This window comes from Cheilinus undulatus, linkage group 1, assembly GCF_018320785.1.
Source record: "Cheilinus undulatus linkage group 1, ASM1832078v1, whole genome shotgun sequence".
Classification (NCBI taxonomy): Eukaryota; Metazoa; Chordata; class Actinopteri; order Labriformes; family Labridae; genus Cheilinus; species Cheilinus undulatus.
Window position 1 is genome coordinate 36,453,437 of NC_054865.1, and position 1,110,671 is coordinate 37,564,107.

General features: G+C 39.0%; 13 protein-coding genes and 3 long non-coding RNA genes across 38 annotated transcripts; 7 read left to right on the top strand and 9 right to left on the bottom strand.

The window, feature by feature from the left end:
* The first annotated feature begins 2,540 nt into the window (after positions 1 to 2,540).
* On the top strand, positions 2,541 to 36,828 carry trim66 (tripartite motif containing 66). Of its 3 annotated transcripts, XM_041795173.1 has the most exons (18): positions 2,541 to 2,616; positions 8,641 to 8,860; positions 9,561 to 9,774; positions 14,309 to 14,438; positions 14,767 to 14,883; positions 15,063 to 15,177; positions 15,443 to 15,589; positions 17,618 to 17,738; positions 17,866 to 18,671; positions 27,954 to 28,160; positions 28,589 to 28,718; positions 29,229 to 29,310; positions 29,401 to 29,578; positions 29,925 to 30,709; positions 30,793 to 30,916; positions 31,002 to 31,076; positions 35,012 to 35,164; positions 35,280 to 36,828. In XM_041795173.1, the coding sequence occupies exons 2-18, from the start codon at positions 8,852 to 8,854 to the stop codon at positions 35,514 to 35,516; spliced, it is 3,630 nt and encodes a 1,209-aa protein (XP_041651107.1). In that variant the 5' UTR covers positions 2,541 to 2,616; positions 8,641 to 8,851; the 3' UTR covers positions 35,517 to 36,828. The 3 variants fall into 3 exon arrangements, with proteins under 3 accessions (XP_041651107.1, XP_041649572.1, XP_041650339.1); XM_041793638.1 differs by lacking the exon at positions 8,641 to 8,860 and having other exon boundaries at positions 2,554 to 2,616; XM_041794405.1 differs by lacking the exon at positions 8,641 to 8,860 and having other exon boundaries at positions 2,554 to 2,616; positions 29,407 to 29,578.
* A 7,185-nt stretch (positions 36,829 to 44,013) lies between these two features.
* On the top strand, positions 44,014 to 63,854 carry stk33 (serine/threonine kinase 33). Of its 2 annotated transcripts, none has more exons than XM_041792457.1 (14): positions 44,014 to 44,070; positions 51,463 to 51,579; positions 52,094 to 52,207; positions 52,328 to 52,432; positions 54,795 to 54,933; positions 58,380 to 58,465; positions 59,008 to 59,095; positions 59,643 to 59,718; positions 59,818 to 59,930; positions 60,102 to 60,187; positions 60,274 to 60,346; positions 60,657 to 60,832; positions 62,448 to 62,534; positions 62,865 to 63,854. In XM_041792457.1, the coding sequence occupies exons 2-14, from the start codon at positions 51,499 to 51,501 to the stop codon at positions 63,057 to 63,059; spliced, it is 1,419 nt and encodes a 472-aa protein (XP_041648391.1). In that variant the 5' UTR covers positions 44,014 to 44,070; positions 51,463 to 51,498; the 3' UTR covers positions 63,060 to 63,854. The 2 variants fall into 2 exon arrangements, with proteins under 2 accessions (XP_041648391.1, XP_041648399.1); XM_041792465.1 differs by having other exon boundaries at positions 52,382 to 52,432.
* A 202,161-nt stretch (positions 63,855 to 266,015) lies between these two features.
* On the top strand, positions 266,016 to 307,870 carry lmo1 (LIM domain only 1). Its single transcript, XM_041789537.1, has 4 exons — positions 266,016 to 266,590; positions 288,005 to 288,218; positions 302,944 to 303,069; positions 307,192 to 307,870. The coding sequence occupies exons 1-4, from the start codon at positions 266,569 to 266,571 to the stop codon at positions 307,295 to 307,297; spliced, it is 468 nt and encodes a 155-aa protein (XP_041645471.1). The 5' UTR covers positions 266,016 to 266,568; the 3' UTR covers positions 307,298 to 307,870.
* A 33,979-nt stretch (positions 307,871 to 341,849) lies between these two features.
* Positions 341,850 to 359,118, bottom strand: LOC121513244. The gene is made up of 3 exons (XR_005992188.1): positions 358,760 to 359,118; positions 357,122 to 357,187; positions 341,850 to 342,751 (listed from the first exon to the last, which is right to left on the bottom strand). It is a non-coding gene; the product is annotated as an uncharacterized LOC121513244 (long non-coding RNA).
* A 10,257-nt stretch (positions 359,119 to 369,375) lies between these two features.
* On the bottom strand, positions 369,376 to 450,382 carry tub (TUB bipartite transcription factor). Of its 3 annotated transcripts, none has more exons than XM_041791392.1 (12): positions 450,066 to 450,382; positions 394,118 to 394,169; positions 387,625 to 387,787; positions 386,874 to 387,011; positions 384,638 to 384,790; positions 381,528 to 381,649; positions 378,531 to 378,722; positions 378,132 to 378,244; positions 374,882 to 374,996; positions 372,467 to 372,565; positions 372,187 to 372,358; positions 369,376 to 369,668 (listed from the first exon to the last, which is right to left on the bottom strand). In XM_041791392.1, the coding sequence occupies exons 1-12, from the start codon at positions 450,119 to 450,121 to the stop codon at positions 369,535 to 369,537; spliced, it is 1,509 nt and encodes a 502-aa protein (XP_041647326.1). In that variant the 5' UTR covers positions 450,122 to 450,382; the 3' UTR covers positions 369,376 to 369,534. The 3 variants fall into 3 exon arrangements, with proteins under 3 accessions (XP_041647326.1, XP_041647331.1, XP_041647338.1); XM_041791397.1 differs by lacking the exon at positions 450,066 to 450,382 and adding an exon at positions 407,351 to 407,734; XM_041791404.1 differs by lacking the exon at positions 384,638 to 384,790.
* Positions 450,383 to 455,036: 4,654 nt separating this feature from the next.
* rras2 (RAS related 2) lies at positions 455,037 to 509,122 on the bottom strand. Its single transcript, XM_041790260.1, has 6 exons — positions 508,548 to 509,122; positions 464,957 to 465,044; positions 464,709 to 464,811; positions 462,042 to 462,150; positions 457,411 to 457,529; positions 455,037 to 455,678 (listed from the first exon to the last, which is right to left on the bottom strand). The coding sequence occupies exons 1-6, from the start codon at positions 508,647 to 508,649 to the stop codon at positions 455,591 to 455,593; spliced, it is 609 nt and encodes a 202-aa protein (XP_041646194.1). The 5' UTR covers positions 508,650 to 509,122; the 3' UTR covers positions 455,037 to 455,590.
* Positions 509,123 to 513,252: 4,130 nt separating this feature from the next.
* copb1 (COPI coat complex subunit beta 1) lies at positions 513,253 to 523,259 on the bottom strand. The gene is made up of 22 exons (XM_041793779.1): positions 523,125 to 523,259; positions 521,352 to 521,504; positions 520,907 to 521,136; positions 520,459 to 520,628; positions 520,243 to 520,357; positions 520,037 to 520,129; positions 519,804 to 519,941; positions 519,045 to 519,164; positions 518,677 to 518,784; positions 518,419 to 518,565; positions 518,183 to 518,328; positions 516,989 to 517,085; positions 516,736 to 516,896; positions 516,502 to 516,622; positions 516,190 to 516,417; positions 515,695 to 515,874; positions 514,879 to 515,023; positions 514,661 to 514,780; positions 514,401 to 514,546; positions 514,197 to 514,286; positions 513,774 to 513,929; positions 513,253 to 513,523 (listed from the first exon to the last, which is right to left on the bottom strand). Exons 2-22 carry the CDS (start codon positions 521,440 to 521,442, stop codon positions 513,464 to 513,466), a joined length of 2,862 nt encoding a protein of 953 aa, XP_041649713.1. The 5' UTR covers positions 521,443 to 521,504; positions 523,125 to 523,259; the 3' UTR covers positions 513,253 to 513,463.
* Positions 523,260 to 527,011: 3,752 nt separating this feature from the next.
* On the top strand, positions 527,012 to 597,997 carry pde3b (phosphodiesterase 3B). 3 transcript variants are annotated; one of them, XM_041788328.1, is made up of 17 exons: positions 527,012 to 528,203; positions 536,082 to 536,213; positions 575,339 to 575,389; positions 580,440 to 580,688; positions 580,983 to 581,134; positions 583,717 to 583,817; positions 585,214 to 585,445; positions 585,532 to 585,623; positions 587,240 to 587,400; positions 587,528 to 587,662; positions 588,160 to 588,271; positions 588,487 to 588,600; positions 589,539 to 589,738; positions 593,912 to 594,115; positions 594,284 to 594,445; positions 594,721 to 594,982; positions 595,132 to 597,997. In XM_041788328.1, exons 1-17 carry the CDS (start codon positions 527,316 to 527,318, stop codon positions 595,347 to 595,349), a joined length of 3,465 nt encoding a protein of 1,154 aa, XP_041644262.1. In that variant the 5' UTR covers positions 527,012 to 527,315; the 3' UTR covers positions 595,350 to 597,997. The 3 variants fall into 3 exon arrangements, with proteins under 3 accessions (XP_041644262.1, XP_041644253.1, XP_041644270.1); XM_041788319.1 differs by having other exon boundaries at positions 527,014 to 528,203; positions 587,237 to 587,400; XM_041788336.1 differs by lacking the exon at positions 536,082 to 536,213 and having other exon boundaries at positions 527,016 to 528,203; positions 587,237 to 587,400.
* On the bottom strand, positions 536,222 to 543,005 carry LOC121510350. The gene is made up of 3 exons (XR_005991932.1): positions 542,445 to 543,005; positions 541,962 to 542,124; positions 536,222 to 539,045 (listed from the first exon to the last, which is right to left on the bottom strand). It is a non-coding gene; the product is annotated as an uncharacterized LOC121510350 (long non-coding RNA).
* Positions 597,998 to 598,129: 132 nt separating the features above from the next.
* On the bottom strand, positions 598,130 to 604,843 carry LOC121510343 (vitamin D 25-hydroxylase). Its single transcript, XM_041788348.1, has 5 exons — positions 604,545 to 604,843; positions 603,850 to 603,991; positions 603,104 to 603,736; positions 602,626 to 602,955; positions 598,130 to 602,045 (listed from the first exon to the last, which is right to left on the bottom strand). The coding sequence occupies exons 1-5, from the start codon at positions 604,779 to 604,781 to the stop codon at positions 601,828 to 601,830; spliced, it is 1,560 nt and encodes a 519-aa protein (XP_041644282.1). The 5' UTR covers positions 604,782 to 604,843; the 3' UTR covers positions 598,130 to 601,827.
* An 18,941-nt stretch (positions 604,844 to 623,784) lies between these two features.
* Positions 623,785 to 624,994, top strand: calca (calcitonin/calcitonin-related polypeptide, alpha). The gene is made up of 3 exons (XM_041792874.1): positions 623,785 to 623,870; positions 624,123 to 624,248; positions 624,817 to 624,994. Exons 1-3 carry the CDS (start codon positions 623,785 to 623,787, stop codon positions 624,992 to 624,994), a joined length of 390 nt encoding a protein of 129 aa, XP_041648808.1.
* Positions 624,995 to 631,252: 6,258 nt separating this feature from the next.
* Positions 631,253 to 818,122, top strand: LOC121508917. Its single transcript, XR_005991833.1, has 3 exons — positions 631,253 to 631,712; positions 759,679 to 759,753; positions 818,044 to 818,122. It is a non-coding gene; the product is annotated as an uncharacterized LOC121508917 (long non-coding RNA).
* On the bottom strand, positions 785,765 to 940,506 carry sox6 (SRY-box transcription factor 6). 3 transcript variants are annotated; one of them, XM_041786059.1, is made up of 17 exons: positions 940,257 to 940,506; positions 919,644 to 919,713; positions 910,249 to 910,300; positions 891,367 to 891,607; positions 887,673 to 887,883; positions 867,512 to 867,601; positions 851,505 to 851,677; positions 849,444 to 849,512; positions 833,907 to 834,027; positions 830,059 to 830,138; positions 820,616 to 820,765; positions 818,076 to 818,256; positions 816,928 to 817,115; positions 802,080 to 802,185; positions 794,432 to 794,605; positions 792,896 to 793,112; positions 785,765 to 791,056 (listed from the first exon to the last, which is right to left on the bottom strand). In XM_041786059.1, the coding sequence occupies exons 3-17, from the start codon at positions 910,281 to 910,283 to the stop codon at positions 790,750 to 790,752; spliced, it is 2,343 nt and encodes a 780-aa protein (XP_041641993.1). In that variant the 5' UTR covers positions 910,284 to 910,300; positions 919,644 to 919,713; positions 940,257 to 940,506; the 3' UTR covers positions 785,765 to 790,749. The 3 variants fall into 3 exon arrangements, with proteins under 3 accessions (XP_041641993.1, XP_041641972.1, XP_041641983.1); XM_041786038.1 differs by having other exon boundaries at positions 794,432 to 794,665; XM_041786049.1 differs by lacking the exon at positions 910,249 to 910,300 and having other exon boundaries at positions 794,432 to 794,665.
* Positions 940,507 to 948,236: 7,730 nt separating this feature from the next.
* Positions 948,237 to 1,047,733, bottom strand: plekha7b (pleckstrin homology domain containing, family A member 7b). Of its 12 annotated transcripts, none has more exons than XM_041782972.1 (29): positions 1,047,583 to 1,047,733; positions 1,047,404 to 1,047,480; positions 1,047,234 to 1,047,291; positions 997,434 to 997,517; positions 989,048 to 989,159; positions 987,406 to 987,510; positions 985,342 to 985,414; positions 984,758 to 984,858; positions 978,468 to 978,646; positions 974,634 to 975,059; positions 973,879 to 974,416; positions 971,080 to 971,232; positions 970,049 to 970,132; positions 969,471 to 969,605; positions 968,471 to 968,539; positions 963,700 to 963,771; positions 962,530 to 962,610; positions 962,271 to 962,420; positions 961,527 to 961,628; positions 959,703 to 959,814; positions 959,283 to 959,482; positions 958,333 to 958,524; positions 957,870 to 957,987; positions 957,559 to 957,650; positions 956,668 to 956,898; positions 954,817 to 955,044; positions 954,157 to 954,290; positions 953,751 to 953,899; positions 948,237 to 948,892 (listed from the first exon to the last, which is right to left on the bottom strand). In XM_041782972.1, exons 1-29 carry the CDS (start codon positions 1,047,663 to 1,047,665, stop codon positions 948,870 to 948,872), a joined length of 4,161 nt encoding a protein of 1,386 aa, XP_041638906.1. In that variant the 5' UTR covers positions 1,047,666 to 1,047,733; the 3' UTR covers positions 948,237 to 948,869. The 12 variants fall into 12 exon arrangements, with proteins under 12 accessions (XP_041638906.1, XP_041638898.1, XP_041638889.1 ...); XM_041782964.1 differs by lacking the exon at positions 948,237 to 948,892 and adding an exon at positions 948,920 to 950,799 and having other exon boundaries at positions 978,468 to 978,586; XM_041782955.1 differs by lacking the exon at positions 948,237 to 948,892 and adding an exon at positions 948,921 to 950,799 and having other exon boundaries at positions 968,486 to 968,539.
* A 10,769-nt stretch (positions 1,047,734 to 1,058,502) lies between these two features.
* On the top strand, positions 1,058,503 to 1,069,027 carry nucb2a (nucleobindin 2a). The gene is made up of 13 exons (XM_041783320.1): positions 1,058,503 to 1,058,613; positions 1,058,986 to 1,059,126; positions 1,060,995 to 1,061,102; positions 1,061,401 to 1,061,533; positions 1,061,677 to 1,061,780; positions 1,063,572 to 1,063,757; positions 1,063,924 to 1,064,014; positions 1,064,167 to 1,064,225; positions 1,064,307 to 1,064,399; positions 1,065,368 to 1,065,457; positions 1,065,568 to 1,065,738; positions 1,066,888 to 1,066,948; positions 1,067,039 to 1,069,027. Exons 1-13 carry the CDS (start codon positions 1,058,590 to 1,058,592, stop codon positions 1,067,263 to 1,067,265), a joined length of 1,488 nt encoding a protein of 495 aa, XP_041639254.1. The 5' UTR covers positions 1,058,503 to 1,058,589; the 3' UTR covers positions 1,067,266 to 1,069,027.
* A 521-nt stretch (positions 1,069,028 to 1,069,548) lies between these two features.
* caprin1a (cell cycle associated protein 1a) lies at positions 1,069,549 to 1,079,171 on the bottom strand. 3 transcript variants are annotated; one of them, XM_041783299.1, is made up of 17 exons: positions 1,079,016 to 1,079,171; positions 1,076,942 to 1,077,076; positions 1,075,295 to 1,075,357; positions 1,075,027 to 1,075,113; positions 1,074,333 to 1,074,574; positions 1,073,059 to 1,073,141; positions 1,072,793 to 1,072,948; positions 1,072,672 to 1,072,709; positions 1,072,487 to 1,072,570; positions 1,072,231 to 1,072,392; positions 1,071,851 to 1,071,959; positions 1,071,672 to 1,071,733; positions 1,071,278 to 1,071,409; positions 1,070,854 to 1,071,013; positions 1,070,520 to 1,070,663; positions 1,070,284 to 1,070,390; positions 1,069,549 to 1,070,127 (listed from the first exon to the last, which is right to left on the bottom strand). In XM_041783299.1, exons 2-17 carry the CDS (start codon positions 1,077,074 to 1,077,076, stop codon positions 1,070,041 to 1,070,043), a joined length of 1,851 nt encoding a protein of 616 aa, XP_041639233.1. In that variant the 5' UTR covers positions 1,079,016 to 1,079,171; the 3' UTR covers positions 1,069,549 to 1,070,040. The 3 variants fall into 3 exon arrangements, with proteins under 3 accessions (XP_041639233.1, XP_041639223.1, XP_041639242.1); XM_041783289.1 differs by having other exon boundaries at positions 1,070,520 to 1,070,708; XM_041783308.1 differs by lacking the exon at positions 1,071,278 to 1,071,409 and having other exon boundaries at positions 1,070,520 to 1,070,708.
* Between the last annotated feature and the right edge of the window lie 31,500 nt (positions 1,079,172 to 1,110,671).

The following is a 1,110,671-nucleotide window of genomic DNA, read 5'->3' on the forward strand; positions in this document are numbered from 1 at the left end:
ACCTTATTACGTCTGTACACATCACTCTGGTGGCTGTCACTGCCACGCTGCTATTAGCTCTGCTAACTGAGAGGCTCACTGTGGAGTCCGGCTGCCATATTACTGCCGCTCCGATTAGGTCCTTTAGAGCAATTAAGAGTGACATTTGATGTGAAAAAACAGAGTTCTTTGTTCTGAATTAAGATGAAAACCTTTCATTATCGTACAATGTTGTCACGTTTCAAGGTAGTATAATTTTATCTTAATATGTCACATACATACTTACTTTCACTCCTCTTCACTGATCTAATGGCTGCTGTTTTACTTAAAGAACTTCGGCCTTAAGACATCCAGAAGATATTAGCTGCAATGCAGTGTTTTTAAATAACACTAAATGACATGATCAATTTATAGAATTATTTGTACATAAGCACATCAATATTTTCCCGTGGTTGAGAGAAACAACACTAAAAGTGAGCACTGATCCTTGATTTTATTTAACAGCTTCTCTAGTTACCTACCTAACCATGTTGAGATGATGTTGGCATACATTTATATATTGGAGGTATTTTAAACCTTTATGTTGGAACATTTTCCCAAAAAAGCAATATCTCAAACAATTTCAAACTGTTAAATGATGTCCTTGTGATTCTAGTTTAATTAGAAATGTTTTTGTAATAAAATGGAAAAGCCCTGTGAAATGGCCAAATAAGGCAGTGGTTCCCAACCATTTTTCCTCAGTGCCCTCTTGTATTGAAGAAATGCTGAACCCCCCACCCAAGAACCATGGGAAAGAATTAACATATTTTGAAATGTCAACATCTATTTAACTGTTTCATTGATGATACCCTAAGAAAATGGCTCTAAATAGGTTTCCTTACCAAAAGACCTTTTTATAAACTATTCATGTAGTGTTTTATAATGATTTTAATTAGTATGTGCAACTTTAATGTTGATAACCACAAAGCAGACCAAGCCATGCCCCCCCATGTGATCTTTGGTGCCCCTCTCAGGAGGTCTCAGACCTAATGTTGGGTATCACTGAAATAAGGTATGAATTTTGACCACATAAAATTATATTTTGGCATTTAAATATTGAAACAGTAAAATCCAAAATTATGCTAGAATGGTGTAACTAAACTTGGCACAGAAAGTGAGGAAGTTTGTGTTTGGTGGATTATTTTGTTGTTGTAACAAGGCTTCTTGGCAATACATCTTTTACTGTTGGAAAGTCTGTTTATTTCCCTTTAAATGGTGCCACATTTGCAAGGATCATGCATTTGTGGGATGAGCAGCAGAGCTGAATATGTGGGTTGCACCCCTGAAAGATGTGCCGAATCTTCTCTGCCAATGCCAAACAGCTTATTCTGCTATTTACTCTTGTTTGGTGTTTTTTGCTGTTTTGGATGACTGAAGTCTGAAGAAACAAGACATATTTATTAACAATTTATTCATTTAACAAACAGGAGCCTCAGTAACTTGTGGAAGAACCATACACAGCCACAACGGCCTGGCATCTCCTCCTCACCCTTGTCACACTCTGCTATTGGATGGCATCCCATTCTTCATCTAGGATTTTTTTTGCAAGTCAGCCAATGTGGTTGTGTTGGCCACTCTGGCATGAAGAGCACAACCAAGCTGATCCCACGTGTTCAACGGGGTTGACATCAGGGATGCTGGAAGGCCATTCCATCCTCTTCACTCCCAAATTCTGGAGGTAGTCTCTGATAAACCCCGAGACAAGATTCTGCAACCCGCCACTGGTTGCAGAATCTTTTCTCGATATCTATTTGCATTGAGATTGCCCTCAGTGATTACATTTCGGCACCTGATTGTCATCAGAAGCTCAACATAGGAGCAGCAGCAGAATAAGCTGTTTGGTATTGGCAGAGAAGATTTGGCACATTTTTCATGGTCGCAACCCACATACTCAGCTCAGCTGCTCATCCCAAAAATGCATGTTCCTTACAAATGTGACACCATTTAAAGGGAAATAAACAGACTTTCCAACGGATATGATTTATTGCCAAGAAGCATTGTTACAACATTAACATTATCTACCAAACACACATTTCCTTACTTCATGTGCTTAGTTTATATAAGGATTGATGGACTATTTATAATTCATTTGGATGTATTAATTCATTTAAATGTATTCATTATGCTTAATTTCCCTACTAATTATTTGTTTTCAAGATACAACAATGATTAGAAGCATTATTATAGGTGTTTACAGGACTGACTCAGTTTTAAAATGTTTTATCTGGTTAGAGTTCTGCTACACATTAAAGTCAGAATCAAACTACGCGATGAAAATTAAATTTTAAAAAAGAAGACGACGAAAGATAAACAGCAGATCGTACTTATTGGGTTATTGACTGTATTTGTTTCGTTTTAGTTAAATGTGTTCCTCCATCGCTGGGCACTGACGTCACTATAAAGCCATTATTTGCATCTCCCCAATAATAACTCTCTCACTCAATGTCACACTGAAGCTTTGAGAAACGTCAGAAATACTGCACGAGGACGAATGTAAATCTCACGATTAACTGCGAGACTTGGTGCCTCCAAAATTTTGGCCGGTCTGAAGAGCGACATCCGATGGGGGGATCGACACTCGGAGATGCTCGGGTCAAGGTAAAAGAAAAGACACACTCTCTGGCTTTGGACACACTCACTGCTGCACTCTCGACATGATTGACAGGTCGACAGAAGTTTATCTGCTCGGCTGACAGTCTGGTTTCCACTGGACTGAGAACAGCACTCTGACATGCTCACATGTTTACCTGACAGGATGCTGTGCATGAGCTGCGCACTTAACGAGCCGAATGAATTTGTACACAGACACTGTTTTTAGACGCTTTGTGCAGAAAACTACCCGTGTGCGGAATTACTGTGCAGGCTGTGATCTTGTTGTGTTGTGGATTGCACCATGATGCCATGATAGGGGCGTAATCTCATGCGCACTTAGTAAAAAATAATATCACGCTCAGTGATGCGCTGGAGGTGAGGCTGCTAATGCAGAGGCAGGCTGAGGATGCGGGGGCAGGCGCTCTGCAGTTTGACTGACATGCTCGCTGTTATTAAGCAGAGACGCCGCGTTAATAAAGTGCTGTCAGACTGACACGTTCATGAACAGATGGAACAGGTAGCCAGACGTGTAGGATGCCATAAGGAGAATCACTGGAAATCCCAAAGTCCCTCTGCTTTATGCAGAGAGTAATAAAAACAAAACTATGCTGCTGTGGTCTACAGTTTGTTTTCACGTTACTTTAGTGTGGTATCCATGCAGGGATCTCTTCATCTGCTGTGAAATGCAACTGCAGATGGAGTGACAGCACATAACAAACTAATGCAAATAACTACAAAAAATCAACTTAAGTAAAACGTTATTATGTGTTATGACTTTGATAAAGAGGAGAAACATTTTATTTATATCATATTCGAATCCAGCTTAAGGTTTCTCATGATTGCATTATAAACATTACACAGATGTTAGATTATGCTCTGTAGTACAGAAGCATTACTGATAAACCAGGCATTATGGACAAATCAGGTAAAAAGCAGCAAAAGACAAACAACAAAGACTGTGGCATTATCTATTCATGGCAAAGGTTTGTGGGCACAACTTAAAGAAAGCCAGAGTGTCCAGCTCCTGGACTCAAACTGTTGGATGTTTCAACAGGTGAGATATTTCAACAACCAAAGGCTCTACATACTACTTTGAAGACTAGGCTACCTCTTTAATGATCCAGAGGGAGACGGAAGAAAGTTCCTTCCATGGGTGTAGCACAGGGGGGAAAAGGGTACAGATTACCCGGGCCCACAGTAGGCAGGGGCCCTTGAGAAGCCTGCAATGAAATGTGTGTTTTTATTTATTTTTTCTTAGTAGATATTGTCATCATTGAATCAAAAGCAAATAAATGAATCGAACAGACTGAAATTTATATAGAATAGGGTAAAATAAAGTACTGGGGGGAGGCAGGTCCTCCCTTAAAATGTCCAAATGTCCAGCACTGCAAAATAATGACAGTAAATTTAATTCAAACATAGTAAAATATATTGCTCATAAATGGGGGAAATTATGGTAAAAAAAACAAAAAACAAAAAACATAAAATGCATAGATATTTGGAAAAATGATGCAACATTTGTTGCTTGGCAATCCAGTTAAGGGGGGCCCTCTGTAATATTCTTTCCAGGGGCCCAAAATCCCTAGCTTTGGCTTGGTTTTTGCAAAGTCATGTAGGTTAAAAGAAAGTGGTCTTTGAGAGCACTTTCATTTGGTATTTAACAGACTTGTCCTGATAAAGATTCCGGTTGTGCGGGAGGCTAGGTTGTTTAATGCAGCTATTAGATACTATCGCTGGCCTCTGGCCAAAACCTTATAGCTCCATTTTTCATGATTTTTTTTTTTTTTTCATAAATCAGTGCTATTGGTCAGCCTTTACATTTGTAAGTGGGTTTTATAAAAAGTTAAACCAATAAAAAGTGTCAAAAAGATGCTGACTGTGACCATTAAATGTTAAATTATTTAAAAAAAACAACAACATTTTTTTTAATCCTCTGAAAAGTAGTGATTTTAGAGATATAAGGTTTGGCCTGACACCAGTGATATGAAATAGTTTAATCATTATAGGCCCTTACATTATCTGTAGTTTTGTTTCTTGTAGCAAATGCAATAATTCACCAGACCTTAAAGATCATTAGGTGCTTAAACCATAATTGGAGTTTTATGTAACTGACTGGCTCACCTGCATGAACACTTATAGGTTTTCTTTCCTTGAAAGAAGCTTAGATTAGAAGTGAATGGAACTGGTCCAAGTATCAAACCTTGTGGAACTCCATTACTAAATTTTGCATGCATGTCATCATGCACAAACTAAATACGATTTGTTTCTCTTTAGTGTAAAAGTCCACCTGATTTTGCCCCCAGAATTCACCATATTAATCAAATGTGGTATTTCTTTGGGAAAAAGAGTGGAAGACATCCATAGCCTCAAGTTTATTACAGTATTTATGGCTTTTTGCATCATATTTTTCCTTTTTTGGACTGAATAACCATATTCTTTTAGAAAAGGTTCTACATTAAGAGAGGTGTTAATACATGCTTCAGCAAATTGCATAAAAATATGCTTTGGCATGCTTGACTGTAAATTAAATGGTTAAATTTAAACTGGATTTGTCATTTATCATTATTGTAACAACTCAATAGTTGTAAAGACTGAATAAAATGACATGCAGTTTGAAAAGGGAGCGGTGAGAAATGATTGATGCAAACTCATTCTCATCATAGGATGAGTAGACCTCTTTTTTCCTCCCTGCTATGAATCCCTTTGTGTAAAGCACCAGACAAGCTCTAAACCCACTCTATGCTACTTGTCCAGCATCATGCAGCAAGTATGTCTCTGGGAAATGTGTAATTATCACATTTTTTAGGTTTTCCTAGTTAGCCAAAGCAAAAACATATCAGAGCTGTTGACACGCCTTGTTTTTGGACATCTTCTGACCTCCAGTGGCCAAAATAAATGCACATAGTAGTGACTCCATAAAACATATCAAGAGGGTTGTTTTAAGAAGTTTGAAATAAGATCTAAGACACTGGCGTCCAGACTACTCTGTGTGGTTAATTCTTTATTGGCCAGGAGAAAATTTAAAAATGGCATAAGGCCATCATTAGAGCAGAAACTTGTTCTTGACTTTATTGTAATTCTTAGTTTTTACACTGGGTGGTGCTGCTGCATAAATTCTGTAAACAAAGATTTTGACAAGAAGAATTTACCAGCAAGCTCTTTTCACGTAAATTTAATCAGCTACAAAAAAGTAAAGATACTGTAAATAAAGAAATAATCCTTCATAATGCCCTGATGATTTAAAGCAGGAGCAAAGAGAATCACAGATTTAGCTTCTTTGCTCCACTATCTGCTCTGTCTAAAAGTCTGATTTACAGTATATCACACTGATCAGTGTTGTAGTGCAAGTACAGGTGTATGGAGCATACCACTTACACTAGAGTATACCCACCTCTAAATCCCCTCTCCTGAGATAGCAAGGCATTCTCATGCATTGCTTTGTAAGACTGCTGATGAATATGGAATAGTTTACTCAAAATGAATAATTATGAAGTTGTCTCCCCTTATAGTTGGTGGGCCAGTGGTGACAGTAAAACCTGCTCTTCTTGTAGCTGAGAGTTTCTCCTCACTCCCCGAGGGACCTGAAGTTCAGTGGCAATGCTCAAATACTACAGGTCCATTTTTAGATGAATTAAACATGCAGGATAGTCTTACCTGTCTTTGTTTATCACACAGGGCGGTTATCTTTTATTGGATTGGCACTAATCATCTTAATTCACTCCATGAAAGCTTGGCAGCTTCGTGCAGTTTTCACTTATTTTGTGTTTGAATGTGGAGCAATCAGCATCTCCCCTCTCTGCTGCATCATTCTTATTTTGACCAGGGGTGGATCCCTCCGAAATTTGAATGACCACCCCAAAATCCTTCACAATGTTTTTTTTTTTTTTTTTTTTGTGAAGATATATTTATTTTATTTTTGAAAAGAACTCAGAATATAAACCAGAACACTCTGCATTTACAAACTGTTCTCTTTTAATTTAAAGCCTTTGGGTGTCCCACAGGGATCAATACCGGGGCCACAACAACCGCAAATAACTGAGGATGTACTAAATAACTTTAAAATGTCAAATAGTTGGCCAAGAAATTGCACAAAGCTCAATGGAACTAAATTGCACACTTTTGGAAAAGTGTTTTATTTTATCTTTGGTCATCTTTTCTTCAATTAGAGAAAGCATGGCCTAAATTTCATAAACACATTCGTAACACTTGGAAAAATGGCCAGAACCTTCCGGGAATGAGGCAAACCTTCAATCTTTGCTATTTCTAGCCTTTTTTCCAAATGTTGCAATTGTAGTCCTGCAACCAAGACATGATCTTCAGTCATATTTCTTTTTTTTGGGCCTTTATTGGTGAACATCCTAAACAGTGTTTGGCTGTTTGCCTTTTTAGCTATTAATGAAATGCTGTGACGAAGGCTGTTTATTTCTGTAAACTTTTTCAATCCCTCGGGATCTTTGCCTACGTTGAATGTGTTTTACAAACTTTCATACATCAAAGGGTGAAGCATATCAAACCGGCCTAGTCAGCTTTATATTTTTTCCTGTTGTGGGCTTCAGTGAAAAAAGTTCAGCCACCTCTGATCTGAGAGTTAAGAGTGAGGTGTCGCAGTCACAGCAAACAGAAAGTAAAACTGCACTTGCTTGACAGGAGGCACATGGTGGGATCTCATCAGTTGCAGCAATTGAAACACCCCATGATAAGCAGATAGGCATTATTTGGCCTCTCACAGTGTCATTTCTGTGTGAAGATACAACCTAACTCAGTTGACTTAAACAGTTCTTTGCAGGAAAAGAGAGTGTGTTTGATTAAGTTGAGTAAAGAAATAGTCAGGTGGTTTAATAACTTGGGACTGGTAGAAGTTAATCCTGCTTTTATACGTGATCTCATCTCCTTGGAGTTAATAGATGTTATATACGGTGGTGCTTTCAAGGGAGAGATCACTGCACAGGTTTCTATTACGGTGACATCTCCTGGGATGAGATGGCATGCGTATGTGGTGCCAGCTTCACTTAGCAGGGCAGGGGAGCTGGTGGGAGGTTGCCGTTTTAGAGGGGAACACTGAGAAGGTGCAGAGAAGAAGGCATGTGTGCAGTTTGACAATGCTACAGAGCTGAGTGAACTAAGAGGCAGGGTGTTCTCCGACTGACTAATTGTGTTTCAAATTGGGTCTTTTAGCGCACAATGGGGAATGGGATTGCTCTGAGCTCCCTGCTGAAGCACCCAAGGATGAGAAAGTTGTCAGATTTGTAGGTCAGGCTGCAGGGGTTGTTGTTAGGCAGACTTGCTCACAGCCACAGATGTGACAGTAGTTTGATGTTGGACTATTTAAGGTCTGTTTTAAGTTCTCACTGTCAACATGATTTGTCCCCAGCTGTGCTTTTTTCCCTAACTTTTCTTTTTGTCATGACTCTTTCTTTTGCAGACATTCTGATCTATTATCCCCCTTGTGTTTGAATTTTCTTCATCTTCATCTATATTTTGCTCCTCCTTTCTGTGTTCATTATCTCTGACATGCAGAGTTAAAATCTTAATTGATTTCACAGAGTTAGAGGGAATTGCATGAGTGTATCCTAGTCCCATCTGGAGCTTATCAGAGCCTGACCCGGTTTTTGGTGTGCTACGTTAGCGTGTAGCTCCACTGGGACCTGTCCCCTCCTTGTGCTGACAAAAGGAAGAAGGCCACAGCCGGCCCAGCTATCCCAGCCTGACATAGTCAAGCTTTACCTGAGTCTAACATCACATAGGTGTGCCTCTAACAGTGCCTGCTCTAAAGCAGTAAAAGTTGCTTACAGAACAATTTCTCCCTCCTTGCTCATTGTAGGTCACTTGGTCTTTTTTTCCTCCATTTTGGAAGAAGCTTCCGGGGATATTTTGCCCTACAAAGAAATAATTGTCTTATCTCCCTAATTCCCAATTATTATGCACAGGCTTATTTAAGAAAAAGGATTAGATTTTTTTTCTCTTTTTGGCGGCTGCAGCAGTGAGCAGGGGGATGAAATTTGAATGTGACACTCCTCTCCTCCGCTGCAGCGAGGCTGGGGTCCTACACATGGATGAACTGTGGGAGGAGAGAGAACAGTGAGGCTGTCATGTAAGCCGTCTCCTCTGGGGCCACCTCTCGGTGCGCGCTGCTTCCTGCCTCAGGTAGAAGCCTCAGTGTTTCTGCTGCTGAGGCGTCAGGCTGCTCACTCTGCTCTCCTTTCCCTCCCGCTGAGAACCGCTCCGCTCTCAAATCACTGAAATGGAGAAGGTAGGGTGTTTGTTTCAGCTGATTTTTTTGAAACGATTTCTTCTGTTTTGACACACAGAGATAAAAGGTTGTTTGTGTTTGCACTGATGATCTCATGCTTGAACCCCTGCAGGGCGAGTGGGGCCTGACAGTGCAGAGTTGGCATGCTTCCTATGTTTGTGTTGCTCCCTTCTCATCTGAAAAATACATGTTAGATATTAGAAATAGCTCTGGTATTGCCTTTGGGCGAGTGAGAGGATTTGAAACTGGATTTGATCCAGATTCAAATCAGCGCTCTTTTGCTGCTCCTAAATTGGCAGACAGGGTGAAACGCAAGGGAAATTTTTTTTTTTTCGCAGAAATTAGTGAAGTATTAGGTGAAAAAGCTGTTAAATGTGTCATACAACTATTTTTCTAACAGACAGCTTCCATGCTTCTTTATTTCTCATACCTGAAATAAAAGATTTTAAGGGTTTTTGAACACAAATTCTCAATTTAGCAGATTGCACATCTTTAATTTAATGTCTGCATGCTTAAAATGTTGGAAAATTAAATCAGTCTTTCCGTTTTTATCACCATATAACACATTTAGTGCCATGAGAACATTTCTTGGATGTGTGATCAAGCCCAAAAGTGAGGCAGCAACACAAATGCCTCAGACATATGCCTTTTGTATCACACTTGTGTATGTGTGACACTGTTTGTTGTGTGACTTTTCTAGAGCTGCTCAGAGTGCCCAGAGCCGACACTTGCACAGAGCCTGTGCACACTCTGCAACAAGTGGTTGTGTTACCAGTGCACAGATGTGCATCAGCATCAGAGAGCCACCGCCACCTCCCAGTACACAGAGCTTCACCAACAGCAGAGGCCCAGTGCCACCCAGTGTCCCGACTTGCACCAGAGAGGCTCCAGCTCCCTGCCTCCTACTGGACAAGGCAAGATACCAACAAGTTTCAAGATTTAGCAACAGATTATCAATAGTGAAACAAAGTCTGAAGCTGTTTTGACTTCTTTGTTTTCCTCCTGTTTGCTTGTTAATCATGTCTCAGTAGGAACCACAGTAATGAATAATTCATATCAGGGCCAATGGTTGAGAAGAGTTCCTGGAGATCCCTGTGTTTTATTACACCTCTCATTAACACATGTCCCAGATTCTAAAGAGCTCCTATGATATCATTTTTGCTAATATTAGCGTGTTACTATTTAAAGACCCTCAAGTATGCCTGCCAGCTTTGTTGCCAGCTGCCTTTGCAGGTGTTCACTGCACAAGTTGTCAAATCATAACAAGCACGTCCTGAACACCTCTACTGTGAAGGGGGAGTGCTTCTGTTTGGTTTGTACACTTGTGAGAAAATGTGTGAGTGCGCTGACAGACAGGATGTGGTCAGTGAATGCACAGGAGGTGATGCTCGGCTCTCTACCGCAGAGATCTGAGATGATCTGCAGGCAGGCGGAGGGTTGGCTGAGGTAAGCCGGCCAGCAGAGAGCAGCAGGGCTGCGTTCATTAGCCTTATACTGCTATTGTTAGATAGATGTACTGTGGGCCAACTGTTTCTACTGTGACCTATTTAGAAATGTGTGAAGGATATTTTTGAGTGTGCATCAAAGACCAGTTGGACAGGACTGAAAAAAAAAAAGTTCTCTTACATCTTTTATCACTCAACACACTTCAACTCAGTCTCAATGCAACCTCAACTTTAAACCTGTTTCCCACAATAGCTTTATCTTTTAGTGCAGAGATACACCAGTATTTAAAAGTTCCACAGAACTCACTGGTTCCCGCCCTCTTTTCCTTGGAGCCCTTACATTTTTATTGTATGTAATAAAAGCTCAGTCCCACCAGGGCCCACATGAAAAAACATAGATGGCTGACAAAAATTAACATAATTTTTGTTGTTTTCACTGATAAAAACACCAAGAGAATATGCCTAAAACACTTGTTTCTACCATGAGACACTTGTATGAATTACCTGTTAAGTGTGTTATTAATTTATAAGTACAAATATAATTTGAGATCTCTGGTGCCCCCCAATGGAGGCCTGAACCCCAGGTCTTGATCTAGTGCTTTCACTATACAAAAGCTTGGACAGTTTGATTTCAGAACATTGTAAAGCAAAATATAAAGCAGAAAACTTGAGTTGTCTTCTTTGCAGTATGACAATAGAATACAATGTAAACACCATAATATTTATTTGTTTCTATAGTGTTGGGTGGTGTTACTCTAAAACTAAGTTGTTACATTGTTGCTTTAAATACTGACAAAGTGATATGATGATATGAGTACTTTTGTGTTACCAAAAACGAAATCCCTTCAACTATTTTTTCCACTTGTCGGTTATTAAAACAGCACTGAGCTGCCTGTGCATCTGCCGTTAAATGTAATGACTCCGCCATCACTCTACAGCAGAATTCATGGCCCATTATCTGTAACTCTGCAGCCTGTTAACATCACTAACAAACGTAAAAAACCTTTACAGCTCTTTCACATGTTTGCAAACTGACAATAAACGTACTTACACAGCTGTCTTTCCCTTCCACTGGCATGCAGTTATGAGCTAACAGGTAGGAGGGAAACAGAAACAGTGCATGTGCTTTGTGGAGCTTCTTTCTCTTTCTTATTGTGGCCACTAAAAAGAACAGACAAAACAGCAACAGATTACCTATACAAAAAAGGTTACTAGTTATGGATTACTTAGATTACTAAACTGTTACATCGCTCATTATGACTAAAAAGTAATCTGGGTACGCTAATGGATTATGTCAAAACAAGCAACCCTTAACACTGTTCACTGCATGAGTGTAGTCATCAAAACCCCCCTTCACTGTAAAATAGAAATAGTCGTTCTAGTTAATAAAACTTTAAATGAAGTTAGTTTGTAGGCTGCCTTAAAAATTTGATTTGACTGAACTTGAAATAAGTTGAGATAACTGTTTAATCAGACAAAACAAATAAAAGCTGTCCTGGTCCAGCTGACGTCCTTCTGTCCAGAGCTGGTACTGAACCAAAGAACTACCAGTTGCACAGTTGTGGCAACTGCTCTGTAATCTGTGCTTACGCAGTACTTGTATCAAGGCATTATAAGGTGTATCCTTTTGACTAATTTGTATTTCAATTGACTTATAAACTGGGAAACTTGCAGTTTTAAATTGAAATATGAACATGAGTCAAAAGGATATACCTAATAGAGTTGACACAAACATACACATAAAATTCTGATAAAGCTTAACAAAGTAACTACCTTATGTCGTGGTTTCTACACTATGTCAGGTTTGAACCTGGGGTAAATCAGCTTTATTCTGTTTTGACTGATTAAACAAAGTTATCAGAACTTATCATTTCAAGCTCAGTCAACTTACATTTTGAGGCTTTTTAGCTTTAGCTTATCTTTTTAAGCTACAACAACTAGAATTTTTACAGCAGTTAAGGCAAATAATAAACAGTGATGTGGGTGCAGTTATATTTTCTCACCCAGAAGTATGCTTTTTTTCTCAGCTCATAACCAAAGTAGGGAACTGAGGACATTCTCATCTAAATATACATAATAATAATAATATTACATTTTATTTATTACACACTATTTATATGTAGAGCAAGCCAGGTGTCTTGGTTTAGCATAAACCTGTAAAACAACAGAAAACAGCTCACCTGGCTTCATCTAAAGGTACAAAATCTGCACACATGTACATCAAAAGCTTGCTAGCCAACATAGCACACAGGCTCACTCTTTTTCAAAACTCAATAGAACAGGAAGTTGTGGTTTGATAAGGCAGTGGTTCCCAACCTTTTTTCCCATGAGCTCCCCTTACTTGTTTTATAGAGGAGCTGAGGACCGCCAATACCAACACAAATGAAAGATGATACATGGATGTCAAAAATTAACATCACATTTAGAAGTTTTCATTGTTCACATCTATATAAAATAGCCCCACACAAAGGTTTTCTTATCAAGAAACCTTTGCATTATCTATTCACAAGTGTTTTACCATGATATTAGTTCGTACAAGTGAATCTAATTTTGGCAACCTCAAAGCAGATAGAGCCTCACCCCCCCTGAAATCTCTGGCACCCTCCAAAGAGGGGCCTGGACCCCAGGTTGGGAACCAGTGTGATAACGGGTAATTTTGTGGACCACAGCTGCATCTCAAAATATCATGGTATCATGAAAAGTTCATTTTTTTCCTGTAATATATTTCAAAACATTAAACTTTAATATAATCTAGACCTACCACACTAAAAGTGAAATATTTCAGAGTTGTCTTTTAGGGATGCACAATATTATTGGTCTGGTAACGGTATCAGCAGATATTAGCTTGAAAAGGCAAACATCGTTATCGGCAGATACCAGAATTTCTGCCGATATTTACATCCGATATTTTGGCCAAGAATATCAGCAGTTATGTAAAACATTTTTAAATATCGTATCGATATCAGTATCGGTTAAAATGAGTCTATAAATATCAGCATATCAGATATCGGCAAAACTCCAATATTGTGCATCCCGAGTGTCTTTTTATATCTACTAAAATATAATATTGTGGAAAAGTCCAATTTCTTGTGAGTCATTTCAGTTCTGAAAGGGGGTCTTATCAACTAATCACCTCAAAACACCTGCAAATATTTCCTGTGCCTTTATTCTCTCACTGGTTCAGTACACACAACCACTATCATAGGGAAGACTGCTGACAGCTTCACAGTTATCCATAAGACAATCATTGACACCCTGCACATGGAGGGTAAACCACAAAAAAAAAAAAAAAAAAAAAAGTCTCAGTTTTTCATTTTGTGTGTGAGTCTAGAATATATGTAAGTTTTTTTTTATTAAATTATAGGAAAAAGGACCTTTATCATATTTAATATTTTGGAGATACACCTGTTTATTATGGCAAGAATATTTTCGAGCATAAAAAAAGACACATAACAATTTATATAAGTACAATTAGTCAACCCAGCCAGCATGAACAAATAGATTTGTCTTTGTTTGGACTCTGTGTATTTTCCAGGACCAGCAGTGGCGGGCCACACTCAAATGACCTTTACTTTTGAAGTTGTATCTATCTTGGTTGGGGATCACTTTAAAACACTCATCTGGGGATAAAGAGTCCTTTAAAAACTTAATTTCCCATCATTTCTTTTATTGTTATCTCTCAAACTATGCACATTTTAAACAATGCTATTATGTATGTTCACTTAGATTGATAAATACAGTATGTGTGATGTGGCATGCCTTTCAGGCACCATCAGGAGACAACGTCTAACTTCAATCAAATTTTAATGAGTTTTCCTGTAAAGTTATTGGCTTGGCTGATTGTTTGATTACTTTTATGTTATTAAAAGTTCCTGGTAACAAGGAAGTGCAATTGTTTGTTATCTCCATAACTTTACAGACTATATATACATGGCCTTCCTCTTCTTCTACATATTGTGCTGATGCTCCACGCTCTCTCCCCTTCCTCCATCTGTCTTTTTAGGCCCAGGGTCGTATCCTTGTCCCCTCCTAATGTGCCACTCTCATAGACAGGAGCCCTTGGAGCTGTTTTGCGAGTCATGTGACCTCCTGTGCTGTAGCAGCTGTCACCTGTCCTCCCACAAAACCCACAGGTCAGTCCTCAGACACACAGCACAAGGACACTGCAGAGGAGGGCTAACGGCAGGTTAAAAACTTACTCTGAGAAACGACTCTCTTTAACTGCCTTGTCACTTTTATCGTGTGTATTTGCATATGCTATCCTTGGCCCGCCTAATGCCTATTAAGTATTCATACGCTTTTGTTTTGTGTGATGTTACAGCACAGTAGCTGCCTCTAAGGTCACCTGCATAATGCCTGATCCCAGGGGAAAACACATTTAATTCTGCTCCTTTTCATGCCCAGAGAATAAATGAGTGAACTCCAAATCTAATGGATGGTCTGATTTCTCATATCATTCAGGGTGTTGCAAATCGGGAAGGCCCTCCAGGATCAGCAGTGGCTGTTTGAGAGCCTGATGGTGCAGGTGGAGGAGAGGAGGTCTGCACTGGAGAACAATGCCAAACAGATAGAGGACAGGTTTGTTTAGACTCAGAAAATGCATCACAGTCCCAAGACTGTGCAACTTCTCGAATCAATAATTTAACAGAGAGGAATATAGCAAGCTAATGCATAAATTAATGTCTGCTTTCTTCTTCCACATTTGGGATTTTTTCCTGCCAGGACTGATGCATTTATTTTCTCCCCTGTCTCGGTAGACTTCATGGAGTAAAGATTGCACACAGGAAGGCAGAGAACCAGATTAAAATGGCAAAGATGATTATGATGAACGAGCTTAACAAACGAGCTACCCTATTAATAGAGCAACTGGAGGTAATTACTTTCTCTCTTTTTCTCTCTTTCTTATCGTTCACCCAGCTGTGAATCTTCATGCAAAGAATCAGTAACCGCCATGATGTAATCGGTCCTGAAAGCAAGCAAACGAGAACCCATAATAATCTGTCAAAGCTGCTTAAGATAACATCTATGGGACTAGATCTGTCAAAAAATGAGCCATTGATTTAACCCATGGACCTGCCATGTCTGTCTGTGTGAAGTCTTACATGTTACAGATGCTTTATTTTGTCTTTCTCCACAGAAAATCTCAGAGGACTTTCAGCAGCGTCTGGAGGACCAGCTGCAGGGGGCAATAGAGACATGCAGCCAGCTGGACCATGTTCAGAAGTTCATCACCTGGGCTAGGACCCACCACTGCAGAGGTCCAGTACTCTTCAGCAGGGCTCTGGTATGTCTCATTGTACACACACGCATATACACAAAGTCTTAAAGGAGAACTTCTCTTAGTTTTTATCCTATCTTAGAAGAGCAAATCCTCTAATTATTTATTAAAATTAAAAGACTGAAATATCACATTGACATAAGTATTCCGGCCCCTTGCAGAAACATTTGAAATTTGGCTCATGTGCCTCCCATTTTTTTGAACCGTTGCTGAGATGTTTCTACACCTGGATCGGGGTCCACCTGTGGTAAATTGAATTGATTGGACATGATTTGGAAAGGCGCCCACCTCTCTATAGAAGGCCTCACAGCTGACAATGCATATCAGAGCAAAAACCAAGCTGTGAAGTCAAAGGAACTGCCTGCAGAGCTCAGAGACAGGATAGCTGCAAGGCACTGATCTGGGGAAGGATACAAAAAAGGAAGAAAGAACAGCACTGAAGATTCTAAGAGCACAGTGGCCTCTGTAATTCCCAACCAGGACTCTTCCAAGATCTAGCCAAACTAAGCAATTGGGGGAGAAGAGCCTTAGTAAGAAAGGTGACCAAGAACCTGGTAGTCACTCTAATTGAGCTCCAGAGATCCTGTGTGGAGATGAGACAAAGTTCCAGGAGGACAACCATCACTACAACCCTCTACTGATCTGGGCTTCATGGCAGAGTGGTTAGATGAAAGCATGCTTGGAGTTGGCAAATGAGCACCCGAAGGACTCTCAGACTGTGAGAAACAAGATTCTCTGGTGTGATGAAAATAATAAAAGACTGAATTGTTTGGCCTTAATTCTAAAAGTTATGTCTGGAGGAAACCAGGCACCAATCATCACCTGCCTAATACTTCCCAACAGTGAAGCATGGTGGCAGCATCATGCTGTGGGGGGGATTTTCCGCAGCAGGAACTGGGAGACTGGTCAGGGTTGAGGGAAAGCTGAATGGATCAAAGCATAATGATATCCTCAATGAAAACGTTGTCCGCAGTACTCGGGCCTCAGACTAGACTGAAGATTCACCTTCAAGGTGACAATGACCCTGAGACCACACAGGAGTGGCTTAGGGACAACTCTGTGAATGTCCTGGAGTTGCCTAGCCAGAGCCCTGACTTGAACATCACTGGAGAGACCCAAAAATAGCTATCTACTGATGCTCCCCATCCAACCTGACTGAACGTGAGAAGATTTGCAGAGAAGAATGGCAGAAATTCTCAAAATCCAGGTGTGCAAGGCTGTCATATTCAAAAAGACTCTTGCTGGCAAAGGTGCTTCAACTAAGTACTGAGCAATGAGTCTGTTTTGCTCACAATGTCAAGAAGCGGCAGCAAAAAAAGTGGTTCACTATTTGCATAAACGTGCCTATCAGATTCACCTATGTACAGTAAATCCTTTATCAGAGACTTCTGTAGAGTGTTTAAAATACTGTAATTTTGAAACTTGACAAAAACGACATCAGAATAACTCTACCTCAAGCTGGGAATACATTATAAGACATTGATGGAAGACAAAAGTCTTGGATAACTTAAATGACTGAATTAAGGTTCTTGATGGGTGGCTGATCTTGGGTTGATCAATATCATCTTTACATCTATATGTTCACTAATTAACACTTTAGCAGTGCAGCCTTTTTGTGATGGATAAAGGAGGAGGTTTGAGTGTCACTGTTCAGAGCTGTTTCTTACTTGCTGTGTTAACAAGTTAGACACAACTTTCTACAAGGCCTGCATGGCTTTTACAGTCTCCATTCCAAAGGAAGGAAATCATGGCAAGCCTACTGCTGCCTTATATGCCAAATTAAGACATACAGCTAAAACAATGTTAAAAACATAAGATTGGTACTCTGGATTAGACCATAACTAAATCCTAGACATAGTTCTAAAAGTCAGAATGATACAGCCTAACTTTTGATTTAAAAGTCAATTTTGCTTGAGACATCTTCACAAGATTTTTAGTGCACTTTTTGTGCTCTTTATCTGTCTGTATTTTAACTGTTGAAATGCTTGTCACAATGGATGTTCCTAAATTGAAGAAGATATCTTTTTCTTTCAGATTTCACTTCAGATGCAGCAGCTGGTCGAGCCGTCAGTGCGCTCAGATTCAGGGTGGAGTCCTGTCAAGATTAAATTCAACTGGGATGCGAGTTACTGGACCAAGCAGATTTCTACTCTAGGTAAAATAAGGGTCAATGGTCTAAGATTGTTAAAGTCTGAAGTTCTTACTTTAAACTCAAGGGATGCCCAATTTAATTAAACTGAGGTGCAACTTCATTCATAAGAAATTTCTCTGTTACTCTACAGGTCAACTGAATGTTGAAGGGGGAAACTGCACGTACCCTCAGAGCTTGTCCTGCCCCAGTATCCTGAGGCCTCAGCCCCTCACCTGCATTGCTCTGCCGTCTGTGTGTCACAGAGGAAGGGAACCGGGGTGTGGATACCAGGCCTGCTGTGAGCCCCAGATGTGCTGCCTTCATGGCATTCCCTCTCAGCCAGATCTGTCCAGTCTGGAGAAAACCCAGCTGGATGCCACTCTGTATAACCCCAGCTGTGTTCAGCCGACCCTCATCTCCTCCCTGCACCAGAGCCAGCAGCTCCAAAGGTGCTGGGAACCAGACAGCTCCACGCAATGTGCTTCACCTTCATCACCTGTCCCGGTCATGGGAAACGTCCAGCTTAACTGCAGTCGAGGATCTGCATCCCAGCCCCAGGCTGCCGCCACTCAGCCACAGTCTCAATCAAAGTCTTATCTCTATCACCAACACCAGAAAGAGGTTCTTTTGGACAGCCAAACTCAGTCTGTGGACCACAGCAGGCCAGGCCAGTGTCAGAGAAGGCTGTCAAATAGCTCAGTTCTGCAGCAGGACCTCAGCCAAACGGCTGCAGACAGAGATGTGATGGCTGAAGAGAACTGGGAGGACAGATGCAGGGTGGAGGAGGGTCTTGGAGAACCAGCTGGGGTTGAAAGTAGAGAGCTGGATGAAGAAGAAGACAGGAGAGAGCAGAGCCCTGTCCATCTGCAGCTCCATGTTCATCCTGCTGCAGAGCAGAGGAGAGAGGAGCAGAGGACCAGAGCAGCACTGGCGATCAGAGACCACAGAGACGGCAGGGTGAGACAAATAGGGCATCCATCTATCATCTATCATTTCATGTTTGTAAGTTTTCACATCAAGTGGTTTGCACTGCAACACTGGAATACCTCACATAAATCAAAAATTTCAAACAAATCTTTTTTTTCTGTGGATGGAGACAGGGCTGTTTCTAGCTTTGTGGGGACCCTATGCAAGATGGTGTTTTGGGGCCCCTAGTCTGCCAAACTATGTTGAAGAGATTCCTAATCCATTAGGTGATCCACAAACATACCACAATCTATTACACTTAAGCAAAAAGGCTACAGTCATGATAACCTCTCATATTAAATTATTTATGGTCTAAACAAATTTTATATATAGCAAAGTTTACATTTCACTCAGTCCTGTTTGTGGTATTGTGATTATTTTGAGTAAAACAAAGTACTACATCTAAAACCTAACTCAGTTGTAGGAATGGAGGCAGGTTTATTTAATCAAGCAAACCATTGTCACAATAAATATTATAATAAATGTGGCAAAGAGGGAAACTGCAACTAACTCAGTTGAGTTAGCAAAATTCCACTCAGAGCAATAATCCACTGCCACAGTAGTCTGAAATAATTAACAATAACACTAAAATGTATTAGTCACTTGTAATAACTACTGTTATTTATACAGCAGTAGCACACTTCTAATTAGAGGCCTATAAAATACACACTAAACTTAATAAATAAATCATAACTAATCCTACAGTAATGTTAAGCAGCAAATAGCTGAGAAACAACTTTCACTGGACGATGACACAGCAGACATCTGGAAACAACAATCCCCCCAACAACACAGCTTACCATGGCAGCTTATTTCATTCTTATATCCTACATACAGGGCTTGACATTAACTTTCACCTGCCACCATGGCTAGTGGTTTTTAAAAGTAACTAGCCACTCAGCGTTTCTACTAGCCAAAATGTTGTTGGGAAACACCGTTATATACCAAATTGTGCACATCTGGCATGAGAAGAAACAAATCCTCTATTTTCCCTCATCAACCTAATCAATTTAAGCTCTCCTTTTAATAAATCACTTCCACCTGTACATCTGAAACAGCACACTATGGAGAAATGTGTCATACTTCAGTGAAAGAGACCGTCACCGAGACACTGGAGATAAAATGCTTATCTTATTTGTCAGATAGAAGCAGCATTCATTGGCTACTGTGATCTTCTACATTTGTCCTGGTCTGACCTTCTGTTGAGTCTTTTTTGACTATACCAATTTTCTTTATTTGAAGTACTATAACTGACAACAAAAACACATGATTCTTGTTTTCTTTATGAACATTAAGTTTAAACTAAAAATAAAACACTCATTGTTAACTGTTAAATAAATCTTCAAGAAGGTTTCATAAATATCTCTAGTTGTCACTCTGATAAATCTCCAGCATGTTGAGTGTCAAACCTCTGGACTTTATTCTCCTTTAAACTTCTGTCATCATTCATGTTCGAGGTGTCTTTAAATATGCAAAATAAAGCTTTAAAATTTATGTTAAAATGATAGATGATTTAGATTTGCTGCATTGATTTCACATTAGTAAATCTGTTCAGCACTCTCTGTTTTCATATACAGACTCTTATCCGTCTACATTTTTAATCTAACAGTTTCAGTGAACCTCATGTATAGTTTCATTGTTCCTATTGACTTTATATCCATTAATTATAAATAAAAAGGATATCTATAATATTTCCAGCAATTATATGCATGCCAAACGGTAACGTTTAAAACACATATATGCATGAGTTTGCATGAGTTTAATCATTTTCCTTCCATAAACATATAATATTAGGGGATTTTAATTCAAATATTTTAACATAGCATACACTCATTGCTTGTGTGACCAACAGAGATGCACTCAAAGCTGGAGTGCACACACACACACACAAACAGCGCTGATACACTGATTCTGCATGGACAGAGAGGAGCTTTAAAGCAGGAGGAGGAAGTTCAGGTCCGTACTTATCATCCAGTATTCTGAAACATTTGCCCTCAACAGATAAATGCGAGAAGTCTTCACTACCAACAGGCCAGTGTGAGTTGGGGGTGTGCATGGTGAGTGAGAGTGCCACGTTTGTGTGTCACTGCTACGCAGCATTAAAGGTGTTGCTGCCGCACAAATATGCACAAATTTACAAAGAGATGAGCAACTTTGCAGTTATTATGGGGAAAATATAAACTTTGTATGAACACACCTGTCTTTCTTTAACAAGTGTCTAAATCATAAATACTGACGCTGAGAAATAAGCATGGTCTGAGTGAAACATAGGTTGTCAAGCTGATAAATTCCACTGGCCATAGTGGCTGGTTAAGGTCATCCACAGCTGAAATCTACCCGCAATTGGCTAGTTGGTGGGAGTAAATGTCAAGCCCTGCCTGCAAGTATTTGCTAGCATAAAAGGGATAAAACCAGGTAGTTTTAATTCTCCTCAGATGAGGCTGAACCTTCAGCTTTGGGTCCCCCTATTGGCTTGTGGGGCCAGGTTAGGGTTAGGGTTAGGGATGGACTGTAACAAAGCACACAATACATAAAACAGATAAGATCATTTAAGACAGATTAGATAAATAGTGCAAGTGTGCTTATGAGGTGAGGTGATTTATCCCAGTGAGCTTTCTTACAGAATTTGAGATACAGAAAAGCTGTAAGGAACATATGCAGGATGTTTTACATTAAGCTTTACTAAGGTGCTTGTTAAATTGAAGTTCTATTTTCTGACACTCTGTGGCTGTTGAGTGGTTGTCAGAGTAACTCTGTGACTTTTGAGTGATCATCAGAGTAACTCTGTGACTGTTGAGTGGTCGTCAGGGTAACTCTGTGACTGTTGAGTGGTCATTATAGTAACTCTGTGACTGCTGAGTGGTCATTATAGTGACTGTGACTGTTGAGTGGTCATTATAGTAACTCTGTGACTGTTGAGTGGTCATCAGAGTTACTCTGTGACTATTGAGTGGTCATTATAGTAACTCTCTGACTGTTGAGTCATCGTAAGAGTGACTCTCTGGCTGTTGAGTCGTCATTAGAGTAACTCTGTGACTGTTGAGTGGTCATCAGGGTAACTCTGTGACTGTTGAGTGGTCATTAGGGTAGCCTTCTGACTGTTGAGTGGTCATTATAGTAACTCTGTGACTGTTGAATGGTCATTAGAGTAACTCTGTGACTGTTGAGTGGTCATCAGGGTGTCTCTGTGACTGTTAAGTGGCCATTATAGTAACTCTGTGACTGTTGAGTCGTCATAAGAGTGACTCTCTGACTGTTGAATGGTCATTAGAGTAACTCTGTGACTGTTGAATGGTCATTAGAGTAACTCTGTGACTGTTGAGTGGTCATCAGAGTAACTCTGTGACTGTTGAGTGGTCATTAGGTTAGCCTTCTGACTGTTGAGTGGTCATCAGGGTAACTCTGTGACTGTTGAGTCTTCATAAGAGTAACTCTGTGACTGTTGAGTGGTCATTAGGGTAGCCTTCTGACTATTGGGTGGTCATCAGGGTAACTCTGTGACTGTTGAGTCTTCATAAGAGTAACTCTGTGACTGTTGAGTGGTCATTAGGGTAGCCTTCTGACTGTTGAGTGGTCATCAGGGTAACTCTGTGACTGTTGAGTCTTCATAAGAGTAACTCTGTGACTGTTGAGTGGTCATTAGAGTACCCCGGTAATTGTTGAGTGGTCATTAGGGTAGCCTTCTGACTGTTGAGTTGTCGTAAGAGTAAACCTGTGACTGTTGCTTAATATAGTATATGGTGTCCACTCAAATACTCTTGTGGAGCTTTCAGTGGTGCCAAATGATGCAGAATACATGAGGTTTATTTGACCTTCAGCAACATTCTGTGTAAAACAGGTAAACAAATAAGCAATGGAGAATAATCAAAATTGTTATGCATCAGAAGTACACTATCTATGTGTTATATTAAAGGTCATCATGAATGACTGGCTTTATGTGTTTAGGTGTTACTATACAGAAGCTCAGCCTGAGAAATATATGGAAATCTTTCCCACATTAAATTTGTAGTTGAAGATTGTACAATATATTCTATGCAAAACTGCCAAGGTTAAAAAGTTAGCCTGTAAAATACTACAGATATCCCTTAAGATTTAAAGCAATATTTGAATGCAGTATTTTGACATTAGTTAGTATAGTTCTATTTGACCACTCTTTCTGTTGGTAAGTTTTGTCTTTTTTGACATAGTTACTAAACATAAGAAGCTGAGTCTGAGAGTTTGAAAGTTGTTGTATTTGTTTGTGAGAGATCAAAGTGATGCATGTGGTGTGAAAGTTGTGCACCACAGACTTCAGCCTTTCGTTTCACACGTGGTTCTGTTGAGTTTCTGTATCATCAAACTAATGTTAAGCCCATCTCCTTGCTCTTGACACGGTTAACCACCCAGCGCTTTTTGTATGCGCCTCTCCAAAACCACACTTAATTGGTCAGCGTCAGGCCTATTTCCTCTAAACGCAGGTGTTCAAAACAGTCACTCAGACAAACTCAAAGAACAAAACGACAAAGAAGACCAATTCTTAAAGTGTTGACTTGTTGTCACTTTAAAGTCAAGTCAGTTGAAAGTGTTTGGATATTGTTAGATTTTACAGTACATTTCTATACAACTGTCAAATTAGAGTGAGTATTCAGTTTTAATTATTATCTCTAACCACCTAAAAAATAAAGGACACTTTATTTAAATGCCAAATTGATCACTTCCCACAGTTGACAGCTCGCCTGAAGACAGATGGTGCAACACAAATGTGCTTTTATAAGGAAAGGAATGATGGGAAAACAAAGAGCCGCTTTGACAGTAAAAGCTTTGAGCTGTTCATAGCAACGCATCCCAAAACCAGGAGAGCACTGTTCTTCATAATCATGCTTGATGCCGGCAGTTTGAGCAGCCACAGAATCACCTCTCTGTGTGTCAGCATGCATGTTTATGAGCACAAGGATGTATTTTATTTGCATTTTCAAGCCACAGCATCTGAAAATGACTTAAAACCACTTGGGTGCAGTCGTTTATGTGCTTAACCTGTCATTAATGAGTCACTGAGGGAATAGAGGGAGCTGCCAGTTTGACTTCAGTTCTGGTTCAGATTTTGAGATAAATTCCTACACCCCCATCCTCTCCATCGTTCCAGAGACGAGGATTATAGTTTATTTTTTCTCCACAGTCTGAATCCTATGTACCTCTCCCAGGGGGCATGGATCAGGTAGGTGTTTTAATCCCATGATACGTAGGAGCACATGCTCTGTGTGGCCTGAATATGGATGAAGTACATTCAGGTAAAAAGAGAAGTGTTAAAAAAATATGTTGAATTATTTTCATAGCCCTCCTACTATATATCTTACAATATTTATACACTGAATTGACAGCCAAGGAGTGTTAAGGAGCCTTTTAAGATGCTTGCATAATTAATTGTCGGATAAAAGAGAAGGAGAGTGTGGCAGGGGCTGATTTGCTGGTTTAGGTTAATCCAGCCATACCCCAGGTTAAGGAATGATGAGGCCAAAGCTGACACCTAAAATTCTACAGGGCCAACCAGAATTTTAATTCACACAGGTTTTAGGAGTGCTGGGAATGAGTCTTTGCCTCAAGTGAAGGAGTTAAAGTATCTCGGGGTCTTTTTCCCAAGTGAGGGCAGAATGGACCGTGACATTGTGAGATGGATTGGTGCAGCATCTGTAGTATTGCAGGTGTTGTATGGAGTCTTACCCTCACCTGTGGTCATGAGCTTTGGGTAGTGACCGGAAGAATGAGATTGTGGAGCACAGGTGACTAAAGATCACTTTAGGCTGCTTGGCCAAAGTGATATTAAAAGGCATTTTTGGGCATTTTGAAGGCCTGATGTTTATGACCTCGTTTTAAATAGATAACACCATGATTGAGGGGGCTGTTGTATTATGTATACCTTACACATTCCATCCTTCATTTAGAATTATTGACATGGAAGACTCAAGTGTTAAGTCCCAGGGCAGCAGACCCAGTCAGGCCTGCCCACAGCATTGGCAGAAAAACCCAGACAACAAGCCCTCCCCAGTTATGAGTTATTGAACATCAATGTGTGTGTTAGATCAGTAGCAATGGTGCTAGCATGCTCATTTTGGAGCTGTAAAGGATGTGAAGCTATTATTGGGTTCTGAGGATTTGCTACATTTTTTTTTTTAAACAGTTGGTCGCCCATTTTCGCCACATCTTTTTACTATGTTCAACCCCCTTTTATACATTTCTTTTCAGCTTTTTTTTTTAACACAGGTGCATTTTTGTCACTTCTTTTGCCAGTTTAATGAATTTTTGCCACATTTTGCCAATCTTATTGACAGTTTATTGCCACTGTTTTTCCCCACTTTCAACCAATTTTTTGCCTTTCTTTTTACACAAGTCAATATTTACTACTTTTTAAAAGACTTGTTGCCCATTTTTGCCACGGTTAACCCATTTTTGCCAATTTTTCTATTCTATTTCTGTTTGTTATGTAACAAACATATTTTAGTATTAAAAGAGACTATTACTTTAATAACTCAACAGCTCTGAAGAGACATATTGTAAGCATATTCATTTAAAACAATTAAAACTCCCTCTGACGGAGGTGACTTTAGAACTGACGGTGGTGACACTAATCTGACTGTGGTGACAGTGACCTCATTACAACATACAATTTGGAAATGTATAACACTAAAGTCAATGGCTTCTTGAACAGCATTATTTAACTATTTGGTCCAAAAAGTAACAATCCTGAGCACTGTGATAAACATTTTTCAAGGAATATAAGGTACAATGAGCAATATCATTACTAAAAGTACCCCATCCACATGTAATCAAATATCAAATCATCATAGTAAAAATAAAGTCATTACCAGTAGGAATAATGTACAATACATCTATTGTGATCAACAATTATATTCTAGCCTCCATTTAGGACCATTTGGAGGTTTTTGTCACCACCGTCAGACAGAAAACCTGACGGTGGTGACGTCTGACGGTGGGTGACAAAAAACTCTTTCACATGATATGCACGAGTTGTTCACATTAGCCATCTTGTTTCCCCTCTGTTGCTAGCTACTTCAGACCTCTTCTTAAAAAGTAAACATTCATCTCATAATCTAATCAAATATTTTTAATACAAAAGAGACGGTGTTGACATGTTATGGTTGTGACAGTAGCGGTGTCCAAAAATATGAACAAGTTTAAGAGAAAATATCAAACTTACAGAAGCTTGAGTGATCTTGAAGCATGCAGTAGAGCTGAAGGTTTGAAAATGGGGTCTTCAGGAATGTAGTTGACCCTGTAGTTGCCTGATTTTATTGCTTTTTATAAATATCTGATGGTGGTGACGAATATGTGGGACACATTTTGAGCAACCACAAAATAATAGTAAATACTGTTAAAAACTCAGTTTTTAGTTTTTCTTACATATTATAATGTACTCTTTCATGCGGTAAAGATATTATTCAAATCAATTATTACTTTTTGTTTTTTTAACCAAGTTGAAATGATTATCTCCTATCCAAGGACAACTGGTTTTGTAGGCAATGGGCCAGCATATAATCATTAAATTAATAAAAAATAAAAATAAACCTATAAAAGAACCTTACATTTGTGCAAAGAATCCCCTGATTATAACCTTGATTCTTTTTATTCATGAAAATGTTTTTAATTTCCAACAGAATTAGCACTTTTCTTAGTGGGATAAGTTTATCCAAATTCCCAAGAAGCAGTGATTTAATCAATTTATGCTACTTGTTTTGCCACTTTTAAACCAATTTTTGCCACTTCTTTTTGCAGTTTGAAACCATTTTTCTTATTCTTGACCTATTTTGTCCCTTTGCTTTGCTGATTTTTGCTCATTTTGTCATTTCCTTTTGCAACTCTTAACCCATTTAACTGCTTCTGTTTGCCACTTTTAACTCATTCTGCCTATATTTGACACTTTTTCTACCACTTGAGGACCAATTTTGCCACTTTTCTTTCCACGCTAACCCATTTTGCTAATTTTCACTTATTTTTGTCTCTTTTCACATTTATTCAATTTTTTCCATCATTAAACTTTTCTCAGCTTCTACTTTATTTTCTTGCATCCTGACATTTGTGCACATCATGGCCTACCTCATGGTTTCTAACAGTATGCCCATCTACATTGTTAACATTACCAATAAAAAGGTAATTCTGTTTTAGGAAAATAGTTTTACATTTTTAAACAAGGCTATATTGTACAGCATTAATAAATATATTTTTAAATTTTTGTTTATTCAAAAGGAGTAGTTTTTCAGATTAGAAATAAGATATGGTTATCACAGCTTACCTTTACAATGGAAAATGATTTTACTGACTTCCATGGGCCCCCAGTTTGGCTGTGCCCCAGAAGCTCTCCCCCTATGGGCAGCCTTGACCCCTTCTACCCTGTCCATTAAGGTACCATTGCCGCAGTGATTGAAATTAGATTCTCAGAAGGGTGGCGGGGCTCGATCTTAAAAAAGCTTGAAAATCTTGGGGGGGAGTTTGGAGTAGAGCAGTTGCTCCTTTGCAAAAGGAGTCAGTTGTGGTGGTTCAGGTATCTAATGCCTCCTGCTTGCATTCTTGTTGAGGTCTTTCGGGCACGTCCAACTGGTTGGAGGACCTCAGGGCAGACTTAGAACTTGCTGGATGGATTATATATCATATTTTGCCTAGGGATGCTTTGGAATTCCCCTGGAGTAGCAGGAAAATGAGGCTGCAAAGAAGGATGTGTGACCCATCATGGAAAAGAAGAAGGAGATAGATGGATAGAGATGTCACAGCAACACTAATAAAGTGTATCCTAATATATTTTTATTCCATAAATGAAATAGTTCTATGGAATAGGTCGGGTAAATGCATCTCACATAGCTATTTTTTTGGTGATGAGTGGAAATAGTGAAACTTCAATATAAATGGTGTTTTTGATGTTTTTGTTGTTAAAAAAGCTCTGTTTGCCCACCTGCAGTAGCATCAACACCCACACTGGTTAATCAAAGGACTACTGCATGCATAATAGTGAATTTACATATGATAATAAGTGTTGCAGCTCACCATTTTATTACTAAACAATAACAGGAACATATGCAGCTGTGTAGAGCATTCTCTATTTGTTAGGACTGAATAATTTGGAATTAACACACCCCATGAGTGATGTTTTGTTTATTAAGAGTGTGCTTGACTCTCAAGGTTGTTTCCACCCCCACATTCCATGTTCAGTCATTAACGACACCATCAGCAGCGTCTTTGGATGTGATGCAGCTTATGTTTAGTTTCATATGTGTGTGTTCCTTGCAGAGATCCACGTCCCTGGAGGTGCCGGTGACAGCCCAAGAGTGTGTATCTGACATGCAGAGCAGCAGACTCAGCCCTAGTTTGGTGTGCACGAGGAGGAAGAGACGCTCCCAGAGCATCCCTGCAGAAGTGGCAGCCCCATCGAGCAGCCCTTACTCTGAAAGGCCCACAGGAAGCAGTCACAGCCCAGAGGCAGGAGCTGCAAATAAGGTAACCCTGTCTGAGAATATAATCACACACGATGGGGAAATGTAGCGCAGCTGTCAAATAAAATAGAGGTGATCACTGTTGTGACACCATTTCTCTTGAGTGGCACAGTTAATACTGAGAAGGAGTACATTACTCTGATTTAGGGCTCCAGAAAATCAACTGATAATTATTTACTTGATTATATTTAAAAAGGCTGTTACTTAATGACTTACTCTGACATCACTCTATTAATAGAGTTCTGTTAGTACATGTGTGTATTTCAGTAACAAAGTGTAAAATTTGAACTCAACCTAAAGGATTAGAAGGTACACACATCAATTTAAATCCATTTTTGCTAAGAAGGATAAGCTAATTAGGCAGTTTCTAAGTGTTCAGAAAAATGTGTGCTTTAGCAATAAGATTAACATAAAATATTTGTTTATTGACAGTATACCAGTGTGGACCCCAGACAGAGGAGGGCTTCAGACGGTGTGCTTTGTGTTGTCAAAGAATCTTCGACTGAGATGCCCCTCTACAGGCGCCACCGCTCTCCTCTACTGTCCTACAAGACTGAACCAGGTGCTGGATTGGACTACTTAAAGGGGACATGTTCTTACCCTTTTAAGACAAGTTTATATTGGTCTCACATGGCTGTGAAGTCCTTTGCTGAAAAAGTACTCCAGTATTAGACCTGTGCATGTCTGAAAAACCCCTCTGTTTCAGCCCTGCTCAGAATGAGCTGTTTCTGTGACTGTAAATTTAAATGTTACTGAGCTGTCTGACTCCGCCCCTCACCACGCCCCTCTCAGAAAATGGATGTGGCTTAATAGATTGTCCGCCCTCCTCTCCCGGTTCACCTGAGAGGAAGACCGGGAAAGGAGGGCAGAACTTTTTCCAAGTGCGGAGGGCCAACCGAACTTAGGGGCGGTGCTAACTTCCCAGATGACATCATGAGGGGAAAATCTGAGAACAGCTTGTTTTAGCGCACATTTTCTGTAAGGTGGGGGGGGTCTTTTTCTGGTATTTGAGAGGGCGTTATATTGGATATCAATGTCATAAACATATGCTCACCATATTTCTCTTTTACAGAGCAATTCCTCACCTATGTGAATGATGAGACTGACTTTAAGATCAAAGAGAAAAGCAGGCAGTCAAGAAACAATCACATCAGGTGGGTTCATGAAGAAAACCAGTCAAAGCAGTAACCATGAATGTAAACTTTAATTGTAGCTTAGTATTTTTTCTCCTCTTGTCTTTAAAGTAACAGAGAGGACTCAGCAAGGCAAAAAGTTCCTGTGGTTTGTTTGGAGCGTCTCAAAATACTTGTGTCTCGACTCCCCCCACATGGACGACGCCAGAGTGACCCTTTACCCACTAGCGAGACGGAGAAGAGTGAAACTCTGTCACGGGAGAGAACCTGGCATGATTCAACTCCAGAAGTAAGCCTCATCTCTGTACATTCAGGGACATTGTTAACTTATAAGAGGCAGAGCAGACAAATTTTGTGATTTTAAGTGAATTGAAATCATATTATTTTATCACTTTTGCATGTAAAAGATTAAAGTTTTAACTACATGCTGTATGGAAACCATCAAAATGAACCAATGCTTCATGAACATAATTTAACACATGGCCTACTATATGTCATTTATTTAACTTATGGTGGAAATAACAGCTATTATTTGACGCTAATGATTTAATTTACTCATTATTCAGATCAAAGGTACAGTAAATGTAGACTGGCAAAAGTGTAACTCACCCTCTATTTTTTCTTTCCTTCATCAGTCTAGCACAACCTGGAATACCAGTGAGTTTGAAAGCCAAGGGCAATTGAGCTCTCGTGAAGCACACACGCTGCCATCCACTGACCCCAAGTTTGTACCGCAAACTTACTCCGCTGTGGATCTAGACTCTGACTCTGATCCCAGATCAGTCTCAGAAGATGCTGTATTTTCTTGGGACGATCCAGAACAGCAGCAAAACTCTGATCCATCCCCAGAGTCTGACCCAAATGCAGAGTCTTCCTCTGAAGCTGAGGAGAAATCTGTGCCTCCAGAAGAGACGGAGCTCTGCGGTGAAACAAGGGATTCAGAGCCAAGTCTGGAATATGAGGAAGACCCAGGATCAGAGGATGGACAAGGGCTGGATGCTGTCGAGGAATCTGGTGATGGTGGATCAGAATCAGATGTCCAGCCTGAGTATGATCCCAGGTTTCAGGCTGATACAGAATCTGATGTAGCATCTGATCAGCCTGCAGACTCTCAGGGCTCTGTGGAGTCTGAGCTTGACTTGGACTCTGACCCTGAACTGACAACTGATGACCCACAGCCACTCCGCTCTGACCTGGAAGAGGACTCGCATATTGGTCCTGGTCAGAGACCACTTCTGATTGCAAACCCTGCTGCTCAAAGAGACACAGAGGATGATCAGCCTGACCAGGACAGTGCAGCGATGGAGAGTGAGGACTTTTGTGCTGTATGTCTGATTGGAGGAGACCTGCTGTGCTGCGACCGCTGTCCTAAAGTCTTCCATCTATCCTGCCACATCCCGTCTCTGCTCAGCTTTCCCTCGTAAGCTTCTTAGACTCTACACAGTGCATTCAACATTATCCTGTCATTGTTCATTACCTGATGGTGTTTCTTTTCTGGTGCAGAGGTGACTGGGTGTGCAGCCTGTGCAGAGACATCATGCAGCCAGAGGTCGAGTATGACTGTGAGAACACGAGAACATCTGAAGATCAAACATCAGCACTCGGACTCACTGAATGTGACCAGAGAGTAAGTTTGGGGTTAAATGCTGTTTTGATCTGCATTTGTGTTAAGACATCTACAGTAATTTTTTTCCTGTTTGGACTGTTTGCAGAAATGTGAGCGGCTGACTCTCCTGATCCTCAGTAACATTCTCAGTGCTCCCTTCCACGAGCCGGTCAGTCCACTTGTAAGTGATCACCCATCTCTAACAGTTCATTTACAGTACTGACCAACTCACAGCTGAGCTTTCTCCATGTTTCATGCTGCAGTAGTTGTGTCCAAATGTGCCATATTGTATATTTTTGTAAGAAAAAAATGTTCACATTCCCTTCCTCTTACAAAAAGCACCAGTGTTTTCTCCCTGAGGCCTTATCATGGTGTTGAATAAGTCTCCCCTCTTTTACATTGTTTCTATGTGTTTTTATATGGTCCAAATAATTTCACAGTGTCCTCATGTGCCTTTTTGGGGTTTTATATGTTTTTCTCTTTTAAGTCTGCTTTTTACATAACTTTGAGGCACTTCCATAAAGTTTGTCAAATTTTTTTCAATGTGTAATAGAAACGAAGTAGAAAACATTAGATCAGTGTATAATACAATGCATACGAATAAAACTGAGAACATATAAAATGCAATCTACATCAACTTCCCAGTGGAAAGTTCCCACCCTTGTTTCACTTCCTTTGCTGTTGCATCACGGTTCTTTTTTTGGTTGTTGATCAGTCGCTTTGTTCTCATAGCAAAGTTGCACCAACATCCTCAGAATGCAAATGCACAAGATGCAAACAAAGTGGACCCAAGCACATGGTCTGCTTTAGTAATTTTGAAGCCCTAGGCAAAGACCAATATGAAACCCTTCACCGTGTAGCTAAAAATAATCATAGCAAGAGAACAAGATATTTTGAAGCATCTTTTATTTTCTAGTAACAAAGCTAGAGAACTACAAGATATCCCTATCTGAAATATAAATACACAACAGAACTTCTACCTCTTAGAAGAGCATCATAACTCAAACTCACCATAGGCCTATCTAAATATTTAACACGTCTCTTGGCCAACTGTAGCTTATAGAACTACAAAATATTTCCCCTCTATTGGTGCAATGCCCTAAATCCTTAATCATTTCATATTGCATGACCTTATCTCACACAATCACCCATCCACCAGTCTCAAAAAGATTTTACAAGCCGCTCTGTTTTAACAAACAGCAATATTCAACGAGGTATAATACAATAATCAAGGCATATTGTATTCAAGTTATAGGCTATTTAATTAGAGAGGGACGGTGCACAAATTCTCCAAACCCTTACTTATTATAAACCTCATTTTTCATTGCATTATGAGTGTCAGACTCACTATAAATTAATATTTTGTGCACCATTTCTGTAGTCTCATGCCTAAATTCAGGCTTTATTTAACTACCTTGCACTTTCAACAAGCAAGACATTGATTCAAACACACCTATAGCAGAAAAACAAGTTGCAGTGGATATCTTCTCTGATATGATACAGAGTCAAACCATCCCCAGCACACAGCTGCATGTAAACATTTGAAAGCAGCTCTGACACAATTAGGAGGCAGCAGCCAGTGGGTATATAATGTTTGCTTTTTTTGGTCAGTGAGCCTGTTGGTCTGCTAGGCTTTGCTCATAAAGTCTGAAAGAACAAGCAGAAAAAAAGGGTTTTTATCTACTTTTTAAAAAAAAATTTTTTTTAACCTGCCCTAGTTGCTGGTAAGTTGAGAAAAATGCCCTGACACTGCTCAAAAGTACCTGCATTTGACTGGTAGCTGCTAGTTTCCCACCCTGGTCTAAAGGGGTCTGCCTAACTATTATTTGACTGATTTGAAGAGGGTTTTTGAGAGTCTAACCTTGATGTTGGGAACAGGGGTGATCCCTGGGTAGTATTTTGGGTAGTGAAAATGCATTTGATGCTATTTTATTCACTCCAGGCCCCTTATTTACTTTCAAAACATGTCTTAATCATTGAAAGTGTTTTAAAATCACCTCATGTATACATAATGACTATATTAGGCAATCGCCTACCTTCGCCTAATGATTAAACTGCCTGTGCCCAAAATGAAAACTACAGTCCCTCAAGTGTCCACTTGAAGCTGGCAGAAGCATCAGAAATAAACATATTTGCTGCCTTGTTCAAAAAACAAATTAAATTGGAATTTTTCATGTCTTTATGAGCACACACTGTACAGGAGGGATTTTTTATGACTCATATTCATGGTTTAAATACAACTGCAAGCATAATATAGCTTTTTGTTAGGAGTGCCCAATCACATATAAAAGCATATTCCTTTTTTATCCCATCCTCCAGTCAAATTTGTGTCACTACTTTAAGATATGAAAGATCAGTATGGCCAAAGAGTAATCTCTACCATTTTTAAGAGTGAATTCTTTCCAGGGTTGTCGGGCATTGATCATCTTGAGGAGAAGTCCATAAAAACGTTCATGAACTCATACTTATCACCAAGGAGAAGCACCAAATGATAGATGTGCACTTTGTAGTCTATCACCGGTAAATTGTAGTTTTTATAAAGTAAACCCATTTCACATTTGATACATCCGCCTAGCATAAGAGCAATAGGATGCCTTACCACTGTGGTTCTCTTTTCCTATCCTCTAAATCACATCTTTCCTTGACCCTGTGACATTTTACTTCAAGGTGAAGGAAAAGCTGAGAGGAGGTAATTTTTTGTTTTACTTTTTGAACAAACCCTATGAGTAGACCCATTCCACAAAATACTGCATCATACCATTGCCACAGGTGTACAAAATCAAACACCAAGCCATGCAGTCTCCATTTACAAACAATTGTGATCCTAAATGGGTCGTTCTGAAAAGCTCAGTGACTTCAAGCGTGGTACTGTGATGGATGCCACCTTTGCAATAAGATGGTTCATGAAATTTGAGTCCCTGCTGGATATTCCATAGTCAACTGTAAGTGATATTGTTAGAAAGTGGGGGCGTTTAGGAACAGCAGCAACTCAGCCATGAGCAGAAGAACAAGTAAAATCACAGAGCGGACTTAACGACTGCTAAGGTGCACTATGCATAAAAGTCACCAGTGCTCTCCTGAGTTCTGAACTTCCACTGGCATTAATGTAAGCACAAAAACTATGTGACAGAAGCTTCATGGAATAGGTTTCCATGGCTTAGCATCTGCATGTAAGACAGGCTTAGGATGGAGTGGTGTAAAGCACACCAGCATTGGACTGTGGAGTAGTAGAATCCTGTACTGTTGAGTGACGATCACGCTTCTGTATTTGGCAATAAGATGTACAAGTCTGGGTTTGTCAGATTCCAGGGGAACGTTACCTGCTTGACTGCATTGTGCCAACTGTGAACTTTGATGGAGGAGGGATAATGACATGAGGCTGTTTTTCATCATTTGGGCTAGGCCCCTTATCTCCACTGAAGGCCAATCTTAATGCTTCAGCATACCAACCATTTTTGACAAGGCTTTGTGGCAACAGAGTTGGGAAAAGCCCTTTATTATTCCAACATAACTGTGCTCCACTGCACAAAGCAGGGACTATAAAGACATGGTTTGATGAGTTTGCTGTGGAAGAACTTGACTGGCCCGCACAGAGCCTTGACCTCAACCCCAATGAGCACCTTTAGGATGAACTGGAATGGATATTGCATGCCAGGCCTTCTCGTCCAATGTCCTACCCTCATAATGGGTGCAAATTCCTGCAGAAACACTCAAAACTCTTGTGGAAATCCTTCTATGAAGGGTGGAAGCTGTTAAAACTGCAAATTGGGGCCAACTCCATATTAAAGTACATGTATGTGAATACAGTGTCATTACAGTCCCTGGTGGTTTAATGGTCAAATACTTTTGTCCATAAAGTGTAAATGCATTGCCACTATTCAGAGCATAGTCAGTCCTTCATGGGAAAAAGGATTGCTTCACTCAGATAAACACAACTGTTGTGCATCATTTATCACAAAGATGCATAATGCCAAAAATCCTTATTTGATGCATTTTAATTTCAGAGAGAGTTATGGGGATTATACACTGGAATGGGCACAGAGAACTAAGTGGAGGAGTTAATTATATATGAAAATATCTATCTAAATTCTGGCTGATGATGTCTTTTTCTTGCAGGCTCGTCATTATTACCAGATCATTAAGAGGCCCATGGACCTGTCTGTGATCAGGACCAAACTCAACAAGAGAAACAGCCGACATTATAACTCAGTAGATCAGTTTGTTACTGATGTCTATCTCATGTTCCGCAATTGTGCAAAGTTCAATTATGTAAGTTCAACTTAAATATCTCTTATGAACTATTTAACAGTATTTCTGCGTAGGTCAGCAGTTATTTTAACTCGACTGATCGTAGTGTACCCTGTCTGTCTTTCTCTGACTTCAGCCTGACTCTGAAGTAGCCCAAGCCGGCCGCAGTCTTGAGTCGTTCTTTACCACCAAGCTAAAAGAAGTCTTCCCAGACCAAGTTTTCCCAGGCACTGAGGTGGACTCTGACAGCGATGAGTATGACGAGGCTTACAGGACAGCTGAGAGTGGTTTCCCCTGGCCAGAGAGGAGGGAGCAGTGCCACAGGAAGAGGAAGAGAAGACACTCTCTCAAGTCAAGGAGACATAACTTCTAATCAGAGGTGAATGGAGGTTGCCCGTCCGCCCACGATAATGCTGTATTTGTGTGTAATTATGCTGTTTATTTTTTAGCAGCCTGCGGGGCTGCAGCAGTGTTTCCATTCTGTAATCTGATAGAGGCTCTAATTAGTGGATTGCAATAGTATCACAGCACTGCCATCCGATGGCAGCTGAACATACTGAAACTGTAGTTTAATAATTTGACATGCTGAAGCTGTTATTATCCTAACAAACAATAACTGATCAGAGCAACAAAGAGTGTAAAAGACCATTTAAAAATGTTCCTATCACATATTTCAAGAACAGTATCTCTACTAGAAAAAACCGAGACATGAAAACAGTCTATCTGGTTGCTCCTGCAGCCTTTAAAGTGATGCTGCAGCTGTAACAGTATCATGCTATATCTCACCACTGATTATTTACTGTTCATTCACTGAACTTTAATCATTGTATTTTATTAGGACTTGTTTTGTCTCATACCTGCTGTACTTGCTGTTCTGTACAAAGAGGATGCTGTAGTTATACAACTTTAATCTCACTCTGCGTCTTTATTAAGTGGTTTATTTTAGGTGATTAATGTAGCTCGATATACACAGCACTTTGAAACTTTGAAAGTGGTAAATACTTTGCCAGTATTTACTCTGTTTGTAAACATATTGTACATTTATTTTACTATACTTGTTTAATTACTAAACGATTGCTGGCAATTATCATAAGTTTTAATCTTGATATGATTCAGATGAATCAGGATGTGAGTGGCTGAGAGAAATATGACCAGTGCGAGAGCTCCAAAAGGCACCCAGTATGTATTTCACTTTTGTAAATGATTACATATCCAGAATAGACAATCCAGGACATTTTTTACATTTAGCTATAAATTTAGTTTGTGTATAAATCCTTTTGGCTTTCCCTCTCACCTCTGTTTGAGCAAAATGTTGTTTTCTAAATATCTCAGGCTTGTTAAGAGTGTAAGGTACAGATATCATTAAGTAATAATGGTAAGGAACGTAGAGCCACGCTGAAAGGTAAAGTAGATTTTCCTTAACATTTAGATGAAGTACTGCACAAAATGATTGTCTGTGCACTCCTTGATTATTGTCAAGAGTAGTGGTTATACAGTATGTGTAATGTTACTTCTTTTTAAATCAATAAATGTAACAATATTTCCTCTTGTATGAGGGAAAACTGACTAGTTACTGTTAGTGTCTTAGACAAGCAGTCTTATTTTCTTTTTGTTTATTTTTACTGTAACAGTCAATGATAAATGCACACATATTAACATCAATAAATGCATTCAAGGTAAAAGTCTATTGTTGAGTGATGTTAATTTCTATTTTCAGTTATTAATGCTTGTATTTTATACGTAATGGAGAAATGAAAATACTTTGTCTTCAAAAACATACAGTGCTTATGAAAAATTTTCATCCCCTTGGATGTTCTACCTTTTATTGATTTTATAAATCAATCCTGGTCAGTGTAATTTGGCTTTTTTGACAAAAAGAAAAAAGACATCTCTTTAATGTCAAAGCAAAAACAGGCTTCTACAAAGCAATGTCAGTTGAATAAAAATATGCAATGTAAAGTAAGTGACTGCATAAATATTCACCCCCTTCAAGGTAGTGTTTTGTTGATGCATCTGTGGCTGCAATCACAGCCCTGAGTCTGTGTGGATAGGTCTCGATCAGGCTTGCACACCTGGACACTGCAATTTTTTTCCATACTTCTTTGCAAAACTGCTTAAGCTCTGTCAGGTTGCCTGTCAGGTGTGAACAGCCCTTTGCAAGTCCAAGCCCAAACTCTTTATTGGATTGAGGTCTGGGCTTTGACTCAGCCACTTCAGAACATTCACTTTGTTAGGGCCCGAGCCCCGACCTCGGCGCGAGGACCCTATTGTATCTATTGTAGGATTATTGTCCGCCTTTTGTTTCTCAAATTTGAGGGCCTCAATACATGTAAAAAGTCCAGTTTGGTTTTTTTGTTTTCAAAAATTTTCCCCTGCAAGAAATAGCCATCTGGTGGTGGAACAGTGTAAGTCTGTCACGCACTTTTTTCCAGGGGGCACCAAAAGTGAAATAGGGCTGTGGGTAATAGCTACGTGCATGAAAATTGGTACACATATGCATCATGATAAGATGAGAAAAAAATTACATTATGACCATCCTCTAAAATGTACAGGAACTGAACTACAGACGCCGAAAGGTCAAAATTTGGCGTTTTTTTGGCTTTTTTCACTGACCGACACTTTGCGCATTTGAAGGATCTCGTCCGAGGGCTTTCAACTGATTGACTCTAGAATTTTTTTTACTGAAACTAGACAACCTTGAGACCCTGTCTTGCCCTAAATTTTCAACAGTCATAACTCTGGAATAAGTTGTTGTATCAAAGACAAATTTCATGTGCCCCATCACAGTCAAGGCTAGAACACATTCATATTTTTAAATTTTGAAAAATTGTACAGTGCCACCCTCTGGCAAGAGAAAGTCACTTCTTCTGAATTTCACATTCCAGTACCTACATAGTTGACCAAATCATGCAGAAATTTCTTCAGGCAGCTCCCAAGGAGTTGACATTACACATATACAAAGGAAAGAATTTTACGTGAAAAGGTGTGGCCCTGGCGATTTGTTGATTGCCATGAAACAGGAAGTAGAATTTTCAGGGGCTTGAGATACGTGTAAAGCAATAAAACTTGGTGAAAAAAATTCTCATTAGCATGCTGAGATAATGGGATGTTTGTTGGTGGGCGTGGCCAATTGGCTCAATGGTGCCCCTACAAATTTTTCAAAATTCAGCCCCCCCAGCTGGTTCAACCCAGGCTTATGAATTTCAGTGTGCATATAGGTCATCATCAGATCTACAGAAAAGCTAGTGGACCCCTGCCCAAATTTCAACAGGAAGTCCACTAGCTTCATTGAATGAAACAGGAAGTAGAATTCTCAGGGGCTTGTGGTATGTGTAAAGCAATAAAACTAGGATTTCAAACATTTGCAAGCATGTGTGCCATATCAGGATGCACAAAAAAGCCTTTTGGACCTGTATCTTAAATCAAACAGGAAGTCGGCCATTTTGATTTTTTGAATTTGTTTTTTGTAAATTTTGGAGTCGTATTTGAACGAACTCAAGTTCGTCACAAGGATATCCTTCTTCACAAGGATAATCACACATTGGTCCTGAATACAACCATGCTTCAATATCATCTTTTTGCAACAGCGCCCCCTTCTGCCAGGTGAACATTTACACCATTGATTTTTTATGTCTGTTTTATGGGTTGCCACAAAAAAAATCACCCAAAATACACTGTTCATCCTAGGTCTATGATTTTCAGTCTGCATATGGATCATCATCAGAGCTAAAAAAAAAGAGGGCCCTCCAGTGCTGCTTGCAGCCCTACTTGTTTTTAAACCATTTCTGTGTAGCTTTCACTGCATGCTCCAGGTCATCGTATTGCTGGAAAACAAATCTCCCAAATTCTCTTGCGGATTGAAAAAGATTGTCCTCCAGGATTTTCCTGTACTTTGCTGCATTTATTTTACCCTCTACCCTTACAAGCCTTCTGCCAGCTGCTGAGTAGCATCCCAACAGCATTATGCTGCCACCATCGTGAAGAACATGAAGAACCCAGGCAACAGTTGATGTATGCAGAGTCTCTCCCATCTCAGCTGCTGAATCTTGTAACTCCTTCAGACTGGTCATAAGTGCTTTGGTGGCTTCCCTCTCTAGTCTCCTTCTTACACAGTCACTCAGTTTGAGGACAGCCTGATGTAGGCAAATTTACACATGTGCCATATTCCTTCCATTCTAGATGATGGATTCAACCGAACTCAGGGGGATGTTTAGTGTCTTGGAATTTTTTGTATCAGTCCCCTGACTTGTTCTTTTACATAACATTTTCTCTGAGTTGCTTGGAGTTTTCTTTTGTCTTCATGGTGTAGTGGTAGCCAGAAATACTGATCCAGGAACAGGACCTTCCACACACAGGTTTCTTTATACTACAGTTACCTGGGACACAGTCACGACACTAAGGGGATTCCTGTTTTACGTCTTATGAGTCTACTAGCACTGCTTGGCTGGACCTCTGGTGAATTAGGTCAGGCACTTTAAAGGGGTGAATATTTATGCAGTCACTTATTTTACATTACACCATTTTATTTAATTTAGTTTACTTTGTAGAAATCTGTATTTACTTTGAAATTAAAGAGGCTTTTTTTTCAGAAAATGTTCTCATAACGGCCAAATTATATTTACCATGATTAATTTATATAAGCAATAAAAGGGTAAATCATCCAATGGGGGAATACTTTTTATATGCACTGTATATAATACATGTCTGCTTATGGGGTATAAAGTTTAGATATTTAGAAGTTTTATTTTTGAGTGGAAAACTTTTGTCCTGCCAGCACTGCCAGCTCTGGTCGTGTCAACATGGCATTTTCTAGCAGTTCATTTACTGTAGTTCATTTAAACTACAAGATGTATCAGAAATTGTTGAATGTGCATGTCATTTTTCATTATTTCAAAGGATCCTTACAGGTTTGTAGGGTAAAGTGTCCAAAATCCATCCATCCATCCATCCATCTTATCCGGGGTGGGGTCATGGTTATTGTGTTTTCTCTGATAAACCCCAGTGAATTTAACTGTGCAAACATCTTTACATAGTATTTTAATCTCATGTGTTTGTGTTGGATGAAAAATATGTTGGGATCTAAGTGCTAACTAAAACAAGGTCTCAATGGAACCGATGTTGGAGATTGTAACATAAAGAAACCTGTGTGTGGAAGGTCCTGTTCCTGGATCAGTATTTCTGGCTACCACTACACCATGAAGACAAAAGAAAACTCCAAGCAACTTAGAGAAAATGTTATGTAAAAGAACAAGTCAGGGGACTGATTCAAAAAAATTCCAAGACACTGAACATCCCCCTGAGTTCAGTTTAATCCATTATTGAGAAGTGGAGGGAATATGGTACATGTGTAAATCTGCCATCATCAGGTTTTCCTCAACTGAGTGACTGTGCAAGCAGGAAACGAGAAAGGCCACCAAGACATCTTTGACTACTCTGAAGGAGCTACAAGCTTCAGCAACTGTGATGGGAGAGACTCTGCACACAACAACTGATCGGATTCTTCACCAGTCAAAGCTTTGTGGGAGAGTTGCAAAGAGACTCATATTACATTATATATTAAACTCATTAAATATCAACTAGAGTTCACCAAAAGGCATGTGGGAGACTCCATACTCAAGTGGAAGAAAGGTCTTTGGTCTGATGAGACCAAAATGATGCTTTTGAGCCATCAGACAAGACCCTATATTTGGTGTACACCAAACACTGCACATCACCATAACCACACCATCCCTACTGGGAAGCACAGTGGCGGCAGCATCATGCTGTTGGGATGCTACTCGGTAGCCGGCGTTGAAAGGCTTGTAAAGGTAGAGAGTAAATTTGAATGCGGCAAATTATAAGAAAATCCTGGGGGACAATCTTATTCAGTCTCCAAAAGACAAAGGCTTGGGAGAAGATTTATTTTCCAGACAGAGCCTAGGCAGTTTTTAAGAAGAATGGAGTAAAATTGCAGTGTCTATATGTGCAAGCCTGATTTTCTTGTGCTACACATTACTGTTATGTTAATTTTACAGCCTTATTTCATTGAGGGTGCTTTGTAGTTTTTAAAAAAGTCAGTTTTGAAGATATCAGGTTCCTTTGAACCCAAAGGTTGGCTTTGAGTGTGAAAAGTACAGATTGTAACTAAACAAATTTTTGACTGGCAGAGCTTTGAAGGAGCAGAAACCAGTCTCTGAGCTGAAGTCTTCTAAAAGACTTAACTGTAGTCAATACAGAATATTATGGAGAAAGAGTTGTGTACTGACTAGCAGCATTTTACTCCTCCATGTCTTCCTTAATCTGTCTTCACTTGTCTGTTGTTTTTTGTCTGCGCTGAATTTTATGAGTTGTGTTTACAGCTCATACGGCAGATTTTACAAAGATCCAGTGAATAAAGTAAAGATGCTGCCAAAATTCAGTCTGAATCAGATTATCTGGAAAGCCTGAGAAAAGGAGAACTGCTGTTTGGCAGAGTTTATCTTGGCTGTCTGGCTCTAAGGCTTTCTGCCCACGAGACACCCCCAACTCCTCACTCACTTCACACATAATACTGTGAGGAAGAAGTAAAATTCAGAATTACTCATTCTGTGTAAGCTGATAATGTAATTAGGTCTCAAATATAAGGGCAACTTTAACTCATGGTTTATAAATGCCTCCTTGGTCTTAATTCTTCTTCAACGTTATGAGTGGGGAGGAGAGGTGAAGCAGAGGTTAACCGGCAGGTTACTTTTTAACATGTGCTAGCTTTTAATAATCTCTGGTTAGTTTGTGTAGCTGCATGTCTGAGGCATCATGACTATCCTTTGTAAAGCTTGTCTCTTTTCAAGTATAATCCAGCCTTCTTTGGAAATTAAAGCTTTTAGATGAATTTACTTTACTGTACTGTAATTCCTTGAATGTAACCCTTAGTTAACTGGTCAGATTCCTAACATAGCTGATGTAAATTATGACAAGTACACAATATTTTGTCATTTCTAATGTCTTGTTCTTGAAATAATGAAGAACTCTAAAAAAATACAGCATTTTTGTTTGTGTGTGGAATATCAAGTCCTTACTTTTAAGAATATTCATCTATTTAGTTTTATCCTTTTTCTTTCCCTCATATTTTACCAAGCTAAAATTTGGAGGAGCTATGTAAATATACTTGTTAAACCAGTTAAGCTGGAATATCATGTAGAGATATCTCATATATCACTCTCACACAGTTTTCAATGTGTCTCTCTTTTTCAGACTAATTATATCATGTCTGTTTAAAGAGTCTTTAAAAACCCCTCTTTTCATCCTGCTTCGTATGGGTTTAAAATCAACTCTATGCACATTATAGCATCCCTTATTGTTTATCTTACAGGCTGAGCGGCTGTAATAGAATTACAGTTTGAAGAGCGGTATAAAATTTCAAACCTTTTAACTTCTGGCCTAAATTAATTAGCTTTTTGGCTCCTCTGAGCAATTATGCAGCGCAGTAATTACAGTAATCATTGTTCCATAGATTGACTTAACTGGCAACATGCTGTGTTCGCTGCCTCTCAGTTAGAAAGCTTTGTGCAGTTTCATTACTGTGTTCAGCTCCTCTCTTGAATATTCCTTTGCTAACAGTTGGTTCATAGCAAACTTTACTTTTATAGCAATCATAATTCTATTTTTCTCTTCGTTATAGAAAATGCACTGACCAAAATGTATTGCATCTTGTATACTTTGCTATGTGTTTTATCAACAAATGGTGTTTGTAGTTGAAACAAATAACTTTTTTATTGCTTTGACCGATAGAAATCCACTCTTCTTAAATGGAGCCTGCTGCACATTACACTGAACTTTCTGTCTATTTCAGTTTTCTTCTTGTTTTATTTTCAGCTGTTGCTTACAAATACATTTAGACTTTGTTAAAAATAAGCAAAATAGTTTCATATTTTATAGAAATGTCACTGTAATTGTCCTTTTTGGTGCAGAAAATAAAGATCTCAGACCATAAATGTTGATCAAATCTGCTATCAGTGAAATTTTCCTAAATGGACATACCCATAATAACAGCCAGCAGAGTTAACCACATTTTTTGATGAAATAATAAATCCTAAAGCTCCCCTAAAAAACAAATCTTATTATTTTGTCTTTTAGTTTCAAAATATTTCCTTTTTGAAAGATTCTATTTTCATTATAATTCCATTGCTCATAATTGGAGCTTTGTGATTGTGTTTTTTTGTTTGTTTTTTTTACCTTTCTTTTTCACATTAACCTTGTTTGTTTGCTTTAATTAATTTCTTAGTTGCCCTAATAACTCCCTAGTACCTCAAAACCAGGTTCAGTTTCGTCCACTAGATGGAGACAAGGACCAAGGTAAATAATGATGCCACAGGGAAAACCATAGAGGGAAAAACAGGCAGCCCTTCGCTCATTGAACCTGAGGTTATCCCTTTATATAGTCTGTGGGTTATCCACAAGCTAGAAAATCAATTAAATTTCTGTCCTTCATCTTTATTTAAGGGTACAGTGTGTAACATTTCGCCTCAGAAGAACTAATTTGGTAAATAAAAAAACAACAACATATTTTTATGAGTAGGCCAAAATACATGAGTGTTTATTCACCTGAATATATAAAATTGTTTTATTTTTATATACTTAGAATAAGTTAGTAAGATGACGCATATTTTTATCCACTGATCGCCACTGAAGAGCGCATTGCAGTCCTGAGTCTACAGTTAGATGTCGCTAATATTCCCACACTGTACCTTTAAGGACAGCTTCGCTTTGAGGGATAACAGTGCCATAGAAAATAATTCATTAAACGATTCCGGGGGACACACAAGGACCGCCAGGGGCGCTGAGAGACCGTTAACAGGCAGTAGCTCTGCTCATTCAATGGTTCTTGTCCCTCTTCGTCTTCCGTAGTCACACACCGAGAAACTTTTACTCCCAGACGCACCCTGCACACTGAGAATGACCTGTTCTGAGAGGTAAGAAACTTTTGTTAACTTTTCAAACTACAGCTGACGCCTTTTACCCAGGACACTCATACATTTTCATGTTAAACGCTTTAGAAAAAAAAGCCCACGTTTGAATAATCTACTGTTAGGTCGTAACATTTTACCACTCTGTATTTAGTTGCCATGACGACAGAGCCATCTTTCATGGTAGTTCCTTTATTTACTGTCACTTTTCAAACTTTATACTACATTTCGTGCTATTACAAGATTAATATTGGCATATTACGGTAATGATAGTTGTCTCTACTGCATTGCATAATATTTCAGGGTTGAATGTCTCCCTGAAAATATTACTTCTCATCATATTGATGATTTAGGGTTAGCTTTCGCTTGCAGGTGCGGTTTGACTTTAAGTTACGCTGTTTTGATTTGTTTTTGGTTTGTTTTGCATCTTCTGTAAAGCACTTTTTTTTTACATTTGTATGAAATGTGCAATAAATAGATAAAATGAAATTGAACTGAACTGAATTAAATCTATAAAGAAACGAAAGTTAGGCATTTGGAATCATCAAGCCTTTGTTAAAAAAAAAAAAGCTCAAATCAGTCCTTACATAGGCTGTCTGTTCTTTTACAGCTCGTATGATTAGCTTAATTCAAAGTACAGGTTACATTAAAATACACTTTATTTTGTGCTAGCCTGTTAGGCAAAATGTTGATAGCCTATAAAAGGTTTTTGCTAGTAAGCTATCAATTCTCACTTCTACACCTTGTATTTAGGAGTTCAAATGTCACAATTCCTTCTGTATACAGTAAATCAGGCTCCAGATTCAGTACTAGGGGTAGTTACTACAAATTACTCACTGTAAACCACATCTACCTACAGGTGTATTACCTGACATTACCATATGTCACCCTACCTGACCTTACCCAGAGGTAGAAATTAACTCATTACATTGCAACTGAATAGTGTTTTGTGTACTTGTACTTTTTTGAGAACATTTTGAAGTCAGTAATTTTACTTTTACTTAAGCTTTAACCAGAGTACTTTTATCTTTACTTGAGTGCAATACTTTAATACTTTTTCTACCTCTGTTGACTACAACACTTGTTCTCAACATCAAGGTTGGGACCCCCCTTGGGGTCACGAGACACAGAGGGGGTTGCCTGATGCCCCCCAAAAAACAGAATATTTTAAAATGATTTTTAAGAAATTCTAATGATTTTTTATAAAAATATTCTTGAAATCTGTTAAATTTAAAATGAAAACCTAGTGGTTTGGTGAGATTAATGCTGAAATCAAAATAATGTTTAAAAAAATCCTTGATATATGAGTCTGCACACGATTGTCCTTAAATGTTCACGGCTGTGCTCAACTATGCTTCAACTACCCTCAGGTACAGCGGGGGTCCCCAGTCTCTGTCATCTTTATTTTGAGGGTCCTGGACTAAAAAGTTTGTGGGGGGCAGGGATTTCAGGGATGTATGGTTCTGACTGCACTGAGGTTGTTAAAATTAGGTTCATTCATACTATCTAAAATCATGATCCAACACATAGTGTTTGTATGAACATAGTTCATACAGGTATTTTGGTAAGAATACTTGTGTATTTTGAAATTCTGTTTCGCTTTCAAATTGATGTGTGTGGTTTTTTTTTTTTTTTGCAGCAACATGTCCCTTTTAGTCATGTGGGGCCCAAGCAGCCTTAGTTCCTCTTAGATATGAGTATGGGGGCTCCACTGATGGGAACCACTGATGTAGCTTGACCCGTATCTTTTATTTTAACTACCTGAAACAGTTTTAGTTGAGAGCTGGATTTTTTATCAGCTCTGCAGGTGGACAATAAATGACTAGTGTAGACATCTGTGTATGCTCTGATCTGAATATGCTGAGTTCTCTCTGGGCTGTCATTGAAATAAATTTGATGTTCTTGTTTCTGCTATGGCCTACATTTTTAGATGTCTGCCCTCCCAGCTTCCCAAGGCTGAGCCCAGCAAGGGCAGAGATTAGCCTTAACCAGGATTAAACCAATGAGAAAATTTGAATTTGTTGGCGCTTATCTCACAGCAACACGTGGAGAGCTCTGAGCAAATGGCAGAATTTGATCTTTTGCTTCCTTTTGGCGAAGCATGTTTTCTTGCCAATAGACACTTATCAAACATGACCACTGGAGACAGAAGGAATTCTCCAAGGGGCCTTTAAATGATTTGTTTACAGGCACACTACATACATTACATGTTTTCTGAGAGTAGGAAAGAAAACTTCTCCTGCTGTCAGCACTGTGGCACATCAGCTGTCAGGTATGGTATATTTGCACAGCTTTCTAGTACTATGCTTTGATGGCTTAATGTTGATGTGCTCTTGGCATATTGCATTTAGACCACCAGCTTTGATAATCTCTTTGCATAATATTAGGATTCACCTCATAACGTAGGGAAGTAGATGGGCTCTATATTTGCATTCTAAACATGCAATTTCTTGCCTCATCAGGTAATGTAATTCCACGCTTCATTAGGACTGTGAAGTTTATCATTTGTCATCAAAGCCAAGCTGTCAATAAATGATTAAGTTTCACATGAGGAAAATGTGATATTTAGGCTCAAGCAAAGCGGATAGCAGTTTATTTTTTAATTGCAGTAAGTAAGGTTCTGTTTTGTTTGATATTCAGACTATATTTAAGCAGCTGCTTGTTACAGCTTGAGGCAACGTCATTACAGAGCTGCTTAAGCCTAATTTATTCCACTCGTTATGCCATTAAGGAAAGCTAACTTCAAAAGGCCCCCGACAGTGATTGAAATGTGCGATATCTTGATGGGCTGGTTGAGATTCAAAAGTGGTAACTGTTTTAAAACTACAGCATGTTTTAACAGTTTAAACATTTGCAGATCTGCAGTTGTTACATCAGGCTACGCCCTCAAAAGACACAAAGGCTACAAATAACAATCACTCTAATCAGTCATTCGTTTGTCAATTACTTTTTATCAATCATTCAATTTAAAAAAATCTTAAAAATACCATTTGATAATGACAGGAAAGAAACTAAATGCCTGTAATATCCCACATATGATTTCTTCATAATTCATGCTTGTGCTAACCTGACATGCCAGATGGATTTGTTTCACACATCCATCTGAAGAACCTTCAGTACTAAGCGTTTGGGAAAGGGCAGAGGCTTTGAAAAACCTGGTGGAACTTGCATAAATTAAAAAAAAAACATATGCTCATTATTAGTAACATATCATTTCCTCCTGATCCTCTATGGATCAGCTGATCTATGGATCTACCTAACATCTCCAGTTTTGGAATGTGGCTCCCACTAAAGTATTTTAAGACAATATGGCTCCTGGGTAGAATAAGGTCAATTTCCACTGGTGTAGACTGTCTTCAGACACAGAGAAATATTGGTAAAGTTCCTAAACTTCAAGTGTTGTTGCAAAGATTACTAATATGTGATATTTCAGTTTTAGTTGTCATAAAGTAAAACAAATTAAAAAAAATTCTGTAATATAAATTATGTTTTCACTTTGTCATTATGGGGCACTGGGTGTAGATTACTGTGAGATAAAATGAATTTAAACAATTACAGCATCAGGCTGCAACATAACAAAATTGGACATGGTGAAGTGAAGGGCCTTTATTATTTGCTGATGCATTGGTGCATCCCTACGTTTTGCTAAATATTTTCAGGGTTTTTTTAGAGGAAAACAGTCTGTGCTACTCTGTTAGTAATTATACAGCCTTATGATTAAATAGCATAACTTATAATGTAGATGTTTGTAAAAACAAAAATCAGTTCCTACCTCTCACTTATGATAATCAGAACAGTAGATAAAGGAAATGATGCTGGGCTGCAGGGAGAATACTTTGATGTTATGGAGCAGAGGTCTGTTAAGTAGATATTTAAGACTTAAAGGGCAACTAGACACATCGCTTGATTCCAGATAAAACTACCATCCTCCAGGTTTCAATCAGCAGCACCACATGCCAACAAACAATAGTGTGTGTCATTAGAGCAAAATCAGGAGTTTGTTTGAGCTGTTCAATAGTGTTGGCCTGAGTGAGCAGCCTCTAGGGCTGGTGCTAGTCTTATTGACATCAGAGGCAGAAGAAAGAGCAAATATACAAGTTAATAAAGGTAAGTCATGTTCAAACATGTCCAAGCACATTTAAGGGGGAAAAGTTACACAATAAGAATCATCCTTTTAACGTCTTTGCTAACTTTGTTCCTGTGTGTTGCTGACTTTGTGTGCTTAGTTCTGAGACAGTTTCTCCTACACTCCCAGTCATTAAGCACTGTGCCCATATCTTCACTCAGCAGTGTGTAAACAGATAGATGTTGCTGTCTGACAGAATGATTGAGAGATGAGGCATGTATGGGCTTGACTTGTGATGAACCGTCGGCTCTAATTACTTCCTGCTGAAACTGGAGATGAGGCGAACTCCATGTAAAAGGTGGACTGTGTCTCCTTAGCTGTGATGTGTTCTGATGGTTGTTCTTCTTTCATCATGTCTAAGTGAGAACAGACCATCATGTTTTGACATTGTTAATTTTTACTTTATACCACGTTTTAGTCATTATGTTTTTCTGGGCTGCATCAAGGACAGTAAAGCTTGATTTTGTTGATAAGACGGTGAATAAAGATTCCATGTGTAAGTGTTTATGATGCACAGGACTGAGTCTTTAGCCATAATGGAAGGCAGTTTATTCTGGGCCTAAATCTTACCATCCTGTGGCAGGCTCAAAGCCCTTTCTTATTTTCACCAATTTGATCATGAAACAAAAGCAAATGGCCGTGTTTTCAAGTTGCATGTCAGGAAAACATCATGTCCTTGTAACTTCATCTGCAAAATGATGATTCTTGAGTGCTTTCTTTGGAAATACTGATAGTATTTGGGAGGAATAGAGGGCCTGTTGCAGTCCAAAATCTATTCAAAGTTTTATACCGGTTGGTAAAAAGGACTGGTACAGTAGCTTTTGTCAGGCATCAACAGGTTGATTTTTCTTATTTTTAAACTTGGTGTTAGAGGTAAAATCGCTGTGTATATCTTTTGATAAAGATTCACAGTCTTGGGTGCGTTTGGGCCCCAAGTCTGATCATATCTGGTTTAATTTTCCACCCCAGCCCTTTGTGGTTTTACTGCAAGCTGCAGTGTAAAAGCTCTAGTTTAAAATGTAAGTTGTTTATCAAGCTATTGACCATAGTTGTTCCCACACTGATACCAATATAGGAAATGCCTCAGATACAGCCTAAAATTTGTTATCGGGTATTGGCCAGTATGCCAGTTAGAGCAATGACCCAATCCATAATTTATTAGCCATGAAAAATTTGACCTGTTTCCTCCTCTCCTAACCAGTAGCCAATCTATCAATAAATCTGTGATGCCTTCCACAAGGAACTATTGTTTAAAAGCTGCAAAGAAGAACTGCTTCAGGTAAACTGTGATGTGACCACAGCAGACTACAAGAGTGGGAAGCTCCATGGAAATGTAACACAAGTTAAAGATGGCAAATATTCTCTTTTAGTGTTTCCCTAGCATGAATTTCCACTGTAGTTTGTTTCACCAGCTGAGATTTATGTATGCTGAGATTTACAATTTCATTTTAACCAATGCCAATATAAGTATAGATATATAAAAGTAGTTAAGACTTAAACAGTCCTGTAAACATACTTTTACAGAGTTAAAAAATAAATCTCTTTGTAGTGAGCCAGACCATACAACAATGTGCTGGCAGTGCTCAGGACAATGGATCCCCTTTTCATAAGTAGAATCAGTAATGTAGTTTTAAAGTTAAACTTTGTGCTTCACACTTCCATGTTTGAAGGAAATATCACACAGAAGACATGCACAATATAAAACAATCCTGTCCTGACACAGGCAGCAGCTGCAAACCTAAAAACCACCCTGGACATAAGAAGAAGAAAGACAAGTCAGATCAGTTTCTCTTCCGCTGCTAGAAGTCCCACCCCTTCTTGATTTCGATTGGCCAGTGGGAGAGAAGTGACATTAACAATATATCTTATGTATTTATTTTATTTTTAAACAAACACAAGCAATAACTCATTCTATATTAAAACAATACTAAACTTTAATTTGGGCTGAACAATTTAGAAAAAAATATTCAATTGTGATTATTTTGACTCATGTTCCAAATTGGATATGAATTGTTGTATGGATCATTTTTATGTCATTGCATGATGTGTTGAGCATAACATCTCTGCTGCCAAAAATAATAATAATCAACTGGTATTTTGACACATTTTAGGTTCAAGAAATATTGCACCTAATTGTTTTCAAAATTGCAGCACACCGTATTGCAATTGAGTCTAAATTTTGATTTATTGCCCAGCCCTAGTTTCAAAACTGGCAGCAGGATGGCAAAACTGTTAGAACATCTCTAATTTTGAGTGGTCGTTTGAAGTGAATATTACAAATACAGCTCCATACATTGTCAATATAAACGCCAAGTGTAAATCAATCCAAGACCTGTCTGTTAATGACTTTTTAAGGTCAGACTTCTCACCTGCACCTGACCCTGATGTATCCTGTTACCTTTGCATCGGGCGTCTGGGGTAAAGGACAAGACACCTGAGGTGCATGGGACCCCCCCCTCCTCTGGTTACCACAAGTCTCCGATGATACACTCATCATACCCCTCTGTCTTTCACAAATGAGCTGTGATTGAGGTGATTGGAATTTCCAGACGCTGTCACAATCGCTTTGATTGGAAAATAGACAGGAGATAATGGGAGAGACAGGCCTGTTATGAGAGCTCTGTCAGGGCTAAAATAATGCGTCAGAGTGAAGAGGTTAAAGACACTACTTCCTTGTTAATAATTAATTGCTGTGCATGTGGTGGATCCACTTCAGCGCTCCCAGTCATCACTTGATAACTGCTTTACATTTAATTTGGCTGCAGAGACTGTTCTCAAGGCAAGGTAAATTGTGCATAGGGCTTATAAGGGCTCATGTTGAGACAGTAGTTTGGTCATAAAGCAGTGAATAAAGGAAAGAAAAGATGAACTGGTGGAGAAAAATATTTAGTTACTATAGTTATTCTGTGCACTGCTTCTTGCTTTATTTATTAGGAAAGCTAACTATTTAAAATAAGCTTTTATGATTAGCAATTTCAAACGAAGAACTTCTTGTTATACAGACAAAATGGAAATAGTTTGTCAGTTATGTAAAATTAAACATTTCCAAACATGGAAAAATACTCTTCATTTGATACATTGAGTCTAGCTGAATCAATCTGTAATAAGAACATTTGATAAATAATTTAGTTTTTAGGGTAACTAAATGATTGGTCAAATAAACGTCTCTATTACTGTATTATTATCAGATGGCATTAGGACAAGTTTCAGAGAGATAATGAGTGCCCTGGATATTTATTTCTAAGAAAACTGACTTCTTCTTTCATCTTTAGGTGACACAGGGAAATTTCAGTGAATTAGGAACTAACATGGTGTCCCAGGGGTCCAATAGCTGCACACTGAAGAGGACTGTGCCTGTGATACGCCTGGAGGATGATGCTGACCTCAGGGTATGGAGAGCTTCTATACATAATTCCAGTACAATCCTGTTTTGTAGTAAAGAGGAACTTAGACATACTATCAGATGTAAACCATCTGCACCAGAAGGGGATTAAACTTCATTTTGCTGCTGTATAGCTACCATTCATCGGGGAATTGGACTGATCCCTTTGCCAAATCCAAAGCAGCCAGTGCTCACCCTTGCATGCACACAGATAATGATCAACTTAATTAGACCTGAGATTGAACGAACTGCAGCAGCAACTTAATCATTTGTAACTTGATTAGAAATACTATATTCTGCACCTCCAGAGCCTTGACGACATATCGTTTTTCCAGAGAGCTTGGAATCAGCATTTACTTGAAAATTCTTGTCTTAAACTAAAACATACTGTTGTTTTTTCATGATAAATAGTGAAATCATCCAGAGAGCAAAAGCTCATGGGAAATCCTCTGCTGTCTTTGAGTGACTGTGAGAAGTTGTAGGGTACAATTGTATTTAAGTTCCCTTTCTTATCCCCATAGGAAATTTATACATTTGAAAGGAAATTGGGTCAAGGTAGCTTTGGAGTTGTTTATGAAGCCACCCACATTGAGACTCGGACAAAATGGGCTATTAAAGAAGTTCATAAACCAGCGGTGAGTGTATTTGTAATTGATTTTGGGAGCCTGATTTTTAATGCCATAAAAGTTGCACTTATGATAGAGCTAAGTTTTCTTTAAAGAATCAAGCTGTAATTTGACTTTCTGTCACTTCAGCCAGGAAGTTCGAAAGTTGAGATGCTGGAAAATGAAATAAATATTCTCAAACAGGTGAATCACGCTCATATAATACATCTCAAGGAAGTCTATGTCGCAGCTAAGGTAAGCACTTTACTGCACTTAACAATTTACTGTTTTCTGGTACAAATCTTTGTTGTGATGCTTTTAATGACCCATAGGCCATCATGGCTGATAGTTTGGGAAATTTCCTTCACAAGGAACAAACAAAAAGTCTTAACGAAGGCAGTCACATCAGTTAACAACAGACTGTACTGAGATGAACTGCTCTGATCTTATATCATTGTCATGTTAGGGGGGTGGGGTAATTCCCCATCAAGACTGATGATGTAATGAGCTCATATATTCTCCCTGCTCAAATAAAAACAAGCCAGGAATGAGGTGAACAACTTTCTAACACTCTAAATCCAAAATATAGCCACATGTAGATCTCAGTGTTTTCACATTTTTACAGCAACCTTATTCCACCATATCTAGTGTGTTAAGACAAAAAAATTGTATTTCACTTTACAGATACTTTAAATGTGATGACCAAGTCAGGTGCTTTTGTTGGTCAAGGGTGACCGCAAGTTTAAATACCTTTCTTCCAAATTAAATTCTGACCCTTGGGACAGAGAGTAAGAAAACGCACTGAGAAGGGTAGGTTCCAGAACTCTGACTGATGTAGGTCAGAAGATAGGCAGGCAGAAGACCTGAAATAAATATCCTTACTTTTAAGTCTCAACTTTGAGTCATAAATTTCTTCTCTTGCATGAATCTGGTACCAAACCATGGTAGTGTGTTCTGTGCACTCTACCAAACAGAGATTGGAGAAATATCATACATTTTGATTGTCTGAAAAAAACTAAATAACATTTTAGTCTAGTTCTAGTCATCTTACAGAAAACTACACTTACTTTTAGTCGGTTTTAGTCATCAAAAATGTATTTTAGGTTAGTCTTGGTCTAGTCTTTCTCATGGAAAAAAGGCTGTCGACTTAGATTTTTAGTCATAGCTTTCGTCAACGGAATTAACTCTGCAATCCAGCAGAGGGCACCCTCAGCATAACTTGACCATTGTGTGCCCTCTTAACCTCAGTAAATAAAGACAGTAAATTTTACAAAGATGGAGGGTGTTGATAGCAGAGCAGCGAGCAGAGAATAAGACCTAAACACTCTAGAACAGTTGCTTTTAATGTTTTTTGCCCAGGGCATACTGAGTATCAGGCCAAAATCACAAGGCACACTGTATTCATAACTATGCAAAATAGCCACTGTAAAGCGTTAAGCAGTGTCTTTATTTTTTGTACAGATACAGTCATACTGTTGGTCTTACAAATTCCTAAGGCACACTTAGACTTTCCTCAAAGCACACCAGAACCACCACTGCTCTAGAAGAGAAATAATTTGTATTCTACACTGTGAATACACTGGTTGGAAAAACTGCCAAAAGCAAGTTGTACCTGGGAGAGGGTGGGTGCTGAGCTGTACAATATAGTGTGTGCATACGCTAATCTTGTGCTGACAGGTTACTGCTGCAAAAACATCTTCTTGGCCAAGACAAACTTTTAGTGTGGCTCTTTGCTCTTGTTTTAATAAAGACACGTTATCCTGTTCTGATAAAACTGGCGCTGTGGCAAAGGCTGAACTAATCCCTCCACTAGCAGCCATTGTATACCACCACTTCAGCAAATAACCCTTTCTTCCTTAATTGTCACATATTCATGCCATACCAGGTTACCAGAAGTGCAAAGACACCTTTCAGATCATGAAAAGCTTAGGGTTGTTTTTATTTTTTACTTCATACTTCATAAGCGTGGTCCAGTTCTACTAAAATGGTCAGCCAAAAATAAAAGTGCATTAGATTAGTGTTTCTCAACCATTTTTCCCTGCTCCCCCCCACATGTACCTATCTTTCACTGATAAAACCCTAAAAATAGCCTATGCATGCCTTTCTTATCAAAAGACATTTGTAAAAACAACTTAATATCTGATTTATCATGGTTTTAATAAATATTTGCATATCTAATTTTGGCAGCATTAGAACAGACAACCTTCGACCCCTAAGATCTATGGCACACCCCCTCCCTTGGGGGTCCTGGACCCCAGCTTGGGAACCAATGCATGAGACACAATTCGGTTGATGTTGTTACTATAAAAATGAAAAAGAAGAGGCTTTAGGACTGACCCTTGAGGCATTCCTTTAGTTAGAGTGTTTAGAAGCCTTCTGCCTGCACACACTGGGTTCTGTCTGTTTGGTAGTTGTTGAACCAGGAAATAGTTTGTAGAGGCAGACCTGCTCTAATTAGGCAGTACGTTAGTTTATGGCCCACTGTGTCAGATTTGGCATACACTATGAATTGATTTTTTCTAATCTTCTATTATGTGTAGCTGCATATATATAGACTACTAATAAGCACACAGAAATAAACTGTGTGTTGGGATGTGTTTCCCCCACTTGTTTCCAGATGACTTATTTGGTCACTGAGCTGTGTGTTGGAGGTGATCTGAAGCAACTGTTGAAGCGGAAAAAGTCCTTTACAGAGGATGAGACGAGGCATATCATCTCCAGCTTAGCTGACGCCGTTGTCTACCTTCACAAAAGAGGTAACATCTTACAGACTGACATTTGATTGATTAAAAACATTTAATATGAGCTGAAAGTCTATTTCTATATTTAATAGATGTGGCAGGTGAAACAATGCTGTTAACCTTGCTTTTTTATTTTTTAATAACACAGTAAGTAAGTCCTAAGCTCTGTTTAGACTGCACAGCCTTTTAGTCTTTATTTTAGACACCCTTAGAAATAAAGGTAAAAATATGATACACATTTAAAAAAAATGCTTTTGTTTTAATTTGAAATGCCTACCTTTTTAATGGTGAGCCCTGCAGTTAGTGGTAATTTAGGAAATTGCCTCACAATGAAACATGATAAGTTGTAGTTATGAAGTAATTTACAACTAGCAAGGGAGCAATACTGATTAGAAGGTGTGTTTTCACATGGAAAGTCCCCATGCTATCATGGAAAAGCAGAACATTTATTTTATTTATTTTATTTATCCTTCCCCTGCTAAAATAAAAGATAGATAAATAAAATAAATGTGCTGCTTTTCCATGATAGTAATGAGGCAGCAAGAAGCCTTTTTGTTGAGTGACCTTTCATGTCATCTCAGTTAAAACTGTTCGAGCATCTTAGGTCAGCATATGTTCCTGTCCTTTGTGAGGGTCAGTTGTTGTGACAGATAAAGCAGTCAGCATTTAGCTCTAGTGCTAACATATGCTAATAACAACATGATACATTTTGAATTTACACATCATACAAATGCTGTTTTGCAGATCCAGCCATCCTATGAAATTGTATGATTTCTCATTGAGATAAAATCTTATTTTAAATTCTCTTTGATTTGACAAAATGAGATTGAAAATATGCAGAATGAAATAAGGACATTTTAAATAAAGGAATCATAGTTCAGATCCCAGCAAGCAGTTGAACAAACTATTTAATATTTATTATTTTTTACTATTTTTTCTCTGAATGAAAAAAGGGCATTTGTATTTGTTTGTTTTGTGCACACCAGTTGGTCTAATTTTCCCTTCACACACACCATCAGCACTGTTGCGTTTTATAATTGGCTGCTTCAAACTGTGTGGTGAAAGGGACTGCCCAGGGCAAATTGTATTTTTCCTCCTGCCTTCTCTCACTCCACCAAGTTTTGTTAACGAGGCCCTTCAGCCTGGCCTGCTGTAAACAAGGTGCCCAGATCTCTGTGTTAGTGCATGAAAACCATTTTTTATTATTCATTCTGGCGACTGACATTAACATATCATGTCGCACTGGGCACACACTGTAACTCCTAAGTACTGATGCTTTCACAAAGTAGTTTTAAAACAAACTTTTTTCAGCAAATTAAGATGCCATGATGTGCAGTAGTTTATCAATGTAGTCTATATTAATCCCTCTGAAGACAATTTTTTTCCCCTTTTTAATGTTAACTACAGAGGAACGGTGGGCAGCAACATTGCAGTGCCTCAAAAACAGTTCTTGCTATGAGGCGACTGCTTCAGTCAATGGCAGGAAGAAAAACTAATCAAATGTTTTTTAAATGACGGCTCCATTTCAAAGTCTTTGTAGTGGCACTCTGAGCCAATCAGTCCAGAAAAAAACGGGTGCATCTCAAAACATTAGAATATCATAAAAAAGTTCATTTTTCCTGTGATTTTCTTAAAGAATTGAAACTTCCATATATTCCAGATACATCTCATACAAAGTGAAACATTTCAAGACTTATTTGTTTTAATGTTGATGATTACGGCTTACAGCTCACAAAACTCAAAAATCCACTATTTCAAAATATTAGAAAATCACAAAACACCAGTCAAAAAGGATTTATAATACGGAAATTTTGGCCTTCTGGAAAATTGTGTTAATCTATGCACTCAGTAATTGGTCGTAGCTCCTTTTGCACAAATTACTGCATCGTTGCATGGATGCAGCATGAAGCCAATCAGTCTGAAGCACTGCTGGGGTGTTATGAAGCCAAGATTGATTTGATAGCAGCCTTCAGTTGGTTTGTGTTGTTGAGTCTTATGTTTCTCATCTTCTTCTTGACATTTCTCCAGAAATTCTCTGTGGGCTTCAGGTCAGACCGATGACTGTCCAATTAAACACAGTATCACCATGGTCAGCAAGCCAGTTTCTGGTAGTTTTAGCTTCACTGTGGCCAGATGTTCAGTCCTGCTGGAAAAGAAAATCCGCATCTCCATAAAGCTTCTCAGCAGATGAAGCATGAAGTGCCCTGAAATCTTTTGGTAGATGGCTGGCAGTGTTGACTGTGAACTTGATAAAGCACAGTGAACCAACAGCAGCAGATGACACGGCACCTCACACCATCACTGACTGTGGAGACTCAAAACACTGGACTTCAAGCATGTTTTGCTTCTCTGATCCTCCTCCAGACCCCAGGACCCTGATCTCCAAATGAAATTCAAAATTTACTTCCATTTGAAAACAGGACATTAGACCAGTGAGCAACGGTCCATTTCCCCTTGATTTCCCCAATGATGTTGTTTGTGGTTCAGGAGTGGCCTGACACCAAGAACACAACACTTGCAGCCCATCCCCTGGACCCGTCTATATGTTGTAGCTCTTGATCCACTGACTCCAGCCTCAGGCCAATCCTTGTAAAGCTGCACAAAGTTCTTGAATCTGCTTTGTTTGACAATCCTCTGAAGGCTGAGCTCAACCTTGTTGCTTGCGCACCTTTTCTTATCAGACTGTTTCCCTCTAGTCAAATTTCCATGAATATACTTTGATACAGCCTCTGAGAACAGCCTGTCCTTTGAGCATTGACCTTCTGTGGCATACCCTCCCTGTGAAGGTGTCAGTGATTGTCTTCTGGACAACAGTCAGGTCAGCAGTCTTCCCCATGATTGCAGTTGTGTGTAGTGACCAATAGTGAGAGAACTTGGGCTCAGGAAACCTTTGCAAATCGGACTTATCCAGAATATTCTAATATTTAGAGATTGTGCATTTTTGATTTTTGTAAGCTATAAGCGGTAATCATCAAGATTAAAACAAAAAAAGTCTTGAAATGTATCAATTTGTATGAGATTAATTTGAATTTCTATTAAATTAAATTAAAATTCATAAAAGTTTAACTTTTTGAAGAAAATCATGGGGAAAATGAACTTTTACATGATATGCTAATGTTTTCAGATAAACCTGTACTGTTGATAAAGTGTGACCTTACACAAGAAGAACATACTAAACAATCAGAGCAAAAAAAGATGGAAGGAGACTAATTTGTCAGTTGGATTGAATATTAAATCTAAAATACTATTTTGAGCATTCTTTTATATTTCTCATGTGATATCACAGAATATCGTGCATTTTTTGCTAAATTATGTGATGAGACAAATCAAGACATCATTTAACTGTATTACCATCCTCAATGTTGAGTTTAAATGGGGAAAACAAAAGCATTTTTAATCTGGATTACTGTGATAAAGTTTTATTGATTTTACTTGTGAATTTCATTTCTTTCCTCTTACAGACATCGTGCACCGAGACTTGAAACTTGAAAATATCCTTGTGAAAAACAGTGTTGATGAGGATGAAATTGGCAGGGTTGACATCAAGGTGAGATGCTGAGACAGATAGCTAAACTTTCCATCACCACATATAATCAACACCGTTGGACACTTTGCATTTCCTCTATTGATGTCCTCTCTATATACATGTCTACTGTAAAGCTACAATGCTACCTCATAATGACAGACTCCTACTGATTTCTCTTTGCAAAGAGAGACTCGACTGTTTCTTAGAACAAATAACCAGCTTAGCGCAGTACTTTGTGTACATTTTCAAGAACTAACTGAAGCAGATTTCTTGCTCTCTGTTTTCTTTTTTGTCTCAAAAATGTTTAAAAATGTCATGCCACACCATAAATAACTGTGATTTCTGTGAAATAAATATTCATTTGGGTATTTGGCTTTTGTTATTAAATGGTGCTTGTATTTGAACATAACCTTAGCAGCTATTTTGATACTCATTTGTTCTTTTTGACCTGGCCTTTTTTTCCTGATAAAGCACCTTTATCAATAATTTATTACAAGTGTGTCTGCACATCTAAATCATGTTCATTTAAAACTCATTTTTCTTAAATGCTCTTTTCTTCTTAGGTGACAGACTTTGGGTTATCGGTGCAGACAGGCGGTGTAGGCATTGAGAACATAATGACGGACGCCTGTGGGACTCTTATCTTTATGGGTATGACACTAGTATCTCATCCAACATGCTAGAAGGCCACACAGATGACCATTGAGAGGGAGCTCTAAGTTTAAATGAGTGCTGTAGCTGCAGACCTTGCTGTTTGCCATGGTTCCTCTTTGGTTCTTCTGCTTGGGAATGCCAAGATTAACAATTTTGAATGCTACATATAAGTTCAGGTGTTATTTTACATTTTTCTATCCACGTATGTCAATATATGCTTGATATCTACACATGATGTAGTGCAAAAAGATTTGAGTAGTAGTGGTGCTAATGATCAATCATCTCATGAACAGGTGCATGTTTTACTTCTTCCTTTTGTTTAACTGGCATGTAAAATATTTCTGGAGCTTTACTAAAAGGCAAGACTTAGGAGCTTCAGTAATGCTGACGATATGCTTTATGTAATGCTCTTCTACCAACTAACAATTTGTATGCCATGAAAATGGCACCTCAAAAAGACTTGATGGTAAACAAGGCTTGTGCCACTAGTGATCAGAAACGTATCTCAGGAAAGCCTTACATTTTTGTACTTGTGTGTTTTCAGCCCCTGAAATTATGTGTGACCGTGGTTACACTCACTTGTGTGATGTATGGAGCATAGGAGTTGTAATGTACATGTTGTAAGTAGACAACCACACACACATGTCCATCCACACACATACCAAAATAATATCTACAAATTCTGTAAATACATTTTTTTGTGCTGTGTGCCCCTGTAGGCTGTGTGGAGAGCCTCCATTTGTGTCCAGGTCAAAGACCAGTCTATTTCAGGAAATTATGAGCAAAGAGGTCAAATTCACCCAAACCGTCTGGGCTACAGTCAGTAATGCAGGTGATACTTTTAATCAAATAAATTATACATGCAGTCCTGCTGAAATGATCTATTGTTTATGTTATGGCATGAAGGGGTATATCCTTTAAAGACAGACAGTATTACTATTCTGTATTACTATTCAGACTGCTATGGGCAAACTCACTGATCATTTTCCATCTGTCACAACAGCAAAAAATCTATTACCTTGTCTTCTGAAGAAGGACCCTGCCTATCGCATGTCTGCTAATCAGCTCCTAGAAAACCCCTGGATCACAGTAAGGCAGAGATTGTTCCAGCAGCGCTCATAAACTTTTCTAAACAAGTCACATGAGGAGCTCTAATGTGGTGCTTTGTCCAACAGGGTGACACTAATGTGTCTGCATTACCAACCAATGTGCTGGAGATGATGCGTCACCACAGAGAACAGCAAGAGAGTGAGACAATGAAGAATATGTTTACTTTAATTGAAATAACTTAATCCAAAACATGATGTGACAATTTAAATTAACAACACTGTAAATGTTCTGCTGTGGGAAAATAGAAGAGTTTGTTTGATGTTCCTTTTGCCTGCTGAATTTCAACCTAGCTTACAACCACATTACTATATTTGAAGTGTTACTATATACAGTTTTAACAGGCATTTAAAAACCACTATAGAAACAGTTGTGATGTGTTACCTTAAGAAATAGAAAAGACACATGATGTTACCTGATTTTTGAAGTCATTTAAAATAATCCTCAATAGAAATAGGAACTCTGGAGGACTCACCCCACACATCCTCTGAGGACACACTGGGCCAGTCGCTGGCCCCGGGGAAGGCTTCAGCTAAAACAGACAGCAACCACAGGAGCAATGTTAAACTGAAGTCAAAGTCAAGCAGAGAGGGGAGGCTCTGCACACAGACCACATCCACCAAGCAGGTACTGCATGTCTGTTCATCACAGTTTCAAATCAAGCTGATCTTCTGATTGGTCTGACTTTATTTATTTAGGTACTCTTAATATCTGCCTTCATATTTGTTGTCAAATGTGAATACAGTGCTTATAAAAAGTCAATACTAGCAGTGTTCAGTATTATTTGTCTTTTTTGACAAAAAAAACAACAACAAAGGAACCTCTTTAATGTCAAAGTGAAACAGATTTCTACAAAGTGATTCCAATTTAATAATAATATGTAATGTGAAATAAGTGAGTGCATAAATATTCACCCCCTTCAAGTCAGTATTTAGTAGGTGCAACTTTGGTTGCAATCACAGCACTGAGTCTGTGTGTCAGACAGGCTTGTGCATGTAGACACTGCATTTTTACCCCATTCTTCTTTGCAAAACTGCTCAAGCTCTGTCAGGTTGCACAGGGGGCAGATGTAAACAGCCCTTTTCAAGTCCAGCCACAAATTCTCTATTGGATTGAGGTCTGGGCTTTGACTCAGCCACTCCAGAACATTCACCTTGGGGTCTTTAAATCATGTCTGTGTAGCTTTGCTGTATTCTTGTCTTACTGGATAATAAATCTTCTCTCTCTAGCCTCCTTCTTGTACGGACACTCAGTTTGCGAGGATGGCCTGATCTTGGCAGATTTATTTAATGTGCAATATTCCTTCCATTTTTTGATGATGAGTTAACTGAACTCTGGGGGGTTTCCAGTGCCCTGTAATTTTTCCCCTGACTTATACTTTTCAGTAACCTTTTCTTTGAGCTGTTTGGGGTGTTCTTTTGTCTTCATGGTGTAATGGTAGCCAGGAATACTGCTTAACCAGTGACTGGACCTTCCAAATGCAGATGTCATTATACCACAATAACTTGAGAAACATTAACTGAACTCAGGTAATCCACATTTCAGTCATTGTGAGACCAGCACCAATTGGATAGACTTCTGGTGAATTATGCTGGATACTTTAAGCATACATTTCATGTATTTTTGTTCATTTGACATTACTTTGAAGAAATCTGTTTTCACTTTGACATTAAAGAGTTTTTTTTTTTTTTTTGTGAAAAGCCATATTATATTGACTATGGTTGATTTATTAAATCAGTAAAAGGGTAAAAAATCCAAGAGAGTGAATACTTTTTACAGGCACTGTATAATCTTAATAACTTAATAAATATCTACTTAAAGCAAAGCTTGCTTTCTTCTGTTTTTGATATAATTAATATTTATTTATCAAAGCTTTAGCCAACTTTTGAAGCTTAATAAAGCTTCCTAAAAATAACACAAAAATATGTCATGTAAATTGTATAAGAGTGTAAAAAAACAGTTTCCTGTCAGATTTTAAAAAAGAACTGGACCTCTCTTGCTCTTCAGAACATTATCTCAACATCTGTTTTAATCAATTCCTGTGTTTTATATTCTTTATGTCAGTTTTTAAGATTTTTGATTGTCAATTTCATGGTAATAAGGAGGAAGGTTTAAAAATAATTGAAGAGAATTTTCTTCTCAACTAAACCTCCTGTCTGCAGGTCAGTTATGTTAACATGCATTTCATGGAAACATGGAATGAGTGCCTCATTTTTTCTTTTCCATGTATTTTGAAATACAGAGTACAGACAGAGTTGGCAACATCCGGCAGGACAAGCACAACAATGGCTGCACACCCCAAGGACCGTCTCAGTCAACCTCTACACAGGTTTGCTGACACACCTCGAAAGTAACTTCCAATTACTGTTTTATTTATATGTGTTAGACTTAGTAAGAGAAACATTTAACCTAACCAGTAGTTTATTTTGGTTGAGTTTAGAAATCCAAACTGTATGTCAGTTTATATTTAAATATTCACTGATCTAAATCATTGTACATGAATATTTCCATGCCTACTTCCTGTCATCCTCAGTGATCACTAGATGGTGCCAGATTCTCCTCTTAAGGAGATGATAATGAAAGTGTACCTACGCAGCTGTTTTTACATGAACATGATTCATTCTGTTATGTAAGATGAATGTGAATCTTCATCCTGCAGATTCATGCTGGCGCAAAAGCCTACACACAGCAGACTCGGGTTTGGGACAAGAAGGACCTCAGTGCAGGACAGAAAGCAGCCTCTGTTGAGAGAAGAACTTCTCCATTCAGTAAAAGTTGTTCCAAAATAAACAGAAGAAAACAGAGACAGAACACGGAAGAGGCAAGCCACAAAGAGACAGCCTCATACACTTAATTTAATAAATATAATTCCATGATTTATCATTAATGTGAATGTTAGTACTATGAACGGTGGAACCTTTACTTTGATGTCCTTAGTCCAAGCATTTAGAGCAGTTTCAAATAATTGAGGGTACTATGCAGATGTGGGAAAAAAGTAGACAGAGACCACTGGAGCCTAAAATCAGCTGTTCCTTGTGCCAAAGAAAGCCCACTTTCCGAGTCTGAGCTGAAACCTGCCTGCTGGAGTGAAAGGGTAGCAGCCAAGATGCTCAGACTTTTAGTGCGCTTTAAACACAGAGCCTTATGTTAGGTATTTTACTTTTTACTGTTGTTTTAAAAAATATTTATTATTTTCACATTTGGAACTATAAGCTGGGGTCAACAGGGATTTAATGATGTGATTACGTTTTTCAACATTTCAGCACATTTTTATAAAGATTAGCACGGATTGTTCTCACTTGATTTATTCAAAATAGGTGAATCTAATGTAAAAGATTGTAAGAATATTATGTTTTTAGGCTGTCGAAGACTTAGAATGTGCCAAATGTCTTTAAACAGAACAGCAGCACAATAGTTTTTCATGTTTTGTTTCAGTGAAATCACATGAAATAAATATGTATGATTTTTCATGATCAATAGCTAAGTAGAAGTTAATTCTTCTAAATAGTACAGAAGATTTAACTGGATATCATTTCACTGTACCAGAATCAGCAGAAGGGGTTTTCTTTTCTCCTGCTCTGACCTCTCAATTCTAAAAACGCCCTGTATGCACTGACTGCTCCCACTCAGTGTCAAAACAGAGAAACTGTCACACAGGCTGGTTACGCTCCGTCTGAATGCGGAGGATTGGGACTGAGGGCAGCCGCGGGTCTAATCTCGTTTGGAGGCCATTGAAAGCAGCAGGAGCTACTTTGAGGGCACTGCCATTCAAGCACAGGTTTTTCCGCTGTAGAGAGAATAATCCCCAGCATAGATACAACATTAAAGTAGCCAAGCATAACACACAGAGGCTGAATTTCAAATCCATCCATTTGCATCTTGAAGTGAATGAGTGCCAACAATGGGGCTCCATGTTCCTGCACAGGCTCTGTGTTTTAGTGCGTACGTGTAAATGTAGTGCGCATTTATTGAAATGCTTTTTAAAAGGTATTTCTACATTTCAGGGAGGGGTTAATCGTCTTTAAGAGTGCACATATTCAGTTAACCTTAATCAAACTGTGTTCAGGTGAATGCCTTTATGTTGGATGATGGCTTTTAACATACAGAGCAGAGGTTGTTTTGTAGATTTATTTTAAATTAAACTGGAAATGTGAATTTTCTTTGATTAGAGCTGCAAGCCAAAAAACACTGCAACATTACTGACACGCTATATCTTTGCTGTCCTCAGACTGCTGTAAACAGCAGATGGAGCTGTTGTAAGTTGAAGAATTTCTTTCCTGGAGTAAATCTGATAGGAGTAAGCTCACTACCTAGTTTGGTGCATGATGATGTGTAATTAGAATTGATTGCTTGAGTCACTGCCCATTAAAACTGTGATGTCCATGTGATGTGTCACTAATTAATATGTTTGGTGTTTTAATGGCTCATTAAAACAAAGTAAATTGTTCAAATGTGCTTCTCTTTTGGGTGCTGTCATATTCACAGTTCTACTTTCTTGTCAGATGATTTGAAAAAGGATTTTTATACTTCTCCCTTCAGACGACCCTACTTGAAGTGTGTTTATACAACCTCCTGTACGGGTAATTCTTGTCAGAAGAGGAGATGAGATTTCAGCATATGGTCCTTATTGTCTTGGTTAATTATAGGGAGACAAAGGGAGAGATAAAAGCTCCAAATTGACTTGTGCAAGCAGAATATGACCAGCAGTAACTAACAGGGGTGCTTGAGGTAGAACAAATTAAAAGAGACTGAAACACATCAAGAAAATCTGGAGGAATCACTGTCTTTATGTATGCTGACAGTAGGTTCATCTGCTTTTTAAAGACTGTCAGATTAAATTGCTATAAGCCAACAGGAGCCTCCAGTTTCCTCTTTTTTTTCCACCAAAACAACAGAGAGAAGAGGCGGGATGGGGGGGGGGGACAGCGCAAGAGAGAGGCTGTATGGTGGGTAGGTTAGGGGCGTGAATTTGGGACAAAGCATGGAGGCAAAGGAAATTAGAAAATTCGTCGGGATGGAACAAGGGATGCGCCCCCTGCCTTCCCAAAATCCTCCCCCTCTTTTTTTTTTTTTTCCTCCAGCAGTGCTTCTGACAGATGGAAGTAAGGGTGGGTTGAAGGGTCGGGGGGGATTAAAACTCTGCAGCCCCATTTTGGATCCTGAAGAGAGTGTCACCCTGCAATGCTAAGGTGGGGTGCAAAGAGGCACTTGTGGCGAGAGTTGCAGGGCGTGTGAAGTGGGGTGCATGCAGGGTAATGTCAGAAGAAGCAAGGATGCTCCCCCCGGCTCCAATCACCTTTATCCAGTAAGGAAGAAGGGGGCTGCATCTCAATAACCTTAATAGAGCTCCCTTTAATTAATCAGCTCATCTGCAGAGGCTCGATACCTGCAGCTGGACCCCCTTCACCCATCCACACCCACCGCCCTCACCCCCAAACACTCTCACTCTGCTGCTGTGACATTGTGGTAATGAGGTAACACAACAACAATGTCATGGAAATGTTGCAGAGACGTTATCTGTCGGAGCTCATCGCACATGCTGATGTTCCTGATCCCCTTCAGTGTTTGTGTGTGGAGATTCATGTGTGTTTGGGTGGGTGTCCCCCCTGAAAATAAAATTAAATAACATACATATGTCAAGGGAAAAACCATGATGCCTCTATTTCCATGGAAGAGGGAGGGAGCAAACCCCACCTCAAATAAACATTTGAAACAGATGGCAATTTCAAAGCAAGCCTCATCAATCTTTGTTGACACTACCCCCTTTTTAAAAGTACTCTTATTTGGGGTATTTGCAATTATAATGTATACTGTAAGCTCATTTGAATATCAAATTAATTACCAAACACACTGGAGTAAATACCCCTTTTATAACTCCTTGTTAAAAGTGAAAAGTTCTTGACTACGGTTGGATGGCGTGTTAATTTACAGTGATATCTAATCCCAAGTTACTTCACATAAAAGGCATTACTATACATATTTTAATGGGGAGGTAGTTGTTTTCCAAGCAATTTTCTGCTAGAGTACATTTTTAATTTATTCATATTTAATTTATTGGTCTCTGCATACCCGCTCAGTAAAACTAATCAACACCATGTATGGGCCTCTTAAAGCCACATCTCTCCTTGGCAGGCAGACAGGCGGGCAGGCAGCCTCTGCATTAGGATAAGCTCTCCTCTCTTGTGCACAAAGCTGGGAAAAATGCCCCGCATTCAGCCAAGCAGGAGGATACCACCACCTCAAAGGAAGGAGACTGTTCAGTTCTCACAAACAGCCTTTTAATCAGAGAGGGGGAGAGAAAAAGGGAAGAAAATGAAAAATGTGCCCAGCCTTAAGTGATCCAAAACATTTCAATTTCTGTAGAAAGTGACCAGCGTCACTGGTGTCAGGATGTCGTCTCAGCTCCTTCTTTTACTCTCTAACCTTAAACTCCTCTCCTGCCCTTGAATTAGTTTTATGGAGCTTTGGCACTCATTTTGACTGGAGTTCTTATCACCTAACTCGGCTGTACACTCCAAATATCTATCGACACACCTTGAGGAGGCATCTGCTAAACCTTACACATGGAAATGATTTCAATTAATTAGCATTCCCCCCTTTGACAAGAGAGAACGAGAGGGGGAAGGATGGGGAAACAAAAGGAGCTCAGACAACAGGAGCTTTTCTCCGGTGTAATGTGCACCATATGTAATGAGCAGCGGAAAGGTCATTTGACACATTTCTGCCAGAATGAATTCATTTATTTCGAGCACTTAATTTTGAAGTCACCTCATTGGTGCACTGAGAGGGGTGCATTACCACAAGTGGAGGAGGCTTAGTCTTCCTCCCTACATGCAGTGCTGACCACAGGTCTGTGGGAATGCCTGAAGAGCAGGGAGATAGTGAAATGGAGTGTGGGAGATCCAATCAGCCCTTCTATCATAGGAAAATCGCCTCTATCACCTTCAGCGTAATTGGAGCATTCATTACAGTTGAGTAAAAATGCAGGTTGCCATTAGGTGGGCAATTTAAAAGTAGGCTCCAGGAGAATGAGAGACTTGAGGGGTCAGGATACGGGGTCACAGTCAAGTAAATAATGGGAATTGGTCCCATGAGGGTCGGAGAACCACAAAGCTCGTGATCACGCACGGAAATACAACTCAGCACAGGAGGGAGGTAGAAATTCAATCATCAGACAGAAAATAAAATGCCCCCCGTGCCCCCTCAACATCACAATAATTACAAATAGAAGACTTCCAGCACAGTCCTGTGTTTACTTCAGCTTGATGAATGATGCCTGGGTGACAACTAGAAATGGCTGTATTATTTTATTCAATTTATAGAAACAATAAAACCCCTATGATATTGTATATCTAACTATATGATCCATGAAATGGATAGATGTTAGATACATACATAGCTGATCGGATACATTAATACTTTTAGTGTTACATAATTAGTCTTTAAAATCAGTCTTATATCTGTTATTATTATAAATGTCAATGTAAATATAAAAGCATTTGCAATAATTTACAGTATCAGTCCTTATTGTAGGATTACCATAAATATAACAATTATCAGTCAATATCAAACAGTCACTGCTAATAACATACAACTTTTTTGCCATTAAATTACCATTAGCACTAGCATTGTAGCTGAAAATCTATCTTATTTGTTGTTGTTGCTGTTTATTATCTCTCCATTTGTTATTTCATCTATCATCTTCATCTACATTTTTATTGCTCACTAGGTGGTAATACGCACTGTGTTCAAGCAATTCTGTACAAAGGTAGATTTAGAAAATCAACAAATCTTTAGATTATTTCAGCAAAAGTTGATATAGTTCCACCTAAAAACGCAATTCTTAGAATCTAGGAAAGGTTAAAAAAAAAAAAAGGTAGAAACTGATGTTTATTTTTCCAAAGGTCACATATTATGCAAAATAAACTTTTTCAGGCTTTTCTAACAAAAATATGTGCCCCTGGCCTGTCAACTATCCCCCCAAGAATCAGACGACCCCCTCCCCCCCACACACACACACACACGCCCCTTTCTCCACCTTTCAGAAAAACGGCTAAAACAAGCCGTTCTCAGTTTTCCCCATCATGATGTCATGTGGTTCGGTTCACCCTCCCTGCTTGGAAGAAAGTGCCACCAGCTGGCAGCTGAGAGGACGATCACGAGAGCCACATCCATTTCCTGAGAGGGGTGGAGTCAGACAGCTCATTAACAATTAAAGCCACAGACACAGAAATAGCTCGCTCTGAGCAGGGCTTAAACAGAGGGTATTTTTTGGACATGCAAAAATCCAATACTGGAGTGTTTTTTTCAGCAACAAACTTCACAGGCATGTTTTGGGAACCTCTGAGACCTACTTAAACTTGTCTTAAAAGGGTAAAATATGTGAGCTTTAAAGTGTAACTAAACACCCAGACCTCTTTTTTCAGCTACAAAGTGATGTATATTGGTATTTAATGTTGTTAGGAAGGTTCCCAAGAGCACAGTGGCCTCCATTATTGTCAAATGGAAGAAGTTTGGCACAACCCGGACTCTTTCAAGAAATGGCTACTCGGCCAAACTGAGCAACTGGGGGGAGGTGGGCCTTTGAAATTTTCTGTCAACATTGCAATGGTGCATTGAGCGAGTAATTTTTGTGTCACGTCAATGCAAGAGTTGAAAAATCTGAACTATAATGAATCACTTGTGGCTTATCAGCCAATCAGCACCGAGATCCTTTGGTGATGTACTGCACATAATTCACCAGAGGACCCCAGATGGACCAGCAATGTGGGGGAGGGGGTTCATTCAACTGGAAAATGGGGGAGAAACTAGTGGAGTTTGTCTATGGCTACCCTGAGCTATACAACACAACATGCCTGTTCTGCTGACAGGAAAATATAGGAGCTTGCTTGGAGGAAAGGGAGTGAGGAGGTCGGATTGTTTATTAAGTTATGAAAACTTTTGTCTGTCACTTAGTCACAGCAGATACGAAGCAGCGGTCCTCTTAATGTAGTCAAGCTCTGACATGTTTGTTGACAACTGACTGAAATGCCGGTTGTTGGAGAAGGCAGCCCCTCCCCTTTCGAGTGACTGAGCTCCAGAGATCCTGTATGGAGGTGGGACAAAGTTCCAGAGGGACAACAGTAAATAATTCCAAAACACATGGAGGCTTTCAAATGAAGTGTGTTGCGAACTCCAGGTGAGCTTTAATGGAGAGTATAAGCTTCCGTCTAGCCACCCTGCCATGTCCCAGATTGGTGCAGGGCTGCAGTGATGGTTGTCCTTCTGGAACTTTGCCCCATCTCTACACTGGCTCTCTGGAGCTCAGAGTGACCATTGAGTTTTGGATGCCACTCTTTATAAAGTCTTATTGCTCAGTTTGGCCGAGTAGCCACTTCTTGAAAGAGTCCTGGTTGTGCCAAACTTCCTCCACTTTAGAACAATGGAGGCCACTGTGCTCTCGGGAACCTTCAGTGTAACAGAAACTTTTTGTAGCTTTCCCCAGATCTGTGCCTTGCAAAAATCCTGTCTCTGAGCTCTGCAGGCTGTTCCTTTGACTTCATGGCTTGGTTTTTGCTCTAATATGGATTGTCAGTTGTAATGCGTATTATTAAGAGGTGTGTGCCTTTCCAAATCATGCCCAGTTAATTTAATTTACCAAAGGTGGACTCCGATCAAGGCGCAGAGACATCTCAGTAAAGATCAGAGAAATGAGACGAACCTGAGCTAAATTCCAAGTGTTGTTCCAAACGCTCTGAATACTTACACATGTCAATGTGATATTTCAGTATTTTATTTTTTGATAAAATATTTGCAAAATATTCTAAAATTCTGTTTTCACTTTGTCATGATGGTGCAGATTAATGAAATTGCAAGACAGAGAAAGAAGTGAAGTGGGTCTGAATGGACTGTATTTCTTTTGTCAATTAAACATCATATCTCAGAGCAGAAGTTTGACTGCAAATGCCTGTACTCAAAGGTAGTAGGAGCAAACGTTTCTTTGTGCAGTGTTGCCAGGGAGTGTGATTGTGGTGTTTTTTTCTTTTGCAATTAAAGCTTTTTATTGATTGATTCATAAAAGACTCCACATCTAAGCCAAGGCACAAATCAAGGTGCAGAAAAAGACATAAAAATACTCAAATAAGTTTCTTACACATTCTTAATTGAGACAATCTATGTTTCCATGGTAGCCAGTTTGCAAAACTGACTTGTAATGTTAAAGAATATCAGTATGTAAATGAAGCTAAGTATAGGTGAGTCTTTTCTCTTTATAAATGTATGATTGTGTTGTTGTTCCTGTCCTGAATTTCAACATAAAGTTGAGGAATCCTTCACACCTTGTTGAAGAGTAATGAGGAGGATGTTGCCTTCAGCTGCCACTAGAGGCCTCAGTCTGGCTGTAAGTTGAACTACTTTGTTTTGAAGTGAACTATTTTGCTGCTGCTTGGGTTTTGTTGTGTGAAATCATCTCTCTATAGGAAAACATTTCACTGTAAGCAAAAGCAGAAACATTTTCCTGATCAAAGGAGGCATATTTAATATGTTTAGGTTAGAAAACAGAGTTCTTACTTCTCCTCTGAAGGTTATTTTGTAAAACTTTGTTCTAAACAAAGAGAGCATAACAATAGCTGGTGTGCCCATGTGCCATGGTGTTTCGCTAACTGTGAACACGCCTGAAGTCACCGCTGATAATGTGATTTCAGATTCTCTTTGAGAGATTTAAACACTCTCACAACAAATCTGCGTATTTATTTCTTTGTGAGGCTGGCGCTAATGACTGTGTTTTTGCAGGAGAAAATGTTTCTACATTAAATATGAATAAACACATCATGATGAAACAATTAGGCAATGGTCTTCTGGGGAGCGGGTTTTAGTATTTAGATGCCTAAAAAAAAATGTGATAACAAAAACAAAGCTGCAGAGTGGTATGCACAAATTAGCCTCTCATCTCACTGGAAAAGGAAGTAATTAGTGGGTTTTACACAGAGAGGCTCACACAGGCTCGCTCTTCTAAGAAAGAAAAGTTCTCGATTTACAAAGTTAGATAATAATCAATCAGAAGTTTGCTCATCTATTGGAAGGGAGGCCCAGAGGTTCATTTTGGGATGACACATGGCCTCGGAGTCAGGAGCTCTCACACAGCACACGGCCTGTTCTTTCCTCCAACCCTTTTACCACTCAGGAGGCAGATTGGACTTCTCACTCTCAGCTACTCGGCATTATTGTCCATTATCACACCGCGGTCCACGTGGAAGGTGACAGTGCTGCCCTGATGGAGAGGCGACAGGGGGAACCCAGACTGCAATAACATATTATTAGCTTTTTTCACAGCTCCACTGGGTTGGATTTACACTGGATATCCAGAGACCTCCGAGGGCAGCCCACTGTCACAGCGGTGTCCACCAGCACAGCAATTGCCAAAGATACACCAGTGTGTGTGGACTGAATAGGCTCGCACCCACGCAGCGAGCACACATGTACACACACACACAGTGAGTCTGTAATCAGTGACAGACCTTTTCCAATTAGCCTCAGTGCACTGTCATTCTTCGCAGAGCCGCATGTTCTCCTTTTGTTCTGTGTACTGTAAACACAGCTCCTGCTATGTGTGTCAACACATGAGCAGATAGATGGATGGATGGATGGATCAGAGGATCAGAGTGAATTCAAATTCCATATGAGGGATAGAGCGGCACATCTGCCGCTCCTGTTTAATGCAGGATGCTCTTGTCCTTGGTAATGTTAACAGTCTCCCTTGTGACTGATGTCTCTTGTCCCAGCCCTGTTTATAAAACAGTCAGAACTTCGTTAGGGGACAATAACATCAGCCAAGCTCAATTATGGTGACATTTTGCTGACATGCAGATTGCCTCCCCTCAATCTTTTTTATGTAAAATAGTGATGTGCCAGTCACATATGGATGGATGAACTTTGAGAGGATCAATGGTATTGATGAATGATAGATCATATGAGTCAACAAGACTGACACCAGGAGAGTGAATTCATCTCACACTGGAAGTCAATATTAAATTGTAATCATAATCAGACAAAGTGAGTTATGTAGAATCAATAGCTCTATAATGATAGGACTCGTCTTTGTAATGCAGACAATGAGTGCATTCAAACAGGCTGCAGTGTGGTTATTACAGCAGGAAGAAGTGTAGATGTCTATGCATTAATGCTGGATCACTTCCCTTATTTATGATGACTTATTATTTCAGCCAGCTTATTAAAGAAACACATCAGTCCTCATACACAGAACTGTGTACCGCACACTGTGTCAGAGTAAAAACACATCACCAAGAATCATGGAAACTACGGAAGTTGCCGGTGTGTTTTGAAATATGTTAGGAGGAGATTGTCAGGAGCACAATAAGGCTGCTAAATCCAGTGAGACCATGGCATTTGATTGTCCTTTGGTGTGCCCTGAAATATTGGAAGGGTTGTTATGTGCTTCAGAGCAGCAACATCCAGCAGCTTCAGCTATTGTCTATGGTGGAAAGTAACTGACGAATAAAAGGTTTGGTTTATTTAGCAGAATATTTGGGATAATTTTATTTTACTGGAGCCAAATTACCTTGTAATTTTATAGTAATATGTGTATACTTAGTAAGTGTAACTGCAATTAGTAATTTTTCAATAATGAGGTAGTAATAACCTAGTCATAACTGGGAATTTTACCCAAAAAGTAACTAAGAGATATGGTAAGATCAAGTAAATATTTACTTAGTATTAATGGATTAATTATCAAGTTATTCCTCATAAATGTTGTGGCAGTTCTCTGTGGTTAGGTATATTAGGTAAAGGTTAGTTGTGAGTGTGAGTGTGCTTGGTTGTCTCTATATGTCAGCCCTGCAGTTGACTGGCCTCTCGCCAAATGACAGCTGGGATAGACTCCAGCCCCCCCCCCACGGGGTAAGCAGTATAGAAAATGGATATATTGGTTAAATTAAAGTGAGTCCTTCCTGAATAATTTCAAGTAGCTTTTAGATAATTTCTGAATGCCTTCATTCATCATTTCTTAAAAACCTTCTTCATAATTCTTAAGTAGTTTTTAGATAATTACTGCATATCAGCCTACTAAATTTAAGAGAGTCCTCCCCCATAAATTCCAAATAATTTCTGTGCAATTTAGAAAAAAAATGGCAGCAAGGTCAAAATCGCCTTGAAATTCTGTGGAGGCATGAGAAACTACCCAAAAGTTACAAGGACTTACCAGGATCCATGGGATCGTATCAGATGCTGGGGTAGACAGCGTGCGTTGTGGTGGGGGCAGCTGGAAGGATGGGGTATGGGCCTGGTGCAGGCCTAGAGGATGGCCATCAAGAGACCAGAGCTGTACAGGACCAAGGTTGATGTGGCAAAGTGCCGAACTGGCATATTCTCCCATACCTTACCTGCTGTCTGGGACTCCCTAAAGGGGTCAACAAAGATCTCTGTGGTGTGTGGGGCTCTGTTTGCTCTAAGATTTTCAAGATTAGATTTACACAGATTGACTAAAATCACAGTAAAATAATTATCAAATAGTTTATTCAAAGGTCCTCTGGTACGAGAAAGTGTGATCTGATTTAGACAGATATATCTGTGTTTTATTTGTTCCGATTGTCATACTAAAAGAATCACAGAGGAATTATAATGAAGCAGTCAGGTAAAGCTAAGGGAAGGCAGTGATAGGAAAATACAGGCTGACATGCTGCAGAGCAGGAAATCAAGAGAATATATGAGGGAGGTGGACAGGTATCTACACACAGGCCTACATACCTAATAACTTTCCTACATATGTATGACCTCCTGTAGATGTGAATAGCTGCACAGTGTAACAAGACAGGTGTAAACTGTCACATAAATATGATTTCCCTCATATATTTATCATGGGTTACAGTGTGTTGACTTTTTTGAATGGATAATTTCAGACTCTCCCCTGATCCCTCCCTTATTTTGTGAATATATCAGTCATGATAAAAATATATCTTTACCTTGCTCATTCAGTGTACATTGATGACGTTGTTACCACTGGCAGCACTTTCTTTATTCCTGTAAAACTCTCTTGAATGACATTACCAACACCAGCACATTTCTGCTCATTGAAAATACAAATAAAAAATGTGAGGTTAAGGAATTAATTATATTAAGACAGAAAAATAATTTATCTTGTTGGCAAAAAAAATGAAGGGTACATGAAAACACATTTTTACAATGCTGAATGAAAACAAAGAAGTGCTTGGCTTTAATGAAAACTCCACCAGGTCTGTTAAAGCTGAAAGCAGAATGTGGTTGAAAACTGTTCCACCAAAGAAAGGTCCTGCTTTCTCTTTTCTCTACTGTAGTTGAGCTGCCCTAACATAGTTGACTTTACACGCAGTATGCATCTAAATAGGACAAACTACTTCATCACAGTGTTGCACCTTGAACTTTGATCCTTTTGCTCATGCATTTTTAAGAGACCATAGCGCTAAGTTAGAATACTGTTAGATTGTAAATGGACTACACTTATAAACACTTTTCCAGTTTTCTGACCTTTGAAGACCTCCACACAGCTTGCCAGCATTTACTATGTCACAGACACACACCTTTACAGAGATAGCAGAGACTGCTATGTAGAGTGCCAGGCTGCCTGTTCGTACTGCTCCTACATATACATTGCTCTTGGCAATGCCTTTGGGAGCAATTTGGGGTTCGGTAGATGTGTCTCAAGTGTAGGGTGTAGTGGTATTTGTATTTGGGGGTCACTGGTGGAAGTAGTCACATGATGAATACATCTGAATGGAGAAAAAAGGCGATCACATATGACTGTTTACACCAGTCCAGGTGGCAGCAATGCTTGTAAGAGTTTGTTAAAGACCATTAAACAACTAGCAAAGAAGAAGAAAAAATGTTAGCTAGCAAGAGCAGTAGCAGAGCAGCCTGCTAGCTCTTCCTCCATCTTTTCAGCATCGCCATGCTATTTTTACAAAGTCTCTGGATGTGACACATTTTAGTACATTTCAAGACATTTCTGATACTGACACATTTAAAAGACTATTTTTGAATACAGTTCCTATAAAAAGTATTCGCCCCCTTGGATGTTTCACCCTTTTAATGATTTTATAAGTCATTCATGACTGTGAGTTCATGACTGCATGAATACTCATCCCCTTCAAGTCAGTATTTTAGTAGATGAACATTTGGCTGTCTGCTGCTGTGAAGCATCCCCACAGCACGATGCTGCCACCACCGTGCTTCAAAGTGGTGATGGTGTGTTTCTGGTAATTTGCAGTATTTGGTGTCTCTCAAACATCGCAACTTGTCTGATGGCCAAAAAGCACAATTTTTGTCTCACCAGACCAAAGGACTTTCTTCCACTTGATCATGTAGTTGATAAAGCCTTTTGAGGAAATCTAGTCAAGATTTAGTGAGTTTTCCCCAATGGTGGCTTTCTCTTTGACACTCTCCCATGAAGCTTTGACTGCTGAAGAACCCGGGCAACAGTTGTTGTATGCAGAATCTCTCCCATCTGAGATGCTGAAGTTTGTAACTCCTTCAGAGTAGTCATAGGTGTCTTGGTGGCCTCTCTCACTAGTCTCCTTCTTGCACTCTGACATGGTTTGTGAGGACGACCTGATCCAGGCAGATTTACACATGTGCCATATTCCTTCCATGTCTTGATGATAGATTTAATTGAACTCTGGGAGATGCTCAGTGCCTGGATTTTATTGTATCCATCCTCTGACTTATACTTTTCAATAACCTTTTCTCTGAGTTGGTTGTAGTGTTCTTTTGTGTTCATGGTGTAATGGTAGCCAGGAATCCTGATTAACCAGTGACTGGACCTTCCAGACACAGGTGTCTTTATACTAAAATCACTTGTGACATACTCACTGCACTCAGGTGATCTCCAGTTCACTAATTATGAGACTACTAGCACCAATTGGCTGGACCTCTGCTGAATAAGGTCAGTTACTTTGTGTGTGTGTGTGTGTGTGGGGGGGGGGGGGCTGTCTCGATTTCTCTGCAGCATTTACAAAGGGTAATAATGTCCCCTTTTAAAATTTTCTATACAGTGGGTTCTGCATCAGAAATAGCATACAAACCTGCATATTACAAAATGCCACAAGATATATCACTGTAAGACATCCTGGTATTTTTGACAAACTACATTTGAAGTATATACACTGGGACATACTAAATCTTTATCTGGCATACTCAATTGTATGAAGGTATTGGAGCACAGCCAGTCACTATTCCCTGAGTAAACCGCAGCAACAGTGGAGAGTCAGTGGACATCCTGTAGCAGTTGGTCAGTTGTCACTTTCCACCTCCATCAAGACTAAAATGAATGTAGGATTGTTACTTTTCAGATTTATTTATATCTTATGGCTTTATTGGATGGGACACAAGAAGAAAAGTAGAGAGTGACATGCAGCAGCCACAGGATGACTCAAACTCAGACCACCCGCTTGGAGGAGTGTGACCTAACCCCTATGCCATTAGCACCCCGGGACTATTACGCTTAATGTCTAAACAAAGCAATAAAAGAGACTGCTGGCTAAAACGTCTGTACCACATGTGGTGCTGATATTCATGAAGAAATCAGCTACATCCTCATTTACTGACATTAGTCAAATATGGTTGTTCACTTTGTTCTGCAGGTGAGCATTTAAGTGACAGCTCCTAAAGGCTCCAACACATTAGTGTTTACCTTTCATTACGAAAACTGATATTTCAGCTGTGAGATCATTTATAGCCAACCTGATGAATGTATACTTAGTGCAAGAGTTAAGTCTGCCTTTCACAGTTGTCATGTTTGTTTCATAGTCTTTTATGTTTAATATAGCTGTTTAATTCAGAGAGACATCACATTTTAATGTTGATTCTAAGCATCATTTTCTTCACTAACTCTATACCATTATTCCACTCAAAGGAAGTCTGAAAACAGAGCTTCCTGACCCTTCAAACCCTGTAATACTTTCAGCCTTGGCTTTTTGTTGAGCCTATCATATATAACCCTACTTCTAAATTTAGAATATTTATGCCCAGCAAACATTTCATGCAGAGCCAAATTAGTAAGTTTACATGACTTCAAAACAAACCAATTCATTGTTGAATAAAAAAGAAAACCTTCGTTTCTCAAACTGAGGACAAGAGAAATGTAAACTTTTGTCAACCATTAGAAAAAGGCTCAACGGTAAAAATCCCATTCATCTTGAGAGGGGTCTGGTTACAGTGCTTACATTTTTGACAGCCACTCTCACAGAACGTTCATCTGAAATGCCATATATCTCAGAAAGGAAATGCCATAATATGCTGGTATAAGGTATTTCCAGTTTATTTTTTAAGTAACTTTATTCATAAACAAGTTCTTTCAGTTATATTAATGAACTAACCACATTGCAAAAATGAAAAACTAAGAAGCATTTCATAAATGAAGCAGAAAAAAGGTCAGAGCTCTAAAATTTTGCTTTACTTTGTTAGCTAAAGCAACCAGGGCATGTCACCATCTACCAAATCAAGGCACTTGTATACTATTATGAGGACAGTAGTTCAATAAATTTAAGATAAATATACATACATGCTTAGTTCAGCAGTTGGTCTGGTTTTGCAAACTTTTTCTGTGATGTCTCAGTACACTACAGACACTAAATTTTAACGGATGGTGACAACAGTCTCTCATTTCTTTTATCTCTCAAATTTCTTAGTACTAGTCAACTTTTGTAAATTGTGCTAGTCAAGCAAGGGTTACACAGGGATGAGTGCAGTAGATGGACAAAGATTCAAGCTACTACTGTTTCCCTCTCACACATACACTAACGTGAACAACACATGAGGATGTATGCAACTCAAACAGATATTAATATGTTTTCAAGAGTGAATATAATCATCAAAACAAGCTCTCTCACCCTCCCTCTCCTGACTGTGGCTGCAGCAATAAAACGCATTACAAATGACTCACATGATGTGAGGCTTGTTTTTCTAGTAAACTCACCAAGAAGAAGGGGAGGGGGGCTTTGTCATATTCATTAAAGGATGACAGCTTTTCTCCATCAAAAAGCTCACATTAAGGATGTGTAAGTTCTTTGCCCCAGCTGCTGTTATTGCTGACCAATAAAAAAGCTCTAAACTCTATGTACATGTGATCAAACATGTACTACAACATTCTTCACTGAGGCCTGGACTAGACTGAGCTTCTGAGGCTGTATCATAAATGGACAGAGCAGCCATAAAGTTTTGAGATTTCCCACCACCATGATGTTTTTCTGGAGCTAGAGGTTTATATGTTTGTACCAGAGGGTGAAACTGGACAAGAGTGAAGGATTAGCAAAAGGTAAAGTGTTATTAGATGGCACATAGGCCAGTTTACTATACATGTTTTAAAAATATCAGAACTGCTGACCAGAATCGTTTGAATTTGAATGAATTAGCTAAATTTATGTCTAAGAGACATCTATTGCTACAGGTATGTCACCCCTCACTGCTATATCCCCAGTTATTCATTAACCCAAGGCCTACAGGAGTTAATACCAAGAAGTTGAAATGAACTCAAACAGTAACAATTAAATTAGGACTGCAAGCAGTTCTGAACAGGCCCTAGCAACTTCATGAATATCAGGGTTGTTGCGCTAGGTTTAGCCTGCTGCATACTTCCTGTTAGGGTAAGGGTTAAGGTTAGGGTAAGGATTCCAAAAGTTAAAAACAAAAGCCTGACCTGCAAAACCTGACTATAAAAAGTTTAATAAAGCTGAGTAAACAGTCTGCTTTCAGAAAAAAAAACTTGTCCTTCATGAGAACATTTTAATGCAGCTAATGTAGCAAAAGCTAAAGCTACCCAAGCTTTGTTAGCTATGTAAGCTATGTAGCCATAGAAAATGAAGCAATGTTGGCTACATCACATATGTAGCTAATGCAGCTAAGCTAGTGTTAGTTACATTTCCAAATCTCACTTTGCTCAAGTCAAAGCTAGCATAGCTACATTAGCTTATGTAGAAACATTAACTACACAGCTAGCATAGCTACATTAGCTTAAACTCAAATGTACGATGGGCCAACCCCTGCATGATTACTTCTTAAACAGGTGTATAATTCAATTCCAGATTAGACCTCTGACGTTTTTCTGTTTTATGAAATTGTTCTTAGTCTGGAATGTTTGCAATGTGGTTATTTCATGAATGCCAGTCTTTGTTTATGAAAAAAGTTGAACAAAAAAAAAAATCAAAAACATGGTATCAGCAACTTACATCAGTTTCAAACTGACAGATGCAACATCTCACAGTAGTGGTCTGCAAGGTCTGAGATATGCCTACTGTGGCTAGACTGTTTTGAACTTTTGAGTCAATCCACAATGACTGCCATATTGAAAATGTATTGTTATACCAACTTTACGTCTGTTTACAAACAGGTGGAGTCATATTGGGTCACAGGCCCCATGACAAACAGCTACGTTTGCCAGCTTGCAATTAAATGAGGTCCCTTACAATGCATAAATCAGTATTTTTATTTAAACCAAAATCAATGATTTACAACATTTTGATTTCTACTGTAAAATCATCATCATTGTAATATGGGTGTGTATATATAACTTCTGGTGTTACTGGAGCCATCCTCAAGTTACACTCAAGGAACTGCATTTTTTGGTACTTCTGCATTGGCTTCTTTTTTTCCACCACAGAGTTTTTTGCTTGATTTAAAGTCCCTGAGAAAATACTTCTTGCTTCATGGTGAACACAAATTTTGCCAAGGTCAGAGTGTAGTGATAATACAACTCAATGGACATTCTAAGGTGTACCTGAGCAAATAACAGTGGGGTTCAACATACAGGAAAGGAGTTGCAGGAAATAATATGGACACAGTAACTCACTGTCACCGCGACGTTGTGCTACAAGTAATCCAAAGATCGCCATATTGTGCACAGGGTGGTACTATCGTTAAGCACATGAAATTTAGTGATATATGATTATGTGGCTTAGTTCAAGTACTTTTGAGTTTAATGGTGAGATATGATACCAGAGTCTAAGTTTGCCATATTGCTGCACCCCTGTCCTGTTAACCTTGCAAAGCAGATGGATTCGCCTGTTTCTGTGTTTCTCACTGGCAAATCCATCTTGCAAAGCTCCCGTCTGAACCATTTGGGCCTAGTTATTGAGTGACAGGACCAATCAGCGACGAGGGGCAGTACTTTCAGACGTGGCAGAGTCGTGAAGTAAGCAAGCAGCAACAAGAGGCCTGTGCCGTTATGGCAGAAAACATTAGCGTGCATGCTGCTAAAGCGCCAGTTTTATCAGAACTTGGAGACATTACTTTGTTAAAAGAAGAATAAAGGACAGCAGTGAGTTGTTTTCTTTTCAAAAGCGACAAAAGTCGTGTACTGACATGTCTACAATCACCATGGTTCACGTTATGTAGTTCTATATGGAGTTTACTCCTCGGTAGCACGACTTCACATGTTTTGTTGCTCTGATTGATGATAAAGATGTGACAGACAGAACGTTCATCCAATCACCCTCCAATTTTTTTTCAAAGTCTCTGCCCTTTCTTAAATGCTGTATATTGAAAGTTTTCCAGATGGATGTGTGAAACCTTACAGATTATGGTTTTGTCTGTAAGGCTACAAGACAAACATTTGAAGGGTTTTCTCTGCAAATTTGATATGGATATGTTCAGTGGGCTAACAACAGTACCTGCTAGAGTAGCAAAATTATATTCAATAATGCTACAAGGGGAGCTATGTCTGTCTGCCTTGACATCCATACATCTGGGCCAGTTTGGAACATCTACAGCTTATATCAAAAACTACTTCTGGGTCATGGGAAATCATGCAAACTTCAGAGTTCACCATGGCCTCGTCCACATCCAAGGTGCCACAAATACAATTATTTTGCCAGAGAAAGAGAAATTTCTTAACCTGGGTTCAGGAAGGATCCTAGTGCCAGCTAGTGCTCCGGCCTTCATAAATCCTTTGTTTACAATAAGGCCCTCACTCATTGAAAGGCTATGGGTGTACTTCGACAGGCACATTTGCTGTTGTGCAATGGTAATGAAAGATAACATAAATTTGGATAACTGCAGACTTGGTTTGTGTCCAAAACTCTCTGCCATTGTGGTCACTACTGCTTTATTGACTATTTCACTTATGTGTGTACATCTCTTGGCATCCCTGCTATTGTTAATTGTGAGGACATGTACAGCCGATGATCTAAACAGCTGCAGGGCGTGCAAACCAGCGACCATAAGCAAGCGAATCTATAGTTTAAAGCAAGTTAATCTCCAGCCTAATGGGAATGTAGTACATTATGGAATAAGTCTTAAGTGACCATTTTGGCACTTTCACACCGGCCTTATTTCTCAGCCCCAGACACTGCCTCTTGGCTGGAAGGCCTTTTAACTAAAGAAAAGTGAAAGGTTCATATTGTGACACTCAACTCACTCCTTTTATTAACTTTGCCATCCTATTTCCACTTAATTACGGACAATTTTCCCTTCAACCTTGACTGCTCAGTTTGTAATATACAGTTAAGGGGGCAACCTGCGAGCTCTGCCACATACAATTAAAATAACACCCCTCAGATAAAAGGTGTGTAAGGTCAGAGACCTGCACCTTCGCCTCTCTGAATCAGACAGACCTCTGCCCTTCTCTCTGTTGTCTTTCATTCAGCAGCTTTTGTTGATTAACCATAATGAGGTGACTTACAGCAGACCCCAGGCTGGCCCTTTCCTTTAGTGAGGTGTTACAGATAAAAAAAAAAAGTCAGCACAGGCAGCCGTCAAAGAGGGTCAGCACAAATCAGATGGAGGGGCTTTCTTGTGTCTGGCAGCCGACACTTTCAAATGTTAATGGATGGGGGCGAACAAAGTTGAAGTGGGTCTGAAAATGCTAATTGTCCCTAATTCATGTAAATAGGTTCCTTAATGGAGGAATTAAGCATTTTAAATATGCAATTGGAAGCAATCAGTCCTTTCATTTGGTAGGGTGGCACAGGTGTAGTGGATTGAAATTCATCTTTCACACGGGGCGGCTCATTTGTCATTTGGCTGTGTTCAGGCATGGATGACGGGGACTGCAAGAGAGGTCCTTCTGCTCTGTTATGTACAGATATCAGTGAGTGAAACACATTGCAAAACCTTTAATTGTATTCTTGTTGTTGACCGAATCAAGAGAGAGGGAAAAGCAATTAACGCAGACTCCAATCAATACAGGAAAAAACAGCCTGTGCACAAGTGTAATTTATTTTCAGCACTTATAGAAGCAGTATACCTTTTATATCTGCAGGATATTATTTATAGGTTTAACTATTCCATATGTGAGATAGATGTATACTCTTTTCTACTGTAGCGCAACAAAATATAAGTGGTGTCATGTTAAAAAGATGAGTGCAGCCCACAACAAAGGAGGAAGGCCTACCTACATACCCATCAGAGACAGAGGAGCAGCAGAGTCGACAGCTCTGACTTATTATTCTGATCATCTCAAACAGACAATAAAGCAGGAGGTCATGTTTCAGCATGTAATAACATGGTGTAGCAGCAGGACCAGAGACAGAGAGAAACACAGAGTAAGGGCCATGAATCAAATGGGCGATGCATTGTCTCAGAAAATGACTTATTAGTCAATATAAAAGGGGATACTGTGTCTTTGAGGTGTAAATAGCCGAGCCTCTGTAGAGAAGAGGAGACAGCCCTGGTTAATGAACGAGACAAGAAAAACCTTGTTTAAAAGGACAAATCAGATCACAAGATTTCAACCCCATTAGCTGCTACTCACAGGGAATGATAATAATGATAAAGGATGGTGGAGGCCTTTTGATTTTCCCGAGTAGCAAACTGTGTTGTCTTGAGAAAAAATCTTTTCCTGGAGGAGAATCAAAGAGCAGTTCATTTTCACACTGACCTTCAGGGCTCAAGGCGGCCAGACAAGGGCACAAACAGATTGAGAATTAATTGGTGCAATTAACATTTTGTGATTATAAGGACTTCAGATCAATACCTTATGCAAATAGCGGTATTGATGTGCAGCAGAAACCTTGTTAATTGTGTTTGGCGAACAAACAGGCCCCTGTGTTACTATTCCATAATGGAACAGGAGACACGGACAGGTTCAAACTGCTGACCGCTTTAAATGCACGAGGACGTGCGGCACCTTCTCCCTCCTCCATCTTACCCGTCCACCCCATCACTTCTCCACTTGGCTCAAGACTTTTAAAAAAAAGTTGCAGAGTTTGATGATCTGGGTTGCTTTAAAGTGTCTCTCTGAAGAGGCTCTTAAGAGCTGATGAAGATCCCTCAGTGTTTCTGTGATCACCACACGCACGTCAGTCTGCCGCAGATTACACAAATGGCCTTCTGCTGCCGTTCTTGTGCAATTTTTAACAGCAGGAACCGGCATGTGAGGAAGAATTGAAACACTCTGCACCGACAGCCATTGAAATGAATTAGTTTCTGCTTTATTGCTATGGACTGGATTTTCCACTCTCGTTATTAAAGTGCGTTAAAAATGCACTTTCATTTCAGATAAGTACCAGTAATCCTGTTTGCCGACCACAGCAGATGAAGTTAAATATAATTTAAGCAGAAACGGAAACGGGTGGAACAATGTAATCACTGAAAGTGAGATTGAAGTGATGCTATTCTTATCATTATGATTGTTTTCATTACTGTTGGTGTGGTGAGACGCCGGTGATGGCAGAGGCAACGGCATGCAGAAGGTGAGAAAAGAAGGAAAAATAAATGCTTCATCCAATAACCATCAGAGCCCATAAATCCTCACTCGCAACTGCCTGTCTCTCTTTTTCTCTCTGTGACAATTGGCTTCCAGATTGTTACTTCATGGGCTTTACATCCTGTGGCCTTGAAGAAGCACAAAGACCTGGCATCATACACAAAACATGAAGCTCCTGTTAATTAGCTGAGTTTACAGGCCCAAAGAACAGTTAGCGGGCTCTTTCATGTGCCGTGCTGCCTACCGTGACTGCACTGTATGTGTAATGATGCTGTGCTTGATGAAGGCTTACCTGTCTTTAACAGAGTGTGCCATTTTTTGCAGGTTTGTAACTCCAAATGTACAGACCGTGGTGAGAAAACCAGACCTGTGACTGAAAAAAGTGGATTTCACCTAATTGAAGTGATTAATATGGAAAGAACTATATATCTCATTTGACCATAATTTAAAATGAGGCACTCATGAATGAGATTACAGGTTATTTAATGAAAAAGTAACAATTGCTGCAGTATTAGCCATTTGTTAGCGTGCTAATTACAGTTAATTCTTTTCAATTTTGGGCTGTGCTCCTTTAGGCATTAGCCTTAATCTCCCTGGTGATGAAGTTGGTGTATTAAACAGAAAGCAGCGGAGGGAGGGGGGAGTGGACACAGAATTAAACCATCAGACTTATAACCACGTTTAACAAACACTACCACTTACTGGGCTGTTTGATAATGATTTGAATCTAAATCCATTCAGTGAAGTGTGTTTGTGCAGTTAGATCTCATTATGTCTGACTTAATAAAAACAAATTTAGAGTGTGAGTAAAAGAGTTCACAGCCTCACAGCCACTGCTTGCAAATCATGCACAGATTCCAAATCTTACTATATTAGTTTGCATTGTAAATGACAAAAGTATTCTGATTGGTTAAGAGGCATTCGTGCCAATATGGAGCAATGTGGACAACACAGTGCCAGTAAACAATTACTCATCCCCTTGGATGTTTTAACCTTTTATTGATTGTATAAACAATCATAGTCTTTATAATTGGGCTTTTAACCAAAAACCTCTTCAATGTCAAAGTAAAAACAGATTTCTTCAAAGTAATGTCAATTAAACAAAAATATGTAAGGTAAAAAAAAGTGACTGCATAAATATTCACCCTCTTTAAAGTGACTGACCTAATTCAACAGAGGTCCAGCCAATTGGTGCTAGTAGTCTCACAATTAGAGAAATGCAGATCACATGAGTACAGGGAATGTGTCTCATGAGATTGTAGTATAAATACACCTGTGTCTGGAAGGCCCAGTCACTGCTTAATCAGGATTCCTGGCTACCATTACACCATGAAGACAAAAGAACTCTAAAAAGCACTCAGAGAAAAGGTTGTTGGAAAGTAAACATCAAGGGATGGACACAAATAAAATCCACGGCACTGAAAATCCCCTGGAGATCAGTTAAATCCATCATTAAGAAATAGAAGGAACACGGCACGTGTAAATCTGCCTAAATCAGGCCGTCCTCACAAACTGAGTCACCGGGTAAGAAGAAGACTAGTGAGAGAGGCCATCAAGACACCTATGACTACTCTGAAGGAGTTACAAGCTTCAGCAGCTGAGATGGGAGAGTCTTTGGTTACAACTGTTGTAGAAAAGTCACATAAATCTTAACTAGAGCTCACCGAAAGGCATGTGGGAGACTTCATGGCCAAGTGGAAGAAAGTTTTTCGGTCTGATGAGACCAAAGTAGTGCATTTTGGTCATCAGACAAGATGCAGCATCATGCTGTGGGGATGCTCGGCAGCTGGTCCTGGAAGGCTTGTAAAGGTAAAGCATAAAATGAATGCGGTAAAATATAGGAAATTCCTGGAGGATGATCTTATTCAGTCTGCAAGAGAACTACGACTTTGAAGAAGATTTATTTTCCAGCATACAGTGAAAGCTACACAGAAACTGTTCTAAAAAAGACAAGGGGAATTTTCTGGAGTGGCCGAGTCAAAGCCCAATAGAGAATTTGTGGCTCGACTTGAAAAGGGCTGTTCACGTCCGATCCCAGTGCAACCTGACAGAGTTAGGGCACTTTTTATTTGAGTGGGAGGTTTCGTAGATGAATGTGAGATATATCCTATGCAGTGGGTATATGAAACAGTCCATCTGGCGTGTCAGGTTAAGGTTCATCAGTTTGTCTTTAAAACTTTCAGCTGCTCTTGTCTCTGCTATTGTGTTGACTGCCATTCCCCCTCTGCTTCAACCACAGGTGTATACTGCATCTTGAGTCTGCACTGTGGCAATTTTTTGGATGCACACAGCTGATGTGTCAAACTGATGCAGGGGACAGTCATGACAGTCATGATACTTGCATGTAGGGGTAGATAAAAGCAAGTTATCTGAGACAAGTGTGTGGAATAAAGTAAGCTAGTACAGCAGACATGGTTGTACTGGCTGGTACCTCTGACTAACAAACAGACTCTTATTTAAACATCTGTGTGATTGATTAGGAAATACAAACACGTTTACCTAGATGGTTTTTTGTAACCATGAACTCAAACCATATAGCAAGAGTGCAGGGGAATGGTTGGGTTGTTTGACAACAGGTCACTTCCAGTCACCATGTGGTACTAACTGTTGTAGACAAGAGAAAAAAATCAGAATCTATTGATTTTCTTTTTACATTTTCTTTTCAATATAGGTCCTTGAACTCTTGCCCAAATTAACATCCCATGAGAGGAGGTGACATTCTACTGGATATCAACACTACTGTGATGACCTTAGGGACTCAGCCTATGGCCTTGTGTTGATAGAGTACAACATCAGTGGGACTTTCCCCAATGTGCATCATTCCATTTAAGCAAGGTGTTCTGCATACTGAAAGTTAACATTACAATGTCAGCGTCTGTCCCACTAACAGCTGAGCCAAGGCTTAAAAGGAACCCTACATGATAAAACAAGCTCATCTTATGTGAACCCTTTGGGATTTCTTGGATTTCTGCATAAATTGGTCATAAAATGTGTTCTGATCTTCATCTAAGTCACAACAATAGACAAACACAGTCTGCTCAAACTAATACCGCACAAAAAATGATATGTTTTCATGTTTTTATTTAACAAAATATGTAAACATTTACAGTGCAGGGTGGAAAAAGTATGTGAACCCCTAGGCAAATGACTTCTCCAAGAGCTAATTGGAGCCAGGGGTCCAATCAATGTGATGAGATTGGATGTGTTGGTTAAAGCTGCCCTGCCCAATAAAAACACACCAGTTTTAAGTTTACTGTTCTCAAAAAGCATTGCCTGTGAACCATGCCTTGACAAGAAGAGCTAAATGTTTTCATGTTCTTATTGAACAAAGCATGTAAACATTCACAGTGCAGGGTGGAAAAAGTATGTGAACCTTTGGATTTAATAACTGGTTGACCCTCCTTTGGCAGCAATAACCTCAACCAAATGTTTCCTGTAGTTGCAGATCAGACCTGCACAATGGTCAGGAGGAATTTTGGACCATTCCTCTTTACAAAACTGTTTCAGTTCAGCAATATTCTTGGGATGTCTGGTCTGAATCGCTCTCTTGAGGTCATGCCACAGCATCATGTTGAGGTCAGGACTCTGACTGGGCCACTCCAGAAGGCGTATTTTCTTCTGTTGAAGCTATTCTGTTGTTGATTTACTTCTATGCTTTGGGTTGTTGTCCTGTTGCATTATCCATCCTCTGTTGAGCTTCAGTTGGCGGACAGATGGTCTTAAGTTTTCCTGTAAAATGTCTTGATAAACTTGGGAATTCATTTTTCCGTCAATGACAGCAATCCTTCCAGGCCCTGAGGCAGCAAAGAAGCCCCAAACCATGATGGCCTCTCCACCATATTTCACATTTGGGATGAGGTTTGATGTTGGTGTGCTGTGCCTTTTTTTCTCCACACATAGTGTTGTGTGTTCCTTCCAAACAACTCAATTTTGGTTTCATCTGTCCACAGAATATTTTGCCAGTAGTGCTGTGGAACATCCAGGTGCTCTTTCGCAAACTTCCTCTGTGGTGTCCTCCCATGAACTCCATTCTTGTTTGATTTTTTACTTATTGTAGATTTGTCAACACCAATGTTAGCATGTGCCAGAGATTTCTGTAAGTCTTTAGCTGACACTCTAGGATTCTTCTTCACCTCACTGAGCATTCTGCGCTGTGCTCTTACAGTCATCTTTACAGGACGACCACACCTAGGGAGAGTAGCAACAGTGCTGAACTTTCTCCACTTGTAGACAGTCTGTCTTACTGTGGACACATGAACATCAAGGCTTTTAGAGATACTTTTTTAACCCTTTCCAGCTTCATGCAAGTCAACAATTCTTGATCATAGGTCTTCTTAGAGTTCTTTTGTGCGAGGCATGGTTCACATCAGGCAATGCTTTTTGAGAACAGCAAACTCAAAACTGGTGTGTTCTTTATAGGGCAGGGCAGCTTTAACCAACACATCCAATCTCATCACATTGATTGGACTCCTGGCTCCAATTAGCTCTTGGAGAAGTCATTGGCCTAGGGGTTCACATACTTTTTCCATCCTGCACTGTAAATGTTTACATGTTTTGTTAAATAAAAACATGAAAACATATCATTTTTTGTGCGGTATTAGTTTAAGCAGACTGTGATTGTCTATTGTTGTGACTTAGATGAAGATCAGAACACATTTTATGACCAATTTATGCAGAAATCCAAGAAATCCCAAAGGGTTCACATACCTTTTTTTGCAACTGTATGTATATTGAATGAAAACACACTCTAGATATATGCATTTTGAGATAATTTAAATTTATTAACTCACCAGGACTCTGGGTAACTACAGCTTCTTTAAAACGACTTTATATAAGTTTAACTAATAAGGATGCCAGAATCATTGAAATGGGAGCATGTAACGACCTTTTGGCCCTCGGGGTTTTCAGAATCCGGTCATAGGTTACTGTCATTGTTGCATGATGAAGTCTCTGTTCCATCGGATCAATTTATTTGGTGGTCAAGATTGCAAAGATTCAATTGAACTGCAAAAATGTGAGGATTAAGATCAATCCACATGTGTGCAAGAGGACTGAATCACCTCTGGAGGTTAAAGCTGCAATCCCGCTGAACATATCTGTGGTGTTATGGATGATGGTGACTTGTTTGTTGCTTGATCATGACAGAAATCACATACATCAGACTATAATCAGGACAGGGAGAGAGATGCTGAATATGTCTCATTATAATTTGCAGAAATTTTACTTTTTGGAAGTTTATTTTAAAATCAGGTGCTGGCAAATAAAAGATCATGTGACTGTTTTACCATTAAAATATCCATCTGCATAGGTAGGTAATCATTGTTGTGAATAAGTTTTATTTTCAACATATACTTAACATCTTTTCACCAATATGCTTAGTTTAAACATTTTGCAGTTTAAATCAAACAATATATTTTTAAAAGAGTATATCTAGATTACATATTTATGTGTGTTATTTAACTATATAGATGTTCCAAACAAAGACAAACACTATAACATCATTTTGCATTGCCATGTGGTCACTTAAACTCAGATCTCTTAAGTGTTCTCTGATTTTGTTTGTTAATGCTGAGCCTTTATAGGTTGTTTGAAATCACGTGACCCCGAATGCTTGATAGGGGGCAGCAAGTGGGGGCAGCCGTTAGGAATGAATGGGAACAGAGGAAAGTTATAACTTTGCCGCTCTAAATGAACCTGTGTGCTGCAGTTATCATCAGAAAAGTTCTACATACATTGAGTACAATCCTTACACTTTACAAAAAAGGGATTGTTTACACAGTCTACCTAAATTACCTGGAGTGGAGGCCATCAAAATCACAAATCATTCAGTCCTGCAGACCTTCTATTGTCTAGTGTAGTCTAACCAGTACTCTTCATTAAGCTGTAGTGTTCTTCATCCACTGCAATTTTCCCCTATTTTAGATTTAGATTTAGACAACTTTATTTATCCCAGAGCAATTCAGTTTTTGCAGTCTGCCCAGACCATACATACATTCACAAACAGCAAACACAGACAATAATAAATAAAAAGTCAGTACATTGACAGAGATTCTCATTGACACATTGACCCTCAGGTGACCCTTTTAGTAACCACACACTCAGCGTCAGGCAGATTATAATGCACATTTAAGAACAGCAGCAGATAAAAGAGAACATAAATGTGGTTCAGCGCCAAACAAGGAAAAACACAATAATACAAAGCTATCAGTCCATGGGACTACTATCAAGGCAGGGCTTGATGCTAACTTTTTTCCCAAGGAGCACATGTGCTCCTAAGTTGAAAAAGTTAGGAGCACATAAAGAAATTTAGGGGCACAATGAAAATTGATCAAATAATGTTTTTTTCTGTAATAAACATGATGCAAATAGACATTTACAAGCAAAATTATTTAATGAATTTGTATACAAAATGTACAGATAGGTAAAATCGTTAAGTTTTGAAAATGTATTACAATTTAATTTTGTCTTTAATGTTACTAATTTTGGTGCTTTAAATTTACTTTAAATTTGGCAACTTCAGTTGGAGTCGGTCTAAGTGACTAATAGGTTTCATTTTTGCTTCTTTTGAATAGTCTGGTAACCTTTCTAATCCATCTTGCAAAGCTCCCATCTGAACCGTTTGGGCCCGGTTATTAAGTGACAGGACCAATCAGCGACGAGGGGCAGTACTTTCAGGCGCGGAGTCGTGAAGTATGCAAGCAGCAACAAGAGGCCTGTGCAATATGGTGGAAGAGCTTAGCGTGGATGCAGCTAAAGCGCCAGTTTTATCAGAACTTGATGACATTTTTTCATTAAAAGAAGAAAAGAGAACAGCAGTGAGTTGTTTTCTTTTCAAAAACGACAAAAGTCTGACATGTCTATGGTTGCCATGGTGGCAGAGTTTTTTAGACATAGAAAAATCCAGTAAGGGTAAAATCCGTCCCCTTTAAGGGGCTATGTGACAATAAGTGAAAAGTGCAGACTAAACCAGGAAGTCCTCTTCCATTATGTTTAGCATCAGCTGTGTATCATAGTTGTCTGAGTCAGTTTCTTCAAAAAAAAAAAAAAAAAAGAAAAGGAAAAAAAAGTCCAGTGCCCAAAGGAATTCTGGGAACAATGACAAAAAACCTATAATGACTGAGTACTGTTTACTTAAAACTAAAAATGTGCTCAGTCAACTTCAAAAATAATAAATAAATAAACAAAATAAAATAGAGCTCAAATTGCCATTTTTGGATTTTTAAGTAGACACATCTTATTTTTTTTTTCTTACTGGTCCTAAGAGGCAAGCTAACCCCTGTTAACCTCACAAATCCTCACTTTTTCCTCAAACATGCTTTGATTGCAATAGTGATGTACTAACAACTGGATAATCCTTGTGGGGTAAGAGACCCAGAAATAATCTGTTGTTCACAACAAGGCTGTTTTATGATACAGCTCTTGGATGTGAGCTCCTGAGCTATTTTCCATTTGAGAACCAGTTACCTTTCCTCCATCCTCTGTCATTATTTAATCTGCATCCAAAAATCAAACTGGTATCAAATGAAGAGCCACGTAGGAACCAAACAACCAGCTCTACTGAGCTGAGCCAAATGATCCGGATCACTTAAAAGAGACCATTTCAAGTCACAAAGAGTGAGGCTAGATGGACATCAGCAGAGGAAAATTTGGTAAAATTAGAGTTTGATGTGTGAAACCGTGGCAACACTGTTGTGAACCAAACCTGACAGGCTTTTTTAGTTCCTGCCTGCAGGCCATTCTTCTTTTCTTTCTTTCTTTTTTCTTTAACTGTTTTTATTTTCACACTTTGAATACTTGGCATAGTAGTACAAAGCTTGTAACATGGCCCTTTTGGTAGCGTTTCTCTGTGCAGAAATCACTTCCTGCCCCCCATTGGGAGCTTCCCACTGCTGTGTGATGTCACCTGCAAAGAACCTCTACTTTTATTTGATACATAGGACAGTGCAAAAAGTTGACTGCTTTGAGGACAACATGTAGATTTTGTTTAAGCTAAGAACAATCCCAGATAAGAAAACTTTAAAGAATGTCAAAATCTTCTTGAAGACAGCGTAAGTTTGTTGAAAAATGAATTTCTTCCTAAGAAGGGTTGGTGAATGAGGCCCACTGATTCTGTCCATGTGTATCAGTTTTAAAATGGACTATATAGAAGAAAAGCAAAGGGGTTATTCCATCAGAGCAATCAACATATAGAAGATATGAACTGTAGACAGGTGGACCATTCTCTAAACACTATTATAGAGAAAAAAATAATGCAGACGGTAAATCACAGAAGCGGCAGTCTGAATGGCTATGGAGGGCAGGTGAAAAATACACAATAGTATTGCATTTTTAGATGCGGTTCAAAAAGACCTTGTCAAGATTGATGTCTCTGCTGTAGCTATAGCTAATAGTAAGGCAACACTCCTGAAATTAGAATCCACTTCTTTCTTAACACAGTACCTGTGAATGGAAGACATCTGAGAGAGAAAAAATGGAAGGGTTCATGTCATTTCTATAGGTTTCCGAGCCACAGCGAAAAAGGAGAACAGCCAATCTGTGGGGTGTAATGGATATGTCAAGAATTGCTAAATCATAGGTGTCCGAGGCAGAGAGACAACTAACCCAAACATAATGTCATTATGGTGGAGAGAAAAGAGGCAAAAAAGAGAGGAGGAAACAACAAAGAGGAGAAAGATGAAGTAATACATTTAAATCTAACGCTGCAGAAATGAGAAAAATATTAACTGTTTATTTCATGCATACAGTTCTTTATTATTACCTATTTGGCATCTCTGTCCTGGTGCATTATGGAAATGAAGTAATGCTACTTTGCTTAACAATAACACACTGACTTTGAATCCTCTTACTTAAGGTTTGATTGCTTCTTGACGGTGGTTTTAAATGAATTGTGTTGAGGAGTGATAAAGAGCTTATTGCCAGGAATAAAAGCCCAGAGCAATGAAGAAAAGCTACACATGGAGTGGCTAGGCGATACAGGCTATTACGGTGAGGGAATGGTGTCCTTGACTGCCAGGACGGCTTAGAATTTTATTTCATCTTGTTTTGCTGGCTGCTGACAATGATGCGTGACTCTGGCACCGGAGGAAGAGGGCAAGCATGAGAGCCATTTTAGATCTCATTTACATATAGTGTGTCTGTAACAGAATAGAGAAAATGCGATTGCATGTGCATTTGAAAAGCAGAGTGCATTTTTCAGGAATACGTTCTGTGTACATTCAGGTGTGTTTGTGCTTTGAGGCGTTTTCAAAGTTTGTGTTTGTGAGATTTTAGGGAAAGTCATGCTCATCATTGTCCTTGTGCTGCGTGTGTTTGTGTGAAAACACACTTGATGTGACCTCCATCACTCACATGGGCTGAATCCCCCAAATCTCATGTAAATTTGGACAATGGAGGACGAGGGGACTCTGGGAATTGTTGTTTATCAGTGCAGTGAGGAGAACGGTTGAGCTGTAATGGCCCTCCAGTGGATTCAGTACACAAACTTCTCTGTACAGCAGCAGTTTAAGGCCTCCCCTCTGAGCTGAAGGTCTCTTGGTTATTTTGGTTGACTGCTTGGTTTTTAGGGGTAATAGTTCATTAAAGGTCATGGCTGGTTTTGCCAAGGTGAGTCATTGCTCTGTCTTTACGTATGGCAGGGAGAAACAAGTTTGATGTTTTCTTTTGATCGTTAAATTAAAACATTAAATCTACAAGCTTTCAACTTTGAAAATATGCTAAAATATCTGTCAAATATGTCAGATTATCACAGAAAATCAAGTACACTCATAGTTTTAATGCACAAGTCTTCTGGTAATTTACACTTTCTGAAAGTACCTTAATTGAGCATGTGAAATAATGCTTCATGTACAGCACTGTGCAGACCCAACCCAGACCCTTACACAACCCTGGTTGTGCTCTGGATGTCCTTGCATATTACCAGGGGCATGGGAAAATAATCTGTTGAAAAATAACAAAATCCACATCTTTAGGGCTGATAAAGTGGTGGCTATGGTGAGTAAGCGCAGCCTAACATCTGGGCGGGAAGTAGGGGTACCCTGAGACCCTGGTCGAGCTGTGGATGTCCAAAGGGCCTGAAACCACTGCCAGTCTCCAGGTGTGTCGCCAGGGGTGAAAAGGCCTGGGCAGCAAAACAGATGCTGTTAATCTTGACCTTAACTGCCAAGCAATATGCACGTGTGTCCACATGTGTCAGGCTTGACTCTGCCTCCCACCCCCACCCCTACCCCTCCACTCTTCCAGTCCCAGAATGTGGCACATTCAGATTTACATGATGATTCCTAAGGTGACAAGCTTTCTATGTATGATGTTTACTCTTGACTCCACATGAATAAAGAAATACAAAGGCCTCAGACTTTTACTCTTGAGGTATTTAAGCGCACCATATTTCAACACCAGGGGGCTCTCAATCTAAACAAGAACAACTAATAATAGTAATGCAAACCAGGAAGGCCACTTTTAACAGTTTTTCTCCCTCATTATAGGAAATTCATCCATTAAATAAAAATGGTGGCTTACTGTTACACCTTATGAGTACAGTTTTGAAGTTTTTATTGAACATACAGCTGAGGTGGGCCAAGCTTAGTAACATATCTCTACATCTCTTCTCAACTTGGAAATATCTAGTAGTGTCTCACTGTTACAGGAGTTGAGAGGATGCATTTAGACATTACAGGAGTGACAGAATGTACAGCTGATAGCTGAGAATTACTGTAGTCCATCATAAGTGAGCAGCACAAAACATAAGGGTCCACAGCTGTCTTTCTTAGTTTTCCTTCCCTTTAGCCACTCTGCCATAAGCTCACATCAGTGGAGGGCTGCAGTGATGTTTGTTCCTCTAGAATTTTGTCCCATCTCCACACAGGATCTCTGGGGCTCAATCAGAGTGACCATCGGGGTTCTTGGACACCTCTTTCATAAAGGCCCTCCTCCCTCCACTAAGCAGCTCTTGGAAGAGTCCTGGTTGTGCCAAACTTCTTCTGTTTAAGAATTAATGGAAGGCAGTTCCTTTGGCCTCATGGCTTGGTGTTTGCCCTGATTTGATGTCAAGAGAGGTGTGTGCCTTTCCAAATTATGTTCAATCAAGGTGTAGAAACATTTTAGCAAAGATCAAGAGAAACAGAAGGATCCTGAGCTAAATTTAAAGTGTTTTGCAAAAGGTCTGAATACTTATTTCAATTTACTTTTTCTTTAAATTTCAAAAGAAAAAAAAAAATCTAAAATTCTGATTTCACTTTGTCATGATGGGGTACTGAGTTCAGATTAATGAGAATAAAAATTATTTTTTATACTGTAGCATCAGGCTGCAACATAACAAAATTGAAAAAAGGGACGAGGGTCTGAATACTTTTCAGTTGCACTGTAGGCCACTGTTGACAGCTCACTATGTAGGGAACAGGGGGAAATGAGTGAGTTTCTGATTTCAGACACAACTTTTAACAAAAACTAGTTGTAGATCATGTTCCTAACCAGCAAAGAATGCTAATACTAGCTCCAGGGACTGATGAAAAACACAATGCTGAGTTTAAAATTTGACACTTTCAGCTGATATGATGAAAAAAAAATCCAAATCTTAAATACTCTCCTTATAGCTATATATAAAGCACTTTGTCAAAATAATCGGGCTTAATCTTCATGTCCAAGAGGTAAAAAAATAATGCTGTTTGTAAGTAGGAGCTAGTTATCTCTGGTGCTGCATGATTCATAAGGAAAAATATAAAAGAAAAGTTGGAAAGCAATGAAATATTTGTGTTAGCCCCAGAAAGTCTGCAATAAAGATTTCACAAGTTAAAAAGATCAATTCATTCAGTTGTTAATCAATTCTTCGTGCCAAAACTGATAGAGAAAAAAACACTGTGGTGTCAGTGATGAAGAAACTCATAAAAAAAGAAGGAAAAAAAAAAAAAAAAAGGCAACAAAACTCCCCAACAGTGTTGACTTCTTGACTTTGTGAGTCAGGCATGCCAGAAGCTGTTACTCTTTAAGTAAAGTTTATTTCCCGTAATTATCTCATGATGCCGCATGTTTTCAGGCATACAAAAAATAATGATCGTGAGCCACAAAGTGCTTGAAAGTTTTCAGGGGTGAGACCTCTCCCTCTGATAGGTTTAGGCATTTCAGACATCCTTTTCCAAAGAGATTTGGACCGAGCTACTCCTCCACTTAAACACAGAAACACTGAGGATCAATTTGTGGGATTAGTGGACACTGCTGAGATAAAGTTGGTGCTGAAGAGGCCCACATGACTACCGTTCCCCCCAGTGTCCCGCTAAAGTCCTCTTAGCTCCATTCCTGGCCGCAGACTAAGCCCATCCAAACCCCAAATGCAATCACAACCTCGGCTCAGTCCGGCCCCCTTTCGAATCATCGTCTCTGACAGCGGCGGCCTAAATTGCAGCTCCTCCAGCCCTCCCTGCCTTGTCTCCTCCCAGAACTTTATTTAATGAGTGAAGTTTTGTGGTGGGTGTTGGGGGGTCTCACGCCAGGCCTGCAGAAACAGAGGAGGAGCTTTCATAAAGCATAGGCGAACAAATGGGATTTAACACACAAGAGGCTCTGATGGCCTATTAATTCTGCTTTGGCTGGCGTCCAGAATGAGCCCAGCCTCTCTCCTAATTGGAGAACGGCTAATTTCTATCAGAGGTATCAGGAGACTTTTTTTTCTCTGTGCAGGATGCATCCACATAACTTTAATGGATTCATTCAAGGGCTACGGCACACAGACATTGATTAGATTGCCTCTGAGGCCCCGCTGCTGGTCGCTTGACATAGGCAGCAAATGAAATGTGACCTCTGGTAAAAGGCCTGAACCAGCCAGCTCCAGTCTAATCCATTAGCTCAAAACCTTCCCCAATCCCATTTAATTAATGAAGTGATTTGAAAAAGGGGGAACATTTACCAATCCCTGGAACTGAAAAATAGTGGGCATGCAAAGCAACAGCCACAGATGAAGTAAAAGCAGGAGCAGGGTTGGAGAGTAATCGCCTGCACTCAGATGGAATATTATTCCAGCCTTGAGACGAGATGATCCGACCACAAAACACATACAGATGTGCCGTAATGAGTTGGGTTAAGGCAAATTGCTTTTCTTTGGCTGCATTGCTTAAATATTTGTCAGCAAGAGAAAAGTTAATCTATTCAAATTCATCAAAGCCAAACAGTGACAGCAGGGGAGGGGAGCGAGTTAATCAGGAAAATGTAAAACAGAAGAGAGGGAAATATTTTCCACTTTTTTTTTGTCTGTAGAAAGAATTTAGCAGCATGTTCATCTTGGCCGTGCAGCTGTGATCTGCACTCATCAGAACCACTTCAAATCTGCTCTGTGGAATTCACATTTTGTACACTCATTTAACGAGGGTGCCTTTCTGCGTGCGAGGTCTTTACACAGACGATTGCAGCGCAGTTTATTTCTCAGGCACTGAACCTCAATGTCAAAAGAAAGACGAGCACCACATCTCTGTTGCTGCATATGTTACATTACTTATAATTCTAATTGAATTCATTTATTTATCTTCAATTAATAATTTATGATGCAACACACAGTGGTATGCAAATGAACAATTTAAATTTAATGAGTTTTTAATGACCAAACAAATAATTAGTGAAGCCCGGTGTGGTGTGCATGTAATTTGAGAGGGGATGAATCTGAGAGCTTTGTTCACTGTTTGAGCACAGACAGGCTAATTTACTTATAGAGCAGCTTATGGAGCAAAAGAACAGTCTGTACATATAAAAGCATCAGAAAAGTCATTACCTCAAGGTCATTAGGAAGTCTCCAAAAGGCCACTTTTGGACATGTAATGCCAAAGAAATAATGTGAGCTATTACGCTCCACACAATCATAGCAAATAGAGGCACATGCTCTGAATATAACTCACACGCTGACAAAGGAAAAATCCACTATGGATATCCGAAATATTCCAACTATTCCCATTGGAAAAAGGCAGAGGGCTACATGCCACTGCAGCCAAATGGCATTTGATAATGGCTTTTTTTTTTCAGCAAACCCAAAAGACATTGTTAAGATTTACATTTTCAAATATATGCTGACCTTTTTTCTCTCCTCTCCTCTGTTCGCTTGTCATCAGCCCTGTAATTGAATCAATATATTTCCTGATCAGCCCCGAGATTGAATAAGGTCACAGGAAGCCATGTGTGGACATTAAAAATCATTATTCTACTCAAATTGAGCAGAGATGGCATAGACCATTCAGGGTTCAAAATGAAATTATATTAGAGTCTATTACACTTTTACAATTATAGAGACGTTCCAATATTACAACGGGAAATGAAGTCATAATAAAAAGCCCAGGGGTGTATTACAAAGAAATGACCCATCTACTTTTTTCCCCACTTTTGCACTGTTATTGAATTGATAAAGAGAACTTGGCGACATTACATTCACAGATAAGTGACCTTATTCATGAAAAATACAGCAGTCTGTTTCACTTACTCCTATTTTATACTTCAAGTTTCCAGAGGAGCAGGGGTTTTGTGCACCTTGAGTCAGTAACTGTATGCATATTTACATTCCCTCACACTGCCAGGGACAAGTGTAGCAGCTGAAACACTTTCCACTTTAATTCCCTTTAAGCATACATTTATTTTAATTATTCATTTATTTCTCAGAATATGGGATATTTTTGATTTGTGCAAAGCAAAAAGCTGCTAATTAAACAGCCCAATAGAATTGTGCAACTGTAAGACAAAGTTTCAATCCTGTTAATCCAATATTGCAGGAAAGAGTGGAAAATTCAATTAAACCACACTATTAATGCAGAGTTTTCAGTCTAGACTCTTTTAAATTATGTCTAACTATCAAATTAGATAAAAGTTCATTTTTAATTGGCTTACTTATTGAAATGAATAACACTTATCAGTGATCAACTTATCAACCCTGCATAAAATAAGACTGCTACTTCTTCCTTCAGGCTTTATAGTCATTCTTTTGGTCCAGTTCCTTATAGTTGACACATTTAAAGCTCCTGTGAGGAAATTTGTGGGGCTTTTTGGAACCCCTGCGAACAAAGATACAGGTCTTGGTTTATGTTAAAGTAGTGTCTTGTGACCAAAATGTCTTAGAAGGGTCTGGCTGCCCCCTCTAGCAGACCACTACAGTGAGACGCCCCATTTACAGTTTCGATTTTCAACGTATTTAACGTTACTATGGCTGTGTCGAAAACCATTCACTCATTCTCTACCCCCTTTCACTATATGGTGAGCAACATATAGTGAACTATACATAGTGGACTCAACAGCAAACAAACAAACAAACAAACAAACAAACAAACAAAAAAAAAAACAAAAACAAAAAACAAAGAAATTGAGTGGATGGCTTACAGGCAGGCCACAGGGTCAAGTGGGCCATAACTGAGATCAGCTGATCTCCCACAAGCCCTCATCAGCTGACAGCAAGCTGATTTACCCTAAGCACGCTCATGGCTTATCACTCTCATGTTGCCTTATTGGAAACTGCTCTTGCCTGGCTGTGCTCAGCCGCTCTCTCTGCAAGCTGCTCTTACAACCCTCCACCCCAGCTCCTCCTCCTTTTTGCTTCTGACTTAATCAATTTCATTCTGTTGTCATTATTGCCCAGTCTGCTTTTGGGTTTTGGCTTGACTCAGAAAGAAGAGTCGGCTCTTCCGGCTCTCAAACAGCGCCACATTTGGTTACTAGTTTGGCTTCATTTAACCTGCAAATTTAGCAAATGCATGTCATGACATATGATTGTTATTTGTGCTGATATTTTACTCCAACTATGCTAATTTTTTTAATTGATGGAAATACCATGTAATCATTTTTCAAAATATACCATCTCCCAAAACACCTTTTGGGCCAGATGACATCTGCTCACTGACCGCGCTGTATGACACACCTGATATAAAACAATGTTACATCATCAAGCATGAGTCCTTAATGCGTGTGGGAGAATGGTGTGGAGAAAAGATCATCTCTACTACTTAGTCACATCACACACAGATAAACACAACATAAAAAAACTAGAAAAGCACTCGGAGAGTGCAGACCTCGGCCTTTAGCCATATCTTCCAATAGTAAAGAATCCTTCAAAAAATTCCTGGATCCAGAGAGTGATCTGGATCACTCCCAAAATCTATTCAGTTCTTCCTTATGCCATTTCTGACATTTCCTGAAAATTTAATGAAAATCTGTCCATAACTTTTTGAGTTATGTTGCTAACAACCTAACAAACAAACTACCAAACAAACTAACAAACAAACTAACAAACCCTGCCGATCACATAACCTCCTTGGCAGAGGTAATAATGATAGTAATAATGATATAAAACAGCTCCCAAATAATAACTGAATTTTATCATTCACGTAAAAGGGTCGGCTCACAAAAGGACCCATCAATACTCACTATAGTGGTCTGCAAGGGAATATCAGTCTGCTGCCAGACTGTTCTGAAAATGTCTAACATGTGACACACACTGACTCTTTTGTTTGAAAAATAAAAAAAGAACTGCTTTTTGCCTGACACTAACCAATAAGCAGGAATGGCAGGTATATAAAATCCTTATCTAAAAGTAATCATCTTTTTCCAGTGGTCTCTTCTACTTCTGCAGGTCACATGGAGTCATATATATCAATTTCAGTCTGTTTCATTACCAGCTCAAAATTCTTACAGGAGCTTTAAAGATCAGACTCAAATTAGAGAATTATATGGCTTCACACTTTAAAGTGGTGACCTGTGATTTGTCTGTGCTGTCTCGTCCATGCAGAGGAAGAGGTTCATTTTCTGCAGTTGTTATACTTGTGTTTCACTTAAGGCACAGCCCCTCTGGTCAATTAGGCGTGATGGTCACAATGTCTGAAGAACGCTAACAGTGTGCTCTTTAAAGCCTGTCAAATGACGGCGAGAGGGGGGAAACCCGGTCGCCTGGAAACGATGCTGGCTCCCACAGCCATCATCATCATCATCATCATCATCATTGCTGGATGTAAATAGCCTTTCATCTCAGGTGGAACAGAGCCGCTGAGTGAGCACACCTACGTCGGCCTGTTTAAACTGTGAACGCAGAGGGATGAACGGTAATGAAAGGCCCATTTACACCATCTATTCCACCTCCACCTCTCCACATTTTTTGAATATAAAACCTCCGAGTGGAACGTTTATGAAACACATAATGACAATCTAAATCAGTGGGCGGCTTCAATCTACAAGGATTAGTGGGCTTGATGTAGTTCAACACATGAAGGCACACTTGTCGCCTTATTACTGTAAGAGCTTCAAAAATCCTCCCTGAAGGAGGAAGGGAAAGAGGGAGGGAGGGGGAACACTCGACTATGCCACACATCTCTGGCAGCAAATTAGGGCCTGTGCTATCTATTCGGTATGGAGGGGAAAAAAGAGAGGCAGAGAGATACTTGGCCTGTCACATTTCTCAGGTAGAAGAAAATAACTCTGTGGTGGGTTTTTTTTCACTTTAATGATATGCCCAGAACATTACTGCCTCAACAGAGCTGAGCAACTGTGCAGACAGGGAGTGATGTGACTGTGTACACGGGTATGTTTGAAACAGACAGCACTGTTCATTAGAGGTCTGCTCTTTCTGGGTTTTTACAAACGTCTTTATCATTTGGCTAACACATAGCAGAAACAAAACTAAAGGAAACACAAGATCATAGCCACAACACTGTGTGAAGTCAAGACAGTAACTATAAAAATGGGTTTAAACTGATATTTAAGAAGCTTCTCAAACAGAAAATGGCGACACTGTCGCTTGCTGTGACATACAACTTTGCTGTGAATCGTTCCGCTACATGTCAGACCCAAACACAACCAAAAAGATCTGATGAATATTCACATCTCTTTGCAAATATATACATGCATTCAACAAGTTTGAGTTAAGTAAATTTAACAATTCACACATTCTTTTGTGACAAACCACAAAAAGCTAATAGGTTAAAGCTTTTTGGTCAGGATCATGGGTTTTAAGAAGGTCCAGGCTAATTTCTAAACTGATTGGGTAACTATAGAAGTCTAAACCAGCTAATACCACGGTAAGGAATCCCTCGATGTCACTCAGATTTAAAAGCAATCTAAATTTCTAAGAAAACATCAAACCAACTTTTGATGATAAGTAACACTGAAATTCACCAGTGTACACCACAATCTGTGAGCTTTTCTCTGTCCATCCTGCTGCAAATCCAAACAAGACTGTTTCAGAAGTGTAACCTCTCTTAAATCTTTCTGAGTTGGTGATTATTTCACGAGTTTTGCTCTGTGCCAAAGGCCTTTGTCGTTAAATGATGATGATGGTTATTTATAAAAAAGTATTCTGTGTTGTGTTTTATTTTGAAAAGTGATGGTGTTCTCTGCACTGTTCCTGAGGCATACTTCCTACTCAGCTATCACCCTCTGTATAACTTGACACAGCTGAATAGCCACTCATGCAAAAATAGATCAAGTGCAAATTTTCTGCAGAGTAGAGCTCATAGAGTCCAATCTGAAATGCACTTTAAATCTTTTTTTCCTCTTAAAGATACTACATATATAATTTTCACAAATATAGCATTCATAAACTTGAAAAAAAAAAAGGCTTCTGTGGGGCAAAGATGGCTTGTTGGTTTGGGCTGAAGTGGAGATGCATTACTCAGCTTTACCCACTTTTACTGCTTACTCATATTGAAATGTTGATGCCGTGAGCTTATAGCAAATCATTTTGGGATCTCTCTGAGGGTTAATCAGGAGGGCCACTTTTAACAGTTTTTCTCCTTCATCATGTGAAATTCATCCACAAAATGAATGGTGGATTATCATTTAGGTTATACACCTGATAGGGAGCAGTTTGTTTACTTAACAGAGCTCTCTTTCAAAAATCTTAATTAAGCTACAGAGCTTGGTGGAGCAGCATGTTTCAAAATATTAAGTTGTTTTTGTGACTGCGAACTCCAAAAGCAAAATTTGTATGCTATATATTAAAGCTGGTGTTGACAAAGCACATTGCTTTCTGTAGATTAAGAAAAATAGTTGCACATAATGCATGGGATCAAAAAGTCCATTGATGCTCCCGATGTAAAACTGTATCAAACTAAAACATAAACTAAAAGGAACAAGCTGACTGATTAAGCTTGTGTTCCTTAAATAATTCATCGCAATGCTCTGCCCTCTGCTGGAGAAAAATTGCCACCAACTTGTTGCTTACCTTAACCAAGTTTATGGCACAAGTGGATGGACATGTTACATTAATTTCCAATACGTGCTGGTTTTATAGCTTTCTGTATAGATTAGGTACTACATTTTATTGGGATCCTAAGAATGACTTTTAAGGCTGTTGAGGATCACTGTCATTGGCTCATAATTAAAACCAGATTGACTGCACTGCAACATCTTAAGGTTTGAATATAAACAAACACACATTGTATCTGGAGTTCACATGAGGTGCTGTGGCTGTCGTGCTCTGCAGTCTGATCGTCTCCTTCCTCAGCCAAACTGGCTCGCTCCATCACCCCGGTCTGTTGGAGGCCCGATGGTGATGAATGTCTTTTCCTTTTTGTGAAGTCCCCTGTACTGCTCCAGCATGCCAGGCAGAATGAAAAACAGATTAAAGAGGCAGGAAACCGACACAGAGAGGATGTTTGGCTGTTGGCTATTGAGTTATCAGCCCTTTTCACACCTAATGAAACAACTTTCAGCACCGCAGCTTATTAAATATCCCCCAGTCACTGGGCAGAGCTGCAGAGTCGCCAGGCCCTGAGAAAGCTACATTAGATTTTAATTAAAAACAAACAAATTACCCAGAGCACCATGCATCCAGGAAATTTCACTCAATTGAAATAGGAGCAAACTTTTAACTGTAGATTGATGGTGGAGGTTTAAAGGTACACTCTAAAAGCACCTGAATTTCTATTAAAGCTGAGAGCAGAATTAAAGGCTGAAAGGTTTTTCTAAACTATTTTAATTACATATGGTGAGTAGCAAGGACACTGAGTCGAAACATCAACAAACGCACCTTGAGGCCAACAAAGAGGAAATCATCACCATCTATTTCATTATTCGATAATCAATCCAATCTTGTTTACCTTCACTTTGGATTTTATCATCAGCACATCCATAATGGTTTGGAAAATTACTCTAAAAATGTTATTAATCATTTCTGCTTCCTTTCTTCTTGCAGATTTTAAAAGATTTAATCTTGAAAGCTAATATGCCCCTCAGGTGCAAATTCTCCTAATGAAGATGTCAAATCATAAGTGTCTCTATCCCTGGAGATTCAGTTCTTAAAAATAGAAATATTAATCAGCCCTCTAAGCCTATCCTTGAGTCCATAATAATGTCTTCAAAGTCTATCACTTTCTTCATCAGTTGGTGAATCTGTTTCTCCATGTGCAGTTCAAGTTTGTCAGCAATTTTGCTTTTTTCTCTTCCTCCATGCTCGCTGATAACCTGACATGCCAGATAGACTGTTTCATATTTCCACTGCACAGATACATTTCACATTCATCTGGGAAGTGTTTGGGAAGGGCAGGACTTCTCAAAAAATTCTTTGAAGGTGATTGGACAAATGTTCTGTCTGTCACACTCCTTACGGGCCAATCAGAGCGACAAGACAAAATGGGATGTAAGAGCAGCCTTCAACGTATTTTTTTCTCTTGTTTTAATAAAGCAATGTGGAACGATTCTGATAAAAGAAACTTTTATGCAGCTACATCTAAGCTAATTCCTTCAGCAGTAGCAGCCACTGTATACGTTCACAGAACAACTTGATCCACCTGTAACGATTGCAAACCGATGCTAAAGTAGGTCAGCAGAAGAGCGAAAACATCTTTTCCATCATGAAAATCTTTCTCTGATGTTCTTGGCTCATTATTGAATTAAAAAAAAAGTGGTCCAGTTCTGATAAAACTTTTGCTTTACTATAGCTACATCTGAGCTAATTGCTACACTGGTGGAAGCCATTGCCAAGCTGTTGCATTGAGTACAGCTAAACCCTACCTGGAGCTACCGCTGCATTCTCCTCAAATGATGCTGATTGGTTTGAACACTTTTTGGTACAAACATTGCAGAGTGGAGGTTTGCAAGATGCATTTACTTGGTGGACCATTCATCTCTGACAGCCACTCTCACAGACCATTCATCTGAGATGCCACCTTTTTCACGGAATATATCCTAAACTGTTCTAATCAAAACTGGATTAAGATTCTTTTGAGGGTAAAGGTTAAGGCAACAGTTAGGATACCAAAAGTTAAAAGCTTCATCTGCATCAGCTACATAGAAAAAAAAGCTTATGCAGGTAACGTAGCTATAGCTAACATAGCTCAAGCTAAGCTCACAAAGCAACCATGCAAGCTACTTATCTAAGTTATCTACATGGCTTAATTAGCTTTAGATACATTTGCTAAAGCTTGCTTAGCAATAGATAACAGTCACATAGCTAGCGTGGCTACATAGCTAATGTAGCTAAAGCTAAGATCACAAAGCAGCTATGTCAGCTATCTAGATACATGATCTATGTAGCTACAGACTACTATAGCTACGTTTGCTTAAGATCACATAGCTAAAACTAACTCAGCTACACTGGCTTATGTAGTAATGTTAATTATATAGCTAGTGTGGCTACATTTGCTTCGCTAAAGCTAATGATGCTAAAGCAGGTCAATACATAATTTAATCCCAGATTAGACCTCTGACCATTTGTTTATTTATGAAATGTTTCCTAGTCTGTAGTTTTTACAGTGTAGTTATTTCATTACTTTTTTATGAATCAAGTCAAATTTAAAAGGAAAAATCTAAAACTGGAAAAACACGATAACAGTGGCACTTCCTTTCTAAGATTATATGGCGTCTCAGATGAACGGTCTGTGAGAGTGGTCATCAGAAATGTACAATCTTCAGCCAGAACCCTCTCAAAATTCGATACGGCAGTACAAAGCAGCTTTATACATCAGGCTTTAAGGGCGCTGTCTCCTCTAGCAGCAAGTTTGTTAAACAGTAGACATCTTCCCTCGTGAGGACTGCTCGGCTTATTATTAAAATACAGGTATGAGGTTTTGTAGGAACATGTGCGTTAACATTTTTCTCACACAAATGAAGATAAAGTGGAAGCTAGAAATCGTAGGGCTGAAGGGCATCTGTCCCAACAACTTAAACCATTGTGGACTACTACTTCTTCTTCTTCTTCCCCCGTCTAAAAGTCCCCCCTTGTTCTCCCTCTGGATTTCTGCTGTCCTCCAAAAGCACACGTAGCAGGCTTGTTCCTTTCATTTGGATTCGACCCCTGCTTACCTTACTTCCGAGTGGGCTTCATTAAATGTCTTTCAGGCTGTTTCAGGGCCTTCTCTTTCTCTCTCTCCAAGGCGCTCACTAAGTGGGAGAACAGTAACAAAAGGGAAGCCTCCAATGTGCAATTCTCAGTGGAGAGGGTGACCCCAACTTTTGGGGGAAAAAGAACCTGAGGATAATAGCAAATGAAGCCGAGGGCTGCGTTAATGGGCCGCCACAGCACACAGAGTTCCTGCTTTAACTGACAGACATGTATATTAAAACTCAGCACTTTTTATCAAAGTAGAAAAATATGAATATTCATCCTCATTTATATTTCAAGGCATTTCCATTCCTGCGGGGGCCTTGGTGGGTTTTGACCAATTTCCATCCCCATTACAGAAATGACAGCTTTCACTCTCGGGCCCTGACAGAGGTCTGCCCAATGCACAGGAGGTCTTCCGAGGAGGGAGCTCGCGCCCGTTCCCAGCTGTCCACAAACACTCATTAACAGAGGAAAATATCCAACGGAATCTCTGTGAGAATTTTTAATCACACAAAGGTCCTGCTAATTAGGCAGCTGATGGGGCATGGAGAGCACAAGGACGAATTCTTTAAACAAAGGACTAGAAACTTTAGGAGCCTTAATTACTCGGGCAAAGAGTTCATTTCAGAATGGCAGAGCACATCATTCCACTAATGAGACCAAGTGGCAGCACATATTAGCGAGAAATAATGTGGAAAGTTCAATTACATTGTGCTTTTGGAGCCTTTTCCCTCTTTCCCTCCCTGCTACTTATGCACACACATAAGACAAAGCCCGGGCCAGCGCAGGAAGCAGGCAGGGGCGGAGGACACGTAATCACTGGCACCAGCTCTTCGTTCTTCACGTGGATCTTGGCAGGCTTGATCATCTTAATTGCCCATTAGAATGCTCTCCTGTTTGAAAATGAATATCATTATGGCGCCCAGTTCTGGCCTTTTGCTGGAGAAAGACTTGCTGCAAATTTTCTTCATTCAATACAGCATGTGTCTTGAATTCCAAACACACCATTGACGACCAATTTGCAGAAACCAAATCCTTAGAAATGCTTTGAATTGAAAGGGCAAAGGTGGTGTTAATTATCAGGAGGTAAGATTAACTCTTTTTTTCAACTTGCTACATGGAGAAGTAATTGTAAAGATGTTGTGTGTGGTCTTGTTGTTGTTTTGAAGGCTGTTGTGATTCTCACAGACTGTCTATAGCAGGGTCGTGTCAAAATTTTCTTTGACTGGGGTGGCCGAATACATAAGACCCACAAAGAGTAGTTTCCTCAAACACGTGTGTCAGCTTTTATTTACCATTTCTTTATCAACAAATTAAACCTGTCCATCCTACTATAATAAGTGTATAATCAATGTATCATAATCTGTTTTCATCAATGCATAGCAGAATATTTTAGACAGACCTTCCCCTAAAATTATTTGAAAATATTCTTTACACATGCATCTCACATTTTCAAGGTTTTTTATGGATCTTTAGTTCATCACTGATTAAATTAATTGTTTGATGTGGTGATGAGTAAAACACAGTCTCCATTTAAAAAATCAATCACAGTCTGAGTTCATGACTTATGTCAGTGAATTGTTTGGCGTTACATAGGCTAATGTATTTGAATGATTAAGTTCTTTGCAAACAGTAGCTATGATACAGAAAGAACAAAAACTGAAACATTGTCATGCAGCCCCTCAGCAGTAGGAAAAGGGTGTCTGTAGACTTGAGAAAATAGTGACAACAATCTTGTTTTTTGTCAGTAGCCCAGCCAGGACCTAGACCTGCCCACAGACATGGCTGGGCCACTGAAATGCTCAATAATGGACCCTCCACTGATGTCATTTAATAACAGCACATGTAGATTGGATCTGTGGATTCTGTCAGCTGTGGGGTGGACAGAAAAAAAATGGTTGCAGGTCTTTGCATTGCTATGCACACTGGCATTACTATCCTTGTCTAGAGAGCCAACCCACCACCAAGATATTATAATAATAAAGGCTAATTTTTTAAATCTTTAAACAAATAACAATGAAATGGGCAGCTATGTTTTATTTTGTGTCATTATGGTATTTCATTTTAAAATAAAAGGTAAATTGCTTAAATTTGAGATCTAACATATCTTTGCTATCCACTGTGGGCCTCTCTCAATGATTTTAGGTCCAAGCAAGCCTTACTCACCCTTTATTAAGTTTTGCTGGGATACAAAATATCCTTTTTGAAAATGTAAACCCCTTTTGTTAAAACACAACTACCTTGTGAATGGGCACACTAGACTAAAGCATTTGGAACGTAATGTCAGATTTCAAACCGTAGCCATGATGTGCACAAATATCGGGATGCTAGGAAAAAAAGCAGAAAAAGCTGAGAAAACTTTAATAGAGAAAAAACGTTAAGAAGAGGCACAACATAGGCAGAAAAACAGCAAAAATGGTGAAAAACTGGCAAATAGTAGTGGCAAATATGGGTGAAAAGTGGCAAAAAAGTCACACAAATTGGGTAAATAGCATCATAATGGGTTAATAGACACAAATTTGGCAACAAAACAAAACAAAACATGCCAAATGGCAAAAATAGTGGGAAAATGGGTGTACAGCAACAAAAAGTAGCAAAAAATGTGACACAGATGGCCAAATCATGGCAAAAAAAAAAAGATTGAAATTGGCATAAATGAGTTGCAAAATAGGGGAAGACAGCAAAAATGGGTCAAAAGTGGCAAAAATAGTGTGAATACAGCAAAAAATGGGTTTAGATTGGCAAAAAAGGAAAAGGGAGTGATAAATAGTAACAATGGACCAAAGGTGGCAAAATGGAGGAAAAGTGGCAAAAATGGGTTAAAAGTGGCAAGAAGCAGCAAATTGTGTGGAAAATGTATGGAAAGGGGTTAAAATGTAGCATAAATACATAATTCCATGATCAAAACCCAGTAATAGTTTGATCCACTTTTCAGGTCCAAAATGGAGGTAACTGTTAGCAAGGATTAAAGCACCAATACTACAGATCCAACACACATGCATTAATATCATCACTAAATACAAGTGGGGGGGCCATTCACTGGGGTTTTTCAGGGCTCAGCCAGCCTGACAACAGTAAGCCTTTATTTCTTTATGCACTGCCGACTAAAAAATAACATTAATCTACAATAAAATCAATCAGAGAAAATCACCCAATAATGTTTCACACACATTTGAAAATGTGCTACATTGAAAGGCTTGCAGCCCGCTGCAACAAACCCCAGTGCCCTGAATGCCATGATTATAGAAACAGTTCAGCTCTTTAGAGGCAAGAAACCAGATTTAAAATGATCCCATATTCCTTAACTTAGCTTAATGTGCTGCTTTTTATTATAAGGCTGCTTATGCTGATATTAAAACAGCACTGCCCTTTGGGAAAACATGCAAACCAGCCTGCGATGGGAGCTTGGCCTCACCACAGAGTCATCACCAGAAAGAACTTACACTTAAGTTTGAAACTCTTTAGATGATGGTTTTATCACCATTGTGCAGCGAGGCTTTGGAAACTAAGTTACAGCCACTTGTATTTAGGTAATAACATTAGCCACAATATTTAACTTTGTTTCACACAGCATTGGTAAATAATCGTGAATGGGAATCAAATAATATGCCACTGAAAGGGTAATATATGCACATTCTCACCTGCATAAAAGATTGTATTAAAAATCCTAATGGCCACATCAGGAGGTGCCTGGATACCAATTACAGCAAGCAGGAAGCAAATTTCCCGTGAAATAAAACAGCTAATGGGAAAATGGAGGGCGGTAGGCAGCATTCCTTATTGCCCGCTAAGCTGGAACAAGAAAGGAGGCAGGCGGAGCCCGGTGTCCACCACTGGCCTGGTTTTAACCACATTGGAACCAAAGATGTCGTAAGGACCATCAGAAATGGGACAGTCATCTACTGAACTCAGTGGTGAAACAGATTTTACTTTGGGAACCACTTGTAAATAGTAGGGAAGAAAGAATGAGGGAGAAATACTTAAAACTGTTTCTTATTTTATTCAAAACAGAACAATAAAATAGTATTAGGACATAATATTGAAATTAATTTCAACATAAAGTCACAGACATTTCTTTGGTCTTAAGTGAAGAGATTTATAGCGTGTCATTCATTTGGCCAGTGTGCAAGGCTGAATCCTGGAGGGATTTGAATTTAAGGCTTATAAACACTTTACAGAGGAAAAAGGCCACATTTATATGATGTAATTTACTTTAACCATAAACTGTTGCACAGATATTATTGTAATATTTAAAGTGCAAATGTTGTTTATTAAATGCCAAGTGTCACTTTTTTTCCATGTCTTCATCTTTGGTTATTTTTTATACCACAATAAATTCCATTGTGTGGACTTGTTACTGAGGTATTATCGTATCTTGAGATTTTTACATTACATTCCTAATATCTAGGGTTTTGAGATAATCACAGTTTTGCAATTAATATAATGCAAAAGTTGAAAATGTATCACAATACATTTATTATTATATTTCATGGAAAGAATGAATGCTTTCTCACTGTGCACGTGTACATTGTAACTACATTGCTGTGCAGAGCCTGCAGGCATGTTTGGACCAAAAACTGAAGCCAAAGTTAGGCGTAGATGTAGCGAGTAAGCCACCTGAGGGCATCCTCTAGTGGGAAGGAGGATTGACACAAACTCTTTCATGCTCTGGATGTCTTTGTGTATTACCAGGGGCATGGGAAAATAATCTGTTGAAGAAATAACAAATTCCAAATCTGTAGGGTGGAGTGAAGGGTGAATGTGGCGAGTAATCATGAACTAGGGTATGGTCCAGGTGGGTAGCAGCCCTGGTCCTGCTGTGGATGTCCCAAGGGCCCAAAAACCACAGCCATTTTCTGGGTGGAAATGGGTGGAAATGCGCGGCCAAAGACATGCCATCGAGCTTGACCTTAAGTGCAGAGAGACACGCGTGTCGACATATGTTTAGCTTGACTCTGGCTATCCCCTGGTACAATATTAAAAACTGAATTACACATACATGGCTAATGCCATACAGACAATAATAATGCTGATTATGACAATGCAGCATTATGTTTTTTTGAAAATGCAGCTTTTCCTTCATTTCCTGAAAAATAGAGATCCTGGTGATAAGAGGTAATGGCCCGACAGTGACAATAAGGGCTTTTAAATATCTTAGCATTTTTTACATTTCAAATAATTAATGTAATAATTATCAATATCATCAATAACATTTTGTACATTGCAGATTTTTTTCCATATCATGCAGGCGCACCCCATCACTAACTCAGATGTACATTTTGTAGGATGCATCCCTAATTATGAAAAAATAATTTTAATTGTATAGCTCAATGCTGAACAACCCTAAAGTCAGGAGATGGCTAGCCCAATATGATTTAGCCTTTACAAGAAAACACAAACGCTATAATGTTTTTTTCAGACAGTTAAATAAGTGAATAGTCTTGAGTTAACATATTTCATCTAACTTTGATATAGGATTCTGTAATGTAATGCTCATGTACAAAAAGAAAGATTGGTGCACAAAGAGTGTGTGGGTATCTCAGAAAATACTATCCCTATCACGAAGTTGCAACTTGTACACTTTCCTCCATTAGACTCTAACATGTAACAACTTACCTTTGTAATTTTCCCCAATTTAATAGAACTTCTACAAAGCTATAGAAGACAAAACTTAGATTTTCAAGGGTTGCTCTCCTCAGAAAATGACTTTGACATGCAAAACTGGTTAAGTGCCACTTTCAAACATGAATGCCACAAATTGAGCATTATAACCAACCCTCATTTCTTTCTGAAAGCCATTATCTGTTTGTGCTTCCTTTTCTCAGGGAGCTGAGTGGGTCAAATGCACACGAGCTGTCTTCTCTGCAGAGCTCCATTATAACAGAAATTTGGAAATCAAGAGGATGTTGACTGTGTGCTCCCCTGCTTACCGCCTGCACACAGCCGAACCCAGAGAGAATAGTCTGACCAGAGAAAACCCACCGGTGAGGGAACCTATTGATTTTTTTTCTCCCCATGTTCACTCTGCCAGAGTTGTTTGTTTCTTTTTTGCTCATTGGCCCTGTTTTATTTACAGGCAGGGGGATCAATAGAGACACTTCCTCACTCGCTTGTTTCCAGCTGTATGAAAACACATCTCTCAGCCTCTTAAGCACACTGTCAGATCTGCATCATTTCTCCACTGGTTCAAATAATTTCAGTTAAAATGATTGACAAGTGAAATTGTGCAAAAAGCCGTAGCTGTATAGAAGGCGCTGAAGTGAAATCTTTATAGATACGTATTTGTGGAGAACTCTTCTGAGCTGTCAAAAACTTGCAGAAATATCTTACAAGTATTGACCTTTGCAGCAGAGAAACTGGATAACTGTGCTTTGAAGACTTGTTAAATAAAACTGGGGCAGGTTTTGTTAGGTTGTCTGTACCTATTACCATTACAACTCAATATGTTGGTTGTTTTAAAAGCCTCTGCAAATTAAAGCTGTAACATAACAGCAGGAGAAAACTGGCAGGGCACCTGATAGAGACCATAAGGTAGTAATACTGTTAAAAAAGTGTGTGTGTGTGTATGAGAGCCTTTGCACACAATCTTTTCTTCCTTGTACTTGATTTGCTAACTTTTTGTTGCAGCATTTGAGCTGAATTTTTCCCCATCCCCCTTATTAAGTAGAGCGCCTACGCATTCACCCCCTTTAATGTTTGAGCATTTACTGATTTTACCATTACACCATGAAGACAAAAGAACACTCCAAGCAAAGTAGAGAAAATCCTAAAATCCTAGAAAAAAATCCTAATCTTTATAATATCATGTTTCTTATTATATAGTAAATATCTCAAGTAGATATTGTTCGCAGATATTTACACACACACCCACACCCACCCACACACACACACACACACACATATATATATATATATACAATGCTGTGAAAAGTTTTGCCACCTTTCTGATTCCTGGGTTTTTTGCATATTTATTACATCTAAATGTTTTGAATCATCAAACTTATTTTAACTTCTAACAAAGACAACCCAAGTAAATAAAAAAATGCAATTTCTCAATGGTAAATTTTTATTTGTTGAAAAAGTAATTGCCCCCTGAACCTAATAACTGGTTGTGCCAGCAATAACTGAAATCAAGCGTTTGCGATAACAGTTGATGAGTCTTTCTCATCATTGTGGAGGAATTTTGACCCACTCTTCTTCGCAGAATTGTTTTAACTCAGCCATATTAGAGGGTTTCTGAGCATGAACCTTGCATTTAAGGTCACACTACAGCATCTCAGTTGGATCTAAGTCTGGACCTTGACTTGGCCACTCCAAAACCTTAATTTAGTTTTTTTTTTTTAAAGCTATGCAGAAGTGGACTTGCTGGTATGTTTCAGGTTGTTGTCCTGCTGCATAACCCAAGAGCTCTTGAGCTTGAGGTCATGAACTGATGGCCAGACGTTGGCCTTCAGGATTTTTTGGTAGACAGCAGAATTCATTGTTCCATCAATCAAAGTAAGTGGTCCAGGTCCTGAAGCAGCCCTTGACCATCATACTGCCACCACCATATTTGACTGTTGGCATGATGTTCTTTTTATCAAATGCTGTGTTATTCTTACGCCAGATGTAACAGGCCGCACACCTTTCAAAAGTTCAACTTTTGTCTTGTCAGTCCACAGAATATTTCCCCAAAAGTCTTGGGGATCATCAAGATGTTTCTTTGCAAAATGTGAGAAAAGCCTTTGCGTTCTTTTTTGTCAGCAGTGGTTTTGGCCTTGGAACTCTCCCATGGGTGCCATTTTTGCCCAGTGTCTTTCTAATGGTTGAGTCATGAACTATGATCTTAGCTGAGGCCAGTGAGGCCTACAGGTCTTTAGATGTTGTTCTGGGTTCTCTTGTGAACTCCTGGAGGAGTCGTCGTTGCACTCTTGGAGTAATTTTGGTTGGTTGACCACTCCCGGGAAGGTTCACCATGGTTCCCAGTTTTCTCTATTTGTGGATAATGGTTTTGATCATGGTTGGCTGGAGTCCCAAAGCCTTGGAAATGGCTTTGTAACCTTTTCCAGACTGATAGATTTTAATCACTTTGTTTCCCTGTTCTTGAATTTCTTTGGATCGTGGCATGATGCGTTTCTATTTGAGATCTTGTAGCCTACTTCACTTTGTCTGACAGTTTCTATTTAAGTGATATCTTGATTTAACAAATCCGGCAGTAATCAGGCCTGGGTGTGGCCAGTGACATTGAACTCAGCTTTCCAAGAACTGTGGTTAATCAGTTAACTCATGATGTAACAAGGGGGGCAATTACTTTTTCACATAGGGCAAGATAGGTTTGGATTTTTTCCCCCTTACTAAATAAAAAACTTCATTCAGAAACAGCATTTGTATTTACATGGGTTGTCTTTGTGAGATATAAAAATTGGTTTGATGATCCGAAACATTTAAGTGTGATACATATGCAAAAAAATCAGGAATCAGAAAGGGGCAAATACTTTTTTCCGGCACTGTATCTATTAAGAGGAACAAGAGAGCCGAATGATAAGTGGTAAATAGACTTGAGCTCCTTTAGCACTTTTCTAGTTGTCTGACTATTCAAAGAGCTTTTTACACCATAGGTCACATTTACCCACTGACCTCACATTCACACATTTATGGCATGGGCTGCAGTGGCCTTCAGTATAAACTAATCCCATTCATACACATCCATACACTTTCCTACACCACTGATGCATTAGTAGGAGCATTTGAGGTCAAGTGTCTTGCCCAAGGACACATTAGCATGTGGGAAGTGAAAGTCAGAGTGGTTAACATTGGAGGAATAATGATCCGTGACAGGTTGCATTAGCATATTCACATAAATGACTGCAAAAAAAAAAAAAAAAAAAAAAGGGAAAAGCTAGCTTAAAGAGATCAAATTTCTCAAAGTCTCTCTTTCTTTCCTTAAGTTTCTGGTCTTGATAATAGCAAGCTCAAAATACTGGAGATGAACTTACTGTGAAAGTCAGGGCTGATACTGATGTTTTAAAAGACATTTTAACTGATTGCTGATACTGGTTTCTTTTGGTGTAATGACTCTATGCTGACATTTGATCTCATGTTTGACCACCAAAAAAGAAGGATGACAACAGGCCACTTCTTCTGCCCCCCCAAAAAACCATCTTCCCTACATCAGCTGTCAGGTGTATTAGACACCAGCATTAAAATGATGCAACTCAGCTGATAAAAATGCTACTGATATCTGTTTATGCTACATTATTTGTCTATGGGTCCTTGTTTGTTTTGTGGACAATCACCAGCACTGATGCTGAACCGATACATCGGTGCATCCCTACAATGTCCTGCATGCTGGATGAAATTGCTCATCTTAATACAGTGAAATTCAGTATGCATACATTCTTTCACTCAGAAAGAGTATGCTACTACAAGTTCAACGACCTCTCTGCATCTGAAGTCTCAGAGGTCCTGGGAGTAATGGCGTTTGTACTTTATAGACCCTCGTCTCCCCCCTCCTGTTGACAGGCAGGCTGTTCCTGCCCTGATGCACAACGCACTCACACCCATTGTGGTGCAGAGGGTGCTACACATTGAATTAAAAGAGTTCTGATTGATAAGGTAGTTGAAGGCAAATCTGCTCCTGCTAATTGTCTTTCAAATGCCCTCATTAATCAAAGCAGCGCTGGCCCCACTGACGGGCGGTCCTGTCAGCCGCTCTGCTACAGGCTCTCCTCCGGCCACTCACCTCCCAGCGTGATGCCTGCTTCCCCTCTGTCAGCCCGCCGCTGTCCGAGGACTAAGGGAGCACAGGCCATCCGTCCGTCCGCCGCACACCTGCCTTCTGCCAGACAGGATCTGAACGCCCCCTGCCACTAGGACGGCCCCAGAGACCAATTTAGCAGCCACTTAATGATTCATGACTTCAAGTGGTGGAAATGAGGGCAGCATATGATAACAGGAATAAACACATTTAATTAGCTCCTCATATACATTATTTATTTATTTACCTGCACTCTGATTAATTTATATATTTTGTGTCTGTGGATATTTTGGTATTCACAGCATCTGGCAGTGAACCTTTGTTGTGTCTTCCTCACCTTTCTTTTGGGGTGGGGGGAGTTAGCGGTGCACCTCCTCCTTTATCTGGGGACCTTTACCAAGGGTGCGGTGGGGTAGGGTACCAACAGGGATTTGGCGAGCCCCCCACAATGAAATGAAAGGAAATGGCGGCAGAGTATTAGACTTTAAAATATACAGTTCCCCAAGCTCTAAGTAGCCTTGTTTGTGAATTTCCTGACAGGTAGTTACTCCCCCAGTTTTCTTTGAGCACGGGGCATACATTTTCATGGAGGCGCTAATCAAAGCTGTGCTGCGGCAAACAGCAGAGCCACAGAAGGCCCAATCAAAGCCGTGTACCTGGCTCTCTTCCATAAGGCTCTGGGAACGCTGATGACAACTCTTACCCGAGCATCTGCCATCGCATCCATCACAGGTTGACTTCCTTCACACTCACTCTCCACATCTATCTCTCTCATTGACACATGAACGCTGAGTGCACGAACAGCTCCAACTCTACAGGATGAACTTCATGTTACAAGTTCGGTACGTCTTAGATAAGTTACATGTTTTAGAAAAGGCACAAAATAAGGAATTAAATTAACAGAGTTAAGACTGGAGTTTAGTGTCAGACTTTAATACAGAATGGTCTATAATTATCAATATAATCTCATTTGTGTTCCTGTCTCCTTTAACATGAATTAATTGTGATATCATGACACACAGTCACAATATTGGGATCTTAAAATAATTTTTATAGTTTTTCTTTTCACTTGAAATGAAAATTTCACTTGAAAAAAATGATCATAAAGGCATGGGTCACTAGAAGTAAATTTTAAAATCAATATTTTTGATTAACTTTAATTCTTAGTTAAAATCATTCAAATTGAGGTTTTCAGAGTTTATTTTTTATCACTTATAAACATATTTTCATAAATTTCTTTATAAGGTAAGGGACACTGATATCTTCTGAAAGAAAAATCCTTTATTAAAGTTTCATTAGATAAACTTTTGGGGGGGAAACATAGACCCAGTGGTGATGTTCACAACCCCATAAACAACCGGGGTCTGGCTGCAGACCGTACGTCTCTGATGGCCACTCTCAAAGACCGTACATCTGAGATGTTGCTAAAGCTCACATAACTACACAGATAAAGTAGCTACATAGGTAATGACCTATGCAGTTTACATAGCTGCTTTGTGCGCTTAGCTTTAGCTACGTTAGTTAATTATCTACGTAGCTTATGCAGCTAACGGAGCCATGTTAGCCATGCCGGCAGCATTGGAGAATTTTTATGGAGGATCAGCTTTTTTACTGTTAGCAGGCTGTTTACTCGGCTTTATAAAATATTTTATAATCAAGTTTATCAGGTCATTCTTGCTTGATGTACATCTTAAGTTGCATAACAGTGGGGGGGGGGGGGGGTTATGTATTTCATACTGTGCAATGCAGCATTATTTTTTAATAGGAGACAGGTCTGGACTGTATGCAGGACAATTTAGTGCTGCCACACTGTCATTGTGAAGCCATGTTGTTGTATCTCATGAAGAATGTGATTAGCATTGTCATTTTGAAATAAGCAGGGAAGTCCCAGAAAAAGATCTGAATGGAAGCCTGAAGACTGTAAATGTGGTGGTATCACGTTAACCATGTCAGGGGCACTGATAAATCCTTACACCATCAAAGATGCTGACTTCTGAACAGAGACAACCATTTTATCAAAAACTGTGGACTCTGTAAGACCAGAACACTTTTTCACTTTCGGTTGGTCAATCTTAGATGAGCTCAGGCTCAAAGAAGTTGGCAGTGCCTCTGGATGTTGATGTGTGGCTTTCACTTTGAAGTTATTTTAACCATTTTGTCTTGCCTAGACTTATCGTCTTAACAAAGCTTGTAAAACACCAACCCTGTGGTGCACAGTCAGGCTCTAAACATATATTTTTTCCAGGACAACGTGGGCTTTAAGAATATGTGTGATGCAGTAATATTACTTAGAATTGAAAAAAAAAAAAACAACAACTTGTGGACCAAAACAAACAAACAAACAAACAAACAAACAAACAAACAAACAAAAACTGAATTTAAAACTCAAAAGGGAAAAAATACTCATTCTGTGACAAAAGTTCTTCAAATATTCACATTACAACAGCAACAACAACAACAAAAGCTTACCCTTTTTTGAGTGACTGATTATGAGCAGTTCCTGCCTGCAGTGACACAGAGGATCATATCACAGACTCTCTGTCTTTCTTTCTGTCCATTATAAGCTACTAAGGTTGTCTCCACTGTTAAGATGTGCAGTTTGGAACAGCATGATGCCAGGACAGGGTAGCCTGCCATTGGTTGTCACAGCACATGCTAAGAGACTTGCTAGAGAAGCATCTGCAAGGGCTACAAAGACATGGATAGCATCATTAGAACAACAAGCCAGAGAGTTTCCAGAGGAAAAGTAAGTAGAATAAGTGGATACAATTTATGACTCAAAAGTGATCTAAGTTTTTGTTGTCTCTTGTTGTCTAATACAACAATGTTGGGCTCGGGGGGTTAACTCACATTTGTAGCTGCAGCTATATATGCTATGGTTTCCAAAGTGTTCCATAGTCCACACTCTAATATTCATTACAGAAGGATGCTGTTTTTAAATGCAGTGCCGCCTGAAGGGTCAAGGTCACGGACATTTAATGTTGGTTTTTATGCCTCGTCTCTTATGTGCAGCGATGTTTCAAGCTCCTCTGAGTCTTTGATATCACTGACTGTACCTAGTGAAATGTGCTTACAACTGCATGTTGAACATTCATGAACTGTTGGGCGATTTTTCTGTGCAGTCTTTCACAAATCTTACACCCCTGTTGAATGCTAAATACTGTTATTTTTTAGCACAACTTTCCTAGTCTTTTCTTGATACCGTCCCAAAATAATTGGTGTGTCGTAGCTATGAAATTGGGAATGCGTGTATACGTGCCAAAACAGTAAGTCTGAACAGTAAATATCTTGTCTGTTCTGTATTCAGTTGAATATATAGAAAGGATTTGCAATATTCTTTGATTTTTATTCACATTTTTTGGGATGTGAGGGAAAAATTAACTTTTTAAATCCTAAATTTCATTTTAAAAAATGCATGGCATAAATAGGGAAGTCTTCAAATGAACACAATTGCAGCATGGAACACAGAAAGCCTCATAAAGACCTTTACTTTTTTTTCTAATAAGTTATCATCCATGTTTTAACAAGCTGGGTCATTTAAACAGACTCCAACCTGTTTATCATCAGACCACATCCTTAAAAAGCCAACGCACAACGTTATATTTACGGCTCTTACACAAACCGCAAAATCTTCTCTTGCTTCTTACATGAAGAGTCAAAAGACGATAGCACCCTCTGCTGGTTTAGAAAATATTGCAATATACTTTTTTGTCTAATTGGTTAAAATGGTCCATATTTGTACTTTATCTTTTAGGACTGCAAGTCATCTAACACTCTCTTACTCATTATAGAGGATAAAAGGAAAATGAGGTGCATGAAAACCAGAGCAAACTTTCACAGTGTTGTACCTGATACTGCACCGCCTTAATAAGCTGCCGCAGAAAAATTAGGGTATAATTGTCTACATGAAAGAAAATGAGATTGTCTGAGGTAACACCAGCAGAGACACAGTGTTGCAGTAACCTCTGCTATTGTCCTTTCACAAGGCTCGCTCTTTTGTCACTTTTGTGAAGGGAAATCAGAGAGAGCACCAGCACTGATGATGATGATGATGATGATGACAGAGGGAAGTTGAGGAGGTGACGAAGGCCTCCATCCAAAGCGGCAAACTCAGAGATTCCCACCGCCTGCTCTCCTCCTCCTCTTCCTCTTCTCTTTCCCGTCTCTGCGTCGCCCCTCTTCTCCTCTAATCCCTGGCCGCTGAAGACCTCCAGACGCCCTCCTCTCATAATGACACGGCTATCAAACCCAATTGCTGTGGCTCAGACCCAAGGCAGTGCATTAAACCCCTTAGTGTCTGATTGCTTCTCCAGAGTCAAGTGGTTGTGTCCTCCCTGTCATTCCCACTGACCACCGCCACCGTCACCGCCCCAGCTGCTTGGAGCTGCTGAGAAGAGAGCCCTCACGCAGGCCTGGTTAACCCGCTCAGACCATTCACAGTGACCTCATACATGCAAAGAGACAAGGGCCTGCACAAAACCATACACAAGTGTGGAGTTCAGGAGGGTTGTTTTCAAGCAAAATAAGTTAGATATGAAGGACTTCTGCAAAGTCAAAATGAACCCTATGATGAAAGAACTGAATCTAGTTTTACCGTAACTCCTCAATAGACAAAGCATACAATAGAACGCTACAGTCAAGGACATATGTATCTGCAGAGTATAACAGAAGTAGTCCAAGTTTGCAAAAGAATCATTTCCTTGATAAATTTAAGGGAGGACTTAACTTGGGATATCGATGGAAAACCTTTGACAAAATGCAGAGCAGGTGTAAAGGATTGACGAGTGCTCTTATTTTCTACATCTGCAGCTCCCCAACGTATTTCTGAATATGCATAGATTGTATCCCATTGCTTTAGTTTTATTTTGTACAACAGACTGTTTGGGTACAAAAGTCAGTTCTGTGAAGTAACAAGTGTTTTGTTTTCATGGCTGCATTCTGGATGTGAGATACACTTTTGTGTGCTTTGTGAAATCTTAGTGAGGACTTTGAAAAGGTGAAACATTAAAAAGAAAATAGCTAGGAAAAAAAACTTTCAAGAAACAGAACACTTTATTAACTACACACTATTAAACATTAGTAAAACATAAGTACATAGTTTACTCATCTTTAATAAAGCATCATTAACTAATTTATACGTCATTTATCGACACAATTATAAGTGCTAAATGGATTCATTAGTAAAGCATCAGAAAAGGATTTGGGCTACTAATGTTTACTAATCCTTTACTAATGAATCATTTAATATTTATTGTTCTGTTAACAAATGACGGCAATAATCGATAATGCTTTGTAGATGGGAAGTATTAACCCTTTGAGACCCACGCTGTCATAAAACAAGAAGCACAGGTCACAAAAGCAGAATAACCTTTGAAACAAAAATCACAGCCTCTCACTTTTTCCTTCTTGAAGCCGGCCGTTTTGTTGTTCCAGTGATGCCATCCATGCCTTCTAATTTCTAACCTGAGCTTTTCCAGCAAGCCTAGAATTTGGGTGACTTTCCAGAGTCTGTACAGATTAAATCCATGTCAGTGAATCTGATATTGAACATGTTTTTATTAGGGCTGTTAATATTAACGCTTGAAACCTTAACGCGTTAAAAAAATTAATAATGCAATTTAATCATATGAGACAGAAAGCCTGTGATTTAGCCCTCTGTGTCTCTGTGGACAGGAAATGATTTGAATAATGGCTAAGGTCGGCCACACACTGAAGGAATTTATGCCTGATTTGAGGCAAGATTTACCTCCCCCAGTGATCTTAGGGCGTCCTGAGTGGAGCCTGTCCCAAATGATTATTTGTCTCAGTAATCCTCACGTCTGGTGTTAACATGATTATTTTACCGCTCCAAATCGCGTCTTAGCCTCTCAGACCCCGAATCGTAAATATCAATGCACATTTTTATGATACCTCTATCTAATCAATATGATAAATAAATTACTTAAAAGCATTTTAAATACAGTCTAATAAATGATCAAAACTCCCTCAAGTGGATTATCAGTAGCCAAAAATGCTTTATGTATCAAATGTGACACAAAGAAAAAATATGTTAAATTTCATGGAAATGTTTCCTTTTTGGTTTTCACTAGAAGGTTAAATAAACATTTCAGTTCCAAATAATGATAGTTGTTCTGGATATTATTTGTTTTTTCAGGCTTTAAGGGGCTATACATCACTGTGTTCAGGTGTAACATAAATCAGACCAATCAGGCCTCAGCTTTTATTCCCTTTAAGAACCAGGTGTGTATGCCTGTTGCTGTGCTGGTATTTACACACCTGATTTTAGTTTTAAATTCTCAAATAGACTGAAATCTGGCACACTAAACCTATCTCCTTTCAATGTGTCACTGAACAGACAAACACACACAACACAAAATGTGCTTTGGGGGATCAAAGTTAAAGTTAAATTTCACAGAAACATCCCCACAACATCAGAAACTAGAAAAGCACTCTGAGAGCGCAGACCTCCGCCATTAGCTCTATCTCCCAATAGTAAAGAATCCTTTAAAAAATTCCTGGATCCAGACGGTGATCTGGATCACTCCCAAAATCTATTCAGTTCTTCCTTATGCCATTTCTGATATTTCCTGAAAATTTCATCAAAATCCACCCATAACTTTTTAAGTTATGTTGCTAACAAATTAACAAACAAACTAACTAACAAACAAACAAACAAACCCTGCCAACCTCCTTGGCGGAGGTAATAATACAAAGAGACTATGAACATCTTCATATGTTCTGCTAAAGTGTAACCTGATTAAACATTATAAAGAGGCATAGATGGCGTAGCTGTTAGGTCATGCCTCATGTACGCAGAGGGCCCGGGTTTAGTGGCTCCCTTCCAGCATGTTTATCCTTAATCTCTTATCCCTTTTCCAGCTCTGTCTATTCACCTCCTCTCTGCATAAAATGCCAAAAATATATATCAAAAAAAGAAAAAAATCTCTAGACACATGGACAGGATTGGACGGAGATTTTTGATGCTGGTCTTTGTGCTCAACATTAAATGAAGGTAGACCGTTTACATTCATTTAATCTTTTTAACTTCCAAATTTCTTAGTTATATTCTCTGACGTGTCGATCATAAGCATTAAAACAAACAAAAGCCTTCCTTCACTCAGCCTCTGTCATTAAAAACTTTTTTGAACATATCAGCTAATGCACCGATGTTAAACTGTGGAGCAGATGTGCTGAAGTGCAACCCATTTGTGTGGGACGAGTCAGTCAATACGTCAATCTTTCTAGCTATCAGGAACACACTGTGCCCAGACTTTACACTTAAAGGACAAGGTTTTAAGTGGTCTCCAAACTTTTCAGCCAGGAACCCCCAAAATAACATTACTAGAGACTGGGGACTTTCACTGTCCCTGGAGGTGTTTAAAACACATCATGTATATCACACTGACTATTAGACCTTTCCAAACACTGACACAAAAACGAACACAAAAGTCTAAAATGCATCATATTACTTAATTCAGTAATTGAGTGTAAGAAAGGCTGAAAACAGAATACAAGTCATTTCCATATATAGACAATTGCACTAGATGGACTTACCCCATAATAACACACAGATGATGCCTGTGTGAGTCTGTGTGCGTTTCTAAAGACCAGCAGACCCCTACATTACTGCTATTTCAACAACAGTTTTACACTTTACTTTCATGTCAGTGGGACTATGAACTTAATTTATGAATTTTCTTCACAATAATGCGTGAAATGTGTCATTATTAAATTATTTTACCATTTTTTTTGTTTCTCCTTCAGGCATCTTGTGACCCCCTGGGGTTCCAACCCTCACTTTGGGGACTCTTGATGTATACGATGCAGTGATTTCAGGTCAGGTATGGGAGCATATGCCAGTTCGGCGCTTCCCCATGTTAACCTTGGCCCTGTACTGCTCTGGCCTCCTGATGGCCATTCTACAGGCCTGCACCAGGCACAGGCCCCATCTCTTCAGATATCCTCCCAGCTGCTCCCTCCATGATGCGTATGGCTACAAATGGTGTCTGGACCAGCCCACTGGGTCCTGGGCACCCAGGATGCAGTGAGCTGGATTAGGCCCGGGAAAGTATACCAGGTGAGATGAGAAGTCTGTCAAAAACAGCATGAAAACTAATTTTTACAACTTTTTTATTCTGTGCGTCCTCACACATACAGCTGGAAGCTGTTCATAAAGGAAAAGTTTTGACTGTATTTCTAAAAAAACACATTATTAATGTTATACAGAATTAATTGCTCTGTGTTGGGTCTACAGTACACTACAATAATGATTTAGGGCAGTAGCCGTCACTGCACATTGCTGCAGGGATGTTCCTGTGTTACAAATAGCAAACTACGGTCCATGTTGGCTGCACTCACAGAGCTGCACTGAAGGGAAAAATAATGGGAATGAAAGAGCAAATATCTGTAAGTATTTGTTTGTCACTGCGTGTGTGTTCCTGTATGTTTGTGTGTACATGTGCATGAGCAGTGAATGTGTGTGTGCCACTGTGCAAGATGGAGTGCAGTGTCGGAGTTTGGGCAGAAGGTGAATAACTACAGTGCTTACAGTGTAATCATGGTTCCTGTCAGCCCTGCTGCAGGAGAGGAGGGGGCGCCCGGCAGACTGAGCTCCTCGGTGATGAAGTACAGGCACCGAGGAGCGCTCTACACCTGGATATTTATTAACACAGGCCTGACAGTAATGAGGCCTGAACAGGTGGGCTGGGACACACATATCAGAGTGAGGAGCATCCGCCAGGAGGCAGTGGGGGAGACGGTGAAGACGAGTGGGAGAAGTTCACCCTGCAGAAACGCAGCCCTACAGAGAGCTGAGGCTGCACACCCACTCATACCTACATACACAGCTGACCTGAAACAACAACAAAAAACAAGCACCAAGTGTTTATTTCTACTCTGCTGCTCTCAAATGTGCATGCTACACTTTTGGAAAACATTAAAACTTCCTATTTCTTTTGAATTTAATAAATAAAAATTTGAGGATTGAGGAATCTTGACTCTTATATCTGAATCTATAAATGTACTTATCTCATGGCTTTTTTGAGTCACAAAGCATCCAACAATCCCAGGCGACATAATAAAATGGAAATACATACAGAGGTATAATTTGCAAGCAAACAGCTGCTTTTATAAAACAGTCTATGAATATTTGGAGCTGTCTTGTGCTTGATATTCTCTGTAATTTGACAGGAAAACACCCATTTCAATTGTGCTTCTCAGAAAACACCAGCTCATTGTAAGCAGTGGTGGACTTTAACAAAGTACATTTATTCATGGACTGAACTAAAGTCCGTTCTGAGTTTCTGTGCTTTACATGGCTATCATTATTTAGGGAAACTTATAGTTTTGACTCCATGACGTTTCTATGAATGCTCTTGATACTCTCTACTTTTGCTCTCAACTTTCTTTTCTAGTCTGATCCAAAAGATGATAAACATGATGGTGTTGGGTGCCAACACTTATATCCAAAGCATATCCATTGCATGAGATACATTCACACAAAAGGTGCGTAATAAAGGGGAGAACCTTTCAAAGGGGGAAGACTGAACAGTGGTTATGTCACATTCATCACAGGTCAGTCAGTGCCATAAAACACATGACGTACAAGCAGACATTATTGTTCTTCACTATCACTCTTGCCAAATCCAGCTAGGGAAGAGCAAAAATTTTTTCCACCATGAACTTTCTGATAAAACTGTTGCTTTATGTGTAGCCTAGTGACATTTGTCACTTTCAGGGGTGGGCTTACTAAACTTTAATGGACGGGCCTTATTTGTTTAGTTAACAGTTGCATCAGCTAAGACAGCTAAGGGTAATCCATTGCCATCCACTGGGAGGCATAAGACCGTGAGTATTCTGTGTTATTATAGAGATTTTTAATAGAGTTTTATAATAGAAACCCAGCTATTGACATTAGTTTGACTTGATGTTTAGTCAAGAGCCTCTACACACTGGATGAGAACACTACACTGTAGCTAATTCCACACTAATCTCTTCACCGGTCGCCATTGTTTACAGGTTTGCAGTACAACAAAACCACACCTGTAGCTTCTGCCTCATTCTCCTCAAATGACTCTGATTGGTCCGTTAATTCTTTGACCAGGCATGTCAGATTGGAGCTTTGCGTGATGGAGCTGCCTTATGACAGACATGGTATCTGGCCAGTCCATTGGCTTTGCATGGGAAGCTAACAGAAGTGAGGAGAGCAAAGGGAGTTAAAGGAGCACTAGGAATAAGAATATTCGGCACAACTGCATAGGTTCAATAGGCTTTGCAATGAAATGGCTTGAAATAGCTTAGTCATTTATCCCAAGTGTGATTCTTCACCTTACAAAAAGATATTAGACACCGTTCATCTGAGGTGACATATATCTAAAAAGAAAAAAACATGCTAAAACTTTCCAGATAAAATCAGATTAAGCTTCTTTTTAGGATTAGTATTAGGGTTAAGGTAAGGTTAGGATACAAAAAGTTAAAGATGTGATCTGTAAAAACCAATCACAAAACATTTAATAAAGCCAATTAAAAAGTCTGCTGATAGGAAAAAAGATGAAAACATACTAACACAGCCAGTGTAGCTCTGTTAGCTGCCTAAGCCACGTATATAACTGTAAATATAGCTAAAGCTAAGTGCCCAAAGCAGCTGTGTAAACAACATAATCTACATAGCTATGTTATCTGTGTAGCTAGGTTAGCTTTTGCTATGTTTACTAAGGCTTATGTTGCTGAAGCTAATTTAGCTTAATTGTTTTTTGTAGTAATGTTAACTATGTAGCTAGTGTAGCTATGTTCATTTTAGCAGTAACCTTGGCTATTTAGCTAGTTCAGCTATGTTAGCTTTAACTAAAGCTAATGCAGCAAAAGCCAGCCACCATTCATGAAACTACTTCGAAAACAGATCTATGCATAATTTAATACCAGATTAGACCTCTGACCTTTATTTCTGTTTTATTTATTAAATATTTCTCAGGCTGTAATGTTTGTAATATGGTTGTTTCATGAATGTAACTGCCAGACTAAATTATGTATAAAGTAAGTTTAACCCCCCCCAAAAAAAAAACCTGAAATATTTTGTACCAACAAATTATGGCATTTTCTTTCTGAGATATACAGAGTCTCAGATGAACTGCCTTTTAGAATGCCTGTCAAAAATGTACGGTCTACAGCCAGACCCTTCTCCATGTTGTCAAGTTTTCATTGAAACAGCAGTGTTTAATACTGTGTATGTTAATCCAGTCCATTTTTGATTGTTAGAATTAAAAAGAGCTTTAAACATTTTATCATGTTTGTCATTCCTGTAATTAGCTAACAGAGTTGCAGATTTTGGGCTGTGCAAGAACAATAAAGTCAATAAACCCAAGGGTTATTGTGCAGTCGGCCATATGCCTTTATCTGGACCACTGAAGTATGCAAATTGAACTAAAAAATAAATAAAAAATGCTGTCTTACATGCACAAAACAAATGTTACAAGTTTTTTGTGCAATTTAGACAGGAAATGCAAGTGGAAAACTTTTAAATCCTAGTGTTGTGACAACCCTAGCTTATTGGTAGAAAATGTAACAGGAAACAACTGTTTTTTTTTTCTTTGCTTGAGAACAGATCTTCCAAACAGTCTGCAATTCAAGGGAACACTTGTTAAATAAAGTTGCACAAATTCCATGGAGACCTCCAAAAGCCTGCGACTGAAAGCGCTGAATTCTCCCTGAAGTACACTTGTAATCCTGATGCTGATATTAAGAGAAGCTTACAGTCATTAAAATGAAAATAAGTAGCTCTCAGCTCGTGCTGTGTGGACTTCAGCTGAGATGCTAAGTCTGGGAAAAGTGACTGAATCACCAATAGAGAGGAAGATTTTGCAGACCTCATTAGGGTTAAGGACAGAGTCATGTTTACTGTAGGTTAAGGGTAGTACAGTCTGCCATGTAGTGAAATGTAGTGATTATTACTGCTGTGTTTGTGTCTGCATTCGCCTCTCTGTACTCCGGTCGTCTTATTAGGACTCTGAGTGAGGCTAATCATTGCTGTCATCTCGCGCTGAACAGATGCAGTGAACAAAGAAGAGGAGGAGGAGACTACTGCAGGCCCAAGGTGCATCTGCGGGGGAGGAGAGGAGAGGAGCGAAGCTGCTGCTGCCTGAGCTGATGCTAGCTGAAGGCGCTACCCCGTCAAGTACCTCGCTCAGAGACTAATGGGTGGAGAAAAGGTAGAGGGTGACTACGTCCAACATTTCATATCAAATCCACTTAAATAATTCGTCAGTGCCAGCTGTGAGTGACACAAAGTGCAGGTGAGACGGCGTCTAGTGCACACACCCTCAAGTGGCACATGGGGAAATTCACTTAACTAATGTGGTAGAGTCTGGGTCTATGTGGAGCTGGATTTCTGGTGTTTGACTAAAGAGTGAGACTTTAGAGGAGACAAGGGTTTGATTTAAAGAGGAGGGATGGATAGTATCTCCATGTGACTTCCTGTTTTTTCTCTCTTTTCTGTCCTATTCTCTCTTTTTGCTTGTGTCTCACTTTTGTAAATGAGGGACTCACCAACAACACATTCACTCTGTTTTTCCAAAACACTCGAGACAATAGTTTATAAAATTAGTCAAACAAATCAAGGACAATAACCTGCTATATCAATATATTTATGGGTTCTGAAATCACTCTACCTCAAGGGCTCTAATCCTGAACTCTGGAAAGTTGTTGCGTCATAAAATCTGCAGCACACTTCCATCAGCTCTCACAGACAGCAGACTTATCTTTATTTATGCACTGCTGTCAAAAACCTCACTTTTTATGAAATCAGGACGATTTGTATGGAAAAGGGTGTTTTTTCCCAAATAACTGCACAATACCTCAGCGTCTCCGCATGCCGGTACATATTTGTAGTAATTTGACTACAACATAATAAGGGGAGCATTAAAACTGTGCCTTTTGACTTATTTACAAAGTTTAGGTGCGTGCACTTTTTGTGCAGCTTTACTAAAGCATTACATCATTTGGTTGCATGGAGAAAGACACATGTTCAATACATTTATGCAAAAGTGCGAACTACAACCAACAGCAAATAAACTAGGGATGCACAATATCATTATTGGCAAATGTAAACAATTTTGCTGATATTTACAGCTGATGTTTTGCCTGTGTATTTCAGCATACATTAACTGTAAATTTTGTCCATATAAACAAATAAATTATAGAAGTTTTAGGCTGTACCAACAGACCTATGTCAGTTGAGGTCTTTTTCTTTATTCATCCTCATTCTTTAAACTTGAAGTGTTTTTTAAGGACTAAAGTTTGTTTCCTTGGTTATCCTCAAACCTTTAAGTGTGTCCAAAAGGACTAAAATTTCTTGTCCGAAAAGCATATTTAAATATTGATATCGGTAAGTATCGGCATATCAACAAAAATCCAATATCGTGCATCCCTAAAATAACTTGACACCATGAGACATGTCCTGTCATGTTTAATATGAGCATGGAGAGAGCCTACTTTATTTATTTATTTATTTATTTATTTTCTGCACTTTATTGAGCGTTTAAGTCAGGACAATCAGTGAAACATAGGATGTCACTTAAAGAGCCTACTTTAATCAGCGATGATAGAGCAGGTGTATCATCACATCCAGACGTGCCAGATACGTTTCCCTGTGGGCGTGTTTCAACAAAGTCAAATTGTTGTCCAGCACTGCCATGTTCTCTCTCAGTAATAAAGACAAACCAGAATCATGAGCCCAGTGTATTGTCCATGTGGAAAAGCACATGGAAAAATAGCATGTGTGTTGAGAGCAAACACCCTTTTCTCCTTTGTATTGAGGCAGAGTGAGCATAGGTGTAAGACAGGGAAAGTGACGTAATGAGGGGCTGGGGAAGGGGGAAAACTGAAGCAAGAAAGTGCAACAATTTTGGATTTAATAGAAAATCATTACATATTTATGATTTTTTATGGCCACTTTTGAACCAGTACACCAACAGTCTTCTGAGTAGTTTCTAGGAAAATTGGAGTAACGATGTGGAGTGCAAATTGAGATTGACATGCCACCAATGATATTATTACAATGACAAGCTGAAGTTGAAAAAGCATGTGTCCAATAAATTAGCCAAAAATATTGGGATTTTATGGTGTGTAAGACACATCTTGTCAAGAAAAAGCCTTGTGGATCTGTATTACAGTATGATTTATATTTTTATTTCTTATAGTAATATAGTATGGGCTATCATGTGTGAAACTAATCTCCATTCCATTTTTCTTTTACAGAAAGAATTGTCACCAACTCAAATTGGTATATTGCTCATTTATTTCAAAGCCTGCAATTATTAAACAGATTTGACATAAATACACTGCAAAAGGCACTTCTGTTTTTCAGTTCCTTGGTAATTTACTTCCTGAATCCTTGAACAGCTTTTGTAACTTTGTCTGAGATCTACTGTTATCAAACCAGATCTGTTGACCTTCTTCATTCTGCAGAAACAGCCTCAGACAGTTCTCAATCAGGTTCAGAGTCCTTGTCATCTGGAACAGACTGTCTGCCTCAATCCCCAGTCACACATCTATTTTTGTTTTAAAAGAGATCTTAAACATATTTTTACTGCATATAGCAATCTTTAAAATTAATTCTGTTACAGTACAAAAAGAAATTGTTTGCCTGTAAACTGTATTATCTTCCTAGTTTTAGACTTGAATTTGTGAATTTTCTGATATTTTGTGGCAGAACCTCAGAAATGTTTTAATGTTAGGTGGGATCCTCTTAGAGGCTCTTTGGAGTATCCCACCAGTGCATTTTCATATGTGCACATATACCTCTATATTATTTTAATCTTCATTTTTTTGCTCAAATATAAAGAACGTAAACAAAAAAAAACAAAAACAAAACAAAACAAAACAAAACAAAAAAAAAAAAAACACTGTGGTGACTATTAACTCATCTCTCCTGCCTTCCTGCTGAGTCTGCTGGGAGCTCACACTCATTTCCTATGCAGACACTCCTTCCTAACAGATGACCTTGGTCTTATCAGGACAGGTCTAGATCTCACCAAAAGCTGCAAGACTTAATATTACTGTTAAATCTCTCCGCTGCAAAGACACAAACATCATTGTTCATCTGTCATTGTGTGTAAATGTAGCCTCTGTGATCCAGAATGCATTGTTGCAGTAATGAGAAGTCAGTGATCTCTGGCATCTTAACAGCTCCAACAATAGTTTAAGATAAGTCTAATTCTGAAAATGTGTGATACAGTAGCTTTTAGTTAATCTACAAAGATACATATCTCCAACGATGGACTAAAAGCTTCTTCGGTGAGTGTATGTTCTGGAAGAAAAGTCCACTTTAAGTGTAATTGGAAAGGCATACACGGATTTAAATGAATACCCCATGTCCTGCTTTACACATCAGTAAAAAAGAGGGTTTCCGTTTTTAGCCCTCCAGTCAAACCAGTCACATAAGCATACAATGGAGCTTTATTAGCCTATCCCCCACACTGCTTTTGCAAGGAGGAGCAGATCTCCAATCTGAGGAGAACAAGCAGTTCCCTTTAAAGATCTTGTGTCTGCAGCTAATCTGGTAAACTTCTATAAATGCTCCTCAGCACCACCAGATGGGAGGAATTAGCAGCAGCAGACAGTGCAGAGAGGTCTTAAGCCTGTGATATACCTCTGAGATTAATTAGCTCCCAACTTTAGATATTATTATAGAACCGTAGGTTGCTACTGAAATTACCATGCCTTCAACTCCATTAGACGGTTTTGTGCCGTGGAAGCAAGCAAAGAGGCAAGGCGCTGAGCCAGAGCTCAGTCCTCCATAATGCATGTTGGCCTCATCCGTACTCTGACAGCACTTAAGAAACCTACAGCCATTTGAGTGACAAAGATCTCATCTATTTTTCAGTTTTGACTCGCACTGTATGAGGGAGGATCTTATGTGTCACACAGTGTGCATTTGTGTGTGCATATACATTTGTGCGTGTGCAGAGGCAATTAGTAATATGTTGTTGGACAACAGTCTCAGATTTACTCACAAAATCATCTCAACTCAGTGCGAGCACTGAGCGTCTGTGTGTGTGACTCACAGTTTTTAATGAGTTCTTTTCATGCAGTCCTCAGCTGCCTCGCTCGCCGGCGCTGCAGATTCACTGTTTTGCTCCTACAAATCTGTACGTTCAAGTTTATGTGTAAAGGATAAAGGGAGGATGAGTGATACATTCAAAGGGAGGAACCACACCTTAAAAATGAAGACAACAGACAATCTCCTGCTCGGAGGAAATACAGTTAAAGTATTCACCCCCTTAGATGTTTTACCCTTTTATTGATTACATAAAGGAATCATGGCCAGTATAATTTGGCTTTATTGGTAAAAAGAAATTACAAAAAATAAACTCTTTAATGTCAAAGTGAAAACAGATTTCTACAAAGTAATGTCAATTAAATAAAAATGTTGCTTTTTAAAATAAAAAAGTGAGTACATACATAAATATTCTCCCCCTTCAAGTCAGCATTTAGTAGATGCACCTTTGTCTGCCATCACAGCACTGAGCCTGTGTGGAAAGGTCTTAATCAAGCTTTCACCTCTTTACTCTGCAATTTTACTCCATTCTTCTTTTCAAAACTCCTCAAGCGCTGTCAGTTTGCATGGGGATCGAGTAAAACAGCCCTTTTCAAGTCCAGCCATAAACTCTCTATTGAGTTGAGATCTAGGCTTTGACTTGACCACTCCAGAACATTCACCTTGTTGTCTTTAAAACATTTCTTTGTAGCTTTCGCTGTATGCTGGAAAATAAATCTTCTCCCAAGCGGTAGTTCTCTTGCAGACTAAATAGGACTGTCCTCCAGGATTTGCCTATATTTAGCCACATTCATTTTACCCTCTACCTTTACAAGCCTTCCAGGGGTTGCTGCTGAGAAGCATCCCCACAGCAGGATGCTGCCACCACTGTGCTTCACAGTGGGGATGGTGTGTTTGAGGTGGAGTGAAATGTTTGGCGTCCACGAAATATAATGTCTTGTCTGGTGGTCAAAAGCACCATTTTGGTCTCATGACCATCTAGTCTCCCACAAGCCCCCCCCCCCCCCCCCCAAAAGCTGAAGAACCCGGGCAGCAGCAGTTGTATACAGAGTCTCTCCAATCTCAGCTGCTGCGCTTGTACCTCCTTCAGAGTGGTCATAGGTGTCTTGGTGGCCTCTCACTAGTCTCTTTCTTGCATGGCCACTCAGTTTGTGAGGACGGCCTGATCTAGGCAGATTTACACATTTACACATGTACCTTATTCCTTCCATTATTTGATGATTGATCTAGCCGAAATCCCATGACTTGGACTTTTCAATAACCTTTACTCTGAGATGCTTGGAGTATTCCTTTGTCTTCATGGTGTTATGGTAGCCAGGAATACTGATTAATTAGTGACTGGTCCTTCCAGACAGGTGTCTTTATACTACAATCACTTGAGACGCATTCACTGCACTCAATTAAGTCAGTCACATTAAAGGGGGTGAATATGCATGCAATCAATTATTTTACCTTACATATTTTTGTTTAATTGACATTACTTTGTAAAAGTATGTTTTTAAGGATGGAAAATAATGCTTTTAATAAGATCTGTGTGTGCTAAATTCTTTCGTGTGGGCAGTTCAGACCTCCATTTTTTTCTGTTAGGAAAATTAGATTTTAAGTCTACCCGTCATCGCCTCTGCACTCTGAAGATGTGATCAAACCCCAACAGCACTCTTTGAGCATCCAGATAACATGAAAACATTAACAGTATCAATGTGATATAACTTACCAATCTGTTATTTATTGCATCATATGAATGCTGCATCTTAGATTTGAATTTGTCACACACAGCTTCCATTAAACATCTTCTGACAGCTTCGCTCAGCATGATAAGTTTCACTCCTCCACTGAGGCGGGGCCAGATAAGCCATTAATGTAGCATTAGAGCAAACTTTTAAAGCTCCTTCAGACAGGCCATGCCTGGTATTTGGCAACATCTGAGGTGGGCGGCTTCTTATTGCACATTAAGTGCTTTTAGACACAAGAGTGGAGCATGTGGTGAGTGATGCATTAGGAGACAGACTGTCGAAGATACGCGCTTTCTCATGGATGCCACTTGTATTGATTTCTATGGCCTTTTAATTTGAGGCACTTGCACTTAAGGCGGAGATGAATGTGAGAAAAGGCTGGCTGCATATTCCACTGTTAATGCTACAATCATGTTCAATTAAAAATGCATGAAGCCGCAGATTTAAAGATAGTTCTCTGAATCGGGTAGTGTTTGCTCTGCGTTTAACAGTAGGATTGGTTAAAAAATGAAAGTAAAATATGCCTCTAATGATTAGCAGGCGCCTTATAGAAGCAGGAAAGCCATGGATGGTTTTGTCAAAGAGCATGAATGAGACAGAGCGGGGACAATTAATCCCTCAGAGACTCCCACTGACAAAGCAAGTAGATGCAGCTCATTGCCGAGAGTTTGACCTTGCTGAACAGCCTTGAAAAGCACAGGTGACCACTCCGCTGCTCGATAACTTTCCCTTGGTTGCATGTGCTAAGTGAAATTGCTGTTTTCAGCTGTGGAGATGTTAGGCTTCAGTTTTGACGGCACACAGGGAGAAAAGAGGGAGGAGTGCAAGGTAACTGTGTCTGTTGAGCAGGGGCGAGGGCACCCGGAGTCAAGCTCATTAACCTCGGCGAGGGAAATGTTACAATGAGACAGAAGATATGCATGGCACCAGGTCACATCCTGAAGTGCTGCTTCTTGTAAAACCTGAACTCTCTCCGACTGACACAGCAGCAGCAGTATTTCATATATTAAAGGCCCCTTTTTCTCTAAAGTGTAAGAGAAGAGAATACTGTAGGTAGATTTAAATATTCAAATGCAGGAGGACAGAGTATACATCATAATTCTGTTACCAAGGCCTTTCACTGGATATCTTCATTTCTAAAGCTCTCCATACAGCCATCTACAATCCTGACCTGTTCAAACAAAGCCTTCGTCCCAGACAGACACAATCAGAGTGACGAGTAAACACATACACTAGGTCTATCTTGCCTATTAATCTGAGCACCCAGCTGTGAGGAAGGCTTTGTTCCCCTATCTGTCCTCCGGTCCACACAGTAGCCCGTTGGTATAGCTAACCCATGTTTGGATTTCATTGAGAACTCGGGATCATTTCAATGCAACACAGATCAGAGCACACTCTTAGATGGACTATGGCTGTTTCTGGGAATATTTTGATTTTGAACTTTTGTACATGTGTAATATTGCAAATTTAACTTCAAGTTCAGCAAACAGCTTATTCAATGTAATTTGGTGGGATGATGAACTCCGTGATAAAGACTATTTATTTTAATGGACTAAAACTTGGTATTTGATATATGGTCCAAACTTAAACCCTGACCCTTGTAGACACCTTAGTTACTCAAGGTAAGTTTGACAGAAGGGGATAAAAAGACAAAACACCTTCACCTCAAGAACATGTTCAGGAATAAATACAAGAACCTCTGTTTTATCAATGTTCAGCCAGTGGACATTTTTAAGTACTTCAAGCTTCAATTCATATATCTACAGTCATCTGAAACAACTTTGGTACATCCTGAGGCTTAAAAGACATGCACATCTGAATGTAATCTGCATAACAACAATTCATTTCTACAAGTTCCTAAAAGTTGTCCCAGGGGAGCAAAATACAGAGGACCCAGAACAGAACCATGAGGGACACCACAAGACAGGGTTTCAACAGATATTCACCAACAGAAACTGAAACATTCCTGTCAGATAAATGTGAGGATAACCAAGTCATGACTGTGTAAGTGACACTCACCCCTCTTCCGAGCTTATCAATCAACAGACTGCTATGATCAATCAACAATGCTTCAGCCACATTTTTGGCCCATATATGTCTAAAAGTTCTGCACAATACTGTATTAGCTGTGAAATTTTGCAGCCACACTCTGATGGTGATAAAAACGGGGTTATCTAGTGTGAGTGTACAGCACTGTCCATCTTGTAGAGACTGATTAATTTTGCAATATCACAAGAAATAAATCACTTTGCACTGACTGTGAGGGTTGCTGTTAACACATTTTCTCACTCTGGTGCAGCAGTGTGCTCTGTCTTGCAAAGCAGCCTGCAGCAGCAATTGCAGTTTTAAACTCATCTTATTATGGGTTTTTTGGTCTGAACTTGACTTAACACCATTGACATGAAAGGCAACTTATGATATAAGCCTATAATTCTGAGGGAGAGTGGTCAAGATTTCCTTTTGCTTTTTTGTGATTAAAAATGGGAAAATATTAACTTCAGTGTTCCGTCTGACTTGATGATTCACATTCCTCCCAAAATATTCTTTCATAAAAACTATTAAGATGCAAATAATAATAAAAAAAAAATCAACCTTTTACTTCGGATGAAAAACTTTCAAGTGTATGACAAATGTTTGATGGAAGTATGTGTCCACATTTTGAACAACTTAAGCTGTCACATGCAGTTTCTATTGACAAGCACTCCTTGGACCATTAATCCATCAGACTGTAATTTCATCCCTTCAGCTGGACCAAACCTCTTAGAGGTGTTCTTTTACAGGAACAATGGCCAGGAATGACAGAAACTCAAAAGGCAGGACATGAAAGCTGTCAAAAATTAATTTTATATCACTCTCAAAAATATAACACCCCTAAATGAGCTTCCTTAGAAAACATTTTGAAAATTATTTTTTAAAAAGTGTTAAATAAATGTTAGCATTGGTGCATGTTTGGTTTAAACTATATGCATAATATCCTTTAAAAGTACGCTCATACACTGTGATATATTCTGATTCAGAAAACAAGCAAAAACACCCCAGCATGGGTAAAAAAACAGAGCCTATGAACAGAGGTGTAGGCTCTGTGACTGTGCAGGTGAATATTCCCTGACATTTCATCTGCAGTGGTATTAAGGTGTGGTGTGACGCTGGCCATGCGGGTAGGAGGCTGGTTGAAGCATGAAATTCATTGTCAAATACTTTTCCAGTTTAGGAAAAAAACAGATGAGGGTAAAATAAGAGGAAAAATCGACTATCTGGCATGAATAATGTGAGACTACTTCTTTAAAACACACAACATTAAATGCCTCAGAATGTGACAAAAGGTAGTTTTCTCTTTAACATGACCACTCATATTAAAATCGATCATGTCATTTAATTCATAGAAAACATAGGCATATTAATAGAATAAAGCAGAAATTCTATTACTCTTTGAATCTGGGTGTGAAATGCATAAATTGCAGACAGGGCGGTGTTCGTGGAAATGTGCGACAGAGCTGTTAATGAAGGGCTCTGATTAGCATTTGTTAAAACTCAGTGAAGTTCTTACATGCAAAAGGTCAGATGGCTGATCTGACATGCAGAGATGAAAACGTTCTACTTTTTGGGGGGAATGTCATGATTTGAATTAAGATTGTCAGATTGGCTGTAAGCTCGTATCACAGTGCAGGCGTCTTGTATGACCTTTTCAAGGAATTGTCATTTTCCGCCCCTGTGATGCCACCACGGCTCAGCAGGGGAGAGAGGGCCCCTCTTCTCTCGCCATGCAATTTGTCCGGGGTGTTACCACTCACACTGCACTTCTCCCAGCCGCTCGCCCAAATGCCCGTGTATCTACAGACCAGCAGGCTGCGACTGCAGAATAACCAGAATGCAGCTGCTCAGGTTCTACTCCACGCTTCGTGTGCAGCAGGAAAGGCCTCCGCTGTGTGCTGCTGTCGGCCCGAGCATCACACACTCACAGCCCTGCATGGCTCCAGAGCTGCAGCAGCAGCCACTGATCTACAGCGAATATGATCTCAGTTAACGATACTAACTACACTCTCTTCAACAGCACTCATGAGCGATCAAGCACTGATGCCAGCTGTTAAAGTTGCTGTGTACTTCACTGTTAACCGTTCTCTGCTTATAATTTTGTTTGTTTGGAAAATATAACCTCAAACACAAGTGGAGATATAAAAGTGCGCTGTTTCTCTGACCCCTTCAAAACATTAACATTTTTCAGCATCATAATAAAAAAGAATACCTACATTGTACCATTAGTTATTAAAAATGTGTGATGGTGTGTTCATGAGCCTCTGAGCAATTAAGGGATAACCCATTCTTCATTTAGGTGAAGTAAGCTTTTAGTCTTTTAATTCAATAATGAAGTGATTATAAATTAGGCACTATTGCTCTGCAGTACTTCACCTATTTTAAAGCCAATATTCAGCCCTGTCACTACATTTCCTGCTTTTTTTTTGTGCACATGAAAACCATGACAGGAAGTATAAAATGTTAAAGTTGATAAATATTGAGAAACAGCTGATTATTTTGCAGTTTTTGCAAAAAGAGAGAGAAGATATTGGAGCAGATATGTACTTGTTCGGCCACTGAGATAGACATGGATTAGGGAAATGCACTGATATTTTCAGATACCAGCTAGTAGATTTGACTTGTTGTATTTGGTGTCTGCAGCAATTCATCTCACTCTAAAGAACACACAATATGCCTGTAGATATCAGAGACTGCCAGTCACCCCATGCAACTCAGTGAACCAATCAGGGTTTGTGGTCTGTGTTGTTTGAATGTGTAGTTACATTTGTAAGGGGGTGCACCACATTTGTTTCAACTGAGATTTAAGTCAGAGATATACTTGATGTTTCACACTGCGTTTATATATCCGTCTGACTGATCCATGAGCATTCTTGTAATTACACATGCATGGAAACATTTATAGAGTAAGTTCTGAGATCAGAAGTCACTTACTAACATCAATAATCAATAGTAACATCAGATCAGCGCAAGAAAGTCTGGCTGTAGACTGTACATTTCAGACAGCCACTCTCATTGACTGTGAATCTATGAGGCCCTCTCTGCTCTCTGTCTGAATAAGTCTCCTTTATTCGTAAACATCCATCCATCCATTTACCATACTGCTTATCCCGTTGGGGGTACACCCTGGACTGGTCACCAGTCAATTGCAGGGCTTATTCATAAACAATGTCTGGCAATTACATTCATGGAATAACTACTTTGCAAACATTACAGACAAAGAAGCATTTCATAAATTAAACAAAGAAAAAGGTCATAGGTCTGAACCAGGGGTTCATTATGTATAGACACGTTTTAGAGGAAGATATTCAAAGAGTGGCTAACTTAAGCTTTAGCTTAAACTATAGTAACCATGCTAGCTATGTAGTTAATATTTCTACGCTAGTTAATGTAGCTAAGATAGCTTTAGCAAAGTGAGCTTTGACAAACCTGGGTAAAGCTAACATAGCTATAGCGAATGTAGCTAGGTAAGCTACAAACAAAAAAGTTAGCTTTGTAGCTACATTAGTATAGTTATCCATGAGCTTCACATGCTTTAGCTTTAGTTACGTTACCTACAAAGTTAACACAGTCAATGGAGCAACATAAGCTGCATTTGCTACATTAGAATGTTTTCATGGAGGCAGAGCTTTATTCCTGTGAGCAGACTTCTATTCGGCTTTATTGAAGTCCCTGTAAAGTGAAATCCAAACTTTGATTTAATTTGATTTTTATTTATCTCGAACATAAAAATAAATTTAAAAAATACAGCATTTCTCATCAATGAAATCATATCATCTTGCCAGTCTGTTCATCATACAAAAAAGAAAAAAGAACCCCAGCAATGTTCGAGAAGGGGCAGAAGGAAGCTGAAAGCTTATCTGGTCCTGCCCCTACCTTCCATATTACTTCATTTTAAGAGCTCTGGTACCTGGGTAAATACTCAAACATATGCACATGCAACATATGTGTATATAAATATATATATATATATATATATATATATATATATATATGTATATAAAACATATATACCTACATACATAAACATCTTCATCAACACTTGTCCACCTACCTACACTGTGTCCCAAAAGTTCATGCACCCCAATGGGCAACATGTTTGTGGGTCTCTCTCGAAAATGGGTTGCATCTGGTCAGCCAGATGTTGTGAGGTTGTTCAATTAGTGCATCTGGTTGTGAGAGGCCTACAAACTTCTTAGTTGACCAAGGAGCATGTCACTGAGAGAACCTTTTTGGTAACGCTGTCAAGATGGCCAAATAACAATCTGGAAAGGCTGCTCTTCCAGAGCCTCAGGTCCATGCTCAAGCCATTGCCCTGCGCAGGGCAGGGAAAACTTGCAGGGAGGTAGCTCAGGACCTTAGCAGAAGCATACAATGGATGAAGAAGTGGTGGCAGAGACACCAGAGTTGTGACTCCATTAAAGACAAGCCCTGTGCAGGTTGCCCCTCTGTCCTGAGTTCGAGAGCCAAGGACCTCATTTAAACAGGCCAAGGGAAAGAGACACCAATTCTGCCTCAAACTAAGTCAAAGACTAAAGAATCTTGGGGAAGCAGTCTCGAAAAGTACCATCCATCGTTTTCTGACCAAAAAACTGGGTCTCAGAGCATGGAGAAGACAGTGGATTCCTTGGCTTACCAAACTACAAAGGAGAAGTGGCTGGCTTTTGTAAGGAAGTATGCCAAAATGACCCCAAGAGACTGGGAAAACTAGGTTTTCTCTAATGAGTGCCCACTCTACTTATGTCCATCTCCCAAAAGCCAAAACGACTGCATCTACACTGATAATTGAAAGAGAGTGTCACCATCTGAATAAGTCAAGTTCAGCGCCGATTGCATGGTCTGGGGGTGATGTCAGCTTCAGAGCTATCTAAATTGCATGTTGTACCCAGGGCAACACCATCAATGCTGAATATTATGTCAAGAACATTATCCAGCCAGTGCTACTTTCCATACTCACCAGAAAGAAGAAACCGGGCCCCGTCACTGCTTGGAAGATGTTCAACAGGCGTACGGAAATCGTCTGCATGCAAGATGGTGCCCCCGCACATACTGGTTGTACAACTCAACAATGGCGTTCTGAGTGGCTTTCTGGCTCTCTGCACAAAGAGGAATGGCCACCCAACTCCCCAGACCTCAACCCGATTGAAAATTGCTGGGGTATCCTGAACAGTTGGGTGTTCCACAGCCCACCTCCTACCACTATAAAGCAGCTCAATGCAAAGGCTGTGAGGGAGTAGGGCAACATTGAGCCTTCGGTTCGGAAGAAATTACTGCATTCTATATCTCAAAGGCTAAGGGCTGTAATTAAGATGCAGGGGGGATACACTGGCTTTGGAATAAATGCATTCTGTTGAGTATTCACAGTCTGAGTTGAATTTTTCTTTGGTGCACGAACTTTTGGGACACGGTGTATAAGATTCTTGTTCTTGTTCTTTGTACTGGTCTATTAATACTTTCTTATAACAAAATTTGAATTTCATATGTTATTACACATTTGAAGTTTAACATCAAGACTGTTCCCGAGGATTACCCCACTAACGTATAAATATGTTGGAATAAGGTTGCTGTAAACATGTGAATATGATCTGAAATTTATGTGGAACTGATTTTTTTGATTTCGAGCATTAGAAAGGCTCTCTTACCTGACTTGGTTTAATTTGGGCAGAGCAAAAATCAGAGCCCATGACATCACCAGTGTTGATGAGGAATTACCCCGCCCCCCAACGCTACAACGATATAAAATCACCAAGCAGTTTATCTCAGTGCAGTCTGTTGTTAGACGACGTCACTACCTTCATTGAAAGTTAACAGCCAGCTACACAGTAGGTCTTTGTTCACTGTGAAGGAAATTTCCCAAATCTATCAGCCAAAATGGCCTATGGGTCATTCAAAGCATGACAACAGAGAGATTTGTACCAGAAAAGAGTAAACTGAACCCTGACCTTCTGTCTATCTGCTCTTTTTTGAAATTTGAGAGAATCTTATTTCTGATGAGTGGGTGTGGCTTCAACTCATTCAACCATGCCAACACTGTTCATGATTTTTTCATGAACTTAGAGATGCTTTTCTGACATTTGGCCTGGTGGTTAAAAACTCAGTGGCCTGTCATAAAATAAACCTAAAATAAAGGGTTTTCTTTCTTTTTCTTTCTTTCTTTTTTTTTTTTTTTACAGGGACATTAAATGTTTTTAGATCAGGTTTTAAACTTTTGGTATCCTAACCTCTACCTTAATCCTCACCCCAACCTAACCAAAGGTTTAATCCAATTTGTTTTGAAAGTTTTAGCATGTATATCCATGCTGCAGATGCGGCGTCTCAGATTAACGGTCTGCAAGAGGGGCTGTCTTAGATCAACAGTCTGCGGACAGACCCCTCCAGCCCCATAACCCACCCACCCCCCGCAGCTCACCTTAAGAGGGCCCTTGTATTTTTTTAATATTCGAAGGTATGAATAAGTCAGCTCCTCCTCCCTGGTCAACCTGAAGCAAGGGAGAAAGCAACAGCACTGCTCACAAAAATGACTGAGAGGTGATAAAAAAGAATCGGCTGATCATCTAGTCTGACCGTATTTCTCATTTTACCAGTGAATAGTGCAGCACAGAAGAGTTCAGTGTTTTAACGGACCAGCGCTGTCTCATAAAAGCACTCTAACATGCGGTAGCTGCGCAAGGATCCGCTGGTCTACGTGGGTCATCACTGCTCTCTTTATTATAAACTCTACATTTATCAGAGCCACGTCTATTGGAACCTTCATTGTGAATAAGTTGTTGTTGCATATAAGCTATTGAGAATCCATGTTGCTCAACATTTAAATAAATAATAAATTAATATTTCACAGACTGTAATTTTCGCCTCAGATGTGAAAAGGACTTATGAGCATTGCGCACAACAGGTTTACCAAAGATTATCTGACACACACTGTTAAAAAAAAGTTGACTCATGCGTTTCAAATAATGGTTTTATCTCCTATTTGCCCTCCTGTTAAATGCGTATAATGTACGCTCTCGCTCTCTCACACAAACACACTCACTCTGGAATTGTCAACAATATTATAGTCTGTATGAGTTAATATGTAGGCCTGTTGCTGCATGTAACAATAAAACACAGGAAAACAACAGCTATGAACAATAACTCTGATAACCTCATTTAAACTGAAACAGCAGGTGTGGGAAAATACACAGCAGCTCTGTGCCATAGGAACACCTCTATACTCCCAAACATGCATGATTGCAGAATATAATTCTAATTTTATCACAGGCGATCACAGGTGAGATGAAGCCTACCTTTAGATGTTCACTCAGCCAGATTACACACCTTCACGGAGCATTGTTTTCAGTTTTCTGAGCTTGTTAGTCCTCTGTACAGTTCGTAGAAAGTCTGTTAGTCTAGTAAGTTCCAGTAAACTGCTGACATGGTGATTTCTGAATCAGTCTGAAAGATGAAAAACTGTGCTCTGTAGAAACGGGTATGATCTTGCTGCTGCAGCTGTTTAGGGGTCAATAATCAGGTTTTTCATGCAGTGTTTCATTTACCAGCTCAAGACTTTCCTGGACTTGATGGTGGTTTTGAAGAGAGTTTAGCTCCTGATCTGGTGATGTTGCTTCTCACTCAGTTTGAGTGGCCAGTGATGTTCTCTGAGTCTGTGATCATGACATGGGTTTGACAGCGGCACCTGCCCGGAGGTTAGCTAAACTTGCTGCCGCGTCTGGACCCGCGGGGTTTGAGCCACCAGGATTTCCACCTACATTCACTGAAAATAAACCTCAAAACTTCTCTCTTTGCTTCAGAGGTCCTTCCTCCTTTGCAGTTGATCTTTTAATGCTAGCTTCCGGATAATTTCAGTCGTTTGGATGTCCTGCTGTATTAGCTAACTTCTTTGAAAAAAACTATCGGTGTGTGTCAGCAAACCAGGCTGTGATTGGCTCGTGCGAGTTGAGGCGGGAGGCGGTGGTTGGATGAGGCTGTAGGTGCAGATTGATTGACATGTCTGTCTGCTACACAGTATTTACAGGAGCCAAACTGTACCAAGTGGGGAGAGCCGTAATTGGTTGCCCATACCACTGTGCTGCAGTGGGAAAAATCCGGGCATGCAAGCAGTGCATATATCTGCTATTCAAAAAATTGTCAGGCAAGTGTGGGGCCCTTTAAACTGCAGGGTCCCCCCTGCCCTGCAGGGGCTGTGGGGGTAAACTTTACGGCCCAGGACCCCTCTCAATCAGCTTAGCTTGAAGACCAGTGGTCAGAACACACCATCTGCACTTTCTTTCTCCAACATTTTATCTGTGCATGAACATAAGGCTTCTGATCTATCAGTTTAATAAGTGTTTACTGGTGACTTTCAGTCAACTGCATTCATAGATGTGGTGGTAACAAAAAGACGGAAAGAGTCCTCTATAACAAAAAACCCTTGTTTATTTTTTAAAATTATTGTCAATATTGTCATTTCTCAACTGAAAGTCACCACTTTGCACAACTTATTCTCTTTTGAGGACATGAACAGCTAACATGTGAAACTGTTGCTGGGGACACACAGCAGCCATGATGCATACACGTAGTCAATAGCAAGGCATAGGGCTACGCAAAACTACTAGAGTGTAGATTTGATGCATCAGTATACCACAGGCAACACAATTACATCATTGCAAATAAAATGGCCAATTATTTTAGTTTTCTAGTATCTGCTGAAAAACAGAAATGTTGCAAAGATTAATCTTGATGCAACAACCATAAAAAGAGTAGAAAACTGTATAAGGACAAGAAAATAAGAACATACTCCTTGGACACATCCCAGCTATAAAATATGTGTCAGACCCAGAACAGGGGCCTTAAAATATTCTGTCCTGTTTGAGGTCCTCATCCTTACCTTGCTGTGACAGAAGTTCTGAAGTTTGGAGTTTTGCACCTACAATGAAGATCATGCAGCATAGCAGCACTGAGGCTGCTGCAGCTCTGCTGCCCTTTCACAGCTAATTGGTCGCTGTGTGCTCATCATCTGGTTATCAGCAGTGATTGGCTGATGGTAAGCTGCAACTGGTCATTCGAGTGTCGCTTGCCTGTGTTCCTGTAATTAAAATCTGTCATCCAGAACCACATCCCTCGTCGCCACTAAACCCTTTCGTCAGATGGCAGAGCTCAGATAAACGGCCCTGCGGTTATTTCTCTGATGAAAGCAGGGCATGTTTGGTCCGAAGTTTAAGATACAGAGAAAACATTTAAGATCATCTCTGGGAATTTGTTCTTATTGTGCAGATTCAAAAGCAAGTACGAGCTGAGAGAGATGTTAAAATGGAATAAAACACTGTATTAACCCGTTTTAAAAGTTCTGAAACCAAAGAGTGTGCCTGCTCATGCACAACCAATAAAATGGTTAATGTCTTTTTACTGTAGCTCTGAAACTTTTGACAGTGAAGTGTTCTATCATTGATAGAAAAAGTAGAGCCACTGCAGATAATGTAGTGGGAGAGAGGACGAAGCAAGAGATACTTGATATTTTTTAATGATGCTGAACATTTGTTCAGGGCTTTAACAACTGGAGGGCACTCCACGCTGGAGTTTTCCACCAAGCTGGCCTTCAGAAACACGGACAACAGAAATCTTTGGGAAATTTAATTAGAGACAAATCCCTTCTTGCTACTGAAGTGTGGCATTTAAGGCATTGTCCTTGGTGCTCGTATAACACCACCTTTCAGTGTCGACCCTGCTCCTTCCACGAGCGGGATAATGCAGTCTAATCCACATTAGCAATCACTCCAGTCCCTGTTGTGTAGTGGCAGTCCTTCCTAATTGCTTGGCATTATTAGGTACTTTACTTGTAAATTTGAAGAGGAGGAACATCATTCTACTGCATCGAAGCAGCAAATGATCCAATTTGCTTAATTTCTGAGAAACAAGGCAGTCTGCTTGTCTCCCCTGGCTGCTCCCCCTATTGTTAGGTGAAGGTAATGAGAAAGAAGCACAGAAGTGGTCTTTAAAGGCAGGTGTGGGTTGTTGTCTTACTCAATTATGATCAAGAAATCATCTTTAAGACACGCAGAATCAAATCTACACCCATACAAACAAAAAGTAATGGTGTATTCATAGACGGAGAGCAATGGGCAGTAAGAATTTCATCACATTTGTCTGACTGTGCTGCAGACCTCCATAAGTCTGTCTGAAATCAGCTTGTATTCAAATGAATGGGGATCCAAAGCAGGCAGGGGAAGAAGAAGAAGCTTTGATCTAATATGATGACTATCCTTCAGAGTTGTTTACTAAATTAGAAAATGGCATTTATTTATGAATGGAGCATGGCCCATAATGCATCAAGGCAGAAAGAAGCCCCCTCAGACTCACACACAGATTGATTTGTTCATAATGAAGCTTTAGATATTTAAAAATTTAACATCTGAGTAACTTTATATAGTGTTGTATATTTATCTTTCTCCTCTTCTCTTGCTCCTTTTCTAAGTTTTCCACTCACTATCTTTGCTACTTTAAAAGAGATTTACGTCTGAGTTGTTGGCTGCTGTTCTCTCTTTATATCTCTGTCTGCATTAAGGGGCATATGCAGCCCAATCCGGCTCATCTCTCCCTCTATCTGTCAGTCAGCGAGACGTCCAGCGTCCCTGGACTGCGTGTGCAAGGGAGGAGGGAAGGGAGGGGAGGGAGTCAATGTGGCCCAAGGCGTGTCAGCGCGCACCAACAGGAGGGCGAACAAGGCAGACATGACAGCCTGATGACACTTGCTTTTGTGTATCGTATCATTTACCAATCATCTGCATTTCATTTCTGCAAGCCTCGGTATACTCCGAAGCGAAGTGTCAAGCCTGTTGGCCTAGTTAGGTTGAGAGTGAAGTATGCTGGGTAAAGAAGAAGCGAGCTGATGAAACCCTCCTGTCCATGGTCCCGCTGACAGCTCTAGCACTCCAAATAAAAGCAGAAAGGCAGCCTTATTATTACACTACGTTTCATACCACAAATGGGGAAACAAATGTGACTTGATATCCCAGGATGCCCTCTGTTGTTGCTGCTATTGCTGCTGTTGTTATTGTCAATAATGGTGATGATAATGCCTGGTGTTTTGTTGCACTGCTCCCTTTTGTTGTCTTTTCTGTTGTTCTATCCAAACAGGATTTTTCTTGGCTGAAAGGCTGCTGCAGCTGGGAGAGAGCACAAAATTTCTCACATCGAGCGCTGCCTTTTGTTATTGTAACGTTTGCTTTTTAAAATTTTTATACTCGAGATGGAAAATGGAGATCCAAGTTCATGTGTCTTTAACAATGCTGTAAACAGAAGAGCTGTGTTACATAATGTAGACCTAGAGCCGAGAGTTTGGTGTGTATTTACATTTAAAGCTGCACAAACCTCTGTTCTCTGAACATGTTGATCGAAGTATATCACATATGACACATTGATGGAGCTCCTGTCTCTGTATTATTTATAATTTTGCTAAATTGGCAGCCTCTTTCTTGAGGTTTTGTGGAATATTTACCATCAGCCTGTGCGATCGATTTCATCAATAAGTAAATGGCATTCTGTATCCCATCTTAGTACTATAATTGGCAGCGTGTCTGTCTGTCTGTCTGTGCTGATTTGCACGCCACACCATTGCTCCAATAGTCCTTGATATCCCCAAGAATACTTCTTGGGTGTACCAGTACAAAGATGGTGCTTTAAAAAAATTAGTATAGATTTACAATAAAATCCTAAAATGTGATAATTCGGGGACTTCTCCTGTGCTACGAACTCACTGTGGAAAGTTATTGCATCTTAGTGCCAACAGAGGGCACCAGAGTAAAGTAAAGCGTGAGTGATTATGCGGCTGAGCTTAGAAAGCTGGCACAAGACTATAACTTTGAAAATGATGTTCGATCTGTGCCATAAAAGAGGAGAGGATATGGTGGAGGCTACTGTTGGCGGATGGACTGACTTCTGAAAAACACTCAAGTTTGCATAAGCAATGGAGGCAGCAAACAGAGACATTGTGGATTTGCATGGCATGTAAGAACCTAGTAAATGGAACAGGGTGGCAGGTTGTGTAAACAAGGTCAACGACACACAACCAAAGCCCCAGCCGGATACAAGAAAATGCTACAGATGCGGTGGAGAAACCCAAAAACACCTGGTACAGGTTTGCCAATGAAGAACGTCACAACTGGAAAAGTGGGGCACATAAAGACTGAGAAACAAAACAGGGGGTAAAGACAATACTACACAGTTTAAGGAGGAGAAAAAGAAATATGAGAAGAGCTGACTTCATACAAGAAATGGGGTAAAGTGAGAATGAGGAAGTTTTCACTATGAATCACATTAAGGTCATTACACATTTGGGGTGTTATGTACGGATGTTTTTTTGTCAGGATCCGTAATCCAAAAAAATTTAATCCACACGATCCTTGCAAACTGTGTCTGCTGCATTTTATTTGTATTCAAAAAAATGTTTTTTGCCATATTTGTAGAATGTGTAATATTGTTTCATACTGTGAGCTTGTGTCTCTGTCACTCCTTTAAAATTACACTGGATCTGTCCACCCTGACAGAGAGCTTCATACAGCACACGCTCATGCTGCACAGCGCTATGCAGAGTTGGAGAGATGGAGGGCAACTTTTGAATTCAGTCACTTATGTGGCAGTGAGTATAAACTTCTGCCTTTATCTGTTATATTCTATGGTTGATAACCACATAATACAGGGACAACTCATGTTGTTTAATGTGAGGAGTCACTGCAAGGCAAGGAGAGAGGACGGGCGAACCTGGTCCAAAACAAATTAATAATGGACAAAAGTTATAGCGTTAGTATGGAAAAAAAAGTAGTACAACATCAGCTTGATTTTTATTCTTTAACGTGCACCAAATTGGATGAAAAACTGAACTCAGTGTGCAGAGGCCTAAAGAGGATGACATAAAAATGCTCAATCTGGATGAGGAGATCACCAAGATTTTAATTGTTGTTATAGTGAAAGGCTCAGGAACTAGTCAAGTCATCATTAAACATCATCTCATGAATCCCTCAGATAAAATCAAAGTTAGCTTCAGTTTTGTGCTCCCATATCTCTTGCACTATACACAGTCCTGGCTTTAAAACTGTTATTTACATATTTTATATGGGCTTGGTTAAGTGCTGACACAAATTCATCTTGTACCATTATAGATTAGCAATTAGGCTCTCTTCCATCCTTTTGTTGGCACCACTGCCAGTTTTCCAAAGAGATGGGAACCCTCAGAGACGCAGGTTTAAAAGCTCTTCGTGTAAAACAGTAGGAGAGCTGTGTCTGAAAAAAGTCTAAATACGGAAATGAATAAATAAATACAATAAAATGTGGGCACTGTTCTCACTTTGCAGCCTGGATGCAGCCTTGTCGAACAGCACTTAAAAGCGAGGGAGCTGGTCTTGGGGGAGGTTGAGATGTTTATTCTAATGGATGCCATAATGAATGCTTACAGAGTCAGGCCTTGGCTTCGATAGGGGGCTCTGTGCCAGCATGGTTTTAAAGCAGAGCAGTCGCTGCAGCAGCCCTGGGCGCTTGGCACGCCGAGTTCTCCACAATCTCCCGGCACACACAGAAAAATGGCAGCAAGGACCTGGAGATAACCAGCCGTGAAATCCCTCATCACATGCCTTTGATTACTTGTCCACTATTTACTGTTTTTTAAACCCTGAACTTCAAACATAGCAAATAAAACACAATTCCTGTGACATCTCCTTCCCTCACAGGGCCATGCTTATGGAGGGTGGATTTTTGCAAATGTGGTGTTGTCTTTCACCTAAGACTTTTTGGGAGCAAAAGAAATCCTGTTTGTTTACAATGTGTCTAATTCTTCTACTGTTTCATGGATTCATTCAAATATTTAACAGAGTTTTGACATTAAAAGCAGCTTTCTGTAGATTTTTACAACTATGCGTCTATTTTTCTAGATTAAATAGAGCCCACAACGGTTGTGCACATTTTGTATAGTCAGTGAATGTGTTTCAGTGTGCGTGCCTTTGTGGGTGTGTGAGTGTGTGTGCCTGCTGGGGGTGAAGACCGAAGCGCTTTATTAAAATGATGAGAGCAAGTTCAATTTGAATCATGCAGTGCCTGTCAGTGGCTTCTCCAATTGCAGCGCTGATGAAATTGCTCTTGCCGTTATTTAAAAGCAGTTGTAATCCATCTGAAAATGCTGTGATATAATCCATTTAATTTCTTATTCCTTGCAGCAATAACATTGAGTAACAAAAATCTATCAAAGCAATGTAGCCTGGTGATTTAGTAATTATCTTTATTTTACATTACTGCAATTCAGACTGAATTAATTGGAGTTTTATCTGAACAGAGCGGCAGGTCACTTACCTCAATGCAACACAATGAGGTTTTATCTTAATCATCAACCTCCACAAACCCAATTGTGACCCGCTGTGCCACGAAATGATTATTTTCTGATGCATAAAATCAGCAATTTATACTCGAGCATAATGAAACTGACAGCTATGAAAGAGTCTCCTTTGGTTCTTTCAAACTGAACATAAAAGCAGTCAAATAAAAACAAAAGTAGAGTGCTGACCTCAACAAAAGAGGGGGGAAAAACAATGCGTATTAGAGAGGAAGCAGGATGAATCACATGGGAAGTGTCATGGATGATTCCTGTTTGGGAGAACTCACCGAATATCCACTATTGATCATGTGTTTAAGTTTACTTAATGTATGAGCGATGCTCGATGTATTCCCTAATGGCTAAGCTGCCTGTAGGCAGTGAGCTGGTAATAAGACCTCAGACAGCCACATAACTCAGTCTGTCTGTAGGACTTCTCTCTTTTTCCTCCACCTGGCCTATCTGACATCTAATATTAGCCAAATCAACAGCACTTTGGGAAGAGGACGTAGAAGAGTAAAGGCCAGAGGAAGGAGCCAAACAAGGCCAATGACAGCCAGGGTGTGTTAAGGAGAAGTATGAGAGATTTTTTCAACATGGAGGCACCAAACTAGTTTGTGTCAATTATAGTCACAAATGTAACAGGATAAAGATCAGTGAATGTGACCACTAACCCAACTGTAAAAACAGGGTGAAAGCAGTCCAGTCTTTCTGGGCCCTTTAGCAAAATACAGTATCAACATTACAATGCCGCAAAACAGAATGTGTCATTCTGACGTTTTAGAAGTATTAAAAAGATGACCAAAAAGATAGCTAAATTTCTCCTAATCATTTTACAGTGGTGGGTGAATTCCAGTAAAGTATTGCCTTCTTTCTTATTTGTACTTTCTTTTTGGCTGACCACTGAGGTCAGCCCTACAGATGGATCTGTATCAGTGTTGCCAACTTAGCGACTTTGTTGCTATATTTAGTGAGTTTTCAGACCCCTCTAGCGACTCTTTTTCAAAAAAGCAACTAGCGACAAATCTAGCGACTTTTTCTGGTGTTACTGGAGACTTTTGGGAAGCACGTATTGTTGTAGCGCCTCTCAGTGAGCAGCAGTTGCTGCTGTGGGCCCCTCCCCATCCCAAGCACTGACAGGTAGCCCACTCCTCACGCAGCAGTCCCTCTCAGCTGCAGTAAGATCAGGAGATGCTCATGCCTCCATGTCCAGACTGCAGATTAACCGCGCTGTGAAGGCGCCTTGATAGTTTCTTCTATTGTCTCTTTTTGGTCCCTTTAGATTGTTAATGAAGACTGTATAAAAAAAAATACATTGATTTGTTGTAGGCTCTTAAGTAGACCATAACGTTTAAAACTAAACCAAATGTAAGAAAACTAAACTTCTAAGAAAAATAGAATAATAAATAAATAATAAACCAAAAATAAAATTTAAAGTAACTCTGCCAGAGTATCTTGTTGTGTGAATGCTTGTATACAAGGCCTGCCAGTGGAACGATTAGTTTAGACTTAGCCACAGCAGCACTTTTGTCAAAACTGGACAGCATTCCTTTATGAAAGCAAGCACTGAGAGCAACACGGAAAGCTTTGCACGACAGAAACAATGTTTTGCTCTACTGCCAGTCTGCTTCAACGTGAGTATGTGATATCTACGGGGAAAGGGTTACTTGTTGCGAGTGATTGTAAACAAGGCCTGCTACTGGAGTCATTAGCTTGGACTTAGCCACAGCGGCGGTTTTGTCTGAACTGGACAGCATTTCTTTATTAAAAAAAGTGCAGAGAGCAAAACTGAAAGCTTTCCACAACAGAAAAGATGTTGCTTTACACTGCTTTCCACATTATTAAGCAAATGACATTTTTCTCTTATTTTCCTAAATATTAATGTAAATGACAGTCAGAGTATTTTTCAAGTCATCGGCTGTTAGAGCATAATTCAAATGTTTTTAAACTAACTTCATAATGACAACCATTATTTTTTTTTAAATAAAAACCTCAAAATGCACTTTTCCACATGTTCCACATTATTAAGCAGGCCACAGGTTTCAAGCAATATAGGAAAGAAAAAGGACCTCTCTGCTGCCGAAAAGTGTCAAATAGTGTGATGCCTTGGACGAGGAATGAAAACATTAAATATTTCATGAAAAATTAATCGTGATCATCTTACTGTGAAGGAATTTGTGGCTGATTCAGAGTACAGACAGGTTTGGGTAGATAAAGGCATAATGAGGAAGGTTTCTGACAGACAAATTCATCAGATTAAGAAAGCAGATGCTAAAATGCCATTACAAAGCAGCAAACATGTATTTGAAGCTGCTGGTGCCTCTGGAGTCCCACCAACCTCGAGGTGTAGGATCCTCCAGAGGCTTGCAGTCGTGCATAAACCTACTATTCGGCCAACATCCAATGCTCACAAGCAGAAACGATTGCAGTGGGCCCAGAAATACATGAAGACTCATTTTCAAACAGTCTTGTTGACTGATGAGTGCCGTGCAACCCTGGATGGTCCAGATGGAGGAGTAGTAGATGGTTAATGGATGGCCACCCTGTCCCAACAAGGCTGTGACGTCAGCAAGGAGCGGGTGGAGTCCTGTTTGGGCCGGAATCATGAGGAGAGAGCTGATAGGCCCCTTTAGGGTCCCTGAAGGTGTGAAAATGACCTCGGCAAAGTATATAGAGTTTCTGACTGACCACTTTCTTCCATGGTACAAAAAGAAGAGCAGTGCCTTCTGTAGCGAAATTTTCTTCATGCATGACAATGCTCCATCTCATGCTGCAAAGAATCCTCTCCTGACCTCAACCCTATTGAAAACCTTTGGAGCATCCTCAAGCTAAAGATCTATGAGGGTGGGAGGCAGTTCACATCAAAACAGCAGCTCTGGGAGGATATTCTGACATCCTGCAAAGAAATTCAAGCAGAAACTCTCCAGAAATTCACAAGTTCAATGGATGCAAGAATAGTGAAGGTGATATGAAAGAAGGGCTCCTATGTTAACATGTAACTTGGCCTGTTAAGATGTTTTTGTTGAAATAGCTTTTGATTGAGGAAATATGACTTCCTAATGGTGTAAATTCAAAAAATGACCATTTTCGGTTCTTTACAACCAATAAAATGTTTTAAAACTCTGTCGCGCTTAATAATGTGGAACAGTGCATTTTTTTTAGGTTTTTATCTTTTAAAAAATAACGGTTGTCATTATGAAGTTTGTTCAAAAACATTTGAATTATGCTTTAACGGCTGATGACTTGAAAAATACTCCGAGTGTCATTTACATTAATATACAGGAAAATAAGAGAAAAATGTCATTTGCTTAATAATGTGAAAAGCGGTGTTCTCCTGGTCTGTTTCGGCATGGCTTCCCAATCATTGCGGTGGGCTTGTCAGATATATCCAGAGCCTGCTGCCATGTTAGCTGTTAGTTCAGATGTCGCTGTAGCAGAGAGCCACACCGACAGCTTGTCTTGGCAGAGAGGAGGTTTTGCGCGTCTCCTGTAGTGATGTTTTCCCCCCTGCGCAAAAAAAGAGCACAGAATAAAGTGATGATATTTTCCCCTCACCGTTCTGCCAAACCCAACATCATAAAGACACTTCCCCATCGACATAAGGCCTGTGCCTGACTCGATGTGTCTGTGTCAGTGCATTTGTTTCTGTTTACGACTTTTAACCAATCAGATGCGATAAGAAAAGCAGGAGGGGAGGGAGGATGACGTTGCTCAAGGCTTTGTCTCCACTCACAGAGAGAGAAAGAGAGAGGGACAGAGAGAGAGAGAAGAAAATGTAGCTATATAAATTTAAGTTAAAAGTTAATAAAAAAGTGAATAATAATAATAAAAATAGCAATAATTAAAAAAAACACTCTGCCAGATCACACAATTCAGTCAGGCTTTTCAACAGCCACCCCAGATAGCTGCGGTCAGCCATATACTACGTTTGAACCTAGTCTTGTTACATTTGCTTTTGCTTTTTGAATGATGTGGAAAACTTTTTGAGTCAAACTAGAATTACCTACTTTGAGGACTACATCCTACAGTGACTGTGCAACCACCAGACCAACTCAGAATTATTTCAACACATTTTATTTTATCATTGGTGACTGTACTGCCTGATATACTGTAAACAGATGCTTGATCAGCATTATACTTATAATATTTATAAATAATTAAAAAAAACTGTGTAAAATGTATTTATGAGAGCTGTAAAATTGATCTTGTTCATCAGTGTCGCTTTGCTTGTTTTCACTCTTACTGCATCTCCCTCTTCTTGCGTATGCATCTCTTTCTTCTCTCTCTGTATCGGCATCGTCTCTTTTTCTGCATCTCTCTCTTTGTACTTCTGCATCATCCCTCTCTCTGCATCCCCCTCATCTTTCTATCTGCATCTCCCCCATCCATCTTTCTGCATCTCTCTCTTCAACAGGCTTCATTAGCATCATCAGTTTTATTGTCAAAGCATTGTACACATTTATAATCATATTAATAACAGAAAAATTGGTATAAAACATGTGGGTTTGGCATTAAAACTATGGTTAAAAAAATGTAGAAACTATTTTTTCTTTTTTAAAATGCAACCAGTCCCATTCAGGGTGGCGGTCTGAGGCTGCCAGTGCTTTTTGTCCCTCAGTAGGGAATATGCTGTTGTAGAGTAGTAGAGACTGATCCACAGCTGAGGTAAACTTTGACAATGTGCATACTCAGTGAAAACAACCTCAGCATTGAAAGAGGACTCCACAGACAAAGTTGGATCCCTAAAAAAAAGACAGACTGTGCACCCACTGCAGCTGACAGGAGGTGGAAATAAAGCAAACCACAGAGTGGTTGAGAAAAGTTGGTTAAATCAATCAAATAAGGATACTCATAATCATAATAATAATATTTATAATAAATCACTGAGGCACTTTGAGAAAAGGGCAGGTTTCACTATAAAGTCTAGTCTAAACAGATTTGTTGAATCAATGTCTGCAGAAACTTTGGAACAAGTTTGGATCATTATTTAAATGTTTGCCATTGTCTTCTTTTTAGCCTGTTTTATGTTTGTCACTTTATGTCCATGCGGCCAGCCATGCAAAGCATAACTGAGCCTTTACACATCTTGTCCACAGAAAAATGCACCAGGTTACAACACAGTATCCATTCCTTTTTCCTCATGTCATCAGGTATAACAAATTTAATTGCAGTAAATCCTTTTAGGCCCAAGTTTCGTGAGGCTTTCTGTTCTGTTGTGTGTTATATGCTCATCTACTTGTGGAAACCAACCAAACTTGAAAGACTGAACAGCATGCAGGAGTAACAAATAGAATCTCATCCTACTGAGGACCAATTTTCCCTCTCTAATATTTACTCTGCTTGTCTGTTTAATGAGAAACTACAGTTTCCTTTTTTTTCTTTACAATCTATAGTCCTGTATTTCACCCTCACTGCAGCTTCCCTTCTTACTACAATCTGCCTAATTTATATGTATTTTATTTGGGATATTCTCTTTTGAATATTACAACAAACATCATCCCTATGGTCAGCATTTGAAAGCTTTTATTCATAGAAGGTGAAGTCTGAAAACAAGCATCTATGAATTTTGATCAGGTGGAGATGATATTGATGATTTTGCAGCTTCTTACAGACTACAAATTCAACGTACACCTTTGTTGACTGCATGGACTGACTGGATGTTGTCACTGCTCACTGGTGAGGCATGCTGCTGTGTTTTCCCAACATTGTTGTTTTACATTCAGACTATCACAGTCAATGGTAGAAAGGGTTTTAACACGAAGGGGAAAAGCAGGATTTTTTAAAGTCTTTGTGTTCCTGTACACTCCAGTGTTATCAAAGACAGTCCATTTGCAGCCTGCCTGCCTGCTGGTGGACACAACACATGACCGACTGTCTGCAGTAAGATTAATTGATTCCTTCACATTTGGATTCAGTTCAGAGAAGCAAAGAAATTGGTTGTTTTGACAGTGACATGGCTCTCACTCATTCACTGACATTCAAAAACACACCAAAACAATTAAACATCTATGAACACTTTAAGATCTCTGCTTTCTTCTTCACTTGTTTTGGTACATTAGCATTAGCAGAGTTAATCACCATGAACATAATGATTATGAGGAACTACTGTGGTCATCCATCTGCATATCTCAGGACCTTATAAAAACCTTATAAAATTCACTAGTGATCTTTAAAGCACGTGCACTGCAGCACTGTCATCTTGAAAATATTTTTCCCATTGCAAGAAATAAATACATCACAGGCGGCAGGTAGAAAAATCATTATTTTGATTTGAATTTACCTTGCCTCTAGGTATTGATGCGTAGCAGAGCAGGCACAACAGGCCAAAATAGAAACATGTAAACCCTTGGCTGTGGTGGGACTTCATGATGGCATTTTCATGTATTTTGATCATACCCACTGCACTCCCGGAAAGCCCCTCACATGTTCCCCAGCATAAGTGCTCATGTCTAATACCCTCAGAGGACGTTTTGGTCTGTCTCTATGAGTCTAATTTACGGATATCTGCATGAATTGGGAGGGCCTGGGGCCAACCATCTCATGTCTTTTTAGGGGAGGGGGTGGGCTGTTACATTAGGAGGCCCTTTCGGGACAGGAGCAGCTTTTCAGATAAGATCGGCGGCAGGAAGTGGTGAGCCGGGCCGTTTGTTCTCGTTGGCCATCTCTCATGTTGCACCACTGATTGGGAGGAAAGCTAAAATTGCTTTCACCGGGGCTCACTCCAGCAGTAGGCAATGATAACTAACAATGCCCTCGGGAGCTAGTTAAAGCTGCATCACACGCGCTGGAAAAACCACTTTAATGTGGCAGCATTAGGAAGCTGTCAGTTGGGTTGGTGGAGAAAACAGATTCCAACTCATCGTGGAATTTGGAAAACATTTGTTATCATCGCTTCAAAAAATGCCAGCAAAATGCATATAATCAAGCAGGCATTTTTAATTTCATTTCACACAGCTTTGCATGAAGAAAAACAGGTTTAAGGATCATAAAAGCCAGTATACAAACAGAATATTACCATGCTTCCCTCCAGTCTGCTCTCAACTCCTCTGCTGCCACGCTACTGCAAGGGGATCAGGGAGCTCTTGTCATATAGCATTGAAGAAGGTTGAGTTTCTCATCTTCGGCACATATGTGATGCAGGTACAGTCAGTAGATGTATTTTATAGCTTTTACATTATTGACCTTCAATGTAATTTCTTTAAGTGCTGCTTAGAATTAGCTCTTTTCCTTGTCACTGGTAATTACACTAAAGCTTTCATAGTCAACTGTAGAGCAGAAAAACTATATTCACGGACAGCTCGATATCATGGAGCTGTTTTTCATAAACCACTTTCATTAGGAGGAATGTCACACAGTCTAAGACACACGTTACTCTAAACTGATTTCCTCTAACAAAATTACTGTTTTCCTGTTTATATTTAAAGAAGCAAGTCTTCCCAGGCATTACACTATACAATGTTTAACTGATATGCTATGATGCATTTCAATATTTTTATAAGTTAAAGGCCCAAGCATAAAATTTGTGAAGAAAATGAAGAGAAACTATAATATAAATTTAAGACATAAATCTGTTTTAATCTTTTTGTGGATTCCCTTAGTCTGTGTTCTTTGAAGGCATTAATTCCTACAGTGCATGAAATGAACGCCGCTAAAGTTGTCAAAATGTTTCAAAAGTACCAAAGCTTAATAAAATCGATCCATTCCATCTATGCCTTGGCAATATTTCTGTACTGCAATGTCACTAACATATTTGAGCAAATGAAACAGTGTGCAGGGATTTGCCTGGAATTTTTGGTCATTAAAACAAGAAAGCAGCCATTGTTGGGTACCAGGGCATATTCTGGTACGGTAGTATTTGAAAAAGTAGCAGTATTGTTTAATTTTTTTCCAGAAGAGTAAGGCAACTGTTCTACATTTAACTGTTCTACAATTAAAAAACAAATGGCTCTGTCTGTATCTGACTGACTGAGTGACTGACAGACTGAGTGATACTTCTTTCAGAGTTATATCACACAGAGTTGGGTTTGCTTGTACTAAAAGCCGTCAGTAATGCCTGCCTCCACTGTGGTTATTAGAGCTATAAGTACAGAGTTGCACTATGGGCGGGGTTTAGTTGTACTGAAAGCCTCTGTTGAATGCCTCCACTAATACCTCAGAGATAGTTTTGGCATTGTGTCCTTTTTACTAGAACTGGACCACATCTCTGTATGAAATAAAGAATTAAAACCACCCTGTAAGCTTTTCAGGTTGGGAAAGATGTTTTCGCTCTTCTGCTGACCTGCTTGGGCATGAGTATGTGATAGTTAAGGGTGAAAGGGTTTCTTGTCGTGTGAATGCTTGTACACAATGGCTGCCAGTGGAGCGGTTAACTCCAATTAGCCACAGCTGCACTTTTGTCAAATCTGGACATTTCTTTGTTAAAACAAGCGCAGAGAGCAACTCTGAAAGCTATCCGTGACAGAAAAGATGATTTTGTTTTCTGTTTCGGTATGGCGTTCTGATCATTACGGTAGGCTTGTCTGGTATATGCACGACCGTCTCTCTCTCTCTCTCTCTCTCTCTCTCTCTCTCTCTCGCTCTCTCTCTGATACAATAAAAGATATATTATTAAAGTTCTCAATTTTTTCTATTCATGTGATTAATGAAACGTAATGATAGCATTCAATACCTTAAACACATCACAATGCTATGTGACATGGTCTAATGAGCTTTTATCTAGCAGACTAAAATAAATATTTGCAATATTTGTTATTTTATTTAACTAACAGGACTCGACGTGCCTCTATAGTGTTGACTTTGGCAGCTATTTTAGATTTAGTCTTGATTTTTAGAATTAAATATTGATCAGTTTTTGGCACAATTGGTCACTTTAACCTTTTAAATTTTAGTCAATAAATAGTCCTTACATTTTAGTCTTTACACTTAGTGAGTACATTTATTTTCTTTGAACTATTTAAGAAGACGGATTTTAATATTAGCATAAATATAAAACACTGATATGAATGCACTTACGAAACCTTTATATACTGATGAAAATATTGACTTCCCTTGTATGCACAGTGAAGTCCTGTTTAAGTCTCCTCAACAAAACTAAAAATACTTTTATCAGAATTTTTATGAAACTCTGATATAAATCATCATCTATTTTTAGCCAGGCTTAGTCTTCACTTTCTCATGGAAAAAAAGGGTAGTCCCCGTATAGTCATAATTTTATTCAACAAAATTAACACTGGATACGATTCACTACAATATATGACATGATACTATACAAAATAGTATGATACAGTATGACTTGGCACTGCACAGCATGGCATGACATGATATGCTGGTATGATGTGAAATCATACCACACCATGTTACACAACCACAGTTGGTTAGTTGGTTTTTATTTATATCTATTCCTCCTGTGTTTAAAGTTTCTAGTACCCACTGGTAATCTTTCTGGGAGTTGGGATCCTGACTTTAAAAACCACTGTTATAGGTTATATGGTATAAAATGATCAACTTAATTATCTTATACGTCTACTACCTAATGTGGTTATTTAAAAAAAGAATATATATATATATATATATATATATATATATATATATATATATATAATTTTAATCTATATTCTGCAATAGGACTGACACCTCAGACACCTGCCTCTTTAAGCTAGAAAAAACCCTGCAGGATGTTAATGTTGTCTTGATAAATCTCACCAATCTCTTTAATAGTGAGTATAATTAAAATAAAAACCAATTTTTAATCCTTTTACCACATGCTGCTGTACATTAGAGGGAGGGAAGAATTATAAGGCTTATCAAATGTGTTTACTTGATTGCCTTGCAAAAGAGAACATAAAAAATCAGGTATAACATGGAGCCTGATCCACACCAGCATAACTCTGATCACTCGACAAAAGACACACTATCTTTCCCTAATGCCTCCTCTTCCATTTGGCAAAGCTCTCTGAGTGTCCAAGAGGTGTTCTTATCCATTTAATATATGCTCACAGTGTATCCTGTCAAATATAGATTTGAATCAATAGCACTCTGGAGTGGCTCGTTAAACTTAAATCAGCTTGGAAGTGGTGCATGCCTGCCTCACAGCTGCTGTCATTAACCACTGCCTCGCACATTATTGGAGAAACGTCCTTGTGTGAGCAGATTCGCCAGTTTACCTGAGGACTGTCGCTTAGAGCTCACATGGAAGATGAAGTGCAAACAGATGAGGTACAAGCAGACCACATTCACAACAACCACACCCATACAGGAAAAAATTTGAAAGTATAATCAGCTCAGTATCAGTACACTTAAAAATTTTCTGTCACAGGTTTGCAATTTCAAACTTTACCGTATAGTAACATCATGTTTTCAACATGAGCAGTTCTCAGGCTGGAGAAAGTCGTCAAAACACATCTCCTACAAAATATAACTCACCTATTGTTATCTATGTGTTTAGTTTTATCTCAAAGTGAAATACACTATATGGACAGAAGTATTTAGCCACCTGACCATCACACGAATAAGGACTGTAATGTCATTATATTTAAATACATGTACTTCAATATGGAGTCCTTCTTTTGCAGCTATAACAGTTTCCAGTCTTCTTGGAAGGCTTTCAACAGGATTTGGAGTGTTTTAGTTGGCTATAGTGCCCATTCATTCTGTAGAGCACTTAAGAGGTCGGGCACTAATATTGGATGAGAAGGTCTGACTCACAATCTCTGTTTCAGTTCATCCAAAAGGTGCAGGTAAGGCTCTGTGCAGGCCAGTCAAGTTCTCCCACATCAAACTCAGTGTAAAAAGTCTTTCTAGTTCTTGCTTTGTGCACTGGGGAACAGTCATGTTGGAATAAAAAAGTTGCCACAAAGTTGGAAGCATAGCGTTGTCCAAATGTCTTGGTATGCTGAAGCATCAAGATTGTCCATCATTGAAAATAAGGGACTGGAAAAACAGCCCCATACCATTATCCCTCCTCAATCAAAGTTCATAGTTGGCACAACGCAGTCTTTCAGCTTATGCTCTTCCAGCATCCTCCAAACTCAGACACGCCAATCTGACGGCTGAACACAGAAGCGTGATTTGTCAGTCCACAGAACACGTTTCCACTGCTCCACAGTCCAGTGTCAGTTTGCTTTACACCACTTCATCCTGTGCTTGGCATTGGACTTGATGATGTGAGGCTTGCATGCAGCTGCTTAACCATAGAAACCTATTCCAAGACGCTTCTGCCACACAGTTTTTGTGCTAACATTAACGCTGGTGGAAGATTGGAACTCTTAAGCTACGGAATCAGCAGAGCATTCGTGAATTTATGCACCACGTGCCTCAGCAGTTGACCCATCTCTGTGATCTTATGTGATTCATGGCAGAGTCGCTGTTGTTCCTAAATGCTTCCACTTTCTAATATCACTTACAGTTGACAGTGGAATATCCAGCAGGGGTGAAACTTCACCAACTGTCTTGTTGCACAGGTGACATCCATCACAGTACCACGCTTGAAGTCACTGAGCTCTTCAGAACAACCCATTTTGTATCCTAGATATTGGCAAAAGTAGACTACATGGCTAGGTGGTTAATTTTACACACCTTAATTCAATAACTAGAATGTACGTCACCACTTCATTGCAAACCTGTCTCATTCCTCTCTCCTGAGCCTTGAGAACTTGCAAACAGACATGCATGTTTTGTGCATGTGAGAAGGAGCTTGGACTTGTTGTGGATTCGACCCCCAGTTCACATGTCAATGTGTCTTTGGGCAAGACACTTAACCCTAGTTTTCTCCCACTGCTTCGGTGGCGTGTAAATGTGTGTGGATGCCATTGAATGGGATTCACTAATACTGATGGCCAATATTACATGGCAGCTTGAGGAGTGAACGGTGTGAACGCTGTGATTGGGTATGAATGGGTAGGTGTGACCTGTAAAAGCACTTTGAGTAGTCAGATGACTAGACAAGTGCTATACAAGCTCAAGTCCATTAACCATTTAATAGCTGGAATTGCTCTTCACTATCTCTCACTTAATGATGTTTTTCTCAGATTTTACCCTCAAATAGATACTTCCTCAATAAATGAAATACTGGACCTAAGACAGACCATATTAACCTTTGATGAAGTACAGCAAAAGATAATCAAAAACTTGGTTCTTTTTGGAAAGTAGGAAAAACATATTTAAAGCCCACTGACATTTGTATTAGTGCTATAAAAAACAGAGCCTTATTAACATCTTACTTGCTTTTTATGTTAATCCAACTCCCTTCTTTGTCATTTAAGTCAGGTTTGAACAAAAACATGTATGCTGAGGTGAGTTCTGGACCATGCATGTAATTTCCTGATATACCAGCAAAAGAGATAATGAGACAAAAGAGTTGAGGAAGTTTGATGTGAGTCAGAACCTTGGTCAGCTTTTTCTTCCCCTGTCATTTAAAAGATGTCTAATGTGTCTAAAAACGCTTTTTAAAGATTTTCAAAAGATGTCTTGCATTAACACATTTGTACTGAAACCAGTATCACGAAATCTAATCTAGTCTAGATGTAATTATGGGTGGAACTTCTGTTGACAGAAGATGTAGAAGACATATATTTTTCATGGTGCCTAACCATAGTGGCTAACAACCAGTAACAGTTGTTTTGAAAGTTTAAATTTAGTAAACAGCATTTTAAAAAATATAAAACATGTTTAACTAAATTACAATATAGGTTGTAAGTTATGGTATATTTTCTGAAATGCCTTTTGCACCACCACACAAAGCTAAATTTGTGGCTTTAACAGTTGAGTTTTTAAACATGTGGTCCCCTGCCTGACTGCATCAAGAATTCACTTCTTCCAGAATTGATCTGGAATTCCAGATTTACCAGAGGTGACTCACATATATCATGGATATTAATAAAAACACTATTATGGACTAAAAGAGACATTTTTATTTTAAAAAAATTAGAATTTCAGACCATCCAGATAATAAAATGTTTGATAATCCTTTGTAAGAATGCTAATAGTTTTACAGTTTTAACTTAGCTCATTTTATAATAGACAGTGTTGTGCCATGACAGCTCCTTGGGTTGTTGTGCAGGTCATACTTCAAAGTACAATACACGGTTAGCCACCAGCTAACAGCTTGACAAACAACTTAGAAACCAAAACACAATGTAGTGATAAGAGATATAAAAGCCTTGACTGGGCTGACTGAGCACAAGCTTCAGCTCTTTATTCATGTGGATTACAGTGACTTCACTTTAATATGCCTCGTTTCCTTTGTTGATTTAAGGTATGATTACAAATGAAATATTCCATTATGTATTACACATAATAACTTCTTTGACATGTGGAAATGATCTGAAATACTGTTGTGAAATGTTAGATAACCTATCGATAAAAACAGAGGGGCAGAATTTGAGAAGTCTCATTTCAGTTTGACCAGTAAACTAAGAAAAAATAAATAAATGAAAACATGAGCAAGCAAAGCTAAGTGTTCACATAGTTACCACACTGAAGCCTCTGTAAGAAAATACATGAGCTTTGTATTTAAACAGAAATCAACAACAAAGATTCTGAACTTTAATAAGCAGCTGCTTTACTACAACGACGAAAAACCTTAAGGATCCATCTGCTAGTTTGTCAACCAGATGAGGCAGCAGAGGTACAGAGACCAAGCAAAGTCATGCCAACCTTGTCCTCCTGTCTAATTCCATCACTCTGATCTATAGGACTTTCACCAACAGACAGTATAAAACACGGACCTAGTCTCTGTGGCATCACCTATTGGTTCCTACAGAGACATTCTGAAGCCAACGATCATGGTCGCCATGTTGGAAATGGAGTTGCTGAAAAAAAGACAAAAAGGTGGAGCTGAGGTTGATCTCAAGACTTCAGGCAAACAGCTACAACTGTGCAAATGTTATTCATTACTCTTCATATTTTTACTGTAATTAGTTTTAAATTAGTTTTTAAACTTCTGCATTTGCTTCTATTTTCATCACCACCATTACCAGATGCTAATTAGGAGACCATCACCAACAAGTGAGCACCACTAATATAAAAGGATGTGTGGCTAGTTGGCAATGTTTTGGAGGGTTTTTCAGGTTTATGACAGAACTGGGACAGTGCGGCAGTGTATGAAACCATGGGGAATTATATAACATCTTTCTTACGACTGAGAAAAATTCTTAATCTAAAGAAGACTCTGAGACTTAACCCAAAGGTCTGGAAAAACTGGGTTGACAATTTGATAAATAAAGAATATGCTTTTGATAAAAATAATGAGATTTTTGGCAAATGTGTTGCCTTTAATGGCACACCTTTGCTGCTATGGCATTGTGTGTGTCATACTAAAAGGTTTACATATAAAACATTTCCTCTGTTGGCTCTCTTAAATGGCCTCTGCCTAAATCCTCTAAGTAATGTCTCTCTTGTGTGTTCCTCTCAGTTTTTCAACAGCATTAATAAATTAAAATACAGAGAAGTAAGTAATTCATCCAGTCTCCTGTAAAGCTCATTGCACAGCCACGCCTTATGGGAAAGGGTTAACTGCACCAGCTACAATAATGAGAGCGCAGTGAGACGTGTGAAGTAATTAGTCAGTCTGCTCTCCAATATTTACCCAGTTAATTATTTGTGAGTATTACTCTTGTCTTCCCTTCAGATGGCTGCCTGTGTTGTTTTTTCCACGCCATTTGTCACTGTCCACCTCTTGTGGGTTCTCATCCCTTCTTCCTGTCATTTTTTTTTCTTTCTTCTGTAATGGCGAGAGAGTGGCATTTCAGTGAACCTGTGTCACTGGAGGTGTTACACCGCTGTCCCTGGTTGTGTGAGGTCATCTATGATTATTTATTCATCTGTCTGTTTGTCTAATGTTTGTAGGAAGATGTGAAAGTGGTTGCTAACTTTCCGCAGTGATGCACATCATAAAAGGTCAAACAGCCAAGTGAGAAAGGAGAGGACTCCTCAAGTTCAAAGGTCAATGCTGTGCTTCAAGTTAATTATAGAAGCAAAAATAGAAAGAAGTTCTTTGAAATGAAGTTACTAAAGTACACTCAAATAAGAAACTTCATATGATATAAAGTTCCACCATCATAGGGGTGGACAGATAGTGTTAACACTACAACCTTAAAGACTGTTTAGGAATAGTTTAACATGTTATCAAATGCCAAGTTTGACTGAGAGGGGTCAGGCTGCAGACCCTACATCTCTGACAGCCACTCTCACAGACTGTTCATCTGAGACACCATGTACACTATATTGCCAAAAGTATTCACTCACCCATCCAAATAATTGAAATCAGGCGTTCCAATTACTTCCATGGCCACAGTTGTATCAAATCAAGCACTTAGACATGCAGACTGTTTCTACAACATTTGTGAAAGAGTGGGTCGCTCTCAGGAGCTCAGTGAATTCCAGCATAGTACTGTGATAGGATGCCACCTGTGCAACAAGTCCAGTCGTGAAATTTCCTTGCTCCTAAATATTCCACAGTCAACTGTCAGTGGTATTATAACAAAGTGGAAGCGATTTGGAATGACAGCAACTCAGCCACGAAGTGGTAGGCCACGTAAGATGACAGAGCGGGGTCAGTGGATGCTGAGGCGCATAGTGCGCAGAGGTTGCCAACTTTCTGCAGAATGAATCGCTACGGACCTCCAGTCTTCATGTGGCCTTAAGATTAGCTCAAGAACAGTGCGTAGAGAGCTTCATGGAATTATTTGCGAAGGCTTATATAAATGTAATGTCTATGCAATTAAAAGGGAGCTCTAGCTATCAGCCACTTTGAATGAACAAATGATGCATGAACTGGCATAGTGCTTTTGTAGCCATATGACCACTCAAAGCACTTGAAACTACATGTCGAATTCACATGCACATTAAAAACTGACATAAGAGGCTGCTGAATTACTAAACTGGCATTCAGTACTGTTTAAATCTTAGTAACACACCACAGTCAGTTTAGGGTCCTGCCCATGGTATGTGACTGCAGAAGCTAGAGACTGAACCCCCAAATTCCCAAACATTTTAGCCTGTGACCCCTTAAACAATGGTGCCTGAGACTGCAGATCCCCACTGTCCCTGGAGGTGGTAAACACTTCAAGCCCTAACCTATTTTTAATCATTTTGTCTCACCTGGACTTACTGTCTTAAAAAGCTTGTAAAACATCAACTCTGTGGTGCACAGTCAAGCTCTAAATGTTCTTTTTTCTGCATATCCTGGGATTTAAGAATATGTAAGTTGTAGTAATGTCACTTCAATTATAAAAAAAAAAATTATGGGACTATGAAGACAGAAGAAACAACTAGATTGACATTAAAAACTCCAAGATTTTCATTTGTGACACACACACACTAATGACGAAGACTCTTTTACATTAATATGTTCTCCTATCTCCTTGGGACCAAAAAAAAAAAAAAAAAAAAGACTTCAAAATGTACAAATGTACAAAAAAGTCTTTGGATTTTTTTGTGTTGTTCTATCTGTGCCATCTCTCAAAGCAGGTCCTGTCTGCAGTGACCTTTGGGGGCACATCTAAGGCTCCACATCATTTGGCTGGGCTCTAGAAAGCTCCACCCTTTATTCCCCATTATGGGCAACCTTGCTCACGACTAGGGCCTTCCCAACACTGACATAAAAATGCAAGTATCTCAGGGTATAGCCTCCATGTATGTAGCATGAGTGGACACGTTAAATTGAATTAATAATAAGTTATAATGATGATGTACACACTAATGATGTCTGTGTGCACAGCAGACCCCTTCATTTAAGAATATTTACAATAATGGGTATAATATACCATTAGAAATAATTTACAAATGTTTATTAAAGGCCACACACAATCCCCCTCTCAGTGCCCTGTGACACTAGAGGTCAATGGTCCATCTTTGGTTCCACTTTAGGATCCATTGAGCTACATTATCTTATTCTGGATACCTTTCAAGTGGATTCATTTTCTGACTCATTCTTACCCTTATTTAAATAACTGAACCACCAAACCCTGGAGTCTGAGCATGAGTCACTATGAGATAACCAAGTAACAAGCAGACTGCTGGTAAGCAGTTGTCAAGTTAACTGTTTACCTCTTTAGAAATTAAACTAAGAATGATAGTGGCGTCAGTCTTCTCATCAGACGCTAAGCAACAAATTTAACAAGCTAACATTTTCAGAATGTTTGCTTTTTTCTGAAGAAGTAGAAACCATGGTTTTTCACCCAACTTTGCCCAGACCTTTTACAACCACTCTCCCATTGAAATTTCCCAGAAAAGTCTGGATGAGCTGCGTAGTGAATGAAGCAGGTAATATGCAGGAAAAATCACTGCCAGTGAGTAAGCAGGGGTGATGATGTTGATATCTCATGACTGCTGCACAGCTGGTTGGATCTTCATGCACATAATGAATCTGTCTGATGCTCTTTTCTTCTTGCCAGCTTGTTCTTTTCAATTCTTTAAATCATGTGAATACATGCAGAGCACTGATATAAAGACAGATCTGTCATTATAGCCTCAGACTCTTGCTTCGTCCGCCCATCTTAAATACAACAAACATTAAACTGACTTCTGGTTTGCCCTCTTTACATAATGTCTTACCTCCTATGACCACCCCTCACATCTAACAGGGAAGATTTCTTGCTGTGAGGACATGCAGAAGGGCAACTCCTGAAGAGTCTAGGAGTGGGCTGTCCTGAAAATTTCTGGAAATTTGCAGGAGTGTATACGTGAATGGGCCTCTGTTGTTTAATTAAGGTCTCAGACATGGCGGAGATACTGTTTAGCAGTACGCACAGAGGAGGAGGAGGAGGAGTTAAAACAGGGGTAAAGTGGATGGGCTTGGTTGGTTGAAAGGAAGACAAAACAGTAATTATTTCATTATGGCATGACAGCAATAATATTACAGTAGTGCAGTGTGCAATGCGCCTATCTGTGGAACAAATGAGCTCTCCCCCAGGAGAGCAGAGCGAAACACAGAGCCTAAGGTAGGGTTTGCATTGCTGTCTTTCTTTCTCTCTCTCACACACATGCAGGCTTTCTTTTCCCCGTCTTCAGCTCCTGTTTTAATATTCTCATTCATAGCACATGCAATTATTTTAAAAATAAATTTAGCCCAGATAAAAAAAGAAAAAAATGAGGCCTCTTGGGTGACGCAAATGACTTCCTTGTTTTTATTAGAAGACAAGGTGTTTATTAGGGGCCTTGTTGGCTTACTGCAGGAGGTTTCTGAGTTTGAGTAATTGTCCAATTAGGTGTAATTTCAGGATTGGTGCTAACCCAGGCGATTGTGCTGTAAGAGGAAGACTACCACCGGGACACACATTAATGAATCCCACTGAGACCTGTCTACCTTTAAGAAAGAGAGACTGTGTCTGCTTCTGTTTCGCCTTCCCAAATCTTTTTAACGAGGCATTATAACTGGGATTTACAATTGAGACAAGGCACTTCTTTTCCCTCCCCCACTTCATTGTTTCTTATTCTCCACCGTCTGTGCACTGGCTTACAAAAATAATTTATCATTCATGTTATTTCAGTTCTCTGAGCAATTGCCTCTTATTCAAACAGAAAGGTTACCTTAATTGTTATGTAGCTCAGCTATTTATGCCCTGGCATAAAAATGCATGTTTGCTGCTTCATGGAAAGGTCACTCATTACAACCCAAAGAACTTTTTCTCTGTCCGCGTGGGCTCCTCAAAGAGTTTGCTGGCTACTTTACATTGGGAGATGGATCAAGGTTTTCTGAAAGGTCTCCAGATGTCGCCTCCCATCCAGTGATGCACTGTCTCCCTGTCTTTGCCTCTGTCTCAGCACATCATTCTCTTTTAACTCCAAACACATTGTTAATTATTTCATTAAGGATTTTTTTATTTGCTTTCCTGCTGAGAGTGAGAGATAAAACGTGCACATAAGTCAATTAAACAACTACTAGAGTTAGGCCCAAATATAAAAAATAATAAAGAAGCCATTACCTAATAACACTTCCACTTTAAGGAGGGGTGTGTGATAAACATTAATGCAACATACTTCCATAAGCTTGTCTTGGCCGAAAAAAACGTAGAATCCAAGAATAAAGAAAATACTTGGAAATACAACCTCAACAATAAGGAAGCAATATCTCACAGTAAAGTGAAAACTTTTCGGTTAAAAGTAAGCCAAGGTCTGGTTTCAAAATGGGAGATAAATTCTGCCACAAGGGGGCTCTCAATCAAAACAAAAACAAAACAGCATAAGTCCACCTCCATATCATGATTGATAAAGTCTGTTTTTGTTTCATGGACAATTTTCACATAATTAGGGAGAAAAGCTGTTAAAAGTGGCCTCCTTAGTTTGCACTGCAAGCAATCCCAGAATGCAATGTGAATAGCTTGAGTGAAAAAAAAAACAGGAAGGCCACTTTTAACAGCTTTTCTCCTTTCTAATGTGAACTGCATCTATGAGACAAAAAAAATGGTTACTCTTTAAAAAACAAACCTAATGGAGTACAGCTCTTCTTGAACAGAGCCCTCAATTTAAAATGAGGAGTAATTACATGGCTGGGTGAAGATGAGAGGCACATCTCTTCTTGGCTTGAACATGTCCTGGGGGCCCCACTGTTACAGGTGGGGATGGTTGGGATGGGGGCAGAAGAACGGCCAGCTGGTGGTGGTCCATCAAAAGTAAGACGGATAGAGTGTGAATGACATACAGCAGCAGAATGGCAGCTTTTAGTAGAATTCATATTCCTTTATTTCGCATTCTTTGACACAACACCCACAACCATAGATACGTTTATCGCTGAAATAAACATATCGTCTCCCCCACTTGTAGCTCTGTCTTGGCAGAGCACAACTGTAAGAGATATGTTTCTGAAAACTGCTGGAAATATTTTGGTAATGTGAGTACAAACCCAAAAGAATATTCAGGAGTAGTCATTTTAACTATTGTTTACTTGGGCTGTTAGCATTTATGCATTAATCACAGTTAAGGTTAATCAATAGTGCACTCAGTTTCTTAAAACTGTGTTTTTACACACACTTATCTATATTTATATCTGTATTTTTTTATTGATTTTATTGGTCAGTACCTTGCTCTCTTTTTATGTCCTGATTGATGGAACCTTGAGTACTTTCATCTTTAATTCGTTTTTTATTGTTTTGGGCATGTTGTGTCTCTTTTCAGGGTTGGAGTGAGGTGGGTGGGTGGGGGATTCATGTTTTGGTAGATTTTAAAAAGTTTTTATTCCCGTTGTTTGTTTCATGTTGCTTCTGTCATGTGACATGTATGTTATAATGGATGTTAAAATTCACTGCCTCCAAAACAAATTGACCTACAGGTACCAATAAAGTAATCTGAACCTGAACATCTCCTCTTTTACTGTTTCCTTATTTTCATTGCTCTTTCCTTTTTCTGTGGTAAAGTTTATGATTTATTCTTCAATCTACCCAAACTTCCTTGACCTTCCAAAGCAGATGGGTTTGCCAGACTCCATGTCCGTCATCAGGCAAATCCGTCTTCCAATGCTCCAATCTACAATATCTGAGCTGCACCGAACACAGTTCGAATCATTCAGCGTCATTTAAGGAGAACGAGGTTGTAGCTGTGGGCGGAGTTCAGTTATACTGGCTATTTGCAATGGCTGCCTTCAGTGAGGTGATTACTATGGATGTAGCTACAAAACAGCATCAGTTTTACCAGAACTGGACCACATTTCTGTATGAAAAATATGTTTAAAACAAAACTAAAAGCTTTTCATGATGAAAAGATGATTTCGCTCTTCTCCCGGCCTGCTTGGACATGGGCTTACAATCACCAGGGGGAGTTTTACTGGTATATCTAAAAGCTGCTGCTGCAGTAGCTGTTAGCTCGATTGCAGCTGTAGAAAAGTGGCAGCTTAATCAGAACTGGACCACATTTTCTTTTAAAACAAGTACTGAAAGTCACACCAAATGTTTGTCTTGGTAGAGAAGATGGACACATCTCCCAACCAGCCTTGGCATGAATTTTATTCACAGTGAAGCTCTGCCATTCACAGCTATGGTAGTGGTAGCCTGTCTTGTTGCTCTGATAAACCCATCATGAATGTGACAAACATTCCTCCAATCACCTTCTGAGAATTTTTTTAAAAGTCCTGCCCTTCCCAAATGCTTTCTATGGGAGCTTTCTCAAATGAATGTGAAATATATTTGTATTTCTATTTTCCTGTTTTTACTGTGTTGCTCTGTGCTGTGTCCCATGCTGATAAAGTAAGGGCTAAGTTGTTTATTTTCCTTCACTTTTTTAATCATGCAGTTTAACATTTGCATTAAATATCAGCTTATCTGTCTAGATATTGGTTATCGGTTTTATGTGCTCTTTCTCCACCTTTCAGAAATGTGTGCTGAAACAAGCCGCTCTCAGATTTTCCCCTCATGATGTCATGTGGGGAGTTAGCTCTGCCCCCAGGTTCGGCTGGCCCTCCCTGTTTGGAAGAAAGTTCCGCCCTCCTCTCAGCTGCCAGCTTAAAGGAGGATCAGGAGAGCCACGTCCATTTAGCCACATTCATTTCCTGAGAGGGGTGTGGTCAGGGGCGGAGTCAGACAGCTCATTAACATTTAAAGCCACAGACACAGAAACAGCTTGTTCTGAGCAGGGCTGAAACAGGGTTGTTTTTTTTTAAGACATGCATCTAAAACTGGAGTGGTTTTTCAGCAACAAACTTTACAGGCATGTTTGGGACCTCTAAGACCAATATAAACTTGTCTTAAAGGGGTAAAATATGTGACCTTTAATAAGGGACATAGACAGTGACCATCATTGTTTGAACTCAATGCAGTTATTTCACAACTGTTTTTTATCCTGCTTCCCAGGCAGTTGCTAACACTAGCTTTATTTTTTTAACATTAAAAGCAAGATTGCTACTTATCTATAATGAATCTGCACACTATTTACAATAGGTAAACACTGTGCATCATGTAGACCATCTCATCTGCAATATGAGTGCATAATTTATTATCCAGTTTGTTACAGCGTCTTTGCTGTCCTCACCACCGATCTACCATCTTATGCATTCTTGCAAATACATTAGAATAAAAGTGTAATATTTGATTTTCAACACTTACCTAAAGAGACAGTGTAACCAGAAAAAAATTCCTTGTGCTTATACTCATAACTGAACAGAACAGCTGATTTTGATGATTAAATCTCTACAAAGAGGTATGTATGATCAAACACTGGTCATGCTTCTGATTTTAGACATTGCCATTTTTATGGAAAGAAATACAGCACATTAAATTTAATGTACTTCTTATGCCCATTATTGTTTTTAAATTGGATTTGAGTAGACAATGTTGGGAGAAGATATGAACTAAAATAAAAACACAGAATAAGACAGAGAAAGAAGAGAACAGAACAGGGAGGATCTCTACTAGAAACATAGAAACTGAAATATTAATGAGGGTGAAGTCTGTGATGTTTAAACTCTCGGACAACATCCTCCTGCATGTGTTTGCAGGCCTACTCTTTGTGGACAAATAATATGTGTTGGGCCGGTCTAAAAAATTCAACACACTGCATAATGTACAAAGGCCTGGCACGGAAGAGCGAGGAGTGGGAAGGTGACTCTATCAAAGTGGGCTCTGGCCACACTTGCTCCCTGTGCGACCGTGTTGGTGCACCTGCACGGACTTGATGCTCAGGAGGGGAAAGGTGGAGGGGGAGTTTGTGTTAGTCCAGAGCTGGGTACCTGACCAACAGACCCCAGAATGGACTTCATGCAGGACGTCATTCCCTGAGCCTGTGAAGAGATAAAGCACTTAGCTGCTCATGTGAACGCCAGCAGCACCAGGAGAAAATGTGTCAGAAACTCACATCTAGTTTGGGTTCATGTCAAGGTTGCATTACACCCACCCACCCACCCAGCAGCAGCACCAACACCACCCTCCCCTTTTTTCTCCTCATCCCTTCTCACATTAGAGCCTCTCACAGTTTCACCACAACCACTGACACCACCACGAGCACACTGCATCCTCGCAGCAGCTACCCACCGCTCATCTTCACACTAAACCTTGTCCTTCTTACGTCTCGACACTCCCTCAGAAATAAGCCATTAAAAAAAGAAAAGATTCATGAGCAGCTGGAGCCGCCATGCTGTATGACTGCAGCCATCACAAGCTTCTTTCGCTGATGCGGCCTGACGTCTCAAAAGGCTCCAGGATTCAAAACAAAATCAGGTTTTCCTGATCCAGCGACAAACTGAGCCATTGGGAAGAAGGCGCTTTTGCTAAGACTCTTTGTGACATGATGATTGGGAGACAGGCTCAAATTCCCTATGAATATGGATGCAGCTGTTTATGCCTTGAGGAGAGAGAAAAATCAAGCACATACTCGACTGGTAAATATTTGTTTAAAAAAAAAATCTTGGAATGCTTTTGGCAAGGTAGGCTATATATCTGTTTTGTTGGGGTTAGATTATTCATTTCCAGTGTGTGGGCTTGGACTGTCAGTTCATAGTATCTTAAAAAGGATTATCTGATGCACCTAGGTCTGATTTCAATTTGAATAGGTGTGAATTTATTTTGCAGTGCTCAATATCACATACAAATAAGCCCCCATCCCAACAAACCCCATAATCCAATTCCACCCCCCACCGGAAAAAGGGATGAAATAAGAATCTCATTATACTGTCCTGCTTTATGTTCCCTCAAACAATCTTCTGAATTCAATATCAGAGTGTTTACTTGCAGCTATTCAACGGACAGAACTGTAAGTGAACGACAGGTGATATTTTTCTAATTTCATAAAATTCAGGCACAGAAATTCATCCTGAAAGCTTTAATTCATTTGGAAATAACCTGCACCCCATGTCTTATTTACTGCCCCTGCGACACTGAATTCCTTGTGATTGAATGTGGAGGTATGAAATTAGATTGCATTGTATGTCTCTGGCTAATAATTCCAGATGGAATAGCTCCTCACTCTGCTTGACATGATGCACCCGGAGAGAAATATGGAGGCAGAGAGGGAAAGTTAAGGTTGCTTAGGTTCATGCGGAGGCCTTAGAAGCACAATGAATCAAGCTTTCCTAAACCTTGGGAGTGGTGAGGACCTGTGTAATTTGCTGTGAGAAGTGTTCTCTGAGGAGGCTTGCGGTGCTTCTGGTCTGCCCTCTTCTGTGAGTACGCTGTGATGTGATGATAAGATGAGGTGTCCTGTTTAAGAGCTTGATTAATGGTGGAGGAAGAGATGGCCTCTCAGCACAGATACTGTTTGCCTCTTCTGAAGCACACTTCTGTTCAGACAGGGGAGCACTCCGGGGGTGCTCCAATTCATCCTCAGCACAAGCCCCCAAATTACCGACACCACAGCCACCGCGGCTCATCTTTACTTAAGGCGTAATGGCAAAGATCACGATCAATTTTCACAAGTCCATTGGAGCGGACTCCTTCATTATGTTTAAAAACCAGTAACACCGATTGATCCGCCATGAGTGCATGGTATTGATAAATAATTAAAAAGCTCTCAGTTTAATTTGGGGGTAAGTAGAGGATGGAGAGTGCCGGGTGGGGGTCGGGGTTGTGTCAGGCCAGTGGGCTCTTAGTTGGTGTAATGAAGCCTGGCCCCCTGCGGTGGCACACCCAGCCTCTGCTCCCCGTCTGCCTCCCCACTTTGTCCCAGTGGACGCACAACCAGCTGGATTCGTCTGCCATATTCGCAGCAATCAATGCAATCCGGCTTGAAAGAAAATCAATAAGATGTGTCCACTTATGCCTCACAGTGGAGGGGAAGATCTTTTCTGGGGCAAAGCTGCAAAACCAACAGCAGAGATTTCATGTGAGGTGTTTGTTTGGTGGCAGGGTGCTTAAGTAATGTAGACTCTTTTATTTAAAGACATACATATCAAAGTAAAACACAACTGTGTCATGCTTTGGTCCACCAAAAGGTTCAAAGAGAGGATCCCTGCATGGATGACTTGGAGGATGAGACTACAATGTGGGGAAACACTAACAGAGGCCAGAAAATAATCAACCTTGTTTGTTCGACCACAAACAGTGAATTTATGAATTTATCAATGGAAGGAATTATTTCTTACTTTTTTTTTTTGCTTTTAAAACTGTTTTGTTTCATTTTGGATTTTTGTACTGTCTGAAACTTAGGGTAAATGACTTCCTGTTTGGATATAGACCTGCTTTTATTCTAAAGAAAATAAGGAACTTCAGGTAAAATGAAGATTATGACATGAATTAAACCCCAGAAAAGAAACTTGTCATGGATTGAAAAGGGAATGGTAAAAAGGTAAATGTTTGATAACACAATGTACAGATGATTTCTGACTTGTCCACTGAGCTGTGTGTGAATTTTTAAAGTGAAATGAAACATTAAGGAGCAGAGTTGGACTTATTTTACATCACTGCAAGGAGATGCTGCTGTAGCTTAACAGAGTGCTGAAAAGGACAGTTTATTCTTAAATAAATTTTAAAAAGTTCTGATTATTGAGCCTAATTATCACAATTGAATATGCTGACTGCATATCTTACACAGATAAAATTGCATGTCTTTGCCATGTCAATTTAAATTGCCCATATTTGATTCAGTTTTTAATTGTCCAGGGGAAGCTATGATTCCATCCCTATTCATGAACTCTGTTTGGAATACAACTTTTTAACCCTTTTCACCACTAAAGTCGCCCATTTTTGCCTCTGTAACCATAGTTGCCTCTTTTCCCCAATTTCTGCCACTTTTGTTTGTGAATTTTTGCCGCTTTTAACCCATGTTGCCACTTTGTAACTGCTTTTCACTATGTTTCTGCCCACTGTTGACCTTTTTTGCCTTTCTTTACCTAGTTTGTTTTTCTGAACCCATTTTTCCACTCTGTTACCAACTTTTCTGTCAATTTTTGCCACTTTTTGCCACTTTTAACCCATTTGCCACTTTTCACCTTTTTTTCTGCCCATTGTTGACCCTTTATTTCCTTTCTCAACCCATTTTGTTTCTTTAAACCCATTTCCCGCTATGTAACTACTTTTGCCACTTTTAACCATTTTTCCCTTTTCACCTTTTATGCCGCGTTGCAATTATTTGATTAGATAGATCTTGAATCTCTCTTGGGAATAATAAAGTGTCTGTCCATCGGTCTGTCTGTCTGTCTATCCTGAAGTCTTTGAACATCATGGCTTATCTATGAAGTCTGACATCACTGAAATGTTATTTCGCCTGGGAACGAAGCTTGGCTCATCAGTTTTGGCAGTGTTGACTGTGTTCAGTTTAACACCAGAGAAACATCCATAAACAAAAGTACCAATGTATCAAAATGTATTAGACTGCTTTTGGAGAAGTGTATGTGACAGCATTGCGATGAGGAGAAGGTGTCGTCCAATACTCTGGGGTTCATCAGCTCATGGGGGAGGGGGGGTTAATGCTCATCCCCACCACATCCTCCACCCCCTGCTATTGCCACCTGGCTAAACCAGTTAACACCGCAGGCTGGAGGTCATGGCTCAGCGACCCTGCTGCAGACAGCTCCTGGAGGTGTGATATGAGGCCTCTGGTGGTGTGTGTCCCTCAGCCTGAATGTCACTACATGCCAGTCATGGACTCACACCTCTACCTAAAAAGCATGATGACTGTAAATCGGAAACAAAGCAAGGTCGCCGCTACACTCACATGAACAAACACAAACAGATGAACATGGGAACAGAACACTCTCTCAGTGTCATTGGTGGTGTATTAATGTGTGGCCCCTGAGCTGTCACTTCGCTGCCTGTCGGTAAACCAAAAACAGTGAAATTATTATGCTGTGTCACACTTTTTGGTGCTGATATCCGTCTAATTGATGACTTTGTGCCACATCAATCCATTATGCATAATTTAACATGGATCAAGTCCCACATTAACATAATCACCAATTGGATATTCTGCATAGTGTGACACGCTAGCGAGGAGCAGAACCCCAGCCTGAGAAAAAGTGACAGGGGAGATGCACCCCGCATGAGTAGGCAAACACAGCCACACTCTCACAGTTAAAGCTGGGATGTGGCTGATGTTAAGATGTCAGATCCTTATTCGCTTTAAGCAAATTGTGGGAGTCCAGTCTAAGCATTTTGCGTTAAAGCAGAGGCACATTTGAATAAACAAGCACAAACACACACACAGTGAACAGCTTGGAGAGTGAGGGGTGTAGAGCCGCCTGCTTAGACGCTGCCGTTTGCAATCACTAAGCAGCTTTAGTGTCTCCTACCACAGTCCTGATTTAAAATTCATAAATGCTAATCCTTCATAATTTACAGTTTAAAAAGCAGCCCTGCTCACAGGCCCTGTGGCCACAGCTCTGTCAGAGTAATTATACCAAGGAGCCGGGAATGGACTAGTAGCAGAGACTTTCAACAGTCAAGGAAATCCCCCTCACTGGCACCAGACCCAATTACTCCAAATACCTAAACAGATTAGCAAGTCATTTTCCAGTTCAATCTGGACATAGGTGCCAAATCGGTGTTATACTTTAGTCAGGTGGGTAAATAGCATTAAAGTTAGGACATGCCTTTTCCTTATTAAGTGGACAGTATGCCATGTAATTTTATTAGCCATTTCATTTAATTTGAGGCCCTAGCGATTGTCTTTTACAAGGTTACTTGGCTCTCTCTATTCCTCCGGTGTCAGAGGGGTGATTTGCTGTCCTCTCACTGCTCGCTGACATTGTCGAGTGTATACGCTGCATATGTGTGTGTCACTGACGAGCCGATGCCTCTATTTGGGGAGGTGCCAGTTTCCAAACCAAATTCTTTGTCCTTGCGAGGACAAAATACATTAGTTTAGATGTAGATTATCTGTGATTCTTTCATCCAAGGTCACTAATAGAAAGCCATTATCAAAATGGGCTGATTTCACTCTAATGGCCCACAATGACACCACAAAACCATTGAAGGTCCCGTGAAAGCACCGGCCTGCTTTACATGTAGAAGCTCTCAGTGCAAAATGGCTCAGCGTACTTTTAAATGCATAATTAAGTAGCTTTCTCAAATATTGATTCATCTCCCATCACCATGTTCGGTTTCATGGGCAGAGAGGTGTAGACATATGGAAGAGAAAGGGATGTTAAGTCATTTGTGATGATAATGTTCAACACTCCAGCAGTTATAGGATGTTTTTCATCAATGCAGAGTGATGCACCGTCCTGCATTTTATTCTAAAGAACACCAAATGCAATGCAGGAAAAACTTTAATATATTTCAAGGTCCTGACTGTGAGATAAGGGACGAAAACAATTTATTACCATGAGTATGTTTGATTTTGGTGTGATTACTTAAAATAGGAACTGTTGTATACTCATTACCTTAAAATCAGACATGTTTCTACAGAAGTCATGATGAGAAAAACAAACAACTTCTGTCACACATTAGAGGTAGAGTGTTTCCCAGGGGGGCCCAAACCTTCTGGAGGGGCCCTAGAGCATGCTTCCCTGGGAGAAAAAATTTAGATGCATAACTCTTGTGCATTTTTAGAGAAATCTGAAAAAGGAAAATCTATGGAAATTTTATTGTCTTTAAAGAGCTGTTTCATAAGGCAGGCTGGGGCAGGATGAATGGCCCATCATTACTCAGTCGCTTACCCCACAAGTTACTCAGTTGATAGTGAATATCAGTTTCAATCAAAAACATGTTTGTGGGATTTTTAAAATTTTGTTAAAGGGAGTCAGCTAGCCTTGTGGCTCAGTACAAGATTCCTCAAGACTCTTGTTTCCCTTCATTTAGCTAGACAATGCTAGACACTACAAGGTCTGCAGGACTGAGAAATTTGCAATATTAATCACCTCTACTTCAGGTAAATCAGTTAACCTGTGTGACAAAAATCACTTTTAAAGGAGACATATTTTACACTTTTAAGTGGGTTTATATTGGTCTCAGAGGTCTCCAAAACATGCCTGTGAAGTCTGTTAATGAAAAAAAACCCAGTATTGGATTTTCACATGTCCAAAAACCCCTCTGTTTCAGCCCTGCTCAAAACGAGCTATTCCTGTCTGTGGCTTTAAATGTTACTGAGCTGCCTGACTGCGCCCCTGACTCCACCCTCTCAGGAAATGGATGTGGTTTAATGGATTTAGCTCAGCTGAGAGGGGGATCAGCAGAGGAGGGTGGAACTTTCTTCTAAGCAGGAAGGGGCAAACAAACCTGGGGGCGGAGCTAACTCCCCACATGACATCATGAGGAGAAAATCTGAGAACAGCTTGTTTCAGCACACGTTTTCTGAAAGGTGGAGAAAGAGAGGGGGTGAGGGAATGGATATTTCTGGTACTTGAGGGGCCTGTGGATAGGCCAGGGGCACATTTTTTAGGAAAGCCTGAAAAAGTGATTTTTGCATAATATGTGACCTTTAAAGTAAAGTGTAGGGCTAGCACTCAATGTTTGTGAAAATGTTCTGATGATAATTCAGCATACATATCCATTTAGGGCTGTAAAGTCATAATTTTCCTCCATTCCTATTCAGCTCTCTCACTTCCTGCACCCTAGGGGGGATTTGGGCTCATGTGACTCCAAACAACCTATTCAACCAAACTGAAATTAATTAAAAGTGTATAACTCAGCTGCTTGAAAGTGAGTCAGCAAGTTTGAATTGGTTTGCAATCTTGGAATATGTTGGGTCACTAAGAATGAACTGCTGAATGAATGGGACAGACTTTGACATGACACTGAGATGCTTTCTTTATACGCAGAGGGATGCGAGCTCCAAATTGGAACATGACCACTGACTTATCATAGGCCTTTTGTTTGTATGTGGGTCGTCATCCTCCTCCAGCAAACTAACTTCAAGATGACTATTAATGTAAAAAACATAGGTGATCTTCCTTTATAAAGATTTATTTATTCATGTGCCTTTATTGAAGATAAGACAGTGGGTATTGAGAGAGCAGGGGATGACATGATGCCAGATTTAAGCCTTTGACCGTATCGCAGGCAATAACTTTGTACACAGAGTGCGTGAACATAACCCCTAGTCTACCAGCATCCAGGGAAACTTGACTGGACTGTTGCATTTTGTGGTAAAACATAGAACAAATTAACTTATTCCTTGACGATTAAATTTAAAAAAAAGTGCAATACACATGTCAACATTAAATTACATATCTAAGGCTGCAAATAATTTGTCTCTTTTATTTTGCTTAATGTCCTTCAGTTTGCTAATTTACTTAAATCCTTTATCCATTACATTCTTAGATGATATATAAATTATTATGCTTTAAACATTAAAAAATTATCATGACATCAGATGTTCATTTTCCTCTTCACTACTATTTTGTTTCATTTCATATTATTACTAACTACCTTCATATTTTGAAAGATTTAACAATGTTATCAATTGGAGGAATAGATTTGAAAAGAAATCTTTCAAAGCTGTCCTCATTTCACACTGCAAAGCCTCCGTCGAGAGTCCACTTTCTATTGTGTCTTTATTCCTGTCTGATGTCCCATCAGAGACGGCCACAACCCCAGATGAAGCCTGAGCACTGTATCACAGTGACTCTCATCTCTAAGTGAAAGAAATCAGATTTCTATTAGAGCAGATTAGGGAGAGCGCGCTGGACATCATGTCACAAATCCCGAGCTTTAAAGTTTCTCTGAAACCCTCAGTCATGGGGAATGACTCGCCCAACACTCACATGTCTGCTTGTCTTTATTTCACACAGTGTATCCGAGTACTGCTGCTAAATACTGATGCCTGTGTGTGAGACTAATACTTCTGCTTTAAGACTTTTGAGATGCATGCATGGATATGTCACCAGCAGTCATTCTCACGACTTATGCAACATTTTATTGTAACAAATAACTCCATAAGAATCTCAGTGTTCCTTGACAGAAGTAATCTTAGAAGTTATTCTGGTTAGCTTTTGTGAACACAGGCCTATCTTTATACTGCAGTGATATATGAGTGTAGCTGATACTTAATCACTGCAATGTAATTTAAAGCTGCCTTAGTCAACATGTTCACAATGAATGCATTTCCTTTTTAAATGAAGACAACATTACTGATAAACCAGTATAGATTTATAGGTAGTTTGTCATTCAAAGGTGGTAGTTCCCCAAGCCTCAGAACTACATTGTTTGATCTTGATTTAACTAAACAGAATTTTGTCTGGCACGTCAACTATGGTCTCAAAGGTCTTAAAATATCAAAGTTTATCATTAGATGCTGCCCTGATCTGCTGGAGTATCTGAATGGTTAAGGAGGAAAATGAAAAACGAGTTCAATCTAATGTTTGGGGTGAAAAAGCCAAGTCACCAAGGTTTAGCTGTTCACCTCAAATAAATCTCACTGGAGTTGGTGGAGATTCCAGCTTCCACTTGAGGCTTACTGCAGAGATCCCAAAAGTCACATCCACACCCATTAAAAGAATGTCAATTTTTACAGCAGAAATAGCATGTTTGCAGCACTGTTAAAAAAAAAGGCTTAAGTCTAACAAGCTCATGTTTGGGGTGCCTTTTCATGAATAACTACATCAGTGTGGTGTGGTATGGAGGCGATCAGCCCATGGCACTGCTGAGCTGTGGAAGCCCAGGTTGTTTTGATAGCAGCTTGTCTCTATTGTTTAGTCTGGTGTCTCTCATCTTCCTCTTGATAACACCCCATAGATTCTCTATGGGGTCCAGGTCCGGTGTGTTTACTGGCCAGTCATGTACAAGAGTATTACATTTTATTTTACCAGCTTTTGGTACTTTTGGCAGTGTGGGCAGGTGCCAAGTCCTGCTGGAAAATGAAATCAGTATCTCAGTCTGTGGCTTTAAATGTCACATGTTATAAAAATGCACTTTTTCAGTCTTTTCTAGCAAAAATATGTGTCCCTGGCCTGTCCATAATCCCCCCCAAGAATAGAGTCTGTAGTTGTAAGTAGTGTTGTGTGTAGTAGTACTGTAGTGTGTAAGTGCTTTAACTGTGAAGGTCCATGTCAGGATATATGGTGTTTTCAGTCGCAGCTTGATACAGCTCAGTAAAAGAGGAGTAAAACTTTGAACTACAGGTTCAGTTCAAATGAAGTGAACACAGACAGACTTATAAAAACATTTTTCTGTGATCTTCTGCTCAGACATGGTTTTAGTATGCTATTACAGGTTTGCTTTAGCCAAGAAGGAGGCTGTAACCTGTGAATATGCATAGGCAAATCTTTGAATCCAGTTTATTACAGTGTCTCCTTAACGGGCCATCAATGTAGTGTCAATGTAATACAACAGTGAATTCTTCAGATCATGTTTTTCTTTTCGATTGTTAAATACTTCTGTTGCCCCTTTATGCCCAGAGAAAATTAACATTTTCTTTATCTTTTACCCTTTCTTACTGCACAGAGATCATTCCTAAGCAGGGATCAATATTTAAATATTCTGTTTTTGCTCTGTTGATGTTGCTTGTGATTAATGCAGTTAACTTTCCTGGTAATTACCTTTTAGTGTTGTAGTCTGATGCTGATGAACTCACTTCATGAAAAAGGCTGGGGGTCTTTTCCTATCAGTGTTCATAGAGGCAGGTTCAGAGTGACAACACGCTCACACATGGTACCGTCTATCTTCCCAAACACATCATGGCTTCTAATGTGTTGGGTTTGCCGTGCGGCAATTTCACAACCAAATAGCTTGCAGGAGTGATAAGAGTTTCATTATTGGCGAACAAATCAAAGGCAACAAGCAGCATCATTCATAAAACAGATTTCAATATTTCACCTGTTTTAATTTAGGTGTTCAACAAAGCAATGGAAAGCTGGAAGACAGAGCGAGAAATAACACAGAAGGTGTGTGTAAATACACAAAGAGAGCAGCACTCCAAAGGATATTACTTTTACTTCTTCCAGTTGTGTGCTAAAGTCTGTGCTGTGTAGTGCAATTTTGAAAATAAAGTTTAATCAAAAACAAAATATAGGAATAAAAGAGCAGCCCTAAGGCGCCGTCGTACAGCTGAAATAGTATGATGCTTTCAGGTGTTTTAGCTTTGATGCCACCCAAAGCTTCATTCAAATCTAACTTTTAAGACTACATTATCTGTAATAAGAAATTAATTTTACTTATTAACGGCCAGTCCTGTATGCAGGAAACTGTTTTGATCAAATAAACATGTAGGGCTAAATATCCATCTGGTATGTGTTAACAGCAAATATAAATATTCCATCCCCGGTACTTTGTGCTTTTTGCCCTATAATGTTATTTTCTGTTGCTTTTGAATCAAGATGGTGTTAATTCAACTCCATGGTCATATTTTAATGAGTAAACTGTGGTTGTTGTTGTCTCAAACAACATAATATTACACAGGTGTTGCTGTTATTGTTGTCCTCCCTGTGTTCAACAAAAAACAAGCAAATCAGAATAACAGCTGCTGTGTTTCAGTTACCTATAAAGCCATGGCCTTGAACACACAAACAGCAGTTAAGTGCATAATCATCTTATGTAACAAGGCCAAAAACAGCCAAATTAAACATTTTATTCCCTCCATGAGCCTGCTCTTTTTCCACTCATCATTCAGCCTTGCACACATAAAAGGCACAAAGCGCTGAGGCTTACTAACAAGTAAGCGCTGAAGAAGTTCAATTGATGGAAATACAAAGGGATAGAAGAAGGCTGCCTCCGGTATGATCACAAACAAAAAAAGCAATTTTTGTTTAGGTCAGGGGCAGCACACAGAGGGGATCACAGCACATACGGTTTACAACTACCAGAAGGTTCTGGTTTTAGACACTGAGGTGTTCACAAATCTGTAACCCAGATGGAGAAATGACACCTTATGCAGAGAGAAATGGATTCACAAACACCTGTTATGACCAGATATTTTGAATAATAACTCAGTTTGATTCACTTAGAAAATATGAAGAACTTTTTTCACCAGCTTCAACACAACCAAAAAGAACTTCACAAAAGACTCAAAACTGTATAAACACTGTTTGTGTCTCCAGTTTCCCTCTGCCTTTAAAACCTTTGTACGAATGGATCAGAGTTTGCCTATAAATGTGCAAAGTTCACCGTCAGGTCTGTTTGTTAAGGATCACATACACTGTGTAGGAAGTGGTGCATGCTAACACCAGGCTCCATTTATTGTGTTTATAAATGAAACCCCAGGCCTGCTGGTCAACGCATCCATTTCTGTGGCTTATTTCTTGTGAAGGTGTATTTACTAAACTGTAAACCAGTGTTTTGGTTTCATGGATGAATTTGTCATAATGAGGGAGAAAAGCTGTTGAAAGTGCTTTTCCTGGTTCATAGAGGCAATCCCAAAATGCTGGGGAGCAGCTTGCCTTGTGAACCAGAAAGGCCACTGTTAACAGCTTTTCTCCTTCAGTGTGAGAATCATCAATGAAATGGTGGTATACTGTGTCGCATATCCACAATATGGAGTGTTGTTTTTAAACAGAGTCTTCAGTTCAACACAGGGTGTAAAGAGAAGAGATGAACAGCAACTAAATTGTGTGTCTAACTTTCACACGCTTGATATCAAAGTTGTAACTTTTTACTCTTCTCTTACTCTTCAGGGTGAATTTTCTAATGCATTCTTGTACGATTTCATAAACTTTCCTAATAAACACCTCTCCACTGGGTTAATGACACCTTTAAACGAAGTGAAAACAGCTTCACTGTAGCATGTGACTCTACGTATTCAATGAAGTCGGAGCTATACTGTCTGCAGAGCTTTTTCTTTTGATCTCGTTAGTCTCCGAGGCATTAGTAATAGACCCATTGCTATTGGAGAAAAAAAGGAAATTGCAACACATTTCAATAAAAGTAATTGGCCCTCATACAGACAAACACAGCCACACATTTGCTGTCACTATGTATACGAATGCGAATGTAATTACCTCGGCTGTGAGGCTCCTCTCTCTCTCTCTCTCTCTCTCTCTCCTCTGCACTCTAGTATGATTATGTTTTCCTGCCTGTGTTATCTGTGAGAGAAGTGTGCTGATTAACAAATAACTCTGTGATGAGCCCCACAAATGTCCAGTTTGCTGCAAACTAGATGTGCTGCATTTGAAGAGAGATGAGGCCTTCTGGGAGTAGAAAAACTGCTCATCAATCACATATGTGTTTATAGCTAGAGGGCCTGATTTTGCCATTTTTATGTATTTCCCTGAGTATTTGCACACATCATTTAGACATTAGAATCAACCACTGCGGGTGGATGTGTCGCAGGCTATCCAGAACTGCACAGTGTGACTCTTAAAATGTAATTAGTCCATCTCTCTAGGAGGGTTTTGCCAGCTTTACCTATATGCCAAAGTAAAGTGCAGTCACTTTGATGATAAAAGGGATAAAAAGGCAGCGATAAGGTGGAATGTTGAGCAGAGCGAGGCTGGTGTGAGCCAGCCAGCTGAGGTCTAATTGGATGAAGGAACCCTGTTGCATGAGGCGTTCTTCCCTGAGAGTACAAAGACATTATGAAAAAAACCTCCCATGCTGCTTTCAGTTGATTCAATTAATTTATTTTTCTGTTAAACTGATGGAAGTATTGCCTCTTTTCCAATAAAAGCCTGACAGTTTTAGCACTGTGACATGGCTTGAAGTACTCAGCTCGGAGGAATTAATAACTGCGAATGTGGTTTTGCTCCCGTCACCAGCCCTGCCCTCGAAGTGATCTCAAAAGGCAAACGCAGAAATCACTCGTCTCCATGGCTTGTGGTCCAGTGATCTCACTCCTCTCTTCCCTTGTTTGGCGGGGTGACTTTTTTGTGTTGACCGTGCTGTGAGGAAACCTTAACTGATCGCTGCGCCTCAACGCAGCGGAGGAAAAACATTGGTTCAAACAATAGGCAGAGGATCAGAGAGGTGGGAGAGTGAATAATGTGTCAGGTGCTCCGAGTGAATTAAAGTGCAGAGCAGGGCTGTGGAAATACCTCTGTGTGAGGCCCTAATCAGTTGCAAACAAGGGAGGGAGAGAGGGGAAAAAAAGAGCTTTCATTCCTGTAACTAATCATTTGCGGTTTCCCAATGCAGTCAGCCAACGCCAAAGGCAGAGACTAATAAACTGGGAGGCTGTGTAGATTTATAAATGATTAATTAAGGGGCCTCCCACGGGAACTACAGCAGCTATAAGCAAAAATATTAATTAGTTGAGATGAGACTTAAACTAACAGGAAAACATTCCAGCCATGTTGGAAAGCACGCAGTGGGGGCAGCCTGTTTGACTCTGGGCCTGACAAAGAGGGCCCTCACTACCGCAGCACACAGGGGTGAGGGAGGGGGCCGTGTTGAATTTGGCTGGAGGATAATGAAGAGTTACATAGAGTGTCAGACAGAGAGACACACAGGTCCTTAGTATTGAGTTGTAAGGAGAGATGACTGAGTGACTGAGAGGGTTAGGATTGGGTCTGAAATGAGTTCTCGACTGCCTCAAGTACCTCTGCAACCCCCCCTCACACAGCTACATTACCATCTCTGGTTGCCTCTCCTCATGCCTGCCCTTCAGGGAGGTCTCTAAAGCCTCACTCCTCTGCTTCTTTTCATGAATGTCAAGATGCTGAGTTTAAAGTCCTGCAGATTAAATGGGAAGTGTTGAGTTTATTCGGCATCTAATGAAAGAACTGGGTAATTTCATGCAGAGGATCTCAATGTCAAAAAGCTTTCTAACTTCCAGAGTAGAGTCGTAATATTCCCTGCTACGTACTGATAAGGTGAGAGAAAATTTCACAATTTTTGACTTCTGCAGCATCATCCAGGCTGATACTACCTGGCTGAAATGCAGGCAAAGAAAGGGACCCATCCAATTTATGTGGAAACAATCAGCCGTTGTCTGACGACTATATATGACTCTTGACATGAAAGCCAGCGTTGGTAATTTTGGTGGTTAGCATGCAAAAACATCCACCAAAGACTTCCTTGTTTGAGTGCTTCTTATTTACAGTCTAATTAGCATCTTAAGAAGCTACAAAGTTTTCAGCTCAGAAGATAAGTTAAAGTCACCCCTCTAGATGTGTCTGCAAGGTAAACACGATAATTCCTTGGCTCATTACATTCCTCATAAGGAGTGCCTGTCTATCAGTTTATGGTAGGTCTCAGTTTAGTGGAAAATAGAATAAAATAACATAAAATAACATTAGAATAAAAAGACACTTCAATAGCAAAAAAAGAACATTTTCTTTGACTTAAGATGCAGCTGGCAAGTCTTAAGTTTGCTGTTGACAACATCAAGATGTATTTTGGTCACAAAGAGTCGCATTGGTTAGGCCTGTTTAATGCTTGACACATTCATGAAGTCGTGTATAAAATGTGAAACGTAAAATAAAATCCTTAGATATGCCCCTTTGAAGGAGTCTCGTGCAGCAAATTTTCACCAAAAACTTTACAGACGTGGATGCTATAACAAATTTTGTTGACACTGCCCGTAGCTTTTGGGAGAATATCGATTTGTGGCAAGGAGGAAGCTGGCGCTAGGTAAAAACGCACCTGATGTTTCAGCATCACGATACCGCACCAGTTTGTGACTATGTGGCCATCAATGAAGAAAGCCTGACTGAACCTTTAGCACTGTCACCTAAAAGCAAGAAGGTTCAAATCCTTGTTGGACAAACCTCTCTGTGTCAAGTTTGTATGTTCTTCCTATGCATACGTGGGTTTTCTCCAGGTACTTCTAATGTCAAAAGACAAGCTTGTTCAATCCACTGGTGACTCTAAATTGTCCACATTTGCCCATTGACAGCTGGGATCAGTTCCTGGGACCCATGACCCTAAATGGGACAAGAAGTATTGATAATGGATTTGCTAGATGTTGTTGTGTAAAAAGAAAAACGTAAGGCCTGTTCCCAAGTGGAAAATAGGTGGAAGTCAAAAGAAAAGTAACCTAACAGACTGTTCACTCAAGAGGAAATATTTATGGATGCACAATGTCAGATCCTGCTCATATCTGATGTACAGATTTTTACAGATTTATTTTAGCTAATACCAATTTCAATACCTTTAATTCAGCCTTCCAAGAAGAATGGAAGCTGTTATAGCTGCAAAAGTGGGACCAACTCCATATTGTACATGTATCTGAATACAATGACATTACAGTCGGTGTTGGTGTAATGGTCAGGCAGCTGAATACTTGTGTCTATATAGTGTACACTCCCTGCATTGTACTCTCTACAGAGTCATATGACTCACTCCTGCCTTCTTACAGATACTACACACAAAAAGAAAAAACTCATGCTGTCAACTGATTTCAAAAATCAATCAAGTTATTATATATATACTTATTATTATTATTATCATTATTATTTATAAATGAACATTTAAAATACTACAATTTACTTGTATTTTTGGTTGAGATAAATTGGTACAAGGATGGTGTTTAAATGAAGAAATATTAAACAAACCAGAGTTTTTAAACATATTTGTGATTTGTAAATCAGAGTGTCTTCATTCACTGAGCAATAATATTTTTAAACCACAAAGGAGCCCAGAAGACGAACACATCAGGTACTACATACTGTAGGCTGTAAAGTGAATGATCAGGTGTGCTGTTACCTCAAGGTGGCTGAAGTTGCTGACTGATGTCCAGTGGTCTCTCGTCAGTGTAATAAATGTAACTTGGGCCAGCTGCTCCACTTCAGTTGCCTTTTTAGCTGTCATACAGTTCACAGAATCTTGTGACAGTAGTTCTCGTTGGTGTTCTGTGGTATGGGTCATCCGAGGCGACCCGGATGATGTCTTGAAGTCTTGCCCCTTCTCATCAATGATGTTGATGGTCTGCAGTCTCTGGCGACCCATTAGCAATCACATTAATCAGCTTAGATGTTGTCGTTTTGGGGACAAATCCAGGTCTGCTGGGCTGCGCCAATGTAGCATGACGTTATGGCTCGGTCCCATGTTGTTGTTAGCGTCTTTGCTAACATTAGCAACATTAGCTATCATGGCTTGATCCTGTGTTGTTGTTAGCGTCTTTGCTAACACGAGCAAAGATGCCTTTTGCCCAGAGCTGGTATTTGTTGTGTTTCGGAGTAAAGACAGTTCATCACCGCAGTATGTACACACAGCTTTTGTTTCATCCAGACTTCCATTAGACAGCAGACCTGGGTCTGTCTCCTCGCTCATCACTGCTGGCTGCGTTTAGCCCGCCTTTAACCTTTTCACCCCTGACACGTAAACATCCGCACAGGAGGACTACTGGAGCAAGTTGTGGTCAAACTTAGTCATATGATTGAATTGCGTTATCATTTTTTGAATGCGTTAAGCTTTCCAGATTAATCATTAGTGTTAATGAGTTTGTATTAACAGGCCTAGAAAAAACACTGAAACATAGCTTGAAAGGGTAACCATACTTCCAGGAATGACACTGTCACGGGTACGGGGAAAAAACTCAAAAGGGGAGGACCCAAATGCAGATAAAACAAAACTGATTTAATAAACAAACAAAAGAACTACTTACAACTTAAAACACCGGAATCAAAATCAAAGAAACAAAACAAAATCCAAAGGAGCACGAGGAAGCACGAGGAGTAACAAGCACTGGGAAGACATATGCAATAAACCGACACAGACACAGGGAGACACAGAGCTTAAATACACAGGGAGTGATTAACAATGGCAGACAGGTGTGGACAATCAGACACAGGTGAAACTGGTGAAGGATAATCAAAGTGGAGGGGAACTCAGGCAGGAAGCAAAACTGGAATAACACACAAGGGAAGGCAACTACAAAATAAAACAGGAAACATGGGACCTAACACAAGAAGCACACAAGGACTGAAAACTGAACACAAGAAGCAAAACTACAGAAACACTGAAAACACAGGAGGATACAAAGAACCAAGGAGTGAACTCAAACACAGGGAGTAAAACTAAACATGAGACATAGGAATTAACCAAACATGAAACACAGGGAATAACTAGACATAAAATACAAGGAGTAACTAAACATAAAACACAGGGAGTAACTAAATACTAGAAACAGGAAAATACTACACAAGAAACACGAGGGCTAAAGAAAACTCCTAATAAACTCCAAACCTAAAACAAGATCAAACTAGAAAACAAGAATTCACAAAGATAACCATATGAAAACTCAGAAACATAATAAATCAAAACCTGGATCATGACAGACACATCTTTCAAATATTGCAAAGCCCATACAGTACAAAACAGAAAAAGGAAGACAAATCTGCACTGAGTAGCCAGCATGAAAATGAAATATGAATGCATTCAAGTCTTGGTGCTGAGAGCAAGAGGCATGTGAAGGAAAACTGCTTTTAAAAAGTCAGAATTGTTAATGTTGGTACAAAGAAGTGAACCTTCAAGACTTGAAAAAATGAGGACCTTAATAACCAGTCTTAATAATATCTTTAGATATGATCATCTGACTCAAACATAAGCCATTCACAGTAGAGCCAAAGAGGAAACAGCCCTTAAGAAATCCCAATATGTCAATCTTGACTTCAGTTTCGTGTGCAGGTTACAAAAGAACTGGCCTCAAACATTTTTATGTTTTCAGCTCAGCATCAGATGAAAAGAGTGTGAGATGAAAAATTAGGGCCAAGTAGACACTTGAAGAGAGAGGCAGACATTCCTGTAAGCCATCATAATTGACTCACTGGAGGGCCGGGCTCTGGTGGCGCTGAGGTGCTTTAGAAGTCAATGTTCCCAGAATCTAGTGTCAAGGGTGAATACATGTTTTTAGATTTCATAAATAAATATTTCATTCATCTGTCAATGGCATGTATGTGGTGGAGGAGAGCCCTTTCATGTCACTCGAGTTTTTGGATGGGTCCGTGGTGTGGTGTGAGAAAATTGAGGCTACTAAAGGCTAGCAGCAGGAGTGAGCCAGAAAAGACTCACATTTGAATGATGGGCAAAGAGTTGAACTGTGTTTTTTATGATCGCTGAGGGTGTCGGTAGAACTGGAGTGACGTTTGACAACAATTAGTGGTGCTTCTTTGAGCGGTGACAGGCAGGCATATATACAACACAAAGAAGAGCCTGGCCGCCAACTTCACAGAGCATCAGACCACCACTCATATCAGCCCCATCAAAACTCCAGACGAGACTGATCCTGAAAGAAGTATCCATTGTATGAGGAAGGAACATGCATTTTAGGTCCAATTTTCTGTGAAGTATTAAGCAAAAATATTTTATGAATTGGATGTTGGAATTTTCCGCTTTTTTTTTATCTAGGACTGTCTGACTACTGCAGCTTTTTTCCTTTTTTTCTGCTGTGATTGGTCAAAGCATATAAAAGCAGATTTTGTTCTGGGCTAGTAGATAACCGCCTTTGGATAGCGAACAGAGCTGCCAAAGTTAGCCTCCGTACTCTGCATTCATTTCGTCCATTTTTCATCTGTCGGCTGGAACAGCTAGAAAGCACAAGTAAGGCACTCCTAGCTTCAGGTGACTGAGATGGTGCTCTCGCTCCCAGCCCTAACGATCCATGCCGTTCTGCACGACATGATTCTGTGTTGAGTGCAGTTCCACTTCATCTGAGAAGTGATCATAGGTAGATTTACCCAGTGTTCAGGGTCTACGCCAACTATCTACTCAGCACTGCCCCTGGCTGCTGCTTCAATGTTTACAGTGTGTTGCTAAACCATTAGTAGTCCTTGTTTCATCTTTATTATTGACAACTAACTCAAAATCCTTCCACCAAATCAATTTCCCTATATAGTTTCAGTAATTCCAGACTTCCTGTGAGAAAAGATTTGTTTGATGTCAATCCATTTGGATTAGGGATGCATGATATAATCGGCCTGATATCGGTATCAGCTAAAAAAATGCAAATATCGTATCGGCAGATATCAAAATTTCTGCCAATATTTACATCCAATATTTTTGCCGTGAATGTCAGTACAGATCGACCGTAAAATTTGGTCATATTTACTAATAAATTAAACAGACCTATGTAAGTTGAGATCTTTTTCTTTATTCCTCTTCATTTTTTAAACTTTAAAGTGTGTTTTAAGAAAAAAAAGTTGGTTTCTTTTTTTCATCCGTTATCGGCATATCGGATATCGGAAAAAATCCAATATTGTGCATCCCTAATCTTGATGAATATTCACCACCCTTTACATCTGTTTTTTTTTTTTACTTTTCAATACCATCTAATAAACTCACTTAGACTGCTTTAGAAAAAAAGGAAGACCTCTGAAGGCTCAGGAAAGGTAGGCAAAGGATCTTTCACGGAAAGCAGGGAAATAAATGAGTGAGCCAGATAATAGGTTTTGATAAATGCTTTACAACTAATAATACATTAATTAATGAAGATTTTAAGCTGTGATTTAAAAAAAAGAAAAAAAATCAGCTGCAACCCTTGGAGCTAAGGCCCCCTCATCCTTCAATCTTAGTTACGCCCCTGTCAAAAAGTCAGTCAGACAATGATAGACAATCATCACCAAAGGCTTCAAGACCGCTAACACTGTAACACTGCCAAAGCCTTTATGTTTAATGCTATCATCATTTACAAGCTATACTGTAGAGCTCTTTTACAAATAGTAAATACACTTTGTTCATCCTAACTCATCCTTACAGGATCTTTGACTAGGCTTGCTTTTTTTTTTTAACTACATCAGATAAACAATTAAAAAGAATAAAATTTCAGTCCAAAAATGACTGTAAACCTACCAATAATCATATAAATCTTTGCCAGGAGCTGTTGCCATGAGAGTACTCTGAATAAATTGGAGGTAGCCAAATTATGACAGCTGTTGATGGTTGTCACACCAGCTGTGTATCTCCTTTTAAAATCACAGACACACAATAGATTATTCACTCACAACAATGGACAACAAACCACAGTCTTCAATCCAAACAGCCTACTTATACAGCAGTGTCCCCACAGAAATTAAATAGAAATTAACATCAATATATCCACACAACCTACAGAAACACAAGCAGAAACATACAAACTCAAACATATAGCTTGATAATGTACAAAAGTTAGCTTGTACAGAGTATTAATCATCCCAGAGGTGTTGTAAGGGTTAAAGTCATGGGTTTGAAGTCTAAGTCATTTTTAAACTTTTTCCAAACTTTTTCCACTGAGGGCCACATACATAAATTAATAAGGATGGTGGGGCCCCTTCATATACAGTACCTCATCTTTATGATACTGAAGTCAGTAAATCCAGTCCAAGGCTACATGTCCATAGCTGGCTTTTTTTGCACTAGCAGTGCTCCGAACCTCATTTCCAGAGCACTCTTTGCCAGCACTTATCATCGATACATTACAAATTATGAATCCAACTTTCCTTTGCAGAATCTGTAATGTAGTTTTGAAATAGCTCTATGTGCTTCATATTTCTGTATTTCAAGGAAATATACAGAAGACAAAAGGAAACAGAGGAATTCTCTAATGACAGAGGCAGCAGCTGCAGAGCTGAAAACTACCCTCAAAAAAAGACAAAGAAAGCAAAGTCAGATTGGTTTCTCTTCCACTGCTGTCAGAAGTCCCGCCCCTTCTTGATTTTGATTGGCCAGTGAGAGAGAAGTGACACTGATAAGCTCAACACTGTTCCAAAAGTTAAAAGGTTTTCAATCGGGAGTGCTTTAAGAGTGGTTTTGAATTGAAAAGAAGCACTGCTACTGCTAAAAGAAGCCGGGTATGGACACATGCCCCAGGTAAAGATGTGCTTAGTGATTGGATATGCTTAAATGGCTACCTAATAGCGGACAAGGCAAATAGCTAGATTTCAGGGTAGCCCTGGTTGGCCCTGTCTATCACTGGCTAAGTCTCGAAAAAAGCACACTAATAAATTGTCTTGTTAAAATGTTTGATTAAATAATTAGCACAGTGGCACAACCTAGGGCTAAAATCAAAGTACACACTAATCCAAATAAATTCATATCTTCACAAACTATAACTTTTTCTGCACGTTCTTATTGACAAACAAGCATAGTTTTGTGTTTGTGTTACCATCCCAGATGAGCCCCCTCAGTAACACAAAACTGTCCTCATATGTCAACAAGGAAACAGGTCAGATATACAGTCAAGCACAAGCTTCATGTTCGAATGTGGGCCATTTTTCATTTATGTTTTAGAATTTGCTGTGGGCTAATCAAAATGGGCCAAGGGCCGCATTTGACCCCCAGGTCACAGTTTGGACACCCATGCTTTAGAGCTATTTGCAAGTCAGAAAAGAGTTCTAAGTTGTTAGTGTGAATTTTTTGTAAGTAAATATAATAAAGAACAATTCCCGTGATTGAACCAAACTTTGAAAGCAGTTACTGTTTCACATAATGCCTCACAGAGTCAGAAAAAATTCATTTAAAATTCTCGTTATCAACAGCAGGTACCGGCCTGTTTTAATTTAGTTATTTGCAAAAGTTCAAAAGGTTTCTTCAACCATACTGTATTTAAAAGACACACCAAAGCATACTAAATTTAGGCAATAATTGAATTGTAGCATAAAATTGCCCCTGCAAATAACCATGAGCCATTATGTGAGCACATTCTCTCCACTTTCACTACAAAACCAAACCACACAAAAAGCAAGAATGCAGCAACACACTCTTATATACACTCTCACATGTACTCATACTGTAGGCAAGGTGGGAGAGACCTTTGAGGGTTTCGCAATAGCACATTTATCCGCAAAATTAAAAATGGTGATTGATCCGTGGAATATTAACGGTCAACAGTGTTTTTCATTAAGTGTTGAGGGGAGTGAGGGGAGGCGTTCTGCTGGAAGAAAAAGAGCAGGAAGGGAAAAGAGCGAATGCTTTATTTAATGCTGATCCTGTACTGTAAAAAGGCCCGAAGAGAAATGTAAATACTAGACTCCAATAACACGACAGCACACTAATCATATTTACAAACTATATTAAATCTGCACATTGTGTTTGCCTTGCTGAGGATTGGCTACCATGTAATTGTCATTGTTACCACTGTTGGCTTATGGGAGAGTTTAACTGCAGTGATATAAGGTGACTGGTAGGATTATTATTACTTTATTATGACCCAGTATATGTTTATTAAAACAATTTGTCATGCAGAACAGGAGTGGGGAATGGAAACATTAAATCCTGCTCCACTCTGGCCGCAGAAATGAGTTACAATAAAATTAATGGTGGGGAGGCCTGGGCTGACACCAGAGTGGTACGTAATAACCTGCTGCTTCGTTTCATTTGCCGATCATTTCCTGTTGGGCCCTCACCATTAAACATACATGCTGGGGATTATTGAAATAGCCCTGCGACAGCCATTGTAGTGCTGGATGTGTGTGTGTATGTGTGTGTGTGTGTGTGTGTGTGTCTAACAGTGTTCGCTTGTGTGTGTTTTGGCTGCAAACGCTGCTTTTATGTGGCCGGGCATTTGATCTTAAAAACACCGGCGTCATGGCAATATGCCACGGTGTGTTTGTATTTCTGGATGTGCTGTTATGAGAGGAGAGATATTAGGACAGAGAGGCAGTCAGGCTGGGATCTGAAGTCTTAGGAGGAGGCATCATTTCACTGAGTGCCTGGGAGGGGCAAGATTAGTCTGTCAGCTCTGTCTAAAATGACTTTGAGGCTATAGCTACAGGGATGCAGCAGAAGTTTAGCCAAGGAGTTAAGTGCATTTACACTGAACAATGCCCTTCACTCCCCTTGTGGTTCAATGTTTGTGACGACTGCCATGGCGAGGTGGAAACTGATTATTTGACTTTGAGAGTGTTTTTTTTTTTCTCCTACCTGGCGTTCTGTAGCAGCAACAACCTGTAAACTAAGTATGGTATGCACTGTTTTCAACTTAGAAGGAAAAACATTGTGCAGATTTGAATTTTAAGTGTGCACAGACATCCCACATCTTAACCTCAGGAAAACAAATGCTGTCCATTTCAGGAGAAATGACACACCCACGCCAAAAGCCTTCAGTGGTACAGTTTTAATATTTCAGCTACAACTATGGGATAGAGCTAAAGTGCCTTTAAGTTTCACTGACTCACAGAACAGGTGAAATCTTAGTGTGAAAGAATCTGAAGTGCCTACAAAGAAACACATGGAGGCTCTGAGGATCTTAGAAGGTCACTGACGCCCACCTGCACTAAAGTTTCTTCTTTCTTTTGTTTGGCAGGCACTATTTTATCGAGTCCTGTATACAGTCTACTCTGTAGAGTATTGTCTTAACAGGTTGGCTGTATTTGGAGTTAGTGTAAATTTTCCAATACTGACGGATCCAATACTGATATTTGGCCTGGGCTTTTTTTCTCCAGATTCTATCACTCTTTTGCTGATATTGTGTACTGTAGATGTTGGCATATTCAAAGTCTTTGCAATTTTATGTTGAGGAACATTTTTCTGATATTGTCTTTAGTTAGAGTTTTTTTTTCACAGACTAGCGAACCTCATCCCACCTTTATATGACAGACTCTGCCTCTCTGAAATTCTCCTTTAATACCCAGTCATGTTACTGACCTGTTGCCAGTTAGCCTAATAAGTTTTAAAATGTTACTCCAGCTGTTTTTCATCAGTACAACTTACTCTTCCTGCCTTTCGTAGCCCTGCCCCTACTTTTTTGAGATGTTTTGCTGCCATCAAATTCAACACGAGCTTTCCATGGCATTGTAAAATGTCTCAGTTTCAGCATGTGGATAAAATGACGGGTTATTAAATTCGCAATGCATTCTGTTCTTATTTACATCTTACAGAGAGTGCCCCAACTTTTTTGGAATTGGGGTTGTATTTATTTGTTTGAAAACCTGTGACAAATGATGTTCTGCTCCTGGTAAAGCTGCTAATTATGATATAATGATGACACTGGTAACATTACAATGCCACTTATCAATCTGTTATGAATAATATCAGCAGGGATGTACTGTACACTCTGCTGTCAGATTGTTGCTTTTGTTTGGCCTCTTGCTTTGTCCCTCTCTTTTTCTCTGCTTTGATCATCTGTCACCATGTTCCTCAGTCTCTTATAAGCCATTGTATCAAGTAGGACTACAACTGACTAACTGGCTTCCTTTTAGCAGAAGAAGGGTGTGTGAACTAGAAAACTGTATGCACTTCTCATGAAACAACCAAAGCAAAGTTCCATAGCTCTATAAGCATGTTATCAAAGTAAGATTGACTTTTAAGGTGGGAAATTTTACATATACTTGATTTAAGCCTCTAAGTGAAGTTTTTTTTTAACCACCATCCACACACAGTGAGGATTTCTTGCAGCACTGAGCTGTGCTTCCATTTCCTTGTGTTTTCCATTGTGGGAGATTAATGTCCGTCAACAACACATTTAATATTCAGGGGGTTTTAGTATGCATAATGACTGTTTTGAGTACACTTACTTGAGCCACTTTTCCAGTGTGAGCATTACACACATTATGTGGACCCCAGGAAAAGTAGCTGCTGGTGTCGTGAGGAGCTAATGGGGATATAAACAAACACACCAAAAGCCTACTTATTAGTCTGTGGTATGGATTTGGGACACATTTATAACAAACCAACTCCATCTCATACACTAAAAGGCATGGTTTCTTTTTAAATTCAATGAAAATTTACAGCAGAAGGCAAATAAAAGGCTAAATAACAGATGTGGACACATATCTGTGTACACGGATGCACAGATATGAGTCCAGATTTAGTGTATGATAGAGTTTGACCGATTTGATTAAAGGTCTAAAGCTCTATTATTTGTCACAAGCAAACACTTAAATGTCACCTTAAATTGACCACTGAGCACAGACTGTAACTCTGAGTGTGTTAAGCATTTTCTCAGTTTTTTTCAGTGATGTTGTTATTGCAGTGCAGTTTGTTGTTACAGTAGCAGCGTTCTCAATATGGTTGCTGTCTCTCTCAGGAATTTCATAGTTATACAGGGGAGGGAATTGGTCACAGTAATAAGATAGGATCCATCCGATGCCATTCAAAATAGCCTGATCAAATCTCTGCCCTGTGAATCTTAAAGTATTGTGTTGTGTTTTTGAATTTACTGTTTCACCAGTTATTCCAACAAAGCCTGGGTTTTCTAAGAAAAGTTTCCTTATTACACAGGATACACAAATAAACCAATGCTACTCTCTAATTCCTCAATAATTAAAAAATAAGCCTGTGTTCACCAGGACATGACTGTGCTCTGCGATGAGCTCCAAGGCCTCCAACCACTCATGGAAGAAGGAAATGAAACCTTCGTAGTTTGATGTGTGTAACACTGTATGACAAATGTCATATTTTAGGGTAACATAAGTTAATGGACGATGTTAAGACCCTTATTTAAAGGTTTAGGAAGTTTGAGAAGTTTTACCCTCTGAGCAGCAGCAACATAAAGATTCATAAACGTCTCAACAGATTTTTTTACAGGAATTTTTGATAATTTTCACATCTGAGACTTCTGCCATGACCTAGAGCAATCAGCAGCTAAAATCAATACTTGAATGGATATTTCAGTATTTTAAAAATATTTTTAAGTTTGGTATTTTGCAAGTTTTAGGTAAAAAATAGGCCAAAAAACAATGCTGGCTTAACTGTACGTTATATCAAACATTTTTGAGCCTTTGTGTTTGGAACTTTTTTGCAACGCGAGCTTTGGCTACTGGCTATGTGCTCTTCCGCCTCAAAAACAACAAACTGGGCTAAATCAAAACTAAAATGAGCTTTTGGACCCACTTGACAATGATGTGCTGTTTACTATGGCTACAGTGGGATACTTATGAGCCGGAGTACAAAGGAACGACTTCTACATATGGAGACTTTTCGGGAAGAAATTAAAGCAGAAAAACCTCAGTAGGGACTGGGAGCCCATGCCCACACAGAGAGCTACTGCTGTCACAAGTGGGACTTATCAACACGCAGGACATTTCTGATTGAGAAAAGCGGCTCACAGACACCTGCATCACACCCCATCCAGAGTTCCCTGCCTTACTGAACACTGGTGTTTTATGGGCCTTCCTCTACTTTCTGAAGATGCATTGGAAACGCCAACCCAGGTCAGAAGAGCTGACTGGAAATTTGTCATCCAAGTATTCTTCTAACGGCTGATAACCAGATAAACTTCTGTTGGCACGATATGGTGACTTCATGAAAACACTGTGTCAGCAGCAGGGCCTGACATTAAGGTTTTTGCCTACTTGCTCTTTAGGGCAAGTGCTTCCCAAATCTACTTGCCCCATCTAAATTCCTACTTGCCCTGTCTGGGAGGTACTTTTTCTGGCTGTCAAGTGCATACATTTTGCTCACAGCATACTTAGAACTAAAATCCATTGCCTGGCGACTGTGAAAAGCAATACACAACACTTCTTTCTAAAGAAAACTGTATTTATTAGCTATGTGTTAGCCCACTGAAAATTATATTTAATTTTGTACAGATCAGCGCAATGTGAAAGCTACACGAGGTTGTTTTCCAAATAAATTCAAACTCAAGAATTTCATATTTACAATACTAATAAGGTAATAATACAAACTCAGAAATATTTTTTTCATAACTGATGGAACCAACTATTCTCAGAGTAAAATGAGGTCAGCAAAACACTGACACTAGAGAGGTGCCGGGGTCTGCTACATATGCACCAAGTATAAAATGGTGCTTTTCTTCTGTTTCTATTTGGTTTATTTATCATGAAACTGAAGAAATATTGCCGACACGTGGAAATCAACCAATTAAGATTTTTCTTGTTTGATTAAAAAACTACATGGTGCCCCTTTTGAAGTGCTATTTCACATTTCCATCCTGTAACTGTAACAGTTAGACCAGCGGTACTCAACCTTATTCTACCGAAGAGCCACAATGTCTAAAAAATACTTTACAAACCGGGAATGTAAGGTAGATAATAGATCAGTTAATGTGCAGTTGAAATGAAATGAAACAGTGGATTGGTGGATAATTATGAGGTTAAATGGGATGGAAATGTCTGTGTAGAGTCAGAAGAACCAATATGTCACTGACAATGACCATATATTTATTTTATTTATCACTGACATCAGGCTAAAACCTTGTATCTCAATTTTTCATGATTTTAATTTGTTTTTATAAATGATTTTTATATCATTTTATAAATTATAAACTTTTCATTCCCTGAAAAGTGATCATTTTGGAGATACCAATCTTTGGCCCAACACTAGCCCTATGAAAGTTTCACCTGGCCTAAAGATTTTTTAAGATAGAATGTGCTGAGTTTCAGCTCTGAGATGCTTTTCAATGAAAATGATGAATTATGGTTGGCTATTTGGTTATTTATACCTCACATTTGGGCATTTATTCGAGTTCTGTGACTTTATTAACATATAAGAGATGGGCAAGTCCTTACAAGTTTTGCTTGCCCATCTGCTTTTTCAAATTGCCCTGGGCATTCGGGCAACCATTGATGTCGGACCCTGAGCAGTTGAATTAGAAAACTGAGCTGAAGCTGAGCTCTGTTGAAGAATGCAGACCCAACAGCTGACTGGACGCTGAGGTGGAAGATCAAATAGCCCCAAACATAGTACCAAACAGTGACTTAAAAAATAAAGCACTTCAAACATGTTTGATATAGCATTAAATCAAACTAACATTGTTTTTTCAACCCGTTTTTACCTAAAACTTGTTAAATTACCTGGAGATAGTGTACCTATAACCTAGCTTCCTCCAGCTTCCTCCACCTCCAGTCCTCACTGAAATCACTTATGGTACGACTACTGCCATTTAGCTCATGCAACTCTACTTAAAATAATAACAAAATATCCCATCAAGTAAAACATATGTACTTTTACATTGTAGTTTTTCATTCCAAAGAAAAAGTTTTGATTTTTAAAGAGCAGCACAACAATAAATTTCCAGGTGCCACATGAACAAAAACACAAAGTCTAATACAACACACCACGTTCTTAATGTGTTAGAAAATAATTGCCATTAGTGAGAAAGACACACTCTGATTTCTGGCAGTTGATCAAGTTGTACGGTCCACATTTGTCTCACTGACCATTTATCCTGACACACCAGATAGATTGTTTCACATAACCATGGCATGTGATCTATTTCATATCCATCTGGGCAGCACATATTTGAGAACCTTTCAGAAAATCTCAGAGTGTGGTTGGACAAAGGCTCCTAACTGTTGCATTTCTTGAAGGCCAATCAGAGCAGCAAAACATGTGAAATAGTTGGCCTGTGCCACTTCTGTGGAGTAAAATATCTACCCACCGAAGCCTGTCAGGAGGAGATCAGAAACATCTTTTCCACCAGGAAAGCTTTAACTGCAGTTCCTAGCTCTTCTTTTGATAAAGAAATAATGTCCATCTCTAATAAAACCTCTGCTATAGCTACACCTACACTAATCTTTCTCAGTGGCAGCCAGTGTTTACATGCTTGCAGTTCCTTCACCTAAACCTCAAACCATAAAATTAACATTAAACAAAACTCAAAACAGTGATTGGATTTTCAACCTTATAGTCTCCAAAATTCTACATTTTAGTTTAAGCACATTCACAACTTTAAATACTTTTTTTGGTCATAAATTAACAACTCGAGAATTTTAAGTTTTTTTCTAAAAAAAAATCAACAGAGCTTTTTTTTTTTCTTTTCCTAGAGTGGCCCTAATACACTGCTGTAATAATGGATAGTCTATACATACATCATGTTGGGATTTTGTCAATGAAACAATTAAAATTGATGTGAAATATTTCCATGTGGGTCCTGGGGGGGCTTTGCTTTCCCTAGATATGAGTAGGGGGGCCTGAGGGACAAAGGTTGGGAACCACTGACCTAAACCACACTAATAGCTACCATTGCTTTCTCCTGCAATGTCACTGATTGCTCTAGTCATTCTCTGATGAGGGACAAACATTTCTTCATGAAGCTTTGCAAGATTGAGCTGCTTGATGAAAGACATGGAATCTGGCCAGTCCATCAGCTCTCCAAGGTTACCAGTCATTGGCTGTACACAGGAAACAGTCCATATGGAGCGCTAAAGAGGTGGACAGCAATCTGTAATTTTGGAACCCACTGGATGTCATCTTAAAATAAATCTGCTTTATTATATTATATATTTCAGAACATCTGCATGCAGTTCAATTAACAAGTGCAGCCTATTTCTCCCTGAAGCTTTAACAATGTCAGATGTTAGCCAGTGGGTTCTGGGATTGGAAGCATTACGCTATGTAATCATCATGTCTATATAGTGTCCTTTCTAGGAAAAACCCATAGAGGGAAGGTTTTAAAATAGTAGTTTACAAAGTAAGCAGCAACTGTTTCTTCAAAGTCTATGGCACAGCTGCTGAGCTGCAGATGACTCTCACATCTCAACCAGTAATAGTAAGCCTTAAGCATAACTATCTTATGAAATGCTAATATTTTTTCAAAGAGATCATATGACTCTGATGCAACGTACAATGAGCAGCCATTGATCCGCTAAGTTCCAGCAGGCCTTACTCAAAGAAGCCCAGGTCTGATTTTCACGCATGTTGCATAGTGTGCAGTTGTAGTATTATACACTGTAATAATGGCCTTGTATGAATTCATCATAAAAATCTCCACTAGTACTACTTCTCTCAAACTGCCATTAATGTGATTAAGTCATGAATAATCTGAAAGCTGAAATTATACTTTGTTACTTCGACTCTGCCATTTTTGACAAAATTACTTTGAAAAAGTGGTGGTAATCAAATGGACAATTAGTCTTAAAGTGAGATGGTAGCACTCTTTCCTCGTTTCCTTACATCTACTGCCCGACCCTCATCAGTTCACTACACTTCCCCCCATACAAAGCCTCTTATGGTCACATTAATGCAACTAATTACCATGTCAATCACAAGTAATGCTTATTAATTGCCCCTCAGAAAGGGGCTATTTCAAACAGTGAGCAGTGGCTTTAAAAGCCCCACTGAAAGGCTGACTGTAGGATAGGTTTGAGGAGAGAGAGCCATGTTTCAGCCCCACTGCTGGCATTAGTCAATCTGCTGTCCAGATGTCTTCCACAGGTGACAGCTGCAATAGCCTAACAAGCAAATTAATCACGGAGCTTTTGTGGCGCTTCATTTTAGGGAAACTCATTTCGTTTCATAAAAGGCTTCATCTCGTGTGAAAAATGACAAATTGCAGCCATGGAGTGATGTGGAGGACCAAGCAGCCGGCTCTCATTTCTGTACTGTGCCTGCAAGGTAGTGAAGAATAGAGAGGCAAAGGGAGATAGAGCAAAGGCAGAGAACTGGGCCAGAACCAGCGACGCAGTAATGAAGCCCAGCTCTGCCCCTGTGGGCTGGAGTTCTGACGAGCCTCACAGGTGGCTCGGTCAGATTAAAACCCAGCATGCTCATAAGGAGAAGGCTTTGAAGGAGGGGATACACTCTGTGGTCTGTCACTCATTGTCCACAAATTGCAACATGGAGGACATTTTGAAACGCTGACCCAACACGGCTCTCGTGGCAGGAAGTTCTCTTTGATTTAAACCCAGATGGCTTGTTATACTTAGATGATCTTTTTTCTGTGATGTTTTATTTCGCAGTTTAGTGCTGATCGGGATTTTGGTGTGTGCATGTGTCAGTTAACTACCTGAAAGGAAAATATAGAGTATTGAAAAGAAAAATGTCGAGTATCCTTTATCTTACAACATAATCCTATGTAATACACACTGTATTTATAGGCTATAACAAGAATCTCCTCCACACAAGTGATAAGTGATCATATTTGAGTGAGAGGGCAGATGCCATTACAGACAGGTTATAAACACAAAATACTTTTATATATTTGACATCAAATTTTGGACTCTATTGTTGTTAACGTGTCATCATGGTCACAATTAATCTATTATAAAGATAAACATTACCTCTGTAGTTTAAAATCTTAACAAATGAAGGGACGATTAATATTAATCAAACAAAATATAGACTGCAACACTCTTTTGGCTGAATTGATTAGATTTTTTTTAATACAAAAACGGATTTTGTAAGATATTACCTGTGTTTTTATAGGAGGAATATTGTTTCATTTGTAATTATTAGGGCTGTAAAGATTAATCCCATTAATTGCAATTTACTTAAATTCACAATTAGTGCACAATTAATCACAGGCCTTATTGGATACTTCCAAAAACATTGGTTAAGCCAGATCAGTGTCTCACTGTAGCCACAGTGATGTAAATTAAGTCCACCACTGCTCCTCAATGTCTCAATCCTCTTCAAAAGAAAAAAAAAAAAAAACTCACGGACACCTCAGTGGACAAGTCTAATGTCATTGGAACCTTTTTTTTTTTAATCAAACTTTACCTTTTTACTTCTCAGTTATTTCAGTCTCAGTACATAACATGGTTTTTTGTGTGGTTAAATTCATGTCATAATCTTCAGTCTACCTATAAAAACAACTGGAAGTCTCATACCTTTAAATTAAAAAATTACACAAACCAGTTTTAAATGCAGTATGGTGGAATTTTTAAAACGTTACATCAGGGTGAGATTAATTGTCAATAACTACAAAAATCCTGAGATTAATCATGATAAAAAAAATGTTAATCTTTGGACAGCCCTAGTAAATGTTATTATTTATTATACCTTGATGGGATCATGGTTGACATGCTGTAATAGTAAAAACAAGGATTTAGCTAATGTTGTCACCTATAATAATATGGGATGAGTGTGATTAGCAGGCTAAATGGTTAAAGCCAAATCCCTAAATGGTCTTCACCAAAAATTAAAGTCCCTTAAATAAATTATTAGGGCTGTGCAGACAACCACAGTTGTGCCAAAAAAGAAACTGTTGCTGGAAGGTTAGGCAGAAGTGTCCTTAAATGTGCCATTCTGAATGTCAATTACAAACTATCTACTTTGGAAAGAGAAATAGTGTTTTGAATTAAATACATTTTACTGCACAAAAAGATCAACCCCAAGACAAACCAGAAGAGTACTTCAGCGTCTTGATTGAAAGCTGTCCATTGTGTCTTTAAACTTTGAAGAGCTGCTAAACTGTGGAAGTATTTTCACTGAAGAAACATCAAGGAGAATGTCACATATTTAAAGTATTTCAAAGAAAAGTATGCAAAATTGAAAACTCACAATGGCCACACAGAAGCAACAAATTAAACTTTTTGGATTTAAAAGCTTCAGAAAGCCATTAATACAAAAAAGGAGATAAATCCTTGAAAGCCGTCCAACAAAAACTGTAATTATCATTGTCAGGAGAAAAGAAAAGAGCACAGGGAGGCAAGAGGATTACACTCCTTCACAACAGAGGAATGTTCTCTGTTTATTTCTCTTCATTTGTTGAAAGAAATTCTGGGGTGACAGATGTCAGCAACACTTTATAATTTAGCATAATTATCATGTTCACTCTATTCTACTGGTGTGTATTGTATTCTACCTTCTTTTCTTCTAATTCTTCCTTCAGCTTGGTATGTGTAGAAACTCAAGAGTGACCTGCTTTCCTATGTGACCATGGCACATAGTCCTCTACTTAACAAAAGCAGATTCTTTTACACATAAGGAGGTGTTGCAAAATACCTGAAAAAGTTTAATATCATATATCTTTGTTGAAGTATTTAACAAACTTTCTTATTCATGCACAAGCTTTTCTCTTTAAAAAATGCACTGACAATGAAAACTATAACAAAACTGATGACACCTGGGCTCCTTCAAATATTATATCAAGTTTTGATATTGGAGTTGATTCAAAATGAGATTTGACTTAAAAACTGCGATTAAAAACTTTACTTAGACTGCACCGAAGTGGGCATCTTTTTAACATTCAGTCTAAAGAGGATAACACATGACATCAAAAACAGATCACCTTTGTACTAGCTTATTTGAAATAGTGCACTAGTAAAAGTTAAGCATAAACAAACAACATAATTTCAGTCTTTGAGTATTGCATCCCCTCACTTATCACTTAATTTGATTTTTAAACATTTCCACTTAAGGATGCCACCAGTCAAAGTGAAGTGCTGGTTTGATCTCACCTTCCAGAGTATGCTTCGCCGTGGGGACCCCAGACTCTGACGCCAAGATGCTCCGCATTCCCAGAAGCTGAGATACGGCAAACCTCTGACTCTTCAACGTGGTCCCACTGGCAGATATGCTCTTATCAGGACAGGCTATAGCATATATCTCCCAACAGCCAAACACAGATTCAGAAAAAAGGGACCAAAGCAATGTGATGGGTGAAAAACCTGGCACAGGTGGCTTAAACGTGTGATCCACTGAAGTGCAGTCAGGACTAGACAAGGTTTGACAGCTGTAAACAAGCTGCTAAAAGCTGATGTATGGTTGATTTAAAGGACAAGTCTGACATTTTGAATGAGAGTTCACCACAAAATATGAAGGTCCAGGTTCCTGTTAGCTAGCTTAGACAGAGCAAAGCCAGGAGAACTTGCTAGCCTCATTCTGTGACATCTCTTGAATATGGAATCTGAAACAAAACACTGAGCAACCAATAGGATGTATAAAACATGGATGTACAGTGCTTAACAAATTTATTAGACCACCTGTCATATTTGTCTCAGAGACCATCCAGCATCATGAAGTGCTTTAATGCGGACTCTTTCATTTTCAGTCAGCTCTCCATGTTTTACCATTTTGAACAGGAATGAGGAATTTCAAACGGAATTCACCTTTTTATACTCAAATTTGAGCCGGCTCACTGGGCTTCTCTGAGAAGTCAGAAATTAATATAGCATAACATTCAACTACTAAAACTCATTTTTCTCTTCAGGAATGCAAGTAAATAACTATAATTTGACATATTAATCAAGAAATAATGATGTACTTTACTTTTTTTTCATTTTTTTTTTTTTTTGTAAATCAGTAAATTTGAAAATTCATGGATAACAATAATAATTATATTTTAGCATTAAAAATATCATTTGGGTTAACATACATACATACATATTGGTGTATTAACCATTGCAGAAACATAAAAAGTGATTTTGGTAATTACCAGTGTGGTTAGCTAGCTAGCTGTGGCATAAACCTTACTTTGGGTGGTGGTCTAATAAATTTGTTCAGCACTGTATATTGGGAGGTTTATGTTTTGTTGATTTTTTTTTCATGGAACCCCTTCTGGACAGAATCTGATTGGTCGTGGATTCATATACCAACAAAAAGAAATCTGGAGTACTGGAACTGATGGACTGGCCAAGTCAAAGTCCGGATTTGAATCCTATTGAACAAATTTGGGATTAAATAGAGTCAAAGATTGATCACACAAAAGTTTCATCTAAAGCAAGTCTGTGGGAACAGCAAGAAACTATTTGGAACTCAATAACAAAAGAGACTGTTGAAAAGTACATAAAAACAATGCCAGCAAGAATGCAAGCTGTTATCAAGGCCAAAGGAGGAGTTTTTTGGTTATGTGTGAAAAAGGACTATTTAGTTGTTTCAGTTCATTATTTGCCAGATAAATAACAATAACATTTTTAGTTTTAAACAAGTTTTTGAAAGATTTCAAAAATATTCATGTTTTCTTGTTTTTATGACAGGTGGTCTAATAAATTTGTTACGCACTGTACTTATCCATTTAGAAGCAAAAAAATCATGGAACAATAATGGAGCAAACGGCAAATCAACCACAGAAAGGCAAAGTGTTGTTTCCATACTATCTTCTGTGAATCTTCTGTGTTGATTTTCTCTGATCTCACTCTCCAAGGTCGATAAAAGTCTTTTTCAAACTGTAAACTTCTCCTCTAAGTAGAAGTACGAGGTTAGATTTTCTTTCTTAATGGTATATAAAATCAAGTTTAATGGCCTTGTATTATTTTCACTCAAAGAAGAAATTAATCATAATTTTTTTGCCATTGGTTTCATTAAGCTTGTTTTGAAGCTCAACGTGTTTAGAGCAACTATGAGTGAGGGGAGCCGAGTTAGAAAGAACAGGAAGTGGACTTGTGTCTTCTTGAAGATATGGCAATTTACAGAAACACACACACACTTGGACACTCAACACCCCCCTCCCCTGAGGGCCTCAGAGCTAATTAGCTCCTAAAGCATTTATTTATCACTGATAAACTGTCCAGCAATCTCACTGGCACATCCCCAATGGAAATAAGAACTACTCATTAGTTTGTTCAATTAAGCTTTCTTTTCCCACTTCAGCGCGCCCTCCCCACGTCTCCACTGCAACCAGAATACACTTTTAGGTTCTGCAAAAGTTGCTTCTCTTCAACAGACTTTTCATGTATGTGCTGCATTAAAGGTGGAAGCCTTTGACATTTCTTTCAATATGTAAGACCCAAATTAAGTTTAGAGTGTAAACACAATAAATCTGTACAAGGGAAGTCCTTGAGAGGACAGTTATGATTAGTAATCCTAAAACAAAGCAACAAGAGGAAGGGGAGAGGATTAATTCTTATTTTCCATTTTAATGTAATACACTGGAAGAAGAGGCAGCTGTCTGAATAAACTCATGAGGTGAACTCACTTCACATTGCAAACTTTTCCATAAGAGGGCCTATTCGAGGTTGAATGAATTGGCTTCATAGTGTTGACTTTGCTGCAGTTAATTTATGCTTCGTGACAAGTGGATCCAACTAAGTGTCATGATGGCTTGGAGTCAGTGTCCCAGCATTTCACTGATAGGTCACAGAACTGTAGAGGAACATCAGGCTACATGATCAAAAAAGTTAATGTTTATCATTATCGGGCTTTTTGCCTGTTGTGGATAGGACAGCTAAAGCGATGGGAAAAATGGGGAGAGAGAGTGGGGGAAGACATGCACCAAACAGTGCCAGGATCAGGACTCAAACCTGCAACCAGCACGTGGAGGACTCAAGCCTCTATACTAGTATATGGACACCTGCTCTACCAACTAGGGATGAAACCAGTTTTAAAGGGGACATATTTTACCCTTTTAAGACAGGTTTATATTGGTCTCAGAGGTCCCCAAAACATGCCTGTGAAGTTTATTGCTGAAAAAACACTACTAAAAACCCCTCAGTTTCAGCCCTTCTCAGAACGAGCCGTTTCTGTGTCTGTGGCTTTAAATGGTAATTAGCTGTCTGACTCTGCCCCTGACCACACCCTTCTCAGGAAATGGATGCAGCACTCCTGATGTTACAGACACTTTTCCAAAGTTTGGGACTTCACTGGTATTCGAACATCAATCTCCCAGACCGTAGTCAGCAGGGTAACCCACTGAGCTATCCAGCATCTCAGCTGGTAGCTGAGAGGATCAGCAGAGGAGGGCAGAACTTTTCTCCAAGTAGGGGAGGGCCATGCAAACCTGAGGGCGGGTGCTTACGCCCCATGTGAGGTCACTAGGTGTAAAATCTGAGAACAGCTCGTTTCAGCACACATTTTCTGAAAGGTGGAGAAAGAGAGGGGGAGCGGAATGGATTTTTCTGGTACTTGAGGGGATTGTGGACAGGCCAGGGGCACATATTTGTGTTAGAAAAGCCTGAGAAAGAGATTTTTGCATAATATGTCCCCTTTAATGATAACCATGATGAAAATCTACAGTGATCATACTGTTCAAATGTTAATTAAAATCATTAGAACTGTTAGCAAAATCTGGGCTCGAATATCAAAGTCAATAATGTCCTGACTGTTTGCCACATGGGCTTGTTTACTGAGGTGAATGGAAAAAACATGCATACGTTGACCGGGGAGTTAAAGAAAACTTTTAGGGACAGGAGAAGTCACAGAAGAAATCAATGTCGACATCAGCAGAATGGACAATAATAAGCTTACTTAAAGAGTTGACCCATAATTTTATGATGCATTCAAGAACAGCTCTATTAAATAGGAAAATGTTGATATAATAATTTGCTGTATTCAAATGTTGCACCAGGGAAACAAAAATCCAGTTTGGATGAGCAACTTGAATGAATAGTTATTAGGGTGAGGAATTTGGTTGTTTTTACATTTTTTTTAGTTTTACATGACAAAATATCAAATCAAAAGTCTTGTTAATGCAAAATACCAATTGGAGCACTATTAGCAAAATAACTTCATAGTACTTTCAATACTGACCACTCAGGTCCAGAAACTGCTGTCTCAGAAGAATACAGTGCCTTTAAAAGGTATTCTACTCCTTTGATGATTTTACCCTTGTATTGATTTTTTAAATCAATCATGGTCAATATAATTTGGCTTTGTTTGAAAGAAAATCCATTGAATAAAAATATGTCATGTTAAATAAGAAACAGCACAGATATTCACCCCCTTCAATTCAGGATTTAGCAGAGTCACCTCTGGCTGCAATCACAGCACTGAGTCTTTGTGGATAGGTCTCAGTCAGGTTTACACATCTGAACGCTGGAATTTTACTCCATTCTTCTTTGCAAAACTGCTCAAGCTCTGTCAGGTTGCATGTCAACCTTTTCAAGTCCAGCTACAAATTACTGGATTGAGGTCTTGGCTTTGACTCGGCCACTCCAGAACATTCACCTTGTTGTCTTTAAACATTTCTGTGCAGCTTTCACTGTATGCTTCGGGTCATTGTCTTGCTGGAAAGTAAATCTTCTCTTGCAAACTGAATAAAATGGTTCTTCATGACTTTCCTGTATTTTACAGCATTCATTTTACCCCCCTGCCTTTACACGACTTCTAGGGCTGGCTGCTAAGAAGCATCCCCACAGCATGATGCTGGCACCACTATGCCTCACAGTGGGGATGATGTGTTTGTGGTGATGTGCAGTTTGGTGTACGCAAAACATAGCATCTCATTTAAAGTAAATTGCATTTTAAGCACCTTTGGTATTTGAATGTCACAGGGATAATAGATTTGTTGGAGTAACATTGAAGTTGTTAGAATCTCCCTCTTAAGGTCAAACCCTCATCACAGGTAAAGGTTACACATATTCCCTTCAATCTCTTTTTCTATTTTACAGCAAAATACTCAGTAGCACAACAGTCATCAACATTGCATGGAGGTAAACTTCTCCAGCCTGCTGATGAATGTGATGAACTTGGAGATGGGGGTTTTACTTTCCACAGGCCTGAGTGTCTATCCCCTGAAGACAGAATTGTCGAGACACTGCGAAGGCAATATTTGGCCCGTTCCATCACTCTAATTCGCTCCCTGCGCATCCATATTTCATTTGGCCTCGGCTTTAATGAAAGTCATGGCAACTTCTCCACCACTGGAGTCTCTAAGCGCACACATTGAGCAGAAAAAAAAAATCATAAATAAGGACATTGGCCTTCATACAAAACAATATGAGAGGGAATGAGGCCCTAAAGTTGGGCAGAGAAGGGGAGGGGGATTCAGTAGCATTGTAGCTGGGGAGGCCATCTGCTTTACTATCTCCCATCCCAAGTCCCCACTTTTTTCCTCCCCAACCCTCCCCTCCCTCCACTGCACAGACAAGTGCCTGTTTATCCCAATGCCCTTCAGAAGACATTTGCACAGGTCTCATGTGCAATCCTGTTATCTTCCACTGGCCTGAATATGCTCAGATTTTAAGTAGGGTTTGCTGTGTTGGGCTGGGCGTCCACATCCCCAGGAAGCAAACATGACATCCCCACTAAAAGGCTGCTGGGACGCTGGGCTTGGCGCTGACACTGTTACCTGCATATGCATGGAGTTAACACAGCCCCATTCTGCAGGATACAACACTGCATTAACAAAAGAGTACATGGTCATTTTAAAACAAGCTCCCGGGATGTTGTTTATTTGATAGAGCATTTATGGCTTAATTTTCCCTGTCTTATTTGTTGTTTACTTGAAAGCAGCTATGAGGAAAGACCACTTTTGTCTGCATGTAGGCAGAGTTCCTCATCCTCCATAAATATTGATTTGGCAAATGTGTACCACTGTTTGGGATGCAAACTACCTTTTTAGGGGTGAGACACAATATTGATAGAGCAATACATCAACATATCATTGCCCTGATTAGCGAGATACAATAATTATCCCCGGTGCAAAAAAAAAAATTGAATGGTGCTCTAAATAGATTTGCCTGCCAATTTGACTCATAGTGCCAGGACATCATGGCTCCTCGTGGTCATGCTTATGTTATGAATACGGGTAACATAAGCCAATGTCAACTGAATAAAAATGCTGAATGTTGGATGAAAAAATAAGAACGCTTGATCATGTTAAATAGCTGTGAAAAGAGGATAAAAGATAATGCATAAGAGGTAATGGTGACACCATATCATTATGTAACATACCGTACTGTATTGTACTCCACTGGATGTAGCATTTCATGTCCTATCACATCATAAGAGAAGTTGAATAACATGGTAAAAAAATGGATTGTTTCTTTTCAAACACAAGGTCAGAAGCTTAACTAGATACTAGGGCAGAGGTGTCCAAACTTTTTTCACTGAGGGCCACATACTGAAACAAATAAGAACAGTGGGGCCGCAGCTGGAATGCTATTGGTGCTATAAGGTTTTACCATCTACAGTGACTTCTTAGTTTGGTCACCAATTTCAAAAACACATCATAAAATTCTTCTTGTCAAAATGTTTGTTCACAGAATTAGCATGGAAGCACTTCCTTGTGCTAAACCTAAGAAGTACAATACAGCAAAGCAAAGGCTTCATGTTCTAATGTGGGCTATATTCCACTATATACTTAAAATTTGCTGTAGGCAAATCAAAAGTGGATCGCAGGCTGCATTTGGCCCCCAGGCCATAGTTTGGACACCCCTGCACAAGAGCAACTAACTGTATTCATGCATAGCTAAGACATAAATACACATGGAAATGTTCACATGCATGTATAAGAATAAAGGACAGGATTTTCACTGAGTTATAAAACTGAACAAAAATTTCCAAACATCATCAACTCAATGTTCATGAGGATGAAGGGAACAATCCTTCTCCACAGTGTGGCAGTGTTTCAATGCTTTCTGAGAGCATCGTTGCATCTGTTTCATGTTTAGGAAGATAGCGTTATGATGACCAAAGTCTCCTCTTCCTGTTTCAGGCTTACTTTGTTGAGATGCTTGTGAAATCCCTTCTCTATTAGGACACTGGCATGTTCAAGTGAAAGGGGGAGGCTTAGGGGGAATGTTAGAAGTCAAACAGGAGATCCTGGAACGAGATTTTCTTGGCTGTACTTGTAATTAATTAGATTAATCTTTTTACTCGCTTGACAGCACTAATCATAAAGTTATCATATATTTTTAAAGTACTGTATTGTATTGTATTTTAACACATCATACTGTAATGTAAGTATGTTATCATATTGTATTATACTGTATCATATCCTGTCATACTGTAATTAATGTATTGTATTTCATTTAGTCATACCATACTGTACTGTACTTTAAGTATCACATCCTACTGTAACATATTGTTTTGTATCACACTGTGCCATATTGTATCATATTGTTCCATATCATACAACACTTTTCAATAGTGGAACATTACACATCCTATTGTATTGTATAACATCATATCGTACCGAGTTCCCCTGTGATTCTCACTATTGCAGTCTTTTTAACAGCTGTTAGCAGGATGCAGCACGTGTGTATCTATCTGCAAGTGGCTGCATTAAGATGACATTTGCGACACAATGAAAGTTAAACCATATAAACTCTTTTATAGCACCACATATTTTTTTGTAGCTGACAAATGGAATTCTTTTATTCATTTTTAATTCACTTTATAGAGCTAAAATGCATTTAATGTCTCTATAATACTAGAAAAGCACTCAGAGAGTGCAGACCTTCACCATTAGCCCTATCTCCCAATAGTTAAGAATCGTTTAAAAACATTCCTGGATCCAGACGGTGATCCGGATCACTCCCAAAATCTAATTCGCCGATTACTCCCTCCCCAGCGGGGTAGAGACACGGTGAGGCAAAGCATTGGCTTCACTACATGTGAAAGTCATGGCAGAGGGTGAATATTCCTCTATTCCTCCCAGCATTGAGTATTCTCGCTACAATTTGCTTTTTCTCTCTGTTATGCTCAGACTAGTCACCTTGACCGGGTGTGCATCTTTCAAACTCTATAAACTCCAAAACTTTGGATAAGTTACTCATGTCCGCCATCTCCTGGTGTAAAGTGGTAACAGTGCAGCCCTATCTCCCAATAGTACAGAATCCTTTAAAAAATTCCTGGATCCAGACAGTGATCCGGATCACTCCCAAAATCTAATCAGTTCTTCCTTATGCCATTTCTGACATTTCCTGGAAATTAATGAAAATCCGTCCACGAATTTTTGAGTTATGTAGCTAACAAACTAACAAACAAACAAACAAACCCGCCTGATCACATAACCTCTTTGGTGGAGGTAAATATGACAATAGCAAGAAATCACTTGGCTTAACAACCAATGTTAAAACTATTTTAAACATCACTTAAATAGAAATTTGGACATACATTTGGATATCTATATAATTCTCACAGTGACCTTTATGATCTATGCATCTCAAGATTTAGTTCTTCAAATAAAACACTATTTCATCATCCATTTTAGAATCTTTGTCATTCAGATCCCTGCTTTTTATCTCCTTCCCCATTGAATAGCATATTGTCATACTTTCATTAGTAACTAACTGCATGATAAGCTCAAATGAAGCTGCATTACTGAAAGTCTTTTCAAATGAGCAAGCTGACATCCACTTCATGTTACTTTATGCTATCTCTGCTTTTCTGCATGACACCACATATTAAAGCACTCCTTCACTTGACATGCACTCTCTCAAATGTGGGACTTAAATATAATATCACTTTCTTAAAGAGTCTCCAGGTTAACAGACATTATGAGTTATGTCATCATTCTTTATTTCAAAATAACTGCACCAAATATAGTGGGACTCAGAAAACTGTGAGATTTCAGCCTCTATGTCCTTTGAGAGTTAAAATGACACATGTCTACATAAGTTTGAACAAAAAGCAAAGACCTCTGCCTGAAAGTAGAACACAATATGCAGAATATTTTAGTATTTAATTAAATAACATTAAATGTTTTCCAGGTTTTCTTTGTTTTGAGTTTGATTTGGTCCTCAGATGTTTCACAATAGAAATAAAGTGCAGCAGAGAACATCACTTTCCTGCATTTGCAGAAATAAATGTATCAACAAGATTTTGAGTCAGTAGTCTAAATAATACAGCTGAATCTATGATGCTACAGCCTCTCAGAACAGTATGAAGCAGACAGAGATTTAAAAAAAAAAGACCAGGACCATCAGAGGACATTAAACAGGGCTGGCACTGACCCCCTGCTTTCACACAGAGCCACCAGAGTTGAGGCCGTCTGAGTACAGCAAACCCGGATCACACAGGACCTTCAAAATTATACAAATAAATTGATACCAAACTCATATGCTGCTGTGTACATAATAAAACTGTGCCCCAATCAAACACAAACAAAGTCTGAGCAAAGATAAATTATTTTCTGGTAATTAAAACAAAAACAATTAAAATGTTAACAAAACTTGGCATTTAATATTCCATGCACCCTATCTCAGTGTTTTAGGCTATCATGAATCAGTTTTTCAGTCTTTTTAATTAAGAAAATCCTTATTTAATGTGGAATTTGTGCAACATTTACAAAGCGACGCACTGTAGCAGTGCTTTGAAACAGCTGCTGTTCCTCCAGGTGAAGACTGACATGTAGTGACAAAGTGTTTTCATTTGAACGGTGGCTGTAGAGAGGATAGTCACAGATGAAAATGAGGGGGGAAAATGCACATTGCAAATATCCCCTGAAGCGGCCTCTTTAAAGAAGCATGCTCAGCATAAGGTACTCACTTTGCAGATAAAGGCGTTCTTTCCACTCATAATCAACGTATACAGTAATGCATCATTTTCTCCCAGATAGTGAGGGAAGAATTAGCTCAAATTATTTAAAGTTTTTGTTAATTACTTTTGGGGCCTGAAGCTGTTCGTGTCTCAGAACTGCTGCAAAGTTTACAGCCACTCGGTCACATTAGCTGACTTATAATTCAAGCACTTATCAGCCAACTCTAAAGCAGGGCTTTATGAAGCATCCCGCTCTTTATCTGTATGTACACCTCCAGTGTGATCACATGGCTAAATGATATTTCTGCTAACACTCATCCCTTAAATTAAAAAAAGCAGTGGGCGTGCATTTCTCTGGGCATAATCTTACACTTCTGATCTCAATGGGGCATTTATGGAGGGTTTTATAACTCTAATTATCTTAGGCCATTACAGTATATCAGCTTTTAGTGGTCCATTGTATACCCAATATGCATCAACTGGACAGATGCCTCTGTGGCTCAGAATATTTATCTGAAATTAGAAGGCACAGGGGCTAAACTTTAGTCAGACACAGTGCTTTAGGCTGCCACAATAATGAACAGACTATACTGTTTTGTTTAAGTGTAATATTGTTGCTGTGGAGCTGTGTTGCTTTTTAATCAGTCACAGAGAGGCAGAGCAGCATGAGGGTAGCCTTAGTGTCAAAAAGTGACACCAAGGTTTTATCCTCCATCTGTTACTCAGCGGTTACATTTGCATACAGAGTACACAAAGTAGAGCAGATTAATGACACCAATAATATTAGCAAGGTAAGATTTACTCTGAATATAAACAGATTGGCATAGGAGAAGCAGAGTAATAATAATAATACATACATACTTGTAGTATTTTATCTAGCTTCCCTCTAAAAAGAGATCAAATCAGTAAACAAGGCCACCAATCAAGGGGGATAAAGAAGAAAACTGGGGCCCTGCCAAACTGGGGGTCTATGGAGGTCAGCTGAATCATGGTCCATTATAAAGTTCCTTTCGTTAACCAAAAGAAAAAACACTCTTATCAAATGAAATAAAATGAATTTAATATTTTTATTCTGTAGTCCCATACTGCAAAAGTATGGGACTATAAAGACAAAAGAAAAAGCTAAATGGAAATTAAAACTCCATGGTTTTTTATGTGTGGCACTCAGAAAATAATATTGACTAAGACTTTTTCATACAAACTTGTTCTACCATCTCATGGGGACCAAAAAACGATAAAAATACTCATTGGCTGATTATGAGCCATTATTCAAACCTGTGTGTCTTTTTCTCTCCATTATGAGGCACTCAGGCCGTCTTCTCCAGTTTCTAAGAGTATACATATGCACCGTGACGACGTGCTTGATGTGACGACGGAACAGCCTTCCATTGATTGTCACAGCCCATGTGACATCTGTTTTGGGAATTCAAGATAGTAGCTAATGCTAAGCTAGCGGAAGAAACAATTATTAAAAATGGATAAAAAGACATTCAGTGTTGAAGGTTCTGGTGTGGATTTACTCTTTAAAGACCCTGGAATGTCACTCAAGTACCAGGCTTGCTTGAAAAGCTACTGCAAGGGCTATGAAGGTGTGTATAGCATCATTCGAATGGCAAAACGGAGGGCCTCCAGGCTATCATTAATGGTAAAAAAATTATTTAACTTTTTAAAACCCTCTGTCTATTCTTGTCATATCGACTTCAGAGGATTAAACAGTTGAATCTGCATATTAAATGTACCGGTGTAACACTTTTTATAAACACATGGCCTGAAATCCTGGTCAAATGCTCTTTTGAAATAACCTGACATGAGATGGATTTGTTTCACACATCCATGTGGGAAAGCTGCTGCAGTTTCATTGAATGGTCTCTGCCTTCTTGTCAGAGATTTCCCCGGCACGTTGTTGGACGTAAACATGAGAAGCTTAGCGCTTAGCATATCATAGAAACAACAGGCTATGACAGAGTTTTGAACCAGAAAATCAAAATAAAGTAGTGTGTAGGCTGCCAAGGGTTATCCTAATGTATAAGTACTCAAAGAAAGTGAACGGAGGCCACATATCAAAATGGAACAAACACCAGTGGAGCTAGCTGCTAATGTTAGCCACGCTCAACATAGTTCAAAGTTCGAAGTTCAAAATATGCTTTAATGGCATGAATGGTTAAAAACTTTGTTGCCAAAGCAGAGTACATAAACAAAACAAAACAAATAGTAATAATGACGATCACTATAACACAACTGATAATAACAAAATATTTACAAAAAACAAAACACAAAGTTATTGACTATTATAAAACTTAATACTATCTCTAATCTGGTGACATACAGAAACAAAACGTGCAACTAGGTGTAAATGTTGAGGTTCTTCAGCCAGACACAGTCTCATTATTTCTTTGTGTGATCCGGTTGCTGTAACTTGGCTCAAAAAGTTCTTTCTTACAGCTTCATACAGCAGGCAGATGAGGAGAAAGTGGGTTTCATCTTCAGTTTTTCCCATATCACAATGTTTACAAATTCTTTGGTCTCTAGGTTTACAGTTTTTATGACGACCTGTTTCAAATTCTAATTAATGGTCACTGAGTCTGTACATGGTTAAAATTGTCCTTTGTCTGAGGTTTCTCACATGCACAAGATAATCAGCTAAAGAGTACTCTCTTCTCAGTAGACGATAACATTCTCATTTACTGTAGGATTTTATTTCATTTTGCCAATATTTAATGTATTTAGATTTGTTTTCTTTGTCAATAATTTTAATTTGTGTTTTGAAGAGATTTTGTAGCTCTTGGTTTTTAGCTGATAATTTTCTTTAATATTTTTAAGGGGGTCAGTCTGTGGGCAGAGGCTGTTGCTCAGAAAGGCCAGGTGATGGTATGATTCAGGATCAGCTTGTGCTAGGTGAACCTGGAACTTAACGGCTCTTTTAATCATGTGTGGAGAAAGAGGGAATTCCTGCTGACATAATAACCCTGTGATCAATTTGACTGTTTTTGAAGTATTTTCACCTCTTTAGACACGTCTATTAAACACAGTCTAAATAGTGGAATAGGAAAATACACTTCTAGGAACATCCTTAGTTTTTACCATTTGGTAATTGGTATTTTTTTGATGTCTTAAACTTTTTGATGCCCTGTTTTTAAAGGGGGGGGGGGGTTTCAATCCTTCGTAATGGAAGTGACATGTAAGAAAGGAGGCACAGGCTGGACTTGAAATCAGGCCGCCTGCTTCAAGGACAACAGCGTCTGTACATGGGGAACATAGGCATGAGCACTAAGCCACCGGGAACCCAAATCTGCTGATTTCTAACGTAAGTTATTAACCTCTTCAATACTTTTTCTACTCTCCTCTTTTCCTCTTTTGTCTGTTTTTGGCCATACTTTCAACAGGCTCATAAACACTTTTTGAGAAATCTGTTTATGTAAATATAACAGAGTTTTCCCAGAAAAAGGGTAGGCACACCATCCAAAATGCACAAATGTATTGATAATGTTTTTATTTTAATTTAGACAGTGTTCTTCGTCTCTCCCCTAAAGCCAACTCTGGCTTCAGTAGATTAATAGTAGTAGATAAAGCACATTTCCAAATGACTACTTGTTAAAAAAGCAGAGATTATGCCATTACAAAACACATGGGATCACAAAGTTTGACAACCATAAATATGATGAGAAGAACCCCTGAAATCAGGTTAGATCAGCTGTGCATTTCTTGCAACAATCTTCATTATGGTAGCCATCAGTTATATAGAAATATCAGACTGTTGTCCTATTAAACATTCAGTATAACCCTGTAATTAACAGGGATTTCAAACATTCATTAGCTGTTCATAGAGTGTAATTAACAATGTCTCTATTAGACAGCTATTACTTAAACCCCCATATATCCTATTACTGTAAGCAACTACTTATTCCATGTTTACATACTGCCAATAAATGAAAATCAGGATGGTCAGGAAAAAAAATCATTGCTTTGCATCTGTGTTCAAAGTGTCTATATGTGAATGATGAAAATCTTTTTCATGTGTGAATGTTTTGTTCCAATATTCTGCTTTCCTCCTCTGTAACTCAGACCCCCGTTCTGCAGCTGCTAGCTCCGGCTCTGACAAAGCTGTTAATGTTCTGAAAAGAATGTGCAAATTGCAGAAACCAGTCCAAGTGTGGGCAGAAAACACTTCTGGTACTTAGAACCAGTGATGGAACAAATTTGGTCAAATTGGTAAAGTGCCCAAAGGGAGGAGGGAGATGTTCCACGGAAAACCAATTCCAAGCTTGGGTGAGCTCAGGATTGTTTGGAAACTCTCCAATCTGGGGGCCTGCATTGAATTGCGTGTCAGGCAGAGACTGTTAAATAAGATTAGAATAAGGACCAAGAGAGCAGCACAGGTACCTCACAGGATGGCTGTGTAATGTCAAAGCACAGACACTCTTTAACAGCCATACATCAGCTGTAGCACAAAAATGCTACATGAGGTGACATGTGAACTCGGTGGACAGTCACATGAAACATTAGAGGATTTTAGTGCATTTTGGGCTGTGTTTGGAACAAGTCCTGCTTTCCTGCTTTGATTTATTCCTCGTAGCACCAATTAGGTTTGGCCCGCTCCTGGAGGAGTTGAAAAGCTAACGATGGATATGTCATGGGATGCCATGATCAAAGCAGAAGGCAAAAAAGACACGCTGAGAGAAAGGAATCTCATTCACGTTCAGTTTTATGAGACCTCTAAGAGACTTGTATTACAGCTTGTAAACGCAGACACTTCCAAAAAAAATGAAGCTGAAACAGCAAAAAAGCAAAATGAAGACCACAGAATGAAATGAAGACACACATTAACATCTTTTGATGAGCACACAGGCATGCTAATGTGACAGAGAGACGCTGAATCTTGCAAACAGTGGCTGGTTTCTGGCTCCTTTCCCTTTGGTTCTGTTTATCAGTGGCAGTAATTTTTTTTATTTAAGAAGGGTTTTACTTATTGGTAGTTTCTATGATTTAAACAGAATGGCTTTGGCCATAATAGTTATTGGCATAATAGCTGAGTGGGGAGGATTTATCTATTCACATTCTCTAATCCTAAAATGTAATGAAGTGGTTCTGTAGGATGGAGGGCATTTATTTTTATGCAATATTTTATCATCAATTTATGAGCTGAAATACAAAATAATACTGGTAGGCAAAATCCATTGTTCTCACTACAATTACAACTGATTAGTTTGTTTAGTGTGAAAGCTTATTACTATATAAACAGAAATATTTTAGTCGGACTTGTTTTTAGGCAATGGCTTCAAGTGGACTGTCAATTATGAAAACAGCAAAGGTGGAAGTGAAATAGGCTTGTCGAGATAATTTGATGTCTTTTTGGTGTGGAAGACAACAAAGGCCTGTTAGAAATGAAATGTCAGCAATCAGCCTTTTTTACAGTGCAGGTCTGAGGCTGTGCAATAACAAAGCTTCACAGTTACCTTTGCACTTTAACATGAATCCACAACCATGTGATATTTGTGTCCCAGTGTGTGATTTCACATTACCTTATTGCTGTGAAAGCACAAAAGGCACAATGGGATGGCCTTGCCCCACCATTAGGCTACATCTCTGTACAGCTTACACTGTAGAAGTCTAACAGGGCAGTGAAAGTCCCACCTTCAATGTGCAATATATAAGGGACTATTGACTACAACATGATGTTCAGAATGTAACATTATACAGATCTTCACTTGCTATTTTATGACATATATAAAGTCAATGTCGAAGGGAAATTAACTAAAGTAATAAGTTTTACTAATCTGAAACAGATGTATACAACAAGAAGAGACACAGGTTTCAAAAAGTGTGTCATAGCCACTTATTTTTCCTCCCACTGGAAGCTCTTTGTTTTTCCAGTCTAATGATGCTATCCATGCCTTCGTAGCCCTTACAGAGGCTTTTCTAGCAAGCCTAATACATGGGTGATGTTCCAGGGTCTTTAAAGATAAACCCCACACCAGTAACTCCGACACTGAACGTCTGTTTATCCATATCTTGATTGTTTCTGCTGAGCGGCTAATGCTATCTTTTATTTTGTATCCCACAATGCATTGTGTTGAGCTGTGACAACCAATGCTAGGCTGTTTGGCTGTCGCGTCATTGGTTGTCAAACTGCGCGTGTCTTTACACAGGAGATGGCCTGAGAAGCTCATAGTTGTGAGAAAGAGAGACAGGGTCTGTGATGTGGCCCTCTGAGTCACTGCAGACTGGAAAAATGGCTGGAATGACGCTAACGCAAAGAAGCCATGGATGTTTTTTGAAAATATGTAAATATTTTCATGATTTCTTTTGTCACAGATTGGTTATTTTTTTTCCATTTTTGGTCCCAACGAGATGGGAGAACAGGATTTTAAAAAAAGTCTTAGTCATTGGTGTTTACTTTGTCACATAAAAGTCTTTGAGTTTTAATCACATTAAGTTCTTTTCTTTTGTCTTTATTGTCACACAACTTTTAAAAATTCAAGCGAAATTACTGCAGCACACATGTTCTTAAAGCCTTGGTTGTCCTGAAAAGAAGGATAAGCCTGACTGTGCACCACAGGTGTAATGTTTCAGAAGCTGACAAAATGGTTTAAATTAGCTAAGAGCTCAGAGGGCTTATCTAAACTCACATTTGCTTCTTAAACAGACACTACTTCACAACATTAGGAGTCAAAGAGAATTCAACTGAAAAGTGACTTTCATTTTTGCTGGGATAGGCTCCAGGCTTCCACGACTCCCAACATAAGCGGTATAGAAAATGGATGGACAGATATCAAACAACAAAGAGTATAGTTGTTTCGTGTTTTCTTAATATGAGCTTCATGCATAAGTAATTGATTATTTTAACAGATAATTTAATCATTTTTTATTTCACACAGATAAAGACATTTCTGCCATAAAGTTTAAGAGAATAGAGGGGAGGAGAGGTTTGACACTCAACATTCTCTGGTGAAAATTAGAGACATTCTTGTAATCTGCTGTAGTTTTTTCCCAATAAACTGTCATTATGTTAATATTAGCATAAACTTAATATCCACTGAAGAAAAATTTGTCTCTAACAGTGAAGTATGACACATATCTATGCAGTGTGCTGTTTCATATGTACAGGGAGAAGTGCTCTATATAATCTATATTATATTGATGAGGGAAAATAAAGCGTGTGTGTCATGTCATAACATATGTACCAAATTTGGCATACAGCATGTAGTTTCCAAACACCAACATCATGGCTAGTGTGAATAGTGCATGGATAGTAAGTTTGCAAAACCACTAGCCACACTGGCTGGTGAGTAAAAAAGTTAATGTCAAGCCCTGCATACAGGAATGTCTGTCCGTTCCATTCTTGTGAAAATAATATCTCAAGAACACTTTGATGGTTTTCCATAAAACTTATCACAAACATTCACCTTGGCCCAAGATCAACCCAGTTAGATTTTGGAGACTCATGTTCATCTCTTGCTTTCTGGCCATTCCTGTAAATGCAATATCTTCAAAAACCTTCAGTATTTGTAAAAATGTTTGCCAAGGATGAACTAAAACATTTAGTAGGTCTTGGGTCAAATGTCAAGGTCATGGGGCTCATGTTCATCCCTTGTTTGTGAATTTTCCACTGACGTTGTTCAGATGTTCACGAGAGTCAAAGATTAATTGTTTGATTTTGGAGGTCAAAGGTCAAGACCATAGAGCCAATGTGCATCCCTTCCACAATTACTCACAAATGCTTTGAGGGAGTTTCTTCAACCTCTGTACAGCTGTTCACTCTGACTCAAGAATTAACAGATTACATGTTAGAGGTGAAAGGTAGAGGTCATAAGGCCACAAGGTCAGCCCTTGGTTATTACAATTGTACCACAGAAAACACCCTCTCTCTTTTTCTTGACCTAACACTGTACTGTCACTCTCCAGAAATTGGAAAGTTTGTTAACTTTGGCAGTAGCTCTAGTTTCATGATTTTATCTTGAAGCTTACAGGATCACAGAGGCCTAGATATAAAAAAATTACTGTTAATAAATCATCATATTTTACACATATTTTTACAATGCTTTAACTAAACAAATATGATGCTTAAAGTCTGGTAAATATGAGATCAACACTGATTTTTTTTAAAGCTCTGACTTTGGCCTCCACCGGCTTTAATGAATATTTATCCCTTTACATCTAAATGTCACAACATGTGTAATGGTTTGCTGATAAATTTCTGCAGTGCGGTAGTGTGTGAGTTGTGAGCAGAGGGTTTAGAAGCTTGTTCTTCAGAGACAGCTGCCAACAGAGCCTTACCCTCAAAACCCACAGGATCCGTGTGTGCTGCAATCTGTCTGCGTCGTGGTTTTATCCCATCTGATGGTGCACGCCCTCACCAACTGGGTCCGTTTCTGAAGTGCGGCACAACCCACATGTTCCAGGGTTCACAAGTTCATGCAGAAATAGAAAGAACATACAGACAACATGCTTTTTTGCTTGTGTGAGACTGATCTGCTGTTCATTTCCTTCCTGTTTTGATGTTAATGTTGTTTAATATTGAGATAATGACTCCTGAATGTGTGGCTCAGACTGGTCAGTGTGTGGGTGGACCCTGTGGAAGTTAGGTCTGCTGAGGTAGGGGATGACTCAACGTGCTCACAGATTTCAAGGTCTCTGACATTTTTTAAACATTACTATTTCAAAGGAAACATGGGTAATTGGAATAAGTGTTCAAAGATGAAATACAGTTTGGGCTGATGTGCAGTGAATTCACTGTTAAATACAAGGCAGTGGAATTAAAAGGCCACCTTTCTTCCTTTTATCCACAACTTAGTGCTGTTTGACGGAGACAGATGGGGAAGGTAAATCAAGGCAGCTGAGTGGAGAGCACTGCTGACAGCACATTAGAGCCTCTCTCAATGAACTGTCACAAGTGCACATTGAAAGTAAAGTTTGATCATACGTGGCTGCTGTCCTGTCAGACATCCTTAAAAGCAAATGGGGCCTAAGTGCTGCGGAGCTCTGAATGAGCCTGAGATGACAGTTGTAGTCGGTGCAAAGAGAGGGCATGGGCACTCCATCCTCCCCGTTGTAAAAGGACAATGAGGTGAGGAGGACTCCGGCAGCATTTCTCGCCCTGCACTCTCACCTTGGCAGTAAAAGCATCTGACAAAGTGTCAGTCTTCCACATCATCATTCGCATCATTAAGGGCCTCTACTAAACTTTTATGCTGCTTGTGCAAAAAGGTTGTGAATCTGTGAAAATCTCAACATCCAGCTCAGCAGGCACATTTTCTTACCAAATGAACAGTTTCATTAAAAAGCTCTTTAATTTATTGGGTGTAATAATGCTTTTTATCTTAGCACTAGCCCAGAATTTCACTTCACACTCTGTGTCAAGTTTGGATTCACTTAGGATTTTATCAGACCTTTAAAATGTTATCAATAGGCTAACAGGGCTGTGCATGGAGCAATAAGATGCATGTTCACCTACTGTAAGAATCACTTCTGAAAACAGGTCAACTCTGGTTGAAAAACAGCTGTAGATGGGTCAAGTTAAGGACTCAAAATTTAGAGTATCATTATTACTAGAACAATCTAATTGAATCCAACAGCAATACTTCTTCACTGGTACATTTATTAATAATAAATCAATGCTGGCTTTTATTCTCATAGGGTATAGTCTTTATTATAATGAATGATTAACATGGGTCTATTATAAACGGCCACAACAAAGAGAACAGTCTAGACTTTACTCTGGATGCTTTGTCAAGTATCTTGAAATAGCTTTGGTTATGAACTGGTGCTATACAAACAAAGACTGAGTGATTGATTGATTGATTGATTGATAATGAATTAAAGTGCTATATTTTATCATTATTTCTAAAAATATCCCTAAACAAGTTACATTCAAAACGAAAACAGATGTACTTTTTAAGATAAGTGCTTTAATATAAGTAAAGTGTACAAAAATGTCCTAAAATGTAAATTTGCACATGATGCTTTGTGCAACATTACCACCTCCAGGGACTGTGGGGGTCCCTGGTCTTTGGCTCACAGGCTGAAACGTTTGGGAACCCCTGCCCCAGGCCGAGCTTACTTGCCCAATACACCCCTTACTCCTTCCTAAAGGTGCTGACTTTGTTATTTTTTCAACAGGTTGTTTTTCCCATGCCCCTGGAAACATGCAAGGACATCCAGAGCACAACCAGGGTTGTGTCAATCCCCCTAGCCCTCAGGCAACTTACTCATCACATCTACACCTTTATTAAACTTTATTAAAGTTCTTCACAGCACTGGACATACATCAAAGGGGAGAAAGTGCTTTACTTTGTGATATGTGTGAAATAAAGATCATATCATGCCATTCTCTCGTTTGATTACATAATAACAATAATCATCAGAATAGAGGGATGGCAGATGTGACATTTGTACACTTGTATTACTGTCATCTTCTTTGTTTGACGAATCAGTCACATCTCATTTTTCATGATTTGGGCCTTGTCATGCTTAGCATGGATTTCTTTAAACATTGCTCTTCATATTTTTATTGTTCTTTTTGATTAGACTGTCTTTGACATAGATTGTCTTTAATTAAGTTTATCATAGAAATATATTTTTTTCAACTTTACATTGGCTTCCAAGCACACTGTACCTCAGTAACCTCATCCTCTATCTTGAAACTAAATTAAAATTTAGTTGTCTTTAATTTGCATATTTGTCTCATTAGACACAACCATGAGTTAAAGCAGTGGATCTAAACTGGTGGGTCAGGACCCAAAAGTGGGTTGCAGAGCTCTTTCCAGTGGGTTGCAAACAGATGCCTGGGGAAAAATTTGCGCAAAAAGTCTAAAATGAGTACACAGACATCCATACTTTTTTTTATTTTACTCAGTTTTTGAGTATATTTGAATCTCCAGTCTAATTTTGTTCTAGATTTCCACTTATTTATCTCATTTTCTTAAAATAAAAAAGATAGTTTTTATAAGATAATAAGGTACTCCCTTGTGAAATTATGAAAAATCCATGCTGCCTTGGGTAAAGGGAGTAAAAATTAAAATATACTTATTGTAGCCCTTTGTAACTCTGCACTTTTTAAACATGGATTTTTGTGCTGTTTCTTTGTGAACAAAGATTTTTTTCATCTAAGGTCCAAACTGCACCATTTTTCATTAAGAATATTTCAATGTTCAACCAGTTAAGAAGTTTATAATTTTACACAAAGACTGAAAACTGCTCTAACCAATATGACCACCTTCTTAATCAACACAATGATTACCTTTGCTTAAATTTTCACCTGGGTGACCGTAAAACAAGAATTTGAATTACTATGCTGCATCTGCTACATATTATGATTGTAGATAAAAAGTCATTAAAGCCACTGTGCAGTGAGGGATGCAAAAAACTTTCTGCCCTTGGGTCAACAATCTTGACAAATTTTGACCCTAAGGATAAATGTAATGGGTAACTTACGATAAAAGTAATCAAATGTGACTGGAAATGTTAAAAGTGCTTTTATTTTTTTATATTTGTGTTATAGAATTAAATTTAATATATTTCATATTTTTAAAACTTTGCTAGGACGCCACGAATCAAACCAAGGCTTTTGTTTGGTCTGTCAAACTGTAGTCAAGATAACAGCAGAATGTCAGGATTGGTGTCACTCTTTCTGGAAGCAAGTAATTACTTTTGTCACTGAGAATAAGTGAAGTATGAGGATAAGAAAAATAGGAGAAAAGTATGGGAAAATTGTTATATATCTGAATATTTTTATAACAACTATTTAGAACACTTCTTCAAGACTGAAGTGAAGTGAGAACACTTCAGAAACCAGAGACTGGACTTGCTTAAATGCATGAGGATCCTAAAATGTAAATTACGTTTATATAACTTATTAATATAATAATGTGTGCAACCATTACCAATGTGTTTGCTTTGGGTAACATGTCATGTCAGACTTCCCTCTTACTGACTCTAAGAGCAGTTTTCTCATCAAACACAGAGAATGCTGCCTAAATTAACCACACTAAATTAAAGAAAAATGATAACAGCATTTTTATTTTTAGATAAAATCTGACAATAACCAAGGCTTAATTAACGTCTGTCAAAGCCTCTTGCAAAACGCTGCTCTAGCCAAAATGCAAATGCATATGTTTAACAGCTTAAACTTATTTTTAATAAAAGATCATTTTGTTTAAAAATCCTGTGCAAAGAGCAGATAAGTTTGAGATGAAGCTGATTAGATAATGCTTGATTGCAGCTTTCAAAAAGCATAATCTGTACTGAGGCCAAGGCTTAATTTGTCTGATTGGAAAGCTGACCACCTTAAATTACTGGAAACACAATGGGACACTGTGGGAATAGGTAGAGTGGTCTGAGCTGACGTATCTTTAATGAATAACTTACAGGCCTTTGGACCAGTCTTGTTTACCTACACTCCAACACCGTACGCTACTCCACTCTTCCATTAAGGTGTGTGTCGAGGCCTGTGCCCACTGTTTAGCCTGGCGCAGAGGTACTTCTAGCTGTAGGAATTTGGTCTCCCACATATTCTTAAACCCACTTTCATTTGCTTCCCAGTGGGCCAGCATACCTTATCTCTGATGCAAAAGAACATGCTCATAAGTGCCCTGCTGGAGAGGGAAAACACACAAACAAAGAAATATTCAGACACAGATTGAACTTTGTTGTTCTCGACCAATTTGTTTGGTAGGTGGTAGTGGGCAAATGGGCTGTTTTTCTAAATGGAATGTTTTACACACTTAAAAATTTACAAGATGGTGGAGTGAAACATGTACATTGAATGTGGGATCATCATTATGGCATTAAAAATGTAAACATTTCTAGAGGCCTTTGAGAGTCCCTGTGTGAGAACACTGCTTCTACGCTGATGCTTTCAGTGTTGACCATTTAACACTGAAGTCATAACCGTCCTCGGGGGAGTTTTTCCTCTAACAAAGAGGATAACCTAGTTCAAACACATCGAACAAAGGACAACAGCCAGGCAGAAATGGTCCATAAGTCCATCTCATTCTGGCTGGATGGTTTTTAGCCACTGCTCCAGAGACAGGCGTCACCTTGTGTCTAAAAGCAGGTCTGAACCAGGAGAAACAGCCATTAGAAGCAATTCAACTGCATGAAAGTAGTGTCTGACAGGTCCACTCTCGATGACAGATGCCATTATAACCTGTAAAATGTGATACTGTCACTTTAAGGTTAGATCATTTTAACCCTTCAACTCTGGCAGATCATCTGCTTCAGGAAAAGGCCATAACCCTTTGTTTTAAGTGATACAGCAAATCTATCAAATGTTAATTATGATAATATTAGGGTGAGCATATCTTAAATCCTCCAAAAATAGTGGCACTCAAATTTTATACATAATTTATAATTATTTTTTGCAAAACTATTATTATGATTTTAATTACTATCACTATTATAAGATTAACATTATGGGTATAAATACGGTGTACAGCAATAATAATAATAATAATAATAATAATAATAATAATAATAATAATCATAATCATAATCTTATTGCTGTTTTACAAAAACAAGGTGTGTCTAAAAATACACTATGGCCAGGGGCGGAGCCAGACATGGCCTCCCCTGAAATTTTCCTTATCTGGCAGTTCAATCTGCACTATTTTTATGCAGTTTGAAGCAGAAATCTAGAATTAGAATGCCAACAAATCTATTATCATTTGGGCAGAAATGATGCAGCTCAAACTAAACCTTTTTTTTTTCAGTGCTTACAAATTGTTTCCTCAATCTAATTGCGCTAAAGATGTAATTATCATTCTCAATCATCAATCATTTCCACCTCTGCATCCTAAAAATGCGTCTCATTTGCATTGGTGTAAAAGTTTACAAATTAAACTATGCATTTCAAACAAAGGTCATCAGAGGCAACATATGGGGTTACAGATATTAATTCATTCACACACAAAAAAAAATCATTTTACAACAATGTTAAAAGTACTTTGTGTACTACAGTGGTTGCATAGGCTGTTAATGGTGAAAAAAATATATATATATTTTAAGTTTTAAAATTATTTTTGGATTGAGGAATCACATTTCCATGATGTGATCAGCAAGGCCCAATACTTTATCACATTTCTTTTTGTCCCTATCTGTCATAGAATACATAAGCAACATACTTTAATCCAACCTGAAGATTCAGGGCTGTTAAGAAAACATTTGGGGCTCAAGCCCCATAAGTCACCCCCTCACTGCGTCTGTGACATTATAAGTTAAACTAAAACATAAAAACACAAAAATGTTTGGTCTTCACTTAAAAAAAAATATTTTAAACAAGTTATAATTTTTCCCTTCTGTATAGCTATATAACTTCATATTCTTTGCAAAAATGCCCCCAGAACAGTACATTTAAATTACATGTCACCAATGTTTGCCTCACTTAAGACTGGGTTACAATGTGCAATTTTGGGCTGTCCCAGACGAAAGATGACCAATCATTTTCAAGGTTCTTAAACGGTGGTCCTGCGTAGAACTGTGAGCCAAGAATGCCTGGGATAAAATTCTGACAGTGTTGGAGGATGGCCATTTCCCAATGTGACTACTGCTACGACCTGCGTTGACTAACCAACCAATAGGAATGCACCAAGAAATGACAATGATAACCTGTCACTAACAAACAAACAACTTCGCATTAAAATAGAGACAATGCCAGGTGTGTTCTCAGCGTATCTCAGATGTTTTCCTAAGCCTATGAATGCTACAGTTACAACGGTTTTGTTGTCGCTTTCATTAGTTAACATGGCACTGGTGGTGTAGATTGATGATGAACACTGAAGTGGCACACCCTGATGACGTTTACTTCTTGCATATCGGTGTAGGTTGTAGTCTGTGATTCAGCAGCGTTTACTGCGAGTTGTCATCATACAGTCTGCACATATCAAACTAGATGCCGTATGAGATTCATGTTGTACAGTGTAGCGTGTAAGAGATTGCTAAAAACTCACAGCCTGTAGGAGGCTTTAAGTGGTCTAACTCTGCTATTCCTAGCTTGTACCCATTGTTTGTGTGTCTTAGTTAATATGACATCATATTTTAGAGTATATTGAAAATATACTGTAAACTTTAAGTGTGTACAAAATGTAGCATTTTCATTTCCTGAGGAACGTTTTTCCTCTCCTGAAGCTTAAAACTGAGCATGACAGCTAGTCTACATGACGTTATGCAGCAGGTCCGGTCAAATGTGTCAAGATTGATTGACTCATGTACGGACCAATCAGGAGTGAGCTTTTACGTGCCATGTATTAGTTCTGTTTTTCTACTGGTTAAATAGCAGCAGTCTTGGCAATGACGATGACTGAAATAAATGCAGAAAAATGCAGAGAAATTTTGGGGACAGATTAATATGGCAGTGAAATACGGCATCTTCTTGATTTTTGTCAGGACACAAAGCCTGAAAATTGAACTGTCCCAGATAAATCAGGACTTATGGTCAACCTAGATAACATGTTAAATTCCCCATCACAGTCATTTGTCTGTATGGTTTTTATCATAACATACATTTTTATATACAGTATTAGTATTATTATCCTCTCCCATCAAAATAAACTGTACTTGTCCCGGTTTCTAAGGAACTGGTAGCTTTAAAAGCTTTGAATCAAAGCTCGATTTCTTGAGCCCCTCCAAACACGGTGCTATGAAAAAGCACATTTTCATCGCCACCACAGTTCAGATGACAATTACGACAGCCCAGGTTTAATCATAGAATCGGGTAGTTCATTTTCTCAATGTCAACATGAAACCTTGTCAAAAAATGAATTCTGTCTTTCTCTCGGGAGATAAGCAGGCTCCAGTGCACCGGGCTCATTCAGAGGAAAAAAACTTGCAGGTCACAAGGCAGCGACTTGCATGTTTTCTTATTTTTTTTCACCCTCTCGCTCTATCCTCCCCCTCTCCTTTTTTTCTGAAAACCACCCAAGAAGAGATTAATCATGAAGGGAAAACTCAACTTCACCCTCTAGCTGCAGGTCACAGTTCTTATTTCGTGTGGAATTGGCTTTCGGAAAGCAGAAGGCCTGCCCGGGGGGCAGGGACCTGATATGAGAGGAATTTGAGAATGAAGCAGAGGGGATTGATTAGCCCACTTCATATCCCACACTCCGTAAGCACAGTCCAGCTGCAATCTAACACACCGCTGAGCTGAATAGACAAGAGAAATTGGATTCCTTCCTAATATTTAACCTTCAAGTCAGCTCTAACAGCTGTTGATGGGTTGCTCTACCAGGTAGTTACAAGAGGACTTTTTACACGTTACATAGAGAGGGAATAGCAAAGTGGGAATGTGATGACTTTTCTGTAGGTTATTCAATTACAACGGTGCAAAGAGCAGCTAGGCCATTCAAGCACATCATCTGCATGCAACTGCACTGAGGGATTTAATTTTAAACCTCTACTTGTCTGAACAGGCTGTGTAAGTGTGTGTGGGCACACACATATGCACCACTCATGTGCACGCGGAATAATGTGCACGCACACACACGTTAAAAACAAGCATGCACACATATACACACACATAAAGAGCAATTAATGCAGTGAAAGTGGAGTGTGCAGCTAATGGATGGATCATATACAGCCATAATGACTTACTTTGATGTTGGTCGTCAAAGTAGACCTATTTTAGACTCAGAGCAAAAGCCGCTTGAAAATATCCTGTAATGCCTCCATTCTTTTTATCTCTTTTCACAAGCAGATGTTGGAACAAAGAGCCATGGCATCGCTTCCTCTCCATTAGATCTGCAGAGTGACTACCATTTTGATTTCTGTTTTTTACTTGTTCTCGACTCAATTTCCCATCAATGTACAAAAATGAGGAGTTGACTGAAAAATGGTTCATCCCAGTGACTCTGTGACCACATAGACGCCAGTGAACATTAAGTTGCTTCATTTACAGGCCAGTCTGATCCTATCCACCCACCATATCCCGTGCCAGCCTTTGGGAAGTGTTGATAAGAGAGCAGGATGTCATCAGGCTCTTTTCTCAACTCATTAAACCGTACAGTTTATTCCAAGCAAAGTGTTGCCCATTTGAATGAGCACATTAGCAAATGTCTTATGATAATTAAGAGCTTGAGTTGCAGAATTGCAAAATCGGATTCATTAGTAGAGTCACACATTTTTTATTAACACCTTATTCTGTTCCAGGGCTGCAGCGATGTCTGCCTGACAGCATGCAGCTTCGCCCCCTCCACACAATGAGGACAAGAAATTTAAAGTTCCATGATTAGAGAGGGCATATTATAAAACTTCACAGCAGGGATTTCAAAAGGAGTGTATTTAAAGTAAATGTAGCCGATTTTTATGTTCCCTGTGAGAATTTAGGTCAATTTGCCAGGGCATATTTCAGGCGCGGAGAAAGCAATCCAATAAAGTAGTCTGGTACAAATCTATAGATAAATGATGCTTCACATTCAATTACAGTGAGGATTTTATCTTTACTTTTCAGTGATTTTGTCAATTAGTCAACACAGGGTTTCTTAATTCATCAGGGACTCTGGCCTATGATTTTCAGGGTGTAAGCCTTTCATTACCTTAGTGAAGGTAAAAGAGAGAAGGAGAAAACACATTTAATAGCATTGTTTGGTATTGTTTAAAGATCCTGTGAGGATTTTTTGCTTTGTGTTGATTTTGTCGCCCCGTCTGGACGAAGCAGCACCCATATCTCTTGACTGATGTTGTCACACATAGTGGAAACTGTCATGAACAGGCTTGAAGAACAAGCATGGCAATAGTTGTATTCGTTTATGTCCCCATGTGAACACAGACCAAACCTGCAGTATTTGTATTATCATGCAACACATTGTTCTATGATTCAGACCAGAGGAAACTAACCATAGGTTTGAAACACTCTTAATATGAGAAACTGTTTTACAACCTAATTCCTTAAGTGAAAAGCTGCCAGTTTAGTTTCTTGACGTTTCTGCAGTCTTCTATGCTACAGTGGTGTCATTGGTCAAAAGTCGGAGGTCTGTTGGCTGCATGAGTTTAGCCCAAATTATTGAAAGGGATCAGTCTGCAGCCCGCATACATCTCTGACTGCCACTCTCACAGACCGTTCATCTGAGACATCGTAGATCTCAGAAAGGAAGGCAACGTATTCATAAACACAGTCTGCTAGTTACATTCATGAACCTCATTGCAAACATTACAGATTAAGAAACATTTCAAAAATAAGGTCAGAGATCAAATCCGGGATAATGTATGGACCTGTTTTAGCAGTAGCTGCTGCGTTAGCTTTAGCTAAAGGGAATTTTGCAACCTATGTAATCAATGTTACCACATAAGCCAAATCAGCTTAGTTAGCTTTCGTAATGAGAGTTTAAGCAAAGGTAGCTACATATCTAACGTATCTTCTTACATAGCTGCTTTGTGAGCTAAGCTTTAGCTACGTTAGCTACTTAGCTATATTAACTCTTTAATCTATGGAGTTTGATCAGCTAACGGAGCTACATAAGCTATGCTTGCTGTGTTAGGGTGTTTTTTCATAAAGGACAAGCTTTTTCCTGTAAGCAGACTGTTTACTTGGCTTTATTAAAAATGTTGTAATCAGGTTTTGCTGGTCAGGTTTTTGACTTTTAACTTTTGGTATCTTAACAGTTACCTAAAGCCTCCCTCTTAGCCTAAACGGAAGTTTAACCATATTTTATTCCAGAAGTTTTAGTGTGTATTTCCGTTCTGAGATATAGGTCATCTCAGATGAACAGTCCGTTAGAAATGAACGGCCTGGGCCAGACTGTCTTGAAGTTATCAGAAAAAAGTCAGCGAGGATGTGCTATGATACCTTGTCCCCCATTCACACTACGGATGTGGATAACTTTGTTTAAAGCTCCAGCGAGGACGTCTTGGTTTGTGTTGATTTTGGCGCCCCCTGTGGACAAAGCAGCACCCCTGGTCTCCTTGCTGATTTTGTCCTTTACACTGAAGTCCTGTTTTTTAACAAAACTCTCCCACACCCCACCCCCATATTCAAACAACTAACAGTATCACTCATCAAGACTCTTTGCCATAAAAATATTATTGAAGTCTTTTCTGTAGCCTCCTCTTCTCCGTGTATGACAACAACCCTCCAGCAGCCGTTTCAGACATTAAAAATAAATATAGGAATAGTCAGTCTTGCCTGTTTTGGCCTTATTTGCCTCTGTAGGTCATAAAGAGACATCATTATTAATATCAGTGTTTTATAGCAGTGAACCTTTTATAAATTCACTAATGATTTAACAACCAATATTCTACTGGAGACAGTTTCCTGTTATTTGGAAATCAGCTGTGCCTCTTGAATTGGGTTCATAGGAGTAAACAAAACAAAGCTGCTAACCAGTCCCTTTTTCCTTGAGTTTTGACACATTTACTTTCAAACACACACAACACATAAACCAATCCACTAGGGAGCCTGTGCAGAAACCATGAAACTATACTCACAACACAAATTAATTGGTGAAAAAAATAACTAATTCTGACATTCCCTGAAGAGGGTCTTTCATCTTATAAATAGTGGCTGGAAACTTGAGTATGATTTTTTTTTTCTTTGCTTAAATAGCACAACACTGCAGATGATAGGATTCGTTTGGCTCAACCCCAGGGGCAGAGAATGACAAAGGAACACTTGTTTAGCAACTGCACATTCCGGGTCCCAACATGGGCCTGTGACTGCGCCCAAACCTCACCTAGAAACCTGCTCCATTTGCATCCTGCCTCTCCAGACTGCGGGCGGCACAGTCTGAGGGGATGCAGCGTCCCAGAGAAGGCATGGGAGCTCACACATAAATTAGTCTTTATTCCCCAATCTCTTCTTTTTTCTCCTCTGCTCCTCCTGTCTCCCTCTCATTTGTCCCTTGGCTTCATCATATCACAGTTCATGCAAAGGAGAGACTGAGATCCAACGTTTTAGTTTCTCCTTCTAATTACACTCTGTATTTACTTTCCTGGGGCTGCTGTGTCGGCCAGCATATTGGCTTGTTCAGCCTTGAAACTAGTGTTTAATTCAGCATTGAACATGTGCTCTGGAACTATAAACAACAGTACAGTTTAGACTTTACTAAAGATTTTACCAAGATCCTTTGAATGTTAAAGTTTAGCTCACCATGCTTAGCTTGTGTCTTTTAAAGCAGTTGTATTGTATTAGCAGCTAGTGAGGTGTTAACAGTGCAGACCCTCCCTCCAATCTGTCCGTCTAATGGGAAAAAAGGGAAGATAGAAGACCCCTGTGTGTTGACTCTTTTAAATGCCACCCCCACCCCGTCCCTCTCCTTCCAGACAGTCACACTCTGCGTTGGCACATCATTTGCTATTGCCGTAAATGCAATCATTAATTTAGCCTTCCCAGTGAAACTTCATATACCCATGACACATTTTTTCTTTGTCTAATTAAATATAATTTTGAAGCTCTTTAAATCCAACTTCATCCAAATGCACAATCTAATTTTTCATTTGCTTTTGTACATGATATAAGACATCAAGTCAATAATTTATTAAATTACTTTTCCCATTCATTTTCTTCTATCTATAATTGATCTCTCCAGTTGAAATTCTGTTGTTCCTCTTACTCAGCCGGTCTGCGGAGAGGCTGCGTGACATCACTGTGAACAGGGCTTGTTCCCCACTTGTGCCCCCACTGGAAAACACGCACACACTACACACACACACATCCATTTGTTCAGAGCTGTCTGGGATATCTTTACAGTGTGTATACAGCACTTTCTCAACTCTCTGTTAACCATTACATGCTTGATCCCTCAAACATTACATTTTTTCTATATTCAATCCAAGTCATTTTATTTTTGTCTTACCTTTTAAAGATAAATTCACTGTTTTTTTTTTTTTTCACACGTGTTATTTTGACAAATATGAATATGGGGGTGTAGGCAGCCTAGTGGTTTGGTTGTGCCACACATACATAGGCAGCCTGGGTTCAGGTACGGCCCGTGGCTCCTTTTCCGCATGTCTCTCCCCCACTCTCTGATCCCTGTGTCTGACTCTATTCACTGACCTCTTCTGTCAATAAAGGCATAAAAAGCCATAAATATATCTTTAAAAATTGTAATTTAGGTGTATAATTAGGGGAATGGTTCGTACCCCGACAAAAGCAGCATAAAGTCCCTGGTACATAATTTTCCCACATATAAATTATTTAGAACTAGCAGTGACAGTCACAGTAAATCTAATCTAGTGTTAATTAGTTATCTTAACTATCTTGTAAAATAAATGGCACTAATGAAAAACAGCTGTAGGAGCATTCTGCAACTAACTACATGAATTGGCAACAGTTTGTTAACATGACTGGGTATAAAAGGAGTCTCAGAAAGAGGTTCACCGATTGCAAAAAACTGCATCTTAATAATGCAGAAGAATGTCAGAAAAATGTTCCTCAGTGTAAAATTGTAAAGACTTTGAATATCCTCTATCTAAGGTATATCATCAACAGACTCAGACAATCTGGAGAAATCTCTATGTGCAAGGGACAAGGCCAAAGGTCGTTACTGGAGACTGCATTAAAAACTGGCCTGATTCTGTACTGTAAATCACTGCATGGCCTCAGGAACACTTTCAAAAACTGTCGTCCGTCAACACAGTTCACTATGCCAGCCACAAATGCAAGATAAAGCTGTATGACACAAAGAACACATCATAAGTGTACCCAATCCAGAGAGGCTGCCATCTTCTCTGGGCCAAAGCTCATTTAAAATGGACTGAGGCATAAGGAAAACTGTTCTGTGGTCGATCAAAACTTGAAATTCTTTTTGGAAAGCAGGGACGCAATGTCCTGCCGACTAAAGAGAAGAGCAACCATCCTATTTATTATCAGTGCACAGCTCAAAAGCTTGTATCTCTAATGGTATGGGGGTAGTAGAAGAGTCCGGCTGCTAAACTGGCCTGACTGTAGACCAGACCTTTCACCAACAGAAAACATTTGGCACATCAGAAAAATAAAAAAATCAAGAAAAGAAGACCCAGGACTAATGAGTAGTTAGAATCCCACATTAGACAAGAATGGGACTACATTCCTCTCCTCAAATTCCAGCAACTGGTCTCCTAACACCCCAGATATTCACAGACTGCTGTTAAAAGAGGAGGGGATGCTACACAATGGTAAACATGGCCTGTCCCTACTTTTCTGAGACATGTTGCTGCCATCAAATTAAAATGCGCTAACATGTTTCATGAAATGGTAGAATGTCTGTTTCAACATCTGAAATGTTGTTTATGTTCTAATGTGAATAATATATGGGTTTATGAGATTTGCGAATAATTGCAACCCCTCTAGCACTGTGCACTATTCTCTAGCTAAATGGGCTGATTTACTGTTGAAGATAAGTAACATAAACCTGCTCTGAGTTGACAATTGTTATGTGAAATTTCATTTTCTGCATCCTTGGCCAACAAAGGATCCATCCAGTAATTGGTTTTAACTCAACTTAATAATTAAGTCCACTTATGTCAAAAAGAAATAAAAACACAGGCCCTGAAACTTCAAATGATCTCCAAAATAATTGGTAAGCTGTGTGATGTAAGTTATTTCTGGTGCAGCTGTTGAGGTTGCTAGGTGACAGGAGCAGCAATTAGAAATGAAAGAATATTATGAATGAAAGTATATCTGGTAACTCAACTATGTAGACCATCTCTTTGCAGGCTGGTCTGAGAGGTCTGTGCATGGAGGCAGGGCCCTTTGAAAGTTTAGCCTTGCAAAACAGATGGATTTGTCAGATTCCATGTCTGTCATCAAGCAAATCTGTCTTGTAAAGGTCCATTCTGCAACGATTGCATCTTGTCTGAGAACAGACCAGTCAGCGTCATTTGAGGAGATCATGGCTGCTGCTACTAGCAGGTTTAGTTGTAGCTGGTATATACAATGGCTGCCGCAGATGTAGTGATTAGCTCAAAAGTAGCTTTAGTAAGCTGTAGCTCTGTTTTCCCAGCTTTAGCTTAAGTTTTAGCACAGACAGCAATCGGCTGGTTGAGAACAAAGAGTTTTCTTTCTTCATTCAGACAGGAGTGCTGCAGAAAATCCACCAGTATCTGAAGAAGGACACACAACTCTTCTCCTGCCACCTGAAAGACAATACAAGCCCTTCTTTCACCTGTAAGCTGATTCTTGACACCACAAGACTTATAACTTGCTGGAACCGCGGAAGGAACATTAATGGACTGACTTCAGCTCATTCCCAAATCTAGTTTAACATCAGACTTTACCAATATTTATTAAATAATAGTTTTATCATTATTCAAATCTTAACTCAGAGACTAATTGTTGCTACTTTTTAGTTGTTGTTCCCTGTTTTCAGGTTGGTGCCCCGTAAATTATTATTCTTGATTTATAATTTCTTCATTCATATTAACGATTACAATAATTATTCAGATTTTGATAATAACCAAAATCTAGCATTAAAGCCCAACAGAGACAAAAATGGTAACATTACATGTATAAAGGCGTCATTTGGTATAGGTTGAGATTTACTTTATTTATCACAGAGAAATGAAAAGATGATTGCAGACGGTGAGATGCTTATTTCCATCTCAAGTCCCACATACACTTTATTGCCAAAAGTATTTGCTCACCTGCCTTGATTTGCATATGAGCTTAAGTGACATCCCATTTTTAATCCATAGGGTTTATTATGACCTCGGTCCACCCTTTGCAGCTATAACTGCTTCAACTCTTCTGGGAAGGCTTTCCACAAGGTTTAGGAGCGTGTTTATGGGAATTTTGACCATTCTTCCACAAGCACATCTGTGAGGTTACACACTGCCACAGCCGTATCCCCTCTCATTGTGTGTAACTAATTTTATTTGTGGAGTGTCTGTGCATGTGTCTGTCTGTGTTTGAGTATGGTGCTGCTGATTGGGCTCCTCCAGGCTGATTCCTGTCACCTGCGCTGCTGCTGCTACAAGGTGAAACTGATCAGTGAGCAGCTGTAGACAAATCAATCAGCCAATGAGTGGACAGTACATATCAGCCCAACCCTTTCTAAAGCCTGGCCACCCTTCAGTCTGCACAGCTTCATCTGGTGTTGAGCTTCCCACTGTGCCTCTTTTTGTTAGACCTATGTTTAATGTTTAAACTTGTGTTAATATTCTGTTTGATGAGGCACTTGTTTTGATTCACTGGGCCAGGTAGTAGTTTAGTTTAGGCAAACATGTGTAGGTTTTGTTATTTTTGTTTAGTCACACTAGGCTTAGGGGTGCTGTTCTTTTGATGTTAGATTTGGTTAGTAAGTGTGGTTAGTAAGGAATTATGTTCATTTTGTTTCACCAAATAGTTTTAAAACACAAGTTTAGATTCAGTTTTGTTTGGTTATTAGTCAAGCAGCACTCAGCAGTTATTTGCTTCACCTTCGTTAAGCACAGTCTTACTTTTGTAATAAATAACTCTAATTTACCAACTACATCTGGTTTTATGTTATTTCCTTTTACCCACAACAAGCTGGGTCTTAACAGACGAGAAGGCCTGGTTCTCAGTCTCGCCTCTAATTCATCCCAAAGGTGTTCCATCAGGTTGTGGTCAGGGCTCTGTGCAGGCCAGTCGAGGTTCATCCACACCAAACTCTCTCATCCATGTCTTTATGGACCTTGCTTTGTGCACTGGTGCACAGTCATGTTGAAAAACAACCCCACACCATAATCCCCCCTCCACCAAACTTTAAACTTGGCACAATGCAGTCAGACAAGTACCGTTCCCCTGGCAACCGCCAAACCCAGACTCGTCCATCAGATTGCCAGATGGAGAAGCGCGATTCGTCATTACAGAGAACGCGTCTCCACTGCTCTGGAGTCCAGTTGCAGCGTGCTTTACACCGCTGCATCCAACGCTTTGCATTGCTCTTGGTGATGTATGGCTTGGATGCAGGTGCCTGGCCATGGAAAACCGTTCTATGAAGCTCTCTACGCACTGTTCTTGAGCTAATCTGAAGGCCACATGAAGTTCAGAGGTCTGTAGTGATTGACTCTGCAGAAAGTTGGCGACCTCTGCGCACTATGTGTGTCAGCATCTGCTGACCCCGCTCTGTCATTTTATGTGGCCTACCACTTTGTGGCTGACTTGCTGTCATTCCCAATCGCTTCCACTTTGTTATAATACCACTGACAGTTGACTGTGGAATATTTAGGCGCAAGGAAATTTCACCACTGGACTTGTTGCACAGGTGGCATCCTATCACAGTACCACGCTGGAATTCACTGAGCTCCTGAGATCGACCCACTCTTTCACAAATGTTTGTAGAAACAGTCTGCATGCCTAAGTGCTTGATTTTATACACCTGTGGCCATGGAAGTGATTGGAACACCTGATTTCAATTATTTGGATGGGTGAGTGAATACTTTTGGAAATATAGTGTAAGTCTGGCAAAAGACATAACAAATACCTACAATAAACACCATGGGAAACAGTAGATATCCTACCAAATACAAAGTATAAAAAATTGAAAACCACAAATAAAACAGAAAAAATAAGAGAACAACCAATAACTAATAAATGATAATTATAGTGAAGTGGCCAAGATACAGTAGCTTAGATGGAGTGGTCTTTTCCTTTCTACCATACTACATAGTTTAACATCAATTCTGTAAGCTAACACAACATCATGGAAGCCCTTTCCTGACAAATTGGGTCCCATTCTTTAATGAACAAAATGCCTGCTTTTTGTAGGGGAAATTTTGGAATCTCTGCCTCAGGGATTATTTTACAAGTTAACACAGAGACAGAGCTTAAGGCCAACAACGATACCTCAAAATGCATCAGGCCCACTCTGCTTACAGATCAAGTAGGCCTTTCTACTCACTCACATTAAAACAGCTAGCAGAGCTGGCTCAGCGTGGAGGTCCACCACTGTACACTTAAAAGATGTTTATTTTTATGTTGCAGTAGGGCCCTGAGATGAAACGTTCCTCTGTGTAGCTTTCCAGGGAACGACATACAAATACAGCCCACTTTTTCTGGCTTGAAGGTGCTCGGTTTCTGCCAAGGCACTAGAATCTTCTTCAACCTAAATGACCTTGAGAATATTCTGGACTCGCCAATATTTTTATCTCAGCTGTTTGCTATGTTCCAAACCACACAGATAATTCTGCACCTCAACAGGTGAGAAGAAGAAAGAAAGCTCACAAACATCCACTGAGCAGCTGCTTTACTGGTATGTGGAACTGACCCAGGCTCCATCAGCTTCACCAAAAATGAAGGTTTTTACTGTCTCAGTGGTACTTTTTCGTCTTCTGCATATGAGCAACATGTTATGTGCTTATACAATTTAGATTAGACTATAACAATCATATTTTTCCATATCCCATGATTTTTCCACGTCTGGTCCACTAGGAGTGTCCACTGATGTAACTGCGCTCAAAGGCAGGCTCCTGTTGGAAAATGATGTGTTTGTTATGATGGGAGGGTTGTCATAATCAAAACTTTGCAATGCTAGTAATAAGCACATTGTCTGACAAGCATCAGTACTACCTAGTCTAGCACTTAGAAGAATTCTGAAGGAAGCTAAAAAGGCATTTTGTCCTCCTTCCATTTTTGTAAAGAAAGTGAAGGGTTTGAGTGAAATGAACAGATCTCAGATTTGCCCAAACTTTCAATTTGCAAAATGGTCTCAGACTCTGTTTACCTTGGTTTATGGACTTGGACTATGTTACCTAATTTGTACTGCCAAGGTTCAATTAAGCTTAGAGCACCATATTTGGCCTTTAGTTACTCCATCACAACAGGGCAAACAAGACTTCTGTTCTTATGTAACAGTTAATGTTGATTTGTGTCATGCTCTTGTCATGGTGAGAGGTCTAATGTCATGTTTCACCTGATTCAGCCAGCTGAGAGCCCGTCACTGTAACTTTACTTCTATGATGACAGGAGAGAGTTGGTATTTTCTGCATAATCTGCTGATTTGGGTCACCCTCCCTCCTGTACGGAGTCAATAACAGAGGTGGAAAACTATGATTGCAACTAAATAAAACCAGTCTGCAAGAGTTGCTGCATTCTTGCCATTGTTACAGGAGTTCCTCTTGATAATAGTCTTTACATTATGGTGAGACATGACAGCTCTCTGTCAGTTTGTGAAACCAAGAAAACTGATGATGCTTTGTTTGTGTCTGCAAAAGCTGCAGGTTTAAAGCACGTGTGTTGATGTTTTACTGAAGCTGCAACCCTTTAGGATGAAAGAGTAAGCTAACTAAAAAAAGAAGAGAAATTGAACTCCCTCTGAGTTTGTTGTTCTCAGCTCTGAGGTGACACTGCATGCTTCATTCAGTTTTTTTATATATCACTCTGAGGCTCAGACATGTTTTAAGACATGTACAAAGGTAAGGAAATTGCTTAAGGTGACTGAAATAAACATATTTCAATGGATTAAAGCCTGCCACATAAAAACTGTCAAATCTTCAACAATGTTTTCAGTGTGAGACCCACACAAGGCAACATATATCACAGACTTTACTGTTGTGTTTATAATTTTTAGTGTAGAATGAGCTGATCAACTCAGTGCAACACTGACAGATTCTGTTCACCAACTAGCAGCAAGGCAGCCAATAAGAGAGGGGGGGTTAAAACATAAATTTTATTTATTCATGCTGTAGTACAGTATAGCCTTTTCAAAATATAAACCCCTTTCCTGAAAACAGAATTACTTGTTTTCAAAATGTTAACAATGTGGATGGGCATATTGACTACCGTAAATACTCATATAAAGAGCGGATTCTTTATTTACAAAATTGATGAGGGCACCAGGCCTTTATAAGAAGGAGGCTCTTTATTTAGAGTCAGGCCTTTATTTTTAAAACTCTCTGTCTGAGCCATGTTAACAGCTCCTATTTTCATCCAAAGCAAATAACATAACACTGATGATGAAACTTCAGCAGCTGGACATATGAATTTATTTTACCCTATGAAATCCATTTATTTTTTTGCCAAATTCTATTTAATCCATTTTATTTTGGGGGAATTCCATTTTTTAACCTTCCCACTAATTTTACCATAAAAGAGTGTCTTGTTTAGCTAAATGAATAAAATGTTGACTAATTAAATAGGAACAATCTTAAATTCATTGAAAAAGGGCCACAATTGGCCCAGGAGTCGTTGTTTGGATAACCCTGATATAAAAAAATTATAACCAGTGTAACAGTCAGATATTTCCAGCATTTTAAGACACATTCATGTGTATAATCACATCCTAACTGATATTTATAATGTAAATGAAGAAATCCTTCTGTTCTCTCAAACAGAGTGATAGTAGCTTAATAAGAAGGTCACAATAAAGTTATACGGTTAAAAGTAAAGCTGTTACCTAAATTTTCTTTACTCTCACAGTCTGTAACAGTGCATGCAGTTTGATGCTGCATTGTGTTCTATCCTGACTGTAACGGTCCTCTCCTCATCTCCCTCCATCCACGCTGTCTGTCCGTCTGCCTCAAATCAGATCGCTACAGTAATGCAGACACACACTGGCTCATTAAGCAACCAAAGGAAAAATCAGGATCTACAGGAGGAATTATTAAGGTTATTGATACTCAAATTTAACATCATTTAGACTACGGGACTTTGTAAAATCTCGAGCCCATCTGACTCGAGTTTGAAGCCCTTGAGGGGGGAGTAGGTCTTCAAGTTATGACTTAAGCCATGTGCCTCATGCACAGACACACCTCTCTCTCTGGTGTGGTGAAGTAAAAGAACTCAAAGCACGGATGAGTTTTCTCGAAGGTGCAACATTATGTCACCCTGTACTGCCTCGTGTTGAGCTACGTAATGTTTTGCCGGTGTTTCGTGCAGCTGCTCTAACATGCATTGTTGTGTTTAGGAGGGGGCCGGGTGAGTGTTTGTGAAGTGAGGCACACGTTGAGCCACGCTTTAGTGTTCCCCCGGAACATATTCCCAGATATACGTTCCTCTTTCTAAAAAAACACAGCATTTCAGTCAAATTCATTCAATTTCGGCGATCTCCGCGTTAAAGAGTAGATTCCGTTTTTATTGGCCAATTCCGTGAGTCCGTTAACTCGGAAATCATAGGGCCCTATTAGCGGTCACACGATTTAAAGTTGAAGATATTGCAGCCGGGTGCTTAATCACCTGGCAACAATATAAATACCGCCCTTTATATGTTCATGATGCGCGTAACACCCGGTAATTACAAGGGGCCTGACCACAGATTGAATCCCGGTCTTTAATTAAGGATTTACGGTAATCTAGAAATGTAGCTAACATAGCTAAAGCTAAGCTAACAAAGCAGTTATGTATCTGTATTATCTACATAGCTAAGTTATCTTTAGCTCTGTTTGCTAAAGCTCATGTTTCTCAAGCTCACATTGCTATAGCAAACTTAGCTATAGACAACAGAGCTACATAGCTAGCGTAGCTACTTAGCTAAAGTTTAGCTCACAAGCAGCTATGTAAGCAACGCACATATGTCATATAAGTCTACATTAGCTTTAGCTGCATTGGCCTTTTTGGAAAGGCTAATTATGTTATGCTAACTATGTTAGCTTCGACTAAAGCTAATGAAGCTAAAGTGAGCACCATTTGAGTAACTACTTCTACAATATGTCTATAGACAATTTAACCCTTTTTCTGACCTTTTTCTGTTTTGTTTCTTGGTCTGTAATGTTTGAAATGTGTTTATTTCATGAATGTCACTACCAGACATTGTCTATGAACAAAGTTGATTTTTTTTTTTTTAATCTAAAACTAGAAATACACTGTACCAGCAAATTACATCACTTCCTTTCTGAAATACATGGTGTCTTAGTCGGTGAGTGTCCATCAGAGATGTATGGTCTGCAGCCAGAACCCTCTCGTTTAGACTGGTTATAAATTCTGGCATCAACTGGACAGACATTCACAAATGATGACTTTAAGGTCTTCTGTTTTTTTCAATACAAGAGAAGTTAGCAGTTTAAAATTTAGATTACATTAGGGCTCAAATCTAGGCAGAATAAGGGGCATGGCTGCTACGCACTGAAGCTGGTTGATCCACAAACTTATTATCAACGAGGAGTCTTGTGCAACTGGCTGGAACCTTGAATAAAACACCCAAACAAAGAATCCATATTTAGTAAAATGCAGAGGTGAGCAGGATCATCATGTGACCAAAGCATCACATTTACAAAACATTACCTTTGTTGGTGAAATTTTGCTGTTTGTGAGACAGTAAATCACCATTCTTTTCTCCCCTTAAACATGCTTTTCATGGTTTATTCTCACAAAAATACTCCAATTAAAGTAGGATTTCATGTTAAATGTTTTTTTCAAGTGTACCTAAAGTCAAAGAAAGACTGACATATATAGGATAATTATCCTGAATGTCACCAAAATAATTGTTTTATGTTTTCCACCTCAACAATTCAAAGGCTCCGGTGATGATTAGAGAACAAAGGTCTGACAACAAGGACAGACAAGGAGCAGCCTGGGAGAAATTGGTCTATAATTAAATGTTTACATAATTCGATGGTTCATTTTGGTTCATTTTAAAATTCGAGTGCCTCGCTGAGACAATTTCCTCTCCCTAATTACAATTTCCTTTTAGACTGACATTTACAAAGCAATCTTCAGATCTCTGGAAATGTGCTTTTGATTCATTATTTCTGCCTTCATCACAGTACTTAGTGACAAGAAATGAGTTTATAAAATAAGATCTCTTATTATCAGGGCCTTTGACCTGTGCAGATGACTCATTATTGCATGTCAGACGAACGCTGAACATTTTTGACAACCATGTACAGTAGGAGGAAGATCAGACGGAGAAATGGGTTGTTTCAATTCTCCCAAAATGCCTCTCTGCTGTTGAAATGAACTGCAGGGACATCAAACATTTGAGGCTGCGTAGCTTTCAGAGGGAAGACAGACTAAATTATTTGATGCCATCTGAGGCTCACATGTGCTGAGGATCACAATACAGCTGGTTGACACACTGGTGATTATTCATGGCACTCACGCTTATTATCCCAGAGAGACTGAACAATGCTTTTCTGTTGTGGGAAGCGAACAGTTAGAAGTTCTAACCTCTCCCTGAACAATCGGCCCAATGCATTTCTCTCAACACAACAGAGGAGTGGAGGGATGCAGACATCTCTGTCTCCCTTGGGTGTAATCTGACTTAGATAAATATTTGCCATGCACTCTGAACATCACACAGAACCATTGTGATGCTCTTGTGAAGCTGGCTGTGATTGCTTTACTCTGCCGCAGAGAAGGATTTAAGCCTTCAAGTGACTTTTACTTAAAGTGTTCCTTCTTTGCTAAAATATCAAGAACAAAATGTGATACAGAACTGTAAGGGGAAGGAAAATCTATACAAAATATGTAGGGAAATTAAGGCAAGCTATCATGCATGTTCACAATCATACAGGGCTTTATTTTAAGGGTGTAAGGAAGTACGTATGACACACAGCAGTTTGGGGGTGTATATACAGTATTGGGGTCTATATTTTACCGTGGGTGTAAACCCAGATGCTGAGAGGTTGAATTAAGTGACTTGATTTTACATGGGTGTGTTTTTGGAGTGACATTAATCAAACCAATCCGTGTGTCAACTCTCACTCCCTTTAAGAACCTAGTGCACACTGCCTTTAAAAATTATTCACCCCCTTTGATGTTTTACCCTTTAACTGATTTTATAAATCAATCACAGTCAATATAATTTAGTCTTTTTGACAAAAAATTATAAAAAAGCATCTTTAATATCAAACTGAAAACAGATTACTACAAAGTAATATCAATTAAATAAAAGTGTATAATGTAAAATGAGTGATTGCATAAATATTCGTCCCCTTAAAGTCACTACAACTTTGTCCAGAACATTCACCTTGTTGACTTCAAACCATTTTGGTGCAGCTTTCGCTGTGTGCTTTTTTCTGGAGAATAAATCTTTTCCCAAGCCACAGTTCTCTTGCAGACTGAGTAAGATTGTCTTCCAGGATTTTCTTATATTTTGCCACTTCCCTCTACCTTTACAATCCTTCCAGGGCCGGCTCCTGAGAAGCACCCCCAAAGCATGATGCTGCCACCACTGTGTTTCACAGTGCGGATGGTGTGTATGTGGTAAGTGGCGCCAACAGGATGACAATCCAATGTACACACAAACCACGTAGCAACGACTGACCCCTAAAACAACAAACAGCTGCTAATTATCAGAAGTACGGGGCATGTTCTATTTCAGAGGAATGTAAAGTAAAAGTTGGTAATACGCAGGCAACTGATTCAACATTTGGCAACATGATTTTGAGAAAAGTAAAGAGAAGATAGAGCAAGAAAGAAAATTCTATGAGCTACACAAAACATATCCATCACTACTGCCTACAACAAGCCAGATGAGGAGACAGAATGATAAAGTTAAACTGCATTCTTTCCTAAAAGAACTTACTTTATTGTCTCCCTGCTGCTTCCAACTCTCAGAATAGCCTCCTTATCTATTTTAATATCCTTCTGAATGTTCATCATTGCCAGTCCACTCAAGCATTTGTCATAATCCTTCAATGTTCTTAACCAACATAATGAGTTGAAGGACAAGAACCATAAATCTGGTGTTTCTGAGGAAAGTCTTAAAACTGTTAAGGTACCATTATTGGCAATCGTATCTGTAGGCAATTTGGTGTTGACGTTGGGCATCCAAGACTCGTATTCCTCCTTTATGTAACACTGAGAGTAAAGCTACTCTTAAAACAAATCAGAAATTTTAGATTTCATCCTCTCAAACAGTTTGAGTTTGATGCCAGAAACGTTTCATAAAGACTACTTCTGACCTTTGACCTCTACAGGTTATATTGCACCAATCATAAACCTTCAAATGTATTTGGGTCATGAGGTTTGGGAGTGGATGCAGCCAAACACGGGAACTAAGGAACAGAGAAAGGAGAGAAATTGAAAGATTATACCATTACGCAGCTGATGTGTTGTTGTTAAAGTTTAATTTACATTAGAAAACAAATAAACTTGAAATAAATTGTACAAGCAGTGCATACAGGATTATGACTGGCGGCCCAATCGTATGAGGTGATGTGCAGTGTTTGGTGTCCGCCAAACATAGCATTTTGTCTGATGGCTAAAAAACTCCAAGTTGGTTTAATCAGGCCAAAGACCTTTCTTCCACTTGACCGTGGAGTCTCCCACAATCCTTTGTGGTGAACTCTAGTCCAGATTTAACATGGGTTTTCTCTTTGCATCTCTCCCATAAAGCTTTGACTGAAGAACCTGGGCAACAGTTGCTGTATGCAGAGTCTCTCTCCGTCTTAGCTACTAAAGCTTGTAACTCCTTTAGAGTAGTCATAGGTGTCTTGAATGTCTCTCTCTTTAGCCTCAGAATTAGAATGATCAGAATTTAATTAATGATACCTGTTCAAATGTATCTTCTAAATCAGGTGTTCCTTTTTGTGGTAACTAAAAGTGTAACACATTATTTTAAGCCATTAATACTGTTACAATTACAGAGAATTTAAAGCACCAGTAACAATACACAGCCCTTGTGGCACAGTTAACAAAAAAGCCAGCAGGTGGCAGCAGATACTAAACTGCATAATAGAGCACACATTTCGGATCAAAACAAGCTACCAATAACATGGATGGCAAAGTCTACCTACAGCTACTGACGTCATTCAAGCTAAAGCAGATTACATCGTCTGCTTGTTTAAACTGAATATTGCAATATATATTGTCAAAATGATTCAAACTGTCCATGTTTGTAATCGTTAAATACATTGCATGAGTTTTGTTCCAGTCTTAGTCAATATTTTGTTTTCTTTAAAACACTGTGAATAACACATGGTCTAAAGTATTGGCAGTGACACAAATGCTATTGCTTTGTATTTGGAGAGCTTCAGTAAAGCCGTTTTCTGATTTTCTGCTTACCCTACAGCACGCTGACCCATGTAGCTCATGTTTTACCATCACACACATCCATCACTTAGTCAAGAATCATATCAATACTTGCCCATTTCCCCATTTGGGGAGAGCTGAGTAGATCAATTCATTTAAAAGGAACCACAGCCAGACATCCGTTTTAGAGATTAGAGCATATATTGGCTAGTCATCTGATGGAGGGTTTAAGGTTCATTAAGTCAATGGAATCCTTAATCAATAGGCAAACTTTAAGTCCAGGCTCTTAAGGCTGACTTTCTGCTGCAGATCTAGTTACATCCACTGGTGAGGCACAAAGCACTAAACAGCCTTGTTTTATGATATTATTTTTTCATACTTTAAGTATTCTGTCCTTGGTGAAAAGCTCATCTGACAAAACTCTAAGCTATATGTATGAGAAAATTTCAAGAGGTAGATTTTGTGTTTAGAAAATTGTGAGTCTTTTGGAAATGGTTTTATAAATCTGTTTAATAAAAGTGGTTCTGTGCTGAGGCTCTGTTACAATAAAAATGGAGAAATATTGGTGAGGAATCATTTCTTGAAAGTCAAAAAGCTTGTTATATTCAATAGTTGAAGAATAATGAGAATATATGATTATGCAGAGTCATATTCTTACAGTATTGTCCAAAGGACAAAAACTCACCCAGTCCTCAATCAGAGGGTTTATGTAAATCTCTCATCTCAAGTTTCTTCCTACAGTCCAGCAGATCTCTCAGGCTAAATCACGGGGGCATACTCTGGCCGTGATTCTTAAGTGTCACTTGTGTCCACCTGAATTATTGTTTGTGTGTAATGCAGGGGAAGAAGCAGCATGCAATGAGGAGTGGTTGTGCCCTCTGATTGATTGTTAAGTGTTGTCCAGGAGCCCATTGCCAGACTCCACTTAACGGCCTGCACGGCAGAAAGCAATCAGTGGCTGTTACTAAGGGTCTCGTGGGGACGGGTCCGGTCATGATTGATCTTCCGTGGATCTCTGAAGATGTCTCAGAGAACCCAGTTTCACCGGAGTCGAGTTCAGGTCAAACAGAGTGGACTTGAATGTGTGGCATTAAAACAACTGAAACTTTAGTCACCCCTTTAAAAAACTTTAACTATTTACACTGATGACTGATTAAAGCTCCTGTTTGAGTTTTTAGCTGGTTGGGAAACACAATAATATCTCCTTATGACCTATTGAGGAAAACAGGACCATCGGTATAACAATCAAATTTTTGATAGAGTGAATTTTAAATGCATGAATAGAACATGCTGCAAAATCTGTTTTTATTTTTGACAGCATATTTTTGTTAGCAATTTTTCATGGTTCATATAAAGATGAAAGCTCATTTGTCTTGGAAGATACTGCTTACACATGCACAGAAACAATTCAGCATAGAAATACAAGGTACCACTCGTCTACAGTGGGCATCAAAATCAATGAAAAAGAATAACTTTCCACACTACTTTAAATTTTCTTTGGGGAAAATTAGATTTTGTGTGAGATTTTCTCTCCAGCATGTTAAAAGACAAGGTCATAAAGATATAACCTTGCAAAGCAGATGGATTGGCCAGATTCCATGTCTGTCATCAGGCAGATCCATGTTGCAAAGCTTCAATCTGAAGCAACTGTGTCCAGTCTGAGAACAGACCCGGTTATTCAGTGTCATTTGATGAGAATGAGAAGGTAGCTATAGGCAAGGTTTAGTTGAACTGGAAGACAGTCGCAATGGCTATCGCTAGTGTAGCAGTTAGCTCAGCTGTATAATAGTGTATAAGCAGAGACGATGTTGTTGCATTTCTTTCTGCCAGCCTTGGCATGAGTTTTATCCACCAACAAGCTCCCCTGTTCATAAACTGTGACAGCACCTGCCTGCCAAGCTCACGTTACTCACTGGAGCAACACATACCTACTACCTTATGTTTTTGCTGTCGCTCTGATTGGCCGTAATTAATGTGACAGAACATTCATCCAATCACCTTCTGAGAATTTTTTTAAAGTTCTGCCCTTCCAAACGTTTTGTGTGGGAGGTTTCTCAGATGAATGTGAAATGTATCCCATGTAATAGATATATGCAACAGTCTATCTGGTGTGTCAGGTTAATAAAAATCAGGGCTTTCCACATATGTGTGTAGTAGTTAGCCAGGGAAAAAGTAACCAGCTAAGGTGGTGTGACCGCATGAGCACTCCTGTGTCCCTATGCTCATACATTCAGGGGCAGGCCTTACATAGACAAAACATGCATTATCTCATGAACGTAATAGTTTTAGTGAGAGTAAATATTTCAAAATGTAGGGAAAACAGATCACAACTTGTTAGTCAAACTATCAAGTCAACAATAGGAAACAGCAGCTAGCTATGCTCTGGTGCTTGTGGAAAGCTGTGAGAAATTCTGTCATAATGTGTTGTCAATTTTTATCTTACTTGAGCGCTTCAAACTATCCTGAGACTTTGCACAAACAATGCCAGCCTCGTTCCATTCTTGGCCATGTTCCACCAACATCAATGGCGGTAAATTTGAAAGATTGGGACAAATTTAAAAGCTGAAAATATAAAAACCATATGCTTAAACCGTCGTTGAGAGTCCAAATCCATTTTTTATGTATCCAAATACATAAACATATGACATTCTACGGCAGGGCTATTCAATTACAAATTCAACAGGGCCAAATTGTAGCCGGGCCAGACATGTTCGGTGCCCAGTAAGCAGCTGGTAATGTCAAATTTCAGACCAATACAGATCAATTTCATGAAAAATATGCACTTTTATCCTTATTAAATTTGGGAAAATGACAAAAGCACATCAAAAAGCGCATAAAAACACAACAACAGAGCTGTATTTGATCTTAACCTGAGGTAATAGAAATGTTTTTTGTTTTTTTCATGTGAATAAAAACAAAATAAATAGAATGAAAAAATTAAATCAAATTCTGTAAATAATAGGGTGCAGTCGGCCGAGTGGTTAAGGCGCACCCTATGTACATGGATGGCCCGGGTTTGAATCGTTTCCGACTCTATAAATGCCCAATAAATGCCCAAAAATAAACCTTTAAAAAAACCTTAAACCTTAAAGTGCGTAAAACTAAAATTTGCACAGTTTTAGCTACAGTTGACAAGGGCATGATTTATACTCGTTCACCAGGCTTCAAAACAACGCAGTGCATTGTAGGTAGACTGTTGCTAGGCTACGCTGAGTGTTGCATTCACATTCTGAAATAATGTGGGAATTTATGAAAACTTGCAGAAACAGGCTGCCCTCTACATCTCTGGCATGACCACAGGCTGGGCCACTTGGAGGTTGGTTCCGGGCCGCTAATTGAAAAGGCCTGTTTTACAGTAATAGTTAGCATCTTAGAATTACAAAGTTATAGGTATATATGAGTGTTTGTTCACACTCTCTGTCAGACTGGAACAATGGCCACATTTTGTGACCAGGGATGTCATAAACTGACATCACATACCTTATGTGTATATTAGTATATTTTCAACACATCAAATGAGAAAGTTCTTAACTTTTAACATGTGGTTAATATGTTAAAAAGTGAATCTGTTAACTGACAGGCAGACCACAGCTCCTGCTGTGAAGTCAGTAGAAATACAGTAAAGGTCCAACATTTCACCACTAAAATCCTCTCTAGTTTCAGCCCAAAGACACAAAGCTCTTCTTTACACTCTGGTAAATGATAGCTTTTGAAATTATTTGGCATTTTAAACTCAACTCAAAAGCGTTTAATTGCATTGTTACTGGTGTTTCCTAATCTACTACCATTCAAACACAGAGCTTGTTTTCACCTCAATGGGAGTCACTCTGGAGTTTGGGAAGTGACGTTGCACTGTATCTGTCAATTTTCATTTCTAATATGGCTATCACTAGATCAGTTTCTTAAAAATATCAGTCTTTTGTTCAGGCCCCCATAAGCTCATGCTAATCATGCTTACAAGTTACTGTGTTGGGTGAATACCAAGTGGAAACCTCTGTGGTTGAAAAATAAGGAGTAGCAAGAAAAAACTGCAGTTTCTCAATTGACCACTAGAGGCAAGCAGCAGAAGCAGTGAAGGTCACAACCCATATTAAAACGTTGATTTTTACAGCATACCATGTCGTCTACTGTCAGAGCATTTTTATCTGCTGAGTACAAACACACTAGTGTTGGACGTCTCAGTTGGACATTATAAGTTTCCTTGCTTTTATTTTTACCTAACTTAAATTAAAGTTTATTTTGAAGCTTTGAAGTGCTGGGGAAAGAGCACAGACAGGAAGGCAGCGGCCATTAACTACAGCGGCTTCTAGTGGCGGGAGGTTCATACAGTTTAAAAGGGCATTATAGACCGGGATTTCAAGCCCATTTTTAAAAAGAATTATATGCACCGTATCTAACAGACTTGTAAATCTTGTGCTGGCTAATTTAATAACGAATTAACCGTTAACGCACGCATCCCTAATGGCATCCTCTATGTAGGCAACGCTACTATGCAAATGCTGTTTCTATATGGAATTTTGTGCAGGAGTTCCCTTTAATTAAAGTGGCTCACTTTCTGTTTTCTAATCAAATTTTCTAAATGAAGGACAGCCTTCAGATTTGTTCGAAAAAAAAAAATCTGTCAAAGACAGGAAATATTTAGTTAATGTGATCTTTGAGTGTTGGTGTGTCTAATCATAAGTGCTATTGCTCTGTCAGGCGGGTCAATTGGCATGACAAATTGTGTGTATTTGCATACATTATTCATACAGTATTTTAACTGAAAATTACAGCATGGCACAGTGTATTTTATCCTTGAAGTCAGTCCCAGTGGAAATATATAGCATATCTCCTGGCACTGTTATACCTGAGGACACACATACACATCCACACACTCTCACACTGTGAGTATCAGGCAGCAGAGCTGTCGGCTCTCCAGTGGTGTGTCAATGTGTTCAGTGACCACAACGCCTGGTGTTAGTCTCATTACAGAGGGATCAAAGGGACATGAGCTTCATAGCAGCGGGGACTCTCTTCAGCCCCCTGAGAAGCAACTCCTCCTCTAATCTCAAAGGTCACATTTAGTCATTCAAATATAAAACAGCATCTCAGTGACAGTGACCTGCCGGGGACTTTTCCAGAGCAGAGGAAACAGAAAAAAAAGTTCAATGCAATGAGGGAAATGTGGGTTTTGCACATAGAATAAACTACAGTTTCTCTTTCTGCAATAACTAGCCTCTTAAGAGCCCCTAAAATTATGATGATGAATCTAGACTACTTTTAATATTTAGTTAATACTGAGACCCTGGACCACATGCAAACAATAATCCTCATAAGGGCACTGATTTAAGGTTTATTCTTGGTTTATAATCACAGGAAACACCTTGAATTGTGCAACACTTAGATGCTTTTTGGCAGCTTTATTTTCTGCAATGTGTACTCACTATTTTAACCATGCATTGATGTCACAGATTATAGCTTTAAGCCACTAACACAAATATAAAGTTTGTGTTGTAAAATCAGAAAGTGTTTTCCAAGACAACCATATTGAAATTAATTACCAGGATTTTATCACTTTTTGTGTTTGTATGTGTGAATAGGGGAGCTCAGTTACGCACTGATGAATTACCCTTAACCTCAAATTTCCACATACAACGGCCACACTGCAGAACAAATCGCTCCCTCTCTAGTCAGCCAGAGCAGTTCTACTGCCTATGCCCTGGCTCCAGCATGTCCTAGAAGCACTACTCTGCTTCAGCTGGAAAAATGTGTCAAGTATGCGCTTTGCAACATACAACACAATGCCAAACTACGACACGTAAATCATCACTCTATCAACATTCTGCATTCTGTCTCATCCTGCAGCACAAGCAACAGCACCATTGATGAGGAAAAATGTCCTTTTTAGATAAAAACCACAGATTTTTACATGAAACTACGATTCCTATATAGCAAACATAAAGCTTTTAACTTCTTAATATACTCACTCAAAACAGAAGCAATAAAATCATGGATTCATGTCCAAATGAATGGCAGATCAACCCCAAAAGGGCAAAATAATCTACTGTTGACAAACTATTCCTGTGTGAACTTGTAGTCCTTCATAATCTTGTGCCCTCTTGTCTCAAGCTGCACAGAGCTAACCCTAACCCTAACCCTGATTGTGGAACTTTCTATACCCTTTACTAGAACTGGCCAATTTGACCTAAATTGATTTCATTATACTTTTTACCCACGCTGATGAAATCAGCAGGGGGTTATGTAAAGGGACCGTATCTTTGTTTGTTTCTTTGTTTGTATGTGTACAAGATAACTCAAGAACAGAAAGTCAGATCTTCACCAAACTTTCAGGGAATATTGGTATAGTGACAGAGAAGAATCAATTAGATTTTAGTGATGATCCGCACACCCGTTCAGTTTTTTCTCAGACTTCGAAATTTTGAACACCATAGTAATCAATGGGAGCGTGAGTTCCTTGGTGGCGCTGCTTAGGCGTTAGTCTGCTGCCTCAGATGGCCATACTAGTTGCTTGTCTCTCTTTGTGGTAACAATATCAAATCACAGTTTTATGACAATTAAAGGGATATTGCATTTAAAAGCATATTCAGGAGCTAGTACCTCCTTTGCATAAAATTAGCCTGTGATGGCACATTTAACCCTTGTCTGTCTGTAAGATAAAAATGGCACCCGTGGTTTCATATTTGATTTTTCTCTTGCTAAGTTGGGAACAGCCCTGCGCTTGTGAATGTAACTTCTACCTCTTGTCAATTGCCAATTAAAATCAAGAAAGGGTGAGACATCCGACAATAGCAGAAGAGAAACCAGCCTGACTTGTCTTTCTTCTGCTTTATTTGAGAGCAGTTTCAAGTCAGCGTTGTGTTAAGGTGCTACTGAAAACACCACATTTCCTGATGTGGGCACTCGTGATAAAAGTACTTCATCAAAATAATAACAGCTGACTTTTTTGTGTAGACCTTATCAAAAATAGCATGTTTATTATTGACGTAACTCAGCTTTAACAGAGGTACCAATGATGATGACCATCATGAGTTGATGCACTTATTTAAAAAGTTGTGTGAGACATTAGATGCAAGATGCTGTCAAACCGAGTTGATCCATTGCAGCTTGTGTTAAAGCCCCTGATGGGTCACAAGAGACGCTGTCCAAAGCCAATAAACACACTGTAAGTCAGTGATATTTTAGACATCAATCCTGGAGAGGAGAGAACACGTCTTTTACCTGGTTACTGTGCTGCATTGTAATTATGTCAGCACAAGTGGGAGACATTTGGTTAGTTACCTGGCTACTCTTTGATGTCTGAGTAAGACACACTGATGACCGGACTCAAAATGAGCTGTTTCTGCCACATATCACGCTTTGTAGTTTGTGCTATTGGTGATATTGGTTATGCATGAGTAATTGACTATCTGGAATCTAAAGGCTTCATCATCCCTTTTCTCACACTGTATTACTTACAAGATGTGTCTTTTTATGCTCCCATCTATACAAAATGTTCTATGTGTGAATAAATCAATTTAGCATGAGCTGTGCAGAAAACCGCAGTGGTAAAAGGTACAAACACACAATGTTCACAATTAAAACCAGCCAAGGGATTTTCGTCATGGAATTTAGTTCTTACTCATTGAATGACAGTGAGTGGACGATGATGGTGGCAGCTAATAACATTGCAGTGCCAGCAGCAGTTCCTCGGGATCTGAGCAGCTGTTCTGCAGTCTATATTGGCCTGTTCCTCAAGTGGAGAAAAAAAAGAGCAACCTAGATGAGAATTTTGTGCTTCAGTGGCTATTGAAAGATGAGGCAATAAACTGCTAAACTTGAGTAATCACACACTCCCTGAGGAATTTCTCAAATGGGGATGGTCAAAAAGCTTGAAATTTGAGCCCCCCTCGCACGCGGCCTAGGCTTTAACATTTGATGAGATTCATTATTGTAGGGAGCTGAATACAAGTGTCTTCTGATTACAGGGCCCACCATTAAAAGTTCCCACCAGTGTGCATTTCCATGCGAGAGCGTCAATGGGATTAAAATCTCAATTCACTCCAGTCAATTCTCCAGTAACAAGATTTCATTAAAAGCAGGCAGGGAGGAAAATGGACTCGAAAGCACTGAAACAGCTGGACTATAAATTATAAAAATGTGCTTTCTGCTAACTGAACACACCTTCAGCTTGCAGATGCATTATTATTTAATGTTCAGAGAAGCTGGTTTTATGTAAATTGAAGTCTTCTATTCTCTCCAGTCCCCTTCTCAATGCCAGGTACTTCCAAACCAAGCAAAGGGAGAGATTATGCAAACCAATTAACATATGAAAATAACGTATTAATATACTGTCTCTGAACTGTATCCAATCAGTTCCTTTTCACTGGCGTGTGTACAAAACAATTAAAATTAAATTTATACTGCTCTTCCTTAACATATTCCGCAGCAAATGGAGTCAGTGAGCAAATGCTGACAAAAGTTTTACAGGCCTGTGTTCTTCCTTAAAGGCACACCGACTTTAAGAATATTTATAAGAAGCCGTGCTAATAAATTCCAGTCTTTGTTTCTCCCTAATGATGTGTGCATCTGAGACAAAGCAGTGAAATCCATAGCGGTAGCCAGGTGCTAATGAATGGCTTACATTATGCTGTCCGCTAATTACTACCGCACCATAAATAAAACACAAGACAATCAATTAGTGCTAGACGTGTGTTTGTTAGTCATGGGCAGCAAGTTCCTCCAGGCCAAGGCTTTGCAGCAGACCTGCCTCTTCAGGGTGCAATTTTGAAATGGATAAGTTCAGGTAAATCACACTTTGAATGTTACTGAACACACTTCAGGCGATCTGTTTCGACTCTAACACATTTACATCAGCACAGCTTCAACAGAACATTAAAATTCACATTCAATTCCTTTCCACTGAATTAGACAAAAGAAATCCAACAGGCGGCTATCATCCCTCTGCCTTTAAATGGAGCTTTGCAAAAAGGCTTTCTCCTCCACTTCATACAAAGCTCCTCCAGTTTCCCAGACACCAACTGGCTGACGTATCACACTTGATTTGAACCAGGGCAGGGGAAATCAGGGTGCATTAACACTGCATGTAGAAGCCACTAACTGAATGATCCCAGCATTATGCGGCCTCTGGCCTGGCCTATCTGCGTAGTTTGATGCATAATTTGAGCATTAATGTAATTTACATTTTAACACAGTCCCAAAAGTAAACTGATTAGTTGATAGTTATCTACTAATGTGCCAAGAGGACTCTCATGTCACTTGCATGCAGGCGGGGGGGGGGGGGGGGATTATAAATGACAAGGTTGGCCTTGCAGGAAAACAGACAAAGAGACAAAGCCTGCCAGCACCAGAGAGACACAAACAAACACACAAAGAGAAATCTTGTGAGGTAAATGGTTGTCATTCAGGTTTGCTAGTGTAGCATTTCTGTCTAACAGGATCAATCTTTCTTTTTTATTTTCAAGGACGTTTGAACCGATCATACCAATAAGGAGAATAATGTAACAATAAATCTGAAGGACATAACAATAGGTGTTCAGTTGTGTTTGCAGTCTTTAGACCGCTCTGTAACATCTGCAGATTTGTGTCTGCAGAGTTTGAAGTTTGCCTGACAGACATCACAGTCATCTAAAATTCTAATTCAAAAACTTATTCAAAGTATTTCTGGGCCATCAAATGTCTTTTATCTGTGTTCCCTCTTTATCATGGGACAAATTAGTGCCCCTGTAGATGACAGAAGCGCTTTAAAAAAAAAGTGCAACAGAGTTGCAGTCCCATGATGCAGTGCTCCCAGCGGTTACATCTGCTCCATTCTTTCATCTTTCTCCATTGTTAGGTGGGAGCTGTCACATTAGGAGGAGAATCGCGGCTTCTTCCCACCCCCAAGTACCCCCTTTTTTTTCCCATTCCAGCAGTTGGCAGGGTGGCAGGCCCATACAAAGGAGCGTGCACCAGGAGCACAGAGGGGAGCACCGTTAGAGGAAAAACAGTTTGGGAATTAAGGTCATTAATTTTCCACTTTCAAGGGCTGCCACACAGACGGAGATAAAGTCAGCATAAATATTCTGCCGAAGTTTCTCCTGTTTTTCTCCTCTCCCCATTTTCATCGGCAGCCCATTTATCTCCATGCTGTCAATTAGAGGCAAAAGCAAAGAACTAATTAGGAACTGTGCAATTTTAATTAGCTGTTTTGATAATTAAACTAATTGGTTCCCTTGTGTTTCTGCAATGTGTGCTGAGAACTTTTTTGATATCTGGGCAGCAGATTTCCCATCCGCTGGTTAATTAGTCACTTTTGCATTAAAAAGGAGCCTTCCTTAATAGCCTTAATTTGCAGTTGAAAAGAGAATCTACCATCAATAATTTGTGTAATTGGTAACCGTTTGATTGTAATTTAGAGGCACGGCCGGACAGCTCTGCATGTCTAATTCCTAATGACTAGGATTAAAGTTGGATTAACTGTTTGGGAAAGGGATTCACTCTCTCCTCTTCCCTACCCACCAAATGACACCTTGTCTGCATTTGATTGGTCATGAAATTCAAATTGACTAGGTGAACAGCAGGGCTTATGCTATCACTATTATTTTTCTATATGGTGAGCCTGTCAGGTTACATCAAAAAGATCCCAATAATTCCCATTTTTCTCCCACCGCCTCAGGAGCTCCACCAGGAAAAGAATAAAAAATGGTTACAATTTAATGTGTGATGTGTTAAACCCCTGCTATCAAACCCATTTGTGTACAAGTCTGTGGGGAAAAAAAGGCAGAGATCAGCCACTAGGAGGAGCACAACCTTGAATCTTAGATTTCATGTGAAGGTCTCTCTGTTCACTGGAACATCATTCAAATAACAGGCAATTCTTCCCTCTAAGCATTCAATTTAAAAGTGTGAACATTCAAATTAGCTGAATGCTTCTAAATAAGCTTCAAGCATAAACTGAGAGCAGAATAGTGACATTACCATGAATAGTTTGTTGTTTTTGTACAGTAGCAGAAACCCCCAGGGTAATCTCACTAATGTTCACAGGTGTTATTCAATGCTAGAACACATTTGAATATTGCCAGAAGCTGGGAAACCTGGTGTAAAAGCATATCATTCAGCATCTTACCTATCAGGCACCATCTCTTTACTTTTACAACACAGAGCCCCGTCAGTAGTCTGATTAAAAAGCACCATTCATCCCACTTAGCCAGAATACAATTAAGGGACATGGCTTTAAAAGCCCAGCCCCGGAGCCTCTCCCCATCCCACATAAAAGGAGCACTCTCCACTGAGCCTTGCCTGTAAATATCATGTTTGATATGAGGTTTTAATCTGCTTAGCCATTCTGAACTATAGAATGGGCTCATCCTCTCTGTGAAACCCCCGTCCAATGGCTGTGTGCCTGAGGACGAATAGGAACACAACACTAGTGTGCTATCTGATTAGGTGGGGTTAATTACAGAGCACTGTTTTGTAGTGGCTGCATTTGAGAGCCACCCATAAATAGATGGGCATGGCTAATGCATGCTCAGAAATGAATTTTAATTAACCTTGTATCAGAGAGGCCCACTCAGGGGCTTGTTTCTAGTATGTAGTGACCCCACTGTTGGATGTGGAGTGGGAAAGGGTCTCCACCCAAGACACTGTGAGAGGGGCTGAAGAGTACACCATGGCCTACATGAGCTGTGGAGTACAGACTCACAAAGTGTTGTGTCCTTACACAAAGGTAATGTGGATGATTTCTATTGATGAGTTATGATGTGACTTGACAAAAAAGGAGTTCAGTAGATGGTTTGAGCAGCTACATCACATGGCCAATATGGAGTTCCTCCAAAACTAATATTGGACTTGATCCGAAACCAATATTACAGTTGTTCTGAAACCAATTATGATACTGGAGCTGTTACATTACAAAACTGCTGTTATAACATTACCATACTGGAGCTGTTACCATATGACACTGGAACTATTAGATTGCAATACTGTACCTGTTATCTTACAGTACTGAAGTTGTTATATTAGGATACTGAAGCTGTAACATAATGATAATGAAGTTGTTACATTACGATACTGGATCCGTTACATTACGATACTGAAGTTGTTACATTACAATACTGAATTTGTTACATTATGATACACGGGTCGTTTCATTACGATACTGGCGTCGTTACATTACAACACTGTAGTTCAAAACGACAAGTTGTTACATTACAGTACTGGAGTTGTTGTATTATGATACTGGAGTTTTTAGCTTAAAGCACTGGAGTTGTTACATAACAAAAACGGAGTTGTAACATTATGATACAGGAGTTGTAACATTATGATACAGGAGTTGTAACATTATGGTACTGAAGTCGTTACATTGCAATACTGGAGTCATTACATTACAATACTGGAGTTGTTACATTATGGTACAGGAGTTGTTGCATTATTATACTGGAGTCATTACATCATGATACTTGAGTTGTTACATAATAATACTGGACCTGTCACTTTACGTAACTAGAATCCTTAAATTTTGGTACTGGGGTTGTTACATTGTGATACTGGAGTCGTTACATTATGATACTGGTGTTGTTACATTACCATACTGGATTTGTTACATTATGATCTTGGGGTGCTGTCATTACAATACTGGAATGTTACAAAATAACTATGAAGTTGCTACATTACAATACTGGAGTTGTTGTATTATTATACTGGAGGTTTTACCTTACAGCACTGTAGTATTTACATTAGGACACTTGAATTGTTACATTATGGTACTAGAGTCATAATATTGCGAAACTGGAGTCATAACATTACGATACTGGAGCTGTTACAATATGATACTGGAGTTGTTACATTACGATATTTGAGTTGTTACATTATGATACTGGAGTTGTAACATTATGATACTGGAGCTGTTGCATTATGATATTGGAGTTGTTACATCATGATACTGGAGCTGTTACATTACAATCTTGGAGTTGTAACATTACGATACTGGAGCTGTTACATTATGATACTGGAGTTGTTACATTTTGATACTGGAGTTGTTACATTTTGATACTGGAGTTGTTACATTTTGATACTGGAGCTGTTACCTTATGATACTGGAGTTGTTACATCATGGTACTGGACATATAAGCGCCAATACTTGGCATTTTTCATACTTTCTTTAGAATTTTTCCTGTATTGATAGTAGAGTTGTTACTTTCAGATACTGGAAATGTTCCAAAAACAAAATTAGGGTAAATCCAATACCATGCAAGATTTTCTGCAATACCTATGCTGGACTTTTTATGATACCAATATTATAGCCGGTCCAATTCCAATAGTAAAGTTGTTTGGCAAAAACACTGCAGTTGTTTTATACCTATGTTAGAGCTATTCTGATTGTGATGGTTTTGTTAGAGTTACAGAAATGGATATGATTATTTCATTACTAATATTAAAGTAATTTAAAAATGAAATAAACTATGTTGTTCAAGTATGGATACCAGACTTGTTGAAGTTCCAATACTAATAGGATAACTGTTCCAATATCATAACTTCAGTTATAATCTGATAAGAGTTATTTTGATGCTGATAGATGGATATGGCCAAAAAAAAAACTAATTAGATGTGAACAATAAATTAAAAACAACATTTAAATTTCAATGCTCAAATTAATTTTAGTCAGTCAGGAAAATGTGGGCAGTCAGAAGGAAAATGTGGGCCATCAGTGTTTCCCAACCAGTATTATAGTTGTTTTTTTGTTTTTTAATTATGCATAAAAGAGGTATTCTATAACGATCAATACTAACATCTAGGTGTCTGAAATGGTTTTTGGAATAAAGAGGTTAATTGACCATCAGTAACCAGTGTCAGTATTCTACTTGCTCCAAATACTGCCGTATACATACTAATACATGCCAGTCAATTTATAAGTCTGACACCATGACCAGTTAACCTTTTAGGGTAAGTTGTGTGTTGGTTACGAAAAAAATGCAATACAGAGTGCAGTGTTAGTCAAAGCTGGCAAAATGCATCAATCAGTGTTTTTGTATTGACATGATATATAGAGTTTTTGTGCACGTTTGTATCATCAGGGTACAGCCAATGCTCAAGTCAGGCACAAGATTGAGTTTCACATAGAACGATTGGTATTGGAACATCTCTAGTTCAAGTATTGATCACGTATCTGAGACATTTAATATACCTGAGCCTTCTTTAACTACATGATTTGTCTAACACTTAGGTTTCAAAACCTGCATGGTCTACTATCTCTGCAATTGAGGTAAGTCCATTAGTCATTACCCTACCATCACACATCATTTTTGCCCGCTCTCTTTGAAGTCTCTGTATTGTATTTTTCATATTCAAATGTCAAATGGCTATTCGAAGTCAAGCCCCAATGATACCAGACCATTCTCCCTTCCCTTTCTTTTCCAGTTTTCTGTGTGATTGGATTAATTATGTGTCACTCACTTTGCTAGAGGTCAGCAAACATACATTCTCGGTCATAAGTCATCAATCTATGTGACCGTGGTGATGAAAAGTCAAGCATGTCAGCCAGGAAGCTGGACAGAGAGGGATCAGCCCATTGATTTCAGGGCCAACCCAATCTCACCACAGCACGCTGCCCTGAGAACTGAAATTACCCCTATGGGCTATGTACAGTGAGCTTTATACCTCAGGTTTGTGGTGCATGATCACATTAGTGGGGCCTATAAAAAAGGTTATTTCAAATGCAGGGCTGGATTATGAAATAGGAAAGCATGCTTGTTCCATATTCTGCTATGAGACTCTATATAAACAGAGCAATGTGGTTCAGCTTAAAATGAAAAACACTCTGCATAGAGGTGATTATATTTTCATTCAAATTCTTACTCTATTTCTGTTTTTCAATATATAGTTCTTTAAAAAACATACTTCACCTGAGCAAATGTGGTCTAATATAGATCATCTTTGTTGTCTTTAGCGCCCCCTGTAACAGCCAACTGCTCAATACTGCCCCCACGATTACTGGTGGTTTTGCAACTTTTTTTCCGCATCAGTAAGCTTCAAGAGAACATCCAGTATATAGACGAAGCCACCTCGACGGTCCAGCTCCTTCCTTTGGCCGTGGAAGGTTTAACAGCATATGTTGTACCATGGCTGTGTTTTCGCCAGCTTGCTCCCTGATTGGCTATTCCTTGTATTAGCTATTAGGCTATCAGTCGTAAATTTTAAGCATGTTTAATATTAACAATTTCAGGTCAGAGCACCTCCAATCAGTTAGAGAGGGAAAAAGTCACTCATAATACACCACAGGATAATCTGGGAGATAATTTTGAGAGCCACCCAATAATCAGGCCTTTGCTGACTTTGGTCAAAAGGGGGGATTCAGCCTGACAATCGGCACAATTATCATGTAGTCACCCGCAAAACTATTAAAATGTTCCGTGGCACTGTACAGTAACGAGATAGAGGAGTCTGTTGAGGGGTACCCTCTTTATGTATGAATAAGGCCTATTCTAAGTTAATAAACATTAAACGATTCTAATATCCTGCTGATTAAACACTGTATAAACAGATTCATAAATATTATGTTCCCTTTCTACCAAGTTTTTTCTGCTAAATGCTGCTAACTATTACACACTACCTTTAATTTAAACCTGTTCATACCAAGTAATCACAAGTGTTTTTCCCATATGAAAGTCATGATTACCATCTTTTCTGTACTACTGCCAATGCAAGGTCTTTCATCATTGGACCATAGGCTCAGTCATCATTACTTGACTTAATTTCATGACAGATAGTGACTTAAAAGCTACATTTTTTGACAAAAATCTTCAAGATTATAAGTCTACTCTAAAGAGGCTGTTAATCTGAAATAGTTTTACTGTAATTATTAATACAATAATTTATCCTTATAATCATTTGATTATAGAGCAGCTTATGATAATGAGCTTAGAGTAGGGTTGTAATATCTGGTGCAAAATGTAACAGAAGGCAAGGACAGACTGAGCTCGCTCACACCACAGACAGCCTGCTGGCTGCTGACGAACCAGCATCATTGTAGCTATACTCCACTCTACTCTCCTAAATGGCTAATCTTTGTTGGATCTCACCCTTAATTGGTTAACAGTCTCTGCAGGGCAAGTGAAAGTGGTGCTATTTAAGGCTCCACCATGAAACAGCAACACTTTCATCTTGGCAATAGCAGGCAACAATTATATTACCAGATTCGAAAGTGAACCTTCTATCTACCCACTAATCAAAAAGGCAGCCCATCTGTTGTGCCGTCTCTTTTGAAACGACGTATTATCTGCAGCCTGTATGATAACTGTGTCTGGACACTAATTAACTGCTAAATAGACCACAATTAGATGTTATTTCTATTAAAATCTGCAGGAGAAAAGGAGGAAAATAAAAAAACAATAAGCGTAATTCATGTTTACTCCAACTGTACCAGGCACCGATGGAGCAGCATCACTCTCCTTCACTCTCTCTCTCTCTCTCTCCGTCTCTCTCTGTGACACGCGCATCCACGTCCGTGCGCACGTGCATCGATATAACCTTACGTGCGTGCGCGCTCTCTCCTCCTCTCTCTATCACGCACGTTCAGACTGGCAGGCAGACCAGTCACACGCACGCACACACAGAAGCACACACGCGCGCGCACACGCTTTCCCTTAGCTGTGCTTTTGTGTTTTGTCAGAATTAATGAGAAAAGTTCCCTTGCCCTAGGGGTAATTAGTGTCCTTGGAGTTAAATAAGCTAATACTTAGACACCTCTGGCACAAGCAATTATGTTTGTGTATTGAATAATTGATTCAAAGAGGGGGGAAGGGCTGCTAATCAGATCTGAGCATAATGAATTGATTTAATTAACAGGGGAATCCGAGGGTCTCTGGAAACTGCGCGCATTTATTCAGTAGCAGCAGAGGCGAGCGCGGCACATAAACTGGGAGCGAGGCGGCGTGAGTTTGCTTTTAGCACTTGTCACATTTGCAATTGGATTTGTTTGAATATAGTTGCTGTTTGGGAGCAAATGAGAGCGAGAAAGCGAGACTATTAACAGCGAGAGGAGCTCAGCCGTTCAGTCTGAGCGTCTGATCCGTCCGTGTGCGCACAGTTATTAACATTGGCGACACCAGATTTATATCGTTTTTCATTGTTTTGCCCTTTTTTGACTCGCATGGAATTTATCAAGAGCAAGCAGCGCGGTTTGATCGCTATTTATTTGCGTTTCACTTCAGTCCGGATAGTGGGGATCTCGTCGCGTTTATAACCGCGTTTGAATTATTATTGATAGAAGAGAGAGGGGGAAAAACGTCGGCTGCTATTCATCTTTCCAGGTTTTTTTTAATTTATCGAGGCGTAGTCTAGTCAACCGCGCGTTTCAAAGCCATTTCCAGGAGCAGCAGCTGTGAGCAGACCGAGCCGTGCAGCCTGCCTGCTGGAGCCGAGGACGGATCGCCCGGGGAAGGACTCCTCGTTCCTCAGGACGATGGTGTTGGACAAGGAAGAGGGTGAGTAACAGCTCCGGCTTGTAGGATGCAATAACCTGGGGGACTAGAACACTGCAAACTAGTGATATTTTCTGTGTTTACCTCGTGCACCCGCAGCCTCCGCTTTGTAGCGGCTCTCTCAACCTCATTTCCCCGAGACAGGGTCCGTGTTTTCCGCGAAGAAAGAGCCTGCACACTGGGGTCTGCTTTCTGCACCGTGAAGTTACACAAAGAGCGTGCTACTACCGACAAAACTGCAGTTAGAGTGGGAGAGTTGCATGTTTATTTCGAGCAGGTTTGGGTCTGTGTAAGCCGGAGTTTTTGAGGAAGACTACAGACGCTGCAGTGCATGTGGCTCCTCTTTTTTTCTCCTTCCCTCCTCTCTTAAGTGCTTTTTGCGTCTGTGAAGTTAGCGAGGCAGCCTTTGACATCAGCACGGGATGGGAGATGACAGCAGAGTGCTTTTAACTTGATTGCAAATTATGGATAGCGCCGTGCAACGCTCGCTCACTCACTTTCCATCCAAATAGGCCTCCTTGCATTACTTATCTATTTCAATGTATTTAGGTTAATGGGTGAGGCAATCAAATTAATTTTAATTTAAATCAAACTCGCCTCTAATGACGTCCCATTTTGGATTACACTGATGGGAAGATGTGCAGTGCGTTTATCTCTTTCAGGTCTAAATGGTGCACAGTGTGTTTGCATTTTAATACATTTATGTAACATGATAACAATATTCAAATGTAGACTTAATGCATTAAGAGCTTTGGAAGTTTGCTTTGTGTCATTTTCCAGGATTGTTTTGCAGGACACCTGCTGAGATACAAAATGATAACCTCCTCCAACTTTAAAATTTTGTGAGTTATAATTCCAAAAGTGCATTAGCCTATATGGTTTTCGAGTCCCCGGAGCGCCCCCTCCTCCAAGAGTAATGGATGCATTTGCAACCCATTATTTATGTTTGAAAATGGATATTTCATATCTCTTCGCAGCGCATCCTTTCACTTACACATCTAAAAACCAATAAAAGGTTTGCGGCAGAGACATAAATTGGTCTGTCTGGATGAATCAGTGTTGTGCTGCAAATGTACCTAAATTAACTCAACTGTAAATTGTCTCCTCTGGATGTCTGTCGAGCTAAAAGTTCCCTATATGATTCATGATTCGGATTGCTTTTAACAGTTATTGGCTAAGCAATATGGTAAATGTACAAGGTGATGCAAATGGCATTAGTGGGAAAGGATGCACAGGAGCATGTAATGCAGTCAATACTACATTAACTACTGATGCCCAATTACAGAAGCAGGGAGAGAGGCTTTTAGGAGCATTAGGACTTGCAGAAAAGCTGAGATCACCTGCTGCTCATTGCCTAAAAGCTTCACCCTTTATTTGCTGGTCCCGAGCAGCAGCTCCAGCAGAGTTTTTTTTTTTTTTTTTTTTTTTTGGCCAGGTTGTCAACAGAGCTGCATGGATCTGGTCTCTTTCATTGTGGTTCCTCTTAGCGTTTATTGGCTCTCAAGTTATGGGCTTGTCAAGTCAACCTTCTTGTCTAATGTATCCACTTAGTGCCTGCACAAATGACTTTGTGTTTATGCAGAGAGGTGAAGTTGTAGGTGTGTGTTTTGGATGTCTGTTGATTGATTCTCGTTTATGCATGTGTGTATGAGTGAGGGTTCATATTTTAGTCCTTAGGATGCATATGAAACCCATCATCAGCGTGTCTAGTCTTGGGTTCAAAGCCTGCGATCATTATTGGCCGTGCAGTAAAGCCTATGATTGTTTGTGAGACTGGTTTTGAACTCTGGCTTCTCTTTGAAAGCCTGCAACAGTTTGTGCAACAAAAGCAGTAGAAATTCGTACCTGCTCTTTTGTAGCCCCAGTTGAGAATCTGCAAGGAAGAAATTAATCTATTATTTCTTATTAAGAGTTACAATATTTAAATTCAATCAGGCGGCGTCTTTTATCATAACTTAAAGGTCCTAAATTCATGCAGCTATGTCTGTCACAAACTACATGCAGATAATAGCATGCAAATAGCACTCATTTGTGCAGATAATGCAGGTTTAACTTCTTACAGCACAGACTTTAAGAGCCAAGAGTTGGACAGTAAAAGGCAAACAGGTACGCTTCTGTTAAAAAGATCCAATATTCAGGTCATCCTAATGTATAGCAACTCATGTATTAACTCCCTGTCAACATTTTATTTCACCCTGCACCATAACCGCTCCAATTTGCGTCTAATACAAGAGTTAAAAAAGCAACTCAGCCATTTTCTCTCTTCTTCCTTCATACCAGCTGCAGAAGAAGAAAGTGGGTCCACACTGGAGGCAGATTTTTGCTGAACATTAACACAACTACAGTACACTTCTCACCAGACCTCAGCAAGCAGATGAAGGAAAAAAAAAACCTCCAGCGACTGATAAATGTCTGGCTACCATTTTTTCTTGTTAATTTATGACCCTGTTATCATCCTGTCCAGTGAAATTGGCACATTCATAAAGCATGTGATTGAAAAGCAATGCTTCAGATGAATACAGACTGCTGATCTGTCGGCTGCTGTAATAAAACTTGGGCTTCAGGCTCCGATTTTTATTTTGAAATAATAAGAATTGCTTCATTCTTTACCGCTGTTACCATGGTAATACTGTCTTGTAGCGATGTTATATTGATTTAGAAAGTGGACAGTAATATTTCTTTTCTGTTATTTGGTTTCTGAGGGTTGATTTCTAATTTCCAGCTGGAGATTACTTTTATATGTTCTTTAAGTCTTTTTCACTTTTTTTTCCAAAGGAATGCAATTTGCTCTCCTGTATTTGCTATTTTCCCGGCTTATTGGTTTGCTCTGACTTCAAAATTAAACTTGCCCATTTCAAATATTGAAATTACGCCGGGTTTTTGTGCTCAGGGCCCTGAACAATATTACAAACACATTGCTTCATTTGATATTTTCTTAAGTCGCCACTACTTTTTTCTTAAGCCTTATTATTACAGACACCTGCACTGCCTTTGCAACACTTTTCCAATTTTAGTCCCTCACAAAGACTGTCAAAGTTGTCTTTAGGAGTCTCACATGTGCACAAAAGGATTGCAGGAAAATCTTCCCTTTGATTTGCACACATTCAACAAAAGATGGCAAAAATATAACAGAAACAGATGTGAGAAAACAGGATCCACTGTGCTTCATGTTTTTGACCATTCATGCTATAACAAAGATTTTCTAATTAGTCTGTTAGGCTAAATAATACATGATCACATTTATAATGTTCAGTTTCTGTCTATCTTTATCTGATTTTCAAATGCAGGATTCCAACTGGAGATAATTTCGCCTGTCACCACCAAACCTCTAGATGCCTATCAGTGCTGATTGTTTCACGTCTTTGAGTGCTGGAGATATGTATCATTTTCCATAATTTTAGTGCGATTCAAAGGGACTGAATTGAGCCATACGAGACACGTGTTAGCGAGCGCGCCCACCTGCCTCCATGTAAATGGCTGCACTCATCAGTGTGCCTCGCAAACTCAATTATGCACTCTTGAGCTGTAAGAGCATCCCTTTCATTATTGCCAGAGGCCACATGCTAGCCGTGTTATCATACAAATTCTCACAAGCAGATCCGGCTATACGGCACGCATCACAGGAAACGGGTCGATCCCTGCTGTGCTGTACAGTCTCACTTATGTTCTGCCGTCATTCCCTTTAAATGAGTTTTTTCTTCAATGTCAAGAGGAGTTTCTGGTACATTCCTGAGTTGTGTGAGGAGAATAGAGAAGGTTGCAGAGATAAAGTGCAACACTGAAAAATTAGATGAACAAATGAGAAACTCTAAGCCACAAGGGCAAAAACATATCGGACAGAATGTTACAATGGAACCTTTTACAAAATCCACAAATGTGCTGACAAGTTGAGACGAATCGATACTTTAAACCACATTTTAAACCACCTTGGAGAAACCTGATGTCTTATTGCAAGGTCTGAGACAAATGCAGACATGCACACAAGTACTGCTGACAACCGCTGTTTTCCAACTATTCTCGCCTGCAGAAAATAAACCCCAATAACCTCACACATAGTTCAGCAAGTCAAAAAATATACATTTATTTTCATATAATGCAGTTTATCTAGTACCAGTTACATTTAGGTGTACATATTGCTAGGTATGAGTATGTGCCTGTAGTCATACAAATACATCTCTGCAAACACTCATGCACACGGCTGCATCTAATAAGTTGATGCAACTGAAGTTATTTATTCACCTGTTTACGTACCGTGCGCCTCTCTGTTCTGACTTGTTTGTCATTCTGATGCACTCTGTAAAGCTTATTCTCTGCTCTCTCTGGAAAATCATCTCTCCTTTATTCTGTCATCACAGGCTTAGTAAAGACGACAGGATTGATGGGAACGTGGCATGACATGCAGCAAAGTTCTTGGGATGAGCAGATGTCAAAACTACAATGTCACCAGCTTTGGCTTCTTTGGCAGCTGAGTACGAGTGTCAGGAGGCCCTGAAAATGTTAGTGAGGAAAAACTACCTGCAGCAATAAAACAACATGTCACCTGTTACATTCTAAGGCAACATGAGCACTTAGTATACATCTCATTGAAGATCTGAACACTGCCAGGGCTCATGTCAGGATTTATGAATACACACGTTTAGTATGCAGTGACTTTATGCTACACAAATAATTCTTTATTTCAGACACGAAAAAAAATCAAGACATTTGAAAGGAGTTTATAATTTCTCACTGTCATGTATGTCAGAGTGTATTATCCATGTGTATAGTTACCTTAAAATCATGTATCTCTAACCCTAGCCTATCTTGATTTAAAAAGATCCAATACAGTGCTGAAATGGTCTTATTTAACCCTATCCTTTAAAGTCCCTCCATGCTTATCAGGTTAAATGACAGGCAATGCTGTATAAAGGCATGCATTTTTATGTGTCTTATGACACATAAAAGAGGTTAAAAATAACTGAATGTGACATGCTGATTCATAATCTTAGAAAATTAAGTGCAGTGTAAATAATGCTGCACTTATATATACTTATATATACTACTTATATATACCAGTACAAAATCATGCTTTCTCTGGTTTGACTATTTCCAGGTCTTTAATGAACACATTTGATTGATTTAATGCAATATTCCCCCCAACTTCCATATAAAAGGGTGTTTTTATCTTCATTGGCTAGGAAAGCAAAATAGATCATGCAAAAGAAACAAGTTAATTTCACTTTAAAACAACATAATAGTAATGTTTAAAGAGTTCAGAAATAATAATGGGTGGGATATGTTGTAGAGAAAACTCAGAATAATTCATAAATCAACATCTACATACATGGAGGCCATCCTCTCCTTCAGTGTGAACTTGAATTTCCAAACAGGCACACCTAATTGTACTTAATGAGGTACTGATTTGGTGACCACCTGAGAGGATCACCTAACCTCACCCAAAAAAAGCCAACCTGCGTGACGTTATGTGTCAAGAGGGGAAGAACATTACCCCACACACATGTGAAAGACCGCATGAAAAGTTGTAACCACACCACAACCTAGGGTTGCTCTGAGCTGTAGATTTGTATTACAGAAGATACACGCACAGAAGAACATTTTCTCAATCAGATATAAACCTGTCAGTGCTGGAAGACACACTCTGATTTTTCACTTACATAGAAGTGGCAATACCACTGTGTAAAAATACTCTAATACAGGTAGGAGTTTTGCATTCACAACCTTATTGAAGTAAATCAAACTTTGACTGAAAATAAGCCATACATTTTCTACACTGCTGATGCCGTTCAGGGTCACTGGGGGCTGGAACCTATCCCAGCTGTCACTGCACCCTGGACTGGTCACCAGTCAATCACAGGACTGACATGCAGAGACAAGCAACCAGGCACTCGCACACCTACGGCGATTTTAGGGTGGCCAATTAACCTAACGAGCTTTTCTTTGGTGGTGGGAGAAAACCAGAGTACTTGGAGAGAACCCACGTATGTACGGGAAGAACATTCAAACTCTGCACAGAAAGGAAATGACCAGGAAGTGTACCAGGAACCTTTATTTCCTAATATTTCAGAAAAAATATATTGTACTACTGGATTATAATTACTGATGCATCATTCTTGCATCTGGTGGGTTAAAGTTATAAGAAAGTATTAATAAGTTCCTTCCACCATTTAGGTTAACTGAGGCCTCAGATATGCAGTAGTTCTGTTATATTAAAAGTCTATAACAGAATTTTCCCTCATCTCTGTAATTCTACAAGAAATGGACATGGGACATTTCAGCAGCATTACTATGAATAGAGAACTCAGCTTGTCATGAGATGAGACTGCGCTATGTCCAGGGATGATATTTTAACTGCAAGAAATAACACCATGGTCTTTTGCCTTTTTTCTTTTAATATGGCTGAATAATAAACTGAATAATAAACTAGCAAATTAATTTATGGATGTTTGCCAACATATTCAAATCAGCTGTAAGGGACCTAACATAACTTAGGAAATTGTCTGCTAACTAACGTTATATACATTTTTCTAAATCAGTGCTATTGGTCACCCTTTACATCCATCAGTGGGTTTTAACCAATGTTAAAGCAATAAAAACATTAAATAGATGCTGGCTATGACCATTCAGTGTTAAATTAATTTAAAAATAAAGCATGTTTTGTGGAAGTGGTAGTTTTGGAGATGCGAGGTTTTGGCCTGACACCAGCAAAACAAAATGAGAAAACACCATCTCATACAGATGAGTAGTGATACACTATAATACCAAAAGTATTCACTCACCCATCCAAATAATTGAAATCAGGTGTTCCAATCCCTTCCATGGCCACAGGTGTATAAAATCAAGCACCTAGGCACGCAGACTCTTTCTTTAAACATTTATAAAAGAATGGGTCGCTCTCAGGAGCTCAGTGAATTCCACTGTGGTACTGTGATAGGATGCCACCTGTGCGACAAGTCCAGTAGTGACATTTCCTTGCTCCTAAATATTCCACAGTCAACTGTCAGTGGTATTATAACTAAGTGGAATCTATTGGGAATGACAGCAACTCAGCCATGAAGTGGCAGGCCATGTAAAATGACGGAGCAAGGTCAGCGGATGCTGAGGCGCATAGTGCGCAGAGGTCGCCAACTTTCTGCAGAGTCAATCACTACAGACCTCCAAACTTCATGTGGCCTTCAGATTAGCTCAAGAACAGTGTGTAGAGAGCTTCATGGAATGGGTTTCCATGGCCGAGCAGCTGCATCCAAGCCATGTATCGCCAAGTGTAATGCAAAGCGTCGGATGCAGTGGTGTAAAGCACACTGCCACTGGACTCTAGAGCAGTGGAGACGCGTTCTCTGGAGTGATGAATCGCACTTCTCCATCTGGCAATCTGATGGACGAGTCTGGGTTTGGCGGTTGCCAGGAGAACGGTACTTTTCTGACTGCATTGTGCCAAGTGTAAAGTTTGGTGGAGGGGGGATTATGGTGTGGGGTTGTTTTTCAGGAGCAGGGCTTGGCCCCTTAGTTCCAATAAAAAAAGAAACTCTGTATGCTTCAGCATACCAAGAGATTTTGGACAATTCCATGTGCTAAACTTTGTGGGAACAGGTTGGGGATGGCCCCTTCCTGTTCCAACATGACTGTGCACCAGTGCACAAAGAAAGGTCCATAAAGACATGGATGAGAGAGTCTGGCGTGGATGAACTTGACTGGCCTGCACAGAGTCCTGACCTCAACCCAACAGAACACCTTTGGGATGAATTAAAGGGTAGACTGAGAGCCAGGCCTTCTTGTCCAACATCAGTGTGTGACCTCACAAATGCGCTTCTGGAAGAATTGTCCAACATGCCCATAAACACTCCTAAACCTTGTAGAAAGCCTTCCCAGAGGAGTTGAAGCTGTTATAGCTGCAAAGGGTGGACCGACATCATATTAAACCCTATGGATTAAGAATGGGATGTCACTTAAGTTCATATGCGAGTCAAGGCAGGTGAGCAAATACTTTTGGCAATATGGTGTACATTTGCAGTCTGGAAGCTTAAGTAAGTCGTTGGTGCACTTGCACCAATGTTATTTAAACTACAGCACTGGCTTCTGCTCCATACATCCATTAACCTAGTCAGTATACTGCAGGCTAACGTTATCACCGCAACAAAGTTCATTATTCAGGCATTCTCCCTAAAGTAACTGGCAAACTGGACTGGCTAAGATTGTTTTTAACTTCAGAAACACCTGCTACCTAATCTTCCAAACTCACCGCCACAAACTCAGCTGGAGCCTCAGTGATGATTGACTACAGCTTGTGTAGTTCTGCCAATCATAGTGTTAGTGGCAGGACATAGTGGTGAGTGAAAGAAAGACCTCGAGGATGAGAAAAAAACACACTTCTAAATTATTATGTATTGTCAATCTGTTAAAAAAGAAAAGAAAAAAAAGAGGCAATATTGGTCCCAGTAACCAACCAGGCTTAAAATCAGTCGACCCCAACATGGACTAATGTTCCTATTCTAGCTACCCATGTGTTTGGAAGTTGTGTAAATATACTGGGTTAGCACTTGTCCATGCTAAATCTAAAGACACAGACACCTGCAGAAATACTATAGGACTCCTGTTATAATAGTTCTAAAATTAGCCATATGAACTGGCCTGCTGTACTCTCTCTTTAATGCCCACATCACAGTGCCAGCAGGATTTCTCGCTGATGCCATGTTTCCCATTTGCAAAAGCTCTGATCATTGTTGTTGAGGATTTTTTTCATGTGTTCTGGGCCCTGCTGGTGAGTCTGAGGCTGTGAGGATGGCAGTGTTGACTGGTCAGTAAAAGACACTTTGTTCTTGTTGATGTAGGGAGCAGAAAAGCCTCTAGGGGCTGCTAGTGGGACTCAAACACCAATGTATTTTAATTTTTGGTTTGTTAAAAGAAGCTTTGGTCTTAGGTCGAAGATATTAACTTTTCATTTCTTATTTCTGAACCTTTCCCTCTCTCTGTAGCTGTACTCTGCATCAAAGTTCAAAGGAAACTGCAGTTAAACCTCAAGCTGTGTTAATGTTACTGAATGTCTCATATTTGTAGCCCAATAACTTGCAGGTTTTTTCATACTCAATATGTAGCTCTAATCCAACAGAAAATGACCTTTACTTCTCTGTAATTTTGGCAAACACATAATGTCACATGCGTGATTTTAAGGTCAAGCACAACAAATTAAAAGCCTCCTCAGAGCTGTATTTTGGTCCATGAACCCAGAGACATAAAAGATGTAAGAGTTATCTTGTTTGTCAATAGAAAAGCCCAGGATGCCTTCTTTTAAGTAAGAGACAATTTGCTGAGAACTAATCTCTATTGGATGACCTTCAGTAAATCAAATCTTTAATAGCTAATTAAAGTCTGGGAGTAAGGAGGGGTAGTTCTTTTTCCTATTAAAGCTGGTAGATTAGCTTTTGGATATTGAAGTTAGTGTTTTAATCACTGCTTAATTATGATGTTTGCAATGACAGATTCAGATGTAGATGACAGATGATATTCACCGGCATTCCCAATGCAGCAGCACACCTCCCACCCCTATGTATTACAACCAAACCTCATTTATTTTATTGTATTTTAATCAACTGGGGGTTGAATGAAGGTTGTCAGAATGTCCAATTCTTAGACACTTTTTGATACAGTATATATCAAAGTAATACAATCTCTGTTATTCTAATGATCAATAAAAGTACAGAAACTTGGATAGACATCTGTTTGGTAAGACAGGTGCATATGAGATAAATGACTCCATGGCAGAAAATGGCAGAAAACTCAAAACAACAGCAACACAACCATGTGGGAAAGTTGCCAATGTTTTTGTACAATTTAGGCAGTGTGGAGGAGTTTGTCAGCAATTGTCAGGGGTGCCCTCAAAACCCTTTAAATTCAACCTAGAAATGACCACTAATAGGAAAATGGTTACTTAAATTTGTCTCATTCACCCCTCCAGGAATACTGTCAACATCAGTGGATGAATCGGTTTGCGTCCAAGAATCATGTAATTTTAATTTTTTAGTTCAGCAGGTGTGATTTTCAGTTTGAAAACTTCCTGATTATTTGATACTCAAAGTGTGTTTTTAAAATCTACATGACCTTTCTATGAAAATAAAAGCATTTTGATGGTATGAAGAGATATCTTGGCATATTTATCTAGTTAATTCTTTTAATATATGAACTCTTTTGCAGCCACCAGGATGTTGAATGTTTTTTAAGCAATTTTGACTTGAGATTTTTCAGCTTATATGGGAACCTTGAAAGAAAAAAGGTTGAGAAATGATGATGTAGCTAACCAGACTGACTGATAGATTGGTGAATAGATCTCTATTGTCATTGCTAAAAAGCAAAATAACAGCAGTTCAGTAGCTCAAAGTCAAACACTATAACAAAAAACTAAAAGGTGAGAAAAACTCAGAAAACTGTCAAAATTTACCAGAATGAATTTGATAAGTTGTCTGCCAGTAACAAATGTAGTGTGGTTTGCCAGTTGTGGCTATAGCATTAACACATCAGTGTTACACACTGCTCTGCTTGATTTTCTCATTTCATCTGACAAAACCTTCACACAATTTCATCTCCATTTTCTAGTTGAAAATCCTGTCAGATGCTGCTACTATAAGATGCTATTCAGTCACTGTGCTTGTTTATATCTAAGCAGTAGAGCCAGAGGATCAGGCCTACCAGCCAGGTCAAAGGTAACCCACTAGTAGTACTGACAAGTATGTTGATAAGTTGATAGTAGGGCTGTCAGGAGAAAAAATTCTAATAATGATTAATCTAAAATTTTCTGTAGTTTCACAACTAATTACACCATTTTCACTCTATTTTAAAATTCCACTTTTTTTTGCATTTAAAACAGTTTTTTGTGTGATTTTGTATTTTTCTCCTTTCTTAAACTAAGGGTAACTGACTTCCTGTTTGGATACAGACCTACTTTTAGAGATAACTCGAAGATTATAAAAGAAAACTTTACAACAGTAAAAGGGTTTTGCTCTGGATTGAAAATAAAATAAGAGATCATTAAAAAAAGTTGAGATGACTTCTGACTTGTTCACTTGGACTTGTTTTACATCACTGCAGCTGCAGAGAGACGCTGACCCACTAAAACCAACGTTTGCTGAAAGATGCAATAAAGCATGTGATTAATCATAATTTAAAAAATATGCACCGACTTTGAAATTAATTAATTTTGATTAACCCGATTAATCTTGAACTCTTAGTTGATAGCGGGCAAATTCCAGATTAACATTATTAGAACTTTACTAGGATCACATCAAAGTTGTACATTCTGGGTTGAATTGCCATTTGAGTTAAGTCAGTAAGAGAGTTCGTTTTAAAGGGAAAGGTCCAGTCTTCATAAGTAGGGCTGTTAAACTGTTAAAATTCGTAATTTCGATTAATCTCGGATATTTTTGTTAGTTATGCTTAATCTCCATATTCTGAAATTCAACAATTTTGCATTTTAAAATCTTCTTGTTTCATTTTTATACCGTCTTAAACTAAGAGGAATTGTCTTCCTGATTGGATATAGACTTGCCTTTATTTTGAAAGACTATATGGAACTATGAGTAAATCAAAGATGATTACATGAACTTGAACATGGGAAATTAACTTGCAACAGATTGGAAAGGAAATAAGGTAACACTAAAAAGGTTAATGGGGGATAACAGAAGGTGCACATGACTTTTGACTTGTCCGTTTGAGTTTTTTTTAATGAAATGAAACATTAAGGAGCAGTGGTGCCCTTACTTTATGTACATCACAGTGGCTGCAGAGAGATGTTAGAGTGGCTTAACCAAAGTGTCCGACTGATCGCAGTTTTCATGAATTTATTAATGCATTAATTATGGATTTTAATTAACCATGATTAATGCTGACAGCCAGAATTATCAGGTAATAAAGCAAATTCATAAAGAAAGAACAATAATTTTTTCCTTTCTTGTGAAATATATAGGAGACAGTTTAGTTTAACATCCCACATGACATCACATCCAATCTTCCAGCTCCCTAATCTGCACCCACCCACACCTCCCTCATTATTTACCCCATCAGGTGCACGAGTAGAATGACATTAGAGGCCTGTGCTGCCAAATAACTGCCCCCCTGTGGGGAATTTGCATTATTCAAGATTAAAGAGCCTCACACGGAGCGCCTCAGTATGGTGTTCCTTCTTCCCCTCCATTTTCGACACACTGAGGACCCTGAATGGCACACCTGTCTCCTGGCATATCCTTTGAAATAATAAGTGTGCGGTAATTGCTGGGGAGTGGGGAAGGATTTTCGAACATCACTTCCTGACCTCATGAGTGACACAAACTTTAGAGGGCTACATTTATTCCTCTCCAAATGCATTTTTAATGCCGACTAAAAGTGTTTGTGCATTATTCTGTTCCGGACAGCGGAAGGTGGCTATGACAGGTCTAATGGTTGGATTTTTATTTTTTATTATTTTGTCAGGATTCACAAAGTGGCAGATAAGATTGCCTCCTCCATAAAAGTTTAAAAGTATATACTTCAAGAGAAGATGGAATTTTTTTCCAGTCTTCAATCTCAAATGCAGACTCTAAAAAATGATCTTGCACCTTTTGTATAGGGAGTGAAGATGAAGATGCATGCACCCTCTCTGTTATTGACAGCTTGCACTTCAATGAAAAATGGTAAAATGGCAGCTTTTAAGAACTAAACACCTCAGATTCACGGCAGACAAAGCCCGCCAGCACGCCCACATGTGATTGGCTTGATGCAAAACAAAATTTTCTCGTTGCTCTGTCAACACTTTGACAGTCCTCCCTCTTTAAGAGCTCTCAGGGGTTTATTTGGGGTTACCCTGCATGATAAAAACCATCAGTGTTTGTGTCTCTTCTCCTCCTCCTTGTTCATCTTATCCCCTCACTCTCCTTTTCTCACCCCATCTCTCCCCCTCTCTCTCTCTCTTTCTGCTGTTGACAGCTTACCTTGCAGAGCTCTAATCTCCCCCCTACTACTGAGCGACCAAGTGTTGGAACAAGTCTCCTCCTGTAATAATTTGGAAACTCTGCCAGTTTCATGTCTTTAAAAAAAGGCAGCAATGAATTTAATTAGAAAGCTGTTGCTTATCTCTGTGATACATTTCTTTTAATTAACCCCATGTGAATAAATTAAAAATAATAGGGGGCTGAAAAGTGTGGAAAAACACCCTAATGAAGTTTTCCGTTAATTGGGATGGAGTCTGCTGCCAAACCACAGTGAGAAGTGAGCACCAGGAGCTAACAATGCCTTCTGTAAGCCTCAGAAAAAAGGGCCCAGGGCCTTGGTGCTGACTTCAAGTGTAAGAAATGCACCTCTGACGTGATGGAAATGACCGTGGGCCGGGAGAAAAGGCAGTCCTGTTCCAGGCTGCTCTGCTGAGACTCCCCATGCCGCGCTTGAAGCCTGGCCAGTGTTATTGCAGCCCTAATGCGGCTGACTCATTTGGAGCGGATCAGGAGTAATTATGGTAGGGAAAGTGGCTGCCGACCGTGGGGGTCAGGACACTTGTAACATGTGAAAAGAGCAATTATTCCAGGAGACAAAACCCTCCCTTATCCCGGGCAGTGCCAGGGTCAATGCAAGGGACGGCTGGGCTCCGTTTCACCGGGGCTTATTAGCCGCAGCAAGCTGCAAAGTTTGAGAGAGTGCATCTTGTTAATGAACAGTCCCCTCCTCATCCGCACTAGGCCTGTCTGCTCTCTCTCTCTCTTCCTACTCTCTCTCCATGCCGCTTACTGTGGGTGTTAATTATGTCATAATCATAGCATGCATACAGTCCCAGAAACCACCTCACAGACCCCTGCATTCATACACAACCATCTGGAAATGTAGCACTCAGTACAGTAACATAGAAGCCTCTTATAGTCAACTGTAAGAAGAAAACAGTATAATGTTATATTGACTTGTGCCTTGTGAGACCTTATTTCAGAGGGAGTGTGCGCCTGCTCGGCTCTCTGAGTATATAAGGACAGGAGCATGAATCACACATATGAATAAGTGCTCTTTATCATTTCTAATGCACTCATCATTCTTCTGTGTATTCCAGCTGATGTTATTATCACCAGATGTCTTGTGTTTTTGTCTTTTGGCGATGGAGTAACGCGTCCGTCTATGGGCTCAATTACAGGGATGACGGAAGCTGAATGAAAGGGGCTGATTCATGCACACAATGGGGGAAGACATCTGCATGAGATCCCCATTAACCTTAGTGGCAGAAACCCTGGATTAAGGACGCATTTTATTTGGGATTGCCATGGCCACAGTGTTTACAGTGGTGGCTGAAAATAAAGGAGTGAGGTTTAATTTCGCCCCTGCAGCTTCTCAACAGCAGACTTGGGAGGTTTTTTAATACACATTGTAGGTTTATCTTTATATTGCTTTATCGCCTACAGTCCATAGAGGGTGATATAATGTAATTTTCTTTTAAGGCGTTTTTGATATGACTCATTCAGTCATAAGGCTGATGATGTGGTAACCTCATGCAGCAGCCATCCTGTGTTTGATTTCTTGTGTAGGAGTGCATTGGATGAAGTGCTGGTGATGACAAATGCATTTGTTTGCACTAATTTGCTCCTATAGCGTCTAATTTCCCTGACAGTGTGTATGGATGCACCCCGCTGGTGCCTAACTCCCTCTTATTTGCTGCAGCTGGGAGTTGGAATTATAGGGGCCCCTGAGACAAGGCCCACCCAGGGCCGTGCAGCTTCCACCTCGCTTAAAGCCCACTGCCCTCACCATGTGTCAGGAAAGGCTGAGTGATTCTCATCAAGATCCTTTACCTCCCAGTGAACCAGCAAAGTCTGCATCACACCATGGCGTCAGTGCTTTTAATTGATCAAAAGACATTAAAAAAAAACATGGAATCAGATGTTACTGTCCCCTTTGCCATTAAGGCTGAGTGCCTGAGAGAGCAGCTGCTCCGCTGGGAGCGAGTGTGTTGTAGTGTAGTGATGAACACTGAGAATGTGTGAGTCATTTTCTTTACAGTTTTGTTTCACACATGGAACCAGAGGTGGAATGAAGAGATGTTTTGTCATTTATAAGCAATCACCACTCAGATTGAGTGACAAATCTAATCTTTTTGTTGATTTTGATCATTTAGTAATAATTCAATCAGATTTAAAGGGATAATACCAAGATGCAAGCTCCAGTTTCTCAAGTCACAATTTCTTTTACTTTTTATTTTATCGATTATCTTTAATTGTTCACTTAACCCTGGACATTAGGACTTTAGGCAGTTTATCAAGAAATAAACTAGATGGCACCTTGGTCTGTAATTTATTTTATTAATAATGCTACAGTTTAAGCCCTAGAATATTATTGGTGAACGTCACAATATTTCTTTTAACTTTTGTCACTTAAATTTGCTTTTTTTTATTATTATGATGGTGAAAATCAAGATCAACGAAGTGACCATTCATGGTTCCTCGCCTGCTTATACGTTAAAAAAAGAATTCCCTTAAGTGAATGCATATTATGATGACAATAATGGATAATAAACAGATATAGTCTTAAAGAAAAACCATCACAAATATTCAATGGCTAAATTAATTTAAGCAGAAATAAGGCTCACAGTAAAACAGATACAAACCACATAAGTATAATAAAGGCTAAAAACTGACCAAAAATCACACCTATTTTACTATTTATACCTTGAAAATGCCTATGAATTAGTAATATTTACCAGTGGATCATTCTACGTTTTTACAAACCTGTGGCAACATCTAATTGCACTGTAGAGCACAATGATCCTACACCATAATGAGTTATTTGTCAAGAAAATACCCTCAGCATGGCTTGCTGGGTGAGCAACATTTGACATTTGACACCCCTAAATAGGCCGAAGTCCAACTACGGTTGCTCCATTTTTCATGCTAAAATTTCAATCACTGCTAGAAATCCTACACAAACAAAACCTATCACGACATTTAGCACTAAAATGTGTGTCATCAACTTATCATCATCAACTTATGGTTGGTTTTGATTTTAGGGCCATTTGTTTGGGACCAAAAGAGATGTCAAACTGCACTTCTCGAGTTCTGGAGCAAACAGGAGGGTTGAGACACTCTTGGACTTGGTGTGATGGCACTTTCTGTGACGTTGACTGATCTCCATTGATTGGCTGAGAAAAATATTTCTGGTTCTACTGTATAACAGAGAGTTTGGGGGAGGTTACGAATGTAGTTCACCAAGTTAACAGGGCTTTAGACAGCTTTATATAAGAGCTGGTAAAATAGATCAGCTGTAGTTGTAGGAAGGACTGAACACATATTTTTCTTCAATATATCATGTTTTTTTTAATTCAAAAGAAGCAACATTAAACAGATAAATTCTGTGGGTTTTTTTTTACATTTATTACATTCAAATAAATATTTAATGGTTTCCTTTTTTGGGCCTTTAGGGCATTTTTTGGATAGTCATTTTGAGAAGAGAGAACATGTTCCTTAAATCAGTGGTTCTCAAGTGGTCTAGCCCCATCACCACCTCCTGAACGAGCAAAGGCGTTCCATATTTCTGACAACTCTAAACAACTAAAATGTATTTAATAAAGAATATTGAAGTTTTTGGCTTATTTGAAACAAAATGTGTTAGAACACAGAGACAAAACTGCACCATTAAAACCTTATGTGGCGTTCATGTATGCATTGTATTTCATTCTGTCTTCCATGATAAGGGTGTATTTGGGTTGTTTTGTACAAATTTAGATTGAAACTAGGGATGCGCGTAGTTAATCAGCACTAGTCAGTTAAACTCATTACCTATCATTTTTTATGAACATGAGCTTGAAATCCTGGTCTATGATGCTCTTTTATACTGTAATGAACCTCCTGCCACTAGAGGCCGCAGTAGCTTCAGTCAGTGGCTGCTGCCTTCCTCTCTGGCACTTCACCGGATATAAACATAAGATGCTCAGCAGTGGCTTAGCGGTTAGCCTGTAATAGGAAGACCACGGTACGACAGTTTTCTAAAGTAGTAAATGGAAATAAAGTGGTATGTAGGCTTTCAAGGGTTGAACTCACATATAACTACTCACTCAAAGTGAAAAGAGGCCAAATATCAAAGCACAATATTAATCTGCAAAGAGGGACGAAGGCAGGTAGCACTGGCTTTCAATGCTAGCCACACTGTAGAGATTATATCAGGCTAACATCACACCCGCTGACACAATAACCCTGTGAGGAATTTGACTGTTTTCTAGGGGTTTTCTCCTCTTTAGACTAGTCGGTTAAATGAAATATAAATGAGCGTTAAGCTGAATAGGGAAATAGACGCTTAGGAACATCCTTAATTGAAACTTGTTTAGCCATCTAGAAAACATGCACAGATGTTTGTCCATTTAGGCCTTTTTGTAAAGCATGGATTTTTTTGCCACTGTTCTATAGGCTCATTTTGCGGCCCACTGAAAACAGCTTTGTGACCCATTGTTGGGTCTCAACCCAACAGTTGAAAATCACTGACTTAAATGTCATCAAAAAATTTTAATGACATTTAAAGTTATGTTTAGCTGACCTGACTAGCTCCATGTTTGTAGCTTAGGATCAAAACAAAAGCTCACTGTGTCAAGCTGCTATGATTCTCCCACACTGAAGCTACAATCGGCACGTCTGTGTTATGTGTGTGTGTGTGTGTGTTATTAACAGACCATGCATTTGTAAGTACCGGGACAAGGTGCTGCAGATAGCAGGAATCCACTCACTTTTGCTTCACTTCATGTGACTAACATTGCATATCCTGGTATGTGACTATTGTGCCTGTGCAAGTAGCTATCCCGGTCTTAATGGATAGATCATTCAAGTCAATGTTTATTTATTTTCTTTTATTACTCAGTAGATTTAGCATGGATTTGCCCTTTAGTTCCCATGCTGTGTCACAAAAATACTGACTCATAGAAAATGTACCCATGGAGGTATGCTACATCACATCTCAGCACCTCTTCACTTGATAATAGACACGTAATATTCAGTAGAAATGGTAGAAATGGAGGAGTATGGAGAAAATCCTCTGTCTTGTCACCTTGTCCAGTCTGTGGAGATGTAGGTCTGGCCCTTTCTGTCTTATAATTGTATTTCTCTAATATCAACACTTCCTTGAGTGCTCCAAACAGCGAATTTCCTCTTAAAACCTTAAATATATCAAAAAAAGGTTAGCAGACTGATGTGATTTTCCTGATAGCGGTAACGACAGAAGTCTAAATGGGGTAACAGAGAAATCGGATGCTATCTCTATAATGGAAAATACATGCTCTGACAGACTGCTTGGGCTGAGAAAAACTAACTGTACATATTCTTGAAAGATACAATCTTAAAGAAAGTAGATGGATGGGAGAAGGGAGAAATGACAGGCCTTTACACACAGTACTAATGGCAAATTAAATTCGTGCTCGGGGATGGATTTTTGGCAGGCCGAGTGCTGTCTCTCCACTTTGTGGGCTAAAATGCATCCCTTGTTGGAGAATGAATCGTGATGTTGAGAGGCATGCTTTTGGTGACATCAAATGACACTGGAAGGTCAGTGGCACTTGTATCTGTTAAATGGATTGGATTAAGTGGAGGCTGCCTCCTAGTCTGCTGCTTCCTTTCATAATGCAGCTTTTCTTTTCGGGGAGGCGGCGAGCATGGGAGGTTCTGTTCTCCACAGTTTCACAAGGCGCCAGGAGTGGTGACAGGTGCAGGAAAATGTCTTGTGGCATTAAGGGAATTGAAAAGACATTTACTTTACACACTCATTTTTTTCTGTCACTGCTCTTTGTTTAAAGGGATCGAGCTAGTGCCTGCTACACTGCTATTAAAGCTGTTTTCCAGAGGCTGCTTTGGTTGAAGACATCAAACCGATGTTTGTTCCCCGCAATGGCATCAAGAAAACGGCGTCAGTTCAATATGCAAACTGACTTCCTGGCATGAAGCATTCCTCCACTGAGAAATCTCTCTCACAGAACCAGGACATATGCATGAAGACAAGAATGTCAGATTGAGACGCCCGGTTTTGCAAGATAGAGCGAAACAAAGCGTGCATCTAATAGAGACGGCGAGCAGCAAACAGCTACTCCAGGATAGGTTAAGCTTTGGCCTTTTCAAACCTGATGTAAAACACACCAAGAAATATTTAAGGAGTGTGGAGCGGGCGGTGGTCTCAACCAATTAGGTGTAGATCTCTGGAGGTGGAGGAACGACCTTTTTGTATAATTAGTTCTCTTATTTAAAGCAAAGATTTTGAGTAGAATAACTAATTAGGTGCCATAAAAGGCAAATTAAAGATTTTGGTGATCCCCAGGGGATTGCAGCAACTCCTTTCTTTATCTTTGCACGACACACATACACATGAACACAGGCATTTTCTCTCTCCTCATTAAGACTGTTTTTAGTTCTGTAGAAGTCTGTCAGGCCAGCTCTGTTGGCATACCTGCAGAGAGCTCCCTTAACAAGCCGTGAAATGCAGGTAGAGGAGTCCACCCTTAGCCAGTGTGGCTTGAATTTGAAGCTTTTTAGCTTCATTTACACTGAACATTGGTATTTATAGCAGGTTTTCTGATCCTAATGTGCCAGCTTCAAGGGGCCTGTTTTGGGAAGGGTGGGGGTAGAGGGGGTTAAGAGAGCTGGAAGGCAGGCAGAACACTAATTGATGGCTCCCATCGCCAGCACTGAACCAATAAGCCTCTCCCTTTCACTTCTGATAAAGAAATAAGATGGCTCAACACCACCGGAGCACTTACTGACACATAAACCAAAGCCGTAAATTTAACTAACAAGCTCTCCTGTTTCTTTCACCTCTTTTTTTAAAAGGGGAAACGCTAATTATATTACATTCATAGCATTATTGATGTGTGGATGGCCAAGAATTGCAGGGCAAATCTGTATCCAATAAGGCACTTTGTGAGGTGTGCAAATATGAGTGTGTGACAGAAAAAGAAAGAGGGGAAAATGTGCTTTTCTATTCCAAAATAGTCCTTTGAAAAGTGGTGGAAGGTTTTTATGAAAGAGAACGAAGCTGACAAGCTTAGCAGAGAAAACTGTGCTGTGCACTGAGTGAAGCAGTCCCCTGTTGCCAGCTGAAGTCGTGTTTATCACCGAGCAAACCACAGAAGTTACTGTAAAACGGCAACTCTAACTACACAATGACCCCATTCACACTCTGCATTACACTGTTGCAATCCAGCATAAAAGAAGGTAAATAAAAATGTTATCTAGTCTGGACAAAATGTACCTGCACGCATCTTTAAAGTGCAACACTTAACAAGTGACATTTTGTGCTAAAGTCTGTATAACGCTGGGGTAAAACGGGCCTTTATAGATATCCGCACATGTACGAAATGCTTGCCTAACCCCCTGTCATGCAGAGTGTCCAGCCTTTTTTTTGAGAGGGAGAGAAATGTGTTTTGAAAGTAGAGTGGCAAGTGGCGTCCACTGTGTGTTCTTTTAGACGGATCAATAGCTCAGTGTGTGAGAGAGTGTCTTAAGAGCTGTTGTCTTGTGCTTTCAGCTGTGGCAGACCTGTTAGTGCTACAGAGGGGAGCTGAGCGCCCCTGCCTCTGTACCACCAGTGGCCTGAGGGGGGCTTTTAGTCCAAACACAAATGTCAACCACACATACACTATTAGCGTTTAGTGCAGTTATTAAATGGACTTTATTTGTCCTTTAGGAGGCTAAAAGGCGTGCTTAAAGGGGACCTGCGTGACAGCGGGGCAATTTGCGAGTTTGGTAACTTAGGCTTGCTCGTTGCAGACACATGAGTACAGATAAGTGTAAAAGGAGGAAAAGGCTGTAATGCTCTGAGTACTTTGTGTGTGTTTGCGGTTTGCCTGCGCTAATGTATGTGAGGCTGTGTCAGAGTGTGTCCTTGTGTTTGTGTGAAACAGAGTGAGAGTGTATGCTAAAAGGCACTTAGGCCATAACATATCTCACTGGGGTCTGGTAGCAGCGTTTTTGTGGTCAGAGGCTTTTTAAAAGGTTAATGTTAATCTATACCAAACAAAGCCCATGAGGAGCTTTTACAGCTGTGGACAGTTGAGTGAAATGGGCTTTGATGAAATGGTAGGTAACTAACGTGCTCTGCTGTAAATACCACAGTAAGCAGAATAAACATGGTGTCTTTTATCCCGAGGAACACACACGACATGCCCCTTCCCCTGGAACCTGCTGCAAGTGATCATGTAACTTTTGTACTACAGCATGTTCCTGGTGGAACAAGTAAGTCAGGGCTTTGTAGTCCAATGTGACCTGTGTGCCTATCTACATGGAAGAATGTTTTCTTTAATGCATATGAAGCAGGTAGGCAGTGTGCTGTGGCCGCTCGTGTGCGAGGCCAGGCTTAGACGCCTCGAGAAGCAGCCGGCTTATCAAAAAGAGAACATGAAAAGTCACTCGTGTTCCCGGGCCGTAAATCACGCGTGGCTGTTTGTCTCCTTATCACTTACAGGTGTGCCGATGCTCTCCGTCCAGCCCAAAGGGAAACAGAAGGGGTGTGCCGGCTGCAATCGCAAGATTAAAGACCGCTACCTGCTCAAGGCCCTGGACAAATACTGGCATGAGGACTGTCTCAAATGTGCCTGCTGTGACTGCCGCCTGGGGGAGGTGGGCTCCACCCTCTATACGAAAGCCAACCTCATCCTCTGTCGCAGGGACTACCTGAGGCAAGAAAGACTCACACAATCACCTCTTAACACTCACAACAGACACAAAAGCAACGCCATTTCTAGAGCTGTGTGACATAAAAGGATCATAAAGGGCTTTTTTCTCTACTGGTGCTGTTTGCTTTGGTTTCTCAGTATTTGTTTCCTGTGGCTCCTATTTACAGAAAGAGCTTAAGTCAATCTAAATGATGCAAAGATAACACAATATCACAAATGCATCATGGGAAAGGCCAATATGAAGAGTTTGTTGTTATATTTACATCATGGGTATTCTAGAAAGCAATAATGTGTATCCAACACAAACATAAGAAACTGGCAGAAAAAGCAACATTTGGGGTCATTGCAGAGTGACCCCAAAAGAGTTTTTCAGTTTAAACTCAATGGTTTTTAGAGGTAAATAATGAAATATAATTTATTCTTTAAATTCACCAATCATAGCAAACATATTAGGAGTAAGGTTGTTAAAAAACATTCAGTACTTCAAGTAGGGGTGTAACAGTTCATAAGGTCACAGTAGTTGTTGTGTCAGTTAAGCTGTCACAGTTTGGGGCAGGTTATGTTCATGAGTCATAGATTTTGACCAGTACTACCCATCTCCATTGTTTACTTGTTTTAAACTGAGGATTCTTCCATTAAAAGGGCACTTAAGAGCGCATACACTTACCTGAAAAACAACACTTTTTAAAATTCTGATAATGAAGGAGAAATGCACTATAAAGTGCACTTCTGCATTTGCACTTGGAGCAACGCAAAAACTGCATGTGCATTTTGGTCCCTCTTCTAGGAAGAATGCAGAAGTGCACTTTTAAGAGAGGATGTCTCTCCTTCATTACGAGAAGTTCATGACTGAAAATAAGACTTAAATTTTCTGTTTAAAAAAGCAAAATAAAAAAAATAAACAAATCAATAGCCTTATCTCTCCCGATTTGAAATGATAAATGTGTGATGTATGATAAATGTATGATTTATGAAGTGTGCCGTGACAGCGTCACATATCCAAAACTGTGAACATCAGTGGAAGACCCCTGACTTGCTTATGTTAACACAGGATGGTACACTGTGACATGGAGCCTGAGCAGAGCACTTAAACACACACTTGTAGCTGATACACTCACAGAAGTATTTAGGCCTATTCTAACTTTATGTATTTCAATTAAATATAACATTTCCATCTATTTGAATTACTTAGATTTTACATAAACAGGACAATAAACTTTATGTGCTGCATATTTGTCACTCAAATGTAAATGAAACAATTAAGAATGAAATTTATGTAATAACACAAATAAACCCAATGTGTTTTGAATAAATAATGACAGATTTGTGTATTCATTATTGATAAATCCAATTTGTTTCAAATACTTAAGAACAAGTGTATGTATTGAATATGTAGCACATAGATTAAGAATAGGCCTAAATATTTCTGTGAGTGTATCCTCTATAGCCTTAAGTGTATTAGCATCAGTAATGTCTTTGACCCTCTCTGATTTCACATCCAGAGGCTTTTTAAAAACCTCCGCTGCTCTGATTACTGAAGCTAACTTTTCTTCTTCATGGGTTTTGTGGGGCCTACTTCTTCCTCTTCTTTGTTAGTTGTTTAACAGCAGTTAGCTAACAGTTATGGATGTTACTGCCACCTAGATAAATACTGCCATGTGTAATTGCCTTTTCTTCCATTTAGACACATTTGTGATACATGCACTGAACCCTGACCCTGAACTGAGATGTTTCAGGTGAAACACTATCACACCCCTAACTTGAATCCCTTTTTGTTCCTTTTGATTCTTTTACCTTCCTTCTTTTACTCACCTGTCCTTTATCATGTGCAACCTCCAGTTTCATACTGATCAATAATCTGGAAAAGCAAGAAAATGTAATTTCAGAAGAGTCTGAGAAAGACACATAGGTTACATTGTCTGATAGGAAACAGAGCTGTGCATTTTTGACAAAGTGGAGGCATTTGCTTGAACTATGTGGAGGGCCTTTTTCCGGACAGGCCAGGGCCACAAATTTTTGTTAGAAAAGCCTGAAAAGGGGATTTTTGCATAATATGTCCCCTTTAAGTTAGGTTAAAGCCATGTTTGCCTTTGTCGTGTTCTTTGTTTATAACTTCATCATTTTCACTGTTTACATGAACTCATAGGACACTGAAGTAGACTAGCTCTCTCTCTCTGTGGCACTGAGCTGTAGGCTGTGAGAAAGCACCCGGCAGGCTTGTTGCTTCATCAGTGTCTTTGGCTCAGTATCTCCCCCTTCAGATGCCCCTGCCATCTGCTTGTTAAATTAAACATGACCATTTCCTGGGTGTTAAGTCACATTCCCAATGAGATCCTACCATTTATCTGAGAGAGAATGCCCCCGGGGCCGACTTAGGGATGCCGGTGCCCTAACCCCCCCCCCCCCCACACACACACACACACACACACACACACACCACACACACACCCCACCCCACACCCTCTCCTGAAGCTCCCTGTCTTGCCCTCTTTCTCTGTTCCCTTTCTGCCTACTTGTCCCCTCAGCACAGCTTTGTAGGTTTGCATCAGTTCATTATTTTTACACAAAGAATCAATTTAAACAGCGGATGCAATTTTTCCTAATCAAAGAGCGCCTTAATCAACTGGGCTATCATCCGACCTCACTCATGGATCTCGATGACATCTCACTTATACCTCAGCTCCTCCTCTGACCTGGAAGAAACCCACAGCCCACTTGAGAGGTGCTTAGGGATGTTACGTGGGGATAGGCCATTACCATCCATCAGTTCCCACCCACAGTTAATGCTTTTAAGATGCAGTGAGAGGTCCACTAAGACCTAATGTTGCCCCCAGAAGGGGCAGATGGTGCAGATGAGGTAATAATAAATGGGCAAATGACCAAGAGAAGGCAAAAATGATGAAGCTCAGAGTTTCACTTGGTAAAATACATCTGCTGAAAGGACAGCACCCCACCCACCCCCCCTGAGCCATAAGTGCCTAACTGGCACTGTGAGGGGAGAAGGAAAAGCTTTCTCGCACATTAAACCAGTGAGAAGTAGAGGTCAGAGAAGGGATGAAAAACTAAGAGTGACATATGAAATCAAGAGTTAGGAATAGTGAAATAAGAATAAAAAGAGGAGGAGGAGGAGGAGGAGGAGAGAGCTTTCTGTGCTCCTCTGTTGCCCCAGACCGCCTAATGAAATCCATCCCACTCGCCTGCTCTTCAGCCTGCGACAAATGCAGAACACTTAATGGCTGGAGATGCTTGAGATGAATTCTATTATGGAACAAATTAAAAACCTTGCCTTGCGTATAGAGGAGAGGCAGTTTGAGAGTATTTGAAAGTAGGGGATGCAGTCTTCATCCTGTTTCCTTTTCATTCCTTCTTTCCCCGTGCAGAAAGACGACAGATCCTCTCACCTGCAGTGTAGAAGTTAAATCTGGGTGCTGAATTAGCCTCCTGCACTTCATTACAGACGAGCCGCTGGATCAAACACACTTTGGTTATTTCCCAGGGTTTGGAACCCTGCCATGCTCACATTAATTATTATAGGAGCTCCATCTGTGATTGTCCTTCACTGGCATTAGCAACTTATTGAATGCACTCACGCTTTCCTGAATGTAACACACCATCACACAAACACTGAAATGCACACATACCTTTAACTGCGTCCTTTCTGCCCTCCAAAAAACTACACCTCAAAAAAGTTCAGTTTTTAATGTCCCTGACGTTCACTTTCTGATATCAAGAGGTTTTTGAGCAACTTGGCCACGCTCTTTCATTATAAATGAGAATAATAGATTAATTAGCGATTTCCTTTATGTGGAGGGCCCAGGATGGTACATCTTCACCAGAGGGTTGACAATCTAGTCATGGTGTGATCATCAGGAGTTGAAGCTTGAAATCATTTAATCTTCTATTTCATATATTAGAGAGGACATAATAGTCATCCACTTATCAAAATGGGGTATAATTAACTGTAAGAGGAAAAACGTTTTCAAGATAATGAACATTAGAAGTTATCCACAAACTGGTGAAATAGCAGGGGGAAGATGATAGCTCCATCTGGATGTGACTGTTTTTTAAATCTTTCCTCTCTGTACTACTTTAGTAAGTATAACAATTTCTCGCCTCTTCTTTTCTGGGAAAGATAGAGCTGAACAGAAAGGTTTACACTTTAAAAAGACACAACTGTTGGGGAGGGTCAGAACATGCAATGCATGCATTAACAGCTTTCCCTTTTTATGAAATCTGACAAACCCCCGTGCAGACTGTGAAGTCTCAAAGAGCTCAGAGAACAGGTAGGAAAACTTCAAGAGCAACAGTCCAATCTGAGGGAAGCAACAGAGAGAGGCAGATGATGCAGTGAAGTAGCTTTAAGGGTTTGAAGTTGGTAAAGCAGCAAGTTAAAAGGCCTAAAGAAGGCCCTCTTTTCTCCACAGACCCATCGTAATAACTCAATAACACAGGAAACGGAGACGAGCTTCTTTACATTCCTGCCATACAGCACTGCTCCCAACAACCCATATCTGCACACCAAGTTTAGACTTTAGCTGATAAATATGAGCTCTTTTGAAGAGCAGTTTGACTCAAGTTGGGGTTTTGAAACACTAATACATGCAGTAAAGCCCAGTTTTACATACAACATTTACTATTTGATTAAAACAGGGAGTCAAAACTAGATCTAGAAAAATGAGTGATTTATTTGGTGGATAAGAACAACGGATTACAACACTACACCAACTACAAGAGCAGTAACCGTGATTTAAATGCTACTACTTCTTATTGAAATGCAAAGGTTACAGCTGTTTCAGACTGGGTGCATGTCAGCTGTGTAGTGGCTGATTGGCGGGTTGACTTTCATTTTCCTGTGAATGTTAATAATGCAAGGCTTTCAGACTGCTTGGTTTGGTGGGTGATATAAGCCTCACCCACCAACAATGTTGAGAATAGGAGGCTTGCCTATTTTGCTATAAGCTGCGCACGTCTGTTGGCCAAAATAAACAAGAAAAAGATCGATACTGAGTCCATTTAGGCCCGTAGTCAACCAAAAAACTTAGTCAACCAAAATTACAACCAAGCACCAAAAAAATCGATTGGTCGTCCTGGCGCCGACCAGGGTGATCTTGATCGGATAAAACTTCTTGACCAAACAATCGGCCAACCAAATGGAAGCAGTCAGCCCTAGTCTTTTTTACCTTGTTTTAGCAGATATGTATGTCTGCATCAATGGTAACACTTCCAGCTTATGTTTTTCAAAGTAAAAGCCCATTTTTGATAGTTTTTTTACACATATTGTTTCCACTTTATTTTCTATAGTTTCTTTTTGGATAGGATTTTTTGGCTTTTAATGCCTTTATTCAAAGTGGACAGAGGATAGAATCAGAAACGTGGGGGCGGGGGGCATGCAGGAACTTAAACGCTGGCTGTCTGCATACAAGAGGTGTGACCTAACTGCTAGGCCATCTGTTTTCCATCACAGTATGAGTCAAGTCATTTTAGGGAGATTTATTAAGGTAAAACTGATTTTTGAAGGAAAAGACGGGCTGTGACAGCAGGGAGTTGCAGCCTAACACGTCTGCCTGGTATGAAAGCCATGACAGTGCAAGCAGGGGCAGACACATGCTGCAGCTGACATGCAGCCAACGTGCACCCAGCTGTTAGGTTAAATCATCACTTGCATTGTTACACACGTGCAAAAAATCCCTAAAACTGACGTGAAGTTTTCTGAGTGGGCTACATGTGGTCAAACATGCATTTTGACCCAATATTAAACTTTTTTCCAGTTAGCCCCCTAACTATTTCTCTGTGTGTGTTTGTGTTAAATCGAGGTGTGAACAGAGAATAAAATATTCAGAAAAATTTTCTGACAGTAAATCAGAGGGGGCTGATGACACATAGATCCTGCTGTGAGATGGCTGCACATAAATGAATCTGCTTTATGTTGTTTTCTTCTCACCATGTGCTCTTTTATCAGCATGGTGAAAATGTCAAACTACACATAAGGCAAAACTTGTCATCATTGCATCAGCCTGTTGCCAAGTCTGACATATCTGCTCCAGTCCATGTAATTGCACTGACTGACTTGAGGTAATACTGTTTAATTTTTACCTTCTCATTTAAAACAATTAGATTTATTTTGTCAGATGATTTTTATGATTGTAAAAACTGAGAATCATGAACCTTTAGTTGGCTAAAAATTATCACTCTAGCTCTATGAAATAACTCAATTTTTTTCAATCATATCTGATTTTAACCCTGTTGCTGTCAGCCATCTGTCTTTCATGTTGTATAAAATGGGCTCTATAACATCTGAAAATAGAGCAGTATTTGAAAGTTCTTAAGAACAAACTTCAAGCCAATAAGCAGTCAGCCTGCCCTGACTTCATACTCCATTATCCCATCAGAAATCCAAGCCAGAATGTCTCACAGGTTGCAGAGTGCAACTCAAATCTGCTCTTCTAACCCTTATATCCATACAAATAAATCACAGCGGCGTCTTTTTTAGAAAGAGGACATTCTGTGCTTAAAACCCTGTTGCCATGCTGATGACTGATCGATAAAACCTGGTGCGCTCAGTCCATTATGAATGAGCAACACTCATATTTGCTGGAAACTCACCTTTAACATCCTATTTAAATAAAAAGATGAAAAAAAAACTGTGTTGATGTAGATTTTCTCCTAACCTTTCATTTGAGAATATTGATTTATTTAATCCAAATGACCGGGGAAATTGAAGTGCATGAGCCACTGCACTCCTACAATACAGGACATATGTCAGAACAATACGTGGGAATTCTGCAGAAAATAGACTATTCAAACAAAAAGTCCATTTAAATGTAATGAATTCATGCTTTTTCAAAGGTGCAACTTTTGCTCTGACGGCACTGCTTCACTAAAAACGTTTCCTTATGTGTAAAATACTAAATACATTCATTGTTTGAATTCTTAAAGAGTCTTTGACTGAAGTCTGATGAAACTCAGAATTTATCTGCCATAATCTTCATGTGTAGATTTCATTGGCTCTGAGGATGTTTTGAGTAGAGTGTCATATATTTTTTAACACAAGATGAGGTGATGGCTGACCTGGGCAGCCCATTCATTTGCTGACTCATACTTGGCTTTGAAGAGTATGAATGGACCTTATTGTGTCCCATTGATTCCTCTACATATCACATTCTTCTTCTACTTTTTGTGAAAGTATGTTACATTCTCTGACATCAGCTCCCTTTACCTTTACATTTGCCTCTTGATTGTGTCTGTGAAGTGTTCATAGCTCGCTATATATGCACGGCTCCACCTCAGCTGTTACTCATGAGACTGCAGCAGCGCTGGTTCAACTCTGGTTGCTTTTAGCTTCATAGGAGCTGAAAGAGAAGAGTGTAATGTGTTTGAACAGTTCTCTCTGCGGCTGTAATCTCCTCTTAGCATGAGCAGGCCAATTAAACCCAATGTAGATGCCACTTTTTTAACTCAGACACATCAAATGTTGGCTGAAGAACTGTGAATGGAACGCAACAACACCCAGAGCACTTCGGTTCGCTTAAACTCTTTATGTTTAGGTGAAGACTGAAGGTTTTTTATTCTTTATAATTACTCTGAAAGCAGAAAATTTGTCACAAAACAAAAGAAATCAAACCATGTTTGCTTTTTGTACTGCTGTAGCTTCATTTTTAATGCTGTACCCTACCTAAAATGAACAATGTGTTTTCTATTCTCAGTATTTTAGTAAAAAATGTATTCAGTTCAATTCAATGTTGCTTGAACACCCAAGATCAGATTTTAAATTCAGCAAAGTTTTATCTCAGATAATAATGCATAAACTCTATTGTATATATTCACAATTAATCAGAGCAACAAAATATGTTACCTTCAGTGAACTGATCATTTCATTTCATACCATTTCTTTGCTAAATAATACAAAGACATCAACAAAATATGCAGCAGTTGACAGTGAAAAATCTATTTAATTTGTCTGAATGGAAGGACGGTTTGACCTCGTCACACCCCTATTAGACACTTGAGCATAATTAGGGGCGTGGCTGTGTTGACTGACAGGAGGGCATGTTGTAGCTGTTTACTAGAAGGCAAAGGTTCCTCAGCTCCAGCTCTTTGCATGTTTTTAGCATTTCCAAGATGGCAACCGCCTTCATTTAGCTTTAAAAACCAGTTGGTGATGTCATCGATTCTACACACGTGCTTTACACTAGGGGTGTAACTGTATTTGTATGCGTCCCAAAAGGTCACTGTTAAAGGCCATATGTGTATACAGGAGTAGAGAACAGTGGCCACAAGTGTGTATTTATGTGCTGTATTTACATGAGCTGTTCTGCAGTCCCTCACTGATGAACATGAGTCATTATTTTGCACAAGTAATACACACTGTAGCCAGTTCTTTACTTCTACATATCTGTTTATAGCCTTTAATATGCTGTTTAACTATGAAAGGGCATCACGGCACACCATATAAAAAATAATATTGCTACCTTAAGAAAGGCTCTAAAATTAACATATTTATTTTCATCATTACTTTTGATCAGTTTAATAATTCAAAGGAGAAATTAGACTATTCATGACTGTGTTGCTTTTAATTTAGCATCTTCTTAAAAAATGTTTCTCCTCTTTTTTTCATGTTTAATACACCAAAGGCTGTACCAGCTATCACAAACAGTCAGGTGTTGAAGTAATAAATGAGGGAAACCTGGAATTAGGCCTATAAATTCTGGACTTTGTTCCTTTTTTACTGATGAACCAAGCCCGTACAGATCCAAAAATGGAGGTACAAACTGAACTGTGACCTCTGTGAACTGTTACACCCTTGCTTCATGCAGTGAGTAGTTCCTGCTAAGCCAGTGGTGAGGCTAATGTTCAGCTTTATAATAAGTAGTAGTAGTAGTAAAATAAGTTCATGTCCTGGATGCTATTTCTAGGTTGCTCTTATGTATTATTTTAAACTGGCAGTGCCAACGGTTACATTTTGTTCGATATATTGTAATCTGAAATAGTCTGATTGTTTGTAAGGTCTTTTAAAAAAAGTCTAATTGATGCAAATTGCAAGCAACACAGACCATCTCCTAAATTCTGTATTATAAAATAAATACGGCCAAAAAGTACACAGGACTCTTAATACCCAATTATTGCAACTGTATCTCAGCACATAGCCTTTAAAGTTGTATTAGCATCAGAAATGCCTTCGGCTCTCTGCTTTCATATCCAGAGGTTTTTTAAAAACAGGAAAAAGAAAGTGAGCAGAAGGATGAGAAGCTGCCTTGCAGCTCTGCTGTCTTCTTGCTATTTGCTAGTGCATGTAGCTTTTCTTCTTTGTATGTTTTGTTCTGCCTGCTCATTCTTCGCCTGTTCTTTACTAGCAGTTAGCAAACAGTTATGAGCACTACTGCCACCTAGACTGAGGTGTGTTTGCCTTTTTTCTCCATTCAGTCACTCATCAGAGCTTGACACTGAAAACAAACAATCCTAGTCAAATTTAAAGAGGTGAGATTCTGCCATAATAATCTTTGTCTTGTATAACAAAACAGAAAAGGCTTTACACACAATATATTTGTTTGCACAGAACCAAGATGTAGCTGAAAGGTAAAAAAAAAGAGCCACGGGAGTCACACACAGCTTTGACTGAAGGTAGAACTTAGTGTCGGCAGCAAGCTGGGCTCCCCCACCAGGCGTTTTCACAACCTGTATGTATCAAGTGAGCACCATGTCCACAGCCCAGCGGGGTGTAATGGAGATGGGTTAGAATAATCCCACGAGCTGTTGGAGGTGTGTGTGTGTGTGTGTATGTGTGTTAGTGACCAAGGCTCTCCAGGATCTTTTAGAGCCTCAGTTCCCTGAAGGAGAGAAAAAGACATCCCTAAGTGACCGTATGGTCCACTGTGGAGCTCAGGTGTGATGAAACCTGGAGCAGACCTTGCAGCTGGACTTTTATTGTGACACTGGTCGTGTTAGGCAGTGGATTATTTCCAAAAGGGACATTTTCTTTTGGGAGATTAGCCATCAAAAATGAAGAATTTAAACTGTATTTGGCCAAGAGATATTCCTACATTTATTTCCTTTCTGAGCAGTTATAGTTAAGAGAGCATGTAAATAAATCTGTTTATAAATAACTACAATTTTGGATGGCTAGTATTTGTTTGACAAATATATCTCCCATGCATTTACCTAAAGCCTAATTTATACTTCTGTGTTGAATCTTTGCCATAGCATATGCTGTAGATCTGCATAGCCCTGAACCCTATGCAGAAGCTAACAGCTGGCTTGCCCATTACCAAAAATGTAAATATGTAATGAAATAATGCAAACCCTAAACCCTGTGATTGGTCCACTGGGTAGCAACGGTGACTGCCAGTTTGAGTACACTTCAAAACTTGTTAAAAATACTCAATTTGTTGTAACTGATTATGTTAACATTCTTAAGTATTGGAGTATATCCCAGATTAAAATTCAATTTACATGTTTTTCATCCACTTCAATTTTCTCCTATGTCTTCAACATTTTCTTATATTGAATAATCCTGCAACCTAAAAGAAGGCTAGTTTATTTGACTAACAAAGACTGAAAGATGCACTTTGACCCAAAAGGAGTTAAGTACATCATCCAAGCTTAATAAAGTTTGTTCCCACAGGCAAGACTTCTCTAACTGAGTGGGCAACTTCACTCATGGTGCAACAGTGTCTAATGCCTAAAGGCATTCTGGGAAAAATGTCCATCCCTTTGTCAACAAACAAAACAAAAGCATCCCAGAGCTGTTGAAATAATATGAAACTATAATAGACATTTAAATAAAACAATGACAAACTAAATGTTGCTTGGCTTTGCAATATCAGTTAGCTTTAAAAGAATATCATCAAAAATTAGAATTACAGTGTTTACTTTACAATGTTCAAGATTTTTAATTTTGGCTTACCTCACTTCTTGCTAGCTTACAGATCACACTGATGACAATGCTGACACACTTCAGATGAAGGACTTTTACTTGGGCCTATAGTGGAATACTTTCACTGTGCAGGAAGGATATTTGACTTCAACCTCTGGCAGACATTTTAGCACAGAAGAGCTACAGATTCAACAGATCAAACTGCTTTTTATACATCTATATAAAGGGAAACCTTAGCCTTCAGAAGTTATTGATATTATGATCCTTTACAGACATTTGTGACTCACTACTTGACGAAGCCATGGTAAGCTTGGTAACATAACCTTGTTGAGTTGGCTTTTATTCACTGATGGACACACAAACACACAATGGCTCCTCTTGCCCTGTGTTTGCAGCGCACACATCAGTCTTCTCCTGCTTGAATTTTGACAGGTAGGCACAAGGCACACGAGGGGGAAATATAGTGTTTTTAAAATAACTGTAAGCCCATCACTAGCTTTATTATTGCCTGAAAAGCATCTCATCAGGAGAAAATGGCAGTTGATGAACACTTCTCATCATAATTTCCATTAATCATGAAACTATGGAAGTAAGTTTATCAATTGTCAGTGTGTGATGTTGTTGAGCGAGTGACACGCATATCAGGGGAGACTAATTAATAAATACTAATCAACAAGAAACCAGTTTCTCTTTGTTCCAGTTGTCAAAGGAGATTGGTCTGGCTATAGATGATAGATCTCAGTCATTCCCTCTTGCAGAACACTATGATGAAACCGCATATGTCAGAACAGAAGGGAAGTCATTTGCCGGTATGTTTTAGAAGATTTTCCTTTTTTATTCATCTTTATTTTTAAACAAAGTCCGACAGTTACAATCATGAAATAACCACATTGCAAACATTAAAGACTAAGCAAAATTTAAACAGAACAGTAAAAAAGCCAAATTAAAGGTTAAATTAAGAATAGACTACTGATGTAACAGTATCAAAATCTTACAGCACAATAATACCTTGGTAACAAGTCCAAAAAAAGTCACTTCTGCATTTATTAAATGACAGTTGCTCTTCAAATATTACAATGTGGTGAAACAGTACTGTAGGTGGGATTTAGGCTTAAAAACAGATCCTTGTGGCGCGCCAGTAGTCGAGTGGTTAAGGCGCACGCCATATACGCAGGCGACCCGGGTTCGAATCCGGCCCGTGGCACTATTTCCTGCATGTCTCTCCCCGCTCTCCTCCCTGTTTCCGACTCTATCCACTGTCCTATCTAATAAAGGCCAAAAATAAATCTTTAGAAAAAACAGATCCTTGTACTTTGTCTCAAGTGTGTTTACTAACCTTCTAAAACAGCTGTAGGTCTTCGGTGATATTTTCACTGATACTCCTTACGATCTGTTGAACTGCCGTGCTGTTGTGGGGAAGTGGATTGTGAACGTTTCCTTAAGTGTCTTCGTCTGGCCAAATTCTGCTCTTCGTATCTTCGTGAACCTTTATGGGATGATTTGCCAAGTGGCTCCTCATGTTACTCATATTCCTCATCAAGTGTGTTTCCACTGTCTGGCAGCATCTGCATACTGTTTTTGTTTGTCCGGTACCATTTCTGTCACCTTTTAGATCAAGCCAGGGAGTGGTGCGCAAAGGATGATGGGTATGCAAGAGCCAACTTTAACTGTAGTTCCCATTTTCCTTTGCCGTGCCGTATAAAAACTACACTCCCTGAAGATCTACCTTGTGAAACTGTCATATGTCCATGATGACATCGAGGTGCTCCGGTCACAGCGATACCACAGTACTAACGATACCGTTACAACTCTAGTGTAGAACCATTTTGCAAACAGTGGCTCAATTTAGCTTTGTTAGCGTTAGCCAAAGCTGACATAGCTTTCCTAGCTACACAGTTAACTTCACTAGGTAAGCCAATGTTAACTTTAGCAGGAGCTAACAAAGCTAAAGCAAGCCACGATTCACAGAACTACTGTTAAAATGGGTCTAGCTTTGGCAAATGTAGCATAATTCAACGTAGCTAATATGGCTGCATTTGCTTTAGCTTGAGCTATGTTGGCTATATAACCATGTTTCTCATGTAGCGAATGTAGCTTAATTTGCTTTAGATTTAGCTATGTAACCTCTGTAGCTTATGTAGCACACATAGCTAACATAGCCTGGTTAACTATGTTAGCTGCATTGAGTGTTTTCATGGAGGACATGTTAGCAGACTGTTTGCTCAGCTTTATTAAATGTTTTGTAATCAGGTATGGCAGGTCAGGTTTTTAACTTTTAACTCCTGGCATCCTAACCCTTACCTTTACCCTTATACAAACCCTAACCAGAAGTTTAATCCGATATTATGTTAAAATGTTTCGAGAGTATTTCCATTCTGAGAGATGGGTCGTCTTACCATAGTGGTTTGCAAGGGGGTAGGCCATAACACATCCATGATGGCAGCAGATTTAATTTTCCTGTAGACTAATGACTGAGGGATGAAAACAGTCTTCATAACAAGTTGATTTTATTCAGCACTTGCTTGGAGTGGTATTGGACCAGATCTGATTTCATCAAGGAAACGGGGACAATTTCTGGGACACTAATATCGGTTCAATTTACGGATCAATGTGTTAGAATTTTCTCAGAAAGAGCAACATTTTAAAAAGATCCTTGTGGATGAAAACAGCTTGTTTGTGCATGTCCGTTGGGTGGCAGATGTCTGCTGTATTTACTCAAACAGTAACCGCTTGTAACAATGTCTCTGTTTAACACCATGTGAATCTCTCTCATGGAACATAACAACCTTTCTCCCTCTGTTTCTGTCTCTGCCTCTCCTCTGGGGCAGCGGCTCCTTAATAGAAGCACGGCTGCTGGATAGACATTTTCTTTAACAAGGTGAAAGCAACTGAATGGGCCTAGCATAAACGAGGCGGAATATCAACAGTGTGACTCCTCTGTCTGAGCCCTGCATGTTTGGGGGGGAAAGTGTTTAACATACTGTTGGATTGGCAATCTGCTGTTGCCTTATCCCCTCTTGCAAAGCTGTGAAACGGCCCCTTCTCCTCCTGCAGAATATATAAATCTATCTGGGCTTCAAAATCTCCAAATTAAACATAGGGGCAGGCGCTTGGAAAATGAAAATGTAAATCTGACTTAGAAAAGCAGTTCTGTTCCTTTGCTTTGAGGGGAAAAAAAAGAGATCTACACGAGTGCCTCTTTGCTCTGTTTGTGACCTTTATCATTCGGCTCCTATCTAATGCGCCTAAACAAGCAGCAGCCACGTTTAAGCAGGGAGTCGCTCGCCGTGAAACATTTTGTTAACTCTTCAAGGTTACATCTCCCATCATTGTCTGTGCCTTGGAATAAAAGCACAAGAGGAGAAAAAGAGAGAAAAAAGATCCTTGTAACAAATCTTTTGAACTTATGACTACATTACAGAACGAAGCCCCTTGTGTAAAAATCCAGCTGGCTTTGGTTGGAGAGATACACTCATTAGGTATTTTAGCTGTGAAAAACTTTGAAGAATTCAAATGCTTAGCGTCAGATCTGTTTTTGTTGCTTTTGTTACATTGGAGGGAGGGAGGGGGGGAGTCTTTGAAGAAGGAGATTAAAAACATGTGATCATTTTAATTAGATCATTAGCCAAGAATTAAGATCTATGTTTGTGACTCTCATTAACAAAAACACCAAGTGGCTGCCAGGAAAGATTTATGTGTTACATTCAATGTATTTTGCCCTATTTTTCCTTTTCCAATGCAGCATTTTTTCCACTATTGTTCTTGCTGTCAGTATGTTTTTTTTTTTTGTTTGCTCTTTTATTGCGTCAAGGTAAAGGGAAGGTGGGTTAATCTCTGTCTGTGCTCTCTGTCTTTCAGGCTCTTTGGTACAACGGGGAACTGTGCAGCCTGCAGTAAACTGATCCCAGCCTTTGAAATGGTGATGAGAGCCAGAGATAATGTTTACCATTTGGACTGTTTTGCCTGTCAGCTTTGTAACCAGAGGTAAGAATGGGGGGGATCATAACTACACTGCAACATTGCCTTCTTTAAAAACACAAATGAGGTGCTGAAACGGCAAATGGCTTATTTATTAGAAACTAGGGTTGTACCTGGAATTTAAACTTGGATGTGGCACCAGTCAAAATCATATGATAGCAATACAACCCTATGTCTGCAAGAATATAGAAGTCCTTGGCATGCATTATCGGGGTTTGTTGTTCTTGTTCTTGTTCTTGTTTAATTCAGGAATTCTGTCTATGCTGCAAACAAAAGAGAACAGGTGACATTCGATACCTGCATGTTTCAAGGATTTAGTTAAGGGTTGGATGATGTTGCCTGAAATTAAAAACTGTGAATTTGTCAAACTAATCCCAATTTACGATATTCAAGATTTTTTCCGGCTTAAAAAAGTACCACAAAGAAAAATTCCCTAGTCTTATCTCAATAAAAAATGATAAAAGCAAACAGAAATGTCCCTTTTGGGGTTGTATTTGCGGTAAACTTGCCTTTGAAAGTTCACCATGTAGCTCAAGGGTGGGAAACTGGTGGTTCAGGGGCCACATGTGACCCTCCTCGTCACTTAAAGTGGCCCAACAGTCAATTTCAAATACCAACCAATAATTGCTAAACATGAACAGGACATGGCTGACGGTAGCTGCATTTCCATTACTCTTAGAAATGTGCAAAATCTAAATAGCGCAATAAAAAAAAATTGGTAATGGAAACACCTGAATTTTTAAAAACCTCTAAAATACTGCTAAAAAGTTTTCAGATGTTTCAATATAGAAATGTATCCCAAAAGTGCACTGGAAACACTTTATCCTCATTTACACGTCACAGGACGTTACGTGCGGTGTCACATGACCAGTTCACCCTGAGACAACTGAGAGGTGATGGAATCTTTTTTTAACATCATACTTATACCTAACCTGGCACGCCAGATGGATGCGTTTCACACATCCATCTGGTAAACCACTCATAAACAGCGTTTGGGAAAGGGCAGAGCCTTTGAAAAATAACTCAGAGGGTGATTGGATGAATGTTCTGTCTGTCACATCTTTACAGGCCAATCAGAGTAACAAAAATGTGACGTGGCTGATAAGAAAAGAAGTCAATGCTGTTTTTTGTCTTTCTTTTAACGAAGAAATGTCGTCAAGTTCTGATAAAACTGATAAAACTACACCGGCCTCTTGTTGCTGCTTGCCTATGTCATGATTTTGCCGCGCCAGAAAGTACTGTCCCTCGTCACTGATTGGTTCTGTCACTTTCTTACCGGGTCCAAACAGTTCAGACAGGAGCTTTGCGAGATGGATTGACCAGTGAGAAACACGGAAACTGGCATATCCATCTGCTTTGTAAGGTTAACTTATACCTTTATACGTGGCTTTTGCCATATATATGGACTTTGCCTCTGAACTCTCATTCGTTGCCTTTTTCTTTTGTTCAGAACTGTCAAGGCAACCGCTGTAGATGTAATCATAACCGTACCAACACGCTACAGGTTCTGAGTGTCCAGTTTCCTTGCAGAGGAGTCTTGCGAGATGAGATTTTACGAGAATTGTGAGGCTCATGCCCAAAAGTCCCTTCAATGGAAGCACAATCAAAGCGCAACTGTACACAGTCAAATTTTTAAACTATCACTTTTATTTTGTGAAAAACTGTAATGGAATGGCAGCTAGTAACTGCTTCTCAAAAACTTAGGGAGCATCGAGGTTAAACTGAGATTACCCATAATATCTGTGACCATTTGGCCCTTTGGCATTAAAAATAAAATCAATATGGCCCTATTGAGGAGCAGGAGGTATGTTATTTCATTTTATTGTATTATACAGTACATCAAGAACAAAGTTAACCTTTGTAATTTAACTTTCCCTGCCCTATACAAATGACAGTGTGCTTCAGCACATAAAGTAGAAGGTAAGATTTTTTTTTTTTTTTTTTTTTAATTGGGCTTTATTCTGAAACCTATATTGGTGTTTGTTCACAAACAACTTTAATCTGCACAGCGAGCCAATGCACAAATTATCCAAATGTTTCTCATTCTCACATGGCGTTTTAAACCAGTCTCTCCTGTATTCAACTGGACAAAGCCCAAAGGAAACAGCAGAGGAGGTTCAAGGGACGATCTAGAGTTTCCTTTTTCAATAAATATTAATTTATCAATAAAATGAATTTATTGCCAGGGCCTAATTTATTCTTCTTCCACATATCTGCAGTATGGACAAGGAACAGTATTAAAAGGTTTTTGGGACTTGGTTGGCTTGGTGGTTGGATCAAGCCCCATCTTTACAGGCAGCCCGGGTTCAGGTCCTGCCTGTGCCTCTCTCACCAATACAAGACTCCTTTTAGGCCGTTAAAGTAAATAAAAATCAGACCTTCCATTGATAGCTACTGTATGGAATCAAACTGAGGTGTTTTTCCTCATGGTAGAAAGCTGAATTTACATGTTATAATGAGAATACTACCAGCATTTTTCTGTCTATATTGTGGTATTTTTATCTTACAATCAGCACAAACATATACAGTACGTGACTGTTACATTTATGAAACAGGTAAGAAATTGAAGATGCAATTGGGTATTAAAATGTATAGACAGTCTAGGAAAAGGTCTTATGAAGTATTACGTTTAATGTCAGACTTCCTGCGTATACCCTGATCACATTTGTGCATGTATGTCAGCTTACATACGTGTAGCATGTCCAAAAATGGAGAGTAAGAAATCCTCCTTGCGGGATGAATGAAGCATACCAAAAACAGTGTGCAGGAATTTACCTGCAAACTTTGGGGAGTGAAATAAATAAATAGGCATGTAGGACTTCTCCACTGGTTGCTGAGGCATTGATATCACTTGATTTTAACTGGTGTCAAACCAAAGTTGAAAACACTGATATCCTGACAACTATAGTACAGACATCTAAAACAAGCAAGATAAACTAAAGCTGTGTTCTTTTATGCTCTGCTGAATACATTTTTTTTTTAGTTGGTGACCCACTACCAGTAGTTTGTATCTTATGTGGCTAGCTCTACACATCTTTTAAAGCCAGCAGGATGTAAAATGAGCTGTAATATTTGTGTGTGAGAGCAGGTATAGAAGCTACAAAAATAAAGTCCTCCAGAGGCATGTGGCTACACAAGAGAGAGGGAACCTACACAGGTGTGAAATGGTGTTTTTTTAATGACAGGAACCATTAGAGAGGCCTATGGTATGATACACATTCAATCTGATGTACCTAAATATTGCTCTTTGCCATTAATATACTGTCAGTAATGGCAGCACTCTGGGAGCAGAATGTCCTTTGCATGCTTGTCAGGGGTGCTGTGACCCTGTTCCTCCACACAGCACAAGCCCATTAACCTTCTGCAGGCCACATTCAGTTACCATAGTGAACACCTGCTGTAAGGGAATTATGACTGCAGTCTCTCTCTCCTCAGCTGGCAGACATGAAGCCAGGTCTCATCTGGCACACTATTGCCATGGCTGTTCAACCAGCCTGGCTCATTACGGGAGCCAGGCTATGCCCAGCTATATTCTTATCTTCACTCCCCCTTCAGTCACATTATGGAGCAGTCACACAAACAAACCAAATCATAGAGGAGAACATCAGTAGGCCAGGCTGCTGTGTGTTATTTTCCCCTCTTTAATTCACTGAGACTGAAGAGGAAAAAACATTCTCGAGCACTGGAACTAAACCGGTGTGTAAAAAGCGAACCCTGTGACAGAGTTTCTGTGGAAACTCTCGTGGTGCCAGTGGGCTTTTTTTTTTTTTTGCCAGGCCGAGGAGAGAGAGTTGACCTGCCTTTCATTGGCTGCCAGTGCTCATGTCTGCTCGCTTTGAAATGATAGGGTTGTAATCTACTTTATTTTGAAGCCACATATTTATGATGACCATCAAAAAGGGGCTTTGAAGCAGATGAGGCATTGTGTCAGGTGAAACATCACCAACCAAATGTGTGCAATCAAGGAGAATCATCATTACCTGCTGATCTTGAATGCAACATTTTCCCTGCCAGAGCGAAGCAGAGCCAGTCAACACACACACACACACACCACTTTGTCATAATGCCAACAGTAATTGCCTTTGTGTTTTAATGTTTTTTTCCTGTTTGTTTTTTCTCTGCCGGCAGGTTTTGCGTGGGTGACAAGTTTTTCCTAAAAAACAACATGATTTTGTGTCAAATGGACTATGAGGAGGGCCAGCTGAACGGGAGCTTCGAGACACAGGTTCAATAGTGGGAAAAACCTCGTGGCAGCAACAATCGGCTCCACACTTTATACACAAGATGGATGTTCCGCTGCACTTGGAGAGAAAAAAAAAAAAAAGACAAGCGTCTGTCTGCTTGCCTGCAATACTTTTTAAGACCCCTTTATCAGTCCGGAAGAAGGACTGTGTTGTAAATGTTTAACTTTTTGCCCCTCCCACACCCCAACACTGAGCAGTTACAAATTTTGATGTACAGTTGTGCCTGCTTAGCTGAGCACTGTATTGCTTGTATGTTTTGTGAAATTTGTTTCCGGTTTGTTTGATTTTCCTTTTAGAAATGGTTCATTGGAGGGTATGTACAGTCTGTTTTCTCTGTATATATAAACTGGAACATTTATTTTATGAAATGTAATGCAATTTTATTACTAGTGTGAATTAAAGATTCTTAAATGTTCATAGTGAGTTTTTTTCTCTCGGACCAAAAACCAAAGTGGAAGGAGGTTAACCCATGTGTTCATATGTAATCATGCCTCCTTAAAAAAATGCAATGCTATGAAAAGTCTTGCAAGAGAAAATATATTTTGAAGTCCTTCTTCAAAACATGATGCAACAAAACACGTTTTATTACATTTTGCAGAGTTCTGATGGAATTAGAAATGCTGTTTCAAATGAACTAAATACGATTTTATTTGGAATAAAAGAATGCTTCTCCAAACTGTGTTGTTGTGAACGTGCAGGTGTCATCAAAAGAAAGCGGGTTAAGCTGAGCCGCTCACCGTGATTCATGCTTCACTAATTGCCATCTGATTATGAGGGTGAATTGGCCTGGAAATTAAATGCAACAGCAAATAAATTAGAGAGAAAATAAATGCTCATTGAGTTTTGAGCTCATTCAAACTCATCAGCAGCAGCGACAGAGGTGCAGAGCTGTATTAAAAAGTCCTTTTCCCAAAAGACTGTGTTAATGGAGCTGTGTGACACTGTTTATCTGATGAGGTTTTATCTAACACACACACCAGCAGCAACAACAGACCAAGACTGATCAAGCTGTCAAATATGGCTGATCCTTAAAGTGATGAAAGTCCTTTGGGACCTCCAACCATCTCTCTGTGATACAGTGTAACTGCAATGATTGTTCTCAGCCAATCAGTGGAAATCAGGTAATGTCAAGGAAAGTGACATCACACCATCTGACCAATCAGGAGTGTCTTAGACATCCTGTTTCCTCCAGAACTCGGAAAATGCAGTTTGACATCTCTTTTGGTCCCAAACATACGCACCTAAAATAACGACTAACCATGAGAAGATGATGAAACTCACGTTATAGAAGTAAATAGTAGAGCTAAAAGTTATGACAAGTGTTGTTTGCGTAGGATAGCAATTACTGAAATATTAGCATGAAAAGTGGTGGCACCATTTTGGACACACTCCCATTTAGGGGTGTAAAATGGTGTCTATGTTAAGACATGTGGCCAGCTCATCTAGCAGTAAAACTAAGAGTTTTTTCTTTAAAAATATTTTTTTATAGTGTAGGATAACAGTACTCTATAGTGTAGTTAGGTGTAGTCACTGGTTTGGAAAAAATTAAAGAGTGATCCAGTGGTAAATGCTACTAATTTACAGAAAATTTCAAGGTATAGTAAAACAGGTGTGATCTTGCTGTGTTGCATCATTATAACAGTTTAATTACATTTATGTCAATTTTATTTCAGCGTATATCAATTTTTATTTTTACTGTGAGCTTTTTTTTCTGCCTAAATAATTTAGACATTTAATATTTGTGATGTTTCTTACAATTTCCGGTGGGATTATGAAGAAAAGTAAGTAGTATAAATCGTGAAATACTGTGAATTTAGTCAACAGTATAGCAGTTTTATTCAACTTAAACAGCACAAATTAGTTCTTATTTTTTATTGTGAGCCTCATCATTGCTAAAATTAACTTAGTTATTCAATATTTGTAATTATTATAGGTCTCCTGTTTGAATTATAAGATAAACCTGGTGGTACCACCATAACTTAAACAGTATTCCAAGGCCAGTCATGTCTTGCATCTGAAAGATGTTAAATGTCAAATCTCACAATGTCCTGTATACTTAATGTTGTTTTAAAATAACTTTTTATGGTGCAAGTAAATGCTTATGTATTTAATATCCATTATTAGGATCATAATATGCATACAGTTAACAGAAAGTTTTTTACTATGAACGGGTGAGGACCCATATATGATCACTTCATTCACCTTATTTCTCAACCATAATAATGGTAAAAAAAATTATTTGTGACAAAAATCAAGTATTACGATGTCTTCAAATATTCTTGGCTTTAACTTTAGAATTTTCGAGGATTGGAATGAGTGCACTATAAAGGGTTAAATAAGAAATGCATGGGCACTAGTTTCTCTCCAGAGCATGCAGCTGTGTGTGGAGGCTGCAGTCCTCAACACACTAGTTGTGGGCTTGTGTCCCGATCCTGGTGTGTTTGGTACATGTCTTTCCCCACTCTCTCTCCACTGCATTTCCTCTCTCTCTTCAGCTCTCCTGTCTAAAGGAAGCAAAAAGCCTTAATAATAAATACATGGTAGGTAGCTTTGAGGATCATTTTATACAAATTACATGAGTTTACATGACCATAAACAATTAAATACATATTAATGAGGTAGCACAATTCCTACCCACAAGTTTTTTTCCTACAATACAAAAATAATACATGTTGTTCGACTGTTATAGACTGAAAAAGCCAAACATCATGTATTGACAAAAGAATGTGTCATTCTTTGGGACTATTTTAGTTTCAGTTATGAAAGAATAAGAAAAAATCAACCTGCCTAGTAGGGTTGTCCTGATCAGCATTTTTGGCCTCCGATCCCAATCCGATCCCAATCCGATTTTTTTAATACTGAATATCTGCCGATACCGAGTCCCAATCCGATACTCATAATTACCTAGATTAGAGTTTCAATTGCTTTTGTTTGCAAAAATAACTGAAGTAAACTGAATAACTACTAGATATCTCAAACGTCCATTTAACTCAGTACAGCCAATACTGTTGTAAAAAACATAAAATCACATTTCTGCTCAGAATGATGTAATAGCTCTGTTTAGCTTTTATTATCTGTCAAAAAAATAAAGTTATATTTTCACTTAGTGCAGTGTTTGAATTAAATCAGACAATCAAAAATCCACTTAAAAGTGGTTAAAACAGCTGACGGAGCTGAGCAGTCAAAAAAAAAAACTCAAATAACCTCAGTTCCATTTAGAGGTGGTGAAAGCAGAGTCAATAGTCAAAATAACAAATTAATTCAATAAATTAATTTATAATATTATAGTTCCACTTAGAAGTGGTAATTAACCTGACTATTACAACAAAAACTGAACTCAAAAAAATGAATTAAAAACATCCCAACTCTATGTTAAAGTGATGAAAACAGTTTAACTTGAATGGTATCAAAAACATATGAATCATACAGATTCAAAACAACAATCCCTGTTAAAATGTAGCACCTTAATCTGAGACATGAACCAAAACATTAACACTGCAATTAAACCCAAATATCAAATACAAGGCACTCTTGTTATTACAGTGCAATTTCTAAAGTGCAACTGGAGCTGCTACACTTTGACTCAAAGGTGGACTGTGTAGTGAGGTTCAGCAGTGACATGGGGTACACACCAGAGCTCTAAATGTCTGTAGTGAAGCTAACAGCAGTGAAGTTGCTTTTTAAATTCTCTAAAATGCTGTCATGTACTTTGTTGTTTAGCTCCGGTAAGCCAGTGTCAGTACTGTAATGTCGAGACGGCAGGCCATAGAGCGGGTCCAAAAGCTCAAGAAGATGACAAAAACTCAAATTCTCCTCCACGGAGCTGGGCTAGTTGTCCAAAGCGATGATTTCGATCACTTTTTTCTGTTATCTTTTTTTGCCTTACCTTGAGGGTACTTGTCTTTCCTCTTTAAGTCCAGAGTTTGTTGCTTTGGTGTAGCTGCCTGTTGCTGTAGTGAAGTCACCGTATTCCACTACATGTTTAGTTTGGAGATGACGGATCAAATTTGTAGAGTGAAACGCAGCTCTGCTGCTTCCACCTCGTGATACGGTGATGTTACAGATGCTGCAAGTGGCCACTGGACTGTTTTCACTCTCACTTTTCAAGTTTTTCCACACTGCTGACATTTTAAACACAGGAATGCTAATGTTGCTACCACTACTGGTGCGTTTATGGCCTGTCGTAAATTGTGCTCCGTCTACAACAGCTGATGTAAATGATTGGATGGGCTGATCGGATCAAATTGCTGATCTCCGATCAATTAAAAATGCTTCTATAGGCTCTGATCCAATACATATGATCGGGATCAAGACAACCCTGTTTACAAGAGTCTGGGAAAGGGTGTAGCATTGGCCAGGATCCTACTCTGGTACAAAGCAAATTATCACTAAATTCAACTTGTTTTATATAAAAATAGATCTTGGCATATAAAGGCATTAAGTGAGAGGACCGAACAGGATAACTGGCCTTGGCAGGGTCTTTTCCCCAAGTGATCCTTTGTTTTTTTTTTTTTATTGTATCTTTCAATTATAAAAACAACTTGTATATGTAGTATTTAAATATGTATGAATGTGTGTGAATGGAATTAGCTACTACTGATGGCCAATTCCACAGCAACCTCTGCCAACAGTTTATGAATGTCAAGTGAATGGATGTGAATGGGTAGGTGTGACCTGCAGTGGAAAAGCACTTTGTGTAAGTCAGACAACTAGAAAAGCACTATTTCAACTTCATTTACCATGTAAATGGATGGCCTGGGTCCAAGTCCCGCCTTTGGTTGATTCCTTTCATTCTTTCATCCACTGTCCTCTGACCTTAGGCCCTGTTTACAAGACAACACAGACTTTGCTTTCCATTTTAATTTTCAAATAATTCTACGCACAAACAGCAGTGATCTGAAAACAATCTTTGTGCACGTGAGACTGCAGGAGACACCAAAAGCGCTGTAGTGTACATGCCAGGCCAGTAGTTGGCAGTGTGATTGTGCAATGAAACAAAGCACACACATGTGCAAAGACCATTTCTTCCTGGGAGCAGAACCCTACTCCCACATGGCGCTTGACTGCATCTGTAGTGTGCATGTGCATTTTCAGAAAGTTGTGTTTTACTTGTCTACATGGAGATGGAGAAGGGGGTGTTTTGAAAACTTTTTCCTTTGGAGCTCATTTTGAAATTGTTCCATTTTTAGGCACCCAAAATGCCATTCTCACAACAAAAGTCTGGCGTTTTCACCTATAAACATTGATATGTAAACAGGGCCTAAATGAAGGCATAAAAAAGACTGAACGTTCACTTAAATCCCAGTCAGACAAGGACATTCTGTATGGAGTTTGCATGTTCTCCCTGGTACTCTGGGTTCTCTCCAGGTTCTCTTCTAGGGTTTTCTCTGGCTACTCCAGCTTCCTCCTGCAGACCAAAGACATGCTCATTAAGTGGTGACTCTAAATTGTCTGTAGGTGTGATGTGAGCATCTGTGCTCGTTAGTTTCTGTATGTCAGCGTTGATTGACTGGCGACCAGGGTGTACGCTGCCTCAATTGGGATTGGCTCCAGCACCCTGTGGCCATAAATGGGACAAGCAGCATATATAATGGATGAATCAGAGTGTTTCAAAGCTCAAGCTCACAACAGCTGCCGATATTCATTTCATAGTGTTGTTAAACACAAGAAAGCACATAACCAGCATGTCACTACTAGCAAAACTATCCTTTCCAGTTCTTTTTACATGTGAAGCAGAAAACAGAAAGAAAAGAAAGTGTACTCGGGAAACACCTTTAATATCATCTGTTTGATTTTAACTAATGTGTGGTAACACATGAAGTGGCGTACATCAGTGTGGCCCGAGGTCTCTAACCTTTCATTTGATTCTGATGTGATGACATCACCTTATATGCTACATATAAGACCCTGAAAACCACAAAGACATGCAGTTTGTCATCTGACATCACTGGCTTTGATTTAATGTGCTGTGGTAATGTGTGAGAAAAAAGCACACGATGCTGCTCTTTCAAGCAGGCATCAAAGAGCAAATAAGTGCTGGAAGAACAGACCACGTCTATGATGAAACCCATGTTTATCACCTTGCATCTAAGTGCACTTTTAACATCTCTACCATAATTCACAGTTAGGGTACACTTGGGTCAAGAGTCCTAAATATGGGATAGGGAGCATTGGCATAAGTCGTGTGTGAGTCAACAAAGCCCTGCTGCCACTGTTAAAGAATAGTTTGATTTTTCTAACCTCTGCTTAGCCATCTGCTTTCATTCAACCATGCATGTGCCTCTTCTTTGGTAAAAAGAAGTCAAACTTCCAATATTAAAACATGCAACATTATTTAAGAGCTTCCCACTAGCATGACAGAGCAGCGATATAATTTGCCCACATATAAATCATGAACACAAAGAACATTAATTAGAAATTCATTAAAATTCAGACTCAGCGGCAGGTGTGCAAATAAAGGATTAGGTAGACATCAATTATAGCACATAAGAGAACATTTTAATTGCAATTCCTGGATTGATTTACAGAGGGAAACAATCAGGCTCCATGCAATACGGCTGATTGCTCATTTTCCGGCAAGATAATGAGGAAAACACCTCACCAGGTAACGCTGTTCCCAGCTGTAAATTCACACACACACACATCGATTCTGAGTCGTGTGTGTGTGTGTGCTCTCATGCACATACGTGCACAACCACATGCAGGCTTATATAATGAGTGCTCACAAAGACATTTTTAATACTAACACTATAATAAAACACATGAAGAATCAGGATGACACAAACAAACATGCACACACAGATAAAGAAACACGCAGCCAGAATTACAAACATACATGCATGCTCACACACAGAAATACACACGCACTGCAGCTTGGCATTCCCATCTGCTTGTGTTGGTGGAGAAGTTCTTAAGCACCAAATGTTGTGCTGTTATGACTCAAGTTTGTGAATTCTCCAACCTCCTCTGTGTTCCTGATTACTGCATTATGGCATCTGCTTAATTAGCTTGGCTTGTGTCATATGTTGCACACGGGGGGGTGTTAAAAAGTGCCCTTCCCTCTTGCTCATTATCTGCCTCGATTCATGTGATGTATAATCTCTCCTGACAGACATTCATATTGACATAGGGACAGCTGTCAGCAGAGCGCGGTCATAAAGGATGCACAAAGTATAAAAAGGCACGAGGAAGGCAGATAGTGAAACTAGTGATTCTGTGTTTCCTCCTGGATCCATGAGCACTGCAACACTTCTCATTATACTGAATTTAATTTTATGGATGAGGGTTTTTTGGAAGAAGAAACCGATAGTTAGCCATGCATTTTGATTACTTCAGGTAATATAAAAAGTAACCTCCTGCCAGTGTATTGTCTAAATTGGTGTGCTGTCTCACTTTTGGCAAGGAATCAACCTCATTATCACCATGTAGGAAATTCTAATCATTATTTGACTATCAGCTCCAGACAATCTCTTCATTATTACAAAACAATACTTTCTTAAAAGGAGAGGACATGTGAGATCAGAAATGTCCCTTCTTTACAAATCACAAGGTCAAGCTAAACTACAACAATTAATAATGTTTATCAGTGCGGCGGTTACCATGACCCACTGAGAGGATTATGAGCAACAACCTTTAAAATATTCAACATCCAACTGAAACAATGAAAAAACTATCATTACATTTAATTAGCTGGAGTCAATTGGTCTTCAAAAATGCGAGCCTATTGAACTTTTAGCTGGTGAGCACATTTAGAAATATGAGAGCCATTATAAGAGCCATTCACCATTTATTAAATATACAATTAGGTTTGTCAATGGCAGACAGATGGATGGTTTTTGTACCTTTCCTACAAGCTCACAACTTCCTGCTAACTTACTTATAATGACAACACTGCATTTCCATGTTTAGTGAGCATAACTCTGTCATGTGTATTGTGTCAGTTTTGAGTCACAGGAAGTGTTTGCTTATTATTAAAAAACAAAATGAAGCTCAGACTGACAGGAAGGTTAGTATTCACCCACATAGACTAAAGAAGTGCAAGATGCATTTTTGCACAGATGATGGTTAAAACGCACCTCAGTGTGTACTAAAGACAGTTTGATACCTCAGACTGCATACGGAGGTGGACTTGGATTCATCTGGACTGGTTATACATACTGGTGGTGTTCACATTGTGGTGTTTCACTAGTAGGGATTAGGCGGTTATATGGCATCATGGTTAACTGAGGCTTAAAACAACACGGTTAATTACTCCTGAAGGCTCCTAAACATGTTTACTGTCATCATTTACAAATGCAGGGGCAGAACGCTACTTTCAGTGAAATCCAATTGAACCAAAACAATGTGACACCAGCTGTGGTGCGTCAGCTAAATCTGCTTATTGCTGTTGTATGCTATGCCACATGGATTTACTAAGGCAGGGACAGCAGCGACAGCTAATACATGTTAACTGAATGACATTTCGTTAGACATGAAGTTCCTGGATACAGTAGAAACATGTCATTCAGAATTAGTTTTGCAGTTACAACTTAGTGTTTTATTGTAACATAATAAAACAATCAAACGTTGTGTGTTGTCCACAGATTTTTTAAACTGAAAGTAAACAGTTGCAAAATTATTAATAAATTGTAAAAAAAAATTGGGGCGCAGATGGTCTAGTGGTTTGAAGCGCAGCCTATGTATGCGGGAGGAAAGGAGCTAGAGAGCCCCCCACCAAAATATATGTGATATTTCTGCGCAAAAAAATCATGAGTATTTCTGAGGCATAGCGGTAAGGCCATGCCCCATGTGTACTGGTGGCCGGGATTCAAGTCTGGCCTGTGGCTTCTCTCTCGCATGTCTCTTCCCTGCTCTCTAATCCTTCTTTCCGACTCCATCCACTGTCCTCCTCTTTAAAAAAAAGGGCATTAAAAAACAAGGAATACTCCTTTTAAAAAGTCAAATATTCCCTTACTGATCAGCCCTAGAAAAAGTCAAACTTGGTGAGGATCAGTGCCTGTGCTTGCGCCAGTCAAACTGCTTCATCTGGTAAGATTTTCTTTCATGCAATAGGCTATTTTCAACTTTATAATTAAAAGAATTTCTAATTTCTATTTTTCTAAATTAACAACTTAATAAATTTGAGAATTCTGGAGTTTTTCATAACTTTAGTACTTTAAAATTTCAATGAGCCTCTTCAGTTTTTGGTAGTTTTTAGATTTTTTTTGAGTTGCCCTAGTATGCCTTTGCAATATTGATCAGGGTAGCAATCTTGAGACAAATCTGGGACAGACTGCAGTGGAAACATGAGCTAGCAAGTGAAGGTGTGGTCATCTCTTAATGCACAGTGCACATGGATGCAGTGGGGAACTATGGGTTAAATAGCTTGCAGTTTAACACCAATACTGTTTGGATATGTAAGTGATGACAGAGCTACGCCATAGCTTGTAAAATAAATAGGTTTAAATGTTTCAGAGTACGTCAGTACAACAGTGGATACATTACCTTGTACCTGTGCCTAAAAGCAGCTGAACACCCAAACAGTGATCCATCAGGTGACAGTGATTTCAATGAGGTTGATGTATTTTTGTGTCAGTAATGTTTATTACATAACAATTTGAATGAATAATCTGTGTTCTCCTCTCATGAGCCATTATGCTGTCCTTCAAACAGACAGCTGTGACCTTCCAGCCGCAGAGACAAAGCTTCAGCATTTGTTTTAAAATGTGGTGAGCACAGTCATCTTAAATAAATGGAAATATGAGCAGAAATGGAAACCATGGTCAAGTGACTATTATCCCCCTTGAAAGTAAACTGAATTTCACACCCACTCAAAAACTCCAACATATGTTCGACTGATGCCTAATGGGCCTGCTCGTGCTATTCGCGAGAGACTGGAGAGGGCAATTAGTCGCATGTGGCTTTGATTAGGCCGATTCCACAACAGTGCTGGAAGGAAGACGGAAAACAAAATACTAAATTACTGGTGAGGCTCTTTTTGACAGAATGCAATGGAACGGGAGAAGCCATTAGACTCCATGGTAATAACAGGTAAATGTGAACATGTTAACTATAGTAGAGCGCCTGTGGCTAAGATTATGCATATTCTACCTACAAACAGCCTGTGCAGAGCAATGCATATAAAACTGAAATAAATGGCTACAGATGCATGAACTTGCCCTGAAAGAGGTTTGCTTACTCTGTGATCTCATTCTTAAATGAAACCAATTTGCCTAGAAATTGGTTCTAAGGCCTAATGCTGAACTCTGTACATCAGCTCCACCACACACACTCACTCTCACACTCACACACAGCCTTTTTACAAACGCACTTTCACAGTCACACTGCTTCCACCCCTTCCCTCGCTGCAAATCATGTTTGACTTTGAAGTGCTAATTTTGGAAGTTTAGCCAATTTTTATTTGCTGCTTTGAAATGTATCCCCTAAGCTGCTGCACCAGCAATGAAATATACAGACCTTTACAATGAGGGATAAGTGACCAAAATGAGAAGCGCCTGGTTTTCTCCCTAACATTATATAACTGCGAATAATCCTCACATAGAATTTTCCCCTGTGCCATCACTACCTCAATTTATATTCTAAAATATTATGCAGACTTTTGACTTTTTTGCTTATTCCTCAATCCCAGCCAAAAGTTAGAGCTAATTTAAGATACTAAAAAACAATGCAGCAGACAAAACCCTGATACTTTTTAAATTATTACAGTTTATCAGTGTTTAGGACGAGAAAAAAATACAGCAGGACTTCAAAATTATTATTTCTTTTGGCTATTTATTTGAACCTATTTAAAATGTAAAAAGAAGTTGCTAAATGAATGTCTGATAACAGAACTTCATTTTCTCTGCTAGTGAGAACAGAGTTCAGGCCTGTATTTTCTGTAGTAGTTCACTTCAGTAGGGTCAAAACCTTCCTAAAGATTCAAGGCCTCCGTGATCTCTTCATTATAGTCAGGAAAATTAACCCCGACATGGACAAAAATACCTCAGCTGTATACAAAGCAGTGTTTACCACAGTGATAGATGCAAGGATGACCTCAATCACAATCCCTTTTTAACTGCTTTCAGTGGGAGCCGGGGAATTATATAGTAAAATAAGTTGATCAGATTGGCTGCTCACCAAGCAGCCCGGCTAATAACATGGAAAGCAAAGAGCTTGAGGGAGAGAAGATTTGGAATGTGGACCCCTCCACTTTTCCAGCGCTGCTCTGCTTTAACACAGTCCTGGACTTGGCAATAAATTGCTTTAGTAATCAGCTTTTTGAAAAGCTTATTTACTGCTTGTTTTGTGTTTATTGTACTTCTCAGAATGAAATACAAAATTGGATTTTATTACATGTGCAATTTTCTCCTCTCGTAAAGAATAGAGTGAGAAAGAGAGGGACAGCTCCACCTTGTTGAGTATGGATGATCCAGAGAGGATGTATACCGTATATTATTAGTTTTGATTATCTCTCCGTTATGCTGCAGACTTCTTCTGCTTCAATACACACTTGGAATGAATTGAAACAGTCATGTATAAAATGTCCAAATACAAGCTGATGGATCAAAACGTAGGCAACCTTGAGCATGTAAAATATCTTTATGGATTGGCTTCTGAATGAGAGGCACAGAGGGGTAAACTATGTAAACAGGGAATGTATAAGGTATGTACTGTGTAGAACGCAGGCTCACTGTATAGCTGTAATAGAGGTCATATTCAGCTCGAACTGCAACTAGAACATGCTTCCAACACTGGGACTTAGTGGTCTGGTAGAACAGGGCTAAAAGTGAATACAAAACAGATCTACCTTGACCCCTACTATTTGAGTAGCTGAGCTGTTAGCAAGCTGAAGCCATGGTTTTTCAGTTATCTTATCCTAGAGTACGCATTAGCTGCATGCAATGACATTCAACACTAGGGGTGTGACGATATTTGTATTTGTCCTGAACAGGGACAGTTCTTTGAAAAAAGAACCATAAAACAGAGGGATTCAGCATCCCAGAGGCTCTTGCTGCACTTCACACCAAGGTGTGAAAAGGACACTTATCCATCCCTCATTGGAAAAGACAGAGGAAAAACCACAGGTAATGAAAGCCACACTTTTCTCCCCTTTGTTCCTACCACACACTTTGGCAACAGCTGGTACGCAGCCAAACACCAGACCTGAGTGGACCCAGGACAGCTTCAAAACTCAGCACGCCCGATCCTGTGAGCACATTCCAACAAGTTCCACAGATCCTGCTTCACCCAAGTCCCTCTGTAGAAAGGACCTGGCTAGTGATGCATGGTATACCAAAATTTTGGTACTCTTCTTTTCAAATAGTCCGGTATTAGAATTCTCTGCCGTTCTGTACCTCTTTGCAGGTCATATACGGCTCTGACGTGACTGATAGAGCACATTCAGGATGGAGGATTGCATTTTTATATGCATCTCCACTAGGTGGCAATGTGAGCAAGGAAAGCAGGTCAGACAGACCTGCCTGTCAGCCATTCTTCTTTGCACAACTTGAGCACCAGCCTCCTGTGACAGTGAAGAAGTGCCCCTGCGTCAATATGCCTGCTGCCTACGACGACAGGGGATCATCCTCAGAGACAATACCTCCTCGTCCTCACCTGGTGAATAGAACAAGCTACTGAAGTCTCTTGTGGGACTACTTTGCCTGCATAGCTGATGCTGATGGCAAGCCGACCGACCTAACCAACCGTATGCGCAAAAGATGCTACAAAACAGTGTCGTGCAACGGAGGAAACACTTCAAACCTTGCCAAGCACGTCAATGACAGACATCCAGACCTCGCAAAGAAGCACGACAGGTCAGCATGTGTGCTAGCGTGTTAGCCCGCTAGTAGTGGGAAATGATTAACTGCTTAATTGTGTCACACAATCAACATAACTTTAACTTAGTAGTAACACACCAGTATCATGCCCATCCTACATTAAAATAACACAACAAGCAAATAAAAAAAAAAGAGTTCTAAACTGACACGGACGCTACATTTCTTATTTATAGTTAATTTTTTTTTTTTAATTAATTAATTAATAATTTTCATTCATTCATTCATTTATTTATAATTAATAATTATTAATGATTGTGCCCACAGTAACAAAATACTCCTGTATAATACAAAACTATATGACGGGTGCAACATTGGTACCAGATTGTGGTACTCATCTTTACAGTCAAGTGGACTTGACTGTACTTACTATAATTGGACCATATATCATAGTTTGAAGTCTGAGGAATTCATGCTTATCCCTCTGACTGCCTACTTTCACTCTACACACGCTATAGGAGGCAGTAAATTGAGGCAAAGCTTAACTTTTAACAGTGTGATTAAAACAGATAAACAGATAACTCAAATGAAAGCCCTTACTTAACAATTTGTTTCAGTTCAAACAAGAGTGAGAGTCACTGCACAAGCTGAAAAGGCATTCACAGCGCTACTCAAAACTGTTCTCAAAACAAAGGTGAACTATTTGGAAATCAAGAGCAGACAGTCCAATCTGCTGATTTTTGGCCTGCTGTACAGTAGACAGAAGACTGTGGCATTTGTGCAGCACTTTTGAGATCCTGGGGCAAGATAAACAGTGAGAACCTCCACTGCAGACTGCAAGAGCACATCATGTTTCTATTCCAAACACAGCGACCAGGACAAGACCCATCATCGTAAAGTTCAGACAATTATCAACAAAAATCAAAGTGATGAACTGTGCTCAGGAGCGAAGACAGCTCCTTTTCAACAGTGGAAGAATCTCTATTTATCTGACCTCAGTGTGGCTGATCAAAAGAAGCAAAAACTGTTGGCTCCCATAGAAAAAAAAACTACAGGCCACTTGCATCAGCTATGCACTTTCCTGCTCCACTGTGATCGGTAAACAAGATTTCAATCATCTAATAAAACACAAGAGTTTCTCAATGGCCTGTAAACAGAATCTCCTATAAAAGGCAGGTTGGGTAGACGGATCATGTATTTGAGGAAATAAGAAAACAATAATTATTTTTTTCCTGTTTTGCTGCAAAGTTCAATTCCACTAGCCGTACCCAGGCTTGATTGCTGTTAGACCTGTTAAATCAAGAAACCCCTTAATGGAACCAGTCTCACAAAGAGAAGTAAGACAAAAGATCTCAAAAAGAAAGACACCATGCCACAATCTAAAGAAATTCAAAAACAGGACAGAAACAAACTTATTGACATCATACTATAGACAGTTACAAAGCCATTTCTAAGGCTTTGGGACTCCCAAGAACCACCATGAGAACCATTATCTACAAATGGGGAAAACTTGGAATAGTGGTAAACCTTTCCAGGGGTGGCTAGCCTACCAAAACTACTCTAAGAGTGCATCGATGACTCACCCAGGAGGTCACAAAAGAACTCAGAACAGCATCCAAAGAACTGAAAGCCTCACTGGACTCAGTTAAGGTCAGAGTTCATTATTCCAAAAAAAAAAAAAAAAAAAAGGGGGTGGGCAAAAACGGCATCCATGGGAGAGTGCCAAGGCAAAAACCACTGCAGACCAAAAAGGACACAAAGGCTCGTCTCTCATTTGCCTTAATGTCTCCAGGATCCCCAAGACCATTGGGAAAATATTCTGCATACAAAGGAGAAAAAAGTTGAACTTTTTGGAAGGTGCTTGTCCCGTTACATCTGGTGTAAGACTAACGCAGGTTTTTGAGCGTGAGTGGCCTGTTAAAGGTCATGCCACAGCATCTCAGTTGAGTTTAAGTCTGGACATTGACTGGGACACTCCAAAACAATCATTTCGCTTTTTAAAGTCACTAAGAGAGGGTCTTTCTGGCATGTTTTGGATCATCAGGATTTTCTGGGAGAGAGAGCAGACTTCATGGTTCAATCAATTACAGCAAGTGGTCCAGGTGCTGAAACAGCAAAGCAGCCCCAGACCATGACACTGCCACTGCCATGTTTGACTGTTGGTATGGTGTTCTTCAAATAAAATGCTGCTCGTCAGATGTCCTGCAAGGCTGCTTCTTTGAGCTGGAATAGCCACACTGCCCTCGGTGAGTATACCTAGCACTGGGAATGTGAGATGATGCATGGCCAAAAAGATCCACGTCATTCTGTATGACATGATTCTGTGTTGAATTTTGTCCCAGTTCATTTGGGGACATGGGTATATTTTCTGGGTCTTCAAAGTCCACTGCAACTTTCTGCACGGCATGCCAAAGTATAGCCAATCTGTGGGGAAACATAGTCATGTATATCAAAATTAGCTGGTAACTCTCCAGATACCAATTCCAAACTTGGGTCTAAACCTGGACTTTGGTCGCCAACCCAAGCTGCACTGGACATGGCTTCCACAGGACTTGCCATTAAAGCTGATAATTTCTAAAATAAATCAAACAGATCAACACAATCATTATATGCTACACTAAGATTGCTCAAACCAGCATCACATGCAAAGGAGAGCTGGCTTTCCGATACTTCCAGCAATAATTACAACCTGACCTTTATCTTAACACAATAAAGCGGTAGCACACTACACAATGGGAGAACAATGGCTCATATTCAATGCATTATTTAAACATAACTTCTTAAGCTAGTCCTATTCAAATTCACCAATTATTTTGGTGGCACAATGAAATCCAAATGAGATCTCTGTAGCACTGACATACTTTCTGCTAGCAGGTACAGGATGCCTCATATATGATTAATTAATTGCGGCAGCCTGCCATCTGTGTTTTAACTGATTAAATAGCTCACAAAGTGGGATGCACCTTTTGATGTGATCCTTTGGGGAACTGGTTCTGTCTTTGTATTTCTACCTTGATTAAGCACAATACTCCACCACTTCCTCCAGCCCTCTATTTCAAAGTCTCTTTAATTTGGGAGGAAAGGACACAGAGGCATTTGGGGTGCTTTAAAATCTTGCCCATTTCCAGTAGTCGGGGGGCTGTCTCTCTCTTTCGCTCTTTTTGTTTTTTTATAAAGTGAATGTTTCACACAGGACTGGGCCCGGTGAGCAAGCATCGAGCTTTCAGATAAAAATTGATTCCAGTAAATTCTCACCTGAGATCCATCACGGTGAAAGGCTTTAAAAGGTCACACATGTAATAAGTTCCTATGGTCTCAGTCCCTCCAATAATAGGCCTTTAGTCTGCCATGGAAGGCTGGTATATAGAAATAATTGAGTAATCTGTGGACCATTCAATTCAATCGTGGGACTCAGTGACAGTGCAAGGCCTGCTGGGCTGTGAAGAGGTTGTTCTGGAGAGTCTTTCTGCTGCCAGGGAAATGGTTTGTCCCCGAAAGCCATGCACCTCCATCTTTGCAACGGCACAGTGGATCACTGACATTTCAGAGGCTCTTCCAGGCCTAAATCGTGTAGGATCATGTCAGCCTTGCACATCAGAGAGAGGAAAGATTATGACAGGATATAAATGTATTGCTTCAAGCAAGGATTAAATTAAAAGCATCCTTTATTCCAAATTAGCATGTATCCATCATTTGTGGATCATTATCCATCATTTATTGAAACTATCTAAGGTTTAATGTTCAAAGATAGAGACTGATATTTCAAAGCAATGGCCACAAACCCTTCAATTTAATTCTCAAGAGAGCAACCTAACACAGTCTACTCTGTAACTGTGACATTTAAAAGAGTGGAAATAATGGTAATGCTGTGTTTGCCCTGTGTTTGTCTGGTAGGGGTGGTGGCCTGGTATCAGCAGGGAGGGGACTATTTGCTTAGCTTTAACCAAAAAAAAACAGTTTATTTCTCCTTTTCATTTTGTTTTAATGAGTATATTTACTTCAGTTGTACATGTCAAGGCCCTGGTTGGGCTCTATAGTCAAAATGTCTGAACAGTGGTTAGCAGGCTGCGACCTGAAATAAATGGTAGGGGTAACACTGCAGTATAAATGTTCCATACCCAGTAAACCAACATCTTACATTAAGGCTTTAGTGCTACAGGTGTGATGATTTTTATGGGTTTCACAACAGTGTGGTAGTAAATGTCTGATACCACACAGCTTAGAGGCTAAAGCTGGCCACCTACAAGTGCTATTCATTGGCCACATTGGTTTTACAAACCTGCTGTTTATTTTTGCTGATATACATCATCAAAAGGACACATTTGATTTATAGAAAGCACGGGCAGACACCGCAACCCCTGTTTTTTGTGCTGGCAGTGCTCATTTTCAAAACAAAACCATTGTCCAGGTTTTTCAGTAAGTGTTCAGTGTCCTGAGCTCAAAAAATGCACTCAGTGTAAGCTTTTCTGTTATTTTTTTTTTTTTAATGCTCACAGCATTCTCAGTTGAACAAGGTTTAACTCTCAGCACAGCACGGGTCTCATCAATATCGATCAAAATCAAGATGGAGCGGGACTTGTGTCAGCTTATAAGGAACTGATCTGACTCATCTTTTCAAGGGTAACATTTCCAGGTCTACAGTTGCTGCAAATGCAAAGAAAGGATTCCTTTGAAAAGCGTTAAACATTTTTTTTGTTATACTGTTCTTGAATTAAGAGTGCAGTGCTATTTAGGAACCTTCTGGGTACTGCCAGGGATGGAGCCCAAAATCTGGGTCCATAAAGGCATGGCTCTAAAATTTTCTAAAACCTGAAAATCAATAACATACTGCTACTGAGTCCAACAGGCTCTGTGATGTAACATCAAATCACCTGGATAAAGACATACTGCATGTTTTTGCACCTGTATGTTACATACATCATCAGTTTCTGCAAGGGGAATGTAAGCAAAAGCACATCAACTTACATCAAACTAAACCAAACTGCAGTACCTTTAACTAGGACTGGGTATTTAAGTGAAATTTAGATTAAATCATAATATGGCCTAATGCAATTTTAAAATCTTAGGAGATGCAATATTAATTTACCTAAAATGTGTGTCAAAATTGTTCTTGAATACATCTTCTGATGCACCTGAACACATCATCAGTGATGTTTCCTGGGGTCATAGGGTGTTGTGGGTCTTGCAACATCAGACACCGTCACCCAGGCAACCCAGCTGTTCTTGATGGCTCTGGTCCTTGCTCCTCCTGTAATGCCCAGTGCACTGAGGGCTTTGTGGAGTGAGTGCCCCACAAATCCTCTGCAGCCTATTTCAATGGGCATACGTCTCACCTTCCAGCCCTGCTCTTGACAGCTGATGACCAGATGGTCATATTTGGTCCTCTTCCTTTCATGTGCTTTTCCCAAGCGGTCCTCCCACGGCACTGTCAGCTCCATGATGATGACCTTCTTGGTGCTCTCTGAGACCAGGACGATATCTGGCCTTAGGGTGGTGCTGACAATGTGCTGGGGTAATTTCAGCTGTTCCTCTAGATCCACTGAGAGCTGCCAGTCCCAGGCCGTCGCTAGGATCCCTGCTGCCTCCCTCTTCTATCCTGCCCTTGGCTGTTCTGCTGGCTTGACAAAGGTCATTGTGCAGGTGTTGTTGCACACTCGGCTACTGCTGCTAATCCCCTTGCTGATGGCTTCTGCAATTGGTTTCAGCACCTGGTTGTGGCGCCAGATGTACCGGTCTTCTCCGAGTGCTTTTGGGCAGGAGCTCAGTATGTGCTCCAACGTTCCCCTTGCTGAGCACAGTGGGCAGTTTAGGGTCTCCACTTTTCCCCAGTTGAAGAGGTTTGCTGGGCTAGGCAGAACATCGTACACAGCTCGAATCAGGAAGGTGATGTGGTGTGGCTCAGCTTGCCAGAGGTCAGACCAAGTGACTTTCTGATCCATGGCCTGCTCCCACCTGGTCCAAGCCTCCTGCTGCCTCAGACCAGCCACTCTGCTTGTTCTTCCTTCTACTGCAGCCCTCACCTCCTCCTGGATCTGCCTCCGCTTCTCCTTCCCCTTGCTCTCCTTGTGCCAAGGTGGTGTTGGGACCGATCCCAAGCCCGCTCTGCCATGGGCCACCACCCCCACCAGATCTTTATGGTAGAGTCACGCCGCATCAAGCTCTGCCGACTGGGCACTCCACTTCCTACGGGTTCTCACCTCCACTCCTGCCTAGGCCACCTTTGGCAACTAAATACAATTTAAATACATTTTTTTGAGTCACAGATGCACTACACATAATGCAAATATGTCCAAGTGTCATTTTTCTAGAATAGTTTGAAAAACTCCTGTATATTTGTCTTATTTAAAATGACAGACATAAAATCCTTCAAAAAAACAGTTCATGTCCAATTTGTAATGGGTCAAAATAGCCTTAGTTTAATCTACTAAATATTGTGTTCATTATTATATAGAATGGTTTATTGCTTGATTTTTGATAAATACATAAGGAAAGAAACTAAAAAAATAAATACATATTAAATCATAATCAAAATATTGGGGAAACAATCACAAGCAGATTATTGTTCCCAAATCATTCAGCCCTAACTTTAACTGTCAGCTTGAGGGGAAATAAAAGACTGTAGCGATGCTGAAGGTAGCATACACTAATATCACAGGCGTCAACTTCGGCAGGTCAACCTACTTTCCTCAACTGCTCCAGTCAGCGCTGAAAAGTACCCCCAAACTTTCTAGCAAGTCCCTTTAGATAAAAATCAGGGATGCATGATACTGTTTTTTTTTCTTGCAGATATGCTGATATTTACAGATTGATCTACAGTCTCTCCAGGCACTCCGGCTTCCTCCCATCTCCAAAAACATGTTCATTAGGTTAACTGATCACTCTAAATTGGCCGTAGGTGTGATTGTGAGCGTGCTTGATTGTCTGTCTCTATATGTCAGCCCTGCAATTGACTGGCGACCAGTCCAGGGTGTACCCCGCCTTTCACCCAATGACAGCTGGGATAGGCTCCAGCCCCACCCCCGACCCAGAATGGAATAAGGGGTATAGAAAATGGATGGATGGACTATCCTGTATCAATTTTTTCTCCCACCCCTAATAAAAGTAGTGATTTGCTGTTAAAATTTGTGGTGCGGACTTCAGAAAAAAGTTAATTAGAGGGTTAACAAGCTGAAATGCTGTCTTCAGGTCAGCCTGGAAATTAGATTAATGTAAATAAATGTCATGATGTGTTCACACGTCGCATAAAGAAAATGAAAATTCAGTTTTTGACAAAAATGTTGATAAACGCAGCTATGAATGTGAGGAATATGTTTGTATTTGAGGGATATAAAATAAATGTGAAAGACTGAATCATAAAGTTTTAACCCAAAGCTCTCCAGCTTAAACCACTACGTGGAAAATGGTCTGTCAACACTTTGTCTTTACACCAAATTATAGAAAAGTAATGATTGTGGTATTGATAAGGACTCCGACTGATATGAGTATCACAAAGGGTATCAATATCAATAAAACCAAGCGATCTCCCACCCTAGATACTGAGGAAGTCAACTGTCATAATCTATGCTTGAAAACTGAGATTGTTAGCTCTACTACTCACACCAAAAACAGCGGCGATAGACACAGGCCCTAATTTCTGACTGAAAATATAATCGACAGACTTGCTAACATGCTGCACATCCCTTTGTTTCAATTCCACATGAACAGGCAAGTGGCAAAGCCACAACCAGTGCTCCATTAGGCAATACCTATGCCCAAGTGTGACAACCATTTTTTACTCCTTTTTCTAAACCGTATTAGATTCCTGTTCAAATCAGTGAACTAGTGAATGAACTCCGCTTGAACTGGCCTGAGCCCACACATAACAGCAGCACCTGACACCAGGTGCTGGAGGTGAATCTGCAGCTGATCAGAGAGAGAGGGAGAGACAGGAACCATTACATTCCTTACTCTTAATATATGAGAGCCATCGAGTATTATGTAAAAGATTATACTTAAAAGCTGTTGTTTTAGTAGTTTTTCACAGCAGATGTTATTTTTGTTATTCTGTTCTGCATTCATCTGGATCATTGTGATGCTTATCAGTCATCTCCCTTGTCCATACAAAGATCTGCTTTGGCTGGCCAAAGCTGCAGTTTGTCCTTACTGTCAGTTAACTTAATTGATAAGTCGCCTTTAGATATTGTAACATTTGATCACAATGTCTGACGCAGCCTCTTTTTTTCCAACCATAAAAAGGTGCAGAAAAAGCAGCACAGACCGTCAAAAAACAAAATTACCACCCCAAACGACAGAGATGCTGATTCAGACTGGATTACTATTATTATAGGAGCTCTGTGCGTGCTAAAATATGGTCAGTAATTAGCCCTAGAATTTTTACTTTACAAATTACAGACATGGACGATACTCATGAGATTAAAAAACACAGATGTCTCGCTTTCATTTGTTTGCTGGCATTTGGAAAGAAAATATCAAATTTGACTTTTTACATCTCAAGTATATCAGCTTTTCCAGTCCTTGTTCATCCATTCAGTGCTTTGAGAAGCTTAAAAGGCCCGTTTCACTGTGTTGTGTTGCTATGATATGATTGGAAATACACTGTTAGGTGGAGGGGTGAAGCAAACAGTCAGATGTTACAGTAAAATGCTGGCAGTGAACATGTTAGAAGGGCCTTAATCATCAGAGTTAAACACCATCCTTGTGAATTTAGAAAATTTCTATTGAACTGAAGCAATGTCAGGTCTTTCAGTTCATCCTGATTCTGCCAGTTGAATAATCTTTTCATAATGCAATTCAACAAGACTGCTTAACACTGTGGCCTTTGTATGAACCACATCACTCATCACTGCATCTTTTTATCTATCTTACCACACAGCAGTCACTTATTCTGCACATTACACAGAATCCTTCTTCATCTGTATCCTACTGGCTTTAAAAGAAAGAGTGGATGTACCTTGGTTCATGCAAAGTCCATTAAAGGGGATGATGTTCCTTTATTGACTTACTGCAGATGGGCACATTTTTGCATACATGTAGTTGTCAATACAACCGCATTAACATGCAACTAATGCCAGGCAGTGTAAGGAGGGTATTCTGTCTTGAAATGTCTGCAAACTACAACAGCATTTCTAGTCACAATAGCCTTTAAACATCATTTTATTTTCAGCAAAAGAAATGTTCCAAGCCATCAAAGAAGCATTTTCCACACATACACATACACAGAACATGACAGATTTAGAAATATGACTTAAACCAGAACAGATGGCCCTTAAAAGTAAAACACAGTAATTCAATCTGGCTAATGGGAGGAAAGCCACAAACTGCCTCCATTCTCATTTCTTTGACTGAGAAACTCAGCTGAATTGCTTCTCCAGCTTTGATGCTCAACCCCTCTATCATAGTGTGTTTCTGTGTTCCCCATGCATATTATAAGACATTTAAAAGGAAAACAGTGTATATTTACTAGACATGCCTCACCGTGTGCACAGACAGGAGCTATTAGAGCGTCGACAGAGGGGGAAATGCATTGTAATTGATTGTTACAAAAGATTACCCTCTTCAAGAAGCTTCAAGCTATTTCAGAAGTGCATTTGAGGCGTTAGAGCGCCGTGCAAAGAAGGCTCTCTCAGCGCCACACATTCACGCTGACATGCAGTTTGCAAAACAATTACCATGTGCTGTTGTTTGATCTTTGTCCCCACTTTGGTTCTTTTTAAGTGAGAGTGCAAACTCAGTTGCCAGACATCAGGGCAATCATGGCTTCAATCGAGGGATGTCACTTAAAGGCAAATGGAAAGCTTATTCCCCGCACATGTCCACAAACTTCAATAAGACGTTACTTTCACAAATGAAATGCTGTAGTTACAATGATAATGAATTGCTCTTGGAAAGTTGTCCCTGCATATGGTCTTGTAGCTGCAATAAATCTTACCATGAGTCCCTTCAAACTTGGGGAATAGCAGTGCATTAAATCCTAAAAGTGTTCCAAAGCACACAGGAGGTTTGGTGTGGAAAGGATTCAAAAAAATCTACTAAATGGATGCTCAAAATCCAACTGCAAAAATAAGTCAGAAAGCCTGTGCAATTGAGAGAACCAATATTTCATGTCCTTATGAAGACAAAAGATTGCTGTGTCTGGATTTGATTTAATTTCACTCACTCTCGGTATGTTTATGAAAAATTCTCCAGTTACAGAGCGGCTGTGTTCATGCATGAGCTTTAATTGCCCAGTGAAAGTGACTGTACATTTCAACTCTACTGACACATCTAGAAAGCCGACTTGAGAGCCAACTTAAGAGGGACACACCTGTAAAGGACAGAGTACGTCCACGTGGGGGGATGGGTACTGAATCAGGTATTCGCAACTAACAGGAAATTGGTTTTCTTTATATGAGCAATATAGCCTTGAATCTTGAAGTCAGTCTTTGCAGGAAATATATTAACCTGCTGGGCCATGGGCACAAACTTTCCAACCACATTGTTGACAGGTTTTATGAGCCTAATGCACTTTGTGATGTATAGCATAATAACACAGACCATGACTGTAGGGCCTTTCTCTTAATATTGGCTGCCAAGTGGATCTAGCAAAATTATTGTAATGAGACTAAATTTCCATACAACAGCAAAATGAGTTCATTACTCTAAGTTATATTGGTGGAGTCACCAAAAGAAATTGATGGTTTTATTAAGCTGGAATTGAATTTCAGCTATAAACAGGATTACACAAACAAGAAGACAGCAAAATGCAATAATAATCACATTAGTGTTATCAAAAAGGTTATCAGAAAGGCCTCTGCTGCTTCTTATTCTCTCATTTTCAAATAGAGATTTTCAGCTCTAGCATAGCTCACAGGCTTAGTGGGCTGATTTTTGAACAGTTAGCTGTTAAAATTGATCATATTTCTATAAACAGCAGTTCTGTCTTTGTGTAAACCCAACAAGAAACCTAAAATTATGCAAATCAGGGCAAAAAAAACTAGAGAGTATTTTCCATTACACCCTGTTGTTACTCTTCCTGGTGGATTGGTGGTGAATTCTAAGAATGCAGGTATATGTAGTCCGTCCAGCACATCCTACATCAACTTTTGTGGTCAACCAAAACTGGGAACTGTCTAAACAAAGCTAAAGGAAAGAGCTTAAAGGCTTTCTCTCCTTTTAAATGAAGTCTTTCCTATTTTCACATTAGTGTATGAAAAATAAAGTTACCACAGATTTTTACACACAGCATACAAATCATAGCTTTCAGTCACCGTGCAGGGTGCTGGAGGGCAAAAAAGGGCTTAGAACATTTGTAGCTACCACTGAACACTGAGTGGAGCATTTCCAGGTATTTATTCTCCATCCCTTCAAAATGATGCATGTTCACACACACCTGACGACTGCTGAAAAACTGTTTTAAATACAGCTGTTAGGGATGCCTAATATTATCAGTAAGAAAACGGTATCAGCACGTCACCTTAAAAGAGAATTATCAGTATTGGCTGATAGGAGAATTCCTGCCGATATTTATTACTTATATTTTGTCTATAAAAATCTGCCTGTATTAGCGGTAAATATTGGCAGTATGAACAAATAAGTTTTGATAGGATACGATACACTTTATTGTCCCCTGGGGAAAATTAGTTTTGGACTCCAAGTGCTGCAGATATTCAGCTGCCATCACAATAATAAAAATATTAAGTCTGTGGAGTTTTAGGCTGCATGGACCAACAGACCTACATTAGCTGAAGTCTTTTTGTTATTCATCATCATTCCTTACAGTTTAATGTGGATGTTAAGGACTTAAATTTGTTAATTTGCTCATCCCCACTTTAAAATCGTTGTTTTAAACATAAAGGTTTTAGGTCCAAACTACATTTTTATATCGGTATGTACGGTATCAGTATCAGCTAAAATTATTTTGTGAATATCAGAATTTCAGATATCTGCAAAAATCTAATATTGTTCATCCCTAAAACTTGTTTAAATTGTTTAATAAAAGTTTTTGTCAGATTGGACCCTTTTCCTGTGACACTATACAAATCCCTAAAATCAGAAATATCCAAGCCAGAGCTTAGTTTCATGTTTACTGACCAGTGTACCTCCAGTGAAGAAACCATCTCCTTATACCACCTCTGGGTCTACGAAGCGCAAATTCTCCAAAAGTATGGACAGGTGTAGGTATTTTTGATGTATTTGACTCAATAATGGAGCTTGCCCTTCATTTAGAAGTGAAGGGCAGAAATTCCTTATCAAAGCTTAAATAAGTGCTGATAAGCTAAAATTAGTTAGCTTGTGTGACTTAATCATATCAGGATGACCGTCATCAGCTGTCTCTTTCAGTTATGGTTTCATGAGTCGACTTGTTTGAGAGAGGACTGGCTGCAGACCGTTTATCTCAGAGAGGAAGCACTGTAATTTAACAGTACATGGTATTACCAGTTTTAGATTCTTTTTCTTATTTTAATTCAACTTTATTAACAAAGTCTGGCAGTTACATTACGGACTGAGCAACATTTCATAAATAAAACAGAGATAAAGATCAGAGGTCTAATCTGGAATTAAATTATGTATCGATAGTTTTAGAAGTGGTTACATGAATGGTGGCTTGCTTTGGCCCCCTTAGCTTTAGCTAAAGCTAACATAGCTACATAATTTATGTTACTACATAAGCCAATGTAGCTAAGTTAGGTTTAGCAATGTGAGCTTTAGCACAAGCTTTAGCTAATGTAGTTCAGCTAATTTAGCTACATAGATAATGTGGAACCCAGCTTGCGCAGCTGCTTATTGAGCCTATAGTTAGCTATGGAAGCTACATTAACTACATTAGCTATGTAGCTACATAGCATTAATGGAGCCACATAAGTTACACTTGCTGCATTAAACTGCTTTCACAGAGTACACACCTTTGTCCTGTAGCAAAAGTATTTAGATTTTTATCAAATGTTTTGTAATTTGGTTGTGCACATCAAGTTTGTAACTTTTGGTATCCTAACTATTACCTTGAACCTTACCTTTACCAAAAACTGAAGTTTGATCCAATAATATTTCAAATGTTTTAGCATGTATTTCTGTTCTTAGGCATACAACTCAAAACATAAATATCAAGCAGCATCAAAAAAATACAAAACCTGATGGTTTTACAGTACTACTTTCAAAATAACAATATTTTCCAAAAATAAGCTTTCCTTCTTTTTAAACAACAACAGTAGTGGCACTACTGTAAACTTAAATGCCTTCCTTGAGGCATGTTTTTAAACTTCTCAAGTACTGCTTGCAAAAAAACCATACAAAAATAATTGCAGCCTTTTGTGCGGTTATGTAACTGCACAGCCTGACATTGTGATTGTGATTAGATTAGATCAGCTGTGCAGCACTAGCAAGAGGAAGCATGACCCTACTTATTTATATGGCTAAGTCTGCTAAATGAAAGTGTGATACTTGGGGAACAACTTAAAAGTGTGAGCTCACATCATAAGAAACCAACAAGAGTTAAAATAAGCAGAACTACAGCCAGAGACTGCTGATTATTACTTAAGGGATCTACCAGTCAATACTGAATGGACAGTAAAATAGCAAGATCCATTGAGGTTGCGAAAGATCTCAGGGGGAGTGTGAGGCTCTGTGTACTCTGAGGCTGCCAAAGTTAGGTTTACACATTCTAATTAAAATCATGATAAAATAGTTATTAAGAAGCTCATATAAAGTCTGTCAGGTAAGAAAAAAACATACATAGGCCTATCATCTCAAGGTTTTATCAACGAAAAATCTAAATTGAATCGTGACCTCATGAATCAGAATGGAACCAAACCATAAGATAGTGAAAGATGCACACTCCTAGTATACAATTACAATCACACAATTAAGAGAACTGTTTTCTTCAGGTGGATCCTGACATCAGTCTCTAATGTATCCATTAACAACATCAAGAATCAGTAGTGATTTCCCCCAAGGTTAGCATTCCTGCCAGTATGGAGCTGTTCTCTCCAGCTGCCCACTGAGGACTGCTTCAGTGCATCCTCTACATCAGCTGATTATGCTATCTATCAAGCCCAGCTGTCACTGCCTATTTAAACCTTTGTCAAGTCCTCTATACCATGCAGCCTGCAGTAAAGCAAATAATTGCACTTTTGTAATCAAACACCTGAACATCTCTTCCTCTGTATATTTCAAAGATAGAGAAGCAAGATGGTGAATTTAAGGAGAAATATTTCGGAGAGTGATGGAGGCGCTAGGAGTAGTCTTAATGACAAAAACACTGGTATGGAAACTAACATTTTTTCTTGTGTTTGTTGTTGTAACAGCAAGCTAATAGAAGGGGAAAACAGATGCTGGATCCTTTTTTCTTGTTGCCAAGGCACAAACACGATGCTGGCAGCTACAAAGATTCAATTATAAAAAGTACAGAAAATAATTAGAAAAAATAATAGCACTTGAAAAAAATTGCCCCTCCAGAAATTGCACATAACAATAAATCCGTTAATTAGCTCATTAATATTCAATTGGGGTCAGTGGACTTAATGGAACCTTTTTCATGGGCCAAGGAAATGTTTAACACTCACTTTTCCTCTGCCTGTTCTCATTATCAACTATGCACAGGCGGGCCTTATCAGCGCTCCAGATGGTGAGGAACAATGCAGCACCATTATCGTCTTACAGCAGCGTGTGTGCCTTGTAACCGGTGTGTGCCTGGGACAGTGAAGTATAGATACTGAGGCATTTAGTGTAATTGATATGTGGTATATATCGTATTGTTTAGGCCTGTTTGTTTGCTCTGCTGGTATTCAAGGCGAGAGGAGAGGCGAAGATTGATTTTCACCGCAGCCATTCCCGCTCTCACCGCAGGTCACAGATAACTTGTCAACGCAGGTTTTTGGGGCTGGTGTAAAATGCATCAAGGCTAAACTCTCTCGAGCATAGTGGAGGATTGGGAGTTTCATCTCTGCAAACACAAATGCTCTCATTGCTGTTACCTTGTGCATGAGACAGATGTTTTATTCAACAAGTACATGGGATGGAGAGATGTCACAGCAAACACCTCACTGCATCTCTGCCCTGTAAGGTTCCCATCGGAATCATTTTCCTGCTTTGCAATACAAATTAATATAGAAGTGATATGCATTTATTTTAACTTGGGATGCCCAATATTATCAGCATAGTAATGTTTTCAGCAGATTATAGCTTAAGAAGACAATGTTCATTATCGCCAGATGTGAACATTTCTGCTCATATCTACAGCCAATTCATCAGTCAAACACATCAGCAGAAAGTGAGGCACATTTGAGAGAAAATCTGTCATATTTATAAGTCACTTACAAGAAAATGTAAAGATTCTAAGAGATGGACTGTGATGTACATCTAAATTTGTTAGCTTTAGGCTAATATTTATTGAAATTTCCATCAATAGGCCGACAGATATAGAATTGCTTGGTGCTACTTTTAATTTAAGAAACAATCTAATTTACTTGACAACACTCAGTAACAGAAAACGTTTAGCTGATCCTTTTCAGAAAATGTTCTGTTGAATAAATTGTTTCTGAGCTAAGAGAAGTGAAGTCAGTTTCTTAATTCCTCAGATAACGCTGCTTTTTCTCTTTTTGTTATTTAATAGAAGCAAACAGCTTTGAGAAGCTCTACAGCCACTGTATGGTGGTTGTACCACATGGAAACCAGGTAGTGGTAAAATTAATGAAAAAACAATAGTTTTAAAGCAAGATAAGATACTATTTTATTGTTCCACTGGGTTGTTTTTTTGTCTGTTTTTCAATAAAAAGACTGTATGTTCAAAAAACATTAATCATCCCATGCTTCACCTTGCAAGGCAAACATTACTTCTCACATATCTGTAAATATACGGATGATGCCTCCTTGTGTCCAGTGCCAAAATGTAAACTTTTTACAGATGGATAAAAGGCTAATAAACAACCTGGGGAGAGGCTAACATTGTTGTAATTTCCCATAAAGCAGCTTGGCATTTAGGTTTGGGGAACCTCTGCGATAAAACAGAACTAATATTGCATATCGAGAAATAAGTGAAGACGCTGACCTACCAGGATAGCAGCATATGTTTCAATTAAGGACATATGAGCAGCTGAATGAGCTAAGCTAACTTGTTTAGCCTTTCAAATGTTCGTTTATATGTTAAATGACTGTTTTTTATCTAATCGTCCCATCTCACTGTCCGCTTAAATATACCTGACACTACCAAAACGATCTAACAGCATTTCATACCGACTGATAAATCCTGATGTATCTCATGTCAAAGTGGTTAATCTCACTGCTGATACGTATGACATCATAGCCTGTTAAGTTAGGAGCCTGGTTCAGCTAGCACATTGCCATATGGTCTGCCCAGAAAGGTCCATTTTTTTCAACATACTCACAGCACATTACAGATGGAGGGGAGGAGTTCTGCTGGCACGTTTGACATCATGGAGCTTCCAATAGGAATGAATGAACTTCCTGTTGACTTACCGCCATATGTAGAAAGAGGCGTTAAGGTTTTGAGTTTCAGGCAGAACTTTGTATAAATCAGTGCTGATAGAATCAGCAAAAATGAGTTTGGAAATATGGCAAAATGTAATATTGTAAATCCCTATTTTTAACCCATAAATAAGGTCAGTTTAGTTGTCAATATTGTTTGCAGTTCTTTGAAAAACAGGATCAAGGGGATCTTAAAAAAGGACAAGAAAAATCAAATGAATTTTTGATTCAAATGTATAAATCAATAAAAGTGCCTGTACTCATTTTTTTCTTTGGTGGTTTTAGTCACCATGATAGCAATATATTAAGGCTTTCCCTGTTTTAGCAATTTTATTTATGCACCTCATAGCATGTGGATCTGATATTTCCACCTTCATTAAAACATATCACTTGATGGCACAGAGAATCTGTAAACTTGTGTGGTCTTTTCCTCTGCACTCCCTCTCTTTCTAAGCTTCTCAAAGATTCAGATTACTTCAAGCTATTTTTCTCCCAACATACGGCATCAGCCTATCATCAGAAAGCAGACCAAGACAGAGCCGCTCATGCATACACAATTTGGCAGGAAATGACTGTGTCAAAGTCTAACGTAAAGCCAAGTTTAATTAATGTAGGTATGATGAAAGCTAACTTGTCAGTACAGGGCATTTTACACAAGTGACATTTACATTGCTTTTGTTAAGGGGGATTGCTCCCCCCCAAAATCAAGAACACCAAGTAATATGCTAGCAAGGATTTTACACTTGTGTGATTTTCTGAGCGGAGTAAATAATGCAATCTGCCAGGAAATCTTCATTCACTGACAGTCAAAAAGGAAATTGATGCCACTTGTTACAAATATTCAGTGCATTTATTTTTTATCAGTATTTCCCATAACACAGAGGATTAATGTGCCTCAGTTCAGAGGATGAACCGTGACATCGTCATTTTCCGTTAACGTGCTCCATCTCTTGTATCCATCATTATATCTACACTAGTTAAATGTCATCCTTTTTAGAGCATTTTCAGTCCCATGCAAGGTTATCCACCTTTAAAAAAAGAGTGGCAAAACATTAAAGCAAAGGGTTTGCTGTTGTCTCTGTTTAAAGCAAAGGATGGATTTTTTACAGAGATAAAGGCTGCTGCTCTTGTTCTTAGCATGTCAGTTTATTGACACCATTCTCACAGCAAAGGGAGATTATTAGAAATGATAGATAATCGCTTGATAAAAGAACATTTTTGTATCAAATCAGTGGTGCAGAAAAATACAGGGTCTGACTGAACGACTTAAAGGAGATTTTCCAACATCTTCCTGTCAACTTGGTGAAACTAAAGACGCGACAAAGTAAAATTGAATTCGCCTGGCTGAAACAATGTAGGTAGGAGGATTTAACAAAGAAAGCATTTCTAAACAAATAAATGTCTTTGAGCTGTGAGAGCTAACAGAGCAGAATAGCTCGGATAGAATGTGCTGAATCTGCGACGGCTATCCCCCAAATAGAGGTGATCCTAAATCATGTGCTTATAGGTTGCAGCTTGAGAGCCCAGGTGTCATGGATAATTCCTACTCAGATATCTATAGCCCCCACTATCTCACCCCCATTCTCTCTCTCTTAGCTTAACTCCACCTTTGTCACTCTGTCAAATAAGCAAGCTGCCATCCTATTGATCCCCCCCCAACCAAACTCACAACCTCCAGACACCCACCCCCATCCACCGGCCCATCATAAGGCCAGCTGTTAAACCTTTGAGCAGAGAGAGAGAGGACACTCCCCACTGAGTGCAATTGGGATTTGAGAACTTAAACACTTCTCAAGCACAAAATTTCAGCCTGAGCAGCAGAGAGGGGATTCTGTCCTCAGGCCCCCCTCACGCTCACCTGATCAGAAGGTCAGTCCCATCACCATCGTCCTTCTTGCCCATCTTGCACTCTCGACGCCTCTCAGTAGCTCTGGAAGGGGCTCAGCTTTCTCATTTACTTCAAACACTGCTGTCAACAGTTTTCGCCGCTGTCCTTGACTTGAAAATGATACCGGATTCATATTTTTGAGGATGACACACCACAGGGATGAAGGCCAAAAGTGCAAGAGGGATGAAGGGGGATAGCAGGAGGGGTTTTAGAGTTAAACAAGGGGCTGTGATGGAAAGTAAAGAAAAAAGCATTTCACAAAGAACATGAAGCCCAGAAAAGGAGGACAAAGTGGATCCAATGCTGTTCATGAAAATGGTATCTTTGCAATTTTACTGCAAAAAAGGAGCTGGTGCGGATTATCATGTAAAACAAGAATCAGTGAATGAAAAACTAAACCTGAATTCCAGTGTTTTAAGTCACAAAGTCTTTGCCACACTGGTTGATGGTTTAACTCCCAATCCGGTCACAATATGGTACAAGTCTCCCTCAGTCTCTCCTCCCACATTTCCTGTCTCTCTCATGTGCTTTGAAATGAAGGCACAAATCAACCCTAAAAAGCTCCATGAAAGACCTACATTAACCAGTCATACATTGAATGATGGGCCATGTCTTTTAGCAGAAATATCAAGAATATTAAATCAAACTAAATTCAAATGGAGCAGTCAGCTGAAAAACCATTCTCAACTCTGTTACTGCTGGTCAGTCATCCTCCTCATCCACTCAAAGCAGCCATGGTAAGATCCTCCAATCATTGTAATAAGTTCCAATAAACTAAGGTCAGTCTGCACTATTTTTTTACCTGTTACAATGGCCACTATGTCAGACTAGGTGATGACAAAGCCATAAATTGATGCAGCCACTTAACCAACAGACATGACAGACTATACAGAGGTACTTGATCAATCACTGCAGGATGTGATGATGCTGGAAGGAAGAGGGGCTGAGCTGGACTAGACCTGCAAAGAGGACTGTAAACAAACATGCTGGGTTCATTGTACTGTTCTGTATCTGTCTATTAATCTACACCACATGGACAGAAGTATGTGGCCACACCTTTAATTATTGAAATAAGGTGTTTCAATCAGACCCATTGCCACAAGTGTATAATATCAAGTACCTAGGCACTGGCACTGTGACGTCATTTAGCTGCAGCGCTACTTGCCGTTCCTATCTGCAGTTTCAGACTGGCAGCCAGTGTTAGGGCTGCATCTCAGATACGAAGCCTATCTGTATCCTAAGTGACGTCACAGTGCCAGTGCAGACCAAAACATGACGGCCTCCTGGTGAGTTTATAAACTTAAATTACTCAAACTGTAGATATCTAGTGAGTTTTTCCGTCAAATGTACATATGAGAGATAGATATATCTATCCAACAAGATGAACTTGTCTGATCATGTAGGGTTCCTTTTAATGCCTCAGCTACCAAGAGATTTTGGACTATGCTATGCTTCCAACTTTGTGGCAACAGTTTGGTGAAGGCCCTATTCTATATCAACATTACCATGCCCCAGTGCACAAAGCAAAGACTACAGAGAAATTATTTGATGAGTCAGCATGTAAGAACTTAAATGGCCCGCACAGAGCCCTGACCTCAACCTCATTGAGCACCTTTGGGGCAAACTGGAGCGATCATTGGGAGCCAGGCCTTCTCATCCCGCATCAGTGCCTGACCTAAAAAATGTGCTACAGAATGAATAGGCACAAATTCCCATAAAAACACTCCAAAATCTTGTGGGAATCCTTCGACAATTGGGAGCTGTTACGGCTGCAACAGGGGGGAACTTAATATTAAAGTACATGCATTTGAATACAGTGTCATTACAGTCCCTGTTGGTGTAATGGTCAGGTGGCAGTATACTTTTGTCCATAGAGTGTATCTTTAAGTTAAACTGACAGATGATAATCAGAATCAGTATCTGCAGCAAACAAAACATGATTGGGGCATCCACAACATTAATGTTAAAGTATTAGGAGATACATACATGCTAAAGATGTTTAGTAAAAAATGGAAGGTGCTTTACAAACCCGAATAAACACCAGAGCAGAGGACAGGGCAGGGCTGGAAACACTGGCTGGTGAAAACAACAAAGTAGAAGACACTTCAAGTAATGGACAGGACACAAATTGGTCTAACTATCTCTTTGCCAGGCCACTGAAAGAGTATCCAAATGTACTTCCCAATTTAACTTGGGCTCAATGGTTACTGGAGACACACCTGATGAGACCAGACAGGTAAACAGCAGGCACTGAGGATACATTCGACTACAAGTGGTAAATCTGCCCCTATCACTGCCCATAAATCTACAGCTGAAATGTTTCAGCTTCGCTGTCCTTTCATTGTGACCCATGCTGTATGTTTTGTACCCATGCCCTTTATCTATTCAGACCTGTAGGTGTCCTGTAACAACACCTGCAAGAGTGTAAAAGAGGTATTTAAGGCCGTATCACCACTACAAAAAGAGCAGCATGTTAACAAGAACAAGACAAGCACATTACGTTCAAACAATGCAGCACTGCCTCCAATCCTGTGCTCTCTTTCACTCACTACATCCCACCCCCTCGGGGTTAGCAGACCTTCCTTCATGTTCAAAGATTATCTGTTAATCCAAAATGTGCAGGAGCATGAGACGGCAGGAAAGGGACCAATACTCAGGGGGATGGGAGGGAGGGATGCATGGCTTTATTTGTTTGTTGGCTTTCATATTAATCCATTGGAACAGGGTGCGCTTTCCCCCTCTTTTCTGGGCATGTGTAAATGTTTTAGAGCCATTAAATGGAAGATGGAATTTTCAATGGATAGCATGTAAAAGTATTAATTGTAAAGACCATTATTTGGTGTCCATGAGGCTGAATCAGCTTAGCCACTCCATTCCCCCATTTGCATACAAAATGCTTTATTTTGGCAATCAATGAAAGTGCTCCACTGTATGTGTGGCTTATCACATGCTTGCAGGAAATGGATTCCTTAGCCATCTCGTTAAATTCTGTTGATGCAGAACAATTTGAAACATGGCACAGGCAGCAATGACATTTAAAGATGCCTCGGCTTAATTATATTTTGCAAACATTTGGGCTGTTTGTCCTAGGGGATAAAGTGCCGCCACTACAAAGTTAACTTGTTAATAATTCAAAATGAATCTCTCTTTTTTGTTGAGCACCAATCATTATCTCCTATTAGTGCTGGTTAAGGGCATTCAAGGTGCCTCAAACACACAAGGGAGGCATGCAGCTATTTAATACTTAAAGCATGCACATGAAGCTCTATGAACTTTCAGCAGAAAAATCCACTGAACAAACTGGAAATGACTGGAAAATGTTCAACCTCTAAAACAGAAGGGAGATACTAAAGGGCACAAACTTCTGACAAATTAACAAGTACATGATTTTAATAAATGCATATGCTCAGTGATACATTAATACAAAATTAGCAATACAAAACACACCAAAGATTCTAAAAGGGCTTGGCACTATCTCTTTTAAAAACAATTTTATAAGATTTGTCATGGACAAAAGTGTTTATAGCAAATTTAAAATGCAAAAACTGAAAGTGGTAGGAGAAAACTGATCGGTAAAAGGGACACTGAAATATACAGGTGTTGTTCCATGGTCATAAAAATCCAACCTTTTTGTCAGTCTCTACATAAAAGAATTTGTGTAATACAAATGAAGTTTAAACAATTGTTTGCTTTAGGATTGAGCAGTAAAATATCTGTCCATTCCCAGAAGCAGCATCACTGCCCATGCACTGATCTATTTTGAAGTCAAAATGGAATGCGATCCACAGTAATCTACCAATTAAAATGCTTTAATTTCTATTTCTGGGAGCAAATCGGCAGTAAAAAATAATTATAAAAGCTTTTAAGTTAACTCACAGTAAGACAGATCCTACCATCTTGGCACACACGTGTTGAGCTATCTCTTACGTTTTTATAAATTTGCCCAAAATGACAGAGCAACACAAGTTTCTGCCATGGAGCTCAAAGATATTAATACAAAAATACTGGACACAGCCCAGTGGTAATAAGGCTAGAGGAAAAAAAGACAAAACGTCATTTTATCCTCTGTCCTAAATAATTCCACTGGAGTGTGTGAACAACACTGCAGCAATAAATCACTTCTAGCACCCCTGTAACAAACACTTTCCTGCAATTTCATACATACAGCAACAGCGCCATCTGCCAGCAAATCGTACTGCAGAGCAAATCGCTCCCTCTCAGGTCAATCAGAGCAGTTCCACCAGTCCGGCACCGGCGCGTCTGTGAATCGCCACTGTCGTGTGCTTAGCTGAGGATATGTTGCAGGTCTATTTTCAGCGCTGGCCGCTGCCAAACTGCATCAATTCCTGTCAATCAGAAAGTTCACAACAGGAACTCACAAACTTAGAATCTCCATTTCTTTCAAAATACAACACAATGCACAGACTACTGATCATAAATTGTCACTATATCAATATAACATCTCATCCTGCAGCAACAGCAAAGGGTCACCGGGAGGTCAGTGGGTCACAGAGCTAAAACAGTGCCATTGTCGAGGAAAAGTTCACTTCTGAGGACATTTATCCAAAGAATTCAACATAAAACCACCAAAATTAGCCTTTTAACTTCCTGATGTACTCACCCAATGGTGGAAGCAATAATAACATGGACTTACACCAGAATGGATGATAAATTAACCCCAAAAGGTAAAACAAACCGCTGCTGACAAACTGTTCCTGCGTGAACTTGCAGTTCTCCCACTCCCGAACTCTGCCTGCTGATCAGGGCTGCGAGCTGCGGCACAGCACTCTGGAGACGCTTCCAGTGGGTGAGGTCGCTCGCCTTCGGTTGGTGCAAACCTGCAACGCTTCAGTACGTGGCGCAAAAAAACATGCAATAATTCCTTTTTCACTCGCGCCCCCCCCCCGGTCTCTCCCTTCCATAGAAACCTCACCTTAAACACCATGATTTGCCTGTGTGTTACGTGGAAATTAACCATGGAACATGATGGATAGTGTGCCAAAGTTTGTGCTCACTGCCATGCAACATAGACTGAATTAAAAAGTTGCTCTCCATGTCTCTAATGATGGATGCTGTGATGCGCAAGCTGGTCCCATATGAAGCTCTTTGTCAGGATGGATGGACCCAGAAGGTTTTTTTTTTCTTTTCAAAGAGTGAAAGAACCAGAGGATTAACTTCACTTTATTTTCTTTTCAAAGCAAATGCAAATAAAGCACATCAGACTTAGTGTGTGAGGTTTGAAAGCATGATGTTTTATACATCTAAAAACAAAAAACTCAGTGTGGAAAGACCTTTAGGCTTTGATTACTTCATCCTTTTAAAAGACAAGCCATTTGACTTTTGTAAGAAATTTTTTTCAGCCAACTAATATTTTTGGTGCTTATTGGTAAATGATTGGACATTTAATCGTTTAGCTAGCTAACTGCACACATCCCTAGCTAGCATTAGTGGTGCTAGTGCTGCCAGCCTTAAGTCTCCTTTGCATTGTAGCATCCACATTCCTGCACATAATGTGGTTACTCTTTACTTATACTTTCTTTTACTCTCTTGTACTTAAATCTTGCTTAATCACCAGTTTCATCCCGATACGATATTGATTTTTTGAACAACGGTATGATGTTTTCCGATATCACAAAATCTGCCATGATACGATATGAGTTGATTTGATAAAGGGGCCTCTGATTGATATCTGCCGATTTTATGCACAAATTTCACAGTTACTGAAAAATACTGTTTCTGCAATTAAATTCTTTATGTCTCTTTATTTAATAAAAACATCTCTTTAATAAAAAGAACAAAGACCTGCATTTCACTACAATAACAAATGTTTTCTCATGTCTTTAAACTAAGACCCCTGATAACCTTTAAATTAGGAACATAACTGAACATTGTGTTAAAATATGTTGATTTAAAGCAGCAAACATTTTCAGTACCAAACATTTTAATTCCTCAAACCTTCAGATCACTCTTAAGCACCAACATGAACTTTTTCTGCAACCCTTTGTAATAATGATTAAAATTTTTGGTCTGTTTTCCCATTTTAGATATTTTTCTTGAACTTAACACATATGTGGACTTCAACATTATTTATATTTCTGCTCTCTATCAGCCCTTCATACTTTACACAGGGGCCTATTAATGTGGAAGATAGTTCATTAATAGTTCATTTGTACATTATGAGATTTAAGTGAGGTTAAATGTGGCATATGATGTTTTTGTGATGACTTTATTATTTTTGATTTATTGCAACCTTAATTTTAATGGATGGAGAGGTTAGAAAGTTTTATTTCAAAAGACACTCTTGTGATGAACAGCCTCATAACAAGAGCGAGGGGGTGGGTGGTATACAGAGAAGAGCTGTCCTGCTTGAACCATGTTAAGTTTGGACAGCTTATATATTTTCATTATAAATCTAACATGAGACAGCGAAATAAAATCAGTGTATCAAAGGAGACATACAGCAACGGACTTTTCCCTCTCTGTTTATCTGGAGTCTGCAGTACAGACGACATGCTACCTGAGCCATAACAAGCTGAGTGTTTTATCCGTGAACGATCTCATACGGCGGTTGTATATGAATAAAGATGTAGACACAGTTGACAAACTAAGGGGAGACACCTGTCCTGCAGTACTGTCTGTCTGAAATATGTCCACACAGCCAAGAGAGAAGAGAATATCCTCTTTATCTCAGCCACAAAACCTTAAGCCACTGCTGCTGGTGAGCTAGCTTGCAGCTAGTTTGTTGGGGCAGAAACTGGCAACAGGCGTGTGGGGGGAAATAAAAGCGTAGCTTGAAGCATTGAATTAGATCAATGTTTTGACCAATCAATGTATCAATATACGTCATCAATGAATCGTTACACTTCTAGTGGCTACTAGTGGCGGGCATTTTTTCAACAGTTTAGACATAGCCTTTGATAAGCACTGTGAATATGAACTGATAAAAATGATCAAGAATTATCATAACAAGCTATCAATTCTAGTGCAGACAACAGAGGAATCAGACTTTAATCATTTTGAAGCAGGTCATTTAAAAATGTGTGGTATCAAAAAGTATGCTGATGTTGACAACATAGGTTAAAAACTGCTGGTGCCTCCACTAGAGCACTAGATAACAAAGAGAAGCATTTGCTCAGCTGTAATGTCTTGCAGATGGATGTCTAAGCTCAGCTCAAAATACAGAAAAATGTGTTTTTGCCTTGTTGTTGTGTTTGTGCATTCACGAGAAGAGTTTACACTCAAGTTTTCCACATCAAGACGTGTGTCTGTTTTGTTCATGATAGTGCATGAAGGCAACACACATTTGAATTGCATCCCTCAGAGATTGTGTCTGTCCTAAAGTGTGCAGACTGGCAACCATACAACCAAATGACAGTCAAGGTCTGGCCTGTATTGTAAAGCATGTTTCGACTCTATTAATCTACCTCATTCCCTTTTCTTCTATGAATACACAAGATTCAAATTTGCGACACTGTGTCCTTCATGACACTCAAAGCCAGGTGCATCCCCATCAATATCAGCAAAAAGAGGAAAAGAATTAAACCTTCTCAGAACATACACTGTAGGAGTGCATTGATTTAATACACTGCCATAAGCCCTTGCTCTTGCACTCGACATGCAATTTGGAAATAAATTGACTGATTTAGATAGAGGCACGAGGAAGAGTGAAAAAAAAAGCCCTGATGTAAACTGCCCTGCTACTATTGAGTAAGGTGACATTGCGCAACAAATCACTTGCATGAATAGAGAAAGAAAACGATTTCTATTTCTAAAAAGTAATTTTGTTTAGGGAAGGTGTGTTGATTGCCATGTATGTGAATCTATTCCTCACTCGACTCAAGGAGCATGAACATTTTATAAAAGTCAATGTTATATTTTGCTGTTAGCATAATAATCAGACAGGCCAGACTTTCATCCAAAGAATAACAGAATCTCATTTATTCCAAGTACATAATAGAAGGCCAACTGCAAAGCTCTATCTCTCTTGTGCTTTCTGTACTTCTGTTCAGGAGCAGAAATAGTTGGCTTTTGCAGCAGCAGAGTCCATTGTGCTTTAATTGAGCCCAATGAAGAATAATTAAGTAATTAAAGGCTTGATAAGAAAGGCACAGTAAACAGATAAAAGACAAGCTCTGGTATTAACAATACAGGACAATGCAAATTGAAAGGAACATACCTCCAGTATGCCATCACTAAAAGAAGACAAAGCATCAAAGGCAGCTCCCAAAATGGGGCGACAGTCTGTATGCCATTTCTTAAAAGAGCCTGTGAATACACACGTGGTCAGACTCAAAATGTAATACTTCCCAGCTGGATTTTAGGAAAGGGAGTGCACTGTGATATTTTCACCACTCTGACATTAGCGGGTTTTATTTTTTCTTGAGTAATTGCACAGCTTGATGTGTACTCAGGGGTTTCCATGAGAACGATGAAAGCCTTATTTCAACAATGCTGCAATTATGGGGAAATATGGGAATACATTTTGAGCCAGTTCACAGTTGAGTTGTCTGGAATAATAGGAATAGAAAACAGAAACAGAGAGCAAGGGTGAAAATGGCAATCCAAAACTCAACTGTCTTTAAAATACCAGAGACTCAATGAAAATAATCCATACAAGTTAAAATTTCTAATTCCCTCTTTGTGCTGAATGCTGCAGAGCTTCCATATTACTTTGAAGTAGTTCATGTTGCCAAATTTCCCAAACAGTGGTATCTGCTTTATTCAACATACAGCAGCCATAATCTCTGTTGGCATCATATGCTGGTTGGCAGTGATAATCTATAATCCATTCATCCAGAGTGGGTACACAAACACATATTTGTTTCCTAGGATTAAAAGCTTATAGATGGTGTATGGCATGGCCAATAATGCTCATCCATGCCAGCTATGGCAGAATTTCCAGCTGTATTGTAGATATAAGGTCTGTTTTTTAAGTCACAAGGCTGTTTTCAAAGTATTTTAACACAGAGTACAACACAAATGTTCAGAGGGTTTTTATAAGAATGGGAGAAACTAGAGAAAAATTTCTGCCTTGACAGTGTCTCTTAGTCATACTTTTACTATTCAGCTGACTTGCTGAAGTGACAGGATTGAGTCTCCTCTACTGTAGATTGCCGCTATGTCAGCGAATGAATTGGCTCCATGAAGCTCAACCATCGAATTCTAAGACTGAGCCATTTATTTTGATTGGAGGGAAACTCGATTATACTGCTGATAGTCAGAATACTAATGCCGCTGTGTTTCTCATAGCGCTGATTGAGCTAAAGTTACATTGTTCACTCTGTTCTACTTCTTAACTCTGCTGTTTTGTATTTGTTGTGCATTCAGACGTCCATATAGTTAACAAGCACCCTCACTGTTTTGCAGCATCTCTCTTAGCCTCCCTTTCCTCTTTTACTACAGCTTAGCTTTAGCACTTAGCCTAGCGATGGCTTCTCTCTCTGCCTCTGGTTCTGTTGCCCGGTGTGCCAGATGTTTAGTTTTACCCCGTCCTCCTATTGATAATGGTACTTGTATTCAATGTAGTTTATTTGTAGCTTAGGAGGATAGGGTCTCAGTTGGAAACACAGTTACACACCACTAAATCCAAACCCTTCAGTAGCTGGTGTGAGCCGACCTAGCTTATTCACTTATTTCTACAAGCCTTGTGTATTATTAAGCAAACAACCCACCTAAACTATAGATACACGCAACCCACGTTTTTGATGACAATATCACACAGGTTTTTCAAAGTCTGTTAGTCCGTTTGCAATAATTACAGTGTGAACCCAAAACTAACTGAATCAAATGTATACAGTGGAACAAATACATGAAACTTGGTCCAGCTTTTCAGGTGTTGAGGATTAATTTTGGAATATTTCTTAATCACGGAGAAATGATCGCATTACCATTAGAAAAACAGCTTTGTTATCCCAGGATAACAAGATAAAAAACACAAGATCTTGAGAAAATAACCCAAAAGATAAACTAGATACTCTATATATGCTCAGTTGGGAGACAGTTTAGAGCGTTGAGACTTGGGTCAGGAACAAGAGGGCGTTGGCTGAGTCCCAGTAGAGGCCAAGTCTGAAAAATGTTCTGGTGGCTGGAGAGGTGCCAGTTCACTTTCTGAGCATTGTCTTGGTGCCCTCAAGCAAAGCACCAACTGCTCCGGTGCTCTTCTGTGTGCAGTTCCTCACTTTAACATCTGTCCATTAGTCCAGGTCCATAGGGATCCGGGGTGTGTGTGTGTGTGTGTATGTGTATTCCTGGCCTATGTGTGTGTATCATGTTCAGTAGGCTAGCAGAGTTTAAGCTCTGAATTCCCCCTCAGGGGAAATAAAATAATCTGGCTGAAAAAGTAAAGACATTTTTTGATTGTGAGATTAATCATTTGATGTAACAATGCTTCTTGGCAAAAAAATCTTATACTGTTGGAAAGCCTGCTTATCACCCTTTCAAATGGTGCCACAATCGTAAGGAACATGCATTTGGGGGAATGAGCAGCAGAGCTGAGCATGAAAAAATTTCCAAATCTTTTCTGCCAGTACCAAACAGCTTATTCTGTTATTTACTCTAGTTTGGTGTTGTTTGGTGGATTAGATGATGAAGTCTATAGAGACAAGACATATTGGCAATTGAACAATTTATTCATTTAACAAACAGGAGCCTCAGCAACAACAGCCTGGCTCCTCCTACTCATGCTGGTCACCAGCCTGGTTGCACACTGCTGTGGGATGGCATCACATTCTTCAACCAGCATTCATCAGAAGTCAGCCATTGTGGTTGTGCTCGTCACTCTGGCACAATCGGCGTGCCCAAGCTGATCCCACAAGTGTTCAATGGGGTTGAGGTCAGGACTGCTGGCAGACCATTTCATCCTCTCTACTCCCAAACTCTGGAAATAGTCTCTGATAACCTTGTTTTGTGGGGCTGAGCGTTGTTATCTTGTAGGATTTGGTCCCAGACTGTGGAGATATTGGATTGCCATTGGTCTTAGAATCTCACCTCCACATCTCGCCGCGTTGAGATTGCTGTCAATGATGACGAGCTTTGTTTTTCAGTCAGGGGGATGCCACCTCACACCATCACACTGCCTCCTCACTCTATTGGTGCAGCAATCAGCATAGCATTCTCTGTGTCTTCTCCACACTCTGACCCAACGATCCAACTTCCCTTAGCAGAATCTGGGCTCATTGCTGAACATAACAGGTGCCAATCAGCTACCTGATTGTCAGCACCTAGGGGTACCAGAAGCTCAAAACAAGAGTAAATAGCAGAAGAAGCTGTTTTTTCTTTTACATTGGCAGGGAAGATTTGGCAGCTTTCAAGGGCACAGCCCACATTCTCAGCTCTGCTGCTCATCCCACAAACACAAGTTCCTTACAAATGTGGCACCACTTTAAATGGAAATAAGCAGGTTTTCCAACAGTATAAATCTATTGCCAAGAAGCATTGTTACAATAAAGAAATAATCTAACAAACAAAAATTTCCTTACTTTCTGTTTTAAGTTTAGATTAACCTGATTTTGTGAAGCTTCTTCTGCTCTTCAGTATCTCTGTTGCTGTTTTAATTCATTAAGAGAAACAATTACAGAGACACTCCTTGTCTACATTTATACTCCAGACTAATAAAGTTCATGCTGATGTGACACAAGCCATGAAAGCAGATAAGCTTCCAATACAGATGTTCTCTCAAAGTAGCTTTAATTTCTGAAACATGGACACAAACAACACCGCAATCAAACAAGTCTTCAAGTTGGACACCCATTAGTGTCACCATTCAGTATCTAATGATGCCGAATTACTATCTTCTTTTATTTAAGAGCCTAAAAATGTTTTTTTTTTTTGTCTTTTCATAGTTGACCTTCAGGGTTTAAAAAAGGCCCCCACCTTATCTTTTAATCCCAAAACAGATTTTTGTTGTGAAATTCTGCTGTAATTAGTGTATGCCATCTTCAATCACAGTGAAACGTGTTTTCTTCTGAAAAAAAAAAAGAAACCTCCAACCTTTTGACCACCAAATTTCAAGGAGCTCATCCTTGAGTCCAATAAAAAACTGAACCTCCCTTTTAACAAGTTCTGAAAAGTACTTTTCTGCTGTTCAATGAGGAAAAGCATCACATTAGTGGTAAGCACACCTGAGCCTTCTTTTAAGTTCTATTTTTCAAGTTTCATTAATGGTTTGTTCCATAATGCTGTGTCCAGATCATAAGGGTGACACATATTTTCCTCACATCACTAGCAAGGTCTTGCCATGTCATTTGTCGATGGCATCTCTGTACAAAAATGTGTTCTCTAGGAAACACGATGATATATCACAACAATCCCTCAATCAGATGGTATTCCATCCTGTACAAAAGCTGCATTCAACAGCAACTTAGAGAACAGGAGGCCAGCTGTAAATGCCTTCAGGGGGCTAAATTAGTACACACAGAATTGTACATCACGATCTTACTTCTTTATACGAGCACAGAGCTCTGCCCTTTACCATCTGCAGTAAACCATGACCAAAGGCTCTTAGTGGACTTAATCCTTGTGCCCTCCTCAAATGTACTGCCCTCCGGACACCAAGCTTTATACTAGGGGTGCACCGATCGATTGGCCAAAATCGGTATCGGCGCCGATTTCCTTAATTTTAGGAGACTGGCGATCGGCCGATCCTTGTAAATAAGATCAGTAGATAAGATCGGTTTAATATGCCTCTGCCTACTAAAATGTGAAAAATGAAAGACTAAAGGAACTAATATAATTTAGTAGTTTGGACAGCAATGCTTTAAACTTTTCATTTATATTTGAGAGAAGTACTTCATGTGCAGTTAAAACAACAAGTTTGTATTGTTTCACAGGTATTGTTCAATGTTATTCAATAAGATAAGATTGGAACATTGACGATGTATGCTGTCAGTGGATTTATATCAAATCAGTTTTGTTGCTAATCTTTGACCCATCTAAGACTCTTATCAGCACCAAAGCCCCATCTTCCCACTATTAATTTTATGGACAATAATCCATTTTTTTGTGTTTTTTGTTGTAAAAAATAAAATATTACAAATAATCAAACTGGTATTTAAAGGGTTAAAATCTTGAAAATGATTGAATGTTTGGTAGTTTTGAGCAGGTCTGAAGTTGTTAAAGAGATTAGAAAAAAAGTAGAAAAAAATATTGATGTACGCTGATTTTTTTTGTACGTGTACATTTTCGCCTCGAAGGTGTTAAGAGGGTAAAAAATGCATCAATGGAGTAAGAATGACATGTAAGAGCGAAACATGTTGGATTTCAAAAATTTAACTAGAAAGAAAATTCATGCCACAAGCTGTAAAACTGCCAAAATGATCACAAATTTTTTTTAAAAAATGAGTAAAATGGACAAAAATGCCTGAGGAGGGCATAAGGGTTAAAACAGGACCTTAAAATGCAGCCACAATTCCAGTTTAATTATTTATGAAGTGAAAATTATGTTTTGGTGTGGCACAGCCCAACAGAGACTCTTAACCCACAACACATTTAAGATGAATTAGACAGAGGTAACCCTCCTCTCTAACCCTGCAGAAAATCCAGGTCAGACAACACTACTCTCTGTACCTCATCAACCACTTGAAAAACAAGGAGGACAGAATTGTTAGGCATGGCCAAATGTGAAGAAAGTGACATTCAGACAGAATAACCAAAGGTGCAAATTCCATTTAGGTACTAAAAAACTGACAGTGGGCCCAAGACTCTGAAGAACCACTTAATAACAATTTAATTAGCAGATGGCTCTTCTTTGTATGCATTCTTAGCCTCTGTGAACAGCTGCAATTTGCTGCCACAAAGACACCCAACATAAGGAAACAAAACCTTTCTGGAGCACTTCCTCATTAGGCGTGCTCTCCATATGGAGACTATAGTGTACTTAGAGCCAAAAATCAACTCTATAGGTAGCTAATGAAGGGATGAAAGCTAGCACATAATATGAAGCTGATTTGTCTGAAAGAGAAAGCAAAGCTCTCCAAGTTTTAACCAAACAGTTCCCAATTCAACATGCCAGCTTCTGTCACAGAAACTGTGGAGTACACAGAATGTGCATATCCTAAATCTCCCACGCCATTATAAATGACAAATATTTAGTTTTTATTTGCATCTCACTGAAATATTGAGCCATTAACTTCTGAATGTCTCTGAGATAATGATGTGATGACTGTGTAATGATCGCAGTGAATTCCCTGTGGGTTTTGAGAGTTGCATAATAGGCAAGGCTGCATGTCATCAGCATAATAAAGAACACTGATGATGTGCCATTGTTGGCTTATAGATGTGTACAAATAGATCAGTAAAGGACTAAGAAATAACCCCTGAGGAGCACCCTAAATCATAGAGGGACCTGTGTTATTTTTAGTGATGTTTCTAGCTGTACAAAGTAGAATAGTGTTTAGCTGACTCATCTAAACTCGAGTAATTATATTCTGTAAACTAACTTTACATTGCAACAGTCCAAGAATGTCACACCGTAACGATGCAAAGTTGGATGTGGCTAATGTTAGCAGTGCTACTTCTGCAAGCCATAGATCCTTTTTGCAGGCTTATGTTCACATTCTGTGCTGAATATCATATTCAGGTGTACTTGGGTGGGAGTAAATATACCTCAGTAGCCAACCCAAGTGTCATCTATGTGGGGGAAACATTGCATTTTATATTTCTATCAACTTCCTGTATTTCATATACAAGACAAATTTTACAATGGACCTTTATCAGCTGTGTTTCATTTGTATGTAATACAGTGCACAAAATGCACAAAACAACGTAGCAAGTGTATTCATACGAGCAGCATGTAAGTAGAATAAATACAAAAACAATCTTTGCTTTCAGATAGACTTGCCACCAAGCATCTGTAGTCACTGATTGTTTTTTTTAATTTACTTTTCCACATATACACCTCAACAATATCCAGACTGGGTCTGATGCTTTTGCACAAGCGCTCAAGTTAGACAGCATAAGCTACAGGGATAGCAAGCATCACATTTGAGTCAAAAGCAGTAAAATACAAATGACTTGTATGAATGAACCTGTAAAGTGGTCCATGTTGTCACCATCTGACATACAAATGGTTAGCTGCTTACTAACTTGTTAACAGTCAACCAGGAAAAAGTCCAATGGCTGCTAAGCTGAAAGAGCTTGTATCGCCACCCACTAAAGTGGAGACAAACATACTACCTCCATTAATAAATCCTCCTCTGAGGCAATCTACGATATATCTGTCTCACATAGAGATGTCAGGGCTGCTGCAAAAGTGTTTTACTCTATTCTTAATTTTCGCAGCTACTACAGTTTAGGTGCAGGGCATTGTAAAGTTGGCAGATCTGACTATAAAGCACTGACTAATATATAGGTTAATTATGGGAATGGTACAAGCATTAGATACGTCTGTTGACGGTAAGCAGTCATACATAAAACAAGGATGAAATTTGCATTTTTCAGTTTGACAGCTCCATCATAACTGAGTAGGACATAGAAAAGAAACTTTGGACCTCATTGGTGTTTGGAGGAAAAATACAACAGAGAAATACAAAAAGTCAAACAGCATAATCCTGTACAAATTCATAATTGAGAACCATCCAAACAGAGGGTCAGCAATCTGAAAATGTTGAACTGAGGTACAAGAAACCAACATTTGGTATCAATAAAGCTTAACACAAACAGAAAATCTGATCAATTTAAATACAGAAGTTATCAACGTTAACTTCTTGCTAAGACATCAGATGTCCTTCTGACAGATTTTTTCAAATACCTCAAGAAGTTTCATCCAGAAAGTGTTGTGTATTAATGGATAACTAACTGCACAGCTCCAAGGATCCATTTATGTAGCTCCACTTCCCTTCAGGCCTTCAAGAGTCTCTACAAACGTCTGCCTAAATTCTTTCTGAGTCTACTTCAATGAGTTTTACAAAAGCTCTTCATCATTTTTATCTGTGTTTCAATTTTCTTGGGTTTCTGAGTGCACAAGCCCTTTTCATAAGAGGAATTTCTGAAGGTTTCATACATTGATAAATGTTTTGAACAACAACAGACTCTTGAAAGATAAGGAAGGGAACGATCATCTCTGCCTAATGAGTGCTTTAGGTTCTTAATTCTATATCCCTATGTTTGTTGGTTTAAGCCCAGAGCTAAAACAGAGCTCTGCTTTTAAAAGTTGTACATATAAAAGCAGTAAAGATTTAAATGATTTTTTTATACTTCCATTTCACTCATAATAAATCTGACTGCACAAGGAGAATCATGTAACGCTGTAACCAAATAAAGTACAGGCCTAATATCTTCTAATTTTTGATCATATTATCCAATTTTCACCCCTCATTTGGGAATCTTTAACTATCTTTGATAACTTCATTAATTCATTGTGGATCATTTATTATCCTTTGAGGAAGGGGTCATCAACTACATTTGTACAAGAGCCAGCTTTTTTTCTTGACAGACACTATGGGAACTGGGCTTTCAACAAAAATATTGTTTAAATGGTCTTATTAACACATTTTTGTTTCAGTATGTTTTATTTTCATCTTGAATGTACATAATTTTTAGCCCTTAACAGTGAGATCATACGCCAGCCACAATGCGGTGATTGAGGTATCCTTTGCTACATATTTCAAGGGCTATTGTGTTGCACATGACTGAGTTTGATGTAAATCTGCTGTGGTTGGCAAAAAACATGTTTAGGAAACAGGTGTTCAGTTTTGATTGTCAGGCAGGAAGAGCTTCACTCTCAGCTGTAATTTCCACATACACTGGCTGCACCATGCTCTGAGTGCCACGGTTCTGCTCCAACCAAAGGTGAGCAACCTTACACACTGGAAGCACGCCTAGAGCACTGCGAAACGCAGCGCAGCCCTGATCAGCTTGAGACAAAAGGGCAGAAATCACGGAGTTCATGCAGGAATAGAATGTCAACAGCGGATTATTTTGCCTTCTTGGGGTTGATCAGCCATTCATTTGAACTTGATTCTATGATATTATTGCTTCTGCCATGGGTGAGTACATTATGGAGTTAAAGATTATTGTCTGCTACAAAGAATCTGTAGTTTCATGTAAAACTCTGTGGCTTTTTACCTCAAAAGTGAACTTTTTCTTGTCAATGGCGCAGTTGTAGCTCTGTGACACACCAACCCCTCTTTGCTGACCCTTCAATAACCTTTTGCTTGTGCTGCAGAATGAGATACAGTTTTAGATATAGTGATGATTAATAGTTCGAGACTCCATGCATTGTTTTGTATTTTAAAGTTGACCGGATACGTTTTTCCTGCCATTTGGATCAACCTACTCTACATGGATTCATGCGGTTTGGCAGCAGCCAGCACCAAAACATAGACCTGCAGTGTATCTTCAACAAAGTAGAGCAGACTGGCGCTTCATTGACGTGCCAGAGCCAGATCAGAGCTCAGGCAGTGGAACTGCTCAGATTGACTAGAAGGGGGTGATTTGGTCAGCGGTACAATTTGCTGGCAGATCCAGGTGCAGCCATTGCATTTGGAAACTGGAGGTTAAAAGGTTGTTGTGAAAAACTGCAGCTTTAATCAAGAATGGACTGATATGCATGCGTTTATCATGCAAACTTACAGAAATACTATGTCTGTGTGGCTCCTGAATTAAATTATCGTTAAGGTGTCAAATAGGATGCTGTTTGAGGCCTGATGTGGCCCTCAAGCTGCCAGCAGATGATCAACTCTTTAAGATTTGTCTTCAAGTGAGTTTTTTTTTTTCAATTTAAAGTCATAAAAATATAAATATAAAATAATATTTTTAATTTTTGCACGCCTAATTTAACACTAGTTGTATGCAGCCCTCATAGATGAATCCTCGTAAGAGCTGGCATACAGGAGCCGTGTACTTCTACTGGAGAAATACATGATCTGTAAAACCTCACAAACATGCTGATCGATTTGGGTAGCTTTGCCATACATCTGTATGTGAACCTGCACTGCCATCTGCTGCTGTTTAGTATGAAACACACATCAGAGGGTCTACAGAGTGGATGGGATGAGAGGTCATGTGGTGCATTCAAGTGCACATAGTAAATAGCTAAACTGTAAATGCATGTTGAGTCATTTTCTTGGGAAAAATTTTCATTATATTTTGTAAGTTTCTGGAGGCTTTTGTGTGTTTTAGGAATCAAAAAGCCTGGCGATAGCTTGTCTAAAAGATGTAACAAGGGTGTAGTCTCTAATTCTCTTCTCTTTTTGCTAAACTGCATCTTTTACTCATTACAAGGTTGCAGCTCTAGTCCACAACAGGTTTTCAGAGATATAAAACAGCAGTTATGGTGAATATAAGCATAATAAAGAAGCTTATTTTTAGCTTTTAGAAAATAACAACAATGATAGACAAGGATTTCACTCCTACTCACTTTCAGACTGCCTCTTCATAGTAGACCACAACATGGCAATAAGCCAATCCCAATAAGAAATCTCAGCTGTTAATATTAATACACACAGAGAATTTCCTGAAATTAGGTCAACACACCTGTAAACCACCTCCAACCTGTACGTCTGCTTGTTATTTCTTCTCTGACAAATCATCCATCCAAAGCTATCAGTCTGCCCCTTTCGTCAAAACTGAATTACAACTGCAGCCGACCAGGAGCTGTCATGAAGTCTCACGCTAAAATCAAACGCTGACTCACACGTCAATCAGCAAAGCTCTGACCTGCCTGACAAACACATCTCATTAAACCATCCATAACACACAGTAACAGTGAGCAGCCTTACCTTAGCCAAGGTATTTCTTCCTCTCCACTCTCCAATTATCCTGATTCGTCTCATTGCTGCAGTTTCCTGGAAAATAGAAAAATATTTTTAAAAGGCAGTCGGTTTAGAGCTTTCAACAATTTGATTCTCGCTATCTCCCTCATTTTAACATGCAGACCAGATTTGGAAACATGTTTGCTGAGTGTTTGTTCTTTGTTGGGATATAAAAATAATAACCTTAGTTGAAAAGAAGTTAGCATTGGCATAAAGATTTTTAAACCAATGGCATACAGGAAAAAAGATTATTTAGTTTTAAAGTCTTGGAAGCTTTGCTTAAAATAAAAGAAAGTGAGTTGATGCTGATTTTTTATAAGGCCACCTCATCCATTTGCTGCAGTCTGTATTTGTAGTTGTACTTTCAGTAATCCAGATCATTATAATAGCAACGTCAGCAGATTCCCCCTTCTCTCCCTAGGGATTTGTAATCATAATTTCCAACAGCACTTGAAGGCATCTGCTATAATCTGGTCTAATCTGTGCAGCATCGTCACCAGATGAGAGATGACATCTGTGGATACTAGCTTTGCCTTTTCAAGTCAAACAAACGAACATCTTTGGTTTTCTGAGACAAAATGTCTATAACAACTTGCCAGAAGGTGACTCTGATATCATGCTCTGTTCTCTGCGTTTCTCTCTTCCTGCCCAGAATGCTTTTACCCAGAGAGAAAAAAGAGACGGGGCAGCCTGAGGGTAAGGCGGCTTATCAGATCATCATCCATCCATCCATCTCCATCCTGCTACGATGTTCTTTTTCTGTTGTTGTTGTTGCTGCTGCTGTTGCCAGCTGTTATTATGAGTATCCAGAGTACGCAAGGCCTTGGTCCCATGATGGTGCACACATGTTACTCAGAATGTTGAAGAAATGAATGAAAGGGAAGGGAAAACATGCCATTCTCAGAAAGTAAAGGGTGTTTATGGACTTTATAGACTTGATGTTCTTCAAAAAATTACACAATTCATGACAGTGAAAGGTGACTTGAAGGCTGATAGAGTGGTCTATAAATATCTTATTTTTTTAGACACTGCATATTTTGTGATTTTGTTTAAATCAAATAATAAACAATATTCATTGGTATAAAATGTACTGCTAACAGCCTGACAAAGTACTGTCTTTTAGCCTGTAAACAAAACAAAAGCATCATAGGTATATATATCAAGGTCACTTATCATCTCCACTGTAGCTAATGATGACAATTCACACCCAAGTTGAAAGGTTACTGAGACATTTTCGTAGTCTTAATACACAAATCCTTTTTTATTGCGTCCAGTTCAATAAGCAGCCACAAAATTGACTGTTGACTGGCCTGAATGGAAAAAGTGCTGGCCACAAAACATAAACTAAAGTAGTAGGCTAAGCCTACTCTAGACCCAAGTTTCCAAACTGAAATTAAAACAGATAGAGAATGTGTTTATCAATGGGTGATAGTCACTGGACCTGTTACGCTGCCCATCTAAAGACAATGTAGTGGTAAGTATTCTCAACACTTAGCAACCTACAAAGTGCAGTTCAAATTAAATAGCAGACAGCCACTTTAACTACAATTCAACCCACGTTTATGTATTTTTAATAAATCCCAGATGTCACTTTTATTAGCCTACCTTGAATCCCTGAAGGTATACAAGTCCACATCCTCCTCTTAATTGCTGATCCAAAGGAAGGTGATTTTCCTGTTTGACTGTATGTGGTAGATTTAAATCCATTGCTGAAGATAATAGCATCAAGCTAACCTTTTTTTAACAACACCTGGCATCAGGCGAACCTGCTCAGAGCTCTACCAACAGATAGCGCGTTGTGATGAACTGTTTTAAAGCTATTTACTTTCGTTTGAGGTGAATTTTAACCATGTATTTTGATAACAGTAGTCCTTCACTGTAAAAAGACAATGTCAAACTTATGACAAGCTTGTTTACGGCACTTTTTACCCAAGCCAGCAGGCCAAAATCACGAAGCCAACTACTTTTGGCAGTTAAACTGCTGCCACAGTGCGGCTGGTGCTAGCTTCATTTTAATTGGTCGAACAGATTGTTAATCAAAGGGCAGCATAATATGATTGGTGCAAACCAGCGGTAATGGTGGGGAAAAGGGCTCGGCAGGAAATGTGATTTGTTTGATGTATTTAAGTTTTATTTAAACGTCTTCCAAGCTAAAGCTTTCAATTACCTGCGAAAATGCTTGATTTTAATTGTATTTACCGAATTAATATAACAAAACATGAAATATGGAAGTTATGTTAACAAAATATGAAATGAGGGATTAGCCTACTTCAAGAGTGGTATGATCATCTCAAAGACACTATTTCCAAGTTTCCTGATTTCACTTACTAACTTTATTGGACCGCACTGGAAACAAATTAAAGCTAGCTGTGCTGGCCACAGGTATAATTTAATTTCCTGTCCATTAATGATGAAAATGATAGGCCTGATGTCTGTTCAATACATTTTTAAAGTTATAATAGATGTAAAATAGTGCATTATTGTTCATTATTTGCTGATTTTTTTTTTCTTTTAATTTGACTAATTGTTTTATCCTTTAGTTGGACCTGGGTTCTACCCCTCTGTGATGCAGCAGCTATCAGTACCAGATGACCCAGAACAGTGGGATGTGGATACTTCATACTCCATGACACAACAAGCTGAAACTATAGCCAAAATAAAATTCAGTGGACGAGGGAGAAAATACAACTTGATGGCCCAAGTAATTCCCATATATGGCTTTGGGATTCTGCTTTACATCTTATATATAATCTATAAGGTAATGATGACTGCCCTCTGCTGAAGGCAGATACAATGAATGTAAAATAGCCTACTACATGTATCTAGGCTTTCTTACACACTTTACCTTGCATTTTAACACGCTGCACTACATGTATTTAGTTAATTCAATTTCAAGTACCACAATGATTTCTGATGAGTTGCCATTTAATGTATGCTACATGTTTCTGAATTACTACAGATTACTGCTGTACTCTATCACTCTAATCATAATTCTCATCGTCACAGCTGACATGTAAGGGGAAGACTTCTAAATCAGGGAACTACTCTACAGTAACCAAGTTCAAAGTGGGGAACAAGATCAGTAAGTACCTTCAGCAACTGAACGTATTTGTGGCTTACAAGAACTGCTTTCTTTTTCTTTTTGTATTTTAACAGTCTTGGGCTTCATACAAGTATAAGTTCACTTGTCTTCTGTGTATAAAACAAACAGACCTAAATTTATGGTGTAAATCTTGTAGCTGATTATGAGCTTGCAAGGCTTCAGGAGAGACTCCTGCAAACAGAAAGGATGATGGAGAAGATTGTCTCTGGAAGGGGTCAGAGCTCTACAAGGTAAGATTGTTCTCTTAACTTCTCACCCATAGCAATGAAGAACCAGAAAAATGATCTATCAGGATAGATCATAACTGATCTTATGTGGAAATGAAAGGACCAAAGATTAGATATATATATAATATTCTAATTTCAGAGTAGATGACCAGTAGATGTCACACTATCGCAACAGTCTCTCATTTGAAAGTAATACTGCCCTCTCCTCTCCTCCTCTGGCCTCCATTAAAGTGTAGCCATTTATAGGACATATCTCTATTCAGTTATGCAGCCCGAGGTTGATTCACTCTTAATGTCTTTGAAGTATTTATTTTCTCTGGTTGGAGAGCCTATTGGTCGTCCTTAAATTGTACTCTTGTGACAAAACTCCACCATTAGGCAAAAAGCAATGTCCTTGAGTGGGCGGGCCACCTTTCTTGCCCAGTGTGGTGGCAGGGCTGACAGATGGACAGGGAGATCCATGCAAATGAAAAAACAACTGAACATTTTAATTTTTTTTATTTTTATTTAACCAGAAGAAAACCTCATTGATATTAAAAATCTCCTTTTCAAGAGTGTGCTGGAAAAATGTGTGACTATTAAGAAAGCAGAGTTCCTCTCAGTGTGAAGACAGAGACTTCATGTCAGACTTCAAAGCTAAGCTGGGATCTGAACAAACATCAGGAAAGAAATAACTTGAAGGGAAAAATAATGAAAAGATTGCAAAAAGAAAAAAAGGTGGAAATTGGCAAACATGGTTTAAAATCAGGCAAAAATGGGTAAAAAGAGGCAAAAATAGGATGAAAGCTGCAAAATGAGTTTCAAAGGGCAAAAAAAAAGGCAAAAAGTGGAAGTAAAATGGTGAAAAGCAGTTAAAAAGGGGCAAAAGATGGATAAGACGGGGAAAATATGTTAAAGATCTAATAAACTTGGAAAAATGAGCAGAAACAGTGAGGAAAAGGGGTTAAAAAGTGTCACAGATATGGGGTGCACTGGTAGTTGAGTGGTTAAGGCGTGCACCATGTACACAGGTGGCCTGGGTTCGAATTTGACCTGTGGCACCATTTCCCGTGTGTCTCTCCCTGTTTCCAAGGCTATTCACTGTCCTTCTCTATCTAATAAAGGCACGAAAAGGCCCAAAAATAAATCTTAAAAAAAAAAGTATACATTTTATATACATAGTATACATAGTATACATTTTATATGTGTTTGATTCATGGTTAAACTGTTGCATGTTATACCATTTAAAAGTAAATAATTTAAATGTGGAAAGGCAAACTGTGCATTTCACTCAATGTCTTCCTTTTTTGAAGAAAGATAACATAACTGTATAAGATGTTTAGAAAGTGAAAGTATGTGTATTAAATGGGGATATTGTTTGTTTTGATGGTAAACAGAGATGTCACTTTTGGGCGTACTAATGCTGACATAGTCTATTTTACCGGCAATAAATTCACAGAATTAACAATAAGTGTTTTTATCACAACTTATTATGACTTATAACTTATTAAACTTGGCCAAACCTCAACATAATGTAAAATGAAAATCATATAAACTTGCCCAGAATGATAAATGAATGCTGTTGTCGTCTTACCTCACTGTTCCTCTATTCCTGTACTGCTCTCTAGTGGCAGAAGGAGGAGAAGTAAGACTACAACCACGAAGAAGGAGGAAAAACTGCTCAGGCAGCTCAAACAGATCACACAGCTGATGCAGGAGGGCCGCTTGGAGGGAGCCTCCCCGGAGATGGAGGCTGAGGAGGTGCCCTATGATGCAGACTGGGAAGGTACATGCCAAAACCTGGATCATTTGACAACCAGTGTGTTTAATGCAATCTAAAAACCCAGTTCACATCATTATTGGCAGGATTTTTTACAAAGCAAAGCATTCCACAACAAGCTAATGTTGCAAAGATGTTTTTTTTGTACCACACTGCAGGCTACCCAGAGGAGACCTACCCAATCTATGATGAACCTGAAGAAAGATGTGACTTTGAAGGTTTTGTGCTGGAGGAACCCTCTAACCAGCCTACAGCTGAAGCCCTGGCAGAGAGGATGGAGCAAGAGGAGGAAGAAGTTATGACAAGGAAACTATCTATAGTGAAAGAGGAGGATGAAGAGGAAGAGGAGGAAGCCATAGAGGGAGAGGAAGAAGATGAGGAGAAAGAAGAAGAAGTAGAAGACAGCGAGGAGGAGGAGGAAGAGGAAGAGGAGGAAGCAGAAGCAGAAAAAAGGCAGCTGCTCTGCCTTCCTTCACCTCAGTGTAATGTTGAGAGAAGACAGGAGAGGATCGGTCTGGAGGTGAGCAAAGAGCTGCAGTGTCACAACGGAGGGAAGAAACAAATCAGTTTTAGTGAGCACAAAGATGTGTTCCACTACCCTAAAGAGGATACTTATGAAGAGGAGGAAGAGGAGAAGGAAGAGGAGGCGGAAGAGGAGGAGGTGGAGGAAAGAGATGAAGGGATGGAGGCGGAGGAAGAGGAGGAGGGCCCAGAGGTGGAAGAGGAGGAGGATGCAGATGAAGATGATCCAGTGATGGAGGCAGAGAGCCTGCAGTTCAGCTGTGAGGGTTGTCCCAACCCAGAGAGAGAGGCAGAGGAGGATGAAGAAGAGTATTTGTTAACGTCAGGGGCTGTGGAGGGAGAGAGTGGGATTCATGCAGACATGCCAAGAGAAGTGAGCGGGCTGAGGATGAGGAACAGGAGAGAGACATGAAACACTTCTTCACTACATTTTTAGAGCAAACTGTGCTCCTGGATTTTTTTTCACTGAGCTTTTATGCTAAAAATATATGTAAGCTAAGCAGAGACATGCAAAATTGTGCTGTAGTGATACTTTGATAAAGAAAAATCTCAAAGCTTCAGAATAGTGAGAGCCTCTGATTTTCATTTTTGAATTCTCATATAAATCAACATAATCTTAAAACAAACTATACAGTTGTATTTTTCTTACAGAGACATTTTTTCTTGTACACCTGAATAAGAAATTCAATTTCTATTGCATGTATGTATCTAGTACATGGACATGCTTTCCTCAAAAGAGCATGGTCCATCCACATAGAAAGTTTCATTACTTGTTATATACAGTCATGTGCATAAGTTTCAGGCATGCAGGGCGCTTAGGATTCATCAAAAGGCCTGATGTGCAACAACCCAGGGCTGGAGAAAGGGTGGGTGAAGCCAAGGTCAAGCTCCACAGCATCTCTTTTGACCCGGCCTTTTCACACCTGGTAACACGCCCAGCCACCATTGGCGGTTTTTAAGGTCCTTGGGACATCCACAAGCATGACCAGGGGCTTATGGCAACCCTACGATCCACTAAGATGGTACCCCAGTCCAGGCTTACTCACATCCACCCCTTCCTCTGTTCTAAAGATTTGGACATTGTTATTATTTCAACATATTATTTCCTCATTCCCCTGGTAATATGCTAGGAAATCCAGAGCACATCTAGGTTATACCAATGCTCCTTCCTGCCAGATGATGCCCTTTCTATGCCATATCTTCACCTTACTTCAGCCTCAATTTTTGACCCAAACATGCCTAAAAGTTCTGCACAGTACCAGATAATTTTAATTTTTCATATTAGGCCTCATTCTTAAGCTTGTCAAAGAATCTGCAAAAAGACTGCTTGACTGACGCCTCACCGTCTGCTTTCACTGTTTCCAACCAGAGATTTGTGACTCCAAATGGCTATGCAATGATGATTGTAGTTGTCAACATAGCACTGCGAAGCTTCAACCATCATGCATTCTAGTTATCAAAGACAACAAAGGGGAAGTGTATGTCGAGCCCTAAAAAAGTCATTATTTAAGTGACAGATTGAGCTTCATTCCTTGTTGTTAAAGACTAAACTGAAGAGGATTTATCCACTTAGTAATGTTTGTATCATTAACATCATCATAGTTCAGTCCCATGTGTTTACTATAGTTCATTAAAATGTGTAACATGTTTCAAAAAGATCATGTGGTCACAACAGGATGACAATATGATCAGCACCACCTAGTAGTTCAATATAGTTTGGTTTTAGGAATAACTTCTTTTGTGAGCTGCCAAGACTTAAACAGTGACATCCATCAAAGCTTTTGTGAACTTTGAGCTGTAGATAATGGCGGCAGAGCCCAGTACGCAAGAGCATGAACATTTTATATTTAAATAAGTGCAGGAAGATGGGATAATATGACAGCTGAACAGCTCAACCTCAACTTTTTCAAAATTGATTATGCTTGACAAGAAAGGTAAGAGGTATAATCAGGAGAATGGATGCCATGGTCAAAGTCAATAAAGATCTCCAATTTTGCTGTAAACATTTAAGCAATGTTACATCAGTGGGAGTGGCGTTGTTCTAAATATCATCACTGCTATGATTTCATCATGGTAGTGATGATGATCAGAGAAAAACCTCAGCCTGGAGTGTGTGCTTTTATACAACAGTTATACAAGCCAAAAAAATGGTGAAAAGTTAAAACTAAAAATAGTTGGGTTGTTTTTTTGTTTTTTTTTTTCAAAATCTGTCCCAACCAAGCAACCCAAACATTTAACAGCACTCTGATACACTGTGTCCATGGTTACCACAGACCAGCTCATTTTTAGTATGAGCATTTGCCCTACTTTTCTCAAAAAAGATATCAGTTTTATCATGAAAGCAGAGATATTATGTTTTTGATGGGATTCTGATGATTGAGATTGACACATAAAAACACTGTCAGCTGTTAATGCAAGTTGAAAGTATACAGAACTACTGACTGATGTGGAGTGATACACTATATGGACAAAAGTAAAGTTAAAGTAAAGTATTAGGTTTAACTAGAGTAAAATGGCTGCAGATATTTTAAGTGTCAGAGCCCTTTTATCGTGCTGTTGTCCAGAGTAGTTAAACAGATCATGCTAATAATATCACCAGCCTCACTAAGTTGATTCTCTAGAAATAAAAACAGACTTTTAAGCAGTCATTTTTCTCACCTTTAGTTATGATTTATTGTATATTTTTATGTTTCTTGTCACAAAATCCTGATGTGTATGCTTATATTTTTTTTTGAAGATCAGTTATTTCTTCGGCTAAGTATGAAAACATCCTAAAAAATGAATAGTCCACAGCATAACATCTTGAGACCTGACCTTTTTTTTGGAAAGCATTTTTAGTTTCTCCCACTTATTCAGGCTGAGTGGGACCTGCTGAATTAAAAAGTTCAGCCTTGTCTTTGAACAAGAGTTCATTTTGTACCAAAAATGATATCCGCAAATCTCCTGAAGGTCGTGTTTCTGCAGACAATACGTCACTGGACCAGTTTGAGAGCAGACCATTTGGCTGACTGTTGTATCACAAGGACTTGTTAAGGCCAAGCATGAACAGAATTTCCACATAAGATCTGAACTTCTTGGAATTGTTCATTTCCAAATCCACACAAATTTAATTCCATTTATCAAAGAAACTGCCTGTGTAAAAAATATTTAACTTTTATTTTAAATATCCTATTAAAAGTATCCCAAATGCAACACATATCAAGTGAAACTTTATCATAAAGCCCAAACCATCTAAATACCTGAAAAATTGTAAGGAAATTCCTGCAAAGTTTTCATTAAATTCCCTGAAAATTAAAAATACATTCCCTAAATTTCATGAAAATTAGAAAAAAAAAATTCCCTAAACATTCAAAAAATTCTCTTAAGTTTTCCCTTTTTTCAATTTCGAGAACAATCCCCCCAAATTACCCATCAAATCACCCAAACTTTATGAAAAAAAATCCCAAAATTTCAATACAAATACCTTAACAATTTCAAAGCACCTCCACACCCCAAAAAAGAAATTTGAATTAAATGGCCAAAAAATACAAACATATTTCCCAAATTTCCTCGAAAATGCCTGAAAATGTCCAGTCACCCTAACATGCAAATTTCCCAAACTTCCTGTAAAATGAAAAAAAGAAAAAATCGAAGCAATTTACCCCACAAAATTAAAACTGTATTTCCTTTGAAAATTTCCAAACAAATTTGAAATCAACCCTGCCCCAACCCCAAAAAAATAATATATTTTCCAAAATTTCAATTAAAACACCTGAACAAATAAATTGCCCCAAACATCCAAACAAATTTCCCCATAAATTTTCAAAGAAACTCACCAGAATAAAAAAAACATATTTCATTATATTTCCATTAGAAAACTTGAAAATTACCAAGCAAACTTCATTAAGTATCCAAACAAATTCCCTAAAATTTTCATGAAAAATTTGAACTTTTCTAAGCAATTCTTTCCAGTATTTCAATTGAATTTCCTAAACTTAAGCTGACAGTTCTGGATAACTGTCTCAGAAACTCTAACAGCATAAATTGTTACTATACTGTAGGAGAGCCAATATGTAATGTCCTCATATGTCCATGCTTGGTCCTAGGAGGTTAGAAAGTAAACTGAAACAAGTTTTCTACTTCAATCCATATTAGACATTTCTGTGAAAGTGGAACCATTTACTGTTGTGAGCACTGTGACCCCTGAAGTTTAATGCAGTATTTAAGCTAGATTCTCCAAAGTTTATCATTTTTATAGCCATGGGGATGCTTTTTTTTTTTGTTAAAGATATCTGTAAATACTTCTACACAATACAGATCTGTACTCAAATTCAAATAAAGCATTTCTGTATATATATTTAATCTCTGTCTTCTCTTTATATGTATTACATTGCTTACAAATTATCACAGGTAAAGAATGTTTAATATCTGACAGAACAAAGTCAGTATGTTTTGCCATTTCAGCTAAAACATGTTGCATATAAACAGTCCAAGCAGGAAGACTGTTTCTACTCATTCATTAGTCACCACTCTGTTATATCTTTCCCTTCTTCCATTCTTTCTCTCTTACCACTCTGGTGATCAGCTGATTAAAGGCATTCACTCTCTTAAGTATTAAGCTGATAAGATCGAGCCACAACCTCATTTTAACAATCATCATGCACCTGTCTTTCATGGTCAGTCTGTGGTTTCAGTCAGATACTGCAAACCTCCTCCACCCCAGCTACTTCCCTTCAGTTAGTCAGCATCTAGTCCAGATACCTACAGGTCTTCTGCTCTATCCTGCATATGTCATCAACACCACCACTAGTGTCTAGACTCTATAGTGGGTAATCTTTTTCTGCATCACTACCCCTTAAAGTATGGGAGTCTGATCATCAAAGACACTGAATATTTCTCTTTCAGAAAAATTTGTCAAATAAATTGTTAACTCCTAATAAGTCTATCCTGATTGAACTTTTTTAAATACATTATGTGAAAATGGAGATTTGTAATCATTGTGAGAAAATAAGACCCATGATTTCGCTTTCTCAAGTTTAATTTTATTCTTCATGATCAAAGGACTGTGTCCATACCACCACAGTAAACTGTACACCATTTACTGTACAGAAACAACAAGAGCACTGAAAACAGGAAGTGAAAGAACCTTTGGTTCCCGGACACATGTATGAAAAGCAGACTTTACAGCAAGAGTATCAACAGTTTTTAAAGTAGAAATTCAAAATAGTTAGAACACAATTGAGTACAAGAATAGCACATTTGATAAAGATTTCCTCATAACCCACAGTAACAGTAGCGGTATCAGAGATTGTTCTTTGCCTTCATTCATCTTTTTTTAAGGTCATTAGATACAAAATACTGTTCTATATTTGAGAAAGGATTGTGCCCCATTAGGAGCAAGAGGAATAATACATTGAGTAAAAATTTAAACAGCAACAAACCATGTGATATAGAAACAGCCAGTCAGATGGGGAATGTACCAAAGTGCGCCTCAGTGGAGCAGAAAATTAATCAGCGATGTAAAGAGAGATGAAAAATGCAGATGTTAAAGCTGTGGCAGACTCTCACCGTTTGTGTGTGTGGTTTTTGGCAGTAAGTCAATCTGTGATTCTGATTTCTTTTTTCCTGGTTGGAGCCATCAGAAGATAAGAGCACAATCTTAAGCCTGGGTGCGATTGCTATTACATCAACAGCCTGAAATGCAGCACAATGTTCATGACTGCTTACCTGTTAGTGTATAAGCCCTAATAGTAGTTGTTGTAGCAATGCTGTCCAGAGATCTGCAATTTGGATTGTTGTGTTTTTGATGGTTCTGCAACTCCAGCTGTAAATAAAGTCAGTATTAGAAAACTGGATTAAAAGCAGCTACAGAGAATATCTCTGATGCATGAGAGGACAGCAACAAGACCAATTCAAGCTCAGCTCATTCTCTGCAAAACACTGGAATTAGTCTTCAAAGGCACAATAAAGTATGTACAGCTCTATCTCATCCAGATCAAACCTCAAATTAAAGTGCACCATCGTCCTTTACATTCACATACATGACACTGCAACACTATATTGTATATGGGACACAATGCAGTGCCTTTGCCCTCTTCATGCCTAGTTGGCTAAATAGTTTAAATGTGGATATGAGAGATATTCCTTCTTATGATGCTAATGGATGTGCTTGCAGCTGCACAAAGCTTTTTCTGCAGACAAGAAGTCAGAAAACAAAAAGAAGATGTAATAAATACATAAATAAGAAAATAAATATATATTCGTGACATGCATGTTATCTTTAATTCAGTAAGTATATAACCAGTTTTCATGCTTGAGAAGGAGTGTGACCTGTGTTTTTTCTGTGGCAGATTACATAAAACCCAGTCAACTTTTAAAACCTACAGATGTGTAAATGTTAGTTATAATTTACAGACAAAGAAATGTTAAATTTCTCTAACTACTACACAAAGGAACAGTGCTGTTTTTCATCAGTTCATTACAGTACAAAATGACTAGTTATCAAAACAAATCAGTCTGATTTTCGAAGTGGATTACTCTTTGTGCTTGTTTTCTTCCACTGACCAAGTCCCTATTTATGTCATCCCCAACCCCCCACCCCTTTCCCCCCCTCTCCCAACACACGCACACATACACACAAATCTTGAGGCCCATAAAAGCATTTTGGGATATGCAGGACTTCCAGGGTACTGCTTGATTTGAAGATGTCAAACCAGCCGCAGTAAAATGTTTAACAGCCCTTGATGAGAGGACAGATGGACCAGTTCTCCACTGAGCATCAGGCTGGGACCTATTCACAGGCTAACTTGCTGTCAAAGCTGGACAGGGCGATGGCGAAGGCCTGCAGGGCACACATCGGGTAGTTATAGTCCATGGTGAAGACGTCTTCTGCCACGCGGCCAAACTGCATCACAATGTAGTCGGCTGTGGAGAAGGAGAGGAATCAGGATACGGATTAGGACAAGCTGCCTACAGAGAGAGAAAACCCTGTTACATCTGCAAACATAATTACTACCCACAAATGTACTAAAACACAAATGTCAAACATATCTGCTATTTTTGATGTAATAATCTCACAAACATAACACATTTCCCACAAATGTAATAACCATTATATTTGCATGTATTTATTACTTTTGTGTAAAGGTAAAAATTTCTGGCTTTTAGAAAAGGTAAAAGCTTTCCCACAATTGAGACTTGACCATGGAAATCAAATATGGTATTGTTTCCTGTAGCCTTTTTCCAAACTGCCAGTGGGTTCAAATAATCTTAAACTCAAGTTACATCAAAATCTTAGTCATATCAATTTTCTGTACGCCATAAAAAAGGAGGTAGTTGAGTGAGACTCTTAAAACACTGGTAAAGTCATGAATCTTAGCAGAGTGGGGTAAAATGCGGAAAATCACTGCTCTGGGGAAATCAGAAATATGTTATACAGAAACCGACCAGTTTTCTTTTTTCTTTTTTTATAATAATGTAGAATCCCCATCCACTTTAAATTTGGTTTTAGTCTCAGGAAGTCTATACCGTCTATGTTTAAGACATAGTAACTTGTTTTAATAAGGAGACATCAAACTTTGACAAGACAGCACAGCCTTGTCCCGTGAGTTTTGTTCACATGTGGAAAAAGTTTTTGGTTTTCTCTCTGTGAAATATAAAATTACATATATTTGGGTCAGATTCAGAAATTTTGTTCTAAGATTCATGGCTCTATCAGTGTTTTACAACTTCCTGTTTAATGGTCAACAAAAAAAATCACCATGCCTGTGTAGTAGATCATTCAGCATTTACTGAGAGTACTGAGTAGCTACTTTTAATATTCCAGGGAATGTGCAGTGAAATATGATAAAACTACTAGAGACTATGAACCTCAAATTTGATTGTTTATAAGGTGATACTTAACTTAAAGTGAAATTTAACAGCTGTTTTTGGATGAACCGTGGAATCAATCTCTTGCTATACTCTACTGACTGTCATGTGAAGTCAAAGTCAAACTACTAGCCAGCTACATGTTGTAGGCAGAAAGCTTGGACCTCCTCATTTTGGCTGTAATGCTCATTTCTTTATTCAACATTCAGTGTTTTAAAAATGTGACAAAGTACAATACTTCCAAATGTAATGTGTAAGTAAAAGTAAAATTGCTAAATGCTAAATGTACTCAAAATAGTACACAAAAGTTCACAAGAGAGCTACTCAATTATCGTAATTTGGGTAATTAGTTACTTTCCACCCTGTCTGCAACATTTGTGTGATAAACATGTAATACATCAAGAGTTAACATATGGTGGAACTATATGTTATGCTGAAATGCCTTTTACTTCAATATATTCAGTATGGTGATTTTTTCGTAGATACATGTGAAAATATGAATCTAAGAGTTAAACTAAAGTGCACTCTTACATTGTGCGATTGCTACTTTTACTTTAATAAAAAAATCTAGCACTTGTACAAGTGGTAAATAACTTTTCAATGAAAAGGTTTAAATCCTACCATATGTTGTAAATGTAAAACTTAAAGCACAGAAACTTACAAATGGCTTGATTTTACACTAAATGCACATCAGTCCTTAATATCAGTTTCGGGTCTCATGACCTACTAATAAGTTTAAGTAGTAACTGTGAAAAAACAGTATTAGTTAACCCGTTGTTAAGACCTTTCCACCTGTATTTTAAGTCGGTGGTTCTCAACTGTTTTTTTAAGACTTATTTTTGGGCTTTTTATACCTTTACTGATAGCGGAGGACAGTGGACAGAATCAGAAACATGCCGGAAAGTGCCAGGCTGGATTCTAACCTGGGCTGACCGCGTACATGGGGCACGCCTTGAACTACTAGGTCACCTGTGCCCCCCACCACCACATCTTCAATGACAAATCCTAACCCAAGTTCTTAAATGTTTGAATCATAATCAAATGTTTTTAGTGAAAAATGGGGCAGTTTGGACTTCAGATGGAATAAAAGCAAGATAAAACAGAAAGACATTTCTTTAGATAAAAAAAGCACATTTAAGACTTTCAGCCACATATTTTTTTTACAAGCAAATATCTGCAACCCACTCAAAAAGGCTTTGTGACTGACTTTAGGGTCCCAACCCACCAGTTGAAAGCCTCAGTCTGTGAAATATAAAGTAAGATGTGATTACATAAAGAGAGAAGGTGAAAGGAAAGCTTCTCAAGTAGGGAACTGTTGCAGTCTTTCCTCCCCGTCACTTGTTGACTTTTCCTGGCCTGTTGCTGTTCTTCATCAGTCCACCAGATGCCCTCAGACTGCCCTTTCTCTTTCAGATGCAACCAGTCCAATCCTCCCTACATCACTGCAGTAACCCCATTCCTCTTCCTAAATAGTAAACTGTCTCAGTCCTAGCTCTTATTCCATTATCAGCCACTAAAGATACACAGTGCTCTGGACATCAAACTTTTAACAGTTAAGTGAGATGAAACTTACGGTCGTTGTCATGAATGATTTGAAAATTCTTGACAGAGGCCTGAGTGACTCTGCCGTGGAAGTTGAGCACATAGGATTGTGTGTCATCGTTCCACACGGGTGTCTTGTTGTGAAGTTCAATAACACTCTCTGTGTTTTTGTTCTGCCACCTGGCCAGCAGTGACTCATGGTCCTGTGATGAAGAACAACAGAAAAGCTTTAGTCGTGCTCATCTTCAGATCATTTATGTAAGTATTAGAAGAGGCCAGGCACGGATACAGAAAAATTAGGTCAAACGTACGTTTCGTGGGCGGATTGAAACTCTCTCGTGGTCCATGTTCATTCCTGGAATGATCACACTCATCTTTCGAGGTCCTTTAAATCCTAAGACATTGGTTTCCTACAAAAACAAGTTTACAATGAAAATGTTCATCTGGAAAACCCACATATCTGAAATGATTTAAGGCAAGGAAATCAATCATCACCGTTAAATATCAGTGTCAGGTAATAGAGTATCCAACTTATCATAGTAGTAATTATTGGCTTCACTATCCACAGAACAATATAAAATGTATTTTCTAAAAATAGTATTGTATCATGCTTACAGCCCGTGAACCAAACACTACCTTACAGTAGACCTCATAAATATTCAAACAGGCATTTCCCCGCATAAATAATGATGTGATTTCAACCTGGTTATTGCTACTTCCTGCCTCCTCTCTGTGTTGCTTGTATGTTTTACACTCTTAATAGAGCCGTTCATTCAAAGGCTAACAGATGTATTAGCCTGCATAATTTATCTTTAGAGCAAATTAAATTAGATAAACTGTACATTTACTCCTGGATACCTGATCATTTCATGTTAAGTGGGTTAGATAAAGAAATACATCAGCTCTAATGAGGCTTTCTTAGCTGCTTTATTAGACAAATTTCACATAAATTACCATGGGGTGAGACATTTTCATGTTTTATGTTAGACATCTAACGTGCAAACAATGCAGCAGGTTTGTCTTAAGCAAGCAGTTGTTTTAACTGACTCAGTTTTGTCTTTACCTTTTATTTATCAAACTTAAAATCTAAAAATGTTTTAGAATATTTTCACTATTATTTTTGCCTTTTCTTAAATTATTAAATGGCTGGATTTAGGTCAGTAAAGGGGGCCATTCAAATAAACTGCTTTAGGCCATGTATGTCATTCTTGAAAATCAAAATAGGATATCATGTAAAAATTATTTTTTAATTTTCCATAAATTCTAGATTCATCTCATATAAAGTGAAACATTTCATGACTTTTCTAAATTTTAATCTTGATGGTTATGGCTTACAGCTCATGAAAATCAAAATCCACTATCTCAAAATATTAGAACATTGTGGGAAAGTCCAATTTGCAAAGGTTTCCTAAAGCCTACGTTTTCTCACAGTACACACAGTTGCAATCATGGGGAAGACTGCTGACTTGACAAATCACTGACACCCTTCACAAGCAGGTTAAGCTACAGAAGGTCATTGCTGAAGGGCGGGCTGTTCTCAGAGGCTGTATCAAAGCATATTCATGGAAAGTTGACCAGAGGGGAATGTATGATGAGAAAAGGAAGTTAGGGAAACTTCACAAGAAGTGGAATGTGGCTGGAGTCACTAGATCAAGAACCACCAAACACAGATGTTTCCAAGATATGGGCTATAAATGTTGTGTTCTTTGTGTCGAGCCACTCTTGGACCATAGGAAAGGTCTAAGTGTCTCACCTGGGCTGAGGAGAAAAAGTACTAGACCATTGCTCAGTGATTCACAGTCCTGTTTTCAGATGAAAGTCCATTTTAAATTTCAATTGGAAATCAAGGTCCCAGATTCTGGAAGAAGATCAGAAAGGTACAGAATCCTTCAGTACTTGAAGTCCAGTGTTTTCAGTTTCCACAGTCAGTGACGGTTTGGGCTGCCATGTCATCTGTTGCTGTTGGTCCTCTGTGCTTCATCAAGTCCAGAGTCAACACTGTCAGCCGTCTACCAGGAGATTTAGAGCACTTCATGCCTCCATCTGCTGAGAAGCTTTATGGACATACTGAATTCCTTTTCCAGCAGGACTTGGCACCTGACCACCGTGAAGCCAAAACTACCAGAAACTATTGTTTGTTTTTTTTTACCATGGTATTACTGTGTTTGATTGGCCAACCAGCTGGCCTGACCAAAACCCTGTAGAGAATCTCTGGAGCAATGTCAAGAAGAACATGAGAGACACTGGACTCAATAAGACAGATGAGCTGAAGGGTCCTGTCAGAGCAACTTTGGCTTCATAATAATGCAGCAGTGCCACAGACTGATTGGTTCCATGCCACGTCACATAGATGCAGTAATTGTGCAAAATGAGCTCCAACCAGTTACTAAGTGCATAAATTCGCACCATTTTCCTGAAGGTCAACATTTCTGTATTTGAAATCTTTCTTGGGCTGATGTTTAGTGATACTCTAACTTAAGATATTGGATTTTGATTTTTTTTGAGCTGTAAGCAGTAATCATCAACATTAAAACAGAAAAGGTCTTGAAATATTTTGGGATGATAAACCTACAATATATGGAAGTTGCACTTTTTAAATTAAATCACAGGAAAGAAATGAAATTTTTCATGATATTCTAATGTTTTTTTTTTACTGCACCAGTACATCATTTTTAAACCATTGCTAAACATTTGTCTTCACTGGAGGAATAGTTTGCCTGACTCACATAGCAAATGGCTGCTAGCTCTTGACGCAGATTGCTGGCTTCGAGGCTGGTGGTGCTCTTCATCGGGTTCAGACCGCTGTCGTACACTGTGAACTTTGTTCCCATCAGGTTAGACCTGCAGAGACATCACAACAGACAGAAAGGTTCTGCTCATGGTGTGTGCAATGGCAAAGCTGGGAGAAACATCAACAACAGGTTATCCCATGGTGTAAGAGTTATCGCTAAGAAGCATTGCTATGACACAGAAATATTCTTCCAAACACAAATGTCCTTACTTTTGTGGTAAGTTTAGTTTTGGGTAAATGAAAGTAAGGGATGTAGCAATAAATCCCTTAAAGAACAAATGTAAACTTTCACCTTCATATATTTAAAACATGAAACCAAGAGGTGTTGGTGACAAAACGCTCCCCAAGAATCAAAAACAAATTCATGAATGACAAACGCACTTCTAATACAGAAACGATTCCAAACTCAAAACAATCCTAATCCAGAACCGCTTCAAAACCAGAAACGTCAAAAAGCACCCGGCCTCTCTCTTGCAGGAAGAGCGAGACAGACAGACAGATGGAAGAGAGGACGAGCCGAGAATTGTGTTTTGAAAGTCATTATGAGGCAACAATACTCGTTACCAGTTATGTAGTTACATCAGGGTGCGAATATTTCCCCCTCTCTGGTTCTGATTCCAAGAAATGTTAACCCAGTTGTTAAATCACATGACTCTCAGTATTAGTGACAGGACAGTCATTATGTGGTAAGGTAACGTAGCGTTTTCTATATCCTATGTCTGGCTTTTGCAGACCGTTTGCCCTTACTGGCCACCGTATTTAACCCGTCTTCGTGTTACTTTGATTGATTAATGCAGAACTGCAATCAGCTGCTGTGTTGTGCTCTCTTGTTGCCCAGCAGGGATTGACTGGGTTTCCTGCCCAGCAGGAGGTTTAGCAGATTCAGATCCTGACAATGAGTTGTATCATCACAGAGGGAGAAAGCTCTCTCTTTGCATCTAATTGACTATGTGAATCTGGAAACAGCCTATAACTGAACATTTAGTCTGTAAACATAAAGTGAATGTAGGTCCACTAAACAGAAGTGTTCTTCTGATCCTGTAAATAAAATAGTGCCTGTAGTAAAGAAAACACAGGAGTGAAGCCCTGATCTTTCTGCTGTAAAGGAAACATTAAAATGTTACATTCTGACCTTTTGATCACATCATTTCCTAGATGTTTTGTTTGTTTGAAACTAAGATGGTTTCCACGAACTTTAGTGTGACATTAAGAAGAAAAGCATCACTCTGAAAGCTGGGTTAGATTTTTTTAAACGTCCTCCGATATCCATAGATGCAGTAAAAAAAACTGACTTCAGAGCATCACTAACCCAGAGTTTTACCTCATTGGTTAATATGAACAGTAAGCATCTTTTGAAGGTTTACTGCAGTCAGCAGAGAATTTCACAGCCACAGTTTAACACCTGACAGTAAACCACTGATAAGTTACCTTCACCCAGACCAGCCCCCTCAAGGACCCTTAAGAGGCACTAGATGAAAGGTCAGTGTTCATTTGAATTTAGATCTCCATCAATCAGGAGGGATTGTGATTGCAAAGGTCTGAGCGGAGCATCAACCAATGGTTGGAGCAGCTCTGAAGATTAAAGGCTACACAGAGCTATATTTGATTACACTCTCCAGGAGTTTCCATGGAGCCACTAACGTAGCCTTGGGGCTGTCTCTGATGATTATGTCGCTCTTCACTTCAGCACAATTTTACTGCCGCCTTGGAATTTAAAGGTTTGAGTTCACTTATGGGGAAGGTGTCAAACGCAACACATGTTTTAAAATGAGTGACTGGGTACTAAAAAACAGTATGGAACTATCTTTCAGTCATACAGTTTCCTTTTCACTGAGTTCAAAAATGTACGCCAACAAGAGTTTGAGTATGATTTATCCTCTAGCTATAGTATGCCGCTATGTGAACATCAGTCAGTGCAGCTTTACTTAAATAGCCTCACACCAGAATGACTGTTTCACATTTCCTTTGCATGAGATAAATTTCAAATCCATCTGGGCAACAGCCCAACACAGGGTTTTAGAAAGGCAGTATGTTTCAAATTCAGGTGGGTATATGGATGAAAATTCTGTCTGATACTCATTATGGGTAAACCAGAGTACTAAAAGATGATTTAATAGGCATGTACTGCCTAAACTAATGTGAGCTTGACAAGCAGTGATGTCATTGTTAACCATCAGTGGAGCCAGTTAGTACTGCAACTATAGCTGTATCCAGGCCATTCTCTTCATCCAAAAGTAGGCTTGTAGTACAACTGAACCCCAGTCCACAGCCACCACCTTGTTCTCTTCAAATGGTGCTGACTGGTCCAGTCACTCTCAGAACTGGCACAAATGTTTCATTTTAAAGCTTTACAAGATGGAGATGCCTGGTGACAGACTTGGAATCTAGCCATCTGTCTACTGAGCAAGTTTATTTAATAGCATGCATCAGACAAAGATCCAAATGCTAAGATATATGTTGTCACTCTTTCTATACTGGTGTCACCTTTAGTAGTGATGACTACCCACTCAAAAACAGTGTTTTTACCTTTGGAAAAGAGTGCAAATTCTGTTTTATCTGCATTCAAAACTAACCTGTGTTTGGTCAGAGCAACTTCTAAGAAAAGCAGCTTTGGAGAGAATGCAAAGCAGACTTGTGCATTATCAGCAGTGCGATACAAAACTGTGTCATCTGCATACAGATGTATTTTACAATTGGAAATAGCTGACACAGTATGATTGATATAAAGAATAAAAAGAACAGGATCAAGGACAGAACCTTGTGGAACACCACTTGCCAGTGTAACAAATCATGACTGTATATTTCCTGGTGCTACACACTGTCTGCTCAAGAGATAGCTCTTTAACCAGCTTTATGCACTTGTCTTTTATCATTGCAGCTGCAGAGAGATGCTGCAGTGACTTAACTAAAGTGTAGTAAAAGCGAAAATAAAGCATGTGACTAAGACAATTCTAAAAATACTAAAAATTAATGCTGACAGCCCTAAAAGGAACAAATTCTTATTCCATTAAACATTTAAAAGGCACCAAATTCTAGGCCTTAAACAAAGTTTATATGGGATTGAATGCTCTTGACACACAGTTAAAAGAGAAATTGTGTACAAATTGGAAGCGATCTCTGGATGAATATAAATCCTGGTATGAGCTGCAAAACTGTTTGATGTGGGAAAGCAACACAGGACTCACCTCAATTTACCGATGAAGCTCTCTCCACCTCGGGACAGATCAGTGGGGTCGATGGAGATGAGGTAATTTGATGTCTTACTCTTTTTCCTCTTTCTGCCAGCTAACAAAAACACCTGTGGCCAGCCGAACCAGAAACTTAATTAGCAGGGTAACAGCTTCTCAAGTGCCCTTTAGGACAACCCACTTATTAAAGAACACACTGTTTAAAACTACATGTTTTCTTGATTTTTGTTTTCTTCACTTGCAGTAAAGCCAATAAAACATGAAGCCTTTAAACAAAACTTTGCCCTTCTATTATATGAAGTTAGTAGATGCCATTGACTTAAAGTCAAATATCTCAGCGATGATTTATGATGATTTATGATGATTTCTGAGTTTCCACAGTATCCCCGCTCTCACCTTCTTTCCATCTTCTCTCTCCAGGTGTAGGTAGTAGGTGGGATACATGCCTCTGTCCATGCCCTTCTTGTCTCTGGTGATTCTGCACTTGACTCTGACACCCTGGGGAGCAGGCCGCAGAGAAAACTCCTCAAGGTCGTCCACATCGACAACAGGATCGTTGGCTGGTGGGGTGGGCGCTGATGCTACCTCCTGTGGGTGAAATAAAAATGAGACCCCTTGTGAGGCAAAGGAGTGGGGAGCAATGCATCAGAGCTGAATTTCATTAGAACAGAGTAATGAGAATGAAGATCAAATGTTCCTCTGGGACTGAGAATGAGTGCGTCGTGTCTAAAATAAGGATGGAGACAGAAGATTGAGTTGACAAAAAGGAGAGATTAGAGAGGAGCTAAGAGAAATGATGGTTATCATAAGAACAATGCAGGTGTGCCGTTTTGTTCTGGGCAGATTTTAGAGGCAGCAGAGAGGTTGTGTTTTTAAAAAGGGTTACATGGTTATCAGACCTGAGGTGTTATCACCTCTAAAATGAAGAAAAACTCAATCTAAGGGTGAGGAAAGGAGAGCAGCCTCTGATAGCTCAGATTGTTCCATACCTCCCTTCGCTATCAGTCCCTTCCTCAGGTCAGATCCATAACTATTGACTGAGGATAATCTAGCACAAACAGAGCTTTTGGAGCTCACTACAATTTGATTTTATTTGTGTATTCTTAAAATACAACTTCCTCCTGGCAATGAACCTGCAAGTGCAGCTTGTCTGTAAAAAACAAACACTGTCCTCCTTCTTCTGTGTGATGGCTACAACCTTTCACCACACATTTAGAAACAGCATAAAGCTTTGTGTAACTCACATTAATGACGGCCTTCTATCCATATAATATAATAATATAAATATATTTATTTATTTAGAAATGCTGTTTTGTGAATTTCAATTTCCATATATTCTGTAACTTTTCCGTAATTTCATTTTAACTCTTACACTAATTACCCAATCAGACTTCAACCCACAGGTTATAAACATCTGAATTCCGCTTCCTCCCTCCACTCAGGCTGGCAAAACTTTACTCATAAAGTCTAGCATTCCTGAAATAACCTCACTGTAAACACTGCAGACTAAGCAAGACGTCATCAATCAAACAGAGAAAAAGGTGAGGGGTCTAAAAAAAGGGATTTAATTATGTGTCAACCGGGGTGCTGGTGGCCTAGTGGTTTAAGGCGCGCCCCATGTACTTGGATGGCCCGGGTTCAAATCTCGCCTGAGGCCCTTTACCACGTCTCTCCCCTGCTCTCGTCCCTGTTTCCGACTCTATCCACTGTACTCCTCTGTCAAATAAAGGCACAAAAATGCCCAAAATATATCTCGAAAAAAATTATGTGTCAACCTGGATTACATTATGTATAGACTCATTTTTAGAAGTAGTAGCGCGAACAGTGGCTCGCTTTACCTTAGCTTAGCTTTTTAAGCCCTAGCTATGTAAGCTTAAGCTAATGTAGTTAAAGCTAACATAGCTACATAGATAGCTATGTAGATAGCTACATACATAGATAGCTAGCTGCTTAGTGAGCTTAGCTGAAGCTACATTAGCTATGTAGCTTACAGAACTACATAAGCCACACTTGCTGCATTAGATTGTTTTCATGGGAATGAGCTTTTTTGTCAGTAAGCAGACTGTTTTTTTGACTGCATTAAACATAACCCTGAAGAGAAGTTTAATCCAAACTGTATTTCTAAAGTTTTAGCCTGCATTTCCATTCTGACATGGATGGCATCTTAAATGAATGGACTGCAAGAGATGCTGTCAGAGATGTAAGGTCTGCAGCCAGACCCCTCTCAAATTGGAGGGCAGGAAATCTTGTTGTCCAAGTTTGAACGGACCCTAATTTATTCAAACTTTTTGTGTATTAAAAGCATTTGTGTTAAAAGCTGAGGAGGTTTAACATGTGCAAGAGTTGAACCTCTGACAGAACCGGACAGACAGAATTCAAAGTCATTTTTTAGGTCAAAAAAAAGGTGGAGCTGTGGTCATGATCAATGGAAATTAGGCAAGTCAGTCCTCAAAATACTGCTTTAAAGTTACCACTTACTCTTTGAAGATGATAATGAATTCATTTCAACTGCATGGCTGTTAGTGCTGGTGTTTATGTGCTGGATATTTTTGCAGTGAGACTCATTTGCATAGAAAAGGGCCAAATTTGGCCAAACTGTTTTCACAACAGCTGATTTACAAACAGCACTGAAGCACCAACATCCCATTAGCTTTGCAGCTTAGTTTGGGATGCATATAATCCTTGCACATGTGCTCTGAGAATGAGTTGGCATCTTAGATGTCTTTTGTGCACATAATGTTGTTCAATCCTTCTGTGAATTTGAAGATGAATTTCCTGTCTGTAGCCTCAGATATTAATCAATCAGATCAAAATCTGTCTGAAGACTGTGTGATGTGAAGTATGCAAAACCAAAGAATAAATGCTGAAACATTTTCTATGAATATAACAGCAGGTTTTACTGCATAGAGTAAATCATGCATTGTAGGCCAGCTTAAGAACACCATTGCCTTAATGCCATGCATTTTGCCTCTGGCATGCTTCTTCTAACTAAATAACATTGTCCCCTTTCCTTGGAAGAGACATGAAGTGTCTGCATGGGAATATTATTGGACCACTTGCAAACAGCATCAGCTGCATAGGGACATACAGAGCACAACGACCTTGAGATAGTATCTGTGCTCCAAGAAACAGCCAGCCAAATCCCAAAATGACCCCAAAATTGTCTGTAAAAAAAAAGACTAGCTAGAGGACAACAGCACTTTATTTGTACCATGTTAGGGCATAATGGTCTATAACTGAACTTCAGCCCTGAGAGATAAATGGAGTCTTAAATAGAAGTCCAGCTGAGCCGCAAAACTAGATCTGCTGGTTTTATCTGCCTGCTACAATATACAGAGTGCTATAAAGACAAAAGACCATGTAGAGGGTGGGAAGTGTGAACTTCATTTTCACCTTGCATGACTTCTTGCTTGTAGCAGAGCCTGGCCTGGTGTTGCTGTTAAGCTGTGAGGAACTGGAGCTGATTTCATCTTCATCGTCCTCCTCTTCATCAAAATTCATACTGCTGGATATACCTGCACAGACAGGAAAAAGAAAGGAAAAAAAGTGTCACTGTTCTTTCCCCACACTGAATTTACCATATGAAAACTGTGATATGTTGCCTTTAACAGGATCACATTCCTACGTCATTCACAGAAACATATTAGGATGCAAGAGGTTGAAATATCTGTAAAAAGCATTGCCACAGACTTAAGTTTAAAGGACAAATGAGCCATAAGTTCCCATTAAGATGAGCTCAGATCACATCAAAAAATGTAGTTTGCCATCAAACAGGAAGTAGTTTAAAACATTGGTAGAGCAACACATCTTAGCTGAGTGGATAAAAAAGTGTCAAAACAGCGCTTTGATGAAAAAAAATGTACAGAAACATTGTTCATCCTGGATTTTGCAGAATCCTGCAAAACTGATAACAATCCTCTCCTTTGATTATTAGAACAGTTTGTGCGAAGATTCATGGCTCTTTGAGTGTTGTAAGACTCTGGGAAAAAAATGTCCTGTTTCCTGGTGAACAAAAAAATCACCCTAACTACATACAGTAAAAGGAAAAAGGCTACAACAAACACTAACCACAACTTTAAATTTTCATGCTTACATTACATTTGTAGGAAGTTAAAACAGCTTGGAGAGAGGGTGATTTTGATATTTTGCTATTTAACTGCTTATACATTTGTTAGAAATGTATTGTGTTTGTGGGACACATTCATCACATATCATTACATTAAAATCACATTAAAAGCTGCAGATTTTTTTTAGGTTTGTGGGTTACCATGTTTGTGGTCAGTTATTATGTTGGCAGGTGTTACACACTGCTCTGTAGTGGGCATGGACATGAAGCAATAGCCCTATGCATGATGCCGTTTCTGTTGATATTACATTATGCATAGTGCTACAGATTATTGAAACTATATTATAAACATAATTCAGGACTCCCCATGTTTCCAGCTAAAAAGCCAGCTTCAGAAACTTACCTGTATGTCGAGCTTGTCACACCTGATGATTTTCAGTGTATTTCCTACATGCAGCCTAGTTTTTCCACAGTGATGTCTTTCCCTCTGATACACTCATTTGTACTTTCTATATGTTTCATATTTCTCCATGTCCATCTCTGTCTACGACAGAGCAGCAGATTGTTTTTTTCTAAGCTTTGCTCATCCATTTTGACCTTGAAAAGGAAAATCAACCTGTATTTCCAATTTCATTTTTCTATTTTCAAGAAAAACTCAAACTCCCCTCTCATTTTCCACCTTGTAATTGGGCTGTGTAATGATCCAATCAAAATTAATCTCAAAATTTCAATATTTTATCACAACCAAACTCATTTCTTGGTTGCATTTTGGTTTCATTATTTTGTATTTAAAACTTTTTCTGTATCATAACAGATTTCTGCTCTGTTTCAAACTAAGGGTATTTGACTTCCTGTTTGGATACAGACCTGCTTTTATTGTGTAAGAAATAAGGAACCTTGGGTAGATCAAAGATTGTGTCATAAATTAAACCATGGAAAGGAAGCTTGTTATGGCTTGAAAAGGGAATAAGAGAATAGTTAATCTGTTCAAATATCACAGACTTCTGATGACTTTTGACTTGTCCCCTGAGCTGTCTGTGAGGTTTTTTTAAGTTAACCCTAACATTAAGGTGCAGTGGTCCACCTATTTACATCATTGTGTATGCAAGAAGCTGTTGCCTCTGTTCATGCCATCCATAAAGCATGCAATTAATGCAAGAAAAATAATGCACTAATAATGGACCTTAATCACATCCCAGAGACAGGGACCAGTGGCCTAAAAGAGTTTCCAAACATTTTTAGCTTATTTCTTTAAGTGATTTTTTTATATATACAGAGTGTCTATCATCTCATTTCCTAGTTCATATAATGGCAGTATCCGACCACCTTAAATATATGGCCATTTGGTATCTCACTTTTCATTCAAGCCGGTAATGAAATGCAAATTATGTGTTGGCTGTAACAGTAGCAGGCACTCCAGTCATTCATCTGAAGTTGGGATAATAATAGTTATTTGCTGCCCAACAACACTGTGGTTAAAAAAAATCCAGTCTTTAGTTATTAGTGTTTTTTAAGCCTTAAGAAATGTGAGGAGGAAAAACTATGATTATCTAAATCTACTCATTATAGGACCTTAAAATAAAAAGCATGCTTAAAGGTATGAGCATCTTAATAAAAGTAAGGGTAAGATTCAAATCTAGGGATGCAAAACACTGGAGTTTTGCCGATATATTCCAACATTCCAGCTAATATCTCCCAGCTACAGGCCTCTATTTCACAATAAAAATTCACCTATTATCTGCCAGTGTTGATATTATGCTGATAGTAACACACATCCCTACTCAAAACAGTAGTGTTGCATCATGAAATCAAAGTTGAAAACATTTCTATTACTCAGTTTCAAACAGATCTTAAAAATTGATGTCTCTAGTTCATTTGTTTCCAGTTTTACCAAACATGAAACAAAAGACAGAAAAATGTAGTGCTGTTGGATTCTTCTCTGAATTTGCTACCCACTCTATCAGCACAGTTGACTTGTGAAGGTAAATAGTAGGGACAAGTTTGCTTCAAATCGCTGTATTTAACCACCTAAGCTGCCATATTTGCTTTGCTGTCCTAAAACTAGTGTTGGTGGCATGTTAACACGAGAGTTTTTGCAGGTGTGTGAAAGATCTCTACAGAGCAGAGTTTTGTGTGTTTGTTATATAAAAGATAATAAAGGAGTGTTCATGTTATGTACACAGTTAGTCATACTTTGGGAAACAGAAATCAGAGTGCCAGAAAAATATGTCAGCATCCTTCATTAGGGCCTTAATTATATCATTCACACTCTGAGTCTTAAACTGGATCTTCTATTTGCAGCTCTATCATGACTCAGTGGGTTTCAGCGCCTTGCCAACACACCACAGCACTGGACCAGCATGCCGTGGGTGTAAAAATGGACTTGTGCTCTTGCAGTAGCAGAAAGAGCAGAATGCTTCCTGAGCATTAGCATTACCTTTCTTAAGCATGGTGACACGCAGATCCTGCTTGCTTTGTGACTGAGTGCAGCTCATGACGGGCTCTGCATCGCTCTCATCTGTGGTGCTGTGACCCACTGTCAGGATCTGGATCTGACTATCATCCTGAAGGGATGCTAGGCCATCGATTGCTGCAAAGCCAAATCACACAAAAAAAATCCATTAGGAAAACTGCACTACTCTTTAGCAGGCTCGTGTTAAAGTGAATGACACAGGAGGTATGAAGTCAACACTCGTCTAAGAATATGTGAAAACATTTCCACATCTCCTTTATGTGCATGTGTGGGAGTTTTCTGCTGCTCTCATGTTGTAAGTAATTGTGTCTATACCATTCAATTAGCTTCTACTGAGACAGGAACATTATGTCCATTCTGTTCAAGACTTTCAAGAACAGTCTGCTGACATTCAGAGCAGCAGCCACGCTTTTCAAACTTACCCTTGTTCTGAAATACAGAAAACAAGCTGAGATCTCATTCTCTGAGCCTGTATGGACACATCAGCTCACTTCAATATCAAAAAGTTAAATGAATACAAAATATTAGTTTCAGTAAAGCACATTTGCCAGCAGGTTTAATTAGTGTGGTTTCCAGTGTGATTATTGACTGTTTTTTTTCTTTCCTCAAGGGTGTGAATGTAGAAAGCAGGGATTCACAATGCAGGATTTTTGCAATATGTCAATATTTTCAAACTCGTTTAGGTGATACCTGCATGTGACTTCACGTCTTACCCTTAGTATGACAGTCTGGCTTTCAATAGAGGCAGGATGCCATCCTAGGCTTGTCAAATGTAAGAGTGAAATTCTTATTTTCAAACGGGAAATAGACAAAACACAAAGTTTGGTCAAACTCTTTATTCATTGGATTGCCACTAGAGAAAGAACATATGCAAAACTTTTCTTAAAATATTTCATAAAGATTTTTGATATCAGTCAACTTAAATCTCTTATTGTGGGAACAACTGGTATACTTTTATTCCATGAGCGCTGAAGGAAACAGAAAACTTCGCCAACACTTTAAGCTTAGGAATGAAGGCCATAAACTGAAACGTGTCATTCTAACTGAGTAGCTCTCTAAATTACAAGTGCCGCTGAAGCTTACTATGTCCTTGAAGACTTCTTTTTCATCCCCTATGAACATTGGAAATTGGTGAAGCTGTGCCAGAGACACCTATTTTTCATTCCATGAGTGCTGCAAGTCTTTATGGGAAAAGGTGTACATGTGGAAGGCCTGCTTATTCTTGTATTGTTTTGTTATACAGATCCATCCTGATTCAAAGTAATCAACCAAGCACACATACCTGACTGTATAACGGTGAAGTCATCTGAATTATTCCTGAGTAATGTATGCTGCAATGCTCATGTATTGATGTACATGATGATTTTATTGAAAGCATGCATCCATAGTGAATCAGCTCTCTTGAAAGTTCGTGCTGATACTTGAGAGAATGAGAGAGTGATGGAGAGGGAAGCGACACATCCATCAGCTGAGCTCAGTGCTACTGACCTGATTTATTTTTTACCCCAGTGAAATCTTGTTACCTTTTTTTCCCCTTGCTTAAAGTCGGTCCTGTGCTGAGCATGTACGTCAATGTGCTGGATCTGATAACAAAAACTGTTACATGTGGGTAAACTATGGCTTATTAAGGTTATGTTTTGTTTTTATCAGTTCTTTAGGGTTCTTAGAATTTTATTTGTGATCAGATTTCTTGCAAAGTAATATTTCTTGCAAACAGTAAACAACTGCATCACGCTAAGTCTGCAATAACCCACTATGAATGTTAAAAGAAAAGAAAACAAGCAAACAGGAAAAATCAGAGCACTAAACATGAAACACACCACTTCAACAGTCAGTTTTCCTCCTTCAGCTAATGAGGAATTTGTGTCTCCACTTGGCCTGTGTCTGCAGCCCGACAGCACTCAGGCTGTCATACATCATTACAGACAGCCCAGCTCTGACAAGTGTGGCACCGCAGCGGTGGCTAAGAGGGCAGCTTGGCTGTGTTTGTGACCAGATGTGGGCTTAAAAAATCAGCAGGGAAACCATTATCGTAGAGCTGCACAGAGAGCTTGAACAGACATTTGGATTCTGCCTCCTCTTTGTCATACTGGGTAGTGCTTTTTTAGTATTTATAATGGGCAAGTAAAGTCTAAGGATAATAAATTCTAACAATAACCTAAATTTGTCCACCCATTTGTCTTAATACTGGCAGACTGACCTTTGTGCTTCCCCTTCCTCTCTTTTTTGTCGCTGCCTGTCTGTGGAGTGGAGCTGGCTGATGCTTTGCCCTTCTTGGCTGAGCGAGGCGGCTGTGTGTCCGTGACGACCTTCACCTCCTCCTGTTCAGCTTCTTGCACTAAACACAGGCAAAGAAAGATGCAGAGTGCAGAGTTAATAGAGGTAGGAGGATAGAAAAGCAGAGAAATGAGTTAGGGGGCTATAGATTCCCTTCTTTCTCTCAGAATATGAGTCAAGAGAAGAGAAATATTTTGTCAATCTATTCTCTCTTCTCTCTCTGCAGGAAATGGCGACAGTTCTTGGCTTTGAGTCCAGAAACTGGCCGTTAGAACTAGGGATTAGATGGCTGCTCTGGTGTCTGTGTAGATAAAGAGACTTCATCAATCCTGACACCAATCCTGCTCTCCAGTGTGCAGATTTACAGCACAGTGTAAGCTCCTGCAGTAGATCCTTCAATAAGTTGTATTGATTCTATGCTTACTTTTTACTTCTTAGCAACAGTTCTGCAGTTGTCTTGTGTTATTCAGTTATTTTTATAGAAATCTGTCAGAGGAGATTGGTTCTAGTTCACTGGAATAAAAGAACAGAATCAAAGAAATATCTCAGGACAAAGAGTTCTTATGTAAAAGATTTAATGCTCTAACTAGCAGATTGACATATTAAGCATTCTTAAATCTTTGTTTGAGCTTGGGGAAACAAACTGAGACCTAAAAGAGTTCAGCCTGACTCACCATGGTAGATGGTGCTGCTGTTGCTGCTGAGGTAGGACTCCACCAGTGGCGCCTGTTCCTCGCTTTGTTTGGTGCGACGTGTGCGGGATCTCCCATCCACATTGGACTGCACCATAAGAGGCTCCTGCCTCTTTTTCTTCTGCTTCTGTTCAAGGAGCGCCCGCTGTTGTGGAGGTGTTATGTTTGTGTGCAGAAGCACAAAATCACACCCAGGTAGAAAGACAGACAGAAGAGAATGTTAATGAAACGCTACCTTACTAATGAATCCTGCAATATTACTGGTATTTTGATGCCACTGTCCTAACGTTTTTTTAAGGTGTTGCTGAAATCAAGTTCAAGTGGGCATACATTAAAAAAACTCTGTTTCAACATTTTGTCCTCAAGCTATTTTAATTAAATATTGGATGTCAATGTTTTGTCAATAATGATGGTACCTATAGAAAGTATTTAGTCCCTTGGATGTGTTTGCCTTTTATTGATTTTATAAATCAGTCATGGTCAATATGATCTGGCTTTTTGTGACAGGGTTTAAAAAATATGTAATGTAAAATAAGTGAATACATAGATATTCGCCCCTTTCAATCAGTATTTAGTAGTCACCTTTAGCAGCAATCACAACACTAAATCTATGTGGATAGGTCTCAGTCAGGCTTGCACAGATCTCAACGGTTCTCCTGCAGACTGAATAAGATTGTCCTCCATGATTTTCCTATATTTTGCCACATTTATTTTACCCTCTACCTTTACAAGCCTTCCAGGGCTGTCTGCTGAGGAGCATCCCACAAGCATGGTGCTGCCACAACTGTGCATCACAGTGGGGATGGTGCAGTGTTTGGTGTCCGCCAAACAAAGCATCTTGTCTGATGGCTAAAAGCACCATTTTAATCTCATTTGACCAAATAACTTTCTTCCACTAAGCCATGGAATCTTCCACATACCTTCTGGCAAACTCTAGTCAAGATATAATTTGAGTTTTCCTCAACAGTGTCTCTCTCTTTGCCACTCTCCAGTAAAGCTTTGACTGATGAAGAACCTGCTTTTTGAATGCAGTCTCTCCCATCTCAGCCGCTGAAGCTTGTAACTCCTTCAATGTCTTGGTTGCCTTTCTCACTAGTCTCCTTCTTGCACGGCCACTCAGCCACACACGGCCTGATCTAGGCAGATTCACACATGTAACATATTATTTCTACTTCTTGATGATTGATTTAACTGAACTCTAAGGGATGTTCAGTGCTTTGCAAACATTTTTCTATCTATCCCCTGACTTATACTTTTCAATAACCTTGTCTCTGAGTTGCTTGGAGTGTTCTTTAGTCTTCATGGTGTAATAGTAGCCATGAATATAGATTAACCAGTGACTGGATCTTCTAGTAGAAGGTGTCTTTATACTACAACCACTTGAGAGATATTCAATGCACTCTGTTTTCATTTTGACATAATTTAAAAAAAATATATATTGAAAGTGATTGATTTAGAAAATCAATAAAAGAGTAAAACATCTAAGGGGGTGAATACTGTTAGGCACTGCACATTCTGTTTTTATTTACATTTTCACAATGTCGCAACCTTCAAGGAAATAGAGTCGTATTAGTGGGAATGATTGAAAGATAAACTATCATAACCTCTTTGAATAACAACTATTACATAACTGTATCTTACTTTATTTGATCATCAACAAACAATATCAATGAAAGGATTGTGTAGCTCTGTACATGATACTTTCAAATAGCCCCATTGAATAACATGTTATAATTCAGCTGTTCTTTACTTAACATTGCCCATACCTGACATAAAAAGGCTCATCAAAATGAAAAGGTATCATAAAACATAACTTTATAAACCATCTTTCCATTATAGGCAGAGATTCATGTTTAAATGCTAGCAGCGGGCTCACAGTCTCAGGTAAATCTGTTCAGCCAGCAGAAGATTCTGAGGATGTTTAAGGCATGCTGCTCAAACCATTTTAACCTGGAGCTGGATATAGATATTCATCTGGACTAACTGTCAGCTATATGCAAGTCCTCAAACCAGAGCTCATCAAATATTGAAAGTTTCTATTAGTGGAGGATTCAGGCTGCAGAGCACCGCGGCTTTATAGTTTCACTCAAAGAGCTCAAATCTTTGTCAGAGCGCTGATGGAAACAACAGATGGGGTATTTATGCAGTGCGTATATTTGTAGGTTACAGCGTGGAAGCTGCACTTTCCATGAACTTTGGTGCACAGCTATAAAAAAAAAAATCTCCTCTTGCTTTGACTAATATGCTTCTTTAAACCTTTTAAAAACATCCACTGTGGGCGTTTGAGAATATCTGCAACCAGCTGAGAGAGAAGCATAATATTACAGAAATAAGATGTTCATTTCTAAGCCACAGTGAATCATTTCTACAAACATTCATTTATTTTTGTGACAAATAAAGTTATCAATCAATATTGATTGAGTTTGATTAGTAAACATTCCTTTAGCTAAGTTAAGGATGTTTGGTCATCAATTCAAGCCTAGATGAGCTGCATTTACTTCCATGTGGATCAGACCAGCTATGAGACCGTCCCATTGGTTAATCAGGGAGACACTGCAGTGTTTGATGCAGCTCTGACTACATGACACAGTTTCAGTGTCGTACTTCATGCCTAGTATCCAGGTCTGACATGAGCAGCTGAATGTCAGAAATGTTAGATCACACTCTACAGAGACAAATGAAAATAGAAGAACAACAGCTGAAGGGTGTTTGTTTTGTCTGGCTTCAATGCTGCTGACAACAAACAACAACAACAGCAGTAGTATCAGTTTACAGGATGTGAAGCTGCCAACTTCAGCTGGTTGAGGATCCTGCAGTCTCACTTATGAATACTCTGCATTGTAGCTTGTGGTTTTGCAAAGTGTTTGTCCTTAAATGCAAAATAAACAGTACCTTTGAAAGACAACTAGCGGAGAAGTTTAACATTGGATGATAATTAAAGCAGTAAATGGATCATATGTATCAGTTTATTTCATCTGGAGGATAAATCTGAACATTTGCAAACTTGATGGTCAATTCCAATATAAAGGTACATCTCAAAAAAATTTGAATATCATAAAAAAGTTCAATATTTTTTGTCACTCATTTCAGAAAGTGAAACCCATATATTATATAGACTCATTACACATAGAGTGAAATATTTCAAGCCTTTATTTCTTGAAATATTGATGATTATGGCTTACAGATAATGAAAACCCAAAAATCAGTATCTCAGAAAATTAGAATATAACATAGGATCAATAAAAAAGAATATTTTAAACAGAAATGACAGGTTTCTGAAAAGTATGTTCATTTCTATGCATGCAATACTTGGTTGGACCTCCTTTGGCATGAATTACTGCATCAATGCAGCATGGCATGGAAGCGATCAGCCTGTGGCACTGCTCAGGTGTAATGCAAGCTCAGGTTGCTTTGATAGTGGCCTTCAGGTCATCTGCATTGTTGGGTCTGGTGTCTCTCATCTTCCTCTTGACAATACCCCATAGATTCTCTATGGGGTTCAGGTTAGGCCAGTTTGCTGGTCAATCAAGCACATTAACACCATGGTCATTGAACCAGCTTTTGGTACCTTTGCAGTGTGGGCAGGTGCCAAGTCCTGCTGGAAAATGAAATCAACATCTCCACAAAGCTTGTCAGCAGAAGGGAGCATGTAGTGCTCTAAAATGTCCTGGTAGATGGCTGCGTTGACTGTGGACTTCAGAAAACACAGTGGACCAACACCAGCAGATGCCATGGCAGCCCAAATCATCACTGACTGCGGAAACTTCACACTGGACTTCAAGCAACGTTGATTCTGTGCCTCTCCACTCTTCCTCCAGACTCTGGGACCTTGATTTCCAAATGACATGCAAAATTTACTTTCATCTGAAAAGAGGACTTTGGACCACTGAGCAACAGTCCAGTTCTTTTCTCCACAGCCCAGGTAAGACGCTTCTGATGTTGTCTCTGGTTCAGGAGTGACTTGACACGAGGAATGCCACATTTGTAGCCCATGTCTAGATTGGCCTGTGCGTAGTGGCTCTTGATGCGCTGACTCCAGCCTCAGTCCACTCCTTGTGAAGCTCCCCCCAAATTCTTGAATGAATTTTGCTTGACAATCCTCTCAAGGCTGCAGTTATCCCTTATGCTGGTACACCTTTTCCTACCACACTTTTTCCTTCCACTCAACTTTCGATGAATATGCTTGGATACAGCACTCTGTGAACAACCAGCTTCTTTAGCAATGACCTTTTGTGGCTTACCCTCCTTGTGGAGGGAGTCAGTGACTGTCTTCTGGACATCTGTCAAGTCTGCAGTCTTCCCCATGATTGTGTAGCCTACTGACCCAGACTGAGAGACCATTTAAAGGCTCAGTAAACCTTTGCAGGTGTTTTGAGTTAATTAGCTGATTAGGGTGTGACACCATGACTTTCCAATATTAAACTTTTTCACAATATTCTAATTTTCTTAGACACTGAATTTTGGGTTTTCATTATCTGTAAGCCATAATCATCAACATTTCAAGAAATAAAGGCTTGAAATATTTCACTCTATGTGTAATGAGTCTATATGATATATGGGTTTCACTTTCTGAAATGAGTGACAAAAATCTTGAACATTTTCATGATATTCAAATTTTTTTGAGATGTACCTGTATACACAGTATATTTTCTTAATATATTTGGCAGCCAGGGTATCATTCCAGCTCTTATTTTCAAAAATAAAGTCACTCCATAAACTTCAAATCTGAATAGGATCACTTTAAATTACACTTTAAGATCGATCACTAAACGGCTACTTAAAATATTAGTCGTGTTAACTTAGAAATACAAAATAGCTATTTCTGCTCTATTTTTCTCAGTCAGTTAAACACATTTTTAGTTTTAGGTTCACAGTACTCAATCATTTTAAGTATTTTTTGTCATTGTACTCAAATTATTTGGCAATCATCCCTTAACCTGCATAGTTTTCCCAGAATGCCTTTGGGCATTATTCAGTTCAAGTCCATTCATACAACTTTATATATCCCTCAAAGGGCCGTTGGTTCAGAGCTGCTTGCACAAGATAAACACAGCGAGAGAGACAGCAACAATATGTGAAAGTTAAAATACAAAACAAGATCTAAACACAAGTGCTGGTATGAATTAGGCTGACGAAATAATAAAAAGACCTTTCAAAGGGCAATAATAAAGGATTGATTGTATTTATAAATATATAGTACTTATTTGACTAATAACCTCAAAGATACTTACTTTTTATTAAATTGATCTGAATGAAACCAGTAGAAGACATGTTCACTAACAATAGAGAGTCTTGTCAAACTATTATCATTGATTTTAATGCATTAGCATAAAACACTCATCTATCTTTTAACCAGAGGGATATACATTTTTCTGTTCTACTACAATGAAATCTCTCTTCAAAAGAAGATAATCCCCTTATTCAAATCAATGTCTATTTGAAAAAGATGGCTACCTTTATGAGGTGCTGATTCAGGAAAAATGCATATCTCTTGTCTTAAATGTAACTTTTTAAAATGGATTTTATTTATTTTTTTTGTTAATAACACTCACACAAAGACAAAAACAGACAATCACAGCCAAACAAAATACCAACAATTAAAAACTAAAGTTAACAAGACACACTTCCACTTAAAAAGGAGGAGTGTATTTCATGTCAGTCCAAACAATGTTAAGGTCCATGAATTGAAGGAGGGTCAGGGGTAGAGTCCATCAGTCCCAATCTTTACACTGTTGAATGGGGCACAAGGCAAAGGCCAAAGAGCAAAGACCAGCAGGAAACAAACAATGTGTTTCATAGCAGTAAAGTGCAACACAAGGCTTTTCAACACAGTCAGTTACCAGTTTGTCATTTGGCTTTCCTTACATAATCAGTAAATGAGCCCAGTGTCTTAGGAACTTTGGAAGAGTGACAAGGAATACCTGATTTTATTAAGATATAGGTGGGAGATCATATATAATTGAACCATTTTTAAAACAAGGAGGGGCAGCTGATATCCACTCTTTCAGGATAACTATATGCCAAACCTCAGAGATTGCTATAAAGCAGCAGGAAGGGTCAGAGAGTGTTTTGAGCAATCCAAAATCACAGTAAGGCTGTCAGGAGTTAACGGTCTATTATATTACACTGTACAATTGAAAAATACAGTTCAAAAAGACACAATGCCCCAGGGTCCTATCACCCAAAGTACACTTATCAGAGAGAACAGAGACAGAGGAAAGAGTCTGCTCAGTTTTATCTTGATGTGACTTGTTTTTATCAAAGATTTCCTTAGACATTTTAAATATTCATCAGGTTGAAACATCTTCATAAAAACATTCATACTGTTTGATTTTTTCCACGTTATTGAATAGGCCTCAATCTGTCCAAGCCTTACAAACACTCTCTTATTAGAGGCTCAGAGAGATAGTCCTAGATGGCCATATGCAGCTCTGTGACAAAGGCTCACTGGAGACAGAAGAGCGGAAAGACTCACCTGTCTGTCCAGTTTCTGCTGTCGCAGGTTGGTGCCCTCATCATCTAAGGTGCTGCAGAGACAAAAGCAAAGACAGAGGAGAGATTATTAAAATGGTTTAAAGATATCTGATAAATATAATATTAACCTCTTTAGGATGTGTAGGATGCCATTTTCACATTGATGCCTACATCAGCTTAACTATTGCACACGCAAAATGCCTCAGGTCAATAATCTCAGGAAAACTTACATAAGAAATGTGATGGTTCATGGAAAACAATGAACAAACTTGTTTATCTCAAGCGCATTATTTAAACAAACCAACAGCATGCTTATTTAGAGAAGCCAAGCATAGTGTGGGCAGTAGATGAAACCAGAACTGCAGAGTATGCTCTGTGTAAAGAAGGTACAGGGCTGTTGAGTTAACTGCATCTTAGCGTCTTGGAAAAAGGTGTTTCAGTCCTCTGGGTGGCTCATCAGACATTCAGAGTCAGTTTAATTAGAACATGTTTACTTCAGTAGTGACCCTATCTCCTTCAAATTACATTTCATTATCAATGCTTTTATAGTTATGTTGTGGAGGCAGTACAGTGTCTGCCAGGCTAATGTTCACACACAACTGAATAAAACACAGCTTGTATTTACTGCATTAGAGTCATTAAGAGGTGGCTGAGAGAAGAGAAGAGTGCAGCGTGAGGCTGGGGCTTGTGTCTAGTCTGTCATCAGGCTGAGGATGTTACTATGAAATGTTATTTATGTCTTAATTAACTGGGGACTAGTTCTGTATTAAACAAACCCATTCAAATACTGAAAGATGAGGTAGTCATTATAAGTGCATTTAAGTGGACATATTATGAAAAAACTCAACTTTTAAAGGTGTTGCACATAAACTATGTGGACAAATAGTTTAATCTGGAGTTAGTCCCCCTTTTGAAACTTCAAAAGCTTCCACTCTTCTTGGAAGGCTTTCCACAAAATTTTGGAGTGTTTCTGTGAGTTTGTGTGCATTCATTCTGTAGAGCATTTGTGAGGCCAGGCACTGATGTTGGATAAGAAGGCCTGGTTCACAATCTCTGTTCCAGTTCATTCCAAAGGTGCTTGATGGGGTTGAGGTCAGAGCTTAGTGAGGGCCAGTCAAGTTCTTCCACACTGAACTCATTAAACCATGTCTTTTTAGTCCTAGCTTTGTGCACTGGGGCACAGTCATGCTGGGTTAGAAAAGAGCCTTTCCAAAACTGTTGCCACAAAGTCAGAAGCATAGCATTGTATTCAATGGTATGCTGAAGCATTAAGATTGGCCTTCATTTGAGATAAAGGGTCTAGCCTCAACCCTGGAAAACCGCTGCGAACGATTCATCACTCCACAGAACATGTTTCCATTGCTCCACAGTCAAGTGTCAGTGTGCTTTACACCACTCCATCCGACACTTGGCGACTTTTCCACACCATGTGCAGCTCCAGGATTTTAGAAGGTCTTCTGCTTCATGGCTGAGCTACTGTTGTTCCTAAACGCTTTCACTTTCTGAAAATATCTCTTACAGTTGACTGTGGAATATCCAGCAAGGATTCACTTATTGCAAAGTTGGCATCCATCACAGCACCACACTTTCAAATACTAAGCTCTTCAGAACAAACCATTCAGAATCACAAATGTTTGCAAATGGAGAATGCATTGATAGATACTTGATTTTATGCACCTGTGGCAATGGGTCTGATTGAATTAACACCTGAATTAACATGTGTGGCCGAATACTTTTGTCCATGTGTTAATTTGGGTATCCAGAGTATCAACAAACACACAAAGTGTAAAATAAGCCATCCCAGTCCTTTTCTTATGGTCAAACTATGTCTGAAAAGAAAATCTGACAGTCTGCTCAGAATCTATAGTCATTATAGTAACACCTGCTTTATTTGTGGCTTTTCTGCCTTTATTTATAGAGGAGGTCAGCGGATAGAGTCAGAAACAGGGATGAAGAGAGTGAGGAATGACATGGACAGACCTGGGCTGCTCCTGTAAAGGGGTACGTCCTCCCTGCTAGGTCATAGGTGACTTGCTTATTTACATTAAAAGAGACTTGACCATAATAGACTGTTCTGAGAACTGCTGTTGAGAGCTGGTTTATACGTGGCCAAAAGCCTCGTCTGGTGCTTGATCCATATTACATATTGACTAAAGCATGGCCCAGAAATTTCAGTTAGACCACAGGGGACTGTCTAAAAAGGTGAAAAAGGGGGTATGATATGTCCCCTTTAAGTGTTTTTGGGAACAAACAAATCAGACAACAGCATAAAAAAGCTGCAATGTTATTTAATATTATAAAGACAGTATCAACAGTTTTATTTATTTCCATAAAACTGAATAAATACCTTCTCATTCCATTAAAACAAGTGCTTTTAGGTAGACACATGAAAATGTTATTTATGTAAATAAGTTATACAGAAGGTTAATTTCAAAGAGACGGGACTGTTCAGAGCTAACTCCTCTTCATTAATTAGAGCTGGGAGGCTCTTATGTAGCCACCATTAGCTTCTTTTCAGAGAGGAACATTACCAGAGACAGCTCTTGAATATAATCATATCAGTGATGTCATTGTATTCAAGGAGGGTAATGAAGCTGGTCAGAATCAGTTGCACTGGAGAGCAACTGATTCAGTTCAAGGAAACCTTTGTTTCATTATGAATGAATATTCACTGAGACATCCAGGATTGAGAAATCCCGTTCAATTTACTTTTTCACTATTTGATGAGACAATATGTCATTATTTGATCTATGGATAAACACAAGTTGAGATGACTAACATTTTGTACTCATTTGTTTTATTAATATCTTAATAGTTTGACCCTTTACCATAGCGTTAGCTTGTTTACTTTCATTCTGAAAACTCCGATAGATGAACAGAAATATCTGCTTTGAAAGACTGCCTTCTATTTACACTGGACTGGGATCCTGCTGTCTCTAGCACGCAGCTGTGGGTGCTCTCTGCACTCTCAAGCTGCTTCCTCTTGTTGTTACTTCACGCTACATCACATTCCCGCGCTTGTGCTCCTTTATTTGCATCCGTGCCGTGCCTAGGCCCACCTCGTCCTTCGGTGCCGGGGCCACGAAGCGTGCCATGCCGAAGCACAGAACGATTGCACTCACACTGGCCAAACGTACCGGGCTTTAGGCTGAAACGGGCCCAGGCACAGTATGGATGGCCTAGTGTGAGTGCGCCCTTATTGATCAATGCAATCAATGTGTGTTTTATCAGTAGCATCGTTGCTGGCATCATGGCTTAAAGTAACCTCGTTCTTGAGCTGTATATCGAACTGTTATTGGGTTCTAATATTGAAAGTGATTATTTGTGCCACTTTTAACCCCTTTCTGCCCAAATTTGCACCAATTTTTGCCACTTTAAACCCATTTCCCACTTCTTAATCCAATTTAACCACCTTTTCTGCCCATTTCTTTCACTTTTAAACAATTTTTGTCACTTTTAAACCCTTTACATCACTTTTTCTAACCTTTTTTGTCACTTACAAAGCAATACTTGCCACTTTCTGCCTATTGTTGACCCATCATTGCTATTTACTCATTTTCACCACTTTTTACACTCATTTTTGCCCATTTTAACCACATTCAACTATTTGTTATTCCTATTTTTGCCTGTTTGACCCATTTCTACCACTTCCATTTCTACCTCTATTTTTCTGCCTCAGTTAACCCACTAATGTAAGTTTAAACATTTTTTCCTTTTTTATAATCCCACCTGGGCGGCACAGCGGCACAGTGGTTAGCGCTGTTGCCTCACAGCAAGAAGGTGGCTGGTTCGCTTCCCGAACAGGGCCTTTCTGTGTGGAGTTTGCATGTTCTCCCCATGCACGCGGGGGTTCTCTCCAGTTACTCCGGCTTCCTCCCACCACCAAAAACATGCTCATTAGGTTAATTGATCACTGTGAATGTGAGCGTGCCTGGTTGTCTGTCTCTATATGTCAGCCCTGTGATCGACTGGCAACCAGGCCAGGGTGTACCCTGCCTCTCACCCAATGACAGCTGGGATAGGCTCCTGCCCACCCCCGACCCGGAACGGAATAAGGGGTATAGAAAATGGATAATCCCACCTCACCACCTTTTCTGCCAAGTTCAAGCCAATATTGCCACTACCAACCCCGTTCACCACCTTTTATACGTTCACTTTCAGTCCATTTCTGCAACTTATAAAATCCCATTTTAACACCACTTCCACCTGTTTTTGCCATTTTTAAACCCCTCACTGCCATTTTAACCTATTTTAATTCTATTTTAAGAAATGGGATTTATATTTTAAAGATGGCTATATACTACAGCACAAATGAATAGAAAAGATTGGGTGGTTATTACTCAGGTAAAAAAAAATAAAATAAAATATGGATATCACAGCTTAACTTTAAAATGGACCATGATTTTGCTGACCTCCATGGGCCCCAGAAAACTCTCCCCTTTATCCCCCCTTATGGGCGGCCTCGTCTGCACATAACTATTCTTGAATATGAACGGCTGTGTTGAACCACCGTTAGGTACGGTGGGGGTCCTCAGTTTCCAGCACCTTTATTTTGGAGTAGCGGTCTGAACAGTTTGGTAGTGACAGGTGGGTGGGTAGGTATGTGAGTCTTTCCAGATGAAAAACACAGTCTTATTTATATCAGTAGCTTTACTGCAATCTAAAAGTAGGCTTAAAATAACTCAACTTTGCTACCACCAGATTTGCTTTTTCTCAACTTTCTTTATTCTCCGTACTTGAGCCAAAGTTAATTAATACAGATTACAAATGCTGATAAAGCATGAGTGACTAATACACAGTTCTGAATGTTGCTAGTTTTTCACTCTTATCAATGAATCAGTTCTAATCTGCAAAGGAAACAGCTTTAGACAAAATATGGTAGAATTTATGTAAGAAAAATGTTCATCCCTCATGCTGAAAAAGTCCTTTTACAACTAAATAGATAATATATTGTTAAGTATTTAAACAAATTGTTGCTTTTCTACCACTGATGGGCTCATAAACTGTAAGCTAAGCCTTTATTCACTTTTTCATTTGTGTTTTTCTCAGAAGATACAGCTAGAACTTTAGAAAAAGACTGACAAGGGGTGGTGTAAAAAAGAGAGCAACAGTTATTCTAAGATCTACAAAACCGTCACAACTTTTCAGAATCTGTATCAGTGAACATATGGATGGCAGCTCCAAGCAGACAGGAGGCAGAGACAGTCCCTCTGAGACACATGATTTCACAGCATCTAAACAAAACTGACTACACTTAACAAATATGCATTGAAATAGGAGTGTGAAATGTTTATCACAGGTTTTTAATGGGAAAAAATGCAAAACAAATATGAGATTTTCTTAATTTGACACACCAGCACAAGTTGCAACACAGCTTAACCCTGGTTGGGAGAAGAGAAGAAACATGTTTTCTGCCATGACAAGCTTTCCGTGCGATACTCAGGACTACTTTGCCCTACGAATAAATGTGGCCCAGCTTAGATGAAACTGCCACAATCAAGCTGATCGCTCCACAAGCAGAAAGTTTGTGCACCAGCTCACAGTACAGCTGAACCCCACCCTTAACTATCGAAAACTCATGTAAAAGCAGGTTGGGACATCTTTTCCATTCCACCTTGAAAATCTTTCAGTTCAGGTTCTTTTTGAATAAAATGGTCCAGTTCTGGTAAAACTGCTGCTATACTACAGCTACATCCAAGATGATCACCACAAATCGAGTATATAACGTTATTTCAGGCGGGCCGCAGAGTAAACCGCCGCCATAATTGAGATCAGCTAATCTCACGCAAGCCCTCATCAGCTGATGGCCAGCTGATTTGCTCTAGGCACGTCATTGGCCAATCCCACTCAAGCTGCCTTATTTAAACTGCTCTAGCATAACTATGCTCTGACGCTCTTTCTGCAAGCTGCTCTTACAACCCCCCAACTCCTCCCTCCTTCATTCTGCTTCTGACTTAATCAATACGTTCTGTTGTCATTGGTGCCTGCTCTGCTCTGGGGTTTTTGCGGCTTCTCTTCCTGCCTCAGGCAATCCTTATCAGCATAGGAAGAGCAGGAGCATGAGCTGTTCCTGCTGAATGCTTTCCATGTATGTTTGTAGAAGGGCAGGGGGATCCCAGAACAATCACACCGCCAAACACTAATAACAGCTATGAGTGCTAATAAAGAAATATTCATAGCCACAATCATGTGTGTTTCTTCACAAAGTGGTCCTGACTGAACTAACCCGTCCCGTAGCTACCACCTCATTCACCTTAAATGTCACAGATTGGTCAGGTCTTTTCTCAAACCTGGCACAATCGTTTCAGATTGGAGCTTTGAAGACAGATTTGCCTGATGATAGACAGGGAATCTTGCCAATCCAGGAGGAAATTCTCTGTCGAACAATCTCTCGGTTGTGATCATGCTGAGTGTGAACTAATCTTAATTCTAGCAACATTTGTGCCTCTTCAAGTTAATGGGCAGGTAAAGTACTATTGTTTTTTCATTATGTCATTTTTAATTTTAAAGTAAGCATTTCTCCCTACTGTATCCTGTTTTAAAGGATGAACATGCGCAATGTGACAGTTGTAGCCTTCCATGTGTTTTCCATGTGATAATCTTAAATATCTATAGGAAGCATTCGCTGCAGACTCCCACATTGTTCCCTCAGCTTGTGTGTTGGGTGTTTCCAAGACCCCAGAGAAACCTCAATCTTTCCTAATGAGAGTGCAGTGAATGTTTTCTGCAGAAAGCTGAGGAGAATGAGCTTCAGCAGAGGAGAAAAGGATGTAAGATGGAGGGGGAGAGGGGTCTGCAGATTTGTGATAGTGAGAATATTATGCGGCTTCTCCAGTTCGCTAACAGTGACTCAAACTGTTTCATAAATTTCTATGAAAAAGGACTTATTTTATTTCTCTCATTCTGCCGCTGTTTTAGTATGCAAAGCTTTTAAACAGGCACGTAATATTCCTATGTGCATTTCAGACAAATGCACATCTTTGACTTTATATTCCACTGTCTAAAGAGCATGTGTACATTTAAAAGCTATCAACACTTAAAAACCATCAGTGTCTGAGGATGTCATCCAAATGTCACTCAACTATGAAGATGAATTTGCATAATAAATTATGTTGTGGGCATTATTAAGAACCAAATGCATTTCCAATATTACATTTGAATTATAATGCTTCATTTTACTGAATTCCTAGTTTAAAAGTCAACTGCAAATCTGTTTTTATTCCCCATTAAGTCGAACTGACACATGATAAATAAAACAGACAGATAGTGCACAAACAAGGCTGGAGAGCATTTTTTTTACTGTTATTATAATAAAATATGCAGCTCAACTTTACCTGCATCTCTGCACTACATCGAATGCATTCTGATGACAAAGGCTCTCAATAAAAAAGTCTTTACCTCCCACTCTGTGTCAGACATACAAATAAACAAAGCAGAGTAATCAAGTGTGTGAATAGGCATCAGACTGGATGATAATGACACACACAGAGCTGTTCCAGTGGAGGTCAAACAGCTCATTATTGTGGAGAGGTTCTGGTCACTGCTGATGCTGTAACACACCAACGCTCAGCTGTGTGGAAAGCTTTAGAATCTGGATAAGACCAATTATTCATTGCAGATCAATGGTAACGATGTGTACTATAGTTAAAGATAAGTAGACTTCAATTACTCAATAAAAAGTCTACATCTTCATATTGAAATCGGCTTTAGAAATCACGAATTATGTGTTAAAGCATTAAAATGTGATTAAGGAAATCAAATCACTAGACAACATCCACATGAAGAAGAAAGTCTCAGCACACTTTGGTCCCAGGTATTATTGTATATTACGATAAAATAATTTTGAATATACTTAGAAACTAACATCAAATCATCAGATTATTATTATTTTTTATGTTTTTTTTTTTTTTTTTGCTATTTGATGAGATTAAGTATTTTATTTGTTTATTATGAAGTTAATTCAATTAGGACAACACACATGAACCAACATATCCGGGAATTCACCCCAATGTAAATATGCTGAAGTTATATGACTGCTATATTTCCTCCATTGTCCTAAGGCAAGTGTAGTCACACAAAACAGATTTAAAACAACAGGACACCAGTCAGGACAGTCCACAAGACAGAACACAGAAAAACAGAGTTTCACAAACAAGGGAGCATTTTTTCCATAACAGACTCATGTTAAATAAGCTATTTAAACGCAGAATACACCGAAGCCCTCAAGAGCAGGCATCAGAACAGGAGAGTGATACTTAGAATGAGTACATGACTGGTTTGTTTGTTTGTTTGTTTGTTTGTCTGTTTGTTTGTATAAGGGCAAATGCCCAGGTTTACTTCTTTAGAACTGTCTACCTAACCAAACTCAGGTTTTTTATTAATTTCTTCAAGACGGTTAGATGTGTATATCACAAACAATAAGACAACATATATCCCACACCCAACAAAAAACAAAAAAAAAACAAAACAAAACAAAAAACAAAACAAAACAAACAAACAAAAAAAAAAAACACAAAGGGGGCACAGACTTAACAGAGCAGAATTGTCGCTATAACATAATACATACCATACAGTTCATAAATCCAACAGCTCAGTGACATTGTACAGGGGCCACAGACAGACTTACCAAACAAGTGGAAATATTTATATCCACTGGGCCCGTAAATTCACAAACGTTTCATAAAACTAATTCCTAATTCCTATGACACGTTTAATCCTTCAATAAAGGACAAAAACCGATTCCATACGAGCAAATATGATTCTTTACGGCGCTGTAGTTTGGCTATCATTAAGTGATGCATTCTCTGTCATTAACATAACCCAGTCTTTATATTCAGGTCTTAATTGTCTTTTCCAGTCGTAGAGGATAACTCTAGCAGCTGAAGTAAAGCCTGTTAGGACGAGGGCCAAAGCATGTTTTGAGGCTTTAGGTAAACACGACGTATCCCCCTCAGGTTAAAGAGTATTTGTGGACTTTTTCACTTCATGAAAGCAGAGAGAAAGATTCATGTAGCTTCAGCTTCATCAAAGCTGCCACACTAAAACAATATTTAAAGACAATTCTGCCTCATACATGATTGTTAAAGGTACAGTGTGTAACACTGGGACTATAACACTGGGACCATTATTACATCTTACATCCTAACAGCATGCATTGCACACTCGCTGTCCAAACTGCATCCATTAAAATTTGAATGCTCTGTCCTGTACATTTCAGTTTCCCTTGTCAGAAAATAACAACCAGTCCTTTTATTTTCAATGCAGACAAACAGAAATGTGTCGCTTTGCACTGACGAGCTTTTAACAGCTGTGAGCCAAATAGTTTTGCCTCCATGTTGAAACATGTCAGAGCAAAACTTTCAATTATGGATGTGGCTATGATTAATGCACAATTATCTCGACTTAGTAAAGCACGCTACCAAGCTCTGCTGAATGGAGTAAATGAAAGAAAATCAAGGAGATATTTCCATCAGACCTTTTAGGGGATGATCCCAAATCGACTCAGTGTTAAAGAGTTTGATTTGTTCCCTGTTTAAATATCGTTTCACTGATTTCCTCCATGTTTTTTTTTTTTGGAATTCCCAGTTTAGTGTTCAAAGGAAATTTTATTTGTTTTATTTTGTAATTTGCTAACCTGGTTCTGATCTTTTTGCATGTTTTGTTAGAATTAACTTTTTTGTTGCCTTTAGATGGGTCCTCTTTTGTTTTTATATTTTACCCTTCATCACACTCCTGATACCTTGTCATCTCCCTCTTTCCCTGTTCTGGCCAATCTCAACGTGAGCGACAGAGAGGAAAATCATTGCTCACATGTTGTTGGGATACTACGATAGGAATCAATTAACTCAGGTGAGACTTCTCAGATTTTGTCATGGCACATGCTTGTGTCACATCCAGGTGTAACTCGGTTTAACAGTCAGGATCCAGATTGCAACGTTCAATTTTAGTGGCACCCACTGGAATTTTAATAACACTTAAATGTTATTTGGCTCCTTGTGCGGTACGGTAGAAACATGTTGGTGCAGGACGGTGGAGTCCATGGAGGGGATGTATGGGAATAAAATGGCTGACAGTTTGGGAAATTAATCTAATTGTATTTCTCCCCGCAATACTGTCATTGAGATTTTATATGGGATTATATTTCAAGTTCCTCATCTTATGTATATTTCAACAAAAACAAATAATAAATCATTTTACTTTATAACCAACACAATATTAGATATATTAGACATAAATTGTTCTTGTCTGTAGGTCAGGCTCACAGGTTAGGACAAGATTAGATGATGCATGAATCAATATGAATGACATATTTTTATTTATCTACTGCAATCACGCAGTAAAATTGACTGATTTGTTTAACTTACAGCCTTTGAAGCAATCATCATGACAACTGAGGCTAAAGGATTTAAATATATATATCTTAGAATTATTTTGGCTCATATTGCAAATGCAATGTCAACTGCTGTATAAAAGGGATTAGCATGTTTATGTTGTTTTCCTTTCATAGAAAAAACATCCAAAAATAAGGAAAGTAGGACTTTTTCGCAATCAATCTAGAAAAAAATCGATGCTTAAATGTTTGTATGATGTGTAAAACATAACTATTAAACCTTTTTGACACACATTTCAAATTAAATATTGCATCTCTGTGATTTGAAAACTGCAGTAGGCCATATTGTGATTTAATCTAAATTCTGATTGATTGCCCAGCCTTAATTGTAAGTAAAAAAAAAAAGATAAAAAATATTTAAAAGTTCAGGTGATTCAACTCTAATTTAATGTTGAACTTTTTCCCATCGGATCATTATGAGAAACCTAAGTTCTGTTTCAGAAAAGGAACATTTGATATAGCAAAGCCTGGGAGAACAGGCAGAGTGTAATGTTTCTAATTGAGCTCAGAAAAGATCACTTAACTTTGTAATTTGCTACTTTTTTTGTAAACTACTGCAATGGTATTTCTGACAAATTAAATCATGAGGGTTGGGCACATTTTATGCATGACACAAATTAAATACAATCAACCAGAAGTTTCTGATTGATTGTACTGATGTTTATTCCACAAAATATATCTTAAAGATGGCTCTATTTTTACATATTTATGTCAGACTTTAAAAATAATAACTGCAAACTAAAAGCTACACTATTCTTTGCAAGGTCTCCCTTAAAAAATCCAATCTCAAGCTCTACCTAAATAAAGGTAAAAGAATAAAAACAAAATAAAGTCTTTAAAATGGAAAAAGCTTACGTTTCCAGTGACTCAAATCCCCACAACTTGCTGCAAGGAGTTGATATTTGTCCATCACTTCATTGTACACACTTTACACCATTAAGACAGTTTTATATGCATCAGCAAGTTTTATTTATTGTATTATTCATGTTTTATTTCATCTGTGAAGTTCACTAACTGGTGTTTCTGCAGCAGCCCCTAGTAACATGAGAGGATGGTCAAGTATACCACCTAAAAACTGCTGAATTTCATGACAGTGGCGTGCTAGGTGTCGCCATAAGCTTTTCACATGCCCAGCCTGATCTTCTAGATGAATAAACTTTAAGGCATCAAAGCTCCAGAGGGGAGTTTACAAAAGCAAAAGAGACCATCAGGAAAAAGTTTGATTCATGCTATATGGCTCTATAAATGCTCACGAGAAACCAAAATTATTAACAGCAGGCTGCAAAAACCATCTGTTTGTTCAATTTTAATGTTAAAGAGTCAACGTTTGAGAGATACATTTGTTTGTTCAAAGAAAGCAGGATAAGATTCGTTGACAGGTAAAGCGATAGATGGTACCTTGTGGGCCAAAGGTGGTGCAACAATCACAAGCTTAAAGTCCCTCACAGGAACTTTAAACACCCTCCAGCAGGTTTAAACTAAACTTTTTCAGATAAGACTGACAATACAATCCAGCAAACTAATTTCTGTGTCTTCTCTGTGTTTTGTTGTAAGAGAAAAAGAGAGAGGAAAGATTTGCATGATTCCTCCTGAAAAGCTTATCTGTTGAATCTGCTCCCCACAGAGAAAACTGCACAACTGCTGTTTCTTTGAGCTTGTGTGTGTGTGAGTGTTGGCTAGATATGATTCCTTCGTTTTGTCAATTTTGCTGTGAATGTGTGCACAGTTTATATCTAACGAGATGGGGGAGCCTCACGGTGCAGCTGTCTCCTTCAGCTCTGCACAGAGGCCCATGCATTTTTCACAGCATTGAGAAACAACCAATCTCCATGACTGCCCCACACCCTCACTGAGTCTTAAAAGAGAAAATTTAAACCAAATGATGAATAATTTGTGGATAGAATCATTTTGCGAACAACCAATCAATATCAACCTTCAAAGAAAAGTGAAGAGGTGAGAAGAGCCATTGTTCTTCCTGTCTGGAATAATTGCTTTTGATTTATTTTTTACAACTTAATGATTTCCTTGTGAGTAAATTTGATATAATTTCCACAGTGATGACTTTCTACGGTGGTCCTGATGCAGCCTCATTCTGAGATTCATAGATTGCCTCAGTAACTTATAGCAACCGCAAGCCAATGGCATCAAAGTGAGCGGGGAACCATGGCAATGGGTATTCAATCAGAGGAGGGAGCCAGCAGCGCTAGTACTGCACTTGAAATGATGAGAGCAGATATGGGTTGTACAGCCAGAGACTTAAGCTCAAACGTGCTAAAATCTGTAACAGTTACAAAAACACACTCATCTAAAAAAAGACAAGAATTCATCCTTTGTATCATTCGATACTTATTTTCCAAAGACATGCAAACATGGATATTAGATAAACGCATGCACATGAGAACTTCTTTAGTGTTTTTGGAGTGGAAATTTCAATTGTGAAATCAAAAATCACATTTCCAATCCGATAAATGATCACTATACTGGAAATCAAATTTAATGTAACACACCAGAACTATAACATGGTGAAAGGGAAGAGAATATTTATCTAGGCCAAACTGAGATCTCAGTTGGAGCCCAAATTCTGGGACTTACTTTTGAATTATTTATTCTTTTTTTCTTTTTCACTCTTAAAAAAAGAGCCTCCATCAAATTTAAAAATACACTCCAAAACTGGAATAATTGCCTAGTTTTTCTACATCGTGTTTGCTTCTCTTGATCCAGTGCACCCGTTATCCATCTGATCTCCTTGTCAGACACATGACTGAACACCTTGCTCAGATGCACAAACATGCACACTTGAAAAACATGAACCCTGTGCTAGTTCACAGGAATGTGCTACAGTACCTGTAGGGAATCCAGTCGGAGGAGTGCTTGGAGCTCATTCTGTATCAATCACCCTGACTGCTGCTGCTGCTGCTGCTGCCAGACTGCGAGGCTAACGGCCTGCGACAGCACCAGTGCACAAGTGGCTATGAGGTCTGAGAAGGACAGCGATCACAGCCCACATCGCCTGTTCATCCTCTGCACACAGCTCTGTGTATCCTCAGCCTGCCTGGGATTTTTTTTCCTTCTTCGTATGTCCTCCAGCAGATGACTAACAATCCAGACAGACAGCCACACTCCTCAGTCATGCACGCCGAGCACATGAAATAGCCGTTTTCTTCTCTCCCATGTGTGCGCTTCCAGTCAATGGCTCTCCTCTCCTCTCCTCTTCTCCCATCCGCCGCCTCTGCTCCTCTGCTCCTGCTTCTCTCGCTCTCACTCCGTATCTAAATCTCCCTCCGTTTCTTGCCCTTTAAATCCCCCCTCCCCCTTCCTTCCTCTTTGACCAAATCTCGCTGTGCGCCTCTCTTCCCAATCTATCTCTCGTTATCTCCTGTGCAGCATCACCTACATCAGCATCGAGTGTGAAGCCTTGAGCAAAAAACTGTGATGGAGAATCCCCTTTGTCTTGCCTCTTTGATGTTCACTGGAAGCTATTTCCTTCCTACAGTGCCACCTTCTTCTTGCTTTTTTACACAATCTGTCCTATATCTTTCTTTCACACTGTGTTGCATGAAGCAGGGACTCAGATGTGTTTTAGCTACCATCATTTATTTATTCACTCTCTCTCAGAGTAAAGGGCATTAGCATACGACTGTGCAGACTAGTGTTAACAGCCTTTAATTCAAGGCTCTCCACAGGCAGACAAAGGCTCCCTGTGATAGTGCCACAGCTCTGAACCGCTCTCACACACATCTGCTTCCGCCCTCCGTCTGCCACCCCTCACTGTCACCACGCAAACACACACATCACTTACTGTGTTCCCAGGGTTATTCAGGAGTCCATCTACAGACAGTTAAGATGGGGGGATTCCACGTAACAAAAGTGCTTCACAAGGAGTCAATTCATTTCACCTCTAACAACATCACCAAACACTTTAGAAGTTTTTGGATCCCACTTTGAGCACAAGTAAAATCCTCCAAAATTTGTTTATGGAGGAAAATCCACTGCTCGTGGGTACAGAAAGAATTAAACTATCTACCGACTCCTTACAAAACAGCCTCAGGCCAAACTGCGTTTGCTGCATTTCATCATTCTTGTGTTGCACCAGCTCCTGCAAATTCAGGACATGCAATGAACCAGATCTGTCTGAAATGCACATATGCATTCAAAAACAAACTTGAAAACACACTTTTTTGTCATGATCAAGACTTTTAAATTGATAGAGTGCAGGACTGATCAGATCAGACACAACAAGGTACATTGTAAGGCTGCAGTACAGCCTTCAAAATTGTGCCAAATGTTCCTTAAGTAAGACAAGTCCCACAGTAGGACCCTTCTTTTGTTCCTTCAAGCATCCTTCCTGAATTATTAATTGCCCACTGAATAAAAGCATCACTGATAGAGTTCAGTGGTAGACTGCCAAAGTAAACCAGGAAGAAAATGAAACAGCAGCAAAAGCCAAAAGAGCGGCCAAGATATTTCTGTTCTGGTAGCACAGAGCCCGAGACAAAAATACAGCAGATAGGCCGCATTCACACTGCAGAAAAACCAACCCAAATCCCAATGTTTGTGAATATATGTTATAATCTCATTTTTGCAACAATCTGAACAGCAGAAGTGTCATGGATTCTGGCATTTTTGAAACCAGATTTAGGCCACTTTTGTATATAATCCTATGAAAAATACATGCCAGATCTAATCTGAAGAGCCAGATTAGATTTGGTGACTTTGGCATCAATGTAAGTGACACTTATCTGAGTTACACATCAACACAACAGTTGACAGCGAGAAGTTCAGTGAGGAGTTTGACCTGTTGAGTATTTAGAGTGGCACATCTGTCCATGCAAGAAAAACTTGAGGCATAGCATCATAACTGACCTGTACTGGAGGGCGTGTGGAAAAGAAATGACCAAACCTGCGTGGTGGCTGAAGTAATTCTGCTATGTCAAGAAAAAAAAAACAGCCTTGAAGCAAGGTTTAAAAAGGCTTCCTGTACCATCATAGCAGTCATGGTTTCATCACCTGTCTGCTTGACAATGAGATGAGACCAGATTTAGGGTGAAAATCTCATGTTAGCCATTGGAAAGCGCTGAAAAAAGGAGATAAAAAGGAGCCATTTAACTCCAGAGAGTGGGCCGCCAAGCTGGCTGCCAAGACTTTGAATGAATACTATTCGGTTAGATATCCGCCTCTCAGCTGATTACAGACCAGGTAATAAACCTAGCGCAAAAAGTAAGGAACTTTGTGTTTGGTAGGTTATTTCTTTGTTTGAAAGCCTGTTTATTTCCCTTTTAAATGGTGCCACATTTATGGAGGAACATTCATTTGTGGGATGAGCAGCAGAGCTGAGTATGTGGGTTACACCCATGAAAAACTTGCCAGATCTTGCCAGTGTGGAGAAGACACAGTGAATGCTATGTTGATTGCCACACAGATAGAGTAACATCTTTTGAAAGAGGCAGTGTGATGGTGTGGGGCAGCATCTCCCTCACTGGTAAAACAAGGCTGGCCATCTTTGAACGTAATCTCAATGCAGAGAGATATCCAGATGAGATTCTGCAACCAGTGGAAATCCCATATCTCCACAGTCTGGGACTGAACTCTATCCACCAAGATGACAACACTCACCCCCACAGAGTGGGGTTTATCAGAGACTATCTCCAGAATCTGGGAGTGGAGAGGATGGAATGGTCTGCCAGCAGTCCTGAGCTCAACCCCACTGAACACTTGTGGGATCAGCTTGGGTATGTTGTTTGTGCCAGAGTGACCAGCATAACCATACTGGCTGACTTGGTTGAAGAATGGCATGCCATTGTACTGAATACCGGCATCCACCATGTAAGTGGGTGACTGCTGAAGATAATTCCAGCCTCACAACAGCATGGCCTTGACTCCTGTATTACTTGCTTTAAAATCAAAACAAACTTCGACGTCTGCAGAGATTCAATGTTTCATCTGCTGTCCACAGATATTGACAACATATCCTGATAACTGCTACAAACAATAAGTCTGAAATGAAAACTGCTGGAAAAAGAGTAACCTGTCCTCTAGGTATACTGGTCAATAAACTGAATAACCAGGTCCATTTTTCGTACTGGCTATAAAATACAGCCAGAACAGGATCTTATTCTCCCCAGTCTCAGAGCCTGCTACAGCTGCTTGACTTAAAACACAATGAAACATTGATTGCATTCTCTGATGGTATGGCCTTTCAAAAATGTCAAGTCACAAAGGTGTTTCAGTTTGACTCACACAAAAGGAAAGCTTTGACAGAATGTAAAACAGTCAAATAAATCTGCTTTCACAAAATCCACACAGATCAATCTCTCACCCTCCAGATCTCCGACCTGTGATGTGTAAATAAACTGAAGCACCTGGGATACTTCTTAATTAGGCTGAGAATATAACAGACTGTAGGAGCGATTGAGTCATGAGTTAATGTCAAATGACAAAAGGTTCAGGACCCAAATGTAGAGTCAACAAAAAATGTAGTTAGTAAACAAAAGACCAGGGCCCATTTCAAGAAGAAAGTAAAAAAAAAAAAAAACAGAGTCTAACCCTGAACTTGAGTTGATCTACTCTCAGAATAGAAACATAAAGTCATCAGTTTCAAAGGAACTCTGCATGATCAGACAATTCCTTATTGTATAGATATCTGTATCTGTCATTTTTAAATTGCACTATAAACCTCACTAAATATCTGCATTTTGAGTAAATTCAAGCATATAAACTCACAGGAGGCCGCCATGTTTTGGTCCACACTAGTCATATGATGTCATTTGGCCAGAGTGCTCCTGACCGCTACTATTCCATAACCAGTTGTTTGGACTGGCAGCCTGCATGAGGGCTGCATCTCATACACTGATACGCACGTCTCACTCACAGGGAATTTTGAGATTTGAGGAAAATGATAATACAGATCCATATTTACCTTGTTGTAGCAAATATGCACATCCGCATTAGCAGAATATGTTTAAAATCTGTTTCTTGAGGAACCTGATGAAGTTCACAAAGTAAAATGCCTCTGTTTAATAAAGTTGTTCTCCAAACCTAATCGTGAAGCTTTCTGTTTCCACGTGGTACAAAATGTTGCAGGTAAAGATGAACATGGTATGAAAGCACTTCTGATTTGTGTTTTCAAAGTAAAAGCTTGCTTAAGCATTTTATTGGAGAAACTCCCTTTGTTTGTATGCTTTTATTTTGAAAAGCACGTGGGACAGTTCCACTACACACTGAATCCAGTCACTTGTAGGGAGGTTTATTGATGTAAAACTTAGGAAGGATGACAGGGCTTTGACTGCAGGGAGACAAAGCCAATAAACTCGTGCCCAGAATAAAAGCTGCAACAGTGCGACGGGCAGACATGTGCAGTAACTGTAAGGGATCGTGGACAAGGTGTGCCAAATACGTTTCTTTGTGGGCGTGTTTCAACAAAGTCTAGTTATTTTCCTCCTATGTCACTTGCTCTCTAATGCCGGCCTTACACTAGAAGGCTTTGCTAAAACTCTTAAAAGACCCTAAAAAGACTGACATTTGAGACCCTCTCACATCTGGAGACAGTTTTTAGTCTCAGACTGAGATTTTGCAAAGACTGTTGGTCACTAATTACAAGACTAGAATACAATTCCTTTTGAGATTATTTCCCATCATGCATCTGGTGGAAATTCACAACAACAATTTTTTAGCAGAGAACAAGATGTAGAAGCGGATTGCATCTGAGTTCATAGCTCTTGTAATCTGGTGTTTTTAAATCATTTACATCGAGTAGAAATGAAAGGAAAGTTAAACGTTGAAGCAACTTTGCATGTTACTGCAACAACGGAGGAACTATCCCAGAAACACTTCAGAATAAAAGTACCATATGAAAACGCAAGTCATCTCACCACTGAAACAAACTGATCAGTCTTTTACAATGAAAATCCTAGTGGCCATTTACTGCACCTGTCATGTCAGCCTGGAGTGAATTGACTGACAAGGCACACAAACACACAGGCACAGAGATCTGACGGCAGCTCTGAGCAGAAAAGTTTTTCAATCTCTTGAATTATGATCGGACATTCAGTGGCTCTAGATTGATCTACACTCACGTTCATATTTTGAAGAATCAAGTGAATTAATTTGCTCACGCACAACACCGACTCCCATTGGTCGTGGATGACGGTCGCGCCACTGAGAAACACATTTGCACACAAACAGACTTAAGACTTAAGACACACCCAAACATGTTTGATATTATTGTAGTGCCAAGACTGAAGAAAGACTGCCTCTAAACTGCTAAAATTGAGTCTTATGACCACCTTGCACCTAAAGACTGAGACAACAGGGGCGAGCCAAGACTTCAGCAAGACTCCCATGATTTTACTCTGACTTTGGAATTTTGTCTGTGACTTTGAAATCAGAGGAAAAGTCATTAGTGTAAGGCCGCCCTAAGTTATAAAGAAAGACCAGAGTCATGAGTGTGCTGTATAAGCATAAGTTTGAGATTGAAGGGCGTTTTCTCTTCAGCATTGTGGTGGAGTGAGCATGTGTGTTACACAGGGGAAGGGACGTAGTGGGTGTTGGGGATGGGTAAGGGAGCAAATTGAAACAAAAGGCACAACAATTTTGGATTTTATAGAAGATCTGGATGTTTATGATTTTATTACTGCACCAGTTTTGAACCAGTCCACCTAAGAGGTCTTCTGAGTGGTGTCAAGAATAATTGAAGTGATGTGGCATGCAAAACGAGACAGACACACAGACGTGCTGCCAGTTATGTTAGTAAGATTTTAGTTGCAAGACAGGCAGGTAGAATGGCTTTTTACCCGGAACACAGTCGGGACATGCCACAACAGCACAGAGATGCCAAAGATCGTCGTTGTGAGCATGGACCTTGACAACTTGTTTGGAGTCTGCATACAACCCACCCTCACCTCATGACCAGTTTGATTTTGAGTTTGTTTATTCCTAGTTGACAAGGTCAAATAACCAGTACACAGCTCGTTTTGGAAAGAGATGCTATGGGGTGCAAAAATATGACTCAGCTATTACTGTGTTAAATTGAAAAAAGCATGTTGACACCAGTTTGTATTTTACTGAAGTGGGCAGTAAAGTCAGAAGTCCCTCCTACACACCTCTGCGACTTTTTCTTCTGCAATTTAGGTAATCCTTACTTCACTACACAAGAGAAAATCTTCATCTGCTCCCATCAAACTCATATGAGAGGGGTGATGAAGTTTCTGTGCCGCAACCCAGGAGACCCATGTTCTTTTTTGGTTTTCATAATTCATCTCATAATGCAATTATTACACGAGTATCCAAAGCAGGAGAATCTGCTGGAGAAAAACAACCTGCATAATCAATCCTCCTCGGTGCAATTATCACAAGCAGGACGGCTCTGTAATTAGGGATGGATCTTGTGTAACTGTGGATGGGGATTTAAGCTCCCATGTCAAAAAGCATCAGCTCTGCCTCTGCCCTTGAGCAAAGCACCAATTTCCCTCCTCATATGATGGCCATATAGGTTCTCATGCTACAAAATAGCCTTATTTGACTATTCTTTAACTCTGACTTTTTGCAACAAAACTTCCCATGAATTTGAGATGCATATAGTTTCTGCCCATAAATGTAAGTGACTGGTAGGCCCTCTGTGTTTAATGGTGTGTACCCTGCATGCAGGCTGCTGTGATGAAAGTGAAGGTAAATGGAACAAGCCACTCCACAGAGGAACAGGTGTAAGCGCAGCACCCTGCTTAATATTTGATGCTCGAAGGGAGGACTTTGAAGTTGGGCTTGGTCATGAGAGAGTTAGGAGTAGGAGGAAGGCTGACTTTCATATAATCGAATGAAAACATAAGAACAGTAAATTCTCCTTAGAAAACAGTACTTTCTTCTTCCTTTAATCTCTCTGGTCTGATAGACATTATAGCATTAAAGAGTGGACGATAAGATCCCTTCCACAAATTGGATTTTTCCAGTCCAGAATTTTGTACAGAGTTTTCCCAGAGGCATTTTATTGTTGGTAACAGGAGACCGGCAGTATCAGTAATTATAATAATGGCCATAGCAGAGACAGCACACAGTGACATGGAAATGGATCTCTGGCTTGTGTCTGCCTGTCATAGACAGGCTGGCTGAGGCACAGCTGCAGAGTACACAGCCTTAATAATGCATACAGCATGTGCCAACTAATGTCTGACATTTACCTAAGTATTAGTCTGCGTTTTTAATATTTCTATGTAAAAACAACCTAAACCCAAAGCTGGAGTGAAGCAGCAGCTTCTAAAGCTTTTCCCTAAATTTCCTTCATAGTAAGCACTGTAGCAGAGTGGCTTTAATTTTTCCAGTTTCCTTGCTTTCGAGATCCCTCTGCCTCTGATTAACTTGGTTTACAGCATCTATGTGCTGCTATGCATCCCAAATAAGGGGGCACTGCCTTCAAAGGAAAGGTCTTAGAAGTTGTAGGCTTTATAGAGTGAAGGGTTGCTCCTCCTCCTTAAAAGCACCATACCCTTCTCATTTTCTGGTTGTAAAACATGGATTCCTTGATATGACTCATGAATTATACAGATGCTTTTTTTAGGCCCTTTTGGAGTATAATGCTGAGTACAAGATACCCTTTAGTGTCTTACTTAGACTCAGGCTTTCAACTCAAATATACACCTATCCATGGCCTGACTAGACACTCAGAGAAACTACAGATAGTTCTGATCGATGGTCTTCAGGCCTTCAGGACAAAGAAAGAATGCTAGCATCATGTGGCTGCATTGTGCGATGGTGTTTCCTCTTTATTTTGTTTTATCCTTGCATGCTATATTCATTTTAGTATTCTTAATGTTAATGTAAAAGATAACTTGTAAAACAGGTAGTCAAATTCAGCTTAAACACAAAGATACAGGACCCAGAGGCAGGCTGAGACAAATGCCATTCATATACATAAACAGCCTTTATGAACTATACTAAACATTTTGGATGCATAAGTGTGCATAGCGCCTACACTCTTAGAAGAAAAATGCAGTGTACTATTTGTGCACTCGAAACTGTCCAAGAGTTTGATTGTGAAACGATGGACACTTAACACCCTTTATGGACACCATATTGGTGACACAGTCAATTTGGTGCAGCCATGTTTGGTACCACTTGCTAAGGTGCCACATGCAATGGTGGCACATTTCAATCACACATAAGGCATTTTAGGCCAAAAAAGTTAATTTTCTTTGAAGGAATAATGTTAAAATAAAATACAAGTTAAATGAATTCAATAGAATTTAATAGCTGTCAGATAACAGTGATGATTGCTTAACAAAGAAGCAATAAAGAAGAAGTAGAAGGAAAAGAAAGAGGCGGACAAACTTAGCATTAGTTCATGCAGGACACGGTAGTCATACGCCCAGCTGTGACCTGCTGACAACCAGCCAATCACAGCTCTTTCTCTCAACACAGTGGTCCTGACCTGGAAAACAAACACAACAGCGCAGATCAAAAAGGCACAGCAGTGACTCCACTTCCCGAGGGTTCTGAAGAGCAACGCCCTGGCCAAGGAGCTGCTGGTGTCCTTTTACAGATGCTCCATTGAAAGTGTACTGGCATACTGCATCCCAGTGTGGTTCTCCAGCTACACTGCTCAGGAGAAGACAGCTCTCCAGAGGGTCATCAACATAACGCAGAAAATCACAGGCTGTGCTCTCCTTAGAGGAGCTGTTCAGGTCCCGCTGCTACAGAAAGGCCCTGGACATCCTAAAGGACTCATCCCACCCAGCACATCACCTGTTCCACCTGCTATCCTCAGGAAGACGGTTCAGGACAATTAGAGCCAAAACTAACAGACTGAAAAACAGCACATCCCAGAGCAGTTGCAATAATAAATGATAAGTGCGCTAAATGGAACTGCTCGTGTACTGAATGGAACTGTGCACAATTTCATTGTACTTGTGTACAATGACAATAATGATTCTGATTCTGATTCCAATTGAATATGACATACTTCTCACTAATCCCTGCTTTCACCACACTGCTGCTAATGGCAAAGCGTGACCTCCTCCACCCCAGACTCCTCCTTTATCGCATAAAGCTTGTTGCAGCCTCATATTCAGATTCATGCTACTGTATTAATTGCTTCTGAACTAATTTTATTCTATTCAATTCACATTCTCATAAATGTATCTATCCATATGAGGGTTTCTAGCTTTACAGTCCTTGGAAAGCCACAGCATGCTGCTTGTCTAATCCAGGCAGTATCTTCTGACCCAAGCCTTCTCTGCCAAGTAAAAGTCTACATCCATTTTGCAATAAAATGTTTAAATATATGATGAGAGTGCAAAAACACCAAACCCACTATTTGGGACAACACTAACTTGTCGAGATTAGGGCTGGGTACTGCACTGAAGAATTCTGCAGTAGAGGAGACTGACGGAAATATGTTGTAAACAAGTAAAGTACACACACTAATTTACAGAGTTTGTACAGACCAGAAAAGCAACATTTTATAATTGCAACTTCACATGTGTACCAGTTTCTCCTTCTTTTCTTTTTGTTCACTGGTGTGGCACAAACTCTGCTAACTGGACTTTTTACATGCTTGCATATACATACAGTTGCTCTCCTAATATGCTTACGAACAAGGAAGACTGAATGGAATATGGAGGTCAGTGCTTGTCAAAAACAGTTGTTTATTTAAAGTTCCCAGCAACTGGTAAAAAAGATGCTAACCCCCAGAAAGTTGATAAACAAGGTGGTCAAAGATGAAGATATGAATTAGATATGAAAGTTCTAAAAAATAAAATAATATAGATTTTATGGAGAAAGTAGTGAAACTGCATTCTGGACAACTTGGAAAACCTTTAATTTATTTCATGTTGAATGTACCTTTGTGAAGCAGTGTTACACCCTGGCTGAAGAGATAGCATGCTGAAATTTCTCAAAAGAACACATTAAAGCACTCCATGCAATCATCCACCCATCCATTATCTATACTAGAGTCAAACAAGCAAGCACACTCACACCTACGGGCAATTTAGAGTCACCAGTAAACCTAATAAACATGTTTTATTGGTTTGTGGGAGGAAGCCTGAGGAGAGAACCCACACATGCAATCTCTACAGAGAAAGGCCCTGTGCTACAGGCCAGGGATTTGAACCAGGATCTGTGTTACTGTGAAGTCACCACACTGTCATCCTATAACTATTTTACACGAAGCAAGCCAGAAGGAATTGGTCAAAGTTGCAACTGTTTTCTTCACATTCAGATGAGAAAAATCCATGTTTCTCTACCACACTTAGAGCAGCCTCTCAGACTGCCATGACAAATCTTTGAGTTTCAGCCTTGAAATACAAACTTTCAAGGGGGCAATTAGGCCAAAACTGAGGAGTGGGCTGCTGACAGGATTCACATTATGTCACATCACACATGGGAGCACAATAAACCTCAGAGGCATCAGCGGCAAAGCTGAGAGATCCTTTTAGCAATTTAATAGTGTAAAATGCTTGACTTCTTATTATGAATTTAAAGAGTATCAAAGTGATTAATTCATAGTATCAGTCAGTGTTCCCACTTGAGAATGATGGCTACTTGATGTTTGACAGAAATTACGGGTTTATGAAAGCCAACTGGTGTTTTAATATTTTAACCTCTTTGATAATTAACAGCCCCTCTTTGCTCTGGGAGTTAAAGGCAGCCAACGTGTGAATCACTGAGGAGAAAATACCCTAAAACTTTGTGCATGCTTTTAGTTGTGCATATATTGGAAAACTTCTTTTGATAAGCAAGACAGCCATTGTTTTGCAGATGAACCATTGTCAAATTCTGCCAGGCTTTTTCAGAATTGTGAACGCAAACTAATTCTGACTCGAGAAGCTGTTTTCAAATCTCTCTCATAATCAGATAACATTGAATTTTACAATTCATACAGGAGCGCCGAGCATTCGCACTGCTTTATAAAGGCACAAAAACAGCCTTGAATTAACTGTGTTAAATAGAGGAGGAAGAGCTAATTACATGTTTCTAATATTCAGCCAGAAGCAGCCCACAGAGAATTTCTATGAATCAGCGGTACTAGTGAAGTTCAAGCCACTTCTGATGAATATCATTTAAACATGACCTTAAAAATATCCTCATAAAATAGTCAAAGAAGTCTATCAAAGAGAGATGATGGCTGATATCAAAGAAACCGCCTTTGAAAAGTTGCTTGAAAGCATCAACAATGTCATCATTACTTTAAAGGGAGTGCTAAACTTGTGGGACAGGAGAGAGAAACAAAGACTTTGAGATTCTGAAAAGTTAATAACAGCCTCAGAGATAGAGCGATTATTTATGATGAGATGAAATGTTAATATCAGTTTTGTTCTCTATTCAAATGTATTAAATGAAACATGTACCCTCTACAGATTGACTGACCTCCCCTGAAGCAGTCAAACACTATCATCTGCTAATGACCAATCGTCTTAAACTTAAACTAGAATTTTCACCTGAGACTGTGTTTGTGTCAGTTCCAGTCTTGCAGATCAGAGTGTGAAGCTATGCTAAGTATCAGCCAGTTTACCCACACAGAGTCCCTGTATCAACAAAAATCCCTGTATCTCATCTCTCTGTGGCCCAGCAGAGGCCATGCATAAAACATGATTTGGATTAGAAAATGTCACGCTGGATGAAACATTGTCCCAGAGCCCCAGAGAGGCAACCAGATGGACTGCTTCAATACACTAAAGTTCCTTTGCATTCTCCTTCTCACAGCACAGTTTTATCTGCGTGAGTGTTGGTGCTATCAACTGTAAACACAGCATTTTTACTGTAAGGCTGACAGGATGCATTTAAACATCTTTTGGCTGATTACCAAGGTCAGCCCTACACATGGGTCTGTATCTCACTGCCTGACTGACTGACCGTGTGGGTGACAATACTTTCAGAGCCATACAGAGTTGCGTCAGCAGAAGAGTAGCGACATCTAATGGCGGTTCAAGGAACATACTGGACCTGTTAACCTTACAAAACAGATGAATTTGCCAAACTCTGTGTCTGCCATCAGGCAAATCTGTCTTTAAAAGCTCTAATCAACAACGTTTGTGCTGAACTTAACACTGATCAGAACAATCAGTGTCAGCTGAGGTGCATAAGGCAGTAGGCGGGTTGCCTCCCTGCAGGGATTACCTCGGATGTAGCTTTCACCTGACCAGCCTTGCCATCAATTTTATTCACAGAGAAGCTCAGCCATGAACAATCTATGGCAGCGGTAGCCTGTCAGGTTAAGAGTAGCACATGCGCAGAACGTCATTTTGTCTTGTCACTCTAAATGGCCCGTCATGAATGTGACAGACAGAACATCCAATCACCTTCTGAGAATTTTTTGGAATGTCCTGCCCTTTCCAAACACTTTCTATGGGAGTTTTCCCAGATGAATCTGAAATACATCCATGCAGAGGATATATGGTACAGTCTCTCTGGCGTGTTAGGTGCTCTGTCTATAGCTCTGTGGGTACCTTGTTCAGGGGAGTAGCCAGAGCTACTCCTCTCCCCTCTCCAGGATTACAACAGACATCACAGGTAGCTGCGGTAGGTTTTAACCCAGTCTTGTTAACCACTTAATGGTGTGTTATTCCTATCAAGATGGTCCATAATTTGTTAAAACTATCCTATTCAAATGTAATTCATAATTAAAGGGAATCTTTGATGTTCCTCATAGGCAATTAACCATTTTAGCTATAACATAAAAATATACTTGAGGTTTATCACAACAGATGATAATCATAAGCACTGATTTTTAACTGTAATGGGTGACATGTCACACCCCTTTATCACTTTTAAACACAATCCCTTGTGAGCTAAATGAAACATCAGTACTGTTGTTTGGTCCTCAATATATATAATAATTGGTATCGATATTGGCCCTGAAAAAACAATATCTTTATTATCAAAGACTTGCTTCACAAACATTGTAGAACGAGGAAGCCTGATAGACTCACCTCCCCAGTATGCTTGCTATGCTCACCCCCGGGGCCACAGGACCACACTGTTGCTTGATTTTCCCAGCTTTAGCTTCAGTTTTAGAGCAGTCAACAATCAGATGGTCCTATAAAAGGGTTGCTTCCTTCTTTCAATCATCATCCAGACATGATTTCTGCAGAAAGCTTACTGGTATCCGAAGAAGGACATGCAACTCTTTTCCCTCTGCCTGAGGGACAATACAAGCCCTGCTCTTGCCCTGAAGCTGATTCTTGACGCCTCAAGACTTTTCACTGGCTGAAACCGTGGAAGGAAAATTAATGGACGAACCTCTGCTCACTTCTCGACCCGTGATCACAAGTAAGAGGCTTTGATCTGTGCAGATAACTGTAGGAAGCATTTCTATGTGCATTTGCTAAAAGCTGCACTTGTCTCTGCTTATGTGTGTCAGCCATCATCTTTCTTTCTCTTTGTCTTTCTCATACAAAAACACAAATACATCCGTGTTGGCTTTGCTTTGTAAATACTCTGTTTTGTTGTGGTTAAGTTTTTATAATAGAAAATTGTTGAATTGTAGATTCTAATTGATGCTGATTCTAAAAAAAAAAACTATTATAGATTTAAAGAGAAGTAGTCTGTGAATATTGTGCATATACACTAATAATCATAATCACTAATAATAATAAACTAATAATAATAATTGAGTCATTGAGATATTCAGGGCTCATGTTTGCACCTTCTATTTATTCAAAAGAAATATTTATTAAGTCATAATAAAATCATTATCTAAAATTTAGTTCTGAGACTAATTTTTGCTACTTTTTGGTTGTTGATCGCTGTTTTCTTATTTATTCATTTATTCATATTAATATAACAATTATTAATATATAATATAACAATAACCAAAACCTAACATTAAACCACAACACTACTGATAGAAAGGCAAAACCATTTCAGACTCCATCATTTAGCTGCAATCTTGGATTTGCACTATGTCTATTTGCCTCCTGCGACCTCCACCATCCTCCCCTCTTCACTCTGGAAGGGATTTATATGATAAGCAACTCAGAAAAACTTCAGGGGCAGGCTGTTCTGAATGTTGAAGATGGATGGATGGACTCTAAACTCTAGAGCAGTGGTTTTCAAAGTGTGAGGCAGGCCTCCCCTGGGGGGCGCCACAGAGCTTCAGGGGAGGCGCGGAACCACAAACCTGAAAAAAAGGTGATTTGCTTTGATAACCTCTGCTGTGCATTTAGTAAAATGGATAGACTTATCGTTACTATAGTGACTATGCTATAGAGCAGTGTTTCTCAACCCTCAACCAAAGAGCAAAACTGTTGAAAAATACCTTTGTAAAAGCCACAATCTAAAGGTGAAAAGTAGCAAAAACAGCTTGAAGTAGCAATAGAAATAGGTTAAAGGTGGCAAAATGGTCAAAAAGCAGCAAAAAATGGGTGAAAAGGGGCGAAAATGGGGGGGGAAAGTGGAAAATGGTCAGAAAGTAGCAGAAATGGGTGGGAAGTAACAAAAAAATGAGTGGAAAGTGACTAAAATGGGCAAAAAGCAATCAAGAGTGGCAAAAATGGGCAAAAAAGAGGAAACAAGTGGTATGTAATGGCAAAAAGTGGCAAAAAAATTGTGAAAAATGGCAAAATGGGAAAAATGGCAAAAAGAAGAGGCAAAAATTGGGGGAAAAAGGAAACAGGTGATATTCAATTGCAAAAGGTAGCTTAAATCGACAAAAAGTTGCAAAAAATTGTAAAAAAAAAGGGAAAAAATGGCATAAAAGTGGAAAAACTGGGAAAAAGTGGCAAAAAGATGTCAGAAAATGAGCAAAAGAATTGGAGGAAAAAGGGATATTTAATGATGAAAGGTAGCTTAAATGGGTAAAAAGGTGAAAAAGGGCAAAAATGGGATAAAAGTGGAAAAATTGGGAAAAGTGGCAAAAAGAAGTTGTAAAATGGCCAAAAAATATGAAAAAGGTGTATTTAATGGCATTATAACTGATTAAGAGTGAAAGGCAGATGTTTAGGACATTTGAAAACCAAAATATCCAAAATATATTGAAGTTAAAAATGTTTAGAGATTAGACATAAATGTCTGAAATGTTGTTGCTGTCTTTTTTCAATTTCAATTTCTTTTTGTGTGGGGGGGGGTCCACTGAATGAATAATTTCTTCTTAAGAGAGGCTCACTCTCCCACACTTTAAAAACCCCTACTCTAGAGGAAATACTCCGAGAGTACAAACCTTTCCTGCAACCAAATGAATGTTTTATCTTGAGTCAGCTCTGTCTGATCAAAAATGTTACGGGTTCTCTCCTAGCCTAGGCTCAACCCTAACCCATGTTACATGACAACAGACCCAGTAGTTTCTGCTCACAGTGCTAACAAACAAACTAAAACAACAGAACCTTATATGCTTGGTAGGGGTAATAAGAGATCTGCTGCACGTTACATAAACAGTGTCACGGTAACACCTCAAGGTCTGAATCAATCACTTGCTGCGAACAAAGGCTAAATGTCGAGCTCTGTAGATTTGTATTCATAGCTGGGTTTCTCTTTTGAATTCACTTGTATCCATGGGCAACATACAATAAGAGGCAATTCTATAATAAGAGGCTCAAAACCCAATATGGTCTGATGAGTCATCCCCCCTTTTATTTTTCTCTATATACAGATGTGCTAACAGTTTTAAAGGCTCAAATTACATCCTACACTCACAGTGTGGTTTTTCCTCTGTTTTTCATTTTAGACTTGGCAATAGCAGCCTGAAAGTTATATGAGATGTAATCAGGACACCTCTATCAGACAGTCGATCTTTGTATGTTTAAATATTTGTAGAGCAAACTGTGCTAATTTTTAAATCTTCAATGTACAAGGATGAATCTGAAGAACAGGTCAACTAATCTGATACAGTTAGCTTTCTATTTTGAATCTTTGACTTTTGATGCTGATTCATATCATGTATATTTGCTACACAGTGAAGATGAAAGTCAGAATAACCTGTTCATAGCTGTACTAAACAGCTCATTTTTTTTCTGAGGATATATAAAAAGTGTTTTCATACTAAACTATCTTTTTCATGCAGTGAATCTCCATATCATTAAGTGAGCAACAACAGATCATGGAAATAAAGGAATCAAAGGAATAATTTGTCCATCAGAGGTTGATGACCTGCATTTAGTTCAAATGGGAGGCAGGAACTCCATCCCCCACTGTATGACGCACTCACATTTCGAGCTCACACCCCGCTGATAGAAAGACAGCAGAGAGGCAAAGATGTTAAATGAGAGCGCCGTCATGTCAGGTGCCATACCCTGTAGTTTGTAACCCTCCGATGAGTCAGATGACAAATAACTTGATAAAAGTAGGAAAATGTGAACCATTAGGATGCTTCAAATCAAATAAAACAACTTCAGCCATACGTAACATTTTAGCCCAGCCTATCATTCAGCTTTTTTCTGTGAGTACATGATGGCGTGAAGTTCCCTTCCCTGGAAAAATAAAGCTGACACTGTCATTCTGACTCACCATTTCATAGCTGAGTGCACAGTGCTAATAACACATGAATGTTTTTAATCCATAGGATATACACTGAGAGACTGAGGCAGAGCCATGATGTGTGCTGTGTACAACCCTTGCATCCTAACTCAGCATCTTTGCGAGGAGGCGGCGATCACACGGCCTCCTCTGACACACGCTCTTCTGCCAGTTCGCTCCCGTGACCATGGCAACAGCAGAGACTAATTATCATTTAAAAGCTCACTGGAAGGCTATTTAAACAAAATATCTGTTTCAGGAAGAGACGCATGTACAAACACAAGCACAGACCACCTTCCCTGTTGCCATAGCTCTGACTGACTGACATTTGACAGTGCCTGCAGCGTACAGTCACATCACTGTGCTGCTGCAGGGAGAGACAGAGGTTTATTTTTCTACACCGACAGGGGGACTCGATGAACGGAGACAGAAATGTGTAGTAATCACTCATGGACACATGGAGGTGCTGTGCTATAGCTATAGGCTTTCATTTCTGCCTTCACAGATGCTTCACAGTTACTGCTATCCTTGACAAGAGCTGGAAGCAACAGCATGCAATAAGTTATAATTTTTTCATTTTCATAAACATTTTTAGTGATTTCTTTAGATTTTAAAGAGCTTGGTAAGTGAGAATTTGATGCATCACTGACTGTAAACAATACATAGAATTAAAAGAGATTTTAAGCATGTAAAAAAATCCAATATCATAGCTTAGGAAAACATCGATAACATCCTCTCTTCCAGCACAAACATGTAAATAACTTACATCTGTAACATCTTGCTTAAAATAAAAGCTGTCTGTTTGTGCTCTTCTCCACCATGCCAGTGCCTGTGACAAAAATCCTTCATTATCTGAGTCATAACAGAACAGAGTGCTCTGTGATCTTAGTTATCATTTCAAATAGTGAGAAACTCATTAGATGCTCAGGACTGAGAGTCAACACAGGACACACAGCTTAGAGGGAAAAAGAAAGAGAAACTGCAAACACTGAAAAGAAACACTTGAAGCCCTTCAGTGCAACACATTATTTGTGTTCGTGTTTAAATGTGTTTGGTCCTGTTTTAATTTACACCCTGACACCTCTTTAATTATTCAAAGCATTTTGTGGTAAGAATGGGGAGGAGGAGGGGGCTCAGGAGATGTATACTGTGAGTGTGTGTATCTCCCTCGAGAGAGAGAGAGAGAGAGAGAGAGAGAGAGAAAGGCCTTGTTTCAACATCAAATCAATCCTGAGTGGCAGGAAACAAAAGACGAGATCTTGTTAAAACAAAATGGGCATGGTGCAGTCTAAGCAAGATTACATGCTTACATTATGTATGACAGAGTAAAAATTAAACCAAATGTTTTTATTAATGCCTACAGAAGAGTTTATCATCATATACACAAGGAAAACAGGAAAGCAGTGTACCTTTATAGTTGTTGTTTTTCTAAAGATTTATTTTTGGGGTTTTCTGCCTGTATTAGAGAGAAATAGGACAGTGGACAGAGCCAGAAACAGGGATGAGAGAGTTGGGAATGACAAAGAGACACAAACTGTGCTTGAACCTGGACACGTAGACACGGGGCGCAGCCTAACCACTCGGCCATCTGCACCCTTGTAGTAGTTTTTAAAATTCTATTTCTAGTGTTACAATAAGTGTCCACTTTAAGATAAGATGCAATCTAATATTGTCACATGTGACACAGCATTTATCTGTGGCTGTGGGCTAACAAGTCAAACCAAGTAGAGCCAAGCCGATAACTGCAACAGATCTCCAGTGCTTGATCATCTTAATCACTCAAAAGCCAGAAGATTAAAAGTGGAATAAGGAAATTAAATATTCATGTTAGAAAACTGACTTTGTCAGCCATTACATTAATTCATTTAGTTAATATTACAGTCTAGCAATTTTATTACCTCCGCCAAGGAGGTTATGTTATCGGCAGGGTTAGTTTGTTAGTTAGTTAGTTAGTTTGTTTGTTAGCAACATAACTCAAAAAGTCATGGATGGATTTTCATGAAATTTTCAGGAAATGTCAGAAATGGCATAAGGAAGAACTGATTAGATTTTGGGAGTGATCCAGATCACTATCTGGATCCAGGAATTTTTTTAAAGGATTCTTTACTACTGGGAGATAGGGCTAATTGCGGAGGTCTGCTTTTCTAGTTTTCAAAAATATCATGTTTCATAGTTGGTTGGTCCAAAAGTAAACAGTCAGGTTTAAGACTAAAACTGTTCTTGTGGCCAACATTTGGCATTTGACCGGTTATCATTATTGGCATTTTATTTTACAGATAATCAATAAAGTTAATCCATCAAAATATGCACTACTTTGTTTATTTTGTTCATTTTCCTTCATGTTTTTGATCATGCAATCTAACTTCTCCCACACTGAGCACATTTTTTACATCATAATATTGGTTCCAAATATTGATCATCGGTCTGGAAAGCCAATATCTGTTGACTCCTACATCATTCTTCTCTCAGTATAAGACATGGGCGTCAGGCTTAAAAAATGTTAGGATGATTTAATGGAGGGTAGAGGGGTCTTCATGCCTTTTCCCACGTCTGTTTTTTTTTAAAATCTGGCTGGCATAATGTATTTTGTAGGCGGTAATGGAGAGGATGGAGTGATTGCCATCTATTCAATGAGCCTCATTAGGGATATTATTAAATTATTTATTGTGCAGTATGAAATTATTCACCATTGATAATAAATGCTCTTTTAACTAGTTACCAAACATACAGTGCTCAACAAATTTAACACAACTAATGCTTCAAGTAGTTTCCCCAAATTCAACTGGAAATGCAACTTATAATGACTTCACCAGTCTAAAGATTATTCAACCCCTTCATGGCAAGCATCTTTAGTACTTAGTAGAGAACACTTTTGCTTCTATGACCTGCTGCAAACGAGATGCATGGCCTGACACCAGTTTCTGGCAGCGTTCCTGAGGATTCTTAGCCCATTCCTCATGTGCAATGGCCTCCAGTTCAGTAATATTCTTGGATCTGAATGCTACTACTGCCTTCTTCAAATCCCACAAGAGAGTTTCTATGGGGTTAAAGTCAAGCAACCGTGATGACCATTGTAGAATCTTCCAGGACTTTTCCTGCAACCATGCCTTGGTGGAATTTGAGATACGTTTGAGATTATTGCCCTGTTAGAAGGTCAAATGATACCCAAGCTTTAGTTTCCTCACAGATGACATGAAGTTTCCTTCTAGGATTTCTTAATACTTATATATGAATCTATCTTGCCTTCCACACGCTGCAGGTTTCCAGTGCCAGAGGATGCAAAGCAGCCCTAGAGCATCACCAAGCCACCCCCATGCGTAACTAGAAAACACTCAGAGAGCGCAGACCTCCGCCATCAGCCCTATCTCCCAATAGTGAAGAATCCTTTAAAAACATTCCTGGATCCAGACAGTGATCCGGATCACTCCCAAAATCTAATTTGCTGATTACTCCCTCCCCGGCGGGGTGGAGACCTGGTGAGGCAAAGCATTGACTTGGCTATGTGTGGACTGTCATGGCGGAAGCACCCATGGTCTCACCGGACGACTGAAAGTCATGGCAGAGGGTGAATATTCCTTTATTCCTCCCAGCATTGTGAATATTCTTGCTACAATTCATTGTCTTTCTCTCTGTTACGCTCCGAATCGTCTCCTTGACCAGGTGTGCATCTTTCAAACTCTATAAACTCCAAGATTAAAGATTAAACTTTAAATAGAAACACACCAAGAACATGCTGCTGGGATTTAAGTTACTCATGTCTGCCATCTCCTGGTGTAAAGTGGTAACAGTGCAGCCCTCCACCATTAGCCTTATCTCCCAATAGTAAAGAATCCTTTAAAAAATTCCTGGATCCAGACGGTGATCCGGATCAGTCTCAAAATCTAATCAGTTCTTCCTTATGCCATTTCTGACATTTCCTGAAAATTTCATGACAATCCATCCATGACTTACTGAGTTATGTTGCTAACAAACAAACAAATTAACTAACTAACTAACTAACAAACGAACAAACCCACCAGATCACATAACCTCCATGGTGGAGGTAACTATGCGCTCTGTGTTCTTTCCAGCACATGCTCCATTCTTCTTCCTCCTGACATACCACTGATCCATCATGGCAGAAAGTTCCAGTTTTGTTTCATTGCTGCACAGAACTGAATCAACAAATCTTGGTGACTTTTTTATGTACAGGCAACCTGATACACCAGATTGATTTGTTTCACACATCCATCTGGGTCAAGCTTCAATAGGAAATGTTTGAGAAAAGGCAGAGGCTTTGAAAAAACTCAGAGTGTGATTGGGTGAACGTTCTGTCTGTCACATCTCTAAGGGTCAATCAGAGCAACAAAACATGTGACTTAGCCGCAATCGAGCTGTGCTTGCGCAGCTGCTGAGGAATAACGCGAACCATGGTGACCAGAGACATGTAAGTACTCGAGTTTTGTCATTTTTGAAAAGGAAACAACTCATTGCTGTTCTTTGTTCTACTTTTAACAAAGAAATGAAGTTCTGATAAAACTGACGCTTTAGCAGCATCCACACTAATCTCTTCCTCCATAACTGCACCAGCTGTGGCTGCTGCTTGTTTACGTCACGACTCTGCTGCGCCTGAAAGTACAGCCCCTTGTCGCTGATTGGTCCTGTCATTTTCTAACCAGGCATAAACGGTTCAGATGGGAGCTTTGCAAGATGGATTCGCCAGTGAAAAACAAGAAAACAGGCGTTATCTGTAAGCCATAATCATCAACATTTCAAGAAATAAAGGCTTGAAATATTTCACTCTATGTGTAATGAGTCTATATAATACATGGGTTTCACTTTCTGCAATGAGAGACAAAAAATATTGAACTTTTTCATGATATTCAAATTTTCTGAGATGTACCTGTACTGGAGCCAACTTTTCTTGTGCTTTTGGGTCAGTAGTGTTGTATGTCTTGGAGTTCTGGCATGAAAACAATCAACAATCAGTGTGCGCCACAGTACTCATTGAAACCTCAGGCCCTGTTACCAAGTTTTTCTGGAGGTCTTTTGCAGTCACTCAAGGTTGTTTTACAACCTTCCCTCTCAGATATCTGGTTGCAGCCTTAGACAGCTTCCTTTTCCTGCCCCATCCAGGTAGTGGGACCACGGTTCCTGGAACTTTGAACATGTGAACTATGCTTCAGACAATGTCTCTAGGAACATTCAGTGCCTTTGATATCTTTTTCTATCCTGTTCCTTGTCTGTGAAGAGCAGTGAACTCTTCTCTTTACTTTTTGGACATTTCTTTCGACTTTGTCATATTTCTAACACACTATGTTTCTTATGCAAGTGACACTCAACAAGCACCTCACAGTTCAGGTATTTAATGTGATGCAGCTCAAGCAAACCAGGCTCAAATGATGAAGCCCTTGATAAGTTGCATCAGGTGTGCTTGAAACAACACTTGCTTTACACAACTGAACTGAAGTAAGGGATACTGTCAGGGTTTGAATAATATTGAGACCTGAGAAGTCATTTTAAGGTACATTTTCATTTGGATTTGGAAACCACAAAAGCTTTCATTGTGTTGAGCTGTTTCAGTTGCTTTTGTTCGATTTGCTCATTGCAAAAAAGCAGAAAGTCTGTACATTTTCACAATAAACCTGATTTGCACTGGGAGTTGAGTACGTGTTTCTGAGGAGGCAGGCATGTTAAACTAGTCTACCAGTTAGTCTTCCTCCTTTCCACTTTTCATCTAATGTTTGCAGGGTGGAGAGAAGTGCTGAGTTTTTCACATGATAAAAGTCAGGAGGGTCCACTCATACATAATAACCCATGGTTAAAGACATTGGTATGACATTTACTGTTCATATGATGAGATAGTTTGGTACGACTCTAAGTGTTCACATGAACCGTCTGCTCATAAAAATAAAACATTCAACACAGTCATACAAACGCACACACCACACAACCTCATTTCTCTAAAACTTAATGCCACCTCTCTGCTGACACCATGATGTTTCACCATAGCAACGGCACTAGAGGCTTATCCCACACCATGCAGCAGTGCTGCACAGTCATGAAGGAGAGGATAGAGATAAATACAACAACAGGAGAGGACAGAATCATCATATCATCAAGTTTTCACAAAGTCCATGTTTGATTCAAGAGAACAGCATGATTTTAATAGTGTGGATTAACTGAATCACCTTTCTTTTTGAAAAATAAAAATGTCCTCAAAGGGGATTCTCTCTAATTTTATTCTGCAGATTTCATCTGTAATTTATCTATATTTATTTCACATTTCAATTACTAAAGTACCATTTATTTACAGAGCATTTATAATGCATGTACTCTAAGAGTCTAGAGGAGTCTAGTACTGAGCTGAAAGGCTAGTGCAGCCCCTTCAACATGTAAAAAAATGTTTTTAGAAAATTGGCAAAAACACACTTTTAATTGAAATGGTGACCTTCAATCGCTTTAATCTTGTGGGGCAAGTGACTGAGAGATGATGTGCCATTCTATGGCTGTTCTACTAACAAGCCTGTTCAACGAAACAGTTCGTTTATGTTGGCCGTGGCAGCTCGCTCCTTTTGAGTGCTAGTTTCCTTTTCTCCATTCTTTGTCATTATTTAATCCACATTTAAAAGCCAAACTGGTAACAAATGAGGAGCCATTTGGGAGCCAAACAACCAGCTCCAAATGATCTGGATCTTTAAAAGAGACGGATTTCCCATCACAACAAGGCTGGAGGTTGGTAAGAAAGACGTCAGCTGAGAAAAGACAGTTAAGATCAGAGTCTAATGTGCTAAACCAGTGACAAGGCAAGGCTGAGCAACACCGCTTCACCCAAGACACAAGAGATCTGCAGCACCAAAAAAAAGCCCACAGTGGTGGCTGAAATTATGGCAGGACGTATAGATGTTAAAGATATTTGTTAAGTTTGTATTTTCAGCACAATGTTCATCTTCAGAGAGTCAGAATTTTAAAACTCAAAATATTTAGGTTTTATGTTGTGGTAAATGCTAAAAAATGTGTTGCAAAAGTGGTGAATGCCAGTGTGTTCGTCGTACAGTTTACATATATATACATGTTGATACGCACGGTGCAGGGTAGGGAGGGCCCAAAAATATTTCCATCTGCCAAAGCCGGGCCTGACAAATACAGTTGACGAAACTGTACTGAACCAAACCAGACTGCTTTGTGGAAACAGACCATACACGATTCCTGCCTGTTGCTATTTCTCTGTGAGTTTTTTAAACTTCTTTCTTCGCCTGAATATTTCATCTCTTGGGCTGCAAGGTGGCACAGGGGTTAGTGCTGTTGCCTCACAGCCAGAAGGTTCCTGGTTTGCTTCCCGTCAGGGCCTTTCTGTGTGGAGTTTGCATGTTCTCTTTGTGCATGTGTGGATTCTCTCCATGTACTCTGGCTTTCTCCCACCACCGAAGGCATGCTTTTAGGTTAACTGGTGACTCTAAATTGCCCGTAGGTGTGAGTGTGACTGTGCCTGGTTGTCTGTCTCTCTATGTCAGCCCTGCGATAACTTTTTTTTTTTTTAAGATTTATTTTTGGGCTTTTTCATGCCTTTATTTGACAGAGGAAGGACAGTGGATAGATTCGGAAACTGGGAAGAGAGTGGGGAGAGACATGCGGTAAAGGGCCACAGGCCGGATTCGAACCCAGGCCACCCATGTACATGGGTAGCACCTTAAACCACTCGACCATCTGCGCTCCCCTGCGGTGACTTTTTACATATTGTACGCTTGGCATAGTCGTAAACAGCTGAAAACATCAGCCTTTTTGGTAGCATTTCTCTATGCAGAAATCATCGATTGCAACGACATCTGCAAAGAGCCACAATCATAAATGTTAAAAACCTACATTAACTGAAGTGAAACATGATGTACTACATATGTAATGACAACAGCTGAATACATGTACAAGTACTCCACACGCAAACAGGTTTCAGACAAAGGTGCAAAATCTCAGACTTTCAGTGGGCACTAAAGCACTCCAATCCAAACACCTAGATATTGTACTTTAAGATGCTCTTATTTTGAGTTCATCAGAACTCTTAAATGGTAAGTGTTAATGGAGGATGATGAGAGCAGAGCAGAGAGAGGGTATGGGACAATAGAGTTCTGAGCTATAAAATAAAAACAGTTCGCTCATACACTCACAAGCAAGAGCCTTGGATAACAACAACGCTTTTGTAAGCTTGATTCTTTACAAAAAGCAGCCCTTTAACTTTAAACAGTATTATGACTGACTGGCAACTAATAGTCTATTGTATTGCTTTGCATTTATGTTTGCTCACAACTTATTCACGTATTCCCTGAAGAGCTATTTGAGTATATGTTTGCATTAGACATCAAGGATGACTGAGTACTTTCATGTGTACTTGTCTACTAACATAAATTTATAAATCTGAGTCTTACTGATCGTGACAAAGATCTAATGCACATCATGATGATTCAACAGAAGGAAATTGCACAAACCTAAGGCACAGACTGCAGGAGGCTGCTGAACATACTGTACAGTCTTTTCTTTGGAAAGGAGAATTGTTTTTGATGATACTGAGAAGGAAACGTTCCTGATATAAAAAAGCCAAGGTAAGACTGCACAGAAAAGCTAAGGGAGGAAAAAATGATCATCTCCTCTCTTATCACATACTGATTGCAAGGTAAAGGCAAGTATTTACTTAAGGTACCTCTCATAAAGAGGTACCATCCTTCAATATTTACCATCACTCCTTATTGTTTTTTTTTTAAGGGTAGGCATCCATATGAGCAAAGGGCACAGCTGGGTTGTCATGTTGTTGTAGACTCTTGATCCTAATGCACACCTGCTGCTGAAAGGGTAATTCAACATAAATCCACTTTGATGTGAAGGAGAACCAACAACCTGTCCTTGCTGAGTAAGGCAGCGAAGGCATCAAAGTGGAGTGGCCACAGACACTCATCATTCCACTCATAATTTGTTTCTGTCTTCACAATGAAAAGAATCAAAAAGCATTATAGGGGACTAATCATGACGTCATTCTGTACTCTTTGGATAATGTAACAGAAAAACACAGATAAGGAACTATTGTCTACTTCATTTTCATCCTTGCCATGCATCACTTAGACATTCATGACGCCTTAGAAAGTTGTCCCACACAAACACCTCCACATCTAAAGACTGCCACTCCAGCAATTCTCTGAGACTTGAAAGATCATCCTGTCTCTCATCAGGACATAAATAACCACTGAGTGCCCCTGAAGGACATTCAAAAGCCTCTACCAGGACTGTGTGGATGATTGTCTTCATCATCAGCATTACAAATGTACTGCATTCATACGCTGAAGCAAGACAGAGAACAAGAAAAGAGCTGCTGTGTCTAGAAAAAACATCTGAGGGTGCAGAACTCTGCCATGGCCAAAAACACTGAAAAAGAAAACACCTTGGCAGAGGAAGCATTATTCTTTGACTTCTACAGGATCTGGAGGTTGATATGATTTATAAGAAACTTATCCTGTGGAAAAATCAATGTACAGACCTTACTGTGATAGAAAAGTAATACTAAGCAAGTGCTTTAAGTTTTCTAAGAATCATGAAGGAGTTAAGATATCAATCTAGTTTTTGACCAGTATACACATTACACTCATTTCAATTCTCCAGCATGCTGTATAGTATGCCATACATATCCTATCCTATCACATCTTGACATATACCATATAAACATCATCATATTATATCTCATCAAATAAAACCTGATTGCATCACATTGCATTGTTTCATATCATATCACACTGGATAATATCTTACTGCACTGTCATGCTGTATCATATAGTAATGCATCCTACAGTAAATCACACTGAGGTGTATCAAACACGTTCTGTCACCTTGTTTCAAATCTTTGTGTCACATGGCATACAATATTCTAAACGGTTCATCTTTTTGCACTGTCATCCCCTCCCTATTGTCCTCACTGTCCCTCATGCTGACTCTGGCAAAAAAAAGGAGATGACAAGGAAGTGGGAGTGTCTGACAGGTATTTTCCCTTAAAGTCCCAGTAAAGTGATAAAACATCTGTAATTAAGTTTGTTGTGTGACTGTGTTTTGAACCACCAGGCCAAATTTTCAGTCATGAAAAACATCTAAAAGTTTCTCAAAATTAAGCTTCAAAATCATGAAAAATAAGGCAGTAATGTCTGCTCTAGGATGGTGTGGGCGTGTCAGGTGAAAGCGCCGAAACCACACCTAGTCACGAGAAGTAAGATCTTCTCAAATAAAAAAAAAAAATGCTACAACCTAAATGGAGGACTTATCTGTCTGCTGAATCACAAATATGTCATGACAGGCTAACTGTTTCATTTTCTCATCCTGTATTTAACCCTTCATTATTCCTGATATTTCATTTTCTAAGTTATGTGGTTATGTTTCTTTCCTATTTATGAGATGTTTTTGCTGTTGAGTTCCTGCTGAAAACACTCCATTTGTTGATGGTGCTCATCAAAATCAAAGTCTTCAAAGATGATTAGCATTGGAGGATGTTATTGTGACAGACTTGGCAGGAACAGAACGTATCTTTCACTTTTTCCATCAGTGATGGTTATGTAGACTGACAGAGAGTGAGAACATCTGTGTGTACATTTTGTACCAGACAAAGTTAGGACGCAATAAGGATCCATTCTAGACTCTGCCCCAAATCACCCAGGCTTTTCTCAGTTTTACAAAAGCACTTCTGCTTTCACACCTCAAAGTCTACTCAGCTCACCGCAGCACTCACGGTGTGAGTGTGTTCCTCTTTACCTTAGCATTGGACAGATTTTCTGCCTTCCTGTGAAGCATTTCTCCATCTCCCTCTTCACCTGAAAGATCTTTGAGTTTCACCTTGGTGGATGGATCCTTAAGTACTCATGCTTCATCCATTCTTATCTCAACACCAGGTTCTGTTCTGTAAATCCTCCTCTACCTGTTGTCTGGTTACTGTTGCACATTAATGTTCCAAGTCAAACATTAATATCTCAAAAACAACTGACTGACCAGCGGGCAGGGATGTGCTAAGAAGTGGAGCCATGATAATAAAACACAAATTAACAAGCTATCACGTAAAACATAAGTTGACATAAGTTGTGGATTGTTATTCAAAGCATGTACTCTGTTTTCTCAGCCTGTGCATCTTTGCCTGCCAGGCTGTTATTTTGTTACCCTGAATTGCTTTCATAAGCTTGGTCAATCTAATACTACTAAATCTGTATTCAGCTGCAGAAGCGGCCATTATCTTCAGAGTAGAAAGCTGCACAAAAGCTTCACAATATCAGGCATCACACTAATAAATCTGTATAAATGTTTTATGTTGTATGTCACGGATGAAAGTAAGTAAAGGTGAACCCTGCCCTTACACAAATTCACAGTGACCTAGAAACATTGCTTTACATAGCAGCATCTGATATTGCAATAGTCAGATTATCGCTATTGAAGATAGTGCAAAGTAAAAAGGTGGTTACAATGTTACATTATCATTTAGCATGAGAGTAAAAACAACACAAGCAAAGATCTTTGCTTTGTAAAAAGTGATTGGAGTTTTTAATTTAATGCGACTGCCAGTGGAAGCCAGTGTAGAGAGATGAACAGTGGAGAGACATGTGCTGTACTGGGTTGTTGAAGGCCAGACATGCTGCATTCTGGATCATCTGCAGAGGTTTAAGAGTGCATGGAGGGAGGCCTGCAGTTGCAGTAGTCAATGCACGATATTACAAGAGCATGTACCAGGAGCTGTGCTCCATGCTGTGTTAGGTAGGGTCTGATCCTCCTGATGTTATAGAGGGAAAAGATCGAGCGATCAAGGCCACATGAACCTTACAGGTTGGCTGGTCATCAACCATGACACCCAGAATTCGGGCAGACTTAATGGGCATGCCCAAGTTGGATATTGATCTGTAGTTGCACAGTGGGACTGGCTGGAATGATGATAAGCTCAGTCTTGGACAGGCTGAGCTGAAGGTGAAGTTCCCTCATCCATTTAGAAATATCAGCGATCTAAGCTGAAATATCAGATCTAAGCTGAGACAGTTGTATCACTTGGTGGAAAGGACAGGAAAATGTGTCTATCATCTGCATAGCAGTGACAAGAAGGGCCATGTGAGCAGTTAACTAGTTCTCTTGTAAGAGATCTTTAGACACAAAAAATTTACCCCCCCCCCCCAAAAAAACCCCAAACCCCCAATATCCTTTTAACTCTTACATAAACAATTTATGAGCATTACAGTACACATCTTAAAAGTGTGTCCAACAAGTTCCAATCCAAACAAGACTAGGCTAAAACCTAGTATATGGCTGACCGCAACTATCTGGGATGCTGGTTGTAATGCTGGAGATAGGAGAGGAGTAGCTCCACCTCCTACCACGAACAAGGTGCCCACAGCCCTAGTGACAGAGCTAACCTGACACGCCAGATAGATATATCCATAGCATGGATGTATTTCACATTCATCTGGGAAAGTGCCCATAGAAAATGTTTGGGTTAGCTACCCCGGCAGCAGCCATTGGATACACCTGCAAACTCATAATGAACCCATGCCGAGGCAGACTGGGAGAAGAGCAAAAACATCTTTTCTGTCAAGAAAAGCTTTCAGTTTTGCTCTCTGCCTTTGTTTTAATAAAGAAATGTTGTCCAGTTCTGACAAAAGTGCAGCTGTGGCTAAGGTTTGTCACAAAACTAAATATTAATCTTTGAAAGACAGAATGACAGGGGAATGTTATCTGGTTTGATACCACAGAAAAAAAAACAAGGTACCCAGTAAAATGTAACACTAATCTTCAACTGTCACAGAGTGATCAGGGCTACACAACACTGTCACTGATGTAGCCACATATACAGTTTTCATTCACAATGTGACAGGCTACGAACAACAGTCTATAGAAACAGTTCAGATATCTAGGTTTTCTTTTGGCTATCAACAATTATTTTCACTTGGACTTTTATGGATGCTTAATGAGAATTTTAACTTTGATATTATCAAGCTTTTGACCAATTCAAGCCACATTTCCAGATACTTTTATCACAGTGTGTTTCATATTTTGCCACTGTTTGGGCCGTGACTACAAAGCATCTCAGGCACTTTGTATCTGCTGCAGGTATAAAACAGGAGGTGCTGCAGAGCAGATAACCCAAAGGGTTTTGTTTGCTACTCTTGCTTTTTCTATCTGCCGTTTCAACAAAAATAGGTGGACAATGACTAAGCTATGAGCTGCAAAATAACAGTAGAGCAGGGTCGTGAGATGGAGAGTCAGGAGCTCTGATGAATAAGACATCATGGGCCACATCAACAGAGACAATGACATATGGTATTTTTCATTCACTTCATTCATTCAAGTAAACAGATGTAATGTGAAATATTCCATAGGTCTGTCAAGAACCATTACAAGGATCTAGATCACATCAATTCAGCACTGGTAATTTGTGTTGCAGCCTCTCACAGAAGGCTGAATGGATGCTCTAATACTTACTGATCACAGATGTCGACTACACTGGAGCGGGCAGCGCAGGTTCATGAATCTGTATGAACATATCATCAGATATCATCCCCAGGATCACCATCCTGCTTATTATAAGTTAACAGAACTGCAAAGAAATGAATCTAACATTGCATTATACAATTCTGGGAAAAAGGGAGGAATCAAAGGCAGTAGAGCTGCAGTAAACAACCAAAACTAATGATTGACAAGGTTTAAAGAAGTGTCAGTCAAATACAGGATTCTGTTACACACGTCTTGTGTTGCTTCCTGATATTCACTTTACATGTAGATTAATCAATTCACAGCATTTACTCAAACACATTTGAACAAACAGATCAACTGACACATCCCATTTCCCCAGCAACTGTCTGTGAGATCAAGAGCAAGAGACAACTGCTGGTAAACATCTGAGAAAAAGATTATGCAAACTTTAAGTAATGATATGCATCTAAAATATGATTCAGTTTTATCAACCATTTTTTAGACTAAATGAAATATCTTCTTCTTTTGTCTATTGCTTCTCCTGTTGTCTTACCCTTGCACCATTCTGCTCCTAGACACAGTGTCAGTTGGCAAGGCTGTGGGCTAACAAAGAGGGGAATCTACATATATTCTCTCCCCCTCTTTCTTGCTCCACCTTTCAGAAAATGTGTGCTAAAAATAGCTGTTCTCAGATTTTCCCTTCATGATGTCATGAAAGGAGTTAGCACTGCCCCAAGGTTCAGTTGGCCCTCCCCGCTTAGAGGAAAGTCCCATCTTCTGAATCCTCCTCTCAGCTGCCAGTAATTGACTACACACACCTAATACAAAGATGCCAAAGGTAAAAAGAAGAAAAAAGCCTACATTTTAAAAACTCTTTGTCTCATTTTCAACATGGCATTGACGTTTTTTGGAACTGTGTTTACATGTAATTAATTGTGCAAGAAAAACATACTTAATAGTGCTGTCCTTTGCATTGCCTCCAGGAAAAGGCAAGTTTTTAATCACCAATCCTCTACGTTTGCACTCAGCTCCACTCCTCCTCCACTTCTACTGAAATACTATTCTACCGTTTTGTCACAAAGGAGTCCAGGCAGTGCCTCTGGCCATCACTTATTATCCAGGTTTCACAAACCTGTGTGTCGTGAAGGCGTCAGCTAGGAAGATATGTTGAGAGATGCGGCATGGGCCTTGCACAAGCCAGGACAATGGCCATCAGGAGTCAGAGCAGTACAGGGCCAAGGTCGACACAGCAGAATGCTGAACTGGCATATGCTCCTTTACCTGACCTGACCTGAGGAGATGAAGGATATTCATATCCTTAATTCATGAGCATGAAATTTGTTTCAGCTTCACTGCACTGTGTTTGCTGCTTCTTTCACTCCAGTCATGTTAGTTTCTTATGTGCTGATATAATAGAATGGAAGAAACCATATTAAACTGTCTACATACACTGAATAATAAGATTATTGGGCAAAAGTTAGGTGTGTTCAAATCATCCATCCATCCATCTTCTTACACTTATTCTAGGTCAAGTCACAGGGGCAGCAGCCTAAGCAGGAAAGCCCAGACTTCCCTCTCCCCGGCCACTTCGTCCAGCTCTTCCCAGGGGATCCCAAGGTGTTCCCAGGCCAGCCGCGAGACATAGTGTCTCCAGCATGTCCTTGGTCTTCCCTGGGGCCTCCTCCCGTTGGGACCTGCCTGGACCACCTCACCAGGGAGGCATCTGGACCAGATGCCTGAGCCACCTCATTTGGCTCCTCTCAATGCGGAGGTAGCTGCGGCTTCACTCCAAGTCCCTCCTGGATGGCTGAGCTTCTCACCCTATCTCTAAGTGAGAGCCCAGACACCCTGCTGAGGAAACTCATTTCGGCACCTGTATCCATGATCTCGTTCTTTCAGTCACTGCCCACAGCTCGTGACAATAGTTGAGGGTAGGATGGTAAATCGAGAGCTTCGCCTTTCGACTCAGCTCTTTCTTTACTCCGACAGACCAATGCAGAGACCGCATCACTGCCAACACCACACTGATCCGCCTGTCAATCTCCCGCTCCATTCTTCCCTTACTTGTGAATAAGACCCTGAGATACCTGAACTCCTTCACTTGGGGCAGGATCTCATTCCCAATCTGGAGAAGGCATCCCACCCTTTTCTGACTGAGGACCATGGCCTCAGATTTGGAGGTGCTGATTCTCATCCCAGCTGCTTCACACTCAGTTGCGAACCATTGCAGTGAGAGCTGAAGGTCGTGGCCTGATGAAGCCAACAGAACTACATCATCTGCAAAAAGCAGAGACCCAATCATTAGGCCACCAAACTGGACCCCTCAATGCCCTGGCTGCACCTAGAAATTCTGAGTCCGACTTACGTCCGGCAATGCAAACCAAGCTCTAACACCAATCGTACAGGGACCGAACAGCCCTTATCAGGGGGTCCGGTACCCCATAATCCCAGAGCACTCTCCACAGGATTCCCAGAGGGACACGGTTGAATGCCTTCTAAAGTTCCACAAAACACATGTAGACTGGTTGGGCAAACTCCCATGCACCCTCCAGGACCCTACTGAGAGTGTAGAGCTGGTCCACTGTTCCATAACCAGGACGAACACCACATTGCTTCTCCTGAATACGAGGTTCGACTATCCGACAGACCCTCCTCTCCAGGACCCCTGAATAGACCTTACCAGGGAGGCTGAGAAGTGTGATCCCCCTATAGTTGGAACACATCCTCCGGTCCCCCTTCTTAAAGAGGGGAACCACGACCCCAGTCTGCCAGTCCCCAAAGACAGCCCCACAACATACAGAACCTTGAGGTACTCAGGGCAGATCTCATCCACCCTCGGGGCCCTGCCACCAAGGAGCTTTTTGACCACCTCAGTGACCTCAGCCCCAGAGATAGAAGAGCCCACACCCAAGCCCCCAGACTGCTTCCTCATCGGAAGACATGTCGGTGGGATTGAGGAGGTCTTCGTAGTATTCCTTCCACTGACCCACAACTTCTCGAGTCGAGGTCAACAGCACACCATCCCCACTATACAACTATACAAGGTGTTGACAGTCAACTGCCTCCCCCTCTGAGATGCCGGATGGTGGACAAGAATCTCCACAAAGCCATATGGAAGTCGTTCTCTATAGCCAAGTTTTTGCCTTAGCAATCTCTCAGCGTCCCCTAAATACCCTGGAACATGGTTGAAGCTCTGTCGGAGGTGTGAGTTGAAGCGCCTTCTGACAGAGTACTCCACCAGACATTCCTAGCAGACTCTCTAAACACATTTGGGCCTGCCAGGTCCCCCACCAGCGGAGCCAACTCACCACCAGGTGGTGATCATTTAACAGCTCTGTCCCTCTCAGGTGGTGAGCCCATAGGAGGGCATTCAAATCATACTTTTCCTATCTGATAATGGCCTTTCTCTGATAACGAACATCCGATTAGACTGTTTACATGACAACTCGAGTGATTAGGTAACTCCAGAAATAAGATAATAATCTGTCTGTTAATGTACATGTAAACACACTCATTGTTGACTTCTGGTTTAGCGTTACACAGGACTCAAACAAGAGTCTCCTGAATGAAAGTTTTGCATTCATTTCACTAATTCCTCCATTCTGTACTGGCTGGATAATGTTTCACAGTTTTTTCATGATAATACTTCATCTCTACAAACCTTTATCATACTTATGATGACAACCACATCAAGAATTCCTGCATCCTCTCATCTCTGTTTTTATTTTCTGACACTAAAATTTAGCTTCTTCTTCAAAAGAAAAAAACAGCATTCTTGTATGAGGACTGATAAATAAGTCTCAGCTCTTTTGTTTGGCAGTCTGCAATTTCGAATTGATGTGCATGGCTCTTTGGTGACTCATTTAAAAAAGCCACCCACCCACCACAATGGCCACTGACACCATGGTGTCTCACTTAAAGCGCTCACAGCAATTAAAGTGTGTGACTTTTAGATGGTAAGAGTTCAACCAATGTGCAGTCATGGGGGAGGATCTCTCACAAACCTGGTACTTCAGCCTCTGTTACCACGTCTTTAAAGCAGTAGAGAGCAGTAGAGGTCCTGCTGTGGCCAGTTCACACCAGTAGCACAAGCAGAAAGGGCACATGAACACCTGAGATCAACCAGAGCTGTGTTTTCGTGTTTTTACATTAAACCAGTAGATGTATTGCTGTACTTCAAATCTCCTCAGTCAGCTGCACAGATATCAAACACAGCAACAATCAGAGACAATACAAAAGGTTTGATGGCCACTAAGTCAACAATGAGGAGCCTTCAAACAAATACAGGCTAGACCATGTCCACATAAGGCCTGAAAATCACCTCCAATAATGGATAAACCTGCTAAATAAAGGGTCTGCATTGTCTCTTTAATTCTCAGAGAAAGAGCGGTATTCTTTTTAGAGTTTAGCCAGTCTAATTTACATCAATTCTTCTGTGTTGTGATATATTCTGCTTGCATGCGATCTAGGCTTTCCAGTGCTGCAGAGACCAAATCAATGATTAAATCAATCTCTCATGGCTACTGAATGTTTTATAACAGTGAGGATGTCAAAGAAAATTGACAAAAACACAGGTTACCAACTGTGTGTTGTTTGATCATTATTTCATAACAGGTGAGCAGATAGAAATGTTGATCCTCTCTGCTTTACCACAATAAAACGGTCAGTACCATCTTACATGATTGTTTTCAATAAGCTCAGCTTTCCACAGTTTACTAAAACACCAAAACAGTATTGGCAACTTTTGTCAAGAAAAAGTCTGCTTAGTGACCAGACTGGACTTAGAAACCAAACTTGTAAGAAGGTTTGCCATCTTTATTCAACTCTGCATTATGAGAACTAAATGAAAATAAACACATGCAAGGTGATAAAAAACAAAGAGGGAAGTGTGTGCACATTTCTTTCACCATGGTAGAGAGATGGCCTTCATGAGAGAACATGCGACTCCAGAGTAATTGGTATTCATTGTCTGACTTAATTTCAGCTCCATCTCATAAATCAAATCATCATTTCACTCAGAATGAATGAAGAAAAACTAAGGAGAAGCTTACAATACTGCTCTCTCTCTATCTATACCACTTTACCCTGGCCAGTCTCACTGGGAAAACACAATGTACACAGGAAAATCCAACCCAACCATTGTCCCTGATTACAACATGAGCTTCTGTACTGGGTGCTTTAGGCTCTGAATTGTATCTTGTTGTCCCACCTTGGCCCTCCATCTCTAGGATACAGTGTTTACTGAGAGGGTGCAACAATGCAGTGTGATTGTACATACTATAGGTCTAGGTATAGATCAGCCATAGCATGAATATCACACCTACAATAACCCATCCGAAAAGATGTGACCACACTGATTCAAATATGGCATTTATTTGACGGGTAGAGATGAGGTTTTAGATTTGCACGCAGGAGGACCAGGACCAATAAATGCATGTTAAAAAATGTTTTGGATTTGTTTTCTGCATTTATTGTAATCAAAGAGAGTATAGTTATATATTCTTAACTTGTGTAGTGTAGCTAAAATGACAAATTTTAACTTTTAGCTGTTATCTTTTACCCAACTTGCTCTGATGCTAAAAGACACTTTAACTGGATAACTTAGCTTGTAGGTTAGCACAGCACTGGATATGTCCTATGTACATGGCTACATCATTTGGAAGGTGCATTTAAAGACAAATTGCATCACAGTGGCATATTGAAGGCTTTCGGTAGTGTCCTCCTTTCACAAACCAACATTAGATGCATTGTTTGTAGCCCAAAACACCTCAAGATTCATTGAGATCCAATTCTCAAAGGTGTCAAGACTCTGAAGCTACCTGAAGCTACCTAGTAATACAATTTATGTATCAATGCCATGAAAAGCAAAAGGCACCTTAAAACTTCAAATATCTTTAAAATAAGCATCTAATTATGTAGTTAGTTACGATGCATTCAAAAGAGAAAACAGCATTTTAAACGTTTTTCAAATGTATAAAAATAATCTGAAATATCACATTTACATACGCATTCAGACCCTTTGCATAAACACTTGAATTTTAGCCCAGGTTCCTCCCATTTCTCTCAATCTTTGCTGAGATGTTTCAATAGCTCGATTGGAGTCACCAGTGGTGAATTACATTTATTTGGCATGATTTGAAAAGGCACACACCTCTCTATTGAAGGCCTCACAGTTGACAATGCATGTCAGAGCAAAAACCAAGCCATGAGGTCAAAGGAACCGCCTGCAGAGCCCAGAGACAGGATTGTTGCAAGGCACAGATCTAAGGAAAGTTACAAAAAAAATGTCTGCTGCACTGAAGGTTCCAAAGTGCACAGTGGCCTCCCTAACTCTCAAATAGAAGAAGTCTGGCGCAACCAGGACTCTTCCAAGAGCTGGCTGTCCACTGAGCAACAAATCATATAACTGCTGCTTTTAAATCCGGCTTTTTCCTCCACCAGATTATTCATGACATGTTTGCAGACGACCCTCCACCTCCCCATCACCACCAAATCTACAAGAGAACATCACCAGTCATCAACCCAGGTTTCCACAGTGCAGGCCACCTCTTTACACCATGATCTTCAGACAACAGCTTCAGACATCGTTGCTTCAACCCTGGTCTTCACAGTTGCTCAGCGTTCATCAGCGTCAGATGACATCAGCTAATACCACCACCATCAGTGTCTGGACTCCAAGGGGGAAAGATCTTGCTGCGTTCAGGGCAGACAACCATCGGTCACACTGTGTCCTTGTGGAGTTAAGCGCCGAAGAGACTGACAATAATTCAATATCACATCTATGTCAAATAAACTTTTGTTTTCAGATCAGTCACTAACCTCTCCCTCGATTGCTCAGTTTGGCTGAATGACCAGTTCTTGGAAGAGTCTTGGCTATGTAAAACTTCTTCTATTTGACAATTATGGAGGCCACTGTGCTCCTGGGAACTTCCAGTGCAGCAGACATTTTTTTGTAGCCTTCCTCAGATCTGTGCCTTGCAACAACCCTGTCTCTGAGCTCTCAGGCAGTTCCTTTGGCCTCATGGCTTTGTTAATGCATTGCCTGCTGTGAGGCCATCTATAGAGAGGTGTGTACCTTTCAAATCATGTCCATTCAATTTAATCTAAAACAGCTTGGCCAATGTTAAACTTTACTAATTTGACCTTTGCTAAAAACATCATTAAGGACCATAAAGTTCACAAAAGTAAAGAATTGATTATAGCCTCCCATATGTGAATATTTTACTCCTTCAAACTATAAATAATTGTCTTTTGTAGAACTAAGGCTGCAGAAATGTGGCCTTGAACAAAGTTTTCAGAGAGATCTCGCTTTGAAGCTCTGTAGATCAGGCGGGAGCACTGGTATAAAGGGAGGGAAATGCCTGCAAAGGAAAATGTTGGATCAAAAAGAAATAAGGACAGAAACTAAACAACTTCTTCTGCACAAAATTTTTAATCTCAGAGAAAAACAGCAGCAACCTCAATGCGTGGACAATGCCATCACTCAAACAGGTGCTACAAACATATCATAGGGTGTGACAGGCACTGTGTGCCCACCCACACAGTCCTTCCACAAGGTTTAATCAGGCAAAACAAGTGAAAGGTGTGTTTGAGGAGCACAGGGGTGTAATAGTCGTGGATATTGCTTAGGGGCTCTGTAGATAAAAATATGCTCACAGATAAGCACATGATTCTGATAACCATATACTCCAGTGGGATCTATGCAAGCACATGCTGCAGAAATGCATTACCTTCCATTTTCAAGTATTTTGAAAACAACAGAGAAAAACAACCAGCAGTACCTGCACAGATAACTGATGGACCTTTGCTTCATTCAGTCTTAGTCTGACTGAGACACTCTTCCTCTTGTCTCTACTTCACAGTGTACTCTGCAGTGGTTTTCTGCCTAATTAAGACAATATATTGAACAGATGCCCATCTTTAACCCTCAAAGCTATTGTTTGTGTCTGAAAGAAAGTGCTACATTAACATCCAAGTTAAGTACTGGCTGAACTGATTTTGTACACTCACAAGAGAAATCAAATTAAATTGTCAGTTCCAAAAAAAATAATTGCTTTCTGAAGCTGCACAAACAAACAAAGAACAGGCTACTCCTCCTTTAATGAGCAGACCCTAGTACATCTAACCGCCTATTACTAATGCACACACTGAACATTACTTTACAGCGCTGTGAGAAATCTTCAAGCCGCAAAGAGACCACTGGCCCTGGCTGCAGTCTCTTGGGATGTCCAAGCACAGATTCAGAATACCAATTATACTGTCTCGGCCAACATGTCCAGTGTTGTCAAGGTAAAGCCTCCTCCACTGTGCCTCTGGTGATCAATATTACAGTAACACTGTATCTCTGACTATTCGCTGTACTCCTAGTTCTTGAGCCATTTTACTGTGGCTAATATTCCCACAGATACTATTTAAAGCATTGCTGTCAAGTAGTGAAGACAATACTTTAGTTCACAGAGGAAACAGCTCTGTTCATACCTCAGTTTTGGGGTAACAGCTAAGTACAGGTTTGGTTCATGTGGGAAAAAGCAATACAAATTCCTGTAAATAAGATCTACCTGTAGAAGTTGGTACAGGCTGTGGTGTATTAAACATGATACAAAATAGACATAAACAAAAAACTGCAATAAAGAGCTGCACAAAAACTATTAGCTTGATCTCTCCAGATTTGAAACAATAAAATAAGTGCAGCGTTAAAATGCAGAAAATATATACATATATATACTTTTTTTTTTTTTTGAGCGATGCATACATAATTTGTGCAGCGTGCTGTAATAAGTAGAACCCTTTAATATCCACTTAGAGCCAGTGTTCTCTACCACCCATGTATAGCCTTTAAAATGCATTAGCATTGGTAATGTCTTTGACTCTCTCTGTTTCCACACCAATAGGCTTTTTTATAAACAGTTAGCAACAGCAGTTAGCATTAAGAGTTACTGCCGCCTAAATCAGTGAGTAAATACTGCCATGTATTGCCGTTTTTTTCCAAATAAGACATATTCATTGTGTGACTACATGCACCACACTGTGACGATTCAGGGCTAAAAATAATGCCATATGATTACAAATCACATTACACAAGAAGCAGTTCCCCCCAACTCAACATTTAAAATGTCATCACACCTGCCTGATAGCACAGCTTACACATTATCGAAGGTATTACTTTTACCTTTCCATGGCATTTGCTAGAGCTGGAGCAAGATTATTTTCATTGCTATGTGTGGTTTAATTAAAATATCTCATCTTGTTTGGATATTTTTATCAGCTGCTTACCACAGCATTTACAGAAGCTCTTAAAGTCTTACATTAACTGTCTCTAACGTGTATAATTTATGGTGCCATTGCTGCTAGCCTCTGCCTTGGCACAGGTACGTCACTCTTTTGTGAGCAGAAAGTCAGAATGCAAGAAGTTTTGCAATCACAATGGAAAAATGCAAATGCACCATTTAAGTTGACAAAATCACTAATTACCTCCGCCAAGGAGGTTATGTGATCGTCAGGGTTAGTTTGTTAGTTAGTTAGTTTGTTTGTTAGTTAGTTAGTTTGTTTGTTAGCAACATAACTCAAAAAGTTATGGACGGATTTTGATGAAATTTTCAGGAAATGTCAGAAATGGCATAAGGAAAAACTGGATTTTAGGAGTGATCCAGATCACCGTCTGGATCGAGGAATTTTACTATTGGGAGATAGGGCTAATGGTGGAGGTCTGCACTCTCTGAGTGCTTTTCTAGTTGAATATTGGGACTGGAATAATGTCACATAATGGCTAAACTAGCATTATTGTCTTAGATGTGTGGTATTTATTCGGTTTACAGAATCCCCACAATGTTTCAGAAAGCCTTCTATTGGCGGCTCAAGGTCTAATTTTACGTGAAGCACTCACTGCTTGTTATTGACAGGTCAAGTAGTTCAAGCTGTATTTTCATTGGAGCTGTGTTTCTGAGTTAACCTGACACGCCAGATGGATTTGTTTCACACATCCATCTGGGAAAGCTTCAATAGGAAACGTTTGAGAAAAGGCAGAGACTTTGAACAAAAACTCAGAGTGTGATTGGATGAATGTTCTGTCCGCTGCATCTCTACAGGCCAATCAGAGCAACAAAACACGTGACATAGCAGCTATTGAGCTGCGCGTGCAGCTACTGAGGAATACCGCGAAACATGGCGACTATAGACATGTAAGTACTCGACTTTTGTTGTTTTTGAAAAGAAAACAACTCACTGCTGTTCTTTGTTCTTCTTTTAACAAAGAATTGTTGTCAAGTTCTGATAAAACTTACGCTTTAGCAGCATCCATGCTAAGCTCTTCCGCCATAATTGCACCGGCCTCTTGCTGCTGCTTGTTTACGTCACGACTCTGCCATGCTTGAAAATACTGCCCCACTGCCCCCATCTGTGAGCAATGGCACTCTTTATTTCTTAACTCTTGCTCAGAAATTGTTCCTAAAAAATAATCAAAAACTATCATGTGAAATAACATTCTGTTGGCTTAAAATCACATAAGGATAACCGTAAGTAGTTGTTCACTTTTTCTTTGCTGCTTGAACACAATGGCTACAATCTGTTACTGTGTGCTTAATAGACACCAGACTGTGACTGACACTTTTTATCAATATCTGTGAACTTCATGGCACAAACATCTTGTTATGCTACTCAATCAGCTTCATCCATGAGTCTCATTCAGAAAAAATGGTTAAAACACATTCATAGTTTAAAGTTTAACTTGATATCATTAATTATCTTTTGTTATTGACAGATGAAGCCCTTGCTCTCACTCTTGTTATTTCATACGGTTCTAGGTTAATGGTGTAGATCAAAAACTGTAGAAAAAATTTGACACACCCTATGTGACGTCAGCCATCTGCTTATAACAGGCGGACTCAAACAGCTCTTGAAGCCAATCCGCAGCAGCATCCATATTGAAATCACGGTCTCAGCCGAACTTTGGATCAACCTAACGGCTCGCCTACTAAGTGCAACTTCCTGTCAGCTAGCTAGCTCACATTCTGGTTGACAGAAATGTAGCTTCTGCCTGTCGAGCTATCTGTTAGTCAAATGACACCCGCCAATCAGTCCACAGTGAGGTTTTTCCTAAATATAATCTAAACCATCGTGTTACAGAAAAATTCACCCCCTGTACAGTGAGAGCACATGAAGACATTAGCTAACGAGACACGTTTGGTTTTTTGAACCAGGCTGTAAACCAGTTTATTACTAGTGTATTTTCTAGTGTTTACTTCAGGTGTTCCTGCAGCCGGCCTTCAGTGGACACTCGCTGTATTGCGATTTTTTGCACTTTTGCAGAGGTTGCTGCTTGGTGTAGATGTAAGCAAAATGCTCTGCCATATTTTGTCTTCAAAACACCGACAACGAGAAGTTAAAACGTTCCTGCCTCCAGACAAGCTTTTTCCCCCATGATCACACAGGAGAGTTTCTTGAATAAGGTCTAAAGACGCTCTCGTGTTATGAACTCGTCAGAAACTGGTCCAGCGCTCATCAGCACAGATAAACGGACTAATATAATCACAGCTGTGAGCCTGAATGGAGGACTAGACTGCAGGGTTTTGGCCATTTACTGCATGCATGATTGGTGAGTTCTGGGTAGGTTTGCTTCACCCTTTATGGGGAAAATAATCATTTTATAGTCAGCAATAGTAAACATAACATAGAACACATTTCAGGACTTTCCATACACTGTAAAAGACCGAGTATTTCATGATGTATTTTTGATTTATTAGTAAAAGATTGAATGAAGTCCATTTCAAAATAAAACTGCTAAATTTGACTTTATATTGATTTTTAATTTCTGCAAACAATTTTATTAAAAATCCAATAGAACAGTCTATTTTTATCACCAAACTAGTGTCATGTGTGGCCAAATTACAGCTGTTCAGAGGCCATTTCAAAATATCACGATATAGTTATATCATGTATCGGGATATAGCAAAAATAAATCGGGATATCAATTTTAGGCTATATCACCCAGCCCTAGCATGAAGGGACAGCAGGCACATGAGTTGATATGGATAAATCAGATTTGGGGGGGGGGGTCTTACACCGGATCTTCAGGGACATACCTACTGTATGGGTTTCAGTCTTACAGTAAATAAATAGGCATTTCTTAGTCTAAGCTCTTTGAGTTTATATTCTGTTTTGAGTTGGATCAATAGCCTATGTGAAGTCTTAATCACACAATACTTCTAAGACATGACTTAATGAGAGCTGTTGTGTTTGTGGCACTTTAGTAGCCACAGATATTCTTGAGAGTGGACTAATGAGGTTTGGTTGTACAATACAACTGTATTGGAAATAGCCCGTAGCTAGTAGAGAAGCATGAGTAGCCTTTGACGACCTGAGTCGTTCCCGTGGGGATGTTTTGGAGACAGTGGGCTGTCTTGAGACATGTGTGAACACACCATGGGCATACAGACAGAGAGTGGGGTGAACATCCTGTGTCAGCCAGCATACCCACTAGGATGCTTAAGCTACTTAATACACTCACGTCGCATCCCTTGTTTCCAAATCCGTTGCACCTGTCAACTAATTGCGCAGGAGGGGTTCTTTCCAGCAAGCTTTAGCCTCAACATTTAGCCACACTACCGTCAAGTAGCATCAAAACAAAACAGTCTACTGGCGTTTAAAACGTCCAACTGCCATAACGACGAAGCTCGCTTACCTGTCATAACTCCATCTACTGTAAGACATGCTCCTGTTGCTGCTGACTCCCTCCATGTCTCCTCCTCCGGTGAACTGGACGGACTGTACCGGGTGGTGAGACGACAAGACCCTCTTCGTCTCCTTCCTCCTCACAAATGCAAACACAACCTGAAAGGACCGTCGTTTAAAGTGAATGAGGCTGTGCAGAGTCAGACGCTCTCTCCTATGGGCTATACCACCACTACCAAGAGGGGAGCGCGCGAGAGAGCTGTCAGCTCACTGTGCACGCGCGGATGCTGATGTAGCCCGTTTCATTCACGCGGACCCTGAACGTTGATTAATTTAACTGACTGTATCCTCGCGCTCGATGGACTTTTTCCTGATTAAAGGGGATGTATCAGAGCATGAAACTGTGATTTGTTTATTTAGATTATTGGCATATCATGACTCATGGCTGCTTAACAGCCAGAAGCAAACACTGAACCTTTTAAATCAGATGTTTACCCATAGGCTACGGGAGGACAGATTGTAGCTATACCTACAGAATAGCAGGAAAACTCTACAGGATTCTACACATTCAGTCACTAGTATGCTATCGATGTCAACGCATATTTAAATTAACCAATAATATTCACAGAACTTTGCTCACATAAAACTTATTGCACTTTGTGTGAGGTAGACTGCTGCCTCACTAACTGTCATTAAGGGTGTGATTTTTTTTCCAAACATGGAGATGACCTATCAATAGGTATCAGCAAAGTTGACCCACTTTCAATTTATAAAAGTAGCTGGTAGCATGATAAAACAAGATGCTAATATGTAGATACAATCAGGACAGGACTGAGATTTGTCTTATAATAATCTAAATCAGGTTGGACATTTAATATTAAAGCTGTTTTTGGCTTCTTGCAGTAGGTGGTCCTACAGAAAAAAATGAAATCAGATCTTTTATATAAGAGTTATGCCAACTTCCTGTGAAATTGGCGAGATATCGAAATGCTTGCCATCGCCAGTGAGGTGTCCACTGATGAAACACAGGTGTTGTGGATAAATATTGAGGAGGTCAGGTCAAAATCTAAGCTTAATAGTTTCAGAGAAGTAAGATAAATAAATAAATAAATAGCCCATGTATGTGTGTCTGTCTGTTGCCAGTAGGGGCCACTATGGTGAGGTGTTTGTATGTGGGCATGTTTAGTGGGATACTGTTGTCTTGCACATACTGTAGAAGAACACAGAGTAATATTTGCTTAAGGAAAAACAGGTAATTTGCCACCATCAAAAACGTCTCTGTTTTTTATTGAGCTGAAGCTGGTGGGATATTGATGCAGGTCCCAGAGGCTTTTTTTGCACGTCTCATTATGAGCCTGCAGACCAAACACTGTAAGGCTAGGCTGAATGGGCCGTGGGGGTTTGAATAGATCTAGGAAGAAAAGAATCATAATTTAAACTTGGGGGCCTAGTTGTGGCCCCTGCCTATGGAGAAAACTCACAGTTCACAACTTTAGATCTTTGTCTTGTCTTGAATCATCAAAAAAATCTTGAGTCAATCTGATAAATCCTTAGAGTTTGTTTAAATGTTAGACCTGTTAAATGTCCAGTAAATGTCTAATTTTGACATTTACCCTTTACTGTCTCACTTTTAGTACACATTTTTAATAGACTGTGAATTAGATATTTGTTTGTCTTGACATGATACATACTGCATGTGTATCGACTTTCATTCATGTACAAACTCTGCGGAGGAAATTTTTGGCCCCCTAATTTTTCATGAGGACTGCTATAGCTGCTTTTTGAGAGAATAAAAAAAGAGCTTCTACAGATACAATAGGGTACTTACTCTGAGGTCAGTGCCTAGGCCCTAATTACACTGCTTATTGTGTGGGCTGCATAGCTTTGCAGAGGTTACCACCGTGGCCTGAAATAATAAAAGCTTCCTGGTTCCAATCCATGTTTTCCACATGCATGTAGCCTCAGTTGTTTGTCTCTATATGCCAGCCCTGTGGCAACCAGCAATGCAGAAAATGGATGGATGCTTGATGTGTATTGAAATGAGTAAAGGTCAAAGGTGCAAACAAATGGAAGTAGATTTTTTTAGACAGCCTCAGGGGAGCTTTAAGTTCATTTTTAATGACAGACTGGTGAAAAAATGTTTATTTTCTTTAAAAGTACACAGTAATATTGGATTGATGCTATGAAAAATTCAAAATTATGGGTAAGTATAGTGTAGTTCCTTATCATCTTATCATTTATTGTGTAGCTCCTTTGGGTATTGTGGATATCCAGTGCTGGAAGGTGGAGACGACGTAGATTTGAATTTTCCTTTGAAAAAAAAAAAGTACATTTATCCTTTAAATTTCTGCTGTGGCAGACAAATTTGGGCCATCAGATTCTACGAGATTTCAGAAATCCTATTAGATAAATAATGAAAAAAAAAACACTTGTAGAATTATTACATTTTTCCTTACGGTCTTGTTTGCTTGATGAGGTAATTAAAAAGGTGTCAACTTTACTTTCACTCTATTTAATGGTCACATTTTTACCCCTGTAAGACATTTTTATATTGATCTCAGAGGTCCCCAAAACATGCCTGTAAAGTTTGTTGCTACAAAAAAACCCTCCAGTATTGGATTTTTGCATGTCTAAAACCTCTCTGTTTCCACACTGCTCAAAACGAGCTGTTTCTGTGTCTTTAACTGTTAATGAGCTGTCTGACTCCACCCCTGACTCCACCCCTCTCAGGAAATGGATGTGGCTATCCTAATCCTCCTTTCAGCTGGCAGCTTAGAGATGAGAACAGCTTCTTTTAGCACCCATTTTCTGAAAAGTGAAGAGGGATGGGAATGGATTGTTCTGACTCTTAGGGGGGATTGTGTACAGGCCAGGGGCACATCTTTTTGCCAGAAAAGCCTGAAAAAGTGTTTTTTGCATAATATGTGAGTTTTAATAACCAACTGAAAAATCCTCATAAAGCTTTAAACAAACGTCAACATATGTAGTCAACAGGTATGTAACGAGATGGTACAAATCACAAATCAAATCAGGTCATTCAAAGCCCTCTTTTATGTTAAGACTTGCTGTTATTTCTAAGACAGTGATATTAATGATCATAGGTGGTTTTACCAAAAGGCAAAAGGCACAATGGTAAGCATTAAATGTGCGGTACATATAAAGAAATCATTTTAATAATAAGATGAGAATTGAGAATGTAAGTCATGTCCCAAAGTGCAGAAAATGTCAACAATACAGTTTTATAGTCCAACAGATTCTCCGGCTGGGGGGGGGGGGGACTAATGGACCCCTCAAGAACCCCAGAAAGCTTTGAAGTGATGAGCAAGCACTGCTTTTAGCTATTTCCTGTAGTTATGTAGTACTGTGATTTTGTTAAAATAATAATATCTTTCTTATCTATCGATGATTGCTTTATGCAAAATGGCAAGGGGCCTCATATTGCTCTTTGCCTGGGGTCTCCAAATCACTAAAACCACCCCTGTTGATGATATAAAACCAGCTGGGGTCATACTGTGAATAATGGCAGGTTTGACTGTAACTCTGAATTACCCTAATCAAGGCTCAGAAAGTAAACGGACATCTGTTCTGTTGTTTTTGCATCTTAAAGAAAAAGATTGTCTCCCCCATCTGGCTCAATTACAGATTTTATTTTAGCACCAAAGCTATACACAGGGCAAAAGACACTGATATGGAAGAGAAAGAAGAAAAACGCATGATTTTGATGTACACTTGGATTTGCAATACGTTGGGAAGTTGGTATTTCAAATCTTGATTCATTTCCAAGTCTTGAAGCTCGATGTCAAAGCCAGAATCCCTTCTAAACCCTCTGATGCCTGACCCAGCATTTCACACTTACAGTGAGCTTGTGATTAACACTGGAAGATAAATATTTCTATTATTAAGCCACAATAGGAAAAAACATTCTTGGTCATATCTGGGGGTAAAACAATTTTGTTAATTTGGGCCAACAGTCTTCTTCAATTAAACACAATCAAGAGAATTAAATATTCCTCTTTACATATATACACAGCTGTGCTGTGAACATGTATTCACTTATAAACATATAAAAATACTTGTCAACTAGTTTGATAAGAAAATAATGTATAAAAGTAGAGTAGAAACATTTAATCAAGTCCATCACTTCCAATATTTGATTTTCTGGTGGTTTATATTACAAGATGATGATATGAAAAACAAACTGCAGTACTTCATTAGTAAGCCTGAACAGAAGTACAGAGGTGGAAAAAAGAAGGCAGAAGAGTATTATTTGTGTCTGTGGGGATGAAGCTCCACAGGTGGCAGGTCCAGTCAGTCCATGTCCTTAAGAAGAGCGGCTGTTTCATCATAATGTGCGGCTCAATGCATCCACTCGTCCTGGTTTCCATCTCACAGAGGGTCAAAGTTATGATAGCAGTAATTTAAAAACACAAAACAAATACAATGCCACTGTGTTTGTTGGAATGATACAACAGCTATTTGATCTATTTTTTGAGAGAATAGATGCATCACATTGGAATGATCCTTGCTTTGCTGCAAATCGATTATTTTTACATCACATGAAAGTTGAAGATAGAGAATACACTGTTGAGAGTTTGATCTTAGATCTTGTTATTTTTCAAAGATATACAGTTTGCTACCAATAAATGTTCTATGGCTCCCAAGAAATCTGAAATGATGAACCAATTCTGATGGAAGCGCCACCTTCAAGGAAAGAAATTCAGACAAATTTGCTACTTTCGATACACTGTTAAGTTGGCATGGGATCAGAATCCTTCAATCCATAAGACTTTAAAAATCTAATACAGTAGACAATCCATATTTGGCAATTGAGATGAAGCAGAAACCACAGACAAAGTAAAGATTTCACTGCAGAATGCCAAAAAGTTCTATCATTGTAGCTTTAAGGGCTGTCTAGGCTTTATATTTATATACATACTTATATATTCACTTTCATATATGTAAAACCAAAGTCAACCTCACACACTGTACTGTGGTGATTTAATAGTTCATTAGAAATACACTTTGAAAATCACAACAAATGTCACATATGTACAGTAGCAGATTAGCACATGGGAGTAAAGGTGGATATGGCACAACATACACAAAGCTTCATAAGATAATCTCTCTGCTCTGCTCAGACACTGGAAAACTAAAGAAACTCATTAACATTCTGGATATATAGTTTTCATTCAATCTCGGTAGCAAGTACAAATGTCACTACAAGGCAAGAGAAGTCCTTCAGGGTAAAAAACATTAATCTGTCAGGCTGATTTAAAGGCAATGTTTAGTGTTGGGACTCTCTTATGTGGATTAGATTACGGCTGAAGGTAGAGTGGTGTTAACATTTTGGCATTGTCAGTTGTCCATAGTGATGTCCTGGGGACAGCACTTCCTGGTCAGAGTATCTCAGAAAAGGCTGTCTGAAGTCATGCACGTGGAGAAGGCAGCGGTCAGTCATCCTCTGAGGATGTGATGTCAGGCAGAGTGGGCGGGGTGGTACAGAGTAGCTGCATGAGTTACAGTGATAAGGCCGACTCAGACAATCACACAATGGCAGCCACTCTTGTCTTTTTCTTTCCTTGTGGGCTCCGGCGACGGTGGACATTCCTGTTCTTGGAATTTCCTGGGAGGTGGGAAAAAGCAAAAGTTTCATGACACACTTTCCTATAGACATGTGCAATATGTCTTTTTCTTGATAAAACTAAGGACTGATTGAATAAAATGTTTCTTAATGACTGTATTAACTGCGCCTCTCAGCCTGATATCAGGAAATTTTTGGTTTGATTTCACGTGTTTTTTTTACATGTTTTTTTACCTCAATTTTCTCATTGTTTTGAATTGATGTTCAATACTTTATTTACTTGTTAAATGCAGAAAGCACTGACTTTTGCGCTGAAATGTCGACATTGATCAAAAAATGACAACTCCTATAATAATTATATTTTGGTTGAGTACTTACAATGCCAAACATTTCTGACAGTTTTCAAAGACAGAGAAGTCCTTAATTGTTAGGGATGCATGACGCTGTATTTTTATTTTTATTTTTTGACATATTTTACATATTCTAGCATGTACATGCAATTCCTTCTTTAAAGTTTAAGGAAGGAGGATGAACAAGGAAAAAGAATTGCACACATTGGACCCCCTAGGCTGCACCCTTGGCTAGCCTGTGTATTAATCTACCCCAGGTGTTTGTCACAGTGGCCGCCATGACAGAGCTGCAGTGACCAACTAGAATTTTTTATCACCAGAAAAGTGGAGTGTTCCCTCAAAGACTGCTACACAGCAAAAACTGGAGTGTCATATTCTCATTGTTAAACATTTCAATGTTGATTTTAACTCCCAAAGAGTAATTTAAAGTCCATTCTGAGTTAAACGGTCTTCAGTGTTGGAGTTAGTCGACAGTGTGAACCATTCAGTGTTTGTCCAACTCTGTAGAGAGTTGATTGATCTAAGCTACGTCCAACTGCCACTTCAAATTCTGGGGGTGTAGTTTTCCCATGATGCCCTTGGGCGGAGTTTTTAGATGTGTTTAGATACTGCCTGATGTACAGTGATACCTGCTGGGATTCCTTTGCTCATGTTTCTGTTGGATTATTGTTGTTTTTGATGTTCAACACTTCTGCACCATGAGTGAATTCATCTACTAAGTTAGTCACTTGCTGCTTTTGGCAGGGGAGTGGAGGTGTGCTAATTTGCAACAAGTAGCATTACCCAGCTCTGCATTTGTCTCTGGGCTCCATCCTTGCCATAAGACATCTGATTTAGCCACAAGTGTTCAGTAAGATGTGGTAATCTTTATGAAGTTTAAAGTTCAAAAAGTTATTTGCACTGTTTCAATAATTAAACTGGCTATACTTAATATTCACACCAAAGTTAAAGGAAATGACACAATATGGTGGTAAAAGCGCACTTTAATGTTTGGAAAAACAACAATGTGAGCGTTAAAAATTAACACTAAAAAGACTAAAAATAAAATCACTTTCCAAAGTGTTAATTTAACCCAGAACCCCTGAGAGTTATAAACACTCGGAAAAATCATGTTTTGTGCTGTGAACTTGTGATGGTCCATGATTATTCATTGATTAGTCATTGGCTTTACATGCTATTGCCCAAGCTCCCCCTGTTTCATGTTACCCTATACCCCTGCAACATGGTAGCTTCACTCGACACTTTCATACTACTTAACACACTGCTCACTTCCACCCATCTAAGGGTTTTAATTTCATGGATGAATTTTGCGAGACAAGGGAGAAAATCTGTTAAAATCTTGGGCAAATGTACTTATGAACATATTCAAAACCTTCACTTCACTTTACAACAGTTATAGTACTGTGCACTCATAAACCACCTACCTGATTACTCTAACCAGCTCGTGGAAAGCCTGGTCTACGTTCATACGGATTTTGGCTGAAGCCTCCATATAGGTGACCTTCAGTTGTCGGGCCAGCTGCTGGCCCTCCTCCTGGGTTACCTGAAGCAAAAGCAAAGGGGAAAATAATGATGGCTTATGTTAAACTGTTTTCCATAATCCTTTAAAAACAATGTGTTCATGTAGTGCTGGTATCATGCCAGGCAGGCATAATGAAGCAGAGTAAATATCACTGTAAACCCTGATACACCCTCAGTGTGTTCCATGGCATATGGTGTTTGGGTTCATATTCATCTTTAATGTTACACTCACATACAAACAGTGGCTTTACTGCTTCCAGACTAACATGGTTCAGTGCCGGCATGCTTCTATGACTAACACACAGCCCATATGTTAAGCTATCATCTAAGACTCCATGTTGAAACTTGGAATAGAAACAATACATTCACTAAAGATAACGGCTGCTCACGCTGCTCTTATTGGATATTGATCTCAGCTTATTGATCAAATGCTATTTTTAGGTATACACTGGCTGTTCTTTTTAAAGAGTTGAAATCATGATCACAGGGGAAATCTTCCAGTTGCACTGTGTAGCAGAGCCTTTTCCATCCATCAGGACCCCTCCCACCTTTAACACAGACTTTCATCACCCTCCCATCAGGTAGGAGGCTTCGCAGCATCCACACAAGCACATAACAGACCGAAAACTGCATTTCCCCTTAGCTGAAAGACCCCTTAAAATGCTGCTGCTTTTAACCTCCACCTCAGTCTGATCCCCTCCTACCACACACTGTCAACTCTCTATTATTTAACCAACTATTTACTTTTTTATATCACACTGTACTCACACCCAAAAAAACACTGATAATATTGTAGACCTATTGATTAACACAGCCAGATGCACCACCCCTGGAAGTCTTGTTTTATACTGTTTATTGTTTTGTTAGTCTATTGTTAATTTGCACAACCCTCTTAGAACACGTATATGAGAATGACTTGATTTTAGATGAAAGTTATACTTTCAGAATCTTTCCATGTTTCATAATGATCTGATAAACCAAAACAACAGATAAATATTTACATGTATGTGCATGACATAATAATGTTATACTGATGTGGTAGTAGGTGAGTGACACCTAAGACTGTTGCCCAAAGTGGAGGTCAAGACCCCCTGGGAGGTTGAAAAACAGTAAGAGGGGGTTGTGAGATGCCTGCCTTTCAAAACAAAGAACATTTTTAGCTTATGGTAGCACTGATGTGAGGGTCTGCTGCTCTTTAAAGGTGCACAGACACACAGACTCATCCCTGAGTTTTGTTATATTTAGTATGTACACACAACACTATAGTCTATGCATGGAAATTCATTGTATTCAGCTTTCTTACAACAAATTATTTTTGTGTTTTAAATGGTATTGTGTTCTTTCTTATTGTTCATGCCAGTGTTGATAAGGCCTAAGCAACAGTAAATGCTTTGACCACCTCCATGCACAGTGGACGCCAACAGGCTCTGGCACTCTTATTTTGAGGGCTCCAGGCAAACAAGTCTGAACCCCTGATACATAACATTAGTGAATAAGATGTTGGGCCAAATCCAAGAAAAGAACTGTGCTGCTTTTTTTATGCCCTAAACCTGTGTAAATAAAGAAAAAGATTGTATCCAGTCCACTAAGTACACAAAAAGAGTGAAATGATGCACCTAAAAGCAAAAAGTGTCCTGGGTGTCCTGTCCCATCGTATACATGTATGTTCAGGAATATACAAAATTTGGCACAAAATTGCTCCCTTCCTATGTAAATAAGCCTCAGTGCAAATAGCAACTAAGTCACAAAGACCAGTGCTAACTGCCACAGGAAGTGAAAGTGGTGCAATATAAGATAATACATATCAAGGTTATGATAGTAAACGTAAACTAACTAAATAACTAAAATTAAAATGTAAGAATCATTTTAGTTAACTGAAACTAAATAAAAACTAAGCTTTACAAAAAACTGAAAACTAACTAAAATTCAATACTGTGTTTACAAAACTAACTAAAATAAAACAAAGTTTGTGAAAAACTCCTTAGTTTAATCTTGGACAGCAGCATACTGACTGACACATGTGTCCACCCAAGCCTGGAGATTGTAAAATGGCTCGATTTCATAGGAGAGGACTTCACATAACGGTTATGTCAGGTCTTGAGTTGTATTCAAGCATCTAATTTAAAAAAATAAAATATAAAAAATGAAGAGCCTGTTTGAACGTATCTTTAAAAACTGTATATTTCTTTTTTCTGACACTCTTGGTTCTCATTCCCAGCAAGAATCCCATGTTGTTGAAAAAACTGAGACTAACGCTAAAACCAATCAAAACTTAAAACTTTTTTTGAAAAATAAAAACTAAACTCACAAACAGAGGGGAAAACTAATCAAAACTAAATTAAAGCTGAAAACAAAAAGTAAGAATGAAATAAAAATTAAAACTACTTAAAAAAATCAAAAACTGTTATAACCTTGATCCAAATGTATGAATTAAAGTGACACTTTTTTGTTTGTCTTTCTTTGCTTGCTTTATTTCTACTGTGTTACTGGATAAATATTTGATTTATAATCACTGGCTGTGGAACAAGTGCCTGGGTATGGTCAACTTTAAATATAATACATGAGTAAAAAAAAAATGAAATATGTTATTCACCAAACAGAGCTGTTATGTGTGCCCCCTCACCTCCTATCAGATAGCAATAAATTCTTTGGTGGATGTGTTTTTTTATTGTGTAGAGTTTAGAAAGGGCAAACCACACACCTTAACATTTTCCCAACCCAGTGAAAGCGGCTCTTAATAACACTGTTAGAATTACCAGCTCACATCAAAGGAGGGAGAGTGTGGGCAAAACAAGACAAGGTACTTTACTACAGGCTCTCAGAGACTCCCTGATTACAGAGGGAACCATGGAAACAAAAATGCAAATTATTACTGTATATTCTGTGATCATTCGAGTAGGGATACATGGAGCCTTACTAGACATTTTTGAATAAGAAATTGCCTTTAAATATAAAACTATACATCTTGATAATAAACCTCAAGAATGATGAAAATGATAAATTGCATCATCATCAAAGTACTGCCGGTGTCTGGACTCTAACTAGGAAGGGGTTCTCACAGGAGAGCTCAGCTTTGACTGCAGGGATGGGAATAGCAACAGGCATTTCAAATGGAAAGGATGGAGACATTTATCAATCATAAACATGAACTATTCTCCATTTAGAGAAAACTGGATTGACTCCATAACTCCTAGTAAGCCTGATGCCAAAGACAAGATCACCCCCTACCTGTAGATGCTGTTGTTCTGTTGGCTTTTACTTGCTTTCCTGTGCTACAGAGTTGGTTGGTTGGTACTTTCTGGACTCATTGCAGACGTGTACATTCGATGAGCAAGTGAACGAGATACAGTTTACTAAGATTTTTCTTGATTTTAATGACAAGAAAATCAAAATAGTACTGTTAAAACAACTCATTTTCAAATTTGGATTCCTAACTTTGATACCCTAAGCTCAACAGAATAGCTAATATCAAAATGTACACCATCCCCAGTTCTTTTCTTTAATGATAACTTTAATCAGGTAACATTTATTAATGTTAGTTGATACTCTATACTTTTCACAATTTATCTGTCTGACTTCTCTTTAAATGTTGTACAAATAAACTTAACTCAACCAAAATGTCTGTCTCTTTGTTCTGAAGACGATCTCTGACCAGATTTCTCCTCGGCAATTCCCTTTATAGAAAAATTCATCCATGACAGATCACACTGTAATCATCTACCAAAACTGATTTCACTGGTTTTACATGCAAATCCCCTTCCAGTTGTATTCCCAAGCCTTAACTTAACTACACAGTTAAATTGGGGTTTATGATTCAGGGACACAGCTGGATTCTCCCACCAACCTCTTTTCTCTTGAACAGCTGTGCACATAATTTGGATCTGAATAATTCAAGAAGTAATTTGGCCCAAAGCTTCATTACATTCCTTGATGGAAAAGCACAATTAGCATAAATGAAGTAAATGTGAAATCCTGACATTAATGATGCATGGGAAGACATGCAGGTAAAAGGATGGTACAACCATTACACATTAAAGTGTAATATTTTTATGTTCAGGGTTTTATTATGGGATCCACTAAAGCTAATTAGGTCATGTTTGATACACTGAAACAATTAAATAATGTCTTCAGCACCTACATGACTCATATCAACAGACTAAATAATTCACCAATGCCCATGTGACATGTACAGTTATGAGTTTGTGATTCTCCTCTTTGCCACAAGGGGGTGGTGTGGATTCACTGCAGGAATAAAGAGCCCCTGCATACCAACAGCCAACATTCATCATTTCATCACACTCCCTTTCTCTCCATCCATCCTCCCCTCCTGACAGCAGCACCATCTCTTTTATTCTTACATTCACATCCTGTTATATCGAAGCAGCTAACTGCAGTTGCACACGCTCGCTTCCATCTTTTAAATATGCAAATGTGACTCCTCCAGACTGACATATTATCTCGTTGCATGATCAAACAGGCTGCATGTTTAGTCAGTTAGTGGGTTCATTTGTTTTGTTCAATCTGTTGGACTTACTTGTCTCTGTAGCTCCAGATCTGCTTTGTTTCCTACGAGGATCATTGGGAATTCGTCTCTGTCTTTCACTCTGAGAATTTGTCTTTGGAATTTATAGATTTCTTCAAAACTGTAAGACAAAAACATGGTTTAAGGTGGTATGCAATGATTGAATGTGCAGCCCCCCCCCCACCACCATCACCCTCACAAGCACCCTTCACCCTGAAGTTGGGGTCACCACTATGGATCAGACTGAACAGGAAGAGGTCAGCCACACGTTTGCTAAAACATAACACGTGTTTATCCGAGGCTCTGCTCTGTGCACTGACCTGACTGTTTGCCCACTATAATATAAATGCCATGTGCACTTTTCTGCCGAAGAGTGAATAAAAATGTCAATCTGAAGGGGATAAAAGAGACAGAATGAGACCACAAACCCAGGATGGCATTCCTGACATGGGCCCACAGACAGCTTGGTGCGCACATAGTAAATCTGGAAATACTTGACTAATATAAATGGAGGAAGGAAAGACTGTTTACAACATAAACATTGGGAGGGGGCAGCATTGGGTGGGGGCAGGGAAAGGCAGCTAGCTCAACTGTTGGGCAGGGACACAAAGATGGAGGACAGGGTGTGACAGGCTGACTAATATAAAAACTTTCAACCATGGCCACACCTTTTTAACCCCAATACCATCCTGATTTAAATTTTATCGTGAAATGAAACACACTTTTGAAACTGCCAACACCCATAAAACCAAAGTCATATAATTTCTAAGTGTAAGACTTCACTTCAAATGAAAAAAAGTATCTTTTTCCAACACTTTTATAACAAAAACATACTGTTTATACATCTTTTGTAATAAATACAATCTATGATACTGAAATACTGAAAAATTAAACTCCAAGGACAGAAATCAATCTGAAAGGTAAACTTCCTGTTTAAAGTCTGACTTTTTTCTCTAAAAAGCAGATTATTAGATTTTAGAATTCTTACTCTGGAGATGTAAAATGCTATCAGTATGATATCAATATCAACTGATAATAGCTCAAAAAAATTAATTACCTTTGTCAGCCAGAGTTAGAGTTTCTGCAGATACAAGTTTGTTTCTGTATTTAATTTTCATTCATTAAAATGTAAAGTGTTTTCTAAGGAATGAAGTTGTAGGTCTGACCCAAACCTAGTTTGATTTTTTTACACTTGAGAAGAATGCTTAGTTTTATTGAAAGCACTCTGTCTTAAGGAAAACAACCTGTAAAGTTGTTAAAGTATAAGAGAATGCATGATAATAACAGGTCAATTCTATTGCATGAGAGTTTTTGTGCTACATACAAGAAAAAAAGTTGTGTATATATTTCTTAATTAGTATGTTTATCAGCTAAAAGGAGTTTGTAAATCATAAGTGTAAGATAACATTAGGATTAACCAATCTGAAGTTTATGATAAAGATTTATATACAAGAGCTCTAATTTCTTTTTATTAAGGTTTAGATATAAAAATGTATATCTTGGGGTGCAGATGGCCTAGTGGTTTAAGTCATGCCCCACGTACGTGGGCGACCCAGGTTCAAGTGCGGCCTTTGGCACCATTTCCCACGTCTCTCCACTCGCTTATCCCTATTTCTTATTCTATCCACTGCCCTTTTTTTCATCTTTTCAGAATAAACCTTTCACTGCATCAGCTAATCAGGAAATCTCAGCATATCAGATACCTCATATTGAGTATCCCACTACTAATTAAACTCTTAATGCAAGAAAATCTGTTCTTGCTTTGTCTGATAATAAATCACACAGTTTAAAGTCTGAGTTTTTTGTGGAATGTCAGTTCAGTCAGACAACTCCTGTTTGCAGTTCTTCTAAACATTTATTAACAATGGAAAATGTTTGTGGCATCTAGGCTCCAATCTCATCACTGCCCACTGATCTATTTTACATGCAGAATTTGAAGCAATGAGACCGTATCTTAAGTTTGTAACATAAACTTAACAATGGAAAGAAGAACTTTATATGGATTAAAAAAAATAAATAATTGAACATTAAAAAGGTAAATGTTTGATAATATAATGTGCAGAAGACTTGCAGGGTCAGTGGTGGACTTATTTTACATCACCACAGCTGCAGGGAGATGCTGCAACATCTTAGGGACTATAACTCATGCCATTATCTGCGATTAAATAGAAATTATTGCACTTATTGTGGGCCCTGAAAAAGTTAATTAACACAATTCAAAAGCCTTTAAGATTAGGCAAAATCATTTCATTCCATCATATTCTGTACTATCTTTATTGGCTTGCTCCACATCTCATGCAAGCTATTAACTACTCAGAGTAAAATACCTAAGCCCAAGACTTATGTCCATGATTGCAACATACAGTGAAGTGGAAACTTTCTATATCTCTTTAAATAGAAGCTGAGGTGCAAGAACAAGTGAATTCAAGAGAACAGGATGAGGGAGGGAAGTGTCGAGAACAAAAGAAAAATGATAACAAGAACAACAGCAGTGGGGTCCGGAAGTACAAGCGGCAACAAGTGAGAGTAGGGTGCAAGATTTATGGTTTCAGTAGAGCAAGAGGCAGAGGAGGAGCCAGAGAGAGGGAGTAGATGTGAACCGTAAACAGAGACGTGTAAACAGAAAGACACATAGAGACGTGACGAGAAAAGGGGAAAAAAAAAGAAACTGTCACTCACCTTCCTCTGTCAGTGACGGAGAAGACGAGCAGGAAGCCCTCCCCTGTCCTCATGTATTGTTCTCTCATGGCTCCAAACTCTTCCTGTCCAGCCGTGTCGAGGACTAGAGAGCACACATGGGGACACAAACACACGTACAGAGTAACTAACAGCAAACTTGCCATCGATTCTTCAAGTGCATTATAAACATACCAATAGGCTACAATGTGTTAACTCTGCTGGTGTCTGACTTTGAAAAATTAACTCACTGTCGAGCCGGGCCGCCCTTTCGTCGATCACACACTGCTTAGTATAGGAGTCCTCAATCGTGGGGTCATAGTCGGTGACAAAGTACGACTGCAGGAGAGAAAAAGAAAGGAGTGTGAGAAACAGAACCTCTGGGGATGAAACATTATGACAGGTTGAAACATGAGCTGTAAATCTTTTACATTCTAAGAGTGTGCACCAGGCCTACGAAGGGCTTTTTAAAAGGAACAAGTGAAGTGCCAGAGAGCTGTACCTTTAAATTTCCTGCATTTAACTGGACAGAAATTACTGTCTACTTAAATGCATCTCCTTTCAATGTAACTGGCTTCACAAAGAAACAGACTGAAAACAACAAAATGTAACTTAAAAAGGCAGTTTTCCAGAAATAAAGAAAACAGAAGTAAACACTAGCATGCTGGCAGGACTGCATACAGAATTGTCTGGGCCCCTAAAAACCAAGTGAATGAGTTGTGAAATTAATGCACGTCTGTTGATAGCAGAACTTGTGCTTGCATCCTGGCTAAAAGTTACTTTATTTTGGAGCAGAAAAAAATGTCAAACTGTTATTGGGTTTCAACGTTTAAATTAGGGCTATCCAATGTGACGCGTTAATGCCGATTAATCCATCATCATGATTAATCTGATCAAAAATTTTAACACAATTAGCCCATCTACAGCGCAGAACGACTCAAAATCCCTGAAACGTCTCTGGCAATGCGTTTCGGGCAGTTTGTCCAAGTAGGGTTACCATTGAGCATGCCACCGCGCATGCGCAAATGGGCCGTTGATCCAAGAATGACCAACCAACTCGATATGGAAGACGCTAAACAGCACGTTGGCCCTCTTGATGGGAAATTTGAGTTCGAAAAAAAAAAAAAAAAAGACGGAACAGTCGACCGACATAAAGTATTATGCACATTCTGCAGGAAGGAGTTTTCTTTTCACCAAAGAACTTCCAGCTTAAAATACCACATTAAAGTGAAGCATACATTTGTCAGAGATTGAGTCTGTTTGCATATACAAAATCAAACGTGATTAATATAATTAAAAATCAATGATATTTAATCATGATTAATTGAAATTAATCCATAGCAACCCTGTGATTAATCTGGTTAAAAATTTTAATCGTTTGACAGCACTAGTTTAAATCTTTCATTAATGCCACTTTTTGACTCCTTGTCATCACTGTTTCTGCCCATTTTGCCAATTTTCCCCCCACTAAACCCCCTTTTACCATTTTCAACATTTTTTTCCCCCAATTTCTGCCACTTTCAACCAATGATTGTAGCTTTTACCACTTTATACTACTTTAGCCACCCATTTATGCTACCTTTAAACTGCTTTTCACCATTTTTCGCCCATTGTTGCACCTTTTTTGCTTTTTGTAAACCATGTTTGCTGCTTTTATCTAACTTTTTGCCTCTTTCAACCTATTTTGCCAGTTTATACCCATTTTTTGCCACCCTTTAAACTCTATATACCTAGTGCATTGCCCATGACACCTTTTGGCAAGCATACTTTTTCATTACCGTAATTATCTGACAGTTTGTGCCATCGTAAAAATTTTTGATAGCTGAGATGTTGTGCTTCACAGCCAATGTGGTCATTACGGTAATTTAACCTTTTCTCATTTAAATCTAAAAATCAAATTCCTTATAATCTGCAGTTTATAATCTGCAGCTGAGGAATGCAAGGCAGTCTTTATTCTCAGACATGATCACCAGAAACAAAAATAATGCTCGAGTGTTGTTTTCTACTGTTGAGAGATTAACAAACCCCCCTGTGTCAATAGCACCTGAACTTCACTCCACTAGGGCCTGCAATGAATTTGCTTCTTTCTTTAGAGAGAAAGTTCAGAATATTAGACTGGCAGTGAGTCCATCCACACCAGGTTCCGGATCTGTGCTATGTGCATCTAAAAACAACTTAAACACCATGACACAGTTTAATCCAATCAAAGACAAAATTCTGGAGGACATTTTACACCAACTGAACTCCTCCTACTGCTGTCTGGATGTTTTACCCACAGATTTTTTTCAAAAAGGTTTCACATGTCATGACATCTGATCTGTTACAGATTGTAAACACGTCTCTAATCACAGGTGTCTTCCCACAGACCCTGAAAACAGCTGTTATTAAGCCGCTCTTTAAAAAAGAACAATCTAGAGAAGACCTTAATGAATAACTACAGGCCGATATCAAATCTTCCTTTTTTAAGTAAAGTTATTGAAAAGGCCGTGTTTCAACAGCTAAATTATTTTCTAACAGTGAACAACTGCTTTAACGTCTTCCAGTCAGGTTTTAGACCACATCACAGCACTGAGACCGCTCTGGTCAAAGTGTTTAATGACATTCGCTTAAACACAGATCATGGCAGAACTTCAGTCTTAGTGTTATTGGACCTCAGTGCTGCATTTGACACAGTCGACCGCAAGTAATATATTGTAATAAATTGTAATATATACTGGAAAATTGGGTATGACTGTCTGGCAACGTTCTTGATTGTCATAATAGGTAACTTTAAATCTGAGCAGACCAAAATTACATGCGGAGTCCCCCAAGGCTCCATCCTGGGGCCTCTTCTATTTAACATTTACATGCTTCCCCTTGCTCAGATCATAGAAAACAACAAAATAAATTACCATAATTATGCAGATGACACACAGCTCTACATTTCATGTCCCCAGGTGACCATGGCCCCTTACAAGCACTGGGTAAATGCATGGAACAAATTACTGAGTGGATGTGCCATAATTTTCTCCAGTTAAACAGAGAAAATACTGAGGTAGTTGTTTTTGGACCCAAGGAGGAATCTCTAAAAATCAGCATTCAGCTCCAGTCACTTCAGTTAAAAACCTCAGACCAGGCCAGAAATCTGGGTGTTGTCATGGATTCAGACCTAAATTTCAAAAACCACATAAAAACAATTACAAAGTCAGCGTATTATCACCTCAAGAATATTTATAGGATTAAAGGACTAATGTCACAGCAGGACCTTGAGAAATTGGTCCACGCATTTATCTTTAGTCGAGTTGACTACTGTAACAGTAGCTTTACTGGTCTGCCTAAAAAGTCCATCAGACAGCTGCAGCTGATCCAGAATGCTGCTGCTTGAGTCCTCACTAAGACCAAGAGAGTGGACCATATCACTCTGAGGTCTCTACACTGGCTCCCTGTCTCTCAGAGAATAGACTTTAAGATCCTCCTGATAGCTTATAAAGCACTGAATGGCTTAGGCCCAAAATACATCAGAGAGTCCAGCATGAACCAGCCAGACTGCTCAGGTCATCTGGTGCAGGTCTGCTCTGTGTCCCTAAAGTCAGAACCAAACATGGAGAATCAGCGTTCAGTTACTATGCTCTATATATCTGGAACAAACTCCCAGAAAACATCAGGTCTGCTGAGAGTTTGAGTTCTTTTAAATCAAGGTTGAAGACACACCTGTTCACTGCTGCCTTTGACTAAAAAAACATTTTACTTTTCAAATGTTCCATTTTTGCTCAAACTCTGCACTGTGGCTTTTACTTTAATATCTGTTTTATCTTTATTGGTTTTTTAAACTTTTTGTGTGTTTTGATCTTTTTTGGATTTTATCTGCTGTTTTACATATAAAGTTCAGACAAATGGCACTAGGGATGTGTCTATCTTGTGTGGGTCTTATTTGCTGTTTTTAATCACCTTTTACATGCTTCGTTTAGAATGTTTTCACTGTGTTTCTTTTTCCCTTTGTCAATGTATTTTAATGAACTGTGTGAAGCACTTTGAATTGCCTTGTTGCTGAAATGTGCTATACAAATAAACTTGCCTTGCCTTGCCTTTTGTTTTTATTCATTTTAAACTGTTAAAACACTCTTAACATCCAGAAATTCATAAATAACTACCAGACAAGTTCTAAGTATTCTGGAAAAATAGGCATAAGAACTTACTCGCAGAATATTTTCTGGGGCTTTTATGATTAAAAAAGTAAGAGTCCAGACAGACTTTTTAAAGGCTTGGGTGTTAAAGGGTTAACCAATGTTCACTCCTTATTTCTGCCATTTTTTGCCACTTTTAACCAACTTTGTCCATTTCTACCTTTATTTTGCCATCAGCATTGTTAACATTACAAATAAAAAGGTAATGTAATGTAAAATAAATATTTGTCTGTTATGTTCTGTAGCTATGTTTTTTCCTTATCAAGTAACAAAAAAAAAAAAAACAAAAAATAAAAAATCAAACCAACCACTGTGGCATGGGGATAATGGATCTTACACAGAATCAAAAAATGTGTATGTTTCTCTAGTGTCTCTTAAAAATGATCTAGTGTCTTAAAAATGATTGGCATTCTCCTGGCGTGCTTCTGACTCATGCCTTTTGGCAAAAACAACATTCTCTATAGCACTTTTGGTGCCAAAACTACAGAGTCTATCAAAATAAAGCACTTATCAATACTCAAATACTATAAACAAAAAAAAAAAAATAGCAATATCAAAATCAATCATTAAGAATCTTCCCCGAACATATAAAAAAACAAATAAATGTGAAATTATCAAACCAGATGAAATAATGTGAATAGCTCCAACATGTTTTTTATGGACCAATAAAGGCAACAAAACATATTGCACAGACAGCACTGCTACCACAGATAATGAACTTCATTTAGCAAGCTTGGAAGCTGTTGTGTTCATACATGATTCTTCGCTATCAGTAGCGTTAGTTGGTAAATCCAACTTTTGCTGAAGCTGGTCAAAAGACAAGCAAAGACATCTTTCCCATCAAGTAAAAATTTTAGTGTGGTTCTGGGCTGGGATTTTACTGTAGTTTTAGGATTCAAGTATCCACACAGCCTGATAAATGAGGACCCGAATCCTTGCAAGTCATAATTACTGTTTAATAAATATATACAGTGCTTAACAAATTTATTAGACCACCACCCAAAGTAAGGTTTATGCCACAACTGCCCAAAAATTAACAGCATTGTTAATCACCAAAATCATTTTTTATGTTTTAGCAAAGGTTAATACACCAATATGTAGAAGCTCTTTAACCCAAATGATGTTTTTAATGCTAAAATATAATTATTATTGTTATCCATGAATTTTCAAATGTACTGGTTTACAAAAAAACTGAAAACATAGTAAAGCACATTATTATTTCTTGTTTAATATGTGAAATTATAGCTATTTACTTGCATTCCTGAACAGAAAAATGAGTTTTAGTGCTTGAATGTTATGCTTGATTAATTTCAGACTTCTCAGAGAAGCCCAGTGAGCCGGCTCAAATTTGGGTATAAAAAAGTGAATTTAGTTCGAAATTCCTCATTCCTGTTCAAAATGGTAAAACGTGGAGAGCTCACTGAAAATGGAAGAGTCCGCATTAAAGCACTTCATGATGCTGGATGGTCTCTGAGACAAATATGACAGGTGGTCTAATAAATTTGTTAAGCACTGTATATATACATCGGCAGCGGGTGGCCCACAGTGCTATTTTGTAACCTCTTGCCCCCCTCATCACTTCACATCCAATCTCTGAATAATGTTACAAGAGATGATAGTGTAACTGAGGGCTATTAAATAAATATAAAGGAAGCATGGAGCTTCTTAGTATGAACGAGACGGTCAAAACATTATTCAGCCTCGCTGTCAACTCATTCATGTTAAACCATTACTCCAGTTATAACGGCCCCTGCAAGTACTTGAGTAGAGATAAAAACTGACAAGATTTTATTTGATATCAATGCCATTATTGATTCTTCTTATTTATTCAATTCTTTATTGATTCCCTTATCATTACTGTGAATGATTTTTTTACATTAAGTGTTTAGGAGGAGAACTTGCTACAATATACAAATTTTCTCTTTTTTTGTTGGAAATGTCGCAATTAAAACAAACTGCTCTCTGGGTCTTCAATCTCTGAACTTGAATTAGAATACAATTGTACTGATCATTTTCTTTAAAAGGTAAACCTTTAAAAGAAATATAAATCTAGTCACTGGATCACAGATTTCAGGAAGTGTAAAAATAAACTAAAATCTTGGACAAAATTAACAGTTCTTGTGCAAAAAGATGCATGCCTTGTATGAAATCCCTGTTGGACAGACATTGCACGTTATGTTGTTCATGTCATTTTTTTGAGTAATGAAGCTACACTTTTGACCACTTCGCCTGTTTTTCTGACTGTCGGCCATATTTACTTCCTTGTCTTCTCTGTTATTTTTCCCGCTGACTGCCTCTCCATGTTTTTATAGGCATGCGAAAGTAAGGCACTGATAAGGGAACTGTTAAGATTAAATCTAAATAATGTTCATGGATTGAACCAATTGGAACCGGTTCTCGATTCCCATCCCTATACTTGAGTTCTTGTACCAATCCCCATACCCTGTTCTTTGCTCCGCCATTGTTTACAGGCTTGCAGACGCTTGCAAGGTGGATTTACAGACATGGTATCTGGATGATTCATCAGCTTGGCAAGGTCAGGACTTTTGTGCAATCCACAGAAAAAGCAGGAGAGTATCGTAGTGATCTGACTGGGATATAAAATTAAAAGACATCAGTAATGCATAGAAGTGAGATTATACCAAAGCTTTTTAAATAAGTAAAATAAAAAAGGTCTTGACTGTCTGAAATACCACCATCTTTAACAACCTGTTACATTGACACTTTTTAATCAAACCAATATTCCTGTGCTAAATGATCACAGGGTCAGATCACTAATGTGTCTTCTTTGGAACACTGGCAACCAGTAGGATAATTTTGGTAAAGATTATCATCGATATAGAGATCTTTGTAGTGAGTATAAGAGAAACCAGAAAGCTTTGGTGACAGTATATTTTCTGGGATGTTCCCTGCACTGTTTCACCTACATCAATAATTCATTTTTGCAGCTTTTACATTTCTTTGACACTGCATTCAGGAAGACCTGTGTCCATGAACGCAACAAGCTTAAGTGTATTTTTCTGACTGGATCTTCTGAATATGCTACATATTGAAACAAAGTGAAATCCAGTTTGGAAAAAGTATGAATTTATGTCAAAGCAACAGAAACTAAAACCAGCTGGCTTCATTGTACATGAGCCCAAACAGCCACCCTGTCCTTGTGTTTTTGGTGAAAACAGCACAGACATTCTTACTGACCTCTACCTTTACTGCCCTTCTGCAGACAGGAGGTAAACACGCTGTCTGCACACGCTTGCACAAAGAGTGTGAAGTAAATATACCCTCGCACCACAACTACTGCGTAAGTTCAGACAGCGGGCTGCTTTTCATGCTAATAACACATTTACAAGAGGTTTCCTCAGCTGCTACACTCACACCACTCACTCCCCCAAAGCCTTTGATTCTCTCATTCTGGGGACAATTTCTGGTCTCCTAGTAACCCAAAACTGGACGGGTGGGGCCGGGAGGAGGGGGGAGACAGAGAGCCAGGGAGGAGGAGGAGGAGGTGGTGGAGTAGGAGTCATGCATTTTTTACATTTTTCCCATGTTTTGTAGTCCTGGCTCTCTTCAGGGACTAGTTAAGTGGTGACAGCTGAGGGGAGTGCTCGGGGGCTGTCAAACCAACACCCTAAGACATGGAGTGATCATGGAAAACAAAATTCAGACAAGACTTCCTGTCATTCAAACAACAAGCAAGATTAAACTTTTACTTGTATAGGCAGGTTGTTTGAATGAGAAACTGTGAGTGCTGTTTTGGCAAAATGAAACAGGATGCTAATTTACCTGCCAGGGATGCAATTAGAGCTTAAAGTGTGTGTAAAGATATTTACATCTCATCTTTATGCTGCATGTATTATAGTATAAACAGAAATGAGTAAGAAGGAGAGTCAGGGAAAAATCCGGCCCATGACTTTGTCTGATTAGAATTGCACATCAATATCATCAGTATCACCTGATATTGGCCCTGCTGACAAACATCAGCTATCAGCCAATAATGTGGCATAAACAGATATCAGCTGCCAGTGTGTATCTGTTGTGTCCAATCAATATAATACACCTTACTTCTGATTCAAAGAAGAGGCTTTATTATTAAGCAGAAGAAGTCACCTGTTGGACGAACTAATGGTTTTTAAACTGTCATTTTAATCTATCAGTGCATCTCTACTTTAAATACGACATGAACTACATGGACAAAAGTATTCAGCTGCCTGACCATGACACCAACATGGACTGTCATTGTATTCAAATGCATGTACTTTATTATGATGTTGCCTGCCTTTTTCAGCTATAACAACCTCCACTCTTCTTGGAAGGCTGTCCACAAGATTTTGGATTGTGTCGATGGGAATTTGTCCCCATTCATTCTGTAGAGCGTTTAAGAAGTCAGGTACTGATGTTGGAAAAGAAGGCCTGGCTCATAATTTCTGCTCCACTTCATCCTAAAGGTGCTCGATGGGGCTGACATCAGTGCTCTGAAGTTCTTCCTCATTAAACTGATCAAACCATATCTTTATAGTCCTTGCTTTGTGCACTGGAGCACAGTCATGTTGAAATAAAAAAGGGTCATTGGACTTGGTGATGTGAGGCTTGCATGCTTGCTGCTTAGTAATGGAAACCAGTTCCATGAAGCTCCCATCACACAGTAATTGTGTTAACATTGATGCCAGTGGAAGTTCAGAACCCTTCCGCGATGGAATCAGCAGTGCGTCGGCAACTTTTATGTGCCATGTGCCTGAGCTGTCGTTGAGCCCGCTGTTATTTTATGTGGTCTTCCGCCTTGCAGCTGAGTTGCTGTTGTTCCTAAACACTTCCACTTTATAATATTATCACTTACAGGTGACTGAGGAATATCAAGCAGGGGTGAGATTTCACAAACTATCTTGTTGCACAGGTGGCATCCATTACAGTACCACGCTTAAAGTGACCGAGCTCTTCAGAATGACCCATTGTATCACAAATGCTTTCAAATGTAAACTGCATGGTTAGGTGGTTGATTGTGGCATCAGGTCTGATTGAAACGCCGGGATTCAATAATTAATAGGTTTTTACCCATGTAGTGTGTATCAGTCTACCTTTGTTGGTTGGTTGATTGATGGATGTTTTCTCTAACAAATATCAAAAAGTGTCTAATTTATGGTGAGTTTACTTGCTTATTACATGCTTTATTTTCAAAAAGTGCCACAGTTTTATTCAGAAGAGCCAATTTTGACTACAATAATGTTTTTAAATGTTTATGTTATCCTATTATATGATTATTTTTGAACTCAGTAATCAGTTCTGATCATAACCCACAGTAGGTCGAGCTCTTTGTATGTGAATGTTCATAAGCATCTTTCATATCTTGTTTCCAAATGTTTCCTTCTCACCTGCAGCTCTCTTTCTCTCTGTTGCTGCAGGTAATCTCTCCCCTCCACTCCTCCTGTCGCTCTGCAGAATGCATGCCGGCCTGTGTCACATCCACTCACCACTGCTCAATAATTCAGCAGTATTACCGTGTACCCTTGACTGTGCTTCACTGCTCTGCATCTGCTCTGCCAGTGTGCCTCCAGACGCCCAGACGGAGACAGAGAGACGAAAAAAAAAAAAAACTTTATTGTGTTACTGGTCCCACCCTCCACCACTTCTCTCTCAGCCATAGCTCCATCAGCACGTGACCTCAGCTTCCCATCAACCCCTTATTCCTATTCTGTCAACCTCCGGCAGCCGCATTGAGCGCGGCGCTCCTCTGGCTACTCCTCCTTCACCTCTTTGCACATGGATGGGTGGTGTGGCTAGCTGCTGAGCTGTGTTCTGGCTGAGCTGACTCTCTCAGAGCTGTTTCCCGTGATAGATGAGGCTGTTCTGCAGTGCCAGCAGCGCTAGAGCCATAGCTAGCAGGGCCTGCAACTAGAGCAGCAGGCAAATGGGGAGAAAAGCATGACTCAGGAGGACTACCAATAACTGTGTGACATAAGCCAGCCTGAGTCATGTCCAGTAATATGACCTATAATTCCTTACATTAGAACATGACTTCATCAGATAAAACAGGCTGCTCAAACACAGTGACTCAGGCTGTATGAGCCGGAACAGTTGCCACAAAGTTTAAGTGAGCAGCTGCTCTGGGCTTGTACAATGTCAGAAAATATGAGATGTGCCACAACAGTGTTCAGTGCTGTGACAATAATATGAAGTGCAGAAAGAAAAGACTGGAAAAGGAGAAAACTCCAAGCAACAAAACTTTTCAAGTGCATAACAGTTAAGACTTAACCTGACACGCCAGATGGATTTGTTTCACACGTCCATCAGGGAAAGCTTCAATAGGAAACGTTTGAGAAAAGGCAAAGGCTTTGAACAAAAACTCGGAGTGTGATTGGGTGAATGTTCTGTCTGTCACATCTCTACGGGCCAATCAGAGCAACAAAACACATGACATAGCCGCTATCGAGCGGCTATCAGCTACTGAGGAATAACGCGAAACATGGGAACTATAGACATGTAAGTACTCGACTTTTGTCATTTTTGAAAAGAAAACAACTCACTGCTGTTCTTTGTTCTTCTTTTAATGAAGAAATGTTGTCAAGTTCTGATAAAACTGGCGCTTTAGCAGCATCCACACTAATCTCTTCCTCCATAACTGCACCAGGTCTTGCTGCTGCTTGTTCAAGTCACGACTCTGCTGCACCTGAAAGTACTGCCTCTTGTCGCTGATTGGTCCTGTCACTTTCTAACCTGGCCAAAATGGTTCAGATGGGAGCTTTGCGAGATGGATTACTAACCTTGCAAAGCAGATGGATTCTCCAATGAGAAACATGGAAACGGGCATATCCATCTGCTTTGCAAGGTTAGTAAAGACTAACAGTCAACACAGAAATGCATGTCCTTTTAGGGTCTTTGATTAGACACTGACAGCATAGAGACCACAACAAGTGGCACACACTCTGTGCTGAAACACGTTCACATTCAGGCCATCTTCCAAAGTTAAGATGATAGCAAGAGTATGACTGCATGAAAAGAGTAAAAGTACAGCCATGGACGTACACGACTTTTGTCATTTTTGAATAGAAAACAACTCACTGTCATTCTTTGTTCTTCTTTTAACGAAGAAATGTTGTCAAGTTCTGATAAAACTTACACCTTAGCAGCAGCCACTCTAATATGTTCCGCCATTATTGCACCGGCCTCTTCTCGCTGCTTGCGTACGACATGATTGTGCCGCTCCCGAAAGTACTGCCCCTTAACGCTAATTGGTCCTGTCACTTTCTAACCGGGCCCAAACAGTTCAGACGGAAGCTTAAAAGATGGATTTGCCAGTGAGAAACACGGGAACGGGTGAATCCATCTGCTTTACAAGGTTACTAAATTCCAGCATTAAATTAATACCATACAACAGAGAAACATTTGCTTTGGACATCTGTTCCTGCCCACATTATTTGCCGATGGTTAATGTTTATCATAAGGGCCATTAGGGCTGATACCAATGTTAAACCAATGTATCTAGGGATTCCTAGTTACTATAATGGAGGTAGGGTATTGTGAAAGCACCCTCTCAGGAGTGTCAGAGAAAGTAAAGACATAACACTTTCTTAAGCTCACTGAACTGTCTCCTAAAGCAGGGGTTCTTAACCTTTTTGACCTCGGGGCCCAACCTTTCCAGTACAGAGGGGCCCAGGCCATTCAAATTTTAACACTGAATTGGAAATCATACTCTTGATTTGATTTGTATTCAATAACTATATCCAATGTACCTACAGGTGATCAAACAGAAGAGGAAGAGGAAGAGAGACATGAGTGCTGCTGTGCTCCTGTTAATGCATGAGTATTTAAGACAATAACAGAGAATCATGTCTGTCTCTACAGCCTTATGCCTCATATCAGTCAATATGTGAAATTATACCTCATTATTGGATTTAACAACAATAAACACACAGCGCATAAACACACAGTGTCTATGATTCACTGTTAATAACAAGTTTCCACTTTTTTCTCGTCATTTCAACTTTAATCTCAAAATTGTGTTTCAACTTTATTCTCGGAATTTTGACTTTATGCTTGTCATTTCAACTTTAATCTCAACTTGCCCAAAATTATTTTATCCATCAAAAATGGGCCTAATCCGCTTCTGTACTTTCATCATCATTTTTTCACTTAACAACTTATTCATGACTTCTGCTCCAGACTCGCGGCTGTCTTCTCCTACTTGTTTGAGCTTGTTAGTCAACTGACTGACGCATTATTGTCACCAAGTGGCTGGGAGGTGTATTACAACTGAGCGTCTTGCGGCCAATACTTACTCCTGGCGCCCTCATGGGCCACAGGTGAAAAAAAGGATTTTTTTGGCGGCCCACTGGTGGGCGCTGGCCCCATGGTTAAGAATCACTGTCCTAAAGTATACCCAAACAGACAATAAATGTAGAAATATATATATATATATATATATATATATATATATATATATATATATATATATTAATTCAAGAGGTCTTTAATTGTTGGAACTTCAAGCCACAGATGTTTGTTAATGGATTATCAAAGTACTTATTGACATTCTACTGTCTTCTATCAGGTTTTGCTACAGAATGAAAGTACTATTTTGACACGGCATAGCCGTCTACTGCAGGTAAGCATGTACTTGCAAGTTGATAAAACAGGATTACTGGCTTCCTTGGATTAAAGCCTCAGGTGCCACAGCTTTGCAAAATAAAAGGATTGCATAGGAATGCATATAATGCAGGACAGGAATGCATATCCCAGAACCCTGTTGAACCAAGCTGTGGATCAGTCTGAATGTCGGTGGCGAGGTGGGTCAGGCCGCACTCGGTCCCGGTCAGCTCAACAGGAAGGAAACCCCACCTTTGCAGCAGGCAGCTGGCCCGGCCTTTTGGGTGGTGGTGATGTCACAAACAGCATGTTCCTCCCTGCCCCGCCTACCTCTCAAAGTCCAAACCTGCCACTCAGTTCCCCTCCAGCATTCCAGCCATACATCCCAGCCCTCCACCCACCCACCCACTTACACACACACACACATACGCACACACCCTCACACACACATAAAGCTCATGCACTGGGAAAAAATTAGAGGCCAGTTACTGTGAACACAGAGGCCGGTGGAGAAATCGCAGTTGCAGCACAGCTTTTTGTGCAGAGATGTTTCTGATCTGGATGTTTTGAGAAACACAGACGGACTGAGCATGAAATCACAACATAAAAAAGAAAAAAAAGGAAAAGGGCTGAAAATTGTCTTACTGATAGCTATGTTTGTATCCACGATTCAAGTTCAAATTGAAACCTTTGACTGATCATCACAGTCACATCCAAAACTAATCCAACGAAAATCATTCAATAAAAAAGAAAGAGGCAAATCATCATGTTAGAGACACTGCAACCATAAAATCATTATTTTTTTCTGCTTGAGCAACGTTTTGAACTACTGAACTGATGTCAGATGCAGCAGATGAACCTGCTGTCAACTTAAGCTAAGCTTGGTCTTCATAAAGTTTCAATGCTGGTTTTTACAGAAGCCTCTAGATAACACGTATTACATATATCCCTTTAATTTTGATAACTTTTCATCAACTTTTTCTGTGATAATTAATTTAGTAGTTAATTGTGGTTGTTTCTTCAAATAACAACTTATCTAATTATCTCAGCTTTTTCCAGAATGAATAAAGTCATTTGTCAATATCCTAAGAAGTTACTATCATCATTATATATAAGATGAACAAGAAAAAGATGAAAAAGAGACAGGCCAGGAAATATGTGTGTGGATATGTGTGAATCAGCCCGTTATCTTAAGAAAACCAGCACTGAACTCCTGAGATAAATTAGTCAAAATCTTGAGAAGTATACTGGGTCAATTAAAAGGTATGGATGAATGTCTTATTAGGGCTTCCCTATATAGTTTTTTGTTGTTGTGCTATTTGTTTGTTTGTTTGTTTGTTTGTTTGTTTGTTTGATTCTTACATGGAAAACTTGTAAAGGACAAGACCTGAAGAGAATCATAAAAGGTCTGTGTAACAAGTGTGTCACTCAGCAGCTATGGTATGTCCCGATTGCACTTCTTTTGTCTGGCTCTTTACCCCCTGGTATTGCACCCAGAGAACATCTGCAGTTTTCAGGTCCACGGGACATCCACAGCCCGTCCAGGGGCTCATGGCAACCTTACTTCCTGCCCTTACTGTAACCTAGGTTGTGCTTACTCACCAGATCCACCCCTTCCTCTGCTCTAAAGGTGTAGGCGTTCTTATTAACAGATTACTTCCCCATGCTTCTGGTGATATGCAAAGACACTCAGAGCACAGCTGCTGTGACAGTCCTTAGGTGGGCTTACTCACCATTACATGCCTTACTGTGCAATGTTTGGCTAAAACATGCTGAAAAGTTCTGCACAGTATTGTATGGCCATCCATTTAGTTTTACTTTGATTTCCTGTGAAAATGAGTAAATTTCAGTCAATTTTTCAAGATTTCAACTTACTTTTTTTCTGTATAACAGAACTGGTAAATTCAAGATAATGAAGAAATTCCTCAAGAAATGACCAAAACTTCAATGCTTTCTCAGAGAAGTACAGTAAAATGAAATGTAAATGCATGTCCGTCTGTAATAATGAGGTATAATGAGGTACTTATTTATTACATAGATTTGACTGATGAAACATTTTATTTTAATGGTTCATGTTTTCTCATGTAGAGCTAATATGAGTCCTGATGCCCAACCAGTTGAAATCCATTGCCTGGTTTCCACTACTACAGTAGTTTTCTTTAGCTTTCAGGAAAATGTAATGCTTTTAGCAGCAGTGAGGCATTGAAAGACTTGAGTAAGATTGGACAGATCTGTGCAAAATAAACAACAAAGACAGCATCACATCAATGTTTGTCATAGTGTAAGCTCCAGGTTTCATTATTTGAATAAAACTAACATCAGGTATTTCTAGCATTCACTTCATAACTGCCTTATTGAGACATAACCCAATGAATCCTGTCTCTCACAGCTGCCGGTTTCCCGCCTTGAGGAAAGCAAGAATGGGTGAGATGTGTAGGCGTGTGTAATCAGCATCATGCTTCCACTATGCACCCACTTCCTCTGCACACAAACAGCTCTACTAACACTAAATATAGATCTATTTTCCATCCCTGTCGGTTATCCTACTTGTTTGGTTAAAGCTGTTAACAGATAAAGCGTCATTTACCCCACAGAGTACAAAACTACTGACTCAGCACTAACACAACGAAAACCGAGATTTCACTGCAAAAAAAAGAGAGAAAACCTCAGGCAGTTAATTAAGAAAAACACACAGCACCTACACAGATGAGGGGAAATAATGTGTCTGACTACTAGATTGTCATAATGAGAGAGAATGCTGAGCTAATACAAATAGTCATCAGCACTGTGAGGAGTTAATTACCTTCAGCGTGGCCTCGTGCCAAATGAGGATTCACAGACTCTGACTTAAGAATCATCAGCCGTAGTTTTTCCTTAATTAAAGAAAAATGTAGGTTGAATGCCATTCTGTAGAAGTATTATTCTAGGAACAATTCTGTCTACATCTGCAGATTTAGAATTTTCACACTTCCTCAATTGCTGCACCAAAAAAACAACATTTTTTGCTGAAGATAGTACAAGCAACAAGATATGCTTTCATTTGTAATAGCAAGAAAAGCATTGAACATATAATTCTAAGTAAAAGCATCAATTATTACTAAACTTGTGTTGCTGAAAAGCTCAGTACAATCACCAAGATGTGGATGCAGAAGTGGGTGGGAAAATGAGCTTGTGTGGTTACATGCATTTTGCAAAATGAACTAAAAGTGAGCAGCAGTGTTGTTGAGATGTGCTTTCCACAAATTTAAAGTAGGCTCGGTTCATGAAAAACAGAGGAAAGATCATTTGGATGATTGCTGCAAACAACAAAAATAAGCTTCTGAATCAGCGGCATGTCATTGCAGTGCAGCAGTAAGACTTGGCTCTCATTACCTATTGATGTTTTTCTGGGATTGAATTGTACTACAGTGAGAGACACTTCTCACACCTTTGATTCAAATTGGCAAGTATCTGAGGAACAGCTTTTTGAGACTAAAATTTCCCAACAGAAAAAGTAATATATGGAGAAATACCTTTAGAATTTCTTACAGAGAGAGTTAAGCGTCACTAAGCTGCTGACAAGGCAGAAAAAACTACAACTGACACATCAGCTACAATAACCCGGATAACAGAGACCATCATACACAAACAAAAAGGTTTGGGGGAGGGGAGGTGAGTCACCTTCCAGCTGACAGGTGAGACGTGCCATTTGTAAGACATGTTCAGTGGTCTAGAGCCAAGTGCAGCAGTTTCAATTAAGAGCAGACTTCATGCCAGACTGTCTGGAGCCTGCCGGGTCACAGCCTCAGCTCAACAACAGCAGAATGTGACTTAAGGACATTACCACCTTATATTTAGCACAACCGCTCAAAAATAAAACAGACTTAAACATGATTGATGCTTTTCTTTCCATTGAACAATTTCCTGCAAATGTAATCTGATATCCATACACATTTAAACGGCCAAAACTAGACCTGGGTTAAAAAACCTGACCCTCTATTAAGATAGAGTCTCTCTTTTAATTAAGATATTGATTCATGTGATCCAGTGATCGATCTTTAGATACAGACCTGGGTCTTTTTCTGATGGAGCTGGACAAACACAAGGTCACATGCAAGATAAACATGGAGGTAAAATATTGTGGAAGTACAACTAGTTTGGCATCAACTTTGGCATCAATGTGATTTCATTCAGAGTGAAGTGATCTTCAGTGTTGGAGTTATTTAACAGAGTTGTTCCACCAGTGTTAGGTCTACTGCGATCTCAATTCTGGAGGAATGTGAGGGCCGAGTTACTTTCTTTGTGTTTAGGAGTGTTTAGATGTTGCCTGATGTACAATGATCCCTGCTGGGGTTCTTTTGCTCATGTTTTTGGTGGCACACATAACAAAGAAACACATGTTCTAAGGTGAGCTGCAAATTTGCACTGTGGCCAGCAGTAAGCTGCTAAGTATTATTTAGCATCATCTTATCCTAAACTGTCTCATCTATAGGCAGATTCACAGTGGCAATTCAAGGTGTGGCATTTACATCCCTGTAACTTTCACCTTCACTGTGAAAGTTTTGAAAGTGTTATGATGGGACTAAGTGATCCCCAAAACAGAAGTGTTGAATTAACACACAGGGACAGCAAATATCACACTGTTGTGGAATCAATATGCATATTTTAAGGCATAATGATGACTCTGAAAACAATAACCTATATATGAAATATTTTAAGAAACTAAACTTTCTGTAATGTTCTTTTTCTACCTGATGGGATAAACCCGGTCCTCTGATATTCAAAGTTATCTCTGTTTGGGCCAGACTTTTTATTACCTGAGCTTTATATGCCAAAGTGGTTTAGCAAAGGCCATTGATCTAAGCAAAGAGAAATTTGATTGGGTGTATCTGTGCACTTCCTGTCCCCAAACACACACAGCTTTAACCTCTGCAGAACCTCTGGGGCTGGACCCTGAGCAGCTGTCTGTAATCACACAGCCACCATGAGGATTTAATGTTAAACAGATGGAAGAGAGGAGCAACTCCTTTACATTTCTACCCTGTCAGTCCTCCAGCACCATCGCCTTTCTTCACCATGCTTCACAGCGTTCACACAGGAATCTGTGAGAGCAGCATTGTTTAGTTGGGTACTTAAGAGTGCTTGAAGTGAGAAAAAGTGGAAAAAAATAAGACAGAATGAAAGGTTTGAGGGGGAGGGAGAGCGTGGGCTACATGGAGAGGGAGAGCAAGAGAAACGGAGGGGGGGAGGGAGAGGCTTTAACTTCCTGTGGAAACACCCACTTTTCCCATGAGCTCATACAAACCAGAAAGGTCACTTATTCAATACCTAATACACAAGGAGAGAAAGAGAGCACACAATGTGTCCACCGCCTTGAAGAGCCACTGGGGGGCTTTCTGCCAAAGCTAGGAAACCATTACGACTGTACACAATGCTGCAGAGAGTGACCTGAAATAACTCAAAGTTTTGACTGACGCTTGGCATTTTTTAAACTTTACACCACTATTTTAGCTATCATAGCACTTTCATTGAATGTTTGGAGTGAGAGGATGCTGTCTGGGCATAGTACTGAACCTTGGCTTTGTGCCAAATTAAATGAACCCATGCACATCACTCCTACAAGCTCATTTCATCCTAATGCGAAACAGATCAATAGCCTGTCCCTTTAATCATTGCCTTGTCCTCAAATGCCGGCAGAGCAGTGAAACTCTGCCCTAGCAGATAAACCCTTGGCATAATGCTCACATCCATCCAGCATCATGAATTTACTGGAAATACACATCCTGCCACTCTAAAGTGAAAGAGTAATTCCATTTTCATTGTAAACAGCAGAAATGTTGGCCAAAACTGACAAAAATAAAGTCCAAGATGGTAAAAGAATGGAACGACTGTCTCCATTTCATATCCAGTCATTTAATCAATGAAGGAAAACTCTTTTGGCAGTCATTTGATTTGGTTATAATAATAAAAATTCCTTTACTGCCAACATGTCATTTAAACAAATTCATATAGGACTAAAGTCAGCAGATGATTGAATGAACTAAATCATAAATCTCAACTTTTGGTATTTATTTGACATCAAAACAAATGTGATAAGTGCTTAATCTGGCAAATTATTTCCAAATGGATCCATAAATCATTTAGTTTTTAGAGATGAGACAAATGTTATTGAATACTCAGAGAAAAGGCAATGTTCTCAAGGCTTTCTTAGTCCAGCTTTTTGTTCATTATCATCTAATACCCATTCATTACATTACAGTACTGTCAACACTCATCATATTACTGCCCCAGCGTGTGATGCACAGCGTTAGTTTCACATTCACAGAGTACCTACATGCTCTGCCGGCTCAGCTGTTTTTTTAAGTAATGTTTTGACTGGACAGAAAATAGAATCAGAAACAGGGATGTGAGAGAGAAGGGAGTGACATAGCAGTGAAAAGGTGGAGTCAAAGCAAAGCTTCATTGCAGATCTTCAGTGAAAAACAGGCTCAAGCCTCTCCTTGCACTCAGAGGCAGAACATCTTCCTCCCAGACATTCAAAACAGTAAAAAGATGAACAGAACCGAGTTTGCGTAGAGCTTTTCTAGACTTTTGACAAACTAATTTTTATGCTGCTGGTTGTATTTATCCATTCATACCTCATTAACACGGTAGTGGAAGATGATGCTAGTGTCCATTGACAGAAATTATTTACTTGTGCCATTTTAAACCCACTTAAACCACTTTGTCTGCCCACTTTGCTACAATCAGTTGCCACTTTTTTATCAGTTTTGCACAATTGTTGTGTTTTAGCCCATTTTTACTACTTTAAACCAATTTAAGAGACATTTTAACACCTTTTTATTACTTTCCTCAACCCATTTTTCTACTTTTGACAATTTTTTGCATCTTTTAACCTATTTTTTGCCACTTTCAATCCAATTTTACCTAATTTTCCACATATCTTCTCCGCCTCAAAGCAAGTTTTGCCACGTTAAAAATGTTTTCACCACTTTTTTGCCTGTTTTAGCTTCCTTTTTACCCATTTTTACGGCATATAACCAATTTTTGCAACTTTTTAATCTGATTTACATAATTTTTCCCCCTTTTGTTTCACTTTCAAACCCTTACTACTTCTACCTTTTTTTTTTTTGCCATTTTTAACCTCTTTTTTAAAACAATTTTGTGCCCATTTTTGCCAATTTTAACCACATTTCACCATTTTTAACACCCATTTTGCCACTTTAAAGGTATTCTTTACCAGCTGTAACCGCTTTTCACATTATTGGCCACTTTTTTGCCACTTCCAACCCATTTTTGCAACTTTCTGCCTGTTTTTTTTTTTTTTTTGTTGCCTCTGTTAACCCATTTTAATCCATTTTATTTCTGTTTTGTGAAAATGGGTTTATATTTTTAAGAAGGCTATATACTATGGCATAAATTTAAAAAATGTGGTTTCTTTGATACGAGTGGTTAGTATTCAGGTGAAAAAATAAAATATGGTTATCACAGCTATATTTAAAAATGAATGATGATTTTGCTGACCTCCATGGCCCCCAACTTTGCTGGGCCCCAGAAAGTTCTCCCATTTATACCCCCTTATGGGTGGCCTTGTCCATAAATATTACATTAATACACATTTACACACTGTTGACTATGCAAAAGGAACAAACCAGAGTCCAGTGTCTTGTCCGATGACACTTTGACATGTGGCTGCAGGAGTTGGGGATTGAACCCCCAGTCTTCAGTGAAGAGACAATCACCACTACCCCTGATCCACAGCATCCTTATCAGTGTCTGTACTTTAATGCACACAGTTCCTTGATGATCATGCCATGTAGAGGGACAAATATAGCCTGCTTGAAATCCTAAAGTGCTAACATTTTCTAAGAAAAAACAGAACAATTATTCACTGATTAAAATCATTACTTGCATTTTAGTTACCATCATTAGAGCGCAAATAAATGATGTTATTCTGTGCATACAGGACTTTTATCATTAAAAAAATTCCCATACAGTTACAGTCTGTCCTGAATGCTTCAGTAGCTCTCAGTGTTGCAGCGTTGGAGCTAGCACTCATGCAGAGAATAAAGCAGAGGTTAAATGTCCCACCAAGTAGGCCAACTCCTGACACAGTCCACCCCCTGCTCTCCTCTAACCTCTGTGGCATTAAGACTTCAATCGGCCTGTTAAATATCAATGTGTGCTGGACTCTGAACACTTTTGAAGCCGCTCAAAGACGCAGAATCAAAGAGGTGCCATTTAAAAACCTTTTTTTCCTGCAGATCACTGGGCTCAAAGCTGCCTCTGTGCTCTGTAGTGGTCATACTGCAAAATGCTCTCTAGTTCATCAGTACTTTTTGTTTAAATATAAGTGGAGACCTTTGTAAATACTTTAGAAGCTGTCAAACTGATTAACCAGATCAACACAAAGAGGAGAACTATGTGAACTAACTGTATTGTTCCTGCTGGTCATGTGACATCACTAATGTTCCCCTTTACTGTGTTATGCTGTGCAAGCCAATGACGGGTCATGAGGTCCGTTTTTACTACACTGTCCTTTCTTCATTTGCTTGATGTTATGTCCAATAAAAAATTATTTTGTAAAATGCACTGTGAATAGCCCTGACTGCTCTTTGCTCCGGTGGATCTTCATCAATGCCTCCTTTTGTGGAAGTGTGGAAGCTGGGCTCATGTGACGCCATCACAAAAAAAAGGCACAAATTGGAACAGATATTAAAGGCAATTGAGCTAGGCGCTGAAGAAACAGTGATTAATATTACTGTGATGATCCTGATGTAAAGGAGAGAGGGTTATATTGTAAAAAGAAGTTAATAACACCTGTGTGGGCATCTTCTGAACATTGAAGAGTTAAATCAAATACTGAGAAGATTGTTGTCATGATCTCTATTATGTCTCCAGTACATCATGTCTGTTTCTCTCTGAGCTCCATGAAGTTCTTCTTCATCTGCTTGTCTTTGAGCAGAAGGAGCTTTTGCACATGCTCACTCCGACAAAGCTTTACTGTGACAGCTCAGAGAGAGAACAGCAGCCACTGCAGTGTCCACATAGACAGAGAAACTACTGTGTCACTTTCAAAAACCCATACAAAGTCAATCAACAAGTGTGGCACACAGCTCGTACTCTACGGTTTTCGGGGAAAACATATGACCGACTAAATAAAGGGATGCTGATCAGCGCTGAGGACAAAGAACAGAAGATCTTAAAAGCTGAAGCCCACATTAAATACAGATTCATTATTAACAGGGGGAGCAAGAATCTCCAGAAATGCCAATGATTTGCATATTATGCAATTTTCTACAAATGCTGTGCTTAAATGATTGATTTCTGCAAGTGAAAAGATCTAGAGCATCTGCAGGTCAACATTCATCCTCTATACCATCTCTGCTCTCTCTTCCCTCTACGAATGCTGAGTGTGTGTTTCTGCTCCACTGTACTCTGCTGCAGACTATAACTCTTAGCATGGGGCGATATGTCAGAGGAAATGGGGCCACTCACTGGCATCATGTCAGATACACAGCATCATTACTGTTGTGTGCTTTCAGGCCTGCAGTCTTACAACACAGGCAGCAGAAATGTTATTACTTCAGCAGGCAGCTCCTCATAAATAAGATCTAATAGACACATCTTCTCTTCTCAGGCTCCTCTCTGCCTGCCAAGCCCACATCACTGAAAGTCCACTTAAATGGGCATAGAAACATAAATGATCATGATCGACAATCACATGGGCTATATATCACAGACTGGAGAAAATATGGGAAAAGAAATCCTTGCATAAATAATTGCAGAACTGTATGAGTGCAGGTACAAGGAAATATAGGTAATTAAACAGTTACAAGAAGCATGAATCATATGGTATAGCTGTTAGATGTAGCTACATTAACTGATCTAAAGTAGACTGAATTATGAAGACATGGAAAATGTGACCAGCAATTCTGTGCTGGTGACCAGCAGTTGGCATGCTTGTTAGCATGGATTTAAATTTATAAAATACCAGGGGGATCAATTACAAAATCAGTTAAATCCCTCAAAAAAATGCAATAAATTGTGTGACCTGCATATCTGCATTATTAACCAACTAGTCAACAACAGTTAGCTACTATGTAGCTGTTAGCAAGCTTGTTTAACCTGGAGGGAAATTTGTAAAATTTCAAAAGAGAAAACTTGAGGATTTAGAGCTGAGTTCTCCCCAGGACCTGACCAAATGGGTCATTGTAAAGTATTTTATCATGATTTTAGTTCATGTGTACAAATATGACCATGATTGACTTTATAAATTAATCATGGTCAATATATTTATAACCAAAACAATACAAAAAACCCCTTTAATATCAAAGTGAATATGTGACTGTATAAATGTTCATCCCCCTTTAAAGTGACTGACCTAATTCAACAGAGCTCCACCCAACTGGTGCTAGCTGCCACACAATTTGTGAAATGGGAATCACCCGAGTGCAGTGAATATGTCTTTAGTGTCTGTAGTATAGAGACACCTGTATCTAGAAGGACTAGTCACTGGTTAATCAAAATTCCTGGCTACCATTATACCGTGAAGATAAAATAACACTCTAAGCAACTCTGAACAAAAGGTCATTGGAAAGTATAAGTCAGGGGATGATACAAAAAAATCCAAGACACTAAACATCGTAACTGTGCAAGAAGGAGACTAGTGAGAGAGGCCATAAAGACACGTCTGCAGGAGTTATAGGCTTCAGCAGCTGAGGTGGAAGAGACTCTGTATACAACAACTCTTGCCTGGGTTCTTCATCAGTCAAAGCTTTATGGGAGAGTGGCAAAGAGAAAGCCACTGTTGAAGAAAAATCAAATCTTGTCTTGAGTTTGCCCCATACCCAGTACCTAGTAGCTGGTATGTACAAGGCATTGGTATTTGGGGATTGGTAATGTGAGACAAGACACTGACCACCAATTTAATTTCCAAGTATCAGTGGTTACAGTTGAACTGAAAAAAAGATAAACTAACTTTTCCCAGTCATTTCCCAGGTCCAGTACTGTCAGGCTCAGTTTCTACTGTCTCAGACTGGGTCAGATTCAAGCATAAATATGTGGCTCTAACCCTGCTCTACTGTAATACTAGATCATGTTAATGTTTTTTGTGTGTTGAATTGCTGTTAAGTGCTAGCTAATAGCCATATATGGCTATCTGAAGCATATTACTGCTAGTTGTTGTACATGGCCAGATTTCTGGACGACTGACAGCCATATTGGCCAGCGGCAACAATGTCTCCTCTGCTTGTATTGTAAGATTTATACTAAAGAAGCTTTTTTGGCCTTAGCTTGTCAACAAGATGAAAATCATTGTGTGCACAGGGGGCTGAGGCTCCATACTTTGGAGCTTTGAAGTTTGTTTTAACCAGCAGCTTGGGAGGCTTGACTGTAAGAGGTCAATGTTTTGGTTAGGCATACCAAGCACACTTCCTTAGACAGCTGTTGACATGGTTGTGCGTCGTCGTGTGCCAATTTATTATTTGAACAGCAACTGCTGCTTAAGACACAGCCCCATTTGCTGTGTGTGTTAGATCAGCGTCACAGTCAGACAGCAGCTGTGTGACTGACTCAACAAAACTCCCATATCTCATAATGGATCTACACATGTACCTGATGCTGACTGAACAGCCTCTCTGATTATCATCTGCAATCTGATCAGCGGGAGACACACACAGGAGCACAAGTCACACTCGGCCATTGTCGTCAGCAAATTTGGACAGTGAGTCGTGCTGCAGGCTGCTGTCACCTGTTGAGGGGTTTGTCTCATTCCAAGCCTCACCTCACCCTGATGGACAGCAGGTGCCCTGCAGGCCTCTGGACAGTGTCTGCATGAGATGTGCCAAATGTGCACCAGCTGCCTGGCAGACAACGCAGGGCTCGCCATCAGGGACCAACACAAATTTACTGTATAACAAGAATTATCCGGTTTTATATCGTCTGAATTATATATAAAATGACCGCAGCACAGCGTCGACAATACTCAAACAGGAACACACATCTGTGACTTAATCATCACTTTATATAATTGGCTTTCTCATCAGCAGCAGTGTGCTGATTAAATATAATCTTGTCACATCAAAAGACGAACATACAGCATAAATTTAAAACGCTCTTTAGTGGTGGGAGTGGGTTTTCAAAATAAGAAAAACTTCAGTTTCCCATCACCAGAGTTGTTGTTATATGACTGTGAGATGTGAGACCCTGATACTGTGGCCAGTTATTCTGAAACAGACACATGTGTGAATACAGAGCAAAGCCCAAAAAACAACACAGAGGAACCCGTTGCCCTCGCTGTCTGTCTGACTATCTGAGAGGCAGTGACTGGAAAACATGAGGGGGGGTGTAGCAGGTGAATATATGATTTTCTTTCATTTATCAGTAGGAAATACTTCAAGTGAAAAGTTCACACAGTCTTTGTGTTTAATTAACTCTTTCTAAGTCATGTTTAGCAGACATTAGTTTTGAATATTTATGTAAAATTGAATTCAGAATTTAAAAGCAGGAATAAAAGCTTTGTTCACATCAAATTCAGGAGAGAAGCTTGCTTTTGGAAAACAGCAACTAAATCAATCCACAGGTAGTAGATTATTAAAGGTATAATAAATGGACTGTTTTTCATCTAAAAAAACTTACTTGGGAAAATGTTCAAACTTACCCCAACACAACACACAAAAAAATGCAGTGATAATCGATTTTAATGAACTACTGATAATCTTTAATAGATATGATCGGAATATGAACTGGAAGGAAAGAAAATAAAAGTGAAAACACTGTGATGTCAGGGAAACAACTCTTACATGCAAGCTGGTGGTCATCAAATAATCCCACTATATTCATCTACAGTGTACTAGTTTAAAATAGATGGCAGTAAGCAGATCAGACTGCTGAGGATCAGATGCCTCACTCATGAATATACAATGTCAGCAATAACTGTTACACTACATGAAATACTGGACTTGCATTATGTCCCAGCATTTTAGGTTTTGAGTGTATATCCAGATCTACCTGCAGGACCTCTCTGATTAGCAGTCACACTTGAAACACACACTTCTCTATGTAAACAACATTCATGAACAAAGGAATAGAGAAAAAAGTACTAAGGTGAAAATGGAGGTGAAGTAAGTTCATGGGGATTGTAGGTGCTGCAAAAAGATAAAATGTAGATTCTCCTAGATTCCTAGGTTCTCAATGATTGTCCTACAGACTGCAGTGCTACGATGAATCAACCAGGATAAATGAATGTCTTCCAATTTGTCTATAATGCTGGACATTTATCTCCATCATGTTGTTGTTTAATTAACTAGTTTAAAAGATACAAAATTTTTCAGAGGATGATTTAGCTGAGATATCAAAACACAGTATTAGATTTGGGCACTGATGTCAGAACAGTTTTCTTTGGATATGTAATATTTAATTCAAACAGGGAGACCTGCACACAGAATTGCCTGGGCCCCTGACAAACCCAGAGGATGGACCGTTTGCAGTGACTTATTGATGATATCAATGCAAATGTGCTGATAAGTACAAGTACCATTGGTGCTAGCATCTGGGCTAACAGCTCACCCATAAACATATTTTTGCAGCTTTTTGCCCTTGTTTTCCCGTTTTGTTGCCACTTTTAACCTATTTTGCTGCTGTTACCTATTTGTCACTTCCTTTTGCTACGTTTAACTATTCTTTGCCTTTTTTTTTTTTTTTTTTTTTTACCACATTTGACCCGTTCTTACCTCTTCAAGTCAGTACTTGCCACTTTTTGCCAACTGTGGCTCTTTTTTGCTACTTCTCTTGGATACTTTTAACCCATTTTCTTGCTTTTTTACCCTGTTTTGCCACTTTGAACCCATTTTTGCTTTTTTTTTTTTTGCCAATTTCTGTCACAAATGCCACTTTTAACCTTTTAAAGCCCATCATATCTGATACAGATTTTTTAGAGACCTCCATCTAGGCAACATGATCAATAAATTACTTAAAACCTTTTGAAAACAATCTGATAAAAGAAATTGCCCTCCACTCAGTTGCAAAAAAAACACCTAATGTATCAAATGTCAGACAAAAAATTCATGTGAAATTTTACAGCAATTTTCATTTTTTATTTTATTTTAGTAGAAGTTAAATAAACATCTGAATATTACTGACAATCATTAGCGTTATCAGGTTGTAAGGATTAACCCATTGTTGACATTTTTTGCCCATTTAGCCATTGTTATTTTTGCAACTTAAACCCATCTTTTGTCTCTTTTCACAACTATACAATTATTTCTGTGTATCTGCCGTCCTGATGTGTGTACACATTATGGCCCAGCCATGAAGTTTACATTACTTTCCTAATAATTTAGTTCAGTTTGCCCAACCACATTGTTAACACCACCAGTAGAAATGTATATTTGTTTATAGGGGATTACATTTTTAAGAAGGGCATATTGTACCAAAGCATATATAAACAAAACATTGTTTGTTGCTTTGATAAGAGTGGCTATTATGCAGGTTAAAAATAAAATCTGCATATCACAGATTAACTTTACAATGATCCATGAGTTTGTTGTACTCCAGTAGCCCCCAGTTTGGCTGGGTCCCTGAAAGTACTCCCCTTTTTCCCTCTTATGGGTGGCCTTTTTAACAGGTTTTCCAGTTGATTAGTAACTAATTCTGATATTCTAACCATAAACTGTAGAAAATAACTGACAAAGCCTGAGCAAGGTCGTCCCCGGACTAAGTTGACACAACTAGGAGACAGACAAAGAGGTGGACTTGAGGCCTTGAGCCTCCTAATCTTAACCTACTGACTTGCACTCACAAAATTAATGGACAAGTTAAAAAATAAATGGCCATTGTGTCTTTAAGGACATTAACTTTTCCAGCCAAAATCATTTTTGAGCCCAGCTGTACATATGTGGTATATTAACATGGGACGTGACCTCTGTGCTTCTCCAGCCTGCCACACTGGTTCATTTATTCAACCACAGACAGAACAACTTGAGTCTAATGCATGGCATATACTATATACTGATACATTCCGCCTGACACTATCTTATTTTGTAACTACATACAGTCTAAAACATTCCATGAAGTTACAGAATGATAATATCAAAGAATCAGTGTGGTTGATTTTAAATATGATCAGATTCTCATGCTTACTTTCAGCTTTTTCAGTCTCTCATGTATCTTCCAGGTACAAAGACAAGCCCTACAGATCATTTTGGCAGTCTCTACATCAAATTACCAAATGCTACCGATCCACAAATGAATAATTTTTGTCAACAGGAAGTTCTCAATTAAACTAATAGATGAGTCATAATCTGAAAGTAAGTGGTCCCTGTAGCTGTGATTTTCATCCTCCATCGCTGCAGATGTTTAATCAGACTTTCATCTTCCACTAATCAGACACTAATGTGTCTTTCTAAGAAACTTTAACCAATATTTTCGTTTAGTCATTCTGACATGTTCATCGCCCATTTCCTGCCATGACTTTAAGAGCAGATGAGTGAATTTAAGTCCTATCTTTCTTGGCAGTTATGAAGATTACGTGGCATTTGTTGACAGGTACAGCTTTCATACCAATTCAACAGGACATGAAAAAGGATTAAAAAAAAATGTTTAAAAAGTAAAGAGAAGTATACCACCACACATCTGCATGTGCTTAGCTAATTCATATGCTTACATTAAACATTATCTTAATGATTAAAATATAAACTCAAATAGTCTCAGGAATGTGTATAAGCCAACCCTGCTTTCAGTCATAAAAGATCCCACTATTTGCTCTGTACTGAGTTTTCCTTCCTGACATGTACACACATGCCACAAGATTTATTAGTATTACCCTTTCTTCTGGCAGATGAAAAGAAAAAGAGAGGGACTGAGGAAGAGAAACGGGGATGGTTGAAATTATAATCATATCTTTAATGTCTGGTTGGCAACAAACCGAAGAGGATCACACCTTAGCCTTCAGCAAACAAATCTGCTTTACCCATCTGAGAAGATCCTCTAAGAAACATGATGATGAGTAAAGTTCACCTCAGCTTTTCTGCAACTGGATTCACGACACACCATACCCCTATGACAGTGTGAGTGTTTGAGCTCAATGGATGATTCATACAATCACTTGAATTTCTCTTGACTTGAGGGGCATCAAATGTTCGACCCAACACGTGGTATGTTTACACAAACAATTAAGTTGGGCCACAGTTATAGCTCACTTAGGCCATTTAATTTCTCCAAGGGAGAATCAATGAAATGATGGAGGTATATCTGATTCTGCTGTGGTTGTCAGAGATTTGACCCCTTTCAGTGCGTTGAAATTGGTGTTCAGGTGTACCTGTTATGCCACATATTGAACAACTGACTAACAAGCTAGCAAGCATCAAATGGTAAAAATGTGCAAAAGTTTTAAAATGAACACAACATCAACTCTGCGTCTTTGTTCATCCAAATATTTGTTGTTCTTCCCATGTAGATATCTTCTATCCATTTATGCGACTTCCAGGTCAAACTGTGGAGCATGCTCAGAGCACCCATTTTCAGGCTAACTGAGTCGCATACAAATGAGTAAATCAACCAAGGCATGTTAGTCCATGTAGACTCAGTTGAATTTGACGCTGTGCCATTAACTCTTTCTTGGCTCTCTGATTGGTGTACTGATCCACCAGTCAGAGAGCCCCCTCCCAGAGCAGCCACTGCTGGATTACTTTAGCTAAAGCTAACATCGCTACGCAAGCTATGCAGTGACTGTTACTACTTAAGCCAATGAAGCCAAGTAAGCTTAAGCAAACATAGCTTAAGATAATGTAGCTAAAGCTAAAGTATCTACAAAGCTATTTTTTGAGATTAGCTTTAGCTATGCTGTCTACATTATCTATAGCTTAAGATAGTGGAGCTACATGAGCTAGGCTTGCTGCGTTAGAATGTTTTAATGGAGGACAGGCTTTCTCCTGTAAACAGACTGTTTACTCAGTTTTATTAAACAATTTGTAATCAGGTTTTGCAGGTCAGGTTTTAAACGTTTAATTTTCGAAATCCTGGCCATGACCTTAACTCTTACCCTAACAAGAAGTTTAATCAGATTTTATTTTTTAAGTTATAGCGTGTAATTCTCTTCTGACAGAGACGGCGTCTCAGATGAACGGTCTGTGAGAGTCGCCGTCAGAGATGTACAGTCTGCAGCCAAACTCTTCTCTGACCCCTGGGGTATTTTCAATCTATTCAAATGGGAATGAGTCAAGTGACAAAAGATTTTGTCTTTAATTGTACAAGTAACCAAGGAAGGCAGAGATTGACAGAGTCAATTTCAGTTGGACTTGCATGGCATCACTGACTTGCAGGCTTTAAGCCAAATCCATTTCCTGAGAGGGGTGTGATCAGGGGGTGGAGTCAGACAGCTAATTAACATTTAAAGCTACAGACACAGAAGCAGCTCGTTCTGAGCAGGGCTGGAACAGAGGGGTTTTTAGACATGCAAAAATCCAATACTGGAGTGTTTTTTCAGCAACAAACTTGACAGGCATGTTTTGGAGACCTCTGATACCAATATAAACTTGTCTTAAAGGGGTAAAATATGTGACCTTCAAATGTTTTTAAAATCCTAGTTTTAGTCAGACTTGTGCAATAAATAAGTTCCTCTTTCATTGAACAAAGAGGACTGTGCTAAATCTAAAAAGAGAACTTACAACTATATGGGTGATAAACAACAAACACAATGAAGAAGCATAACTACAAAGAAAGGTGAGTGATATCGATCGAGGTTGGATTCAAAGAGGGCACCGATCAGAGGCTAGTTCTATCTGCATATGAAACCAAGTCAAACAGTCATAAAGCAGAAGGGAGAAATGTAAAAGAGAATAAAGTGTTCTACTAAAACTACTCCAGTGTGTTCTTTTAATCTATAAATTTCAGACTGATAATAAAATACTGGTGCAAAATAATCAGAATGGAACAAACACAAAATAAGCAGAAATCCAGCTGTGCCTGATGTTTAAATGATGTCTTTATTCTACATTTAGCTGTTGCTGTATATGAGTGTTCTTCCTCCCTGGATAGTCATTAGTTTCTCATTAGCTGGGAGCTAAAGGGATGACCTGCTCGTCTCTTGAGCTTTCCCAGATGGGTGGGAGTGTCTTTACAGATCCCGACCTCCTCCTCTGCAGGAACATTCCTATGGTGTGCTGTGTGGCATTTTGCCAGACTTATCAATGTATTTACACAAGACAGAAAACATAAAGCCTCGCAGATGGAGCAATTGTTATCACATCACACAATACAAAAGAGATGGGTGGCACACAGAGTACACTGATCTGATAGCTAATGTGTCTAAAAGCATCAAACTGCTCTCAGATGCTTGAAATTTGTGCATGAGAACATGTAAACTGTGTCCTGTGGGTGGTGCTTGAGGAAAGGCCTTTATAATTAAAGGGGTTTATCTCCTTGGAAGCATGAACATACCCAGCAAATTTCACACAAGGCTTCTCATGACATTTCAAGATATCTTGTGCAAACTTATTGGAATTTTATTGCCTGAAGGTGGTACAAGATGAAAACCTAACAGAGTATTTTAATGAATAATTACACAGCTGTGTTAAATACTTGATTCTGATTGGCCAGTTACAGATGGCAACAGTCTGCTATCTCTCGTTAGATAACCATTATTAAGAAGAACACATGGTTACCAAGAAAAGCAGTTGCTAGGGACGCAGCACCATTCACAGACTCTTGAGGACTTTCTGTACTCATAACTTTCCACATTTAAAATGCCAGCTAATGCAACACTGGTCTGCTGTAGGAAAAAAGAGGAAGGGGAGGATAACAGCAGTGAAAGAAGGATGGTTCAATAAGTAAGCACATGCTATAGCAGGGGTGTCCAAACCTTTTTCACTCAGTGCTGTATTAAGAAAAATATAGGGCTGACTGTTCTACTTTAATATAGCACGCATTTAGTCTCTCGCCTTTTGTCTCATCTGGACTTATTGTCTTTAAAAACTTGTATAAAATAAAAACTAACCCTTTGGTGCAAAGTCAAGCTCTAAACATCCTTTTTTCAGTACAACCTGGAATTGAAAGAATATGTGTGCTGCAGTAATGTCACTTGATTTTTTCTCCTGCAGCTCACAACTGTTTTCTAGTATCTATCTGTGACATAGAGCAACTGGAAAGAGAGGAGTAGTTTCTAACCTCAAGTCTAAAAATGCCAAATACTCAAAAAGATTGCGCTTACGACAAAGTCTGCTGTACTGGGAGAAGTAAGTCACCTGCTTCCAGTCAAGCTAGCGTGAGGGGCATGCAGGCCTCTTTCTTCGGCCGCGAGGAGGACAGTTTAGTGAAGAGGATAACAACTGAAGTGCTTAAAGGTGTGGAAGCTTCCTTCGACAAAAAAATGGACCTGGTTCTCAAGAAACTAGAAGCGTGTGCATCAAAAATCGTCACACTTGATAAACAGGTCACCGAAGCAGAGACCTGCATTTCTGACTGTGAAGATACCATAGCCAGCCACATTACTAAACTCGCTGAGGTTGAGGGCAAGCTGGAGGCTGAACTGGACATGATCGATGACCTGGAAAACAGGGGACAACAGTGTAAAATACGCATCATAGGGCTACCCAAAGGAAGTGAGGGCACTAACCATTTGTCTTTCTTCAAAACCTGGCTGCCAGAGCTGCTGCCAGAGCTAGCTTCAAAGGAGGTTCGGTCAAGTTAGACCTAGCGGGCTCTTACCCGCCGACCCCAGCCTGGCCAGCAACCTCGCGCTGTCATTGTTAAGTTCTACAACTTCCAAGACAAGGTCCATATCATGCCGGCATCAAGGAAAGCAGAGCCAAGATCATGATATCCGAGGATTTTTCTGCTGCCATGGTGAGGAAGCGACAGGAGTTTAACAAGGTGAGAGGTTCTTTAAGCATCCCGAGGAAGCTGCAACTTTCCTGGGAAAAATCACACGCCCTGGGGATCACACTAATGAGCCCCCGCCAAATGGAGAATGAGGTTAACTCAGCGTAATTATTTAGGACGGATTGTTGATGAACCCTCCAGACAGTTTAAAGTTTCACGATTATATGGAGCCGGTGAGCATAAAGCTGAGTTGTTGACACTATGTTTTGAACGGTGGCCTATCTACTGTTTTCACCTCTCTCTGTTTCTTTATCGGGAGAGTCTTTTTATAACCGTTTCATAGAGGCATGTTAAAAAGTGCAATCTATATAGTTAATTGAACAGAAATATTTGATCTTCTGTTTACTGTTGTCGCAGGAGTGTCTTTTTTCATTCTCTCCTCCTTCCTTCAAAAACTTAATACTGCAAGCAAAGATAAGATGATGAGAATTTAAGTTACTCAATTATTATTTATCAAATTATGTCAGTTTTACTAATAGAGCTGTGGGGCCAGTGGTGAAAGTGTGTTACGAATAATCCAATATCTGTTGAGATTGCAAGGAGTAAAAACTGGCCCAGAATCTTCCTTTATTGAAGCAGGGAAGTTAGCTTATGCCCTTTGAGTGTGTATTAGGCCAAAGTCTGACCCTTTTATTATTCTGTTATTTTATTTTGATGGTTGTTGGACATAGTTCTGTTTGTACAATAAGCAAAGCAATGTTTTCTGTTTTCTGTGTACCTTATATGTCTAAGTTTAGTTTCTGGGAGTTCTGGATGCCGTCCATATTACATTTAAGTGTAACCAACACAGTCTGTCATCTGAAAAAATGGCTGGTGATAAACCTACACTAAAAATTTGTAGCTGGAATGTGAGGGGAATACACAGTCCCATCAAGAGAGGAAAAATTCTGAGCATCTTAAAAAAGGAATGTATACATATTGCTTTCCTGCAAGAAACTCACCTGTCTGTTAATGAACACTCTAAGCTAAAGCAAGACTGGGTAGGGCAGGTGTTTAGGTCATCTTTGACTAGTTAAAGTAGAGGAGTCGCTATCCTAATTAACAAGCATTTACCGCTTACTGATATACAGACTGTCTCTGATAAATGTAGTAGTTGTTATGCTGAACGGATATCTTCATGGTCAGGAGGTTTCATTTATGAACATATATTTTCCACCTGTACAAACAAATGGCTTTATCTCCCATGTATTTTGTAAATTTACATAAAACAAGTAGTAGAATTGATTTTTTTTTTGACCCCTAAAACTTTGATAAGTAACATAGAATATTGCCATGTAGGGAATATTATTACTTCAGACCAGGCCCCTGTTTTCATAGGTTTGAGGAACCTGAATTTGGATTCTGGGAGCAGGCCATGGTGGTACAACCCATTTCTGAATCATGACCCTAACTTTGAAAAGTACTTTAAGGAACAGTTAGGCTACTTCTTTAAAGAAAACAAGACCCCTGGTGTCTCTCCTGGTCTGCTCTGGGATACTGCAAAAGCTTATATTTGATATAAAGATTATATCATATACAGCCAGGCTTGAAAAGAATAGCAGAAAGGAACAAAGACAATTAGAGCTTCAACTTCATGAGCTCCAGAAAAAAATAAAACTCCTGCCCTTCTGACGAACATAGAAACGAGTTACACACAGTTAAAACTGCTTTAGAAGCCCTCTTAACAAAGGAAGCTGAAAATCCATATTTTTTGCGAGGCAAGGGGTGTATGAATTTGCCAATAAACCTAATGGATACTTGGCAAATCTTCTTCTAAATAAGGCCTTCAGTCAGAATATCTCATGTGTTAGAGACTTGCAGGGCAGTCTTAGGTACAATAATGAAGGAATCAATAATAGTTTTAAGATATTCTACAGGCAGCTTTACATCTCTCAATTTAACCCCCAATCAGTTCAAAAAATGACAGAATTTTATACAAAAATAGAGCTACCACAAAATTTCGGAGAAGCAGAGAGAGGACCTATGCAGACCTTTAACTCTAAGTGAAATTAAGAATTGCATTCAGTTGCTTCCCAATAACAAATCCCCAGGCCCAGATGGCCTCAATGCAGAATTTTATCAAAAATTTAAGGACACTAGTAGGGCCACTATTTGAAATGCTGCATGCTTCATTTGAATCTGGAACTCTTCCCCCTCCTTCAAGCAAATATTTCTTTAGTGCAAAAGGTAAACCACCAGAAGAATGCACATCATACAGACTTATATCTGTTCTGAACTTAGATTTGAAGCTATTAGCTAAAATTCTTGCTTCTAATTTAGAAAAGGCCCTCTCGTTATTGGTCAACAATTATCAGACAGGTTCCATATGTGGAAGATACTCCTCTCATAATGTCAGAAGGCTACTCAGTATCATACAGCAGTGATTCCCAAAGTGGGGTACGCAAAGTGATATAGGGGGTACGTGAAAAGTAAAAATAAAAACATGATTTGAAAATTTAAAAAAATAATAAATTTTATAGAAATGATTCACTTTTATTTTTATTTTCAGATTTAATTTGTATATTATTTTTTATTATTTATTATGTATGCTGGCCCTTGAATACCTGTCAGGTTTCAACTAGTTGTTTCAGTAGTTAAAGTTCAAACTGGCAAATGTTTGTATTGTGAGCTTTGATAAAGGCCTGAAGTGTTGGCAGAGAGGCTGTAGGCTGGATGTGTGAGGCATCTTGGAGAAGGAAATCTGTCCTGAACTGTCCAAGATTCTTATAGTAACATGTGTTCAGTCAGACACCCTTCTCATTAAAGCTGTGGTGAGTTTGTACTTAACAGTTTCAAGTACATAACTTAATATGTTCTAGAAATGTAAATTTCTTTTTTCAAAAGTGAACTGGTGTTGCTCACTGAAAATGCTGGTAAATAAAGCTATTTTGTGAGAAATAATTCACTTTAAGAGATTTTATTTTTTATGTTATGCATGCTAAAAGTGGGAGGTGGGTTGTCGGCGGACTTACAGACACATTTCTTTTTCTAGCTGCCATAAGTGCATGAGAGTAGGGGGTACATGGCTGGAGGTCAAATGTCTGAAGGGGTATGGGCTGTGAAAATTTGGGACCCACTGTCATACGGCATTCCTCCCTTCACAGTTCTGAAGCCCTGGTTGTGTCTCTTGATGCTGAAAAGGCTTTTGATCGCCTTGAATGGCCTTATCTCCTCCTTGCGCTTCACAAATTTGGATTGGGAGAGTACTTTATTAAATGGATTTAGATACTCTATAAGTCACCTCTCTCGTCTGTAATTACCAATGGGCTCAGGTCTAGCAGCTTTAATATTGAACAAGGTAGCCTACTTGTCAGGGCTGCCCCTTGAGCCCATTATTGTTTGCCTTAGCTATGGAACCTTTGGCTGCAACCATAAGACAGGATGCTACATCTTTAAATAGTAAGGAGCATAAAATCTCTTTGTATGCTGACGATGTCTTGATCTTTTTAGATTCACCTAGACAATCAATTCCCAATTTAATAAAGCTAATTAATAACTACAGTTCATTTTCTGAATACAAAATAAATTTTTCAAAGAGTGAGGCCATGGCACTCAGCTCTAAAACAATAGACCCACATATCTCACAGCCTTTTCATAGGTCTATAGATGGTTTTATATATTTAGGTGTAAAAATCTCCCCACAACTAAAAGATCTGTACAATCTAAACTTTAGTCCCCTACTAAAAACTATTAAACAAGATTTAGACAGATGGTGTGGTTTACCCCTTTCCCTTCTAGGTCGGATCCACTAAATTAAAATGAATATCCTTCTGCATCTTCTATATTTTTTCCAAATGCTTCCTATTAAATTACCACAGAAAATCATTGTACAGGTTAATAATTCCATAATATCATTTATTTGGGGTAAAAAAAAAAAAAAAAGACCAAGGTTGAAATACAGTTTTCTTTGATTATCCAAAAGCTCCCATCTGAACCGTTTGGGCCAGGTTAGAAAGTGACAGGACCAATCAGCGATGAGGGGCGGTACTTTCAGGTGCAGCAGAGTCATGACGTAAACAAGCAGCAGCAAGAGCTGGTGCAGTTATGGAGGAAGAGATTAGCGTGGATGCTGCTAAAGCGCCAGTTTTATCAGAACTTGACAACATTTCTTCGTTAAAAGAAGAACAAAGAACAGCAGTGAGTTGTTTTCTTTTCAAAAACGACAAAAGTCAAGTACTTACATGTCTGTAGTCACCATGTTTCGTGTTATTCATCAGTAGCTGCACGCGCAGCTTAATAGTTGCTACATCACGTTTTGTTGCTCTGATTGGCCCGTAGAGATGTGACAGACAGAACGTTCACCCAATCATACTCTGAGTTTTTTTCAAAACCTCTGCCTTTTCTCAAACGTTTCTTATTGAAGCTTTCCCTGATGGATGTGTGAAACAAATCCATCTGGTGTGTCAGGTTAGGGTGGTTTAGCTGCACCCTCAATTACCTTTTACTAATTGACTGCACAATTCCTTATGGAGTAGTTCAAGGAGGACTCCAATTCCACCTGGCGTAGTTGTGAATCTGCTCTTTTGGATAGGATTCCCCTGTTAAATTTACTCAATATCTCCTCTGGAAAATTGTCTCCTCTAATTAAAGACAACATTATTCTTAAGAACATGATGAATGTTTGGCGACAAATTGGAACTTGGAGGGGTATAATGATACATTTTCATTATTAACTCCTCTCCATGAAAACCCGGATTTTCCCCCAGGCCTTAAGGCTGGTTTTGCTGATTGGAGTCGCCGTGGTATTAAAGTTGTTGGCGACTTGGTTTAGGGAGAATCAATCCTCACATTATCACAAGGAAAAAACAATTTTGGAGTTCCAAACTCTGATTTCTTCAAATTTTCTTCATGATTAATCAGAGCATAGTGATGTGATTAACCTGATCAATTTTTTCAATCAATTGACAGCACCAATAAATACGTGTTGAACATGTAATGGCTGACAGGTGGATTTCCAAAAAATGGATGAAACATAAAGCCATTCCTGATTAAACTGTTTCAGTCTCAATTGTTTTTGACATTGTTGTAAGCTGCAGGGAGATATATAGAAGAAGAAGAAGGAGGGGTGACTGATGTGGACCCTGGGCTACCAGTTGATGATCACTGCTGTGGGGGTTCCATTCTGTGATAACAGCCCTGATGCAATAACAACTGTGCACGTTGATCAATAATTACATTTAACATGGCTGTAAACTGTAAAAAATGGTTAAAGCCACTCAAGTAACAGAGAGTGGCAGTAAAACCAGTATTGGCAGTATTTAATACCAATGTCTGAAAAAAAATGAAAAACTGTCTTTTTTTTCATAGCAAAGTCCTTTCAGAAAAACAAAAGGCTAAAGGCTTAACTTTTATTTAAAGGCAATTTCTGATGAATCAATCCACACATTCCTAGCATGCTCAAGGCTCAGGCACATCTGATTGTGTTTTGGTATGGGAGGAAGAACAAATGATAAGATATAATAAACCTTTCTTAATCCCAGGAAGGGAAGTTCTATTGCTGTAGCTGCTCAATGTCAGAAATAAGAACAGACATATATAGAGAAAAGGGGGGTTATATTGTAAATGTTATTAGATGATTTCTATTACTCTGCAGAGTTTATTTGAGATCTGTTTTTCTCCCTTAATTCTAAACACAGTGCACTGTTGCACCAATTGCTAACACTACAATCAAAGAAAGAAATCCTGTAGCATAACAGACACAAGCCAGGTAGAACTTAATTTCTCACAGTGTTGGTACAGGGAGGTGATATTTGTGTGTGAGGAGGTCTTTGTCTTGTATAGCAGCTCTAGAGTCAAATGAGGGTAAAGGGTGGTGGTGGGAAAGGGAAAGTAAGGCACAGTAAAAAGACTTTGAGGTACTGTGATTATTGCATAAAAGCTATTGTTTGGAGTAGCACTGTTTAGTTATAACCAGGTCATGAAAGGTTCTTATGAGAATGAAACTTTCACCTTATACTTAAATCAAACTTTGATTATAGCTTTTACACACCTGCTTGAGTCTAGTGGTTTTCTTTCATTTTTACAAAGCACATGGAAAATTCACAGCAAAATGATTATGAAGTGATTCACAAAAATAGCACATCTATGGAAATTGTTTGCTCACTTTTTCTCAACTGTTTGCTCAATTTCCTCATTGTTAGCTTTTAATATGAAAATGACTGTTTATATGCTCGCATGTGTATTTGTTTCTTACTTTATAGATATTAAAGGGCTTATTTGCTCTAATTGTGGCTTTGCTCTTTGAGAAATCAACAGGTGAGCCTCCTGCAGAGCTAAACAAACACCACACTCTCATCACCTGCACTCAAGGGCCCACACACACCTTCCACAGCTGCAAAACCCACACTTAAAGAGCTTTCCTATATATGGTCAGCTGTTCTACTTCAAATAAATGACATAAACCTCTTTCAGAAACAATGTTTTAAAGGGATACTTCAACATTTTGGCAAATTCGTCCATTGCCATAATTCCTATAGTCTTAGTAATAGGTTTGTTACCTTCAGTTGTTGGTGCAAGCTATTTTTAGATCGCTACTGCCGAGTTCGGACCTGCTGTGGCAACTCAATGTTGAGCAGACGGTATTCTGGCTTTCCCTCATCAAACTCATCAAATACACAATCCAACAACTCCAAAACGCTCTCGTGGACAAGTTGTGACCTGCACATTCACCACACTATGAAATAATTATGGAACATTACAAGACGGAGATGTCTGAAAGCTAAATGCAAAGCCGGAACTACACTCCAGGCATGGCTGCTGCACTGTGTCGTCGTAATGTTACATAATTATACATTATTACAATCAAAGAAAGAAGAACCTATTACTAAGACTATAGGAATTATGGCAATGGACAAATTTGCCAGAATGTTGAAGTATCCCTTTAATCTAAAAGGAATCAGTGATATAAAATATGCTTTTCCAAGATGTTACAAAAATTGGCAGAGAGTGTATGAAGTGTTACCCCTAAGAAAACTTCTAAAATTTCAAACATAGAGGTGCTTCAGTGTCAAATCATACACTTCACCTAACCACCTGTGGCTGCTCATGACATGGCGCCCACACTGCGCTAAGCTTCAGCTCTACTATGATTACCGCACCTTGTCTCCACATGCCTAAGGAGGGCTGCCCTTATAATCCATGTTTATTCTGATGAATTGCTACTTATGGCAACATTCCTCCAAAATGACCTCATGTATGAGGAATCAAGGCCATGTAAGAAAAAATTTGAAATATGTGCAAACAGAGAGAGCATGAAAGAGACATGGTTACCTATATAGGTCAAAGTCAAAATATATTCATAAAAAATATCTGTCTACACTTGACTAGTCAGGAAGTTTTGCTCTCCACAGTATTACAGACAGATCCAATTACGGTAGCTTCTTTGATAGCTTTGTGCAAATAAAGTCTGTATTTGATGCCATCATTTGTGGGTTAAAAACAAACCTACAGACATCACCCCACATGCTCTCTTCACATGCTCTATGTGAGTCATGTTTTTTTCCTTACTTGGGATGCTTCCTCCTTCAGGGACGTCACTTTAAATGACACACTGTGTGCCACAACTTTTGTCAGATGACTCAATGTTATGTCATCCCAGTGCTATTTCAGCCTGAGTCAACTGTTTGGCATCGGGGTGGTCATCTGCTCCAGGAGACCTGCCACTACGTTACTGCAGGCGACATCCTCTGTTATCCTTGGAATCACTATGAAGCCCTGCCTCAGTCAAGTAGTCTTTGTCTCAAACTTTGTTTTTCCATCTGGAGACAAGTGTTAAACCTCACTATTTTCAGGATATATAACTCATAGTACTGCTGGCTTATTTTGTGGGTGCTATGGCCGTCATGATGCCAGAAGTTTAAGCTAAGATATAATATAGGAAAAATCAAGCAAAAGCTATCTGTTTCAATACCACTGAGCAAAAGTTGGGAGTCCAAGGCACCCAATATTGGTTAATTTATTGTTTTTTTTCATACCAAAAAAATTATAGGTGAAGTCCTACAAGTTGTCAAAATTGCTCAAATATTTTGCCAGTGTAAAGATCGGCTTCATTATTGGGTATTTTAAAATAAATACAGTTAATTTTAATGTGTTTTATTACAGGGTTAAGGGGAGACTTTTGATTCATGCAGCGACACTTTTTATCTAAATGTGAACCTGCAGGGGGCCTCAGTACTTTCAGGAAATTAATTTCATGGCACAGTTGGCTTATTTTGTGCAATATTCAATATTTCAAGCAATATTCATAGCTGTTTCAATTCCACTGCACAAAAGTTGGAGTCCAAGGAACCCAGAAATTGTAGGCAAAGACCTGCACCTTATTCAAATTGCAGAAATATAGCGCCAGTGTAAAGATCCGCTTCGAAAACTGCAGTGTCGACTTCATTACTAGGCATTTTTAAATAAAAATCTTACATTTAAGCCTTTTTGAGCTACACTGTGTGTTGCAATCCAAGCAGGAGCATGAGAGAAACTATTGCAGGGTTAAGGAGAGGCTTTTGATTCATGCGGTGGCACTATTTTGTCTGAATGTGTACCTGCAGGGGGGCTGTCTACATATGCTACATTTTATAGTACAAACATAAAACGTGATACTGCAGTAATTCAAAAACGTATATCTGGTGCTTAATACTTCTGGCAAATACATAGCACTCAATCTGATACTCTGTCAAGCTTTCCACTAACATATTCACACACACGTAGCCCCAGTGATTCAGGAAGCAGGTCATATTTTCCCATACAAAAAACTAGAAGGCCCTCAGAGCAGCAGCAGAGGGGACTTCCTCTGCTAAAGGGCCAAATTCCACATGGTCCGTGACCATTAACCCACCTAGGCTGACTCAGACCCCCCACCCCTCTGGCCTCACTATACCTCCCACCACACTCGACATATAGTTCAGGGGGAAAGCCTGCACTTCACAACCAGCTGTTAGGTCTTTCCCTCTAGGTGGGCGACGTCTAGGAACTTCTGAGGCGGATGTAGGTCCTCCTTCTGCTGTCAACCACTTAATCACTTATACTGCAAGACATCAGATATGCTAGCCGGTAGTGGGAAAACATGAGGGGAAATTCACTGTAGGAAAAAGATAGATAAAAAGCAGATTTTCAAGCACAATCTCAAATGACTTCTGAAAAAAAAACTTGAAGGTATAGTTTTATGCTCAACTGTTGTCTATTTTTTAAGAAACTGTCACAAGAATTAAACTTAAGCAGGCTATCCAACTGAAGAAAGTATGCTTTGCATAATTCAAGAACAGGATTTTGATTAATTCATGTGACTGTATATTCTGCAAGGAGGCCTCTTATCGATTTTAGTCTGCAACTATGTTGCTTAATCTCTGTTAGCATACAAATAAACCTAAATGCTAAAATACTTAAAAAGGTGTTTGCAAGTGTGACTTAAAGAGTAGATGCCAAGTATGAAGTTCATTGTACAGTGCATTTAGAAAGTATTCAGACTTCCTTCCCTTTTTAAATTTTGTTATGCTGCAGCCTGATGCTATAGTCAAAAAAATGCATTGAGGAGAGTGTTCATCAGTAAGAGTGATCATCAGGTTCTTGGTCACCTCTCTACTAAGGCCCTTCTCCCCCAGTTACTTAGTTTGGCTGGGCGACCAGCTCTTGGGAGAGTCCTGGTTGTGCCAAACATCTTCCATTGGAGAATTCTGGAGGCTACTGTGCTCTTGGGAACTTTTGAATGCAGGAGAAATGTTTTTTGTAGCATTCCCCAGATTTGTGCCTTGCAACAACCCTGTCTCTGAGCTCTGCAGGCAGTCCCTTTGACCTCATGGCTTAGTTTTTGCTCTGATCAAATTGTCAGCAAGGCTTTCTATAGAGAGATGTGTGCCTTAAATCACAACCAATCAATTTAATTTACCACAGATGGACTCTTAACAAGGTGCAGAAATGTCTCAATACTTTCTGAATGCACTGTACAAACAGCCTTTTTATATTATAATGGCATTACTAGCAACACAAAGCACTGATTTTACACTGCAAATACTAAAGTTCACTGATACAATATTGTATTATGGTGGTGTTATGATAAGCATATTAAGTGTGTGAGAGCGTTTAAGATTCAGCTTTAAATGCTTCCTTGCTCCAGGTCAGCAGGGTCAGTAGGCTACGACAGAAATCTGTGCCACAGCTATCTGATCCCTTTTTACTTGGTATGCAGTTAATAAGCTTTTTGAACCCTCATTAGACACCCCCCAACACACACACACACACACACACCTCTAAACACACACAGACACTAAAAAGCTTTTAACCCCCACTCTGAAACATGTGCCAGCCCACTGTTGTCTGTGAGCATGGAGACATGCAGCTGCCTGCAGTCTGGTCAGTAACACACTGAGATGAGAGGGGACACACACAAGTCAAAAAGGGCTAAGTTTGTCATCTCTTTCACACACTCTGGGTGTGCATGTAAGTGCATGAGTGTGTGTGTGTGTGTGTGTGGGCTTTCCGGAAAGCAGCCCTTGCCTAAATGACCATTATGAAAGCCTAGAAGGTCAACACTAGGCAGAGTTTGTCTGCAGTGTGCTGGAATGCAACCAGGGGTAGATGGGAGGTGAACTGTTTACATGCCTTTTTGAGTGGGGTTTCAAATGGGATGCTGTAAAACTTTAAAAACACATTGTGTGTGAAACAAAGTTGTTTTTTGTATGAATAAGTGGCTGTCTTAGTAGAAGCCCATCTAAACAAACAGACTTTCTAAAAGTTAGCATATTCCTAATGAGATTTGGTAGATATACCCTGGGACTATTTTGTCTCCGCCTAATTCTTACTAAATGTTTTTGTTAAGCTTTCCTCTCTTGTATAGCTTCAACACTCCTCCACTCGAAGTTTCTAGCTTTGTAGGCCATTACAGACTTAATCCTACAGTTGTAACAACGTAGCATACACTCTACACAAGCTACTTTACTTGCAGCAAAGTTGATAAAATAGGACAAGTCTGGAGCTGCGTAGACCCACTTTGCTCTCTCTTTTGACTAGCGGCTATGAACTGCAAAGTGGAAGTGGATCTCTCGAAAATCTGCGTGTTAAAGTGACAGCCGTCCTTCCTCGTTTAATTCACAAAAATAAGGCTCCCTCGACAAATAGTTGCAGGCCTCGACAAAAGTGGCGAAGAAGAAGAAGACTGACTCCGGGGTTCCCGTCTACTTCGGCCTCCCCGTTCTTAAACCAATCTTTGGCTGTTTTCGGATAAGCTTGGAAATCAAAGCAAAATGCTGAATTCAAGGAGAGGCTGGACGCTGCTACTGACCTGGATAAACTGGATAGTCAGGGCTGATTTCCCGACACCACCGCCTCCCACCACAACCAGGCGATACTTCTCCTGCACCGAGCCGTCCTTCCAGCCTGCCATCGAGGACACTTCGCCGCCGCCGCCGCCGCTGCCGGAACACCAGTGAGCAGCAAACACCCACTTTTTCTGTAAACTGAAGAGGCCCTGCAGCGGAGAGAGACTGAAGAGCAGAAAACAAGCCCGGGTTGATAGTTAGCCGAAATGACTCGTCGGTCAGTATAGTCCGGTAAGTGCACGGAGAGATAAGAGAAGGAAGGAGAGGAGAAGGGGGTCCCGGAGCTACGAGCGCCTGTCCATACGCCTGACCGTGTTTCAGCCTCGACAGCACTGCGATGTTCAAGCTGTGGTTCCGATAGTAGGAGTGAGCAGCCAGGCCAGTACTAATGTCTGGCGCTAGGGGCCCTTCTACAAGCTGCGTGTGACTACCTCAACACCCCCTCCCCAAACACACAGGCATACACACAACCTTAACTCTACTACAGCCCTGTCACACAATCTTATTCTCCTGCAGCCACACAACTGTCCCCAAACACAACAGCCATGTCTGCGTTACGGTAATTAACCAATTAAACAGTGATAGTGAACGTGGCCTGTAGCTACACCCTCTTCATGCAGAACCTCAAGCAATACTCATTCACATGACTTGTCATACCGGTGTGTTGATAACTTTGTCCTTAGAGAATATTTAGGGAGAAGATGCTTAAAGATATAAAATATGTGCTGCCTTTTGTATGTTTCAGTCGAAAGTGCTCCTATAGATAGTAAAATAAACCATTAACAAAATAATATCTAATGCATTAAAAGACATTTCCATCTAAATTATGAAAAAATGTTAGATTATTTCCTTTTCATGCAACTTTGTTGCTTTATTCTGGCTTCTACGGATAAAAATATCACTGCAGTGTCATTCAGACGTCTTTTGAGATTGCAGATGCCTACAAGTCTATTTCACAGCGATGATTCATTAAACCACATATTTCAAAATTTCTGAATTTCTCAGAAAGAAGAGCTCAAGCTGGTGAACAAATGCTTAACTTACCTTTGTCCTCCAAACAAAGTCACAAGACTTTGTTAAGCTGTTATGTCATAAAAAAGTCTAACATTGAAGTTTATTTCACCCCATAGCTTCCAACTAAAGTAAAATTGCCTTTCATTGTTCATTTTATTTGGCTGAGTTTTAGATTTAACAGATTTATGTGTACAAGCATGACTTGCATCAACATGTTTCTCTCTTGCAGTCTTATGTTAAATCTTCCAATAAGGTAATACTGTGCTATACACTGTCTTTTTGACAACTGTGGCGCCACCTGGTGTCAAAAAGCTGCACTAAAACTGAACAGTTGAGTGGGTTTTAGCTTTCTATCAGTCAATTAAAGGTATTTCTGAATTAAGATGTTTCCAACGACCGTGTTAATTCTGAGCTTGTAATAACGTTTGATTATATTACTACAGTTTTAGTTTTATACCTGCGGCTTGGGTGCAGGCTTGGCAGTAGCTGTGAAATAAATGTTTAAAGTCAAAGTAGTGTATATATACAGTGCTTAACAAATTTATTAGACCACCACCCAAAGTAAGGTTTATGCCACAGCTGCCCTAAATTTGGTAATTACCAAAATAATTTTTTTATGTTTCTGCAATGATTAATACACCAATATGTAGAAGCTCTTTAACCCAAATGATATTTTTAATGCTAAAATATAATTATTATTGTTATCCATGAATTTTCAAATTTATTGATTTACAAAAAAACCTGAAAAAACAGTAAAGCACATTATTATTTCTTGATTAATGTGTCAATTTGTAGTTATTTACTTGCATTCCTGAACAGAAAAATGAGTTTTAGTGGTTGAATGTTATGCTTGATTAATTTCTGACTTCTAAGAGAAGCCCAGTGAGCCGGCTCAAATTTGGATATAAAAAGGTGAATTCAGTTTGAAATTCCCCATTCCTGTTCAAAATGGTAAAACATGGAGAGCTCACTGAAAATGAAAGAGTCCGCATTAAAGCACTTCATGATGCTGGATGGTCTCTGAGACAAATATGATAGGTGGTCTAATAAATTTATTGAGCACTGTATATATATATATATATATATATATATATATATATATATATATATATATATATATATATATATGAATAACAACCACTCTTATCAAAGCAAAAAAAATCTTTAAACCTTTGTTAAAATGGGAAAAACTGGTTTAAAGTGACATTAATGGGGATAGTGAACAGTGAAAGGTGTTAAAAATGGGTGTTAAAAGTAGTGAAAAGAGGTTAATAGAAACGAACAAAAGCCAATAGAGGCAATAAATGGAAATGGCAGTATTGGGCAGAAAAAGTAGTGGAAAGTAGAAAGGGGGAAATGAGGTAAAATTGAATTATAAAGTGGCAAAATGGATCAACAGAGGCCAAAATAGGTTAAAAAAGTGGCAATGATGGACAGAAAATGGGATTAAATTGGATTAGAATGGGTAAATGTGTGTTTATAGCAGTAGAAATGGGTTAAAATGGGCAAAAATGGTCACAAAAGTGGTGTAAAGGGTTTCAAGTTACAAAACTGACTTTAAAATCAGCAGAAAAACATGTAAAATGGGATTAATAAGTGGCCAAAATGGGTTTATAGACACAAAATGGGTTTAAAGTGACAAAAATGGTGGTTGTGGTGGGGTAACGAAAGTGGTCAAAAATGTGACAGAAATCATTTTGGAGTGGCAAAAATGGGTAAAAAGGGGGGGAAAGTTGCGCAAGACTGATGAAAAAAGGCAAGTATTAGTGGCAAAAATGGACAGGAAAATTGGTTAAAAAGGGTTTAAAAATGGTGCATATGAATAAATCCAACATCAGAACCCAATGATAATTTGACACACTTCAGATCCAAAGTGAGGGCACTGTTAGCCAGAATGCTAGCTCCAATGCTACTGATCCAACACGCATGCGCTGATATCATCCATAAATCACAGCTGGGGAGGGCCCATTCTCTCTGGGGGTTTTTGGGGGCCAGCCAATTCTGCTGGCGGCCCTCAATAGACTAATGGTGGAATATCTGTACTATATGGCTCTCATAGTGTTAAAAGCTAACAGATGAGCATACAACACTCTCCTAAGGAGGAGAAAACCATGGCAGAGTGCAAAATAAACATATGCCAGGTGGCAATTTGCTGTCCTTTGCATAATCATTTTGTTTCATTTGTCTGAGTCTGCTGTTTGGGTTGATACAGTGTTGATATAATACACAGTCAAGTATTTTTGAAATACCTAAGAACTCATCAATTTTATAACATTCTGCCCGATCATAAGAGAAATACTAGCTGCTGAAAATTCAAAATGCCCCTCCACATCTCAGTATTATTTTATGATCTCCAATGAGACATTGCTTACTTTAATTCAGATCCTAAGAATTAAAGATTCATCATAATTTTTTGAGGTGAACTTTCTAGCAGCATCAGTATCTTACAGAGGTGAATTCATACAAAAACTCAGGTTGCTGATGCCCTTATCCCTAGTCAAGGTTTTTATGTTCAGCTGTGATTGTGATAATTATGAGTAATACTCTGAATCCAAAGCACCTGAACAATGTACACAGGAGCTCGGCTGTGACAGTCCTTCCAGTAAGCTGTTTATTTTCGCAGCTGAAGCTCTGACCTCAAAGCCACCTCCCAGCCTTTATCTAACCCCCCAGGGAGACAGATTTCACAGATATTGTAAATGTATGACTGGGGCAGTGACCTTTTAATCTGGCAGTATACCAGAAATGTCCCTTGACTCTTAAATTATAAACAGGAGGCCAAGTGGAATGTGTAGGCCCGTGCCTGCGCTAATCTATCTCCATCTCATTACAACAGTGATGAGACTTCTTACAGATGGTGACCTCTGATATCCCTGCAATACATCATACTGTAGGTTAGTAGGAATCATGTCCCTAACTTTGATTTGTATATTAGTAACAGGTGTCATAATGTCACTCTGTTGATTATGGGTAGTGACAAGACAAATTCCAGTCAGTTTCACACTGCAGCAATCACACGAGGCATCCAAGAAATTCTAATCAGAGCCTGAGGCAATGAGGCTGGGCTCAGCAGGAGCTCCAGACAGGAGTCAACTCACTTTGGGGCACAAAAATCTTTAGGTAAAAGTGACAAATCTTTGGGAAACCACACACTATAAACATCTGCTTTCATGCCTCATGTTCAGAACAACTTACCAAAGAAAATGTTGCTAAATGTTGAGTAGAAATAAAGTTTCTTTGGTGAAAAATATTTGGAAGGAGAACCCTGCCATTTACTTTATCTCCTTCTCAATAAAACAGGAAAAAAAAATCTTCTTGATATCTATCTCCTCACAAATATTCAAGCTACTTCATCAAAATGTAATATCACAAATCTAATTAATCAATTAATTAAACATTTAAAAGGGACGTGGACATAAAAATGTAAATATTAGTTTCTAAAAAGAATCTTTTGAATAGTGTTGTAATTTGGATTGCAATGTTCAAAAAATCAATACAGTTGGCAAAATGTCAATATTGTTTTTATTTCCAAAATCAAATCATGTGAGCTGAAACGACTGATATGTAGTCATGAAGTGAAATATTTTGAAAAGTTGAGTCAAAATATTTCAATAAATATTAACAAATCAATGAATAAAGCATGTAGCAAAGATGTCTCATTCTTTTAATTTTCATTTATTTATTGGAAATTAAAGAGGACAGGGCAAAATTACTCAGATGTAGCTTTCAGACAGATGTGAAGTAATAAAAAAGCAGCACAGAAGCAACTGACCATATAGAGTTCTTAATTTGCAGAAATAAAGAGGCTGTATGATGACGGCAATACAAGAGAAACAACAGGCGACTTTACAAAGGATCAGCTGGATCACACATTTGTCTTCTTTTGGGACAGGTTGATTTTGTCACCGAGGCTCAGGGCCATCCCCTGTGAAATAAAGAGGGGAGGATTTATTATAACAAAATCAAACATGCTGATGAGAACAGTAGGCTTAAATTCGTGACTAACTTCTTCAGTGTATTCACTATTGTTTGTTACTTGCTTCAGTTTTTCAGTGTGCCATTTGATTGAATTTCATCCTTCCCAAACCCCCGACTTAGTTGCTTCAAAAATAAATTCAACCAAGCCTTTACTCCTCGGATGCTTTAGGCTTCATTGGGCAGCAGCTGTGGCCTACCTGACTTTTGGCTCTGATGCGTATGTGTCCATTGACAGGTGCCTCTGGCCCCAGGTGGATGGGCTTCTCGATGCTGACATTAGCCAGGGCGTCTTCTCCAAAGATAGAACGAGCATAAAGGTTGGCAGCCATGAAGCCACAGAAGCCAGACAGAGCCTGGTTCGTGAGAAAAAAAAGGAGCGAGTTTAGACTATTACATAACAACAACAAAGTATTGTTGAGGTGAGATGAAGGCCAAGTTATGTATGTATAGGCGTTAAATAAATGTTACCAGACCTCTTATGAACCTAATTAAATTCTTCCACACATAAGCCAGCCTTGAAAGCATTCATCAACTATTTTATCCATTATATTATGTTTTTTTTCCAGTTTTAAAATCTTTTAATTGTTTTTGCATTGCTGTATGTAATGTCAAATACCAACCTTCTCTGGAGTCAAACACTTCATGTTGGTGGACTTCAGGATATGCTGTAGATAATCGTTCAGATCAGTGATGTTGGTATTGACTGTCACCTACAAGAAAGAAAGAAAGATTGCATGTGTTAAATAAGACAGTAGACAAGAAGAGAACAGCAAACATGACAACAGTAATTTTTGTAAAGCCATTCCAAAACAGAAATGCCTTACCTTGTTTTCCCACTCAAATTCTGCCCACATCTGTCTGAATTCTGCATCGGTGCAGGATGCTGGCTGGATGTAGTCCATGATGTCGATGTGGATGTCACTGAGGACAACGCAGTTTCTGTCACTAGCAGCCCCTGACACATCGTAGACTGAAAGAAAGAATCAAACACCCAAGCAAGTAAGAAAACATTGCCTTGTAGCAGAGAGAACAAACACCACACATTTAGCTTTGATAGTCAGCAGACACCAATTAATTCTCTTACCGATGTTGCCAAATATAATGCCATTCTCTGTTGAGGCAACCTTTACATTGGCCTTAATGTTTGCAAAGTCATGAGGGGCCAACGTGAGAGGCGAAGGCTTCTCAACCAACTTGAGATCACCTGTAGCAGGGATACATTGAAGGAATCAGTGTAACAACAATATGTAAAAAGGAGAGCAAAGCATTTGTCCAGTGAGGTGTAAAACTAACTAAACCAACCTAAAGTAGCCAGCTCAAGGGTGCAGTTCTGGAGAGTGTCGCTTGTTTGGTTGACCACCAAAACATCCAGCACAATGTCGTACTGGTTGACGTGAACATAGGCTTCTGCATACACTGGGTCTGAAAAACCTGTCAGCTGGGTCACCTAGATGGGACAACAGTCAATAACCAGTTACAACACAGCTACATACAGATGTTTCCAGCATGCATGCAGCCTTTGGCAGTTCATACAGTTATTCTGCTTATTTGTTAAACTATTTCACAGTTTATTCCTCTTGCTCTCTCCATACTGTATTGTTTATGTAAGGACATATTTCACAGATTTTTTGCTTATATCTTCATGCTTATTTTCTGTACAGAAGTTACTAAATTTCCCTTAAAGGATAAACAAAGTAATTCTGATTTTCCACTCACTCTGGCAAACAAATTCTACAATATAATAAATTATAAATAATATATATTATTAATATAAATTACAAGAATATACAATATTATATACAATATAAGGGACAATATAAAGACTCTCAGCAGTATGCTCTTATTTTTAAAAACAGCCAAATAATTCCACAAATAAGAGAAAACTATTTCAAAAAGTGCACAGAAATGAAAATAGGTTAATTTCCCCTACTAATCGGTCAGAAACAGCATCATCAGGTAAATACCGATCTAATGTCTTCAAGTATAATAAATACAAAAAGGATGGGGAGCTTTCATAACAATGGCACTATAATCTGTAAGCATTGTTATCATCTATAATTAAAATAGCTCCTGACACAGTAGTATTTTCTCTCAAATCAATTTCCAGCTAGCCTATACCTTATTAAGTTTTGAAGCCAGGGGATCAGCAGCCTCCTTCCTCTGAGTGTTGCCCATAGCAGCCAGCAGACTGAGCTGGAACTGGTCCTCCTTAGATGTCATTTCATTTTTGGCTGTCAGCTGCATGAAGGAGATGGGATCATCGGCCTGCACTGTGACGTTACGTTTCTCTGACTCTTTCTGTAGTGAAAAATGTGACACAGGTGATTAATATTTGGAGGTATATTAAAACCTATAATTTACAAAAAAAAGAAAAACACAACAAAAATAAAAGGTTATCACTATGTGCATATAATAAGTCAGAGCATTTTTTCAAAATAAGATTAGTACTTGGCTACTTGACAGTTCCAAGAAGTTGCATAGACTAGTGTCGACTTCATGTCAACAAATAAACTGGGTCCAAAAGTGTGCAATCAGTACCAGTTATTTGTTTGCTGCAGCTGACTGTCAGCAGGTTAAATATTGAGTTCATCCCTCTGGGGTGTTGGTCATTACCTTCTGTGACAGTTTCTCCTCCTCCAGTCTGACGGTCAGCATATGTGACAGGGATTTACGGCACTCTTTGTTGAAAATGTCATTCATAAGTGGTGAGCACTCTGACAGCACCTTCAGGCACAGCGAGATGCGGTCCACATCATCGTCTGTAATTGGCTTCTTGGGCAGAGAGGACTTACCCAGGTGCAGCACAGTAACCATGATCAGCATGGCCTCTGCAACAAAAGACTGAGAGAGACAGCAGGGATCAGAGGAAGAGCTGGATTTTCACTAGGCTGCTGTCTTCAAGTGTAGTAAAAAAAAAAATCTAACATTTTGTTTCTTTTTATCTTGAACAATAGCAACATAGCGCAAGGCCACTTTGGTGAGTGTGGTGGCCAGGGAGGCTGCCACATAGAAGTCTCCATCCATCAGGAAGCCTCTGAGAGGAGGTCTGTGAAAACAAAATCAGTGTTTTACTGAGTGAGCTGGGTGTTAGATTGCAACACTCCCTACTATCAGTTCAACATTACAGTCAGACAATGATATCCTGAAAATGGTTTTAACCTGTCTTCTTCTTTCTTGGAGGGTCTGGAGGAGCTAAGGGCGCTCTGTGTCACATATGTACCCATCTCTGTCACCAGCTTCTGGGCTGGAGCAGCACTCACTTCATCCTCTGGTTTCACCTCTCCTGTCTCCTTCTTTATTTCATTTTCTACGATCGGGATCTGTCCAGGTAGGAAGCAAATGTCAGATTTTTGTGACAAATTAATGATAACGTTTGCATTATAATGAGTGTTATAATAATGGAGGAACATACCTCGCCCAAGGATCTGCGTACTTCTGTCATCACACTTTGTATGTCGTCCTTGGTGCTGCAGTATTCCCCTAAGATCCACAATGCTCCCCTGTAGATCCTAAAATATGAAAAAAAGAGACAAATGTAATGAGCATTCAGTTTAACATGCTCCTTCATTGATGAAATCACCAGGCCTGTAAATAAAACGGCCAAGTTGAAGAAAAAAAATTACAAATGTTAAAGCAGACAGATACTCGCCACGACTCTAACAATAATAAGTAGTTCAGAGCAGCTTTATCCCTAATGTAAGGTGACTCGCGGCTTAAACTTTACGATCTGTATTAGTACTAGTGCTATGTTTCATCCTCTTGTTTAATTATTTATATAATTTTAAAGCAATAGCACATCTGGTGAAAGGTAAACAGTGCTTATTCATTTAACACATTAAAACTGGATACACTTTTTGCATGTATTAACCTTTAAGACTGGATGATGCAAAGGTAAATATTTACAGTTAAAGCAAAAGTTTTGAGCTTTTAGGTGTTTTGCGTTTCAGGTCTCAATCTGCCAAGAGGGCTAAGATAAAAAAGATCTAGGTAAAAACTGAAATTCTGTGCAGTTTTTTTAGAAAATCCTCTGGTTACAGGAGATTTTTTTCATTGTTATGCAGTTTTTAGAGGGTAGCGTTTTAGGCAGCCTTAGGTCTTAATGGGTCAATAAAGGCTACAGACCAAAGAAAATCAATTACAGTCAAACTGACAGTTCAATTAAATTTGTTGTTATAGATATAAACTACAAAATGAAGTTTGAATACATAATGTTTGAATTGTTGATCAACTTCATCATATAATTCAGGAGTTCACAAAATTTTCAGCCCATGATCCCAAAAATAACAGCCTGAGAGACCGGGGACCCCCTCTGTCCCTGGAGGTGGTTAAAGTGTACAATTTTGTCCAAAGCTTGAAGACAACATTTCATGGAGTTTTTATACACATTACTTACATTTAAGCTCAGATCTCAGTGAATAACTGGTTTTATTTTAAACTAAACTAATTTTACAGGATTTTTTTTACATAATTGACAAAGTGTGTGTCCTGTCCCTCACTTTGGGAACTACTGATCTAATTCAAATTCTCTAAACCAAATTATCCCATTATTTAACAGACTGGGAAGAGTCTGCATAACACTTCCTTTATTGTGCTAAGATAAACTTACTTGACAGTTTTAATGGCGTGAAAAACTTCCAGCATCTTCTCGATGACAAGGGGTCTTAAATTGTCAAATCTCTGAATTGCCTCTCGTACAAACTCCAGCACATCAGCAGCAGCTGCCTCATTAGTGTCACTTAGGAATTCCATCAGCTGTAAATCACAGTAAGACAGAGAAACATTAGTAATATTCTAATTTTAGAGCATATTCTTTTCACTGGGCTTTAAGAACAGCAAACTTACCACAGGGATGACATTGGCTGCCATGTCAGGGAAGCGCACACTGCAAGAGTGAAGAGTGCGCACCAACAGCTGCCTATACTTATCTGTGTCTTCGTGTTCTGTTACGTTGTTTGTCTTGATCACTTCTTTCTTTAAAACAATCACCAACTGGACAAAATATAAAGATAACATACATTAGTAATGTTTTCCTCTTTTTTCTTTGTGTCCATGCTGTGAGATGACATCAGCGTGACATGGATGTACTGTGTAAGCACTGACCTCTTCTACGTTGCGAGATGAAACAAGGTCCAAAGCCAGCTGTAAAGTCTTCTTTCGGACTTCCAGGTCAGGAGTGCTGAGAACTCGTAGGATGTCCATCACAAGGTCCTAAATAAAGAGCATCATGGGAAACCAAATAAAGACTTTTTACAGATCATAAACCGTACGTGCAACATGTACTGTCTCATAACTCTACTCAATGAAGAATAATAAAACATAAATTGATAACTTCTCTGGTACATTTTTCCTTTCAAAACCCAGTACTTTCAAAAACATGATAAAGACATGGGGAGATGGTCTTTGCACTTTAAAGGAATCATATAAGATTTTTCTTACTGTGAATGAAATAAAGCCATAATCCAATGTACCTGGAGTACACGCTCATGAGTGGGGTGCTCCTTCAGTTCAATCAGGCGATCAAGAACAATCAGCTTCACGTTGTTGTCGCTCTCCTTGATAATCAAGTCAATGTAGCACTGGGCTGCAGCCTGAAATCCAAAATGGAACAAAATAAGTCACCAAAGACATCACTGCCAACACAGTTTTACAGGAAAATCTGGGCTAATAATGAACAATGTTCCTAATTTTAAAGTCACATCAATCAGTGCACAAAATCTGCCCTCTGAAACCTAAAAAATACCTTCAAACTCAATTATCTCATATATTATCTTATATAATATCACAACCCTATCGGTTTCAGATGCTGAAGAAGAATTATACGCTTTCATAACAAGCGGGTTAGACTACTGCTATGGTCTAGCCATGGGGCTTCCAACAGCATCTGTTTTCCAACTACAACTACTACTAATACAAAATGCAGCTATACGGATTCTCGCCACAACCTTTTTTATCAGTTTACATTCAAGATTTTTATTTTTGAGTGTGCACGTGTGAGCTGTACTTTTCAACATTTAATATTAATATGCATATATATTTTTGTGCATACGGCTTTCTAGGTTTGTACAGTAGAAGTTTATATTACTCTACTCTTTTATCCATTTGAATTTTATTACTTGTGATTGTTTCTTTTGTTGCTTTATGTGAAGCAAACTATGTATTAAATGTGCTTCATAAGTAAAACATGACTTGATATTGCACAGAAGAATATTAATAAACCCTTGATTTACCTTGATGGCAGTTGGAGCACTGGAGAGGGTTACGAGAGTACCAGCAGCCTCATACTTAACTGCTGGACTGGAAGACTGCAGCAGGTTGTAGATGCAACGGATAAACCGAGCACGCTCAGAGGGGTTAGCATGGCAGACCTAACAGACAGGGAACAACAAAAGGTCAGTTATTTAATATGTAAGACTGCTGTTGTGCTTCAAAGCCCAAACAAGGCATGAAGGCCTTAACTGACCTTGTAAATCAGTTCCACAATAACAAGCTGAAGAATGTCGCCAAATGTGTGAACCTGGTCAATACAGGTGCTGAGGTAATCCAGGGCTCGGTCCTGTAAATGGTGAAGAGATTGATGAAATTGCGTTTGCTATGGCTTTTGACATTCACATCTGTAATTCTCAGCAGCAAAAAAAACAACAAAAATAAATAGAATACTCTACATACCTGATCTGCATGAATCAACATCATGAAGGCATTTCTCTTACAGCTCGCATCTTTTTCATTGACAAGGAAATCATGGATCAGTTCTGGAGCATCTGGGATGAGATGTTCAAAGTTCCTACAACACATACGTTTTATGATTATCTTTTTGTTCAATTAGAAATGGAAAAATACTTTTCTATAAAGTGAGTGAACTTAAAAGTATTTAACAGTTTGAACCTGTAGATGGTGTAAATGGCCAGGACAGCGTTGCGACGGACGTAACTGTGACGATGTTCCAGGCAGGCTCGGATTGCGGGCATGAGAGGCTCGAGCAACTCAGACTCCTTCAGCTTGCACAGGAAACGCAGAGTGGAGCCTCGGATGAATTCGTTGGGATGCTGCAGGTCCTAAAAGTTCATTCAAAAGTGATGTATTTCAATAATTATTCCATGTTTACATTAGAGAAAGTGCATGCAAAGAATTTAGCCATTTAGAAGCTGTAGCCTTAAGAAGTGTGATGTTTAAAATCTCACTGAATTTATATCAATATTTTTTCTCTTATTTTAACAGCCATTAGCCTGCTTGTCCTTGGTATTACACTTGATTAATTACACAAACAAGCACACCTCCCTAAGATTAAACAAAGTTGTGTTGTTCAGCTTTGTTGGTAAACACAGTTGCTTACCTTCCTGTAGGCATCACAGACCAGGATCATCTCCTGAAGCAGCTTGCCATCTGGGGTTGTTTTGGGAACGATCTCCCAGAACACCAGCAGCAACTTTTTGATGGTGTGGTCTTGAAGTGGCAGCACAAAGCGAATGATGGTCATCAGCAGTCCTGGCAACTTCTCCCCGTTCAGGATCATGATGATGACCTTCTTCAGGGCTTCAGTCTTAGCCTTGATCTCACCCTTTTCTGTAGAAAAACAATTTAACTTCATTATTAACATTTCTATATATTTAACTTGCATGGTTTTACAGCTTTTTTGATTTGATAACCCACATATTTCACTATTAACAGCTTTCCTTTGATATTTTTTTTTACAAAATTAATAATCCATACAAATTTCGGACAGTACCAGATGTGCATTATACAAAGCCACTTTGTGACATAACATTAAGATAACTTACCTAGATCAGCTTTAAGGCTGACTTCCGAAGGGGGCTCTGAATCTGACGTAACATTGATCAAAGTGTAACAAACGTTCTCTGCAGCCGTCATTTTGCTGCTGTGCTTGCTCCCACTAGGAAGAAGAAAAATGAACGCTGCTCACTGGATAACACCTATGGGACACAGGAAAATAACAGATTTATTTACATAGGTCTATATACAGTGCAACATCATGTGGCGAATTTAATTTCCTGTGCTTTAGCTCCTCGATAAACATGACCAGGGAAAACAAATCTAGCAAAACTGATGGTGAGAAATTACTCACTCAACACTTTATGATTTACCTAAACACATTGTGTACAAAACTGAGATGCACTAAAAGTCACAGTCGATGCAGATAACAACATTTAAAACAACAATTTAGCCTGTGGACAATACAAATGCTTTTTCCATCACTTCTTTAGTCGGAACAGGCCCACAATGCCAACATTTTCTCTCAGAGTTTGTCCAACAGGTCAGATCTCTGCCCAATTATAAATCTTTCTTTGAATCAGCTGTTAGGCGCGCTAAATGCCAGCATATGACTGATACATCACGACAGATAAACATCTGCTATTGACATCTGTTCATGCCCACGTTATTTCCTGATGCCTTTCAAAGGGGCTGATATTGGCCAATATCGATGTTAAACTCTTGCACCTGTGCATGCTTAGTACAGTCATTTAAAATAAAGAGTATGTGGCATTGGGTAAAGAGACAAGTATGCAGTCTTTATAGATCTCTTTTATAAGAAAAACAAAGTAACAGCAGGGGCCTTGTGTTTTTAACCTGAAAGCAAAGTGGGATAACAATCATAATCATGGATCTATGTAACCATGGACTCCAAATATGACTGTCTAAAGACACCATGATAATACAAAAATTGCCCTGAGCTCACAACAGTGTTAAATAGAAATATTTATTTTAAAAATACTGAAAAGATCTAACAGTGGTATAAGAATTGACACATTCTTTCAATGACAGATGTTGAGAACAGGGAATAATTTATCATGACTTGAGCTTGGAAATTTTGGTGCGCAATAAACTTGTGCATATTTTAAAAGGAATATACTTATATAATGAAAATACAGTAAATATTGGTGAAATTATCAGGGTTCCTTCATGCTTTAATTGGTCTAGTTTAAGACCTGAACTGAGAAAAAATTAATACCAACGGTCAAAAATGAAAGGCGTGTGAGATTTCACCTGTAACCACCGCTACTAAAGGGTTAGGTACAGCAATACTACACTAGTGATACAGGAGTGAATTAAGAGGTCACGACTAAAACGTACTGATGTGTTGCACCATCCTGTGATGCTTTTATTGTAAATATTAGATAGCAATCGTTACATCACATCAAACAGTTCTGTAAGAGTTAAATCCCCTAAGGTTACAATTATATTTCAATGAAACAAATGAGCGAAGTTTGACACGCAGCATTAATACACTCGTATATCATTGGGGCTAGCTTGCTAACCTAGCGTTAATGATGTTTCCTGAATTTGCACTGTCAACTGTGCGTCAAATCCTGAACAAAATGCAAATACCATTTATTAAAATTGATAATTGCCTGGTATAACAGCTCTAAAATAAACTAAAACCTGGTGATCAGGTAATGTTAGCTAACGTCAGTGGAGCCTTTGCCCGGGTTAGCAATGAAATGGAGGACAGTAACGTTAGCTCGTTAGCTTATACCACGGCTAAGGACAGACAACAATGCTTATATTGGTTTACATTAAACTACAAAACCTACCTAAATGCACGACTATGGTCCTTCGAAGTGGCCTCTGATATCCAATGTTGGATATTCACATCTGTAAAAAATCGGTGGGACTCCGTCTGGTGAGCTGTCCCTTCGGCTTTCCACCACTTCCTAATGACGTGGAAGATTACTTTCTGAGCCACATCACAGCTACGGTGCGCAGCAAGGATCAAACGCGAAAGTCATAACACAGGGCCAATAAGGACAGCTCATTACAGTACAAACAGACACGCTTTAGTTTTATGTTTATTATAGAAAATATTATTATATCTGGTCAGCTGTGTCCATCCTGTAAATGTGGCTGTAACTGTGCTAAATAACTTTAAAATGAATGTGAGGTAATCCTCTCATTTTAGGATTTTTTGTTAAGTCCATGCGAATACAAAGCAATGGGAATTTTAAAAATCGTGCATGCAGTCAGTGCTTCTTCATAGTACCATAAATATTTAGTTGTAGTCACAGCAGCTATTAAAGATTCATAAAAAAGCATAACAATCAAAAACATTCTTAAATGCTGCAGGTCTTTTGCAGAATATTTTTTTCTGGCAGTTAAAGTTTATAGGAGTGATCAAAAAAGTTTACAGTGACTGACACATCAGAGTTTAACTATCTCTCTGATTAAGTTTTCAGCAGACTTTACCCTAATGTCAGACTCTGCCTATCAGTTTAAAAAGATTAATGAACTACAATACATTTGCTCTTCAGCGGATAGTTCAACAGATTTGACCAGTATGCAGCACCCTCTAGTGGAAGCTGTGCTTTGTTTCCAGAGAAGGGCGCAAAAAAAGCTGAATGAAACAAGTAAATGTGTTCTGTTTCATCCAGTCCCTTCTTTCCACTTTAATTTCTCACACAACACTGCAACAACTCACACCTTAAGCCCCCTAAAGCACCACAACAACCAGACTGTTGTATCTTTGTGAATACATCACTCCCCAAAACTGAAGGAGATCAAGTCTAGCTGGACAAGTCTGGTGATAGTTTATTATTTTATTGTTTTCTTAATCAAAACAAATGAAAGCAACACATTTTTATACTGTATTTATCTATTTCATTTCATATTATAGTTATTAGTATTATTATTATTGCACAAAAGCAACAAATTACACAAATAAAATCAAGTAGTAATTTAATGTTGACTTTTGAAGCTCCAACTGAATTTGAAAACAAATTCTCATGATTTTATATTACAAAACATGCTTCAGACATTTTACAGCCAAAGTATTGTTAAAGGACAGTGACGCCTCAGGCTACTCTATGCCCACTATTAAATGATATTTTCTATACTTAAATATTACTAATCAAATATTCTGATTATTTTAACAGACAGCCTCAGTTCTGTATGATCTTTTTTTCATGCAAGGTCAGGATAGACATGTTCTACAAAATCTTTCAGATCACCTTAAATGAACAAATAACTGATAAAATAAAATAGAGTTCAGTCCAAGCAGAGCAAAGACTAACATGGGTGTCATACCACTTAAAGGCAAAAGACTCAGGCATTTGCTCAAGTTTATAAAATGAGTAGCACTGGTCTCCTAATTCATGTAAGATTAAAATTGACTTAAATCTTGTTCCTTTTATTTACTAAATTTAGTTACCAACTACAAGATATGAACTAACACATGGTTAGGCAAGACATTTAAAGTGAACCCCACTGGGAGTTTTAGAGAAACATCTTCAAACATCAGTGACACCTCTTCATATATATGGTGGATAAAATTCCTGTAAATTTTTTCTATATGCTATAGTTTCAAATAACTTAACGCTACATATTCTTAAGTACAAGAGGTCTGACAGTAAATTAAAGGTGGTGTGCAAAACCAAAGGCTAAACTCAAATAGTAACCTGCTGTATGAGTGCTATAAAAAGCATTGAAAATGTCTGTTAGTTGTAGGTAGTTCAGACATTGATTTGCAAAGACACATCTGTTTGTTTTCTGTTGGTGGAACTTACTGAGATTTTCATGACTTGACTGAAAACTGGGTGCTATGTTAATGACATGGGGGATTTTTGTTAAAGGGTTTCACAACTTGTTACTGATTTCAAAGAACCTTGAGTCTTGTTGATTTTATAAAGTTAGGAGCTTACTTATAATAAGATAGCTTTTTGAGTAGCCACTTATGGATCAATTGGTTTCCCTTTTGTACAGTCGTTGTCAATGTTTTGATGATGCATCACTAACCCAGTTTCAAGTATCTTGAAGAAGTACAAGGCTGTTAGTTTAGTTTTTGCCCAAGTAGAAGTAGAATTAAAAGTAAATGTAGGCTACTGGCCTATAAATCTATTCGAGTAAAAGTAAAAAGTAGATCATTCAAGGTTGACTCTGAGGGCTGAGTAGCTGCTTTTGATACCCAAGAGGCTTTTACAGTGAAATATAATCTTTCCCTAATGTGCAGTAACAACAAGAGAATATAAATATATATATATATAAAGCTCTGACAAGGTTGTTGATTATAAGGCGTGACTTAAACTAAGATAAAATAATATTTATTTTTTTCTTTCTCAGTATGCCTACTTGATGCTTTTTACAGTGTACCCTAATGGGGTACAATACTTACTCTGAAATAAACTTCAGTAAAAGTAGAAGTAGTGATTTATAAAAGTAACCAAAAAAGTACAGATAATCAAAAAAGCTACTCGCTCCTGTTGATATAGGCTACCTCTCCACTTAGTGATAAGACCATGGACCAGTGTTACTGAACCCTGAAAGAAGAAATACCTTTGCAAGAGCCGTAATCCAAATTTGGAGGGGGGCTCAATAAGACATCAAAAGAAGAATCAAAGAATCATTCCAATCACCCTTTAAATTTATATTCAAGTATAATAATTATTTGGGTTAGAAAGCTAGTTTAGGCTATCACTTTTATCCCAACTCTGTCAGATACTCATCAACTCCATCAGATAATCGTTTTGTTTGTTTTACAAATAATGTTTAATCCTCTGTTCATTTTATTCTTCTCATTAGTGAAAATACCAGCTAATCTATATGTATTAGTAACTAATTTAATTAAAATGATAAGTTTAATACAGTTAAAATTAAAGATAAAGTTAGAAAATCATACAATTCTAGGATAAGATACTTAGAGAAGTAAAATGAAAAGTGTAAAATGATTCCTTTTCTTAAATATCATTACTGAAAACTTGACATTCATCTTGAATTAATAAAATGAAAATTAAATACATTTGTGTGTGTAACAGAGTTGACAAAAATCAAGATATGATGTGCAAAAAAGTAAAAATGGGGAACAATTGTTGAATCTAAAACCTTTTCATACACACAACTGCTAGTTTAGACCTCAACCTACACAAATATCTTTACATTATTGTAATAAAACAGGAGTTCAAAGGGTGTGTAAGACCAAGGAGTTACATTGGAGCTGCAATTGATATGATCGGTAATCGTTTAGTTTATGAATCAGGGCAGGGGAACCAAGCGATCCCAGAGAACAAGATGCAACACTTCCCACTGGCGACAGTTTTGATCGAAAGTCAAATTGATCGTGGGATAGTAAAAGGATTATTCCAATAAAACAAGGCCAATTTGATTTTAACGACAATACTGTATGCTCTGATGAGACGTAAAAAGAAAAAAATATATATATATAACTGTGAAACACTTTAATGGACTTGAATGCAACAACATCCCCAATTAGCCCTTTCCTAAAATGAACAGGATTTTTACATTGTACAATGATAAAATGAAACATTTAAAAGGATTCCTACTCTTTCTGCTACTTTTTATTAATAACAAATAATACCATATATTTAATAGGAAAGTAACCGATTTAGAAAACTTCCTAAGCTTTACAGGGAAAAACTACACGCCCACAGGTAATTTACCCGACTTTTTGCCTAGTTTGAAAATTATATATTCTTAAAAGTCTCCATATTGAGTGCAACCTCAGAGTCCATTAATTATATTACATTAGAGATGTGGCTCAGGATTGGCTCAGCGCTTCACATTACAAAGTCCTGGTTTCTGAGTTGTGGCCTCTGGGGGGCGACAGAGAGCCCCATTTCTGTAAAAACAACATCTCACCTTCTTTCTTTAGTCCAAGTGCTGGAGCACGTTTGAGTGACCATGGAGTGCGTTTGCTGTCATGTAGTTGAGCGTTAACACGGCGTGAATATCAGAAGAGGGGGGACTTTAGCGTGGAAACGAGGAGCCACAGTCGAACCATGGCTGCACGGGAGGAAGGAGAGGTTTTGCACAGTAAAATAAGGCACCACGACGGAGCTGGAAGTGTAAACAGCTCAGAGGGCTTCAGGAACGGCTATGTGAAGAGCTGCGTCACCCCTCTTAAACAGGACCATCAGAGGGGATTTTTCTTTAATGTTTGCAGGTTTTGCAACGAAGACATACTCAGTTCAAAACTGTTGAAGGTCTCTGCCCTGTACGTAGGTGCGTTTGTAATCTTCGCGGTCTCTTTTCTCATTTCTAGGAGCTTGCAAAGTGACTCGCTGTGGGATTTGCAGACTTTTTTGTCGGGTTTCTCCCAGTCCATCAGTCCTTTATTCAGCATAGGATGTGCTTTCTTCTTTTTGACGTTTTACCTGAGGAGGAGAAAGAAAGAGGGCAATAAATGTTGGCTCTTGTCACTGCCAGCATCGTGTTACCTCGGGGATTTTTTGGTTTTGCGGTTTTTGCAATGGGGAGAGGACCAACACCAGATGCAAATGGTGGGCAGGTTGTTATTCGTGCTGGGATGTGTGGGTCTGCTCACACTCATCCCCACTCTGAAACTCAAACACAGTGTTCTTATACTGGTTTTCGCCAGCGTTGTGTGGCTTGTTTCTTTTACAAGTTTGAGCGGTCTGCCTGCTCTGCTCAGACCGCTCTTCGCCTGCTTTGCGGGGGTTTGTGGCTCCCTGTTGGGGCTCTGTTTTGACCGTTACTACCCGACGAGGGAAGCACCGAGTGGGATTTCCAGCGCGGAGGAAAAGGTCCCTGTGATCAGACCTCGGAGAAGGTCCAGCTGTGTTTCACTTGGGGAAACGTCGACCAGCTATTATGGCAGTTGTAAAATGCCTCGCAGACCTTCTTTACCCTGTATATCCAGAGAACAGGTAGGTCTTCCCCCCCTCCTGCAGGACCACTGCTATTGTTATTGTTGTAAAAGTAGGCCCACTGATCATCCACAGCTACCCCGAGTGCACATGTGCATCAGAGGAGGAAAACACCCAGGCTTATGTCATCAAGAAGCCCACACAAAGCAAAGCAAATCACTGACCTACAGAAAACACTCAAGTCCTGCAAATCTAAGCAAACTTTATCTGCGCAACCTCATTCAGCGAATAACTTCTTTTCTACAAGAGCATTTTCTATATTATCAGTTTTTCTGTCAACTCCACGAAGCAGGAAACCTACCCTTATGTTTTCAGTGTTTTTATATTATACAGGCCTAAATGTGGTATAAATATCAATCAACGACGAGTCCAAATGCAGTTCAACAAATGCAATTCCAACATTCAAGGCAATAACAACTAATATTGGTTTATAATTATAATGGCTTATAGTAAAAAAATCAACATGCTAATAAAAGTAGCTCTTATTGCAGTCATGTTTTTACGAGATGCTGCATTTGTTGTAATTTGGTGTGGGGTGTTGTAAAGCCTAAGACGAGTTCAGAAATAATATATCAGTATTAATATTGCTAAAAGCAGCTGACTCGCCATCAGCATTCCTTGCTTATGCTTTTAATAGCTGCATAATTTTGATAACGTGTTGTAATGTATAAGGCGTCATATTATCATGATAACTTTAAAATAGCAATATAAAAATGCTTATGAACAACTCGCTTACACGTCTTACTGCCATCACGTTATTATGTTTTTAACAGGTGCAACGTTCAAGTTTAGGACTGTTTTAAAGCATTCAAAATAAAATATTGGTGTTAAAAAGCTAATTTTAGCAGCATTATTGCTAGCAGCACTTCTTGCCCCATTTTTTTACAGTGTTTCCAAAGCTGCTGCAATTAAATATAATAAAAATCATAATAACTTTATTTGTATAGAACTTTTGAAAATAAGGGTTTACAAAGTGCTTTGACATGCAGAAAAAACAAGTAGAAGGAAACCAAAACAGAAGAGAAAGATAGCAAAAGACACCCAAACAACATCAAGAGTAACCCAAAGGAGAAAAACCTAAAGCCAACCTACATAATAAACCCAAACAATATTATTACTCAGACAACATGAGACATCATTAGTACTAAAACATCCCAAGACGTCAAAGGAACTAAGACATCATGAGACATCACAAGAACCCATGGGTACCTGGCCAACACAGGAACCCAGCTACAAAATCTGAGAACAAGGGGACTGAAGTTTTAAGAAGTAATTAAAAGAGATGCAAAATAAACTACAAAACATTAAGAAAGCCAAAATGATTTAAAAAAAAAAAGTTAATGTAAAAGCATGAGTATGAGGAAAGAAAACACCAAAGTGATATAAGCTTAAAAAGGATAAAAGCAAAAACCAATAAGATCAGCCTCAATAAAATTAAAGATCATAGCCAATAGGAAGTCCAAACGAATTTAACAGCTACATACATTTTTTCTTGATGAAAACAATCCAAATTACCTTGGATGTAGTGGAACATTTTTCTGTCCTGTTTTGCTCCAACACTTGATTTTTTACTATATTTGGATCATGGGTGAAACATATTTGAAGGTTTTTTGTTTGTTTGTTTTTTACCTTAATGACATTTGAGTAAAATTTACAAAAGTATGTAGACCAAACAAGTGATTTCTCTGTCTACAGTGTAACCAACAGTAGATATAATGTTTACTCACTGCTTTAATATTCCTTTCTACTGTAAAAATGTCCACTTGAAATCCTACATTAGTTAATCAATGAAATGTGAGTGCCCGTCTGCCTCATCCTGTGAGAGTAACAACAGCCAGCAACAGCTCAGCCATTGATGTGGCCTCCGCTCCCCTCTGACTGTAGCAATCAACAAAACCAAAAGATGGTGAGCACACGCAGGGATTATTCAGTGTCCACAGATCGTGTGTGTTTCTATTTCTTTTAGTAAGCTTGTACACACAGGCTGCATAAAACCAGTCTGTTTACATACAGCAGCTCATAGATCCACCCCAAAGCTGCTGCTCTTTTCTTTCTTTGCATGGCTTTTGTAAACTAGTTCACCATTAGCAGCTTATATTTGGCGAAAAGAAGAATAAATCATGCTGCTTGTAAGACTTCACAAAAAGCTGTTGGCTTGAATTCTGTGCAGGCAGAGAAGACAAATACAAACATATTGTTAGTATAATTTTCCACAGTGTTGTTAAAGTTCAAGCCATCAGCTCACAGGCATTGTTTTTATGTCCTTGAGAAATGATAAGACAACTAAAAATATATATGTCCATTTTGTCTCTGTTGTGCAATTTCCAGCAGTTGTTTTCAACTTCATTGTGTTTTAGGCTTAAAGCAGATCGGCTCGCACATTAACCTAAGCCCTGAACAGTGCTGGCGAACTACAAGTGAAAAACAGGTTAGGATCATTTCAGATCCTGACCACAAGTTCACTGAAGTCTTTAACAGCAGTTCACTTTTTGTCTTTTCTTCAAAGAAGTGAAATATGGGAGAGAAGAATGCTCTTTATTAGTAAAAGAAATGAGCTAGAAGGGAAAATTATGTACAGTGGCTCCACTATAGTTTTGCAACCTTAGCTCCAGCCTTTTTGATTTAAAAAATGATTTAGCAGATAAATAAAATGACTTGAACCCATATTTTTTATTCCTTCGGGTCAAATGGTTTGACGTTGGCATGATTCTATGAAGGTTGTGATTTATAAAACAGGATAACTTAGAATTCATCCATAAGAGACTCCATTTACTTTTTTTTTTTTAAGTACTGACTTAATTATTATGGACCTTAAGTGCTTTGAGACTTAAAACTGACGGAAGTGTGAAGTAAAAGTCCCCCTTCATATCAGAGATGCTTTTCCACTCTCTTTGTATATACTAGTATAGAAAGTGTAGCACAGAAAATGAACTACATCATATGATTTTTTGAAAAGTTTGAATGAAATATTGTGTTTGAGCAAATAAAATTACTTTATAGTGACTTCTGGCTCAGTTACCGTGTTATTGAATGCCCTAGAGTCCAAAACAGCTTTTAAAAATGTCATTATGATAGAATAAATATAATTTATAATCTTGTTGTAAATGCATGAAAAGAACAAAAAAAACCTTAGCCAAAACTGATGGAAAAAAGTTGCAGATTTTTCTTAATTGTGCCAATGTTAGGCTGAATATCAGTCATGCAGCACTTTGTATGTTGTCTAAAAACAGACAGATGACTGTGTGTTCATCACACCATCCTGTGAAAAAAGTTGTTGTTTTTTTTAACCTCGAAGCCAGTAATATATTTACACCAACGTCAAGTTTTATGGTCTTAAAATTACTCAAATATCTGAGAAATGCCAGTCAAGTGGATTTAAATCTGAGTAGCCTGTTAGTTTATGAGTGTTAAATTGAGTCAGTGTGTCTGTGTTTTTTAGTGTCAGCCCTGTGATGGAGCTTATTGGCAGGCTGTTTAGGATGCTGTGCCTTTTGCTGAGATTTAGATTTTTCTGTCTCATTTGGCATTAGAATTGTTGGGTACTTAATATATTAAGGAAGCCTTGTGGTTATGCCCACATGTACAGAGACCATTGTGTCCAAAGCGTTCAAATCTGACTTGAAGCTCCTCTCCAGCATATTGACCCTCAGTCTCTCTCCTCAGCCTCTGACTCCACTGTCCAATTTGAATGCAGCAAAGAAAGTTCTTCTTACTTGAAAAAGGTTTTATCCTCTTTGGAATAGCTCGCTTCTAGTGGCGTCAAGCATTTCCTCTCCTTGTGAAAAAATAAGTCCACTAAACAAGACCTAACCTTTTCTAATGGGACTCCTCTTCTTGACAATGAGTGATTTTGTATTAAAAATACTCTGACAGTTTCTGCGTCAGAGGCAGACAAAAAGAGGCACAAAGGAAATCTTGACAGAGGTCACTCAGGGTTCACTGCTGATGTCACACATGCTCTTCGTCTTCACACATTTTACACACCAACCCATCAGCTCCACTATCTGCTGTCAGAGATCATTGCCTGCTATATTTACTTTCAGTGTTAAAGTGAAGAGTTGTTTTTGTAAGCAGAAATGTTTGTTGTTTTTATTACAGTAAGCTTCTTATTAGTGGGGGGAAATAGTTCCATGGAGGAGTTGTATCATGTCATGGAAAGGAAGTTTTGGTCAGGGATGGCACACACAAATATGTCAGCATGGTTTAGAAGTAGATGCTTACAGAATGTTGCATATAGAATCACAAAATAAAAATAATCTCTATAGGTAATATGGGAAATGCTTTCCAAAAAACAGGTGAAAATCTGGTCAGCAGCTGAACTTGTAACCATAGATAAAGTTTTTTGTTTGCTGTACTGCAAAACGGATGATAACATTACTGCAGATAGTCTTTCATATCCATGATAAAACCACAGTGATACTGTACCTTGTCAGGTGTACTGTGCAAAGACTAATGGAGCCAGGTGCCAGTTAACAATTTGTTCTCTTTTTTACAACACTTCTTAATAATCTTAGCACATTTAAAGACAGTCGCTATTTAAATGTCAAAATTTTCAACACATTTAATTTTCTGATACCACATGTTTAAGAATGATACTTCATTATTGTAAGAGAGGCGCTGGTAGGCTAATGGTTAGGACCTACGTCCCATGTACATCTGCTGCTGTCCTCTAAGCAGGCCGCCTGGATTCAAATCCAACTTGTGTCCCACATGTCACTCCCCATGTTTTCTCTCCCCAATTTCTGTTTCTATTCACTGCCCCATCTCAGTAGTCATGAAAGCCAAAACATTAGATGTTAAAAAGTGTTTCCTAATGATCAGTTGTTTCAGTCATTTAAAGATCTTTGGTTATATTTTTTATCAAAAGCTGCTGTAAGCAAAAAGGAGATCATTGTCTAAATAGGACAAATATATTGCTTTGCAGGTGTTTGTCTTATTGGGGGCAATGAACAAAAAAATGTCTAATATCAGGTGTCTAGGAGTAGTATTTTTGTTGTTGTGGTGTTAATACAAATAAATATAGTATATACATACAATATTATTGTTTCCACTATAATTCTGTTGAAATAAAAAAAATGTTTTTATGACAAGTGGATTTCATATCTTCTATGAAGTGCTACAGCAAAATAAGGAGTCAGCTTTTTGTATTTGATATTTTGTCCCCTGCAAAATCCTTTACATTTTATTTTCACATTTAAACTATTTGACGCTTTCTTCCTAAAGGCTCTATTACTGTGGCTGACCTTAAAACCAGGGCAAGAGCTGTATAGTTATCAGAATTCGTGTGATCAATTACAGAGTTGAGATTGTACATTTAAGGAGCTGTAGAGAAAAAAGTTTTAAAATCAACACTGACCAACCTGAGGACAAACAGGTGTATATTTCTCTATTCAGATGTTACAGTTTGTTCTTCAGTCACTAAAAGTGAAAGAAGATTTAATCTTGAGGCTAGTAACACTATCAGTCATGTTGCAACAACAGGAGCTGTTTATTAGGGCTTAATTGGGGTTTCGCATTGGACACATGTTGAGGACAAAGGAATAAAATACAGTTTACAGCCCAGGGCTGCACAATTAACTGCCATTTCATTGTTATGATATGAATATTAGCAGTAAACTCATATCAAAGGTCTGAATTTATTGCCTTGAGTCGGAAAAATTGTTTCCTCATGCTTTCTCAATCAGCTCTTTGATGCAGTCAGATCAAGCTTAAGCTAGCTGTCTGCTACGCTTGGTTTAGTGGAGACAATTTTGTGGTAAAAATAAAGCTTTGTGGATATAATTTCAATTAAGTAGAAATGTGCTAACATAGGTGTTCATGTTTTGCTTTCACAATATTGAACAGTATTATTGCACATAGCATATTTTTCTAATGTTATGCATGGGGGCAGGAATCAATGAGTAACTCGCCACATGATTAGGGGTGGGTACCTTTCGCCTTTGAACCGGTACAATACTGATTCCCAGTGCCTGTGAACCAATACTGGTACACATTGGTACCCATTTTCAGTACTTTTGAGTGTGAATAATATGCAATAATAAATGTTATGTAACCTCAAAACTTCTGAATTTTCAATATCAAAACACTATCAAATATCAGTGTTTAAAAAAAGTGTTTTTAAAAAATTAGCCTACTCCAAAATGGAGAACCTAAACTACTATAACTACTCACTGTTTTTTCTTTATATTGCACAAATGAAAACCCAGCCCACTACCTCCTATTTCTCTAATTTCCCCTCTTGGAAAAATGTGCGTTGGGGTCCATGGAGGGACAATAAGTTTAAAACAAATGAACACTAGAGTATGGAGTCAAAATAAATAAATAAATGAATAAATAAGAGGTATAAAATTTTACCGATTAGAGTATTACAAATGAACTCTACCTCTACCATGAACTACGTGTACTGCACATCTTCTTTCCTCATGCAGTTTTTTTTCCAACAAAACTAAGATGTCATCTTTCCCTGGTAAGAACAGAGTCTGCTCCTCATTCATCAATCAATCATGTGACCGTCCACGCAGAAGCACAAACGTCACGCACAGGGTCCATTACGTTATATTTGTATACTGCAAAAAGTTAACAGAAAGTGGCAAATTGGTTCATTCCGCAATGAAATAAGCAGCGAGGACAAGCCTGTGGCTCTCTCACTCCTTCAAAATCACTCTGAATCCATCCTGACAGAGTGCTTTATAGGGTTCCAGCTGCGCCAAGTTAGAGAGATGGAGAGCAACTCCAAGGACATGGTCACACTAGGCAGTCCTCACCGTGCCTTAACTCAGTCTCTGTGAGGTGACTGAGCGAACAAACGTATCCTTTTATCTACTACATTTCTGTGGTTGATATCCACAAGATAAACGGGAAAATCACGGTGTTCAAAGTGAGGATTCGCTACGAGAGAGCAAGAGGGAAGGAGACGAAAGAGCAGGAGACAGCCGTAGCCGATCAGCCATGCTTGTTTTGTTGATTCAGTGCACTGCTACCGACGTCATTACTCATGTGCGTGCATTCTGCGTTCGGGTCCGGCATGAAAATTGACTACTCTTCCACTCTCTTGCTGTCACAAGGATGCATTTAGGTACCAAAACACGGTACCGTTTGATTTTACGTGAATCGGTACTCGGTAGTACCAACGGAATTCGGTCGGTGCCTAAAAAAGTACTGAATTCGGTACCCATCCCGACACATGATAACAGCATGATATACAATACTCAATATGTGGACCATGATAACAGTAATACCACAGTAAAGCAACAATTCAATAATCAATATATGAAAGACAAATACAGACTATTTCATCACAATATCTGATTAACTAGAGTAGAATATGCCCTTTTAAAGGTAAATGTTAGGGTTCTTGTATTTATTTACTGCAGCTTGGTGTCAATTTCTAATCTTATTACTCTTTTAACTTGTTTTTATCTGACATTCTACTGTTGCCATCATATTTATTACTGCTGCCGACATTGTAGGCAGATTTACTTGTGTTAATGTTACTTTCATTTACATCCATAACCACCATGGGATGTCATGAAGTAGTGATGTTTGTTTAGAGGGCTATTTTTGAAAAAAATAAAAGAATAACGACCAGCGATTCAATAAGCATAAGACACAGGTCCAGATGGGGAAATATGACGGTATGCATATTTTGTCCCACCGCTAGTTGTGCAGGTGTTGTATGACCTATAGGTCATCATTCTTTTCATTATTTTGGGGCTTTTTGACTTTATTTGGAGAAGAAAGGACAACAGATAGCATAGGAAATCATGGAATGACATGCGAGGATTCAAACCTGCATTGCCCGCTTGGAAGACTAGCTTTCATACATGTGGTGTGACCTAACCTCTTGGCCATAATTTTTTTCTGTCGTTTTTATTGAAGGTGCACCGAGGAGTTCTTGGCCACTGGTGGTGCTGCTGCAGAGAAATGCTGCTGATGCTAACATTGGTTCCTTACATGGCCAGCCATACACACAATATTTACTTGAACTCTTTACTGCCAAGAGTTTTAATTGTAAGTTTAACAGAAAACCAATCTAAATATATTTCAGATTTCTGTAGTTATCACAGTTTTAATCACTAACACATGAAGAGTTTGCAATTGGTTGTGTCTTCAAAAGCAGCTACAGCAAACGGACATGTATATAAATGATTTTTTACATGGAGAAATCAGCTTTACAGATAGTAGTGCCAGATACAATAAGATGTAGAAGAGCTAAACTGTGAATGAAGATCAATGAATGAAGCACACATCCAATTGGAGATGGACCAGATCTGATCCGGTATCTGTATCTGGTCCAATAATTATTTTATTTTTATACTGGACATTTGAAAGACTGCTGATCTGAATTTTGATGTTTTTGTTGGGCTGTGACTGCACTGCAGGGTTGCATGAATTGTGTTGCAAACTATGCCACTGCTAACGTAGTAGTGTGTTATGTCTTAATCCACTCATCATCATATTTCACTACAGCACTAAAGGGCAGTTTGATAAAAGCCAAAATGTTAATCGTTTGTGTCCGTATGATTAATGTAAAGCAACAGTAATGAGTTCCAAGGTGTTTTTTCCTCTCTAGTGAAAATCCACATTAAGAAATGTAGTGCTTGCATTTTCTGTAAATTTTTAGTTTGTGATTATGAAATCATATGATTGTATTTTGAAAACATTACATTTGTTGCTGCTACCTGTTTCTATGGGATATTAAGTTTTATGCTTATTTGTTGGCCTTTAAATACGAAATACTAACTCAAGTTTACTAGAGCATTGTGTAACCTCACCAAAAACAGGAAGCATATTAACTATAATTTAGAAAAAAAGCGGAATTAATATCAGATATCGGTACATATGAATAGGACTCAGATAAGATTTGAAAAAAATGGATCGGCCCACCTCTACCTCCAATGTTACAGGAATGTGGGGCAGATATTAAGTGTAAGGCAAATAAGTTTAAGGTTCCAATGCCCCCCCCCAAAAAAAATCTTTAAAAATCTTAATATCTATATATGAAAGTTGAAGACAGAAAAACTTGCACACATATAGTTTGTCAGTGTGTTTGATTATTTTCTTCATGCTATTTAATCAGTTTTATTAAATTGTGACATTGTAACATAAAAATCAAGAAAATACTACCCTAAAAATTGTCTCATTTTTTAAATAACCTTTAACATTTTGATCAGAACTAGGTCTTTATTGCAAAGTGAGCTAAGCTGTAATAGCGTAATATAAAGCAACATTTTTTTACAGCCAATCATCTGGTGTCAAATGTTTTTTGTCAGCATCAGCTCTGATGAAAAACTTCTTTTTCTTGTGTTAAAGAAAATTGTTTCTACATGTTTTCATGCACAGCCTGTACACCCAGCCTATATGTGCTTGTGAACTTTGAGCAGAAGTATGCATTAAAAGCATAATAGTTGTTTTAGATGAGCAGACTTATGCATCTTTAAGTCATACTAAGATCTCATTATGAGTCAAAAACTAACTGTGTCTTCCCCAAAAGTCATTATCTGACTGTTACATATGAAGTGTTGTTTCAGTGATCAGTGAAAGTCTCCATATCAGAGCATCTTTATTGAAGGTGTGAGCTTTAAATGTGCCAGACTGACTGGGGAGGAAAAACCGTCAACGTATTTGCTTTCATTTCATTTTTCTTCACTATTATGCACAAAGATTTTCAAAGAAAATAGGGAATGCTTAATTAGAACTCATGAATCATAGGAAAAGAGTCTGTCTTTGCAGAGGTGTGAACATCACTGCATTCAGTCATAAAAAAAATGGTGAAAAACCATGAACACAAATATCTACTCAGTGTTGGGGGTACAAATGTGTCAGAGGTTTGAATGAGGTTTGTTTTTCCTTCGGTCCTTGTTTTATCCTAATTGCTAGATTAATTCCTAGATTTTGACTTATGCCATGTTAAAAAAAAGCAGAGAGAATGTGTATTTACTGAATTAATTTCAAATTGCTTTATTTGAACTGTTCAGCAGACACTTAGGTCACAAGCTGGGATGTAGAATTTTATTAACACAATTTGCAGGTGAAAATAAAATTTGTGAACGGCCAGATTGATGTCCTTTATTCCAGATATGTTTTCCATAACAATGATTTTATTGCCCAGCCTGAATGACAACCTGCTTACATCAAAACTACGTCAGCATGTCTCTCTTAGACCTATTTTTTGATAGATTAAGAGTACAAAGTGGAGATAATAATTTCTAAGCAGGATTATAGTATTTGGGTTTTTTCATGGCAGAAATCTGAAAGCTCACTACATCATGACTAAGACCTCAGGGGCAGAGCTGGCAGTGTGATGCTGCATTCAGGAGGAGAAGGCCCTCTTTTTGTGTGGTTACCACTCGGCGGGGGCAGGCAGGGGTAAATAACACACTTAACTAACCCCCCATTCAGACGAGAACAGAGGCGCAGGCTGCAGAGAGAAAAGGTTGGAAGGGAGAGCAGCGAAAACGCAGAGCAGCTCTCAGCTGTCACGTTCGCTTGCTGTAAAGCCATGTGGAATGATATAACATTGACGTCACAACCCAGTGACGTACCACAGGGTGATTGCAATGAAGAAAAAAATGCCAAGTCTTATTAATCGCCCTGTAGAATATAGTGTCTGCCTCCAGCAGTGATGAGAAGGGGAGAAATTCTTCGTCTGCAGACGCCGTGCAATAGAAAGGAGCTTTCGCTGGAAAAAGTTGTCACGGAAGATTTCACTTCAGGCCATTTAGCTTATTCTCACAGAATCAGACAAAGAAATTAGCCCTATGTAGTTCCATTTTTTCCTTTTACAAAATAAAAGGTATTCCCCTTTTTATCATTATTCAGAACACTGTCATCGATGAAGGGCTGTAAATAGAGAAGAAAAGAGAGAAACAGTGTGTTTAGAATCTATTATACATTTTGTTCTTTAAAATCAGCTGTTGGATCATGTTTTAGAATAATAAATTCACATAATCAGCTTTAATCTAAAGGTTTATATTAATAAAAAGCAGCTAGTTTGTGTCCGTGCCTAAAGAGATGAGAGAATTAGACCACATTAATTCAGGCTTTACATACGGTTTGCATCTTGCCTCTCTGTATGTACATCCATGGTGTTAAGAACCTCTCTGCCTCTCGTGACACAGCTGATCTCTCTTTTTCTGCCTTTCATTTACTGTTACCAAAACTACACCACTGTCACAATGTGTTTAACATTTAAATCAGGTAATGTGCTTGTGCAGTGTGTGCTGAAATGAGCATTTAGTTACAGTTATTCAGTATGAATCCTCAGATGGTTATAGCAAATGAGTGCGTGTCTTCTTAAAACTTAAATAAATAAACCTTACTTTTATTGATATGTAAATGTAGAGAATGATAATGAAACCTTTTGGGATTTTTTTTACCTTATCTTACATTCTCAGGATGCAACAAAATATAATAACTTTATTTTTCCAAAATTTAAATTTATTCAAGGGTAGCCCCTTGAGATGCAGTATCATGCGGGTCCTAACATTTGTATAGCACATTTAAAAACTAATGTTACAAAGTGCTTTGAAAATAAGCAGAATCACAATTAAGACAAAGCATCATAACACAACAACAGAAGAACCCATGAAACATTCAGCCAGCATTAAACCCATATGTATGCAAATCCAGAGTAAAAAATAAAGATCCAGAATAATAGGCAACACAGGAACCCAACTACATAAAAAGAGACTGAATAGAATAAAAATAAAAATAGTATGAAAAGAATGAAAATAATTAAAATGTGTAGAGATTAATAGATCAGAATACAAAATTTAGAAAGCTAGAAACTAAAATAATAAACATAATAAAAAAAAAATAATCAGGTAAAATCAGATATGAAAGCAAAACAAGGTAAAAAGTATAAAAGGGGAGGGTAAATGCTCTAAAATTAAATAGGAGAAGTTTAACACAGCATTAATAAATCAAACCAAGCATAAAATACAGAGCAGACATAAAAGCTCTAATGTAATTTCTAAAGGAAGACGTGGAAAATTTAAGAGAGGGTAAAAGAAAAGACAACATCACATAAAGCACGTCTATAAAAATGAGTTTTAAGAAGTAAATTAAAAGATGTCACTGATTCTGCAAGCCTTATCTCCTCAGGTAGGTTGTTCCAAAGTCGAGGGCCTCTGATGGAGAAGGCTCTGTCACCTTTAGTTTTGAGTCTCGACTTTGGAACGACTAAGAGGCTGCCGCTAAGGATCTGAGACAGAAGGGTGGCTCATAGGAGCCAGACCCCACAAAAACCCATAAAATCCAAACTGTAGCACATATCCCTTTTGATGTTTGTTGTCCTATTCAAAAAGGATAACAGTAAGGTACCCTCATTTTATTGTAATAGTAAAATGTATGTGAAGATTAAAAACAGCAGGAATAAAAGTAGAAAGTGAAGAACAACACCTTGTTGGTGCACCTTAGCTAATCTCCTTTGACCACATCCTGCTTAAATGTGTTCATTTTGTACCTTTTACATAACTATAGCTGATATTACTGTAGCTGGAAGGACTGTGTTAAGAGAGAGAAAGTTCAATGTCTTGAAATAAAGGCCATTAAATGACTAATGCTGTCTGCAGGTAAAGGTTATGTGTGTGCGTGTGTGTGGCTATTTTAAAGAGAGTAACCTTTATAGAAAAAACCATTTCTTTAAATCCTTTTAAAAGTAAAACTGCTTGAATTTTTTTTGTAGTTTTTGAAGCATGTAGAGTTTATTTCTAATCCAGATGTTGAATTTGTTGATCTTGGATTTTAATAAGATTGTAAATATGTCCTTATTTTAAAATTAAAGAGTTTGAGCTGGCTCTAATATAGTTGATGTATATGATGAAATGTGAGCAGAGCTGGCTGTTGTTTAACTAAACCTGAATGACGTTAACCTCTGTGTTTAGGAGCTTGTGTAACAGTTGCGATATCAAGACCAAGATGTCCTAATTCATCGCTTAGCAACTCCTCATTGGTGCCACAGGTAGCTCTCAGAGTAGGGAGAGATTATATGAATTCCAAACCATGGGCTGAATCAGCATTGAGGGATTTCAAAGTGTAATCATAAATGTGCATTATAGTTGGATTATTTGGGTTAATTAAAATTGCCTTATAATTTGATCCAGACAGGCTGCTTTCACAGATATTCTCATGTCATTTCCTCCATGACTTTCCTTCAACGTCAGGACCAATTTGCATATCTGTCTTTAATTTTTCCCCTTGCCGGAGCAGCGGGAGTAAAGGTAGAAAGGGTTAAAGTGGAATGATGTACTGTGTGTGTTTGGCTGACTGTAGAGTGAAACAGGATGCAGCGACTGCATTGTCAGCCTGCTGGTGTGAGTGCAAACAGATGAGGAAATGCTGGAGCGGGTACTCCAAAACTTGGGTTACCCTGGAAACGGTTTGCGTCATGATCACCAGCAATTAGCTTGCAGCTCTTTAGTTTTCATGATAGGTCTACCAGAGCTTAGCCTAATGACTCCAGTGTCTGAAGAGACACCATGAAAAGAGCGCTCACAGGATACTCAAAGACGGCTTTATTTGGATTCATTCTTAAAAATGTTGTTTATGAAGTAGTGCATAGAAGGCTATAATTTCAGGACAAAGTTGGGGTGATGGCTTTTTGATGCTCTGTTTTGAGCTGTCTGCAGAGAGCTGTGAAGCGTGTCCCCTCTTTCTGGTTTTCCCCTAATGAGCTGTGAAGTCCTGACCTCATCTATCTGCTTATGTTATCGTCTATACAAAGCTTGAGCTAATTAGACTTTTTTGCAAACTTACAATTTTTTCAGTCAAGCTTCTTATTTTCTGCGTTCGTCCAAAGATTCTGATGACTCTGCATGGTTCCCAACAATGCAAACATTTCAGGTGGCTGAGCTTCTCGGTTCAGGATGAGGTTGTTGAACCTTGCATGTGTTGACTGTTTGTTCAGTCCAATGACAGCCTGAGAGTATGGAGAGAAAGAGACAGCATGGCGGTATAGTTAGATTATAGTGCTGTGACATAAATGGTGTGTGCTCAGGGCTCAAATTGCTGCTGCATGGAGAAAAAGAGGTGGGGGGGGTGTCGTTAATGTAAGTTTTATTTAAATGAGCCTCTACTATAGGCATTAGTGGTTTTTAATAGTCTCAAGTCGACTTAATTTGTAAAGCATCACCTTTTCCTTCAGTGTGATAATTAAAAAAAATTGCCCTCACAGGAGTGATTAAGCATCCTGTTTGAGTTAAAATTTCTTCTTTGCAAAGCATTTGTATCCAAACTCACCCACATTTTACTCACTTTCTTCTTCTTTTTTATCCTCTCTATCTGTTTCTCATTCACTCTGAAATTTCTTTCTGTCTCTCTCTGTGCGCCTCTTTTGAAAACGGTGTCAGCACTGCTGCTTTTACACCAAAAGGCTGTTGCTAAGTGACGGTTGACGTCAGCCGCTGCTACAGAGGAGGGCTTGTGTGTGTTTAGCAGCTGAGGGCAGATCCCACTGAAAAGGGCAAAACTGAGAAGCACTATTAGTCACTGCTATGAAAACCCCAACTTCAACCAGCAAGATCAACCATTTCCAATAACTGTGCGAATAATTCGGAGCGACTTATGGTATTTTTTTTTTTAAAGTAAATCTTTCAAAGTGGAATGATGAGGTTGAGACACACAAAAATGAAGAAACTGCTCCAAGCCAATCCCCACCCCCTTTTCTTCACTTTTTCTTTAGTCTGTCGCTGCTGTCTCCTTTTCTTTCTCACGTTAACCCCGTCCGCCCCTCCCCCAACACACACGCACAAGCTCAAATACCAGACCCCCCCTCCTCTTCCCCTCAAATAACACATGAGATTTTGTAGATAGATTTCGTATCTGACCAGTGTGATATCTCCCCCCATACGGCCAAGGCTGCTGTTGATCTGCGCTCCATTGTTCAGTGTAATCAATTCCCCCGGGGACATGAACCCCCCCCCACCCCCCTTGCCCCCCTTTCACCCCCGCCTTCCTCTGTCCTGTGACAGCACATGAAATCTGACCTGTAAGAGTGGACCGAGCATATCACTTATCTACATTTCAAGTTAAAAAAATAGGGCACTTCCTCTGCTCACAATGCTTTAGTAGTTTGTTATCACTTGAAAAGAATGTGCTTGTACATTTCTGATGTTCTTCTGCTTCTAATTTATCAATTTTTGGTTGCTTGCTTGACACACAAAAGATTGTATCCTTGTATTTTATGTGAGAAAAGTGGCAGAGAAATTTAGCAGCCAGAAAACAATTATGTCAGCTGCTCTGAGCACTATGTTCTTACAGTTGATGCAGGCTGCTGCAGGAGATAAAGCAGCAGCACCCATCTATGGGCAGAGATAGGTGTTTGCATCAGTCATATGGAGCTGGCTGATGGCAGGGCAAGCAAGTGAGCGCAGGACTTTTTTAATCGCACATGCTCTCTGCAGATGACGCACGCTGTACTGTTCAGATACAGCCAGAGCTGCTGCCACTACGAGACAAGGCCTTGACATGATGTGCTTGTAAGGGTTTCTGAAAGAGCAATATCCAGCAATCAGGGTCTGATTGACAGGGACTTAGTGGCCAAAGCGACTTTACTGTCAGTCAAATAACTGCTGGAAGTTTTGTTTTAGAAGAATCAAAACTCTGATGCTGTGGAGGAAAATATTTCTTGCTTAATTCTACAAATGTAATGAATATAATCACACAAAACAAACACCCATACATACACTGGATTTCAAGCTTTATTGTGACTCTGCTTAGTCTATCTGGTCTGGTCCTGCATCCAAAAATTAACTGGATCAACAGCAGACTTGTTGCCACATGTCACCGGCAGGCACCCAGGCGATGCCCCATAAACACCAGTGAGCACTGGGAGCTCAGCTGCAGAGGCCAGTAGCTGGCTGGGGGCAGCTTGGATTAAAGATGCAAGATCTGCGTCATAGAGGAAACTTTACCTGCCATGGTGATCATACAGAAAGTTTTGGGTTACTCTTTGCTACTTGATATAAAATTGCAAACACATCCCAGGGACTAAACTTGTCTCAATAATACATGCTAAGGCAAATTATTATTTTAAAAGATACAGTATAAATTTCAAATGTTTGGGCTGGCCTGAAGATGCCAGCCTTTCCTTTTTTTTTCTTAAACTGGGTGAATAGAGGTTAAGAACAGCAACACTTTTGATCTGAAAGTGAGACTGCAATAAAAACTAATCTAGTCACCATCTTGGTCATGACTGTAATAAAATGCATGCTTTTATGCAGTTATTGTAAAATTGCATGAATGAAAACGGCAGAATTGTCCTAAATATATATGTAAAATACTTTGTTACTAAAAAAGGGTAGGTATTGCAATTACAACACCTTAATCTACATGTTTCCCTTAAATCCAAAACGCATTAATATTTAATACAGGGATAAATCTGGGCATGATTGACCCCAAATATCATGCAACAACTAAAACTTGATGTATTCTTACCCAAAAAATGCTCTAACTTCATAGATCTCTTTATGTAAAAGCGTGATTATTAATATGTCAGTGAATATCAATTGGGGGCCGCCAAAGCTCCCCTATTGACCCCCCAAATATGTTAGAAAGAAAAAAGGATATTGTGGTTTTTAGGGTATTTTTGCCTTTAAATCCCTATCAACCCCAAAACAATCAACAATGAAACAGTTTCATCAGAAACGACTTAAAAATTGATCTTTTTTAAACATAAATCGCTTTGTCAGGCATTATTATTTACTGTGATGCATGATAAACACTTGTCACTCAATCCTGATTAAATCTGCACTTTTCTATGGTAACTTTTCACTTCAGGCTCTTGGAGATTGCAATTTTCCCTGCCTGAGAATCACAAATAAGAATCAAACAAAAGACCTGTTCCCTGCATGTGTTTTTCTCCAATGCGAATGCAGCATCGATAGACCACATGAAAGCCCCAGAAATACGTAGCTAAAATACTTAAATCGCCCTCTTGTAGCTGGCTGCTGTATAGTCAACAGGGAGTAATCTCACTGCTAAAGCCTAAACATGATTCACATTTTATTTAAAAGCCTGGCTCCTGGCTGCAAATAAAAAGTTGGCACATGTTCAAATGTAGTTTATAATCCTGTAATATGTCAACATGTAAAAAGAAAAGACTGGATCTAAGTCACTGAATCTAGTATCGTCATACTAGATTCATATTATCAATATTGTTACTAACCAGCTTTAATTACTTGTCAAGGCAGTGATTGCTAAACCAGTGCAGCCCTAAACTTAAAGCTAAAAATACTTCAGAGGTACTCTGTTAAACTGTGTTTACAGAGAAGATCATTCATCATGTTTTGGACATATTAATAGGCTGTCTGTGCAGATAATGCAGTGAAGTTAGCAGTTAGCATGTCAGAGCGGTGACAGAGACGAGCTAAAGGTCACATTCATGAAGACAGTCAGGCAGTTCCTTCCAAAACAAACGTCAAAGTTAAATCTACAGTGAAGGTGTTTTTGCAGATCCTTAAGCAGATGCTATCAATATTGTTAACATGTTAATTATTTTTCACATCTAGTGTGCCACTTTTTGACTTATACAGTGTAAAAAGCATTGGAATTGAAAGGGCTTGTGTATTTTTTAAAGATAAAGTGGATTAAAATAGTTTGAGAAGAAATGCTTCATTTATTTTAAGGAAGATTTTGTGTCCTCAGTGTTAACAAACCAACACATTCGAGCTACCCTTTACCTTTATTCTTTCTTTTGGCAAGTCCATCCTTTTTTAAAAAATACACACGTGAACCATGTAAATGAATGACACACCACCTTAATTCCTAGAAAATAAAACGTTCTGCCAAGAAAAAACTAGGCTGGTATACTACAAGTCTTGGTACACGTAGAGGCTTACCTTTGCTCTCCTTAGCTGTGTTTAGTAAACCTTGCTCAGGTTTGTTTGTGTGACTCTGACTCATCTGACAGTCAGCCAGTGTTCCAGTATTTATGCCATATGGCATTTGTCTCAGGTGATGCAGGCAGAGGGTGCCGAGTTCTGAGTTTATACTTCCAGATGTAAAATGCTGATCTCTGGCTGTTCCAGCTTTATGTCCTGACCTGTCAGCGCTGCCTTCTGAGGTGGGCTACTGTGTCAAAACGAAGACCCCAGTCACTCTAGAATCCACCTTTCCACCTTCCTATTGGCACTATTTTACACTCTAAACTTAAAGAGGCATCTTGTAGTGAAGTTTACATTTTTTACTTTCTCAGGACAGTGTCAACTGCAGCTATGTACAAGTTAACTTTAGTATCACACCTTTTTCCTTCATACTTGATCACTTTGCTTTGTGACAGTCACTTAAGATAAATTTAGTTCACTTGACTGAGTGTGCTGTGCTGGCTTGGGGGTTTATTTTAGTTAAATGCATCAGTAGCACCATATCTGAATGAATATCAGCTGTTGAAATAGGACACATTTTGTTGATATATCCTGTAATGAAGGTGACTGCCTGAAATATTTTCTACTAATTTAAGAAATATGTTTTATTCAAAAACAAATATTTTAAATGCATTTGTATTCAGATACAGGAAGAAAGGAGTGTTTTTATGTGGAGAAGCAGCAGCAAACTTTTTGAACAACTATTTTTGCTGTTGAATATCTCAGACTTTTTGATCTCATAATAAAGAAAATGTTATAAAGATAATTTAATGAAATTCACTTCTTTCCCTGGTCTCATTTTTCATTCAGTCTTTCGTGATTCATAAAACTTGCAGCTTCACTCTCTCTCCCTCTGCTTTTCTTTCCTAACAGCTGGTTCCCCATGTTCATTTCTGAGAGCATGGCAGGATGACAGTCGCACTTCATTATGTGTGCGCGAAACGCCAGGGGATTCAACAACATAAAGTACAGAAAACACCCCGACCCTATGTCAGGCACAGGGTGGATAATCCCTTTAAAACATCTTCTTCTTTTTGGCATTGCTACAGTCTTCTCTGGTTGCAGAATTGATTCTCTGACCTGTCACAGTGCTTCAAAGTATCAGCAGTGCTGATGTTCATATGCCAACGTATTGAAGTGGAAGGAGTTAACTTGTACATTGTCTGGCCATGGCAGAGAGTGAATGTTACACGATATGTATTCTCTTACACTAGAATACTGTTTTTTTATTGTTAAAAAATGCAATAACATAGCATTAACATTCATATGCAATGTTTTTACATAGCAAAAAGTCTAATCTGTGCAAGTATATTTGTCTAAGTTCTAATCAGAAATGTCTCATTGCACTTAATAAAGGGTAAATTCACCTGGCAAGTCCAAATATATGTCTGATTTCAATATATTAAAACAGAAAGTGACTGGGGCCAGAGTAAAAAAATTAGAAATACTTGTAAAGTGTTTTAAACTTTATATCTTTAAATAAGAAGTTAATCTGGACTTAGATGAAAGTCTTCTGAAATAAGGTTATTGAACTATTTTGCACTAGGTATTAGATGGATAAACTCTCTAAGATTATAAGTTTTTACTGTCTTATCCTAAAAGGATAGTTGGGTGTTTCTGAAGTGGGCTTGTTTGAGGTACTCGTTAATACTAGTATACTAGCGGATATATGCCTCTTAAAGGAGAGACTGGTTGGAGCGTAGACACAGAAGCAAGGCTGTATAGCTATGCAGACAATGTTGTTAGTTTTCTTATTATTTAATTAAATTTCAAAAGCTTAAAAGCAATGCTGTGTAAATGTGAACTGCAGTGAAAAATTGCAAACCAGTTATTTTCAGCAATATTTAGGGACTCTACATACAGTGTGCTCAGAAAGTATTCAGACCCCCTTCACTTTTTTCAGTTTTTTTTTAATCTTGTAGCCTGATGCTACAAATTTATTAAAAAATAAAAAACTGAAATATCACATTTGCATAAGTTTTCAGACCCTTTGCAACAACACTTGAAATTTAGCTCAAGTTCCACCTGTTTCTCTGAATCTTTGCTGAGATGTTTCTGCACCATGATTGGAGTCCACTTGTGATAAATTGTATTGATTGGACATGATTTGGCAGGGCACACACCTCTCAATAGAAGGCCTCACAGCTGGCAATCCATATCAGGGCAACAACCAAGCCATGAGGTCAACAGATCTGCCTGCAGAACTCAGAGACAGGATTGTTGCACAGATCCAGGGAAGGCTACAAAAACATTTCTGTTGCTCTGAAAGTTCCCACCAACCATCACAGCAGCCCTCTGTCAATCTGGGCTTATGGCAGAGTGGCTAGACAGAAGCCTCTCCTAAGTGCGTTACATATGAAAGCCCGCTTGGAGATGGCAAAAATCTCCACCTGAAAGGCAGAGATCCTGAGAAATGGGACAAACCTGGGCTACATTTCAAGTATTGTTGCAAAGGATCTGAATACTTATGTAAACGTGATATTTCAAATGTTTTCATAAATTAAAAAAAATTCTGAAACTCTGTTTTAACTTTTTCATGATAGGGTAGTTGGTGTAGATTAATGAGAATAAAAAAGAAATTTCTTACCGTAGCATCAGGCTGCAACATAGGAAAAACAAAAAAGTGAAAAACTCTGAAAACTTTCTGAATGTACTGTCCATATTCCTCCACCTGGAGCACACTGATCAGTTGTTTAAACACCAAACTATCAGGGCGTCAGGAACCAAGCATTTATGTCAGTGTGCTTGATGTACAGAGGCTGTTGTCCTTGAAACAGTGGGGGCCTAGATTCAAATCCATCCTGTGCCTCCTTTCCTGCACGTCATTCCCCATTTTCTCTCTCCCCAGTTTCCAACTTAATCCACTGCCCCAACAACAAATATTGAAAACTAAACCAGCCTTTCCATTTAAAGCTGCACTCTTTAAACTTTCGCCAGTAGTGGGCACAGGTTTTGTTGCTCATAAACAAACAGATTCAGCATCTTATTGTGGCCCTTTAAATCAGTCAGTCAGTCACCTTTGATTGCATTGTGCAATTTCATAACCAAAATTATCTCAGGAAACTTTACAAAGTGGTCAGGTCTAGACCATGCTCTTTGGAGTGTTAAAGTTAAAGTGGTTACTTTTGTAGAAGTAATTGTCTTCTTCAAAATTACAAATATTTAGAGCTAAATTGTTTCATGATTCAAGAGATGTTTATAGGCATCAGACAAATGTAAGCGCAATAGTTATTCAGCTTTGAGCTCTATTTTGGTCTCAACCAGAGGTGGAGCGAGGGGGTGGCTTACAAGGCAAAAGCCCTGAATCTTTTAGGCTTGTAAAAGCATTTTTTCTGATTGCTGTTATGATCAATAAATACAAAAAGAAGTAATTTACCGTAGACAAATGGACATTGAAATGTCATTTTTGTAGGCGAACTGAATAAGATGAACCTTTATTTTGCTTCTACGATCGTAATGACAATTTTTCACCTTTGTATCACTTTTGAAGATTTTCTTGCCCATTTTTGCCTCCTTTTTCTAACCCAAATTTGCTGCTTTATCCTTTTTTCCCCACTTTTAAACTGCCACTATTTAATCACTTTTCACCTCTCATTACCACCATTTTTTTTCTACTAATGAACCATATGCCACTTTCTAACTGCTTTTCACCATTGTTACTGCCCATTTCTTGCCATTTTAAGCCATTTTTAACCCATTGTTGCCAATTTTTGCCTTTATTCTGAAATAATGTAATTATTTTTCCCTTAAATTTATTTCCTTCTACTTTATTCTCTGGTATCCTGACATTTGTGCACATAATGGCTTAGTTATGAAGTCTGACATTAATTTACGTACAGTTTAGTTCAGTGTGCCTATCCACATTGATATCATTACCAAACTAGAAAAGCACCCTGAGAGCGCAGGGTGCAGGTGGCCGAGTGGTTGAGGCGCGCGCCCCGTGTACGTGGACGGCCCGGGCTCAAGTCCAGCCTGAGGCCCCCTACCGCATGTCTATCCCCCGCTCTCATCCCCGTTTCTGACTCTATCCACTATCCTCCTCTATCAAATAAAGGCACAAAAATGCCCAAAAATAAACCTTTAAAAAAAAGAAAAAAAAATTCCTGGATCCGTCCCCATGTGCCCCCCACCATGGCATTCGCCGATTACTCCCTCCCCGGTGGAGTGGAAACACAGTGAGACAAAGCAATGGCTTTGCTACGGGTGCCAACAAATGCACCCATGGTCTCACCAGACGACTGAAAGTCGTGGCAGAGGGTGAATATTCCTCTATTCCTCTCAACATTGTGAGTATTCTCGCTACAATTTGCTGTCTGTCTCTCTGTTACGCTCTGACTCGTCTCCTTGACCAGGCATACGTCTTTCAAACTCTATAAACTCCAAAACTTTGAATAGAAACACACCCAAAAACTGCTGCTGAGATTGAATTTACTCATGTCCGCCATCTCCTGGTGTAAAGTGGTAACAGCGCAGAGCTCCGCCATTAGCCATATCTCCCAATAGTACAGAATCCTTTAAAAAATTCCTGGATCCAGATGGTGATCCGGATCAGTCCCATGCCATTTCTGACATTTCCTATAAATGTAATCAAAATCCGTCTGCAACTTTTTGAGTTATGTTGCTAACTAACAAACAAACTAACAAACGAACAAACCCACCCGATCACATAACCTCCTTGGCGGAGGTAAAAAGGTAATTCTGTTTTAAGAAAATAAGTTTACATTTTGAGAATGCTATATTGTACTGCAGCATAAACAAATAGATTATTTTTTGTTGCTTTGATAAGAGTGGTTATTATTTAGGTGAAAAATACAATATGGTTATCACAGATTAACTTAATAATGGACCAGGATTTTGCTGACCTCCATGGCCCCCCAGTTTGGTTGGGCCCCAGAAAGCTCTCCCCTTATGCGCGGCCTTTGTAGTAGTTAAGTAAAAATACCTTAGGGTGGGTTTTTAGGATATTACTGCTGTGAATTTATATTTACAGTAACTTGATTTATGATCTGATAGTTTTAACAACTTTCCGTGGGGTGTCACACCTCGTAAATGAAACATCCATCTTGAATAAGCAGGCAGAAAAGCTGTCTGCATCGAAACAGTTGAAAAAGTTGATGCTGGAGCCCATATGATGCTGACCTTTACCTTTCTGATCCAACAAAGGCTTCCACACTATGATCAGAAGAGTAGAAATGGACAGGCTGCAGCATGCCCTGTGTTGCTATGGAGCACACAGACAGACTCTCACTATGAATTTGCAAGAAGAGTGTTTCAGATTTGGTGAAATTACCCTCATAGTGTATAATCATTTCAGGGTGTTCTCAATTAAGTTGAGCAACAATGAGATTGACAGATGTTGAGCGCTTCAGAGTGGCTCAGTCTGTATTGATTTTGACCTTTAACTTGACAAGTGTACAACTGTAAGCTTCTTAAGCCTTTATCTCTCTCACCCGCTGTCACTTCAGCTACAACAGCTGCTTTGTGAATATGATATGCCGAGTAGAAACCAGAAGCTCCCTCCAGCCAGTGTTAGTCACTTTCTTGTAAATGATTTACTTAACACACAATTTCTGTTTTGGTGTTTTTTCCCTCACTGTTCTTTGTGTCTCTACTTCCCTGTTAACTCCTCCTCCTCCTCCCACTGTAGGGCTCTGATGGATGGCGTTTGTGTTCACATGCTTGTTATTGGCCAGAGCTCCAGGGCTCAGGCGTTAGGTTGTGTTTATGAGAGGAGCCTGCACTGATTCCATGATAAAACCAGATGTTCCCTTACAAGGCTTCGAGCCTCCCTCATGTAGCTCTCATGTCCATATCAGGTAGAACCTTCCTGTTGTACTCAGGCCTTGCAGCCTCCAAACTATAGCTTGTCTGGGGCTTCATATTGGTCCAAAAAGGTTGTGTGGAGGGCATTCATCACACGTTAGCTCTTTGAAAGAGAGAAATGTTAATGTGCCAGGGGAACACAGACATATCTTTTTATATTTATATTCTGGTAGTTAATTTAACATTCTGAACCCAAATCATCAATTACAAAATACTTACTTCTGAAGTTCATAGATAAATTTGTTTAGGGGCTTAACTTGACTTCATAGACATCTTCGTAAAGATATTTTCCATTGTGTTTTTTGACATTAAAAAAACAACTGTCTGAACCTGACAGTGGGATAAACAAGCACTTTTAGTGGCCATCTTTGACTGGGTGTAGTTGCGCCAGTGGATTTAATTGTGGCTACTGCAGAAATTTTCATAACTTTAACTTGAGATAAAGATACTTAGTTTAGTGTTTTCTTAAATTAGAGTATGATTCTTGGCCTTTCATTGGAAAAACAAGCACTTTCAGCAACCTTCATTGATCAGGTGTGGTTGCCCCAAAGTTAATAGCATGGTCATTAAAGCATGTCTCAGAGCTTTTACTTGAGGAAAAGATACGCACTATAGTGTTTCCCTGAATTTAAAAAAATAATCCAGGCCTGTCATGGCAAAAAGAGGGACTTTTGGCAGCCTTGATTGTTTCAGCGTTGTTGCACCAAAGGATTATATTGCAGCAACTTTGACTTGAAATAAATCATCTGTTTCAGGCCTACGACTGATATCAGATGATTTTATGCACAAATTTCACATGGTTTCAGAAAATAAATATTTTCTGCGGTTTAATTAGAAAATCTCTTAACAAAAAGAACAAAGACCGGAGTTTCATTGTGCAGTACTATTTTTTAATGTTTAAAGAATTTAAGGGCCCTGATTACCTTTGAATTATGAATACAGCTATGGATATTTGTGTTAAAACATGTTGATATTAAAACAGCAAATCTTTTCACTGCCAAACATTTTTATTTCCTTTCCCAATCACTCTAAAGCACCAATATGTACTTGATCTGCAACCTTTCGACAGTGTCTTCTGGCTTCTGTTTTTCTATTTAAAAACTTATTCACACAAATGTGGACTTACATTGTTATTTCTGCTCTATTATAGTCCTTCATGCTTTACATATGAGTTCATTAATCTGGCATATAATTAATTTGTAATTTTGCAATAAATTGTGAGGTTTTAATGAGATTAAATCTGTGGCGTGTGATGTTGCAGTGATGAATTTACATTTTGTTTTGTTTATTCCAATCTTGATTTTGATAAATGGAGGACTTAGGACAGCATTTTAGTTCAATGAATGATCTCAGTTGTTGAGTGGCCTCATAACAACAGAGAACGAATGGAGAGGACTGAAAGAGAGCAGCTTTGCTGCTTGAACTGTGTTGAGATTTTTGTTATAAATCTAATGTGAGATGGGGAACTACATTCAGTGTGTCAAAGGAGGTACGAGGCAGCAGACTTTCTTTTCCCTCTCTGTTTATCTGCAGAGGCTGTATCAGACATCACTCGGAGAAGAGGGTGTTTTTTTCCTCATAAGTTGGTGGTTTTGGATAAATTTAATGCCTTTTTAGCTTGAAACTTCTGTTTAAGGTTTGAGATACTGTGTAGTGTTTCCTTAAATTTAGAAACCATTCTGTGACTTTCAGTTGCAAAATCATGCCCTTTGAGTGACATTGTTTGATTTGGCATAGTTGCCCTGAAGGATTACATGGAAGCCATTGTAGCCTTCTTTGGTATTATTCAGATGATCTCCTGGAGCAGTTCCAAACCCTCTGCCTATAAATAATTAAAACTCAATGTAAAGTTTAAACCAGGAATAGTCACACTTTTCCAACAATTGGAACAGAGGTAAGAAGTCAGACTTTTACAAAGGTCCTTTTATTTAACAGACTGTGGCCTTACTGTTATCAGATGTGCTCAATAATAACACACAAAAGGCCTAACAGATTCCAGAGCACAATGCAGCAGCAGATCATATCATGATATAATATATGATTACGTGTACAGTAGAAATATGCGGTTAATGTTGCAGAGTAATCTACCTGTAGTATGCACTTGCACATATTTCATTTGCAGTTTAGTTTCAGGCTGTATGACGTAATGTGGCTTTGTTTTAAAATGTAAGCCAGGTTCAGTGTAGCCAGTGAACTGCTGTCTTTTTGTGGTTTCTTGAAATAAACAAAAAGGCTTTGTTTTTCAGTGCTTTAATGCTAATGTTTGTAAGAATTTTAAGAGTTTGGGGCCACAAAAAATGTGGCAGATTGCTGTCAGATTCCATGTGACTGCGAGTTTTTAAGCTGATTGAGTATTTTTTGTTCACTTCCTTTTCCCTTCATACCCAGATGTTGTGAAAAAGAGTATATTTATTGAACATGGACAAACAAGAAGCCACAAAACCACAAACTTACAGCACACATCAAAGTTTTCTGTGTCTGACAGTCATAGCCTGGATAAAAACAATCTGGTCTAGATCTGCCTGGGCACAGGTGCAGCAGAAAACACTGGCACTGAGATCACCTTTGTCCCCTGGTACATAATAACACTCACACTTTTGAGTAAAACACACTGAAAGAAATTGAAGTAAATATGAAGACCAGTGAGAAGCACATCTGGCAACATGTTGTCCTTTTAATAAACAGCTGGTTTGATTTTTTGATGACACATAAAGCTCTCATCAGGTTGTGATTGCACACTTGAGCGTCATAAGGTCAACGGTCCTTTTAATAATTACTTGTGTTAACAATGGGTGAACGTGGAATATTTATATGAATCTGCAGATCAGCAGATCAATGTCAGCAGAGAGGACTTTGTGAAATACTATTCAGACTATTTACACTTGGGCTTTGTGCCACCACTCTCCAAAGGTCAGACATGCCTGTTTCCATGCCAGTCTCTTCTGATAGCTTTGAATTGCTGCGTTCCAGGTCAAGAGAAAAATTAAGCTCAGATAAAATGGAACCTGCATACATAGCCTGCACTGCAACTATTTATAGAGGCATGATTTACTGAATGGTTCTCAGTAAATGTGGAGCCAAAGTCAGGCATGGATTACTCCCTTTACAATAAGTTATGTCGTAAAAATGCCCTTTTTATTTTCCTTCCTGATTTATTAGTTAAGACCAGTGGAATACAAAGAAAAGAGAATAAAACATGCATGTTTGCGGTTCATACTTGAATGTGTCTTCATCTGTTTGCCTTTTTATGGTTTTACAGGTCAAAAAAAGATGCATATGTTGTGCAGGTTATATTTTGCCAGCATTGATTGAGTTTTGGTGTCAGGTACAATCAAAAGTTTGAGCATGAAACATACTATTGTCAGAAAAGTTCATCACTGACATACGAGGGTTGACCTTACTAGGTCTGACTCTGAAGTCGTCTGTGTGGGTCAAAGCTGACAGCTTAATTGAGATTTCTGTCAACTATAAAGCCAAGTTGTAGAGTATTTCATTTTGATTTTGGAGCTTTTATGCCTTTCTTCAGATAGGATAAGGTAGTGGATAGAGTTGGGGAAAAGGAGTGAGAGACTAGGAAGCCTCTGTATATGGGGCAGATAGGCTACCAGTTCCCTTAAACTTTATGTATTTCAATAATCATTTATGCTAACTGGCAGGCAGATATTAATCTGCAAGATTGCTTTTCTCCTTCTAAAACCTACAACTTGTAGAAAAGAATACAATTTTAAGAAAAGCCCCACTAGTTTGGAGATTTGCCTTCCAGTTACAAAATAAAATCAAGACAAGTTTTTATATCATGAAACAACAGTGTGCCTTCAGTTCATTCATGGTCAAAGACAATGTGAAGTGGCTGGCAAAAGGTTGCATCTTTTTTTTACTTTGAATATTACAACAGTTTAATAAGTTATTTTCATTGTCTTTGCATTAACACATCCTCTCCTTATATAGCATGGCACACACCAAGTAGCTGGCAGCTGCTGTCCCATTTTTTCAGGAAAGACGTCATCATGACCTCTTTTGCTTTCCCGCCGGTGTACAGTATTTTTTTTTTTTTCTTGTCTTGCTCACTCTATTTCTGTTTCCATGTTTTACCTTACTGTGTGATGTAATGCAAATCTTAAATATGTGATGAACAAATGTGGCAGTGCGTCTCCCTCCTCTGTAGTAGTATTTGAATCTCTGTGTTTTTCTTGTACTTGAGTACTTATTTACCCTGACTTGGTATGCGAGGGTGTTAAGCTGATGACTATAGAAATGTTAGCTACATGATCTGTCAATAGATTTGAAGACAAAAACAGCTTTGAAATTGCTCTCTTGAAAAACACTACACATTTAAACATGGCCTGCTCAGTGTTTGTTTATTATTAGTGGTGTCACACAGGAGGAGACGATTCTTTTTCATGTACAAATTGCTCCAAACTATTTCCTTCAGAGGGATTAGTAAAGTTGTTTGAATTAAACTAATTTAACTTTATTTGATATAATAGTATGCAGAACGATGTGATACGATATGACATGATTAGCCCTGACAGCAGTCAGTTGGTTAGTTGGTTGATTTAAATGCTCTCATCCAACCAAGATCTTGCTGGTTGGTTGGTCGTGTGTGTGTGTGAGAATGAAACGGCGGGAGTGCAGCAGGAGAGAGGGAGCAGCAGTGCAGCGCTGGGTAGTACAGGTAGAGAGAAGCACACAAAGTGAAAACAATTTATCTTAAACTTGACACGAAGATACAGGATGTTTGTACTGAAGTATCTCTGCTGAGTGTCTCAGCTCTGCCCTTTGTCAAAGCATCAACTCCTGCAGCCTGTTCAATTAATAGGTCCTCAAAATTTAGTCCCTTTATCATCTCATTAAAATGTACACATTAGCACTAGTGTCTGTTACAGATAGAGAGCAGAAGAGAGAAAAGGCGATGTGTCCTGGTCATGAAGTCCACACCAGCAGACTTCTTTCCCTTCACCTCAGCAAAGTAAAACTGCATGCTGTCTGATATCTGCTCCTAAATTACATAGCATGGGCAAGAACAAGTGGTTCTATTAATATAAATCAATATGAATTAATACAAACAATTATCTGAGGATATTTTGTAGGCTATATGATACTAAATAGTTATTGTGCTGTTATCACTGGAATTGTATGGTTGAAGGCAGATCATCTCTGATTCAGCTGTTATTTTAGTACAACATAATGAGGATAAATGATAATGACAAGGAGGATTTAAACAATTAATGCTTCATAAAGCTTGTTATGTTAATTTTTAAGATTATTTAGACCTGTGAATCTCAACTGATCCAGCCATAGGACCCACCACCAACTGTAACACAAAGTAGGGACCCACATTTCTGATTTTTATTAAATTAATTCAACAAAAAAATGCTGAAATTTGGACCTTGGAAGAAACACAACAAAAGGCTGAACAAAGAGACTGGCTAACACTTTGGGAGGACATGCATGCAAAAGTCATTTCACTATGTTTCACCATTATAACACATGTTGGTTGTTTTTTTGTTTTTTTTTTTTTTGGAGAGGTGACAAGACAGGTACAAATGATTATATGAAAACGAACTTTCTTGAAAATATTTCCATCCAAGATAACATGATAAATAAGTGAAAATCTAAAGAAAACACTCAGAATTTTCTAGTTTTCCTGCAAAATAAATCATATGGATAGAGGTCTTCAATATCAGAGATATTTTGCCTTTTTTTCCTGAAACCAGTTCAAGACCCACTGAAAACAGCCTCGCGACCCACTTTTGGGACCTGACCCACCAGTTAAGAACCAGTGATTTAGACATCAGGAATCTGTCATGGATTAAACTGACTTTGAGATATATAAGGAAGGTTTTCTCTCTCTCCCTCTATAGATTGGTCAGTGTGTGGGTGTAGTTTCAATCAACCAAGTTTTTTCTTTGATAGAGTACAGGCCTTGATGCTATATGATATGATAAACTTGTTATCCCAAGAAAAAAAAAGCCAAAACATGAGGATGGTATGGATTGGCAATTTTGGTACCTTTCTCACTTTTGACAGAGGAAACACAAATAATTGTGTACCAAATAAAATCAAACTGAACTGCCCCTTTGTATAGAAATGCACCAATATATATATATCACTCTAGGGTTTGCTAACATTAGCAACCAAAGCTACTGGTCTAAGGATGTGTTACTACGTTTAAACCTGTTTTTGTAATAATGTTAGAGCTTTACCTTACTATGTTAAAAGTTAACTTTCACTTTTAGGTGGTATTTCTTGATCTAAAGCTACATCATTATCAGTCACAGCTGTGTAGTGTTACCCTCATGACAACCTGTTCCACAGCCTGCATGACTGAATTAATTTTGCACAGAAAGAAAGCTTTAAAATGCGATGGTGACGCATTGTCTTGAGTGTGTATCTGTAAACACACCAGTTATAAGAATGCTTGCAGACAGACGTCCAGATTTCCCATGGATTAGCATAAAAGTCCTTTAAAGTTATCTTCATCTCAAAAAGTCTCAAACTTTTGTTAAGCCATATCAAGTTCCCTTCATTTCCACTCTAACAATGCTTTAATTTATTAAAGCTCTGCCACAAGGTAATGACACTTGCTCAATATATAGCTTGTTTAACTCTTTGTTTGTTTAAGCATTCTCTGTGACATATTGAACTATAACAAAGATTAAACAAAGTATTTAGTAACTGCCTTTTAATTCTTAGAAGCACATTTGACTATGATAATATGGTAGATTAGACAAGTTAGATTAACAGAGGAATGTGTCACACCAACTTCAATAATGTGGGGAAATGTAGATATTCTCAGCCTCTGTGTACATGTAGGGGTAAAACTTTTCCAGCTGACTTAGAAAAAATAGACCAACAATATCTGATTTTGCAGGGTGTAAAAGAAATGACATTCATTCCCTATCACATTTTCTTTTGTTAGACAACAAACACAGCTCAGATGTTTTACACCATGTGATAAAAGCAGATGAGTTAAGGTAAACATATGCATTGTGACTGCCTTAACGCCATCTCTTGTTTGTTACTAGGTTATTTTGAGTGAACATTTCCAACATGGCTTCTACCATCATTGGGCTTTAAAACTCCCTGATACTTTTACTCTTCATTCTTCACACTGAATCTTTAGTTTCTACTGTTATGGTTCCTTTCTTGGCTCTAATTCTTTATTTTTAGACCTCCTTTACAACAGGGTAAAATGTTAAGAGCTACAATCAAACTGAAAATAACCAGCATACGCTCTTCAAGTGATTAGCCACAAATTGGACCATTTCTTTTCAAATTGATAGAATTAGAAAGAGGCACCTAAACTAAGTTTACTGTCAAGGATTTCCCTGCTACTCCCAAATGGCCCAATGTAAATCTTGTTTTTCTGTCCGCCTTGCATCCACCAGCATTTTTTCTTTGGACAGACAGAGCTGGCTGACAAACTCCAAACAGCCAGGAAGTAGACAGCAACCGCTATCTTCCCTGCTTCAAAGGAATAAGTGGGTGTGTGTGTATAGGCTGTGTGCTGTACGTCTTCTGACTCATGTAAACAAAACGCCACAGTTAAACCACATGTGATGATCCTCAGATAGAAGATGAGAGAGCTCTGTAGGCCACTCATTCTGCTGCGACAAACTAAAACCTCTGCTGAAGTTAAACAGACAGGCTTAGAATAAGTGCTTTAGCTGATTAGTTGTTTGTGGTTGTCCAACATCCTTTGTCCCATATTTCTGGTATTTTTACTGCTCTCTGTAGATCAGTGGTTCCCTACTGGACTAGCCTTGGGACGCACCATATGTTCCCTAATAATAAATCCCAAGTTTCTGATATTTATCAGTCATTTGAATGTATTAAATAAAAAATGTTGCTGCTTGGATCCTAGGTAGAAATGTGACGGAACAAAGAGACTGATGAGATAAAGACTTGTAAATTAGAGTATTTGAAAAATACTGGAAAATATTGTAGATGATTCTTGAAAGTTTCTTGGGATAAAACCCAAGAAATCCATAAAAGATCCATAAAAGATCCCAAATTTCCCCAACAATTTCTTTGAAAAATCCTGGAATATTAGTGGAGAAGTTCTCTTGTCTGAAAGTCTCCTATTCCTCTGGATATTTTTCTAAGATTAAGAGGAAAAGTAACAGGCAAGAGTACCAAAAGTTTCTGGGGAAGTGCCCAAAGAGACCTCCCCAAAAATTCTAGGAAAACTCACCCTTTTGGGAAAAGTTTCCTTTAAAAGTTAGAAAAAAAAGTTGAAAGCTTAAACTCTGGAATTAAAGCACTGAAAAGACTCTTGTAAAACTCAAACGTGACCCAACAAAACCCACTTTGGGGTCTTGATCCACCAGTTGAGAACCACTGCTGTAGATAACATTTCTAGTCCTGAGATCATAAGTTTTTAAAGTTAACATTATATTAATAAACTCCATTAGGTCTGTAAGAATACATCACAGAACATTTAAATCTGATACAGACATGGAAAATGTAACTAAATTTGACAAAGTTTATATATTTCAGTACTTCTTTTACCGACAGAGGGCACTACATGCCTTTTGTCACCTCTTTTTTTACACCCGTTGAAAAAAAAAGAGACCTCTTGATCAGAAAGTATTACTTTCATTTTAAAGAAAAATAAGGAAAGGGTATATTTTACACTTTTATTGTCATTGAACTAAATCAAATAATCATTATCTTTCATAATTGGTCCATCTCCTGTATTTATGAAAAAAATACAAATGTGCATCTTACATCTTCAAAGTTTTGTTCACTTTTCTATAAAAGGCATCTGAAAATCAAAGCAAAAGCTTGCATAAATGTAGGATAATCCTCTCAGAAAGTCAACTACAGCTGTTGAAAGAGAGATAAAGGCTAGATGGGATAATAAAATTGTTTCCCTTTATCATACATTGTAATAAAGGTCGGACTAATGGCCTCAATTTAGGTGTGTCGACTCTGTTGATAAAGGCATATAGATGAAGTTTCACAGTTTATGTATTTTATGCAACATCGCTTTCTTGCTATTTTTTCAATAGTGCCACTGTGTTAGCCTCCTGTAGTACATGGGAACATAATGTTATGTAACCTGATGCCAGTTTGATACGGCACAGTTGTATTTATCTGGCTTGTAACGTGTTGTAACATTGTGCTTTGATCAGCTTTTCTTTTAATATCGCATGTGATACTTGTGGTGGGTGATACTAGGTAGCAGGCCGCGTTATCAAGGGTTGTGTGGGTTCATGTTCAGAAGGGGTCTTTAAAGTGTACAAAGGTGGTCGCTTACACTCTACACAGCTGACCAGCAGCTCCATGAACCTTCAGGTGCAGAAAACAGGCTGGCACCTGCTTGTACATACTGCAAGACAGGAAGCTTTATCTAGATAAAATACTGAATGGTTTTGCATTTTTAAAGGATAGTTCGGTGTTTTTAAGGGGGGTGTATGAGTTACTTGTCAATAGTGAGTATATCAGCCACAGGAGACGTCGGTCTGTTTAAGTAGAGAGTGTTCATAAGTGCAAGGAAGGAAGCTAAGCAACAAAGCTTAACAGTGCCTGCCCACTTTTTGATGGCTCTGGTTCTGGAATCAGTTTTAACATTCAGATCTTCCACTGACTTTTCATATAATCCTTCTATCAATGTTTTGAATCCAGAAACCAAGCCAACAAATTACTTGTGTAATACTTGTAGCTATAAAATATTTGATTCTGCACAAAAACAGCATTTGGAAAAAAAAAAGCAAAGGTACTGTGTACATATTTTCTTACGAGGCTTGGTGTGTCCCACAATCCATTGCAGTTCCTTACATTCGTTGTTAATGATAGCTCTTCAAACTTCCAAAGTCTAAACATACCTTCTTTCTACATTTATCTTAATTGTAGTGTTAACATTATAAAAGTGAACTACCGTAAATTACAGTGTTATCATTTACATTGTTTCATTGTACAGGGGCATGTATTGTCCTCATCAACAGTCAATATCGAAGTTTGTGGGGAACATTTCCATGGTAAGCTCCACCAATCAGAGACATCACTGTGATGCTCCAGGTGTGGGCCCTGTAGGTCTTTTTTGCTGCGTTTGTGTATAAATTGTTTTTCTTATGTTAAGGTTGGTATCTTCTACAGGAGCATAGCCCATCATTTTACACTCAGGAAGCTTGTACTAAGTTTATCTTGCAGATTTCTGACTTTATGGTTAAATCCACTAAGGATTAAATGAATGGGGATTTTACTTCTGTCACCACAGTGATGTGACTATGAAGTTCAGGTTTTTGGTCTATGTAAATTAGCTAGGAACAACAGATCTTGAAAATAAATTAGAGCCCTTTACTTTTCCAAAAGAAAGCACTTTGTGGCACACAGCCCCTTGAGCACACTGATCAAAACAGCTATAAGTCACACTGAAGAGCCTTTGGCATATGACTTACGGGAAAAAAAGAAAAAAGTGTGTAATGTTTGTAATAGTTGTCTTACAGAAATCTTGATTAATAACTGGATTAAATCAGGCCTAAACTGACTAGTGATGGAAAACCAACAGGAATCACTGTTTGTGACAAGGTCTTTTCACTTCAGTCTTGTTTGAAATTTGCTCTTCTACAGCTGTAAATTTTTCCAAAGTCAGAGATGGTATTATCCCTTGTCTGTGCAGTTTTGATGGAAAAATCTGTGATACACTCCTGATCAAAATCTCTACTTAGAACCTTCTTAAGATCCAACAGTGCAAATATAAATTCTTGATATTTTTCAACTGGTCTTAAAATTTTGATCAGGAATGTATTATTGGCCAAAGAAGAAGTGCAATATCCTCTACTTATATGTATAAGTAAATAAAAACAAGCACTATTAGCTCGACCCCTGAGAGCAGAATGTTGTGACACTGATCCAGAGTTTGTTTTGGGCTCTTCACTAGCCTGGGTATTACCAAGTGAGTAAACTGACTTTTTAAATAGATGTCGATAAAGTGCACTGTTGTAAAACCTTTCCTTTTTATTGGTTTATGGTCTAGTTTCTTTATAGTTTTACACTTGTTTACTCTACTGAGATTTAATAGATGAAAAATGATTGATATTGAATGATGTGATGTTATTTTTCACAAAACCTTTTGAAGACCAGACTAAACAAAACACAAGACTTGTAATAGTTAAACTGCTCAGATTTTGGATGGTTGCTGCCTAGGTTTGGAAAATTTCAGTAGTTTTTGTTTTAACTCACTGGATTAGTTCCAGAGAAGAAAACTCTTCACACTTTATAAAGAAACTCATGTTGTTAGAATGAGTCAAAAATACTCTAAATGACACTAATAAAGGGTGCCTTTTGCAGGGCAGTCTCTGAACAACAGCGGTCGAGTGAAGTGGTACATGAGTGTGAAAGCGAGGGATGACATTTTGCACGAGCTCCTTTCCCTAGTCAAAGAATTTTCCATGCTCTTGCCAGGTTGCCCTGACAACACAGGTGACAGCCGTTGGTGGACCAAACCATCTGGAGTAGCATGAGTTTTTCCTGTTTGGCCTGTTGACCTGTAAGCCAAGAGACGCAGATTCAAAAAGATTTTACAAGTCTTTGGTAGAGTGTCTGGCTTGTTACTCTGGGAGGAAGTACTTTAACTTTAGCTCCCCTCCACCTGCTCAGTCACTTAAGACTTCAAGTATGTCTTTTAACAACTCATAGACACTTCTCAAACCAACCAATAATGACTAAATCCAGTCTTTATTAGCCTTCATAAGGCTGACTACACATCCAATGATTTTCAAATCTTACAATTTTAATTAGTGGGACAGCACAGACATTAGGATAGTTTTTAATATTAAAAAACTCTGTATACATGCACTAGATAATATAGCCAGGCAGCAAGACCTGGTGTAAATTATTCCACAATAATGATTCCAGACATAAGGTCTCACAGAAACTCGTGATCAAACATGACTTCAGAACAGATAAACAGAAAACAAGGACTATAATGTGGGTGAAATCCTGGCTGAAGAGAAGGTGTAGTTGTATTCAAGATTGCAGGCTGTAATAGTAAGCATCATCCAGCTGATGATGCTACTCAGTCACTAGCTATTGCTGGTAGTCTGTCTGAAGCAGCCCAACCTTGAATCATAAATATTAAGGATGTTTGATTTGTATGATTCCAGATCAGCAAAGCTCAGACCTGACAGATATCATGTATCAATACTGCACACTTGAGGGTTGTTAACACAAATAATCAGTTGAAAAAAAGCCTCATATCAGGTCATGGGGGCAAAAATGGCCCAAAATCAGGCTTAAATTAACTTTTTTTGCCATTGAAAGAGTGATTAATTAGTTGAATTAGCATAACAGAGTGGCTAAAGCAATTTTGCTCCTATGCTAACTAGCTACTTTTCAATTATAGCTGTAATATAAAAAAATAGAAGTTCATTCATTTATGACAACAAGGCAGCAAGATTTGAAAAGAAAATCAGCTTTGAAAGCCAGTATACAAGAAATTACAAATGTAAACTTTTTCAATTCAGCTTATAAGAAATAGCATCAGTTTTGCATGGAAAACAGGGGAGAGAGCGGGGAGAGACATGCAGGAAATAGTGCCACAGGCTGGATTCGAACCCGGGTCGCCTGCGTATATGGTTGGGTGCCTTGGCCACTTGACTACCGGCGCGCCCCTCAATTCTGTTTTTTAAATAGTTTCATGTTTTAATAAAAGACATAAGGAAAAGGGCATCACGTGACCCAATGGGAGAGGTGAACATTTCAAAATAAAAGTATTCATGCCGTTTAATAAAAAGCCTGTTGTATCATAAATAATTTTACTGGTAAATCTATTTTTGAATTAATGGAATTTAAGCTTATTATTACTAATTATAATACATATATTCTCTTGCCTGAATCCAGTGCCAAATCATGGTAGTGAGCTTTATGCACCCTGCTAAACCTGGGGTCCCTCCTTTTTACAGCTGAGAGGCAGAAAATCTACAGATGCAAAGTATTTTGACAGAATTACCCACACTGGAGAAATATCAAGGATTTTGAATGTCTGACAACATCATTTACATTTCAACCTCATTTTAGTCATCTTGATGAAAACTAAATGTACTTTTAGTCTGTTTTAGTCATCAAAGATCTATTTTGCCTAGTCTTAGTCTTGTCTCTCTCTCTCATGGAGAAAAAAGGCTGCTGAAGAACATTTTTAGTCATCGACTACAACACTGGTGAATTTTCAGCTGACATTAGTTATAATACATTGTACATCAAAAAAAGACACCTTATTATACTGTAAAACAGAGTAGTCGGCTATGTTAAGCTATTTGTTTCAGTTTATTTTTTCCCTTTTTAAAAAAAAGAAAACAAAAACACAAATAATAGAGTTTCTTCAGATTTTTGAGGCCAGAAAATGGAACTACCTGAAAGTACACTCATCATATTTGGAGCCACATGAAAACCTAAATAATTAAGTATTATATAGTGGAATTGAGGATATAGCTACAACACGTTCTCTTAAATCCACAGTAAATAAAGGGTTTTTAAAGGTTTATTTTTGGGCTTTTTTGCCTTTTATCTTAGAAAGGAGGACAGTGAAAAGAGTCAGAAACAGGGATGAGAGACTGGGGGATAGGCATGCAGGAAAGGAGCAACAGGCAAAACTTGAACCTGTGTACATGGAGCGCCACATAACTGCTAGGCCATCTGTGCCCCAAATAAGCATTTTTAAAGCTGTATTTGCAACAATTACTCCAATTGCTAGTTTTAGTCTCATCTGACTGCATGACAATGCTGTGAGAGGATGTATCCATTGACAAAGTTTATCATGGAAAAATTGTGCAGTCTTCATTGACTTTTTAATGGCAACTGTAAAATATTTATGATTTTTTTTTTTTACATTGAATTAATATAAATTCAACACAAAATTAGTTTGCTAATAAAACAGCATTTGAAGCACATAATAAGCATTATAGCATGAGTCAGATGTGCACAAGGTTATGCCAGATTTTATGGGGTTTTTTTGTAGATACACCTTGAGTGAGTCAGTCTGGGTCAAAAGTTTAGGTTGCTCTTTCCTTTAGTGTCAGCTGCCTGCCTTCAGTTGGCCAACCTGCTGTAGCTCTGGCACTGTTCTGCAAACCCATCCATATTCTGGTACTTTAAGATATATCTGACCAATAGAATTCACTGACATTAACTCTGCATATAAGTGATTGACGCTCTCTTTTCTGTATGCACTTTAACCCAGCTTGAGCTTCCACTTCTCCCGCTGTATCGTCTCTTCTCTCTGTGCGTGTCCTGACAGCCAGAGCCCAGCCCTCATTATCAGCGTGTGCATGTGCAGAGAGCTGCTGACGCTGTGTGTGTCGCTGCACACTGACGTCAGCACTGCCCTGCTTCTCTCCATACAAATGCCCCCCTCCGCCTGCCATTGATACCTTTTCTCTGTCCCCCACTTTCTTATTAGCGTGTTTTTATCAGTTTTAGCACCTCTTGCAGCACGGAGCCCAGCTAATATGACACGCAGGTGTAACAAACCGGCTGTCTAATAGCTCGCACAGGTTTATTGACTCCTGTTGGAGAATATTTATGACTTGTCTCATGTTAAATAACTCCGTGTACATGTAGTTTTATTTCAAAGGTTACTGTATTTCGTGCACTAGATTGTTTTATTGTGCTTTGGCCTGATTCCTCTTGGCTTTCTGTCCTTATGTATGCAGGTGTGTGTAAATACAGTGCAGATGATGCCAGTTGGAAATATTTGCACTGTAAATAATTGTTAATACACATGCACATGTAGGTGTGCACACAGTATGATGGCAGACACACTGGATATTGTCAGAGTCTTAACAAATATTCTGTGTGTGTTTTAAAGCTTGATTTAAATCAAACGTAGCGATTATCTAACCTGGCACACCAAATGAATTTGTTTCACACATCCATCTGGAAAACCACTTATACACAGTGTTTGGGAAAGGGCAGAGCCTTTGAAAAAAAACTCATAGGGTGATAGGATGAACGTTCTGTCTGTCACATCTTTATGGGCCAATCAGAGCAACAAAACACGTGACGTAGCCGCCAGCAAGCTGGGCCCTACCGAAGGACTAAAGTCCATAGAGAGCTGCATAACGCGAATCATGGTGTCTGTAGACATGTCAGTACACGACTTTTGTCGTTTTTGAATAGAAAACAGCTCACTGCTGTTCTTTATTCTTCTTTTAACAGAGAAATGTCTTCAAGTTCTGATCAAACTGGCGCTTTAGCAGCATCCATGCAAATGTCTTCCGCCATAATTGCACAGGCTTCTTGCTGCTGCTTGCTTACATCACAACCACACTACACCTGAAAGTACTGCTCCTTGACGCTGATTGAGAAAAACAGAAATGGGCGTATCCATCTGCTTTGCAAGGTTAGCAATTATCAGGAGGAGAACAGTTACTTAACAGCTAGACAGTCTGACCTTGTTACAGGTACGTCACATTATTCTCTGTGTAAATAGTTGTGGTATTGATGTGCAATTAGCGGCAGCAAAAACATCCACACCAATACAAACTATTAACATTCATCATTGTGGATCATATTTTTGGGTAAGTAACACAAATTACATCTGTAATTGTATAACTAGTACAATTCCAAGAATACCCCACTACAAATGAAACTTTACAGAGTACAGATAAGGGACGCACCAAATACTCAAACTTTAATGGGAACAGTTTGTCTCACTTAATATTTACAAGTAAACATAACATTAAGACCCAATCTGATATGATGGGAAGAAAAACAGAAGTCTTTGGATCCCAATATTTATGATTCCTTCTTTGTAACTTAAAAAAAAATCGGCAAAACCCTGCACTTAGCCTAAGTTGCATAGAATACATTGGCAAAATGTTCTCTCTTTTTCTCATGCATCAGCTTTGGGCTGAAAATGCAGTGGTTGGTGGGGAGCTTGACTGCTGAATGTTAATTCTGATATTATAATTAAACTGTATATATATATTTTTTTTTTATTATAAAATCTGGGACAGCTGAAGACTGACAGGAAATATGAAGAGAGAGATTGGGTGAAGACATGCACTAAACAGCACAAGGATGAGAAATTGATCCTGTGACCAGTGCATTGAGAAGTATAGCCTCTGTACATGTGCGCCCGCTTTACAAACTGGGCTACACTGGCACCCCCACCATTAGTATGTAAATATCAATAGACAAGAGTGACATCAGATCAGTTCAGACTGATGCCTAGTGGTCAAAACACTAATGTCTGCACTAGGGATAAGCGTTTGGAAGAAACCTGCCAACTCAAGCATCGTTAATGTTAACAATCAATTAACTGGTTAATGGTTATGTATGTATGAAAACATACATACATGGGCATATGTATAACAGTGTTTCCACTAGAATTTTTTGTCCTTGGTCAAAATGACCGGCAGTCCTCAAGAATTCTGGCCATTTAGAACAACTATAAGACATTTGCTTTAATATTATTTTGCTGCAAGAATGCATAAATCTGATATTCTGTGGTACATTGATACATACAAGTCTGCGCTAAACAGGAGAGAGGACACATTTTTTATTTCCAGACCTGACCCAAAACGGAGACAGTAGAAACCAAGCCAACAGTAAACCTGAGTAATTATTACAATTACTATAATTACTGTTACTACAGACTGGTAGACACGTGCACGTGATTAAAACTCTAGAAATGACCGCTAAGAGACTTTCTCTTACTTTCCTTTGTGTAAGTGGTTTCAAAATGAAAGCTGCAAGCTTTTTCTTATACATGCAGTTAGTCACACAACACACGCCCACGTTGAACTCATAAACAACAACATTTAGCTTCACATAACCACCGTTAGCCTGTTAGCACATCGGCCGCCAATGCCATCATAACTTAGCAGCTTACAACAGCCAAAACCATCCTCCAGCAACAACAACGAAGCATCCAAACACATAACAAAGGTGCTCTGTTATCTGGACACTGAGTTAGAACTCTAGATTTCAAATGAAAAATGAGTCTTACCGTCAGCTGCCAATATCAGTCCTCATGATGTTATAGTTAACTGTAACCTCCGCTAAAGCTGGAAATCCAACCATCCTGGTGTATTTGGACTAGTCCCGAAAAGACAAAAGCTCCGCAGCAGATCCGGTCCAGTCCTCCTCTCATTAACGGCTTTTCCAAGACTACTTCTGCTAATTAGCCAGGACATCCCGAGCCATAACAGCCAGCTACATACAAGGAGGAGAGACGGAGCTGTCGTTGCTTGCCATGTGCTTGCCATCTGAGGAGATAAACAACCCCAGCACCGCAGGACAGTAGATGTAGTAAGATTAGGCAACTTAGTTTATATTAACGCATTCTCGCAACATATCTTCTAGGTTACACAAGATATAATCTGCAAGCATTCAGTATTTACTTATCTGGTCATTTGCATGTTTTCTGCTGGATATTTTGACCGGTTATATCATTATCTACTGGACTTCCGCCCTTTTTACTGGCAAATGCCGGCTAATTGAAACTTAGATATATATAACATTTCCCTATATAACATAAACTGGTAACTAATGAGTGTGTTTCTCAATAATTCTCTAAACTGAAACAGTCCCACACCACACTTCACTTCGCTCTCTTCATTTAGCATTTCGGCAAATTGAGATCATGCATTGCGCTGCTCGAGTGCTTCTTCTGTTTGCCCTCTCCCTCTCTCCTTAAGTTAAATCGCCCCCTGATGGGTAAGATGTCTCATTGCTTTAGTTAAAACCCACTCACAATGTCATGACGGTAGATATTGTTGTGCAGTGCAGAGTAAGATGTGTTTAGTCTCTTTATTAAATGCCAACATCAGATCGACTAAATTCCCTGTGATCCACCAAATTCTTAATGACCAATTAATCGATCGTTGATTAATTGTTCCCATCCCTAGTCTGCACATCATTTCTGCATCACTTTCTCAGTGTATTGCTTTAATTGTTGCCCATGTTAACCGATGACTTCCAGACTCATACAACCAATTATGTCTGTCTAAGCTTCTTAAACAGGCATGTTTGTTTCTGTGCATTGACAATAAAAAAAAAAATAAAGATGCTGAGAAATGTGCATTTGGTTTATTAGTTTATCATAATCATCATCATATTAGGGGCTGCCAAGATTGATTACATTAATTGCGATTAAGTAAGATCCACAGTTAGTACATTATTTTGATCATGACTGATTGCATGCTTTATTGTCCCTGTCAGCATAGCTTGGATAAGCCACTGCAGCGTCTTTCTGCAGCCACAGTGATGTAAAATAAGTTTAACAATGCACCTCTCAGATACAGTAGCTCAGTGGACGAGTCAAAAGGCATCTGCACAATGTTTTATCAAACATTATTATTTACTAGGGGTGTAACGGTTTTTGTATTTGTGACGGTTTGGGGGTCACAGTTCAGTGCACACATTGACACATTGCTCTAAAAAGCATGTATTTTAATTTGTATACTATGTTGGGTTTTTTCCAGACAAGGAAATATTATGTTGTTTTCTGTTGTGCTTCTCATTTTGCATATTTTTTTGTTTTCCTCTTTTTTTGTCTTATCTTAAATAAATTGCAGGCTGCACCAGCTATCATTGATGGTTCTTAACAACACTAGATGGATTCAAATGTTTATTTCAAATGTAAAAAAATAGTATTAGCTGCACTAACATTAGTGGAAAAGAAGTAAAAATAATAAGTGAGGTACATCTAGAATAATAAATCTGGGACTTTTTCTGTTTTTATCGATGAACCGAACCCATACCAAACTGTGACACAAAACCGAGGTACGAACTGAACCGTGACATCTGTGAATCGTTACACCTCCATTATTTAAGAGTTTTTTCTTTTTCATTCCATAACAAGATCATTTTTCCATGGTTAAGTTCATGTCATAAACAGGAAACAGGAAGCTAATCATCCTTAAATTGAAATAATATTGAACATTTTTATAAATTGACAGCCCTGGCTATAATGAAAAAAACATGAACAGGGATCATCTACATTTATATTGCCAAATAAGGATTCATGATATTAGATTTTTACTGATATTTGCAGTTTATTTTGAGCTTATACCAATATTGATACTGATACTTAGATATAGTTCAGATATTTAGATATAGGTCAAACCCATTAACAAATTTTGAAATTTGAGGATGAACAGTTCCACAAAAGTCCATCATTACAAATACTTTAAAGTGTAAGGAATGATAATGAATAAAGAAAAGCACTTCAGCTGACGTAGGTCTGTTACAGCCAAAAACTTGTTTGTTTGGCCAGTATTTACAGGCTGATATAAGCAGGTTTTTATAGCTAAAATGTTGGCATAAATTTTATTAGCTGCTAATACTATCTAAACATCTATCCCCAACTTTAAAATACAAGGTATCAAAAATGGTAAGACTATATAAAATTTGACCTTGTCAGATGTTACCTCTAGCAAAGTATGATATGTATCCTTGGAGTTTTAATGTCATTATCTAATTTAGTGCATAAGAAGCTATTTAAATGCTAGTTTAATCTACTTCAGACTTGTTTTTGTAGTTAAGTCTGTAATACTGCATTAAATGTCATAAACTGTTTCATGATTCATTTGTAAAATCTTAAGTACACAAAGTTTAGATAACACAATAGATTAAGACACCACTGATGCAATATCTCCAACTGTTTTTGTGTTATGTGTTTAACGTGTATATTTCCTGTACTTCACTGAGCTTGAAAAAGTCAGATTTATCATTGAACCTGGCTGTCTTGCAAGTGAAAATAGTGTGATGTGCTTTGCGGTGTGTTCATGTGTGTTTATATGTCTGCAAGTGTCTGAGGTGTCAGCAGCCGCTTGATGTACGTCTCTGTCTGTCTGCCCTCATTCTGTGTTTTCATAACATCACTACAGAACATTTCTCCTGTTCATTGAAAGATTTAAATCTCATCACTTACACAAGGCCCTCACTGTAAATAAGTTGCTGTGTGCTGCACGCGTAAATGCTGGTGGTGGCGGGGCCCTTTTAGCTCACTTTTCGTGTTTCTGTGCTGTGTGAGAGAAGCAGAGGACTTCCATGTTTTGTGCAGAGAATACTCTGAGGTAAATAGGAGAGTGTGCTGGAAATGTATGATGTTGGCACGTCATATAGTACACTTTAATGTTTCACAGGGCTGTAGAAAATGAAATGTATGATAAAAGTTAGATAGAAGCTTAGCTCACATCACACTGTATGTTGTTTCTTTTTCTGTGTTTCTCCACCCTTTTCTGTCAGCATCCTCCCCTCTCAGCTTTTACCCGCCTCTATCTCTCTCTGTTTTCAGCCCATCACTGTCTGTGTGTGTGTGTGTGTGTGTGTGTGTGTGTGTGTGTGTGTGTGTATGTGTGTGTCTCCGTAAACAAGCAGAAGGCCAACAACTCTGTCCTCTGGCCATCCTCCCGCCATCCCGTTGCCATGGTGTGTGGAGCATTGTTTGCCGGCCTCTATGTCAGGTTGCCATGGCAGGGCTTATTTGCCATATTAAATGTTTGGCAGCATTGTACAGATGCTGATGACAAACACCCAACATCCCACTTTGATCAATGAATCAGTTACTGATTAGAGGAGATGGGATGGAGTCACTGATCTGTTTAACAGAGCCAGTTAGAGATTTCATACTGTATCAGTCACAGGCAGGGCAGTAAGACATCAATTTTTTAAAAGAAATAAGACCCTTTCTGTCATTCAAATCTGTGACCTTTCCTAACCAATAGACACCTCACCTTCAAGCTTTTCAAAATAAGTGACCGTTTTTTTTATTTTAATTTTTGTATATACACAGTCTTAACCTCCATGCATTCCTTTAATTTTACACCCGTTTTTGTCCCTTTGGACATAAATGGCTCATTCCATATATGAGGGTATAAAATAATCACACCTTCAGTTCTACTTTTTGAGTTATTTTTTCATGCAGCATCTCTTCTTATCAAAGAAATAAAAAAAATATAAGTCTTAAAAATTTTAACCCCTTATTGGCCAGGTTATATCTTGGAAATCCCTGGTGTTTTAGAAGGGAAAAAATGGAAATATTAGTTATTTTCAATATACTAGATGCAAAGTCAGACACTTGTATATGTCAGTAATTTTCAGCAACATTTATTTTGATGCATTTCTATTTTTCATGCTATTCAAAATATTAAAAACAAGGTCTGTGTCCCTTATAACCAAATGTAACCAAATGGCTCATGTCATATAATAAGGTATACATTTATCGTAAATTCTGTTTTTCAACTTTCAATATTTTTAGTTATTTTTAAAGCAGTATCTCTTCTTATCATAGAAATTAAAAAATCATACGTTTGAAAAAATTAAAGCCCTTATTGGCCAGGTTCTGTTTTGGAAATCCCTGATGTTTTAGATGGGGAAAAAAGAAAATACTGGTATATGCCAATAATTTTCAGTGACTTTGATGTTAATGCAGTTTTATTTCTTATGCAATAGAAAATGTAAAAAAAAAAAAAAGGCTGGCATATGTGTCCCTTATGGGCCATAATGGCTCCTTTCACATATTAGGTTTTGTAATTATTGTACATTGATTTTTTTTTTTTACTTCCTTAGACCAAGTTATTCAAGCAACTTCTCTTTTAAAAAGGAGGGTAGAAGAAAGGTACATTTAATTTCTAACTCTTCAGGTCAGATTTAATCCTTGTGTTGTGCTGGGGTCAGAAATGACCTGAAATAGATCTTTACCAACAGAAGAAAACCCTTAACAAATCTTTCAACATCTTCAAATTTCATTACTTTGAATTTTGTGTTAAATTTACCATTAGACATTGTGTTCCTAGAGTCTGAAATAAATTGAACATAGAACAAACCTAAAATCTATGACTAAATGATTTGAGAGAAAACACTCTAAAATACCCTTTAAGATCCCTTAAAACTTCCATCAGACAACTGTCTGAAGTAGCTTTGTATCTACGATTGGAACTGTAAATTGTAAACGGGAATTGTAAAAACTCTGTGTTCTTAATTTTTTATAATCTTGTGGATAAAATCCATATTCTACAGATTAACACCATCCTAGACTGACTAGTAAGTGGACAATCTGCCTTTGGTCTCCCCTTCTTCTGTTTCAAAATCTAGTAGAAAGTTTTGATGCCATTCAAGAAGCATTTCCTTTCTGACTGTTTTGTTACTATTATCAAATTTACCAATAATGTAATCTTTTCTCAAATTATCAACATATGCCATTAATTAACTGCAAAGCTTATAGTTTAATAGAAATATTCACAAGGACTGTGATGACTGACAGGTTGTGTCGCCATGGTAAACAGATTTTGGGTTTCAAATTCAATGAAGGTGCCTTTTTAGGGAGTTTGACAGGAAGTTTTTTTACCCTTGGGTGAAGGGGAGTAAACAGAATGTCAAGACAACACAAGGGTAAAAGGGGTTTCCAAAAATATTTTAAATTTGTTGAATTATATTGAAATGCGTTATTATTAATCTCTATATTTGACTTGTGTAATAGAAGAATCTTATCTCAAAAGCATTGATTGTTTCTGACCGTGCTATGTCTGCATTAATGTTAAAAGTATGTATAAGAGGATGTTTGTTTACATTTAGTCTTATGTTTATGGAGCAGCTCCTATTATTAAGGTCTAATGCTCTGTGTTACTCCTCCTTGTGGTCATTGGAAGAACTACATTGTTGCTCATGAAAATAAGTTAAAACAGCCTTGATTTAGCATGACTAACTGCTGTTTTTCCCTATGTTAACAAGTTAAAAGTAGACCGAAAGTTGTTGCCTTTTTTTAGCTGCTTAAAGTACCAAAAGTATGCTTTCTGTTTCATGTGTTAAGCTGTAAAAAGTGGACTGAATAGTAATATTAAAAAGGAGGAATGTGAATGTAAATGTGCTACAGAGTAATTAAACAATCTAACAAATCTTTTTTATTGCTTTCTCAACCAATAAATTTACTTTTACTTGAACTGGTATATTAGGTCATTTCAGGTTCAGCAAGTTAGTGTTACACAACCTTCATAACTTTGCCTGTGTATTGCTGTAATGTGTGACAGCTCCTGTTTGGTTACCGACAGATAGCGTGGAAATGCTGCCGATTGACGTAGTCGCAGCCTGATAAGATCTCATAGCTCCATTGTAGATGCAGCATGGTGGTTTTAGTGGTTTGCTTTTCTTCGTGCACTCTCAGTGAAAGGCCTCTGCTGTCGCTGTGTGGTGTGTGTGCATTAGCATACCTGTAGTAGACGGTGCATCATGTAGTGCAGGAAAGCCTTAATGTAAACTGTTACTTACACTGTGTGTTTGGATAACAGGGAAAATAGACTCGCAGTGGTTCTGTCCCTCTGCTGCTGACCTGCTTGCGCCCTCGCTGAAAAGTCATAAGGCAGTGTGCAGAAAGTGGAGCATAGCTCAAAGACTGCCTCTCTCCTGTGTAAATCATGAAATATTCACTGTTATGCACAATCAAATACACAATGATGATGTCTGACTGACAGCTTGTGTGTCTCTTTTGTTTTTCAGATGATCCTGTGGGACTGGGATCTCAAACACTGGTACAAACCTCAGTATCAGGTCAGTACTGGTCACTGTTTTAAAGGTACATGCAGGTAGCACACATGATGGTAGATAGCGGTCTCTATTGTCCCCCATGGATGCTGTGTTAGTCTCCTCTGGGACATTTAGTCCTTTCCCTGATACTTTTTGTCAGGCACAAAAGTACACATTGTGTAAAACCTGACAAACAATGACCTTGGCATCGTCATCATGCCACATTTTATCTCACTTAGATATTCTTTGTCTTGTGGAACTCAAAGAATTGCACTCACATACAACAAAAGATAGGATTTGTGCAAGGGTCAAGGCAGCCATTTCATTTATCCCCATGATTCTTGCTCTTTTATAATTATATTGATAATTAGAACCTGTATTTCAACACCACTTCTTATAAAAATAGCAATGAGATTGACAAATAGTTAAAAAGTAATCAATCTGTGAAATACAGTGATTTAAAGCCCCTTTGAGGAGATTCCATATGATGGCTAAACAGTCTGGATTTACAACGGATGCTTCTTAATGACCTACAAATCAATCCAGATCATCGAAGGGAAGGTAGATTATTTCTGTAAACAGAACTGTGGTGGAGTAGGTGTCCGGCAAGGCAATTTTAAGAGTGACTCAGCCCCAGAGTTTCAGCTGAGGTGCATTTATCGTTGTGTAGCTACAAGGCAAGGATTACAAATGGTGTGTTTTCACCAAGCAATCCAGTTTGGTTCAGTCAGCATTGATAGAATAAACCTTGATCGTGCTTCCACAGCCAATGTCCGTCCATCCTCGCTTTGAGTACTGGGAATTCAAGCTCTTTTTAGAGATCCAGATCATTTGGCTTAGGTCAGTAAAAAGAACCAGTGATTCAGAGTTCATAGATCTTCTTCTGGAACCATTTTGGCATTTTTATGTCTATTAAATATCAACAAAGGTGGAAACCAGCTGTCAACTGGGCACTAAATCAGTGTTAATTTCATTGACTAAAACTATGACTAAAACTATTCGTCGACAGTATTTTTTCCATGACAAAAATAAAACTAACAAAAATAGATCTTTGATGACTAAAACTGACTAAAACTAGGTTTAGTTTTCATCAAGATGACTAAAACTAGACTAAAGTGTAATTTAGTTTTCATCGGACATTCAAAATCTGTGATATATCTCCACTGTGAGTAAATCTGTCAAAATGCAATGCATCTATAGCTATTCTGCCTCTCAGCTGAAAACAGGGACCCCAGGTTTTGCAGAGTGCAGAGAACACAATACCAGGATTTGCGACCAGATTCAGGCAAGAAAATAAATGCTTGGCTTAAAAGTAAAGACTAAACTGTGAGGACTTTTTATGGACTAAAACTAGACTAAAATGTTTTGAGTTTTCGTCAACTAAAACTAGATAAACTAAAAAGGGTTGAAATTACTAAAATGTTACTAAAACAAAAATGCTTTTCATTTGAAGACAAAAACTAAAACTAAAATTAAAAATAGCTGCCAAAATTAACACTGAGCTATATCTTGTCATTTTAATAAAATCAGCCAGCTCTTAGAAGCAGCTTGTTCATGAAAGACACTTCACAGCTTGCTCATCCCTTATCATCTGAACTGATGGTGACATTTAAATCTAACCATCACCCTAAAAGGTGTATGTGTTAAATCGTACTGCATATATCCATTTCCTTTATAAGCATGATTTTGACAAAAATCTGAGAAAAGCTGTCTCCAGCTCAGTAAAAACATGGAACGTTTTGAATTGTTGTCAGTTATTATTGCTGTCTTTCGGGGTATGACAAGTCTTTTGCCCAATCAACTGACTGCAGTAAGTCCAGCTCCACTCTTTAGGGTCAGATAGGTTTACCTGGTTCCCCAAAAGATCTTTTTATTAAAAAGCTGCTATAAAGCCGTTAAAGCACACTGACAGAACAAGATAACCAGATTTAAGCCGGAAACTAACTAACTAAAGCTAAACTTTTTTGCATATTATTTGTCATACATATGCACCTTATCTGCATCTCCATCTTGAAGGAAAGACTTCATTGAAAAGATTTGACTGTTGCTAGGGATGTCACAGAACCTAATACTGAGGTGCCCTGTGTCAATCATTGATTAGGATATTTTGTGTTTAATACAATAATTTTTGCTTAATGTCACATTTCTATATTTCTTTTGAAATTTGAAATCTTTTATATTTTAATGTTTCTATTTCTACTTAATGCTATTCATGTCATGAATACTTTTTTTGTAACTTTAATTTTTATTGATTATTTCAACATTTTACACATATACAGCCCACCGATGAACATGTTGGCTTTACATTAAATAAAAAAATAGTTGACACAGATGAATCTAAAACAACACTGTAGACACTGTTGGGAGTTCAACTTCTAGTAGTAGTATATCTGTTCCATCAGAATCAACATCAGAATTAATTGTCTCTTTATTTTCCTGTTGTAATGTCGCTGTATTTCGTCCCGAATAATGTCCACTTCTCCCACTTGTCATCCATCTGTGCTTCCTGTAATCTCAAACGATGTGTCAGTTTTTCCATTATGAAGATTTCTTTCACTGTCTCAAGCCATTGATCTTGGGTAGGCGGGTCTGCTCTGCCCCACTTTCTCGTAATAAATTTTTTCGCAGCTATCAACAGTATTTTTACCAACTATCTGTCACTTATTTGTACAGTTCCCTCAGGCGAGTTAAAATGACACATAAAGAGTAACAGAAAACTCATAGGAATATTGTATCCTATAGGGGTGCACCGATCGATCGGCCAAGATCGGTATCGGCCTCGATTTCCTTAAATTTTGGGAGATCGGCGATTGGCCGATCCTTGTAAAATAAGATCGGTGGATAAGATCGGTTTCATATGCCTCTACCTACTAAAATGCAAAAAAATGAAAGACTAAAGGAACTGATATTATTTAGTAGTTTGGACAGCAATGCTTTAAACTTTTCATTTATATTTGAGAGAACTACCTCATGTGCAGTTAAAACAACAAGTTTGTATTGTTTCATGGGTATTGTTCAATGTTATTCAATAAAATAAGATTGGAACATTGAAGGTGTATGCCATCAGTTATAAAAAAAATCAGTATCGGCCAAAATTGAAATCGGCAGGTCAGGCTTTTTAAAGATCGGTGATCTGTGATCGGCCAGAAAATTGCAATCGGTGCACCCCTAATATCCTAATAGTTCTAGTAGGGTTCTATGTACAGCTTTCCAAAAAAACAGAATCTTATGGCATTTCCAAAATATGTGTGTGATCAACATCCATGGCTCCACAACGAATGCTTTGTTTTTAACTACTTTATTCATATTTGGTGCTCTGTAACTAAACTTGTCTTGCCTTACAAGCTTGCAGCTGTAAATCCTTTACAAAAAGAGCGAACAAACAGGAAACAGAAGCAGAAATTTAAAATGATGAAAAATTCGACAAACAAAAAAGCATAAACTACAACTTATTTGACTCTTCAAAATCTAACAAGGTTTCACTGAGGATATAAGCATAGCATTACACTTCTCTATGGATAGCTATAGACACAGAGCGTTTTTCTTCCAAATCTGAAAGCCTCTGTTCCTAAGAGATCAAGGGAAGAGATGAGGAAATTAAAGACAAAATTATTGTGAGTGTTCAGAAATGAAATAGTTCTATAGATAATGTCAGTTTGGAGAAGTCTTGAATTGTTTAAGAACAAAAACAAGCAAGCATAGGAAGAGAATCTCTTTATGCGCGGCTCATGCTTATGTTCTTACCACAACACCTTCAGTCCAAACTAAGGTTGTCACAATACCAGGCCTTTAAACTTAGACATTATTCCAGTTAGAAATCAAACTATATTGATGCCTATAGAAAGAAAGATGGGTGAGTGCTAAATGGGGTCAGAGTATCCAACACTGTGCCTATATTGATGCCTGTTTTGATTAACCTTGCAAAGCAGATAGATAAGCTAGATTACATGTCTGTTCTGAGGCAAATCCATCTTGCAAAGCTCTAATCTGAAATAATAATGCCATGTCTGAGAACACAGTGGACCCATTTGTGGATAATGGGCTGGTAGTTACTCAGATGGACAGGTAGGGTTTAGTTGTACTGGAACACATAGCAATGGCTGCCACTGTTACAGTGTTTAGCTTGGATGTAGCTACAGTATTTATGTATAGTAATTTAGTGGAGCTGTAATACATTTGTTTATTAAATAAAGAGCAAAAAACAGCACTGAAAGATTTTCATGACAGAAAAGATGTTAACACTCTTATTCCAGCTTGCTTTGGCTGGGTTTGCGATAGTTACAAGCAGGCTTTAGTTGTACTGTGAGCTGGTACATACATATGATACAGTCTATCTGGTGTGTCAGTTTGTGTTTTAAAACTATGAACAATAAATATCTTCGGAACTGTTCCGTATTAATGGTAATGAGTCTGTATTGATTTCAAACATGGTATTCAGGTCTTAGAATACCCTTGTGAGGCTTGGGCACTGACTGATGACCAAAGGTGCTGGCTGGACTCCTTTTTGACTTCTCTCCAGCGCATTTCGTATGCGCATTTGGTATTGTTGGCAAGGCCATGTGCCTAATGGTTACATGCTCACGGAGTGCGGGCATGGGTAGGGTCAGCTGCAGGAGCAGCGGCTGCACTTCTACTGGCAGCTTGCCCGTTTTCCTGGGCCTGATCCAGCTCACCGTATTCTGGGTGCCTAGGGGGCAGGGGCGGCCATGCATTGTGGAGGGGCCAGCTGGGAATATACCTGGAGAGAAAGGGCATGGGCCTGGCGCAGGCCTGGACGATGGCCATCAGTAGGCCAGAGCAGTACAGGACCACAGTTGATGTGGCAAAGTGCCGAACCGACATATGCTCCCATACCTGACCAGTCAAAAAGCTTACAAAAAATGTCAGAAACTTTTATATAAACAGTCTTTTGTGTCAAGTTTATTTTGAATCAGTACATTATCTCTTTACTTCTTTTCGGTACTATAATTACCTCCAGAACCAGAATGGTACACATGACATGACTTTACATGATGTGACTTAACTACAAACCAAATAAAAACTGTTATAATGTGGCTCCTCTGCTGTCTGACAGGGTGCTGTGACGGGCAATGGCGTAGACCTCTCAGTCATCAACGAGGCCAGGAACCTGGTGTCAGACCTGCTCATGGACTCGTCTCTGTCTCCACATACCATCTCGGCTCTGCGCAGCATCTCCAGTCTCATGGGGACGTTTTCAGGCTCATGTCGCCCCAGGGTCAATCCCTTCACCCCTTTCCCAGGTTTCTACCCATGTGACGAGGTGGAGGACTCTGTGGAGAGGGGAGAAAGAAAAACTATTAAGGTGGGTGAAGACAAAACAGCAGCATTTGACTGATCATGGGTGTAGAAATAGATAGGCGAAAGGTAGGATTGGTCTAAACCGAGAAACATTTCAGACCCTGTAAAATTTGATCCTAGTTAAACATTTTGAACTCAAACTGTTTTCTTTTGTTGGCATCATTGTATTCAGTTTAGGCTGTGGATTTTTGATGATGTGTGACTGTCATTCTGGACATGCCCATAGTAAATGACTAAGATAACAGGGGAGCAGGACCTTTAGTTTGTGTATGATACATCTATCTTTACTGAATCACAGGGTTTGAGCAGCAGAAACAGCCTCCCTACACCTCAGCCCAGACGGAGCTCCACGTCCTCCTCCTGCTCTGGACTCCCTCCTCTTGACTCCGCCTCCTCACGCTGGGAACGCAACAATGGCAAGAGACCCCACACGGACCTCAACTTAACCAGGTATCAACACAACACAGAGATGGTCACTTCAACATATTCCAGAAATAATCGTTACATTTAAACTTGAATCTCACCTGTGCTTGGCTTAAGCCCAAATCTGTAGATGGCATCATATTTATGGCTATTCCTCAAAGATCTGAATAATCTATCCAAGCTGCAGCTATGGTCTTTTTGAGGCAGCTCAGTTATCTAGAGTTACTTTTTTTGTTTTTTTGTTTTTTTAAGGTTTATTTTGGGCATTTTTGTGCCCTTATTTGATAGAGGAGAGGATAGTGGATAGAGTCGGAAACAGGGAAGAGAGCGGGGAGAGACATGCGGTGAAGGGCTTCAGGCTGGATTCGATCCCGGGCAGCCCGCGTATATGGGTCGCGCGCCTTATCCATTCTGCCACCTGCGCCCCTAGAGTTACTTTTTTATCAGCCCGAAAAAGGTAAAAGGTGTGAACAGGGCTGTAGGAGTTCTATATGAACAATAAATCACCTTCATTGTAAAAATAGTAAAACAATAATATCATTGGAGTAAGCTGGTCAGCTTTATGGTATACAAATTTATTAGGACAACCAGGTGGTACTTCAACTTAAACAAACTTTCCTGTCTACCATGATACAGTGTAAACACAACTACTCATTAATTGGCCTGATGTTCCCTTTGTTTAATTTTCTCATCTTAAACTTTTTCAGGTCACCAGTTTTGCTACAGTCCTCAATGCACAAGTTTGAATCCTGACCCTGGCACTGTCTGGTGCATGTCTTATCCCCCATATTTCCTGTCTCCCTTCAGCTGTCATGTCTAGCAAAGGCTACAAGCCCAAAAAATAATCTTACTTAAAAAAAAAAAAAAAATCACATTTTCAAGAGTGGACTGGCCAAGACAGGCAATAATGTCATCAAACTTTCTGACAAACAATGAGCAGCCATAAATACACGTATTACACATATGTCTGTCATTATAAATTAAAAGACATAGTAACTGCAGTATGCTGTTTGTTGCTGCTCGTTTATTGTTTTTCCCCTTCTGTCATCCTAAGTGTTGTCATTTTGGTTCGCTGTGTCCTTCCAAATCGTCTTGACTGTTAAGTTTTTCACTGATCCTGTACTTTTTTGAAGTGCTTAATTAAAAAAGACATTGATGACATGTATAACTGCAAATATAATTAAAAAAAATAGAAATATGTACTTTATCAAATCACAATTTGCAAAGTTGTGTAGAAAGATTGGAAGAACGTTGTTGTCAAGTAAAATTAAAATTACTTTGACTGGAATTTAATTAAGTAAAAATGCTCTGTAAATCCACACAATTTAAAACTAAAAGTTCTTAAGGGAGTAAAGTTCACTAAACTTCTGCCAGGGCTCTGTAGTTGACAGAAAGCTTTAATATCCCTTTTTGCCTTTTAGTTTTAATATTTTAACTCTCGGTGCTATGTAAAGTTAAAGAACTATGGTACTTCCCCCCAAATATACTTGAGCCAATATAAAATTTAGGGTTGGGTATTGTCTATTTTTTTTTTGTGATACTGGTGCTAAAGCGATTTGTATATTTTTTTTTGTTTGTTTGTTTTTTTTGTTTGTTTTTTCATCTTTGTATTGTCAATGATTTGCAGAAGTACAGTCAAAAGATGCCTGTAGAACATGGAATACAAACAGAAAACCAATGTAACTTCTTTGTTTAAGAGGCTCAAGCAAAATTTATGTGCTAGCAATGTGTTAGAGGCAAACAAAAAAGTAAACATATATGACTTTCTCCTTGGTATGAAAAAATGCAAGTAGATCAGAGACTTTACCCCAGACAGCAAAACCAGAAGCAAAAACGACATTTATGCTCAAATAAAGTGAGTGCACATAATTCACCAAATTTATATATCATTCTTATTGTCTTTCATTTGGGGTTGCATTGTGGTGGCAGGGTAACCCAATGAAGAATCAATGTCTGTGTTGTAATTCGGTCTGGTTTGTGTCGGATGTGTTAGTACCACTACCTGATTTCAATTCTGATTTTAAAAACTTCTGAAAGAAGGACAAGTTCATAAAAAGCTTCTTAATTACAGTAGCATAACTGATTGGTAACTTTCAACCCCTGCTGACAGGCCATCTGACTTTTTACTTTTCTTTCTTCTTTTTTGGTGAAATTAAAATAATAAAAAAAGGAACCTGTGAGCCCAGTGTGAGTTTAGGCTTGCCTTCAGAAAGTAAGGTTTCTTACCCACATGTCATAGTGCTGTCTCTTCTCTAACAAACATAAACAGACCTGCATATGCAGTTAATAGATTTTCAAAACCACAGCCTATTTAAGAGGTGTTCTTAAGCTTGAACAATAAACTTTCTGTGAAACCAGGGTGTAGTGCCCATTTCTTTCCACTGGATGGCAGTAAAAGATTAGCCTTTGGCTAATTGGCTTTTTTCTTTGATGGGGCTGTTATCATGTGGGTTTTGTTCCTGAGGTGTTCAGTGATTCAAAGATAATGTTGCTTTGTGCTGAATTTGCCTTTTTACTAGATAAAATATATGTCAGACATTAAGAAAGCTGAAAAAATAAAATGTTTTTAGCTTTGGTGTTAAATGTGTGCTGTGTGTTTTGTTCTTCAGCCCAGGTCTGCTCAATGGGCCCAATGCAAACCTGCTCACCATTCCTAAACAGAGGTCTTCCTCTGTCACCCTCACCTACCATGCAGGGCCCAGGAGAGCCGGTGAGATTTAAACATAAAACATTTAGGAACATTTTTCATTCAATATATAGGTACAGCTCAAAAAATTAGAATATCATGAAGAAGTTCAATATTTTTGTCACTCTTTTCTGAAAGTGAAGCCCATATATTATATAGACTTGTTACACACAGAGTGAAATATTTCAAGCCTTTATTTCTTGAAATGTTGATGATTATGCCTTACAGAAATGAAAACCCACAATTCAGTGTCTCAAAAAATTAGAATACTACATAAGATCAATAAAAAGGATATTTTAAACTGAAATGTCAGGCTTCTGAAAAGTATGTTGACTTCTATGCACTCAGTTGGGCCTCCTTTTGCATGAATTACTGCATCAATGTGGCATGGCATGGAGGCGATCAGCCTGTGGCACTGCTCAGGTGTAATGGAAGCCCAGGTTGCTTTTATAGCGGCCCTTTAGGTCATCTGCATTGTTGGGTCTGGTGTCTCTCATCTTCCTCTTGACAATACCCCATAAATTCTCTATGGGGTTCAGGTCAGGCCATTTTGCTGGCCAATAAAGCACAGTAACACCATGGTCATTGAACCAGCTTTTGATACCTTTGGCAGTGTGGGCAGGTGCCAAGTCCTGCTGGAAAATGAAATCAGCATCTCCATAAAGCTTGTCAGCAGAAGGAAGCATGAAGTGCTCTAAAATGTCCTGGTAGATGGCTGTGTTGACTGTGGACTTCAGAAAACACAGTGGTCCAACACCAGCAGATGCCATGGCAGACCAAATCATCACTGACTGTGGAGACTTCACACTGGACTTCAAGCAACATGGATTCTGTGCCTCTCCACTCTTCAAGGTCCCAAAGTCTGGAGGAAGAGTGGCAAACTGGCCTGACCTGAACCCCATAGAGAATCTATGGGGTATTGTCAAGAGAAAGATGAGAGACACCAGACCCAACAATGCAGATGACCTGAAGGCCGCTATCAAAGCAACCTGGGCTTCCATTACACCTGAGCAGTGCCACAGGCTGATTGCCTCCATGCCATGCCGCATTGATGCAGTAATTCATGCAAAAGGACGCCCAACCAAGTATTGAAGGCATAGAAATCAACATACTTTTCAGAAGCCTGACATTTCAGTTTAAAATATCCTTTTTTATTGATCTTATGTAATATTCTAATTTTTTGAGACACTGAATTTTGGGTTTTCATTTCTGTAAGCCATAATTATCAAAATTTCAAGAAATAAAGGCTTGAAATATTTCACTCTATGTGTAACAAGTCTATATAATATATGGGTTTCACTTTTAGAAAAGAGTGACAAAAATATTGAACTTTTCATGATATTCAAATTTTTTTGAGCTGTACCTGTATTTTTTTATGCTTACTTTTATGGTTTTTTTGTACTCCCTCTCTCCTCTGCAGGCACATCTCCAAGCTTGAGCCCCGTTACCTCACCCATCCATGGCCCTCTTGGAGTTGGTGCAGGTTCCTCATCATCCCTAGTCACACGACCTCCTGTAGAATTTCCAGACACGGCTGACTTCCTGACAAAACCCAGCGTCAACCTGAACCTGCACAAGCCTCTGGGCTACACCCTCAGCTCACCTGATTTCCAGCAGTCCTTGCGTAGCTCCACCTTCCCTCTCTGCACCAGGTGAGATTTCTGTTTTTTTGTTTTTGTTCATAAATAATTAATAAAGTCCTACTTTCAGATCTAACTGTGATCCTTGTGTATTCTAGCTGTGGCCGACAGATGCTAAAGGGAGTTTCCAGTGGTGATACCGGAGACGCTTATCAACCATTCTCCAGTGAGGTTCAGCGCAGACGCTCAGGTACATACTATTAAATTTAGTACATATTATAAGGTTTGATGGATACAGGCATAAATTGTTGACAAATCCTATTCTGTTAGGGTTTGCAGGAGAATCCCCTCTACAAGCAGTATAGGGAGCTAATGCTGCCCTCTGGTGGATTCAAACTATAATACAAATTGATACACATGAGTGCGGGCAGAGGTGGAGTTGATATTACATATTTCTCACTATTTCCTGTTGTTTACCTTTTTCATTTGACATTACAGTGTCTATCCTACCATCCATAGAGTAAACATTTTGTATGCAAAAAGCTTAGAATACTTGAAAGGCAGCATTTTATACCTGCAAATCATTGTATGAAGCGTAAAACAGCATATTCCAGGCCTACCACTTGTAAACACTGGTGTTACAGTTTAAAACTTGCCATTGTTCACAGATGACTTTCAATCAAATAAAATGGTTAAGACAGGAAGATAACTTAGGAATGCCTCTTCGTGCAGTTTCTGATTCGGTACATATCTTATGAGCATATTTAATGAAAATAAAGAGTTATTTGCAAGGACAGCTAGGAAGGCATCAAGGCTTTTGTATGTTTTAACTTAATTACTTTAAAATGTAATTTTCTCATTAAGAAGTGTTTAAGACAAGGGATTTATTCACAAAAATATTTTTTTTCTCATTTGTAATTTAAAGTCACTGAAAGCCATGTCAGTCATGTAAGCCAGTGTGTGCTAGTACTTCTAGTGTATAATGATTTTTTATTCTCATTAATCTACACACAGTACCGCATCATGACAACTTGAAAACAAAATTTAAGATTTTTTTTTCTTTCAAATTTATTAAAAATAACAAACTGAAATTTCACATTGACTTGGGTATTTCTACCCTTTACAAAAAACACCTGAAATTTAGCTCTGGTTCCTCTCCTTTCTCTTGATGGTTGCTGAGATGTTTTAAACCTTAATTGGAGTCCACCTGTGGTAAATTAAATAGATTGGACATGATTTGGAAAAGCACACTCCTCTCCATAGAAGGTCTCACAGCTGACACTGCAGTCAAAGTGAGAACCAAGCCACGGGGTCAAAGGAACTGCCTGCAGAGCCCAGAGACAGGATTACTGCAAGGCACAGATCTGGGGAAGGTTACACAAAATTTCTGTTAAAGTGAACGTTCCCAAGAGCACAGTGGCCTCCATAATTCCCCAATGGAAGAAGTTTGGCTCAACCAGGACTCTTCCAAGAGCTGGTTGCCCAGCCAAACTGAGCAATCAGAGGGGAGGAGCCTAAGTAAGAGAGGTGACCAAAAACCTGATGGTCACTCTGACTGAGCTCCAGAGACAAAGTTCTAGAAGGACAACCATCACTGCAGTCCTCCACTGATCTGGGCTTTATGGCAGAGTGGCTAGATGGAAGTCTCTCCTAAGTGCAAAACACATAAAAACCTGCTTGGAATTTGCAAAATATTCCAGCTGAAAGCAAGTGTACTTTATTTTCAATAAATTTGCAAAATTTCTAAAATTCTGATTTCACTTGAAAATGTATCTTTACATTTATCTTACAATTTCATTGATTTAAGCAAATAAAAGCAGGGGTCATTAATTAAAGTTTTACTGTATTCACTTTTTTCTGTAGCAGGTGAAGGGCTGGAATTCACTGGAGAGCCTCTGATCAGGGAGGAGAGCGTGGAGGCGGACGTGTCTGTGGACAAGACACCAGACTCTGCAGGGAACCAGGGCCAGGCAGAGGAGGAGCAGGAGAAGAGCCCTAGCACAGAGCAGCAGACTCAGGAATCAGAGGTGAGAGGGTTTCTGCTTACAACATTACAGCCTGCTTCTTTCTTATGTGTGGTGTTTCTTGTTTTCAGGGAAGGATGTGTCAATGCGCTGCTATCTCTAACACCTTGTGTATTTTCTGTGTGTCCAGGGTGAGCAGGAGTTCCGACTAGATCCAATGCTGGAGGACCATGAGGCTGTCATGGAGAGGCTGAACACCTGGAACTTTCAGATCTTCGACTTGGTGGACAGAACAGGAGGGAAGACAGGAAGGATACTCAGCTATGTAAGTAAAACAAACCATAACCAATCATCTCCTGTCACTCTACTGATATGTATTTTAACTGGTCAGTTAGTTAACTCCTGATCAAGATCTTTAGGAAGGGAAAGGATTTTATTAAGTGTGATATAATGACCATTCCAGGTTTGGGGACTTTTCAGTCAGAACTTAATTTTTGAGGGCTTGATTTGTCTTTAGAGGAAAAATCATTTGTTTGAAGTTATGTTACCAGGAAAACCTTATTGAGATTAAGAGTGACTGAAGATAAAACTAGAGTTTTACGAAGACTCCTGGGTTCAGTGAGACTTGTTTTAGAAAAGTGTCACACTACTATATTGACAGGAATAAAAATGTTAACATAAATCCCTTAACTTTGTATGAAGGTTAATATATTTAAGTATTTATGCACCTTTTTTTTCTATTGCTCTTTTTCAATGTGAATAATGAGGCTTTTTGTTTTGTGCTCTGGATTATTTCATTAAAATCTGTCTTGTGTTCCTCAGGTGACATACACGCTTTTCCAGGACACAAGTTTGTTTGAGATTTTCAAGATCCCTGTCAGGGAGTTCATGACATATTTCTGTGCTCTGGAAAATGGCTACAGGGACATCCCCTGTAAGCATTTTTACTTACATTATGCACCTAATAATATTTAAACTATATGAGATGTTATCAAAACATAGATTGATGAGTTGAGCAACGTTTCTGTGGTAAAATATGTATATCAGTTATTGTGAAGTTTTCTCATATATCATATCTCAAGTTAATTGCAAAGGTAAATGGAGACAGACTTGTTTAACTTTTGTTGATATATATATTCAAACACACAGATCATAATCGAGTCCATGCTGCTGATGTGCTCCATGCTGTTTGGTACCTGACCACTCAACAAATCCCCGGGTTCCAGCAGATTCACAGCGAGCATGTGACAGGAAGTGACACAGGTGGGGAAGTCATCAGTCATACATCCCTAACATTAATGATGCAAACACATGACTATAGGACAGTCATTTCATGCTAGATACAAGACTGTATCTTAGTAGCACCAATTATCTCCTACACTAATTGGTGCTACTAATTAGCACCAATTAGTGTAGGAGATAGCCAGTGTCATACATCTGAAAGTTTTTATCCAATTTCTTGGGATTTTTCAAATTAATGAAACCTTTGTAACAATGCTAAAAACAATCAATATCAAGTTGCTTCATTAGAAGTGGCAAAAATGGATCCAAACAATTAAATAAACTGTAAATCTGTCTCAGGTTGGGTCTTTTTTCACAAAATAGTCTTTTCTGCTGGACAGTGAAAGTAGAGTATAGGTTAAGAAGAAGGGCTTGGTCACTTGGCCCATGACCTCAAAAATCTAAGCAGTTCATTTGTGAGTCTGTGTTAACATTTGTGTAAAGGCTCAGAATGTAGATTAGTGAAAAGTTTGAAGAAAATCCCTCAGAGCACTCATGAGAGATCATGTTGAGGACAAAGGCCTGGAAAGACTGTCAGGTCTGAAGACATAATTGCTTCATACCCCTCTATTTCCACCACAAAGGTACACAAATAATTATCTGATTGAAAACAACATTTTATATTTTCCTCCAGAGTATAAAATGCATTTTGGGGAGTCTCAAAAGAAAAAAAAATCTCCTCTTACTTTTACTTGGTTAGAGTTCAAGGCTTGTAATAAAAAACACATGTGATGTGTACTTATTCATGTCTTTCAGAAATAAAAGAACTTTTACTGATTTTGTTTTCTTCTTAGAAGTGAAGGTTTTGTTTGATCTTGAAAAAGCAGCGTTATCAAGCAGATCTTACAGTGAATCTACTCATGCAGATATGATTTTCTTTGATCATTGTGATATTTACTGAAATCCATCTTGTCTTTCAGACTCAGATAGTGGGATTTCCCCGGGCAGGATATCCTACGCGTCCTCCAAAAGCTCCTCGATTTCTGATGACAGCTACGGCTGCCTGGCCTGGAACATACCGGCCCTCGAGCTCATGGCCCTTTATGTAGCAGCTGCAATGCACGACTATGACCATCCCGGTCGCACAAATGCCTTTCTAGTAGCCACTAATGCACCTCAGGTAATCAGCAGTGTTCACTCAGTATTGAGTGTTGTAGACTGAAAGAATGAAATTTTTGAGCTCACATTTTCAGTCACTAGGAGACACAAACACATTTATTTTTATACAGAGGAACACAGATTCAAAATGTACAGTGCTTAACAAATTTATTAGACCATCTGTCATATTTGTCTCAGAGACCATCCAGCATCATGAAGTGCTTTAATGCGGACTCTTTCATTTTCAGTGAGCTCTCCATGTTTTACCATTTTGAACAGGAATGAGGGATTTCAAACTGAATTCACCCAAATTTGAGCCGGCTCACTGGGCTTCTCTGAGAAGTCAGAAATTAAACAAGCATAACATTCAACCACTAAAACTAATTTTTCTGTTCAGGAATGCAAGTAAATAAATATGACATATTAATCAATAAATAATAATGTGCTTTGCTATTTTTTTTTTCAGTTTTTTTGTAAATCAGTAAATTTGAAAATTCATGGATAACAATAATAATTATATTTTAGCATTAAAAGTATCATTTGGGTTGAAGAGCTTCTACATATTGGTGTATTAACCATTGCAGAAACATAAAAAAAAGATTTTTGTAATTACCAATACTGTTAATTTAGGGCAGCTGTGGCATAAACCTTACTTTGGTTAGGGTTAGGGTGGTCTAATAAATTTCTTAAGCACTGTAGGTTTGTTTAAAATTACATTTAAAAGCAACAGGTGAAAATCCCTATAATCTTTTTAAACTTGCCTTGCCTTAAAATACACAAAAGAAACCAGTACCAGTCAGGACATATACAGATAACATTATGAACATATGTCCTGGACTTTGTGTATACATGAGCAGTGACTTGATGTCTCATTCAGTACGTCACCCACATGTTGAATGTCAACATTTTTTCAAAGTTTTTCACATGATCCTTTCCATGCTTCAGGTCATTGTTTGAATATACTTTGCTAAACTCCTAACCTGTTCTGGCTGCATTGTCCACACTGGCCAAGTGTCAACTTACGTAATGCCAAAAAAATTAAATGTTTTAAATCAGATGTAATGCATTCTGCATTTATATTTAACTCAAAGACAAATCGGATAGATTTGCTTCTGAGTAGGAAAATAGTGACATTTTTCATTTCCCTGATACCTTAAAGGTCACATATTTTACCCCTTTAAGACAAGTTTATAATGGTCTCAGAGGTCCCTTAAACATGCCTGTGAAGTTTGTTGCTCAAAAAACACTACAGTATTGGATTTTTGCATGTCTAAAAATGCTCTGTTTCAGCCCTGATCAGAATGAGTTGTTTTTGTGTCTGTGGCTTTAAATGTTAAAGACCCTGTAAAGTGGAAATAAATCTGTATTTAGGTCAGTTGTATGACAGGTTATTGTGTTATGAACCCCCAGGTCAAATTTCAGTCAGATAAAACATCTCTAAGTTTATAAAATTAAGCATCAAAATCATGAAAAATGAGGCAGTAAAATCTGCGTGTCTATTGAATGAGCTGAAACCACACCCACTCAGGAGAAATATGGTCCTCTCAGATTTAAAAAGATGCTACCATCTGAATGGGGGAAAGCACTCACACCATTATCCTGTCTCTTGACCTTTGTTGGCCTTAGAAGAAGAGACAAAGTCAGTTTTCTGACTCAAATCTCTGTTATGATGCATAAAATGATCCATAGACCACTGATAGCTGATGGAGCTTGCCAAATTTACCTCACAGTGAAGACAGGACAGCATTTAACTGACTGATAACTTTCAATAAAGGCAGTGACATCAGCTAACAACAGACTGTAGTGAGATAAACTGCTCTGTGATTTTATATTGTAGTGTTATAGAGGCGGGGTCATTCTCTACTGTGGGCCAGTGACATCATGAGCCCACATTGTTTCAGCACACATTTTCTGAAAGAGAGGGGAGGGGGGAATGGGTTTTTCCTGATTCTTTGGGGATTGTGGGCAGGATAGGGGCACGTATTTTTGCTAGAAAAGCCTGAAAAAGTGTATTTTGCATAATATGTGACCTTTAAATGTTCTATACTCTGCAGATCTAGATGTTGAAAGTGCAATGAAAGTTATATTCTGGTTTCAGGTCATTTTCACATGCCATTTATATCCAGAAAAGCAGGCTGCTTGCTAGTAAAATCTGCTTCTTCTCTGCAGGTGTTGTTACTAGCAGCATGTGCTTGAGCAGCACTGCTTATGAATGCTATGTGTCTACTCTAGTCTGTTAACAATGGCACCGAAATGAAAAGCATTATGCTCTATGAGCAACATGCACTGCTCAGGCTTTCAGGGTGGACCAGGTGTGTGTAGCCCCAAACACTGACCTCAAGTGTTGAATGATGAAGCCAATGCAGAAGTGCAAAATCAGTCCTTCCTCTAATAGCAAATAAATCCTCATTAAGTTTTATATTAAAATGCCAATTTTGACAGTAGAAATGCAAACTTTTCTTAAAACCTGATAAAAGATCTTTTCATCCCATTTCGTATCAGTAAAAAGTTAATGGGATGGGATTTCTTAAATCACCCATCCATTTTAATTATATTTAAGAAGACATCCTGAAAAACTTGCTTTTTTTTTGGCGTTTTTGCACATAGAATCAGGGATATGGAATATGACATGAGTCAACGCAGTCCTCCACTTGTGGCCTGCTTATATCTGAAAGCATGAATTTGATGCTCTTTCAGAATCTGTGCCTATTATGACTTGCAGTGATTCATTATCAAAACACCTGTCCCTCACCTGGATTCTCCAGCCCCTACCATTGAAGCACTGTTCCTGTGGACAGGGTTAGAAGGAGCTAATTTGCATTTATTTAAGACAGACAACAAAACCAATCATTCTAGGACGGCCTCTTTGGAGCTGGTTTCTGTACGGTCAAAAACCTCCCCTGATCCTTGTTCCATACTATATTTTGACTAAAGAACAGTGCAGACATTTCATTTAGACCACAGGGGACTGTGTTAAAAGGGGAAAAAGAGTTCTGAGATGTCATCTTTAATGCCAAAAGCTATGCATAAATGGGCTCTGTTAAATCAAAAGTTGTGTGGAGAAAGAATTTCCTATATGCTAACCCCCATCACTGTTTTAGCATATCATAACATGTCTTCAGAAACCAATGGCTTGCATCACTGAGACCATGTCCATGTTTTTTACAATCAGTTGTAGACCTTAGTGGAAGTTGTTTTCTTCCACCAGGACAAAGTCATCAGGACCTTTTAACACTAATTGTTATCAGAGTTCAGCCCACACATGCACTCAAATAAACTGGCTTAGCTTTTCGGTTTTTCATTTAATCGTTGATTTTTTTTTCTCACAAACCTCTGTATGACTTTGCTCCCTCACGTTGTATTTGTAGAGCTAAAAACAGTTCACTGTCCTCATGTATTATTGGTATCTTACAGAAATCCCTACATCTGCACTTTACACAGCTAATCTTTAACTATACAGTCAACATTTTCCTTACATGACATTTCCTTACATCCTTACATATCTCTCAGAACAAAGCTGCCTCTTACACAAGGCTTTTCTATAAAACAAGTAGCAATCATACAATGTATACGGGCACTTCTTCTCAATGGATTAAAATGTCAACAACGGGGATGTCATTTTATGTTTGAATATAATACAGAAGTTATTTCTTCACACTTTCTCAAATAGAGACCCTTATATATATCAGACTGTGTCTCATATATAACCCCACACTCCACATGACCAGTTAATCCTATTGTGCTCTGTCTTTGTGGTCAGTCACAGAAGGAGGGTGAAAAGGTTAACTGCTCGCCCCAGTTTAAATATTGTATTTTCACAACATGACCAGCGATAGCACTCAGGCTGTCTGGGTTTCGTCCCATTCCCAGGAAAGTGGGTTAAAAGAAACGAGAGGGAACCTTGAACCAATTGATTGCCCATGATGTTGACGTCCACCATGTCTGTGAAGAGGATCTTTTAAGCCTCTCTTTGTATCTAATGTGTCCATGTAACTGCTTTTAGCCTTATTTCCCTTCAAAGGTAATGAAAGAAGAAATATGACAAGCTCAGCAAATACCCTTATGTCATCTTCATCTCATTTACTGAGTGCTTTCTCTCTGTTTTCAAATCCATTACAATTTGTATTATGTAAGCTAATATATAAGGGACATTTTAGTGGAAATTGATGAGGCTGTCTTTTTTTCTGCTCTGCAGGCAGTACTGTACAATGACAGGTCGGTGCTGGAGAATCATCATGCTGCGTCAGCCTGGAGCCTCTACCTGTCCCGGCCCGAGTTCAACTTCCTGGTCAACCTGGACCATGTGGAGTTCAAGCGTTTTCGCTTCCTTGTCATCGAGGCCATACTGGCCACAGACCTCAAGAAGCACTTTGACTTCCTGGCAGAGTTCAACTCTAAGGTCTGACACGAGGACTCGTAACAGATTGCTGAGTTATATAATCAGAATAGACTAATCTTTTTATTGATTTAATTTGCTGCTCATTCATTTAACCAGTACTCAGCGTGAAGGATGCAGTGTAAATAGGTTGATCAGTTGTGTAAGGCATCGATCTTTGTTTGTTAACAGGTGAATGATGTGAACAGTCCAGGAATTGATTGGACCAATGAAAATGACAGACTGCTGGTGTGCCAAGTCTGCATCAAGCTGGCAGACATAAATGGACCGGCCAAAGTCCGAGACCTGCACCTCAAGTGGACAGAAGGCATAGTCAATGAGTTTTATGAGCAGGTACAAGCTGCAGGTTAATGCTGCATAGTGTATTTAACTAATCTAGACGTATTCTATTAGCCTTCAGATTATAAGACTTAAGCAAAAAAAGGAATATTCTAAATCAGACTATTTCTAATAAGCTAATCTAAAAGTTAAAATACAATAAACAGCTACAATCATCAAAAAGGAAGTACAATAAAAAGGATGAAAAAGGGACTAAAACAAAATACAGAAATCTACAACAGGTATATCTGTGGCTGTCCGATGTTTAAAGCTTATTTTTTGTCCCTTAGGGAGATGAGGAGGCTCGTTTAGGATTACCCATCAGCCCCTTCATGGACCGCTCCTCCCCACAGCTGGCGAAGCTGCAGGAGTCCTTCATCACTCATATCGTAGGACCACTCTGTAACTCATACGATGCTGCTGGCCTTCTTCCGGGCCACTGGATTAAGGAAGAAGGATCAGATGAGGATGAAGAGGAGGGGCAGGTTGACTCGGATGATACAGATGAAGATGAAGATGAGGATGATGAGCTGGAGGACGAGCTGGCACCAAGTAAGACACCAAGAACTCATAAGTGAATCAACTGACAGGTCACTGTAGAGTTGTTGGTAAACACTTTCAGTATTTTGCCTCTACAATCAAACTGGTCCTTCATTAACAAAACAGAAACCTTTGCATGCCTTTGTGTTTCCCTGTCACAGAAAGGAGAAAGAAGCGACGCCGGTTGTTCTGCAGCATCATGCAGCATCTGACAGAGAACCACAAGGTGTGGAAGAAGACTATCGAGGAAGAGGAAAAAAGCAGCAAAGAGCTCGGCAAACAGCAGCAGTCTGACAGCTTGCCAGCCAGCCTGCCCACCTCCCCGTCAGACGACATCCAGGTGATCCAGGAGGAGGAGGAGGGGGAGGAGCGGCAGTAGCAGGAGAAGGAAGGAAAGAGCAGAAAGAGACGTGTGAAAAAAGAAGAGGAAAGGCGGTTTAAAGACAAGAGTCCCTTGACCACCTGCCTTTTAACACAAATTTATTGCATACAGATGACAAATGCACATAAACACACTTTGGTCCCTCTTTTTATCTCTTACAGATTCAAACACATTGAAAGATTCACTGTGCAGACACTCAGATGCTTTCGCAGTCTCGTTGTTTTTTTCGGAGAAACATAAAGGCCTTACTACTGTGAGCGGATCCTTGCTGCATCAGTGGGAGCCCAACTCCTATGCACTTTCACCCCGTGGAGAACGGAGTGCACGCAGTCAAAGAGAAAAAGAAGCACCTGAACTGAGAAGGAAAGGTGCAGAAGAAAGAAAGAGAGTGGACGGGGTCCGACATTTATGTACCCTCCTCGGTGACGTGGCTGTGATGCTGCCTTGAATGCAAAGCGCTTACACCTCCCTTTTAGGTACAAAACAATTTCTGTCTATTTAAAAACAAACAAAAAAAAAAAGAGGTAGACGATAAGTAATGAAGCAAGCGACATGAAGTGATTGATAACCCTTTACCAAAGTGAACAGTTCAAACATGGAAAGACAAGAGACTGAGACTGTTTTCAGCCTCAATGTCAGGTATATTTTTGGATTATATATACACACATATGTATCAAATGTGCCTGTCTGAACCATTACTGAGTCTATATAGGCCCAGAGCCTAGGCTTGTGTAGTTTTCTCTCCTTGCTGGCGACACGAAACACTGTATAAGACTCAGTCACAGAGACAATATTGAGATGTTGACTGATTAATAGCATTATATTTGCATCATTTTTGATGCTTTTACTCATGTGTACCACCCATTTTTCCTTTCCTTTAACTCTCCTCGCTTCATTTTAATGAGTGTGTGAATATTTTTATGGGCAGAAATGTGATAGAGAGAATGAGTAGGGAGAAAGAGAGCACATTTTTTAATTATTTTAGGATGTAATTTGTGTGTATGTCTGCGTGTCCTCTCAGTAATGGTTGGCTTCTAATCAGCAGAAATGTCCTCTGGTGTTTAACATGTTGCATTCAGATCAGGAGTGCTGTTCCAAGTTTTCTTTTCTTTTTTCTTTTTTTTAAAATTCTAAATATTTTTAAAGGTTACTCAGGATATCACGCAAAGTTGAATAATTAATTTTTGCAAGATTTTATGTCAATATGAAATACACTTTAAAGAATAAGACAATTAAAATCTGGGTGACTGAAGCCGTTTGTAATCTCTGCGTGAATAATGTGACTATAAAACACTTTCATGCATTTTAAATCTATTGTGACAGAGGAGCATACAGTATGTGTCGTCTCATGGCCATTCAGACGCTGTTTGCATAACCTTTTTACAACCTCACTGGAGAAAAGCTTATATTGATGTCAGCAGACTGCAAATGTCTCCTCTGCAGCCACTTTACAGACACGTTTGTGGTTCAAGTAACTTTTTTTTTTACATGCAGTGCTTTTTCTCTTCATCCATCTTTCAGACAGCAGGTTTCTAGACAAAATTTAAACCTCACTTAACTTTCTTTTTACTCTTTTTTTGTTTGATTTTTGCCAAACCCATAACTCGGCCAGTTTGTAAAGAAGGGATCCAGGGTTTCATTTCACTTTGCTTTTGTTTGTGTATTATGACGTGCCTCGAGGCAGGGTTAAAAACTACTACTTCTATTTTTGTCTCTAAAAACTCTTAGCATTCCACTAGAACTTTTATTAAAGGGAAGACAGAGTTGTTGCCTCACTCATTGATCACCTTATCAAATCTTGAGAACATAAGCAGTGTAAATGAAGGGAGTAATATTTAAAAACCAACAAAAACAGATACAGGTGTGCACATTTTAATACCAAACAAGTGTTTAGCCGCTGTACAAAAGAGTATGTGCATATAAATATATATTTTTTAATCAAATGAATGCATCTGTTTTCTACACGCAGCTGTACATTAAGATCCTGTATTTACCGTTTGTGTTTCCAGAGTTTTTATCGACTTCTATTTACAGCTGTAGAACTGTGGGGTTTGGTGTTCTGATTTTCACATGGTTTCAGTGTCTCCTTGTTCTGTATCATAACCACTCTTGTATTCCTCATTCTCTCTCTCTATCACTGTTATTTCACTCGAACCCAACTAGTGCCAAACTTTACCTACATACAGTGGTCTCTGGGCTGTGATCAGTGCGGATTGGCTGCATTTTTCTCTGGGCTCCGGTTCTGTTCATGCAAAGACAAACACCTTGGGTCGATATGTATTCCAGCGGGCTCAAAGTGTCAGCGACAGTGGAGAGAGTCAGAGTTGGACTCAGGTCAGAGCCATATACATTCTGGCAGTCACTTTTTTCACATGGACCCACACTGGATCATAACGCCTCAGTAGCTGCCGACCCGACATGTTCTGGCTCATTAACTTGTGAAAGTCTTTTGGCCATCTTTCAAACCACAGTGTCCTCTGATGATTGTGCCATAAATACATCTATGAATGGGTGTTACCCTTATGTAGCATCAATATACATACGTAAGTTTGTCTAATGTAACCATTAACCCTTATCTACATTGTGGGGGCAACTGATCTTTTTGTTGTTATTTATAGCTGTCATAAAACACCATCCCTAAAGTATCACAAGTTCTCATTGATTTTTATTGGTGTGTCTGTCTGTGTGAACTCGCTCTATACACTGTCTTCTTTTTTTGTCCATGCCACCCCAAATAAACAGAGGAGAGGAACTCTTAAACGCACAAAAATCCATTATTGCAAACCTTTAAAGTGTTTTTACTCATTAGCCTGATATTATCTCCTCTGTCTATAAACTGTGCTCTCCAGAAGTGCATATGCATATGTTTTATTTGACTCCATTTTTACCACTATAACAAGTAAACTGGTTGTTTTTTAAGATATTGGCTTATTTAGCTTGTTATTTCAGGCAGCACGGTGACTCAGTGGTTAGTGCATAAAAGTAGTGCTACTGATTGGACTGGGCCTTTTTTGTTTGGAGTTTGCATGTTCATCCCATGCATTGATGGGTTCTCTCTGGGTACTCCTGCCTCCTCCAACAGACTAAAAACTGGCTCATTCAGCTGAGTGGTGTCTCTAAATTGCCCGTTTGAGTGGTTGTTTGTCTCTATTTGTCAGCCCTATAATTGACGGGTGACCAGTCCAGGCTGTACCCCACCTTTCGCCCAGGGACAGCTGGGATTGGCTCCAGACCCCTGTGACCCCAGTATAATGTCTGTGTAGGTTCTCGTTCATCAGGGTCATTGTTATCTAAAACCTGATCCAGCGGAGCAACTGGATTTGTTTTGAGGTTCTTGAAGATGTTTTGCGTCTCCTTCCCCAGGCTTAAGAAGCCTGTCAAAGCAGAGGCAAAACATCTTCAAAAACTTTAAAACAAGTCCAGTTGCACCTCCGGATCAAGCTTCGGATGATAAGCAGTATAGATCAGTGGTTCTCAACTGGTGGGTTGGACCCAAAAGCTATTTCAAGTGAGTCACAAACATGTCAGAGAAAAAAATGTTGGAAAAAGTCTATGTATAGAACCTCTAAGTGGATATACAAGAAATTCATACACTCATAAATTCATTTCTTATGTTTTCCTACAGTAATGAGTACATTTCAGTATTTGTCTTGATAATTCTACTATTTGTCTCATCTTTCGATAATACAGCTGCTGTTCCTAAGATAATGAAGAAAATCCTTCTGTAATGATGTGCATTTTAAACAGAGTTGGGGTGGGTCCTGATTCCCAACCAGTTAAGAACCACTGATCTAGATAGTGGATCGATCTTTGGATGATAAGCAGTTTTTAGGATAGATGGATCTCATAATCTTGGGAATCCGAGACGAATAAGCCAATGTTTTTTTTTTCCATTAGTTAATTTCTTGAGATGTAGACAAACAAAAAGAAGTAGCCTCATTATCACGGGGAAACAGAGTAAAAGAATGTATGGATTCCTAACCCGGCTGTTTCATATATCCATTGCATGGGATGTGTCTTACATTCATCTGGGCATTACCCATAGTCTGTTTACGAGGGGCACAGCCTTTGCAAAAAAAAAAAAAAAACCTTGGAGGGTGATTGGACAAACATTCTATCCATGTCAATCATTACGGGACAATCAAAGCAACAAAATGTATGATGTAGTTGGCATGCACAGTTCTGAATTAACTATTGTTGTTAACTGTTAGTGGAGCCAGTAGGTGAAACAAAGTCATGACAAGGTCGGTCGAGAAATGAGAAAAAAAACATATTTTATGCTAAGAAAGCTTCCAGTGCAGCTCTTTGCTCTTCTTTTAATAAAGAAATGTCCAGTTCTGAAAAATCAGCTTCTGTAGCTACATTAGAGCTAATCACTACACCAGTCGTCATTATTTACCAGCGAGCAGTACAACTAAACCAGGCCTGTACCACCTTGTCCTCCTTAAATGATACTTATTGGTTGGTCCATTCTCAGTGTGGACACAATCGAAAGATTGGAGCTTTGCAAGATGGTTCTGCCTGATTACAAAAAAAGAATATGGCTGATTTATCACCTTTGCAATGTTATTGGATTCCTGTCCTTACAGGATGTTTGTACCTTTAATTTTGTTAACGTCTTTCTTATTTTAATTTTTTACATTATAAGGGTTGGAAATTCAACACCTGATCATTTTGAAGCTATATTCTGGGGATTTTATGCCTTTATTTCTAGAGAGGAGGACAGTAATTAGAGTCAGAAATAGGGATGAGAGAGTGATGGGGGGGGGCAGACCCTAACCAAGGCAGTCCATGGATATGGTACAATTTAAAACATCAAAGGAACAAGATTTTTGAAAAAAAAAAAAAAAAAAAAAAACAAGTTAAGATCCAATGTTGTTTTCTTAGAAAAGTGAAAATTTAGCCAGCTACCTGCAATGTCAACAGCAACTGTATAACAGCCGATAAAATGGTGAACTGAGAGTACTGAGAGTGGATTGCATTTCTAAATGGAGACATAAACTCAGAATATGGGCAGGGGGGCTGCAGGTTTAAAGTATAAAGATGTCCTACTTCCTGGAAATCATGAGGCTGTTTTGGACTGATTATGGGGCGACTGTGGCTAAGCTGGTAGAGTTGTCTAGCAATCGAAAGGCTGTGGGTTTGATCCCCTGCAGTTGCATGTCGATGTGTCCTTGGGCAAGACACTTAACCCCACTTTGCTCCTACTGCTGCATCAGTGGTGTGTAAATGTGTATGGATGTGTGTGAATGGGATTAGCATTTACTGATAGCCAGTTGTCCATTGCAGACTTTGCCATCAGTAGGGGCGCAGGTGGCAGAATGGATAAGGCGCACGCGCCCCATGTACGCAGGCAGCCCGGGTTCGAATCTGGCCTGAGGCCCTTCCCCACTCTCTTCCCTGTTTCCAACTCTATCCACTGTCCTCTCCTCTATCAAATAAAGGCACAAAATGCCCAAAAATAAACCTTTAAAAAAAAACAAAAAAAAACTTTGCCATAAGTGTGTGAATGGGTAGGTTTTCTTTGAAGACTGCAAAGCGCAATACAAGCTCAAGTCCATTTACCATTAAGATAATATCATAAGTATGTGGACAACACATCAGGGATAAAGGTGAGATTTTTTTGTACCATTATATTCTGGTTTAATCTGTTAAGAAATAGTCAAAAGTTAATATCTTACAAAAGACTTAATGAATACACAAAAAAGTCATACCTTCAGTATTTTTTTTAAAAAAGGACACACAAATATTAACCTCAAACACAAATGCAGTACTTTGTCAGTACTGATAAGCACCATTTGGCAGAAACCAGTGTTGCATAGTCAGTTTCTAGAAATCCAGGAGGGGTTACATTAGTCTTCCAAGAAAAAGATTTTTCCATCAAGCGCTATCCCTGGAGAAAGGTCAGAGTCAGTCCAGATGACGTAAATCTTGGACCGTGTCCAGCTCCAATACACAGTGTGCAGAACTTTTTCTTGGAAAGTCTGTTAGGCCTATTTCAAATTGCTGGTGTCATCTGTCTGACCTGAAGCTGTCCTGAGAAGGCAGGGCCATGAACCATCATAGGTGTACTTACTATCAATCATTGACATATACCTAACCCATCGCCACCACACCAAGGTTCATAGACATTTCACTCTCTGAGTTCCAAGAGACTCTGGGAACTAAATCAATAGCGCACTCGTGTTCCCAGGGAGTCAATGCAGCTCACAGTCTCGTCACATCTCCTGATGCTTAAAAGTATTGTGCAAAAATGCATATTGCTACGTTAAAGACCTTGAAACTAAATGAATAACTATGTAAAGAGCTACTCCTTTCTCTGAAAGTCCTTTGGAAAAACTGTATGAACCAGAACAGGACTCTGCAGTCCAGAGTGATACAGTTTCATGCACATGTATCTTGTTGTTGCATTTCTGTGCAAAATAGTAAAATTCTGGCTGGAACAGCTGCACATACTGTAATAACTTCCTGTTTGCTACTTGCAATAAGGAGTGTGTCCTGAGCAGGAGCTTTTCTGCTGCCTGCGGATGGCACAGATGGAGTAAGGTTTGGGCTGCAGGGTCATGCCAAGTTTGGGAGTGACAGTGGGGACTGTTCCTGGAGGGAACTGGAGATGAAACCTCTGCAACAAAGTGGTGAAGAAGAGGAACATCTCCATCCTGGCCAGCTGTTCGCCAAGGCAGTGACGCCTCCCTGGAATAAGACAATACTTTGAGTTAGACTCTTATGCACACAGAGCCACAACATCTGGATGGTTTATTCAAGGCCTCAGACATGGGAGAATAAAAACAGTACAGATGAGGAAAAATTGGCTTAACTGAGGATTGTGGGTGCTTGAAATATATATAACAACAGAAACTTCTTATGATAAAAACAGCACAAGATCCTAGCCAAAATTACACGGTGTAGCTGAAGCAAAGTCGTTTTTCTTCTCGTCAATAAACACTCTATTATTTTGAGCTTGGGGATTTTATATCCTATCACTCATACAGACAATAACTGTGATAAAAGTGTAGTCAAGAGTATCTCATTGTTCTATTCCCAGAAAAATCTTCCTCTGTAGATGAAAAACATGGGTTTGGAGTTCATGCAAGTCTTACATTTTTCAGTTTCATTCAGTAGCCTAGTACTGACAAAAATAAAGAATCGGTGGGAATTCAGTGTCCTTTTATTGTGCACTCTGATTTGTGGGGAATTGATATGCCACTCACATGCAGAACGAATTAATTTGGCAGTTTAAGAAAGAGTTGAAGAGGAACACAAAGAGACTAACCCATAGAGAATGGCAGGAAGGCTTCACGCCTTACAAAGTTGCCATTGCTGTCCAGGAACCTCTGTGGTAAGAAGATGCCTGGATCTGTCCAGTACTTCTCATCGAAGTGCACAGAGTACAGGTTTGTGATCACCGTGGTGCCTTTGGGAATTGTGTATCCATTGACTTTTGCATCCTGGGAGGTGGCACGGAAAATGCCTAGTGGGACGATGTTACAGAAGCGGAGGACCTCGTGCAGAACTGCCTCCACATATGGCATCTTCTGTTTATCTTCTAATGTGGGCGCCCGTCCATTGGTCAGGACACTGTCGATCTCCTTGTGCACCCTCTCTTTGGAAGAGAAAACAGACACTATTAGACATTTAGTTATGTGTAGTTTAAAACAACATTTGCATTTATATAGGAAACAGGTGATCTTTGTTGTCACATTGGGTGTAAAATGTTCACATTGCAAGAAAATGCTTCCTCTATAGCTGACCTTGAATGTTGGGGTAAAGAGCCATATAGAGCATGGCCCAGCGCAGTGTGTTAGTTGTGGTCTCTGTGCCAGCTATAATGAGCTCTCCTACTGAATAGATGAGGTTCTCATAGGAGAAAGAGCAACTGGGGTCACCTACATTCTGCTCCAACTCATCCAAATAGGCATCAACATAGTGGCGAGGAACATGTGGCACCCTGCCCTGAGAAAAACCCTTGATGACCTCCAGTAGAAAGTCGTACACCTCAGCAGCATTGCGGAAAAGCTTCTGGTGCTTCCCAAAGGGCACATACTCAATCCAAGGGAAAGCGTTATAGAGGAGGGCCCAGCCGCTAACAGCTAGCTCCACGTTTTCACTGAATATCTCGATCATGTGCCGAAAGTTGCTGTCGTCGTAGGTGAAACGCTGTCCAAAAATGATCAGGTTGGTGATGTTGGACACAGCGTTGGTCACAAGGTGCTTAGGATTGAAGGGCTTTCCCTTGTGTTCGTCAATGGCATCGACTAGGAACATGCATTCCTCTGAGATCTTCCTTTCAAACTGTCTCTGGCCGCTGCCGAAGTATCGGAAAGAGTTGCAAGCCAGTTTACGGTGCTCGATCCAGCCTTTGCCATATTTACAATTAAGAAGCCCTTTAGGGGAGACAGTGAAAGAAAAGTTGGATCAGTTTTCATCAAAACTGAACTTCATTTGTATACTGATACATGCAAAATAGTGTGACTTGTGATCTTATGGCATAACTTACCTCCCATTTTGGTCATTTTCTTGAACAGAGGCAGCGATGGGCGATCAGCAAACACCTCACTCTGATGGTAAAGGCATTCCCTCACTGAGTCATAGCCATTTAATACTACAGCCAAGATGCCGCCAAGGTCAAGACTTAAAATCTGGAAGATGCACAACACAGCAGAAGCATGAGGCCTCTCGTGCTTTAGTTTTGAACATTATCCATGATAATTAATACCTGTCATAGAATAATTACATGTGCACCATAAAAGCAGGCATTCTGTGTAAGGTTGACAGCATTTACATCTCTCTTAGGCAGAAACCTACACAAGACAGAGGACGAACCACACACTGACCCTTTTAAGGTGAACTTTTCATCTGAAGAGAAATGGAGTTCTGCATGTAGATGAAATTAAACTTCTAAAAAAAGAGACTTTTGCAAAAGAAAGTGTGACCTTTAATCTGTTCTGTAAGAAAACTTAAATTCTCAAACCCCTGATTTGCAAGCTATTGTCCTCTAAGCAAGCCTTACAGACCGCCAAATGTTAGGGCGAGTCTCTTTTGTTCGTTTCATAACTATTTCCCAGTGGGTGTGTGAGTGTGCTTGAAGCCTGAGAGTCTCGGCTGGTGCCCTGCATCACAGTCTGCAGAGCGCTCACTTAAAGTCAGTATTGCAGTCATAAATAGTGCTATAAGCTGAGTGTGCGTTCTTACCTGTCCATGAACTTCACTCTGCTTCTTGAGAAAGACGTGCGGCTCGGTGGCCAGAGAAAAAATGTTTCCTATAACAGGGATGGGAGATGGACCAGGAGGAAATCCCGGGGGTCTTCTCTGCTTGACGAGCTGACGAACCAGCAGGAAGGCGAGGAGGGCGACAGCCACGCAGCCCACACTGAGCAGAGCCTGCGCGCAGGAAACCGGCACCAGAGCCGGAGGTTTAATAGAAACCATCTTTTCCAAAAGCCACTCCTCGCTGCTGGACTTCCCCTGCTGACTTCGGCTGCTCTTCAGAGTAACTGAAGCACATATGTATCATCTTGCACATTTTCTATCCCCCGCCTCTAAGGCTAAGATTGGCCAGAAAGTCAGAGTCAACTGTTGGTGAACTTTGTTCTGCTCTTGATCAATAATCCGGATCATTTTGGGAGATATTGGGTTAAGTTCGGCTACTTTTATTCTAGCGAGGAATAAATAAAACATAAAGTAATCTTTAGTTAATCAAAAGTTTAAAAATGCTGACTAAGTAAAGTTGTGCAGATTTTTAAAAACATTTTTGCTCAGTCAAACCTGCAGGACTGCGCTCTGATGCATGAATAACGCCAGCACAGAGAGTGATTAACACCAATCAGACAATTATGTAATTATGATTTAGCCTTTTCATATTGTAGTAGGGGAGACCGGGGTCCACTGACTGAGCCACTCACGGTTTCAAAGACACTGCATTCAGAGTAAGTCACAGTTTGGAAGCTTCTTTCTGAGAACAAATGAATATACAGACAATTTCCTAACACATAGCAGTTAGAAAAAAAAAACAGTTTTTATTGAATTAGGTCAGTTGAGTTAACATTTAAATGAAGAGGAGTCTGGCCACATTACTGACAGCCACTCTCAGACTGAGACACCGTATATCCCACTGATTTACAACGTATTTCTAATTTAGATTTATTTTTTTCAATTCAACTTTCACATTAACACACTACGCCAAAGGCACACAATGCATTAAGGACTCATATATTCATACTTTAGTAATGTGAGCTTTAGCAAACATAGCTAAAGCCAACATACCTATGTAGATAACATATACATGTAGCTCAGCTGCTTTGTTAGCTTAGCTTTAGCTACATTAGCTATATTAGCTTCATTGCTCTATTATCTATAGCCAAGTTAGTTATAGCAACACTACCTTTAACGTAGCTACGTAGTGTACCTACATAGCTTACACAGCTGCTTTGTGAGCTCAGCTTTAGCTATGTTAGATATGTAGCTATGCTAGTCACATAGCTCTGTTATCTTTAGATAAGTTAGCTTGAGCAACATTAGGTTTAGCAACTGTAGCTAAAGCTAATTTAGCTACACAGATAATGTATATGCGTACGTAGCTGCTTTGTGAGCTTAGCTTAAGCTAAGAGGCTCCATTAGCTATGAAGCTACGTTAGCTACATAACTTACACAGCTAATAGGACTGTGTAAGCTACTATGGCTGCGTTGGAATGTGTTCACTGAGGACAAGCCTTTTTTCTGGTGAGCAGACTGTTTTCTTTATTAAATATTTTGTAATCAGGCTTTTCAGGTCAGGTTTTTGACTTTTCACTTCACTAAATGGAAGTTTAATCTGTGTAATCTATTTTGAAAGTTTTGGCATGTATTTTCTTTCTGAGATATACAGCACCTCAATTGAACAGTCGTGAGAGCCGCTTCTGAAACATGTCTCTGGAATGTCTTGTTTTAATGCTTCAAAATATAACATGAATTAAAAACAAATGTAACTTCTTAATGCAAGAAATGTTAAAAAAAAAAGCCATGACTTTTGTAAGAGTTGGATATAGCTGGCTATATAACTTGGCTTTTTATAAAGGTTTTTGGTTTAAAATGCTGAATCATATATTTTGTTCATTTAGGCAGCCCATATCTATAGCTACATGTGCCCTTTAATCACATTACTGTTAATGTCTGACCTTAACAAGTGTCCCTAGGACATAGATGAAGGCTAAATTAAATGTAAATTGACAGGTATGATGCAGATTTTAGAACATAGATTAGCTTTGGATGATGGGACAGAATATGGATAAGAATAAATGGAAGAGGAAAACACAACAGTAACAACTTTTAACAAGGTCAGTGAAAAAGCTAATTAGAATACATGGAGTCTTTCCCTGTCAGACAAGTTTTAATCCAACCTGACTGTTATTGGGCCAGTCACAATGGTAAAATTATGTAACAATCAACAAAATGAAAAAAAAGCAGTTTTGACATTTTTTAACAATCAAGTTGTCTGACAATAATCTGCATCTGCTAACATGTTTGTATTGAATAATCTGGACCAGTGTTTCTTGAGTATGCCACAGCCCAGTTTGAAACCCAAAAAAACTTCTAGGACCCACTAAAACTCTTGAAGAACCATTACATGAGACTCAGAGTATTTACCTCCATATTTTTATTTCATCAAAAGAGAATTTCAGTGCAATGTTCACAGGAAAGCATGTGCAGAGTCACAAAGATCAACCAATAAGTCACTGCTATTTATTTCGTTGTCAACGTGAACTATATTTTCTTTTCTTACATTTATCACATTTATGTCTTTAAATATACTTTGTGGCTATTTAAATGCTTTCTTCGTAACCTTAATGTCTTAGAAGGAACTGTTCAATTCTTTTAATAATGAAACAGGTGGCATAGAATGTGAGAGTGCCACTAGTTAATCCAATACCAGTTAAAATGTGACACTGGGTCTGTAAATGAGATAAAATAAATGACAAAAAGGTAACATGTATTTTAAATCTCTTTGCTGTACTTGGTCAGTTCAGTGAGTTAAAATAAAAATGTGTTGAAGTCTGTTGTGACCATTTAGAACATTTTAAATGTAAAAAATATGTTTCTGTTTTTTAATTAGTTCAAATGGCCTCTCACATCCTATCTGAGCTACCTACCACAAGAAGGCTGCTAATGATGGGTCATTTGTGAACAAGCTGGTACAAAGGGCAGACTCTTTTTTATAGAATTATATATTTTGGATCCTGTTTGAAAGGCTTTTTATATCATTACAACTGTGTTATGTGATTGATTAGGGATGATCTGGATGGGATGATCTTTTCTCCACACCACTACACCAAAGGCACACAATGCATTAAGGACTCATGCTTGACGGTGTAACATTATTTTATATAAGGTGTGTCATCCAGCCCAACCAGTGAGCAGATTTCCTCTGACCCTCAAGGTGATTTGAGGAGACAGTATATTTTGAGAAATAATTGTATGATATTTTCATTAACATTAAAAAATCTGCATATTTGGAGTAAAATGCGCGCACAAATATCAATCATGTGTCATGACATTACTAAGTGTACAATATTCATATATAACAGGTATGGCTATTAAATGAGACTGCCCTTATGAGGATAAAACCTCATGGTTCACAGTTACACTGAGTGTTATACTGTATATTAAAGGTTGGGTATTCACACAAGACTGCTGTGTTTCCATTAAGTGACGTCTTTAGTTCACTGCTAGCTACTGATTGAAGTCCACATGTTTTTGCTAAGGCTTCAGAAAATAATTGGCTTAAAAGTTGAGCAAAGCATAAACTTGAAATTTTTGGTGAAATTGAACAAAACAGCAGCCGAATCTTTTCGGCTACATTTTTACTGAGGTGTAAGGGGAACACTGCATATCACATGTAAGTGTGTTTAAATGGCACAAACAAATTCATGAAGGTCGAGAGGATGTCCAAGACAATGAAGTTTTTGGGTGCTCGTACACATCAAAAACATCCAACATGTTGAAGAAATTGTTCAAAATGATCAATAACTCAGCATAAAAATGATGGCAGAAGTGGCTTCCATTGATGAAGAGAGTTCGGCAAACTTTGCATGAAAGTTGTCCCAAAACTTCTGACTCCTGATCAAAAAGGAAAAACATAGGCCAATTTAGGTAGACATTTTGGAACAAAAAGGAAGGCAACCAAAGTTTTTAGGAGTGATAACATCATAGACCATAAAAAGAATTAGACAACACCTTTGTGACGTCAGCTGTTTGATTACAATAGGTGGACTCAAACAGGTTTTGAAGCCAATCCGCGGTGGCTTCCATATTAAAATCACTTTCTCAACTGAACACTGGATCAACCTAACAGCCTGCCCGTTAACTCGACTTCCTGTCAGCTAGCTAGCTAGCATTCTGGTTGACAGATAGGTAGCTTCTGCCTTTCAACCCGTCTGTCAATCACTGCATGGTGAGGTTTTTCTAAAATATAATCAAAACAATTGTGGTATAAAAAATTCACCCCATACAGTGTGAAGACATGAAACCTGTTTATTTCTAGTTCAAAAATACGGCTTTTTACAACGTGTTGTGTACATGACTTCCAGTGTTCCTGCAGCCAGCCTCAAGTGGACACTTGCTGTGTTGCAATTTTTTGCATTTCCACATTGGCTTCATTTTTCAGGACCGGAGGTTGCTACTTGGATAACATGCAAGGAACCTTGGATCTTCTAATACGACCCTGAGCTAAAACAGCAGTCAATGCATTGGAAAACACCATCATCACCAAGGATGAAGAAATATGACAAAGCAAGTCCAACTTTAAGGCTATGTTGATTGTTTTCTTTGGCATTAGGGGTATAAGTCTGGAGGAGTGGGTTCCAGAAGGGTCAACAGTGAATCAACAATGATTAAATCAACTGTTAAAAAAGGTTATAGAAAAAAAATGCCAGAAAAATTCCAAAGGATGACACCACAACGGTAGAAAAATGATTTCATTCTTCATCAAGACAACATGCTAGCTCACACTGCCCTCTCAGTAAAGCAGTTTCAGACCCAAAAATAAATCACAGTTCTTGATCACCCTCCATTTTCACCGTGTGACTTTTTCCTTTTTCCTACCATCAAATCTGTGCTCAAAGGAACACCTTTTGAGAGTCAGAAGTTAAGAAAAGAACCACAGAGGTTCTGAGACAACTGTCCAAAGAAGACCTACTGCACTGCTTTGATCAATGGAAGACCTGAATGCAGTGGTGTGTTGATGCAGAAGGGGAGTATATTGAATGAGAAAGACACTGAAAAATATTTGTTATATAAAATTGTATTACAGCATTAGTCTCATATTTTAAATAGCCTTATCATATATTCATATATATAGACACACATATAAACATACTGGTGTTTGTTACTGTGGATGCCTGTGAATGCAGTTTACTTTTTATTTCTATTCTATTCTATACTAGCAACACATAAGGCAGGAGCTGAACCCTAACTGCTTCTTATCATTCTGTGTAATGCAAAAATCATGACTAAGTAACTTTGTGTTGACTGTGTGCTATTGGTATATTGTCCAAAGTAACTATTGTGCTGGCTGAGCCCGTTGAGTCATGGCTCTTAAAGACTGCTATGGTCTTTCAATACAATATAATCATTCTGATAAAACTTTCTGCATATGAGGCAACAACCCATGTTACAGAAAGACCCCAGAGGGGAGGCAGCACCTCAGACGTTACATAAAAGGGGTTTATGTTGTAACGCTGACAAAGACTGTAAGCTAAGGATAAGATGAGAAAACAAACAAATACAAAAGGGTGGAAGTAAATCAATCACTCAATCAATGGATTTTTATAAAAATAGCACCAAATAACAAAAGTTTATAGATAACTCCTAACAAAGAGCGGTTCTAGGGTTCACTTTCTCAGAGAGATCAAACATTAATGTGGCAGTATTGTAAATGAAAACTAATTTGGAAAAGCAGACAAGCAGAAAAGCAGACAAGCAGAAACTTCTAGCAAAGCTGAACTCGCTGGTAGTAGCCATCCGTGACTGACTGGGTAGCAAGAAGACAGACTTGAAGACATAAAAACAGCAACAATTACAACAGACAATAGAGACTTGTTATAATATCAATAATTGTAGTAGGAAATGACTGTAGGGATTTGCAATATCAACAACCTAAAGGCAGTTTAGTTAGAAGTGATTATCATTGTAATCAGGCAGGGAGTCTGCAACAACAATCTTCTTTAACCTTCAAGATGAAAAGAACAGAAACTCTGGGAAGTTATAGCATTAGTAACATGCATGCATACAAAAATGACATATGAGCTTACAGACAAAAACAGAGAGAAGGAGACATAGGCTTGATGCAATAATAAGGGAGAGTGACCATCAAGAACAAGTGTCTGTGGAAGTCAGGTAGCAGCAAACATCTGGAGCCACTGGCTGCCAGAGCATGTTAATCTGACTCCACCCACGATGCTTCAACATAGAGAGAAAAGCCATAATGTGCATATATAAACCACATATGTAATATAATGATGCATAAAGATGCATCCTACGACAAAGTTTACACTCGAGCCTGCAGGTTATTTAACAGAAATTTAACTTTTTAGACGTCTAATTCTATGCTTTGATTGTTTCAAAATTACTCACTAAATGTCTTCAGTGGAAATCAAACTCAACAGGTCACAATAAAACTGTTTAATCAAAAACATAAATGTGATTTCTGTTTCAGTTAAAAACATGTCTGTACTATTGATTGAAAAACTATATGGACGACCCTTCTCTGTCTCCTTTCACGGTACAATAGTGAAGCCAAAGTACTCCTGTGACCTGCACTGATATGTTGAGCTGGGGACATAATTTTTCATGCATAGAAGGGATGTGGCTTGAAGACCATGGAATTGATACCTGCCTTTTCAGTTAAGCAAAACACACATTTGACTGACCAAAAAAACATCAGAGATCACTCTAGTGGGCACAGTCCACAGCCCAACAGATTACTGTGAGGGTTGATTGCCTTCCTCCTCTACCCTACACATCTGTGAATTGTATATACGTACTGTCCCTTATTTAATTCAATTTTTATTTAAGTCTTATTTAGTTATTTGTTCCATTCTATTGTATTTTTACTACCAGTTGTGTTGCTGCAATGCCAGAATTTCCCCTCTGGGGATCAATAAAGTCTTATCTTATCTTATCTTATCTGGTTAAGAATGCTGGAGGGAGCCTGATCTTTCAACAGGGCTGTCAATCATGATGCTACATGGGCTGTTGTTTTTTTTTTTTTTTTTTTTTTACTAAGTGGAGTAAAACTATTTTTAAAAAAATCCACCTTGATAGAAATTGCTGTTGTAACTAACTATAATAATTATCAAGACAGAACACAGTGGAACTGAGGTTCAATTACCTCGACTGCAGGCAGTTTGTATGGCAAGGGGTGGAAAGTAACTAATTACATTTATTTTTTAAATTTTTTAAAAGATTTATTTTTGGGCTGTTTAGTGCCTTTATTCAACAGAGGAGGACAGTGGATAGAGTCGGTAATGGGACGAGACATAAGGCAAAAGGCCACAGGTTGGATTCGAACCCGGGCCGCCCGTGCACATTGGTCTCACCCCAGACCACCAGGCCAATTGCGTGCCCTAACTCATTACATTTAGTCAGATTACTGTACCTGAGTAGTTCTTTTGTGTACTTGTATTTTGTGAGTGCATTTTGAAATCAGCACTTTTACCTCTACCTAAGTAGGTTTTAACCAGAGAAACTGCACTTTCACTCTCGTGCTTTTTCCATCTTTGTTCACTACACAGTAGCACATACCAAGAGAATGATTCCATATCACATCCCAAAACAGCTGTTGTAGAAAATGAAAACTGGAGTGTTGATATCTCAGGGTTAAACTTTTCTGAATCAGTTTTAACTTCCAAAGTGTCATTTTTAATCCATTCTGCATGAAATTGTCATTGGTGTTGGAGTTATTTCACAGTGTTGATCCAGCAGTGTCAACTGATCTAAGCTGTATTTTCTGTATCTTTGTTTGGGACACCCTTGAAAACAACCTCTCAAGGAGTATCCCTTCAATAAAAATTTCAAAAAAGTTTCCCATGAAGCCCTTGGGCAGAGTGTTTAGAATCCCTTCTTGGGTCTTTTTGGTTATTTTTCTGGTGGATTGTTATGTTTTTGATGTGAGACACTTTTGCACCATGGATGAAGTTATCAACTGAGTTAGAATTCCCACCTGTGACTAGGTGCTCCTTAAGGATGCATGGTGCATCAGTATGCATGCCTTGCTATAAGGTTGACTCTGCTTTGTTTGTGCCAAGTGACCCACCTTGTTACTGATTTTAAAGAGTTACTGCAGCTCTGTAATTTTGTAAAATATTTAAAACTTTCAAAAGTGTAGTTCAATGTAGTGTGGGCCAATACTTACACTTTAAGTGCTGAATGTAACGCAATACGAGTTCAATATGAGTTCAATTAATGCCGTAAAATGTTCTGTTTATTTCACTCTATTATAGCAGTATGACTTTACCTGAACCTGAAGTGGCTGGAGAGCTATTCTCTTGTTGTTATTGTTAATAAAAAAAAGATCCTATTTTACTGTATCTTCTCAGTACACAGTACTTAAAGTACACTTAATATGACATACTTTTTACTTTTATTTGAGTACATTTTTAGATCAGTACTTTAACTTGAGTAAAATTAAACTAGAGTAACTGTACTGTTACTTCAGTACAACAGCTGTGTACTTTTTCCACCTCTGCTGTAGGGGGAGCCCTAAATATTTTGTCTTCACTCCAAGATGACTATTGCCCCGTCCACCTTACTAAACTATTGAGAGTCTGTAACAGATCAATAAAAAAAAGAATAAATAAAAATGTATATTTGTTTGCAGCAGTTTTTCAGTAATTAATATCGTATAATGTATGGTTATTTTCAGATGGTCATTTATTTTTTCTTTTCTAAACACTGCTTTTTACTTGTACATTTTACCATGGTGTTCCACTGAATGATTGATTTCAAGTAACATGTGAAACTTAATAAAATACAAATACTCTTAATTAATCAATGAATCCAAACAGCCACACAAGACTTCATAAAGTTTTCAGGGCCATTTTGCCATACATTAGAGATCATTACTGCAGTTTCTTGATTTTTAAAAAGAGTACATCAATCTTGGATTGATCCAAAATCCATTACCATCACTTACATAATGTAAAAGCCTTGGTAAAGTATGTTTGTGTGATACTCTGTTTTGTTTTCAAGCAAATAAACTTTGCCCCAGTAAGCTGCTGCGGTTTCCTTCACCTCAACATGTTAAAGGTTAGGTCATGCACGATACTCAGAGGTTAAAGGCTGCGGTGCGCGCCACATTCCAGACTTGGAAAGTTGTGTGAGATTTTTCAAGCTTGTTCCCAAAAACACGAACTCTTCCACCCTGCAGGACTGTGGACTGATAAACATTTACCGGTAAGACTGTAGTCTGGAATGTATAGACTATAAGCATTATACATTTGTTAATTTCTTCACTGATTCATTTTCTTTTATTTCTTTGTGTGACAGGCAGAACTGGAGAAAGAACAGAGGTTAATTAAGGTAAACATTGTCACCTTATTAAAGGGGTTTTAACCTTTAAACAATAAGCACTTTGTAAAACCATGCTCTCCATTCTGCTGTGTGATCAGTTCATCATGACTCACTCCTCATTAGACATAACGACGTTTATCCAGCCGTTCTTTCCTGCTGAGGCAGCTGGTAAGTGTTTTTTTCTTCTTCTCAGATGCCTTGAATGGCCTTTGCAGACCTCCTTTAGTCATTCAGATTTGTTAGCGCTACCTAATGAGGACATTCTTGCAAATTATTTATTTACTTTCTGCCAGCTTTCCAGACTCAAAAAGCTGTTCTGGAGGTGCTAAACACATCAGTCACATTTAATCAAATAAGGATGTTCCCTCTGATGTATCATCTGGTGGAGTTAATGAAAATACCAGTGACAGCAGTATCCAGGTGGGTAAAGGGGGCCTCAGAAAAACTGACCCAGAGTGAGTGAACATTATTTGACACCATTACATTTAAAATTACTGGGAAATTTGGTGTCAAATGAGAAAGGAAAGGGTAATACCAGTTAAAAAAAAACATAGCAAGGATGCTTAATTCAGCTTTATAATGCACGAGTTGCTTCTAAAGAGATGTGGCTTATATGAAAGGGATTTTTTAATCTTATCCGTCAATATATAAAAGCATGTCAAATTTATATATATTTGGCACTTGTCGGCGGATTCTCATATTCTGAGCTGCGAGTCTACAATATGGTTTTATAAACTGTAATATAACTAAGTATACTCATTCAGGTTACATTTAAAGTCAAACAGTCTTGTCTTTTTTGGTTTTGGAGTAATCTTTAAAATACTTTAATAGTGAACCCAGATGATGTCATCACGCAGTCGGGCAGCTGATTCAGAGCATTGGAAGGAGCCAGTCCAGTTGGTTTGGAGATGTCATTGGCATGACAAGCTCGTGTAAGGAAATGGGGCAGACTTATGAGATGTTTTATAGATTGTTTAGCTCATTGTGGTTTCGGGAATACCTCCGGATCCTGCAGGAGGAGCTGAAAAAAAAAAAGCTGAGGAAATGGAAGTTTGGACTACCTTTGCTTCAAGGAATCATAAAAAAGTTTGCTGTCACTCTCAACAGATGTTCAGGGGCAGTAATGATACTATATTTTATGGCAGAATTAGGAGAAATCTGTTATTTTGATCCCTGAAATGACAGTAGATTGAAGGTAAAATTGATCCACATTCACCTCTTCCAGTGTTTCCTAAGCTGTACTTGGGAGGTAGCGATGGCCATCCTATCCTGTCACTTTCTTTGTGTTTAATTTTTTAGTTCTGCACTTTTAACAGTTTTCATAAACAGTACTGTATGTTGCAGAAAGACACCCAAATATCACCGTCCCTTTGAATCGATATTCAATTGTCAGTAATATTAGCAGGTGAGCTAAGTGTGTGGAAACTTACTGTTGCTGAGTTAGCATATCACAACCATCCTTTTTGAATGCAGAAGTACATGATGATATTGGCTAGGGATGCATGATAATAACGGTATGATGGTATCAGCAGATCTTAGCTTTAGAATTAATGTCAGTTTTGGCAGTTAAAAAACTATATATTTGTATCAACTGTGTTGACTGTAAATATTGGCCGTTTTTATGTATAAGTTTGAGTTTTTGAAAAGACCAACAGACACACACCAGCTGAAGTCTTTTCATTTTCATCCTAATGAAACAAGGACTGAGCTTCAGTAAAAGTAGCCAAAGCTAACATAGCTGCATAGCTTAAGTAGCTTCTTTGTGATCTTAGTTTTAGCTATGTTAGCTATGTGCCTAACATCCCCAATATTGGCAGCAAAAAATTGTGGATACATCGGCATATGAAGCTTTGCTTTGAGCGTGAGCACTGCACCTTGGGTGGCTTTAAGATATAGCATGAAAACTTACAAATTCACTAATCCAGTAAATCTAAGTAATATGAAGGTTCTGTCTTGTTTAAAATACAAGTTCTTTTGCAAATTGTCAGGAAGGATCTTACTTCTAAAAATTACATAACAAAGTCTTACAGTATACATTAAATTTCATCACTGGCCGAGTTTCCTGAGGAGAAACATGTAACCTGTAGGATTTAATGTGGTTATCACACATGCAGTAGAACAACATCAGTCTTTACATTATAAGATCATTTGATGAGTGTTCTTCCTGCTTCCTGTTGTGGAGTACATGCAGCATGTTTGATTGGGTGGGTCCCTACAGTAAACATTTAACCATCTGCATAAGTGGAATTATCAAGTGTATGTGGTAAATGTAATTAGTAACCTTCCCTGGCAATACAGATGCTGTCCAGAACGTCTTCTTCCTGACAACATAATGGTGGTTGCAGGAAGGTTAAGAGGTCTTTTAATCCCTTTGCAACCACTGACCATGTGTTCAAATGTTAGCTTAGGTTTGGTCATTTTTCTAATGGAGAGAAGCAGGTGTATGTCCTCTAGCTAATGGATACTTGACTTGATACCGAAGCTTCACTGAGCCTTATTTTCAAATTGTATGTTCTTTGTTTAAGGTTTAAGACAAGAGTGGCAACTTTTTGGATCCTTAATGTTCATGAATTTGACACGGAGTTGTGTTAAATGTATGTATTTTCTCTTCAGTGCCCCTAGCTGTCTATAGCATTTCACTGTACTGGAAAAAACAAGTGACCAAGTAAACTTTTAAAGTTTCTTGGATTAAAGTCAATTTTAATTTTTGTATTTTTTATTTGTGTCTGCTCCATCTCTTGACCCTGTTTCACTGTATGTAAAGCATTCCAGCAGCCAGCAAAGGCAACCTAGGAAATGATGCCTGTACAAGTTTTTTCGCCCTTAAATCCAATGTCCTGCACTGCCCCAAATTAAACTAGTTGAATCTTAAACTATTTCATCTAGAGGGATCTTTTACTGGGAGATTGGATATCATAAATTTTGATTTTTCAGATAAGTCTAAATTCAAACCAGGACATCAGTTGTATTTGGTATATCCCATCTTTAACTTAAAATCAGCAGCTCTAAAATTCTTTTAAAGGTTGAGGAGTTGTTATTTTAGAAATGTGTGTTCTGAAATAATTTTCTTACTGTGGAGCTGGCATGTGAATTGTGCAGAGTTTTGTAAATTGACAGATGAGCGCTGTAACCGATCTCACTGACAGGTGGGTCCGGTTCCACCTTGTTGCAGTTACTAGGTTGACTTAAAGTTCGTTTGAGCCAGCAATTCCAACTGCCATTGTTTGGCTTCAGAATTTGCCGACATAAACAAATGAGTGAGATCACGTCTAGTTTTATTGCAGGCTATGATTAAAACAGGACTTATGTACCCTTTTGTTATATTGTGCCCAGATGAGCTAACTTTAATGTAACTGCATTGTGAGACCATTCCAGCTGATGTTCAACTCAAAGTGCTAAATCAAATAATGTAAGGTGTCCATGTGGGAGAGCTTTGAAGGAAATTCTCTTTGGGGGTTTTTGAGCATCTGCCAAGAACAGCTCTGCTTTTGTTTGGGTGAAGACACATTCACACTGACTCAGCTGAGGCTGTCATTGATGAGCAGTGCACTGAGCATAACGCTGCCCTCTCTGTCATGAATGCTCTCCTGTGTTGTAATTAATTTTCCAGGCCAATTCATGCCTAACATTAGGGGATGTGAACAGTGGGAGTTAATTGCATTCTTGACAATAAACTTTTCCCCCTTGGAATGTAATTTCTCTGCATCAAATGAAGTCCCTGCTCAGAGTATGCAGGGGTGAACTGAGGGCTGGGAGCAGTTTGGGTCCAAACGTGTGAAAAGAATTACTTTTAAATAGACTAGTGAGGTAACCTGACACGCCAGATGGATTTGTTTCATACATCCATCTGGAAAACCTTTGATATACAACGTTTGGGAAAGGGCAGAGTCTTTGAAAAAAAAAAAACCTCGGAAGGTGATTGGATGAACGTTCTGTCTGTCACATCTTTACGGGCAACTCAAAGAAACAAAACTTGTGAAGTTGTCGTCGCTACCGAGGTGTGCATGCTCAGCTACTGAGGAGTAAACGCCATAGAACTGCATAATGCAAACCATGGCTACTGTAGACATGTCAGTACATGAGTTTTGTTGTCTTTGTTCTTCTTTTAACAAGGAGATGTCATCAAATTCTGATAAAACTCGCGCTTTAGCAGCATCCACTGTAATGTTTTCCGACATAACAGCCTCTTGTTGCTGCTTGCTTATGTCACGGCTCTGCTGCGGTTTAGATGGGAGCTTTGCAAAATGGATTTGCCAGTGAGAAACAAGGAAACAGGCGTGTCAATCTGCTTCGCAAGGCTACTAGTAAGGTGGATTTTTAAAAAAAATATTGGGCTCTAACTGAAGAAGATACATCCTTTAGATTAGAGGAAGGCAAAGACATCAAATGACTTGTAGATTAAGTATTTATAGAGCTACTTTCCTTTATGCAAGTATGTTTATATGTTTTTCTCTCTTTGTGATCTTGTGAAATGATGTTCAGTGAGAGGCTAAGTATCAGTTTTGACCTAAAAATCTGAGAAAAGGGCGTCAAAATTCTCAGAAAAGTTCTCAAGAGAGATCAAGACAGAGATTCCTACTTTGAACCCTTCCGCAAAAAAATACGTCCCAAATTCTCAGTTTCTTCATCACTGGAGCTATTTTCATTCATAGCTAATTTATTGCCCTGATACTGAGCCTGAAGTTCTGCTCAATTGCACTAAAAGGCTCATCCACAATAATGAGTTTCCTTGTGACGCAAAAACTAACTGTGAGGCTGGACGCACTATGATACATCATCCAATATTGTTACATAAGGGGGAATTAGAAGATGGCCGGAGACCAGCAGCCCAATAATTAGCTCAGAGCAACCGGATGGACACAATTGAAATCTGTGGGAAGGTTGAGATTATCCATGGAGAGGAGTCACTGTGAAGCTATGCCCACAGAGGAAAGGCATTATCTCATCCTGCTGCAAGAAATAAACAGGAACAAAGTCTAAGTCGAGAATACAACAGGTTACAAAGACATTAGAACTGAAGATGTCTTCTCTTCTGTTTTATTTATTCGATTGTATGTGAAGCACTTGGTGCTAATTTTTTTTGTATGAAAGCTGAAATATAAATAAAGTTTGTTTGATAAATAAAATAATCTTTGCACTAGCACATGCATGTGCAATTGAGCTAACCTTGCAAAGCAGATGGATACACCCATTTCCGTGTTTCTCACTGGTGAATCCATCTTGCAAAGCTCCTTTCTGAACCATTTGGGTCTGGTCAGAAAGTGACAGGACCAATCAGCATCGAGGAGCAGTACTTTTGGGTGTGGCGGAGTCATAACATAAGCAAGCAGCAACAAAAGGCCTGTGCAATTATGGCAGAAGACATTAGCATGGATGCTGCTAAAGCACCAGTTTTATCAGAACTTGAAGACATTTCTTCGTTAAAAGAAGAACAAAGAACAACAGTGAGTTGTTTTCGTTTCAAAAACGACAAAATTTGTGTACTGACATGTCTACAGTCACCATGATTTGCATTATGCAGGTCTAATGGAGTTTACTCCTTTGGTAGGGGTGAGCTCACTACGTCTTGTGTTTTGTTGCTCTGATTGATGATAAAGATGTGACAGACAGAACGTTCATCCAATCACCCTCCGAGTTTTTTTCAAAGGCTCTGCCCTTTCCCAAATGCTGTCTATAAGTAGTTTCCCAGATGGATGTATGAAACAAATCCATCTGGCGTGCCAGGTTACAACTGTGCATCTTAATGGTGTAATAGTATACTGGAACATGGGAAGAAACAGAAGAATACAACCTGATTTACGTACTTTGTTTTGACTGTTTTATATTGTTGTTCAGCATATTCTAAAATGGCAGCCCATTATTTTAGACTGCAGTTGAGTTATTTTGAAGTCTTTTCGAGGTGCCTCTTGAAGCACAGCTGTTTCCTCTTTAAAGAGAACTTAGTTGTGACTGCACATTTGACCTTTGCCAGCTGATAATGCATCTTCACTGAGTAGCAACAAAAAGGGCCTTTTGCCCTTTGGAGTTAAGTTGAAGCTTTAAACTTACACCACTGTCATGAGTTATACACGTATTTTGTAACCTTTTTTCATTCAGTGTGATACTGCACATCTTTAGGATCTCTGCCTCTGATTTGCATCTGCCCTGCTGATCTTCTGATCTGATATTAATATATTAAAAAAAACAAAATAACTTAGAAAAAATAATGTTCATATTCTTGGACCATCATCAAAACAGGTGCATTTAAAAATTAGAATAGCATGAAAAAGTTTATTTTTTCATGCGATTTCATTGAATCCATCATCTCAGCATATTAGAATATCACACAACATCAATCCAGTTGAAGGACTATAATACAGAAACGTTTACCTTCTGGAAAGTTATCCTTGTTTATTCACTCAGTACTTGGTTGGTGCTCCTTTTGCACAAATTAGTGCATCTATGTGACATGGCATGGAGCCAATCAGTCCGTGGCACTGCTGGGGTGTTATGGAGCCCAGGTTGCTCTGATAGCAGCCTTCAGCTGGTTTGTATTGTTGAGTCTCCCATCTTCCTTATGACATTTCCCCAGACATTCTCTATAGGGTTTCAGGTCAGACCAGTTGGCTGGTCAATCAAGCACAGTAATACCATAGTCAGCAAACCATTTTCTGGTAGTTTTGGCGTCACTGTGGTCAGGTGATAAGTCCTGCTGGAAAAGAAAATCAGTATCTCCATAAAGCTTCTCAGCAGATGGAAGCATAAAGTACTCTAAAATCTCCTGGCTGACAGCCGACAGTGTTGACTCTGAACTTGATAAAGCACAGTGGACCAACACCAGCAGATGACATGGCACCCCAAACCATCATTGACTGTGGAAACTGAAAACACTGGATTCCAATTACCTTGGCCTGTGTGCCTCTCTGATCTTCCTCCAGACTCTGCAATCTTGATTTCCAACTAAAACACAAAATTGAATTTCATCTGAAAAGGACTTTAGATCACTGAGCAACGGTTCAGTTCTTTTTCTCCTGAGTCCAGTTTAGACACTGATGACATTGTCTGTGGCCAGGAGTGGACTGACATTAAGACATGTTTAGCCCATTTCCTGGACTCGTCTCTGTGTGGTGATTTTTGATCCACTGACTCTGTGACTTTGTGAAGCCCCTTTAAGTTGTTTAATCTGCTTTATTTGACAAGCACCTTCTGCCACATGTTTCATGTGTCCCCTACATGGCTTGGCAAACCACATGGGAGATTTATTATTGCTTTTTTTGGCTTTCTTCTTGCTACTCTTCCATAAAGGCTAGATTTGTGGAGTGCACAACTAATAGATGTCCTCTGCACAGATTCTCCCACCTGAGCTGTGGATCTCTGCAGCTCCTCCAGAGTTACCATGGGCCTCTTTGTTGCTTCTCTGATCAATGCTCTCCTTGCCTAGCCTGTAAGTTTTGGTGGACGGCCAATCCCGGTAGGTTTGTAGTTGTGCCGTGCAGTGTTAGTTTTTGCAGCTATTTTAAATTTAATCTTAGTTTTAGTCTTTAAATGAAATGCATTTTAGTTTTAGTCACATCTTAGTCATTTCCATCCTTTTTAGTTTTAGTTGAAAAAAACTCAAAACATTTTAGTCTAGTTTTAGTCCATTAAAGTCCTCACATTTTAGTCTTTACTTTTAGTTCAAGTATTTATTTTCTTGCCTAAATCTGGTACCAAACCATTGTACTGTGTTCTATGCACCCTGTCAAACCTGGGGTCCCTGCTCTCTATAGAAGAGAGGCAGAATAGCTAAAGCTGCATTGCCTTTTGCCAGATTTACCCACAGTGGAGAAATATCACGGATTTTGAATGTCTGACGAAAACTACATTACATTTTAGTCTAGTTTTAGTCATCGTGACAGAAACTAAACTTAGTCTTTGTCAATTTTAGTCATCACAGATCTATGTTTGTTAGTTTTAGTCTAGTTCTTGTCATGGAAAAAAATGGCTGTCAACGAACATCTTTAGTCATAGTTGCATTCGAGGAAATTAACACTTGTGCCATTCTCTTTCCATTTTCAGATAATGGATTGAACAGTGCTCTGTGAGATGTTCAAAGCTTGGAATATTTTTTTTCAGCCGAACCCTGCTTTCTTCTCCACAATTTTATCCCTGACCTGTCTGGTGTGTTCCTTGGTCTTCATGGTGCTGTTTGTTCACTGATGTTCTCTAGAATATGTATGAGGCCTTCACAGAACAGCTGTATTTATACTGAGATTAGATTACACACAGGTGGACTCCATTTACTAAATAGTCGACTTCTGAAGGCAATTGGTTGCACTGCATTTTAATCATGGGTATTGGACTCCAGGGGGCTGGATACTTTTGCACACCACACTTTTCAGGTTTTCATTTGTAAAAACTTTTGAAAGTTATGTATAATTTTCCTTGCACTTCACAATTATGTGCCACTTTGTATCCATCCACCACACAAAATATATTTATATTTGTAGTTGTAACGTGAAAAAATGTAAAGAAGTTCAAGGGCTATGAATATTTTTTGTATATGCTTTGATACAGCCTCTGAGAACAGCCTGCCCGTTCAGCACTGATCTCTGTGGCTTACCCTCCTTGTGGAGGGTGTGTACTGAACCAGAGTGAAAGACTAGAGGCTCAGGAAACCTTTGCAAAATGAAATCCTCCACAATATTCTAGTATTTTCAGTTAGTGGATTTTTGATTTTTTGTGAGCTGTAAGCTGTAATCATCAAGATTAAAATGAATAAAAGTCTTTGAATATTTGACTTTGTATGAAATGGATCCAGAAGTTATAAAAGTTTATCTTTTTAAAGTAAATCATGGGGGGAAAAAGGAACTTTTACATGATATTCTATCATTTCAGATGCACCTGTATACTGCCTTTAATATAACTGGATTTACATTAGGTCACTCTCAAATTCAAATGATGTATTATTTGTGTGTACTTCTACCTCAACATTTGCTTCAAACTATTTCAAACACATCATCAGTTTTCATGAATAAACACACTCAGGCTCACTGATGCCGTCTGTGTACCACTTTTTTATTGGCTCACTGTTAGTGACATAAGACCTCTGATTGGCCAAGAGTTTGATGTAAAATGCTTGGCTAGCCAATAAAATCTGATCAAGTTTTTACACAGTTAATTCAGAAACCCATGGGGAACGTATATAAAACCCTGTAATGTGGGGAGTGTTCAGCAGATCCACAGCGAGTCTTACATTTAATTCTTCTTTACCAGAGGATCTGTAATCTCAAGGTGAGTTTAGATCAAAATTCAATCCATTGCTTAAAGTTTTTAGTCATTTTGAAATCTTAAATAGGAATGAGGGTGTGGTTTTAAGAGACTGGATTGCTCAGTGTGGCTGTTTCTAACAAGTCTGGGAGATGCTGCTTTGCTGGTCTGATGCCATAATACTGTGTGATGTAGGCTGCACCTAATTCAGCTAATGGACAGAGCTGCTGTTGTACTTGCTGGCAGAGCATCAAGTGCCCCTATGTAACTAATAATTCTTCTTTCAGCTTCTGCAAATTCAGCGACATGAATAGAGGGGCAGTGTGGGAGAGAGAGACAGAAAGAAATAGGATTCATATAGCCATGAGTGCACCCAGTATTGTACTTTTGCTTTGTTAATATATGGTATCATATAGCTTATTCTTTATGCTTTATGCATTTTGTATAAATTTTGTACACACTTGCCCATAACTTTCTTTTTATCTCATACATATTTTTGCTGAATTGTTTACATTTTTCTTCTTTCCATCTAATTGTTATATTTCTTGCTTTTATTATGTGTGTAAATGAAGCAGTCGAAACTCAATGATCCTTCAGGATCAATGAAAGTATATGCATATATTTTTCCCTTGTGCTTTTACCTTGTCTTTCACAGGGAAGCATGATAATGCTGAAACTCTGGACACTCCTTCTCGTCTACGCGCTGGTGGTATGTCAGATGTACGTCTCACATGCAGCTCCCTCCAGGTGAGAGTTGTGGCATCATTCTAAAGACATGACATACATATGGGCTTTTATTTCTGAAGTATATCATTCTTCTAAACATAGTGCCTTATTTACTGTAACAAAGCTTTAACTTAATTTCCTGAAAGTCCCCAAAAAACAATACTGATATCACAATTTTAGTCTTAACAATATCTGAGTAAAAAGACATTTCACTTCCTGTCAGCTTTTACAACCTTTTTAAACCTTCCTATTCCCATTAACATTTGGAGCTAGCAAGGAGTTGATGTCAGACGGAGTCACATTATCGGATGATGATGTACAAAAGCTACTCAGAGCTATCAAGGAATTCATGCAGATCACTTCAGATGAGCAAGACCCGCAAACAGCTGATGGAAACAGGTATGGCTAATAGTAATGGTGTTTATTTAATATAGTTACCCTGATAACATTATTTTTACAGTTCTTGCACTGTCAAAGATCTATCTATCTATGAAATATTACACTTTTTGTCTGGAAGTCCAACGGTACCATTTTTACTGTTTCACAAAAAAATCAAGGTATATATAACAAAATTCATGTGCCCTCTGTCATAATCTCCATATGCATGGATGGAAGTTATTCGTTTATTCACTCATTCATATATTTATTTGCATGCACCTGATTGTATTGCATCAGAAAACTAAAGAGTGCATGATTTAACTGAACATAAAAAACAAGCATGATGAATTATTATAACAAATTAAACTCAATATAATAGCATGACAACTTAACCATGACACTATAGTGATGAAGGTGTCTTCATATGTTTGATAGATCTGTTAGCATGCATTTGAAACAAGATGTTATTATCTATTTCTGTTAATGCATGAAAATTCAGAGAAACAATGTGCATTCGATTAAATACATCCATCTGCATGCCACAGTTCCTGTAAGCCTGTTTCTGCATGTTTGTCTCTGTCTCTAACAGCCTGGACAGACCCGTGTCTAAGCGCTGCACTGGCTTAAGCACATGTGTGCTGGGCAAACTCTCCCAGGATATTCACAAACTTCAAACCTATCGCCGCACTGACGTGGGAGCAGGGACGCCTGGCAAGAGGCGAAGTCTGTCCGAGCGATATGAAAACTACAGCAACTCATACAACTGAATCATGTTGTTTTCAGCTCATCCATTCTTCTTACCTTCTGTCTGAGTTCACCTTTGCTTGTTCATCCATTTAAAAGACTGCTAATGCATGTGGATTGTGATTTCTTTTCCTTTTGGCAAAAATCAGAGTTATGACAGAGACCAACAAAACTTTGAAAAGTTGTGATTTTTCTGGCGTTTTTCTAAATTACAATAAAAAATAGAAACAGCTAAAAAGCTTTCTGATGTATTCTATGTACCCCTTAAAATTAATCAATCATTTTACAAGGAAGTTTTTGTGAATTCATTCCAAACAAACAAAAGTCACAGCAGAACCAATGGAGACAAGGGTAAGAATGTAAATGTTTCAAACACACACACTTAATGGTATATTTAACTCTTCGTATTTCATTATAGTCAATATGCTGTTGAAAGTCTGATGTGAAAAGTTCTTATTATAAACTGAGCTTATTATCTTTTTTTCAAAGTAATATCACAGCACAGAAGAGGGGATGCAACACCGCCACCTGTGTAACCCACCGCTTAGCTGACTTCCTGAGTCGGTCAGGAGGGCTCGGACACGCCAACTTTGTTCCCACCAATGTGGGGGCCCAGGCATTTGGAAGAAGAAAGCGGCGTGGCCCTGTGTGAGAACAACAAAAGATAAAAGGTCCATTAGTACTGGCAACTAATGCAACATAACATCATGCTTTTCTAAAACCAAGTTGAAATTTACATCTTGCATTACTTGAATTACTTATTTCATGCAATAAAAACTGTTATTCTTTGATTATTTGATGTACTAGGCTAAGGATCAATGGAAATTTTTCAATACATGACAAAAATGTAGGAAATGTGCAAGCACCATTGCCCTATGAAGTGTCAAAAATGGTATTAAAGCACCCTATGTTATCAAAATATAGTTGTTTTTAAACTTTCTGCATTGTAAGGTGTTCCAGCATGTGCAAAAAATAACTGTCATTGTGATTATTTATTGTCTTACTTTACCTTACTTTGAAATGTCCTAAATGTGTGGCCATGAATAAGCATGTGTGGATGAAGTCTGGTTTGCCTCCAGTCCTAAGAGAAAGCTTTACTGACTGCATCAACTATTCTCTCTTTGACTCTCTAGGACCAAGTGCCTCCTTAAAGTGACAAACTGCATCATCTGCCTACAATCATGTGGAAATAAGAGCATATTCTTCTCAAACATGGACTAATCTCTTGCTTTCAGACGACCAAAACAGTTCTTTGTTGTATCAGTATTCAAAAGTTAATCTGTGCTTCATAGAGAGATATATCTAGGAGTGTTGTCATCATGATCCTAAGGTTATTAAGAGCAACTTCTTTTGCTTAGCGGCTAATAGGGATAGATATAGATTTCTCTGTGTTGGCCTGATCCCCATTTTACTGTGTCTGTAATGCTGTGTGGACAACTGGGAGTATTATACTGTACATCTGCACAGACATCAAACCTTTGACAACTGTGGGTGTTTTGTTTCTTGCTGTTAAACATGTCATTACAGTTTACTGCAGTGCAAAATGTAAGTGTGATGAAGGTATATATGAATCTTGATATTGTAAAAACTGTGAACTGTAAGCAGAATAAATTGTATTTTAGCTATATGATGCTTTCTGTCTTACTGTATTTTACTTTAATGATACAAGTTATAAACCATTGTTATGACCTTTTTATTGTGGACAAAGGGAAAAGTTTGCTAGTAAAGAAAGTACTGACTTCAGGGAACTCAGAGGCCAAATTAACAAAAAAAAATCCCAAATCTAACTACAAAAGAACAAACTTAAACTATCTGTCCCAAATTTAAAATACAGTTCTAAACCCCCTGACTAACCACAAAACATGAGAAAAGCAAAATCTAACAAAAATGGCAGAGATTCCTCTACCCTTCCTCTGTCTTAAACTGAAATGGTTTACCTTACTCAGATACACCAACAGAATCAAGTTTACAACATACAGACACACACATCATGGCTCAGGAGTGGAGTGAGGGAGACTGAAGCTCTGTCTTGGGTGCCCTTTATAATATCTCAGATGAGCCAGCTCAGTCTCAGCTGCTGCAGACTCCTGAGGTGTGGCAGAATGGAGCAGGGGAGGTGTAGCAGACCTGCAACACAATCAGGGTGAGAGAAGGCCCAAACAAAAACAGAAGATTCACCCAAAAACATACTCTGCCTTATCAGAGGCCCTAACAACCATATAATTGAAGATTCATTTGCACTCTCCATTTATTTCAATACAAGACACATCATTTTGGATGAACAACAAACTATGCTTGGAAAAGAATTAGTTCATATTTTCCTTGTAATGGGAAAACAGAGGATATTCCCCATATACACTGATACATTGACAGATTAAATACTTCTTTAACAAAACACCTGTAAGCTTATATTTTATGATATTTAGTAGAACCAAAAGCATATTACTGACACTTAATTGTGGCACATCAAATGTTTGTTTTCTCTCTATACTTGACTTGCTTTGCCCTCCAGTGGTTAAAATAGCTTACTACCTTTTCTTCTAAATAAAGTGTTATGGATAACTTTGGGGTCTTTTCTCTTTCTCACTCTCTTTTCCCCTGAAACTATGAGCTGGTATTAAACAGAGATACAGGAGCTGTGTGTAAATATATTGTCGGGTAAAGCCTGGGAAACAAAGACTACAAATCCCAGCAACACAGGTCGGTGTTGGGAGACGTCATTCCGGTCTGTGTGTTTGAAAACCGGTTGATTGTGAAATTGGGAACACCTGTACAGAGAGCAGCGGGGATTCGCAGCAGCTGCAGCACCATGATATAGAGACACCGTAAAGAACTACTTTACTCTTAAATCTGATGGACAAACGTGAATATGTGTAGTTCAGCCCGCACCGTGCTCACTTAGCTGCATGAGTTTAGCCCGCCGGTTTTTAAACCTGCACCACCGTTTCCGCCATCTCTCCACCACCACACAACAAAACCTGAACAAAACCAACCAGACGGGGCTGGCAGCTTGTGGGAGCCAAAGACTGTTCTTGTTGGGTAGCTGAGGAAGGACGCCGTGGTCGAGGTCCAGACGTCACACCAGGTACTCACAGCTGCCATTTATTCACCTCTGGTTTATTGATCAGCTCATGGTTGTGTTTTCACATTTGGATGCAGTGACCGAAACTCCTTTAATTAAGGTTGTCTAAGTTGCATTCATAACAAAAGTCTCTTAACTCATTGAGTGCCATTGACGTATATATATAAACGTCAAATTGTTTTTTCAGCGTCTGGCACAAGGGGGCGCTCTCACACTCCCTGTGAGTAATTTTGTGGCTTCTGGGATACGTAGTCAAAACACTACAGTCGGAAGAGACCAAGCGGCAACCTCCGGTCCTAAAAAATGAAGCCAATGCGGAAGTGCCAAAAATTGCTGTACCGCGACTGTCCGCTTGAGGCTGGCTGCAGGAAAACCAGAAGTTCCATCTGTACACATGTTAAACAGCCGGTTTTGAGACAAAAAAAAAATAAACTGGTTTACAGCCTGGTTCAAAACACCAAACTTATCTCATTAGCTAGTGTCTTATTGTGCTCCCACTGTACGGGGAGTTTTTGTACCACGATGGTTTGGCTGATATTTAGGATGAAAGCTGGTTGGCGTGTCTCATTTGATTGACAGATAGCTCGGCAGGCAGAGGCACCGTTTCTGTCAACCGGAATGATAGCTAGCAGGCTGACAGGAAGTCGCGCTTAGTGGGCAGGCGTTACGTTCGGCTGAGACTGCGATTTTAATATGGAAGCCTCCACGAATGGGCTTCAAAAGCCATTTGGCCCGCCTATTGTAAGCAGACGACCGACGTCACACAGGGTTTGCCCAATTCTTTCTACAGTCTATGGAAGAGATGGTAGATCAAAGCCACAGAGATGGAGACTCTGGGGTCAAAGAGCAGAGCGATTGTTATGGAGGTAATCTAAGCTAAAAGTTCTAAAATAGACCCTGGAAGAAACTTTAAACTTTTGCCTGAGAAATCGCTTACTCACTGAAACTGACAGGGATCAGCACTTTCATTCATCTGCCTATGCCGGCCAAGAGGCTAAAGAATGCCGTGAGGTTTCCCCCGTGCGTCGGAGAAATAAGGCAGCCTCTCGCCAGCTGGATGCATACAGCAATGACACTTCGAAGATGGACTTTTCCGACCCAGACTCTGAGGAATGGCTGCAGAGTGAGTGGAGCGGATCTTTTTCTCTGTCCCAGAGCGATGGAGGTAAGTTAACTTTAGGAACCTACTGATTATTCAGCCAAATTTATCGAATGAAACCATCACTCATGCTCCTGTGATTTCAGAAGCAGACTTGAGAGAAGAGCAAGCCCCATGCAGTTCTACAGCACCGTCTGTCGGCAGAAAAAGAGGTAAGTACAAAAAAATTCTATACTATAGATTATGTATTATATAGCCGTATAAAACATATCATATAGCTATTATATTACTTCTATGATTTACAGGCTGTGCCAGGGGACACGCAAGCAGGAGAGGACGTGGGCGTATAGGCGGGCCCCATGGAGGTCATACAGTTCAGAGTGTGAATGGCATGACAGTGACCGGAAGCATTGTTATTTATTTTACAATAAAATAACTTTTGCCATACAATCTTAAGATGTCTTTTATGTCATTAAAGGCAAAATTATAATATTCAAATCCCTGTTTTGCTTGACAGACTCTCTTTCACAAAAATGCATTTTTCTCAGCTTTCTAGAAAAAAAGTGGTCTTTTTGGTGAAACTAGCCTCTATTCAACTTGAGATAAATCAAGAATGGAACAAGGTGCAAACAAACGCTTTTTTCATTATGAAATAGAGAGTTTCTTCTTTCATTTGAGCTATTTGGTGTTTTCAGAGTCATAGTACAAAATATTCTGTGGGTCTTGAAAGATGACTCAAAATGGCCAAAAATGCTGGCACAAGCCACTTTCCATTTTATAAAAGGGCTGGCACTCATTGAGTTAATGAAGGATTATAAAGGAAGAGATTTACTTGTCACCACATCATTATTTGGTTTCTAGCAAATGTTTATTTTGCTATGTCAGTAAAAGTCAATTTATGGTGTATTAAATACTTTCTAGAACCTCCTTCACACTTCTTAAGGCATATATTTAACAAAACCTGATTACATAAACACAGTTGACAATATAGTATGTTTTACAGCACAAAATGAAATTTGATGATGGTAAATTTTTTAGTTTGTTATTATCACAGCCTATAGATTAGCTACAGTGTGGAGACTGGGAGATGGCTACGCTATAAGGCATTAGTTCCCAACCTGAGGTCCAGGACCCACTGGGGGGCACGAGGCTTTGTCTACACTAAGATTGCCAAAATAAGACTGACATATATTAACTGGCAAAACTCTACTTAAATTGTTTCTACAAAAGTCTTTTGGATTAATAAACAGAAAGGGTTTTGTCAATTAAAAACAGATTTAGAACTGCAATTTATCACGTTTTTAAAATTTGCGTGGGTCATGAGGGCCCCTGCTTTTCCACTCTAACTAAATAAAGTTCACTGAAACAAACAAACAAACAAACAAACAAAACGCTGATATGTTAAAAACTAAAACGATATTGCGTGCTAAAAAATTAACTAATATAGAAAAAAATTAGCAACAAAATGGTCCAATTTGCTTGGTCATGACCTTACACAATGGAACTTTTGGGTCTTTGGGTCTCTTTCAAATTTGAGTAAATGAAATGACAAGAAAATAGTGGCCTGTTTTAATTAATTATTTTATTTTATGTTTACATTCCCAATCCATTGGGGTCTCATTCCTGACAAGCATCCCATATTACTGTAAACTAAAACTAATCAAAATTGAACCAAAACAATTTTTTTTGGCAAAATAAATTCTAATTTAAACTAACAAAACAGCACTTAAACTAATAAAAAGCAAAGTGAAATTGAAAAAAAAAAAAAAACTAATGAAAAACCCAAAACTATTAGAACCTTGGTGCCTACACCAGTATTTTTCAGAATAAACTTCTACTCTCAAAGGCAACCTCCCCTGCCTCTAATAAAGTAATCTGAGGCCATTTTAAGTCTTCACGCTGCTTTCAGGAGCGTTGAAGTTTAACTATGTCCCATATTATCAAGTATTCGCTCATAAGGTGGACCAATAAAACAGATTTAAATGAGATTCATCTTTAACCCTTCAGAGGTGCGCAGGGGGCGGAGCTTCAACTAGTCTCCGGCGCCAATTCACGAAGCTAATCACTGTAGTTAGCTAACGATTTTGACAGCTGGGAAAAGGTGCAAACTGTTTCAGCGGTATGAGGATACGCGAGAGAAATTTTGATAACTTTCATCTGAAAAAGTGTCGTTCATGGAAAGAAGAGAAATGCGAACTTCTGTTAGCCGACGAGGAGATCAAAGACGGAGAGCTAACGTTAGGCTAGCCAAAAATATGCTCTCCAACCGTTATTATTGTATGCTAGCTTTGACAGATAGTAGCTGAGTCCCTAAAACTGGCACTTGGCAACGAGGAAAAAGAGGCTTACTGTGGTTTCAAAGGTGAAACTTCAAAACGGAAATGAAGTTTCCTTTTGGGGAGTCATAAAGTTTTCCAAGCAGCTGGACCAACAGAATGGCTCACGCCGTGGTCATGTAAACGCGGATGATGAGGATATCATGGGGGTCATGGAGAGGAGCACTGAGGAACTGGACCCTGAGGAATTCACCTGAACCGAGGACATGACGTGTCAACTGAAAGTAAGTAAAGTAATTTCTCTGCTTCAGTCATATTTTAGCACATATGTTGGATTTTAGTTGTTATTTCCGCGGTTTATCTGCAGAGTTTAGGGAAGAAGGCTGTGCTTGTTTGATCAGAGTTTAACTTTGGTGCAATTTGGAATGGTTTTACTGATAAATATACTGTTTTAACATTTCTGGTTGTTTATCAGAGATAATATTTGTTTACTTATATGGGGAATAGGTTAATCAAAAAATGAATAGGAGTTGTAAGCTAGCCAGTGGTTTGCACTACCTGTGCTGTTTAGGCCGGAACAGAAAAAGTTTGATTTTTTTCCTCTTGGATTTCCACCCACGCCCCTTTGACGGCAATACTAAAAACCTGCAAACACATCTGCACTGCAATGTTACCCATTTATCATGATGTGAGTCATAACATCAGATTCTTGCCTGATTCTGTTTAATAAAAGACCATCTGATCTTTATCAGGAATAAACAGTGGGTATTCATTGGAACCAATTTCTTTAGTCCTAACAGCCCTCTTGAGTATCACCACTTTTCCTCTGGAGTTCCTGTGTAACAGACCCTGATCTTCATAGCTGCTTGTCTTCTCTAATTGACATGACTTCTCTACCAAATGTTTGGTAGAGTTTCTCTTTTCTCTCTTCTCTTCAGGGAGAATATGTTCAGAAGCTGGCATGTATTGTGTTTTAATGTTGTCATTGGCATTTGATCAGTGTCAGACAGAGATTTTTACTGTGCCCAGACCAAAAGTGTGTTTGATCGCAATTCATACTTTAATGGTTGAAAGTGAGCCCTTTAATTGATAATTTAAAGACAGCAGAATGTTGATTTTTCTATTTTGAACACTTCTGACTTCAACATGTACAGGACAAGATCATCAAAGAAAACAGATGTATCATTTTGTGTACAGAGGTTGCCAAAATTAACACAGACTCATTTTCTCAGTAACTTCAACAACTGGTATACTTGGATAGATTTACTTTTATCTGCATTCCTCTTTTCAAAGAAAATTGGTTGGAGTCTGATACTCCACTTTTGCTATTTTTCTGGAAAAATGGCCTCCTGGGCCCTAAATCTGGTTATTTAAGTCATTATTGATTTCCACCCTGCACATCAAAGGGTAACTGAATATGCCAAAATTACACCAGAGTCGAAAAGTAACTAATTGCCAAGTTACTGTAATACTCTTTTGTGTACTTGTACTTTTTAGGTTCTAAAATAAATATATTTTCTTTTACTATAGTATACTTTTGGGAAAGTATTGTGCTTCACTATATTTTTAAAAGCATTTGTTACAGTCAAACAATTTGATAAAAAGGTGGAGGACTCTTAGTCCTTATTTTGGCTCCATTAAATTTAACGGGTGTTTAAACCCTGTTTTCTTAACAGCTTATATGTTTGTATATCTGCTGCTTAAAAAAAATTACAGTTTTGTCCTCAGAAATTGCCGTAGAGAGGCTGTTAAACTGTTTGCTCTGTTTTTTCTACTAGTTGCAGTGATGTTCATGTTTCAAATGCTTAAACTGATCTGATGCATTGTCAGCAGTGCACTCGCTGAGTAATGTCCACACTACTTTTGTCTCTTCCTTGTCTTTGTCCACTGTTGTATTTCAGGGGTAACTAAAGTGTCCCCAACTGGGAGACTTTTATCTGAAAATAATCAGGCTGTTGCTGTCATTTGCTGTGGTTGTTATGGTGCCAGGAAGGTGTGGGTTTTGCTCTCATTTTCCTGTCCGTGCAGGAGCTTTGCTCCACATGTATTTGTTCAGTACACGTCTGTACCGAGAGACCTGTACCGAATTGGTAGGTTACGTGTACCTTTACACCCCTAGTGTAAGGCAGTCTTGATTTCAGCTGTGGTGGTTGAAACATTAAAACGTGCTCAAATGAAGCACAGAAGGGATATGGTTAATATTTGCAACTGTGTCCCCTGAGTGTTGCCCAACAATTCATATCTTTGTTGATTAGACAAGGAGAATGGGCTTTTTCTTAGATGTGAGCAGCCATGTGCAAACACACCCAAACAGAACTAATGATGGAGATGAGGGTTGGAGTTAGATTGAGTTCAGAGTCTCAGAGGATCTGTTCAAGATGCCAGAACTCCTGGGTGTCTGGGGAGGAGCAGCTGTCATTATAACTTTATCACCATCTGGACGACAAACTGTGGGTCCATTCTAGTGGAAATATCTTACTTGTTAGGCATTGATCATAGACTTTTTTGTTTAAGCCAGCTGCAACAACTTGTCTGTATATATGAGTCAGTAAAACGGAATTTACAGCTTAGAAATTCAACACAAGTGTTGAGCATGCTTATGTCAAGTGCAGTCACCATTTCTTTTTATTTCTAATATTGCAAATTGCAAATTAAAAATAAAAAATGTAAATTAAAAACTATAATTCACTCATCTAGTAATTGTAGCTTCTCGTCTGCTACCTCATTTACCTTACCTTTTCAATACACAGCCTCATTGATAAAATGTTGTCAGACAATATTATCACACTAAATTCAACCCAGAAATTCATAATCATTGCTTAATGCAGTGGTTCCCAAACTTTTCCCATCAGGCCCCCCTTTTGGTAGGTGAAAATATTTTGGCCCCACCACACACACACACACACACACCCACACACACACGCACACACACTGCTCACCTTACATATCAACATATAAAAACATGCAAATGTACGACAAACACACCTACATTCACAATTTTTGCAAACAAATTCCTAAATCCCCACAACATGAAACCTAGAAATTTTTGAAAAATCTGGCTCTCTGAAGATGAACAATTCCCTGAAAATAAAAACTGCAGTAATTTCAGTGACGACTGTGGGCTTATTTGATGCAACAGATATTCTCGAGTCCTGTGTGCAGCTCTGAGACTGACAATGTCTGTTCATTTTCAATGACCAGCTTTGATTTGTTTTTGTTTTTATTTGTCTTACTTGACCCTCACACTGGTAAGATGTTGTAAAAGAAAAGAGTGGCCAAGGCTCTCGAGCTTAGCAGTGGATACTGCACTACTTTTCCACTCCAATCCAAAATGCAGAAAATGTCCTGGACTTCAACTACAATAACATTGTTGAGTCTGAGGTGACATCAATGAACTGCTCCTCTTCTGCAGTGCTGAAGTCATCAACTGGTGTTACAGCCTTGCCTTGCTGCGCCCCCCCCCTCCCCTGTCATGGCCTTGCGTCCCCCTGGGGGGGGGGGGGGGGCACAGTCCACTTTGGGAACCACTGGCTTAATGTGTGCTTACATTTTTTAAACTGGAATGTATAAACCTAAAATGATCAATCATGTTCTCAAAACTATTTGAAGTTCATCCATAATAATTTAGTGCTGCAGTGCCACCATGTGGCTTCAAATGCTGCTGACTGATATTTGATTTGTGCATTACACTTGAAGATTTTTCAAATCTATTTTTAAATAATAGTCTTGAAATTGAAATAGAAAGTATGCGCAAATATAGTAAAAAATATTCTTTGATAAATAATGTGGAGATGGTTAGATATTTCTTGAAAAAGAACTAGATTTGGGGTATTGGTGGTGGTGGTGGAGGGGGGTGAGAACACAATGCAGTACTTCATTGACACTGTCCATGCAAATGTAGGTTTAACATTAGCAATACACACCCTAATAAGTATCCCCAGCTTCAAAACGCATTCTGCAGGCTTGTAGAACCTTGTCAATAATAGAACACTTTCATATTATATTCATAATGCTCTGTGGTGAACACTGCAGTCAAGTCTGCTGGGTTTAATTTAATGTAATTTCAAGGTCTAATTTGGCTTCCTTTACGTCAGTGTTAATGAAACTTTTGTATTTGATCTTGATAGCCTCAAGTTGGCTTCTCCCAAAGACTTTCAAGATTTCAAGGGGAATCTTGTGCATAAAGACATGAAGATTAAAAAAACAGAAAAATAACCCTGTCAGGACTCCACAATCACATTCGATTTAATAGACACTTACATTCTTCTGAATAATGATAATAATTAAAAGAGAGTGGAGCCTGTACTGATTCCTTTTTCTTTTTAGGTGAGGAAGAGTTGTTTTTTCAGTATTCAATGTGTTTTTCTTTTATAGTATTGATTACTAAAACTCACGCTGGTTAAGACAGAAAGCAGTTTTAAGTTTATCTTGTGTAAGCAAGTAAAAAAAGGTTATGTAGACCTTCATTTATCCTTTAAATTTCCTTTAAATCAGAGGCTTGCAGATTAAATTATTGTACTTATTGTCCCCATTGTACAGCTGAGCCACAGCCTTGAGTATTTAAATTGCCTTTATTTGTTCATAGAGGAAAGATCTTTATATTTTTTTTGAATACCAAGCTGGACTTTTTTTTTCCATGATTAGTGTTTTTCTTACAAATGATTGAGTTTTATGTATTCACTCTAGCAATTTATTAAAAATGATCGCTCTATCTGCTTATTAAATGTAGGTAAATCTAAAACATGTAATGACTTTTCGGAGACTCAAGATGGCAGCAAAGAGCCACACAACTTCTGCACATAATTATCACCTTTTTATTTCTTATGCACATTTGTGTTTTTAACGCTTCTATTTCAGCTTTATTCATTTAATGATTAATAGAGAGACTAATCCATTCCAGTTATAAAACCTTATCAAACAAATAACAGTATGCAAAAGTGAGTAGAATGGCATGAGGTGGTAACCTAATTGACTTGTGTCTGAGCTGATACAGTTTTATTCAAAATAATTTAATATCAAACTGATGTTTGTGTATACACCAACACGCCAAAATGCTAAGCAGCAAAACCTACAATGAGTATTTGCATCAGGTAGTCAATATTGTATTACTGTAATACTGTATTGGTTTTAATTATTTGAACAATATTGCATCTAAATAAAAAATGTCATACAGGTAATTTACTGTCCTTTTTTCAAAAATTTATTCATGCTTAGTTGCAATGCTATAGATTATTAAGTTAAAAAAATCTTTGGATGCTGACATACTGATTATTTCTTGAGTTAGACGCTTTCACTTCAAGCCTAACTACAGACCTCCTGACCCCCTTGTCACCAAGCATAGCCCATTTGGTCACTTTCTATTTACACATGGATAAAGATATTTCCAAAGACAACGTTAAACAGACTGGAGGGTCTGTGTTGTGTTCTGTTGAGATTTAACTCTCTCTCTCTCTCTCTCCCTCGTCCTCTCTGAAGGCCCTCTTTGTAGGCACAGGAATGCCCTGTACTCTGAAATGTAAAGCAGGCTCTCTGTTCAGATATGCACGCAACTGCTGATGAGCTGTTTAATTGTAAATGACAGAGGGATTTATAAAATACCATGTTTGATAAAGATGCCTATCTGATATTCTCTTAAAGGAGACACACAACATGCACCCCTAATTGTCAGACTTCTCATTAGGACAGTGTCATGGGACCCTGCTGGATAATGAAATGGCTGTAATGCTGTGGCATTCATCTAGTCTTCATTTTGTCTGATCTTACATGAATATATAGATGCTGCAGTTATAATTTTCAGTACAACTGGCTGTATTGCTCACAGTTTATATTAACGTATTGACCATTTGTGAATTATGTAGAGTTTTTACAAATCTGTAGAACTTTTTTTTGCCTTGAATCCTTAATATGAGTTTTAACAGTTTCTTCGAATGACAAACAAGTAGGTATGCACAATATTCGATTTTTGCCGATAACCAATATGCCGATATTAACAGATTCGGTTTAGGCGATACTTTTCTCGATATTTAAATATGTTTTACATAACTAAAAATTCAGTCCTTTGAACACAATTTAAGGTTTGAGGATAAGAAAAAGAAACAAACTTTAAAAGTTAAAAGAATGAGAATGAATAAAAAAAAGATATCAACTTACAAAGGTCCGTTGGTCTAGCCTAAAACTCCACTAATTGATTATTACATAATGCCAGAGTTTACAGTCGATAGCCAATATGCTGATATTCACAGCAAAAATATTGGATGTAAATATCTGCAGAAATTTTGATATCTGCCGATACCGATTTTTGCCTTTTTTACCTAAAATCTGCTGATACCGATATCAGACCGATGACATCATGCTTCCCTGCATACAACTAAAATGAACCTAAATTGAAAATTAGAAATCAAATTTTGGGTTGAAAAAAACACAAAGTTTTACTTACACTTCCCTGTCTAGTGGCCTAACATCAGAGATATAAAGTGTGAAAGAAATGACAGATCATTCATCTCCCTGTTAAAAGATTTTGCTAAATTGACACTTTAATCCTCATGAAACCTTACCAGCCCAACTCTTTTACTTCCACTTAGACATTAGTTGAAACATGATGGTCAAAAAGGAAAGGTCTGCCAATTTGTAGAGCTGTTTTATGTGTAAGTCTAATACTGTAGGCTAAATAAAGGGTGCGACATAATTTTTATTAAAGATTAATTTTCCCGATTATGATTCCAAGGTGTTGGGTATCAGCCGATGCCGAGTACTGATCGGATACCAGTGTGAACTTTCTGGACTGACTGTGCAGGCTAGCAAATTATTTTAGACCTTTATTTGACTCAGAACATGGCTCAACAAATAAAATCATAATGTACAGAAATGAATATCCACACATCCACACATAAGTGGTGCATCTCTGTTCTCTTAATACACACAGCACTTCTCCTACCCACCGTCCTACTACTACCCATGTTTACCTGAGCCATTTCTCTTTTATTACTTTGTCTATATCTTTTGCCATATGTTTTTATAATACTGTATGTTGAAAACTCTGGTCAGCGGTTTGTGTGGGCTACATAAAGGCAATGCCACTTCAAATGTAAAGTGTACATCATTGCCTTTTGTATGGAATTTAAAAACAAGCAGTGTCTCAACTTTTTCTATCAGAAATATCTGTGAATAAAAGTAAATTACAGATTTGTTGATTTATTTGTTGCACAGCACCTAACACTGACAAAAGGGGTTGATTCCTAAACCATCAGAGGTCCTCAGGTGGTACTACTCCTGTCTGTAATACACTACCTTGTATTTAAAGCATGGGTAATCAAAAGAAATTGTAACAAGACTTTACAATTAATTTAGGGATACATAATCTTGGATTTTTGCTATCTGACATGGCGACATTTACAAAACATTTTTTTATGATATATATTTAAATATAGTTCAGACTGAAAACTTCAGTCCTTAAAACAAACCATTTTAAGTTTGAAGATGAACAAATTAACCAAATCCAGTCTTTAGAGCACACTTTAAAGTGTAAGGAATGGTGATGAATAAAGAAGAAGATTTAAGCTAAAGTAGGTCTGTGGGTCCAGCCTAAAACTCCACTAACTTATACCTACTCATACAACTAATATTTACATGCAGGCAGATTTATATAGCCAGAAAATATTGGTTGTAAATGTTGGCAGACATTTTCATACCTGCCGATATAGATGTCACATTGATAATATTGTGCAAATTAAATTTTGTGTGGCTGTAAAGGGTAACCTGATGGTCATATAGCACACTGACTTCTTTCCATCACAAGTATTTTAGTGAGGACACCATCACACATCCCACCTTTGCCCCTTTATCACACGGCACACGCCACAGAGAGAAGCTCACATGCTGTTCATATTGTCTCCCAGCCACACTTTTAACTTCAAAGCCCTGCTCACCCTTATGTCTCAGGAGGAATGGAGGCACCATAGCAGGCAGCCTTCACTGCTTTGCCATGGTTAACTATGACTGCAGGCTGGAGCACCTCCCCATGCCTTCTGATACCACAGCTGAGGTAGTGATGGACGGGGGGGGGGGGGGGTTTAGCATCCTGTACCTCAGAATGCCATGTTGTGCCTTACCACCAAGTAACCTGTCCCTGTGAAAAAGAGATTTGTGTGTGGCCTATATCAAGACTACACTTGTTGAGAATGTTACTTGTAAAATATAAAGCAACGTTGTAACCTACCTGTGTGGATCCACATCTTTAACACCAAGATGTGTTTCTTAATGAGAACATTGTTATTTTATAAAATTAAAATTATTTAATATCTGAAACTAATATAAGTGGGAAGAATTAAATAACTCTGGTATGAAACATACACACACACACACACACACACACACACACACACACACACTGTGTAAAATCAATTAAAATGTATGTATTCAAGGTTTTAACATTGTCTCTGTATTGAGATTTTTTGTAGGCACTGCTTTGCTGAGGTCTGGAGAGTGTCCTCACTGTTTGTTGAAACAGTGTTCAGCTCAAAGGAACAATGTGCTGGATTTACTTTATTATGAACAAAGCCTTTGTCTGAGGTGCTCACATACTGAACGGGGGTCCAGAGTCCAGGAGCAGCTTTGAACTATCAGGTCAAAGGCATCACAGAACTGACGCACTGTTTCACATTCATCTTGTACCTCACACGGGAGGCTCCGTCACATTTGTCCTTTTGATTGTCCTCCATTTCTTTAAAGGTCTGGCTGGAACCATAGGTCATCCTGAGGCTTTTATGTGCAGAAAAACAAACCTTGTGTTCTTATTCTTACTCTTCACTTCAGGGGAAGAACTACACAGGGATGAAGGCTTCCACTTGCGTGTATGACTCCCCACCTCAGTCATGAATAACAATTGCATTGTTTTTAAACTCAAAATCCATCAAGAAAAAAAATACATTTTTAGACATACAGAAAAGACTTTGCACATATCAATAGACAGGTGGGCATATCTAATCCAGCGCCATGAAATATGCAAAGCAAGCCTACCACAGAGAATAGCTGAAAACACAGGTTCTTTTGATGTTAAGTCCTTTGGTTGTGCATGTCTTCATTCAACTAGCCTGTGGATGTTTTAACCCTCTGTAAAACTTGCTCCATCACAGCAGTCTCTCTCTACATCAGAGTAATGTGGATCTGCAGTTCTGCTCATGATTTTTATTCCATGAATGCTGTGTTTTCTCTTTGCAAAAGTTTATGGTGCCCCACTGTGGCATTTCCCTCTGCCATTTTAACAGTGGATGTCTGTATTTTGTATGCAGCTAACATTTGTGTTTTTGGCCATAAATATGCCAATTGTTGTTTAGCTGGTGATGCTATCTAATGTTTATGTTGGGATGGCCTCAGTTTTGGTATGCAACCTTATAAAGGCCGGTATTAATAACAAAAGACAGGGATGCAACAATTATCAACTTTAGCTTACAAAGTTAAATATCAGTATCAGCAGATATGAAATTTCTGACTATATTTATAGGTCTGTAGCCAACCAAAGAAGTATTGGTTGTCTGAAATTACACCCACGCACTGACTAATTGATTGGTCAAGAGATACAAAAACCCCCACCTGTACTAGGACTGGGCAATAATACTATAATACTGTATCCTGGGGTATTAAAAAACAGCCATGGTATTGCTTTGATTACTGTTATGAGAACATGTGCATAGATACCTGCATAACAAGGCGCTGGCACAGCTCTGGCAACGCAGTATGATATTTCTAAAGTCAAACTATTAAGTGTGCTTCCCTGGCTGTAATGTGATCAAAAACAATGTGAGCTAAAACAACTTTAATTCTTCTTTCTGGGTGTAGATCAGTGATGAGAAACGGCAACGTTTATTTATAACCCTATTAGGCCTGTAGTCAACCAAATAAAAACTTGGTCGACTGAAATCGTTCCCAGGCACCAACCAAATAACAACTAACTCTGAAATAATCAGCGTGCCTATAATCATAGGCTATAATTTACTTGATTATGGCACGATTATTTAGAATCATATAGCCTACAAAATAACCTAAAATATAAGTGTTTGTGTTTTCATTTATAATGATCAACAGGACCACTTGTTCCAGCTAGTGCTGTGTAGATTACAAGCATGCAGCATTTATTTACCAAGGTGAAGTGAAAAAAGTCTGCAGGTTGGGACTTTAAAGTGCTACAAGACATTGCCATCCCTCTCCTCTACTCTCTAACAGTCTGTAACAGGCACTAGTACTATTGTGAACATTTTAATGAGATGCATACAACTTATTTGCCGACCGGCCGATAAAATGGACTGCTGGAATATATTCTGTGATGGATGACATAGTGGCGACACTCAGAGTGCAAATTATTTATGGGTGCAACTCACATACTCAGCTCTGCTGCTCATCCCACAAATGCATGTTCCTTACAAATCTGGCACCATTTAAAAGGGAAATGAACAGGCTTTCCAGTGGTATAAGATTTATTACCAAGAAGCACTGTTACAACAAAGAAACAGTCTACCAAACACAAATGTCCTAACTTTTTGTATGTTTAGTTATAAACTACAACTTTTCATTGAGGCAAACTGTTTTCTTCAACAAAGCTGATGCTCAGCTAAACTGCTCTGAACTCTAGTCTCTGTGCTGCTGAGGTAAATACGGAGTGCCTGGCATGAAAAGAGCCAGAGCGCCCTCTAAGGGATGAATAATAGAACAGACTGAGACATCATGTCTAAGTAGAGCCAAGTCTTATCCCTTGCTCCTTATTAGCGAAAATCAAAGCGGTAACATCGGCGTCTGTTGGCAAACTTTTGGATGATTGCCAGTTATTTTGAACTGACTATAATCAACCGATTAAATCAGCAAGCCGATTTATCGGTCAGGCCCTAGTCTAAACTACATTTTGATTCGCAATGGGACCAGTATCAGGTAAAATAAGTTAATTAATATAGGCTTATGAATTCAGTATATGCATCCCTAATAAAAAAAAGACTTGGTCTGTCAAAAAATTAAGTAAAAGTAAAGTCATCAAAGTTGAAAAGAAATACCTTTCTTCATTCCAGGTGTTTTTTTCTCTCTGGATCTCACACACAGACAAATGCACACACACACTGTCTCTCTTTCAAACAAACAAATGATACAAATGGGACTAATAATCAATCAACCGTGGAACACGTATCCTTTGACTCCAGGCTGTTATTGCTTGGGTGAGCCTGTGTGTGTTGTGAAGTATTGACTGTTTTAGTTTTGATGATCCATTTTCAGATGAGAGGAAGCATGTCAGTGCAGCAGGTATCACAAAGGGCAGATGAAACACAATGCTTTACATACTAGAGTAGATAATCACAAAAGTATCCCCAAGCTTTCCTGGATCAGCAGTACATTTTATCCCTCGTCCTCCCCTTTTCCTTCCCTCATGATATGAAGGAGTCTCCTGTTGGAACTGTAAGGACCGAGCAGGGTCCCGTTAGCGAATGAGACACTGTTGGTCATTAGATTCTCCTGAAGAGAAGTCTGGGATTAGTTGGTATTCACTGGACATAACAAGGCCTTTGATGTAGCCAGTATTCTCTTTACTCACCCGGAGCATCAACATTTAATGAGACCTGATATCAGCCTTTTTAAGAGCTGTGAATATTTCAGATAAAAGCAAATTGTATTCACCAAAACCAACAGACCAAGAGGTGGTCAGAGGTGCATTGTCACCTGTGTGTTTTAAGTGATATATTGGAGCAGTGCCTTTGTGTAATGGGATATGTTCATTAAAACAGGCCCATTTCATTCTCTCTTAATCAGCACCACATATGTCAAGGGAGGATACTGCCTGGAGCTAAAAACTGGTGCATAATTTATAACTCCAGGTCAGGCTGTGCAATGAGTGCGTATTATCGCAACAAAGATGCATTACTTTCCCATCACTTCATATTTATTATTAAGTCTTGATGTGCAGCTTATTTAGCACACAATAGTTTTATTAACCTCTTTACAATTCAAGCAACCACACAAGCTTTTATTAATCCATCAGAACACATTCAAATGAAGGCTTAATATAAGCACCTTTTCAAAGTCTTCAGCACTTGTCTATCACAGTTTATGTGTGTGTGTGTGAGAGAGACAGAGAGTGTGTCAGAAAGTGTCACAGTGGGCCGTGACACTGCAGGTGTTTAAACTGTGGTGATGTAATTGGTCACAAGGGGAATAGAAACAAGAGCTTCACAGTCCTTGATTTGATCCCTTGGTTATTGATTTCTCAGTCTGCTTCTAACAGAAATAATTGCCACATGTAATGTATTATTCAATTACAAGACACTGCTCTCAAGTTTGGGTTTGATGGTCCTTTTTGAATCACTGAGACCTATAGATAATTCAACACTGTCAGCCCATTAAGCAGCCAGATATTAAAAGGTATGCATTAATCCTGCCTATTTATTAGCAACTGTGACATTCACCAGATCTCAAAGTTCCCCGTTTTCATCCTTTGTATAGTTGAAGGAAGTGGGCTTAACTTGGGATGAGATCCAGAAATATTTTTGTTATTTTGACTCTTAAATCTGTTTTAAAAAGTGATTTTACTTGTTGCTGAAATACCTGAGTAATGGAAAGTATTTTATCGAATTTGAGATGATTGAGGAGTCTTACACGGCTTGGATGAACTTTAGGATTATTTGTGATACACATTGCCAGGCATTTTTTGGCAATATTAGATCAAGATTGTTTTTTTTTTCAAGGTTTATTTTGTTTTTTATGCCATTATTAACAGAGATAGGACCCTGGATGGAGTCAGAAAGTGGGTCGCTGACATGCAGGAAAAGAGCCACTTAAACTTTGGCTGCTCAAATACAAGTGGCCCGACCAAACTACAAGGTTATCACAAGCAAGATTGTGATTGTGAATGTCTTGACACCTGAGTCAAGTCAGGTATGGGAGCATATGTTGGTTCCGCACTTTGCCACATCAACCTTGGTCATGTGCTGTTCTGGTCTCCTGTTGGCCATCATCTAGGCCTGCGCTAGGCCCATGCCCCATCTCTCCTGTTATCTTCCAAGCTGGCTCCTCCACAATACACCCAGCTGCCCCCAGCAGCTGGACCAGCCTTGCTCTGGGCACCCAGTATGCGGTGAGCTGGATCAGGCCTGGGAAAGTGTGCCAAGTGGCTGCAAAAGCACAGCTGCCATTCTCATCCTCGCTTTCCTGAGGAAGTCAGCATTACCTCCAATTTCCACATACAATGGCTGCACTGCGTTCTGCTGATGAATCGTTCTGCAGAGCAAAGCACTCCCGCTCTCGTCAGTCGGTGCAGCTCAACTGCCTGTGCTCTAGTCCAACATCAGCACGTCCCTGAAGCGCCACTTTTCTCTGCTTTGTTGGTGATACACTGAATGTCTTTATTCAGTGCTGGCTGCTGCCAAACTGCATCACTCCTTGTAAAGCAGATCAATCCAAACAATGGGGAAAAACTTGCAAAATATCTGGTCAACTTCAAGATACAGCACAATGCACGAACTCCCAATCATAGATCATCACTTCATCAACTTTATTTCTCATCCTGCTACTGTAGAAGTTCATGAGGAAGTCAGTGGGTCACAGAGCCACTACTGTACCATTGACGAGAAAACAGTAACTGTTGAAGTAAAAAGCACACAGCTGATTCTGCCATTGACTGTTGTTTGGTGGATTGGATTATTGAAGTTTGAAGAAACAAGACATATTGACAATCTAACAGTTTATTCATTTAACAAACTGGAGCCTCAATAGTGTGTGGAAGAACCATACACAGCCACAACAGCCTGGCTCCTCCTCCTCATGCTGGTCACCAGCCTGGTCACATACTGCTGTGGGATGGCATCCCATTCTTCAACCAGCATTTGTCGCAAGTCAGCCAACGTGGTTGTGTTGGTCACTCTGGCATGAACAGCACACCCAAGCTGATCCCGCAAGTGTTCAATGGGGTTAAGGTCAGCACTGCTGGCAGGCCATTCCATCCTCTCCACTCCCAAATTCTGGAGGTAGTCTCTGATAAACCCCGCTCTGTTGGGGCAAGTGTTGGCATCTTGGAGGATAGAGTTCTTGCTGACAGGGTGAGAAAACAGTATTCTTGGGGTGTTGTCTTCTTGGGATGCCCACTTCGCAGCCTGTCTCTGACATTCCCCGTTATATGGAACTTTGCCTTCAGTTTGGAGATGGTAGGGTTCACTCCAAACAATGCCGCAACTTGGTTTTGCGGAACACTAGCTTGAAGTTGCCCGACCGATGGGCCCTATCCAGATCAGTCAAACGTTGCATGCCGATTCTTGAAGCAGACATCTGCTGACCACTGTAGCAGGGCCCATGCTCACAGATGCTGCACCTGGGGGTATCAGAAGCTCAAAACAAGAGTCAGTAGCAACAGCAAAATAAGCTGTTTGGCATAGGCAGAGAAGATTTGGCACATTTTTCATGGGCACAACCCACGTACTCAGCTCTGCTGCTCATCCCACAAATGCATGATCCTTATAAATGTGGCATCATTTAAAAGGGTAATAAACAGGCTTTCCAACAGTATAAGATTTATTACCAAGAAGCATTGTTACAATGAAGAAAAAATGTACTAAACACAAATTGCCTTACTTTTTGTTTTAGGTTAATTATATTGGTTATAGTATAGAACAATTTATTGCTTGTGTTTATTGAAAAATGCATAAGATGAGGAACTTAAAACTTAGGCATACACAACATACATAACTTGAAAAAAATTAAATCAAAATGTTGAAAAGAAAATCGCAGTAAGATTGTTTTACCAAATATCGGGTTAGCCATATGTATGGTCTTGCCAACAATACCCAAAAATGGGCAGAGCAGTTGTCACAAAGGAGTCCACCTGAAATTCCTGAGTGAGTTGTAAATACATCCATTTTTTGATATTAGCATAGTAAAATATAAATATAAGTATGTAATTATACTGCCATAGGCAGCTAAGGCAACCGTTAAGAGTTGTCTCATCAGCGTCATTTCAGTTTTTATTTTACATTACGACGGAGAAGCTCTGTGAAGTGAGTACACTTGCTTTATATTAAAGAGGCCAGATTTGGAGAGGAGAAAACCCAAGATTTAACTGACTGTGCTGCACATTAATTACACTGACACAAGCAGGTGATGTTTGGTTAGTTGTGGCTGCACTATAGCGTCAGAGTGGATTTCTGATGACAAGACTTAGACTGAACTGTTGACTGTCACCAATCATTCTGTCAGGCTACTTTTATTTAACAACCATTGTCAAACATAGTTTGAGCTTTAAGTGGGATCAGTTATGCCTCATGTACACTACAACACAATGCATATGTTTGAACTTGTGATTAGGGCGTTTTGAACAATTATTTTGTGGCATAAATAATACCAGTGATGTCACTGATTCAGGTTGACCACCCAACTCTAGCACTAAGTAAATAGTCACCAGCAGCAAAAACCACCACATGCACCAGGAGGTGTGTCAGTCCTGGCTTGTCTGCAGTGCTGCTAACTAGGGATGTGTGATAATTATCAGTACAGATAAATTGTCCAATAGTGCACATATCTTTTATTATCCAGATCATAAAAATTAACCAATAAAATCCACTGATAATAAAGGCGTTTTCTTTTTTCTTTCTCACATGACAACACATTCAGAAACAGTAGGTGGCGCAGCGGTACTTGACCTGCTGTTACGCACCAGAGAAGAGGAGGAAGCAGCATCAGTGCAAAAAGGCTAATAGAAGTTAACAACACAGCGGTACTAGCAGAGTTATTCAGTATTTACAGGGAGGATATCAAGGCAGTGGTTGCAAAATTTGCCCTGCAAAGATCCCGAAGAGTGGAAAACGATCCTCAAGTTTTAACACAACAGATCTTAAAAACCATCATTCTAACAACGTTAAAACAAAGCGGCAGTAGCCGCTAGCCGTGGGCATTAGGACCAAGCCAAAGGCCATAACCAGGCAGAGTGCTGATTGAGCAGGCCTTGGAAGCTGCAGAAAGTTTGCCAGAGCCAAAAGGCAACGCTAATAATGACAAAATCATCCTCACAGTCTCCTGATTTGGGCTGCAACAACAAATCGATAAAATTAATAAAAATCGATAATTAAAAGTGTTGGCAACGAATTTGTGTATTTATTCATTGTCACGCGATTATAGCATCACTTGACTTGGCGCAGACCTGTTTACATCACACACAGACGGCTGATAAACTTTACTTTTTCTTAGTTTAGTACTTTTCTGATATAATCTGATGACTGGCAGAAAATTTAGTAGATATATTCATCATCAACCGTGTCTCATGATGGAGATGAGACGCTAGTGATTTAAAAATAGCTTGTTGTAAAAACTCTGGCGGAACTTTAGTTTTGTTTCTGTTACGATACGAGACTAGATAAAAACAATAGCAATTGACTGTCAGGTGTTCATGTAATCCATGATGTTTGCCTCACTTTGTGTTCTAAATGTCCGCTAAAACTTCAACAGGAGAGAGGAAGGAAAAGCATGAGCTGCAGTCACAGGGTAAGAGGAGCAGTTGGGTGTGTTTGTCTGTGTATGTGTGACAGAGGAAAGATAGTTTGTGTGTCCGTCTGTGAGTGTGGGTCAGTCTGACAACAAGCATGAACGAACTAAAGTTAGCTCTTTGAATAAGTGAATGACAAATGTTTATAAGTTATCGTAATATCAATAACTTTAAGAGGCCGAGGCTTACCTGTGTAATAATAGCAGAATCCCACTAAAAGAGTTTTTCACTCAAAGCATACCCCCAGGCTGTTGTCATTAGTATGATCTTAGAGTGTTTATGTATGTTTTTAAGGAGAGAGGCAAAGTAAAAACATCAAAAATATAATTTTTATTTTTAAAAAATCAGTTTTTTTTGTTTATTCTGTGGCATGTTCAAATTTTTTAATTTGACTCACAATGTAGTTTTCTTTTGGTTGAAAGAATTTAGACATTTAAACTCTACCATTATGTCAACAGTTTTGGAATATCCATGTTCAGTGTTTTACTAAGGGATTAAAAAGATTCCTTGTTTGTTTCATTTCAAAAGACCTGTGCTCTTACAGCGTCATCAGCAATGATGGCTACTGAGATTTATATGACCACATCTTTCTTCCTCTGGCAAGTTCCTGATAAATACAGTAGTCAGTTAGTAGTAGTAGTTAGTAGTCAGTTAGTAGTTAGTAGTCTTAACCCCGCAAATTTTGTGGATGTGTTTTGAAATTTAAGCAGAAATAAATGTTATTTGTGTTGCAGGAATTTTTCCATATATTTACATTTTTGGAATCTGGTGATAAAAGGCTACTAATTATCTTGAAGACAAACATTTAACGTCAAATAATTTTCAGCCTTTTAGTTCACAGCAGACTGGAGCAGGTCGTAAAATAAGCAATAAGCAAGAATTGTTTTCAATGATAAATGTTTTTAAATCAAATTGTGAACTCCAGAATCAAAATGGAATTGAAAGATTTGCGCTCTGATCAGAGTTGTTAAGAAGGTGCTTTAATACTCACAGAGGTATAGATGAAGTCTTGCTAGAGTGTCATGATAATAACAGGACTGAGGATCATACTTTCTTTCAAGGACAGATCTTTTAGTTAAGCCTTTTTTGATATCAGTGAAAATATCAATACTTCTTCATGTTATAAAAATACCCCCAGTGGCTGATTAATTGGAGTTACACAATGTTTACTTTCCCTCAAAAAATGTGTTCTGACCTCATAGGTGTATAAGACCAGCAGTTTCTTTTCTGTCTGGGAGATTAGTGCTTCATTCAGCTCTGAAGAAAGATCAATTCTCATGCTACAATCGCTATCCCCCCATTGCTGTGCAGCACTGTGTGACACAGTTTTAATGATCAACCATCCAGCACTTGTTTACAGCTTGGCTTCCCAGTCATGTTCTGTTAATACCCACTCCTGTTAATATTTATCGTCAGTCTTAATTGGTTTGATGTCACTACACTGGTGCTGCTGTCGGCTTGCTTGTTGAACTGGCCTCGGTGTTGTTTCAAAGTCTTTATTATTGTGACACTGGAGTCTTGTTCATTAAAGTTTCTCTTTCCATTTTCATCAGCATGAATCTGATTCTGCAAATGCAAGGGGAGCAGTGGAAGAGTCAGGCCCTGCGAGTGATCACAGGGGAGGTGCATAGTCTGTATAAATTATCAGGAATATGAACTCGATCGAAGATGTTAATTGCACCAATGGTTAGTTATGTGGGGAATTGCCATGCATTTCATGCAGTGATAATAAAAATGAATTTTTGAACAAAGGGATCTTAAAATAATATCTAATCTACAGAGAATAACCCACATCAAACGAATAATTAAAAGCTTTGAAATGTATCTTTGTGGTCAGAATAACGAAGCACAGGCCCTGTGAATATTGTACTTAAATTAAGTTTGTGAAGGAAAAAACAAAACCAGACTTAATTAACAGTTATTACAGGCCTTTTCAACTTTAATTTGACTTTCAAATATTAGCTCTTATATTTAAACTATGCTTCTGGCATCTGCAAATTAGCTTTACTGTGTCTCCCCTAATTAGGCCTCATTGAACCCATGGTAACCCACACACAATGATATTAATAATTCAGCAACATTAGATGTGTTTAAAAGCAGTCATTAGAGTGTATTTTATTTGCATTGGAATCATATGATACACCTTACCTTTATATTGATACACAACCTTACTATCAGGCCAGCCCAAAATTAAATAAGGGGGAATATATATATATATTTGGTAAATTTCAAGGAATTTTAATTATGGCACAAGACTGCTTCTCTGTGTTAAAAAGCCCTGTAAGTTATAGGGCAGAGCAGTATTATACAGCCCTATTTTTTATGTTTAAATCATGTGAGACCTTTTTCCCATCTCATTAGTTGATCATTGAAATATACCACATTTCTTTACATTATTTGTTGTCAAAATTTAACTCTATGGCACAAGTGACAGCAGTTCAATTGACAGAACTTCATTGTGTCACTTTTCTTGTCAATAATCAGTTTAAAAGGCATGCCGAGTGAAGTGCTTGTGGTTGAATTCAAAAAAAGTGGGGTTTAATAAAACCTGCCCCTCAGACCTCACATTAGTCTCTCCCCCACCCACTTGCCCTCCTATCTCCATCCTCCTGCCATCTCTCTCTGTCAACAGCGATTTTGCCTCTTCCCACTGATCAAACGCACCTGCCAAGCCCTGCTCACATTCCCGAGCATGTTCGCTAATTACCCACAAAGCCTTGCAGATTTATACTCCTAATAAGGGATTTGCCTCAAATCAGGGGCAGGGTTTCACTGCATTACAATGGTATTTATTTACTCATTTGGGGGAGAACCTCTAGGGAGGATGTGAATTGCAAATACTTGAAAGAAAAAAAAAATCTGTTTTCTAAACGCATTTTCCCCATTGTATTCTTCATTTTTCAAATGGTTAAAGGGTGGTTAAAAGGGTTTGAAACATTCTTATAATCATCTCTTTATTTGCGTCAAAGTTAAAGCAATTGTATCCAGCAGAGGCGTGGCAATACCATCAGTGAGATCAAAAACAAAGCGAAGCACTCATTATAATCCTCTTGTTTCACTGTAATTAGACAAAAGGCTCTTTAAATTGTGCTCTTAATCCAGGAAATAAAAGATTAAGTGCTTATTGAATCACCAGTGTCTTTATAGTTCAAAACCCTACAGTCATTAAAAAAAAGCTCCTGAAACTACATCAAGTGCTCCATCAGGCACCTTCCTGTGAAGACATAAGGATGGTATTAAAAAATGGCTTTTACTGTATTATTAATGTTTATACATTTAAGTAATATAATGCATTGAAGCATCTTTAAATTAACCACTTTTCAACTGAGTTTTGGTCCACCACGGTTTGGCACAAGGACTAAACAAGCACTGTTATTAAACTATTTTCTTGATTTAACATGCGTACCATGAAATACCTCTGGATTTTTTAAAACAACCAGGGATGTTAAATTATCAAAGTATGTCATAACATTTTATAACTTTGATAAATTTGGTAAAACCCTAAATATATAAACGTTATTGCCATCGCATGTCAAATAGAATGGAATGTATGCCAGTGAGTTTATTAGATGTATAACAGATATATTTCTCTCCATTTATTTTGAAAAAGCTGTGGTCAGTTAAGCTCTTATATGCATTTATATATTATATATGTATTTATCTGAATCAAAAGAATCATCTCAACCCAAAATGAACTACACACACAGCTATTGAGGACTTCATCTCAGTCCAGTCAGTTGGCATAAGCATCAAATTTCATTTTTTTGGTGAAGAGAAAGCAGTCACTAGGGAGAGAGTTTACTGCCTACCCATGTAAAAGAGAAACAAGTTTTTCTTAAGCCTGCTGCTTTCTGCATGGTTAGTTCCCCAATGCTGCTCTAATGGAAGGCAGCCCACTCTGCAAGTTCTCAACGGTGCAAACAGCAGCATGACGAGGGAAGAGGAAGAATGAACGCTCCTCAAAACAAGCTGGACTTTGAGCTCAGCAGACACTTGGTCAGCTGTCATTATTGGAAAGGGTAAGGGCAAAATAGGGGGTGAGGTAAAGCCAGTTTTAGTCCTGTCTGTGTGCTTGGTCACACATGTCTGAGTTGGTGCAAATGCCTTTAATAATTTTACATTCTGTCATTTGTTCTTGCTTTAGCATTTTGATGTATATATACTGATCTGTATTTTACAGAGAACTTTAGAGTTTACCTTAAAATTAGGGCTGGGCGATTATGACAAAAATCAATCACAATTTAACTTTTTACCTTGATTACAATTAATGAATGATTACTCCACCCCAACCTCCAACTCTGTTTGTTCTGAAAATACCTCTTTACTGCTTATTTATTGAAACAATTGAAATAAAAACACACAACAGCCAAAATTATTGTTTTTTTTAGGGGGGGAAAAATTCCAGTTTTCCAAGAAAAGTAGAAGATAAACAACTTGTGTTTCTTGCTAACAAAATAAATTATTTTTATACTGTTGTATAAATTGTAGAAAATAACTTAGGTGCTCACATTGCACAGTCAGCTCCATGTTTGGGTTTTAGTGGACTATATTGGGAAGAGCGAATGACTAGTACTTCTTCTCTTAGGTTTGCACTAGGCTACACGCCTTGCAACACCTATCTACCTATCACGTGACGACACAGCCTGTAGTTTGTTTTTAAAGGGGCGGTACATTAGTAGAGAGAGCATTACAAGGGACAAAAATTTAAATAATTGACACAGCAGGTTTATGTCGGTTCGAGGCTCTAAATGTTGGTTTCGATTATTTTTCAATTAATTGCCCCGCTCTACTTAAAATGCTACAGAGACTAAAAGTAAAGTGACAAAGTAGAGATGATGTCAAAGTCAACACTGTTGCAAGACCTGGATGCTTAGAAATGTTCAGTAAACACATTATTGCCACCCATCAGGCTTCTGTGTCCTGGGTGACATCCTGAAGTAAACCCCATATTCAAATTTACACTCTAAAAAACTGCATACTTTATGTGATTTGGTTGAAGTTTCTAACTCAATAAACACAATTTAGTACAAAGCCTGCCTTCTGTAACTTAAAAAATGTTGTCATGTCAAGACAATGAGGGGCATCTAACTATGTGATACATAGATGATTGCTGCATTTTCTGTTTGACTCCTGTATTTCATAAGATTCCATTGAAATTCTCATAAAGTCATTGCTTGCAAAGATACATTGATCAAGATATACTGCAGTGTTAATTGCTTAAATTGACTCTACAGGAGGCAGCTTCATAAACAAAAACACACAGACACATCTACCTGTACACACACACACACAGGGAGAAAAACATTTTTTCAAAGGATTTTGTCAGTAGGAGAATAAGCAATGGAGACACCACATGTTTGTAACCTGCCAGGACCGATCCCCCCAGCCTGCCTTCAAAAGCAAATGAAGAGTCTTAATAAAGGCTGCCATAACATGAGATCTTTTTAAGTGAGACACCCTCCTTCCTTTACCAGTCTACCCCCTGTGGAGCAAAAAACCTTTCTTCACCAATCTCATTTCCACCGATCAATAAACGTAGTCTTCTAAAGACAACCATGCAGAGCTCCAGCTCTGCTCTGTTACTTCCGTGATGCACATTAAAAACAAACATTAACGCTCTTATTTACTCCACACACAGTAGTGCTTCACCAAACAATGTATTTGAATAATTCCTGATTTGGCTCAAAAGTCACTTAGCTTTCTTTTAATACTTTAAAAAATTTCCTCTTCTGTTATCAATGGTTGCTAAACAAGAAGGATTTCATTTAGCATGCTACAAGCTCAGATTTTAGTCGTTTAATAGTTTATTAGTCACTGGAATGAAAGACCAATCAGAAACCTAATTCATATGTGCAGACAAAAGGCTGATATGGTGTAATATCATAGATGGAGAATATGTTATTTGCTTGATTTTCTATTTAGTGTATATGCTGCTGTAATGTTTGTGAATACTGTGAAGTGTTGGGTTGAGATTGTTTCAAAGAAGACCAGATGGTGGAGCCAAAAACTCAGAAGAGAACAAATTGGATGCCTAATTTGTTCCTTAGATGGCTCTGTGGTGTGATGTGTATCTCTGTTTGTATGTGTGTAGGTATGTGTGAGTGCATGTGTGTATAAAAGCATGTGTGTTTACCCCAGACTAAAAACACTCACTTGAGAAACAGAGAACAGGGCTCATTTTCCAACCAACCCCATCGGCTGGTTCTGGGCTATGGATGAATAATGTTTGAATTCAACTGTGCTGAAACAGAAACACATTCCACACACTCTGCAAAGCTAATAGCCAGAGCAAAACAACCACATTTGAACATTTACAATTAAGAAAGCTCAGTGATTGAATATCCGGGTGACTGGTAAGTCACGCCTTGGAGTGAGATAAAATGCTGCTCCTGGATATTGCTGAATGCTTCACAAAACCCTAACTATGTTTTAGATGTGCCTCAACAACACAGGGAAATGAGTCAATTTGACAGGGAAGCAACATTTTGTTTGCAGTGAGAGAGCGAGGGGAATACAGGCATTGGCTTATCTGGAGAGAAATTTCAATGATGGCATAATGTGGTTTAAAAACTTTGACACAACCAGTAAAATGCTGAATACCTGGCAACATACTGATTACTGGTGTTAAAATCTTTTCCATATTATTTACATAAGTAGAATTATTAGGAAACATATTTGAAAATATTAGACTAGATTTTTCTGTTAGATATTTAAAAAAAATCCAAATTTAATTAGACTTACTGGCTTTGGCAGCTTCTACAAGTTTTTTCTGCATACTTTGTGGTTACTGTATCCTTTTTTCATCATTTTGCAACTCATTTTCTGGAATTTATAGCAAGCCTCATTGAGGGTTCTGCCAATCTTTCCAGCTTCTGCTCATATTATATTTGGAGCAGTTTGGTCTGCAAGCTAGACAGAAATAAAATGTTAAAATACAGAGGTGATGAAGGAACAAAACCTCATAATGTCACTTTGCTTTCAGTGGAAACAAAAAGACACATTTTTCACATCAAGACTCCCATCTGACCATTTCACTTTGGGGTCAACAAGGGTGAAAAAGCCTGAATAAATCTCAAATTTATGTAAGAATCCTCTATCCTGCAATGGAGTGATAGTACAGCACAATGCGGTCTTTCATGCTGTCATGTTTTTGCCATCTTTGCTGACAAAACACCAGATAGTTAGGTACATCTATAAAAATATTGAATCATATGTACAGTGGTTTTACTTTTATTATAACTGAAGGGGAAATTATACCAGTGATGTTTTGAATGTTTTATACTCACAAATTAGATTGACAGTTTTCTCATAAACATGAAGATGTAAGCAAGTAAATTAATAAATAAAAGTCAAAATGATTTGGCTTAGCAGATGTCATGACATTTTATTGTTACCTTTTCTTCCTCTCACTAAAAGACATGTAGAAATGGGTCCTATGGTCATGTCTTGATGCACAGTGTTGATTATAAATGGTTTAATTGTTTTAGATTTACCAATCCCACCTCAGTGGTACATTTCCTATTTTGCATATCATACTATTTAAATTTTCCAACTTGCTCAGGGGAATATTCAGGTTAAGCACAAGAAAGATCACAAACAATCAACTTTGTGAAGAATTTTAAAAGAAACATCTGCAAACTCATTCATCCATGGCCCTTCAGATTGCTGTGGCCATCACAAACCCTAATGGCTTTACCTGGTGGCCCTTCATTCACGGGACTGACATCTCGTGTAGTTAGATTTGGCAGGTGTTCATTCCGCAGAGCATTGGTAGCTGACTTCTCCATTTTATCAGCCCCTGGTTAGAGAGCCGGCCAGAAAATAATTCTGCAGCAATTACCATATGTTGTGATTGTGGTTTTGGAGCAACACTACAACATCTGTGTTATACTGGCATCTGGGGCACCCTGAAAGAAACTTCCCCAGTCTACATTCCTTCCCTGCATCCTCTGAGCAGGTGCTCGCTGCAACACCACTCTCCCATAGAGGGGCTTTGGTCCAAGCACATGGTTCCTCTCTGTTAAAGCTTTTATATACACACGTGGCATGTTTGTAAAAGAATAATTACTGACTTGCAGAGTGTAAGAGGATTCAACTAACAGCACAGTCATCTACTTGTGCTCTTGTGGTTTTTTAATCAAATGGTTACAACAAGGGGTGCAAAGTATTATCAGCATATTTATATCGGCAGATTGTAGCTTAAGACGTTAACTATCTGTATTGGCAAGTGTTATTATTTATGCCAGCATGTACAACTGATAAATCAGGCCTATATTAGCTATATATTTGTGCCATATGTACAAGTAGAGTTTTTGGCAGGACCAGCAGACAAACATCAGCTTAAGTCTTTTCTTGGTTCATCCTCACTCCTTGAATTTCTAAGTCTGTTTAAAGAGCTTAAGTTTGTTACTTTGATCATCCTTGGTCAGCTGTTAATCAGTTGTGCTTTAAGGACTGAAGTTTTAGGTTTGAACTACGCTTATAAACTGAGCACAAAAAGTAAGGACCAGGGATGTCCCGATCCCAATCCCGATCGTATGTATCGGAGCCGATATAAGAATTTTTAACTGATCGGAAATCGGCAATTTGATCTGATCAGCCCAGCCGATCATTTAAGTCAGCTGTTGTAAACGGAGCGCATTTTACAACAGGCCGTAAACGCACCTGTAGCGCTAGCAACATCAGCATTTCCGTGTGTAAAATGTCAGCAGTGTGGAAAAACTTATAAAGTGAGAGTGAAAACAGTCCATTTGCCACTTGCAGCATCTGTAATACCACTGTTTCAAAATGTGGTAGCGGCAGTTAACACTACAAATTTGATCCGTCGTCTCTGAATTAAACATGCAGCGGAATACGTTGACTTCACTATAGCAACAGGCAGCTTCACCGAAGTAACAGCTTCTGTAGTTTAAGAGAACAGACAAGTACCCTCGAGAGAGCGATAAGGCAAAAAAGATAACAGAAAAAATGATCGAATCCATCGCTTTGGAAAATCATCCCATCTCCGTGGTGGAAAATTTGCGTTTTTGTCATCTTCTTTTGACTTCAGTTTTTGTTGTGACACAACCCACATACTCAGCTCTGCTGCTCATCCCAAAAAATGCATGTTCCTTACAAATGTGGCTCCATTTAAAAGGGTAATAAACAGGCTTTCCAATGGTACACGATTTATTGCCAAAAATCATTGTTACAACAAAGAAATAATCTACCAAACACAAAGGTCCTTACTTTTTGTGTTTTATTGGAATGTATCAGAATCAGCAAAAACAAACTTAAAAATAGCCCTGTATCAATCTAATATTTTGCATCTGTAGTTCAGACCTAAAATTTTGGTCCCTTAACCACAGTCCAATGAACAAAAAAACAAAGTTTAGTCTCAAAACAGACTCAAGACAGTTGAAGAAATGAGGATGAACGAAGAAAAAGGCTTGCTGACTAAAAAACAATTGTACATAAATGGCTATATTAACAGCCATTACATTGCTTGTAAACATTGCTGGTTTTCAAATCTGCAACAGCAAAAATGAACTTTTTAAGTGAATATCTGCCAATACTAGTGTCTTAACTACATTTGTCTATCAGTGTTTAAATAAATATTGGCCTAAAGGAATTTTTCATTTGACATGTTGAATATTGACCAAAAAAAAAAGACAAAACAGGATTGCACCTCCTAAGTCATGGGACATACTTCCACTCTGATTTAAAAACAGCTTTCTCTTTTTATTTTTTTTGTTCAGTATACATTTTTATATGCATATGTCAGTGTGCTTTTGTTAACATGCATATATGTAGCACTTTATATTTAAGCTCTTTACAATACGTGGAGCAAGTATTCCAAAATTTTGGATTAGCTAAGGAATATAGAATGACATTCTGAAAGCCATAAGGCCTAAGAAACGCATTCTTAGCACTAATTTTTGAAGCTGCTTTGGCATAAATACACAAACAAACACACATGAAGCCACAGTAAATGATGGCAAATTGACAAATGAAAAGCAGGCCAATAATAAATGGAGCTAACATTTGTGGATTCCCTTGCCTAAACAATCAATTATCTCTTTAAACTTGTAACATCCATCAACATTTGTCACAAGCCATACAGCAGAGCAGGTGGTACGTTAACACTTGGTCCACCAGGGACCAGGAAGAGCAGCCAGCAGGCTCCTAGTCAGGATGGTGTGTGCTCCTGTGTTAAGTGATGTCTCCCACTGCGGGGCTGTGCTGCTCTTTCTTACAACCCTCAATGTACATGTCATTATAGAGCAGCAGAATGACAACTGTCACTGTACCTGGCTATTTATTACAGACCTGCTCAAAGCTGTCAGTGGTGAAAATGCTCACTTTGATTTTCTTAACAAATACGAGGCTCCTCTCTTCTCTTTTTGTCTCCTCCAAATGTAGACCGCAGTGAATAAAAAAGAAGTTGCAGCCTCAAATACGGTAAATCAAAACTTTACAAGGCAGGACCTGAACATGGACCTATTTCATTTTTCTCTCTTAGTCTCTGATTTATTACAAATGACATGAACACATGAGGTTGCATTAAAGTCAATCATTCCAGCTATGTCAGCTCACTAATTCATCAGAGCTGGAGTAATTAATATTTTAATCAACTGGATGCATAAACAACAGACTTCATAAAATGGTGAAATGTGCTTTACCTTCTGCATGAAAGCATATACCATTGACAGTTATGGAAACTAGATAAAATCACAGCAATATTTAAGTAAGAAAATGTAAAAAGGACAGAATGACAGTTTATTTTAATGAAGAAGTCAAAGTTTCTCTAAAAAATCCTTTGGAAATGGATAAGCACTACACATAGAATTTTAAACATCTCTTTTTTTCCAACGGTGCAAATGGATCATTTACTGGAGATTCTGCAACACACAAGATAATAGATATGCACAAAGTAGAGACAAAAAATGAAATAAGCCAGAAAATATGAAGTGAAACACTGCCAAGATGACAATCTGTTTTCAAGAAGTATGTAATTAGGAGGCCAACACATTTTAACATCAATAGAGCAGCACTTGGCTCTTTTAGAGGAAGGAAACGGAAAGAATTAAACACTAAGAGCATGACCACAGCATCGTGTTTGAATAAATGGGAAGAATAAGTCAATTAAAAAAGGAGCTATTTCAGTTCATAAAAGATGGGGTAAACACTGGGTTAGCTGCAGAAGAATAATCAGAAGCACATTTTGTACTGCCATAAATTTGTCAAGGGACTGCAGAGAAGACAAAGACCTAGAAATTATCTCAAAGACTAGTTCAAGAATGATTAAACTTTTATGGTTTGTGACAATTGAATTATACTTAGAAATGCAGCCTTTGCAGCTTTTTTAATTCACCACTTCGATAGTCATTGTAAACACATCAAATCATCCTCTTGAGAAAATATGGTTTTATATTTATGTGTACTCTGTTCATCTTACTAGTGAATAAAAGTACTTAAGTATAACACATAAGGATCCCTTGATGCTGAAGTAGAGTCCTTCAAATGCACATTCTCTTACATGGGTTGTATAGGAAAGTATTTTCTTGTTGCTTTATAAAGTAAATGCTATCACTTGGTGAAAAATGTGGAACATTTATTTTAAAAATTGGCATAGCCTTATGATAACCCATTTTAACTATAGATATTTCAGATGTTTTGTTGTTTTGTAAGCAAACATTTGCTTTAAACTTTTCTTTATGGCAACCATTACTGTCACATGACATTTCCTTTAAGCTGACAAAGGGACGTATAAAAATCCCTCTGAGCACAGAAAAGCAGGGACATGTCCCCATTCATATTCAATATTCAAATTCCTATTCGTGTGTCTGTGTATATGCATGAGTGCTCAGTGATCGTGGCGCACCGATTGCTGCTTGAAGTACTATGGCTGGCTTTGACATTTTCCTATTGTGCATGGTGGTGCAGCAGGCAATAATTGAATATCAGGTGCATAAGCTGCTCTTTAATTTGACATGTGTGCTTGAGGCAATAAACACATGTGGTGCAGTGGGGGCTGCATAATTGCAGGGGAATAAAATATCATATCAAGAGTGAGAGGATCATTGTATCAGGTACCCGATGACAGCTCGTTTGATCATTACGCCAAGGCTAAAGAGGTTGGCTAATTAGTTGTCATTAAAACTCACCCTCTAATCAGGGCTCGCTCTTGCATAAAAAATGTCCCTATCACATGATAAGTGAACAATGCCCTTAAACCCTTTAAGCCCAATCTGGGGGCTTGCAGCTATTAGCATTGGGTGAATTGAAATGTTGGACAGTTAGGAGTTTTTATCTCAGCATTTTTGCAGTGTTAGGCTAGGACAAGTTAAGTTTCTTTTTTCATGTATGATACATACTTCTGTCTGTGAGATAATACCTGATTCAAAAATATGACACATTAATGTTTCTTTAAAGCCAAGTGAGTTATGAGGGAAAGGTTGTACTCATCATTTTACAGATCCTAAAACCATCAGCTCAACACTAATAAAGTAATGGCTGATGCATGGAGCAGAGAAGAGACGACAGAGAGGAAGTAAATCAGTGAACAGACTTAAAGAAGCCTGCAGCACCAATGCATTATATCAGAGTAAATTGGAATGACTTCTTCAGACAACACCCTGGTGAGAAGAATCCTGATGTCTCCAAAACCATGGGTGCCTCTTGCCATGACTTTCAAAGATGGCAGAAAGTGCTCCAGCGAGAGACCCATGCATTATTAGCTGACAGCCCCATATAAATAATAAGGCACATAATGCCAAATGTGAGTGCTTGTGTCTCCACAAGGACGCTCAACAGGTGCACCTCTCGTCGCAGCATTTCCATTTTGTTCAACAAAGAGCCTGCCTGTGCGAATGACTTCTGTCTGAAAGCTTTGCCTGATCATTCTTTTATGTGCCACTTCCCAGAATGCACAACATTCACAGGACCTCATGATAATAGGCTCGTCGGGACACAGAGAAAGGAGCGAGACGCTTGTCAGAGTGGATACATCCGCGGCTGACCCGAGGGAGAAGGCTCAGTGCACGACACATCAGTTACAGGACACCAAGAGACCCTCTACCCCCCTCCTTCCCAGTTGCAGGCTAATGGTTGTCAAGTTAGAGAGGACCTGTGCTCCTGTCTGAGCCAGGCCTGTTGTCATGTGAAATCCATTAGAGGTCGCAAGCACACAGGATGGGCTTTCCATTGATAAGGCGGGAGAAGAAGTGAGGCAGAAGCAGGGGAAGAAAAGAAGCCTTTTTTAAATCCCAGGCTGGCTGCACTGTACTCTCCACAAGGACTTGTTAAAGCAAACTGAAGTAGAGTGGAAAATTGATGGCGATGTCTTGCATTATTGTTGTACTTCTGAGCCCTGGATTCAAAGTCTTTATTCTGAAATGCCAAGAAACATGTTTGATATAGTCTCGTGTCATATAAAACATGTCTAATGGAAAAAAATACACAAGAAAGAAGTTTGCTCAAATCCCCCAAAATGATAGCATTAGACCATGATCAGTTTATCAAAATTTCACATAGTTCAAATGCATTTTCACTCCATTCTTTTGTTAGTCTGTTTACAATTTAACTTGTTTACTACTTTATTATTTTCAATAAATTGCTGTGCCTTCTAACATTTCACAACTTCTTTCTAATCTAATTTCTCAAAAGTTGACACTACTACAAACAATGTGTGAGTCACACTTTGGCTGTCATAATTATATGAATTAAAAGAGAGTCATGAGGAGAGACACTGGTTAGCTGAAAACAAATCCATATGTGGCATATTTAGCTCCTCTTTAAAATCTTTTGCTTGATGGATCCTGCAAAAACAATCTTCAAATAACTGCACCATTTACTCATTTCTTTTCAAGAGACATCAAATGTAGTTTTAAAGCTTATCTTTATCTTCACTTGTGATTTTAAATATAGAAATTACTTAACATGATTTAAAATACCCCATATTTATCACTACCATCAGCAGCAGTTTGTTGATTTCTTGTTGGGCACAAAAGTTTGTCAGTGTAATTTTAGGTGAGGGCTGGGTAATAATGGAAGTCATGGCTTGCCCTCAGATGAGTGAACCTTTGTGCTTGTTTGCACAAGGAAAAAATCATTCCCTGAAAAGGGTGAGATAAATATTAATCAGCTGATGACAATATCACCCCATAAGAACATTACAAATACAGTCTTGGTATTTGTATAGATGAACCTTGTGGTGGATTTTTGGTGGCTGCCATCAGTGTGGTGGAAAAAAATGTGGCCCAATCATGTACAGAAGCCCTGTTCAAATGCCTAATTTTTATGGTGTTAATAAATGAGACAAAGATCTATCATTTCAAAACTTTTCCCACATTTAATGCTCAAAATCTACCAGATTAAATGGACACTTCCTCTGTTCAGCCCTCTTCCTGATCGCACAGGTTTTCAGCAGGATTCATGTCCCACTGTTCTAAAATTAGTGGTGTGAAACAGAGATCTGAATTCTTCTTGTAACCATCAGATCCTTGGTAAGGCTGAGTATTCTCTGTGTTGTGCATGGCACCTGTCTAATAAACTAATATCTGAGTGGTAAAATTTCTTTGGACATTTGGGCCTCCTGTCACCCTGTGACTGTGAAGCTCGCACTTCTCCTTCCTTTCTCCATGAGGCAGATATCATGGATTAGATGAACGCCTGACAGTCAATTGCTGTTGTTTTTGTCCAGTCTTGTATTGTAACAGAAACGGAACAAAAGTTCCGCTGGAGTTTTTCAACAACATGTTATTTTTAGATCGCTAGCGTCTCATCACCATGAGACACATGCATATAACTACTCTAGTTTACCGCTAATCATCGGATTATAATCAGGGAAGTACTAAACTAAGCGAAATTCATACAGTATAATTCACATTTTTACATTTGATAAAAAAGATCATAATTCTGAAGGCATGGTGGCTTTTATTTTGGTGTGGCGGAGCGCCACAATCAATAAGATGTAGCGGAAACCCTGCATTGATAGCTAAAATGTCAGGATGGATAATATGTGAATGACAAAGTTAATACTTTAAAATAATTTCATAATGTGTGGCTTTAATAAAGTGGTCGTATTTCTGTGCTATCAGTTGTTTATCTACGTAAAGCAGCACATGCCTAATTTGCACAAAGGCCAAAGCAGCGACAGCCTGGGTGAGTAGCCTGGGTTTGGGCTTTGCAGAAAGCTGCTGTGGACTTTGAGGACTGGGAAAATCTACCTATGGCCAATTCTCAGATGAAGTAGAACTTGGTCAACACAGAATCGTGCCATATAGAAAGACATAGATCCTCTGGATTAGTGATGAGGAAATCATCTCCGTTACCTAAGGCTGGGTGTACATGCAGGGCATTGTGGCTTATACAGCACAAAGTACATATGCAGGGAAGTAAAATCAACAAGACGGCAGCTCTGAGAAATCCACAGTGGATGCTTTTCTCTTTCTGCAGTAGTAAGATTTGAGACTTTAAGAAGGCTTGATGAAGTTGAAACATTTTTTTCTGTTATGATATGCATATTATTTTATTTTAATGTACTTTAGTTCTGTGGCTTTTCACGGCCCAATTTTTTATTTTCTTCCCATTTAGCCTAAAAAATCAGATAAAATTATACACATAATCCATCCTGAAAGGGAAAAATACTAGTATTTTAAATGCACCCCTGGTCAGACTTTTTCTCGTCGAAGTTTTCTTGTTGTATTCTAACTAAACACATTAATAGCTAGTTATTTTTTGCCATTATTCATTGTTTCATAGTACCATGACCTCTTCATACACACTTTAGGAAATCACTTAGAGCTGACATTCATGTGATCTATATGTGAGAAGTTTTACACTACCCAGGTAATTGTTTCTGCGTTCTCTGATGGCTTATATTGTTTGTCTTTACAGAGGTTAGTTACACACTATTGTCTGAAGCTGGAGCTTTCCTGGGGTCTTTTGAAATCTGCCGCTGAGCTGCCCATGATAATTAGAGAGCTCTGACCTTCTCATTAGAGCAAGCAGGCTGCTCGTTCTCTCCAGCCCTCCCTTTACCCTGGTGCAGCCCTGCCACAGGACAATCAGTATATCAAAGCAAATATATTTATTAAAGGCAAAATTACTAAAACACACAGCACAACCTTTGAATTAGAGATCCTAATGTATGCAGAGTCAAATGAATCGTTGGGCCCCCCCTCAGACCCTTCCCATCCTGCTCGCTTGTAGCTTAAATTTTTCATCACAAATTTCCAGAGCTTCAAAGTAGCATCTCTGTGCTAATCCGGTCCTTCTCCTGTGACAAAGGCTAAGCCTGATTTAAAATGGTTCCTTTGTTTGAACCTGTTTTTCTCACTGTCTTTTGGATTTCATACATTGAAACCTATCTAGCACAGCTTGTAAATGTAAAATGAAGGAGGAGAACGACAAAGACTGTTTAAAATCCCTTTAATTAATCTCCCACATTAATTTTGTTTTATGGCAGATGAGTCATTAGTATTTTGTTGTTCTCTAACAAACATTTTCCCCTTTTTATTTCAAGCAACTAGAGCCAGAGCACAAGATTGAATAAAGGATGTGGTAACGATTTAGACTTTCTACATGTGTTGTCTGCTGCATGTGAGGTCTCAGGAACAACACTGCGTAGTTGTGAAAAGACTCATCAGAGGCATCCCCATGAAATTTTCTGCATACAATACATCTCTTTGGACCGAGGGAAGTTTTGACTTTACTCTCAGACATAAATTTCAGAGCTGTTCTCAGTGAGAGGTTATTTCTTTACAGTCTAAACACAACTTGTTCTTAAGAATTTCGTGTGCAGTAACCATTTTAATGGTGTGTTGCTGTGGAGGTTCACAGTAGAAATCATTTCAGAACTTTAACCTTTGTTATAATACATTTCCTCAACTTCCTGGATCAAAATGTCAGACATTTGGTGTAGATAATCCTTTACGATTAATTAACTGTGTGATTTTTTTTAATGTTGCATGGCGGGCGGTAAACTCGTATCAGTATTGTCACCTGTAAAATTTCTGTCCATGGTATGGATTTTTGCAACACCATCATCACCGGTTTAACAATCGTGTTGTGTTGTGATGCATAAACGGAGCTGCTGTTAGCGTAACAGACAGCAGCTCAGTCTGAGTTCAGTCATTAGCATGTTTTGCTCTGACACTAAAGAGCTGCCATGATTACAAGCCCAAGGTCACCCATTTGTGTCTGTGCGGTTAATGTGAAGGAGAGTAATAAGGTAAAAGGTGTGTTCTTACCTCTCAGTTTGATGTCTGTAATAAAAGCAACATGAGGTGAGGGTTCCCCTTTTACAGCATCTCCCTCAGTCTGTCTGGGCTTCAATACAAGCTGGGCTCAGGCATTTTGTCTTAAGCAGCGACATGTATTACAACGGCTTAAACAACTATTTAAAGGTGTGTTTAAACTGATGAATTGCTTGATTAAAGTCCATGATGATACAAAGAAGTGGACTAATGGCAATAAATGAGGTCAGAGAAACAGCTCTAGATTCTGTAGCGTACTGCTAAGCTAAGTTAATGATACACATGTATTGCTGACAGATCCTTCACAATAAAAGTCCTTAGGTTTTGTTTTCCTGAGTGATTTTATTGTGAACACCCACATCAGGAAATGTGGTATAAAACTGCAGGTTCAGACATAAAGAAGTGAACACAGAGAGACTGAAAACATTTTTTGTGATTTTATGCCATCACATGTTTATTTAGAGGGAGAAGGAGGTTGTAACCCCTGAATATACATTTAAATTACGGCTGAAACATTTCCTCGAGTAATTCGAGTTACTCGATTTCCAGAGTTCCTCGATGCAAATTCTATGCCTTGACGCTTAAATCAGTCAATATGTCGATGTGTGTCGTGCGGCATACTGTGTTTTACACACAGACCGTTATTTGCGCCACAATGTAAAGTGCAGTCATGTGTGCAGTAAAGATGATGTGGAAGGAAAGGAGCAGAGGGGAGATGGTGCAGTGATGCTGAAAGGTACGCATGCTGCGTCTTTTTTATGCACCGACTGTCTGTGGCATTGTGGCAGTTACAGCATTATACTGATGTAAAGGTAAAAACCAAATTAACAATGATTGTGCATATCACAGATTTTAAGTGCTGCCTGTAGGACTTGTTGATATGAGACAGCAGTGAGTTTTTGTCTGCAGACTGTGGAGGATTTAATAAACTTCACCAATCAACTCGAGAGACATAAAAAGTACCGACAGGCTTCACAATATAAGTCCCGTTTTGCTGCTTTCTGTCCATCTGACTCTCTGTATCATCAGCATGCGCATGTCAGGTGAAACTATTAAAACTATTAAAATATTAATATATTTAAGATTCAGCGCTGTCAAGTCTTGTTTACAGCATGGTTTCTAATGGCTACATACAGATGTCAATCAAATAGAAACACGTCATTACCACAAACTGTGACCGAGGCAGAGAGACCAAAGGGTTCAGAGTTCATCATCATACAGTCAGAATTCAACAGGTCATGGGAGCAACTTAAAAATGTGACCCCAATGTCAGGAGAAAAGTTCATATTTTATAGTAGATTAACTCACAAACAAAGATGTGATTAAAAAATTTGAAGTGAATACCTTTGGAAAAATAGATCACATATCTGTATGTAAGAGTACAGCTTTAATAGGTGTTATTAGATCACTGTATGAATAATGGAGATTATTTCTTGCTAAAATGTGAAATATTAAACTCATGCACAAAGTATCGGATGTTTAACAAAAATTCATGAAATAAATGCCCTTGTCAAAAATGAAGATAATTTAATGACAAATTGGATCTTAAAAAATAACTCCATTTAAGAAAAAACGTGTTAGCGCTAAAACATAGTTATGGTAATATAATAATTAACTTTAACTGTTAAATTTATTTCCTTTTGAATTTCAAATCAAGTTTTATGTCACTGGACTTAAATTTAAAATTTGTAATATAATTTTGTTAGAAAAGCTGTGTCATATGCATTAATGGCCATTGTAAATAAAAATGTTATTGGTCATTGTGGAGACCCGTCATTGTTTCTCAATTGTCCATGACCATTGTTCGTGAATGAGGCAAAAGTGATTAATTAAAAAAATACTGACCATAAAATACGTCTTATTAGAGTACTCGATTAACCAATAAAAGAAGTGATAAAATACTTGGGGTGTAAAGGTATGTGCATTCATACCGTACCGATTCGATACAGGCTTCTCGGTTCAGTACAGACGTGTACCAAACGGATACACGTGGATCAAAGCTCATACACAGACGGAAAACCAGAGCGCAACTCACTGTCACTCTGTCCTGGCAACCACACAACCACAGCAAACAACAGCAACAGCCTGAATATTCCCAGATAAGTGTCCTGTTTAGGAACACTTTGTTTCCCAGTAAAATACAACCGTGGACAAAGACAACAACAGTAGCACTGACATTATAAAGCAGGTGTGTCGCTGACAGCACGCCGTCTGGCAGATCAATCAAAGCATTTAAAAAGGCACCACTCAAACAAGAACTTCACTGTGACAAGGAGGAACAACAGAAAGTCTCAGCAGCCAGTTATGAATTTCCCATGATTTAAGATCTTTTAATTCTAACAATGGTGCTCTGGTTTGGTGAATCAAATTAATTCTAAATGTGGTACCTTCAACTGTCAGCCTCAGAGGAGGGGGAGAGGAGACTCCATCATGTCTGCAGCTGCGTCATAGGTACAGCTATCCTCAAATTTCGCACAGCTCTAACATCTTTATCTGCCAAGATGGGCTGTGAAAAGTTCTCCCAAACTTTATAGTAGGTCCCATTGGTTAAAAAGGGATCCAATGCTGAAGTCCATGTTGAAATCGGCAGGATAGACACTAATTTGCATGTAAAATGTACTGAAACCATGACTTCAAAATCTGAGGTACATACTGAACCAATTTTTTTCCGTACCGTTGCACCCCTATAAAATACTCAATTACAAAACGAATTGCTTACAGCAGCCCTGATTTAAATGCATTATCTCTTTAATTTTGCATTAGCGTAATATAATACTGTTACTGCAAGGGGCAAAAAAATTAGAATGAGATTTGACATTTGAGCCATATTGGCTAACCCAAGTACAGTGTGTAAAATTTGGAATATTAGCAGCATTTACAGTGTTACAGCGCTACAATATCATCATTTAGCTGACTCTTTTTGTCCAAAGCAAGATCTAACAGTCAGATTTTGGATTGGGATGATTACTTCTGGTGGTAACTGTGATAACAATTTAAAAATTGTGCATTTGTTATTTTGCCCCCTTGTGGTTCTGTAGAAACATGCAAGGAGCAGAGTTCCAAGATGGTGGAGTCAATGGAAGGCTCCCTCTTTATGAACGATTAAAGGGGCTTATTTTGTGTTAATAGAAAATGAAACAATTTTGTATCTTCACATGATCAAACCCTAATTTAGATAGGCCTAATTATAAATATTAAGTTTAATTTTTACCAGGTTAATTTTGCTAAATGCTGCAGGGCAAAATATTGCACAATACACCTTAAAACCACTGTTAACCTTGACATACTACAATCCTGTCTTCACGAGTATTTACAACACTTTTTAGAATAAACTTAAATGTGTTATTGTTAACACCTTACTGATGGATTACCTATATCAAGTGTCACTGTGGATTTATTTGTTTTTTATTTATCCACCTAACCATACTTTGTTGTAATCAAGAATCATTACAAGCCTTAAAACTCAAAGATTTTTTCACAACATGTCTGTGAAGAAATTGAAATGAAATGTTGGAGTGCTATTCACTTGAAGGCTGAAGAGATTATAATTTGAAACTGACACTGAAGTTATGACTTTGCATGACACTGTGTCCCAATAGCACACAATGGTTTGAAATTAAGATGAACTTTAAAAATTAAGAATAAGAAAGAAATGTTTTTTGTTTTTGTTTTTGTTTTTTTTTTCAGAATATTTGTTCCCAATTGTGACATTTCATTTTAGGCAACAAAGCTGTTGAAATATGCAGATTTAAATTTAAAGACTTGATTTTAAAAAGGACATTTCTTAGCTCACTTCATCATCATTATTGTGGCTACAAATGTTGATTGGAAATGACATGAGGTCAGAATCTCTGATTGAATCTAATCAAAGCATAACTGATTGTCATTATGTAAAAGAGTGATTTTGGACACTGTGTACGCTGATGGCTTTAAGCGTGTCATCCTCATCTTTAGATATTACAAACAAGTGTATGATAGACACATGGCAGAGCAGACACACAACATACTGGGAGATTCAGAGTAGCTGTGCCACCCAAGCGAAGTCATTAGGCTCCTCGGCACCTGCACAGTTCCCTCCTACGTAAAGAGCTGTATAAATTAATCACACACAGCCTTATGCACTTTGATGCAATTTATAATGCACATTAATGAGGGCTGACAGCTGTAACTAAAAGGCAGAATGATCACTTAGAATTCAAATAAAAATCACACTGCAATAACAAAAGTCATTTGCATGACTTTTTTCTCTGTCATGCCCTATTTTCATCTTTATCCTGCTTTGATTCCTGCTGTTATATCAGAGGCCAAATGCATGTGAAAAGACTAAATGATCTGCAAATTGATGCAACACTTAGGCTGTCTCATTTCAGAGTAGGAGCTCTAATTGTACATTGTGTGAAGGTATGGCTTGTATTGGCTTTTCTCCACACCTCATTTCAATTTCAATGTCTTATCATTCCCCTTTGTTAAGTCACTGCATGTTGATGGGCATTCTTAGGCTTCAGTTTACATGTTTTACTAATTACTTGAGCTTTTGGAACATTTCTTTACTGGAGCAAGTGTAATTGTGTTTTGCTGTGTACTTCTGAGCAAAGTCAAAGTGGAAATAAATTTACGACTCAGCATTGTGATCCCATGAAAACATCATGAGGAAACTGTTTGAGCTGACCTTCAGAGGTGCTAATTAAATTTTGGGCGTGTGGTGATGGTATAACTGATTTCATTCTTCATTATGGCCTGTAATGACATTTCTCAGCTGTCAGAAGCATTGCAGGGGGCTTGCCTGTGAGGTTTGGGATGAATTAACCATTATACTATCACAGAGAAAGCATAAAATAACCGAGGGATTGAGAGAAGCTCAGAGATGAGAATTAAGGAGAGCTGAAGCTGAGCTTTTACTGCAAACATAGGAAATCTTCTAAAAAGAAAAAAACACACAAAAACAGTATGCTTTTTGCCATTCAGCTGCTTATAACAACAGGAATGAGTAAGCTTCCTAACTGCAGAATAAACCCCTGTGCCTCTGGCCAAAGAATAAGCTTTAACAGGATTGTAAAGATTTAATTAAAATGCCAGTATGCATGGGTCAGCTGCAGCGCAGAATCTGGAGTGGAAGATCTACAGTAACCCTACAAAGAGCCCAGCTGGATCTGTGTGGAGTAAGGGATGCCCTTACTCTGATTTACACACAGCCTTGCTGTAAAAACAGTGACATTTTAAATGGCACTTCATGTGCAAACAGTAAGCAAGACTTGCATTAGTGTTGGACTGAAGGAGCAGAGGAGTATCTGTCACCACTCATTACCTGGTTAGCAGTGGATAAAGGTCTTTCTGTTTGGTAGTTATAGATATTTAGATTATTTAGGGGTTATAGGGATACTTGATATGTGTAGTGTGATTTGTTTGAAAAGACATGCAGTAACTAGGACAGCTAGCAGCACTGATGAGCCCTTGCAACGTGGTGCATGTTGGGTTGTGCCACACCCGCGGCTGTGTAGCCACTGCTGGTTGTTGGCAACCTGTGTGGTGTGATCCTCACAGGACTGTCATCTAATGTAAAATAATAAGTACTTTGTACATGAGGTAGCACTACTTATCAAAATAGGTGGCAGCCTTTCAAAGCAAAATGCTAAAATATAGAATTGATGAGGGCAGGACAGATATTTATTGTGTAAAATTTCGACGACAACGGGATATTCTGTGTCAGAGGTGATACTGACTTTTTATAGTATGTGGCGCTACAGCAAAACTGAAATTATCATTTAAATGTGCAGAGGCACAGACCTTGATCATACATGTGAAATTTGAAGCAAATCAGATGTTTAAAATGAGCGTTACGGTGACTTTCTGTCAAAGATGTGTTAGTCACAGGGGGCACTGTGATCAAAAGAATGAGCACCCACACCACTCTGAGGTCAGTGCTTGGGCCCTAAATAAGGATAACATATAGTCTGGTATCTATAATCAACCTTACATAAACCAAATAGGCATTTTTCTAACATCACAAAAGTTATTTTTGAAGTTGAAGATAAAGGTTGTAGTTTTTATAGGTGGGCAAGTAATTGCGTGCTAAATAAGTTCAAGTTGTTTTTTTTTGTCATTTGGATAACAGTTTCTGTCTGTTCTCCTGCAATGTCATTCATTAGCTTGAGTGACCTGCATAATGTTTTAAGGACTGTTTTAAAGCTCGTTGGCAGAAAGAATATATTATTTCTTATTAATAAGACTTTTGGCATATTAATGCAATATTAATACATTTTTTATGTTTTAAAGCATATTTTGTCTTTGTATGTCCACCAAAGGAGATCCTAAGATTATCTTTTTTTTTTTTTAGTATTCCTAGCACTTATTAGCAGTTATAATGTTTTATCAATGTCTTTAAAATTTGCCATTTTAAGGGAAATTGCTTCCTAGATGGTAGATGTCCAACAAAGAGAGGGCTGCAAAGTTTAGGGCCAAGAAGAACTAAGATCCACTAGTTAGGGAGGAGTCTCTGGCAATAAAGAGAGCAGTGGTGGAGCAGTTACAAGTGCAGTTAGATTTAAAATTGTGGAGATATGTGGAAATGTTAGGCTAGTATGTTGACAGTATGTTGACGATTTTATCCAATCAGAATCTTCTACTTTTTGGTGTTGAAAATGTAATGTAATATGAATTTAAACCTGATAAATTACACTACAGTTGCCTACATGTTGATATATTTTTGGCTAACTACTGAGGTCAGCTGTACACATGGGTCTATATGTGTCTGACTGACTGACTGAATGATGCTGCTTCAGAGTTGTACATACAGAGTTGCGCTGTGGGTGGGGTTTAGTCATACTCAAAGCCGTTTCTAATGGCTGCCTCTACTGCGGTGATTAGCTCAAGTGTAGCTTCAGCACACCGTGAAAGATGTGAAAGATGTTTTCGCTTTTCTGCCGACCTGCTTCTGCATGAGTGTGTGATAGTTATGGGGGAAAAGTTAGTTGTTGTGTGAGTGGTTGTATACAATGGCTGCTTGTGGACTGATTAGCTCACATTAGCCAGTGAGCGGCAGTTTAGTCAAAAGGTAAAACATGTCTCGATTGTAACAAGTGCAGAGAACAACACTGAATACTTTTTGTGACACAAAATATTGTTTCATGCTTCTCCCCGTCTGCTTCGGTGCAGGTAAGCGATTTTTATGGGTGGGGGTTTGCGCACGACTGCCGCAGTAGCTGTTAGCTGTAGGAAATTGCCAGTTTAGTCGGAACTTGACCTTTTTTTTTTTTTTCAACCAGAGCAGAAACCCACAGTGAAAGCTTGTCTTGACAGAGAAGAGGTTTTTACATGTCCCCTGACCTGTCTTGGCATCAGTTTTATTCACAGAGAAGCTTCACCATTAACAATGTACAGCAACAGTGGCCTGTCAGCTCAACAGTTGCGCATGCTCACAATGCCATTTTGTCTTGTCTGGGCAAAAAATGTCCCTGATTGGTCTGTCATTAATGTGACAGAACTTTTCTCCAACTACCTTTCAAGAATTTTTGAAAAGTCCTGCCCTTCTGAAATGGGAGCTTTTCCAGATGAATGGGAAATACTACTTATCACATGATAAGTATGATCTACTTATGGTTAGATAACTCAGTGAAGTTTGAGAAATCTAAAGTTTAACACTAAGGAGGAGGAGACTTGCATCCTTATTGTGGATATACTGCGAAAAAAACTTTCCACGATGAGACAACAGCATTCAAGATAGTAACTATAAACTATGGTTGATGACGTATGTGTCTGTGACTGTCGCACACATACGTCATCAACTGCGACGCACTCATAACTCACATGCAGAAGAATAACAAACATGGTGGAAGGCGGAGTTGAAACAGAGGATGAGTTTGTTGCTAAACAAGGACCTACCTCCATTGTCTGAAAATGGTTTGGTTAGGTGAAATCAGATGTAGGGCAGACAACGGTAATTTGCAGTGTGCAAATTGAGAAAGAATCAGGTTCAGGCAATCAGTAGCAATGCCCAAAACTAATTTATATGTAGCTGGTGTAGTTAAGCAGTCCATTTGAAACATTTTACTTAGCCAAAAAGGTTGTGTTGAATGGTGCTGTTTTTTTTATTGTGATTTATCGTTATTGCAATAAATACAGCAAAATATCGTGATAAATTTTTTAGTCCATGTCGCCCATCCCTAGTGTGAACTAATGTTACTTTATTTTCATCCCACAGGAAGAATGCACAAAGAAGAGGTGCTCTAGGAACTGCAAAGTGCCAGATCCCCCGGCCTCTTCGATGGCCCATGTATTTGAAACACAAGAACATTAAATTGTTGATCTGGCATGTCAGGTTAGCTGTTACCTGCTGACAGGGCTTTATGTTTTAAACTCTTGTGATCCTTCAATTCTTAAGTCATATGGGTAAGCCCAATTACACACCCATAAAACCAATTACTCTCCCAGACCACACAATTCAGTCAGCATTTCAACAGGAATCCCAGATAGTTGTAAACATGCAAAGCAGATGGATACCGTTTCCTTGTTTCTCACTGGCAAATCCATCTTGTAAAGCTCCCGTCTGAACTGTTTGGGCCCGGCTATAAAGTGACAGGACCAATTGGCGACGAGGGGCAGTACTTTCAGTGCGACGGGGTCGTGACATAAGCAAGCAGCATCAAGAGGCCAGTGCAGTTATGGCGGAAGACAGCGTGGATGCTGCTAAAGCGCCAGTTTTATCATAACTTGACGACATTTCTTTGTTAAAAGAAGAACAAAGAACAGCAGTGAGTTGTTTTCAAAAACAACAAAGTCATGTACTGAAATGTCTACAGTCGCCATAGTTCGTGTTATGCAGTTCTATATGGAGTTTATTCCTCATGGCTGCGTACACGCACCTCGGTAGCGGCGACGACGTGTTTTGTTGCTCTGATTGGCCCGTAAATATGTGACAGACAGAACGTTCATCCAATCACCCTTCAAGTATTTTTTTTCAAAGGCTCTGCCCTTTCCCAAATGCTGTGTATGGAAGGTTTTCCAGATGGATATGTGAAACAAATCTATTTGGTGTGTCAGGTTAAGATAGTTGCCAACAGTCACACACCAGGTTTTAACCTAGTCTTGTTACAACAGCGGTTGTTTACTATATATGAAATGTTAATGTTAATGCATTCAAATATGTGGTTGGTAAAAGTTTTACTAGGGCAAAATATGAATGAATTTAAATTTAAAATGGATATTTGCCCAATGCTGATTGTTGGGGGGACTGTGGCTCAGTAGGTAGAGTAGGTTGTTTGCTAGATTTCATTTTAAGACAAGAAAACATTTTGAAATATCTACACAACATTATAATAAAGGTAAAAAGAGCTTCAAGTACCATTTTCTAACTCATTGAAAGTTTTCCAGTTTTTGAAACCTTATTTGTCACTGTAGAGTATAACATAGAGAAAGAACTTGTGATGGATTAAAAAGGAAATAAGGGGACAGTTAAAAGGTAAAAATCTGCTAACACAAGATGCATAAGACTTCTGACTTGTCCCCTGAACTGTCTGAGTTTTTTTTTTTAATCAATGAGTGATTAAGGAGCAGTGGTGGACTTATTTTTCTATCAGGGAGATGCGTCAGTGGCTTAACCAAATTGTGCTGAAAGAGACAATAAAACGTAATTAATTGCGATTAAAAAAAAATTTGTGTACTAATTGTGGATTGTAGTTAATCACAGTTAATCTTGACGGCCCTAATAATTAATAAATCACATAAAAACTTCAAGTCTGCTTTGAATGATTATGAAATCATGGCTATTTATTAAATCTGAAAAGCAGCATAGACTTAATGATGCTGTGGCTGATAAAGGACAGAAGGAAAGAAGGAATAGGCATGTTTTATCCTCCCTTCCAGTCCTCTGTGATTTAAAAGCCTTTTGTGAAATTCCAGGGTAGATTAACCTCAGCTGAAACTCTTTAAGTAACTGATGGAGTAGTATGACTATTTTATATATCTCAAGCAGCATACTTTACTAAATTAAATAAAGGACCTAAAATGTGCAAAATTCAGACTTTTTGATATTACAATAAATTATACCAAAACTAAAGTTAAAAGTGAATTGAATGGGAAGACAGACAAATCTATCATAATAACAAAACAGAGTACATTAGTCTGTCATCTCATGTCATGGAGTTTTGGGTGAGCCTGTTGGTACTTAACAACAGCTGAGATCTAAAGGGCCACTCATCTGCAGAGGGAGTAGAAGATAAGTCAGTGGTAGGAGGGCTGAAAAAAGGAAAAGGGTGACTGACACAGTTAAATGGTTCATTCCCTGGAGGCCAGATGTAGATCTTGTTTTTTTCTATCCCCTGCCACTCCTCTTCTATCCATGCATCTGTTAGTGTGTCTTCTTGATTGTATAGAGGATCTGATCCCACAATGTCCAGTAAAAAGTGCTCTGCCACAGTTCTCTCTGACCAGCGGGATTCAGTTTAACGCCTTAGTTCACAACATTCATTCAACAGATCTTGAGGAAAGGGCAAAAAAGAAGACTAGCTCACATCAAACTTCAGACCACACTGATTTAGATAAAAACTGTACTGAAAGAAAAGGACATTTTTACAGATCAGTAGTAGTTTTCTTCAAGTTTGAAAAGGAAATAATGGGGTTAATCCCACATTTATACAGCACATGCATCAGTGTCAAAATGCAGCCTGATGGGAATCTGGGTATTAAATTATACATTTCCCTCTATCTGTATTGATATGGCTAATGTATACCATTGAGACGTATAATTATGGATGCAACTATAACTTAAAAGAAGCTATAATAATTGATAATTTTAAGTGTTAGCAATAAATGTATTTATAGATTTGTTGTGTCACATGATTATTGTGTCATTTGCCCTGGTGAAATGTCCATTGATGAACATTTTCCCTTGACAGAGATAAGATGTTGTTGTTTTAAAAATAGATCATTGTAGTAAAGGCTCAGACTGAATCAAGATTTTGTTTTCAGCCATGAGATGTGATTTTATAAAAACAATAGCGGTGGGCTGTAGGACATTCAAAGTTTATGATAAGTCCTTCACTGTGTGTCTTATATATCCTTCAAAATTGAAGCAGGAGAGAGGAGAGGTGTGTTACAGACACAGACTGAGTGTAGCAATTGTTTGTGTGTCTTTGTGTGTGCATCACTGAATAAGAGCAGATGTGGCAGCAGGCTTAAACAAGCTTGCGATAGCAGCAGGTGACAAAGCTATCATAATATCAATAACCTTTGACCTTATTATTCTGTGGCCAGTTGAATATATTTGATGTGGCAACTATCTGGGATGTCTGTTGAAATGCCTGACTGGCAGAGTAATTTTGTCATTGTTATTTTTCGTGAGCCAAATTTATTGTGGCAACTTAAATGTACATAGCTACATGCTGTCCTCTCTCTCTGTCTCTCTTAATAAAGCTCTTCTCTGTGTACCTATGAAACACTACAGATACGTGTCATACCACTGATAGAGACAGACACTGAGACACTGGAGATTAAATGTTTTTTGTCAGATATCAGTCTTTAATGGTAGTAAGTTATACTAACAATAATACTAACACCAAAACACTAACTGTTAATGAACAGTTTATTCTAAAATAAAATAAAAACTGCAATAGGTTTCATGAACATTTCTAATTCTCCTCAGACAGGTGTGTAAGGGTCTTTATATGTGTAAACTTAAGCTCCTGGACTTCTAAGTTACTAATTTATCTGTTTAAAGACTTTTATCCATCTTTATCTGGTTCCAGTTCAGAGTAAATAGCAGCGGTCCTACAGCGACATCCAAGCTAACATCAAATGCCGGACAAATACGGGACAAGCCCACCGCCATGATCGGAAAGCAATGTCAAAACAGACCAGGAGTAGAGCAAAAACATTTTTTTCCATCACAGAAACCTTTCAGTGTTGCTCTCTGCACTTGGATAAGACACAATGTCTGGTTCAGACAGAAGCGCCGCTGCGGCTCAGTCCCAGCTAATGACAGGCCTGCTAGAGTCGTTAACTGGGACACAACAACTCATTAGCTGTATACAACAACTAACCCTTTCCCTGTAACTATATCTCACATAATCATGCCAAAGTGTGGCGGCAGAAGAGTGAAAACATCATTTTCTGTCGCTGAAAGCTTTCCGTTACAGAGGCCATGCTTAAGCTATATCTGAGGAGCAGTTTAGAGCAGCGGAGGCAGCTGTTGGTCTTTCAGCACAAGTAAACCCACCTATAATGCAACTCTGTATGTATGGCTCTAGTTGACACAGTGGATGCAGCCATTACTGCCAGCATTCAGTACAAGCAAACACAACTCTGTTATGGTAGGGCCTTGGAAGTGGAGGCAGTCAGGCAGTCAGTCAGTATACAGACAAAGCCATATGTAGGGCTTAAGGATGGGCAATTGATCAAAAATGAGATTAAATCGCAATATGGCCTGCTGCAATTTTCAAATCGCAGAATGTGCAATATTTCTTTGACCTGAAATTTGCATCAAATTAAAAGTTTTAACCTTTTTTTGCAGCAGATATATTATGCATGACATATCATACAATCATTCAAGTGCCATTTTTTAAGAATAGTCTACAAAAAATCCTACCTTCATTTTTGTACTTTTTTCTTATTAAATATGAGAATGACAGAAACGCTTTAATGCAGCAATTCATATCCAATTTGTAATACGAGTCAAAATTAGCGGAATTAGATATTTTTAACAAATTTTTCAGCCCTTGTTTAGGAACTAAAGAAAATTAAGGAATAATCGCATATCAAATCGCAATATTGGGGAAAAACAAAATCACAATTAGATTATTTTCCAAAACTGTTCGGCCCTAGTAGGGCTGACCTCAGCGGTCAGCCAAAAAAGAATTGTCGCTAATTAATTAAGGACGGAATAACTGGCCAATTAATCAATCATTAATGTCGCTCATTGCAGCCCTAAAAATGATGCACAGAAATCTGGAGGTATTTTTTAACTCTGGTTCAGTTAGAGGCCTTCCAGTAAAATGGTGTTTCATACTCCAGTACTTGTGCTAGTACTGACCTGTACTTGTACCCTGCTATGTTAGGGACTGTGATAGTGCTGATGCAAATTCATCAAGAGTGGGGGTGGGTTTCTGGGTCATGAGGACCTCATGTCCTCCTTAATACTACTCCATATGAGGCCAACCCCATGAACCACCAGTGTCTTTGTTAAATATTCATCCCCTGTCAATAATTAAATGCTCATTATTTGAACCTGAAGAGTGCTGTGATTCCAAATTTAATGTGCTTCTAATGCATGGGGCGATAAGGCAGCATGATGAAAGGTGAGCGTGAACAGTCATACCATTCTTTCTCAGTTGAACAGGTAAAAAGAATCCATGTCTCAAATGAAAAATTTACAACAGTTGTCCAGACTTTTTTGAAGAACATCTGAGGTTTTGTATTCAACGACGGTACATGATTTCAAACAAATGTACGAGAAAAGAAGCTTGTTATCTCAAGCCTCTTTAAATTGAATCCTCTGTGAAAGCAAGAGACTTTCCAGGAGCACTGTTACTGGAACTGCCACTGCACAATCAACCACCCACACAGGAAATAATGACACATGAGCCAATTTAGGTGATAAGAAACAGGCAGGGCATGAATACACAAATGCACAATAAATATGCAAACAACAAGATCTGTTACCCAAGGGCCAGGGATTCACATGATAATACAAGCATTGTCCTGCAGCTATGTAGCGCACCAAACCAACGCTGCTATCAATTAACTCCAGGAGGAAGTCACTACATCAACAATCTACTGCTTCTGTCTTTAAACTTTAAAGAATTTTTAAATGCATAATCATATCTTTCTTTGATCTCAGGCATTTTTCATTGTTTGTTGTTATTATGATCTGCACCAAGAACAACTGAGAATTACCCCAGCTGTTTTAACAAATGACTGTGTGTGTGAGTGTGTGCGCGCTCTCTTATGGCTCAAGGATCTGACTGTGATGTAAACACAGGGAGGGTAAACACAGGCAGCTTGTACTCTCCATTGTTATTATCCTGTTTGTATAATTAGCCTTATAAATTGCTCACATCAAAGAAACTGTCCCTAGAAATACTCCCATGCCTCTGTTCAAGAAGAAAAGAGAAAGTTGTGGCCCCTTCCCTTTAAGACGTGTTGAGCTTCTCCGGGGTAACAGAAGATTTTCCGATAAAGCCTGTTGTTAAAAAAAACAGCAACACAAAACTCAAGAATTGTTTAAAAGTGGAGAACACACACTGTGAGGCATAATTTCTCTTAAAGGATGTTCATGGTGACATCCTTGTTCTGGTTTTGGACTCTGATTGTGTCTAAGGTGCAATATCAGAAGTATGCCAGCAATGATCTGATAGTGATGGGGCATGATGTTGAATACATGGTCACTGATTTCAAATATCAAAGGTTTCATACAACTTTAACAACTCTCTTTTTCATTACTTTTACCGATGCCTGGTTGTAATGCGGTACTACTGCCAGAGGTGGATTGTGGTACATCTGAATGTGGTACATTTGCAAGCTGAAGATAAAATGCAAAACAAGAAAGTAGTAACTTCTGGTGACACAACTGCTGAAAAACTAACTTTGAACTGAAGAAACTGCCCAGTCATAAGTTAAGCAATCTGCTTTACAAAGAATGGTCAATCAAGAGATTTTTTCTGAAGTTAGAAATACTGCAACCTTAATGCTATCCCTGTCTGGGAAAGGAATTTCCACAATTTAGCATCATTAGCATAAAGCTAATGATGTAAGACATAGGCAGTTAAGCAACTTTATTAAAGGAACTGCCAGAAATTTTAATTACCTGAATAGATTTTATTCTGATATACAAGGTCCTGATTAAGTTCACACATGAAGCAGGTCCAACTGAAGTCTCTTGTGGTTTTAATGATAATAATAAATATGGCTTAATTAGATATAATTGGTTGTTAGTTTGAGTTTATCAGTAATGTATAATCACACTGGGGCCTTACTAATAATGAAGCAGTGATAGTAGTAGTAATGTCGTAGTGTTCAACGATCTCTAATCTAGACTATGTTTCCCTCTGTAGTGCAATATTGTGCATCTGTAAAAAATACTATTACCTCCAACGTTAAAGGCTTTGTAGAAGTGAATGTTTTCAGCTGTCGTGTGTGATTTTTATATCAAAATCAGAATCAGGGTTTTACTGCCAAGTACATTTTCACATACAAGGAATATGACTTGGTGTTTGGTGCAAAACAAGTAACATAGAGAAAGAATAAGTATTAACAAGCAAATAAAAATAAGAAAAAATATAAAAAATATTTAGGGATTAGACTTAAATAGATGTTTACAGGAGAAAAAATAAAATTGCAAAATAAACATTCAAAGTACAATATAAACATCACAAAGAGTATGTACAAGGTGCAACAAGGCAGCGACTCTACAGATGTGCAGGTTTACTGATGAATAGCCTATAGTGCAATCTCTACCAAATGAATAGGGCACAGTGTGCAGTTATAAACAGTGGAGATAAAATCCAGTGAGTGTTAATGTAACACATAAGTCTGTATAAACATCCATTATTCTCTCTGCTGATTCTGAGGTTCAGTGTGAGTCTGTAGATGGAGGGGGGAGTACCAGGTACTGTTCATGGGACTGACAGCAGAGGGGAAGAAACTGTTCTTGTGGTGGGAGGTTTTGGTCCTAATTGACCTCAGCCTTTCTGCCAGAAGGGAGGGCCTCAAAAAGACAGTGTACGGGGTGAGAGGGGTCAGCCACAATTTTCCCTGCACGCCACAGAGTCCAGGAGATGTACAGGTCATGGAGAGATGGAAAGTTGCAGCCAGTCACCCTCTATGCAGTGCTGATGATACGCTGCAGCCTGTTTCTGTCCCTTGCTGCAGCTGCAGCGTACCAGACTGTGATGGAGGAGGTAAGGATGGACTCGATGATGGCGGTGATGAGGGAGCTGATGTTGAGCTCCCACTTGAGGTCCTGTGTGATGAGGGTCTCCAGGAAGGAGAAAGAGTCCACAGTGGAACCTGTGGAGTCACAGAGGGTAATGGGGGCAGGGTTGTGGGTGGCAGCATCCTTCCTAAAATCTACAACCATCTCTGCTGTCTTCAGAGCATTAAGCTTCAGGTTGTTCTGGCTGCACCAGGTCACCAGATGGTCCACCTCCCACCTGTAGGCGGGGATGAGTCCAATCAGGGTCAAGTCGTCCACGAACATGAGGAGCTTGACGGACTGGTGACTGGAGGTGCACTTACCACATCTGTGCTAAGTGGTGCAATAATCGCTATACACAATGAATGATAGAATTTTTGCCAACTTATAATTATTGATTATGATTATCATTAATATAATGGATTTGTCGTTGCAGCCCTAGGTGCTAACTGAGAAAGTTATGGAAGTACATGTTTGGTGAGTGCAGAGGCAAGCTTGGGGCAGAATTTTTTTATTTTTTACATTAATCTCTCTTGCCATTTACCCTGTCAATGCATCAAGTACTTAATTGTTTGAGAGAGTTACTGTGAAATTCTTCAGTCAGCCACCTTTGGACAGACAGTTACAACCTTTATAGAGTCATTGTAACCTAAACCTTGTCATTCTGTGTTCTAATAGTCTATTTTATGATCATTTTACTTTGGAAATTTTTGAGTTTGAAAAAAATCTTCTTTCAACTCTTTGTGGACTAAGCAAGTCACCACAAATCATCAGCTGAGAACCATCATCCCATGCCCGTTCCACCCTTCTCGTCCCAGTGACAACATGGTGAATATTGCAGTGGCTTCATATTAATTCCTCTCTCTTGGTTAAAAAATATCTACAGTACATTTAATGACCTTTGTGACCTTTATTAAGTGTACAGATAGGAAAGTGCTGCAGAGTACAGTATGTGCTGATTCTGCTGCACTCTGAGACGCTGGCGTGAACAATAATGGCTCGGCAGCTGGAAGTGATGAGAGACAGAAAGTGTCAGAGGGGGTTTGCACAAATTTGATTGACAGTACCAAAGCTGCCTCTGCCATCAATTTAATGGTAATTATTATTTAATGCATATTACTTAAAAGCATATGCAAAATTAAGATTTAGTCACAAAAAACACACTTTATATGGTATTTAAAGAATAATATGCATAATATATTGCTTTTCAATATTTATGGCAAAGAAGTTCAAGCATTTCTTGTCTTGAGCTAGTCCTCTGCTGAAAGCGTTGACTCTCATGATCTCAATTAATAACTAAGAAAGTAAGAAAAGGAAGAAGCAGCACAAAACTGGAAGCTTTTTACACAGAGGAGAAAAACCTGCCAAGGGGAATTTAGCTCAGATTCAGATTCACTTATGTGTAAGAACAAGAGACCAGCCTACTTCAGGGCAAAATTCAAGAAAAGCACTGAGGAAAAAAATATCTTTATGACAGATTTCCAGAGAAATATTATTTGTTAAATCAATGTAGAATGTGTTGAAGCTGAACCCTTTACTTTGGATTGGAATTTAATTCTTTTTTGTGTTATCTGATTTATTTTCAATGGCACCAGATCATTGTATAATATAAATAAGTTTATTACATAACAGCAACAACCAGTTTCTGTACTATAATTAAGACCAAATAAAAAAAATCTCAATTAAATTGTAGGATGAAGACATACAGGTCTATGATGTGTTTTCACACAGCTGCCTGGTTCAGTTTAGTACAGTCTGGTACAGTAAACCTGATCTTGCTTGTGTTTCACCAGCCAATGTCCTTCCAGCTTTGCTGGGAATTTAGCTCTTTTTAGAGATCCAGATCATATGACTCACCTCAGTAATGGGAGATTTTTATTGTTCCCAAATAGCTCATTATTTCATACAGTTATGCCTTTTTATATATTCAGCAAATAAAAAATGGTAACACGGGAAACAGACTCTCAAACAGGCGCCAGCTCAAGTCTTTTGTAAAAAAGAGCCAGTTCTTTGATTCAGCTTGTTCACAAACAACACATAACTCTGTCTAGTAAGTTGTCAGCTTGAATTGAGTTATCATTATATAACCAGTACTCCACACAGTTTATTTTCTAAACAGTATATCACTGTTTTCTTTAAAATCATGTTTTCTGGCAAAAGCTGTTGAGTTTTGTACTGTTTAGGTCAGTACACATCATGGCACATTTTGTATTTTGAGAGTGAAGACTCTTTCAACCAATCAGTGGAGTGCAGTAAGTACTGCTCCTCGCTTTTAGGTTTGGATTGGTCCTTTTGCTAACCCAACAGGAGGGTGCGAAAAAGTAGGCTGGGCTGGGTCAATTATTTTGGTACCTGTCTAGCCTTTGACTGTGAAAACAAACATACCAACTGTGGCTCAGTAGGTAGTCTGTTGTCTTTCAACTGGAAGGCCCCACTTCCACATCAGTGGTGTGTAAATGTATATGGATGCGTATGAATGAGATTAGCTATTACTGATGGCCAAACTCCATAGCAACCTTCACCATAAGTGTGTGAATGTGGAGTGAATGGATATAAAATGGCTTGGATATAACAGAATTTTGAGTTGTCAGATGACTCAAAAAGCGCTATGTAAGCCCATTTTCCATAATTGTGTACCATACCACCAAACTGAGTTTCACAAAAAGTGTGAACATATTGCATAGACTTGTGTTGCCTTACAACGTGTAAACGCTGTGAAATGATAGATTATCTTTTGAGCTGTCTTTTCATTCTTGTCCAAATAAGTCAGAAATGTCTTTTGTAGAGAACAGTGATAAAGGGGATGACGGGTTTAGAGATGTTAGAAAATATCGATATACTAAAATATCATGATATTTTGTGGCGCGATACTGTATTGTTATTTTAAAATGCTGTATAGATATTTTATTTACTAATAGTTTCACTTTGTTGGTTCGGTGATGTAGTTTCAACCTCTGACCACTAGTTGGCAGCAGACATTCTGCTGACTTTAGTTGACTTCCAAAACTTTAAAGACAGTTCAAGCTTAGACAAGAGTCAAGTCGTTTGCGAGTTATATCATGACAGAGTGAAATTCTCAGACAGCACGATAATTCTGCAAGCTCACAGCTAGACATCATAGCAATAGCATTACAGTTAACATCTAACGTGAAAAGAGTAGATGCCTGTTGAAGCTATTGCTGGTCTCTACTCATGCAACCATCATTACACAATCAATACTTTTTAAGGACCTGTGCCATCTTAGTGTCACTTGGAATGATAGCTTCTGTAATAAGATAAAAACACTGTGGCCTGTCACATCACGCCCTCCCCACAACACAGTCCAACAGCTCTTAAAGCTGGGCATGAGGACCAGCTTGTCTCTCAGTCTCCTTCCAAACACCTTGAAATTGAGTAATGATATACAAACTGATTCAGTGTGAAATATAAAAGATTGGAGTAAATTTACTCTGAACTGATTTCTTTGTTTCCCTGTTCATATAAAAACCCTGAAAGATATTAAATAAATCACTGCAAATAAGGAAAATCCTCATCTCCAGATAGCACATATAATGCTAGAGGATGCAGGACTATATATATATATATATATATATATATATATTTTTTTTTTTTTTTTTTTTTATTGATAGTGTTAACAGGCTTGTATTACTGATCTTAAGAATAGCTTAATTCTGTTCTATTTTATATTATTTTAATGTTACATTGTCACAAAAATATTGTATCAGCAACCCTTTGTTGCAATACGTATCGTATCACCAGATTCCTACCAATACACAGCCCTACTCGTGATGTTCCTAGGCATATCATTTCTCATCCGATTAAATGCAAAAGATGATCACATTTTTCCAACTAGTCTAAAGTCAATTACATGAATTGTGTATGAGTGAACTTCACACTACAATGGTAAACATCATCACACCATAATGGTGTAAAGTTGGTTTGCAGAATGTAACATTAGCAGAGATAGCACTGCCGGCCTTCGATCCTCTTTGCATGGTAACATCCACAATCCTGAGTGGAAAAGTAATGTAGTATTGTAGAAGAAGTAATGTTTAATCTGACACAGCCTCTGGACAAGTTTGCCCCCATTTTTCAAATCATAATAGTTATGAACCTGGCTATTTCTGTGAGATGCTATCAATGCCATAACAGTTAGCAATCATTTATATTGGATTAAAGAGCATTTTGGCAGCAAACTAGTAGATTTAGAAGAGGCAGGCATTGTGAAAGCCCTTATTTGTAAACATGCACATCAAAATGAAAATCAAGCGTTGGCACAGCTGTTATGTGGCTGACATGCACCCAGTCTGAAACAGGCGTACAGCTGGACAGATACATGAAGGTGCTGGTTGGTTAAGTGTAACAGTGTGTCGATGGAGCTTTGTTACAGCAGTGTTGCAAAATCTTAGTGTAAAAGGTAGTGGTGGGAGTATTGATACAGCAGTATCGATACATCCATATTTAGACAGTACTCGTTTGGTATTGATCTTTATAACAAAGTATCAATACCAAATCAATACTTTAAAATGCGTCTTACCACTGCTTCTCCTCCGAGTGCTTCCTTGAGTCTCTCCTCCAGACTGTGTTGCATTTTCTGCTTGAAAAGTAAATGGGTATTTTTTGTGTAAGTTTGTGCTATAATTATTTATTTGTATTAATTTGTTTTACCTTTTACCTGCTTGCACAAATTCTGAATGACCTGGATACATCTTTATATTTGCCTGAAATGTATTTCTTTTAAAATTTCTATAGTCCAATATTTTGCTCTTTCTTCAAAAGTACTGGTATCAGTATCGGTAAAATTACATAAAAAAATATCGCCATCATATCAAATTCAAAAAATTGAGTATGGCCCATCCCTAGTAAAGTGCTGCATACTTTAAGGCCCTTTGTAAAATGTCTTATATTGGATACACCTAGTGGTGGTAGCAAAACGGCCACCCAGGGAGACAGAAATTCTGCCAAACCATCAAATAAAATAATATAGACCTGAGATGTTTACAAAGAGAATGGATAGAGGAAAATTACCACACTACACTAGTTTGAACAGGTGAGTGCACTTAATTTTCTACAGCTGAAAAAGAAAAAAATATCATAATGTAACCACAAATTAAATCTACATAAAGCCCCCAAATTTAACAGTCATTGGGTCAAAAGTGTGTCACTCTTATCTCCATTAGCTCCTCTGCAGAAATGGTCCCAGAAGGACTGTCAGGTTCAGGACAGTGTGCATTAGAAATCCCGCAGGAGACAAACGACCAGCTTGTAAATATTTTGCTGCTCTTTGTCTATTATCTTCTCTTTGTTCTATTAAAGCCAAGACCAGGCTTCTGACGAGCTTGATTGACACTCAGATGACAGCTCGGCGCTCTGTCATCACTCACACTGAAGCCCTGTGTTAATATAATTAAATTATAAATGAGTGCATGAATATTAGATCAGTTTGGGAGAGCTATCAGGGAATTCAGTGTTGCTTTTCCGACATCAACAATTCCACCATTTTAGTCATCTCCATCTTTATCCACTGCTGAAGGACAATGCGAGCATGCAGTTTATCTGAGAAATGCAAATATGATTTGATCTCTGTGACCTCATTTAGCCCTGTTGAGGCTGGAGGTCACTTTCAGAGCCTTAAGAACCAAAGAGAAAACCAGTTTGGAAGGGGACAAGGACTAAGGTTAGAAGATAAAATAAAATCTGCTTAGTTTATTTTTTGGCAACCCCCTGAGGGAGAGAGACCATGAACTGACAGGCCCTATGTAATTCTTGACAGAGGAAAACTTTGTATACAGACACTCTCAGCAACATGTTATTAAAAAGATGAGCATGGCCGTGGAAAATAAATAAATAAAGAAAAAATACTGATTAAATTTTAAGCAGCTGGCGGGCCGATAGTTTGCCCGAGGCATATTTGTCAGTTTCAAAGGGTGTTTTTATTAATTTTGTATTTTGCATTTTGTTAGTGGAAAGAACTTACTCCACCGGGAGCGCCACAAGCTATAGCCAGCAGAGCCTATAGCAGCGAGAGAGGAGACGCGGAGCATGCCAAGCAGATCCTGCACACTTAGAGCAAGAAATCAGCTCCAGTTCACCAGCATAACCCACAGACCCCCCATCCTCTACCCAAAACCCACACAAAACGCACAGACATGTTCACATAGAGGTAATGTATGCACTGTTTACAGATGTACAAATCTTTATGTGAAATGGACCTCCTTTTTTATACATTAATATACCAGTGAGATTACATACTGTTACTCTAATCCTATTGTACACATTCACCTCTTTTAAAGCTACAAACTGCCGTAGCAGTGCTTCCGCTTAAACCTTAAACCTGCTCAGGCTCGTGTATGAATCATCAGCTGCCGTGAATGCTGACTTTTTGCTTGGGACCTTTAGGCTTTTTACATCTTTGCATTGCTGAGTTAGCATAATGTGTTTATGTATAGCTCAGGGTCACCACTAACCTTTAAGGGACCCTTAGTGGATATCTAATTGGAGCAATTTTATCAGCAACTTTATTTTAGCTTGTAGTTTCTGTCTCTCAGGCCTCATAAGAAAACAAGTTTTCATACCAATTTAATGTACATTAAACCATAGAAAGCACGTGATCCAAAAAAGCAGACTTGCACTGATACAATAGCAGCAGGCTGTGCATGGACAGTTGAACTCTGGCATTAACCATAGTAAACTGTACAACAGTGTAGGAGGAATGTACAGTACTGTTTGTTCAACTTTTAGCAAACCACTGTCAAAACACTGACCTTTCTAGCAGCACCATCATAGTGCTCCGATTTACACTGCAGCTGCTGATTCTGCCAACCCTTGCCTTTGCTGGATAACAGAATAACCTGTTATGGCTGTTAAAGATTCATTGTTGACTTTTTAAACTTTATATTTTGCTTCAGCAAATTCCAATCATCCATTATTTAAGGCATCCATTTTGCACACCTCTCTGGTCAGTGATGGCACAGAGAAGTCCAGAAAAAAAGACACATCTTTAAATTAATTGTAGTTGATTCTGGGCCTAGAGGGGGTATACAGTATGATGCTTTAAGTATGTTTCATATTTTTGGATAGGTCTTCAATCTGCTCACAGGGAGACCGGATAAACCTTTGACTACTGGACATGTAGTATTTTTAAATATCATTAGAAGGACTTTACCTTGACGTGAGCTGCAGTATTGAATTGAATCCATGTATAAGAAATGCAGTTACAATGACACACTCTGGGGCAAATATATAACAGGGGGAAAATGTAACGCCACAGGATTAGACACAGTTTTATTTTAGTTCAGTTACTGTTGGTTCAACATGCCATTCACCAAAATACGTGCCCAGCCCTCACAAAACACTGAACTACTAAACAAATAAGAGCTGTAACATAATGAAAAAAGTAACACATCACAGTACAAGTCAAACAATGACTAATGTAAACAGTGTTGTTTTTTGGGTATTCAAACATCCATTACTTATTGAACAGCAGCTATTTGTACATAGAACTGATAATTTTAGTAGATACAGGCAGATATTTACAGCTGATATACTGATATTTTGCTGATAGTACTGTGCATTCAACACCAACCAATTTTTTTTGATTTTAAGGACCACCAAATCTCCCCTAGTTGACTTGTTCCTCTTATTATGATGGTCTTTTTTTTTTTTTTTTAAATGGACATGAAACAAGGCAAACAACAATGAATTCTGACACAAATTATAGATATAATCATTTTCATATGTAGACATTCAGTAATTATAAACCTGAGAGTAAATTCTTTGGATTACATGTACATTCTGTAAAAATGGTATTGGTAATAACAGTAAAAAAGAGCTTTATATGTCTTTTGTAACACATTGTATAAAGTTGTAAACAGCACCATAACAATGTTGTCACTGCTGATATTAAAGGTGATACATCACCTGGAAACACTGCCAAAATGTTCCAATAGTTTACTTCTTAAGCTAATATCTTTGACTACTAATAGCAAGTTGGCAATACTTTACAACCCTAGATACAAATAACGAAAAGAAGGAAAATCTGATATTTCTTTAGTAATTTCCTTAGTATAAGCTTTAGCACCGAATTGCTGTATGTTACAAGAACCAGAAAATTAAATGTCTTTAAAGATAAAATTGAAGTACATGCCAGTAAAACACCTCCTTTACAGATGTATATTTCTACCACATGTAGATAGTCTGTAGGAATCACTGTTTTATGTAAATGCTGGAGGAGAGCAGCTTGTGTGAATGGAATAATGACACAAAACCTCAATAAGAGAAACCTGGGATTTCACAAACTCCAGGCAGACAGTATCAAACAGCATCGAACACTGAGGAGCAAAGGCTGCCCTCAGGCTATAATTTGCAGAAGTTTTACCTGCTGCTGGCTTAGACTGAACACAAGTGTGAAGACAAAGCTTAGCAAGAGTGTGTGTATACATTTGTGTGCACAATTCACAACACTACACTGTGTGCTGTGTTATTGAAAAAAAAAAAACCTGAGTATTTGGGTCAGGTAAGCCTCCTGAACCCACCAACAGCTTTAATCATCTGAAAAAAAGAAGTAGCCGTTGAAGCATTTGATGGCTATTAGCAATGTGTGTTGCATCTTCAAAATCACCTTTCATTTTAAAATACTCATAAAGCATTTGTGTCAAATCAGTCAAACAGAGCAGTTTGAAGTAGATACTACTTTGTTGTGTAAAGGTGAAGGAGTTAATTAGGTGATGGGAAGGTGACTGATGCTATGTATATATAGCACATTCGACTGGGAGAGAAGCCAAGTGGGCTGCTAATCATGCCCTCCACCCCCTTACTCCTGCATTCATCTCCAACCATGTGCTTTTGAAGTCAAGGCTGTCGGAGCTCTGTGACATGCACTCACTTTATTGGATTTCATAGAGAAAGTATGCTTTGTTTATCCTGGCTGATTTTGAATAAATCTCAAATAAAACACTAAATTACATTTAAGTGATGTGTTCAAAGACGTTCATGCAAAATAGAAGAAGAAAGAGGCTTCAGAGCTTTTTTCTTTTTTTTTTTTTTTGCTTTCTATTAAATGAATGCGTATCTTATATAGTAATTGAGCAGGTTTGACTGTGCATGTTAATTTGGTCTCAGGAGAATGAAAAACAATGACATTTGTAATGTACCTAGTAAAAATGCACTAAAAGAACGGGATACAAATGCATTATATATTTACAAACTATTAGATGACATGGCGTTTTGTCCTGAAAGTGAGATTGGTTATTAGGAGTAAATAACATAATAAAGATGTATTTTTTCCCCAGGAATCTGGATGGTTAATGAGATACTTCTCAGATGAATTAAACTCTATAGGAGTTTCAATAGAGGTGTTTAAATGGCTCTAATGTCAAATCATGACCAAAGCCCACTGAGTTATGATGACTAAATACAAACTAGAAGTTGATTAAGAATGCAAAATAACAACAACAAAAGGTTAAGAAATGTGTTACAATCCCAAAATGACATTTCATTTCTTTGTCTTAATTGTTAAGCTGGCCAACTCTCCATCATCCTTTACCCCAACTGCTCTCTGTCCTGCTTCTTTCTGCACAGCTCTGACTCTGCTGACAGTCTCACTGCTGCATAAAAACATGGTGACTTAAATGCAATTTTTGCTCATCTTGTTTGAAATAATATGATAGGATTTTGTTTTAAATGATGGTACCAACATAGATTTGAGAGACTGGAGATTGTTTCACTCTGTTTGTGTTACAGCTTATATCCTGATTCACATGAACTCACATGTACACAAAACTGTGGTTAGAAAATAGGTTTTTAATTTCACTTGTCTGAGTGGAATAAAGATCTTCAGGATGAGTAGTTTTTATTTAGTTTTACTCGATGTCATTCTACCTACATAACAAAAATGACTGAAGATAATATGAAAACCTGATAATATCTCTATGAAACAAGTATTACCTCAGCTGAAGTTTTTGTGTTTATCCTCATTCTTTAAACTTTGTTCCCAGAACTGAAGTTGAGTTCTGAACTACTGGTAGTTGGAAGCCTAAGCCAAATAAAAAGAGTCACATTTTTATTAAGTGCCTCAGCAGATTGCTACAGTGCTGCTTTTAGCTTTCAAAATGCAGATGAGGCTTGAATTGACTTTCAAAAAACAATATATATGTATATTTTGCATGCAATCTAAATAACTTTCACTTGCTTTAATACAGAACGTCTGTATTTGAAAAAGAATACATTAATCATTTATTGTAAAGTCAAATTTTGATTGTCCTATTTTATGTCTGTTTCCAAAACAAATGGACTGCTAGTAAGAAGACCAGAACGATTCTGGTACACGACAGACTAAAACATATTCATGCAGGATATTCATATCAGTATTGATAATGGGTAACATGAGTATCTCTAGAAAATATGTGTGCTGCCTACATGGGAATTACACTTTCGTCTTCCTTTGAATTGACATGTCCGTCCAGGTGCAAAATTTAATGCTTTCACTCATATGATACAAATACTGAGCAATGATTAGTGTCGCTGTAAGTTTCATAGTTTGATATTCTTTGTTTTTTTCTTAAGTTAGTGGGTCAATGACATTTAAAGCTTCATTTATTTGTGTTTGTGCCACCTGACATTTACAACCAATTTTAGATTTAACAGGTAAATACTTTCACACGTTACTTTTATTTTTGTTAGAAAGAAGAGACATTTATTAGTTATATAAAATTAAGAGTTTTATGGTAAAATAAAATGTTGCTGAGTTACATTGGTTGCACCACATGACATTGAAAGTATATCCACTCATCTGAGCAAAAGTGCAATTAATCATTTTTTGTAATAAAAATATGCAATACATCCTTAACTTGTTATAAGTAAATATTCTTAGAGCTATGAATAGTATTATTTACTTCATACAGTAACCCCCTTTACAGTTGCACCACCTGAAACACTGGTTGCACCACCTGACATTTGCAACTAATTTCTAATGACCAGGCAAATACATACACACATAGTGTTACTTAGGCTCCTGTTAGAAAGTAGACACATGTATTTTTAAAATAAAATCAAGACTTTCATAATAAAATGCTCAGCATCCCCACTAATAAATGTTTAGCAGTTTTGCATTGGTTTTACCACCTAACATGGTGTTTTTACTCTAAAAGAACCTTTCACTTAGCCTCGGCCCTTTAGCATCAGCTGGAGTTAAATGGATGATGAATTGTGCTAAGAAAATGTATTACTTTATTTTAAAGTTAAAGTCTCCTGAATTTGCAAATTTAGGGACAAAAGTTTTTTGATGATCTTAGTAGCTGTAAATGATACATTTTTAATAACATTTATTTATTTCAAAGATGTCAGCCATAAAATCATGCCTAGGTATTCTAGTTTGAATTTCTCACACTTAAAATGTCACTTTTAACAGTGCCAATAATCTGTTCATTACTTGGATTGTTGCGCCACCTGACATTATTAGAGTTTAAGAAACTAAAATAATATGGATTATGTCATTCAATCATACTGAAAACATATTCAAATAAAGTAGGTTTCATAGAACAAACTGATATGTGCAATGAACTGATTGATTTTTATCAAGAGGAAAAAATGGTTTCGAATTCAATATGCATGTCGTGTTTCTGACCCAAATATGTACACTTAAATGTAATATAATAAGGGGCAATGGTATAATTACATTTCCTAATGCTTGTCTTTAAATAAGTAAACAGATTTCAGTGCTATAAGAGTAAAATGAGTACTAATAAAGTTACCTAATTGATCACAGACTGCAATCCATATTGAATCATAGCAAGCAGTTGTAGTCCTAACAAACTCTAATGTAGGAGGGCTGTAATTAAATGTTAATGACAGAAAAATTAAAGGCCTGACATGTTAATGTGTGGGCGTGCAAAAGAATGAGCTGATGATCGTTTCTTTTTCATAATATAACTGCACCAAGAGCAGTGTGGAAATGAGTAAATGGACTATTAAGTAAACAAAAACTTAGAATCAGAACAATATTTTTCTTACAAAAAAGAAAAGACATGCACACTGATTAAAGACCCTTTAAACATACAGTCCCTTTATAATAACATTGGACAGTTTCAAATTGGCTTTTTGCTGAGTTAATTTTATTTTCACTGATTTTTTTAGCCATTCTTTTACTTAATTTTTTTTCAGTTTAGTCATTTTTATATTTTATTTCTGGTGTCGTTAATTCAATATCCCTTATCCAAAAACCACCAGGTCACAGCTGATTGCAGGTAATTAATATTTTTTTATGCAAGTGTTTTTATCTAAAATAGTTAAGTCCAAACTTCATCTTTTTTTCTTAACCTTTTTTTTTTTTTTTTTTTTTTTTTTTTAAAGATATGCCTCCTTTACTCCTTTCAACCAAGACCTTTTTGCATGCCATCGTTCTGTGGTTGTAGGCTGGGTGAATGTAGAAATAAACAGTTGTAGAGAAAAGACCACACGTCCGTACAGGCCTTCCATTTAGTCTTGTCTGAGCGGGCAGGTTCCCTGGTGAAAATAGAGCAGATTTTGACCATGTTATACAGGAGAGCTTCTTCCTTTTCTGTGCCTTCTAAAGCCTTTTCACTGTTTGTGTTTCTCCCCTGCCACCTCTCCTTCACAGACATCATAAAATAATATACAGATCAAGCGCAGGAAGTACAGCACAACAGTATTAGAGAACACTGAACTGCAGTAACAATGCGGTTGCAATTTACTTGATATAATATATGTCTGTTTTATTTAGACCACAATAAGGCAAGAACAGAGATCATAAAATTTGATGCAGCAGCACTATCAAGATAAATATGATGCACTGTGTTATATTTCCCTTTCCTGCCCTCCACTTCCTCTGACACATTAAGTTCACAAATGCTTGTTGAGTTCCTCATTTTTATCATTTATTTCCAAACCCAGGCTTATTTAAATGATTTTTTTTCTTGTCTCTCTCTTTGGAGGATGAGGGAATTCTTTGCTAATTCCATTAACTTTGTATTGCTGCTCAATCTTTGTAGCCCTGAGTATCAGTGCTGTGGCTTGGCTGTCTTTTAGCAGTTCTGCTTCAGCGCTCTTGGATAGAACATGACAGTTACATTAATGTCTCCATGTAAATTGCTGTCTACATGTAGGAAACAAGCAAAAGAAAAAAAGAAAAAGAAAACATGGAACATTCATTGCTCCATGACAGGAGGAATTACAACAACATTCATTGTGTGGAGCCCCAAATGGCCGAGTCTATTAGTGTACAGCAATTTCAGGGAGAATCCAGCCAGGAAGATGGACAGCAAGAAAAAGCAATGACAGAAACACTCAAGCAGTGCTTTTTAACCAAGCAGCACAAAAATAAAGGGAAATGGGGGTCAGGCCTCCTGTTACATCAATTTTTGTAGGGAAGTATTGCATATATTTTTTTATGCATTAAAGATACCCCAGGGATTTTTTTGAACACTAGATGTGCTGTTGAAACAATGTTTTGATGAGTGGTCCATGATTTTTTTCATGGGCTGTGTTGCAGCAGCATGGCAACAATGAAAAATATGTACTCTGCAAGCATAGGGCTGATGGAGTACATTATAAAAAACATAGATAAATGAAGATAAGTCAATACCCACAAGTCTCAAAAATCCTCCAAACTGGGTTTGTGTATGATATATTTTTTTCTTAGATTTTTTTTGTACTTTTTATGCCTTTATTTAAAAGGGACAGCATTGGGTAGAGTGAGAAACAGGGATAAGAAAATGTGGAATGACATAAAAAAAGGAGCCACAGGTTGTGTACTTAGGTGACAACCTAACCACCAGGGCATCTGCACCTGGCTTATTTTGTAATCTTTTGTTATCAAATGAATAAAAAATTGTTAATGTCAAGCAAATAACATGATTGTACTGAGTCTCCTCCTCATTTGACCAAAAATATTTATGATGGCTGACATCTTTTTTCTAGAATTAGAGCATTTATTTATTTTTAGGACTGATAGCAATAGTAGGAAATGTAGGTGGACTGTGAAACATTTAGCCAAATTAAATAACGCTAACTTTAAAAAAGGATCTGAAATGTCACACTAGAGTAGAGATGATGTGAGTAGGGATTGATCATAATTTTCAATTCTTCAAATAGTCTTTGATTCATCAAAGTAAATATTCATGCAACTTAAATGTAAATTTAAAATATGCTTTCCTATTATTTTTACTGGTGCCTTTTTCATTCATTGTTTTACTGGTAACAAAAGAAGAAAACATTTATATCCAGTTACACTACTGTAATGTTACAGACTGAAGAGATGCCAAGAAACTAACTTGACATCAGTTAACTTCATACATCTTCTGTTTTACTTAACATTGTAAAATCAGTGAACAATTACATTTATTTAATTGTTTACTTGAATACTTATTAGCCTTGACATATGGCTGCAGCTGCTCTTCCTGGGGTCCCTGTCATAATGAAACATATTACGTACAATTATTCCGTATCAGGCTGCAGGGCCTTTCTGTGTGGAGTTTGCATGTTCTCTTCATGCATGTGTGGGTTCTCTGCAGGCACTCTGGCTTCCTCCCACAGTCTACAGACATGCTTGTTCGGTTAATTGGTGACTCTAAATTACCCATAGGTTTGAATGCGGGCATATCTGGTCATTTGTCTTCACAGGTCACCCCTATGATTGACTGGCAATCAGTCCAGGGTGTACCCTGTTTCTAACAACTGGGACTGGTTCCAGCCTCCCCGTCCCCAAACAGGATAAGCGATATAGATTCCAATTCTTTCTACAGTTTATGATATAATAGGACCTTATTAAAGTTAAAGTATATACTGTAGACTGTGATGCTAAATCTGTTAGCCCACCAATGAAAATTTCCATCATATGTTAGCATCAAGCTAACAAACTTAGATGTTTACCCCAGTCCATCTGTGAGAACATTAGTGACTGGCAATAATTCAGTTTCATTTGAGTTATTTCCAAAAATGTTATTTTTTGAAAGCAAAGTGTTTTAAACAGCAGGGTTGGCTCAAGAACGCTTGTAAAAAGAGGTCTGAGAACCTGGATGGACAAACCCAGCCAAACATCATCATGGCTTTATGATTTGTTTTAATGTGGGTGAACGGTCCCTTTAAGCACCCACTTTGGTTACACTTTAAGTCCACAGTTTGCCTTTAAAGCAGTAAACATATTATCACAGCACTTTAGCAACTGTGCTTTCAGTGCGTAGTAAAGGCGCCATAGGATTTAGGTATCCATTACTTATGCCACAAAAGATGTTTATGTTATGATTTAAAATTCCTCTGACCTACTTAAGAGGAGCACAGAATAAATTAGTTTTTGCAGTATCTTACTGGCGGCTTTTCTGGCTTCTTTGTTTATTCTTAGCATGATCAGCCAAGTCCAAATTGCAGACACACTTGAAGAATTGTTACACAAAGAAAACAATCACTGCAATTGCTTGCCTTCAGCAGCATTAGTGATAAAAATGAATGATATCATCATGAAGCACTGCCACCAGCCATGGGATTACACAGTATTGTAGTTCTATCTTGATGTTACTGGCTCGGGAAAACAGCAGAGCAATTTTAATTTATAGGGCATTAAAATACTGAAAGAAATATGCAGAACATAATCAGGATATGTTTTCACCTGATTGACCTAATTGTAAAACTAAAAGGAAGGTGCCCTTTGATATAATAGAGCTACATGTACAAGTCACACAGTGTTGTTTGTGATCCAAAAGATGAAGAACAAGTAAAACAACACAGCATGTGTGATCTTAGACTTAAAGGGAGAGACACTGAAGAAGACCAGTGGCTTTTCTGAAGTGAGGTGGGCATTCTGGACTTGACAGCACAACTTTTGTGTTAGATGTACTTTCAAGATGACAACACCATGTCCTCGAGACACATCTAAAGATGAGCGTCTCTGCCTTGCCTCTGTTGTCCTGGCACATTTTCGGCCCTCTGTGACTTCACAGTAAGCTGGAGTACCTAGGAGGCACTCTCAGCCTGTGTTTCTCTCATACTTTCTTTACCCTGAAAAAAGGAAGAGTGTGCTGTGTGTGTTACACAGTGCTACATTGAAAAGTCAACCATTATGAATTTATTTTTCTTTTATGCATATATAAATGAATACCATCTTAATAATTAGATAACTTGTGATGTTATAGATCTGTGAATAAAGAAACGTTTGCCTTACTTTCAATTTTTAAATGAAGTCAGTTGATGTTATAAATTTAAAAGTTACACATATTTGTGTCAAACTCCTCAAGATTATAGTTACTGATCCTCTTTCCGGGGAAATTGTCGTCCTCCATTTGAAGTATAACTGTGCTAAACGTGAGAGGTGACAGGAATAAGAGATATTTCTATTATTGTGCAATTGCTTTCCTAAAAGGACCCTAACAATATTCCTTTAGCGCTGTGCTATCCATCATGATAATGAATGGCAGTAACTCATCCTGGGACATAAATCTGGCAAGCCCCAATAGCACTGTGACACAGCATTTAATTACAACGCATGTCTAATTGAAAGACCCCCGGAAAATAGTGGGATGTCTCTGTAGCTGTAGCAGGGTTAAAAAACTTAATTAATTATGAGGCACCTCCCTCTCTCTTTATTCTGAGTCGGTGGTGTCCCTGCCTCAGTGAGCTGATGACATTTTCAGCCTCCCTTTCATCCTTCAGAGAAATGAATGACGTGGCAAGAGCGTTATCAAATGAGCTGTAGAGGCAGCCAGTGAATATGTCATTGAGTGTGACTGCTCCCTGAGTGAATTGTGATTTATCTCTATGGCTCCCTCGTCATGTTAACTGACTTGCTACCCACGCCCCCGTCTCGGCCCCCCCACCCCGCTGTTGACAGGCTCAGTAGATCATTTGGGGGATCTGTAGGTGAGCTGCCAGCTAATGTAGTCTGAAACCATCCTGAATAACAGTACCCCTGTGTTTGACCCCATATGCCCCCCCCAATGAAACTGTTTCTGTTCATTGCTTCACATCTCTTATCAATAGTTTATGGCACCCCTGCTATTACATGCAGGGCTAATGTTATCTGCAGTACACTTTTGTTCTTGGTAGGATTTTCCAAACAGAAAATGTCTGCATCGTAGTCATTAATTAGATTGTAACACATAGAGATATCCCTTCACATGAGAAATGATTAATCAAACAATGAAGGGAGAAAAAAAAGGGTTCCCTAAATAACTGTTATATACTATGGGTAATGGAAGGTTTTCATTTTTATTTTTAAGAAGTGATTTAGCAGCAAGCAGTAATTATTAATACACCTAGTTGGTGTTAGGTTGTCACATTCCATCTTGCTGTGAAAAAGAAGTGCAAGTAGTTGGAATGTGAATCTTTCAATATCTCAATATTCATTCTGGAGGTCATGTTTTGATTCATAATGAACTTCAAATTTAAACCAGCTCTCACTTTACAACACATTCCCTATTTATGTCAAAGATGTGCTTATTTCAGGATCTGCTTCAGTCTGCATGCACTAAAGAGCTGTGAAATAATGATTATGACATTGAAAAGCACAATAAAACGTGTTAAAGATAATGCATTTTTCTGGTTATATTGCATTCTGATCACAATAATATAAAAACGCAAGGGAAACCTTTAAACAAAGATTGCATTAATTTGTGCTCAAACTGCAAAATGATATTGTATGAATAAATGTGTGGACTTAAGCAAGAAGAGTATTCATCAGAAACTTGTCAGTGAACAAACAATCATAATTCTATAGCCACCACTGCTGACAATGCTGTAGGACAGGTATTGGATTTAACTAGTTGTTAACTGATGACTGTTAGCTGAATGTGTCGGTGGTCTTCATAGATTAGACAAATGTCAAAAACATTGGTTTTTATGTCTTAATCAAACTCAAGTAGATATGTTTTAATAAAAAAATAAAATAAAATTAACAAAGGGCCTCTTTAAGTTTTCAGTACCTGTTATTAAGATGCAATTGATGAAAAGTCACCAGTTCACATGGTCACCTGTTAAACTGGTCTTTGACATGAAACAGATGTTACAGATGACATATCCTGTTACTTTCTGTGTCAAACAGCAGTTGCCCACTGTTGTTCTACTTATTACAACTCCAGGTGGTGGTTTATATTTGTGAGCCCTGACTTTTGACTCGTTCATGAAGGAGGCTGCATCACTTCTGTTTGGCAGACTTAGCATAAACATCAGGTAGGGTTTCCCAATCAGCATTTTTGGCCTCCAATACCAAGTCCCGATCCGATACTCATAATTACCTAGATTAGAGTTTCAGTTGTTTTTGTTTGCAAAAATAACTGAAGTAAACTGAATAACTACTAAATTAGATATCTCAGATGTATTCCATTTAACTCAGTACAGCCAATATTGTTGTAAAAAACATACAATCAAATTTCTGCTCAGAATGGTGTGATAGCTCTGTTTAGCTTTAATCCTTTGTCAAAGAAAAATAAAGTTAGATTTTCACTTAGTGCAGTGTTTGAATTAAACCAGACAATCAAAAATCCACTTAAAAGTGGTCAAAACAACCGACGGACCTGAGCAGTCAGTTCCACTTAGAGGTGGTGAAAGCAGAGTCAATAATCACAATAACAAATTAATTCAATAGATGAATTTGAAATATTATGATTCCACTTAGAAGTATTGATTAACTTGACTATCACAGCAAAAACTGAACTCAAAAAATGAATTATAAACTAGGGCTGTAGTCAACCAAAGAAAAACTTGGTTGACCAAAATCACACCCAGGCACCAACTAATTGATTAGTCGTTCAGGAAAAAAAAAAAAAAAAAAAAAAAAAAAAAATTTAATTAATTAATTTTAAAAAATCACCTCGTTGGGGACCAGTTTAATCCATCCAGGCTCCTCACTGCACCTGCTTGGTACTCTAAATGATCCTTAAATGAACATAACAAGCCTTTGGAAGCATTAATACACTTTTTTTAGGCTCATCACTGCGTACTAAAAAAATAATGGAGAGACAATCAGCGCGCACCTGTCTTTGATCTCCATGGTCCTACAAAATAACCTCAGATCCTCATTTTTCATTCATTTATAAAAGTAACTATCAACAGGATCACTTGATCCAGTCTGCGCCGTCTCAATCTAGATGTCTGTAGTGAAGCTAACAGCAGCGAAGTTGCTTTTTAAATTCTCTACTATGCTGTCACATATTTTGTTGTTCAGCTCTAGTAAGCCAGTGTCAGTACTGTAATGTTGAGACGGCAGGGCATAGGGCGGGTCCAAAAGCTCAAGAAGATGAAAAAAATTCAAATTCTCCCCCACAGAGATGGGCTGGTTGTCCAAAGCGATGATTTCAACCACTTTTTTCTGTTATCTTTTTTTGCCTTATTGTTCCTCGAGGGTACTTGTCTTTCCTCTTAAAGTCCAGAGTTTGTTGCTTCGGTGTAGCTGCCTGTTGCTATAGTGAAGTCACCGTATTCCGCTGCATGTTTAGTTTGGAGATGACGGATCAAATTTGTAGAGTTAAACGCAGCTCTGCTGCAGGACATTTCTCTCCCCTTAGTTTGCTGTCTACATCTACGTCTTTATTGGTATATAACTGCTGTATGAAATCGTTCACGGATAAAAACACCACTCTTTATGGCTGAGGTAGTGCGAGTGCTGTCTGCAGCAGACTGCAGATATACAGAGAGGGAAAAGTCCACTACTGCTTATCTCCTTTGATACACTTATTTTACATCACCGTCTTACGTTAGATTTATAATGAAAATATAAGCTAACTGAACATGGTTCAAGCGGGACAGCTGCTCTCTGTATACCCCCCACCCCCTCACTCTTGTTATGAAGCCGCACATCACAGAAGGATCTTTTATCATAAAACTTTGCTTTAGTATTCTGTTTAACCTTTCCATTTATTAAAATCAAGGTTACAATAAATAAAAAAATCATATACCACATATTTTACCTCATTTAAATCTTATAAGGTGAATAAACTACAAAAATGAACTGCCACATTAACAGGCCCCTGTGTAAAGTATGAAGGGCTGATAAAGAGCAGAAATATCTGTTGAAGTCCACATGTGTGTAAATAAGTTTAAGAAAAAAATCTAAAATGGGAACACAGGCCAAACATTTTGATCATTATTATAGAGGATTGCAGAAAAGGGCCATATTGGTGCTTTAGAGTGATTTGGGGATGTGAGGAAATAAAATGTTTGGTACCGAAAATGTTCCCTGTTTTAAATCAATATGTGTTAACACAAATGTGCATAGTTGTGTTCCTAATTTCAGGGTAATCAGGGGTAATCGGCTCTTTGTTGTTTTTAAGAGATTTTATTTAATACAGAGACCTGTCAATAATTTAATTGCAGGAGCTGTTTTTTTCTCTGTGTGAAATTTTTGCATAAAATCACCTGATATCGATCGTAGGCCCCTATATCGAATCTAATCGAAATCGTGTCGTGGCAGATTTTGTGATATCGGAAAATTTCGTATCGTTGTCCAAAATATCGATATTGTATCAGGACGAAACAGGTGATTTACACCCCTGGTGTGTACCAAGGAAGCTTAAGATGGCACTGGGGAAAAATACCAGCAGCAGTTCTGCTGAGCTAAGACTGTCTGCTGTTGAAAATGTACTTGGAATACAATAATATACTTTTAAAAACATAGATTTTGGGACATTTTGAATCGATTCAGAATCTTAGAAATTAATAGAACTTATTAAATAATGATCCAGTACCTGGGCTTTGGCTATCCAAAGGTACCGGTGTTGAATTTATAACCAGTACAGTGTTTCCCACAGATTTTTTTGAGACTATAGTGTGAAATTAAATGCACCAATCTTGTGCATTTTTAGTGCTAAATGAAGGCTAAATCTATGGAAATTTTGTTCTCTTCAACAGTTTTCTCTATTCATCCCCGCACACTCACTGCGTGCAGCACGGCTAACATGCAAGTATAGACTTAAGCAGAGCGCCATAGTCTTTGTCAGTGGTGGGAAACCGTGCAATAATGCTAAGACTGATTTTCGCAACCTCCTAAAACAACTTTAAATAAATGAATACATGTAAAAAGAAATGACCAAAATCTACCCTGCTGTAGTGTCTGAACTAACCTTGTGCTCATTGTACCCTTGTTTTGCACTGTATGTGGAAAGCAACTAGTCTGTGACTCCTTTGTTGTTCATTGCTTTTTCATGTTGCTAATACTGTCTCTTATTCCTTTAAAGGGGACATATTATGCAAAAATCACTTTTTCAGGCTTTTCAAACACAAATGTGTGTCCCTGGCCTGTCCACAATCCCCTCAAGTACCAGAAAAATCAATTCCCTCCCTCCCTCTCTTTCAGCACCTTTCAGAAAATGTGTGCTAAAACAAGCCATTCTCAGTTTTTACATCTAGTGACCTCACCAGGGGCCCTAAGCACTCGCCCCCAGGTTTGGTTGGCCCTCCCCCACTTGGAGGAAAGTTCTGCCCTCCTCTACTAATTCTCTCAGCTACCAGTTGAGATGCTGGATAGCTCAGTGGGTTACCCTACTGACTTTGGTGCTGCGTCCATTTCTGGAGAGGGGTGTGGTCAGGGGCGGAGTCAGACAGCTAATTACCATTTAAAGCCACAGACACAGAAACGGCTCGTTGTGAGAAGGGGGGTTTTTAGACATACAAAAATCCTATACTGAAGTGTTTTTTCAGCAATAAACTTCACACGGATGTTTTGGGGACCTCTGAGATCAATATAAATTTGTCTTAAAAGGGTAAAATATGTCACCTTTAATTTCCCCTCTTGGAAAAATGTGCGTTGGGGTCCATAAAGGGCGAACAAATTTCAAACAAATGAACAACAGAGTATAAAGTCACCATAACTGATTAAATAAATAAAGTTATAAATTTTTTACCAATTAAAGTATTACAAATGAAAGTAAACAAACTGTTTCCTCTACCATGAACTACATGTACTGAACAACTTCTTTCCTCATGCAGTTCTTTTTTCAACAAAACTAAGATGTCATCTTTCCCTAGTAAAAACAGAGTCTGCTCCTCACTCATCAATCAATCATGCACGCCTCCACGCAGAAGCATAACCGAGCCTTAATATGGAAAAAATGTCACACATCCAAACCGTGCACACTGGGTCTGATAAGTTCTATTTGTATTTACTGCAAAAAATTAATAGAAAGTGGGAAATTGTTTCATTCTGCAATGAAAATAAGCAGTGAGGATGAGCCTGTGGCTCTGTCACTCCTTCAAAATCAGTCCGAGTCCATCCATCCAGACACAGCGCTACATACGGCACCAGCTGTGAAAAGTTTGAGAGATGGAGAGCAACTTTCAGGAAGCACTCACACTTGGCAATCTGTACAGTGCCTTAATTCAGTGTCTGTTTGGTGACTGAGCGAACAAACATCCCTTTATCTAGTATATTTCCATGGTAGATATCCACATGATAAACAGGCAGTTCATGGTGTTTAAAATGAGGATTTGGGACGAGAGAGAGAGGGAGGGGGCGAACGAGCAGGAAACAGCGGGAGCCAATCGGAGTACCGATGGAATTCTGTCAGTACCTATAAAAGTACCAAATTTGGTTGTCAGAGTGGCACACTGGACCTGCTAGTTTTACATATTTGGCTGCTGTGTTGATTGGCTAAAAACTCATGTGACGTCTTAGGCAATCAGATAGTGTTATGGTCATAAGAGGTAAGACAGTGTGAGAGAGAGCTGAGCAAGAGGGGAAGACACACATTCAGCAGGGCATGAGAAGTGGAGTTTTGAGTTTATTATTCATTTTGGTGATTGGCAGAATAAAATGCTGATACCGATGATCGGCAAAATGCCAAACATCTGCGTCAATAATCGGCTGGACTAATTATCGGTCAACCCCTAACATAATATTTTAGCATGTTGTACTTCTATTTCTGAGTTGATGGCACAGACGTTTACTGTACTTTTGTAGTAATGAGCCTGAGACAGTTACATATTTCCCTACATCAGTTTTTGAACTGATGAAGAGAAGTTTCTTTATACCAAAAATAAGCATACTGTATTAAAACAATCAGCTGAAAAGAAACAAATATTAAATAAAAAGCATACATAAAGCTAAACACTCTAAATCCTTTCCTGCATTTTTATTTCTTTAGTTTAAATGAATATTTCCTTTGAACTTAGTAAGGACTAAATTAGTCAGATTTTAATGAACTATTTTCTAAAATCCCAGATTGAGACGATGTGGCATGTTTTGAATTTTAGCTTTAGTTATTAAATTTGTTTGAATGCTTATTTCATTTTATTCTTTTTTAATTATTCATGTCATGTTTAGTACATCTGCTTATGCTTAATGTTGCTAATTTGATTTTGTGTTTCATGATCCAGTGATTGTCCTGTTCAAGAAAGTTTTTGAGAAAAAGGCTGTATAGATCAGCCTCAAGGATCAGCCCTTTGGATCAGCACAATTTCACTGATATCTATCTATTTAGGTCTGGATGGGATACTGATATTATATGGAAGGATCAGATCAGGCCATTTCTAGCCCTTGACATAAATCCGGTAATTTTTCCAAGCAAAGCTTTTGTCAAAAGTTAGATTTTTAAAACTTCTAAGGAGTTAGTGAAACTTGGATCAAGAACAGTCAGGAGTTTTTGACAAGGTAGTTACTGATCACCTGTCACAAAAGATGCACTTTAAAGTTCTTTTTTAATGTCTGAATCAAGAATTTGTGAAAAAGGGAGCGTATTCATTGGCTTTCCAAAAACTCCTGCTGCCTGTTTGTGAGAGACAGCACTAGCATACAAGCTAAGGGTTCGGGGTTGTTGGGGTAACATGGGGACAAGCAAAGGGACTATAGAAACCTGTCTTAACTGAAAATGGTGATGGAGCTTCCCAAACCTTATCCATACGTTTGTCATCCACACTCACACCCATGCCCTGCCCCACCTGAGCTTGATTAGTGAATTCCTGAACCTGAAGTGCAGTGTTAAAAGGCTGCCAGCAGACACTCAGCACCAAATCAAAAGATCTGCAGAATCAAAAGAGTTCAGTCTTTTCCTGCATAAACATGAGCGCATTGGAGGTGGTAGGCTGTGCTGAATGGGAGCCAATTTTGACATCCAGCAGTGGTTCCTGCACACTGACTGTGTTGTCGTATATCCTTCTGCCTTTGCTGTCAGACACAAATGTCATTTTAAACCAAGTTAAATTACGGTTATGTCCTTTATCCTTCACTAAAATCATAGTGCAACATACTTGTACATTTTTTTGCTTCGACTTCTGACTTCAGAATTGGAAATTTCTTCCTGAACTGGCTGACCTGCTTTCCAGGATAATTCTTTCCAGAATGTTCTTAAATTTAAACTCACTGTAGGATGAATGACTGAACTCTATAGAATTGAAGGGACATTGGTGGTCTCAGAGCTTTTGAGTCAATGTTGAATTTTCTTATAAAAGAAGGAAAAATATTTAATATTTGCCATCCTTGCTGGTGCAGTTTTTAATCAGCCTTAACGATAATTATGGTTATGAACAACCCCAACATAACACAAAGGGAGTCAATACAAAATCAGAATTTATATTCTAGACCATGACCCTCATCATGGTCCAGAACAAGGGTGTCAAAAATATATTTTTCACCTCTTAATTTTGTACAGAAAGGGAAAAAACTCTCAAAAGCAATCCAATTTGTAATGTAAAAAACTGCAACTCTTTTACACACAACGGTAAAATCATCCTGTCCTGAGTCATATCTTTTTTGCTCCACATCTTCTCTTCACTTGACAAGCTTTGTTCTCTGCCGTCCCATTATGCCCCATGTGGGACCCCAAACCTTTATCTTTTAAACATGCTGGATGACAAAATCTGCTTGCATCTTATTAGAGTAATGGCCATCGAGAGAACGGCGTGCCTGTGTGGCTTGTCGCAGTTGCATACACACTTTCGTATTAGCTCTGGCTCTGTCACCGGTAAGTGTCATGTGAAGAGACAGGTCATTTACATTTTTGATAAAATGATCCTGCATTTTTTATTTGTCTTTGAAATTAAAGACTTCTTTAATCATTGTGGATGGAAGGGGACTTAGCCGGCGTACTCATGTGTTTCTGATTGCATTAGAACTGATGTGGCGTGGCATGATGGATATTTAATAGTTGTGCTGTCCCTCTGTATCATGTCAGGAGTCTGACACACACAGATGCTCTGGAGCTCTCCACCCCATACAGAATTGCTTTAATTATTAGGCCTATCATCTGAGCTTTGAGATGAGAGGAGGGGCGAGGAGGAGAGAGAAGAGAGAGTTGACGTATGGAGGAGAGAAAAAAAGCCGTGCCAGATGAGTCAAAGGTTGTTGTCAGAGGTTTTAAATGAGTTTATCTGATATTTGGTTGCATGGTGATGTGGTATCAAACTGACATGCCATATCCTGTTTGTCTGCAGTACTTTCTTCTCCACGCGCCTCGTAGTGGGGCCTAATTGCTGTGTAGATCTACAGAGGCCGCAAAGAGCCCACGGCAGCCCTGTAGTGCCCCAGGCAGCGTGCTGATCAGACCTCTCCCCATGCTGCGCTAAACTGTCATCTTCTACAGCTATGTGTTTTTATATAGCAGCATTAAACTGACTTTACTTGATGAAAAAGATCAAATATTAGCCACGCCAATAGAAGTAACTCAACAGAAACGCCACAGTTGCGTCACTAGTACCACAGAAACATCCATCAATTAACGGGCGCTGGCAAGCCTACTCCTGATAATGAAGGAACATAAAAGCGGCTTAGAAATGTTCCTAGAATACTTTTTTTGTGGAAATAAAGAGGGCCGATGAGAGCAGAGGCCAGAGAGTGATTATGTGAGAGAGAACAGCCACTTTTATGCTGGCACCTCCAGCATGCGACCATCTGCATAGAGGGCCTGGAAATGAGGATGACAATGCTAATCACTGCCATGGAGGCCTAACTGGTGTGGATGAATGGCCATCGCAGGCTCTGAACACACTGAGTAGCGCTCATCACACAATGTTTTTGTCTGGGCATGCCAGGTCCACAAGCCTCCACCGGCCCCGCCCCTTTCCTGTACACACTCCATCACTCAGTGGCAACATGTGTATGGCTTCCTGTCAATTCAGGAAGTCTTGGTTCATGTCCCAGCAACATTAATGGACTAGGCAGAGGATACTTAGTAATTTCCTATTTCCCTATTGAAGCAATTGTTGTTGGCTATTCTCATTCATCGTTGCCCCCAGAAATTGGATCATTATCTGTTTCTTGTTTCTGTGTTGGTTGTTTCTTTCTCTCTACTCAATCCGTTATGAAACGAGCCTTTTCCAGGCGTGTGCTTTTGGTCAGTCAGGTAAAGAGAAAGAGATCTATGTGTTATTAAGAATGCATATTTTGTAATGGAGCCTTATCATTTGTCATGGAGCGAGGCTGTGATGCACCATAGCCTCAGGTCAAATCAAATAATCAAAGCAAGTGAAATTGTCAGGAGGAAAAGATCAATGGAGTGACACATGTATTTTCATGACTGATCAATCAAACAACTAAATCAGATAAACAGGGTTTTCAGTAATAGAACATGCCATGTTAATTCCTTTATCCTTGAAAAGGAGAATAAATAGAGAATGACACATTTACATGAGCAAATAACAAACCGTGCCAAAAGTCTTTGGGCACAGGGAGGGTGGGGTGTAGCTGAGGAGGGAAGGCCCATAATCTCAACTTTTCATCCTGATGGTTTCCAGCTGTTGTGTCAGCTTGCTTTTGCGGGTGTCCCCATGAGTGAATGTGAAGAGGACCAGCTGCCTGGCAGCCGGATTCTCTTTGCCCCCAGCTTTGGGTAACCAGTACAGCCTTTGTGTTTTTATTACACTAGAAGGTGACCTCACAGTCTCCTGCTTTGTTTCATTAGTTTGAATAAACTCATCATATATGCATTTTACCAGCTGAATGGAGGCCTTGATATCATTTCCATACTCCCATAATATTTTGATGCATAATCCAAAAAATATATATGATTTTAGTTTTTTCTTTTATTTAGAAGGGTCATGTTTTAAGTAAGGTTGAACAATTTGAGGAAATAATCTAATTGCTGCCCTCCCCCCCAGTATTGCTATTTTATATGTGATTTAGTCCCTCCTCATAACAAACACAGTATTTGGTAGATAAAACTAAGGCTGAACAGTACTGAAAAAAATGTCTTATTGCGATCATTGTGAGTGATGAATTCTTGTATTGAAGGGAATGATTATTTTATGTCTTCCTCATTTTTAATGAGACAAACACATGCAAAAATAAAGAGACAGATTTTTTTGCAAACTATTTAAGAAAATATTGACCATTTAATGTTTGCATGTTGTGTAGAGCATAAGATCTCTGCCTCAACTAATGTATTCCTAGTATTTTTACACATTTTAGGTTAAAGAAATAATGCATCTTTTGGGATTTGAAAATTGAACAAGGTCATATTATGGTTGAATCTAAATTTCAATTGATTGCCCAGCCCTAGATGCAAGCAACTGTAGCCAAAGCTAATCAGTATTTTTTTATGGTGAATGTATTTAAGGCACTTCATATCCTTATCATAACATTGAATATTCACATTTCTTTCTCATATCAAGTTGACTTTAGATAAAAAAACAAAACAAAACAAATGTACTTGAAAAATAGCCTTGAATATGAAATATTGAAATTATGATAGTGTGATTTAGTGGTCAGTTACTCCAAAAACCCTAAAGAATTTGTAGTTAAGGACTGAGACACAGCAGTGAATACTAAAACTGCCCAGTCAGAGGTTTGCTCCTCAGTCTGACCTTTGAGTTGCTCCTGATATTTGGTGTCCTATTCATTTTAGGGATGTATGATATCGGATTTTTGCTTATTCCAATACACTAATTTTACCAAACTTATTGATTACTTAGACCAATATTGATATCACAATTACAATTAAAATTATCATAACTTTAATTTTTGGGTGTGTTAGTGTCTGTTTGTGTGGAGAGGAGAACCGAAAGAAGCACGTTGAGATCTTATGTAATTAAGAAAATAGAGAAGATGATATATAATGCAAAGGGGGTATTCACTGAACTATTTTCTGAGGAGGACCACATGAAGTTTAATAGCAGAGCACATTTATTAACTTATATAAACAATCAGTCGTGTATTTGACAGTGGGAAGGCCAGTTTCTCAATTGCGATCAACAGTCAAGTAGTTGTGCACATTTCCATCATCGTAAAGAACACTGTCTCCTTATTCTGGGAGTAAATTTTTCTATATTTAGAAACAGACACAAAAACATGACAAACAGTACTTGATTCCAGAAAAAAATATTAATTCTTTTTTTCAAATTAGACATTCAGTAACAAACACTAAATAATTTCTTTGGATAGCATGCATAATCCATCCATCTACCCTTCCTTCCATCCACGGGTCGTGGTGGCAACAGGCAAAGACAGTCATCAGTATATCTGAAAACTTTTTTTAACAGTAACAACAAAACCAAGCTTCCTGTGCCTTTTTGAGAGCTACAGAGACACTGTAACAACCTGCTGACAGAAAGTGAGTGATGTAGAGCACTAAATAAAAATATCACCTTTTATTTAGTCTATACCTCAAAATCAAATTTCCTAATTAAACAACTGGGTTAACAGTAGGGCGGTTCACTGGGAAAATTCTGTGAAGCGCTTGAAATAACGCACCTGAGAACACATATACTGTATATATAAGGAATATAAGAAATGAGGATAGTACAGAACAGAGCTTTAGCTGAGGTAGGCCTACTAATTGCACATGAAACTGCACAAACATATTTGTTTATTCTGCTAACTTTTATAAATGATTGACAGCTGTAAATATTGTCCAAAACCCCTTTTAGGGTTGTGGACAGTATCTGTGGAATAAAAAAATCCTTATCCCATTTGAAAATTTGCATAATAGAACATTCATAAAATATTGAGGCACTGTTGAACAGCAAAAATATAAACAGTAATATTCTATTTGAATACTTGTAATTAATGAAGCAATAAGTAAAACCCTTGTAGAAGTTTTTCAGCATTTAGTCCAAAAATGGCGAGTTCTGTCAAAGTTGAGACGACAGGCTTTTCACCGTACATCTTGTTACAGCAGCCTGGCACTGCTGCAGTTCAGCTTCACATGTAGGGCATGTCTGAAAGCACTCCATTCTAATGTGCTGTGGTTTTCAAAATCCAATCCCAAGTAAGAAATACAAGGCCAGACAACTGCATTACTGTCCAACCTGTCAGATTTGTTGAATATAAGCTCCATCCAGCCTGCCAGAGCCTTAAAAGCTGAGCTGGCAGAGCACAGGACTGGAAGTGACAAAAGCAGATAGCTGCAGCTGTGATTTCAGGAGAGGAGAATGGACACTTAAATGCATTTTTACACGTTTACAAGGAGTTCATACTGTTCACTATGAATGAATAATAAGCAGCATGCAGGAGACCTGAGATACAATTATCCTCTCTGAAGTACTTCTCTTGTCACTACAATGAGAATTAAAGTCAACATGCTGTCAGGTGCAATGGCTTCCATGTTTCCCCTTCGCTGCAGTGAGCCTGTCTCACGGGGGAGAACCAAAGTAGCCTGGAAATAACACACTTTCTATTGCAAAAACATTAACCAGTCTATGGGTGAATGAAAAAAATGTTCATAGCGTGTTTTAAATGATTGTTTTAGACATAAAACTAAGCATAGGTCAACACAAAGTCAACATAGTAACAATGCCATAGGAAGAACATTAGCCTGCTTTCTCACTGCAGGGTTGAGGTTTTACTGTCATTGCAGTAACATTTAATTGGATCATACAATAAGTCAGAACACTGACTTGGATGCGGCATTGGTATTTCCCACCATCACACTCATAATTCATTACTATCCGCTTTATCTTTCACAAAGGATAAAGTCTCTTTTAAGTATTTCTAACAAGTGCAGCTGTTCTCAGATTGGCTCTCAGCAGATCGCGGTTCCATGCTTCAGTTAGAAGACTCAACTCCCTGAGCATTCGTTTGGGTATTGAGATGTTTCATGCAATTATGAAAACCTCATTGCTCCCATAAAACATCCATAAATTCAATCACAGTCTGTCTTTAGGTTTTGTTGCACTACATCAATGCATCGGGGCATTTTTTTCTCATTCAGTGAGTTGTTTGATCGAGAAAGAATAGTCAAGAATAATATCTAAGCAAAGACATCCACGGAGGATGAAGGAGACTTCGTGTCTGAGGCACTCTGGGACGCATAAATAAATGAGTAAATCGGCTCCAACTGCATAATTGGGATACAATGATATTCCCTTATCAAATCAAGTCTCTGTAGACTTCATAGAATCCATACTCATGGATATTGACTTGTTTTGAGTTGTGGAATAAATAGCCATATTGTATAAATATGCCAATTTAAACAAAAAATATGAGCATTGAAAAACAAAATCAATATATGTAAGTGCAAATGTTGAAATCAAAGTTTTTAAATCTGTAACTGTTCCAGCAGCTTCAGACATCGTCATTGACAAAGGTTAACATTGGCCCCAGGCTAATGCTCTCAGATGCTGAACAATGAATATATATGAAATAAATGACTGAATTATTTATCACTGTGTAGTTATTTAGAAGTTTACTTTTAATCAGACTTTATTTCTTTCACTGCATGTATATTTTTTGTTGACATGTAATTCTAAAGAAATGTATCATCTGTCTAAATTTATACATTTATAACAGAGAAAAGGCATGTTCTGTAATAAAAAAGGAATAATAATAAAAATAAAAATGATAATAATAATTATTATTATAATAGCAATAATAATAACAACGATAATAATAATAATAATAGTAATAATGGAGGCTCCTGATAAAAAAAAAATCATTTTAGAATTGCATACATTTTGCAATTCTGCTGGAGGTATGTTGACCTGGCTCATTAGCTCCACTGTTAGCATTAGCAGTGCTAGCTCTCAGTGTCGGTAATGTTTCTGTAGCAAGTCTGACAGACTGAAGTATTGCCAACGACTTTGGAGCTATGAGATGCTCATCCTGCCCCATTTTCACAAAAGACCACACTGTGGATTTTAAAATTCCTCCAGCTGAAGCATAACTAGGGATGAGTATCAAAATCCAATTACAACATAGCACTGGTACCAGCTAGGGATGCGTGTGTTTAAACGGGTAAATTTGTTTATCAAACTAGCCGTTGCAAGATTTACGAGTTGGATTAATTATCTTTAAATTCTATAATGCACTTTTAAACTGTGATGAACATCCCACCACTAGAAGCTGCTGTAGCTTCAGTTAATCGCCCTGACTTCCTATCTGAGCTTTCCCCCGGCACTTCACAGGTTATAAATATGAGGAGGTTAGTAGTTAGTGTGTAGTAGGAACACCACGGCTTGACAAGCTCTTTATGTACTTAATGGAAATAAAATGGTATGCAGGCTGTCAATGGTTGAACTGACGTATAACTTACTCAACCAAAGTGAAAAGAGGCCACATATCAAAACACGGTATTCATCTGCAAAGAAGAATGAAGGCTGACAGAGCTATCTGCTAATGCTAGCCACGCCATACAAAGTATTTTGGGCTCACATCACACCTGCTGACACAGTGACCCTGTGATGAATTTGACTGTTTTCGAAGGATTTTCTCCTCTTTAGACTAGTCCACTCAACTCACAAATTTTATACTTATGAAATTGTTTTGCAATTTAGGCAAAAAAAAAAAAAAGGATAAGATTATTGGTAGTTTATGAGACTGATAGCAGATATTTGGACCTGATATGCATTTATTAGGATGAATGAAATGTACTTAATGTGGCAAAAGTAAAATTGAAGGATAAAAATGTATAAATGAAACAACTACACAACAACACAGTAGCAGCAGGAAAACAGAAAGTGATTCCATCCATCACTGTGTCAGTGGCACCCAGGTTTAAGTGTTGATTGACTTGTATTCATGTGACATCTAGCTAATCAGATTTTGTTGTATGCAGGACATTTGGTAAGACTGGGGAGAGAGAAAATGAAGCCAGAGGGAAAGATGTACCTTGCAGTGCAGTCAAAGTGGTGCACATTTTGATTAATTATTTTTATCGATTATTGGCAAAATAAAATGTAGATACTGATTACTGAGGCCAAGTGCCAAATATTGGCCTCAGTTATCGGCCAAGCTGACAATCGGTTGACTCTAGTATCATTGATCTGCTAAAGCTGAGGAGTTGGAGAATAAATTCTAGATGCACGTCTTTGTTCATTAACTTCCCTTCTTCTTCCTGACCGTGCTGGTTTCATGGCTGGAAATAAAACTGAAACTTAAGATTTAGTCCTTAAAATCTCCTAACGGTCCTGTATGGAACTACATCTGTTTTTTTTTTTTTTTTTAAGATTTATTTTTGGGCCTTTTCGTGCCTTTATTAGATAGAGGAGGACAGTGGATAGACTTGGAAACGGGGAAGAGAGTGGGGAGAGGCATGCAGTAAAGGGCCACAGGTCGGATTTGAACCCGGGCCACCCGCGTATATGGTGCGCGCCTTAAACCACTCGACCATCTGTGCGCCCTTACATTTGTTTTTTTCTAAACCATAATTTTGCTAGGAACAGTTATTTGCACCATGTACACAAGTTTCAATAATCTCAGGAGACTTTATCCCAAGAGTCAAACAGGGGAGAGACCAGACACACCACAGTCAGCAGAACAGAGAGTGAGGCAGAGACAGATATGTTACAGTTGTTACAGCTGATACTGTTATTCTATGTTGCATCTGAACAGGGTACTTGTAGGCCTTAAAAAGCTGCAGCTGTATGAGTCCTGTTTATAGTCCAAATTCCAAAATATGGAGAAAAAATATGCCTGATGAACACTAAAATAGATTAAAACTCAAAAGGGAACACACAATTAAATCTTATTTTTTTGTAGTGAATGTTAGGAGATAAAAAGAAGATTTGGTGCTTAAATATTACCGAGAGGCCCATACCGAATTGGTACGGTACGAATACACTTACACCCCTAAGATATGAAGATAGATTTAAAACATAGTATTTGTGCATATGAAGAAAATGTGGTAAGTAATAAATCATATTATTATAAATAATATATAAATGTGTTTTTTTTGTCAGTAACTTAAAGATTAGCTTTAAAAGTCAGAATGAAATGAAACATGAAATCTGGGTTGTGATCCAGCAATACGAGAATTGTGTGATATGATTGGTTTTTTCCACATCTCCCACCCGTACCCCGATAAATAAGGTTCAACATTTGTCTTGATTCGTAAAGCATAACTGACAGTTGTACTCTAAGTTCATAGTGGAATAGTTGAACCCACAGTTAATATTTCTTCTTACTTTCTTTTTTACATGTTGACCAAACATTTCTATTGCTTCATGTGAATTGATTCCAGTGCAGCAGCACAAAAAGCCTGAGCGCAACGGTCCAGATACAATATGCCTGAAAGATGAGGAAGTCGCCCTTTTCCAGCCATTTACTGCAAACCTTTTCTACAAAGTGCTCTAAACTGAGCCATTACATGACTGAGGTGAAAATATTTGCTTTTATCACCCATCTATCTGAACACTGGCCACATCAGCAGCCGGCAAAATGCTCAGTGTGTAGCAATCACGAGCACGCTTTGCATGTCATCACTTCCAAATAATTTACCAGCTGCAATTAGCCGCCTCTAGTCGTCATCACAGTGCTTTGTGAAGTCTTTAGGAGGGGAGTTAATATCTTAAAGAGACTAAAATAGAAGTCTTCATTAAAAGCCTATACGTACATACAGTCTACAGGCCTATATGCATCGCCGATGATTGCACACACCAATTGAAAATAAAAATGACCTCCGCCTGACAAATTAGAAATAAACCTGTTTGACAGGCCCCCGTTTGCTTAGAACAAATGTGAGACATGAAAAATTGTTTGACACACTTTCATAAAAGCAAGTGGCAGCAACCCATCCTTTAGCATGTGGTAATGGCCTCTCGTTGTTAGATTCAATGGAAAAAGCTATTCATACTGTTATGTGATTGAAAAGAAAATTGAATCCTTTTGATGTTATAAATGTGTCTATTACCGCATTTGCACACAAAATTTCTATGGAAATTATAGAGAAAGAAGTGATTCTCTGGAGGAAATGTTTGGGAATGACATATTGGATTCTATTCCTGCCTGAATATCAATATAGTGCATGCGTTGAAGAACAACTTCTAAACTATATGATTTTTCACTGGGTTGAAAGGCTAAAATTACTGTAGTATATACAGGAAAAAAGGTTAATGGTTAGATATTTCTTCTGTTCTAATGAACAGCCTCTTCAGGTTACTGCTGAAGTTATGAGAAACTTTCTCTCTCTCTCTTACATGATGATGTTTCTCTGCACCCACTGTTGGAGCTCAGTAAAGGTTCATATGTGGGGTGGGTTAACTCGACATTTGGTAACTGAAAAACAGCCTTAAACGGAAATAATGCTGGATGGAGATAGAACTCTAGAAGAAATAAGGGAAAACATTCTTTCTTAACTAACTCTATGGTAAATTTGATACTTTTGGTAAATATCAGCTGCACAGAGCTTTGTGCAGATGCCCTGGGCATTAAGGTGTAAACAGGATTTGTTTTTTTATAAGGCTACAGATCAATTAATTTACCAAGTGTTTCTCAGAAGAGCGGTTCATCAGCAAAAGGGTTGTGTACACAGGGAGATGGCCTTTGCAAAGGTTGTCCTATACTGCACCACTAGAGCAAAAGGGGTTGATGCATCTTGCTCCTTATACGGAGTGCTGCTTGTAATATATCAACTTCTGTGTTTACATGAGAACGGATTATTTATTTTTTAATTTTTTATTAACAAAGTAAATTTTCTAAGTTTTAAATACTGGATAAGAAATACTTAATTACTATCTTAGTTTGGGTTTAGAAGAGATAGTTGACTTAATGGGGAAGGAATGAGCTGCTGCTACATAAATACAACTAGAGCAGGGTTCTCCAATTACTTTTTCCAGAGGGCCAAAATATTTTAAAGACAGAAAGCTGAGAGCCAGACATTGGATTTTTTATTGTTTAATTTGCTATTAATTATTTATTTTTACTATATATACCGTGCTTAACAAATTTATTAGACCACCTGTCATATTTGTGTCAGAGACCATCCAGCATCATGAAGTGCTTTAATGCGGACGCTTTTATTTTCAGAGAGCTCTCGACGTTTTACCATTTTGAACAGGAATGAGGAATTTCAATCTGAATTCACCCAAATTTGAGCCAGCTCACTGGGCTTCTCTGAGAAGTCAGAAATTAACATTCAACCACTAAAACTCATTTTTCTGTTTAGGAATGCAAGTAAATAACTATAATTTGACATATTAATCAAGAAATATTACTGTGCTTTACTATTTTTCAGTTTTTTTGTAAATCAGTACATTTGAAAATTCTTGGATAACAATAATAATTATATTTTAGCATTAAAAATATCATTTTGGTTAAAGAGCTTCTACATATTGGTGTATTAACCATTGCAGAAACATAAAAAAATGATTTTGGCAATTACTAATGCTGTTAATTTAGGGCAGCTGTGGCATAAACCTTACTTTGGTTAGGGTTAGGGTGGTCTAATAAATTTGTTAAGCACTGTATATTTATACAGTTGCAAGAAAAAGTATGTGAACCCTTTGGGATTTCTTGGATTTCTGCATAAACTGTATAAAAAACACACCAGTTTTGAGTTTGCTGTTCTCAAGAAGCATTGCCTGATGTGAACCATGCCTTGCATAAAAGAGCACCAGAAGACCTATGATCAAGAATTGTTGACTTGCATGAAGCTGGAAAGGGTTACAAAAGTATCTCTAAAAGCCTTGATGTTCATGTGTCCACAGTAAGACAGACTGTCCACAAATGGAGAAGGTTCTGCACTGTTGCTACTCTCCCTAGGCGTGGTCGTCCTGTAAAGATGACTGCAAAAGCACAGCACAGAATGCTCATTGAGGTGAAGAAGAATCCTATAGTGTCAGCTAAAGATGTACAGAAATCTCTGGCACATGCTAACATTTGTGTTGACAAATCTACAATAAGTAAAACATTAAACAAGAATGGAGTTCATGGGAGGACACCACAGAGGAAGCCACTGCTGTCCAAAAAAACTTTGCTGCACATTTGGAGTTTGCAAAAGAGCACCTGGATGGTCCACAGCACTACTGGCAAAATATTCTGTGGACAGATGAAACCAAAATTGAGTTGTTTGGAAGGAACACACAACGCTACATGTGGAGAAAAAAAGGCACAGTACACCAACATCAAAACCTCATCTCAACTGTGAAATATGGTGGAGAGGCCATCATGGTTTGGGGTTGCTTTGCTGCATCAGGGCCTGGAAGGATTGCTGTCATTGACAGAAAAATGAATTCCCAAGTTTATCAAGACATTTTGCAGGAAAACTTAAGACCATCTGTCCGCCATCTGAAGCTCAACAGAGGATGGGTGATGCAACAGGACAACAACCCAAAGCATAGAAGTAAATCAACAACAGAATGGCTTCAACAGAAGAAAATACGCCTTCTGGAGTGTCCCAGTCAGAGTCCTGACCTCAACCCAATTGAGATGCTGTTGCATGACCTCAAGAGAGCGATTCACACCAGACGTCCCAAGAATATTGCTGAACTAAAACAGTTTTGTAAAGAGGAATGGTCCAAAATTCCTCCACCATTGTGCAGGTCTGATCTGCAACTACAGGAAATGTTTGGTTGAGGTTATTGCTACCAAAAGAGGGTCAACCAGTTATTAAATCCAAAGGTTGACATACTTTTTCCACCCTGCACTGTGAATGCTTACATGGTTTGTTAAATAAAAACATTAAAACATATCATTTTTTGTGCGGTATTAGTTTAAGAGGACTGTGTTTGTCTATTGTTGTGACTTAGATGAAGATCAGAACACATTTTATGACCAATTTATGCAGAAATCCAAGAAATCCCAAAGGGTTCACATACTTTTTCTTGCAACTGTATTTAAAAAAAAAAAATTCCTTCATTTTTCCCATATGTCTCGCGGGCCAGATGACACTTGCTGGTGGGCGGGACCTGGCCTGTGGCCTGCAGTTTGGGGATGGCTGGCCTAGGGGGACTGTGGGATATAGTTAGTTTCTTTTTTTGACTAATGTGATGCTGTCATTCTTCTTCTCCTTCAAATTATAATAATTCTTCTGTTCAGCCATATCAACATGATTTTGAAGCAGCCTGTATTTATTGATGCCTCCTCCCTGCTTCAGCTTTTTCCTGTTGTTTTTTTTTTTTTTTGTGCATGTATGTCTTTTGTTTATTTTTTTATGTTTATTTTAGGGCTGCCAGCGTTAATGCATTACAAGCAATGCAATTAAGGACTATAGCAGTTGCAACATTTTTTTGAAATCTCATTAATCACATACTTTATTGTCCCTTTCAGCTAGGGATGGGTACCTTTCACATTTGAACTGGTACGGTACCAATTCCCGGTACCTGCAAATTGGTGCCCGTACGCAACCTTACCCTTTTTTTGGTACTTTTGTGTGTGTATATGCGATAATAAATGTTATTTAGTTTATTTTTTTTTAGATATTTATTTCTCAATATCAAAACAATAGTAAATATAAAATATATGAACTGCATGTACTGCACATCCTCTTTCCTCGTGCGATTCTTTTTCAACAAAAATAACATGTCAGCTTTCTCATGCTGAAGCAGAGCCCGCTCCACACTGATCGATCAATCATGCAGCCGTCCATTGTACATGTATTTACCACGAAAATTTGCAAAATTTGACAAATTGTTTTGTACTGCTGTAAAACTAAGCAGTGAAGATGAGCCTGTGGCTCTGTCACTCCTTTAAAATCCCTGTGGATCCATCCATTCTGACAGAGAGCTTCATACAGCATCAGCTGTGCCAAGTTAGAGAGATGCACAGCAACTTTTAGGACACACTCACACTAGGCAATACGTAACTGAGTCTCTGTTAGAGAGAACAACCTTGTGCTTTTATCTGGTATATTTCTATGGTAGATATCCACATTAGGGCTGGGCAATTAATCACAAATTACATTTTTAACAATTTTAATGACTTGCATGTGATTATGTTGAGTGATTGTAATACTTGAAAAGCTTAATACAAATATTTGCAGTTGCTAGGATTTTTCAAAAATATTTTGGTACTCTGTCTTAACATTTTTTGTATGAAAATCTGGCCTGTTGTTTGCAGCTGATATCTAATGGACAACCTAAGCTGATTCTCTAATTTTTGTACTATAAGCACTCACTGGCAGAGCATTCATAAAATTGCTAAAATGATGACCTACTATTAAGGGAAAGGGAGAACTTTCAGAGTCACAAATTAACTTTACAGATAGAAAAATATTTTGATAAAAACAAGGCATGAGCATCTCAGGAAATATTCGGAGGGAAATGCCTTTTTAAACTGCAGCGTCAAAATGTCGAAGTTACTCCACTGTGATGTTTAACTGAAGGATTTTCTTAAGAGGTCTTTTCAAACAGATCTGTATATAAAATAGTCTTTCATTCAGCTGGGTCAAGAGGGTCACCCTAGAGTTTTCTTGGGGTGGTTATGGAAATATTTGCTCATACCTAAATGTGTACTTAATTTCAAATCAATCCGATATGAACTTAAAAACTAAAAGGATAAAACTTTTGAGGTACCCATCTTTAAATTGGGATTATAGTTTCTCCTGGTAAAGGCTAAAATACTTTTAATTTGACTTATTCTTAGTGTTGATAAATCCTTCTTTGTTTAATTCTTGGATTGATTTTTTATAGTATATGCAGAGTAATATGCATCACGCATGGCAAACTGTTAACAAAACATCCGAGAACTTAAAAAGCAATCTGTATTCAAGGTGGTACGGCTCATAATTTAACCCGTCATTGAACACAAGCTGCTTTCTGATCACTACACCACAACATTATTCAATTGCCTTAATGAGTGCATTTAAAGACTTTTCAGCTCTGCTCATATCTGATGTTTCGGGCCTGTTGTAAAACATTTTGAAGTCTCAGCAAATGGTTGTAATAGCTTCCTTTCATAATGGTGATAATGATTATGGATGTATTCAAATTAAATTAAATCTCAAAGACTGTGATGCACGTCAGTGTGACTAACTGAACTCAAGCGCATCAATCATTCTCCAGAAGCTTCCAGGAACACTGTGGATTCACTTGGAGCTACTTTTGATGTCACACACAAAGGAATAATAATTGCTTTAATTCAAAGGTACACGGTATGCTTATAATTTCAATCAAATTTCAATTTTTGATCAAAAAGATGTGTTTGCATTATGCTCTAAAGCAATCCAATCCCCGGGTTTGAGGACAGATTTTCCCAGAGTGTTTAGTGAATAAAAAAAGCAGATGGCAGTTTGTTTTGCTGCATTCATTACATTAAAAAGATGAACAAAGTTTCCACCCCAACGGACATGAAACCAAGACATGATTAAAAATGAGTATGTTGCATGAGAGGTAGGGTTTTAAGGCTGTGATTTAAAAAATGAAATAGGAAGCATGCATCAAATTTGGTCTTTTGCTGTAGTTGTAGACAAAAAATGATGCAATCCAGCCTTAAATCCTGACAATGCTAGGCACAAATAGGACCACAACATATGAGAACATTAAACCTTCTCTGCATGATCGCAGGAATAGCAAGAAACTTGAACAAAATGTTGAATTTTGTTGTTAATGTGATGGATGTGACCTGAAGACAACGGGATATTAATTTGCATGTGATTAGCGCGACTGTGATTGAGTGGATACAAGTGGCATGCTGTGGTGTGTTGTTGCAGTGTCATGAGGTTGTCATCCGGTGTGTCTGTGTGAGAAAGAAAGTATGCTGTATGTGTGTGTGTGTGGTTGTGTATTTGAGTGTAAAACAAGCTCAGTGGCTGCAGGTGTGAAAGTAGCCCAGGCTGTGAACTCCACACACTCCCTCATCCTCTCTCACTTCCTTTCCCACTCATTTATTTTCCTTTTTCTCTGATTTGGTTTTACACGGCTGCACTCGACTCATTTGCATCTGCTCCTGACACCCTTGTACCAGTCACAAGCAGCCCCTCCAAGACGCACACTCTTTCTCTCCCTCACACACACCCATGTTAAAAGTTCTTTCATCATTCACAACTTGCCCCATCTTGGAAGGAAGAAACTCTCAGTACAACGTGTATGAAGTGAATAGACTGTGTTTTGGGGTGTACATGCCATAAGGACATATGGCTGGTATTTAGTCTGCTGAGTGTGTTTGTGGGGGGTAGAGTGTCAGAAACATGTTTGTATTTATACCAATGTGTTTACATCAAAGATTCAAGCATAGATGCACAAAGGAACTGATAATCAAATCTTTAATCCAATTACTCTCGCCGAGCAGCAGAATGAGCTGAATATATCAGGCGTCTGTGGTCACAGAGCTGCGCTGCTGAGAAGGATGTGATGAAGTTCAATTAAGACACAATATAATAATTATAAACTGACTCAAGAGACAAGGCAGGGTTCATTTCTTCAAGCGCCATTCTTCTGAGAAACAGCCTGTTTCTTTAATCACGACTTATTGGATAAGTAGGCACGCACGTTTGCCTCCAGCTCTGCCCACCGGCTTTTGGAAAAATGAACCAGCTCCTGTTGAAAATGTTTTTCAATGTCACAAAGCATTCATTTTAGCTCTAGGGGTGCAGCAGGATTACCCTTTTATAACCATCCCACAAAATATTAAAGTTTCATGCTATAAAAGTTTACCATACTGTGCATTTTTATAGTTTCAGCAGTTGTAATGACTCTTGCGGAAAACATCCTTTGGATACAACCATTCATTTTCTTCACTGCTTATCCCTTTTGGGGGTCGCGGGCTGAAGCTGTTAACGGGCAAGACCCTTGAGTAATTGATATATAGAGACAAACAATCACAGTCACATTTACGGTTAATTTAGAGTCACCAATTCACCTAACGGGGATGTCTTTGTCTGTGGGAGAAAGCTGGAGTACCCAGAGAATCCACACACACAGGGAGAACATGCATCCCTCCACAGAGCCTTCTTGCTGTGAGGCAACAGCGCTAACTCCTACACTGAAGCACACTGGGTAGCCCTACAATACAACAACTCTTATAATTTCACAGGACACCATGACATCATATAGCAGGCTCAGCACTGTTTTCCACATTGTTGTCTCAAATTGTGACCTGACATTTCAGTAAATCGGCTTTATGGCCCTCGTTTGTTTATTGTATGTTTGCGTGCCAGCTACTGGTAGACAAAAAAACCAAGTACATAAATGTATGAACAATTTAGTTGGAAATGCCACTGATAATAATCATGTTTTTTTTTCTTCTGCAACAACCTGTGGTTAAATTTATTGTATTTTTCAAAATTTGTCATTTAAAAGTTGGCACCATCAGGTTAGGGGATCTGAAGGTCTTCTCCCAGGATATATAAGGACCAAATGTTTAATTTCCCGTGTTCTGATCAGTTTTTCAATTTCTGCATTTTCTACACCACCTTAAAATTATGATTTGTGTGTCCTTTTTGTGTGTTTTTAAATCTATTTATGTGTTCATCAGACACATTTTAACACAGTGATTTTCATTTTAAAGCATGTGGACTATAAATAGAATCCCTGCTGCTGAAGCTTTAAGCAAGTAACCTATTCATATGCATTTTTATATCAGTTACTTCCATCTTTATAACTCATAACATACATACATACATACATAACTCAGAATATGATTAATTTCTGAGACACATAGTTACACAGTGGTGAGTGTATGTTATTTTAACGTAATCTTGATTTTCATTTAAAAAGAGGTCAGGAAAACGTTAATTCACAGCTGTGAATTTGACTGTGATGAGCAGTGACGTAGGCTACGTGTCATACTCATACCTGTCTGCTGCTCACAATGAAGGAGAGAAATGCAAGCTGAGATCATTGAGCAGCATGAATGTAGGCTGAAGAAATACAGGGAGAGCAATGATTTTACTGTTTGAAACATTTTCTATTGATGTCTGGACCATGCAGACATCACCACCTCCCTGTGTAAAAAGATGGTGACATAAATTTTTTCTCGCAATTCTGTTAACCTGATGTTTACCTACCTAATTTGTGCAGGTTGTGCAAAAAAATGTTTTTGCACACTGATAGATAGAAAACCATTTTTATTTATATTTTTACTGAAACATTTACAGGAAATATTTTTGAGTGAAGAAAAAGGAAAACAGAGTGAAGTAATAGAAGTGGTGTGATAGTGATGTGGAGGAAAATTAACAAATCAGAAGACCTTTACATTTATCTGTGTTTGAAATTTTAAGACAGCAACAATAAAGCATGGAAACCTAAGATTTAATTTGTAAAACAAAATTACCATGTCTTTTTTATTATATGTATGCAAAGTAAAAAACAAACAAAAAAATTTTTTTAGAGATTGTGCTTGGATTTCATAAATATGACCCATGTCATCATAATTCGGGAGTAAACTAGTGCTTGCTTTTTAAGTTCTTTGAGTTTGTACAATTTTTTATTGGCCTGAAACTTCATCCTGAATAGCAGCCTGGCAAATGCAGACAAATAACTACAAAAATGAAGATACATATAGCAACAAGCCTGCTCTCTGGTGTAACTATAAACCTGAGACGCCTGTTAAACCCAGACAATTTGTTCATTCAGAACAGATTTTAAACTACTTTTCTGCAAAACATTTAGAACAACCAGTCAGACAAAGTATTTAGGTACTGAGACTGAAATCATTTTTAATAAAAACACCCTGAATGTCTTGCCTGTAGTGTTTTTTATATTTCAAGATAATGTACTGTTATATGTCCACTTAAAGAAAATAGGCTGTTTTAAGTCTCTCTCTCAGATATTTCATACAGTGTAAGAATATGTTTGAAGAAGATGAGTAGAACAATCCTTAGCACTTGTAAGTCACAGGTCAGGCTAATTATGTCTTCTTATGAAAGATAAGCCTGACCCCATACAGCTCATACAATCATACATTGATTTTCTAAAGAAAGCGCATTTAATAAATTTAGCTACAGTTGCAGGACCAGGTGGTCAATCATTGTCCCATTCTCAAAGGCCTTGATGAGCACTGAGAACGATGGCAGAAATAATACATCATTGTTCTGTCTAATTACAGCATGTCACAGACAAGAGCGGATTAGCATTTTAAACAAGCACTTGTTCTGATTGTTATATCTTTCATCAAATGTGAGCCTTGCAGAGGGCAGCACACTCCCTCTGAAAATGCACTACAGCTAGAGAAGATGTAACCAGCAAAGCTGCATCCAGTTTTATTCAAAGGCTTCTATCAGCAGCTCAGCATATTCTTTAATATATGTTTGTTTGTTTTCATTTCTTTTACACTTATGCATACTTTAGTGAGATTTTTCCTCCCACCAACGATTAATTTAATCTCAGAGCCTTCTTCAAGGTCTTTTTTTTCCTCTATCCCCCCACTCCCAGTTCAAGCTGAAACGAGCGAAGGTCTGAGGAGAAAGGGAGAGGAAGGAGAACTAAAACAAGACGCTAGAATCAAATACGCTTTAACAGTTTTTGACTGCTTTTTGCTCTATTTTCTTAGAGTGGATTTGAAGCGTGGCTGGGCTGCTTCCTGAATATCTTACAGCCTCCTCAGTGTCTTTATCTACAATTCCACTTATTTACAGATCACTGGAGGAACATCTGCTCCAACACTTGCCCCAAATCTAAGAAGTGATGTTTTGCAATATACCATTAAATTTTTAATGCCCAAATTCAGTTCTCCTTCAAAACAGAAGAACTTTCATAGATAAGCTCCTTTTGATGACAACTAAACAACATCCAATAGCCTGGAAATATACTGGAATTCAAGGGATAAACAAAACTGCAGCAAACAAACAACCACAGTAATGGTAAACACAGCAAAAGTTGACAATATCAAGGCAACATAAAAGTAGCAGCACTATTTTATCTTGGCAATAAACAAGTTTGAATGCAGTTGATCAAATACGATAAGTCCCAGTATGTCAGAACACAACAAATAACTCCTTGAGCTTTGAAAAATGTCCTATTTTGAAATGAAATGGAATAGCATTTATTTCTGCATGGATTGCTTATTACTTTAACTAAGATACAATTTTTGGGCTTAAGGTAGATGACTCAGTATTCATGAGAAGATTACCATTAAAAAAAATGTGATCAGAAATCGAAGGTTTTCCTTGTGTTTGAAGGTGTAGGGTGCTGGTCTATGAAAGCTTTCTATAAAGTAAAGGTTGAGTCGTAGTACTTTCATTGTCCTTGGAGAATTGAACAGCAGTTGTTAGCTGTTAGGGTTGACCAGTGTTGGTTTTTCAGTGCTAAGTAGGGGTGTAACAATACGGGGAAAAAGTCTGCCCCAATATGTCAGAATGCACAACAAAAAAACTGCATGAGCTTCACAAAATGTAGTATTTTAGTTTAAGGGGCAACAAGAAGGTTATAAGCGCTTTAATATTATCAGGATTTAACTAAAAGGGCCAGTAACTTAACATAAATGAAGCTCAACATAAGCATGTGTAGACTCACAACAACTGCTTCACTAGAAGGGTTAAAGTGATTGGCTTTTTTACAGTTACTCTAACGTAGATCCTTCTATTGTTTCTGATCAATGTTCTTACCCCGACAGGCTCAGGTTACTGGTGATGCACCTGTATCTGTTCATCTGTACAGTCGTACACACTGGCCTCATGCCAACATTCTCCACTTCAGCCAGTGCCAAATACCACAAAGTGAAAAAGTCGACTCTTATGAAATGAGAGAAAAACGATCAGATTTCTGATTAATATTAACAATAGCTGCTATAAACCCTACATTAACTGCCCCATATCAACGTGGTCTTTTTTCCTACATGCTGTCTGGTACAGTAGCCTACTTCCTAACAGTTAAGCAGTCAGATCTACTGTTATTGTACATTGAGAGTCAGGAGTTACACCCTAAACAAACTGAAACAGTGAATAAAGTCTTTACTTCTTGAAGCCTGCCAGGTATGTACAGGGCTGTTTGTGTTGGATGCAGCTCATGGAACTGATTTCATAACAACACTAACTCTGTGTACAGCACAGTGCACTAGGTCTACAAAGTGCTTGCTTTGATAACAATATGAAAAGGTTTATTTTTCCAGTTTTAAAACATACATTACAGCAGGACATTTTGTAAGGGTGTCAGATATTTTTGTTGTTAGAAATTGTTCCCCATTTGTTGTTCCTAACCGTATTTGTTGTTCACTTCAGCTTTAACTTTTTTAATGCCACCTTTATTTGCAAATTAGAATAGGTGGCCATTTTGTTTATGTCAGTAAACAATACACTCATTTCCAAATAAATGTTGTTCTTAACCTGCTCCTGTGCACGCAAGCGTTTCAGAACCCAGAGATGTTTTCCATCTGTGTCTGCTCTTTGAGATTTAAGCACAGAGAACGAGTCAGCCCCTTCCACTGTACCTGCCCCTGCCTGGCCTTTCCAAATGTTTTAGTTGGCCTGACTCATACTCTGTATCCATCATAGTAATGTTGCTCTCTTACTGTAGTTATGTAGAGGGAAAGTAGTCAAAACAAAGTCTAAAGCATGCGTGAAAATTTAATCTGATTGACAGTAGAGCTGGTCCTATGGCCTAAAGTTGATATCCCAATATATTTTTGCTATATCCCGATACACAATATATATCTCGATATTTTGAAATGGCCTCTCAGCAGCTGTATGTTTAATTCAACCCCAATGACAATAGTTTGGTGATTAAAATAGACTGTTCTATGGGACTTTTGATAAAATTGTATGCATAAAGGGTAAAAATCAATATAAAGTCAAATTTAGCAGTTTTATTTTGAAAAGGACTTCATTTGATCTTTTAATAATATATCAAAAATACATAAATCATGAAACACTCAGTATTTTACAGTGTATGAATGGCAGGGGTCATCTAGCAGTTTTTGGGGTCACAAATCGATTCAAAATCAGTTGTAAGTTAGACCCCTTTCTGATTCACAAGACATTTCCTGTTTGCTATGAAGAGTGAGAGGCTTTTTTTCAGGATCCTTTCCTGTCAATAAAGAGCTGAAAATTATTATTTCACTTTGAAAACCACAATAAAATGGGCTCAGGATAATGTAGCTTTTGGCGTCTTTTTGTAGCATTTTTAGCGGCTAATTATAACAAGGTAAATAAGGGTGTGACAAATATGGATTTTTTAAATCTGTAACTTATGTTTATATTATATCAATTCATCAGAACAGCCGTTGAAGTGCAAGAGAGCTTGAAAATAATTTTCCTAACAGAGGTATTGAAAACTGATCAAAAAATTAAGCAAAATTAACAATTTGGCGCTAGCTCTATTGACACTGGAAACAGCACGGGGCCAACAGAATAAAAACAGGAACTGATTAACTTTGTCACCAAGGCTTGATTATTGATTGCTTTTTTCTTGTGACCTCCAACCAGTCAGATAGTGTTGTGGCTGCCATTAGGTGACACTGAAGAGTGAAAGTAGAGCCAAATGGGAAGACAGACATTGATGAAGTAAACAGCTGATACAGGTATTTGGCCAAATGCAGAATATATGCCCAGATATTTGGCCAGGTCGGTGATTGGTTGATTCCTAAAGTAAATACAAGGAGGAAAACCTAAAATGAAATAGCATTAATTTTTGCATAGATTGCATAATACTTTAACTTAGATTAAATTTCTGGGCAGATGACTCGGTATTTATGAGAAGATTGCCATTAAAAAAAAACTGTGATTAGAAATCTAAAGTTTTCCTTGCGTTTGAAGGTGTAGGGGTGCTGGTCTATGAAAGCTTTCTATGGATCGTAGTACTTTTATTGTCCTTGGAGAACTGGCGGGTAGATCGGTAGCGCATCGACACGTACATCAGTTGTTAGCTGTTAGGGTTGACCAGTGTTGTTTTTTTTCAGGGTCGGTATCAATATTGATTATTAGTAGTGCATCAGACTGATAACTAGGGGTGTAACAGTACAGAGAGAAAAAAGGGTTCAGTACATACCTCAGGTTCAAAGTCACAGTTCGGTACATTTTTGGTACAGTAATTAAAGCAAATAAATAACAGAATTTATATATTTTTTAATGTCATTAAATTGTATTAAAATAAATAGGCTAAATGAATTACATGTTAATTATTAATAATGCCACAGCCTCCTTCCAAAGGTCTTCAATGAATAAGAATATTAGTAAATGAATGTATTTTTAATTACTAGGTTATTTTAATTTATATATTGACATATTTATACCCAATTTTTAAACACTAAAATTTCCCAGCCGACTTGAACACATCATTATACAATCAAAAGTTAGCTTGTTAAGTATGCTAATTGGCGTCTATCCTGCTAAGTTCAACATGGACTTCAGCACTGAATTTTTTTTTTTTTTTGGGGCATTTTGTGCCTTTATTTGATAGAGGAGAGGACAGTGGATAGAGTTGGAAACAGGGAAGAGAGTGGGGAGAGACATGCGGTAAAGGGCCTCAGGCCGAATTCGAACCCGGGCCGCCCGCGTACATGGCGCGCACCTTATCCATTCTGCCACCTGCGCCCCAGCACTGAATTATTTTTTAACCAATGGCACCTTCTACAAAGTTTGGGAGAACTTTTCACAGCCCATCTTGGTAGATAAAGAGGTTAGAGCTGTGTGAAATCTGAGGATAACTTTACCTTTGATGCAGCTGCAGACATGATGGAGTCTCCTCTCCCCCTCCTCTGAGGCTGACAGTTGAAGGGACCGCATTTAGAATTAATTTGATTCACAAAACCAGAGCACCATTGTTGGAATAAAAAGATCTTAAATCATGGGAAATTCATAACTGGCTGCTGAGGCTTTTTGTTGTTCCTCCTTGTTACAGTGACGTTCTTGTTTGAGTGGAGCCTTTTCAAGTGCTTCGATTGATGTGCTGGACGATGTGCCATCAGCGAAACACCTGCTGAATAATGTCAGCGCTACTGTTGTTGTCTTTTTCCACTGTTGTATTTTACTGGAAAACAAAGTGTTCCTTAACAGGACACTTTTATCTATGAATATTCAGGGTTGTTGCTGTTGATTGCTGTGGTTGTGTGGTTGCCATTCAGTACACATGTGTCCCGTACTGAGAGGCCTGTACCAAATGAGTATGGTATGAACACAAATACCTTTATACCCCTACCAATAACCAATATTTGGAATTGATATGCATTTGTTATGACAAACACAATTTAGTTAACATGACAAAAGTAAAACTTCATGTGAAAAACTTAAGGAAAATAAACAATTTATCACTAGCTCTGTCAACATGAGAAAGTGTGTAGAGTAACACAGAAGCAGCAGAAAACAGGAGGTGATGTATATTACCTGTGTCAGTTCCACGTAGGCCTCAGTGTTGATTGGCTGGTAGTTGTGTTACATCAAGCCAGTCAGGTAGTGTTGTGAGCAGGACATTAGGTGAGACTGTTGAGAGTAAAAAAAGGCCAGAGGGGAGGACACACCTTTTTATAATTAATTATATCAATTATCTGTTAAATAAAATCTTGATACCAATAATCTGCTAAATGCCAAATATCGACCTCTAGTTAGCTGTTTTTCTCCTTATTTTGATTCTAGGTGCTGGTTACTTCAGTCACAAGGTTAAATGGGTTTTTGCCTTAACAACAGTAACAATATTGTGACATCAGTGACTGTGGTGTATCGCTAAAAATTACTACAGAGTAATTTGCACAGCAGTAAATTGCTGCATTTAGCATTTTAGTGACAGTTACAAAATGTGAAAGTGTGACAATGCAGCACTAATAAAGTCTGTGTTAAACAAACAGAGTCAGAGTTTCAAATGGCCGATGTCATCAGACTCCTGTCTTACAATAGAGTGTACACACCTGTAGCATCATGGTCGAAAAGACAAAGTTTGACTTGGGAGGAAATAAAACATCCTTTCAGAAAAAAACACCCACAGTTACCTCTCTTTACATCTTCACACACACACACACACACATACTTGCATTTAAACATACGTTACTTTCTGAAGGCCGCCTCTCTGCAGTTTCAGTTTCTCAATGAATACACATCAGCAGTGTCGCCCACTCTGTAGCTGTGAGTGATGTCATTGTCAGCTGCCTCGTGTTGCTTTGACAGCTCCTAATCACACCTCTTGTGTTGTGGGGACTAGCCATTCAACATTGCAACAACACTGCTTCTCCTACCTGTCAATCACTGTCAGTGGGTGATACTTTCCCTGGGGTGTGGCTGTCCATCAGGCCAGAACTGGTCACCATGTTCACATGCAACCCATCATGCTCTTTTAGATTGATGCCACACAAACCTGACTGGCTTTTCAGCCTCTTTTTTTCCCCTAACCTCAGCTCAGACTGGGCCGGAATGGGCTGCTGGCCTTGTACTGACAATGCAACAACATGATTCAAACAAAAACCCCAAGACTCTTTCTACTTTCTCTCAGAAAGCGGGATCGATATATTGTGCAGCAGAAGTTGCTCCCACAAAGGCAAGAATATGTAAACTTTTGTTTTACACTCTCTGTCTTTGGAAGAACTTCAAATAGAGGATACATCAAACAGAGAACTGGAGGACTTTGATCTCACTTTGAATGCAATGAAGTTACGTTGCATTAAAATTTAAGAACTGGACTTGAAAATAGAATACTGTAGAGAAACCTGTGTATTGAAAAGAATATTGTGGGGTTACACTGGAGCAGGCAAGCTTCAGTGAAACTCAGATAGAAAAGTGAAGACAGATTTGCCTCGGGGTGCTGAGAGGTGAGTCTAAATGTTGATAAAGGTCAAACTTTTATAATGTTGTGCTGCAGTAAGGTTTAATTGGTCTACATGGCTCTATACACTACAAAAGAGCAGCAGTTGGATCTTTTATTTTAAAGCCAACCCCAGAAGCTATAGTAGCAACAATGTTCTTACCGCTGCGGTTTCCAGCAGGCATCAATATGTGCTGACAAACGACCATGGCAGCCAGGACGGTATAATTTACCACTGATTAAACAGCAGGGCTCTTAACAGAGAGCCAAGGTTCAAACAGTCAACACAACTCATCTTTATGCAAGCATATTTTATTACCTTACACGGGTGGCATGCCCCAGCTGCAAACACAAGTAAATATGGCTCCTTGTTCTGTCAAAGTGATCTAGCATATATCACAATGATCATAACAAACACAAGGGGAAATCTGCAAAGAAGTGGCAATGCTTTAGTTAACAGTATAAGACTAGAGGGTTGCTTTATTCTGCTTGGAGTGTAAATCAGTGAAAACACTTTAAACGGCTCAGACATGGTAAACAAAGTCAGAAAATGCTTTTGCATAAAGGAAATGCCTCTAAAATAACAGTGAAGACACCTAGGATAATTTCATAACACATGCACTTCTATTTCAAATGCTATTCAGTGCATTTAGTGTCAGTTTTGTTGTTTGAACTGTTACATGGCTGAGTTTTATAGTGCAAATTTAAGAAAAACCTTTCATTTTTGGGGTGGATTTTGTTAACAGTTCTTCTCTGGAATAGCTTTCTGATTTGCTAATAATAATTAGCATTAAACAGTTGTAATATGAGATAAAACAGAAGTAGTCTACCCATACCTTGGATGCATTTGCTAAGTTAAAAGGCAGGAGAGGCAGACTAAGTGTACCAAGTTTACAGCTACAGCTGTTAACATATCTGAAAATGATTAAGTTTGGAGGTGGGTCTATATTTGGGGTGGGGATCTTTTCCATTAGGGGATGATTAAATAGTGATAAGCTTGTGAATATTTACTGTGATATTACAGTGAATGTAGCGTGTGACCCACTTTAGACTTTCACATCTGAAAAGGAATAACCCCTTTGATAATTCTTTGACTGCAGACACTATTTGACAGTCAGTTTTGGGTAATAAAATATGCTTCTCCCCTGTTTCCCCCCCCTCCTCATCTTAGTTCTGCTGGAGATGCTCTTCTGTTAGGCCAAGAGATGTGCCTGAAATGTGCAGTCGGAGGTAAATGTGGCTGAGTGATGTGTCATATAATCTCTTAGACATATCTAGAGGACGTTATTCCAGGAGAGGATATGGGGCCTGTCTCATGAAACATTTATCTGGGAAGAGTAGCACAGCGCTGGCAGAGAGATGGAGTGACAGAATGGAATGAGGTAGAGAGGAGAGAATAACAAGGAAAGTGTTTGTATGTGTGTCTGTCCATGTGTCTGACTCTCTGTCAGAGGCTGCTGAAAACTTTCAAATTTCTGCCACTGCAAACCAAATTTGAATAAAAAATGAACAACCTTATAACCAGCGGACAGTGTATGTACATCAACAGATGATACAAACATCACACAGACGCACTGTTTTAAACATGCTCTGAGAGCTTAGAGAGGCTTTGAAGGTGATAACTCCCAACAAAAACCCTGAGGCTGAGATCTGATACAAAGCTTATAATCTGGCCCAGTGTTCCTGTGGGCTAGCCTATCAGCAAATGCAACTCTGGATATGTTTTGTCCTAAAGTCACTCATCTAACTCGTAGGCTGTGTGAGGAGATCTTTTGATGTGGAGTAACTCAAGAATGTGAGTTAAATAATTTTGTTGTCTGTAGGCCAATCGTAAAAACAGTAATATCCTACTAATTGACACATTTTAATTTAAGTACACATTTATGACTCCCTCAGTAGTATAATCATGGTATGAATAAATACCCAAGAGCATTATCAACTGTAGCTCAAAGCCTTTAAATCTACCTGCTTTTCTTCATGTTTTACTCCAGAACTGCTTGCAAAAGCTTCTTTCTGAATCAAAACAAAAATACCCCCCCCCCCCCCCCCTTACATGATAAATTGCTCTGACCTATTTAGAATTTGCTTTTATAAATTTAACATTCATTTAACCAGATGAAAACTAATTGAGATCAAAATCTCTTTGGCAAGGGTGACCTGGCTTAGAGGTCAGCAGCACACATCATAATAAATATTACATTAACAAGGGAAACAAAATCCAAAAAACTGTCCTGCGTCTTGTCAAAATGAAAATTTCTCTCTTTTCTGTGATTCATATTGTTAAAAACTAGTTATCTGTTTTTATACTGGAGATTTGTTATCTAAGGGTTATTCTTAAAGAATATAACTTAAAGAGTAATAAACCCCAAAGCTTTGCCTGAGATGCAGCTGCCCCGAAATATAAAATAATAATACAAAAAAATGAAAGATTGGTGGAGCCAGCTGTTACCCATGAATTTTGGGCATAAGCTGCCACTGAGTTAACAGTTGTGGGGAGAGTAGCTCTGTGGTAACAGAAACTGGCACCTCATACATTTTCCATTGCATTCAGCAAAGTCCACAATGTGCAATTTCTGTGCAGCTTTGCCGCTCTTTTAGCAGCATCTTTTTTTTCACCATGTGGTGTTTACAATTCTGCTAAATCATACTGTTAAAAGTAGTTAAGCTCTCAGACTTGGTGATAGTTGTGAAGTATGGATACATGCCTTGTGAGTTGCACTGCTCACCTCCGCTGGTCTTGTCTTTCATTGAATAGTCCTTTCAATCAACCAAGCCCTAAACAAAATGTATTTACTTAACAGTACACAACCATTCTCTTAAAGTGCACGATTACAACCTAATGAGGGAGAAAAGCTGTTAAAAAGGGGCGCAGTGAGGCTGATGCCAGCAATACACAATGGATGAAGGTGAATTTTGAGTCCCAGTTGCATGCAGTGGGTGATGGTGACAGCTTTACTTGTGGTAATGATGATGCACAGCTCAGCATTTTGTACCCCTGTATTGGTTAGGGCATAACAGAGGCCACAGCCAACTTTTGGAATAAAAAAGCAGGTTTTAGAAGTCCATTGTATGCATCAGATTTTACAGCTGTTGCTTGCGTTGTATCCTAATAAAGCTAATTTATATTTATGTTTATTATTTATGTTAGAATTTCTGTTTTCAGTCTTTACTTTAGCTTTGTGCTTGTCTATAATAAATCAGTACATCCACATTAATGACTGTAGGCATGAGAGCATGGGAAAGATTGTTCATCATTCTCCTTTCTCCCAGCAACTCTTGGTTGTGCTTGGCTGGCCTACTGTGGTGCTCCAGCACTGGATCTTCAGATGCTGACAGACACCAGAGCCTAGTGGGAGCCTGCTGGAGTGGCCTCTCTCAGAAGGAGGAGAACTGCTCCCATCCAGACAAGGTCATGCTGGCCTCTTGTCATTATCCTCTGAACAGACAGGGGAAAAGCATTCCTTTCCAGTGGCCATTAGTGCCAGGCAGAGACCAATTACTAGCAGGCAAAGGGCAAACCGTAAGCGCACATGAATGAAGCCAGACGGGTCAGAGTGGTCGTACAAAGCAAAGGTCAGTGTTGTCACAATTTCAGACAAGTTAAAGTTGTAAATAGATCCCCAGATAAATACATCAACTAGAAGGGTTAAATCAGGCATACATTCCCTGAGTGCAATAAATGCTGTCTATGAAGGATCTTTACTGCTTTAGAAGAGCAATATTGCCATTATCTGAATTGTCTTTCTCTAATCTTTACACAAACATCATTTGCACTGCCTATTTATCATACGCTATGGACTTGTAAATCAATACATGCTTTTATTATGAAGATAAGATCAACATTCTCCTTGAATTCACAACAGAGTCATAGGTTATGCCAAGATAACGTTCTAAAGTACCCAAAAATATCCTTAAAGCAGCTTAAGTGAAACCACCAGCCCACACATATATATCAGACCTTCCCTGGCGAGCACTGAGATACAGGAAGTTCTAAAGAGCTTCTGCACTGTTTTTATTAAATGTTAAAAGCCAAAGCTCCTCAAAGGTTTCATATGTACTATATATGAACGTTTGGTTTCCACTATGGTTGCACCGATGTATATTGGTCTTGTTGACAGATGTCAGCACATCTGCAAGTAATGTGGCATGTACTGAGGTCAGTAGGCGAGGTGTGTTCATTGTATGGCATCACTCCAATGTTGCCATGGTTACTGAACCCCTGATTCAGAGAGGGGATATTTGTTGGGCAGTGTTGTCACCTTAAAACCACTGTTTTGTTATGGTCAAATGTAAACTAAAAATGCTGGCAGTATCTTAAACTGTTGAAAGATCAGTTACAATTCATATGGATGATGGTACTTTCATGAAATTTCTCTTTGATAATGTCTTTGCTTTGTCTGACTATCTCTTCAAAGCATGGGTTAGGGTTAGGGAGGAGAACAAGAGTGACTTAGAACAGATGAATGTATCAGACTGTTCATTATGAGGTTTATTGATTTTTTTCAAAACTACATTTTTTTCTGGTTTGTAATTATACCATGTATTTTTTGGGGCTATGTTGATTTTCGGGATTGTCTGTTAGCTATACTTCACTTCCTGGAGTGTTTTAAATATGGAGAGGGTTTACGCTCAGTGATAAAACTGTGCTGTTTGGTGCTAGCCAGATTCCAGAATATTTACTTTTTTTTTTTTTTTTTTTTTTGTTAATGTGTGTAAATAAATCCATGTGGGATGGGTCATGTAAATGTCCAAAAACCTAAATAAAATATTCATTCATTCATTCATTCATATTCATTCATATACACTCACTGACCACTTTATTAGGTACACCTGTGCAATTGCTTTTCAACACAAATAACTGATCAACCAGTCACATGGCAGCAACTCAAAGCATTAAGACATGTAGACACAGTCAAGACAACTTACTGGAGTTCAAACCAAGCATCAGAATGGGGAAGAAAGGGGATTTAAGAGTGCTTTCACATTAGGCCCAGTTGTTTCAAACTGCGCCGCGATTCCTCCCCCTTCCCCCACTGGCTTGCTTTCACACTAGCAACATCAAACTGTGCCCGGGCCTACTTGCGTATTTACTCAGGTTGAAACAGCAGGTTGTGGTATGCACATAGCTGGTTTACAACCCCACCAAGGAGGAGGAAAAAAAAAGCTTAACTGTTTTTGTTTTGACCTGGCAAAAAGTCCATCCTGCAGCCATGGATGATTTAAGATCACTTTTTAAGATGCCAGCAACTTCGCTGTTCGTATTTGCACATCTACATGCAGCTCAGAGGATTGAATGGACTCGTGCTGCGCAGATACAGTGGTTTTTGAGGTTACAGGAAACTTTTATTGCCTTTGCACCTCCTCTCACTGACCCAACTAGTGTTCATCTGTAAGGTGAGTCACAGCAGACCGTTTATTGACTGGATTCTGATAATTTCCACCCTTTATAGAGGAAAAATGTGAACAAACTGCTGCGCTGTGGAAAGAAGTTTAGTTTTTGTGATGACGTCACAAAGCTGATATGACGCTCTGTCCCGTATCCAGTCGCGGTTGCATTCACATCTCATCCTAACCAAGCCAGAGTCCACTTAAATTGCGCCTGAGACCACCTCCCCAAATGGGCCTGGGCGCAGTGCTTGGGCGCGGTTCGTTTGCACTCACACTACCAAAATGAACTGGACCTTTGGGCTCAATTGCACTTGGATCTGGGACCGGGCCCCCAATGTGAAGCACCCTAAGTGACTGTGAACATGGCATGGTTATTGGATCTAGACGGGCTGGTCTGAATATTTCAGAAACTGCTGATCTACTGGGATTTTTGGCACACAGACCTCTTTCAGGTTTACAGAGAATGGTCCTAAAAAGGGAAAATCCTCTGTGAGCAGCAGTTGTGTGGACAAAAATGCCTTGTTGATGTCAGAGGTCAGAGGAGAATGAGCAGACTGGTTTGAGATAATAGAAAGGCAACAGTAACTGAAATAACCACTCATTACAACCAAGGTATGCAGAATAACGTAAATGCACAATACGTCGAACCCTGAAGCAGATGGCTTACAACAGCAGAAGACCACACTAGGGGCCACCCCTGTAAGCTAAGAACAGGAAACTGAGGCTACAGTTCACACAGGTTCACTAAAATTGGACAATAGAACATTGGAAAAATGTTGACTGGTCTGATAAGTCTTGATTTCAGCTGTGACTTTCAGATGGTGGAGTCAGAATTTGGCATAAACAACGTGAAACCATGGATCCATCCTGCCTTGTATCCATGGTTCAGGCTTGTGGTGGTAGTGTGATGTTGTGAGTGATATGTTATTGGCTTCTTAGTATCAATTGAGCATTGTTTTAAGTGTTGTTGCTGACCATGTTCAGATCATCTCAAACTGGTTTCTTGGACATCACAATGAGTTCACTGTACTCCAAAGGCCTCCACAGTCACCAGATCTCAAAGATCCGAGAGGAATGTTTCCAACACCGTGTTTAAACTGTGCCAAAAAGCATTAAGGCTGTTCTAAAGGCAAAAGGAGGTCCAACCCAGTACTAGCAAGGTGTACCTAATAAAGGAGCCAGTGAGTGTAGCTAATTTAAAAAAGGTAAGCACATGCACACAAAGAATTACAGAGAAGTGGAAAAACCTCTAAGTTTTTGATATTTTCAACAACATTTTTGGCCTAGATTGTCAAAATAGATGCACATCTGCTTAAACCTTTAAAACTTAAAGCACCATGTAATTCTGACACACAACAAGCAGTCTGCTTCATTGAAATAGCAAATTTAAGTACTGTGTTTATTTCTTTACTTTTTTATTTCAGTATTCTTGCTCTTTGCTTTGGGAAGCTATAGAGATTTTTTTTTAAATACCTGTTCTCGTAATTCTTGATAATCCACAAGTGTGGAGAAAAAAAGAAACTCCCCAGTAGGGATGCACAGATACCTATACCAAGCCGAAGTACCCGTACTCATGAAACATCGCAGACACTGTACTGCATATCATTTAACAGCTGTTGTTAGCCTCTCAGTGTGTGAGAGTCAAAGTTATGGAGTCAATGTCAGTCCATGTCTGCAGTCTGGTGATATTTTAATTGAAGTGACAGTAGAAAAGAAGAGGAGAATGAAAACTATACTCTGATAAATTGTCAAGCGGAAGGATGAATAACATCTGATGGAGATAAAAAACAACTTTCAAAATAATTTCATTAAGAGTTGTAACATAATTAAATACTAATTTTTGTAGCCCGTATTGGTGAGCACCCAAAAGTAAGAACTTTTACTCATACTCTGTCTGGAAAAATGTGGTATCGGTTCATCCCTACTCCTCAGTTCTCTCATCCAAAAGCAAAACTCCAGCACACCTCCTGCTGTTTCACAAGTCAGATACTGTTAGTGTCGACATGTTGCTACTGACAGGGCCTTGTGTTTCAGGATGTTCCTAAGGTGTTTTGTACTGTTTAATTGCAGTGGGAAAAAAAAGTGTTATTATGATCAATAATATGACTTTGATATGGTTAAGACATCTCATCCTCCTGCTACCATGTTCATTAAACTTAATGAATAGGTCAGTGTCCTTAGTAGACAAGATAAAATTAAAAATGTGAAGGCACAAAAGCAGTATGATGTATTAGACCTTGGTCTTTAATTCTGTGTGGTGGCATATGAAATATAAATTCTTGTTTGTATCAGACACCTTCAGATATCCATAAGCAGACATAGACACACTCTTTATTAACTGTTTGCATATAGTAGATGTTTATTCAGTTCATCTGTCAATAGATAAGGAGAAGCAACAAGTTATGTCAGTATTCTCTAAAAGCAGAGTGACTTTCGTCACACATAAACATTACAGATGTCTTGTGTTATTTTTAGCCCTCATAGTGTGATTAATTTGCACTTGAAAACCATCATCAGTAGTGATGATTTTCTTATCACACTCATCAGACAGCAGAAAGGTCATCTGTACGATTCAGATGTATACTTTTGTAACCAGACGACTGTTTACAAAGTGCTTTAGAATAAGTATTAAAAAGAGACCTTTGTCACTACTTAGCCTTTATTTTTAATCTCTTGAAACTGTTTCTGTGCTGTCAGCCAGGAGCAAAATTCAATCGAGTTTCCCACAAGCAGAGCAATTACTCAAATGTGTTCTTTTTGTGTTTTCTTTTTACTTTCTGAATACCAAGAGTTCAAATGATTTCAGTTAGACTGCTATTATATGGATTAAATGATAGATGTAGAAAAGAGATTATGTGCTCCTTTACTGATGGTAAAATGGAAAGAAAATCTGTAGAAATTTAATGTTTCTGCAAACTGCAAAATATCAATAAAGATAAGAATTTTGAAGTTGGACACGGATTCAATAATGTTATACAATAGGGAAAAAAGAGAAAACTTATATGCATTCAGCTGAAGATTTACACATTTGTCAATCATTGTAAGCATGAAATTTATTTTTCACCTGCTTTACTTTTACACACCTTTTCACCCTCATGCTCAAACCATTTAATCAAGTTGTAGAGTGATTTTTATAAATATCTAAAAAGCATGGTTTTCAAAACTACTTATGATTTATATGACTGATGTAACTGATTTATAAAGGAGAAAAATATATACAAAAAATTTAGTAAAATGAAAAATATTTTATAGAATTAAATATGAAATGTGTGTATGTATACACAGTGCTTAACAAATTTATTAGACGACATGTCATAAAAACGGGAAAACATGAATATTTTAGAAATCTTTCAAAAACTTGTTTAAAACTAAAACTGTTGTTGTTATTTATTTGGCAAATAACAAACTGAAACAACTAAATAGTCCTTTTTCACACAAAACCAAAAAACTTCATATTTTGTATGGCCTCCTTTGGCCTTGATAACATTCTTGCAGCATTCTTGCTACAGCATTCTTGCTGGCATGGTTTTTATGTACTTTTCCACAGTCTCTTTTGTTATTGAGTTCTAAATAGTTTCTAGCTGTTCCCACAGACTTGCTTTAGATGAAACTTTTGTGCCATCAATCTTTGAATCTACTAATTCCCAAATTTGTTCAATAGGATTCAAATCCAGACTTTGACTTGGCCAGTCCATCAGTTCCAGCACTCCAGATTCCTTTTTCTTGCTCAAATGGTCTCTGCACAGCTTTGAAGTATGCTTGGGGTCATTGTCTTGTTGGTATATGAACCCACAACCAATCAGATTCATTCCAGAAGGGATTCCATGATGCACTAAGATGTTGTGGTAGATGTTCTTGTTCATGATACCGTGGATTTTCACTAATTTGCCCACGCCGTATCCACAAATGGAACCCCATACCATAATAGAATCTCCACCGTGTTTCACTGTGGGTGCAATGCATCTGGCTTTAAAACGTTCTCCAGCTTTTCTGTGGACATAAACACGACCATGCTGACTGAAGAGTTTAAACTTGGACTCCTCCGTCCAGAGTACCTTCTTCCAGTCATCAACAGTCCAGTGTTTGTGCTCCCTGGCAAATCTGAGGCGTTTCTGGTTGTTTGCAGGCCTCAATAATGTCTTTTTAGCAGCTATTCTTCCCTTTAAGCCTTGTTCCGTCAGTCGTCTGCTTATGGCCATTCTGGAGATTTTCTCAGACTCTGATCTAGAAGCATTCATCTCTGCCTGAAGATCAGCAGTGGTCTTCCTTCTGTCTCTAGTACTTCAAATCTTGAGGTGTCTGACATCTGCTTCAGTTAACTTTGGTTTCCTGCCTCGTCCTTGGTGCATTTTCTAAGTACCAGTCTCGGCAATTGACTCTAAAGCATACTTGACCACACTGTGAGAACACTTTATGTCTTTCCCTATTTGTCTCAGAGACCATCCAGCATCATGAAGTGCTTTAATGCGGACTCTTTCATTTTCAGTGAGCTCTCCACGTTTTACCATTTTGAACAGGAATGAGGGATTTCAAACTGAATTCACCTTTTTATACCCAAATTTGAGCCGGCTCACTGGGCTTCTCTGAGAAGTCAGAAATTAATCAAGCATATCATTCAACCACTAAAACTCATTTTTCTGTTCAGGAATGCAAATAAATAACTATAATTTGACATATTAATCAAGAAATATTAATGTGCTTTACTATTTTTTTCAGTTTTTTTGTAAATCAGTAAATTTGAAAATTCATGTATAACAATAGTAATTATATTTTATCATTTTGGTTAAAGAGCTTCTACATATTGGTGTATTAACCATTGCAGAAACATAAAAAATGATTTTGGTAATTACCAATGCTGTTAATTTAGGGCAGCTGTGGCATAAGCCTTACTTTGGGTGGTGGTCTAATAAATTTGAGCACTGTGTGTATATACATATATATATATATATATATATATATATATATATAGTCCTAATATCAATGTAAATGTCTTCACAAAATAAAGAATATAGACAATTATCATCATAATTATTAGAAAGATGGACCAAAAACCATAAATCTATGATCAGTCTAAATCTGGTGAATTTTCATCCCCTGCTTGCTCTTAGATGTGTAACTAGAAATTTTTACACACCACCTCCGGCTCTGCACTTTCATGCCACACAGGGGTGATCAGCTGGAGGAAATCAAGCCCCTCTCTAAATTTCCTCTCAACTGATTAAGATAAACTGCTTTTCAGCCATGGTTACCCCCCCAACCAATCAATTAAAGTAATCAATTAAAGGCCTGCCGGCTGAGCCTTTGGTAATTGAGGGTTGAATAAACACAGGCTGCTGATACTGATGATAAAGCGGTAACAAAACCATGGGCATGAAAAAGGCCTTGAAAAATGTAATTTCTGGGATTTTAGTGGCTCTCAATTGTGAGGTAACTAAGAAAGCTAGCTTTAGCTATGTATTTAATTTGAGCCCGGTCCTGGCTGTTTATCCCATGCTGCCAGTGATTCTGCCTTAGGATGTTAAATATTGAATAAAATCATCAGCCAGGCCTTTCCAACTGGCTTTGGCTACTATTTGAAAAAAGTGCCAGTAGAATTCAAACATGGCACTGTGCTCCAGCATGTCCTCCAGTGAAAACAAATCCTCAGAGGAGGGTGAAAGAGACTCTTTGGGCAGGCTTGGCCTCTCCACTGCTGGCTTCAGGTCCAAGAGGTGAGGAGGCTGTCTGTACTTCAGGGAACCTCAAATATAGTCACAAAGGGCTCGCTGACTGACTCACATTACTAAAATATGCATTTCGTCCATCTTATATTTAAAAACTTACATTCAATCTTCAATTCACTAACAAAAAAACTTGGCACAACAAGATAAAGAAATATTTTGGCATGAAAAAGCAGATCACTGAAACAAATTCCTTTAAGCCTTTTTACATCAGTCCTAACTATGTTATTTTATATTTTTCAGCCCCTTTTACTCTTGCAGTAGGGTTCTAACAAGTATGTTGTCCATTTGGCTTGAATCAGTCTGTTCTTATTGACGCTAAGTCCAAAAACTGGTGAGCTCCTCTTCCTGTGTCATATGGCTTTGTGAGCAGCTTGTCTGCTGGCCTTTTACTAGACAGTGGAGACAGTAGAGGCCAGACGATAGGTTCTTGTTTAGAATTAGTGTGACCCTGCTTCTTTACGAGGCCACCCCTTACATGTGTGCACTGTCGGAGTGTGGATCTAATAACTGACTGTTAGTGAAGTCAGCTTCCTTGTTTTGATGACTCACAGCATGACATGTGGTCTGGGTACTGGTACAAGGAAAATTACTTTTTGTTGCAGACAGCCATGACTTCCTTTCTTAAATGCTATGATGGTTCTAAATAACTTCCTATTTATAAAGGTAACTCACTATTAACTGTAGAAATAGGCGGACAAGCAAAACAGGATATATACAGTGATGTTAAAAAGCTGCTCCTGGGTGTAAAAAGGTGTTAAAATCTGTGATACTGTATCTCCAGACTGTTCTTTCAGCATACAGGAGCGCTGCGCCTGCTGCAGTTCATTATCTAACAGCCACATAACATAATTTAACATTTCCTTTGTGTTCAGGGACACCACGGCAATTAGCTAACAAGTGGGTCATCCATTAACCAGGCCTACGGCCCTGGGAGAGATATAAGCCTCCAGGGCAACACTCAACAATTCTCTGTAATAGAATGGCTAACAGAGAGAGTCCATTAGTAAACATTTAGGAAATCAGTGAGCAGGCAGGTCTCCATGGGTAATTGTATTACTGATTATTTACAACAAACACACTCTGCACTATTTTCTTCCCTCTTTTTTTATTATGTTGTTTTCAGCTTTGTTTTAGTACCCTTTGCAGGTTCACAGTGATGAACCAGGAGGTCATAAATAAAGTTTGGACTGTGTACAACTCTAACTGAAACACAGGCCTCTTGTTTCTAGTTCATGAATGACATGAATAATAAAGTTTGTTGATTTTCCAGGGATTGCTTCAGTGTGATCATGCAGGGATTGACACTGCTCTGTTGAGGAGTCCACCGTGGAGCCCGAAATCCAGGTGGATACCTTGTGCTATTGACGTCCTCCTTCACAGTCTTCGACACAAATACAAACACGCATCTCAGATCTACACAAAGAATAGGCTGCACTGTTGGACCTTGATCTCAACAGGGATGCAATGCTGTGGACACCCCTTTGAAATAGTTTAATTCAAAATAAATACTTCATGCAGTGTGCTTTTTCTGATGAAATAATTCATTGAACACACTAACATTTGTAATAGCTAACCAGCCCCTCACAACGGTGTTAGAGTAAGACTCAAGGTTGATCAATAGAGGCCTTAGGGGTTTTATTTTCTGTTCCTTGATCAAGGCTGTCAGATTAGTATAGGTACAGTGTAAATAGGACTGCTCCTTGAGCATAGGCAGCAGCTCCTCAGCACAGGTTGGAGCATCGCTGCCTCATTAATATGATTAGGAAAACAGCCTTCGGGCAGTGAGGATGCAGAGCAGCCCACACCGAGGCTCAGTGGATACCGACAACAGTACAGTGGCACAATGGCACTGTCTGTGTGTTCTTCATGGCCCTTCTTTTTGCAAATCAACTAATCCAAACAGAATGTATAAGCAAGCAAAACAAAAGACACATCTGCTACTTAAGATTTGATTCCTTTAAAGGCATAATTGGTGCGTGTTTTCTTTTCTGTGGTAGAATTTTGGCATCTTAAAATGGAGCAAATTCATATTTTCCAGAGGTTATTGATCTTGTGCTCAATTTATTTAGTCAACAGTATTGTTAAAATAGGTTTGTTTGTCTTTACAAGCGAATAAAAAAGTCTCCCTTTTTCTCTCTGTGTATCGCCAACAAAAAAATCTCACTTTCACAGGATTTATGAAAACCTTACATGTTGTGATGTGTGTCATATCAGTTTCATGGTGTTAGATGCAGAAATTAGGGACACTTCTACCAGTTTTTGAGTGCAATATTTTATTTTCCATTTGCTTCATTAACTTTCAAATATGAGTGAATGTGTGTAGCATGTTTTTTTTTTAAGGCGAGATGGCAAAACAGAGTGAAATATGAGTGATAATATAATTGATTAGTGGTAGTAATGCTTCATTTCTCAACTGATTTGCTATCCATTTAGTTTTTGAAAATCTCCAGACAAGGTTTCTGCTTTTCTCTCTTTTTTTTCCACAGTGGCTGTCATCTAATAAGTAATTATCATTGGTCTCTGTGTGTCATAAGGCAGGAAAGATAGTGACACTTCCACTGATCTATTCATCTTTCAGTGCCGATGACATCTCCCCCTCGGCTTTAGGAAACAAGTTGTCACCTCCTCAATCCAACAGACAGACAACATGAGTGTTATTAGTATGTGCTCCCTATTCAGCACAATAAGTGAAGGTGAGAACTGCTTTAGACGGCAAAGTCACCTCTTTTTAGGTGTAATTATTGAATGGACCCTGTTGTTAATAATATACAAAATATTTAAAAACTGATTAAATAGAAATTTCTCTAAGGAGATTGCAACAAAGTCATGTTATAGTTCAACTGAACTGGCCTTTTTTAGTTTAATAGTCATTGAATAATGAAGCTCTTTTTTGTTGCATGTATGTACCGTTCTGTGGCAGATGTTTTTAATCTCACTTCCTTTAATTAAATTCTTTTCTTAATTGGAATTTTAAATGTCTTTTAATGATTTCCATCATATTGTACCGGAGAGTTAGTCACAGAGAGCTTTACGTTTTAATTCCAGTGAAGGACGTTTATGGATCAATTTATTTCCTAAATACTTGCAACAGAGCATGAATGTTTTTGTGAAAAGTTCAGCTCCTTTGGATCAATCAAGATACACATTTTTGTATTAGTCTTAGAGTGATTGCAAAGGTATTTCCGTAGAAAATGTACTAAAAAGATCATAGATTATGTGCTTTATCTCCTCATGCGCACCTTAAGAGGCTGCTATCTGAAGACCTTGAGGAGCAGATGAGATCTGATTGTGTGCAGGCGACTTACATGAGGCTTTCTGTTGTGTTACAGTACTACAGACTGCCAGTAGATGGTGCTCTACTGTGGGGCTATGGAAGTGTACTCTGTGGGTGTGAATCAAGACAGATAGGAGACTCTTAGTTGTATTAACTACCACAAAGTCATTAGATAAAGCATCATTAAGGAATGTCTTTAAAAAGTGATATTGCATAGTAATGACTGCTACAGATATTATAGGCAGTGAAAGGTTTAACTAAAGTGACAACACAAGTTTTAGTTGAGAGACAGTTTCAGTAGAGGTGATTATGGCCTGTCCAATGTTGTGTGTAACAGACAACAGCAGATGGCTTGTGACTCGCTCCCTGCAATGCAAGACAGTCAGGTAGAGGTTACTTCAGCAGGTGATGGAAAAGCCTGATAATTCCTGTCATAAAGCAGTCAACAATGACGCCGGGTGCTTTTGTTTCCTCATTTTCAAAGGCATTTGTTCTTTGATAAGGTAGCGGAAACTGTTAGTGACATGCTGGTGGGAACCTATGGAAAAGAATACACTTTCTATCAATTGTGTTTTCCTTATCCCCCGGTGGCGTTTGCAGGGTGTGGGAATAGGCAGCATTCTGGGCACTGCTGCTTCGAGATAGCATTCAAAGACCAGAGCACGAGAACAGGCTGCATTCAGACGGAGGGAACCAGGGGCCCTACGCTGCAGAATTGTACACAGGGATGGACAATGTACACTATCTTTGGTTTGGACACAAAGAACCAAGGAAAGATTTTATTGTAAGGTTTGGCAGGTCTTCTTTGCTGACTTCTTTTTCTTACTCAGTCTTCTTTTTACTCTCTGCCTTCTTGGTGCAGAAATTTCATTACATAGGAATAATTATTTTATATGACTGGTTTACTAATGAGAGACTGGTAGTTGGTGCACTCTCTCTCTCACACATAATATTTCTCTGGATATTTTTGATTTTTTACTCACACATTTCCAATCATTCAGTCACTACCAAATCTCTTCCCATTAAATTAAAAAAAATTTTTGTCACAAAGTCTTCTGCAGGTCTTTTTTCTAAGTAAGTGAACCTATAGAAGGCATCTCTGCTGCAATATTTTGTCATTTCCCTTTCTCTCATATTGTGTGGATAAAAGTTTGTTTAGCAGCTGCTCTGAAACAAGCAGCCAAACAATGTTGCTGATACAGATATAATTGTTTCCTGTTAATAATTGCTGTTTTGGCATGTTGAATGTCTCCACTCATTTGTGATCCATTCAGTGCTGGAGCTCATCAGATGATGTGAAGGCTAAGCGTTTTTAATAGAAGTTGGACCCACTGCTGCCCTCCCACAGAGCCACCCCATTGCATCGGGTAAATTAGTATTATGATTTTAAGGGATAAATACCCGTTCCACCTAATTAATCCAGCACATCACAGGGGGATATGACACCATGAGCCCAATAGATCAAGGACCACACATCAAAGGCAGCAAGACTGTCAGAATCCTACACAGGCAAGAAAAAGGTTTCTTGTTTATTTCTATGTACAGATGGCCTGTGAACTAATGACTAAAGAATACAGCAATATACGCAAATTTGTTTATTGGTTGTCGGCCTGAAAGATGCAACCTCGCCATTTCACCAATGAGCATGTCTAATTGGAAGCGTGGTTTTTAAATATGGAGGCTGAAATTTTAAAGCTTGTTGAAATTCCTTGTTTGGAAAAACATCATTCTATCATTAGCATAATGTGAGTGTAAAATATGTGCTTTGAATTAAGCTAGCATTTGTAGTTCAGCTGCTTGTGATCAATATCTAAACTGGGATGTGATCAATATGATAACTAGAAAGCTCTGCTTTAGAAAGTTTTTTTTTTTTTTTATCTCTGGTTCACAGTCAAAGCTGTGTTAATGGATTGTTTGGTTTGGCCTGCAGCTAAAGGGACAACAATGGTGTTGGCAGGAAAATATAAATGGAAACAAGGCGTTAAGAGAACAATGACTATTTTCTTTGTGACTAAAATCTTTACATGCACAATCAGTTAATTCCTGATGACCACCATTTAATCAATATTTAACTCCATTTCTCCTTTTAAGCTTCAAATATTTTCAGATTTGAATATATTGTTAAATTGATCTTCTTTGTATTTCTTTTTTGCTGGATTTTTTGGTAACTTTACATCATTTCAAATTTAACACAATAAAAATGTGAAAACCTCGTAACTGTTCTTATTAAAAACCCAGACCAGAATAGTAAAATTACTACATCATTGTGTTTTATTTCATAATATTCAAAGCAGAGCACACTCTGGCCCGTCCTTATCCTGACATAAGAAAGAGCGAGCTGGGCCCCCTCTTTATTTAACGTGCTGGCTGAGCTCTAAAAAATGTCAGTGTTCTGCCAAGTTTACCACATATTCACTGTTTACTGATGGCTCTTACACATGTGGTTTTTGCATATGCTCTCCTCTGCCACTTAAATCATCTGCGGTCCCTGGGCTTTCTTTTGACATGTGTAGTGTTTGTGCTGCCATTGCGGCTTAAATTTTTCAAGCAAAGAAAAGGCATTTGTATGAAATAATAATGACCATTTCAGACATTTATATTTTCCTCTATCTGACTGTCATCTCTCCTTTTCTTTCTCAGCATTGTGTGCACCACAATATCCCAGACTTCCCATACACATCTCCATCAGAAATCTGCTCATTTGCTGGATGATGTATCTTTATATTTTGCATTTTTTGGCACACCTTGTATGCACTATTGGGGGGGAATAACTGTCATCTTAAACACTTCAATTCTCCACTTTCTACTGATTCATAATAACATGCTGACGAAAAACTACAACCGCAGCCTTCAGCCTTCAACAAAGCTGAAACAAACCTCCTCTCTTGGGACACACTCCCCAATGTCAGAGATCCTGGGATTGACTGGACGGACTGACTGACTTGGGACTTGAACTTGTCTTCAATAATTCAGCAGTTCATCATTAATATACCATTACAAGCCATGCCAAAAACAAGCCATGTCTTATATGAAAGCAGTATTTTCTGTTGAATTGTTTTTATACTTTGAAAAATTCTGCAAATTCCTATTCTGAGAAGACATTTATTTTAAATCTCACAAGTTGGTTCTCATAACTCATGGCTTTTGTTCAGCTGAGTCTCAAAATGCTACTCAAAACATTCTCCATAATTTATTGGAGGTAGCATTGTGAAAATTCCCCTCTCTGTCAGACAACATCATTGTAAGTGATGTACACATGTCTTGTGGCACAGAATCCCTTTCAAAGAGGCTCTATTTGTTTTGTCGCTGCTCCTTTGTGTCGACACGCCTGCAGTCTCAGCAGAGTGTGGATGTCACAAAGCATTAGGAAGTATGAGATTCAGGATGTTTCATTTAATCTCCTTGACTTCCCCAGTTAGCAGAGGAGCCAAGCAGCAGCTGAGGGAGCCCCGGCATCCTGTAGAACAAAGCTGGCTGACACAATGTTTGCCTGAGGGGCCTGCACTCAGTCTCTCACAGGCATAGTCTGCGAGCGTGTAAAACAATGAGAAACCAGTCCGCTGACAGATACACTAAGCTGCAGTCACTTTGAATGACAACAGTGCATGAGAGGAGCAGTGGCAGCAACGATCTGGGACTCTGTACAAACAGCTCTGCTGTGAGTAGACAGAAGGCTCAATCACAGCGATCCATCAGAGCTTCTTAGATCATGCTGCTGTAGTTTTATTGCTGATCGCATTGTATAGTGACAACATTTTCCTGCAGATTTAGAGGCCTGTGGAAGGAACAGCAGCGTGCATGTGTGACTCTGAAATGTTCACCTTTTTTACAAAGCAGCAGGAAAAGAATACAGTGGTCACTCTGATTACCAGGAGTGCTGTTGTGAATCGGGGTTAAACAGGAGCAGATGACAGACTCGCTTCAGCTCAGGATCCTGTCTCAAACATTCCAGCTCAGTTTTCCTTTTGTGTAATAATGATCCACAGCAAGACGACACATTTGACCTCCTGTGACCTCCAAAGCTATAGAAATTATAATCAAGGGGGTTATTTAGATTGACCTGGTTTGATGCTCAGCTGATGGAAAGGCTCCTCTGCTCAGTGTCAGAGCTGATGTGACCCTTTCCTGTTTACTGCCGGCTTTGGAATCAGGTTACTGCCTGAGAAGTGATTGAGTATGATTGTGATTTGAGAGGCCACCCTGTGCTGTGAATTATGAACATTTTGTCACAAAAATCCTACATGTACAAGGATACCTATGATTTCACCTGTTACCTAAACAGAAACAGACTGTTTTAATCTGTTGGACACATTTTAAGTTAGTTAAACAGACTAAAATCTAAAAGAGCCAAGCTCAATTGTCTCGCATATACACTCAGACACATATTTCCTCCCTTGGGTGTGCAGGCAGCAGCACCACTGCTTCCACTACAGGTAAAGAGGCCCACTCCAAGGGGTCATATGACTCAGCCTTTGGCTTCTCTGCCCATCCTCCTGTGCATCTCTGGAGTACATGAGGCTCCTCGGCATCCAGCACTTCTCTCATTAGCACATGCCAGGCTGCTAGTTGTTGTGGCTGAATCCAGGGCATGTCAGGAGCCATGTCTAGGAGCCACTCGAAATGACAAGATGAGAATGAGGGCCAGGGGCTGGCATATGGTGCTGATTAGCAGTCAAGTTTACAGGGGTTCTCTATCCGCAGAACATAATCCAACCGACTCCCAGCATCCTGCCCACTGAACGTCATCTCACACACATCGATTCCCCTAAGATGCCGCTGATACCTCTGAAAAGAAATGCCTTTATTTTTAACTTCTGCCCCAAAAGGGAACACTGAAGTTGTGTCTTTTTATATGGGTCTTGCTCGGCTGATACAAATACGTGTCTGATGATTTTCTCGTAAACAGGTCTTTTGGAATTAATGAAAATGAAAAGCGAGTTCTCAGGCTTACCCTGAGGGACCTTGTCAAATGTTGATGGATTTCTGTGTGCACTGACAAGTAAAAACTAATATCTAGAAAATAAGAAATCACAAAACTATTCTACATATTAATGAGCGATTTCAAACAGTCTATGCCCGCACTGGATGCACCTCCCTGCCCACCAGGCACAGAGCACAACTCCCCTCAAACAAAACTTTCAGTGCCACAGCCGAGGCAGCAACATCTGGCTCCTCATGTAGGCGCTTATTAGGATCAAATTAAGTAGAAATGAATGGGATGATACATGACAGGGTGCAGATGTTCAGAGCCGGGGTGTGAAAATCTAAGGGCAGAAAACAGCTTAATGAATTCTGCGTCTTACAGCAGGGGTGAGGCTTTGGGTTCACAGGTTACAAAAAAAAAGGCTAATTAAATTCTGAGGCAGACGCACAAGAAAATAAATGTTTGTTGCTTGTCGCTCCCCGTATTTACCCGTGGCACGCTTAGGGACAATGTTATGATTTGCAGTTAATCAAGCAATACAGGGGAGTGTAAGTGAGTGGTCGGCTGTTTTGTGATTTATGAGGAGACGCATACATCAGACTTGGACCTTTAATGTCCCCGGTGAATTGCTTCACATATTAGCTCAACCATCACTCAGACCATGTTAGCCTCAGAAAATATTGAACTGGTAATGCACGTTATCTTTCACAGTTGATCATATAACAAAGACTTTAATGCTTATAATTTCATCAATAATTAAAATATTTCATTTCTGATATGTCTGCTTAGTAAAATGTCTTCATTTGAACTTTGACCGTTCTTAGATTACTTTTGGGGACTGTTTCTGTTTGTAAATTATTAGTAATGTGCCATTTACTGTTAGTCACTGATATGTGCTTCTGTGAACATGGATTTTTTGATAACTGATAATGTTTCTCATTTGTTAATACTTCTGTAGAGGTAACTAAATGTGTCTAGCACTTGGATTCCGAGACAGAATTTCCCAGGGGGGATAGTAAAGTGTATCGTATCATATCCTATCGTATAATTTATCATTATGTCATGTCTTGATATATCATTTTGTAATGAATTGTAGTTTATCATTGTATCCTATTGTATCATCATATGATATGGTGTGGAATCTTTTATCGTATCAAATCCTATCCTATCCTATCGTAACATGTATCATAGTATCCGACTATATTGTATCTTGTTGCATCATTGTATTGTATTGTATCATAACTAATCGTATAAATGCATAGTTTCATATCACATCACATCATATTGTATTATATGGTGTTAGTTGAGTTGTGCTGTGTCCTACCCTATCCTAGGTAGTGCTGGGCGTTTCCTACATTATCGTCATATGATGCGTATAGTAATATTGAGGCCGCATACAACAAGTATAGCATCACGTTGATTTCAGGTAATAAATATGTGCAACAGAATTCACAAGAAAAGAGGATGTTCATTGTAGATGATGACAGCACATTTATTGTTCTAAGGATCCTAGAACTGAAAACACTTGAAATAAGGTTCTTTGAAATTGTAGTAAATTAAAAATATCCTATTTACCCCATCTGTCACGTCCTTCTAGTTTGTGCCCTACTTTCCTTATGCCCTTTCCCTGGTGCTGCCATTTATGTTGTACCAACTTTCTCCTGCTGTATGACCGTCACCTCTGCCAACCTCACTGGACAATGGGGGTCACAGCATAATCAAGTGGACAGGAAAGGCAACTGATTTTATGGTTGCATGGTTGGTGGTGTGTGTGTGAAGGGGTGCAAAAAAAAAAAAAAACATAGGCTATACGTCTAAAAGAAAGTCTGAAACTGTGTTTGTAAGGAGCCAAAATGATATAAACAAAACACACAGAAAATGAAAGAGTATCCAAAATGAATCAATAAGACAGAAAACAGTAATAATATAACTAACACAAAAAAAACCAACAACAATGGCCTACTAAATAATGATAATAATAGTAAGAGTAAAGAGTATTTAAGTTTTATTAAGTCATGTGATGCAGATGTTTTAAGATAGAGTAATTATGTTTATGATGATCCCATTGTCATTATTAATCCATATATCATAAATCCTTATTCTAATACAGTATGATTCCCTCCATTCCTTCCATTCAAAAGGTGTTTGAACCATCTCTGCCAGGTAGACTGGCACACACTCACACTGGGCTTTTCCCAGTTGATAGCAGGTTTCTTAAGAACCATCAGACTGAAGCCAAAGTGGGAAAACCCAGTTAAACATAAATGATGTCATCACACATCTAAATGTGACTTTTAGTCATCTGTCTCGGCTGAACGACTCGATAGTTACCTCATTGTTGAATCACAATTCTCTTAATTACATCCTTGAGATCTATTATTTTGGTTTATTTCCCCTCTGTAGTGCGGGGCTGCTTTTCTTCTAAATCACTGAGCCTCCCTCCCTCGTTAATGTCTCCTCAGCCTCCGAGCTGAGCTCCAGAGCTGCACAGGGCCAAGTCTAATTTACACATTTTCACTGGCACAATCTTTAAGGGTGTTTCCCTCTACTGGCTCCATTGTAACGTGTGTTTGTGCAAGTGCGTTTTGAGTAAATCAAGGATATCTCAGACACTAAGATAAGGGTTAAAACAGATTCAGATTGTTAAGGGTGGCTAATTGTTTTAGTTTTTAATACAATAAAGAGTTTCCTCTGCTAATTAAAGGAGATGCATAGCTTTTAAGATCAATATTTTAATTTTCTACAAAGTTTCCTTTAATTGTTGCTACGAAACAATTGATGCTTTGAAATGAACTTTTCCTTCATAGAAAAAATGACAAACACCAGTGACTTCTAGAGCAAAAACAGAAAAGTTATGATTTTAAAAGAAGGTAAACTTAAGCAAAGAAAGTAGAAAAGAAATAATGTAACAGCTTTTTGAAAAAGAAATTTCTTAACAGGTCAGCACATTTCTATTAAAAGTTCAGAAAAATGAAAGAAAAGAGAAGGGGATGCAAGAGCAGTGGGTCAATAACAATAAAAGATCGTTGAAATATTCTTTATTTTTGTCAAGAAGCATGAAAATATAATTTTTGCTACATCCTTTTCAGACCCCTTTGTTATTTGTTAATGTTAATGTTATTATACAGGGGAAAAAAACACTAATAATTGCTTATCATGACCTCACCAATAATCACAAAAGCATGTCTTTGTCAAGAAACTTTTTCTTGATTCCTTTTGCAGCTCTTTATTGACTGGAACATAATGCAAAACAAATAGTTCACTCCTTTCAAGGCCTTTCTATTAGCAGCATCCAGAGGGAACAATTCCTTTTACAATTACAAGTACAGGACAGGTGAGTTATTTCTTTGGCTGTGTTTTCCACATGACTGTGTTGAGGCGTAGCGTAAAGCAAACTATAAAGTTTTAGGTGCAAGCCCACGTCCCTGCTCAGGAGGCATATCACACTTTGTTCCAAGTTTTCTGACACATAAACGCACATTTTTGCTCATTCACAGCTGAGGAAGAATTACTCTTTTCCCTCTTTGTTACTTTGGAAGTATACCATAAATTCAGGAGAGTTTAAGTACATGAAAGAAAATGCAGCTCTTCAATGTTTGAAATTATGCCTCAGAATAAAAGACATACACCTTAAAACACCTAAAAATATTCTCCACAGATGGACAAACACTTACAAGTACTTCTCTGAGTTTTCGGGCACACTCAATCTTTCTGGGCTGGCACTTCCAACAGGAAACTGACAGTATTATGTGACACCATGGAATGTTCTGGGAGGCAGCAGCCCAGCAGCACCGACCTACACTCAACAACAATACTTCTTTTTGTCCTGCCTCTCCTTCCAAATCTCAGCTCCACTCTCAAAGTGGAGGTGTGGTGCTCTCAAATATGAATGTTATTTTTTAAAAACTGGCATAATTAACAAATGAAGTCTGTGTTTCGTTGTACAAATCAGAGCACTCGGTGGAATTGCACATTTCGCTGTATGTAGGGAATTTACAAGAACAGCATGCCACAGTACACGACGGCTCTCTGGTAAGTTGAATGGAAATAGAAATTGATCTGTGGACCATGTAAATAGAGAAAATGCTCGAAAATGAGAGTGCAAGGCATCAAATCAGGATAGATAAGTGACTGACTGTAGGTCTCAGGTATAACATGAAGAATGCTATCAGTAACACGTGAAATTAGGTGTCGATCGAGCATCAGCCTGGCCTTTTATCTGGGCTGATATTAGGCCTTTTACTGATATTTTTTTGTAGATGATGTCATGCAGCAGCAGACAACCAGACAACTCCTGATTGGGCGGCGGGGATGATATCTGCATAGAGAACCACTACCAAAAAGACCATGTTTTGAGCTGTTTACGGCCATACCAAGTGTTCAAAGTGCAAAAACAGACAGTCTTAGATTTTTAAGCTACTTTTGTGTCCTGAAAGTTTTAAAATACTCAGGCAAAATAAAAAAAGAAAGACTAAAAGAAATGGCTGCAGACACAGTTTAAAAAAGCCTCTGTCTAAAACTTGCACAAGCAGCATCACAGAAGTCTTGTGTATGGTCCCATGAAGTGGCCCATTTAAGTTCATTACAGTTATTCCATGGTTTAGCACATTAAACTCTGATCTTACCCACATTTCCTCAGGTGATGTCCCTCCAGTCTCACTGGCTATGACTGGAAAATCTGCCTCTTTTTAGAGACCCAGATCATTGGACTCAGCTCAGTAGAGTTGGTTATTTGGCTCCCTAACGGCTCTTCATTTGGTACCATTTTAGTTTTTTAAATGTGAATTAAATACAGATGAAGGATGGAGAAAAACAAACTGGAACAGGAGCTTGCGAAAATGGCTTACATTAAAGAGCCATTAGAGCATGGCACATTATTACTCAGTCCTTTACCCCACACGGTTTATTCAGTTGATAGTAGGGCTGAATGATATATTGTATTTTTATCGCGATGATGCTGTGTGCATGTACAACAGTCACATCACATGGATGTGTGATATTCAGGTGACCTGGTACACGTCAAGCTGCCCCTTCTGTGCCTATGGATTTTAGCCAAAATTGCATGCTTTCTCATCTAACTTGCATTAAAATCTGCCTGAAATCCTCCTCAGAAGTCAGAGAAGTGAACTCTGTGCAGGGGAGTCTGTGAGTCTCCTCCTTACGCCAGGCAACAGGTGATACTGCTGCCATCACTGCACCGATATGAAGCTTCAGGAAGATGGTAAGATACACGAGGCTGATCTTAAGTGAGATGATTTCTGCTAAAAATAGTACCTTGTCACTGTGCTCTCAAAAAGATGACACAGCATAGACATGCCAATTGTTTATTTTAGAGCTTAAATGTGTGCGCTGCGGCTTGAAAGTGCAACAGATTAATCCTGTGAGCATTAATTTGACCATCAGTTGCACTTGTGGGCCTGATCATGTCGGTCAAACTTAACTTTGAATGTTGTTAGAAATGGTTGATGACATTTAAGAAACATACTCGTGAGTTTATTAGTAAAGCTGATGAGGAAATGAGTCTCAGTCAGTCTGTTCTGTCTCCTCCTCTCTCTGTGTGTCAGAGCTGCTGTCTCCCTTCCTCTAGCAAGCCGATACTAAAGGTTAGAAGGTCTGCAGGACTGAATAATTTGCAATACTGTTTTCTTCCGTACCAGGTAAATCCTTTAATAAACTGTGGAAAAACTCACTTGTAAAGTGTAGGGGTTGTTCTCAATTTATGTAGAAATTTTCTGATGATAATTACAGCATGAAGGTCCACTTAGAACTGTAAAGTATTAACTTTCCTCCATTCCCATTCATTAAAAAATTGGATGGATATTTTTGTACACAAAATGTTTGAGGGCTCAAGTCAAACAGCTTGTAATTAAAATAAATCACACTGAAACTTTGACAGTTGTGAATAAAGTGTAATTTTTTTGGTTCCTGATAACATTTTAGTCACAAATTTAGGTAAAAAATGTCCATTACTTTAAGGTTTATTTAAGTTTTAATCCTAATTATTTTCCGATAAAGTCTTATTTCGAATGCTTCTGATTTGCTGTAAAGTATTGATTTGAGTTAGATTATAGTCTTTTTTTTTTTACTCTGAAGTTGTTTACTGTACCACTCTTTTTTCTTTTTGTAAAGAGGTTAAGATCGGAGGTCATTTAGCAGGACACTGCCAGCTGCATGGGGTTTGAAGACCAATCTTTCTCTGTAAATTTGAATCGCATCAGTCAGCTCAAAATTGTTTCTAAAGACCACTGAAGTCAAGAAAGACTTCAAGGTTTATTTTAAGGAACTAAAAAATGAGCGTTTTTCCTGAAACTCTTGATAATGTAGGGCCAAAACTGATACAAACTTGAACCAAATGCTCTGAACCAAATGTGCAGACGTTGCATCCCTCTGGCTTACAGCAACACATTAAGAACGGGTGTATGTGTATTTATGCTTCATTTACAGATACCTTAAGGCACTTTCTGCTCCTTAAAGAAGCACTGCAAGAAACTGCAAAGCATGCATCTGAGGTTCTGATGTATGTTTCTCTCCTATTGAGGAATAAAAGGGATAATGATATTTAAGTTACATAAACAAAAGATTTAGTTAGAGTTTAGGATTTGATTGAGCTGTTTTTTTTCCTACTGGTCCTGATGTGGGGGATTTGAGGCTTTCCATGGCTTCACTGGGGTTTCAGCCACACAGCAGGAAGAAGATAAAAAGGGGGGCTTTGGAGGAAGAAAAAAAATCACAGCGCATTAAAAACAAATCTACTGGGGGATCCACCAGCAGCTTAAGTGAGCCAAGACGATTAAAGGGTCAGTGGTCAGAGACTGCAGGTTGAATGTACCTGATGCCTGTAACCTTGGTCCACTGGAGGGGTAGCCAAAACCAATCTCTCAAAATCAAAGGCATACACAGGAGACACACTAAAGGTCAACTCAAAGTTACAGTAGGTAATGACAACCAGCTCAGCAGATCTCTTGGCTTGGTCACTCACTCTCACTGTACAACTCCTCTGAAGTATTTTAGTTTGCCGACTTATTCGTCTGACTTCCTGGCAATTCCTTTTGTGCCGTAACCTGTGTTGGTTGTTTTAAAGTATCAGCACCATATAGGCATTCTATGAAAATATGCACAAAATTCGATTTGATCAATTGTTTTTCCAGGTTTTTATCCTTCCACTAAATTTCAGGAAGTGGAAACCAAGAGCTGCTTGGACTCCAATCCCCAAACACAGTTAGACCTGCCAGTCTGTACCTTTGATATCGAGTATGCTTTCTTCTAAACAGCTGAAACATCTTAAAGATTACAGCTGACTGTTTATTCTTGTCTTATGGTTATTTAAATTCCTTTTATTCCTTGAAAAGTTTTAATATCCTTTCACCAGTGGTAAATCCACCATAATCAAAAACAGTTCTGCAGATTTGGTAAAAATCTACTTTTATACCATCAGTTTCTGGTAAATGTGGCTATAGAATGAGGTCACTGAGACAAAACATTTGTAAAGCTGCAGAGAATTTATGCTTGGATACCACAAGCTTTAGTTTTCCTCAACTTTGATGCAGAAAAGTTTTGCTGAAGGCTCTAAGTAAGTGCTCTAAATCCACTATTCTGGATATACGGATGGAGTTGGTTTAGAGCTGTTGATCCTTGTTTTAATTGCTCAGTCTCTCTCTTTTACTATGCTGCAGCTCATACAAAGGTTAACATTTAAACTGTTTACAGTCCTCCATTTCTTTAGAAACTTAACAGAGACTGTTTCGTTCACTTCTATGTCTGCACTGATGTATTGGGATGTTTTGTGTTTGCATGCCTGGGCTTAAAGGGATACTTCAACATTTTGGCAAATTCGCCCATGGCCATAATTCCTATAGTCTTAGTAATAGGTCCGTTTCCTTTAGTTGTCGGTGCAAGCTGTTTCTAGATCTGGGGGGACCATTAAACCAGCTGCACCGCGAACGCTATTTTAGCAGACAGACTTTTTGCTTTCCCTCATCAAACTCATCAAATACACAATCCAACAACTCCAAAACGCTCTCGTGGACAAGTTGTGACCTGTACATTCGCCACGCTATGAAAAAATCATGGAACATTACGAGACAGAGATGATTTAAAGTTAAATGTAAAGCCGGAACTACACTCCAGACATGGCTGCTGCACTTTGTCACTCCGCCCAGTGGTTCACTGAAGAAATAGTTGCGAGTATTTGCTTCATGTGTCGTAATGTTACATAATTATATGTTATTATTTCATAGCGTGGCGAATGTGCAGATCACAACTTGTCCATGAGAGCATTTTGGAGTTGTTGGATTGTGTATTTGATGAGTTTGATGAGGGAAAGCAAAAATTCCGTCTGCTAAAATAGCATTCGCGGTGCAGCTGGTTTATCAGTGCCCCCAGATCTAGAAACAGCTTGCACCGACAGCTAAAGGAAACAAACCTATTACTAAGACTATAGGAATTATGGCCATGAGCGAATTTGCCAAAATGTTGAAGTATCCTTTTAAAGCTTACATACTCTATATGCTGTGTATCATGGAGCTCTTAAATGCATTCTTTAAGCCCTTAAGCATCCTTGTTTGTGTTCACTGGTCTTTTTTGTCAACATATAATCACTGGCACATTCTCATTCTACATCATTCATATCTTCTAATAGTTTTAAGTAATAAACAAACTCTCTCAGGATCTTTTCATACTGCCTTTTCAAAAGGTCAGAACTCAACTGGGGAAAAGTTGCTAAAGTTTGCTGCTTCCTTTACTCAGAGCAAATTGCAAAGAGACCAGACACTTATTGAGCTGGTCCCATTGGATGTTTTTGAGAGGAAATTAAATGATTTGGAGGCAGATATATGTGGCAGAGGATGTTCTGATGTATTTAGGATTGTGGGTAAGTTTAAAAAGTTTTTTTTCCATTTAAATGTGTGAAATTGTTGTTTTGTATTTCCCAGTAATCATGTTTCTTGAATAAGGAAAAAATCCAAACCCAGATTGGTCTGGATTTTTTCCCACCCTTAAAAAATTCAATAATCATTCAGACACTGCATTTTCTATTTACTTGGTCTGTCTTTGTGAAATATAAAAATTGGTTTGATGATCTGAAACATTTAAGTGTGATTATATATGCAAAAACATCAGGAATCAGAAAGGGGGCAAATACTTTTTCACAGCACTGTACTTGCCTGTTGTTAATAAGAACTCTCTTAGTATCAACAATTGATTTGCAGCTCTGTAATTCATCAAATAGACAGAAAAACAATAAATTTGCAGTGACTTTTTTGCACTGCAGTCCAGATACATAGAACAACTAGCACCAACCAGAATACCTGCATTGGCTGTAAAGTTGCTTCTGATTTTATGCTCTACTGTAGAGTTGGAAAAAAAAAGAATACTGTTAAGGACACCTTTTCCTCTGACTCTTTCTGTAAGTGAGCACAGAGGGTGGACCACAGTGACTCAACATTCAGCCGTATCAATAAGGGCCTCTCTTTTTCCTCTGTCTGGTGTCACTAGCGGTGACTCTGAGTGTCTCCCCAGCCAAAGACCTGCTTTATCAGGCAGCCAATTTAACAAGACAGCTCCTTTCATGCTTGTTGGCTTTTCCTGTGGTAATGGATTTCCTCAATGAGTGTCTCTCTTTCTCCAGGTTTCCCACTTTACTCTGTACTGCCGAGGTCCAACTCCAGATCAGATCTTTTGCCGCTGACTTTGAATTCTCGAGGTAAGTGATCCATCGCACAAGGCCCTGACCAGCATTGCCTGAAAGCTCAGCTCACTCTGGCTTGCATCCTTGATATTGTACACTCTAATGCAAAGTGAATAGCACGTCCAAATAGCCTGTCACTCCACCCCTTGCCCTCCAACCCTCCCTTTCATACCCACCCCACCTCCAAGTCTCTTGTTTCCAGGGTGTGTGGAGGAAATATAAACAATACATTTAGATAAAGATGCATTAAATGAGTTGAGGATATTTTGGCCACTTTAATAAAGACTGACATTTTGGAGGGAGAGGAGGGTCTAGGCAGGAATCAACGACTGTACATGATGTCATTAAAATAAGCATGAGGAAATCTTTTCATTGTGTCAGTACTCACATCTCTTTACTGGAGCTGATTTCTGCCATCAAGGCAAATGCACTGATTGTAAATAGAACGGGGATTTCCTACCATAACATGCTTCACTTTCAGAACCTCTTACCCTCCAGTTCAGAAAACCAGCCAGGCATATGTGAACACTGTATTATGTATGTTGTTGATAGGTCTGTAGTCAACCAAAGAAAAACTTGGTCGACCAAAATCGCACCCAGGCACTAACAAATTGATTGGCCGTTCAGGTTTAAAAAAAAAATAATAATAATAATAATAAGAAGAAGAAGAATAAATTTTAAAAAATCACCTTGTTGGGTACCAGTTTAATCCATACAGGTTCCTTACTGCACCAGTTTGGTACTCTAAATGATCCTAAAATGAACATAACAAGCCCTTTGAAGCATTAATACATTTTTTAGGCTCATCATGTCATACTAAAAAAATAAGTAATAGAGAGACGATCAGTGTGCACCTGCCTTTGATCTCCGTGATCCCGGCGCAGTAACTCTTTAACTCATACAGCCTACAAAATAACCTCAAATCATTGTTTTTCATTCATTTATAATGGTAAATATTAACAGGATTACTTGATCCAGCCTGCACCGTGTCATTAACGAGCATAAAGCAGACAGCATGCACCGTTTATTTAGCTAACGCTAAAATGAACATTAAGAAGATTATAAAAGGAGATGATACAACGTAGCCTATTTGCCGACAGGTGAATTAACCCTTTAAAGCCTGAATACACAAATTATAGCCAGAAAATTTTCATTTTTTGCAACTGAAACGTTTATTTCACTTTCTACTGAAATCCAGAAAAAATCAAAATTTCCATAAAATTTAACTTATATTTTTTGTATCTCATTTGATACATTAGTGTGTTTTTGGTAGCTGATAATCCACTTGAGGGTATTTTTATCATTTATCAGATTGTATTCAGAATTTTTTTTAGTAATTTATTGATCATATTGATTAGATAGAGGTATCATAATAGTATGTGTCAAATATGACAACAGGCTTTAAGGGGTTAAACTGACCACAGGAGTTGATGCCGTGAGGGAGGGCAGAGCAGACGCTCGTTTGTATTCTCACGTCAATACAGACAGCTACTTTGTGATGAGTTGATGTGTTGTTTGTAAGCGTTACTGCTGTTAAAATATCAGAAAATATCCCACTCTGCATCGCTTTGTGTGCTTCTCTGCCTGTTATTCCTAGAGCTGCACTGCTCCTCTGTCCCCAGCAGCACGTCTCTCTATATCAGTCAGTTGTGCACAACCACTTCTGCCCCCTGGTCAGAGCCTATGGGGACTGGGGGTGGGGGGTGATTCACGACTGCTGTCCTCTGATAAACTGTGATGTAGGAAGAAAAAATTAGGTTTGTGCTTCTCTCTACTCCAGTCCAATGATAATGGCACCTTTACGCAAAGCCAGGAGGACAGTGCTGTTTTACTGTTTCTGCCACTGTGCTGCTTCCTCTTTTTATTCAAATTGGATTGAAGGGACTGACTTTTCATTTGTTCTGTATGTTACGTTTACATGGACACATTCAACATGCTGATGTCAGATGCCTGCAGGCCAACTAACCAACCAGTGCCTGGAAGTGAATCTGTTAGTCAGCCAAGAAAAAGTTCTATTTTAGCAGATTAGCTCTATTTGAACTAGATCAAAATTGCAATGTCAGCTGAAATTACATGGGGATGCTGAGAGCTGAACTGTGGAAGAACTGCTGAAAATAGCAGAAAAAGCACAAGCATAGCTGAAAATAGCATAAAATAGCATCGAAGTAGCCAAAAATAGCATTAAAGTAGCTGAAAATGTCAATCTCTGTTCTCTGAAAATGTCAATCTCTCACAGGTCATGACAGAGACAGAATTAAAAAGTTGTTCTCCATCTCTCCAACTTGTCTTAGCGCTGTGACGAGCGTGTGTTGTATGAAGCTCTCTGTCAGGATGGATCCAACAGGATTTTAAAGGAGTGACAGACAACAAAAAGTCCAGTGTAACCTCTGGTTTGTGCTTATGGGCAAACAACATGTAATATCGACTACTGGTTGTAATCACACACCCAAGCATCCACTCTTTTATTAAAAACAGACGTTGTCCAGTTCAGCAGAGAGCGACACAGCCGCTCAGATGTGACCCCTCTGAAACCACACACACATACACAAACATAGACACACAGCCACACACGTCATGGCGGTGAATTGCAGAGCGATGCGTTCCCTCAATGCAGAACTTCGATGGTCAACGACGGCATTGCGCCATGGACGCAACGCAGAAGTATAAATCAGGCTTAAGCCTACTCACAGCAGACCCAAACCTCCAACCTCCTCCCATTGGAAATGGGAGGAGGGTGGAGAAGATAATTTTCTTATCGCATGATAAGAGTCTCGCGTTAACGTAGCACATTACCGGCTGTTTAACATGTGTGCAGACGGAACTTCCGGTGTTCCTGCAGCCTGCCTCAAGTGGACACTCGTGGTATAGCAATTTTTGGCACTTCCACATTGGCTTCATTTTTTAGGACCGGAGATTGCCACTTGCCTCGACTGATATAAAATAGAGAGGGGTACTCCTAATCAAGAATATGCACATTACTGCCACCTACTGGTCTGGAGTTGTAAGCAGAGGTGATTTGCAATTTTAACCCATTGGAATTAGGTTGTGTTAACATAAATTAGTCTAGTAAATTTTGAGTTGTTGCATGTTATGTTAAAACTACATGATTTGAAAGTGTTCAACCATAAAACTTGATTTTATATAGTAGAAGCTACATATTAGACTTAGGTTCATGTAACAGACACCCATGTTGGTTTTTTTGAGTGTAGTTGATCTTGAGATAACATGGAGGGTTTTTTTTTTTTGGTTTTTTACCTGAATGACCAGTCAATTGGTCAATTTTCACAGCATGTCTATACAGCTAAAGCCTAAACGGTAAGGCTTAACCTTCCAAAGAAAACAGCTCTTTCACTGATTAATGCCCACAGTATTATCAGTATTATCATTGCTGTGTTTCCAGGAAATCTTGGCATTGACTTTCACTTGAGTCCGATGACATTAGCATTTAAAACAAGAGTCTTGGTATTTGGTGTTGTACACTGTCAACACCTGCCTTTTTGTCATGACTGTCATTTGTATCTGGATCCCTGTACTTTACCAGAATGAATCTTGTGGTTGAGTGGAACACAGGCTCATGGCTGATGTCTCTTTTTTTAATAGGGCTCATACAGTGCTACACCTTCTACCCTTCTGCTGAATGACTTACAGAGGTAACATAAGCTTCTGTGTGGTTCAAAGACATGCTTTAAAGCAAACAGTTTCCACTGCAGCCAAAGTTGAATTTCACCATTTGTTTCAGAGTATCTTTAACTAAAGTGTCACCAGTTGAGGGAATTATCTTAGTGTTAACCTCAAATATCAGACCTCTTTTGTTTTGTTTTTTCACTTGAGCTTGACGTTTTAAAATGCTTTCAAGAGAATTATTTTTTATAGATTATACTTAAAATGCAAGACAACCAAAGTGTACATATATTAAAACTAGAACCGTTATCATGTGGAGAAAAACCCAGCCTTCTCTGAACTGTCTTGGAAATGGTTTCCTTTTCCTGTGGTGAAATCTGCAGCAAACAACTTTCATTTCCCTTCCACATTTCACTTTCTGAATGTTCACTCATAATCATCCCTCTATGTGAGGCCTTGGATAGCATAGCGAGGCACAAGAAACCAGATGACAACGTTATGTTTTAAACCACACACCATTACATCCTCAACTGTAGAGGAGTCACATTGGGAACACAGTCTCTGGAAAAATTGCATTACAATTTAGCGGACTAGTTGAAAGCTTTTAAAACCAGAGGCTTAATATGAAACAGACGGCGAAGTTTGATTTTTGCTACAGTGAGTCCAGAAGAGAACATGTGTCTCAACAAGGTGCCAAATTTCTGACAACTTAGATATCAAGGGCTCCAACTCCATTTATCCCCTGAATTAACAACTAAATGTACTGCAATATTTCATTCAAGTCCTTTTTCCAAAGCAGGGTAACTCTTTAAAAAAAACATCAGAGACAGATTATTTTTTCAGACAAGGGCTTTTACATCTTTTAAGCACAAAACCACAGCGGAGACAGCTGCCAAATCCTCAAATAAAATACCCTGAACTTAACTGCAAAACCAATAAACTGATAAATTAATACTTTCCATTATGACTGCAATTCTCTCATTCACCTTTCAAGTGTAATGCACTTTAGATGTAAGAATATCAACAACAAGAAAAAAGGGGGACTTACTTTAATATCCATTATTAAGATATTGTGCAGGCCACATACCTTATGTCTTCATCCTCCCTTTTCTCTCCATTAATCCATTTCCACCATTTCCTCTCATTCATCTTCTTATTGAGTGTAATGTATTACTTTTGTACTATCTGGCCCAGTAAATTTCTACTAACGTACATAAGAAATACATCATTTTCCCATAACCTTTCTTTGGATAATTGTTGTTTGCATTTTCTCATGATTTCCACTTTATTTGGAAAATTGTATCCAGGTATAACCAGTGTTTTTATCAACCTTAAAAAGAAATGTTTCCATACGGTGATGATAAACTTGATCTAATGGTCCAGATCTCTGAGGTATATTGTGGTGTAACCACAAAAATTGGATACTGGATGTGTGAATAAAGTCTGTTTCAGCACAGATAATTTGAAGTTATTGTGATTGTAACTGCACTCAAGATATAGAGATTTAATATGCTGGCCGTCCTGTTACATCTCAGTGTTTTAAAATTTTCTGTCCAGTACAGAGGCAGTGGTTCATAATGAGACATATTAGAAGTAGATATTTAAAAGGCAGAGCAAATCAAAAGGCTGTGACACCTCAGGGTGGAGGCTAATTGAGCGGACTGGGCGTATTCTGTTGGACTGGGAGACAAAGCCATGCTAATCATGTCACCATGATTAATACTAAGACCACTTTCTGTGCCACTGGTCATGCCACGGGCACTGCTGAAACACTAACAATACTGTTATTCACAGCTCCTCTTGAGTCTGAAAATTAAACTGGTCCAGTGCATGTTGAATATTCTGTCTAATTAAAGAGAATATTCAAAATCATAGATTCAGTCTTAGACTTGATCTCTAATCAGCAGTGTAAAAAAACAGTGTGGATTCTCTCTGGCCTCATTGTGCAGTAACATGCTTCTTTTCTTGCTGGCCTGAATTATCTACAGTATTTTATGAACATTTGCACGTATTGTCAAATAGAAGATGTTAAACTTCTTTTCAGTGGTACATCATGACAGACAAGCCTACCTAGATAATGCAGCTGGGGATTTATTTACTCTTGCATGTATGCACCTCAAACTAGACTAGGCATTCTCAGCTTGCCCCAAGGTTTCAGTGCCAGGCTTTGATTTGTAAGGTCAAATCGAGCAAATGCAAAGCAGAAGTTACATTGCTGGGTGCCTTAGGATATCACCATGAGCAAGAAGAAAATGTTTAGCCCAGAAATTCCAGCCTGACCTTACTGGAGCCAATGCACATTCTGATCGATCTAGCACGTCCTGTCCCTACCGTATTCATGGGCCTGATTCTCATTTAAACCCTCATTTTTTAATATATAATTTTATGTCTATGATTAGCATAGCAGTAAGGATGACGAGTGAACACACAGACATCACTGTGCACTAAGCGCATGGAGCTTTTTCATGAGCATAAGTTTAACAGACAGCTTCATTGGTAAACTAAGGCTGGCCACACTACACAATTTTAATCCTGATTCTGTGTGTGGGGCTTTAAATGTTGCTGAGCTGTCTGACCCCGCCTCTCTCAGGAAATGGATGTGGCTCTCCTGATCCTCGATCAGCAGAGGAGGGAGGAACTTTCTTCCAAGTGGGGAGGGCCAACCAAACCTGGGGGCGGTGCTAACTCTCCACATGACATGAGGGGAAAATCTGAGAATGGCTTGTTTCGGCACACATTTTCTGAAAGGTGGAGAAAGAGAGGGAGGGTGGGAATTGATTTTTCTGGTACTTGAAGGGATTGTAGACAGGCGTGGCACACATATTTTTGTTAGAAAAGCTTGCATAATATGTCCCCTTTAACTGTGGTTTTGTTGGCAGAATGCTGGCTGTGTGGTCTCTAATGGTCTGATGGTTGGGCTAAGTTGATTAGTGTGTGCTCAGTGTATTAAAAGATGAAAAATCGTTTGAAATTGTATGTCTGTTGTCTCCCATGTTTTTAAAATCATTTATGATTTAAAAATCGTCTAGTGTGTGGCAAGCCTAAGTTGCATCGGAACAGATGATCACTTGGAAGTATTTGCTACTTTTTCCTCCACCTGTGCATAATAGCGCCCTTCTCTCTTCCGTACTTGTCCCCCAGCACTGTTTCACTGTGTGCTCACTGCTCACGGGGTGGAGCAGGCTGGCAGCACCATTTAACAGCTCGTCTTCCTCATTATATCAAAAACATACCTTTAAAAAAACTGTGGTATAAAGTTTAATAAATATACTGCTTGGAATGTGGTTTCTAAAATACTTTTTAATGTAAAACTTTTTCATGCAAGAAACATGACCAGCAGACAAAGGCAGCACATCTCATGTTTGTGCAGTGGGTCTGCACCAAAGGACATTTTTCTGAAATGATTACAAGTGGAAGAGGCAAAACAAAAAATCTAGGTCAAATCATAGTTATGCTGTAATGTCTGACAGGATGTCTTTGACTCTTCTCAAGCGTGACTAGACGTGGGCATGAGAGTAGAGGTGGGGATCCTTGCCGAATCTGGTTCTTGGCTTTGAGCCACATCAGGCTGGTCTTAGGCTTTGGCAGAACATCCAATGTCTAGTGTACATCACATTTGTACTAAAAGTTTCCAATATACCTACATGATGCTTGTATATCAGAACAAGGTCAGTAGTCCAGTTAAAGGGCTTAACAGAGCTGTGGTTGTTGCCTGCCTAACTGGGAATGTAAACGTACTGACTACAACATTGAAAGCAGAGAAGTTCATGGATAAGACTACCTGGCCTATGATACAAAACATAAAACACATGACATAATGGTCTTACCACGTTGTGTTCTTACTTAATTCAAACATTTTTAGGGACATTTATATCTAATTTGGTGGCAACTGTGAGGTTTGCTAACAGTGCTTAAGGATGTAAAGAAAGTGAGAATTTGGTTTATAAGGGCCTAAATAATACAAGCTCTTTATTTACAGTATTTCTATGTTCTCTTATTATTTGTTGATTCCATTAAGGTTGTTTAATTGCTAGGCTAAATTTCTTGAGACATTGCTGACATTTAAATCATGGTTGTAGTTTGTGATTTCATACTAAATGAAAAACCTTTATATCCTTATTTCAAAGACAAACCATGGTGGCTTGCACAGTTTGGGCTCCTAGGATGCAACTGAGGTAAGGTAGTTGAATGTGCATCAGAGAGGCAGTTGTAAGAAAACTCATTATCCCTTTGAAGAATTAAAGACTATTTCAATCGGGACGTGGCAGGTGGCTGATAAAGAACTGATGGAGCCTCCTTTTGTCTATAACAAAACATTACAAAGATGGCCACAGAGACTGTTTTCAGGTCCATGTACACAACAAGATCAGGCTAACTTCAGAGTGCTAATGAATGGACATGCCAATGTAACAGTAGTCAGTGCAAACAGCTCCTTTGATGCCTCATCGAGTAGAAAGCTCTTAAAAAAATGTTTGAAGTGTCTGCCTGTGTAATAATGATTTATAATTCTCTTGAACTAATGCAAAATTTGCTGGTAAAATTTTTTTGAAATAAAAATAAATTGTGCCCGGAGGGTGAGGCCAAGATTCAAAAGAAGATCACCCAAGAGCAGCAAATGATTTAATAAGCCACCAGCTCCACAAGGGCATGCAGACGAGCAGAATGGAGGATTTCAAAGTGCGTCTAATTAACATCAGTTTATTACTATGTCAATCTCACTGCAGCGTGAATGAGGGGAGGGTTTAGAAACGTACGACTTCTCTGCTTAAATATATGGATTTACACTTAACTCCTAAGGTTAATCTGAAATTCGCAACCCAACCTCCACACACCCACAATAATCCATTTACATTTTTCTGTCTCTTTACAGCCAGGCAAAATATGAACCTCATCATAGCTTAGCTTTTTTAGCTTTGTTGAAAAATCATTAAAAATAGAAAACAAGATTTTTCCATCACCATTATTCCTTAAGGAATGAGTAAATGAATATTTAATATCACTATATGATTGCATAGTAATCACCGGAACCCAAATGCTTGAAAGCCTGGTGTGATATAATTTGTAATATGTAGACTAAAATTTGCAGGGGACACAATGTTAAATTCCTCAGACACCATGTTTCAATCTTATGTTGGTTTTTCATCAATGCTAACGTGTCTTCAGAGACGAGAAATGTCCCCAACAGAGGGAAGCAAATTTTAAAGAAACACAAATAAAAGCATTTGGCAGCAGCAGTGAACAGAATCTTTGCTAACCTAGCTACAGAAAACAGAATTATTGCTTCTGTAAGGCTTTATATACTGCTTTTACTTTTGGCACAAGGTTCATGACAACCTGAAATTCTCCTCAGACACTGTTTCATTGGGCCACTGAGCATGATTGAGATATATATATATATGGAGACAATAGGCACTAATATATCCCTTTTTGAAAATATACTTTGCTGTGTAATGATTCTCTTAGTCCCTTTTTGGCTGCTCTTGCAGTATGGCTGCTAGATTATGGCAAAAATCATAATCCTGGTTATTTGATTGATTAAAAGAAAAAGATTATTAGATATGATTCACACTGATTTTTACAATATCTGCATCTTTTATTTCAAATGACTCACTTTGTCATGTAACCTTATACTGCAAGTTATTTTGCATTTTCCCAGGTCCACCTTTTCAAAACCAGTGTGGTTCCATATGACTGAGGTTGTTTTACCTTTTTTGTAAACCAACATCTGCCTTGAAACTATTAATTATTCTGCATTATGTTGCATTTTGATAAATGTGAGTTATCTGTACGGTTAACCGGCTAAGCTGCTAAATATGAATCCCTGGGTAGTTGGCACCAGATTCACGAGATGGTTAAAAAAGATTTTAACCTACATCATCACTGGTTATGCTTAAATCCAAGACAAAAAAATATAGTTTGAGTTTAGATTCTTCATGGCATATAACTCCAGTAACAGGTATTAAGTAAATCAAGAAAAACCAACCTGACAAGTCGACTAATCGTTTCAATAGTTGGTGACTAGTCAACAATGATAATTGTTGTTAGTTGCATCCTTATTTGCATCTGTGCTTCAAAGCTGCTCATATAACATTCTAAAAATCATAATTGTGTGATTTGATCAGTAATATATTTTGACAACTCCTGGTTTGTCTTTGTAGCTTAATGACCCTTTTATTCTGAGGTACATGATCTGGAGCTCGTGGACCTGGCATTAAGTCATTTGTAGAGTCACCTACATGTTCATTAAAGCTTGAGTACTGTAGGTAATTCATCTATTAAATGATAATTGAAATCACATCGAGATGCAAGAAGCTGCATTTAAAGCTTGACTGACAATCAACAACAGCAACAGTGTGGAAACACCACACAGCCTGTGAGGAAGGCGGGGCCCTCCTGCTACCTGCCAGTGTTACACTCATTACTCAGTCAAGTAGAAATATATTAATCATTATTCATCACCCATAATAATCAAAAATAATTGCTTTGCTTATTACCTGCTGAGAGCAAATCTGTTACATGATTTGTCATATTATCTTGTACTCCCCTCTTAATTGCATTACATCTTACCCTTGGTATTATGATACATTGCATACACTTAGCTTTGAGGCTTTGTGTGAGCTTGCAAAGGCAATCATGTTCTGTTAGTATGGCACCAGAGCCAGAATACAGTATTATTTAATAGTTAAGTCATAGTTTTCAGTCATGTGACTTGTACAGAGCTCTGGAGGGCAAAAAAAGTTTAGGGAAATGGTGGCCAGAAAGTGTTCTTGAGATATTGCATTCACAAGCCAGGGATGAACATGAGGTGAGATGACCTTGAATTGCTCTGACATTCAGCTAGATGGACCAACTGAAAACACAAGTCCTCCAGACCAGGCTAACGCTATCCCAGAAATGTGTGATACTTTTTCTTCAAATGTTTGATTGCAAGGGATAAAATACATAATGTTTGAGATTTCTATTTTAACCTAAAAAAAAATAAATGTAAATTCACCACATACAGTAACCAAGACATCATAAGCCAGTGGCATTTTCAGTTCGTGATCTAGACTTCCATATTTAGTTGATTCTCCATCAAACCTCAGAGAACACCTTCAGTGAAAGCAAAGACAGTAGTAAATCATCCCCAAGCACTCCCTTGCTCACCCAATCATTAAAACAAATACTGTTTTATTTAAATAATCCAGATGACTGATTTAATGTTGCACTTTTGAGTTGTAATTCAATGATGACACATTTGTTTGTTTCTGTTAACCCCCCTCTTCAATAGCATATTTACTGGTTAGAGGTCCCCAGGCGCCCTTTCCTCAGAGTACACTCTTGTTTACAACAAAAGCCCTGCCACTCTCCATTTACATAAGTGTACCCCTGCACCAATGGGGAGGAAGGAACAAAGTGGCTGAATCTGTAAGGTAGCAGACTTTAATCCCCAACAGAAAAGGCAACATTAACCAAGTGCTCCAGCCTCTATACCTTTATGTTAAATTCATGATACAGCTATGTGCGCCGGACAGTACACACAGTTATACTGTTCTTATTCTCTGTGGGGGTGTAATTCTCCTGAATGTAGCCATTATTTAGGTAGAGGGCTTAATAGTAAAAGCTTCACATGCAGGAAACCCTTGTTTAAACCAAGAGCATAGCAAGATTAAACAAGATTTGGACACCATCACTGTCACTGACAGACACCATAAATAAACTTAATCTGTGTATGTAGTGTGTTTACCTTGTGGAATTGCTTAGCACCAGATTAAGTGGTCACCTTAAACAGTATTAACTGCTAGTTTGACTTTGGTTTATCTCAATAAATAAATAAATAATAATCTGTACATTTAAGGAAAGTTTTAGAGTTTGCCTATTGTGGAGTAGTGTGAGCAAGAAACTGGTGATATTACTGCTATAAAGTCTTGACAAAAGGAAGAACAGGTGTAAACACTTCATGTATTCATACCAAACCGATATGAACAACATTTTCGTACAGTGCAGATATGCACAGATTTGAATTAATGCAGAACAAATGTACCATTAAATCTGGTATATTTTAACCTACACTTTTAATACCTATTTTTTGGCTGACCGCTGAGGTCAGCCCTGCAGATGGCTCCGTCTGTATCTGACTGAGTGACAGAGTGAGTGATACTACTTTCAGAGTCAGAATATAGAGTTGGGTTTGCGGCTACTGAAAGCCTACAGTAATGGCTGTGTCCGAAATCACTCCCTATTCACTATATAGTGAATACGCCATTTTGTAGTGGTGTCGGAATTCTGAGTGAGCATTGTTATTCACTATATAGTGCACTCATTCCCCACAATGCATTGTGAAAAGTAGTGAGCAACTGATGGTCACTAGCTCAGCAATATTTACCATAATGCATCGTGGTCGCTGCTCTCAAACATGACGGACGAACGAGAGGAGCACAGGAACATATTTGAAAACTTTTTAAAATGCTTTTTTGTTTATTGGTTTTGCCAAATCTGTAAGATAATATTAAGGATTCAAAACGGAGTAACTTTTTCCCCCTATGATGATTACAAGACATGAGACCATCAGCTTTATGCAAAAAAAGTGATAATACACACAAAAATGTATATTATGTTGTCACTATAGAGACAACTTTTTTATCTATTAGTATATCTATTTTTTGTGAAAATACGTTACATTTTGTAGCAGTTTTTTTTTTAAATTCTACCGTTAATTTTGATCCTCAGCCGTTGTCAAGGAAATTTACGAGCCGTTGCAGCTAAATGTTTAAATTGTGAGACGGCGATGACATCATCGCCCACAGCCAGAGTAGTGTCCGAAATCATTTTTGTGTTTTGCAGTTGAGTCCACTATATAGTCCACTATATGCTGCTCACTATAAAGTGGATAGGGAGTAGGGAATGAGTGAACGGTTTTGGACACAGCAAATGACTGCCTCCACTGTGGTAAATAGAGCTATACAGAGTTGCGCTATGGGCGGGGTTTAGTTGTACTGAAAGCCCTCTAATGGCTGCCTCCACTGCTAGAAATACCTCAGATATAGCTTTAGCATTGCATCCTTTTTACTAGAACTGGGCCACATTTCTGTATATGTATGTATGATGTAGTGATATGTCCCCTCCCTGCACCAAACAGCATAGAATAAAGGGAGGATATTTTCTCCTCACTCTTCTCACAACATTAGCACTGTGGTTGACTCGATGTGTCTGTGGAGGGGCATGTGTTTCTGTGTAGCCATTCAAATGTGATAAAGACAAGCAGGACGGGAGGGGGATGATGTTGCTCAGGACTCCGTGTACCATTCATTGTCCAAACAGAGAGAGAGGGAGAAGGGAGGAAAAAAATGGAGTTACTGTATATAAACTGAAGTCACAAGTAACAAGAAGTTCCATATAAATAAGGACGGTACCAGGTTGTAGCTTTTATACAAATGTTATGTAAAATTGTGTCATTCTTTCAGTTTTATGGCTTATTTATTGCCCCCATACTCCATTTAGAGTATGATTTATTTGAGAAATATTTTGACAAAGCAGTGTTATTTATCACCTTTCCCAGATCTATGTCAGATATATTCATGCAATGGATATGAGTTGATCTGTTGTGTCAGGTTAGCTTTTTCCTGCCAGCAGGACTTTATGTTTTAAACTTTTGGGACCTTTCAATTCTCAACCCATAGACATAAGGGACAGCACAATTACACACCCCAACAAAAAAATCATTCACCTTTACACTGTGTATTGTAAACTGCAACTTCACTACTCAGAAAGTTGTAGAGTTAGATAGGATCTTTTTTTATTGGCAAAAACAACAAGAGAATACATCTCCAGCCAGGTTGTTCATGTACTGTCTCTCCACTATAATAAAGTAAAATACACAGCAAAATTGAATGTTAATTGAACATAAATTCAGTTAGATTTAGTGCTTTAAAAGTGTATATATTGGTTATCACTTAAAATAATTGAACTATACTTTTGAAATGCTAAGTATTATACAATATGACAGCTGCAGAAACTCTTGAAAGTCAGTGGCAAGGTGGGTCTCCTCAGGCAAGAATGAAGCAAAACCTCATAGCAAACCAATTCATACTTATAAAGAATATGCTCTATGCATGCTTTAAGAATAAAGTTACTGTCACTAAAGTTACAGGCAGGAATTCTAACTCAATGGATAACTTCACTCATGGTGCAATGTGTCTCACATCAAAAACAACATCAATCTGGCAACATGACCAATAGAACCCCAGTAGCACTATCTGTACAACAGGCAACATCCAAATACAACTAACATATAAATCATATCTATACGCTCTGCCCAAGGGCATGATGGGGAACTCCCACGATTTCATTTTGCAGCGGGCAGAGCTGTGATCAACTCACTCTTTACAGAGTTGAACTTAAACTGGTGGATCAACTGGAGTTACTTTTGTTTCCCTTGTTACAGTGTTACTCAACCCTTCTCAACCAAAGAGCCAAATTGTTGAGAAATACCTTTGCAAGAGCCACAATCTAAGTGGTGAAGAGTGGCAAAACAGCTTTAAATAGCGATAAAAATAAGTAAAGGTGGCAAAAAATGGCAAAAAAAAGAGAGAAAAGTGACTAAAATGTGCAAAAAGCAGTCAAGAGTGGCAAAAAAGGGCAAAAAAAGTGGAAACAAGTGGTATTTGATGGTAAAAAGTAGCTTTGATTGGTCAAAAGTGGTGAAAAACTGGTACAAAAAATTGCAAAAAAATGGTCCAAAAGTGGCAAAAGAGTGGCAAATAAATATCAGAAAAATGACTAAAATGGGCAAAAAGCAGTCAAGAGTGGCAAAAAAAGGCAAAAATAGGAAACAAGTGGTATTTAATTACAAAAGGTAGTTTTAATGGGCAAAACATTGTGAAAAAATGGTGATAAAGGGCCAAAATGGGATAAAAGTGGCAAAAATGGGAAAATAGTTTCAAAAAGAAGTGTCAAAAATGGGCAAAAAATAGGGGAAAATAATGGTATTTAATGGCAAAGGTAGCTTAATTGGGTGAGAAGTGGCAAAAATGTTGAAAAAGGGCAAAAATAGGATAAATCTGGCAAAAACGGAATAAATGGGACAATTAAGTTTCACAATTAAAGCCTTCTGTATAAGTCTTGGAAACAAACTGATTAATGTGACTAATTGCTGAGGTCAAAGTTTCCCTTTCTTAGGTTTTCTTGGGGAATAATATTTCAGTTAAGAAATGAAAGAGCCACAAATAATCACAAATGAGCCATAGGAGCCAGGGCCACATATGGCTCCTGAGGTGTATGTACAAAAGAGCCAAGGACGAGTGTGATTTTTCTGATGTCCATAAAATCAAAGATGTCGGAGATTTTACCAAGGTCTGGTGGTCGGACATCATGAAGGAGCTCGGCTCTAAGACCAACACAGTGAGGGCTGTTGTAGCAGAGGATCCAGCTTTCTATGATGCTGCTCTGAAGCATCTAAAGGTACATTTGGATGCCCTGAAGATTCCCCAACAGCTGAGTGCTCTTACCAGGTTCTTTACACGACTGGGATGGGTCAGAGAAGATCTGTAAGCTTACATCAGGTCATCGGGAAAGATGGGAATTTCCCTGAAAAAATTTGAATGCTACAGGAAGCCTGCCAAGCTGAGACTGAGATGGACTAGATGGCTAACAGCGTTTGAGCTGTACGCAGACAGAAAGGGCTTGATTCTGTCTGATGACATGGAAGTCCCGGTGAAACTTTTCCACCCCACAGGTACAGACATGCAAGACCCAAACATGGGAGAGCAAAAGGACTATGATGCAGCAGTCAGGGCACTACACACATACTTTCTGCCACAAGTGAACACTGCATTCGCACATCAGACTTTCTAACACAGTGATACTCAACCTTATTTTACCAAAGAGCCACATTGTCAGAAAAAATACTTTGGCGAGAGCCACAATCCAAACCGGGAATGTGGTAGATAACAGATCAGTTAATCTGTAGTTGAGATGATATGAAACTGTGAATTAGTGGATAATTATGAGGGTAATGGGATGCTAATGTCTGTATAGTGTCAGAAGAAACAATATGTCACTGATAATGACCATATACTTATTTTATTTATCACTGACATCTGGCTAAAACCTTCTATCTCAATTTTTCATTATTTTAATTTGTTGATATAAATCAGTACTATTGTCACCCTTTACATCTGCCAGTGGTTTTAAGTAAATTTAAATCAGTATGTCAAAAGATACTTTTTTTCATTCCCTGTAAAGTGATCATTTTGGAGATACCAGTCTTCGGCTCAACACCAGCGTTATGAAAGTTCACCTGGCCTAAAGATTTTTTAAGACATTAGAATGTGTTGAGTTTGAGCTCTGAGATGCTTTTCAAAGAAAAATTATGATTTATGGTTGGCTATTTGGGTATTTATATCTCATATTGGGGCATTTACTGGAGGTCTGTGGCTTTATTAACATAAAAGAGATGCTTTCTAATTTTTTCCACTTATTATTAATTCTTTAGTTAAAGGGGGAGGGGCCTCATATTGGTCTTTGCCCTGGGCCTCCAAATGACTAAAACCAGCCCTGCCTCACACCTGCAGCTCCCCAGACACATCGTTTCACCCTGCCTCATTTTGGAGCTTTGGTTTTATATTTCTGCTCTTTTGACGATATTTATGATCATTAGTGCATTAAAGTTCAAATAAAACACACAATTTTGGACAACTTTCACTAGATATTACGTTATCTCCATGTGTGATCCGTGATCCTGTGTGTTAGGTTCGTAAATGACGTGCATTGGCACAATTGTCATAAGATATTGGTGTGAGAGAGCATTGGCTAGAGAAAAAGTTAAAACGAGGAAGGGGGAACTGCTTCAATTTGAACAAAAGCCAGCACACCTCAATGAATGAGCTTACTGAAGAGACACGACACCGGTGGACTTTCTCTGCTCTCTCTTACACACACTCCTCCATTGAGCGCATCCAGCGGTAAAAAATATACAGATTTAAAATAATAAACGTTTAAATTTGGAAGTTAAAGCCTGTCTTCTTTGTGTGGGTAACAGATTTATTGATGTGACCTACCGTGAATCTTTATTGATGACAGTATTTACCTTCATAAAGGTTTTTAGTGAAGGTGTTTTTTTTTTTTTTTTAAATAAGCTTTAAAAGAGCCGCTACTGGTCATTAAAGAGCCACATGTGGCTCAAGAGCCGCGGGTTGAGTATCACTGCCTTATTGTATCGCAAATGTGCCAGACCGTGACTTTAAAACCAATAACCAAACAGATTTTTTTTGTGTTCCTTTAAACCTCTAATATCTTAGCATCAGTGCTTGCTACAGTTCTTTTACTTCAGGAATCATGCAGTTTTGTGTTGTTGTGTGTGATGTTGCAATATTGTCAAATACTGAAAAACCCAAGAAGACTTTTACATTTGCCCAAAATATTTTTATCATATTTTATCACTTTGAGTTATTCCTCAGCCTCTCACGCCTTATACTCGAACATTTTCAGACTGCAACGTTTTCACTTCAGGGAGATATGTAAAACATCTGTGAACACAGACACTTCTGTAAGGCTTCTTTGAATTTGTAGCACTTGTGCAGGTTGTATTCACTTAGCTGCAGCATGTGTTGCATTAGATTTCCCTTTGAAATCTCATCAATTTTCTTTATAACTAAAAAAAAAAAAACCAAAGTAGAGTTATTGTATCAAACAGAGCATACTGAGAAAAACAACCTGAGACGTTTGAATTTTAATATTTCATCCTGAATGTAATAATGTAAGCAAACATCTACACTGAGAAATGTGTCTGTTAACATTATAAGTGCACTTGCAGATTTTGAGTAGAAATCCATAGATCTTATTATGAGACAGCTGCAACGCCAGAAAAAGCCAAGCAAATCATATTCATTGAATTACACAAATTACAGATGTAGCTCAAACCCTCTGAAAACGTGATGATGAATCCCTTTTTTTTAACTTCTGCCTGATAATTCACCAGACTTCACTGGCAAAGTATTGGGCTTGTGAAAAATGCATGAATTACTAATTAATGAGGCATTCTGCAACATTTACATATTCATAAAGGTGTGTAATTCACATATGCATGAGAGAGCTGAGTGATAGCTTTGAGAGAATAACACATATTCCAAGAAAGCAACCTTTTATTTTGTTTAATTCCTCAAAAAGCTGAGGGAGCAGAGATGCTTTTAAAAAAACATTACGCATTTATTCTTCCCCATAGAAATGCAGTCAAACGCTTTGGGAGACAAATGCACTGAGGAGAAGCAATGATGTGAGACAGTATGCAAAATTACATTTTCTGAAATATTGTCCCGTGTGGATTTTCCAAAGTTCATTTAGCAACCCGGTGTTAGCAACAACTGTGCTCAGAAATCAGAAGGATTTACATGGACAGAAATATGGCTTCAGTGTAGACACATTTTTTTGCTGAATGATTAAAAAGAAAAACAACTGTGGTACTTAAATCTTTCGGGCAGCCACATTTCAAACATACTAAACATGTTGTTCCAAAACATAAATTCTGGTTGTTTGAAACAAGAATCACAACTGGCTACTGTATAGATTCTTTTTAATCACATGATCCAGAATGGAGGAAAGTGAGTACTTCACAGCTCTTAATGGACTGGAACTCTGAAATTACCATCAGAAAATTTCCAGATGCATTGAGAACCATTCCTACACTTTACAAAACAATGATTTTTATCACAGGTTAAATGATTTACCTGGTGTGGAGGTGACAGATATCACAATTTACTCAGTCCTGCAGACCAGGGTCTAGGGAAGATCAAGGGAAACAAGAGTTTAGAGGATTCTAGTACTGAGCTAAGATTCTCATTTTGTCACAAACATGCTTTTAATTTAAACGGTGATGTACTTTCAACCAAATAAACCTTGTGAGTTGAGAGACCAAGTAATGAAGAGCCGTTCACGAACAAGCCTGTGCTACAAAACAGCTCTTAAATGTGAGCTGCTGTAGCTAGCTCCTGTTTGAGTGCCAGTTTCCTTTTTTCCATCCTTTGTCATTATTTAATCCACATTTGAAAAGCCAAACTGTGGCCACTGTTAATGTGCTAAACCATGACAAAACTGGGCTGAACCAAACTGGACCGCTTTGTGGTGAAGGACCATACACAAGAAGCTCATCAGGGCTTTAAACAATTGATAAAAATGATTTAAATAATAAAGCCAACTAGTTCATTTTATTGTTATTCATGTATTCATTTGTACTGGATTATTTGAGCATTATGTTATTTCTGTTTTAAAAAAGGTAGAACATTTAAATTTATTCTAATACATAGTACATTGTAGAAATTAATGCAAAATAATCCTGATTATACCAAAACAAGGATTACGTTTCGACTATAATCATGCTATTCAAGATTCACAATCATTGTATGCCTACTGCTGTAGTGTCTGAAATATTACATTTCTCTGTCATTACCTCTCATTGATTTCAAAACATAAATGATTCTGTCTGATGCTTTAGAAAAACAATAAGACTACTGACTATCTTGATTTGTCATCTGTTTTAAACAAACTCTTCAGACTCTTTTCCTTATAGTTTACTTGACCAATCACTTTACAATGATGTCAGCCTTTGGAGTCCAACCATTTCAGTGAAACAGGTCCAAGATGGTTTGGCCGGAGTCGAGGCCTGTCCCTCTTCTCAAAGCGCCCCTCCATTGTTTCATCCTCCTCACAAAGGCTTTGTGAAAGCTGTCCCAAATATGGGTCGAAAAAGCACAAATAACATTCAGATGGTTCCTAGGCTTCCCTTGCAGCAATGCACTAAAGAATGACAAGTCCAACAAAACCATGTCGAGTTCCTCACCCTGTGCCATTGTCTTTGCACATTAACTCCAAGCTGGGCCTTTTCAGCCAGGCCAGAGTTTTGTCAGACTCACTCGGACACAGCCCAGCTCCAGCAGCAAGCTTGGCCTCTTCAAAATACCATGCAGAGTCCTGATTCAGTCCTTTATTTGGTTACAAAATGGCTTTTGGGTGCATTGTCTTACAGTTCTAATGATAGAGAACCCAAAGTAGCACGTAAAAATACTAGGGAACACAGTAATCCAATTCAGTGAAATCCTTTGTGCTGCATGATATTGTTGCAGCCACAATCAGCCATTCTTTTCTGAAACTGAGACACTTGAAATCTGATTTATTAAATAAGAGCTACCTTTTCTCTGAACAAAAAGAAAAATGTGCAAGAAAAATAGAAGAATTTGCAAAAACAAAACCAGGAAACCAACATGCAAAAGGGCCTTAACTGCCTTCAAGCACAAATTACTCTTATTATTATTAACTCTTACTAACAGAAGTTAAAAGAACAAGTGACCATTCCGGGCACATTACAAAAGATGTGTGAGGTCCATCAAAGATGTAGTAAAGCAAACAACAAGGATGACATTTCAGGATGCTTAAGTTTGAGTTTAACCTTGCAGGACTTTTGGAAGGCACTTCTGAGCATCAGGCATGGGGTTTTGGCAGCTGCACAGGGAGCCTGGTGGGTCAGCCCTTCTCCGGGAGCTGCTACTCCACACTAATCTATTTTAAACCATCTGTGAAATTAGCAAGATTTCCTAAGTCCTTCACCTCCAAGGATTAAAACATCGCTAAGGGTCTCGGCTGTTCTTACACACTGCTCTCGTGTACATGTTTGATGAGTCCAGAGATCAATCCCACAATTCTTTTCCTGGATGGAAATAGATAGAAAAATGTTTGAAAGATACATGCATGTAAAAATATTCAACATCTGGTTTGGAGTGTCTCTAAAATGAATAAAAAATGTATTCAACATGATTTTAAATGATGGCTGAAAATCAGAAACCAGGTGTAACACATTCCTACATCCAGTAACATCAGGGGAGTCAGTTTTAAAGAGCCTTACCGCGGCACTGCAGCTCCTCTGCCAAAGCCAGTACAATGAAGTCATGAGTCAACTCTAATGAGAAAATCAGATAAATCGCAGCTGTTCTTGGGGAAATGGTGCTGTCTGACAGATTCACTGGGTGCAGCGGCTGTAGCATTGAGCAGATCCAAATGAGTAAAATATTGTTCCAGGCGCCCCTCTCTCTGCTCACCTTCCCTCCAGTGTTTAGTCATCAAAGCTGTGAAATAGCAGCCCTGCCGCTGCACGACAGCATTGCTGTATTAATTATTATCTGCTCTTCAAACATACACATCTTTGTACAACGGTGACAGTTCATCCAAACAGGCCACTTAAAAACAGCAGTATTACTTCCCATAGCTCAGCAGACCCTCAATTATTCACCCCGGCCTTCCCTTTGGTTCACACAGAAAAGGGTTTGGTACAGTGCAATGCAGAGCCATTAAAAAGCAGATTAAAAGATTGCTTATTGCAGTTTTGTTATTTGGGCACCCACTTACACAACAATGCACTGAAAAATACACCAAGAAAATACTTTTTCTTTACGCTATTAGTTGCTGTGCTTGGAAAATGACTGTCTAGTTTCCCATCTCCTGCTAGTGATGTGATCTGATGCTGCATTTAAACTCTAGCTTTCACATGCTTCTGGAAAGGCAGCGGACAATACGATTATAAAAGACTCAGTGATTGATGAAGACGATAAATCTATTGGGAAGTCTTTAGTTTCAGAGACTCTGTTGTTTTTAAATAGATTTTTCACTTTCAAAGAAAAGCTAACGGAGAAATCAGTTAAGTGTGTCTGGATATCTCACAACACCTTCACAAATTTTATTAGAAATGCTTTACCCCTTGTGTGATGACAGACATTATTTAAAAAGGAAGCAGGTGTAGAACTCATAATAATTATGATGATAACGAGCAATAGATGGCAGAGATCCAGAGGAGAATGATGGACATAGTTTGGCCTACAATTCTCAAGATGACCTCTGGCACACCAAGCCTTTACCTCTGAATGTCTGTTCACTGGATCCAAGGAACCTTCACATGTGAGTGTGTCTTCAAAGTGTTAGCAAAACCGAGCTGCATGAGCCACAGCTTAAGACAGTGGAACTCTACCTCTGAACACTATATGATGCTGCAGTACCAGGCATTTTACTCTCTGCCTGTATCAAGTTTTTTTGAGGTACTGGAAAGCAAAGGGAAAGAGATTAAAAACAAAGTTAAAAAAGTAAGGAAATTTGTATTTGGTAGATTATTTCTTTGTTGAAACAATGCCTCTTGGCTATAAATCTTAAATCATGAAGACCATGTTTATTTGCCTTTTAAATGGTGCCACATTTGTAAGGAACACGCATTTGTGGGATGAGCAGCAGATCTGAGTCATGGGTTGCACCCATGAAAAATGTGCTAAATCTTCTCTGCCAATTCCAAACTGTTTATTTTGCTGTTGCTATTTACTCTTGTTTTGAGCTTTTGGTACCCCCAGGTGCGGCAACTGTGAGCATGGGCCCAGCTACGGTAGGTAGGTGTCTGCTTTCACACTCAACATACCACCTTTGACTGGTATGCTAATTATTTGAAGTGAACCCTAGTACCATCAGACAGGCTGCAAAGTGGGCATCCCAAGAAGACAGCACACCAAGAAGACCATTTCCTCTCTCTGTCAGCACTTAGAAACTGTAGGCTGTCTTCTACAGATTTGCAGTCAAGGTTTGCAGGACGGCTCTCTGCCTGGACAATCCACACATTTACACAGCCAATCTCCAGTCTCATAGGGCTGCCAGCAGGCCTGCCATGACTGCCCTTTACCACCAAGACCTGTTTTCACTGCTGTCTGCAAAACATGTGCTGGAACCTGAACATGTGGAGGAACGTCATGTGCAGTGATGAGTCCAGATTCTGCCTACAGCTGTTGGATCATAGGGTCTAAATGTAAAGAAGACATGGAGAACTATGTTGACAGCCGCACTGATAGAGTAACATCTTTTGGTGGAGGCAGTGTGATGGTATAGGGTAGCATCTCCCTCACTTGGAAAAATGGGTCTTGTTATTAGAGGCAATCTCAATACAGAGAGATATTGGGATGAGATTCTGCAACCAGTGGCAATCCCATATCTCCACAGTCTGGGACTGAACTCTTTCCTCCAAGATAACAATGCTCGCCCCCACAGAGTGGGGTTTGTCAGAGACTACCTACAGAATTTGGGAGTCAAGAGGATGGAATGGCCTGCCAGCAATCCTGACCTCAACCCCATTGAACACTTGTGGGATCAGCTTGGGTGAGCCATTCTTGTCAGAGTGACTAACACAAATAAACAGCTTGTTAAATGAATCAATAGTTAAATTGCCAATATCTGTTGTTTCTTTCAACTTTAGTCATACAATCCACCAAAAAGAGTTTGTGGCAGAATTAGCTGTTTGGGATTGGCAGTGAAGATTTGGGAAATTTTGTCAGAGGTGCAAGCCACATGCTCAGCTCTGCTGCTCATCCCACAATTGTGGGTTCCTTACAAATGTGGCACAACCAAAAGGGAAATAAACAGGCTTTCCAATGGTGTAAGATTTATTGCCAAGAAGCACTGTTACAACCAAAGAAAATGTCTACCAAACACAAATTTGCTTGCTTTTTGGTAAATTTACAATGACTTTAAAAAATGTATATTGCATAAATTATTATTATAATCGAAACATAGGTGAGTGCTTCCTGGCTAGCATTAGCTAGTTTATAGTTCTTGGTTTTAATGAGAATCTCTGCCAGCTGCCATTTTCAGTTGATGTACTAGGGGCAGTCATGTCAGTTAAAAGATATTTGATCAGGTTATGGCAATATTTGGTGGCAGGATTTGAAGTTTGTCTGTTGTGACCCACAGAGACAAAAGAGCGGCTAACAGCAATAATCCGTGATTTGCTCCTCTCTGGGTTTCCTTTCTTGCATGGGAATCTGTAGAAGTGCAAGAGGGGCTTATCACCTTATCAATCAGTTCATGAAGCTGAACAATAACTTTTCTTCGTTTGACCATTTATTAAAAAAAAAAAAACAGTCTAAAACATGTAGGTGGCAACCAAGACTGTCATCTATTTCAGAGTCAACAGCAATAGGAAGCAGTTTTGCTTGCAAGAGGCACAACCCTACAATGTCTTCTTTTGAGATGTGCGTGTTTGCGTGTCATTGAATCGACCACGCTCTTAATGGTCAAAACAATTTGCACATTGTATGTACTATTTCAGTATAAGTCTGCTGAATAATTGTTTCATTTTAGCTATCATTAAAATGTTTCAAAGTGGCTGAAAGCATGCTTTATATTAAGTAGCTTTAAAGGGCTGAACAGTGGACATGAGCCTAAACCTGCAGGTTATAATCTGTCTTTAAAAAAATTACTACATTTAAAAAACAAAAAGTTGATAATGTAATTTACAACTGTTAAGACAGCGGTAAATCTAAGGCTGAACTACATTTTTTTTTTACAACCTCAATCCCCCAAAAAGTTTGGGCACTTTAAATATAAATAGAATGGAATTGTTTACAAATCTCTTAAACCCATATTTTAATAAAAATAGAACATAAACAAGAGATCAGATGTTTAAACTGAGACATTTTGTCATGTCATGACAAACATGGGCTCATTTTGAATTACACAATATGTTGTCTGTTGTAGGATTCTTGTTACTCAGCAGTCCTGGGTCTTCTTAATCGTATTTTTCATTTAATGTTGCACCAAATATTTTCTTTTGGTGAAAGGTCTGGACTGAAGGCAGGCCAGTTAAGTAACCCTGTTAATTTCGTCGACTAAAACTATGACTAAAAATGTTTGTCGAAAGCTTTTTTTTTCATGATAAAAACTAAACTGAGACTAGCCAAAACAGATCTTTGATGACTAAAACTGACAAAAAATAAGTTTACTTTTTGTGATCTCTCCATCCATCCATCCATCATTATCTATTTATCCATGCATGGATGAATGACTGGGTTGGAAATTAACTTCTTTGCCTACCTGCCACATCAGGACTGTATCCATAACCAATATTAAGTGTAAAATTTACCTATGCTTTCGAAAAGGCCTCCCCACATGCAAATGAGTCTGACATCTGACAGATTTTAACAAAGAAATAACCAAATAAATATTCAAGAAACACTTAATTGTGACATATAACATATTTATAATAGGTAAGATGATGTATTTTGGTAAATGTGCTTATGAAGAAATTTGTTTGACCCCCACTGACCTTATCTTCTAATTTTCTCTCTCTTCACTATTATTATCCACACACATGCATGTCTCAGTCTCCTCCTGCTGTCTCTATGCCTGTGAGATCTTTTGTCAATACTCCTATGTTTATAAAGATTGATGAGTTTCTGTCACAATCTGCACGTGGACAAGGTTTATTTAAGAGTGTAAATAATGATCAGAAATATCACCAATAGTGTCAGGTGCCATGAGAAACATGCATTCGCCCGTTTCCTTGTTTCTTACTGGCAAATCTTTCAAAGCTCTCATCTGAACTGTTTGGGCCCGGTTAGAAAGTGACAGGACCAGTCAGTGTCAAGTGGCAGTATTTTTGGGCACGGCAGAGTCATGACATAAGCAAGCAGCAACAAGAGGCTGCTGCAGCTATGGCAGAAGACATTAGCGTGCTAAAGCGCCAGTTTTATCAGAACTTGACAACATTTCTTTGTTAAAAGAAGAACAAAGAACAGGAGTGAGATGTTTTACTTTCCAAAAACGACAAAAGTTGTGTACCAACATGTCTAAAGTTGGCATGATTCCCGTTATGCAGCTCTCTATGGAGTGCTCGGTAGCAGCGCATGTCGGTTTGGGGCTACGACGTCATCTGTTTTATTGCTCTGATTGGCCCGTAAAGATGTGACAGACAGAACGTTCATCCAATCACCCTCCGAGTTTTTTTTCAAAGGCTCTGCCCTTTCCCAAATGCTGTGTATGAGAGGTTTTCCAGATGGAGTGTTGTGAAACAAATCCATCTGGCGTTATATGTTAGAGAAGATCAAGAGGGATTCCAAGATGTCTGGTATTGACCGCTCTGTTAGAATTGCGACTACACAAAGTTGGAAGAGCAACAGAAAAATGATGATAGAAAATACACTTTAAGATCCCTCTAAAAACAGACTCTGGATATTATTACTAGCAAGAAGTCTCTTTGACATAAGTCAGTATTATCCATAATAAAATGAAGCTTTGCTCATGTAAGGTCTACAGGACAATTTCCTGAGTGGTGTTTGTGCTTTTTAAGAGAATGAACATCAAAAACAATTATTTATCATCTGTTAAATTACTTAGCACAGTTTTTTAAATTGTAATTTAAAAAATGTGAAACAAAGTCCAATCTTATAGCCATTATAGTTATATAGAAATCCATCTTTATTGGGTTCTGTCTTCTATGTGATGGTAATGGCCAAAGTGGATTTTTCTTTAACCACATCATATAATTTGTACTCTTCCAGCTGTGTTTCATCACACACTGCTGGAAGACCTAAACAAGAGGAAATGATGTAATAAAAAACAAATAATTACTCAAGTGTTAAAACAAAATGTCTCTTTAATTTGTGTCAACAGCAGTACAAAAGATGGAGTGATGGGGGAAGTTTTCTGTAACACAATTTCTGTGGTTTACAGAAAAGGAGGACATTTTTGAGGTAAATGAGCTTAAACAGGCAGTTATTCATCCCACTGTTGCATTGTTACAATGGACTGAGACATACAGAAAATGGTGTTACATTGTAATTTGCCTGAATCGATCCTGTGGGGATATTTTATTCATATACAGTATACACACTTCTGTAGTGCTTAGCTGCACCTGAGTGTGTCACTCATTGGTTTGTTTTTATTTGATATAGTGTATTAAAACTACCAAAGCTGAAGAGATCGCTCTCACACACACCACTGTAAAATGATTCACCTTAAGTTTACCTCACGTCAATACTGCACATGGAAACCAAAGACTTGCTGGTGTACACTTTGAAGCCAAGCAAACAAACAAAAAAAAACCAAACAAAACAAAAAACATAAAAAAATTAGTAACATTTCCATTTTCTCTTTTTAGCAATAATACCCCTAGCAAATAATTGATCTTCTGTACTGTATAAAGAAGAATGTGAACACAAATGTGATGGCAACAGTTTTTTTAAGTTGAATTAAAAACTTTACATTGGACTGTACAAGATATTATGATAAACTATTTACATATTCAGACATAAACTTTTTTAAAGCAGCAACAGACACTATGTATTTCATTTTCTCTAGTAACACCCAAACAATACTTGCTGTGGGCCTAGGTACCTGCCAGGAAAACAAAAAAAAGTCTATGCAGAAAACTGTATCAGGCTGCCAGCGATTTCAAAACGATGGCTCCAGTGACAGAAGAGCCACACACAGTGTTGCTTGAGAGACGAGTCTAAAAAAGCAAAAAAAAAAAAAAAAAAAAAGTACCAAAGACAACAAAAAGTTGCCCCAAATGACAAATTTTACACTTCTGAACAGCAGCTAGCATGTCAGTCCAGCATGTCAGTGAATTGTGCTGATTAAATTAACACAGAGAACATTCCCACCATATACATCACAAAGTCCAGACAGAAAAATCAAACTGAAATTACAGTAAGTAATGTCGAAACAGCATCAGCTTTTGTCTTCAGTTTGTCAAACCATTTGCATGTCCAAACGTGGATTAAGATGAAAACAATAGTGAGGGCTACATTTGCAGATGGCTTGATAGTCATGAACATGTACATAAAAAACAGCAACATACAAAAAGATGACTTCGAATTATTTAAAAAGATGCACATTGTGTGTGCGTTTTGCCACAAAATAAAATAAATATTTGCACGCTCCCACCTTTCAAAAACACATAAAAAAATCTTAAAACATCACTTGTGTTTGAAACAATCATTCATGTAAAACACCTTTAATTATTATGATAATGCAAATGCATGCAATCATTTTTAAAGGATGAAATCAGCTCATCAGCTTTGAGTGCTGTAATAAAGACAAAACAGAAGTGAGGATGAACAGCATTCCATTTAAGATTGTATTGAAAACAAATTATCGAATCATTATTTTACATCAAGTGCTTTTTGTTTGAGTACCTTATTTTATTTCTGTTTATACATCTAATAATGATGGATTTAATTTGATTGCTTTCTTTTTTGAACAGCCAAGGGGAAGATTATCAAAACTGAAGCGAGTGATGAGGCGCTCTCCGTCTCAGGTCCAGTACCACTCTCCTCCAGGAAAAAGAAAAAAATCAGCATCTACTTGAGGTACAGTGACTTGTCAGCTTTTGAAAAACATGAAACCACGTACAAAAATAAAACAAAATGAAACAGAACAGCCACATACATAACTTATACTTCACTAGTGAACAAAAATATATTTCCTATGTTATTTACAATAAAATCTAAATGAGATGATGAATTCACTGAAAACCGTTTTAGCTCCAATTAACCTTTTTTGATTCCACTGATTGTCAAAGTTGTTTTTATTTTTTACTTACATGTTTTAGAGTCAGCAGAGGCTGATAATAAATACAATAGGTTGGTTCTCTTCAGTTTCAAATACTAAAGTCTGAAGTTTGGTGTTTGACGGCTAACCGAGCCTGCTGTTGAATTTTCTGCTCACTTTCTTGTGCTGAGTCTCTCCCCTAGGCAGCCCTGAAGCTTCAACAAAGTGTTCATTCATCACATGTGTCTCTGCATAAATAAACAAAATAAGTAGACAAAAAAAGACTCAAATCTGGCAACTTTGAGAGCAAACCCACATGAGTCCAACCGGGGTGGGGGGTTTGTTCATTAATGGTGTTTTTTTTTTTTTTTGCAAACAGCTTCACATTAGTCAGAATTGATAAAAAATACAATTTATATCCAGTGCTTATAACACTTATGAAACAATGTCTCCTCGTGAGCTCTTGTCATTTTTTTTTCCTGTTTTTTCTTTTTTTCGCTATATAAGCACAGTCAAGTTTCAGTTCTGTAAAGAGTCCATTTTAAAGTACCAGCCAACTACGGCGAGTGTGGCGTGGTCATGAAAGTATTTACAATCACATACAAATCAATCCTGACCACCAGCAAACAGGAGCAAACGGCTTAAAAATACCAAACAGGTCTACTTGGAGGGATGTCTGCTTGGGTTTTGTTTGTTGTAGAGCATTATCTAAATGTTTAATACCTCATAATATATCTCAATATTAATCGAGAGGGATATGATGTAGAAAAGAAAAAGAATAATCAATGGGGTGATTTATAAACTTTCAAGACGTAGTAAAAATAACTCCAAAAAGTAGAAACAATTCAACAAGACAAAAAGAGTAAAAAATGATGAGTGGAAAAAAGACATCTGTAGCTATAGGAGGAGAAAAATGCAGTGACCAGCAGTGGGGATGTTGTCCAGTTAAAACCAGTAACCAGATCCTTCAAAAATATCTGTGCTCTTTCTGTAGTGGACAGGTTCAAGGGCAAGAGAGGGGAATAGCTGGACTCATGCATTAATAATGCTGTATTTCAGATGATACCCAGTCGTCAGTCATTTTAATAATCCCCCACAGCTTGATGTACTTGTTCCATCTGCTCACCACTGCCTGGTGATTGGGGGCCAGGGTGAGAGCCCTGTTGAGGCCTTACCACCAGCACTTTGATGGAGAGCACAATGAGGGACACACACCCCGTTTTTATTGTTTCCCTATCCCCTCCCTGGTGTTTTTCTCCTTCTCTGGGCCAGATGGTGCCCCCTGGGTGCTGAGGTTGCCACGGGCAGGGGTCAGAGCAGGGCATGGCAGGGAGGGGAGCCACTTAGACCTTCTGCCCTGTAAAGAGGATCTGAGTCTCAACATCAAGGCCCCTGCTTTATCTAGCTGCAGCCTCCAGAAGGTCACCGCTTGTCAGCTTTGGAGCTGAAATTAGGATAAAGACTTTGTGCCCCTTGTTTTTCTGAGTCATTGCATGTTTTCCTGTTTTAAATGCAAGAGCTAAGTGCATCCCGAAAGCTGATAAGATTATTAGAAATAACAACATAAGGCTCAAGGGTGACTGAGTAAGATTTGTGTAAGTGCACTAATGCAAAAAAAAAAAAAAAAAAATCAGTGTTTTAAAAGTTACCCCGGCTGTGTATTTGACAAGGTAATTTAAGAAACAAACATAAGATTTAAGCCTTTCTCCATAAATATCCTCATAAACTGTCACTCCTCTTTAAGACTGCAGCAGTAATCAAGTCATTGCATCAACCCAATGTCCGTGCTCTGCTTTAAGACTTCTTAGTGTCAATTTAAGATTTACAATGTCTAAAAAGAATTAGGATTGAAAAAAAAAAAAGTTCTAAGACCTAAGACTTTAAACTTGCCATCCAAGTAGGGCTAAAGCGTTTAACAGAAAGTACTGTAGCTGCACATTGTACAACATCAATTTGAGATTGTAATGCCCCCAAAGCTGCCTTTCGCTGCTGTTCCAATCCCACAGATTGGAGGCCTTTGGCCCTTTAGCATTCTGGCCTGATTACAATCACTCTGATTAAGAACTTGGTGAGTCAGACTAGGTTTGCAGAGCTGGAAAAGAGTTAAGGAGGCCTTGGTGCTCTGTGTGGGACTGGGATAAGGAAATGAAAGGGGGCTGGCCAAGTTCATTGATGATCACTGCATTGGGCTCCCTGGAGGACAGCTAGCATCACAAGCTAACAGACATAAATGTCCCATAGTGTAACCTCCTGCCGAGCCTGCTGCCTCCAAGTTCCTGAGTGTCATTTGTTTATTCTGTCAGGGTGAATTAAAGAAAGACTGGATGATGAAGATGTATTAAGAGATCAAGAGATTGTCCAAGACTCACAAAGCCCCTCCCAAAAGACTTAACAGATTTTTAGAAACTTCTTAAAATGTTTGGCACTTCTACACTTGCAGTTTGTGTAATAACAATAACAGAACACATAATAATAATAATAATAATAATAATAATAATAGTATTTTCCCCTCTGTTCTAAGTTGTAATTACTCCTTATTAATTTTGAGATATTTGATATTAATTATTTCTTGATTCAAAACATTCACGAGCTGTTGGCTGGCGCACTTTACCTGAGTGAGAAAATTATTCCCATCTTTAACAGTTTTGCAAAATATCAAAATCATCTAATTAAAGAGGCAAACAAGATTAACAAGAGTAAGAATTCATATCAAACGATCCATTTCAAGTTCCGTCTTTTGTTCTTGGCAATAACCTAATTGTGAAAATGTCCATGATCACGATGAAAAAAATTAAACAAAGACATAAAAGAAATCAAAATAACCACAACCAAACTGCTTCACACACTTTAAGAAACACTTAAGACCAAATAGCTTTAGACTCTGATGAAGCCACATCTGCATGCTGGCTTCCAGATGTTACATTTTTGTTATTTTTTTAAACATTTTAAAACCTTCGCGGTGTAGTTTTGTTTTATTTTGCTCCATCGCTCCCTCAGTTCAGACCAACCCTTGAGGCGTCTTCCCGTATGAGTCCTGTGTCTGCTTTGACCTCTCTGTTTTAGGGGGTCTCAGTTGGCGCTGACTGGCTCTTGTGTGTCATTTTCACTACTATAGTCTGATTTGGGCTCATCCTCAAAATCTTCATACAAGTCCATCTCGTCCTCGCCGTTGACCGGCTCGCTGTTGTTGACCATGTTGTTGGGCTCTAGCTTCATGTTGTAGGTGCTCTGAATGACAGGAATGGACGGCTCAGGACTCACTGAGGCACTTGAGCACTCTGATGTCATCTGAGGTGACGGTGTGGTGGTCGCCATAGTGATGGCCCCAGGATAGACCATATTGGCGCTGGTGGTGATGGGGAGCTGTGGCGGTTGTCTGGAAGTAAGAGGATAAAATACAGAATAATCAGATTTGTAACTGATGATACAGACAATCATTTTGATTCAATAGATGGATGTAAAGAAAGTTTAAAGTGCTGGTTAGAGTGGTATAAAAAAAATCAAATATCTCTTTTTGCAGAACCTCTGCTGAGTTGGTTGGATTAGGGAGTTTTCCTTCAGCAGTTCTCTTTATGCCAGCAGCTCTGTGAAAATGATTTGGGAAAAGAGAGGTTCTCCTGACAGCTCCCGTCTTGAGCTGTTCAAAAACACTAGCCACTTTATTGGTGACATAAAACCAATGCGTGGTTACTGCTGCTCTTGTCTGCTGCTGCGCTGGATGATTGATACTCCAGCTACTGAAGCTTATGACTGACATGGGAACACCTGGAGAAGGGCTCTCCTGCTAACCACACACAGTAAATTAAAGTGTTAAGCGGCAGACTGCTGCCCTCCAGGCTTCTGTAAGTGTATACCTGCAGCTTATATCCTGTAATAATGTCTGCACTTCACGCTCCATTTGCACACTGCTATTGTCTAAAATTATTTAATCACAGATATTGAGAAACACTTGATTTTAATGAGCATGCCAGCACTTTGTCTTTAGACCAAAACAGTTGGGTTTAACTCAACACTCACTTTTAGAAATGGTGCTTCTGTTGTATAAACATTAAAAAAAAGCTTTAAGGAGACTGAAAGCCCTAACCTACTAGGTCTTTGTCTGGCTGTCAATACTGTCTTTGTGTAAAGCCGGGCATACACTGGGCGATTTTAAGCTGACTGTATAAAAGTGGTAGCAGAATAGAGATTCACAATATGGAATGTCCAATATTTCAATATTTCCAAACTCATTTTAGTTGATACTGATGTTGATATTGACATTTAAACACCTTTTTACCTCCGCCAAGAGGGTTATGTGATCGGCAGCATTTGTTTGTTAGTTTGTTCGTTAGTTTGTTAGTTTGTTAGCAACATAGCTCAAAAACCTATGGACGAATTTTGATGAAATTTTCAGGAAATGTCAAAAATGGCATAAGGAAGAACTGATTTTGGGAGTGATCTGGACCACCGTATGGATATAGGCATGTTTCAAAGGATTCTTTACTATTGGGAGATAGGGCTAATGGCGGAGGTCTGCGCTCTCTGAGTGCTTTTCTAGTTTTATTTGTAAAGAACACCAATTTCCTCCTGTGCTAGAATTAGGCTGTTATTACATGTGACAGCCAAAATTGTCAGAACTGTTCATATCTGCTGATAGGATTATCAACTTTTCAAGCTAATATCTGCTGATACTGGTACGATGCCAATAATGCTGTGCATCACTAGGTAGTATTTCAGCTCGCACTGTACAACTGAATCGTTGAAATGAGCAACATGCTAACACTTTAAGATCTAATAGTCAGGCAAAGCCTGAGCTCTCGCACCCTGTGAGTTAAAATCAGAATGGACAGTTGACAAATTTCTGTAAAATTTCCTTTGAAAACTCTAATAGACGGTGGTAGAAGTCATTCTTTTTTGTGTTTCAGGTTTAACAACTAACAAGCTTATCATAACCAAAAATCCTTGTCAGCTTGAGGTCTGCAGATGATAGGAGGGGTGCCCTGACACTTTGCACAACCACAGTCAGAAAAAAAAAAAGCCCTGAAGTTGGGGAATGGGCTTATGGCTCTGCTCTCACAGTGCAAGTGCCCACTGGAACAACTATTCAGTTGTGCCCTCCTGTACAGCACAACAAACAACGCATGATTAGACTGAAATTCTGTCAGTCATACAACTTGCAAGGATAACACGGTGTAACCCAGCCTTAGATTTTGGTATGTTGTGACAGCGCACCTACCCCACAGTGAAGAACTGCCTCATCTCTTGCCGCCGTGAGCGCATCATCTGCTTGTACTCTCCGATGCGTAGTTTTTTTCCATCGATAATGCAGGTCCTCTTAGGCCGAGGCTTGTACTTGTAGTTTGGGTACTTTTCTAGATGGAGCTTACTAAGACGGGCCTGCTCCTCGTAATATGGCTGCTTGTCCTGGTTGGACATGGACTTCCACCGTGAACCTATCCAACACAAACGGGGTTCAGACTCAATAATTTGAACACATGCATTGTCAAAATGTTTGATGCTTTGCTACTTTTTGATACCAAGTGATTACAAACATTGCAGTCTGTATTATTTTAATGATTGAAAGCCTTGAAAAGTATCAAAAATGTTGAAAAAAAAAACATTGATAAAAGAGCTGCTTGGGAATGTGCAGACACAAACTCCTACACACCATCTCCATAGCATAAATACAGATGTTGCCAATGTGTATGTGTAATTTAGACAGTGTGCTGGAGTTTTCCTGCAGTTTCTAATGTTTGAAACAAATATTACCAAAATCTGGGTGCCTAAGACTGATGTTTGTTTTTTTGTTGGTGTGTGGTCGTTAAAACAGGTATCAATATTATATGGTTGTGGTATCATAACAACCCCACATGCTGGAGAAAACCTGTCTAAATCTGTTTTCCTGCATGGACATAGATTTCTTGCAGCCGTCTACACAACAGCCTTATTTGTTTTATCATGAGCACCACCAAAAAACGCTGTCCTAGTAAATGATTATTTTAGCTTTATCTAATGAGCCTTTATCTTAAAATTATTCAACATCTGATAACACAAATCAGAAAGTTTTCACTTCAGTTCCATTACAGAAAAATCCAGTACTGAATTACACTTTAACTGGTGGAGTCAAATCATAACCTTAAATTAAATGGTGCTGTCTAATTGAAGATGTTTTCTTGCAAATCCATGTTGTGTCCTCCCATACAGCGCATGCACATTATCCTTGACGAGGTGCATGCTTGGATGTCAGACAGTAAGGAACAACATGCGTGTGTAGTAAATACTGCAGCTCTGTGAATCGTCCTGCTAGGTGGTGGATGACAGCACTTTTAACAGTTCTGATGAATGGACTCCAATGCTGAGGGGACAAGACCCATTTAGCCTCTGTCATTTTTCATGACAAACACTTATGGTAGCGATGGGCTATAAATCCATCTCTGCACTGAGGGGACTTGATACACGGTGGCCTATGAGATAATGCAGCTTCCCCTCTTAGATACTGGGGCTGTAAACCCATATCTGGATGAACAAAACATGTGCTGGAAATTAAAGTGAGAGAAATCAGTTTTACTTTTGCACAGAGCAATTCTTCTTCTTAATAGTGTGTCATGGAAGAATCTGTTGGATTTATTCTTTTGAAATGGCTGCATGTACTTTATTTACCATGTATAATAAAACTCAGAATTCTTGCAGGTGGCTTTAAAACACAGTTATTGTCTTAGGCAAGTAACACTGAAGTATTTCTGGAAAAATGCAATGATTTGAAGTATCTTACCCAAAATCTTGCTTATGTTGGAATTGTGCATGTCAGGGAAAGCCTGGAGAATCTTGCGCCGCTCATCTTTGGCCCACACCATGAACGCATTCATGGGCCTTTTAATGTGTGGCTCGTTGTTGTTTCTCCCTCGGGACTCCCTGAAGACTCGCGCCTCTGTAGATCCAGTGCCTCCTGTTGGCCAACAATAATAGGGTTGGGGTTTATCTGCAGAGCCATTTACCTCCTTGGACCCTGGAATAGCCAGAGCAGGCACAGGAAGAGAGAGCGAGGCAGGACATTGATTAAATGACGAGCCAAGTTTAAACTCTCCTTCATCTACCGTCATCATGAATATTGTTTCAGATGAGTGCAGAGTGATAGATGCTTTTAACTTTGACTCACTCTTTTTGAAATAAGAAGCAAGCCTTTTGACTACAGTGGCAGTTAAATATTTTGTCTCCACTTTTCTTATATACGTTTCAACTAACATGAATAGGGTCCAAACAGTGTAAGAGTGCCAGCATAAATAACAAATACGGGACTTGAGGCAGTCACTAATAAACAAAGTCAAAGAAGGAAAGTTCCAAACTTTGTGAACTTTTAATAAAGTGTTGAGCCAAAGTACAGCTTAACACATATATGCACAAATAAATCTAGGCACACCATTCCTCTGCTTTCTCTCTTTTTCCTTCCTTCCTCTTTCTCAATCTTTCTCCTTCAAGCATACACACACACTTAAACACACACACATAAACAAACAAACCAAGCGCACACTGGCGACGAGAGGCCGTGTCGATTCTGCAAAGTGCCGTTTCTCAATCAGGGCATTCACAATCAGCATAAGAGAGTTTCTCTCAGTATTAAACTGTACATCAGACTGATAATGATTTCTGTTTGCATGCGCATTTGCTTCCTTTTATATGTAAGATGTGAAAGAATTAAATAAAAGCAATATGAATATTTAAACAAACAAAAACATGTTGATAAACAAGACTTGAAAAATAAGACAAAAAAAGCCTTCCATATGCTACGATACATCTTTAATGATCTCAAATCTGGAAAAGAAAGCTCGGGATGACTCATGCATATTTCATCATCCACATGTGAAGCCTTCTCATTAGACCGTTCCTCTAGCTGCCTTGGCACGCGTTACCTGGGGTTTGATTTCTATTATTATTTCAGTTGATAAACAAAATCAAACTCTTAATGAGTAATGGAGAGCTGTGCAGAGGCATTAATTTCAAATCCTCAGAAACCTTGCTGAGGATGCTGCTGCACCATTTTCAGCCTCAAGAGTGTCAGTGTCTTCACTTTGAAACTGTGTGTCTTTTTTCAGATAGTATTGTAGGAGATAAGTAGCATGACTTTACGTAGTCACATTCACAGCTAATGCTCTGAGGGAGCATACATCCAACTCCAGTACAACAGCGAGGGCTGTGTGGTAGAAGTTGGTTTTGATTTGTGCTTTTTGAATTCCAGCTGGGGGGAAAAACAGTTTCACACCATACAAAAGCCCCCAGAATTTATTTTAATTAGCTCTTGTTTGACTCACAAAAGCAGCATTTATAATCAACAGGGTTTCTTAAATCAGGGAGGCCAAGACAGCAGTTTAAAACTTCTGCACTCACTAAAAAAATGTGAAACCTTGCAATACATTATTTTTAGACCTATTTACAAATATAAAATATTTCAAACGTTAAAAAGTTGTTTTAAAACAAGAAAAGGAAAGGCATATTTGGATGTCAATTTATTAAGAATAATTTGAAATTATTATATATTAGGGAAAACATTTGGAGTACAATAATATTGTGTCATATAAATTATAACTTTAATAATTGTAATTTTAATGCAGCCTGCACCTATAGAGAAAGAATAATGTTTAAATCCCAGTCTTTTAACTCAGTAATACAACCCTGGGTAAAATACTAAATCTGAAACGTGAGAGGATGTTTTACTTAATCAACATCTTTTTAAACACTTCTAGCCACCATGCCTTTTCCTGTGTGTTTGCTTTTCCCTCCCAGAATGCTGCAGGCCCCTTAAGCCATCACCAATCCAGAAATAATACACTACCTTTGCTGCCACCCGGCCCCACAGTACGTTAATTTCATTTAGCATGCACTCACTGTACAGGATGAATTGATTTCACTTTGTTTGGTTTTGACAACCATGTTTATTGTGCAATGAAATGTGGTGTGGCGGAGGGCTGACAGTATCCATCAACGCGGGGCAATCTGCTGACTGCCGGGGCCAGATGAAGGTATTCATTAGCTCAGGAGCGCAGCGCTCACTCAGACACGACAGCCAGTGTCTGCACCCCGGGATCGCTCGCTGTAATTTACGATGCCTCCCGTGCCATTACTCTATCACTGACACTGATTCAGCAATTTATATACTGGTGTGCATGCATACGGGCAGAGGTGAGCTTCTTACGGGGAGGGGGGACAAAACAAGCGCCTGCCATCAGCTCGTGCCACATCCATAGTTAGCCAGGAAACCAGCCATGGGACCTGGTTCACTGGAGGGGAGCCAGATGAAGCATAGTTTTTTATTCACATGAAAGCACATAGAAAAGTGCCTGTCTGCTCTGCTGGATGTTACAGAGGTGTTTAAATGAACAACACAGTAGAAAAAAACTAATTTATTAAGATATAAGACTAATTCAGACATGAGGGTACAGCTAGAAACTAAGACCTCCCCAGTCAGGCGCCTTTTAACCTGAAATAATAATAAAATCTTCATAATATTAAAGTGAAATGACTTAATCAGGGACATCCTGTATATTAGCCCACTATCTATGCAAATTCCTAGAAACTGCTGCATCCAATTTACTGCAACATTGTTTCCATCTTTTCACTGAAAATCACAACACTGCTCTGACATTTGGCAAATGAGCATTAACTTTTTTTTCCAGGAGGTGCAGGACATTTAGGAATCAGTTAGTTAGGTGTGTGATTGTGTAAATAAACACAGATGTTTATAAGTGACAGAGGCGGCCCCCCTGGGTGGTAGTTGGGGGAGGCAGGGGGGTGAAACAGAGGGAGCGCTGCTTAATAGAATTTATTGTGATTCATGAGGCCTGCAGCTCAAGTGTGACAGAGCGATATGAGAATCCCCTTTTAATTTGTCTCCTGGAAACACTGCTGATGAGCAGCATGAATTACAGTGAGAAAGGAGGATTTTGCTTGTTCGAGGGGAGGGTGTATGCAAAATGAAGAAGGGAGAGCAAATAAGGATGAAGAAAAAATAGAAAGCCTGTCACACCTGTGAGGTGCAGGCTCAGACTTGACCATGCACCAAGCCAGAGGGTAGCACTGCCCCCGCCAGCCCCTCTCCTCCCCCCTCTTCTTCTTCTCCTTACTCATCTTTGTTCTGCAGGCAGACACATAATGTCACCCAGGAATCCACTCAAGAGGATGAGCCTCAGTGAGCAGGCAACAATCACGCAAACCTGCCAAGCCCTCCCTGTTGGGATCAAATCTAACACCTCTCACTGAAGGCATTTACTGCTGACAATAGAGCCTCTCCCTCGGAGCAGGATCAGGCTGGCTTAATGTGTGCGGACGGACAGGACACAGAGCTCTGAGCCTCTGTTGTAGCCTGAGCTCATAGCAGGCTAATTAAACCATTACAAATTACAAGTGATATAAGCCCTTTTTGAACATGTCAATCCTTTTTTCCTTCAAGATAGGATGTGTGAGTGTGTTATTGTGTGAGTGAAGGCACATGGGAACTTGGGAACAAACAGCCAACCTGTTTGAACATGCAGGCTGTGGCTTTTACTTTTGTCTTCTTTATCCGCTCTTAAAGCTAAAAGAGGAGTTTAATCTTTGACAACATCACAGAAACAAAACCACACGGGAATTTGTCCTATCAGGGGATAAGTTCAATTTGCTGACTTTAAAAAAGGATCTCTCTTATTGATTGTGTCAGGCCATTCAGCTATTGTTGTTGTGACTTGATAAATCATCATGTCTGAGCTTTCTTCTTGTAAAACTCCTGAGTTACAAAAGCCCAAGTTTGATTCCCACGGCCTCGCAGTGGAGGAAAAACAAAAACAAAAACCTCTTTAAACAATCAGCTCGTATGAAACTTCATAACAGCTTCAAGCTACCAATGCAAGAATCCCCTCACTGATGATCTGTAACAGCAATGCAACGCTGCTGTTCTTCTCATCCTAGTCCATGAGGACTTAGTCAAAGACACTGCCTGGCTAAAGCCTAATCTGTTCTCACTCTATAGTTGATATTATCACACTGGGTGTTAAGATTAATTCTGTTTCCTGCCTCCACACATCTCTCAGCAACTTCTTTGTTCCCTGCAAACCCTCCGTGATGGGGGTGTTTAAGACAAACACACAACCTCAGCTACACAGGAGCTCCATACTGCCACATGTGAATGGACAAAGGGGGCCTGGCTGGGCTGAGGCCTTTGTGGTATCTGGTAATGTTTACGTCAGAGCTTTAAAAGACCTAATGAATTTGTGGTGGGTTTCGTGCATCAGGGCCCATGGCTTTATAAAATGAAGGAAATGCTATCTAATTCCATTCCTTCTCCGCTCTTTTTCCAAGTCGTTAGGGCTTTGGTTGCTGCATGCTTTGCAAATATTAGCTCAAGCAACCTAAAGCTTTCTGCAAGCTGCTGTGATGACAGAAGCTTGCTGTACACCGGGCCTGCTCCGTGTGGCTGCTCTGTTCTGGAGAGAAAGCTGCTACACACCGAGAGGCTTTCATACCCCATGTAAGGGTGGGGAGGTGCACCCAGTAATTTTCCTTTTTTAGGAGAACAGCCAAACTATTTGTAGTGCGTTTTGAGTTACTGAACAAAAGTGTTATTAATTACAGAAATGTTTTTTTCATGGGTGTCACACTAATCCCATTCATGACTTTATTTATAAATGTTTGAAAGTATTAGTTTAAGGTTCAGATGTCTGTTTTAAAGCTGGATAATGGGTTCAAAAACCAAAATATTATTATTGAATTGTTGAGATACCTAGAGGCAAACATTATTTTGCTTAAAAAAAAAAAGCTTAATGTGTACTGTGATTTTCATCATGTAAGTGGCACTCCAAAATTTGAAACTTTTTAAACAAAATTCAGCTCTATTGCACTATGACATCTACATCACCTTTAACCTTCAACTCAACCAAATCAGTGTGTTCTAGATGAACAAAGAGAGAGCTAATTAACTGTGATTACATACTGTATGTTTTGAGGTATGCCAGAGAGTTAAGCCTCGACAGAAAATCCTCACAACAAGGATTTCACGAGTAAACATGTTCTCAGAAGAGTAAACACTGTGTGGTTCACATCATAAAATCCTGCTTCACATCATTCAGCCGTGTGTGTGTTTTTCTGCTGCTGAAGCTGAAGCAGACGGACAGATATATTTGTGGTGAAGGAGAAGAAATGCTAACTGTGTGTTTTGAGTTATGTGTGCTGCCCTGGCTCCCAGCCATCTCCCCCCCTGGGAAGAGGACCTCTCCTCTCCTCTAACCTCTGCCTGCTCCTAATCCATAGCCCACTGGGAACACTGATGTGAGGCGTCTGGCGCAAGCCTTTCCCTCGGCCCTATGCGGGACTTAAAAGGACACAACTGCCTTGGTGCGCGCTCTTTTTCGTCCTGACTCCATAGTAGCCACAGAGGGAAGGTTCCCACTGGGAGAATGAGCACTGGAAGCAACATCTGCATGGAGTCAGACGGGTGGGATGGGATCTACTGCTGTGGCTCACATGGGAAACATGTCAATGAGTCTGCTAAGTGCACCTCTAATTCTCATCCTTAGGATTGGGTGTGATGTGAAAGTAGGCATAAGTAAAGACAACATTTGCTTTGGTGTTGGTAAACATTTTTATGGGAAGTGAGAAAGATCTTTAAGAAAAACATCTATGAGAGTCAATAATCCAGATTTTCTTTTCTTAAAACTTATGGGAAATGTGTCTAAGATCTATTTAAAGCTGTTGATGGGTTACATTGTCCTGAGAAATATCTATCCTTCTGCCTTGAGACCGTTAGAGGCATCAAAGATGAGTCAGAACCATTTTCCTCTTTGCTCTGTCTCTGAAGTGCCATGGAAACTACCACAAATATTTATGTCAGACAAACACTGGAGCATTGAGGTACTCCTTGCTCCTGTGTAGAAGCCAGCACCACAAAGGGAGATGACGCTTTGTCACTCTGGTGCAACTCGAATTTACACCCCTGTGCCCGGGACCTCAAACATGCACAACAGCAACAGGAGCCGAGCTTGGAAAAAAGCCAACTTTGTCCTCAGGCACCCTTGTCCTTCGTTCACCTATGTGTGAAAACCTCAGAGCCTCAGCTCATTTCAGACGGCATTCACCCCTCAACCCCCACTTCTCTCCTACACACGTACAAGCTTCTGCACACACCTTCACAAACCACTTTCACATCCACAGCTGAGACACACAGCCACACTCTGAGGCCGGCTTTGTCAGCCATCAAAACACCTTTTGCCTTTCAACCGAGAATATTTGCCGGCCAAGCTCATTGAAAGACTTTTTTTTAGAAAGGCCAGAGTTGAAAAAGAGTGAAGTACTGAGGGAAAAGACATTTATATTTCCTTTACTCTCTAGACCTGCAATTCAAGAATGTAAATGTGCCAAACTGTACCTTTTAATCCTGAAGGAGACAAACTATAGGGTATTTCAATAAGCACACTGTTCTTTTTAACACATTTTCTAAATACCTTTTCAGAATTATAATAATATTGCTCGTTCAAACAATGAATTGACAAATTGATGTTAACTCTTTGTGGCTGTGTAAAAAGAGTAAGAGGCAATATCTCTTTTCAGATTTTTGTTTTTTTTAATATATACTTTGCCGTTTAATGGTTTAAATTATCTTTGGGCTGGGCTGATCTGGCCCAAATTGAAAAGGTTTAAAAGTGACTGGTGTGCCTTGAGTGAAATCTAGGTATGCTGTGGGAGTTCACAGTCATGCATGATTACTACAACTATACGACTTAAGATACTTTTCCATGTGTTTGCATGTGTCTACAAATAATCATTGTAACAATTGTATTTTTTGGAAATTTCAATCCCATAAAGAATCAAAATATTTAATATTAGACAAGCTCTTAGATAACTAAAAAGATTATCTGTGGTATTTCTGGTATTTTCTAACTGTGCCTTTATGTCATGTCTACATGTTTTGGATAATTTGGTGTAAAAATGGCTAATATGAGAAAAAATGTGTTTGTAATTGCTGATGGTCAACAGATATTAATCCACAACTGTATATAAGGCTGATGTGGCTGATATGTACATTGCAAAAACTAATTCAAACTAAGCGTGTATTTGACTAATCTAGTGGGCCCCAAATGCTGAAGTGAGGCATGTCTGGGTGTGCGGTTTGAATTTTAAAAGCCAAACATCATTACAACTACACAGCGACTAGAGATTCTGTAGGACATGTTGAAGAGGGGATTTTGCATGCATATGAAGATGGCGTGCCTTGATCTTCATGTGTCTTTGGCTAAAAATGTTTGAAAATCACTGATGTAGGGAAACAAATCCCTTTGACGCTGATTTAAAAAAAACTTGTGACTTGTGATTTTCTTCGGGTTGTAAGGGAACAAAAATTCTAGTAGGCAATTACAATAGTGCATGGAAAAAAGGAAGAAAGAAACCCAAATTTGGCTTACCGTCTAGATCTTCCGGCCTGGTGAGGTCAATAACTCTGTGACCAATCTTTCCTTCTTCGCCCAGCTTGCTGAGGTGGTGCCCAATGCCCTCAAAATGCGCCCTCTCCTACAGGGAAATACAAACAGTCAGGTGCATGAACAAACACATATACACTTTTTTCTTAACAGTGATAGAATCATAAAAATAACCCCATCAGGAATCTGAAATTTTGAAAAGAAAAAAAGTGTCTTTGATAAATGGAGGTTCTTTTGAAGAGCTGCTCTTTTGACATGAGCTGGATGTAGCTTTTTCCTCTCTCATCTCTCTATTCAGCAGCTGCTATAATGGATGACAGGAGGCAGCGAGACAGTGAGGGCCAGGGGTGCTGTAAATAGATTTACAGAAGGATACTTTGTGATCCGAGGCACACAATGGGGCCGTGGCCCTCTTTGCAGCGCTCAGATTTTCCTCTGTAATCTTCTCCTTACATCCTCCCTTGCAGTCTGCAGCGCCCAGAGCTCAGCGCCCATCATTTATTCAGAGTTCATGCTTTAGAGAACACACCGTGTTTTCCCGTTTGTCATGTCGCTTTGTGCTCAGATTAAACTTGGCATCATGTTGTACTTGACGCACAATGAAACCCTGTCATTCAGCGCTCCGTGACAATATTAAATGTCATGTCCGTGTGCATTTACAGAATAAAATAACAGCTTTCGGGGGGTCTCTGAATAGTTGCTGCACATTACACTTAATGTATTATGCAAGGGAAGAGTGCCGACTGCTGCTGGCTCCATTGTTGAATGACCTACTTCCTCAGTGAATACACAGGGCATTAGCAAAGGGCTGTCTTCCTCTCTAAAGACTCAACTAGGAGATGGACACTTTGACTCTGCATGATACAAATAATCTCTCCCCCCCTAGGTTTTGCCTGGATGACACTAAAAGCAGGCATGTTGCCACCATTCAGAAAAAAAGCATTTGTTTTACTCCCAGGGTGAGCATTCAATCTCTGCCAGAGATGTACTGTCTGCTCTGACCTCTGCCTCTTCCTTTTCTAAACATGCCTATCACATGGGTCTGGATAGACACGCAGGTAGAGTTTCTACACAATGCTAACAGCTCCCCTGCCACACACCCTGACTCCAGCACACACATTAAACTTTTAGCCCCTTCTTTGTAATGCATTGTACCGTTTTGTTGTGTTTTCCCCTTTTTCCCAATGGGGGGTTTGTGTTTACAGGAGAAGGTGCTGAAAAATTAAGCAGACCTAAGTGTTTTAAGTGAAAATACTCAGTTTTGTGGCTGAATGTGATTTTTTTTTTTTTTTTGTCGTGTTTTCAAAGCAGAAGCCATAAGCAATTACACAAATTTCTAACTGAAAAATTAAAGAAAGAAGAAATCTAGACATCCAATTCCTTTTTCTTTCTTTAATGTTTTTTTTTTTCCTTGAGGGTTAAAAAACGATGACAGGATGAAAGATGGGGATAGTTCAAGTCCATTTGAGGCTTTTCACAGTATTTTGATTTGCCTCATGCTTTTATTTATTCAAGAACTATTCTTTCAAAGAAAGGACTGTGAGAGACAGAAAAGAGCTCTGCAATTTACCATCATACTTGAAGAAGCTGTCATTATTTATGACCAGCTGAGTGATTCTGATATACAATTAGCCACTACCTGCTTATAGCCTGTGATTAGGGCCTGTCTATGTGACGGCCCTTTACTTAAGTGTTTTCTAATTATGACATATGTGCTGGACCCTGCTGGGCAAGAGGATGCTTTGTAAAGAGAAGATGGAGTGTGGGGGCCTTTCTCTGTTTCAGTCTGCGTAAAGGAACACAGAATGGTATTCATCACCCAGCTACATTATTGCTATTAATGAAAGAAGCTAGCAGCCCGATGACAAAGTGACTGATGTGCGATTAGCTGGAGGGGCAATGGTGCTGCTTCAGATGCTGTGTGGACTGTCCAGTAGGAAGGCACGGCGCAAGCCTGTGTGTCTGTAATAAAGTAGTCATCTCGTCCCTCTTCTGCGCTTCGGTGGTCCCTCCTTTTCAATCAAGACCTCTTATAAACTCATGATCATTAAGCATCATGTTGGGCTGAGGAGGAGGGAGAACCGGGGCCATCCATCAATGAGTTTCATTAATAACTTGCTCAGTGTTGAACTTCTCTCTCCAGCGCACAAGTCATGAGATTAGTGAACATTAGTGCATTAGACAGCCGGGATCGAGACTGAATGAGACTCTTGTTCTTTGAGGTCGCATCACTTCATTTGACATATAAAGGATCATAAGCCTTTTGTAGTTCACCAGAAAAAAAAAAAAATGCACATACAGTATGGACTGACTCAGAACAGTGTGCAAACTATACAATTCTGCTCGGGGGTGTCTAAAAATGGGCAAAATTTATTCCGGTCTCAAAATATTCACATATAGAATGAAGGGAGAGATTTTTTTAACTGTGTTTCTGTGTATTACCAAGAGACATAAGGCATGTAGTTCAGCCCAACTTTCACTCACAACCAGTTTATTGTAAGTTGCAAGCATCCACCAAGATGTAAAAAACATAATAGCATACATGAACATGTGGACAATGGTGGCAGTTGTCATAATCTTACCTTTAAAAAACAGTGGTATACTGGTGAGTAATTTATCTGGTTTGTTTAAGAATATGCTTGTATTACAGACATGTGTCAAGTCCAGGTGGACAATGTGACCAGAGGTGAACTTCACCATTAGGCAAAGGAAGGCAACTGCCTAGGGCCCGGGGTTACCATGTCTAGGTAAACTGCTTGTTTACTTTTGGCTGAAAGCGCAGCTGTGCCAGTAGCAGATCTGCTGTCTCTATGTAGAAAAACACAACAAAAACCTACATCTAAGTAAGTGTATGTCCAATTTCTTGTCAAGAATATGTCATTTCATTTTAAGACCCATTTGTTGGACAAGTCCAGATAAAAATCCGATTTCAAGTTAGGAAAAACATAAAATGAGGCCCATTATTCTTTTTCTAAGAAAAAAATATCTGCCAGTAGGCACACTGAAATAATAAAGACAGAGCAACTAATTTCAAGACCATCAACAGGTACATTTTGCATGCTCCTTATGCAGATATCTTGTTTTTCAGCAATGCAGGCCTTGTTGCACTTTTGTGTCTTGGTTTAAGATTTTATTCGAGCTTGTCTGGTGAAAGTGGCTTAAAATACATGTTATATTTTCTACGTGGAATTAGACAAATGCACGCTTAGATTTGCAGTGAAAACAGATGGTGCTATAAAGAGGCACACAGCTGCACAGAAACTGCATGCTGCTGACTTTGCTGAAACACCAAGAAAATCATCACACACGAAGACAATTTAAAACATTTTACCACCTAGGAGCCCTGCCAAAATAGACTTCTTCCTATTTACCGGTGGAACTTTTAGTCTCAATTTTACGTTAGTCAGTATAAGAGGTATTCACACTCAGTACTCCTTCCACCCTTCTGTTGGCTATGCTAATTAAAATCAGACTATCTGTAAAATATAGCACCACAAATTTTCATAAAATTTTATATACTGAGCTTAATATACTTATTGGTTATAAGTTTGGTAATTTATATCAGCAAATTAGAATCATAGTTGGAATTAGGGCCATAAATTATCTTCACAGCATCATGGTTTTGTTTTAGGGCTTGAAAATATTCAGTGAACTAATGCTGCTTTACTGCCTACGCATCAAGTGCTGTGATAAATTAATGGCACTTTTATTATTTTATAGTGTCATTAAATTTTTACTGATCACTCCGACACAGAGAAGTAGCAAAGGACATGCAGTATCTCGGGAAGCCGGCCATCCTGCCAGGAAGAAAGCGGGAGTGGATGGCTGACATAAAAAAGTATTTATAATGTGCACTACAAGGGAATGATGAAACACATCAAATAGATAAATTTCTTGTTGTTGGGATGCTGGAAAGAGAAAGATAAAGGAAACAGAAGATGTCTCGGTACACATTTTCCCCTCCCACCCTGACCACGACCGCTGGCAAGCAGCCGGTCCCTCCCTCAGATGGCTTCAACATGCAGCTCTCCACCCTGCAACTAAAATTATAGCAATGCACTTGGAGCTGTAGTGGAAAACTGCCACCCACAATAATCTCATGTGTCCTGCTTGTGCCTTTTGCCTTTAAACTTTATTAACACATTTATGTTTGCCCAAATGCATGTGGCTACACAGTGAAGCCATGAGTCAGTGCACTGAAGCTATGAGTCACTGAGGAAGAAAAGCGAGTAGAAAGATGATAGATAGCGGAGTCTGAGCAGCGTCTTGGGCGAGGGAACCCAAAAGAGCCCTTGTCAGTGCTGTAAAGAGAGCTTTAATCTGGCCGGCCACAGAACATGTGCCGGAGGCCTGCTGCTCTGCCCACAGGGTGTATTCTGGGCAGAGGCGGGTGGCTGACGGCCCTGCGCATTGTGCCTCCTCCTGCCCTATATTTAGGCAACGCACTGCCATTCCTAACACTCCTTCACTCGCTCCTTTGTAAATAGCTCCAGGCTATAGGCAAAGCCATATGGTCTGAGATTGCGCAGACAGAGATGAAAGAAAAATAGCCAGAAGAGTAAAGCAGACCTTGGTGTTGATAAGTGAGTAGTTTCTTTTTGGTGATGGCTAAATTTTTTAACCAGGTTAAGAAATAACAAGCTTCTAAATCCAAATACTACTAAATTGATGCTCTTTGAGATTTTCAATAAATATCTGATAAGTCAGTAACAGTTGCTGGATGATATAACACAGTTGTAACTCAGCCTATGGTCAAATGAGGAAAGCTCTTGCAGAATACCAGACTATAAGTCTGTTTTTTGGGGGTCTCTCTGGGGGAAATGATTCAAACTGTCTTCCTGCATGATGATATCAGTTACATTCAGCAAAGTCCAAAACATACAATGATGTTTTGCCCTTTTTAGTACCATCTATCTTCTTCATATAACGTTTGCAATCTAGGTGTAGCTATTAGTACCGTAGCTAAGCTCTCAGCCTACAATAATAATTGTGAAGTGTGGACGCAGAGTCTGCAAATTACACTGCCCTCCTCTGCTGGACACCTCTTGTCTGTAAATGATGAGTCCCTTTTCATCAAATCAGCATTTATTTACTCAACAACAGTATACCACTGTTAACTTAATAATCACCAAATATGGGAGAAAAACTGTTCAGAAGTGAAGCTTGCCAGCATGCAATTCACCATGAATTGGAGGGAGTTTTTAAAGCACGTCAGGTTGGATACAAAATCAGTTACTGGTTTCATTAATAACTGCTGTAATATTCGCCCACACATAGTAAAACTATTCCAGTTTGTATCATTATCAAAACTATTTTGATTACTGTGTAGTACATAATGAAATACACAAGCAGTAAGTAATGTCCAGACAGTATACAATGTAGGTTTGTCAATCAGATAATTGAGTCAACAGGTCAGGACAAAAGACAAAAGAGAAAAAAGGGACCAGGATACATTACTGTCTCCTAGTTTCTCTAAATGTCTGCAACAGAAAAAGCTAAAGGGGCTTAGGAAAAATTTTTTGCTGAGTGATAGGTGGGGATGGTTACTGTGACAGAGAGTGGACTAGAAAAACACAGCTTGCACGAAGGAGCAGGATTTTAGCAGCAGTAAGATAAAATCCTTAACCTCTCTGCGTGTCTGTGTCGATATGTAACTATTGTATGGCTGGATGCATGGGATATCAGAATATATCTGCTTTTGCCATTATATCTACATACTTAAAACACATGATTATGAATTAAGATGTGCCAGTTTTTCTCTAGTGTATGCTAGGAGAATTTACAGCCAATCTAGACTTACGGAAATAGATTATTCAAATTAATAGAACCCAACTATTGTGAGCAAAAGCATATCAAGTGCAACACTAAAGTGACTACAATAATATGATTACAGCTACTTTAAGGCACCAGTAAAAAGAACACTGCCAACTTTTGGGTAGAGAAAATCGAGCTTATAGCATTTTTTCAGGCAGGCCACGGAGTCAAGCACCACCATAATTGAGATCAGCTGATCTCATGCAAGCCCTCATCAGCTTATGGCCAGCTGATTTGCTCTATGCACACTATTGGCTAATTGTTCTCATGCTCCCTTTTTTAAACTGCTCTTGCCAGGCTACACTCTACAAGTTGCTCTTGCAACCCTCCTCCACCCCAGCTCCTCCTTCATTCTGCTTCTGACTTAATCAGTATCATTCTGTTGTCATTGATATCTGCTCTGCTCTCAAGAACAGGTAGTGTTCCTGCTTAATGCAGGGCAGGGGGATCCCAGAACAGCCACAACACCAAACATAAATGATAGCATAAGTGCTAATTCATAATTGCTAATAAAGAAATATTTATAGCTGCAAATCATGTATGTTTCTTGACAACAAGGTCCTGACTGAAATAAGTACAGATTTCATGGTACAGTTTTTCTCAGAGATGTATTTTTGGACTTTTATACTTTTATGTGAGTACACAGCGTATGAAATCAGGGAAAGGGAGTGGAAAACTATTTTTGTAAAGGAGGGGTTAGACTCAAACTCAAGCCGTGTGCTTCAAGATCTATGACCTGACCTGGAGCTTGATCTTACTGTGAGGCCAACTGGCAGCCAAGGCAGTCAGTTTTTACAGTCTCTGTGAGGGATTTCAGTAAATGATTTCTTTGGCCACACAAAAAAATCTATAAAGACGATTACGCTTATAAAACAAGTGGAAAAGTGAGTGGTAAAAATTATGTCCAGCTAGTTTCCAATAAATCAAAGTGAAAGGCAGGTTTAAAAAAAATCCCTGCAATGACACTTTATGGCCATAGGTGCCGCCAAAGTGAAAGAACTAGAACTGGTTGTTACTTTAAAGTGTCAGTAAAAAAGTCTGAGTTAAGTAAGGCTGAACTCTACCAAGCAGTGGCAGAGAGGATTGGACCTATGTTTTCTCAGTCCTATACGTCTTTTTTTTTTTTTTTTTTTTAAACCTTTACAAAAATAGACAAACTTGTCGATGTTTATGTTGTTAAACTAGAGTCTTGACAAAAACTAGATCGTACTGATGATTAACTCATGATTAACCCGACTCAATTTTGTCATCGTGTTAATCATGATTGAAAGCCTAATTATTTTTTATTGGCGACATTAATTCACCAATTGTTTTCCTGGTTGTGTAGATCAAAAGATATGACTCCATGTTAAAAAAGGAATGACTTAAATCGGATGATGTGGGATTAGACTGGCATTCATGCTTTCTAAAACAAGCTGAAACCTGAGTGATTATTTTGGAAGTAATCTCATTTCTTTCTTTCACCATTTTTCCCTCCAAAGTCACCAGTAGCCAACTTGAAGTCATACAAGAGTCTGAGTATTTCTGGGGGTGTATGAATGCATTGTATATACAGTAAATGACATGTTTGGGCCTTTCTTGTGAATTCTGACAGTAACTGCTTTACTTTCTAGGGTCTCTGCACCATAAAATCTGATCTATATTGGAAAGTATTTGATTGCATATGTTTAAAATTGTCATCATAGGAAACTTTGCCAGCTGCAGACCTCTAAACAGCCACTTATGTTTGATAATGTGCTGAAGTGGCTCTGGTTATATCACACACCTGGAATGTGGCGAGTTAAAGGCATTAGCTCTCTGACCACAATACAGAGCTTTGTGTATCAAGTGTCAGTCATCACTCTCTGAGGCTTCTCTTCACAATATGTACCAGCCCTGATGGAGACAAAGACTGCACTTTAACATGGCTGCAACTCCTCACAACTCAGCGCCTCATCTGTTTTGTATTTTTATTGTAACCAGTCGCAGTGTTATTTATAAGTCTGCAGCTTTCCAGTAGTTTGTGCTAGTTTTGAACCATTTAAATGTTAAGTACACCCAGCCATGCGGTAAACCCGCAGCTCCTTTCAAGCTGACTGTTGGTCTCTTTTTACCCTGAGCTCTCCCTTTTGCTAACGCTAATGCAGGCAGCAGCAGAATCAACAGTAGCAGCCCACAAAAGGCTGGCATCTGTTCTATACAAGTCGTCCTCAACATCATACAGAGCAGGGATGGCCAGCTTTTCAGTCCCATTTGTAGTGCCAGGGCATCACCTCATTTGTTTAAAACAGAGGCTAAAAAGTTATTTTATTAAATGAAGGAGCTTTAACTATGGAAAAAAAAACAGAAAATGGTAAGGCAGCCCTTCTCTGGGCCTTGTTCCAATTGTGATTTTATTGTTTGTTTGTAATAAAAGGATATGCTTTCATTATTTAAGTTGAGATGTTTTTTGTAGAGGAAGAACCAACAAAATGTGACCTTTAAGTGCTTATTTGAAATGTCCCTTGAATCTAAACAATTGGTTTCACTTGAAATGTTGGTGCAGCTCCTGTCTGATATTACCTAATCATTTCTTCTCAATAAGAATCAGTCAGAAAACAAAGTCATTTTAAGAGTGTGGTATTTATAACCATCTCACGCTGTCTTCAGTAGTTTCCTATCAACACTGCTCAAATCATTTGTGTTGACATCATTTTGTCCTAGTCCTTACTGATCCACAACTGTTCACTGTTCCTTTGGGAAATGTTGCACTAAGTTGGACTGGAGTCTAGTTCCTTATCAATCCCTTTCAGGTTGTAAACAGCAGGATATTAGGAACTGTAGCATTACAAAAACCCCTTTCACATATGGACAAAAAGCTCAAAAGACTTGTTGGACGCTGGAGCCTTTATGCTTCCTCTGCAACAATACCACAGATTATAAATGGTCCTTTGTGGCCTATTCTTTCCCTCATGCTTTGTTGTATGTGCCTCGTGGTGAGTGCGGTATCACAGGTCTTAGTCACTGTGGCCAGCAGCATTTCTGAGCACCTGCAGCAGGCCAGAAAATCCACCATATAAACTGACAACAGTAGAAAATAATGGAGCCACCACCGCCAAATGACCCTACCAAGATGCTGTGTTGATGTCTTTCTGGGGAGGAGGCGAGACAGAGCAAAGGAGACCTGACCTGGGAGAGGAGCCACGCACTCACACACACATGAACACGTATTATCCAGAGTCACACATGATTCTCTGGCAAACATGAACAATTGGACAAAGCATTAATGTAAGCAATCTTCACAATAGCACTCGCTGGCTACAGCCTCAGTGTCTAGGAGCTGAGCATAATCTAATTTGGATGGGCAAACCCTTGTATGCCAAGGATTTACATTGCAGCCAAAACGCCTTGGTTTGCAATTTCCAAGACAGCAGTCGAAAAGGAGCAGAAAATTGCTTCCAGGGCTGCAGACCAGACAAGATTATATTCAAAGTCTTTGTGAGGGCTTTGCCTGAAAAGAGCCCTGGCATCACACACACATGCACATGTATGTGCACACACACATGCACATAAACACACAGGAGAGACAGTATAACCACTTCAACCAATAGGTTAGGAGTCTGGATTTTGTGGAGCACCAATGTAAGCTCCATTTGAATATTTACAGGCTGAGCTTTGGGAAACGGGAAATGGACAATTGTAGTCATCAATACTGAAGAGAAGAGGTGTGGCGGGGCAGAAAAGGGCAGTTCAATAGGTTAATACACTGGCCTTTCACCTTTTGATTCCAGTTAGGCACATGTCAGCACAAGAATATCTCACACAAGCTACACAAGACATATGCTATGTCTTGTAGGAACTAAAGTAAGAGAAACTGACGTATCAGTGGAGGAACACGTCATACCTGATCATACAGAGGGGTACAATTCTCTAAACAGCAGATTTAGGTCAAATGAATTATCAACCAATGGGCCAATATTTCTTGTGTCATCTCTTGTCTACACTGGCCTTTTCCTAACTGCTTACATTTAAAGTCACCTCAGTCGGATAATATGCAAATATGGTGGGACAGGTTAAGATTGGAAGTCAGACATATATTAATGTAAAGGAATGAACATTTAATAAGCTTTCTTCTACTAAAATGTAAATTGATAGTTAGTAACAAGTCCTTTTACCCATGTGAACACGTCATTTGTTACGACCCTCTAAAACAACCCTCCAGAGAATTTCCTCAATGCCCCTGTCCTAAAAAACAGACATAGCCAGGCCACATGTGAACCAAACATCCAGTATGCCAAACATTGATGAGGGATGCACACCACATTGCAATTTTATAATTTTCTCGGTATAAGCTTTTGAAATACAGACACTGGAAAAGTCTGAAGGAAATATTTTCTATGTAGGCAAACAATGCTGTATCATTCGTGTCTAAATTTAACATTCTCTTACACCATTTTCATTTAGTCAGATTAAATTCAAGAAAGCTATCAGCTGCCTTTAGCGTAATTATTGGAGTTAGAGATAAAAGAAAATGTCTGTTTTAGTTTGAAATCACTAGAAACATGTTTCAAATGGCTATTGCTCAAGCTCATATGGATAATTTAATATTAGTTTATCAGGATTAATGTCCTTCCTTGGGTCCTTCCTGGTACCCGTGTACCAGGGTTGGAATTTGAGCTCTTTGTCTAGTGGCCACTGGCGCTGGTTGATTAAAACATCTATCAGCCGTTTATGTTTTTTAGCTGACACTTAATTCACGCTGACAGTATAACGTGGTATAAGAACATCATTATCAAGACTTACAGTCAGTATTCAAATAATGGACAATCTTATAAATGTTGAAACTACAAAAGAAAACAATGCTTTTAGACTTGTTCATTAAAAGGAAAACATTATTTTTGTTGTTTTAGTCTATGGGTTTGGGGCTGGTTAGAGTCTCCATTGCAGTAGTGTCCCCAAAGGTCGATTTAACTGTAACTAAACCTCAACCAAGACCCAAGATGATTAACCTATTTGAAAAGTACATGAGCTAAAGCCACTAATCAGCCACTAAATTCTGGCATTTTGCTGGTGGTGGGTTCTCATTTCCAAATTAGACAAATATATCGTTAAAGTCCTGGACAATTTGTTTAGGATTTTAAGATTTAAGTGTTACTGGACAATATTTGAACCTGAAGAAACTGACTGCATCTATTTGGAATAACTTCCTGTTTTCATTTGCATCAACATTCAAGACTAAAATTAACTTTGTTCTTCTTAGTGAGAATTTGGCTTGGGCTCTTAACCCATGATACAGCAATAAAAAGGCATCATTTAACATCACAAACTGTAAACATAAAACACTGATTATCTTTAATGATAAATAACATTCTGTCCTTAAAGTTCCAGTGCAAAAATGCATAGAGAAATCATAGTCCATTGCATATCCTGCCCAAACTGCCACTATTTCAGAGTTTCACAGACATAGGGATAAATGTTTTTTTTTTCTTTTTTTTTTTTAAACCTCTTAAGTCTACAAAGGGAAACCCTGAACTTTTTTACCAGAGGGCAGCAGTTCATACTCTGTATGTAGAACTTGGGATGGATCACTGATGATCTTATTGGCCTGCTTAAGAGTTGCTTGTTCAAAAATAGTCTGTGCAGCTGTCCATCACTTTGGATTGTAACTGCAGTGCCAGGTTACTACACCATATTGTGATACTGTACCTGATAAAGCTCTCTAAGGCTGCCAGATAGCACATAATGTGTTTTATTGCAGACAGAAGAGATTAAAATGTGACTTTAATTCCAGTGTCATTCAGCCCTAGTTTTGACCCAGGTTTTTGAGTTCAAGTCCCATAATTCCTCACCCAGCTACCATGATACTTGCCTAATTTTGTCTTTTATGTAAACAGAAAGGGAAAAGAAGTCTTAATGATCACTGTAGTATTTTTTGTATTTAGTATTTTTTCTGTTAAAATGATGGTTCATATAATTGGATTGTTAACGTTAAAGTTAATTTTGGATTTATTGACCATACATTTCATTAGGTCAAAATCATGACAACATGGTAACATGGCTGAGTTTCTGACTGCACCATCTAAGAGCAAATGGAAAGCCAAAGACACTTGGTATTTATTCACCCATGACCCTGAAAAACAGCTTGCCCAAATATAGCTGCAGTGCATAATAAAGGGAAACAATTCAAATGGTTACAGATGGATTCAGATGTAGTGTATTTGACTGAAGGCATACTGGCACATTTGAGGTAAAAGCTTCCACCGGCTTAGGAAGAGATAGTAAATAATGGAACAAAGTAATTGCCCTCCGCAGACAATAATACCTTTAGATAAATATTTCAAAAAGGTAAATTGCAGTAGGGTTGTAAAAGGTTTTATTGTACTGATGGGATATAGTAAAAACAGACAAATAAAAAGACAAGCAAGGAAATATGCTTGTGTAAAGCATGAATATTGTATGTGTCCTCAGGTTAAAGGCTTGTATACTGTTGGACAGAGAGTCTGCTCTACAACACATTCTCCTAGGTCAATGGATAAGCAAGGAGAAAAAGAAGGAGAGAGAGAGAGAAAGAGAGAGAGAGAGAGAGTCCTAGTGCTAAAAGTGAGGAAGGAATGCATTGTACTCTTCAGATACACTTTGTATGAAAAGATGAATTGATCCATCTGTAAGCAGCACTTAGACCCACTCCTTTGCCCGGTCATTACAGTGGGATAAATCAATATTTAATATCCCCATCTAACAGCCACGCTGGATGATTTTAACCTCTCCTTAATCCCATTTATGTTACCTTTCCAGAATCTTCTTCATGTAAGCTCTCACTATGATAAACTTCCAAACAACAGACTGAGAGGGGAGCTATTAAAGACCACACCATATTTATGTCAGGTGAGGCGCTTTCATGAAATATTAATATTCTGAAACTGACCAAAGTGAAAGCTTTTATCTGGGGCATTCAAACCTTTCTACTTCGTTGGCTTGTATCAGCATAAGACTCTCTCTCCTTTCTCGTTCATTTCGGCGCTGAAATACAACCCACTGTTCTTTATTGCGGCCGAAGGATGAAGATGATGGGGCGATTCTTTTAGCTGACTTGATAAAGCACACCTCTCATTTCACACCGTCCTAATAGGGCCAGTGTCATGGAAACTAAGAGGTGACGATATCTCACTATGATTTGCACCAGGCAGAGTCAAGTGTGAGCCCAGCAAAGGTGCCATTCAACAGACCAATAAATGATGTTATAATGAAAACAGACAGATATTACCAGAGGGGATGCTTTTTATTATTAACATTTTGAGGTATGTGTGTAAAGCTTAAATGATATAAGATGTAATACTTAATTTCCACAGGACCTTATTGTAATTATTTTTGGCTATTCACTGTGCTGTCAATACATGGATCCTATCAGAGTGGTAATTTCTTTGATAGTAATTTACTTTATGTCCCTTTTTTTATGGCATATTCACTGCCATAACTCCCATCCACCAAGAGAACCACACTTTTTTGTTCACTTTCAGAGAAAGACACCTTCTCTTCAACAAAAAAGTAGATTGCAAGCAAGAGATAACTGGCATTTTTAAGGTGCTGATTCCTTCAGAGAGCAGTAGGAAAGTCTTTTCTTCCTGCAAATGACTGCTTCAACAAAGGTTTAACAGACGAGCCTAAAATTCAGAAGGGAACAAAACTAAATCCTACAAAAGACACACAGAGTGAAAAATGTGTTGAGCTCTACCTGCAAAGGACAATTCATGAGTGCGTGCTGTCTGTTGATAAAGGCTCCTATAGCAGTTATCAGTTACTTCTTTTAATGTCAGATTCAGCTGCTTCTATGGCTACTGGATTATTTAACTTAGGAGAAAGGGAAGAAGCAGCAGCTCCTCTAGATGAAATGGTGTTTGCAGACTACCATGAACTTCTGTTGCTATTTTGTAGTGATGCAAGGATTTTTTTTTTTTTAAATATGAGAGGTTTAGGAGGCAGTTTTGCTCCATAAGTCACTTTGTTTTTTGTATTTAAGGAAGAGATAATCACATTTAGGCTTGCCTTATAGATCACAATTTTATTGTTATTGTGCTATAAGCATGTGTAGTAACTAGGACTGTCAGCATTAAAACATTCAGCATGATTCATTGAGGTGCATAATTAGGGCATACATTTTTTAAAGTGTGACTAAGCACATGTAACAATGCAACACTAAAATAATTGCTCCATCAATTATTGTGGTGCTGCTTTTTGTTCAGCTTATTGCAGGCTCAGTGCAGAGGAGGCGCTGTTTGTGTCCCATCTGGGGGTTGCACCAATTTATTTATTTCACTCCAGTAAGAGCATTTTTGATTGCCACCTGCATAGACAGTGATCTCTTCCAAAACACCAAATTAAAGGGAAATCAAAATAGATATTCATTGACTTTTTTACATATACATTGACCTAGTTGAAGCTGTTGGTTGAAAGTGTCATGTGCTGAAATATTAATGAGCATCGCTCCCAGTTCCTGCCTGCTCCTCACAGCCAACTGGCAACACAGCATCAAGCTGAAGAGAGGAGGACAGCTTTTTTCTCTCCTTGATTGACTCATCGATTGAAGATATTTTTAAAGGGAATCCCTGGGAGTGTGTGCTCCTGGTACAAAGCAGCCCTGTCCCATGTCAGGGGACGGAGAGGGCTGCAAGTCTGCCTTAATTGGGCAGAGACTTCAGAGTCTTCTTAACCCACACCGGGCAGTGCTATGGCCTGTCACGGCCCTCACACCAACATCAACAAGACTCAGCCCGCTGAACACACAAACACATGCGTACTAATTTTTACTAAAAACATCTACACACTGAACCATGCCAGCTCTTATCAATACGACCACCCTGGACATGGATTAAAGAAAATACTGGTCTTAAGAATGAGCCCTCTATCCACACTACCATGTTCCACTTTCTTTAACAGTTACTTTTCTGCACGACGTGCAGAGGGAGCCCAACACTCTTTGTGGTCAACAGCCTGGTTTTGTGTTATGGAAAGAGCTTGCAATGGAGAAGACCTGAAACAGAGACAGGATGATAGTAGTCCTAACCTTGTCAACTCTGCAGTTGTTGAGGCCCACTGAGCTGAGGGCGGACAGCTTGGCCTCCATGCCCTGCTGGTGATGTTGCAGCTGTTCCCTCTGGATCTGCTCCCTCATTTTCCGAGCTTCCTGGATCGCCTTCATCACCGTGTCCTGGTCCCCGAACAGCGCTGTAGAGTTTAGGCTGGACAGGATATCTATATAGACGTATACAGTGAAAAAATTAGAGACGTTTGGATACATTCTTGTCTTTCCTGTTACTGATCCCAATATTGACTTGTGAGTGGCCCTCTGATTACAATGTGATTAGAAATTAACATAAAAACTAGGGCTGTCAAGATTAATGAAGGTCCATAATTAGTGCACTAACATTTTTAAAATTACAATAAACTGCATGATTTGTTGTCTCTTTTGACACACTGTGGGTTAAACCACCACAGTGATAAAAAAACAGTCCAGCACTGATCCTTAACATCTCATTTCAGCTTAAAAAACTAACAAGACATCTTAGTAGACAAGTCAAAAGTGTTCTGCACCTTTTGCCTTATTTACTGTCCCCTAATTTCCTTTTAATCCATAACAACTTCCTTTTTCCATGGTTAATTTCATGTTATAACCTTCGAGCTACCTATAAAGGCAGGTATATATCCGAACAGGAAGTCAATTAGTTTAGACAGTGGGGGAAAAAAAACAAAAAGATAGTTTTGAATGCAAAATAGTGGAATTTAAAAATGTGATAGAAGCATGTGATTAGTCACAGTTAACTACAGAAATTCAGAGATTAATCGGGATTAATAGTTGTAATCTCTTGACAGCCTTAATAAAAACATAAATTCCTGAAATTGTCTTGCTTTGACAAAAGACACTTGTTTGCCAACCAAAAAACTTAGTTATTTGTTTTCATGTCATGGTATTTCATTTGAAACAGTCTTGAAAAGGTGCATGCAGTAGCACACTCGCAGATATCCGATACTGGATACCAAATTCAGACTATATTAGAGGATAATTTCAATACCAGTGTCCTATCCAAAGTGCCCATATGGCTATGTTTACTGCTGTATCGCTGGATGTAAGTGCACACTGTAGACATTTGTTTTAATGGAGTAAATCTGTGTTCATGTATAGGTTTGGAAAGTGAAGACACTCTAAGGTCTTACCAAGAGATGAGCCCCGACCCAGACCTCCTCCAAGCGGACTAGGGATCCCACCCTTGCTGATGAGATTGTTCGGGCTGCTTTTACTGCCTAGGAAGAGGTTTTGTGTCGGAGAAGTGGGGGATTTGACAAGTTCTGTCGTCTTTGGCCGGGCAGACAGGTTGAGCGGCTGTGTTCCCTCCTCCTACGGCAGCACAGAGAGGAGTGTGAGAGAAGACAGATGTGAAAAGGTGTCCCCCCTCCCCTCCTCACAGCTAAGGATTCCCAGACACAGTTCTTCCTATGTTTCTGGTTAATTATAGGGTCCCAGTCTCTCCTCTTCTCTCTCCTCTACTCTCTTCTCCTTCCTTCCTCTCCTCTCCACTCCTCTCCTCTCCTCATCCATCCTTCTTCAGGAGCTGTGCCACTGCGATCTTCCTCACAGTTGCCCGGCGCCTTTGTTCACACTAATTAAAGCAGATTCTGTCTCTCTGTACATCTTCATCTGTTCTCCCTCTCCTCTACTCCTCCTCCCTGCTCTCTGTGTCTGCACTCCAGTTCGAAGAATAAATAATGACCAGATAACGGCGGTGCCAATGATCAAAGACAGCTGTTCCATTCATCAGATGTCGACTTGCATTATCTACTTCATTAACTTGTTTTCTAATTTCATTCCTCATTTGTGCATACTTGTTTTTATCATATTCTTTGATATGTCTATTCCTAAAAAATATGATGTAAAAAATAAAAATGTATACTTGTGAGAGGAGGTCAGAGGAGGATACATGTGTTTGGCGCTGCATTCACTGGGCCGGTTGCAGCCTACAGAGCTTTGAGGAGAATCATCCGTCAGGTGGCCACACTCAGCAGTTTTTCAGTAGTGACCAAATATGTTGGATCTGTGGTTAACCTGTAGATAAACTATCAAAGGCAGAGGCTTGATCTTAAAATGGAAGTTCTGTTTTTGAGGTTAAGGTCATTTTTATCTTCTACCGAGAGTTTTTAGTATTTTTTTTATATACAGTCTGTAGTATTCAGAATTTGTATTCTTAAACTGGGGCCTAAATACCTAATTTGCACACAACACTAAAGTAGCTGTCATTTCTGTGTAACAATCTGTGAAAAGTTGAAGGATGTATGAATTTTATGTTTGAAAAGAAAAAACTAAGCCAGGCTACTTTTTTCTTATCCTTTGAAAATAAAGATAAAATAAAATATAAATGGAAGGATTTGAAATATAAAGTAAAATTATATTTACAAACAGTTTATTCAGTGCCAAACAGGATTGTTAAACATCAAACACATATAAAAAGATGATGGGTAAATTGTCCTGTAAATTCAGATGCACCACGATCAATATGTAAACAAATACGTGGAAGCCTGAATATTTCTGTATAGAACCATCTCTAACACTTGCATCCCAATAGAGGAATGTCACTTTGCACAGTATTAAGTGCCATGTGTGTACAGCAGTCTTTTAAATCCGATTATAGCATGCTGTCGTTAACAGTCTTTTTCAAAGCCCAAGTGTCTCCTTGTCCAAACATATGGCTCAAGCAAAGACTGCCCCGAGGCCTTGTTATTGCTGTGCCAATAACAGTTTGTCATGCAGTGAAGCTGAAAGCGCACAAACAAAACTAAAGGCAATCTCATTCCGCTGGACTGTGGACCCAGATGGGACGATGCCAGTTTATGTTTGCTTTCTATTTATGTTTGATTAATTTCATTTGAAATCCATAATTTTGTAATTATTGGCTATATGTGTAATATTATGACTCCAATTATTGTTTTATTAATATTGGCCTGACTCGCCTCAGTGTAATCTGGTAAATAGAGGATTGTATTTGAGCTATTAGATGTCAGTTCGAGGGCAATCTTTCAATTGAAATCTCATGAGGCCTGTGTCTGACTATGCTTGGTTGTGTGTGTCTGTCTGAGTGCTTGACGAGAAAGCCAGTGTGCCTTCTTACCATTTCAAGACATGATTTATGATCTCTCCATTGTGATAATATTAAGCTAAACTACTCCAAATGGGCGTATGTTTCTGATTACGGCCTTACTGAGTGGGGATGATGTATATGGCCTTTCCTCAGTGTGGAGGTCTGGTGGAGCCCTGCCATACAGCAGCAGCAGCAGCAGCAGAAAACACACATCCTGCATTTGGTTTGTTTAAAAGCCAGAAACAGTCGTCAATCCTACTTCTTACTTCCCTTTTTGTCAGCTTTGTGTAGCACTGTTGTAATAGTTTTTTCCATTTATGTCACAAAAAAGGAAGAAAAAACTTTTCATTGTGAAAAAAAATAGAAACCATGTGTTCCACAAATTACTGGCTTGGAGCAGCTCTCGCCATAGCAACCATGTCCACAAAGTTATGGTTTATAGAGAGCGAGCGCCTTGTTGTTGCTCAATAGATTGATGGCCTGTTTGAGGCTGGGCTCTGTAACATGAAGTGGTGAACTGTGTAGATTCTTTTTATTCAAACTACACCATCTAGGCTAGGCTAGGTCAAGTAGCACTTAAGCCTTTGATCATGGATAGGAAGGCTTGACGAGTTCAGGTCCTACCTTGACTTGAGCGATGGGGCTGGAGGAAGTCTTGTCATTCTTCAGAGAGGAAGGAGAAATGGGCCCACTTGCATTGAGGGGCTGGGGGAGCGGAGGCATCTTGGCTCCAGGAGAGACCTGCATGCTGGCAAGCTGGGCGGCATACAGTTGCTGTAGGGAGGTGGGGAAAACCCGCAAGGCGTTACCATCCAAATCCAGCGAACATTCAAAGTTTTATATTCTGTCTTTTCCTCTCCCTAGAACTCTCTCTGCTTCTGTGTCTGCCTTCATCTCCCCTCCCCCTCCTCTCTTTTACGTCTTTCCTCTCTTTCCATGAGCCTGGCAGAGAACCTCCATCAAAGGTCTTAACTGTATTTCAAAGGCAGAACCCAGAGAGAGACAGCAGTCTTAAAAACCACACAGAGATGGCTTCCATTCAAAATACTTGGAGCCCCTATTTTCCACTCATCACAGAGAAAAGTTTGCCGACTGGATGCAAGTGTGTTAGAAAAGATCTCTCATTTTTCTACATCTACACTTCTTCCTATTGAAGTTCTGGCCTATGATTTGTCTCCACACAGCCATGTGAGACTGTCCTACTCCATGGTGTTTCAAACCCAACCTCAGTTGGATCACCATCACAGAATACGTTAAACACAGGCATTATTAAATCTAGAAACCTGCACTGAGAATGCTGATGTAATCACTGATATTTTCCTTGGCATTAAATCAGTAAGATGTCTGACTTTTGGTGACATTACCACACAAGAGGGTGGTTCAAATGACTGGCAAAGTACTTAGTTGCAGTTGTGCCTGTAGCAGGGTGAACTCTGAAAGCTCACCTTTTGTTTTCACCACTCTGCTGATTATGTGGTGATACTTCAGAGGATGGATAAAGAATTTCAGATGAGGGTTTGGAAATACTTTCTAGAAAATCTGGTGAACCGCAGACTGCTAAGTGTCTATTGGATCAGATTTTTGACACAGTAATTCCTTCTTTATCCAGGATAAAGTTACAGTTAATGACCTGAAATTGAATTGTGTGCTTATTTTTTATCAATAAACCCTGAAACAAATAATACCATGATTATTCTGTGTTTGTTTTTCCATGGTTACAGAGCTCAGCAATCTTGCACTGCTGAGACTTCTCTCTGCCCCAGGTCTTCATTGATTGGCCACCAGGTAAGTGATGAAATTGGCTTTTGTCTCCTGCTGGATATGACTGGTGTCTTACAAATGGAGTAGCTGTCTGAGAAATAGTGTTACTCCATGCAGCCTTAGACCTCACTTCATCAGACAGATAGCACCCTCAAACTCCCCCACTGGCCTACTATCCTCAGACCAGGTCAGCCTCATGGTTTGTTGTTTTGTTCAGTCAGATGTTTCTGTCACAGAGAATCTAATTTTCTTTTCCTCTTACCAATCAGCAACCCCTGTCTCATTTCCTGTTTTAACTCTTCGCTTACAGACTGCATTTGTTTGGAAAAAAAAAGTGACTTTGCCCTGCAGGCCTCACCTTCAGCGGTGGAAAGGCAGACTTAAGCCAAACAAAGCACTCTGTGCACATATCACCAGATATAAACACACATGTGCTCCTGTAAGAAACTTTATCGCAGCCACATAAGCGGCAGTACAAAAGGCCCATTCTTCCAAAGGACCTGGGGATAACAACAGCACATGGGCAGCGGAAATGACAGACTGATTATGTTCCCACAATGATAGCACTGCCCCCACCTCCCTCACAAACAGCCTTTTGTCTTGGACAGGAGAGGCCACAGGAGCAGGCCCCAAGTCTTTTTTTATGCCTCTGTGCAAGCCATGGCCAAGACCAGAGGCATACTGCTTTCAAGTTGTCCATACATCTGTCCAAACGTATGTATGTCTGTCTGTAAAGCTGTCAGTACAGCCACTGTGGCCATTCTTGTGAGCGTGTTATCTCAAGAACCCTTTGAGGGATTTCCTTCTAACTTTGCACAAATGTCCACTCTGACTCATGGATGAATTTAGTAGATTTAAAGGTCAGGGTCACGGGGCCTTATGTTCATACCTTACTTTTGAAATCAATATCTCAAGTATTCATAAAGGATTTTCTTCAAACTTTGCACAAATGTCCAACCTGACACAAAGATGAACTTATTAGATTTGGAGGCCAGAGGCCATGGTTTCTGGGCCTTAACCCATTAAAGCCTGAAAACACAAATTAGAGCCAGAAAATTCTCATTTTTGGAACTGAAATGTTTGTTTCACTTTCTACTGAAATCCAAAAAAATCAAAATTTCCATAAAATTTAACATCTATATTTTTTTGTATCTCATTTAATATGTTAGGTGTTTTTGGTAACTGATAATCCACTTGAGGGCATTTTTATCATTTATCAGATTGTATTCAGAATGTTCTTTTAGTAATTTATTGATCATATTGATTAGATAGAGGTATCATAAAAGTACGTATCAAATATGATACAACAGGCTTTAAGGGGTTAAGTTCATCCCTTACTTTTGAGCACAATATCTCAAGAACTCCTTTAGGGATTTTCTTCAAACTCGACACATGTACCCACTCCAACTGTCATGGTACACTGATTAGATTTTGGAGTTCAAAGGTCATGCCCATGTTTGCCTATAAGAATGTGGGAATCACACTACCACAGAAACCACCCCGGCCCTTCTTCTTGACTCACTACCATAGTTTCTCTTTTCAAGTTTTGTATTTTTGCAATGTATGCCAGTGTTAAAGTAACTTTGTTTGTAGGGGGTTCAGAGAGTAAGAGAAGAGATAATGGTGGCAGACAAGAAGAGTCAGAGGTAAGTCTCCATTCGCTGATTGCCGCCCCAGGCAAGAAGAGTCTTGGTAGAAGAGTGGAGGTCTGCTAGACAGATGTTTGCTAACAAGCCTGTTGATAGCTTCGCCCCTGCCCTTGACTGAGACGAACATTATTGTCCAGGAAAAAGAGCACTATTATAAGTTGCCTCAAATTACCTGCAATTTCCACATACGACGACTGCACCACACACCTAAGCGCCGCGAGTTTGCTCAGACTATAGGCGAGCGACCACATGCTGAGCCGCGTCACGCATCTCTGATCAGCGTGCAGAGATCACAGGTTCATACAATGAACTTTTGTTTTAGCATTTTGCATCATTATAAAAAAACATATATAAATGCTTTTACAAAAACAAAACAATTATTTGACATCCACAGCAATCTTAAATGATATTGACAACTTCCACATAGGGTTGTTGTTTCTGACACTTAATGATGCATCCTTCCAGGGTTGGTCTCCCCCAAGCAACAGACATCTGCTTGCTTCTCTCAAATGGTTCCTTCACACCTTTTAGCCCCTTCTTCATATCTACTTGCCAGGTGGTGGCAGCAAAAGATTCATGGTATTGAGGGTCAATCTGAATGCCAGTGCTCTGACCCTGAGGTGTTAAGGAAAATCTGAGTGGAGCTTGGGAATCCTGTAGTCACTGCTCAATTCCCTTTTTTTAATTTTGTTTTTTTCTAAATTCAGTCAAGAAAATCTACATATTCTAAGGTGCGTATAGCACTTCAGTTCACTAAAAGCCTTAGAGCACAGCATGGTTGGAAAAATGAGAGTAATAGTTAATGGGTTTGCAATGTGGGTGACAAAGGAAAACTAACAAAAGACACATCTGTGTATGTATTTTTTCCGAGCTTGTGGCCAGAAAAAATGTTTTCTTTTTTCATCATTAAAAGTACATTTATAATTTACATGAATATACACCATATATAACTAGGTTTTTTAATGTAAGAACCTTTTTCCAGAGTTTTAAAATGGTTTTTCTTCTCTTAAAAAAGCAAAGCAGCATGGAAAAGGCATATGAATACATGAGAAAACACACAAACACAAAATCTAAGGTCTTCCTTTTGACCCCATCAGTCCCTGTTTCCCTGTAGAGCAGAGCAGATCTCAGCAAGCATGGATTCAAAGTGAGTGCAGCACGCCCAAGGTCAGCCTGTTAGCCTCTGGTAATTAAAAACAAGCCCTCTGGAGGCAGTAGAGGTTAAACAGGGAGGTTCGCTTTTTCTGCCTGTGTCATTTAACTCAGATTACACACTGTGTAGATGTAGTTAGACAAAATTTAACTGTAGAAACAATATCATTTCCATTCATGCTTTTTTTCTTCAAGCACTGGAGTTCAGAATTAAAAGATAAAAACCCAGAGTTGAATAAATTGTGCATCTTATTTTATGACTTGCAGCATGGCAGAATGCTGGAAAATACAATAGCAAGTATTTGTTATGAGCCTGGCTGCCAGCAGTGGCGTTGCAGTGCACTACAACAGCATTCAAAGCAATAAAGGCAAACAGAAACAATTGCTTATACCAATTAACTCTTTAACATTGTCTGAACATTATCTGATGACTACCACACTCCCTTAATCACACCCTCATCTCTTTGTGTGCAAGTGTGTCTCTTTGTCTGTCTGTCAGTGTCTCATTCACCTGTGCCTGGCCTGGACGCTGAGCACTGGGCTAGATATGAGGGTATTAACTGTGCTTCAGTGCATCATGCCATTTAAAAGGCAGCACAGCGCCAGCCCCCGTTAGCCACAAGGCTTGTACAGGCTCATTGCCCAGGGCGAGCAGGCAGTCTGACCCAGGCGAGGCCCAGATGTCAGGAGTGGAGGAAGGCGTCCTGGTGCACTGTGCCGATGCTTTCCAGTATGGCCCAACATCTGTCTCATCTGCTGGCACCCAACCTGCTCTGCTCCGACCCCTCCTCATGCCTTTCTATGTTTCTCCATCTTACATGAACATTATATATGTTTCAGTCCTCCTATATCTGTTTGGCACATGCACATACCAAACCATCTTCTATAAGTTTGTGTGTGTGGGTTCTCAAGGCCCAGGGGCCCCAGAGCCAGCCATCCCATTCAGTGCAGCTCACTGCATTATCCACTCTATCTGTCCATCTGTCCCTCTGTTCACCACTGCCTCCATCCAGCTGCTCACCTAGCCGTCCTATTAGCCAGCCTTCCACACACAGCTAGCAATGCTGCTCTGCTCTAGGTTACCTTCAAAGACGGAGCTCCACTGCTCATAAACACAGAAACAGCTGCTCTCTACAGTACGTCTGTTCTCTCTTCTCTCCCCTCCTCCTCCTCCTCCTCCTCTTCTCTCTCTGTTTCAAAGTCAAAAGTGCTTCACTTGTTAATGATGGAAGCCGTTTCCTCACATCTGTACTACACAGGCATTTACATCCAAACAAAAGATAATGTGCGGGTTTGCTGCTCTCCCACTTTCTTCCTGTTTGTCCCTGACTGTGTAACACTCTTTTCTTATTACTTCAGTCGTCTGAGCCTCTGAGCACTCCTTCAGATGTGTCCGTCTGCTGGAGATCTGGTCAAGGTTGTTGCTGAGTGTGGGTTGCTTTTCATCTTTGTAGTGGGAGCATGAGCTGAAGCTGGGCCTGGGTTTGTCATGAGTCCAGAAAGATGCCATTGCAAAAAGCAGTGGCATTCTTTTTAATAGCGCCAATACTGTACAGTTAAAGTGCAGGAAGCTAAGAAGTACCTGAAACTATTAAGGGAGAAAAAAGGGGAAATGCACAAGCTAAGACACTTAAAGAAGGTTCAAGATGTGGATGATAAATTGGAAAAGCAAGACAGCGGACAGAGAAAATGAAGCGTTGAGTGATTGAAACCAGAGGGTTTCTCTTTTTTAGATCTAACAGTGTTATTGCACACAGAGAACCCAGATGTTTGGTTTTATCCAATAATGCTTGCCTTAAAATGGCTTTAACCCAAAGTCTGCTTCCAATAATAGAACACGGGACTTCCTCAAAGGTCCTCCTACTGTTTAGTGGTTCTATAAAAAGGATGGGTGATATATATTAAGTCCATGCAGGCCTAAAGTAAATTGTTTTTCACTCTGCAACTCATGCAAGGTGTAGTGTACAAACAGCAATCTAAGTTTTAACCCAAAGTGGTTATTCTTTTGTGGAATTAGGAAAATTTCTCTCCTTGTCTCTTCACTCAATTGAATATAGGAGGTGTCGGGACAGATTGGGGTACAATCTGAGCACAATTTCCTCTGTTCACTGAGAGGTGTCAGTTGTAATCAAGAAAGGACAGGCAGGGCCGGAGCCATTGTTTCCTGCTGGTCCTGGACTCATCCCGGCTCTGTGTGGGCACTAATGAAGAGGGGCATGTCACGCTGGGATAGTTTACCCGCCTCCTCTCCTGCGAGTTGAGGACGAGAGCCAATCTGTCAGGAGAAACATTGAGTGAAATTGCCCTGTGGTACAGCAATGCTTGGTGACAGCCACTTGCAGACTGCCAGCCACCGGAGTGATGCTACCACCCTGTATTGACAAGCAAATTACAGTCTCCAACACTCAAACGCATTGGGGTGGATTCATTTACATCCATCAGCCTTAAGCCTTTGTTAGCTCTTTGGGTTTTCTTCTCTTAGAGGGAAAGGGCGGGGAATCGAGGGAGGAGGATCCCAGACTGTTATGACAGAGGAGATTGTGAAGAGGCTGTGCGGCTAACATTAAGACTGACGGCTTGGCTAGCCTCTGTGACTGGATGGCTGATCACATTACTGCTGCAGTATTGTGGGAATTAATTCTTTCAATAAGATAATTTTTAAGGTTCATATATTGCACAATCTAAACCGAGTAAATTGGGGAAAATTATACCTTGCCATGCACATGACAGGAAAGGATATTTTAATTGAGGGGGCACTTTCAGTTGTGTTTGTGTGGGATTTACCTTAGTGTGTATGTGTGAGATGAAAATGAAGACTGGGCTTGTAGGTGAAACTAGGAAAGTGTAGGACAGTTTAAAGGGTCAGTGGTGTTTTCTGCTTGATGATGTATGAAGAATAAATTTAGTAACTTTATAAGTTATGCAGTCTTGCTGGTGGTGTTTAGATTGAAAGTTTCAGTAACACTGTTCATATTGTGTGTATTTCAAGGTTCCTGTCCATTTTTTTCTCATAAACTCTTAAGATATGGTAAGTGTAGTGTTATCTCCTATTGGGAACCTTTGGGTTTTTTGCATCCCTTGTGGAAAATGGGGGGGCAGTTAATATCTTTGCTGATAGTGGGTTCATGACTAAATGTCTTGGCCATCTTTGTTATAAATGTCTAACATGCAACTACAATCTTCTGTGTGGAAATATTTTTGAAGCTACAAGACATTTTGCACATTAAGTTCCCTGACTTAATGTTTCAAAAGTAAGTTCACTGACAGGCATGTCAAACTGCATGGTGCTATCTGACCAGTCCTTACAAACAAAATAATGATGGTAGAAGGAAAAAGGGGCTTAGCTAGACTACACTGAGAAAGATGACTGTAAACGAACACAATTAATTTACTGTACTGTATTTGTTTGCCAGACCAAACATGGTGAATGATATGCTAGCTTGATGCTAATGCTAATAGAAGTAACTAATTTAGTAACTTTAAACATTCATAAATATGCATTAATAATCCATTATGAACAAGCATCAGCTACAGTGCCAACAATAAACTTTCCTTTAGCAGGAACCTTATCAAACTCACTGGTGGATAGACATTTGAATTGACCACATAGATCTACTCCTGTCTTTGCACTTCTGCTTTAGTACTGATTATCATCAGTCATTTCTTGAATGCACATGTGCACACATATTGGAATATCCTTTTTTAGTAGTTTAATTTTGGAGAAGATGCAGGGAAATGGTCCCGTTATTGCTCCAAAAGCCAGGAAACACACAACCTTAACCTAATTCAATGTCTACGTTGATATGATGTTTTTAATCATAGCCTGCTCCTGTGCTTTGTAGAGGAAGTGGTAGCAGTCACATGGTTTTTTGATCCTGGCTATGTAGAAAAGGGCATGTTTGACTTGCCTTGCTGTTTTAAGGGGAGTCTGTACGCAGGGTAAATAGCAGCCAGCAGGCGGAATATGTGACGGGCTGACAGACTTCAATTAATGGAAAATGCACCTCTTTTTGTTTACTGTGTTCTGTAAAGGTCAGCAGAGTCATGGTCTTGGAGGCACTGTTTTTGCCCATTCCCAGGGTTAGACACATAATCAGAATTAATCACTCTCCCCTCCTCACCCCCAACCTTCAGATATATGACTGTCTCATCTGACCTCATCGGCCTCTATAAATAGACCCTGCATGCCTGTCTGAACAACCACTCCTTTCCAATGGACCTCTCCATGATACACAACACATACTGCACTCCAGAAACAGAGAACAGAACTTCTCTTCTCACGGATGCACGTTGTCAGACATGAGCAGACTCATTTAACACCTTACATGCTTCTGATAGCTCTTGTCTTGGCAGCATAATGACGCACAGCTCTTCAGAGCCAGCTGCATGCATTGTTCCGACTTGCCAAGGCTCATTAACGCTGACAGTGGTAGCCTCTGTAGGACAAATGTCACATATATCAGTGTTTTAAAGAGAGTCTCGCTCACTCACTCTGGCTCTCTTGTTGATCTTGACATCGTTCTTTCCTCTTGTTCATCATATTTTGTAGCTAAGGATAACTTTTGCATGTTATTGATAAAGCAGCAACGGCCATTTAGCCACTTTTGAGGAGGTATGCTTTTAATCTTTTCTTTCCTTCTTTTGTTTCTGATTTCAAATACTCTGAGATCTGCAATACTCAAACTGCAGAGGAAGCTGATAATTAAAGAAAACAACAGGCAGAACTACATTAGTTTTTCAGCTTTCTGTTATTTCTTTTTTACTCAATTACAAAAATTATGGGTAGTAAATGTGGTGACGAAGATCATGTATAGGCTTACAGGAATCCTGATAACAGTAGTATTTGTAATCGTAACAGCTTGAAGGATGAATGCAGATAATTATCTAGATTAAACATAACTGCCTCAGGTTAAGCCCTGACCTGGGTTCAGCTTTTTTAAATGCTGTGTGAGAAAAGTCCTGAAGGAGCCTGAAGGGCTTGGAACCTATCCCAACATTTTCTGTGGCTCCAAATTCCCATTCAGCCTCACTCTGCATAGCATGCAATGAATTTGCTTTTATTACTTACTGTATATACTATATGACATACATTATAATTACTCAGATTTACATCCTTTCTTTCTTCATGACTGTTTTTTCTCACTGGGAAGAAAAAAAAAAACGGTGGCTCTACAGGACAAAAGCCAAAGAAAAAGGTTCTTTGCTTACAAAGTGAATTGTCTTCTGATAAATTCACTGGCGGGTGATTAAGGCATCCAAAGTGATTCTCATTCCCTCTAATAACTATTATCTTCCTAGCTCCTCTGTCTGGCAGAGCTAGTGGGGATAAATCCTCTATAAAACAGGATAAATTACATATGTAAGGTGATAAGCGTGTGTGAGCCGGGGGGCCTCCAGGATTATTTAGTGTGCAGCTCATTACTTAGCGTACAGCTGCTTAGCCATCCTTTCTGCCCTGGGCTTGGCGGGCGTCCCTAGCATTCTTTGTCATAGCACTGTACATACCTGAAGCTGAAGGGGGCTGAGTCCTGACGCTGCTGCAGCTGCCATTGTGGATGGAATGAACTGCACTGGGTAGTTATCACCTGTCGGAGAAGGAGAGAGAGAGAGGACAATGTGTGCAGGTTCAGACAATGAGCCGGCCCAGAGCGACCAGGCAAGTGCCAACACAGATCCCAGAGCCGTGGGATAGTTTGCCACGGCAATGTGGCACATTGCAAACGAGGGCCTCGGCTTCAGGCCCAAACATCTGCATTAACAAAAGGCTAACCTGGTTTGACTGGAGCAGGATTACTTACGGACGCTCCACCTGCACTGTTCTGCTCTTGGAAACTACCACAACAATAACTGCCTATTTCAACACATTAGCAGATATTTTCAGGGTTTCAGAAGCAATGTTTAATATCTCTCATGCTATTCAGTTCAGTTCAGCAGTTATGTAAAGGACCAGCATGTTCTCTCAGGCAGCTCATACAGCTGTAGACTTGTCTGGCTATTGTTCAACACTACATTGTTTGTTCCTGAGTGATAGCTTTTGGCAGCGCAGTGAAAGCACTTGTATGCAGACTGGTTCGAACAAGTGTGCAGTCACAATAACAAGGTGAAAAAAAATCCCATATTTTCTTATCTCACATATCGCTGTGATCAACAACAAAGAACTGTTGTCCAAATAGCAGCGGTATTTATTGCCATTCACTACTGTTGGCCTGCCATCAGCACGTTTGTCAGACAGGGGTATAAAAACGGCTGCTGTATGAGTGATATCCATTGGGGGTGTATAACTGAGCACCAGACGTTTTTACACACTCAGGCTAGTGTGTTGAGACAGACAGAACAGCCCCAGTGAGACGGGGCAGCCCAGCATTCATAGAGGGCTGGTTGGAGCGCGTGTTTGAGAAGAGGTGGGGTGCTTGCAGGGAGCGAGAAGGGAGGGTAGTTGGCCTTCACTCAGACCCCACTTCTGCCTGTCACTTCTTCTCACAAACATATGGAGCCATTAAGCCACAGACAAGGTAAATGTATATACCTTCTCTTTCACTTTGCCCTCACCCGCTCCGCTCGCCTCACTTTGCAATCTTGTACAGCACAGCACAATGTGATACAGGCCATGGAAATTCAATCCCCCATTTAGTAGCAAATAAAATCACACAGCAGAGGTGGTTTCAAATAGTGCTGGGTTGGATGTGCAGGAGGAGGGGGAGAGGGGTTTGGGGGGGCACTGTGGTTATTTCTACACCTCTTTTTTGGTATCGCTTTCTCTCTGTCTCTGTGCTGTCTGTGACGTAGGATTTGGGAATAATAAATGGCTGGATGTCTTTAAATGTCATGTGAAACCTGGGGAGGGTCATGTGCTAAGTGAGAGCACCATCACTGCTGGGGGTCCTGGGCTCCAAGGTCCGGGTCGTGGGTGCACAACAGTCCATGCCGTGGCCCCATGTCGACTCCATCTGAATGGCACAATGCCAGGTTAGCATCACCAGGGAATTAAAGTTTTCTTTTTTACTGGTCATGGCTGGTCCCATGCCCAGACCCTCAACTCTGGACGTTAAGGGAAAGGGGGGCAATGCAGGTGACGCCATGGTCACAACAGTTTATATTTCCCTGCTCATGTGGTGCCATGAAATACTAGTCATAGATCTGCAGAGGGTTGACAGATGTAGCTAAGACCTTTCTGAGAGCAGATCAAATGATGATGAATGGACTGTATGACTGCAGACCTCTTACTTGATCTTCTCTTTTAAATTTTATTAAACTACCAGAGCTGTTGACAGAAAAAACAGGCTTACATGACAGTAAATCTACTAGAATGTCGTTTTATATTCAAAATGTATTCACAAAAGGCTCACCTAAGGCCACTCAGTAACAAAATATTTAAATTACCAAATGCTATTTTGGTGATGCTCGTAACAGAAGTTCTCCAGCTTAGATTTCCTAAATGAAAATACAACAACATCCATTGGCTAAGATTTGTTAAGAAAATTGAAAAATTGAAGTAAAATGTCATGATGGAACCTTTAACTATCAGCAGGATATCCATGGGGGAGGCGAGCAAAAGATCCTAAAGACTAAGAGGTCATTCTGCCTGTCGATAAGAGGTGCATCAGACTGCATGCTACCATGTCTGTGTAAACAGTGGAAAGAGACAGGGAAGCCCAGCTCAGATCTATTTGTTTAAAAGATGAGTTGTTGTTTCCACCACTGTGCTTGCCCACCATGCAACACCAGGCCATTGAGCACAGCCAGTGGATGGGGTGATGACTTACCACCACGGTGCCAGAATGACTCGGTTGCCATGTGAGCACCACAGGGCCGGGGGTCATAAGCAGTGGTCCCTGGGAGCTGTCTCATAATGATAACATCAGATTAGTGTGCCTTAGTCTTGGAAGTGAATGCTTGGCCACTCACTTGATGGAGAAAGGACACAGCGGCATCCTGTATACCCTGCAGGTGGTGGCGATAACATTGTAGTCTGCGGACATATTGTGCATATTGTGTTGAATGTGGAGGAAATAATAGAGGTTTTGAAATACCTCTCCTGACTACAAGAGTCATTTTCAGAGACCCCCTTTGCTATTTCTTCATGAACTCATGAATTATGCAGGGACTGTACACATGGCGACCCCTGACCATGATTCCATAATAGCTCCTGTTATTTGAACTAAAACATTTTCCGTGTCAAACCTATTGCAGAAAGCACACTGGCAAAAGACTCCCCCTCAGGCACTTTGTTTAAGCTGTCATGGCTCCATAGTTCCAAAATAGCTGACTTTCTTTTTCATCCTGTGGTTTTATAGTTAATTCATTAACTGCACTGCCACACCTTTTAATGTTCTGCTGCGAACCTACTGACTTTCCTGTGTTTCTCTTTCTCGTTTTTAAGCTCGCTTCCATTTTTCTGGTGTAGTGTTTAAAGCAAATACAAGGACTTTTTCTTGTTTTTTCTAGCTGACTCACAAATTCTTTTTACTCTTAAACACTGAGGTTTTCATCAACACATTGTTTCCATCTATGTTCAAGCGTGGGTGAGAGAAGCAGAAGAAAAAATGCCAGCTTTATTTGCTTTGATTAAATAAAGATTGAATGCATATAAAAATTCTTGACCCCAATAAGCCATGTGAGGTTACAGTGCTTTTTCATGTAGAACAATGTATGTAGTGGCATGTCTTGGGTATTCAATACATACATGGGTGTGTGAGCTTACTGTTTTGGCAGGGCTCTGTCAACATGTTGCAACATAAAAAAATCTAATTTTATTTTGAAGGCTCTGGAGGGCTTCTCTTTAACTCAATGCAGAAAACAAAAGGTGAGAAAGGGACATGCTGTAACAGGCAATGAAAACAGTTGAACATGTAGGAAACCCTGTTCTTTGCTTCATCTAAAAACTACCCACCTTATTATTCATTTGTAATTACTTACTTTCATTATTAGAAGAAATAATTGCTTTAACAGTAATCAGGATGTAGATTTTTTATGCATATAACAATAGAATAATGCATCTATAAGGGTTTCATTCCCATGTTTTTGGGTCTGCATCAGTAGATACTTGAAAAGCAATTACTGCCAGTACACTCTTGAAAGATACTTTAATGCTGAATACATGTTTACATTCCTCTGCTTCTGCAACCATATCTATTGTTCAGCATGGTCTGAACATTCCCAGGCTTTTGTCTCAAATCCAAGTTCAGACAAGCCTCAAGTGTGAATTTAAAGTGTTTTTCATGCCGTATATTTGTCATGCAGGTGTAACAACCTTTAGAGATATAATCATTATCTTGTAAATTCAAACATAAGAGATTACAAAGCAGAAAGAGAGAGAGGGAAGAACAGAATGAGGACTTAAGTTACAAGCATACCTGGCTTATAAGACATTCCTGGGGGGAAGAGAAAGCCTTGCTGGGCGGCGGCTGCTGCTGCCAGAGTGCGTTGGTCGTGTGGAAAAATGGGGATCATGAGCGGAGGCATGTGACCCTGGACCTGCTGAACAGATAGAGAGCGGAGATCAGAGAGAGGCCTAAGCACGGTCATGGTACACAGAAACACAGAGCCCACTCAGGGGGGAAGGCCAGATCACAGCTCTCCCTAACGCGTGCTGACAGGGGGCTCTGCGGCAGTGACGGCCCTCGTGCGCTCGCACAATACCTGGCTGGGCTGCGCCTGCTCTTAATCCAAACCACAATTTCACCTCGGCACATCAAAGGCCCCGCGTACGCACATTGTTACAGCATCGGTTAGAGGAAGTGACATGCAGGGCAGAGAGGAGAAGCACTGTACATGTTGGAAGAAGAATTCCTAGACATATTTGCTGTTGCAGAAGATATAACTTGATAGTAAGGTTAACAAAATGTTTTACACCTAAATACATTTAGTTATGTGACATAAGACCATAAGGCAATACATTCTGTATGCTGCATGATAGGACCAAAATCGTAAAGCTTTGAAAACTACATCTATTTCATAAGATCGGTGCGTAGGAGAGGAAGGAGTCCAGAAGATATCACAAGAAAACTTCTGCACACCATCTTTGTGCTTTTTGCCTTTATTATGCTGAAGAGAGACAGGAAATATGTATATATTTATATATATATTAATGCTATTGTCTGACTGCCTGCCCCACTCACATATTAGTCTTCGCCAGTCTGTAGTTGACTTGCCTGGTGGGATTCTGTGAAATCAGCAAAGCCCTCTGTATGTGTGTTATACGGGTGGCAGAGTAGCTCATGTCTCTAGAAATCAGCATGTGTATAAGGCTTTTGCGCACATGTTGCAAGCTCCAATCTTACTGTCATCTTCTGCTTCCTGAAACTCAGTGATGAGGAGCAGCCCTGCTACCATGGCCCTGCAAGGGTTAATCTAGCACTGAGGCGGGCCACCTCAGGGGAACCTGCCTGGAAAATGGGTTAATAAAGGTCATCCCCCAAAATAAACACTTTACAGAATGTTTCTCCATTCATCCCTCTTTAAAATCAACTCGCAATAAAACGGGTCTGGGTGCAATTACTGCCGCTGCATTGGGGCATGAAATCAACCTGCTTCGAGCAAAGACTCTCCCCCCTGTGTTCTGGCTGAGGTCTGCTATGATCTCCACTTTTTCAGCCAGCGCTGCTCCCCCTGTAGACCCCTTACTCGAGTGGTCGCACCCACCTTCTAGCACACTAAACCTTCTTAAAACTGCTTTATTGATCGGTCCAGAGGTGCAAAGCTAGACTGAAAACTAAATAAATTGAAGTATTTTATGTCTATTGAGCTTTTACAGGGGTGCAAGTGCAGAAAGTGCATTTTAGAAGAATAGAAAAGTATGTAATTTCTTCAAAAGTAATTCAGTAAAAAGTGCTGTTGCTGAAGAAAAATAAATGGCTGAGGAGACTGCGACAAATGACCTTAAATAAAACATTGCTTTATAGGGATTACTGTTCCAAGTTTCCAGGCTGAATGGATGAAAGATGGATCTTGGCCTTGCATGTATGGAACATATGGAAAAACACAATAATTAATGTCACAACATGAGGTAGGGCCAGTGACAGGCAGGAGGAGGGGGGCACAGGGGAACACAGCTTTTCTCTGTCTCTGTATTTGGACAGTAAAACCAGATGGAGGCTGTAACTGAATGTGTGGTAGACATGGGGAAGAAAAGGGCTCCCTCATGTCCAAGTGTGTTACAAGTGTGTTGGATGTTAGTTCCTACAGTTTTCATGAATTAACTAACATGCGTCAGCAGTAAATTAAAAAGTTATGTTAAAAAAGTTTGCAGATGATTCACAATGTTCCCTACACGCTCAGAAGTCAAAACATCTGTGCAAGACTTAAATGCCTATGATTTTTTTTTCTAAAGGAAATTACTGAACCTGACGTTTTTTCCCCAAAAACTATGCTAAACAAGCAGCAACTTAGAGAAAAAAGCTGCTTTACGGGAGAAAATAATAATCATGGTTGACACAAGGAAAAGCATTCAAATGTTTTCTATTGTTTCCACAAGCCCAGAAGTTTAATAGAAGATGAATGCATCATTCATTAATGTAACTGATAATGTACAAGCAATGAATACAGCTCCAGTGAGAGAAAAGGCATCAGACACTTGGAAGCATTTTTCCCTGACACTTAATGTAAATTATGTGATTTCATTCGGGATATCGGCTTTTATTACTATTATTATTTTAAAATATGGAGCAGAATATACAAGATTCACCGAGGCAAGACAGAGTGTGAATGTGTGCTGAAGGGGAAATAACGGCATTGAGTTTGAATGGCTGTGATTTGCAGTAATGAGCTCTGCGCATTAAAGTTTAATTTACGGCAACTAATGTCAGAGAAAGGCAAATCAAATTTTGAGGCGCTTCAAGGTGGCAACAAATAGTGGAGGTTAGTTGAGCTGTCAATTAACAGCTGGCACAGTGGCTGAGCAGGTTCTATTACATTTTCACAAGTGCTGTCTTTTAATTTGACTGTCAAAGTAAAGTAGAAGAAACACATAAAGATATATAGTAAAAAGAAAAAAGAAAATGTGTGTATGTGTGGCTTTCACTCCTGTCAGTAAAGCCCCCACCCACCCCTTTAAGAGTTACTCTCAAGTTCATCTATGTGTGGGCTACGTGCCCAGGATCTATCTATTGCCAAGATGATCTTGAAGAGTTGGAGAATGAAGTGGAGCAGATGTGAGCGGGGCACTCGGGCAGCATCCTCCCTTCTCCTCGTAAACGCGGGCTGCATTGTTGTGCTGGCACTGCTCTTCCTTTGTCTTATAGCACTGCTAAGTACTGGATAATGTCATTTCACACCATCTGCCCCCAGGCTTCATTAAAGATACATGAATGGGCTATCTTATGAGGAACAGGTGCTATTGTTTGTCCCTCAAGACCCGGCACTCAGGATCTGACTCGGAATACTTGAAGAGGAGCATCTGTAGTGATCAGTCAGACAGACTTGGCCGAGGCCCCCGTCTCTGCCAGCAAGCACTCCAACAGCGGTTTCTGGGGGAACGCAGCCGCCTTGCAACATGTATCATCAATTCAGATGACCTGATGAAGTCTATATCAGGCCAGCGCACAATCTGTTTCCCTCTCAAGGAGATGCTGGTGTTTGATAAATAGAACCAACTTGCTGCTCAACTGTGAGCAGAATACTATATAGAAGCCATATTATGGACGAGCTAATTACAGCAGAAGTTTGCAGTTTTTAGCATAGACAAACACTGGTCTGCTTTAGTTGTTTGATTGAAATGTTACACTTTTCAGTTTCTTCTAGTTCTGCATCTTTATATAATGAGGCTTTATCATCCTTATTTTAAAGTAATAATTGACTTTGACCGATACAGATCATAACAGTGTAACGAGACAACATTAAAAACCTGACTGTAATGGTTAAAAAGCAGCAGCCCATCATAGTGTCAGACTGTGGAAGACAGGTCATATGACTCGGACTCATTCTGATGTGTATAAGGTATACTCAATGTGTAAAAAGACGGCTTAGACTTTGAGGACCCCCCCCAGCATGTGGCACTTGTAACATGTACAGAGGCACACAGTTTGTCAACGTTAATGTGTTATATGTGCTGTGATGAGATTCAGGCTAAAAATTAATACATTTGATTTTTAATATTGCATAATTTGCGTGCTGTTTTGTTGTTCTAGCATCCAACTGTTTACTAGATACCAGTCAGCTTAGCATGCTCTATGGATTAAAAGGACACCATTGCACCTCTAACAGTCTCATTTCACTTTAACTCCCCAACAGATCAGTGAACAAGTCTAAATAATCTACACCTTGTGATATAACACATTTTTCTGTTTTACCACTCCCTTTAGCCATTTAATTTACTCTCCTATCCATCCATCACGTTGTTATGTAGAATAAAAACATTTTTGAAATGTCAAACAACTGAATATTAGATATTTGATTAAAAAATCATAATGACCTTTTAAAAATCAGCCTTTAATTGAGTTATTTCTTGAAGGTTTCTTTTATTAAAAGCAGATAGCACCTAACATACACCTACTATATAACCCTTGATGAAAACCACTCTACAGCAATGCACAAACAAGACATCAGTAGATTCTTCCTATAAAAGAAGTCAGTGTGCTGTTTTTTATAGCCGTGTAGGCATCTACCTTTAACACCCAAGCAGGCAGCTCCAAAACACTGAGTGCAAATGGAGATGTACAGCGCATTACAGCACTCACTTGGGCCCCTGTCAACACCCATGTTCCTCACTGTCTGTTAGAGGCTCTACAAAGCACCCGGGAGGCCTGAAACCCCCTGCCGGCATTTCCTCTGAACCTCCTCACACTTCCATGCGCTGATCTACACACGCGTTTGCTGCTCGCTGTAGACCACAAAGCACTATGTAGAGGAAACTGGGAAAGATCTTGTTTTTATGGACAGAATCTGTAGGTTTTAACAAAATTAGTAGGGAGAAAAGTGCCAAAGAGAGAGCTAATATCCACTTCTTTCTCACTGCTTCTCCTGGTTATTACTTTTAAAGGACCTGTGAGAACCTGGGTCTAAAATCCTGATTAATTGCTACTTGACACCTTTTAACACACCCTTGCGTGTGTGCTAGTCCTGGGCATAATCTGCATTCATTTTACATGAAGAGAGACTTGAAATAAAGGTAAAAAAAAGAAACCTTCAAGTATTTCATTAAAGTACTGACAACAATATGACTACAGTAGTCAAAAAAGAGAAAAAAAATTTACTACTTACACCTAGTAACATTAGAACATGGGATGTCTCTTATCTAATAAAACAGGAGAAAATCTTTTCATAGAGGTTTCTGTAAAATAAATGAGTTCAAACAAATAAAGGGCGTTTAGGGAGGATATAGATTTTCCATTTTTCCCACAATTCTTGAAATTTTTTCTTCTGGAGCCGCAATGAAAAGGTGATTCGTTCCATTACATAGGTTTCATAAGTTATATTGTACCAGTCTTCTATAGTTGGAGTTTCTGGCTTAAGCCATTTGTGATGATGTTTTTAATCCTGCACAATCATGTGGATCATAAAAGGCACTTTTCTCACTAGGAAAAGATCACAATCACCAGCAGTCATTTAGAGGAGGATTCATGTTTCTTTGACACCTCACTTTAATGAAATTACTTCCACACTTTGGTAGCCGTCAGATCCGCAGCTCTCACTAACCTTCTCTTTCACTTTTTCTATAGGAGGAGTTCTGTAATATCACCCAGGGAGCTGAGACTCCAGCTGTTGCTGTATGAACTGATAGTTCACACTTTCCTGCTCTCCACTGAGCACGTCAAAATCACCTTTTGTGATCCATTTAAAGAGAAAGTGAGCTCGAGGTAGCTGGTAAGCCTGGCTCCATCCCAATAACAGCAGCAGCACACAGTAAAACTGACACTAGGCAGCAGGATATGTTTAACACCCGCTGGGTGTACATCATACTAGAGCCTAACCAGGAGGAAAATCACTCAGTTGAAGCACTCCAGGCCAGTTGGATCTCTCTATCACCTCAGGTTTTATTCCTCTATGAAACAATCAACAATTTTTAAACACACATCACTCCTTATCTACAGGTCAGCTGGTTATTCTACAGCTGAACAGTTACATCACAAGGCAGACACATACATTGATCGAACAGAGATGTTTGGATTTGTCTGCAGCTAATGGTAATCAGACAAATGGATCAATAGATTTGAACAAGACTTTGATGCTCCAGACCTCCTCAGCCTTTGAGTCAGAGTCTTCATATTCCCACTCAGTAGACTTCAGAGCACACATTATTCCTGCTCCTTCTGAATGGGAAGGGAAAATACATTGGCGAGGGTCACCAACAAAGGTCCCTTGTCTCGGTCAATTCCCTGACCTTTCTCCTCACTCTCTTCCTGCATCTGAAATCCTTGAATAGCACCCTTTCCTACTGAAGTCAAAGACTGAGCTCTGAAGCCAAAGATCAACAGTGTACAAGCACCAATTTGGAAAAAAACAACCCATAATATTTTCCTTCAATTGTCAGATACAATTTAAACTGTGAATGCAGGTGCTGTTTGCTCAGGGTTGAGTGTAACGCAGCACATCAGTCATGCTTGTGTGTGTGTTACACTGAGTGCTGTTCAGGATAAAGTGCAGCAAATCCAGACACTTGGGTAAAGTCAGGCCATCCAGAGGGAATAACCAATAAATGACTTCTTGTTCCACTAATTCCTTACACAGTAAAACAAGCCCTTTTGGAAAACAGCCATCCCAATATTAAGTCGATGGAGGCTTGAAAGCAAGTTAGTCCAACCCTCTGACCCCAAATCCTTCTGCTCCAGCCCTCCTCCATCTCATTGCTCCTCCTTAGATCCTGAAAATTCATGCTTAAACTGCAGGCTACCTTTTACTTTCAAACACCAGCGACATTTACAGTATTTTGACACACTGGTCTCATTTGATGCACTTTCATTGTTAAATCTTTAAGATGGCAAAATAAAAGCCCTCCCTCAATAAGGTTGAAAATTGCCAAATTGGCTGACAGAATTAGCAAGAGCACAAAGCAAAAATCAGCTCTGCAGTTGTTTAGGAAGATTTATTACTTGCAGGCTATTAAAAGCGGCTTATTTTAAATGTATAGTTTGATTTGTATTAATTGCATTGCATAAATACAGCAAGTTCTTCTGACTCTTGAATTAAATTTCACATATAAAAAAGCAAAAATCAAAGTAAAGCTTCAGGTATGTTCTTCTGTTTCAAGCCTCAGAGGTATTTCCATGCCAAAGCTTTGGATAGCATTAAACTTCATATATTAGATTGATAAAACCTTAAGCACAGTAAAAGCACAAATTTATGTCTTTAGATTTAATAAAACAGAAGCACTTTTGCCGGCAGACAATACATTTAATGCAAGTTATGGAGGACAGACCACTAACATTTTGCTGGTGTCTTTGGCTCATATCATAATAAGTGTTTGTTTATTGGGATGTGAGCCGGATAAACTAGTGAAATGTTAGTGTATGGTTCTGATACTTAGATTTAAAGATGTACTGCCCACCTTTTTGCATTACATTGCATTCATACAGATCATTCAAACTGAAAATGTAGTCATATGCCTCTAAAGAATATCATTCTTTTTGGGGGAAGCTTTTCCTGTTTCAAGGCCTGGCTGTAAAATTAAAGCTCATAGTAAACTGGTCAAATCTGCAGGGACTTCCTCAAACAGCATGTGATATGATGGGATAGAAGAGAACAGACACAAACAAACCCACAAGTGGGCTTGTAGCTGGCATCAGTATGCTGCAGATTTAACCTCACTGTATGGATAAGGGAATAAGTGAAATGCCTCTGACCCTCACAGCAGGGGACCGAGTGAGGTTCTAAAGAACATACCTAGTAACCAGACCTAAACAGCTGCTGTTACAATCTTGACTGTTCAGTATTTCTAGAATAAGCGTTAGAAATAAGTTTCCCTTTAAATTTGCATTGCATTATGATATTTCAATATATTGCTGTTACTGCTCTTCAACAATGTACAAATGTGTGAAACCTTTTGCAGTGAAAACTTACTAAAAGAAGTTTTTTTTTTTTTGTCTGACCCAAACAGCAGAACATCCCCTATTTGTGTGATGTTATTGTCCACATTGTGGCTGGACTTCCCCCTCTGTCCTGTCCTCTCATCATTGACTGAGACTCTGTCTTCACTTTTACCTCCCAGCTGCTGGGGCCACAGAACAACAACAGAGCCTATTCTGTTGTTCAACAGAGAGGAGGCCTTTCAGGAGCAGCCGCAGACACAAATGCACTGAGACTTTCAAACATGCTCAGATATCATCACCTAATAATGCCCAAGTAAACAAAAGCATTACTGAAAGATCAATCAAATCAAGATGATGTGTTGTTAGAAATTAACTGCAAGGATTAGTGATGTTATTAAGGAAACATTTGAAAGAAATGCATATAACTTTGAAGGAACTAAGTCTGGTAAAAACAAACAAAATCTCCTACAATCCTCCTTCTATGTAAAACTGTTGAGGACAAAATGGCTCATTCATTGTGTTGTGTTGGGGAATGCTTGGACTCTCCTCCGCCCTAAAAACAAAAAGCTCCCTTTCTTCGTTGGCCCTGGGTTGAATGCTTTGCTTTGCCACCCAAGCCCTAAGAAAACACGCGCCCCTTTCTCCCTGCCGGCTGCCCGTACACAGTAGAGCCTGTTAGTGCAGCTCTTTCTCCCGGCAAGTGTGCCCGCCACTGAAGACGATAGCCATGCAAAGCCAATGCAAAGACAAAACAGTTTGCTTAACATTAGCAGAGAAAACATGGAGAGGGAGAGGAAACTAAATCCACATCACACTGGAGGATGTGTTCTCCCTTAACTGATATTTTCCTTACCAGGGTTGGGGGTACAATGGGTGTAAAGTGTAGGGGCTGTGAGCTCCAAACAGGTGCTGTATGGTGAAATTCACCCTCAGCACAAACCTGCTTCATTCATCACACATGTTTGTGAAGGCGATGTTCAGTTATCAGGATTATTTAGCACCCCTGTTCCTTTAAAAGGCAAGTCCGGGTTCCTGTGTACCTGTTAATCTTTAGTCATGTGTTGATTATTCCCATCACCTGTAAGATCTGATATAAAGCTTGAAGTTTGTACCATATATTAAGCCATCCCATGGCTGTTTTATAAACCCCTCAGGTGTCTCATTTAAATTAGACTGTGTGAGTTCACACGTTCTAGGCATTCATGTGGCACATCTCAGATGGAGGCTCTTAATTATCGTTGCTTAAACTGCTGAGGTGTCTGAACACAAAGGCCAATTACACAAAAGCATGGCTTTATTGTGTAATTTATGTCAATAGTGGATAGATGTTTGTACAGACACTACAAGCAAGCATATGTTTCATTTGACTGTGTTTAAAGATGCCCAACAGAAGGACAGAAATCAGCTCTTATGCTTTGTCAAAATGGATAGATCCATCGATATATTTTTAATCTAAATCTAGCAGAATCTATTCATCTTTTTAGTTTAAAGCAGCTCTGTAGCCCTGTCTGTGAACCCCAACTTATAGCCTCACAGTTTTCAGAAAAGAGATGGTGCATTTCATCCAGAGGCAAAGGAGACACAATCATGTCCTAATTGGCCAAAAACCCACAGACCTCAGACCATTCAAACATCATGTACTGTTTGAATTCCTTAAGCAAGAATTTGTTTTAACAGGCAAATGGCAATTCACACTGAATGTTCATCCACTTAGCTTCATTTGCAAGCCATCACTGCCATGCTGAGGGTGTATCTATTACACCTTTTTGCGCATCATTAACTTTTAACAGGGCCACGATGGCTTTATTGTTGAAATTGCACATGACTTTGTTTAACGTCAGCATTTCTTCTGCTTCCTGACAAGAAGTCACATTTCATAACTAATTAAATTGATCTCCCCCTCCTTCCCGCCAATAGAGTCCACTAAATGGAATTATTTGTATCCAAGTGTCAATATATTAAATCACAGGGGCTAATGAGTTGGGTCACCGCTTTCTTTTATCTTCAGTCTTGCATGTGCACATCTTCATCAGCTAACAGTCTCCTTAAATGGAGGATGAACATGCTGGACTGAGCCTCCTTGGGCAAGAGCCAAGGCTGTCTGACTGGGCTGTTAATGCCCCCACATAATCCTACCAGCACAGGCTAACACAGAGCTCTTCAACACAAGGGAGAGCAGCACACACTCATGTACACACAGCAGCGCACACTTCACACTCACACTCACATAATCATCGCCCTGCTCTATTATTCTCTTATTATCATACTAACAGTTCCTATCTAGCTGTGCTAATTGGGGGACTTACACATTCTCTTTAACAATGTCTGTTTTTTGTGCTTTTTTGCCAGTGCATTAATAAGAGTCTCAAACTGAGAAAATCATTTGTGTCGAGAAGACAACAAAAGCATCTGAGAATACACAAATTAGCCCTATTATTTTTCTGCAATTACCATACAGCTCTGTGTTTATTTAAACTCATCTGATTGATTTAAAATATTTACCATAATGTTTTATTTGTGCAGCCTTTTCTTCTCTAAATTGGTAACCAAACAGAATCGGTTCATTAAATAACTGCACTGGATTGGGTAACATGCATGTTCCTTTTCATTGCAAAATAGAGTATGCAAACCAGTAGTGCTAAAAGCCAATTTAGCTCTCAGAACAAACACCAGTTTAAAAGAATGTGTTTGTGTTTATGCTCAGGAAACTTGTTTGACAGCTGTTTGTTCACCACATGACAAAAATTTTACGCTCCGCTGTAGATAAAAGCTCCACAAATTAATGGTAACACAGCTGCTGTTGCAAAGTATTCTGGTAGATGCATCAGTCAGTGTGGGGCTCGTGAGGATGAGGCAAAAAGGCCAATTATTAGGCGAACACTGCCTTTCAGTGACAAAAAAAACCCTAACATTGACTTGATGATTTGTGTTTGACCAGGACCGTGACCCCAAGTATCCCAAACAGCACACAGCTGACTCAGACTAGACTGGCAGCACAACAAGAATGTGAAAGTCCTTGAGGGGTACAGATAAGGCAAGAGTTGGAGTTTTGTCAAAAATCAGTGAGACTACTTGATGATATCTGCAGAATAGACAACTTATTAGGCATGGCAGATGTCTGAAATCTTGCTTGACCAATGCTATAAAACACAGCAGATAACATTCAAATCTGCCAAGATCATGTACTGTTTCAATAGTACTTCATCTTCTGCCAAATTTGATCCAAAATGCACATAAACTGACAGATGATGACATTATTGATGAGGCAATCAATAGATTCACCTTTAAACTGATAACATGCCAATATTTAAAAAGTATGTGGTGTATTTATAAAGTTTAAGTGTTTAATTGTGCAAACCCCATTGCTATAAAATTCAGAGACCCTTTTGCAGAGCTCCCCCCGAGGATTCTCTCTGGAAGAGAGGTAAATGGGAAATCCATGTGCAACTGACTTAAACACACTACTCTCAACCTTTTTATACATAAAAAAATAAAGTTTAACTGTAATATGTAAAAATAATTTGCCTGTGTAATGAAAAAAACTAGATAGCCCATCTTTCAAAGAAGCTAAATGCTGCCGTAATTTAATTGCATCTTTAATCTTGGGACCTTTTGCATCCAGACATTGAACTCTCTGCATGTCCCCCACTGTTTCTTTACACCATTAAAGACACATGCAAGAAAGCCTCCAAGACTTTGAAGTGTGCAGTGGACAACAATATACTGGCCTTTTCCTCTCTTTAATCTCTGTTTCTTTTCTTTTGCTCAAATGGAAGTGATGCACACGCTCTGTGTGTGTTTGTGTATCTCTGTGGACACAAGGTTAAAGGTGTGATTCAGGTGGACAGATTAAATGTGGTCAGTATTGTTCTAAGTCAGGTCAAAGGGAGATTAAAAAAAAGACATGATCTGCTTGACTTAAGGTTACAACAGCATGTAATTAGTAATTTAGACAATGGCTTTCATAGAGCTGCCCTATCTCTGACATGTTCTATTTCAAATGGACAAATAATTTAAATAAAGTGCTTTGGATTAAAAGTGTTTCTCTGTTTCATCTTGGTAGCTGTTTTCTCCAGCCTGTTTGTGAAGATAAAGTTCACCCTGACCTTTCCAGCAGCATTTATTCTCTTGATGTGTGTATTAGTGCACAGGTCCATGTGTGCCTGTGTGCTGTACACCAACACCTCTATACATGTGTAGTGGAAGAAAATCTGAGTGACGTTAGCCATGTGATAACTGAAGCAACCTTTAGAGGCCAATCCCTGACAGTCACCATACGTTTGAATTTTAAGGCCTTAAAGAGTCTGATTTTACCAATGAGAGGTCTTAAATTTTAGGATACATGTTCTTATCCAATCTTTATTTTCTGTCACAAATTACAGCATAAATAATCTCCAGAATTTGGGGAATGTAGTATGGGATATTCTAACTTCCTTGGGGAGGACCCCAGACCCCTTATTCTAACAGATTTTCCCCCTTCATTTTCAAATCCAGAAGTTTCCTCTGGAATCAGAGTCAAATCTTGATTTGGCATCTTGATCATGAACTTGGGTTTTACCCGTGTGCTTGTGGCACGGAAATTGAGAGTAGTTTTAATTTGGATATGTTTTCAGGACCTGTTTTCTTTCTTACCTCACTACACTATTTTGCCTTTCAGCTCTTGGAAAATGCCTTTCCTTTCACTTTTAAAAAGCACAGTTGAAGGAGTATGCCAGAAACCCAAGTTGATAGTCAACTGATGATCAACATGAGGCTCTTTAGCTGTTCATCTGTGTAGAGCAAGAGAAAGTGGGAGTTTTTTTAAATGCTCATTAAGCCTGAGAGATGCTTATCTTATCCTTGGAGAAAATACAGATCACAGCTCATTTTGTGTTTTTTTTTTCAGTCGTGTTGGGAAGCATTTTTCTGCCGATGTATACGTTTAATTGTCATGTGCATCTTGGTGGTGTTTCAAATTTTCCTCTAAATCAACTCAAGAGTTAATCTCATCCAGAGATTGAATTAGTGCCAACTTGATTTCAGCGACTAAAGGATGGAGTGATGGAATACAAACAAGCCGAGAGAAAAACACACAAAGCCTTGAGCTTAAACTTTTGATAAGCCCCTAACACTGCAATCAAAACATCTGCTATCTTAAAACAAGTGACATTGTAATCCCAAAGGACAAAGACTAAATCTCTCTCCCTCTCTTGTAGGAATGATGAGAAAGGATAAAAGCAGGGATGGCTATTCAAAAGGGAGGCTTGATTATACTGCCTTGCTTCTAACCTCACTAACTAAACCTCCAGTAACTACACTTTTCTGACAGATTCCCTTCATCCACTTCCCACATATAGCGTGCCAACAACAGTCTCCAGTTTCAGTCCCTGTGGTTTTATTGTTTGGACAGTTTACAATGTCCATTGATGTGATCAGTTACATCATCAATACGAGACCTCAGCAAGGGGCGTTCTTTTGGTTTTTCTCCCTGAAGCCAAAACAGAAGGACTTTGATGGCCGGTTGGGTCTCCTATAAAGTTTAGTGCTCTCCATGCTAATAGTAGAGTAACTCGATCCCCCAACACTGCTCACCACTTTGCTGCAAGTCTGTGACATACAGGCTGGGAGCTTGTTTACAGAACTAATTAAGTCAAAGCTGTTATATATTAAGATGGCTGGGGCAATTTTAAGAGGCACCAGTAATGAAAACAGAGTGGCAACAAATGCTTCTCTAACTTGGCTTTCACTCTCCTTTTTCTGCTCTCTTTGGTCCTCCAACTCTAGAGGAGTACTCATCTGCAGCCACTCAGTGTAAAAAAGAAAAAAAAATGTTTTAACCACAAAAAGTTAGTATATGTTGTCATTTAGAAAAAGTGAAATGAGCTGGTACTTATAATCCTTTGGTTAGCTGAAGTTTACCTCACTGAACCAGGACGCAAACCAGGGGCTTTCTGAGAGTGAGGTCACAGCAGACACCACTACTCTATGAAGCAACTTTACACATTATCATCTTAGATAATTTTTTTTTATATGGGTTCACTTTTTATAAGGAATAGTCTTCTGACTCATGTAAATTTTTGTACATTTGTTTAGATGACATACAAGCAAAACATCGAGTTATCACAACATTTACTCTGATTCCTAGTTCATTAAGTAACCATGGCTGTTTTTTTGCAGTAAGTGAAGGAGAACTTGTTTAGCCTTTGAAGGTTTATATAGGGGATTATCAGGGATGGGCATGATCAGACCTATTTGAAGTTTCTGAAGCAGTCCTTGTTAATCATTTGACGATGCTCTAGATGGGCAGTGGAACAGATGGTCCAAACATGAGACTATTTTGTTTAATTGTGGATGTGATTTATTTTTTTATCATGTGGTCAAGGGAGACGCTGCCTAACTCCACTCTGCAAGGGACGACTTTACTTGTATCTCTGTTCAAGTGTTTGAAATGGATATTTAGAAGTACGATCCCACACGCACTCGACCCCCCACCCTCTCTCCAAACTATGCATCAAGGGGAATTTTCAGGTATCATTTGCCTTTAACTTTGTGATGAAAGCAAGAGTCTCGAAAAGTGAAATGCATTAGGGCTTTGCCCTTATGCTCAATGAGCATCAATAAAGGGCCCTCCATGATATGAGTATAACTAGCCCCTCAGTGGTGTATAAGGTACTTCATTTGAGAGTGTTTTCTAGACAGGATGTCATGTGCCTCTCTTTAGTGGAGTGTAATGTGGAAGTATTTTTTCCAATATAGAGTCCACTGCTGAAGTGAAAGGTCCAGGATTGTGGCTTTTTCAAGAACGTGTTGACATGAAAAGAGCTCTTGATAAAGGCATTAAATCTGGTTGTTGTGTTTACAGCCATGAGAAGCCTGAAGTTTTGCATTTATCTAAGAACAAACTGATATGGCATGAAACAAGGCACCATTCTCCTTTCCTATTGTACAAAGGGGAAAAATGCTCTGTAGTTGGAGAAAAACCTGCATGAAGGAGTGCTTGACAAATAGTTGTAAGTGAATGTTTGGAGAGGAAAGAAAAAAAGAGTAAAAAGAAAGGAGATGATAGGGAGTTGTCAGTTAAAAGAACAAGTGGAGGAGGAGGTGGTCAGCGGAGAAGGATGTGCCTGACACTGAGAACGCCCAGCAGGATAACGTTAGCTTCACACAGTCAGACAGGCTCTCAGCCTTGACCACTGCCAGTAACAAACCCTGGATTACCTTGAACTGTTTCACCATGGTCGGCTATGTGCTTTCTGGGTGGTCTTTTAATGCAGTGCTATGTATTGTATCAAAATATGCACAATAGATGACATATACTTATTAAAAGAGTGATATTGTCCAGCTGGATTTGGAAATAGTACATGAATATAAACCAGAAGGGAAAAAGGAACTATAAGAAATAACATACACAATGTCAGCCATTCTGCTTTAATGACAATATAAGTTTAAGTTATGAAAGCATGCCACGTTGCCTGTCTGGGACCGTCTCATTTCAGAGGCATTTACCAGCCTCTTTCATGTCCCCCACCTCCAGGCTCTTCTCCATCAACAGGACTCATTAGCTGTTGTTACACCCACCCCCCACCCCTCTCTTTTTTTGTTCATTAAGATGTGCTAATTATTCTCCTCCATATTTTAAAGCCCTCCCAATTACCAACAGGCTATTAACATTTGATGAGAGTGATGAATGTTAGAGTGACACAAAAATTAAAGATAAAAAGACAAGAAATAGAAGAAAAAGAGTGAATACAGATAAGAAGGAAGGACAACCGAAGTTAGCAAGGATATTAACTTTAATGCCTAATTAGTTGATCTTGGTCTCTAAGTGAAGAGATATGTCTGCAGATGTGCACAAATAAGACTGAAGATGGAGAAACATCATGACTAGAAAAGAAGTGAGAGGTGTAGGCTGATGTTTGATAGGGGGGCAACAGAAACACTTTGACTGACCTGGATCTGCTGCTGGAGGAGGTTGATTTTGTGCTGCTGCTGCAGGAGCTGCTGCTGTTGTCTTGCAATCTGGTTGGAAACAAAAGCAAAGAGGGAAATAAAAGATCTGAGGTTAACCAGACAAAGAATAGAAAGAAATTAAGGGTCCGCCTGTTATCAGTGTGGGTGATTATTGAGGCTGATATTTGGCATTTGATTTTACTGAAAATTGCCAAAAAAAAACTAATCAAAAAGTGCATTACTTGGCTCCAATCAAAGGTGTGTATTCCCCTCTTGCTTTAGTTTCACTCTCCAAAATCTCACAAATTGTCTTGCATACAAAACAATCTGATTGGCTAGATTTCACATGAATGGCAGCCAATGAGTTCTTAAGCCTGAGTGCCACTGACACAGTGAGAGTATGACATCACTTTTCGCGTTTTCCTGCTGTGCTGTCCCTCATGCTGATAGAGCTGGGGTTAAATTGTTTAATTTCCTTTATTTTTTTGATCATGCATTTTTTTCTTTTGCCACATGCATTTTTTGTACATCATAATAAATGCATATTAGTACCAAGTATTGATAATTGGTCTCACAAACTACTAACAATCGATATCAGTATTGGCCTGAAAATCCAATATCGGCCGACCCCTATTACAGAGTAGGATCTAAGCAACACACCGCTGCAAATCTGTCAGAATATATCTAGTTATTTCAGTAAAAATGAAACAAACTGCTCTGAACAGCAAATTCAAAAACAGTGGTTAAAAGAATAAATAATTTACGGGATGGACAAATGTGGTTATGATGGAGATAACTGCTGCAGGCAGTGTGCGGGTGACAGAGGTCCATGCTGCTCCTGAGTGACAAGCAGGGCCCTGCTGCAATCCTTCTCATTCCTGCGTCCCCCTTCCCTAACATGCCCACTTCATTGAGCATGACAACCTAGTTTTAAGTGTCATTTAATTTTCATTTTTAAATATAATTACAAAGTGTTCACTGTAAGATATCGGTCGTCTGCAAATGTGTCAAGATTAATTTGTGCTGGCTTCCTCACGAGTGTCAACAGTTAATTACTGTGTTGTATCTTGATGGCTCGATGACATTCTAGCTCTCAGTGGGCTCCCTCTCTCTACCCTCCTGCTCTCTCTCTTTCTCTCTCTCTTCCATTTTATTAATATTCTTCCATTTTAAAATCAAATCAAATGATAAAACCACTTACGTCACTGTTCATTTTATGCTGCAATGTCTACAAAAGCCTACAGAATCAAATGTAGTTTGCAAATGAGCACGATTGATTGAAAAAGAAATCAATACTGTTAATGTATTATTAGTGTACTATGACCAAATGCATCACTCCAAGGTATACGCTCTATCTGTTCATTTAGCACACTGAGGTCTGAGAGTGTGCTGAGAAAACTCTGAGTGAACTCCTCGCTGATAATTGACTCATAGCCATTAGGCTGGCTGCTGATAATAAAAGTGTCGCCCGTGTGGATAGTTTGTGTCCTTATTTCTTCCCAGGCATTAACACACTTCATGGCCTCTGCTAATTTGCTGATTTGTACAATATGGCTCATTGGCCTGATTCAGGCTGCAAATCTAATGCCAGTCTTGTTCTAATAGGAGTCGATTTATAAGATATAGAGGACTTCCATGTTTAATATAACGTTTAATTCAACACTTTCCCCAGCATTTGTTAGTACAAGTCATAATAGCATTTTTCTACCACACAGCACAAATGTGGGCGAGGGAGCATGACAGAAAGATTTGAGGTAATATAAAATATAACATCTCCTAAATTTAATATTATTCCAACTTTGTGCAGAGGACTGAGAATTTATTGGTATATTTCAGGCGTGAAATTTAATATGAAATAGAGTAAAGTGGCAGTGTCTTACAAATGTTTTAATCTTGTTGGATTATAAATACATAAGGGGAAATAGAGTAAACAGAATAGAAGGAGGATGGTTCTAACTAAAAAAAGGGGAGAAAACAGCAATGGTGGTGGTGAATTAAAGGCTGTTGCCTGCCGTAGAAAAAGAGAAATACTGTGTGAAAATGAAAACAGTGAGCAGTTACCTGCTCCTGCTGCTGACGTGCTAACTCCATTTGCTGCCTCTGTTTCTCCATTTGTGAGGCGGCGAGTTTCTTCTGTTCATCGTGGGCTGCCAGTAGCTGTTCTCGCAGGCTGATCAGCTGGGTGATCATCGTAGAGAGCTGGTGCTCCTTTTCTGCCAGGCTCTCTGGAGTACCTGGTGGTAGAAGAGAGAGAGAGAGAGCAATGTCAAGAGTGAAAGGGATCAACACAAGGTTAAGAGCACAGGATACAGGTATGTGTAAAGTGCACCTGTAAGAAGAAAATGAAGAATAAAGTAGATTAAAAGGCTTCCTAGTTGCTTGTATTATATGACAAGGGTTTATTTTTTTCTAAGAAAGTCTGCAGAAGGTCTTGATCATTGTACACAGCTAAATATGGAGAAGTGACCATGCTGCATACACTGATCTGGTGTTATATTGTGCTATAGTATTGTACACAATATTTCCCACAAAGAAAACCACACAGGCAGCAACCAACTGCAGGGAATTCACTAGAAAGTGGTAAGGTCACACAGCCTGGAGTTGTCTGTTTTACTGAAGCTGCTGTTCACAGCTCTCACTAGAAGAAAAGGAAGGAATTGTTCCCAGCACTCAGACAAAAAGCTGCGGGGAGCTGTCAAACTGAGATGTCAGACTACCGAGGGGGGATATAAAGGAAGTGTTGAGAGTCAGTGTTTGTGCTGGACTCAACACCACACAAGTTTGTCATTATTCAGCTGCTCCAGTAACTCAGAGAGAAGGAAACTTCTTACTGACTTCTGAAGGTATTGTTAGGGGGAGGAAAAAAGATTTGTACTAAACATATGGTCCAAAGCACAGTAGAAATCATAGGAAGGAAGCTGTGTTGCTGCCATCAACTCTTATCACTTTTCTGTTTTATTATATGTTGTTTATGCAAAACTCCAAGGAAACAAAAAGCTGGGACTGACCAATAGTCTCTCGTCTCTCTACAATCTCATGTGGAAGTAGTGTGTGATAGAGAGAGCAGCTCAGCTGCACTGCTCTCTCCCTCCTCCTAATCAATGCTAAGTGATCCTACCATTGACTTACACCGCCAACATAATTGCCAGTGAGAGGCTAGACAGTAACTCACTCTCCTCCCACCGCACTCCTGTGTGACAAGCTGATCCCAGAGAACATACTACAAAAAAAGAGTAATAGGAAAACTGACAAGAGACAGAGAGAAGAGGAGAGAAGGATAAAAGCAGAAAGATTCAGATAACAGTACAGTGAAGTCTGGCCTGAGGCCAGCAGGAGCTGAATTCTTTCCTGGGTGTCTTCCCCTCTTCTCTGGCCACATCTGTCTTGAGTTTCTCCGAGAGCTCCCAGGGGCCCTCTCCACTCAAACTATTTTAATTTGACTAAACACCTGATTTATTTTATCTCTCCGATGAGGAAAGTCGTTTGTCTTAATAGGGCTTGTCAACCTCCAGAACCCATTCAGGGCAATTTACTGGCAGGCTTGTCTGAACCTCGGCTTGCCTCGCTCTGCCTCCACTGCCTGCTGCAATGGAAGAGAGCTGCAATTCTCCATTTATCCTCCCTACGAAAAAAGCACCTAAAAGCAGCTATTCATTGAGCCTGCGTGCAGTCTCCAAGGCCTGAATTGACTTCTTATTCACCGACTACACTTGTTGTGAATGGCTTATCTGTAAAATTGATACAATCAGCACCAATTTTATTAACCTTTGGCTATGTCCATGAAGGGGCTGCCTTTTGCAAGTCACCAGCAAGATACATCAATTGATGTCACAATAAATCACTGCTATCAATACTGAGGTGGGACTGATGAAGGCAGGAAGGTACTGAAAAATGAGAGCAAAAAGAAAAGGAACACAGGGAAAAAGAAAATGATCATCGGATGATGATGAGGGACATGAGGCATTGAGGCCAAAGGAGATGACCTTGAGTTGGAAACCAAACATCTGGACTCACTGATGCCCTCCCAGCCTGCCTAATTACACATTTCTGTGGATTACTCACCTAGTGTAGGTGTGTTTACTCTGTAAAAATACAAAATTACAATAATTAACAGGAATGTAAAGCACATTTTTGTTTTTGTGTTTGTGTGCTTGAATTTGCAGCAGGCCGTTGCTTATAGTCCACAGAATGATCTGATGGACTAGCTCAAGTGTGGAGAGCTCAGTCCTGCCCGGACACCAAAAGAATACTAACAGAGGGCCCATTTTTTTGATGCTGAGCTGAATTGTTGGAAGCCCAAACTGCCCTCTGTCCTGAAATTTGAGCCTTCCTTTTTTAACCATATTAAATACTTGTTTTTGCTTTTTTTTGTTTAAATAAAATCTAGCATCATTCAGATAAGTGCTGAATGCTAAAAAGTACTTGAACAGCTTTTTCCCTTTCGAGACCGTACAAAGCTTTGTGGACATATGTTTTTTGTTGGGTACTGAGTGTAAAAAATCTCTTTCTTCCTGCTTTAAATTATGGATCAGCTTTAAAATGCAGATAAAACTTTTATTGGGTGGTGCAGAAGAGGAGAGTCGTGGTCTGTGTCTGACCAGTATGCTGACAAAGGAGGCTGTTTCCTGCATATTGCATGGCTTTTAACAGCAGTGGGGCTGGGGTCTGCCTGTTAACATGTCTCCTCACATTGAGCTTCCGATGGCAGACAGACAGTCCAGAGATGCCTTGGCGCTACATAAACCCCAGCAGTCGGCCCAGACCTTAACATGTTGTGACATCCTCCTGTTAGATGACTGAAGCTCCGTAGGACAATACCAGCCTGACACAGGAAGAGGATTCCAGGAGCCAACGGTCAAGCTATTTTGGCACTTTTCTTGTTTTCGTCAGGCCTTGGTGTTAACTTAAGAGATGTTAGATTGACACATTGGAGGAGGAGGAGGAGATGCTAAAGCTGTGTTGTTCAGCTCCAGCCCATTCAGAATTCACCTTTTGAGATTCCTGCCCTCTTTTAAACGTCATAAAGTAGGGCAGAAAACATCAACGGGTGACTAAATAAATGATAAGAGGAAAACAAGCAGAGCCATGGTAGCATGGGGAGGGTTGGGGGTGTTTAAGCCTTGGGGTCTTTGGATAAAAGGCACTTTGTAGGGGTGCGATTTGTTCTGTCCAATACCCACATCTCCCTCTCTTTTGGCTCCCTCCTCTCTGCTCTAATCAAGCAGTCTCTAATTTGGGTTCCAAGTCCAGTACCGGGGAAAAAGAAGGAGGCTTGTTACTTTGAAGAGTCCCGAGTGAATAACACAGATAAAAGATTCAGGCACAAAAAAAGAAGAAGAAAAGCGAGGAAGGGTGAGGGTGAAAAAGGGGGAAAATCACAAGGCACCCTATTCTCTTCCCCTGCTTTGGTTACGACAGCTGAGCCATTATGACCAAATCTGAATTGAGTTTTTTAGCACCAGAAGACTGGAATGTCTTTGTCTCTCTATCAGTCAGCTATTATGGATGCTTCCATATGCTGCCAGCCAGTCCTAAGTAAATTAAGACTTGTCTAAATGCTACGATTGTACCAAGCTGTGTCCACACACTGACTGCACATAGCTTGAATGCCTTGCGTGCTGAGGCTCTCTCTCTCTCTGTCCCCTCTCTCCTAAAGTGTATGTGAATGTGGACATGAGTGAGTACAGATGTGTGTTGCATGCTGCTATGATCGATAAAAGGTACATGCCTCTGAGTAAATGCACACGTGTGTGAACTCTGCGGTCATCTGACCCTTTGTCCAGTCTTTCTGGAAAACACAAAGAGTCAGTTGAAAAGCAGCTAATGGCGTCCATTGGTACGTTCTTTGCTGTTCAAAATAAGATATTTCTACCTTTCTTGAAAAGCATAAAAGTGCTGCAACAGAAGTGGGTCATACAAGTCAATCTTTGTATCAAATTCACTTCTTTGATATTGAATCGATCAGAAACATTTTATCCCTGTGTCAGAAATAAGTCAGATTTCTCATTTACACTGGCAGAAAACCAAGCAAGAATAACCATTTTTATGGCCTGCTCTTTGCTTTTTACTACTGCATACACTTGTTCAGTATTGCTACAAAGCCATATGTGTTTCCAGTAACATGGTGTTAACGCGTCTCCATGCCCTACAACCAAGACAATATGAGCAACAGCTGTTTCACCTGGCTTGCTGCCTCTGCCATGATATAAAAGCTGTTAATCTTGCCAATAAAACCCCATTAACAAGCATGAGCAGTGACTCACAAGCACAAGTCATCCATTGGCAGCATGGACTCTTCAGTCCCTAAGCTTTACTATATAGACTAAATATATGTTCATCATCTTGTTAAAAATCAGATCAACATTATCACAATTAATGATATTATGATGGCTGTTATTACTTTTTTACTATCTAAAACTAGAGCTTTAATAAGTGAATTTCTGTCTGTCCAGTCAGGTTGTGTCACATCCTCTCATGTTGTTTGTGGCATATTGTGTCATATTGTAGCCTGTTGTTTGAATCTGTGTAAAAAATGCTGTGAGTCTTAAAATTGAATTTAAATTCTGATGCAACAAAACTTGTGATGTTTAAAGACTCAAAGAAAAAGCCACTTAGCCTGTCTTCTATTATTACGTCTCAGGGCGATGTGATTGAGTCTATATCCTCTTATAGATACTTTGGATTCTATATTGATGTTGAGCTACTTGTAAAGAAGGGAAGGTTGTGGCTGGGTTTTAATTTTAGACATACAAGACTTGATGATGCCACTTTTGTGCCTCTGATTGACCATGGGGGTCAACACAAAACTTCTCGGTGTCTAAAATCTTTGGATATTGTATATTAGGGCTGAATGATAGATTGTTTTATGGTGATTATGTGGTGTGCATGCACAGTGGTCACATTGCTGAACGTGCAATATTAGTCATGTGAACTGACACACAACGCTCAATTACGTTAAGGCTGATCCTAAGCGAGTGGGCCGTATCTTGTCCAAGTACTCCTTATTGAGGCTGGTCAGGTCATGAAACATAACTTTGAACATCCTTAGAAATGGTTGATGGCATGTGAGTGACACATGAACAAGTTGATTTGTGAATGTCATGAAGAAATGAGTCATAAGTTTCATTGCCAAAGCTTTGTTCACATTGATAAAAATATCACAAAGTATTATAATTAATACCAAAAACTTGGAAAAAAATGGAAAAAATATTATTTTTTAAAATATACAGACAGTTTCCCATGGTGGTGTTGTGGTGATTGAGGTTCTCTGGTCAACACAGTTCACATAACGTGCTGCAACATTTGCACATTGTTGCACTTCACCCAGCAGATATGGACAGTTTATTTCCATTGTTTATATTGGCGATTTGTTTTTATTTGCTGGTGAAAAGTGGATAGAACTTGTTTCTGATGTCCTTGTATAAAGGACAACTGGTTAGAAAGTGCAGCTCTGTTTCCACCTCCTGTTGGCTGCACTGGGTGCACAGTCTTTCCTCATTAAAGATGCAGCTTTGTTTGTGGTGTCCTCTCTTGATGGCAAGGTTGTGCTCACTGAGTCTGCCTGTTCTCTCTCTCCTCTTTTACTCCTCTGTGTGCATGTGTTTGTAAGTATGTGTGACAGCGCCACTGTCAGAGAGCCACACAGTTTGATATTTGAAATCAAAAAATAGTTTAAAGACCCAAAAAGAAAAAAAATCGAATTTTTGATTCATTTGAATCTGGTGATTTTAATCAGATTAATTTACTCATTTACTGTCACTGTATGCATCTGGTTTAATTTCCTTCTTTTTTTAAAGATTTGTTTTTGGGTTTTTTATGCATTTATTCTGATGGAAGGACAGTGGATAGAGTCAGAGACAGGGATGAGAGAGCGGGGAGTGACATGCGCGAAAGTAGCCACAGGCTAGACTTGAACCCAAGCCTGTATACACGTGGCGTGACCTAACTGCTAGGCCAGGGGTCGGCAACTAAGTTTGGCCTCAGGTCAAATTTTTTTCTGACCAACTCAATGGCGGGCCAAAATTACATCTTCATCAGGCAAAACCTGTCTTTCCCACTACAAAAATACTTTTTTTCTCATATTTTTTACAAAAACGTAATTTCATAAAGTTATTTATTTAAAATCAACATATTTACTACAGGCTGTTATTATTTATTTATTTGATCTTTGAGCCAAGCTTGTTATTTGTTTTAATTCAATGAAACAGGTTTTGCACTTTGTCCATTACAGTGGCACACAGAGAGAGATTTTTCTTTTTTCTCCTTTTTCTCAGAGCGCATGTGTGCCACTTGAGTTCCTACCTCAAGCCAGTGTGCGTCTGAAGTCAAGCAGATGCTACTTTATTTTATTTTATTTTATCATATTTTGTCACGACTTTTGAATAAATGTTCTGAAATCTGTGTGGAATTGTCGTTTTTGTGATAGCAAATATTTTTATCAGTTTTTTAATCAATGTCATTCGGTGGGCCAGGTATTGGCTGCGGGCCAATTTTGGCCCGTGGGCCGCCAGTTGCCTACCACTGTGCTAGGCCATCTGCGCCCCATTTTGTTTTTTTAAAAATTCAAATTAGAAAACATGCAATATATATGGCAGAGAGAGATATCGCAGTGTCATTTTTTCCCCAATATCGTTTAGCATTGCTGTATATCATTGAGAACTGAAGTTCATGACAAATCTAAAGGCCCTAACCTGTCCCCGTACTCTGTATGACTGAGTTGGCTGGCCATTATTGACCACTGATGAACAAAGTCATTGGCATATCATTTTTATACGGCCATACTTAACCGGCTTTTCTTAAACTTGTACTGCTCTATTTATGTGAAAGTGTGGGAAGCTACTTCACTATTCTTTGTTTAGTGACTCAGTCACAACAATTCTGTTTCCAAAATGTCTGGAAACAGAGAAAAGACATTTTAGAAACCCTGCTCCTAAAGCTTAAAATCTGCTGCAGGAAAATTTGCTTCTGGAAGGGCTGGTCTCTTCAAATGTAGATAAAAGGCACTGGAGGAAGTCATACTGTAAATACTTTGCCTCAGAATTTCTGTGTTATGTATTTTTTTTTTTTTTTTTTGGTTTGATGTCTTGAACTTTGACAATTTTGCTTCTGCCTGTTTTAGCCTGGACACCCATGTAAATGATAATCTTAATCTCAAGGAGGTTTTCTTGGTTAAATTAATGTTGTTTTATATCTTAAATGCTTTCTTTACTGTATTTCCTTCAACTTCTCACTGTCTATCAATATGTGTCTCTGACTTGCATCGATGTATATCCTATTACAGATGGATGTGTCTACTTTTGGGACACTAAAACAGAATCTTAATCCTCTTTATGGCCCTGCTAATGATTTTCTGATCCAAGTGTTTGGATTGGTATATGAAGAAGTTTTTAATAAAAGGACTCTTCATCCATGGTGACTTTGCTGTTCCTGCAGAGCACTGATAGTGACTTTTCATGAGAGAGGAAGCTTCTCTCCTCATTTTTATTATGGTAATCTAAAAGCTCCAGCACTTCACTGTCTATTCATGACACTGGACGAGATACTTCATCAAAGCCAAGACAGACGCTCAACCTGAATATGCTAATCCACATGGAGTGGCAGGGACCCTGAAATTTACACTGAAGGCATGAAAACAACTCACAACACAGAAACTTTATTTCTTTCAGTCCTTGAATGCATCATTCTTTGTCAGTACAATACGGTGTAACAGCAAAGAAGATGTTGAATGTATGCAAGGCCGTATGTAGCAAAGATCATTACAGAAAAACAAAGACTGTCCCCGGTCCTTTTATTAATCTCCCATGGCCTGTATGATGATGAGTCTGACCCCTTTGCCCTTACGATAATAAAAGTCTACACAGTTTTCAAGGCCTTGTTCTTACAAAGCTCTTAAAACTTGTAAGACAGAGACGAAGGCAGAAGCGGAAAAACCTTGGAAGTGAATCCAGGAGCTCGATGTAATCTCATTCTTTTCACAGAACATTTATTCGTTACCTTTACATTTGAGGAATTAAAGGAGGATGTACTTGATTCATTGGATTGATCTTTCAAAAGACTTTCTGACTTTTGTCTTTGATGGATAAGTACTTATTTTTTATCCACAATGCCTGTGCTTTGTTTAGGTTTAATCCAAATGACAGACTGAAATAGCTGAGCAGGACTCAAAGACTGCTCTAACAGTACAGATATTCACAAAGTACTGTTTTTTATAGCTGTCATGATAATTTTCCTCATAAGATCTAACCAGAGGTCATAAATGACTTTACTAATCTAATGTTTAAGCTGCTCTGGGTGGTAGAGTGTATTCATGTGGCCAAGAGAGTACCTTGAGCCTCAAATGAAGTATTGAACTGTCACATAGAGCAAAGCAGGTGGACTTTCAAGAGAGAGAGAGCTGTAATGCTGTAATAAAAATCACCCTGATGTAAAGTACTTATAAAGGCTGCAATGCAATGGTGCTATAAGTCTCTCTTCAGACCAAAGACTTTCTGATTGTTTGAGTTACAAAAAATGAGTATATTAGAAAGTTCCTAGATATTTTTTTCGTTTGTGCATTAAACTGTTTGCATTTTCTTTTTTTAATACATAAATTTTTTTATGCTGCCAAAATGAAAAGAGAAACACTTGATAACTCTTTACACTTAAAGCATTATTAAAGCATCAGTAAATCACTAGTAAAGCTTAACTATTTGTTTTAGTTGAGCAATTGTAACCCTAATTCTAACCTCCACCCCTACCTTAACCAAACTCTGTTATAATGTTTTACAAATGCCTCACTAGTGCATCAATACAGCATTAATAATGTTTAAATATGCATCAACTAAGCATTTATAATTTTGTTTATCGGTTACAGTATAATTTGTTTATTATGCAGAACACTAAGACATCAGTAAGTTTCTTTAAAGAATATTTACCATGGTATCATAAGCCATAATTGATGATAAGCGTGGCTGATGTTAGCAGGGCTAACATTGCAAGCCTCTAGTTATCCTTGTAGGTTAACAGCAAAATGCCTGGGCAGAATTTGATAACTCATTGCTTTGGCTGAATATATGCAGGTACAACCTGATACAGCCACCATCAATGGTTCTCAGCTGGTCAAGCCTCAGGACCCACCATCAACTCCTTAATGAGAGATTAGGACACAAATTTGGTAGATTTTTTGACCAATCAGATACATTTAATGAAAAATAGTACAGTTTGGACCTCAAACAGTATAAAACATCAGACAAATCAAAGCGTGAGGACCTAACAAGCCTGTCTTAAAAGAGTTCATATTTTGACGCAATTTTTTTCCAGGCATGCTTTCAAGACCCACTGAAAAGCACACACCGTGACCCACCAGTTGAGAACAACTGGTCCACGTGCAGCATTATTTTCATTTTCTACATCACAACACTGCCAACATACGATTCTCCCGCTAGATGCTTTTAATTCTATTTGTTCACAGTGCTTGTTTAGATCAAGGCAGTAGAGCATTATGGCAGCATGCCAGTAGCCATTAATCAGAGCTACAGTGGATACTAATGGCAGGCAGCTGCATTACATTTTTGTCAGCAAGAGACTAAAAGCTGTCTGGGTATCATAAATAATTTTTCAGAATAATCTTTACAAGATGCCTGTTGAACATTGGGATAGGAAAAAAAAATGGTGTAGCTTAACGCATAAATCACACAAATTCCATAACATTTCTTGCCTTTCGTTTGGAGTGGCAGAGGGTTGCATTGGGGTGGCAGGGTATCAAAATGAAGTATTGATATCTGTGTTGTAATTGGGTCTGATAGGTATCAGATGTGTTGGTACCAGTACCATATTGGTACCAGATTTCAATACTTATCCCTGATTGTTACTAGACTAGACCCAGAAGCACTTAATGAATGTCAAGTTTTCTATGTTGTTTAGAAAACTACCAATTTCTCCTGATGAATTATTAATTTAGGGGTGGCTTCGAATCTAAAAACCTCTCTTGACTGTTTGCATGCACCTTGGAGACTGTCCCTTAAATTCAGGTTGTTGTTTCTAATAATGTGTTCATTTAAGTCTGATGGTTTTCATCAGGGTGAATGACAGCGTGTGAGTGAAGAGATAGGTGATGAATGCTTTAGGGGAGTAATTGTCTTTTTAAAACTATTTTTAGGTTAATGTTTTTTCTTTGACTGGAATCAGGATTAATACATTTAATTCCTTGAAATATACAATGTCATAGTTAACCCCTTTAAAGCCTGTTGTATCATATTTGATACATACCTATATGATACCTCTATCTAATCACTATAATCAATAAATTACTAAAAAAAAATTATGAATACAATCTGATAAATGATAAAAATGCCCTCAAGTGGATTTTCAGTTACCAAAAACACCTAATGTGTCAAATGAAATACAAAAAATATATATGTTAAATTTTATGGAAATTTGGATTTTTTTGTATTTCAGTAGAAAGTGAAATAAACATTTCAGTTCCAAAAAATAAGAATTTTCTGGCTCTAATTTGTGTATTCAGGCTTTAAAGGGTTAAATAAACCAGTGGAATAAAACTCATAGTGCAAACTCAGAATTCTAACTCCATCATACACTCACTAACACACATACTCACAAGGACAGCACAGCCCCTCTCTTTTTTACCTTCATTGCTACCAGCTAAATTCCTCAATTCATTAGAGGAGAAAAACACACAGTCCAACACTCTCATACATTCATCTGGCAAATGTGGCCTGAGGAATAATGATTTACTGTGGCTCATATTTCACCTGAGTGCACAGGGCAAACAGTTGACTGAAGTGTTGTGGAGAAAATGCTAACTGAGGCATTTTTGACTGGAGCAACTGGACAGATACTGTTTTGTGCTGTTTGTGTGGGTGTTTTTGTATGTTTGGCTAAATATGATATACATAATATTTATATGCAATATGTTGTAAAAACACCCAAGCAATTTGAAGTCAGCTACACAAAATTCTTCTGCAGCTTATTTCTAAGTCTTCCCTGCTGGAAAAAGAAAAAGTATCTCCAGTGGCATCAACACTTCATAGGAGATATGGAGAATAAAGTCACATTTTAAAGCAGATGACCACGTTTAGGAGCTGAACAATGCAGGTTCTGTATTCACACAGTGAACGCCTTTCTGTGTGTGTGTGCAGGAGTAAAGCCAGCACAGGTAGGGCCAGCATCAAATCAGTCTCAGCTGCCGCCCTGGCCCTGCCCTGTGTTCTCCTCCTAAACAGCTTCCACTTATCTGCCTGCCACAGGACTGTCTGTGCACAGCCGACCACTGTCATGTAGACACCATTCTCAAATTGATTGTGACTGTGCAAGAGCTCCAATTTTTCTGCTTCAGAATCCCAGCTGCCATTTTTGGTATACAATGCTAAGCTTTTTTCTTATTTTTATTTATTTATTTTCTTGCAAATTCCAAGAGAATGAATACAGCTTGTGTTCCAATTTAGTAACAACATATTTTCCTTCAGTTTGAGTAAATGCTTGAGCATTTTCCTCTTCCCAATGGGGGGGCTGGGAGACTGGCACTCAGCAGGGAAACTTAAACAGCCCTGTTGAGTATGAGGCTCTAAGACCCTGCACAGAGCAAGCATGCAACACAGAGCAACCTTATCTGCCATTGGATACAGTGTGCTATATTTACATTTGACACAATGTGTGAGTGTGTGCATACATGTACAGAGCAATAATATATTTGATATGAAGTGCAATAAATCATGTGGTGAAAAAAGCTTTGTACATGTTTGATAGAAAAACTATTTTTCACATATATTATTATATACGTCAAGTCTGCGTATCCCCATCTAAAACCTTTTGCTCTGTCTTGTTCCTGCACTCCTCCTTCCACCTTGTCTCCCATTATCTGCTACTTTCTGTGGTTTGGAGCCCTTCCAGCCGGCCTCCCTTTCTTGCTCTGTGGTTTTGTTCAGGAGATTTCATCTCCCTCCTCATCGTTCCTGCAGATTGACAGCTAAGCTCAGGTATGAAAACAAACAGTTAGCTCTGGAATTGACTGCTGAAAAGAAATCCGCTGCTAATGCTCCCTTCACAAACTGTCTTTTTTGCCTTCACCTGCTTGTGCTAAGCCCTAACAGCATACAAGAAAAGGCAGATGGAGATTTGAAACCATTAACCCTTCATAACACCATTCTACATGTCTGGCTTAAGCACACTACCTCTGCTGGATTATTGTGCTTACTTCTCCTGATGCTAAAATCTTCCAAACAGCACATTATGTAGCCAAACACCAGCTTGTCAATGAGCTATAACTATAGATCTCTAAGAGTTAAATGCTTGGTCGGGTTTGTATACTCTGAAAGTCTGATGTTGTTGATACAATTGTTTTGTTTGTTTACTGTACGTGCATGCTCACTTCAACAGGATAAAATATTCAGGGCATGTTTGGACATAACTGCAAAGGATGTCTTTCTTTTCACTGTTAAAGCCTCAGGTCAAAATTCCTGTCACACCTATTGTTTTTCATTTTCATTTGTTTTCTAAGAGCTAAACACATTTGTTTTTTATGAGCCCATGAGGTGCTCAGTGTAATTGGTTGAGGAATTAGTGAGCGATCAGCATAGAAAACACAAGGCCACTGTGCCGGTAGGTACTGTGTTCTTCTCTGCACGTCAGCTTATTAGTCTCTGCTCTCCTTCATTCATTTAAAAACCTACAGGCATGTTTGCCTTTTGTACTGATTTTAACCTAACAATTAATGGAACCTCTGATTCATCATAACACTTTAGATCTTAATCATAAGGTGTTTTCTGCTTGCTACCTTTGTTTATGTTTTAATTAGGCGGACCTTGTGCATCTTCAACCCTGGGCTTCTTTTTAATTGCCCGTATTTACATCAGGCAGACATCAAACGCAAAGGGAGAGAGAGAGACATTTGTAAGGGGGAGCACAAAGCAGCCCTTTGAAATGTCTACAGTCATATGAAATGGCATGCTAATTAAAAATCTAAGGCTGCCACTGTGATAGGAGAAGCATTTATATTAGTAACTGTGGTGTGTAGACTGTCTCCATAACTTGTTGACAGACAGACACAGACCACAGTGTTTATTATCAGACTCCCTACCTGTTTACAGACCACCAAGTAACCTTCCTTTTCCTATTCATCAAAAAGCAGAAATGCCCTGCCTATAATTTAACAGACTGCCTTTCAAAAGGCTAAATCATCTGAAACATTTCACCCAGTGCACTTTGATCTACAGTGGCATACACCAGGGCAGGTACAATGAATCTAGTTTACCAAGCAGTGATTTACCCTTCAGCTCATTAAGGTTATTGCCAGTGAATATACCTAAAAGAACATTCAGCTGTATTTTTCTCCTCTTTAAGTGTTATTCAATAATTAAAACTAAGCTCTTGTTTTATTTTAATACCCGTGTAAAGATGTTCATACGACATGTTTTCCTTTTCTTTACCAATAGTTAGAATTCATTTTTAGCAAGTACAGAGCACTAGCACACTTAGAAATGTATAAAACCCTTAGTAGTGCTAATTTAATGGGCAATACATGTATAAAAGACAAAGACCTTTACATACTGCATACAGGAGTATAGTGTAAAACATGAAAAACAGCAGATAGAACAAGTGTAGTTCACTTGCTCTCTTCAACTTTCTTGTCTTTCTTTATTGCAATATAGATCAATGTGATCACTCCTTTTTCATATCATGCTGGCTAGGGATGCACAATATTGTCAGCCTGATATCAGCAAATATTAGCTTTAAAAGTGAATAATTGGTATCAGCATACATGAACATTTTTCCAATATTTACAATCAATATTTCAAAAATCTGCCTTTATCAGCTGTAAATATCATCCATAAGAACAAATAAGTTAGTGAAGTTTTAGGCTGGACCAACAGACCAAGGTTATCTGTAGTCTTTTTCTTTATTTTTCATCATTCCTTACACTTGAACGTGGGTTTTAGGGGCTGAAATTTGTTAAGTTTTTTTAGCCTTAAATTTAAAACTGTGTGTTTTAATGACTGAAGTTTAAGGTTTGAACTTACATTTAATTATCTGTACTGGGTTAAATGAATTTGTCAATATCAGTGTATCCGATACCAGCAAAAATACAATAGGGTGAATCCCTACTGTGGCTTATGTGAATAGCATTACATCTTTTGCTAGCACACGATTTTAGGGATGCAGGATAATATCAGCATGATATCAGTATCTGCAAATATTAGCTTTAAAAGTTGAATATCTGTATCAGCTGAAATGAAAATTTCTGCTGATATTTACAGCTGATCTATGAGCCACACAAATGGGCAGTATATATAATTATTCTAATATTTATTAAGACTCAAAAATCATTGCAGGCAAGCATTCATTTACAATGATGTTGAGCAGACAGAAGAATAAAATTAATGATAAACAATTAAAAAAAAAATATATATATATATGTATATATATATATATATATAATATCAAATATTTTTAAAATATAAAGGTACATTAATAAATTACAAAATATAAAATCAATCAGAAATGGAAAATTAAAGTCAATTAAACAGAGAAGTTAACAATTAAGGATCTGAAATGGCCCAAAGAAACAAGTTAATTTAAGTTTAAAGTGCTCTACCATGGGTCCTAAGCAGACGGTTTAAAGATGCTGAAAGCAGATCTGCTAAGCTCAGAATGAACTTGAGTGTAAGTCTTTAGAGTCCAGAATACCAGACTGACATGAAGGAGATGTAAGAAAATAGTATCCAAATGAGAGCTTTGTAAATGAACATGTAAGAATGCAGGTCACGTCTCAGAAAGTGACGACCATCCAACCTTACTGTAAAGGATGCAGTGATGTGTTATAAGCATCAACTGTATGAACCTAGGTGCAGAGAGGAAAATTGCATCGAAGGGTTTTAAAGTTGCAGCCAAAGACGCGTGTCTATACAAAATTCCACCGTAATACAGCACTGATTTAAAAATTGCTGTATATATTCACCTTAAATACTGGTCAAATATACAAGCGTACCATCAGGTATAGGTGACTGCCTAGGATGCTATACACTCAAGGAGGCCCACCGTGAGCCCTGAACAATTTGAATGAAGCCTAAAGCATAAAACAACTATCAGACTGTCTACTTCCTTGCTCCTCTCTCAGCTCCGCTTGCCTCAGCCTCTCTTTGCACTGAAGAGACTTGATGTTGCCTTTTCTGGCAAACCAACCCAAACCCATCTCTAAATTTCAGACCGTAAAAACATAGGTATTGATACTGGTATTAGTATCAGAACAAGTCTACACCCATGTTTCTAAAGAGAAACAATCAGATATATGTTTAAATTCACCTGCACAGTGAAATGAGCTCTCTATTATCTTTTCAAATGGTCTTCATGAAAGACACAAGACGTTTTCTAATGAAGAGTGAGAGCAGGAGCCAGTGACAGCCTGGTGTTATCAGCCAGCTGGTATTGTGTGCTTCCCTGTGCTGTATAAACACAGCAGCTCTCTGTAACAGTCAGTGCTAAGGACTGAGCAGCAGCCCTGCCCTTCCTCGGCCCACCTTCACCCTGTCATAAACACAGATTTTGGGGGAGTGTTGAGTTGCCGTGCTGCTCTCGATACGCCGCGCAGGGCGTTCACTGTCAGAGTCGAGACATTCCACTCAAACACAGACTCACTGAGGAGACAACTCTGCGCTTTTAACGGCTCCTCTCCTCTCTGCTCAGTTGTTCCCTGTTTACATCAAGCACACTTTGGGTTCAACAATCACCCGAGCAGTGTGAACGTACTGCATGTGCCACAGCAGAGGCTCAGGGACAACAACAATAAACTGCTGACAAGCACACAGAGCATTGGCTTTTAGGTCTAAATGGGCTGGAATTTTGAAGACAGCACTTTGGACAGAGTCGGGCATTCCAACAAAAGATAAGGAAGTAGAGAAATGAATGAGGAGGGCAGCCAAGGCCTTTGTTTAATTTCAGAGTACAAGGCGGTTTTCTGAGATTATACAGTGCTTAGATAATGAACGTCTGATAGGAATGAGAGACTTGTTAGCACGGCTTAAAGAGGTGTTTTTGTGGTAAACCTGCAAGCTTCAGTGCAGGCTTTCTCATCCTACCTTTTACTTCTGCAAGCAGTTCACTCGTGTTCAGCCTCTCCATCTTCTCTTTCCAGTCTTTAGAAAGAAGTTTCTCCATGCATGAGGATTCTGGGGGAAAAAGATGATAAAAAGAAAAAGCAAGTCATTAAAATGATAAAAACATTCCTTTAAAGGGTGTATTTTTACAGTTGGTGTTGCATACAGTTCCCATTCAGTTCTATGGATGTTATAAAACTTAAATGTATTTCTTGGATGAAAATGAAAGAAAGTAAGTGTTTCGGATGAAATAGGGGTATTTTATTTGATGATATTGCCCAGCGAACATTAAAAGAGACTCAGTCGGACAGTAAAGAGATGAGCTCAGGGTGGAGAGAGGAGGGAAGCAGGCATTGTGGGGATAGAATAAGGGCAGAGGCACACATTAAGTGGGAGGCAAGGAGTGAGACTGGGTACGTTCGAGCGTTCACATGGCTGCCAATGATGAAAACAATTAACATTTGTCCAGCAGACAATGAATCAGAGGAGGAATGGCCGCAATCTGCCATGCTGTCGCTGGGGTAGCTGATAAAGAACACACTGGGCCGTCTGACCTGGGCCTCCACCATCTCTGCACCGCTCAGGGGTCAGCCTGTTCCCATCAAACACCACTAGCACAAGCAAGCCTCCACCTTGAGCAACTGTCTCCAAAATGAAGCAGGTTGAGTCATGCAGAGTCCAGTCCTGTTTAGTCTTATTAGCAGCAATCTTATACCATCCAGTTCTGGGCGGACATTTAATGTGTGGTTTTCTGGTTGATTATAACACTGCTGTGTTGATTGCTGTAGAAATAGTCCTTAGGTTTCATAAAATGCCCGAGGATGGTGTATTTTGTAAAGAGATTTCTTTGTAGCTGTCCTGTGTTTTTGATTTTTTGGCACTTGGCCATCCTCACTTTAATCATTTTTGTCAGACAGGAGAGAGTCCTACGGCTCAGATTGTACACAAGTGATGTTTCTTTATATCCATCCATAACATCTCCTGCCCTCTGCTTTCAAAAACCAAACACCGCTGCTCCCTTTGACAAACACACTGACTTCAGAGGATCTGGGAGTAACAGGGAGTCCGCACTTCTTGTTTCCTTTCTTAAGGACAGGCTTTCAGAGAGATCAAGCCGAGTGTCCATTTTGTTTGATTGTCCACTTCCTCCAGTGTGATGGGGGTCGACAGGACATCTCCAGCTCGGGGTCATTATAACATTACTTCTGCTTTATTGACTTTCCAATTCCCAACTCACAGTTTGTCCCCTTGACCCTAAGAGAGGGAGAGAGAGGAAAGGCTGCGTGTGTTTGTGTGTGTTAACTCCCTCCCTGGCACAGAGATCACCCGTCTTTAAACAGGGGTTAAGGGCAGGGGAGAGCTCAGCTTTTCTTCCCTGCGACTCACCCCAGGGTGAGACAGCTTCCTCTCACTAAACAACAAACTTCCCTCAAATCATAATCTTCAGACAGACAGAGCATCAGCACACAACATTTTCTTCCCTGAAGCACAGAAAAGGCTTATTTTTAAAGTTGTTTTAAGGGGAATTAAACAAACACAGTGAGCATATGTTAATCTGCACACATATGCTCCCCCTCTCTGATACACACATACACTCTTTCATCACAGATGCTTCTCTAGCACTTGATCATTAAGGAATGCACCAACTGTTGGAGATAATGTGGTGCCAGCTTCCATTCTACTCCAGTACTCCCCCCTTCCTTCCACCTCCCTCCCAGGAGAGCCGCCGCTCCCTCACTTCTCCATCCCCTTCGCCGGGCCAGACACGACCTGCCAAGTCCTCCACCAGGAGAGACTACAGCTGGAATGCACCGCTGTCCTCCCTGCCTTCCACCTGGGAGACGTGAATAATGACCCAGATTAGGCTATAAAATAACTCTCAAACATCTTTCAGTGTTTCGTGGACTAACACAGGCAACCAAAAATGGGTTCGGGTGAAAGCGGAGCAATTCAGCACAGGCGTGCTGGAGGAAAAGAGTGAATGAGTCAAATGTCTGGCTTTCTTCAGAGCACCCGTCCACAGCCTATTTTTCAGAAGAATTTAGATTAATGCTATTTCAGAGTCTCGGATATCTCTTTATTTCTGTAGAAACTATATGTGCCAATGGAAACACTGGTTAGTATCAACATTACAATTACTGTCAGCTTATGACACAGAATGTCAAAAATGAATACACACTGTATTCACTGTAAAATAACAAATTAGTCCTGAAAAAGATTTACACTTCACTGATTTCACTGGAAATGGAGTGCTGGCAGATTTGCGAGTGAAAGGCAAACATCATTATTTCGGACTGTATGTGAAGAGCTTCTGAAGTTTTTGCTGTAAAGACAAGTTTGCTGCTCTTGTTCTTTCAAAGTAGGACATCACATACTAGGGAATTAGCTTAAACAACAGAAGAGTCCAGTGAGTTTATTTTTATTTTCCTTCGGGGGCTCTTAAATCTCTTGCACCCCCACCCCTTCCATTTCTCTCCCTCTCCCTCTCTCGAGATAAAGCGCTCTGTAGCTGGGGAGCAGGCCATTCAGCTGGGATGAGAATGGAATGAAAACAATAGCCCTTATCAGGCTCTTATTTACATTTTCCCAGCGTCCCTGCAGTAGACAGCTTGGCTTGTCACCAAGCCCAGATCGCCCCACTGGATCCAGACCAACTTCCTCCAGCCCCAGCGATTCCAACGGTCCCTGTGGACCCTCGCCTGGCATGGACCCACACGGCTCTGCAGCTAGCACAGATAGCAACATACAAGACAAAACTACTGGAGTGTGTGTCCAAGACATGTTCCCATTGAGGGACGGATGGTTTCTGGACTATTAAGCCTGTCTGGGTCTCATTGTGTCCTCTCTGGGGCTGCTGCTGGATAGCTGGAAAAATGCCCCCGACCCTTCACCAAGATTTTTCCAAAGTGTTTCCAAGTGGCGCTCAGAAGAAAGTGAATAGTTATCATTGTTTTAATATGTCCAGATTCGGTTTGTTTATCTCCTATCAGGGCTATCATCTGTTATTCAGCTTACCTGTGCAGGTATTCTGTGATCTCATTCATGTGGGTGCACAGGCTCAGGGAATTAGACACCCAAATCTTAGATGAACTGTTTAGATTAGGCTACAGCTTTTATACTTTTGCTGTATTTAAAAAAAAAAAACAAAGCTTATGATCCACGTTAATCTCAACAAAGAAAATGTGTCCTGGTTGAGGTGTGATGTAAACAAAGCTCTCAGCACCTGGCAGTCAGTGCTGGTAGGTGACATGCTCAGTCTGAACCCCTACAGTGAAGCTTAAAGGCAGGTTAGCTATTGAACCTGACACTGACAAACCTCCCTCACTGTAGTTCCTCTCTCCTACGGTGTAATGCAACTTTTAATTGTCTGAATTCTATTGTTTGCACCAAAAGAAAAAAAAGATTTTATTAAATAAAGTGCTAGTTAGCGATAAATGCCTGTGGTTGAGTGAAAGTTGTTTGATAATTTATGTTTAATGGTAGCTTTAAACAGAGAAGCTCATTCAAACCATCATTAAAGAAAATAGAGAGGCTCAAATCACTGAGTAGAACAGAAAATAAGACGAATAAACACAGTTCTAAACAAATCAACTCTTGTCACTGTGAGTTAGATTGGACAGTAATAAAGCAGATCTTAAAAATTCATGCCACACTAATTTTCAAATTGCTTTCCATATTGCAGTAGAGTTATGAAGTCCAGTTTTCAAATAAAATTAAGCAAAGATCTCAGCACTGCATGGGCCAAGAGGACTGTTTTACATATCCAAGTGTTCAGTCAGTCAAAGGTTTAATCTGTTAAAGCTGTAGATGCAACAAAAAAAGGCATCATGTTTCAAAAGCCCGTGACAGTCTCAAAGCATAAAAATGGTTTGTTCCAACACGCTGCAAATGGTATTTTATTACTCTGTGTTGTCAGCAGTGAAATCGTTTGGACTGTGTGCCACCACATTCAGGGCTTCTCTTTGTGAGCTAGTCTCCAGGGAGAAAGATGATACTCGTGTTTGAGTGTTTGTTGTGTTGAAAAGCCATTGGCAGAGAAAAGAGGGCTATCTGGGAGAGTCAAATTAGCCATAAGTCATGGATAACAGACTGGGAGACCTCCCCTTTAGCATTGGCCTTGTATATCAGTTATCCCAGCCTCCAGGGGAAACATGTAATTACCAAATCAATGATCAACTGACACTGACCATATAAATAATTTCTTCTCCAGAATGTGGAGGCCTGTACAGTGAGGCAAACAGGGAAACAATGCTGAGCTGAGGAATGCAGGAGATGAGGTTGAAAGGCTCTAAACAAGCTTCAGCTTGTCTTGAATCTTTTCTAATAAGTTGACATCAAACAATTTAAGTGAACCGCACTAAACTCTTAACACTAATCTTGGTATTACAGAGGATCTATGAGCTGCATAAAAAAATAGAGGAAAACTGCCTCATCTTAAAAGTATAAAATTCAAACAAAGTCACACATCTGACACATTGTTTTTATTATTCACTGTAAATAATGTGTTGACATTTTTATATATCACAAAGAATAGTTTAAAAAAACTGTCCCTTCCTACAGGATAGGCTGTTTGATAATAAGAATATAAAAATGCTCCTGATTTTCTACTCATCCACTGTATACAGTTTTTAATATTGCATATACAATGTGTCAGATAAAAAGCTTGAAAAACTTTGGTTGTTTGATTGAGACTAAATCTACCTACTGGTACAAATTGTTACCTGACCTTGCCTTAGAAAAATATTAGGTGTTACATCCTGAGTATGATACTTCCTAAATATCAGTATTTTTTCTGTTTGTGGATCTTGTCATAAAGATATACACTATACTGCCAAAAGTACTCACTCACCTGCCTTGACTCGCATGTGAACTTAAGTGACATCCCATTCTTAATCCATAGGGTTTAATATGACATCGGTCTACCCTTTGCAGCTATAACAGCTTCAACTCTTCTTGGGAATTTTGTTTCTGGGAATTTTTGACCATTCTTTGCGCATTTGTGAGGTCACACACTGATGTTTGATGAGAAGGCCTGGCTCTCAGTCTCCTCTCTAATTCATCCCAAAGGTGTTCTATCGGGTTGAGGTCGGGACTCTGTGCAGGCCAGTCAAGTTCATCCACACCAAACTCTCTCATCCATGTCTTTATGGACCTTGCTTTGTGCTCTAGAACATAGTCATGATGGAACAGGAAGGGCCATCCCCAAACTGTTCCCACAAAGTTGGGAGCGTGGAATTGTCCAAAATCTCTTGGTATGCTGAAGCATTCAGAGTACCTTTCTCTGGAACTAAGGGGCCAAGCCCAGCTCCTGAAAAACAACCCCACACCATACTCCCCCCTCCACCAAACTTTACACTTGGCACAATGCAGTCAGACAAGTACCATTCTCCTGGCAACTGCCAAACCCAGACTCATCCATGAGATTGCCAGATGGAGAAGCGCGATTTGGCACTCCAGAGAACCCGTCTCCACTACTCTGGAGTCCAGTGGTGGTGTGCTTTACACCACTGCATCTAACACTTTGCATTGCACTTGGTGATGTATGGCTTAGATGCAGCTCTCTACGCACTGTTCTTGAGCTAATCTGAAGACCACATGAAGTTTGGAGGTCTGTAGCGAGTGACTCTGTAGAAAGTTGGCGACCTCTGCGCACTACGCGCCTCAGCATCCGCTGACCCCGCTCCATCATTTTACGTGGACTACCACTAGTTGCTGTCGTTCCCAATCACTTCCACATTGTTAAAATGCCACTGACAGTTGACTGTGGAATATTTAGGAGCGAAGAAATTTCACGACTGGACTTGTTGCAAAGGGTGGCATCCTATCACAGTACCACGCTGGAATTCACTGAGCTCCTGAGAGCAACCCATTCTTTCACAAATGTTTGTAGAATAAGTCTGCATGCCTAGGTGCTTCATTTTATACACCTGTGGCCATGGAAATGATGAGAACACCTGGTTTCAATTATTTGGATGGGTGAGTGAATACTTTTGGCATTATAATGTAGTTGTATAATATACTCTGCCTGTCGAATGGTTACAATTTTTAATTGCAGTTAATCTCAGAATTTCTGGAGTTAATTACAATTAATCTCCCCAATTTAAAATTCAGCTACCTTGCATTCAAAACTGCTTTTGTCTCATTTTGGATTTTGTACTGTCTTAGACTAAGGGTAAATGACTTCCTGTTTGGACACAGACCTGCTTTCATTTGGAAAGTAAATGAGTAACTTTTGGTTACTTGTAGATTATCACATGAACTAAACCAGAAAGAAGTAGCTAGTTATGGACTTAAAAGGAAAAAAAAGATATTAGTTAAAAGGTAAATGCTTGGTATAATAAGGTGTAACTGACTTTTGATATGTCCACTGAGCTGTCCGTCAGTTTTTAAAGTGAAATCAAACATTCAGGAGCAGTCGAGGACTTATTTGAAAATCACTGTGGCTGCAGTGAGACGCTGCAGGGATTTAATCAATGTGTGCTGAAAGGGACATGAAAGCATGTCATTAATGTGATTATTACAAATGAATGCACTAATTATGAACCGGAATTAATCGTGAAGGATGTAGTGATTCTGAAATTTTTATTATTTGCTGATGATTGTTGCCTGCTGAAGCTTGGATTAAAGGTCTATTGAAGTAAGAATGTGATATGAAATATCCACTATAACTTCGCTTTAAAAATCACATCAATCAATGCCATTTGGCAATGACTTTTACAGTCTGGAATTATGCAAGAGAGACTCTTCTATTTGATAGTAGTGCCTATTATTTAGTCTATTATACTGGCTTTATCATGTGATTACTCATGTAAAAATGATGAGTCTGAATTGTAAATAGTAAGGATGAACTGGAATGTCTGAACAGCCTCGAAAATAACTCCTCCATTTCACTCCTGCTTTCAGAATTACTTACAGTATATTTCTTTAATTCAGGCATAAATTTCTCTCTCAGAGATAAACTCTGTGATTCTTAGTCAGACAATGATAGGCTTACATCTAATTTCCATCCACTCTGCACTGCACGGGAAACAAATCAAAAGTCGAGATTGATAAAAAAGAAAATGACTGTGACACACTCCAAGAAGTCCTTTGAATATCTTAATCACAGACACACTAAAAACAAGACCCCATCATCACACCAAATAAAACATAATAATTACAAGAGGCAGGCAGGGAAGTGAAATGCAGAGAAAACATGTTTTTGTCATTCAGCCGGTAGTCCCTGAGACAACAGCTGTTGGATGCTGCAAATACTCCTGAAGTCTCCATAATCATGGCGTTATTGAAGTGAGGACAAAAAGGGCACTAATTGCAAGGGAGCAATCGGAACGCAATAGGTTACACACCCGGGTGATGCTGCACAATGCAAACGCTAAAGAGGGAGCCAGGGGGAAAAAACATTCTGAGCACAACAGTGCGTTGTCGCTCATTTTCAGGCAATTACCTTTCCTCGTTGTCAACAGTTTTAATAACCTCTACCATTTTCAGAACACTTTTTGGGTGCAGTTAAATCATTCCAGCTTTTTAATATGTAATTACAAGTGCTGGCATGCATCAATAAAAAGGTCCAACCATGGCAGTGTATTGTGCAGCACCTGCACCTCGTGGTGGGCTTTCTTTAAGTGACACCTAATCATTATTCCACTTGGTGAACATCTCTGTTAGTCACCTTAAGACTATCCTGTTTGCTCATGTAAACCGTTGCTATAAATATATTGTAGAAGATGTGATTCTTCTGAGGATCTGATTTACTCTGTGGTGGCCTGATTTGCTGTCAATCAAACATCCTTACTTCTTCACACCAACATAAGGACCATATCTTACACTTCTACACATTTATGCATGTAAAAGGTGCAAACTCCATTTGTCAGCAAAGGTTCTTGGGTATTTCACAGCTTTCCTGTGAGGTCTTTTCATGTATAGCAATTTGAGTATCTCAGTTATTAGCTTAGACCGGATACTTGATTAATCTTATACAGCCTTATAAAAAGTGTTCATTCAAGAATTAACTTCATTTTAATTCAGTGGTCTTTTTTCAGCTGCTGTAATTAATTGATATTTTGATTTTTTTTTCTTGTTGCTTCTAGCTAATATTATTCTAATCCCATTAGCAACTGAAGGTTTCAGCATTTATCTCAAAGTGGACAGAAAAAATTATGACACATACAAAATGATTACAGACCGTTCAGTCTAAAGTGGTTAAATCAGATGCAATTTGCTGGGAACTTTTTGAATATTTTACTTTTTTCCTCAGGCAGCCAAACATTCTGGCCTTTTAGACCAGAAAACCCTTACCCCTTACCCCCTCGCCATTATCAGCACTGACCAGCGTGTTAATCCCAGTGTTGACCTGGCTATTCTGCGAAGGCGTCTACACACACAGCACCCTGACCTCTCTAAATAGGACACGTGTCTATCAAGCATATATGAATTAACCATCCCCAAGAGGCTTCACCTCCTGAGCTGAGCAGCATGTGACCTCTCCCAATCCATTTTACTGCGGCACTCTGTGGCAATCAGGCTTGAATTATTAAAGTGAGCAGTGAGCAATGATCAATTCATTGCGGCCCCTGCTCGCAGACCGCCCGGCCGTACTTCAGCAGAAATGACATTGAGAACACTTGAGTATGCTTCCAGACAATGCACATAAAGGTGAAATATGTCAGACCCAATATGTCAATAATCATAACTGTACAGGCTGAGGCCATGTCCAGGCTAATCCCACAGAAATGCTGTTAGATGACTGTAGGGTGAGCAGGTTTCAGCACTGTGCTCTTTTACAAATGATTTCTTAAGAGGAAGAGGGGTACAAGTTGAGGGTTACAGACAAAGTGGTGGCTTAATAAGTGGTGTGCAGCCCTGGCAGCTGTGCTTTTCTTACTTGAACAATGCCTTAGTTACATTATATATAAATGCATATTTTCTGTTACTTATTTAAAATAAACTGCCAAAAATTTTAAAGCCTAGAAGTGGTTTTAGCTATAAAAACACAACATTTAAAGTCAACATAAATTGCAGTTTCTCTCCACTCAAGTTAGAGTGGAAAAACAAAAGCAAAGTCATAGAAATATTTAGGAAAGTATGCAACTCAAGGAACCTGGAAGTAGGAAGAGGGCAAGGGAAAAAAATCCAATCAAAACTTCGTGAGGAGCAGATGAGGAGCCAAGATAAACCAGTACTCAGAGCCCCCAAAACTGCAATCTCCCCTTAAGCCGGAGAGTGGCAGCTGGCAGAACAGCTGGTGAATAGGATTAATGTCAGAAGAATGAAATAAAACTCAACATATGTCCGAGCCTGAGGTGTTGGGACTGTGCGTGATTGTGCCCCCGATGGATGCCATGTGTGCATCTGGAAGGAGCTGCTGTGCTGCTCCGCTCTCTACCCCACAAGGTCACTTTTAAGAACTAGGACCATTAAATGCTTGGATAGCAAAATGAACTTTTCATTCCCTCTCCTTCTCCCCTCCTTTTGCTTTAAAGCCTCTTTTCTGTCTGCAGAGTGAGTGTATTGAACATAACCATTAATACAATGCACTTCTCTATTCATCAGGGAAACAAACAATTGCTAAATTGATTGAATAAAGACAGAAAGATATGTATGAAGAGCCAGACAAGGTCAAAGACAAGAGGAGGTTTTATAATGGAGAAAAATCAAGCAAACATTTCTATCAGTGTGTTTTTGTTACAGGATTGTTAATATTCAAAGCCTGTTAAAGCTTTCAATGAAGCACAGTAGCTTAAGATAACTGAAGTGCCACGTTGGTTAATTAATTTATCAAACTAGGAGACAATAACAGAAGAAAGCACATGAGTAAAAGAGAAAAAAAGACAAAGCAGTGATCATGCGTGTGTTCAGTTTACTAGGAAGATAAGTAGACACTACTTCTGGAGTCTCAGACGATGTTGATGAGGGGATCAGCACTTGTACACACCGACAGTATGAGGAAAAATGTACGGACTTAATTTCAATTTCTAATTTCCATTTGATGTCTAATCATTAGGGTCAGACACACTGTAATAAATTATAATAATTTCACACAAAAATTAAATTACTGGGTACCTTGCATTGGGGATATTTTTTGGGGGTACCCTGCAATTTGACTGTCAGATCTAAACTTGTCTGCTAATCAATGCTGGGAAACATTCACATTTATTCATCTATGTTAAATTAATAGATGTGTGAAGGAAACGTGGAGCACTGTGATCATGGCTGTTCAGTGTGATTTAGTAAATTAATGGGTGTCTGACTCTACGAGGACAAAAAGAGACTAATGGGATCCACATGATTGCATTGCAATTTGCAGTGAAGCCAAGTGTACGATATAGACACAGAAACTTTATTTCATCATAAACACTGGACGACAGCGCTGCGCTGCAAAGATTTAACCAGAAGATGTGACATTAAAGAGGGCTCGATTACAAAAATAAGCTGGATCATATACCGTAGACGTAATTATACAGCATTCTGTAAATGTGTTGAATCTTCAAACTGTATACTATGTTCAACTTTATGTTAAGTAAATGACATTTTAGGGGAAAAAAAGAAAATCTAAACTCCCAGTGAGGATGGTAATAGTTTCTTCTTCTGCAGTTTCTCATTTTCAAAAAGTAATTAAAGTCGTTTATTTAATCTTACAGCCAACTTTGTTTACTAAGATGCCAGAGCTCAGGATGCTTCCATGCTGCTTACTGGACTGTAAAACCAAAGGCCACTAATTTTCGATTATATTGTTCGTTAGCTGAGGGGGGAATCTAGGAGACATGTACATACATACAAACTCTTACCATTAAAAAGTTTTAAGAATTACAAATTCTTTTGTGCGATCTTTGTAAAATGCTATCAAAGAAGGATGCAAGTTTTTCAAAATTCATTAACACAAGTACAAAGATAAAATATACCTTTGCACTCTGCTGTTATTCCTTCCTTTCCACTTGATAACGATATGATGATGTAAATAGCATCTATTAAGGCTGAGAACTTGTGAAAAGAAATAAAAAGGCCCCATTCATTTGCCTACAAGTAACTGTCTTAAGTGTATTTCTGTAGTTAAGTGTATTTCTTTCTTTCAATCTGCCAATCCTCTTTCTGTTTAATGCAGAGCTTTATAGACTGTATGGAGTGCAGACAGAGGAATTTGCTTCTCAGGAGCAACTGAGCTGATTGGTCCAGCTGACAACAGGGCAGCTGACAGGGCTTACAGAATCAGCTTTGCCGAGATAAGAGCCCCCCACCCATGAGAAAAAAAGACAAAGGAAAGAGGAAGATGAGATGAGCAGGTAAGGGTTTAGGAAGTGAACTGATTACATGGTTTGTGAACCAAATTTACCTATTATAAAATGTGAATGAAAGAATAATTGCCAGATGTTATTTATCCTGTTTTTCATATAACGTCATCCTATTGATTATACTTTATTAGTGCATATGAGTGCATTTTCTTTTGGCAAATTAACCTCTCAACCGCTGTAGATTTAAAATATTATTCTACAGATACTTCTAAAGAGGGATGGCATTTGTCAAATAATTATAATCATTGGCACTCAGGCTTTGCAGTGCAATAAAACACATTTCTATTTGCTTCTCATGACATCCTCATCTCATCTCCTGGCACTTGTAATGTTATTGAACAAGGAGAAAGAAAAGCCTTGAGTGGGAGGAAACATCTGTTTCATCACTGCTTATTAAAGAGTCTCTTTGTTCATCAAAGTTTGGTGTAAGACGTTCAAGCTTGCTGTTTAGGGAAAAAACAATGCAAATATGTTAATAGGCTGCACCCACTTGAGTTGTCATGTTTGCTTGTGTTGAGGCGGATCTCTTTGCCGGATTGCTGACGTACGTCTGACTTCCAGAACAAGCCTGCAATGTGCTCTGAAATCATTAGTGGGCCACAGAGGCGGTCTGTGCCCTGGGTGTGAGTTACACTCTCACTATTTTGATCCTCGGTCAGATGACCCCAGCTCTTTTGTCAAGTTATGTGTGGAGAATGCTCGGGAGTTGAATGCCTCGGCTAGGACAGTGATACTGAGCTGGCACACAAGACTCCCAGTGTAACCCTACTTTGAGCATTCACGCACACTCACAGCAGGACACGTGACCTCCCTCTGCACCCCATCCCATTGTGGAATAGCCTCTCTTTTGCTATTTTCTGACTATCTTGACCCCTCCTCCTTTGCTTCCTGACCATATGAAGTTTTTCAGATTACTCTTCATCTCTCTCCTGCTCCTTGTAGATGCATTTCCAATTCTTGGCGTCACTGCCCAAAGACCGATATAGAACCAAGAATGACTTCAGCCTTCTTATATGTCAGCATTTAACCATCTCGGTGCCCCTCCACAAGCAGTAAAACATCACACAGATAAGATAACTTTCAATTTCCCTGCACTAGTAGTGACATCACTGAGGAGACTTACCTACAACCAGCGTGTGAGTGTGCTAAGACAAGCAGGCCTCTGTGCAGCCCTGGCTGTGATTTGTCTCTCACGGACACCCGTTTCCTCCTATCAAGGGGTTCCTGTGCCGCCAGTAAGCTAGGATCACAATGGGAGTTTTGTGCTGCGTGGGTGCAGGGGGACACACTCAACAGCTGAAACCCAGGAAGATGGCCCCTGGAATGCTCTGCAGCAGTTGCTACTGTTGACTAATCGGAATATGAGAAGTGAGGAAGGTGATCTTGAATGCAAAGAATGGCACATTGAAGAAGCAGCTGCTTGTTTTGTCGTGTGAATGACCAAGACAGCAGAAAGGGTTCCTGGTTTGTAAAGGGGGGCAACAAAATCTGTATCTTAGCTGGTGTAAAGTGAAACCTATGACAGCCCCTCCTCCCTCCCAGCGTCCTGTGGGGGCCTGCCTGTGTTGTGTGAGGGCTCTTGTTTTGGAACAGATAGTAAATACATAATTCAGCAGGAGGAGACCAGACACTCTTTGCTCCCTGTTTCCCCTCATACTGCCACTCCATTTAGCCCTGGGCTCTGATCTCAGCCTGGCACAGGAGCAACTTTGTCACCAGAGAGTAAGATGGGGTGGGAAGTGAAAATCATAAGAGGAGGGGAAAGGTTGATGTGGATCAGGTATGGGTGATCCAGATCAGAGAAAGCACTGAAAAAGAGTAGAAAAAGAAAGTAAAAGATGGAAGGCTAAAAGTGGACAGGAAGGAAGAGGATGGAAAAGTGAGATTAGGAAGCAGAGAGGGGCAGGGTGTCTCTTTTTTTTTGTGAAAGTTCACATGTCAGGCTGGCAGGCTGCCCGCGGCATACAGCCGAAAAATCTATTTAACGTCTGCTTCACAGGGTGACAAGAGGGTTGATTGGCAGAGAGCAGAGAGCCGCTTTTGATCATGTGTCCTAACAAGCGATTCCAGCTCATGTCTCTTCAGCCTGAACAGATCTACATTACCTATTCAAACAAAAGTGACAGACCAGAGCACTGCTCCGCTGGGCTGCTGCACCACGCCACAGGCCAAGAAAGAGCACACACACGCTCACACTGGAAGGCTCCTACTGACATATACAGTACACACACATACACACACACTGAACTTTATTGGCTATTTGATCAAATAGATTACTTGCATCAAGTTAAGTAGCTTGCTGAAATCATGTAGACAGAATAAAGAAGGGATTATTAAAAGAGGTAGGGAGTCAGCACGCAGGAGAGACGCTGCTGCCTGACTGATGTTTGGCCTGCGAGTGTGCGTGTCCTGCCAGGAGGGTCCCGGCCTTACACCGTCCTGTAGGAAGGTGTGCTTGTGCAAAGACTGGCTGGAAAAATCTGCAACCAAGGCAACTGGATTTCCAACCCTCATTGCATATGCATAGAGTCAGAGGCTCATGCTCAGATCATTATAACAAAGATTCCTATTAATTAGGTGGAATAAAGCAGAACCAGATGACATGGCAGCTGGGATGAGAGGAGAAGGGAGGGAAGTGAGAGAGGAGGGCAGAAAGTGCATCAATCTGTTGGGGGGAGGGAAGGAATGTATTTTATTGACTGATTACCTTTAAAAATTCTTTGAAATGCTATATTAGGAGTAAAGACAGCAAGAACATCAGTGCTTCTCTAGTGAGCATGCATTTGGAGTCAGCAGGGATCTAACACTGACAGGGGACAGTGCTACAACAGAGTCAAGAGTTCATCAGTGCTAATCAGACCACAGGCTTAGAGCTGATCCTATTCTCTTCCAAAGCTTTCACCCATCCCTGAATCTCATTACATGGCCTGTTGTAATAGGGGATAATGACCTGGGGGCTGCACACACAATGCTGATCACCCCCCTACACTCAACCTACTGCACAGTCATTATACAGTGATAATACACAGCCTCACCAGGGGGATTACACTTCTAAATAGAGAGGAGGTGATAAAGGCAGAGGGAGAGGGAAGAAAGGTTCGAAGGATAGCACATACAGTACACACATACAGTATAACCTCTGTGCCCTGACACCATTAGTTAACAACAGCACACCATGTTGGGCTTTTTTATGTCACAAACGATGGTAAAGTTACCTGCCACTGTAACAGTAACAGCTGTAGCAGCTCTTTTCTCTATAAATATCCTTCTACCTGAAATAAAGATGGGGCTTACAGTTTGGCTGAATGCTGCTACGACTCCCCTTTGCTAAGCTAATTAGCCATGACTGTCAAAGGGCTCCAGGTGTGGAGTCATCTCTTTGAGACCTTACTGCAAATTCTGACTGGTTTGAAAAAGGTAGAAAATTATGAGAGGGCATCACTGTAGTCTTAATAGGATTATGTGCTTTTCAGTTGGCACTGAGGAACATTTTGGAAACATTTATAGATTAACAAAAATGTAAAATATCTCTGCTACCTGTCTATAACAGCTGTGTCTACTGTCCAACACCTTTCACTGACTTGATGGATAAGAGATATGCCAGCAAAATCATACTGGCACAATGAGAGTGTTTGTTGTATCTATTTAAATTAAAGGATTGAATGTGAAAGTTTTTACACAACTACGGTGGCACAAACAGTAGAACATTTTACAGCATACAGCTGAGGTGAAAACAGGTTTTTGTACTAAATTGGTAACTCTTTATATTTTGCATGGTTCAGTACAAACCTCATTTAGACATTTATACTCATTAGTCCAAGAAGAAGGCAAACCACCAAGTAACACAAAGATGACAAAAACGACGTAAGTGCATCCCATTCTGTACTGATTTTACCAGTAAGGTCCATACATCCAGAAAAATCCCTAAAAGCCAACACAAGAAGCTTAAACTCAATTACCCGTCCTTGTCTTGGGGGACGAACATAAAGGCTCAACACAGAGTATTTCTGTGTTGACTTGCACAGTATTGATTCATACTTTAGTGCATTATATAAAACTGTTCTAATTGCATGTGAATCAAATCAAGGTCACCTTGGCTTTTTATAATGCCGGCTATTTTTCTTTTCCCCCTTCATACTTTATACTGACATTTTTAACTCTTGACAAGTGCTGTCTGGAGAATCTATCCATAAATAATGCATTTACAATACCTAGTAAATAAACATGGGCCACAATCGTTAGCCCTGCTGGCAACTGGGCCTAATAGAGCTTTTACAGCAAAGGTGACTATTCAGTTAAATGCACTGCTTGCTGCTTGGAGGACATTTTCATTCATTAGCACAGTCACAAGCACTTAAAGCACTTTAAGGACCAGAAATGGAGAGGAAGGGTGGAAGGATGGAGAGGGTGAAAGGGTACAAAGATATAGAGATGGAAGAATGGAGGAGTACCTATAACACTACGACAGCCTCTGTTGTTAGAATAAGACACCATGGTCAATGATGGAAACAGGCATATACTTTTCTTATGATGGAAAAAACATAGCTGTTGGAAAATTGGCCAAGCTTAACTTTTTAGTTGGGCTGTCAAACAATTAGGATTTTTGATCCTGTTTTATCTCCAAATTTCTGTAGTTAATCACAATTACTCTCTCGTTTTGCCATATTTTGAAATATTTCTATTTTGCATTATAACTGTTTTTAGTGTCATCAACTAAGGGTAATTGACTTCTTGTTTGGACGCAGATGTGCTTTGACCACAGGAAGAGGAAATTTTTTATGGATTTAAAAGAAAATAACAGAATGGGAGAAGTGAAATGTGTGATGACTCATGGGGGATGATGACTTTTGACTTGTCTACATATTTTTACAGTAAAAAAGGCATTAAGGTGCAGTGGTGTACTTACTGTAGCTGCAGGGACACATTGCAGTAATTAACCAAAATGGGCAATAAAGCATGCTATTAATTGCGATTCAGAAAAATCAGTGCAGTAATTATGGATTATGGAATTTTGCATCAATGTTCACAGCCCTACTTTTTGAGTATTTATTTTAGGGCTGTCAAAAGATAAACATTTTTAATCAAGATTAATCTCAGGATTTCTGTAGTTAATCACAATTAATTGCACCTTTTTCATCACATTTTAAAATTTCCTTTATTTTGCATTCATATCTGGTTTTCTGTCATTTTCTTTATTTTTCTGCTGTCTTGAACTAAGAGTAAATGATGCCCACTGTGGCATCTAATTAAGGTGTGTCGAAAGGCAAGATACAGCATGAGATTAATTGCGACTTTTAAAAAATTAGTGCACAAGTTGTGGACCCTGATTAATCACAATTAATTGATTAATCATGACAGCCCTAAGTTACTTGTAACTTTAGTGCTTGTCATGTGTAAAGGTAGATTAAACAGAATTTTCTTTATCCATTTACCCCTAAAACTTTGGATTATTTGGGCACAGGTGGCTTAGTAGCTAGTTCTCGCTCCATATATGGAGCCTGTAGTCCTGCAAGTGGGTGGTCAAGGTTCATGTGGGTCAATTATCGCATGTCATTCCCCACTCTTCTACTCTGTCCACTTTCCCCTGAACAAAAAACGGTCAAATTGTGTGGGATCTTTGGCCCTTACAGTCTGAAAAAATGTCACAAAAATGTTTGTGATTGCAAAGTAAAGCTGAAGTCAGAAATATCGGAAAGTTCAGTAAGCATTTTATCCAAAATATCCACCAATATTGACATCATTTAAGAAGGATTTTCCTTTTTCTGTGTGGCTCATGTTATGTTTTTAAAAAAAAAAAGTCATCACATTTGTTTTCTCTCTATACTTAAGGTCACTGTGTTCTTCCTCAGCCCATCAGGTCAGTAATCTGCATTGACCAGACAAGAAAGCCCAGAGAAGAATGGTAGCAGATGGTTCAGGGTCTCAGAGGACCCCGATGATCCTGACCAGTCAGGCACCAAAGCAGCAGAATTAGACACAACAGTTGTCATGCTTAGATAAGCGATATATTTAGCTCATCTGTTGCTTGTGTCACATTAGCAACATCATTAAGACAACAAATGGCCTCTTTGACTGGCTTGTATGTTCTTAAGCAGGTTAATCCTGCCCTTTTCATTTTCCCACTGTGTCTCTCTCCATAAACAAAGACATAAGATTGTGATTACTCCAAGCTTTCTTTCCTGCGGTACTTTCTGAGTCGCTCTTCTTCCATTTTACAGTAATCACTGATCATCACCGCTGAAGCTTCCTCAAGTGCTCTCCAGAACAGAGTATCTCTCAGTTCCTGCAGCTCGGGGACAGCAGACTGAACTTTGCAAGGCTCTTGTCTTCTGCTGTGTTCCCTGCTAGGAAACTAATTTCCTCCGACAAGGGACTTTATTTAGGTGGCGATGATACACAGCACATGAGGCAGACCAAGTCTCTATTATTAACAGGAGATTAAAACAGCTGTATGGCACTCTAAAGCAGCCTCTCCTCCCTGCGCTAACATACGGCCCTGGATTACAAGCTGCACTTGACCATTTAAATTACTGCAACAACCAGCCTTCACCAGCTGGGGCTCATTACCACAACGCTTGCTGCTGCCGCCGCTACAGAGAGCACTGACAGTCTCACCCTGAAAAATCAACTCTGAGAAACAAGACACTTGTTAAAATATTTTCTTACCTTTAGGTAAAACAAAAAGTAGCCACAGAACCACTTAGCTTTTTTTTCTTCTACATTTTTCTTGTACAGTGAGTCACCATACATGGCATACATAGCGTTTCATTTTTAGCATCTTTTTAGATGTGCAAAATACTAAAAGTCAGATATACTTACAGATACCCTGTGTTTCAACAACTACTTTTATCCTATAGTGATTAATATTAGTAATCATTAGACAACACAAGAAGCAAGTGGTAGAGTATAAATCTTCAGTTAACATCTTAAAACTGCTTTAAAAGTTGAACCTGTGATTTTATATTGCTGCATACACAAACTTTTATGCCACTAAGGAATAGATGGTTGCCAACTAAATTTCATAGAATTTGACAAGAAAATGACAAGAAAGTATCTCATCTCTCCATCTATCTATTATTTATGAAAGCCCTAAGTGAACAAATGTCCACACCTTTGATTTTATCATGTTTTCCCATAAAATCAAGGAATACTTGATTAATCTCTCTAGATCTTAACATATTTATGTCATTGTTTAAGACAACAAACTTTTTTTCTTATAGTGACAAGATTATTTCTAAAACTCGGGAGGAAAAAATTGAAAAAAAAAAAAAAAGTCAAGGTTAATCGCATACATCCCGATTAACTACTATCCACAATAAGTGCACAAATTGTTTTTTAACATGACTAACGGCATGCTTATTGTCCCTTTCAACACACCAAGGTTAAGCCACTGCAGCTTCTCCCTGCAACCACAGTAAAGATGCACTTCAAAAAAACTCTCAGAAAGCTCAGTGGAAAAGTCAAAAGTCATCTGAACCTTGTGTTATGAAACATTTACCCTTTTTCTGTTCTAAGATTTCCTTTTCAATCCATAGCAAGTTCTTTTTTCTGTGGTTACGTTCATGTTATAATTGTAGATCTAAATATAAAAGCAGGTCTATATCCAAACAGGAGGTCAATTACCCTTAGTTTAAGATGGTAATAAAAATCCAACATGACACAGATACAATTTAAAATGCAATATAGTGGAATAAAATGCAATTTAAAAAAACAGATTTGTTATGTCAAGATCACAAGATAAGCAAGTTCTCATGATCTCAAGAAAAAAAACCATCACAGCGGGAAAATGGATTAAAATAAAATGTAGAAATGCATGTCCTCTTAGGGCTTCCTTATGTTTTCTAAGTCAACCAAAATCATAATCCAAATGACACAAACAGAAAAGCCAGCATCCCCACATGAAAAAAAGTATTTTCTTGTGCTTCAAAATATCTAGCCTTTCTTGGCCTTTTTTTTTTAAATTTCAGTCATCTGAACTTTCTGCTTGACAAATAATCTCCAGTTGTTTCATGTTTAATTTCCTGAATCACACCTCATATAACTGATCTCCATATAAGGAGCTGACAGAGCCATTATCCTGCGTGATCTTCCTGTGATGCTCTGATACAAAGACCAGCCGAATGAACACTTAAAAAAAGAAGTGGCAAGTTATTTTTAGGCTAACAGAGGTCTAATTTATTCGTCTGATGAAGTGCTTAAGCTAAGAGCTCCCCAGACACTAAATGAGACACATGCATTCCCGAGGGGGTTTAACATTTGATTGGATGTAGTTATATTACTACAGCCCTAATTAAGAAGGGGGATGTGTTTCAGCAGCTCTTTCAAATATTTGTTTTTCCGCCATACTCTTGATAGACTGCAGGCTGTGGGAGGGAGAGTCGAGCAGGGTGAAACTGGCTACGGATATGACATAGACTCAACAGTCTTATCACAGAAAGATTTTTTAGTTTTCGGGAAAATAAAAGCTCTCAAATTGCAAAGTTTGATGAATACCTGCGCTGAGTGAAGAGTGTGTTGTGCAGCAAAATAAGAAAAGGTAATGTTCCTGGCGTCAGGTCAGCACTTTGAGTTTTATAGTCAGAAAGTTTTGCTTGGCACGGAGGAAAACCACACTTATGCTGATGTGCACTGACACACTGTCTTTGTCATGCTGGAGGAGTTTCAGAACAAACTGGGAATACGAAAGTGTCAGTATTCCCAGCGTGTGTGCTTGCAGGCGTGTATGAGTCAGAGAGATAGAAGAGAAAAGAGACTGATTTTCAGAGGCTAGAAATTTTGGAAAACACAGAGGAAGCACTTGTGAAGATCAGGCGCAAGTTTGAGGAAAAATGTTTACACACACACATAGGGAGGCATACCGTCTTGCTCTGTCTTTGTCATCTCCTCCAGCTTCTTCTGCTTCAGCGTGTCCACTACGTCTGCCAGGCTTCCTTTGCGGCGCTCCGGAGTTCCAAATGCTGATCCGCTCAGCAGGTCACTCCGCTCCCGGGCCCCCTCCTCCGGCTTGTGTGGAGAAGTGGAATTGTTCCGGAAGGAGTACAGGGAACATACTTTATTGCTGTCAGACTCCTGTAAGACAAACAGAGACGGGGAGGGAGGGGGCCGGTGGCAACAGGGGATGGGATTTATATTAAATGATGAGTGTGATTCTGTGTTCTGTCAGGGCTCTATTGAGCCTTTTTTGACAGTTTTCCATTCAAATGCAGTGATTGCTGGGTGTTTGCAGCTCAGGGGGCGATTTGGCCATATCAAATGGCTCCTCTCTGGCTTTCACATGGCGGTGTATGTGTCTTCAACAGAGCTAGCTGCGCTGGTAAATGAGACATGACAAGCGAAAAACTGAGATGAAATGATGAGGTACACTTTCATAGGGCATATCCATAATGTGCTCAGGCTTTACTTTTCATCTGCAGAGACTACACAGAGAAACCTCCCAACTGTAATTTCTCAAATTGCTTTTGAGTGTGCATTTGTGTTCGGGTGACTGCTGTGTAATTTGTTCATTTTCTAGTGGAGACCTATTCTCAGCTGAGTGCCTCGAGCTGTCGTAAATCTGTGTCCTGTCTCAAGCTGTTGTTGTTTTTCAGTCCCACCTGTGTATGGTTTAGTATTTAACTAAGGGTCCTGTCTCTGGCTGACTGGCTGAGTGCTCCCTGTGCACAAACAGAGACATGAAGGAAACAGGGGAAGAAGAATGAGGAGGAGAGAAAGAGAGGGGGAGAATACTCTCCACATGGGAGTGTATGGTGAGCATGCAGACCTGACAGAAGGTGGTGTTAATTATGGTTTGTGCTGTCTGAGAAAGCAGAAGGTAGCTAAGCAGCCAGGAGTTTGCAGCCTTTAACGGGGGAACACTTAGCTCTGATTTAAACTTTGGCCCTCACAGTGAAGAGAATCAACATGATCCACATCTGTATCCAACACACCTAGGATGGAACAGTGAGCTTTAATCAACAGCAGCGTGATAACAGAGTTGTCTGGAGCCTTTGACAATCCTGAATAAAAAGTCAGGAATGCAATAAACAGGGCAGGAATGTTGACAGTGCCAAACTCTCATCCCTGCGTTACATGTCGAGCTGCAGGCTGAACTGGTGTGTAGGACGGTCTGGTACCAAGCGCCAGGGTGGCACGACCTACTAGCCGACTCCACACCTCCCGGCCCTGGGTGTTGGATGATTATGCAGTGTGGCAGAGACAGTGGAGGGTGCTTGAGGGGAGTGGAGCAGTGCTGGGTTAATCAGCTGGCATAGGTTCAGGGCACAACCCACACAGACACATGGCACAGCAGTGGAGTCAGGTAATCAGCAATGGCAAAACTCTCATTCCTTTCCCCTTCTGCCTTCCCGTTTCATTTTCTCTCTCTCTATTGCCTTCCTTTCGTTTATTCATTTTGTCTTTTTCCCTTTTCTTTATTACCTTTTTTTTAAAGATTTTATTTCATCTTAGTGATTTTTAAAGATAACCTTTTCTTCACAACATTGGCATTTATATATTTACAGTTTGCATACCTATGATGTGGTTTTGTCAAGTCCATCACCTGTTAAAACCTTTCATATCCATTTAAGTATATCTGATACCTGCCAGCCTTGTTAAACATAAAAAGATGACATTAATACTCAGTTTATTTTTGTTGTTGACTTTACGACACTTAATTTACAGCAAAAATAATGCCAAAACTTCATGTTAAAACAAAAATAAAGTAAGGTACTGATCATCTTGATTAGACCCCCTATGTTTAACTTATATTTTCTACTTGTATGTTTATGTTTTCATGCAATTATTGATTTTGTCAGTCCATTTACAAATTATTTCTGACCTCATTCAGAAAGGAGCTTTATAACTGGTGAAAGACAATATCACAGCTTTCTAACTTTTGATTTTAGTTTTATTTGTACTAAATTACCTTGATTAAATTAACTATATTAGGGCTGTCAAGGTTGATCATATTAATCACAATAAACTACAATCCACAGTTAGTGCACTACATTTTTTAATTGCAATTAATTGCATGATTTAGTCTCTGCAGCCACAGTGAAGTGTCCCTTGTCACTTTAAAAAATCACAGACAGCTCAGTGGGCAAATCCAAAGTTATCTGAACCTTGTGTTATTAAACATTTACCTTTGTACAGTTCACTTATTTCCTGATCAATCCATAACAAGTTCCTTTTTTTCTGTGATGAAGTTCCTGTCATAATCTCTGATCTACCTTTCAAAATAAGAGCAGGTCTGCATCCAAACAGGCAGTCAGTTATTTTTAGTTTAAAACAATAGGGAAAAATATGCCAGAAAATAAACAAAAAAATAAATGCTGCAAAGTGGAATTTTAAAATCCAATAAAAAGGTTGCGATAAATCACAATTAACTGCAGAAATCCTGAGATTAATCGCAATTTTGATTATTTTGACAGCCCTAATTAAAATTTTCAGCTCCACACCATAAACCGTACTAAAAATCTAGTTACAAACATCCTATAATGAGGACACCTGAGCATACCTTTGCCTGCCATTTACTGTCATCAGTCAGCCCGTACAGCCCAGCATCATGAAGAGCAGTCTGCTACAAAGGCTATTAGTGGGTTTGTGTGTTGGGGGGGTGTTTTTTGTACTGCAGTGCCAAGGTGTTGAGGCTCTCAGTGGGCGGCTGCAGAGGTACTTCAGAGGCCCTCTGGGTCTCTTTACCACAGAGCCGTCTGTCACACACAACCACCTGCCTCCTATGTCTATGGCCCACAAGTGCCCATGCTCTTCCTTGCTCGGCTGACATCAAAGCAGCTTTGCTCTTAGGATGTTCTCTGTTTGGAGGTCTGGCTGCAGATGTAGCTTATACCCAACAAGAAAAACAGCACACATGCACTGAGGACAAGTCATGTTTCCTAAATGGCATCAAGAACATATGATAAAAGAGGCAAACAAGGCTTTATTCCTTATCGATGGTCATAATGTAATTTTGTTTGCCATTCATATTTTTCAAGTTTGAGGTCAACTTTTGACCTCATGATAACTGAAAGCTTTTAGAGCTTTGGTTTGAATTTTCTCTTCTTTACTAGGTTTTCTCTAAAAAGAAACCAATTCTTTCCCATTATGCTTTGCCCTCACAATGATTCACAAAGTTTCCTTTTATTCCATTCTTACCTCAGGGCCTCTAAAAAAAGTTTGGAGTTTATAATAACAATTTAACAAAGTTAAGCCAAATTGGCTTTCCTTGGAAGCCTTAACCGAAGTCCTCTCTTACTTTGCTGTCAAACTTTTAAGTGATTTTCACACCATAATAAGATACTGAAGTGCAAGGTAGTTTGACAGAATAAACAATAGGCCTTTCTGTACTTGGATATAATGGGGTGTCAGTACTTTTCTTTATGTGACCTGCAAGAATTGGGCTTCAATTGTGCAAAAGCACCAGTCAGTTCCTATTAAACTTTATCAGCTGAAGGATTATTTTCTTCTTTGAAACATAACACACTTTTGAATGTGTAGTGCCAGTCGTTGTACAGCCTCAGCATGGGATCAGATACATTTGTTGGTGCATGTTTGTATCATGCCGACATGTCTCACCATGCGCTGTTGGGCTGACACCAGGCTGTCCCAGTCGCTCTCTGGCGGTACACTGCTGAGTGGTTGCATTTCATCGGGGTGGGCTTTTCCATGAAGCAGACTGTGCAGGGGCAGCTGTGGTGTGCCGTGGGCCTCAGCACTCTCCTCTTTCTCCCAGGACAAGTGCTCCTGACTCATGGCATCGTCCCCGTCGACCACAGAGGCAAAAGGAGACGTGGCTTGTTTGGAAGACATGACTCTGCTGTGGAGCATAAAGAGAGAAAATAATATCATATAAAAATCATAAACAGTGCTTTATCACAGTGCTTTTTTTCCTTTTTAATGGAGCCTTCACATTACCATTCATTGTTCAGAGCTGTACCTGGGATTACAAATGATTCACCTGGGCAGATTTGAGACTAAAAGCTTCACCTGTTGCTGCTCCAGGCTGTGGAGATTGTAACAGGCTGTGAGATTCTCTAACCCTGAGTTTTATGTAGATGGATGGCTTGATCTAGAACTGGATTTGTGCCTGCTTGGGTCCTGGCTCAAACCTCGACACACTTAGTCAGGCAGTAGGCCAGCCAGGCTGTGAGACTACCACACCAACTAGCCTCACTTCTGCATCACTAAGATGTTAATGTCACTTTCTCTTGCTTAAGTGACTCTTTTTGTTTCAAAGCTTTATGAATAATCCCCTATATCTTAAAGATTTTTGATGGGGTGGGAGCTTTGGCCTTTATTTAGGGCAGAGTAAGAAAAAAGGGAATGACATGAGAAGAGAGCCACAGGTTGGACTTGAAGGACTATCTTCGCAGTGCATGAGGTACAACCTAAGTGCTCAGCCATAATCGCCCACATTATTAGTGCTGAATTGATTGGCTTTGTCCTTCCAGCATATTCTGATTTTTATAATACAATTTTTCCATTGCATAGAAATCAAACACTCTTTGTTTTTTGTTTCCAATATTCAAGTTTAGAAAATAATGGCCATTTTGATGTAACAGTGTTCCTTCTGCCTAACAAATCCTGCTTAATAGCTTGAAGTTAAAAGCTAACAGCATCCACGAGTATTACAAATAGAACACTTTTTCCATGCAGACTTTTATAACCATTTCTTTGTTTTTTCTCTTACAGTGAATGAGGCCACACTTATGCTGTGTGCTTTTATAAATGAAATTAAACAGTTCCAGGAAATATAATTATACATTTAGTATTAAATTAAAACAAGGATAGTATGACCTTCTTACTGATGTGAAGTAGAGAAAAGGAGCTGGAGTGCATTTAACTCCTAATCTGTTCTTCTTCGTACTGTTGTTCTTCTTGTCTTTTTTCTAAACTATGAGAAATTGATGTATAAGATGAAAACCGACAACTGAGAGATGTATTTTCACTAAAAGATGTGTATGCTCACTCGTGTGTCTGTGAGGGAGACAGATTGGGGGTGTGAAGGTATGAGTCTGGGTCTGTATGTGACAAAATGCTCAGGGTCTTTCTTGTTTTACATTTGATCAGTGATCAGCCTCTCTGCTTCGTTCTGTTGCTTTATCCACAGGGGTCAGTGTGGCAGCACTTTAGTTCCACCCTCAGCTTGCCTGGGGGGTATGAGAGGTGGGGGTTGGGGGTGTCAAGGTTGAGGCAGGCTGTGGTGTGATGGTGGCCTTGCACTCTCTGCTCAGACTCAGGCACCGACTGATAGCAGAAGGTATGTTGGGTTAAAGAAAGGCATAAAAAATGTTGTTATTTATGCACAGACACTGTTTGTTGGTTATTTTCATTTTTTTGGACATATTACTAAAATAGGAAATACAAACAATAAAAAAGTGTAAAAGATTGAAGGAAGATTTAAATACAAAAGTAAGACAAATGAGAAAAGGGTGAGACTTAAAGCTCCTGTGATGAATATTTAGCTGTATTCAAATAGACTGAAATACTATTTATATAACCCTTTTTTAAGCTGCAAAAGCAAACAAGAGTGACAAAGTTAAATAGTCATATTTTTTTATTGTCTTAAACTGCTGCCAAATATATGCCCAAAATATGTTCACCACTACTCCTTAATGTCTCAATTTAGTTTTAAAAACTCAGTCAGCCTAGCAGACAAGAAAAAAGTCATCTGCAGTGTGTGCTATTAAACATATGCCTTTTAATGTTCCCTTATTTAAATTTGAATCCATTGCAAGTTCTTTTTACCAAGTTCATATCATAATATCTGTTCTACCTTTCAAAATAAAAGCAGGCCTGTATCCAAACAGGAAGTCAATTACTCGTAGCTTAAGACAGTAAAAAAGTCCCGAAATGACACAAAAACCGTGCTGAATTACTATTACCTGCAGAAATTCTGAGAATAATTAAGATTAAAATTCTAAATCTTTTGACAGCCCTAGTTTTTATCCATTAACAATCTTTACTCTAATTCTCATGCAGTTATGTAGGAAAGTTAGCCTCAACAATGGCTGTTAATCTCATGTGACAACAGCTGTACAAACAGACTTGGTCGGTCAGGTAGATGGCAGGGCAGGAGTGTGAAGCCTGTGCCTGACTGTCAGTCAGTCTCTCCTTCAGTCTGTAATCATCTGTGCCTAGATATGTTGTTGGCTCCATCCCTCAGTTTTAATCAGCCATTAAGTTGTTTCCCATAATTATATCAAATGGAAAGCGATCTCAGAATTGGGTACAGTTATTGAAAATCAAAAGTCAGAGCAAAGTTCATAAGATTTATGTAGAGGGGACAGTGTGTGGGTGTGTGTTGGGAGCAGGTCAGGCAGATTTGGACATATTTTTTATTCATGCTCCCAAAAAGCCCGAGCCTGCAGCGCAACAAGCACCTCGTCCTCAATGGAGTGTGAGAGTGAAACAAAGCACTGCTTTTGTCTTACACAGTAAATCAAGTGGTATTATTTTACCACTAAAATATTCAGTCTCTCAGGCACTTTTACTTTGGTCTCCAGCCATCAGTCAAACTGCTGAGGCGTGAGTGAGAGAAGGGCAGATAGAGAGAGAGGGAGCGTTAGAGCCTCCATCCTCCTGTAACATGTGTCTACAGCAATCTTGTTAAAGAATGCAACAGATCTGCGGCAGGCTCCATAACAGTATTTGTCAGCAGGAGTTAATAATTTATTAGCAGTGCTGGGAGGGCTGTGCTCAGGCAGCTTAAGAGTGTGGAGAACCCCCTCTGCCCCACCCCCACCTTCGACAGGCCCCATACAATACTACCTCATATTATCGAAAGGGAAAAGGGGGAAGAGCAGTGGTAATTCTCTGAAAATATCTGAAGGCGTCTGTGTGGTATTTTATTCCTCTTATTTGGAGTGAGGAGCGCACAGCGCTGAGATCTAAAGCGAGGTTGTGTGTGATAGATCAGCACAGACACAACAAAGGCGTTTGATGAGGAGCAGAATTCAGCAGCATGCACGCAGAATGTGATACTATTTTCTGATCGAATTTTACTGTTGACAGCCTCGCAGTTCGTGCTTGCAAAAGAAAATCAGCAAAACAGCCTAGTTTGTACAACTGCAGTGTATTCTGGTGCTGTTGGAATAACTTTTATTCACATTAATAATTAAATCAGTTTATGTGAAAAAAATAAGCACAAAAATGTGCTTTAACAAACCAAATAGTGGGAATATGGTGAACTGAAGGGGTTGCTCATAAATTCTTGACAAGCTGCCCTCCCTCATGCTTGATTACACAACAACAATGGACAACTAACAAACCAGAGTAATCAATAAGTGCATGAAATGCGGCTTTCCTGCCTACTTTCTCTAAGACAAAGCCCCAGTGACTTTGAAGCCTGGAGGCAAAGACGAGGGACGGTCAGCTAGAAAAGAAAACTGCTCTATATATAACTGACAATATTGCGCACATCTGAAGGATTAGGATTTAAGTTCTACTGCAGCGAGCTCATATAGCCTGGAATGCTTTGAGTCATGAATTGTTCCCTAAGATAATGTTTCATCAGAGTGCAAAACAACCTCGGCTTAATTGGAGAGTATTAGGAGAGTGTTGTGCTCTGCTCATCTCAGGGGTCTTGTGACTGTGGGGCCAAGTGTCCTCAGCTATCCCATTTCCTCTTTCATCGTAAAAGGGTCTGGCTGACTGTCACCCTGATGCTGTATCTGCTCAGTCACTCTGTTTACCTTTTATAGACAATGGTGATAAGTAACTCCACACCCATCTAAACCCACCCACCCCTTAACTCACTTGTCTGCCTCACTAATGCCTTGCACCTTTAAGTTTTAAGTCCCAGCTGCAGAAAGGTGTATATTTTATTCCTTAAGGAGAAAAAGAAAGAAAAGGATAATAAACTGATGGAAAATAAAAAAGGCTGTTGGGTAAATTGTTGTATAATCCAAGTGTGTACTCTTGCAAAGTATGCATACACACAGAAAGATAAATAAGTCATCATTGTGTAAAATGTCCAAGTGACTAATTCAGGGGTTAGTCAAACTTTAAACTAATCAAACCCTTTTCTTCCTGTAAATTCTATTTTTATTTTTACATTTTACATCACAAAAACGAGAAGTTGCAATCCTATTTTAAGAAAATGAATAAATGGTGCATACCTTAATGCTCTTTGTAGCACAAATCTTTTAATAAATCCCATTAAAAGATGTGGTGAGTGCTCTATGCTTTCACTGAATTGCACTAAAGGAGCTACTTAATACACTGTGTTCAAGACGTCATGAGAAAAAGAGTTTTCAACCTGTTTAATTAAATCAATTTATAAACAATAATGCATACGCCAAGAAAAAGCTTCATGATAAAGATAGTCATTATGAAATATAAGCCGTAGAAGAATGAGATAAAGACAAAAGATTTATAATATCTTCTCCATGTGTGCAAGTGTGAGAGAGAAAGTCATAGAGAGAGAAAATCATCTGTGTTTCCCTTCAGGGGTTCCTCCTGTTCTAACAGGTGTCATGGTAGGGTTCCTCTGGGTTCTTCACCTGCCATAATGAGATATTACTACCTGACAGTTCCCAGCTGGAGGAGCATTGACACGGAATCCACCGTTTAGCACAATTAAATTATCACCCTCCATTGTGATTGTGCCATGCTGTGCAGCAGCCAGCTTTCTGGGTACATAATCAACTCCTAACACGGACTGTGTACCACACACAGTTAGTTCTTTTACACTCAAATACACACTGCATGCACACACATATGTGTTTATATTTTGTATAATACTCCTGCACATTTAAAAACAAATACATCAGTAAATGAAATATCTTTATTTTTTCTTTTTTTTTCAGTTTGAATCGGTATCACAGACACTGAATTGAATCTCTTAAACTTCAGCCCATAGAACTGTTAGAGATAATGATATTAAAATATAATAAATGGTTGTGAAAATACAGATTTTCTAACAAGACAACCCACTGTAAAGTCACTGGAGAGTTGTCTAAATGAATTTGTTTAAATTGTTCCTCCATTATTGTTGACCTTCCCTTGCAAAAAGTCAACTCAATTACGGCACCACTTCATCCTCACTTCACACTCTCTCCTGATGCCTTCTCTATTAGAAACTGCCACAGTTACCACAGCTAAAACCCACACTCAGATGATAGCCGCCCAGAGCAAATTAAGCCAGCCACCTGAAGTGCACACTTTACATATTGAGCAGAGCATCGATAATTACTTTGCAGGGTAAATTATTTGCAATAATATGCTGCTAGAGGAACTGCCTTGTGGCTCACTTTAAACACTTGTGCAGCTGCCATGACAGCGCGCTCGCTGTCCTTGCCCCCCATGCAAGGCAAAGGCAGATGCAGGTGTGAGAGTGCTTAAGTGTCCCTGTCTGTCTACTCAGGAAGGGTCGATGAGCACTCGCACACTGAATCCCTCGTTGCCCCCTCCTGCCCTACCTCCTCCTCCCTCTCCTGCTCCTCCTCCTCTCTCCTTCAGTCCCCTGTGCCATTGGCCCTTTTCCTGATCCCGGGACAGAGGCTCAGAGCTGGATGGCATAACAGCCTTTCAGTTCCCCAGGACACACACAAGTTCACTCATGCGTATGCTTTCACAAATGAAGGATGGCTTCCCCCCCTTAAAAAAATGTCACTCCTGGTCCTTTTTATCTGGACTGGCACAATTCTTTAAAAAAAATGTCCACTAGAAGAGCAATGAGAGCAATGGGATGTTATGAATCAAACACTTAGAGAAAAAATAGTAGAGGACTCTAATCTCTAATAGCAGCAGGACAACAACTTGAGCAGCCGAATGGTTTCTCCATCTGTGAAGAGAAGAAATACAGAGACAAGAGAAGCTTCTTGTTGTTTATCCTGTCTGTCTTTCTCTCTTTCTTTCTCTTTTTCTCCAGGCCTGCTGGAGGATGGAGTTCCCAAAGAGCCCTCTGGTCCTGCTGCTGCTGCACTTAGGCAAACCTCACAGCAAGTCAAGCCATCAAGCAACACGACCCTATTTGCTGAGCAACAGTAGAGCTTTGTGACTCGCATCATACTTGACAGTAAGTTATGAGCCCTTTGTAAGCAGGAGAAGGAAAACAGAGATCAGAATTTGGCAGGAACCTAGTAATACAGAATTCTCCTGTTCACGGAACCTGAAATTTTCACAGAAACAATCGCGCATTGTTGGAGGAAAGAAAGGCAACGGTGACAGATGAAATATAGAGTGGGGCCCCATTTTTTGTCAAACAGTAAACAAAGCGCCATTCAGGACATGGTCCTTTCTGTCATTTACAAAGATAACTTCTTGTGTGCGCTGGAGAATTTGCAGCAAATGGCTGCACTTCAACAAATCAAGTGTAACATTTTTCACAGTCTTCAGAAAAGTGAGTTGAGGAGCTAGCTGGAGGGTGCCAAACAGAAGTGTAGGGACGCATCCAAAGTTACCAAAGAGATGCACAATAAGTCTACAGGGGAGCATAGAAATCTGAAAAAGCAGGGGAAGTTGAAAGAAAAATGGAAGGCCTTTTAGAAAGAGACATTTGAAGGAGCACAGTATTAGACTTTTGGCCAAATTCTCATGTACAATATCTAATTAAAGAAATTTTGCAGAAGGCAGAAAAAGCATGATAATTAGTGAGAGTGAACAATTTAAAAGTAAGGAGGGGTTTATAATCCTGTGTGGCATTAAAGCTACGGGTTTAAGTCTCTGATTTTGCCACCATGAGATCATTATTGGCAGCTTTAACGTTCAGCAGAAAAGGGGTACATTTGGATGTCTGGAATGGCCACAAACAGTGGCCCACATTTCCTGTCAGTATCCTTGCTCCATTCTTTTTTCCGAATGTATAACAAGTTCTGTCACTGAATTGGCAAATTTGCTGGAAGAAAAGCAGTTTTCTTCCCAAACATAGATTTCAGTAGCAAGGGGAAGAAATGAGAAAATTACCTCCAACGCTGTGGTAATTAAGCTGCTCTGTTGTTATTCGAGGGGCTGAGAGGACAACAGCTCATTAGCTACAGTTAGAGCCACCTCTAATGCTTCAGTTTTTTGTCCTTTTCTATTTCAAATTCTGAATAAATTAATGCTATTCATTGAGCACTCACACAAGGGAAGGCACACAAATGTCTCTCCCCCCTGTGACAACTGGACTTCTTTTCCCTCTTTGTCTTTGGGCCTTTCTGTGTGTGTGTGTGTGTTTTTTTGGGACTGTGAGAAGAAGGGCCTGGACAGACTGGGAGGGGAGAAAGAGAAGCTACGTTTCATGTGACACGTCAATTGGAAAATCAAAACAGGGGTAGTTCATTTGCTACACCCAGATGAGGCCATGTAGCAGAGCCATGATGAATAGGGGTCAGGCAAGCCACACCTCAAAGATTTATGATTAAGGCTTATTATGTTGGGAAACTGACATTGATTGCTGATTTAAACCACTGAAACCAATTAATTTGCCAGTGCTGAATAGAAAGCATGGTCAACAGTGTGTGTCATTCTGACAGGTCGGATGGGGAGAAGCCGAGCCAAAGTGAAGGACTAAATGAATGGCTGGCACCCAGCTCTGTTTGGAGGTGGTTAAAAGTTACCTCCAGTGATTGACAGCTGATACAAAAAAAAGAGAGAGGCTGGAGAAAAATGAGATCTGAGAGGCAAAAACCAGAAACCCCAGCCACTGATCTGAGTAATTGCCCCAAAATTTGGTTCACAGAAGACATGTACGAGCGGCTGTTTTAGCAATGCTAAGATGGTTTCATTCATGGGCCGGCACTGAGAAAACCTGAGTAAATGAATGTGAAACATAGCCCTAATAAAATCAGAGGGCTGACAGACATGGCTGAACAGAAAAATGTGCTGTACTTCCACTCCAGGGGAGCGGGCACTGTAGTGGATTAGAAATTGACCAAAACTTAGAATGCCTCACTGCTAACCATGTGTCTCACCACTCATACTGTGCTTCAACTCTCATGCGTTTGTCCAGAGCGATGCATGACATACCAGGAGTTAAAAGACATCGACATACCACAATCTAGTACTAAATTTTTGTGCTGTGTTCACAACAAATGCCACATGCGGCTCGGTTGCATGTTATTTTTCTCTGTGGTTGTCAGGGAAGCTTGTGTTTACCTTTTCTTCTCTGATAGTTTCTCTTTTATTCATTTGCTGGCACACTCGGAGGACACATGCATCATGACAGTGCTCCAAAATGAAATCATTAACTAAATTGCTTTCTTAAAAAGCCACAAGTGTGCAGCAGGATTTGTGTGTGGGTGTGTGTGTGTGTGTGTGTGTGTGTGTGTTTGGCTATGGGCCAAGGGCCTCTGGTTCCCAGGCAGCCTCTGCCCCGGCTCTGTTGTGGTTCCCTGCCACCGCACTCATTATGCTCAGCCTCAGCACAGCTCAGCACGTCGCAGGGCTGCGGCTCGGCTCGGCTCGGCTCGCTCACTTGGCGAGTAGGAAATAATCTGGTAATCTCAAACTACTCCTCCATTTCAACTGGGGCCCCTTTCACACAAAGAGAGCCTTTGTCCCTGAACATTTATGACCACCCTTTGAATCTCAATCAGGGAATCAATCAAAAATGCATTAAACAAATATGGTTTTATATTTGGTTTTTTAAAGCTTGATGGGAATTTTCTGTGGAGCTGACCTACAATTTTATACTGAAACAACAGTTCCTGCTGTGACTTGTCAAAATGCTAACAGGCTGAAATAATGGGAAAATGTCTTTATCACAGCCTCCTATCTATGAAAATAAACTTAGAGAACAATAGTGTATATTCATTTGATATTAAATTTATACACAGGAGCACACTTAGAGAAATGCACACACAGACATTGTGTAAGACGCAAAATGTGAAACGTTTTTTGGACACTTTATCAATCTGCCTGAGATAAATTTCTATAAACAAAGCAAGCAGAATGAAAGGCAAATAGAGAGTGAAGGCCAGACAAATATCTGATAAGAGGATAGTGACAGACAAACACAAACTCCTCGGTGCTGGCTGTGTATCTGCACTGCACTGAAGGCAGCAGATGTGTCTTTCACAGCCTGCAGAGTGTGTAACCAGTCTGTAAACAATAGCTGTAACCTGACAAAGGTCGCTGCACTTGCAACACACTTTTTACAGTAAAGAGCAGCCACATCATGCTCCCCTGAATTTTCCTTACGTCCAAAGAAGGTCAAGGTATTTGACACTGAACACATGCAGAAAAAAGCTGTGTGTTTCTGTTTGTGTGTCATTTCGTTAGTCTGCCGCTATAATGCTCTTTGAGCTCCTGTGTAAGCCCCTTAACAAAGTTTAAGTCACCTTTTTGACCTCGGGTTGAGCTAACAGTTGGTGTAAACACATTCAATCCTATTAACCTAATAATATACAAAGAAGTGAGTACAGGGGAAGTGCCACTGTGCCATGTGCTGAAAGCCTGCTTGGAGTCTTAATTACAAGAGACAGCCATGACAGTGAAAGAGATCCAGCATCAGCCATGCTTTCTAATACCTGCAACTGTGACCACAGAATGTAGGGCAACAGAGGAGTTAGCTTGTTACATGTCACAACACAGAGCTCCAGACCAGTCTCTTTTGATACTGCAAGGCTGATTTAAGGGCATTCAGCTGGTGAAAACATTTACAATGTTCATTTTTTCATATCTCAGCGAGGAAATTAACAATTTGGAAGAGGTTGCCACTCTTTTCTCTACACTTTTGCACTTTTCATGAAGAGGTGTCAGGTGCAGGAAGCAGCTATAATAAGAGTAAAACTGCATTTCATTCAGGAACACTCTCGTCATTTATTTTACCATTTTATTATACACTTTAGCTTGGCAGAGAAGGCTCTGCTCAAAAGGTGGTCCTTGGGTTAGTCAAGCAGCATGCTTTGACTTTCCCGGGAACACATAGTTAGAAACCCCAATATGGATAGATACATTTATGATAATGCGTACAAAATACAATAAAATTAGTTTAAAAGCAATCAATCCATAGTAGCATGCATCTGAATATGAGGGTGCAACAAGCTTTATGCTATAAAAGGAGGATGCTGGGGTGGAGGAGGTTGAGCTTCGCCAGCGGCAGGGTGGTGCACTGGCATGAATACAAGCAGGGATTAGTGAGAAGTACGTCATAATTAAATACACCATGTTATATGTATGTGTTGATAGAAGGAGCTGTGAGTGGTTGTGGGAGCTGGGAGGCGATAATTGGGATCAGCTGACAGTCAACTGATTAAGGCTCAGTGTATGACTACCTTGTCCTGCGTGAACTAACACTGCTCTTCATTTGCTTCAAATAAAAAATGCAAAGAGGGATCATTTAAGCTCAAATCTATACACTGACATGGGAATAAAAATGTTCTGGTCCTGGGATCATTGTTTGCAAAGCCTAAAAAGCATGTCAACGAAATGTTTAAGACATGATCAGGCAAAAAGTGGACCACTTAAAAGATACAACATATGTTTTACATAAATCCTAAAAAGTACAAAACATATTTTTAAACAGTAGTTTCATGCACATATGTATATCTACATAAAATATTAAGTATGGATATGCAAAATTCTTAATGTAAAGAACTATGATATCTAGGCCTCTGCTGACAAGTTGCACGCAAGTTGCCAGAGATGCAGAAAGTGTCACGATACAGACAAGAACGTGATTCAATGACTTTAATTAAATTTAGCTACCCCAAAATAAGTGTATATATCATATGTGCCACATAAAACAATGATATTTCCTGTTATGTTTCCAGGTCTGTCTGTCTATGTGTTTGAGATTGTGTTGTGAAGACTTTTTGCAGTCCACAAACCCTCCCCTCCGTTGTCACTAGGCCAGCCCTCCGGGATCAGCCTACATATCAGCTATATATGGCATCTACATCACTAAAGCTCAGGCTAAAAATACAGGACTTGCTTTCTTCCGTTTCCCTGTATTCTTAATTGTGTGTGAAACTTTAGAGAAACCCCATTAGACAAGCTTTATGTGGGGGGAAAAAAAAGAGTATTAGTTTTGGACCTTTTGAGGGGGACTATAACAAATCTTCTACATTTTGCTTGAGAAATGCAGAAATTATTGCAGGAGAGACCTTTCTCCCTTTGCCAGGTTTTAAGAAAGCTCTCTAAAAGCTATCAAAAGTTTCAAAATTTCCCACAACCCTCCTCCTGTGGGTGTGCCTGTAAAGTGCTTCACTCCCTGCTCTTGAAAAACTCTAAGGGATTGCATCATGGGACGAGGTGTAAGACGATGGTAGCAACATAGTGTAACATGGAGGAAATACCTCATGTTGGTTGATTCATAAACACCTTGTGCACTGGCTGGCTGGACTGAACTGGGCTGGTTGTAATGGCAGAGCCGTACTGTGCCGAGTGCCAAATCCCAACACAAGTGCTGCTCAGGCACACACACAGACATGCAAACACAGAAACACACACACACAGATTACAGCGTGGCCTTGTTTTAATTGAGCCCCAGGCTTTGTGGTGTCTGTTATCTCTTACTAATAACACACGTTGGCCCTCTCTCATTATCAGAGTGGGTCTTTATCAGAGACCCTTGTTAGATACAGTTAGGGTTGATGCATTATAAACCGCACACCAAGAGTCAACAGTGATCTGCATATTCAATAACTTCCGTAATTATATGCGCAATTCATCAGATGGGATGTGATTGCAGGGGAAGTGGAATAGAGTGGAATAGAGAGGAGCAGAGAGGTCTGATTCCTGGAGGACTAAAGTCTAATCACAAAACTAACATGATAATTGAAATCTAAATTGAAAGGCTTAGCTCTCAGGGAGAGTGTGTCAGACATGGAGTGTAGAGGCGCTAGTGAGAGGGAAAAGACAAGCAAGAAAAAAGACTTAAACCATTCACGTAGTACACGAGACACTAACAATACACACATGAAACATTACAACAAGCACCAAAAAATGTCTGTAATCCATTAGCAGCTCAGACTAGCTGGCAGTAAAAAGGAAGCTGAGAGGCTGTCTGCAGCCGTTTTTACTAAGAAGATGTACAAGATTTTAAAAACACTTCTGTTGTAACACAGAGGAAATAATTTATCACTGGTTATTTTAGTAGCATATTTATAACTTTGAGGTTAACAATTCAGTGCATTAGTTTTAAGTAATCTGATACTAGTCACTCAGCTTATCTGCAAAATAAAAAATCAGTTGGAGCTGCCAACATTAAAGAAGTAATCTCAATTGATTTAGGTCCATGATTAGTGCATTTATTAGCTTTAGTCACATTATAAATAAAATTTATTATTATAATTGATCACATTTTTTAATGTTCCAATCAGCACACTTTGGTTAAGCCACTGCAGCCTCTCACTGCAGCAACAGAAATATAATCTGAAACAAGCAAACCACTTCAACATATTTTGGAGTTTCCCTGCTTAGGTTCCATTTTGGTTAAAAATTCATAAGACATTAGAGACTGTCTTTGTAAGAAAAATGCCCCTGAATTCTAAGTTGTTGGATCAGGTAGATTTTCAGGAACTTGAATGGAGAAAGAAGGATAAACACTTGTTAAGAATACTGTTGGTGGCATGTAGAAATTGCTTAACCAGGAAATGGTTGGAAAAAGAAGATACCAAATGTAGATGAGTGGCTAGATCTGGTGAACAACAACATGGAAAGAATATGTTTTAACCTGAGAACACAGAAAGAGGAATTGATTAATAATTGGGCAACTTGTCCCTACTTTCAGACCAGATTTTATGCAAACTACTCTTAATAACATAGCATAGTTTCTCTTTCTCTTCTCTAATTTACTCATTTTTTTCTTTTTCTTTTAGTCTCCCTTGTCAAGTTTAGTCTGTAAGGTCTTCATGTTACCTGTACGTGTGAAGTTACATCACATAGTTGTGCAATATTTTCCAATACCATTTAAAACAGTAAGAAATTGAAAATAATAAATTTAATTGTTTAACAACCCTCAAACAGATTATCAACTTTTAAAGCAAAGCTATATTTTCTTTGAAGCTGTTATCACTTTATTTACTTTACACATGTTTAACAACCATGATCGACCAAAGTGCCACTCAGGCTTAAAGAACATATAAAAGAACAAATATGAGTAAAAAGAACAATAAAGCACAATGAAAACCTGGTTGGTAGAGTGAAATATAGTTGCATAATAAAAATGTTACTAACATGGAAAGGCGTATGATAAAAATTTCCAGGGAAAAATATTTGTTATTTTCCTCCAAGCTTGTACCCTGATGGTGGAGCGTGTGCGTCAGGGTATAGTTCAGTAATGCCTCAGTATTCCACATAGTCACAATTAACCCTGTTTGCTTGAGTAGAGTGAGTTATGTGACCTTTTAATTCCTATTTTCAAGAGGTGACTGAAGTAATTACCTGACAACAATTTTGTTAAAAGAGGCTTCTTCTTTGCTGAACCGAGCAGAACTGTAGTCTGCTTACATGAGCATGTCTAATCAGTGTGGCTCTTTATTTAGCTAGTAGTATGCTGTTGTTTTTGTTGGTATTCTTTCCTTAACCACTATCTTTATTTTCAAACACATTGTGTGAAGTTACATGTAATCTTATTTGTACATTTTCTTAGTATAAGCATGTGATTTACAAAAGTTTTGCCAGAGAACCGCTCTAAAATAACGCTGTCCTCCATTTCACCTCAGAGCCTGTGCTGTCCCCACATTCTCCTCTCATGTTTTACACCCACTGAACGCAACCCAAAGTAAGAACTGCAGGAGAGCGACATTCCCCCCCGTCCCATTCTCCTCTCATCCCGCTCCTCCTCACCCATCCACAGGATTCATATTCATCCCTCAATAACGTTTAATTAGTAATGCCAAATTCATTAACCTGTACTGCTGTTACGCTGGCCTCGGCCATAAATTAGCTTAATGTGAGCAGACGTATTGCAGCTGTAATAAGGGACATAAAACTCAAAGAGAAACACATACTGTTCCTCCACAGTCATGGATCATATTAAGTCAGCAGTGTTTTAGTGCCTGAACGTCTCTTTCCTGTCTAGCAGCTCTTAAGCAGCTCTTAACTTTGAGCCCATCAAACATTTTTTGTAATGATTGAGAATTTGTTTAATGCTGGTTCAAGTATAAAGAGCATTATGGAAATTACTCATATTGAATCTCTAGTTTTTTTTTTAGTTCTTTATCTAAACTCAGTATAATATCAGTGGCTGTTTAATGGAAATGAAAAATCGACAAGAAGCAGAAAAATGCCGTCATGTGATGCTTAGTGCAAGGCAAGGCTGCATTGGTTAAATATTAAGGTGGTTTTCGAGTTGATGTTGTTTTTCAGATGAGCAGAGATGCCAGAACTCGATGCAGACTTTAGTTCGATCAGTAAGAAAGATGCAAGAGACAATTCCAACAGCTTCTGACAGCTCCGCCTAATTGGTCCAACTCTTTGGCATCTTGTTTGTGTTTATTTAATCAGCTGAGGGAATGTGTACATTCTGGCTGTGGGGCATGTTACCCCCTTCAACGCAGTGAGACATGTTACCAGCAGCCTTTTCTGTCAGTCTAGTTTTCCTTTAGAATCTTTTCAATGGACAAAGTTAAGGTTATGTTTCCTTATGTTTCCTTTACAGACAAACTGAAACAGGACATAACGTGCTATTGTAAAAACCTCAGATGACCTTCACTGTCCTAGGATTACATGTTGACCTCTCTGCTTCTCTATCCCCCAGTGATCTCGCCTAACAACTCACACTACAGAGCCTATTAGGCCTGGATCCCACTTTGTTGTTAAAAAGGGTCTTGTCCTTTCAGAAACACTCACTTCCTTGCTTTCTCTTTTTTCAAGCATAGGTGGTGGAGGAACACAAGTTCATTGTTCCCCTCGCAGATGGAAGTTGGAGTTACCAGGGTAACAGCTCTAATCCTCCTTTTTTACCACTTTTTTGTATTAGCAGCCTATCAAGTGCTACCTTTTAAGTCACAGGCGAGAGCGCCTGCTCACTTTTAATTAGCTATGATTCTGTTTGCCAGTAGACAGCATGATGAGCTAATCGAAAATTTACGAAATAATGACGTACTGCAAGCAGCTACTCCTCTCTCCTGAGGCCTGCCCCAAGAATAACAATAATGAGGCCATTATCGAGAACTGCACTTTAAAATGCCGCCCTGCCACCAAAACAGAGGACATAATTGTTCTGGTGTTTTCCATACAATCAACAACCCATTGTTGATGACTTGAGAACTCCGGGACTAAAGAATGAGGGCCATAATGATTGGTCTGTGCTGCCATGAAGATCCTGTACAAAGTGTCCACTGAGGAGGGACCTTGATAGACTACTGATTTGCTTGTAACGGCTCCAGATGAAGACAACTGTCTGGCTTTGTATTTAAAAAAAGAAAGTCCTTTCTGCTTTTTGTCTGTCATGGCGCTCAAACAGCTTCCAAGCTGCATGAGAGAAGAAGCATTCATTTAGTAAAAGGCTGGGAGTCACACGGACTCATGTGATGGGGCCACAGAGCTGCTGGAGAAAATGGCCATTTATATAACCTCCTTTTAATAAAAAATATAGCATCTATGGCAAAGGTTAAAGCATAGTAATTAATATTAACCCCTCAGCCAGGCTTCATACATGCATTTAAACAACCAGTTCACTTTACCAGACATGTTTATCAACTGAGCTTTATCCAACATGTCAAGATAACTCAATTAGATAATTGCATATCTGTGCTCCAAAACTAACTTCATTACAAACCCAGCCCAGTCATTTGGGATTGAAAACATCCCAGACAGAAAATGATGATAAATAGAGGGGAGAAAATAAAATATTTTCTCTAAAGTTCCACACCTAAACTTACTGTGTGAGTGCTCGGCAGGTTTGTACAAACACGGTGCTGCACCTATTAGCCGTGCTCCATTGTAAAGGAGAGAGAGAGAGACTGAGCTCGAGGGCAGGAAAATGCTAAGTGGGCCCCTTAGCCTAGTCAACCTTCAGTGGGTTTCATTTATCTTCATCTTGTTAGACTAAATTAATTAACAATCTCAATGTTACACACTTTCTCCTTTCATTACATCAAATAATGGCAGAAATGTAGGGGAGGTCCTGCCCACTGGGAGCAGACAGAGACCGAAGACATCTCTCTCTCTCGCTCTCTCTCCCTCTCGCTCTCTCTCTCTCTTGCTCTCTCTCGCTCTCTCTCTCTGTATTCTCTCTTCCTTCCCCTTCTCCTTCACACTCACTCTCATTTTTTCAGTCCCTTTGATACACAAACAAAAACCTGTTAAACGTCTTGCATAAACACATAAAAAATTTATGCAAAATGAAAACACATCTTTTCAGTGAGGCTTACAATAACAGAGCCTCAATGCTTGTCTATTACAGACACTGAGCCTTTTTTAAAACTGCAGTTCAGAGAACTTTTGCCTTTGTTTGAGGAGTTTGAAACAGACTGGCATTATTTTCATGCAACAGTACAAAGGCTTGACTTGTTAATAAAATATTAAGTTTAAACTTTTCCTAAAGTTTGATGCATTTTTTATGTTGGCCGTGAATCAGGTGCGGTTAGAAAGCTTCTTTTACTGCTATTAAAACTCAGTGTACTGCATAGCTGACTCAAAACCAAACTCATGAGTCAATACAATAAAGAAAGGTCCATCCGGTGTGCAACTGAAATATGCAGTACACTATGAAAAGTCAATAACATCTGCACATTACAGCAGAATTGTATGAGCAGTTTTAAAAAGCCCCCTTTTACCTTTTTTAAATTAGTTTGGAAAAGATACTGGGAGTCTTCACTGGAGGAATGTCTAAGCACCACATCCATCCCTTGTTTCTATCCTTTTACCCCCTCCCCCCTCAAAACAGCCCACTCCAGGACACAAGTGTTATCCAAGCAAAAGGGCTAACCCTGAAGCAAAGCCTGCCTTTAATCTCGGCCTGATTGTTTCGGCCTCCAATCTGCAGCCAGTGTGCGTGATATCTTTCTACTGGCTCTGCTCGCTTAATTAAAACAGACATTGACAGAGGGATGTGGATTAGCGGCACAATAATGTGTTTACTTAGAATAATCAGTGTATTCTTGCAGCTATGACAACAAAGGGAAATTGTTGAGAGGGCAGCAAAGGTCTAAGGTCACGTTTCTATTTTTTTTCCTTTCTGATGAAGTATATTTTCTGGAGAATTACACATATTCCAGGCGTCCTCACTATGCAAACCTGCTGCAGCACACATAATACAGTGCAGACAGTGCTTGGTGCAGTTTATTTGAAATTTACAGTTATTCAATCTGGTTTCGACAGGTGTTTAGAGCTAAATGCTCTCATTCACTCTGGCAATTACTCCTAAAACAAAAGCGGAAATAAGCTTAGGCAGCTCACTTTTAACCCGCTGTATGCCTGAATAACCTCTGTCAAACTATAGCAGATATACCACATGAAATAGATTTATTCTAATTGTAGCAAAGTGTAAGTCATGTATTAAATGATAGATTTATTTAATTCGAATAGTTCATAGAAATGTGAGAAATTGCTCATTCAATTTGTTAAATATTATGAAATGAGGAGGAAAGGATTTGACCCAGGCATATAAGTGCTGGAATTTTTTTTTTTTTTAAGTATGATTAAATTCCGAAGCTATATAAAATAAAATTAAATTCTGAAGAGATTTTTTCCTATTGAATTCCTGAAGGACATTCTGACTAGTAATGGTATCAAATTGTCCTTTCTTTTTAAAATGCCCCCGACTGTTCAGAGAGGGAAAAAATGCTGTTAATTTAATCAAATAAGTGACCTTTTGAAAAAGAAATCAAAGAGGATTCATTAGCTTTAGTAAAGTATGGCTGACAGCAGCTTTGAAAGGCAGATGCTGCTGCTGTGGCTTCTAATGAGCCAACCCTAATTAGGGAGCAACACTGGAGCCGCGAGAAGGTGGTTGACTAGGAAAGGAGCCAATGGTAAATACACTCTCTTATTTACTTTCTCTGTGTGTAATGACAGCACACATTTTTAATTAGAATCACAGGAAGAGTAAAGACAAAAATGTAAATCTTTATGCTAGGTTGAATACAAACACGAAAAACAACAGGAAACATCAGAAGAAAGCAACTGCCTCACCCCAACATCCCTGATTAGGGTGTTAAAAAAAGGGGGGTGAGTGGGGAAAGTGGTCAGACAAAAGCATGCTGGGTAAAGACACAGAAAGCCTGATCTGCTGTGAAAGGAAGAGGAAGAAAAAAACAAGAGGACACAGCTCATCTACATGTGTCCCTTTAGTTGTTGATGTGTGCTTTCAGTCTGACTGTCTGCTGTCAGGGTGAGCATGCCAGTCAGGACACACTACATGAACACAATCATCACACAGCGCTTGGGTAAATATGTCATAATCCATGTTTGACAATGTTCAAATATACAGATACACACTCTCACACACACAAAAATACACACAACAGGACAAAGTCTAAAGTTAACAACGTGTCAGAAAGCTTAACCCCTGTTAGTCCGCTACCACCCCTGTTAGCCCGACCTGTAATCCTTAATGGCAACAACAGAAATGAAACTAACCTCAGTAAAAAGCTGCTACGAAGAAAGCCCTCCATGTCAGCGTGTGGGGGTTCTGGCAGGAGAAATCACAGAGAACCATTTTCACTATGAAACGAGTGATAATCAAGGAGAAGAAGAAGAAAAGAGAGGAGGAAAAGAAAGAGGAAAAAAGAAAAACACATAGAGCATACATCTTCCTCCTATAATAAGGCATGTCTTTAATTAAAGCAGAAATATGGCAAGCAACCCATCCTCTCTTTTTATGAACTGACATCATTAATTATACCTCTTTCCATCCAGGGAGTGGATTTGCATACAACATCGGTTTGCACTGAGAGCCTGATGATATGTTTGCATCAAATAAACTCTGCCTACTGATCTCTATACAGTCTTTTTTTCCGCGGCCGTGCACAGATATATACATGTACATCCAGCGCTGTGACCACAGATCCCGCTGCAGCCTGGGTCTGTTTCATACTACCTAACGGTGGTCCAGCTGCAGCCCATGTGTGGCGATGGGTGCTGTGGCTTCTGGGAGCCCAGCCACAGGGGACCCAAGCTAGGACTTGCAGCGTCAATGAGGCAAAAGGATGTGGTCATGATGTCACCACTCGTAGGGGTCGTTCAGAAGCCTTGCCCACAAAATAGTGGAGACACATGGCTAAAAATGACTTACAACAGGTTTCCATTAGCCGATGTAATTGGTCTGTACAAGACACAGTTTGATTGTGTTAAGTTTGGTTGAAAATTGATTAGAGCTTCCATGGGTCTTGTTTAAAGTGGTAAAAATAAGATGGGACTTCAGGGATTAGATTTGTGAGTGGAGCTTTTCTCCGTGGCTGAATGTAAATGTCTCTCAGATTCTCAACTAGACTAATAAAGATGCTCAGTCACTAAAATATGGCAGGGATGTCTTGCAAAAATATTTTCAGCATTATAGCAAGTCATTTCACCTCAACATTTCAGCACCCCACCATCCTTTTATTAAATTTCATAACTTTGCATTCAAGAGCTCTAAAGGCTGTAGATCAAATTTCCTACTGTGAAAATCACCACTTTTAACACAAATGGAAAGAAAAATACTAATTTCTCAACATATCCTGTATTATACACTCTTATGCACATCATTATGAATAACACAAACTCTAACAGAAAATGACAGGCCTTAAACACCTTAAGTTTTCGTGACATGGGTGTAATTTGGCATTTATTCCCCTTGCTCTTGTGGCTTATGAGACAAAGCCTCTGAGAGAATGGAAAGAATGAGCCGGGCCCAAGGACACTGTGCCTTTCAGTCTGGCCAGCACTTAGCAAGGCAGCAGATCCACGAGGCCCAGAGGGCTCAGCCGAGACTTTTCTCACAATAAGGTGTCTGGGGAGGTGGGAGTGGCAGAGCTGGGGGCGCTGCAGCTCTGCTCTTTTCTGCACTCAGCTGGGCCCAGCGCACATAATACCATCACCACGGCACAGCACACCATGCCAGTGACAACGTGAGAAAACAACCGTCAAACAGTGCAGAGCAGATCAAGCGTGTCTCCTCACTTCTCTGAGTGCAAAAAGCACACATACTCTGAGGCAGGCGCACACAAACTAAGACAATCACCAAAACAAATGTGAATCTCTCTGAACTTTCAGAACATGCAAGCAAATTCCAGCACACATTCACATACAGCAAACCTCTGCTCGGAAATTAGGAAGAGGAACCGATAGCTTGATGCAGAAAGTCTGTTTGACACATAACCCATGAAAGGATAAACAGAGCAGCCTTTTTAATGTCTGAATGTGTGCTTGTCTGGGACTTTAGTCCACAGGTTAAAAGCATAAAGTAGCAGAAGAAGAAATGAGATTGATCAGGCTCTGCTCAGTTTCTATCTTTATCTTTGGTCTTCTTCCATTAGCCTTGTTCTTTCAGTCCCTGTGTGCTTGTGTTTCCTCAGCTGTGCCTGCTGTCTTAAGTCCCATTGTGGTCAGAAACAACTGAACTTAGCCTCCAAAGGTGCGGTTTGGAGAGAAAATGACCAAACTCAAGGAAAAAGTGACTGAGCCACATTGTATTTGCTCCTTAAAAAAAGCATGTCTTTAAATCAAGGCTAGGCCACAATTCAAGGGCAGTCTTTCTTGTGAAGGAGAAGCAGGGAGGACAGACATCACTGAGTTGGCCTGGACCAGTCCGAGCAGCACGGCGGCCCTTTCGAAGAATGAGCCTCTGCCAAGAGCTGCCTCTGCCTAAACCAAGTCTCCCACCATCTGCAACAAATGTGCTCTATTAAAGCAGTACCATATGGACAACAAGCTAGCTATTAACACAGCTTCAGCACATCCCTTTAACCTAGCCCAGATTTCTAACTTCCAGTCAAATTGACTGCTGATTTAATGCACCGCCAACAGCCATGTGGGTCTTGGCACAGGACGGCACTCTCAGCCTTCAGTCATTAACAAGCTCACATAGAGAGCAGCGCACAGCGAGACACATAAGTTAGCTACATGTATCCTAGCAGTTACTGCACCCAGGGTTACTTGGTATATCCCTAAACCATAACCATATGAGGAAAAGAAGTAAAATCCAAAGGAGAGAGCGAGAGCCTGCACTGATCCAGAACTCAAACATTGTTAAGGCAAGTAAACACACTCTGAAAACACTCTATTGTACAGAGTGGAAACGGGCTTATAAAGCAGATCTGCCCACAGAGCCGCAGCAGTGTGGTGGCTTATGTCTCACTTCTTCCACATTGATGGAGAGTGCATTCGCTACTCTGCATGGATCCAAAATGGCAGTGATTAACCCTACAGGGTGTGTGTGCGTGGGGGGGGGCAATTTAATCCTCATGGGTTAGGCGGCCATGTTGACGCCTCTCCCGTTTCTGAGTCATGAGGGGGACCCACCCACTGCTCACAAAGCCATGCTCTTTTCTCCTCGACCATGACGCTATGAGCTCTCTGTTCTGTGACCCAGAGACAACACACTCAAACTGGACACACACACACCAAATCAATTACAGTTGTACAGTCTGAAGCCAACTCCAAAGTTCAGTATAGTTTGTTTATCTTTTCCTTCCTTGAGCTGCTTCTGATACTGTAATTAGTGTGGAAACACATTTCTTCTGAATGTATGGATAGCTGTGGATTTGCAGAGACAAATACTTTGAATGCTTTGAATACTTTTGCCATGATAGTGGCACTTTTGCTATTACACAACATCATACCTCACTATACTTCAAATTTTATGTAATACTACCTGAAAAATACAGTTTGTTAAGTAGCAGGTACTTAGCCATTTTAAGTTATAGTAACTTAATTTTAGTAGATAACTTTTTAAACCAGCATGTCGAAACTTTTATATGCTCAAAAATTATGTGTTAAATCCAATTCATAACATCATGTTAAAGGAATACCTTAATATGTGTTTGAACATTGATTACACCTAAGTTATACCTACTTAAAGGTCTACAAGTAATGGACACAAAGGTGAACTCTGGATCAGGAAATGCTCTTCCATTGCACACCTTTCATGCAGTGCTGAATTTGATCCCAACAGGCAGGACTTCTCTAACCTAGTGAGTAACTTCACTCATGATGCAACAGCGTCTAATGGCAAATGCATTCTGGAATACCCTGCAGATTAAGGAATTATGTCAGATAATTTGAGTACTGTTGTGACAAATATTTAAAGTTATAGAGTACATTTTACTTAAAACTATAAATGAGTTTTTTCAGCAGAAATAACTATTTTGTATTTCTAAGTTAACACAACTAATTTTTTAACAAGCTTGTACTATTTGGTCTTACAGTGCTGGCATGCAAGTTTTTTCCAAATATATTTATAACCAGACAGATGATATAATATTTCAAATATTGACATTCTCATTATTTACTTAAATGCTTGTTTAAAAAAAAAAGAGTAATAAAATTTTACCCTCCAAACAAGCCACATAAGATAACTGTTCCACATTATTTCTGCCTGTAGAGTCCCTATGCATATTGAAGTGATAAGCTAAAGACTGGGTGATAACACTCTAATTAAATGAGTGTCTCTGCTCTCTCTGTGGAAAACTGGGATGTGTGAAAAGGTGCTGTTTGTTTTGGAATAGGGGGAAAAGCTGTCCAAGCAATCCCTACATCCCAGCAGATAGCTTTATGCCAATTCGACATCAAGTCACATAAAATACAGTGTTACCTGTCCAGCATGCATTCACACACACTGACATGTATGCATTTACACCCACGGTGTAGTCCACACACCCAGTCACACTGTATGTTACCTTTACTAATGGCACAAGTGTCCAATTGATCCCCTCCCCCATTCTCTAACACACACATACACACTTAGTGTCTTGCACGCACACACACCTCAGTCAGGGCTGCCAGATGAGTAGTGAATTAATTTGTGTGAGCCACTCCAACATTAAGAAGGTGTGTTGAAAGGTGTCTGCTCATGTTTCAAATTAAACGCGCTGCTGGTCAGCATTAGCACCTCGCCACCCGTCGGCAACTGACACTTAGGGGGCTGTGGGGGGAAGGGGGGAGGAAGGAGGGGAGCCCATCCGCCGTTCACACTGGAATAATTAGAACATGTCAGGAAGAATTAATTTCCTCATTTTTCAAAAGGATACACAGAAATTACCATGTTATTATATGACAGGGTCCCTGGGAGGATTGGATTAAATTTGATTTCTTGCGCAGCCCACACAACAAATTAAAGTCATAAATAAGATGGAAAGAAGCGGGGCACAGAGCATATGTTTATGGCAATGAGTGAAGCCAGGGGACCAGAAACAACTATCTTCATTTCATTTTATTTAAATCAGGCCGACACCGTGTGTCTGAATGACAGCAGTTGCTAATGGGTTGAGATTAGAGGCTCCTTGATATTAACACAGAGATCAAACAACTTGTGCTAAAAAGCTATGAAACATACACTGTGTGTGCTGCCAGATGAGCCTCGTGGTATTCTGTACAGGATGACCAGCTATCTCTTGATCTAGGTCTTATCATAACAAATCTTCTAAATGTATTTAATCTACATTTACCACCAATTTAAGGCTCAGATTTACTCTTTGAAGTAGCCTGAGTGTGTCAAGCAAGAGGTATGGGAAAAAAAACAGCATTTTAGAGATTACAAACAATGAATTTTGCAACTTTAGTCAGTGTTGTAAAAATGTTTTCATGCTTATAAAGACATAAACAACATCTTATTTTCTTTTTTTATGATTAACATTCCAGTTTATCATGGAATTGGCTGAACTTATCTAAAAACATGACTCCGGACACCATCCTTCTTTCCTGGGCTCAGATTATGATTGTTAGCTCACTGTTACAATTTAATACTTGATTGCTAGAGAAGAGTTTTCCAACTCTTACAAATGGGCTGTCATTACAGCCTAGCACTCCCCTGGGCACCACAAACTTTAAATAATTTGCAAATCAATTAACTGGCTACTCTGAACGCAACAGGGATTTCACACTCCAGGGTCGCGCTGCATTATCAGCTGGAGACGATTCATGGTGTTTTGGGAGAAAAGTTCATGGTTGAAATCATTAATTCATTTTACCGGACTTTTAGTTATGCATTACTTTCCACAGCTGGGATAGCAAGAAGATTAATGGCATGTGCTCTAGTCCTCTTTTCTGCACTTTATAGCGACTGGGTGAAACTCTGCCCTACAGAACAAGACAACATACCTTGAGGAGGAAGACAGCAGCCAAGTCCATATTAGGATTTTATTCTTCTTTGTACGAAATAAAGTCCCTCAAACCTTCAGATAAATATAATAATAGAAGACTCAGAGGTTGCCATGTGATTAAACACAGGCCATACTTAATCACCAACTGCAAAGAGAGGCCAGACAACAGCCCACCTTTTTAAAATGCCGACATGCATATTTTAGTTTAAGCACTTGTAAAAGAGGTCATTCATGAGTAATACAGAGTGCAGTAATTAATTGTTTGCGGAGTTTAGGATGATGGGTAAAGTTCTGGCAGCTTCTCCACATTCTCAACACTTAATGACATGTGCAACAATTAGTTTTTCATATCCTCGCTGGGATCCTCGCTTGTAATTGAGGCTGATGAAATTAAAATCTTTGTTAGGCTGTCTTTGTCAAGCGCTCTCTGTTCAGCAACATGTTGACCATAATCACTGTGGTCAGTGGACTGAAGAGGCTCGTCTGAGAAATAATAGACGAAGAATAACCATTCAAAGGTTATTCATTTTCATTTTACGATGAAGTGTTGTTTATTTAATTTTAGACAAAATGGCTCCCTGCGCATCCTCCCTTTGAGTGGGTCCATCAATACAAGGCTGAGAGCTGTGAGACTGTGTGGCTGTTTTGTTTATTAGATAAATGGCACGCACTAACAAAAAGTGTATGCCTGGTTTAGACTAATGGTCTGATGTATTCTCAGGTGTTTCTCAATGGCATTGAATAAGTGTATAAACTTTTTGCATAAGTGCTCCCCACACAAACTTAATTACTTTCTGTGGTGTTTGAGATTAATTAGACCTGCAGGTGAAAGGAGTCGTAATTGTGTAAGGACCTGATTAAGGTCTCAGAGGTGTGAGACTGTGATGAGCTTTAACCCTCAAGGGCCTATTGTGAGGTTTTCTATCATAACAGTCAGGTGAGTGTTGCGTCTTAATCATTATAACAGCAGAAGATGAGCTACCTCAGAAGGACTGTGTTGAAATTGACCAGTAGGGGTCAGTAGAGAAAACTCCTCTTTAAGTAGATTATTCCAAACTGGTTAGGTTTTGGATTTTTGTCCTTATACTTCCAAGTTCCTGCTCACTCCTACAGGTGACTTTATTCACTGGTATTAGCAGTCAAAGATCTGTTATTATGTTCAACCCTCTGAGTCTTAAGCTATTTTTTTTAACCATTTTGTCCCACCTGGACTTATTGTCTTCAAAAGCTTGTAAAACATCAACCCTGTAAAGCACAGTCAAGCTCTAAACATCCTTTGTTTCAGGACAACATGGGCTTTAAGAATATGTGCGCTGCAGTAGTCACTTTAATTAAAAAAAAAAAAAAAAAGTTATGGGACTGTAAAGATAAAAGATAAACATAAATGGAAATTAAAACTTAAAGATTTTTATGGTTGCCACACAGAAAACAATAATGACTAAGACTTCTTGTTCCCCCATCTCTTGGGAACAAAAAAAGGGGGAAAAATCATTTTGTGACAAAAAGTCTTCAAAATATTCACATATTTACAAAAAAAGTCTGTGCGCTTGTTTGAATTGGCTGAATTTGTGCCATTATTCAAAGCAGTTCATGTCTGCAGAGATGCAGAGGGCCACATCACAGGCTCTCTGTCTCTCTTTCCCTCCAACAGCAGTACTCAGGCAGTCTTCTGAGAGTAAAAACACGGAGTTTGGCAAAGCATGACGTGACAGCAGAATACTCTGCCATTGGTTGTCACAGCCCATGTGACAAAACAATATAGCCGATAGCATTAGCTGCTAGCACCAGAAACAAACAAAACTGGATTAAAAATGGGTTAAAGGAGGTTCAACTTCGGAGTAACTGGTGTAGATTTAATCTTTAAAGGCCCTGGAAAGTCACCCAACATCCAAGCTCACTAGAGAAGCATCAGTGAGGGCTACAAAGGGCTACAAAGCGTCTTCAGAATGGCAAAACAAAGGGTTTCCATGGGGAAAAAAAATGTAAGTGGTCAATATGTATGATTCAAAAGTTATTTAACTTTTTGTAACATTTGTCTCCTTGTCATGTATGACAGCTTGGGTCTGAGAGGGTTAACGCTCTTGTGAGAAACCTTTGGTTTGTGATGATTATATAGACCCCTGTGGACAAAGCAGTATATATATATTTTTTGTTGTTGTTGAGTTTGTCATATACATGTGTAGGTACTGATTTTTCTTTTTTTTTTTTTTCTAAAAAAGCTCATCCTGCAAGACAGCAAAACATTTCATGTTACTCCTACCCCACAGCAGTCATTTCAGGCCTTAAAAATTACTATATAGAAATAATTAATCTTGAGGTTGAGAGTTTAGTTGCTTTTGTTGCTCAATAGGAAGCATCAGTATTAATTTCAGTCTGTTTTATAGGCAGCTAAAAAACCCACATAGTAGCTTTAAAGTTACATTTAACTGAGATAAATATGAGCTCTGTTAATTTACTTCAATCTTTATGCCACTACTGTCTGTTTGTATTACATACCTGTCCTTTCCTAGAGTGTATAAATTGATTTTAACATTGTTTGAATAATTACATCCCCCATTTATGTTCATCAGCGAGGTCACACCACACATGACTGGCTGTCAGTGCCACCATTTTACATCTAACTTCTCCAAATCAGCATGCAGACGCAACACTGCTCTCAATGAGACAGGCTCATCTGAGCAGAAGTCGCCGAGCCGTGTGAAACGGCGTGATTAAACAATGGTAAATGGTCATGAACTTTGAATTCAGAGAGACCTTTTCCCTGCTGTTATTGAAGAGCCTCTCAGCCACATTAATATGATGTCTGTCATATCTCCAACTGACATTTGGAGGAAAAGAAAAATATCAACTAAGTTCTTCATCATTATTTGCTTAATATCTAAGATACATTTTTATTAGAAAACCTGCCTGAGAAGCAGCTGAGTAAAGATTGTAACAGTGATATTTTATTCATGCAGTGGGTACGAGAGTATTTTCTATTCTGCTTCTTAAAAGCTAAATGACACATTTCATAGCAACAGTATGAGTTTTTCACATAGACTCTTTTTCAGACTTATTTTATGTACAAACTGAGTCATACACAGCTGTTACTCCTACATGAGTTAGATGTACTGTAGGTCTGGTATGAGTATGTCTTAAAACGATAAATCTGTGTTTAAATATCACCTGCAGGATTAGTATGTAGTTGAAACATACTGTAGGTATTATGGTGCAGAAATATTAACACCTTAGTTTCTGCTTGAAATCTTTATAGTTTATCCAAATAAGCCTCAATTTATTTCAAACTATCTTAGTTTTGGTGATTTCTTAGCTTATTGGTTTAACAATAATCATACTTCCTCATTCTTAACTAATGTCACAATTGAATTCTCATAAAAACCGCTCAAGTATTACAGCTACAAGTAGTTGGTTCTTCTAGTCTTAAATTATCTTCATAGCTACTAAACACAAAAAGGAGCAATAAAATGAAAAGAATGGCACAATGGGAAAAAAAGAATCTGTGTAACTGCAACAAAAAGCACAACGTTAATCTGTATTTATGTTTCAAAGGTCTGTCAGTGGCAGCTGTAAGTGAGCCTATCTATAGTAGCTGTCTATTTGTGCGTACATTGTGTGCCTGTCTGATTGTCCACCTCATTTGATGCAGGTGCTCTGTGTGGGTGTGAGACAGCAGGGGTGTGTGAGAGACACGTGGCACGACAGGAAAAAAAGCTGAAGGGGCAAATTGATACTTACAAAAACTGAAAGACTCAATCCCCAGCTTCCAGCGATCACTGCTCGGCTGATTTTGAATTCATGTAAAAACCTGAAATGTAAGCAAAAGGGAGACAGAGTCGGACTTTTTAGTGTGTCCTTGAGGTACTAAATAAATGTGAAAATTTCACAAAGCTTTTAAATGATGTAATCAAAGAGTCTGTTTTACTGCCTGTGCATTGGGAGCATGATTGAGCTGAATAAGGCTGTTAGATAACTGTGTTTACAGACACGGGAACAAATAGTGACAGAACAAGAGGAAGAGAATTGGGGCCATGGTGACTGTTTGCTCAGGGTCAGAGTCTCCACAGCACAGCTACTGTACCACAGCTTTGTTAGTGTCTGACCTCCAGTCCCTACCAATGAAAATCCATCCTAGAGTGTGTTTAAAATCCATGTCTCTACTACCTCATTTTTCTGTCTTAACTTGATGTATTTAAAGAGCAGTCGTTTCATTTAATTTAGCTTTCTTTCTTTAAACTCTGCCTCTTAATGTTTTATTTAGATGTCCTGCTCTGCTAGTTTGAGCATGTCTGCTGAAGTTGGACCTTTTTAAAAAACACAAATAACCAGGAAATTCTCGTATAGTAGAAGTGCTTGCGGCATCATCAAAGCCGAATTCCACCTTAAACACACCCACAGTTGCAGGTAATGACAAATCACTGATCTGACCATCTAGCCTGAGCGATGAAAACCCTGTAAGCTCATTGGTGTTCATTTTCTCACATTATCTTGTGTTTCATAATAAGCCAAGATCTCATTACGAGCTGATTTATACAATTAGTCTGCCTCAGTACTGCCAATTAAACAAGGCCAAGGGTTTTTTAAGGTCACGCTTAACTGATCTGTCTCTAATTTGCAGAACGGCCCCCACAGTCTCCTATCGCAGGGGCCAGTACGCCACCAACAGCGAGAGCAGATAAAGTACCCACTACCACTGCATTGTTGTCAGCACTGAGTCTGCTACGTGGGAGGCTGGAGGGCTAACACAGTGAGACAGACACAGTCAGGCAGGTATGAATGCGTTAGCCTTGAGGCTGGAGGTGACAATTGGGAAGAGTGGACCCAGGTGAACCCTGTGTGAATTGGAAGCTGTTACATGAATAGCACCTCAGAGTTTAAAGTCTACTGCTGCCTCTTAAATGATGCTAAACACACACTATTTATCTGCTGAGGACTCTGCTTCAGCTGCAGCCTCCTTCTCACACACATGATTAAGTTATATCTGTGGCTGTTTAGTCTACACAACAACCTCTGCCTGCTGGATAAACCACATACTACATGGATGGTTATTTAATAAAGCAGCCTTTGTCAAACATCTGACTCTAGGCTTAATTCCTAAACAACGCTCTAATAATTACACGGAGACGACATTAACATTTGAATTCATAATCTGATGTAAATTGAGAACAATGAGGTATATAATGAATGGGAGGAATGCATTCTTTATTCATTGCTTATTTAAGTCAATTATTTGTCTGCGGGAGGAAAAAACAAAGGAATATATAATTGCAAATAACGAGCGAACCCAAATGATATTCTAATGAAGCTAATGTAATAATCCCTGTGGTGTAATAAGAGTCAGTGTCAACTGGCCTATTGTAGCTGCATGCAGCAGCTTTTTCCTGCTGTGAGTTAGACCTACAGGCAGGAAACATAAAACAGGCACTCCATGCTCCTAATTAGAGGATCAGGGACTTATTAAACAATCCCAGTCCAAACCGAATACAAATGATTGGTTTAACCACAGTTTTATTCACAGATTGTCAACATGCTTAACCAGCATGTTATCCAATATTTCGTTTTTAAGTTAAAGACTGTTATAAGGAAAATGAGCCCCATTAGGCCACAAATGAACAGCCAAAGAGAGGCACAAGGACTATTTTTTCCACAAGGTTTAGCCCTTGGAAACAAAAAAACAAATAGAGCAGTAGAGCTGGCATCAAAGGAGCAGGGATGCAGAGAGCTCACGGCCACCTGTGGCAATTCTGTCAAAGAGTGGCCTTTTCTCTCCCTTTGCCGAGTCAGAGCTACGTCATTTACACAGACACACACATGCACACACATTAAAACATGAGAAATTAAAGGAGAGCAAACATGCACTTGTTGCAAAGAAAGTTTTCACAGAGATGCAGGATCTAAAATTGTGACATTTCCAGGGCTTAAATCTCCTGTGTGAAGTTTTTAGCTCATTATGAAACAGACTGAAATTAATCATGATGCTTCTATGAGCCACAAAAATGAACAGAAATCTGAGGAAGAATATGTGATATTTTTATTGTTATTCTTTGCTTGAAACTGCTGAGGGGTAGGTGTCATAGTAAGAGATCAACTGCCAAACAACCCTTTTTAAAATTTCTCCATGTGAGATAATCATAGCCACTTGCTTTAAAAGGGATGAATGAGATTTTGTCATAAAACACTACTTTTATGTGAATAAGAAGAGATCAGCAAGATTTAAGACATACAAGGTATTGCTGTTAAATAATGAGACAGCGCTTATGAGGATAAAACCAAACCACACTGAGTGTTATATATTAAAGGTTGGGTATGCAGGCTCAACTGCTGTTTTTCCTAAGGCTTCGGAGAATAATTAGCTTAAAAGCAGAGCTATGTAGTAACTTGAATTTTTTTTTGGTGAAATTGAACAAAACAGCAGGCAAATCATTTTGTACATTAACTGAGGTGTAAGGGGAACAGTCCATGCCACGAGCACATGTGTTTGAATGGCACTAAAGATTTTGTGAAGGCAGAGAGGATGTCCAGGATGAAAAATGTTCTGGGCGTCCATGCACATCAAAAACTTCTGAAAACATCCAACAAATTGAACAAATTGTTTGAAATGATTAACAAGTCAGTGTAAGAATGATAGCAGAAATAGTCTCCATTGATAAAGAGACAGTAAGGCACATTTTGCATGAAAATTTTAACATGACAAAAGTGTATGCCAAAGTTATCCCAAAACTTCTGACTCCTGATCAAAAGGAAAATGCAAGCAAATTTGTGATCCTGAGACAAAACAGCAGTCAATGCATTGACCGTTGTCACCAAGGATAAAGAAAGCACAACAAAGCAAGTCCAAATTTAAGGCCAAGTTGATTGTTGTCTTTGACATTAAGGGTAGAATTGTGGAGGTAAATCAACACTATAACAGGTTCTAGAAAACTGTGATAAAAAGTCTGAAGAAAGAGACATAATTGTTTTTTTATATTTCAGTAAGACAACGTGCCAGCTCACACCACCCTCTCAGTTAAGCAGTTTCTGGCCAAAAACAATATCCCAGTGCTTGATTATCCTCCCTATTCTCCTGATCTAGCACCATGGGACTTTTTCCTAAGATCAAATCTGTGCTGAAAGGAACACATTTTAAGTGTCAGAAGTTAAGAAAAGAACCGCATAGGTTCTGAGACAACTGTCCAAACAAGAACTACTGCACTACTTTGATCAGTGGAAGACCTGAATGCAGTGGTGTGTTGATGCAGAAGGGTAATATATTGAAGGAGAAAGACACTGAAAAATATTTACATTCATAAAAATTGTATTTCAGCATTAGTCCCGGTTTTTAATAGCCATACCTCATACATGTTGTCTAGAGCAAGCGCAAAAAATGGCATTTCCCAAAAATTCCTCACGAGATGATACTGCGCATGTCAGAGCAGTTTTATTCAGATCAAATGTATGATGCGCGAGAACGCACATCTGAATCTGATCGCATCTTTTAGTATCCATGTGAACAGAGAAGATTAAATCTCCCATCAGAATGAATTAAATCAGATTGCAAAAAAATTCTCATCTAACTGCAGATAATGAAAATGTGAAGACAGATATTTGGTTAAAATTTTACATGAAGCAGCCAAGAAAGCAGTCACAACGAAATGGCACAAAGAGGATCCCCCTTCTCTGAAACCCTGAATGAAAATCATAGAAGAGATTTACGAAATAGAGAGACTTGCATATTCTGAGGATTCAACCATCAGAATAATAAAGAAATGGGGAAAATTTAATACTTATAGAACTCTTCACCCCTAAAACTTTCTCATAGAGACAAAGATGTTCACTGTCTTAACCAAAGCTGATGCGTGTTTCCCACTCACTTATGCTTGCACATTGTTTTTTTATGCTGTTTAATTGTTCATTATTGACAAAGGAATCTAAGGAAGTTCACACACAGATAAACAAAGTTTTTTGGTATCAAAACACAGCAAAGATGAAGTTAACTTAAGTTAATCTGTCCTTGATCAAGACAATTTGAAAATCTAAAATCTTTCATAGATCTTGTAAATAGTTGCAAAAATGCAGAAATGATCTCAAAACTGTGAAGTACTCTACAATAGATTCAATCCCCCATTTCTGCATTGGTTTATAAGGCAAACTGTAATGTTGCCTCACTTCCTTGGACAGATGAAGCTCCAGCATAGAAACAGCTAGGGTATCTTTATTTTACATATCATACACACTGTGTGCCTGATGGAGAAGGCTTAGAACTATTCACTTTCAAATCAGCTGAACCTTCAAATTCCAGACATGTGCTCCTGTTCGGTACAGGCCATGCTTGATTTAATTTCCACTGACCATAACAGAGAGTTGTGTTTTTCAACCATCATGTGACAGTGGCTCAGTATCAATAGACAACATCACCACAACTGTACACAGCATAGGGAGAACAAACCACGACATAGCTACACGGTCCAAATGTAGTTTTTTTTTTATTTCATACACTCATCCTCGACGTTGCATAAAACCACTGAATACAGGGCAGGTTTAAATCAACTGTGTGTACATTTATATGCCTGATTTTCATGTTTTACCTCGTATGATTGTGTGTGGACATGTATTAGGCAGGCCAAAACTTGTACTTTAACTTCTATTTGGAAGTCATCCAGATCTGCAACATGTTAAAAAAAAATCCTCCCAATCCTCCGTCCCAAATCCTGCACTCTCTCCTGCGTCCAAACACACTAAAGTAGGAATTCTGCCGAGTGAGTTATTTTGACAATAGAGGTAATCTATGCCATCAGCAGGCTGCTCCCCACCTGGATGCTGTGTGGTTATCTCTGCAGAAGCAGCAGCCACACAGTCAGGCAGTCAGGCCGTGGACTGCATGGGGGAGTTTGGGATGTAAGAGTGGTCCCGAGGGAAATAGGGGAATAGTAGGAAGAGGAGAGAGAGGGCGAAGTGCAGAGCACTGTGGAACAGAAATGTCGGATTTAGTAATTGAACACGTGATTTTCTGTTAAATATCCAGTTGTGTTAAAGTCAATTCTCTCTGCAGTGGAATCATGTGTGAAATATGAATCAACAGCTTCCATGCACTGCATAATCATGTAGGAAGAAGAGGACAGAGCTAGTGAAGAAATGGTAAATATTTTAGGAAAGAGGTTGTTTTAAGGAGGTAGTATTAACGGAATCATTGCTAGCTCTTCAATAAACTCACTTCCTACATGTTGGATAAAGTTCAAACAACCATGGCTGAAAAAATGCTCTGTCTTTGGTTGGACAAGCTGTATTTCTGCAGGAGATCCACCGTATCATTGAATTATTTGGCGTAGGAAACAGGTCAATCATGTGCAAACAGCTGCTTCATGCTCCAGCACACCGTTAACTGTCGCAGCTTTGCAAGTGTCTCTTTTCTCCTCTTTTTATCTTCACCCTCTGTCTTTTTCAAACTGCACCTTTTTTTATTTAGGCTGATCCTGTGTTGACACTGAACCACATCAGACCAGACCCTCACAAAATGTCTCGCACCAACATGTCAGGAACGAGTAACAGCACGTCACTTGAGTTAAAATATCTTTGTTGATCATATTTTTTGCTGAAAATGACCTGTTTTGTGCAGCTCCAGTCTGCTACGATAAAGTAGAGAAATTTACCCTTGAAGAGAGACATTTTACCCATTTTGTTGAAGCGATGCCCTGATACATATACTGTACAGGGCTGTGGATGAACGCAGGTTTTGCAAGCTGCTCGAGAAAGCATTAACTGTTATTTCCTCTGTGTCAAATAAGAATAAGTCTCAATACTAAGTAAGGGTGAGGAAGAAATGACCAGCAAATACATTGTATGAATACAACATGCAGTCCCCAGTGCTCCTAAAAGGCAAGTGTGCAACCTATCATTTCTCTCTGACTCTCTGTGTATACCCCAAAGAACACAGAATTGGTTTGTCTCTCTCTTTTCCTAACTTCTAAGAAATACACACTTATTTTTTCTTCTTTTCTTTTTCTTTCTTTCTCAGTGTGGGGTGTTTGTATTTCTGTTACGTTGGGGCAGGGGCATTGAAAACATGCCTCTCCCCTCTCTCCCAGGTAATGTGTTTATTTTCCTCAACCCATCTTCTAGTTTACTGCGTGGTGGCGTTTCTCCCCTCTTATCGCCTGGCCCTCACGGGGCACTTTAGCCCCTCAAATCCTGTTCACCACATACTGGTTTTAGAATCTGTGAAATGAGTGCTAGAGAAGCGTGGCCACAATGTCTGCCTGTGTTGCTACTGGACTCAAATGGGCTTGGTGTTTTTTTCCCCTTTCTTTTTTTTTGTCCAGGGAGATGCATAAATGGAAGTTTTTAACACCTCAAAGGAGGCTGAGGCCTTTGTGGAGACACACTAGAGAAGGCTGCCAGTCTCCTGAGGAGGCAGACACACTGAGTGCAGCAGGACAAAGAGCTAGAGGAGCAGAATCGGCAGGGGCATCCCTCTGCTTTGGGCAAACAAATGTACGCCCACATATACTGTACGACTGCACAACATACAGAGAGCACATACAAACATGCATTCACACAACAGCATTACAAAGGAGAGAATGGTATGTTCGAGCCATCTCAAATACTACCAAGCACAATATCCAAAGGAGAATGTATTTTAGCACATTTATTATATTTACAGTCTGATAAATTAACCAACAGCAAATTTCAGCATCTCAAAATCTACACTGCAGCCATGCTACATGAGCAGACACCAAAGAATAAGACATAATTCATCTGAATATAAACCCCACAGTTAAAATGTGACGTACAGTAGCTAACTGTAAATAGATTCATATGTGATTGAACAAAAACGCTCAATAAAAATGACAAATACAACCAGCACAGCAAACATCGCCATTCCCTTCTTATTGATTTCTGCTCCACTGTTTGAAAATAATTTCCTCATTTCCATCCCAATTTTCCTTATTGAAATTCCTTTTTTTTATCCCTGAGTACAACCCAACAGCTGGCATTTACAATCAGTCTTTATGCTGTTTAGATGTCTACAATAAGCATTTAGATGCAAATATCTCTGCCTCGTACAAAGGAGTTGCAACTTCTGTCAGAAGCAACATAATCAACCTGCAATTGTCTCCTGGCTCCAAGTGCTTCCCAGTGACAAGGCCCAAGCCGTAAGCATCTGTATTCAAATGATTCCCTATTTCAGGCACGGTTTAGTGTGGATATTTTCCAACAGTACTGCACTGAAAATCAATCACATGGTGAATTAAACCAGAAAAGAAACAACTGATCCATAAATGATCAGGTTACAGCAAGGCATTGGTGTCCACAAATTATTCAGTGTTTGCCTTGTTTTGAGGAGAAGCAGGCAGCGATGCAACGTTTGATGGTAGCCTTTTTCCACCAATGACTCTTATTACTGGTGTGCATTTTTCGATTTGCAAAGGCAGGCTTAAGTTGACAAATAATTTTTTAGGGAATGGATCAGTACAATGTAGGCAGACAGCTTAAACTTAGGATTGTGAAACCTTTGTAGCAGAGTAAAGAGAGTCTAAAATAGGTCGTAGTTTCTCAAAACAGGAAGGACTGCCGTTCAACAATCATATTCCATGTTTGAAAGTCTCCCTTATCTTCAGCTCATGTGTTTAAATGCTGTACTCTACATGAGAACAACAAGAATCTCTCCATCCGGTTGAAAAATACACTTCTTTAGTTTTAGTTTCCCTTTGTTCCAGTCAATACCAAAAGAATGAAGCGTGCTTAATTGAAACAGAATGACAGATTTCTTCCATTTAATTTTTAAGTTTATTTAAATAAATAAATAAATAAATTTTAGCTTGAACCGTGGAATGTTTTAGCCTTCGGTGTAAATCTGATTCTTATGGTGGCATATGCTTTCCTTTGGCTCTACTGGCCCCTGTACAGCCATTTTAACAATTAACATTATAACCTCTGTTTTCTTCTTTTTATTTACAGTTGCAGAGGTAATTTGTCTTTTTGGAAACCCACAATTAATAGCAGCGTTTGCAAATGCAAATGAGTCCATTTAGGGGGAGGGAAAATGATCAGTTTGAGAATATTTCTGCCTTCTTAATCTTCTTAAGAGGGAAATGATTTAAAAGGAGGACACAAATCTCCAGTGACATGGCAGGAACTGTGGGGGCACTTTCCTCTCTCTCTTTCTCCCTTTCTCATCTCACTCATGTCTCCCACCCACCCCCCACTCCCATTTCACCCTCCTCCCACTTTACCTCTCCCCCTTGTTGTCCTGTCGGGGTGGAAAAGGCCAGGAGTAAGAGACCAGGAGCTGAGAGCAGGACTGTGTACTTGGCTTGTCCCCCCAGAGGAAACAAATGTAGTGTTTGAGCCACTGATCACTGGTATAATTGAGTTTAACACTCCTTTTCTGGATTAAAAAAGAGCCTTTGAAATGAAAGGTCAAATTACCTCCCCGGTCAGGCAATAAATAAGTCAAACAAGGTAAGAGGTTCCTGCCAGCATATGTTAGAGGCAAATTCAATTAGCAGAAAAACAGCAGGCTCCTCTAGTCTATACTGCTTTTAACAAAAGCAGTGTCTCAGTCAAAGAGAGAATTTATTTGTCATCACTTAATAAACAGTATGATGACGCATCATAGAGAAAAACTCATTTAAACTATGTGCCTCAAATGCATAAACAAAATATAATGTCAGAAAAACAGCCTTGGTTTTATACTGACAAATATCCACAGAAATACCATGCAGGGAAACGAATCAAATCTGTAGATTCACAGTCATTAGTCTGCACACTTTTTAATGTATGATTTTCTACCATTCTGCAAAGTACCCTATAGGCCCATTGTGCATTGATTGCAGCACAAGGAAAGAAAAATGGGCAAAGTAGGGCTGCAGTCTGGACTGGAGGCACAGAAGGTGGCCCAGCAATGCACAGAACAAGAGAGAGAGAGAGAGAGAGACAACACTGCTCTACACCCAACCAGCTACAATGTGGCCTTTGTGACATAATGCTCTCTGCACAGCAGATTGTGGAAAATAATCCAAATTTACTGGTTCCCATATCCAGCAATAACAACTGACATCACAACCTGCACCATATATCCCATGTTTCTGGGCACATTTCACATTTAGTGGAGAATGAGGGGGGTAAGAAAAACATCGTCAAGCAGTTATTTTATTCCCATCATGTCTTGGGAGCCCATTACAGCATGGCACAAGCAGTGGTAAAACTGAGAAACCCTGCAGGCTGAGACAGCATACAGAGGGCTGGGGAGCACTTAGACTCACAGTACAAACCAACACTCTGCGCTCTGTTAACTGCCGGAGAAAGATGGAGTTCAAACAAACACTTTGCACCTACAGATTACGTGTGTTTAAATTCTGCTAGTCTTTGAGGTTTAGCTTTTTCCTTCAAGTGTTTCGTTTGCTTCCATTTGCTACCAACAGATGCTTTAAAAAATCTAATAAAGATGCGAAGTCTGCAGAAGAGGCCCTTCAGTGTGGCTGTCAAGACAATAGTAGCATGAGGTCTGTTTAACTGTGCTTAAAGCATTACAGGTGGGTCACATGAAAGATGCTGTTTCACTTGCCCAGCACATGCTTCTCATTATTTGACAAGAAAAACTGACATTGCTCCAAGCAAAAGAGAAAAGGCCCTCCACGGCCACCGCCGCTCACCACATACTAGTTTAGTATATCTTACGTTACATGTGAGCGTACGTTTTAAAGCTGAGTGTGCTTTGAGCATTCCAGAGGGACAAAATGAAAATGTACATAGATTAAATTGCATGTCCAAACACGCAGCAAGTGCTGCGAGGTAAGTATGATGTACGTAATAAAAGAAAAACACTATTCAGGGTTTAAATTGAATGAGCAATGCAGAATGTTAAATAAAACTGGCGCACAAGTTGTAGAAATGTGAGTTAAAATGTAGAGTAAACAAAAATAAATTTGCTGAAATATGGGATTTCTATCCAGCTGGAGAAAAATCCACAGCTGTACCATTTCAAATTTTAAAAAGGGAAAAAAATTATTCCAAGAACAGCCATGGATTGTGCCCGTCTGTGTGTACATGTGCTTATGTTATGTGTCCATATGACCATGTGTGTGAGCATGTCTGCTCTCGTGGTTTTGGACAAACTGTGGCCTCACAGTAAAATGATGAAATTGGAAAAAATATTACCCTTCTTTCTATTGAATAGCTGAGAGATAAGCACCCTTTAGCAATGAAGCCAGTGGAGTTTAAGCTTATTATGAATACCTCTCAGAGCGCAGAGGCATGTACTGTAGAAATCAAAGGGAGTAATAGGCAGGTAAGCCTGTGTCATTTTAAGGAGGAAGTCAGTTGTGAAATTGTAAAAATCGTAAGGCCCTGCTGACAATCTCCTGCCCTCAGAACACTCCCATAAATGATTTCTAATGGTGGCGGCTATCACATATCTGAAAAAGTCAGAAGTTTGTGAGGCGAGAGGGGAAAAAAAGTCCAATGCTAATCTCTCTATTGATGGAGACTTATTATAATAGGACCATTTATCTCTTTGATTAAACAGCACTTACTGTGGAGTTCACAAGAATGTGTGATTCTTTGCAGTGTGCCCTAAGCTTCCTGAGGCAGACCTGGCTCTGCAGAACATTCCTCGAGGTTTCATGTTCAATTGGCTGTGAAAGTCCTCAGCATAACTCTTACATGCCGGACTGAATCCATAAAGAAAAAGGCAACAAACAGGTCATCTTCATTCTTAAATATTTCAGCAAAAAAACTGTTCTTCAGGACTCCTACATTAAGAAAGACTTTTCCCATCTACAGGGTTTTAGTCACATCTTCATATGAGTGTTTCTGCCTATTAGCTTAAAATTTATAATACTCTGCCTCTTTAGGGTCGATGCATATATGTCATTGTATGTCATCTCCGAGGCAGCTTGGTGTCACATATTCTACAAAGGCAAACACACATAGGCTAATATGTACAGGGTTCTTTCTCCTCTGAATATTCATCCATGTTTCCACATCATCTGCAGGTCTCCTAATCACAGTCACTTCCCCTTTAATCACACGGCTCTAATTAGGTCCTAGTAAACCATTTTGCCATCCTCTTGGAGCGCCTCTGTGTCACTCACACATCAAACCAAGAAACAGTGTATTAAGGGGCTGTCACCCTCAAAGGAGAGCTCCTCCAGCAGCAGTGATACAGATACGTCAGGCTACACCCTCTTACACTAATTGAAATTATCGAAAGCTTCGCTTACATGTGACACTTGGCCATGCCTGAAACCGTGGCCTGAAGTACGGCAGTCAAAAGAACGACAGTAGTGCCAATGCCGAGGCTCTACTGGGTTCTCTGATGTCTGGTAATTGTTTAAACCTGAGTGGATATGGCACAGGGCCGCATGCTGCCTGTTCTGCCAAGAAAAGATAAAAAAATGTTCTTGCGAGCACTTTTCTCCTCAGTTCTGCTCTTCTATTCTAATTCAGTCCAGCATGGGCTTCATGGAAAGCCTCACTGCTTCCATGTTCATCTTGGGGGAACCAGTGTTGGGGATGATGATCACCGACCACAGGTTGATAATGATGACTGTTTAATTAGAAGCCTTTCTTTGGCCTGGCCTCAACCCAAGCTCCTCCACCCTGCAGATGGTGACCAATAAATTTAGCTTTGCTGAGGATGAGGAGGAACATTGTACCTCCCCAGTTTACCCTCAACCCCACCCCTAACCATGGACATAAAGCCTTTCTCCTTGTTGACACAGAAACGCAACTACGGCTTTGCTGCAGAAGCATCTGTATGAGCAATGATCCATCAGAGAGAAGTCCATAGGTCATCTGCAATTTATGTTCATATATGTATAATTTACTATTAGGACATGAAATATCAGCTAGTTAAAAGATTTAGACATGATTTATTTAATTCTGCCTTTGACTGAGTATTTTCCATAATCTCATAAAATAAAGAAAAGGTTTAATTCTGCCATTTTTTTGTTCATTTTTGCAACAACATCCCTCCTTGCAGCTAAAACACAATTCCTTTTTTTATGTTTCGGCTATTCAAAGCGCTTGGTTAGAGTTAGGGAAACACTGTGGTCATTAGTACATTATGGTTATGGTTGGGGAATTTAAACACTTTGTTAAGGGTTGCAGAAACATCACAGCATGGTAAATATTCAAAAACATCAACTGCGATGGGATAAACACCCAGAGAAGTCACGTGCCAAGCAATCCGCCCCCACTCTTGCCTATGACTCTACTCTGCGGTACATGAACCAAGCTTGGCGAACAAGCTCTGACAGTGGACGTAAATCGCTGTTGCAAATTACTTGCATATGAAAATCAGTTTAGGAGGGAGGGTTTGAAGTCATTTGTATATATTGGTTTGCAGTGAGCACGCTCTTTAATTGTAGTCATAAAATGTTCCAATTATAAGCTAAAGATCCATCTTTTAGGTTCTGATTACTTGTATCACTATCCTCTACAAAGATGTTGCAAATTTTAAAGACTATCCTGTCAAGTGTTTAAAAGATGGAGTCTTACTTTCCTTCAGAGAGCACCTCCCCTCCTGTCTTCCTCCTCTCCCTCTCAGTTTTGTCCTCACCCACCTCCTGTCAATCTCTCTCCACTAGCCTCCTCCCAAAGGTTTCTACAACCATATTGCCTGGCAGAAACAACACTGCATGTGTGTGTTTGTGTGTGTTGTATGTGGGCGGCTGGCGTGTGCCAGAGTGGCTATCCCCTCGGATTGTCAAAGAGGCTCATGGGAAATTTACTACAGGGGCCAAACCACAGGCTTTCTCTATCATTTTAGCCAATTTCTCTCTTTAAGTCCCATTCAAGAAAGAGATTATCACAGACGTACTTTCTTTGGCTGGATTCTCTGAGCTGTGAGTCGGCCTTTTTGGGCTCTCCTCGCTGTAGCTGCTCTGTGCTTGTATTTGTCTAGCTCAGCCAATCAGGGTTTGTAGAAACAGTTTAGCAAATTGTTACTACTTCAAGAGTTGTTACTAAGACGGAAAAGTCCATGAACTGCTGGACAATATGTATCTGACATTTATTTCTGCATTGTGGATAACTTATACTGTCTCACCTTCCCAGGTGGCAGTCAAGTGCTATTTGAAAACAATAAAGTTCAGCCAAAGCTTCAATGCCAGTAGTGCCTTTTGAACCAAACAAGTACATGGGAATCCAAGCTAAAGATGTGCAGGATGACTCCAAAACATTACAATGCACACCTCACCAAAGGATCTGTTGCAACATGAACATCATTATTATTCTTTGTGCAGCATCCTTCATCTTAAAATCCAAAGAAAATCTGCTCTTTGCCCAACTTCTTATTTTTTACCAATATGGTCGAAACAGGCCCCTCCCTGTATTCAGAGGGAAAGTGGATAACAAAGACAAACAGAGACCAAGTGAAAGTTTGTGGTCAGGTCTGCTAAAGCCATTTTCTCATAATGAACATTAAGGGTAAAGTCTTGTAACACATCCAGGTCGCCGTAAAGACACATTTTTCAGAGAGGAACAAAAGGCCCGGACTCATAGGGGAGATGCCATGGTTAACTCCATCAAAACTTTAGCCACAAAACCCTTTCCACCGATTCCCCACCCTCGCTCTTTGTCACTCTGATTTATTTTTGGCATTGCACATTAGCATTTTTCCAAAGGAAAAACTGTTGGGAATCTGATTTTTGGCCTAATACGCTGTCTCTTTTCCATAACTTCCTCGCCTGTTTTAGATGTCACAGTAGCTGCTCCATGATGTGAGTGGTCGATCGGTGTTTGTTTCCATTTAAGCAGGCACACTCACAATCTGGAAAGCTTTAAACATAATGACTACAAAATAAAAAAAACATGTGTTTTTTGTACTGATGCCTGTCTTTTAAAAAGTCCTCTTCTTACAGCTGATCTAAATTCGTAATGCACATTGAAATGAATGGATCAAAGTGCAACATCAAGGTAGACTGCTCATCATGACCTCGTCACCTCAGTGTCACATAATCATCTGTTCAAATTGTATGTCTCTCAAGAGTATCTATATGCACATGTAGTTACATCTACAGACACACAGTAACTAAGGTGTCAGTATGATCTGATCAGTCCTGTGCCAACAGAACACCTCTCAGCCTCCTTCAAGAGTGAGTAAAGGACCCAGGTTAGATGACTTAGTCGCTCAAACCATGGAGCATATTTAACATCTCAAGTGAGATCAGCCTGGCAGAATCCTAGCCGGCTGTCAACCTCCCAACAACTGGATAACATCTCATCGTTGAGGTTTTACAGAGAACGCAGACCACTGTAAGTTTTGATAGAAAAAACTCCTAACTTGTAAACTAGAACAGTTAATGGTGGACTTGAATTCTGCTGTGACAAGGGTGAATGATCATAATACAAATACTAATACTTGACCCCAAATTTGGAAGTGTATGTCACTTTTCTGCAGTTGGGTTATTCATGAGTACAAACTCAGTATTTGCCCTATATGCTAACATTTTAAATGCATATTTCATAATGTTTTTAATCAAATGTCTTGTTTTCACAGCTGCCCCTGTTGATATTTTCAATGAGTCCTTTTAAAGCGTCTTCCACAGCAGTGACTCGCCCCAGAGACCCGATCCAAACACAATGAAGGGGATCACAAGGAGAAGCCTTGTTTTGGTGCTTTTTGTGTGAGAAAAGCCCACATTACACTAATCTCTTTTCCCTTGTTCACTTACAACACACAATCTGAGGTCTTCAGAGCCTCTCCAATTCTAGCAGGACAGAAATCACTGTGGACTAAAGATCACAGTTCCCTCTTCTCCCTGTTTTTAATTAATCCTGATGCTCTGCAGCAAGGTCATTCAAACAAACATAGAAAGACTGCTAATCAATTTATCTGTGAATAAATATGAAGTTAACACATTGATAAAGAGGCTTTATTTCTATGGGACTTCAATTAAAGGTTAGTGTGACTGCAGGCAGTGAGAGATAGTACTGAGTCAAAGTGAAAATAATTAATGCATGGCCCTCAGAAACTGTAGCTAACAAAATGGTTGCCACACAAAAAAACAGCTTTGGATTCTGAGCCCAAGAGTCTGCAAAAAGGAAAATGGAGTGACTTGAGTGTTTGTTTAAAATTCAGTTTCAACCACCTGCACCCTTTTCACACAACCTGCCAGTTCTCAGCCTTGGTCCATATGTTGTGAATGTATGTGTGTGTAAGTCAGGGAGCAAGTGGGCCAATGTGTGTGTCTTGCTCATGTCCTCTGTCTGTATGAGGGGAAAAAAAAACGAGTGTTTGTGCGAGCGCGTGAGTGTTGATGTATGCGAAGACTCCAAAATCCAGCACATTTTAATTACTGCCCGGCTTTACTGTGTGCCTCTTTGATATGGAAATAGAGGCGAGCATCTTCACACAGCCACTGTACAAATCTTCATGTGATTCATAAAAAACAATGAGGCCGACTAATTCCTGCACCTGATTACAGTCTCCAACCTGTGTCAGAAACATGCGGCCAATAAGGCCCCTCCAATTAATTCTACATATTAATGTGTGATTAAAAAAAAATCAACCAACGCTGAGACTGTCGCATTTTGAAGTCAAAGTTAATTACACACAACCATGCTATGGACTAAAAATGAAAATGTCCAATTATTTTGAGAAAAAAGAAGTAGGAGAGTGAGTGATACAGATCAAAATGGGCCACTTAGGTTACTTGTGCAATTATGCAGTTCCTGAGATGATACACATATTTAGATTTTTTTTTCATCTGTAATCCTTTAATGTCAGCAATACTGTTCACTTACAGCATCCAGAGGGACACAGAGATCTGAAAGAGCAGGAAAAAATAAACAGCCGATGTTCAGTTAGTGTTGGCACACATAGGTGCTCCGTGTGATTCAGAATAAGAAATAACACACCCTCAAGTTTAATCTTTGACATTAGAAAAACAGTCATTTATGGAATAAAAAAGCTTTAAAAACTCTTAAACTGAGCGTGCTGAATTAGGCTAAAGCTGGATAAAATTCAGAGTGTAAAAGCTTTACTTCTAAACAGCTGGTGTAAAAAAAAAAAAAAAAAAAAAAAAAAAAAAGCCCTGTATATTAATCGGTCAGGCTCCTCTTTCTTAAAGCTCCTCAAGTGAGACGGGGACTTTTAGGAGGTGATGCCCCTCTGTCTGTTCTTTATGAAACGCTTGATTTCATCAGCGTTCCTGCTCCACAGAAAGTTGCTGACTGAAAAAAGCCACAAAACCCATATGAAGAAGCTAAAATCTACTTCATCCAAACAGAAGGCATCCGCAATGCACACAAACACGCTCTACCAAAAGCTACTTGTGTATATGGAGAAGGGCCACTTCTCCGTCCCGGCATGCAAGCATTCATTAAACAGACTAAGCGATTCATAATGACGTGGCCCGTTACAGAAAACGTATCATCATGACAGATCAGACATGCTCGTGTTGCAAACTTCTTCTTATAAAGGATGAATAAGAGGAATCTTTTGTCTTTCAAAGTTCAGATCATTGTTGAGATATGCTTCAGCACATTAGATAACACTTAGACAGATGTCACAACATCTGCTGCCCCCTCCTCCTCCACCTTTACCAGGCCTGCTGTTGTTTACCTCCTCTCATCTTGTTTATCATCAGCTCCTTCCACCACCACAAAGACAGGGAGACGAGTACCTGTCCCCACTTCAGCCAACCCCCTTTCAGTCTCTATATCTCCGCTCTGCCTGCTCGCATGCATCCCAGCAGCAGCATCAGCAGCGGCCTGTCACTTGGAACAAATACATGTCTCTCTGCAAAACACAGCACACGTTGAAAGATAGAGCGACGTGTACGGTCTCAGATATGCAGCCTAAATGATACAAGTTGGGAAGAGATGGGGCAGGGGCGGGCTTTTTTGGATTTTAAAATCTAAATTAACCGTCCGTGCAAGAGTGAAGACATTCTCTGCAAAATATCAGGAAGAGGGGAAAGTATCAGTCATGCATGCACACATGCAAGGGTGTACAGGGGCTCTTTCTCTCCTTCTTACACACACACACACACACTACAATTCAACAATGAAAGTTTGATGAGAATTAAAAATGCCAAGGAGCAAAGACTGACTGATGCAACCTCTTCATTACTGGAATAACCAGAGCACAGTTTACAACAAATTTACATGATATTATAATATTCATTCCCATGTAGTATATGCTAATGATAAGAGTGATTATATATGATCTCACTGCATATTTAAGTCAACATGAAGGTGTTTTATTTTTCCTTTTAAAGCAGTGAAATCAGTGAGTCAGAATTCTGTAAGGATGCTGTTTGGCAGGGACATTAGCACAGTTTTAACTGAAAGCAGAGCAGCAGAGCCATGGAATAAAACCCTACACAGAAATGCTATTTATTCACTCTCTTAGTGGCATAAAGTAAGATTATAATTGATTTTTAGTGGTGAAGAATTTAACACTCTTAAATGACACCTTAAAATCCATAAGCTACGCAATGCTGGGGACATTTTTGTATTTTTTGTTCTTGGTGAAGTCAAAGTTGTAATAAAATACCAATTAGGAAATTCTAAAAGACCAAACTGACCGTCTGAGTTCTTCTGTATTAAAGAAAAAGCTAAATCAATAATTAATGCGTGCATACACCAGCATGATTTATAAAAATATTAAAACATTTTCACATAAGGCAAGCTTATGAATCGCTCCTTTTCCTTCTATCTCTCCTGCCTTTTCTTTGATCTCACTGATATTTGGCACAAGAGTGCACTTTAAACAAATTCTACCTTTAGATGATGAGCAAAAATTAAATCACAGCGCAAGGTAAATTTATCTGGTGGCATTTAGTCTGAATAATTTTCAATTCTTCAAAAATATTTAAAAACAGATGAGTACGTCAGTGTATAAGAATGCAACAACTGACTTTTACTAGCAGTCTCTCCTAAAACACGGGAGACATTGGACTTGGACAGAGTGCAGGATGTGTTTAGACAAGCCAGGTGGCTTCTGCCTTCATGCCAAAATAAAGGTCCTAAAATCTTTCAACTTACAGGCACATGGACTGACTGAGTTTGGTGAGCACAGGTGACACAAGCTGAGTCCAGCTAAACGCTGAAGTTAAGCTTTTTCCTTAAAAATACAAGGGAATGCAAAAGGCCAGTCAAAATAAAATTATAAAATAATTTTCCTGCATTTATTTTGAGTTTAACGTTTTATTAATACATTTATTGTCTTAAGTTCTGAGGCAATGTTTAAATCAGAAATTGAATAATAGCTGATCTGTCCTGGTTGATTTTTTAGAAACAGCTGACATAGTTTAAGCCAGAATATTAGTAGGAATTAATATTTCTACAGCAAATCGAAGGTATTTTCAGAGAGAAGGGAGGAAGGTGGTGAAAGAAGATGCCGGTAGTTTGTGTGCATATAAAGAAGTGAGAGGTGTTAAAGAAGAGCCAGGAGCAGCGGCTGGGAGTGAGGCATCAAAGCGCCGCTTTTCACTCTTTTTCCCTCTCGCGCTTTTTGGGGAGCGACACGCTGAGCTGCTGCAGCCACACACACACCCTCTCTCTCTCTCTCTCTCACACACACACACACACTGTAACACAGACAGACAGAGCCGAGTGTCCCTGTATAGACACCAGGACAATGTGCTGAATGGGCAGTCTAATTATAAATGTGCCATTTAGACTCGCATTTGGTCTCCAGAATCGCCTTACCTTATGAGGAAACCTGCGCGCACAGCTGCACTGCGAGCAAGTGTTGAGGACAAAACAGCGCGAGAAGGAAAAAAAAAAAAAAAAACTTTTCTCCAAAGACTGTCTGTGAGTTTCACCGAGGAGAAGAAGTGGACAATGTGCCATTGTTGAAGGGGTTGGAAAAGGGACGCGCGATAGATAATTATGCTTATTAATTAGCCACAGGTGTGCTATTTGTGTGGCGCCACACGCACGTGCTCACTGTAAAATAAACAAAAGAAAACAGAAGAATTCTGTTAATTAAAAAAAAACATTTTCCATCTTTTCTCCTTTATATTTAAGTGTCACCATTCCTTTCTCAACAGTGTCAAATTATTTTTTACATTCACCGTTTTAATTTTTTTACGTCATAAAAATGAAGTCATGCTAGCGTTAACATGCTTGAATGATAGCATGCGTCACTTAATCTTCCTTTTATCACGAACCTGATTTTTTTTTATTAAGTCGATTAAAAAAGTCACAATTAAAGTAAACTTTTAAAAAAATATATTAGGAGAAAACATTTGTTTAAGTTGATATTTTTCGCTCTACAAATGTCCAAACGTAAGTGTAGGGTTTAAATGCCAAATTAATATTTTCATATGTGAAGTGAAGACAACTAGAAAAGCTTGAGAAGCACTTTTGACAAGAGATCCTCTGTGTCTGAGTCCGGGAGCGCCGAGCTTCAGAGCCTTGGGCTTAAATGGAAAACTGTCTGTTCAAGTACATCTTCTCTAAATGGACAAGCCCTGCGATTGTTGAATTTAATTTATGGCTTATGCATTCTTCAGAGGTCGATTCCCCTGACCTCTCCACAAAGTTAAGGAAGAGAGATTTCCCAGGCTGCACGGCGGCCACAAACCGTGCTTTTCTAACATAAGAAAATAAGACAAAAAATGTGCGAATAAAGATGCAGTCTTAGGACTGTATAAAGGTGTAATGAGACATGAGTGAAAGCTCCAGATAAACTTGTCCAGCGCTTCACACAGAGGACTCACACAGCACGTCTGCGCGTCACCGTCAATGAATAGTACCGCTGTGTGGACACGCGAGAAACTGCCACCAGCCCCAGAAAGTTACGGGACATGTAAACACAAACACTAAAGCGGGTTCAGTTTTAAAATGTTCCACTTTAAAGTAAGGGATCACCTCTTTTGGTCATTTTTTAGTGAGTTTTCACAGTGATAGCGGTCTGCGGTGGTCCTTGCGGTGCATTTTAACAGAGTAGTCTGTGTCCGCTGGCACGGCTTTCACGCTGCTGAGATAAACAAAGGTTAGAAAAGAGATCAAAACTTTTAATAGATGATAAATGTCCCGCTCGTTAGTTCTGTTGAGGTTTGATGTTGAATTTAGCGCCGATGTAGCAGTTTGTAGAGAAACTCGAGCGCTTCTGAGCCAGTTCCGCGCCACTCTCTGGTCTCGCGTGCACTCCGGCTTGTTTTGGTGAAAGCGACGCATCAGATAAGCACATTTAAAGTTTCACAGTCGACCACATACGGAAACGCACATCACAGTACATCGTAAGCTTAACAGATGGAGAACTTTTAGAAATGTTGCAAAGCATAGTGCGCGCGCTGTCCCGGAACATTTCAGTGACAGCGCGCTCGACTTTAAGGAATCAGCACTAACAGAAGGAGAGAATAAGAGGACAGCACAGAGCATGTTGTAAAGTAAAGCCAGCGTGTTGTTTACCTTGATGATCTGAGCCGTTGAGGTGATATTTCTGCGTCCTCTCCCGTGCGTAAAGACTTTTACACTACGCTGCGCTTGGTAGAAAACGATCACTGAGCTATCTGTTGAGCGAAAACTTAAGTGTGCGCACACGGGGCCATATGAGGGGATCCCGTCTGCTGTCTGTGAACTTCAGCTGTCCAAAAACTACAAGTACCTTTTGTTGTTCGCCTATCTCTTCTTTATCTCTCCCTCTCTCTCGTTCTCTCTCTCTCTCCCTCTCTCTCTTTCTCTCTCACTCAGACAAGGGAAGACGATGGGTAGAGCCGCTGTCAATCTTGGCAATCAATGTGCGCAGCCATGTCGCAAGTATTCAAAGCATTTCCCGTCGTGCAACATCAGAAAGTGAGTGGCCAGGGCATTGATCTGAGGAAGGCAAAGAGGCAGGACTCCCCCCTCCTCCTCCTCCCCCTCCTCCTCCTCCTTCCAGACAAGAGATGCGAGAGAGAGAGAGAGAGAGCGAGAGAGAGATTTGTTGAGAAATAAAAGTAGAGTAAGGGAGGATGGCTGGAGCTGTCCGCAGTTTAGTCACTTTAATAAGCCTTAATTGAAAGTCACTCTTCAGCCTCGCGACTTTGAGGTAAAGTTCATGTCTTTGTGCAGATGAGGGACTATACTTTTGTTTGTTTTAGGACAAATGGTGCGCTCACCTCCAACTTTTGTTAAAAATCAGCGTTTCAGTGAAACAAAGTGTGTTCAAATCCTGAAAGAAGGAGAGAGAAGCCGAGTGAGAGAAGAGTGAGTCAAGGGACAAGTTGAGACTCGTGCGGTTTAACAGCTTTCATTTTCATCAATCTAACAGGTACTCTAACAAAAGACGACATAGAGTCAGAGACAATTAAAGTGTCATATTTAAAAAGATTAATGAGACAGAATCCAGAAGTCTCTATTGTGCGTAATCGCATGAACTGGTGTCAACTCTTCACATCCTAGTAGTTATTAATTTCAAACTCCTTAATAACAGATTATTATTATATAAATATAGGTCCTATCCGTCTGTTACGTAGCGCAAATCCTTTAAAATATACATTTAAGATGGGCTTTTTATTAGGAAATAAAGTCAAATTCAAGGACAAATTAAAAATGATAAAGTGGGCAAGACTTGCTCCACTTTTTGTCCATAAATTGAATTCAAGGGACAGAATTTTCAGGAATAATAATCATTTAGTTGTGACTCCTTATTAAGATTATACAGTGTATACAATGTAGAATGGGAGATGTTAATTAAAGCGTATTCTGGTTGATATTTTTAGTTTAAGATAAATATTTTTAAATGATTTTAAGACATGGTATTCCTGAAAATATGATGCCCAGAGGTTTAGAACAGACTCTTTTTGTGATATTTTAAATATTTTTAAATATCTTCAATAATTCGATAGGAAAAATGAAAAATAAAACCCTTATATTAAATGTCAATAACACCCTAAATTAAGACAATGTCCCGGCGACTGATCCAAGCATCATAGCGCAAGCTTTTCTATTGATTAAAATAAGATCCTCAATTGTTTTGATTGAAAAAAAATGTTTGCAATTTTCATCTGGATCCCCGACTGTCCCACAGATAATAAACACACACTGATAAATTCTAACAAGACCCCGGACAAGAGAGATGAGGCAAGAGACAAGTGATGGAAAAGTTGTCATCTATAAATCAGCAGCAGAAACCCAACACCCATCACATCAGTGCCGTTACATGGTCCAGATAATAGTGAAAGAAATTTACTTACAAAGACAGGAGACAGCAGCAGGAAAAAATGTGAATTGTTAGCAGCAGTCACACAGAACTGAAGGAGGGAGGAGAGAGAGGAGCTCAGACTGTGCGCCTCGCTGTCCCTCTCTTTTTGCTCAAGGTGATAAAAAATGCACCACATCTCAATCTCAAAGCACACCATACAACCTTTGTTGCGCAGTTTTTCCTTTGCAATAAGTCTCATATTTTTCTTGCAGTTTTAGTGACTTTAGTTGAACTCAGAAGGAAAGGACTAGGAGAGCGAGAGAGGACTTACCTTAGCGGAAGAAACTTTCCCCTCACTCGTGCGTAAAGTTGACACTTTTACGCGTCTTGGCACTCAACAATGGAAAACTAAAACAATCTAAAACCTGTTACTTCTTTTAACAACACCGAAAAAAAACAACTCCAAAATGAATCATCTCTTTCGTCTAAATCCTAAACAACCCTGTAGGAGTCTAACTGTGTGTTTTTCACATCCATGCATGATGATTCAGATGTAATATCAGCTCCGAGAGCCTCGCTCTGTCAGGAGCGGACTAAACGGGACTGGATTGTGTGTTTCACGTGTCTCATGCGCCACCTCTTGGCCTTTTTGGGAATCGCCTGCAGAAATCCTATCACCCGCAAAGATCAGATAACTGTATCAGAGATAAAATCAGAGGATTTGGGCTACAACCTTCTACCTTTTATGCTTCTTTGAATGATGTTTAAATTTCTTATGAGTAAAATAGTTTCTTTTAAAAACTTCTCCAGCCTTGGAGCAAATTGCTTCTGCTTTAAAACAACCTCATATGTGGATAAAGATAAGGAAAAAATGCTTTCACAGTATTTTCTTATCCTGGTGTTTATTCCCAAGCTTAAACAGATGATCTCAGATGCCACTGGGTGCCGGATAGTTCTCAGAAACACTAATCTAGCCTACTTATTTGGAGGTGACTGTGTGTAGTGGCTTCCTCTTTAGAGCTGGGATGGTGGAGCATCAAGAGCAAAAGACAGTCCAACTTGTTGGGGGGTAAGGCAGACACATTTGCATACCCTGTGAGTCTTTGATGCGTCTTGAAAATTCAAGTCTAGCCCATAAATATTTGAAAAGGAGAGTGCATGAAAATCAACATTTTTGTTACATTAAATTAACATGTGTTCTTCTCCTGTTCTGCATGGTTAATTAGAGAGCACCATTCAGTCAGTGAGTCAGGATGAAGGCGGGTGAGGGGGGTGAGGATTTGTGTGGGGGGTGCTTTGATTACAGTGAAACTAAAGCAGCTTTCAAAGGTGTGCAGCTGATTCATTCTCTGACACTGATTTGTATTCTCAATGAGGACTCACAATTATCTGTGTAGTAGAAAACGGTCATGAACAGTTGTGCTTTAAAGTATTTAGCAGGATATTGAACAATCTAAAGTCATCATTTTTGTAGCTTATGTTAGACACCCAATTTAGCACAGAACGGATATCTTACACACTTGAATGCATTTTTGTGCTGATATAAGAGAGTTTTATCTTTTTGTGATTTTTTTACATTTAAAATGACATATTAAATAACATCGTTGCAGTTACATAATAACATGCTTAATGTGATAGATTAAGAAATTATATATATTAAAAAATGACTTAGAAAATACAGCAAGATTGTACTGGCAAAGTTTGTTTATGTTGAAAATGGTGCCTCATCATTATTTATTGATTTCAATCCTTGGAAAATCGATTGAAGGATAGCACTTGTTTGTAATGGTGCTGGGGCAAAAAATAATAATACAGAAGACACCAATAAAATTTTTAGATTAGCATGTTGTGCAAAATGCAATATGTATTTTATTTTATTTCTTATATTTCAGGGCTTTTTGCCTTTAACCAGAGAGAAGAGGACAGTGGACAGTGCAGGAAATCAGAGAGAGAGAGTGAGGATTGACATACAGGAAAGGAGCCACAGGTCAGTCTCAAACCTGAGTTGCCCTCTTAGAAGACTAGCTTCCATACAGGGGACACAATCGCAAGGCCATCTGCACCCCAAAATATCCTGATATCAAAAGGAAAAGGTGCAGAATAAATAAAATAATCAAAGAAACTGCACATGTTTGATATAATACATTATATATCTATTATTTTGTTATTATTTTTCCTGAAAATGACTGAATTGGCTCAAACATATCCAGTAGTTTGTTATTCAGGGGAATCCAGTAGGGGTGTTACTATGAACTCTCTGAACTTCCATTCATGAGTTGATCCACTGACACGGTCCAGTTGTAAAAGACAAACTCTCATATTTCCAGGATAACTTAGTCATTAAGGAATGCCACGTTATGCAATGAAGTCAAACACCATTTGCATACATGCAAATGCTCAATCTCCCTATTGGACTTGCAAAGTGGGACGCTCTGTTCTCATTAGTTGACCCAAATCCCATACTTGTAACTCCAGATTTCATCAAAGTTTAGTCAGGATCTAATATTTCCTTTCAAGTTAACAGAGAAGCAGTGATTAATCATGTTGAAATAAGGAGCGCAACATGCCAATTCTAATTATATACACTTATCAGGCACACCATCACACAGAGACCCAATACTACAACAAATACAACACTGTAGCAAGAGTAAATATGCTGTAAACAATTATTTATGATGCTATGTTAACACGTTTACTCAGTGTTTAAGGCCCTTTCAAGAATATACGAGGTGAGAACTTAGTGTAGTAGAAAACAGAAAAGCGACACTTGTATGGGTTTTTGTTCTTTTGCATTTTAAAGTATTTTATCACACATCTCACACAGGTAGAGCCTCTGTCTTAATTTAATACTGATGAATAAAAAAAGAAGAAGTGATGCCTTGCTGTAGATCCATTAATGCAAATGCAGCCTTTTCATTTCAGTTGTTGCATGTAGTAAATTTCCCGTAGATCACTGAGTCTCTGTGTGTGTTCATGCTTGTGTGTGAGCGTGGAGCAGCTAGATTAAAGAGGAGGCCCAGGGGCATTTGGTTCATTTACAAAGCAATTGCTTTTATGTACAAAAATCCCAATTCACTGTAGGTATTGTAAAATCCTTCCGTTTAAGGGACATGAGATTAATTCATTGTTTAATGTTACACAGCACTTTCTCAACACAACCTTAATCATTAATGTTGAAGGAATTGTGTTCTCCTGCTGTTTAATATACAAAATCAGTAAACGTTTTAGTCAATATTTAATATATTTCCTCTTTGTTTCATCTCCCAGATGGTATGACTATTTCAGAAGGTCCATATAATTGGATTTAAAGTAAAAGAATACACAGAAGGCATTGTTTTAGTTACTGCAAACAGTTCAGTGAGTATGGAGCTGCATGACTGTAATTCAGTCTCTCTATTCTTTTTATAGCGTGCACAGACGCTGCAAAGAATATTCAGTGATTCCTAACTCTTCAATTATTCAACAAATCACCATTCCATTTCTTACATATTAAAAAATGTACCGTATGTGGAGCCTAGAAATGATAAAACAGCATAAAATACTCTTTTGAAATCAAAGCACCTATTGCATGGGCTTCCTTGGTTTTGTGTTTGTACAATTGGACTACAATCCGGATCCCCACAGCGTGCAAAGGAGACGCCGGCTGGTTCTCCACTGTAGTCTAACCCTCAGACACTCACGGAGAGGAACAATAATATTTATGTGATGGAAATAGGTATCACTGGGAATCAGTGTAGGATTTCTTTCTTCTCTTCTCCTATCAGGGGAGAAGTGTGAATATGTTCCAAATGCAGTGTGTGGTGCAGTGAACAATATAGACCTGCGAACAAGGTCAGACTGCTCAGCAAGGTCTCAGCAGACTCTTCCTTTCAAACATGAAGAGAGAAAACCTGATGTACAAAGAAGTCAAAGCTTTAACCTGATCACTGTCTCTTTAATCAAATTTTAAACACAGGCATGAGGCTCTTTGACTCATGTGATTTGAAATAAGACATTTTATTTACAGCTGCGCCCTTATTATCTTATATTACTTCTACAAAAACGACTCTCTGACAAACATCCCTGTCAGGAAACTGAGCAGCATGTGTCTCATCTGAAAAAGCATTTCTGAAGCCAGTGAGTGTTTAGTAAAGGATTAATGCGGGAGGCCTTGATTGCGTTTAACAGAACAGGACCCAATTAGCATAATAGGCCCTCTTTCATTCTCTTTGAAGTCCGGAGCAGAGAATAACAAATGTATATGAACCAGCAGCCAAACGTCAATACATGGAAATGCCACAATCCTCAGTGGAGGGTCTTGGGTGGATTTCTTTCTCTTTATTTGCAGGAGGAGGGAAAAACATCTCGTTTTATTGCAACATAAGCACAACAGAGGATGCGATGGGTCTTCTCTATCGCCACCAGGGCCAGTAGGCGCTGTGGGGCCCCTGATCCTGGAGGAGAGATGTAGGCAGAGAGGAGGAGGAGGAGGCTGCTTAGGGAGGTACAGCCTCCTCTCAGGTGTTTTCAAAGCGCACTATGATGCAGGCGAGGGAAAGTAATTACACTCCAATTAAAGATGAAGATGTCACCCGGGAGGGAGCCAAACACGACGACTAAGACAAGCAAGAGAGGGCAAGGGAGCTGTAGCCTTGTTTGCTTTACATCCTATCAGTGTGCACCAGGGTGATATTTGATAAATATTTGTGTGAAAAATACAAAATTCCCTATTAACTGCACCCTTACCATTTATATTTAAAAGCACATTTCCTTATATTCTTTTCTTTTTGAATCAGAAGTTCAATCATGAATTTCTCAGAGGTTTCTTTTTACAATTGCGATGGAGACGTAGTTCATGATTTAAAGATATGAATTCTGTACTTCAGAATCCAGAGTTATTAGTATCCACCTTCTTGCTTGAAAATACAAGGAATTAAAAATGCCCTTTTGAGATGGAGAAAGCTTTGAACTTAAGAAAAAATTCAAGAACCCCTCTCTCTCCCTCTCTTCTCTTTTTTGTATTGAAAGTTCACCTCCTTTGAGCATGCTATAGTTTGGTTCCCTTTTCAAATAATAGCATGGAGTTTAATGGGTCAAGGAAATCAATGTAGAAGTTCAAACAGAATCTTTGGAGCTATGATGAGTGCACATTTGTACTTTTTTCTTTGTACATGATTAGAATAAAGATGCGCTCAATAAATACATCATTGAGGTATATGAAAGAACAACTGCTCTTTTAGCTGAAAAGTTTAGTAGAAGTTGCTCTTTTTAGGGTCTAAATTCACAATCTAAGCAAGAGTAACAAAGCCTCTATATGTGAATTGGATAAGGCAGAGTGAGATGATTTAGTCAGCTGATGCTTCACGGTAGAGATAAATGTTCTGGCTCATTGAGATGTTTTAACACAGTTCATGTGGGTGTCAGAGGTAAGAATAAACATTAGTAATGGAACTATGCCAAGGTGTTACTCCCAAACATATTTTTCTTTTGTCTTTGTGGTATAGTGATAGCTTCTCTTGAAAGGAGCAATACCTAAGACTTTGACCCTTTACTGGACCACAGGAAATGAAGCTTAGCATTAGTTTATGTAGGATACGGTAGTCATATGCCCAGCTGTGATCAGCTGATGGCCAGCTATGCCAGTTTTCATCTCCCTGCTCCCACAGTCAGTCACAGCTCTTTCTCTCAACACAAGGCTGATTTAAATATGATGTATTTCTCACTCATCCCTGCTCGTATTAATGCTGATGCACCGTGCTGCCGCTTCTGGCAAGCCTTAACCACCTCCACCCAAGCCTTCTCCTTTATAACAAAAAGCCTGTTGCACCCTCATATTCATGCTTCTATGGATTAATTGCTTTTGAACTAATTTTACTGTACTCAATACACATTATCCTGAATGTTTTTATCCATATGGGGGTTTCTAGCCATGCATTCCCTGGAAAGTCAAAGCATGCTGCTTGGACTAATCCAAGGAGCATCTTCCAGGGAGCAACCATGATATTCCTGACCTCCATGGGCTCTCCATTTGGCTAGGCCCCAGAAATCTCTCCCCTTTATCTCCTCCTCTGGGCGACCTTGAACATGTTACTTTAAAATGTGAATATTACAGAAGAAACTTAGTTTGATCAGAGCAATAAAAATCCTTTCTTTTTAAATAAAAAATGACATAAGATATAAGTGCTTATATTTTGCCATTCAACAGCTGCACCTCTGTTAAATAAAGCTGAATAATCATGTATTAAATTTAAAAAAGACATGCACAGTGATACAGATTTTGTGTTAATTTCTTTAATATTTACACTTTTATAAATTTCCATTGTGCAACCTTTTCCAGTCACACACAAAATATGTTAAAGGTTATTTTCATTCTGATGTAAGCAAAAATAAAATTCATTTAGGCAAGCTAAAAGGAGACTGGCAGTGCTACAGGTACATACAGATGATACTTCAAGTGGTTTTGGTGTTTTGGTGATGTTATCTGAGTTTTTGACAAAAATACTACCTTCATGATGCTTTTAGTACCTCTGCTTCTTGACATTCTGTACCTGACAAAACAAACAAATAAAAATACAAACAAAAGTTCCTATTTGGGAACTTTACTGCAAGGAAAAGCCATTCATTCATACCTTGAAAACATGATACAGTGTACAATCAAAGTGCAATGACATGTAGAAAAAAATATTTGTAACTTTGAGATTTACATTAGTCAGACAGTTCCATGGTTAATAAGCACAGCAGCATCCATCGTTGAGTCCAGGTGCTTTTAGAAGCTAGAAACACTCAGTGTCAGTGCTGCTCCATCTCCACACATCTTGTTCAGAGTTCTGTTCTGGTTTTGTTCTGCTGAGTAGAAATCAAAACAAATCCTGTTTTCTTGCAGAATTCAGGTGTTTTTTTTGTCACTGTAAAATAGCACCTCAGTGTCCAGAAATTGCTTGAGCTGAAAAGGGACAAGAGAGAAAGACAGAAAATTTGAAAAAAAAAAAAAAACGTACAATTTATCAAACCAAAATATTTTTTCCCAAATAAATACATGGCATGTTCTTTTTAGAAAACTAGATTACAAATATTCAGAAAAGTTTAAAAGAGAAGGCCGATAAACACTGTGGAGTACACCCGCTTATTGATTCTTTTAGAGTTTCCTCTATCCATGCAGTGGAAAACATAAGGTCAAACTTCCCTGGCAGAGAAAATTCCTCATCAAGTACAAAAAGGGGGCTAAAACATGGGTACTTTTAGTTAGTACAGATAAGCCTATCACTTACAAGGAAAAAGAACAAAAAAAAAAAACTGTGTGAAAACACTGAACATCTAAAAACATCTATCGGATATTTCAGATTTGATCTAGATCATTCAGTCCAAAATGGAATATGTTCTTCCTGTCCCATGCTTCACCGTGTAACTCATCCATTTTCTATACAGCTTGACCCTTTTTGAGTTGCTTGGGGCTGAAGGTGGTCCTAGCTGCCACTGGGCAAGGGTTAAGGTACACCCTGGATTGATCATTCGTAGAAATGTTCTAATTATGAAATTAGGGCAGATGCTGATGCAGATGTTAAATATAACAATTAAATTGATACCAATGTTTTTCTTTTCTTATTTTTAAATCACCTCTTTTGGTGTAAGACTCCTGGTAGCATTAGCTGCAAATTTGATTGGTCAGACAAAGGTTATGCACAAACACCCCAATTTTAAACAGATCTGTAATGTGCTATAAAATCATCTAGTAGATCTTGTATGCCTTTTTAATCATTACCAGTGGAAACTAAACTACTCAACAGCAGAGCAATAACTACACAATACGGCCCACCTCAAACAGCAACCTGAACAGTCTACAAAAAATAATCACACACAGCACACAAAAACTATATTGTAAAGCATGCAGCCACACAAGTTCTGAAGGAATGAAGTCCCATATGTAGTCGTAATGACACATTCAAGTCATGCAACACTGAAGAGGAGATAATTCATGCTTTTACTTCCTCTGACATGAATTAACCACAGGTAGAAGTACACATTAATGTGTACATTTATCAATATTTGATTATTTTATGCCTTTGTTCCCATATGTTGTAATATTTTTCAATTTCTGTTTCATAATTTCACACTTTCTTGTCTGTGGAGATTCACAGATTTCAGAAGAAGAATTCAAGAACAACATTTAGTAATCAAATATGGGCTGATGGGTGGAAGTTTTTTAATAATGCATAAAATGACACCTTTTTCTGCATTTACAGTAACAACAGTGATACGTGCTGTTTTTGCAGACTTTTCTCCACCAGGCTACAGATGGGGAGCTAATTGGTGCTGAGGAATGCAGCTGTGCTGACTACTGAGCTGTCAAGCTGCTAGCTGCTAAATCAAAAGGTGTCTCTTTTGTTAATTATACACAATGCTACAAACAGTCTTGTTAGTTGGAGCCCTTTTATTCCCCCATCCATCCATAAATATTTTGGCAGCAGTACAAAAAGAAAAAAAAAAACAATTTACAGACAATTATCACAGTGGGATGAGCAGACTGCCTGCAGATGTTTGTTTGGATTATAATGGGAGCAGAGGCAGCTCTTCCTGAACCTGTTTGCTACAATCACAGCAGAGCAGAGAGCATGCAGGGAGGTGCAGAGCAGGCAGGAGACCCGTTTTACAGAGGATTAGTGAAACATTAGCACCATAAAGCATGCAGTTAGACCTTACTTTATTTCTTGGATTAGACAAACGTGTAGTGAATCCCGTTGCTTAGAGGAGAGGGAGACGCCACAGACACGGCAGATACAGGAGGGAGAGGAGGAGGTGGAGGTGGGGGAGGAGGAGGAGGAGGAGGGATGGGGAGGTTAGCCTGTGGTGGGACTACAGAGGAGAGGACAGAAGAGAAAACAATAGCGGTGGTTAGTTTAAGGCCAGGGGTGGGATGGTAGAGTATAAAACACCTGACACTTCAGGTCTTTATCCTGTTAACTAGACTTAAAGGGATCACCTTTTTTTTACATTTATTTTTTGGCTTCTTCGTCTTTATTCAGACAGGACAGTGTTTAGAGACTGGTGAAAGAGAGAGAGAGGAATGACATGCAGGAAAAGAGCCAAAGGCCAGACCTGAACCAAGGATACCCACCTTAAGACAAAAACCTCTGTACATGGGATGTGAGGACAGAAGCACTGGGCTTTTGGCGCCCCCGTTTGGTATTTTATAAGTAGGGTCGTATGAGGTACTTATCAATAGTTTGTATATTAGCCATAGGGGATGCAGAGTGCTAGGAGATGGAAGCTGGGCTATAGATGTTTCTGTTTGTACTGTATTATTAAGATAATTTTAAGAAAACCAGGTCAAAAAAAAATCTGGTAGCAAACCACCTCATGTGTTCTACATTTTAAACAAAAAGAGCCATTGAAGATGTCACTTTGACACTGGATAATTCTGACAACTTTGCAGAAGTGTGACATTGATGAGATTGGCAAAATCACAACTTAGACATCTGATTATTTTTAATAATTCAGCAGTGTTTATTGTGAAATCACAACTGACTTGTCAAAACCTATCCAGTGATGAAACAACACTTTAAGAATTCTACACATGTAAAAAGTTTATTACATGGAAATTTGATTTTATGTATTATATCTGAATTGATTAAATTAGGTATGTTTGCTTGTATGCCCCTATGGTAAATGACATAAGGTGAAATGCCCTATAGGATGCTCTCTCAGTGGATAAAACGTGATAAGATGTGCCCCAGGGCAAGTGTAGCAAGTGTAGTTTAGTCATTTTTAACCTTGTTAGTTTTAGTCTAATTTTAATTGATGAAAACTCAGAAACATTTTAGTTATGTATCCGTCAATTAAAAAGCCCTGACATTTTAATCTTTACTTTTTAGTCATTTCATTAGTCATATTTTTAGTCTAATATCAAATGTAACACACTCTTACTTATGTGCTATCAATCCTAAAATTATTCTAAGATATATTCATGAAAATACTGACATACTCCAAAAGCAAAGTGGAGAAATAGACATATTGAATGTCTGCCAAAAACTAAACTACACTTTTTTCTTGTTTTATTCTCCTTTATGAAAAGTAGACATTCTTCTCAACTTCTAAACCAATTAACTTCTAGAAGTTAACTGGTTTACAGCCTGGTTAAAAAAACACAACACGTCTCATTTGCTAATGTCTTCACGTCCTCACACTGTATGGGGGGTGAATTTTTTTTTTTTTTGCCACAATCTTTCGATTATATTTAGGAAAAATCTCATGGCACACTGATTCCCACGTCTCATTTGATTGACAGATAGCTCGACAGGCAGAAGCTACCGATCTGTCAACCAGAATGCTAGCTAGCTAGCTGACAGGAAGTGGAGCTCAGTGGGCACACAGGCTTTGTCCAATTCATTTTTACAGTCTATGCCAATCACATACGGCAGGTGCTTCTTCACTATCTTTTACCTCTGCCTTTCAAACATCCTGGGTCCTTCACTAACTCTCCTCATTAGCTGATTTGCCAGTGCCATAATCCAGTGGTTCAATGGTCACTGGTGAGCCTTGAGGCAAAAAAAAAAAAAAAAAAAAAAAAAAAGTTTGTAGTCACTTAGAATATATTAAATAAGCTCACATAAAAATCTTGCCTCTTTAGAAGTCAACAGACTACAAAGACACCCCTTCCTACAATTTTTGTCTAAGAAAAGGTTTATTATGAAAAAAGTCACAAACAAAGCTGTAGATCCATATAAAAGTGTTGTTAATTATTGGGAGACCAATACAGACAGTTCATATTCTTGTAAGTCCTTTTTCACATAAACGATTTTTTCTGCATCCTCATAAATCCAAAATACCAAATATTTTATAATTAAGAGTTACCAAATTAAAAATTAACAACACCCCTTTAATATATACTGTAAGTGCTGCATATTCCTGCCTGTGTGCTGGCTTTTATTGAAGTCTCTCATGCATAATATGGTGAAAAAGACACTTCTTTTAATTCAGGGATTTGAAAGAGCACCAGCGTACCTTCCTTTAACACCAAAGGGAGAGAGAGTCAGTGATTCAGTCTCTACTGACAACATGCCACCAGTTATATTCTCTGACATTTCTCAATGCTGGAAATAATGTTATAATTGTTGACTTTGCCTCACTGTGCATATTAAGCTTCCACACACGCTGACAGCTTGAGTGTTACTGTGTGTGACAGATATAAGTGTGTGTGTGTGTGTGGTGGGGGAGACAGACTGACAACCTGCTGCCGCTACAGTGAAAATGAACTTGCCTGTCTGCTGTAGAGTATGAAAGAGATGAAAAGTGAGTGCAGTGTCTTTTATGCAGGTTCAGAGCTACATTCAAAGCAGCAGCAGCAGTGTGCAGAAGGAGAGCGGAGTTTGACTGGGTCATTGATCAGCACACAAAACGGCCTCATCAAGCGATTCCTCCCCTGTCTGAAAGATTCTACACGGATTGCAATTAGAGGCTATCTGCACTCCTAAGAAGGAATAATGTTCAGTTATTAGGAAATGAACTGCCTTATTGCTTGACTCTGCACCTTACGCCCTTCTCATCTTCACTCCATAAATCCAGAATTTTCCTTATTATCTCTTCTTAAACCAAAATATGTCAATGTGAAGCTGGGAAGAAATTTACTGAAACTGGCAGTCTTCATATGCTTTTTTTCACAGTAGAAATACAGTAATCACTTCTGTAAGTATTTCCGGGGGTAACGCAGTTTTACAGTCTTTCATAAAGCAAAGATGTGTAAACCTGCAATATCCAACAGGCTTGAACAAAGGGAATATTAGTTCAACTCATATAAAATGACCAACCTGCTACCAGTTTGCTCTTAAGCGAAGCCTCCGAGGCGAGAGCATAGGACATGGTGATGATCCTCTCCTGCTCCTGAAGAGCTGAGTCAAGGGCCACCAGCCCCACATCTGGCTTGTCCACAGGCACTGTAGCTGCAAGGGTCTGCACACTGCACAGAGACACAAAATATGAAATAAACGAAACTTAATGCAACTGTATGAACAGTGGAGTGCTTTTATGACTTTCTTTTGCCACATTTATCTTAACATATGCAAACGTGAGCCCAAATCATTGTCCTGATTCCTCTGAGTGGTAGGATTTAAGACCGTAAATGACACTGGAGCCAAGGTATTGCAGATGAACTGCTTGTTTCCATACAAGACCATCTTAAAAACCCAGAGTCAATCATAACGTTATTAAATTTACCTTGATTTTGCCAAGATGCTCTTGATGCGCTCTACTTTACGATGGCGCTCCTCCACTTCCTGTGGACTCAGAGGCTCTTCAGGCTCTGTATCCACATATCGCTCTGGTATCAACACTTTCTGAGGCTTGGAAAGCTACACAAAAGAGAGTTTTATGTTAACGCCCTTGATGCTTTTTTCACGTTGTCTTTTAGAAATAGTCAGCCTTTATTCTTTTGGTCTGGTTGTTTTTGTAGCTTTTAAAGAGACATCAGTGTCAATTTCAGTCTGTTTTATGACCAGAAAAACAACTTCCTGGAGCTTTAATTGGAAATAAATATTGCTCTGATTTATTCTCACATCACCCAGAATAGACCCATTTTAATGCTTTAACTAAACAAGGTTTGTTTTTTACAACCCTTAACTAAATAATGTGCTGATGTGACAACACAATAGCCTTTAGGCATTAATGAAGTACACAAAGACATACTGCCATCAGAGAGAGTTAGATAATCGTTTTTATAAATTGTGCTCAGTGTTAACATAACCACAGGGACAAAATGTGGTTGTCTGGGCAGATGATGACAGCAGGTTTTTGTTGTACATTTTTAGTTACTGTCTCATGTTTGTTTTTTATCTGACTCTATAATGTCCTTTTTTCACTGAGAAACAGAGATCTTACTTCTTTGTTAAGGTCCAGATCATAATCCAGGGGTTCCAGGTCGGGCTCATGCGTGGGTGGGGTTGTCACTTTGGAGCGGAAGGTCAGCCATTCGTCGGAGTGCGGCCGCGGTCTCTCTTTGTGCTCGGGGGGTCTTTCTTCCCCCTGAACGCTCCTCACTCCCTGTGCTTCCTCCCCTTGTACAGCCCTTTCCAGCAACTGCAGGTCAAACTCCTGCTCTCTCTTCCACTGGACAATGCACAAAGGAAAAAAAATGCTGAAAAACATGTGGCAATATACCTTCTCCAAGTTGTTTTGGTCATCATGTAAACAGGCAGTCACTTTTTTTTTTTAACTGGTTGTAAAGTGTGACCATGTTTGTGTGCGTGTACAGGTGTGATAAAGAAAAAAAAGTCAAGTCAGGGAGGGATCATGCATGAACACAGTATAGATGCTCTCAAATCAAAGCATGCTGTAATTCTCTATAACATTGACAGGAAGACATCAGAATGCCACAAAAACAAACAGGAAAGATCTGCTCAGTCATACTAAAGACAGTTTCACCAATCAACTACACTGTTTATATGCAGAGAAACAATAAAATATCATAAAACACATGGCAATAGGAGTTCATTAGAAAATATTGTTTATTTATTTGCAAACATTCACATTTGTAAAAGGGCGGACTCTCACAGCTAACAATTAATTGATTTATCAGCAGATTAAAAACACTTGAAATCACTTAACCTCTGCTTTAGTATGAGATTGATTTGAACACATTAGTGTTACCTAAAGTAAGAGCTCTTCTTCTAAATGATTAGGAGGCCATTAGAAGTCAGACCAACTACAGAATACTGTATCTTCATCTAAATGAAATATTCCAGCAGAAAATAATTGCCATGATTAGGTGTAGGTGAGTAGATTTCAACATGAATCGCTCAGTTTATGTCAGTGCTTGGTCAGTAGGAAATAAAAAGGCACTTTCTACTCTCTCTCTCTCTCTCTCTCACACACACACACACACACACACACACATATATACATACAAATGGATGGACTTTACACAAGATAAGAAGGCATAAATATCTAAATAAAGAGAGAAAAGACTTAAACGAATAGACTCAGAGAGCACAAGACAATGTTACAGGGTAGAAAACAGTGTGGTAGTATGATGCAGATAGACTGTCAAAGTAAAAGGAACCACAACCATGACATGAAAAGATCAGTAAGGGTGGATGGGTAAAGAAATGTTAGTGTTTAGTTAAAATATTAAGAAATTGGTGGATATGAATGTCGACGGCATGGAGAGCCTGTGTCTGTTTTTACTGTGTCCCTAGAACAATAGAAAAGTTGATATTACAGACAAAAAAACTTTTACGAGTCAAAGTTGCCTTTTAAAGTTCTGAAAATAACACTAATTCTATGAATATTGAGTACATTTTTTATGCTGCAGTTAAAAGATATATGAAGATAAAGAGCTGATATCAAACTATTATTTACGGCTCTTTCTCAGAGGACATTTCGCTTGTCATGTTTAAAAAAAAGCATCAGATTATTAATAAAATATCGGTGGTTAAATTTTTATTTTATCATTAAACCTTGTGCTTTTCATAATACGACAAGCAAATGTTAGCTGTGAAAAGGCCTCCTATAAATCTGAAACAATAAACATATAATAACCAAAGCTGTAGGCACACAGTGAATCCTGGTAACCATACTGCACTTGTTTAATCTTTTAGTATAAACACTGTGTTGTCAGGAACAGAGACAAAGACAGACTTGAGACATGCATGACTACTGTCCACCGCCACTCTCAGGTTGGTCATCGTCATGCATGAGAGGGTGACGTGTGATATTGTTCTAGTGACATACTGATCCAACGTCTGCTGAAAGCGGGCGTGAGGATGAGGATGACGGCCGTGGTGAAGAAGAGCTGTGTCGGTCTCCGTGACTCAGGGTGCGTTTGCGCTGGCGGACGAGGGCCTTCTGGTGTCTCTTCATTCTCTCCAGCTGCTCATCAGCACTCATCTTCCCCCTCTGCTGCTGCTGCTGTTGCGCCGAGTCCCCGGAGTACAAACGCTCCAAGGCACTTTTTGGTCTCTCCTGAGATGGTGGAAAGAGAGTTGATAACGTGAGCAAAAGGTGCTGCAGAAGGCAAAGACGGGAAGGAAGATGAAAACAGCCGTGAAAGCATAGTCAGTGGTGTTTAAGAGCAGAAAGCAACAGAGCAGAATTCTGTCTTTTTTCACGACATATCTGAGATTATAGCTCACACACAGAGAGAAAAAGGAACCCAGTATATTAAAAGAGCTAAAATGTTTCATACTTTTCTTTACCCTTAAAAATAATACATTTGACACATTTTTTTCAACAATAAATTTACAATTTACAATAAATTTAAATTAACCTTAAATCTTATGGTATAGCTGTGATAATGATCAAAATAGGATCAGAAAAATATTATTTTGTACAGATTATGAATACAGTTAAGTTTCAGTTAAAACCCCAGATATTTATGTCCTTAATCTATGAAATTGTAATACAGGCTTTCAATTATTTCTACAGACAGTTATGCACGACTAAGCAAAGCAGATGGAGTTTAGTGAGTCAGAAAACCAATTTTACCACAAGTTATCAAATAGTTTAACACAAGAATTCCTGCATGAATATCACTGAAATCATTCAGAATAAGGGTCACAAACAGTTCAGTTACTTATTTTGATTCTCTCTGCACTATAGAGTCATAGTTAATACTGAACTCACCTTCACACCAGCAGCTGAGCATGCTCTTCGGAGGGTCACATATGAGGTGATGCTTGAAGACTGATTTTGTCTTAGAGAGGAACCAGCCACTCCTGAGGGAAGCCAACACGTATTATTATTTCATTAATAATGCCAGTGTTTACTGCTATTTGTGCAGGTGCATAAATGTTTGTCATTAAATGTTGCTGTCAAACACAAGGTGCAGTTGAAAGAAGATTTTGACTCACAGGAGAGTTGCTTATCCACTGACTGATCACTTAATAAACATGCTAAAGCTACATAAATCTTTTGAGGGTCAATCATCAGTTTACCTCTGCTGGGCAATGTCAGGTAACCCTCAGGTCCAGATGATGTTACTACACTGATGTGGCTGGAGCCATCCCCAGCTCCCATAAGCTCTGGATCGCTGAGGAAAGGCCGAAGTTCGACCTGAGATACACGGAAAGACATTAGAAACTAGAAAAGCACTCGGAGAGCTCAGACCTCCGCCATTAGCCCTATCTCCCAATAGTAAAGAATCCTTTAAAAAATTCCTGGATCCAGACGGTGATCTGGATCACTCCCAAAATCTAATTAGTTCTTCCTTATGCCATTTCTGATATTTCCTGAGAATTTCATCAAAATCCATCCATAACTTTTTGAGTTATGTTGCTAACAAACTAACTAACAAACCCTGCCGATCACATAACCTCCTTGGCGGAGGTAATAAAAAAGACAGAAATGTAGACACTTCAGCAGCATAAACACAAAGAAACCAGAGCTGTATGAACCCACCTTACTGTCCCCATTAGTGTGCTGTCCAGTCTCTCTGTCCCTTTTGCGTTCATCTGACTGTCGCTTGAGACCGCGTACAGATGTGTGTCTGATGACTGTGGTCTCTCGGGGCAGGGGGGGCACAGCAGGAGGATGCTCTTCAGGACTGTAGAGCTGAGGTAGAGGAGGTCTGGGAGGCACATCTTCCTCACCCTGGACACAAAACAACTTTTAACTTTTGGTTAGCAATGAAAAGGGCAAGCATCATGCTCACATTTCTCTGAATGGCATAGGCTACGTTCACACTGCAGCTAAAAGAAACTCAAATAGGATTTTTGCTCATATGTGACCTGTATCTGTTTTTTCCTGACATTATTCTGGAGCATCACAAATCACAACAGAATTGGGGGTCTCATGCTCAATGGAAAACATGGAAGACAACAGTGATGAAGGCAGTAAGTGGAGGGATGGAGCACAGCATTGTTAGACCTCATAAGAATTTTTTGTTTTATCAGAGTTTAGATAGTATGAATGAACCTCATTTTAACATCCTTAGAGCCAACAGACCCTCGTACCCCCCTAAAATCTCTGGTGCCCCTTGCAAGGGGGACTCGGACCCCAGGTCAGGGACCAATAATTTATTGGACTAAAATCCTAAACATTCAATTCTCAGCATCTAATTGTAAAGAATTTCATTTAGATTTATAGCCATGAAAATTCAAATTCCTCAAATAAGCATTTCATACTATGTCATGGTTAATTAATCAACAGATCAAAGTGAAAGACTCTGTGTAAATCAGGACGCCAAAATATTCCTTAAGGTATCATGTTATTCTGTGACCACTCAAGGTCAGATAGGCTGCTGATTATGGATGCAACAAAGTCCAATCAGCAGCTGAATTCTCAAACCAAGATGATCTCTATTTATTGAGAAACAACTGAAGTTGGCATCTGTGCCACAGTTAACTCACCCAGTTAAGCCCACTTGTGATAGTTGCAGAGTGCTGTAAAGGCTGCTGGCTGGGGCTGGAGAACAGGGTGGGGGTGTGAATACTGGGGCTGAGGTGGGGGCTGTGCTGTGGCTGCTGCGACAATCTCATCTCCATAGCAGACGGGCTCCCAGACACAGAAGGCACTGATGACGCCGACACTGAAGGCACAAATTTCCTCTCTGGGGGATTTTGGTGTATACACATATGTGAGATGAATACACACATGTTGTAAGATAGTGCTTTGTTTTCCCATGTGAAATGTTTAAGGCATTAGTATCAAGTGTGTGATTAAGAGCCTTGATGGCATGTTACAGTAGTGTGAGCACGAGGCTTGTAATGCCTTGTACTGAAAGCAAATACAGCTTTATTTGTACACATGAAACCGAGTGGTTGACTGACCTGGGTTGGTAACAGAGGAGATGGTGACTTTGTAGTTGGCTTTACTCGTGCTGAGGCCTGCGATGACATCCTCAATCCTCCACAGCTCTTTTCTGATCTGTACTTTCTCTTGCTGCTCACACAGAAACACACAGAAACACGTAATTATAGACATGTTTCTTAAGTGACTTATCTCATCAGTTCTGCCAAAATATAGCTTTGCATTTTTGACAGACACATTATTCACACACAGTTCTTTACATTGCATCTACATACAGTGCCTATAAAATGTATTCACCCCCCTTTAAAGTGACTGACCTTATTCAACAGAGGTCCACACAATTGTTGCTGGTAGTCTCTCATAGACACATGTGTCTGGAAGGTCCAGTCACTATTTAATCAGTATTCCTGGCTACCATTACACCATGAAGACAAAAGAACATTTCAAGCAACTCCAAGAAAAAGTTAATGCAAATTATAAGTCAGGGGATGAATACAAAAAAAAAAATCTAAGGCACTGAACATCCCACCATGGGAGACTTGATGGTCAAGTGGAAGAAAGTTCTTTGTTCTGATGAGATCAAAATGGTGCTTTTTTGGCCATCGGACAAGTTGTATGTTTGGCAGACACCGAACACTGCACATTGCCACAAACACACCATCCCCACTGTGAAACACAGTGGTGGCAGCATCATGCTGTTGGGATGCTTCTCAGCAGCCAGCCCTCGAAGGCTTGTAAAGGTAGAGGGTAGCATGGATGTGGCAAAATACAGGAATATTTTAGAGGGCAATCTTACTCAGCCTGCAGGAGATCTACGGCTTGGGAGAAGATTTATTTCTCCAGCAAGACGATGATAGGGAAAGCTATGCAGAAACGGTTTAAAGACAACAAGATGAATATTCTGGATTGACCGAATCAAAGTCTCAACCTCAATCCATTAGAGAATTTGTGGCTGGATTTGAAGATGGCTGTTCATGCCTGATCCCCATGCAACCTGACAGAGCTTGAGCAGTATTGCAAAGAAGAATGGAGTAAACATGCAGTGTCCAGTAGAGCCTGATTGACACCTATCTACACAGATTCAAAGCAGCTATTTTTTATTTTTAGTCTTAGTCTTAAATGAAATGCATCTTAGTTTTAGTCACATTTTAGTCATTTCTATCCTTTTTAGTTTTAGTCTAGTTTTAGTTGACGAAAACTCAAAACATTATAGTCTAGTTTTAGTCCATAAAAAGTCCTCACATTTTAGTCTTTCTTTTTAGTCCAAGCATTTATTTTCTTGCCTAAATCTGGTACCAAGTCATGGTAGTGTGTTCTCTGCACCCTGCCGAACCTGGGGTCCTTGCTGTCTACAGCTGAGAGGCAGAATAGATACAGCTGCATTGTTTTTTGACAGATTTAGCCACAGCGGAGAAATATCACAGATTTTGAATGTCCAACAAAAACTACATTACATTTTTGTCATTTTAACTCATCACAGATCTATTTTTGTTAGTTTTAGTCTAGTTTTTATCATGGAAGAAAAGGTTGTCGACAAACATTTTTAGTCAAAGTTTTAGTCGACGAAATTAACACAAGCTGTGATTGCAGCCAAAGGTGCATCTACTAAATACTGACTTGAAGGGGGTGAATATTTATGCAGTCTCTTATTTGACGTTACATATTTTTATTTAACTGACGTCACTTTGTAGATATCTTTTTTCAAGGTGAAAAAGCTAAATTATATTGACCATGACTGATTTATAAAATCAATAAAAAAGGTTAAACATCCAAGTGGGCTAATACTTTGATAGCCCTAAACACACTCATCTATGGTAGTGTGCAGGGATCACTGAGGCACAGACCTGAGAAAGATCACTACGGGTCATCTGTCCCTGCAGGGCTGACTTCAGCCAGTCCACATCTCTTTCCAGCCGGCTGTACTCGTTCCATGCGTTCTCCATCTCCTTAAAAAACATAGAGAACACAGAAAATTACATGGAAATGCTGAGCCACTTTTAAAATTAACTGTTTTTCTGGTTTTGTTCCCCCAGTTGTGTTTGATTTCTTCTTTTAATACTTAGGGACAAGTACAGAGCCAGTGTACTGATTACAGCCCAACAGATAATGCTCTTTCAATTGAAATGAAGTTTTTTAACCACTTTGCTTTGATCTTTTCTGGCAGTCTAATGAAAACTTATTAAAAGTTTCAAAAGCTTGAGTACTACCAGTATTACCAGTAATGTCTTGACACGTAGGACCAAAAATACCTTTGTTTACTGTTGAATCATCTTGCGGTTTATTAGTCAATGTTCCGTTGAAACTTATCTCTCACATTATATCACTGCTTACTTTAAATATCAACAAACGTATAGACTACATCACTTCTGACTAGCTAAGGAGGTTATTAATGAGAACCTTAAGGCCTTAGGTTAATCCCCAAACACTCATTTTGATACATACAGTCAACCTGAAACAGTGCAGAAACTAACAAGGGACATCTAAAAATAGACGTCTTGTTTCCAACAAACAGAAACACATGAGTGGAGAGGACAGTGACTGTTTATGACAAACATTATGAAAGTGTGAGTGCAGCTTTTGTCTCTTACTGTAGAGACTTGGGATATCTCAGCCCTGATGTGCACCACGTCCTCTTGTAATAATTTCTGCTGATACGCAATCTTCTCAGCATGTGCCGGCTGATCTCTGTACTGCTCCATCTGCTGGTGGGAAACGTCCAGCACAGACTCCAGCTTGTCCTAGATATGAGGACATGAAAGACAGTCAGCATACAGTTCAACACCCACAAATAAACACTGTACATAGGAAATTAAAAGATGCTTCTTCTGAATAAATTTGAAACTAAACCTTGTCCTCTTTCAAAGTGCGAATGCTGGTTTCCAGCTCCTGCAGAATCTTATCTTGTTCACACAGTCGACTTAATTTCACCTGAAGAAAACAAAAGTGAAAATAACCGAATTGCATGCATGGATCTCAACTTGTTCTCACTCTTTTTACCTCCATATTTCCACAGAGTGTGGGTATAATGCAATGAAAAACAGAAAAGATCAAATACAATATCTGGTCAACTTTTTTATGCTTGTTCAACTGTTTCCCCAACTAATAGTCAGATAAGACCAATTGATCGTCTACTGTAGTCTCTGCTGTCTGTAAATATGTCAATAAGGCTCGCCTGTGTGCAATGCCCAGAGGATTTCCTCTCATCAGCACACTGAGATATATCAAAAGGTTCTCCACTGTCTAGTTTGGGGAGAGATCTGGTAAAGCCCATTATGAGTAATCATAATCAAAAATCCATATTTTCACATTCACTTTTTGGAGAAAAGCATGTTGATTGAGAGTGACAGATTTGTTTTCCCAGAAATGGGTTATGTGTTTATGAAAACAACATAAGATTGCCTAGTTCACAGTCTTCCTCACACAGAGTATTTTTTCCACAGATCTATTTATCATTCTGTTCAATTAATTATTAAGCTGTTTTTATTTTGCTGCCGTATATTGTTGTTTTTAATTGCATGAAATATTCATTGTTCAGACAAATTTACTGGCAATTTCTTATAAATTGTTAAAGTGGAACAATGCTAATGATGAAAAGCCAGGACATCCATCTTATTTACCTCTATTCAGCAGAAAACAAAGAGAGAGAAGAGTGCGATCAAGCAAATCAAACTGAAAAATTTAACAGCTCAACATCTAAAACTCCCATTACATGTATTTTTCCCTTTAAATTGCAGAGAGGAAAATAAAAGCTGTGGTCGATACTGTGCAGAGTGGATGGGTGTCCCCACAGTGTTGCAACGTACATACGTTCCCTTTCCCTCTGCAGCCTCTGTTTACCACAGCTTAAGAACACACACACACACAAAAACCACACCAAAACACACAGTAAAGTCAGACTAAAGGCAGCTGCTTCTCTGTAGTGGATTGTAAGAAGTCAGAGATGGAGATCTTAAAGAAAAGGGAGAGACAGATAAACACGCTGCTTTTCACACTGTGAGAACAAAATGATTCACTTACGTCAGCATCACTTTCTGCTATTTTCACAGGCCGCGATGGTCTGTCTTTTTTTAAACTCTCACGTCCAGTGACCTGAAATTTAGTAGAGGCACAAAAGGTTTGTTATCAGTGCTTAAATGGCTTATTTTAAATACATTTACAGGAATAAATACACAAAGACATCAACAATTGTAAAGATTTTCAACTTAAATCTAGAGTAGTATTTAAATCAAGCTTGATGGATTGAGACAAGAACAAGAGAAATAAAATCATCCAAACAGGAAAAGAAAAGCTTTAGCTGATTTGAAAAAATGAGCAAAACATTTATGCAGAGAGAACTTATGCATCTTTGTTTTGAGGCACACCTCAAAAACCCAAAGCTGCTCTTTCCTTGCATTATTTTATTCAGACATATTTATTTTTTACTGAAAAGATTAGGGATTAGTGAGGACTTTAATTTCAGAATTACTACTTGGGAAAGGTCACCAGTGCTAATTTAAGTTATTGAGGCCTCTAGTTTCATGCTTTTATGGCATGACAGGAAATATTTGCTAACAGAGAGCAACAACTATGTGCCAAAGTTTGGAAAGATTAAAAATAAAAGGACATGTGTTCCTGCACTTAACTATGCATTGTGGCTTTAATCGAGACAACCACATTTTAACATGACTTTGTTCAAGCTTTATAAAGTTTCAGATCAGCAATCTCTAAACAATTCATACCCACTAGCAGGTTGAATGAAACTGCAGTCCTTGCATCTATCAAAGTACTGCTAAAAATATAGCTGATAAACTGGTAAGAAATATCCTTTCACGCCAGTTGGAAAGTAATAAATGGCCTATTCTTCCATTCTGATGCAAATTTTACCAGTGTACTTAGAGTGCATTCAGAAAGTATCCACAACCAGAGCCCTGGTTGTGCCAAATGTCTTCCATTTGAGATTTATAGAGGCCACTGTGCTCCTTTGAACCTTCAGTGCAGCAGAATTTTTCTGTCCTTCTCCAGATCTGTGCCATGCAACAATCCTGTCTCTGAGTTCTGCAGGTAGTTCCTTTGACCTCATGGCTTGGTTTTTGCTCTGATATGAATTGTCAGCAAAGGTTTAAATACTTATGTCAATGTGATTTTTCAGTCTTTAAATTTTAATAAATTAGCAAAAATGTCAAAATTCTGTTTTCACTTTGTCACGATGGAGTACTGAGTATAGATTAATGACAACTGTTTCCCCTTAATTATCAGGTTACAACATAACTAAATAGAAAAAAGAAGGGTGTCTCAATACTTTCTGAATGTACTGTATGTGCAAGTAGAAAATACAAAATAGAATAAGTTCAATAAAAAATGTAGCATTTAACATCTTTATCATTCCAGAAAATTAAAGCAAATTCCTATTACATCTCAAACAGGGACACAGACAAAACATCTTGTTGGGTTTAGGGCTTCATAGTGAGCAACTTTTTTCTGTGCAATTCTGTCGTATAAATGGAGCCTTTTTTCATATTTTTCACTTTCACTATCTCCATAATACAACATTATATAGTTCTCTACATAACAGAGTAAATATTTTTGCCAGTTTTCTGTGACATTTAGTAATGAAGCTGAAAGTGTGTGTGGAATATTCATAACACACCCACGTCAGGAACACCACACCCAGCAAAGCTTCATGGACCAATGCAAATGGGAGACGCAATTAAAAGGGCATCCCGCCTATTTTACATGTCAAAGTCAATTACTGTTGTGTTATTTTTTTTCTGTGGCTCTGGAAGGGGCTTTGTATGTGTGGGAAAATTACTTTCATGATCAACAGGATAATTTAGCTCCGGTATGGAAACTACAAGTTATTAGAAAAAAAGGCTGTGTTAGTAAATCATGTCATTCAAAGAAGAAGCCTTTGTTACTTTATTATGTCATTGAAAGAGCATTTTTTGGAAGTGAAAGAGAGTTAAATTAAAACCATGGAGTTGAAAGTTAAAACACCCAGTTATATTCTTTCATACTTTGTCCATTTGGTTTAAGAGCAATATCCAATGAAAACATTTAAGACTAGAGTGTTGTCTGCCAGTCACCACAATGAAACCAGAGGCCTCCAAATGTGACCTGTCATAAGATTACTCGTATATTTTATAGAGCACCATTGGGTCATCACTTATTCTAAGATAAGCAAAACAAAATAAAAGTGAAGATATGAAACATGTATTCAGTACAATCAGCAATGCTTAATAACATGCACTGAGGCCTTCTGGCATAACAGCCTCCTTTCCATCATTTCCAATTTCATTGCAGTGTTGGATTATCGCACAGTGAATGATCGGATCAATGTGTCCATGTGCGATATCCTGCATAACTTTCAGGGATGCATCACATTCCTTTAGAAAAGCAGTGAAATGGTTTGTTTCACTTTGTATGCACACCATCCTTACATTCCAGCAGTACCCAAAACTCGGAGTGGAGTTTTCAAACACATTGTGTACTGAAACGATCATCGGGTCAATACTTTGGATCTGTGTTGACACAGGAAATGGAGAGGTGTTATAGGACGTACATCATTCGATGACCCCCCCACTCCATTCCAAAACATAACCCAGATATCTAATCAATGTACTGTGGTGTTAAACATACAAAACAAACTAGCTGCAAATGCTCTGCACAAAGATAAACGGAAAGTATGCAAATAGCTAGCTTAATGAAACAGACTGAAACTGCACTAGCATGCCTTTCACATAATGCTACTTCTGTCTATCTATGAATAATTACAGATAATGTGACACATTTTCTGTAAAAAATCTTTATATTTACAAAAACTACGACTCCTATCAGGATAAGATCAACTAAAAGATGGTGTTGTTTATAAAAAGCAGACACAACCACTGCAGTGTCACTCATTGGGGATATGGACAACAACTCTGACTAGAGTTCAGAGTTTTTTGCTGACATCTGGGTTTATATGAAGAGGATATAATTGGACAAGAGAGCTGAAATGCATCACTGTGCATCAATCAAGTTTGCCATGGTAGGAAATAGCCAAAGGAAGCCACGCCCTGTTTCATAAATGTTTTATAATCTGTTTTACTTTAGAAAGGACCATTACCTACAGAATAAATATCACAGTGTACTTTAGAAGAGCTGGGCCCTCACTGATTAACAGTGCACATGCACTGAAGAACATTCCCATGCAACATTGGTATTTACTAACTTGTACTTTTACTTGGGAATGTGTGTAAATAAAAGCACATCTCTGACTGTGCTTACATACAGCATCCGGTGGTAAAACAGTGAAACTACAAATGCAAAGCATTATGAGTGTCACAGCACGCATAAATCTGTCTTATTCTCTGTGATTTTCTAAGATTTTATTTATTGAAGAATCTTTTCAGGGATATTTTAGTATTTTTGAAGTTGGGTTGCATAAGGTACTTGGCAATACAAGTGGCAATTGCCTCCAGAGATTTCAGTGTGCATGGTCCCTTTAAGATGAACGGTGAAAATTGACAAATTGTGTTCTGTGATCCTCCAGTCACAAATACTTCCTGTGGGACTTTTCAGTGCACTGAGCTTTTGAGCATTTGAAACTACATGCTTATTCGAAAAGTGTCCACTGAAATATTAACCCAAGTATTGAGCCCTTTTTACTTCCACGACCATAAAATGTTCCTTCTTCTCATCAGTGGTTGCTCCAATGAAACAGTTGAAGTTCAAGGAATTAACGTTGTGCAATAGCTGAATTTGCAACCAAAAGGCAGAGTCCACTTCTTATATACAGTCTACGACCCTCCCATGTTTACTACAAAAGGCACGTTGGTGGAGCTGTCATGTGACGACAGCATTCAAACCACTCTGAAGGTACTGATGCTGCCAGTTCTGTGTTGGTAGCAAATTTGACAGCAGCAAAAAAATATGAGCAAATTACACAGTATTATCATTGCATTATTTTGTATTATTCCATCTACAATAAAGCATATGATTAATTAAGACTTGGATTCCATATAACAACAACCAATAAATTAAAAATGTAAAGGAATAAAAAAGAGAAAGGAGTCACCAAATTAAACCAAATTAAAGGACATGTTTGGTTTATGACCTAAAAATAAAGAGAGTATATTAAAGGGTAAATCATCAAACCAAAAACAAAGCTTCAGCATATGTGGCATCAATAGTGAAATTGAAAAAAAGTCTTGAAAATGGCCTGAGCACAGGGTTCAAAGGACATGACAGCGTTAGCATCCCTTATCTTAAGACCTTAAGTAGTATCTTAAGCAGGTTTTTCTAGCACAACTTTACCATCCTTCAAGGTGAGAAAAAGTTTTGAAAGACACAAAGCTCCAGTGACACTTGAACTTAAGAGAACAACTTTAAGACCAGCCCATTTTGGCCTGTGACCTTCATCAGCATCTTGAAGAAACACCAGGGTCCTGCTGGAGCTTTCTGTCTCCATTCTGCATCTTAAAGCAGAGTTCTGTCAGCCAATGGAAAACATTGCGACCAAATAAAGTCCATGTTTTCTAATTGGAAAGAAGCCAATCATTACTTTAATTCAGTGTCCATTAAATTCAACATTTAGTTCACTTTTACTGAATAGAATTCTTCTTACTTTAAAGGAATAAATTACAAATTAAGAAGACATTTTAAAACACATCCATCATGAGGAGAGAGTAAAAAGCAAAGCACAGGGCAGAGGAAAGAGAGGAAACGAGGGAAACAGGGAGACAGGTGTTGGAGGTAGCAGCAGGAGAACAAGATTGGAGTTGACAGGAGGAAGATGGAGGAGAGATGAAAAGGATAAAGTGGCATTTACTTTGTTGGGGCCCACCTTCAGATCTAGATACTCCAGGTCCTTCTTCAGTTGTATGTAAGTATCATCGGCCTTTAAATGAGCAGTGGAGAGACAAATCATTTGAAATGAAGCTGCAAAGGATAATGGGTGACCAGATGACTAGACTTTTTGCTGTATCAAGCTTTGATAACATTTGAAATTAACTTGATTGCAATTGAAGTTTTCTTCAGTTTGTGTGCTTTAATTTATGGTTAGTGAAGTCAAACTGCAATCAAATAGTCGTTCAAGCTTTTATCAGCAGTTACTACATGAGCAGTCTCATGTTTGACCTGAGTAATACAGGTCTTTTGCCTGACATGTGGTCAAACTGAGCATTTGGGCTTGTACATAAAAAATGAATGTCAGAGGATGATTGGATGTTACAAACTGGATGTATGTGTGATTACTGAGCACCGTTGCAGCTTCTATGTTCATGGACAGTCTAACAGAAATACAGTGTGTGTAAACAGGCTCATAGGGGAGTCTGTGGTCTGATGGCTGCTTCAGAATGATCACACCAAGAGCCAAAAATTTCTCACAGCACACAGAGATGAAGATACATATGTGTGGTATTCACCACATGTTGTGTTGTGGCTGTGCAAAGAAACACATCGATCACACAAAGTATAAAATACAGGCACAGTCAACAAGCAACATGCTTTAAAATGGCACTCTATTTATAAATAGAAAACTTGCTTCAGGAAGCTTGTCCAAGTTTTAAACAAGTTGAATGAATGAAGCTGACAGTGAAAGACACTAATATATAGCTTTAAGGCAATCTGGTCAATCTGAAGTGCAATACAGCCCACGCCAAAATGGTTGGAATAAACAAGACAACCAAGCAGTACTAACAGACAGCACACTATTATGAATGGCAGGGAGTAATGTAAGGGACTGGCTGGGAAGAGGGGGACCACAATGCACTGGCAGGGGTTGCAGAGTGCTGCAAGGGGAGGTTAGGGTGGTTTCGAGCGCCCCTGACCTGCATGCTGGGGCCCAGAAGGCCATTGTGCTGGTGGTGCTGCAGGTGAGCGAACGCATCACTGGGGCTATGCACACCAGCCATCTTAGCCTGGTGCCTCCGAAGCTGAATGAGGAGCAGAGTCAGCTCCTCTGGCTGTAGCCAAGCCCGATGTTTAAGGGCAGAAAGCGCAGAGGGATGAGAGAAGATACTTGAGAACCATATAGGCAGTACAGTAACTGAGAAAGCTGATTGGATGAGAGGCCAGTGTGCTTTTTCTTAGTATTTTTTAATAATAGCTTAAAATGTTCAAGCTAGACCTGCTGATTTATTGTGCTATAGGTTACTGTCTGCAGATAAGGGTTATAAGAACTGATAACATTCCGAAAATGTAATGTAGAATAAAAAATTAACATTTTTGAGAGGGGGAGAGAGCCACAAAGTCAACTGGCTTCATTAGAGCAAGATTTTACATTTTGTAACAGTCACAGAGAAGACTATAATACAAATACAAGGCCTAGTTGAAACTTAGATAAAAAAAAAACTGAGACTCAAATAATCCTTAATTATGTGGGGAAATGTAAAAGAGAACAACATACCGTTTTCCCATGCAAGCTGGGTGCACTGACAGTGTGTGTGATGTAGCCCATGGCTGGCATGGACCTTCTCTCTATTTGGGAGGTCTGCAAAGAAACAAAAATAATCAACTTGTTAGCACAACTCTAATAAAGTCGTATCAAACAGAATGTCTAATTCACAAAGTAGTCTTCAATAGAGAGGCCATTCCATCACACTGAATCAAAGTTAAAACATTGCCTCCAAGTCTGAAAACAAAATTGACTACACAGCAGATTTATTTTTTCATCTCTCCTTTTCTCCCTTTCATCGTTCCTTCTCTCACTCCAAACAAGGTGTGCCCCGAGTTTCAGATGCTATAGGGCTTTGAAAATTTGACGTTTTTGCTTAACACACAGAATTAGCGAAAAAACCAAGCCCACTACAGAACCTTAAAAGGACACAAACAACAAGAGATTTAATTAACTACACATAAATTATACTGAACCTGCTTTCTTAAAATAACATTTGTTTGCTACCAGCAAGAGAAGCACTGTAAGCCATTCCCTCTGAGATTCCCATGCCACTATTTTTTTGCTGTATAATAGGTTTTTTATTTAAATGTGAGATGAGAAGAAAGAGACCGCTGCTGATGTTTGAGATAGAGTGGAGATGTTTATAGGGTGTTGAGGAGCCCTGGGCAAATTGGATTAGCTGCTAATAAAACATACTTCTTAATGATATTCCACAGAGGTATACACATCGCTATTACTTAAGCACGCTCCAGTCAGAGAGAGCCTTAAAGATGCTGGGTGCACCAAAACTAAGTTCACTGCAGTCTTGCTTTAGTTCCCATAAACAGCCCTCTCATGAACAGTCACTGTGCCTCCCTTCTGTTTGAATTGTATCTCCTTGAAATGCTTTTCTATAATTGTGAGTCTGTCTGTATGATTATAATTAGTGTCTTGACATGGGGGAAACAGAGCAGCAGCAACACTTTGTTAACTTGTGTGAGTTCTAAGTGTTGGTTATGAAGCTTGTGTGTTGGTGATTGTGGTGAGAGAGACTTTTTCACATGTGGAGGGTGTGGTTGGCAGACAGCGCAGGGTGTGGATGGCAGGACGGGCCCTCGCTCTGTCTCCTGTGGCAGTGTTGGTGTTGTCTGAGCGCTGCGATGGTTTGGGGAACGTCGTAGAAGCAAGCTCTCACTCACACATAGTGACACCACCTGTGGAGCATGCCAGGGTGTGGACTGTGTGAATTTGTGAGTGATTCACATGAGGATAAAAACTTGTGTGTGCTGAGAAGTCAGAGCCTTCTCATACTCTACATGTTAATCTTCCCATGGTGTCCTTGTGAGCTAACGACATCCCTTGAGTTGACATCAATAAAAACCTCACATCCACTGTGCAAAGCAGCCGTGAGAATGGGACCTTTGTCTTTGGCTCGCTGCGTGTGAACCGTCTACTTAACCTCATGACACTGACAGGCTTGTGTCATTCTGTTTCTGTATTACAGAGTACAGGCACCAACAACTGTGCAATAGCAGCATATATATCCATCAGAGGGTGGGACTTTCATTCATTTTTTTATCCTCTACAGGATGACCTATCATAGCTAACATTTCTAAAAGTAGGGTACACCCTTCACAAGCTACGAGTCTATTGAGGTGGGACTTAGAGTAAAAGAGACGTTCTATTGTGTTCAATTTGAAATAAATACTGTGTTAATAGTTAAATTTGTGCATAAATATAAGTTATGTGTACAAGACACCCTAAAATGTAAATTTGTACATGAAGCTTTGAGAAACATCGTACTCTTTTACCATCTCCAGGGATGGGGTGGGTCTTTGGCACTGTTATTTTGGGGGTCACAGGTTGAAATGCTTGGGAACCCCTGCACTACACAACCACAAATATTCCCTCTGATCAGTCGTAATGTGAGTGCGACAGCAAAGTAATGCCAAATTTATAATATCCAGGCAAGTATTTTCTCCATGAATAAATGTATGAATAATTTAGTTAGTCAAGTGTAGAAATAGCTAAAAAAAAAGCCCCTTTTTCAATTTCCCCGAGCTTAAATAAGATATTAACATTGCACATTTTGTCCAACAAACAGGGAAAAAAAGATTTTTGGTTTATGATGATAAAGAATTGAAGTCCTGGAGAAACTGAATAAAGGACAAGTTTAAACATAAACAGAAAAAGCAGCCCCAGGGTTATCAGTGATAGTTAAACAATATCCAAAGCTCTCTCCTGTCACTAAAACTTAATTATAATATGCATTTATTAAGTCTAGACTTTGCTGACCAAGACTATAGTACATAATTATTACAGCTTAATGATCTCTGCTGACATGAAATGCCAAAGGAATTTACTTAAAAAAAAAAAATCACTAACTGAAACAGTATCTTGATTGTAAACGTTCTATGACTGCTTATGGTACATACTGTGTATTGCACAAAGCTTGAGCCTATAGGATCAGAGTCTTAACATCTAAAAGTACATCTGATTCTCTAGTGGATAACATGTGAATTGTTGTTTATTGTTTTTAATTATTTAATAAAACTGGATGCAGCAAAATGTGTGCAGCACTTTAGGGCCAGGGCAATTTTCCCCAAGGAGCAATAAAGTGTATCGCATCGTATCCTAACGTGTCGTATTGTATTGCATATCGTGTAGCATTGTTTAGGGCTTTTAAAGTTTCTGGTGAATTATTTGTACGGAGACAGCTCTTGTGAGGTCTGCCAAACTATTGCGCTCTGCAGCACCACAATTTTGCTCTGACTGAAGGCGAGTAAACATGCACACTGAAAGCGTGTCTACTGCACTGTGCAGCCTTGATCAGCTTGAGACAAGAAGGCAGAGATCAAGGGAGAACTACGAGTTCACACAGGAATAGTATGTCAACTGGGAATTATGTTTCGTTTTGACATGATTCCATGATTTTATTGCTTCCGCCATGGCTGAGTACAATATAAAGTTAGTAGGTTATCATTTGCTACAAAGAATCTGTAGTTTCATGTAAAATTCAGTGTCTTTTTAACTCAAAAGTAAACTTTTACTCATCAATGGCACCATAGTAGCTTTGTGGCCCACTGACCTACCGATGACCTTTTGCCTGTGCTGCAGGATGAGACGTGATTTTGATATAGTGATGGTTTACAATCCGGAGTCTGTGCATTGTGCTGTATTTTGAAGTTGACTGGATACTTTGCATGTTTTACAGGCTGTTTGGATCGAGCTGCTCTATGTCTGATGCAGTTTAGCGGCGGCCAACACCGAAAATAGTCATGCAGCGGACTTCCAATGAAGCGGAGCCAAGTGCAGCTTTAGGAACGTGCCAGAACTGGACTAGATCTGGCAGTGGAACCATTCCAAATGACTAGAGATGGAACGATTTGCTCTGTGCTGCCGGCAGATCGCAGTATATGTAGAAATTGTAGGTAAGAGTTATTTATTTCCTGTTTGGAATACAAACCTTATTAATTAAGAAAAATAATTGCAGAATAAAGAAGTTTGTATAGATTTAATATTATGGCATTCACTTAACCATGGAAAAAAAAAGAACTTGTTATGAACTGAAAAGCATAAAAGGGAACAGGTGCACAAGGTGCAGATGACTTGACTAGTCCCCTGAGCTGTGAGTTTATTAAAGTCAATGGAGACATTAGGGAGCAGTGGTGTACTTGTTTTACATCACTGTGGCTGCAGGGAGATGTTGCTGTGGATCAAGTGTGCTGAACAGGACACTAACACATGAGTTTAATCCCAAATGAATTCACTAATTATATACCTTAATTAATCCTGACAAATGCATTGATGCTGATAGTCCTACTTAAAATACAGCATATACAGCTCCATATGTTTCCTACCTGAGAGAGTTGGGCGCATATATGGCCAGGGGAGCTTGATCTCGTGCTGTCTGTGGTTAACACTTCGTCCAGCGGCCTGACTGTGCGTCTGTCTGAGGGAGTGTGTGGCCTGCGAGGGGACAGGGGTTTGAAGGAAGGGAGTGATGGTGGGACTTCACATGGGGAGGGGGGAACAGAGATGGAGCGAGGCATCTCCACAGTCACTCTGAAAGAGGAAGAGTCTGTGAAGTTCGGACCGGTGTAGATAGGAGCAGTGGGGCTGCCATGGCGGAATTGCTGCCGTTGCTGCCACTCGTACAGCTGCCACACCATCCCCTCCTTGGTGGCCATACGCTCATCAGTGGACATGCGGAAGTGGCTGAGTCGGTCATGGGCGTACTTGTAGTCACTGGGCAGGTTGACTGGTGCTGGAGGTGAGTTGTTTCCAGATGGGAGATGGGGAGACTTTGGCAATGAATGATAAGTGATGTCTGCTGTGCTGGCTTTGGGCTTTAAAGGAGGAGTCCGCCGAGGGAGGTTAAACTCAACAGAGGGAGCACTGAGGCAGAGAAATACATGGAAGAATTTTAGTGGATTTGTAACTATTTGAAATTACTTATCCACAATCCTTTCTTAGAGTAAAGTGAAAGTAAATAAAATAGAACTATTGAGCAGTTTCAGTATACAGTGTTGTCCACTAGAGGGAAGCATTTACACAAAACCTCACATAAATATGCTGCTGTTGGTGGATTCACACTGTGTTTTAATAAACTGACCTCTTTGGTGGGTCCCCTTTCTGAACTTTGACCCACTGCTCCACCTGTGCCAGTGTATTCTTCCTCTGCACGTGTTTCTCAGAGTCTTTCCGTGAAACAAAGCCCCTCTGATAGACCAGATTTCCATTTTGTTCAGGGGGCAGAGCCACCTGGATCACAGTCTGCTGTCCATTCTTGTGAGCGGTACCATCCAGAGAGTCTGGAGAGAGTCTTTCTCCTTTCTCATCTGGGGCTGAATGGCCGGGCCTCCCCTGGATGTCTGATCCATACCTCGCTCCATCTCCATTAGACGGGTGGATGCCATTATCCCGGGGATCCTCTCTGTCTGTTCTGCAATGGCTTTCTGACTGAGACGAGTGCTGGTTAATGTGGAAGTGGTTGGTCTGAGGGATGTGCTGCACTGTCTTCTTTGGCTTCTCCATCTCTCTGTTAAAAAAAGACATATGGGATCATCAATGTGTCATCAAAATTATTTCTGCCAATAACAATGTGATAAATCTTTCTTGTAAATCAAAGAGAGCATGCAATACAGAGTTACTGAGTCAGCACTCAATTTTTTAAGGGTTACACAAAGCTACACTTGTACAGTAATTTAACTGTCAAACTACTTCCCCTTCTCTCTGAATATTATGATGGAGTGCAGCAATTTTGAAAGCGAGGACAACACAACATCAAGCAGTAGATAAAATGCATAACAATGGATACTCAAATTAACCGTAAGTGGAACCCCCCCAACAAAAGGCAGAATCATACTGAGGCACTTAAAATATACAGTGTCATTTATCACTGAGTTTCTCACAGGAAAGATCGGTGAATATAGGCAGTTACTCAATTACTTACCATCATTCATTTCCCTTTTTTTTTTTTCTATTTGAGAAGAAACACACCAGAGGGCACGGTAAAGAACAAAGGACAAATGACAGCTCCTTTATCTTCACATAGAAGCTGCTCTGCTCAGTGAGTTCAAGTGATAATACTTGAATGTCATTATATTTTCAATTTAAATTCATAATTTTAACATTATAACTCAGGTTAAAAAATCTGATTTTAATTATTATATTTTTTTACATTTTGATCCTCAGGAAACACACTGAATGACAACTTTTATTTGTAATATTGTTGTGGTAAACACAACAGAAAAGGTTCAAATAAAGTCAGACAGATACAGATAATGCAATGAAAGGGGACTTTCATTGCATCAGGTGAAAATGTATCCAGTTTTCTAAATGGTTTACACATAAATGTGATTCATTTCTTAGGAAATAAATGTTGAAATATTTAAGTAGAGACACTAACAAAAAGGCTGATTTCACCTGACTGAGGTGCTTATTTTACTCCTCTTGGCATTTAAGTGGCTGGGAAAACAAAATTCAGACCGAAAAATTATTACTTATTGGTGCTAAGCATTTTTTTTCTTCTCAAGTAGAGACACTAACACTACTGACCTACACTGGCCTCTAGGTGGCATAATTGCATAGAACATTCAAACTCTGCAACTCAGTCTATGTGACTAAGTATGGTCTGTGATTTTAATAAACAAGCCATTGGGCTGTATGTTGTATGTACACATTCTTCAAGGAATCTCATCACACCAAATCAATCAATACCACATGGCTACTGTACATGAAGATGGGGTCTTCAGTTTGAGACTTTGGCTTTGCCATACTCAAAAGTCACACGTAAGAATGAATTAAGACTTGACTTTTACCTGCCCCTTAAAGACTTCAGGGTCGACTCAGACATAATCTTTAAACTTTAAATGATGTTTTCCAGTGCATTTTAATTAGGAGCTGAATGTCATTCCCTCCCATCTTGTTCAACTCTCTGCATCTGCTGTACAATGGCTATCCCATCACCTACAGCTGCTACAGACAGGGCTGGCTCCAGGCATACATGATACTTGTAGTCATCATGTTCAAGAGGACTGCTTTCTCAAATACTGAATATTTCTAAGACCGCCTTTATATGATGTTACATATTTGGTCATCACAGGTTACAGTGGGTACGATAATGGAGCATTCAGATAGAGGGGGGACTAATTAGAAAAAAATAGGGGAAGAATTCAGCCTCTGTAGGAACTTCTCATAAAGGTTGATTTTCAAAAAGATGCAAAATTACTTCATTAATATTGTACATTTTATCATCAATGAGCCAATGTGCATCTGCGTATAATATATATGTTCCTTATGGCAAAATGGGGCATTCCAGTCGCATCCAGATTAAATGATAAACTGTACTACCTGTGGTTGGTTTTAGAGACAACAGATTTTTTCTACATCATGCTACAAGTCTTTAACCTGACACACCAGATGGATGTGTTTCACACATCCATTTGGAAAACACATGATGTAGCCGCGTCCGAGGTGCGCGTGCGCAGCTACCAAGGAATAACGAACTATGGCAACTATAGACATGTCAGTACACAGCTTTGTCATTTTTGAAAAGAAAACAACTCACTGCTGTTCTTTGTTCTTCTTTTTCAAGTTTCAAGTTTTGATAAAACTGGCGCTTTAGCAGCATCAACGCAAAGCTCTTCCGCCATAATTGCACCGGCCTCCTGTTGCTGCTCACGACTCCGCTGCGCCTGAAAGCACTGCCCCTCACCACTGATTGGTCCTGTCACTTTCTAACCGGGCCCAAACGTTTCAGATGGGAGCTTTGCAAGATAGATTTGCCAGTGAGAAACAAAGAAACAGGCGTATCCATCTGTTTTGCAAGGTTAACAAGTTTTTGTCTTGTACAAGATATTCAACCTACAGTGCCTATGAAAAGTATTCGTCCCCTTGGATGTTTTACCTTTTCACTAATTTTTGCCATCTCTTTCCATGTCACGATGATGAATTTAACTTAACTCTAGGGACTGTTCAGTGCCTTGTAAATGTTTTGGATCTATCCCCTGACTCATACTTTTCAGTAACCTTTTCACTGAGTTTCTTGGAGTGTTCTTTTGTCTTCATGGTGTAATGGTAGCCAAGAATACTGATTAACCAGTGACTTGAACCTCCAGACACAGGTGTCTTTATACTACAGTCACTTGAGACACATTCACTGCACTCAGGTGATCCCTATTCCACTTACTGTGAGACTACTAGAACCAAGTGGCTGGACCGCTGTTGAATCAAGTCAGCCACTGTAAAGAATGAGAATATTTATTTTAAAAAAAGCCAAATTTTATTGACCATGACTTATTTATATAATGATTAAAAGGGTAAAACATCCAAGGGGTTAAATACTTTTTATAGGCACTGTATGTAGTACCAGTGCTGAGGGGCAAAAAAAGTAAACATAAAGCCCTGTTACAGTAATCACAGACAGTACTGCAGCAATCTCTGCCAGCCATTGTTACTATAACAGAGAGAACTTATAATTTTGGTCTTTTTGTAAAAACTGCAACAGTCTCTTCTGTGTGGTCTGTGTTCACTATCAACTGGCTGCAAAAAAACCTTATGAATACAACACCCAGATGTCAATACAGACACTTGAACACACAGACTGCAAACATCTCAATGCCCCTGAACAGACAGACAGGATTGGACCTACAGCACTGCAGGAAAGAAAAACAGAGCAACTTTTAGGAGTAAAATTGGTGTTAACCATGTATACTCAGCAATCCAACACTGTAGTTGATATGCTTGAATCTTTACATGTAATGCTCCTCCGAAACAGATGATTAAAACAATTATTTTAATCTATAACACCTTTGTTCTTTCAGAGATGTTATTTCAGACATATCCGGTTCAAAGAGACGGCTGCTTAATAGCAGACCAGATGCTGGTCTGAGCAGAAGTTAAACCTATAAGAGAAGTGAATCTTACTCTATAGAGCGAGACCAACCTCTTTATAGTGTGACTCTGCTGCATCAGTGCAGCCTGGTTCATGGCCCGGATCCAGCCATTCATGTCCTCCTGTGTGTCCGCACTGAAGAAATATGTCCGCATCCCGCAGTGTTCTGCCTGTGAGCCAATCACAGAGTTCTTATTGTAAATGTAGGAGCGCATTCCCGTATGGGTCGCCTATCAAAGAGAGAGATAAAGAGGAAGAGAGAGAGAGGACAGATATAAAAAAACTTCTCCTATAGGACAGGAAAAAGCTGCCAAAGAGGCTGATGAATGGAAAACTTTGCTTTCTTGTTCACTCAGTCTGACAGCTGTCAGCGCTGTGAGGACAAAGTTTACAGCAACATTTGATTGAAAAACAGAAGAGGGGGAAGGATAGTCCTGCAGCAAAAATAATGTGAACATTGTGCTGTTTCTAGCCATTGATAAAGCATACTTTAGGTTATATATGCAGCTTTGGGGAAAAACAGCTTCAGCAAAAATAAATTTGTCATTAGCAGATAGAGGGAGAGCAACTGCAGCAAACAACAAAATAGGAGCAACAAATAGGCAATAATGGGCATTTGTCACCAACTTGCTCTGGAAAATCCAATTTTGATTCAGAAATACAGCTTTATTTTGTTTGTTTTTCTGTCTCTGTGCTCTTCCCCTGCTGAAATATGTTGCATTTATTCACAACATACACCTTCTAAGTGCAAAGAATTACTTGGAAATGGTTAGTCTATTTTATCACTCAACAATGTTTTATGCAAGATGCTGTTTCTTTATATATGTATATATAAACCAGTGCATAACTCTGTTATAGACATCCTGAATAAAAGGATATTATGGAGTCCAGCTGCACAGTATTTTGCATTAACAAAGGGGAAAGTGCATATTTATATCCAAACTATATCCAGAGAATGACAGGAAAGGACCCTCCTTCATTTGCATTCCTTGTGAATTAATCTGCAAGTTAAGTACAATGAAAAAAACATTTAGTTAATTTTGGTGAAAAGGTGGGAGTTATGCCCTTTGTGTGAGTACATAAATAAAAAAGTCACCACAGGTAACCATCGTTGTAATTTCTAATCTTGTTCAAAGTTGGTTTTAAACCTCCTTTAAATGTTTTTAGTCGTAAGCTTAGGATTTTATGGGTCAAAGTACAATTTTAAGACCCTTACAAGCCAATCATTTCAACATACATTAAGTTTTAATTGTACGCGAGAAGCCAAACACTCCAGAGTCAACCAGACAACAGACCTGCTCAACAAAGACATAAGAAAAAGGATCAAAAGTTTATGTGAATTTTCTCAGTCAAAACAAGTATGTCGGGGGAAATTGCTGATGGCAACAAACATCCACAAAAATGCAATGAAATCGGAGAGGAGAGGAGCATGGGAAAGAATTTCTCAGACTCTGTTGTCCTATCTGTACAATGATGATGAGAATGTGATAAGTGATATGAAGCTTGACTAGACAAATACCAGAGCCACTGAGCAATTATGTACAATCAAATGAGTTACCATGGGAACTTCAGTCATGCTCTGCTCACTGACCATGCCTTTTACAATTAAATTAGCCTTAAAAGTATCTGAGCAGTACACAAATGTTTTGTCATGTTGGATTTGAAATGACACAATGACTTTAAAGTTAAAGCACTGGCTTTCACTTTGATTTCTGAAAAGTAATAGTAGGTAAATAGTGTAAGTAATGCAGCCTTGTTTATTATCCTTTAAACCAGTGGTTCTCAACACTGGGGATAAGACCCAAATGGAAGCCCTCAGCAGACATACATCCCTAAATTTTATTTTACTTCATTTTTCAGTGACAAGAAGTACATTTCAGTTGTTTTCTCAAGATCTTGTTTTATTTGTCTCCAAATGAAAACACTACTCTCCCTGTTATAAAACAAGTGCATCTCAAAAAAATTTAATATCATGAGAAAGTTCATTTTTTGCAGTGATTTAACTAAAGTAAAACTTCAATATATCCTACATTTATTATTACAGAGTGAGATATTTCAAGGCTCTTTTAGTTTAAGTTATGATGCTTCTGATCCACCATCTTAACCTATTAGTATATCACAAAACATCATTCCAAAAAAGGATTTCTAACACAGAAATGTTGACCTTTTGGAAAATTCTGCCATTTATGCACTCAGTAATTGCACTCACTGTTGCTTGTGCACCTTTTTTTACCCAATTTTTCTCTTGCAGTCACCTTTACATGGATTTGCTTTAACACCCCCTCCAAGAACAGCCTGCCTTTTCAGCAGTGACCATCTGTGGCTTACACTCTTTGTGAAGGGACACTGATTTTTCGTCTGGACATTTGCTGAGTCAGCAGTCTTCCCCATGATTGCAGTTGTGTGTACTGAATGAGAATGTAAAAATTAAGGCTCAGGAAATCTTTTCAAATTGGACTTTTACACAATATTCTAATTTTTTGAGATATGGTATTTTTGATTTTCGTGAGCTGTAAGCCATAGTCGCTAAGATAAAAATAAAAGTCTTGAAATATTTTACTTTGTATGAGATAAATCTAGAATATATGGAACTTTCTGAAAAAAGGACTTTTATGTGATATTCTAATTTTTGAGATGCAACTCTATGTTCATTTCTCAGATCTCTAGCACTACCAGGGCTTCTGTATGAGCATATTTCTTTGCCCTGTCTCTTTGTTGAGATACATACCAGGCCCAAGCTGCAACATTTTTCATTAAGTTCAGTTAAGAAGTGGAAAAGTTTAAAAATGCAGGTAGCAACTTTCCATGATGGAGGTGGTGAGGAGTCCTGATGTTAGATCAGTTAAGAACAACTGCTTTCAATCAAACAAGACATGGAAGAGTTGAAGAAAAGTTCTGTACCCTGTGCATATTGAGCAGTTTTCCTGTTTCATCTCAAATCCAATCAGCTGATCACAGTGCAAAATAAAAAAGGACCGTGTCGCTGTAAAGACTATTTTCGTCTGCATTGTGCTCCAGAAATAAAAACTTAGATTTTCTCCTTGAATAGCATTCAAAGCAAAACTTTAAGTTAAAAGCAATCCTATGTGCTCTGGCATTGTCTGAAGATGACTGCCGTCATGTCTGCACTGATATAACTTGATACACATTCCAGAAATGTGCATTCAGCAGCTTCTGACATGACACGAAACAAAATGAGCCAAGGATGGCGTTCCACTGATGAGTCTGGAGTGAAATCAAATACCTATTCATGCAAGACAGGAAGTCTGTGTGATTCAGGACGGTCGCCCGCAGAGAACAGTACTCACTCCGCCCGCGCACACACACCGGGTCACAATGGGAGGCAATTGACCAACAGGGAATGAGAGAAACACAGTGACATGAGCAAAAATAAGAAAACAGGAAGTTACAGCCGATTAATGCTGACTCAATCTGAAAGAGCAGAAATGGCTCCAGCTGTGAACGTGTGGTAGTCAGAACAGAACCAAGAATGAGTAAGAGAGACAGCAGCAAAAGTTGATACATGATTTTGATTTGGGACATCACTGGACGACTGCAGGAAGGAAAAAAAAACTAATATTTTAGAGAAATACTTAGCCAGCAGAAACTGAGTTTTATCATCCACTCCATCTCTACTCTATTGTTATTTTAAAAGTAATTTTCGTTTCATGCTACACGTCAGCAGCTCTAACAGTCTGAAACATCCGCTTTGTTCAACAACACCTGACATCTACTAAGCTGTTGTCATGCTTGCTTAGCTGTAACTGCAAATTTCCAAAGCACCTTGGAAACTCGTAATGAAACCTGCTCTTTAATGCATGATGGCTCAGAGAGGGCTGAAGGGAATAGGGATCTCTTTAAATACAGGGTGGTACAGCAACAGCGGCAGCAGCTTGTTTCACCTCACCTTACATTCACTCCCTAGCAAGTGGTGGGAGGAGACGCTGAATGGGCTGAATGCATAATTAACATTCCCAGCAGCACAATTATCATACAAATCCTTTGTATGTAACATGATCTTTAAACCCCAGGAGATCAGCACAGTTCATATTCACGCAGATGTGCACTCAACGCACACATAGGTACACAGAGAATCCATGAACAAAAGCCAGAGTACAAAGGGGCTGAAAGGATTGCAACAGAATGCCCCGAAGCTGCAGTGGTGCATCAAACATTCAGGCACTATTGTTCTTTGCAACAAGCTCTGTGTTTCCACAAAGGAGGAGCTGGAAAATGTTAACACCCTCACTGTTACAAAAAAAAATCCCATTGCTGTCCTCTGGCAGATTTCACAGAAGGAAAAATGAAAAGACTGTGCTGCATGCGAGGAAAAGTTGTGTCGCACAGTCAATACAAATGGCACTATTACCATATGCTGGCTGCTTCTGCAAGGTTCTGTATAAGTAGAAAGTTATGTGCCATTCAGATCTCAATGAAACAAACCTGCTGGAGTCTACACTGAACATTGAAGACTGCTGTAGTGTAGCTGCTCTAGTGTACTAGTGGAGACCCCAAACATTGTGAAAAAATTCCTTCTGCCTCTTCTTACAATGGATGAATAAAACCAGAACATGAACAAATCTGCTAAACCTGAAACACATAAGCCAGGAGGTCCAAACTTTTGTCACTGAGGGCCACTGGGACTCTTTAATGTACTGTACCTCACCTTTAATGTATTAAATGTCTACAAAAATATCCAGTGTAGGTTAAAAGATGCTTAGTCACTGAATATTTAAAAAAAAAAAAGATGATTGCCTGCATTTGAGCTTTAAATTTTTTTCCAAACACTAAAGGGTTATGGGGTGGCTGATCAGGTTTCAGGGAATAACCCTCCATGCAGTAGAGAGGGGAGACACTGATGGCTCAAGATTACAAGCAAGAGGAGATTGACATATTTAATAGGAGTGATGCTGCTTAAAGAAGATAAGTGCAATATGCTTTGTAAACCTTGAAACGGAGCAGACAGTGGAGAAAATGAGTGCCATTGATGCTGCTATTTCCCCTCTAATCCTTCTGTCTTAATGCATCAGGGCATTATAAACTGAGGTGTTATAATAATTTTAGTTGCAGACACAGACATGTGCATATGTTTTAGACATGCACAAGTGTGTCGCTCGGCAGCCAAGGTCAAGCTCAATGGCATCTCTTTTGTTACCCATAGTAACCAACAGCAGTTTTCGGGCCCTTGAGACATCAACAGCACAAACAGGGGCTCATGGCAACCCTACTGCCCACCTGGACGGTACCTTAGGCCATGCTTACTTGCCACATCCACCCCTTACTCCGCCCTAAAGGGGTGGACTTTATGTTTTCAACAGATTATTCCTCCATTCCCCTGGTAATATGCAAGGACATCAGGGCACGACCGGGGTTGTGTCAATCTTCTTTTCCACTCAAAGGCAGGCTTACTCACCATAACACACCCAACTCCAGCCTCAATTTTGGCCTAAACATGCCTAGAAGTTCTGCACAGTACTGTATGTTCACCATAAACATTTTTGCCTCATTTTCTTCATGACCAAAAGCATGTCAATGAATTCCTCTGGTCAAAATGTTTGTTAAGAGAATTTGTAGAATTTGCTGCAGGCCAATTCCAGTGCCAGTAGTTTGGACACAAATGCCATTATAAATGGATTATCCTTGACCAGAGCACATAAAGGGTTGTACAACAGCAACCATGTAAATTCCCATTACTGGGTTTGTGTTTAAAAAAGTCGGCAAAAAGATGCAGCTTTAGCTCAGTTGTAAGGGCAGTCACCTCATTTACAGAGGTTACAGTCCTCTAAGTACTGGGGCTATTTTAAATCATCACCTGCAACCATGTCATCCACTTACATTTCCTGTCTTCTCTCTTTTCTTAAGCAGTCCTATCAACTAAAAGCACAAGGTCAACAAAAGGTCAGTGATTAAGAGGTTACCACTGAGAGGAAAACATCTGCACAAACACAGAAGTTATTAAGTAGCAGAGTACTGTTCTGTATACTAACAAAGTCTGCTTTTGTCTTGATTATAGAAGGAGTTAAACTTCTTATTTACAATCCCACTGATATATTTTTTGATGCTCTATCCAACAGACATACAGTATATTGTTGGTGAACAAGTAGAGATTTCATTATTAAGACCTTACAATCAATTACTGGCTGCATTGAATATCGATAAAACAAAAGGTGAATGGAAAACTCAGAGATAGGGGGAACTAGGGTGTTAAGAAATACCAACAAAAATGATGTAATAATGATTATTTTCAGAAAATAAATAGTAGGTAATGAACAATTTTCCTGATTTCACACAGAGTTGATAACATCTTTTACAGTTTTGAGTCAATGCCACCTCCGTGTTACCTTGAATGCGTATTTTCGGTTTATGTGGTCATCAGGCTCGACTGGTGCAATGACATAACTAGGAAGAGGGATACTTCCAAGAACCGTCTCTTCTCGACTGTCTGTGAAGAAAAACACACAATACACAGAGTAATTCATCAAGAAATCCAAAACAACACACTCTAATTCATGCCTATACTTTTTATGATGTTTACGAGTGGCTGCAGATTTATGAACAGCAGGAACATTACTCGGGCATAATTCATGGATGACTTGTCTGGACGAGGACATGTGGCAGCATGTGGCACGAGGTGGCATGTGGCTTATCTATTATTCAGTGTGATTAATGGAGTAGAGGAAGAAGATGCTCTGGCAATACAAGCACAGATAACATCCCATAATATAACACTCAAGTTAATAAGGAAGGAGAAGTGGGAGGAAGAGATAGCAGGATCCATCATACATCTAATTATAGGCTGTGATTAATCAAGAAATTTATCTTCCCTTTGAGATCATCAAAGCTTTTTATATCTGATAAAACAATCAAGCACACTTTGGTTTCTGACAGTATTAAGAGTGGCCATGTGCACTTCCCACAGACTCACCTTTATAGTAAAACAAGCAGTAGTCTGACAAAACAAACCACTTCCTTTTCCACAGTCGCATTCCTGAGCTGTCCTGGAGGGGAAAGAGAAATGCAACAGACAACGTATTTATAAATCCTCTTCTTAGGAACATATTTTAATTCACAGTTTAATTAAAAGAATACTTTGGGGATACTTGTTTGCAGAGAGCTTTGGGTGGTGGGGGTTTTGTGCATTCCATTAAAACAATAATTAAATTTCACTTGAGATATTTTTTCTTGCAGGATTCTGTGAGAAGCTGCTGGCTCCACGTCTAACTCATCCCAAATGCTGCTTTTTGTCTTACTTAAACTTCTCATGTGCTATCAAACACAGAGCACAAAAAGGATTTTAAAGACATTAATTTTATAATGTATAACAGCTCAGGAAGCTTCTATTACACAAGGACACTTGTCATATCAACTGTAATATCAATTGTATATATCTTTATAATGATTTTGCACAATATAACTACAGAAATATACAGTGCCTATAAAATGTATTCACCCCCTGGACGTTTTACTCCTTTATTGATTCTATAAATCAATCATGGTCAATATAATTTGGACTTTTTGACATTTTTTTTTTTAAACTCTCTAATGTCAAAGTGAAAACTGATTTCTACAGAGTTATGTCAATTAAATAAAAACATGGAAGGTAAAATAAGTAATTGTATAAATATTCCTCCCCTTTAAAATGGGGTGCCATTTCACAATTATTGAAATTGGGATCACCTGAGTGCAGTGAATGTGCTTTAAGTGATTGTAGTACAAAGACACCTGTGTCTGGAATGCCCAGTCCCATTTTAATCAGTATCCCTGGCTACCATTACACCATAAAGACAAAAGATTACTGAAAAGTATAAACCAGGAGATGGATACATGGCACCTCTGTAAATCTGCCTATATCAGATCTTCCTCAAAAACTGAAGGACCGTGCAAGTAGGAGACTAGTGAGAGAGGCCTCCAAGAAGACACCTATGACTACTCTGAAGGAGTTACAGTCTTCAGCAGCTGAGATTGGAGAGACTCTGCATACAACAGCTGTTGCCCAGGTTCTTTACCAGTCAAAGTTTTATGGGAGGAGGAAAAGAGAAAGTCCCTGTTGAAGAAAACTCAGATTAAACCTCGACTAGAGTTCACCAAAAGGCACGTGGGAGACTCCATTGTCAAGTGGAAGAAAGTTCTTTGGTTTCATGAGACAGGAATAGTGCATTATGGCCATCGGACAAGATGCTATGTTTGGCAGACATCAGATACAGCACACCACCACATACACACTATCCCCACTGTTAAGCACAGTGGTGGCAGCATCACTCTGTGGGGGTGCTTCTCAAGCAACTGGCCCTGGAAGACTTGCAAAGGTAGAGGATAAAATGAATGCTGCAAAACACAGGAACATCTTGGAGGACAAGAGAACTACGGCTTGGGAGAAGATTTATTTTCCAGCAAGGCAATGGCCTGAAGCATACAGTGAAAGCTACAAGAAATGTTTTTTACACAGCAAGGTGTATGTTCTTGAGTACCCAAGTCAGTAAGTAAGTCAGTAAGTCATAAGCCCAGACCTCAATCCAATAAAGGATTTGTGACTGGACTTGAAAGGGGCTGTTCACACCCAATCCCCTTAAAACTGACAGAGCTTGAGCAGTTTTGCAAAGACGAATGGAGTGAAATTGCAGTGTCCAGACCTTCAAGCCTGATTGAGACCTATCCACACAGACTCAGTGCTATGATTGCAGCCAAAGGTGCATTTACTTAATACTCACTTGAAGGGGGTGAATATTTATGCAGTTGCTTATTTTACATTACATATTTTCTTTAACTAACATGCCTTTGCAGGGATCTTTTCTGACTTTGATATTAAGGGGGTGTTTTGTAAAGAAAAATGTCAAAAAAATTATATTGACTATGATTTGTTTACAAAATCAAGAAATGGGTAAAACATCCAAGGGTTTGAATACTTTGTATAGGAACTGTTTGTTCTAAAATGTGACATGACATGCTGTTCAAAATAAATCATAAGAAGAACAGAAACACTCCTGCTCACCTGTTTATAGAGCCAGCCTCTCACCACCACAGGGATGTTAAGGTTTCTTTTGATTGAATGATCCCTCTTGCCAAAACTGTGTACTTTACTGGGGCCCCTGGAGCCCTGCAAAAAGTAAAGAAAGAACATTTACTTTGAGCAAACCTTACTGTAAGGCTACCCTTAGTGCTGGCAGCCCATTTAATCGAGCTTTTTGCTTCCCTAGATTATGAATGCCAAGATAATCAAGATTAAAAAATGTTTTTTTGTGTGCCATGTTGGGCTGATTTTGTCCATATGTTTTGGTGTGTGTGGTAAAAAGAGAGCACCCCCTTTTCCTGTAGAGCACACTGTGTGCTCTGCCCCTCTAACAAACAGCTCTCACTTCAATTTAAGTGAGGAGCAGTGGGAGCCAGTGCATGTAGTATGATTAGTTTGTAAAGTGAAAGAGCTGTATTTTACTTCTACCTACCCATGTTTTGAATTCCTTTTTAAGAGTGATGTAGGGTTCATCAAGCAAGATAAAAAGAAAGGAGATCTTAAAATAGTGAGTCGTATTTTTTCCTGGAATGTCCTTTCGTTAACTTCCCCTTGTACAAAGAGGAAATGCCAACAGGCTATTTCTGTGGATGTGCGATTCATTTATAACCAGGTATATTTTTAGGAAAGGTTATTTCAGGCAAGATTTACTCTCGTCATTCTTCTCATGGGCTTTTCTACAAAAACACTTAGGGTTGTTGGTGAAAACAAGACATTCATTTAAAGTGTGTACCAATTTTCCACACAGTCATAAAAGTGACAAGTAAAAAAAAAAACAAAGGACGGAGTCACTTCTAACAAATCAGACAGTCAAAGTTTGATTAATCTATAAAATATCAACAGTGTGTCAGAAATGTCCTTTGCAGAGTACAAAGCCCAAGGTAACAACTTTAATATTGCTTGTTTTTGTCTGGAAAACAAGAAATATCTGGTGTAATAAAAGATGAGAATAAAAAAGGACAGCTAGCATGCAAATTAGGGGTCACAAGTGAAAAGGTTTGGCAATTTTACTTAGAAAATCACATTACCAATTCTTCAATATCATAACTGTGGCACAGTTTTACATAGAAGAACTTATTCATACTTGTCTTTAAAGCAGAGTAATGTTTGCATCCACATTTAAAAAATCAATTATTTAGAGGTTTTGAGGTTAGCATTCTAGTATTTGAATTGTATAGAAAGAAAGCCCCTTGTGATACAGCATCTCATTCTCAGTGGGGATCCTAACACAAATGTAAAGAAAAACAGGAAGAGGATATGTTTCTGTCCTGTGACAGCTGTGTGTGTCCAATATCTATCGTTTGCAGCAAAATTTCCATCATCATCTAAAAAAACTAGTTTATAACAAAGACTGTCCAGTTCCACAGGGTGTATATTTGAGTTTAAACACTCTTAAAGATTGTCTAAATTTGTGCTCTCACAGGCCATTAATCAGAGAGATAACACCCTCTAGACTTGATGAAACCAATTTATCAACATGAGCACTGGCTGTCATGGAGAGCTCTGAAAGAAATTTCCCATGAAGTCTAAAACATCTAGAGACATTAAAGCCCTGCAGTAAAACTTTATGATACAAGAAAAACATGCTTGACAAAAATAGCTCAGAGAAAAAAGAAACACTTACCTTTGGTGCTGAGGTGCCATCCACTGCTGCTGAGGTCACTACCTTGGAGGATTCGGTGACCATGTTGGGAGATCTCTGATTGGCCGCTGACTTTGACATACGGGCTTCTAACCTAAAGTAGAGATGACAGTGTAGAAAAGGGTCAGTGATACAGAGAGGATGAGAAGCATTGGATACTGATAGTCTTTGTCTCATCTGACAAACTACAGAGACATGAGGGAAACAGCTCAGCTCTGTGCTGAGCTTTCACATATAAAGGATATGACTATTTCCTGACACCGCCATGCGACCTGTCAGAGCAAATGGCTCTGCACTGGATGTGTTAACAGTGTAATCTTTGTGTCAGTGACACTTGGTCTGACACATACACACACTGTCCAGGGCACAAATCTGGTTAACATACATCTTATACATCAAAACAAACAAAAAGTAGCCTTAGCTGTGTTTTATAGCCATATGGCTGAGCATACTTATACACAGTAACCATCATTCAACTTTGCCAAGAAAGAGTCTCACCTCATATTTACTCATGACTATTGCTAAGGATAATAACACAAAACAAAGCAATTGCAGCAAAGGCTATACATGTTTGTGACAGGTATGCCTCCAACAAACTGCTTTAAACAGACTTTTTAATGTTCAAACAAGATTCTTGGAGCCTTAACAAAGCCTAGTCATAGTGCAACAACTGATAATGCCCTCTCATTGATAGGACTGCTATATTATATAAATTAAGCACATATCTGGATAATAATATTTGTTACAGTATAAGTAAAGTGAAATAAAGTTTGCAGCAACTGACAAAACAATTCAGTGAAAAAGAATAAATAAAGCAAGTAAGAATAAACTATTTAATACAATAAAGTCAGTGGAAAAGATAAAAGAATAAAATATTTAGCATCAGTTACAACATGCCTTTTCAAAGAGTTGCATCATACAACTCCCAGCAGATATCTTGCTTAAAATGAGGAGTCTTTTTTCTGAAATTTACAATAATTTGACAACAAAGCCAGGCTTTAATGACCACAATTCACCAGGGACCATGGCTTCACATAGAATGGTCCACAATTAATTAATCTGACATGGTTTTGCTTTTACAGGGGGTTTAAAAAATGACAGTAATTATGTAAATGTTAAACATACTGCAGACAACTTAAATTTCATACTTTTAAGGGGAAAAACTATATCCATGTATCTCACTTGATAACACTGGTGTTAAATAACAGGTTTGGAGCATACTGGCAGTGCATGTAGAGTACTAGATTAACACTGATGACTTTTCAGGCTCTTATAGCTTTTTGGTCCTACATGCTTGGTTATTGAGTTAAAACAGTTAATAACAGCAGTTCATGTTGATTTTCCTCCATAAATAACGGCAGACCCCATGGCAGACCCCATGTTACATCCCAGTCTAGAGCTTCTCTGTAGGTTGCAGACTTTTGGATTAAAACAAACAACCTGAAACCACCTAGAGATATTAACCCCTCTGTTTAAAAATTAAAGAAATTGTGATGACAGAACCACATATACCATACTCTGAACATCTGCAATTGAAATTTATTTACTTATTTATTTATTTATTTTAGATTAAACAGCATATTTTTCTGTAATTAATGGAGCTTCCTATTCTTTTTGCGAGGACACCGGTGAAACATCATACTATCCTTAAACATAGTATGTGAACTATAACATCTAACCTATCTTGTGTCAGTGATGCTCTTGCTACTTCTGGACTTAGACCAAGTCCTCCATGACCTAACAGTGGTGATGTTGAAATGCATTACTGTAGTTAACTCATATGGTGAAAATAGGACAGAGGCTTATTCTCACTTTTAAAATCTTCAAACCACCAGGCATTAACAATCAAATCTTTTTTATACTTATCTACACTGCTTATGTCAATATTTTCCTCAAAAAGGTAATTATCTTTTTAATGTTTTGTCAAATCTCTTTTTATATTTTTTTTATCATTTGGCTTTTATCAACAGTCTGCAGATTATTGTAAGAGTATGTGGAAAAAAATGAAGTTTAGGATTAGTTTATGCAAGAAGTCATACACCCAGCCATGATCAGCTAATGGCCAGCTGATCCCAATTATCACCTCCCAGCTCAAACAACCAATCACAGCTCCTTCTCTCAACACAGAGGTGTATTTAAATATGACGTTCTTCTCAATGATCCCTGCTTGCATCAGTGTCGATGCACCATGCTGCTACTGCTGCTGGCAAAGCTTATCCTCCCCCACCCCAGCCTCCTCCTTCATAGCAGAAAGCTTGTTGCACCTTCATATTAAGATTCATGCTACTATGGATTAATTGCTTTTGAACAAATTCTATTGTAATCAATACACATTGTCATAAAGGTATCTATCTATAGAGGGGTTTCTAGCTATGTGCTTCCTGAAAAAAAAAGCATGCTGCATGACTAACCCAGTGGGCATCTTTTGGGCAGAGCTTTCTCCACCAAGCAAAACTGTATATGCTTTGCAAAAAAAAAGGGTTAAATGTGTGATGAGAGTGTTCCTGAATTAACTGCAGGTTTGACCATATGACCTTTAATTATGCCTCTCAAAGGTCCAGTCAATTCTGGATCACAGTCATCCTTTATTTTTTCTGAGAAGCTTCAGTCCAGCTGCAGATTCAGCCTGCTATCATGCAGGATAAAACGACTAAAAAAATTAATTGGTCCTGGCTAATTTTAAAGGGTTAATTTTGTACCTGTGTTTACTGTTTAATTTTGATGTCATATTTTATTGCTTATTACTAAGTTAGAAAATAGGGTACAGCTATGGCTCATTAAGTAGAGTCTGATGTCTCTCAACTGGAGGATTGATCCAAGGACTTGAGCAGCAGTTGAAGCCTATTGTGCCATAAAGTGCAAAGCAGGAGAAGCTCTTGCAAGCCTGACCGGTCCACTGACTACAGGCAACCATCCAGCATGGTGCAGGTTGACTGGATCCCACAGGCTACAGGAGAGAGTGAGCAAGTTCTGCCCCAGACCCTAGAGTTGTGCTGCTCCTGATCCTTCCAAGCACCTCATCCTTGGATGGTGGCTCTTTAGGCCTTTCTCGTTCTTGTAGAATTTTTTTATATGCACACTAGTTGTTTGTTGTCTTCTGTCCATTGCCCTTGTCTGCCTCTCAGGCACCCCTGTGTATTTGGTTAATCATCACTTGTTGAGAGTCCTCTTCATAGAAGACACAGATTGGGTTGCCAACAAAGTCTGCCCTGGTTGCCGTCTCACTGAGGTGTCCTGACTTTCCAGTAGTCATTGCACTTTTTGCAGTAGTCAACTAGTCTTTACCAGATACAATTGCCCTTAAAACATACAAAGCAAAACACACTACTGTCTAGGAACTTCTTAAGGGTTTTTTTTTGTTTGTTTTGTTTTTTTTAATTTCACAGGTTAGTTTGGTTTCCTCTCTGTTATTTTGTTTGTCTGGATGCCTGGAAATTGAGGGATATGGGCCTTCATTATTGTGTTTTGGCCTCCCCAAGACAAGGCATCACAGAAGATTTACGTTAGATAAAATTCTACAGTACTAACAAACTGTTCTGCAGATAGTCTACAAGGGCAATTGAAATGCAACTTGCGTGCAACTCTCCCTGTCAAGAAGTGAAGTGAGCTTACAAAAGGTGACATTGTGTGACCTGTCTGTTTTACAGCTCTGCCACTGCCTCCTGTTCAGCAAAGGGGTTAAAAGCTGAACTAACCCTGTTTTTTTCCTGCTTTGTGCACCACACAACACCAAAGGTAAGGAAAAGGAGATAAGCCAGAGATGTATGTCAGAGACTAAAGCAAAAAGCTGGTAGAACAAGGGAGCAAAAGAGAGAGAGACCACAGTGGAACAAAACTTACAGTATCTGCATTCACAGCTTGGACCGCAGCCATGCTTTTTTACAGGATGATTCTGTTGTATCAAGGGGACTATGCTGTTTTATGTGAAGCTTTCATACTGTTTACCACCTCTGTCATTGGAAGAGTTCCCCAGGAGATTTGTTGTGGCATGTGGTGGAGAGGAGCGATATTTCACATTATGAAGTGCAGAAGGGGGATATACAATAAGCTCCATCTCTCCCTGCTCCTCTTGCGATGATGAAAATGAGGGCATATTTGACATTTTTTAATCCTGTCAGGCTGTGGGTGTACATGAGGAGAGCTGACGAATTGATCACAGTGTGGTAATCCATAAAAAAAGTCAAAGCCTTCAGGCCAGCAAAGCACAGGCTGATCGACCTCTCCACGAGGAAGGGCCTCCTGAAGCTCTTTTTCCTGCTCTGTCCCCAATTTGATACGGGTCTCAGGGGGACACACTGAGGTTCTCCATGCTTGAAATGGAGCCAGTGGTTCATGGAAGAAACCAGCTTCCTATTCAGATATCATTATGTGCAGAATGAATCCCACAACATCACTGTGACAGTGAACAGAAGTAACATTTGCAGAGCTGTGGGGTCACGCCTGTGTCGCACACATTCAATACCAAGACTGCAGCATTTTTACTCTACTAAACTCTGCAGCAGCATTAGGAAAAGAGGGGTGGGGGAGAGGGGAACACAAATGCAGCAGTAAAGTAAAAAGAGCGTCCAAACAATTCTAAAGATTCAGGAAACAATGTGTGTGTGTTTACTGCAACGCAGAAAGGCTCAAGGTAGATACAAGCAGATGGTATTAAACTAACTTTCTTTGTTCTCATGTTGACAACATACCACATTTTTACATTTAGTTTCAATTCTTATTAAAGTCAAATGACATTGATACCAGTTCGAATACAACAGCAACAAAAACAGATGTCCAATATAAGTTAATTAGGTTTTCTTGTTTTTTAATTACAGTAAAATAATAGTATGATAAGTTCTTTATCTCTCTTTCATTTGCAGCAGCTCTACTTTTAAGAAGCCTTAGGTTATAGAGGTGGACAGAGGATAAAGTCAAAAACAGGGATGAGAATGGGGGAGAGACATGTGGGAAAGGAGTGCGACCTAACTGCTGGGAGGTATTTTTTACAGTGCTGGTTAGTTAAATTTGTTAGGGCTTTGGACTATAAATAAAAAAGAACAAAAGGGAAACTACCTTGCCAATCTATAAAAGTGTGGCAATCAAAACCAAACAACACAAAGTTTGGCATCACTTTGTTGTTAATTACACATACAGCTGCATTATTGTACATCAGAACTGTCACTTCAGGGCTTTTAATTGTAGTTTCAATGTTATCCTGATAGGAGCATTTACAATATACACAAAAACAAAAGTCTGAATTTACAACAGTAGATTGAACGATATTTTAAATAAGCAAAGCTTAATACACTCTTTGTTTTTGCATTTCTTATCTTTATCACAATATCAAAAGATATCATCTCATATAGGTTGTTTGCAATCACGTGATCCCAAATGTGGGGGGCCATTAGGAATGACTGGGAACAGATAAGTTAGTACTTAACATTTGTAAATGGGTCTCTACGCTGCAAGTGTTATCAGAAAATCCCTACACTTACCAAAACCATGCTCCATGCTCTGTATCCTTGTTTTTTAACCTTGCCCTGCCTGTTTTGTGACATCTTAGTCATTTGTTGTTTAAGGGGAACAAACTGAGGCTATTCTTATCTTTGCTCACAGAGATAACAACTGCCAATTCAAAGTAAAGAATCATTCTCCCACTGTGAAAATATGCAAGTTAGCTTTATCTTTTAAGCCCCCAAAGCCACAGCTCAACAGAAGTTAAGGAAGGATGATGGGGAGTTTCGGGGGAATGAATGACAGTGGAGGACTCAAATAAATCACAATTAGTTTGCACTGCTTTAAAAGAACATTGTTTAATTAGTGAGAATGTGGCCGTCACATGCTCCTATCTTGACTTACTTTAGTCTATGGTTGAGTTGAGCCGTACATGATCATCTTACACCAGCCAGCTTAAATATGATCAAACACCTGCTGCCATATACTGTGCTCTTAATGTGCCATTCAGCTTTGATGGCTCCGCAGGATGAGAGTCAGTCAATATATACGACAGGGAAACTAACATGCCATGGCAACGCATACTGCAGTAAATGTAGTGTGGCCATGTCTGTAATATTCTTATTCTCTGAATCTCATGTATATGTCTTAATACAATGAAAATAATGACTAATATAAAGACAAAGATATAGTTAAAGTACGACATATGCCAGAGAAACAGAAAGCAAAGATACTAGATTAGATAAGTCATGCAAAAACAAGGAAAAAATATTGTTGCAACGCCAACCTTCATCTATACATGACAAGACGCCAGGCTTATAAGCATTTAGCAACAACAGCTAATCTTACTACACCAGGCCAGTTTGTGCATCATATCCAGCAGTGAATGATGCTGTAAAATCAAAATTTCACTCAACTTCTAAACGGGACTAGAAGATCACAAGCAGCACTTAATGCTTTATTATAAAGATTTGAGCCATACAGCGTAGCTGATAATGAAGGCCTCAGGCAGCTGTTTAAAGAGTGTGGATAATGCTGTTTAATCCCCACTCATCCGTTCATCACAGACACTGGGATGCTTACGTGTTATGAAATTATAAAGCAAAAAGATATTCTTGCAAATACAAGTGGGTTTATAATAAAGTGAAACTAGAACAATATTGCTGTGTGGAACAGCAAGAGAAATAACAGACAGAGCTATTTTAAGGGGAATAAATTTAATATTATTATTATTATTATTATTATTTGCATTTATCAACATTAAAGTCCCTGTAAAGTGATAGGAAATCTGTATTTTAGGTTTGTAGTATGACTGGCCACTGTGTTATGAACCCTCCATTTCCTGATGTTACTCTTCCGAAAAAAGCCTTCAATGATGATTAGCATTGTAGGTTTTTATTGTGACAGACTAGGCAGGAATAGACTGAGTCTGATATTTTACTTCACTTTTAGCATCATGACACTAACAGACAGGAGGGATTGAACTGCTGCTGCTTGTAGAGAGACAATCACAGCTCACTTCTTTTAATTATTCAGGACTAAAGACAAGTGAATGTGAATGAAACACACCTTTATCAGGTAAGATGTTTGTTCCTGCTGCATCTGGTACAAGTGAAAAATAGAAAAGCACTCCAGCAATTAGCCTACCCCCTGACCTTATGATGGACTCTGACCAGAGCACAGCTGCCTGACTCTCTGCCAGATCAGGTAGACAGAAATTGGGGATTAAAGTTACTGTTTTCTGGCACATATCAAATAGATTTCACAATGATAAAAAACAGAATATAGCTGGCTGTTAACTTTCAATGAAGGTAGGGACATCAGATAAAAACTGACTGTACTGAGATGAACTGCTTGTGATTTTATATCATTGTAGCCTTAGGGGAGGTGGGGTAATTCCCCATAGCAACCGGTGATGTCATGGGGTGCTATATTTGCCCTGCACAAGTTAAACCAAGCCAGGAAAGAGGTGAAAGACTTTCTAACAGTCTAAATCCAAAAATCAGTCACACATCTCAGTGTTTTCACATGTTTACAGCAGCCTTATTCCAACATATCTAGTGTGTTAAGACACATATTTTAGATTTCACTTTACAGGGACTTTAATTTATTTATTGGATCTTTGAGAATCTGAAAATAAGTCTTTTAAAATGTAGGATCCTTAAACTTTGCCTTTGCTGTTACTTTCTACAATAACAAACAGCTAACTGTGAATTCTGTGTAGGACATGTTTTCATTCAAAAGCAACATGCATCACAATCTACTCTGTACTCTGTATCCTGTTACATATTGTATCTTGAGGCTTTGGGAAACAGCCACCCCTTCTGCAGACCCCATGTAAAGAGTGTGTTGTGTTTTTGAAGTGGGAGGCCCAGGTTCAAATCCGGCCTATTACCCTTAAACCACATGTCATTCCCCACTCTCTCTCTTGTTCTGATTTCCAACTTTATTTACTGTCCAATTAGTATAGATGCATAAAGGTCCTAAAATAAATCTTTAAATAACATTTTAATGGCTGATTTTGAGAAAACTAAATCTGCACAGAAAATTTTAGGTGGGATTCTGTCACTGCCTAAGCACTCTTGCTTCCAGTTTTACTATTCAAACTGCACCAAGTAATACAGCCTTGATGTACCAGAAAATAAAATTAGCATTAACATAAATTGGCTGATTGATGAAGACATATTCATGACCTAAATGTGATATGAACACAATCAAAACCATACATGAGTGAGCTAATCTATTACTATAAATCCTATTAAGGCAGTAATTTGAGGAATAATAATCCCTCCACCCCCATGATACGCTTCATCAGTGAGGGTGACAAGCTATTTACCATTTTATTTTAGGCCTCCCAAAGCATGACCTTGGAGTAGCCCATCTGTACATTTAAGTGTGCATTACCTGCATCATTTCTAGTAAAAGCTCCACGCACCTGTCCTGCAGTGTGTACTCTGTGTTTTCAGGGGAAATCTGCCCAGTAACAGGATGCCGGAACGATGTAGCCCTCAGGTTGTGGCTGCAGGACAGAGAAGGATGCAAAACACAGATGACAGAGAGACAATACATTAGTATTACACCACATAAATCAGATTCCTGCCTGATCCACTCACCATACAGCTGTGTGTTAACAAAAAGATTAGCTTACAATGAAGACCTCGGCCATTTGTAAAGATATATGTTAGCTCTGCAGCCGGGTCAGGAACCACAGCTCATATTCTCTTACTCAAAGTGTGAGGCTCAGCACTCTCCTTTAGCCAGCTCGCCAGGCTTTATTGATTTCTGTTACATGGAGCCATTCATTGCTTTAACTAGAGCATGAACGTATGTTACTGCCACAGGAGAGAATAAGAACTAGATAAGTGGCTGCAGGTGCTGGTGTGAGAGATCTACTATTATGCTTTCACTGTTTGTATTTGTTAATGTCTGTCACATATGTGACAATCAAGGACAAGATCAAGACTTTTTCATTTGTACTTTAACAATAAACCAAAGCCAATTCTATTGCATTCTTTGCAATTACTTTACTACTTACTACTTCAAAAGGTGGAAAAAGTGTCTGATATGTACTGTCCTACTTTGATTGGTGGAAAGACTCTTCACTTCCTGTATGACAGCAGTTACAATGGATAAATACTAAACATGCAATGCTGTGTACCAAGCTGAACAACTTTACTCCCTGATTTCACCATACTTTTAAAGGAAAAATAATTATTTAGCAAACAAACATTGTGGGACACTGGTTTAAAAGGAAAACTCAATTCAAGGCAAAAAGTTAAAACAAGTACAAGTAGTGACGTGTGTAGCGCCACATTATGTAATAATGCCACATTATGTAATAACCGTAACCATAGGACTTAGTGTGGGCTCCAAGGTATGACCTACCCAACCACCTTGCTCTAACTCTAACCGCCTAGTGACTTATGCCTAAACCTAACCCCCCTTCAGGGCTCTAGACTAAACACCTAACCTTAACCCTAGGACTTCAGGTGGGCTCCAGGGTATACCCTACTACCTTGCCCTAACCCTAACCGCTTAGTGGCTTACAAAATGTGGCGTTATTACATAATGAATTGAAAATGTATTACATTATTACATAACGTGGGGTTATAACATAATGTGGCGCTACAACGTGTCATTCAAGGACGAGCTGGTTTTAAGAGCCAGCTCTTTCATGTGACGGACAAGAATTAGCTCCCATTTGAGAGCAGGTTCCTTTTTTATGGTTATTGTTTAATATACATAATGAGCCTAAATGAAGAGCTGTCTAGAAGTTGAAAAATCATCTTTTATCACTAAGATATGCCAAGTGATGTTGATCTCCAAAGACGGATGGAATTCCCATCACTGTGAACAAGACTAGATGAACACTGGCTATGAATACGCAAGCAAGACCAGGATTTATCCTACCAAACTGTGTCAAAAGGTGTGTTTCCATCAGGGGGTTAGTTTGATTGAGAACAGTTAGATATGATTTGGTACACTAAACACCAAAATAGTTTGCGTTTCCACAGACACCCGTACCCTCACTTGGTGGGCGGGCTGTAAAGTATGCATGTGAAGTCCCATGCAGTGTGAGTCTGCTGGTCCAGCTGCAGTTATAGAAGTGAGTGACAGAAATCAAGAGGGAAAAAGCATTAAACAGCTTTATTTAAGCTTTCAGCAAGTGCTTTTTAAAAAAACATAACTACATATTAATTATGTTAACCGCTGTCAGTGAAGATTCTCAGCTGATGGAGTACGCATACAGAAACATTTTGAGTCGTAACAGTATGTTAATATATGAATATCTCTAATCTAGAACAGTTTATACAACAAAATATGAAAGTTTAGGGCTGTACTGTGAGAATTCACTGCATTAAAAATAAAGTAAAAGTTCAGCTGGTGTTAAAATCAAACTAGATTAAGTCAGAGATTCTGGTTGTGCTGATCTCGTTTTAAAATAGGCTGCAGCCCGAAGTTTTACAAACACGTTCAACAACCACAGAGCGATGTTTTCAGAAGTTACCTAACGTAAGAAGCAGATGAAAAACTAGTTACAGTAAAAGGAATCAACTGATCTAAGGCTTCATATTCACAAAACTTAATTAATTTAATTAATTTAACTTTCATTATTATAATTTCCCATCCATCGCAGTGAGCCAGGCTGATGATATCAACATCCACAGATGAGGGAACAGTTTGTATCTCTGTCGAGTTCAAATATCCAGGTTAATGCTGATATTATTCTGTTTGTCTCCTGTTTTCACTGCTCCTCAAAAAGCAGACTTCCGCACCGAACTGAGCCAGACTGCTTGGTGGAAGTCACCTAAAACTGTACTGAACCAAACTGGACCAAGAGGTGGCGCATCAGAGCCAGACCTGAGCGTGGGCCGTGGGACTGCTCTAATTATCCAGAGAGGGAACAATATGCTCTGCAGTGTTTTGCCCACAGATCAAGGTGCAGCCATTGTATGTGGAAATTGGAGGTTACACCTACCACTGGTTGTAGTTCAGGGTATTAATCAACGAAATACCATGTGTCAGTGTTGTTACTGATGGTCTTGTTTGCTTTTGGATGTCACATAGAGATATCAGTCTTGATTCCAGTCTGTTCTTTAACTGGGTAGAACTCCTCACAGGAGCTTTCAACTGTCACACATCACTTGATTTTTTTAAGGTTTATTTTACGTGCACATACACAGCTCTGGAGCTTTAGGCCCTATTTAAATAACGTTTTCGGGTAAAAATGCTCAACTTTTGTTGCGTTTTGGCTGTCTGTCTACATGAGAACGGCATTTTTAGGTGCCTGAAAAACTATTTGGAAACAAGCTCCCGAGTGAAAGTTTTCAAAACATCCTTGTCTCTGTTTCCATGTAGATGGGCAAAACTTAACTTTCTGAAAACGCACATGCGCTCTACAGTTGCAGCCATTTACCATGCACAAGTAGGGTATTCACAAAAGCGTGGGTGGCATGACTCCCAGTATACATTTTCTTGAAATTTACCCACCTTATAGTTAAGGGTTACTCGAAAAAACAAGTCCACCTCATTGTCAGTCTATACAAATATTCATGTGCTTGCTATCTTTGATGATAACCGTGCAGTACTCAGGCTCTGAGGAAGGAAGGGTAACTACCCGCGCACGTGTATTGGTTCATTGCAAAATCACACTGCCAACTACTGGCCTGGCATGTAAACTACAGCATTTTCTGTTTCCTTCGGTCTTGTGTGCATGGAGATTGTTTTCAAAACGTTGCCGTCTGCATGTAGAATTATTTGAAAATGAAGACTAAACTAAACTAAGCAGAACGTTGTCATGCAAACAGGGCCTTAGAAGCCTGATAGTTTGTCCAAAGTCGATATATCGTGTGTTATTACAGAAAAACCTTACTTTTACCACTTCTCCTGCGGGACAATATATTGTGCAGTGCAGAAGTATTTGTCCCTTTCAGGCTGACTGTAAATCAGGAGGGAGGGTGACCCTGTTTGATAATGAACTGAACTGCAACATTGTTTCTGGCTTTTTTAGTTTTTCTTTTAAACCTTTCTCATTACTTTAGTCCCCATCCTACAAGCCCATACAGCTAAAAAAATGTAGCACTGTTTCTCAGCAGAAACTACTTTGCACCAGCTTGAAAAATTAGAGAGTAAATATTGAAATGCAGAGGCTAAAATCATATGCTACTCTCCATAAACATAAACAGCACAACAAATAAGAAACTTTCTAAGATAAACATGTTTACAGTATCGAATATGAGGTGCACCAAGGGTAAATAAATGACTATATATCCAGCTGTCAAGGGGTGAATCCTCTGAGGAACAGCTGCTGAACTTCAAAACAACACAAGGCGGAGAATGATACAAACAGAGCGAGGCCTCACTGCATTGCCGTGCAGCAGAGTGAGGGGAGAGAAAGTGAGCAGGGTGTTAAGATTTATGAGTTGACATTTCAGAAAAAGTTCAGAGGGTGTGTTCAAAAGGAATGACGATCACTGATTTCCAACACACAAAAAACTGAGAGCAAATATAAACAATCCGTTGAAGCTGCGCACACACACACATAAAAACAGCTCCTGATCAATCATATATGCAAACACACACACAGAGGCTCATACAGGCTGTGCCATTCATGTCCCTGGTAACAGCTCATAATTTGCTGAGCTGCACACACACACAGCACGGCACCGGCATCCCCTGTTAATTAGGAATCTGCATTCTTTGAGGCTTTTGTTTTAGCCGCATTACTTCTGAACTATTTGTCATGGAATTTTTGCAGCATCCTCGCCCCGTGTTCAAACTCTGCAGCACAGAGGGTCTATTTGTTTGCACAAAACTAGCTTTCATCAACGCTTGTGACAACATTGTCCCAGAGGGGAAAATGAACTGCAGCAGAGAGGCTGGAGCACACTGTGCAGGGAAACAGACTGTTGTGAGTACGAGGGAGACAACAGGGTTCATGTAAAAACTATACTTCTGTGTGACTTTACATTAATCTGAGTGTTAACTAGGGCTGAACGATTTGGGAGAATAATCTAATTGCAATTTTTTTTACCCAGTATTGCGATTTAATATGGTTTGTTTTTTTAAGTTCCTCATCTCATGTATTTTCAACCAAAAACAAGCAATAATTCATTCTATACTATAACCAACGCATTATTAGATAAACTAAGGCTGGACGATTTTGAAAAAATATATAATTGTGATGATTTCGACTCATTTTGCAAAATGGATATGAACTGTTGTATAAAAGGGAGTGATCATTTTAATATAATTCTCATATTTAACAAGAAAAACATACAGAAAATGAAGAAAATAGGATTTCTTTGTACACTGTTCTAAAAATATGCCACTAAAATGATTGTACCATATGTAATGTATAATGTCTCTGCTGCAAAAAAATTTTAAACTGGTGTTTTGTCATAAATTTTAGGTTAAAGAAATATTGCACCCTCTGCGATTTGAAAATTGTAGCAGGCCATATTGCGATTTAGTCTCATTTGCGATTAATTTCCCATCCCTAGTGTTAACCTGCAATTCATTATTCTAAATGAAAATGTGTATCCAAATTCCATTGATTAAAATTTTGCGTGGAAGTTCATGTAAAACATCTTAAGAATGAGGTGTCTTGCTAGCATCCTAACCTTGGTGCAGGTTAGGAGCTTAGCTTCATAGGTGTCATGTTTTTTTATATCAAAATAATGTTTTCCTTTATATAAATGCACCTTAATTTAACAAATACAAAAATGAAGACTTGGTAAATTGTATAGCTCAATGGGCTCGTAAACAAGAAAGCAAAATGTTTTTTTTGTTAACATTAGTTCATTTAACAAGACATCATCCCACACCACTTCCATGTTAAAGAGCCCCAAAACACTAACCATCACGTCAAGTGGAGTTTGCTTCCATTAAGCTGATAAAGAAGCAAAAGAATGACTGGCATCCCTTCTTAAAAGGAGCCTCAAGAGAGCTTTTCTCAGTGTTGAACTATACGTAGTGGAAGAGTTAACGCAATGCAAATATGACTGAAATAGAGATAGAAAACAGGTAAGAAAAACAACACAAATGCAGTGAAAATATCAGTTTTATTTGACTGCACATTATAATAATTTCCCCCTCCTGTATAGTAGCAATAGACTATTCTAAGCCTTTATAGATTGGTCCTCATTTCAGCCAAAGCTTCCCAACAGAAAGGTGTAAAAACAGCATCACTGCAGCTCAGATCAGCTCTGTCCCTCAGCGCTGCAACAACTGGAGTCCACACTCCAATGCTGGCATGCGTTACCCATTTTTCTTTCAGCAAAAACAAGAGGCTCAGGCTAATCCCTGTCCAACACAAGGGCTAAGTCTTGGCAGCAGGCTAACAGGGGCACAGCTCTGTGGTTTACACACCTCTCTCTCTTCCTTTTCACAGAGATAGAAACACACTGAGGTGCCAAACTGCTCCGCAACACACATCAAAGATAGGGATCCCACTACCTGCAAACTGTTTCAACTCCTGTGTCTATTTACACTCACACTTAAAGAGAAAACCCTGGCGTACAGAAAAGAGAACTTCTTAAACTGTCTGCTTGTTTGCTTCTCTGCTGCATCACCGGAGACAGTCTCACCTGCTGTCAGATAGTGAATCATCTTGAATCAGGACTCGCCGTGGTGCTGCAGGTCATGGAAATCCTCTCTGCATTGTCGAGGCAGGTGGAGGACGCAGAGAGAGTGTCTCCTGCAGCAGCTGGCATTCACAAAGAGCAGAGTAAAGTGGAGCCAGCAGGATGAGAGCGGTGGCGCTTTATCTTCGCTTTCTCCTGCTCAGGCGTGCTGTCAGAGAGTTTCACCCCACACTTCCTGAGTGGATGGTTGAGATCACACTCCCTCCCATCAGGGGGATACCTCAGCTGCTTATCAGATCCTCCTCCCATTCCATTTTTCCACTTTCCTCTCTCAACTTCCTCACACTCTCTTTCCAAGAATTGAGGTTGCTCAATATCATTCAAATGGGGAAAATGAAGCAATGTAGCTGTTAAAGGGGGTGATTTCAGTTCAGAGGGGGGTTTCCACAATTGTCATCCTCTGAGTTCTGGCACCGTAGAAGAAAATGCGAAAGCTGTAGTTTGCTTCACACAGTCACTGACCAAGCAAAGCACAATCTATACTACAAATGACTTGCTCAATGTACACCTTTAAAATCCACATCAAGCAGCACAGAGGACAAACACATTCATATCAGTTATTGTTGAATATCTGCAGTCTAGTGTGGGTTAGTTGAACCTTGCATTCTTGAAACCATCCAAAAGCTGGTCACAATCATTATACTGAAAACAAGATAAAGAGTGTGTAAAGTGTTCAATCCAGAATCCAGAAATACACTTGTCACACACATAATCTCTAAGGCCTCTTTAAGGGCACATCAAGGTCACAAGTGTTTACTTTTTTAACACTGGTTTAACAGTAACATTGACCTGTGACCTGCGCTACGAGGGAATTTAAACTAATCCTGAGGAATGTGGCCTAGAGGAGCAGGTGGTACCAACCTACTGTGGGGCTGAATCTGACTGACAGCCAAGCATCTACAGTATTACAGAAGTTTAAGCCCACTGTATTTGTTTGATTTTTCAATCTGTACCAAAGAACTTAGAAGTTACACTCAATGACAGATATCTCTCTTCAATTTAAAAAAGATATATTCAGAAAAAAACTTAAGAATAGAATTCAAATGCAAAAACAAGAGCTCTTAAAGTAAGAAATTATTTTCAGTGCTGTTCACATGAGCTACAAGAGCCTCTTGTCTCGTCAGCACAGCCGTCTTAATAAGCATAACAGCATCAATGTGGTGTCTAGAAAATCAAGAGCAAGAACCAGATGAGGAAAAACAGCAGTTAGTGTTTCACTCTGGGTACAAATTTAGGCTAAATAAATGCAAAATAAGCTGTCATTATTCAATAACAAAATCTTAGTTAAAACATTAAAAAAACAACATTATAGTGATTTAATTTTTGTGAAAATTCCTAACTATTTTATGTGCTTAATCAATTAAAAATCAAGCTTATAATTTCATGAAATTTGTGAAATTCAAGATATTTTTAGACAAAGTTGCAGAAAGATAAAGGACCTTTAATGCAGCAGTTCTCAGGTTAGCCTTGGGATCCATCACCACCTTTTAAAGGGGAAAAATCATGGAAAAATCACTTTTCTAACAAAAATATGTGCCCCTGGCCTGTCCTCAATCCCCTCAAATACCAGAAAAATCCATTCCCTTTTACCCTCTCTTCCTCCACCTTTCAGAAAATGTGTGCTGAAACAAGCTGTTCTCAGATTTTCCCCTCATGACCTCATGTGGAGAGTTAGCACCGCCCTCAGGTTTGGTTTGCCCTCCCCGCTTGGAAGAAAGTTCCAGCCTCCTCTCCTGATCTTTCTCTCAGCTGCCAGCTGAGATGCTGGATAGCTCAGTGGGTTACCCTGCTGACTTTGGTCTAGAAGATTGATGGTTCAAATACCAGTCAGGTCCTTCACTTTGGATAAAAGTATCTGTAACATCAGGAGTGCTGCAGCTATTTCCTGAGGGGGGTGTGGTCAGGGGCAGAGTCAGACAGCTCATTAACATTTACAGACACAGAAATGGCTTGTTCTGAGAAGGGCTGAAACAGAGGGACTTTTAGACTTGTCAAAATCCTATACTAGAGTGTTTTTGACTGACGGCCGAGGTCAGCCCTACACATGGCAATGTCTGTATCTGACTAACTGAGTGAGTGATCATACTTTCAAAGCCCTACCATAACAGAGTTGTGTTTGCTTGTACTGAATGCTGTTGGTAATGGCTGCCTCCACTGTGTTAACTAGAGCGATACATACAGAGTTGCGCTACAGGCGGGCTTTACTTGTGCTGAAAGCCCTCTAATGGCTGCCTCCACTGCTCTAAATACTCAGATATAGCTTTAGCATGGCTTCTGTTTAACCAGAACTGGACCACATTTCTGTATGACAAAGAAAAAAAACAACCCTATAAGCTTTTCATGTTGGGAAAGATGTTTTCACTCCTCTTCTGACCTGCTTTGGCATGACTATGTGATAGTTGAGTGGGAAAAGGTAACTTGATGTGTAAATGCTTCTGTACGCTGGCTGCTTGGAGCGGTTAGCTCTGAATTGGTCACAGCAGCACTTCAGTCCAAACTGGAAATTTCTTTATTGAAACAAGTGATGACAGTAACCCGTCAGCAAAAGCTTTCTGTAACAGAAAGGGTGTTTTTGCTCTTCTGCCAAACCGCTTCAGCGTGAGTGGATGATAGTTGGAGAGGGGTATGGCTACAGCCCGGAGATGTGGCCATTTACTGCATGTCTCTTCCCTGTTTCTGAGTCTATCCACTGTCCTTCCTCTATCTGGAAAAGGCCCAATAATTAATCTTAATTAAAAAAAAAAAAGAATATGTGTCTGTCTTGTGCAGCCAAACAATGTGATGCTTTGTTAAAGCTCCACAATAAAGTACACACTCTAAAACTTTATTAATAAGTCAAAAGGCACAGCTTTCCATGCAAATTGGCCTTATTGCATTAAGCATCTAATGACGAGGTTAACAGCATGATGTAAATAGAGTAAAGATTAGCCTACTGTCTTTGAGAGCTGATTGAAGTTCGCTGCAGATTTATGCATTAACCTTTATGCCCTGTTCAGGGAAACCTGTGTATTTTGGAGTGCATTGTATGAAATAACTTTGGGTGTGATTGTGACCTTGCCACAAAAATTAGGTCAGGGAGTGTGTTTTTGCATAAATTTTGATATTTTTGAGTTTCATCCATATCCACTGTATTTTGACCGTGTAGTCAAAAAAAGTTACGTTCAGTTTGTTCCCTACAAAGTTTGTGCCATAGACTTCCATTATAAACACATTTTTTGACCTCCCATGTAAAACAAAGTGAAAAAAATGTTTTCTCTGTAATTTCCCATTTCTCTGTAGCAAACTACTTGAAGTTTTGTAAGAATTAAGTCAATCACAAAATTGCCCCATTTTCACATCACCCCACCCACCCAAATAAAAAACACTGACTCCCGGTGGCTATATAAGTAATTGGCATGGCTGCAGACCAGTTAAAAAAAAACTCGTTTACAACTAAAATGGTTTTGATGTGTAGTTAGTGATCAGATCTTTCAGTCAGAATGGTTGTAATAAAAAAAAAAATCCAGATGTGTGTCAGTGTGTAATCTACTCACAGATAATGAAATCCTTATGGGAAAATATGCAAATTTGTAAACTCATAAAAGCCATAAAACTAGTATTTCTTATTCCTTGGCCATGGCAGGATAAAATCAAGATTTTCATCAGGTTTTGCATTCATTTTGAAGGTTATTCCTCAAATTTGATGTTTTTACTCATATTTAGCCAATTTCATATAGTTTGCCACTGAGGAACAGCCATGTCTCTGTCACAAACTAGAAAAAAATAGGAAGGAATTTGCAGAATTTCTGGCAAACTTCAGGATTAGGCCACTGTGACCCAAAAAAGGCCCATTTGTTGAATTTTGTTCTGATATGGATGGTAAGGACTTCTACTTGCATGTTCATGACAAAATACGATGGTGCGTGTGTGTGTGTGTGTGTGTGTGCGCGCATCTGTTTGTAGGTAATTGGGCTGCAAATCTGTATCCCCTCCATTTCTTTATCCTCGTACACGCACACATGAACACATGTATGCACGCACACACGCACACCACTTTCCCTTTTCAATACAATTATTTGTTCTGCTGTTTGATATCTCTTGTGATAAATGCTGTTATTTTGCAAGATTTGGTGAGTGGCGTTTGAGGTGATAGAATGAGTCAATTTTGTAATTATCTTTTTTACATAATTTCATGAAGTTTGCTGCAGAAAAATGGGAAATTACAGGGAATATCATTTTTTCACTTTGTTTTACATGGGAGGTCAAGTCATGTGTTTATAATGGAAGTCTATGGTACAAACTTTGTAGTGGACAAATCGAAAGTAACTTTTTTGGACATACTGACATTATGCAAAAAGTAATAATGCACCAAAGTCAATCTTCTCACATATCATCATGATAGTTAAGCCAGTGATACTGATAACAAACAAAGTCAAAAAATCTTTTTTGAAAATTGACTAATAGTGTATTTTTCAAAAAAGCAGATAGTGGTATATGATCAAAAATGGCATCTGAAGGGTTAATTTTTCATGTGATTCATTAAATCATGGTATAAATCAATCAAGAACCCCTTCATGAAGAAACATATAATAAACGATGCATGAGCAAAGTCAGTTAATTTTACTTTGACATGGCTGTTACCGAGCCATGATCAGGAATTAAATCAGTCCAAGGCTCTCAGCTGTTTTTTTATCCATGTGTGGCACTATTATGCATGATAAGGATGTGAGTGTTGTGGTCGTTTTCTTGGAGTTTTCCTTCATTCAGAGAGAAAAATTTGTCAGGGTGGTGCTTCAGTGACCACATTGACATTACTATTCATTTAATACCGTCTGTTATTTTGGATATTTAACATGGATTTCAGAATCTGTGCAGGATGTGAGTGGGAGTGTAGAAAAGCATAAGAAAAGCATCTCACACAGGGTTCTAGTCAGTTGAAATATTGTGGCTTAGAATAGCGCATGTGCAGTCTGTGTATCACGAAACATTTCTCGAATGGTGACAGCCACATCGAGCACTCAAATCCTTGTACCCATCCCTAGAAACGGCTTTGCGACCCACTTTTGGGTCCCAAGCTCTCATTTTAGAGCTATTACTCTAGTGAATTGTGCATGTGAGAGCAAGGTAAGTCTTCTGCTCTATAAAAACCTATTTTAAAGAAACATAGAGGTTTGTGTTAAAGTGATATTTAGACATTGTTTGACTAAATAAAAGTGAGGCTAAACACAATCCCATGTAGTGTACTGTGATAAATGTTATGAAGTAGCCTGGATTTGGCATTATCTCAGAGTTTTGAGTGAGAACACAAATCACTGTGCAACTAATCACTAAAAAAAAAAAACACATCAACAACCATTCATTTTAACTGGGCTGCTTACTTCATTTCCAGATCAATTCAATTAGCTGCTGCAAAAACCTCATTAATATAAGCAAGCAGTTAGTGTGCAAATGAAATGCTTCAGCACAATCCAAAAAATAATAATAAAAAATCAAATTAAAGAAGAAAAGCTGCTGATGTGAAAGGTCAAATTAGGGACCATGAACCAGGATTGAACTCTGTGATGACACCCATTTTTTTGTGTACGACCCCCCTTACCCAGTAGGCAGTGTGAACGTGTGGCAGGACATTACATAGAGAGGGATTTCATGGACTACCAGAAGCACCCTGTAGCATCCCGAGCCCTGCAGGCTAAATTAATTAAGCCTTAATAACAGTGGTTTGTGCTCAGTATCCAGTCACAGGGAGCCATTAAAGAGATAAGCATTTTGCAGCAGGACCTGCACATGTTGACTGACCTTTTTATCAGTTTCACAGCAGAGCACTGCAGCAGCCTCACTTGGTTTCATTGCCGGCATATGGAGGAATAATCCAGGCAGTGTCCCCCAAGAGTTATTGGGAGATTCCTTTGTCACTCAGTATCCAAATGAGGGGCTCCAAACAAACCCATTTCACACTAATGGCAATAAACTCATTCACCTCTATCATAACCATCATCTTCATTGTTTACAGCAGAAGACACCCCAAAATGAGAGGGCAATGTGACACAGTTTAACGGGAGAACTAATTTGCATGCCCACTGCATGTTGAGATTAAAATAGCATCAATAAAAAAGGAAAAGCCTGGTCTGAAGCTCTGCTTTTGGGAAGCCTGTAGCTACCCAACAAACCACTCAAGCAGCAATGGACAAAGTGTGGTATACCCAGGCTCAAACAGGCCCAAGGAGAGCAGAAGCAGGTGCAAGGACTTGTCCGCATCTGTAACCCTGTCAGCCAGACGCTATGGCAGAAATTGAAAGAGCTGTCACCTTATTAACATTCAACACACACACTGTTCTGACACAGCACATTTCATTGCAGTCACACTGGTCCTTTAGGCCATGCGGTTCCAAAACAAAAGCAAAGGCAACAGCTAATTAGACTGCAGCGAATGTAAGACAGGCCAGTGTTGGGCCAATAGTAAAATAAATTAGGATGCAAGAAACACTTCTATTCCTGCAGAGAAAAGGCAAAAAAGAAAAAGCTTTTAGCCTGGATCCTGTTCAGAAATAGATTTTGCTCATCAGTAACATCTCATTTCACGCCTCCTCAATGGGAAATTATATTTTCAAACTCTTAGAGGACAACAAAAGAATGGCAGAGGCTTATCTCCAGTGTACAAACTAGAGCAGCTCTATAAATCGCATTTTTATCACCATCGAGATAAGAATACAAGCAATAAAAGCTCAACAAAAGACTACCTGGATTCTGATAAGGAAAACCATTTTAGACACAAAATGCAATCAAACTCAGCAAGTGAACAACTGACTTACAAAGACAGAAGACAAACATTGGTGTAGTCCATGTAGTGTGATAGAGATGACTATAATCTCTCTGTTACATCAACTATTACTTATGAGAACTGATTTAAAGCCTTACAGTAATAGTTGCAATTGTGGGAATACAATCGCCACCAAAGTTTCAATCGGTCTAGAAACAAGCAAAGAGGTATTGCAGAGATGTGTCCTTACAAAAAACCACCTGCCAGTTAATCCATCCATAATTATGAAAATTATACACAGCTCTTAGCCTTAAAGTCACAGAAACAAATGTGTTACAAGAAATCCAACCCCGTACAGTTTTAATCAGCTAAGAAACAGGCTGTACAGTATAAACTAGAAAAGCACTAGGAGAGTGCAGACCTCCGCCATTAGCCCTATCTCCCAATAGTAAAGACTCCTTCAAAAAAATTCCTGGATCCAGACGGTGATCCGGAGCACTCCCAAAATCTAACCAGTTCTTCCTTATGCCATTTCTGACATTTCTTGAAAATTTCATCAAAATCCGTCTATAACTTTTTGAGTTATGTTGCTAACAAACTAACAAACTAACTAACTAACTAACAAACTAACTAACTAACAAACCCTGCCGATCACATAACCTCCTCGCGGAGGTAATGAGATGTTTAACATAGATGCAGTCTCACTGATGTCATCCATTGGTTCCTAGAACAGGATTAAGAAGCACAACAATGGCAGTGGTCATATTGGATATGCTGTCTCTAGCTGACTTAACTGAACGTCAAATGCTGTTTCATATATTCATTGCATGGATATATTTCACAGTAATCTAAGAAACCCATAGAACGTGTTTGGAAGGCCAGGACTTTCCAAAATATTCTTAGAAAATGATTGGGTGAAGGTTCTGCCTGTCTCTGGGCCAATCAGAGCAACAAGAAAAAATGAGGTAGTAGAAATGCGAAGCTCCTGTGCTAACCTGAGCTAAACATGCTGCAATATTGTTTAAACAACAGAGCTTTTCAGTGTCTAAAATTCATGCCAAAGCCTATCGGGAGATGTGTGAAAACATCTTCTTTGATAAGAGAAGCTTTCAGTGTGGCTGTTTGCTCTTGTTTAAGAGGAGCAGAAGAGCAAAAACACCTTTTCCGTCAGGAAATTTTCCATCAGGAAAAGCTTTGTGTGCTGTTCTCCGCTCTCTAATTCATAAAAAAATGTGGTCCTGTTCTGATAAAACTGCCACGAGCTCCATCTGAGCTAACCGCTACACCTGCAGCAGCCATAGCTATCGGCTCACAGTACAACTTAACCCCGCCTGCAGCTACCACCTTGTTCTCAAATGGCGTAGGTTTACCTAAACTGTTTATGGTACCCCACAAACGTTGTAGATGGCAGTCTGGCAAACTCACCTGCTCTGCAATGTTACAGCTGACATTAGGTCATTCTAAATACAGAAAGAGAAGTGGAGCTGAGATGGGCCTTTAGCCTTTTGGGAAAAAGCTACAACACACCTAGCTGTGGGTCAAATCAGCCTTGCCCTAATAATGCATCAAAATGGGACTTTCAGTGGATTTTTTTTGGATCCATCCCCTGACTTATACTTTTCAATAACCTTTTCTCTGAGTTGCTTGGAGTATTCTTTTATCTTCATGGCATAATGGTTGCCAGGAATACTGGTTAACCAGTGACTAGACTTTCCAGCCACATTTGTCTTAATACTACAATTACTTGAGACACATTCACTGCACTCTGGTGATCCCCATTTCACTAAATGTGAGACTACTAGCCCCAAATGAGAGGACCTCTGTTGAATTAGGTCAGTTGCTTTTTATTTTACCTTACATATTTTTATTTGATTGACATTTAGTTTTCACTCAAACATTAAAGATGTTTTTTTGTATTTTTTTTCTGTCAAAAGGGCCAAATGATATTGGCCATGATTGAATTGGTCCTTGGTGTACTGTTATTTATTTGTTGAAAACTGGAATTATTCTGGAGCCGCCTGCAGCGATGTAAACTGACCCTGGTTAGAGATAGATACCTATCATCCAGGCCTGTGAGCACAACAGCACTTCTTGTGCTCCCCTGATACGGATTAAGCTTACTGATAAATATTTACAAAGGTTGATTTGAAGTCATCAGAGTCTTTGTGAGTTTCCAGCGCCTCCAACCATGACGACAAAATGACTTTCAAAAGCTCAGGGATCAATCGTGACAGGGATTTGCTGCAACAAAGGAAAAAGTTAGGAAGTTTTCTGGAGCGAGCATTACCCAGGGGAATAAATCAATAAAGGGTCCCTGCAGCTTTAGGTCAATATTTAATACCACAGATTTACCCTGCGCTCCACTCGCTGAATAATGATCACCCCGAGCAACCTGGAGTTTTATTTATTAATTCTCCTCATTTGTGCTAACAAGAATTGTCAGAGTGTGTGAATGTTTGTGTGTTTGGGTGAAATTCGAGCAGGGAAAAGGGCTATAAACTGTTTGATAGTTTTGCACACTTAATCGCATTTAAAATTATGTTAAGTAAAGCCTCACTTGTTTTTAACCCCCAAGACATTACTAAAAATTCCCTTAATTTATTGGAATGTAGACCCATAACCAACGCAGCACATATTCTCTCAGCTTTAATACAGTCAACCAAGGGAGTCTGAGCCAGACAAGTCTTTTATACTTACACATAAAGTGAACAAACTAGGCTTTCTTTACAGTATAGTTCTTACATTGACTTTAAACAACCTTCTAATTATCTACAATTAATTAGACCATACATTGAACAGAAGGCAGTATCTCTTTCTATACAAGGTAGACATCTGCAGTATCACAGATGGTGATTCTCCTTTCTTTTGTTACGCTGCATTTTTTTTTTTAAATCAATCTGATAAAAGTGATGAAAATAAACCAGCCCTATGTAACTCTAAACATTCAGCAGTCTCTTCAGCAGCCGTTGGTTTGAAGGTTCTGACATTTGATCTAGCTCTGCAAATCTCTTCTTGGGGAACTGACAAGCTGGAGGAAGATTTTGTAAGCAAATTATCTCAAACCCAGACAAAAACACACATTCAGCAAGAGCATCAAATACCTGACAGTGCAAAACAAATGAGCTACAAAGCGTAGCAGGGGATTCTGTAAATCCCAACTGTAGTCCTTAATACTAGTCGCACATGGATAATGGAGAAACTTACTAAAGACAAGACCATCTAAAAATGTCTAATTATTGAGGAAAACGTTAAGCTGATGGACAAGCTAAATCTAGCAGGCCCGATTAGAAATGAAATGAGAACAGCTGAGGTCTCTTTTCTCTTCCCCTACAGTCTTTTCCTCTACTGTGATCAGCACATCAATATGAGATGCTCAAAGGCACTTTGCTTCACTTAAATGATGCACACACTAACATATGCACACTTCCACAGAACTGAGCCAACCTTTAGTATCAAAGGTCTGAGTATGTTTCTGATAACTAAAGGAACCAGGAAATCACAGGCTAATGAGGGGTTACATAGTGACCTTTGGAGTCCGTCCTCCGGAGGCTCCAAAGCTTTTGTGGAGCTGAAGGACAGTTTAATATGTGACTGATACAAGACAATCTGACCATGAAAGATGAAGTGTTGGTAGGTCATCACAGTGAACGTGGCTTAAGAAACAATGTGTCAGCACTCAGCGGGACAACAAATACATGTGTGAGTCCTTGGATACCGTTTAGAATTCCATCATTTTGGCCTGCTATAATGGAAAAATATCCTGCACAGCAAAAAACAACTTAACAACTTTACAACTGAGAAAAATATTCACCGTTTAAACCCTGCTCCTTTCTGTTATCGTGACAACAATGTGCAAGAAGTAAAATGCCAACAACTGATGCAAAGTTAAAAAAAAAAATTAAAGCAAATTAAAATGCTCTGCACATAGAATAAAGATGTGTTGTTGGAAAAAGTATTTAATTTTTATTAACTGCCCAACATGTAATTATTATACTATAGAGTAGATGGAAGTAGATCAAATACTAAACTTCAAACCTGAAACATGTTTTTTATCAGTCTAAAGGGGTTTACAGTGGAAACATGTTCGCAGTAGCTCTGACAGGCTGAACTTATAGTTGTGCGAGTAATCATTCACTTAATCTTTATCACACCAATTCATAACCAGTGTTATTTTGAGACACTTCACAAAGAGTGCATGGTCTTTGTTTTATCATTTATTCATTTTATACCAAGCAACAATAAGGCAACGTTATAATGGCAATGATAAACTTCATTTTACCAGGGAGAACCTTGAAAAGAACCAGACTAATGTTGAACAGCTGTCTGCAAAAGTTGTGTTAATTTTGTACAGAAATAGAGTGAGATGCAGAAACAGCTGAAGAGAAGGATGCAAAATAGAGAAGAGAGGGATATGGAGGATTAAACAGAGGAGGGAGATGCAGAAAAATGGAGAGGGAGACGATTATAGAAGAGGGATATGCAGAGTAAGGATGGGCAGAGAGACATAATAGGGAGAAGGAGGAAAAACAGAGGAGAGAGAGATGCAAAAATAATGAAGAGAAAGATGCAGGAAAACAGAAGAGGAAGTTTCAGAAAGAGAAGGAAGGAGGAGATGTATGAAAATAAAAGAGGGAGATGCAAAAAACGAAGGGAGATGCAAAAAGACAAAAAAGGGAGCTGCAGAAAAGAGAAAGGAGATACAGAAAGAGAGACAGAAAGAGAGACAAAGGAAGATGCAGGAAAAGAGACAGAGAAGAAGCAGAAAGAGAACAAGAAAAGAGGGAGATGCATTAAAAAAGAAAAGGGAGATGCAGGAAAACAGAGAAGAAAAAAGAATGAAATGCAGAAAGAAGAGTAGAGGAAGATGCACAGAGGCACTGGCATTAAGCTAACTTATTTTGCCTGGTGATTAAAAAAAATGCCCACCTAATAAAGTGGTTTAGCTGCAAAAATTTTACTGTGATTGATAGGAAAAGTAATATGTGAATCAGGGAGGAATATCCAAGAGAAGAGAATAGTTTTAAGAGAAGTAGTTTCTTAACCTTGGACATTCATGACCCAAAATATGTAGTTAAAGGAAGAATAACTTTTCAGCTGTAGTCATAGGATGCAGCATGCATGAATAAAAGGAGGTGATGATGCCAATAATGCATCTGCTAATGCTATAACATGATATGTATTAATGCTATCTGATATAAATAAATACGTTAGTGTGTGAGTAAGTTCAGTTTCAGGACACAGTGGGACATGAAAATGCTCCACATTCTTACCAGAAATCTGGATGTTTTGCTAAGCATGTCTAGTTAAAAGCACTTTGTTCTAATATTTTCCTTAAGTATCATTGCCCAGTGCCCTTTGGTACTTGGCTCATTGTTTTATGCTGTCGATACTGTTCATCTCATACATGACTTTCACTGTATTTAGCATAGTGTCAAATGTCCAAATGAAATTTGAATTCATCCATAAACAGCAAGCCAGGTGTAGCTAAATGTAGGCAAGATAGTGTGTTTGGCAGTCAGCGCAGGTGCAAGCTCAACTGAGCTGTTGATCCAAGCAACTGATCCCAGGTAGGAGAAATCAAGTCTGTATGAAGGAAATTTAGACTGACTATCTCTCACATAATAAAAACACTCTGATGGGGTGTCAGAAAGCCTCACATTTGGACTAACCATGCCATTCCCCACTCTTTCATGCTGATTTCCTGCTCTATCCACTCTCTTCTCCATTTAAAGGTATAAATAAACCCGCAAAAAATAATCTAAAAAAAAAAAAAATAACACTAACATATTCAGATGAGAGCAACAGACCGCCAGCACAGCAGGCTGGATGATCAGCAAGACTCACTAATTAGAATGAATGTAATCAAAAGTGTGTAATTATGCATCATCCCAACCTAAAATTATTTCTTGCCTTCTTTTCCACACTGACACAGCTCCTGTCTCATGTTCATAATGGAATGATAGACAAGCAGGACGATATCTCAGCTTGGCTCACTTCAGAAGATTGTAAAAGTGTGATATGGTTGGATATGTGATAAGATGCTATGATCACGCTCCGTCAGTCTTCATTTGTCTTCCCAGTCTTTGTTTGGCAGATTAATGAGGTCTGACCTACACTATAGACACAGACGATCACAACCATCGCACAAAATAAATGATCTGTTTGAACTGATTCAAAATAATTAAGACAAATATTATCTTTGATATCAAAACAAGAAAAGTCAACCATTTCTTCCTTTTACTAGAAGAGAAACAGTTTTGACTCCAGCCACTGAACTCAAGCTTCTTCTTGGAGGTTACATACTGTATCTTAGCTGCTAAATGCTAAATCCAGCCCACAGTGCAATACCAAACACAGCTAATCACTTAGCTGTGCAATGTAGGACAGGAAGGGATATGAAGTGCGGGGGAATGCTAAAGCTGAAAATCTCTGGTAGCAGATAGACCCAGGGCTAGGAAACTGCAAGCATAAAGCAGGATAGACCAGTGGGAATGATGTGCATTAAACCATGCTGATAGTGTGACTATCATCTACAGCTTTACGAAACCAAATCAAGAACAGATCCTACCGAGCAGAAGGAGTCCTGAAATACTGATGCAAAATTCCTTCATACGCAATAAAATAACCAACATTTAAAAATGCTTCTCCATTAATAATCACAAATACTAATGAAGACATTCTCACCGTGTGAAATGCTGGTGACTTATTAATCTTGTATAATATCCCTGAGAAAGAGACTTCAGTTCATTAGAATTTGACCGACTCACCCTTGAATTCCTCCAGGGAGCTCCACCCATGTGTAGGAGGCTTGACTAGTGAAATTATAATCATCACACTGTCAGCAGAATAAAAATTAATACTATTAAAGCACTAGAGCATCTGAACAATAACGAAGAAAAATTTAGACAAGATAAAGAAGTGCTGGGTCTCTCACTTCTTCTACTGTTTTTCTTACTTCAGTCAAGACCTTATGAGTCAACACAAAGCAGTCCAAAACAGCAACAGAAAGATAAAATTCCTCCCAGGTCAGACATCCTGTACACACCCCATTCTGTTTGGTTTTAACTCATAGCTTAGCTCACACACAAGACAAAGATCAGGCCGATGATAATAGGGTTTGTTATGGTCTTAAGCTTGTTATCACACAGTCAATGATTTAATAAGGTTACTTACATTACATTTTGAATTGCAACACCTCTTAAGGCTGAAGCATGATGCTCCCAGTGATATAAAGTGTTTTGTCAACCTGTATCCATGAATTAAATAGGATCAGTTGCAAATAAAACATGAAGTAAACTGTTATTGAGACTGGAAAAAACTCAGCTCAAACAAGCTTGTTAATGTTAAGGAAAAGTTGAATTCAGTCAAATATGCAGTCCAGATTTAGTAAATAAAGTTACAATGCACATGAAATGAACAGATGAGGACAAAATTATAAGATACCCTTTGAAAATGTAAGTTTTTCCCAAGTATTTCCCAAGTGCTGGTAAAAAGAGCAAGGAATTCTTAACACAGCTTTTCCAAACATCGTAGTTTTACTTTCAGTGCTTACGTTATCTTACTTTGCACACAGAAACAAAACTATTTCACTGAAAAACCAAAACTACCAAGATCAAAATAATTAGCCCCCTTTAGAATTGACCTTTTTGTTCAGCCACAGCACAGACCACTGTTGTTCTATAATGTGTTTTGACGATGAAATGCTCAAGGCTTGTAAAACAAGTTAAAACTTAGGGTTATCTTCCAATTTACACATGGTATTAAAAAAACCCAGTAAGGGTTTGAGCTGTCGCTGAGAAAGTATCATAGCAAAAACAAAATTAATCAGTTTAGACTTGAGAAAAAAGGATGGCCAAAGCTCACAAAGCAGGGGAAGGGTATAAAAAGTTTAGAACAAGCCTGGTAGAGGTGGGAAGAGAAAGATTGAAAAACTAGTGAGAGATGTGTCAAAAGACCCCAGAACAACTGCCGAGACAGTAGAGAATAACTTAGCCAAGTCAGGACTCGTAGTCTCAAAGAAGACTATCACTAGAGCCCTGAACAGGACTGGACTGAGAGGTTGCAGACCAAGAAAAAATTTCTGTAGGAGAGACATCTTCAAGCCAGACTGAAGTATGCTAAGGACAAACTGGAGAAAGATTATGCATACTGGAAGCATGTCCTTTGGTAAAATGAGACCAAATTAGAGGTCTTTAGCAACGCAGTGGTGGGAGTATTATGCTGTGGGGATGCTTCTGAGTGTCTGGAACTGGGAATCTCCTAAAGGTGGAAGGAATCATGAAGAAAGAAGAATATGTGAATATTTTGAAAGAAAACCTCAAGAAGTCAGCAGCAAAACTGGCCCAAAACATACATGGCTCCTGGTGAAGAACCTCCAGAGGATCAAAGAGAATGTTGGTGATTGACCTGCACAAAGTCCTGACTTCAATCCTGTTGAAAATCTGTGAGGTGAACTGAAGACAAAGGTCCATGCTGAAAGACCATCAAATCTGGAGGGGCTGGAGAGATTGGCCAAAGAAGAACGTGCTGAGATTCCTCAGGAGATGTGTCTGAGACTTATTGATAACTACAACAATGACTGCAGGCTGTTATCCAGGAAAAAGAGACATAACTGACTATCAGCATTGGGTGGGGGGGGGGGGGGTAATAATTTAGACCCTGGGGATTTTTGTGAAACAGTTTTGTTTCTGTGTGCAAAGTAACAGCCCTTTGGAAATACATAAAAAATAACATTTTCATTGGGGAGCAAATAATGTTCTTATCTGTAAACTGAATCCGCTGTTTGAATCCAGGAAGGACAGGTGTTTGCTGTCGGCAAAGAAGGCGGACTTTCTCAGAATGACTTAAACCATCATTGGTTGTACTCTAGTGGGTCAGGACCCAAAAGTGGGTCACACAGACATTTTTAGTGGGTCGCTCATGATTGGGGACAAAGTTATAATGCAACTTAATAGTGGATGCAACATGCCATTGAACAATGTTCTGAAGCTGCTGGTTTATCCTGGTGAAACTGAAATAAGAGAAAGAATGCATTAAATGTAGAATTTCATGCACTAGGGACATAAAACATTAGTGAACTGTGTGTCAAATGAAATCATGATGCCATTAAAACCAAAGCAGCATTTAGAAACAAAATTTGATCATGATTTTCAAAGATAATTGTTTTAATGTGTTTTGTTGGCATGATATTTTGATCCATCTCAGGTCCAAATTGCACCAGTTTCCTTCAATAAAATCAAGTGGCTGGAAATAATCAGAAATTTGTATTGCAGTTTGTCATTTGTGAGGGGTCCTAAATCTAACCCAGTGAAGAACCACTGATTTAGACAGCTGATCTATTCAAATGAACTTCAACAAATGTAAACCTCAGAATATCCTGTAAAGCCTGATAGGTAACAGAAGTGATTTTTTCAGAGATGAAGTAAAGAAGCAGCTTTCCTAGCCCTCTCCCATGTTTTCCATATGTACCCTGGATAATCATGTGGCGGCCACTTCACAAATGATTATAGTGGAACAAGATTTTTCCACAATCACATGCACATGTTTATATCTACACTGACACTGACAGCAGACTCCCTGCTCATCCTATCAGATTAAATATGTCTCCCAAGCGATTCTCTGATGAGAAGGAAAAATAAGAGACAGGAGAGGATTCTGGGTAAACACAGACTATATTATTCTTGCATTTTCCTGCATTTATCAATTGATATTCATACAAAGAACACTGTCAAGACTGTCACAGCATCTTCCCTGTGATAAAAACTAAGTCTGCATGCTAATGGAGTTGGTGCACAGCCTCTTAGCTTTCTCCCTACAAGATGCATGTGCACATGCATGTGAAGTGCCTCGTTATGCTGCTGTTGAGGGCTATAAGAGAATTTATAGTGAGGCGGTATGGAGTCCTGGATTCTGCAACAATTCTGCAGCAGCAGCTGGTCTAAGATGACAGCTTTGTTTTCAGATTAAGTCGATAAATCACCTTCAGCTGTCATTAAAAAGGGAGAGAAACAAAGTATATAAAATGCAAGTTAAGTTAGGAAAGTTAAAGTTTAAAGATCCATATCCTCTTGGCTGCTACTGTTAACAAAAGATCAGACTTGGCAAGAGTCCTTCAATTCAACCAAGGTCAAAGTATGATGCAGCAGATTGTCCAAAAACTATTAATTACAAGTGAATTTAACACAAAGAGCCAACATATCAAACCAAAAGTGGCCTACCTGTGTGCTGCCATTGTGCTTCCCATGCAGCAGCAGTCCTCTTTGGCTACATTGACTCCAAACATTTTACTTTTCTTCAGTCTCAAAGATCTGCCTGCTTCCTGAGGTTTTACAGCAAAATAAATGATTTGCAGCATGACTCGGACTGATTCAGCCAAAGTTTGGCAATCTGTCTTCCTACATACACATTCTCTTAGCGCACACAGAGACACACACGGACATGGACACAAATTGCATATGTTCACATTCAGATTATCTGTCTGATCTCTGATGTTTATAATCCTGCAACATCGGAAATAAATCACAAAAAATAATAAAATAAAATTATTACAAATAAAACAAACATGGCAGATGTGGATAGGTGGAAATAGTGGGGGAAAAAAAATCACATTTAAAAAACAAAAATCAAGATCAAAATCTGAGTAACAAATATTTAAAGGGAAACTAAGCACAGTGAGGTTTTCTGCATTCTCAGCAGCAGTGTAATGATTGTTGTAATGGTGTGCTTGCTTGTTTTCTAGGTAGGTATGTAGCTGTGATGACACACTACGTTGTGAGTGTAATGGTACATGAAGAAACATGTAAAAACTGCAGATTAATTATCTGATCAGGGCTAACGGAGTCAGACATGACAAAGCAGCTTATCTCATTGCTATGGATGGATCAATGTTTGCCTTTTCTGCATGTCATTAACATGCTGTTAGGAAAACTGTAGAAATGTCCTGATAATAAGCCCAGGCAATTCAAAAAGGCGCAGCAACTTGAAGAATTTAATGACATTGTCCTCTGCTGTAACCCTTTTTGCAACATGTGAATACAAAACCAGAGAAAAAATAAACATATCCTGAAGGATTAGCTGAACCAGGTTAATCCCTGTTTTCCAAAATCGTTTCCATGTCAGTCGATAGGGGTTTCGACAAAAAGCAGAGGAGCTGATAACCAGCTATTAGCTCTTCCAACAATCGGATTCAGCTCACCCTCATGCTGTGTAACATGTCTAAATCCCTTACACAATCATGTCAGAGGCATTATTATGTCATCATACAAATAAATTATATTCTCCTCTTCCTTTTTAAACCATACACACACTTAGATTTCCTTTTACAACCTCAGCAAAATGACAATGGAGGTATGTATCAAATTGTCCAGACTGCTGTAAAGGCACTGTGGAGAATATAGGAAAATCTATATTGTATACTCTTGATTACATTACATTACATTTAGCTTTTGAGGTAAATGATAAAGTCATCACATGTAAGCAAAATTGCTGAGGCTGCTCTGTGAGAGGAATTCATTAGTCTGGTATATTTTGCTGCAGAGGATCTCCGTCCTCAGGGCATCCAGGTGAGTACAGTGCAGCACAGTTAACTGCAATAGGCCTGTCCTTACAGCAGTGTTAGCTTCATTGTGTCTAAAGTACTCACTTGCCACTTGCTAATACCAGGCTGAACCCCCTTTTGCCTTCGGAACTGTCTTAATTCTTCATGGCATAGTTTCAACAAGGTTTTGGAAACATCCCTCAGAGACTTTGGTCCATACTAACATGATAGCGTCAGCAGTCGCTGCAGATTTGTCGGCGGCAAATCCATGATGAATCTCCCTTTCCACCACATCCTAAAGGTCCTCTACTGGCCACTGGAGTACAGCTAACTCATTTTAATGTTCAAGAAACTAGTTTTTGTGCTTTCTGACCCGGTGCATTATCCTGCTCGAAGTAAACATCAGAAGAAAGGTACACTGTGGTCATAAAGGGATGGACATGGTCAGCAATAATAATCAGGTAGGCTGTGCAATGAAACAATAATCAGTTGGTAATAAGGGGCCCAAAGTGTGCCAAGAAAATATCCCCTACACCATTACACCACCCCCACCAGTCTGAACCATTGATACAAGGTGGAATAGATCCATGCTTTCATGTTGTTTACCTCAAATTCTGATCCTACCATCTAAATGTCGCAGCTGAATCGAGACTCATCAGACCAGGCAACATTTCCAACCAGGCATCTTCTATTGTCCAGTTTTAGTGAACCTGGGTGAACTATAGCCTCAGTTTCCTCTTCTTGGCTAATAACTGCATTTTAAATCATGATCCCAATACTGGAGAAAAAAATGCGATTAGATTTTCACAAATTATTCAGCCCTAGTTGTCTGTGAAAATCCCAGTAGATCTGCAGTTTCTGAAATACTCCAACCAGCCCGTCTGACTCCAACAGCCATGCCATGTGCACTGTCACTTAAACCCCTTTTTTCCTTGCTCTGATACTCAGTTTGAACTTCAGCAAGTCTCGACCATGTCTACATGCCTAAAAGCATGGAGTTGCTGCCAACTGATTGGCTGATTAGCTATCTGTGTTAACAAGCAATTGAACAGGTGTACCTAATAAAGTGGCTGGTGAGTATATGTTAACAATAAAAAAAAAGACAAGATAAAAAGAGTGTCTTTTTATCGAAATTGGCAGCGACCTTCTCTTGCACTCACGATCAGCTCTGTGCTGAACAAGCAGACTCAGCCGCTCTTTCTTTCGTGTGTCTGTGTTGTAGTTCGTGCACGTGTGACATCTGTTCTCTGCTGGGATCTAACTCCAGACTGGCTGCAGGCTTGAAGGGACCTCTCTCCTGCACTTCTCATTACAGAACCTGAGCAGACACAAACCGCAGTGCAAAGGCAGCAAGTGAACACATTCCCACTAGGGAGCTGTGTTACAATGATGCACAGGGTTAAGACAACACAGCTACTCCATGACTGCAGTGCTCAGTGGAAGTGAACAGCATTAAAGCACCACACACAGAGGGCCCATTGGCACAAAAAGCACACCTCTACTGGGATGCAAAGCGATTCTGCTGTTATACCATGCAGTGTAACCATGTGGGTTTTCCTGCATTTGTATGCTGTACACAAAGCTATCAAAGCTCTGCAGATTTCTCTCACATCTCTTCTCTTTTAAGGGTCTTTTTATTGCTTAAGAACCACATTTCAAAACAGACATCCCGTAGAAGCTCATTTCATAACTAGACATGAAGTAGTGACCAATTTTAACTCAGCTTAAAACTGTTTAGTTGAAGCCCACTCCATCTCCCAGGCTATCATCTTTTATTTATTTTTATCAACAAATTAAACAGATGGATTAAATGAATTAGGTGAGGCTCGGCTGGCAGAGGATAACTGAATTACGAGTCTATTTTTAGATCTCTGTATCATGAGAGCGTGGCGAGAGCTTGTCAAGACTTAGGAGGCTTATTGAGTCAAGCATCAGTTGAGAAGGTGGGCCACATCTGGTGAACACAGCTCTGAGACTCTCACTGGCCGGCAGGACTGGGATTTTTACCAGAGCAGTCCCTCCCCTTGAATTTCCATTCCACTCAAATAGGCTGATCCAAATCACAGCCTGGGGAATTTAAAAGGTCACGGTCTTAATTCATAGAGAATGCACTCCCTTTTTCAAATAGCTCAACCCTGTTAGGCATCATCATCATGTCTATTCTTAGAAATGTCCAGTCTCCCTGGAAATGAGCAGAATGTCAGTGGTTTAGGAGAGGTCTCCTCCTCTCTCTGCACCAATTTTAGGTGTGTCATTTTTCAGACTAAACCGGTCCGGCTATTACGAGCAGCACTTAACAAAGATATGACCTCTGCATCAGCAGAGCATACCAATGAAGCGCTGTGTCTTTTGGCTACATTTCACCCTATAGCTGAGGGATAAAAGTGAAAGGCTGAGCTGTCCTGGGTGGGACTCAACATTACTGGAACTGACTGGTTGAACTAAGAAACATCAAATCAGATGTTATCCAGCCCTCCTGAGTAGAACCAGACCAGGCCGGAGCCAAAAAAATTACATAATGTATTAAAAACAGGCCTACACTCCAGACTGGACACGTAGGGCTCAGTGATTTAAAAGTGAGCTAGGTTGTAAATGTAGCTACATACCTTGAAATGAGCATAATATATTGATTTAAAGTGGGCTCCTGCTTGTTCATTTTGTGGTCTGCTGTTAGCAGCCTGCTTTCTCTGTGGTTGAGGACACAGCAGGGGGTCTGACCGATGAGAAGGCGCATGAAGGAATGATAAATAGGCTAAGTAACCTTATCGCTGTGGCTGACATCGAGACTGTGACAGAATGATAATAAGCTTAATATCTTGTGCACAGATCTTTGAGTGATTGGATCAATATCATTGTGTCAATTTCACAGCACAATTAAAAGTGTCAAAATCAACCTAAAAACATTGTAAAACTGTTGGCTAAAAGTCAATATCACTTTGATAATGCATGCTTGATACTGTAATTTATCATTATTAATCAATATACAGCAGAATATCTGAAGTTCAGATTAAGTCAAAATCTATGCAAGCATGAAACTTGGTTTTGCTTAAGTCAATGAAACAAACAATTTTTGCAGAAAAAGATTGAAAAAGTCTACCAATGCATGGAAAGTATAATGTGCAGCAGATATGACAATGCTTGCTGTATATCTCTATGGGTCTGTGTGTGTGTGTGTGTGTGTGTGGGCTAGGCCCTATAGCAGCTGTACAAAGGATTCAGACAGAATCCCATGTAAACAAGTACATTCCTGTAAGAATCTGTGGCTTTCTGAGAACTGTCTTAAACCTGCTACGGTCTAACCTATAGAGGCATTCCACATTTTCTCTGTATATAGGAAGAGCATCATAATCAGCTTGAAAGATCACAGTTCTGCTGACATAAACACAGCAGTCAGTGACCTGTGATCATGAGGCACTGCAGTGAACATCTCTCTCTGTCTTCTTACACTGCTCCATTAGTGCACGTTGATCTACGCACTCCCCAAAGGCAATTAAAAGGTTTTAAATGCAATAGAGCCAGCTGCCTCTTCCTCCACAAAACAGCTAATGCACACATGCATAAAAATTTTCATACTTTTTAGAAACACTTCACGGCATGCATTTAGAAGCACTTCCTCTCCAGCAGTTGCTGAAAAGCTCGAACAGACACACCTCCAGAGTAGCGACGTAGCAACGCCATCCCGCATATGTGCTGGGAGTAGAGTACAGATACACACCTGTGATTCGCACGATACACTGGCTGCCTCCTGTAAGGGACGTGTAAGGTTGACTGTCCTGGTTGGCCCAACATGCCTGCTGCAGATCTGTGATTTGCTGTGCTGTGCTCTGCTCTGCTTCTCTCACTGGTGCCTGCGTGTGTGTGTGTCTATGTGTGTGTACTCCTCTCAGCTGGTAGTGCTGCTGCTGCTGACGTCCTCTGCTATGCACCGAGGCGTTGATTCATTCAAAACATCCTCTTTCCCGCTTCTGCAGCTGAGGTGGAGCTAAAAATACATGCAGTCGCTGAACTGTCCCCTGTCTCCCGGAGCATTAGGCTAGGGATGGGTATTATTAAAGCCAGCCAAGCTCATGGATGCATCATGTAAGAGGCCCCAGAGCACCAAGTGAAACCACAGGTACAAAGCATCAGCCATAACCCATATCATCATATTCTCCTCCTTCATTTTCCCTCTTAGTGGTGGGGCTCTTTCTCTCCTCTCACCTCTACCCTGCTCTTTTAAAACGTATGCATTTCTCAGCAGAGCTCGCTCCGGACGCCCTCTCTGCCCCATTCCCTGTGCAGTCATGCAGAAGAGCAAGAGGAAGGGAGGCAGGAATGAGGAGGAGTTACAGTAGTGAGAAGGGAAAAAAGAAAAGGAGAGGAGAAGTAAAACTCTAGGTGTTGGAACTTTGACCTTTCCCATTATTTATTAATACACAACGGTGTAAAAAATATATTGAGTGCTTAGGTTTTTACCAACATTTTGGAGCAAAGAATGCAGGACATCTTCACTTAGAAACATCTTGAACAAATTCATATTAAGGCTGATTTATTAAGCCAAATTTAGATTAAATTGCTTTATGGCCTAGCACTTTTGAAATTCCAGAATTCGCAATGTTTCTGTAACCTTAAATGTGTCGAAACAAGCACATAAGTTACGCTCTAAACATCTTGTAAACATTCAATTGTCAATTTTGCAAATGGAGAATATATGGTAAAAAACAAAATCCTACTTGTCTTACTTTTAGGGCCCGAGCACAGACCTCAGAGCGAGGGCCCTTTAGTATCTGTAGGCAATCATATTATTTTTCTCTCAAAGCAATTGCTAATTTATGGGCTTTAGAATGCTCAAAAAACTCACAAAAATGTGCAGATATATCAGTCTTGGTAAAAAAAAAAAATAATATATATATATATATATATATATATATGAATCTTGGTGGCCCAAAACATCCTTTTTTGGGGGCCCATTCACAAAGTTTGGGCTAAATGCATGAAAACTAGTACACATATGTATTATTTCCAGTAACAAAAACAACTAATATATCATCTTTTGAAAATATTTACAGAAAGTGAGATAATAAAGGCTAAAGCTTAAAATTTGATTTTGTTTTGGACATTTTACAGGTCTCAGATTTTAACGAACTCCACTGAGGGATTTCATCTAATGGACTCCTAATTTTTTCTGATGATTCAAGACAAGATGTAGATCTAAAGATGTGCAAACTGTGAGTTTTCACCATGTAATGGGGTGGGGCCACAATCGGGCCCCAAAAGTTTGACTTGTGATTTTTTTACTTCTAAAATCAATTCAAATAATCATCCCATGCAAAGCATTCAACCTAGCCTTATAGTTTTTGGTCTGTATATGAGTCATCATGAGACCAGCAAAATAGTTTTGTGGACCCATACTTAAATCCCAACAGGAAGTCCACTAGCTTCATCTATGTTTCAAAATTAGGTGTTTTTGATGATGCTAAATAACTGTAACCTGCTTTAACTTTTGTATATGCTATTCTTTGATCTTCTACAGTTTCTGGCAGGACAACAGTATCACACTAAGCATGCCCACATGTAAACATCTCATCAAAGCACCCTCTACAGGCAACAGGAAGTCACACAAATGGGTTATTTATTTATTCGTCTGTGTTGAACCTATAAAGCTCAGATTTTGAGCTGAAGTCTTCAAAAACTGTCCACAACACTGACATGCTTCATTAATGGACGCCTCACTCATGATAGCTAGCATTTTGATATCTCGCCACTTTCACAGGAAGTTGGCATAACTCTCATATGTGACATCTGATTTTATTCAAATTTCACATCTATGATCAAAGTCTGCCTCTCTACACATTCCAAGGTTATTTCTATGGTTTTGCTGTACCCCCATCAACTGTAAGACGCCAGTAAAACCTCTGACATAGGATGTCAAATTTTGTTGAACATTTTTAAGGATAAAAATCAGTTCTGCCCTGATCATAGCAACATCTTAGCATCTTGCTTTGTCATACTGCCGCCTTGTCTTGATAGCTAGTGCCTACCTCAAAAACAAAGTCCAACATGCCCATTATTCTTGCTTTGATGACAGTCCTGGGAGGACTTGCTTATCACTCTGTGCACTGTTCTACAGCACACTGCACATTTTACCAACACCCTGCACACCCCGTGCTAGGGCCTTTCAGTGCTGCTTGCAGCCCTAGTTGTTTCTGTTTTTCTTGTTAAAATGAGAAACATCAAAACGATTATTCCCTTTAATATAAAAATCCATATTGAATTTGCAGTATGAGTCAAAATAATCGCAAGTAGATTTTTTTTTAATCATTCAGCTGTTCATCATGTCAGATAAGAAATAAATCAACACTTTCATGTCAATCTTTGTATGTGCTAGGTTCACTTTGGGACAGTTGCCTGCATCACAACTCAAAACTTTACTAATTCTACCATCTAGGATTACTGTGCAGCTTAAATGGAGGATGCTGCAGCATCAGCCTTATCTTGGTTGTTGGGCAATCACTCACAACATGAGAAACGGAAGTAAAGACATGGTTATGTCCTTCCATACGACTAAGGAGACTGATGATCACGCCATGCAACAAATCCTTTCTATCAGCTTATAAAGGAAGAGGGAGGGGAGGCAGGTGAAAAATGTTTTCCACACCAGCTAAGGGCTCAGGAAGTCAACTCACACATTAAACTGGCAGTCCCTACACACATACACGCACACAAATGCAGGTAATGCATCCAGCTTCTGCTGCCCTCATCCCCTGAGTTTCATCCTCTGCTGCTCGTTCTCATCCATCTACTCTCTCCTTCACATCTCGTTAGCATACCCCAGGAGAAGTAGGTACTCGCCCTGCAAGTAAAGACCTCTTTAAAGCAGTGGAGATCTGGGTCTTACCACCTGCAATGATCAATGAAATGTTCACTAGCGCAATCAAAACAAAATTAATTTCTCTGCTTGGAAAAAGTGCAACATACAAATGTGAAACAGCCACAGAAATACTAAACTATTGAGCTGCTGGGAAGCAAAATAGCTCCCGTCTGCGGTGAAGAAAGAATGCACAGAGGAAGTCATTATATCATGAATGCAAATAGGAGTTTCAAAGAAAGGTAAATGTCTGTAATTATTTTCAAAATGACCTAAAGGGAAATGTTTTTGCTTTAATAAACTACTTATCCATGCATGAAAACAGTACTTAAAACCAATGCCCATACTTGGCCAGTGATGGGAAGAGGCAAAGTACCTTTCCTAAGCACATACATACAAGTATATTTTTAGTGTTTCAGTTATGTTTCTTTACATTAAGACACTTTTCAGAGGAAATACTGAACTTTATCAAATGTAGACGCACTAAAGTAGATTTAGGGTTCAAACACAACTTCAAACAATAACCAGTAAAATGCATATCATTTTATATTTATAAGGGCTGACTCACACACTTTTCCCATACTTTTAGCTCTTCTAAGATGCATCATTTTTAACAGATTTTTTTAAAATACATTTCTGTTATTGCTACTTTTAAATGAGCAAAATACTCTACTTTTTTTCCAAATATGCCAAATCCTCTTCCTTTGACTATATTTAGCATGCTCCCAGTTTTTTTATTGATAGCTTTTGGTTTATCTTCAAAGGATTCCTGCATGGCAACTCACCAGTTAGTTATCAGAAGTGCAGAGATGTAGATCCAATTCAGAGGTCTAAAATCTCCAGATCTGTCCAAATCTGTATGATCACAGACTAAGTTTGTCCCCTCTGTGTTCTCTTACCAAACGGTAGCTGAGGCTGTTATAGCTGTGTGCACAGTGCAACGTGGGTGTGCTAAAAGGACATAAAGAGCGGTGTCAGATTGGAGTATAACTGCTGTTTCAGCCCTCTCTCTTTACTCCTGATCACTCAGTAACACTGCCGGCACTTACAGTATGTAGCTCCACTTAGCCTCTCCTGGGAGGAATAAAACAATAACGCTCCATTGTTCAGTCCCTATATAGAAGATGAAGGGGGAGGAAAAAGGAAGTGCCTGACCTGCTAAGGAACTCTAAGCTTTTACTCTTTTTTAGTGACTACAGATGCAAACTATTCCCCTCGATTGTTGTCCAGTCAATGTAAAATGCTGACCTTGGAGTCTGACTGCAACCAGAGCCTTCAGCCTCACCTCGGGTCCATTTTATCAGATCACATCCCAGTCAGCCGGGGAGAGAGGGATGGAGGATGGAGGGCAGACTTTAGCTGAGTGGCCGACTCAGGCTGCTGCAGCGTCCACTCAATAATCCACAGACAGACGTATAGATAAGAGCAGAGGGCTGGACGAGGGTGGCGTAGGTCGATACATAGGATGGACTGCCAGGTCAACTTTCATTCCTCACTCTATCACCTACTTTCAGTCATGTCCTCCTAACTGTTTTATGATGAAATGAAGCCATTTATAACCTAGCTTATTTTGTTTGCAAATCAGAAATGTGCCAGGAAAAGGATGTGAAAATATACAGCACTCCTAAATCAACTCAGAAAGGTAGGGAATATTGTCAGGTAGGCATGCAATACACTGCTGTCATATTGGAAAAGAGAAATATGAGTGAGAAATGGTTTCATTGTTTAGTGTTTGTCTCACAATCGAGCCTGGGTTCAATTATGAAGTTCTTTATGTTTTCATTATTGCAAATACAGTAACTGTAAGCAAGCAGAAGAAAGGACAATAGACACTTGACGGTGTCTATCTTAATGTGAAATTAAGACATAGCTGAAACTCCCCATCAGTAGGCAAAGACTCAACAGTGATATCTAGTGGCTACCTACAGAACAGCACTTCACAACAAACAGCATGCAGATGGTCCATCAGCGCTCAAGGACGCTCTGAAAGCTTGAAACCATTGAGTAAGTTAAACTTTAGTATTTTAAAAATCTGCTCAAAATCTCAGCAGCACTACAAACTTGCTGCCAGACTCAAGCCTTGTCTCAATCAGAAAATTACACATTATGGATACAATTTTCTGAAAGTGAAAACACATGAGGGGGGGCGACATCTGAAAAGATCAAATCACAAAGATTCAGTGTACAGCAGAATCAATCAGATCATGAATATGGAATTAGCCTTGTATCTCTGCACTAAAGCAAATTAGATTGGATTGGTTTGTGAGAACTCACACAGCTGTGTGGTCAATGTGTTCAATAAATGCTGCAGTGGGTGAAATTGCCCTAAGCACCAGATCTGCTCTCTCAGTAGCTTTGGCCAGATGGTCCTTTTCATTTATCTTTTTCAAGCTCAATATTCCATTAATGGGAACAGCAATATTCTATTGAGTAATTTGCAATGAGAAACATTTTTCAGAGCTCATACATTCAATCTGCTGCTGAACATATGCTTATTGAAGTGTTAGGTTATTCAGACTTCAGATGTAATACCTAAAGGGATATGAATGGAGTAAAACACTGCAGAGCACCTGCTTTGCTACAGATCCTATGATCAGTCAATAAATGTCAAATTAAGTAGATCTTTACATATTTTAGGCGCTAGAGGCTGTGATTACATAGGATTTCCAAAATGCCAACAGTCTTAAAAATCCATTTTATCTTCAATCAGTGCATGGCACTATTCACTGCTCCTGTCAGAACATAGAGTACAAGGAAAAGAAAAGGTTATGTTGCATTTAACCAGTCTTTATCTTCTTATTTCCTTCAATAATATTTTTCTGTTGTTTTCATACAACAATTGAGCGCTTACTTTAAGTAGCTTTTGTTATATTATGGGCACATTAAACCAGCAGAGAGAGTCAAATATAAAGCAACACAGAAATGTTATTTGTCAAGAAACACGTATGAGTCAAGGTTATAATTTTTTTTCTCTTTATCAGCTTTATTAATTTGCTTTCATTGCTGTTATTTATAGTATATTTGGTGGTTTGGCTGTTCTGGGATCACCCTGCCTCTCCACCACCTACCTGGGGCAGGGAGAGAAGCAGCATTAAACCCAGAACAGATCAATGAAAACAGAACGACACTGATTAAGTCAGATATATCATAGAGGAGGAGCTGGGGTGGAGGAGGGTTGGCCATCAGTTGATAAAGCCAGATCTCGCTATATGCTCAACTTGGGTTGAACTTTCCAGCAGTCGCCTTTTTAGAGATTCCAGCAGCTGACACAGAAACAATGAGAGTTATTCTGAGTTGTATTTCTGGCCACCTTCAGAAGCTGAATCTAATACTCACCCTCTTTGTCTCTATTTCTGTTCCTCAGCAACTCCTAAGGGAAATACTCTTCTCCTTAGGTGCTCAGAGAGCGGATAAGCTCACCAGCTACTTGCTGTCTTTATCTACTTTTGGCTGCACGACAGGGCCACAGAGCAGGTTCATTAGAGCTGGTTTGCTGCAAACTGCAAGCTAGAGAAGACAACAAAGGGGGGAATCAAAAAAGTTAAACTGCCAGTGTGACCATGCTTAAAGAGTCATTTATACAAAAATGACAGATCTCAGGGAAACTCTGAGGGGGTTTTCAACAAGAGTGATGTCTTTCATAGCTAACTTAGTCATTTGATCAATATGCAAATATTGATTTGTTGTGGTGCCGATAGGTCTTGTGGTTAGGTCACAGCCTTTGTGGAGGCCATAGTCCTCTAAGCTGGTGGTCTGGCTTCAAGCCCTGCCTGCTGCTCCTTCTTTATGTCAGTCATCACTCTCTTTCCCCAGTTTCTTTCTCTGTCCACTGCCCTATTTCCAACCCCCCCCCTCCACACACACACACACACGCGCACACAAATACATTAAAACATGTCACTGATTCTGCACCATGTGCAGCAGTATATATGACAGTGACTGCACGTCTTAGCCCTTTCATTGTAAAGGCAAGAAAAATACTTTTTATGGCCTATCTTTTGACAAGACTGATACCTGCACTGAATCTAAGTGCTTCTGATCTAAATGCAAATTTTCTGCACTCACAGAAAATCAATGTCATAACGGTATCCTACATTAAATTTACAACTGGTGGCGTTGTGCGCATCTCACATTTAAATGACTTGCTTTACTGCTCATCATCTCTGCAGAAAACAGTGGAATCTTTTGGATAAAAAGTGAGGACAGTGCTACATCTATCTCAGTTTTGCTCCCTAGAAAGACTTTCTCTTTTTATCAAACATCCATCTTTCACCTCTGTTGCTGCTAACTAATCGCTTTTCTTTTCTCCCGTCTAGCGAGATGAGAACAGTGTGGGACCGGCCTCTCTGCAGTGGCTCCAGTCGCACTCAGCCTCTGACAGAATGCGGCAGAAAGAACTGTCATCTGAATTCAATCAGAGGGAGGGAACACATACAAACTCTTACTTTCCTCCAGAGGGAGAAGCTGAATTATAAGGTGCACAGACTGCTACTTAACAGCATGGAAGGAATCAAAAATAATGTTAAATAAGAGAAAATTTGGAAGAATTTTCAGCAGTTTTTGCCAGTCCCAAAAAATGTTACAGGTATCCAGATTAAAGTGTAAAATCAGACAACTCTTTAAAAGTCAAAGATGCGATTTTACAATAAAATGCCATCATACCAGGGTTACCTTGTCTCAATCTGCCTCTCCTCCTTCTCCAGCTCAGTAACCACCTCTGTGTCATGATCAGCCGAGTCAGTCCGCTGGCTGAGGGGCAGGCAGCTGCAGCAGCAGGTCCCCATCCCGGCTCGGGCATCTCCCCTGCTCTGTTTCTGCTCTGGCGCCTGCTCCAGCTCTGACTAGTAAACCTGACTGAGCTGGGTGGACAGTAAATGACTCATTCTAGATAACGCATATCATCACGCAGAGCACACCTCAGGCTTGCGGCTCTTAATATATTCATTCACCACAGGGTTAAATTTCACAAGTCCAAACAAGGCCTGATGGAAAGCTTCCTTTCTATTCTGCAGCACAAATGAGCACTGTACCAGATTCTCAATCTGCTCTTTGTTTTCATCATCTCTATTCAGTCCACTGCTATAACCTCTGACTCTATTCGTAGGCCCCACACTACTGTACAGTTTGTATTGTTTAACTGTCACAAGCCTTATTATAAATCACCATGCATGACATATAGACAACATCTCCTTTAAGAAAATGATCTGGCCTCGAGTCAAAGTTCAGGCCGCCTCACAAGCAAAGAGAGAAAGAGGATGGATGCACAAACACAACAGCTGGACACCATTTAAACATGATACAAGGATCTTCTGATAGTGACAACAGTCAACATTAATCACTCTACCAGAGTGAGGAGACTCATGGATTAATGATGCATGCTTCAAGGTAAGGCTGCGTGTCTGTGTGTGTCTATATCAGGGAATGAAGTGTTTTAATGTTCAAATGGCTCTGCTCAGACCATCACTCTTCATAACTGTAAATATACATTTATAAATATATTCTGAAAGCCATTCTTGTGATGATGCAAAGACTGACAAAAGAACGATACATCATGTTGGTATTCTCTTGACCTTGAAATCTATTTAGCCTGTTCATTCACTATTTTCATTCCCAGCACAGCACACATGGTGCAATGGTGGGAAAGGAAGCGCAACAAGCAAGGCATTGAATTAAAATGAGATCATAAAAGCTATGATGCTGGTATTTTGACAAAAACTAAAAATTTCAAGATTCTTGGGTAATTTAAACATATGTGTTAGGTACATCTGCTATGACAAAGCATTTCCTGTGACCTGTAGGAATGCCATAATAACATCCTCAAAGTCATTTTTGTATTTTCTTCGCAGATAAGGACAGAGTAATCTGATCCATATAGATATTGCCTTTCAAGAAAGACAACAATTTCACAATATCCATTTCCAGCTGAAGGTCACTGCATAGCTTAAGGCAAGGTAGAGAAAGAGAGAGACAAAACTGTGTTTACACTCAACCCCACACAGGAGAGTCTTCAGGGGGCATATGTATATGATCTGATAGAGGAATAATATAACTAGACTCTATACTGGCATACAAATCATGGAGAAAATAGGAACCTTTATCTGATGATAAGTATCCTTGAATTGCCATGATTCAAAGTATGTTTCTGCTATGGAATGAAATCTGTAAATGCACACCTGTAGATGAAATGTCAAAATGTTTTCATGCTACTCAGTATTATTATTTGCACCAAAAGACAAATAACTGGGTAAAGAAATTCATTATGAATGAATGAAGGTGGTTCTGATATTGACCCTTAAAACAAAAAAGGCTATATTACAACAAACTGTTTTTATTATGTGAAGAATTAACTATGCTGAATAATATTTGAAAACAAAAACAACCCCTGTTAGAAACCTATGTTTAAAAGTACATCAGTTGTAGTAAGTCACTTAGTGAGATAGACTTCTTCACCTGTGCCTGCTCACATCAATAAATACACAAGTCACCATGCACCTTTGTTATAAATTTCAATGTTGGCAAGCTTATCTACAAAAATCTCTCTACAATTATTCTCGTACAAAACTTCTATCATTGGACCTCCTCCAGACTGTTCAGGAAGCTTAAACACACTGCTTACTGTTGGAAATGCTCCAGTTCTGAAGGGGACATTTCTTCACAGACCATGATCAGTAATTATAGGCTGAAGGTTCATGAACTTTTAAAGAGCTTTACCAATATAAATTTGAGTTTTGCCCATGGTTATCTGTTCTCAGTGATGCATACCTGGAATGTCATATAGAGCCAGAGACTGTATTCAGACAAGTATAATGATGGTAGAACAAACCATAATGAGGAACTGCAGGAACTCAGGCAAGCCCTCCTGTCATGAATGGTTCACAGAGTTGGCAAAGGTAGCATCATGAGCAAATCTGTAACCTTGTTAGGGATCCACAATATCACTTTTTTTGGCTGATATCTGATTTGTCTATATTTACAAATTCATTTTAGCTGAACAAGGAAAAAGACTTCAGATGATGTAGGTCTGTCGGTCCAGCCTAAAACTCTGCAATGTGCATTTTGCCTTTTGTACATATGGCCGATATTTACAGCTGATATGTCGGTTGTAAATATCAGCAGAAATTATCTAGTGTGTTAATTTTGATGGTTAATCAGAATGAGTTACTAAACATCAGTTAAAAAGATTCACTTTTTTGTTTGGTTTTCTTTTCTTTTGTTTTTGTAATTGTTTAATTTTCATAATCTTATATAAACTTAAAAATATTTATAGGTACATACACACATATACAGGTGTGTATGTTTCTATGAATAGGTTAAGGCCACACAGTTGCACCATATTAACATTGGCCAAGATCACCCCTTTTGACAAACATTGGCCATTAGCAAATAATGTGGGCATGATTCTAGTTTACATTATACAGAAGATATTATACAGAGGATATGTTGAAGCTACATATTGCCATACATATACTGTACACTCATCAAATTTGACATTATGTGGTATATTCTAAAAATATTGTCATTTTTGGCAGCTTTCCTAATTTTAATGTCCTTAATTGTGCAAGAATATTGGAGTAAATAAAATGTATGTGATATTTCCCCATAATTAAAGTCAGTTTAACCAAGAAGATATGTCCCTGTCCCTATTTTTAAAGAAAACTAAAATGTCCTTTTCCTGGACCAGTTTAACGCTGCCATCCTACATCTTATTGCTGATTCAGAGAAAAAAATATTCTTGGGTAGAAGTTGTGACCTGTTGGGCAAACTCGGATCTTTTTTCCATGATAAGAAGGGAAAGGGTTCCATGGTAAAAGAAAAGGGTGGCATAGTGGGACTGTTACACCAAAAGAAGTCATGTAAAAAACACTGTCATCAGTATTAGTCGAAACATACCTGTTTTGTTCTCTTTAGATTAAGTGAAATAAAAGCTACCCTACAATTCAAAGGTGAATAAACCACACTGAAAGTGGTGCTACCACAGTCTTAAGACACTGCTTCCAGAAATATGGCTACTCTAGTACTCTGTGGAGCCCTATTGAAGCAGTTCCAGGTATAAAGCTGGCCCTTGAGGGTAAGAAAATTGTGGGAAAATGCAACCTTTCTTTAACATGTGCCAAAGCACTTTGTCACAATAACCAGACACAACAAATAAACCAGGAAAGTGTGTAAAGGGTCTAACAGTCTGAAAGAGCAGAGCTTAGCTACAGAATTAAGATAGTCACATAAATATGTTATCAGTATTTACTCGCTGAAGCAAACATACAGGAGGAAAGCTGTTGGTGTTGTGGGATCTTAAGTGTAATATCTGTTCCAACTGAATGAACCTTATGGCACATCCAATTTCATCCATACCGTCCTGTTTTAACATCCAAACTAAGTTCATACAGTACATGGTCACTCTCTCAGATAGCACAATGGATTAGATTGATTTATTTATCAATAACACAGAGTGTTCATCAGTAAGGGTGAACAGCTGCCTCACTTACTCTGTTACCCTGATCTACCTCCTGTCTGCTGTCTGCTTTCTGCAACGCAGCTCTACATGATTGATAGTCTGTTGTATCTAAAATGCTTATCGAGATTACAGACTGATGCCAGTGGACTTTGATGTAAGAGAAAACTTTTGCCAGGACTTATATGGATGACCAATCCGTGTTGATTTTAAATGTTGTCGGTTTACATAGATAACAGATTTCTTAGTGTGTGCTACGATGAGGAAAAGAGCTACCTTCTCTACTTGACATAGTGTATTCCTGGCTCTTTCTTAACAAACAGCTAAACATCCAGGCCACTGATGTATCCATGGTCACAACATGCTTTGCAAACATAGTTCTGGATGGTCTTTTTAGTAACTGTTGCACAGTTTTGTTCTGTAGCTATATGAAAAAGGTGAAGAGCTGAGATCCTAGTTGAAATAGATTGTAATTCTTTCTATAAGCCAGACTTGCAAACTCTATGATGATACAGGTACCAAAAGCTCAGAGACAGAGCAGCTGTGCCCAGCTTCATCCAGAAGACCCCTCACTGATCTATCCTTGGGATCTAGGGGAGCAGCTGTGGTTAAGTGGTACAGTCAGTTGTCACTCAACTGGAAGGTTGAGGATTCGATCCCAAGCTCCTTCAGTCACATGTCAATATGTCCTTGGACAAGACACTGCTGCGTCAGTGGCATGTAAATACGTATGAATAGGATTAGTTATGACGGATAGCCACTCTACTCAGCAGCTTCCAGCATCAGTGAGTGAAAAGCCCTCTCCAAGCAAAAGTCCATTAACCAACCAAGTCCCTCTATGGGATCTCTGAGTCTTACTGCAAAGATTACACAGCTTCAGGTGTTTTTCATGTGTTATATCTCTTTAGAAAAGATAGAGTAAGTTAAAAATCATTATAACTTACATTTACTTTTTAGTACATTCTAAGAAGTCAACCTGACACGCCAGATGGATTGTTACCATAGACTGTAGAAAGAATTGGACAAATCCCATGTGACGTCAGTCGTCTGCTTACAATAGTCAGACTCAAACGGCTCTTGAAGCCAATCTGTGGAGTTTTCCATATTGAAATTGCGCTCTCAACTGAACTTTGGATCAACCTAATGCCCGCCCACAAAGCACGACTTCCTGTCAGCCTGCTAGCTAGCATTCCAGCTGACAGAAACAGAGCCTCTGCCTGCCGAGCTATCTGTCAATCAAAGGAGATGCGCCAATCAGCTTTCATCCTAAATATAATCCAAACAATTGTGGTACAAAAAAATTCACCCCCGCATAGTGGGAGTACAATAAGACACTAGCTCATGAGACACATTTGGTGTTTTGAACCAGGCTCTAAACCAGTTTATTTCTAGTGTCAAAACCAGCTGTTTAACATGTGTCCAGACGGGACTTCTGGTGTTTCTGCAGCCAGCCTCAAGTGGACACCTGCGGTATAGAAATTTTTTGCACTTTCAAAATAACTTTTTATTGAGCAATCAATATCAAATACGGTTATTTTACATATTTATGTCTCATTTTGTTTTCTTATAGAAATTATAAGTACACTTACATTATATATACAATAATGCAGTATATAAAGCCAGGGATTCCAAAACAATAACATATAGGAGAGCAGAGAAGAAAAGAAATCAAATAGTTGTCAAGAGAGCTCATATCTTAAATCTAATGTGGTCTTTTTCCTTAAAGTCTCTGTAAAATGAAATCCAAACTTTGTGTTTTAATACACTATGTTGGAATAAGCTGCCGTAAACATGTAAAACAATGAGATCTATGTGTGACTGAATTTTGGATTTAAAGCATTTGAACCGTAAGTTTTTTAAGCTACAATGATATAAAATCACAGAGTAGTTCATTTCAGCACAGTCTGTTGTTAGCTGATGTTACTGCCTTCATTGAAATTTTCTACATGCTGTGTTCTTGTTCATTGCGAGGTAAATCTTTGGCCAGGTAGCTTCACTCTGACCAGAGCTCACTATAAGGTCAGGGGGCCGGCTAATTGCTGGAGTGCTTGTCTATTTTCCACTTGAACCAGATGCAGCAGGAACAAACATATTACCTGCTGAAGGTGTGCACTAACCCATATTTCACTTTTCCATAGTCGTAGATGATTGAAAGAAGCGGATTGTGGCTTTGTCTCTCTCAAAGCAGCAACAATTCAATCCCTCCTATCTGTTAGCATCGCGATGCTAAAGATGGTAAAGTTTCACACATTCTATTCCCGTCACAATAAAACCCTCTAAGGCTACTTATCATTGAAGAATTTATTTTGTTTTCAGCAGCAACTTAACAACAAAGACGTTTACAAACAGGAGAGAGACATAACTTCACATCATAAAATGAGAAATTAGGATGGAAATTAGAATACAGGATGAGAAAATGAAACCAATACTTTTTAAATCTAAACTTTCAGCCTGTCATGACACAAATTTGATTGTTTCTTGGTGGCTTTGAAAAAAAAGCCTTGTAAGAGCAGTAGAACAGAGAGATGATTCTTCTTTTCAGGTTGGAGCATTCTTTTAAATTTGAGAGGATCATGTTTCTTGTGAGTGGGCGTGGCTTAAGCTAATTTTGCCTCATTTTTCATGAATTTGAAGCTTCATTTTATAAACTTAGAGAAGTTTTTTATCACTGAAATTCAGCCTGGTGGTTCATAACACAGTGGCCTGTCGTACAAAAATCCTAAAATACAGACTTTACAGGGTCTTTAATGGTTGTGAACGGAGCTTAATATAAAATATTGCCTAAAGCAGAGATTTTAAATGTTTCTTGCTGTTCCAGGACTTGAGGGATTCTGACTTACACTGAAATACATTTAAAGTTAAGATAATGAAATCTTAAAAAGGGTAAACATCTTGTGAGGTGCCAGTGTCCGCCCTGACTTTTTTGGCATTGATGTTTTGGAGTCAGCAATGAGGTATGGATTTGCTGTGTTTGCAGAAAATCATAGCTTCATTAAGATGGCTGTAAGATAAGGGCCTGTTGGGATACTAAAGTTCTTCTTCAACCCTTATTAAAAGCCTTGCTTCTAGACTCCCAAAACACCTCATGGCTAATTAACTCACACTATCCTGGTCAGAAATATTCAGCTAGTTAAAAAAGATGCAAGCACACCTAAAAATTAACAAGCGTGAGAAGATAAAGCACATTAAAAAATGATAAAATTAAAATATTAATGTTATTATGATCATGGTTTATGAAAATAAGACAAAGGAAGTTTTGATGACATCAAACACTCCTTTATTGACTGTCCAGCACCACTGTAGGTTTACTGAACAATGTGAACTGTGTCCTCAACAGGACACCATTGTACCTCAGTGGGGTCATTTTTTCCCTCAGGAAGCTATAGAATTTGATACGTCCTATAGTCAGTGACTGCCAGTGATGTGACGAAGGGTTAACCCAAATGAACTCAGATTTAACGTGGGAATTTTTTAACACTAAAACTTGTAGCAACACATAAATGGATCATGTTTCATAAGTAATCAGATTGGTTCTTTGTCCTTCTCCACCAGCCATGTTCATAAATCTCAAACTAATCAATGTAATTGTTTAAATTCTTTACAACTGCTCTTCCAGGCAGGCCATCTGTTACAAATAGATCTGTTAAACCATCCCAGGGCTGCTCAAAGTTCATGAGAGTTCAACCTTATTTTGCTTTCCAATTTTTTGCTTTAATTGTTATGCAACCCTGACACAAGTTATTGTCTGCACACCGCCCTGGTTCATCTCTGTCATATTATCTGCTGGGACTGAGATGCAATGATTTTAGAAGATGGTTTTCAAATTGGGTCAGTCCCTCAGAGATCTGCTGGAAGTATGACAGTGAGAGACTCTATTTCAATCTGCCGTGAGAGATGACAAAAGACCTCGCCTATTAGGTTTTAACAATCTCCTCCTTAAGTCAACACCTTCCCACTGATGGTTTAATGACAGCATATTAAGAGCACTTTAAAGTGAAGTAAAGATCTTTCTTTGAATCTAAAACAAAGCTTCAGCTCTCACTCTGCTGGAGCATCAAAAAAAGCACTGCCCACATTGAACTCACAGTTCAGGTTCTCAGGCCACAGCCAGCCTACACCGAGGTGTAAATAAATCTGTTTTTTTAGCAGTAGCATCTGAACAATCCTTCTTTTGTTCACCTCATCTGAATACCAGCATCAACACCCAACCAAATCTACCAGCCGTTGTCCCGGCAGCACTATGTCAACTTCAGTCCTGCTTGAGTTGACAAAAGAGGCAGGATTGAAAGCAGTGGTTTGGATTAAAAAGCACTTTATTTGTGCGATTTTAAACAAGCAGAGAGAAACATGAAATGCAACCTGAAGCAGAAAAATAAACTTGGCCCAAAGAGAGTGGCCCTTGTGTTATTAAAATTAGTTTTAAAATGCTGAGTTGCACACAGAGTTGTAAAAAGTAACCCTTGTGATGATTTTAATGGGCTTAAATTGGGCACCAGTCCAAGCATGTTGGTCTATTTCCAACTTTTTATGTTTTCTTAGGGAATTATACAGCTGATAAGGAGCCATCTTTGCTGTTTTTACAGTGTGAGGTTTGCCAGCTTACATTAATAACAAAAGCAGATCTTGTACAAAAGCCGATCAGATATTCCTGGAGAGTACGCTGTTTTTAATCTTTAATCTGCCAAATGTTTTAAGACATGTATTTAGGAACAGTGTAAGTAATGAACAAACAAACCCTGTGGTTCCACTCTCAGCTCCATTAGCTGAGTGCTGCAGTGAGAAGCCAGGTGAGCTCGACACAAGCGACACTTCCTATAATTACCCCGTTCACACATGGGACACATACAGAGGGCTGGCATCATCCAGGTCTGCAATAAATCAAATAAAGCACCAGAGATAAAGTCCTCAATGATGGGAAAATGACAGCACTCCATCATGAGAAATAATAAGAAAAATGTCCCTGCTGAGCTGTGTACCGATTAGCTGTTTACCAAAGTCTGTGATTTGTGCACACAGAGCAGAGACTTTAAATTGTTTCAAGAATAAAATAAACAGAAAATTAAAATGCTAAATTATCCTTACATTACTGCTATTTTAAGACATCTTTTTTTTTTTTTTTTACCTGGAGTAGCTCACATAGACAGCATTAAATTGTGATCATTACTAAAGTATTATCTCAAAATGAATGATACAGTTTAAGGTAAATTAATTCCACAGGCAAAATCATACAATAAAGCTCTAAGCTGTCTGGATTTCTAGTTCAAAATTGATTACTATCAATAATGAGTGTGCAGTTTTATCTACTCTGGCAAACACTCAATGTTTTGATTTTCCTTCAATGTGAGGAGACCATGGAGAAAAGCCTGCTGTGCTCCAGATAAGCTATTCCTGTCCACGGTTTGACTCCAACAAATGCACCCTCAAAAACAAAGAAATAAGCAGCGTGCAAGAGCAAAACAGGATCCTTCATCCAGTCCAACCGGGCAACAAGTAGTCGCCTGACTTAACAGCTTTGACATTTAGGCGAACATATATCACACAAGTGCACTGTTAACATTGTTCTCACTTCTTACAGAGAAAATGTGTGTAAACGAGGAACACAAAGGCTGCTTTTATTTTAGACACAATATAAATGTCAGTTATTGGGAATTTGTTATTTGAAACCATTTAATGTGCCTTTTTTAAAAGCCTACATTTTTGGATGCCAGGATGTCTTTGAAGGAGTCTGTTGAATACACTGATGGCCATCTGTGCAGCTCACTGCAACTTGTTTTTGTGATTTTTGTGATGCATGCAGGGTTTCTTTTCCAAAACAAAAATGATCATAGAACCTTATGCACACTAACTTACACATCACTATTTTGTAAAAGGTGCCTGTATCTGCAGTAGGGTTATCACAACACCAAAAGTTTGATACCACTTGATTCCACTGATAACACTGCAAATGCTTTCGTGCAATTTATACGGGGTTAGGAGTATGTCTGCAATTCTTGTTGAAATCATTGTTCTCCTGCGTACCTATCTGATAAAATAGATACAGATTTTTAGGTTTTGGAACTTTTCTATCCAGTAAGTTATTAACACAAAACAGACTGTTTTTTTTCATGCATGCAGCTCTGTGTGTTGTAGGGCGAACACCTCCTATTAGTAACACCAACCTCAGAGAGAATACAGCCACAGTAGAATAATACCTCTCCATACAGGACTTAGCTCTGGAACAAATGGGCAAACTAAAGGATCCATGACAGCACGACAGGTAGTGGAATCACAAAACCTTAAACAAACCACAGTGGGAGGAGTCATTGTAATTTACAATGATCCAGGACCAATAAAGAGTTTGTCTCTGCTTTGTTTTCTGCTCGGCTTTCTATTTGTCATCATTAGTCTGACTTATCCGATTGCTTTCATCAAGATTTACAGTGGCTCTTGTGTTTTGATTTCTCTCTCATCGACTAATTTACAGTAACAGACTTGTTTTATTGTATAAAGCAAAAAGACAAGGCAGAAAACAAAGCAGAACAAAATGTAAGCATAAAGTAGGACTGGCACATTTATTTGATTAATCTATTCAAGGAAAAAATTCAGTCTAATATTGTGATATCTGATTTATTGTTTCTGTGTCATATTTTAGCAAAACAATCAATTATCTGCTCAATCCAGCCTCTCAAATGTTAGGGTTGGCTGCTTTGCCATTTTATAGAGGAAAGTCTGATTTTGAAAATGCTTGCAAAAAGAGGCAACAATAAGAAATCCTTTGCTCTGCAAACCTGTCATTTTATCAGGAGATTTAGTTTTAATTTGAAAGTACAAGCCTCCTTTAAAGGGATATTTTGTATTTTGTGTATTACAGAGCTCACTGTCTATGAAATCAAGCATATGGTGTTAGTTCAGGCTGGCCAGGAAGTCAAGTGCTGCCATGTAATTTAAATCAACTGATCTCACACAAACCATATTTAAACTGCTCAAGCCTGGATATGCTTTGCTGCTCCCTCTGCAAGCTGCTTTTGCAACCCTCCTCCACCCCAGCTCCTCCTATATGCTATATCTGGCTCAATCAGTGTCATTCTGTTGTCATCAATGCCCACTCTGCTCTGGGTTAATTGCTGCTTCTCTCCCTGCCTCAGGCTCTCCTTGTAGGCACAGGAATTTTTGAAAAGATTTCATCAATAATACATAAAATTTAGTATTTATTGTTTTATGTCTGTTTCTAAAAAACAGCCTACAACAAACTAGAAACAGTTCAAATCTAGTAAAGGAGAGACTTGGTGTTCTTTGCAATGAAAAAATGTGCTCATATATCACTACTACTTAACCTTACAAAACAGACAGATTGGCCAAAGTCCATGTCTGTCATCGCGCAAATCCATCTTGCAAAGCTAAATCTCAAACTTCTGTGCCTGACCTGAGAACAGACCTGACTAGTCAGCATCATTTGAGGAGAACGAGGTGGTAGCTACATGCAGGTTTTAGCTGTGCAGGAAACTGGTAATAAAGGCTGCCCCCCATGTGGTGATAAGCTCTGAGTTACAGGCCAAGTTTACTTAGACTGTGAGCTGGTAGTGCTCAGATGTAGCCACAGTGGCCATTTTGTCTAAACTGGGCCACATTTCTTTGTTAAAACAACAGCAAAGAAGTCCAAAGAAGAAAGCTTTTTTTATGGCAGAAAGTATGTTTTCACTCTTTTCTTAACCTGCTTCAGCATTGATTTGCAACAGTTACAAGTGGGGTTTAGTTGTATTGCAAGCCAATAGCAGTGTCTGTCACCAGTGAAGCAATTAGCTTGGCTGTAGCTTAAGCAACAGTTTTTTTATCTGATCTTGGCAGCATGTCTTTATTGAAAGAGGAGCAAGAACTATAATGAGTGTTTTTTGTGGTAGAGAAGATGTTTTCTTCGCCCTAGTGGCCTTGGCATGACTTTAACCCAACAACAAGACCCTCCATTTGTGAAATACCACAGTGCCTTACTGCCAAGTTTTCCGGAGCTGCACATGCCTACTACCTCGTTTTGTTTTGTCCCTCTGATTGGCCTGTAATGAATATGACAGACAGAATGTTTGTCCAGTCACTTTCTAGGATTGTTTTGAAATGTCCTAAACACTTCCTAAACACTTTGTACAGGAAGTTTACCAGATGAATGTGAATATATCCATGCAATGAATATATGAAACAGTCATCTGGCTTTTCTGGTTAGGTATTGATGTTGATATCAGCTTGAATGAGTACAGATGTACCATTTGTGTAACCTCACATACCAGAGGGATTTGTTTTACAGATCCATCTGGAAAACCACTCATACACAGCGTTTGTGACTGGGCAGAGCCGCTGAAAAAAACTCGAAGGGTGATTGGATAAACGTTCTGTCACATCTTTACGGGTCAATCAGAGCAACAAAACACGTGATATAGCCACTATCAAGCTGCGCCCCTACAGAGGACTAAACTCCATAGGGAACTGCATAACGTGAACCATGGCGACTGTAAACATGTCAGTACATGACTTTTGTCATTTTTGAAAAGAAAACGACTCACAGCTGTTCTTTGTTCTTCTTTTAAAGAAGAAATTTCGCCAAGTTCTGATAAAACTGGCGCTTTACTATGCCGATATTTTCTATTTGTGTTTGGCCATGAAAACAGATCAGAGTTTGTCCAACCGGTGACGTCTCCTGCCCAGTTAAAAATCTATTATTTGATGCAGCTGTTATGTATAGCATATTTGAGGGTGGGCCACCCAAGTATATTTGCTGATCATTTTGTGTTTTACTTCTCCTTTAAATCCATAAATGATCAAAATGAATGCCTGAGGGATGAATATAAAATGCACTATACAAGAAATGATACAAGAAAAACTATACAAGAAAATCAGTTTCCTACAATGTTGTTTAAATATTTTTTCCACAGCTGCTTGCTGACATTATCCTTTACTCCTGCACTTAAGAATGATGGTCACAGTATGCTATCTTTTCAACAATAAGCCTGCGTACACTCAGCTCACCTGCTATGATTACTAAATATGAAGAACAACTTTTCAAAAGATGAGTGATGTTGTCCCACTGTCTTTATGCAATGTACTGCTGATTAATACTGTCAAAGAGAGGAAATATACAAAAAAAAACCTACAAGACAAAGTGAGGTGTTGGATGACCTGGAGCTCAAGTACAGTGTCATCTGTGAGAAAAACTACTGATATCGGTTCATGCCAGATTATTTCCCTATGGCCTTTCTTTGTTGACAGGGCTGATGTGTATCCCTATAAACGAATTTGAAAAATACCTTGGCAAAAGTCCAGTACACTGCATCCACCGTCCCTGATATAAACACACAATCACAGGGTTATCTTGGAACATACCCTTATAGATAAGTAATGTCTGTGTGGCTTTGATTGTGTGGTGTCTTCCATTAACCTGAACATGAACTTTGAATGTGTGAAGGACATGTTAAATTCTGCAAAAGAAAAAAAAACTTCACACTTCTGTCTGTGACTTTGGAAATGCTGTCCTTTCTGCTTCAATAATGCAATCATGCCATACATCTCTGTCACCACATGGTCACACCCCTCTCCTGCAACCTTTACAGTCTCTCTGACACACACTGCCACTCTCTCTCTCTCACACACACAAGGCTGTACACCTATCTAATGGAGAGAGTAGAGGTCCTGCATGGAGGATGTGAGGAGAATTTTAATAGGATTCTTCCTATCCTGCTAGGCTCTGCCACTTTCCATTCACAATGCAGGCAGAGGTAATTGGTTTCACCTATCCGATGGGACCCCAGTGTGTTAATCCATATGCCGGTGTGTTTCTGTGTCAACCCTAACCTTCTGTTGTGCTGAAAGTACAGCCTTTTGATCTAGTTTGAAGAGCTCTGTTTAACTGTAACTCAATGCTAAGACACGTAGCAAAACTGCACGGTAAAAGAGAGGAAACGAAAGGAGTGGAAAGGCATTTGGACGCAGCACTTTCGCATAGCTAATGAGATCAAACCGCACGGTCAAACTACGCAACAAAGCTCACGAGCTCACTCACTTGATGAAGTAGCTGGCTCCTTCGTCCGTGAAGCCCTCTTCCCATCCTCTTGGCAAATCTATGACACGAACAAAAAAACACATTGAACCAGCCCGCCACAGACAGAAAACACACTGCAGCACAGAAAACGTCCCCTCGGTATCGTCCAAATCAGATTATTTGTCGCGTACCTGACCGTATCATGTGTCCCGAGTTAACAGGTTCACCAGTGCGTGGATGTAGCCAAGTAGTGCTACGAGTTTTATCACTGCAAGAAAGACACCTGTTACTGAGAGATAATAAAACAACAAAAGAAAAACTGCACGGTGATTAGTCCAAGTGAAACGTAGAGAACTTTAACCCGGCTCACTTTATAAAGAAGACCCGTCCATCTCTACAAACTCCGTACGACCAGTGGTCAGGTAGGGTGTCCCGTCCGAGAGGTGCCGCCATGATCTCTCGTCTCCGGCTCGGCTCGTCCCCCCTCTCCCTCTCCCTCTCTCCGCAGACTTTCCCAGGGAGCCCAGTTAATACCACCACCGCTAGGGCTGCATAGTTTTTTAAAGGGGAAGAATGCCAAAACTCAGGCGACTTACACGACTATGTTTTTTAAGTAATTTGAGCTCAGGAAAAAGGCGAACCTGTTCCCTGTAGTACAAGATGACCTCATATTGCTGTTCTAACTGGCCAATCAGTCTGAGGTCTGCAGATTTCCTCAAGTATAAAAATGTGAACTCATCCATGATGATTTAAGATATCCTTGTTAAGTTGTTAAATCTGAAAAAGTAAAGAGTAAAAAAAAAAAATAGATACAAAGTCAGGAATGTGGGAAAAGAAATTAATTTGTGTTTTAATTTCACATTTTCAATTTAGCATCTCACAATTAGGACTCAAACTTAGGATTTTGACTTGTAATTTCATACTTTGAGCATTTCAACTCATAATTTTGACTTCTTATAAATTTTGAGCCTGAAGATTTAGAATTCTAATTTTTAAGTGATATTTTGACCTTTTTAACCAGTTATTTTGTATTTTACCTCATATTTTCAACTCCAAAATTTGACTTCATAATCCCATAGTTTGACCTTTTAGACTCACAATTGAAAATTGTGAATCATATTTTGACTTTTATTTCATATTTTGGCCTTTCGAACTCATGATTTTGGCTTCTTTCTAATACATTTGCCATTAAAAAACATTATTTTCAATTTCCATTTCATGTTTTGACCTTCTTGAACTAATCAATTTACTTTTCTCAGATTCTGAGCCTTTAAACTTATCTTTTGAACTTTTAAATGTCAAAATCATTCATCATCAGTGCTAAGTTTTTTCTTCTTTTTACTTTTATTTTCAAATTTTATTACTGGTGAAACAAGGTTGACAATTTGTGATTAAAAATGTGATCCTGTTAGGCCCTCAGGTTAGTCCTGAATCCAGAATCCGGCCCCTGCTGTGATTGAGTTTGACACCCCTGCTGTAGTGGATAGTAGAGAAGGCCCAGACCTCTTCAAAATAAAGGTTTCCTCACAGCATAGGGAAATATGGTTAAATAACAGCCTAATAGTAGTTGGCCGACCAAAGCTAGAATTTATGACTGGCACACTTCAAGAAAGCCACACCTGACATGTTAAAAACCTCAATGAATCCTTCGCGTTTATCAATGCAAATACAGAGAAAATTTTGCGTTATGTGAAAAGTGTTAAAGTGTGTAACAAAAGTAGATCAAAATGCTTAAAACTACTGTTAAGAGGTTCTAGCGGGTTATGAAACAGACAGTGAACAAGTCCATCAATAACAAGACTGCCATTTCTACTGAGTAGTTTTTAATTCTTGTAAACACTGCAAAGGTTAGTTTTCAATAAGGATGCCCACGCCATGAAAAAACAACCTAAAGCATCTACTCAATAATACTGAGGCAACAATGAACACTCTGTTTTACTGTGTAAATTTAACCCAATATTTTTTGTAAAAGGGACCTAAATTTAACAAGTAATATGAGTATTTAACAAGTAAACAGGGTATATTTCTACCTAAAATTTCAAATAATATTTTGCAACTTATTTTTGATAAAAATGTGTAATATTTACTCTTTCTGTTGCATAAGGAATATCTCATCTGATGCATACTTGTTGGCTTTCCATAATATTTTGTACACCTTTTCCACTCAAATGAGGCACATCCATGGTATTGTGGCTGGCCTGAGAGTCTCGATGTAAGAAATAGACAAACATATTTTCTCTGAAATAGGAAAGGCTCCTCTTTTGATAGTCACACAAACCCCAAAGCGATAATAATACCAGGAACATGTACAAAATAATGGTAGCAGTGCCTTAGAAGATCTTTTAAGACTCTTAGCACTGCATAATAAGCATTTCCATGCACTTTTTCATAATTACCAAAGAGCAACTTTCAGACCAGAGTATAAGTCCAAGGCCATTAAACTCAGATGGAGTTAAAAATACACTTTTAAAAATAAAATCAACTCTGAAATGTTTAACACTGAGGATTCAGTGCTCTATTTTTTTGCTGTGTACACACGTAAATACAGATCAAAATTACATTAGGGTCTATTTGTCTCATGCCTTTTTTAGTTTAAGTGATCCACTGATTCTTGTGCCTCTTGCCTTTGCAAAAGATTTATATTGCTTTATGTTGAATACTGTGTATGATGGTAAATGTTATCTTGTAATGGCTGCAGCATGGGTGAAAAGCCCTAGTTAAGACTTATTTCTCATTTTGTGGGACAATAAAGTTCATCTTGATTTTAATCTTGTAAAACATTCGACCAAGACAGATGGTGACATGAATAGATATTATACAATTTGTGGTTTCCTCTCTCTTCATAATTACAGATTCACCCACATCTCTATGAAGGGGTCACCTTTAGCCCGTTACCTGACTTGAGGGGTGAATAGATTTTGGAAAACTATACAATCATAGTTTTGTGCAGGTGAGTCATTTTTAAGTTCAAGCACTTAACCTTTATACAAAGAAATAAAAGTATCTCAGCGTATCAAGGTCTCTGTTTGCAGGTAGTGTTTTAATGTTTGTCTGTGCATGTACTCAGTGCATGGCAGCACACACAAGTGACTCTCAGAGCATAAATTGTCCTGGAAGCTTTAGATGAAGTTTGTCACCTTCAGTGCAGTCACGCTTTGAGGACAGAGAGCCTGTCTGACCATAACACATTACAATAATGCTTACACTGCATCAAACGGACCTTCCCAATTTACCAATGCTGCCCATAAATTTCACTTGTGCTTTGTGTTCAAAGTCATAGAACAGTATTGGCAGAGGAGGTACTGAGCATTGAGAGATAATCCACAAGGTTTCATACTATGAACATACAACATACTATGCAAATTTCTTTAAATACAACTCTTGAATGGACAGAATAGTATAAACATTTTTGAACAGATGCCATTCTTTGTGTATCTAGGCTAAGCTAGTACAATTTAATAATTTATTTTTGATATAATACAGTATGTCTTTTTTAACTTTAAGTTTGTATCTCCCAGGATGCATTGCTCACTTGGGGTATATATTTCAATTTCTTTTTTTCTTCTTTTGACAATTCACCAACTTTTAAAATATTTTATCAAAAGTCACTTAATTGTTCCCCAGCAATGTTTTCCAGTTCCTTCCGAGGGATTGCTGAGGCACTGCCAGGCCAGATAGAATATATAATCTCTCCAGCAAGTTCTGGGTCTGCCCTGGGGTCTCACTTGGACATGCCTAGAAGACCTCCACAGGTCAGATGACTGAACCACCTCAGCTGGCTTCTTTTGACGTGAAGGAACAGCTGCTCTACTTCGATATCTTTCTGAATGTCTGAGCTCCTCACCCTATCTCTAAGGCTGAGCTCAGACACCCTCTTAAAGAATCTCATTTTGACTGCTTGAACCGATGATCTCAATCTTTTGGTCATTACCCAGAGTTCATGACTATAGATGAGGGTTGGAACATAAACTGACCACTAAATCGAAAGCTTTGCCTTCTGGCTCAGCTTCCTCTTCACCCCAACGGTATGGTACAAAGTCTGCAAAACTATTGATGCTACACCAATCCGCTTGTCAATCTCATGATCCATTCTACCCTCACTTGTGAACAAGACCCCGAGATACTTGAACTCCTTCACTTGGGGCAAAGACTCACTCCTCACCCAGAGGTAGCAATCCACCATTTTCTGGCGGAGGACAATGGCCTCAGATTTGGAAGTGCTTATTCTTATACCAGCTGCTTCGCACTCAGTTGCAAACTGCCCCCATGTCTCCTGGAGTTGCCAAGCTGAGGAAGCCAGCGTAACCACATCATCTGCAAACATCCATTTTTTTCTATCCCAGCTGTCATTGAGGCTGGATTGGTCACCAGACATATAGAGACAGACAACCAGGCTTGCTCACAGTCAAATCTATGGCCAAGTTAGAGTCATCAGTTAACCTAATGAGCATGTTTTTGGTGATGAGAGGCAGTCGGGGAGCATGCGTGATCATGCAAACTCTGCACAGAAAGGGAAGCGAACCAGGGACCTTAATAACACCGCTGTGTAGCCATAATTGGCAAACAGCAGAAATGAAATTCTGAGCTCCCTGAACCAGAAAATCCAGTCTTTTAGTTGAATCAGCATATCATTAGTCTTTGACCAAAATCTGTCTCCTTTTACTACCATCTCTGTGGTGACCCTCTGCTAGCATTTGCCAAATCATGATCAGAGATGATTTAAGTTTTACTTTCCACTACTGAAAATGATCAGTGTCCATCCATCAATCACATTTGCGCTGGTCAATTAATCAATCAAACACATGTGGAGGGAGAACAATGAGTAATCAATGTGTCACACCCCCATTTAGAGTATACAGCCTAGCCAGCATGTCCGTATGGGCCCCTACGGGTTATATGTGAGCTGCAATATGTGTCCCATTTGGCTTGTCCAAAGCTTACATGGTGGCCCCGCCTGTGATTGCCCATGCAGACTTCAAGTCAGATTAGCCCATTCAAGATCCCTATAGGCCATATCTCTAGAAATCCCAGATAGGTCCTACTTGAATTCCACATTGGCAATCACAGGTAGGGCCACCATGAAATCCACAGACAAGCCCACATGGGACCCATAATGCAGCCCACATATAACCCATATGGGGCCCACGTGGACATGCTGGCTCACAAGTTTATTAGTAAGTTACTGTCCCTATCAGGGTCATAGCATATCCTCCAGAATACAAACATTCAGTGCACAATTACAAAGATATTTTTCATATTGAACTATTAACGTATCCTCGTAAAACTATTTTCTAAAACAAAGGCCTCTCAAACAGTAATGCACATGGTAAATATAACAACCAAAAGATCATCGTCGTTGCATAGTCACTGCATTGTCATTTTGGATTTGATACAGATGATTTGTATTGGCATGAATGTTGGCATGATGTCATATGACCTGGATTTTTTTTTTACCCATACCCCCTTCATTGTTTCTTATGATAATAAGTGTACTCTCTTAGTGCCCCTCCCCCCAAAGCAACCCTAACGCCTGTCAAATGACTGTATCTCCCAGCACACAGAAACATATCAGTGTCACATGACATCCTTTAACCAGGAGAGGTATCAAGGAAATATTTCCTTCCTGCAGAAATACCTCCTATTAGTTGTAGATTAGAGTAAATGTGTTCTCTCTGGACATCTCTTCTGCAGTACCAGTGAGCAACAAACATCAGTCAACTTCATAAATATCTTATCTGTGATTCCTTTTTGGAGAGGCTTTGTTTTTGAATTCTCCAGTGGTTTAACGCAGTGCTCTTCAAAGACAGGGAGAGATAAAACATTTCCTCTAAAAGAAACACTGAAGTGAGCTGGTGTTCACTGAAAACCTAAAGTCTTTTCTACTTGACGGAGGAGACAAAAAATAAAAGGATTTCCCTGCTTTAAGATGTTTCTGACTGTGAATAGAGTCACTTTTCATAGGAGGCAGGATAAGAGATGAGTGATACTATAGAACTACAGACATTAGACACTAAACAAATATGGGTATAAACATTACAGATACACATGCTTCTATTTAAGGCACAAGGGAGCACAGAATGGACTGATAAATCCTAAAAATCTGAAAATAATTTGCTTTAAATCACTATCTCTATACCTCAGTTTTTCCCTTTGTTTCTTAACAAATCTGTGTAACTTTAAACAGAATGTGTGAATCATGAAATGCATCTGTCTCAATTTGAGCATAGCGCATACATACAACTATGCAGCAATTGAGAAATCAATGCTCTAAGGTAAAACAGAAAACAGTGGAGATGTAAATATACAAATACTGCTTGGACAAGCCAATCACCCTGATATTTTATCAATATTGCTGTACTTATATTTGGAGTAATTTGGCGCACAATTAACTTGTGTATTCTGCAACCAGTCTGCAAAATGAAGCACATCACATATACTGCAGTGTAATCATTCTGTATCCCTACTCATTGCTGTTATTTGACCTTGCTATGATTTATCATCATCCCCACTTCACACACATACACACTCCTAATTCTAATTTACGCACAAACACACACATAGTTGATGCAGTCTAGTGCAGCTCTGCAGTACGCTCTCTGCTGCTGCTGATTCCTGCTCCTCGGCTGCCAGAGGCTCACAATGCAGCAAGGTGACTCAATGTTATTGTCTTCTCCTCAGAGAGACTCCTCCTGCTGAATCACAGCTTACTGAAGGAAGGTGCTGAAAATGTAATAAAGATTCTCTCATGCTCTTCTGTCTTTCATCTCTTCAGCTTAGAATAGTTTGGGTCCCATAATCTGTCTGAGAGATGCCCACAGAAGAAATCAATAACATCTTTTCTAAAATGGATTTTCTCCCCCAAATGGTGCCTTGGCCTGAGCAGGGTAATGGATAAATTAATGAGTGTGCACGCCTTCAAATACCTGAGTATTATGCAATGGAGTTATATTTAAACCTTGGATCCTTGTAATTATTCAGCATATTTTGCCATCAAATAGTTGTTGATGAAAAGGACAATCTGATCTCCACCATCTGCTCTAGCTTTTTTTCACTTTCTCTTAGTTGTAATCTTTGACAATGATTAATTGCCTTCCAGCTCATTGAACTATCACACTGACACCTGCAGGGCATGGATGTTATATTTAGTTGGAGGCCAACTGATCCAGATAGAAATTGGATTCACTGTCCTGCTAGACCTGCCAAGCCTCATAAATAGTCTTTTTGGATCTTTAGCACTCACAGATTCAGCAGAACACCAATGTTTTTATAACTCCAGCAGCAAATTTATGCCCTCTATCCAAGCATCTGTTGAAACAAGTGGAGATCTCATAAAAGTAGTTTATATCTTTTCCAAATGTGTGGTTTATAATAAAGCTTAATCAACAGAACAACAAGGTTAATGAACATGATTTAGTTGGTTTTAATCCGGTATTAATCAACACATTCCTCCTACATACTAAACACACAGTTCCAGCTCTATTTTTATATCATGACATCTTCAATGCTGTATAAGAAGCATCCCATTTTCACACTCTTACACGGCTACACACTGACAGCAGCAGTCTAGGGCTTAGTGTCCTGGATACTTGACATGTGGGATTGAACCGTCAAGTCTGCGATAAGTGGATGACCTGCTGTGACTCCTGAGCCACAGCCAAACAATGATTAATCGGTTACTGGGAGGGTTGTTTTTAACCTGATACTGTAGGCTGCTACAGGTCATGGGACTGTATACAAGACGTTACGTTCACCAACTTTCCATCTCTGATGTGCCAAAATTCCTGTGACTAAATGACTAACTAGAGAGCAGGAGATCTAAATCAGAATCTTTTCATTGTGACACAAACATTTGAATAAATTAGTTTCATTATTTGATATGGATGAGATAGGATAATCTGCTATGTATACTACAGAATATAACACTAAGTTAACTGCATTGAAAGCATTACATAAAAAGTGCTGAGATCTTCAAATGACTTTAAATGTACATATTAAAGTTTTTGGTTGTATTTAGAAAGAAAAAAGGCCCAAGTGTAAAACAATGTAAAAGTACAGTCATGATGATGCATGGATAAGATACTCCTATTAGCACAGCAGGCAGGGCTGGGGTTAGAGGTGAATTTTGACCCATTAATCACAAAATTCTGCATCCTAAGTTAGCGGAATTGAGTTTGTATTCATTTTGTTCAATCTCTCTTCTTTCTGAGGCGCTTCTGATGTAAATCTGTTTTCACATGTTACTTTAAATGCCAAAACACACTCACCCCTCAGCAGTTGTTACATTGTGGATTTATAAAAAACTGTTGAAAGATTCATATGAAAACTGAAATATTTGCTTATCTATGACCTACTGTTAAAAAATAAGCAAAACTGAGGATTAATGGCTTTCAAACACCCTATTACTCTAATTACATAACCTATAAAATACTAACAGGGCTTAAATTATGCTGTTTCCTGCTTAAATTCACGTCTTTCTACTCAAGAATCACAATAAAGTAATTGTTTCCAGCCTGCTTAAACTTCATTATAGTTTGTTGTAATAATGTCTAATATTCTTTCAGTAAATAGAGGGATTAATTCAGGTACTGTGCCTATAAAAAGTATTCACCCCCTTGTCACCCTTTTACTGATTTTATAAATCTATCATGGTCAATATAATTTGATTTTTTTGACCAAAAGATGTAAGAAGACCTTTTAATGTCAAAGTAAAAACAGATTTCTACAAAGTAATGTAAATTAAATAAAACTATGTAAGGTTTATTAAGATACTGCATAAATATTTGCCCCCTTCAAGTCAATATTTAGTGGATAAACCTTTGGCTGCAATCACAGAACTGAGTCTCAATCAGGCTTGCACATCTGAACACTGCAATGTTACTCCATTCTTTCTTGCAAAACTACTCAAGCTCTGTCAGGTTGCACAGGGTCGGGCATGTACATCCCTCTTTAGGCCAGCCACAAATTCGTTGTGGCTTTGAGGTCTGGGCTTTGAGTCGGCCACTCCAGAACATAAACCTTCAAACCATTTCAGAGTAGCTTTTGCAGAACGCTACATCATCATCTTGCTAGATAATAAATCTTCTCACAAGCCGTAGTCCTGTTACAGACTGAATGAAATTGTTCCCAAGGATTTTCCTATTTTTTGCTAATTTCATGTAGTCTCTACCTTTACATGCCTTCCAGAGCTGGCTGCTGAGAAGAATCCCCACAGCATGATGCTGCCACCACCATGCTTCACAGTGGGGGTGGTGTGTTTGTGATAATGTGCAGTGTTTGGTGTCCGCCAAACAGCATCCTGTCTGATGGCCAAAAAGCACCATTTTGGTCTCATCAGACCAAAGAATTTTCTTCCTCTTGACCGCGAAGTCTCCCACATGCCTTTTGGTGAACTCTAGTCATGATTTGATATGAGTTTTCTTCAACAGTAGCTTTCTCTTTGCCACTCTTCCATAAAGCTTTGACTAGTGAAGAACCCGTTGTTGTATGCAGAGCCTCTCCCATCTTAGCTGCTGAGGTGTCTTGGTGGCCTCTCTCCTTCTGGCACGGTCACTCAGTTTGAGAGGACAGCCTGATTTACTCTGATCCTCTGAGATCCTTGGAGTGCTTTTTGTTTTCATGGTGTAATGCTAGCCAGGAAAACTGATTAACCAGTGACTAAAACTTCCAGACACAGGTATCCTTATATTATAAACAGTTGGGTTAGGGTTATTACATTCTCTGCACAAACAATGATCCTCTCTTCACTAATTGTGAGACTACTAGCACCAACTGGCTAGTTGTCTGCTGAATAATGTCAGTCACATAAAGGGGTTGAAATTTATGCAGTCACTTATTTTACATTACATACCTTTACTCAGTTGGCAGTACTTTGTAGAAATCTGTTTTCACTTTGACATTAAAGGGTTTTTTTCTTTGTTTTTCATAAAAAAAAACCTAATTATAATGACCATGATTGATTTATAAAATTAATAAGGGGTAAAACATCCAATTTGAATATGCTTTATGGGCACATGACTTTTAGTCTTCTGTCTGGTCTCTCTTCATGAATTTAAAGAAAAAATCTAACACATGATTGATTTCTGTAACACTGAAGATGTTGGTGACCCATTTAAGGAAAAAAGAAAGTGTGAGCAGGGAGGACTTGCCCTAACTTTTGTGGGAGGTGGTCCATAACTTTTTTTTTCTGGCAACATTTGGTTGATAGGTACAGAATTTTTGGGTGTTTAGAACAAGAACATTGATTTAAGCTATTGTGAGCATTTTTCATGTATGTGCTTTAATTTTGCTCAAATAGTTCTTGAAATTAGAATTGTATTCCTAAATTGAGACAAAGCCAGGTGCTGTATTCATTTAAAACAGAAAAGCAGGATTTTAGAAGGTCATATTGTAAGCTAGCAACAAGCAAAAAGACCAAATGAATCCATCAAATTTTTCGTATTTTTTAGGAGTCTGGGCACATTAGGGGGTGATGAATCACTCATTTGGAGCATACAAAGCACACAGATGTTTTCAATTACAGCATTGATTGTTTTCTTCATATCATAAAGATTTTGAACATTATCCCATTCACCCAAAGTGTGTTTGGTTGGATGGGACGACATAAAAACAGACATTTTTATTCCAAAAATGAACTCATGATATAAACACATTTTTACAGTATTTGTTGCAGAACTACACTTTTATGTTTACATAAAGAATTTGAGCAAGTATTGACCATTTTATGACCTTACACATCATTATGGTTGTAAGATTATCTGGTATCTTAGCTAGGGTTCAGAAAAAGATAAAAACATGATTTATATCCATACATCAAATAAGAAAATAAAGACGTTTTAGTTTATCTGTCCCATTCAACCTGAATATTAAATATTCTTCTTCTCAGCTTGTTTTGGGCTGATAGTGGCTTCCGTACTTTTTTCATAGAAATTTAAGCGCATCCTTTATTCTGACAAATTAAACTAGAAAAATAAGACACATATCTATTTATATCTGATTTAGGTAAGAATGTAAACAACCGGTTAACTGAGCCTCTCTGTATTGCAGTGATACTTTCTCGAAACAGCATTATATTAGAGCTCGACGAAAATAGTTGGAAATCGTCACTTGTAATCTTACTGAGGTCTGTTTGCTGACTTGACCTTCCCTCTTTAAATTGCTCCAATTGATTCGATAAAACATGAGACAGATCCGCCCACCTGCCTCTCGTCATCTCGCCACGTACGACTCAGTGCAACTCAACTTGCTTGTCCGTTTAACTGAAAGCTGAACTGACCAATGGGGCGTAAGCTATGACGCACTCAGCCTAACATGCTGACTAGCGAGCTAGCTACCGACACAGCTCCAGCTGAGAGGAAGCAACGGGAGGAAAGAAGAACAGATGAGATTCAGGTGTCATATTAAAGTGAGTTTACACGTGACACGTATCTTAAAATGTACCACTGTTCATCTTTAGACTTTGCGTGTACAGTCGTGGATGTGTAACGTTGGCTTCACTGCTCAGACTGACTGCTTACATCATTAGCTAAAGTGCTTGGTTCTCATTAGCCTGATCTGTCACTGAGCTAAAGCTAAACTAACAGCTAGTTATCATTAGCTGGTCAAGTGTGCAGTCACTGCAGGCTGAAAAGCCTGTTTTTAAGAAGCAAATGAGAAAGATGTCCACGAAACGTTCACTGTACAGCCGGGAAACCTTGATAGTTTATTTTTACGTATTGTTATGGATATGAATACCTAAATGTCTCACTATTGTAACAACAAATGTCCTAACATACAGATGTCCTGGAGCCGGGCCCTTTTCACCGGCTGGGTTCTTCTGCTGGTCCAGCTGCTGTGTTTAGAGGCAGTGCCCATCAGTATGGACAAGACAAAAGTCAAAGAGGCAGAGAAACAGAATGAAGAACCACCCGCCAGCGTGGTAAGAAGACCCAAGATATATATACAGTTTATTTTAACACTTATTTATCCTTTTTTAGCCAGGTTAGTCCCATTGAGATCAGAGATCTCTTTGAAGGGAGACCTAACCAAAACTGACACTACATGTAGTTATAAGATGACTCTGCACCTGTATGGGTTAAATACAAGAATAGAGAAAAGGTGTAGCTGTCCATATCAAACAAACATACTCTCTAATTGTTCTAGCTTTGTATTACACTGAGCACATATCCCAAATTTTTGCTCTTTACAGCTTCTTAAATGTGGTTGTTCTTTTCTCATTTATGGTTATTTACAATACTTAAACAGAGGGTCACAGGGAGGGTTCCCCTGACAAAGTGATGGAAAAAACTCAGAAAACAAATTCAAAAACGTAGTGAGTGTTCAGACCTGCCATTAAAGTCCTCAGAATAAACTTAAAGTTTAAGTGGGATGAAATGAGGGTGATAAACAAACAAAAAAAAATAGCTTGTGGTGGGTCTGTTGGTTCTGCTTAAAACTCATCAAACTTCAGGAAAGATTGTTTAATCTTATCTTACATTCATACCTGCCAATATGTACTGCTGGTATATAGTTGTAAATATTGACAGACATTTCTGTGTCTGTTGATCCTGATGATGTTTTAGGCAATAATCTGGTAATACTGATACCGTCATGATACAAGTTTACATCTCTAAAAGAAATTAGGGTAATCCATTTTAATAAGAAAGGATAGGCTCCATTACAAGGCAAGGCAAGTTTATTTTTATAGCACATGTCACGGTGCTGTCTGTAGTGCTCTAAAAGGCAGATGAAGCTTGGTTTTACTTGTACTGTTAATTTTTTTTAAGCATACAATGTAGATGTAATCCAAAGAAGCGAATCTCAGTTTTATATTAAAAGGTTGTTTTTGATTGGAAAAAGAATACATTTGTCATTTATGTTTAAATCAAAGGTTGATTGTCATGTCTTGTGTCTGTTTCTGAAACAATTAGACTGTTAAAATAAGTGTGGTCGCTCAATTCTGGTATATGAGAGACATGTTTTTACAATGAAAGTAAATGTTGCGATATCTAATATCAGTAAAAATCTGATAATGCATCTCTTATTTCTTTAGAGTTCAGAGTATCATTGTGATTTTAAACAGGCATTTAAATATTTCAGTTACCTATATTATAATTCACTTCTATCAGCCTAGATTCCTTGTTAGTTGCTTCTGTTGATAATACGTATTTGTGTGGCTGTAAGCAGATGCTCACTAGGCAGTAAACAAAAGAGAGTTGGATAGCAGCATTCAGACTAATTTGCGTGAGAGAGAGAGACAGGGTCTGATGCCTGATTGCTCTACAATAAAATAAACTTAATGAGACACTGCACTCCACTCATGGTAGCAGAAATCCATCCAATCAAAAACAGCAGCTCCAAATGTTGAAGCATTGTGGGTGCAGTCAGTGGCTTGGGAAAATGACCATGTTAAATATTGACTTAGTAGTTTAGCAAGATTTTGTTCTGGAGCGATAATGCAAACATATCCGGGGTTTTTATTGGATGATTAGTTTAAAGTCTTTAAACAGAGGACATCTGGGACATATAGCAATTAACAGAAGGCAGTAATAAAGTTTACTGACAATGGTGACAAAACCTGTCATCTCTAACATCTGGTCAGAGGGGCTGTCACGTTTGTCAGCAGACACATATCCTATTAGAGCAAAGCTTTACCTACACAGCCTTCAGTATTCACGTCCTCTTGAAGAATACAGCTATGTATTATGTTGCAAAGTTACATAACAAATTTTGTCATCATAGTATTACTGAGCATGTTATCTTTTACTTGTTTCTTATAGTTTATGTTTGACTTGTTTAATTTTTCAGGATACTGGACTCCACTACGACCGCTACCTCAGAGAAGTTATTGATTTTCTAGAAAAAGATCAGCACTTCAGAGAAAAGCTCCACAACACAGACATGGAGGACATCAAGGTATCCCACGTTTGTTTTGTTTGGACTTCTCAGTAGAAAGTCCCTACCAGCCTTAAGTAAACTAGAAGTGAATCATTACACTGACTGAGTTTAGGGCTTTTACTTGAGTGCTTGAAAGAAACACTGTCAACACAGAAATAGATTATTTTCAGGAATGTTGTTTTATAATGAAGTGGTAAACATTCCTTGAATAGTGATGTTATCAGCTGAACACTTCAATTCATAATTTATACATGGACTGCTTGAACCAACAAGTCTTACATTTCACTAACGGCTTCATAATTCATTTCAAATACAGCAAGGCAAGCTGGCCAAAGAGCTGGACTTTGTCAGCCATCATGTCAGAACAAAGCTGGATGAGTTGAAGAGGCAGGAGGTGAACAGACTCAGAACTCTGATCAAAGCCAAGCAAGACATCGAAGGAGGGAACGGTATGTTGAGCAATGACAACAACTTTTCATATTACCCCTAATTTACATTTAAGGATGCTACAACTCACAGTAACACTTAGAGATGATTTATCTAGTGATGTTGTGTTATCCTCTATGTATTTTATTTGTGTCATCAATTACAGATATAGCTGTGGACCACCAGGCTCTGTTGAAACAGTTTGAGCACTTGAACCACATGAACCCACATACATTTGAAGTGGATGACCTGGATCGGCTCATCAAATCGGTAAGTATCTTTATTACTTCATTCCAGGACATGTTTAATGTGTTCAGCTTCACGATTGTGGAACAAAATAATGCAGAAAAAGTCTTGTTTATGGATTGTGTTTTGACTAGAATGAATGCTACAGCAGCAAAAGTATTCACCCTCTTGGATGTTTATCCCCTTTAGGATTTAGGATTTATTTTATAAATCAGCCAGGCTCAATATAATTTCAATTTCTGACAAAAAAAAAATCTACAAAGTCATGTCAATTATATAAAAATATCTGGTGTGAAGAAAGTGACTGCCTAAATATTCACCCCTTTCAAGACAGTATTTAGTAGATGCACCTTATCACAGCAATGAGTCTGTGGAAAGGTCTCAGTCAGGCTTGCACATCAGGACACTGCAGTTTTACTCCATTCTTCTTTGCAAAACTGCTCAAGCTCCTTCAGGTTGCACAGGGATTGAGCATGTAAATCCCTTTCTAAGTCGATCCACAAATTGTTTACTCTCTTTTTTTCTTGGTTTTGACTCAGTCACTCCAGAACATTCATCTTATCTTCATGTGAAACTACTAGCACCAACTGAGCCACTTTAAAGGGGGTATAATATTTATCAAATCCCTTATTTTACCTTAAATATTTCTGTTTAGTTGACATTATGTTGTTGAAATCTATTTTCATTATGATATAAAGAAGGTTTTTTTTTCATTTCTTTTGTCAAAAAAGCCAAATTATACTGACCATAATTGATAATTAATAAAAAGATAAAACATCCAAGGAGGTCAATACTTTTTATAGTCACTGTATTTTGGGGCTATTCATTTACCTCTGCTGCAAATGTTGTATGGCCTGCTTTGTTATTATCGGCAAATATTTTCAAGTATTTTTTTAGTACATACAAAAGGTGAAAAGCTAGGTCATGCTCCCGCATCTCAGTTATTTTCAAAGACAACTCTTTTCCCCAGTTGGTTTATGTGATTTTAAATCAGGGTCGTAATTAAGGATGACTTGTAGTAGATAGTGTAATAATCTAAGCTATTGTTAGAATCCAACTCTGGGTACATTTGTAAATGAACAAAGCAAATACTTAAACTCTTGATTTAGTGCAGTTTGGGGCAACACTCTGAGTAAATCTGATTTATTAAACAACTTTTAAAGGTAAGAAGAAAGGTGAGAAAGATTAAAGGCTGCTGCACAGTATAGCATCGGACTGGACAGATATACCTAATAAAGAAGTCGCTGATTATCTATTTGACCTCCCTGGTGTTCTATCATTTTTATTTCAGTCTACAAGCGAGCTAGAAAGTCCAGTCCTATTGTATACAAATGCTGCACTACTGAGCGGGCTATTTTATTATCTGAGTGATTAAATGTTACAATATAAGAATACACATAAGCATGGATAGTATGTAAACCAAATGATGGAGCACCCTAAAAACACATACATGCTGCAGGACCTGTGAAAGTTTTGCGCTCAGTGTAAATAATGATAAAGTGACTTTGCTTCATAATTATGGAGACTATGCTCACTTTGATGGATTGCCTGTCTTAAGTACAGTTACAGTCTTTGCAAGTTGGCTTTAATAACAAAATGACATGACAGAAATTTAATGGCATTGGAGGGTGCAGCATTACAAAATCTCTTTTTATAGTGCTATAAGAAGCTTACATGCAGTGTTTCCAGATTGGCCAAAAGCATGAGTATATGCACTAGCCTCTTTACTATTAGGTAGGACATTAAATCATATCAATTGTTTATCAAATCCATGTTATATTTACAGCTCCTGTATTTTTTGTTCCTTGTATTAAGGCCACTAAAGATCTGGAAAATTTTGACAAAGAGAGACACGATGAATTCAAGAGGTATGAAATGATGAAAGAGCATGACAGACGAGAACACCTGAAAACGCTCAATGAGGATGAGAGAAAGAAAGAGGAGGAGCACTATGAAGAGATGAGGAAGAAGCACGCTGATCATCCTAAAGTCAACCACCCAGTAAGTCTGATTTAAGTGTACTAGCAGCAGGCACCACGCATTTTATTTTCAGCAAATGCTTTTTCAATTTTTCCATATTTTATTTTTTTACATTTAACTTATCCGTGTGATGACATTGGTGCTTTTTCCTGCTGTAATTAAAAATGATTATGCCCCTGTGTTGCAGGGTAGCCAGAATCAGCTGAAGGAGGTGTGGGAGGAAGCTGATGGCCTGGACCCTGAAGACTTTGACCCCAAGACCTTTTTCAATCTGCATGGTGAGACCCTTATTCACCTGGCAACTGGTAGACAATGGAGTTCAAATATCCATGTATTCTGTGCTACATACATACATACACACACACACACACACACATATATGTGTGTGTATATGTATATATATATATATTCATTTTTCTTTTATATGCAGATACCAATGGAGATGGCTTTTTCGATGAACAAGAACTGGAGGCGTTATTCACCAAAGAGGTGAGCCCCCTTCATCTGAAAAAGCATCATATTTTATGTCTTTAATGTCTTTTCACTGACTGTTTGTCTTTATGGTTGTAGCTGGAAAAAATCTATGATCCTACCAATGAAGAGGATGATATGGTAGAAATGGAGGAAGAGAGGTTACGCATGAGAGAGCATGTTATGAATGAGGTACTGTAAGCTTCTCTATAGGCCTTTAACTCTGCTCTTAATTATGCGTATACATATGATAATATAATATATACAATTTGATAATATAATATAATATATGATATATAAAAAGTATACACACCCCCTACAAAATAACAGGTTTTTGTGATGTAACAAAACAAGGCCAAGACATATAATCTAATCAAATAAACCAAATCTTTTAGTAGGAAAATCAAAATCAAAATTAAAAATAAAAATATCCTGGTTGCATAAATATGCACACCCCTAGACTAGGACTTTGTGGAAGCAACTTTTTGGTTTTATTCTAGCATTCAGTCTTTTCAGGTCAGACTGTAACAGCATGGCATATCTTGACAAAACTGTCTTACTCTTTCTCCCAAAAGTACCCAAATTTTGTCAGATTGCAAGGACACTTCCCGTACTCAGCTCTCATCTGGTTATCCTAAAGATTTTGAGCAGGATTCAGGTCTGGGTCAGTCCAAAACCGAAGCCACTCTGTGGTAGATTTGAATGCATGCTTGGGTCATTGTCATGCTGAAAGGTGAAAGTCCTCCTGTAGCAAATACCTGAACATTTTGCATGAAAACTTGACTGATATTTGAAAATGTCTGTTATTTTCCCCACCTTATTCCAGCTAAACAAAAATGGCCCCAAAGGATAATGTTGCCTCCACCATGCTTTATTGTGGGTATAGTAATATTTTGGTGATGTTCAGTCTTGTTTTTTTCATAATACATGTCTGATTATGGGGTAGAGTTGTTCTTATTAAGAAAAATATCCACACCCACTTTAATCCACACAAAATTTTGCAAATCAAGTCTCCTAAAAGCATGTAGAAAATGTGTTCTGATGAGATCAAAGTTGAGCTTTTGGCCGTGAATCCAAAAGGTATGTTTGACAAAACAACACAGCACCTACCTTAAACAATATTGCTTGCATGTATTTCTTCTGCCTTTCTCATACTTTAGGTGGATTCTAACAAAGATAGACTGGTCTCTTTAGACGAGTTCCTGGTTGCTACAAAGAAAAAAGAATTCCTGGAGCCAGATAGCTGGGAGGTAAGACAAAATAGACAGTAAAAACTTTAGTACACAAAAGATCAAAAAGAATTTTACATATGAATATTTGTGAAGTTTCTGAGTTGCATCCTGTCGTTTGTGTTCCTCAGACCCTGGAGCAGAACCAGGCATATACAGATGATGAGATGAGGGAGTTTGAGGAGCACCTTGCTCAGCAGGAACAGGACCTCCACCTGAAGGCTGTGGACCTCCAGAAACAGAGAGACGAGCTGGAGAGACAGCAGGAGCAGCTCAATGCACAGAAAATGGAGCTACAACAAGTGAGGAGTTGTACATTGCTATGTGAAATGGAGTAAATATATAATATTGTTCATTTACAAATCTATAAGTTGTTTGCAGTCATGTTATCCAGAACGTAGGGAAGTGTGTACTTAACAGCTCTAAATGGACCTCTACTCTGCAATTATCATCAGAAAATGTCCATATATAGAGAGTATGATTCCTGCACGTTACAAAAAGAGATTTTTACCACATTTAACTGATTTACCTGACATGGGGGCCATCAGTTTCACAAATTACTTAGTCCAGTGAGACCTTCTAGCGTGAGATGGACCTCAGATCAGGAAACATGGGTAACATCAGATCAGTCTGAACCAAACCAGACCACTTTATGGAAACTGACCATGCACGAGCATCTAGTCCAGGCTTTAAATACAATACAATAATACAAGAACTTTTTTTTATCCCGAAGGGAAATTCAATCGTCTGGGAGTCTCATCTGTTTACTTTAGAATTATACAGTCTAATTGCTGATGGTATGAAAGATTTTTTAAATCTTTCTGTCCTGCAGCGCAGGGATAGGAGCTGTCCACCACCGTTGTTTCTTTGCTCATTGAGGAGATATGAAGTGGATGATCCATGTTTCTCAGAATGGCCTCCACCTTGCTCAGTGCACGTCTCTCCACCTCATCCTCCAATGAGTTCAATTAATATTAACAAATAATAATAATAATAATAATAATAATAATAATAATAATAACAATAATAATAATAATAATAATAATAATAAATAATCATTAAATGGAGGCTTATTTAAAATTCTTGCCTGCTGTCATATCTCTTTGGCTTTTAAAACCTTTTTACTTGGATATTTCACTAATCTGGGGACACAAAAGCAGAATAAAAATTAATATTTTTTTAAATTGTCACACTGTGAATGCTTACTATAGTTGTAAACAGCACAGAACATGGCCTTTTTGTTTGCATTTCTCTATGTAGAAATCGCCTTTTGCCCCCTAAGGGGTGTTCTGCTGAGACATCATCAGATACATCATCAAAGAACCTGTTGCAATTAGTTCATAAGAAAATACTGACTCCTTAGGGTGTTGTGCCAGTGTTTTTATTTTAACAAATCAAATGAACAGCTTTCCAAATATAAAATAAACCAACATGGAACTCCATTGTTGCAGGCAGTTGAGCATATGGAACGGCTGAAATCACAGAAAGTAGACCCTCCTCCTGAAGTTCACGGTGAGTGTCGATTGTGCCATTTTGTCTTTTGAATGTTGATTGATCTTACAGGCTGACCTCTGAGAACATAAAACTGCTCTTTTGTTTTAGTTGAGGGAAATGCTATCCCAGAGGTACATGCAGTTGATGACCAGTTACATCTTGAACTAGAGGCCCAACAGGCCCATCAAGCCGCACCTCCAGCTCCCCAAGATACACTTCAGGAACATCATGAACCTCAAAGTCAAGACCTGGCCCAGCAAGGTCTCCCTCAGACACACCAGGATCTGCCCCCAGGACACCAAGAAGCAGCACAAGGCCAAAATAACATCCCATAACAGTGCTCTCCGAACTCCTACAGCCAGACTTTTCAGCAGCTCCACCTCAGTGAGCAGAGGAGGAGTTCATCCTGAGTATTACGTCTCTTAACAAGCATGACTCTGGGGTTTGGAGGACTCTTGAGATGAAGGAGAGCAGCACTAAAGAAATCCCTGGGTTTGATTTAAAAAAGAATGAGGACATTTGAAACTGTGCAAACTTTTCCATAAGCAATGAAAAACATGGTTGGTAATACAGTGGTACAAGAAGTTTAATTTTGTTGAGCTGTCTTTACCTGCTGTTGACTGTATAAAAGTACAGAACCTCTAAAATGACATGCACACTGTCTGTGTGAGGGAGTAGGGTGTCCAAAGCAGTTTATCTGTTTCATTTTAATTTTCTGACTTGACTGGTAAAATACCAACAGAAATCTTTAAAATAGAGTAATGAGCTTATATTTGTCAACTGTTGTGAATGATTTTTTTTACTAGACTGCATCAAAAACATTTGAAAAAGTTACTGTAAGAGACCATTTTTAAGATTTTATATTCCCGCATTAACAGCTAAAGAGCCACTATAATTTAAACAAGGAAAACCCAATTATGGAGTATATTCATGCCCTAAATGGAACTATCAGATTAAAATACGAGTATGTACGCAGACATGTAAAAATATAATTTCAGATCCTAATGTGGCCAGAAAATTAATATATTTGAACAAAAATGCTCCCATGAGTTTTTGTAAAAATGACTTTGCTTTCTTTAAGACTACGGCTGCTGCTTCAGATTTTCTACTGTAGGAAACGCGTGCTCTGCCTGAAAAGACAACAGGTACAGAACTACAGACATGGGCCACATTATGGATACTCTGCAGCTGTTTTCCAGCTGTTTGACTTTAATGCTTTCATAAAGGCCACAAGTTCTTACAAATAGAGAATGGTAATGAACATTTGGCCCATCTTCATCACCACTTAAGTCCCACTGATGCTTGTGAAATGGGAGTTGTTTGCATAAATGTGACTCACAAGTTATTAATTTGCTTTCAAAGTTTAATTGGCGTTTAGTTTTGTTTTTCATGCACTGAATGTGTATGTGACATGTATTTATGAGTTGATCATTATTGATCAGGATTTTTAATTAGTTTAAAGAAATAGTTCTGTTGTCAAGAAGCTATCCATTACAGTGTTGGCATTTATTCTAGTGTCTTGTGTCAAGTGTTTGGTGTAAACAGTTTATGGATTTGTTAAATTAGGTTTGTTATGTTGAGGACTTTATCATGAAAAGGGATACTCTGTTGGCTGGTTAGAGCTGAGCCTGATTTTAGCAGTTACCTCTGAAAGATTTACATTCAGTTGACTTCATCGTACTTGGCACCAGATGTGTAATTGGTCCTTAATTTTGAAATCTTAATTGCATGGCATATTTTCCCCCTAAATGACCATTTCTTTGCTACTGCAATGCTTTTCAGGATGCTTTTGTTTCCAAGTTATGACGTGGTTTGGCAAAGTATTTTCCCTACAGAGGGAGGCTTCTGTTGAGTCCAGTGTAATGACATGTCTGCCTTATTATGGTTTTACTTTTTAAAATTTAGACAGGAAAGATTTTCATTTTTTTCCAAGTATATTTTGTTTTCTGTGTGCCAAGTGACTCTTTGAGAGAATACTGCATCATATTTTGCACAATATGTAGAGTGTTACTGCGGTCGCTTGCTGCTGGATCAAATACAGTAATTTGACAAAACCTATACACCTCAGTTCAAGACAATAAAACAGTTCAGACCTTTCAGTGTGTAATAGATTGGATCTCTTACTGAATGATGCATCACTTTTACACCATAGTGAAACACGAGCTCTGGGTATAGTAAATTAAAACAATTGAGAAATACAAACCTTTTGCTCTTTCTGTTAAAACAGTCCATCGAAATGGACTAGATAGTATGGTTTCACTTTAACATTCTCTTGTCGTCCTTATGAAGTTTGTACTTGTGTTTCATCTTTAAACAAATGGTTGTCACTTTTCCTTGAAAAATGTGAATGCAACATCTTTTAAAAAGCAAAAATGTATACCTGACTGCCATCAACTCATGATTCTATAAATTTATACAAACACCAGACTGAGGAGCTTAGTTCAACTAAAAGCAGACATCTAACAGGAACATAACAGGCTACTAGAGTGCATTTCTGATGAGACTGTGGGCATCATCCACCTCACTGGATGATTAGCTAACAACTAAGCAGTGAAACTGTACAAAATAACCCACTGTGAACACACTTAAGCAGGAAACTAGCATCATTAAACAGAAGGTAGTAGAACACAACTTTATTGAAACAGTCTCAACCAATAACATCAGCGTACAAAGAGGTCGGGGCCAAGGAGATGACGGGTAAGAACAAAAGAACATTTAATGCCTTTATGTAAAGTGGAGAAAGTGTCTGACAGCACAGGGCAGAAGAAAATCATTTTCATGGAATCAGATCGACAGTGGCAGGGTATTTTTTGCATTTATTTTGTACAAAAAATAAATTAATGAAATCTTTCAAGTTTACAGGAATATCTATATGTTTTATATCACACAGACTTGCTGATAATCCTACATGTGGTGAAGTTCAGCATTTTGTGTTAAAACAATTAGAGGATCTAGACAGACCGAAGCAGGCTGACTCTGATAAGTAGGCCAGGATTTAAAAAAATAAGATTACCAATGAGAAACAAAACATTAAAAAAGTGAGCTGGGGAGAACACATTCAAAAATCCTGAATGTTAGACGTGGCGCGACTTAATGGTCCTTTGGATCCTTCAGGATCGCATTGCTTGAGTGTTTCCTCGAGACAAACCTCGAGGTCCTTGGGCAGCTCCGCGTTTGTAGTTTTGCTGATATCCCTCCTTGAATGGCAATATAAAAAAAAAGTGTAATTGTCAGCAATATTTAAGAAACAGCAGGATTTTATTGTAACTAGCTATCCTTTAAAAGTAGAGAAGGTAAAAACAGATGATAACTTTCTATATGAGCTTACATACCTAGAGTAAACACCCACTTACCCGTTGGTAGGTGTTGTTGGAATAGTCTCGAGATGTGTTGAACTGGGTTTGACCATAACCACTGCTGGGAGCATTTGAGAAAGGAGGGCGATACGAGTCATATCCCCCTGATGACAAAGTATATTTAAATCATCAGTGAATAAATAGAATATTACTACAATAAACTATGTGAATAGGTAGAGTCACAATTTGTCCAATGAATGGTCAAAGTGTGAATCACATTTCGATGTTGTTACCTCTAAATCCATTGGACGAGCCCCTGTATCCATTCATCATGCCACGGGCGTTCCTGGGTCCCCCTCTGGGCACAGCCCTGCCGTTGTAAAACGACTGTCCCGACTGTCCAAACCCTGCTCCTGGAGAGGACTCTTCATGGCCTCCTGCTGAGGGCAGAACATGGTCTTGAGGCTGAAATCCACCGACGACTAGACAAAAGCAAATAAGGAATGACGTTGACTTTAAAAACACAATTTTCAGCTAGAAAGGTTGCAGCTTTACTGACATGCTGAGTGACTCCTATTTCAACTTAATAGTAACCAGAGGAGGATCTTTTCATGCATCGATGCAAACCTGACTGTAATGTTTCCTGTGGGATGTCTGGTTGCTCGACAGAACTGTCTGACTGGCTGCTAAAGCCCGGTCCATAGCCTCCAGGGAACTGGCTGGGCTGCTTCAGAGGATCTGTTTGGCCATCACCAGTTGGAGGCACAGGTGCGTTCATGTTAAATACCTAAAAAGTAATGAAAGGTTTCTGTATTTCATTCTCTATCAAAACATCCCAGCCGTTATTTCTCTGGAATATCCTAGGAGAAAGGTTTGCAGTAAGTTAAGGAAATGATGGGTCATATCAAGCCAGTATTTTTCTCTGTGGCCTTTAAATTCCTCGTTTGCCTTCCAAACAAATATGAACGTCTGTGATTGTATTAAGATGTATCAAGTAAGTCCAAACATGTTTTCTGCCTAATCTTCAATTGGACCCATGTAGAAAGCGTACCGCTTGCACTGACTGGAAGGGTGCTGCGTTGACATTGATGCCTCCGGTATGAGAGGGTTTGGAGACAGGTGGGAAGGCAGAGGACAGGGGACATGGGGCTGGGGACGGCTCAGATGATAGAGACATTGCAGCCTGAGGAGGGAGGGAGGAAGGAGGGGATTTAGACAGCAAGGAAACAAGGATTGTTGAAAAGGAAGAAGGAAAGAAGGGGGTGTCTGATGATCCAACCAAGCATTTAGCTTTAAATCAAATTCAGATCAATCCACTATTTCTCAGTAATGCACAGTAGAAAAAATTATGACTTAATCATAAAAACCCAGCAGTTCTCTTGCATTTCAAACCTAAAGAGCCACATCTAAACATCCACTTCCGGATGTACTACTAGTCTCCTTACTTGTGAGGATTCCTGTGGTCCAGACACTGCACTTGTTTGTGGAAGTCTGGATTCTGGGAGGGCTGTTTGGAGGAAAATTAGAACACCTCAATAACAAACAATCATCATCTTTGAGAATATTATATCCTTAATACAGTGAGGTTGCTCAAATCTTCAAGTCAAATTTGCTGTCAACTCACTTGGGGGGCAGCCCATCTGCTGCAGGTCTACAGTCTGCACAGGCTTCATTGGCTGGGCAGATACAATGGCGGGGTCAAGAGCCTGGCCATCAAACTCCAGCACAGAATCCTGGAAAAACCAAACAAGAGGAAATGTATCTCCAGGCCATAGATATGGAGTAAAGAGCACAATTTTGAAAAAAAAAAAAATGGTAAAGTAAGATTTTGGATGAGTCAATCTGATTTGAATTGAATTGTTTTTTTTTAAATATACTTTCTATATAAGAATTTCATGTTAGTCTTAGGAGGTAAAACTATTGTGCTCTTAAAAAAATACGGTACACTTTCAGCAGAAATAGTAATGGACTGAACACTACAGTACATATTGGTCTTTTTCTTACCTGCATGAAGTTGTATGTCCCCTGCATCTGGGCCATGAGGTCCTGCACAGCCTGCTTTCTTACCACTGGGTCACAGACCGGAGTGGGAGCGACATGATTCACAGTAACGGTTGGTTCTGCAGCCACATGGGCAGGTACCTGGTGCTGGAGGGAGTTCACCATCTGTTAAACACAGGGACACATTTGATAAGCCCATTAGAATGGATGCAAACACAAGGAAGTGAATATATGCATGGTAGAGATTATTGCAGCATACCTGAGCCTCTGCTGTCCACTCCTCTACTTGGTCTTTGTTTGGACTGCTGTATGAAGTTTCTGGAATGAACTGTCTGTTTATGAACTGCAAGATAAGACAAAATTTTTACAGTATAACACAACAAATATGGCTCCCACCCTAAGCTTTTGTCATTTAGTAGAAAGATGAAATAGTCTTAATCTCACCTCTGTTGTTTCTACTTGAACTGGCTCGGCTGTTACTTCTGCAGAAAAGAAACAAATTCATCAATGATTCTTTCTCAAATAAATCGCTAATAAATATATCTGCTAATTTGTTGTTAGTTACCAGGTTCTGATGGCTGCACCCCAGACTTAGACTCAGCCACCAAAGTCTGCTCCTCACACTCCTCTTCTTCCTCACATGTCCCATTCTGATGACTCTGTGCTCTGTCAAAGTAACCACTCTGCAGCACTTTGTCCAGAGTTTCTTTCAGTGACTTGTCTGAAACAAAGACAGCCCAACAAGTCACAAAAGAGACACAGCTACATAGTTAACAGGAATTTAAAGACCGTGTTTGTGTGGAGAGGATCTACAGCAGTGGAGATACATACATGTGGTCCCTGCCACAGCCTTGTCTCTGCCTTCAAGCAGTTCCCACAAGTGCAGTGATGCCTCTTCATATTGGCTGGTCAACCTGTAAAATTAACAACAGGGTAAATAAACAACTTAGCTTAAATTTCAATAGCTGTACTTTGTACTGTAACTGATGCATTTAACTAGGGATGTCCTGATTAAGTTTTTTTTATGCAATATCGATCAACTGTGTGTGAGCCTGGCTGAAGCAGTTCGTCTCTCTAATTAGCTTTGTAGTGTGGATAAATGGACCCTGATAAAACTACCACAAACTTCATCTTAATTCCATCAACAACATACAGTAATAACACACCAATAGAACAGTATTAAAACGTGCCGAGGAAGAACGCAACAAGCATCCCTCAGTAAGGACAACTGAATTAAACAATGTGTGAATTCTTTTTCTTTTATCTATGTGAATTGATCAACAGTTTTTAACAGACAAAAAAATATTTAGCCTGTTTAATAGGCTTAACAACTCATACCAGTCTAAGAAAATTACCTCAGATATGTTATGCGACTGATAAACTTATTCATATTCCCAAGAAAACAAATTTCAGCTTCAAGCAAATGTATTTATTCAAGTTTCTCACCAGAACCTAAAATTCTTTCCTTGAAGTTAAATCTGAAGACATCATGATTTTTTAATTACCTTAATATATTAGTTGTTTTACTGGCCTCACTTTAAACACATGAAAATGTAGCATTAAGTGACCTTGTTTAATTAGTTGACTGGCTGTTATTGTGCCAGCTTAGACATGAATTAAGTTAATACAGTATGTTTATAAAGCAGTCTGAATCTAAATCTAACCAACAGGAGTCACAACAAACTTTGAAGGACATCATATCTGCCTAAAGTGAATCAGGATGACTGGCCTGTAGACTGTACAACAGCAGCACATAAGTTAATAGAGTTGTTTTCAAGCCAACAGCTGAAGGTTCTGCATGTCAGATAGATTTGATTCACAGTGCTGATGTATTTTCAACTTATTTCTATTCCCACAATTCAATTATATAATTACACTACACATCCTGCTACTCTCAACCACAATATTAACCCCAGGTGATCAAATTGGAGACTCCAAGCATTAATTCCCATCTACCTGTCATGTGACTTAATAAAAATCAGCTGATAATCATCATTTCCCAATCAATCAGGATAGGGTTAGGGTCCCTACAGTTACATTTGTGTATAACTTATTCACGAGTAAATATTTGTGGCACTGAAAATCAAAGTTACTCTAAAACAAACCTAACGTCATAGCTCCTGTCAGGTCCAACTAGTTTGTAAAACTCGTCAAGTGATGTGAGGTCAGCGTCAGTGAGCAGAGGGGACCCAGTGGCATCCGGCCGTTTGAGGTCCTGCCTGACACTGTCATCTCCCAACTGGTCCAATAAAAACTGAAGTTCCAAAACAGTCTTCAGCCTCCGCTGCTCCATCTCCTCCCGCTGCAACTGTTCCCTTCTTGCAGACTTCTTAACTGCCTTTTGAACCTGAAGATACAAACACAGTCAGGCTAGTCTGGATGGAAATACATCAGAGCTCTTTTAAGTTTACATAGTCCTACCACAGACATCATTGATCTTATGAAATCTAAAATGTCAATGTGCACAGCCTAAAACCATCAGTGATCAATTCCAGTCTGTCTAAATTAAACTCTAGTATTTCAAGCTTCTCTGAAATGGTCTGAATAATTATTTTTATGTTGTCATAACCCATATCTTATCTAGCCTTTGTCCCATAGTGTGCTATTAATTACAATAAATTATAGTAACTATGTTTTGATATGTGTAGTCAAGATTCTTATATAGAATAGTCTTCTAAAAGAAGACCTGCAACAGAGGATGAATTTAAAAAGGTTTCTGATGCTGTATTCAAACAATGTCATAGCAGAACAGAGCAAAATTTTATAACATTTAAATGACACTAAATCCTTAATGATCACCTCTTGGCCCAATGCAAGAAAGCTTTTCTGCAATTCTCGAGCAAACTCGAGGTTGTTGATGATCTCTTGATACTTCGTCAAAGCCTCCTTCAGATAAGAATACAAATTAAGGTTATTTTCATTCGACAAGATACAGTTACACATGAAGATGCACTGATTTCCTACATCGCTCATAACTGTGATTTTGATACAGATATAAAAAATGAAGGTGTTTTTGAATTTACATTGCAGCAGTCTGAAAAATCCAACAAAAAGTAGCTTTTCTTACCAACTGATCCTGATTCAGACTTTCTCCCTTGTTCTTCTTTGCCTGGTAGTCATCCAGTTTAGACTGAAAATAACACAAGAAAACTGCAATTAGTTTGAAATAATATACACAACAATAGACATAAAAAAACATCCTTTCACAGAAGATACTGATCACTCAAATGATAGGGAAGCTTTAATTATCACCATGGTTTTAAATGCAAAGATGGAGCCATGTAACAAGGATACATCACTAGCCAACACAAGCTATAGTGGTATGAATAAACCACATACAACACTGACAAAAACAATCAATCACTGACAGTGCTATACTGTTTCCCATAACCTCCTGAGACCTGAGCAGTTTGGAATGCATTTCGAGTTTCTTCCACTTATTTGGGTCGAGCAGGACCCGATAGGTTTCAATGCTCAGCCTTGTCTTTGAAAAGAAATTAAATTTGGCAAAAGAAATATGTCCAATAGCAACACAAATTCTCTAAAATTTCAAAGAAGCTACCTAAATTTCTGTGAAAAATAAAAAATATTTTTTTAAAGTTTCTCATAAAAAGTACCCAAAAATTTCTTCAAATATTTCTCAAATTTGTCAGTGGAACCATTTCATGAAGTTTAAACATTCTAATAACTCCTGAAAAAAAACAAATCTCAAAGCAATTCCCCCTAAAATTTCATAGCAAATTCCCAAATTGACCTCCTAATAAATTCCCATAAATTTCCACATAAAAATAAGGACATTTCAAAGGACATCGTCTTCCCCAACTGCAATTAAATTCCCCAAATCAACAAATATACTTCCCAAGCTTCCTTTAACATGCCAAAAAAATTAAAGCACCCCCCCAAAAAAACTTAGATTAAATTCCCCAAAATTGCCAATACATTTCTCAAAATTGTATGAAAATGCCTGAAAAATAAAAAAAAAAATATATAAAAAAATTCCTAATACATATATATATACATATATATACATATATATATATGTATATATATGTATATATATATATATATACATATACATATATATATATACACATATATATATACATATACATACATATATACATATATATATATATATATGTATATGTATATGTATATATATACATATACATATACATATATATATATATATATATATATATATATATATATAAAGTCCACAGCAAAAAAAACTTCCAATGAAACTCTTCAAGGACACAAATATTTCCAAAAATTTCCCTGAAAGTACTCGAAAATTTCAAAGATTTATTCCCCTAAAACATCCATAAATATACCTGAAAATTTAGCATTTGCCTCCAGTATTTCAAGCAAATTTCTCAAACCTTAATTAAATTCCAGACAGTTATTTCAAATATTGTAATAGTTGAAATTATTACTGCATTGTAGAAAGTCAGAATGCAATGTCCTCATATGTATGTAGGGTCTTAGGAGGTTAACATTCAAAATACTCTCAATGTTGTCAATGTTGTCTTCCAAATCAGAAACGTGGATAATTACGTCATGTCGATACCATGGAAAGGGTCATTAAAACAATTTTTTTTTTTTCCATCATCATGGAGGGGTACCTAATTGCTTCTGCACATGTCAAAGCACTTTGTAAACCCATGTTTTTACAAGTGCTATACAAATAAAGTTATTATTATATTATTATTACCTTCTTCTTTTCCATGTTGCGAACCTTCTTGTCCACAACAGTGAGAACCTGCTTCATGGTCTCACAATGACTTCCATTTCCCAGGTCTGGAACAGCAGACTGGACAGCACTGTTGCCAACCATTGCTGAAGGCATCTTTAGAGAGACAATGATTGATAAAAACAAAATATTAAAACTTCGAGAATATCTGAAGTAACAGATGAAGGTAAAAGTTGCTACATTTACAAGAAAAAGAAGAAACTCTGCAAAGTTAGTAGTGCTTTTGTAAAATCTGCATGACATTCACCAGTAAACTGCAGAAAAACAAGGGTTTTATCTGGCAGTGTGTACTGCTGAGACCTATATTATTGGCCTGATAGCGATATTGACAGATATTAGCATTGGCAGATATCAAAATTTCAGCTTATATTTAACCTATCAGTTGAAGTCTTTTTCTTTGTTCATCCTTCATCTCTTTGAACTTAAAGTGTCTTCTAAGGCGTTTTGGGACCTGAAATACACATTTAAATATCAATAAAGGCAAAAATCCAATATCACACATTCCTAACCTTTAAACAAATCAATAAAATATTACATTTCTACAAAATCTGATCTCTTATCAAACAGACCTCCACCTGCCATGACATGAGCTGACAAGGCAGGTTAGCCAATAGCCACTCAATAAGTTACTGATCACTAGGTAGATACTCTCAAGTCAGGTTGGTACAATGGATTACTAAAAGACAGAGTTAAAGATACAATTATGAGATAAACATATCTACTGGGTTAATGTACGTGTGTTCATGGGAATGACAGAGATGGACTGGGCAATTATTAATCTTTATAAATCTTACTTTGACTCTAAAAGGCATCTTTCTTTTCTATTAATGTTCTATTTCAAATTCAAATGTCATTACTAATTATTCCAATTAAGGGCTGCAAGATTTTGGAAAAAAGAAAAAAAAACATTGCTATTATTCTGGCTCGTATTGCAAATGTGATATGAATTGTTGTATTGAGGATCATTCATTTCTATTTCATTGTTACTTTTAATGAGAGAACATACACTAAAAAAGTAAAGTAGAATTTTCAGCACACTATTCCAGAAAAACCTGACGCTTGAATGTTTGCATGATATGTAAAGTATAACACCTCAGAGGAAATATTTGTGGTATTTTGACACCCTTTGCACCTTCTCCGATTTGAAAACTGCAATAGGCCGTATTGCCAGTTGATCTAAATTTCACTTCAGTGCCCATTACTCATGTCACTACCAGTGATGATGCTCTCAAACAACGGTGACATTTTTTTTACTGTTAAGGTTACTTCACCAATTAAAACACACTTTGTTCAGGAATGAGACAATAAAGCTGGACCAAGACCCATAACCCTGACTGGGCCGGGGGAGGTGGTACCGACGTGATTATGCATATCAGCCAGTCTTTGATTCGGGCTAGGGAGCAAACAAAAGCGATGATGGTTACCCCCAAAGCATAACAGACACACTAATCACTAACACGCAAGCCTTGCTTGTGTGTTATCCATGGACATTGGGCTGTTCAAAACTAAACAGTTAATTTTACAGAGGAAGTTAACACGAGTTAAAATGTCGGCCTTGTAGTCAAAGTTAAAAAACCTTAGCTCACTTGAAGGTACCGGCTAAGCCTACTGACAGATGCTAGCAATAACTGACTAACGGAAAGTCGGGTAACATCAGACAGTGAAGGAAACTCAGCTCCTAAGCTTCGTTAGCAAACTAGCCTTTTACTCCTTCAATATAGACGTTAGCTTGCTTCAACAAATCAATTTAATAAGCGGCGAACACAAGTCCTAATCTCCTTGTCCTATTGTTAGCTTTGACGCTAGCCTTCTCGCTAACATTATACGGCTAATGCAACCGGATGTCGGTTAACACACATTCAGTAAGCACGGTCAGCCTAGGTTAATGTAGACGAATCCCCATTTTTAACGTTTATAACAGAAAAAGACGAAAACCGTTTCAGGACGCGGCGACTCGTCACCCCGAGTAAAGATGACTATTATTTAACACAAAGGTTGCACACACAATTTGTTGGTGTTGATACAGATCTCATACCTTTATACTCTTTGTCTTCAAAGAGATTTTCACGCTCGTATTTGATGTAAGCTGTATAAGAGCCGTCTGTATCTTATACTTTCAGTGGTATTTTTCTAGAAGGATGCTCAGGCTCTCACCAGCCAATGGCTCACTAGCAGCTGAGCTAACGGTAGCGGCTACAAGGACCCCTGTGATGACCTTAAGATGCCTGACAGTAATACACTTCTCAAAAAAGTTTGGAAACGTGTTAATTATTTCTCCCCTTTAATAGTACTAATTGGTATCATATTTTATATCGTTGGAAAGCCCGATTAGTCACCTTTACAACGAGGTATAACTTGTAAGGATCGTGCGTTCATGGAATGAGCAACACAGCTAAACGTGTGGGTAGCGCCCCAAAAAATGTGCCAAAATCCCCTGTAACTTCTTATTTTAATAATTCTTCAACAATGATGACAGGATGTCTGGGACTGGATTAAAAATATATATATATATAAACATCTTAACAAATGCACTTACTATAGAAGCTATCTGTAATTTTCTGTATTTCTTTTGACCTAGTAATCTAATATATATATATATATATTTTTCTTTTGGTAGACTTATAATGCTTATTGTTTTTTAGTTCTGTTAAATGTTATTTAGTTATAGCTGTGATATTTAAGCATAGAAACGAAATGGAACCATTGCCACATGCCTAATCATATTTGAGTAAAATATGATGTGACATAAACCAAAAATGACTGCTTACTTTATTAGTGTTATTATATAGAAATATCCAAGTGGATTTCAAAATATCTATCTGGAGACAAGAGGTGTGCGGGGTTGCCCCTCCTTGTGGCCCAATTGTTGAAAAACGCGTGCTAAAGTGCCCTCTTGGGAGCCAAAATGCACGCTAAAGTGCCCTCTTGGGAGCCAAAACGCATGCTAAAGTGCCCTCTTGGGAGGCAAAACACGTGGTAAAGTGCCCTTGAGAGCCAAAACACATGTTAAAATGCCCTCTTGGGAGGCAAATGCACTCTAAAGTGTCCTCTTGGGAGGCAAAACACATGTTAAAGTGCCCTCCTGGTTGGCAAAACACACTAAACTGCTCTCTTGGGTGGAAAAAACCCACTAAACTGCCCCCTTGGCTGATTAAAACATGATAAAGTGCCCCCTTGGCTGATTAAAACATGATAAAGTGCCCCCTTGGCTGGTTAAAACATGATAAACTGCCCACTTGGGTGGCAAAAAGGTGTGTTTAAGTACCCTCCCCATTGGCAAAACACACTAAACTGCCCTCTTGGGTGAAGAAAACACACTAAACTCCAGAAGACCATTAGGACCAAGAAATCCTACGAAACAGTACTGTTGCAATGACTTTTATGTTGGGCCCTTTTTTGATCTATACTGAGTCAGAACTATATCTCACAGAACCAGTTTGGATTATCTGGTGCTAATATGGTGTTGAAACACACTAGAATACAGGAAATGGCATCTACTTAATTGAAAATGTTCTAGGGGAAGACCCCCAGACCCCCTTGGGATTTATTTATTTATTTCTGTGTGTTCTTCACAGTCCAACGTTGAATCTACACAGTTCTTGTGGATGCTGATCCAAACTAACTTGAGTAGTCTGTCTAGTTAGTCTGTTTTAAGGCTATATAATGTGCCGTTTGTATAACATAAAAACATGTCTAAAGTGCCCTCGAAAACACGCCAAACTTAGTGCCCTCTTCAGTGGCGAGAACACGCTGTATGTGCCCTTTTTTTCTTTTCGCCCCTGCCCTTGAAAAAGTCTGTGCACACCACTGCTGGAGACTATAAATGGGGGAAAATTGATATCATTTTCTTTTTGGTCATGGTTTACCCACTAAAACCTCTCTAAATGTGGCCAATATTACTCAACCAAAACAGGCCACAGGATCATGTGGGTACACTTGTTTTGTTGACGTAGAGTCTATCAGAAACAGAGAGGGTGAACTTTCTTAAATGCACAGCCCCTGTCAGACATGACAACCAGAAAACCAAATGCACAATGTGGCATGTCAGGGATAAGCAGTGTTTTAGAAGTGTTTTTTAAAAATCTTTTCTTTTTTGATTTAGCATGTTTTAGCTAGTTTTGTTGGCTGAACCCTTACCATTATCTGGACACCAGGATAAGTAGGATTTGTACTAATTTTTGACTACAACATGAAAGAGAAGGTAGGCAGCACACACTGTAAGTTTGATTTGTTCCTGTTTTCCTCACACAACAGGTTGTTGTGGATCTGTGAGCCATTACTGCTGGATTTTTGAAAATCTCCTCTTTCTTAAGTTAATTATGTCTTCATGGGACCCCGAGTAGTCAGGGCCCCCAGGTGATTGCCTACCTTTGCCTGTAATGGTAAAGTCTGTCTCTGTTGACAGAACTTGTGTGCATGGGTCCTGCAACTTTGTTAAGTTTGTGTGTACTCCAAGCATCAGCAACATGCCAAGTTTGTCTCTACAGAATAAGGCCCATGCAATAGAGCAACTGAGTATTCTAATGCGATAGCATTATTTGGTGGCAGTCCTAGTACCATTCGAAACTTAGGACTAAGTTCTATGAGACTGGTGAAGTCAAAGACAGACCCTGAGGTGGGTGTCCTAGGAGGACAACACCCCAAGAAGACCAGTTCCTCACCCTTGCTTCACAGAGGAACCATAGGCTTTCTTCCAGAGATTTACAGTCAAGATTTGCACAACTGTACCACAGGCAGATCTCTGACTAGAAGGTGAGGAACAGACTGTGCATGTCCAGTCCTTATGCTTATAAGACTGCCAGAAAGCCTGCAATGATTGCCCTTCACCATCAAGCCTGTTTGCACTAGTGTCAACAGCACTGAAAGTGGAGCTTAAGAATGTGGGGCAACATCATTTTTTCAGTAATGAATCACGGCAGATCCAACAGTTCCTCAAGTATGGAGATCGCTATGATCTATGGAACGCTATGAAGATTGCTGCACAGATTGCATGACATTCTTCAGTGAAGGCAGTGTGATGGTGCGGTGGTATCTCTCTCACAGGCAAAACAGAACTTGTCATCACCACCATGGTTAAATGGTTTGCAATTCCTCACCTGTTTTTTTTTTTTTTTTACAGAGTAGGTATAGTCATAAAAAAAATTAAATCTAAACCAGGAATCTTACCCATTTCCCTATGAATGTTTGAAAACTCTAAAACTATTCCCCACCATAAAAACAGATACGTTTGTTGCACACGTTTCCACACAGCAACAGCCCATGTTTTGGTCTTTCATTGAATATTATAAATATGAATATAATCTACAGTGCTTAACAAATTTATTAGACCACCCTAACCCTAACAAAGTGAGGTTTATGCCACAGCTGCCCTAAATTAACAACATTGGTAATTACCAAAATCATTTTTTATGTTTCTGCAAAGGCTAATACACCAATATTTAGAAGCTCTTTAACCCAAATGATAGTTTTAATGCTAAAATATAATTATTATTGTTATCCATGCATTTTCTAATTTACTGATTTACAAAAAAACTGATAAAATAGTAAGGCACATTAATATTTCTTGATTAATATTTCAAATTATAGTTATTTACTTGCATTCCTGAACAGAAAAATGAGTTTTAGTGGTTGAATGTTATGCTTGATTAATTTCTGTCTTCTCAGAGAAGCCCAGTGAGCCGGCTCAAATTTGGGTGACTTCAGTTTGAAGACCCTCATTCCTGTTCAAAATGGTAAAACATGGAGAGCTCACTGAAAATGAAAGAGTCTGCATTAGCACTACATGGTGCTAGATGGTCTTTGAGACAAATATGACAGGTGGTCTAATAAATTTGTTAGGCACTGTACATTTAAGAATAATACAATAATATATATGTTCATAATATAAGAATATCCCTCCAGAGTCTAAAATCTCTGTTTAATTGTTGTGGTTATGTTGTAATAATTCAATTATTCATGCTCCCACCAAAAGAAAAAAATGTGACTAAACAATACTCCTAATGTCATTGAAAATCTAAACATTTGATAATTAATATCATCATGCACAATGATTAACAGTAGCATAGAGCTGGTGTTGCTTTAAAAAAATGTTACCTTCATTATTATTTCTTTCTGAAGCAGCACTCAGAGCCTATTGTAAATCTAAGGACGAGATAAAGGGTGAATGTGTAAAACATTGACAGAGTGAGACAGTTTAGTAATTACACAGGATGACCAGAAGATGGTGCCAAACTCTCATATTATGAAGGATAAGATTAGATGCAGAATCATTGTGGGGCAAATTCATGCTGCTTATGTTTTAGATGGATAGACTAATGGTAGTTTTAAACGTTATAATTATGTCTTCAATCAGTGTTCAGAGCTAATTGATCTTTTATAGGGAAAAAAATCAGGTGACATTCTTTGAAAATTTATTTGCATTTCTCTGCAGTCAAAATGAAATGAACTATCTTTACCATTTCAGATTTCTACCTTGATGTTTTTGTATTATTTATCTTAAACAAAGATTTATAAAATGTCTATATTTCAAAAAGTTTATTTCTGTCACACTTACCATCAGAGACTCTAAATCGGTGGGCCAGGACCCAAAACAATGGTTTGCAAATGTGTAAAAAAAAAAGAAAAAGAAAAAAAAAAAAGGCCAAAAGCTCTATATGTATGGAAGCGCTAAGCAGACATGCATACATCTAATTTATGTCATTCTGCTTTAAAGTGAACACAAGCATGGGACCCATCCATTGTTGGGGTTTTAAATTCTTATTTATCAAAGACATAAACTGATGTAAAACCAACCAAAATTGACTGTTTAGTAATGTTTTTTGTCTAGAAATGTCTGGTGGATTTCAAAGTGTCTGGCAGATGTTACATGGCCTCCTAAATAGATGATATCAGAGCCATGTAATGCTAAATTGGCATGTTTTTTTCAAAAACAAGCAGCAATTTACTCAAAGAAAAATCTTTGGTTACTTGTTTTGGTCATATTTTACCAACCAAAACCTCTCAAATGTGGTCTTGTTAAAAGACTGTATAATATTTATTACAAAATATTTGATTAAATAACTGTTACACCAAATGACTTGATTTTGGTGCATTTCCCATAAAAAAGTGATAAAATTGACACAAATATTTACATATATTTTGTGCTTTTTAATGTGTTTTAACCCCTTTAAATTTTAAATGGCCACAATAGGAGAAAGGGGTTAAGTTAGTTATGCAGTCTGGGGCCCCAGACAATTGCCTACCTTTGCCTAAAGGTAAAATCCGCCTCTGTATTGAGTAAACTTTGATTGTTTTCTCAAGATTTTAACCCATTTGTCTCACTATTTTGGAATAATAGCTAGTTTCCATGTGGCAATGTGTTCAGATCTCTTAAAAACAACCAAAATGTTCATGCTAACTTGGGAAATGGAATAAAATAAAATGTATGCGTACATGTCCTCCCAGGGCTCCTGAAATGATGCACTTCAAAAGATGTTTGTTCCATCCTATTTGTTCAGCCATATATTCTGATCCATCTAAAGTCTAACATTTTTCATTAAATGAATATGAGTGATTAAACATTTTCTGACGTTTGGTTTATGGTTCCTAATTAAGGAGGCAGTGGTGAGATGATAATCACTGCCTTACATCATTTGATTAATTAACTACAAACCATCACAGTTTCACCTTTAGACTGGACTCCAACACTTCATTTTTACACCGTCTTTCTGATCTGTGAGTCTGTCTCTTTGTCTCCTGACGCATGGATGCAGCGAGGTGTGGGCGTGCAGATATCTAGCTCCTCTGTCTGATGTGGTCGTCTGACTAATGGCCATACATCCTTCAGTGCTCTTCTCCTGCAGCCCATCTGACTGGATTAAATATGTGCAGAGGATTTATTGGCTGAAAAACCACAAGAGCCCCACAAAAACTTTGGCCCCAGACCTCTTGTAGTGAAACCCAAGCAAGCAAAGGAATTCATCTGCAACCCCTTTGGCTCCCCCCTTTTTCTGTTTTCAACTCTGTCTTTCTATTACATTTTCTCACTAATGACCTTTTTTTTTTAATACTCTTAACCTCAACCATGTTATTTTTTACCAAAATTCTATTCAAGTTATAGCTGAGGTGAAATAAGGCTTTTGGGTGTTTACAGACTTATTTTGGGGGCTGGGTGAGGCACTTTTTCCACTCAAAGCCTCTCTTCAGTAAGTTTGCCAACATTAATAATTCATGGCCCACATGTGTAACAGACAGATAACAAGCATCTCCACTTAACTACCACCATTATCATTATTCCAGCAGGAGAATTTGCTACACCAACTTGCAATTTAGGATTTATGCAACTGAGGTTTGATTTTGGAGTGTGCTTCAAGGGTGGGGTTGTTTTATAATAAAGGCTTTGGGGACAAACACTGATTAGTTTCTCTGATCCTTTGCATTTAAAAACGAAATGTACCATTTTCTCACTGCTGTGTATTTACACAACCATGCCAGTAATGCCTTTGGTTTTGTTTACTAATGCTATATATTCATGATCACACGATTGGGAAGTTCTAAGCAAAATTGTTACAAGACTTGACCCAGTGTTTTTGCATGGATTTTTCAAGTTTTAACTGAGTATTAGGGAGGAATTATCCTGATGATAATGACCACAGCCTTCCATCCAGGTACATAATAATAAAATAACTTTATTTATCCCCGCAGGGAAATTCAATTGTCTGGAGTCTCTCTCATCTGTTTATGGTAGAATTATAAAGTCTAATTGCTGATGGAATGAAAGATTTTCTAAATCTTTCTGTCCTGCAGCGCAGGGATAGGAGCCGTCCACCACCGTTGTTTCTTTGGTCATTTAGGGAGATATGAAGATACATGCTGTGTGGATCTCCTGAGTATTATTGATTCACTTTTGCCACTCTATATGTACAAGTCCCTGATAGTATGTTGCAGCCCATAATTCTAACCATAACCATTACATATCTAGCTCTTTGCATATATCCCATTCTCCATAGAACAGCTGTGAGAACTGTTTGGCCCTAAATGAGCATAAACTTCATAAACTCTAAGGACCACACTGCTGTCTACCATCCAAATGTCACTTTATGATAATAAGCAGAAATTAATGTGCTTATCTGTGGAGGAAATAGGTCAGCAACCCTCAACATGCTTGAGGAAGTTTTTCCTTACCACTGTAACTTTGGTTAATGCTTTTTAGTGCTGTGCTCATGGTGGATTAATGCTAGCAATGCACAATATGGGATTTTGCTGATAATCCCAAACTCTTTTCTGACACCATTGCCAATAACAAATTTATTAGACCACCTGTCATATTTGTCTCAAAGACCATCCAGCATCATGAAGTGCTTTAATGCGGACTCTTTCATTTTCAGTGAGCTCTCCATGTTTTACCATTTTGAACAGGAATAAGGGATCTCAAACTGAATTCACCTTTTTCAAATTTGAGCCGGCTCACTGGGCTTCTCTGAGAAGTCAGAAATTAATCAAGCACAACATTCAACCACTAAAACTCATTTTGCTGTTCAGGAATGAAAGTAAAAACTATAATTTGAAATATTAATCAAGAAATATTAATGTGCTTTACTATTTTATCAGTTTTTTTGTAAATCAGTAAATTAGAAAATTCATGGATAACAATAATAATTATATTTCAGCATTAAAAATATCATTTGGATTAAAGAGCTTCTACATATTGGTGTATTAACCATTGCAGAAACATAAAAACTGATTTTGGCAATTACCAATACTGTTAATTTAGGGCAGCTGTGGCATAAACCTTACTTTGGTTAGGTTAGGGTGGTCTAATAAATTTGTTAAGCACTGTACATGAGTATGTTTAAAACTCTTAAACAAAAGTGTCCAGACTTTTTCCCTGAGGTCCAATCACCAAAAGATGTAAGGCTGACAGGGCCACTTTCATTTACAGTACATTTAGGCATGTTTGGGCCAAAAATTTAGGCTGAAGTAAGGCATAATTGTGACGAGTAAGCCCTCTGAGGGCACCATCAGGTGGGAAGGAGGATTGACACAAGTGTGGGATGAAATGTGTCGAGCTTGACATGTCTCCTCTCCTCTCCAGCCCTGGTCTGTGGCACAACAGGCCCCGTGATTCTGTATGCCTAAATTGTTGCACATGACTGTACCTGATTTTTAGTGCTTTAATTTTAGTTAAACCAATCATTTGTGGGTGAAGGCCTCCTAAGGTCTGTTCTGGGGTTGTTAAAATGAGGCTTATGAATAGTTAAAACAAAGGTCTTTTGGTAAGAACACTTGTGTTTTGGGCTATTTTGTTTGGATTGGGGTTGGCGATATGCTTAGTAATTAAATATGCTCAATTTTTTTATTGCTGACAAAACAAATACCAAGCCATTGTTGAGGGTTTGGGGTGGCCAATTAGATTTAAGGGAGGCCTGCAAAATGCATGAAGCTGCCAAAACTTCCCAAGGTATTGGTGCTTGATGATTAGTGTGATATGCTTCATTTATCAGACCTTTAGACATGGCAGATAGTGGAGCAAATTAGTGTGCCTGCTATTTGCTGTTTTAATCCTAATGTCTTAATTCATTATAGCATTACAAATCAAGATATCATTATTTTGTTTGTCAACATGTTTACCATTGCATTTACCATGTCAGTTCAGTCATGATAAAAAGCAGAACATCAACAAATTATTATCAAAATGTTTGTTTACAGAATTAACACAGCAGCACCACCTAGTCTCAAAAATAGGAAATGTTTCAGTGCTATATGTCATGGGCTGCATTTGGCCCCCAGACCATAGTTTGGACATCCCTGCTCTGCAAACTTAATGCTTCACAATATAAGGTGAGGCCCTAAGGTACTTTAAATGTACATCTTGCAAATGTACGTCACTAATATATATCAGTAAAAATTAGTATCTGCCTATATGGACAGTTAACTTTTCTATTTTTTTTTTTTTTTTAGAAATTATGTGTTGCTACTTATATTATTCCCACAATAATATTGTGCATTAATTCAATAATGTTGGGTCTTTGTAAATGATAACAACATAGGGTTTGGTCTAGACGTGCTCTTTCAGTATAAGAGATAACATTTTTTATGGGTTGGTGCAATACAAAGGTAAATAAAGTGATTAGTTGATTTATTTATCAATATGAAATGTGCTTTATAAATAATGTTTGTTTGACAGCCAGTACATCATATGAAATGACAATGTATGAAAATGTATGAAAAATATAAGAAGTTGCCAGTATACTGCCGTGGCTAAACGTAAGCAGATCTTTTTTTTAACTTACATGTGACCAAAAAACACTAAATTTTCATTATAAAATAAAATCTAGAAATATTATCCTTAAAAGCCTAACAATTTTGATAATATGTATAATGATGTAGTTGTGAGTTTAATATGGTTGGGGTTTGTTTTAATCAGCATCACAAAGCTCCACAAAAATCAGAGGATTCAGCCAATCTACTAAAGTCATGATGGTCTGATGTATGTGACAGCTACACTTAAAAGAATATGGCATTGAGCTCAGATTGTAAAATCCATTAGACTTGACACTTGTAGAAAAAAAGATAGCTACTTTCTATCATAAACTTATGTGTTAGATACATTGTGTAGAAATAAAGTATGTTATGTTAGATGAAAGTATAAAATGAAAATTCTGTGAAAAATTTCAGGCATTATGAAACCATAGAAACAATTCCCCATTGACCTATGAACCCCAAAAGCTCATGTATGCACACAGTCTCCTTTCAGGTTAATAATAATGTGGTGGTAAAATATCCCTTCTATTATATTCTAAACTCTATGTGAGTAAAAGTGAAAACAGCTTTACAAGATCCTCTCTGTGCAAGCATGTCTTTGACAAATGTCTGCCAGATTATATTACAAACTGAAAACACTGCTCACATATTGAAAAAGAAGTGTGTGTACGATGAAAATAATATAGTCATTTTGACAGTTGTCATTGCTGTTTATTTACTGGTTTTCAGCCTGCACGTGTGTTAGTCATCTGGTACACAGCAAAAGCTGGTGGTTGGAATTCTTTGTTAAACATTTCAGAGTTGATTTTAACTCCCAAAGTGTAATTTTATCTCCACTCTGAGTTAAATGGTATCAGTGTTGAGATTATTTTACAGTGTTGATCCATTCAGCGGTAGTCCAACTCTGTAGAGTCAATTGTTCTCAGCTCTGCTCACTGGCAGTCCAAATCTGGGGGGATATAGGCATCATGCACTTGGGCAGAGTTTTTAAATTTGTTTTATATGTTTAGATATATTTATGTGTTTGGATGTTGCCCATTGTACAGTGATCACTACTGTGATTAATTCGCTGAGGTTTCTGGTGGATTGTTATTTTTGATGTAAGACACTTTTGCATCCTTGAGTGAAGTTATCCACTGAGTCAGTGAATTCCCATTTGTAACAATACATAGATTAGAGAGAAACAAAGTTTACTATTAGTTATCCAAGCTTGGACTTTGTGGCATTGTTTCAACCTAACCAATTATTTGGATCATGTTTATGATCTTGAGCAAGTAAATAGCGAGCATTGTAAAAGAGAAAAATGTCAAAATTGTAAATACGTCAAATAAATACCTAAAGTGAAAGAAAATAACACAATATTGTGTTAAAAGAACAGCTTAATGTTAAGTTTTAGAATTAATACTATAGGAGAGTTTAAATATTAACACTTTCCAATTCGTAAATTTAATATGAAATCCTTAACAATAATAAAAACTTGGAACAAGTTAAATTTCATACTATAAGAGTTGAATTGACACTGATGATTTTGCTGTGCAGCTCAGCTAAAAGCAGTTTAAGACTTTCTGTTATCATTTAATAAAAGTGAAACGGTTTCTGTTCTTGATTTTCTCTGCTATAATGCTAACCCATGCATTTAACTGTTGTTAGGTGGCTGGCTCTTAACGTCAGCAAAGGAAGCAATAAGAAGGTGGAGTAAAGCTAAACTCTGACCTCTGACTTCCTGTTCTGCATAGCGTGACTGGTGCTGGCTCCTGAAGCCCAAACCTCTGTGCTGGGTAAGTCTGAACCTGGTCTGCTCAGTGACAGGAATCCAACACACAAACTGATCTTATCTGACAGCGTGAAACCAGAGCAGACCTGGCAGCTCTGTCCTACGGAGCCCGGCCCAGAGGGCATCATGGGAACTCTTGTGAAGCTAACTCATGGATGAGACACCAACTGAGGTTCATGGACTTTGGATCACATCTGAAACTAGATTTTGGTTTGAAAGCTGTCAGTCAAGGAGTGACAAAATGCAGAATCTTTCAACAGCTTTTGGCACAGGAGGGATAAAAACATGCAAACCTATACTGTAGCTTATGTCATTTGTTTTACTTTCTGAAGCTAATACATTTCTTTACATAAATTATGATCAAATTATGACCTTGGTCAAGATCTAAAAACAAGTCTGTGGTGTGGTACACAAGTTTTTGTTTTTTTTTTAAATAAAATTAAAGCTCCTGTGAGGCTGACAATTTTGATAGTCCATGTGGAGTATTTCCTAATCTGTAGCTGATTTTGTGCTGAACATGTGAAAGTAGGGTTCTCTGATATTAAACAAAAAAAGAAAAAGTCCAACTCTCCACAAGAGAGGTCCAAGATGCAGATCAATTAAACTTCTTATTAGGGTTAGGATAAAGGTTAAGGTAAGTGTATGCCAAGTTAAAAGTCAAAAATCTGACCTCAAAAGCCTGATTACCAAATGTTTAATAAAGCTGAGGAAACAGTCTGCTTACAGGAGAAAGCTTGTCCACCATGCAAACACTCTATCACAGCTACCATAGCTAAGGCAAAAGCAACTGAAGATACATTAGCTACTTATGTTATGTAGCCAACATTGCATAGCTAATGCAAAAGCTAACATAGCTATGTTTTCTAAGTAGCTAATGCTACATTTGCACTTACCGCACTTTAAGCCATGGCTTGCTCATGGTTCTCTTGAATTATTGTAGTTATTGATGTTAGACACTTTTGCACCATGAGTAAAGTTGCTAACTGAGTTAGTCACATCCTGTGGGGTTGGCGGGTCAATTTGTAAGAACATTTATTTATTCATGATTGCATTTCATTCTTGCATACAAATACCTAAATCTAAGAATGTATTAAAGTACATTGAATTAACATAATTAGCTAATAGTAATTGCTTTAATTATAACACCTCCAGTGAGAAGGATGTAATAGTGTAGTGCTAACCCTATACAGTGTAAATAAGTGTTACATTTTAACTATATTTAGAGTTTATCTAATTCTAAGAATTTAACACTCAGGAAAAAGTTCATTTACACCAGTTCTGGTTGGGACCATATACACTCATAGTGTTAAATTTCACTGTTTTTTTTTTTTTAACATTGCAAAATTTATTGTGTAGATTTTAGTTGATTCTCAGTATGGCTGACAGCAAGTAGTTTTCTTTGTGATATTCTGTGGTTTTGTTTAAAACTGGATCCATTTTGCCGTAAAGCAGATGAAACGTGTCATGTTTACTCTGCGTTTAGATTCAAATCAATTTGGATGAAAATCTAAACCCGAGTGAGGTGCCAAATATCCTCCACTGTGGCTCTGCGTGTGTTTCAAAGAAATTTGAGACTTTTGGACTTCCACTCTTACCTCAGGTGAAATATAACCCTGCTGAAAAACCAAAACAAAAGTGATGTGGAGATAATAATCCAGAGTGCCTCATCCCAGCAAGTCAAAGTGGAAACACACTTTGATGTTTAAGATGATGGTATCAACCACCGACTGTGAATGGCCACAAGAATGTCTGACCTCCTCCAATATTGGAGAAAAGATCATTTGTTTTGTAAGAGAAGAAATTTGGGAAAGTTGTGACATTTTGTAATAGTAATATAAAAACTGTAAGGTCAGAAAAAAATAAAGAACTGAAAATGGTGCTTAAAGACAGCTTTAAATGTGACTTTTCATATGTAGAAGGTCAGGTAGATCAAGAACAGAGAAAAAACCCGCAATAGGTCTGGAAGCACAGCGCCTTCATGAGAAATAAAATAAACAATTATCATATGCCAAGTCAGAGCTTAAATAAACAAGTGCCGACCTGGACAATGACAAATGAATGACTGTTTAAAATGAGTTTCAACAGAGGACTCATAGACGCAGGATTGTTTCCTATGAGCATTCAAACAACATCAGGACACACATGCCGTCAACGTCTGGTTTACATCCTCAACAAAAGTGTCTGTCATTGCTCCCGTGTATCCCAGAAGTCCCTATGCTTCTGGTGAGACGTTTGCACAGAAATGGAGAGTATCTGGACCCTGTCAGCGTCTCCCTGAAGAGCTCAATTATACAGCCCAGCTTAATTAGATCAGCTCTGATTGCTATTTTAAATGATGGGAATAACATGGAACTGTGTTTTGGTCATACCCACCCATCCTCTGCTGTCGTAGTGCTGTAAGGGTGTTGTGTACAATGCTGTCCAGCTCTGTGTCTGTCACGTCTGAGGTTGGTGAAGGAGTGGGCGTTGTCACGATGATGAAGGGCTGACGTGGCAGGTGCTCTGCAGATGATCTGGGGTCAGAGTCTGAATTGAGCCTGAAGAGCTTTTAGGGAAAAGGGAGGCCTTTGACATTATGCACCAGGCATCCGTGACAGTATGTGGACTTATTTGGAGCAGCCTGCACCTTCATAGTACACTACAGACAGACAGAGACACCAGCAGGCAAAGAGTGACGCTGATTCAAAAGAAGACCAGAAGCACAAGTACACCATTATAACTGGACTGACTTTGGACCTCTCCAGTTACACAAGCTCATTCATGTTTAGTAAGTGCATATTACAGAAATTACAATTATGTTATTTCTTAGTATTTGTACAAATATGGATACTGGCTCACCTCTCTGAGCCCAAAGCTATGTCTTTTTTTTACCATTTTGTCTCACCTGGACTTACTGTCTGAAAAAGCTTGTAAAACATCAAACCTGTGGTGCACAGCCAGGCTCTGAACATCATTTTATTCAGGACAACCTGGGCTTTAGGAATATGTGTGCTGTAATGTCACTTTGGATTTTTGAAAGGTTATTGGACTATAAAGACAAAAGAAAAAACTAAACAGAAATTAAAACTCAAAGACTTTTATATGAGACACACAGTTAACAATAATGACCATGATTTTTGAGTAAACTTCTTGGTGGGCCAAAAAGTGGAAAAAAAAACCCACAATAATTATGTGACAAGAAATCTTGAAAATGTTCACATTCACAAAAAAAGTAATGCATTGTGGGATATGAAATGGTGGATAGCATAGCCCGCTAGCAGCAGAAAAAAATTAAAAATGGATTAAAAAATGAATACAAAGATGTTCAATATCATAAGTACTGGTGTGGATTATATCTTTAAATCTTTCCAGGGAAAGTTGCCCGGCTCACTAGGAAAGCCTCCGTTAGGGCTGAGGCATGGATAGCAACATTAGAATGGCACAATGAAGGGATTTCAGAGGAAAAAGTAAGTGGCTATGATTCAAAAGTTTTAACTTTCAACAGCCTGCAGCTCTTCTTGTTGTACATGACTTATGTCTCAGTCAATAAAACTGATTACAAAATCATCTCTAAAATGAGAAAATTCACTGAACTTTCTGCTTGTCTCATTAGTGACAGTTATTATAAATTAAGCAGCATAGTGTATAAATTGTGGCTCTTCAGCTAAATTAATATCAAATGATTATAATAATAACAAGGAAATAAAATATCTAATCCTTATTGCAAATCTTTTTTAGGCAGACAGGATTAAAAAAAAAAACATTTTCGAATTCTATTTATTTAATTTGGCAAATTAGAATGGTGCACATGAATAAAAATATCAGCAAAAAGCATCTGGGTATGCAGGAATTAGCAAAAAATCTGAGTTTTATTTTATCTGTAGTCCTAAGACAATTACTACAAAAAAAAAAACCCTCACTGTACTGGACTGTCAACAAGATAGCACACAGAGAACCCAAAAGACAGTTAGCACTGGTAATGGTAGTTCTAGTTTACGACTAGAAACAAGAAAGGGATGAACATGAGCCAGATTGAGCTTGACCTTTGACCTCTGAAAGAGAATTAGTTTATTCCTGAGAGAGAGTGGTCTTTTATGCAAAATTTGAAGAGTATTCCTCAAGTGTTAAAACTTCATGGTCTAAGAATGACCTGAAGTACAAATGCATGGACAAGCTGAAAGCATAATGCCTTTGGCCTTGGTTATCACCAGCGACGAGGAAATAGTGGCAAATTTATGATTAGGTGGTTAAAATTCAAGATGACCATCCCAAAGAAATGTGCATCAGAAGACAAAAGATATACTTTTGTCTTGGCGCCCCAACCACCCAGCCACCTGCACCCCAGATACACTGGTTTTAATTACAAAAGTGTTTTGACTTTTGTTTGAAAGGTTGAATTTGCATCTCAGTATCTGATATGGCTTGGTAATTTGCCCCAGGAATGTGTGAGACCTTTTCATTAAATTCAGTTTAATCATTTTTACCTTTAGAAAGTCTGCAAATGCTCATGGAGAGATTATGTAGACAGAAAAACAGAGTTAGAAAGAGAGTGTGATAGAGAGAAGCAGACAGTGTGTGACTGACATCTGAGGCAAACAGTTCATTATGTTGTTAAGGCTGCAGATCAAGCAGTATTGGTGGTGGTGTGACTGTGCATTCATTGTGAAGCAGCCTTATGTTTCATCAGGTAAATAAAAACAAGCCAGAGAAAATTGAGCTTGGCTGCCTTCCCATTGTCAACCATTTAATTATTCTGGTTTATTAAATCTGGGGTAAAACATTCAGGGAGATTTAAAACTGATAAAAGAACTTTTAAAGGGCAGCCCCATCCTAAACACCACCTCTGACGCAAATACTTCTGTGATTATGTACCACCATATGCGAGTGCAAACTGTCTTGAATTTGGATTGAATTTAACGACAATTGACGTCTTGAATTCAGTGCAAGAATGTCATTTTCAAGCTTATCTTTGAGGGGATGAAAGAAGCTCTAAAATTATTCTCAGTCTGGTGAGTGATGTGCTCAGTCATATTTTTGGACTGTGACATCTCTGACAAATTAAGCCACAAGACAGACATGAGCCACTGTGGGAAGAGAGAGCAAAACTAGGTAGACTCCAGGGAAATGGGTGCTGGACCAAAGCCCACATTAGTGAATCCCTACTGTATATGTTTTAAAAGAAAACACTTTGTGCTGATGTAATGGGTGTTTTAAAATAGAGTAAATTACAGGACTTTCTGCAAAACACCTCCAGTTTTGGTGCAGTCTCATGATGCTAAAAGTTAGCTTAAGCGCCAATGGGAAATGTGCTACTTTCTAATCTGCCCACCGTGTCACTAAAAGGACCATTAAGAGCCTGTAGTAACCTCAACATGTGCTGTTAGCAGTGTGTCTGATGGTCAAACATGACCATCTGTTTTGCTTGACCTTCTCTGACTTATGACAGACTCTGGTTAATCCACCCTGTTGCTTTGTATCTGCATGCTAAAGAGAAGACTGCAGAGGTACTGCTCATCACACAACTGTTTCTATAAATCTCCATTCCAGTTTATCCCAAAGGTGCTGGATGAGGTTTGTGTAAGAGCTCTGTGCAGGCCAGTCAGGTTCTTCCACACTAAGCTCATCAAACCATGCCTTTACAGTCCTTGCTTTGTGCCACAAAGTTGGAAGCATAGCATTGTCTAAAATGTCTTGGTATGCTAAAGCATTAAGATCGCCCTTCACTGTAGAATAGGGGCCTTAGCCCAAACCCAGAAAAAAAAAGTCTGGGCAAGGACACTGGACATAATTAAAGGTAAGAACATGTATAATAATACAACTACAGCTAAAGTTAGTATTTGATCATTTCAAGTATAATGTTAGCTAGGAAGATTACCTAGCCAACATCATGGCACCGAGACATCCAGGCCCATCATGCTTCTTCAGAGGAAACATTACCTAATGTTAATAATTTTAGTATTTAACCCCTTAAAGCCTGAAAACACAAATAATAGCCAGAAAATTCAATTTTTTGGAAGTGAAATGTTCATTTAACTTTCTACTGAAATTTTAAAAAATCCAAATTTCCATAAAATTTAACAATTACATTTTAGTATCTCATTTTATTCATTAGGTGTTTTTGGTAACCGATAATCCACTTGAGGGCATTTTTGTCATTTATCAGATTGTATTCAGAAGTTTTTTGAGTAATTTATTGAGCATATTAATTAGAAAGAGGTATCATAAAGGTATGTATCAAATATGCGACAACATGCATTAAGGGGTTAACCTGACTAATGGTAATACTATCAAGTAAATGGTTGAAAGCTTACGTTAAATGAAGCTTAGCTTTAGTTCGTGCAGGACACAGAAAGTCATACGCCCAGCCCTGATCGGCTCAAGGCTGGCTGATTCCGATTATCGCATCCCAGCTCCTACAGCCAATCACAGCTCTGTCTCTCAACACAGCATTGTATTTAAATATGACATACTTCTCACTAATCCCTGCTTGCGTTAATGCTGATGCACCACGCTGCTGCTGCTGATGGCAAAGTCTCACTTCCTCCCCCCCAGCCTCTTCCTTTATAGTATAAAGCTCATTGCACTCTCACATTTAGATCCATGGTACTATTATATAATTACTTCTGAACTAATTGTATTGTATTATACATTGTCATAAATGAATCTATCTATATGGGGATTTCTAGCTATGCTCTCCATGATAAGTCCAAGCATGTTCTTTTAATAACCCAGGGTACATCTTTTGAGTGGAGCCAAGTAAAAGTGTATATCCACTTTGCAATAAACTGGTTAAATGACAACAGTCTGACTAAACTGTAGTTGTCTTTGCCATTGTTAATAAACAAAAAGTGAAAGGATAATGGAAAGGAAAATTTGTGAAACTTAAAAAGTCTAACACTTCAGTATGAAAATGGTGCCTGTGTCTATTAATGGCATTTTTTCTTCGCAAGACCTCAGTTTCAGGGCCCTTCATCAGTTCACTGTTGCAAGCCTGCAACAATTCAGTTGCTTCTGTTGTTTCAATTGTAAATTTCTCTGTAGGCTTAATGCTTGCTTTTATTCCAACTAATACCACAAGTAAACATGAAACTTGATTGGTGTCTTTTTCACCATTGTTGTTTACAAAGCAGATCTCAGTAACCCCACCCCTTCTCCATTTTGATTGGTCAGTGAGAAAGAAGCAGCAATGGCAAGTGTGGTGATGTTTCAAAAGTTGAACGTTTTTTTTTTAAGTGTAGTAAGCGCAATGACAAAAACAGCACCTTTTTAGGGCACTATACCCTGTGAACACTAAGCTGCACTGGCCTTTCAGCTTCACAACCTGAGCATCACCTTAAAAGAAAATGCCCAGTTGGTTACAGAAAAACCATTCTGGCTTTTAATAATAATAATAATAATAATAATATCTTGAATTTATATAGCGCCTTTCAAGAAACCCAAGGACGCTTCACAGGAACACATATACATGGACAAACTATGTGAGGGGTAGGATGAGTGTAAGGGGTGGTTTAGTGAAGACTGTAGGCTGTGGTGAACAGGTGGTGCTTGAGACGTTTTTTGAAAATGTCCAGAGATGGAGTGCTACGAATGTCTGCAGGAAGAGTGTTCCAGAGGGTGGGTCTGCAGCACTGAAGGCTCTGTCTCCATAGGTTTGGAGTTTGGTTTTGGGCATGGAAAGTAGGCCGGTGTCTGAAGATCGAAGGTTGCGGGATGGTGTGTATGGATGGAGGAGATCAGAAAGGTACTGGGGAGCCAGAGCATGGAGAGATTTGTATGTGAGGAGGAGGACTTTGTAGTTGATATGGGACTTGATAGGGAGCCAGTGGAGGTGGATGAGGGTCAGAGTGATGTGTTGCCAGGGTCTAGTGCGGGTGAGAACTCTAGCTGCAGAGTTTTGGACGTACTGAAGCCTGTCCAGGGTTTTGCTGAGAACTCCAGACAGGACTCCATTACAGTAGTCCAGGCAGGAGGTTATGAAAGCATGAATGAGTGTTTCAGCCACAGAATCAGGGAGTGATGGTCGGAGTCTGGAGATGTTCTTGAGATGATAGAAGGCAGATTTGGTGAAAGACTTTATGTGGGACTGGAAGGAGAGGGTGGAGTCCAGGATGACGCCCAGGTTTCGGACCTCGGAGGACGGACAGATGGAGGTCCCGTCCACATCGAGCATGAGATCTCCAACCTTCTGCAGCAGCGCTTTGGGGGCCACCACCATGAGCTCTGTTTTATTGCTGTTGAGTTTGAGTTGGTTAGAGGTCATCCAGGCTTTGATGTCGTGGAGGCAGTTTACCAGGGAGTGGGGAGGGAGCTGAGTGGATGGTTTGGTGCTGAGATAGAGTTGGGTGTCATCTGCATAAGAGTGGAAGCTGAGACCGTGTTTGTGAATAATCTGTCCAAGGGGAAGCATGTAGATGGTGAAAAGGAGAGGTCCAAGAACAGAGCCTTGAGGCACGCCCTGGTTAACTGGGGCGGGGGATGAGTGAGAGGTGCCGATGGTAACAAACTGTTTTCTTTGTGAGAGATATGAGTGAAACCAGGAGAGAGCTGTACCAGTGATGCCAAGATGGTGAGACAGGCGGTCAAGGAGGATGGTATGGGATATTGGCAGCGGTTAGGTCAAGGAGAATGAGGAGGCCATTTAGTTGCCATATCTTAAAATCTTTTTGGGATGCTTTTCTGCTGCTTCTTTTAGGGCAGCTTTGTTGCAGAGCATAATGAAACCTCCATTGTTCTCATTGAGTACATATCAATAAACATATTGGTGGGTCAGTGGGTGCACGTCTTTGTTCCTTGGGGTAGGAAAAGAGCTGTGGTTCTGGTTTCAAACACACTGTTACTGCCATGGGAGGAACACAGAAGGCTTCAGAGAATGCAGACTCGCCTGTCAGTGAAATAAAGCCAAGCGGTGCAGATCGCCAGCAGGGCTTGTTTCCCCCTGTCAGAGAAGAGAGGAGACCATGAACAGCATAAATACAGCACTTCCTCCTCCTCATGGTTTTCATTCTCTGTCTCCTTACACTCTATGCATCTCTAACCAGATCTTACACAGACAAAAACGCATACAGAAATATATCCACACTGCCAATTAGGCAGGACAGAGTGTCCTCTTATAGATGACAAGAAACACAGTCCAGTCACATGTTGACAGAAATAAACAAGCAAGAATTAACTCTGCATTTTTGATTTTAGTTTGTAAATGCATCTGATGACAAAAAGGAGCAGATATCCCATCCATTATTACGCTCTACATACCTCTGCTCCAGAGTACTTGAGGACAAAAGCATGCAGGACAAAGTAATTACAGTGACCTTAGCAATGCAATCAAAGAGTTCACTGTCCTCAAGCAGTTCTTTGTTCCACAGGACCGTCTTAAGCGCTCGTGTTTGCTGCTTGTTCTGCAAAACAAACAAAGACAAGCAGAGCTGGAGCAATGATTAGAGAAATCAACAAATCCTCAACAGGACATGAGCGCATGGGCCTCTGGGCCGGATCAGGTTCTTTGGAAAGGGTGAGTCAATGAGGTTAAAGGACGAGGGGTGAATGTGAGGGGAGGAGGGGGAGAGCAGAGGTGTGAACTCTGAGCCGACCAAGCAGTCACTCTTAGTTCAGTTTACCAAATCCGTCATGGGAACATCACTTCTATTTTCTTTTCATTACGAGACCAATCTCTTCACAATCCTTCCAAACAACAGTGGAATAACAGCTTATTTGCTCTGTGTGGCCTTGGCCCGCAGGATCCTCTTTGTTGTTTCGCTCAGTGTTCGCTGAAGGTGGAAACAATGTTTTCACTCGCTATGAAATCTTGTTTTCTGCTAGTGGGCACATGATGCTGCAAACAAACAAATAAAGAAGTCAAATATATAAAAAGTGAAGCGAAATTCAATTACTAACTAAATAAACTAAATATCTGTGGTTCTGATAGAAAATAGAAAAGGAAGCAATTAAAACTCATCTGAATCAGAATAAACTTTATTTCCACTTTTTAGATTACTACATTAGGCTTGTTTTAATGTGTGACAAAGAAAAAGACTGAAAATAATGTCCCTTTGACAAATCCTTGCAGATGGCGTTGATGCAACATTGCAGCAGACATCAACTACTGCACTATTTTGTTGTACAGCTTCAAAACTCCCAAAACACAAACAGTGAGAGACATTTTCATCCAGTTTGAAAACACAAGGAGAAGTTTTCCTGTCTGGGTTTATTTGGCGGGACAGGTGAGTGATGCATAATGCCACAGCTTGGCACACCCATGCACGGCCCAGCTCTGTCTCTGCCTAATTGTCCTCCCCACATGAAGCCTGTAAAAGATCAGATCTGACAGAGTGTATGCTGCTGACACACAAAACCATTCTGTGCATACGTGTGAAGCACTTTAGGGTCTGTTTAGAGTTTCCCTGAGGACTTGTTTAAGATGTGTTTAACTGTACAGATGGCCCTGGCTTTGAGGCTGGCTGGAGTGGGTACCGGCATATTAAAGAAGATGAAGATGATAGATGATGATAGCAGGATATCGGTTACAGAACAGAGGGCCCCAGTGGAGGAATTCAGCGGAGGAGTTGAAGCAAATGTGCTGACAGGCTTTAATAAAACTTTACAATTACATTGAACAAAACAAACTATTTTGTTTGCCAGAATTCTTGAACAAAAATCTCTAAAGATGAAGATCTAGCGAGGCTCGTCACTCCCCCAGGGAAATGAGCAAAATAAAAGAGACTAGGTTTCCCATCATTCGATTATTTTGATCTTTGATACGATTCCAGTAAGAATCATATAACTGCAATACTGCTGAAATACTTGGTTATTTGTTGATGTTAATTACCAAAAAATGCAAGCAAACTCCTGCACACTGTCTGAGGCTGGACTTATACTTGCCGTTTACCAAGCCTGTGTATCATGGCTCCCATGCATCCCCTGCATCAGTTGTGCAAATTAGCACAACAAGATGCAATATGCACATAAGTGGTCGAAGCAGTGTGGGGACAGAGGGGGTGTAAACAGCAGCCGAGATAACGAGGGAAAATTTTAAAGGCAAACTAATGAACCAAATAAACAACACTCTTTATGACGTGTAACTGTCATTTCACAGAAAAAAATTTGCCTAAGTAGCTGAGACAGTTGAAAACAGTACTGTAAGTAGATGTTTAAACCTGTGCAATTCATGAAAAATATGACTAGCATAACAGTTCAAAAAGTGACTGTGCAAAGTGGTGACCTTCAGTTGAATGTGTCTGTATCTGTTTGTAATTGTTAAATCTGCCTTTAAATACATATCTGATGAGGAAAATTTTAAATAAATAAATAATGGTCACTTGTGAGGACTCCGTTTTAATCAGTTAATGTAATGATGACATCATTAAACTTAGCTGAAAGCCATTAGTTTACCTGGTCACTGATTCGACTGATTTACCAGAACTGTTATGTCCATGTGCACAGGAAAATGTAGAAACAAAGTGCAAATCATGTGTTTTGACCATCAATCTTCAGTCTGAGCTGATCTGATGTTCCCATTGATTACTGACATTAATATTTAGTCTCATAATCTCAGAACCATAGAAACTCTCTCAAGTGTCTCCATGTTTGTAGTTCACATCCCACATATTCATGATGAGATGGGAGAGACTCTGCACCAGTCAGAGCTTTATGGGGGAGTGGAAAAGAGAAACTCATATCTTGACTAGAGTATGCCAAAAAGCAAGTGGGAATCTCCATGTCAAGCGGAAGAAAGTTCTTTGGTCTGATGAGATCAAAATAGTGCTTTTTGGCCATCAGACAAGACGCTATTCGGTTGACACCAAACATGGCACATCACCACAAACACACCATTGCTGCAGTGAAGCACAGTGGTGGCAGCATCATGCTGTGGGGGTGCATGATGGCCGCTGGCTCTGGAAGGCATGTAAAGGTAGAGGGTAAAATGATTGTGGCAAAATATAGAAAAATCCTGGACAGCAATCTTATGCAAGAGAGTCTTAGTCTGCAAGAGAACTACAACTTGGGAGAATATTTATTTTCCAGCAAGACAATGACCTGAAAGCTACACAGAAATGGTTTGAAGACAACAAGATGAATGTTCTGGACCTCAATCCAACAGAAAATTTGCAGCTGGACTTGAAAAGGGCTGTTCATGACCAATAGCTGTACAGCCTGACAGAGCTTAGGCAGTTTTGCAGAGAAGAATGGAGTAAAATTGCAGTGACCATATGTGCAAGCCTGATTGAGACCTATCCACACAGACTCAGTTCTGTGACTTCAGCCAAAGGTGCATCTAGTAAACTACAACTGAGTTGAAGGGGGCGAATATTTGTGCACTTATTTTACTTTACATATTTTTATATAATTGAAATTACTGTGCATCCAAGGGTGAATACTTTTATAGGCACTGTATGTGTACATGTGTAATGTTTCATTAGAGCCACACCACCAGCTACAATCTTGCATACTAATGAATACTCAAGCATTTCTTCACATATTGTTGCCATCATTACTGAAATTACATGCATATGCAAGAAAATGGAAAATGGATTTATGGCCAGGACAGCCATGAATCTTATTCATTGTTGTTGCTCTGCATATTTTCTCACTTTCTGCCCCCGTCTTTACTTTTTGCCCCGCCCCCATCTCCATTTCCCTCTCATCTCTCTTTTTCCTCAAACCCTTTTCAATCCCAACACAGCTTCAGCAGATGGCTATTCAACAAAAGTCTGGTTCTGCAAGAGGTTTCAAGCAGTCAAGCTCAACACATGTTGACACACACGTGTCAGTCAGCAGCCAAGGTCAAGCTCGATGGCATCTCCCTTACCTGGGCCTTTACCCCCTGGGAATATCCCTGGAGACTGCTGATGGTTTTCTGGCTCTTATGGACATCCAAAGCACAACCAGGGGCTCCTGGTAACCCTGCTATCCACCCAGACAAAACCCTGGGCCATGCTAGCTTACCACATCCAACCCTTACCCTATCCAAAGTCGTGGACTTTATTTTTCAACAGATTCTTTTTCCATGCCCCTGGTAACATGCAAGGACACAGCCGAGTACAGCCGAGGTTGTGCCAATCTTCCTTTACACCCAATGGTGTCCTCAGGTGGGAATACTTGCCATAACACGCCTTACTTCAGTCTAAATTTTTTTGGCACAAAATGGCCTAAAAGTTCTTCATAGTATTGTAGATGTGTTGTTTTCCTTTTTTTATATCTTGGGTACTTTTTTATACAATTAACCATTAAAACACTGGAGTATCAAACATTTTGACAACCATAGCAGAGTATTTATTCAAATCAAAATTTAAGTAAGTGTATAATCAGTGTTCTCCAGGGAGTGTGATTTGAAAACTAAATCAATGCACTGTTAGAAGTAAATGGGATGATAAAGTATGGTTATGATGTACTTTGATGGCCCTGTTCGCTGAAATGTGTACAGCACATCTTTGCCAGAAGTCCTTGAGATAGTTTCCTGCCATAATAGCATGTGTGAAAAAGAAGAACATGAACGGCTCATTTTGGGAATCAAGTTAACACCAGAGTGGAACTGGAAAATGTCTGTTTTGAAAAATAAATCCAGAACTTATCTTATGAGAGAATCAAAGGGATGTTTGGAACATTATGTTGGCAATTACAGTCTGCGGACTGTGGTGTTATCCAGCTATTTAGCGTGCAGCCAGACACTCTGTATTCCCCAGTTTTTGTCTGGGCTTAGCTTTTAATGTAACTGCAATCAACCACAACAAGATTTTTGAGGCCCAGCGTTCATCCCTCAGAAATCCCACCAAACGTGAGCAGTATTGGAATTCCGGAGCGCCATGCCAACCGTGAAGCCTCCCTGCCTCTCGCAAGCGCTGCACAGAGAGGCAATTTTCCTCCGACTGAACTTTCCAAAGCTGCCTCACCTGGAACCAATCTGTAACACAATCGAAGGGTCCTAACTTGAAAGCCCATTCCTTCCCTTTGATAGTCTCTTCTTGGTAGCCTGCACGGCGCTGGAAACAGGCTTTTTGTAATCTGCAGATACAATACAGCCAGGGATTGAGATGAGTATCCACCCTTCAAAGTGAATTATGCAAATAATGGAGAAACAAAGCTCAGACACTCACTGTTGTGCTCTGTCTTTGTTCTGTGATGATCAGGAAATTGAGCCTGATTTAGAAATTCCAAGTTTTGATTTCATCCTTTCTATTGAGCTGGATTGTGCTTGGTTATTTATTCCTTTTTCTTTAGTAACAACAACCAATGTAGTGTTGACATACAGTATACATCTTGTAACCTTATAGTGACAGGTAGTGGAGCACCTTCAGTAGTTCTACTTCCCCACAGTAGCTGATTTTACTCCACCGGTGCTCTTCCAGTCGGCACAGGTAGCAATTAAATGTTAATAGCTGTCCATTAGGACTCCTGGGAAATCTAGTCTTGTGTCACCATGCCAAAGTTTATTTCCTTTCTTCGTTTCTTCTCTCCCTCAAGCAAAACTGTAAAAAGGCTCACTAGTGTAGTTTGCTTCTGTACTGTGGTGAAATTCCCATACTGCAGGTAAAACTTGCATGCAATAACAGACAAGGAATTAAAAATGAAGATCTTACTCTCATACAGCATTCAGGGTAAGGCTCATTATAATCAACTTATTTTCAAGCAGTCCAAAAGGAATAAAAGTTATTTTTGTGCACGATCCTTTGACTCACTTATTGACTTGCTCGTTCATGTGATTGCAATTGAGTGATTAGCTGAAATTGAATCAGTGGCGGCGGAGGAGAGGGCCAGGCTGTTGGTAAATGGTGAAATGAAAAGGACATTTGTTCAGGGAGCCTTCCTCCTACGCAGTCACAGTCTTTTACTTTGATAGTCACAAAGTCACAAGTCCATGTCCGCATTCGGCCAAAAGGCTGCCCTTTGCAGCTCTGCACAGAAGCCCGGCCAAATCGTAAACTTCTTTCTCTCCTACATAATTCACTTATCCTGTGAGCCTTTCAACTTCATCAGTTTCACATGTACCCCCTCTTTGTTCATCCTTAAGTGTTTTAAGGATGCATGTTTTAGGTCTTAACCACATTTATATATTGGTATCAATTTCAGTATTACCTAAATTAATTTTTAGATATCTACAAATTGGATAACTGCAAAAATCAAATATCATACATCCCTAATTGTTATGTAAAATCCAACTTGCAGCTTTTGCAGGTGCCTTATGAGTCCTTCAGACCAGTGAATTATCTTGAACCGTCTAAAGGGATTAACCAGCAAAATAATGTCTACAAAAGATGCTGGTGATGTAAAAGTTTTGTTAATATTGTAATGACAGAAGTGTCTCAGTTGTGGACATGTAATTGTTTTAAATCATAGGTCTTCAGGGCAAAAAAATAGTAGTGTATTGTAGTGTATAAAGTGGAGCAGAGTGAAGGGAAGTGGGACCTACAGTTAAAATGTTGAATGCTATGAGTGGCAAGCGAGAACTGAGTGTCAAAATTTTTGAGATTGTGGAGGATCCAGTGACTTAATCTAACGTGTGGAAGCATTTTGGTTTTCCGGTGTCAAGAAATGAGAACGGAGAAAAGGTGACGGACAAACAAAAACAGCATACAGACAACTGCCAGAATGCAGTGACATACTTGATGAGGAATAAGAGTAACATAAGGAGCCACATGGCAAATCATTAGCTTCATGGTCCATCTAGAGCTGTATCAGTGATTCCTAACTCATTTCCCCAATCTCATTTTCACATGTCATCAGAATCATGTCAGTGCAAACAGGCTATAGGCCTTTAATACAACAAAAAGCTATTTTTTATTGAAATTTTGATTTACATTCATATCAATTCTGACTAATATTTAACTTTTTACTCAGTTATAACGAGACAAGCTTCACATGCACAAACCCTGAAAGCACAAACGGGACCTACAAATATTTATTAATTGAGCAGTGTCAGAATAAGGGGCTGTACAAGGACTGGTGCCCTGAGCAGCTGAGGGTTCATTGCCTTGTTCAAGAGCACATCAGCAGTACTCAGGAACACCAGACGTGATCCACAGACTTGTACCGTTAACCTCCCAACTCCCAACCTTAGTTCCTACAGACTGAATCACAGTACTGCAACCCTTTAAAGAGTGTTGGAGTGAGCTGGGAGATACTCTGATGTTGTTGGTAATGCCATTAATGACTGATCTATTCACTTTTGCTGTCCCAGCATCTAACAGCACTGCAACAGTGAGACAACATCAAGAAAATACAAAGAACCCTGAATCTGAAGCAGTAAAATAGAAACAAACTAGGTTTTGTCATCCTTTGCACTAGAGATTTTCAAACTCTGAAACTTCAAAAGATCTTCTATTTTTAAAAAATCTATAGTTGACCTGCAGCTATGGCTTAACCCTGAGGAAAGGTCATCCTACTGTTTACAGAAACTCTGAAGTTATTGTGGGAGTCAGATCTTTGGACTTTTTTATTGTGTGGCAAAAAGGAAAACCACTGAGGCACCATAGTTTTCATCTTTTAGAGCTTCAAGGTCTGAATTTAGCCTGCCAACATATAAAATACAGCCATGAGAAAGTATTTCATAATGACCATCAGAGCTGTATTATGTTTAGAGAAATCTTTTGAATGGATGTTTATAGATAACTATAGCCTATTTGAGGGGAAATTCGAGAGCAGAGCACAGCTAAGTTCAGCCATATTGAAACGAGCCTTTCTGAGCTGTAGAACAATGTCCTTATAAACCCTTTGCACAAACAAGTATACTACATTACTGCAAACACAAACCTTAATCATCCTATGTTGTATCGTTTTAGGTTTTCTCCACTATTTCTTATATTTCACTCTCTAATAGCACTATGGGGAACATTATGCATTTATATTAATTTGACAAATAAACCATGTAATTTATAAACCCTTTGAAAACAGTAATTACTGTGAAGTAAAGCTCTGCAGCCTCCACTGTGCCCTTTCCAACAGCTCAAATATCAACATGAGTGTTTGACTTTGCTCATCGTATTCTGCTTCCACAGATTTTTGTTTAATTTTTTGTTTCATGGTCACATATAAAAATGTGTTTCTTTACTTTTTCCCATGAAGAGACACAACTTAATTTTTGTCGTTTGTCATTTGTCAAAAGGCGAGGTTATGAAGCTGCTGCAGAACAATATTCTGTTGCATCATCAGTAGGCTCCAGCTTCATTTGCCATGAGCATTTGAAATGCCGCTGTTTATCGTCTTCCTCTTTCCACCACTCTCTCTCATTCAGCAAAAGTCAGGTTATTTTAAACAAACTGATCCGTCTCTCTTGTTTATCCTGGACAAAATACTCTAACCATTTTACGGGTGTGTTATCCACAGTTAAGAGCTATGTCTTGTAAGCCGCATCATTTTCATGCAAAAGATGTTTTAATTTAAAACTGTAGCAATGTTGCATGTGATTCTTTGTGACATGTTCTGAACTGACTCTGGTCAGTGTGATCAAACCTCTACTCTCTTTTTGTAAGATCAGACTCCTTCGTGTTTGACTTGCACGACCCCAGCCTCAGTAAACAACACATGCAGCTTTAATTGGAATCACTTGGTCCCCCTGAAGCAGGATGAACAGAGCTTTGTTTGCTGCATAGCAGCTCCAAGAACCTGACATACACACAAATAAGGTATAAGTGCACACATCTCCTCAGATACCATATGACGGTTTTAAACTTCCTGTTCTTTTTCCTGCATCTGGTTTCATCTTTAGTGTCAAACTATCATTTTTAGGACACAGCCCTACTCTGGCTCCTGCTCTGAAATTTGTTTACCAATGAGACAGTTTTTCCAAATATCAGGACAAAAGATTAATAATGACGGAACTCCAGGAGTTCTGATACTGTTGTAGAGTAAGCACTAAGGAGTGCTTCATGAAAATGGAATATTTTAATTGGTTAAATGTACTATAGGACGACAAAGGCCAGGAAAAACAATGTACGGCTTCTAAAAATGAGGAATTTAATGATACAAGTTTCCATGACTTACTCTAGTGGCATGCTTTTATTCACAAACACTTGTTTTTCATTACTGTGTGGACTTTTACTTTAGAAATTCAACCCTATTGAGCTGATGATAGTCACAGAGCCATAATACAATATCAGATAGAGTACAAAGCTTGGAAGTTTTTTTTTTGGGCGCAAAGATCTTAGGGGGGGACGTGAGTCTTTGGGGGGGCTGTTTTTAAGTTCATTGGGGGGGGGGCAAGGAACAGGGTTGGGAAACATTGGTTTAGATCCCTGCAAGGCCAAAATTTCAGTCTTCTGTGATCTGTTAACCTGCAGGTTTATTCTGTATACACCAGGATTCATTTTCAAAATTTTAAGAATAATATGAAAATGTAATTGGACACTGGTGTAATCTTAGCTCTGCACGCCTGAAGTCTGTTCAAAATATTTCCAGACTTGCATTAAAAAACAACAATAACAAAAACTGTATGCTGATAAAAGATATATATTTTAATTTGTTTGAGAATCAGATTTACTCTGAAAAGCTCCTGTAAGGAGTTTTTACTGGTTTATTTAATAATCTAAAAATAATTCTGATTCTTTTTATGACCTACAAAGGAGGAAAAAGACCAGAAGTGACAAGCCCCATTAACTATATTTATATATGAAGTTCCACTGGCAGAGGTTAGGTGTCAGTCAAGTACATGACTAGCCTGCCTACATTTAAAATGTTGAGACATTAAAATTGCATTAAATGTTGAGACATTTTCATGTTGACATAAAACAGGGTGAAATTTTATGTCAGATGATTTTATGTCTATGTCTTGTTCACGAGTGAAGGTAGAATGGATCATGAGATTGAGAGGCAGATTGGAGCAGCATAGGCACTGTGTGCCGACGTTGTACCGTACTGTTGTGGAGAAAAGAGAGGTGAGCGAGAAGACAAAGCTTTCAATTTACCAGGGGATTTTTGTTCCAACCCTCACCTACGGTCATGAACTCTAGGAAACGACTGAAATGAGATCACAGGTTCAAGTAGTCAGAATGAGTTTTCTCCGGAGGGTGGCTGGGCTGAGCCTTAAGGTGAGGAGCTTGGACATCCGGCTGGAGCTCAGAGTAATACTGCTGCTTCTTTGCTTTTAAAGGAGCCAGCTGGTTCAGGTAACCGATTAGGATTGCCTTCTGGACAACTCCCTGTGGAGGTCTTCAGGGTGTGTCCAGCAGGGAACAGACCTTGGGGTAGACCCAGGATTTGCCGGAGGAATTAAATATTTTATCTGGCCTGGGAACCCCCCAGGAAGAGCTGAACAATGTCACAGATGAGAGAGATATCTGGGTTGACTTGCTTACCCTGTTGCCACTGTGACCTGGCCCTGGATAAGTGAAGAAAATTGATGGATGACAGCATATTTATGAAAAAAATGAGGAACGCTGATAGAGAAGCACCACTTGCCTCTTAGCTCGTGGCTTATTTTCCCCCATCCATTCTCATCACCAGCGCCATGCTACAGACAATGTGTAGGGTTACCCAGCCAGGGTAAGAGAGCCACAGGATTAATGGATGTGCTTTTGTTCAAATGAGTTCAGATTTCAGGTTGAAGACATACTGTTGATAGTAGGTCCATGGTGTGGATATACAAACTATAAAGTGTATGTATCTAAAAGCCTAGAAAACACTGTAAATGTAAAATGTAAAAAGGGCCGTAAAGTCCCTCACAGGAGCTTTAATTTCATGTTCTTAAACTGAGCTCAGTCAAAAAGGTTCTCGATAGTCTATACAGATTATATTAACAGACAATAGGCCAAATGAAAAGCACTAAGGAAATAACTCATTAGATGGAGTAATACTGATTAAAATCCATTTTCATTTATCAGATGCTTTGACATAGACTGAGATACTAAACAAATGTAAGTCTGTGCAAACATGTACACATATTCTTTTGTCTCTACATCTTTCTTCATGACTGATAGCATCCTTGGATCCTCTGTCACATTAACAGGAGGAAAGGCCTCAAGACTGACTGGGAGACAGTAAATGTGTGGCCAAAATAGTAACCATGCATTCCTTTAGCTTACTTAAGTGAATAAGTGACCATCTGAAGGAAGAAGCCTCTGCCTCTGTGCCAGTGTCCTCCTAAATTGAATAAAGAACATGACTCTGATTAAGATGCAGTTTAAAAGAACGTTTTTCTTGCAGGACATTCCAGGATATTAGAGCAGTGAGAGAGCTCTCTGTTTCCTCTGGGTGTCGACCTTTGCTAAAAAAGGTCACTTAGGTTTTAGTGCTTCCCTCTTCAATGTCTTACAATGTATGATTGATGACTATGGAGACAAATGGAGTTGATCAGTCGGGGTTGATGCTTAACCTGTTAAGATCATGTTAGTTTCTTAAGTTCAATCATTTTATACCCCCTGTCTTGTTTTAAAGCAATAAACCTACTGAATATATAATTATTCACTTGTTGGTTTATTCTTGTGACAGAGCAGATTCAAGGTACCTTCAACATTCAGTCCTGCAGTCCTCTGCCGCTGATCATTCACTGGTTTTCTCTGGAGCAAGACAGAAGTCAAAGATAAAAAAACATACTGGAGCTAATATGGGGATTTCCTGATGGGACTGTATGCAGAGTATGTGAACCTACATTTTTATGAGACAACATAAGCTCCATGACTTTCACCATAATGAAATACAAGCCTCAACCTCTTCCTGAATAGCATATCTATAAAACATCAGCTCTGTCCTTCCATGGTTTATCAGATTAATTCT

What these genes read in the sequence shown, in the direction of transcription:
- sox6 (XM_041786038.1), bottom strand. Translation starts at nt 910,283, where the DNA reads ATGGAGGGCTTTCTTCGTAGCAGCTTTTTACTGAG. An exon ending in ACTGCTTGCAGAAGTAAAAG is followed by an intron (nt 851,678 to 867,511) that starts GTAGGATGAGAA and finishes TTCTACCACCAG; the next exon opens with GTACTCCAGAGAGCCTGGCA. An exon ending in AGGAATGTCTTATAAGCCAG is followed by an intron (nt 830,139 to 833,906) that starts GTATGCTTGTAA and finishes CTTCTCCGACAG; the next exon opens with GTGATAACTACCCAGTGCAG.
- rras2 (XM_041790260.1), bottom strand. Translation starts at nt 508,649, where the DNA reads ATGGCAGGCTGGAAGGACGGCTCGGTGCAGGAGAAGTATCGCCTGGTT. An exon ending in TGACTATCCAGTTTATCCAG is followed by an intron (nt 465,045 to 508,547) that starts GTCAGTAGCAGC and finishes TCTCTCCTGCAG; the next exon opens with TCGTACTTTGTCACCGACTA. An exon ending in AAGGGCGGCCCGGCTCGACA is followed by an intron (nt 464,812 to 464,956) that starts GTGAGTTAATTT and finishes TGTGCTCTCTAG; the next exon opens with TCCTCGACACGGCTGGACAG.
- calca (XM_041792874.1), top strand. Translation starts at nt 623,785, where the DNA reads ATGATAATGCTGAAACTCTGGACACTCCTTCTCGTCTACGCGCTGGTG. An exon ending in TCACATGCAGCTCCCTCCAG is followed by an intron (nt 623,871 to 624,122) that starts GTGAGAGTTGTG and finishes ATTTGGAGCTAG; the next exon opens with CAAGGAGTTGATGTCAGACG. An exon ending in CAAACAGCTGATGGAAACAG is followed by an intron (nt 624,249 to 624,816) that starts GTATGGCTAATA and finishes TGTCTCTAACAG; the next exon opens with CCTGGACAGACCCGTGTCTA.
- trim66 (XM_041793638.1), top strand. Translation starts at nt 2,581, where the DNA reads ATGGGGGGATCGACACTCGGAGATGCTCGGGTCAAG. An exon ending in GCCAAACAGATAGAGGACAG is followed by an intron (nt 14,884 to 15,062) that starts GTTTGTTTAGAC and finishes CTGTCTCGGTAG; the next exon opens with ACTTCATGGAGTAAAGATTG. An exon ending in TCAAGAAACAATCACATCAG is followed by an intron (nt 29,311 to 29,400) that starts GTGGGTTCATGA and finishes TTGTCTTTAAAG; the next exon opens with TAACAGAGAGGACTCAGCAA.
- tub (XM_041791392.1), bottom strand. Translation starts at nt 450,121, where the DNA reads ATGGAGGGAGTCAGCAGCAACAGGAGCATGTCTTACAGTAGATGGAGT. An exon ending in AGAGAGAAGATGGAAAGAAG is followed by an intron (nt 378,245 to 378,530) that starts GTGAGAGCGGGG and finishes GGCTGGCCACAG; the next exon opens with GTGTTTTTGTTAGCTGGCAG. An exon ending in AATCATTCATGACAACGACC is followed by an intron (nt 369,669 to 372,186) that starts GTAAGTTTCATC and finishes CCTTCTCCACAG; the next exon opens with CCGACTACATTGTGATGCAG.
- lmo1 (XM_041789537.1), top strand. Translation starts at nt 266,569, where the DNA reads ATGGTGTTGGACAAGGAAGAGG. An exon ending in GGTGTTGGACAAGGAAGAGG is followed by an intron (nt 266,591 to 288,004) that starts GTGAGTAACAGC and finishes TATCACTTACAG; the next exon opens with GTGTGCCGATGCTCTCCGTC. An exon ending in TGTCGCAGGGACTACCTGAG is followed by an intron (nt 288,219 to 302,943) that starts GCAAGAAAGACT and finishes TCTGTCTTTCAG; the next exon opens with GCTCTTTGGTACAACGGGGA.
- LOC121510343 (XM_041788348.1), bottom strand. Translation starts at nt 604,781, where the DNA reads ATGGTTTCTATTAAACCTCCGGCTCTGGTGCCGGTTTCCTGCGCGCAG. An exon ending in AGAGTGAAGTTCATGGACAG is followed by an intron (nt 603,992 to 604,544) that starts GTAAGAACGCAC and finishes TGCATCTTCCAG; the next exon opens with ATTTTAAGTCTTGACCTTGG. An exon ending in TCTTTACCCCAACATTCAAG is followed by an intron (nt 602,956 to 603,103) that starts GTCAGCTATAGA and finishes TCTCTTCCAAAG; the next exon opens with AGAGGGTGCACAAGGAGATC.
- copb1 (XM_041793779.1), bottom strand. Translation starts at nt 521,442, where the DNA reads ATGACGGCTGCAGAGAACGTTTGTTACACTTTGATCAATGTTACGTCA. An exon ending in CTCATGAGCGTGTACTCCAG is followed by an intron (nt 518,785 to 519,044) that starts GTACATTGGATT and finishes CTCTTTATTTAG; the next exon opens with GACCTTGTGATGGACATCCT. An exon ending in GCATCAGAGCCAAAAGTCAG is followed by an intron (nt 513,524 to 513,773) that starts GTAGGCCACAGC and finishes TTTATTTCACAG; the next exon opens with GGGATGGCCCTGAGCCTCGG.
- caprin1a (XM_041783289.1), bottom strand. Translation starts at nt 1,077,076, where the DNA reads ATGCCTTCAGCAATGGTTGGCAACAGTGCTGTCCAGTCTGCTGTTCCA. An exon ending in TTCTTGCATTGGGCCAAGAG is followed by an intron (nt 1,074,575 to 1,075,026) that starts GTGATCATTAAG and finishes TTGTATCTTCAG; the next exon opens with GTTCAAAAGGCAGTTAAGAA. An exon ending in CCTTCCAGTCAGTGCAAGCG is followed by an intron (nt 1,071,014 to 1,071,277) that starts GTACGCTTTCTA and finishes ATTACTTTTTAG; the next exon opens with GTATTTAACATGAACGCACC.
- plekha7b (XM_041782946.1), bottom strand. Translation starts at nt 1,047,665, where the DNA reads ATGGCGGCACCTCTCGGACGGGACACCCTACCTGACCACTGGTCGTAC. An exon ending in CTGCTTGTTTTACTATAAAG is followed by an intron (nt 984,859 to 985,341) that starts GTGAGTCTGTGG and finishes TTTTCTTCACAG; the next exon opens with ACAGTCGAGAAGAGACGGTT. An exon ending in GCTCAGCTGCTGGTGTGAAG is followed by an intron (nt 956,899 to 957,558) that starts GTGAGTTCAGTA and finishes CCACCATCTCAG; the next exon opens with GAGAGACCAAAAAGTGCCTT.
- pde3b (XM_041788319.1), top strand. Translation starts at nt 527,316, where the DNA reads ATGGCTGCACGGGAGGAAGGAGAGGTTTTGCACAGTAAAATAAGGCAC. An exon ending in CCTGTATATCCAGAGAACAG is followed by an intron (nt 528,204 to 536,081) that starts GTAGGTCTTCCC and finishes TTTTTATTGAAG; the next exon opens with GTGCACCGAGGAGTTCTTGG. An exon ending in ACGGACCTCAACTTAACCAG is followed by an intron (nt 581,135 to 583,716) that starts GTATCAACACAA and finishes TTTGTTCTTCAG; the next exon opens with CCCAGGTCTGCTCAATGGGC.
- nucb2a (XM_041783320.1), top strand. Translation starts at nt 1,058,590, where the DNA reads ATGAGATTCAGGTGTCATATTAAA. An exon ending in GAGAGCATGTTATGAATGAG is followed by an intron (nt 1,064,400 to 1,065,367) that starts GTACTGTAAGCT and finishes CTCATACTTTAG; the next exon opens with GTGGATTCTAACAAAGATAG. An exon ending in CCCTCCTCCTGAAGTTCACG is followed by an intron (nt 1,066,949 to 1,067,038) that starts GTGAGTGTCGAT and finishes CTTTTGTTTTAG; the next exon opens with TTGAGGGAAATGCTATCCCA.
- stk33 (XM_041792457.1), top strand. Translation starts at nt 51,499, where the DNA reads ATGGTGTCCCAGGGGTCCAATAGCTGCACACTGAAGAGGACTGTGCCT. An exon ending in AAGTCTATGTCGCAGCTAAG is followed by an intron (nt 52,433 to 54,794) that starts GTAAGCACTTTA and finishes ACTTGTTTCCAG; the next exon opens with ATGACTTATTTGGTCACTGA. An exon ending in TGTCTACCTTCACAAAAGAG is followed by an intron (nt 54,934 to 58,379) that starts GTAACATCTTAC and finishes TTCCTCTTACAG; the next exon opens with ACATCGTGCACCGAGACTTG.